This window comes from Ischnura elegans, chromosome 4 (assembly GCF_921293095.1).
Source record: "Ischnura elegans chromosome 4, ioIscEleg1.1, whole genome shotgun sequence".
Lineage (NCBI taxonomy): Eukaryota > Metazoa > Arthropoda > Insecta > Odonata > Coenagrionidae > Ischnura > Ischnura elegans.
In genome coordinates, this window is record NC_060249.1 from 112,553,034 (window position 1) to 113,440,643 (window position 887,610).

General features: G+C 38.2%; 4 protein-coding genes and 1 non-coding gene across 10 annotated transcripts; 3 read left to right on the top strand and 2 right to left on the bottom strand.

The window, feature by feature from the left end:
* The first annotated feature begins 28,991 nt into the window (after window positions 1–28,991).
* On the top strand, window positions 28,992–60,033 carry LOC124157897. The gene is made up of 3 exons (XM_046532963.1): window positions 28,992–29,236; window positions 55,080–55,346; window positions 57,875–60,033. The coding sequence occupies exons 2-3, from the start codon at window positions 55,095–55,097 to the stop codon at window positions 58,820–58,822; spliced, it is 1,200 nt and encodes a 399-aa protein (XP_046388919.1). The 5' UTR covers window positions 28,992–29,236; window positions 55,080–55,094; the 3' UTR covers window positions 58,823–60,033.
* A 1,238-nt stretch (window positions 60,034–61,271) lies between these two features.
* Window positions 61,272–183,210, bottom strand: LOC124157898 (AT-rich interactive domain-containing protein 1A). Of its 2 annotated transcripts, none has more exons than XM_046532964.1 (13): window positions 182,588–183,210; window positions 182,344–182,513; window positions 181,827–181,945; window positions 81,451–81,741; window positions 79,906–79,950; window positions 79,242–79,501; window positions 77,826–78,102; window positions 75,646–75,739; window positions 72,294–72,442; window positions 68,419–68,723; window positions 66,487–66,691; window positions 63,263–63,406; window positions 61,272–62,779 (listed from the first exon to the last, which is right to left on the bottom strand). In XM_046532964.1, exons 1-13 carry the CDS (start codon window positions 182,909–182,911, stop codon window positions 62,643–62,645), a joined length of 2,520 nt encoding a protein of 839 aa, XP_046388920.1. In that variant the 5' UTR covers window positions 182,912–183,210; the 3' UTR covers window positions 61,272–62,642. The 2 variants fall into 2 exon arrangements, with proteins under 2 accessions (XP_046388920.1, XP_046388921.1); XM_046532965.1 differs by having other exon boundaries at window positions 75,682–75,739; window positions 182,588–183,209.
* LOC124157899 (protein phosphatase 1 regulatory subunit 14C) lies at window positions 96,683–456,230 on the top strand. 5 transcript variants are annotated; one of them, XM_046532967.1, is made up of 5 exons: window positions 96,683–97,065; window positions 184,710–184,985; window positions 450,740–450,853; window positions 452,601–452,642; window positions 453,767–456,230. In XM_046532967.1, exons 1-5 carry the CDS (start codon window positions 96,982–96,984, stop codon window positions 453,806–453,808), a joined length of 558 nt encoding a protein of 185 aa, XP_046388923.1. In that variant the 5' UTR covers window positions 96,683–96,981; the 3' UTR covers window positions 453,809–456,230. The 5 variants fall into 5 exon arrangements, with proteins under 5 accessions (XP_046388923.1, XP_046388925.1, XP_046388924.1 ...); XM_046532969.1 differs by lacking the exon at window positions 96,683–97,065 and adding an exon at window positions 184,065–184,282; XM_046532968.1 differs by lacking the exon at window positions 96,683–97,065 and adding an exon at window positions 184,394–184,456.
* Window positions 456,231–468,760: 12,530 nt separating this feature from the next.
* LOC124158220 (anoctamin-7-like) lies at window positions 468,761–852,914 on the bottom strand. The gene is made up of 16 exons (XM_046533409.1): window positions 852,561–852,914; window positions 811,382–811,894; window positions 806,663–806,773; window positions 752,586–752,606; window positions 748,833–748,969; window positions 504,498–504,666; window positions 489,238–489,451; window positions 486,924–487,175; window positions 484,987–485,207; window positions 483,312–483,507; window positions 480,701–480,867; window positions 480,134–480,353; window positions 476,644–476,849; window positions 476,145–476,369; window positions 472,731–472,865; window positions 468,761–470,505 (listed from the first exon to the last, which is right to left on the bottom strand). Exons 1-16 carry the CDS (start codon window positions 852,912–852,914, stop codon window positions 469,549–469,551), a joined length of 4,098 nt encoding a protein of 1,365 aa, XP_046389365.1. The 3' UTR covers window positions 468,761–469,548.
* Window positions 823,623–823,694, top strand: Trnad-guc. The gene has a single exon. It is a non-coding gene; the product is annotated as a tRNA-Asp (tRNA).
* Window positions 852,915–887,610: the final 34,696 nt, after the last annotated feature.

Below are 887,610 nucleotides of genomic sequence, written 5' to 3' on the forward strand. Positions count from 1 at the left end.
AAGTTCCAATTTTCTAACGTCACTCGACAATTAAAATTAGAGGAGTATATTCTGCGAACATAAGCCTCATAAAAAACCTTGAAAAGAAGGTGGAACAACTTTGCATGGAATATCTTAGGGACATGATGGTCAGGTGAACGCAATCGTCGATGGACAAGTAGCTGGCAAGAACGATAAAGGAATAACTCGAATGAAATATATGGAGCAGGTAAACAAGGATGTGAAAGAGAATAAATGCGTAGGTGTGAAAAGATTAGCTGATAGAAGAATTTAGTGGAAGGCTGAGTCCAATTTTATGATTATTGATCAGTGATGATGATGATGATGTAGAAGTTGTCTATAACCATACTTATAGCCCAGTCAAAATAGACATTGACCCTTGCATAAATTCCCAACAAGCTGAAAATGTACAGGAACGTCAGGAATACCAATCTCACGAAAAGTCCCCACCGATATCGAGTGTGAAAAAAATTTTATTCAAGGCCAAAGGACACAAAAATGAGTTTTGTTGCATTTTTTGACCAAACGGTTAGTTTTACGATAAAAATTGCTCAGACTAAAATTGCATATCAGGAAATTATCTAAAGAATTGTCAGCGTACTTTTCTCTCTTACATTTACCATTTCTGAGAGTTAGTTGGAGCTGTCCAATACTGTTCGGAGAGCGCAACAATATAGTCATGCACATTGCGGAGAACACAGCTCCAGCTAATTTCGAATGGCTTTTTCTCGGAAACGGTATATCTTAGAGAGTACCGTGACAATTTTGTAGATAATTTTCTGATCTACAATATTGGTCTGAGCAATTTTTATCGTAAAACTAACCGTTTGGCCAAAAAAGCAACAAAAAAATTTTTTTTGGCCTTTGACCTTGAATAAAATGTTTTGCACACACCGAATCGATGGGGACTTTTAAGGATTTCATAAGAGTGGTACATATTAGTAACGTTCCTTTGAATTTTCAGCTTGTTGGGAATTTACCCCAAATTTTTTGGGCTAATTTGACCGGGCTATTATGATTGTTGACCAGTGATGATGATAATGTAGAAGTTGTCTACAACCATAACGTACCATAAGTGATTCATATTTAAATGAACCCTTAAAATTTAAAAAAAATTAGAAAATGTTAATCAAAATTAATATTTTTCTTTCCCCTCTACAAACCCCAAAAATTCCACTTTAATAAGGTTCTCTGACGATATTCGCATCAATTCCTTCGCTGCGAGAAGTATATATTTTACTGAATTTCAGCGCAGTTCGAAGCTCTACTGAGCCTCTTTTACTTACTATATGATTACAGCAGTAAATTTTATGACTTTACGCCTTGCTTTGCGGAAATGTTCAATATTCATGATGAAATCAAACTTTATATTTCCCACAGGACTTCTCCGTGGGATTATAGCGAGGAATTAACTCTGAGGAAACATTCTAAGTTTGTTCTTTCACTCTGATATCAGTATTATTCTCGGTTCTGACGGGTTGGTCGGAAGGCTGTTTCGCATGCGGAACGCCGCGAGACAGAAAACTACATTCCCCGCCGTGCCCAGCCCACGTGCTCGCGCGCACAATCGCAGAGGGCTCTTAAACGAGCGCCTCGGATGCTCTCGGTCAATAGGTCAAATTGTAAATGCGTACCTTGTCTCTCGTCTCATCTCTCGGCGTGCCCATCATGCCTCTGGGTCACGAAATCACGGGATGCCAAAGCCTTAAGCATTCACGCAGCATCCCCGACCACTACTCCAACCTCGCCTTGGCGAATGCCCAATGTTTGTTTATTACATGCCCCCAGGCCGACACGTAAATTTTATTTTTGAAGGCGTTTCGGGCGAGCGTCTGGAAACGAGGTGGCACGATATATGACGAACTCCAATTCTCTCTCAAATGCAGCGGGAAATTTTCAAGGCCGTTAGAAGCTTCAGATATCTGACATGAGCCACACTATATCGATGGCTAAGTTCTAAAAACAAGTATCTCAAAAATAGCAACTTTTCAGAAGAGCTAAAAAACGATTAATTTCTTTTACTTGTACACTGAAATTAAAAACCAAAAGTTCATAAAACTGAAAAAGAAGCATTAATTTGCAAATTATGCGTGTTCTTTGCTTGCATTTTATTTTTTAATGTTATTACACTTTTTTTAAGATACCTGTCTCAAACCGGCCGAATTCGAGATACGCGTTGTTAGAACTTAGCCATCGATATGTAGAATCACTCACGCAGGCCCATAATGACGCCCACAAGTCACGTGCACGTACGACTCTGTTCAAGAGAGAGGTACACGGTGAATTACCCGAAAGGAAGAGTCGTCACAAATACGTATAATTTAAGGCGCATCACGTTTTCCGGGTTATCCTACACGTCGATTCATCTTCGTGAAGACAGTCACTTCTAACCTAAAGGCACCTGCTGCAACGCCGGCGAAACTGTCGTCACGAACATAAATCGACGCGGAGGACAACCCGGAAACCTTGATGCGCCAACTGCGCCACACCGCGGAAGCCTACATCAACATACGCATTATTGTGAGTAGCAAAAGGGTATTCAGGGAATGGTGGCAGAGGAACCTTATTTGGAGGACATAAATTAGGTTCAGTTCCTACCCTGGTATTAGGAGGAAAAATAATAACAGCAATTACAGGTAAAAAAACACCCATGCAATAATATTTCCTTAATGACGGCCTTACCCAAAGCATGTGACCATGTCTCATCAAAGATTGAGTTGGATTTAGTTTCATACATGTACTTTAATATAAACTAAAAACTTGGCGTTAGATATATTTTCTTTTTTGCTCACATTGGGGAGTGTGGTATTATCGGAGAGAGGGTAGAGCACTTGATTAACAACAGTAGGGTCCAGGGTTGAAATCCCGACGAAGAACACCCCAATCAAAAATATATTCGTTCAGAGGTGGCCCTGGAAAAGGATCTGTCCCTTCCTCCATAACCTGAATGTGTAAAATCCATACGCCTAAAACTTATTCCGAGCTGAGCGCTACCCTCATCTATCCATACTAACTTTCGGGTTACACAACTTAGTGAACTTGGTATTTTTTTATCAAAGCTCTTCAAGTGTGGCTATCGATATGCACTTTCTGGTTTCCATATTACTCCAGTTTGGAGTTTGTAGCTCTCCAAGGACAACTTGAAAAGTTAGAATTTTATACGCGTTCATTTGTTCAGGTTCTGAATGAGACCAAAGAGCACGAAGAAAAGACCAAAAGAAACTAAAATTAACTGTCTTCATTAAGTTATAAGAGCATTGCCATAGAAGGAAAATACCTGTCAACATTATTTTATTTCAATTTCACAATGTAATCTCACAATTCGGCTGGGTCAACCATTATGTTATTGCAGTAGTTAGAAAGTAATCTAAATAAAATATTTATGCATCGATATTCATATAAAATTCTGAAATTAATATTAATAAGGTAAGATTAACCAGAAATACCATTTCTCTCGAAAGAAAAATATATGATGTTTCAAAGTGGCAAGTCAGTCTATTTACTCCCATTCATTCGGGTTTCGAACAGCCAAGATTTTTACCTACCTATTTTTAAATGAAAGAGAAAAATATTTCTGATCTCTCCTGATAATATTTTTAAAATCGGACAAGGTCACTTTGGCGTACCATTCCTAAAATATGTTGGTAGTTTCAAAACTAACGAATTTCACTAGTTTTCTGCGGAGTTAATTTTTTCTCCATTGAAACTTCAAAGGAAAAAAAATGCAAAAACCTCTTATGCAAAAGCCCATTACGAATGCACATGTTTTAATTTTATCCTATAAATTCATTGATCAGATGAAAGACTCATCCAGCATAGGTTCTGTCAAAATTTCATGGGATTTCCCCTTAATTTCTTGATATTATTGCTTCAAACATTACAGTCAGCAACGAAAGGAAAGAGTCCCTGAGATGAAGTCATGTCTAGGGTTTGATCCAAGCCACACTGTCTACCATTTTCGTATACGGAAATTGTTACGATCCACAGAAAAGAGAGGAGATTTCAATACGCGCCAATACACTTCGGAATATGGCATCAGTTTTTTTTAAATAAATAAATGAACGCCATAGAAATCTGCGGCAGCCTACTCGGGATGAAATAACTCGCTAGCACCAAGCAAATTGAGACGCATCGAACTCATCGAAACAACATGGTGATAGCTTCCTATCCGCCATTCGAAGGGATTGGACACGTACAATGAAAATTTAAAACCAGTGCTGTAATTTATCCACCGTTGGGTCGGCTCCGCAAGGTCACAGAAGTCTTAACGTGGAGATTCAACACAGGAGTCAATAAATTTTCCACACCACTCCTGCCTTTACCTCCATTAAATCTGACACCCAACACATTATCATTCGATAATCTCCCAAGACACGAATATTTTATACGCGTTTTATTGCCGCAATTCCTTTTTTCGCTTTTCAATTGGTTACTGGGTTTCCCAATCTCTTTCCTGCTTCCTACTCCACCCAGAAAGAGGCAGAGAGACACGTAGGTATCGCGCTGATTAGTTGTGAGGATTCTATAAAAAAAAATACTTAACAAAACTACCAAAACATGCATCGTATGCATAATCAACGCTTGTTCATCTCATATAAGTGCAAATAGGCACACTATATTATCATTACAAGCAGAAAAATATAAGGGTTAATGAAACATTAAATGGAAGGTAAACGTTTATGAAAATCATTATTTTACACACATGAAATGTCTGTTAAAACTTAGAGTAAGTAAATATTTTTAAATGTGTGCAATATATATTCAACGCAATACATATTCGTAAATAAAAATATAAGAAATATTCGTACTTAAATTTTGCTCTAAGGTAGTCCAAAAGCTTGCTCTTGAAATGAGAGCTACACTATTATTTTTTTAATTTATTAGTTTCCCATAAAATTCTTGGTTTCGAAGTTTTGCATCCTATATAGCTAACAATGCGCTAGACAAACTAGCGTCACTAACGTTGAAAATTGAGGTAAAGCCTTTTTCTCATTTAAAGCCAAGGGAAGCATAGGGATATTTTGCGGCAGCAAGACTTCTTCTTTTGTCAGTAACGACTTGATAATAACGCAAAATTATCAAAATAATTCGCGCACTTATAACACGAAGCGTAGTGCATGAGTTGAATACCTACTGTGGTTACACTAATGGGAATCTAATTTTAAATTCTTCAGCTTACTGCAACCATGAATTTTTAATACAGAAACATTTACACACACTGCCTTCTAGATTTGACACCAGAATAAACGCGTCAAGGTTTACTTTTACTCGCTTACTTAGATGTATAACCGCATCCTCTGAAGCTTACCCCCTAACACCCATGCCTTTATAATTGCCCAAACTGCGGCTATCTAACTTCTCAACTTACTACAACAACAACTAGGCTTAGCGACTCTTAACGAAGTTTTTTGGTTCAGTTCCATCTGATATCAAGGAAGTAAAGATCAGGCGGGAGGCGTCTAGGCGTCCAAGCCCACATACATTTGAGGGTGAGGGAGTTTTAAGTTTAGGCGTTCCTCCCCCAAGTGAATCCCTCAAAACGCATTCCAACCGCCAAGTTAACCCTTCCCCAGAAAACTTCTTCTGGCTACGGTCTCGTCAGAAATATACAACAGGAAATAACAAACTTTAAATCCTAATCTGGTAGACAAGATACGCATTGACAGGTTTTTTTTATCATTCTCCTGGAATTATTGTATTAATTTCTCAAATTTTCTCTCGAATTCATAAATCCATGTCCAACGTAAACTTTGATATTGCATTCTGTTTTTACGGTAGTAACTTCGTGGAATGACTTATCACTTTGAAATAATAAAATTAACTAATTTTTTCCGAATTAATACGGAAACATTAAGTTATTCATATTATTTCAAATTTAATATTGCAGTTTGCAACACGCTCCATTGGATGGAATAAGGTTCCATTTAATCCATAACTATGCGGTTTTACACATTGCTTCGCGAGAAAATTATAATTCAAATAGGATTGCAAAAAAGCGCCTTATATCCGGTTGACTGTTGCTAATTGCGGATTGATCTGATTCCGATCGGATATATCTATCCCAGAGTAGGCCTTCTTTGGTTCGCATAACATTGATTTAGTTCATGTTGGACATGATCTCCTCCTATCAGTCTTCATCAGATTCTGAACAAACGTGATCAAGAAAGACTAGAAATCTGTATAGGATGGCACTGCTTGATTCTTAGTCAATAATATAAACGGACGGTCGCAGATTTGCTCTTGCAATAGCATCTCCCAATGTTAAAAAGAAAACGATTCAACAGATAAAGAGGCATGAATAACTGAAAGTATCTAAGTAATGACATAATCGGGTGATGAAAATATATCATTATTATACAGTAGGAGTTGAAAATGTCAAATGAAGTACGAGGCATTGTCAAGCGACTCAAAAAAAAATCCAAGCAACCGATGGTTCAAAAGGAATTTGAACGGTCTTTCATTATTGATATTCTCGATGAACTAAGCTATCAATATTGGTTCATTAACTAAGGTTAAATTCATTGAGGAAGCTAAAACTTACGACGAAGCATTTGGTGACGCTGGCAGACGTTACTTACACTGAACATACATAAACTAAGTTAAGAGCTTTTCAGATAAACCTATCTCACAAAGCATATTCAGCAAAACATTTCTTTCCAGAATTTCTAGTTGGCAGTTAAATCAATATCGAAAAAATTAATTAAAACACTAAAGTATAGTCAAAATAGACATTACGAAATTAATAAATATCATATTATGTAAATAGTTTTTACGATTTACTTCGGTTTTATGGATGATCTTGATAATTTCAGCTATTAATTAATTATAATAAAGCTGGTCAAGGGATGTAAGGCGACAAGCTGATATAAACTAGAAAAATTTTATGCGCGTCTTAACAATAAACCAGGAAGAAGGAAAAATACTGCATGGTGGAGAAAGTGTATATGAAGGATAAATTCATATTATAAACAAAAATAAGACATGTCGAGAGGGAATTCCAGGCTGAAGGATATGAATGACGTAAAAGACATGCGTATATGGGGCAGATGAGAGGTGCAATAATTCACCAAAGTTGACATTATGAGGAAATACTCTCGAAGCTCCGTGCGCGCTCGCTAAAGGGCTAAGTCCCTTAGCCCCTGAACGGCTGAGCTGTCTTATAATGTGGGGACACGGCTTCGCCGTTTGGAGTCGGAGTTTTAGAGTTTCCAATGCTTTCCTGGGGAAATTGATGGGAACTTCCGGTACTCGAAATTTAAGCGGGTAAGTCTTTAGATGGACTGTACCCCAACCATAATATCGATCTAGCCCGCATAAGTGCGTACTGACCGCCATTTTAGTCTCTATCTGGGGTTTGGAAATAAGAAGTTGGTAGGTATTTGCTTGCATTTCCGAATGTCAGTCATAGTCCCCCACGTGCCTACAAAATTTTAAGGAAATACGTAAAAAATTAGACATACAAATAATAGTTTAACATTAAGGAAATTGGAATATGCAGGCATATTTCAATATTTTTTATGTTCATCATGGTAAACATTGCACTTGGAAGTAAATAACTACGCGTACATTGTACAACTTCCATGTGGCTTTCACATAGCACGTGTAATCGTAAATAAAGCCCTCTAAGGTCATTTATATTAGCCGTAAGAAATCTCAAATATGGTTTTTCTGGTGAATCGTGTATCTTTGATTCAGAGTTTTATAATTTCTACAAATGTGTAAGTAGGCCACCTACGTCTCTGCAAAAAATCCATGACCAATCTTAAAAATTGGCAGTTAAAACATCAGATATATCAAGCGAAATTAGGGATTTTTGGGAAAAATGTAAGTTTATTGATTTTTTTTCACTTTAACCACTGATGACGTACTTGTGGAAAACGTGATATCGGGAATGTAGATCTTGATACTACCTACAAAAATTGGTAGAAATGTTTTGAGAGCAGCTCCACATCTTCATAAGCAAATATTTTAGACTAAATATTGTGAGTTTCCCAATAAAAAATTAAATATGACAGATCTTTTCTGGTACAATATGGGTAAAATGATCAACACCAATACTAAAACACAAGCCCATGTTCAACGCCTATCCATGGAATTAACAACATTTCGAATCGCATGATTAGAATTGGACTATATGGATGTGAGGTGTGAGTTCTTACAGAGAATATGTGAGTATTCGTCATATTTTTTTTTTTTTTTTTTAATTTATTTCGGTGTCACTGATAGGAGTCAGGTAATTGTTAATGTAAAAAAATGTCAGCCATGGCTTGTTTATTTTTTTAAGGTAACCATAGGTGACATATGGAAAATGTGACTCACGGATTGTTTTGTGAGTGAAAAATTAGGTGAGGAAGCAGGAAATTGCCTAAAATATATCGCTTTTGTGGACATAAAAACGCAAAATTAATTTCCTCGTAATCTCGACAATGATAGATGGAATTGTATTGTCATTTCTGCCGTGCCGAGTGGGAGATATCAAGCATCCGTTTCCAGAATAAAAATGAGCATTCCTCTCTACACTTGTATTCCCTAGACAAACAAGAGGATCGCCACATGCGTTCACCTCAATTTATGTCAATGCCTTAAAATGGCATCCATGGAATCAATGTAAGTTTCAGTAAGTGATACCCTACGGAGAGAAATAAGGCAATGTGAAACACAATGCACAGCACAAGACGATCGTCCATTTATGACCGTAACCTCAAAAAGAGCATTTATCATTTGGATCTGACACATAAATTCCCTTCCCAGTAAGGAGATCTAAATCCTCTCAGAAACTGTAGTTGGAAAAAATCAAGGCCGATTTACTCTACCTTTTAGTTGCCAAGACATGGAGAAGAAGGAACTTCATAGATAAAGTAACCTTAGAATAATAAAAAACAAAAAGAAGAACAAAAATATATAGACGACTAGGTACTTTGCATGGTCTATTTTTTATTTATAACTATTCACCAATCTTATGATAAAAGGAAAAGGATACTTGGATAAGAAAATTATTCAAACCAAACCTTAGATTAATTTTGGACCAACTTATCTCAATACCGCTCTTACGTCACACTAAGTTAAAATAATTATCCTATCAAAAAAATTAAATGCGAGTTGGGAAAAACATTTTAAAGTTCCTCTTAAAATTCTTAAATAACAGACTTAGGTAACAAATGTATGGATCGCAAATATGTATTCCTGGCATAAGTATCAAATAAGCGTATTGCACATGTATACCTATGTGTATATCAAGACAATCTCATATAATTATGAATACAACAAGAGGAGACAAATGTAATGCATAAGTGGGGAACCAATAAAAATTAATTTAAAAATGTTTTTCACCTCTTCAAATATCAATGCTTGAGTTCAAAAAATGAAAACTAAATTTCCAAATTACACTGTCGCAATAAGTTATAAAAAATTAAGCATCAAGCAGAAGGAAATTACAACTTATCAATGTGTTCCCTCAAACCCCAAAAGTGTTTTGGCCTTGTCAACAGTTGCTCGCCATTCGTCACGGTCCTGCATTAGCTCCGGTGTTACGTTGAGCATTTGCATATCTTTCTGTACTTGATCTCCTCGACGATATTACGACTAAACGCCTTTCAAACTAAACTCGACAATTTCAGAGGCTGTGACTGTGAGTGATAACGGAGCTTTAACGTTGTCACTAATAGGCCTCCTATCTATCCTGGTGATAAAATAATCTTACTTTCCTGCGACAGTTCAGATCTAGGATAGCTTGACTCCAGCAAGGTTAAATAGGCTCTGCATGTATAGTTATTGCTGTAATTTTCAATACTAGTACTGCGACAATATTCAATACTACTATCTGTGTACATTTCTTGGTATGTTATAACTCAAGCATGAATCAGTTACTATTGTAACTTTTCGTTTTCTATTACTAATTAATAGTTTTACTTACATGGTAGCATGTTCGTGTCCTTAGTACACTCCTAGTTTCTGGTCTGACCGCATCTTTCTGTCCTGTGTGCTTGGCTTGTGTCCGGCAAGGGAGAGCGTGTCTGATCATGGCTAGGATGAGTGCTGTAAGCCTGGTGTAGAATCACCCCGTGGTGGCTTGCACGGCACCTCATAGATTTCTTTTTCACAAATACCCTTTCCCTGATACCCGCAGTTATTTTATAACATTGTTGAGGAGAATTGAAAACCGTCACAAATCGACTGAACTCCCGATCGTAAAAAGTTGACCCTGAAACGGACAGCATCACCACCCCTCGAGAGCATGCAGTTTTTTTCGATTGAGCGACGCAATGTATGTGGCTAGAACACATGAGGGGGTGGGACGGGGAACTCTTCACCCCACCCACCCACACCCCTTCCCAATTGTTCCCGGAATGTGCGTCCACTTCCCCCGACGGCCATCGCGCCTTGATTCCCTTAACTGCGATCTTCAATTTTTTCCCATCGAAACGGACGGAGACAAAACACAGCGGAGCGAGCCCGGGGCATGGCGAATGGAGGAAATAAAAACGAAGCGAGGCGCGGACGTGCAGAAAGTCTCAGTCGACATAGCGCCGGCACCACTCGCGCCTAGAAATAATCTAAATATTTCCGACTCTGATGGCTAGAACTAGCAAATTACGGCGAAATTCGTGAAAAATTGTATGCGTCTTTACAATTTCGCAATAAAATGAAATTAACTATGATGACCAAGAAGAATTAGTACAATAATTTCAATAAAACCTATTTTAAAGTCATTTTTCGGTCCAACTTTTTCCATTCGCCACAAGATTATTGAAGTTGTGGGTGTCAATGCTGGCATCAGCTTTTGATTACTGCGCAGCCACCTTGAGCGTTCTTGTTTATATTCGCTCTAAGCGGATAACATCAATAGGCGTAAAGTGACCGATCATAAAAAATGTTAGGCCTTCGTGACGCGTCGAACTTACTCCACTTCAAAATTATTTCGAGGACTTGCTCACTTAAATGGGTATCCTTTAAACTGAAGCCTGAGTTTATTTAATTGCCGGCTTAAAAGTAGGTTCAATATTTATTCATAATTCTAACTCATCACAATCATAATTGATTCATAGAATAGTGGTCCAGCTACTTAAAGAAATTCATAGAACGACGGGAGATTCTCAAGAATCAACGTCTCGCAATTAATCTGATTCATTATGAATCAACGATTCTTCATGAACCATGATTCTTTTAGAATCATTTAGAACGAGGAGCACGAATCGATTCAGTCTATTCAGTTTATTCTGAACGATTCATTCATGAACGACACAACTCTACTCCAGACTGCGGGTTGTGGCTCATCCCAGCATGACCTTTCGTGGATCGGAGGAAATTCTAGATTCGGCGTATTTTTCACATTCAATTATTGTAACCTTGCATGGACTTATCTCAGGAATTTCTAACCGTTTCCAAGTGATGCCTTGGTATGAACGTATATTTTGCCATTATGCGTGATACTTTTGACCATGTGGTGTGCACGTGAAGATTTTCTTGCATGCTGGTCGCCTTAGAGGTCCATACTGGTCTCTAGCATGCGGCCCGCAAAACAATCCCCACAATAAACACCTTAGAGGTGGTTCGCAGGCCATTATGTAGATGTACATGAACATAAAGGAAGAAGAAGCATTTATATTTCAGCCCTACGTTGAGTGAAAGGGTCATTTACAATTATCCATTGATGAGGCAACGTTTCAGTCGGTTAAATTGGCCAACCAATGGATGAGAGGGCAACCACCGTATTCCGTCCGCAATCGATTAGTGAGCCCTCGAGTTTCAGTCGGTCGGCGCCAGTGGCGTAGCCAGGGGACGCCTCCCCCGAAATACACAAACACAATTATTTCCTACATAAAAGAAAACAAAATATTGAAAAATCATGAATTTACAAAATATTTCTTTAACAAATGAAGTTTTTTCGATTATGAAAAGTGTTGAAATTAGTTAAAAACCCATTACTTAGTATCCTGTTTTTCCTGTTTTTCCTTAGCATCCGCTGTAAGTAGGGATGTGATCGCATTCGATTTTACTTGGATTATAATTAGGACTCGGGAAATAACTGAAAATAAGTACGACCCTCATTTCCCCTCCGAATGCTGCATCCAACAATCATCCAGGGCCAAGAATAAGAATACTTTTGAAGGTAAAGAAGAAGCGGCACTAATGAGTATCATCACCTAGTTAATCTGCCTTACGGCAGGCCTAGTCAAGGGATAAACCACTTTCCGACCCTTCTCCATCAGTTACTATTCTCTTCATGGGAGCATATTTATTTCCTTTAATGTAGTGAATCATTTGGTATCCGTTTTCCCCAACTCCTTTGGCCTTTTACCATTCCTTCAATCCCATTCATCGATAAATGTTCCCCTCTCAAATAGCTCCCGATCCCGATCATTTTTCATCTTCGAATGAGTTGATGATAGATAATAATCTTTTGTTCTGTAACCCTTTCCAAACCCTGCTCATTCCTCATCCTATCCTCTGAATTAATTCTTTCCGTTTTCCTCCATTACAATATCCCCTGGACCTCTAATCTTTTTCTCTGCTCTTTATGCATCGTTCATATCTAAACAGCGTAGAGTGCGACGCTATATACGTAATAACTACGCTAAAAAATATAGCATCAAAAAATAGATACGCTAAAAAAAATACAGCATCCACTACAAAATATTTTATTCCACCATCAAAAAAGCAATTACATTTAAATATTTCTCAGTACTGTCTCTCGCTCAGTGCGGCTTAGTTTGGACATGTGAGGGCAGAGCTCACCCCACGATAAGTCATAGGAATTCCATGCAGGGCGGCAAGTTCCTTTACCAGCGCCACCAAGAACTTCCGGAACATTTGTTTCGGAGAATACCGAAGCTTCACCTACATTCGATACCCTGCGATCAGCACTCTACCTACTACCTACATGAACACGATGCTACAGGCTATGGCGCAGTTTTTTTATACGGGAAATCGAGAACATCCGGGAATCACCACAACGAAAGGAAACTTGGAATTGGCTCACTTATCGAATGGGGCCGTTCGCCACTTTTTTATTATTGTCGATTGCAATTCTTTGATAAATAAAGAGATCCATATTTTTTCGGATTTTCGATCCATCGCCGACTTCTCGAGCTATTCGTGAAGAAATATCTACGGCCTTGTTCCCTTTCGCTAATAAGTTAATAACGTCACTGACTCTTTTCGAGCGACTCACCGCTTCTCCGCTACTTCTCGGCCTCGCGCATCCGTCTCTCAGAGTTCGTAGTCGTTAAAACTTTAATGAGCGATTCTTTCCGTCATGGATCGGGTTCCCCTGAATGACTCAGTGAAGCAGAACTTTAATGACGTCACCAATTTATGAAAAATGGCCGGAATTTTTCCTTTTCATGTAAAGCAGTGAGTAAATGAATGAATGAAGAAGAAGAATTTTTCTTTGTAAGTAACTTATCTTTCCCATCCATTTACCGATTTATTTTATTGAATTGCGGTTTAAGATGTCAGTGAAAGACCGCATTCTAATTTCTGAGTCTGAAGGAGTTTCTCCAATAAAATGACCCGTATTTGTTCACCCAATGCTAGCTTTTTTAGTTATAAGAAATGAAAAATTGAAGTGTTTTACCCTTTCAGAGAAAAGGACGTGAAAAGTTCTCGACGTCACCTACTTCTCCCCTCCAATCGCCATGGACAGTACGCAGCATTTCTCGTTTCCCCTTGTAATAAAACAAATTCGGAAATTTTGTTGTTGCTAATTGCATATATGTTGGAATTACTAACGGTTTGCAATGATAACCATTTTATTTTTAATATCCATAGAATTTTTAACGGTTTTAGTAAGGAATCATAACTCTCCACAGCATACAATTAGGATATTATCGTGTATCTTTGTCACCGTCGACACCTAAAAGACATAATAATAATTTACTATCACGATTTAAGTGTCTCAATCATCGGAGGAATATGTCCTCCATGCATAAAATGAGTAATTTGATTAATGGAGACTCTTATTGCCGAAGTACTTGCAAATTAACACGAGTATTCCATGAAATAAGTCGAATGAGTTAGGTGGTGGTGAACTTGATACGCAATCACACTACAAAGGTCATGGATATAAATCCTGCCCAGGGAATGCACGGGGCATTGTCACAGTGTGTTTTATGTCGCGGGGAGGCCGATGGCGCGATATGACCGCAGGCGGAGAATCACCTACATCAATCGTGCCGTCTTACAATGGCACGCACTACGCGCTGAATGACTAGCTCACGATACGAGAGCAGACCATTGAAGATAAATATTCTCGCACTAAAATGTATCAATAAAAATAAATCGCTCTCCGTAGGGCGATATCGTACGTTTCACCTCGCAGCAAAAGAGGGAGAAATCGCCATTTTTATTGCACCATGGCACCATGTTGGTACATACATAAATACGATACCTTTTTCTGAAGTATAATTTCCAGAGCTATTCCACTCTTTTTATTTCCAGCATTTTTCATCTTGTTTTTAGTCATCCTAGTGAACTAATTGTATCAAAAATCTTTGCAAATAATTCCTTTAGGCCGTGAAGGATGATAAATGCCATTACATGGTATATCACGCATATTGTATACATGATTAATAACCCCTCCCATTGTTTATTTCTTTACCTCAATGAATAAGTAACAATATTGACCGATTAATAAATACATAATTATATATAATTGTACATTCTGCTACCGGATAAAATTAATCCGAGACAACGGTATTCAAATCGAAAACTCAATTTCTGAGGTACTCGAAAACTGAGGTTAGGAAATAATATTTTTAGGAAATAACCGAATCGACGTTAAAAAAAAAGAGTCGCTTAGCAGGCTCGCTTTAAGAATTTTCTAGAAACCACCATAGCCCGATGTTCACGTCCGGCATTACAGCAATGTTTATTCAGCAAATGCAATTTGACACCAATATTTTCGCGGATAACTCCGAAAATTTTCTATTGATGTGCATACCTTTACGATCCATCAAAAGCCTCCTATACTTGATATCAGTATTCATAACAAAAAAAATAATTCCGGGAGATATTAACAATTTTTCTACGCCATTCGAAAAGCATCATCATGAGAGCCCACACAAATTTCCGGACTTAAATTTGCAATGCCCAAGCGAAATAAGCGGGAGGACCTGATTTTTTAACGTCAGACGATGGAATATCATGAAAACTCTATATTATATAAATAATACAATATAATAGAATTTCTTATATTGCGATTTTTTATAAAACGATATTTCTTTCTCTCCTGAAGTGAGGTGCTTCAATAGATGGAAAACTGATTCACTCACAAAAAATATATCATCGTGAATCTGATTCTAACTTACAGCATGAGCCTTGCGAATATACGAAATTTATACTCCACACACTTAGTCTTCAACTTTTTGGAAGAAATTTATTGACCATGAATTAGTATCGGGAGAAATTTACACCAAACTTGAACACTATTTTCCGCTTTTACATTAGCGAGTAAAGAACGCAAGAAATTCTCGTGGACACTATTCACTATAGGTTATTTAAAGAGCTCATTGTGTAAACTTTACAAAGTTGACAGCAACCGAGATTGAATCCGTAACTGTAATTAAATGACATCCCTCTTTAACACCAACCTAGAGCATTTTTTATCTGAGAAAATGGATTATATTAGAAGATATATAGTTCTAAAATAATCGTACGGACATAGAAAATATTTAAAAATGCCGATTTTTTAAATTATAGCTACAACAATGCCTTGACGGTGGGGGTAGGCAAGTTAAGAATATTAATAAAATTAGACATTGCAATATTTCCACTGAGTTTTATTATGACCCTATGCGTTTCGTCGTAACAAACAACATTATCAATTTGGTTTGTTACGACGAAACGCCTAGTGTCATAATAAAACTCAGTGGAAATATTGCAATGTCTAATTTTACTAATATCAAGAACTTCCATCATATCGTGCCCAACATCAAACAAGATAAGTTAAGAATAACTGAACTTGCCAGAGATAAAAAGGATTATTTAAGTAAAGAAACATGTAGATTTACGAAATCGTTCCGAAGACATCTCGTCCGATTATATTAGCATAAGATGGATTAATACGCACAAGCCAAGAGTTGGAAACTCCAGCCACCGAGCGTAGTTTTGTACACGAACACCATATCTCATTCATTCTAGCGCTCATACCTACCATCCATCTTTCTGCATTAAGATTTCAAACTTGTTCACTGTCTTTGGCTCCCAAGGCAAGAGATATAAATCTAAATCACTATGCATGATAAAGTAAAGGCAAATCACTCAGCAACACTGTTTTCTTTTCCACTCTTCATCAATTACCTCAGACGACTTAAAATCAATATGCACATAAAAATATCTCCATCAACACATTTTAAATTCTGCTGGGCAAATAACGGTGGACAGTTGACAATTGTTTCACTAAAAATGCTAAATGAATATGACTAGAGCATCGCGAAGATGAAAACTAAAGCAGTAAGTCTTAGGAAACAGTTTTTGCCAGTCGTTGTCGTGAGCAACAATCGTTGTTGCGCAAATAACAAATAGTAAAAAAGGTATACAAATTCCCTTAACTAATGGAAAGAAAAAAAATCACTTGGAAAATAACCTCCTTTAAAAAAATATTCCCCTGCTATTCCATACGAAAAATCTGAACGAAAATAACTCTTATCAACGATTACTTCTCCTTATAATTTTTGTGGATGGAGTAAGAAGGTCTCTATCGATTTCTAATGAATTACAGCCCTCTAAAAAAATTAGCAACTTCCACAATTGAAGAAAAAACGCCAAAAGTTCCGCATATTTCAGCTTCAGAATATATATGAACAAGAGCGTTAAAAGTGACGCGGAAGGGTAACCAAAATCCGGGGCCAACACTGAACACCCAACTTCGGCATTACCATGGATAAATGCAAAAGATTAAAAAAAAAAAATACACACAAACAGATTTTTTATAAAATCCTACTTCTCTCTCTCGGAGAGCATTAAATGGAATGGAAATAAAATTTCCAATCGAAATGAACAACATGAAAACAAACGCTATCGTCGCAGTCAGCCAATCAGATCAATCAGGCCAATCGCGTGATCCGGATCTTGCTATTTCAATCTTGGCCTCATGCGCAGCGCGCGAAAATCTCTCCTGTATATCTTTACTCCGAGATTACAGCAGCATAACTATCTTTTAAGAGTGTTTCCACGCGTCGTTTTTACACCCACTCACTTGAAATTACATGCTCTAATGATCTGATTTCAATGTCTTTCCGATTCGCAATTATTCTTAAATGAACAAAAGTTTAGTGTTCACAACCGGGCTTTGTACAATGGAAAAATCTTCCGCCGACCCCGGGAAATATATCTACGGCGAGTGATATCATTTTTGGGAAACCTGACGTCACTTTGGTAAGCACTGGAAAATAAAGTAGCAATCGGAGAGGGAGTGATCGAAGTAGTTCGGAATAGGTATGATGCCTCATACAAACACACTGAGCCGTAAGCTTACCCTTTAGAATCATCGCCATCTAAGCAGATAGGTACATTCATTTTACATTAGAGGAAGCTTTACTCCTTCTCGACCGGTCTATTTTAGTTCAGTATCCATTACTATTTTACAGTCAATGCTATCATCTGGACCTTTTTAGGGCACGCGAAACGTATTCTTGAGCTAACTTTTTAGTGTGTCTCGAATACGAAACTTTTACCTCAGTATTTTCCAATGCGCAAAAATTTTGTATTTGAGATACAGGTGAATATTGAAAGGGATCAACTACCCAGAAATTTTTTCGATAATTCCTTAAGTTTTAAACAAGAAATACGTTACGAAAAATGACAAAACGCAACCGGTTGAGCCAGAGCAATTCTTCCTTTTAAGTCTATCTTAAGCCGCAGCACGTTCAAAATGATGACCTATTCAGACCTTAAAGCGCTCGCGGTAAATTATAATCTTCTATTTATAATTCAAAACCTGAAAGGACATGCATAATTCAAGTAATAGATGTGCGGCTTAGACAAAGTGTTGGACAAAGTATTGGACCCAACATATTGTAATTTCAGGAGGAGAAAGACCCGGAACAATTATGTCACACTTTTACGCCAGCTAGCATTGCATCCCAAGAAAATGATGCATATGTAAGTGCTTTAAAGATCTGATTAATAAAAACTTGATGCTATAGAATGACAGTAAAAGAGAGCATATACAGTTTTCAACATATCTTTTTCTGCATAACAAAATAGTCGATAACTAAAATATACATTATGAACCGTGTGACATAACTTTGGGAGCGTGGTTACTCAGTGGGTACAGCGCTGGGCAACTCATTGATGGATCGGGGGTTCAAATACCAAGCGAAGTCTTCGGACTCTTCCAACCAAAACTCCTCGGAGCGCGGGGTGATCACGGGAAAAAAACTGGCCCCTCTATTCTGAATGTATACATCACACGCCTATGGCTTGGTCTCAGGCAAAGTAACCGACACCATTACCCTGAATGTGTGATATAATACGCACATGGCTCAGCCTGGGTTGAGCTCAAACCTCACCATATCAAACCAACCTCCAGCTCCGGGTTGAATCACTGAGTGACAGCAGGTGTGATATCATCGGTACGAATTGATGATGTTATATCCTTTACGTTTAGGTGTGCGTTTATGTAAGTAGTCGAAGAAAAAAAATTATAGAGACAAATGCATAGCAGGAAGCGTGACTGAAAGATTACAGAACCAAGGCACGGAAGGAGGAAGTTGAGTTCACTCGGAGCAGGGCCCCAGAGGGCGTCATGCGTCATTGAACAATTTGATGGTCCGCGCGGAGCGATGGAAACAAAGAGAACTTCGGGGATGAACTCAGTCGACACTTTAGGCTCAGGCAGTCGCCCCACTTTTGTTCTTGAACCATCTTCAACATTCAAGTATTTGCCCCTGCGAATCGGACAGGGGGTAATTTAGAAACAACAGTTTTTCTCAATGAAAAGATGATGTCAGGAGATGAGAGATGAGAGCCGTTTCCCGACGAATCTGAGGCTGAAAACGCTTGCCGTGCATAGAGGCTATCCCCAGGAGCCTTGGTTGTGTCGAAACATCGCGTCGAATGTTTCTTTTGAATGGTCAGTCATGCCGCCTTAGTTCCATCGGTCTCGGCCACTCCAATTGAAGCAGACAGCCCTTGAAAAAGCGGTGAGCAAGTCTCATTAGCGAGACTGCTAGGCGACTCTATAACTGCTAATAGTGACCCAGTACAGCCTACGCTTCCGATGAATGGAAGGAAACTCATTCTACAACTTACAGACGACAGTAGCGAGAATTTGAAAATGAAACGACTACCAATACCCACTGGTGAGACCTTTCGTTTATTTAGTTGAAATTTTATCCCCACAAGGGAAAGATCAGATGCACATATTTCACGATGGCGTTTCGGCAGCTTTAATGGAATCAATTGCGTAAAAATTTAGGGATTGATTAATAATCCCACGAGCAAGATCTATAAATCATTACTAGCGGGAAGTCAAGGAAGATGTGAGGAAAAAGAACAGTAGGAAGTTGAAGGGAAAAGGAGGGCTAAAAGTACACCAGTCCTTAGATTAAAATACTATGGATTTTTATGTACGCATATAATGAAAACCTTTACCTCAGGCATTTATCACTGAATGAACGGATGTTTTTCATCAACAATAGTCGTCAATATTTCGACGAGGTTTGATTCCACGCCATGGCAGGTAAAAGTATTGTTCACTTCGATTTATGGAAATTCCCCGTCCATTTTAAAACAAAAAAAAAATTCAAATAGATCTATGATTCCAAATTAATAACTACCGAGAGAGGCCATCATCACCATCATTAGTTAACAATCCTAAAGCCTGAATCACACGATCATTATATCCATCATTTCCGAGTGATCACTATCGCGATCGCTAGAGTGATCACTCGCAAATGATCGTCGCCGGCAATAGTTTTTCGCGATCACTCTAATGATGAGGATTCCCGTCACTTTTTTCATCACTCGTCCGGTCACTTTTTCCGTCGCTGAAACCGTCACTAAAACCCCATATCAGCCTATCAGAACGCATTCCCGTATGGAGCGATTGCAGCGCAACGTTTGACAATCGTGGGAAAGACATAGATAAACATAAACACGCTATATATTTTCGTGATGCGGGTCCTATGACAACGAGCTGTGATATCAGAACTGATGCGAAAGGCGACGGCGGGAGGGACCGTGTGCTTCAGAAAAATGATCCCTAGAGCGATCACTTTTCCCGTCGCGAAAAGCGATCGCTCTAGTTATCACTTTTCGCGACGAAAGAAAATGATCGAGTGATTCAGGCTTAAGATTGGTTTGACGCAGCTCTCCATTCCTCTCTCCTATTCTCATCCAGAGCGACGTATTTCTTCTTTTTTACATCCTTTATAACCTGTCCTATGTTATCCATTCGGGACCGTCCCTTGCACCTCTTCCCTTCCACCTCCTACGATTGTTTTCAACAGGCCATCATGCCTCGTCATAATGTGGCTAACTAAATATCCCGTCTTCTCCTTGAGGTTTTTGGAAGACATCTCTTTTCACCCACCCTTCTAAGCACTTCCTCATTACTTACACGGTCGATCCATTTTATCTTCACCATTCTTAGGTAGTTTATATCGCAGCTAACCTCCATATCAAGAGGTTGGCCCATTATCCGCAATCCGGTGGACGCACTCGGTGACCTAAATATCAGCCGCGAATAGAAGGACCATACACATCATAAACATAAGCTGTGTCCGAACACATTATAAACATACGCTGAGTCCGCGATTTAAAATGGCTGAACAGCGAAAGCGAAATCTGGACGATGGAAACGATGATTATAATATTTGATATCCCTTTACCACGTATACCGACTGCCACGTGACCGAGTTATGTTTTTTTTCTGTACTCCACTCTCTAAATTAATTTTAAACTAAAATTTATACTGTAGGAACACCCTTTGAGTATTTTCTCGTGAGCAGCCTGAATAACCAGCCAAAGAAAATCTAATAGCAAATCTGGGAAAATTTCAAGAAGACAAACGATTACTTACAACAGATAGCAACCATCCGAGGCACAGATCTCTGCAATAGGATGAGTCTTCCATTTAAAATACACCTCCCAAGGTCTGATTCCTCCTTCCTGGCTTCATCCCAGGTTTTCCTGTGGCTATAATACGCTGTATACCTAATGGAGGATAAGCACGCACAACTATTAACACCTGCAGAAACGGAAGACTTAAGAAAATACGCTGCTTAAGAGGAGCTACGGTATTTGTCAAGAAACCAATTTAAATGCAAGTCGCCATGCGCAGCTGATTGTTCACATAAATGTGCATTACTAAAGAAAGACATCTTGTAACGTAAATTACACGTTGGTGTAACTCACCCAATTCTTCCAACTCATCTAAAAATTTTTGTTGCCTTACCCCTAAGAATACTCACAACAGCCGAACTATTTACAAAAACTCATTTAAAAAGATCGTTCTCGTGATATTTCGTGATAAATATCCATTAAACAGTGGAAATGAAAATCACAATTCACGAAATTTATATTCATGCATATTTACTATCATATTTTGCTTTGAATTAAACAATAATTAGGATTTGAAATGAAAATAAATACCGAAATAAATGAGATTTAAAAAAATTGATAAACGTAAAACACCAGAATCCTGATTAAGAATACGTGAGAGGAAAAGGAAGGAATATTCTGATAGAGTACAAGATAATTCCAATCGTTCCTTCATTTTATACCCCAAAGTTTAAACGCTAGTCCCAGAGGTGACCGTGAGATATGGACAAATTATTACCAAGGGTAGATAACTATTAGGGTCAGCATCATATTTAGCGAGGATTAATTGTTTACTTATAGAAATATTAATTTGGTAAAACTGTTTTTCACTTTAATACGTTGCTTTTTTAGGTGCAGAGCATCCATGTCTCCGACCGGTGAAAAGTAACAGCTTCAATGTCTTCAAGATGGTAACAATCGCCGAGAAGGCTATACCTATCCTCCAGAATATGATTCACCAAAGGTGGGCATATGTATGCGGAAAAAAATGAAATGCAGCATTTGTATCTTCAACTACAACCATTCAACGAAAACGTGCGGGATTAAATGTCAACACAGAAACGTAAACAAATGCATTTGTTGAGTAACCTCATAAAACAAGAATCCGATTTTATTAAAGGAACTATTGAGAGTAGGAAAAGGGACCTATTAATCGGTTGCGGTTTAAAATAAAATAGCTGGAATACGGAATTTTAGCATGACCTATGATATCTAGAGCGTGTAATCATGAGCCTAAGTACCACCTCAGCCTAGGAGTTTAGTATCTCGCAAAAACAAGAGAAGTGGGAAAGAAACGAAAAGAAATCGAGGCCCTTACTGTCTTCGAGAGATTATGGCGACATATTTAATTTAAAGGTCAACTAGGAATACCGGGGAGTTTATAGCGAAATGAGTGTCTCTCATACCCATTGCAACTTCCTTCTAGAGAGGAATATCGTAGTGATTTAGGCTGCAAGCATGATAGTACGATTTTTAAGCACAAATTAAACGCAGTTTTTAACATCAAATTATAGAAACAATGAGTAAAAGGTTTATGTAACAAGTAAACAGTATTATTTTTCAGGAAGTAAAGAGAAGTGTGCATCTAGAATACAAGGCCATCCTGACTTAATCTCTTCAGAAACATCTTTATTAGCTCTGGCAGACGTTAACCTAATGAAGTAAACTGCGCATAGCCGTAGATCGTATAATTCTTTACCAACAAAGTTATGGTGGGCATGAAAAGCGAGACGCAACTTAAGAGATTTAGTTCGTCAAGTTTCATTTGGGCATACGGCCAATGCTCGTATCCGGTATTGAATCTCAATGATACCAAGTCGAGCGCAGTAACGAAGGTTTTTCAAGAAAATCACAGTATTTCAAGTAAGTGGCATCCTTGGTATGTTGGATGAACAAAAGTTCAGAACTATCAGACACGTTTCTGATCTTTCCCAGTTACCTCGTGACTAAACCCGATAAAAATGAAAAATGGAATCAGGATCATCAGCATCACCAAAATAGTCAGCAGTTATTTTTCTTAAGCAAAAGCAAACATTCAGCTCCGATTGCATATAAACGTTCACATTAGATTTTCTGAAACATTCTCCCTATTTTCACCTTGTAACTCGACGACTTCAAAAACGAGAGTGAGTAGAGAATTAATTCTAGCTAAGTGTTCGTCCACCATATTGAATCATTTTTTAGATATGATCATATTTCCCTACTTCTGGTGGCATGGTATTTGGAGGAAACGACCGACAGCTGAAGTCATTTGCAACATGAGGGAAGGGTGGAGAGAAACCCGGCGTCGGCATTGCCTGCTATTAACGAAAGGCGCCAAGACCACGGCTTAACGTCCCATCCGACAGACGGAGTGTTTCGCTTGAAATGTCCTCCACACAAGACTCAAGCATGGATCGGGCTTTCTTTGAAAATTTTCTGCCACTGCTGATATTTGAACCCGAGTCCGCCCGGTGGGAAGCAAACACTATAGCCACCAAACCAACCTGATCCCCATTTCCCTACTGCTATTAAAATTCCTTCCAATCCTATAGAGACCTTAAAGAAATATGACAACATCACTGAACCTTGAGAGAGAAGGAAGGATTATTACTTCGGCCTGAAAAAGGAAACAGGAATTTCTTCGAAGAACGAGGTGATTCATAACAAAATAACGCGGAAGAAAGCCCGAAAGAAAAGATTATACCAAGTCAGTACAAAAAAGTCTACTTTCTAATATTTCGGGTAGCAGTAGAACATTTTAATAACTTCATCAAGCTCCTGGAGGAAATGAGTGAAACGTAAAGAGATTAACGTCAATACTTATAAGAATAGCAAAGACGTATGAACAAAAAACGAAGGGTGGATATCAAAAGGTAATGAAATAGAGAAAGATAGAGGGTGACGTATGTTGAGGGAAAGACGTTCTCAAGAAGCGAGGATGATGTTCTTCATTTTCGGTTACCACCGCGTCGGTTGCTATGGCGAAGACAACAGTCTCGCTGGCACTACTGCCAGCGTCTTCAGGTTGAAGTTAAAACTGCTGTCGCACACGGTGGAAATCTCAGTTCTCACAAGTAAGGATAACAATAGGCTTCAGGATTACGAAATATAATCATGAAGGAGGGTGAAGAAGACGAATATACGAAGAGGTTTTCGACATGATGAGCAAGGGTGGTGTTATACGAGATAATGAGAAGACAGCAGTTTTGGATGTTTAACACGGTGGTGCGTGGGAATGATAATAAGTATGAATTACAGTGTGATGGATGTTAGGTAAGCGTGAAAGGAGGGGGCAGAGAACAAGGAGTAATGCTGGAAGGTAGAGAGATAAGCTGTATGCTGAACGGAAACAAATAGAAATGAAGAGAACCTAGTATGTTAAGTTATTAGCAATAATATTTGCGTATAGGCTTCTATATGATCCGAAATTAAATCATAATGTGTCAAATCAATACCCCAACCAGCTACTTATTCCGTGTTCAGGAGCCACACTCATGTTTCCATACAGGTCGGAAGCCGAAACGTTGGAGGCCATGGAGTAATTGACACGGATGGAAACCCAAGAGCGTTACCTGAACATCAGACGCCGGTAAAACACCAAGCAGCATTTTACTTCTTTCGTCTTTTTTGAATGACTGGGAATGGAATTCAATTTTCGAATTCAAAAAAAGAATAATTTCATGAGAAAACTAGTTTGAGTGATACAATTTATCGAAGCTAGAAGTCTGGGGGGATGAGGGGATAGATCTCCCCCAAAGCCTGAGAGAAATAAAATAGTTACTTGAAACTATTGTCTAGTTTTGAAATTAAATATCTGCATCTGCTAAAAGATAAATTTTTAGAGCCAAAATGATGTAAAATGTATATCCAGGCATGTCATTTTTCAAAAATTTTCCCGGATCCCCCGTTGTTTATGGCGGGGGGGACGCCTACCCAGGCCATCCCATCCCCCCCAAAGCGTATTCCTAATTACGCCTCTGCTTCGAATCACAAAAAAGAGGAAAATTACAAATCATTAAACAAAAGATAATGGAACAGTTCCACCATATCAACTTGAGAAATTTACAGATATTGTTTCCCTCCGTAAAGTCAGTCCCCTATCCTCAATCCCATCCGTCTTCTTAATTAAGAGCCAAACAAAGAATTTATCAGAAAAACCTTATCCCACATGGGACACCGTTGAGCATTACAATATTTTGGCGGATACGACTTGGTGTTAGTATTCATTTTCTCTACCTCTTCAATTAAGCCCAGCTCCCGCAAAATGCTATCTGGTTACGAACAGAGTTCCTCCCACCTTCCATTTACGCCCGTTCGAATGCCAGGTTTTGCCTTCCTGTGCCTCGTGAACTGCATTATCGCTTCCCTGAGGCTACTCTCGAACTCGCAGCCCCAGCGATGATCGTATAACGCATTCTACAAAACTTCCTCTCATTTTTGATCGGATAATTCCTATTTAATATACGCATTGCCTTCCAGCTGTCTGAAAGTTTTCATTCCCACGTCTTCTCATGATAATTTCAACGTTATTTGCGTTAGTTGCGAAGAAATCAATTAAACCAACATTCCATTCATCCATCAATGATCGCGTGTCATCGTTTCCTGATCTAAATTGCGCAACTTCATAGTTTGAAGGGATTTCCTGCGGCGAAGAAAAATATCAAGAAAACTCGTAGTTCTTTTAATGCTCTATTTAGCATGAATGACATTATTACAATAATCATCTAATACAAGGAGTAACTGTAACTAGTAGATTTGTGAATCGCAAACACCCAATATTTGTCGGTGAATTTGAAGACAATTTAGAGGATGAAATGTGCAATTAATTAATAAGGCGGAAAATTAATTGATAATCATTAAATAAATAACTGTGATTACATGAACCGCTACTAATTCGCGCCCTAAGGTCCTCAATATGTTACTGAAGGAACCGAAATATAAATCAGGTAGAATTTATTTTAGGTCTTCACAACTTGGATGTTAACGAAGGAGTATGTTCGTAGAATTTTGTACACATGACCTCACAATTTGAATTCAGCTACGCTAAATCACTTTTTCATGTCAAATTTCACCTTTGGTAAATTTAAATCATATTAGAACAAAATATATTATCAATTTTCTAATGACTACGTTTTTGCCAGCGGTTAGATTCTCAGAAAATAATAGCTTATGAATTTTAATTTGCAAATTTTTCGTATTTTTTAAAGTATTTATTACTATCCATCCTTCCACCCCTTTATTACCACGTGTGGGGAGCAGGTATTCGTGTTTTACGATGCAAGGGGCTCCCTCAAGGTCCGAGTGTATTCGTCAGCTTGCCATTACTTTGGGTGAAGCAGGGGGAAGGGGTGGGCTGGGAGGTGAGGAGATATCGAGGAGGAGAGGATGGAGGCAAGATCAGAATTTTTCCCCTCAAGGTCAAGGGAAGCTGAGAGGGACGGCTGGGAAAAGACGGGGAGCCAGGAAAACGTATAAGTAAAGGTCGGGAATGGGTAGAAAAGAGAAAAAGTGCATGCATTATCCTGAGGCGCCAGGGGTTGTCAAATCTGTCAACTGTCACCACAGGCGGAGGGAGAGTGGGGAAGGTAAGGTGAAGTGTGGCGGAGTGTCCTGCAAGAGAGGGATGGGCCACGGGTTTCTTAACACCTTCCTCAATGTAATCGCATCATGAATGCTGAGAACGATGGATACTGCAACCACTACTGAAATGCATTAACTGCTTTCAAACATTCCAAGATAAAAATAATTCTATACGCAACGCAGTCCCTGGACCACTGAGCGACTTAATGCTCATCCAATCCACACTGGATGAAAAGGCACATTTGACAGCGCAAAAAGAATAAGAAATAAATAATAAGTATTTTGGAGATACAACATATCTCCAAAATGGGGTAGCAATCAATAAGAACGAGAGGATATGGATCAACATTTCAACAATAACAAATAATAGGATGTAGGGACCTCTGTTTTATCTTGGCCAAAGGATAAAATAAATATCCAGGAAGGAGTCGCGGGCCGATTTGTGGGGGAAATTGTAAGAAATAAAGGAAGGCATTTTGTACATCATCGGAAAAAAGATGGAAATTAGAGGAAGAAAGGATCGTGACTCCCGGTACCTACGGTACCTTCAAGCAATCTAATCACTACTGAAAGTTGCTAAAGGGTGCCCGCAAGTCATCCAATTTTTATTATGAACCTGGTATTAGCTTTTCTTACAGAAAACCGTTTAATTTTTCGACCGGGGCGGACGGCATTTGCATGCGCAAGGCTCAACCACAGTCTTATGATAACTCACATTGGCCCAAGCAGACTTGGTAAATAATAATAGGGCCTGCATGTATTATTACCGTTCCTACAAACAAAATATGGACAACTTGGCGCTTTATTTACGTAATACGAAGGCAACTCACAGGTGTTCCTGAGACGACTTTTCAATCGGTTGTACCAAATAATGAGTTTTTGGAAACCAAAATCTCTTTTAATAAAAGGATTGTATTCTGAATAATAAATTGTGAATGAACACACTGAATAAATTCGCTTCCATCATATTTTGACCCAAAAACTGAACTTAATGAAGGAAAGGAATTTTATCTCAGCAGTTAGCAGCCTTTTAACTGTCCCGTTTTTCATAGCTGGTACGGCATGCACTTAATTTATCTTAGTTATAAATTCAAGTTTAAAAGCCCTGGACTGAATATTTATACAACTTTAAACTCTAACATCCATTAATATATTTATGGAGTGATTTTAGAACAAGTAATATCACTTTAATTCGTTGAAAATACAGCAAAAAACTACCTTCGGGAAACATGGCCGCCCTGCAGAAGTTTCATAATTTGAAAGCTAAATTTCGAGTTCAATTCCTGACAGTTTGATATGTTTACAGAACTAATTAATTCCATGCCTAATGATACGATTTCAGTTGATTATTATGCTAGTAATTACTCTGGGATGACAGGAAAAGTGACTAAAAATACGCTAAATGCTTTAAGATAGATCGAGAAAGTTTCTTTGAAATAATGACTAGCGATCTGTGACACCACGACTTTACCAGTCCATTCCGCTAACAATGAAAAAGCGAAGCAAATTTTTCTACAATTGATTCCTGGAAATGTGAGTCCTTAGGCAAAAACTTGAATTATAATGCACGTATTTCTCAGATAGTAATCTTTTAAAAAAGAAACAGTCAGTCAGGAAGCATAAAATGTCGTATACGTTTTAGCTTGGCAAGCTCGTCACGAAATACAATTTTATTAAGGTAGAGAAACACTAGACCTTAGCAAAGCACGTGTGGGGACGACATGCGAAAAAGATAATCGTGACAGTCACTAATGACGCTGTTACGCGGAATCCCGCGCCAAAGTAACGCATTTAGTAGCAGGAGGATAATCCGAATGGGAAATTTCGCGAATTTGCGTCCGTAGACATCCATCCTAGAGACGACATAAACACGACAAGAGACGATCCCCGACGGCAATCGAAGAAAATGACGTCACCTCCTCCTACTCCCACAATGCACCGCGACGAAATTGTCCCCTCCCTCTACAGACAAGAGACTTCAGAGTGCAGTACACCCCTACATACACCACCCCCAAAGCCAGCCCATGCAAGACGGCAGGCAGTCAGCGGGCCGGTCCGTCGCCTTGCCGACCAATTCGCCAGGCGGCAGCGTCGGCGCCTTCGCACAAACGCAACGCGGGAATCGTGTTGTCGCGAGACAATTATTATTGGAGGCATTCGCACTATAAGGCGAAAGAGAGGGAGGGTTGGGAGGGGTAAAAGAAGGCGGCGATGTATACACACACGAACGCCCGACTTCCCCGCTTCCTCCCCCCACTCCTCCAATGAGATCCCCCTCCCTCCGTCATTCTTTCATCCCTTACTACGCCTCCTCTCCCCCCACCTCCCGCCTTACCCCCCCTCCCGAGACGGCTCCTTTCTCCTTTTTCAGTTTCACCGCGGAGTGAGTCTTCCTCGAGTCGTCCAAGACGCAAGAGTCTCTCTGGAGAGGACCCTTGCAGAAGAAGAGAGGAGGGGAGCTTCTCCTTTGTCGGCGGCGGGACTCTTCTTCACCGCGAGCGCAGTGCATGCTGAGGACTCTGGAGGAATAGAGAGATACCGAAGATTGTGCCAGTTATCTTTTTGGAACCTACGTCGGCTATCGTCGGGAACCTCTCCGGGAGAGCACCTCGCCAGTAACTGTAATGCGGTGAGTACACTATCTAAACTTACGTAAAGTAGTTCGCGAGTCAACACAAGGGTGCATGGCAGGGGATATGATTTTTCCATCCAATGAACAATACACAACGAGGAACTGCAATGCTGCAAGGACACTTCCCTGGGTTGTTGAATCGCTTCACCGATGGTGCGATTTCACCCGTACTGAGATCACCACTCATCCCAACCGGTTTGTTTACAGTTTAAATTCATTCACTAGGTCCATTCATTGTTGTAGTCAAATTTGAATTAATAGATGCGCTTAAGCATTCAAGACTTTTTTATCCTCCAATAGATCAAGGCTTCAGAACACAATGTCATCATCAGGGTCTGCTTCTATCAGCCTTAGTCAGAGGAAAAATAAAATTTGAATTCACATGGTGTATACGTTTAATTAAATATAAATACTGAGACCTTCCACGGATTTTACTTCAACCAAACATCATTTGCCTTGGCCATTGGGGCCATTAATAAGAGTGGGCTCTACTAGTTCTGTTCTTTTTACATGGATTATGGTGGTTGAAATACTTCTTCGCGTCCCTGTATCTCTAGAGAGTTTGAGGCAGATTTATATACCAAAGATAAATAATCCTGACCACATCTAGTTAGGCATCCCTTGAAACGATGCATTCATTCTCACGATAGGGTTAAGTCCACCCTTGGCAATCTTTTCACACGGTTTAGTATCAGTTTTTTTATCCTCACATTAAGTCTTCGATGGGAAATAGATTGATCCTCATTCAGTAGGACCCGCTGTAATATTTGCCATCAAAAATCGAAGCGGCAAGTTTTTAAAAGGTCTGAGCAGTTCTCAATGGCGCATGTTCATTCATCTTCGTCCCACCTCTCCTCCATCATCATCCCATTCTACTCTCCTATTCCATAGCATAGGTTAATCGTCGAGGGCTTTGGGGGTTAGAAGCCGTAAAGCACAACGGAGCACTGCTTGTGACTTAAGCCATACCCGACTGTGGTATTTACTTTTCCTTGCACACCTCACCAACTATGGAAAGTCAAATGAATATCCCGCAAGACAAGACAGGGAATCGCTATTTTCAGGAATCGGAACAACTTGAACTATTTCGACTAAAATAATTTTAAATAAAAAAAACTGACACCGTTATCTGCCAGACAGCCAATAACTTACTACTTCGGAGGAAATTGTAGGACTAGATAATGTTTAAACATTTTCATTAATGGACAACAAACTATGCGTTTTAAAAATACGCCAAAGCCATATTATTCATCTATATTGACGTGTACAACTTATATTGGAAGATGAATGCTGTAGACCAAGTAGTTTTTCCTAGGCTGAGTTACAAAGTTGCTGAAGTTGACAAAACGGCAAATTTTAGGGTGCGCGGAGTCATTTATTGCACTCGCGTGTCTACATTTTTGAAATTTCCATTAAACGAAAAATAAATTAAAATAAGGAATAAAATTATCTTTAAAATGACGTATTATTTGTTGCTTTAGAATGCGCACAAGCTCAGATATAAATTCGCAAAGTACAGCGGCACATCATTTTGACTCCGATAGTAGGTTGCAATAATAATGAGGGCATCCGAGCGAGCAGAATAGTAAATATAAATCTATTTTTAAACTGAATCCACCAAAAGCTCCAATTTGTGCGAATACGTGAACATGTGGCCAATTGATCGCCACCGTTCAAACATCGAGCATTCTTTCTATCGTTTCGTTCATGTCCATCTACCCACGCGGTAAATTGCATCGTTGTGCACGGCTTGCAGCATGATTCACTGGCGGTGCGATCGTAGAACAAAAGGCGGAAACGCCATTACCATCAGTTATTTTTTATCGGAATTCCATTGAGAGAATTCGGAATTTTAGAATCACTCGCGTGGTTAAAATATTTTTTCATATAAATGCGGTAGCTATCATTTTCCTACATCAAAAGGGCATTCTTCAGAAAAACCAGGAAAGACTTTTCATTTCCGTCTGTCCCGAAAATTTAATCAACGTCAGAGAAAAGCCTAAAGAGACAGGAGAAATCATTTGCTACAACATTCAAGCGGTGATTTTTCCTCATCTTCTTTTTTATTGGTATTACTCCGATATCAGGTTCCCCACCTTTATCTAAGGTGGGGAACCTTTTCATATATACCTTTACACTCTCTCACATACCTTTTCCCAACATGCATTTCAGGTGGTGCTCAATATCTCTTAAAATTCACTTTTATCCATTGAATTTACTTAAATCATTGCACTACACTTATTACATATTTGCCCCCCCCCCCAATATTCATCAAATACATATAATTAGGTTGTCTGGAAAATATCAAAATAGTTAGAGGATATTGTGGAAAAGTCAAGTCATTTCTGGCATATATTTAAGTGCCTACCTGTAACTTATTCTATTCACTCAATACAGAATAATTATAGCCGGAAATTATTGTGAATTCTCCAATACAGAATACACAATAATTTCCAGCTTCACACTCTCCATTGATCGCGTTAGAAGATGACCCGCACCCACCGATACAAATAGTAAACATACCATCGCAAATAAATTCCGATGTGTTGTGAGAAGACAATTAATTCATGATGTCATAGTTAATTCCACATATAATTAATCCTAATGGTCGTAAAGCCTGAATCACACGATAATTTTTTTTTCGTCGCGAAAGTGATCACTATCGCGATCACTAGAGTGATCACTCGCAAAATGATCGTCGCTGGCAACTGTTTTTTGCGATCGCGATATGGATTCCCATCGCTATTTTTCATCACTCGTCCGGTCGCTTTTTCCGTCGCTAAAACCGTCCCTGAAACCCCATATCAGCCAATCGGAACGCATTCCCCTATGGAGCGATTGCAGCGTAACGTTTGACAATCGTGGGAATGACATAGATAAACATACACGCTATACAAACACGCTATATGCGGTTCCTATGACAACGAGCTGTGATATCGGAAGTGATGCGAAAAGCGACGGCGGGAGTGACCGTGTGATTCAGAAAAATCATCACCAGAGCGATCGCTTTTCGCGACGGGAAAAGTGATCGCGATAGTGATCACTTTCGCGACGAGAAAAAATGATCGTGTGATTCAGGCTTAACTAAGTCACACTTTTCTTCATGCTCTTCATAGAGGTGGGATGGTCTTTGCATAGTCGAGAGAATTTCAAGAATGTCGAACTAGACCCGCGAAAATAGTGCCCATTTTTCATAAAAATATTGCAGATTAGTTTATTATTCATAATTTTTAATGCTTTTCCATACATACGACAAATAACCGTTTGGTAATCATTCTGAGATGGAAAACACGGATATTATCGGGTTGAAATTGACTGGGCTGAAAGTTGATATATTTTCGAAGGCATTTTTTACGAGATAACTAGAAATTTCCATATTTATTATCGCTTTGGATAGTAAAACAGTTTTATCCAATAATAATAATAATAATTACAAACCGAGGCAGCATTTATACCTAACGCTATTTTACTTAGCGACTTCTATATCACTTCAAAAGACACCTAAAACGGCAATGTGACTGTTTACGCTCGCAAGAAGAAGTATACCATAATTCGAAGTCAATGTCCATTAAAACTAAAATTTACACTAAATACGTTCATAGCAAATTTAAATCCCTGGAGGATATTAAAAATCAAATACTACCCAAATTAATGGTATCCAAGAAATATTTTAGCTGTTCTGTTGTCATACTTTTATTAGGTAATTCTGGAAAACGTGCATCGATGCCATGATGAACTTCCATGCGGAACGACACTTTTCGTGGCACACGTGGAACGTGCGAAAAACTCCTAAGGTAAAAATCTATCGAACCTAAGTTCTATTTCATGGAACATTATTTCTGACGACCAAAGGTAGATTTCTGACGACCAAAGGATCTTGCAACTATTAAATGAAAAACTGGTTATAAAATATGGATTTAAAAAGATACGTGAATGGAGGAAATACCCGTACCCAAACCAAGAGATGCTTTAAAGGCAATCAAGAATCGATCATTCCGACTTTCCTCGTGGTACCCAAGATATAGGAATAAAAATTAGAGATTTTTAGTTTAAATAACACGCATATCCACCAGGCCATTTCATTTCAATAGTTCATTAGGCAGCTTTTCAATCTACAGCTGCCGATCACCATTTGATGATAACATAATTCAAGAGAGCACTTCAATTTTTACTGATTTGCAGTATTCTTCAGGCCATATTACACTGTAAATTAGTCTTTATTGTCTATTGAGTGAGCGCTTCCAAGATAGAAACTTTATGTTGTAAAACGGCAGACTGGGTTTCATAGTACAAATGTCTGAATGACTGGCTGGGGAAATTTAATGGGCTGGAATTACATTTAGAATGAGTAACATTTTCTGATTGATCCGTTAGTCATAAATCTTGTATCGTGTAAGATGTTATAAGAAAAACGATAAGGGAGACGAATAATGCAACATATGGCCAGTGATGCAGCAGAGAATCAAATATTAAGTTTTACAGGTTCCTATTTCAAAACGTTAGTAAGTCATTATCAGTATAATAAATACCATACATACCAAGATGACTTCCTAACGATGATTACCGTTACAAAATTCAAAAATTTTAATAAAAGCTAAACGTAGGAATATTAAGGCCGCTTTACACGGTACACGGAATTGCGCAATCTGACGTGCGTGCGAAGGCGCAATCAATATTGCGTCGTGCAAAGCGGTGAATTGCTAGAACACATGCGAGAATGCGTGGATGAGAGACGGCAAAATAGCCCCTTTTCTAATTTCGTTCATGCATTCGCGCAATTTCACGCCATTTTAGAAATTAATGCAGCTCTAACCTGCGCAATAGGGTGGTTTCCTATTATTTTTTTATTGCCTAAATCGAAAGATTATTACTCCTGGAGTACGTATTTCACGCTTTTAGATTTTTAAATGACGATATCTATTTTTCGCGATTAAATGAAAAGTGAAAAATTTCAAGCGCGCGAAAACGCGACGCGTAAGTAGGAATGAAGGGAAAAAGTCCGTACGACGCATTTCTGGTTCCCCCTCCCGCCTGGTAGGTGACCTTGATCGAGGCTCTGAGCGCTGATAGGACGCAGGATGCTAACGGGTAGCTGAGTACCTTCCTGTCTGGTAGCGCATGGCTTAAAAAAGGTTTATTAATACCTTATCAAGCGAAGAAAACTTTCCGACCTTAGCCAGTTTTAATAGGTGATTATTAAGACATGTTTCCCTGAGCTCTGTGACTCATGCATGCATTGGTAGCCTCTGACGATGCATAACTCCTATCCTCTCGTGTAGAAACTAGGTCCCTGTGACGTCAGGTGGAGTGGAATCGTATGGGCGCCAATCTGGCCTTTTTCAAATGAGGATAAAATTTGACCCTTGCCATTCGTCTAAACCGGTATTTCAAAAACCAAATAATTTGTGTATTATGAATACACTAATGGTGGGTAACGAATCGCCATCAATGCCTTTTGTTTTCTTTGATGAAGGAAACTACCCTATTCCGTGCCCCGTGTAAAACGGCCTTTAGATCACATCGTAAGGGTAGTACGTGAAATAAATGAAGAATATTTCTAAGAAGAATGCAATTTTATCGGATCTAGTTCAACCATTCGAATTTCTCTTAGCTTCAAAAAGATCATTTTTCCCCTCCAGCCATAAGCAGTACATTCCAAATTTTCAAATTTGATGCAATCATCAGAACACAATATTGAATATATAATATCATCATTAATTTACTTTCTCCTCGAGTCGCATTCGCAATATCCGATAAAGGTAAAATCGCAAATTGTCTCGACCAGCAAGGTTCACTTTTCCAAGGTTCACTTTTTCTTTTTCATGGAGACTTCAGTAGTCAAAAGAACTGTAACCAACAGAAAAGGGGTGACTGTAGGAAAATGGAGCTGCCACGATCATATTTGAAATTACACTACCGCAACAAACTTTTAAAGCCTCTCCCTCACGTTTATTTCAAAATTTTACTCATAAAGAAAAAAGAGAACCTGAAAAACGATTCGCGAATGCTAAATCTGGCTTTATTTTTCCGAATCCGAATTCCAATTCGAAACATGTCGTCATTCTCTCATCAACGACTTGGCGGCAGGGAGGGAATAGAAGCTATTAAGTAGCTGAAGGCGCCGAACGTACGGCTGTGATTCTAACGTCTCAATGTAAACAGCTTATCTGGTGATCCAGCCTTTCGCAGCCAGCGAGGCGATGTAAATGCTTACTCCGGTCGGCTCCAAGCCAAGAAACGGCGGCGTCTTCACTGACAAAAGCACAACACAATTGAAAAAGTGACGTAGTAAGGATCTTGTAAAAGGAAGAGCGTGAACGTACTAAAAATGAGGAATGTGTCAATAACCGAAGAAATTGAAATTTCATATTAATAATCTGAAAGTCCGAAATAAAATTAAAATATAGCTCTTTAAATTAATCGAACGATAAGACTGATACAGCGAGTACGTCTTAACAAACGATATACTTTCCCAAAATTCATTAATGAAACTAGCATTTATGGAATACCTACTAGTTTACGAATAACTGTAACATAATGAAAAAATATGTAATTAAATACATAGTTAAAAAATTACTGATACGTTTCGGTCACGAAGGGACAAACAAATGAGATTCAATTCTATTTCCATTAGGCTCGGTCATGTTGAGACGTTAAATGAAAATAGATTCCACAAGGGTATATGTCCACAACACAAAGATCGAACCAGGAATTTTTTGCAATACTTTGTTATCAAAATAATGGGTAAAAGCAAGATTAATAGGGATAACGCTAATCACATTTTTTGAACGTAAATGTAACAATCCTTGAGTTTTAACCTTGTCCACTCTCAAGAGTTCACTCACTTGAATATTATCGTTTTTCAAGATAATTTGTTTTCACTATCTCAAATAATTTTGAAGCTTCTAGTCATTTGGAAAAGGTGTACGTGGAAAAAACTCGTAACTTTAGTAATAGATATTTGCGGTGGTAATGTGTCACACATATACCGAAGGAGAGGGAGTCTTGTGTTTATGATGGTTTATCCTATGGATAAACTGGATAAAACTTGGTAAATTTCCATTAAATTTTCAAAGGGATGAAATTAAAAAAAAACTTAGCGGAAATTTCTAACGTGATATATATTTTAATATCTATCACGTTAGAGATCACGTGATATATATTTTAATATCTATCACGTTAGAGATTTGATTCCCTGCGGAAGTGTCACGAAGGGAATGAGTATATCACCCAAGTCACATGATGCGGCAAAATTTACATAAAATACGAATATAATCATGCCATCAAACTCACTACAAAGAATAAATCGCAAGCATCTCTGTGGATGAACCGAAATTCAGCTACTATTTAACTAGAGGCGGATGTGTATGGTGACATTTTAAATTTATTTTTGATTTTATTTTAAATTATTAGCCATTCTTAACACAAAGAAGACATTGCATGAAGTACCTTTGGATGAAAGTGTTGAGCAAAAAATGTATCCAATCTCCGCGTTTTCTCGTGTAAGCGCACGATATGGTTGGCTAAAATGATTATACATGCAACACGGAAGGAAGCAAACACTGATGTATGTTTGACAAGTCAGACTCTGTTGCGAGCTCAAGGGTAGTGAACCGGAAGTATTACCGAAACTCATGGCAGTGAAGATTTCACTGATCTCAAGTCGGGTAAGGTCCTCCATCCTTCCGACTCGCCGATCGTCCTCAGGGATTTATCCTCAGTGACCCGAGAAATATTCATTGCCATTGTTCGCAGGGAAAAAAACAGAAATCACATCAGTACCGAAAGTAATGCTTTTTCTATCCGTCAAAATTCCTAAAAATTTCGTGTACTTTCATATAAAGAAGTATAAAAATAATGCTGATGCCTTAAAATATTATTCAGCGCGCCTGGTACATTTAGTGAGTGAATTCAACGTTTGTCAGAGTAGATACTTCATGAAACAAGTAAATTTGCAAGCAGTCACGCGCGCGGGAGCTAAGTTGAACACACCAAGGGTGAAATTCGCAAAGAAAAACTCCTTTGGCTTGGCCGGGAAGGCGACTCCATGGCGGATAGCAGACTAAGCTTTACGAGCAAGGTGTTAGTGCCTCAAGTCCCAAGGCCCTTGGCGTGCCACAGGAGGCGAGATCGTGTTTACTATACCACTGTCAGAGAGAAAACCCTAATTATGCGTAATTCAGCGACTGAATTTTTTTCCCGGATAAACCAAATGATTTTTTCCACGAGGAATTTAAACCTAAGGGTTGAAATGAACGTTTAGTATCATTTTACACTTGCTTCATGAAGCCTTTTGAAAGGAAAATATCCGCACAATTTGGTTCTGGGAAACTAAAACAGACGGACGGACTCTCGCAGGATGACAAAAGAGCGTTAGGCCCGGCGAAATCCGGACGTCTGGTCACCCTATGGATGTGTTTGCACTCATGGGAGGATCCTGGGCAACGAAGTGTTTCGTGCGACAGCACCCTTGATCTTGAAACCCACATAGGTGGATCTCAAAATCATAGGGAAAAGAGACCAAAATATACCAATGGAAAATAAAAGAAGGAACTTGGCGAAGTTCCCTACCCGGGTGTCATGACATAATATCATAGCATATTCATAACATAGTTACATCTTCAGACCTGTCACAAGGTTTATTCGCTTATTTTCCATAATGGAAAGGTTTCACATAGTTAACCCTGAAGCTATCAGTTAAAAGATACTTAACGGTATGTATGTCGTCATTAGTTTATTTTGTATTCGTACTTCTGAAGAGAGCTACGGGAGATCGTCAAGCAATAGTTAAGAGAAAAGTTTAGTGCAAAGTCTGATCAGGAGTGTAGCACTTTACGGTGAGGAAACATGGACACTTACGGAGGAAGGACGAAAGATGACTGGAGGAGATCGAAATTTGGAAGTGTAGAAGAATGGAGAATGTGAAGAGGAGGGAGGACGATGAAGTGCTGGACAGGTGATGAGAGGTAGCTTCTAGATGAGATACGGAGGAGACAGAAGGTACGGATGGAGCGAATGCTGAGCGGTTAGGGCAAGTTGAAAACAGTGTTAGAGAGCAGAATGTTGGGTAAACGAGGGAGAGGAAGGAAGAGAAAAGGAATTTTAGGTAGAATGAAAGGGAGTAGGCGTTAAAAGCGGAGAGGGAAGCCCATATAGGGAGGGGAGGCTGCCAGAATACTTCATAAATACTCCATAGAAATCTACCTTAATCAGTAGAATACTTTAATAATAAGTTCTGAGGTAGGTGGCGGTTTACTGCTTCCTAAGGTGCCTTGTAAATATGCAACTCCACTCGACGACGCCAAGGTTTGGGAGGATCTCAATCGGTAAGTACACTAGGAACGCTGGCGCAAAGCTTCACGGAATGGAGTCGTTCACTGAGACCTGAAATTGCAATTCTTTGAAAGAATTTGGTGGATGGAAAGTAAAGTCGAAGTACGACGGAAAAAAATCTCCTCAAACCAACCACATTTTCCAAACTTCAAAACAAGAAAACGCGAAAGGTACCGCCCACTTTTCATGAGTTGATGACGTCATTAGAGTTCTAAGTTAGTAAGTGTACTTCTAAGATGATGCTCTTCGTGTCACTCTGAAAGATGCCCGCTCTTAACTTCTCAAGGAATGTAAGCCTGACGCACAGCCTCCGATTATCTAGCGCTTCTCAGCGTAATTCGTGTTAAAGCCATGTTCCACTCGCTGATCGCCCGTAGCAATTTAAAGCGAATCGTTTCCCTTTCCTCGGGATTTAATTTATTCTTGGATTAAATCTTTCAGGGTCGGATCCCATTTGCTTTCCATGTATTCGAGGAGCGGCCAGACGAATGCCAAATAACTCCTCTCCATCCGAGAACCTTCCCGCGACGCGCTCGATTAGGCTTTGCGGAAGAGAGAAACGATTTACCACCAAGAGAGCTTTTAATTCTACGGAACCATGAAACAATATATTAGTTTATCAGGAATCATGAGGGGCGGGGTCGATCCCATCTTCATCCTCCTCTGTTTGCACACATGGACGCATGGTGAGCTTCTAATGCCCGTTGGAGACACGTAAAATACAAGCCGGTGGTGACCTGAGGGGAGGCTACCTTCAGGCGCTACCCCGTCCCCCTGAACGACTCTGTTCACCAGACATTATATGGGCTGCCAAATCTGTCCCGCCACTGCGGCCTTGACTCCGAGGCGCCACGGAGCTTCTGGGGCGCCAACCGCTCAGCAGAGAAAACAGTGAGGGCGCTCGTAAAGAAAACTCATCAGTGAAAGAAGAAAAACTTCTCCGCTAAGGCCTTTCACTGCTTAAGAAAGCAAATCCGGTGAAGAACAGAGTGTCTGCTTCCGAAAAGCATCTCAAAATTCAAATTTTCATCTATGGTGGCGAACGACACCCCCAAAAACTATCCTGACTTTACAAATCAGAACACCAATAAGTGTTTCAATTGGATTTTAATCTTACTTTTTATTGAAATTACGCCGAGCAAAATTTCAATTAGCCTCGTATAAGCGCAGCGGTAACTATGGAGCTTTTAGCTTTTTAATTTAGAAAGGAATATCTTCTGAAACAACTTACGCCATTAGCGGCGGTGCAATAAAAAATAATGGCCACGAATAGTTGATGCCGGGAGCCGATTCATGATCATCAATAATTTATCGTTAATACCTATGTTATGTTTGTTCCTCACAGAACGATTAATTATCATCACTCTTCTGGATACTTCAGCCGCTGATGTAACTGGATAACATCATCCACAACCTCCATTCGCCACGTAGAACTAAGACGAATCCTTTCAGCCCGAATGATGACATACGAGCGCTAATTACCACGAAATGACACATGAGTTATCGAGTAGCTCGAAAATCGTCAGTTAAAAAATATTTTTATAAAGCGATAAAGAAAAATGTCAGCAATTGAAGCAACTTGAAGTGGAGGATAATTTATCACTCCTAAGCTGGCACATTGCACAAAATAAATCGTTTTGAATTTGAATTAACTCAACATAATTGATATCCACATAAAAAAGTGAAAATTAAATAACATTAACTAAGATTAACTGAAATTTCAGCAGGGAAGTAGCCAATGTATTTGCACAAACTATTACTTGTGAAATAATTTGACAACTTTTAAAAAATGAGGAAAATTTTTGGATAAAAAATGATATCATGACAAGAATTTTCACAAATCAAGAAATTCAAGAAAACCTTCGAGTATTTCACAAAACCTTGATAAAGAGCAAATTCAATGTTATGCTTCTGATTCGTGCCTTGGCGGTCGAATAAAATAAACGCAGAAGTATTTATTTATCACTAAACTTTGCATCAGATTTCATATAATTTTAATGGCTTAGTTTCCAACAAAATATCACTTCCACTGAGTCATGAAAGAGGCAAATAAGCCTCCCTACGTTGTAGCCACATTTCCTAGCATTATTCCATCCCTCAGGGGGTCCATCTGGGTCCAAGCTCTAAATCTTAATACTACACCACAAGCGGCCATAATAGGAGAGTGGAGGGCAGTGGGGTAGCCAGGAAAATCGTTCAGGGGCGGGGTTTCCAAAATCAGGGGGAAAATTTTTGAAAAACAGGGTACAAAGTACTATTAAAGTATTATTACGGTTTTAAACTACTATTAACACTTTTCATAATAAAAAAACTTCATTTTCCAAAGAAATCTTTTGTAAATTCATGATTTTTCAATATTTTTTTAATGAAGCAAAGTAATTGTGCTTATATATTTCAGGGGGGGGGGTCCGGACCCCTGGAACCTCCCCCTGGCCATGCCACTGGCAGAGCGGATGTTAGACCATTTAAAAGATAAAGCATTTTCGAACGATTTGACTACTGAGCTCCATCTAACATTAATTTACGTCCTGATTGTTTGAGTAAAAAGATATTCCTATACTCATACTGTCGGCAAAATATCACTCTTACTTTCATTTTGTCTGACGTAGAAATATAGTGAGCTTCAATGATGATGTTCTCTGGTTTGCTTGAAAACATATCCCTTCTTATTTGCTCAAGCAATCTAAGTGTGGCACGTATACTCTTGAGTCTCAATTCGACACCCAGGCTAATTCATGTGTAACCCTCTCTGGTCCCTCATAGCACTTTTTGACGAATTGAGCAGCTTTCCTTTGCACTTTATTTAGCTCCTGTAGTAAATATTTTTGAGCCATATTCAACACGCTAGCTAATACGGGATAGGGAATGAGCTGGGGGAGCCGGCTAAATGGAGTATTTTTTTCCAGCATGTAATGAGCCACCAAAATATCCTGAACATTTTATGCAATGTTATTTGTTTTTTGATACATGTAATGCCCGTCACAAAAATTGAAAATTTTGGAAGATATCTTCTCCTAACTCTTTTCTAATCTTGTAGATCAATTTTCAGCATAATTCAAACCACAATCTCTCTACTATACAGACGTTAAGATCCATTACACTTCAACAGTGAATCTCTAATTTTTTATGCCTTTTTGCAGAATAGAAGAATGTTACATATTATTATTATTATAATCAATTACAAAAAAGCAGTCATGGGTAAAAATCATGGACATTAAAACTTCAAAAATAAGATACAAGGTCAGCAAAACAGTTTGGTTGAATGTCAGACCAAAACCACCAAGTTCAAAATGGAAAGAATGATGGCCTTACCAATTCACACTTTGTTATAACTTTTTCTATTCGACCAATTAGAAATACATAGTCATTTTGAGTCGCTCCTACCCTCTGCTCGAATAGAGGGTTTTTGAATGATGTTTTTTTCTGTAATTAAGTCAAGATTTTGTTCATCAAACCATGCTGCATACATACATTACTAAACGTTCACTAAGTCTTAGGAGATGATGATAATTAAAGGTATAGATATATGAAATACCATGATTACAAAATTATTGGTCCTAATAAAGATTCGCTGGCCTTCCAGCAAATCCCCACAAAGTTTACCTTGGCTTCTGTCTCATCACTCCTCCAGCACCACCATCCAGCGTTCAAGATCTCACATGCTTCAACATTTTTCAATATGTTCACAAAATTGCTAGCACTGAGCTGATACTCTTGCAGAAGAATTTACTGAAGAATACCATGACGATGCAGGATGATAATGTGAAAAATTGGTTCTACAAAGGTGTCTTTGTTCATCTCTAAGAATGCATGAAGGAAAGGATAAAAGAATGCCCTCTCAGAGAGGTTATTAGTGTGCAAATTGATCAAGGCAAGGCAAAACCAGGCAAACAGCGACATCAGAGAAGGCAGATCAGTTTCATGCAGAAGAAGACAATTGATAATTTGGAGATGGAGCCAGGCGAAGACTTCCAAATAACTGTATAAAGGACATGTAAGAGTTATGAACAGCAAGGAAAATCAGCCTCCAGGAACACAAAAGAACAATGAAAAATCGTTTCCATTGCAGAACATGCCTAGGATGGACATGCCAAAATCATGCTATTTGAGGGAGAAACAGCTATTGCTTAAGGAAAAATATACTACGCAAGCCTGATAAAAGGAGTAATCTAAATTACCCAAGAGATTCCAAACAATACAAAAAAACTGTAGGTAGTCCATCCACAGTTAGAGGAGGAAGGATCTTCAAAATAGATGAAAGGCACTACAATACCCTGCATGAAAAATGGCACCAAAAGTGCCTTATATGAGGAGACACCATAACCTAAAATTTACCTTTTGATAATATTGAGAGATGTAGCAAAATTGTCATCACTTCACTAACTACATTGCAGAGAAATCCAGAAGATATGGAAGCATCACCCATTCATATTGAAGTAAAATAATGTACACACTATATATTGAACTGACTGATTTTTGATGGATCCTGGAATTAGTGGTAAAGACAAAAAGGAGCAGTTCAAGTAAAGTCAACTACAAATATCATGGAACTTGGAATATTTGGGACAGAAATCACAAGTAAATTACCTTAAATTACTCCTCTCCTTTCAATAAACCATCACCATATCACAGAGCAGAAACCTAAACAGGCAAATACAACAAACATGAGGTGCGTGAAGAGAAAAATTATAGGAAGTGGGTTTAATATTCTACTCGATGGGTTATCCAGGTTATGCCATCCTTGAAGATATTTGAACCATTGTTACAGGGAGATTATTCTATGCAGTGGCGCAGCAAGGGGGGGGGGTTTGGGGGTTAAAACCCCCCCCCCCCCCCAAAGCTCAGAGAAATTTTTTAATTTAATCCATTTTACTTAATGGATTAGTATTACTTATATAAATGTCTTAGGATTAATCAAATATCCCTCAGAAAGCCATAAACTCGCAATTTGGAACCATTAATCTTAAAAATTTTCTGGAGGAGGGCCCCTGCAACTCCCACTTACCCTGGTGGGTATGCAATACCCCAACACCCCAAAGTATTAGTTGCGCCTAAAACCCCCCCTAGCATTAATTTTTGGCTACGCCCATGATTCTATGATAAAGGTGTTGAAAATCCAGCATACAACTATAAATAGCAGCCAAAAGTGGATAGATATACATAAATTTAAATACACCAAAGGATGAAGTTCGCCATGAAAAAATATTTGACTTAGCCGGGATTCGAACCCGGATCTCCCGATTGCCGGTCAGGCGTGCTACCAGTTACACCACCAAGCCATCTTCTCAGAGCGAACTTCGGGATGGGTTTTACCGAACAGAGAAATTCCATATCTTCTGGATTTCCTTTGGTGTATTTAACTTTGCACCCGTGCGCGTGACTGCGTACAAAGTCACTTGTTCCTTCAGTACTTTGAAAATCGTCGCCGCAGACCAGCGGAAAATAAGGGTTTTTCTCCCCGACAGTGGCTTAGTAAGCACGACCCCCGCCACATGTGCCACAGTGTGGACTTGTGACGTCAACATCTTGTTCGGTAAAACCCATCCCGAAGTTCGCTCTGAGAAGATGGCTTGGTGGTGTAACTGGTAGCACGCCTGACCGGCAATCGGGAGATCCGGGTTCGAATCACGGCTAAGTCAAATATTTTTTCATGGCGAACTTCATCCTTTGGTGTATTTAACTTTGCACCCGTGCGCGTGACTGCGTACAAAGTCACTTGTTCCTTCAGTACTTTATACATAAATTACCAACATATAGAATAACATTTTCACTGCAAATCAAATATTCAATCAGAGTGAAACTAGAGCAAGCACAACCTAGATTATTGCAATCAACCAACTTCAAATGAATGCAGAAATCTTTATGGTATTACATGGTCTCGAAAAAAAAGAAACATGAAGAATTGAAATCTTGCTATCAAAATTAATGGCAGGCAGAACAAGAGATGCAACAAGCAAATCATTTACTCAAACATATGAAGTTGAAGTGGGTCCTCATGACTGCTGGATGTCCTTTTGACAGCTTTCAGCAGGCCTAAGGAGACCATAAAAAGCAGCAGTATTTTAAAAAACAAATGATTTTTTATCTTTCATAACCTGCTCCTTAATCCACTGGAGCCGGAGACTAGCCTATTGTTAACCACATTCAGCAGCCCTGAGTCAGAACTTGAAACGTAGACTAAGGCCCTTATTGGACGAGGTAGCCAGGTGACGTCGCCAGCGGCAGTAGCTGGCAATGCACTGGCTACCAAATCTAGTAGCCAGTTATGTAGCCAGTTCAGTTGCCAGAATTTTTTCCGTATTGATAAAAATATTTGTCGTGCAATCTGACCGAGTGGCGACGTGAGACTGGTGACCTAGTGTAATAAGCTCCATATGCCACAACGCAGCGTCGCCGGTATGGGAAGCCAGTGGCGACCAGAGTGGCGACGGGGCTTGGTAGCCAGTCAGTCGCCAAAGTGTGGCTACATTGTTGGCTACCCTTGCGTAATAACATCCATAAGAATCAATGACCCATTACAAGCTGAGTAGCCAGTTGCATCGCTGGCGACGTCGCCTGGCTACCTTGTCCTAATAATAATAAATGAGGGCCTAAAATGTGGTGTTTAACCCAGTGGGAATCGGGAAAAAATTTTACCACACATTATTCATCAGAAGAACATCAAATCTTACTTCAATTGTTAATGATGCTAAAATTATTATGTGACCTTTTACACCTAACCAGCTTCCTAAACAAACACTTGAGCAGGTGTATCCAACCTGGGAAAATTGATCACATTATGTACAACATTGCACTTTACAAAACATGAGAAAGTCAAAGCATAAGCAATACCACTTTAAACCATGACTGCAACGTACCAAATCAAAGCCCAAGTAACAGTAGTGTTAATGGGGAATTATTCTTTGAAATATTGCTACAGTCAAAAATGTTGTAATAAAAAAATTATTTACATTTGTACATTATTTACATTCGCATGGATGAAACAGGTAGCTGTTTCAGCAGAGGAGGTAACTCAAGTTGATTCTGAATGCATAAAATAGAAAAGAAAATTGATAATGAAAAAGAATAAGTACCATTTTATATAATAGTAAAGCAAATGGCAAGAAATGTGTCTATAAACTAATTTGAAAAATCGAAAAAGAAGTCAGTACCAGCTTAATATGAGCGTAAAGTAATAAATAATCTGTGGTGGTGGCAAAGAGGTGCATGAGAAGAACAAATCTCATTTTTCTATGGGCGTAATCCAGTACACGCTCCCAATGCTCCCGAGTGCTCCCGCTTCAGACGCTACAGATTCGTGGTCCACTTTCGCTCCTATCGCTCCCAGTGCTACCCTACTGGATCACGGCTGGAGCGATTGTAGCATTTGTTAGTCGTTTGTTTTACTAGTATCGTCTGCTCGGATATTAGATCGTCTGAATTAGGGATTGTTATAGCCCCTTGTACTTTACTTAGCGTGTTAGAGAGGTCAGTAATATAAATGACAAAAAGAATATGACCATGGGGTACTCCACAAGAAACCTATTTAATATTAGATCTTCATTGGATACCATGATCGGGCACCACAGCAGACCGATGCTTGTCCTGAAGATTTTACCCACTGGTTTGCAAATCCTCTAACAACAAGGTGATAAACTTAAACTATAAAGAGCAGATCATATGATACATATAAAAGAAGATAAGACCGATTAAATACCTTATTATAGAAATTTCAATGAAACCAAAAATAAGCCTAATTAACTTAACTCACCTAAAAGCCTGCGTTTAAACGATACACGTACAAGTTAATGCCTGTTTGCGTGAATTATTTTTGTGGACCGAAACGGAACATGTACGAATGTTTGAACCTAGCTAAAATAGGTTAAATTTGCCGATCATGCATTTGCACAAGTTGAGTGGTTACACGTGTAACCACTTAACGTGCAACAACGCAACCGTACGGTACATTTCGTGTTCTTTCTCGCGTTCATACATTTAGACTTGTGCGGATTTATGTATGTGTAAAAAGGCCTTAAGTGGAGTGTCCTTTATGCGATTTATCAATTGCACTCATGACATTGTATGACAGTCTCAAAAGCAGTCCTACACTTGAACCAATCTCGTCAACAACGAGCCTTAAGCATAAATGCAATGCGTATCAACCTGACCTTAAGAAAATTACATAAGTAAAATACAACCGAACATCAATAATTGATTAAACTTCAGTTGAAGATTAGAGGAAGATATCATCATTTAACAGAGAATACAATCTTCATGGGGAAAGCTTGAAGAAAACCTAGGTTGGCCGCCAAAAAGCAACAAACGGAATGCTTTAACTAGAAGTTCACGTACCCTAACCTAAGAAGTCATATTCTATCTCAATTTCACGCAATATCAAGTTCAAATAACTAATAATTGATCTAAATAACAAATAAATCAATATAACTTACAAAATTAACATAATTCTTATGTAACGGACGGAATGCTTCGACCGGAAAGTTCACTCACTACATGTCTTATTAATTTCGAATAGCCATTTTCTATCTCCCCTTCTCGCTAGCTCAAGCTTAAACCACTAATAATTAAATAATATTATATATAATTAATTATCACAACAAATTTTATAAGATATCTTGGTCTTGCCGCTCAATTTCTTCCCCGATCTGGCCCGTGGCGACTCTGAATTGTGAAACCATTGAGTTACAGCCATTTGCCTCACCGTAATATCCCCCGAATAGTTCTTTAACCATTTGGTTTTAGCATTTACTATCCAGGCTATCTTAGCGACTTCTTCCATCAACTCCAAATGGTCATATTATTGCCGGCCAGGTCCACAATTGTTATGAACACCATTTTCTTTAGCCTTCCTTCCCGTTCAAATTCGCGCTGAAAACCGGTTCGCTCCAGCCATTTCTTGGGAGCGTTTGTAGCGAGAGAGAAGCGAATATAGTGACGTCATGCGTGACGTACGAGAGCGCCACGGGAGCTTTTGTAGCTTCTACTGGACCACGAAAAGACTCGCTTCCAGTGCTTCGGAGCACTGGGAGCTTGTACTGGACTACGCCCTATGACATGCCATGTCGATCCAATAACAAAACTGGCAAAAACCTATGATATGATCACCCGGAATGAGATTAATATGAAAAATTCTTGAATTAGAGGAAATATAAATGATTTTTTAATACTTTCATTAGCTGTTCCAAAAAACTTTGGAGCCAGAGTGAGAAATAGATTCACAGTTACGGTTTACGAATAAATGAAACTCCATTCGACTTACCTGAGAATGGAAATCAAGCCTTCTTGATAGCAAACCCTACGTCATATGATATTATGGATAATCAAACTTAATAAAGCACAATTAAAAGAAAAGTATCTACGAGAGGATGACAATTTCTATCGCCAAAACAATTTCAAATATGTTGCTGATTTGAATTTGTCGATGCGCCGCTGTTTTTAGCAGTCTTGTATCGCGGTCGTTACAAAGTGAAATAACTGCGGTGCATACATAAATTTATGTTTTACGGACACAAAAGAAGTGTAAGGGAGCATAACTAAATTTTAAAATAAAATGTAGCAGAATATTTGGGTACTCAATTAAATTTATCCCAAAGGATTGATGGAAATTCCTCCGAATTCTTAACTTATCGGCAACTCGAATAACGTAATTGATTCCTATAATATACGTCGAGTGCAGTTATATTTACTTGATAAAGTTCTCTACCACGTGTCCTTAGCTGATTGTTTTGGGATAGTTGTGTCGAAGGAATTTTCTGAATTTGAAAATATCTGTATAATGAAAAACATCGATACCGCGCAGATGAGCGTAGCAGCATTTATTACACGCATAACATAAACAGGAAATCAGACAGGCTTGCCAGACAGTATTTCAATAAACTGGAATTCTTCATGTCGAGCTTCTACCTTCGAAACCAATCGGCTATTCTATTAGATAGTATAATTTTAATTACTCGAGTTCTATAAGTGTGTCTTCGAGTGCTATTTCCAAGTTTGATTAAGTAAACCTGTTGAGGTTCCGTAATAAAAGATCGACTTATCTCAACATGAATTTATTGGTTGCTTCTTCGCAGCGCAGAACAAGACTAGACTCATACAGGGAATAATCACGATAGAAACCCAGTCAGCCAAAAAAACAAAAGAGCAATGAAAAACGTAAAACAAGTCAAATCAGCAATTGAAAACTTTTACATTTTCTACAACACTCCCCCAAAAAGTTTATACATTGCTGTAATAACAAACAAAAGAAATATATCAAATATCAATAACATCTCTTTTGCTCAAAAATGACTCTTACTTCATCAGTAGCAAAATTAAAAGAAAACCCTTTCATTCCAAATAAATAATTCACATTCAACTTCAAATAAAAGTTCACACATGCCCAATAAAGAACGCAAATTTTCAAATGGTACTCTTGGAACAGGCTTAGTAAAAACATCTGCAACTTGATTTTTACTTGGAACATACTCAATTGATAATTGTCCTTTTTGGAGTTGTTCACGAACAAAATGATAACGTACATCAATGTGCTTCGACCTCTTGTGAAATTCAGGGTTTTTAGCAAGCTTAATAGAACTAATGTTATCACAGAACAACACCGGGGGACACTTTAATGGGGAAATTTCGTCAAAGAGTCTCTTCAACCAGACAGCATCTTTTGCGGCTTCACTAGCAGCAATGTACTCAGCCTCTGTGGTTGACAGCGACACACACTGTTGCCGCCTGCTGGCCCAGGTGATGGCACCACCACTATGCATAAACACAATGCCACTGACTGACCGCCGCGTAGTGGGGTCGCTGGCATAATCAGCATCACTGTAACCAACTAGTTCCCCACCATTCTCAGATGAACTGTAGAGAATCCCCTGTGACATTGAACCCTGCAAATACTTCAAAATCCGTTTAACTAAACCCCAATGTCTTACCTCTGGGTTATCAAGGAATTGGGATGCATAGTTCACCGAGAATGCTATATCTGGCCTAGTAGCAACAGCCAGATACAACAGGCAGCCCACAGCCTCTCGATAAGGTGCACTTGTTTTCTCAGCATCCTTCCTTTCCTCTTCTTTCAAATACTGTTCAATTGGTGTAGAAACTGGATTTGCTTCAGCCATATTGAACCGCTGCAGCACCTCTTTCACATAAGAACTTTGGTTTATGAAGATTGAACCATCTGTTTTTTGAGTTATGTGTAAGTTCAAGAAGTATCCCACTGGTTCACTAGTGATTTTAAACTCCATTTCTAAACGTTGCATAAATTCAGTAATTTTATGTTTATTTGATGCTACCACAAGTCCATCATCAACGTAAATGACCACTATCAGTTTGTCATGGCAATTTGTCCCATAAAATAAGCAAGGATCTGCTTCACTCTCACACAGTCCAAAGTCCTTAAGAACTTCCTTAAAGCACTTATTCCAACACCGGTCGCACTACAAGTCGAGCCCTGTATCTATTAATGTGACCATCACCTGCACGTTTTACTTTGTAAACCCATCGATTAGAGATGGATTTGCGATTACCTGGTAGCGTAGTGAGGGTCCAGGTCAAGTTTTCCTTTAAGGCAGCCATCTCTTCCTCCATAGCCTTCTCCCAGAGTAATCGCTGATCAGATTTCATTGCCTCCGAGTAGCTGCTTGGCTCATCAACCTCAGCTAACATTGACTCAATAAGGCGTTCAGGTGGTTTGATTTTCAAACGATCCCGTAGGTTTCTCTCACATTTATCAGTGGGTTCAGTAACGCAGTCCTCTTCAGGATCATTTGAAGGCTCCAGCTCATCATGCACGTCAGTTGGAAATAACGTCAGCAGCCCCCCACAAGTCTCAGGTTCAAATACGACATCACAACTCCGAACTATCTTGTTTCCAGGTTTTATCCACACTCGAAATCCATCTATATTCTGAGAATACCCCACAAAAACCCCACGCTGGCTCTTTGGGTCCCATTTCTTCCGACGGACTGTTGGTATGTGAATGTAACAGTTGATACCAAAAACCCGAAGCTTGTCTAAATGAAACTCTTTCCTTGTAAAGATCTCATACGGTGTTTTTCCATCCACACTGCTTGGGCCTGTTCGGTTGAGAACATAAACAGCCGTATTAACTGCTTCTGCCCACAATGTTTTAGGCAAATTCTTTGCTAATAGCATAGTGCGAGCGAGTTCAACCACAGTCCTGTTACTACGCTCTGCACAACCATTTTGCTCTGGCGTATATGGATTGCAGACACAGAAATCCACACCCATTGACTTTAACAGTTTTTCTACCTCATGATTGACAAACTCTCGACCACCATCGCATTGAAATACACGCACAGGTCGTCTGCATTGATTCCTCACGATCTGCAACACTTCTGTAATCTTCTGTGCAGTTTCTGACTTCTCCTTCAGAAAGTAGACCATGCGAAACCTCGAGTAATCGCATGTAAAGCATAGAAAGTAACGTGCTCCACCCAGAGACTCACACTCCATCGGCCCACAGATGTCAGCGTGTATCAACTCCCCAGGTTCTTTGGCTCGCTGACTTCTTGAATGAAAGCTACTCCTGTGCTGCTTACCTTGAACGCAAGCGGCACAAAAACTTTCACCTTCAGTAGCTTCGATTCCCCGTTGTTTGAGAAACTTCAGGACATGTCTTTTATTTTGATGACCAAGACGCTCATGCCAAATTTGTAGTGTGTCTTTCGATGCTACATTCATCTCTTTGGCACCCGTTACATCTAACTTCAGCACACGGATGTGGAGTCTGAATAATTGTCCATACCGGACGCCACAAGCTTTCACTACACCGTCTTTAAGAAATTCACACTTAGTTTTCGACGACTTAAAAGACAAGCCTTTATCAAGGGCGGAAACAACAGAGAACAAATTTCTCCGGGCAGTGGGTACATATAGTACATTCTCCATGCGACACGGTAGCAATTTACCGTTAACACAGGATTCAAACTTGATTGTCCCTTTACCTAGTGCATCCATTGTGGATTTGTCGCCAATATATATTTTCAATGGCGTTGAAAACTGTTCAAAAGAAGAGAAACATTCTTTCTGGTTAGATATATGATCGGTGGCACCGGTGTCTACAACCCACATATCACCAACAGTCTCTGCATTCAAAAGTTCACTAATGAAAGCCTGATCAGCCTCATCATTACGGTCTGGCGCACTATATTTATTTTGTACCCTCTTCTGTTTCCAACTAGGACAATCCTTTTTCATGTGCCCTTGTCCACCACAACCATAGCACTTGATTTTCCTTTTATCTTTTACTTTCTCTCGTGAAGATTCCCCTTTCTTTCTACTTGAACCTGCGGCATAAGTGGAAAAATTGTTATTTCCCTGAATTTTAGATTTTACAGTCATCAGTGCTACTGCCTCTTCCTTTCTTTCAGCTCGTTTCAAACGACGTATTTCATCAGAAGTCAGCACTGCCACCAAATTTGCGAAGGTCTGATGATCTTCAGGTCTCGCCCACCATGCCTGTTTCAGACTCTCGTACTCGTCGGGCAATGTGTCCAGTAACTTAACCATCAACGATGACTCATCCGGCTTCACGTTTAACTGCTGCATTCGTAAGACTAACCCTTCAAACTTCGCGATATGAGTGACCATATCGTATGCGAGGCTCATATTGAAGCCAAAAAATTCCGCTTGAACAGTGTGAGCAGCTTGTTTAGTCTGTTGTTCGAATACAGCATGCAATTTGCACCACATGTCTCTCGCCGAGTCACACGCGACGAGAAGAGCAGCCACTTTAGATTCAATAGACCTTACCAAGACTTGGCATGCCGCTCGATCCGCCTTGTCCCAAACTCTATACGCTGCATCATAGGAAGTGCGCTCATTAGAGGATGAATTGCTTCCCACAACCTCTGGTTTTGAGACCTCTCCAGTGCAGACCTCGTATGCATTTTCAATACCTCGTAGTACATTTTTCACCGAGAATTTCCAAATTGTCCAGTTCTCACTATCGCGTAACTTCTCGATTCCATGGAGCTCCATGCTTTACACTTAACAGCAAACAGTTCGTTCACAAGTGCAACCAAGCAAATGTCCAAACGAGAACGTGGCGCGAAAACGTTATTTAACTCGCGAAAAAAAAACACGATTGAAAGCAACGAAGACTATTCAAGCAACCAAGGAACGCAAGGAACCACGCTCTGTTGCCATGTTGAGGTTCCGTAATGAAAGATCGACTTATCTCAACATGAATTTATTGGTTGCTTCTTCGCAGCGCAGAACAAGACTAGACTCATACAGGGAATAATCACGATAGAAACCCAGTCAGCCAAAAAAACAAAAGAGCAATGAAAAACGTAAAACAAGTCAAATCAGCAATTGAAAACTTTTACATTTTCTACAACAAAACCCATCAGATCAACCCATTCCCTCTATCTTATCCCACTCCGATTTAGGCGTCACTTTTGACCAAAAGTTAACCTTTTACGAACATATAAAAACCGTTGTTAACAAGGCTATGGCAGTGGTTGGGACCCTATATCGCATGAGCGAGATATCCGAACCGAGTGCCTTAAAATCAGTATTCATTGGATGTGTGTAACCCATCCTCGAATATTGCTCCCCCATTTGGTCAACTGCTTCTCCCACCACACTAAAATTAATCAACCGTCCACTCAATTTCTTCTTAGCAATAGTTCGACACCGCATACCTCACCTCAGATTCTCTTCACGTGCCGAAATACTTCTTTCACTTGGATTATTACACCCCAACCACCGCAGATTGACATTAGACATCAAATTTCTTTACCGCATCTTAAATGGGTCCTTCAGATCCAGTGATCTCCTATCCTTCTTTTCACTACGCATTCCTGCTCGCAAAACCCGCAATACTGAACTTCTACACCAGCCCAACTTCCGTCTGGCAATCTCAACGATCCCTCTTTTCCCGCCTACCTTCTATTTTCAATTCAGTCTCCAATACTTCTTTCTCTCTTGACATCTTCGCCTCCCGCTCTAATTTTAATAACCAAGTGAAAAGTCTATCTTTCTGACACTGACCTTTTGTATCTGTTGTATAAGCTGAAAATGATTGTTACTTATGATATTAATTTTTTACATGTTCATTATTATATTTATATAATTTATTTTGTTTATAAGCCCAATGTAAAGGCCTTAGTGCTGTTTTTGGTGTGACATAAATAAATAAATGTCGGACGTTTGCCGCCCATTATGTTTGAGAGGGCTTTGAGTGGGCGGATTCAGACGTACGGCATTGTTAGGCAGCCATGCATTTTAATGCTAATTCCTCTTCATTAACGAGAACAGTGCATCGAAACCTCTTTGCGGGAGACGTGTTTTGCCATAGAAATCTTTGTAAATTTAGTTTTCTCGAGCATTAAGTTTCAGATACTGCTTCCTGCCCTTGCTTTAAACTCGTATGATTTAATGTCAATCATGCATACCTAATGTATAGAGGATGAAACTCCCACATAACCTGAAACCAACTGCCTATTTTGCCTAGTATTTTGGCTCTTGCAAAGGGATATCTACGAACAGGGGCGCAGCCAGTACGTGTTGGGGAAGTGGGGTACGACCCGGAGGGTCAGAGGGGTGGGACCCTCCTTTGGAAAAAATGAGGGCCTTCTTATTTTTTTATATCAGATTTTATGCCATTTTGGCACTTAAAATTACACATTTAATGGGTCGTCGGGAGGTTGTTTTGCTAGAACATACTAGGTTATAAAATATGTAACATATATTTGCACTCTCACTGTGAACATTTTTACATATTCAGACGCTAGTTTTGCTGTCAGGTCAGGCGCAAAGCCGTGGTTCCCTTCACAAAAATAATATTCAATATTATTTTTGCTTCCTAGTATTGATGGAGTAGAATAAATTGGTTTTTTAGGTTTATATTTTGCAGCTAAAATTAACCCCTTGCGCTGTAATGACGAGTCTAGCACGTCATGAACTTGCGACGCCAAACCGCTCAATGACGAGTGTATCTCGTCATTAGATTTTCATAATTTTAGCACTATTTAGAGGAACAATATAATTAATTTGAAAGCTTAAAAAATGTTAAAACATTCATAGTATACATGAATAATTAATATTTCATGAAACATGATGCATTGGAAGGATTAAAATGATTTTATTCGAGTAGCGGTAGCTGTGTTCTCCATATTTAATAATCACATTTTATTTCAAGGTGCTACATTGATTACGAAGTATCATTTCATTACCTATCATTTAATAGAGAACCAAAAAAATATATGTGGAGAATAGGAGCCCGATATTCAGAAAATTAATCGAAGTGAAAAGGATTAATTGTTGTGGGGGTGGGGGGCACGTTCCCCCTGTGCCCCCACCGGTTACGCTACCGTCTACGAATACTGCCGCGCAGTATGAATGGAGAATAGTGATGTGGTAGCGCTTTTCGTTGCTGTTTTCAACATTATGAAGTGATGGCAAAAAGTGATGATAGAGGACAACACAGCTCAGCATTGTCTCCGCAGTGTAATCTGAACATCCTCTCTCTCTTTCGATCTGTCGACAGGTCCGTCTATTAGAGATGGCGCCCCACCGCCCCTCCGCCGGCGCCTCCTGCCTCGCCTCTGCCCTCGTCCACGGCGGCCCTATCCGCTTCATCGGCCTCGTGGCGCTGCTGTCGGGGATTGCGTCACACGTGACGTCAGGGGCGCTGTCCCAATCGGTGCCCCGCCCCCGCGTCGCCCACCTGTCCCCGCCCCCGACGGCGACGACGCCGCCCCCGACGCTGCCGCCGCCTACCGTCGAGACGGATAAAGTCCAGGAGGGAAACCAGGTACAGTAGCTGAAAGGCTGACGACCATACTATTAACTCCATTGTTTTCTCAAAACCCTGGAAAAGAAATTTGGGAAATTTACTTGAGAAATACTCATTTTTCCTGACATTTATCCTTGTATGTATACAGCGCAATGCAACGTGGCCAAAGTTTTTGGGGGTGCAAGGGGAGCCTGACCTCCACACCCCCAATATAAATGGCGATAAGTATGAAAAAGTAAAAAACCTTGACATTCAATTAAAATTAAAACAAAAACATCCAAATTTGAAAAAGTTTTTGTCTTAGATAGTATTTAACCCTCAGAGTGTGGGAATGTTTGGCATGCTGACTGCGGCATCAACCCAAAATTTTTATTGTTACCTGGATATCATGCACTTAGTTCGACACTTTCCCTCACCATATAAGGATGGCTAAGGGGCTTCACTCTACCAGATCAGCCCTCATGGGAAGGGGTACCTCCTGCACAGGGAGTCTCTTCTGCACTGGCTGGCAGTTACATTCTTGAACTCCTGCAGCCATGGGCACACCCAGCGGGGGAAGCAGGGGACAGCTCCCCCCCCCCCAAGAAGCAAAAGTAAATTTAGTTCAAAACAAAAGTTTTGAACAAAGTATATCCAAGAAAATTGATAATAGCGTAAAACTTGTAATTAAAATGAAAACATTCTTCTTGAGCAAATAATTTTAAAAACTAATAAAGTGCAGTTATGATTGCCTTGAAATTTTGGTTTCCTTTTCCTTTTCTGTGTCACAACTTGAACGACCACGGCTTGCCCCCCTCTAGTTTTGATCCTGGGCACGACCTTTCCTGCAGCCTATGGGTTTAAATATTATTTTCAGAGGTTAATTTAAACAATTTTTCAAGAACACTTAGGAGCCATATGGAACAAGGGCGTACTCAGGATCATAACTAGAGGGGGGGGGGGGGACAAGCCATGGTGTAGGGGGGGCAAACCAAGTTGTGACATTAGTTTATGAGATTATTTCCTTGAAAAAATAGTTTTATTTTAGTTACATATCTTATACTAATACATATCATTTTTCGTGGGTTCAAAGAAAATATTTTGAATACTTTCGTTTCAATTCAGTACTAATTTTGCTTAAACACATATTTGATTTTTGCTTCTAGGGAGGGGGGGCCCTCCCCCTCCAACATAAAACAATAAACTTCACTCATACTAATCACAGCTGTTTTTCTGTGGACTTTTCCCCTGTAGATTGACTACTTCAGTTTCTTTCAATCTTACTGGTCTAATGTAAGTTTTAAGGGAAAATAATGATCAAAAATACAAAACAAAACTGCATGGTGATCTCCAGCCTTCACATGCTTTTGTAAATAAAAACCATATGATGTCCTGCATACTTCATATACAATTTTAAGTCAACGAGAATAAAAACATCACATTTTTTGCTTTTATACCATGTAAAAATCCACAGTCCAAATTTTGAGAGACACATTAGAAGAACAAGAGTAGTAGTAATTTCAAATAAAAATAAAAGTTGAGAAAACTCATCAATACTAATTTAAAACATGAAATTGTAAGTTTATGAAAAAAGACAAAAGGATAGAAATCTACCCTATCGCATTCTATTCTATTTTCAAGATCAGTTTTACTCACCTCCAATTTTTCCCTGAAAATGTGACAATTCTTCCAGTATTTTTTTCTAATTTTCATGATGGGTATTAAATTTCCTGACATTTCCTTGTCTCATTAAATCACTTTCCTATTTGTCCAGGTTCCTGATGGACTTTTGAGTTATTTTCTTCCACTTAAATTTTTTCCCCAATAATATTTTTTACACTCCCCTCCTGTTGTCCTTCCCTGTATTATTTTGCAACTGTATCTGTGAAGCAAACCTATATACATATCTTCATTAAAGTGCTCAATACCTATCGTATTCCTAGAACATACCAATAAATGGCAAATCATGAATGTCAGCATGTAGCATTGTCTGTGATTTTAACCCTTTAATGCCACTGGGACGATATATCGGCCCTCACTGGTTGAGCGAAAACTGCCAAGGGCCGATTTATTTCACTTCTTTTTTCGCGATTGTGGCCTTTTCAACGGCTGTAATTTATGTGACCCCCCATAATCTATTTACGGTTATAAGGTGTAAATATATCTTAAGAATTGGGAAAAAAAATCTAGCCGTATTAAATAAAATTAAGCAGCTGAAAATTTTTAAAATCTGAAATGTTGCTAATTCGGGAAAATAGCCTTGGCAGTCTTCGTACATCCCCCCTGAAATGGGCTGGCAGTAAAAGGGTTAAATTCATGTCCTGATACATATTACACAAGCGAATTTATGTCCCTAAAATTTCCTTATATTCTCTTTATATCATATAAAAAGAGACCTGTGTTGAATAGCTCCTAATTTATTCCCCTGTTCTTTTCTGGAATGTTCAGCATTTATATCTATGATATTTTTAAATTAGTAAATTTAGATTCATATTTGCATGCTTATTTTGTCCTTTTGCAACCCTTTTATCCCTTTATAAAAGCCTGCATCTGTTTACCTTATACAGGAACCTTCTAATGCAAATGCTACAGACGACCTCACAGCGGAAGGCAGGAGGCCTCCCCCAATCCTCTCCGATTCCATCCTCGACATGATAGACACAGAACAGGTGGACAGGGTGCTGGCTAAGAAGAGGAGGGAAGAGGAATTGGCCAGAGGCAGAGCACACGATGTGGACACCAGGCACGAAGGCAGGCAGGCCAGTTCCGGGAGGGATCGAGGCCACAGGAGGGGTTCAAACGGAAGAGAGGAGAGACTGTTAGAAGATGAAGGCTTTGGCCGAGGCCATGAAGGGAGAAGGGACAAGAGCAACCAGAGGAGGATACATCGGGGCAAGAGGCCCGCCAATGAAAAGCGGGCAGGCCACAGGGATGGACCGGAGGGTCGGCACCGGGTTTCCCTCTCCCGCTTGGCCAAGTGGCTCGATATATCCCCTATTTATTCGTACCCGGTTCCAGACTCGCCGATTCCTGCCTCTCCAGAACCAATGCCACCAGCGAGGGATAGCAGCAGGGAAAAGATCCTCAAGTCCAGCAAGGACGCGTTAGTGGTGACAAGGAGGGAATATTTGCGGAAGGACTGGTGCAGGACCGAACCCTTGATCCAGAGGATCAAGATTGATGGTTGTCTCACTCGGTCGATGGTCAATGGGTTCTGCTACGGTCAGTGCAACTCTTTTTACATCCCTAGAAGCCCAAAGGAAATTCCAGCATCAAACACAAGTCTGACGATGTCAGGAGGCCATGACTTCATAAGGAATAAGTTGGGTCCTCTATCTTCCATTCCGATTCTATACACTCAAGCATTCATGTCGTGTTCCTTCTGTAAACCAAAAGAAGTGACTTGGGTGACAATTTCACTGCGGTGCCCGTCTATAAAACCTGCTCAGTTGACTTTAAGGCGAAGGGTGGAACGAATCAAGCAGTGTAAGTGCATTTCCGAGGTGCTCAATTAAGATGGGTGCTGTGTGAATAATTGGTGAATCGTGTACCTATCTTGAAAAAAAAAGGATTGACTCAGGTTCCCATTAATGCCATCAACTAAGGACAATGAGTACAGGAATGAACAAGTAATGCTACTCATTTAATGTCACCAGTGATTCAGTGGTGTCAAGTGACTGAACAATATGTAAGCAATTGAGTGGAAAACATTCCTTCCTTATTTTTGCTTGACCAAGGACTCCATTACCAGTGAATAAAGACTGTGAAAGTAAAAAGGAGCCTCCGTGCTAAAAGAGCGGTTTCGGTACTGAGGCTGATTTCGAATCATGATGCATTCTTAAGTTCTATAAGACAGTTAAACAAAAGGTGATGAAAGATCTGCCTAAGTTCCTCATTAAATTAATTATTTCTATAGTTTTATTGATCATAAAGAGGAATATTCCAAAGACTTCCAAGTTATTGAAATGGTTTTTGGTCTGTACATGGCAATCAAGTCTCTATAGCATTATCAAAAAAGCATTATCTCTGCTCAGAGAAGGTCAGTCTTAATCACCTCAAATTGACATGTATGTATGTAGATAGATTTATACACATTTGATGCATTTCAGCGTTGCAGAAAAAATGGAATAAGATAAACACCAATGATAGGCGTACCATGAAGAAAAATCCATATTTGAATGGGAATTGTTAGGTAAAATAAACAATTAAAAATCCGTCAGCCAAAGAAAAATAAACTCCACGCTATGATTATAATAATTAAAATGACCTGCATAAGCGACTGTCAGAAGACAGGAAAATCTATACGCCAATTTGAGTTTACCACTATACGTGATACTCAATAGCTGCACCATTACTTTTCAAGGGAATAATGGTTCAAATACACCCACTATTTCTTATACTAAATGGAGTGTGAAAAGTTTTTCTTTAAATCCCCTTACAATTAGTTCTCGATCCTAAAAACTTCTTTGGACATTAATTTGTATATACATTTTCCAGTCTTCCAAAATTTTCAACGAGCTTTGAGAAATATATTAAATGTATAAAAAGACTGGAGAAGGTGGTAAAAATTCCTGTAGGCTGAAGAAAGTTTCAGGAAAAAAACTACCACAAATTTGAGAGCCATAAATTTAGCATATACACATATGATAAAAATGCCCTTAATGCTTAAATATTTATGTTTGAATGTGAAAGTAACATTTTCTCAATAAAATAATCTATACATGTATGTATGAATTTTCAATTATAATCATCCACTTTGATGTATATCATATATGATAGAATGATTTTGATGGAATTTTCACCTATAGAAGAAACATAATCCATGAATTTCTGGTGCAACATATGTATGTGATTACAACATCTTGAAGTATAGGAAACAATGAGATTACAGTTACATTAAACAATGGTAGTATTTATTTCATAGAGAAGCATATGTATAGTACATAAAGTTACTTGCAAGGTTAACCAACTATCAAAATGGTCTTTTCTTACAGAAAACTTCATCGTACAAACATGCAATAATTACAACTTAAATATGAGCTTTGCAATCCCAATGATATTATCTATGCTTGCTTTCTTTTAATTTCTAAAGCAAGGAAAGCTATGACATTTCCTAAGAGTGGAATATATTTACACAGTGGCAGGAACAGGGAGTTAGAAGTAGGGAGTAGGAGAAAGAGCAAGAAGATATTTCGAAAGGCTCAAAAGGAAATGATTTAACAAAAGTAAGAGCAAAAGTTAGGCTTGTAAAAGTACCTAAATTTCAAATAATCTTCTTCAATATGTAGGTACTCAAAGGTATATTGTTATTATAATCAATTCAAAGGTGGACTTCCAAAAAATAGGGGGTTTGTGCCATTCCTAACCTCCCTTACAATTGACACCACTCTACCTTTCAGTGGCATAACTATGGGGGGAGGAGGGGGATAGATCCCCTCCCAAAGTCTCAGAGAAAAAGAAATAATATTTAAAACTAATGTCTAGTATTGACTTATAGTAAATTTTAACGTAACCTTTTAATGAAACCCAAATTTTAAGTGCTAAAATGATGTAACATTCATTTGCAGGTATGTCATTTTTCCAAAATTTTCCTAAAAGGGTGGGTGGAAGGTCACCCATCCCCTCTCATCCCCTCCAAAGCATATTCCTAGTTACGCCACTGCCATCCTAAGAAACTCATAATGCATATAATCTTTGGCAAGGAGTATTAGAGTGGGTTTAAATAAAATTCTTAATATTATGATTCGAAGAGACTGAATAGGCAAAATTGTAAATGTTATTGTCAATACTATGCCACTCAGCCAGCACTTGGTTGCTACCTCACCTCATGTTATTTATCCAAAACGATTGTTACAGCTGAGGTTTAAGAAGCTTTCAAAGACAGAAAACAAACTGTGATTATTTTAAAAATCTCCACAAGTATGAAGCTGTAAATAAACATAGAGAAGAGCTAAAACACATAAAACATCTTATAGTCATTTATTTCCATCATAAACAATGTTTGCATACATCTCGATGTAAAATTTTACTTCAATAAACATAAATTTCATGTTGGCTGCAAATAAAGGCATTTTATATTAACAACCATGTATTTAATACACCATAAGCAAACAACATCAATAAAATTAGTTAACTGATAATTTTTTACATTTAATATAAAATGTTTGCACCATTTTATGGACTTGACAAATTAGTTACTAGTATTAACACTAACAAGAGCAGCAGAAAATTTGAACTATATTTTTGGTAGCTTATATTTTTAAAAAAGCAATCGCATATAAAGAACAATGCCACAGAAATAGAACAGCAGATGCAATGTAATTGTCACACCAAGGGAACTTGAATGAAGCAAGAATAAAATGTCACCAATACCATAATCCTTAAAAACAAGACTATTTTCTATAAATGGGTACATGAGCACACTGAAAATTAATCAAAAGTTCATACCCAATGATTTCTCAAGGTTGAGGGGTAAACTCAGAAAAGGATTTCAAACTTTTCAAATGGCCAAATTCAAATACCCAAAAACCACACAATAGCGAACATTAATAGGCATAAAAACAAATATACAGTACATTTTTACCTCCACAGAGGATAAGACATTTCGGTGTTCATTTCTCTTAATGCTTATTTTTACAACCATCGTCGTAACTGATATTTCCTCCTTGGCTTCATGAAGGAGGTGACTTACAGCACGTGATTCACTCACAAACAATGCTTTCGAAACATGCTAGGTTGCTAACTATGTTACATAATTTTCTCTTACCTTTACTTCACTGCTCTATCACTGTCTAATGAATTTCCATTAGATAATTAAGGTGTCATTTGGTGACTCACCTTGCCATATGTTTAATTTCTCCCTATGCAATAACGTCTAAATGAACTCTGAAGATGTTTTCTGGCCCTTAAAAGCAAAAGAATAATAAAAATGCCAGAAAACAATCTCTCATGTGGCCACTCGTACTCTCAAAAGAAATGAACCTATGTATTTTCCTTCAAAATGATTAGCTTTCAGAGCTTAACATTTTGGCAAACTGACAAGGAAGTGCAATCTTAAATACCCACTGCACATCATATATGTATTGCAATTACAGTTCCACAACCTTACTTACAGACTGCATAACACTTTTGTGGCACACAGTGATAACAGACACACAAGAGCAAGTAGTTTGTGTGATTTCTTGCTCCTACAGACAACCTAGCAACAGAAAGTGTTACTTTAACTCAGAAAGCTTGAGATTTGATCTCATCCACTTAATGGTCCATGCAAGGCATGGCTACAAATTACATCTCGGCTGCTCAACAATTCAAAAATAATACTCCCAGGAAAGCTGATCAAAGATACATTCCATTTAAGAGGTAATCCGCATCATGGGCATATGGAGACTTGCCGCCACCTCTACGCCATCTTCTCTTAATTACACGTATCCTCCATGCCATCAGGCCTATCATTATGGCTGTGATAACCATACCTGGAATGAATTAATAAATAATAAAACATATTGAATGCCACCTAAATTCTAAATAATGACAATATTACTTGTAAACATCCACTCATTCAAATTAAACCGACGGCTTAAACTTTATGAGCATGAGAATGAGCTGGTGTACATGTGAGGAAACTAACTACGAGTGGGAAATAGGGCAATCTTAAACGCTAATCGCGTGTATGTGGTACAATAGATTAGCCATTCACATGACATCAATAGACTCATGACCAGTTGAATAATATTAAGACTATTCAAATGATTACAATAATGTCTCCAGAGCTTCATATTGGGAGATACTGCGTAATTACTCCTATATTCAAAGGCTGAGAAATGTTTCATCAAAGTTGGTGCTTTCGTGTAATGGAGAGAGAAAGCATCAATTGGTTTTTTTCCATTCACCCGATTTGAGAATGTAGCTGAGATAGAGAGCAAGCTGTATAGATAAGGAAGAATAAAGATACACACCCAGGGTGAGAGAGAGCACTGCTCCTTTGGGCCGACCCGATTCACCATCTGGCACATTGTCTTCATTGCTCACGTGAGAATGTTCATGCTTGATACTCATATGCACCGGACTCTGGTGCTGCTGAATATTGGATGGCTTGATAACTGAAGAAAGGGACAAACAAGATAACAATAATAATAGATTTATTTGCCCAGCGATTGAGTTACAACGTTTGTACACAATATAAGGCACGTCATGAATAATAATATGTAGTAGAAACTATTTATAAAGAAGACAGCATTCCAACAAAGCAAAAATTAGCATTGATCAAAAATACACATAAAAAAGGATCAGCTAAAACCTCATTGTCATTATAATTCAGCTAATTAAACAAAAGAATCTTTCAACTGTCTTTAAGAGATACAAGATATTTACACAGTATAAAGCATGTCAAGGATAATGATATTAGAAACTATTCACAAAGTGGACAGCATTCCCAACAAAACAATAATTAACATTAATCAAAAGTAAACATTACAAGGGATCAGCTAAAAACTCATTGACATTATAATACAGCTTAATAAGCAGAAGATCTTTCACTTGTCTTTTAAAAGATTTGTCATTCAGCGATTTAAAAGATAATGGTAGATGATTGTGTAGTTGAATTCCCATCCTTCTCAATCCATGTAAACATTTTGTGGTCCTGGCATAATCTGCATGCAAGTCATTATGACTTCTTGTGAAATGATGGTGAAAGTCTCGATTTTTAGAAAAAGATGACAGGTTTCTATGGATGTAGATATAACAGCAGATAGAACATAGATACAGGGAATAGGGAGAATAGGGGAAGAGATTATATCATGCTCGGTAATTTTACATTCTTGAATATATTTTCAACCAAAGTTTTCCAAAGCATTACCAAGGTTGAATCGGTGATAATAACAAATATATACCACAAAGTGAAGCCTAATTAAGTTATGTTTACAGCTGAGCACTCCAAATCCGGAATTCCCTAATCCATGAACACCCATTATCGGGGGCAATATTTCCAAGGTATGCTTTGTGGGAAACATAGCTTTTGCTGAATAATTGCATTCGTCATCACCTGCTGAAACTGTTTCCCACTCTTAACAAAAATACTCCCCGTTGTATCTGGCAAATGTTGGACACACAGTTACTCTTATTGCCAAGTCAGAAACTGCACTGCCGATGCAATAGACAGATGACTCAACACTGTGCCCTTCATGCCCTGGCTGACGTCAAGTTCAGGAAGTGACATCATGGAATGTTCGTCCCAGCATGCATAGGGCATAAGGTTTGAAGGGGTGAGGGGTAAAGGTTTGAAAGGGTTAGAGAAAGCGACCTACTTGCCCTTTGGCAGTCCACATGACAGTTTGCAGAAATGCACTGTTTGCAGAAATGTTCATTCATTCATTCATTCATTCACACACATTAGTTCATGTCCCCTGCCACAAAGGCATTGAGTGACTTCCTGTCATCTGCTTTTAGAAGGGCTCCATTTTGTCATATTAAGAGTCTGGAATGGAACTAGGTATTGGCTCAGCAGTAGGGGCCACTAGTTTGATGTGCCGTGGAGTTGGTAGAAGACTTTTTAAATACCTTCTCTGAATTACTTATAATGAAATGTGATCACAAGATTGTAAGAAAGTACTAACTAGCAGTTTGATCGTTGGGTTATTCTTCCTCATAGGATAATCCTCTAAAATTGCTGCCAAAGTAATGGTTTCGCTAGTGGTAGGACCCACCCGCCTTTGTGACGGTGCGGGATTCCTCTTCCCATCCCTTCCTTCTCTATCCACTCCCAGGAGGTGTCATCGGGCTCCTATCGCGGCGGCGCCTCCTTCCTTTCCTCCCCCTTCTGTGGTGAAGAGGTGAAAAGCTTGCGCTTACAGACCCTGCCCCAAGAGTGTATCCTTGCGAGCCCGCCCTGGAGTCTCATTCTATTTGTAAGTAAGTACTGCACAGCAAAGATCTCTACTAAATAGTCTGCTGTAAAGTCAATACCTATGCAGATGGCTGAAAAGGCATCAACCAAACTTAGTTCTCTTATGGTAGAAGACCTAAGCAGAAAAATAGGTATTTGAAAAGATCTCAGTTTTTGATCCCCAAGAAGTTCCGTCTACAGACATGCACCCTGACTTAAAAACAAAAAATTCATGGCCTGGAATCAATGAAGACAGAGAAGTTGATGTCGGGGTTGGGAGAATTACAGAAATTACTACAAAAGCAAATTTCCCAGGGTTCAGTGGATGTAATTAAAGCAATCCAGGTGCTCAAATGTCTGAAACATCGTTTGCATCTAAGTGCCTTTAAGCAATTTGGATCCCTTCTGCAAACATGGACTGAGAAAGATTTCTTTCCTGCTATAGCACTGTGTTAACAGATAAGAGAACAAATGTAAAAGATGACAACTTGATCACAATAGCAATATTTTATTTGAAATTACAGACATTTAAAAGCAATTTCTCTCTATATAAGCTAGATATATGTATGTACATATACGCGAAGGATAAATATGTTAAATAGGTGAATTCAGTCAATACTCCATGTATATTATTGCTTAAATTATTCCCGGTCAATAATATCCTAAATTTAGGGCAATGGGTGGGCCACTGGAAGGATGGCTCTCAATCAACATAAATTATTTTGCCGTTAAAATAACACAGATTTCAGGGTAAAATAACATCGCTTTTGTAGAAAAATAACACCACTTTTGGCTATAAAATAACCCCACCTTTTGCATGTCCCTAGTCATAACTTATCAAATTCCTTCGTAAAATAAACCATCGCAGATCCCCTAATTTTACAGGTTACTACCACAGCACCCCAAATCCAGCAATATCCCAATTCTGACATCACCCAAGTCCCGAGGGTGCCAGATTCGGAGACCTCATCTGTATTTATCATGAAACTTACCATTGGGAAAATTAACATTCTGACAACAAAAACTGAACAAAATAATTTTATGAAATTTAAAATGGTTTCATTTACGCTTCATCGATGCTCTTCATTAAATAATTGAAAAAAAAACTGAGATGACAATTTTTGTGAGCCAATGAAATCATTTTTTTATTCATATCACATTCCAAGCTCTATTTATTAGCACGTAACATTCTTTATCAATCTATGCCCAGATAAGTAGAACGTATGAAAAAAAAAGATTTAACCAGCAAGTTTTGCAGCAAGGAAGTGTCATTTGACATGAATAAGGCATACCACATACCTTCATGTTTAAATGATGTTTTGGGCTTCTTGGGTGCAGGTTTTTCACTTTGACCAGGCTCTCCTCCTTCCTCTGTGCCAGTTTCTGAAGTTCCTTCCTCCTCATCTCCCCCACTCACTTCCTTTTGAACAGGCTCAATCTTCTGCTTCACATGCTGTGCAGAAGGAGTTTCATGGTGAACATCAAAAGATTTCTGTGGAACCAACTGAAATACAAGCAGGGAATTGATAAAGTGCCTATGTCGGAACATAAGTTCATACATGATTCAATGCTAATTACATAGTATAGCCTGAATCACTATCTCTTGTTCCATACCCACCAAGAGATATATGAGAGAAAAACATTGGCTAAGCATCAATACATATTATGTATGTGCAATACTACAAAATATGTACAGTAGAACCTTGGATAACGACCACAATCCATTCCAGAAAGCTGTCGTTATCTGAAATGTTTGCTATCTGAAACAATTTTCCCCATAAGAAATAAAGGAAATAGGAATAATTGGTTCCTAGCTCCTATTGACACGCTATTATATGAAAGTTACAGGCTACATATGTACGCTTTTTTAAATGAGAATAGTTATAATACAGTACAAGTTGAGTTTAATATAAATAAAAACATTAAAGAAAGCATTTAAACATAAGGAAAAATAGGAAAACTAACTGTTTTTACTGCCATATGATGGCGTGAGTGGATGGAGGTATTACTTTGTACATCCATTTGGGATCGCACAGCACCGAACACAAACATGGCCACTACACATCTGTTCGCTAACCAAAATTTTGTTAGCTATCCGAGGAAAATTTTTGGTCATTATCCGAATTCTTTGTTATCAGAGGCATTCGCTAACAGAGGTGTCACTGTTACCCTTTCGCTGCTGTTTAATCTCCGAAAACCTTCTCCTCACATGCGGCAAAAAGGTTAAAATGCGTTTCGTGGCCCACGGAGTAGGTACTTCAAGGATGGGCGTGGTACACCCTCCAAAGGGTCGCTAATCCGGGACCCTTTCCTCGATGAGCTCACCCTCGCAGGACCGTCTCTTTGACCCTCCAAACGGGGGGCCTCCCTCCCGAAAAGTGACCGCTCTGACTGCAATTTGAAAATCAATCAATCAATCCAATCATCAAAAATGATTGTTTGCATCACACTGCTGCCAATCAAGCACGTCTTTGAACCGTTTTTCTGCGATGAAAAATAACGATTTTGTTAACTTTGCTAAAATGGCCATTTTCCGGTGATCCACAGCCACGCTTTTAGCGAAGTTAACAAAATCGTTATTTTTCAATGCAGAAACTCGGTTCGAAGATGTACTTGATTGCTTGATTGTCAGGAGTGTGATGCAAACAATCATTTTTTGATGATCGGATTGATTGATTGATTTTCAAATTGCAGTCAGAGCGGTCACTTTTCAAGAGGCAGGCTGTCAATGCATGTGCCATTTGGAAAAAAGCATTTAGATGCAAACCATAGTACTTCAACTCATCTCACGCTACATGATGAAAACAATAGGGCAAATTAAATCCTATAGAGTAAGAAGGTAGTTCAGAAAACATTAAAGAACCCAACCCAACAGAAAACAGTAAAGCTCACACACAAGAAATGCCATGAGAAAAAATTTCCCTAGACCGGGAATCGAACCACGGACCTTTGGCTTTCCGGGCCAATGCACGGACCACTACGCTATCCAGGTTCATTAATTCCCAAGGCAATTACACCAAGGTTCATGGTACTAAGTTTTAGGCCCTCGTGGTCCATCAAGGATGGCAATGCGAGGGAGAAAGGACTTCCAAGAAGCCACAACAGGTTGAGAGCCTCTAACCTGCACTAAAGCCGTGTAAAGCTGTATGTGTAATGTTTCTAAACCTACCGCATGAACTATCTGATCTATACTGAGGCTCATGGTACTAGGTGTCTTAGGTCTTAGCTCACCTCTGGAGAGTGGATTGGGACTGGTGGTGGTTCATTTCTCTGGTAATTGCTTCCTCTGTGCGGGGACGACATGGAGGAATGGCGACCCCCAGGGGGTCCATCCTCGTAGAAGTAATCTGGCGGGATGGGGACGCCAGCAGGGTGCTCACCACCCCCCAGCGACTGCATCGATGACGATGGATATTCACTGTGCGCAGAGTTTGGATGAGGCAGGCTTTGCATGGATGACACTGATGCACTGTGCTTCCTAGCTATCTCCTCGCGAGGGTCTTTGACAGGCTCACCCATCTGCCTAGGATCAGATGCTGCGGAAAAATTAGTTATAATTAGCCTTAATGCAAAAAAAGAACTCATACTACACTTATGAACACTAATTAAAAGCTAGCTCACTTTAATTACCACAGTGATAGCTTAATAATCCTAATTTATATTAAGAGCACACGGAATTGTCATTAACTTCACTTTGCCAATTGCCAATCAGTTTAAGTTTTCATACGAACCAGAAATGATAATGTTGATGAAATACACATAACGTAAGAATCTAAAATTATTCCCATTGTGTCTTCCTTACACACAATTCTTTTGGCTACTATAAGAGCAGTAAATTATGAGACACAAATAAAAAAGAACTATGACCAAGAAAAGGAAATGATCACTGATTTACTTTCTATGAATCTACAATGCATATTATCACAATATAAAAGAAAGAAACTTAAATCAGTCAATAGTTAATTAATCAAATGGAAATTTACATGTAGGCATGGATACAATATTATATGATTAGTGCTCCACAGCTTTACATGATATTCACTGCATTTCATAGACTCAATAAAAACAACATTTGTATGTAAGTATGTATTCTCATTATAATATCATTCATCCACACACAAGACAATGGACTCTCTAATCATCCTTCAGCGATGAAATAATTGTGCAAAATTAGTGAAAATAGTGGGAATTACAAGGGGAGGTAAAAGGGAGTGTCATACTCATCTCTTTTTGGGAAATTCTGTATTACCTGATCACCATGTAACAGTCAACCCTTCAAAAATATTTTGCTGTGCCCCCATCCCCTTTATTATCTTATTTTTATTTACTTCCTAATGATTCTACAAAATGCAAAGATTTTCATTTTACTTTCTTTGAACCAAACAGGACTACATAGCTAAAAAAAAGTTTAACATTCACAATAGACCCAAAAACCATGATACCAAATCCGAAAAAGATCAAAAATGACACAAGATAAAGGATTCAGTCAGAATTCCCACAAAACAGTCAAAGAAGACATTGTTTTCTATATCTAAATAGTGAAGAATCCTTTCAACAAGAGTTTTTTTGATAAAAGAAGAGCATACTTGCTTCACAATATACTGAGTGATGTAAAATAAAAGAGACAAACTGACAGAGAATTTAGAACTAAAAGCAAATAAAAATATGCGATAGATAATAACTTCAAATCTATCACTGAGAAAAACTCATTAAAAACTTTTCTAGGGGAAGCCCATTAAAAGGTCTTCAGCCCAAGTAGTTTTTAAGGCAAGACACACACAGGCCATCATTGATGCCTCCCACACCTACATTATCACACAAACCATAAAATAAGTACCATTACCTGCAAGTTCGAATTCAAAACCCTGTCTCTCCCTTATATGTAATACGGAAGATTTAAAAAAGATAATTATTGCAACCTTGAGAATAACAATTAACATAATTTCTCAATGTAATCCCCTCCAGTGTAGATATGGCAAAATTATCAGTGCAGGAACGCACTTCCCTTAACTTTTTTTAGAAGTGAAATATTACAGTTGGTTCTTTCATTACAAGCTATCATTTTCATTTTTTTGCAATATGTTTTATTTTGGTAACAAATGTCTTAGTAATTTTGAGGCAACAAAATTGTTAAAAGTGTTATTTGACTACTATCTCTTTTGTTAACCAGTGCTGGAACAGCGTTCTGGCGCCATGACACCCCTGATCCCCTCCTCATCTTTTAATCTGGGAACCAACTAGGCGAAAATTAGAGAAATTTTCAATAAAATACATGATAATCAAATTTACCTCATCAATGTGGCAATCCAAAAGGTGAATTCACCTATGTAGGTACATTTTTCATTGGAGCAATTTTTCTATGCACTACTTGATGTAATTCAGCAATCCTTTTTGAAAATAAAAAAGTAAATAATAAAAGCATTAAAGTAATAAATACTGATTTGAAAAGCAAATAAAAAATAAAAACAAGGCAATAAAAAAATCAACATGCAAATATAAAAAAATGTAAGTGAAAATATGTAAGAAAAATAAGTATGTTTGGGCCCCTAATTTCTATTTAAATACAGTGGAAGCTTGGTTCAATGAGTGCCTATAATTTCCAGAAAAAAGCTTGATGTGATTCAGCACTAGCAATCCTTATTGAAAATAAAAAAATAAATATTCAAAGCATTTCATATCAAAGCTTTCCATATTGGGCGTTTGTTATATCCGTAAGTGAAGCATGATACCCCTCAATTCTCTAACTCATCCTTTTCTTCAACACTTTTCTTCTTTATTGGTGCTAGTTCAAAGAGGAAGACCTTTCCCTTAACTTACGTATCCGTGAAAAATTTTGCAAATGAAATACTGCAAAATAATTTTTGGTGCTCTTTTCCAAAAACTATGCATCCATGCCTGGCAGTCGCACAATGTGTGATGATGTGATCAGGGATCTAAGATTGTTCGGGATTGGTAAGAAGCATCTAATAGCTCTGTCACAGTTTATACCATTTACCAGACGCCAAACAATCATATCTCACATTGTTGCTCGAGAGAAGGTAGAAGTGTGACGTGTTTCCGTGAGCAAAGTTTTAGATAGGCCTTTCGATGGTACACTCCCAATCACTCGTTATTATGATTCTTGCTTTTTGCTGTACTCATTAAACCAGGCTTCTACTATAACAGAAATAAATTATGACACTAAAGCAGGGATTATTTAGCAGGATTTCACTTATAAAGTGTTTAGACATAACAACACACAACTTATCAAGGCCCCACTTCAATGATGATCTTTGCAACTACAGAAATCCTATGAATATATAACAAAAATAGAATTTAGGGGAAGAAATATATGAAAAATACTCTTTGGTGTGAATTAGGTTTCATTCAATTTTCTTTTTTGGAAGTGGATCAAATGAGAAAAATTGTGCTCCTGAGTGTTGTATGAAATTCAATTATGAGAAATCAGTTCTGAATTTTTGCAACGATAGAATTAAGAACAAACTTAAAAAAGGCCCCTTAATTACACCAACCACCCTAAATCAAAGAGCAATTATGTATACAAAATGGGAAGTGTGCTGTAGGAAAAAAGGCAAAAACAAAAATATTTGGAAGTGAGCTGAGGTGGTGACAAAAGCATTCTCCACCAAAAGGTAATTGATAACAGTCAAGAGATAAAGAAAAGAATGAATTTGAGCTTTTTGCCGAGTGTGACAAGGAATAGTGCAGAAACATTTCCTGGAAGTAAGATGGAAATACAACAAGCTTTGATTGCCAGAGATGATGGTATATGTACAGGAGAGGGTGAGATGGACAGGAAAGACAGAGGAACTCAACAACATAGGTTAAGAGATAAAATGAGTCATAAGAGACCAGAAGATAGAAAAGACATTTGAAGGAGATACTGGAGGGAGCTGAATTCAATGATTTAAGGAAATAATGTAAAGCAAGATATGGGATGAGGAGAAGGAGAAAGCGTTGGAATGCATTTTGAACTGAAGATGATAAAGCGAATGAAGGAATTCCCAAAATTTAAACGACCAAAGGGTATTATTTTATATACAGGCTATAATAAACAGATTATCTCAATAAAATGTAGTGCATGAGATGTAGTATTAATTTCTCACCCATTTTCTGATGCATCAAAGGCCAGTTTGTTTGTACAGGTTGCCTGTAAGGAGTGCTGAAGTAATTTTCACTGCCTCCCACATAGTTCTTGTTTTCCCCATTTGCATATGCATTGTAGTCACCCTGATTACTCTCTCCATAAGGAAAACTTGAATAAATTGTTAGAAAAAGTAAAAATATTAGTAAGTAGAGGATAATATTATATCATTCACATGTGAATACCACTTATACACATCCACATGTTTTTCCCCATAATTTCAGAATTTAAAAAGATAATTACAAGGGCACAGTTACACTAGGAAAGATAAAATGTTTGGTCATTTAAGAAGTTTTAGATTGACAGGCCTAATATCATCCAAAAACAGCAGGTTCAACACATGATATTTCCTGAGTACATATGAGCCCTAAAACTATGTAAACTCATAATCATTAATCAATCCATGGGCGTATCCAGTGAGGGGCAGGAGGGGGCAGCTGCCCCCCCAGAAGAAAAATCGCAAATGTCTTTAAGGAAAATATTTTTTCAAGCAAATAATTTTAAAAATTAATAAAGAGCTGTTACAGTTTCCTTAAAATGTTGATTTCATTCACCTTTTCCATGCTTAAATCTTATTTGCTTGCTACAACTTGAACAACCATGGCTTCCCCCCCCCCCCCAAGTTTTGATCCTGGGTATGCCCTTGGATCAATCCAAATACTAGGAAAATTTTGTAGCCTTTTCATTTGATGTGTTATCCCATATCGTGGAATTCAGCACAAACAAACACATTAATGTCAATCTTCAGATACGAACTTCAGGAATAGAGGTTCCTATCTGACACACAACAGCGTTAAACTTTCACACACATCCATGCTTTGCCATGTGGATTACGTACATGAGTGTGCCCAAAAATCCAGTCACAATGTTAGGTAATTTATAAAATATTGCTACTGCATGGATGCCTATATGTTTCCAATGCTTGATTTAAAATAGAACAGATACATATTAATTAATGAAAATTGGAGTGGATAACTACATTGATTATATAGAAGTTCAACTCGCAGCTGAAATCCTGAAATATCCTAATTCAGTCTGCCAAAGGACAACAGAATTAATGTGTCTTTTGTCAATGCAAGAATTTATATGCATTAGCAGTCTCATAATTCAATGTGTTTTGAAAGGGCTCAACAAAAATATAATTTAATATGAGGTGGGTCCAAACGGAAAATTAAATTAATGACAGATTTTAAAAGTGGCTTTCCCAGCAATTCATTTTTACAGGTTTTTAGGTTCTTCAGCATCTTGATATTAAAAATATATGTACATTACAGTCTAAATATGCAGCAGAATCCAAAAACCTGTAAAGACAGCACAGGTTCATGAAATCACAGAATATTTCCTTTGTCTCATCCATAAAAGCAAATAATGCTAATTATTATGGCCTGATACTACAACCCTGCCTCCAAAAAATCATTATATTTGATAACTTCATTTAATGGCAACTTGTACAACCATCTGATGAATATTGAACACATGAATACAAGTACTTTAACTTTTATAGCATAGAAAATTCTCCGCCAAATTCAAGATGCATTAATAGAAGAGGAAGTCACAGCAAGTTTCTTTAATTTCAAATAACATTACTTCAAAACTAGCAAAGATAGATGCATTAACAAATTAAAATAAACCATACCTAAAATGAGAAGTAAATTACTCAAAATAATATTTACAGAGAAATATAACTTGCATGTAACAGCATAAAAGCAATGCAGGAAGAGTTAAGCTATGAAGCAGTCCAACAACAGAGCCATTTCTTTTCCCTAACATATTTTAAAATGTATGTTAAGGATAGAATAATGCCATAGTTATATGATCAATAAGTATGAGACATAAGGAGTCATGCCACACTGAACAAGTCAAAGCTTTAAAATTTAATTTGTTCTTTATGTAATTTTAAGGGTAGAAAAATAAAATTTTGATTTTTTAAAAAACTTGATTCATCCCACTTAATTAATTACATGCATATTTATAACTCTTTAAAGAAAGACTTCATAGTAAGCAGTAATAAAGCAATTCAAAAAATTGAATGCATATATAGAGACAAAGTGATTTTTCAGGATCCAACAGAATAACTTACGATATATTCCATTAGATTGCACTAATAAGACACATCCAGACACCACATTATTGCAGAAATATTTCTTCTTGAATCTTCAGAAATGGTCATGCAACATGTATTTATGCAACATTGATCATTTTTCTCTGCCCAAGAAATAGCTTATCCAAACAAACTTTCCAAGCAAGTTTGAACAATATGATATTAGAATATACGCTGTCACAGGACACATCTTTAAATGAATTTGATAAATCATGATGCAAAACAGGACCACACATGTACCAATACCGAAAGATGAGGCACAATAATACTCATATAATCAGTCTATTCAGGTGTTTAAAGTGGGAAAACCATGGTGAATAATATGTATCAATAAAAAAAATAATATGATACTTCCATTCAAGCCTCAAAAAAATGGAAAAATCCTTTAAAGATAGTATCTTCTTGATGACGTAATCATTTGGATATTTGAAGAATTATGCAATACATGCAATCACATACTTCTTTAAATGTGATGTTAGATGGGTATCCCAAACTTCTCAATCTCTTCATGAACAAATACAGCATCAGTCAGTCACAGCAATCCATTTTCATAACCAGAAGTTTCTGAAAACTATCTGAAATATGATGCACCACATGGACATCCATGTGAGAAGATTTTCACGATACATATATATATGTATATGAACACATGAGCACATTGAAGATCAATAAGTAGCAGTATAAATGACACCACTGGCCATGACTTAATTTATCTCCGTTGACACTCTCAAAGCAGAAAATTCGTATATTTATTCCAAGAAAATTAGCCATGCATCAAAAAATCCTCTTCTTAGAATATCATTTCCAAATATGCATCTCTTTTCTCGAAAACACCAGTTCATCCTCCCACAACTATTTGGTACTTAGCCACCATTGACTTATTGGAGCAGTTTGGATCTTTTATTATGTAGCTGGTGACTGCATTCGTGAAAAATGCATTCTAGTTTTCATCTCGAGCTTCAGCAGATAGGTCCTCTTCGGTATTAAGTGCAAATGCACTTTCACTATGATAGTGTGAGTTCCTTTTCAACTTTCAAGCTTGAAGCGTCAGAATAGTAAGAATATGCATACCAAACAGAAAGTTGGTGCATTGAATATTTACATAGAAGTAAGTAGAAGATAGCTCTAGAGGCTTGGAAAATGTCTAGAAGATCTTCAAGTAGTCACTGCTCTACTGTTTTCCACATCACCTGAATAACTGATTAATACATACTTGTACTGATTTAGGCGACTCCTCATATGAATGTACCTGTCAGAATCAGCAACCAGCCCACTTCCCTTGTGGTTGAATATGTGCCTGTTTTGGCCTGCAAAAAAAAGCAGCCCATTAGTTCATAAAAGTCAATTGAAGGGAGAGAAAAGTACATTGGTAAATGCATAATCAGTTCTTGTAGCATAGAAATAACCAATATCATACCTATTGAGTTACCCCTCCCACACAACAAAATCTGTGCTGTCACCATGCTGTTACTGCACTAAATCTGCACTGTTACTACACTAAACTCTGTGTTTAGCACAGTCACAGCACAGACTTTTTTGTATGGGCTGTGATAATTTATTTAAGCACAAATGCTAATCATGCCTAAATAGAATGATTTAATCATCCTTCTGCGAGAGAAAATAATAAAAAATAAAGTTATTTGATATGTATTACATATTACACAAAATCCAGTAGAAATCCAATAGAATGTTCACTCCCAAATCAGTCCATAATGAAAATACCAGAACTGGATTCTTTGTACACTATCAAAAGAGAGGTACATTCAATCGCTCATTTTCTTTCTTTAAAAAAAATATTTACTAATACTCCTAAAACTATAATACTATACTAATATTTCAAAAATCTTATAAAATAGTTATCACACTAATACTGCACGAAGAAAATTTCCAGATAGAAGTACTACGTTTACTGAAGCTCATACAAAAATACATGGCAGATGAAGAGTCGGTGGGTCCTATACACCAGCTCCTTTCATCACAGCTTAGATAGGCTTTTGGCATTCATACTTCCACAAAATAAGTTCATCAGCCGTGTACAGGCAAAAGTAACTTAAGGAGAATATGACTTTAACTGATGAAAGTTTCTGAAGTAAAAATTGATTATAATGTTCAGTCATTCATGAATTCAAAAATATTCTAGGATAGTTTATTATTTTATTGTCATCAACAAAATAAACACAATATATGGGGCCTAATTCAGGACTCAAACTGCACCTTTTCACTAGCATGGAATGTGGAATGTGTTAGGTAATACAGAGATTAAAAAAAAATTATACCACCGAAAACTTTCATAGCATCAAAACATAATTCTAACGTCCAAAACCAGGGGGGAAAATATCTGAAAAACAGGGTACTAAGTAGAGGGTTTGAAACTAATTGTACCACTTTTCATTATCGAAAAAACTTTATTATTCAAAGAAATCTTTTGTAAATTCATGATTTTTCAATATTTTGTTTTCTATTATGAAGCAAAGCAAGTGCGCTTCAATATTTCCGGGGGGATTGGGGTGTTTCCGGACCCCCCCCCCCCCCCCCCCCCCGTGCTACGCCATGGAACCAAGTGGTTGAAGACACGACAGTGTTCCCACTATGACTAAATTATAAAATTCACGGTTTTTTTTCAGGTTTTCACGGTTTAAATGTCGTCAAATTCACGGTCTGTTGAAAAGCCATTTTTGATATAAATATTGATCAAGTAACAATCGCAGACCGCATGTTAAATAAAAGCTAAAAAAAAAAAGCGACAGACGTCGTGAATGCAAACGCAGCACTAAAAGTGTAACCTCTAATGACGTCACTTATCGTTGGCAAAATTCAGGGCCGGCTAAAGGTTGTGAATGGGAAAAGTGGAGGGTGGCAGGGAAGTGAAGAAGTGTTCTGATTTTCAATAGGGTTAATGAACACTTTGGTTACCGGTCTTCCAATCACAGGCTTAAGGTCAATGAGTTGCCATAGCATGCGGACCAATAATTGCACTTCGAATACACGTGTGCAGATAAATGGGTGGACAGCGTTCGCACGTGACTCGGCCTTGGATCATGATCAAAATATCGGTTTTTCTTTTGATCTAACAATCGTAGTTCTACAATCAAATTTAAGAGATTTTTAAGGTTCATTGACGAAATTCACGGCTTTTCCCAGGTTTTTTCACGGTAGACGAAATTCACGGCTTATTCACCGTTAAGTGGGAACTCTGCATGAGAAGACTTGCGGGAGAGGTTGACATGGTGGAGGACAGAGGAGTCTGGAGACAACTCGTTGGCGAGGCCAAAAATCAACTGGGATTAGAGTGGCCACATGAGCGAGTGAAAGATTTGTATCCTAAACAAAATATTTTCTTTTCTATATTCTGTAAATTTTGAAGACATAAGCTTTCGCTGGGATGTTACTCACCACCCTCCTCATATCGTGGGCCCATGTTACTGCCATCATTAGGTGGATGGGGGAACCATTCCTGGGCAAGTGGAGATGGGGGCATCTGAGGTTCTGACCGCACTGGAGGCCAAGGGCCACTCCCTTGAGGTGCAGGAGGCCTCTCCCTCAAACCACCATTGGCAGGTAAGGGGAAATTATCACCTGGATATCCCATATGCATTGGCTGCTGAGGCAGGTGCTGCGATGGGTACTGTGGGGGCCTGGCTTCACTGTCTTCAGCACTGTAGCCAGTTCCCTGTGAATTATAAAAAAAAATACACCATACAATTAGTCATTGAATACAAAATTGACAGCAGATCATGGTCTTTACTGATTTTCCACTATTTTCCATAACTATGAACAGCTAACCAATCTTCAATAACCAAGCTTGGATTGTGAAATAAATCAGTGAAACTTAACAATTAGCAGCAAGGGTTGTATTAAGTTCTACATAAGCAGGATTTGATCTTTTGAAGATTTTTTAGTATAATTTTTACTATGCACTTAGCTTTTATTCCTTTGAACATTCTTACAATTGAATTCCATTCCATGAAACTGATTAATACAAATCATAACAGTAAAGTAAAATTTCACTTTAATCATCCTTTTCCAGAATTAACTTTATTCTTTCCCATTCATTGTGGTACATCTCCCTGGGATTCATACGTGCCATATCTCAGTCAAAGTAATAATTCAATCATGATTCCCAACATCATTCAATGAATAATGAAAGGTATGGCTTGGATCAGTCACAAAAAGATCGCATGACATGGAAAATATTAACAAATACATCCACACAAAACTGGGTGGCAAGGTGGACTTAACGTGAGAAGCTGTATGGGCAGGAGACTTAGAGGGGATGCAAAATTTGAGAGGTTTAACTTTAAAAAAAGAGTAGAATAAGGGCTATTATATAACATTATATATGCAATTTATCAGAGATAAGGGTATAGACAAAGAAAGCTGATTATGAGAAAAAAGTGTGAGGATAGGTGGAGGATATATTTACTGTATTTATGTGAATATAGTCCCTCCTTTTTTTCCAAAAATGCCCGTGGTAAAAGTAAAGGGGGGGCTATATTCAAGCATATTTTAAAAAATTTTTCCCAAAACTGAGGCCTCAAAATTAGGGGGGGGACTATATTCAGAGAAATACGGCAATTCAAAATAAAAAAATCAGATAATTAAAGTAAGGAGCAGAATTTGTCCATATTGGAATAATGAGGTGAAATTTTCCACTAGAATAACTTTTTTTTTCAATTGAGCTTTCAACCCTGATTGAAATTAAAAACATGGTCAAATTAAAAGTTATTTTTGCACCTCATTATTCTAGAAATCAAAATACTGGAAAAAGGCATAGTCGATGACAAAGTATCAATTATTGGTATATCGTACCACAGAGTGGTATTGCGAAGGGAGCTGCACTTGTTGCTGTTGTTGTCGTTGCTGCTGTTCCTCCCAGTTTGGTTGAAACTGCGCAGGCTGGGCAGGCATTTGGTGCACTGACAAAGGCACAGACTGTTGAGTGTGAGGACCTCTGACGGGCATATAGCCTTCAATGGCAGGGGGGATGTGGTGTGCCATTGCTTGCGACGACACTTGAAGGGGAGGAGGGGCTGTGATGGGATGAGTGCCAGCGGTTGTCACAGCAGCCGCTGCAAAAATAAAATTAGTGGTATAAGTAGCAGCAGCAGTAACCAACTTACCAATTATTCTTCACCAGTTACATGGAAAGGTGTAGCCATTTCAGTGCACTGAAAGATATACATACAAGAACCTAACCTCTTACAGTTTTAAGGCCGTTTAAGACAGGGCACGTACTTGCACAATCCAGCAGGTGCATGAAGGTGCAGTCAAATTTGAGTTGTGTAAAGCAATAATTGCTAGAAGGCATGAGAGATGCGAAATTAGCCACTGTTCTAATTTTGTTCATGCATTCATGCAATTCCATGCCATTTTCGAAATTAAAGGCCATTTTACACAGGGCACGGAAATGTGCAGGTTAGAACTGCATTAACTTCTGAAAATCAAAACAGTGGTCAATTCTGAAAGAACATACCTTTTTGTTGTTGATGTGGGTGGTTGTGAAGATGTCCAGTTTCCTCTAAAAGAAACAACAAAAATATATTATTAGGAGCTGGATATTTATTTAGAATGGAATAGAATTTACAATTTATGACAGTTTATGGAACAGTATTATCACTACGCTTGCACATGAATGTCCCTTATATTCCCATTTAAAATAAATGAGCCAATTTATCAATGAGGCTGATTTGGCTTCAGCACAGACTGTGCCCTGGATACAGCAATCATCATTCCATTTTATTGAGCTCAGTATAGTCCATCACACGTAATTGCCTTTAGATTTAGGAGGATGACCCCTGATTTGGGGCCATATTCTTACTTTTTGGGGTGCTTAATAGGATGCCACACCTAGCAACAATATTGAGGTACTGGAAGATATCACTCACTTAGTTAATACATATGAAATGCCTGAACATAATGTATTTAACGGCTGTGTTGAGGCGACCTTAAACCATCTTTAATGAGATTACTATGAAGCCCTTCCCAATTTGACCCTATAGCCCAAGATACGATAGCATTCATTACAACAAATTTGCTACTCTATTAAAAGAGTACACACCTCGAGACAAGGAAATAGTGAGTGAAAACATTCGTGCCAGCAGTAGCACGAGCAAAGGTTTCTAGACTAGATGGTGTATGCAGATACTGAAGATGAAGTGGACGTCTAGGGTGAGTAACAAGGAGGTATACTGAAGAATAAAAGAAGATAGGGGACTGTGGAACACCGTCTGCCAGAAAAGGACCCCGTGCATAGGCCACGCTATAAAAGTACTAATACCTACAGGCATTTAAAATGTGTTTATTCGTAGAGAAAAATTAAAACAAAATAAGTAAATCACGACAATAAAATGCATAATTACACTAATGGAACACTCTCTGAATGATATGATGGGAATGGGATGTTCAAATATTGAAATACAGATGTTTCCATTTGTAAACGGACTGTACATTGAATTTTGCAACAAAAACGATTTTTCCACACTTTCTTATCACTTTTCCTGACATTCCAGATACAACGATAAATTCCTTGATTTTAAAGATTATTTAGAAGGTTGGGCATTCAGACAATGCTGCCTTGGCCAACATTTTAACACTTACGGAGCACACTTAGAATTAATTAGTTGTTTCAGGTGTGGCTTAATGGAATCTATTCGACATAATGAAAAATAAAGAAAACTTTGTAATTCCACATGAACACAAATAAATTCCACATAAACACTCTGAATTATATGATGGGAATGTTATGTTCAAATATTGAATATAGATGTCCCCATGTGTAAAAATATTGGGAAAAATTCGTACATTGAAATTTGCGGCAAAAATGATGTTTCCACACTTTCTCGTAATTTTCCCTGACATTCCAGAGGCAATTAAATTCCTTGATATTGTTTTTATAATTTATTGCCACACCACCAAAAACAGCACTACCCGGCCTTTACATCGAGGTTTATAACATTTAACGACTAAACATAGTCAAACATCCACACCCTGGATTGAATTTGCATCTGGGCATGAGTACCTTGTCCTCCGCCGCGGGGTCGGCCGAGCGGGGACGTGGATACGGTGGAGGGGCAGTCCAGCTCGGAGCCCTCGTCGCTGCCGTCGGCGCACTGCGGGATGCCGTCGCACGCGTTGTAGATGGCGATGCACTCGCCAGTGGAGCGGCACTCGAACTGGTAGCGGCTGCACTTCTCCCTGCGGCTGGACGAAGGCGCGGCGGCCGCGTCCGCAGACGCGGCGGAAGAGGACGACTCGACGACGCCCGCGCCGAAAGCCACGCTCTCTCCAGGACCACTCGCCGACACAGGCTCTGAGAAAGAGGAGGAGGAGGAGGCGGCTTTAGTTCAGCAACCCATGTACGCAATGATCTTAAAGGACGAAAATATAATATTTGGAAGTACTTGACTGGCATCACCACAGGAACAACTTTTTATACTCCCACCGTACCTTTACCACACCGATTTTTGGTTTAAGCAACTGAAATCCCTTGCTTAAATAAATAAAAGATTGTAGCACTTTTCCACAATTTTTTTACAGCGCACAACGCGTTTCGGCTCACTGAGCCATCATCTGGTGTACCAATTTTACCAAAAAAATTTTGTGGAAAAGTGCTACGATCTTTTATTTATTTAAATATGTCTAACTGCCACCAATTGAAGCCTGAATCTGTTGAACTTACTCGAAATCCCTTGTACGTGGACAGTGGCGGATCGAGAGTGGGGCTAGGGGAGGCTATAGCCCCTCCCTGGGGTTACAATGGGTGCTTTCCATTCATCGACACATGTCGACACAAGTCGACTTTTGTCGCGGTTTTCGTATTCCATTCTTGTGTGTGTCGCCGACTGTTGTGACACAATTCAACAAACGATTACGTGCAGGAATTTGAGAGTTATAACCAGTTTCCGTGAGTCGCATGAATGGAAAGCACACACTAGGTTACGCTAGAAAATGTTAATTTTGTTCGGACTCTCTCTACTTCTAGAAGGTTAACCCTAGATCCCCCACCTATCCTCTCACTCCCTTCTCCCTATCCTGGATTCGTCAGTGTACCTGGATAATGGCACTCAGTGGCTGAAATATAGGTCGGTACAATGAAATTACAGTTGATATTAGCTAATTTCTTCCATTACACTTTCACGTTTGATATAGGTTCGAGGATGATTTGCAAAAACCTAGTATCCAATGGCCAATGTTGGGTACACCAACGAATATTTCTACAGCTTCCAATACTTTAGTTTCAATAAACGAAAGCTCAGAGAGCTAGTATCCACGCCGTGGTGCCGTAGTGTGCTCACTTCGATCGGCCATTGGAATCACTGATATAAGAGTTGCGTGGTTTCGTTTAGGGTATCACTTAGCTTATTCTTTGCTCAAACAAAGTTAACGGAGGACATCACCGTAACCATGTTTGACGCTATCAGTCGCTTTAATGTTGCATTGCACTAATGCTGCATTGAAAATGCCACTAGAGTACGATGTGAAAAACGGAAACAAAGAAGGCCAAAGCAAAAGAAAAATTGGGTTTATGGGTACGCACGTGGGCGGAGGTTATATAATTAGTCTCAGAAGGCAGTAACCAGAAAATTAGGGAAGCTTGAGATTGCAACTCCAAGAAATTATGCGGAAATTGAACCTTATGAACTCCTTCCGCTCGCCTAGGTGACAAAATAAGGTAGCTGCGCTAAAATGATTTTCTCCCACTTTTTCGTTGCTTTCCCTGACAGTATAGACGCAATTAAATTCTCTGATTTTACAGATTATTCAAAAGTGGCCACCCAGGCAATGCTTTCTATGTGCCTGAAGATTTGCAGACTATGTTCTCATGTGCCTGTTAAGCTCCTGAAGACTCGATTAGAAACGGAGACCAAACGCCGGCTGAGTTACATCCGCAGTTGTCTCAACGATGAAATATAAAAAAATAGTCAATGGATAAGCGAAGAGCACCTGAACCTCGGGGGAAAAACTGTTGAAAAATTCAGTGCCCCTGACCCTGCCGCTACCTTTTACGCTATGTGACTGCAGTGCTGTAGTTGGGCCGATACGGGCCGGTAATAATAATAAGTTCATTGTTATAGGACCTTGTCCTATGGATCCGGTACGGCCTACCCCCTAAAATCCAAACTCGTTGTAAGCGTACCTGTTAAACTACCTTCTTAAATCTGTAAAAAAGAGCCCCACTGTAAATTGTCCAATGGATTTCAGAAAGAAAAATCGGAAATGATTATTTACTTGTTCAGAGTTATCTCGTGGCACAACTTGGAATTAATATAAGGGTTGGAGTTAGACATTTCAATCGCGGCCGGATGTGCATATAATACATGTTAAGCTGTTGGCAATTTTTGGTGAGTACCGCCTATATTTTTTATTCCCAGCTACAGCACTGTGTGAATGCCCTTAGTATGACGCTGGGCGCCTGAAAACAGGCATTGTGAGCGAGGCTTGAAGCCAAGGAGTGTTATAAAATAACTCCTCCTCCATTCTTTCTTCTCGAAGAGAGTGAACACAGAAAGGGTGGATTAAAGGGCGGAAAAAGTGAACTTGGCCGCAAAATCGCCCACGCGCGCGCAGACGCGGCCCGAGAACAATTGCATGCGAGACGCACGAGGGCGGTGCTTTGAGAGGGGAAGTAATAAGAGCATGGGCGTAAAGTAAAAGGCAATTGAGCGCGGGTTAATACCCTCCCCAGATGATACACAACCATTAGATCATGGAATAACCGCTTGTAATGGCCACCAAGTCGGTCGGCCTCGATTCCTGCGGGATAAGTCCTAAACAAGAGGTTTAAGTGCCAAAGAGGAGGTTGTGGGTTCGAGTACCGCCTGGGTAGGTTGCCCAAATCCAGGGCATGGTTGTTTGTACACGTTTAATTGCTATCTTGTTGAAACCCCCAAAGTAAAAGGCCAATATGTGCTGTTTTCGGTAGTATGGGAATAAATAAATAAGTCATTGAGTGCAATGAATGAGATAAAAATTCCTCAAATGAAAAGTAACAAACTTTATCTGACCTCGAACCAGGATACATGGAATTGCGTGCCTATTGCACTTAAAAATTGAAATACAAAGGGGTCTTTTCAGAGCGACAATGCATCTGTTTTTAAGCATACGATGCTAAACTTGGGACTCTGGTTTGGATCCTGGACGAATTGATAATGACGGATTTCGCCAGAGCATTCGTGGATCCTTCCATCTTTCGGGTTTCGGCTTTTGTAAGAGGTTGAAGCCAGTTTTGCCGGGATTCCACCAGGTGTCTTCACGTCGAAGTGCAGAGGCGCAGAGACCTACCTTAAGTCGCGAGTGTATAAGTACCTTAATAGCACATACATCGACTAGAGAAGAACTAGGGTGTCTACATCTACATTGTCACTAACCAAACGTTCCATCCTCTCCCGCCTCTCTTCCCTCATAAATTCCCTTCCAGATCACATTGACCCGTTCTCCTTTCCAAACCACTCCTTTACAAACCGCGCTCTTTCCTACATAGAAACTCTTAAGTTCAATAAGTTTACTTTCAATGTATTGCTATTTATTTAAATTTATTATGTTTGATTGTGTTTGTACTTTTTAAGTTTGTTATACTGTGCCACTATAAAATGGCAAACTATGCTGTATGTGGACAATTTGATAAATAAATAAATAAATAAACAGAGAGTCACCACGGCCCTAAGAGCCTTTTTCACACATCTCGAAGCCTCTTCGACATTTTCGTAGAAAATTGCTGTGATTAAAACAAGTTGACAGAATGGAACTGGTAGCCGTGATTTCTAGATTTATCAGTGGCTATGTATACACATATGGTCACCAGCAAAGCACTGAGTATCTTGAATTTGGAGGGATGGGTCTAAGTTCCGCAGGATTTCCATGACCCAATCACCCACCCCTTGACTGCTCTTCGCCACACATAAGCGAAGGGTATCAAGTTCCGAGGATTCAGGCACGATAATTTAGAAATTACTTGCCGTATTTGCATGGTTCAGAAAAGTATAATTTCCACAGGAGATTTTTACTCATTAATTAAAAGTAAAATATCTTAATAATATCTTAATAATAAAATTTGGGAATTAATGCATGAAATACGCTACGGCAAAGAATGATAGCGTTTTATCTGAATAGAAACTGCTAGCGTAAGACACAGTTACGGATACCAGTGGGATATTAAACGCAATGCCTTATTGACTTGGCGGAATCAAATACAGGTTAGAGAGAAGAATGATCATCTTTCCCCCAAATTCAGGCAATAATGTCGGCACCAATCCACCCACCTTCTCATGTTTACTTCCAAAATCAAACGAGACGATATTTAGACGTCATTTGATCGTAAAAAAGGTCAGTCAGGGCAACTGGTTATCGAACTTTTAATGGCATTGGCCAGAAGGATAATTAAAGACGGACGGTTTCGACCAGGCGGTTTGCATTAAAGGAAAAGCACGGTCGAAACAGTAAGTAAAAATCAATCTGCAAGTCCATTCTCGGTTGAGAGGTAATTATGAATCAGTCGTCACCGAAAACTAGAAAAAAAATTTGATGCCGTAATAAAGTATATATACATTAAATATAATTCGGCAGGGCAACTCATATCTGCCCACACACTGGACCCAGTTTGAGCATCGGCGCCATTTCGGGCGGAGAAATGAAGTTTGGGAGTCGGTGGTTAAAATTTTCAATTACAAGATTAACAAATTTATCATTACGGATCGAACACACGAAATAATCCACATTCGAAGAAAATAGAAGCGTTATAACCTACCTGTTGGAAGTGTAAACAGAAAATTAAATCGATGGAAATTGGAAAGGAGAAGGTCTATGACGAGGGTGGAGAGAAATCAAAATTGAGAAACACTAGGAACAGAAGACCAAGGTGGTGAGGCTCCGCTCCACAGGCATAACAACATTCTGATAAACATAACAGAAGCGAGAATCCTACGATGAATACAATGAGGTATGCATCATAACAACAACAGGAACGAACCAGCAGAGAAGTGGATTGAATGGACGGGTGGAGAAAATCAACCTAACGAAACAAGAAAAAGAAAGCCAAGAGGCATATGCTCCTTCAATTCCTTTAAGACCTTAGATAATATCTCACACGAGTTACGCCTCGCTATACTACGGGATGTCAATATGTTTTTCATCAGAACGGAGACCGTAGGAAAAGAAGAATCAACCATATATCTCCAGTGTTCAGATAAAAATAATCCCCAGGAAACGCTCAAAATTTATCCAGCTCACTTTCTACTCACAATGACAGCTCCTTTCATAAGATAACTCACAAGCCACAAATCCGAACTTAAGGAACCTCCATCTTGCGCAATGGGTAAAAAAAAGTCCAAGAAAAACAACTACTGCGGAATCTACAAGAAAATTGGAGGTCTCTTCATCTTATAAGTACCAAATACCCCAGCCAAACTTCATATAACATTTTAAATACAGAAATTTGAGAAAAGTTTTTCGATCAACAATTCACCATAACCATTAATAGATACCTCGAAAATTTTCAATACAGAGGAAATTCGAGAAAATTTTTTAGATCAACAATTCACCATAGCAATTAATAGTCCAGGAAATGAAGCTCATAAAAGTGAAAAACCCTGCAATTTTTTCAAACTGAATCGATTTGCACAAAAATTTGGGATTAGACTAATTATACCCCCTACTTCAAAATCTATACTATGCCGAAGGGCGCTTTTTATTATTTAGGGGAGAAAACTACCCCTAAAAGCTAAAACTTAAAAAAATATATTTTAAAGCTAAATACGGGTAAAATTTAGTTTAAATTATTCGTATAATTATTTTTTTATATTTGGATTATAATTTTAAGGTATTTTAACCCATAATAATCAACCCTTATTGGGGATTAATGTAAAAAAGAATTTTCAAACTGAATCGATTTGCATAAAAATTTGTGATTATACTAATCATACCTCCTTTAATAATTATTTTCAAACCACATCGATTTGCAAAAATATTTGGGATTAGACTAAACATACCCCCTTCTTCAAAATCTATATTATGCCGAAGGGCGCCTTTTATTTTTTAGGGGTGAAAACTACCCCTAAATGCTAAAACTTAAAAAAAATATATTTTAAAGCTAAATACGGGTAAAATTTAGTTAAAATTATTTGTATAATTATTTTTTTATGTTTGGATAATAATTTTCAGGTGTTTCAACCCATAATAATCAACCCTTATTGGGGATTAATGTAAAAAAGAATTTTCAAACTGAATCGATTTGCATAAAAATTTGTGATTATACTAATCATACCTCCTTTAAAAATTTTTTTCAAACCACATCGATTTGCGAAACTATTTGGGATTAGACTAAACATACCCCCTTCTTCAAAATCTATATTATGTCGAAGGGCGCCTTTTATTTTTTAGGGGTGAAAACTACCCCTAAAAGCTAAAACTTAAAAAATTATATTTTAAAGCTAAATATGGGTAAAATTTAGTTTAAATTATTTGTATAATTTTTTTTGTTTGGAAAATAATTTTAAGGCGTTTCAACCCATAATAATCAACCCTTATTGGGGGTTAATGTAAAAAAAAATATTTACCCTATAAATATAAATTATTTATCACATTGTATCTTCTTATTCACTTTCTTACTCCTTTTTTTATGTATTCACTTTTTTCTCTCATGATTTAAATCACAGTACTGAAAAGATATAACAATAGGATAAACAGAACAAACTTCGTCATGGTAACATAAACAAATAAATGTGCATTTATGTAGACATTACATGAAACACTATCAAACGGAGACTGTATGGCTTCCAGTCTTCCCACCACATGCATGCTCACAGGTCACTGTGAGCGAGAGCACACATACCTACTCACATATGTGTAAGTATATATACATCTTATGGGTATGTGTGTTTATTTTGTAGCAAATTTGAGTGTATCGTTATCTTCGAACGTAAAGTACACAAAGTATATGCTGATTATGAGGAATGTTATGCTCTGTATTGTGGATTTCGAATTTTTCGAAAATAAATTTGATTGGTATTTCAAACATAGCTCCTTTATTTTTGATGATAGAAAGTTCATTTAAATTGTATTTTGTAGGGTTTTTACTGGCTACGAGGTCATGTGAATTAATTTTTTTTCGAGTCATTAATTTTGAAAGGGGAGGGATTTAAGGGTCTAAATAAGATGGAGCTCCCTTGGAAATAGAGACATCAATATGTCACCAAATATTTATTGCATAGAAAATTAAAACACACCAAAATATTTGGAAATAAAGAAGCTACAATTTATTACTCTAGCATGTTTTTCATATCTCCAGTTTTTTTGAGTTATTTTGAAAAAAAGAGCATTTTTAACGAAATTGTAGAAAATGACTTTTCACTTTTTCCTCCAATTTTTTCAAAATTTAGAATTGTAAATTTAAAAAACTTCTAGGATCAATTAACAATAATTAAATAAAGAGAAATTCTGAAGGGCATTCATCAATTTTGACTAGTGTGGTAATAAGGAGTTGTTTTCACTGATTTTTTCGTAGAAAAAAGTAGGGACTGATCTTATTTTTAATCATAACTCACTCAAATTTCATGATAAAATTTTTTTTTCTCATTTTAAGAAAGTTTTTTAAAAACACTTTTAAACAGATTGCATAAGTTTTCCTCGAAAAATATATTTTTCCCGCTATTTGGTATTGAATCTTTCAAATTTAGCGTATGACAAACAATAGATAACCATCATTAAGTTTTAGCTCGGTCCGAATTGGTAATAAAGGAAATAAAAAATAAGATTTTTATTTACTTTTTTACAAGCTACAGTTTTGTAATTAACAATTTCCTAATAAAATTAATACTTTTCAAGTTATTTGCCTATTTTCGATTAAAATCGTTGATTTTTTCGTCAAAAAACTGTTACTTTCAATCGCAAATAACTCGAAAAATATTAATTTTACGTAAAAAAATGGATAGAACATTTTATTCTTAGAATTTATTTTACTATCGATTCCTTTGGTCAAAATATAATTAAAATTTTCCACCCCCGAGATGGGGTGAAAACCACCCCCAGGGTAAAAGCGCCCGTCGCGACGGCATGATATAGATTTTGATTCTTGGTGTATTCCCTACTTATTGTGAAAATTTCAAGAAAATCGATTCAGTTTGAAAAAATTGCAAGCCAAAATGCTTCATTTCCTGGACTATAATAGACTAGCTGACCCGGCGAACTTCGTACCGCCTAACACTCAATGAACTTACAGTTTACTTACACCATTTATAAATCAAGAGCGGATGTATCGTTTTTAATCATGTTTAATTTATTATAATAAAATAAGGATACAAATTCAATAAAACTACGTAAATGAGTACCAAAATTGCTTGTCAGAAAGACATTTTCTTTATTGAATCTACATAGGGTGGATCGGAGCACGTTTACGCGGATTTTTTCAACAAATTTTCTTACGTTTTAGCTTAAGAAATTTTGGGCATTGTGGTTTAATAAAGCAGTTCATGAAACAAAAATTATACGCATTCAGTTGTTAGCTATTTGCGTTATTAGCTATAAAAAAATGTTTTTAGGTCCAAGTCTGTTGCATACACTTGGCCCATTCAGGGGGGAGGTTGACACAACCCCAGACCGACGCTTGACTGATGCTCAAAATCGTGCAAGAAAAGCCCCGTATGAGGCAGCATTCGCATTAAATGACTTAAGGCGCGCCAGTTTTAGTATCTCTGTTTGGAAAAAATGCCCTGCGTAAACGTACTGCATGCGTAAACGCACCACGGTGAGCCCTACACATTCGAATTTAATGTCTTGCGTCAAACACCTTCTGATAAACAACAGTTTTTGTTTTGTTATCAGGCGCAAGAAGAAGCGGATGAAGCTAAATAAATATAGCGAAGCAAAGCAGTGACGCAGCGAGGGGAGGTTTTGGGGGATAACCCCCCCCCCCCCCCCCAAAGAGCTTAGAGAATTTTTTTATGAAAGATTTTGTTATTAATATTATGGGGACGGATGACTAACAAACAAAACATATTTAACTATTCACACAGCCGCAAAACCCACTATTTTGAACCTTTTATCTTAAAAAATGTCTGAGGGAAGTGCCCCCACACTTCCCGCTTACCTTAGCGAGTTTTCTATACCCTACAGACCCGTGGTATTAGCTGCGCCCAAATCCCCCTATCCTAGCTACGCACTTGAAGCGAAGGAAGAAATATAGAGGATGGTTTATCGACCTAACCTTTGAATTTTCCTCTGAGTAAAGTTGCGTGAATCACATTCATCACCAATTTTTTTAATGATCAAAAACGTTCCGTTGGATAGTTATGGTTGGTTTAGGCTTCGAAAGATCATGAGCACAGAAACTACATTTTTCTGTAAATCGTGCCTTGGTAAGCCAGGTACGTCCAAGGACTTAAAATATTCAGATAGATAGTTGGTGATTTCGTCTTCGTTTGTTACACATTTAAAAGATTCGAATCCATGCAGAGTACGAACTATTTGAATTTACCTCGTTTTAGTCATCCACATCTTCGTTCTTGTTCGCTAAATCAACCACCTTTGATTCTTTTGGTGATCAATCATATTCTGGAACTCTTTGTTGATGAGCTCACTGAAAATAATTTGCAATCATTCCAAAGAAATGAGTTAAAACTACTCGATTCCTCGACAGGAACACGGACATTACCGTTTGTCAACAATTGCTTGGAGATTTGTTTACAAACACGGTAGTGAAGTGTCAACTCGAGCTGGGCCACGGCTGGGCTTACAATCAGCTCGAATTTATTTTTTTAATGTAATTTCAATTTAATTAGTAATTAAAATGTTATATTGTTACTAAATTCAGTTATTAAAGTGGTAAAAACAAAACAAATTATTTAATTTGTAGTTTTGACCAACTTATCAATTGTTGTGTTACTATAACTCCTAAAAGCATGTCCATAGGAAAGAGATGAATTTTTTTATTGAAATTATCCTTTTTTTAATGGCCTATATGTTAACCCCGCCTGAGACGAATCCAAAGAACCAAATCTCATTGAAATCGGTACAGCCGTTCTCGAGTTATAAGTGTTCTAACTAACACGATTTTCGACTTTCTTTTATATATATAGATAACATGAAAATAACAATCATTCTCAGCAGTTTGCATTCCAATAATTCTCAAAATGGTGTTTGATGAATGATATAAGTGGTAAATAAGAAAAAAATAAAAAAATAAATTAAAACTAGTTTTACAGACGATACTAAACACGGATAGACTACAGAGGGATATAAAGTATCACATCCAACATCATGGAATACTTGAAAATAAATGGAGGACTTTTCCCAGAGCCTCATTGATGCTTAAAATGTAGTACGTAGAAAGACAATCGCCCGAAGTTCCCTAGTCAAACTTCCCAATTTTTTTAGGCACAACTAGGCGTTTGCAACGCTTACCGTAAATAAAAAGATGGTTGAACGAGGAAGCCAGAGTCGTTACTTCTTTAGGTCATAAATAACCATTAGCTGGTCAACCTAAAAAAAATACCTGAAAATATTCTTGGAATAAAACCTTCGGGTCATTCGATGCTAACTCCAGCAAAACCTAATTCTGAAAAAAGGACATTCAAAAGATACACTTTTCTAGAAAAAAATCAGTTTTGAAAAAGCCAAAATATGTTACAATCATTAGATTCATTATCACGCTTCTTTAGAAAAGGCTGTTTTTATGAAGGAGAGGGAGAAGAGGAAACAGTCCCGGACCAAAATCAAGCAAAAATGTTGAGCAATACTGATAATAATCATTATTTTAGAGTATTCGCGGCTTCATGAAATCCATAATATCAGAGATACAAATAATTTTTACGGGTAGCATAAATATGTTGAACAGATGATGGCTCAGTGAGCCGAAACGCGTGGCACGCATTAAAAATGCTTGTGGAAAAGTGCTACGATCTTTTATTTATTTAAATAAGTTAAATAAGTGTTTCGGTAAATGGGTTAAGTCATAGCAAGTCTAGAGCGGTAGTTTTGCAGTAACAATTGTAAAGATGAAACAAAATAGCATTACACTTCCCCAGCAACAATAATTACAGTATTCGTGATCACCCGACTGACCATTGATGAGACTGAGCCGAGGAAATCCATTTTTACCGGTCACAAAAAATGCATCAATAACACCACCATCGTAAAGATGAAAAGCAGCGCAAGAGTAAGTAAGTTTTTTTAAACATCTTTTTCCGTGAACCATTTTTTTGAACCAATTACACCGTTCAAAAATTTACAATAAAACTTCCATTTACAGATGATTAGCACTTCATTCGCCGGGGCCGTAATAGCCGACCGACGAGTTTCGTGGATCATGATACGTAAAAAAAGGAGAGGGCATCGGATTCGCCAATGCTCATCTCTCTCTTGAGGTCGTAGCCGTTCGCTTCGATGTTCCTCCTCCGTCCCAACTCATCCCCGAAACGGCCTTCGGCCCCACGGCACCGCGCGTCAGAGTCCATGTCCCTCACTTAAGGAACCGTTGCAAGGAAAAATAAGAATAATAAAAAACGACACAATACCAACAGGTAAGGACGAGGGGTAACTTTTTCCTCTTTCCTTCGCGGCAAAGAAGTCGGCTCAGGGAGTCAAACGGAAACAGCGACAACAAAGCCGGACACGAGGGCTTACGAAGCTGCATCACTCCCTCTCGACAGGTCTTCAAATCTCCTATCGTTTTCCTCATCTATCTTCTATATTATTTCTACTGTATAGATACCTTTTTCTCAACTTATACGCAACCGAACTCTAGAAATGAGGTACCAAAATGCATAGAATTTATCAGAGAACATGCGACGGCATTTCTTACTTCCTAAATATTGCTATTGCTTCCTAAAATTTGTTTTTAAATAATTAAAAAAAACAAAAAAAACGGTAAATACTCCTGACGTTAACGGCGCACAAACTGATACACTTGTTTATTTGCAACAATACCTCGCATTCTTTAAATAACTTTTATCAAAATGCGGCTGATTCCACATTCAAGTCTCCTGTTGGTACGTAAGTATGAGTCATCATGTGCGTTTAACAGAGGATAGTGTAATTACTTCCAATGTTGTGTTTAAAGAGGTCCTCTGACCTCAATTTGTACATGAAAATTCCAATTAAATTTGTACATAAGACCCTGCCTTTTTTTCTACATTTTAAAATTAGAAACGCACCTATACCTCTGTGGACCTGCATTGAAAAGAGCGGGGGAAGCCCGCTGGGAGCGGGCGCAGCACGCTCGTATAATATATATTAAACACTTCGAAATGTTCCTCGACGAGGTAAATAACATAAAAAACCCAGGTTGGGCAGAATCACAGTACACAAAAAAAGATAAAAAACACTCACAGTAGGTACTAAATTTTCGGTGGCGCATTACCACCTTCCTCAGAGTTAGGTAGGAGACTCAGGTTTTTTTATGCAATATATATTAAACATATATATTACATCTAGTAACAAACATATATATATATTATATATGTTTACTACTAGCTGACCCGAAAAACGTTGTTTTGCCGTATAAATTATTTATAGTGAATATTTTGGTTTTCGTACAAAAAATAACTGACTTATTGTAAGTGTGTGGGGATGTAGTATATGGCTCAAAAAGAAATGAAGCGCTGTGAACGATGACGACCCGTAAAAATAACAAAACACTAAACATTCATTTTTTGAAACCATTGTGTTTTATTGTCTTAAAAAATAAATTTCAAATTGTATTTCTGTCATATCAATTTTTTCATGCCTAATCGCGTGCTCATGAGATATCAATTAACATAAACAATACTGACGGTCGTCAAGGTGACAGTAAGACAAAAACGCTAAAACTTGAGCACTTTTATGAATGTTTTCTTCAAAATTCACCATAAATCACGTGGAAAACGAAATTCGAATGCAAAAATAAGAATGTGTTTTTATTTTTCTTTCCTATGGTATATGTTTCAACTATATGTGGCCATTATCACTAATTAAAATTGCAAAACAAAAAAGGTCTGCAGGCATTAGTAGCGAACTTTACATGTATTTCTTGTGGAAATTATTCAGGGCCAATTCCAGGGCCTCATGGGCCCTGCGGAAAAATGGAAAATACTTTAAATCCTATTCTCAGACCTACTGAATATACACACACAATTTCATAGGAATCGGTCACGCCGTTTCGGAGGAGTTTGGAAACAAAAACTGTGACCCGATATATTGGAATTAAGTTCGTAGCGTGTCAGTCTGTCTGCATTTAGCGCAATCACAGTTTGTGGTCTACCTCAGTCGTACCAGGAGCTACAGGGATGACGTTTGGAGCGTTTGACGAAGAATCTTTGCACGCACATTCTTGACTTGGTAGACCCAGCGCGGTGGCTCGACATTGCGTGGAGTTGCGGACTAAAAAGTGCAAAGACGAGCCAAAAACAGCCTGCCCGCAAAACGGGAGGCAAGTAGTGGCACGCTACAATTAATTCCTGTCTCCCCACTGCAGCGGTTCTCCTTTGCAAAACTATAGCAACCAGTAACAGTTGACAGGCGACAGCACCACAACTATAGGCGACCGGTAGCGCAGCAGAGTCAACCTGGCAGTGGAAGACAGGTTGGCACTGCTTCTTTAAAACTTAAGCCTTGACCTAACCACAAGGGATCCTAAAGTCGTCCTCAAATGATTTGATCCTCAAGTGTAGCTAACTAACTTATGTATTCCTTAATCCATATTTCTGAATTTTTCTAGTATTTCTAACAGCATGTTTTGCATACTCAAGATTCATAGGCAGATTGCCTTCATAAATAGGATATAGATTAATTCCATAGATGTGCCATAAGTAGCGTACATACTGCGTTACGCATGAACATGAAACACTATGTTGATCCTGTGGTGCATGTTTGGTGATGGTTTTCCTCAGCCAAACACCTGTGCAGGCAGCTTGCAGGGTAATATATGTTTGTTTTATGTAAATGTTGGCGTCCATATGTGTTGTCACCGACCGTACATTTAAATGGGATTACAAAAGTCGCCACTCACGTCGCTGACTAGAAAAGCGATCCAGATTTCACAGAGAAATGTGCTATAATAATCAGGGCTGTAAACCAAAGTTTAGATTCCTGATGATGTAATAAGAATATCAAATAATCAAACAATATTGTAAGCTATAACTTTTCAATGCCATTCCTCACAATTACAAATACTATACCGCAAAATATATGAAAATGTGGATCACTTTGCCACCCCGAGGACATTTTTGAAAAGCGACCGAGGTGGCAACAGAAATCAACCTCCTATGGAAGCGGTTCCCTAACGGTTGTACGCACACTCGTTGGGGGTATGCGACGAACAAGTCGGGGGTACGCCGAAAATAATCGGTAATGGCGGACGCCAAGAACTATGTACCTCTTAACCAGGAAATATGTATAAACACATTTCTTGGGGTGTTTAAAACAAAGTTTTCATTCATATAATTGTTTAAAACTAAAATTGTCACCTACCCGTAGTAAAATTATGTAATAAAATGAGCCCGTAACATTTTTGGGGGTACAATATTACTTATATAGAGTATATAGAGGGGTACGGGAGGAAAAAAGTTGGGGAACGCTGTCCGATGGGATTCAATTACACCTATTTGTAGCGATAACTTTGAATATTCAAATCTCAGAGTATAGAGGGCAGGTATTTTTCATTATTTTCTATCTCAAGTTTTGAAATTCCACCATCGAGAAAATAATGAGGAAAACTTTCACACTTCACGTGCAGGAAAATGATGAATAGGGATTTCTCTGTAAGACCTTAAAATATCAAGATGATAGTTGAAGTTTTAAACGAGTAATATGCCACGAAAAAAGACAAAACACGACCGGTTGAGATGGAGCGATGCGTCTCAGGAGAACGAAATAAATGTACTTCGTCGTTTCGACGATAAGGCTGGTTTACTCAACTAACACGAAACGATCAACACCCTTTTCCCATTATAACCATCCGATGCGAACGCAAATCACTGCAAACGGGAGAAAATGCACAGAATCATGGATATTTCTTGGTGTCTATATCAAATTTTTGTTTCCCCCGAATTTTTTCACGAAAGAGCAATCCAAGATCTTGTCTACCGGGAGGTCCCAAAGCAATGGAGGAGGATGCGATTCGCCGAAGGTGGTAGGGGTGGGGTTTCAGTGAGACGGTGAGGTGGGAGTGGGGAGGGGTGGGTGGGGAAGAGAAAGAGGGGAGGGTGAAAGGGGAGGAGGGGGTGTGGGAAGTCGCCCAGCCACCATCCGGCCCGCAAGCTCCTTCCAGTTCTCCTGCGACTCTCACCGCGAACCAAACACACCTCTCACTCCGGCCCGCGCCGCTGAAAACTATCGCCGAAGCACACGGGAATACGAAAGCCGTGATCAGCTGATAGGAAAGTCGTTGGCAGCAGAAAGCATTATTTTTGCGAGCTCTTGCGATACCTACTCGTCATCCGAGTATTAGTAAGCTCTCCATCACCTTGGAGCCCTTGCATTGCCGCGAAATAACCTCGCGAACCCTTTCAACCATCTTCCGCGAGGTGACCACGAGAAGGATTTCGGCTACAAGGTGTCGGGAAGGAACTCCGGGACACCCACCATGGCTTACAAGCTGAGGAGACCGCCGCTATTCTCCTACGATGGAAACCTCTGCATCGGGGCCTTCTCCCAGCTCACCTGCAAGGTAAGACCGCCACGGATCTCTTCGCTGTGTTGCCATCGACAATGAAACCATGGAGATAACTCCCCATAGTGCTAGGCCGGAATTACAAGGGCAGTTTTAAGAGCTAACTACCCTCTATAAGCCACTTCCGACACAAAATGTGGGCATTTTCACGATTTCTGCAAGATGCAAGCGCCTTCGTTGATGGGCCTTCGCCTTTGATGATTCACAGTGAAACCATGGAGATAACTCCCATTAGCGTTTGGTTGGAATCACAAGGGCAATATTTGAGTGTAAGTTTTACCTTCTACAAGCGAATACCTATACATAATGCGGGCATTTCCATGAGTTCTGTAAGATGCAAGCGGTAGCGTAACGTTACAAGTGAACAGCAATCAGTGTTGGTTCGTAGTGTTCCTAGGCTTTCTGGATTCGTGGATCTCTCAATCTTCCGGGTTTTCGTCGCGTTGGTTGTCAGAATGTTGCTGTAGGTTGCCCCGTGGAATCCCCGCGAAACTTCTGACAACCCACGCGGCAAAAACCTGGAAGATCTCCATCACGAAAATCAACCAATTTGAGGTGAGAATTTCAGAAAATTTTCAGTCAATTAAAGATATTCCGCAAGTTCTAGGGAAGGAACTTGCGAAAAAAAATTTCCATCGTAAATCCACGTTTAAATATTTATACTCCATCTCAGGGGCGTCCCCCTATAATTATAGTGCCCTTTCCAAGTAACAAACCTAACCCTCCTCCATCCTATCGCATCCGACAACATACCCAGGATTATAGGATAATAGCATGTCCAACTGGAGACTTGGTTTACTTACAATCATGCATTTAACTTTTAATATGAATTTTTCGTGACAATCTTCCGATACGAATATAAAGAACTGTAAAAATGCTCAGTCCAAGGAAAATTCTTCGGGAATTTTACAAAGTCCCTACAATTTCTGAAGTCCCTCTTCCAATATTTTTCAATGACGCAATTTTAGCCATATGTTCTCCTTATGGGCGGCCCTGTATTGTCTCACTCTGAGGTTTACCTCGAGAGAGGTGTTCAGCCATTTTTAAATGAAGGAAGAAATAAATATGCTGGAATAAATTTTTTCTCATAGTCAATCAGCTAGAAAGAAGGATATGAGTATAATAATGTGATACCACACTCCACAATTTGCAAACTATGGGATATCCGACGGCAAAAAAGATCGAATAAACTTAAAAGCATTAGAATGGTGACAATAGAAACAACACAATAACAAATGAATGGGAAAGTCTGATTAACGGGAACGGCAATTGTCAGAAATTGTCCATTTTATCAGCATTAGCTCAGTTGATCAACCTCAAAGTATGTGTCGATTTAATTCTTAAGGACATCGATGTTTTATTTGATGAAAACACAAAGCGCGCGACAGTTTTATCACAAAATTGCTTGAGATAAGATATCACACACAAAGAGCTCCCGGTGATGAAAACCAGTCTTAAAAAGGGATTAACAGAGTGTTCGAAAATACCCAAAAAGGAAGTATATCTAACTGGCTAACATTGCGTAATATAATCGTCGTATTGAAAATGATATTTCGAAGTAACCCCACTATCCACCAAAATTCAGATGATTTCATTCATAATCCTCTTTACTTACTATGAAACAGTAATTAAGTGCTGAATACAAACATTATAAATCTCTATAAAATAAAGACACAATAATTCATTTATTCCGAACAATGGCTTCGAGCATACGGACTACTGATGATGCAATGCAGAAGCATTCTGTAGTCTGATAACCGAACGAGTTTGCAGTCGTCGTAGAGGATGATGTTCCTGGATGAGCTAAGCAGAGGGTGGAGCGTGTGGACTGTGCAGTGTGCATGGGTCGAGAGAGGATAGAAAATGTGATTAACGGAAAAATTCCGTGTAAGCGGGTTAAGTGTTGGAAGAGAGCAACTTTAAATTCAGATGAGATTTAAGCAAGTGCTCTATGTACTGAGCTAAAAAAAGGTCGAATTGGAAGCATATCCCAACAGATAAATGTATAAAACAGGCAAAAATAAGAATGAAACTTGGGAGGATGATTCTCTTTTGTCTCAAGATTTCTACTCGCTCCTAAGTCCGTCCCTCGTGAATGCTACTCTTATAATGAATTGGAGAGCATCTAGTGGTTGCTACGGTATTCATGTATCTGCCTTAGAATAATTACCTATTTAATATATATCTTGGTACGTTCCACACTGATACTTGTTTCAAACATGGTTTAGACACTGTTATGTTCACTATCAAGGTACGAATTTATGAAGGACTTCTCACCTCCCGAGACTTTCCCTCCCCCCCCCCCCCTTATCACCCGTACCCTCCGATCATTCTAATTGAAGGATATTTAAACAAATTACTACTATGAATCTGTACCTTAATAATGCCAAAACAGTGTCGATACAATGGCCGGTAAAATAAAACGGCTAGTGTGGAATTTACTGAGTTATTTTTCCATTTCTATATCGTAGTACCACACAGTATAGCCGCGAACGTTATATTTTTTACATAATTAAAAGTAATTAGATACTTGATGTAAGTCGTTATCAATCACGAATAAAAATAACAAGAATTTTTTAACGAAATTAATACCATAAAATCAAATAGATAAAGCCGTTTCGGAAGTAAATAGGGAAAATAAGAGGAAAAATAAAAATACCAATTAGGTCCTTCTAGGTCCAGGTGGCTAGTCAAACAGGTTTCCTCTTTTAATATCATTTTGTTTGGCTCTATTTGGCTTTAGGACTGTATTTTATACGTACAATTACAAAAGACAATTGAACAGTTTTATCAATTACAATTAGCAGCCATTCTTTCACTGATTTTAAAAGATCAGATAGACGCTTTATATCATTATTCGATTCATTTAAAATACTAGGAACCATTCGATTAATTTATAATACTTGTGTTGAATATAGTTATTATTTTGTTTTTTATGCTACTTGAATGGTTGTTTATTTAGTATTCATGTTTTTGGGTAGTATTGTTGTTTTTATAAACAAAATGGTGCGGTAATATAAATGGTGATATAAAAAAAATCGGAAATCGAGTGCAAAAAGGAACATTTCCTGAAAACTTTGGTACCAGAAACCTTTGTATTCGTCACAGTTTCCAGTCAGTATCGAATAAACGTTGTTCAATTATATTATTGACAAAAATTATGTCGCAAAATATCACACAAATATATAATTTTCTTAATGGTAACAATATCAATTTTCACACATTTCTCTTGCATTTTCCTCATCCGTCATCAAATAAACAATCATTATACTTTGTAAAGTGGCTAGGATAGCTGCTATTACATAAACGAGACGCACTCCCAGGGTTGAGGCAAGGGGCCTCCCCGTGAGGATGACCCCGCCCCGCTGCAACCGCCGCATATCGCGGAAAACTCGCACGGAGCTCCCGTTCGTCCGCGACGTAAAAGAGAGAGGGAAACGAAAAAAAGCGTGCGTTTGCGGCGCGACGAACGGGACGTGTTCCCCGACTAAGTCCGTTGGTTATGTCGCATAAGAGCTAACGGGAGCTCTAATACGGCGATGGGGCAAGTGCAGGGACAGTGTCAACGATCCCCCACCGCAGAGACGCGATTAAAAACCATATCACTGCAAAAATGCGGAAATGGAAAGGCGCAACCGACCCAAATCCTACCGATAAAAAAAAAACCTGGGCTCGAGGCCGCAATAATAGTTCACCATTTATTTTAGCATAGCCAATTTTGATAGTTTGAAAATTAAAGAGAATCATATTTTTTCTGTTTTCCGATCCGTCGCTTACTTTCCGAGATATTCGCGGCAAAAATTCGACGAACTAGACCCTTTCGCTAAAAAGTTGATGACGTAACTGACTCTCACCGGGCGGCTCACCGCTTATCCACTACTTCTTTCCGTCTAGGATCGGGTCTCTCTGAAAGAGCCAAATCTCCTGTGGCGTCAGAAACTCGTGAAAAAAATGGCGGCAACTTTCCCAATTTTTTCACTTCAAATTTATGAGAAAATGGGTGAATGAGGATGGATTATTTTTTACACCCATTAACCGAAATATGTTTATATAATGCCATTACGGATCTGAGTGAACGATCCTATTGGCTCGTTCAACAATTTCACGTCGTCATCGATTGTTACGAAGTTTGACTAATAATGAGATATATATTTTTCCGTTTATAGATCCGTCGCCAACTTCTCGAGCAATTTTCGAAGAAATATCGACGTGCCTTGAAAACGAGTCGATGACGTAACACACTAGTGCCGATTGTGCAACTCCCTTCTCAGCAACTCCCCGAACTTGTTCATGGGCATCACAACGTCGGTGTTATTTACACTCTTGGTAGCGATTATTTCCCTCGATGAAAGGGACTCCCTGAACGAGTCAATGGGCCAAAATAAAATAACGTCAACAACTAATGAAAGGAGGGCGATAACTTTCGCATTTTATAATTTTAAAGTGACGAGATAACAGCCAAATGGGAAAGATATTTTGACGTCGTAACTCGTCTTTCCCTTCCATATACTTTGATAGTGGGTCGTTCTGAGTGAACCACCCACTATCAAAACTGATACACGGCGTTAGTTCAATTTTGAACCAATTCTAGCAATTTCAAACATGTCAAGAAAACCCTCCCGCGGAGAATATCTTAATTAACTCTAATACATAATGATGTGTATAGAGCTGAGAATTACATTAAAATCAATTAAAGCAAGTATTGAACACTGAGGAACCTACATAAAAGTCCTTTCTAGGTCGCAGTTAAAAAAAAGGCACACACACATGTTAAAATGTCGGACAATGCAACGAACAGAGAAAATGCCAATAATTATTCAACGATGACTGAAAAAAAGTTTCAATCCACCCACTTTCTTCTCCTCTCCATGCTGCATTGGTGAAATGGAACGCTATTTCTATACCCAGAGAATATTTATGGAGCTGATTAGAGAAAGGCCATTCGGAAAACTGAACTATCTTGTTTGCTGCTTGCGAATTGAAAACGAGATGCGAAAAGCAGTGTAGATTGTAGCAATTGATGCTGTGATTTATAGCAGACATACAAGACAGATGATCCAAAAGGAAATTTCACTTTGATTCAGGGAAAGCTTTCAAAGTAGTTTTTTCCCAAGCATGGGGGTCGCAACGGAGACGAATCAGATCAGCAGCAGCACTACCCTCGGGCAACGACACCCTTTGGATCACCCAAGCCAACTAATGTGAAGATCTGGAGATGGTGAACACACTTTATCTACCCTCTCATCCCGTTCAAAAAAACTGGTTTTGATCTGGAACGATAGTGATAATAGTAGTAGGAATAAAAACACTCTTACTTCCAAGGATTAAAAGTAACATTGACCTTTCCAACTGTAACAAGAGCAGAGAGTAACACTACACACTATATCCATGTAGTAATGTACTAATTATTTATTTCAAGAGGAGCAAGTAGCACTACCCACTATAAATTGCAGTTGCATCGAAGAATCAAGAAATCGACTGCTGAAAGTATTCGATGTTTCTCTAGAGGCTGTTGACTAGTGACTGAAAATAATGGCCTTTGACTTCCCATAGCCATAGAGTTAGGGTGACCGAATAAGTTCAAATAGCAATGAAAATAAAATGAGCATCAATATTCGATTAAAATTTATATTAAGCATTGACGGAGGTAACTTCCATTGACATCATAAGTCAATATCTCCTCTCTATTGTCAAAATTATTCATTTTTTCCTTTGATCGAAACCAACGAAGAAGATAAAGCTGGGTTTTCACGTTCAAGCTTACTTCTATTGCAGTCGAATGTTAACAGAAGTAAAATACCAATGCAGTACAAATCAATGATCATATAACAAGTGGTAATGCAGGCAGGCAGAAAATCGATACTTTCACAGCATAAACTCTCAACAATCGCCTACGGAATCAAATCCGCTCATCTAGATAGCCATTATAGTACTTGTTGAGCGGATTTGATTCGGTGGGCGATTATTGAGCGTTTATGCAGTGGAGGTATCGAAATGTAGATACAGCTAGCTATCTTGAGGGAGCAACCGTAGGCCAAAATTTAATTGCATTTTCTCGAAGAACTGGTTTAAAGGAAAATATTTCTCTACCGCCTAAATGCAGGTATTCTTTTAAATTTTCAATTTCTACCATCGTATTGGCACTCCTGGGAAACTTCGGTGTCGATAAAAAAGCGAGATATCGTTTTGAATCTATAATAACAGCAGCTAACTTGGACGTGTTTAACTATCTTCAAGGAAGCTGCCTCTGTAAACTAAGTACACGTAATGTTAATGAATTGTTGCAAACAAGATATGCTCTTTTAACTGTGCTTCATCAACTAATGACCACAAAAAAGTCGGATAAACTGCATTTAAAAGCCCCCATTTCTACATTTTTAGATACTTTTTATGACGATACTTGTCTAAGTATACGAAGAAAGTTAAACATCGCCGAAATATAGACGTCGTTCTTTCATTTAACTGATGTGCTGCCCTCGATACATTAATAACTGATATTAAATAAAACTTAGGCTTGCTACCGCACTAATTTTTAAGTTAACGGCCATGGAATTCTAAAATTGGAGTCAAGACACATTAGCTACATTACAAACGTGAGGATTAAATTTTACACATCCAAAGCAACCTTACATTGCTTTTTAACACCGAAGGATACGGACTATCACGGCAAAACGCTTTTTTTTGTAAATGACAGTTACTGCGATCGGCTCCGAAAGCTACAAAAGTGTCAATTTAAAAACATGAGGATTAAATCATACACATTCAAAGCAACCTTATTTACTATTTAACATCGAAGGATGTCGCCTAATATGAAAAAACTTCTTTTTAACAATACACAAGAGAAAAGTATTTGTTTTGAAGGGGGCAATCGCGAGCCCATCCTTCTCCTTCAAGGGTGGTCGTAAAAAATCGTGCAACCCCTTCTTCACTCCACCCTCTCCAGAGAAAGATTTTGGAGTGGAGCCTAGGGGCACGGCCGCAGTGACGCAGAGGGAGAAAGAGTAATGAGGGGGAAGCGGCGAGTTGAATGAACGAAGAAATTTCAACCCTGCCTTTAATTAACGGCGGCGACTCCGCGTTTCTTTTTCGGCGCACGGAGAGATTAGCCGTGGACGCGAACTCGCTCGAGGGACCACGGCCATGGCGAAGCAGCGCGCCATTCCACCCGACCCGAGGAAATTGACCCGAAATATAACACCACCAACCGGGTAGATTCCACCCCAAAAGGGTCTACGCGCATACATTCCCAGAACAGCACTTTGAAAATGAATTGTCCGTGGTATAATGGGGATGTAATTACGCACTTTTTACGCCACGCACTTGCGTAAAAATAAAATAAAAGATCTATAATTTAGCCGATTAATAAAGAAAAAAATTGCATTTTTAATATGAATAAAGGATTACAAAAATTACTAAAGGTTCGGTCGTGACACTAACCACGATCGTCCGATACAGCACATAGTGCTTTAATCGATAATACCCTTATGCCTTACTGCATTTGAATACTTACACATATATGCTTGTAGTATAATAGCGCATGAAGAGCGAAGAGTCAGAAAATGTCCAGAGAGAAGATGTCAATTTATAACATTAAGGGACGTAGGACAGAAAAGACAAAACAATCAATTTTTTTTCCTAAAATTCCGAAAGAAAACAATGCATAAAAAGTTTACACGGAGACTTCGATGCCCGCAAGCAGCTGCTACCATAGCAAAAAAAGTCCAAAAAAGAGAACAACCGGCATCACGAAATAAGTTTTATTTTATTTTATCCAACTTCCTAGTAAACAGGACATCACGGCCTTTATAACTCGGGTACCAACATTACAAATGAACAGCACAAACATCGATCCACTAGATAGGGACCACCTCCCCGAGCGGGATTCGAACCCACGACCTTAGATTTGGCATGCAGGGACTTGACCCCACAGCCACCAAGGCCGGTGTTTTCAATACTTATATATCAAACAATTCCCACCCGGCAACGTATAGTATTTCATATGACTTTTGTTCGGATACACGTGCACCTGCCATGCAAATGCAAATTCTTAAGATTTTCCCAAGAAAAAGGGAAAGGTATGACGTGGGATTAAAAATAGTCAGAGCGCACACACGCTAGCCCACTGATCAACGAGCACAATGCTAATTTAACACACTTCCCATTGAATAGCGAAAGCAGACAGCTGAACGTACTCTACTTTTTTTCCCCCAAGCAAAATACCTCCGCATATTTTAGAATCATTAATTCCATCAATCACTCCACCGTTACTCATACATATGCTTCCCAACATTTGATTATCCCCACGTTATTTGAACGGCGAAATTTCTTTGATTGTGCACCGAGCAATACAACCAAATTGTACGGTCATCATTTAGGGAAAAATGCCAGCGAGCGTGCCACGAGACGGATGGGGTGAAAGTGGTTTAACGAAAGAGAATTTCGCGCAGGCTTTCCTCCTCGGCCCATTCCCAGCCGACAACTTCCATTGTCGATGAAAGGGAAGAAGCTCCTCCCACGGCGAACAATGAATCGGGTACCTACTCACTCAACCCAAGCCATCCCAAGAAGGAGACGGGTAAAGCTCGTCCTCATGGAATATGTACCACCTACTTTTTCGAATTATACTGAGGTAACTCTTACTGACAGCCAAGTTTCCAAATTCGATACGTTAGTAAAAATCAGAAAATACGCAAAAATGACGGTTGTGAAATAAAAGTGAAAGAAATAATAAAATGATAATTGAATGCGACATTTGAAAAAAAATAGTTGCTGAAGAAGACGACAAGATGGAGACGGGTATGGCTATCGTCATAGAATCTGTACCTCCTACTTTTTCGGATTACAGCAAAATAACTCCTACTGAGAGACAAGATTCCAAATTTGATACATAACTTAAAAATCCGTAAATATGCTAAAATAACGGTAATGAACTAAAAGTTATCGAATCACTAAAAAGAACAACTGAATGCGACCAATGAAAAAATAGCCGGCCGGCCACGGTGGCGGTGCGTTCAAGTCCTTGCCTCTTAATCCGAATGCCACGGTTATAGTCCTTACCGGGTAAGCTACCTCTATCCAAGCCATGGGTTTTCGCGCTTGTACAGATACCTATTGTTGGTATCCACGATGTATAGGCCTCAGCGAGTTTTTGGGGGTATGTGAAAATAAATAAATAAAATATATAAATAGATTTTTGAAAGAAATATCACAGGCAATCTACTTCTTAATTATTAATAGCAACCACCGCACACAAGGCTACACATAATGAAATTTTTTTGAAGAAGATAGCAATAGATATATTGACTTACTTATCTACTATATCGAGATTCAAAGGGTCCAAGTTGGGTCATTTCAAGTGCATAAGGGTTCCCCTTTTTTAAGCATTTCCACCTTTTCAGGAAGCTTTTTGTAGAATTCTACAAATAATGAACTTTGAAACACATCAAATTTCATTATTTACCTGTTCACTTTTAAAATTTGGCTGCAGCGGGGTTAAAGAAAGAATAAATTAGTATTTTTGAAAAAGAGAAATTAGAAAACTATTCAAACCCAATGATGGAAAATACTAAAGATAAGTTGGACGTGTAAGATAAAGAATGAAAGTCGATGGAAGGATGGATAAAGGGAAAGTAAGTGTTCTCTTAAGAGAAAAACAGACATGCCATATCGAACAGAATAGACAGAAAGGGAAAAGGAATTATCAGACGATAGTTATAGCGAGGAACTACAATCGACCCGTTTGGAGATTGCCCAACTAAAGCATCAATTTCGAAAAATGATCAAATATACAGCTAGCAATGATGCTACGGAATTGTCAGTGAAAAAAAAACCTGGAAAACTTATAAATTCTATATGCGAAAAACCGAAAAAACACAAGCTTCCATTAGAGCAAAACGCATCATCCCAGAGATATATTATTTCGAGGATGAAACAGGCTATTCGCAACGAACACTATGACAATAGACCCACCTTAACTCACTAGCTATTTCATTGAGGCCGGGAAAACATACGAGTGAGTAAAAATTATGCTTAAAAATGGACCTACACCTCATTTATTTTTAATTGCTATTCGGGACTTCCACCAAAATACTTCAACAGGCGAACGCAATTAGCAAGTTGACGAACTGAATAGAAATAGATTACGAAAATTTTCATTCGCTCAATTATGACGGTAAAATTATCTGGATACAAAGTCCAAAATATTTCCATCTAATCTGAAAATCCAATCGCACAAACTAATTAAATTATATTGCAAATCGTAATATTTTATTCGATACTTGAACCACAATTTCTGACAGCGTGAATTCCTTGCCACACAATGGAGTTACCTAAATCTCAAACTCATAATGACAGTACGAAGTAAAAATTTCGGGCGCATACCATCCATAACTACATCTTTTTAAAATTCCGCCTACCCTCACAGGTGAGCGATGATAAAAAAATAACCGCCACCTGGAAGCACAAGAGCCGGTTTCGTTCCCCGTGAGTTGACAGGTCGCAGCTCTCGAGCCAAACCATGCCGGGGCGGAAATCAAGCGTTGATGATCGAGGGGCAAATATTTTTCGTCGCTTTTTTTTTCGCCGAAGACATCCGATTCCTGGAAGAGGCAAACGCCCTTCGCCTCACTGATAACGTCAAGGCAAACCACCCGGAAACGAAATCGAGACATTCCGTTAAAGAGCCGAATGTTTCCTCGGATGAGCGACCAACGATTTTAGCTACAGAGAATTCCTGAAAAAGTAGATGCTCCTTTAATGCGACAGGGAGGGAAAGTTAGCAGAGACGAGAATTCTTCGCCCGGCTCGCAAAGAAGTGCAAGTGATTCCTATGGAACATTCTCACTCATTGGCAGAATTAATTTTCCATGACGACTTCCGACGGTTTAAATAGAAAAGGAAATTACTATTAACGACCGAAATTAAAAACAAGACAAATAGGGATGCACCCTCGAGGGAGAAGCCATTAATGCTAACTAGTACCGTTCATTTATCGTGTAACTAACGAATAATTTTCATTAATTCCTCTATTTCTCCATCCCCACACACTTCGAAATGATTAACGATTTTACGATGATAAAATGATTAACAGGTTTTTCACTGGATTGTCACAAACGCATTAAGAAATTTTCAAGATAGTCAGATCAATCCCATCTTTTTCTTGTCGTAGATAGTTCCGAAAATCTAAAGGCTTCCTCACCTAGTATTCTGCCATCCAACGCATGGAAACATACAAAATATCACAATTTTATGGCGTCGGAAAATGAGTGAAATTGAGAAACATGTATCAATTACGAGTTTTCAAGAGAGCATAGAAATGTTGAATTCGGCGCAAAACTGGTGAAAGAGCTAGCAATTTTTTTTAAAGCAACCGCGATAACAAGCAGTTCAGTTCAATAATTTTTGGAATAAAATAAAATTACTTTGTTTTATTCCACACTTTATTTTAAATAGCACGACCCGGGTTTCAGCATTTAATGCTAGACGTCATCTAATGCATCATCAGGTGATGATAACATTAGATGCTGAAACCCGGATCAGGTGATGATAGAATTAGATGCTGAAACCCGGGTCGTGCTATTTAAAATAAAGAGTGGAATAAAACAAAGTAATTTTATTTTATTCTATGATGAAGAAATTCCACAAAGTAACGCCTGAGACCGTGTCTTATATCAATAATTTTTAATGGGAAAATTTTCATCACTATTAGATACCTACGGCTTTCAGTCTGCATAACAATGCATGGTGGTAATCATCGTTGAACAGGACTGTTCACCTAAGTTCGGGACCTGAGGTGATGGTGAATCGAGAGATGAGAGAAGATTCTCCGAGGGAGGAGCAGGTGGATCCAGCGAGCGTGGGCAAAGCAGCATCAAGAGTTCGTCTCGCAGGGAGAAGCAGCTATGGGACGCTGGGCGCGACAGCCTCGGAGATTGGACGTAGCGGAACCCGTGTCCCACTAAAGGCGCTGCGCAGGGGGCTGGGGGGGATGGGGAGGCGAACGGGGAGAAGATAGTGGAGGGAGTCGATGAACTGTGGATGCCACTATGTGTGTGTACCTACATCTCCGAACCCCTCTCCTCAGCTCACACCCTCCCGCGCCCAACAACATGCAATGGGGATGTGGTTTAGGGAAATCTCGCGTCAAAACATGCGGGTGGCACGTATAAATGCAACAACGCTAACGGTGGTGGCGCATCCATTGCGTGTCAAGTCTAGTGCGCCCGCCAGACAGTTCTCCGACACCATGATCTGGGTCCAGAATCTTCCTGGAAATCATAGATACAGTCTAGAGGATGCGAAATTCTCGCTCGACCGGTTGTGTATTTACTTCTTTACTCATTTAAAAGTAACGCTATCACCTTGATATTTTGAGGAATTATAGAGAAAACCCTTCCCAACATTTTGATGAACGTCAAGAAAGAAAATTTCACCTCCGTTAGGTTAAATTTTCATGTTTAACACATAGGAAAATTTTGACTAGGGTCAACTCAATGCATCCTAAACATTTCAAGATAGTAGCTTTAGCTTTAAACAAATATTACTTCACGAAAAAATAATAGTCGAGCAGAAGTGATACGTCCTCTTAATATTTGTGAGACACACCGACAACTGGCAATTGTTTCGACTCTGACCACGCTTAGGGAATATTATTTAATTGAGTGGAAAGTATTTTACAGGCGGAGATGAATTTCCATGAAACTGAATTCCAGCAAGTGATGTAAGATGATCACCATCACTCACTTCCGTACGGTAGAATTCCGATTCGAGCAAGCTTTCTTATGCAAACATACAATGCCTATATGCATTAGGGTATTCTAAACATCATTTCTATAAGGACACTATCGAATTCCTAAGAGACTTCAACGACTGAATGCTTGCTAAAACTGAACGCCTAAATATTTACCCGGTTTAAGATATCCACCTGCGCACAAGCGACACGAGTCAAGAATATTCTCAGGCAGCATGTAGCTAACAAATGACTAGTATCTTGAAAAGGCAAACCCACGGCATAAAAAATTACTAAAAAAATTAATTTGCTAGCAATGCACCTGTTAAGCATGTATGAAGAAACCCAATCTATGGATAGGCGTGTCCACTAAATTACGAATTTAAATTCTATAAATGATAAAGTTATCTGAATGACAATTGGCAAAACCGAAGATATATAAGCACCACTGTCGATGAGAACATATACTTACCAACTAATGTTAATCTTCTGGAATTAAAACACCCAATGACAAATAATAATGTCAAAAAGGCACTGTTTGGTCACTAAATCACCAAAGAAAATGCGCAAGGATAAGGAATAAAGAACTTTCAATAAGTCAGCGTATGGCAAGTCTGGAGAGAGCTTACAAAATCGCATCCCACACATCACACGAGTTTTTATCAACTTAAAATCGGTCTGATCACTGATTACGCAAAGTTTTGTAGGACTAAATGACCAAGCCACGATTCTGGCTACGGTTACGACAGGAGGTACTTCGACAGGCAGCCTTGAAATACTTCCCGGATTATATGTTCCATATTTCTTGTTTTATGAAATGGGCGCCACGACCGAAATGTCCCCCTCTAGAACCACGCCTAAGGAGCCCATCTCAGGAGAGGGCGGGTGCCAAAACAACGCTTATTCCATTATCCCGCGACCTCCCACTTGTACGAGACTTAACTGCGCAGTTCTACCAGATTGCGCATAGCTAAAACGTTTTTTCATTCAAATGAAAATATATCTAATTCATTATCTTTCGGTCAATATCTAGGAATTTATGACAGAACTAATTAATGAATAACAAGATGGAGATAGGGTTGGCGAGTTTGTATGGAAACTACTTTCTCTAAAGCTGTGATTTGAGTTCTGCAACAGGCTGATTTCTCCGAGAAGTCTGGAGGAAGTGGAGTGAATCCCTATTCGTTTGAAGGGTTACATATTCACTCAATTTTCTGTTTCACAACGGATAATCGAATAAGAAAGCACAAAAAAAGGGTTGTGATAATCAAAGCATGATATTTTATCAATTTTAGCACACTGAATTCACAGTATCATTACGGAATATAGATTAGAAATTCCTTAGAAATATTCCTTAGATTAATTTAGGTATTCCATTAGGGCTCATTTTCCCTTTACTCTTCGATACTATCTACGGACGCAATTTTTAACCGCTTTATGAAAAAGATAAATGAATTAGAATATAATACTACATATTGAGGAAGAGATTTCATTCTTCAGCATGACACTGCAACGTAATCATCAATAGGATCGATATTTTCACCGATAATTATGTTATAGGGATGAACGAGAAGGACTACGTCACTTTTTTATACATATGCTGGTAACAATAAATGGTCGTTTTGACCACAAATTTACTCTCAATAACCCTCAGGGAAAAAACATTCAAATTTGCGCATGCGTGTGCAACACCGCTATATTATATCGATCTCATTGAAGCTATTGCTACATTTCTCACGGTTGGATGATAAAAATTTTATTCTTATCCCTAAATTTCATTTTCGACAGCTCATGGATGAATTTAAATAAAATCGTTTCATACCTAAGAATCACGGTTCGTCCTAATTTCATCTACCAATACCATAATCAGGACCATTTCCTCCCAGAATATCAGCCTTACTCGAGCAATTTATACCTGAGAGGCCGGCACATTTCGAAGTTCACACAATGGGGCCCCCATCCATCCGCAGTGACGTAGCAGCAGCAGCAGGGGCGCTGTCCTTCTCGAGGCGGGCGCGTGAAAGGTCAAAAAAGCGACCCTGGGCCCTCTTCCCCCCCCCCCCCTCATTGATGCAGCACGCGGGATTGTGCTTCACCACGAAAGATCCCGTTCGCTCCTCCTCCCACTCGCCAAAGAGACTCCTCTCTTTTTAGGTCACCATCACCATCATCCTCCGCGCGTTGATATCTCCCTTCTTCCACGTCGGGGCTTGCCTTCGCCGCTGCCGCGAGGAAAGGCAGGGCTTTCGGGGCGGCGGGCAATCGAGGTTCAACCACCATAACAAAAACAAATTGTAAACTTCCACGCAAAGTTTTATTTATTTGACCCAGGGTTCGATAAATTACGGCCACCATCAGGTTGGTTGCCCTTGGATACGGAAATGATATGCAGAAACCAGGGTAGGTGGAATAAAATTGACCGTGTTGTGGAAATTGTAAAATTCCACGCAAATGTTTAGTAATCAGACCCAGGGTTTAAAAAATCACGGCCACTATCACGTAGGTTGATCTTGGAGATGGAAAACATATGCAGAAACCAGGGTAGGTTGAATAAAATTGACCGTGGTGTGGAAATTGTAAAATTCCACGCAAAGTTTTAGTAATCAGACCCAGGGTTCAAAAAATCACGGCCACTATCAGGTAGGTTGATCTTGGCGATGGAAAACATATGAAGAAACCAGGGTAGGTTGAATAAAAATGACCGTGGTGTGGAAATTCATAACTTATTATTATTTTATTCCCAAGTTTTTAGTCTTAAAATTATTTTTGTAATTTTCAATATTTTCCGTGAAACACTAAAATTTCTCCTCGTCAAGTGCCGCCACGTAAAAGTCCTTGCCCAACGGATATCCAAATTGAAGTCAGTTTCATAGAAAGAGTCAAAACGTACATAAATTCTGAATACGGTGAGCTGAAGCTGAAATGGACTATTTCCATAGTTTTTGGACGTAATTCCATAATTTAGAGAGCTCTTAAAATTTCAAATTTGCGAAAAAATTCCCTTAAGTTCCAAAAAGTGCAGTCGCCAATGTAACTTGATAGATGTAGATTTCATGAAAAAAGAATAACATTGATGAGTGTTTGTTTCGATGAAATTTCTCAAGTAGCTTTCGCAAGTATCCTTGACGGACGGACGGACGGACGGAGCCGTGACGAAGATGAGAGGAATGACGTCACGGCAAAGGAAAACGTTTTTAGCTATCAAGTACATTTCTATTTTTAAAAGTTGACCTACGAATTAAATTCGCTCCATTGCAGTATCAACAGTAAATCAACTGTGCTAGACGAGAATTACCATTATATATGAAATGAAATAAGTTATTCTTCCTAAGCTATTAAAATATACTAGATAGAAAGTAAATAAAGTTCTCTCTGTACTGATTTATAAAGTTTTCTGGAATAAGTTTTTACGTCTTACCCCTGCTTGCCTTGCCCACCTCAATCACCTCTTACATATCATGAGTTTCACTCACCAAGAATAACAGTCAACTCGAAAGCATGGTAGTGAGAAGAAGCACCTTATCCTTCTGAACACTTAACAATCAGATAGCAACATGTTCAGTGTATTGAAAACGGGAGTAAAAATCATGTTGGATAGGAAATTAAACTAATGCAGTCCAAAACAAAAAATTGAATTCTCTCGACTTTATATTCTAGGCAACGCATCGCCGTCATTTGTAACCCGAAGGACATTACATATATTTATGGAGGGAAACTGCAGTGACTTTTTATCCGACACGAAGACACTCCACACAGTGAAGACTCTCACCGTCGACATTCAAAACCATACTTTTGGGATGAATTTCATTTCTGGAGAACAAAAACGGAGTAATCATTTATGGAATGTACTATGAGGAGGCAGCATTAAAGTACTCGTTAACACTGTAGCAAAACTACAAAAATGCAAGGGGAAAATCTGACTGACTTCCTTAATGGTGCATTCTAGACCTGGAAATATATCCCCTTTCTCATGGAGTCCACAAAAGGTGATTCCACACAACCATTTACGGTATGAAACCATTATCCATTCGCATTGCCCTTGGGAAATTTCTCACTATTTAATAGGTGAGTTTCGCAAATCTCGAGTTTGTTTACGTCCTGCCGGGCGAGAGTTTCCGTTTAAGGTGAAGGCCTCCTAGGCGCGAAGAGACTCCCGCGAACACGGTAACCCACGCGCATTCCAGAAAGACTACGAGAATCATCGCGTGACACCCCCACTAATCTAGGCGAAAGCCTTTTCTATATCTTCAAGAAGTTTCTCCTGAAAGCTTCGCTATATATCTACACCTTCGCAACACTTTTACAACGAGCGAAGAGAAAGTTTTGTACAGCTTTATAAAGAATAAGACCAGGAGATATAAGAGACACGGAGGTAACGTGCTATGCTTACTTTCCTCGTGCAATTATGGACAGAAGTATAGAAGATATATTTTTCAGAGCGACGACGATATTCATCTTAAGCGAATCAGGCAGGGAGCCGCTGGAGACTCGGGGGCTACGCGCTAGGCTTAGATTGCTTGAACAATTGAGAATGGATATCTTTAAGAGCGACACAGAGAACATAATATTAGAGCCACACAATATTTCCAGGTCCGATAGAAGCGATAAATTAAGAGAGATGTTTTGCCGAACCGACAGATATGGGAATTCGTTTTTCCCCCGAACCATGAAGGACTTTAATAAATGCCAGTCGTAATTTAGTTAAAGCATTTCCATTAATGTGTAAATGGCTGGTGTCCTAACACCCCCTGCCACACGCCTTTTAGGCGGCTTTCAGGGTAGTATGTAGATGTAGATCTTAAAACTTACATATATTTCCAGGTCCGGCAGAAATGATAAAATAAGAGAGATGTTTGGCAGAACGAATACGCACAGGAAGTCGTTTTCCCCAAGCAATGAAGAACTTCAGTAATTACTGCTACGAGGTATTTAATAGTCAAATAATTTCCAAGTACACCATTTTTTGTAAACGGCTAGCGTCCTAAAAACACACGCCAATCAAGGCGACCTGCAAGATCATGTGTGGATGGAATAAGGTTTTCTCGGGTTTTCAGCCGGGTGAGTGCGTCCAGTTTCTCCAACGTTTTGAACTCCGACGCAATCCTCGTCATTTGGGAAATATCATTCCCCGTCATCATTCCCTGATGAAGAGAAGCGTAAAGACATTGAAACGTCGGAGAAAATGGACTCTCTCTCCCGTCTGGAAACCCGAAGATATAGTAATCAGTCTATTCACCGGGAAAGCACCAGATCTTACTCTAGTATTTAGACGTATATACGGGAAGTATCGCGAGACACCCTCGCTAATCTACGCGAGTGCCGTTCCAAAGCCTTAAGGAAGTTTCTCCTCTCGCCAATATTCGTTCCGATTTTCTAAGAGCCTATAAGGAAGGACTCGTCGAGACTTTGGGGCGCTTTCCGCCTCCCTCGCGAATTAAATGGCAACTCGTTTGCATTCGAGGCACGCGGCGACGATTATATCCAAGCCGTTCCCCCCCCCTTCATCTTTTTCGCACGGCCCTCCCCCCTCCAGCTCCGCCCACTCTCCGTTCCGCCGTTTTTCGCAGTTTTTTGCGTGCGAAAGTAATGATCCGACGGGAGATGATTCCCAACTCCTCCTCTTCCTCCTGAAAGTGAAAACAACACGGAGCGTCCCCCACGGAAACTCATCCGTCGAACACGAATTTCCATATCGGTGGGTTTTGACGGGTAGAGGGCATGGCACGCCCCTAAATGTGAAAACGCGACCACGGACACTACATCCCGATTTGAACCATTCTAAAAACTTAAAGAGTATGCGAGGACATTATTAGAGGGCGGGTACGTCACTACTTTGGTCCTCGAGCGTCTCCATGATAAAGTGGTACTGAGTCGCGTGACTTTCATACGATTAGGGAATGGTAAACTATCGCAATGAATTCGGGTACGAAGAACAATTATTCAGGGGAAACCAGTGACTTTTCATTGATGAGTAAAGTTTAAAAAAATTAGAATTCCAGTTCAAAAACAAAACAACTATCGTTACAATCTCAAAATTAACCACAAATTTACAGTAAAATTTATATTAGAGGATTAGCATTGACTAATAATTCATTAACTCAACTTTAAAGATTTCCTTTAGTATTTTTAGGTGAGTATTTTATACTACGGAAGCGAAGCTTGGATGTTGACAGCAGCATAGAAGTCAAAAGTGGATGTATTCGTAATGAGATGTTAACGAAGAATGATGAAGGTAAAACAGATCCACCAAGTAGCTAATGAGGAAGTGCCACGGAGAGTGGGAGAAAATAAAAGTCTTCTTCGTTATACCCCCCGCTCTGTCTTAAAGAGAAGACGGGAAAATTTAGTAGGCCACACCATAAGGTATGATGGCCTTATGAAAACAATCGTAGGAGGACAAAAACAATTATGCAAATATTAATTATACAAACATCTATAGTAATTTTCCAAAACAAGATGGGAAAACCACAACAGCTGTTTGTATTATTACTATCGATGAATTTCCACACAATTTTCGTCGATAATCAATCTCCAACTGGTATTTTGTTTGATTCTTTTCATTTTTCCTTTTTTATTAAGATTAAACGCGCTACTGCGAATTAAGAGATTTTTTCTATTTTTTTATTTGTTTTTCTTTCTATTAATTTGCAATTTGGAGTAAAAAATGTTAATTGGCGACATTTATCCACCTCATACTTTCAATAGGGCCAAAAATTCGAGATTACAAAAAGCTATGACGGCAACTTACACTCATTTTACCGGTTTTGGAAAACAAAAGAGGCATAAATTACGGTGGAGGAGAAGGTGGTTTAAGGTTTCCCAGGAGCAGTTCTCCGCTTTCCTGGGGATTCAATGGCATCGCGGAAGTCTTCTCTCTCCGCTGCGTCAAGGCCGAGCGGGCGGATCCGCTCCAGCGACGAACACGACTCGAAGATGTTCGTTCGGTTTCATCGCCGCCGCGGAGAGAAACGGGAAAAACCAAAGATGAGAACGTGCACCACTCGCGGCGAACGAATATCCTGTAAGAAAGATCTGGTGCTTTCCTTTCGAATAGACTGAACAAGGTTTTCATCATTCCCTGATGACGAGGAACGTGTCGGACCTCGAGACGTTCAGACATAAAGGCGAATCTTGAAAAGGACTTACTAGATACATCCTGAGATTTTCAAGTTGATAGCGTAATTTTTAAACGAATACTACAAAACGAAAATCAACAGACAGATCTAGCGGGTTAGATACGTCCGCTTAAGCGAAATGCGAACGGAGATATTTTGTTTTATCAGCACTCCTACGGCTTTAGGCGTCTAGTGTATTTTATTGTTAAACGATATTTGCATTATAATTATAGCCCATGGTTCTTCTACTAATAGCTATGCATTGCTGTCAGAGCCAATAGAAAAGCATAAACGGATATTTTCACGAAAGATATTCACTCCCTTCATGAGGAAACGTCTATTGGTGTATGAGTAGAAAGAGCCCAGAAAAACAAGAAGAGAATTCCGCGAGAAAGAATCGCACCAAAGCGTGGACACAATTGTATACACTTAGGAGGATGAATTCACTGAGGGTCGCGCGAAAAGCTGAATAGCATTGACCTTTAGCTCAGGAGAAAGGAATTCTGAACACATAAAGGATGTTGAGGAAGAATAGTAATCAGAAGAATTTTTAGCGATAAATTGCGCTCTTAGGGCCGAGTTATATTAGCAATAAAATTACTACGAGTTGATGGCGATAAACGCTGCATGTGTAAAACTTGTATGAAAGCTTTAACACTTAAGCAAGTTAACTAGTAAAATGTGTAGTAATCATTCGAAAATATTATATATTAGCATATTCCGTAGACTCCGGGGGTAGATTTACACATCTGTGAGATAGAGACACCGTTGTTTTATAAGATAATTCGTTTTGAAAACGTATTTGGTAGCGAAAGCATCTGCACAAGTTATACACCATAGGGAAATATTAATCTTAGTTCTGACCTTTCGTCAAGAAACCAATCTACTAATGGTTAAAAATCCAGCATACGAAATGAAACGTTCGCGAAAATAATTAGAAATTGGTTGTATCAAAAAACGCTAATAAATTAGTTCTCACATATTTTAAAATTTCAGAAAATTATAGAATGAGCAGACTCAGGAATGAAAAAGAATTTAATGGTATTCGGGCAAGGCATTGTCTTGAAACTAGCTCACTTAGCTCTATTTTTATCCAGCGAACTATTCCACAACAGTACCGTACTTATATCCAAGTAAGTTACTTTGCACATTCTTTACTTAAATTCTGCGATAGTGATGTCATCATCATGAAAGCTATTCTGCGACTGCTTGCTGACGTAATTTTGCAGCCTGAAACAGTTGGAACTACCTCGAGACAGTTTAGAGTTACTTCATGACTCTCAAAAATTGTTCGGAATCTATGCTAGAAAGGAAATATTTCCCAACGAATGAAAAATGAAAAAAAAAAAAAACTTCATAAAAAATAAATTGTATACAAAACCTGATACGGTAGACAAGTATTTCAGTGAAAATCGTACACATCTTGAATTTTGCTCAGTGAAATTTGCTTGAACTTCCTGGGAGAACATGCTTTACACCTAGCTTCTCTGAACAATATTTCCTTCCTGACCGCATAGATCCCAAAGGAGATTCGAAATTAGAAGTATTGAGATTCATGGAGTAACCCCAAATTGTCTCGCTTGTTTCACGCAGCAAAATTGCCTCCGCAAAAAGAGTCGATGGGGCAAGCATTCCCGAAAGATTCTCTTACAGGAAGTGTAGATAGGGACGCGGTACAGGGCGGTTGGGAGATTCTTCGCGAAGGAGGAGGAGCAGGCGTGTACACCTGTGTATAGGCAGAGGGCATCCCCGAAAAATCTCCCTCGGAAACAAGTATCGCGTGATGCGGGCAGGGGGGAGGGTGGGAACGTGAAGTATGGTGAGGGTAAGCATGGGTTGGGCGCACGGGACGGTTCATTGGCCTCTGGCGGAGGCAGCATCGCTGCAAGCAATCGTTGACCGAGCGAGCGGAGGAATAGCGGTGCGGCGGCGTTTGGTTGATCGAGATCGGGGAAAGGGAATGAGGGGGGATGGGGGGAGGATGGGTGAAGAGGGGGATGCTGCTTCGCTGGATTGGAGAGAGAGAGAGAGAAAGAGAGAGATAGGAAGAGGGAAGGGTTATTAGAATAAGTGGGGAGGGGACGGATGGGCCTAAACAGCAGCACCAAGGACGATCCGGATGAAGCTTTTGTTGCAGTTGCTAAAGACTGAATCAAACGATCATTTTTTCCATCTTTTCCGAGTGACAGCTCCAGCGATCGCTCCAATGATGGCGGAAAAATGACAGTTTCTTCTTCCGCGATAGCTCCAGGGATGGAAATATCCCTTTTCCCATCACTCAATATGTCCCTTTTCCGTCGCTGAAACCATCGCTCGAACCATCCTTTAGTCAATCTGAACGCACGTCCGCTAACACCGATTGTAAATTCACGCCAGGCTATTAATTTTATGGCAGTCGTAAATACGGAAAGCGACTGAATAAGCGATGGGAAAAGGGATGGTGGGAACGACAGCGTGATTCGTAAAATGAAAGGTCCAGCGATCGCTCCTTTTATCCCTGAAAACTTATCGCTATCAACTCTTAGGGACGGAAAAAATGATCGCGTGATACAAGCTTAAAGGAGAAGAATGTGGAGATGCTCTTCGGGAGGATTCAATGCGCAGAGAGCAAGGTTGAACATAGGGAATTTACGTGGGATACGCTAAATCCAAGAAGAAAAATGCCTAAGTTGCTCTACCATTTTATAAAGTAATTCAAACGAATGAGAACTAATGGTTATTCAAGTGTCAATTAATGGTTTTAGACCGCGGGGTGTTGACTGTCACTAAAGGCTGAAGCTAGAAAATGCCTTGGCGACATCTACAGAGGAAACCAAGATAATAACAACAACATTAAAATCGATATCAAATAAATTCAATTTAGTACAAGATTACGGCTCTTCTGGGGATTATATGAGGGCACAACCCCTACATCTCATTGCTTATTTAACATAATCTAAACAATTTTAAGAATTACCTTGGAATTTGTTACACGGACACATTATGGCTTGCTTCATATTTTGACAAATCCTCCAAAACTTATAGTAAGTGGAATAAATATAATAATAATTTTACTTGAAAAAACATTAGCACTATTTATCTGGGAATCACCTAGAGAAAAATCTATGGACAACATATGTAATATGAAAACTATTCTTTCAGTGAAGTCCTGAAGATGGAATACATTTAAGTCCGAAACGTTAGCAAAGAATAATTATTAATCACGCAAACTGACGACATAAACTCGACATTTTTAATTAAATAAAAATATTACGGAAATTTCATCTTTAAAAAAGATTAACATTTCGTCAAACTACGGCAATTCTTGAAAAAATATCAAATGAAAAAATTATTATTGCTTACAGCGCCCAAACAATTAGCAATGGAAAAATGAGAGTTTTATAGGCAATACAAAAATAATTCAAAGACATACTTTTATTAATTTGGTCAATTCTTAAATAAATACAAAAGAAGACACGGGGCATTCATTAATTACGTGAGGCGTTTAGGGGGGGGCGGAGGGGGTCAAGACGATTTTCACCTAATCTCACGTGGGGTAGTCCTGGCAAGTATCACGTAATTTTTTTGTGATGTGTGAACTGTGATTCTAGATTGCGATCTTAGTAATCTTTAATACAAGTCTAAACTAATCTTAAATGAAAGTAACTAAACAAATGTTTTTTTATAAATCCAACACAATGAAAAGTATATTTACGTATTTAAATTGAAAATACACATTTTGAACAGTCTCACGTGAGATTAGAGAGAGGGAGAGGGTGTCGAGCCAAATCACAGTAAGGGGATGGGGGCGGGGGGTAAAAAAATAGCCAAAACACCTCAGGTAATTAATGAACGCACCCAAATCTGGAAGAATTTAAGTATACCGGGACTAGCCACGGTGATAACTTTACGGGAGTCACCCGCAATGCACAATTGTGCGAAAAATCCACAGAGAAAAAATCATTCGCCTTGACCGGGATTCGAACCCGGATCCCTCGATTTCCGGCCGAGCGCACGATTTGGACTGCTCGTCGCATAATATGCTCGGCAGTCCATACCACCATGTCCGGTATAGTCCACAAATTTCCACAGGGAAGAATGACGCCTCGGTAGCTTAACTGGCTAAAGCACTCGGCCGGAAATCGAGGGATCCGGGTTCGAATCCCGGTCAAGGCGAATGATTTTTTCTCCGATGATTTTTTCTCTGTGGATTTTTCGCCAAATCTGGAACTCGATGATTGCTTAGCAGTCCTAAAAAAAAGGCTAGAAAACTCGAACGGTAAGTGTACGAATATATAGGAGAATAATTTGCTGGAGAGAGATGAAGAACAAGGGTACGATTAGAGGAGTTGATTAAGAAATCGGGAAAAGATGCACTAACATGAGCAGCATCCGGAGAAAGCTGTTGTTGCAAGAGTTTAAGTGTAGGAAGCCGGAAAGCGCACAGGGTGAAAGGAGTTCCATGGTGCCAAGAGCGAAGATGCAATTATTGAAGGGGGTAGTGGTTGAGGAAATAATTGTATAAAATTTGAAGAAATTAATAGAAAATTACAGCGTAGTATTGTAGCAAAAAATCTGTATAATCAAGTAACCTATCCCAATAAACCAAAATCTGTATAATCAAATAACCTATCATTCCCAATCCTTTCACAATATGTAACTCATTGACTGATATTGCCCAAGAACACTAGCAAATTTTTTCATAGATTCACAGGGCCTGTTAAATGCAAGGATAGACACATTGGTTATTTTATTTACTTAAGGGTTTCAAATATTTTTATAAAACGATATATAACAGTATGATTGTTCATTAATACCACAAACGCGCTTACAACGAGGAAAGGTGACCTTAATTGCGATATAGTACTAATTCAAAAATTGCAATATCAATTGTTTAATTCAGTAAATACTTAAGTTTCAAAACTCGTTACCATTACTGCTAATTAGTCCAACAAAACTCTCGGCCAAAAAATTATTATCAGTGTAATTAAATGATAATGACACTCAACCATCGAAACTTTGATGGGCGTCTTATTCAGGGCGAATAAGCATTAGGATACACCTCCTTGGGATAAGTAGACACCCGAAAACAAGCGTTCTTTCACAAGAATAAAAGATGCATGATAGAATGCCTTAAATAGCGAATGCAACACATTTTTTTGACCAACCAAAGGTTAAAAAAAATAAAAATCTAAATATAACTCAATGCCTGCTTATTAATTCCTCAAAAGTGTTATAAATGGTGAACCCGAAGTAAACTTAACGGACTCGGGTGGAATTTGGAGGGATGTATTTATTTTACCAAAGAAAACACTTTTTATCGCACTGACCCGCACTTTACTCTGCAAAAACATTGGTAAGGGTTTCGACAGGTGGCCGTCATTGAGAAGGTATCGTAATTACGGTTTTCCAAAGCATGGTAGTGTTTTTAACAGCGTGGAATCGTTAGAGAACTAGGAGCTCGGTTTACAGGAAAATTCGAATGCCTACTAAGATAATTTTAAGCTAAAAAGTCGGAGGACGGTTGCGTCATCAGATTCGGAGAGGAGATTCGCGGACTTAAAACTCGATACTATTAGGGGGTTCCATCATCTAAGAATGAGAAGGCAACCGAAGACAAAAGGACCTTCCTTTAAGAGCACAAAACGCCTCGGCAGAATGGCCTTCCGGGAGAGCGACCACAGGAATTACTGTACACCGCTCATCCCTCTTTAATTTTATGCGCACAATTAGCGTGGACGCACACCCACCATTAAGGCCGCAACAGGGAGCGGGCGATTCACTGCGGGCGACTCGTCCGAATATTAAAGAATGAAGTAACGATACACTTACGTCCTTCATTTTTTTCATGCACAAGTCCAAGGGATTTCCGGGCCGCGGACACAATGCAATAGCCGGCCCGTGGTTTATTACACCTTTGCCCGCCCCGAGCGGACTATGAGCCGAGCACGGAGAAGAGCGCCACTTGCTCGTTTTTCTCCGAACCGACCACTTGGGATGCTGTAAGCAAGGAATCTGCCCCTCGAGGGGGAGGTGGAGTGGGCAACAGCAAAACAGAAGAAAAAAATGGCCTCTCTCTCTCGGTGTTACAGAACGAAAACTACGCCAGAACCCTCCCAAAGGCCCGAGAGCTTTTAATCCTTCAGCCACAACAGCAGCTAGTAGGAGGCCGAGTTCCTCATCCATAAAGAAAGAGATAACTGCGAATTTAAAAATTTTACATGAGGGATACAATGCCTCGGCGGAGAAGAAAAAAAGAAAGGATACTTGCACTCATTACGAGACATTTTATATTGCTGACATTAAGGAAAAGGAAACTTAAAACTTACGTTTAAATTAGATTATCACTACGCTTTCATGCATTTCTTCGCCTCACAAAGTTACAGCTACACACAACAGATACAAATGTTGGCTATTTATTTTCGCGTGAAGGTATTATGCATTACTGCATTGTCATAAATCCAGCGCAACAATATGGAATGTACGATCATATGATTAGATTTTTTCAACTTAAGTTCCCACTGCGTTCGTACAAAAACTCACGACAGGCGTTCGTAACATTTTTTATCCTTTAACGCACATCCATATTTTATACGAAGTACGGCATGATGGTTTCTTACAACATAATAGAACTAATCAATGCTACTTCCGCAGCGAAACGATTACCGCAGTTGCATAGAGCCCCCTAAATCGTTACGGGTTAAGCAATAACAAACGCACCGGCCGCACAGCAGGTGGAGCTCTTGATGCAGAGAGGAACAAAAAAGTTAACTCCCTACCATTAAGTTTCCCTTCAAGCCTGAAGTGTAATTGCACCATTCGAATAGGAAGTAATATGTGGCGGCTTCAAAGAAACATCTATTACACTAATTCTAGCATCAGACTAGACAAAAATATGAATTAAAATCGGGATTGAAAGGTATCCTTTCTTCATTTCCCAGTGAACGCAAAATTCCAAGGGGTGGGACCAGTTCAAGCTAACACTGTTATGAATGCTATTGAATGAATAAAGCAAGGTATTACATCAATGATCTATAGGTATTGTTTAAGTTATTTGCCATGAGATCCATGAAGAATGGAACTAAAGATACTTCGCTTTCGGTCATTCCATAGTTTTCTAGGCATAGGTATTGAAAGGTAGGTATGTTTCAAATTCCAATACTATTTTGAATTAATAATTCATACATTGGCAATAGACACAATGCATAACCAATGTCTACGATGCCAAAAATCAAAAGAGCCTCATCAGCATGCACTAAAGAGTTATTCTTTGCCAATGAGTTCATAAAAATACATTTGCTATATGTTTTCCGGATCTAAATCAGAAAACGCATTCCATTTAAAAAGGCACACTGAGAATAATGTTTTTACCTGAATTTTTACGGTAGAATAACTCTCCCAAAGAAAACCTCTTTGATTGACAGGCACAAAAAGAGAAAAGTAATTGTTAATGGCATACGTATACTTAAAAATGAAGTCAGATAAAAATTACGAACGAAAGCACCTCATATTTCAAATAATACACGAAAGTGACTAAAAGCGTTTTTCAAACGGATTGAATCTAAAAGTGGATGGCATCTCTTTCTCAGTAATTTATAAGAGAGATTGATTTGGTGATGAAGATGCAAAGTAATATTACTCACATCAAAGCTCTAAAAGAACATTCGCATGGAATTTCTACAATGAGGAAGAGGTTCCAGCCTGGATCGCAGTTATTCAACTCCATTTCAAAAATAGAATTCGATACGAATTCAACACCTGCATAAACTAATGCCGATACACAAACAAGGAAGAGGCCATTCCGTGACCTTGAATGACCTCTTATGCCGGAGCGCGGAGGCACGAAAGTGGAACACTAGGCGGAAGATTTTTGTTTGATCATTCTCGATGATAATAAACCGGTGTTTGCCTCCGGTCATTTTCAGTGAAGGAACTCGAAAGCTTACGATGATGTTAGATTCCGCGACTTGCTTAAAGATATCAAAACATCATCACCAGACCATTCCCGACAGAGTGACGAAATGACATTTTTGAGCAAGTGTTACCGATGCTATGGATCATGTACAAGACGACAAAAAAATAAATTTGAACGAAGTTATCTAGTTACTTCCAACATATTTAAGTCATCGCGAAATCCATAATTTACTTTTAAAACCGAAAGATGAGTAAACAATTTAACTATCTCCACGTTAGATAGAAGTATATTGTTTGTCACGTGAATCATCGCATAATGGACAAAACAAAAAGAAGTTTATTATTAATTTTTAACGATATTGCTTTTGAATTCAAGTTTTATATATTAATATTTAACAACCACACACCACCAGAAAATAAGTCGATAAAATTAATAAAAACACCGGATGGTCAACTCCAGAACTGATGCTTCGGTTGCGGTTTATTGAACACAGGGATTTCACAGGGACTCCATATAGGTCGAATTTTACTTCAGGAGGCTGTAATGCGAATAAACCTTCCAAGATACATGTATTCCAGATTGAATCAATTCTCTGATGTGCACGCAAATCTCTGCCGACTAAAACATGGTTTGGCTTTCTCATCTCAGTGTATAATAATTCGTTCAATATTTACGCCAAATTTCACATAGCTCTAACAATAAAATACGATAATGATTAGCGTCCACAATAACCAATGTTTGAATACTTCTGAGTGATTTACCTGATCAGAAAATGTCTCTTGGGGCTATTTCGATCACGCTTATCTGGGTTTTTCTCTAAACTTCACGATACTTTCCACCACATAAAGCCTCTAGACCAGGGGTTCCCAAACTTTTTTGTACCACGCCCCCCCCCCCCTCGCTACACATATCAGCTTTCCATTTTGCAATACCCTATTTCCACGGTGCCGGCCATACCAACTCCTACTTGTAGTTTTGTAGTTTTAAAAACTGTAACCTTCTTTGACAAAGTTTACAACTTTATTGAAACTTTACAAAAACAATTATGAAAACTTAGAAAGACTTTATTTCAAAGATCTGCGGATTTTACTTTTGTAATTTTTTTATTTATTTCATTTGGGTGTCACGCCCCCCCTGGACTTTCTCCACGCCCCCCCAGAGGGACGCGTCCCCCAGTTTGGGAACCCCTGCTCTAGACAGTATATTCTTTTCTGACAAATTTCATTATTTTATGGAACTCACTGCATACGAGCATTATCTGGATGCGAGACAACATAATGCTTCAAACATAACTTTATCAAGATCCTACCATGAAAACGCATCCAAAATCAAGGTTTTTCTTTGTCACTTAAGCTCTACAGTCACCACTTTAAAATAATTTCGGAACATTGTAATTATATTTGATTTTTGATTTGTATGTACTTACCGAACTAATGCCTAACGGATATGAATGGGAATTCGTTTTTCCCCCGAACAACAAAGTACTTCAATAAATGCTAGGCGGAATTTCGTGAGAGCAGTTCCTTTGTATTCATCAACGGCTGGTATCCTGACATTCCCCGCCACACGCCTATTGAGGCGGCTTGCGGGGTAGTACGTACTAGATAGTACTACGGTAGATCAGACCATGTAAATAAAATAAGAGAGATAGACAGTAGAACAGACAGATTCAGAATGTCTTTTTTTTCCACGATCTATAAGAGATTATAAAGGCAGCGTTAGAACTCACAAATAGATTAGATGACTTGTAGTGAAGCCGTGAAGTGAAGTGAAGAAGTAGTAGTAGTGTAGTGTAGTGAACTTATGCATAGTTTAATGCATGTTTCCGAATTGTATTATTATTTCTAACAGAATGTGGTACTATAATTTGTAAGCATGCGTGACGTTTTTTGGACTGTGTGGTGTGCATGTGGGAGTCCAATTGCATGCTGCATACTGGTGATTGATCACCACCTGCCAAACACCCTGGAGGTGGCTCGCAGGGTACTATGCAGATGTAGATTCACTACTTATTATCATTGTACTATTTGTAATGTAAAGTTTACTATCAACTTCATGCTGCACACTCTGTTAGATATCAGATGGCTTTGTCACAGAAAAATACAATCATATAATGTATTCAAAATTTTCCAGCCGCTATTTAAAATAGCATTAATTGTGCATTATAGAATTCAACCATGCCACTGATATATAAAAATAGGAGTTTTAGCAACACATGGGAACAATATGAAGAACAAAAGGGAGACCGGATTCATTGCATCAGAGAGAGAGAACTCTCTTTGCATCGAGTCTCTCACCGTCCTTGAACTTACGGACGACCTCGGCCAGTTCTTTCATTGAGAAACACCCACAGGCACCGGGGAGGCAGCGAACAGGATTCTGAAGATGAGGTCACTCACTCGGAACAACACTCCGCGCGAAACGCGCTTTTTTCGAAGCTGCAAAGCCACTAAAAACATTCGAGGAGGTGACAGACAGAAAATGAAACCTTATTTGGATAAATATCAACCGTTTCGCAATGAGAAAACTTCACAATCGTCACAGTGCGCAATGCAGGCACTCAACTAGAACTAGATCCGACGGAAAATATTGCTGCTAAGCAAGATGACCTTTAAATGAAGAACGTAGGCACATTTCTCCACCCAAAACCGCTCGTGGTTAACTACTAACGTAATCAGGTAGATTACTTTTCATAGCATTAAGATAAATTTCATCTGAATGGAAAACCCACTGTGTAACCACATCTCAGGACCTTGACGAAAAATTCTCAGGAATAAAAATATGTATGCACGTATATAAAACTGAAAATTTGAGCACATTGACAATAAGTGCATGTAAAAGAAGTAAGCATGTCGGTAAGAGAAGAAAAACTACGAAATGTGTCCCTGTGAATCATATTTTCGGCGCATAACCACATAAAATACGATGAATCGTTAAATTTATCGTGAATAATCACTTAATTCTTATTATTTCCAGCAAAAATTGGCAACAGTAAGTGTGACTTTTATGATCTGGAACTTCGCCATCGATATTTTCATTGAGACAAACTGAGAGGGTGACGCTTATTAGAACAATTCTTCTTTTAGCTGGTTACAACAAAGGCGCTGATAACGAAATTCAGTAAATTATTACAAAATACGAATGGAATCACGATCTCAATGCGAAAATATACAATAATATCAATCGTAAAAATCTCTTCAGTCAACGGCAAGTCCGAGCACAGAATGCTAAATGTCACTTCAACGGCTCGCGCGTCTTGAAAAATTGAACTGTCACTTTCGAAGGTGTCATGCTCAGCGCGTTTACATGATAAATACCCGAAGAAAGATTCAACCAGAACGCGCAACCTAAGGTTGTGAAATCCTTGCGTAATGATTCATGAGTAGATTTTACGTAAACTGCGCTAATTTGCGCATTGGCTTGGAACAGAAGTTACCTACTCGTGGAAGATAGTCCTGGATCTCTTGGCAGCTGTAGTTTTTCGAATCGGGCATGGATTATTTTATAACCCTCTAAATGAAATTTCCACTCATATTTACTCACTTTTAAAGTTTCCTCAAATTCATTAGAGAAGATCGTGGTGACTTACTGTGTAGAGCGCTTGGCTTAATGATCAAATGGCCCACAGTTGAAATCCTAGGTGACGTACTAGGGTAAGCAAAATCCTCGCCCTACACGATGGCTGGTGGAAAGGCACGGTTCTTCTACCCCGAATATATGCAACTGATATCGTTCGTGGTTAATTCTGGGGCGAGTCCTACCATCATCACCTATCCAGCCCTTAGCCTAAAAATACCCTATCAAATGATGTAATGCCTGGTTATTTCCCGGAGAACAATAGCAGTGAAGATTTGTCGGGTTCTGCACTGGGTGAAGTCCTCTACATCTCCTTCCAACGTTTTGATAAACAAATCATACATCGTCTCCAGGGATTCAGGAATCCAATGGATTGCCGACGAAATATCCTACCAGAACACGAAACCTAAGGTTGTGAAATGCTAGCGTAATTATTCACCAGTGTATTTTACTTAATCGTATTAATTGACGCACTGACTTGGAACAAAATTTACTAGTGGAAGATTGTCTACGAGTCCAAATCTATTCCAAAATACAATGGATTCCTGAATCCCTGAATACGATGGGCGAGTTGGAAGGAGATATGGACTATGGAGGGCATTACCCGGTGCACAACACGAGAAATCTTCACTGCTGAGTATCGAGTGTATTTCATAAATTGTAACTCAGTCGGCTTTTCTTGTGTAAAGCAAGCTTGCAGCTAGTATCTCATTTATTCATCTTATCTTTCCACAAGGGAATTTTCCGGCGACGGACTTTCTCCGATTAATTAAAGTCTTCCGTGACGACGACCGAGAGAACTCCATTTTTGCACCGGAGGCTTTTTTAGGGCAAGACACTTCCCTTTTCGGAAAATGCTGGGGGAACATCCGCGAATGCTTTTGCACGTCATGGTCGCGAAAGGGCTTTTTTTTGCTACACGAAGGAATGTCCCAGTTGCTAGGTTCAGCTCAAGGGGCGAAGACCCGAAGAGAATGGCGTCTCCCTGTTTTGTCGCCCGGGTGAAAGGGTCATATCCAGAAACCGTTCTCACAGACGAGCGGTTACCTACTTGCCATTTGTATGATAGTTCGTTTACATTTAAGATGCACTATTTTTAGCTTAATGCCTCCTATAAAATAGTAATATCAACAATACGAGTATTACATTCTTATACTTTCAAGATTTCTACGGATAGGTGTAATTCTCAATTTCGCTAAAGTTACCGTGGGTTACGAAAGTCTGCAAGTTTCAGAAGTGGTTACTGCTCCCTAACCAAAACAAATATAAAAATATAATATTAATTGAAAATAAATAAATTAATAAGCATGTAGTCCTTCGTATCGCGTTTAACCTAAGAACAATAATAAAATATAACTAATTCGAACTCAATCCAAACAAGAGAACGCACGGCAATAAGGGAAAATGGAATCACTTAACAACTATCTAATATTACTATCTATTAAATAATATCTATCAAAAGCCTTACAATTAGAAATCATTTGCATCACAAACGAAAATGAGAGATAGTGAGACACACACTGCATTTATAACTACCAACTTTGATAATGAGGCAAAAATAAATATTTTAAATTCGAATCCTGCTCTTACTAGTTATTTACGAAGAAACGAAATTTTACGCGTAATCAAGGCTGGGGCTATTAATTATGGGAATACTAAAAAACTTCCTACCTCACTAACTTGATATTGACACTAACTTATCATCGACCTCTGAAACCCTAATTAATCAAACTCGCACGGTTCGATAGGTCAGGATAAGTATTCACTAGCGGATAAAATAGATTCTCATGAAATGTGATAGATACATATACAAATACTGATATTTTACAGCAATAAATAATTGACATACGAAATTAATCATGCTTCCTAATAAGTTCCAAATCTCAAAACTGATGCTTAGTTATGCGAGGAGAATATCAATTTAATAACAACGAAATAATATTGGATGAAAGTTGGCTCGATAACGGACAAAACTTAGAACAACCAATTTTTCAGGAGGGATTGATATAGTAATTGCAGAACGTCAAAATGATCTCCAGTTGGCATTGAATGACGTACTAAATTCCGTGAGTCGAAATATTTAATACCCCATGCTCCTAACACACAATTGGGCATGTTGCTTAGCACCGAGATCTGATTCCTCAATTTTTATATCTACCTCTACATACTAACCCGCAAGTCGCCTCTATATACGTGTGGCCAGGGGTGTTGGGACACCAGCCCTTAGCAAATAAAATGGAAACACTTCAACGAAGTTCCATCTAGCATTCATCTTAGTACTTTACTCTTCAAGGTAAAAACGGATTCCCATACCGATCCTTTCTCGGCAAAATCTTTCTATTAATTTATGGTTCCTTTCGGACCTAGAATTACAGAGGAGTTCTAATATGATGTTCTCCGTGTCGCTCTGAAAGATATCAATTCTCAATTGATCAAGCAATCTAAGCCTAGCGCGAAGCCTCCGAGTCTCTAGCGCAGGGGTTTTCCACCTTTTTTGATGAAAGGCCCAAAATTGGATTTCACATCGTCCAGAGGGCCGCAATGCTCCTTGTCATTTTAGCACTACATCAGCAAAATAGATTAAAAAATCATATACTTTTAAAGAACAATAATCTTTATTCGCTAAAAAGTTCAATCAATCAATCAATGCAATTTTTACATTGTTTATTTTTCACGAGTGTATCGATATTTGGTTCGTCATACAATATTTTCTTTAGCCTCTTGGGGCCGCAAGTAATTAGCAAGGGGCCGCCGGCGGGCCGCGGGTGAAGATTCTTGCTCTTGCGACTTCCAGCCTAATTTGCTTAACCTGTACGATCCTGACCCGCAGCCATTCCTGAAAATACAATTATTCCGTTTCCTCGTCCCGACACAATGCACTGCCTCACCCCACGACTTACTAGTCTAAAACCCTCGCCCCCGAGTTGCGCTTTCGATTCTGCGCCACAATGGCAAGGAGATGGAAATGGAAGCGATTGTCCACGGGCCAACTGGGAGACACTTCCAACTGGGAACGCGATTTTGGACAAGATTACCAAAAAAAACACAAAAGGTTGAGAGAGGAGGAAAATAAAACCTTTCTTCCGGCAACGACACCGACAGTCTCTTTTTTCCTACAGTGACTTTTTTTTCTTTGCTCACGAGAGAAACAAATGCGTAGATACAAAAATAGGAATGATTTTCCCAAAGCCATTCTTCGACTCCCAGTGGAGCAGTCTCTTTCTCTCTCGCAAGGATGGGAATTGTGTTCTTCCGACTTCCACACTTTCCCTTCCGATAACACGGGCCGCGAGGTTCGCGTGCTCAGCCACGGCTTGCACGGAAACGGCGTTCGTGATGGGAACCCCGCGGTGGAAACGGGAAAGGCATCGGAGCGGGCACATCGGTGAAAATTGAGGGTGCGATTTAAATTTCAAAACTTTCGATGGACGAAATCATCATCATCGACGGCACCCTACCGACGCAGGAGAGGTTCCGCTGGACCAACAACGCTCTTACTTTCCCCTTGAAAATATGTACCAATTTCAACAAACACTTTCGTTCCACGCATCGGCACTCCCTGAAACTCACACACGAATAGCAAATGAGGAGTACCTTTCGATCGAAGGCTTTCGCGGCGACTCCGAGATTCAGAATTTTTATGGCGCCGCAACGGGTAAATATAGTTCGTTGCGTATACCTATATGACGTTTCGATCTACTAGCCGAGATTCGTTCTCAAGGTAGAAGCGAAAACCCGATATTTAGATCGCTTATTTTTAGTGAAAAAATACCAGAATATTCTCATCCCCGAGGACGAAAATCGACTTTCCCGGCGACTCCGAGAATAAGAATTTTTATGGTGCTGCACTGGGTAGAATACCTCAATACGTATATTTGACGTTTCGATCTTCTAGTCGAGTCATCCTAAGAGTAATGGTAAAATCGCAATATTTACATCGTCTATTTAATGAGCACAAATACTAGACTACCCTCATCCCTGAGGATGAAACTTAGAAGATAGAAACGTCGGATATGGAGCTGTTTCACCCGGTGCAGCAAAAAAACTAATGACTCGGGGTGGTTATGTCGGCTACCATTAGCTGTAAAACCCGGTATAACACCCGAAAAACTGCTGTTTCAAACCAGAAGCACTTCCTCCTCTCATCCGCCACTCTAGTTTGTCTAAACGTCGCCCGTCACTCGTCAAAAGCAACACTGAATTCTCATCTCGAGGGCAATGGATTAAGGTACTAGGCCCGTTAAGGCCTGTCACTCTTAAAACCGCAGATTATAGCAGCCACGTTCGGTTCGTCACATTTAGGCCACAAAAGACACGTGTTGTGCCACGAAAGAAACTACGAAAAAGCCCTAACAGGATTTTCCCAGGCTGTGGATGATTCGTAAAAAAAAACATTCAGGATAGGATAAATATTCAGGAAAGGATAGTAAAAATGATCACCGAAAAGACGGTATGAATGTGAAGCACCATGTCAAGTCTTCTTCCAGGCTTTTCAAGATATTTCACTATAAATAAACCACCGAATAATTAATATCCAGTTCCGAGATATTTCTCTATGCATGTCAAAAATTATTCACTCTAGAATATTCAGGAAGCGTTCTCACGTATTTGTGCCTCTCTCTTGGCCTACTCAAATTTAAAATGGGATTATAACCGGATCTCTACGCATGCTTAGGTTTTTCGAAGGACTTAAAAAATTCATTACCGTGAGGCTACGGACGTTGAAAAAGAAACATCTACGACCGATAACGAGACATAGCAAAAATGATAACTACATTCCTATTCCGTCTATTTTTTCATTCGCCAATGTTGGAACAGTTAACGTTTAGCGAGTACCTCAGACATCACTTCTAAGAAATGCAGAAAACGCGAATACTGGTTCGTCCAAACTGGGACCAAACTGGCATCAAGGACCTGTCATTAACTGTAGTGAGTACGAGAAAACGTTTCTCTCAATGGAAATCAGGATTAATTGTATTCTCAACGAATAATTCTGACTTTACAGTATTCAATAAACTCTAGACATTAAAGGTCTATGCTGTGCTACCAGGTGTAAAAAATAGATGGGAAAATTTGCGACTTATTTACGCAACCCGTTATCAAGTTAAATAAAATTGACTTCCGAAACTACCAGACAACAGTTCAAATAATACCGTAGTATCAGATACAGAGGATACAATTTTGGCCAATAGAATTCATGATCAAATTAGGTCGACATCGCTCTAGCCTTTCAATTAAAGCCGAAAACTGAAAGTAGGAAATTCGCTCCCACTCCTCCTCTACATCGTGTATTTCAAGGAAGATGGTGCAATGATGCTCGCCGCCTAATTAGCAATTAGTTCCCCCTGTTTTCTTCTCTTTTACCGCTTGAAAAATCAGCTCCATTGCATTTATCTTTTATGAAACCTTTTCATTTCAGCACATTCGTCATGTGTACATTTTTTCGCTTAGCAAACACATGTTGCATGTGAGAAATTTTATCAAGACTACTTGGAACCACTCAAATTCTAAGTCGAGAAGCTCATGGCTATTAACACATAACCAATGTTGCTTCTTAGTAACATCAAAAATTTATAAATTTTCTGCTCTGCCCTGGAAACTACTTACGTTTTCTTTTGTGTTGTAAAGTTTAATGGCGAAATACGTAGCTGCCACAATAATTATGATTGAGTAGAAAATTTTCACATGTTTATAACGAGAAGTCTTGAAATTTAATTTCTCCCAGAAGCAGCTCAGGGTTAGAAAGGGTTAATTTTTATTAACAGAAAATATGCAAAAAAATTGAACTCCACGACAAAAGTTAAAATGTACCCAAATGGCGAAATCTAGGTTGTTTTAGTCTGAAGAAACATTTTCTTTTTTTTTTTTTTGGAATAAATTTTCATACACCTCATTGCGACTTTAACAGACTATTCCACACCCAAGGGCAAAACAATATCAAAATTGTGTTAATTACTGATTGTGGTATTATTTTTTTATCATTTTTCTAGCTTTTCATCCGTAAAACAAATTGACAAAGAGGTTTTGACAAAATTCGAAAAATATTTTTTACGGATGAAAAGCAAGAAAATTTTTTTTACGGATGTCAAACGGATTTGTCAAACGTCAAATTTGTAAATAAAAAAAATCCTTACATTTGACAAATTGTCAAATTTGTCAAATGCACGGATTTGTGAAATATTTTTACGGTTGAAAAGCAAGAGAAAAAGTAGCACACTACGAGCCACTGGTAACAAGCGCCCAACCATCGGGTTCCCCGAAGAGTGGCTGTGAGAGTTAAATATCGGATTAGGGGTTGAGCCAGAGGGTGGTTCACTTCCGCCGATTCAGCATTCCATCCAAGTTCACGAGACTCGCTCCCAGGCCCGAAGAGGGAGCAAGGGAGGAAGGATATAAGCAGACTCGCACTTAACCTCCCTTTCGAACGGTTTTTTTTTTTAATAGGTGGATGCCTTTATTGGGGCGAGGTTGAGACTTTAAGTCCCCTCTTCCACATGAATCCTCGGTAGCGTCATAGCCAGTGGGGTAGCCAAGCAATTCGTTCGGGGGGGGGGGGGGGGGAGGGGTTGGATGGGGGTCCAAAACCAGGGGGGAAATAAAAACAGGGTACTACTTAAGAGGCTTTTAAAATAATTTTAACACTTTTCACGATCGAAAAACACTTAATTTGTCTTTGTAAAAATTCATGATTTTTAAATACTTTGTTTTCTTTTGTGAAGGAAAGTAATTGTTTTTATATTTCGGGGGGGTTCCAGACCCCCCAGACCTCTCCCCCACTACGCCAACGATCATTGAACACCTATATATAGGTAAATAAACATTTAAAATAGAAAAATATTTATGTATAAGAGGAAATATTGTGAAAAAAGATTTCTACTTGTGGGGAAAACATGAGGATAAGGGGGCATACTTCAGCGAAAAAACCCACAGCAGGAAAACGCCCATACAAGAAGGGGGCGTGAAAAACCTACGACTCATTACACGCATAAAACTTACGCTATCACCATGACATTATTAGAGTATACCATATATACCGATTTCAACGTTTGCCTGTATCTAAAATATTAAAACATGACATACGAAGTGTGTTCATAAAATAACGGGAAGTTTACAATTTAACGGGTTTGGAGAGTACAATTGTCAATTTTTAAAATTATATTGCCTCTGTGTGCCTTTTAAGTACATATGCCTCTGAATTATAATAAAAATTTCAGCTTTATTCATAATTGAGTTTGTCTGTGGCAGCCGCTAGGGGTAGAAGTGTTTTTACGAGCTCGGCAATCTTTTGTTTGCTAAAGAAATGGATCAAAGACTTTGTATAAAATTTTGCGTACAAAATTAAATGAAGTGTAACAAAGTGTGTGAAAAGTTAACAAAGGCCTGAGGTGAGTCTACTACGATAACAAAAATACTACGAGTGGTATAAGTGTCTCCCTCGCCGTGAAGACGTTGAAGATGGCGAACGCCCTAGCACATCAACAAATGATGAAAAAGTGAAAGAAACGGTTATGAACTGGTTATGAAATAGTTTAAAACGGAAACAATTTTGAAGGCGACAACATTAATGTAGAGGAATAAATATTTTTTTTCAAAACACAAAAATCATCGTTATTTTCCGAATACACCTCGTACGAGAAAATAATTAAAAGGATTTAAGGTTTTCCCGTCGAATAGACTGGAGGAGGAGTTCTCGGGTTTCCAGCCGGGTCCAAGTGTTTTTCAGCACCGACGTTTCGAGGGCGAAGTCTGCCATCGTCTTCAGGGTTTCACCCCCCCCCCCCCCCCCCCCTTCAGACGTCGGAGCTGTAAAACCCTTGGACCCGGCTGGAAACCTGAGAACTTTTCCTCCAAATAATTAAAAGGTTAAAATTATACAATTTGAGATGAAGACCTATTTTCAAAAAAATCTACTAAAAAAATACTGCTAATTTTCAGATGATAGCTTTAATTTGGAGCGAAAAATCCTACTCCAAAGAAGACCGGTCCAGAATGAAGCAAGCATACTTCCTCTTAACGGAACCTGCACATACTGCTCCGCCAGTGGCGCCTTAGCACTGTCTCGACACACCCATTAAACACATTCCAGGATACGAACCGAAATAGTTTTCTGGAAAGCGATTCATTCCAGCCGTGGTCAAAATATATGACGGAGAATTTACCACCCCAATCCCCCGACGCGAGGAAACAGCTTTTGTTTCCACTTACATCGTGGAAAAATTCGACACATTTACGAGGTTCCGTTCCACCTTCCGCGAAAATAATCAACGCATTCCGGTTTTAGTAGGTGCAATCGCATTCCGTTAGCGAAAATGAGCCCACGAAAAAGAAACAGAACGTGTAAAATTCACACACCTTCGATTCAGTCCAAGGGGAGCTTGATCCTCACGATCCAAACCAACACTCCAGTTTGAAAACAAAATTCAAGTGAAGCAATAGCAGCGTTAACTAGTATTTTACGATTCAATTTCACAATCATATTGTACACTTGGCCACGACCATAATTTTGGCTGATAGACAGTGACTGAAAGATGGACACACACTGACAGACAGCAGTCATTTTCAAAGTCTTCGCCGGCCTGGTGGCGGCGGGGATAAGTTCTCGCCTGCCAAACTGAAAGTCGCGGGTTCGAGTCCCGCCTGGGTAGGTAGCCCCTACTTAGGGAATGATTGTATGTGGTAGTATTTGTTTCATGTATATCCCCGATGTAAAAGGCCTTAAAATAAGATGTTTTCGTGGCAATGAAAATAAATAAATAAATGAAAACACCTTACCACTTTAAATAGATGTAGAGACATATTAACGAGTTTCCACTTCCATTTCATCGACAGAAGCATAAATGGGACTTTTAAAACTTCAAAATACATCGACGACTTCCAGGAGCCTCTTTCACTTACAAGTAAAAAAGACAAACGGCAGAATTTATTCAACATATTTTTTTAATTTCAATTTTCCCCGTAAAACAACACTTAACGGCCTAAGTACGACGGTTCCAACATTAACACTTCACAACACAAACATCCACGCCCAAGATAAGGAATCGAACCAACCGGTGAGCACTTTTCCACCGATGCCGACTACGGCAAACGGTAGTCGCTGGATGGTGCTCCCACTAAACTTTTTCGGCCGTATTCATAGATTTCCGCTAAAACACGCTAGTAGGGCGACTAACTTAGTCGGCTACTAAGACCTTTTCGTCGCCTACTAAGATATGGTATTCATGGATTGTATTACGTGAGCTACTAAGAGCTACTAACTTAGTATGCTACTAGCCAGCTCGGCAGCCGATACTCGGTAGCGATTTAGGTTCAACCCGCTAGGCTACGCTTGACAACACTGCATCTGACTCTTCCGCGGCGCGGAAAATTCGTAACACTATCAAACAAAAGAAATTGATTCAGCAAAATGCATTGAAATTTTTACTTCACAATGGATAATTCGATGTGATATCGCATCTCAGACATATTTTTTGATTGCTGTACACAAAAATTATGCAATACCTTTGGGAAAGGGTAGATTTATGAGTAATACCGAAGCATTTGTATGTTTGAGATGCAGTTATCGCTTTACAAACGGCCGTATATTTATTGATCATATACATTGCGTATTGTTTGCACTTCAAATATTTGTTTCCATTAGTGTATGCGTGATTAGTATGGAAAGCATAACTAGCAACGTCAGTATTATACATATCTGTATTCGGAAAGCAGAAATACACCTCAATGTCGGAGTAGAAATTTAAACTTTTGCAATGTAGAAATGAAACGTTAAGGAAATAACGTTGAGATAAATGTGTGAATGATGCACATTTATTACGTTACAAACACCTACGTGCGAGCAATTAGTAACATATGTTTGCAACTCCTAAAATGTTAGTCAAGGAAACAACAAATCTGCTTCGCTACATTTAAATATTTCAAATATTGTCAGCGTGCGGAAATATACGGCATATACTTTACTAGAGGTGGTTAATGTAAAAAACAAAGCATAATTAACGTGACTTGTTTTACTTATTTATTGCTTATCATATCACAAATAGCACTACAACGCACACAACATTTCACTTCACATTTCACGAGCTGTCTTAATGACACTTATAATCCGTACATTCTGAATCAACTGGGTTCAATGAAAAGCTTGACTCACACTTAATTTAAAACACTATAACGTAACTCTAGTAAACAATGATAATCAGTTCTAATCAGATCTAATCACTCTGCACACACCAAAAGAATTTGCACTCGTTGACGTTCGAAAGAATTCTTCACATCTCACTTCCCACTCATCACTAATGATTTAGAATCAGTTGGTGTTATTTCACATTACCATTACGTAGACAATGAAATAAATAGGCTGATACAAATTTTTAAACCAGAAATTGTAACATCAACAAACTTCCAATCTCACTCTCCACTATCACTCGTACCGTAACCAAAACAAAAACAACAGCGCAACGAAATACGCGAAATGTAAACACTGCCGAAGGCTCACGATAAAGTGACTAGAATAAGTAATATAATCAAACACAAATTATAACCATACAAACGAATAAAAATTTATAATCGTTTGCTGTATCCCTAAAGACCAACTGCTTCAAATATGAAACATATCCCCTTCGCAACAGCTAGTAGATACCTTTGATCGAAATGGTTAAACCAGTATGAAAGAAATAAATAATTTTGTCGAAGCTCATACACTCACAAATCACTTCACTTGTCGCTTCACTCTTTACTTCATCGTCTATATACAATCAATTCACTTAGGGGCGCACTGAATGTACAAATTGTGTTCACTTACACTAGAGGCACAAGTTCACTGCAAGTCGTAGCTTCCTCGCAGCTACGAAAAACTTTCAATTCCTGTCAACAATTACACTACATACGTTGCCTGCCTTACTTGAAGAATGGATTCTCGTCTTCCATTTTGGCACAAATGCATAAAAACTCTATAACAGTATACAAATAAAACCGGAGTTCGATCATCCACAACGGTCCGCCATATTTAGTAGCTCCCTTAGACAAGGCCGGAGGGCGACTAAGAACCGGCTACTAAGATAGTAGCATACTAAGCTTAGTAGCCCTTACTAACGATCTATGAATACCATTTTGCTAGTATGCTACTACTTAGAACGCTACTTGGGCGTTAGTAGCTTACTAAGGAAACTATGAATACGGCCGTTTGAAACTACTAATAATTGGAATGATTACTAAGACAGACCCGTTAGCAAGAGGTTTCTGATACATTTATCCAAATGACCTCAAATAATAAACTTACCTAAAGTAACATAATAGTCGAAAGCGTTTTATTAGATTTTTAGGCACAAGAAAAATGCTTTTATGACAGTAAAATGTTTAAATTGACTGATCGTGGGTGGTTAAGTTCATTTCTTATCCGTATCGCTCCATGACACCTATTTATCTTGAACTCATAAGTCTGTCATACGTAACCATTTGAAATTCTTATGACACATGTCTCGGTGTCACCAAGAAAGGAAAGTCAACGACGGACGCAGGAAAATGAGGCCAAATGAATTAGAACGCAAAAATTAGTTGACATTTCCAATTAGGAAAACACACCACGGCAAAGATTATGGGGGAATTTAACGCGAGACATCAAAACGATATGGGATTATAAGAAAATAGACGCTTGGATGGATGGAGACCAGATGACGCCACGAACTCTCACTCAAAATTTACCTTCGCAACCCACTTCTTCAAGATTTAAGCTTGCACTAAAAACACACACTCAAACGGAATTATGAAACTCGTCCACCGCTAAAAGAAATGGAACATACTCGCGCCACGGTAATTCTTCTGATAGCATGAAATTTCTCTAGACCCGAGTTCATACGACTTTCCACTCTCATGGAAATACACCGCCCTACTCAGAGAACTAGGATTCGAAGTTAACACAGAATGGAAACCTCAAAAAATAAATAGTGTCAGTAACGCCTCCTATATGGGAACACTCGAGCTTTCGCTATTTTCCCTCCGCCTAGATAAGCGCCCCAGTCACATTAGCCGACTCCCGCCACCTCAGGTTGATAAGTTGCTTGCAACCATACAGCTCCCCACTTTCCTCTCAGGTGCCTAATGGCACACATTCACTCCATTTTATGGTGGGAGAGAGAGAGAACAACGCATGGATGCCATTATTCGCTGTTAAAGGTGTCACCCAGTGGAAGCAAGGCGTACGAGTATGTTTACGTATAACACTTCAGCTCTTTTAAACAAATGGCATACACAAAATAGAAGACTTTTCAATTTCCTTTTACAATTGGCACTTTTTCCTCGACTGAAGCATAGCGTCAGGTCTGTCATTTCACCTTACATCTTACGGATTGCTAAGTAGGATCCATCACAAGTCTTTGAGTCAGAGCATAAGCCACAGTTAATTTCTGTCTCCCCACTGCAGTGGTTCCCCTTAGCAATTCTCTATCAACCAGCAACAGGCGACAGTTGACAGGCAACAGTGCCACAACAATAGGCGACAAGGCAACGACAGGTGGCGCAGCAGAAACAACCTGGCTGTGGAACAGGCAGGTTTACACTGCTAGTCAAATGTATGACTTTTCGATACTACTTCTCGCGATTGTAAATATTGAGAATAAAAGGATCGCTCTCGTCCATTCTCACGCTGCGGACATTTTTGGAAAGCGATTAATATGCCCCCAAAGTGGCGACATAAAAGCTTCAACGGGCCTCCAACATGTATGTCATTGGTATTTACTTTAACAGTCTCCATTTCGATATTTTTGCACTGGTTAAGTTCACGACAAGTAGCTCCGCTGTGAATTTACTAAGCAAATGTTTTTATCACGTATACATATCTGTTTGAAAATCATAGTGATAAACCGCAAGCATACATTAAATAGGTAATCGAGTTCCAAAAAAAATATGGTGTAATTATTTCCTGGCGAATTATTTGCGTGAAGTCCTCGCGGAAATTGCACCGTTGTATTTCACCCAAGTTTCAACGGATATCTCTGTGTCACATTTAAACATTATTTTGCACAGTCAAACTTATTAATTCACCCTGATGACAATGGACGAGTCGTCCAATGAAAAGTTGCTTATATACAACGAATTATACCGGTCTCGAATCTCGAAAAGACCTCACGCAGAAATTTTCCGGGAAAGAATTACATCATATTTTAATATAATTTTATTTACTTTTCCTAACTAAATACAACTGTCATTTTGTACAATTAGTACAAATAACCTTGCACGCTTCTCATGAACCAAAAGAAACTTTAAGGAAAATCAATAACTTTTTAAACCAATTTAATATTGATATACAAGAAACTTAGTACTACCATTGTATGCAGCGTATTCCGGGAATAAAAGCAAATGGATCACAGGTAGTCGCCTCGAGGGTTGAATTTTCCCTTGGGCTGCGCAAAGGGAAAGGTGGCGCGCGAATGGATGAGATGCGCACTGCCGTCTTCCCTCGTGGGGTTTTCAGGGCGCGTCGTCGTCCCCCGGGGCGGTGGGACGGAAGACGAGGTGCCGGGAAAGGGCGAGGAGCAGTTGTGCCGCTCCATCGGCGCGGCAAGAGGATGTGGGGGGCGCGGGTCGCCAACCGCCCGAGTCGGAAGGAGACGGGGTCGCAGCTGAGCGGAGAAAGGGTGGATCTCACCGCTGTGTCTCCAGAATGTGTTTTTTCCCCAGTTATTTTGCGGCTTACGGTCAGCTAAAGCTAACATTAGCCAGGAATATAATTTCAATCGCAGTGACAGTTACTAATTTCTTCGTAATTTCTAGTTGGTGACCGTTATAAAGTACTTAAATTAGCATAAGTACTAGTTCTTATTCCACCTCCATAAAGTTACATAGACTTACAATAAATCAAAAGCGGAATACGGGCACCCTTAAGGAATGGAAAAAATATCCAGAGGTGGTGTTGCCAAGCAACACAATTTAGCTGTTGACAGAAAACAACTACAGCAGCAGTACGTAATTATGAGAGTTATACACATATCAAAATATATAATTTAAATTTCTTTACGACGGGGTACAAAAATAACAGGTGTAACAGAAAAAGTGCGATCAATTAAAAAGATTCGTAAGACAGTAAAATCTATTAACCTCAGTATTGTGGAGCCATAGCAAACAGAAAAATTAACAACAACAGAAATAAGAGTAACAGAAATATTAGTGAGAACAGAAACAGACCACTCAAAATAATCGATATAACACCTAGGTCCGATGAGAAGGACATAACAAGAAAGATATTTAACTGCACGTATTGATACGGGAATTCGTTTTCTCTCGAACATTTAAGTATTATAAAAATAGTTCATAACCACAACACTTGTGACGCACACCATAACACACACCTCTACTCCAGTTTGACAGCTGAGGATTGAGCTTGACTCGTTCGAAATAATTCCCAGCGAGAAAAACACGATCTGAGAGGATTATACTGCGTTGTTAGTTATGTTTACGAGGACGTTACTGCTATTTTTAAAAGGGATTTTGCGGCTATTCTACACAAAGAAAGATAAATTAGAGTACAGAGAAAGTATTGATATGAATATTATTTCAATATTTTATTAAAAAATAATAAGCCAATTATGTTCGACTAAGTGCTCAACAGTACCTACAATATTCAATCACACAGCACAAAGTAATACTACTAGGAGAGTCAAACAGTCCCTCTAGCTTGCAAGTAAAGACAGCAACCGTACAACTTATTCTAACGTGTAGCTCACGGTAAAACATAACCGTCATATTTATAGTTGGTTTGCGATGATCAATCCTTAATTGATGGTAGTCATTCGAGTTTTTACAAACAAGAGTTTACCACTTAATAGGCGATTTCTATTGAAGATTACTGGCCCCCAGGTACTCATTACATTATCCGTCTTACGTAGGCAATCAATTACAACCACCGGGTACGCTTATTCCATTTCCCATCATTCGACGCTACTTTCCCATAACACCTCAATCTGTAGCGGTTTTAGGATTTAGATAAGCGATGGTGAAACTATGATAGGTATCTAGATGCAATTTGAACCTCCCGGGAAAACGCTTTTGGTCTTGTTTATGCATAGATCACTCCCTGCGGGGATTTTTCCTGGATGGTTTCGCAATAATAACGTCACTGGATTCAAAAAGCTAAATGGCACATTATTAATGAGGACGTAAACTTAGGAGGCCTCGACACTCGAATGGAAAAAAACAGAGGAGACTTCAACGGCTGCATGGGAAAGGCGGGCGAGGGAGAGATAAGCATTACAAGACCACTGCCAAACTTTCGTATTTAATGATTTAGACGAGTTTACGACACGATAGGAAAACTAAACGTGTTTCCAACATGCAATATTTCTCCCACGGAGAACGTTCACGTAGTGTCTACACACCTGAGTAGGCGCCACGCCTTGAGCCCTTTCTAGATAAATATTCAAACATGTGGAGGGGTGTGGTAACTGCGGGAGATAAACGACAGAAGGTCGTTTACACCGCTGAAGAAAGGACAGGAGAGAAGACTGAAGAAAAATCCGGGGTCGGTGTTAGAATGCCCCTGACGGAAGACGCCAAGATGACCCAAGCTTAAAGCCCCATCTGATGGGCAGAGAGATATAAAATTGGGAGTTCCCTCCTACTCATGATAAAATACATAAACTACAAATGGTAAATTATTTCCACACTTCAATATATAATTCCACTACGGTTTCGACACAATGCCATTTTCAAGGATGAGAGTGTCGAAAATATGGTCGGTAGAGGAGTTATATATTCAAGGGTGGAATTTATCACCTTCATTTTATATTTAAGCATAGATTTATTCCATTTCCACCACCATGTCAAGCCTGAAACGATTCCATACGCCCACAACTCCACACCGAATTAAGATTATTGGTTTCGTATGGAACGAAAACTTCTAATTCGGTGTCTAAGGTCTGGGACCCTGAATGTTATGCACTTCATTTTGCAAGGGCGTCTTTCAATTTCTTTAATTAAAGGATATTGAATACTTGGCGTGCCACTCCATCTTCAGACATTTGGAGTATAAAAGAGAATAATCCAAGTTGAAAGCAAAGAAAGTCGCGATCCGTCAACATCTGCTATGGGTGTACAGAAAGCGTAACACAGATGTTGAGTCGGCATGCAGGGAAGTATGCAGATGAGAGGGTCGTTATAGATAAGAGATATTTTGATTTGGTCGATTGAAAAAAAAATTCTTTTGTATATCTGTCATTTCCTTCAATTTATTACGGAGGAACAGCCGCTCCATGCCGAATCCTGAATTATTGACTAGTATTCAAAAAAGATAGCATAAAAAAGACTATTATAGTATTCTACCTATTAAGGTAGGTTTCCATGGAGTGCTAAAGAAGTGATCTGGGAGCCTCCCTTACCTTCCAGCGCTGCCTTCTTCAATTCACTGTAAGGCCTACTCTCTTTCAATCTATCTAAAAATCCCATTATTTTCCTTCCCCTCCCTCGCTTCCCTAACATTCCACCCTCTAACACCATTTTGGTAATAACGTAAAATTCTAAACGGCGCCCACTCCTTTCACGATGGTGTATTTAATGCATTCACGAGGAGGCTAAGCAATTAGCCCACATTTCCCCTGAGATCGTTAAGTTAATCAGTCACAGGTATCTCAAGTACCTACCATCAGAAAATTTACCTTCCCTTCAGGGTACGCACAAAACGATGTCGTTATCCATCACATTTTGAAGCACTATAGATAATTCTTCATGAAAAATTCACGTTTTAAACATCGTTTTTCCCCAAATAGAAAACTTATCGGAAGTTCGCCACTTAGAGGGGGTGTACGTAAAAATGGAAAGGTCGACATTTGAAAACTTTCGCATCCGCGGTCACTCTACCATACACCGACCCGTCCAAGGGGCGCAAGGCAGACAGCCAAGAGGCTATTACGACTCCATTTCCTTTGGAGAGCGATTACCTCGGCGAGAAAAGTTGATCATCACGGCCACAACGACTTATCTTTCTCTCCACTTCCCTCACTCCACTACTTCGTCCACTTTCGCCGCAATATCGCCCGAGGGCGTACGAAATGAAGTTTCGCAACCACCCACCGCGGGAGAGGAGATTATGATGAGGTGGAGGCGGCGGGGGAGGCGGTGGCCATTTGGGCGGTCCGGGGGCAAGTGCGCACAGGGAGCAGCGGAGGGCAGTGGTGGGGGGTGCGCCGAGGACCCTGGAGGGCACTTTCCCTTCCGGACAGAGCGCTCGATGAGAGAGCGCGCGGTAAAAAGCAGAGCGCTCAATGAAATCCCTTCCTTTCGCCCAACCCATTGGACACTGGAGCGCGAGGAGGTCCTCGATGGAAGCGTGGGAAAATCTTGGACACCTCTCTCCTCCTGCCTCACAAGAAGAAAAGTTTAATCGCGAAGCACAACATCATTTTTCACCCGGGATCGTTTGAGCAAGGCTACTTAATGATGGGGAAGATTTTATCATGCATAAAACATGAGGGTAATTTGTATCTCACTTAGGTCTATCGTTTCCGGACCTACGATTCAAAAAAGCAAACTACATACTTTATTTACAATAATACAATACATCTTGCGGTTGATTCATCCGAAGTTGTAGGGGTTGACCATAGTTTAACATATAGCTTAGGACAAGAGAATGCAAAGTTTACATGATTTATTTGAGTGCCTACTCTACTGATTAAGGAAGGTTTCCATAGAGTATTTAAGAAGTATTTTGGCAGTCTATCCTCCCTTAGTGGAATTCCCTCTTGCATTCACAATAAGGCCTATTCCCTTTCATTCCATCTAAAAATCCTATTCTCATCCTTCTTCTCCATCGTTTATCAAACATTCTATCCTCCAACACTGTTTTCAACATCCCCTCCCCGCTCAGTACTCGCTCCATCCAAAACTTCTGTCTCCAGCGAATCTCATCAAGAAGGGTCCTTCTCAGGGATAGTGGACAGCCTTGCCTCACTCCTAGGCCGATGCTTACCTACCCTTATTCTACATCCCCTACCTTCATTTGCCTAGTGTGGGCAATATACAGATTGCGAATGAGTATCAACAACAATCCACACCTAATTTCTAAAGAAAGTCTGCTAACTTTTCCAAGCCAACTCTGAAAAGTGGACATTATTATGGATGTATAATAAAAGTTCACGTTTTCAGGATATGCATGTGAAAAGTACTATGAAAAAATTAGGTACTTCATTACCAAAAAACTCATAATACTTACAAGGAAATCAACAACTGAGATATTATTATAGAGGGAAACTCATCCAATATGAGAAACTTTTCAAAATTAAGTCTCATCAGCGCGTTAGAAAGACTTCGGAAAAGTAAATTATAAATTTAATATGGGAAATTATTCTCAAAATGTTTACAAACAAAAATAAGTTGACTTGGTAAAGGAGGCCAAAATAAGCAAACGTCCATTCCCTCAGGATTGGAGCAAAAACAAGTGATTCCGATTCATAAAATTTTTTGCATGAACGATTTGGGCATTTATGCGGGTGTGAACGGTGATCATTCAACCAGGGGTGGGGTTCAGTTACCTGCCCTACGGTTTCACAGACAAAGTCGGGGTTTTGAGAAACCGCAACCTGTAGGTGCAGTCGAGGGTGACCGAAGGACATAGTCGATCAACGACGAACACCAAATCTCTCGTCAAGGCGGCCTGTGGGCAGCCCTTACCCGAGCCCGAGAATAATAAAACGGCGACAGAAAGATAACCGAATAATAAAAAAAACTTTTTCACTTCGTCTGCAAAAAAAATCTCATCCGAATTTACAAAGTAAAATTAACCTGTACTATTCTCTACGATCTAACGATTTGATCGTTGGATCCTTCTTCCTCATAGAATGGTCCTCCAAGATCGTTAGAACATTTAATGGATTTGCCTGGTTTCGCTAGGGTAGGGTAGGACCCGCCCGCCTTTGTGACGGTGCGGGATTCCTCCTCCCTTCCTTCACTATCCACTCCCAGGAGGCGTCGTCGGGCTCATATCGCGGCGGCGCCTCCTTCCTTGTTCCTTCCCGTCCTTCCCCTTCTGGGTGCAGAGGAGAAAAGCTCGCGCTTGCAGTCCCTGCCCCAGGAGTGTAACCTTGCGAGCCCGCCCTGGAGTCTCGTTTCCACTGTACTATTCTCTACGCTCCAGTAAAGATTCCCACTCCAATTAGCCAACACATTGGAAACGCTGCACAAAATTATCGTCTTTTTAGAGGAATGCGAGATATCCTCGTCACGGAAATGACCGCACTCAACTCCATCACTCTCGTTTTCTTGAGCATGATACGGAAAAATAAGTCATGTGAGGGAACATAACACATCGCCGGAAATGTTGCGATCTTCCACCGTTATCGACGCATCCCATCCTGGATTGCAACAGGCAGGAATACATGGTGCAGGTCTTCCGGGAGTGTTCTGAGGTATCCACATGACGATGCGAGAGATTTCTCCTTCCGGAAATCGATGCGCATCGCAATTGATACCCATGATGAAGTAATGGGCAGTAGAGATTACTATTTTATCTTTAGCTACAGTTAACGTCAAATTTTAAATTAATTTCCACTACTAACAGGCTTGAATATACCACAAACATTTAATTTAATTATTTATTACAAAATTTTCAACTGAAATGCGAAATGAATATTAAATAAAGTTTTAGTTTTAGCCTTTGTCGCGCGCAAAAGACAAAAAAGTGATTTCCAAACTTATCAAAAAAATGACAGCAGTAAAAAGAGTGAATGAGTTAACCGTTTAGAGTTGAGAGTTCCGGTCTTATTTTCTGGAATGTATACGATGTGGATATATGAATGAAAGAAGCACATAGGAACACCTGCTCATTAAAATTGCATTAAAATAGGGTTGGGTAGAAATAGAAAAAGCGATTTATGAAAATTAAGGCTGGAATGTTCAACTACCGAAACAGAAAAATTACACTGTGTACCTCTTTTCATTAAGGACTTACAACCTTCTTCCTAACGATGTTTCTTAAGCGGAATAAAAGATAAAAGAGGTTTTATGTGAAGAGAGCTCTTCCAACTCCCTGTAGATCTAACTATATGCGCAGTCCAAAGTGAAAACACATAATTTTCGAATCCGAAAAAAACACACATATTTTCTTAAATGGCCAATGAAATTGTATAGGTACATATCAATATTGGCAGACAAATTAGACGACGAATTAACACACGTGAGAAAATAGGATTATGTTACCGAGAATTCAAAATCAAACGGATCCTCCTTAACTCATCTAAACAAAGGGACACGGGGATTTGGCAATTACGGTCCAGTGGCTGCTCGCCACTCACTCCCACGGCAGAATCAAGGGGGGTTGGGGGAGAAGAGAAGGATGGGGAGCCCATGGGTCACCCGCGGGTGTGACCTTTCGGTTTCCGTTATCACCTCTCCGCAGGGCAATCGCGAGAGGGCCCTCGCCCGAGGCGAAAGAAAGTCCTAAGCGCAGGAAAAGGAAGTTGAAAAGGAGGAGAGGCAATTGGATAGTGGCTACGGAGTTTACATAGCTGTACACAAAGTTGTGTGAATCTTCGCACACGAGCTTATAACGTGATCTCCCCGGATGAAAGCCAAAAAGATATGCTGAAAATATAACAAATATAATATTTATCTCATTATGAAAATTGCATCATCCAGTAAAAATTTCACATATTTTCTAATGTTACTTCATAGCTGCAGATTCAAAGAAATATGCACTAATATCTTACAGTTAAAGGCATATTTCTAGGAGATTGGGTCTTGGATAATTGTTTGACGTATTTATCTCTTTGCTCTCATGACGTGTTTCATATTACGTGTGAATTACATTATTCATTTTCGAATATCGATATAATTGATTAATAATAATAATTTACTTCTTTTTTCAGGTAAATGTAATCCATGAGTCTTCAGAAAAACTTGAGGAATTTCTGCAGGGGATTACCCAGATTTGTGAGTAGAACAAACATATAAGAAGTAAATACCAGTTCAGGAATATAAATTAAAATTTTCATGAATAGTAAACGCAGATATTCACAGCTTACAGTGGCTCAAATAATGTCTTTATTATGCACAAATTCGTGTGAAACTTCGCACACGTGTTTATTTTTTGTGAATAATCATGACAACAGTGAAAAAATACTTAAAGGTATTATTTTCGTGAATATTCAATGCAGTTTTGAATTGAATTCTCATGGAGCATGACGTAAATTGCCCTGGGAATCAACTGTGAACGTACATATCGACTGTTATTGAATATATAGTAATAAAATATCATTACAAGAAATAACAAACAATTGAGGAGCATAACTGCTAATACGAATTGAAAAAAAATGTTTCCCTCGGAAAAACCCAGTCAGAACTTAACCTTCTACAGATCCCCCAAGCTCGCACCAACCAATAACTAAATTCCATCCTAACTACTGCCGCCAATTTTTGGATTTATTACCCCCTTAATAAAATGCTTCACCACCCCTCCATAATGAGGAAATTTTATGAATATTAAAAACAGTCGTTTTGAGTTGTAAGAAACTTTTGAGTTAATTTAATTGATTTTATTTGAATATTTACGTCTAATCACTCTTATTTATGTCATGCCTATTTCATTATTATTCTACTTTTGACCAGAAGGTAAACTGTACTCAGGTATTTCGCTATTAAGGTTTTCCCAGAGCATCAATAATACATCAATTTATTTTTAAAAAATATTGTCACTTTTGCTAACTTCACGAGCCAGTAGTTCGTTAAATAACGCTAGACAAAAATATAAGGTAAAATCTTTTTCGCGGCTCTCCACTGCTACGAGATCGACGATTCCCGAAATCTACTTGGCTGCCCCTCCCCCCAGCACGGACCTATTACTTTGTGAACGTAGGTATCAATATGGGCGCTCAGATACGAGTGATTACCACTTCCACCACCTTAACCGCGGGGCTCGCTCCTAACGGACGCAAGGTGAGAGGCGAACGCTGTCACTCAAGGCGTTACCTCTAAAGAACGTCTTTTCATCGGTCATCACCTACACATCGCCTCGGAGAGAACAGCCCTCGGGCCCCCTCTCGGAAATTGACGGGAAACACGAACACGGCACGTTTCCCGGTTCGCATGCCCATCTTCAAATTTTGATATGACACAAAGCACGGAGTGAGAAAAGGAACATAAACAAAAAAACATCGGCTGATGCAGAGAATTCTGGGTCCTCGGCAAAACATGGGCACAAGACTAAAACACCCATCCACCGAACGAATCAACGTTTTTAACTTGTGGTGATAAAAAAAAACTACGCGTGATATCCCAAAGAATTTTAACTTCTCGAGCTCATTGTGCGTGTACAAAGATTGTGATTGGCAATAATTAACATTTAATACCAAATCTAACGAGAAGACAAATGCATATGTAGGGACTCCGACCTGAACTGAGCTCTAAAAATGGTGCGGACCACAATCCACACGCCGTTTTTTTTCTATCGAGCACATGCTGCAATAAGCAAATTCCCAATAATAAAACCAAAGAGAAGATGCAAAAAACAATTACTCGGCCAGCAGAGCTATACGTAATATGCGTAAGGATGGTCCGCAAGAAGTAAAATATAAAGTAAATAACATCTTTGATAAAAATACTAAGAGCAAGATATGCGTCGGTATTAGGAGAGGTACAACGAACCAAAAAGATGCTCTCTTCTTTACAGAGAAAATTATCGCATCAGAAACGAAACGTAGGGGAATGAACTTTATCCGAAGAATGGATAGCTGAGAATTGTATTGACTGCTATGGGAAAATGGCAGAAGACACCATCCAAAACCGACCGCGAGGCACACTGCTCCATTGCAGAAGTATATTAGAAGCTAGTAGTAGGAGTAGGAGGTGATAAAAACACCGTCCAAGGCAGGCCGACGTAAACACTAGTTTTTTGCCTGTCAAGAGCCTTTCACGGTTTTTCTGGCGACTTAAGGTAAATCTCATAACACGTACGTTCCCAATCCGGCAATGAACGTTCACAAGAGGATATAAGTTGTAAAGCTGATAAGCAACTCATCAAAAAGTTCTTTCACCTCGGAAAGGAAATCGCACTCGTATCCTAAAAGAAACCCAAGAAAACCTTACTCAGTCTATTCAAAGGGAAAGCATCAGATCTTTCTTAACTCGAGAAGTAATTAAAATCCTATGAGACTTAAAAATACCAGTTTCCACGAAAGGCGTAAAAATATAACTAGAAATGTTATTTATAGATAGCATTTTTTCTATAGAGGCATTCACCACAATGTGTGGGAAACAGGTACTTGGAACAAATCCAAATTATCCAGTTATAAATAAGAGTCTGAGCCACAAGTTCCATTCAAGTAAACAAGACTTCTTATACTTACGGTACATTCTTCTCGCTTGTAAATGCACAATCCGAAGATTTCTTGATATTATCTTGAAAATAACGTTCACGCATTTCGTGTTACGGAAAACAGTGGATCTATACGAAATATCTTCTTCCCGAACTACATGGTTCGTCTCCCGTCATGTCACGTCAAATATTCAACCGATTGATTTGCATGATAGTATTTGTTTTACTAATTTATAAACTTTCCCAGCGCAGGGATTCAAAGAACGACACGTAAGAATCGGAGGGCTCGAACACATTGGTCCTACCTCTATAACCAAAGTGCTACCAAATAGCATGAACTGAACAGAGGTCCGGTTAGAATTTATCACAACTTCGGATTGCCAAACACTGGTACACTGCGTCGAGAAAGCAAGGATACTGCTTATAGGAGGCCGAATTCCATCCCACAGAAGACTGATTTCAGTGGCCACTTAGGTCCAATTTTAATCGCTTCTCTAATACGTTCACGGAGCGGTAAATTCTGCAACGTGATCATCTTTTTTCCAATATTTTGCAATACAATGTGTGCAATTTCAAGGAATGGCATTGAATAGTATTATGTATTTGATAGATCACATCATTACGTATATAAATTTCGGTTAACACCCTTATTGCATCTTATTTCCCCGTGAAAACTCGGATCACTTTATCCGTCAGCGACACGAGCGGTGACTTTTGTAAACCCTTTTAAATGAGCGGTGGTTGACAACACATTTACAGGCCGACTTGAGGATCCTCTTTCGAAGTACTCGTGCGAGAAAGGCTGAGGAATATGAAGGGCGAAAGCGATTACCTTGGGTTGAATAACTCGGAGGAAGATCTCCCGTCCTATTGGGTTCCGCCGAGAATCCTTCCATCATTTCTAAATACTGACACTCTCCTCCCGAAGCCTGGAGAGGGAAGCGGGAGATGCCGGATACTCGAGGTGAATGACGCATTGCCACGGAGATGAGGGAGCAGAATACAACCTCGAATAATATCAAGTTTCCTCGCCCAGTTCGCGCTGCGAACCGTGATATGAACAAAATGCGCCTCTCCCAAGTGAATGATGGATTACATTAGCGATTCACTATGAAAATAAAAGGTTTAGGCAACACGCATTCACACAAAATGTTAGGGAGACACCAAGCGAACGATATTTGCACGATCTACAATTGTCAGAGCCACACCTTGACTACCACTACCACGCACAACAAAGCGTAAGCACGAAAGATATCGCTCCAAGACAAATTAATGTTCGCCAGAAGACTTACACAAGGCATCTCTTCAGGAATACTACCTCTCATTAATAAGAATTTCGATCAGCGAAAGAGTGACTGACAAAACTAGAGTAGTTGAAACAATACAGACAGCGTAAAATACAAATCGTCAAACATAATGGACGAAATAAATAGCCTGAGTGTAGGGAGGAGAACGTTTATGCCGAAAGTACCAAGTGTTGGGAGTAACTGAAAATGAAAATATTTAAAGGAAAAATTGATAAGCAAGTACGTCAGATCGGCGTTGGAATGAAAAAAAGACATATATTGAGGATTGAGTGCGATCAAAGCAGCAAGACAGTAGATAATGCAATAATACTTAAGAAAGAAATGTGATAACTATAATTGCCATGAGAAACAGCATAACTTGCAGCGGCTAAGTTCGCACAAACAAAAAATACAATTATAATAAGGCTAGGTCGGTCAAACCACCAGCACGCTCTTTTCAGAGCGCTAGACCGGGAAAGATTACGAACTGATTTTGTTCCATAAAAAAACTGTCCAAGATTGGAGTCGGTTAAATTTCAATTGGTAAATCATGATTTCAGCCACTTACGACATCCGCGATTGTAGTGAATTGTCAAGTCACCTGAAGTGGGGTAGATTCACAGAAAAAGAGTTCCGGACCGATGCGCACGAAAGTACGTTAACCGAGTTGCTCAAAAGCTCATCCGCAACGAGAGAGGGTCGACAGAATTTTCGCTTTCCGAGCCAATGCGCAGACCCATATACATTCATTCTCATTTAAGTATTAGAGGTAGGGATGGTCGGATCGGATGCCTCGGATCCAAATATCCGCGGATATTGGCCTTCATCGGATACATCGGATCCAAAGTCGCGGAAGACATCGGATCTGGAACCGAAATTTTAAATAATAGCTTCAGCGAATGCAACGCCCCCATAAGGGTGGAAAGAGTTCCGATTCTCTCTTCGAATGTGCCGTCACATGCGATTCTTGTCCTTCGCCACTGGTCAGTGGTTTATCCGAAGATTTTCCTATTTTCATTTCCAAATCCAAGCGTAACAGTTTAGGTCCTGAGCATGTTAAAAAAATACAACTTGAAAGCCTATAAAAATGATTTTTAATTTATAAAAATAATAAAATGTGTATGAACATCTAAAAAGCATTCCTTCGATTGTACGTACCCAGAATAAACTCGAATAATTACTTCGTTTTATAGCAGGAGTTGTAGGAAAATGAATTTGGATCCGAAAATATCCGATCCGAAAGATCCGGCTCCGACAATCAAGGATCCGATCTGAATCTGGATCCGAAAAAAATCCTGGATCCGTCCATCCCTAATTAGAGGTATCAAGTTAACCCTAAACTATGCCGTTGCGATCCACCATAAAGTTAAGAAAAGGAATAGGAACTAGAAAACATGTAAAACTTCTAAAATGTAAATCTCATGAGGACGCCCAAGGCCGAAATTGTGATGAGAAACGTATCATACGCAGTACAAAATCCTCAACAAAAGTACCAATTATGGTCAACTATTCAAGAAAAAATGAAGAAGAAAAATAGTAAAAGATTTATATTTTATGATGAAGAAGCACTTTTAATGAAGAAGAAATTGGAAAATAAACTCGAATTTCTGGGATTTTTAAAATCTGCTTCCCATTCAAGCCGCTTACCATTACAACAGACCAAAGTGAAGCGTTTGAGTCAAAACTATAGCTGTGATATGAACATCACGGAAGTAGGATACGACGAAAGGCAGAGAAAATGTACCAAAATATATTAATTGAGTCATCAGTTCGAAAAGAATCCTGATTGAAAATACGATCTTGATTGTCATTCAATCTTTCGTTTGCACAGCTTCGAATGTTCAATACAATGGAGGATTAGGGGTATTATAAAATATGCGCCTGAGTGAGATGATTTTATCTACGGTAAATAAAGGGTGGGGAAAAAAGCTATTAGGAAAAATCAAAGAAAGATTTATTGAAGATCGTAAAGTGGACCAGGTGGAGAGCAGAATTACAAAACAGGCTCATAAATCAGAAGTTTCGGACCACTACGAAATTAACCAACCCATCTCGAGGGCTGTTCCAAACGTTATACGTAGCACAAGCTATTGGTTTAGAAGTATTAAATTAGTATATTACAAAGGGAAAGCATGGGAGATGGTATCATTAGCAATGGGCAAGCACTTGTCTTTTTTTTAAGTAGGAATACGAACCACTCGAGGTTGAATCTGGAAGGTAAGCTAACGTTTCCTATTAATTCCTTTGAACACTAATTGCACGAATACAAGTTGACTGAAGAATTTTTTTACGTGCAGTTTTGTGTCAAAACGCAAAAATTTGCTTTGACTTGTGATATTACAAAAATAAAGTGATGAAATTACAATTCTACAACTAATTTTTCAAATATACGATTCAAAGAACTGCACTGTAAGTCTCACGGGGTTGGTAAAGATTACTTAAAAATTCAATCCAACATGCACACCTTTTCTTCTAAGTAAGATGAAATACTCAAAATACGATTACAAAGGATCCTAAGAAAACCAATGACTTTTTACGATTATGTTGAAATATCGGCCTTGCCGTAGTCAACTATATTTTTGCGTGAAAAACTAGGTATCTGCTGAATAATTGCATCAGTTTTCCTGAAACGGACATGTAATAATAAAAACAAGGTTTCTTAGAAGACAAAACTATAAAAACATCAATTAAACCAATTGTTGTTTGCATGATATAAACATGCAAGAGTGCGCGCGCGCTCCAGCGCAGAGGACCAAGTTTAAAATGGAAAAAACCTATGTCGCATGATGGATTTCTTGAGTCTTGTGATAGGCATACTGCAACGATTGAGTTAGTTTTCCAGTTGTTTATTGCGACTGGAATTTTTATTTCCATTTAATTTAAAAATCTCGATTAAGGAAAACTATCATGAATCTGACAAATTCTATACCTAACTGCATCATAATTTAATTTCTGCTTCAATTTAAAATCGAAACAATTATTGATGGTTTTCAATTTTGGCCTCCACTTTGGGTCACTTCGAAGACAAAGCTTGCGTTCATGTGCATACTTCCTTTATTATGCGTATTAGTCATTTGATCCATCTCCTCCTCAACTGACCCGGGATGTTACCCGATATACCTTCATGATCTCTAATAGCCATAAAAATATGCACGGAAAACTATTCATCCCTGACTATAGCAAAGTGGTCCGAGTCGTTTTGGAACTGAAGGCTCCAATTACCCCTTCAATCACCTCAAAGCGTCCGGATCTACTCAACTAAGTTCCCAAGACTTCATATCAGACAGCTCGAGAGCATTTTACGATTTTTCGTCTTGTGAAAGTGAAAGCTATGCACACTTGCAAGGCGACTGGCTTGGAACCACTTCACTGAAGTCAGATACAACTACTCTTTTATCAAGCAACCGAAAATTCTTTTTGACGGAACGAAATGGGTTATATAATAACAATCGAGAAAGCAATTCCTGAGGCGAAGGCGTTAATTTCCGGCTTGCGAAACCATTGGGCCCACAGGGGAGGAGGAGAGAAAATGCGATAAAAGCTGCCAGAAAACAGGAGCGTGGGAGTTTTTGAAGGGGATGGGAAACCGGAGATAATGACCAGGGAAGATTAGGAAGAAGAAGCCACTCTTCTTCTGGGAGGAAATGGAGGGAGCTCATCACACTCTCTAATTTTGGGCGCCTTTCAAATCTCCCCGCCAGCCACATTATAGCGATCGCGGAGATGTTCGAGACACGCCTGATACACACACAAAATCACGATTTCGTCTTCTGTGGCGCGAGGAATGACTTATCCACCCGGATCCTGGGAAATTCAATTCAGCAGACACCTTCCCCTTTCGCGTTAAAAAAATGAAGAGAGTGAAATCAGGATTAATCCACTGCAAGGAGCCAGATAAAAGATATAGAAGACGATTTCCAAAAAAAAGAAGCAGCAAGGACGATGAGCTCGGGAGATCTTTTCCGGCTTCCTAGTCAAAAGTGAAACCTAAAAAAAAGCTTCAATATACCCCACAAACATTCGAGATATTAAATCGCATCGGGAGTAAATTAGTGGAAGCTGAGATAATCTGTTTAGTCACTTATAAGTCATTTTTCTACAGACATTAAGAAGGTCCCATTTTGGCAACGCGATACATAAGAATTACTTCTCACCAACTTTTCTTGGATATTGTCTCAAAATTCGCTTTCATATCCGAAATTCATCTGTCCTGAAGACCAAAATTAAGCAGAGTGGCGTAACCTTACCAGCAACTCAGAAAGAAAAACAGTGAGATGCAGCTATTTAATTTTCGCCATGATTTGTAGCTTAACTATAGTTCTAAACGACATTAAGGGTGTGATTATTTCCATTAAAAATTGAACAAATAAAGTAAAATAGCGATATAAAATTAAATTAAGCAGTTTTGAGGTACCACGTCGATGGGGTATTCACACATGGGAACTATGCCTAAAAAGTGCGAAAAGTAACTGTTAGATAATTTCTTTGCATTTCATATTATATTTCCAGTTTTTTTTATTTTCACTGGAGTTCCACAATTTTCCAGATATAGTCAAATTCACTTGCTTTTCAAGTTATCTACAAACACCCTCCGCGTATCAAACGATCGATATTAAAATATAAAGATAACATTCCTCGACTTTTTCAGACATTATACACTACTTTCAAATTATCAAATTATCGTGGACTCTTGGGGTTGCGGGGCAAAAAAGACAGGCTAATTTTTTCCAGATGATTGACCACCCTAAAAATCCACATTGAGACAATTAAAAAAAAATATTAATTGTGCGAAAGCTCATGAACGAACTGAGGGGATTGACCTTTGGAACGACAAATACGGTTCTAGCTTAAAAGGTTGAGCTACTCACTAGAGGACAAGATTACCCAAAGTGGCGGCCATAAATGCAACTGGGAAATCCATTAATACACTTACAAAAGACGGCCGCTGACATGACCGCGACCCATTGCGTTTTAAACGTCCAAGCACGAGTGAGCACGTAGTCGAAGGCAGCTGCCGTACTTTTCTACCCACCGTTGCGTAAATAATTGCACTAATAAAAGCAAATGAAACGAGTTTAATGGGCATCATTACATTACGCACCACTCGCGCGAAAGGAGTGGTCGCGTAATACAGGGTTTACAATGCAAATGCAGTCCAAGACCTCACCCAGAAACGAATGAGCAGAAGACACGGATAAAAAAAGAGTAGTGTGGGTACTATGGTAAAGAGAGAGAGCTATACTAGACATTCCATAAAAAGTGGCTCACATTAAATTAAGCTTAGGATGTACCTACGTAGGATTTTGGCCAGAAATGTTAAAAACTAAATATATTTCTAGGGATCAAATAAGGCTCTAGTGGGAACTAAACCTGTAACATTAATATCTGAACCAATCCGAAAAATAGAAAGTCTGAAAAACGTACGCTCACGGTCACTGCTGAAAAACCATTTGGTTAGTTTAACGCCTGAGTAATTGCAGATGATAAAGTGATTGTTAGATTGTAACCAGGGGCAAATCCAGGATTTTTTCCTGGGGGGGCGGGCACAAAGGCCTGACAGGTCTTCTCATATTTGAGATTAAAAACAAAATACAACAATTACTGCAAAAAATATTCTCTTTATTTTCATATCAAATTTCTTAATATTAAATTAAATGATTGAGGCTCCTTAATACACAAAATAAAACGAACGTAATGATAACCGTATTAAAAATCTTGTCTATTTTGTAAACGTCTGGTGGGGGAAGGGGCACGGGCCCCTGTGCCCCCCCCCTAAATACGCCTTTGATTGTAACTATGAGTACACGTTAAGGTCTCACTGGTTTAAAAGAGTTCCTACACTTTGGTACTCAAATCTGATTTCCTATCCTTAAACGGTGTGTTTCTTCTTTCCGCACAGCAAGATGAATAGGTTTTCTGCGGCCTAGAAAGTTCTCTACAATTAATTAGCAATAAGTATCTTTCGGACTAAAGAATTAGTCGATACGATGCTTTCATTAACGACGCAACACCGATGTTAAATATATCAACAGACCATCCCCCCACGATTCAAGACAAAACAAGCTCCAACGGGCCGAAGTAGATATTTGGAAAGCGTGTTAGCATTATTTTTTTCATTCATCAATTAAAATTTCGCACGCACCTTTTCATTCGTCAAAATTTGAAGATTTCGCACGGAATGGGGCCTAGGTCCACTTAATTCATTAACGATGTCGAAAGCCTCGTTTAAAAAAAAAACCCATTTAACAAAAACTAATGGAACCTCCTCCCTCGCTAATCAAATGGTTGATCTCTCCACCGTTCGACTCGGATTCACAAACGCCTTTTACCAATCCCCCTCGCCCAGAAGCCCAGTGACGAAATTGATCCCCGCGAACGAACGTCTCAGCCACTTCGCATCGGCGTCCTCGCGTGTTGTGAAAGAGCTGAAAGAGTCTCGTTTGCGTTCGATGAGCGGCGGAGAGCAGCCCACGAAGCGAAGGTTGCTTGCTCACTCTCACGCCGAGATTATGATCCGTCCTGAAAAAAAACGACATCGCACCCGCGCAAGCCTAGAGGCTAAATAAGCACGACACTGGCGAGGATAGATTAAGCACAGATTTCATTGTTCTGGGGGTCAAAGTCTACTGGAACGCAATTTCTACCGGTGTCCTACCGATTTACTTGTTTCTCGTGTATGTCTATGTGGAGTGATAGATGGAAATTTATGGAGAGTAAGACGAATAAATTCGTTATCCAGCACATGAAAACAAATTGCAAAATTGAAGAGGGAAGTACATGAAAGATGGGGAGGCTACCAGTACGCTTCCTAATTACTTCATGGAAATCTACCTTATTCGTTAGAATACTTAAATATAATAATAATTGTAAAAGGGCAGCAAAACGATCATACGAAAATCAAAACGGCGTACACAAAGTTACCCGAGATCAAATTTATTTTATACTCATCACCTCCAAAACAACAGTAGGTATTAGTCCTTCGCATCAGGGGCTACAACAAATAATAATGGAATATCACAGAAATCCATCCCCTGGATAGGAAATAGGTACACAGGCGAGGCTCAATCTCGCGAACTTCAGTTTGGCAGGAAAGGATTGTACCGCATCGCAACCGAAGCCGGCTATAAATTTTTAACAATTTTATATAGTAATAAATATTTAAAATACTTAACGAAACATTTTGTCAAGGTTTCAAATTTCAAGGTAAAATTACAGCTTAATGCAGTGCCCCCTATCATATCAACAAAAACAATATTGTTTATTTTAATATTTTCAACACATTACTTACAAATATCACTGGTTGTCGCCAACAACTTGACCAGAAGTGAATATCTGTGGCGCGCGAAATGATAACCCTTCTAACAATTTTTTAAACATACTAATTCAATGCAAATGAATATCAAAATCTTCAAAAACAATTATTTTATGAAATCAACATTTATATCATCGAAAGCAAACTCAATCAATGGATATAGGTCCCGATGACACAGTGCGAGGCTTTGATGGGAATACTGGGAGGAACGTATGAGTATAGAGATTGCAATTCCTAGGGGATCACGCATATCCATCCTACGGCACGCGCCGCCAACTCTCTCCGACCTTTCGCAACCCGTTCCATTGTTCCGGCTCCCTCCTTACGAAGTCGTCGTCCTGCCAACAAAGCGGGGGACGGACCCCGTTAAAGGCCCTAAAAAGGCCCCTGAGACAGCGTATGCCCACGATCGTTGGCCGCGCACGCGACTCTTGATCGAGGGAGGGGGGAGGGAAGACCCTGGGGTCAGGGTATGAGAGAGTGCATAGGCGGAAGACTACGAAGAACGCAACATTGTTCGAGGCCGACTTCCACAGAAAAACAATTGAACGTGTCACTTAAAGACGTGTGAAGTCATCCTTTTATAAGCAATCTCCGCGTCTACATCAATTCTTTTTCAGGAGCCATGTGAGGATAATTTATCACGAGTACACATGTTTTGGAGCTAGCTTGCAAAGGCTGGTGATGATGGATCGTTCGGCACTTATGACACAAGTGATTGAGGCAGATAATTGTTGAGAAAATATCTACATTTCACATTATTTCAACGAGGATTTACATATCTCTAGGCATGCTTGATACTGTTTCAATTACAGCATTAAAAATGACTTTAACCATTGAACATACGACGGTGTATCTCGATGGACATTCAACTGCCAGTATTAAATAGATATACCTTAGGATTGTTAGTAACTTAAACTTTGTTTTTACATTAAATGTAGTGGAAAAAAAGTCAGTGGAAAAACAGAGTTATTATTTCCTATTGTAGAGAAAATTCCACAAAATATCGCCGGAAACCACCAACTGGTTTGATAGTAGTTAATGGATTACGATCAATGAGAATTTTTGGGGGTATTGAATTTAATGTCATTTAAAAAGTTGTACCTTTACTGCCATACCACGATATGATAAGACTACAAATGGTAATTTACACACTTTAATATAAAACTGCATTACCTACCACGATTTCGACAATTTATATCATTTTTTCGTTTCCCTTGACAAAGATTGGTTTCGAAATCCTAATGGTCGGTAGAGGAGTTTTATACTTAAGTTTGGAAATTATCATTTGTAGATTATATTTTATCATGGATAAATCGCAATTACACTAACAATAAGTGAAGCCTGAAATTACTTCATACAGCCATACCTTCTTAAGTCCACGATTATCCAAAATCAACAACTAACGAAACCTAGGACTGAAGAGTTCAATTTGTTGTCGACTGTTTCCGACACTGGAATCGCGACGACACTATTTACATATAGTTCCTCGGAAGATAGAATATAAAGTCAGTCAATTCTGAAATTTTGGACGTTGTTTTGGTCACACACCTAGTAGAGAGTGAATAGCAACTTGAGTTGAGATTGGGATCACAGAAGAGACAACATATTGACGGAGCAAACAAGGCCGGATATTTAGAACTCGTATCACATTGTACTCTTGCAATAAAAACTGAAAAATTCACGTAGAGGTGTCAGCATATTTTCTAATTGATTTTTTATTCAATTTTACTCTAAACGCATATAAACAATAAAATAAAATACAATGCGAAAAAGTAACTTAAGCAGAAAAAAACATGCCCGCACTAGAAGCAATAACATGGATACGCTGTCCTTTCTATCACGATTCCAGTCAGTACGTACCTGACATAAGAAACTTCTTACCAGATTAGAAAGCGACCGATTTCCCTGGATTAAATATAGGATTTATTGAACGAAATGACGAAATAGCACTCGATATTATTTTAACGACAGATCTTAAGGTATAAATCTTTATTTATAAAAGAGAAGCTGAATCTACCAAATCCTATGTTCAAATGCCAACAGCAAAAAGACAGGATTACCCTCAGTTTCGTTTGAGCAAAAGTAAGCATTCCCTACTGTATTAGAAGGCTACATAGCTTAAAAAATATACTTCAATCTCACATTTGTATAATATTGCGATGCTGAGACATCGAAGTTCGGCAACAAAGCTTACAGGACATTGAATGAAAGAACTAATCAACTGACACCCTTTCCATGCTTGGGAACGCAATTTGATTCAAGTAACGTACTGATGCTTTATTTATACCATTGATTGGCTTGTAAATTAGAAAGTTGCATGGATAACATATAAATTTTTTATCACTACTCTTCAATAATATGCCTCCACATCAGCTTTTTTTGACAAAGCATCATTGGCATTTAACTTCTAAAATACTACGAATCGACAACCATCTACAAATCAGTCAAGAGAAAATTGTGGACTATCAAATGTCATTTTCAGAAAATATAGCGCGGAAAATCCATTTTTTTAACCAACCGTAACACCTAAAGAATGATATGGACACTTTTGTATGTTATAATAAAACATACCTCCTTCGTTTAGCGAAAAGGAACCTTTTAATGTATCAAAACGATTGCAAAAGCTTCAATATCACTTAACACTATGGTTTTTCTTTATTCTCTACATCTCACTTTGGAATGTGGCCCAACAATAAATTGTTTTTATACGTCTGTCTCCAAGGCGCCATCTCAACCAAAATACTAAAGAACCAAAAAGCAACAAAAAACAAAAGAACTTCAGAAAATGAAACAGAATAATAACGTATATAAAAACATTTATGAGGGGGTTAAAAGCCAAGGGGTACAAGTGATTTTTTTTCTAAACAGAAAAACAGTATCAGAAATTAGAACAACAATACAAACGAGATCAACTAGATGCTCGCTTAGATAAAAGGAACTTCTTAATGTATCAAAGCGATGACGAAAACTCAATATCAATCAACTATTTGACATGTTAAAAGGTACATTCGATTTTCAACTCGATGTTTGCTTAGAACAGAGACTCACTCGCAATCTTTGGCTGCCAAGTTTTAGTATGTTTCTTCGATAAATTTCAATACCCAACTCTGTTTAGAAAAAATCAATTGTACCCATTGGCTTCTCACCCCCTCATATAAAAGTGATGCGAGACATTCAAAGCATCACTCTTCAAATTAAACTTTCAGAAACGGCGAGCACATACAACTTCAAAGCATTGCGCAATAGGATTAGACCTAGATGCGACAAAAAATGTCCGCCAGTGAGATATGGTAAGGGGGGGGAGGATAGTCGTAAAACGAGGGATTCCCGACGGAGATGAAAAATACAAGGGGCACAAGAGGCTCGTGATCTCGCGAGGCGCTGCTACAGTACGGCTGGAATATTTACGGACGATGCGATGGTGTGTCCCCTTTCGCACCCGGCGAGAAATCACAGAGCAAGGAGGCGAATGTCATTACGCCGCACTGCGGTCGCGCGCGTTTAACGAGACCACTGAGTGAGGGCACGGGTGGCTGGTTTCACTCCCACCCACCCACCCCCTTCCCACCCTTTCAACCCCTTAACCTTCAAGATGCAAATGAAATAGGCCGTAGAGCCAGAGATGGCAAGAGAAACTAAACTGAAGTCAAAACCAGTAAAATTTCAATAGTTTCGTTCCCGGGAGCGAAATGCAGAAACGAAACGAAGTGGAGCTAAACTCAGGGTCGAAACGAAATCGGAGACAAAACTACTTCGGGTCGAAACCAAACTAAAACTCTGGGACGAATGGAAACGCAGATAATGTTTCGCACCGGAGGGACCACGTGATTCACCTTCGAACGGTTTTTGTTTCGACCCACGCTCCGAGTACGGTTGAATGAGGTAGAGGTTCGGCCTACCGCCATTAGATGCATGGGGCACTCATATTTTTACCAAAAACAGGAGAACGGTGAACGCAAACTGCACATTCGAGTTTAAAGCTCAATTTTTTAACCTCCCTACTCGCATGTCAAACGTAATGGGTCGAAACTATTCCCTCTTTTACCCCTCCACTCAACTTTTGGGATCGAAACGTAACTATGAGCAGCGGAGTTTCGATTAATTTAGTTTCGTTCCCGGGAGTAAAGTTTCGTCCCGGGTCGAAACTTAACTCCTTAGTGATTCGAATGTCGTGCAAGAACGAAACTAAACGTATGCCTCGTATTTTCGTTTCCCTCAGGGTCGAATCGAAACATTTTCGTTTCGTTTCACTTGCCATCCATGCGTACAGAGCGCACAAATACGACAATGACTGCTGCTTACATAGCCACGCAAATAAAGAACCTATGGTTAGGAAGAGAAAAGCGAGGAAAATAGGACTTCGCAGCGAATGCTCAGCGACTAAGGATTAAGTCGCAACGCATTTGGCAGAGCGTGAAGGGGAATAAGTGACGACCCAATGCTTCGAAAAATATGAGAAAAGGAATTGAAGATCAAGGTAAGCGCGCCTGAGCGTGCTCAATGGATAGATTAATCGGAAATACGGTCGATAGTATTGACCGAGGAGGGTTGCGGCCCACTGTGTAGAATGGCGGATCCAGGGAGGGGGGCACAGGGCCCCCCAAATTTTATCAAACATTTTAAATTTTTATTAATTTAAGAGTATTCATGAACGTCTACAATTTGTACACTTTCACCTGTTCTGCAGTATAAAAACGAAATTTTTGGCTCCAAAATGCGTAAAAAATGGGTATATTAAAAATTTTACGCGGAAGAAGGTCCATCTGTCCAGGCGGGGTGGAGTATTCCATACTCCCCGATCCTAGGCCACTGATCCCCCTCCCATATTTGGTACAAAATTAAGCTACTGATCGTAGAGCCCCCGGTTTCAATTCGTGAAAAACAATCTAATACCCCAAACAAAAACTCTACACGGCAGAAGGTGGCTTGGGGGATTCAAAATTAAATATGAAAAAGAGGGATAATCGGCTACTCCGCGCATGAGTCTAAGATTCAACTGGTGAAATCCTGAATCACGTGATGGATCTGATGGTTTTCATTGGCTGATTCTGACGATTTCGTTTTTCATCGATTTACTGTTCACTTGAAGTGGATATTTCAATTATATTAAATTTAACGCTGAGGGAGAAGGAGAATTACCAAGTGGGAATAAAGAAATAAAACTTTTTAAGGTTCACTATTATTTTAATATGGGCACGCGATCAGTTAGAATTACCAAGATTTGGATTAAATCAGTCTTGACGCACCTATGTTATTTGCTGACGCTATCCACTTTCACATATCAATAACAAGGCCTCTGCTTTTGTTTACTGCTGAGACGCCTCGAACGCTCTTGAATACATATTGGCTGTATTTACTTCAGGGATAGGAATTTCCCTTCAGGATGAATGTTTGCAACTCTCTCGGCTCTGTATGGCACAGTCTCGGGTGATCACAACTCTCACATATCCTTGGTAAGCTACCTTCAGATTCGGACCACTAACGACAATGACCTTAGGGGTCCAAGTCATTCAACTCCACGACAACTTCACAAATAGATTGATGAAAGGCAAAAATAGGAAATATCACCGTCGATCAATGTCGTAGAGAGTGGGGAAAATAGCGGTTTTAAACCTGCCCCGAAATGCTTGAAAATACTTTCTTGTATGCACCTTTAGGAAAATGTCTCTGCCCATGGAATTGCAGTGGATATGGCCACAGTTATTGTCTTTAAATCATTATCTTTGAGCTTAAATGAAGGCGAGCTCGGAGCGAGTATCAACAAAACGATTGCGCAATCTGAAGTATCCATTGTGAGATTATTTGTTTCTGACAATTATGATCGCACATTATTGTCCAACCGTAATTATTAAATGTCCTTAAAACTCAAAGAGTATTAAATAAAATGTCAATGCATAACACAGAAAAACAGTTTTCAGGGTAACTGCGAAGAGATTATTACCCAAGGGATGCAAAGATAATTGGCGTTGCCACAACTCAGAAAAGAAGTAGTTGCGACCTCATGTTTATGGACAAAAAAGGCTTCTCCCCCAACCATCTTCTGAAATAGTACAGATTCCTCCTGAAACGTCCTGAATATGGAAATATTTGCTAAACTAAAAGCCTGCCGATGACACCTTGTGTCGCAACGGGTCGCATCGATAAATAATTGTGGAAACTTCCATTAGTTTACCTTGCTGCACTATTCTGAATAAAGGGTTCGGTGACTGTGCAACAGCCTGAAACTTAGAAACCGTCGTCAATGGCTGCGGCAACCGACGACGCGACCGAGTGACTTTTCAGGTGACCATGCGACGAGTAGATGCATAAAAAAAATCCGAGCGGACAAAAAACTGAGGAAATATAGCTTTATACAAGCCTAAAAAAATTTCAGGAGAAATTTTTTTGACGGCCTCGGTGGCGGCAGGGTTAAGTCCTCGCCTGCTAAACCAAAGGTCGCGGGTTCGAGTCCCGCCTGGGCAAGTTACCCTTATCCAGGGCTTGGATGTTTGTAGACATTTGATTGTTACATTTTATCATTAACCCTGATGTAAAGGCCTAATAGTGCTGTTTTTGTAGGTGTGGAAATAAATATAGGATTCGATTGAGCATGGCTTTTAGCAGTGGAAACCTCAATCTTTTGACGGTCAGATTATTACTCACGAAGACAGAATATAGAACAATCTGAAAATCAATTGATTGTGATCATGAATAATTTGTTCAACGATTTATTAAATGATTTATTTCGATGATTACTTCGAGATAGGCCGATAAAAACCCTCCGTTCAGACAGGATACCAGGTATATCAAACACACACTGGGAAAATTCGACTCTGCGGACAAGTAAAAATAAAATTCAAAAGGAAAAATATTCAAAGTAAAAAATACCACTTTGAGCAATTTTAGTTATTAAAGGCATTAACCCGTCTTGTTTAAATGGATGCTCTAAGAAAATTAATTTATATGATAAAAAATTCACGCTACTATCCATCGAAAAGGAAATTCCTGACCTCCCTTCAGAGATTTCATAACTTGGTCAATAAGAGGGAGCTTCGAAATATTCCACGTAATTTTTGCCATAGAATCTTGAGTCGCACATTAATCATAATAACCATGATGAGATTCAGATTCTATTCGCTCATAAAGAAGCTGACTTTGTAGGTCATTCCTGGAAAGTTACGGATAAATAATTCCAACCTCCTAGAAGGCATTTGAAAGCAATACTACTAAGTTTTACGGCGAAAGTTACCCAAAAAAATCCCAGAACGCAGTGTGAACTTTTTTATCCCAATTCCCAAACGCAATGACTTGAGGTTCCAGACGTGGTTGGCGCCGTCTACGACCTATTAAAGGAGATTCATTTTTTTAAGAGCCAAGATGGGAGGATTTATCAGAGGGGAGCCAAAGAATGAAGGTAGGGCCAACATTTACCGAGTCCCTAAGGAGCGAAAGGGCTTGTCTTTATTGCGTTTATTTATATTTATCTTTCCCATCGTATCATTATTAACAACAGATTTTGATCTGTCTGCTTGATACAAGACGAACAGGGTGAAGGAGGGGTTTTCATATTTATTTATTTTTTAACTGGGGGTCCCCAACTCAAGGCTCGGAGGGTAAAAGTATTTAAAAAAAAAAGCACTTTCAAAGGCGACTCGAGAACTCGTGATTTAGCGTTCCGCCGCTGAGGATAAAACGCGGTGATCCCCGCCCATATCTGTCTTACAAATCCTTAGGTTTATGGCTTCAGCGTCCAGGGCTTAAGCAATTCACAGGAAGCCGAATAGAAAAATCGGATGCGAGAGTAAGGTGAGCGGCAGCTAAGAATATCACACACGCCGCCAAGGATTTTCACAATTCGGTAACGGTGAAGAAACTTAAGAAGACGCATCACTTCAGTGCGACTCTTCTCTTTTGTATTAGAGAAGTAGAACTTGTGCAAAACTTACACTATCACAGAGAAATTCTCAGGGTGTCGTCGCCAGTTAGCATTTACCTGCAATCAAAACATGCAAATTTTATCACAGGATTTTTTCGCACGCGAACTTTTTACGCTTGAGATACGGGTAAATTTGAGCAAGGATCGGCTGTCGCAAAAATCAGTTACCGTTGCCGAATAAAATCATGGAACAACCTTCCTAAACCAATCAAAGACTTTAACTACCAGCATAAATTCAGAGCAATACCATATTTATTCCTAACTAGATGAAACCTAATTAAACACTTCAACGCTGTACATTCATGCACGTATGTTTCTGCATTGCTATTGTATAGTTTCCTTTATAATGGCTATCTATTTATTATTATACTAAGACATAAAACCTTTACGTGAACACTCACAGGCTCCTCAGTGAACTATATAATCCGTAACCCTGTATGATATTGCATAATTTAATCATATATTTGAAACGGGATCATATCTCCCAAACATAGAGATGATCATGACATTAGCATAACACGTGGCATTAAATCCCAACAGTATCAATGAAATGCAAAAGTAAAACGATTTTTTTTGCAGGAGTACCTCGCAATTACGGTTATAGCGGTTCGTTTAAACTAATTTGTACCTTGCATATTTAAGGAAGCAAGACAAAGAATTCCGTTCCATGCAGTACATACCTACAGCGTCGAATTTAGAGTAGAAAAGAAAATAATTTCTAGCACTCATTTCTCAAAATTACTATTTCTCCGTCTAATACTTATAATAAAAAAACGCGAAATTTCCATTTATATTTAACAAACTCCACATCAACCCGATTCCATAACCACAACTTAGTTATACCATTCCGAACTAAATGAAACTATGGATAGGATAATAAATCTCACCAAAAAGATTGAGATAAATATGACATAAGCATAGCCCATGGCATAAACCCCGTGAGCCTATAATTGAAACACACGCAAGAAAAACTGATTTTTCGCATGACTGCCTCGCTATTATGAAGTAAAACCTTATCTCAAGGTGATAGAGGCTCATTTCGCCAAATGACTACCATGCATCACCACTGAAGCGAGACTGATGTGAAAAAACTCATCCCAACATGTATCAAAAGCGTCGAGTTTAAAGTTTGTAATAAAGAACTTGAATAAAAGACAGCAGTGGCTCACTTAAAAAAAATGCTGGCAAGATTATATAAACAATTTCCCATGGAAAGTAACGAGAACATTACTAAAGTTCACAGGGCATTTTTGACATAGAGCACAAGATAATTTTAGTAATCAGCGATTTCTGAAACCTATTTCATCAACTCAACCGTAAGTCAATGAACACACAAAATATCCAGATATGCCCACGGACTTATCCTGGACCGATTCCATGACCACAACTAAGGACTCCTATGATGTTGCAAATTAAATGATACATAAGAAACGGGGATATATCTCACCGAAAAGATTAAGAGATAAATTTGACACAAACCCCTTAGGCCTGTCAATGAAATATGCGAACGCAAGCAAGAATGTTCGCATGATTAACAGCTACCACGGATTATCAATAACAAACACTGTTACTTCCACAAAATATTTATAAAAATTTCTATGACCGGTTTCGGCTATTACACCATTATCAAATACAGAATATTTAAAAAAATATGATGGAGACAGGGTTATACTTACTATGTTTGTGAATGGAGTGGGGTTGGAAAAGGTTATGTCGTTAACAAGGTCTCCGTTTATTACTATCTCCAGATTTTTGTGGAAGTAACAAAGTGTTTCTGTTATTGAAAATACGGAGAGCTTTCACCACGTCCATGCTTGAAGTTTCGATTCAGCTATAAAACCAAAATCCTCAGGGAAATTCTAGGCTGGTATTGACAAATTCCAACCATGTATCACCACTGAAGCGAGGCTGATGCGAAAGAGTTCACCACTAATGCATGGGATCCGTATGAAAAAGGAATGGTTTCGTAGGTAACGACAATACGTAAAATATAGAGGCGAGCAGCAATGTTCGTTAAAATCTGTGACGATAAATGTGGTAGTGTAACTGAATTATTTAGTAATTTTAGAATGGGAAATTATTACCGATCGAAGGGAAATTTTTTTACAAAATCTTTTCTAGAAATTTCAAGTATACCTTTTAAGAATATCTTTCGCCTGATGTTCAAGATATTTTGAGAGAGCCTAATTACTGTGGTAGGAATGATCACATGGATATGATGAGGGAGAGACACAGCAGACCCGATAGATTTAAGATGATGTTAGTTACGCGTACAATAAGGGACCATAAAACTTGCGATAGTTTAGCCTTGGGTTAGCTTGACTCGGGTTAGATAAAATAGGCTCTGATGTCTAGTTCATTAATTTTTACACTGGCACATACTATCTGCATCTGAGACTTTTTTCCATACTATAATTCATGCTAACAGTGTTAGAGGGTAGAATGTTAGGTAAACGAGGGAGAGGAATGAAAAGAAAAGGGTTTTTCGACAGAATGAAAGGGAGTAGGCTATAGTGAATTTAAAAGGGAAGTGCTTGATGGAAAGGGAGGCTCCTAGAATTCTTAAGTACTCCATTGAAACCTACCTTAATCGGTAGAATACTTTAATAATAATAACAATAATAATTATTATTATTCATGCAAGAATCACTACCCTAAATTTTCGTTTTTCTACTACTTACTAGTACTTTATTTGCATGGTAGCATGTTCGTGTCCTTAGTCCTCTCCTAGTTCATGGCTGTCCTGAATGCTTGGCCTGTTTTCGGCGAACAAGCAAGTTTCTGGTTGAGGCTAGCACGAGGGCCGCATGTCTAGAGTGGCATCACCCCCTGCCACACACCCTGGTGGTGGCTTGCACGGTACCTCGCAGATGTAGATGAAAAGAGTTCATCCGAACACGCATCTTAAGCGTCATGTTTAAAGTTGGTATGAATAAGTAAGGGGAAAACGACAGCATCAGATTCCGTAGCGTAATTTTTCACCGAGACGTCGGAGAAAGTATGTTTGCGTTCCACTTTCTTTGCTTCAGGTGGCAATCAATGATGCAAAACTGAAAAGGGGGCGTGGGGAATCGAGGGGAGGGGGAACCGCTGACGCGACCGGCCTCACAATGAGAAGTCATTAAGAGATCATTCGAAGCGTTCACGATTCTAAACGTGCTCCCGCCGTATTATGGATTGATGTCTCCACACAAAAGCTACCCATGGGATAACATCCCAAGACCATTATGAAATCTACATCTATGCACGATTAGAAAAAAGAGAGTGAGCCAAATGTACTAATATAATGAAACTGGCGAAAGTTATATTTATAAACCCACGATCTCCACATCAACGCGATTCCAAGATCACAACGCAGGGTTATAAAAATATTTTTTTTAATGATAAGAGGAAATTTGTCAATATATCACACCAATGAGATTGAAATAAATGGCGTAAATATGACCTGTAGCATAAACCCCAGGAGCTTATAAAGGGAATACGCTAGCAAGAACAAGAAATTTAATTAATACCAAGGCATTTGAGTACACAGTTGGTACTCGCATTAACACGAATTCGTCTGGTTACGCGATCAAAGTAGCAAGGATAAGTGGAGGTGACCCAACAGATAAGCTAATAGAAGTCGTAGAAGTAACGAAGAGCAGAAGCATCGTCGAAGTAATAAAAAGAAGCATCCGCCGGAGGACGGGGGATGATTGGTCGACTTGTCTGTGTATTTATGTATCTGACGGCATACTCGAGGACTTAGACAAATAAAATACTTAACTCAAGAACAGTAAGCGAGCTTCTATGTCCCGTAAGACATCTTTAAGATATTTGGTAACTCTCCACTAAGTTCTCCTATAGGCTAATTTATTCTCACATTACCAATTATTCTTCTTTACACTCTTCATCACCAGCTCTATGTGGCCTTCCCATGTCGTTATCTCCATCCATATGTTCTTTAACGATAATTATCATTATTTAACTGTCTCTCATGATGAGACTGATTAAATTGCCCCGTTCTCTACTCAGGGCATTAAAAAGACTTTTCCTCCACTTACCTTAAAACTTCCGCAATACTCACACGATCTATTGATTTGATATTCATCAGTTTTCCACGATTATGTCGAATGTACACCAAAAGTGTGCTCAACATTTTGCTACAAAATAATTTTCTATCAATCACTTCGACTTCTGTTGATGAGCCACTTGAGCTTGTAAAAAACGGCCCTCGCATAACACCACATCTCACGTTTACTTGCGGAGTTAGTAATTATGTCTTTCCATGATAAAATAACACAAATGGTAACTTCCACGCTATTAATACGGAACTCAACAATCAACCACGGTTTCAATACATTTCGTCATTTTCAAGGTAGGATAAAAGAGTGGAAATTACCAATCGTGTTATTTTATCATGAATATATATCGAACTTCCGCAAAATCGATCCTGAAAAGATTTTTTTTTACATAGTCAGTTTTTTATTATACATATATTCGTTTTCAGTGTTGTTTTTAATTAAAATATTCTCAATATATCACGCTACGTTAAGTATTTATTGTCCTTAGGGGTATGTAGCCAGAACATTGAGTAAATTTCATTTCGTTTTGGACCCAAAGACGGGAGCTGGAATGCGCCCGGAACTGTCGTCTACCAAAAATGAGTCGTCACGGCAGAAACCCGAAAAACAATTGTCCAATTTCATTTCATCTCGAAAGCTTCAAAGTATACGTGAGAACTTATTTTAATGCAGCCCCGAATTCGGAATGAGATTACACAAAGCGCTAAAATCCACTTGAGCAGTGGCGTAACTTCGGGGGGGGGGGGGGGGGGGGGGGGGGGGAATGAGGGAATAGATCCCCCCAAAATCCTCACACAAAATAAAAAATTATTTAAAACTTTCGTCTAGTTTTGATACATAATAACAGCATCTGCTTTAAGTTGAATTTTAAGTTCCAAAATGGTGTAGAAAGTATTTCCAGGCTTGTTTGTTTTTCAAAAATTTTCCCGGAACCCCCGTTGCCTGGGGGGAGGATCCCCTCCCGTGCCCCTCCATCCCCCAAAGCATATTCCTAGTTACGCCACTGCACTTGAGGATAGCGAGAAAGCATCGCCATTCCATTACACAGAGTGCAGCGTTACGTCTCAAGCCTATTCGATACCTCCCACAATCAATTGAATAACAATCGTTGAATATCTTAGGGAGTTCCTTATTCGCGTGGCCTACTTCCTAGAGAGGGGTGCGCCAGGAAGATCAGGCTGCTAAGCGCAGTGTGGTGGGGGGGGGGGGGCGAGGAGAGGAGGCCCACGAAATCTATACTCGCTGCGAACACTGACGGCATTGGGCCAGCCCGAAAGGCCCAAAGCGGACAACTCCCGCAGAGAACGCTGCACCGGTCTGCTCATGGCAGGACGGGTTGAGAAAACAAATCGATGCCACTAAAAACTGAAAACGTTTACCAGGATGGGAGGAGATGGCTCAGTGCCTTATCGCCCGGGGCCATCTACGCGAAGAAATTCGATCGTTAGAACTCACGAAAAACGCTCGGGAGAAGGAAGAGTACCGTAAAAATATCGGGCGCCCGAAAATTTGGAACAGAATCGACGATATACATTATGCAAGCATTTCGGTATTCGAAATAGCAAACACTTTGTAACAATAAAAAGTTATAATTAAAAGTTACGACCGGTTTCGTCGCCGAGGCGATATCATCAGGTACAGAAATCGTTATAATAACAGTTATTTTGTTGTTGTTTATCTGGTTGCTATTACGCGTCGGTAGGGGAGGGTTGCGTTGGGGTTGGAGCGTTACTCAGCTTCAGGTGAATTTCCAAGAGGGGAGAATAGTTGACAAAAATATTTTCATTTGCTAAAATTCCATTCCTGATGTGTTTCCTAATCTCCAATTCCTCCAAGCAGTCCATCCTTCTTCCCTTTTCCTCAAGGTGGAGAATTTCCGGAACAAAATCGCTCCTGTGGTCACTCTCCCATAGATGTTTCGCGAAATGCGATTTGTCTATCTCCCCGTTTCTCAAATGCCTTCCGTGTTCCGTGTGAAAAAGTACCATAACTTTTCATTGTTCAGAATGGATTTTCACAAAGTAAAGCCAGAAACAATCGAGTTTATTGGAAACACTTTGTAGTTCAAGTGGCCCTGAACCAGTGCGACTTTGAATCCTTGCTCACAGTATGGATTAATTATTATTATTACTCTCAAGTTGGTTCTCCGTAAACTTTTGTGGATATTTGAAAAAATAGAGAATTCGTGGTACAAGGAAAGAATGAGGAAAAACAACGGCTCACGAGAAGTCGAAATCAAGAAAAAATTTTAAAGTGAGCACAATCGCTTTTACGAAAGACATGTTTCGTTTGTTGGAATAACAATTTGCAAAAAATGATTTCATCCATTGATGGAACTGACAGCTAAGAAACTTATGGTGAAAATATTTTAGAAATTTTTTAAATTCAATAAATAAAAACAAACAACGACAGGTATTTTCAATAAGAAGGGATAAAATTTCCTCACTCTTTCCGACGAATGATAGACTGTAGCCCACCATTTCCTTCATTCCCAATCGATTCCCTCTAGTTCCACCACGTTTTGTGTCCTCTGCAAGTTCTTAAGTACTTATTCCGTAATTTTACTCAAGTTCTTTCAATAGGGTAGTTTCCTTCATCAAAGAAAACGAAAGGCATCGATTGCGATTCGTTATTCATTATTAGTGTATTGGTGATATACAATTTATTTGGTTTTCGAAATCCCAGTTTAGACGAATGATAATGGTCAATTTTAACCTCATTTAAAAAAGGCCAGATTGGCGCCCATGCGATGCCACTCCACGTGACGTCACAAGGACCTAGATTCTAAACGAGTAGATAGGAGTTTTACATCGTCTGAGATTACCAATGCATGCATGAGGCACAGAGCTCAGGTATCTCTTTATAATCACCTATTAAAATTGTCTATGGCCGGAAAGTTTCCTTCGTTTGATAGGGTATTAATAATCCTTATTCAAGCCTAGCGCTACCTGCTAGCAGGGTACTCTGCTACCTGCTAGCAGCCTGCATCGTACCGTTGCGACCCCCCGGGGCAAATTTCTGAATACGCCGCTCCTGTCCCAAGCAATCACTGCACCTCGTAACACAGGGCTGCCGTTCAGTAAAAATATTCTAGACGGAATACATATGTCTCTTCGCATTAATCGTCGTTAAAACTCGTCGATTAAAATACGCCCATTAAGGCTCATTTACCAGCCATAACAGTTCACGATGCACCTCGCGCCAATAACGGAATGCGTGAGGTAAAAATGAGAAAAAAAAACGCCGACAAAAACGCACGACGATTCGTATTAATTCCTCTTTAAATGGCGGATAATTTGGAGGCCGAGCTCAATGAACGTTTCTTTATTCCCTCCACGATGCCGGATCCTATTGTTGGGAAGCTAAGGGCGAGGGAGGGGTGGATTTCTTTAGGGTGGGGCGTGGTGGCCGATTGTGGATTGTGGTGGGATCTTCCTTTTTTATTCGCCTCTCAAAGGATGGTTTTTAATGGGAAGGGAGGCGAAGGAAAGGCGGGGAAAGATGAAGGCGGGATCGCGGCGAAGATGCTGCGCAGCCTTCCGCCACTGTAACGGTATTTGAACCGAGTGACCTTCTGGGTCCAACGGCGGCCACCCCCACCGGGCGGACCTCATGGCAAGACAGGGGGGAAGGGTTTAAAGCTCTAGGGCTGGGAAGGTCGGAGGAGGGTGGGGAGAGTTTAGAGGGCGCAAGGGGGAAGGGGGCGGAACACAATCGACCATAAAAAACCTCTCTCCCCCCAACCGGCGGGCAGTGAGCACTTCCACACCTCAATCGCTACCAGGAACACCTGCGGGCCGAATCGTGCGATTAATCGATATATCATCGATATTTTAACCATCTAAAAATTTGGTGGTGCCTCTCGGTGGTCAGGCAATATCCGACTTCTTCGTTTCGATTCGCGATAAATACTCATAAATTGATCGATACTCGACCTACGATCGATAATCGATGTGCAATCTATACTCGGTACCCGATACTTGAATCGATGGCAAGGTCATTCGAATAAGATATCGAGTATCGATATAATAGCCAGCTGTGTACCCCTACAGTTACAAGCCCCCACATGTTTTATCATTGAAGTATTCACCTCCTCTTTACATCATTATGAATTTATCTGCTCACTTCTTTCATGAAATGAGTTTTTCTGCATATCTCCCTCTGACATACTCATCAGTGAATTTCTCTATTTTCTGCAAGATTTCTATCCATTTTCTTCATCATTATTCTCTGTTTGCAATTTCATTTTCCTCTCAAACCGTAGTTCTCTTAAGGTTTTTTGATTCAATATTTTTCCCGCCATATTCAATTATATTAAAGAATTATACCCTCTGAAAATGGCCATGTCAGGTGCCACATATATTTAAACACAGCACATTGACGAACATGCACACCAATGAAAAATTTTATTCGTGTAGGCATTTACTTGAACTGAGATATCTAAATGTCAAATAGAGAGAATAAAACTTATTAGATAGAAATAAAGATAAAGTTCCCTTTCAGATACTGGCTTACTTCATAACCACCCTCCTACATGCACTGAAAAAGTATATATTTTGAGTGTAGGAGTGTTCATGCCACTTGATGATGTTTTCTGTTCGGGGTGTGGTAGAAAATGTCACATGGAATATTTATAATATTATTTGGCCAGAAAAGAACTGAAATTCTATTCTTATAAAAAAAAGGTCTTCATAACATATATCATTACAACCTATTCTAATATTTTATTGAGTCTTCTAAGCCTATGTTGTGAGAATTAGTATTAAAATTAGCAAAGCATACAAACTTTCCACTGTGAATTTGTATAGAGCAAAGCCTGATTCAGCTCTTCATCATTGTACACAAAGGCCAATAGCCATCCAGGATGTAAGTAAAAAGAGGTGGATTATTGTATGATTTAGTAATGAGTCAAATGCCTAAGCTTCATTCAACAAGCATTATTAATAACTTATGTCATAAATGATTGACCTCACTTGTTATTTCAGAGCATAAAATAGTGTTAAAGGCAGCCAAATTGAAAATCTAGCACTCAGATGCATATATGGCATATTGAAGCACCAATAAGCTGTAAAATTCAGAAAAATATTTTGACTAAATGAGACCAATCATGAATTTGAATTATTTCACTGCCATGCCGATATGGTATGATCACCAGAATTCACCAAAGGACTGTCACAGTTGAATATGTAGCTTGCTATATAGATAGTGATCACATAATGATCTGTAGTAAACACAACTGACCAAAGGGGTGCAGATAGTTCATGCAAAAAGACTTTAAATACAAGTACGTAATGAGTATACAGAAGCTCTTAACATTTGAGATACTTGATTCCCACTCCAACGCCATAACATTTCCAAGTAAGGAATTGAAAATTCAAAAACAAAAACCGGGAATGACATTCATTGGGTATAGTGAGTACATCGTAAGATGGTCAAGACAAAGACTGAAAAGTCAGCTATTAGGTAATCCACAAGGCAATCAAGTTAATGATTACATGTAAGCAATGAAAATGAATATATAAAATTAAAATTATCACATTTGTTGTAATGATGCCCCTTCCGTATAAGGCTGAGCACACTAACGACACGATTTAACACAAATTAAAATTCCAAGGATGAGTAGGCCCCATGGAATATCATGTGAATGTGTAATATGCTTAATATGAATATGATGACACAAGAAATCAGATTTGCATATCATAATGCCAAAAACGAATGTTTACCTGAAGTATTTATGAGAATGATAGTGCTACCTTGGTACACAGAGCATACGCATTGTGGGTACATATAAAATGGAGTAAGAAGGCAACAAAATGTAAAATCAATATCCTGCAATGTGAAATGAAGGGCAAGGCTGAAGAGATTTAGGGGCAATGAAGGGCAAGGAGAATTAGGCAGGAAAAATATTGAATCAAAGAACATTATGAGAACTAGGTTTTGAGAGGCAACTAAAACTGCAAACAGAGAATAATGAAGAAAAAAGGACAGAAAACTAGCACAAAATAGAGAAAATCACTGATGAGTATGTCACAAGAAGACATGCAGAAAAACTGATTTCATGAAAGGAGTGAGCAGATATATTCATAATGACGTAAAGAGGAGATAAATAATTCAAGGAAAAAAAAACAGAATATAAAAGAAAGACAAAAAGAAAACTGTCCACTTCTTCATTCAATGCCATTATTTACAGCAATTTATAAAGCATTGGTTTTGAATGACATTTTAAGAGGATACCTATTTAAACAAGGATCATTATCCTTACTGAACAGAAAAGCATTTACTAGTGAGTGGCAACTTAATATTAGGACACTGCCAGGGATTAAAAAACCAATGATATCGACAGGGTAAACATAACAAAAAAATAATTTAGCATAACTGTGCCATAATGTAAATAGAAAAAGTTATCAACTGAAATGTGCACCAAATAAGACACAACACAGGTTGTAAGAAATGAAATAATGAAATGTCAAGCCTCATCAGTCAACATAGGAATATAGAACCCTAGTTTCTCCAAGAAAAATATTTCTTAGTTCTTTTAAAAACATACATTTATATAAAACATGCGGGAGATGTTCAAGTTTTACTTTTACACTATCTTAATGGACAAAATATTTTTTCCCTCCGAATAAATCATAAAATAGACATTTCTACACCAAAATTTGCACATATTTGACATTATCGATTCTTTAGGTATTGTTGTGAGAATGAATTCCTTCTGATGGAACAATAACACTTACATAGAGATCAAGTTTCAAAACTTAGGGAATCTATACCAAATTCAGCTTCCAAAAGGCAAATTGTGAAGTGATGTCACACACTGCCAGACATTTTGGGTAATATACGGCTTGCCTATATGTACTCGGAATTTGATGATCATTGTAATGCTTCACTAAGTCATAACGTTCATTAGATAAGCTTGGAACTTAGAAATAAGGCTAAAAATTAAACTCATCATTGGTGATTTTCGAACATTGGTGGTGGTTTAGTTGCTGTGATTTCATCTCCATAGGTATTAACTGGTAAATTCTGCCTGAATTTTTATCAAATTTGTACCTTTCGATCTCAGGTGGCAGTGGTAAGCTAACGTTACCCAGTTTTGAAAGAAATTTTGAATTTGAGACCCTGATATAAGTAGTCAACACTCCTCCTGGGGAAAATTAGATACTTAATAAAGTCATTCTTTTTAGGTAGCAATGGATCCAACCATGGGGTGCATATTCCTCCCTCAATTGCTCATCTTTCCATTCTTCTCTTACCTTTGAATTACCTTAGTCTACCTTGACAACATTTGCCTTTCAAACATCTAGCTAGCTTTCTTCTTCACACAAAATTCTTTATGCATCCCTGTCCCCAGGAAATTGGAATAGTATTGCCACAATTGACTTTCCCTCAAGTTCAAAGGCCGCTATACACAGTGAATGATCATGCACAAGATCATGCTACTGAAATCATTCACCGTATGTAACGGAAAAATTTGCGAATTAACCATCATGCACATGATCATTCAGTGAAAATTAGAACATGTTCTATTTTCCTTGTATGATCCTGTGAACTATCACAAGATCATTCACCATGTATAGTGGTCTTAAGAGATCCAAAAATTCCTGAGCATTTCAATGGTATTTAGCCTGTAGAGTGAATAAGTAACTTTCAGAAAATCGAAGAAGCATGAAGAACACGGTTTTAGAGAACTAGTGACTTATGTACCTATCTTCTAATTTTTATGGAAATGCTCGTATGCCAATCCCAACAACATCAAAATATACATAAAGAACAAGAAGGATGACATCAGTGAAATGTCTTAGTAGGGTGCATTACATAATCAGGTAGGCAAAAAAAAAGAATATTGATTGCCGACATATGCTAGAAATGGGCTAGAGTAGTCCTGCAGAAATGTCTTGAGGTTCCTCATATAAAATTGTGGATGAGCAACTAAATGGAATTGGTGTCGACGGCTATTGGGAGCAACACATATTGCTCTTTATCACGCAAGCTTTCGCAGCCATTGCCTGGTGATGCGACCCTGCTCCTGAAAGCCATCTAAACCAATGAATCTCGCTGCAAAAGCCTACGCTCCAAACTAAATGGAATGTTGACTAATATATAATCACTTGCAATGCTAAAAAATGTATAGCATTGCAATGAGGCAGAATCTCACGATAAAGTGGTCAGTACACTAACATGGCAAATTCATTTCTAGCCCTAAACTGGGAAGACTGAGCAGTAATAGTTTGCAACATAGTAAAGTCGTAAGACAAAAAGATATAAGATCAATCAATGCATAACCAGTTGTCCACCCAATTTTTTTTTAAGTTAGACCCAAATCACTGAAGCTAGATTACTTAATTCTTACACCTGTTTCACTTCACAATGATCTGATCATGTGCCACCCAATTTCTTTGTGTAACAGATAAGAGCTTTTACATATAAAAATCTTTAGTAATTAGGGTATACATACTGAAGTAAAGTGGTTTGGATTATACCATTCATGATCATTTTCTAATCAATTTTCACTACAGTGTTCAGTCTAATCTCTCAGCATTCTTTTGAACCATTACATATAAAAACTAGTTGTCTTGAGGAAAGAAGAACTACAAAAAATAGAATAGATGGGTCGTTCCATGCCAGTTCATCCAGGTACGACACCCACCGACTCAGATTTTGATTAAACTTGGAGAATTTCATCCTTCCATGTTGAATGAAACAGTGTAAAATATTTCTTGGCTATCTCTACTAGTTTTTTTTTTCATGACCATTTAAAGTTTGGGCGAAACTGCAGTTTTTCAATGAATCTGGTCTCTAGAGGCACTTGTACCTCAAGAGGGAAATAATTTGCAAATTCTTATGAAAATGAACAGATTTACTATAGAAGTCATGAGGATTGCAAATACTAATTGAAAAATGTCCTATGGGATATTGAATATTCTCTTAACTCAGATGCTTCATAAGATTTTAGAAAATTTTGTGTCAAAAACATGGTTCTATAAAACATTAAATTTTGACCTGAGGCAATATGTGAACAAAGCTGAATTATTTTTTTTAATATTTCTCAAGGTATGACCCACCACCTGTAAAAATAAAATTCAAGGCTTTTTGCTTGCTTTGTTGTTAAAAAAAATTTTGTGTGGCTTGATCAAGATAAATTTTGATTGTGTAGAGGTAAAAGGAAGGGCTAAAGTTTGAGAAAAAGGGGTGGGGCTCTATGACTCCTCATCTCTGCTTGAGTGAACCACAAGACACAACAACCATCTCACGTTCCTACATGGTTGCTGAACCCCATCGCAATTGTTTATTTAGGTTTGCCTTATTGCGTTCCCCAATCACAAATCCCATACACATCCAACAGATCCTACACCAAAATTTACAGCAACAAGCCTGACGAATTCTTTCGTAGTCCACAAGTCAAGAGATGGCAAGAGAATGAATTTAAAAATATGCAAGTTTATTGAATATAGCTAAAGATGGAATCAAAAATAATCCTATAGATTTTGCAAGAATACTCATGATTCAGGGTAAAGCCAATTGGCCTTTAGCTGCTTGTGTATACAAGACCAATTGGAAACATTGCAATGTGATACTCACTAATGGATGACGAGTTCACTGTCATCACAGGATGGCCAACTTCTTTTGGGGGTGGCGGTTGAGTGGAGACAATAACAGGTGAACCAGGAGTACTAGGTACCATTTCATTGGGCATTGCCCTGGAAGTAGGGGATAAATTACCATTATTAGCTATGTGTGGTTCGTCACTATATGTATTCCATTGTGCAGCAGAGAATAAAACTATGGAAAAATATTTATATATTCTTTCCACTTTAATTGATGCTTCAGTATGAAGACTTAGACATATATTGCATTTGTATTGGTGTATGTACTTGATGCACAAGACATATAATTTACCATGCTATCATTGGGGGATGGACTTCCTTTCACTGGAGAAACAATCAATGTCCTATTACCATAAGAGCTCACAAAATTAAAAGATATATTACTTGATTTGAGCACCATTATAATGGATATCATAGGAATTCCATTCCTGTACAAAGAAATAATTCTAGGAATGATATAACATAAAGAGGTGGAACTAAGGATGATTTACCTTAACCTAGTAAGTTCCTGTTCATGCTTGCTATGCTGTATTTCACTCTCTAACTCAGCAGCATGTCTACTAACAGCTAATATAGCACTAGTGTACTGTGTATGCTGATCAAATTTACATTTAAAGTCATCAGATGGCCCACAGTTGAACAGGTAGCAACTTCCCGGGTTCTGCATGAAAGATCACAGAAAATTAGTCAGAATTATACCTCACCCAACAAAGAACGCATGAAACTTCAACAAACCTTTTCCTCGAAAACGAAAACATCACAAGAGGTTGTTTCACAGCACAGTTTAAGGCATTCATCCCTGGAGCTCAAGTCAGTTTCATTTATGTACTTAGCTCCCATTGCTCTTGAATCCTGAGTTCTGATGATAGTATCCGCTTGTATATCAAAATTTTCTACACAAAATTGCAAATCAACTTCGTTCCTCTTAGAAATTCTTTTACTGCTTTCTCCTGCATTGTCAGCTACTTTGGCGTTCCCATTGTGAATTATCAACAGGCAAAACAAGCACGTTGTGATAACAGAAGTATTGAAAAAAATTCTTTGACTCATTTTTAACATTTATATTACAACAAATATGATAAAATAATCACTCGACCACTCAATGGTAAGTGAACTTAATGTCACAACTCGGTATTCCTAAAATTTCCCACAATGTCGATCGTATTCTCGCATTCTGTAGTTCTGGAACGCTCTATACACTTAATAAGGTGTGCTAATTAATGCAGGTAGTACATGGATAAATATTTAACACAATCTACAAGACTTATTTACAATAACCTACTAAAAGGGGCACACATTAATTACAAGACCAATATGACATGTGGTGATAGTTGAGTTTTTGTCCGCGAGGAGCTGTAGCGGCTGACTCCGTATCCAATAAACGGGTGTTTCTTTCGATCCCCTCGGCTCCTTCTCCGTTGGATGGACACCCTGGCGGAGAAACCGGTAACTTTTAGCATTGATGCGCAAAAATTAATTTAGAGCACAAAAAATTTCATAGACGATGTACTACGAATTAGTTATTTTTTTAAACCTATCTCTTGTATGACTAGCCATTGTTTGAAATAATGATATTAACACATTTTTTATATTCGAGGTCTCCATTCTCAATTTAAAGTCATGGAATTTGTTATTTCGGTCAACGATCCCTGTAATAATCCCAATGGAGTAATATTTTCCGGAATGCTGAAAAAAATCCTCTCATAAATATTGCGAATAATTCATGGAGCTCGCATTTGACAAAAGCTCTTTTATATTTCCAACGAATGACAGAATAATTTTTCTGGAGTAATTTTAATTGATAACAATATCCAATTCGTACACCACTTGGCGTTATATCTCTGATTTTTTTACCAAAAATAATTGAGATTAAGGGTTCTAAATATCTATATGGGATGAAAAGCCTCCAAGGAATGATCAATTAGAATCAATAGGTGCTGCGATCAATTGTTAAAAGTACGTTCTGAATAAGAGCAAAATAATGAATCTTTCCGTATTAAATGGTGTATTTGAATGATGAAAGGAAATAATTTCATATAGATCTTTGAAAAAACATGGATATTTAGGCATATTAATGGTGATTAGTGAATACGGGATCCTGAAGTTCATACAAGAGCAGACAAAATGCCGCTCGTGAAATTTCCCATGGCACCCCGGGAAAAGACAGTCGACAATCAAAAGTCGTCTGCCCCCTCTGCTCGTCTCCTTCAGTACTTCCTCCCACGCCTTTCAAGAAGCAGGTTGTTAGTCTGTGTCTGTTGTCAGTTCGCTTGGGTTGTGCTGTTGTGCTCAGTTGGCTTTGGAATTATTTTCATCGTCTCCCTGTTGCATTTTGTGCGATATTTTGAGTGAGATCTGTGTGAATTCCTGCGTATTACCTGAAAGAGAAGGACCTTGATCCTTTAAGCCGTCAAGATAAATTTCTTTTGGGTAAGTAAACCGGCCTTATCTCTGTTGTTATCATCCTTATCTCACTTGGGGATATATCTAAATATTTTTTAAGCTCTTCGGGCGATAAAAGCAGAGAATTTTCTGTTATTCTCCGAAGAGTGTTGACTGGGCAGTTGCTTCACGATGCCGATAAAGACAGTGATGTTTCTCCAAGTAATGAATTGGTGACTTTATTTTATAATTTTCGGAATTGATATGGTTAATTGAGCGGGAAACCTGTGGTAACGGCTTTTTTTTAATCGTTGTTTTTATTGGTTCGTGAATTCATTATAGATCATATCGCTGAGGTTTTTTTTCGCTAATGAAAGTACTTGGCTGAAATTTTTGTATGCTAGGTTTCTGCTGGAAAAATGTTCCGCTCATCCAGTGCTCATCGGACTTTTTTCTTTTTGTTTCCCCTCCGCAGAAAAAGCAGCCCTTCCCGATGGAGTGTGGAGTGTCTGCACCTTATCCCCCGGCCAACGGAGCGTCTCCCAACGGAATTATGGCTGATATGCGGGCGGAGAGGAGCCCGGCCAAGTCCGGGCTCCACGTGAACTTCACGGACAAGGGCGAGGTGAAGGAGAGACGAGAGAAGTTCCTCACGGCGAAGTACGGATCGCACCAGATGACCCTCATAAGGAAGCGCCTGGCGGTGGAAATGTGGCTCTACGACGAACTCCAGAAGCTGTACGAACCCGCGGTGAGTACCAGCTCGAAATGTGACGGCTCGCATGCTGAGAAAAAAAAATAATAGTTATCATCCCGGCCCAATCCTCTTCCTTATGTCATCACGATATTTTCGTGGATAGCGTGTTGGAAAAAAATTGGGATCACTTCTGCCGCTGCTTATTCCCTTGTGTGTCACCACGATATTTCCGTATCAAATTTAAGGGTTGACTTCATCATGTGTTATAGGTTCTCGTGTAAAGATTCCATTGCAGGGTGAAATGAGCCAATTGCTCAATGATAAAAGGTTTGCAGGGGTGTTTTTTTCACTGTCGTTCTCCCATGGATTTTGTTTTTGGTTGAGCGCGTAGTTTTTTTTCGGGACAATTTTATTCATCGTGGAGCATATTCCATACGAATATTCACCGGGCCAAAAATACGCAACCTCCTCTTGTACTTCAGTGGCGGCGGGGTTCAATTCTCGCCTGTCAAACTGAGGGACGCAGGTTCGAGTCCCGCCTGCGTATGTTTACCCTATTCAGTGCATGGATGTTTGTGATCGTCCATTGTTGTTTCTTGCAGAACCCCCCCCCCCTCCCTGATTTAAAGGCCTAACAGTACTGTCTTAGGGGTATCACCTGGGGTGGAAATATGGTCCTGCGGTGAACTCCAGAAACTGTTCGCACCCGAAGGGAACAGCCCTCAGAAATGTTATGTCATGTAGATAGAAAGTATATCCTCTCAGTCAAAGCCTCTGACTTACGATATTTTCGTATCCAATTATTTGAATACACTTCAGACTTGGCGAGAATATGAGGCCCTGCTTCCCCCTTTCGGTGGAAAATTCTTAGCGTCGAAGTTGTCTACTGCCCGCCGCTTTGAGCTTTCGTAGTACTTCTTTTCCATCTACTATTACTGTTGCGCTTGCCTCTGTTTTTTTTTTAATTTAACATTTATTTTAAATATAACCTATCATGGCCTTATAAAATATTACGTAACTTATTTTTATTTTTGGTGGTTTTTCGCATAATTTCACTCCAAATTTTATTTCTTCGGTAGATCGCTTAGTGAATGAAGATATTCTTATTGGTTGAGTTCTTGTGTTTTTATATCTTATCAATTTCCACTCGCATATCTTTTTGAAGCTAAAATGCCTAATCATGAGGTGTATGCATCCAAGTATCTTAGTTAGTGTCATTTGTTACTATGGTTTCTGCGAAGTTTTTTTTCTTCGAGAGTTGCATAAAAAAAGTTCGAACCTTCACATTAGTCGATCGAGTTTATGTCATCATGTCTCTTCGCCGTCTCTCGTACTCGCGGTGGGGTAGAGCTCTCCCCGTTCTAACCCTTAGGTGCGAATTTGACACTTTTGCCTGTCTGTTTCTCCCACGACTAGGGAGCCTTGCAGTATATCCACGGAAGTTCTATTACTTATTAATGCTTCATCCTCCCCTCATGAATTCATATATTCATGACTTCATGATATCACTCATGATTTGCCCCAACAACTTGTCTCCTCGGGGAAATGTTTCCGCAATTTTCCACTCTGCTGAGCTTAGCAATCAGTGGCTGAAGCCTCATTTTCGGTTCGTCATAATTACGATTTGATTCCCTGGCGTCGACGCGGCATTCTCAGGCTTGGAAGTGTTCCCTACCGATTTTTACACATTCTCAATTTACCTCGGATGGAACCACACAAAAATCATCATCACATTACAAGATGATCCAGGGAAATAAACAGCTCCGACATAGGCATATTTCTCCATAATATGACCCTATTTCCTACGATCAAATTGGCCATTTTAATTCGAAGAAAACTAAGATATGTCGTCGGTCTTTGAGGACTGTTGAAGGTGTAAAATTTAAAAGGAAATCCTCGTTTATTATCCATATAATTATGTTTTGTTATCATTTAATTTATTTGAATGATCTCCCCCAATTGGAATATTTATTCGACTTCTGCGTAACCCTTATAGTGCCGGGAAGCGCTGTCGCGCTCCTCCAATCTCTCGCGAAAAGTCAGAGGATGCTATGTCACTCTTAGATGCTGATAATTAACTAATCATACAATTGTCAATATTCATTTTATTTTAACATCAACTATTTTCTTTAAGTTATAAAAATTAACTCATATTACCAAAAATTCGTCAAATAATATAATAAAAAGGTGAAACCACATATAATAAAGATTTCCTGAAGTTTTTGAACTTATACCTTTACTTGTTTTTGAGACCTAATGTTTTTCCCCCAACCTACTGCAAAACAGCAAAAATGCCTCTCCACTTTTGCCATAGTGCCCAGAAAATCGGTTGACACTCAAAGGGTTAATGTGCGACGAGCTCTACCGTCTCGTGTCCAAATTTTCGGATTGCTGCAGTGAGATATTCTGTTAGTCTGTTAGGCCACCATGCTTCTTCAATACATTGCTTTCTTATTTCCCATCCGAGGTCGCTTCTGGTGAGCTTTAACCATTACGTCCCACGGCCTCCTCAGAGGACCGAAAAAAAAAGATCAGTTGTGGAGTGTCTGTTCGTCCCCTGCAGCGGGCGGGCCGGGGGAGAGACAGACAGCTGGGGAATGCGCCGCTGGTGTGTGGTGGGAGAACTATTTTTTCCCCACTTGTGCTGTGCTCTTGAGAATGAAAATGCGTTCGTTCTCACATCCCCACATGTGTTTTCTGCATTCGTAGGATTAACGATTTAAAAGCTTTTATCGTTTGAACTATTATTCTTTTAAAATGGACCTAGCTACGTAATTAATATCGTTGATTGTTGGAAGGGCGGGGTTGCTGGCCACGGTGCGCCAGTGAAATTTGGGGTTGGAGTTTGCAATGGTAATTGTATTCAATATTTGACGGAAAATATCGTACAGAATTGGATTCCAATCGGAGCCTAGGTAGATGCGAATATTAAGTTATAGGAAGAAAGGGAGCCATGTTTCTTTGGCAAGATTGTTAGTTATTGGGGGGGATGAATAATGAGAGATTCTCAGTGTAAGTTTAAAATCATTCTTTGATTATTCACAGCTAGCCTCAGTTTTATTCATTATTCCAAAAATTGGATGCAAGGTTATGGCAAAATTATGCTCTAGGAATTTGTTGATCGGTTCTTGGCAACTTACCCGACTATGGCTTTCAATCTATCGCCTCCGACCAAGGGTACGGAGCAGTGGCGTAGCCAGGAATTTCGTTCGGAGGGGTCTAAAACCAGGGTGGAAATGTTTTGAAAAACAGGGTAATAAGTAGAGAGTTTTAACTAATTTTAACACTTTTCAGAATCGAAAAAAATCATTTATCGAAGAAGTCTTGTAAATTCATGATTTTTCAATACTTTGTCCTCTTTTATGAAGGAAAGAAATTATGTTTTTATACTTCGGAGGGGGGGGGGGGGTGCGAGCTCCCAGGATCACCCCCCTCGCTACGCCACTGGTACGGAGTGAGATGACAAGTCATCATCATTTTATCTTTTTTATAACTACTTTTTTGATTTTATTAAAATGATACATTGCAATATTTCCACTTATAATTTTATTCTCACACAACGCGTTTCGTCGTTACAAACGACATTATCAAGTGTCGATAATGTCGTTGATAATATCGATTAATAATATCAAACGACGTCATAAAACTATAAGTGGAAATATTGCAATGTATCATTTTAATAATATTACGAACTTCCACCTCATTGTGCCTAACATCATACAAGATACTTTTTTGATTATTTTACATTTTTATGATACCTTAAGAACAATAGTGTATATTATTAATTAATATATATACTCGGCTATTTCTGCGGTGCTCGGATTGGTGTAGAACTTCTAGTTGTTTGACGAAAGACTAAATAAGTGATGAATTATAGTTAATTCACGTGTAATACACCAATGAACGCGTGGCGCCGCGGATTTTATCACGGGCCTCTCCCCTTTGCTCTCATATGATCCGCCGCCCAGCTGATCGCATTGATTTTGCGTGCGCGAGCGCGGCACGACGCCCTCCGAAGCGTGCCTCTTCCCACGGGGTCATGCATAATCCGCCGCCGCGTGTGTGAGAGACCGCTGAATGAAATTGGAGTGGAATAGAGAGAGATGCGGGCTTGTATTTCCCTGCTGGTCCGCGCCTTTGTTTGGCAGCACTGTTGTTTTAGAGCGAGATGTTCACTCACAAGTCAGTACATAGTTACCCACGTAACCCATTATTGGCGACGCCTTCAATTTGCTTTACTCTACGGTTCAGTAAAACATAATTACATTATCGATGCGTTCTACCTCGAGGTGTCTGGGTTTTAGCATTATGTTATTGAAAACCCCCGCCCTATATTCGCGTTAAAAATGATTGGTATGCATATTAAGACTCTTAATTGCATAATATTTTAAATCTATGAATTAAATTTGTTTTCTTGAGTAAATATAGCGCACATTCCGTATTGGTTTTGGGTACCGAATTCGCGACTTCTGCCGTAGTCGTTCATCTCACTGCTGTTGGGTCGTAGCTGTACTTTATTCATTGGGGGGACTTTTTCCATTGTAAATTTAACAATATTGAATGTCAATTATTGCAGGTTCATTGTTGCAGTATTTGGTTACTATGTTCATGCTAGGCAAGCGCAACATTTTGCTGTCGGTTGTCGAGGTTGTTAAATTGGTAAAATTTTAACAGACATAGGCATATTTCTCCACGGTTTAACCCCATTATCTACGTACGTCCAAAGGACCATTTTAATACGAAGAAAATTTAGGTATGTCGTCGGTCTTCGAGAACTGTTTAAGGTGTAAAATTCTAAAGGAAATCGTAATGTATATTATCCATTTACTTGTGCTTGGTTAGCATTTACTTTGTTTGAATAGCCTGGAGTTTAATGAATGCAATTTTATAAGCTCAAGTCGCCAAATCTAGCCTCATCACTGGCATTTAATTAAATTGATGTACTCGAAAAATTCTCTCTATGAACTGGTTGACCTATCTGTTATTTTCATCCATTCTATCTTGGAATATTGTTTTCACGAAGCATTATCTTATCGTTGCTAATCCATCCGTAGGTTCTATTACACGAAATTTTCTTGGCAGATGTTAGTTGGATTTTTTCGTGAGAAAATTCCATTCGTCGAATGATCTCACAAAAAAGCTTTGGGAATGCGCTAATTGTCGTAGATGTATCTAAGATCGATTTTTTTATCGCAGATTGTCACTTTTTTTGCTTTCTTCCGGTTTTTAATTGATTATTATACGTGCGACTCGTCGGCCAAAAGGTTCATTGTGATCCAATCCCTTGGGGGAAACTCATTGGATGGGGAAAGTCCCGACCATTTCCTTTCCCGTGCAATCACGGCAGCGGAACCATTCCAGTGAATAGCATCGAATGCCGAGAATTTTTCTGCTTTTGTGTGCGTGCTGAAAATATTCTCGGAGATTTTCCCATTTAGTTAGGGATCTTTCCAAAGTGTTCTGAGGTTTCCGAGGATGTTTTCCGATTGCGATTATGTTTGTACTTATATTGGCTACCATCTGCTCGTTTCCTATCAAAGAATATTAATTTAGCACTCACTATATTGTTGCATGCTAAAAGAATAACATCTAAAAAATCTAAACCTTAAAAAAAGGCTATTAAAATCTTAAATATTATCAGAAACCTGGAAAAATCGAATTAAAACAAGTATGTAATCATTCCGTTATCATTTAGAGGGTGCTTTTTCACTCATCGTTTCAAAAATTTACTGACATTCATTCACTTTCTTTCGCGACAGATTAAAATCAGGCGCCATTTCAGCATTAACAATTATTTTTTTACTAACGTGACTTTATTCAAAAGGCTAATATGTACAGTCGAAATTCTATTTTTAAGTTTTTGTTTAAACAGAAGTTTTGTTAATTCTAAAAAAAATCTCACAACTCAGTTTTTATTTTTATTTCTCGCTTCAAATATCGACTGCTTTTGATTAATTTACATCAATTTGTCGTGTTAAAGATAATTTTAAGTTTAAGGAAGAACATTTTTGTTGATGAAGCCGGTTTACCATATCTTCCAATTGATTCTCGCATGATATGCTCCTTTCCTCAGTCAGCGGTTACACAATTTTCATGAGTTCTACCATAGAGAAGTATGTTACTCTGTAATTCTGTTGTTTAAAACTTAATGTATTTATTATAATCATTTATGAAGTTTAAGCTCTAAAGAATCAAACTTCCTTGGCAAGTTGCTTTCCGATTCATTAGAAGTTTCCAGTTTTTAGATTTTATTTTTATGATATTTTTTTATTCTGCTTTAATGAAAGCGAAGAATTGACTATTTTTTAAACCATTTGGTATTTTATGATGGGATCATTTAGTTTGGATCAGCTAAAATTAAGTTTTCACAACACTTATTGTTAGTGCTTCAAGCCGAAATTTCATACCTCTACCGGGAACATCATGCAGTTCTCTCCTTTCGAACGAACCTAGTTGATTATCAGTTAGTCTTTCTTACCACCACGGGCTTGACAATTCTATGGCATCCGTCTGGCGGCGGTATTTCGTAAACTAGGAAGGAATGGGCGTTGCGATATTGGTATGGGTTCCAATGAAATTATTTTTACCCCATTTACCTGCCGGTTTTTTTTTAAATAATTGGATTTTATGTCATCGCAAGAATGTTTACCTTGGACTTTCTCCTCTAGCGTAGGAATCGGGTATTTCCAGCGTCTGTCTGTGAGTAATGGAAAGATTGATTTGAAAGAAGAATCTTGATATCTGTGAATCGTTTTTTTTCGATAGCGTGAGATTCTCTAATCCGACGGAATTCCTTTTCACCGTAGAGGTGCTCTGAACTACGAATGCGCTGTTTACGTGCTCACGGGTGCGTTGCCTTGGTTACGCAGTCAGCAGACGGAAGCGCCGCGCTTTGGATATACATAAAGTCAAGTGATCAAGGCATCTTTCGTTGTAAAGATTATTTATAATCAATTGTTGTTTCCAAGCCAGTGACACTGCTTTATTCGATTCTTGGCAGATATTGCTTTTCCCAGAAAGCTATCCTTTTCATCGTTGTTGATATCTTTCTGATTTGGATTAATTGGAGCAGATATCGAGGCACCGTTTTGTTCATATTTTTCCCGAGGGAATGAATCACCTGACGTGAATGATTTCTTATCGAAATATCGGAATATTATCTCAGTTGCTTTTTCTCATGAAATCTAGTCTGGGTAATTAAAATTAGCTCAAAGACCGGTGAAAAGAGAAATTGTTTACTTAGCCGGAAGATTATAGTATCGTCTGGTATTTAGTTGTTGGAAACGATGACTGAATTGCTTGCTCTCTTTGGCAGATTGTTTTTTCTCTTTTCATCTTCTTCTTTTTATTCAATATTTTCATCTTTTCCATCTTTCATGGATTTTATCTTTTTTCTCATTTTAATGAATGCAGGCATTCGAGTGTCATAACCTTAGGTAAGGTTTTCGCATTTCGCTGAAAGTTTTTTTTTCGCATTCCTATGTCGTGAAAATTGAGATACTTGCTTGGAGCCGACGGCTGCTGAATTCATGTGTGTACCTGAATGATTGTGTTTGTATAATCTTATCTAATACGATACGATGTGCGGTGTGACTTGATGAAAGCAAAACCCGTGCCGAGTAAGCATAAGTTGGGTCGCAGTGCGGTCTATATTCCTTTATGCATTTAGATTGTTGGGGTGGCCTTAATTGATTCTTTGAGTACGCTTTAGGTGAATTAATTCAATTATTTGAGCAATATGGATCTCGGTGGCTTGGTAATTGCACTGTAAAATAATTGGGTAGATCTAGATCACCCTGTATGTTGGCTGACGGGTATGAGATTGCCTTTATTGATATTTTGGTCACATTTTCTGTGCTTGAATTCCATAATTTCGGTAACATGAAGCTCAGTAGTAATACGATCGTGCTGTTGACGTCGTATACACGTAATATACGACGTATATACGTAAATTCTAAATGATTTAGAAAACCCTCAATAACTTTGAGTACCAAAGTTGCCATGGAAAAAACAAAAATGAGCTGTATGTAATTCGGAACTGCCTCGGAAGTTCTTGCCTCGACCACTACGTCGGGAAGACGGGTCTCCTGAAGAGGTCCAACAAGCAATACCTGCAGTCACAGAGACTGTCGAACCAAGTTATAACTTGAGACCTAGGGATCGCTGTTAGTTATTGAGGGTTTTTGGGGGGGGGGGGTGTGATTGACGTATGCACGTATGTTCTAAATTATATAGAAAACTCTCAATAACTTTGAGTATCAAAGTTGCCATGGAAAAAACAATAATGAGATGCTGTTGATTTTAACGGAAAAATATACAACACGGAGGTTCATAATTTTTGTACGTAAACAATCAAGAGGAAAAATAAAGGAAGAAACATAATAACTGTATGTAGTGGTCATAAAAATAATGCAATCGCTGCTTTACGATACACGGTAATTGCTGTGCTGAGTCACGGAGCATCATGAAACATAATATCGCATTGTTTGCGCCTCAATTTTGCCCTCCCCTCCTTCCTACTGTTACGCTTTGCCTCCCTGCCTTTCAGTCAACGCATCCTCAACGAGAAATCCCTCTTCCTATCGCCTCTCCGTTCGTGAGTCAGTCGCTCGGATTTTGCGTGCTCGGTCGGGCTTGGGTTCCTCGTCGGAATTCCAAAAGGAAAAGTTATGTTCTCGCCCGAGTTGTCTGTCATCGGAGGGAGAGTTTATGCGGGGAGATTTCGTGTCCGAAAGGGGAAGAGGCAATCCACGTAATGATCTTTTTGTTTGGCTGTGACGTTGAACCCCTCCCGGAGGCACGGTGCATACATCGTGTTTTTGGCTCGAATCAAGAACTGCGAATGAGGGCAGCTTCGGAAGACGTTTGGTTGCTCTTGCTTCTCGTAAGAACGTTCGTGATTGTGTATATCATTTTCGTTAAAAATTTAAAATTTACTCCCTAAACTGTAACTACATCGAATGATGTCTGCAATAAAATAGATTTTCCGTTGTATGATTTGTAGGAATAAGATTCGAAAATCGGTATTTTTGTACGAACTACGTTGATTGCTGCTAGGATATGAATGCAGTTTTGATTTAAAAAACTGATAATTTGTTCGCTATACCAATGAAATCGGTATTAAAATAAAATGTGGGCCCTTCACGGTACATATTTTTGAGCCATAAATAACTAGATGATGCAGAAGTTGTCAAATATGTTAGTTATTTGTTTACAAATGGCGCTAGAGTCGCATCAAGTACTAGTAAAATTATTAATTTAAAGGTATGAGTTATAACCTTATATACCCGCATTTTTCGTACCCTAAATTCATTGCTAACATCAATGGTCTGTAGTAGGAAAAATGTTTTGTCCGTAACGTGCGCAAGTATTTGTTTTGGATCGCGATGTCGCAAACGTACCTAATTTTAAATTCTATCAAAATTGCTTAAAGAACTATAAATAAAAGAACTTGGAAGAAGCGTCTCCAAATTTTAATTTTCAATAGTGATCAGATTTTTTTTTCTCTCTGAGTATACCTTGATGGAGGAACTTTCCGTTTGCGTGTATATCGGCAAGTTTTCACCCCGGAAATCCTTTATTTCTGTTCAAATCCATTGTATGCTCTGGAATACTCTGGATACTGACTAGGAAATTTCGAATTATTATTATTATTTCATTTGGCGCCCCTTTCCGAATAATAGTCCCAAAAATAGGCTTGCGAAGGTTTTTGTTTAACTCTCAAATTATACTCGCTTGTCCCACATTGGCCAATATAGTTTTCACGAACATAATGGCCCACCAGTTATTGCGCACATTCCTACCTTTCTGATACTATTTTTCCTGCTTAAGCGTTTTTCATTTTAGTGATAAAAAAAAGTCTCTTAAGGATCACCGACTTGCATATCTTTAGCTAATATATGGAATTAAAAAGTAGTATATTGGTGGCTGTAGCTATCTAATTGTGTATCATTGCACTCCTCTTACATCCACCGAATGTGCTTGAGTTAAGTGGGGAGCGAAGCAAAGAGACAGGTCTTCCCATCAAGGTATTATTTGAGAAAAAACAGTGTGTCGGGGCGTTCGAATTCTTTTGTGGTCCATTGAACCAGATTCGAGAGACTAGAGAAAAGGCACTCCGTATTTTCCAATATCCACCCGAAGATTGAAACTGAAATATTGCGTGTATCTCCTGAGGGATGTAGTGACTGATACGGAAAGATGAAACATAAAGAGAAAATATTCGGTATCAAATTTAAAACTTCTGTGAATATTCTCTTCTTCCCCCGTACGTTTTCAACAATATTGTTTTAATAGATGTTTTGTAGATTTTCTCAGTTTTTTGTTATTGACTTGAAAACAATTCGGACCTGTGTCGGTTATGAATATTCGTAGTTCGGAATTACGCTTATCCTTATGTTTATCACCCAAATGAGAGATCCTCTTAGGGAGGCCTTGGCATTCTGGTAAATTTGATAGTCTTCCCATATGTTGGTAGGCATGATTACCAATACAAGATGAAATGCCGGCCGCAAAGGACTAACGTAAAGAAATTCTCGTACCTCAATAGGACGATTACGGAATGGAATAGATTCCCTGCAGAAATGTTTAAGCCCTACCCTAACAACGTAAGGATTTTCAAGAAGAGGTGTAGAGGATTAATATTGGAAAACAATATCTCTGAATTTTAAATATTCACTTTCTAGTTTCATTATGGTAATGTATTTCTCATTTGCAATATTTTTGTTTTATTTTTTATTTTGTATAAACTGTTACCACCTGGCAAATAGCCAACTTGTAACTTGTACAATATAATAATAATAATACTAATATGTGTTCTATAGAGTGTATACATTTCTGAAATTTTTGCTTAAAATGGTGCTTTTCTTCGAGATCATTCACCATTGGGCTCTGTCAAATCTGTTATTTCGGTTATATTATTCAGGCTTTTGTTTGCGTTCTATTAACACATCCTAGCGTGCTGGAGTTTCCCGTGAGTAATGCAGTTTTTGCGATGAGGTCTTCATTCAGAGCTGGTAAAAGTAATGCCTTGGAATTGCATTGTAAGGTAGATATAAGAACATTTAGTACATGGACGCTCGCGGAATTATAGTCGATGTTTTGTTGGGAAGTAGTCTCACGTCGACTTTTTCTCACTTTCCTCTCAGGCAAGAAGGGAAAAGTATATATTTTTCGCTTTAATCACCCTTGGGAAAGGGAAAATATACGCCTACCAAATAGTCTTTTGTACTCCCCTTAATTTTCTTTTCCCAAGTGTGCTTCAGTTTACCGTTGCGCGTCGCACTGGAAGAAAGATAAAGTTGGAGGTGTAAAACACACCGTAGACTTCATCATTAATAGTGTTTAATATAACAATTTCACAATTATTTTCTCTGGACCGGTAATCGTACATACGGCATAGGTAACTATTTCTCTCCGCATGGTCATCTATCAACAAGATAGTCTCCCTGGTCGCCGCATTGCGGACAACTCAAGCATTTGTTTACAATTCCGCGTCTCATTCGTTCGTTCTCTGAAGTTAACGGATATAAGTAGTAAGATAGTAAGTATAGCCGAGTACTCCACTCTGGTATAGGTTACTGGGTGTTAGCGTTTGAGTTTATAAAGCAAATAATTATCTTTACTTACTTCTCATGACATTGGGCTGCTCGCGAATGCAAAACAATTAAGTGTTAATTTTTGTTCCTGAGCATTCATTTAGTTGAAGGTGTTTTGCCATACATAGCTGCATTTTTTATGTATTAACGGTAGGTGTAGTATATTTTTCAAATTGCAAAATTTTCAATGTTTCGTTAAAATTTCAGGCGAATGCTGTCATAAAAATAACTCGACAGTATAAAATTATTATTTCCCGTTCTTTGACAATTATTAAAAGATGGAGTAATTCGTGAAGGACAATATTTCTAGTGTTATTATTGCTTAGAAATTTGTAAGAGCAGATAACCCTGTTCCTAGTTTATTCCGCAAAACGTAGGTACTACTTGATGCAGTAAATATGTGTGTAATGTGATGACCGATGTATAATGCTCTTTATGATGACTATTTACAATCGGAAAAAGTTTTTTTCTTATCATCACCGATATTTAGATTCTATATTCAGAATTCTTTTCTCGAGTGAGTTATTATCTCGTTGTTTACTTTGTAGCTTATGTGTTTTCCCTCTCGTTAACGGTTGAGCTGATTTCGTCAACCCATTAGTACCTGTTGTCGCTTGACTGATGGCACTGTACGCCAACCCCCTATCACTTTCCCCTAACTTCCTTAATCCGAGCTTGAGTTCCCCCTCGTGATAAAAATAGGAAACGCCGCGGCCTCTCCGCACTCTTCCAGATAAATTTTTCCTCTATCGCCCTTATCACGATCCCGTCAAAAGTCGAGCGACAAGCGGGCCTTGAGGAATTGGGTCATAATAATGCGGCTGCAGAGGAGTCCGTAGCCAGCTGATGATATTGATCCACTCGGGCCTTCCGGACGGCTGTAATGCGTCTCTTGATACGATAACCTGAGCTAAGATATAAAGACTCAGTCATTTCGAAAATTTTCGGAAGTTCACGCATCCATGACGATGTCGGGGGGGTAAAGCCTGAATCACACGATCATTTTTTTTCGTCGCGAAAGTGATCACTATCGCGATCACTAGAGTGATCACTCGCAAAATGATCGTCGCCGGCAATTGTTTTTCGGGATCGCGATGAGGATTCCCATCGCTATTTTTCATCACTCGTCCGGTCGCTTTTTCCGTCGCTAAAACCGTCCCTAAAACCCCATATCAGCCAATCAGAACGCATGACCGTATGGTGTGATTATAGCGCAGCGTTTGACAATTGTGGGAACGACATAGATAAACATACACGCTTTACAAACACGCTACATGCGGGTCCTATGACAACGAGCTGTGATATCGGAAATGATACGAAAAGCGACGGCGGGAGTGACCGTGTGATTCAGAAAAATGATCACTAGGGCGATCGCTTTTCGCGCCGGGAAAAGTGATCGGGATAGTGATCACTTTCGCGACGAAAAAAAATGAGCTAGTGATTCAGGCTTAAGTTATTCCGCGATGCAACAATTACAACAACAACAGTCCAGCCGACGAGAGTTGTCCGATGACAGTTCAAAAGGCCGTTTTACACGGGGCACGGAATTGCTCAGGTTAGAGCTACATTAATTTAAAAAATGGCGTAGAATTGCGCGAATGCATGAAAGAAATTAGAACAGGGGCTATTTTGCCATCTCACTTCCGCGCATTCTCGAATGTGTTCTTGCAATTCACCGCTTTACACGACGCAATTTTGACTGCGCCTTCGTACACACGTCAGATTGTGCAAGTACGTGCCCCGCGTAAAAGGGGCCTGAAAGGAGAACCCTGCGCCAGCACGGTTTGCAGCCAATCGCTGTCCCCCAAATGCACCTCTCACCCTCGCCTAGTCATACAACGTTGTCACATGTATATGAAGCACTGAAACAAGCGTGAGCTACCAAAACAAACCCTTTCTTCTTATCACCAATACAAGGGATTCTTCCTTAGGGTCCTTGACGCTCGTCTTCCCTTCTGTCTCCTTTCTTCAGGAAAGCCTTTTGTTTACATGTAAGGTGGGCGTATCCCTTTCTTACCTGGCATCTTTGCCCCCCTATCCGAACTTTACACTTCTGCCTGTCATCGGACAACTATGGGCGGCTGGACTGTTTCAAAAAAGCGGTATTCAGGTGATCCGTGCAGAAATTATGGGGTAACTCTTTCAGGTCGCGGAGAAGATATAAACTAAACCGAATTTGGCTGCCAAGTGGGGAGTTTGAAGTCCTCTGGGTGAACATTTTTCTAGTTTTTCATTGATCCTTTCATTATTTTCCTAACAGTGATCCTGTATTCGAGTGAAATCGGTTGCGTCACTTGCAGTTGAAGTTCCTTTTCGAAAATTAAAATTTTTAGTTCCAGCAAAAATCATATCAGTTTTAGGCATTTTCGGTTCATATAAATCCTCCGTAGATTACTTTATTCTTTTTTCTCCTACTTTAAAATATTCTTCCCCGTCGAAACGGATATCGAAAACCAGCTCACCGTGTTGGACGGACGGAGGTAAATGTTCACCATATTAAAAGTCATTGACCACCCCCAGGAGACTGTATTTACGTTTACAAGTATTTAGCGATTCGCATTATCATGTAAGTGAATCAATTGATTGTGTCCCATACTAAGGGCTAGTCCGTCTTTCAAAGTTTTACCATTAAAGTATTATATCAGTTAAAGTAAGTTTGTATGGAACATCATGCGAATTGACGCAGACTCAACCGTTTCGGGGAGTGATGGAGTGGAAGTTCGACCAATCAAAATAAAACGGAATTGCACTTGGTAATTAAACTAAAATAACTGTGGAAAATTGCCTTTGCATTTAATGTTAATTAACCCACCCCCACATTCCCCCACCTTTGACAGGTTTAAGGCCCTTTTCCTTTTCTACTGATAAATCCTATTCTCTACCTTCACCTTATTAATTTAACATTCCTCCCTTCGAAACGGATTTTGGAATCCCCTCCCGGGACAGTGCTCCTCAGCGCCAAATCCTTTTTCTTCCGTATCTAATATGGAAGTATTCTCTCCTTGCCAACATGTTTTGTAGTTCAGAGAATTTTAAATGCTGATGATAAATAACTTCGAAAGCAAGCTCTATTTATTTTATTGATTGTATTGAGCTACGTGCAATTCAGTGAGCCACGATTAATTTTTATTCTGGCCTGAAGTTTGATGAGTTGATAATTTGTCAATTAAACTGCTTTAATGCTTTTGTAAATGGTTTGATTTCATACGGGATTACTATGCTGATAATTGAGACGATAAAGTTGCTGGCGAAACTCAAACTGTTGGAAACATTCACCTGGCTATGTTGGATTCCCGCACTGAATGGTCACAATATCATCTGATAATTTCGGACAGGGATACTTTTTATCACCGGAAATGTCACGGAATCAATTGATCCTTACCTTCTCTCAGAGATTGGGGTAATTTCAGCAGATATAATAACCCATCAAAATTCAATCTCTTCAAAATCTTTAATGAATCGTTCTTTATCAGTGGTTTTGGTTGTGGGTCGTTTGTCTCGGGGAATTTTAGAAATAACCCGCCAGCAACCTCTCTCGGAGTTACAATTCTTTCGGAATGCACATTAACTTTCGGCGTTTCGACGTACTTTTGTAACCTTTATGCTAGTTCATTGATTCGTTTACGAGTTTGACTAAATTCCCTGCAATTTATTCTCTGGACGTATGGCAGAAGATGAATTTTACTCGTATGTAATCCACTCCGCTACTTTTAATTTATTTTTGTTTGATATGTACTCGAATGTATGTGCTCTACATGTAGTATATTTTGCTGCTTTCCAAGCTCTACAGAGCGCGCACAGTTTTGACAAAATGTGTAAAAAGGTTATGTTATGTTAAGAGCGATAAAAACACAGTTACATATACTCGAGAGTCATATATATTTCCTTCTTTCGCTGATTTTTGTGGTTATTGAGAACCCGTAAAGCGAAGAATTTGTGCGTCTATCACAGTTCCCTGTGAATTTTTGAAATATTAAAAAAAATAAATTCTGTGCATATACTCCTTGCCATTACTATGCGTGCACGATCTCTGATAGCGTGATATGTAGTGGTTTGGAGATCACTTAAATAAACCGTTCACCGTCGGATACTTTACGTACGTATATCCTCGGTTAACTTTGGAATTACATCTGTTTTTTTGAGAAGAAATATAAAAAAAGAGATCATTTGTTTTGAAAAGTTTGTGAGCCACTGCACTTTATTCGTCACTTTATCTTCAAGTGACATCGTCGTAGGATCTGACTGATGGCTTCGAACAAAAAATTTTCTCCCGTAAATATAACACTGTCGTCCGTACGTAACCTGGCTTCCGGGATTCAGTGCCTCAAAACGGGGGAATCCCACTGAGATTGCGGACGAAAAAGCCATTTCGTTTCTGAGAGCACGGAAATTCACCCGAAAATCCCCAAAAAAAAGACAGGAATTGATGTCTACGGAGCCGTTATAATCCTGGAGATGTGCTTTTGTTTATCCTGCCCATCCCACTCTTTCGTGCGAGCATCAGCAAAATAAACAAGAGGATTGGACCGCGTGTATTTACACACACACACGTACATGCACTACATTTATGTTATGCTTGAGAGTTTGAAGTCAGACTGGCTTTTCTCTGCTATTCCAACCCGAAAGCAGTTGATGTATTGACACCTCTCTCGGCCGTCTAAAAATGAGACGGAGTAACGCAGGAGGGGGTTGGGGGTGGTGGCTGCGTCATCCATCACTTTTGCTGCCCTCCTGCACGCTTTCGTGTGCACACGCTATTCGGAGGAGGTGTTTTAGGCGCAGTGACGGACTGACAATGAGTGTTCCCCCCCCTTCCCTCCCCAGTATGTCTTTGTTGTGTGTGCTGTTCCCTCCCACCCCCAACCCAATCTGACTCCTCCCCCTCCCTTTCGCGGCCCGAATGAAGAGAGGTATAGCGCTGGTTGGCCCGCGTGTTTTGGTAGCCTCAATTTCCCATCTCATCCACCTTTTCCCCTCGTCACGCACCGCAGTGAACTGCGCTTCCAGCGTGTCTGTCGTCTAAATGTGACTGTAATATTTTTTCTCTAACCCCACCAATGTTTGGAAGGGTAATGCATTGGTAGCCTTTTTGTTTTTGCGTATCGGAAAATTTTTTAGTCACTCGTAAATTGCTATTAGTTATATTTAGGGTGTTAGCTCAGTGGTAGGTAGGTTGTCTAGGTACCCGATTAGGTAACCTAAGGGGTGTTCGCATGCCTTTCGGCCAGTGGATGCTTTTCCGCTTTGCGTAATCGATTTTTCAGCTTTTGATTGTGACTATGTATATTTTGTACCTTATCTGTGCACTATAGTGCGTTGGACGAGTGGAGTTTATATACTTGGAAATAAACACCACTCTATGTATGCTTTCAAGTCTCTGAAAATAGTCACGTGTCCTAACATGCGTGCAACTTGATTGATCAACTGCATTCAGCGAGAGTTGGCAATTCCATTTGCTGTAAGGGTTATGAACAAGTGAAATATGTTGTGGAATTTTAAGAAGCCGTCATGTTAGTGCCTATGCAGAATTTTTGGGATATGGTTATGCATTGGTATTTTTTGACATGTGTTAACCGAATCGTTACAATACCTGGGTCGTTAAATACTTCCTATTTGCATGAATGAGGAATAAATTCGTTTTAATAGCTTATGATCCGGGTTTATTCAAAAAAGAAAAGGCAGGGATTAAAAATTACCATTAGTTGAGAGACACTGACATAAAATAAATAGCATCTGGCCTCTTGCTATTTATTTACGCCTTAAGGCTTCCGGATACTTCGACCAAAAACTACGCTGCAGACGTCTGGGCAGATTCGTCTGACGCCTGTCTTATTCTATGCACATAACATTTGAATGCATATTTACGAAGAAGAAAGATCAATATTTAAAAAGATCATCGTCATTTTTCATTTCTCGTTTTGCACGCTGCAATATTGACCACGGAAAAACACTAAATTTGGAAAAATTGGCTGCCTGCTACGGCGTGTATGATGACGGAACCCAAAATTTTTTACGTTCTTTTTAAACGATAATCCTTTATCTTCATATTAATCCCTACCATTTTAATGTACTCCTCATAGTAGCAAGTCATTAACGGATCCTGCAATTAGTGACAGCTACAGTTTTTCTACCTAACGATGAAGTCGGTCTAAAAATAAGACTCGAGAGTAACATTCCGCCTTTGTTGTCGATGATCGTGTTCACGGCTGCGGCTGGTGGGAGGAGGGTACTTGCTGGAAAAATGAACTCTCTACTCCACCTTCGTAGCTGTTTCCGCTTGAGTGCATATTCCATTCACAGCGCGAACCGTCTCCGTTATCGCCGATCTGCTCCGATCGGCGGAGGTCCATTGCCCGTGATGTTATCATGTACATATTCGCGCCGCGAGCTCGTTCTAACCTGTTCCGGTGAGTTCTTCACTCACTCCTACCAGCGAGTTTGAAAAGTGTCATTTTTACGCGGATTTTTTTACAATTTCAGTGCAGTTTCTTCTTTCAATTTCTGCTTTTCAATTTCATTTTTTTTCTTGAGCAGGAAATTTAAATCTACACATGCCAGCATAAGGTTTTCTCGGGTTTGCCGCAGGGTGAGACTGTCCATTTTCTCCTAAGTTTCGAGGTTCGACACATTCCTCGTCATCAGGGAATGTTGGTGGCGCCATGACCGTGGCCTTTATTTATGAATATGTGGCAGTTGTGCTGTCTTGCCATTAGTTGGCGCCGACTTTCGTCCTCCAATGACTCAGTGGAAGGACTAACTTAAATTGAATCTCAATGTACCCGAAACAATTAAGAAAGAATGGTAGAATTATTCCTTACAGGGGTAATTAAGTTTTAAAATATTTATTCATGAAAATATGTGTGATACATTTTTATGATACAAATATTTTTTATTTGTCTTTATCGTACTTAGGTGCATTTGCGAGAATTCTTGAAGCCGTTTTACACGGGGCACATACTTGCAAAATTTGACGTGTATATGAAGGCGCAGTCAAAATTGCGTCGTGTAAAGCGGTGAATTGCTAGAACACATGCGAGAATGCGTGGACGTAAGGTGGCAAAATAGCCCCTGTTCTAATTTCGTTCATGCATTCGCGCAATTCCACGCCATTTTAGAAATGAATGCAGTTCTAACCTGCGCAATTCCGTGCCCCCTGTAAAACGGCCTTTAAGATTACTAAAACTAGGTTTTACAAGTCTTAGCACAAATAGGAAAGACTCATCGAATAGTAGCTTGTAGAGGCGGTGCCTGTACCAGTGAATTGCACTTAAAATATTTATACTAGGGAGAGGAAGAAGGGTAGGGGATGCGATGGAAGGAAAATAAGCAAAAAGAAGCCGTGGGATTTTATTTCCTCTCACGGGATGGCAATAAATATGGCGAGTCATCTGTCTGTTTTTTTTAAATCCATCTCCGTGTGCGTGACTCAGTTTGTCCCGTTCAGTGCTTCACCGGATTCTGCAAGTCGACACTCCTGACTCCACGCTCACCTGATGATTGCGTGGGTGCATAAAAATGCAGGCGGAACCATTTATTGCCGTAATGTATTTCGATGCGTCACCGTGCAGTTGCATTCAATCTTGCAATCTCCCTCACAGCTTATCGTGCGGATCATGGTGTTGTTTTTTTTTATTGGATCAATTTCTGCGGCGAAGCTTATTACACCTTTTCTTCGTCAATTGTGCGTCATCTTCGTTGGCAGATACAGAACGGAGGATAAAAAACCCTCTTTATTCTTCTCTCGACTTTGAATGGCAGCCAAGCAATTGCCAATGTGCAGTGGGGTATTTCTTTGTTCCTCCAGACAATGCATGCATGTTGCTCTTCTTTATGTTGTTTTGAATTTTTAGATCTTGATAATATTTTACGTCTATGCTCCTATTCTCATAGGAAGCCGTTGCACAAATTATGCAGACGCACTATTTTAAAACGCTGTCTTTTCTAAACCCGTCATGGTACATTCTCTAATAATACCAAAGGGGGGCTGAATAATTTACTTCCCGAACCCCGAGAACAAGAAAAAAAAATACTTTGACGCACCAAAGTTATGCATAAAAATTCATTTATTTTTACGTGTGTGTTTGGCCTCCAGACCTCTAGAACTGTTGGTGTTTGTAGGGAGATGCGCTCTTTTGGTCGATGAGTAATTGTTGGAATTCCATAACGTCAAATAGTACGTAAGAAAGCGTTTATTATTACTTTTTATTTCCCTCTAGAAGTGCACAAGTATAACATTCCTGCATGTTGGTTCTCACTCACTTACACAGTGATTCAACCCGTTGGTTGGTTCGGGTGGCTGAGGGTAGAGATCACCCGGGACTAAACCACAGGACTTTGAACTGCTCACATACAGAGTTTGGGGAACTCCTCGCTCTTCTAGGATTTTCGTGTACGAAGACTTCACACGGTATTGGAACTCGTAACCCATCGATCAGCAGGCAAATGCACTTGGTTACCACGCTATGCCTGCATGCTATTTTAAACTCCAAAAACAGTCCTTGCCGAACACTACTGTGGTTCGTGGGATATTATTTTAGATGTAGGCATAGATTAATTAGATTTTTGGTGCTATTACGCGACTATAATTTTAGTTTTACCAATCCTAAAACTTCAATGCCTTCATCAAGTTAACTCATTGGTGATAGAAATATCGTGTTGTAGGCATTACATTGAAGTCTTGAAATATTATTTTGTATTTAATGCATGTAATTTATTAAATATTAATTAATAATTTATTTTTGTATATTCTAGGGTTTTTAATTTTATTTTTCGAAACTTAACGTGAAGCAACTCCGGGCCCTGCCTCAAAGCGTGGAGAAATAATCACCCTTCAATTTGTTTTATCTACCAGGCGACCACCTCTGCTCCCTTAATTTCGTTAATCAGTCATTCTGAAACACTGCCTTCAAAAGAGCGCCTCGCTGTTTAGATACTTATGGTCACGCACTGGGTTTGACAGTGAGAAGTGACTTCGCAGTCGCAGTAGGAAAATTCTGCAGCGTGTAAACCTCAAACAGGTCCGTCTGAATTTCTTGTTCGAAAAGTGGTAATAAAAAGTGATTCTTTGTATGGTCATCACCTTTTACATGCTCGAAGTATGTTCGTTCTTTCCACCATTGTCACGGAGCCTATCTTCTCGCACTGAAGCGGTTGAGATGTCACTTGGTGATCCATCGTCTCGTGAGGCCTATTATAAGTAAATCCTAGTTTTTGTGCAGTATATTTCCTGCGATGGAACGAGATAAGTCCCAGAATACCGATCCAATTATACTTATTTTCTTTCTTGAACGTAGCATTTTGCGACATGATTTGAGTTCGCTTTTAGATTTTCCCTTCCTGATAAGTTGACGAGGTCTATTTTTATTCAAGCATCTTCCAAACGTGCTTATTTTGGCACCTTTATATAGTGTAATCTTGTATGATATTTTTGGCGTAATTTGTCAATGTAGACAAGTACCTACCTGTGACCTATTTGTTCATTTAACTTGTTCCACGCTGTTTGAAGACTTCGCTGATGTACCCCTACCAGCTTACTCAGGGTGCTATCGGGGTAGCGAGCTCTCATTATCGTGCTCAACGCTGTACATTACTTAAAATACAATAATTTTAAGCCCAGACGTTTTGTTCAGCTCAGTTGTATTAATTGTTCATGGTGAGGTTAGTTTTCATCGAGTATGCGCTATCGCTATTGTCACAAAAATAGTTCCATACACGTTGCGCAGACATAGGCTTGTTGAAATTGGCAACTGCAATGTATGTGAATTTTGAGTTTTTTTTCTAGACGGACGTTTTTTTGTAAAATAAATTGAAAATGGGATCCCGAGCGGCTGGAGGGTTGTAACTGAAAGGCACCATCTGGAGTAATTTTTATGCATCATTATCGGGGCTATTAGACGTAATATGTAGCGTTGGCTTCCAGCAGATGTTTCCCGTCTCATCCTTTCCCTGAATTCCTTAATGGTTCTTCTCCATCCTTGGTCGTTCAACCAAACTATTCCCCAGTTTGGAATAGCGCGTAACATCTCGTTTGTGGCCTGTAATAATTATGCCATAACTTCACTTTCTCTAGGACTTAGGCTCTTAATTCAACCTGAGCTTCGGATCTTCCTGAATTTGGGAAAAAATGGTTTTTTTAAATCATATAAAATACAAAATAAATCCAATATGTCTCACAATTTAGTGTGGTGTCAGTAGAGTAAAAATAATCAATCCTGCAAAATAACCTTAAAATTTGATATTTGTGACATGAAGTTCCAGACTCATTCCAATGAAAGACCGGTTCACAACTTACAATTGTTCAGAAATTCTGTTTAACGTAAAGGCTAAGAATCTGATGAAATTGAACAAGACTAGCCTATCAAATATTTGGAAATAATTACGCGGATACTTGAATACGGAATGTGATTGTTGTCATCGTAACGCACTTTGTTCATAGTTTTTGCTGTAGGTTTGGAGTGGACGTTAATCTTACATTCGCAGGAAAAAATGCATGGTACTCATCCGTCTGTTCATCATTTTTCTCTCGCCCAGTATTTCGTGGTGGAACATTTTACTGTGTATTTCTATTTGAACGTAATAAGAGGTAAAACAATGAATGTTTACGTGCATCGTGTAGTGCTCACTCCCTTTAATTTTATTTATTTATCTCAATTGCCCCCGAAAACAGCACAATGAGGCCTTTACATCGGGTTTTTTTTTAAATCAACCACAGACGATCACACACTCATGCACTGGTAAAGGCAACCTATCCAGACGGGATTCGAACCCGCGACCTTCGGTATGTTAGGCGAGGACTTATACCAGCCACCACTGAGTCCGACCTTTTAATACATTTAAGGCCATACCGATGAATACAGTTTTGCAATCATTTTTACCCTGCGTTTTGCTCACTATAATTTCATTGGTCATCATCTTCGCGAAAAAATCGCTCTTCACAGTACTTATGGCAACTAAGTTTCGCATGAGTTCGATTTGTGTTTTATGAGAACAGTCAATTCGAAAAATTCGAAAGTGTATCGATATGATAATTTTTTTGGCTCTACGGTTTACGCGCTGGTATTTATTCGTTCGGAAATTATCCGGGGAAAGATGGGTTGTTATTATGAAATTTAAGTATTATTCCTCCAACCTTTTCGTAATTTACTTGCCTCTCCTTTCCATATATCCTCACGGGACCGGAAATCGGCACTGGTGCGAGGCATATGGCTTGCGGACCGCCGCCAATTACTCTCCTCCCTTGAGATAAGGGGCGTCGTTGTGATATGATGATGCAGGGGCAGTTTGAAAGGGGAAGGGGGTGGTTTGCTTAAAATTGGATTCTAGAGAGGGTGACGCATGGATGTGTGTGGGAACGGGAGGTGTATTTCCCGTTGAACTTTGCCCGCCGGCCTTTCTCTTCCCATCGTCTCGCGCTGACTCACGACCCTCCGAGAGGAGCACTCATTGCCCGCGGACAACCTTGACTCGTGGTCCCCTCTTCAGAGTGCCCTCGGCCGCTCCTCACCCCCACTTGAATTCCACCCACCCTCAACCATTTCCTGCTTGCCTCCGCTCCCTCTCCATGGTCTTCTCTGCAGTGGATGAGGGGAGGAAGCATTTATAAAAAAGAGCCTTCTCCGTACATTATGTGATCTATTTATGTCCGTTCTTCCTGCAAGACTGTTTCGAAGAATAGGAATTAGGCTGCCATGTTGGGGTAATAATCCATCAGCTCTCCACGAGCCAAGCTGCTACAGTTAAAAATACTTTAAGGATATAAGTCATGAGCTGCCATGAACAGGAGAATTACATTAAGTTTGTTACTATCAACGGCTTTTTTCAAAATAAATTCAAAGGTAGCAATAATTACGATGTGACTAAATCTGTTACTTCCTTGGTGATTGTATTGAAGCTATCCAATGTTTTATTTTGATTCTAAGTATGAAAATAATAAGTAATAATAATAATTATGATAATGCGTGATAATTAAACCAATAAAAAACGTTCACCATCTCTCAAACACTTTGAGCTTGTCTTCATGATATCCGGGTTAGAGGTTGTCCTGATTGTGTCTGTTCATTCTACGAGGCTGCTTCGAAGAATATAATTGAATGTAATTTCTACATACTATCTAATATCTCTGTGTGAACTTTGCTGCTAAAATTTTTATGAATAAAGAAAAATTTGGGCTGAACTGAGTTTAGAAATTACTCAAGGTCTCTATCTTTCTCTGGCAGTCTTCAACATTTACCTACTTCGAAATCCCTCGCTGTATTTGTAATAATAACCTCAGTTACTGCTGGATTATTGTTAGTATAGACTATCGAGTGAGCAATAATGCTTACGCCGTTGTTCATCTTGAAGGCTAGTCACCTCTGAAAACATCCGTTGTAAAAAAATCATCTATCCTGTCTCTCTCAAATGTATTGTATTCTCCCCTTACGATTTCGGAGTCAGAAACTGGACCCGGCGTGTATATTGCTCATTTATGGTGTTTTTACGGCTACCTAACTACTATAGTTAACGGTTGAGGCGCTGTATTTGTAGTAATCTTTTGACAATACTCTAATTTTTTGCGAAGACGTTTTTGTCTTTGATTACGAGTAATATAGTTTATTCGTTCACGGTATAACGATGCACGAATAGTTCCGCAACGCAATGGATTAGAACCCGAATTTAGGGCCCAAAAGATACATTTAGCATATTTTATTCTGAAAGGAGTTGACTTTAAAACCCGTTATTAATTTCGAGTATGCTTAAAATAGTCGCGCTTGACCAAGCGGCTATCGTAAAAGTTATACAGCACCTTTGATAGTTAGCGACGCTTTATGATATCATTAAATGTCTCCCGCTAACCCCCCCCCTGTTAAAGCGTTTGCATTTTCTTTCTGGAGAACGTTTGTCATGATAGCAATTATTACCTCTTTCTCCTATGCTATGCCACGGTATTCCCGTATCATTTTTTTATTTTATAATTTAAATTACCTATAATTGCTATCGGTCCGCTAGCATTCTTATCTCCTCTATTAGGGGCCTTAATTCTCTGCATTAATTCCATGTGAACGTTATGAGGACAGCGCGTGGGAATTGCAATTTGCGATGCTATGATTATAGTGGCCATTTTTTCCTACGAATTAGTGGAGGTCTATGTTGACTGCTAGAATATGAACTTGGCTATTCATTTGGTTGCATCAGCATAGTGTATAGCCGGGGCTCTGAAAGTACAACGTAATAAGGAACTAGTGGAGACTGATTGAGATTTCTAGAAAACACAAAGGAGATATTTAGTTCCTAAAAATTTTCTAATTTATTTTAAATGCCTCAGAATTGTTGCCTATAAATTTGCCTTGTTTGGAAATCTAAGATTGCTATTTCAGGTAGCTGTTTATTAAATTATGCCGTCTGCGTAAGTTCTCTTTGTGCTATCGAAAGAAATTGCAGAAATTTTTACGTGTTAATTTTGCACTTATTAATTACGTTTTTGTTTTATTAGTTTGAACAAATTCAATTTTGAATATTCATTTTTTATGTTTCATTGTTAAACATATAATTTAAATTAACTTTCGTTTTTGAAATAACTCGATTTTTCGCATTAAGTACTATACTTTTCTACGAGTTGACGTGCCTTGTATTAGAAGTTTAACTGTGTAGGACTCCGAATTTTATAAATTTCCTCTATTTTTATTGATTCATGTCGAGGCAATGTGTAGGTACAGTGCCCACTCTTTTTCTAGTTCCGTAGTCGCTACGAGCAGTCGGTTAGTTACGTTACGTTTTTCGTTGTTTTATATATCCCTTACTTCTTTACCATTACGGACCTTGTAGCGCGGAAAACAGCATTTTTTACTCCATACGCTCGGTTATCTCTTTGAGTACGCTTTTGAACTGTTATCTGCTGTTGAGTCGGAGTTGCCGTGGTGCAGAGCGGGAACTTCCTGTTTCCATTAACTCGCGCTCAAACTTAGGAGCTGTGGGATTTCAGTGCATATGGAGGCTTGAATATATACCGTGGCTTGAATGCAAGAAGTTCGTAATTTTTCTTTGAATTAGACCCGAAATATGGATTTTGCGTATATAAGATTTTCCTTATCTAAAAAAAATATTTGCTCGTCGGATGCATATTTTTTGCTCGTTTAACATTGTATTTCTTTTAATGCAGATGCGATTTAAGTACTTACATTTTTCCATATTATTTTTCCCTTTGGCATAATATTTTAAGCGGATTCATCCATTCAATTCATTTTTGAGTTAACATGAATGCCAATAATGATGATTCACATTGTTTTAAGGCTAATTTTACTATCTTTTTTAGAATTTCCTCTAAATTTTGGAATAATCGCATATTTGCCTGTAAAAGTAAAATGATTCATTCCGTGTCTCATAAATCAATAGGTATTACAGCCATGTGAACACTGATATCATAAATAACCTAGAATACAACCCGTACCAAAATGGTAGTCGTAGAAAGCTAATTTTTTACTCTCCTTTCTCGCTGTTCAACGCAATCGATAACTCATCAGATCGTCTTCCGTGTTCCTTTCCATATCCCCTCTCTGCTTATATGTTCAGCATTTGTCGCATGTAGTCGTCACTGATTTTTTGTCACTTTTCATAGCGCCCTTTGCACAAATATTTATGCTGCCGAGAATGCGTTGGGGTGGTAGCCGTAATACGAAGCTAGAGTATACATCCGTGTTGTCACCGCCGTCGCGTGAGCTTGGGAGGCTGAAATCGCGTCCTTTCGAATATGGAGACGTTATCCCCTCGACGCGCCGCCCGCCTCAACTGTCACTTAACTTGTTTACATTCCGTTAGGCGGCGCTGTGGAAAAGGAAAGGGAGCGTATGAGGGGAGGGAGGTTATAATTTTTTTCCTTGTCTTTTTTCTCTCCTTCCACGATCAAAGGCGCCTCTCCGGGACATCATATCCACCTCGCGCATAACGTTCCGGTTTCCTATATCTATATCTCCGAATACTCACATCCTTTATCCACGCCGACTCCAAGGCGACTTCAGGCAGCTTTATAGAGAAAAAGTAACAACAAGTTAAATTATGGCCATTACGAAAATAATTACAGCGGATGGTACATTTCTGTTTATGAGAACGAGGCATGGATGATGACAGCAGTAGAGATCTCAATAGTGGAAGAATTCGAAATGTGGCTCTGTCTAAGTATGACAAAAATATAATGGATCGATCGAGTAAGTGATGAGGAAGTGCTAATAAGATTTGGAGAAAAAAGTAGTCTTCTGAAATCCTTGGAGGAGACGGGACAAGGTAGAAGGGCTCCTAATGAGGCATAATGGCCTGATGAAGACGATTCTTCGGAGAACTGGTGGATGGAAAGAAAGGTAATGGATTCCATAGAGAAGGAATAGTAATATATGATCAGGTTAGCACGAAGGAGAACGTAATGAAGAGCTGAGTCGAACAAGTTTTCGGTTGATAGTTTTTTCTCTGATTTCAAATTTTTATTTATTGGGAAAATATTTTAGGAAATCCTACGTGAAGATCTTAGAAGGTATGTCTTTCGCGATTTCTACATCTCTTTCCGAGATGGTGAAGTGATGGGGAAGAGGAAAAGTTTTGTGCGTGTTAGTTTCTTTAAGTGCACTTTCGTGGGAAATAAACCCAAAAAATGAGAATAATGAATTTCTTCCTCCTGAGAAAGCGAGCGAGGGAAACGAAGATGCTCCCAATCAATTCTCCGACTGTGGAATATAAGTTCTTCCGCGAGAATCCCCTTCCCCGTTTTTCCCAGGGGCTCCCTCAAGGGAAAACGTAAAACGGGAAAACAAAGGATAAAAAAACTTTCTAGCAAGAAGAACAAAAATCTCGCATTACGGATGGCAAGCTTTTTGCGCATGGATTTAAGGGATTTAAAAAAATGAGAAATAAGTAAACGGATGCATGTTTTATGCTTATTTGTTTCCGTGTTTTAACACCAGTGCTCTCTCTCTCTCTCTGTAGTGATATTTACGAGATACTTTTTTCCTCCATTTCTCTCTCTTTCTCTCTCCGCGTGGTGTTTAGGCTCCTGCTCAAGACAATGACTCCTTCTCGTACGTCCCTTCCGACACCTAATCCTTTACCCGTTCCGGTTGGACGGATTGCAAGCTCAGTGCAGTGAAGCACGCGTCGGTAAGAGTGAAACGGTGCGGAGACATCGGAAAAGGAGGCAATTTGCAACAAACTCTCTGTCGTTTTCTCTCACTTCGCATATATTCATGACTCTGGCGAGACAGGAATATTTAGCGTGACGATTTAGGAAAACGCCTACCCAAGCTGTGCGATATTCGTTGAAAACTGCTACGGAATAACAGTGTGTTTCACCCCTTTTGAAGCGATCAAAGCCATTATATATTGTTTGCCGCCCTTTAAGTCTGAGAGTTGTGGTGCACGTCTGTGGTGACTGCATCTCCGCGTAAGACCGAAATGATGAATTTAGGGAGACGTCAAGATCGGTTCAAGAATCTGTCTATCCGTAAAATTGAGCGCATAAAAATCGATCTCTGCTCAAAATGTGCTAAAAATTAAAATTAATTTTCCCTTCTCTTTATTCTTCCTTGATGAATCTGCTGGTGATATTTTTCACTGTTGCTGATATCCTTTTCTCCTTGACTAATCTACTAGTTTTTCAATTTGTGTTGCCGCTAATATGGATAGAGACTTTTGCGGAGTTGTAATGTAAGGGCAGCTCGTGAATTTCGGAGTACTATTGTCGTTTTTCGCCATCTAGATTTGAGGTCAAATATATATTTTCTCAAGTTGATCAGGAAATAATTGATAGTGCATATATTCGAGTACGGTTAAAAAAAAGCTTGAGTATTGTCTTGCGCTCAAAGAAAGCTCTACCATGGAAGTCTTAAGTTAAACTACCTCGATCAAATGGACGGATCATAGATTTTATATCCTGGGTGTTCTCTGGAAAAAGGTCCACATCACTTCTCGGACTTTGTTGGGAGGTCTTGGTTTTGTAAATCTCGGTTATAGTTCCCTCACCAACCCTATATCCTTCCCCGTCGATTTGCTCCTCACCCCAGTCCCACACTGTATCCTAGCAGCCCCCTGGCCTGACAGACGGTTGCCAGACCCGCCGAGATTTTGGGAGCTTTTGGGGGAGTGGCAGGGTCGGAAAGGAAACCCTTGAGCCCTTCCCTTGTCGGCCACCTGCTCGAGCAATAACTTCCCTCCTTCCTCAAATCCTTGCTGCCTTCTGCAGTGGTTCTGGAGATGGTATGGTGCCCGGATTCCCAGGCATTCCAAAACATCTCGCCCCCAGGCCGTCAAAAGCCACGCCCAACGTTTATTGGGTTCCCTAAGTTATTTGGAAGCAAGTGTTTTAGTTATTTTTTTCTACAGTAATCACTAGTGCTCGACTATTATGGCTTGTAATTTGGTGATTGTGAGTTTCAGCCGGTTTTATTGTTTTTCACGAAAATATATCCATTATTACTACATTTATTGGGACAACGTTAAATTCTTAGTTGTATGAGATTAGAAGTAGTGTATTATTTTTACCAGGGATATCTATTATGTTTTAAACTTTGTATTAGATAGATAGAAACTTGGTATGCACACATTTGTTATTCATGTACATCTAATGCTCCCACCAGGCAATAGCCTACTTGCAGCAATATATAATAATAATTATATACGGATGAAATAACTGCACGGTTATGCCAGGTATGAAGAATAAAATTTCCAATAAAATCCAATTCATTAGGAAATATTTATATACCGACATTTCATGACTACAGTTTTTATGCCGCCTATCCCCGAATGGCTTATTGAAATTTTTCGTTGATGCTACCGACAAAAAGTTGTTAAGCGGGCATAGAGAAAACTATTCTTCGATAGTTGTTCCTTTCGATAGGCTATCGACACAAGGATGTCGTTTAGTTCCACTAACAATTTAGAGATATCCCCTACTGGTTGGCTGACTCCACCAATGAAATGTTCCTCCAATATAATAAAAAGCTAAAAAATCTGCTGGGATCGCCTCTGTATTTTTGGGAACTATTTTTAAAGGCTTACGTTTTTTTACAGTAATTCTGGATCATGGAATAAAATTATCGCCTGGGAACCTTCTGGATTTTGAATGCAGCTAACACAAGTTTTTATCACACAATATTTCATGTTATCGCTTCGACGTTTCTGAATGCAGCTCCGGGATCATGTGGAGGAAAATGCGGAATCGGTCGAACTGCATGCCATCTCTTTTTATCTCGCCGGATTTGTCATTCGGGGTGATAAATGTGTCTGAGTAATTTAGTGCACGTATGACTGCCGTTCCATTGCCTTCCGTATCCGCGTCCCTTCCGATCAGCGACTGATTCATTGATGTTGCATGGGAAATTTCGAGTCGACCGCACCTGGGGCTTTCTCGCTCGCTTCTCTGCTGAATCATCGGCTGGAATGTTTCGCTCATTTACGATTGCAAGCGTTGGAATTAGTTCACTCGCACGGCTGAGTCCATGCTTCAGTTATTATACCTGGTACGTTACGAATAAATATTTCGAGGAAGAGATTGTCTGGCAAAATATTGTCTGTATCCGGAGTTTTGACCCACTTCCAGTGTCGGCGTCACTTGGATAAGGCTCAACTGTTAAGTTTCTCCGCTGAATTCATTTTGTATTTTACCTCATGCATTTTATTTTAATTCGCATGCCTTGAATTCCCGTAGTTTGGAGATGGTATCACTCCGGCACCGCCTAGGGTATGTTACTGGTGGTGTACGAAAAAATCAGGAATGCTCCTAAATGTAAACGTTTCCTCTAGCATTTGGAATGGGCCGAGTTAAAGACCAAAGTAAGAGCCTGCAGGTTAATTCCTAGAGAAAATTTGAAGACGTTCATTGGAGTAAGTTCGATGTTTTGACTTCGCACTTCCTCTTACGAATAAGAACAAACGGCTAACCAAACGGAGTCTTTGTGGGTCTCTTTTTTGAAAAACTGTTATTAAGATGGAATCTTTGAAATTTTGTCTAAATCACTAATTTTCTGCTTGTCGTTGCTTTGGGAAAAGATCAACGTATTTAGCTATATTATTATTCATTATGATATTTTTTCATTCAGGTGACTACCATTAAAAATTTTAGGCACTCGTTTTAATTATCAGGCGGAGAGTTAATTTCGTGTAATTTTTTCTGGTGTTAAACACTCCTTGCGGGGAAGGTAAAATTCTGTTGAACTTGGTAGTTATTTTGATGTTCTCGTCCTCGGTGATGTAAGGTGATGGCACTGATTTAAAATTAATGATTTAATGATAATATTTCTCGCGGTATTTTTTTCCTCCATCTAAATGGAGAGTATTTTCTCCTGAAACTGTTATAATCTAATTGCTAAAAACTTAGGCGTAATGTGATCTCTGATGATTTGTGTTGCACTGTCACCGACGTCAGATAGCTGTTTTAAACTGTGTGCTCCATATTTGATCTCCTCCTCTACTCAGGTATGGTTTACTTGAAAAGAGAATTTAAGTTTGATCAAGCTCAAATACTCTATTCCTTGCAGCGGCGGAACCAGGATAGGGACAAGTAGGGCTAAGGAGGGGATTACCTCCCAGCAGCAGTGTGAATCCGAACAAAATTACCATTCTATATAGTGTTAATTGGATATCCTAAGGGGCTATAGCCCCCTTACATCCCTCCCCATAGATCCGCCACTGATTCCTTGCGTTAATCATTTATTAACAGTCTCATTAACTAATTCAAACTCGAATCCTCTATCCCTAGTGCCAATCTTATATTAAAGTTTGTAAGTCGTGTCTCATTCATTAATCCAGACAATACTATCAATATGGCGGTAAGCTACAACTAAATCTATGAGGTACCGTGCAAGCCACCACCAGGATGTGTGGCGCGGGATTATTCCATACCAGACATGCAGCACTCTTGAGCGTAATCAGAAACGCGGTCGTTCGCCGAACACAGGCCAAGCACAAAGAACAACAACACGCGGTCGGATATTGCTAAGGAAACGAGCATGCTACCATGCAAATTAAACTAATAGCTAGTAGTAATAATGTAATTCAGTACGTATCTTCGTGCCACATCTTAAGCTGGCATAGAGAGATTTGAATTTGATAGGAGTACCAAGTGCGCCCTTTTCAGTTCTTTATCGAGCGAGTATCCGAGTTTCTTGCATCCCTGGATGCAGGGATGCCGACTTACAAAAAATACTGGGGGGCCCAAACCGATGGTCTTTCCCCGGGAAACTTTATAAGTAGTGAGTTTTAAGTTTTTTAAGCATTTTAGAAGTGTCATATGATCAACCTTAGAACCCTGATAACTCTAATATCGATATATGGACACTTCGGGGAAAATCTACAATCCTGACACATTTTTTCCTCACAGCCATAAGGAATTTTTGAGGGGCTCGGGCCCCCTCAGGCCCCATGGAGTCGGTGCCACTGCCTGGATGGGCAGTAGTGTTTCCACACCATCTCACACACCTCAACTTCACCTAACGATTGCTCACAGAACCTCGTCTTTTTTTTCTAGTGTACTGGTAAGGTATATGGGGTGCTCCGATTTCGTACGGTTCACGGAGTTCTCTCTCCCTCGAGAGAAAGAGAGAATGAGAGAGAGATATGTGTGGAATTCATAATTCTCCGCCCGGGTGAGCAGGGAAAGAGATCTTTCTCGTAGCTGCAACAGTTCATTCAACAGCGGCCCATTGAAAATGGGTCGAGGAAGTGAAGCCGTATAGAAGTGGAAGTACCTACCTGCCTCGTGGCGTGTGCGTGTTTCAACTGCTGTCGAGTCGCAGCTGAGAGGAAGTGCTCGGATTACCCTTCCTCGACTCTTGAAAGGTTCCGAGGGTAATGAAACGAGAGGAAGGAGAGGGAAATAACAAACGAAAGTGGGCGAAGTTTCTGGTGGCGGAACAGGTGGCGATCCGGTGGCTTTGGTAGCACGCGAGTGGTCGTCCAGGGCAACGGTTCAACGATTTTCTTTCGGATAAAATCGTTTCAGGCTTGATTTGGTGGAAGATCGATAAATCCATGATAAACACTTCAAATGATTGTTCCCACACTATTCCAAACTTGTGGAAATTACCATTTGAAGTTTTTACCATGGATTTTCATTCCATTCGCTTCACGCTATATTTTGAGGATGAAGGTGATGAGAAAGGGTGAGGGCTTTAATACTCTAATATACCACTTCAAGTGCGTTCGGTTGGGGGTGATCAATCACCTGCATGCAGCATGGGTATACACACCGCAAGGTGATTCTAATATTAATGATAATAACAAAATATATGCCACATTCATGCGAATGCAATACTTGCTATCGGATAATAATTCCTTTTGTAAATCCATGCGAGGCTAAAACAATGGAAAAAAACATTATATGAGTTTTCCTAGCGAATGACGCAATTAACCTTATTTATCAATACACCATTGCTAACCCTATGATGGTAAGAGGAGAGAATGGCATTTTAAATCTCTCCACATTGTGGTCTGCTTCCTTTATTTTCTTCTCGTGGTCGCGTCTACCATAGTACCTCGGTAAACGAAGGATACGTTTTACGTCGTCTGAGAAAATAAATGATCATTTACTCTGGCCTTCAGGTTGAATGTGAAAAGGACATTCATGATGTTTGACTAGTATTCAGAATGTGTGGTTTAGGTACATTTACATCTCTGAATTCGCACAAGTTTTTGAAAATGGGAAAATTTTGTATGTTTGATAGCTATTAATGCAGTGGATTGAATTCCTAATACATATCCTGCTTCGTTGGCACAAATAAAAAATGTTAAACGAAATTAAAAATATGGCTCAACCCTGCCGCCGCTTTGGACGTTTCGAGTGTAATAAAAAATAAGGATAAGAAAAAGCCGAAAGAATATCTGGTGATGGAACAGGTGGCGATCCGGTGGGTTTGGTAGCTCGCGAGTAGCCGTCCACTGTTCATCGTTTTTCTTACCGTAAGCTTCACTTTGGATTTGAAACTGAGGGTGAGGAGTTTAATGCTCTAATGGATGTTTATTCTGACTCTCGGAGTAAGTGTTAAAGGAACACTCATGCTGGATGAGCATTAACCAAAAGATTCGGGCGAGATTGAGATAATAAACTTCTTGCAAGAAATTGTTATAGATGGAAAAAGTCATTCATTTGAAATCTCTGTTGCCTCGTCGTGGTAATATGATTGATTTACTACTCTTGAAATAAACTGCTTGAAAAAAATCATGGGCTGCCGTTGGTATTAGCCAATCAGTAACACGGAAAAGTGTTATTTTTTGATGACTTTAGGAAGAAAAAACATACTTTCGTGTATGAAAAGTTCGCTAACTGACAAAAAATAAAAAATAATATTACAATTTTTCAGTTTTTTTGTGATTGTGACGTCTTCCTGGTGTAAAAGAATATTATAGGAGACAGGGAATAAAGATTCATGAGGACAGTGGATTCCTCAGAGACAGTCCAAAATTTTTTCCGCTCAAGCGGTTTAGCCTTTGATGATGGGCATGGGCATTTAATATCCTCTTTTTTCTTCGCCCATTTCATTTGAAGCGTTGTCTGCTTTGTGAGTGTCATCTTATTTTTAAATTTTTTAAATGAAAAATATTAGGAAATTTTCCTTTTTATCTTATGACGTTATTTTTTGCCCGTCCTTAATGCTTGATGTGTTTTATTCTTTCGATAAGGAGTATCGGACATTTCGAGTTTTATAGCGCCTTAATTTCCCCTCTTTTAGCGTTCATGACTCTGGTTAAATGATTCTAAGTCGAGTTTAACGGTTCATATTCCCCATTCTCAGCGGGCTGTACTATTTTAGCCGAAATACTGATAAGGAGGTTGTTTCCCAAATATTCAGTTCTTAGTGACAAACAACCTCTTCGTGAGAGTCGCATTTGGAAGTGCATTCAGTTTAAGGCATGTATAGCGCTGATCAGTCATTTTCCATTTTAGTGGAGTAATCGTAGTCGCCGTAACATCATTGAGAGACCGTAATGGGCTGTGAAGGTTTGCTGCGAGTACGTCGTCATCACCAGGTGGAAGAGAGTTGCGTGTTTTGATTTACCGTTGTGAATTGTGGTGTGGAAATCGGAAGAAAGAAATGATTATAGGAAATGTGCATTATCTTTATGCTTTTTGTAATGTAACTTTACTTGAAGTATTTCGTTTGCCACGTATTTGAAAAATGTACAAAGATTAGGAAACAACTTTAACGTTCTGAAACATTCCGAATTCAGATATGAAATTCTAAACGCGTGCTGTATTTAACATTTTGGTCACAAATGAGAATAATTTAATGTAGCATAAACAGCAACTGAGAAAAAGAAACAAAAGCGGTATTATGAAATACCTCTAATAAATTTATATAAAAGAATTGCAATCTTAAATCGTCGAAATAAACATTTAAAAGCAAAAAAAGAGAGGGTTGAGTAAAATAGAATGCCTTGATTAAGCCAATTTTTTCAAACGAATCTGATCTTTTGTCGTTGACATTCTATGAAAAAAATATTACTGCAAAAAGCTCTTTTTTGATAGTTGGCAGTGATTTGTTAGCTTAATTAATTTTTACCTTCATATATTTTCCCCTATATTCCGTGTATGTCCTATATCCTATATCACGTAGAATTTTATCGACGTAGTTTGTGTCGACCATCTTAATGCAAGAGAATAGTTGTTGTTCATTGTGTTGTGATTGTCCGTCCATGTGGGAGCGTCGTAACCTTAAAAATTAACCTTTGTAACCTTGGTATTTATATCTTAAGCAGCGCCTGGAAGTTGAATGTTTTGTTCCTGTCAAGCGCCTTCCTCCCCATGTGCCATACGGCTGCAATATGAATCAATGTACAGTAAACAGGATTTACCGTCTATTCAATTATTGTGAATCTCATTCATCGAGCTTGACTTGAAAAGGCGCCTTACGTGCCGCTCCAAATTTGAAAGAGAATGTGTATTTATAGAGAAATGGCCTATTGTTATATCTCCACATTGTAATTATCCCGATGAATAACCTTGAGGAGACTTTCCTAATACGATGTGACCCTCCTTTGGAAGAAATATCTTTGTTTGCTCTATGGCAGTGAATTGTTTCTATAAATCGCCTCCTAACAACCATTCTTGAGACGGTTAGAAACCTGCAAATTGTGGGATGACATGTAGATTAGAGACACCTAGAGACTCGCAGACTGCGCTCTAGGCTTAGATTGAAAATAGATATTTTGCACAGCGACACGGAGAACATCATATTAGAGCCCCTATATGTATATTTCCAAGGCCGACGGAGACGATAAATTAAGAGGTATATTTTTCCGAACGGGAATTCGTTTTTCCCCCGAATAATAAATGATAGGCGGAGCTTCGTAAGAGCATTTACTTTTTATTTGTTTACGGCTGGTGTCCTAGCACCCCCCCACCCCCCCGCAGTGTATGCAGATGAGTTTTCACGTCCACAGAATGGCATCTTATTGAGTGAACTTGTTGCCGGGTTTATTTTTGTGCCTAATTTTATTATATCACGTTCACGAAGCTCCTATTGAATGCCTCCCAAGACCTACTGGTTGTTTCGCTGGGTGGTTTCAAGGTATGGCAATGTTTTTTCTTTTTATTGTGTCTCTTTGTATTACTCTTTTTCGTGAAACGCTTACGATGCATTTAAAATGAGTTGTTGAGCAAAATACATGCATTTTGTTCTTATGACTTATTATCCAAATCAGCAATTCCAACCATGCTTCCTTTTCCTGCGAAGAAAATGAACCAGATATGATGGCGTAAGTTTTAAGTTCGGTCTAGTCGAAGAAACATCGCGAGATGAAGGCATTTAGAGAACTGTTTTGATATTCAGACAGTAGCATATCTGTTATTTCCTCTCTTACACATCTGAATTCTATCAAATGAGCTTAGAGTTTGTCCTCCCGTTTTAATTTTTTTCTACACCAGCTGCGAGCTCCATTGTCATTTTTTCGGATCGCAGCAGTACGACGTTTTGGAGATCGTTGCGTGGGTGCGTTGACGTCTTTGTTGATATTCGGGCGTACTATGCGTCGGAGGTCGTCGGGATTGTGGCTGTTTCAGAAAGAGGAGTGGGAGCTGGGTCGTTCGTTTGTTGGGATGAGAGCTTCCCGCGTTGTTCTTTTGTTTCTGCGCGCTTTTGTTACGCCCGCCCGCAACCGGAAACGGAGACGCTCGAGTTGCCGCGGGTCGAACTGGCAAGGCCCGCCGAGACCTCAACCCGCTCTTCCACACTGCATGCCCATCGCCCGCCGTGGTTTTCTGGTGCGTGGCTTTTAGCAGCCAGACTTAGAACTGTCTGGGGCTCGGAGGCACATCCCTGATCTACGCTGCTCAGCTCTCTCAATCCCAATAGGGTGGTTTCCTATTATTTTTTTATTGTCTAAATCGAAAGATTATTACTCCTGGAGTACGCATTTCACGTTTTTATATTTTTAAATGACGATATCTATTTTTCGCGATTAAATGAAAAGTGAAAAATTTCAAGCGCGCGAAAACGCGACGGCTAAGTATGAATGCCGGGAAATGTGACGTCGTTCTGGTTCCCGCTGCCGCAACTGAGGTGACCTTGGGGCGAGGCTCTGAGCGCTGATACGACGCAGGATTCTAGATGTGCCAGAGTATCATGCTGGCTTGTAGCGCTTGCCTTAAATAAGGATTAGTAATACCTTATAAAACGAAGAAAACTTTCCGATCTTAGGCAGTTTTAATAGGTGATTATTAAGACATGTTTGCCTGAGCTCTGTGCCTCATGCATGCATTAGTAACCTCAGACGATGTAAAACTCCTATCTACTCGTATAGAAACTTGGTCCCTGTGACGTCTCGTGTAGTGGCATCGCATGGGCGCCAATCTGGCCTTTTTCAAATGAGGATATAAATGACCCTTAACATTCGTCTAAACCGGTATATCTAAAACAAAAAAAATTGTATATTATGAATACACTAATGGTGGGTAAGGAATCGCAATCAATGCCTTTCGTTTTCTTTGATGAAGGAAACTACTGCCCCGTTTACACCACGATCGTCGCGACGTTGATCCGTACGATCGTAACCTCAAAACGTCGTGTAGACGCGCAGAGTTACCATCGTAGGCCTTAGTACCTAACACTGCCGAACTTACGATGGTTAGCGCTAGTGTGCCAAGAAAAAAAGAGATCGAAATGAAGATCGATGCATGTACGATTCTTTCGCGCCGTTGCAATCTTGATACAGTAATTGATATTTCATAAATAACTCTAATATATCAAAGATATATGGCAACGATTGAAGACATTATTCAGCAGGCAATGGAAGGACGTTAGGGGAAAGTTTTTTTCTGATGTTCTATTTACCAAATGATATCGGATATTCTGTACTATACCAGTTTTATGCATTTCGTTATTTACAGGTTAACCCATAACCATGTATCCTTACATTATAATTCACAGATGATGGAAAATAACAAACATGCACAAAATGTTAACCAATTAAATCATTGTATACAGGATTTCACAATAAAATTCGCCAGAAATAACCATAACATTTAGATGAGGACATGGAGATATCAATACTTGTGCCGAATCAAGCCGAAATCTAAGCCTTTTCTAGTTAAATTATAACAGCAATATGTACTGTCTTTAATGCGTGAATATTCTTGAATGTTTTGACATATTCTCTCGAAGAATCTAGTTTCTTAAAGACTTCACGGACTGTTGTGACTAGTTTTAGTTTTATCTCATCATAGGTGGGAGTTGAAGACATAATTTGCTCTATGGTAATTAAAAACAAGCAGGTGAGGATTTATATAGCTATGACGGGATCCATTAAAAGTTACTAATAAAGGAGATTGGAACAATCTAAATATTAATTGATAATTTTGTAGAGGAATATGCCTTTGTTGGAGGATCCTTGGTCGTGCAAGAGTTTTCAAATTAACTAGGGAAAGAATATATGAAGTGATGTAATCAGACAAAGAGATTAATAAATCGCAATTATTTAATTTGAAAAATTTATTTTGGACACGTTCAATCCGGATGGAGTCGATATTATAATAAAGTGACCAGTTAGCAAAATATTCCAATTTGGAACTTAGCAAGGAGACATATCTACTGTCTTTACCGCACGAATATTGCTAAACTTTGGGCAGATTCCCATAAAGAAACCTATATTCTTTAACGTTTTACCGACAGTTCGGTCTAGCTTCAGTTTTAGCACATGAAAACATTAATATTCTTTTGCTTCTTAATTTCCAGGATTTCAATTTTCTCACGCAGTGTCGTCGTCAGTTGTTATCTGACACAGTTCCACAACGAGGGCAGCACTGAGTTACGATGGTAACTTTTAGACGTGTAGACGTGCAGTAGTCGCGATCAACGTCGCGACGATCGTGGTGTAAACGGGGCATACCCTATTCCATTTTAACCTATTGTACACCAGCTGGACCTTTTATTAATTGACATGAGGTGTATATTTCTGTCCTTATCGTAAGTGTAGAGGATTTGGTGTTGTGCCGTAGCTAGAGTGGGGACAGAGGGGGCACCTGCCCCCCACAAACTAACTAATTGTAGCAGAAAAATATTAACCTATAAAATAGAATAATTCTACGCCAGCAATATGTTTTAGCTACCCGACGAACCATCAATTGTGTCATTTAAAGTGCCAGAATAGCGTAAAATGTGATTTGTGGAGATAAAAAGTTCACATTTTTCCCAGAGAGGGTTCCACCCTACTCATCCCCCGGGTCGTTCCCCCCCCCCCCCCCCAAACACATAGTCCTGGCTTCACCCCTGATTGGTTCGACGTGTTGGCCAGAGAGATGGCCTCCAACCAAGTCGGTCCAGGTTCAAATCCCGGCTGTGGCAAAGATTTTTCAGCGACTCCCCGATCCCTGCTTGAGTGGCTAGTGGAGGGCACTTCAAGTGCAGCATTCTGTCATTAGGATGAGTCTTAAAGCCGTGGTCCGTTTGGTTTCTTACTTTATGAGCAGGTTAACTCCGACAACAGATTTCTCTCCACCCTTCTCTCCATACCCTTTCCTCGTGGCTCAAATGACCTTAGCTGTCGGTCGCCTGCTCCAAATACCACACCATTGTGAATGTGTAAGAGATCTACGTTTATAGAGAAGGTGAGGAGGTGAGAAGCCAAGTGATTTTTTTCTCAACAGAGTTAGGTAAAGTTAATTGTTTGAAGAAATACACAAAACTTGGTTGCCAATGGATACGATTGAGTCGCTGTTCTGTGCTGACATCGAGTGGAAAATCAAATGCACTTTATCAAATATCTAATTCATCTCGTTTGTTTTCTATGCCTAATTTCTGTACCTAACTCTGTATAGATAAAAGAAATCACTTTTACCCCTTGCCTTCTCACCCATTCAATTCCTTAAAATATCAAACAACTGAAGGAGACATTCGACAGGATATTTCCACAGGGGAAAATGAAGCCTCGGTAGATTAACTGGCTCGGAAATCGAGGGATCCAGGTTCGAATACCGGTCAAGGCGAATGATATTTTCTCTGTGGATTCTTTGTACCATTTGTTTTGGTTTTGCATGAATTTGGACCTGTTTTTGGACAACTTTGTTACTAAGCGTAATACTTTTATGTCCGTGTGGCGTGCAAGTGAAACTATTTTTCCATACTCGTGATTGATCACCCCCTGCTAAACACCCAAGAGGGGGCCCGCAAGGTTTTTATACAGATATAGATTTAACCTGTACACGCTAAGAAATTTGCATCTTTAAACTTGTAAGACTTGCGCGAGACCGAGCTATGAAGTTGGTTCCTCAGTGGTCGTGGTCATCTCGCCCCTCACCCCCACTACTCCTCCCTGTTGCCATGTAAACAGGAGCGCGTGGTCGTCATGGAGAAGACTCCCCCCTCCACTCCACTCCCGTTGTTGGCGAGGACGCGTACACGAGGAGCGCGCGCTACGGGAACAATTAGCCACTCTCCCCCGTCAGGTGCTAGGTCGACGAGAGGAGACACGTGAATGGGGAGCCTGCCGTGGAATATAATAATAATAATGGGCGAAGAACGTGCCCTTTCGGATTTTTCAAAAAAGAAAATTAAATAAAAAAATCAAGAAAAAAAATAAAACCGTGGAGTGGAACCACTTTAACATAAAGCCGAGTGTCTGTGTCTTTGTTGGCGTCTGTGTGTGTACGCGTGCTTTTGCGGGCGTTCACGAATATTCTCTCTGCCTCTCTTTTTTCTGTCTTTTTTGAAACTCGGCCATTTGGGTGGTTTTTTTTACTTTAAGAAAGGCTGCGCGAGTGTATTATTTTCATGTCGTCGGGTTGCTATGGAAGAAAAACGTTTCATTTTGTAAATTTTCTGCTGATTGTTCGGAGAGGGCCTTAGAATGCCTTGAAGCAGCCCTAGAAACGTCTCGAAGGAATAACTTATTCTTCTTTACTCGGGGGCGATAATGTGGCTAAAGAAACTATGGAAGATTTTTAGGCTTTGGATAGAATCCAGATTTAGAAAATACATTACAAAAAAAATTTGAAACGAAAATCTTTACGGAAATCGAATAAAAAATTTGAGCTCATGAAAAATTTTTGATGCGTTAAATATGAAATCTTTTCTGTACTTATGTAAATGCTGTGAAACGATTAAATTGAAGCGTTGACATTGGAAAGATCTTAGGAAAAGTCACTAAATATCTTTTCTACAGGAGAAAAAAGAAAGAGGTTTACCAGCATTGTTAAGCTAATATTAGTGCATAAAATTTGTAGATTGTAGTTACTGATATATTGTACCAATTGACTTTCTCCCTCGTTCATGCCATAGGCATGTGCATGCACTACCTTCTCCATGAAAAAACGGAATTTCGATTTTTTCTGACTTTACTACCTTTCTTTTGTCAGCGCTTCAATTATTATTATTACAGAGCATAAATTTTATTCAAGCCATAAACCTTGCGGTAAAATTTACCTGATGAATCTATCAAATGGGACTCAATAATGATTTTTGTTGCTTTTTGTAAAAATCACTTCCGATGATAATTTGTTGCACCTTTTATACTTATTGTGGACGGAGTAGCGGCCAAACGTTTGCAATTGTTTGGCATATGATTGATCGCTGAGCTCTGATTTTCACATATCCTTTAGTTAATACAGTATTTGAGCATTAAAAACTGCTGAAATATAAACAAAGATAAATCCAACCAACCCAGCCCGAACTACATTTTTTTGGATGTTCTTTGTAATCATTATGGCCGAGCTCTTTAATTTTCGGCCTTGTTATTTTAGTATTTACATCATTACGTTTGCAATCGTTTCTATAGATGCTTATTCATGAATGATTTTGTAGTTAATTTAAGTTAAGGTTCCTTAATGCACTGGTGAATTTCCGTGCAATTTAGGTCGTGCTGATTGAGTTGAAACTTGCGTAAGTAGCGGTCTGCTCACCGACTGAGAAAAACATTACACCGCGGCTTTATTTTCCATTTGTCTATTTTTGCTTCTCGTGAAACCATTTCATCGCGCGCGTAATAATAGCATCGGAGGAAGGCTGATGGATTACCTTGAGGAAAGGCATGAAAATGTTTGACGAGGTCGAGGCTACTTCGTTATCCTCGCTGGTGGTTAGCGAATCGTTTACAGTTACCCACGCCTATGTTATAAATATGGCAATTTGATATATTTTACGTAACTTATGTATTCTGCTTCATATGAATACCATTTGCTAAATAATATGACGTGTTATGGCACTTGGTAGGGTGAAAACATTTTTCAGTTTACTAACAGTTTATTCAAATATTAAGTACGAAATAATTTTATTTTATTTTTGATGTTTATAATATTATTATGACGAATTTGAAATGGCATTCTTCCATATATTCATTAATTTAACAATCGTGACCACTTAATGAAATATTTAGTCTAAAAACGTGTGTGATTGTGGTTCTATAGGCTTCTAGTGGGGACTATGTCAGCTATTAACATCTCATTTCCTTCAAAATCCTCTTGTATTCCTGAAAATTTAGAGATGTTCTATTCCATTTTATTACATAAGTGAATTTATTTGACTGATAGGTGGGGTGATGCCTTATTGTAGAATCTTAAAGTTAAATTTAACGAGTTTGCTATTTAGATATGGAGTGAAATTGGACCTATGGATTGAAAAAAGGGGCATATCTGAATCCACCTCAATCTTCTGATTTGGGACCATTTTCTATATTAATTTCCCACCTTCATTTTTCCTTCTCTTGTGAAACAATCGGTGAATTTCATTCCTACACTAGGGTGGAGGGCAGAGCTTCTGTGGAAGAGTCATCGGACAAATGCCTCTCTGAGACCGTATTGTTGAAGTATGATTGTTGATTTGGATGGGAATATCATTTTTAATGAAGCCGATCGAAGTCGCTGCTTTCCTAAAACTATGCACTCACCTAATACTCAACCCTACATTTTTTCCATCGCTTATTCGGTCCCTTTCCGTATTAACAACTGTCAAAGCCCAGTGCTAAAGAAAAGTAGTGAGCCGCAGGTTAACTCTGGGCATGGCTTTGTGGTGCAGTTTAGGACATAGAAATGGAAATTATTCTCTATCGTCATATTTTTAGAGCCATAAGTTACTCTGGGCTAGAATTAGTCCTATAGTCTTTATAAATATCTTTCTAAGTCTATATCGAAGTTACGATCAGTGAATGACGTTGCTTAGCGAAACGGATTATATTCGTTTTCTTCCGCGTTCGATGAATTTCGACAATTGAAACTTTATCTCCTCCATTAACAATCCTTACGTACGCTGAACCTAATTTTCGTTTTGATATTTTTAGCGGCGTTTTAATTACCTGCCTTACACCTTCATTTCTATTTTTGCCTTACGCGACCGGTATTCCAATATCCCCAGCCAAGGATACATGCAGCGGTTCACCTTGTTGCATTTACATGTGGAGTCGTGGTTGAAGCGAATCCTTTCCTTTATTGTGATTCTTTCTATCTCGTAGTTGCGGTGGCGATTTTTTTGCAAGGGAAATCTTTGTTTTTGTTTTAGACGACTCGCGACCTCTTCATAGTGAGACCACGCAGAAATCTCCAGCGGTTCTCTTCCAATGCAACCACTACAGAATCATCGTACCTGTGTGTGTGCCGCAACGTCACGGTTTTCCTATCTTTAAAGAGCGGCCACCCAACGCTACTTAATTTCTCTCTCCCGACTGTGGTCGAGTGCTGAAGTCGAGTCGAGGCTGGCTAAAGTGGGGAGGTGCATGCATATCCATCGGAGGTCATAAACCCCAGGGTTGGTTTGATGATGCTATTCCGCCTGTTTTTCCGTAGGCCTTTCTGAGAACGTCTGCATAATTATTTACTTTAATGTCGTATCGTTTATTATTTTTTACATGCTCATCATTCGCTGTTTTCAGCTCTTGAACCTTTGAAAGACTAATTTTGATGATACTTGTTGTTCTTACATTTTATAATTCATCTTGGTTTATCGTTTTACAGCCGTGATTTCGTCTCTTAACATAAATAGATTTGTTCGAGCACTTCATTATTTTTTCCTTTTTTCAAATTCGGCACCTAAAAATATTTATATCAGTTTATTTGTAGCTGAAAGTCCTCCATAATAGTATAAATTGTAGCTTACCGTCACTTTTAGGTGATCGATTTCGGAATAAATAAATATTACTTAAAATGAGCTCCAAACTAATTGTAGAATAGTAATAGATCATTGTGGAATACTGACTTAGTTTGTGGTATTGGATTTTCATGGGTCAACTTTTTTATTTCATTGTATTTCCCTGTTAATTTTGTTTGTTTACCTTTATTCGATCATTATCTTCATTTTACCATCTCATCTGATTCCCTTTCGTTAAAGAAATGAATTATCTTGTGTCATAAATGTACTGCAGTAGGCCAACTACTTTCGTGTTTATTCGTATTCGTGCGATCGTTTCGGAACCATTCAACCGCCTTTCTTTCATTTTGGCGGATCCAGACGCGAATCCATATCAATTCGGTCACGAGTCGCCTCCTCTCCATGGCGACTGTTTGCTCACGAAAGAGAGGAATTCTCCGCACACAAAAAAAGGTCACCGCGGAACTCGGAAGTACTCGACCTCTCGACCTGCTCTCTTTGTTTGTTCCGCATCGCGTCCGCCTCTTCACGTGCAGTGGTCCCAAATGCACCCTTGCCTCGTGCTTGTCCCTCGTCTCATCCGGGAGCGAGCACGTCAGGATTCAATGGCGAACGGGCACCTTGGTCTCTGGGGAGATGTAGTGTCTAAAGCGAATGAAACTAAAGCGAATTAGGGAATATATGGAGTCGTTTATGCTCACCGGGAGTATTTAGTCTCCCATACACGGCGGTTTTATAATTTTTTTCAAGTTACGTTTTCTAAAACGTCCTAAAACGTGGTAGCTTAGTCGGTAGAGAACTAGACTCCTGAGGGACGCAGGGTTCGAATCCCGGGTGAAACCCTCGGACATCCATAAACAAAATCGACTTTGTAGGACTGCATAGTTGTAAAAATGATGTCAATTCCAAGTCGGTTTAAATTAATATTTTCGTATTTTTCTTCAAACCATGATAAAGACCTACCACTTTGGTTCCAATCACGTAGAAATTGAATTTAAAGTTTAATATTCCGTCTTATTGGAAAATATTCGCCATTATTATCCTTGGGAACCAAAAAAGGATATATTTACATCAAAATACTACCCCACCAGCCGTTTCAATAGGCGTATTGCAGTAGGTGTGAGGACAGCAGCCGTTTACAAAATAAAGGACTGATTAAAGGCCTTTATTGTTGGGGGAAATGTGAGTTCCTATACCTGGCCGTTCGGCAAAATATCTCTGTTGAGTTATCGTTTTTATCGGACCTGAAAATATGGTGAGGTTCTAGTGCGATGTTATCTGCGTCCCTCTGAAAGGAAGCTATACTTAATTTCTCCAGCGATCTGAGCCTAGCGCTTAGCTTACGAGTCTCTGCGGGCCTCATCGCTCAGATTAACGTTTTGTCATAAATACTGAGTGGTATCCTTGCATCTCAATTTGAAATAATTTTTTTCGATTTTTATGTTGTATGCGATCTAATATTCTCGCTTTCGGTTGCTTCGCCTTGGTAAAACTCTGGTGTTGACGTTGTAAGATGGGAATCTATGCTTTTTTCAAGTTATTTTAGCCTACGTTGAGAGTAGAAGTATGTGTATGGTGTAGTTGTGGGCTACGACGCAGCCGCGGCTACGCAGAATCGGTTGCATGGAAACGTGCCTTAATTGAATCTCCAACGAGACGGACTCTACCGGACTGATGGGGAGTGGTCGTAGACCGGGGGGTGGAGAGACTATTTTATGGGGTTTGCCCTTGTGTGACGTGGTTAGCGGTGGGTTCCTCACGGGGAGAGAGGGGCCAGGGACTGGCAGCAGGTCGCCTGTGAAGGCGAGGAACCACGCTTCCGCGAGCACGATATGTTAAACACACCTCCCCTTAACGCCTCTCTCTGTGTTTTTCACCCTTCCTCCTCTCCAATGGAAACAAATGCTTCTTGCCACTCATTTATTCGTTTCTGGAATGAGCATTAGTATTGCTTCGTCTTCTTTAAACCCTTACCTCCCTGACCTCGCAATCAACCTCCCTTGTTTTCTCCTCTCCGCTCACTGTTCTCGAATCGCTCTTGAAACAAATGCGCTGATATCTCCCTTCTAACTAACATCTCTTAATACTGCGTCGACTCATTTTTAGAGGACGACAGTTTCGGGCGCGTTCCAGATCCCGTCTAATCACCGCGGAAGCCTCCGTAATACTCTCTTAACCTTCTTTTCAATTAGTTATTTCCTATCTACATCAATAAGTATTTATAATAACTATAATTAAATAAAATAGCTATATAAATTAGCTGTTTAACGTATTAATTTTGTTAAGTCTTAATATAATATTTGTTTTTTTCCTAACGAACAATTGCAGTAAAGTTTTCTCGGGTTTTAAGTCTTGTTCAGAAATTTAGGAATATTGGAAGGTTTTTCGGGATTTCTACAACGGTCAGGTTCTCCAACGGCTGCCTTGGTGGAGAACCAACATGACCCAGTGGAAATCCCAAATATGCTTTCTCGATACAATACGGTGGAAAGCCTGCGATCGTAATTCAGGAATCTATATGTGTAGCGTAGTGGTGTGCGCAGTGTCATTGTCCATCGAAAGGTCCTTGGTTCCATTCCCGCCCATTTTTTCCGGAAAATTTTTCAATGGTAGCTATGTGAGTTTCATCCCTGTTCTTACTCGATAAGGTTTGAAATCATCCTTGCTTTTCCTATTGGGACAATACGTATTTTTTACGTTTCTCGTCAGTAATTAGCGTAAAAAAATGTAATGGTATCTTCCCTAAAATTTTGTTTTTATTTTGCGATGAAGACGCTCTCGCAGACTTGACGTACGCCTTGATGTTTGAGGCGGTCGTGTATCCGCGGATGACGTCTACTCCTCCCCATCCATCTCCTCGGAGATACGAGTGCTCGATAAAGCCGTCTCCCTTATCTCCCAATTCACCCGCTTTTCAGCCTTCGTTTGTTTCTGCGAAAGAAAACTCCATCCATCCGTGCTCGCAAGGTGGAATAAGCCCCCTTGCGGATTGGCGGAGTGCATTTCTGCGAGTGGAAAAAAGCGGTGAGGTCGGCAGGAGTAAATACGCTATCGGAATCCCGGCGATCAGGAGACAGTACGTACTCCACCAAAAACAAAAAAGAAACGGCGGCGGGGTTTGGATGAAGAGATAAATACATCGAGCGTGTATTCTTCGCGAATGAACTCCCGATGCCTGTATATGCGGAATTTCCGATATTCTTCCTTGCTTTTCTTTTGTTGGCATGTGTTCTTTTTTTTTGTGTTTCTGCTCTCGTTCCAGTTAGGTTGGCTTGGTTTTCCATTTTTTATCGTATTGAATCGTTAATCCTTGAAAAAGTTAGTAACGCCTATCGATAATAAGGATACGAATTTTTCCTCAAATCAGTTTGTATCTTCACCGATAACCTTTACCTGCAAGGCTCTAAATTTCTGCTTAAAACACTAATATTGCAATTGTTTTCAATTTATTATTTTTATCCACCAGATTTTCCATTATTTGGGCGAGTAAAATTAAATCATAGTTTTAAATTTGCATTAAAATTCCATAGAGTGTGGTGGCCTTGTGAATGGAGACTTTTGTTGCTGGCCGAAGGATCTGGGGTTCAAATCCCGTTTGAGGCTTTTGAATATGCTCAACCACAATCCTCGAAATACGAGGTGGCCCAGGGAAATAAAACTGGCCAATTTCCCAGCCGTGAATGTGTGGTATTTTCAAACCCGTAGGTTAGTCTGGGGTGAACTCTACACTCACCAAACAAACTAAACTACGGATTGAATCACTTAGTGAAAGCGGCTAAAATTTCATTATGTCAGCGATTTAGCCATTTTTATTGCCTATGTTGTCACACCTACCACCTAGTTAATATTTTCGCATATGTAGTTGGCTATTCGCTGCACCCTCCCGCCTTTATTTTGTTGTTAGAGCTTTGGAGACATTTTTTCGAGTCGGTGCTTCGGATTTTATGTAAGTTTCTTGAGAATGCCAAAGCTGGAATGCATGCTAATTTCCATTTTTCCACACGTTTCTTTCGTTTGAGTTAGGCTATAACAGGGAAAAGTAATTTCTTAAATAACTCTTTGACTCAACTGACGAAAAATGTATCGCACGATTACCATATAATAGAATTATATGTAAATGGCGATATAAAAAGACATTTTCTCTTTCAATTTTTTGATCATTAATTTTCATCATGTCTAATATATTTCGTCAATAATTATAAGTTATTCTAAACGAAAGAAAAATACTTAACAATTTTAGTGTTTTTAAGTAAAAATTTCAAACTTTGTCGGCTGCAATCGTCGTAGAACATCTGAACCGATTTGGAGGAGAAATTACATCTGTATAGTATGTGTGGATTGGCAACATTTTCTTGATATTAGAACTCGCTGCGTGGAAAAAAGTGGCTGAACGAGGCATCCTGGTGTGCATGGGTGTAGCGTATCCTGGAGCGAGGGTAAATACACCTCCCGAGGGTCGGATTACCTTTGAGTGGTTGTCGTCCTCATTATTCCGCGATGCGCGTCTTCGAATTCTTCGCTCACGGTGGAGGGATGCCTGAGTCATGTCCTTTCACGAGCTGGTGGTTCCCTCCAGGGACGCCGCGAGATAAGGGAGAAATGCAACTCTTGATACTTTCTTTTGTGCGTTTTAGTGGAAATAATACCTAATTTTTTGGTAATATTGCCGATGAAAGAAATTAATTGTATTTGTAATAAAATTGAAAAGAAAGTATCTGGCATATGTTATTTGACCCGCTTATTTATATTTAAAAAATAGATTTCGGGGCTGATCATTTGGTGTTAACCCTGCCAAAGCTTATTTGCGTATTCACCTAATTTATTTGGAGTTAAGGTTGGTGAGACATACAAATTATTATAGTCAGAGGCGCAGACAAGAATTAAGGCTATGAGGAGTTTCAGGCGCAACTAATACTATGGGGCATCAGAGTAAGCGGGAGCTGGGGGGAGGGGGTCATCCCCAGAAATATTTTACGATAAATAGTGAGTTTTACGGCTTTCTGAGGGATATTATATAAATCTTTATACTATTCTAAAATTAAAATTAATGCAATTAAGTAAAATGGATTGAACTTAAAACTTTATCTTAGTTCTGGGGGGTTTTATCCACCGAAATCCCCCTCGCTGCGCCCCTGATTACAAATAAATTAAGTCAAGGAAAATACAAGAAAATTCCACCGTTGAGAAAGCTAGCTGTCAATTAATGCTGCCCTTCATCCATTTCCCTGGCGGTCATGATCAGAAATTATAAAGGATTAGTGAAATAAATACGTGTATATTGTAACTGTTTGACTAGTACTTTTCACATCCGTAGAAACAATTCAAAATTTATATACATTGTAAAGTATTTTAGCTTTCTATTTGACCTTTTTCTATCGAGAAAATTGTTTTCATGCATGAAACGATGCAATTATAGTTCGATTCCAATTATTAAACCGAAACAGTCCAATGCAGAATAACAATGTAGAGGTCCACTTAATAGATTCATGTGGAAAATTATTTTATTCTCTTAACAAGGAACAACTATTTTAAGAATAAATTGTACCTGTTAGTTAATGTGAAAGTGGAAATAAATTCCACTGGGCCGCATTAAATGCACCACAATCCCCAGGGAGTACAGCAGTCCGCGGCTCCAATTGTAACCTGATTGGATTCACGGTGTACACGGTAGAGTATCCTCATGATGCCGCTGCCTAAAATTAATGCATATTTATGTAGTTTATTAGAGCGCCAAAACTTTATGGTAAATCCCCAGGTGACTCGGGGAAAGAAATTAAATCTCCTGCTCTCTTTGCTGCATGGCTTTGTGCGGAGTGAACACGTCTGCCTAATCCATCTAACTGAATTTCGTATCGAGCGAAGCTTTGTGTTATCTTATTTCTTACGATGTCAGCTGTGGTATCGCCCATTCTATCTTTCGCACTTGAGATAGTGAATTTTTTGCCTTATTGTTTTCATCTTCGGTCGGCAAAGTTTAACTGAAAACTTTAACTGTGTCTGTTATTGAAATTAACTGTAAAAGAACTGGCCACCATTATTAATGTAGATTATATTGCAGGCAAATCTTGGATTCTTCTGTTGACGGTGTTGAACAGTCGATGTTTTCATGGTATAGACTGAATGAATCTTGGGCAATTGTTAGCGTTTCCATAGCTTGGTAACTAAAAAGTTTTTTAACCATCGTATTAGTGTTTAAGGTATTCCTCTGGTTATTTTTTACGAATCGTCTTCACGGCCTTAACCCTCTCCCACTTCTGTCTTTAATTCGCTTTATGCTTGGGACAAAAAAAATTATGAATGAATTCCCTTACCCTTTCAAAATATATGCATTCATTTACCAATTTAACACCTTGTGTTTGCGAATTTATTGATTTATTACCTTTTTCCAGTGCTTCTGTTAGTGGGATGATTAAAACATTATGAATATTTTTTTTTCCTTACCCTGTTATCCCAAATGGATTTCTCAGATTTACGCCGAATGCATTCAAATTGGACCATATGACTGCAAAAATTCATAAGCATCAGGCGCGCTGCTAGGAATTAAGGCCAGGGGGTTTTTAGGCGCAACAAATACTGGGGGTACGAAATACGAGAGGTGCGGGTGACTTCCCCATGAAAACTTTTAAGATTAATGGTTCAAAATGGTGAGTTTTAATGCTTTCTTAGGGATATTTTATTAATCCTTACACTATTCTATAAGTAATATTTATCCAATTAAGTATAATGGATTAAATTTTAAAATTTCCCTGACTTCTTGGGGGCCACGTGCCCCCCCAGACCCTTAAAAAATATGCAAGATTTTTAATACGGTCCCATTATCATTGCGTTCGTTTTGTATTACGAGGTATCCTTGTGCCCCCTCCAGAACAAAATCCTGGATACGGCCTTGCTTGTGCCCCTCCTCCAGAAAGAAATACTTGATCCGCCTCTGTCTGTTTCCAAGCATAAGCATCTCCAAGACACTCTTCATGATTACACGTGATAGGTAACACACTTCAGTCTCAAATTTCTCAGGACCGCGAAAAAACTACGAGTCGCGAAACAGAAGCCGATAAGGGTGTTTTTTTCGCCAGTGAAAAAACTGATACGGCAGTTCAAAGGACATTCCATCGTGTGCGATGCGTGAAAAGGTAGCAATTCAATTCAGATTTCTAACACATTGCCCAATGCGTGTTTATCAAGCCCTTGACATTATTCGTGCGAGACAATGGCGTAGTTGAAAGATACGCTTCGTTGAATGTCCTCCATACATTGATAAAAATAAGGAGTATATGGCCTACTACTATTTGATTCGGCGTTAATATTTTATCTTAATGGAAATCTTATGTTGTTGCTTACCAAATAGGAATTTACTATGGTGAGTGTTCATGGTTGGTATTTTTGTCCAATTTTAATTCTTTATCTAGATTTCGCGTGGATTTTGTGTTGAATTCCGATGAAAATGCTGCTTTTTTAAAATCTGAAATGAAAGCCAGAGCGCAAACTGTTTAATTTTAGGGTTTTACGGCAGTATTTTTAGGTGCCGCAGAAAATAAAAAACGTCGTTAATTCGATTAAGTGTTCCTCAATACTGCATTCCTACCCTGCCTCTACTGCTGTATTACTCTGCCTCTACTGCTGTATTATTATATATTACCTTTTGTTATTATTATTATTTAGTGTTCGTATATACTGTTTTATTATCTGGATGCTTCTCATTGTTGTCCCCACCTCCCAGGTGAAATTGTAGTTTGATAAGAAGCAGATTTATATAAGTTTTTTTCAGTTTATTTCAATGAACCTTGTTAACGAAAAATTAAGGGAATACCGAGTAATATAATTAGCACCCAAAGTGAATCGTGAACATCAATGAGGATGGAAACTATAATGTATCCCCAAATTTGTTTGTATCTTGCATCAAACGCGGCTATCACGAATACTTTTAGATTACATTTCTTTGTGTTTACGTGAAGAAGGACGTAGAGAGCTCTCCTTTGTCATTTGTTTTTTTAATACTTTTTGAATCTACGGATACTTCCTAGCTAGTTTATATTGATTTAGCCAGCTTTGTCAGAATCTCTCCATTAAGAGGAAGAAGAAGAAGGAGAGTATGGATGTGTTTCCAAATGCTCGGCTATGTTCCATTCGCTTCCATCTGTTGACCGAATCAGCGCCGGTCGGTCCCCTTAGCCCGAGAGATCTGGTCAATTAAAAAGAGGAAGAAGATCTTTGCTTTCGGGGCGAAGTTTAAGGGAGAGAGTTCGCTCTGAGTCCTGTGAGTGGCTTCAGCAGCAGGGGCGGCGAAGTCGGGCCTTTCCCAATGGTTCAGTGGGTTCTCTGGAAGAAGCCGAGCCTTCGAGACGTGGTTACTTACCTACTCCTCGGGACCGGGGGGAGAAAAGTTTCCGAGAAGAAGACGAAGTCCTCGCTTTTGGGATCTTTGCCAGAACGCCAACCGCCCCTTCACTCGACTCCTCTCTCCCCTTCCTCCGCGATCCAACTTCCTATCCTCCCACTCAGCGTATTCCCAGAATCAAGCCTCAAGTTCGATACGTGATTTTTTCTGTCGCCGAATGGCGATGGCAAAATCTAATCGATCGGCTCCAGTGACAATAGTTGAATTATCGAATAGTTGAATTACGTATGTATGATCTTAGGTTTTCCCGGCGTATCAGCTGCAGAAAAGTTTCTCGGGTTTTCCACCGGTTGATGTCGTCCATGTCTCCCGACGTTTCGACCCGCGACTTGCTGATCATCCTCAGGGGATATTCCGAATTCCGAATCAACCGGTGGAGAACCCGAGAAACTTTTCTGCAGTTGAATTACGTATTTTCATTTTCTATCGATAAGCCGCCGAAGTTGATTTTGAGTCGATATTAATTTTTTACTTTCGTAAAATAAGTGTATATTTATTCTTCCCAATATCCTCCTCGTCAGATACGTGCATAGGCGGATCTGGGGGGTTGGGGCATGGGGGCTCTGCCCGCCCCCCCAGACCCTTAAAAAATATGCAAGATTTTAATACGGTCCCATTACCATTGAGTTCGTGTTGTATTACTAAGTATACTTGTAAACCCCACCGAAATAAATCCTGGATCCGCCCGTTTTTCCACCAAATGGGCTCTATTTTAAAACAGTCAATAGACTCCAAAGAACTAATCCACTCCATCTTCACCGCATTATCGGGTGTTAATTTCCATGGTAGTTGTTTTTGAATCGATGTCAATTGTCGGCTGTTGTAAAGAGGTCATAGTTTGTATTCTTTCCCGATTGTCTAATGTCGTTGATTTGTAAAATCCATTTTGACGATGAATTTTACTTTTTACCTTTCCATTCCTGATTTGTTACCACCTCTACAATTGCTGCCATCAATTACTAAATAATCAACGGAATAATTAGATTTTTTCTGTATTACAAAATGTTTTACTTGATTTGTTGATAGAGTTGACTGGCAACAATTTAACCCTTCACAAATTGATTTCAAACATTCTATTTTGCATAATATCTCTCCGTAAATATCAATTTATTTTTAAAATTATATTTGCACTGTTGACTTTTCATCTCTAGATCTTAATTCCCCGTAGCATGAGTGAGAATTTCATATCGGCCTGTAAACCGCAGCATATCCTGAAATTCTAATACAGACCACAGTCCACTTATGTCTTCAATTTACACATTTATAATATCTTGAATTCGAATTTAGGAATCCATTAAATCCTGGAAATGACGTCGTGTTTCAATTTCTTGTTGTTCACGGCCAAAACTATCGTATTTGCCTGCGATATATCGAAATATATCGAGTAGTTCTACCGAGAAACTCCATGTGAATATATTCTCTTCCTCGTGTTCAACCCTATCCCATTCCATTCTTTTATTCACTTCCTTCGCCTATCACCTTGCTCCAGGGACTTGAATAATTGCCCTACCCTTAATTGAAAGCCGCGTGATGCAACCGAGGTGGAATAAAAAAAGAAACGAAACCTCACGACCTTCCCTTCGGCTTGAGGATATCTCCGTACGTGCGTCTATGGTAATGCACTGCCGTGCGGTGGCGAGGCCAGGAATTAATTTGGAGAGGTGCCGCTCGTGGGAAGAGAAAGGCTTCATTTATATTATAGGTACTTTCTCTCACTCGCTCTGCGTCCATTCGTCTTCCGGTGAGGCACACCCTGATGGTTATTCACAGTTTCAGGCATTGTATGGTCTACGGGGGTATCGAATGCCAAGCCACGCTATAAATTCCGGAGACGGTCTCGCGCTCAGTTACCACCGCCAAGTTTTTTAAATTAAAATCCAGTCCATTGTTGTGGGAATGTGCGACCTTGTCTCCTAGCTACCACCTGCACTTACAATCAGAACTACGTGCAAGGAGTAGAAAGAGAAACATGTAATAGAATGACATAGCTTTTGGAAGATTGCGCTTCGTGCTGCATATAGCAGCATCGTGGCACTTAGTAGGCCAAGAATAGGCTTTTTTTACCCCCACCTTTATTTAATTTACCTCTATTAAATATCATTATCAATAACTTACCTCTTATCATATTATCAATACTTACCATTTATTTACTTACTTATCATTATTTACTTACCAATTACTTACTTATCATATTATCAATAACTTACCTCTATTTTTGGTTCTCGTTAGCTCTATTTTACTGCGTCAACTATGACTGCAGACTCCCATCGTCTTCCTCGTAGAATTTTGCTCTGAAACGCATTTGGAATCGACCGCCGAGGCTATGTGTAATTTCAAGCAGATTTAAATAAAAGGAATATTGATAAATTAAATTATACTTTTGACTGTGGTAAAATTTCGGTTCCTATTTGCTTAAAAAAATGGGAAATGTTGCCATTGTCTACGTAGATATCCCTGTCAACGTCTCAAGTTCTATCGTAAATATTCGTATGCAATTCTCATGTTTAGCGTGTAGATGAATTATGATAGATATGTCTTGACATTATGATAGATGTCCATTATAGACTCTGTCGAAAACATGACTCAGCACGGTTGTCGACCTTTGTTTTTACTCTAAATGGACTGCGAATGCGATATTTTTTTCTTTTGAAGTTCTGCCGCCTTCAATTCTGGACAAGGATGATGCGATAATGCCTGTTGTAAAATATCAAAAGATAAGATATTGGGTGGTCTCCCTTATCCGTATGCGGGATACTTTCGAGATTTTTTTGATGGCTGCTGTTTTCACTCTTAGAAGAAAATTTAGGATGGGTGGGCAGTCGTGGAATTTTTGTCAACAGAAAAGGTCACACTTGGATTTAAATACATAAGTTATTAAAAATATTTAAATATCGTATTTTTTGGAAAGCTCTCTGTTTAGTTGAACAATTACATTTTATTTTTTCCATCATAGTCATTCACATTAAGCATTTCAATTTGAGTCTGCGTGATATATCTATTGAATCCATAGGTTTCCGGTACACACTGGGGGTTTATATCCGTTTTGCCTTTATAAAAAATAATGAAGAATTTCGATTTCACGTTAAATATTGGAAAATATTAATTTGAAAAATTAGATAACAAATGACACTGTGCTGACTTTGGTAGCTTGTATATTGTTTCAATGAGGGAGTGTTTTAGGATGTATGGTATAAAATAGATAATAGAGTGCACCCGTTTTACTTATAAGAGTTGCTTTCAAATGATATTATGTATGCTGATGAAATTGTGATATTTTGAATCAGGAGTAGATACTAAGTATAAACAAATGTAAGCCATGAAAGGCAGCATTCGAAATCAAATATGAACTCTTGGATATAAATATCATTTGCGTGATACGAGCGTAAGAAATGGAAAGGGAGCTGTAGGACTGAGCCAAGACCAGGGTATTTTGGGATGTAGTTGAGCCAAACCCAAAAGAATGATCTTTGAATGGGGACCGCAAAGTGAGCGGAGATTCTTTTCGTATCCTCCTTTATTTTCTCGTTCCAATTGCGCTGGATGAGACTGCTGGTAATGCGTAAGTCTTTCGCACGAAAGTTCACGATGATTTATTTTGGCGAAGACCAGTCGTTTCAGGCCACCACTTCTTAATTTTGAGTCCTCTTTCGTTTTTGGAAAAAGGTATTTTCATAGCTGCGCATTAACGTGGTAACCCTTTGTCGTCGCAATAGGATCGAGTATTTTGTAAGGTCCAATGGAATTATTACGATTAAGTCTATATTTAGTAGGCACAAAAAAATCAGTTGAAAAAAACTGCAAGGTTAGTTGAAACTTAGTTTGAAACTTAGTTGAAACTAAAATTTAGATGAAGAAATTACGAAAATATATTTTTTATGCCTCCATTATATCGCAGGCTTCTTATTTTCAAGGCGTGTTCATCTCATCGCGTCACAGCTCACATTAAATTGAATTGACCGTTGGTCAGGGTCAACAGTTAAGTTTAGGTGTCGTATGATTGGCTAATGTTTGCCATTCGCCTGTGAATTAATTTCTGTTGAGTGCAGATAAACTTACAATAGGTGGCGCTAACAAAGTGATCGCTGAATAAAACCATAGGTACCTACTAAAAGATTCCCAAAAGACCCATTTGAGATTATAATTAGCACAATGCTTGGGTTTTGATTCAGCCACTATTCGATCCAATCAAATCTTTCTCCATTTTAAAATTTGATCGTCCTTAGTCCGCAAATTCAATCACAGAGGATAAAAATTACTACCTTGAATCAAAAAACTAAATTCCACTCGTGGGTCATTCCATTCAGACCGATTTCACCATAAACCTCTTAAAATATTTATGAAAAAAATAAATAAAATGATTTCATCGTAACAAAAGTAACATCAGTGGAAGGGTTTTGGGTGAGTCATATGGAAACAGCTGGATAATGAACAATTTACAATGAATATTTTCACATCAATTAAGTGCCAATCCATTGAATCTGAAGAGTCATAAATTCATAAATGTGGGGCCAATGAAAGAGAAAACTCACAATGTATTGTACTAAACTAAAAAAAACTTGTAAAAATATTCCGTATAAAATTAAAATTGAATTTTTAATCAGAAGAAATAAATTTTGGCAACCGCTCCCAAATATGTACCGATACTGGTTAGAATATGAAAACAATCGTTGAAGGACAAATGGACAGAATGAAAGGCATAGTAATGCCACAAATGAGTCCTATAATATTTGCTATTGAGGTTGTAGAAGAGAAGAAATAAATAAATATGAAAAGATTAGCTGATAAGAGACCGGAATAGAAAGCTGCATCAAACAATTATTCGGATTGTTGACTCATAGTGATGACTGGTTGGAATGCGCAAAAGCAAAAAAAATTCGCATCGCCAATTAAAAACGTAGTCAATTCTGCGAAAAGCGAGCTAGGAGTACCATGATGCAGGCGTAATTACAGAAATGTTTACGCTTCGATGAAAAAACGATTACTCGTCCACATTTCCGAAGAATGAGGGGAAAAATCTGCTGCGGACCCGATGGCTCTAAAATCGAAGCTAAATTGAATTTCGATCCCTTCTGGAATCGGCCACTCCGGAGGCCATCTCTGTCCTGACATTGCCGCTTTGATAGATTCGCGCGCCGGCGACTCAAAACGCGATTATCCGACGGAAATAGCCGCAGCGGCGACATAGCGCACTCAACCGGTGGCGGCGCGAGTACCATTCGGAGAACGAATGACTGGCGTTTTTTCAGTTCCGAATCTCAAATTCCACGGGCCATTCTCCCCAAATGGAAAACCCCGATTCCCACTCCAATCCTCATTCACAATTACGTACACACAGAACGGTCTGCACGCACTACAACTCCTCAGAAGAGTGTGGGAAAGGAGAAGTTTTCTGTAAATCCTTAGAAGAAGATGAGGCAAACTAAATCGGCCGCATGATTGGGCATCATGGCCTGGTGAAGGCAATCTATCACATGTGAGTGTGTTGGACGCCAAAGGGTACAAGTGATTTCTCTCTTCTATACAGAGTTAGGTACATAAGTTAGGTATAGAAAACAGACAAGGTCAATTATATACTTAGTAGTGCATCTGATTTTCCACTCGATGTCAGCAAAGAACAGAGGCTCACTCGTTTCCCTTGGCAATCAAGGTTTTGTTTATTTATTGTAACAATTAACTTTACCTAACTCTGTTGAGAAAAAATCACTTGTACCCCTTGGCTTCTCACCCACTCATATATTATTACAGTGGGATCTTTTTCTGGAATTCCGCATATTCTCCGTTGATACTGCCCCTAAAGAGATGAATGAGGTATCATTTCAAACGTTGATTCACCGGCTTCTTACGAAAAATACAATCTCGATCTCAAATTTCAGTATATACCCATTCATTTGACTTAAAAGATTCGATTTTTCTATGTCGATTACTGGCTGAATGTATATCGACTCCAAACATTTTTTTACTTTAAAATTAAAAAAACGACCATGCCTTTCCAAATGATAAGAAAATGATTCCCAATGAAAGTGGCCTTTGCAATGGCAATTAATAAAGCACAGGATCAGAATCTTCAGAGAGCCGGATTGTGCTTGCCAGAACCAGTGTTTTCGCATGGGCAGTTGTATGTAGCATTTTCAATAGTTCGCACTTTCCGTGATATTTATGTTTGTTTTAAAGAAGGTGGTAATCAAAAAGTTACAGACGATAACAATTGTTACTTTTAATTGTGTCTTTGAAAAGTTTATCATTTTTCAGTAACAGACGTCGTGATTGTTCCTCCTAGTACCTAACTCTCTTGCCTGCATTGTATTCATGTGTTTCGTATATTTTTACAAGAAAACAAGTTCAAAGAAAGTACTTTATGATACGCCTTCTCCTCTGTTTAAAACTCCGTGACACCGTTTCCATAACATGCTTATTACCTGATAGCGTTAAAGTGCAAACATTTCGCTCGGGTTACCTAGATTATATTAAGTTTGTTGCGTGTCATTTTGCCTGCATTTTGTGCTGTCACACTTTAGGGTCTATCTCAGTCGTATCAAGTGCTACAGGGATGGGGTTTGGAGCGTTCGACGCAGAATCTCTGCACGCACGTGCTACACTTGGTCCCAGCGCTGTCGCTCGGAATTACTTAAAGTTGCGGTCAAATTTATCTTGTATTTTATATATTTTTTTAACTTTTGATGTTTTTTAACCAACGATTGCCTTCAAAAGGCTATGTTCCCTAATGATGTGGCCGATTGATTTTGTCCGTCATCCTCTTAGGGTTTTCAGAAAACTTCTGCTTTATCACACTCTTCCGAGCAATACCTTCACCCTTGGTCTCGGCGTAAGCCCGTAAGCTCTCTTTACATTTATACTCCAATTATTTCCTCAGGATACCCTATCCTTTGGATACCCATTATCTTGGTATATCTGTGCTTCTCCTTTCGTTGTTCGATCGATAAACTAGATGTTCAACGTCCTCTCATGTGGTGGCATCACAGTTCAAAAGCATCCAATCTTTCCCTTTCATGCATGGGTTCATCATCCATGTTCTCACGGCTGTTTGAGAAGGACTTCATCAAATGTAGGCCAGCGTTTAAAAAAATTATTAAAACGTGCATGCGCGCTCCAAATTAATAATGAGAGATCCGCAGAGAGATAAAGGGAGAGAGAGAGAGCTAACGAAGGGTAAATGAAGGGTGAAAAGAAGTCTGCAACGAACTCCTTTTTCTTTCTCAAAAGCAAACACATGCATGTGCCGCCGCTGCTGCGGGTACGGCTGCATTTCCATCTGCAAAATGATAGCAGCAAGGAGAGGGAGAGGGAGGGGGAAGGAGAGGACAAGCGAATGTGCTTTGTCCGAGCGATATATATATGAAAAAGGTCGTGACCGAGTAGACGGCATATTTCTCCCGACAGAATCCCTTCAAAGGCTGGACCACACACGTGATCGTGAGTCGACGGCGGGAAAAAATCGACCCAGTAAAAAAAAAGGAGACCCCGCCCTGACTCAAAATGTCCTGCTGCCCCGCGCTGTACCCCTGTAGTTCAGATAATGAAAAAGGCGGTCATATGAATTTCTTTCACTTTCTAAAAAGCCGTGCACACAAAATGTGGATTATCCTGCAATTAGTCTTTTGTACGCCCGTTTCATTTAATACAATCACACTTAATATCCCCATTATTCCAAAGTGACTAACAAAAAAAATAAAATTACCAATTTTCTGTCATCCAATGCTCGCTAACACTATATAACTAAATGATTTTCTTTCGCTATTTTTTAAATCATTGATACACACAATGTTATAAAAAAAATATTCACATCTTGAAGAAATTGGAAGAAATTACTCTTTTAAATTATTTGCGCATACGATTTTGTCATAAAAATACTCACATTTTAAATAAATGGGAAGAAAATTCGGGGCACTTCATGCAATTTTTATTAGTTAAAATGATATTCGAAAGATTTTTTCCTCATAAATTTTTTTCAATAGCTTCCCTAACAACTCTGGCCAAACGGAAAACGTTCGCACAGTTTCACTTTTGGGAAAATACTTTAGGCGATTTCTAAGTGATTTTTTATTTACACATGGCTAAATTACTACAAACTCGCCAGCTACCTTTTTGGGGTATTCCCTGGATGAAGAATAGGGTCACGACCGTATAACCCTGTGAACCAACTCTTAGCACAATACCCTAGTTCCCACATTACGAGAAAGAGAGAGTTTGCATGCGTGGAGAACAAAGGACAGCTTCTACTTTATAAAATCGCACGGCCAATCAACGCTCACGTATTAAGGGCGGCAAAAACCCCGATCAACTCCCGTCCCAACAGCGATCCACACAGCCGCGAAAATAAATAAGCACCAATCCTCACCATCAACAGCCCGGAAACTGTGAAATTGCCATATAATACGCTCGTTGAACGAGGCGATTAAAAATAAAAATGACAAGCCAATTTCACCCAAACGTCCGCGACAACCGCAATGCGGTGTTTTCGGGTCTTCGGAGGAGTGTATGTTTACTTCGTTTTGATAACATCTCTCCGGAGGAAGAAGCTCTGCACTCACTAAGGGTCGGACGATAAATGGAGGCGCGTGAAAGTACTATTTTGCGACATTTTCACTGGATATGTAACAACTGCGAATCCATGGATAAAAAATCCTGGAAATCCAAATCTGCAGGGCTACGAAGACTTTATAATCTGGTTCTATCTCGACTTGACGTAGCCTTAGGCTAAGCTCAGTTTACTTTCCCTTGAATCGATTACCCACCGAGGGTAGCAGTATCAGTGGTCCTCAAAAACAATGGCTACTCAAGAATCTCAGAAGTTATTCAAAATCGATCCGATGACCTAAGTACTCAAAGGCGTATCAAGTAGGGTCTACGTCATCACCGGGGGCGCGGGGGAATCGTGCGGATGATCTACGGATCTTAAATGACGTTTTGAATTTGTTATGAATCTTGAAAATTCCTTAGTTAAAACATATGTTTAAAAAACTTTTTTTTTAATTCTTTAGCTATAAGAGGTTGGTTAAATAAGCGTTAAGTAAACACTTAAAGTTCTTTATGGAAGTCCTAAGAAGAGTAGGAGAGACGAGAAGCAACATGAAAAAAATTGATAAGAGGACGTAACAGCCTTATAGGCCATATTTTGAGACATAATGGCCTGATGAATACAATCGAGGGACAAGTAGATGGTAAAAACGGAAAAGGAAGACTTCGAAAAAATATTTGGAACAAGTAAAAAAACGATGTGAAAGAGGAGAAATACGTTGGTGTGACAAGATTAGCCGACAAGACAATTGAGTGGAGAGCTGCATCAAACCAATCTTAGGATTGTTGACCGGAGATGATGAAGTACTTTATCATTGGGGGAGGGGAATTTACAACATCCCCTGGATGAATATGAGCATCGCACAATGATCGTGAATCAGGCTCGGCTAATGATATCGTCTCGGGCGATTTAGTGTCCTTATGGGCGACCCGGGGCTGAAAGCTAATGGTAAGAACTATTAGCTCCTCCCGTTAGTATCCGAACCCCTATTATTTTTTCCCCTAGACGTCATCTTTAAAATCTTTTCTGACCCACATCCTCCGCAGACCACCCACTCAGCATCACCTTAAATCTCCCACGAGGCGTCTAAATCAAGCCTACGACCTTGGAACTCACTCCGCGCCGCCCATTATGGGAAGGTGCCCTGATCGGCCGTGAAATTACCAAACGCTTAACACTGAACCTAGCGATCAATTTTTTCGCCCGTCGCAAGCGATAGCTCCACTGATGACGGAAAAATTACCGCTTCACAAAACCTCTTCGGACCGAAGGTACACACACGCGTATCTCCAAGTTTTTATTAAAGATAATCCTTCAAGTGAGAATTATTGTCATTTAAACCCGCCGCTGCACTTATTTGTACCTTGTATTACACTATTCTGCCACTACATGGCACATGTGTTTTGTTTTTCATTGGTAAAACCACGAATATTACAAAAGAGGATCCTAAAGTAGGCCTCTTAACGAGTTGTCGCCCACCGGGCATTTAAATTGGGTTTACAAAAGTCGCCGCTCGCGTCGCTGACGGACAAATTGATCCGAGTTTCACGGGGAAATAACGTATAATCGTCGTTTTTAGCCGAAATTTGTGTACATCACGATGTGATTTATCAAATTCATAACCTATCAATGGTATTCCTCTCAATTACAAACATTGTATTGTAAAATATTGGATTAGTGGATCGCATTGCACTCGTCACCGCGTCGCGGGCATTTTTGAAAATTCGATAAAAATGCGACCAGTGAAAATCCCATCCCTTTTTCCATAACTCGGCACGTCCTTTCTACCGTCGCTGAAACCATTTCTGGCACCGTCCTTCAGTCAAATAACAGAGAATGCACGACATAAATAATAGAGAATGCACGGCATAAATAACAGAGAATAATTCTTCAGTATTATTCAATAGGAAAAACTTAGATACTGTATTTTCTGTGTTTTTAGCGTATTCTCCATTGTAAAAGTGAATTTTTGAAGCTTGGAAAAGTTCAGCGAAAGGTAGAGGCAGGTATAGTCTAGGGAAACATAGAAGGGGAAAAATGTAACAGCTATGCTAGGGTGTTTAATATGGAAACCTCTAAAAGTGAAAAGAACCATAAATAGATTATGTGGGGTGTACAAAAGCTTTACAAAAGAGCGGGGTTGGAAGGAAATAGGTCTAAAGCTGGACTCACCCTAGTACATGGGAAGGAAAAATCATAAATTCAAAATTAAGTTAAAAAAAACAGAAGTTTTGAATAAATCCTTCGTACTTAGAGTTATAAAGAAGTGGAACGACCTTCCTGAAATTATTTTTAAGGTCTTCCCCGTAAATGCGAAAATTTTTGGGAATAAGTGCTTATCCTTTGTTGTTCAATTACGTAGTGGTTTGAAATGAAAGTACACAACCCTGGTAACTTTTCACTGGAAAATTATTTATTGGTACGACAAGTACTTTAGAATGGCGCCTCAGCGTCGAAACGCGTTCTTGTCGTACCAATAAATAATTTTCCAGTGAAAAGTTACCAGGGCTGTGTATTTTCATTTCAACATGGATTTTCACAAAGTAAAAGCCGAATCGATTGATTTCACATAGTGGTTTATTAGGAAGTGTTTGAAATTGGGTTATTTGGGTCAATGTTCAATTGTTAGTTGTATGATATTAGAATTGATGAATTATTTTTTACTCTGGGTACCTTTTCTTTTTTTTACTTTGTTATTATAAAGGCAGATTTGTTATTTATGTGTGCAAATCTAATGCTCCCATCAGGAAATAGCCCACTTGCACCAATATGTACTAATAATAATAATACTGAAGCATAAAAGGATGCCTGCGCTCTTCATTGCGGAGCTTGTATCTCATCGGCAGAGAGCATTTTATTTGTGATATTACGACTTAGAGGAATAAGGAGGTGATATTCCCCATCGCCTAATTATTCCTGTAAGAATTACTCTCAAAATGTTTTCCTTTTAACTCGAGGGAAAATATCGGTAGCGTTTGTTACTTTCTCCACCGGTAGGAAAAGTAAACGTTCTCTTTGGAAAACTGGAGTGAAGAGAAACGAATGCGATCGACGTGGCTGCGAATTTCTCGAAGAAAAAGTCAATGCCAACACTGAAACACCAACTCCGGTATCAAACAAGCTATATCGTCACGATCAGCCAATCTGGACCATTGAAATCCATCACGTTTTCTGGAATGCAGATAATTCTGTCGTCAGTCTGATACGCAGAAGCCAATAATCGTTCTTGTTTATACATTTACCCTTAGATAAAAACTAGTTCCATGCTGTGCGAAAAATCTACAGGGAAAATATCGTTCGCCTCGACCGGGATTCGAACCCGGATTTTCCTATTTCCGGTCTAGTGCTTTAGCCAGTTAAGCTGCCGAGGCGTCATTCTCCTTCGGGGAATAAGGGTTCGAATTCCGGTCAAGACGAATGATTTTTTTTCTCATTGGATTTTTTGCACAATTTGTGCATTGCGGGTGACTCCGTATAGTTATAACCGTGGCTAGTCCCGGTATGTTTAAACCAGTTCCATGTTTTTTTTTTGGAAGAATACTCTCTTCGCGGAATGATTTCTTTCCTAGAGGTGCTCAGTGAGTCTCTCCCCATTACGGCGTGTTTGGAGGTGTCTACTTCGGTCATCGCAGAGCGAGAGACGGTTCTAAGCCAAAATCTCTCTCGAGTCAAGCGACGGGCGTTAAAATAAAATACTCCCCCTCACGGCGTATTTCTGTACGGGTGTATTTTCAGTCGCAGAAATCGCGGTCTCTCGATTAATCTTCGTCCGATGTCACAGGAATATCGCTATCAACGCTTTTGGAATTTTATTCGTCCCAGAATTCGTTTCATTCTGTGAACTAATAAATGTCGAAGGCTTCCCAATTTTTTTGACCGGCCGGAATGCTTGTTGATTGTTTAGAGTAATTCGAGGTAGGCAATGAGTGTAATTTTTATGGTAGAAATTAAATTGAGTGTTGATAATTTAGGGGATCAGCGTGTCTAACAGCCTCTTTCAGTCCACAAACACGACATTTGAACGTAAATGGTAAGGTACGTACTCTTTATGTAAACCCGTTTAGTTTCCTAAGTACCTCCGCCATGTTTGTATACCTTAATGAGTAAGCTAGGTATGATATCATCATAGTATCACATTGTTATGGAAAATATCAACAAAATGATTCTATGCTTCATCGAGTGTTGGTCAAAATATTAAAATAAATACATTATCAAAATACTTCATCTTATATATATTTAATTTAATACTTTATGAAAATAAGATATCCACAGCCAGTTCCAGGTAACTTCAGACGATGCGAATTTGGGTTAATGGCTTGCGAAAATAGTGAATCGTTCCGTCCAAGTTTCATTGCCGGAGTTTTGGTGCTGGAGTTTCAGAAGTGTGGTTTTTCGAATATTTTCAGAGGAAAGCGCGCCATCCAGGCAAAGGTTTAGAAATAAATGAATCCCTTCATCCTTCCTTATAGATCGTGGTGACTTTGTCTGCGCATGTGCCGAAGTTTTATCAGTTTACTTAATGGGTTTCCTCAAGGCAAGTACCACCATCCAGTCGCTCTTCAGATTTCGACGTTCAGTAATGGAGGGAAAATGCGAAAGATTTTGATGTATTCTTTCATCGCATCGCATTTCATTATGAATGCAGTTCTTTCTACCTAAGCAGAGGCCAACTTCTCCCGTATAAAAAAACAAGAACACTCTCCAAAGAGCATTGTATTTAAAACTGAATCTCCTATTACTGAAACTTTTTTCTGCTCTTTGGCCCAACAAATGCGACAATGCACCGACGAAAAAAATCCTCGCGATTTTTGTGGGACATTATCCTTTAGCGAGAGAAGAAGAAGTGTGCCGGAAAGTAAAGAAACGGAAAAACAATTACCCGGAGTAAGGGTTAATACTATTTTTTTTTTTAGTTTGTCGATGAAAATCGTATTTTTTTACGAGATCTTCGTCATTGTTCCCCCTAAGTGTATCATGGGCGGGACTCCCATAAAACCCGAGGGTATATTGGTTAAGGACCACCAATCACTTTTCGGCTTTTCCGTTGCGGCCGTCCGAATCCCAATAAAAGTCCAATAAACACTGGATCCCTCACCACGCCCCCTTTTGGAAGGATACACGGGAGAAGGGGGCGGGGCCTCAGGTTTACCCTCGGCCTCCGGCGGCGTGCCGGAAATTTTGCTGGCTTTGAGAAGGGTTTTTTCGAAGAGGGAGGAAATTTAGTGGCAAGTGGATTGGGTAGAGGGGAGGAGACTCATACGTTACAAAGCTATCGGAAGATTGTGGAGCGATTCAGTACTTATGTTTGTTTATTGCTTCGATTGATCGAAGTTCTCATCTTTTCGATCAATCGAGGCTATCGAAATAAGATTTTTTTATCAATGCGATGGTGAAATTGGCTTTCCCGGTAATGTTTGTGGTGTATCGAATTATAATTTTTGTTTTAAAAAACTGAACTGATAACCAACTCATTTTTTTAATGACGCCATTAGCCTTTTTTAATACCTGGCTAAAAAGCATTAAGAAAACCATGTTGAAATAACCTTTTTTAAAAATCTGGATAAAAAATTAAGAAGAACATTTTAAAACACTGCTAATGATGATGATTTCTCATCGTAACCGCTGTCGTGTAATTTAAGGAATGCTTTACGCAAAGTTAATTTTTCTGGTGAAATATACGACAAGAACTTATGGTAATGATGGCAGTACCGACAAATAATGAAAATCAATAGCATCATCATCTAACAATAATGGAAAGGTAATTACAATCAGCGTCCATTAATTCAGCGTTAAATCACTCGGGTCACAATGTCGACTCCCTAATGCATCAATTAATTTTGTACGTCGACAATCGATGATGAGAATCACCCATGTGGCGAACCAACTGTAAAGAATGAAAATAGGGGATTGGATAATTGGAAGGAACATCAGCTGCGGTATCATGAAGATTGAATATTAACAGAGGTCTAGAATCAAATAATAATATGCACAGGGCTTGTGAAAAGAATTCGAGGAAAAGAGTTGTAGAAGGAAAACAAATGTGAAGAAGAAGTGGATTTATACGCAGGAAAAGACGGGTGGAGGATGCGGAAGAGAATAATTTTTGGAAGCTGGGGGTGCGGATGTTGAAAAAGTTAGGCGAGGGCAAGGAAAAATAGAGGGAAATTTTGATGAAGGCTGGGCATGGACTGTAGCACCAAAGATGCTAATGATTACATTGGGGCGCGATAATAATCCGACTGGGGGGATGTGGGCGAGCTGGTGCTTAGGGGGGAAACGAATTCCCCCCACTCCCTACTAATCATGGGAAATAAATGGGAATATTTAAAAAAAAATTTCCTCAACTTTGAATCTCCTGAAAATTTTCCTACGTATTGGACGAGTAGAGGAGTTTCATCTTCTCCACCAAAAAAATTTGCGTTTCGTTCAGAGCGAAATCGCGAGACGTGAATACACAAATAATTTTGAAAATTGGGCAGTGTCCATTAACGCGTGAGCCTGTGATTTCTGGCCCCCCCATAGTCGTGCCCCATTTTTGCGCCCCTGATGATGAGTAAACCGATTTATTTTATGCGTCGACAGTCGGTGACAAAAATCACACACCTTGGTAAAACCGACTGTAAATCGTGCGAAGAGATAAAAGTTTTTTTTTTGTGGGGAACTATTCAATGTAAGTACTGAGGCGGTGGGAGGAGTAGGAGGGGGGAGTGGCGTAACTGGAGCAACCTGGTCGCCCGGGCGACGACCTCAGCCCACCCCATTTGCCTCTCCACCCCCCGCTACTCCCTAAACTTGGTCCTCTCCGTCTGCTCCTTCTTTTTCCCCCATTTCCCGCCTCAGCAATTCTCGCTCATTCCCTCCTTAGCAAAAGAAAAAACCGCCTCCTCTCCCTGAACGTGAAAGGGTGGAAAAAAGCGGTGCTTATTCAGAAGTCAAAAAGAGGAGGTGGTTGTTCGCGCGCGCTTTTTCCGTGGAGGTCCCTGGGAGCGATGTTATCTCCGATTCCAAAAGTGGAATTCTACGTAGCCAGACGAAAATTTTGCTCCCACCGGAGCGTGGCTGCACTCTTGTACGTGGGTCTCCTCTCCCTTTTGTGCGCTTCTGTATCTCTGAAATCTTATTCGGACTCCGATCAAACGGACGGCACGATCGGTGCAGGAGGAATCTTGATGGTCCGTGACTAAAATTTTTATGGTTCTGCGCTCATGTCAATGATTCGACGCACTTGGTGGTGTCGTAAAAGGAAAAAAATATCAAAAATGTTTCATTCTTCCGTTTTTTCGTGTTATCTCCATGACTTGGAAGACAATAATTGACTACGGTTTATTGTTACGTCATCGCCTTCTACCCATGCACAGGAAACCAGATGAGATAGATCAGGAAGTCAATAATTGCATTGCTCTCCATTATGAGTCCCACTGGAAAACAATGATTGACCGTGGCTGATTGTTACGTCGTAGCCTGGAAGGTGGAATGAGAAGGAAAATGAAACGTGAATAGTGACGAACGATTTCTCGGGGATGGTGACACCAGATCGGACGTATTTGAAATTGAAAGATGATGATTTCCTGATGTGGGAATGACTTTACCTATCATTCTCGCCCGCAGACATGCTTTAGTCGCATGTGACCTCCGATCCTTCACCAACCCTGTGGTTTTCTTGATATGACTTTTCTTTTCTTCTTCGATATCTAAGGCTTCTTTCTAGATTTAAGTTTTCTTTTCTATTCTCCTTCAAGATGCTAGCTCCTGTCCCAATCTGTCAACATCATCCTTAGGATATTTTGGAGACACAAAAGTAAAACGGGATTGATTGAAAACTGTAAAATTTGATTTCAGATTTATTTTTAGGATTGAAGGATGCAGAATGACTTATGATCAAGCATTAGACACAGATATGGGTATTAGTACTTAGTGCTTTTAGGGTTTTTTGAGTTCCCCGTAAAGGATTCCGGGATCATGAACTCTCAGCTGACCCCTCTTTGATTGTTTTTGAAAATGGGATTCTACGGAGGCCATGGTATTAAATTTTCGGAAAGGACTCGCCCCCACAAGTGAGCCTCCGGTCAATATTAGCGGTGGTCCATTCTACCGTTGACTCCATGGGAACGTTTCCCTCACCTGTTCACCAAGTCCCTTCCTTTTTCTCATGTTTCTTAACGTTTGCATTCATGATGTCGGTCTATTTGCTCATTTTATCGCTCCTTACTGTGTGTGGTTATTCACATTTCCATCGAAATCTTTCATTATCAAACTTTTTTGTCTTCATTTTTCTCTAAAAAAAAGTCTGAAAGCCGTAAAAAAACGTATTCAATTAGGTCCCATAGTTTACTCCAATTTTATTGCTAAAATTAGTCACAATTTAACGCAATTTTTTCAATCGCCAATCGTCCCCATATCTTTGTGTTGTGTTTTATCATCCGTTGTTTCAAAGTATTTTATCCTAGTTTTGCATGCCCTAAATGTATAATTGTAATTTATAAATGTAATTTTTAAAGGTATAATCTACTGTTCGTAATAAGTCCAATATTACTTTTGTGCCTCCAAAATGTACATGAAGTTTGTCGTCGGAATAAATATGTAATATATATTTCACTGGTATAAGTTTTAATATCGATTTATTGCATAATCAAAAGGTAGCGGTAGTAAAAATGTATGGAGTACGATATCGAAACTTCGATAAGAAGTAAATCATGTCAATTGAATTTTGTAAATTATTCCTAATGTTGGTAACGAAAATCTACCGTATCATATCTGATTCGTTCTTTTTTGGTATTCATTTCTGATGCATTTTGTTCTATTTCTTTGAATCCAGCTTTAAAAAATAATGTGGGCAACCCATGGTTGTGAAAATATGTTCGATATGTCCTATTATATCTATTCTTGGTTGCATTTCATGCGAACGTCATTCTTTTGCTTTGGCATGCTAGCTCGGGTCCCGAAAATATACATTTAACGTGTGGTGTTTGTTATTGATTTAATCTTCAGTGTTTTTCAGTACTTGCAGCTATTTTTTCATCGAATTGACTAAATCTATATAACATGAAGCCCCTTAACGACCACTCATTCATTCATTCATTCATTCATTCATTCACGTATACAAATGTTTGGGGTGAACGAGACGAGATACGGCAAAAAGTCTAATGAAGACCCCCTCTAAAATTGTCTGAAACCCCAGGAAAAATTATGAAAACACTAAATTTACAATTATTTATCCGTCTATTCAATTAAAAGTGAGTATAGGGATTAGTTCAAAAAATGGCCACCAAATTCCAATGGCGGCGCGGCAGTCATACAAACGGACAATCATAGCAACATATTTGTTTATGCAAACAAGAGGAGCTAAATTGGGAAAGAAGGTAAAGGAAATGAAACGAAAAACTGATAAATATAAGGTAGGAAATTAAGAAAGTAATAATTGAAGTGTCTATTTCTTTGCGTCTTCTTTCCGCAAGAACCAACATCTGTTTAAATCAAAGCGCATTCAAATCAAAAGCGGAGAAATGTAAGGTAAGAAATTAGTTGTTGTTTTTGGTATATTACATCGAGAGTGTGGTGGTTATTAATTTCAAAGTTAACAAGTGCTCTAAATGCCATATTAGAAATATGATTCGTGCTGTTGACTATAGTTCGTATCTTGTTGGCGATACACGATTGTAGTAGAAAGACTTTTAAACAAGTCTTACATAATATAGGTTGGTAAAAATGATTTTATTATCGTGTTTTGTGATGGTGATAACTTTTTATTTTTGTTCACGTTCTTTTTTCCGTTAATTTCCTTTTTAATGTACAATGTTATCCGTGAGCTGCAGGAGTGAATAGGCAGTGAATAATACAATATGGAAGATAAGTGCAAATAAAGGTATTTCTTATTCAATTATTTGTCTTGCGAAAATCACGTTTCCTTGAGTGACTAAGTTATTCAACTGTGAAAATTATCGAAATCTTGACATTCACAATGCCTTGTACACCAAAGGCTGTGATCCGTTACTCACCAGATTTATTGCGCATTGCGTTGGATATTAAAGCTGAGATATTTGTGTATCCCGATTCATTAAAACTTTAAATAGAGGTATTTCTGAAGTGAAATCATTCGCGATCAGGATCATTAATATTTCGATAAAATTCGTCATACTAGCCCCAATTCATGCTTAGGCGCATTTGTTTCTAGATATTGATATTCAGTCCCTACGTAATTCGCTTACGAAGCGGGGAACAGCTGTTACATCTTATTCGTATATGTTATAAGAATTTGGTTGAGTTTTGTGGAAAATAATTAATAAACGTGTTTTTCATTGTAATTCGTAAAGTCGTTATGCTATGATATTACGTATGCATTGGGTGTTGCAGTGGAACGTGGTCTCAACGTTTTTTGTATTTGAATTGAATAAGTTAAAGAAACTCGTAGAAATTTATTTTACTTTTTTAGCCCCTCAGAAAAACTTTTCTCTTTATAAATATTTACATTCATGTTGTAGCCTACGTACCATGCGCTCGTTTTACGTGAAAGTGGAAATATCGCTTATACCTAAGCTAGCCAGCTTTAAAGTAAACGATCCTTAAGTAACAAGTAGCAAACAAAAAGTGTAAGACCTCCCACAACGAGCATAACAGGCCGTAGGCCTTTTTCGGGGGGGCCTAGGGGGGGCAGGGCCCCCCAGCGAGCATAGCGAGTAATATACATAAAACCGTAGAATGTTTTCAGATTGTGACGTGGGGGATTACAGATTTTATAGTCCTATTTAAATCCGTGATCGATGTGATCCGTTTAGATAGTTAATTGAAATAAATGTACATAATTTTATTTCAATTTAGCTTATTGTCACTAAAATGTCGCTTATTTTATTCTTGATTACCTCCGAGTTTGTTTCATTTTAGATTGTTTCCTTTTTCTCCGTTTATTCTTATTTTTTATCCCTGTTGTTTTTGTACGCGTCTCCACTCAAATGGGGACTCCTACAAATTTGTCGGGAGAGAGAAATTTTCTACCGTTGACGCGTTGCTAAGGGCCTGTGTTTGTAAATATATATTTTTTCTTTTGCATGTAGCGCTGTAGTGCACCCTTCTCCGTTCCACTTAAAAGAGTGTTGCTGTAAAGTTGAGACTACGTTGCTTCACGACGCGTTCTCGTAATGATGCAAGAAAAGTATCAACATTTCCCTCGGGGGAAACGTTGTTCTCTCTTGCCTTTGTGAATGGACTTCTTTCGGTTGATAACGTCAAGAAAATGCGGCGTTGCACTCACTGGCTTCGAGTTATCTAAGTGTCAACCCATTGTTATTTCACCGTTAGCTCTTTTTCGAGCGTGTGTTTGCACGGTGGCGACGCCCTCTGCGGAGGGCGTCTTCTACGTTCAACTGCAAAAGCGCTTTGAAGTCCCGCAGGAAGTCGGCCAATGTAGCCCGGAGGACCTATTTCAAAGAACCATGACATCGGGGTGAAACCATTGACCTGTTTTTCTTTCCCTCAATGAGTGTACAAGGGCCCTAAAACGATAAAAGTCATCTTGCTATACATTGCTATCTGGAAGTGTAAAATAATGTAAGTTGACCTGGTTCCTTATTTTTTTGGAAGCATTTTAACGCTAAAGCTAACCAAAAAATGGAGCAATAAAATGAATGTGTAAAATTTCAAATTCATGAAAGGAATATTCTCTTCTCGCGAGCTATAAAGTCCTCATAGCCGAATGGCCTGGTGCATTCAATTGCAACAGCCAGTCTATGAACGTGTCGTAAGCACTCGAAAACTCATTACCGCCGCAGCGGAAACTGTTAACTCCATTGACTGTGAGAAATTTCTGAATGTGGGTTGATTAATGGAGTCCGTACTCATTTAGATATTACTGCCGTGTCGATGATTGTGTGTACATGAGGTCTTAACGCCTAATTATTACATGCCTTGGAATATTCACAAGCCCTCTCGAAAATTGAAGTGCCGTAGCAATAAGTTTTAAGAGGACTAATGAAAGAATGAAGAATTGATTGATTGAATGCGTTATAGTAATCTTGTATTCTTAACTCCTTATTCATTTCTATTTATTTACTCCTTATTATTTACATGTAGTTATTTTGACGATGGTACTCCTTGTATATATGATATTGCTCTTTTAATCTTGAAAGCAATGAAGATGGTAGAATTAACGTCTGAGTAGGAAGAATTATTTTTCTTTGCAACAGGCGTATTTTAAATTAAAATTTGACATACTTAATAATTGCGAGTCTTTTATCTTTTTTTGGTTTAACAGCAGGAGTGTGATAAATGAACAATAACTTAAAAAGTGTATTTAGTGACCCATTTAAATTAATCAATGTACTTAAAACAGGTTAGAAGGCACCTTTGATATTACATAATACATCGTTAAGTTTTCTTGGATTTACACTATAATTTATACCACTGATTTTTAGATATCGCGACCCGGGTTTCGATGAGTTATCATCATCTACATGCGTAAATTTTCTTTCTATTTATCTTATTATTGTCACCTAGTTACCTTAAAAGCTAGGTAACAATAATAATAGTAATACAATAAATAAGTACAATAGTAATAGGTTAGGTAACTAGGTGACAATAATAAGATAAATAGATCATAATTTACGCCTGAAGATGGTTATAATTCATCGAAATCCGGGTCACGTTATGTAAAATAGCAGTGGTATAAGAAATAGTGTAATATCCAAGAAAACTCATAAAAGAACTCATTACAAAATTAATAATGAGTTAGTGAATTTTGATAACTAATTTACCGGGACTAGCCTCGGTGAAAACTTTACGGAGTCAACCGCGATGCATCTCTATGTGGAATTTTCGCGCAGGTAATACCTATTTAGGTCGTTAGCAATTTCGATATCTTATATGAATTTTTTTGTCGGAAAAGTATCTTCATGCTTCTTCCTCATCAAATTTATGAAACCCATTGGTTCCGAAAATATATCAATCAGTTCGCGCCAAATCTTCCAGTGAATCTTAATATGGCGATCTCGTTATTTATGCTTGCCGCAGAACGAGAGCGCCTTCTGCAGCTCTTTTTCTGCGGCTGACTTTCATTGTTGGTCGCTCGATTGCTTCCCAGTTTTAACTCTTTTCAGCAGGATCTCCCCAATGGTTTGGGACGCAATTAAGTGAGGCGCTGTTGAGGGTCGAGAAAATGGCCCATTCATTCCTCGGAGGACTTTCGTGGCTACGACTCCGCACATTTTTGGGTGTGCAGAGGGTGTGTGAATTGTAAATGGGGTCTCTATCTCTCTCTCTCTGGGAGAAGGATGGTTTGTTTTTTTTTTCTTTCTTTTTAGTGGGTTGGGAAGAGTGTACATTTTTCCCGCGCGCGGGCAATTCTCGACAGTGTTTTCATTGTTGTCGTCCGGCGGGAAATCTCGGAAACTCGAGCGGGAAGCAGCGCGTTTCAATGGATCGCGTGAGTCTGTCTGTCATGTGGCGCGCGAATCGGAACACGGGATTTGCGAGCCTGTAATCGCGGCTTTATTGAATGTTATCTCCCTTTGCGCGCGACGCGATGGTGTCGCCATCTCGACACGTGAACTTGCGGTTCTTCGAGAACGGAGGTTGCACCCTTGACCCCGATGCATCTCTATTTCTTTCTTTTTTTTCTGTTCGCCTATTCACCCTCGGGCCCCGTGACAATCCAATCCGATTTTTCTCCTAGGTCAGCTGGAAGGCATGGCGTTACACGTTGCTCTCCTGTTTGGATGGCCCTTGGAAAATAACGATCTGAAAAAAACACCTTGCCTTCCATTTTACACGTGGCATATGGGAGCGTTTAAACTTTGAAAAATACGTTGATTAATTTTAAGTCTTTTCTCTATGGTGGTAACCGTCAACGAAGTTAGAGATTATTTCTCATAATTATCTTCCGCAGTAGTATTCAAAAGGCGTGTAGTTCCTTTGTAAATCATATTCTATGAATTCATGTTTACACGCTTGATAAATATTCGTAAGCTGATTCGTGAAATGACCTGAAGTTATGGAATTTATTTCATTAACTATTTACAGTATTTTTAGGTGTTACTGTTATGCGTTACCTCTGTCGAATTCAGTAATTTATATTCTCTTGGATAGTCCTGAATGAAGGTTTAGTTTATCTTTTACAGTTATGTATCTGAATTACAATGCATGAAGTAGTGTTTACACGCTTGATGAATGCTCGTCAGGAAATTAGTGAAATGCTTTGGAGTTTTGTTATTTATTTTCATAGCTTTTAAATTTTTGCTATTACTTGTATGTGTTAACTATGCCGAGTACAGTTATTTATATTCTGTTGATAGAACTGAATGAACATTTAGGACATCTTTTTTGGTTCACTTTCGCTTGAGTTGAGAATTCCGTGTGTTGGTGTGATGACTATAATTACACTTTTATGTTTTCGTCATGGAAACGGTCAATTAATATCGAAGATGGGAGAAAATGGACAAATATTTGGAGTAAATGGTTCCTTTTATGTTGAAGGTACTAAACCGCTTAATTCCCTTTCATCAGAAGACCGTTCCACAGCTATGAAAAATAATGACGTGGGGTAATGTTTTTTCCTGTGCAAGCTCTCTGTATTTACGAGCGTTTTACTTACCCGAAGTATATGGAGTGTAAAAATGAACAAAATTATTCGCTGTGCTTTCCTATATTTAGCTGTGTCTTGACAGCGTGTGTGTTAAATATTTATTTATAAATGTTAAATGTGTTTTAACGCTGCCAGTATCACTTTCAAATCCCATTACTGTTATAAAATAATGGCATATTCCCGACCATTCACATACAGATAGAAATATCCATTTGCTTGGTTGATTCATTCATCCAAGAAATAGAGATATCGCGCGCGATTTCTCGGTAGTAATTTTCAATGGATTGGAGAAAATAATGATATTTTATTTTAAGAAGTGGTTGACTGTGTACCAGCTTATGACTTTCAGCCCTAAAGTTAATTATGTCCTATTTTTATTATTAAAATTGAATCATCATCATGAAGGCGTCATTATAGGTGGAATGGTGAATGAGACTAGTAGTGTTCTGAGAAGGCGATTGTTATAATTTTCTTAGGAATTACGACCAAAAATTGTCCTATTCAATCAAAAGCCGCCATTTCTAAAGAAGATGAAAAATGATCGCGGTTTTTTTTCATATTTTATCGATTCTACTCCCATTCTGATTATTTTTATGACCTTATGGGTGTAATGAGATAGCTTGAACATTCACTGCAAACACTCTAACGGATTGGAATTTTTACTTTAAGAATGCCATTTAGTTCGCTCCGACAGATTAATTCAATTAACTAGATTGACTCGGAGGTGTTTATAATTCAAAATATAGTCGAATTCAATCCTCCGCGTTCCTTCAGATACAAATGATAATGTAGCTTTCATTAGTGAGATTGGTGTCTCTTCCCGTTAAATATTTGGTATTGGCTTTTGACTGAACCCCGGGATTCCAATCCAAAGTTTACCACTAAGCTTGCCGCGTCAATTGCTCACAGGCTTGGATTGTTGCTGAGGCAAGCCATCTTCTATCTAGCTTTGTGATGATTTGGATTGTGACTGATCTTTCTCTTTGCCGTCGAGCCGTCTGTAGTTTTATGAAGGACTGTCTATTAAGGTATATTTGATGGAAATCTCTTTGTCAGACTCGTTGCTGTCAATCCTACGCAGATTTTATGTCAACTGTGAAGGAAATCATCTCGCTTTATAGAAATATTTAATGGCCAATCATTTTGCGGCGCTAGCTTTGGCTCCTTTATTACGTATGTGTAGCGTTACATATCTTTGTCAGATATACTTCGTGAAATTTTACAGTCTCTCGGTTTCCTCTACATATGATTATATGTTTCATAAGATCTTTTATTGTCGTTTCTTTACACCACCTTTTTGTTATGATGCGTCTACAGTCTTGAGTTCTCAATTGTGAAAAAAGCGTTATGTAAGCTAATGTAATGGTTTACAACTACTCCTTGGTATGATGTAAAATTTAGGATATAATATGATTTATTAATTTATACCTCCTTCATCCGTTTGAAGAACATCCAAATTCGGAGTGGATTTAACCCGTTGTTCAATTTCGTTTCTCCGCGCTCAGCCGCACAATTTTCGTCTTCTGGGAATCTTTGTGTATCGAGGAACATGTGGAGAAAATTCGTCAGAATTATCATAAAGAAATTGACGTGACGTAGTCAGTTTTATTAAATGCTAATTAATGGATACGTGTGCCAAGTATAGTTCATGATTTTAGGGTATTGATTTCAAGTGAGCAAGTGAGCATCAACCAACCTTGTCAATTCCCATGGAAAAATTAAATAAATGCATGGTTAACATAAAAGATAAGATTTTGAACAAGGTTTAGATGAAAATAGAATTGCTTACAGCATATATTTTTATTTTTCGAACTTGTCCTCTTCAGAAATTTATTTAAATAATTAATAAATTTCTATAAGTAAATATAAAAAAATGAGTGAGTGAAAACAGAATTAATTGTCAGGTTATCTTTTTTGTTTTTATAATTCGTCGTCTCAAATAGTTTTTATGCATTATTAATAAATTGTGCCCTTAATCGCTCGATAAGAGAGTAATCTGGCGTCGACATTAGCCTACTCCTCACGAAAGGCGCCAAGGAGACCCCGGTTTAACGTCCCTTCCGACGGACGGAATGTTGCACTGAAAGTGTCTTCCCCAATGCATTCAATTAGGAATCGGGCAGCCTCTGAAATATCTCTGCCACCCCATTTCCACTATTTTCCTATTACTATATAAATTACTGAAACCGCACCATTCTTTAACGATAACCCTTTATAACGCTCTAGATTCTCTTGTTAATTCGTCAGCAGTTTCGTAATAGTTTATACGATGTTAAACCCTATGCGCATATATGTGTATTTTGTATAGATTTTGTACGTGACTTACAATTAGTTGAACGAGGTTAGAACAAAAAAACACCGTAATAATCACAATGATATATTATGCAAATAAACATAAAAACACAATGATAATCCTTTATAACGCTCTAGCTTCTCGTGTTATTTCTACAGCAGTTTCGTAATAGTTACTACGATATTAAATCGTATGTATATATGTGATAATGTCTTCTAATGGTCGATAGAGATCGTGCGTTTTAATGAATTAAATATGGAATACAACGAAGTCGATTTTGAAATTAACTGATTTTGGCATTTCTTAGCGGAACGAGGAGATATTAATGGTAGAATAAAAAAAACACAGTACTAGCAACTAGCTGTCGACTATTATAAATTATTCGTGCTACACTATTGCTGTCGACTAGTCTCTACGGCTATAGCGTCATTCTCAAGACAAACAGGGCATTTTGTTCTACCTTATATTGAATTTTTAAACCCCCACGGCTCCTTCCTACTTTTAAACTTGTTGGCCATTGATTGTATTTTGAACGGACCAAAATCCTCTTTGTATTGTTATTGTTTGAAGAGCTGAGTGTGGAGAGAAGAAGAACTAATGCGCTGTTATTTTGGCCAGTAGGTACATTCGCACTCAAATGGGGAAAATCCCGTCCCGGTTGTTAGCAGCGGGGAGCCCGTTGAATGTTTGCCTTGGGACGGGAAACATTTCTCATTTCGGCTGTTTTCATTCCGCCGGGGGCGCACTCTGTTTGCCCGCACTTGTGGCTCTGTCTCCTTTACCACTCTCGCGATGCCTTCGGACGAATTGCGAACAGGGAAGGCTCATGGCTCGCGCCAGGTGTCTATATATCATCATCCATCGATATGTGGACCCTGAAAATGGAGCCTCCTGCGTTTTCCCGCAAGATAAGAGTAAGCGCATGGTCGTGTTTCTCCCGTCTCGCGATGAAAATACTTTTGCGTTCACATTTTTCTCGCGTGACGGCAATAAATATTATCAACTTCACGTTGGCTATGAATAGGGTAGTTTCCATCCTCAAAGAAAAAGGAAAGGCATTGACTGCGATTTGTTACCCACCATTAGTGTATTCACAAAATACAAATTATTTGGTTTTAGAAATCCCAGTTTAGACTAATGGCAATGCTCAATTTTAACCGCATTTTAAAATGGCCAGATTGGCGCCCATGCGATGCCTCTCCACGTGACATCATAGGGACCTAGTTTCTATGCAAGTAGAGAGGAGTTTTACATCGTCTGAGATTACCTAAGCATGCATGAGGCACATAGATCAGGGAATCATCTTTTAATAATCACCCATTAAAATTGCGTATGATCGGAAAGTTTCCTTCGTTTGATAGAGTAGGTATTAATAATCCTTATTTAAGCCAAGCGCTACCTGCTAGCAGGGTACTCTGCTACCTGCTAGCAGCCTGTATCGCAGTGGCGCACATATCCTCGCCCCAAGGTCACCTCACGCGGTGGCAGAGGGAACCAGAATGACGTCACACGGGCTTTTTCCAGGACACATACTTAGCCGTCGCGTTTTCGCGCGCTTGAAAATTATCAATTTTCATTTAACCGCGAAAAATAGATGTGGTCATTTAAAAATCTAAAAAAGCGTGAAATGAAACCACCCTATTGTGGATATGAACGCTAAATACTTGAATAAAATGCTATAGAGTTAGGTGTGCGTTGTTACCACGGATGTGAAAGGGGAGTTATAGTTTTTCGCTGGAGTATTTCTTACGTTTTCGCGAAAAATCTGATTTTTTTACGTTTAGAATGGTTTCATAAAATATATAAGGATCGTATTTTTGGCCGTAATTGCCTACAAATCCATCTTTTCCCCTTTTTCTGCTAAATTCAGGGCTGCAAATGTATATAATATGATTAATGATTATATAAAATCATTCCAGATTTCATCGCTTTATACACTTAATGTTATAGAAAAATTAACTCACTGAAAAATTCTATTCCCCTTTTACAGCGATGTTTTGGACTGCAAATATGTAATATAGCATTATAAATTTATTTCGGATTTCATCTCTTAATACACTTAAGCAGTAGAAGAAATTACTCTCTGAAATTATGTACCACTCCGGAACGAACTCCCGCTATGAGGTCCACCGACTCAAAAATTTATAGTAGAATGCTGGTTGAATAATAAATTAACCCAAAATAAATTCTGCTCTTACGAAACAAAATGAGATTACTGTATGGCCCTATGGTTGAAAAAAGCCTAGGGATTTTCAGGGGAATGGTAGAATACTGAAGATAATTATTCGCGAAGATTGGGAAGTTTCATCTGAGTGTGATATTTGATCTGTGGGTGCATCTTCTACGGTCATCGACCTTCCGCCGTGAACTCCCACGCAGACGTAGCTAAGGAAGTAAATTTCGTTTCCTGGCTTTAACCGACGTCGGAGTAAAGGTGCTGCCACATCTGCCGTGGTTTATACTCTCGACCTGCGGATACCAGAGGCTCCTGGAGGCAAATTCTTTGTTGCATGCGCGCCTTACTTGAACTGACTCATTATCGTGAGAGCGCATGTGGCTCTCAAAGATATCTGAGATTAGACTTGGTACATCAACTCTTGCCTTTAGAGTTTTTAAAGTCACAGTTTCCGTGAAAACTTGTCCTCAATTATAAGGTGTACATTGTGGAGGAAAGGTGCTAATTATATTTGATGTAAATGAGCAATCCTGTTTTTTTTGTAATAAGTCTTTTACATTTTGTTTTGTTTCGATGATTATATGATATGACTCCGGGGAAAAATCAATAGGTAAGGAATATTTGTATTTGAAGACACTTGAGGTAAGAACTGTAACCAATGGATGCCATTCATTCAGTTCTTATTGCAATGTATGGTAGCGTTTAGACCAAAGACCATAGTTCACATGCTGCAAACCACTAGTATGTCTTAATTTACATTGTAACCTCTTTGGTGAATGTTATGAAGATTGTGACTATACTTATGTATTTTTATATTTGGTCTCGTTATAAATAGATTCATAAAAGTAAATGGCCCTGCGAAGGCTCAGAAATTCTGAATACATTATATCCAGAGAAGAGACTGGAAGTTCCCGCTATCGATGGATACCCGATCTATGAAACAATTTTCAGCATGAATACTTACAAATTGCTCAAACAGTGGAAAATTACGGTCATATTTCCTCATTACTCGTTAATATATATTTTCAGTTTTTGCGATATCGCCGCCACATTTCATAGTCCGTGCTCTTTTTCCGTGATGCATACTGCTGTTTCCTGGTTTCCAAATCTATTGAGTGCTCTGTCGAAGTTTGGGAGCCTGAATTGTATGCATGCCGTTTCCGCTTGGCTGAAGTGTTTTGTTCATTGTCATGACAAATTTCTATTTATTTTCGTCCTATTGTACACGCGTCTTTGTTGGTTATAATTCGTGCACGCTGAAATATGAAATTGAAAACGCCAAAATAATTTCATAATTAAGCTTTGGACAATGGCTGATGATTTTGATCTCGTTTTTACCCCTTGGCAGGAATTTTAGTCTTGATATAGTGAGGATGAAGTTTTTCCTCTCTTTGTTTTCAGAGGAAAATGGTTGGTTTGTTGAATTTTTTGAAAGCTAACTTTCCCGCTAACACTCCAATGCGCACTCATTATTCCTTAAAAAAAAACACCCTCCTTGATATTCAGCCATGGGGATTACCCTTATACCCGTTCTCCCCGCTTCTACTAAATGTAGCCAGTTTTTCCTGTTGCTTTGAACGCTGTATGCCATTCCAACTGCCAAATCATTCTGCGTAGTTGTTAGAGGGATAACAATTAATAATCCAATACTCATCATACAATGACCACTATTTCAATAGTTTCTTTCCAATGAATTTACAAAGTATTGAGCCGCTCTGGTTTTAGAGCGGCTCATTCTTTGTGTTTCTGCCAACATTTTAACTTTTTTTTTTAATTTTTCGAAAGGTTTGTGTTTGCAGTTTATTATCGCATGAAATAGTAACCGCAACCTCAATTATAAAATGGAATTTAAAATCTTCTTATCGAATATTGAAGTATTATTTGTCCTTTTAACCTTATTTAGTATAAGCGTCTTATTCGAATCGCCATTTTTCGCATTTTTTTGCTTCGAGTTTAATCCATAATGAAGGATTTTGCTCTATACACCACAGGATTGCCGGCTTATGTTCTATTCGTCTTTATTCAAGCAACAGGTTCGTAACAATTTCCCCAAATGCCAAAGAATTGTTCGTAATAGCAGGGATTCCCTATCATTGGCTAACGTAAGAAAGTCCTAGGGAGCTCACCTCGTTTAATAGGACGGATCTCGTTTCCTGCGTGATCGTTATAAGCGAGTTTTGCTGTATTCTTATTTTAATTATTTTTACCTGAGCACCATTGGGTGACGCGGATGCTTTTGTGTGTCATTCTCCGTGCACCCATCCTTCCCTCGGGGTGTCGTCCTTGGCGGCGGCGCGGCTCTGGGTCGCAGCATACATCCGTGCCGCACCTTTACCGCTCCCTCCTCTCCCCGCACCCCCCGAACTGCCCCTACCACTGCGCTCCCGATCTGCCCCCACCCCACCCCTCGCCCGCCATGACCTCCGCCGCTTCTATCGATTGCATATAGCGGCGCGCACCCTTCTCTCAGCCTCTCTCCCTCCACCCCTGCCGATTCTCCCTCAAAACCCACTTTTCGGGCCGAAACCATCGGCCTCCCTCTCAGCTGACCTCCGATCCCGACAACGCGTGCTCGACGGCCGATCCTTGACTTCGACTCTTCGATATAAGAGACGATGTCGATGATGAGCGTCGAGATAAAGATCCATGGTCCATTATCAAGTATATACATATATAGAATGGTGGGTACCTGAGTACATTTTTCTCGGATACGGCTGAGTCCGGTGAGATTTTTCATTGGATCGGGTGCAGCGTCTTAATTAATCTAAGCATCGCATTAATGACGTTGCCATAACCATTTTCATCCATTTATGCCTACCATTATTTATTACCTACTTACACTATCAGCTGACCTCCGCTCCCGACAATGCGTGCTCGATGGCCCATTCTTGACTTCTACTTTCGATACGATACGATATCGATGATGCGCGTCGAGATGAATGGACCCTTCTCAAGTACATACAGAATGGCGGGTAACTGTATATATTTTTCTCTGGTGCGGCCAAGCCCGTTTACATTGTTTAGTAAATCGGGTAGGGCGCCGAGTAATGACGGCTTCTGTACCATTTCATCCCTTTCCATCTAGCTTTTCCTATTCTAAAACACTCTCACCTGACCTCCTTGACTTATACTTTCGATATGATACGATGTCGATGATGAGCGTTGAGATAAAGATCCAAAGTCCATTCTCAAGCGTACAGAGTGGAGAAATATTATGTCACGAAATTTACCCTGGATAGTTGATGTCAGTAGGAGCCAAAATAACTAAAATGATGTTCCAGTCGAAAACGCACCGTTTTTTAAACTAGAAAAACTTTGGCCCAAGCGCTCTGATGGGCCCTGTTGCCGGGTGCTCTGGACAACTCATGACTTCGAATGCTTTGCCTGCCGGAGATCGCGATGTATCCAAGGGATCCGGCATCACGCCTGGTTTTCAATTGTCAACACTGGTCCATGGTGTCTGTCTACCTATCGTCGATGGGTAACAATTTACTATGAGCGTCCGATATTTAGTATGATTTACTCGTCGAATTGAGTGCTATAGCAATCGATTGTAATGCTCGAATTGTACTTGTGGAAATTGACTGCAAAGTACTGCGTAGAGAATAGTGCATTGATCGTACTTCACAGTCACTTTCCACACGTGCTAGTTGAGCGTAATGGTTCACAGCTATCGCAGTCTAATTCGATATGTAAATCAGGCTATTTAGTTCGCCTAATATCGCAGAATGTACTTGGTTCCATGTCCATGCTCTTGATTGTGCAGGTCGTATATTACTGCATAGTGTAGAAAATTGTACATGAGATGAATCCTTCAAGGGTTTTCAACAGGGTCATGCTTTCTGCTTCCGACGTTTCAGTCGCTAACTCCTCCATCTTACTTAGGGCGTTGATACCGGGTTGGAGTTTTTCGCCTTCGTTCCGAACCGTCAGTTCCGAGCCTGGTGGCTCCCGGCAGTGAAGAGTTTTCGGGTTTCACATTGGCTGATTCCATATCTCCTTCCGACGTTTCTATGTGGAACTAGCCTATCTTCTTCAGGGATTCAGGAATTCAATGCTAATCTGTTCATGCCCCTATATATAATTGCTGCGGTAAAGCGCGGTTCCCCTCTCGGCGTCTCCTGATTCTCCGAATTTTCAGGAGGTGGTCCCGTACTTTGCTGATTTTGTAGCCGCAGTGTCTGTTGATCGTGGTGTCGGATCTTAAGAGATTCTTTCAGAATAGGCTTTCTTACCCGGACAAATCAGCATTTGCAGCAGTGGCGGATCTAGGCTTGGACCATGGAAAGGGAGGAGGGGCAAAACTGGGAGTCTGGGGAATTCCTCCCAGCCGACGGGCGGTTCGGGAAATTTGGGATTTTCTAGGCTCGAAAACAGCTGTTTGGGGCTGATTCTTTGTCAAAAAAAGACACAATATGATCCAAGTGTAAAACTAATTTGCGAATGAATTCGTAACAGTAGGCAAATTTGCCGGAAAAGATAATATAACTAAATATTTTTGTGCGAAGTGGTAGCCTCCAACAATTTCGATTATATCTTGTGTCTTCGGACCCAATGGGGGGCTATAACCCTTTACCCCTCCTCCCCCATAGATCCTTCACAGATCGTTCTGAGCTCAGCATCCATGAAAGCCATACGATTCTCTGGGAAGAAATGAAGATCCTATGCTGATCCCATGGATATACAGGGATCGTTTAGTGAAAGAATTCATTCAGATTCGACAACACGATCATCGCGATGATTAACGAAATTTTGTATTGATTCCACCGGGATTCCTAGAACAAGGAAAATGTTCCCTATATTGAAAACCCTGCTTTTAATCCCCGCCTTGATTCTTCGTCCGCAGTCCTCTCCATCCCCCAATCGCTTTGACGACTTCCCCCTTCCTCCTCCATTGCCTCTCTGAGCGGTTATTCCGGCCGCCGGACGTTAACCCTCCAGGCGCCACGGCAGGGGGCGCCAATAAACCCCGCCCAAACCATCATTCCACCCGCACCTCAATTCCACCCTCCTCGACCACTTTTGCAGCATTCCACCCAATCGTCCACCTGGACCGGTAAAAATAGCACAAAAAAAAACAATCCCTCCACTGACACCACCGGAATTTTGATTTTCCAGCGTAATATTTGTGATGTCGATATTTTCACGCATTCAGCGTTACGTAACGAATATATATAAAGTTTTAAGGCTTCACTATGGTGGAACCACGTATCTAAATTGCGAAATAATTCAATTTCTAATGTTCCACAAGGCTTTTATTATTCCGACCATGTTTCAACTTCTTGATTGTCCTATATAATGGCTATCTAATAGTTGAAATCCAGGGTGGGAAAAATTAATGTTTTGTGGGACATTAGGAAGTGAGTTAATTCACATTACTAAGCGAAGTTTGAAATTTTTCGTTGTCGTTAGAACTCTCACGAAACCGGCCCTTTAGCGCGTACAATTCACACCAATATTGGTAGGGTGGTAATGCGGAAATACGCGGAGTATTAATTAAATCATAATGATAAGTAGACCATCCGTACGCGGATTCCTGAGGTAAAATGTAGCCGTAATTAAGCTAATAAGGGCAAGCCGTTGCAGTCTAATTGGTCACAATCATCCTGTAATAGTTTTGAGAATCCAGATCGTATTCCCGATCGAAATGAATCATTTTATCTCTGTGAAATTTTCGCGTTACCATGCCATTGTGATTGTCTACGTCACAGTACACTTCTGGCCAATCCACTTTTTTTTTTTAAGTACTGGTGTCACCCACGTTCTCAACTTGGCAGTTCTCCGCTTTTTCTTTTCATTTCGCGTTTTTTAAAAGGATTTTGGCTCTTAGTACTGTAGGCTTTGTTTTGGCTACATTCAAAGTTGTGCTTTTCGTCCCAGAATTTCAGCGATGCGAAAGAGTTTGATATAACGTTGCAAGCTAGTCATTCCAAAGGTTACCCTCATTGGTTATTTTATAGTTCGGATGGACCAAGATATTTATTTTGACGTAGAACTAACGCTCTTTGTGATATTCGGAGCTATCATTATGTACTCTACCCTTTTAATGCATATTCATATGCATTTTTTTTAGTTTTATGAAAATTGCCCGTTTTTATCTGCGACACAATGAAGAAGGTAAGCTCCAATACTCATCTAAAATTTACTGTTTAAATATATTTTAAGCTTTTGTACTCCTCTTACAATAGAGAAGTAGTATGGATATTTCTCTTTTATATCCATATTTGACCGATACAGCGGAAATGTTTGAAAATACGAGGCGTTTAATTCAGGAAACGCGCGGTATTTTTATGGGGTCAACCAGCTTACTTACTCTGTATGGAAACATTATTTTTTAAATTTTTAATGCGTCGATATTCTAATCGATATATCGCCTCATCCCGTTAATGCAAGCGTGCTGGAGGGATATATCGAATTTGGTCGGGCGTCATATCGATTTTGCGGATTGCCCATCCTCACTCATGCGTTCTCACCAAAAGGGCCACCCGCTGCTTCTATCTCTTTCTCTCTATTTTTTTCCTTCCCCCTCCCAATAACAGCGCTGTCGAATCCGTCTCCCGTTCTCATTATTTTATTCGGAGCTCGAAAAAAAAATCGTACCGCCTCCGCTTTCAATCTCTGCTCTTCCCATTTCAATATATGAAGTGAATTATCATTCGGAGTCAGAATCGCATTGTAAGCTATATTCCGGAGTAAAAAAAAATCATACATACTACCTACCACTTGAAATTATTCGATAAGCTCGTCTGGTTAAGGTAATTATTTTGCTTTTTTTTGTTGACGAGACGATTTAAGCGCCAAATGTTCTCATTAAATGACATGTTGTGACGGTCATCGTTCGTCACCGTATTATTATTTCACCTGCCCTTGATTTTTATCACTTTATTTCATTTGGTGAAAGTATTCCCGTCGGGTTTATGCAAATGTTCCACCATCAAACCCGTTGCGGGTTGTGCTTTTCGTTTTAAATTCCAACGAAGCGAAAGAGTTTGATAGATAGTAGTGCAAGGAATGTATTCCAATAGTTTCTTTCGATTGCAAAGGAGAAGAGAGGACTACACTTACCAATTTTATATAACCGTGTTTACTCCGTAATTTCATGACAAATTTAAAGCTTTTTAAATTATGATTCATGGAAGATTTTCTACAGTATTTCATTTTTTGTGATGATATCAGCCATTTTTAGTGTTTAGTAAAACATACTTCACTGAAGCATAAAGTGAAACATCCAAGCGCTGAATTGCGAGAAAAAATTAATTAAAGCGAATTTATAAAATAGGGAATCGTCTTGTTCTGTATAATGGAATTTATTTATCAACATTACTTCTCGCCAGATGACATATCTATGCTACAGAGGCCAAATTAGCTATTCATGCCTTGCATATAAATATTTGGATTGAGTTGCAGTTCACTGTTAATCGTTGCTTCACATATTGGTATGAAATCTGTTCTGTTCGAGCGATTTTAATTTTAATAGCTTGGGTGTAGCGTAAAATATTAAAATCAATCAATTTTGAAGCACTTCCATTCCAGCGGGAAGGAGGACGTTCATTCTTGTTTTTTGATCGCTGTGGTGTAGGCTCATGCCGTCAATGAAGCGAGAAGTGATTATTGATTCGGTAATCGTTGGTTGACCCGCGTTATTGGCGCTCTCGCATGCATTGAGGCCAACCCCGATTACATTGACTGGCTAAACGGTGGAAGGGGTGCATTCGACACGGAAGCAAAATTAATTTCCGCATCTGTACAGCTTTGATGTTAAACCTTAGTAGCCTACACATTTTGCAATTCTGCAATGGAAAATCAAACTTTTAGCCTTGCAAATTAACTTCAAATTCTCGTTGAATTTATAATTGTCGAATGGGATTGATTTATGGGAAATTTTCGGCATACCAGTATCTCCACATCACAGGTCTTATACCCGGGAATCCATATTAATTTCAATGGGAAAAAATTACCCTGAACAGGGATTATGCCAAGGGCCTTCCGGACCCCTAAGCTTATCACTTCACTATCCAAGTTCAACTATCTCTTAGCTTTCTTAAAGTGTAACAAAGATACTGCGGTTATCTTTGCAAGGTCCATGATTCCATTCCTGGTCCAGGAATTTATTTCCCGAGGCAATAAATGTCATGTTCATCGCCCTTCTATCGGTAAGTTTGAAACGCGTCACATTAAACTTGAAGTTTAATTTTAACGTACCATTCCAGCTTGAGTTGGCTAATCCTAAGTATTTCATTCTGTGACATCCTGCGTCGTTGTACTACAAGTATTTCAACGAAGAGATTTCGCTTCGTTATGTTCCAAGATTTTTAAGCTATGCGTGACGAGGTTTTCTTCTCTTTCCATTGGGATTGCCAGGAGAATTTCCCCTCAACCCCTCTTCTCATTACCAACTAATTTCTCGTTTCACCAATCCAGCTACTGCTATCATCACCCGTACATAAGTTCATCTAGATTTCGTTAGCAGCTAGGTACGTTAATTTGAATGATTTTAAGAGTTTTTTTTCCCATAATATGGCTCTTATCAGTCTACCACTGCCGTATTTATCAGTGATATATCAAGTGACCCGCTGTAGTCAAAAAACATTTTATTAAACCTATTAACATGTTTGATTGCATAGAAACTATTCCTTCAAACAATTGTATTTCCCTTGGGTAGTATGGCTACGTTTTCTATCGATGCGCCGTTGATTTATTGCGAAAGAATGAGAAAAATCTGTTATTCTCCTACTAAATCCTTCGAGGACATTTGTCATCCGATTAATTATTCAGTGGCCCATGTTTTTTTTAATTCATCGAATCCTGAACGCCTGTTTTTTATGCATTCGCTGCTTAGTCATTCACCTCGTCCAGGCGAAAATATAAATAAGGTGGTTTCTCGTGAAAAAACAAACGAATCTTTCTGGAGAAAAATAAAGAATACGGTGCGGGATGAATAAAAAAAGGACACACGTGATCAATGGTATCCATTCATTCGTGGCTTGGGGCCAGGGGACCACGGTGGCTCGCATTTTTCACTCTGGAGAAAAGGAAAGAAAAATGGATTTACTTGGCAATTCGATGAAGGTGATTTCGGATCGGTATCGGGTTGTTTTGGCCGAGGATGATCGTTTTGAACCTTTCCTTGACCTTTCGCCGTACATCCCCGTATTCCCCGAACATTCCTACTTCCTCCGCAAATATGGTGCAAAAAAATCCGATATGGCCACTGGCTTTGTCTGCAAAACTGGCCAGGGGATGTTTGCTGTGAGAAAATGGGGTTTGCTCGCGGGATGGTGGCGATTCTGGGGAGACGTAAGGCTTTTGTGAATCCAGTTTTCTCGTCCCTGGGGGACTCTCAGGGATCAGATGGTGGATGTGAAAGGGTTTCGGGGTGCGATTGCCGTGGATTTTGCCACAAGATTTTAAAAGGAATTTGCTCTCTCGACGGTAGGCGTCGCTGCATGCCATAATACTGCTTCTTTTTGCATAAATATTTCAGTAAAATCATAGGAATAGATTGCAATGTGAAGTCATTAAAATATATACTTCATTTCATTGCTGACTTTATGAAAATCAACTCTTAAGAACTAGCATATTATTTTTTCCGACCATTTTCTTCTATATTATGTCCCCTTGAAGAAAGTTAACTCGTAGTAACTGCGAATATTGCTTTTGCGTATGAAATAATATGCAGTTAAAGGTACTATATATACCTGTATAAATCTTCAAACTGTAATGAAAAAAGTGAGAGTTCTTTCACTCATGATTCTGTAGAAAGAAACTCAGTACTCACTCGAACACGCTTCGCTGCTGAGGCAGTTTGCACCTAAATCAACCCATTACCAGTAATCTCACGTAGTATATGTTTTCATCTTATCCATGACATGGCTTTCAGTTAGTTATTTGGGGTATTCAGCGTGCTCAACGAGGCGCATGATGTGTGAGAATTTGGAAGTTCTGAGCATACTCCCCACAAAAAAGTTGTTGGGTTCGGACCAATAATTTGGCCTAGCAACGTATCCATTGTTTACCTCTCCAAAGTTATACTCCATACTGCAGCTTAATATTCATGAATATAATACTTCGTACATACTGCTTGTATAGTACGAGTGAAAGCAAATTCCTGTTATCACTTTTGGACATTCACGCTTTTGGCGTAGTGAGTCGCCGTAATGCATATTCGCTCCTCTTTCCATAGATAGGTCCATCGTATTGCTCTAAGGCATGCTTTTTCCCTTTACGATTTCTGTTTGAATGGGTATATGAGTGGCTAGGATGAATAATTTATGGCACCCTTTTCTTTCAAATTTGCTCGCGTTATCGCTAAAATCAGTGTTGCCCGTTTCCAAAATGTAAGTAGAGCTTCACTCTAGCTCTTAGCCATTCTGTGCCCAAATTTTCTCCATCGTCCTCGCTGTTAGTGGTGCAGGAGAAAAGTTTTGACCCCGCAGAAAACAAGAAACATTTTTGTCCATAGTTTAAAGTGAATATCATCTCTTCTCTAGTCTAGTCTAACCTGGCATCCGCTAAAAATGACAATGATATAACGACACCAAAACGCGTCAGGTCGTAAATAATGTTGTGAAGTGGAACTTGCCAGAGATATCTAGCAATCTAACGATTTGATCGTTGGATTATTCTTCCATATAGAATAATCCTCCAAGGTCGTTAGAATATCAATTGCGTATGCATGGTTTCGCTGATAGTAGGACCTGCCCGCCTTGTGACGGTGCAGGATTCCTCGTCCCTTCCTTCCTTCCCCGTCCTTTCCTTGGAGGCGTCGTCGGGCTCCTATCGCGGCGGCGCCTCCTTTCCTTGTTCCTTCCCGTCCTTCCCCTTCTGGGGGCAGAGGAGAAAAGCTAATCGCTTATAGTCCTCGCCCCAGGAGTGTATCCTGCGAACCCGACCCAAGGGTTTCGTTTCCATTGTATATACTAGCACATGATATACAGAGATATACTAGTACATGCTATATAACAATTACTGGCAATTATCATCGAGATATTGAAATGTCAAGTGGCTGAATTTTTATCTCCCTTATTTGTTGTTCATAGCATTTTTAACCAATTTTCAGTCAGTAATTGGTGCCTTTATTTAATGCATAATGATTGATTATAATCTTATATTAAGACGTATTCTTGTTTATTTTTAACACAAAAGCTCCATGAAATTTCGTAATTTTGGTACATAGATTATTACATTTAAATAATACCATACCGAAAGCATTTATGTACCATTTTAATCACCTTTTTGCATAGATTGGATGGATGCATGTAGTTTGTCTCTTGTTACTATGGAAAATAAAAACTTATTTAATGTCTTCTATGTTACAGATATTTTTAAGGGGACAACAAAGTGTGCGTACTTAAGTTTTCATGTAGTTCTGTGTTCAATGGAATGCTGTTTTGAGTAATTGCGTAGCATTTCATCATAATCAGCCGCTACCAACTTTTGACTGTTTTGAATCTTTCCCTTAACTTCCTTCTTCCCCGAATTTTTGTCGCAACGCTTGGTAATTGATAAATAAGTCTCTTCAGCAGGAATCTTGTCCTGAATAAATGGTTAAGTTTCCTATTCTGCACGCCCATCTTTTTCTTGTTTTGCTTGGGTGGTGCTCTATGATTAGGGAGTGATATGTTTGACTCCATGCGACAGAAATTTCGGTCGGAAGTGCGAGGACGACGAACTCTAATCTTACGGCCCCTGTCGTCGCGAGTCCGAGAAGTCCTGCGTGGGAAAAATTTCACAGATTTAGCGGCCTCTTTCTTTGTGTGCCGTTTTTTTTCAAAATTTACCGTTTCTAGGCCGTTTCTCGGCCTGTGTGTGTTTTTTTTAAGGGAAATCTGTCGCGAGCTCTTTCGGAGGGAAATTGAAATTGGGTTTTCACAGTTATAAGCCTTCCTTCTCAGTGCGTTGGGTGGAGTATATTGAATTAATCCTAAGGGATAAATTAGCGCTTTCATTAGGAAAAAGCTTTGGTTTAAAACGTTATTTTTTATTATTTTATTTACGCTAAAGGAATACGAGAGTATTGTGGATTTACAAGGACCTAATTTCATGGCGTATGAACAATGTATTCGCTCATAAAGTGTTGCACTGCCTAATTTAAGTATTCCGGTACTAGCCACGGTGATATCTTTAGGAAGTCACCCCCAATGCACAAATTGTGAGAAAAATCCACAGAGAAAAAATCATTCAAATAATATTGCACTACCGAATAATTAATATGCGAGGCAAGGTTTGGTTTGCATTTGTATGTTAAGTGGTACATAAATATTTCATATCCATGGTGATATCTTGAACAGTAATTAATTCATACGTCCATAGATGTATGCTTAATATATCAAATTATTGTGGAAATTAAAACCTGCCAGAAATGCTGAATTCCACGTACTTTGAATGATTTCTTGATTCTCAATCTACAAACGTTGCTATTGCCTTATGTTTTCCGACTCATGTTACTAATGCTTGGATCTTGTTGTACAGAAACGAAGAAGAGCAGTTAATTATGCATCGCAAATGCATCATTGCGAATGTCTCATGTTCCTCTTTCAACTAGCAGTTACAAGGATGAAGTGGATTTGGTGCCGCAAAATAACACCGCACACCATTAAGTAAAATTATTTTACTTTTATGGATTACTATTTGTAAAAATTTTTGGTCCCCATAGACGAATTCTGCTACCCTTATCTTTATTAATACCCTCAAGTATTTATATTTGTGTCATTACTCGTGTGAAATCAAGTGATACTAATTTTCTTTCTTTTTATTTGCAGGTAAGTCACCTGACATCTTTTGGATCTGTGTAAGAAAATCCCAGCAGCTATTTTCGAAACGATACCGCATACTGTCTTGTAAGTTAAAACTTAATATGTAAGAAAGTTTTATTCGCTTCAGTTTGAATAGTTAGAGCGAATCTGCATTTAAACTGTCGCGGCTCACTTGTTAGTATAGCTTGGTTATCCGGCATCTAGCCTTCGTTCAAATCCATCTATCACATAGTTCATCATAATTTTTAAACTTCTATTTCCATTATTTTAAGATAAAAGTATGCCTTTATATTGAAATAAAAATTCATAAAATATTTACTTTTAATATATTTTTGGATGTATAGTTTTATCCTCCTTGAGTGAGTGGAAGAAGTCCTCCTCCACGTGCCTTTTTCACGGAGCGATAAATCACGCCAGCTTTCGTCGAGAGAAAATTGATTTTTCACCCTTTCGTTTCTTATTTTACCCCTCTCCAACTTGTGGATGCCTTATCGAGTAGCCGGAGAAATTTGGGGAGCATCCAGGTGTAACGCCAAGATACCTTGTTCCGCTTATTCCTCGGCAATCTGAGTGGATCTCTTTCCATGTTAGCTTCCACGAAAAGGGCCATTCTGTCTTTTCTATCGCCCAATGAATGGGATTATTTTATCGATAGAATTTCTTTTCTCAATGCAGGTATTCAAAGCAGTTCATTCGTAAAGGTATTCACTTAGGCGATGTTCCATTTTGAGCATGAGTTTAGTTTTATACTAGCATAACCCATCACTCTGGAACAGATTATCATGCTATATTTTTCCCGAATAATCGAGGGTAAACATTATTTTTGGAACTATACCATCTCGTTTGGGACCATACAGTTAATTATTTGATTTGCAAAAAAATCGGGAGAAGTTGGAGTGTAAATTTTGGTCTTAATTTTTTAAACCTAGAGTGAAACGAATTATATTAATTGAAATCCAGTGATGACCTATGACAACATCCTGCGTCAGTTACCGATCGTCGTGACTTCATTTATTTTGTCGATTTGATTGATTCAGGTAAAGGACAGACCCTATCAAGCCTTACATACTACCCAAAAAATGAGCTATGACGAGCAACATGGACTTTTTCATAAGTTAGTGAATTTATATTTTTGAAAATAAAACTGTTAAATTAATTGACCAGTATAACGTAAAAAAATTTCTAATCTTAGGTGTGTACTCTCATCATATACGAAATGAAAGCTGTTGGATGTAAATTTATGATCCTGATTTCCTTAAATTATCGACTAAATTTGCTGTGTTAAAAAATAATAAATTCCCTGTTATGTATACCTACACTTTATATGCGAAAATGCAAGGTGATTTATGTTCTTCATTGGAAATGTAATTTTTCACTCCGTCATTGGTGGCGCAATTTATCTGCAAGATGCTTATTGCACATTGTCGAGAACAATTTGGGGAAAATTTTTTCGTTCTATTTTCATGTAACATTCGCGTCGTACTCTCCTCGCTAACGATAAGAAAGTACTAGTCATGAGGTCATGATGTTCCCACGTTTCACCTCAGAAGTAGATTTTTCTGCTCTGTAGATTTTTCCCTTGCTGAGATAAGGGAATATAACCGCATTTCTCTGGTTATCTCTGACTTTAAATTGAGTTTCCAATTATTCTTGATTTAATCTTCTTATCTCTTGTTTACTCATTTACCCTTGTTCACTTTGGCTCACCGACATTCTCACGAATGCTTGCATTGTATGGTTAACTATCTCTTCTTTTCATTTTCTTGTGAGAGATAGTGTATTTCCGGTTTTTTTTAGGTCTTCACTATCTTTTTAAAGCAAATTATAATGGCAGGTCGGTATTTTTTAAATTTAATTACATTTTTAAGTTTATTCTGATCACAGAAAGATATGGTTAAATTTCAAGATATGATTTCGCCTCTTCTTTAAATCAATAACAAAAGGATGAATGCTATATGTAGTCTTAACTAAAGTTAATGTACATTTAAACACCGTGTTATCTTAGTTTATCTATATCGTATTTACTATACATCATGGTAAAACTTTAAACCCTTATGTCATCTTTTCCGATAGTGCTATTTACGCTGGCGAGCTTGGCTGAAATTTACTGGTCCCACACCAGGCGAAAAGTCTTGCAGCGTTAATTTCGCACATAAAGCGTTATGAAATGGTTTAACCGTATCGTAATTGGTCGTTGCAATGATGGATCAAAACCCTAGTTACCGATGTTTACTACTCGACAATCTTCCTGTTATAAGATAAAATGGACGGAATCGTAAATAACTACTCGAAGGAGCTGATAATTACGAGGATTCAGTGGCCACCGGTGTCGGATAATCTTTGGTCCATTGTTTTAAATCCCTCCGCCGTGCTTTGTTGGTACATTTGGCTCCAGTTCAACGTTTTAATGAGGATCGAGGCTTACCCCCCGTACCGTTTAGTCAACAGGGAGGAAAAAAAAACACATCGCAAAAGGGAGAAGTGAACCCTTTCCAAGCGTTGCAGTGCTCGAGGGACGAAAGAAAATTAAAGCGATGGAGAGAGTGGATGTGTACTTCCTTTAATGCCGCAAATTTCGACTCTGTAGCCATTACTCCCACTTTTCCCGGGGATGTGCCGGGGGAGTGGAAATTGCCTCAGAGTGAGTGTAAGTAAACGCCACGGCGCTCAACGCTTCTTTGCAGTGGCCATTTTCTGAGGACCAATGGTAACCGTCACTGTATTAGAACGGCTACTTCTACCACGTTAGTTTAAGGAGGTTGCTGTGAATGTATCTCGGGATTTCCAGCGGGTTAGGCACTCCATTTCTGCCGACGTTTCGTTGAAATACTTTTTCATCGTTCTCAGGGTCCAGGGAGCTTTTTCCTGTCCCCAAATATAGGTTTCCCGTTTTATACTTATTTCCTGGAAATTTCTTATGGAGTTACTTCATTTTATTCAGACCTGTATTGCAATACACGTCGAAGCTAACGAATATGTCGGTTAACGTAGAAGCCATGTTGCTTTGAAAGAAAAATGATTTTTGCAACCCCTATACCTTTAAATAAAAATGGCAATCAATAAATAATGATAATAAATAAATAAAACTTAGTAACACCACCGTATTCTCATCAGATCTCTCATCACGTCCAAAATTTATCATAGCTAGGAACCTCTTCCAGGAGGAAATATTGGCTTGGTTCATTTCTTTCCTCTCTCTTTATGACTTCATACCCGGAATTAATTTTTTCCATGTTCAAACCAAAATCAGCCTCTGATTCTACAGCCACCAAAATTGACCCTTCCTACTTGTTCGTCCCGTTCCTTTGATAAGTACGTATATCTTTCCTTGCCTCTGGTTCTAATCTCCGGAATTCCCTGTCATTATCTATAAAATAATTAATCATCTCTGTTTATTTTCTAAGAAAAACTATTTAATTATTACCTAATTGAGCGCTTACATCAATTAATTAAATTCATTTTTATGGCATGTCATTTCAAATAATCTGAGAAATTCTCGTCCGATTTTTTTTCTTCTCCTCCTGATTAGTTCAGTATGTTCTCATTACGTACTTAGTGTAATTTTACTTCGGTCTATTATTTTATGTCTCTTATTGCGAAGAAAATTGTGCCTGGTATGTTTTAATTGTTTGAGCGTAAAATGTGTATTTGAAATTGCTCTTATTGGGAAACCTGAAGCATTAATAAGCTTCATTCATTCATTCATTCACAGCCTGAGGCCAAAACCCACTCTTAACTATCTTTTCCGGGAGGATCTCGCTCTCTTACATAGCTGGCGATGGGTAGTAATGGGAATCGCGGGCATCACTCCTGCCCTCTGTATGCTCGTTTCCCAAACGAGTGAGATGTTGACTCCAGTGCGAGAGTGCTGTGTGGCGTGGTGGGTGAAAAAATATATGCCCTTATACGTGCCCTTGGCGTATCCCATTTCTCGTCGAGATCTCCTGTGTTGGAGAGGGTGGATTTATATATATGTATGTATGCATTCAGTGCCTTTTATGTTCCCTTATCTCTTTCAAATTCCCATCGCCCGTTATCGCGTGCACGAGGAGAGGGGGCGTGCATTACCCTTCCCTCCCTCGCTCCTTCCTAGCGCCCGTGATTCGGCAAACATTGATTGTGTGGCGAGTGAATCAGTGCTCTCAGCTGCCCTGCAGCCCTTATGACAACCGTTCACCCTCCATTCCATTCACTCTTATACATCGCACGCTTCACTCTCTTTCTCCTGCCACTTTGCCCCATCACTTCTTTTTCCTTGCTTTGCTAGTTTTCCTTTCCCGTGCGGCGAGTGTCAAGGAAAGCCTGGAATTTTCAGGTAATTTAAAAATTCTGGAAAAGTCGGGGAATTTTCATTAAGGTCAGGAAAAAAACATTCATAGGGAATTCTCCTTACTTTACTACCTATTTAGTCTATGCCCTCCGGTGTTTTTGGGGCCTTCGCCGTCTTATTGAAGCAAAATATAATGATAGGTCGGGATTTTTTTCTATTTAATTACATTAAGTTCATTCTGATCTCAGTGATGTATGGTTAAATTACAAGTCATGCTTTTGCCATTTATTTAAACCAATATTTATAGGCTCAATTTTATTTGTAGTCTGAACGAAATTTAATTTACAGGTGAATACCATTACTCTATATTATCCTACATGACAGTGTTGTTAATTTGTTTAATTACGTTATGACTTAATTGTTCAAAGAAATATTGGAAATTTCATTCACTTTTTAATGTGCCATAAAGTGCTCTTCTTTTTTTAATGCATCGCTTGGCTATGAAACAATTGTAATTTCTCGGAAATTATGTTATTAATATTCAGCCTCGAGAGATTTACATCAATGCCGGTGTTAGATTTGAAAATATGTATGATTGCAGCTCGAGTATTAATGTTATAGTGAAATAAATGAAACAGATCTAAAAGTGACGATGATTTCAGAGAAATCATTTTTGCCTTTCGACCAGTCCTCTTTTGCCTTATTTTGGCGGCGAATTGCTCGTTTAAAACTGACGTTCTTATCTTGAAATTTTTGGGCGCATAGATTTTACTTCTATCAACTTATGCTATTATTTAAAATGTAAAAATACTACACTCGAGAAAATACTGGGGAAAAATATTAAATTTGAGATGTAGTCTAATATTGACAAGACTCTATCATCTACAGTCTGAAAATTTCAAGGGGTTAGCTTAAGATTTTGAAAAGTAGTTTGTCTCATGAAAAAGTGATTTGAGCGGGGATTAAATTTTAAGCAGATTCAGTTATTATATGTCAAAACTAGACAATAGTTTTAAGTATTTTTTTTTATTTTTCTGAGGCTTTGGGGGGGATCTATCCCTTCATCCCTCCCATAGTTTCGCCACTGTTCCAAAGTATTCTCTTCTGATTTTACTTCATCGATGGGCGATAAAAAAGTGGATTTTCGCGACTGAAAAATTCTTTTAATATCTGCAGTAAATAAACAATTAAATAGATGCCGGTATAGCATTGAATAAATGTTCATTTCAGCTTGAATTTTTTTGTTGCTGTGAAAAGGTATGCATGAAAGTCACTAATGTTGTGATGAAAATTAAATTTAGGGACGCAAACTTGTTTCTAATGGAGTTACCATAAAATTTACTCCGTATATCATATCTGTTCACGCATAGTTTTTAGGAGTATCAATTAAAATGGTTATAATGTTTGTTCTGGCCTTGCTTGGGAAAATTAAGATTTTTATTAATTTATAGATACGCTGAGTCAAATTTAAGCCAATTTATGTCGCTGTGAAGGAGAAGACGCTATTCTTATTGTTAGATTCTGAACTCAAAATTCTCATCAAGTTAAGCCATTCCGAACAAGGCTTAATAGCTTCCCCCAGAGATTCTTAAATATTCACCGTTCAATTCGATCTCTTCTGCATAATTCCATTAGGCATGGTAGCCTACAAGTTAAAATGCTTGGAACTTGAATCAGGGGTCCTGGGTTTAAGTCCCAGGTGAAGCCTCCGAACACCTCTAATCAAAAATCCTCTATGGCAAGGTGGCTCAGGAAAAGGATCCACTGTGAATGTGTGAAGTTCTCACACCTGTGGCTTAGTTAGAGAGGAGCTCTACCCTCGCCTCTCCTAACCGTTTGAATCACCGAGTATCTGAACCAGTTTTTTGGCTGCTCATCCATTTAATTTCTCAAATCCAGCTTAATTCCCAAGTGCATTTCTATAGAATCGCTTTTCCTTTTCACTTCCCATCATCTCCTCATTATCTAATTTTTTTCACATTTACCCATTTTAATTTTCTAATTCATAATTTTTTTCTCACGATCGGCTTCTATTCCGAAAGTACTTATTGCCTAAAAATATATTTTTATGGTATTTTTTTCTTTGCCAAGATTCATAATTATGATTTTATCTTTTTTTTCTCTCCAGATTGTTTTATCATAAGCTGAGTTTTTTTAATGCTATCTAATGTTGTGTGCTTGCTATTGATTTTATTTCAGACCGTATTCTTAATGCTTTTCCTTGGTATCGATTTTTCCTGTGTTCTCCTAGTCAGTAGCTCTCGTTCTTTACTATTTTCCGTGTTTATCTCTTCCAAACTTATTTTGTGTTTTATAACTATAAATCCCTTATTTCAGTCTTACCCTTCCCCTGACCTTAAACCCTTGCTTCTACTCCAGATACTTTTCACATTCCGCACGTTTTTGCGCGACCTACTCTCCTCTTTTCTCATAAATCTTCTTCCAGCTGTGTTTTACTTTTTTCTCTTTCCTTATCTTTCTGCCTATTCCTTCTCCTCCACAAACCAGGGCTTCTTTTTCCCAACCCATTACTTCGACATCGATTTTCCAGTTTCTCTTGTATTTTTTTTCGTTTTACCGTTATCCTATCTTTCAGATCCTCTTCCTCACGCTTTGCTTTTTTCTTCCTTGCTTCTCTTGTTTCTTCCGTTCTCTTTTCCTGCCGCTAAATCTCCTGAGGCCTGGGCGACCCCCCCCCCCTAACAGCAGACCTCTAAGGAGTAACAGCCAACCTTGAAATACTGCTGTTGCTTCCAAACCAGAACATGAATCTCCACTACCTTAGCTAATCTCTCTTAGGGCTTTAGTTCGCTCCTACCATACTTTCCGGGTAAGGTTTATTGACCGTTGTTATAACTTACCATCATGAGTACGACTCCCTGTAGCAATTCGGTTCAGCGGGTTTAACTCTGATCCATTCTAGTTTTCTTTGCCTCTATACTTCTGGGACGGAATTCAAATGGATAAGACTGGATATTATATCTTGTATCCGTTGACTAAGAGCACAAACTCGGCCTCTCTCCGCGAAGTTGAAACTTGAAACAATATTTTTCTAATACGAAAAATCCTCATGCTATCGTGCTTATAAAAATAATTGAGACTCATTGCCAAAATTCATTCGTTTGGCCGAGGGCGGATAATTGAAAAATTCATTTTGTGTCGGAAATATTCGCTGTGGTGCCGTTATTCTAAATTCATTTCACCCTTTATCCCAGTACATATATTCATCTTAGGATCCGTTTCGTTTCACCGTTTCAAATATTCGGGAATAACCACGCTATTGCACAACAAAATTCATTGCTTTTAAGAGTTAAACGCAATTTTGGTATTAGTTCAACACGAGATCAGTTTTCTGTCATACCGTGAAAATATAATGTTGCTAATTTAGCTGGGTAAACATTTTTTGTTTCTGTTATTTATTATTATACATTTTCTCTTTAATATTTCAATATGCGGTTTCAATATGTGATTTAGTGTGGTGCCTTTATGTACCTTTATGTTGAATATGAATCCTATGCAACCAATGTTTAATAATTATTTGACAATTATAATTAGCCTGTCTTCCTTTTTGAACCCCGAGGATATCACTGAAATCTCATGCAAGCCTTTTTTTTATTAATCACTCTCAAAATTTGTTACCCGAAGTGATTAGACTCCCCCGAGGAGCTTATGGTTATTTCAACCTTACTCCATACCCGCCGCTCGAAAGCATGCTCCATTCTCATTTCCTTGCCGCACGCGTGTGTGCGATCCCTGTTCTCCGCGCATGCGCACATCCCTGCTCTCATCAGTCCCTAGTTGTTTCGCGAGTTCTTCCGACTCCTTCCTCCCTTTACAAAGATCCACGCGTCGACGATTTCCACCCCCCATTCCGCCCTAGCGGATTTTCGAAGAATGGCACTGACTGCGACGAGTGAGTGAGTGAGGGTCCTTTCGATATCGCAATCCCCTCCGACTCTGATTGTGAGAGTCGTCGAATTTCAAGGGCGGATCTCATCCTCCCTACTCTCCTCGCAAATCCCTCCAGAATCACGTGCGTGCATGTGTTGTTGCCTGCGGGAATATTTAGGTATTTTTTTAATAATCCCCCTTCTTTTTGAAGCGCCTCTGCCTTTGGTTTGCTGATTCCATATTTTAAGATTAAGAATTGCATAATGCCAGTGGAGTTGCAAAATAGGTAACTACTCTTGCGGATTTGTGAGAGTTGCTCAATCACACCCTCTATACACTAATGGAAAAGAATGTATACGAATACCACATACTAAAAACGACATATTTATCGAAGTGTAACCTTACATTCATATACTTGTAAGGGTTAAAAATGGATAGAAATCTGAGTAGATAACTAAATTTGGTAGCTTTTTTCTAATAATATGTTTCTCTTAGAAAAATTTACATGTTTCGCCTAAGTATAAGGTGCTTATGAGCAATTAAATGCATGCTTACCTAATAAATTTACTGTTGTATTTCTGTGAAGTCAACTCTGGAAATTATAACATTGAGAAAATTTCCCCTACCACTTGGGTTATGTCTGATTATTGTTTTCGTGGTTTTGATACTTTTCTATAACAAAGACTTTAACTTCTATTTCACTAAAAATTTGATGCGTTTTGTACGTATCGATACGAAAATAATTAAGTGATGTGATTAGTTTTTATCGAAAGTCTATCATCCGCTCAGCACTTGGTTGCTGTATACCTCATATAGTGTAGACCTTGAAGACCTTGGTCACCACTCTGTTCTTCCCGATTGGAACGACTATTTCTATAAGTACGCGGGGCAAAAATTCCGTGAAATTCTTGCGAGTAAAGCCAGTATCACGTGGTCATTTTATCCGTCCCTTCCGAGCGATAGCTAAAGCGATAGCTCCAATGATGGCGGAAAAAGTTACCATTACACGCAATCATTTTCCGCGATATCTCAAGGGATGGTAATCCCGTCCATTTTTCCATCGCTCGGCACGTCCCTTTTTGCGTCGCTGAAACCATCGATTTATTTCATTTGATTTTATTTATTTATTTTACCTGGCCCAGATGAGGCCACAATCCGGCCCCCTCTTCCTCTGGACCAGGGCTTTACAAGGTTATAGGTACGGAAATGAAGGAATACAATCATCAGTAAAAAAATTAAATGATGATAGATAATTTATGTTATTATGTAGCTAGGCCACATTGTATGTTTTTGCTAGCTGTCGGATCACCTTCGTCCTTGACCAGTCGCGTCTCTGGTCATCCGACTTAAATGAGGTGGCAAAGGTGCATATGAATGATCCCGCCATACGCGAGGATCTATGGATTGGGACCAGAAATTTGTTTCCTCCATGTCGCGTGTTCCACGTGTGGATATCGCTGAGTAGATCCATGCTGTTGTGGATGAACCGTCGATGGCACCGTCTTTCGGCCAATCAGAACGCGAATCGACCAATCAAACGCTAACAGCGATTGTTTGGCTTTTAATTGAATGACAGTTGTACGTACTAAACATCTACCGAAAATTTCCTTCCTCGTAGGGAATTTTTCCTTTTTGTCGACAAAGTAAGTCATAGCTTCGCTGGTAAGCCCACACGCCTCTGTGACGGTGCGAGACTCCTCATCCCCTCCCTTCCACTCCGTGGAGGCGTCGTCGGGCTCCAATCGCGGCGGCGCCTCCTTCCTTTCTCTTTCTATGTTCTCCCCTTTCCGTGGTGCAGAGGTGAAAAGCGAGAGCTTACAGACCCTGTACAATGTAACTCCGCGAGCCCGCCCTGGTGTATCTTTTCATCTGTACGTACTAAATAGTGACGCAATAAGGGATTGAACAAGGGACGATGGAAACGACCGAGCGATTCAGAAAATGATGGGTCGAGAGATCACTTATCTTGTAGCTTTAGATCTAGAGAGATCATTCTAGCTTTATTGGCAGATAACCTTACTGATTAGTTCGCAAAGTTTTGCCTGTGCACGAATGTGGTGGTATAATTTGCTAGTATGCGTAACGTTTCATTGGACCGTGTGGTGTGCATGTGGGAATCCAATTGCATGGTGGTGATTGATCACCCCCTGCCAAACACCCTGGAGGTTGCTCGCAGGGTATTATGTAGATGCAGATCACTCTCCTGGTCCCTGAAAAGCCATCGCCGGAACTCTCTGAGGGACGGGAGAAATGATAGTGTGATTCTTTCGTAACTTTCTTCAGCCGATTCAGGCGCGCTATAGAGGAAGTTCGACGTAATAAATAGAATGTGATTGCACTGTACCGCAATTATACTTAGTATTAATTAACTTCCTTCGACCGCAGCTCCGCAACCCATCAACAGAGCGTCATCGCGCGTGATTTCCGACCCAACGCGACTTTTTCCCTCATCCGTCCTCGGCCAAAGTTTATTCTCTCCTCCCTGTCCGGTTTATTAAAAGAACTCTGTCGCCTCTTCCTCTCTCTCTCCGGGTGGTATGGGGACTCTCGCCGTATCCTTGGCTACGTGCCTGGGAGGGAGCGGAGTGGGAAAAAGGATAGAGAGAAAGAAAGGGAGAGTAAAGCGCGGGGGCGTGTGATAAAAAAGAGACATGGGGGTTTACAGAAGGGGAGTCCGAAGATGGGGAAAAATTGGGTGAGACGAAAAATCTTTACTCTCTCTCTCGTGCCCCCTGGAACGATGTTCCTCTCCCCCGAGCGAGAGCCATGGGAGATCGGTAAGGCAAACAGTCTGGCCTGCGTGTGTGGTAACACCGGATCACATTACGCAGAGAGCTCAGAACATCATCAGCTGTGCGTGAAGAGTTCTCGGGATCGCCACCGGGTCAGGAACTGCATTACTGCCCGACGATTCGATGTCCGAATCGGCCATCGTCCTCAGGGCCAGTGGCGCAGCGAGGGGGGGTTTCGGGTGTTAACCACCCCCCCCCCCCCCCCCCAGAACTTAGAGAAATTTTTAATTTTAACCCATTTTACTTAATTGGATTGATATCACTAATAAAATAGAGTAAATATTAATAAAATACCCCTCAGAAAGCCGTAAAACTCACCGTTTTGAACCGTTTATCTTAAAATTCCGCAATTTATTAATCTCGCACCTACCGCTTATCCTGGAGGGTATTCCATACCCCCACGCACGCCGGTATTAGTTGCACCTATCCCCCTCTGGGAAACTGACGGAAAGTTGCTAGGGAAAGGGAGAAATGGAAGACAGAAGCCGGATTTATGTTTCCCTAAGAAATTTCGTGGGCGTTTGTTAAGATGTTGAGCCTTTGCGTATCTTCAAAAGTGCTAACTTTGAGAGATAGGGTTTAAAGAACGCTCCAGATATTGCTGGACTTCATAACCGCACCATAGACGTGCTTGCCTCTTTACTCTTGTATTATCGCGGCAGTTAATGGAAAGCAATTGATATTTTTCGCTGCTGGACCCTCGTGAACGGAGATATATAATACCTACTTTCGCACTGTGTTTCTGTGTTAATAAGTGCTAAAAAAACAATAATAATAATGTACGTATGTCTTTATTTAATTCACTTACACAAATCACACACTCTTTACGAGGCAGTGACTTAAAAAAATACATATACCTAATAACGATACAGTACTTCCCTCTGGGAAATCACAGGGGAATACATCCAAGTAATCGATTTGAAAATCATTCTGTTCCACTTTTCAGTTTCTCCTTTGAAATTGAGTACCGTTTGAGATTTATAACAGCGCATTACCAATTCTGTGTGGCGCAGTTTTATAAATGTCACTTTTCTCATATAGAAAAGTCTGTTCAATTCCGAATTGATGCATATTCTGCGGTCATTCTTTACTTTGACTGTGTCTGATTCGTCATTTATTGCTGTTAAACACGTGTAAGAGATACGGAGTCGTCATCCCTGTCGGGGAAACGACAAGCGTAGCTGTCGGAATTCATCCACGAGGGACCGCAGAGGCCGAGAATTTTTAGCCTGCCTAGGTATCTTGAAATCGCACCATTAATATTTGAGTGACTGGCAGGATGAAAAGTCAACGTCGAAGGAAAGGCAGCTCGGGCGATATCCAGCTGAATATTTTACTCGTCAATCCGCATCGCGTGCGTGACGAGCCGATGAAATATTGTGTGGCAGACTCGTCCTCCGGGTGAACCTGGCATGATCGAACCCCTGCAGTAGTTAGTCACGTCACGGGCTCGAAAAAAATATCAATTTTTCATGCTGGAACGTATATTTTTCTCGGCTATGCAACATGAACAAGCTTCTTCTTTTTTCTAGAATTCTACGTCATAGTAATTCACAGATCAGGTGATATTTTGTTTTTAAACTAAATTTTCCATGATTTTTAGAAGATAGGCGATAGGAAAATGTTTCTCTTATAGGCTATGGTGCTGAGGTATCTTCTGATTATTGTATTTTTTTAAACCTAGCCGCCCTTTGTCTGACTTAATAAGTGTGTTCTGCCGGTGCTTTTTATAGGTTTTTTTCGCTTCATGATCAAATTCACTACCTGGTTTATGTCGATGTTTACTTTCCAGGATGCAAAATTAGTTTTTAAAAGTTTTCTATTTTACTCCATGTTTGATCCTGTAACTCGAAAAATGAATCAGTTCGCATGCGTTGAAAGTGCGATAGGATAGAGGAACTATTGAAACGCACTGGTATACATTGTTCTGAGTTTGAAATTTCTCGAAAAAAACAGGATTTTTTTAACGCATTGGAATCCCATTACTTTCAATTTTTCTGTGGCTGATGAAACGAAGCTGGGGTAAAATAATACCCCGGTGGTTTTGATGTCAGTGTTCCCTGGAGATGGTGGTGTGTGAATTCATCTGTGGTATCCTGTTTAGGTCGTGAAAATTCACGCCGAACACGTTTTGAAATTCTCCCATGGCGTTACTCGCTGTAGTTCCGTTCGTTTCCACCGCGTGGAACAGATGTTGCTGCATCCCTCGAGACTTCCAACACGTCCCCAAGTGCTCCGTCGATACTCGAGCGTGTGCGATACTCTAACGTGGGCCGGATGCCAACTCATCCCCCCGTGCATAAATGCGTGCGCGAGAGTAGGTAGTCGTGAGTTGTAAAATGGTTTGGGAAAACTAGGCTTGTTGTGTAATTTGTTTCCTCTCTCTAAATAGGACTTTTTAACTATTAATCGGTAGCCTTTGTCTTTGATGATGAGCATTTGCTATCAATAACTAAACTGTTGTCATATTGGCGATAATTATAAGTTGTTATCGATATTAATTCACAATTTCATGATGACCATCGACTATCGACTTTCATCGAAAGTCTGCTGAAATCAAATATTGGCTATCGAAAATCATTGATTATCGAAGTTAATGATTTCCTTCAACATTGAAAGTCAGCGTCAATTAATGGCAAATTTCGAATTACAAACTACGGCTATGTACATATTGAAACTTCGAATGACAATCTACGGCTATGTACATATTAAAACTTCGATAATCTACGTAGGGATCCGACTTCAAATATTAACTTTGCATCGTTTAAAGGCCAAAACTATCGATGAAGGTCTCGTTTTAGCTTTATGTCTAGATGCCGTAGTAAATGCGAGGGAGTTCAAAAAATTGAAGTGTGGATAATGCTTTAGCAGTGTGTCCCTGTGAAACAGAACCTTACATATGGTCCTCAGCCTGCTGCTCTCTGTCTTACTTACACATCGAGCCCCCCATCGCTCTCTGCACTTTCGTTTGCGCAGGGTATGCGTACAGATGCGCATACGACGTGGAACCCTTTTTTTTTTGTATTCATCCCCTTTTCGGCGAGGCCATTCACCCCCGAGAGGGGTGGATGATGCAGCGGCTGTAACCTCGGCAGTGATGAAGCTTTCTACCCGGCGGAAAACCCGTACGTGTTCGTACTTTAAGCCAGAATCACACTATAATTTTTTTCCTTTCCTTCATAGATGGATCCACCGATCGCTCAAATGATGGCGGAAAAATTACTGTTTCTCGCAATCGTTTCCCGTGATGGCTCGGGGACAGTCGGGCGCGCAGAATCGATAGTCATTGCAATCAAATAAGTAAAAAAAGTCGAGGGTGTTACCGAAATTAAAAATTAGCATTTCATCGTCTTTTACCAAGACTATCCATTTTATTTGTGATAATTCGAAGTATCGATGAAGCTTACGGGCGGGGAATGGTGAAAAATTTAATCTTGTCGAATGTGTGAAAGTCCTCTAGAAATCTAATCCCGTATATTTGCTTATCAACTGTCACTGCATCTCTAGCTCCAAAACGCCTCCTCTTTCGGAGTTGAAAATCAAACTTTCAGAAGCTTTACAAGCCATTTCTTTCTTCGATTTTCAACGAATATTACTCAAGGAGATATGTTTGTGCACTTACGGAAAACTTACGGAGACGCCCAACCCATGCGCTCGGGTGACAGAAAAATGGCGACGGCCACACATCGATGAAAAAAATGTTTAGATGTCTTTATGAGTATCGAAATGAGAGACAATCAAATTTTATCAAAAAGTAAACTCTATATGTCGGATAATTTGTATTGCTTTCTCTTCAAGCGGCTAGTTTTGATGCATTTAAGCAAAACATAAATTTTCACTTGCCGGGAGGTAAAAAGTGTGTTGTGTACTGTGTGAGGGACAATTCTCCCTGAAATGTATTTCTGCATATATGCTTCTCAACCATGTCTCTGTTACTCAAAACTCGAACCCTGCATCGCCCTTAACCCTCACGTTTGCACAAGGTAGGCGTGTGCGTAGGAACAGTTGCACGGACGGGAGTGAACCCTTTTTTTATTCATTCCCTTCTCGACATTCCGTCTCTCGCCGTCGCACGTTGCAGGGGCGGGATTGAGCGCTGCTTGGAGATTGGGGATCTGGTGGGAGGGGCATAGATGATGATGATGATGATCCTGCAAGGGTTTTCATGTTGTTGGGGGGTGATGTAAGAGAGGTTGGGCCTTGAAACACATCTTCCCCCCTTATATTCCTAAAATCTAATCGCCACGAAAGAAGCCGACATAAAATAATGAGCCCCAAGTTTTAATTCTTCTTGTATGATATGGGGCACGATATGGTGGAAGTTCTTAATATTAGTAAATGTTGTTTGCAACGACGAAACGCGTATTGTCATAATGAAACTCGGTGGATATATTGAAAGGTCTAATTTTACTACTTTTCATTCTTCCTTGGTCTTTTTGTCTGCCGTATCACTTATTCCAGATTGGTTAATATTTTCTAAAAAAAAGAATGGCGTTCAACGTCAAGTATACATTACATCATCACTGGTCCAAACGACAAGTATAAAAAATCCCGACAATTCTATTTTTAACGCTTTTTTTTCTGCCTTGCTTCGTCTGTTTCATCGATGGATTCTTGTAATTGATTTTTAACCTACTTCCCATACTTGGATCGGCTTGAATTTGTGTACACTTGATTATATCAGATGACAATATAATATTTCAAGAATACCGGGACTTGCCACGATGATATCTATACGGAGTCACCCGCAATGCACAAATATTGCGAAAAATCCACAGAGAAAATACCATTCGCCTTGACCAGGATTCGAACCCGGATACCCCGATTTTCGGTGGAGTGCTTTAGCCAGTTAAGCTACCGAGGTGTCATTCTTCCATGTGGAAATTTATCCCCTCCCAATTATATTTGACAATATAATATTCAATTATCAAACTTGTGAATTTTTTTCTATTGTCCTCTAATTTATTAACTATAATTCCATTTGGAAAAATAGGCTGTTCTAAACTCATTTCTGATAAACTTAAACAGCGCCCACGCTATCTTTTCTGAATAATGAAAATCTTATCGATGGCTAAGTTTTAACAACACGTATCTCAAAAAATAGCAACTTTTCAGGAGAGCAAAAAAAAAGTATTTATTTTTTTTAATTTTAGGTATATAATTTGAATTGAAATTAAAAACCCAAAATACATAAAACTGAAAAAAGCATACATTTGCTAACAAAAAGTTGTTTTTTTTAAATTTTTTTTATAGACAGTATTAACGCAGACCGGCCAAATTTTGGAAATACGTGTTGTTAGAACTTTGCCTTCGTTGTTTTTTACTTTTGGTGAATTTTAAATTGTTTTTGAAATAGGCGTGCTTTTTAAAAATCTCCTTGATTTGAGTTTTATTGATATTATTCCCTTCCCTAATTCCATCGTCGCGCGTGTTAAGGGTTATGGTGAGAGCGCTTGGATACGCAAGGAGGGGGATGGGTGAGGAGAGGGATGGTGCGAAGGGGTTGTCATCGTCTGGAGAGCGATGTATGGGGGTTGAGGCATCAAACACCCTCTCCCCCCTCCCTCTTGTACACCTTTCCAATCTCTCCACGGAGATATCACCCCTTTCGCATTGCTTTAGTGAGCGCCCCCCAGCGAGAGCGTGGTTGTCGAGAGGGGAGGACGCTGCATGCAGCTACATGGAGATTCCCAGAGAGAACCCTCTTTCCCCCCGTGTGCTTATACGCATGGTCGAGGTTTCACTCGGGGAATATTGAATGTTCGGGGTTCAAGTTGGGCGACGTGGATGAACCCTCAATGGCCTCGGGTGATTTTGATGCGACGGAAGGAAAATGATATTATTAGGCCGGCGGAAAAAGGATAAGCGTAGGTGTTTCTAGTGAGATGCGGTAGAACTTTCGTCACAATTGAAAGATACTTTATTAAAGGCTCTTTAAAAAAGAAAATGTGACACTTGATGATGATGTCACCTAATCGATATCTATAGCTTGTGAATTTGAAGCTTTTTTTTTTGGTAGAATATGTATTGGAATAGTATCTTTCATTAGTGAGGAAAAGGATTGTTATACTTTTGAGGAAAGGACCTTGTGGAAATCAACTTTTAGGAGAAAGGGTAAATTTCAGCTTGCCTATCTTATCTCTAGTAATGAAGGCTACAGGACTTCACTTTTCAGAAATATTACGATAGAGATATGCTACACTCCATGTGGAAAAGTTTTAGGAAGTGCAGCAAATTAGTTAATTGGATTTAATTATTTGATGGAATGTTAAATTAATTCTTAAATGGAATTTAATTATTTGATTTTTATACCGCCAGCATCCTTCAACGAAGCTCTGCTTTCCTATGTATGTAATTATTATCTAGAATTAAAGCATTCCTCTCATTGCCTCCAAGGCTTACAATTTTTACGAGTTTTGGTATGATGAGAGGGAAATTATAATTTACCAATTTTATATGTGAGAGTTTTGCCAATCATATAAATACAAAAAAAATACTATTAATAGAATATGGTGTTTTAGTGACGAAAGATCGGGAGGAAAGCGAGACGAGAATTATGAGATTTAGGAATTGTGCGAGTTTCACGATACTTATTCGTTATTTTTCCACCAAATTTTAATTATTGCAACATATTTCACTGCTAAGTGACATCATTAGGTGCCTACTTTTATTTTACAGAAGTTGACTCTAGTTCTATGTATTTAAAGTAGTTCTGTAAACAATATATTACTGATGATGCCACTCATCGGTGTAACATGTTTTTCTAATAAGAATTTGGTAAAAAAAATACGAATAACTATTATGAATACAATCTACTTCCAAGAAGCGAAGCCTGATGTGATTGAAAATGCTTTGGGAGTTAATAAAGTATATTTATATGTATATGCCGCATGTGAGGTGCCTCGCTAGTATGGACCAACCTCTAAGGAGTATGGCTGTCTAGAAAGGGAACATCTTGGGAGATTCCCAAGAACCGTTTTTTCCGACACGAGGTGAGATTCGAAGGAAGGTGTCGGTTGATATTGGAGGGTCGAGTGAGGGGTAGGTCGTTCACGGGGTTAAGCGTCGCTTTAGTGCGTGCTCACGTGCGCCAAGGCGCGGTCGATGGTACGGACGAGGCACCATCGCATTTCTGCCACGGTGCGTCGCGTCGCCGCTTCGAATCTCTTATGAGGATCGCCCATCGAGTGTCACCCGTCTTGCGGCGTGTTTTTTTTACTTTCTCTCTCTTGCAGTTTCCTACCTCACTCTTATGAATTTGTGCCTCATCTTCTACTAATGGTCTTATGTGATGAGATTGATTCAGCCGTGGACTCAACTTCATGAAATGCGACAGAAATGACTGAAGTATCAACCTCACCATCCATAATTAAAGTATCGCCCGCAGTGTGGTAGAAATTGAAATAAAACATATGCGATATGTTTTTCAAAAGATGAGAGAGAAAATACAAAAATAGGTTTATTTCTGGCTAAATTTGTGGATCTGCTTTTCAACAGCCAAAAGATAAGGAAAAATCCGTCAATATTTTTTTTATTTCATATTATTACTTTTAATATTCTACGTAATAAGGTAGGTTTACATTCAGAATCTTGCAGATAACCCCGACCTCTCTCCTCTCTTTGCATTGGACGTACTCCTTCAATTTACAATTAGATCAATTCGTTATCATTCTATCTGTAATTCATTATCTTCCTCCTCCTCCCCGCCAACATATTTAATGAACAAACAGTTTTTATAGCGTCTCCTCCTCACTTCGAAACGTTCCATGCCAACCCCGTCTCCTCCTTATCCTATCTTGAAGTTTTTTCTCTTCGCCCACCGTGCGTAACACTACCTCGTACCTTTCCTTCTCCCTCCATGTCACCTTCTCCATTCTGCGACACATCCCATACCTTCTTCACCGAGGCTTCATCTACATACTACCCTGAAAGGCGGCTCAAATAAGTGTGGCGGGAGTGTTAGGAGGCACCAGCCGTTAACACATTAAAATGATGCACGAAACAACGCCTTACGTTTTCCATCGATATACTTCCCAATCATTCCACCTTCTTCGTTCCTTTTTCTCTCCGTCCACTTCACCTTCACTATTTTCATCCTTGACCACATCTCGGCTTTCCTCAGTTTTTTCTCATCGCCCTTCCACGCCGTCAAATTTCCGAGTATGTAGTCCCAGATTCTTCTCTGCGCTAGTCACTTGTTTGTTCTTTTACACAACGATTCTTTCGTCTTTTTTTAAAATCATTATCAACATCACCTAATATGATATTGCAATTATATTTTAAAATCCGATCTTCTGTATTGATGGAAAAGATTTTATGACGCTCGTGTTTTTTTTTTGGTCCTCGAAATCCGACGATCCGAGGAGTTATGCACGTGTTACCAAGATCCGCCGTCTGCAGCTTTGGTTTCTCATATCGGAATCACCGTTCCCGCTTAATTGGAACGTCGCCCGCTCTTCTAACCCGGAATGAATTTCCCGAGTGATTTCATTATCTCAACGCGGCACGGGAGGGCGCCAAAAACATTTCGCGTACCTACTTGTTTTTTTATTTTATTTTTTCACCTCTCTCCAGCGCCGGTAATAACTGAAAATAATGGATTCTTCGCTCCCGCCCGTCGTAAAAGCTGTTGGTCTGATTGATCTTGTTTTTGGGTGGATTTCATTTTCGTCTCGGATGGTCCTCGCATTGCGGCCGAGAGTCACTGAGAATCACGGTGCATGCACGGGGAGGCATCACGAAAATCGGCGGAATTGGATTTGGCCATCCGCACCGTCCGCGTCCGTCCGAGCCGTGGCGGTGCGTTAAAATTGGTGCGTGGTGAAATAAGTTTTCCATGGATCCGATTTTGCGTTTCGTCGCGAGTGTTACGCTGCATCCCTTTTCTATCGTTCGCTAGCACCAGAAAGAAGCGAACGCCGACAGCATGCTATGCGTTAGTGTAATAGAGTGCTAGTGTCTTTTTGAGAAATCGGAGGAAACCAAAGTAGAAATGGTCATATGAAAAAAGAGACAAATCCTTAGCTCTTAAACAGGTATGTTTTCTAGTATATACTGTATAACGATAATAATAATTAATAATTAAAAATAAAAATTAATTAATAATCAATATTAATTAAATTGAAAATAAATAAATTCAAAATGAATCAAATAAATAAAGAGGGAATTAAGAGATTATGGAAATCAGAGAAGGTACACTTCACTCCAATTATTATCTCTGCCTGACATGTAGTGCCTAACTCATTGTATCAAATATCGGATTACTGAAAAATTAGTTCCTCAACATAAAAAGCAGCAATTTAAAATACTAGTCGCATTGTCCGAAAATGTTTAAATTCAGAATAATAATAAAAAGACGATAGTGCTTGGTGTAACCCATACCTCGCCTAAAACCAGCAAAAATTGCTGTGAAGTAATAATAATAATTTTATTCCTCAAAATAAAAAGAATGTTTAAATCATGAATTAACAAAAATTAGGAATTAGCCCTTAATATTACTAGAATAATACCCTTCAATACTTTCGCCTCGCTTTTCCTCGCTGGTGGAGTGCAAAAACAAAACATATAAAATAAACACATAAATACATACAGATAATACAGTGTCCAAAAATGGAATTGTATGGATTATACATTTTATTGGATATATTTACAATAGCTTATTTGGGGATCAGGTTGGTGCGGTGGCTAGAGATGTATCTTTTCTCCCCGTGGTGTCAGGGTTCAAATCCCGGCGATGGCGGATATTTTCAGACTGCCTGATCCCTGATCGAGTGCTGTGTGGTGGTCACTTCAAGTACAACACTCCGTCCGTCGGATGCGACGTTAACCCGTGACCTCTTGGCGTCTTTCCGTAACATTAGACTAATTTTGATGCCGCGTTTCTCTCTGCACTAAACTCAATGGCGCCAATGACCTCAACTATTGGTCGCCTCCCACAAATATCATACCATATCATTCACTTAATTAATAAAATATTAACCATTTATTGTGGATTTTAACATCTGTTAGTAAGCAGTGATATACTAAGTATTCCGATTAGTAGTTGATTCCTAGTGTACTGAAGGGAAATAACTAATTACTTAAGTCGCAATCCATGCATCAAACGTGTACTAATATCATTAACTCTCTCTCTGTACTTGCTCAATCTATCTTTATCCCGTGAGCGAGTTTGAAAATAGTTGTTATATTTATTTTTAGTACGTTCTTTTATTTTTTCTGCTCCAGTCTCTGTTCATAAATTGTAGATAGCAGTATACTTTATGAATAGCGATGCAAAGGGCACGTCCTGAAAGCGATGTCGAACGCTTTGAGCTGTGGAAGCTAATACCTCAATATTCGCTGGTACTCCTCCCTTTTTTTTCCGGAAAATGTGAAATTTATGTTAGTCAAGCAGTCGACGTAATTACCGTGCCCTCGTGGTTCTCTCCCGACGTTATTAGCTGCAGAGTCATGGGAAAGTGCTGTTCACTTTGCTCTTATGATGGATGGCTGTCACGAGTTAAATGTTTGCCGTTGTGCGTTTGCTGTGTTTGTGACGGCATTAAAAGATCCTTTTGCTTCCGAGGATAACGGATTTCCTTGCTTTGGCGTGTCCTCGACACATATCATGCCACTTACTTGGTTGAGTATGGATTTTATCTGGTTATTAATCGGTGTTTCATTTCATCCGCACATTAATGCCAAACCACTTGAGGTGTTTTCTGAAGTGATATTCCGTGTTGGCGGTGTGAAGTTTACGTTTTTGGAAATTCCTAGTTAAATTTTCCACTGATCTGAACATATATACACTATATTTTCTAATAGTTTTTTTTTTTGCTTGCTAGCGTAGTTTACTTTTTGCAGGGAACAGCTGTTATAAAAAAAACCTATCCACGGCACGGCGTAGTAGTGAGAAAATGGGTGTTACTTCAGCCGTAGGATAAGTCAAACTTAATAAAGAATAAGGTAGAATAGTTCTTTTATTAATATCGGTAAGATTTCGGGTGTGTATCGTTCATTTGGTGAGAAATCATTTGTATGAAGCTGTTTGTGAGAATGTTTCACTGTTCCTGACTTATTCTTACCGTCTTACCGTAGGTAAGCTTCTTTAGAAATATATTCATTGTAAAGACTTAAACCGTTGGTCATTGAAAGACAGTCGAAGCCTATTTAACCACGTAAACTGCCCCCTTGCTTCTCTATGGAGGGAAATAAAACGGTGAGAATCATCAGTTAACAAATTATCTATCCGTTAATAAGGCTTTTATATAACTTTATAACCTCCACGAATCTACAACGATAGGTACGTAATCATAACATAATTATGTAGAGTAACGTAACACGATCGTCGTGGTACGCTTTATTTAAAGGGTGGGCAAGTATATAAGCAATTTACCTCTGGAGTGGGTTTTAAATGAGGGCTATTTTCGTCAGTTATGATTAACAAAGATGAAATAGGCTTAGTGTCCCATGGCAACGCAATTGCAAAGTAATCCCATTCTTCATTTTCCTCCACCCCCTTATTTTAAGCGCCAGAAATGTGGCCAAAGACAAAGGTTCAATCTTTGTTCTAATTCCTGTTTAAACATCAAATTGAATAGCGCTTCAGCTTAGTAAACTGGTCGTAAATTGATCTTACCCTCATCAATGTGGGAATTAATTAATGGAGGCGCGTGCTCCAATGGGACTTGGAGCCAAGCTTTCTTCTCCCTCTCTCTCTCTCAGTGAATACTTCCCAGAATCGGAAACATGGGGCCGTTGAGTCGGGAGATTCCCGTCTCCGCAGAGAATCGATCGGGGAGCGCCTGAAAGCGGGGATCTCCCGCTGAGCACCTCCTCTCTGAATCCCCTTTCGAGTGAAAGGCCTTCGCCAGTGCGTATCAATGCGATCCGCCGGCCGCCCGCCTCCTCCTCCTCGAGGACAATGCCAGGGGGAGCTCCGTGTTGTGCCGCATAGACTGCGGTGGGTGTTGGTTCATTATGCATGAAATTCAATTTGCACGTTGAGATTTCCCAAGGCAGTGTACCGTAGTGGTGTTAGATTTTTAAGATGTTAGGGCTCCAGGGAGAGAGTTGAGTTAGCGAATGAGGTGTTCATGAACAGGAAGGAGTTTATGAGAGGATCGCTATGTAAGAGTTTAAAGAAAAGGTTAGTGAAGAGTCTGATCTGGACTGTGAGCGCTATACGGTTCGGAAACGTGGACGCTTAGGAAGGAGGACGAGATAAGACTGGGGCCATTCGTGATGAGGGTGTGGAGAAGAATGGAGAAGGTGAAGTTGACGGAAAGGATGAGGAAGGACGAAGTATTGTACATGGTGGGTGAAGAGAGGCAGCTTTGAGATGAGATACGGAGGGGACAGAAAGTGTGAATGGGGGGAGTACTTAGCGGGGATGGAATGTTTAAAACAATGTTAGAGGGTAGAATGTGAAATTAAAAATGGGTGAGGAAGAAATTGAATAGGAGTTTTAGATGGAATAAAAGGGAGTAGGCCTTACAGCGATTTGAAGAGGGAAGTACTTAAGGAAGGTTGATCAATTGAGGCTGCTAGAATGCTTCTTAAATATTCCATGGAAAATGACCTTAATCGGTAGAATACTTAAGAGATAATTCTTATCACCTGTATCAATTTATACTAGTTGTCAGTGATACTCATTTCCTGTTATCTGATCATTTTAGGGACAAGAGACCTTTTAGAATAGAAAGACGTAATGCGATTTAGTTTAGATATTAGTTTTGGTAAAAAATATCTTGTATCAAAAGTTGTTAAGCAAAATTTAAAGGGAAAAGGTTGAACAGTTCATGGGTATAAAAATAAATTGTCCTAAGGCCTGCTTACTTGGTATATTAACCCATACCAGTTTATGTCTGGTTTTATGAATGCGTTCGTGAGTTCGTGAATGAACACTAATGCTCAGTGTAGCATTCAAATAGTGCGAATTCATGTACAGCAATTAGAACCTGTTCTACTTTGGTTCAAACATTCGTACATTTTCCAGTCCACAAAAATATTTCATGCAAACAGACGTTAAATGGTATGTGTCAGTAAACAAGCCTTCACAAAGGGATGATATCAGTGCATGAACTTATTCCCATGTACTTAAAATGATAATTTTATTTGTATTTTCAGTGTACTTTTTTGCATTGGGTATGGTATAGCCCACCCACTCCGCTTAACCTCTACACTCCTTCGAGGGGCAAATAGGGTAATATACTATGATAGGGGTTGCATAGACTGATGGGGGTGGTTTCATTGTAGACGAAGCTCGAATTTTACGTCGATATTTCTCAAAGCGGTACATCATATGGCTATAGGTAACTTGGATTCTTTTCATCTGAATTGACTATTGGCTCTTGCATCTCATCTTTATTGCCATACATCGAACAGTTTAAGCGAGATGGACCCTCTTCCACGAGGCAAAGGGATCGATATACCGACATATATTTGGGAATCATCATAAAAAATTTGGAAATTCATTCAGTTTAAGAAATTAAATTACGATTTTTTTTCTCGAAAACCGCTAGCTTCGAAGCTTCCCCATTAGTGCTATGGAGAAGTATAAACCGTGTTACTATAACCTTTTTAAGAAGAAGGTTTTAAAAATATTTCTTCTCCACTATTATCTCATCGAGAAATACTTCCTTTAGGAAATTGTGTCTATATAATATGTATAGTATTTATTAGAGCTTACTCCCTCTTCATTATAATAAAATTTTAATTATCTAATTTGAAATATGAATTTTCGTGAACATGGACATTTTTTGTTTAAGTGTGATAATAATAGCTCCAATCATTACAATGAAATAAGTTTCGCAGTGTGTAGAGGGAAATTATTTTCTCCCACCAAATCTTGAATGTATGTTTCAATCTGGAATCTTTAAGATGCATCAAAGGCTCGAGAATTCTTATCGTCTAGAAGGTGTTATGGGTACCTATGTGGGAAATGGTTGAGATAGCTTTAGGGTAGTGTTATCAGGGATGAAGAATATACCATCGCAAACGCCGAAGGATATTCTCACAATGAATAGGCTATACAGCCGCAAGGGATTACGGTTGGTGACTCAAATACGTCTGGCATCAAATTTGTCTCTTATGGCGGTCGTTAATTCCTTGAAGGTCGTATTCATGACGGCTGCGGGTTTTGGAAGCCCTTTCCCCCGTCATATCGCTGCCGTAAAATAAGCAGCATTTCGTTCTGTTATTCGCTGTAATATAATACTGATTATATTTTTCTCATCTTCATACTTATAAGAACAGTTGTAGGAATCATAATCACTCTTTATTCAAGTAAAACTTAAATTTTATCAGTTCGAATTATAATAATTTTTGTTAAACTTTATATTGCAGTTTTTCTTTCCGTAGAACTTGTTTTTAATTTGTTTTTCTGATGAAATCTATCGCCTAAATATTAATTATTTCGTTCGCATTTCTTATATCTGTTGTATTTATAGATCTCCGGAACCGCACGCTTAGCTAAATCTCTGAAAGGCTCCAAGGCCCTCCTCCGTGGCAGGGAGGAGGGGGTAAAGTCCTTGCCTGACACACGGAAGAGGTCGCGGGTTCGAGTCCCACCTGGCCCTATCTAGGGCATGGATGTTCGTGTACGCTTGACTGTTGAGTTGAAAACCCCGATGTAAAAGGCCAATGGAGCTGTTTTACGGTGCTACAGGAGTGAATAAAATAAAAATAAACATTACATTTTTCTTCTTGTATGACGATTCCCTAGCATTGATATTTTTGGAATTTTTTTATTAAGCGATACGAATGGGAATAATATTTCCTTGGCTGATTTCTTCAGCTTTGAACATAATTAGAATTACAAATGAGCTTGGAAAACACGGCTAAATATTTTATCACTTTCTCAGCATATTAACGAACACGACAGATGCTACCGATAAAAATTAATTCATCCGAAACTTACTGGGCCATTGTCTGCTAAATTAAATTCCGGGGCTTTCATATTCCAATTCCTTTGCTGTCTCTATTCCAACATCCATGTAATATCTCAAAGTTGTCTCTAAGTTTAGTTTTACATATTCTTATTTTGATGAATCGGTCTAATTTTTTCATGCATGAGATTTTATTCTTTGCTGCTGTTCACGAATTGATGTTGTGTTGTATTGTAGTGAAATCTCTCTCCTGTTGCTTCGTGGCAACCTTTGACTTTTTTCGCGAGAATAATTATGATAAATGCGATTTCAAGCTTAGTGTGAATTCGAGTGTTGAAAAGTTTTTTTTAAGCCACTCGTGCGGGTAAACAACAATCACGGAAAACAAACCACAATTAGACTTGAACATGGCGCTAATTTTCCGTGTATTTGTAATTTCAATTCACGCCATCGCTCGATATGTCGCCCTTTCATTAACTCCCATAACTATTTCCCCTTTATTTTATTGGGGAATAGCTTTTATGCATCGCTCACATACAATTTTGGCTTGATTCATTCATTTCGCAGCGACCCATGTTATGGAAAAAAATCGAAAAAGGCGCAAATGGTATTTAAAAAAATATATTCCTTGCTTATCTGCACCCCCGTACAATAAACGTGTGCATGCGGAGCGCAAACGAAGTACCGTCTAGCCCTGTTGTTTTATTTTTTACTTCGTTCAACGTCGAGTAGTTTACTCCCAAACCCCCCTCCCCCCACTCTTTGCCTTCTTCTTCCCGGAAGTTCATTGGACTCAGCACAGTGCAGTAAACCCCCACTGCCACTGGGACTTGCTACCGCCCTGTTTCTGCGAAACTAGAGCTGCGACCTGGGGATTACCTCGGCTGCGCCCCGCGCGTCGAATATACATACATACATGCATAGTACGCTTCCCTTCCCCGCCCTTGCGCCGCTGGCGGCACGTGCGAAACTTGAGCGCGTGGGCTTAGGGCGGTGCCGGACCAAAATCCCGGATGCAATTCATGCGATATGGGTAGTGCGGGCGAAGTTTTTAATCCTATTTTCAAGGGACGTGGAACGGAAATTGATGCATTTGGTGATTTCAAGCATCATCGTGGGTAGTTAACGCATGGATTTTGAAGTAAAGAGCAGTAACTTGCACATGCTTAGGGCAATATTTAAATAATTAGCCTAGCTTTCCTGCAAAAGCCTTCCTTCGTCACACAGTAAGTATATACATGTATATACTGTCCCGCAAGCCACGTCAATCGACGTGTGGCATGTAATGCCATTTAAAAAATAAAATAACAAACCGGACCACAATCAGGGATGTAATTCTCGCTGTATGGAAGTACAGGCGAAGTTTTTAATCCTCTTTTCGAGGGACGTGGAACGAAAATTGATGAATTTGGTGATTTCAAAGGTCATCGTGGGAGTTAAGGCATGGATTTTGAAGTAAAGAGACCTTGTAAGAGAGTAAGTTGTAAGAGAGTAAACCTTGCACATGCTTAGGGCAATATTTAAATAATTAGCCTAGCTTTCCTGCGATTTTAGCCTAACTTCACTTCACATGCATCTACATACTACACCGCAAGTCATGTCAATTGACGCGTGGCATGTAATCCCGTTTAAGAAATAAACTAACCGAACTACAATCAAGGATCCAGTTCATGTTACGTACATGGAAGTTCAGATGAAGTTTTTAGGCTTTAAATTATTAGACTTCATCTCCATTTTCATATCTTCTTCTTCCATTTGAACTTCCATTCCGGTATATATTCCATTATTTGGTTCCGAATTCACGAAGTGTGACTTCATGTTTGTTTGGTATGATGTGTGCAAAAAAGGAGTTTTCCTCATTCTTTTCATATTTTTACCTCAACTCGGTTTCATCGTAACGTGAATTTAGCGGAATTCCTTTTTAAAAATGATCTTAATTTAGATATCAATATTTGGTTCAGGATTGAATCCAATTGAAATCGTTATTTTCTAACGGCATGAATCATTCTGCAAACATTTGAAACCTTCAGAGTCACCACGTTGTCTTTTCACCATGAACAATTGTGCTACTTCATATTATATCCATTCCTGGAAAAAATGTTAGCATCAGCTCTAATATCCCGGAAATAAATGTTGATACTATGATTTTTTTATTCCTGCCTATTATTACTGTATTAACTCCCTGTAATTTTACGTCATTGTAATATATCTGCTTCTTATTGCCAAGAGAATTTTGCCAGGCATATTTTTTATTGTTTGAGAATATGTGGTATGTATTTTTATTTGCTCTCATTGGGAAACCCGGAGCATTAATTAACTTCATTCATTCATCCAAAAACCCCGCCTAGTGTACTTGTATCGTTTTTGATTTCTTAATTTTTAGGAAATTTGTGGAGTACTTTTAATATATTAATTAAACAGGCGAAATAATTATGGAATTTCCGGATAAGGAGATGCAAACTTGATCGCACTAATTTACATGTAATGCGAGTAGGTCCTATGCGCGTGTGATAGTTTGCATTTCTCCAAACGCGCTCTCCCCTCCTATATAAATTGGAAGGGTAATCATGGCAGTATGTGCAGCCATAAAGTTAATGAGTTTGACTATTACCCGAGGTGTGTTTGCTAGATCCTCTGCGTGATTGAGGGGCGCTAATGCTAGAACTCACCCATCACGAGGCTTGCCGGTAGCCGAAGTTATTTACGGAAAATGATTGATTTCTCGTAGGCTTTGCGAATTGTGTGTTGACGAACTGACGGTAATAATCAGGTCAGCCAGTTAATTTTCTTTGAATGCGTCTCCATCCGAACAGGTCAGTTTCTGATGACTTATCAAAACTGGATGTTTTTCGCGAGATATACCATGTAAAATGAGAATAATTATCGGATCATTTTCTCAACTAGTGGCGTAACTATGGGAGGGATAAGGGGGATAAATCCCCCCCACAAAGCCTCATAGAAGCAAAAAAATATTTAAAGATATTGTCTAGTTTTGACTTATAATAACTGCATCTGCTTTAAGTTAAATTTTAAGTGACAAAATGATGTGAAATGTATTTCGGGCATGTCAATTTTCAAAAATTTTCCCGGTCTCACCGTTGCCTGGGGGGGGGGGGGTTGCCACCTCAGGGCATCTCACCCCCTCCCCCCAAAGCACATTCCTAGTTACGCCACTGTTCTCAACTGCAATACCGATGAGAGAGAATGAAGTGTCTTTGCAAGTTATGGTCATTGAGTTATTTTAACTGTCGGAAAATCGCCCACGAAGAGTTTCTTTAAAAGTTGAGGTGGTTCAGAGAGAGGAAGAGAATCTTAACCTCTTAGAACTCGGTCCGAATTTCAGCGTTATAGCAAAGTTCATGGAAAAATCTTTCCTCTTTTTATTATCGTAATCCTTCCTTTAATCTTGAAGCTGAGATGACTTATTTTATTTAAAAGTTAAAAGATAACCTCTTTTAATTAAAATTTATAATATTTTTTTATCATGACCATAATTTCCATTGCCTCCGAGGAAATCCGCATTGCGAAAATCTTCACATCGAATTAAACTTAGGAGCGGTAATGCCGGAAAAGTGCGGCAATTTTCCCAAAACGCGAAATCCAAAGAAAGAAATCATATCAAATATAATAACCATTTCCTGTGAAAATCGCGGTCCTAATACACATAAGCGTAGCATAGAACCATCAAGCGACCTATTGGCATCAGATGTCCTAAAAAGCAGCGTAATGGGCCCCTTTTTCTTCATTATATGCAAAAATGACCCCTGATCCCGAATAAGCAGTAAAATACTATGTAGAAAAATATAAAAGAAAAGGAGAATAAATGGGCTGTAAAAAAATGAGTGGTAATACCTATATCTAAACCTTTGATCTATTAATAATAATTATTATTGTTCACCCTTTTTAGCCTACCGTAGCCATATGGCAAGAGCCTCTTACGATACCATTCTGAGAATAAGAGGCTCTTAAAGAAAATCCGCACTCCTTTTTACTCTCAATTTGTCAGAAATACGTTTTTGAAGCTTGCAATAACTTAATCCACTTACAGTTTAATTTTGAAACCGGTCAAAATACGCTGATGGAAATTCAATATGAAGGCCAACCGGCTGTAAATTAAATACAAGTAATATAAAAGTAAACAGCGAATGGCATTGTATAGATTATTTTAACTTCCCTTCGTCCAAAAGTGTCCTTGCCCTGGAGTTTCGTCCTTTCTATCAAGGTCACTCGTAGAAATTGAACAGCATTGGATTTTGACCTCGTCAGAACCCAGCACCCTCTTTATTCTGCTTTTATTTTGTAATCTTTCTACGTAGTATTTTACTGCAAATTCGGGAGATGAGGTCATTTATGCGTAAGGAAGTAAAAGGGGCCCATAACGCTTCCTTGTGGGACATCTAATGCCTCTAGGTCGTTATATGGCTACGGGTCATTCTGAAGGAACAATTCAATGTAATTATCACCAAAACCTTTCTCTGGATTACATAAGACGACTATGGAAGCAACTACCTAGATATCTTCACAATTACTTGCGGAAATTGTTATGGGCGGAAATAGGTTAGTTTAGCTTTACCTCAATTCCATTACTTTCGATAATATCATTCTCTCTATTATATTTGGGGTATGGTATCACTTTGAGGTAAAGTGATGAGATCTTTTGCTATAACCAATGATCACTAGTGAAGCCGTATTTTCTCCTTACCCTGTGGTAATCCCCACTTGGCCACAAGCATACTTACTCTAGACCACTGCAATGGACCTAAGGTCGCGCTCTCGGGAAGATTTCAGATCTGTCTTCTCTTCCTGAATGGGAATCCTTGCTTGAACCCATAAAAATCCCCCTTCAAGTCCTTTTCCACACCGCTTAACTTCTCTCTGTAAAGAGACTGAGGAAACCAAGTGATCCCTCCTTTCGCCCATAGGAGAGTGCAATCCGCTTTTTTTTTTCTAAAAAAAATTGAGAGGGAAAAAAATAATATCGCAGAGAACTACGCGACGGCGAGGTCGCCACGGCGACGTTGACTCTCCCTCTCTCGGAGCAGCGAGCGCCGTGGCGTGCCGAGTTGAATCAACAGCGGAAGTGGAAACGATCGAGCAGCAGCAGGTACCTACCTACCCCACGAGGACAGACGGCGAGAAGTGGGCGAGGTGGACCGCGCACACCGAACAAAGACGCGCGGCCATAATCTCGGACGAGCGAAAGAGCGGGGAAGAAAAAAATATAAGAAGTAAAAGAAGTCTGTGAAGGAGGAGGAGGAGGAGGCAATTCCAGACGGCAACGACGACGGTTGAATGCCTTTTACTCTCTCCCTCTTGCCTCTCAGCCCTTTATTTTTATTTTTTTCATTCGGCTCCCCCTTCCTCTCTTGACGTACCTCCCTTTTTCGTTGCCATCCAAACACTCACGTTACAGTTCAGAAGGTAGGTTAGGAGATGATCGTGGAACAAAATTACGAAAATGTTATGTAACCCAGCAACCTTTGTTACGTCATATTTTCGTGAACACTATTTGCATTGTGGAATAGATGAATAATTAAAGGAGAGCTTTGGGTATTTGAATATAATCAATCAGGCTTTAAGGCCGAAAAACTTGTGGTGCCGGTGAGAAGTAACGTACTTGAATATATCCACAAATGCTAGCAGGAAGTATTCTGGACGGAAATGGGTTAATCCAGCTTTATCTCAAATATATGGCAATTCCATTACTCTTGATACTATCATTCTTTATCTATCATACTTTGGCCATGAAATCACTGAATTGACAAACGTTAAGCTGGGATTCTACTTAGAAGTTGACTGCTCTTGCAATGGACTCTTATGTTCAACCTGTACGTGTGGACAATGACTGTGAAGCATTATCCGGGAGCTATTCTATTCGCCAGACTTCGGAGCCACTGCCCACGTGAATAGGACGAAGAAATAGTGGATTGTGGTAGCACTCAATTCGATGAGTTAAACAAGCTTAAGGCTAAGCTTTGTTAACTAAAGCTTTATTGTTGGATTGATCGAAATTATCAATGATATTTTTAATATCGGTAACGTGATCGTGATGTTAAGACTTTCGATTTTCATCGATTTTCGATGCCTACGGCTGTGCGCAAAAAACTTAAGGGACTGCCGAGTCTGGAATAGGAATATTACCGATGTTTCGACGTCCGATTCGGCTATGGTCTTTGGGGCTGATTGTGTTGAGGGAGAATTATAGACCAACTAACGTATGGTAGCACTAGAGGTCAAGTGACTCCTGATTTGTCCTCATTAATTAATCGTCCACTGATTGGCTCACGTGAGAGTGAATATTACGCTTATTTGGTGGATTAATTAGCGGAATAATGCTCGGGCGTCGATTAAAGATGACGTAACGCATTCAGCAATTGATGATTGCTACGTAATCATAAGGCCAATTCTGAATCATAAGATTATCTTATTATTCTTAACCCGGAAAAATGATCAGCGCTCATTAATGAGAATTCATAAATTGATAAAATTGAGAGTGAAAGAATGTGCTGAGTGTAATCAGCGATACTCAGCAATGAACGACCTAACAAAATGGACGGCCGTCAACTGTGGAAAACCATCGAGAATCGGCAATCAGCGATTGTCAATGGTTTCGATAGTTTTATATTAAACTAACCTAACAACAATAGCGTCGATTATTGTTAGTTCGCTGATGGTGGACCATTGCTGACAATTGTTTCAGTTCGATTCGAATATCGTCGTATGCTCATCATCCACATCGATTGATTTCAACTATCGAAAGTCAATGAAGTATCTCTTCCGTCCGTATACACCTCGTCCGTTTGCGTTCAATCCTTTTGAGCCCCGGAGACAGAGGGCGTCTGGACCGTCGTCGGGAGCCCCCGGGTATTCGGCGGTGGCGGCGGCGGCTGCAGCGGGGTCTGGCGATACTTCACCTTCCGACCGCCACCTCCCCTTCCACCCATTTACCTCCCGGGGGGGTCTTTGTTTTTCACGGTCACCGCGTCACGGGAGGAGCAAGTTCTAGAGTCACGGATGGGAGGGGTGAAGAGGGAGTCAAGGGTGGGTGGGGAAGGCAGCGGTTTGGGGAGGGGGTCGCAGAAAGAGAAGTAGAGGTGTAGGGGGGGGAAGAGATCGAGCAGGAATGGTAGGCATACGATGTTGGGATTTTATTTCGGGAGTAGAGTTCTTAGATGAACGTGACAAATATAGGTATTTTTGTGATAATACTGGGTGAAGGTGATTGAAGTTTTGTGCCATTGAAGTTTTACAGCCCTTAATTGATCATCGGCGCTTATGACACATAAAAAAATTGACCCACGGGTCACTGCGATTATCTTCTGTGTGTAAAGAGCAATTCGAATACTCAAGTGAATGAAATTGAACACGATATAGAATTGAAAAAAAAGTAATTTTATTTCTGAAGTCCACTTGAAGTGGCGAGAACACATCCATGATACTATTCGTGGGTAAATAAATCAATCTTGGTAAATTTCCCTCCGGTCAGAAATCAAGTCCATGACTGGCTGCAGATATTTGAATTCTTCTTTCTGAATACGGATTTCGAGGACCAGAAGCCAAATAACCTTTGAAGGAGTGCAGGCTATAAGCGACGATAACATGTCTGACGATCAATCCTTTTCTTAAAGGAATATTGCATATTAGTTTTCTCTTGTAATCTCTCTCAGTTATCACAACCTGATAAGTAGATTATCGCGATGGATATTGATATATCGTTGATAAAGACCGAGTACTTCATGAATGTTATGGTGTCGCATGATGCAGTTGTGGATGAAGATGCTCTGAGTGTATTCACAACTATTCATAGTTCCACAGAGCGATTGTATTCCAATTGATCCATTAGGACTTCATTAATCGATTTTTGGCTTGATGTTTCAATTCTATATCGTGTTCAATTTCATGCACTTGAGTATTCGAATTGCTCTTTACACACAAAAGATAATCGCAGTGACCCGTGGGTCAATTTTTTTTGTGTGTCATAAGCGCCGATCATCAATTAAGGGCTGTAAAACTTCAATGGTAAACGTTAATTTATTTGACGGCTGCGTCGTTACAACAATAAATTTGACGCCTAAGACACTTACGTGATTGACACGGAGATCCCAGACTCGTGTATTCTATGAATTACCCGCTAGTTAAGTTGTGTGGGTATTCATTTCAAGTAATCTATTTCAATGATATTCTCTGAAGTACCAGAGACGTCGGTTGCTGTGGCACTCGCATACATTTCCACTGTAGTCATTCGAATCATCATTTTTAATCACTTGAGGATTATCTCAATAATTTTAATTACCAATTAATTGTTCTTGTACTAGAGTGACAATGAGTGATTGCTTTTAGCACACCCATACGCACTCATAAATTTTTTTCTTAGACTCTGTTTTATTCGTTTCTAACGTAATCAGTATTTTTATTTTCAACATCCTCTGGTTTGATTAATTATAATATTGAAAGAAGAACCATGTCTCCAGTTTCGCGATTTGTATAGTTCTTGACAGTAAATTACATATTTTTAGCTTTACAAGAAAAGGCTCCCGTTGTAAATTCATCACATCACTCACAGACGATTTCGAAACCACGCTTGATGTTTGTATAATATTTGATTGGGACCAAGTTTTATTATTATGATTGACATTGTAGCCTTATTATGTCCACAATTTTATCTACGAGAAAATACATAGGAAGAGTTGTGTGCTGTAGTGGATTGAGCACTTGGACACTAACGGAAGGGTCCTGGGTTCAAATATCGTGTGAATCCTTCTGGCGAATTGGAATCGGTGGTGGAGGGTATAAGTCCTCGCCAACCATACCGAATATCGCGGGTTCGAGTCCCGCCTGGATAGGTTGCCCCTTCCAGGACATGGGTGTGTGTGAATTTCCGTTGTTGATTGTTTAAACACCCGATGTAAAGGCCTCACTGTGCTGTTTTCGGGGGTAATTGAGATAAATAAATAAAAAAATATATAAAAACTCGGCGTCAGCATGGCCTGTTAATTGAAGTTGAAACATTCCTTTATTTATTTCTAGGAGGAAGTTTTTAGACCATACCTACTGCCTTTTTTATGACCGATTATCAGGATCCCCTACTTGTTGTACGTATTTTGAGAATTGGGTTCGGATAGCTTTTGCTTTTTATTAGTACAAATGAACTGACACGTGTGTATTGAGTGACTGATTAAATACATTGTAGTAATCTTATCAACCGACTTTCTCCTTATGGTAATTCCTGCCCATGGCATTCTGTGTTTATCGTGTTCTTTTTGCTGTAATACCTCAATTTATCTCAAGTATGTATTTAAAAACCTGATGCTACTTTAGGCCCGTTTAGACGGTTTGCACAACGCGCGCGCGCACAACACAACAACCGGGTTCCATTGACTCAATGAAAGCTTGGGCGAGGACCGTTCGCGCGCGGAGTTGCCATCCGCGTGTCCCCCGCACGCCCTGAGTCATACGCGCGCTTATGGGCCACAGAGACAGGTTTGAGCTTGCTCATGAACCCGGTAGGCTGATGCGGACAAAGCATACTGGTCATTAGAATCAGAGTGAGCTTTGAGATAACTGTGGGAGTGCATCTTTTCGCCGTGGATAGTGAAATCGTCACTGAGCTGTTGGTACGAAAAGTAGAAAAAAAGACCCAACTTATGAGATATCTCGTTCGATGTCCACAAAGACAGTGACCATCGGGCAAAGATATGGGAAGAGAATACCCTAGTAACCAAGCAACCTCGGACGGTTTTTTTCGGACTGTTTGAGTCCATGTGAAACAGGCCGTAGCGTCCATGATGAAAATATAAACAGAATAAATATTGTGACAATGGTTACTGATTTGCGAGAGAATTTTAAAGGTAATACCAGCAGCTATTTATTATTAATATCATTTTTATTGATTAATAATTAATTAATTTATTGAGTAATATTTCTTTCCCAGTTAAACGAGGTTTTACACTAGGTAAGCGAATGTTGATGAACAACAACGAAAGACTTCATTGAGGATTTCGCGAACTTTATCGGGTCTTACCGCGTGGTTCAGGTTTTATACCACTAAGACCCATCGTAAGCGGGATAGATTCTTCCTCATAGGAGTTGGCTAAGACCAATCACCTATGAAGGATGGACCAGCAGTTATCGCGGATCGTCGGAATAAAACCTGAACCATGTGGTAAGACCCGAAAAAGATTCGTATTTTTATCGAGAATGAAATATTTTGTAACCGGTAAATTATTGCCAATGGGCAGGACGAATTCCTAGTTTTTCTAGTGGCGCAATAGGTCTTCTTACTTTTTAAACTTTCATTTCCACGGTATCTTGCTCAAACAGGACTGAATGCGTGTCCCTTAATTCTGTTCGAGAAGTGAAATGCTTCGTTGAATAACTTATCGCCCCCTCAGCCTCCTCGGTCTCTCTCTTTCCCTTCGGATCTCGTCCGTGGACCAACTGAGGAGATGTGCTGGGAAGAAAGGGAAGGGGTATCTTTCCCCCCCCCCTACCTTATCTTCTCCTCCCCTCCCTCCCCTCTCATCATGTGGCACGTGACGTAAAGAGGGGTCCCCCCACCCCCTGGACGCTGCCGCACCCCCTCGGCACCCGGCATCGATTTTCGCCTCCGCAACACGCCGCGCCGCCGGAGAGAGAGAGAGAGGCAGCGCCCCCACCCTCGGCGTCTGCATTCCCCTCCACCAGATAAGGCCACACACACTCTGCGACGGCGGGGTGGAGGCTGTAAAGAGATACCCACCTGCTTGCCTCAGGCGGACGCCAGGAGTGTTTCAATGATCACAGGCTTCGGATTACGTCCTCGTAGATGAAAGTTTTCTCGGGTAATCTCGCGGGTCATTCGCACCAACGTCTTCCGACGAGACGTTTCGACGACTGATCGTTGTTTCTTCTCTAGAAAAAAAAGTATAACTCTGATCAGATTGCAATTTTAGTTCCTAACCCACTTAAATTATTTTTAAACCTAGAGTTAAGCTGCTTGTAGGTATTATTTTGGTTGACTTTGTCTCCCATTTCGTTTAAAAATTTACAGTTGATTTTATTGAATTTAATTTCAAAATCTACAGAAATTTTTACCTCATATTCCGTTGAGTTATTTTGCCTAAATATGTAAATATGATAAGGTTAGTAAAGTAGATAAGGAGAGCAAAGTTGAGGGCTGTGTCAAACCAATATTCTGAGCATGATGGCGATTATTTTTTGTTTCTAATTATTCAATTACGTTCATGATATGCATGTGTGGATCCTGCAGGAAAATGTCTTTCCTGCTCAAAGTTTGTAAAAATATTATTAGTTTCCGGACAATATTAATGTTGCAACATTTTTATGAGATGGAAATAAGGTCATTGATTCATTATATTGGTTCAATTAAAACCCGCGATAATAAAAAAATTGGCCGTGAAAACTATTTGATTATGCTCGCATTTTATAATTTAACTCGTGTGTACACACTAGCGGAGGTTAAGGATATGATGTCATGATACGTGACGCGTTGTGGCACGCGTTGATCCATGTCGTGCTCTGCATCGTCCTGTCTACCTTGTATCCTCCCCCCCACTCGTTGCCATGGTGGCTCCCCCTGTGTCTGGACCAAGAATCCCCATTCCATCATCTGGCTGATAAGTCATTCGACCGCGAGTTTTCTGCTAATTCCTCCTTCACTCCTGATCCGTCTTAGAGCATAACTAGCGTACTTCTGGCAAGGGTATTTTGGTTGAATTGTCCTTAGGCTCCATACGGGATTTGAACCAGGGACCCTAATGAAGGGAACTCTTGTGTTGTACCCATAGAAAGTCATGCTGCCTAATCAAATGACAACCAGGCGAGAAGGAAGAGGCGTAGGTCTTCCGGTTGACACATATTGTAATTTGTTAATCGTATTTTATTTCTTACCTGTAAGTGGCTCGTACTTGGGAGTGAATTCAGCGCGTCCTTTAAAGATAACGCTCGCTTTTGAAGTCCTAAATTATTTTTCTGTTACTTTTCCTCACCGATTTTTTTAGGGAAGATGGAAAACTATCCCCTACCCTCCTGGATCCGACCTGTGGTCCAGTAGGGGTTTGCGTTCGCATCGTTTGCATCGTTCGCAATCATTCCGATCGGTTTTCATTCCGAACTTAGTATTCTAATTGGTACATTTGTTGTGTTTGAAAATTTTCACTCCGGTGACGGTATGGGCTCTCGTAGTGAGTAGTAAGAATGAGAATTTTCGAAGACAACAAATTCTGATAGCATTGCACTCGATCAGAATCAACCATTCGGAATGAAAACCGATCGGAATAAATCCGAATACAGTTAACCACACCCCCTTCCCCCAGCCAACTGCCCCGCTCAGGCGATCAGATTGTTTGTCCCCGTGACGACGCCGCGGGGCACCCGTATTTTTTTATCGCTTTGTATTTTTATTCATTTTCGGATCCGCCGGCGTCGAAAAATTGTTTCACAAGCGGGCTCAGGTGATTCCATGACCCTCACCGTGACCCAATTGGCCCTTTTTCTCTCCGCTCCGTCGGGCGAAGGAGTGGGCCTGAGGCGGGTAGGGGAAAATTAACGAAATATTTCATGGAACATAGTGTGACAATAGGGTGGTTTCCTTCATCAAAGAAAACGAAAGGCATTGATTGCGACTCGATACCCACCATTAGTGTATTCATAATATACAAATTACTTGGTATTAGAATTCCCAGTTTAGACGAATGACAATGGTCAATTTTAACCGCATTTAAAAAAGGCCAGATTTTGCGCCCATGCGATGCCATTCCACGTGACGTCACAGGGACCTAATTACTATTCGAGTAGATAGGAGTTTTACATCGTCTGAGATTACCAATGCATGCATGGGGTACAGACTTCAGGGAAATATCTCTTAATAATCACCTATTAAAATTGCTTATGATCGGAAAGTTTCCTTCGTTTGATAGAGTAGGTATTAATAATCCTTATTTAAGCCAAGCGCTTCCTGCAAGCAGCCAGCATCGCAGCGGCGCACAATATCATCGCCCCAAGGTCACCTCACACGGCGAATGCGGGATCCAGAATGACGTCACACGGGCTTTTCCCAGCATTCATACTTAGCCGTTGCGTTTTCGCGCGCTTGAAATTTTTCACTTTTCAATTAATCGCGAAAAATAGATATCATCATTTAAAAATCTGAAAGCGTGGAATGCGTACTCCAGGAGTAATAATCTTTCCATTTAGGCAATAAAAAAATAATAGGAAACCACCCTATTCCTGGATATGTATTTTTATGCCTTGTATCCCCAATCCCATTCTGGTTCCTTCACTTCCGTATGGTTTTGCTTCCCCGTATCGTTTTTGACACGTCCTAAGTGGGCACTTTTCTGTAACAAACTTTTCTTTACTTTTCTTGTTAGTCCTCTGGACTCTAGGAAATTTCCCTTCAAGTTTTCCCTCATGAATGATTCCCTGCTATTTCTTGATATGCCTGGCCGACTGTTCTTCTTTGGCGTTTGGTCCCCTAAAGTGTTCTTCTCTGCTTCGATTGTTCCTTGTTCCATTTTTCACATTATTTTCAGTAACTTCCTCCAGTGCCTCGTCTCGAAGGCTTCATCTTTTGTATCCAGTTTTTATCCCCAGTTCGCCTGCTTTGTCTTCACTTCAATCTTTATACCCTGGTATTTTTACTGGCGTGAAAAGATTTCCTTCGTAGCAAATCGTTCGTGTATTTTTCCTTTCAAAGCTGCAGGCGATACCAAAATATTTCAATTGTAGCCCTTTTTTTGGTATCAGTTAACATTGATATTTACGTAGCAATGATTTCTTCGCACATATTGACTGGATTAATCCTGGTAAGATTTTGTCTTCACGGTTATTTAGTCTGTAATTTCGACTGTTTTTTGAGCATGCAGCAGCAAGTGTTATTACTGTTAATACAATATTTATAGTTGGTTCAGTTTTATTTGGGGAGTCTTTCTCTTCCTCTGTACCTCGCTTTTCACTTTATCCATCCATTTAATCTTCAGTACTCGCCTTCATCGAAGACTTCTGTTCTCTACTGGTCGGATTTTCCAGTGGTCCTTCTGATTCGTGGAGCTCCATTGCCCGCACAAAAATGTTTTCACTTGGATACTGTTTCCTCGAGAATTCGTGTCAATGGAGCAGAAATCAGAAGGGAGACTGCAAAGGGAATCGTTTCGTCCGGAGCCCTTGCCCTCCTCGGGCTGTGTCCGGAGTGATGCGCGCATAGACGCCATTTTAATTAAATAAACAAATGGCGGCGTTGCCGGGGAGACGGCACCTCTCGTAAATAATGCGCCTTTCTCGCTGCGCTCACTCTGAGCCGCAGTGAGTAGCACGTGCCACACAGTGGCGGCTCGTGAGTCAAATGCTAGGGGGGGCGCACTCCACCGGGGGGTCATAATTTTTTAATATTTCGTGTATTTTATTAAGTTTTTACGGCAATCTAGGAATTAAATTCTGTGATGCCATACGTTCCGTTTTTTTCAACAAAAATACCTAGTTTTCCTAATAAAGCTTGATTAATAAATACTAAATGCAGTAGACTCTCGGTCATACGGATCGGCTTAGTCCGGACTCTCGATGATACTGATCAATGATCTTGAAGAATAAAAATATATTTGCTGCGATATTTTGCAAATACAAACGAAAATACGTAACTTTAGGTTTTAGCGTCTACATTCTTCGTGCGGATATGCCCGCAATACACTTCTGTTGTTCGTTTTGCAATCATATAATGCGTTATTTGTCAAATCTATACAACATTTGCAATGATTTAGGTAGCAATGACACTTGTAACACCTGAGGAGGGAGGAGAGTGTCACTGACTTCCACTAGGCAACAAACACTACTAGAATGCGCGCGCTTTGCTATTGCAGATGTAAACTTTGATGGCGGTGTTCGCGTTGCTTCTTGAATACAGTATGATTTAAAATCAACAATTAAACATTTCTCACACATTTTTAACAAAATATGAAATACTCACAGGCCTTTAGTTACATTGCAAAAGTCCATCCTTCTTTCATTTTGTCCAGCAAAGTGATAAATTACACGTTCGTTGAAATCAGCGCTGGACAACAATTTCTTTCTGATTGAACACATGGCAAGGGCACTAGTCTATAAATAAACAAGGGACGACACAAAATAGGCCGACGAAAAATACGACCAAAAAGAAAAAGGTGCCTGGACACAGAATTGGGACATTTTTTCCCTATATTTCCCTTAAAAAAAAACGAGCACTGTTGATTAATTCAAAATAGTCTTCTTGAATGTACACACAGCACTAAGAAACTTCTTAATCGGCAATTACGCACAATTAACTCCTCGAAAATGATGTCTGAACTCATTTCACTCCGTTCTTTCCGAGAGTCTTGCCGTTACTATAAGGACGACTCAAGGGAGTTAGAAGTCGTGGTCCACTAATGCTGATTCAGCTGAGGGACGAATTTAAGGTCAGCAAAGGCATTCAAGCAAACAAAGGACGTCACGGACCATCTCCTTGAGTCTAAGATTCATATGTGGTAAACACACGAGACGCCAACGGGTCGCATTTGGAATAACCGTGTCTTCGAAATCATTGCCATGATATAATAGAAAATAAGTTCTATATCGTAAAAGAAGACGACTCGATTGAGCCACAGATGGGAGCTGTAAGGATTTCCGCACTGATATGAACTCTTCGAGGCCACTTAAATCAGACCCAAGTGGGCATTTTCCGTCAGACAGCTACCGCTCTGCCGCTGAGGAATTAGGTGAACATGAACTAGTACAACAAGGACGGCTAGAAAAATGATGAACCTACACACAAAAGGTGCATTGTACGCGGCACTTCATGACATTAATTGAATGACTCTATTTAAAGTCGCGCTTAACGATTTAAATCATATTTAATCCTTCACCCTATCACGCACGCAACTATTTCTTAAATTATAAATCAGTGGGGAATGTTAACTGATTTTTCCTAATACTGCAGGTCTTTCGATAAATTTATCTGAAAAATAGGTACCGCATTTCTAATAATCGGGAAGATATTAATACATTGTTAAGGCCTAAGTATTATAATATTAGTTTCCTCAAGGTTCTTGAAATTCGTAATCATAACAGAACTGTGGCAAATACCTACTCGAGAATAGTTTTCCTTCCTCAATACGGCCTTTAACTGGTTGGATTTTGTGTTCCGGGATTCAAATACCAAAAAACGCTAGCATAATGGGATAATTTATTTACTGTAGCAATACCTACCAGTAATTAAAAATTAAAATCGTATAACTACACCCAGTACAGTGACCATTCTGATTCCGTAGGTCCCTTTTCTGTGGCAGCACCAAGTAGACGCCAGATTATACGCCCGCCGGCCTGCGCAGCGATGTCAACTCACTCGTCGCTCTGCGCATTTTCGGACGACGTCCCAAGACTTCCGTAAGACACAACGTTAGACGCGTCATAGCACCAGCGGCCCCCACCACTACCACTCTCCATATAACTGCATGGGGATGGATTGGGACGTTCTGGCCAGCGCCCCACGGCTACAAATACGAACTTCTCGCGCTATTTCTTTTCGTGTTTTTCCAACACTTTCGATGTATGGGACTGAAAAAACGCTTTGATTAATCAGATGTATAATTATAAATTAATGGATATTTTTTTTTTTACTTTTTCAAATATTTTGGAGGGGCGGCGTCCGAGAGTCCTTATGGGCAAACCGCCACTGGTGCCACATTCATTCGCTCGAGCACTCACTATTATTCGAGGCATAAGTTTCCGCCTCATCTCGAAACGCTAATTAATTAAAAGCTTCAAACGCCGCCATTTCATTATTTTTTCGTCCTATTCACTCTGCAGTTTCAGAAGTACCTATTCAATATCCCCGACCACTTCAATAATCTAAAATAAGCATACGCTTTCAGTCCAGTGTATTAGCTCTATTTAATATCAATATATGCTACGCCAATGTTTTTTACGTTTGAATAGTATTCTTACATTTTCCACACCGGATTCTGTTCCTATTTTTATGACGACGAATGCTTTTTACTGAGCAAATGATGCTGAGCGTTGAGGACGATGTGGTTTAGCGTTTTTCCATACAGTCAATTTTTTTGCTTTTGTTTTTGCAATACATATTTGCTTTACTAGGAGTGCGGTAAAATATTCCCACTCTTGCCATTTACGAGGCTGTAATACGTAATCCAATCGGGGGCATTGGCAAGAAAAAATAATTGCCGGTCTCGATGACGGTGGGGTAAAGTCCTCGCCAGCCAAACAGAAGGTCGCCGGTTCGAGTCCCGCCTGGGTAGGTGGTCACTATCCAGGGCCGTTTGCATAGTCTCTACTTAAACATTTACTTGACGAAGATCGTCTCAAGCGTGAGCTTATTCAATTTTACTCAATTTCCTTTGCGTGGTTTGCATTATTAGTTTTGGAAAGTCCGTTTTTAACCCAATATTTCCCAATGCAAAGCAACATCAAAAATGCATAAATTTTCAGTTTGATTTAGGAGTTATTTAAACTACTTACTTATAATTTTGTGGTGTAAATTTTAATGACGGAATAATAATAATTATGATTGAGTGCAAAATTTTCAAGTTTTCAAAATGAAAAATCACGAAATATTTCTCTCAGAAGCAGCTCTGGGTTAGAATGGAATAAGGCAGTTATGTGCTATTTATTGGAACTAAATAAATAGAATAAAATGGACTACTGGGATTTCAAGCGTACTATAAGGTTTATATTCTGTTCTAAATCTAGTCTTGCTCCTTGGTCAAGTCTGTTTATGATTCATCTAATTCATTCTGTGAGCTGGCCCGGGAAATATTAAGATGGGCTCATCTCAAAGTTTTTTTCTTAATTCCCAGCACGCTCAGATAGCGACCGAGACCTTGGAAGTGGCCCGCATCTCCTTGCTGCGAGGGAAATCTTCTGGCAATCGAGAACGATAGGAAAATCTCGATTCTGAGATGAGTAGTGCGGTTCAAACATGCGGGCTTCAGTTTAATGACTAAGAAATCGATGCTCATCAAGATGTATTGACTCTTCACTCCTTCAAGTCGTCACTAATCGTGGAGACAATCGAAAGAGACGTTGATGCAAATGTATGAATGCGCACGGGATTCATTTGAAATTCAGATTGACATGCTTCATATCAAGTTCGTACCTCGGATGGAAACCTTATTGCCGATGTTATTGAAGCTTATTTTTTCACGGCACTGCCAGACTATCAATGGTAATATTTTTCGATTAAGAAGTATCTTTGATTTCAGCCCATGCTTCGGAATATCGTCTGATCAAATCCCTCTAATAGCTACCATCTTCAGCTTTCTATTCCTCATTTATAATCGGTGGGACACAGCACTCAATAGTCAAGAGTCGAAGATAACAGTACGAATGTATAAATTTATTTCGACAGTAGCATTATACTCATATTTGTTAATCTCCTTGTCTTCTTTTTATTTCCCAGAATACAGCACTACAAAAATCAACTCTGTTTTAAAAAGTACCTTCACAGCTAGAAAGATTACTTAACTTATTTAAAATATTTATTAAAAACACCGAAGATTAAAATAAAAATGAATTTATTCAAGTAATAATGCAGACAGTTATTTTTTTTAATATCAAACGTTGAGTATTCATGGTAGGAAAGAGGTCTTTTTTTCTTCCGCTCATGCATCCAAGATTGTCATGGAAAAATTCCTAATGCTGTGATTCTATCCATAGAATTTTTTTAATGGAAGTGGTGAGATTCTTTACGTGTTGTCTATTTCGAATGAAAATTTAAGTTTCATTAAAGATTACACCGACGAAAAAGATGTATCACAATTAGCGAGTAATTTATTTTGATGGATGTAAGTCAGAATTTTTTTTCCTTTTTCCATAATACTAATAATGTACGCGCTTTAATGAATTTACGTGGTATTAATGTTGATTATGGCTTTAGGCTATTTACTCTGGTCGAACATTATTGGTGAGTAAACCTTTTGGCCAAAAAAACATTACAGTAGTCGAGAAATCGTGAGTACACGCTTGAGAGTTATTCATATGTCTATCAAACACACCATTTGAATGTGTTCTCCGCAGTGTAATTTTTGCTTCGGAACATGAGCTATGTTCACGAGGGAAGGTAAATGTTCACCGAGAATCTGTGTCACATTATCCATCAACATCCAGCTGTAATCACCCTTTTATACCGCGTAACCAAATGCCTATCGGACTATCGTTTATCATGGGCTTGATGTGGTGTAAGCGACACGATAGAATTAGCGGTTCTCGATCAATCTATCCCGTTAAATATTTTTGTTTTTCCTTTTTTCATCGCTGTCAGTCTCTCCCAATTCATCAATGCTCCCTCCATATTTACGAGTTGATTCTGTGGTCATATCTTTTCAACTTGCTTGCTTCATTCAAAATTTATTTATCGTTAAATATTCCCAGGATTTTGAAAAAATGTACTTCGCACCCCATGGTGGATGGATGGATTCTTTACACATAAATTAATGTGATCCACTGATAGAGCAATTAAGCGATGATAATTTTTAGCACTTCGGAAATTTGTTTTCTTTCTTTCCAACTGGATGAATATTTAGGCTTTCTGAATAATTCGCCTCGAAAGAGTCATTAAATAATATTTTCTGACTCTTTTGAGACAAGTATGTAGAAGGCGTGAGTTTCTTTCCTGGGTCACACTATGCTTAAGCCTTTTCATGTAAGATTCACAAATTAATTCGTAAGTTTACAATATTTTTCCTCTTGAGAAACGTTTGCCTACAGTCAAAGAAATATTTTGGGTCCCACTGGAGGAAAAGGTCATGGCTTCATAATTATACTTTATGATAGGTCCGTTTTTTTTTGTTACAGTAATCTTTAAAAAAATTGGATTTGAACGCGATCATTGTATTCAACTTGGAAGGTAAAGAATGTTGCTGCAACGTAGTAGACGCCGATTTTTCAATTGTTGTATTATGTGACTTTATTTCTTTCTTTTGCATAATTCATAGTAGGTATACAGTAAGCATCAGCTATAATACAATGAAATCAGGCAACTGAGAAGAGCACTCTTTTGGTTGGGTTGGCAAAGACGAACAAAAATATCTAAGTATCAAGGCAAGTTGTTACAAAAAGAGGTGTTAATTATTTTAAAAAAATCAAGATCAATACTCAATAACAGCAAAATAGAAACAATTGTAACAAATATATTATGAATGCTTAAATTGCTAATTTTTCTCCCAATTTCTTGCCCACTAAGGAGCAATCTTTAGTGAAAGATGTGTATAGTCAACAAAAAAATTATGGGAAATGTAAATATTACTCTCCAAATCAAACGTGAAAGCATGTCATTTTTACCTATCAGAGAAAACGTCTGGTCTCTATCATTAGTAGTATTCTATAGTTGGGTGCTAAATTAGCACGGACACAGCCGCCTGAGCGCCGACAGCGACACGATAAATCTCAACTATGATAACGCGGATTTAAGACCGTGACAACTTGATTCGGAGGGAATGCTCATTGATTTATTTATTGAATAAAACTCTTATCATCATAGACGACATCTACCGGGGTTAGAAAGCAAAGTGGGGTACACGGAATGAGGAAATTTTCAAGTTAGCACTACATCTACATCTTAATCTAGAGGTCACGCTTTTCTTGTAATGAATTTACATTGACTTTAATTGCAGAAATTATATGGTTATCACTCAAAAATTTATCCGGGAACCGGAACATTTTTCTCTGTTTTGCTATGTAGTGCCCTACCTTACATAAGGTGTTGTTCAAAATGGGGTATTCATTGCATATTCGTTATAATTTTATTATAAATCCCCTTTTTCTGTGATTAGGCATGTATCGTCATAAGATTCTGTATAAAATTGTGGATATTCCGCTCCATTTGTCTGAAGACAAAGCGTGAAAAGTCTATTTTATCGCCTTCTCTCGTTGTAGTATAATCCGATGAGAATATTTTGTAATTTTCATAATTATGTCATGTATTTTTGTTGTCGGATTAATCTTCTTCGGCAATGGTCTTCGCAGTATTAGGCTCCAAACAGCATTGTCGCTAAATTGGCCCATTTAACCCGATCCGTGTATCTCTCTCTGTGTTGGGAAGAGGCATTCAATCGATTCAATGTCATGTGATTCATCCGCTGCTGCTTAAGGAGGAGATTTCCTCCCGATCCGGAGTTCAGCCATGCGCGAGGTCGTAAATCAATCGGCTCCTCTCTTTGAGTCGCTTAATTATACATATCGCTGATCGATCCCTCCCTTGTCTCCCCATCCCACCGCCTCTCTTTCTTTTGTTCGTCTCGGCTTGTGCATGTTTGAAATGTAACGCTCTTCGCTATGGGTCGGAAGGAGTTGAGTTTTTATGCGAGTGTGTGGGTTGGTTTTTTTAAGTTTTTAGTGGGGATAGCAAAGAGCGATCATCGGCTTCTGCGCATGCGTTCAAAATTGAATATCCGAAACCATTTTACCCTCAGTCCACCTTTTTGTGACAGTTCTGGCCACTGGTTGGCTGATTCCATCCGTATCCAGAGAGGCTAGAAAGTTTATATCGAGTGAATATCATAATACCATTACGTATGGAACTGACTTTGGAGATTAATTAACGAAGCTACGGTTTGAAAATATTTTTGTGGCTTCTATTGAAGAGTATTACCATGGTATAAGGATGAAAATCTGCCAATTTTTGTCAAATATTTTTGGGACATCGTGTGGTGAATTTTATATTTTTTAAATTTAAATTTGTATATTTCTTTTGGAATTGCACAAACGTTGGTCGTTTTTATCTAACGATTTTTTCCTGTTGTTCCAAATAGTATTCCAGGCAGAACATAAATTTGAGTATGTCAGCATATTTATGATTTAGACTTTTTGTCTAAATATTAGTGCCAATGGAACTAACTTTTCGATTTTTTGTGTTATATCCCTTTTTTATGTTTTCTTAATATATAAGCACTATATTGTACAATTTTAGATATTTAGCCGTGGTAGTTTAAATGAATTTTCAAAGCTATAACTGTCTACGTACGTGTAGTTTTTTCGGGATTTCCACCGGTTTAATTCGTTCTATATCAAATAAGTTTCAACGGACGACTCTTCCAGTATTCCGCCGTCATCAGGATGAATGAATCATTTAGAGCGATAGGAAAACGTTGAGTTGTGACTATAAACAATTACAACAATCAGTTTACTCCTGATCGGCCGGAAAGATTTAGATAATTCTGATGAAAAGGAGATGTTCAATTATTTTTTATTTTCTTTTAAATGTTATTCCTTGCATTGCTAAGTTGATAAAGATTAATTAAGATTAAAGAACGTGTAATTCTGATTAAAAGGAGATGTTCAATTATTTTATATTTTATTTTATATGTTATTCCTTGCATTACTAAGTTGATACCCTGTGTCTCGATTAAAATTATTTTAACTAAGACTAATCTCAGTGGCCTCATTTTACAGTCTGTCCGAGAGTATTTTTTATTTATAGTCATCTAACCCTTGAATTAAGCAGGAATTTCTTTTATGACTTTTTCGGAATTTCTCTGATGTTGCCAGTATTGAGTAGTCACGTGGTTTCATTGTTGTCCTCGCTCTTCGCTAACTGCGCAGCCGCGTTGATAGCTCTGTTTATACTTACCTACTCTTTGGAGTTTTTAACTACCCACCCACATCATCCTTCGCGCCCGTCTTTGAAAGGTGACGGAGGTAATGAGGTGACCCTCGGCAAGGGACTCGTTATTTCGCACGTTCGTACGAATGGATGTGCGCGCTCGAGTTGCGGTGTTAATGTCGCAGGGTAATGAGATTTCGCGCCGCTCTTCCATAACTCTGCTCGCGCTTAATCCTGCGCGCATTTTTCAAGTAGTATCCTATATTTTTCAAGCATGTACCAGGAAATCGTCCAGATAAAGTGTCGGCACGTGCAGGCATGTCCTATTCTGGCGAATTTTCCCCGAGATTAGCGAATCCATTGCCTCGCTTTGGAGGACCCACTTGTGTGAATAATGCACTTGATAATGTGCAGCTGCCCATGCGCGATCGCCGAGTTCAATTCTCCCAGCATTTGAGGGAATAATTCAATACAGGTTTGTCAAACTAGTGAATTTTTTTCCATCTAATTAGTACGAACTTAAACAATATCATTCGTCGCGATTTTTCGATTCTTCTAATTCTGGCCTAAAATCTGAATCGGAATTGGTTAATTCATTGGTAAAAAAAATCATTTCTGCTGATTCTCAAAGCTCTTAAAGTAATTTTTTTTTCGATACCTACCTAGAGATTTCATTTTCATGTCAGCGTTAATATTTAAGACCGAATGACCAAATTTCTTTTTCATATTTTAAGTGTAAACTTTAATAACGAGTAAATCGTAACCAAATGTTTCAATAATTTAAGGTGCAGTTGTAAATAAATAGTCCATTTTCTTACCGTACCGAACCGAGAATTTTTAATGTAGTGTTAATTGTAATCGGCTAAATAATTATTTACTGTAAAATTTTGTCGTTGTTAAAGTTTTGTGCACTGAGAAAAATTTTTATGGTGTCGATTACATCTGAATCGGAATGAGACAATCGGAATCGCCGAACATTTGGAATCGACCTATCGATGGTATATCCACTGCCTAGGATTTAAGAACTCGCGTGACTAATCCGCTTCATGTTCACGGGGCCACGTGCGGGCACTCAACTCTTTGGTACAAACGAGGGAGAACAATTGAACTTAGGCTAGTCAGGTGAGTAATTTTTCTCATTGAATTAAATGGGTAAAATGAATAGTTGATAGGTCACATATCGGAGGATTGTGAGGGACATTAAAATGGAATAATGAAGGAGTTATCATTGATTGTACTAAAGTCGCCATCGCATCGCATGTAGATGTCCAAAATCATGCATCTCCATCCGAGGTTTCTTATGGATAGATTTGTGTTCTAGTATTCACTAGGGTGGTATTACAGGTATCTCACCTACAGTAGTATGTTTCTCAAGTAGTATGTTAAGCACCCAAATCAAGTTGGAAAAGTAATTGAAATTGTATTAATTAGAGAAAGTCGGTGATCTTTATCATTTCCTGATGGACATACATTGATTTATAAAAATGTTGTTAAGATAAAAGAGGGAAATTAAAACAGAAAATAACAATCGATTAAAGTTTTATTATTCTTCTAACACCTTCAGTACATCTTATTTTTATTAGGCCGCTGCGATCGCCTCAATGTTTTTATTTTTTTTATTTTTATAATTCAATCTAATTAGATGTTTTGTGCGCCTACCCTAGGACAAGAAGAAGTTACTCATGTATATCACTCACTTGGCTAGATGATTCATAATGGTTGCCATCAAACGAAACGCTGCAAACACCTTATTTATTCTATGGAGACGTTAATATCTTTTTTGTCGCAAAAATATTTGAACACGTGTTTTTTTGGCGTTTGGAGGACCGTGGAGAGAAAGCGGGGCAGAGCATAGGACGTATTAAAACGAGCCGTCCGAGCGAGCGTGTAGGGGGAGCGACTTAATTGATGATCGACCAGTCATTAGTTGTAGTGGTCAGGCACAATGTCTGACGTCGCGCGTGGATTACGAGCCCAATACGAGTCATGCACGACAGTGGGCTGGATAAATGATAAAAAGTAGATCTCGCGGCAGAAGTGAAAGATTTCATAATTATGGCAGACATTTTTTCCTTTAGTACAGTGAGCTTTTCATAGTCATAATTAAGAAATTGTGAAAAATGGGAAATTAGTGACTCATTTCTGCAAAAAGATTCCAATTTGTTTTAATATAAAGTGAAGCAAATGAAATATTCGGATTTCAGACCATAATTTTATTTGTAGCCCATGAATAGGATTCTAATGAAAATATCCATGTCTCGTTGTGGACGAGATATCTTTTTGTTTTAAATTAGGAATAAAATTCAGATTTTAAAACTAGGTATTATTTTCAGAATAATAATCGCAAATGCGGATCGAACAATGAATCGATGATGGATCGATCGAAAAATTAATCGATTAATCGAAAGAACATTAGTATGCAAGCATTTACGTTTCTAAAGTAGTAGATATAAATTTTTATCCCGTGATGTGGAACGTTGAACATACAATATTAGTGTATCTGTGATTATGTATCCTAATACACAGCTCCACCAAATATCGCCATCCACACTTAAGTTCATCTTTCTATCACCAGGACTTACGACTGTGCCGCTGATGCAACATTGGCATAGAGGCAGCGTAATGGTTTTTCTAAATATCGCGATACGGCTTTTTTGTGCGTCGCGCTATCGCGCACTCACTTTTCCTATCTCATTCGGAAAAGTACGTACCTATAGAAGTTTTTGCCGCGGAAACAGTCGAGTGTCCGCTAATAGTAGTCCGGCTTTGTTGTGGTCAAAGCGTTCCAAACCCCTTTTTTCTATTCTATCCGCTGCGCGTCGCTTGCCCTGAGTAAATCCTCCCTTCGCGCCATTGAAAAAAAAGAAAAACTTAAAGGGAAGATTTAAAAAAAACATCTAAAAAGCTAAAAAGAAAGAAAACCTACTGCCAACCCTTTTTTTCCTCTCTCCATAAAAACCAACTCATCACTCACACACAAGGTGAAACTGGGTCGCATGTGGGGAAGCTGCTGGTTAATTTTATCCCGTCCCCTTAATTGTTCCCGTACGTAACCATAGGAGCGAGAGAAGGTTTTTTGAAGTCCTATACCCCCCACTCACTCGGATGTGTCGCGGAAAATTGAACGCGGTTGTTAAAACGCTATTCGTGCTCGAATCACGTTTCGTGCAGAGCGTTCGGAATGCGGAAAGTATAAATAGAGAAGAGGATTACTTTTTTTATGGTTATTCCGGTCCGATTCTATCCTTTGGGAACGTTTGTGGACCGTATCAGACGATGAGTGGAAAAAATGATGAACAAAGAGAGTAATATCGCAGTATGTGACAGAAAAAAGGATATTTTTTTCATAATTTATCCTTTAAATTGTAGCTCTAGATGCGGCAATGTATTAATTTCTTTTAAACCTCCTACAATGAAATTTTCAAATCATCAAATCGTTTAGAACATCTTTAAAAATGTTCATTCCCAAAATAACTCTTTTTAATTCCACATATTAGCGAAGATATGAAGCCCTAGTTTTCATAAAAGGGGAATATTGCTCATTTTTTGTTCCCTAGATAAATGGTTGTTTTAGTGTCATATCTCTTATTTCAGGGACTAACGATTTTGATCGTCTGAAGCCATACCAACTATGAGTGATATACCTATTGTCACAAGTAAATTGAACGTTAAGAGCAAGCGTGTGAAATAATGGTTTTTAACCTTAAATTATGAACTAAATTAGTTATCTTGCGGGAAATGTCCACTTTTGTGACCTTAATCTAAGACATTTTTTGATAAATTAATTTAATTAATTTTCTCTTAATAATTCCCTTCGTCAATGGAATATAAAATAAATATTCTAATTAAGGACATCAAGTGCGGAAAGTTGACTTATATGAATTAATCCTGTGCTCCATGTAAAACGCCATATAATAATAATAATCATATTCATATACGTCTTTATTTTATTCATTTACATAATTAATAGCATGTAACACGTAGAAGCTATAGCAGAATGAAATTCGGCACCCCAGAAGAGCTCATCTTTGGTAGGGTTGCTTTCCGACACATATGCCAACGCAGACAAAAATATTTAAACATCAAGGCAAGTCTATGCACATAAAAGTGTTCATTATTATGAAATACCAAAATAGGTGCACAATAACAGCGTAATAGAAATAATTATGACAAAATGTATTGAATATATCCACTACATTTGGTCGCTATATGGTTATCATTTTTAAATCTGCTCTTTCGCTAATATCAGCGCTGACACTACAAACACCATTGCTGTCTGCTGTGGTAGCGAATTCACGCATTTTTATCGTGACGAAGCAACAGATTCCATGAAGCGCAGTCTTGAGGAAATGAGATTTGCTGCGTCAGCAACCTACTTCCTGTTCTAATTTTTAATGCAGTACGAACTGTCTCCTGCATTCAATTTATGGATGATCGCAAAAAAGCATTTAGTTAGCCTAGCTAACGTAGTTACAGTTCAGGTGAAGATGTAACTACAAAGTTTTTTTCTTTCATTTCCAATATGGAGAGGTTTCACATAGTCAAGTCTGAAATTATCAGTTCTATCAAAACACCTAATTAAAGACAAATCAAGAATGCGGCGCTATCACATCATAACTACAGATTTGGCAGAATCTAGCATTATATTTAATTTTTTAAATATAAAGTTATGTTCTATTTTAATTTGATGCTATTGATATTTTCAGAATTCTTCATATTCTGGCTAGTTGTTTGCAATTAGGCGAGAGCATAAAACTGAGGAACGGATCTCTCTTCTTTCTCTGCCTTCTCAGCGACCCTTTTTAGTAGTTAAATCGACCTGATTGTTCCGTCATTCCGGCGCCATGAATATTTCATACCCCGGCAGACTTTTTAAGTTATGCATCAGTATAAAATTGGAGGATTTCTTCCGTCGCGTCTCGGTGGGTGGCGCGATTACTCAACTCTTTCGAAATTCTTGGTAGACGTTTTTGGGGAGGATGTCTGAGCGGGTCGTTGGTGGATCATGCTTCAATTTTTTTCGTTGATTCCAAGGCTTTAGCGGCAATTTGAAGATTTCTTCATCAATTCAGGGTAAAAATTTGTGCCTCAGCCTTGTGCGCTTGGCTTGTAGTTCCCTTTATATTAATGCTTAAGGACAGTGGGGTAGCCAGGAATTTTTTTCGGGGGCGTCCAAGACCACGGTGGAAAATATTTGATAAACAGAGTACTAAGTAGAGGGTTTTAAATTAATTTAAAAACTTTTCATGATCGACAAAACTTCACTTGTCAAGTAAATCTTAATATTAACATAAATTCATGATTTTTCAATATCTTGATTTCCTTTATGAAGGTAAGAAATTGTGTTTTTATATTTCCGGGGGAGGTTCCGTACCCCCTGCGCCTCCCCCCTAGCTACGCCACTGCTTAAGGACGGTAAGAACATCGAGTTGTTAGATTTAAATCGCCCGTTGCATATTATCATCATTATTGGTTAAAAATCCTAAAATTGGTCCACTTTCTTCTTCATCCTATTCTTCTATCAGATGTTCTATAAATTTTTATTTATTTTAAATCCTTAATGACTTTACTTTTGTTTCTTACTTTTTCTTTGCCATTTCTTCCTGGTCGCTTGCCTTTTGAAATTTGTTTCTTTCATCATGTCTATCATGTGGCCGATTAAGTTTTACAGTATTCTTGAGTTTTAAGGAGACCTCATTTTATTCTGATTCTTCTCAGGACTCCTACATCGGTGACTCATTCAATATATTCGTTCTTCATCATCCAGTGCAATACTACTCCAAAATAATATGATATGGCTGGTTTTTGTGATCAACCGCGGATTTCATGTATCGATATTTTAAGCTACGACTTTCTAACGCACAGTAATTAAGTTCTCACAATTTCCGCAGAAGGAATGCGACGTGTGATCGATGACTGGACAGGATCATAGACTGCTGGAGCATGCGATGCGATGCTGGACAATCCCGGGGAATAATTTTGTGTCATTGTCGTGATATTTCTGAACTGGAGTCGGCCATCTATCTCGTCGTGATTTCCTTGAACCTTAGCGTGTTTCCTACTCCGTTCTTTTTTTTGTCGTTCTCCTTTTTACACATTCCCCTCTGAGCGTTCGTATCAATGACCTGCAGCCAGTGCTCATTTTTCTACGTCTCGCTTTTCGCCGTCTCTCATATGCACCGAGTGAGATGTTTCACCGCCGAGCCATGAATCAGTGCGGCAATATGTTAAAAAAACAGTCAATAACGGTTGGATTTTCAAGTATTTGTACTACTACATGTATATTATTTTAAGTTCACACCTCAACCCCTATGTTTAAATTCAAATTAGCCATTTAATTGAATTTTCTGAAGGCTTATTTATTCAGATATTTATTTTCAGTGGTTGCTATTTATTTATAAGTGGTATTGTGTGTGTATTTCATCTAACATTTATGTAATGATTGAAACAGCTGTCGTAATAATCCACACTTTTTTAATCTTACTCGACCGGTTTCAATGCTTACGCATCATTTTCAAGAGGCACATTCGTAGAATGATGCGTAAGCATTGATAACGGTCGAGAAAGATTAGAAAAAAAAGTGTGGAAAATTTCTACAGCTTTTTCAATTATTACAATTCATGGACTTACACAAAGTCATAATCGTCGACAATCAGTCTAACATTTATGTAATTTAATATCCCACTAAACTGAAGAAATAGACAATAATCCCTTGGTGCGTACCAGTGAGTAATGACACCCTCGAATACCGTGAATGATGATTTTTTTGCTGACTGCTATAACTAGTCTGCCGTGCATATGATAATCTTCCTAGAATTGAAGCGTGAAAGCTGTCAATTTTACATTTTGAGTTTTTTTTTATTTTTTTTTGTTTGTTTTTTTTAAGTTTCGGTGTGGCTCCCCACCCGGATATTCTCCCTCCTTTCGCATCCAGAAAGGGAGAGACGTTGCGCCCAAGTATATAACATCGCTCGTAATTAGTGCTCCGTCAAACATGTCTCCTTGTCGACATCTCCTCCTGTCGCCCCCCCTCTCTCTCTCTCCATTACAAAAGCGTGCGCGAGGTAGGGGAGGGGAGGGGGTCGACGGCTCTTGCATTCGTAATGACGCGAAGGGCATTCGGATGTTTGTCAAGGTGATGTTCCGCGCGCAAGAATCCGAACCTCCGCACCCCGGAGGCATCCGCCGCCGCCGTCGTCTTGACTACGGGCGGTGGCGGAGGAGGCGTCTAGCGCCCCACGCATGACTCATTCATTGCCCCTCCGCCCGCCTTGTTATATTATTTTCGTCTGATTCCTCCATCTTTAGCCTGTGGCTCCAAATTTTTTTTATTATAAACAAGGCACTGAAGCGTGAATGTGCAGTAGACGAAAACTGAGTGCAGCATAGAAACCAGGTGACTATTGTAGGTAGTTCTCTGTGACCTGACGGAATTAGATAATCATAGTGAATGAAGATAAACCAAGTAATTCTACGGAGTTTATTTAAGCGGACATGTACAACGCCATGATCAGGTACAAACACTTAGCAACAAACTTACAGGTATGTACCGTATGGTATAGGTAAGGGTTTGTTACCAGGTGACGACGTTTTTTGCTGAAACCAGGACGATTGAATAACTTTTGCAAAAACTTGTGTAATATAGTGTAAGTTGACCGAATATTTTTGGATGCCAACAGTTACTGGTTGATGTTAATTCTTACAATTCGTTCCTGCAAGATCCTTGCGTAACTAATGGAAATTTTCATAATTTACTCGCTTTAGAATCCGCGTGCAGAAGGTGAAAAAGATTGACAGTGTTAAATCCAAATTTCAAGAAGGCTTTTGATGTACAATGTCACACTGTTTGCTGTTCGTGGGGCGTTTGGTAGTCATTCTCAGAAGTATTGTAATGGGTGATTTTTTTAGAAACACTTCCCCTTCGTCATGTACGTCCGCTAGCACTCTTTTGTTTCGCTACGAGTTGATGAGGCATCGGCGCGGCGTCAGCTTTGCAACGCCTGCGTTACCTTCGCAACGCCGAGACGGCTAATAACAATAATCGCGTTCTTTCGCAATGCGGAGCGCGATATTTCTTTTTTTATTAAAATTCCGCTTTCATTCGGTTGTGACGCGCGAATCGTCCCCACACAGGACTCTTTATTCGTCACTCGTCCCTTGAGTGTGTATCGTGGCTGGCGGCGGAGAGGAAAAGAAGAAACGGTGGCTAGAATCAATATAGTAATCCCTGATCCCTCTTCAAACGTTTCGGAACGGATCATCTCTGACGCGCTTTGAAACCGCAACGGATTAAGGACCAGGTTTTGACGATGGCGTTGAGGTTTTTCCGACTGAATTGTAAGCCGATCGCGTCCATATCTCTTTTATTTTGTTCACTCAATGAACTTGTCATTCTCTTCAGATATCTGATTTTAATTTTTGCACTGTTTTAGTGCTTACATCACTAACGAGAAACATTAGTTAGTATTTCATATTTCTCGTCAGTGCTTTAAGCTCTAAAGCAATGTAAAAATACCATCAGATATCCAGAGAGAATGACTAACCGTACGAAGAAAATCCGATAAAGCTTTGGTTTTATTTTTGCATCGAAATCCCTACTAAGGTGTTTCCGATGAGGTTGAGATGCGTTACTGCACATTTGTTATTTTTTTCTGGTAATGTTTCCTGACGCCCTCTCCAAACATTTCTTTAACCTCATTTGCCCTATGCATCTATGTAATGTTAATAGAAAATGAGAATTTGAGAAATTTAAATGATGTAACAATAATATGCACCACCTTAGATGATATGTTTTGGAATAATAGTGAAATTCATACTTTTTCGTTTTTTTTAATTCGCAAGTTAAGAATTTTCTGTGGGACTTGCCCCTTTTTGTACGAAAAAAAAAGAAATTGTATGTCCAAAAAATCTCAACATCAAACTAGCTTTCCTCGCGCGAATGTCATTAGGCATCTGTTGTTTCAGCCAATGAAATACATTTCCTGTTCTTATTTGATACCTTATGAATGCCAATTATACTTCGGCAGGGCGTTAAACTCACTTGCTCGTCACTTTATTTACGGTATAACTGTGGCAGCATCGTCAGTACTGAATTTGGGTATGATGCGCAAGTTGTGGAGTAGAGGTGACAATTTGTTTATTGAATATCCATAGTGGCATCGTCTATGTAAGCATCGATTTTAGAAAATCGAATACAGCATTCATTTAAATTAAATATTGCTAGTTAATTGTTTAACCTTTAAAAAAATCTGAGAGAAATTAGATCAGAATTCCTGAGGCAACTGAGTCACCTCTATATTCTGTCGTGATGAACAAGATATGGCGTAGTAGCGAGCAATTTTTCTATGAAATTATTATTATTATTATTATTATTATTATTATTATGTTTTTTCTTAAATTTTCTTCAGTTTTCACTGAGTAGCTTTAGTGTTAAGAGCACGGGTTTTCACCAAGGTAACTCTTCACTATTGAATTGCGTTGAGAAATTTTCTCGTGATATGACAGGTTGAAATTATTACAGCCTTTTGCAGTTTGATGTAAGTATTTGGATGGAGGTTGAGTATTTTGAAACTATTTTGTATGTGTTTTGGGATGATACCGGTAGCTGAGATGACAATTGGAGCTATATAAACCTGTTCCATATTCCATATTCTTTTTATTTCTATTGCCAGATCTTGGTACTTGTTAATTTTTCCTGTAATTGTCTTTTCGATGTTATGCGACAGTGGCACGGCAATATCAACTATGTAGCAAGTTCTATATTTCTTGTCAATCAACACTATATCTGGTCTATTATTAACTATAGTTTTATCTGTTTGAATAGGCAGATCGTAATAGATTTTAAATTCGCCGTTTTCAAGCACTGTTTCAGGGTGGTACACATAATATGGGGTCTTAGTATCTATTAACTTGTGTTGGTAGGCCAGTTTTTGGTGGATAATTTTTACAACTTGATTATGTCTACTTAAATATTCTGTATTAGCTAGCATCTTACAGCCAGATATAATGTGCTGGATTGTTTCAGGTACTTGAAAACACCTTCTACATTTGTCATCTGTTATGCTTTTATCACCAAGGATGTACTTTGCATAATTTTTAGTGCGGATGACCTGGTCTTGTATTGCAAGCATGAACCCTTCGGTTTCTCCATAAAGTTCACCCAATGACAACCATTTGTTTGATGAGATTTTATCAACATATGGTTGATTGAGGTCATTGATGTGTCGTCCATGTAATTCCTTCTGGGCCCATACTTCTACCTTTCTATTTAATAGAACAGCTCCTGTGTTGGTTGCTTCATCGGTCGTGCCTTTTTTTAGATTTAATGGTGTTAATTTGTTGTCGGCATATACTATTGATTTGTGAAGCTTCGAACTGTTTGATTTATCGTAGAAGAAATGTTTTAGTCCATGAATTTGGTTTTTGAGGAGCTGTTGTAAATCTATTAACCCTCTACCTCCCATATAGCGGGGTAGCGTTAGCCTTTCTATTGCAGCCTTTGGGTGATGTAAATTAAATTTTGTGAATGTTGTACGTATTGATCTTTCTATGCCTGCTATTTCGGTTTTGGTCCAGTCAATCACTCCAAATGTATATGTCAACACAGGTACCGCAAACGTATTGATGGCTTTGATTACATTTCGTGCATTTAATTCTGTTTTAAGGATGGATGTTAGTCTTTTATGGAATTCAGTGGTTAATTCCTTCTTGATCTGTTTATGTTGTATTGATTTTGCTTGCAGGAATCCAAGGTATTTGTAGTTCTCATTTGCTTCCATAGATATTATTGACTCGTCTTCTGTAACATTGAAGTTACCATACTTGATTTTCCCTTTTTCTATGTGAAGCAATCTGCATTTATCCAATCCGAATTGCATTTTTATATCCGCGGAGAACCTACTTGTGACATCCAAAAGGTACTTGAGCTGTATTTCATTTGAGGCATAGATTTTAATATCGTCCATATAGAGAAGGTGAGACAAAGTAAAACTGGTGTTTGTACTATTTTTTATTTTGTATCCATATTTAGTGCTATTGAGGGCATTTGATAATGGGTTCAATGCCAGGCAAAACCAAAGTGGACTCAATGAGTCTCCTTGGAATAAACCCCGTTGTATATCAATTGTTGGTGTTATAAAGCCTTTACCAGATATATTGACCATTAGGGCTGTTTTCCACTTTGCCATAGTTGCTTCTAAAAACTTAATGATGGTGCCGTGGATTTTGTATGTAGTCAGAACTTTTAAGAGCCAATTATGTGGGACACTGTCAAACGCCTTACGGTAGTCAATATAAGCAACATGAAGGTTTCTGTTATTTTTGCGTGATTGTTGTAATACTACAGAATCAATTGTCAATTGCTCCTTGCATCCCATATGGAACTTTCGGCATCCTTTTTGCTCTTCTGCAAGTATATTATTCTGGTCAATATGGCTATATATTTTATTTGTAATACAAGACGTGAGTATTTTGTATATAGTAGGTAGACATGTTATGGGTCGATATTGTGTTGGATCTTCCGTATTCATTGTTTTGGGCTTCATGTATGTTATCCCTGTTGTAAAGAAATCAGGGAGGATTGTTGGGTTATTAATAATATCATTAAAACATTTGGCTATGGCTCCATGTAGAGACGTAAACTGTTTATACCAGAAGTTTTGAATTCCATCAGGACCTGGTGATTTCCAATTATGTGCCTTTCTTAAAACTATTTTGATGTCCTCGGTTGAGATTTTAGTAAACTGCATTTCAACTAAATTGAGGTGTAAGTTTTCTTCGTTTCCAATCCAGCTTGCACTCGAATTGCTTTCTGTTGGGGTCGACCATATTGAGGACCAGAAGTTGTACACTCCATCCTGATCTGGCAATTTACCTTCGATGTCAGTTGTTGCAGATGATCTCAGCTTCTTGTAAAATGATTTTTCGGAAGTTTTAAATTCCCGGTTTTGTTCCTTTCTATTGAAAGACTTATTGTATCTTTTAAGGCGCCCAACTTTAACTGCTAGTTTTTGTTTATTAAGTTCGAGCAACTCTTTGACATACCTGCTGTGGTTTTCATTAGCTACATCTATGTTGAAATTTTTGAAAACACATTTAAGTGATGATACTAACTTTCTTGATCTATTTCCATTTTGATATTGGGTCAATTTACCAATTTGCTGCCTTAGATGTTTTATATCGCTCTCTAAGCGTTTTCTCCATGGTGGAATTGTTTCTTTTCTTACTGGCACTGTTTCAGATCGGGAATTCGGTTTGATTTTGAAGCCTAAGTGTTTACTAATGGTGATAGAAGCAAACAAAATATATTATTATTATTATTATAATTAAAATTGTTACAAGTAGGCATTTAGCCTGGTGGTAACATGTACTTATGATGGAAAAAAAACAATAGAAAACACTGAAAAAACAATAGAAAAATTGAAAAAACAATAGAAAACATAGAAAACAATAGAAAATGATCTCATGGACATGATTCAGTGGAAATGCTGTGGTATTACAAAATGGAATATAACTTTGCTTCCTACTTTATCTCGCTATTCAACAGTTTCGACATTGAAACAGCTGCTACGAGAAGTTTGTTCCCAGGTCTACGAGATAGTTGACGAATGCCTCCGGGCTTCATTCACTTAAGACCGTGGCTGTGCGTAAGCATTCCGGCGGAGAATTTCGGTGTAGACCGCGGCCGCAGGTGGCTGCCGGAGGAGATGAGGAAATACTAACCCCTAACCTCTCTCTCTCTCTCTCTCTCCTTCTCTCTCACTGCTTGAGTTTCACACGCTTTAGGGCTTTGGTTCGCTATGATGTGGTCTCAATCTTCGCCTGTCAAAACCGAGTGTTCTTCTCGTAAATGAAACTTTTTGCAGTTCGCACCTCATTTCTGAGAATTTAAATTTCATTGTTTCCATAGTTTTAGCGATCAACCAGTTACGCCTGGTCGGTTTCTGTCTCATCCAAAAAATCAAATGAGCAGTGCAATAAAGAAACAATTTTTGTCCATAAGTGTAACAGGAAAATAACGTGGCAAAAATGTTGACAAGTGTAAGATTTTTGTGAGTACATGACCGTATTTCATAAAGTTATTTCTCCAGCCGTCACTTTACTTTTAAAAAATGGCAACTTGAATAATGATAATGGAAAGATTTTATATAACTGTTATCGCTTCTTCCACCACTGCAGTAAATCCTTCGATACGGTATTTGCCAATCATTTTTCGTAGAGTTCGTAAAGTTCAGGCAGGAAACGTGAGAGCATTTCAAGTTTATAGTCATCTATAAGGAGGTGAACAATACTTCCTTTCTCTCTGAATCACTAGAGCATCCTTGGGTGACAATTTAAGATCTTACCTAGTGTGCAAGTTGTTTATAAATAGCTGCAGAACAGTTGGAAAAGTATATATTTCACAGCTAATATGTTGTCACAGTAATGCTTAAAGGAGAATTGTTTGACGGATTGGTTACTCTTTTCCCTCATAATATACCTACTGCTGTTTGTGAATAATACCTGTCATTTCCCAGTTTTTAGATGATTGTCTAATTTATGTATTTTCTTTCTGCTTGCAGGTAAGTCTAATCCAAAAGCCGTTACCTGTGCCCGAGAGTTTTCTCTGCTAAAAAGAATAGTATGTGAGTATAAAGAAGTTGTCTTTATTGGAGATACTAGCCAAAACAAATCAGGATTAGATGAAAAATCAATGGTCTTTGTTGAATTTACAATTTCACGGAAAGAATTTATGCAATTTTCAGCGATATTTATGGCATTGTAACTAGGTGCATGGCATTTTCCGTTATTTCCTCCCCCTATGTTGAAAATTCCTCTCATCAACTCTCTTCTGCTGATAAATGCCTCCTCTTTCAAGTTCCTTCTATTTATGAAATCTTTTGGTACTTTTTTGCCTTTTTATTTGCCCAATAGCGTGAAAGAGAGAGAATTTTGCCAGCTGCAGAATTGCGTGGCCCCCTTACTCCTAAATCGATTTTTACTTTCTTTGTTTCTTATTTTTAACTATCGTTACTTGTTTCATGACTTAAATGATTCTCTTTCATCTTTTACGCCAAAGCAGTATATTCTCGACGCAAATGTACTCTTGTAGTTCCCATGTATGAATTTTTATCGATGAATTGATGTCGATATAATTTCAAAGTACTTTCATGCGTTACATTCTTATAAGTCGTGATATTTATTCACGCCTTTCATTTCACTAGACGCGTTGACAAGTCGGCTCGCAGCTCGATATTCTAACCGCTGTATTTCCTGCTTAAGGTCATATCCACTTTCCAAAGTTTCTCCCATCCGTTTCATATCAAAACTCACGTACGGATTCATTTTACGTAAGCGCCTAATATGATTAGATGTTTTATCTTCTTTTAAATGTAGGACTTCCGGCCGGATAGTCGAGTCGAAAGTTGTTACGCGATTCAGATGGTAGAATGACTCGGTAAATAGATTTGAACATGTCTAAACGGACAGTTATGAAAGCGCTATCTATTCCAGTTCCTTTCGTGGAAAAGTACCCAGGGACCCGATTCTCTACTTCATTCCAGTGGGGTGGTTGGTGTAATACGGGCCGGCGGCGTCTTGATATGGTTTCATCGACACGAGAAAAGTTGGCGCGTGGCTCCGGAACCCGTGAATGTCCCTCTGATGATTTGAATCTGGGAAATAAAATGAAAGTGAGAGGAGAAAGAGGATTCGGTGAAAGGAGGATAATTAACACCGTCTTACGCTACGCTAACGTCATTAAGTTCTCATTAGCGAGATTTCCATTTTGTGGAAGAAGTAATTAACGACTTTTCGGGAAACAATCAGTGCCAGCAAATTGCTCTAGTTTTTGGTGGGAGACTAATTCTGACGATTTCGTAGTTGGTTGTGAACTTTTCCCCAAACCCGATTTTTTTCCCCGGAAGAATCCATGTTCTTAGTTTTACCTCCTCCATCGTCGCATCGCTTGCTCCTGGTTGCCAATGGAAATGGTTTTACCGTTTACCAAGACAAGAGACGTCGTTTTCCTGTTTTGAATATCGTGCTTCTTTGAATAAATTATTTTCATGGAACGCAGTTTAAATTAATTGTAGCGATTGAAGGACTTGCGTGCCTTGCGAACGGGAAGTTGGTCCATTTTCATTCTGGACATTGTCGACCAATTCCTATCTCTCGAATATACCTCTGTATAAATTAAATCTGCTGGGTATTGTGAAATTATCTGTATGTTAATTGAGTACTGCACAAATGAATAACATTCTGCATCTGCATAATACCCCGAAAGCCGCCTAAAATGAGTGTGGCAGGGCAGGATGTATTGTATGAGTGCAGTGGCGCAGCGAGGGGAGAGTTTTGGGCGATAACCCCCCCCCCCCCCCCGAGCTCAGAGAATTCTTTAAGATAAATCTATTTTACTTAATTGGATTAACATTACTTATAGAATAGAGTGAGGATTTATAAAAATATAAAGGACATAAAACTCACCATTTTGAACCTTTAATCTTTTTTTTTTCTGACGGAGGGCCCCCGCACCTCCCGCTTACCCTGGCGGGTATGCCGTACCCCCAGATCCCTAGTGTTAGTTGCACCTGAAACCCCCCCCTAGCCTTAATTCCTAGCTGCACCCATTTATGAGTGTATTCTATGTCGACAAAGGCAACATTTTCTAAAACCCATGTCTGGGGATTGAAATATTCGCTTCAACTTTGGTTTCAACAATTCGCTTCAACAATTGTTGGTGGCGTATCTCTCATTTATATCTTATGCAATGGTCTAAAAATTTACAGGGTCGAAAAAATGATGCATTTATTCGTCTTGCTTTGTTCTGCAGAGCGTTTTAGTGTTTCTCCTTTTCGTCTTCGTGTTACGGCATCACCATCGTGCTGAAAAGTATTTTTACGGTGCTCTATATTTCTCCCACTTAAATCAATGACGATAATGAGTGGTGAGTTTCGCCGCTGTATTTATGGTGTTCTTGTTTTTGCTATAAAGTGCTATATTTCACATTTAATTTCAAGTTGCTAATACCTATTAGTGAATCGGTGAGACCAGCAGTTCCTACGAAATGATATTAAAAGGACACTTACCACCTGCTCTTTTGATTATTTATGGTGGCGTATATCTCATTTATAACTTATGCAGTGGTCTAAAAATTTACTGGGCCGAACAAATTATACATTTATTCAGTCCGAAAAAACCTTATACCATGCTTGGAATATCCTGGCCGCGTTGGTACGAATGAGACCTCAGTCGTCAACCTCCCGAGCTTGTAAAAGAAATAACATTTGGGTGGCTCCATCCGTCCTTGATTGTTAGGAAGCCGTGGGATCCGGGATGGTAATACCGGCGACGCGCGACGCGATCCGAGCAGTGCGGATCAGGGCTAAGGTCGAGGTCGCCGGAGGCCGTGTGTCTCGCCCGTGACTCTTTCGTCATCCGGCGCACGTCTACTGTATCCGCCCCGAAATTACGCTCCTTTGATTTTACCTGCACATTATTATCATAATTACTAAAGTATTCTACCGATTAAGGTAGGTTTCCATGGAATGCTTACGATAAATTCTGGCAGCCTTCCCATCTTTCATGTACTTCCCTCTTCAAATCACAATAAAGCCTTTTCCTTTTCATTTTATGAAATAATCCTATTCTATTCCTTCTTCTCCCTCGTATGTACAACATACTACCCTCTAACACTGCTTTCAACATCCCTTTCCGCTAAGTGCTCTCTCCATCGAAACCTTCTGTCTCCTCCGTCTACTCTCCAGATCAGACTCTTCATTGACTTCTTCTTTTAGCTCTTGCATAACAATCATCTCATAAGCTCCTTCCTGTTCATGAACGCTTGCCGGCAAATAGTATCAAATGTGCAAAGTTTGAAATTTCCAACGTAAATCGATGGAAATTTCAAACTTTGCTCGTCCGATATTAGGTATGAGTAGTTACCTCTTCGACTGATGGTAAGATAAGTTAGGAATTCTCATTTTACCTTTACTGGAAGTCGTAATTAAAAATCAGAACCAAATTACGGAGAGGAGTGGCATTTCTTTTATGGGATTACTGAATGACCTAAGTTTCATTATAATAATTAATTTCTTTTAATGGCTCTCTTTTGTGTGAGAAACAACATTTTTTCCCTGAAATCTACGACAAATTATTTTCTTCCAACCTATTATAATTATGACAAATATTGATATTATGATTCAGAAATTTTATTAGTCTGAGAAGCAACATTTTTCTTTTGTTTTTCTCTGAAATCAATTACAAATTATTTTCTGTACAACCTGTGATAACTATGATAAATATTGGTGTTGTTATGATTCAGAAATTTTTGACTGAATTTGAAATGTACGAGATACCATTAGACTTTTTCTGCACTAGAAATAGAACACCAATTTAAGCATACCTATCGTTTTAAAAACTGTTATTAAACTGAGAGACTTATCATATAACTTAGGGAGAATTTTCGTAAAGAATGATAACTTTCTCAGAGATATGATGATGAATTAATATCACTCCAGTGTCAAATGTAAAGCAAATGCGCGACACGTTTTTTGTTTTAAACATAAAGTCTTCCATCTGTAACATTTGAACGTAGGACTTTAGGCCAAGGCAGGATGGTTCATTTTCTTCTTTTCGAGTCGAATAAAAATGAAGTGGATGTTTAAATCATTTATCTATTTATTGCGACATTTTCTTCTTTCTGATTAGGGCTTCATGGTATGCGTTTTAGGATGGCGATGGGCACGTTATATTCAATGAATGGGTAACGAAGTGTTAAACTGTGCATAATTGTTGAGGAAGAGCAAGGATTTCCTGCCACCTAAATTCCCACACTTCCCCTCTACTACTTAACCCCTTCCGCGTCGATTAATTTTCTGAAAACCCTGCTCCTATTCTCTATTTATTTTTTCGTGATTATTTTTCAAATGGTTGGTAATGAAATGATATTTGTAATTTGTAATCGAAGTAGAGCCGTGAAATGAAATGTGATTATTAAACATGGAGGAAACAGCTATCGCTACTCGAATAAAATCATTTTAATCCTCCCAATGCGTCATGTTTAATGAAATATGAATTATATATGTGATTACACTATGTATGTTTTAACATTTTTAAGATTTCAAAGTAATCATATCGTTCCTCTAAATAGTGCAAAAATTATGAAAATCCGATGACGAAATATACTCGTCATTGCGCGGTTTGGCGTCGAAAGTTCATGACGAGGAAGACTCGTCATTACAGCGCAAGGGGTTAATAATCCTCCCGCCCTCCCTCAACACCCCGTCCCTCTCGTGATCGCCCCTCGGCATTGGCGAAATGGAAATGCATGCGCCGGACCGTGTTTCTTTTTTTTTCATCCCTCCGTAAACATTCGAAGATGCAGGTCAGATCTCGTTAGCCTCGTGCCCACCCCAGCTTTCCACGATCGAGAACGGGATTGCAAAAACTATTGCGTCTCTCCTCTGCCTCAGTCCGCGAGCTCATATTTTATTTGCCGAGTCCATTACGGAATTCGAGGAGAAGTCTCGGATGCTTCCGAAAACTTGGAAACTCTGAAATTCGTGATTCGAACTTCTTTTAGCCAAAAGCAATAAGTCTATTTTTTTCTGTGAATTGTGAGTGATTATTATGATATAATAGTTTCTATAGGATAAATGGTCCAAAATAAATTATGTTAAACCCGCAGAATACGGAACAGTGCCTATTTAAATTTTTAAGAAGTCCGCTATATTCGAAGCAGAGGATGCCATGACTTAAAGCTTACGTTTTCTTATTTCCTTAACCATTATTGAATTCTCATTACAAGAAATTGAATCGTGACTTATCGTGGGAGTTATAATTTGTGTGAATTGTTACATATATATATCGAGGGAGTGCTTATTTCTATCTATGGCCTATTGAAATGAGAAACTGAAATGAAATATCGAGGAGATATAAAATGATACTCATTCAAAATGTATAAATGGTCAGCATAAGTTCTCAGAACCATACATATAAGGGGGCAGTTTGAATTCAGGATGTCCAGAAGTGTGTCTAGTAGCCCCTTGGGATATTATTTGTCACTAATTAGGAGGCCACAGTTGTGGAAACCCTTTATTATTTCCATTTCCCTATCCGCAGTCGAGTCGGGTTGCAGAAATTTCCGTGTCCCTCCTCGGCCGCCCTCGTTTTACTATCCATATAATTTTCCATGTTATGAACGTCAAGTAATATTACTTTCACGACTTTTATTTTCCTATTACATTGCTTATATTTCCTGAAATTCGGTAGATTCATTATATTTTGGCTATCAGTATGAATAATATTTTCCGTGAAATTTGGACTAATAACATGATTTACATAATTTCTGTAAGACACTTCGATAAGTTTTGTTACAATAAAGCAGAAATGTAGTAAAAGTATCTGGGAGCCGGCTACATTTTAGACAAAATTCCATGACTTTTTCCAGGTAATCATTAAAGTAAAAAAAACTTCGATTTATTTAAAAATATAAAATAAAATACGGAACAAACGTAGGCATCATAAATTCCTTCATATTGCCCTCATGATCAATTTTAATGGATTAGCTAATTTCAATGTAGTAAAAAAAACTCACTGCAATTATCTCAAAATACAGGGATTCGTGGAATGATTTTTGGGTTTCCTACACTAAGTATATCGTTTATTTACGTAAGCTGTATTATTTAAGAATTGCAGTTCTCTCCAGGGTTTTTTTTGGGTTAGCTGCGTCGAAGTTGTTTTCCAGGATGACACCTGATCTGGGCACATCCTCAGACCTGATCTGAAGATTTGACCAGCATAGGCCAGCGTCCTTAGAAACGTCATCCTGGTAAATGACTTCGACGCAACTAACCCAAAAACCAAGGGGACTGCATAGTGGAGGCCCAATTCCATCCCATAGATGGCTGATTTCTGTTGCCACTTCGGTCGCATTTTAATCAGTTTTCAAAAATGTCCGCGGCGCGGTGATGAGTGCAATGCGATCCACTTTTTAAAAGTATTTTCTAGTTAAACGATTGAAAGTGTAAGGATTAGCTTTGAAAAGTTATGAATTAGATAGATCACACATTTTCATGTGTATAAATTTCGTTTAACACCCCTTATTGTATCTTATTTCTCCGTGAAACTCGGATCAATTTGTCCGTGGGTGACGCGAGTGGCGACTTTTGTAAACCTATTTAAAGGCGCAGGTGTTGGCAAGACATTTATAAGCAGTCTTGAGGACCCTCTTTTGTAATATTCGTACCGAAAACCATGATTTGACTTGACTTTGCTGTTTATTTTACCAGGCCCAGGTGACGCCACAATCCGGCCCCCTCTTCCCCAGAGCCAGGGCTCTTTTACATGGTATTTGTTTTGGTATTGAACTTAAATTCAGGAATTGGTACTAATACATTCTTTCTATTAGTTGTCCATCGAGATTACATCGAGCCGTAGCGCTGAATTGCAGTTTCTTCTTTCTCTCCACGGAGAGAAAGAAGAAACTGCAATCGAGGGCTGCGAAATCCTCAAGCAGAACGTCTTTCAAGCATGTTCAACTGTTCATATTTATAGCAATATTATTATTTCATTACATCCAGCAGTGTGATGAGTAGCATCTCGGGACTTGAATTATTAGATTTGATTAACCTTCTTCCGTTCCTCGCCCGATCCTTTTCGTCTCCTCCGCGATCGAGCTACGATGCCAAAATCCTTGCGTCCCTCTTCGAACTCCGCCCGCGAACCAAGGCGCTCATATTTTATTTGCTGACTCCATTCGAGAATTCGAAGGGAAGTCGCGGAGCGGCGAACGCTTCCGAAAACTTGGTCACTCCGGAATTCGTGATTGGAGAGGAAACGGTTTTTTTTTTTACTTTTATTTTCCATGTCGTGCCCGCAATTCTATATATTTTTTTTACAGACGAACCTCATCCTTGGTGTATATAGCAATTCTGTTACTGTGATGACCTCTCTTTTCCTATTTTGTTACGTCTACTTTCTAAAATTCGGTCACGTCTACTTTGTAAAATTCGGTCAATGTATTATGTTTTAGGCATGGTCTCTGGACTTTATTTTCTGTGAAATTTGAACTAATATCATGTTATGCATAGTTTCCGCTGGATAAGTGGTCCCCAAAAGATAATGTTACGCCTGAAAAAATAAAGAACTGTATTTACTATATTATGAGTCCACTATAAGTTATCTAGGCTTAGAATTCCATTGTTTTTTCAGGTATTCATCAATAGTCATTGAATATTTATCACGGTAATGTTCATTTAACACAAACGTATTCGGTAAATCTGGAGACCATTTATTGCTGCCTTCATTTTTATTATCTATTGAAGTGGATAGGTTTAATAAATTATTAATAAGAAACATGATGCATTCATTTCAATATTTATGAATAATTTCATGAATTCGAGAATAATTTCAGTCTCCCACAACATTTATGACACCGGTATCATTTCAGGATATATCAATGGTTTGCGAGTTTACTTAGTGGGACTTGGAATTCATGGATAAATAATTGTGTATCGAAAACTTTTTCATTTCCACAAACATATATGCGGTATAATCTCGACCGGTCTCAACGTTCCCGCGTCAGAGTATTTCCTCTGGTATTATGCCACGGGAGTGTTTATTTATTTATTTTATTTATTTATTTTTCATTCCACCGAAAACAGCTCGTGTTGGCCTTTACATCGGGGCTTTTCAAAAATGTTTAACAAATACACGTTCATGAGCAACCATGCCCTGGATAGCGGAAAACCTCCCCAGGCAGGACTCGAACCCACGACCTCTTGTTTGGCAGGCGAGGACTTTACCCCGCCAGTGTTGAAATCGGTTGAGGTTATACCCAATAATGCTTATGTTAGTGGAATTGACAATTTTTCGACGTAAGTACATTTATTTAGTCATTTCAGGATGCTCAACTGCTTGTACTGATAATAATATTATTATTCCGAATGTCTAGCAGGGTGAAACTTTGGGCTTGATTTTATTCTAATTAGGAGCCTACTCTTTTGAAAACTCGAACAGTGACCCTTTCTCGTCTGGCTCTTTTTCCCTTCTTCCACTAGCGAAGGTGCTCATATATTATTTGTCGATTCCATTTCAGGATTCGTAGGAAGATCCCTGAGCAGCGAACGCTTCTTTGAAAAATTTCCATTCCAAAATCCATGAGACTCCGCTAGCAATCGGCGTCCTCAGTTCCCCTGTGAATTCTGATGAGATTTTGGGTTTTTTGTTGCTCATACTTTATCAATAGACTCCCCCTACGTGACCTCCACAATTTAAAAATATTGACTGTGGTACCTACAGTCATTGAGAAGGGTTCGACTGAGGAGTTGAAATTTAATAAATGTACAATTTCGATGCGTTATTTTGCGTATTTGTTTTTAATTTTTGCCAAAGGTTGTTTATCATCATCATTATACGTGCACAATGCTAGGATTGGTTTGAACATCCGCACTCCTATCTGTAAACAGCTAACTTTTTTATGTTAACGTACCTCTTTCTTTTAAACCCATTAAATAAATTCTCCGATATAACCAGTTCCCGGTCATTCTCTTTAGGCCCAAACTGTACGCGTTGAAAACACCATTTAAGACAAGTACCTTTAGGTGAAGAATGCAACCACTCGTTGGCTTAAAGCTACCACAAATTAAATAGCGTAACACGCGTATAGACTAGTGAATTATTGTTAATTTTTATTCGCATGTGCACTTTCATTTTCCGTTTTAGGAAGGTGTTAGATATTACATCATGAGGAAATGGGGTAAAATCCCTGGAAATAATTTATATGTGGAGTGAATGCTAATACTGTTTATCGCTATAGGATTTTAGGCAGTTTTAAAAACTTTTTTCCCAAGCATGGATTAATTAAGTTTTCAATTTCTATGCGTGTTTTATCACCACGTTTTTTCCCTCCCTTGTTTAGTCTTAAGCTTCGACCGATATCATTTTTCTTTCAATATTTGTCAATAAGAAGGTAATTGGTATTTTGACATGGAAGGGAGTTCGTACGATATCACATTTCTCTACAGCATGTTGCAAAACTAAGGTATGGAAGCTTTATGGAATAATGGTATCAGAAAAATGATGTTATCGTAGTTATTGAAGGTGTTTGGTGCGAGCTACGTGCAAGTTTTAGTTAGATCGTGTTATCTCACCGATAACAAAATTCCATGGAACTTAGTGACGTGTGTTAATTTTTCCAGCCTTTATATCAACTCACCAACCTGTCTGTTTGTTTGTCTGTTTGTCTGGTACAAATCTTGTAACTCAAATTTGACTCACTTCCTGTGAAGCAAAAACGCTGAAATTTTGCACACTTCTTCATTTCCGATGACAATACATGAAAATATAACTTTTTCTCTCCAACCCCCCTTTAACCACCCCCCAGTCAACCTATAGCCCCCCAAAACATGTTTTTGATCTAAGAAGTTCCAAATGGTCGATTTTCGTATTTTGCGACCACAGTAAAAGTTATCCACTTTAGGCATATCCACATAGTAGGCATTTAAAAGCATAGGGGTGGCATTTTGAAACATAGGGGGCTTACCATTCACTGAAAATTTAATAAATATAGTGACTTTTTTAATACGTCACTTTTGGTTTTTCGGGGTCACTGAGTTTTTTTGCTTTGTGTCATATATAAACGTTGCTCATCCCCTGTAATCTAAATATAAAGGCTGGTTTAAAAAAAAAAAAAAATTTTATAAGAGCTTATTATTTAATTAGATGTGTTGCTCATACTTTCCTTAATTTGAAACATATACTATCGATTTAACTTTCTCTCCTTTTTATATTTTCTCCTATTTCGACACGCCTAACTAACATTAAGATTTGAATGAATAGGCAATTTTTTACGTCTGAGATACGAATTAGAATAAAATAATTGAGCTGGATTTTTTGCACTCATTTAAACAGTACACCGCTTGTAATAATTGTGACCTTGAAAGCGTATTTTAAATACCTATGTATTTTTTCAGTGTAGTTTATCTCAATTTTTTTTAGAAATAGGAGTATTCATAGTGTTTATAATAAAATAATGAAATTTAAAATGGGATTTTCCTAAAAATCGTAGGTATCACAGGATTTTTTGTCAGTGGTATTAACTCATGAGTTGATGACCTAAGCTAAACACACCTGTTCGTAGTGGAAGCATAAATATAGTTTCGTTATTTTCCGCAGTGTAATGGTTCTTTTCAGCCCATTACAAAAATTTCGTGTGGACAAAGTCTAAAATAGTTATTCTTAATATTACAGTTGTATAAGATCTCTTCATCCGTCCCGTCGTCGTCTTTGTGCCTAGTACAAAGTTGACGGTTGACGGCTGTACCAACTGCGGGTGTAACTGAGGCAATTAAGCGGCGACGACGACGGCGCTTGGGTGCACTTGAGCCAGATCATAAACGAAGCGGAGGGTGAAAATGCGGAGGAATTCCTGGGAATCCTTCCAATCCTGCTGTACAGGGGCGAGGAGAAATGCGATGAGCGTTCGTTTGTAATCTCGAGACCGCTATCTTTTGTTATTTTTTTACCACGTCTTATTATTCACGCCGACTTGTTTGTTAGTCCTTCCGGGAAAAATCTTGCAGCTCAAATTTCCTGATTAGCTAGAGCGCTGAAATTTTCAGGACAGTCATTGCTTAATTTCGGCCGGAATGGTGTTCCGGGTCGTCGAATATATTTGGTTATAACATGAGCCCTCATTGAAACTTTTATTACAAGTTTAAAAAATCGGAAGTTTTAGGGGGGGTTATATTTGAAAATTATGTGTGTACTAAATGTGTGGGCATGCGTTCTGGTACCTAATATTTTAGTTGTTAAACAATGAGGATAGTTCAGAACTGGATGACCATGCAATGTTCTCACGCTTTTACCATGATCGGAATAGTGTATCGAGTAATATTCAGAAATAAAATTATTAAAGGAGGTTAGTTCCAAACAAGGAAGCGAGTATAATGTAATGTAGTAAATTGACCATCAAAATGCGATGGAGGCGCTGCAGTCTTTACAGATGTAATGAATTATCTTCATAATCCTAGCACATCAACGCCGCATCAGTCCACTTATTACAGCGGGGGCACTTCTGCGAGGGAGCCAGAATCGAGTCCTTCAGGAAGCCTTTTTTTCTTATGTAGTCGATTTATCCTCTCTAGCTAACCTACAAAGTCCAAAATATCATTAAAATATATTAATATAATTTTTTATCGAAAAAACCAATGTAATTGAGAAGAAGAAAATAACGCCTGCGGCCCCTTCAATTATCGAACATTTCAAGTTGGCTTGATCAGATAGTTACAGTAAGTTTTAGAAGGACATTTCAGATATAAATAATGATAAACGTGGTGCTTATGTAATTTTATAAAATTTATACTTGCTGCTCAATTAATAACACACTTGTCTCTTAGTGAAAGCGAATGTAATCTCACATGCGCGCCATGTTTTTCGTTGTTTGCAATGTATTAAAATCAGTTTTTATTTAGAAAACGTTTTTTGTATAAAAATATATTTTTTATCGTAAAATTATTTTTTCTTTCCCTAGTCCCTAATTTTTGGAAGTTTTTTTTCCTTCGCCCGGTCTTCGACGCCTTTTAGCCCCTTGTTAATTGTAACGCGAGCTTGTGTTTCAACTATGGTGTTTTGAGCGCTGCTTCCTCCATTTAACTGCTCTCGCGAACAGAGGTTCTCGCTGGGAGAGACAGACGTCGGGAGGTATATATGTATCCACATGTTGTGGGAAATGAGCGGGACAAGATGAACGTCACATCAATGCAATACGGCACTATCCAGGTCCCTCAAGAGATTAATCAGTGTCTCAGAACCATGATAACGTAAATATTTTAAGTGCGTTTGACTTTTGCTACTGAAATTTTATCGGACTCAATTCTTTTAATGAAGCTTTGAATTTTTCAAAATGCGTCATTTTTACCAATTTTTTCGTTGTCAATACAACTTTTTTAGGGTTCAAGTATATTATAAGGGTGATTAATTATAAGGCTGGTTTAATACAACATTAAATTTCATCTCTTTACATGTGAATATTTGTATTATTATCTCAGTGTTGATGGAAGCTGATTTATGCTTAATTTGTGATCTATTTTAGCTTGTTATGTTTTTTCTTCGCCATTTGGCTTGGGACATTAAGCTTTAAGGTAGGAGTAATATTAGATCAGTGCAATGAATATTTCAAATTATTTAACTGTTTCGCTCTCAATCAACTTGAACTAATATCGGGCTAATATATCACGAATAGAACTTATTTGAAAGGACACATGTAATTCTAATTGAAAAGGTGAAAGCTCATTGTATTTGTGTGTCAATTCCTAAACCTATGACGAAAGAAAGATTATGAAAAATCATTTTTATATTGAATGAGATGTGACAATTGTTATTACCGAGAAAGCTTTTCAGATATGCATTTTAGGCGTTGTAGTTCAAATTTGTTCATTCACAATTTTGCAATCATGGATTGGAATTTCGCAGCCCTCCATGTCTTCTTTCCAAATCAATTTCATTTAGATTCTTTTGGTGATTCATATGATTCGTTTCCGTATCATTCTCCGAGATACGTTAAGTTCAATAGTTTGGAGCCATTGTGAATTATTTTCCCTAAATTGATTTTAATTTCTTTCGGAACGTGAACATTTACCACGCGTAACGCTATTTGTCTTCCTTAATTATGGAAGAGGAAATGTACACAGGAAAATGTTACGTATTGGAATTTATAATAATATAAGCAGGGGTTGCAAAATAAAGAGAAATACGTTATCTTTTGTGGAACCCTACTTGTCAGGAAGACAGTGATAATAATTAGCGGCGTTGGAAAGCGTCGAAGGAAACGTTAGTCCGTTGTAGCAATTAATTTGCACGCCGCGGAGAAGCGGTGTGTCCGACCAATCCGGCGGCAGAGCGCAAATATTGATACGGCCAGCCGTCGTGGGCGTCAGCCGACCGACCTCCCTTCTTCCGCATGTGCGTCCCGACTGCGAATTAATATCCCAGTTGTCGCTCCCTTTGAAAAAAATTCGCATCGCATTACGAGCTGCCTTCTTTTGTTTTTAATCCACTTTACTTTTTTCCTTTGCCATTGTCTCTCGCCTCTTTCGTTTGAATCCACCCGTCTGTTCAATAATGAGGAAGCCGCGAATCGACGTACCCTGTGTGCGGTCATTCGTTATCCTCCAGAATGACCCTGTATGCCCTGAATTTGCAATCCTCCTAGTTTAGTTGAAATATTTACGAGAATACGTTCATTCCGTGGAAGTTGTGTCTTAACGGCTCAAACCCGAATTAATATATAACTCCTCAATTTGTTGAAAGTGGCCATATTCGGATATGTGAATAAATAAATTCCTTTGACTGTTCGCACGCTTTCTACCAATCAATTAAGTGGCAATATAAGCGCTGTTTTCCAATGATAAAAAATTATGGAAGTAGATTTTTATTGATTAAAAATTGTTGGATCTGCGCTCTCCAAATGCAGCAAATACATGGAAAAACTCCGTCACATATTTTGATAAATATAGTTATCGTGGTATGTACTTCAGTGAAGGCATGCTTGCATTTAGGTCGTTATTTACGTCTGGGACAGTGGCTTTAAGATTTTTAGCAATATTTTTAAGCAGTTTGTTGAACTGCTGATTTAAAAACTTTCATCGGAGAGCAGCCTTAAAGATCGCTACCCTGTTACATTTTTTTCTGAAGGGGAGGGCTGTACCGCCTATGTCATGGAACATTTGCGGAATTCTCTAGGTTTGCCCTACCAACTTTTCTGTATGCACAACAAGATCTATTCTATTTAATTGTATCCTTACTCTATGATATTCTGTTAACCCTTTCCTCACCCACGTAGTATTCTACCCTCTTATACTTTTCAGCATCTCTTTGTCAAATTTGCCCCAAAACCTTATAGAATTGAAAAAAAATCCGCCCGTTTACTTCTTACCTCCTGCTGAATCGGTAATGAAACTTACTCGAAGAGGCAATGGACGTCATATCTTCAGGTTTCCTAATGTCAGGCGTGAAATAACCTTAATCCTTACGGCATCAGCAATTGCTTCCTAAAGATGTGTGCAGTAGGAAAGCCACTCACATATTATATGTTAGATAACCTAAAAAGAAGTGTATTTGTGATCTGTTGAGTTCTATTCCTCCTCCTCTCTCGTGAGAGCAAAAATACTAGTAGGTTTGAGTTCGTCCCGTGTCTAATTACACGATTGGAAAATATATCTAAGATAATTACCTATGAGGAATTTTCACGTAATAATCAATGTACTGAATCTATGTACGTATGTATGTATGCGGAATTTATAGTACATCATGTCAGACAAGGAAAAATCTGTCCACAGCCGTCTTCCATTTATAAATTTTAATGGGGAAAATGCCTATTAGTTCCTCCTGCAGAATTTAAAAATTTATTTTTTAAATAAAAGTATATTTTTCATATAAATTTTATAGTTCGGATTATACAAATTTTCTAATTTTTCTTTTCTCGCCTTTCAAAGCTTCATTTAATATTTTTTATGCCATCAAACGTTTTCCAACAATGATGCAGTTTTTACATTCGTGTTTTGAGCTATGATTGACCGAATGACGTTTCCAATGATCGTGTTATTCAGGCGTAAGGGTCTCTCTGCTTGAAGTCATTAGCAACATAAACTGCTGTAAGAGTTGCGGCGAAGTGTATTTGAACTCAACTGAAGTCTTCTCTTCTCCATTATCGTGAAAGCTCGAACACTTTCTGGCAGAACTTCCTCCCCCCCTTTCTATCGCTGTTTGAACGTGATACCGTAATCTGACTCGTATTCGTCTCTTGGAAATGCATAGATATGAAGGATCGGTAATCTTTTAAGATAATGAAGTAAACATAAGTACAGCTTTTTTTCATTACGAACATCAATAAGCGAAAGGGTAGCGAATTAGTTTCAGTTTATCAAGATACATTGGCATCAATCTAACTAAATTTCCGAAAGTCATTCGCTCTTAATCTGATTAATATTCAAAAATGTTTATCTTGCTGAAGAGGAATTGCGTTGAAAGATAAGATCTGTGTGTCTGTTACACACCCGTTTTTTTGCTCTCTTTTCATTCGGTACGTATCCATACGATCTTCCCTCTGGCAATCTATGGTGGCCTCCTACGACGACTCGTGCTAATTATCACATTTTCACTTTTTGATTGCCTCCCAACGCCATCAGGGTTTAAGGTACTCTGTGATATAGCTCATCTGGAGCGTAGACGTTAGCATTATTCGGCCATCAATGGAGTTTCTTATTTCGAATGCCTATCGAGAAATGATATTGCTTCCCCAGTCTTCCTTTTCCGTTTAGTCTCTTTATAACGTTAATTATGTTATTTGACGATTTTTTCCAACAAAATTTATATTCTGCGTGATTTAAGTATGCCGAGACTAATTACGGTGATAACTTTACGGAGTCACCGGCAAAGCACAAATTGTCCGAAAATTCCATAGAGAAAAAAATCATTAGTCTTGACCGGAATTTGAATTCGGATCCCCGGATTTTATCTCCGGTCCAATGTTTCATCCAGTTAAGCTACCGAGATGTCATTCTCCTCTGTGGAAATTCGTGATCTACACCGTGCAAGATGGTCTGGACTGCTGAGCATATTATGCGACTAGCAGTCTTTTTCATTGCAGCCAATTATCTGAATTTTCGCACAGATTGTGTAATCTTAGTGATTTACCAATTTTCTCCGAGTTGTTCTGCATTGCCATAGAGGCCATTTCACCCGAGGCACGTCTTTACGCAATCTGACATATGTGCGACGGCGAAATTAAAATTGCGTCGCGTAAAGCGGTGAATTGCTGGAACGCATGAGCGCGAGAATGCATGGATGCGAGATGGCAAAAAAGCCCCTGCTCTAATGGAATTCTCGCCATTTCATTAAAAAAATCAGTGATAACCTGGGTAATTAAGTGCCCCGTGTAAAACGGCCTCAACATTGTTCATGGATATTTGAATATTTAAACAGCAAAAATATATTTTACTGTGCTTTTTTCACCTCATCATATTCAAATTGAAGACCGACGCGTGTAAAGTGCATCTTGGTGGAGCATTTCCGTTTAATAGGAGGGATTTAAGCTTTTTCCGGCAAATTGTGGCTGTGACTGTTTCTCGGGTTTCCCACCGGGTAAGGAACTTCGTGCTGTGTTAGTTAGCTTGCTCTGCAAACAGGCAGAAATGCAGTGTTTAACTTAGTGAGCCCACTCTGCATTTAGGCAGAAGTGGAGTGTCTAACCCGGTGGGAAGTCCGAGACACATTCACAGTCATTTCCGTTTGATCTTCGCTTGCTCTCTTAACAGGGCACCGCCTTTTTCAGTCTGTGTGAAGATCGTTAAATCGCCCCCGATCGGAAAATGACAATGCTTCTCCAATCGTCCTTTTGCGACATGCCCTGGTGACGACCCCCCACCCCCTCACTTCCTTCCGTTCTGCTGCACCCGTCCGCGCACCCTTGACGGCGACGCGCTGTGGAAAATATAGAGGGGGCAAAAGAGGGGGGGTCGTCTAGGGTCGTCGACCTATGCACTCCAGTCATCTCGCTCCTGCTCCTCCCTCCCTCCGCCTGTCGTCATAGAGATAAATACAAAACAAAAAGTAGAAAAAAAAGAGTACCCCAGGGTCCAATCCCTGGCCCTTTCCTGTTCTATTCCGCTCCTCCTTCATTTCCTCCCAGACCCATATTGCACTTCTTTTGTGTTTCATCTCTCCTTCCGTTTTCCAATTCCTCGTCTTTGTTTCTTGTCAGTATTTACTTTCTCTCTCTGTCTGTGCTCGGCGTACAGATGCATTCAGCCGAAGGAGATTAAATATATGTAATTAAAGAGCAAGAAACTCGTGAAGAAATTCTTTTAATGATAGGAGGTATAAGTAAATATAATGATGAATACGATACGATGCGTAAAACATACAAACAAATGATTTGATTTTAAAAAATTCTCAGTTTAAAAAGAATAATACAACAGAATGTGCGTAATGCAGGTTAAATTTTTAATCCAGGCTGTATCGGTGCTTTATTATCAAAAGTAATCACTTTAGGGAAACTTTTTACGAAACCGACTATGGTTACGATCGTAGGAGTATCATGAAAAGGGTACCTTGTGTCCTTCCTCCTGTCTCCTACTGTTTCATTATCATATCCTCATACTTTCCGCACCTTATTGGTCCTTTGTCTTCACTATTCCGATGCCTTTTTTTCTCGTTTTTCTTTCATGAATTATACAAACCGCATCTCTCGAGGTTGTGCGACTTAAGGATGCACATGTTGCAAACCATTAAAAGAAACGAAGGGTGCCATATGATTAAAAGTGAAATATTTCCGTAGGAAATACCTGTTATGATGGCATTATATTTTTATGAGCATAATATTGTATTTAATAATATAAATTTGCAAATGAAGCCATTCGTATTTTAAAAACATAATAATTTTCCTCTACTAAACTGAAAGAATACTCCTGCTCATGAGCGCAACATAAGTGAAGGAATTATCACGGTGACGATCATAGAAGCGCATGTTAAAATATTTCCCGTGAAAGGTCCAATCTCCAGCACTTTCAGTTCTTCGCTCTTCTTCCGTCATGGTATCCACTTTCATTTTGCGCCTTGTGTGTTTCATGTTCCCTCTTCTCTTCCTGTTTTTCTCTTTACGCGAGCAATTCGCACCTTCATCTCGGGGTTGTGTGGGGTACGGTTGCGTGGGATATTTTTTCACCGTAGGATACAAAGGGTGCTGTTTAGTAAAAAATTATGTTTGTTCAGGGGAAAATGGGTTCAGTAATATCCTGGGCCAGGAAATATATCTATATAATAATTTTATATGCACATAAAAATTTAGCCTTGCGAACGTATTAAATTAAATTCCAACAGCTTATCATCGTTAGTTACAAATGAAACAAAATAATTAAATAAACATTATGTGTGATTGTATTAGTGAAAATTGTATGTCAGGTTTTTTTTTAATCGCTCGAAAATTATCTTCGTTAGAGATACTGACTGACCAACTAAATGATGAAATCACCCTATGAAATAGTGACGATATAGTAACGCAATTCAAAACAGTTTCCCAGTATGTCTAATGGAGACTTTTTTGGAGGAGACAACATTTACGTAGCCAAATAATTGAGTAATTTTGCAAAAAATACTAAAATTCCCCTTATTTTCTGATCACATTTCACATTTCATCACATATTTATAAGGAGATTTCTTTTCTTTGGTGCAATATAGGAGCAAACTGTCATTCCATTTCATTATACATGTGCAATTTTTAATACTACCGCGCCGCGGGCATTTTTGAAAACATGTTAAAATGCGAACGAAATGGCATCAGAAATCACCCTTCTATGGACTGGAATTAGGCCTCCTCTATGCAGTCTCCCTGGGGTGGTGATTGTGGTCTAGAGGTACGTCTATGTACTCCGCCTCATTTGCGCGCCTTGTGTGACTCTTTTGTCGCCTATTCGACGTACTATGGCAACATTCACGCCTCTTTATTTAATTTCCCCTCCCTCCCTCCCTCGACTCTCTTTCTTTCCCTCTACCCCGTGTGCAACAGTGCTGCTCCCAGTTCCAGTGGCGGCCGCTACGTGCGTTTCCTCGTGAATGAACCGAGAGTAGACTGCGTTCTCCCTACCCCTCCCCTCTTTCCATTCCAACGTTTCTTCGTCACCATAGTAACAGTTAACTATATCAGTCTTGGGTATTATTCTTTCCGAAATAACACAATTATCATAATATTCTGCTTTTATATAATTTTCACATTAATTCGGTCACATTTGGACGAAATGACAAAACGATTAAATCTACTGATCTCGGCGTTAATTGGTGGAATGAAGTAATATTCATGGTCGGACAAAAAAAACAGAGTGCAAATCAAAAAATAATTTAGTTCCGTCTAATAGTTAAAACGCCATAGCGCCATTATCAAGATAAACAGTATTGTCTTAAAAATAACGCTAAGTCGTTGCAACAAGTTCTCCGAATGAAATTATTTTTAGAATGGTACTTATTTCTTTGTTCTAAATGAATGAAACAATTACTATTCTTAAACAGCCGGCTCAACTATGCACATTTTTTAAAGTGAAATTTTTTTCAATCGTTTTTGCAATTACTTAAATATTCAAAATTTATAGAGGCTAATTTTCCATCTTGCGTGCATGAATTATCTGTTGATGTAATTCACAGCTCTACAGGATGTATTTTTAAATACGTTCGTGCATGTATCAGGTTGAGCTAAAACGTATCTCTTGTTGAACGGAATTAATGGAATATGGCTACCTGAACATATTTAATTCATTTAATACATTTTTTTCTGCAAAATTCACTTTTTTATTGCAAATTCAGTCAGCAGCAAAAATTTAGGATTTGGTTAGCATTCCTGTGAGCCGTTATCACGTCTGACTTGAAATTGGCAAGGCCTCCAAGCGAAGGATTCCAATAAAAGTAGATAACTAAAACTTTAATTTTCTTTTCGTGCACATTTAACAGAAGGTATATTTAAAAAGTGCTTTCATTTTATATATCAATTGAGACATGTAATCGGGTCACTTAAACGCATTTTAATTTTTTTCTGCATTAACCTTATTCTACCTGTTCATTATTTGTGCTCGAAATCTGGCAATATGTATGTTACGAGCGAAATTAAATCGTATTTCAAAATATTATAATTTTCTTTGTGAATTATTAACGCGAAAGATCTCTTCTTTTTCCCTGTGTCTTTACTTTATAGTTTTAATCATTTGTTTTTGGTTGGTTAGAATTTTTTTTCTTACAGAGCGAAAGTTTCCCAAATAATTTTAAACGCGCGAACTTCTGAAAAATGCCTGGCAGGCGTGTTTTCCTTATGGCTTTTGTGAACTAGTAGGTGTGGTTGGTAAGGGCTCTGTAGGCTATAGTGAGCCTTGCTTTAATCAGTCGACCTAATTTTGGTGGAGAAAGTTGGAAATTATGCATGGCTGTTCATGGAAATTTTAAGGCGTACGTTTTTTTCGGTATGGGTAGAGTTGAAAGAAAACCGTGAATAATCTCTTCATTAAATATTCATGGCCTTACCTCGGCTTCTTTAGCTCGTTCAAGTATTATGCTCTGATTTTTATTGGATCTTCCAGGGCAACTATCTGATTCAAATCTTTCTCAGATTGGCGAATCACGTCTCCTCAGAAGCGAAGACACTTAAACCATATTATCTCTAAATCCTTTTTTCGGCTAGTTCCAATTGATATTTTTATTTGCCTCTTCAGGCGTACTGTGAGGCAAATTTATTAAAAAGTTTTAAATCGCTGCGGCTGAGTGTTTTACTAGCACGGGGGCTCTATATAAACTTAGCATGCATTCCCTGTAGAAATTCTATATCTTTCACTTCGGTTAATATTCGTTTGGATATCCCAAAACTTGTCTTGCAGAAGATCTGTTTTGTGGTTTTTTCATTGAATAAAATTTTTGCATAAAGTTGAAACCTGACGTATAATTTTGTATAAAGTTTAAACTTGACGTATAGTTTTCACAAATACATATGCACGCATAATTATTTTAATATCTTTTTGTCTATGACAATAAACAATAAAATGTTTTATAAATTGGATTTATTACATTTGAATCTTTAATTTTTTTTCAATCATTGACAGTTTTTCCTGATGTAATCTATCAAATTCATAACTTTCCAATGATATTCCTCGCAATTAAAAACATTATAATGCAAAATATTGAAAAAAAGGTGGATTGAATGGCACTCGTCACCGCTTCGCGGACATTTTTTTTACAACTGATTAAAATGCGAACGAAGAGGCAACAGAAATCAGCCTATTGTGGGATGGAATTTTGACCCCTCAATGCAGTCACCTTGGTAGAAGTACTGGCCTTTGCAAATAATCCAGATCTTCGTTTTTTTTACCCATAGAAAACGACTGTCTTTTTTTCGTGTTCAGCCCTTAACTCTGGCCCACTGTGCGTTGAGTGAGGAATGGGATATCCCGCTTCACCCCCTAATGCTACTGGACGTATTACTCCCGGCAGCCCGCCTGGCGGCCGCCCAGTCCAATTTCCTGATTTTTCGGCGTCTCCGCATCGATTCCTCGTGAATTCGTGAAAACTCGAGTGATTCATTGGCTTCCAGCCGTAGACGGGCATTTCCCGGAAACTCCGAGCGTACGCTCTATCCGATGGTCACTCGCCCGTGATATTCATGCACGCGCTCGCCCCCCCCCCCTGCCTGTCACTGACCACTGACCCATTGCCGTACACTAAGGGGTTAATGCCTGCTGGTTTATTTTTATTCTGCTGAGGTAATTTCGTACAAGTACCTCCTAATTGTCATATGCTACCGCGGTTGTAACTGAACGCGTGACAAAATTATCACTCGCTAGTTAATGCTGCATAAATCAAGTAATCAATAACGCTTACAGTCTTCACCACTAAATATGTATACCTTAGTTACGCGTTTTTTGGAGATTTTTTTCAATTGTTGAATCATTAGTTTAGAGAGTAGCCTACGTTTCGGCAAAATAATTCATTAATATTACCCCCAGGGCTTACCGAATTTTGTGTTCACGTCAAATTGTTCTTCAAGTAAATCTTTTCTCACCATAAATAACTGAATGAATTTGTAATACAATAGTCAAGTTATTAGGAAAAGTCTTAATGAATATGCATGAACTCGTCAGTGGTGAAATTGTAGACGATTGGTTGATTAGGTAAATAATCAAAAGCATGTTTTAATCCCCGCTGGTTATAAATAGCATTAAAAAACTCAAAATTCGGAATAATGGTTTAAGTTTTCACCGAAATGTTACATTTGGCCCTTGAGGATTGAGATAATTGTATCAATTATGATTCAATAATTTTGGCTCATCAACAAAGATCAGAAAAGTCTTTGCGAATAAGCGATTGTGAAACGAATGAGACTATATTTTACGAAACCCATCTCGTCTCTCAAGTCTCTTTTCTTCTTCAAGTTTTTCTCCTGAGTTGCTCTCTCTCTCGAAGTCGGCCAGTTAGTGTCACACAGAAGAAGAAGAAGGCAGTCACAACTGTCACAGCGAGAGGAATGTTGAGGCTAAAGAGAGAGGGAAGGAGAAGGGAAAAATGGGATGAGTTGAGGAAGGAGAGACATGAGACACGAGAAGAGGTCTTTGGCCGTCGAAAAAATATTTAATATATACCTACTCATACTCATGTATTTACGCCCTCAGGGTAAATATAGACATGAGTCCTTAAGGTGGCTACTCGGTAACCAAGTTGAAGTAGGCGGATTTAGAGGGGCGGGCAAGGTGGCACGTCCCCCCCCCCCAGATTCTTAAATAATAGACAAGATTTTTAATGCGGTTATCATTGCGTTCGCTTTGTTTTGTGTATTACGAAGTTTCAACCATTTAATAACTTTGATATTAAAATTAAGAGAATATTTGGCACAATTATTTTTATATCTTGTTTTTAATCTCAATTATGAAAAGATCGCTTGCCTGTCAGGCACTTTACCACCCCCAAACCCCCCGAGAAAAAAATCGTGGATGTGCCCCTCCCCCCAACTTCAGTATTATTGTAAATAATGGAGTTTGCAAATCAAATAAACATCCTAATATATGCCGTACTTGGCGAGTATCAAGTTTAAGAGGATTCAACACATCTACTCAGCCGATCGTATTTTTTTCTTTTTGCGGGACACATTCTTTGTTTCGAAATTAAGCAATCATTTGTACAGTTAGAGACATTCTTCTTAAAATGTCAGATTTTTGACCTCGGTAAATTTGCAAAGATTTGTTTGGGCACCCTCTGTAAACCCTTGTCAATATTTACCTGTATCTCGAGCATGAAAACTTTACCTGTGTGTGTTATGGTAAATTTTTCATGTTTGAAATACGGGAAAATGTTGACTCCATGCATCCTGAAATTTTCTAGAGAATCGCGTAAATTTTTGAACATGTGATGTGATTCAAAAAACGACCGGTAGAGCGGAACTTCTACTTCCAAATTATGAAAATAAACTCTTAAATTAACGACATAAAAACATACTTGACAGTCCTAGCTAGCCAATCAGACCCGTGACGTGGTCTTTTAATTTGCAATTTCAATCTAGGTTGCTTTCCCGGAAATCTCTCGATTTCACATTTATTTATTCTGAGTGTTTATTGACTGTAATAAAAGTCTAGGGGCGTATAGCGGGAAGCCAACTCACACGTAAATAACGCATACCTCGAAACACCCACGAACGCATGCATGTACGCAACCAACGTTCGGCGCGACAACCAGGCGACGCCGCATTCCGCCAACGACGGCTTACTTGCCATAGGACTTCCCGTGAGTCAATCACCAGGAGACAGAGAAAGAGAAAATGGGATTTTATTTTTAATTCCTTTTTTTTCCTTCATTCACGCAGACGCCCCTCGCTAATAACCTCGCAATGGCTTCCGTAAATCGCCGAGCAACCCACGGCTAATTCCAATGATTAAGTCCCGTTTAATAAACCGTCGCGAGAGGTCCTGTTATTCTCTTCCAATTGCTTGGAAAGTGGATGAGTTTACCTTTTCGCCATTCATTCAAAAGTGGGTCATTCATGCGGGAATTGAGGGAAAAAAGTGGCGAGGGAAAAACACAAAAGAAATAACTTCTCTAGCTACTTGGCGCGTAGCTTGTCTACCGCGCGGCGTCAAACAACGGAGAGGGAACCATATTAGACCGTCGCTCATAATTCATTCTCCCACGCGAGTTAAAAAGCATTACGGCGCTAAGTCCCCTGTAAAAGAGACTGACAGGAGAAGCAACCTCTCAAAGAAAGCGTAATTTCCACAAAGACCGGCCACGAGAGCGATTATGGAACGCAAAATTTACATCAGGAAACTTTTTTCTCGCTCATAGCTCCCACGTGCAATTTCTTGTTAGACTGCGACCAAAATACCGTACGAATTATAATTTCATTCGATTGATTCGTTTTTTCTACGGAATTTTCTGAAGCTACAAATCTTCTCATAAATCATAATAATCACATACCAATATTACCAGAGAGGGTGAAAATATTTTTGCCTGAAAATTACAGAAGAGACCGTGAGTACAAATGTGTGATATCGAATTATTTTTTTTAGTCTGAAACAAAGTATATTAACAGAGATATAATTTTAGTTGCTCTTTTTTGCGGTTAAATATGAATTTTAAATAATATAATGCAAGAAAGCGATTGGAGGATCATGAATTGGTTGAAAAGGTGAAGGTTATTGTTATAAATTAGTACCCAGTTGTCACAGTAAGATATAATTTTCAATTGGGTCAAAGGTCGATAATTCTTGTTGTTTTTATGTTAAGTGGTATTCCACATTTTTGTTAAGATTTAGAAAACCCGTTCCTTATTTGTACTAGAGAAAATCAACTGGAAGCTATCTAATGCCTAGTTGCGTACTCGCCGTACAGAGCGTATACTATTATCTTTCAGTATTTTTCATTAATGGAAACAATTAAGAAAAAATCAGTTCACAAACATTCGTACTCTCTGTCCATCCTCTGTTGTTTTCAGCCAATTAAGTTCCAATAAAAAACATAGCCTCAGACAAATCCATTGCCATAGTGGATACGCAAATATTAGAGATGAGCTCATGTTGAGATAACATTTCTGTCAACGCAACCGTAAATGCGAAGAATACAAAAGCACTTGTTAAATCGACTGAGAAGCAATGGTAGTCATACTTACGGGTTCGTACCACCTTGAAACCTGAAAATGAAAAGATAAGAATAATATAAAATAATTTGGATCAAAAATACAATTTTCAATGAACCTAGGAAGATAAGTTTGTGGAGCACCAAGGGATATAAAAGGCCATGCCGTATAATTCAATAAATGAGACAAAAGGTCCAAAATGCGTGAAAAAATTACCATAGTAGGTGTAATGTAGGTTTGCCGCTCTCAAGAGTGCATGACAGAATAATAATAATGCGCTGAACTCATTGAGAATGAGTGCGCGACATGAAGGCTGAATTTGCATGACTGAATTCATCTCCTTGTTTCGTTAAAAAAAATCAGAGCAAATTCACTCAAGAGCTTTTAATTTTTTAGTATATTCCTTATCACAACACCCCAACCATTTTATGTAATACAGCAGTAATTACCAACCTCAGATATTTTAAGATGATGTCTCTATTTTCTGATATATAACCGATATTAAATGCCGATACATTAGAAAGCTTTGTGTGTGAGTTGTACAGCATACTTTATTCTCAGCAAATAAATTATTAGTTTCCTTGAGTAGGTCATTAGCCCTTATGAGGTTTCCAGCATAGGAGAGGAGTTCCGCAATGTTGACGCGGGTTACCCCAACAGCCATTTATATTGATTAGAAAGATAAATTAATTCCTGTTATTCAATTGGAAGCATAAGCATTGGAAATATCTTGCTCATGGGCGTCTCGTACTGTATCAACGGTATTCGCATTCAAATTTTGGTTCTCTAGCCCTTTCTAACTGAGAACTGCTTTAGGGAGAAATTTCATTTCAAGATGTCTCATTTTAAATATGTGAAAATATTTCACTCAGTCGTCATCATTGTGACAGCGGCATTTTTCGCCATTGAACTTTACAGAGCAAAAGAACGTGTAGTTTAAATTTCTCCTGAATAGAGCTGAAAGTGAATACATTTTTTATAAGTTCAACAGATTCAGGCTTCAATTGGTGGAAGTTAGACATATTTAAGTAAATGAAAGGTCGTAGCACTTTTCCACAAGAATTTTTAATTCGTACAACGCGTTTCAGCTCACTGAGCCATCATCTGGTACAAGACAAGACCAAGGTCTTGTACCAGATGATGGCTCAGTGAGCTGAAACGCGTTGTACGAATTAAAAATTCTTGTGGAAAAGTGCTACGACCTTTCATTTACTTAAACATTTTTTATGTTACTTAGAAGCAAAATTGGGTTATAAAGGGTTAACATTTATTGCACAAGATAAGTTATAATATATTTAACTACCTATGTAAAAAATAGTGTGAAAAAACTAGAGTTGCCTAGTGAAAGAACTCGCACACAAATACTCCTGTGGCCATTAATCCTACTAAAGTTCTCTTCTAGGATTCGTTCCTCTACGGCTGTTTGAATGAAGTGCGTGACGCCCAAAGAGTTGGAAAAAAGTAGAACACGCTCCAGTTCAGCTTGAACTGGTTCTTTTCCCAATCCAATAAGAGAAGATTCCGAAATGTGATTTATTGCGTGACTAGTTTCGGCATGTCACTGTGGACGGGGAATTTTGAGGGCATTTAGTCCCTTGCCAAAACTCGGGCAGGATTTTAAAAATAGAGCGTGTTTCCCTAGGGATTGAAACAACAAATAGTTGGTCAAAGTGGGCGTTGGAGAAGGGGAGAGGGCGGGGTGACTTTGTAACGGAAGGGGTATGTGGATACAATGCCAGGGAAGCCGTTTTTAGGTCATTGGCTTTTCCATCGCCGTGATGGTATCTCCATTTGTGCAAAAGAACCCTTTTCACTATTTAATGGTTGAAAGTATTCAATGGAACTCAATATGCCTTCAGGTTCACTTATCGATTATTTATTTATCTATTTATTTAAAAAAAAAGCTCTCTAGAAACTGGCGTAATATTTATTTCCAAAAGAGCTTTGGAAATTGGTCCAAAATTATCTAATTTTTACCTTAATATTAATTTAATTATTTTATTTTTAATATTAAAGAGCTGCAAAATCAGTTTTAAAATTAGCTTGGGAGTGATTGTTTTGGAGAATTGGAATTTAAGGAACGGGGTAACAATCACCAACGAAAGACAATTTAAGTGGAAAGTCTTGGTTAAGTGGAGAGTTTGTTTATTGCAAGTAAATGTTTTGAAGGTTCTCCAAAATTATCTCCATTTTCATTTGATATACATGAAGTCAATATATACTTGTATAAGTACATATTAATTTCATGTTAAACTTCCTGGTCAAAATTGTATTCACGGTATGTCGTGAAGATTTATTGTTAACCATACTTCATTCATTATATTCCTCCTTTTTTAGTCATAAAAAATGTAAAACTGGTAGGTAGCGTTAGGAAATTTTACAAAAAATGTTTTGTGTCATAATAACTTCAATTATCTTTATAAATGCAAAAGTAAGCAATTCCTATAGCGTTAGCAGAACGAGGTATCTTGGTCAGTGGGTGTGTGAAAAGTATCTGTGTCATTTGTTGCCCAGTAATTACCTGTTAATTACCAATTAATGAGTCCCATCGTTGCCCAATTGATCTGATTGCAGGAGAAAAATGCATTTCATAAGAAGCCATTTAAAGAGTCATTTAAATTATGCTTTTGTCGAAATAAGCCGCTCCTAGAGTGTTCATCAAACGATGGAATAAGTTGACTGCATTTCCTTATGTTGAATACTGGGTATATATTTTTAAATAAGGAAACTTTAAGATATTAAATGAATGTCATGATTAGAAGATGGTGAAGTCACTCCGTTATATATATTGAATTTATATAAAAATTCGTAATCTTGCATTATCGGGCACAATTATATTTTATGTGCTCTTAACTTTCTCAATTTCTTTATTCTAAAAAACTGATCTTCATTTTATATTTACACGAAACCAAAGAACTATTACCGACACTTTTTCTTGAGGCCATCGAAAATTTATATTTCCGAATGGTTTTAGGCGATCTTTCTAATTTCGATGCTTACAGGAATCATGACCCACAGGTTGGAGCCGCTGTACTAGGATATCAGATGTGTGATAGATGTTACCTTAGAGTAAATGTAAACAGAGCAATGGAGTTGTATAGCTCAGCAGTAACCTGCTGAGGTCAAAATCCTAACTCTCTACGTCACTGTTCCAATGGAAAATGGAAATGGTTGTAAATTAAACATCTGTGAACGGATTTTATTAAAACATTTAAATATCTCTCTGCTTCTGAGTGTTTAATTTGTTGGAATTAAAAGTTTAATTTGAAATGTACAACATTTGAAGAAACTCACCTCATCACCATCATTACAAGTTAACAATCCTAAGATTGGTTTAACACAGCTCTCCAAACCTCTCTCCTATCCGCTAGCCTTTTCATAGTGACGTATTTATTTTCTTTTATATACTTTATAAGCTATCCGATGTAACTCACTCTGGGCCGTCGCTTACCCTTTTTCCCTACCACCTGTCCTACGATTGTTTTCATCCGGCCATCATGTCTCAAAATGTGACCAGCTAAGTTGTCCCACCTTCTGCTTAAGGTTTTTAGAAGATTTCTCTTTTCTCCCAATCTTCTTAGCACTTCCTCATTATTGACTCGGTCGATCCATAAATCCTTCATCATTCTTCGGCAGCACCACATTTCGAATGCTTCCACTCTTGACCTCTCTGCCGCTGTCAACGTCCAGGCCTCGCTTCCATAGAGAAACATTCTCCATTTATAACATCTGATGAATTGTTTCCTTACTTCTATGCTTGTATTCTCAGCTATAAAGGCCCTTTTTACACGGGGCACGTACTTGCACAATCTGACGTGTGTTCGAAGGCGCAGTCGAAATTGCATCGTGTAAAGCGGTGAATTGCTAGAACACATGCGAGAATGCGTGGACGTGAGATTGCAAAATTGCCCGTTCTAATTTCTTTCATGCATTCGTGCAATTTCACGCCATTTTAGAAATTAATGCAGTTCTAACCTCCGCAATTCCGTGCACCGTGTAAAACGGCCTTAATAAGATTATTCTTTTTGTAGAAATCCCTCTTCGTCTGCGATATTCTACTGGCTATTTCTTTCTTGCTTCGCCCGTCGTTTGTAATTCGGCTTCCTGAGGAACAAAGCCTTTTCACATCTTCAAGCTTTTGTTTTCCTAGCGTATTAGCCTTAGTCTCCTCTCTTTTGTTACTTACTATATCTTAGTCTTCTTTTTGCTGATTTTTGGCTGATATCCTTCATTTTCCATTTTTCTTTCATATTTGTCAAAGTCATCTCCAAATCATTCATCATGTATTTTCAGCTGTAAGGTGGTTGTTCTTTTTGCAGAAAGCCCTCTCCACCTACGCTATTCTTCGGGCTATTTGTAATGAACTAACTAAACTAAGTTATTAACTCTCCGCATCAAAGTCAAATAATTAATTCTTTCATCGGAGTCCACCAATAAGCGATCTTCCCAGAGACTGAGGGGAGTGGTTGGAAAAATCATGTGATTGCGGAATTCGCTCTCGTTTATATGTGCTCTTGAGGTTATAGCCATTTTTCCATCGCATCCTCTTCCTGAAATTGGGAAATAAAGGATTCCGGTGCATGAATGGGGGTGCTTTTCCTAGCTTCCATCGTGCTGAGTGGGCATCTCTTCGCATGACGGAGTCTCTCTCACTCGTGTTAGTCACGCGATTAGGATCCTCTCCCTTCCCCCCGCGCTCGGGTTGAAACTAGATCCGTCCCGCAAGGAATCACTTTCTTCGCTATGGGAGCTTTGCCCCCTGCCGGCACTGCTCGAGGATAAATCGCCACGGGAACTGTGGACACATGAATTGTTTCCTCCTGGGAACTATTTCCCATGATGACACCACTGAATGTACAAGGTCTGTCACTCCGATTCTCCTAAACATAAATGGTTGCCACCGCAGGGTGGAATGTCGTTTTGGTATTTTTTTTCATCCGTTTGCCATTAATCTTATCCACGGCTCACTTTCAATCCATCGTATTTTTATTTATTTTTTCGATACGAATCGTTTGAACTTCACCCAATCATAAAGGATTTTTCAGGAAATATGGTATTGGCCTTTTTTCGGCATTTAACTGGGCTAGCTGGGTAAAGGTTCATGCTTAAAACATATACATCGATGGCTAAGTTCTAACCACACGTATCTCAAAAATAACAATATTTCAGGAGAGCAAAAAAAAACAATTCATTTGCAAACAAAGCGTTGATTTTTGCTTGTATTTTGTTTTTCAAATGTTATTACACTTTTTTTTAGATACCTGTCTCAAACCGGTCGAATTTGAGATGCGTGTTGTTGGAACTTAGCCATCGATATGGTGTTTTATTGGTTGAAATTTTTGCAACAGTTTGAATCAATTCCTTTCTGACCAATCCGAAACGATAGCCGTTCAAAATTTTGACCAATAATACCTATTCGGACAGTTGCACCAAGTCTCCCTGGTCACATATACGACCAGTGAGTATTGTTTTCAACTGCTTCCGCAATGTTGGTTTTTGAATTCCATTGTGGATGAGTTGCCTTTCAAAATATGGGCATGTGCTAATGATCTTTCGTTTTCCTCGTTTCAGGTAAGTGTCTGACTCAACCTTGCATGTTTACGACGCCAGAGTTCAATCACCACTTTACGGTATGTTAATATGTGTTCTTCAACCTTTGCTTGGGTGTCGGGCAAGATGACGCACGCTCCTTCGGATTCTGCAGTCTGCGGCGGCGACGCCGTAAAAGTTGAATGACTAAATAACCCGCGGGAGGTTTTCTGTCTCTTCGAGCCTCGCACGAGACCCAAAGTGGGTCGTTAAGAGTCGTGTGAGTCGGCTATTTCTCTTAAACGACGATTTACGGTTCCGTGAAGCTCGATTATTATCGCTCCTCAGAATTCTCTACTAATCGATTCCTACTTGGTAGTCTGCGTAGGAGTTAAGAGGGTACCCTGCGTTAAGAGGAAAAAAAATCTTCGGTAGGAGAGACTGGGGCTACATGGCTAAAGGGACGTGCTTATAAAAGCCTTCCAATCTACTGCCGAACAATTTACCACATTAGCTTTTTCTGTGTTTCCTAAAGACTTGCAAATCCATCGCATAAGTATATAACAGCTAACATTTTTCAATAAATGGTTAAAATATTCAAAGAGGTATGCATTTAAGGCAATTGCTTTTATGTCTCCTTGTTTCTGTAACAGTCATTATGACGATTTGAAGATCATTGTTCAGTATTCTCTTCTGAATGTTATCAAAGCTCATTAAGCTAATTATCAAATTCATTACGTGATAAATGGGTTCTTAATTCGTTTTCAGAGACGAAATTATAAATACTAATGAGCTCTGGTCTGTGCGCCGTAGGTACACATGAGGTCTGTGAGGAAATTAATATTCGAAAGTTTCTATTTAAACAAGAAAAGAATTAAAAAATTCGATCGTTAAAAGCGCAGCCAATTTGCCCCCGTCCTTGTATATTATTTCTCATTTTTTAAGCACTCTCGATGGTATGAGGGATTCTCTGTGTTGTGCCGTACCTACTCGTATTTTCTCATTTCAATAACCTAGTACATTTTTTGAGAATTCCGCTATCTTTTTTATCATGCGTCCGAATCGATTTGTTTGCTATATGTCAATGCTTGTAAAACTAATATAATACTCTGTAATTTAGCTTTAGCTGATAATTTTTAGTATATACTTCTGTCACAGCATTGCATTGAAAATTAAAATCGTCGCCTGTCGCTTTTTCTGTTCAATTACTGCCTAATTACAGTTGAATATATGTTCTGTAGTATTTTTTCATTTGGACCCGTGTAACACAGTAAAGGGAGTTAAGGTAGGTGCTAAATTGTACTACTCTATGAGATCAATCGTTATTGCTCCTTAGAATTCTGAATTAGCTCCGATTTTATTTACTTTACCACCGAAATTAATTATCAATGAGCGCCCTCGACGGAGTAGTGATGTTTTGCAGAATTTGAACTTAATAAATTACAATATTCTACACAGAAAAAAACAGGGCTTTTCGTGGAAAATCCCGTCAAGCTATAGGTTTTTTTTCTCTCCCATCACCTTTTTGCTGAATTGTATCAAATGTGTCGGTAAGCTGATGGACATAAAAATATATAAATTTTAGTGGACTTATTTTTGCGTAATTTACTATTTTATTGGAGCTATTGGTGAAGAGATATTTTTATCAAGTTTTCGATCACCATATTTTTTTCGAGACGGGAAAGATCGATTTTGTCTCCAGACGCTTTCAACTTGGTTGTTGACTTCTTCCTATTCATGGAAATTCATCCGGAAATGAATAAAAAGAAAAACTCTTGCGTCGTAGGATAGATTTACCTGGAATACAGTCTCTGAGATCTTCTCAAAGTTGGGACGTAAATCGGTTCATTTTTTTCATCATTTTTTCCTATGAATATATCGCTTCACTTCTCCGTTCATTTTTGAGGTTTATGGCTGTTTCAGAGGATACGGTCATATTTACCAGTACCATTTTACGTCGCTTCATGTGGATCGTACCCGCAAGAAGCTCCACGAAGAATCTTTGGAGACATGTACTCGAGTTAATATCACCCTCTGCGGTTCAGTATGGGGTCATAAAAAACTTAATAAGAGCAGACTATTTTCATAACTCTATGCCTAAGTTACCGAAGGGTATTTGCGTATCGAAAATGTATGCGAATCTCGTGTTTTATTTATTTATTTTTTTCAAACTAATATTTTAATGCTATGTTAATATTGCATTATAATGGTATCCAAAATCAAATTGTAGTCTTGATGATGGTGGCTCTTGGAAAAAATGGGATTGTTAAGAAGAAAAACATAAAGTATAGGATGTATTGAGCTTTCAGTATATTGCTGAATTACGTATAGTGAAGTAAACTTAAAGAAATAGACTCACACAATCTTTAATTGTTTCTTTTAATGGGCCTTTTTCATTTCCTATCTCCTGTCGAAAAAGTGCAAAGTTAGCCTTAAGCATCCGTTTATAAAGAATGAATAAAAATGGTGGGTAGTGATCTGTATATTATGGGATTTTTCTGATTAGGTTTTCGGCCCCGTTTGTTCTGTAGTATTTATAGTAGTATTTGATTAATTGGAAATGTTTAGATAAACGAATGGTTAGTAAATCGTTGTTGAGGGAAATTTAGCATTGGAGGAGAGGCATATTCCCTGAGATATGAAGTGAAACACTATGCACTTTACTCATAAAATATATAAAACTACAGTCGACATGTTTCGCTGCACTGCAGCATTATCAAGACTATACCAAGAAATTAACCATACCAATATAAATACAAAATTACACACTCGCAAACATTTGAGGAAGTGGGGGTAGAAGGTGGGGTAGAAGGAGGAAGGGTTGGGAATTTTTAAACTGACCGTTGGTCTGGGGTGAGGTAGGGATGGGGGAATGGTGACAATTATTAGGTGCTCGGAGGGTTTCTTTCCCCATTGGCTGAGGGAGGTCAAGGAGCGGAGAATGGAAGAATGGAAGGGAAAAACATGGTCATTAGTAATAATATCTTTCCTACTAAAGGCCGAAACGATGTGCAATTGTTCCCAAATCAAATGTCCATTTTTTCCCCTTTTTAACACTTTTCAGCATTTCTGGGATGAAATCAGCCCGGTGTCCATCTTCTTGGAGGTGAGCCGCGAACTGGGATTTCCAGTCCTTCTTTTCATAAACCCTGAGTAGAAAACAGAGGAGCTCTGGTATTATTTTACTCTAAAACATCTGTCACTCGTAACGGATATAGAACATTGTGGAATGTTTCTCGGGATCAAGAGGGCAATGTGGGAGTCATTTAACATCCCTCCCAGAAATGAAGAGAGCAATGAAATATATATGAGACTGTGAAAACGATATTTATCGATAATTATCATCCATATCGAACCCCAATTCTGGAATGAACCAAAATGTTAAGTAAAACTTGAATACGCTCACGAGGAAAATTTGGAAACATCATCGTCGGATGACTAAATGCAGGTGTGGGTGGAAGTGGTCTAGATGGGATGTTTCTCTAGAAGTTTCTCGGGATTAAGAGGGCAATGTGGGGTTTTTTAACATCCCTCCCAGAAGTGAAGAGAGCAATGAAATATATATGAGACCGTGAAAACGAGAGTTATCGAAAAAGTTTCGGTCTCGCTCGATGTAGCTTCGGAATTTCTCTCTCCTCTCCTCCTCCTCCCTTTGCGATACATCGAAGTGGAGTGCGGGGGCAGAGAGCGGTAAACAACCCGCAGGGCATCGTCTCGCTCTCGTGGTTCGGCGTCCTTGCGGCGGCCAAGGGAAGCGAGCAATGGAGGGCGGTGTAGGGAGCACACCACAGTCGAATGATGGGCCGAGGTGGTGGAGGAAAAAAGGAAGAGAGGGGGGGGGCTATTTTCTTTGCATGATCGAGAGATTTTGGAGGGAGGAAGCGGTGGGGTGATGTTGGTAAGGGGGGGGGGAGAAGGGGAGTGGGGCGTCGAACTCTGTTGGGGGGTGACTCAACCCCCTTCCCTTTCCTTCATTCTTTCGCATTCCCCCTCCCGACCCCACCCCACCTAGACCACTTCCACCCTCACCTGCATTTAGTCATCCGACGGTGATGTTTCCAAATTTTCCTCGTGAGCGTATTCAAGTTTTACTAAATATTTTGGTTCATTCCAGAATTGGGGTGCGATATGGAAGATAATAATCGAATTCAAACCCTTCGCGTGTACTTTTAATCAAAAATTAACTTTCCAAAATTACTTATTATCTGCCAAATTCCTTTTTTTCATTATTTTGCACAGCCCTCACGAGCTCTCCAACTAGACTTCTACCATCCAAGGCTGCATTTAGTCATTCGACGGTGATGTTTCCAAATTTTCCTCGTGAGCGTATTCAAGTTTTACTTAAGATTTTGGTTCATTCCAGAATGGGGGTGCGATATAGATGATAATTATTGAATTCAAGCTCACCGCGTGTACTTGTAAACAAAAATTAAAAATTTACTTTCCAAAACTAGTTATTATCCGCAAAATTCCTCTCTTTCATTCTTTTGCATAGTCCTCACGAGCTCTTCTCCTAGACTTCTGCCACTCTATGTTGCATTTAGTCATATAACGATGATGTTTCCAAATTTTGCTCATTCCAGAATTTGGGGTCGATATGGATGCTGTATTCACGTGTCTCATTTATATTAAATATCCGTTAGACTATTTTTGCGTAGTTAGTTGTTGGAAAAAAATAAAATATCACCTGTAGATTTCTTTTCCTGTATCTGATTCCCAGAAGAGACACCCTTGAGTATTTCACGGTTGTTGTAATAAACTCATACTCAGTTCCTTCCTTCCCTTTTTTCGGCCTTTGAATTCCCCCACTTTACGCTTCCCGATCTTCCACCTAGACTACTTCCAGCCACACCTGCGTTTAGTCATCCGACGGTGATGTTCTTCTTATAAAGATGTAAATGTTACAATCCTTCGCTGTTTAAGCCCTTAAGTTGGTGCTAATTTAGCTATCCTAGAATTGATAAGCGGATGTTAGTGAGGAAACTAGTTTCTTGAAGATGATGGCCGTTTTGATACCAAAAGTGAATAGTTTTTTCTTGTGGCTTACTGAAGCTCTCGTCTGGCCATTTTTTGTCGTGTTTCACGTTTTCTGTTGTTATGACGCGAAAAACATCACTACAGTGTCATTTCCTCAGAAAGTAGGATTTGGTCGTTCTCACCGAATAGCGATGTGAATTTGTTTCTCTCGGGGCTTTCCTCCTCCTTCCGTCTAATCACGCTAACGAACTGACTAATGAAAGCCGCTCCCTAAGACAAAGAATGAGAAACACTTCGGTAGATAAATATAGGAGTACGCTTCAAGTGCCTATTTTCTTCCTTCCCCTTACCTACATGATACCCTGTTAGTCACTTCCCCAGGATGTTTGGGAGGTGGTGATTATTTTTTCCCAACATGCAGCAAGCTGCTTTTTACATGGTTTTAAGTTCCATTAATGAATGTATGAAATTTATTTACGCTCTCGCTCATGAAGTTTATTCCTTCATAAGAGTAAGCACGAATATACATATAAATTTCTCCTTAAGCAATAAAAATATACTTGGCACAATTCTATTGGCATTAAGAAACATAATTACTACATCGAAGTAAAATTACACCAAATACATAAAAACATAACATTCAGGAGGAAGAGAAATATCAGACGAAATTTCTCAAATAATTCGTATATCATGCCACAGAAATAAATTTAATTTACTGACGTATGTGCTCGTTAAGTGATAATTGAATAGTTTTAGTTTGAAAATAGGCTAATAGGAGAAATTTACATAGATAGCGACGGGAAGTTCCAGAGATTACAACCAAAGATAATAAAATGTTTAAGATAGAGGTGATTCGAGCGCATATGCGACCGAGGTTAGCTCTCATCGAACATAGGAATGGGATTTATCATTCCTAATCATAGCTACGAGCATCCCTAACGAAGGCAATGCTAAGGAAGCAGCTGTTTATCCTTAAACGCAACTAGGCTTAATATTCGCTAATAATATTATGAAGTCAATTAAGTGGCTGCGCTACCTCCCGTATGGTCAGGTTTTAAATTACGTGAATTCTTTCGTGCTCTTCTATTGCTCGAAGTAAAAATGAATTTTTGATCATCTCCTTTCTCCAGTCTTTTATTCATTTTTTTTGTTTTTACTTTGCATATGGTAATTAGTAGGATCTCTAAAAATTTCCTTGTCGTCTTATGAATTATTATAACGATACAACTTCTATAAAATATTAATTCTTAGATTTTAAAGACGCTCAAAGATTGGTACCCATCGTATTTGCTGAGGTGGATTCGTAACAATAGTTAAATAATTCTATCGAGTTTAAGGAGCTTTGTTGATCTTCACTCTTAATGCTCTTAAATCAGTGATGAATAAAAAAAGTGTCTTGATGAAATCAACTTTTATTTGCAGTCATCAAATTTTCTTCAATTTTTTCGCAATTTTTTTTCTTTTAATTCCCTCTCATAGTATTTCCCTGGTTTAGATTTGAAGGCCGAACTCCGTTCTTTTTTGTCTGTACCAAATACTAGTTTTTGGAATGAATAAATCCTTTATAATTTATTCGTCATTTTTCGTTTATGTTTCAAAACATGTCTGAGATTGTCCCCTTATAACCGTGATGAATATTAGTTCGCGTGGATGAAAAATAGGCAATGCCAGCGTACTCCTCTTGACAGTGGCGTAACTAGGCATATGCTTTGGGGGTATGGGATGGCCTGGGGTAGCGACCCCCCTCCAAGGCGATAGGGGTTCTGGGAAATTTTTTGAAAAACCACATGCCTGGAAATACATTTTACATCATTGTGGCTCTAAAAATTATACTTTAAGCAGATGCAGTTATTATGCGTCAAAACTAGGCTGTAGATTTAAATATTTTTTTTTGTCTGAGGCTTAAGGGGGGTTTCTATCCCCTCACCATCCTCCCCTTAGTTACGCCACTGCCTCTAGAGGTCTCTCTAAAAGGGGAAAGTGGCCCTATTCTCTGACGTTGTCATAATAATAATAATACGTCTTTATTGGGCGAGATTGGGACTAGAAAGTCCCATCTTCCATCTAACCCCTATGTCATTGTCATCGCACTTCCTAAAAAGAATCCGCTTCAAAAATCCCGTCATCCACTCCCTTCTTATTTTTTTCCCTCAATATGCCTCTTTATTTCGTAACTCTCTCCATGAGTGTCTTTCAAGTTCCTCGTGTACTCTCCTGCGTGACCGGCACGCTCAGCAAAATCTCGTCAAAAGGGATTTCGCACGCAATCCGAATCGCATGCAAGGGACTCCACGGATTCTCTAAAAGACATAATCCTCGGGCGTTTCGTTCTCCGTTTAATTTTTTTCTCCCCCCACCCCTTCCCCCATACTTGGAGTCGTTGACCCGTCAACTTGCAGTTCACAACCTATGGCACACCTCGCGCTAATACCCCAGTCTTTTCTCAAAATGCAGCTAAGGGTTTATTTCGAGAAGACAGCTGCATAGTCTTATTCGCCGTCTCATTTTCCAGGGTTGCTATAAGCTTCCACAGTATTGGGCATAACTTATTTCACGGTTCTCATCTTGTAGGATAACTAATCTAACTTTTCCAGAAATTCCAGAAAACTTCAAGATTTATTCATTCTATGAGATATCATTTCCATCGTTCACGATACAAAGTTATTTTTTTTATAACCGAATCAACCCCATGAATTTGAAACTTATTTCTACTTAGTTTAATTAATCATACGCGTCATTTTCTATTATAAATCTGGGTTTCAGTGTTTCAGGGTTTGCTAATAGCTTCCACAGTATTGGGCATAACTGATTTCACGGTTCCCATCTTGCAGGATAACTCATATATTTTTCCCAGAAATTTCAGAAAAGTTCAAGATTTCTTCATTCTATGAGGTATCCTTCCCATCGTTCTCGTAACAAAGGTACATTTTTTATAGCGAATCAACCCTGTGAATCTATAACTTATTTCTACTTTGTTTAATTCATCATGCGTGTCATGTACGATTTTAAATCTGTTTTTCCTGATGTAAAAAAACGGCAATTTTTACATCTAGAAATGTGTCGTTCTTTTCAAATGCTGTACTTACCGCGAGTCAAAGGATAATGTAATTAATGAGTTGTGATCGATTCCTTCTTAGCTATTAATGCATAGTTTTGATTCAAAATTATCATTATTGTTCAATGGCCGAATTTACCCAGTCTCCTTTCTGTATTTGGATAATGTTGGCATTGATTTTTCGGGCACGAAAGGTAAAAAGAAATTATTTCGCTGCAAAAATTGCCGTCGGCTATGATGCTGATATAGAAGTATACTTGTCACCATGAGCCATATTTATGAGAGTAATTATTATTTAACATTTCCTTAAGTCACGAAGCTTATTATTCTCTGCCGTGAGTTCTTTCCATATCTCATTACGCCTTAGGGTACCAGAAATACGAGTGTCATTGTTTGTTAGGTCGCTGACTCTCGGTGTATCGATAAGGATCTCTAACTTCCTCGTTGATCTCGGTCGTGAATAATTTAAAAGCTGGTATTAATTAAGGTTTTTGATTCATCGTGTCACTTAGTAGGAAGCATGGTAAGTGATTGAAAAAATTATATTGTTACGCACTTCCAATTTTTCGATCGAGAATATTGGTATTTATATTTTCATGGATCAGAAATCCGTTCGAGTGTCTGATTGAAAATTCAAATGCAAATAATCACTACATTCATTATGGATTGTTGAGAGCTAATTGGTTTCCAATTGCTTCATATTCTCAATCCTCTGGTTTAATTTCTCTTCGGAAGAATTGGCGCATCTAAATTACAGCCTGTATTTTGGCCGTAGTGATTGCATTCTGTAATAAATTGCAGGTATGATGATTTCAATTTATATTCAAAATATGCCAGCAATGTTAATTATTTACCAGGTTTATTTTGTCTAGAATATCTTTATCATAAATACTTGAGACCTAACCGTATAATTCTCCAGCTGTATTTTTCTCGAAATTAATGAAGTTATGTTGTTGTGGTCACTTCAATGCCCTAGCAACGACGTACGAACAGGAAATACTTCATGGGACAAATAAATGCCTAGATTCATTCCGCTGAAGGTTGAAATCTCTGTCATATTCATTTCTTTGTGCTTTATTTTTTTTACCCATCAGCCATTTGTGCAAGTCTTTGTCCGCTGGCGATACGAATGCAGTATTGACATTCTTTTTGCAATAGTTGATTGTTATGGAATGCGCTAACTACTCTTATTTGGTGCCGGAAGCATCTTGCTGAGATGAATATAGAACTAGAAAGAATTTTTCCCATGATTTACCGCCTTCTGAGAACTTAATCGTTTCCCGTAAATTATTCAGCAGAAGCGATACGACAATTAATTATTATCCCTTATTCGTTTAGCGACTCATTTCAGTTGTCGAGTCGAAGGTTAATCAAACTATAACTACCAACTGAGTGATAGCTTCTTCCTCTTCCTCCCCGATGACGTATCATTCACCGTCGTGAAATCCTTTTTTTAATTTGTTTAGTTCATTTACGCATGATAATTCTTTCTATGAGTGGCATCGCAATAAATCTAGAAAAGAAGTGCCTTTCGTCGCATTTCCGAGCGAGAGTAGTTCCTTCTCTTTGGTTTTCCCACATCTTGGCCAATCCATTCCCCTCTTCCAATAATCGAATGCCGAGAATTCTTCCTTCTTTCCGCGCGGAACTCAACTCCCAAGGTTTCCCACGATCCCTGCAGTGTCGCCTCTTTTATTATCTCCTATCTGGGAATCGACTGGCTGGCTGTGACTACTTGCTTCCGTCTGAGCAGCCGCATTTTTGCCTTTTAAAGTGGAACGATCCACGCCCTTGTTGCAGACTGCTTACTTATGGATAGACGGATGCGATTTTCGATGTGTAATTTCAGCCGGCTTCCTATTCCACCGGAAAAGAATTGCATTGTTCATTATGATACTTCAGGATCGAAGTAACCACGGTCATCACCCAGGGAAACTCAACTTCAGTTAATACTTTGTCAAGTTTATTTTTTTTTAATCTCTGAAACCTGGTAGTTTACGTAACGGTGATTCTTTTCTTTCAAGGTCATGTTTTACTTTTCTCCTGCGTATTGTGTGTTTTGCTGCTTCAAAAATTAAATTTCCGATGATGGCATGTGCCAGAAAATACTCGCCGGTAGTTGTTGATCGATTTGGTGAATTATGCCTATCAAAATTTCTCTCGTAAACGTTTTAACATTTGATTCCACGATGTATCCAAAAGAACAGCATGAATTTTTTTACCATTCTAATACTTAATTCATACGAGTATGAGTATATAACGCTATCACTTATTTTGAAGAAATATTTTTATAAAGAGTGATATTTCGTTACATCATTGACCTTACGTACCTTCTTCCATTTTGTTACTGTGTTGGCTCTAAAGTGTACTAAAAACAAAGGCTTCGTTAATAGTTATTATAAAATTATAATTGATCCAAGTAGTTGCGTAAGCGTATTTATAAGCGCAGCCTACACCTAGCCATACTTTACATCCTCCATCGTGGTAATTTTTTTACGTAAATTGTTATTTAAGTCATGAGTTTTATTTTTGGGGTACTATAATCTTCAAGGAGGGCAAACGTGCATATTATCTCATGCTATGATTTATTGACATGCGGGTAAACGCTTTTGTTAATCGCATCTATAAAATCTTATTAAAATGCAATGTAATCTCGGAGTGCAAATTGTGCGAAAAATCCACGGAGAAAAAAATCATTCGCCTTGATAAGGAGGACCACAGGGAGAAATGACGCCTCTGTAGCTTAATTGGCTAAAGCACTCGATCGGAAATCGGGGGATCCGAGTTCGAATCCCGGTCAAGGCGAATGAATTTTTCTCTGCGGATTTTTCGCACAATTTGTGCATCGCGGGTGACTCCCGTGAAAGTTATCACCGTGGATAGTCCCGGCATACTTAAAATTTGGAGTGCAAAATTTTAGTATGCTATTCGGGAAAAAACAGGCATTTTTAGGAATAAGCGAATATAGTAACTTTTTCGTATCTTTCCTAATCCAAGCTGTCGGAAAAATAGAAAAAAAATGAGGAATTAACGATGTTAATTCATGTTAACATCATTTGATTTTTTTTATCACCCTTCCTCTCCATATATGTATAAGTAAGTGCTTGAGGTTTGATTTGTGGAATAGGAGTGATTTCCCGGTGGCTTTAAGGGTCTCTGCAATTGATCGTGCGGTCGCCGATTTCAGTTGGGATCCGACCGTCTAGCCGCTATAGCGTCGACAGGCGACGACCTTGGGAAGAAGGGTGAACGGAGAGGAGCGGTGCGGTGTGTCCCTTCTGCTGGAAGGGAGGGGGTAAGGAGTCACTCTCGCCATCTCGCTTTTCCCTCCTCACCCTCAGCCCCCTTGCCGCAAAGTGGCCGGAGGAGAACCGGGCGCATTTTCTCTGCAAGTGACGACGGGAAATCGAAAAATTGCCAGATTTATTTCAATCGTTTAGGATATCTAAATCACTCTTTTCGTTTCTTCTTGTGATTTTTTTTCAAATAATTCTGGAAAAACATCTGGAAAGTGGTATCTCTCTTCGCAGCTATCGGGGTTCTTTTCCTCTCTTTGAATCTTATTTACGTGATAATTGGTTACGATTATTACTTCGTATTACCTAAAATCTCTTCTCGTAAATTTAATTCATTTCATGCTCGGATGATCTAGTAAAAGGTCTCATTCAATTTTTTTAAATTTATGCTTTTAGTAATTAAGCTCATTTTAAAAACGTGGCAGTGATATTATTTTTACGCAAAATAATTTGGCAAAGTGAACCGTCGAATTTTACGGCAATTTAGATCGACTATCGAAAGGATAATTGCATAAAAAATGCGTGGCGATAATTAGGTTTTTTCGTTCATTCCCATTGGACGGTGGAATATACGCTCACACCCAGTAAGGGTAAATGAACTGTGATCCTGGCGTTTCGGGTAATCTATGCTCCCTCTACCTCCCTATATATACAGGATATTTCATCGAATCCGACCCGAAATTGCAATATAATATGATGATTCGGTAAATGTAAGGTTATGACGAAAAATTCTAAAGTATTCGCCCTCTGTTCATAAGTTATTGAAGTCATAAAAGGCCTGTTTCATTGATTCGTTCAGAGAGACCAGATCCTTGACGGAAAATATCGCTCAATTGACTGTCAATGACAACGAACCATAAAAGAACCATGGGTGAAGCCGAGAAGTGGTGGAGAAGAGGTGAATCGCTCAGCAAGAGCCATTGACGTCAAGAACTTTCAAGCGAAAGAATTAAGCGCGTCGAATTTTCGTCAAGAATAGCTCTAGAAGTAGGCGACGGATAGAATAACGGAAAACAATGGGTCTCTTGACATAATTTTTGTTTTTTTTCCCCGGTGAACAATTGCGGTAAAGTTTTCTCGGGTTTTGCTCCAGGTCAGTCCTCAATATTCCGACGTTTCGTCCTTCCGACGTTTTGATGAACAACTTGCCATCGTCATCAGGGATCCAGGAATGATATCGGAAGGAGATATGGATTGCCTGACCCGGTACGAAACCCGAGAAAACTTTACTACAAGGGATCTCTTAAGTTTTCAATCATATCGCAATGGGCAATAACTAAATAAAGTTGAACGAGCCCATAAATTTTTCATAAATGGCCACTGATCAATGCAAGCGTAGGGAATGGAAATAAGCCGTGTCTGTCGTGATCTCTCCGTGACGCTTTGATTCCTTTCCCCACCTCCACTTGTACTCCCTCCCTCCCCCCCCTCCCTTCCTCAAACCCTATCCTCGTCTCTCAATCGTATCCCCACACGCGAAAGCGAGAGCGCGGCTTCAGCGACTTCTTTTGTTCTGTCCGTCTGCTGCGATATCACGCGACGTGTGACGTATGCGTCTCGACGGCGAGCGACAGCAGCTGCGGTGACTCAATCACGTCCGTTGGGAAGAAGTGCACGTGTTCACTCTCCCGGAATAATACGATTGGTTTTATCGGCCGTGGTCTCTCGATCTTTCTCTCTCTCTCTCTCTCCTCCACTTTCTCCCTTTTACCATTCTCCCAGCCTCCTCTCCTCTTTTCCCCCTTCACCGTTTCGCACTCGTCCGGCCACACCTCGAATATGCAACAGCAAGCACTGGCGCCGACTCCACGGGGCCTGAAAAGGGCCCGAGCCCCCTCAAAAATTCGTTATGGCTGTGAAAAATGTGTCAGGCTTGTCGATTTTCCCCGGAGTGTCCATATATCGAGATTTTAGTTTTCAGGGTTCTAATTATAATCATATGACTCTTCTAAAATACTCAAAAAACTTAAAACTCACCACTTATAAAATTTCCCGGAACAAGATCCACAGTTTGGCCCCCCAGTAGCGGATACAGAAAAAACTCAAGGGGGGCACAAAATATATCTTGAGTTGTCTTTACTTTTATCGTAATAAAAATGATCAAGTATAAGGCAGAGTACAAGAAAATTTTATTTAAAGTGATTATTCACGTGTAAAAGACAATGCCATCTTATTATATAAAAAAGTTACAATTGTAGTTTTGCAATGTTCGGCAATACAGGCGGACCCGCAAGGGGAGGCGCGCGCCCCCCGCACCCCAACCCCCCATCTGCATACGTCACTGCATTACACAGATATCAAACGAATCGGGCTTGAAGCCGCTGGAAATTTGGAGGCTGCTCGCTAGGCTTGGGTTGAGAATAGATGTCAATTGAGAATAGCATTTAGAGCGACGAGGAAAACATCATAATATAACCCTACTATATTCAGTGCTTTAGTTGGGAAAAAATGTAGGCGATATTAACCAGAAATTGCCAACAGCTGAACATGCACGAGTATTATATATCAAGCCGCGAATGAAATGTCAGTATCCAACTCATATTAGTTCCAAGTTGTGCCACGAGATAACTCTGCACAAGTAAATAATCATTTCCGAATTTTCTTTCCGAAATTCATTGGACAATTTACAATAGGGCTATTTTTTTACAGGTTTAAAAAGGTAGTTTAACCGGTACGGTTATAACGAGTTTAGATATTAGGGGGTACGCCCTACCGGCCCGACTACAGCACAGGCACTATTTCCAGGTCAGACAGAAACGATAAATTGAGAGAGATATTTGGCCGAATTGGTATAAAAATTCGTTTTTCTCCCGAACAATAAAGGACTCCAATTAATGTCGGGTGGAACTTAACTAGATCATTTCTTTTTAATTTGTCAATGGCTGGTGCACTAACACCCTCCGCCACACGCCTGTAAATGCGGCTGGCGTAGTATTATGTAGATGTAAATTTCACACTCTTATCTCCATTCTCAATTAGAAGCCCTCGAAACGGTGCGATAAAAACGATATTGCGGCCTCTCTAGATATCCCTCGACCACGCCTGCCGCAATACCCAATCGGAGAAGACTCTTGGTCGGTCGAAGCATTGAAGAACGCTTTCACATGCTACCAGAGATTGCTAGAGTACCAAAAATATGACGTTGGGCTTCGTTTAAAATTTTAAATCAATTTAAATTTTAAATTGTGTTCCCGGGATCCCAAAGTGATGGGGATCAAACAATGTAATGTATTCCCATACCATGTTTAAAAAGTGACGACTTTGGATGCCTTCAAAAGACTATTAGGTAAAGACTTATGTCTCTGTAAAGTTAAGGGTTTATTTATGTGAGTGTTTCTGGGTGAATATGTTTTCCATTTTTCCTAATTATATCTGTTGTAATATGATGTGATCTATACATTCCTTGTAATGTCTCTGGTTCAAACAAATATAAGTACTGGTACCCGTTACAATTTTAAAAAGTAACTAGTTACAGCTAAAAAATAGAGTCAATTATGTAAAAGTCAAAATGTATAGTTGTAACGACGCTACCGTCGAAGAAATTGGCGATTTATTCACCATGGGAACTGTGCGGCCCACGAATGACGATTGACACCAAAGATGGCAATGACATTTACAGAACTGACCCGCAGGATAGCTGGCTGATCAAGTATCTTTTACTTAATTGGCATTTTCCCAATTCATTTATCCCGAATATCTATCTCATCTCTTCACCTCTCTCAAGTATCAAAGTTGAATTGAAATAACTAACAGTCAGTTTAATCATTGCATTGATTAAATACCGATTCGTTTGTAGTCAGTGATACACGGAGCATGCTCATTGGGAAAGAAGCTCTTTTTAAACACTCTTTAGATTCAGCATACTTATTTCCAAGTCTCAAAATTTTAGGATTTACGCACTGAAGCCATATACTATAAGACGTAAAGCATGGTGAGAAGTAACTGTTGTTTATATACCTCAACCAAATTATAGTAGACAATAGTCGTATCACCGCTCAAAATGTAATACTTTTGAATTTTCCGTGAAGTATTGCCTATCTCAACTAGATATCCATTTCAACTATAAAGAGATGGGATATGTCATACTAGATGGGTGTCTCAAAAAACATTCTAAATTGAGGGACGATGCCTCATTTCTAGATGGATGAAGGATTTTGTGCTCTTCAAAATAACCTTCCAACGACTTGTCCCGATTTGAGCCAGGCAATTCTCGTAGAGATAAACATATCGGCATTTATTTAGCTATACTACTACACAATAATATGCTACTACAAATTAATACCAAATTATCTTTATGCAACATTCAAAAAGATTCACCAATATACTTTTAACTTTCACAACATCTAATTTTGGCCCATTGAACTAATATTTTTAATGAGTGATAATTAGAACGAATGAGATAATATTTTATTCACCTTACGCAGTGCAGTTCCACATGAATTTTAAATAAAAGGTAGTTGCGCTTTTCGAAAATTATTTTAGTGAGTACGACGTCTTAAAATAATTTTGGAAAAGTGCATTGATTATTGCAATTGCTCGAACTTCCACTGTATCACGCCGGAATCTGTCGAATTTGTTCCACATAAACATTAATTATACGAGTAATTAAATAGCTCATTTTTCTATCTTATTCTGTTTTACATTAATAAATCCTATAATGAATTACATAACGCTCTGAAATCTGAGAAGATAGCTTAAACGCTTAGAGAAATGTATCGATACATAGAAAAAGATCGAACTATCCCATGTATCGATATAAACATTAGATACATGTATATCCTGTCCTCCTCACTTCTCATGCCAGCTCCTCATTCCTTTCGCTGGATTCTCCGACCACCAGCGTTGGTCCGACTAGACTGATTGGTTCTGGAGATTATCGGCTTCGTTCGGCGCGCCAATTCTGCCCACTTATTATCCCCGATCGCGAGAATACTTAAGCGTTCTCGCGACCGAGATGGGTGAGGGGAAAAAAGGCAAGGCATTTTGGCGGCTTTGCAGTCATTCTTTTTTTTCGAAAGGCACGGCACCCTTAATCCGCCGTAATGGGTGCTGGAATCCCCTTAATACAATTTGCGGCCTCGCCCTAAAATAACGCCGCGGGAGCGAAAATAGCCACGCACCCAGGCAAGGAGTCCTAAAGGGAGTCACTTCAATATGCATACATTTATATGTAGCACCAATACGCAATTTGAAGAACGAGAAACTGTGAAAAAAATTCCACAGGGCCACGAGATCATCTCACGTGACATTTTAATGATAATATTTGAGTGGGTTGGAAGCCAAGGGGTAGAAGTGATTTCTCTTTTCTTACACATGAAAGTGTCTCTGTGGCGGGTTATAAGCATATAATACATATAATTGATGAAATACGTACATTATGAAATAACAATTCATGAGAGCATACTGAAATACTGAAATGCACGCAGTAGGATAAAATTTTGCGGAATGATACTAGTTTATATTTCCAGCATTATGATATATGAGTGGTTTGCAAGCCAAGGGGTACAAGTGATTTCTCTTTTCTATACAGAGTTTGGTACAGAAATTAGGCATAGAAAACAAACGAGATCAATTAGATGTTTAGTAGTGCATTTGAATTTCTACTCGATGTCAGGACAGAACTGAGACTCACTCGTATCCCTTGGCAACCAGGTTTTTGTGTATTTATTCTAACAATTAACCGTATCTAACTCTGTAGAGAAAAAAATCACTTGTACCCCTTGGCTACCAAACCACTCATTTGTCTTTCGGGAACGTTTTTACGTCCCTACTTTTTTCCTCCTCGAAGTATTTTTAGGAGTTGCAGCCTTTGACGTGAGCAGGATAAGGTGGATTCTTGGTAGGGATTAAATTACGAAAATTTGGTCCTCTGCTCTTGAAGGGTTGGGGGGGAGATTTTTTTTCACACTGCTGAAAAATGAAAAATGTGCGCCATTAAACAGGAAAAGGGAGACTTAATACAGTTTTATCCTTTTTAATGTTCCTTCTTTTTGCACCCTTTGGCCGCGAGCAAACATGAAGTTAAATTGCATTTATTATAGTATCACATAAGAGTGGCCAAAGCCAAAAATGCCAGCCGACTTCATTGTTAGGTAAGCATCTCAAATATTAGACTGATATTTTCGGGATTATGCGGACTTGTCACATAATTTTCGCCATTTAATGTACTCTTCTCACTTCGATAAAAAAATTATGAAATAAATTCATGAAATACGTATTTCATCATTTGAAATATGTCATCTACCAGTGATACATAATTAAAGGTGATAAAAATGTGATATGAGTCTGATTTAGGTTTCTTAAAATACCTATTAGGTCAGCTGTGGGTTATAGTTAAAATGCATTATTTTTCGGTAAAAAATAAATAGTTTTAAATTGTGGTTTAAAAAAAACTCAATCGACCGTTGTGTATAGGCCTCAAGTGACATTTAAAGAAATATTCGAAAAGTAGCTGAATAACTTTTTGGACGTAGCTCATCAGTCAATTCTCCTATTTTCTCCTTTTACTTCTTCCCTGTTACTTCCTTCATCACTTGTTCCTTTTATCTCATGAGAGTCGGTGCATCTTAAAAAATAACTCTTCTCCAATCAGATTCAATATGTGGTGTGATGCAGGCCATTGTGTCGGGATCACGCCGATTCTATTTATGGATCGATGTCGGACCGAAACCTCGGGCCGCCCCTTCTGCTCCTCCGGGTCGTTATGGATTCCGACTGGTATCAACAAGTGCCACCGCCCCTCTCGGGGGCAATTTCGCGTTGCCAAACCCCCTACCAACCCCCAACCCCCCCTGCGACCCTTCTTCCCTGGGGCAATGGGTTGCCAGGTCACCTCCTACTAACCCTATATTGACGCTCGTGTCATTCTTAGATTATGTGATACAGGGCGCTGAGAGGTATTCATCTCCATTGTAATATTAAATTTACCTCATAGCTCGGATTAATATATATTTAATAAGAACATTTTGAGACTATATCCTGCTATTGGTTTTGATGCCGTTCATCAGTCATCAATAGCACTGATGGTGTTGAAAAAGAGTTCCAGTGAAACGTCAACTGCCGTGAGGTCATTAACCGAGTGTGAAAAAGTGCCTGCAGAGAATTTTTTTTTTACAAATAAAAGCTGCGTTATTCGTTATGAACTCCTACTGGCGTACAGGAAGTGTTTCACGAATTAGGTTGGGAGCCCCTATAGATTCGTAGGCTGCGGTTTAGACTTTGATTGCGTGAGCAATTGCGGATTATCATCTTTCACAGCAACGTGGAGAATAATAATAGTAGAACCTTACTACATTTCCAGGTCTGATATAAACGATAAATTAAGAATGATATTTTGCCGAACGGATAGATACAGGAATTAATTTTTCCCCCGAGGATTTAAGAACTTTATTAAAATCTCGGCGGAATATTGTTAGAGCATATCCCTTTTGCTTGTTAACGGCTGGCATCCGAATTTCTATCGAAGGACCTTCCAGATCGTATGTAGATGTAGAATACCTCTTTCCCTGTTATCTACGATACCATTTAGAAGCCCTCGAATTGATCGAAGCCCAGGTCCGATATACAAAACTACTTTGAAGGAGATAAAAAGTTTGTGGCTCTAGTTAAACAAATGCACTCGTAATTAACAAAAGTCCGATATTTTTTTTCAGCCCTCGAAAAACGATAAATTAAAAGGGATATTTTGCCGAACGGATAGGAATGGGAATTCGTTTTTTCCCCGGAACGATGAGTCTAGTCCGGAGTGATCTCCACCTTCACATAACCAAACCAACCTTCTGGTTGGATCGCTGAGTGAATCTCTCTCTTTCAGCTGTTCATCTCCTCATATTATCTCTTCCCTTCTTTTAGAGCGTGTGCGGACCTTGCCAATCGTCTTCCTTGAATCTTTCTTCCCAGCGGTATTATCCCCCGACCCACCCTCCGATGAAGTCATCCCTTACCCTGTCTCTTTCCTCATGATACCGCAGTATCCTCATTTCTTCCTCTTCCATTTTCCTCTCGCCTGTCCAAAGACCTCCCTCTCTCTCTGTCTACGTGGAACCGCCTCAATCGGCCGCCTCTTTGAATCTTCTTTTCTCAGGGTCACGCCCTCTACCAATCCCTCTGATGAAGTCATTTATTGCCCTTGTCTTCTCTTAGTGACACCGCATATCCACGGAACTATCCTAAATTTTGTTTCATTCATTTTTCCTTTCCTTTGTCCGTCAATTGTGAAAGCGTAAACAGTCCATACCAGTAGCGTAACTAGGTATATGCTTCGGGGGGGATGGGATGGCCTAGAGTGGCTACCCCCTCCCCCAATGCAACGGTGGGTCCGGGAAAATTTTGAAAAATGACATGCCTGGAATACACTTTACATTATTTTGGCACTCAAAATTTAACTTTAAGCTGATGCAGTTATTATATGTCAAAAAAAGGTTTAAAATATTATTTTTTTTATTTCTCTTGAAGGTATGGGGGGGATCTATCCCCTCATCCTCCCCCCATAGTTACACCACTAGCCCATACGTGGCGTCAGCTCGTGTCGAAAATATTTTATTTATTACCAAAGTACCCGTACACAGCACATAAAGGCCTTTACTACGGGGGTTCCAATATTGAGAATATACAACACCACCCACCCTGGGGAATTCAAACCCACGACCTTCGGTTTGGCAGGCGAGGACTTATCCCCACCGCTACCGAGGTCGGCGCGATTTTTAATAATATCGAATATATGTTTATTTTTTATCGAATATTTGTTTATTGCTATAAGTATATTTTTATTAGCTCGAATCTTGGGTCACGTTTTCCTGTGGCTCTGTGTTACGTCCGTCATCTTCTTGAAAATTTTGCCTTAATGTGGAAAATATTTTGTAATACCATTTATTTTCTAGCATTCTACTTCTGTAGCACTCACTATGTATTTCTTAAATTTGAAAATAACTACATCTGAGCATGCGATGACGTAATTGCGTGACATCTATCATTTAGGCTAAACTGCAAATGGAAAGGCTTTGATATTTGCTGTGATACAGGGACAGATATTTTGCCAATGTGACGATTCTAGCCTAGAGTAATAAAAGGTCTGTACCATACCACGGACTTGACCAAAGACTCGATCTAGTTCCCTATTATATCTCATAGTGGCTGAATGCGATCGGCATGGTGTTCCAAGTATTCTCGCGTTTGATCTACAGCATCGCCTCGACTTGAGTGTATTCCTACCTAATGGGACTTACGTGGGATAGGTATGCTTTCCGTTTTGCCTGCAGAGGGTGCATTAGGCCGGCCTCTAATAGAAGAGAACGTACCTACCCTTCGTACAAAGGATGGATCTCTTCGGGGCGGCTCGTTCGGTGGGCGGCGAACGCTCATCCGGATAGCGATCGCCCTGCAAAGTCAGCGCCGCGTGGATTTCGTCCCAGTAACACATTTCTTCGCCTTATCTCGTCGACCGTCTGCGCGATTATCGTGAAATTTATTCCACGGCCATAGCTATTGCTAGAGGAAAAGTAAGCGGAGCTTGGCGCTTTTTCGGAAGCTTACAGGACTGGTAGGTGCATTAGTAGATGCATAGGCACCGATTCTTCCTGGTTTTCTTCCGCGTTTATCCACTTCTCTGGATAGCGTTTTCCATAAAAATGGACATAAGCAAAAGGATATCTGGAAGAATCACTGCCTACAGTCGAAATCTCCGCGGAAGCCTACATGGAAGCTTACTAGATAACTATTTAGAGTAGTCTCTCTTAGTAGTAGAGTGACCTCTTAATTTCTGTTGCTACTGTTTAGTCGTTTATGAGTTGGATGTTTCTTCTAGGAAAATAATAAAAGTTGTCTCGTGTTTAACGAGAGAAATAATTATGGAATGGAAGCAAAGCTTCACTCATAGTCATTTTCATCGCGGCTGACCGACAGTTTAGGTCATTCGCGCCAAAAGTAAGGGCATGGATAAGAAGGTGGAGGGAAACCCGGTGTCTAAATTAGCCTGATGTAAAATAAAGGGCATTCAGTCGTTAATAATTCCAGTCTTTTCTCGTCCTCCTTCCTAACTGTGCATGTTTCCGCACCGTATAGCTATGATGATATAAACTATCAAACTCATAACTTTTCGATGATATTATACATGAGTGCATATAATCTATTATTGCAAATATTGATAATTATCGCTCTTTGCACACATCGCTGCGAAGCGGATATTTTCGAGAACTGATTAAAAGGAGCCCAAAGTGGCAGCATGAATCAACATTCTGCGGGACGGACTGAGGCCTCCTCTTGTGAATTCCCCTAGAGAAAGGAAACCGAAATCGTTTTCCGGTAAACCTTTGCCGGTATACGGTACTTCTTCCCGAGTATTACGATACCTCCACTGCAAAAACGCTTAACAATCGCCCACCGAATCAAATCCGCTTATCTAGTAGCCCAACACTACGAATCCGCCCAGCTGGCAGTGTCCGGAGCATAAACGCTCATCTCCTGTTCTCCAACGTGGAGGTGAGCGTTTATGCTCCGGACACTGCCAGATGAGCAGATTCGTATTGTTGGGCTACTAGATAGGGCGGATTTGATTCGGTGGGCAATTTAACCGGTATTATTCTTATAGCCTTGGTAAATAATATTAATATTAATGGATTGCAATGAGAAAAAATTCCCCTGGTCCAGGAATCGAACCACGGACCTTTGACCTTTACTAGATTGCTATGGGAACTCAGGAACCTGGATAGCGTCGTGGTCTACGACGATGGTCATCGTGGTCTACCTTGTCGTCGTGGTCTAAGGAAATCAATAGGTCCGTGGTTCGATTTCCGGTCCAGGGGAATTTATGTCATGTAAATGTCACCACCGTTCATACGGCAGGCTTGAAATATACATTACCAAATAGTAATCAGATTGCCCTACGCCAGGGGTGGGCAATTGCTTGGGCTTGAGGGTCACTTTTAATGAGCGGAGGTTATCGGAGGGGCACACCGTTTACAATGATTGTATTCATCAGTGAACATTATATTTAATTTCAGAAAAAGTATAAATTTTATTGTAAAAATTAAACAATAGTGGTAGTTTTATTCAACTTATTTATTTTGTTAATTTTTTATCAGTTAGATTTCTTAGGTCCTACGCCAATCCCCAGTCTTTTTTTATGAGAGGTGGTTTTTGTACGGCATCAATCTCTTCCATAAGCTCATTTCCTTATAGAGAACGGGCTGCTGGATTTTGTAAGCTTATCCCCTTCCGCCGTTCCCTCTTAATCCTGGACAAGGACGCGTGTAATGGTGGGGATGAGCGTTTTCGGGTTTAAGTGTCTCAAGCCCCTCTTAAGACCCCCGCGTTACGCGTGGATAATTTGGATTTCTTGTCTCGGAAGTCGTAAATTCGGGGATTCTATCGTATCCCCCTACTCCCCTCACCAACCGGGCGATACTAAATATTCGTATCTCGAATATCTGGATACTAAATGGCTGAGCCGGCAAACGAATTGATCGCTTAAAAATGGTTGCCGGGGCAATCGTATTCATGCTTAAAATATTGAAGTAATCTACTTAATATTTGATCCTTAAAGTTTGTTTCTGTCATACATGCTGTTTAGTTTATCTAGAAATTGTTTTTTTTCGATGAAAGATTACAAAATGGCTTGCTCGGCCAACGAGTCGATAGCTTAAAAATGTTTTTTTTACGGACAATCGGATTCACGTTTGAATAGTGAAGCAATTCACTTACTTTTTTACGTTCTTAGGTGCGGTTAAATTTTACTTGGAAATTGGCTGTGTTCCTATTGAAAGTTGGAATTCTTTTAAGAAATGTCGAAATAGATCACGTTGATAAGGACAAATATCAAAGTTGATAGTCACCGAGAAATACTTGGAGAGTGCTGTACGTAATGTTCCAATGACAGTTGTTTTCTTATTAATGATGATCGCGCCAATAATGTTTTTAAAACAATAAGGTATAGAATGAAATATTCTCATGAAATTCATCGCTGTAAGGAAATTTCCTGGATAAAAATTTTTCGTGAGAACCAGTTAACTTTCAATTTTTCTATTCTTTCTTGAAACTTCCTAGTCATTAGGATTGGCTATCCGCTTGTCCAACCTCTCCGGTAGTTTTCTGCGAAAGTTGAGCCAATCTTCGTAGATTATCTTTTTCTGATATAACCGATATTTTCCTTCCATAAAACGGGCAGCAAATGCGTATATACTCGCAAAAAATTAAAATTTAGCCCTCCCATTCAGCTACACGAATGCCGAAGCATCGTTTATTAAAATGAAGGATTTATATTTTCCTGGAAAATGCAAATTGGTCTCCTTGGGAACCAGGAAAAATCTGATCCAAGGTAGGGACCCTCGCGATCAAGGAAATTTACCTGTTTTCAATGGCGAGGCATCCTTTTTTAAATTAAAATGATGAATTATAATTTTTCGAGCAAAATTTCCTCATTAATAAGGAAAATTTGTATTTGGTTTAGGTATTTAGATATATTGGAATGAAAGCTTCCAAAACGTAGTGACACTGATGTGTTTCATCCCTTTCTCTTCCTTGGATTGTTATTTTATGCTTTACATACTTGCTCCAGTTTTAGTTGTATATTTTAATCGCTTTGAGTGTTTTGATTGTTTTTTGCTATCCTTATTTTGTTAATTTAGCTACGAAATCGATGAAACTATTTCATAATGGTGTAAATTACCAAGCTATCTGTTTGTTGAATTCATGAATTTTAAGTAATTAGGCCAAAAGATTTTTATTCTATTGTTTCCATAAGATATAACACGAAATTGTGGCTGCTTTCAAGTTTTACGTCGCTCAGTTTCTATGGCTGTAGAAGTAGTCAGTCCTTGCCTTTCTTTATATTTTTTTTATTTGCCACTCCGTGGTTTCATGATTCTAACATATCCTCCCTCTTCCGAATACCAGCTACGATTTACGCGTTGCATAATGAAGCGCAGAAGAGGTTCTGTGTTATGAAATATCTGGTTTTATTTACGTAGTGGTGGGGGTTTGGAGGTGGTGCTAAGCTATGCACCCTCGAGAGATTCCCCCACACGCATTTTCTGGGTTCCCGGCTCAAATCAACGGCGAAGGGGGCTCGCTTGCGTGAGGAAGCCTTATAAACAGATCCCCCTTGTGTAGTCAGTTATACCCTCCGTCCTTCTGGTGCGTTGATAGAGAGGCCATATCGGACCCTTCCTCCCCGCTGTCTCATTCCTTTACGTAATGAGGTAGTTTTGGGCGATATATTATAGCCACGTAATAACCCCAAATTCCTGTATTAGCATTTTTTAGTGGTAAATCAGTTTGATGGTGTTTCCCTTAGATTGCACTAGTCATATCGATGGTTGACGAGTTCACTTATTGGAACTTCATTGCAGTAAGATAGGATTTTCAACACTATTCACTCAATCGGTTTCAACGCTTACATGTCATTATCAAGAGCTGTCTGAAGAAAGAGAAGCTTGGAAAATCTGCCGCAAATTATTAGAAATGCACCATTATGATGAGTGTAAAACAATATTGCTCTATAAGGACCTAAGTATAGCTAGTCTGGTGTATATATTTCTGGGAGGCGTAGATGGGGTAAAATTTAGAATTAGGAATGGATTTTGGAAGTATAAATGGAAAATTTTACTAATATCACAGGCTGCTGTAACATCAATAGTATACCTATCTTTTTGTAGCAAATTCTTTCTATCTGAAGTTAAATTCCACTTTATGATATTCAAAGATAATCTTCAAATTTAAATTTTCAAAGTTAAAATATGAGCAATTGAAGCTACTCCATGTTGAAATTAATTTCCTCATGACGTTATGAATGAGCTAACATGTCGACGTCGGATTGTGTCAATTAAACTAATGAGTTGATTTTCCAAGGTTAGCCCGATTACCTAAGACATTGTATCGTTTATAGCCAAACTCTGAGGCAATTAGACCATATTATTATTGCCGGCCTCGGTGGCGCCGGGGTAAAGTCCCCGACTGCTAACCTAGAGGTCGCGGGTTCGAATCCCGCCTGGGTGGTTTGATCACCATCCAGGGCATGGATGTATGTGATTGTCAGACAAGTTAATTGTAAGAGATGACTATCTAGTCCTAAATTCGCTTGTGAAGTAAAGACAACGACATTATTACATTAGTTTTCCAAAGCGAGTTTAATTTCCCTAAAATTAAGGCAGTGGAAAAGCTTCATCGTTTATCATGGTGTGGGGAAACGGTTGATATATTTGATATTTATGATTAATGTACATCTAACTGCTAAATTCTTCTGTAGAACAAAATATTTTTACTTCAATAAATGTCAGGCTAAGAGAGCGATTTTACATGGCCATGAAGATAGTTTTCATTGGAATCACATTGGAAATTAAATGAGAGAACCAAGATTCCCGCGAACTATTAATAAGATCTGCCTACAAACCGACTGGAGGAAGAAAATTAAATTCAAATTCTTGCGTCTCACTGAGCTGCATGAGATATTCATCGTCTCATGATTGGCCGATTAGGTCTTTATCTCAGTATTTTCGGAAGACTTCTCCCGCTCTTCTTTGCACGTGTGGAGGAGCATGGTAGCCTAGTGGACAGAGAACTTGGCTTCTTACTGGAGGGTCTCTGGTTCAAATCTCGGGTGAAGCCTTACGGGAATTCACAAATAAAATACTAGTAGTGCCGGGTGTCTCAGGTAAAGGACTTGGCTCTTCACATCCTGTATTTATTATATTATCACGCCTTTGGTCTGGGGTGAGCTTTACCCTCACTTATCCAAATTAACCTTCTGGTTGAATCACTGAGGGTAATGAACTTCATTATAGTATTCGATCTAAGACCAAGTTTTTTACTCAATTTCTTTAAAGATTTTCAGTAAATTGGGTTAGTGTGATGCGAGCTTTTCCCTCACCTATCCAAACCAACATTTGGGTTCGATCAACGAACAACGTGATTGGATTCTACTTTATTCAAGTCCTTATTTCAAGTTCTAAAATTTGCCCGTGCTTCATAAAAATCGTGCTGAATGCGGCGTTTCTTACCCCGAGCGACCTCACTTCCCTTTTTCCCACCAGTGGTTCCGTCTCGTATCCATACACAAACTTTCCTTTTTCCTCCGTCGTGAAAATCGTTTTTTCTTTCATCCCTCCCATTCGTTCTTTGGTTCCGATGTCGCTGAACTGTTCCGGACCACCTCTCCCGCGCGCTCCAGACGACTCATCCGTGAGAAGAGGTGTGCTTGCTTGCTTGCCCACTCTTTATGGGATGGACGCCCGAGATTTTAGCCCCGTCTCTTCGCTGTCCATTGATTTATCGATCCGTGTTCCGTTCCTGCATCAACAGCAACCCTCCTTTATCAACAACCCTTCTCTTGCACCGGAGCCCTTTGCGACGGTTTTCGGGGACTACTGCTATAAAGCACCCCTGTTCGTCGCGGTGCCCGGCCCTGACGAGAACACAATGGTCTGCTATGGCACGTCATTTCCTTTGCTCTTTGTGGGCGAGCTCTTTCAATCTGTGCGCCGTGCGAAGGGTCCCGTCCCTGCTCCGATAGCTGTGTGAGAAGTCAACTATGTGTGGTATCAAGCGTAGGTATGTAAATCTAAGAAGTGAATTAATATGTAAATATAAAAATTTTCGAAAGTGAATTGGTGACTGGAGCCGTGATCAAAATCATTACCTAGGATTGTTGGAGTTTCAAACTACACACCCCGTAACAAAGTGAGAAGGATTTAAGACACGATCTCAGGCGTTACTTTGTGGAATTGCTTCATGTTAAATGAAATAAAATAACTATGTTTTATTCCACACTTTATTTTATTTTAAATCGTACGACCGGTTTCAACACTTAGTGTTTAGTGTTACCTGTACCGTGTAGTGTACCTGATGATAACACTAAGTGTTGAAACCGGTCGTACGATTTAAAATAAAGTGTGGAATAAAACATAGTTATTTTATTTCATTTAAAATGAGAAGGATTTGTTTGGATCATGCCGTCTTTTTTTGAAGGAGTCTCAAAAATTTGCTCATCTATAACAAGTCAGCTTTCTTCCAGGAATTGCTGTAGATACTAAATATTAAAAGTAGGAGATCTCACGAAAATGACTTTTGCACTCATACTTTGGCGATGTGTATGACTTTTACATTTTGCTTTAGCCGGGATAAGTTCTCTGAAGCCATAACAAGGATTAATTAAATTATGTCACTGTCTAATAGGACGCCGATTGTAATGAGGTGAATTTCAATTTTTTAAAATTAAATCACGAGTTTTATTGCTATATTGCTGAAACTTTTTCCGTCAAGGGAAGATACCCTAGCACCAGATCGCGTTTAAACTTAGCAGTTTCAGACAAAATGCAATTTTAAGGCATTAGTGCTTTTGGTCAAACTTCCAATGGGCCTTAGTATCCCATATATCATCAATAGAAAGTACTAATAGAATCCTAAAATTACACTACCGATACAATAATACCGCAATATAAGGGCAAAGTAGCCACGGGTAGTGATTCAATGATCTTCTTTAGGTCTAGCAACAGAAATGAGGAGTCTCCGTAAATGCGAATGCAATACCAGTGGGAATACAACGCGTCTCTTAAAAAATAGTGTGCGGGGTAAAAATTATTGGAATAAATAGCGATTCAGATAGAGACCATAATTTCTTCTATTTTAGAGTTTCAGCCCCAAAAGTCCACAAGTATTGAAAAGGCGTTGAAACTGTCATCGTGTAAGTACAAAAGAAAAGGGGAAGAAGAAGCAAATGTAATGCTCATTATCATGCCTGTCATTTAATCCATTTACAACTGTTCAATTAGCGCATTTTTTTCATATTTATTGCGTTGTGCCTTGTAAATAAAAATCACGCGTGTAGTTGCACTTTTCCAAAACTATAATTATATGTTCCACTTTATCAAGCCTGAATCTGTTGAATTTATTCGAATTTATGATATATTTATCACCTTACGTCAGTTGGTACTTCCTCATTTATATTTCACAATCGCGTGTTGGGAGATTTTTTCTCAGCGATCGTTCCGCTATTTCTCCCTCACTTGTTCGTTTGCAAGTGTCTCACTTATTTTTTTCTCCACTGCCTCCCTTTTAGCGCTCACTTCACCAGTCATTTTTGTGGTGATTGCCTTTTCAAGAGGTTTTTGAAGCAGGACTCCGTTCCGATTTGACGTGATTAACTGCATGAAGCCCCGCGCCGGGAACGTAGAATCGATTTTGATTGGGCATAATGACAGATTGTGGTTTTAGCGCCACCTGTGACAGCTCTGCGGTTTGTTGACACCCGCATCGGCTTCGTCACAATCAGCCTCATCTTCCGTGGGAGTAAAACCACCTGGGGTGACGAAGACCTCCTATCGCTCTTCTAAGGAGCGGATTGAACAGCGTTAAAACCTCACGTGCCATCTACAAAAAGTTAATCCCTGGTCTTTCTCTTCGGTTTGTTGATTTTTCAAGTGAGTCTGACAATTAAATGCAGTACACTACTTTATTCACTGGTAGTATCATGCAGTTTCTGTATTTATATTAAGTGTCGTTACTAGAAAACGACTCTTTGGTGGAGATATATCATGAAGAAGCTTCAATAACACGAGAAAAATTAAATTATATATATTTGTTTCGTTTAACATTAAAATGAATTTTTTCCGTGTCATTTGATGAAAATGCTTCACATTTGAAATATTATTGTTATTGTTCTTTCAAAATTTCACTAGTGGCAATTGTCCCGTTGGTAACATAGATATGCATGTTAACAATATAATTGTTTTCCTTCTCTAGCAGTATCCTACTATAAAATGATGACAACATCCTTCTTGCTTTGCTGGTAGATCGTTCCGGTCAGTATTGTTTCATTTTGGAATGAAAACTTCTTTACATTGGTTCCTTGGAATCGGCATTATCTTCAGCTGGTGATAATTTTTTTTCCAACTAATTTTGGCTTTAATGTTCCATTCCATAGGTTTTCCCATACTCATTCCCCGCTAATTATCCCATACATCCCTCATAGTCTGCTCGTTTTCCTCCTTTTTCCCACTCCGGTTATCATTGAATCGAAAAAACGTGGTAATTTTTCATGAATTTGTAATTATTTAAATTAAAATGTGCCATTTTTTTAAATACGTAATTTTTATCATCCAAATATGTTCTGACTATCGTTAGGAACTTCGATTTACTCCCATCGAAACATAATTTTTTAAACCTCGATCGTAAACTATTTTTACCCTGAAGGTGAAATGTTTAACACCAAATCATGACATAAAAATAAGCAGTGAGACTTTTTATATATAACTTCTTGGATTGCGTTTTTGTTCAACGATGGAAAACGACCAGCAGCACCAAGCACTGAAGTCCCTTCCGCCTGTTTTTCTTATGAATCATTGTCATTCGAATAAATCACCCCCGCAATTACCTCACTTGTCAACACACTGCATATCAGCAAGTTTGCTTGTGAGATTGAGTACCCGAGTATGCGATTATCCTCAATCCCTCGGCTGAGATCGCATTATCCCTTCGTTCAAATACGGAGGAACGATGAAGCGGCGTTTATTCAGGACGAGTTTGGATATCTTAATTTGGCCAAGGGACCCGAATCCACCCCCTCCTCTGCGGTTACTTTGCGCCGAGACAAAGTCCCTTGGATCCGATAATGCATCCCGCCCATGAATCTACATTTTGGACTCATGTGGTGAAAGGTGTTCCGTAACACTAAGTGCGTCGCTCAGTCCATGGCTATCAATATACTAGTCGTTCAACATCTTCATTCCGTGTCAAGACGGTGAAGTTCTCGTAATACAGGCAGGAGAAAAATTGTGTCAAGAAATTTTAACCCTGGGTAGCTTACGCCAGTAGTAATCAAAGTTACCGATGATTTTTGTTTTCTGCAAATTGTCAATAATAGATATGGCTTTCTCATCACAAAATTCCAATTTATTGAAACGAAAACTACGGGAATTCCAAGCGCTCAAAGTTGGGCAACTTGATTTTAAGCGCAAAACACGGGTAATTTTTTTAGAAAAAATTAAGTTCAGGAAATACTATGGCGCGGAATTTTTTAAAAAGTAAATCATTCGACGTAAAAATAAATTCTCTGTCGTACGCTTTTTTTTGCATTGATATTGATTGCCTCGTTTAGACGATATAGCGCCTGAAACTCTGGTGTCTTCCTTTTGCTTTATAGACAGTAGTCCTCGCATTTTCGTTTCCCTCCGGGTCGAAACGAAGCATTTTCGTTTCGTTTCATATGCCATCACTGATTTGAAGGTTCCTGAAGGTCCTCCGAACGGTCGGAGCGAACGGTCGTCCGAAGACAATTAAAAACTCTGGAGAAACACGTTCGTTGCTATCCAGTTCGGTCCGTTCCTTCTACATTCCCACTTTTGAGCGTAAAACCACTGCCTGGCCATATCCCACATTATCTCCTCGGAGACACGGAATGCTTTCAAGGCGTTATAACCACTCTCGTTGCGGGCTGAAACCGGCCACGGTGACACCTCTTCCCGAGAAATGGTCGTTGCTACCTCACTATTATATACACACAAACACACAACACCAACACCGACCTCCGCGAGAGAGGCTTATGACCCTTTCGGTGGGTGGGCGTGTGTGTTGTTCAAGGGAAAAAGAAAAGAGTGGTGCAGAGTGTGTGAGGGAGAGATATGAGTGGGAGTATCTTCCACGCCTCTTAACCGGAATATGATGCCACCCACCCCCCTCCAGTTCACCCTGGGCGTTTCGAAGAACTGTATTGCCTTTTTTTATTTTGCTTGGACACGGATGCTTTTCGGCAGCTTCTTTCTCCTCTTCGTTCTTTCCTATTGTTGTATGATTAGGGGTTCTCGGATAAATGCTGGCAGTAGTCGAAGAAATATTTGTATAAAGATCCTTAAAGAGGTGAATATTTTGAAAAATTATAAGTTCAATGCGTTGTGGCAGCTTCGTTGTCCTCTTCGTCCTTATAGGTAAAGTTTTAGTGAGTAAATGTTGGATAATTTTGTAGTAGTCGAGGAAATGTATGCAGAGCGCAGCATAAATGACGAGCACCTCCTATTAAAGTTAAGATTATTTTAGTGATGCATTTAACTCCTAAGAGAGGTGAATATTGTTTTTAACTCGTCATTACGATGCATTTCCAGTGATTTTTCGATAGCAGATTTTGACTCTTCGTCCTCGTAGTTAAAGATGTAATAAGGAAATCTCGGATTAATCTAGGTAGTTGTGGAAGAGATACGTGTGGATCCTCAATCGAAAGAAGTATCTCCTCTTATTGCCTCTTCCGCGTATTACTTGACTGGAAGCCTTTGTCCCTATTGATGGTCTTGTCTTCTTGGTTAATTAGAGTCGCTTTTATGATCTTCATTGCTTCTTTACGACATTTTAGCACCATATATCCAAATCAACTTCCGGACGGAAACCCGGGAAGTATTCCTGCATTGTAATTATTTTCCTAACACACGCACAGAGTTTGAATGCAAGAAAGATATGAGTTGCAAACGTGTGATATCCACGAAAACTGGTTTTCACCCTCCAGAGCTCGAACTCGGTACCTCCAGGCGATGATCCAAGGCCGAAAAAGCCACCACTGCTTCCCGGCCCACCTCTGATGATTCGATGGCGTGCCGGGAGAGAGAAAAGCTTTTTTTACTTCTTTTTGTTTTTTTTTTAAAGATAGGTGAAGAGACAGTGGTGGGAGGTTGAGTGGAGATGGGGTTGACGTTGAGGTAGGTTGGGGGCGTGGGATGGGGCGCGTGAGGGGCGGCGCCAGGTGCAAAAGGGGAGGGGAAGACACCATCTTCCGCTCCAGCGGTGTTTTTTTTATCGCGAGCGAGGCGTGACGACCGGAGGGGAGGGAGTTTAGAGGGTGAGGTGGGGGTAGGAGTTCGAGGTGGAATCAGCTGGGTCACGCAGATAGAAAGAGAGCTGAAGAATTAAGACTCCGCCACCTTGAAATAAGGGCTATATTTCACTTTTCATACGCGGTGAGCTCAGAAAATAACTGCAAATAAACTAAGCTTGGCAAGAATTTGGGAAAAAAGTTAACCTTCGGGAATACTATAGCTGCCATAGTAACGCATCTAAAAATGATAAAAAAATGGAGTTGATGTCGTCCTTAGATTTGAAAATGTAAAGAAAAAGCGGCTTGTGTGAAAAAATAATCTAAATGAATCCAGTTTCGGGAATCTTGGCTTCAAATATTAGTAATTGAAGTCACAGCATTTGGTACTTGGAAATGGCACTGACTGTCGGCTCATTAAACTAGAATAAAGCTTTATTTAAAAATACAACCATTGAATTTTACTCTTTAGGAGTACCATTATTTTCATTTTACCTCAGCAATGGATGTCATCTAATGGAAAAATATTTTGTAGCATATTAAGTAAAATTTTTTGCTTTGAAATGTTCTGCCACGATTGAGTCTCTTTAAGGCACAGCTCCTAGTCCCTTAGGTATTGTTTAAAATATTACGTTCGATTTTGACACATTTCGATTGACAAAATTTTGATTCATAGTTAGCAAATCATTCTGCTGATACATTTGTAAATTGCCAGTGTTACCAATGCCTGAGCTGGCTAAAGCCCCCCCGAGTCGTCAATGTAAACTGTATTAACTGCAGTTGTCAATGTGCAACATTGTCTTATTTCCTATTTTCACATTCTAGCTAACTAAATTTCATATCATTTTCTGCATGGGTAGTAGAAAATATAGCGTGGAAGCGTATGATTATAATTCTCATATGAAAGGAAGGCTTGAATTTTGATGAATACCCTCTCAAAAAGGATATTGCAATTTATTGAGTTCGAAAAATACACAGAGAAAAAATCATTCGCCTTGACCAAGATTCGAACCCGGATCCCCCGATTTCCTTTCGAGTGCTTTGCCAGTTCTCGCCCGGGTTTGAATCCTGGTCAAGGCGAATGATTTTTTTCCCAATGGATTTTTCGCACAATTCTTACATTGTAGGTGGCTCCGTAAAGATATCACCGTGGCTAGTCCCAGTATTATCAAATTAATTTATCGAGTGTTTTGATTTTAGGAAGTTCTGAATTTCCGTTAGTATTTATGCTGATAATTAATGCCGCCTTCCTTTTCAAATCATATTGTTGAACATCTCTTGGTTTCTGTAAATTAAACCTATCCATTTCAGTCAAATGCGATGAGTTATAGGTCGTTTGAATTTGGCATTTGCGTAGTAAACCATTGTATCTTTAACCATCAGTGAATAACAAGAAAGGTTATCACGATACGGGTACAGAAAGGAAATAGCGGAAGTATGGCATCACATAGATAAGTGATTATGACATCATTTGCGCGCTGCATCTCTTACCTATCCAGTAAATGAAATGACATTAATGATGTGTTATTCGTAAACATTTATTTGTCCATGTCATTCAATACAATGAGGAAACACCGCCAAGAATCGTTTAACCGTCACCACGGCCTTCTTACAAGTGAAAATGATTGACGATACCGTCATGATGTTTTAACTTCACAAACACTAGCTGTGATGATTTGTTGGTCTTCAGTGAGCTTCGTCTTTGGGAAGTGCTTCTTCACTGAACGCATTGGCAGTCGGAAGTTATTCCTACGATCTGAGGTGATCTTCGATGTTTCTCGACGTGCAATCATAATGGATGGTAAACAATGTCAATTTCTCTAAGTAATTCATCTAGAATGTAACATGCTCAATGCTTATCTTTCTTAAGACTCTTTAGTCAGTGTGGAATCTGTGAGTGTGAAAAGTTTGAACATACTTTATTTATTAAAGTAAAAATTGCTTATGCTTTGATTAACGCAGTATAGACATACTTCACTTTGTTTTTCCATCCACGCAGAGAATAGAGATCCCATTGACTCAAATATAATCTCTCTCTTCTTTATTGTGATGTCATAGTTTCTCCTCCAAAATATTCAAACATCTATTTTATATTTCTTCGGAGTCCTTGATTATCAAAATTTATTGTCCCATGTCAAATGCTCGCTGTCGAAAAATGGGATTAATTTGTCCAACCAGGGACAATCCTAAGGCAATTTGAAATCAAACTATTTTTCTGGGAAATCTTCGCGTTACGGTATCCTTTGAAGAGACTCCTTGAGTAAGTTGTTCCCAAATGGTTTGCGTAGCAAGTTATTGGCCTGATTATTTCGTACAATGGAAGAAGGTTTAGAAATTTCAATTCCTTTTTAAGAGGAAGATGTTCAATTTTGTTTTTTTTTAACGGTGTGAAATTTCTTTTGTACTACTTTACTTCGGAGTCCTTGTTATTATTAAAAATTTTGTAGGCTCATGTAAATTGTTCGCTGCTGTAAATAGGGGCTAAGATTTTCGACCAGCGGCAATACGAAAGCTGGATGAACCGGATCTCAATGAAATGTATTTGGGGAAATTCCCTAGAGGTTAAACATTGGCTATTTCTTAGATTTTAAAGAATAAGTCTGCGTTCAAATATTTACTTATGCATTTACATCGTCGGATCCAGGATAAGGACAAGGGGGGAGGGCTTGGTTGAAGAGCTGGGGAGTAATCTCCAAGCAGTGGTGGAGGTCTGAGCAAAATTACCATTCTATCTAGAGTAAATTGGACACCTAAGGGGGGACTCTATCCCCACTCTGGATGTGCCACTGCGCATTTATACATACGGCTTATGATCTTTAATGGATTTTATTAAGCCATTTCCCCAATTTTTAATTGCTAGCTAGTCCTTTGTTTTTTTTAATTGATCTACTTTCAAATTATAAACGTTATAAATTAGCGGAGAACGTTCATAGGGCTGATCACCCTGCATTTCTTTCCTTCGGTCAGTTAAAGAGCGATCCTTATTTCCGCAGCGGTCATCTGCCGTCGGACAAAAAATTGCTTTCAACGGACGTGAGTGGAGTGTCCAGGGGAGCTGTGAGGGGTCCAGCGAGGAGGTGTGAATAAAGGAGAGATTGTTGAGATGAGTATTTAGGCGTGGCAGGTGGCGCTGTTGTTGTTGTTCTCCTCCTCGGCGGCGGGCGGCGCGCGTGTCGCCTCGTCCGCTCCGCGACGCCGCCGCCGACCGGTTCTTCTTTGTTTTTTTATTTATTTTTTTTCATATATTTTTTCCGTCGAGATGGGAAGGCGTGTGTGGGAGGAGTAGGAGGTTGTGTACTAGGGGGAGGGGGTTTATAGTTTGCTCGTGCTGGAAGAAGGGTAAGGGTAAACCGCGGAATCTTCCCTTCTTTGTGCCGCTGTGTGGGTAAAGAGAGGGAAAAGAAGACATCAAAACAGACGCACGATGCATTTGTTTTGTGTATGTTTCTTTTTTTCTCCTTATTCACTCGCCCGCCATGGATGAAATGGAAATTGCACTCTCTGAAGAGGATCCACTCCTTTTGCGTTGTGTGTACTTGTGTGTGTGAGTTTATATGCATCTTCTTTCTTTTCCTTGTAAAGCTCTTCCTATTTTTTCTTCATTTTTCATCTCTTTCCTCGCCTCAGCCACGGGAACAGAGAAAAAGAGAAACATACGACTTGAAAGAGGGCGGAACGTTCGCTATTTTATGCATTGCCAGATACGCCTTTTGTTTTCTCAATGAACGAGTGTTTCATTTTTTTTCTCTAAATGCTCCTTTCTTGAAAATGAATATATATACACATAGAGTAGGTAGAGACTTGTGAATATTTCTTCCATTTCTATTTCCACGCGAGTCGTTTCTGAATGCACGGATAGTTGTGGCGTTTATCCGACGAGTTGCCCTTTTTTCCACGCTTAGCTGGAAAGAATATCGTGAGAACTTACAAATGAAAAGTTAGAATGGCCTCTTCTCCTTTTAGCACCGTAGAAAATTTTAACGTTCATTTAAAAAAGTAATGGTAAAAAATCCCCGAAAATGATATTTTTACAATCTAAAGGACATTCATGTATGACTTTTATATGCTTTTTATTTGCCCGTTTTTAATTCGCTACAAAGGAAAATACTGACTCTGAAGTATCCAGGTTGGTCTCTCGCTAGCATAGCTACCCATTGTTAAGATGCACGTGGGTGTACGGTTCATAAAGATTCAGTTGTGCTTTGAAGAAAATAGAGGATTCAGTGCTGAAACATTTCCAAGCTAAACTTCTGTTCCTTTAGTTTTGCATTTTTTGAGATTTTTGTCTTATTTTCTCATCAAAGAAAGATACTGTCGTGGTCATTGGCGTAACTAGGTATATGCTTTGGGGGGGATGGGATGGCCTGGGTTGGCGACCCCCCTCCCAGGTAACGGGGGATCGGGGAAAACTTTTGAAAAACGACATGCCTGAAAATACGTTTTACCCTAAAAATTATTTATTATATATTAAAAGTTTCATTTTGACCCTAAAAATTTAACTTTAAGCAGATACAGTTATTAAATGTGAAAAATAGACATTAGCTTTAAATATTTTTTTTAAATTTCTCCGAGGCTTTGGGGGGGGGATCTATCCTCTCATCCCCCCATTGTTACGCCACTGGTCATTGTACTGTATCCAGGTTGCTCACTCGTCACCCTAGCAACCCATTTTATCGCTTCGCACGCGGGCAGGGTACATTCAAAGTTTTTCTTTTTCTTTCCCCCTTCTCTCTCGTATTTGAACCTTTTGCATTCGTTGCTCTTTTATCGTCTAACATTTGCACTTTAAAAATCCCCGTTTGCTCTCCTAAAAAAATAATAATGAAGAATAGAGTCGGGCAACTCAGCGAAAAAAAGATAGCCCTCACGCGGTGCATCGCTCGTCACATGATTAAGACGTTCATTTCCGCATCGTTGCTGAAAAAAGCGTCATTAAAAACCGCGAATTCCACCGCAGAGAGTCTGCGGCGTTCTCGGCTTTTTAATGGATTCGTTAAACTCGTCGAGCAATGCGAGGGAACGGCAGAAGGAAATGGAGGGGAGTATGGACATACGTAGAGGGAGAGAGAGGAAAGAAAAAAAAACAGAGTAAGGTAAGTTTTTGAGAGCGGAGCGTTTTTCATTGAGTTTTGCCGATTCGCGTATAGAGGGAGGCGGGGATGTTGGTTTGTGCGAAATTCCTCGCATTCTTCGCGGTGCGTTGGTCGATTTCCATCCCTTCCATCTCTCCTTCTGTGTGTTCCCGTCTACCTGCAGACGATCTGCTCACGTGCAGAAGTGATATGCCCACTCCCCCTTTTAAGAGTTTGTGGGGAAGTATGCTAAGGTTGCTTCTTGCATCCATGCAATAGTGACATTAAATTAAAAAAAAAAATTTGATAGTCTTCAGTGAACTTAAGTGTTGCCTATCAACCAAAAATTATTTATGTAGTTATGTTGAGAGTTTTATAAATGAAAGAAAACATTCATTTTAAGTCCTCATAAATACAGTTCCATTTGTGGCTACGGATATTCAATTATTTGGTATATCGTTCAGAAAACAGTCGAGTATAATGTGGTCACTGCTATTATTTAAGAAAGATAAATAAGAAGACCAGAACAAAGTAAGGGGTTATCATCATCATTAGTCAACAATCCAAAGATTGGTTTGACGCAGCTCTCCATTTCTCTCTCCTATCCGCTAATCTCTTCTGGAGAAAACCAGAGAGAAGCACCCAGTCAGACAGCCAATCACAGTGCAGCTCCCATCCAGCCTACAGTATATAAGCGAGGCAGAAACCAACAGCCGACACCTTCGACCTGAAGACGCTGGCAGGATAGCCAGCGAAACTGTTGTCAACCAACAATCTGACGCGGAAGAAAACCCTGGAGAAATGCAGAGATCAAACCATCGCCGCGGAAACCTACGCTCTAACAATCTCTTCATAGCTACATATTTATTCTCTTTTACATCCTTTATAACCTGTCCTATACAACTCATTCGGGGCCGTCCCTTGCCCTTTTTCCCTTCCACTTGTCCTTCAACGATTGTCCTCATCAGACCATCGTGCCTGCATGTGGCCAACTAAGTTGTCCCTTCTTCTGCTTAATGTTTTTAGGAGGCTTCTCTTTTCTCCTACTCTCCTTAGCACTTCCTGGTTACTCACGCGGTCAATCCATTTTATCTTCATCATTCTTCGGTAGCACCACATTTCGAATGCTTCCACTCTTGACTTCTCTGCTGCTGTCAACGTCCAAGCCTCGCTTCCATAGAGAAACATACTCCATATGTAGCATCTGATGAATTGTTTCCTTACTTCTATGCTGGCATTTTCAGCTGTAAGAAGATTCTTCTTTTTGTAGAAAGCCCTCTTCGCCTGCGCTATTCTACTGTTTATTTCTTTCTTGCTCCGATGTGGAAAAATTACACCTGCATGATCTGAAATCCTTCTTTAAGCTATTACCTGTGCGTCCTGTCGGAAAATTTTAAAACTATGTACGGTACTTAAACTATCGTTCTGTAGTTTTAACGTTTTAACGACATTATGATATCAATTCAGGAGAATATTTTTTTCCTCAATGGATTCACCATGAACATGAACTTGAGGGGGCGTTAGAGGTTTGACGGATGAATTTCCTAGGCGGCTTAGGGATAAAATGACTAGTCGTCTGTTACTCTCCGCGTATCTAATATGGGCATGATGGCTTTTAAAGTTTTGGTCTAAAGCCTAAATCACTAGATAATTTTTTCCGTCCTTCAGGGTCAAAGCTCCTGCGATATGTTTTCAGAGACTAAAATAAATACTGACTCATGTAATATTTGTGACAGTGGAAAGAATATTGTGCCATGGAAAGGCTCCTGTGCTTGAATGAAGCCTTTAGGTCTAAAATGAAAGCTTTATGGCCTCCGCATGACAATGGTTGCCATAGGCATTGTTTCTGCGCCTACCGTTGTTGTAGTTTGGAGAAAGCATCATGTTATGGATGATGCTATAGGTCTCTGCACGGGATATTCAGTTGATGGCGGAAAGGTTCATTAGTAAAGGCAGTAAATTTTTGTTTCTCGAACAATATCCTGTCCGAATCCTTCCTTAAATGAGGTCTTATAGGTCTATCTATGTAGGTCTACGAATGCCCACGAGACGTTGGGCCGTTCCTTAAAATACTCAGCTTCGACCTCTTTGAGCGAGTGATCTCTCTTTTTCACCCTAATGAGTTTTCCTGTGCCCTAATGGGACTGTCTACTTGGAGGTCAATTACTACTGATAAATAGGCAGCGGTTATTTGGCTCTTCACTCCTCAAGGTTGGTCGGTTTTACGCCGTGGTTATTCGTTACTCTGATCAAGTACGTACGGAAAGCGCCACTTCTCCATCTTTATTTTTCGCTATGCTGGCTTTTCGTCCCAAAATCAACACCAAACACGACATTATTCTGCTTCTATTCGTACACGAGTAATTTTATGTACATTTTTTGCATAATTGTAGCCATATGGTGGAATAACTAATTGTTTTAATGCGTATGTTTTTTTTAAATTCCATTGGTATCTTTCAATTCTAATCCCATTATGTTAAAATTTTATAAATATTTATACTATATATCAAAAAAAATATTATATGATGTATTTGTACGATTTAAGAAAAACTAAACTCAACTGCTTGATCAGCTCAAGTAAACTTTCAATGCTAGCGGTCTGGGACAAAATTATAATCATTAGAAGCTTCTCGTGACCTAACACTGGGACCAATATTTTGTCTTTGCAACGCAAGTATAGCTTACATGATCGAATGTCAGCCATTAGCGTCGAAACATATTCGGACAAAATGTTCTCACCAACAAACTGCAAATTGGTTTAATTGTTGTTCACCTGTCGACTATGGTATTAATAGTGATGCAAGAAGCTAGGCAGCTCCTCTCTTAGAATCTCCGCCATTCGGCGCGAGGGCAGAGAATTTCACGGTTTTTGCAGTAGGATACTAAGGAGCCTGAAGTATAACAGATAATGTGTAAATAATTGTTAATATATCCATAGTCCCAAATTTTTTTAAGTGTTCAACAAGTTTTTCAAACTAATATTCTACCGCATATGTTACATATCAAATGCACTCTAGTTATTTCAAAACGATTCATTTATATTATAACAGAAGAATGACTGTTTTCGTGATCAGATGGCGAAAAATTATTACTCACGATTCTCGGGGGAATAATGTAGCTTCGAGTCATTTCCGTTATTTTTACTTTAGCGAAACCAGTCATTTAAGCGCGTTCACGTTTTTCTTTTGTTTTAATGCGCACGCATTTGCGTTCCTCAGTGTGTTTTTCCATTGTTGCATCCATTCGGCGACACTCTTCGTCACACTCTGATTAATCTTTTCAATGGCGTCGCTTCCCGTAATTACTCTCCCATCTCTTCCCTGTGACACACTTACGAAGTTTCTCGCTCTGTTTTAGTGGTCTTCATTTTGCTTCATGGCATTCAAATAAAGTAGACTGGAGAAAAGAGGATTGATCAAACATCAATATTGGTATTTCAACCGTTAATTTTGTGCCTAAGTTTATCGTCAAGTCTTGCGCTACTGATTTTAATTAAAATACCCATCCAACCATTTCTAAATGTAAGTATATTATTCATTATGCCGCTCAGGATACTTTGGTTACGCTTGTGACGAAAAACGGATCTGACTCATCGGCCAAAAGCGTTGGAAAAAATCTTAAGTGACAAAGAGCCAATCCAAGAAGGCAGTTGATCTCCGTTGTTGGGTAAGATTTTATTAAACGTTCTAAATATCATCATATTTAATTAAAAAATCTTACTCATTATAACAGTGTTTTAAAAAAATTATTTGAAAAAAATATCCCACTCCCGTAAAATCTATTCACAAAACGTTCTATGAGATATGTCGCTTACAACGTTAATCTTAGCGGAGATTCTCTCGTATCAAAGGAAACCAAGTATCGAAATGTAAGTAAACAGATGAATTAACGCTGTGGTAGAAGTCTAACGTCTAGGTCTAGAATTTTTCTTCTTTATTTTGACAGTTTAATTAAGTAAATGAACTTTAAGTCTTTTTTTGGAAGTTTTATTAATTTTATTAGTGTTTTTGTGATGTTTGGTGTTCGCAGAATTCAAAGACCCAGATTCACAGCAATTCAAGTTATATGGGCAGTTTTACTATAAGCAAGCAAACGATTTTAATGTGCCGATAACAATACGGCTCATAATATTTTTTATGTTTCTTTGACCGAAACTGTTTAAACAAGAGCACAAAATGCCATGTAATAATACACATTCTATTGATAAATGTAACAGTCCCTTGTTGAAAACTTATTATTACATAATATGTTTGGTAAAATTTTGCTATAGTATGTTGTATTTTATACCTTTATGTATGCATGCCAAAGGCTGTGTAATCTAGAATCCTTGCCCGAAATTACAAGATAAGCGAAGCAATGGTTAATTATCGAAACTGTGCTTTAAATAAACTGGCTTATGTATAAGTGATGTAAGATTCTCCTATTTTGGTTTCATAGTTCCTTAAAATTTTCAGTGTCATGTTGAATTTGTTTATTAAGTTCAAATTTTAAATGTAATGCAAATGTTAAGCTTGCAATATATCATTGTGTAGTATAGGAGGAACCTTGTGACGAGCCTTATGGCGTAGAAGTACCAAGTTGTTTATGCAAATAATGGCGATTATTATTATTTAATAAAAAAGTACCGTGAGTAAGAGGCTAAAGAAAAGAAGTTTGACGTTGAGAAGGTGTGGGGAGGAAGACGTGGAAGAAGATGAAGCGATCTCATTCGTCGCGCCTAACCCAACTATGTGGCACATAACGACAAACGAACTCGCATCAGAGCTCTTCGTCACCGCCGAGCCGGAGCTATTTTCGGCTCCCTCATCTGTCTGTTTATCCCTTCCCCAAACTCCCCTACGAGGAAGTCGCGATAATGTATATATATCGGATGTATAGGGGTCATTGGATGACCCCTATGAGTGTCTAGGGTGTGGGGGCGCCGGAAGTGGACTTCGCGCCCCCGACTTTTACTAAAGCAAGGGATGAGGGAGGGGACGGTACCCTGACGTACCCCTACCCTCCCTCATTGTTGGAGCAGCTTATAGGCGGAAAAGACCTTCGTTGCTTCTAGTCGTAGAGGCGAGTGGAAAATTGCCCTGCCGTGACGCTGATAAAATGGGACGTAAGTAACTAGTGGTCGCTCTCCGTCGCGGCAAAGATGGGGACGCAGGCTGCGGGAATTATCTAGAGCCGAGGTCCGAATCGAAGGCAGGTTTTATAAGGAGGGATGGGTGGGGGTGATGGCAGGGGGAGAGGGGGTTGTTTAAATGTCGCCCCGGGTGGTTGGAGAGGTTGTGAGGGATGGGTTAAGGAGACGGGGTTGGGGAAGGGACATGTCGGGGACTGATGGATCCCCTAATTGCCGTGGGAGATTTTCAATAAATACCCCCTCGACGACGTAGCATTTTGCCAGTGGAGCCAACCTTTGGGATTTCTCCTTTCCTGCAGATTGAGGACGAAATTAAGGGCGCCTATAATGCCGTCGCGTTTCAGTCTTTCGTGAGAATATACATTTAACATCAAGCCTGTCTTTGATGGAAAGAACTCTGGAGGGTTTAAATAAGGACTTAAGGATATCAAGAATCACCTAAGTACTGTGACGTTCTCTACGCTTGTGTGGTACTTAGTCAAGCGAGACTATTTGGTTAGAGTTGAAAGGAGACGTGATAGCAAAAGGCTGGCTTTGCCGTTCGATTCACTTTGGAAAACAGTGATTGGCTGTTCGCTTTTTGATGCTGCCCGCGGACGTCACCAATAGAGAGGATGGCAGTGAATGGAACTTGGAGGCAGTGAATTATAGTGAGGGTGGACAACTGGCTTTCCTTTGTCTAACAATTTTCTTTTGCATTCAAGGCCTCAGCCATGTACCTGTGTATTCGAGTTAAAATTATCAAGTTTATTTGAGATTACTGGGAAAATTTGAAATGCTGAACTGGAATTGGAGGTGAAGCCAGGGACATGTTGCTATAGTCTGGAACCTTACGTCTATCTTTTGTCTCTAAAATATAGCTTTGATGGTTATGATCTGTCGCTACATTTGGAGGTTTTCTCGACGAAATTAGTTTAATAATTGAATGGAAGCTATCTTCTGGGAATATACTCTCAAAGGATTTCATCAATTTTGCTACATTAGGCTACACGGAGAGGAGTGCATTTATTTACTTGTGGGGTAGTTGCGAATCAGAAATGGAAAACACGCATTCAAGGCGATTATGGTGACATTTTCTCTTTTTTATCCCTAATTATATTCCCATGACATTTGAGGTATCGTCTTTGTTTATCCATTCCTTGGATCACCAAATACTGCCTCAAGTCTCGTATTTGCAATGTTTAGGTAGACAGGTGAATTTGAGGAAACTGAGATAATTAAACATTTTGAGAGACAGCGAGAAGAGCATCATGATATTTAATGTAGCATTCATGGAATGCCTTTTGATCTCAGTCAACGAGGAAAAGGATCCTTTTTATTTTTAATACGTTCATTTAGTGTGCGTTTTAAGTACCTGGTTAAATTGTCTCCGCTTTTGCTAATTTAACTGGATCCAATCGGATAAAATGTAAGGATTTAAAAACTCAAAATTTTAGCACTATTATTGTAAGGAGTCGTGAAAATTTGTCGAAAAATCGGGTATATTTACTGCGTAATTTATTTTTATGAATCCGGTAAATGCATTGTTTATAGGTTTTCATTTTTTTCTATGTATTTGTAGTCACGCGAGTGCTGTCCGACGTTTCATTATGAATAGTGTACATTACTGGTAAACTCCTTTGCCTATTTTTTTAACTCTTCTTTTTGTTGTTCTTGCTATAGAGGAGAGACTCAGTCATTTTTATTCCCATTGAAATACCACAAAGTGGACATTTAAGAAGATAACGTCCCAGTAAGTTTTATAATAGAAATTTTGTTATGTTTTTAATGTAAGTACTTCCCGTGGAAGTTGTAAATGAGGGAGAGGGGTCCAGCCGATTTCGTTTGCATTCAAATGACTCAAAGAGTATGTTTCGTAGTCAAAATGCAAGCGCTTAGTATTAGATGAAATTTTGATGTTACATTTAACGAGGACTAATTTCGCTAATTAGCTTGTAGTATTTGTGACCGAGGAAGTGAGGTCTAAACCGGTACGATGCCGTTGAATTGGAGGCAAAAGCATTAGCCTCCCGTAGTAGCCCCAAAAAAACTGAAAGAAAAACAAGTAATCACCTCAGATTTCTTGCGATTCGCTCTTTTTTTCGCGTTGAGTGCCCTGAATCCGTCTTTGCTTAGGTCCAGGATCCGCGTTTGTTCTCATGACGGCGCCACTCCCGAATTGAATGTCTTTTTATTTCCCTATCCTTTTGCTTGCTCGACGAACGCGACGAAACTGTGGAAGACTTTGATGTCGCACGGCAACTCTGTCGCGGGGACCTTCGGGCAGGTCCACTTCAAAGTGGTCATTAACCTTCGGCGAGCTTGATTCAGACCACTTCATTCTATCCTATTGAATCCCAGGCGGCGTGTGTGCATAGTAGAGCCGAATAGATCCCTCTGCAGTTGGTTTTAAGTCGTAATATTTCCCATTCAACGCTAAAATATGAATTTTAAATGTAAAAAATGTTATCCGAGATATGTTTGCAACATTATTATTGTTTTTCTTAGCCATAAATTGTAATATAGTATTAATATTTCCGTTTATGCATTGGAATGATGGCGTTGTAGGCGAATGAATTGATTTTTCCACAAAACGGCAATTTCCTGCATAATTTTTAACTGTAGTAGCTATTACCTTTTGTCATTCCTTTATAAACTCTAGTTCATAACTCACTATAAATGCTATAAAATTCATTATCAGTTTACGTTTCCGTCTATTTATGTCCCTAAAGTTCTAATTTAAATATTTCCGTAGAGGAAATAAGTTCATTTTCAGTCAATTTAATTCATTGCCACGCCCATCCGTATAACAATAAATCTATTTTCAAAACTGTAACCAATTAATGTTTATTTATTCGATTCCATAACGATTTTTAACGTCTAAATTGACTTTTCCTGTTGGCATGCTACAATAGTGAAAGAATAACTGTCCAAATTAGTCCAACGTCTACGTTTGTGCTCCGGTATTACATTATTTCGTCACTTTGTTCATACGTAGCGATGCACACTTAGTAACCGGAGCGATAAAACATTAACTGACTCGAATATGAGACTGTTAAATCAAAGATTTTGATAACCTCGATTCAAACCTTCATTTTTGGACGTGGTCCTCCGAAAGTGCGATTCAGCCCCTTTGTACCCTGACGTGCTAGTATGGGCGATCTTTGTGACGAGCAAAATCCTTAACTTAATTGAAGTTGCAAATTTGTTGGCCTCAGTGGTGGCAGGGTATAGTACCCGATGCTAATCCGAAGGTCGCCGGTTCAAGTCACACCAGGGTAAGTTACCTCAATCCAGGGCATTGTTGGTCGTAATTATATAGGTTTTAAGTGTCGGAATCCTCAGCGTAAAGGCGATTGAGAGCTGTTTTCGGGGTATGTGGAAAGTAATTAAATTTTTTTCCCTCTATTTTTGGTTCCATATTCCCTTATCGTCTATAGTTTCAAAAGGAGCTAAACGGAAAAGATTTTTTAAAAAGTGTAAAACACGTCGATTGCGGAAATTATTTGGTGACTCTAATTTTCCGCCCGGTAAATTTTATTTGGTTGCCCTGATTACTGCGCTTTCAGATTCCTCCGTAATGATTAGAAAGCGGCAAGATCAGCCGAGCGCATTAAAATCGCAGAGTGGAAAATTACCTGGTCGAAGTCATTATGCAACATACTAAGTGCAAGGGATATTTTGCCCCTAAAGGGCCGCTAGTTAATTTATCTGGTGCAAGAAAACTTTTGCATTTTCAAGTGTTTAAATTGGCTCTAAATTTTTTAAATATATTGAGGAAAAACTTTCTCTAAATAGTAAATTTCATTTCGCTCATTGATTCTGCCCGAGGATGGGTTTGGATAGGTGAGGGTAGAGATCACCTCTAACTAAGCCATAAGCGGATGAATTTCACCCATTCAATGTAGAGGGGTCAGTTCCTTTCCGTGGGCCACCTCGCGCTTCAAAGATTTTTGAATGGGAAGTCCGAATGCTTCAGCCGGGAGTATAACCCGGAACCCTCAGTCTACATCCAAGCGATCAATCCACTAAGCTTTCACGATCCCCCATAGTTTTTGGAGGTGAACTTTTGGGCCGAGCTTCCGCTATGTGATTAAACAGGCCGTCTTTAACGCTGCAGTATTTTTTATTCTAAAATCCTCTTCAGGAATGACTTCATTTGCAAGGATGAAAAACGGATCTGAATTTCGCACAAAATATAGAATTTCTGCTGTTTTCATCAACAATTTAACTCGTAGTTAATCATTTTCTGGGAGTGACAGTATTGTTTAAAGATATGCATGAGGTGCTATCTTCTTTACGTAATAACTTATCTCTTTTTTGAAAAAATTACCCTTACGGCCAAAATTACAAAATTTTGTTTTTTCTTTATCTTTGCTGCAGTAGGTACTTATGCTAAGTAGATAGAACTAGCAATAGTTATATACCATTGCTACAGCTATTGTTAATTATTAATACTCCTTTTTTGAATGTCGGGTATTATGCCTATAAAAGAAAGAGTTAAATTTCTGTGTGTAATTACATACTTCTTCTCAGATATAAATTGTGTATCATGAGGATTCCAATTTTTTTCTCTAAGTAGACTATTAAAATTATTTTAATGCTTAATTTTATTAACAAGGAGAGTCCACATACATTGCTCCGCCTTTTTCAATGCCGTATTTTTATGGAATACGGAATGGCGAACACATCTCTGAACTGGTAGTGGTTCCTTTGAATGGGTTTGGCCTGAATTAATTAATTTTCATGCGGTACTTATAACAAGCCTTATATAATTCCTCTATACATATGGGTCAGTTGGTGTAGTGGTTAGAATCGCAAGCGTAGCGTTGTAAGTAAATAATTTTAAATAAAGTGAAAGAAATATGATTGTCTCATTTATTTCTCTCTACTTATGTACTTTATGTCTACCTTTGATGCATAATGGCTTGTGTTGCGTCCTTTAAAGTTGCGCATTAGTCCAGAAAACCTGGACTACATCTTTGAATCATGCGACATAAATGTAACGCAAACACCCCGTAATTAATCGGGTGGCATGGCGCCTGCAGCGTCCTTAAATGCATGATGAGTCTGGCGAATTCCCTTGCTCTGTGGTATTTCGAAGGGATGCCTCTTGTCCACCCCACATGGCATCCTTTGTCATATGTCACCCTCCACGTCAGTCTCCTTATTTGAGGCCATTTCGCATTCTGCTCACCCCGCGTCAAACTGTCCATCTTCTGGCATTTCAGAATAGAGCCAGCCATCTAGGAAATTCTGGGTCTCATCGTAACTACTTTCCTGATATAATAAGGTTTAAATATCGCTTATTGTGTCAAAATGTAGGGATAATGAATCGTAATCGGCCCCAACGTTTAAAAATGTTGAATAACTCCATCTCGTGGTCTGGAATAGAGCTATTTTATGCTTAGGAATTGATGAGGTCTCTGTCTTCCAAACAAAATGAGTGTAGGTAATCACGATTGTTTGATCATTTAAAAAACTTTTCGTTAAGACGGAAGGAATGTTTAGAGATATGGGTTATACTTGAAAATTTGAATGGCATTTGTGTATTATGCTTTACATTACCATGTCTGCATTAAAACTATACGAAATAATTCTGGTTTTTTTTCAGTCTATGAGTCAAGATTTTGGCTGCTTTGTTTCATAGCTATGTGCAAAAATAAAAAATAAATATTTCTAAAGTAAAAAATATTCTAAGTTTTCTCGTGGGGAAGAGCTAATTTCTTATTAAGTTGATTCACTAAATCAAAATAAAAAACTTTTTAGACAGTTGAAAGAGCTGTTATACCGAGCTATATGCTAATGTGAGGAGGTAATACCACCTTGTATCGTACCTTTATCAACTGAATATCACCTTGTGGAGTCACATCGGTCTGTCTCCTAATTGATATCAAGAGTTAAAGACGCGCTGCCAATGCCTTAAAGGCTTTTTCGCAATTCTCATTTTTCATGATAGGGTTAACGAGGTGAAGATACAATGCGATACTTGTTAATGCATTAATTAACTCAATGGCTGCGGTCTAAAATTTCTGAAAAAACACGTATTTTAATGTTGTAGTATCCCAGTGGCGCCGACTCCATGGGGCCTGAGGGGGCCCGAGCCCCCCCAAAAATTCGTTACAGATGTGAGGAAAAAATGTGTCAGGCTCGTCGATTTTCCCCGGAGTGTCCAGATATCGAGATTTGAGTGATCAGGGTTCTAATGTTGATCATATGACCCTTCTAAAATGCTTAAAAAACTTGAAATTCACTACTTATAAAATTTACCGGGGTAAGGTCCCCGGTTTGGGCCCCCCAATATTTTTTTTCAGTCGGCACTCCTGTAGTATCCTCGAATTTTTAATATAAAGAAGGAAAAATTACATTCTGTGAAAATTTCACGTTTTAGTGATATGCATGTTAAAAGTTGACTAGTCATCTGTTTTTACTTTTTCTATTTCACAAGGCGTCAGTTCGTCGCATCTGCGGCTAGCGTTCGAAAAAAATGAAATTCTTAGATGTCAACTGGTGCACGGAGCTCCTCGGGAAACGGGTGTAATGTTGGAACCGAGAATTTCTCGAGATTTCTCCTCTCCTCTTACTTCTTAAATACCCACTCGGAGAGCCGTCCACACGCCGAAGGAAACAAAAAAACAGAACACCCGCGCTGTTGCGTCCGTGGGCCAAATTAGTTCTTTCTCGGGCGACAATGTGGAGACGTTTCCCTTGACGTCCTTTCTTTGTGTACCCATTCCGTGCGTGTTGGAATGCTCCGTGTTTTTTTTTCTTCGACTTCTTACGCACCTGTTTTTTTCCTGTTCGCCGAAAGGTTCATCTTTGTCTTCATCCTCTCTGTCCGTTCCGTTGTCTCCCTGTGGCTGGCCGCGTCCTTCGCCATTATTCTCCGATGACATTTCCTGTGAGTGACCAGACGTGAGTTGTCTTTTCATCCTCCTCGCCAGTAATTGGTGATTAGAATCATTCGCTAAGTGGCGGGCTGAGCTCGAGCAATTCTTCGTCTCTCCCGGGATATTGTTTCTCTCTCTCTCTCTGTCGGAGACACAACTGTCTCTCTCTCCTTATCCTTGTCTCTCCTTCTCCCGGAGGAGAGCCCCAAGCTAACGAGGACTCGCGCACCTGCTCTCCGTATGCAGGTGGTGGGGATCCCAGAGGGAGCCCATGCTCGCTGATGGCGAGAGGGAAATAATTAAGGGGACGCCGCAGCGCCGCGCAGCCGTCTTTTGTCGGATATTACGATAGCGACAGCCGTGCTCTGTGGTGCCTTTTATGTCGCATTACGTCGGCCGGGGATGTTTCGGCCTGGGATTTCAAGGTTTCTCTGGGGCAATCGATATCTGTGAAGAAATTCTTCGCTAACTCTCCCTTCTTTTGACAATGATCGTGGTATAGCAATGGCAGCGGATTTAGTTTTAAGCGAAATAAATTCTGGTGTGACCTGGTGTTATTTTCTGCATAGAACTAGGATTAAATTGATTTTGTGTTTAAAATAGGGACCTGGAGCGCTCCTCCGCTCCGCTATGCTCCGGCTCCAATGTCGGAGCGGAGCAGTTCAATTCCTGCTGCTCCGCTCCGGAGCGGAGCGACGACAATGGGACCTAGGTGCTCCACTCCGCAGCGGAGCATTTCTTGCGAGAACTCCACTCCAGCAGGAATGGAAATGCTCCGCTCCGACAATGGAGCCGGAGTATAGCGGAGCAGAACACAAACGTCAATGCTTCGCTTCTTGGCGGGAAATCGACGTATGCACGCTTCTGCAGCCGTGGAACGCATCGGATATTCCCTGCAGCTATTTTTATGTTGAGTTATTAATCCACATTCTACGTGATTTACGGTATTATTTAATACCAATACATTTCAATTTACAAATAGTATTATGTAAAAAAAGTATTTGTTTCAGGCGTGACTTAATGGAACCTTCTTGACACGATGAAAAGTAAAGATTAAAAAAAAATAATTTTGTGTGCGGCTGTTTATTCTCTGTCTTCTGTGCATTTGTACCAGACGATGACGTGCCACGTCGAAACCTAGGTCGTAAATTAAATATTTATGCGGAATTACAAAGTTTTCTTTACTTTTCATTATGTAAAAAATACTTTTCAAATTGAGCATTCCAATATGTGTTCTATTTAAATACCTTGCGTGAGATACTTTTGAATAATAAATAATGATAGTGATAATCTTAAGGATTAATACAATTCGATAGTCGATAATCGCTATCTATGTTGCTTTATAATTTGACAGGCTTTGTGTTGCCATTTTAATAATTTATTAATTTTATTATCGCATTATAAAATTCATTGTCGGGCGATATTAAAAAATAAAAATGCTGTAGGATAATATTTTCAAAATTCTGGGATATCGTTTTTTTTTTCGATGCCATAACGTAGTACGTTTAAAATATTAAGGATGTGGCCCTTCGTTGGGTGGAAAGATCATTTCTAATGAAAGTTTACAATACATATGTACTTGGATTTAAAAGTAATATATATTTTAACCAAAGCCCATAATTTTTTTCCGAATAACATGCTTTGTAATTAGAGGTTCTTCTAAGCAATGCCTGCCAGTTAAACTAAATTCCGCGATAACACCTATTTTGAAATGTAGTCTTTCTTTCCTAAACAATGCAAGCATTTATTTACAAATGGTATATCTTTTGTACATTTACAAATTTTACCGATTTTTGTGATACAATTGCATAACAGTTGTATTTAAATTTCATGTGCAGAGATGATTCTTAATTCAGTTGTAATAAAAAGGCAAAATACAAGGGAAACACAAATTTTCAATACCTTTGTAATAAATCTTTAATTAATTTTAATTATAATCTTTAGATTGTAAAATGATGGAAAATTGATATTTATAACTATAGAAAAATAATAGCATAATTTCATAATTGCAGACGACTTTTATTCATGAAAGTATCGTAAAAATTATGGCATGAAACGGCCTTGGTAACCATCAGTTGTTGATTTTTTACTCAACAGAGAGGATCACAATAAAATAAAGTTTGGATTCACGAGCGCATAACTTCGGAATACGCTCTTTTTCTTGCTCATAAGTGTGAAAAACATCAACAAAGAACAAGATAAAATATCTATATATACCCCACAAGGCCAGTTAGTTAAGGCCAGGTATATGGCAGTATTGTCAAATATTCCATCTATCATCTCTGAATTTTATTGATAGCTAAGAATAGTTTGTAAAACATGTGATAATCAACTATAAAAATCATGTTCACAAAATTAAATTAGTTTATTATGTTTCTCCAATGTCATTAAAACCCGCATAAATAGTAATCATTGTGAATTATTGTTGCGGCCAGGAAAAAATCTACATTATACACGTGAAAGATAAAAATCGCAGTTGGCGTAATTGCTGTGAAGACATTATATAACATGTTGAAAGGTTTTACCTACGTATTCTTAAACGTATGCTTAAAATTTGAAACATAGCTGAAAGTAGTGCATCACTTAATTTTGATTTCCAATTAAATTTTCGTTATAATGGTTGATTTGGCTATGGACATATTGATGAATATTAGTCAACTTTTACAAGGGTATCATTATGCTAAGAATCCGATATTTCTTTATAAAATGATGTATTTTAATAAAAATGTCACGAAGGGAATAGCTATTAAATATCGCTGTGCCATCACGTGCGGGTAACCCTTCATTATATTTAAATTAATTAAGTTTTATTGTGGGTATTTCTTTAATAATTAATTACGGTTAATTCCATTTGGAAAATACGCACTTCCAGGTGGCAATAGAATTTATGGAACAAAGTTAACACAAAATTAATACCGGAGCGGAGCAGCATCATAGCAATTCGCTCCGCTCCGAGGAGCTCCGACATGCCCTCCACCCGAGTGCTCCGCTCCGACATTGCTCCGACCTACTCCGCTCCGCTCCGGCCGGAGCGGAGTGGAGCACACCGGAGCAACAATGAAAATTCGCTCCGCTCCACTGCTGCTCCAGGTCCCTGGTTTAAAACTATGATTAAATTGACACAATAATTGGTATGATAAACAAAGATACCGCACTGCACACTAATTTTATTTTGACAGCTCACAACACTTACAACGTGTTTAAAGCTGTCGAAATAAGATTAATGGGGAGTACGATATCTTTGCTTATAATGCGGCATGTTTTTCCACGATATTTCTCCGCAAAAAGTTGACTTCATAAGAATAAGTGCTCCCAAGAAATTTTGTTGATGGCATTAATACCTTTTGTTTGCTAATCGGAGAGGTCTTAATCACTATTTTCAAATTATTTATGGGAATATATTTTGTGATTTATGAGATTTTTAAGGTAAATTTTGTCGCACCGGTCATAATGTGGAAGAAAGAAGAATAACCTTGGAAGAGGGGACTTTTAAGTCTCAACCTCGCCCGAATAAAGGCATTTTATTCTTATTATTATTACTATTATTATTATTAGTATAATTAGGAATTCAAGAATAAGCCGAAGCGATAAATTTGTTGCGATGATTGTCAAACTAAACTCTTTCGCACATGACATTTAACCGCATAAATTTATTTACCTCACGTTTAAACTCTTTCATCCATCATCATATACCAGACTCCCTGGAAGAGTGATTACATATCATCGTTATAAAACATTGATAATTATTGTTTTTCTCGTATTTACAGTATATAAGTATTATTAAAATGATACATTGCAATATTTCCACTTATAGTTTTATTCTTTCACAACGCGTTTCGTCGTTACAAACGACATTATCAAGTGTTTGTATTATCGTTTGTAATCATCGTTAAGTATTTGTATCGTCATTATCAAGTGTTTGTATTATCGTTTTTAATCATCGTTAAGTATTTGTATCGTCATTATCAAGTGTTTGTATCATCGTTTTTAATCATCGTTAAGTATTTGTATCGTCATTATCAAGTGTTTGTATCATCGTTTTTAATCATCGTTAAGTATTTGTATCGTCATTATCAAGTGTTTGTATCATCGTTTGTAACGACGAAACACGTTGTGTAAGAATAAAACTATAAGTGGAAATATTGCAATGTATCATTTTAATAATACTACGAACTTCCACCACATCGTGCCTAACATCATACAAGATAATAGTATATATGTAGTTAACGATTTTATCACTAAGGTGATAAGTAATTAATGCTACAACTTTGTTAAAAAATAAATCCAACATGAAATTTTAGATTTAATTTAAGTCTAGTCGTCTCATATTTTCAAACTATTTCGTTGCACTGATTTTCTATGCCATCATTGAGGGTAAATTTGGTGAGGAAATAGTTGAGTAGACCTGAGATGAAGGGGATGTTATTTTCTCTCCTTGCTGCCGCAGCTTCAAAAATATCACATCTTCTTCCTCTCAACGCACACTCGTGACGCATGCATAAGTCGCAGTTCGTGCGGTAGCGCGTTAATTTGCGTGAAAGCTCGACCATCGATTGTTGGAAAAGTTTGGACATTAATCAAATATCTCTCAAAGTTGTGCAATTCATCAGTTAAGTTGATCCCGTGGCTTGACAGTTTCAGTTCTTACAAAATCTCTGAACGAAAATAGATGAGTTAGATGAAACTTTTATGCTTCTAAGCCAAGGTCCTAAGACCGTCATTTATTATCGATGGTCGTCGATCGTAGAGAATCTTCAATTATCTTTGCAAACCGTATATTTCCAGTGTTTTATATCTTAGAGTTTTTTTCACTAAAAATCGGTGATCCCAAAAAAAAAAACAATAAGCGCTTCCTGCATTCCAGAGAGAACAAGTTTCTTCCGTTTTTAAGATTTCTAATCGACTATTTCTACACCGTCATTCTATGTCGTTGCATTTTCTTCTTTGAAATTAATTTCCTTTGAACGCCATTGTCGATTGTCCCGAAAGAACCCTGAAGAAAAAATAACCTTGGGTAACCGATCTCACTCATCTCCCTACGTTCTTTTCCTTTTAAGTTCAAGTTCCTGTCTCAATGAAACTCTCCTTTTATTTTGGTGTCCCTCCGACCGGATTCGTCTCCCTTCCCAGCATTCGGAACCAATCATTCCATTTTAATTCATGCTCGCGATCCTGCGACTTCTGCCCTCGCCGATATTTCCTTCCCTTATCGAATTATACGGTTTTGGAAATGGCAGCCACAAACTCTCCCGCGGTTCGGCGGTGGAAAATTATTTGACGGCGCGGTGTGGAAATGTGAGAACGATTGCGGGGAAGTCGGCCAAAAGTTTTCCTTACCCCGAGAAGAGATTGTCCCTCTTTGATATTCGAGCCCGGCATTTCTTCCGCTCCTTTCCGAGAAAGAGAAAGTTTTTGGCTGGGGAGCGTCCCGTGTAATAAAGGGGGTACACTGCGTATAAGATGCGGTTCAGGAAGTAGCCGCAGGCAAGTTCGGGTGATTTGATATGCGGGTTGAAGTGGTGGTTTTTGTAAACCATCTGGATAATTGAGGAGTTTTAGGCTGTTACCTTCGATAAGCGGTGTTTTCTGTTGACTTTTGATGGCTTAAATTATTAGATGAACTCCATTAGAAGGATAGGAATTGAATATATTTTATATCTCAAACGATTTTAGTGGCTTAGCCATTACCGTATTGGTGCGGTGGTTTTTGTAAACCATCTGGATGATTGAGGAGTTTTAGGCTGTTACCTCCGATAATAGATGTTTTCTGTTGACTTTTGATGGCAAAAATTAATAGCTGAATTTTATTAGATGGATGGGCATTGAGTATGATTGATGTCTCAAACGATTTTAGTGGCTTTGCCATTGCGGTGGTTTTTTAGTTTTAAGCTGTTACCTTCGATAAGAGATGCTTTCTGTCGACTTTTGATGGCTGAAATCAATAAATGAACTGCAATGTAAGGATGGGTATCGAATGTGATTAAAAGCTCAAACAATTTTATTGGCATACCCATGACAATCATTTGTTATCGATGGTTGTCGATCGTAAAGAATTGAAATTACCGTTTGTAAACCGTGTATATCCAGTATTTGTTACCTTGTCGATTTTTCACTAAAAATCGGTCATCGTAAAAATACAATAAGTGAATCCTACCATCCATGCATAAAGCAACCAATTCATCCTCAGGTAGACTGGAATAACCGATAGTTATTTAAATCCATAAAAGCGTTTTAATTGTGGAAGAGAGAATGTAGATTGCCGATTAGTTAAAATAATTTTTCCAGTCATTACATCCATTCTTTTTAGTTGATTATTCAGGTTTTGGGTTCGCTCAGTGCTTATTATTGATGATTTTTTAATTTTTAGAATTCGAGTTTTTCTCCCGGCGTATGCTCTGCAGGAAGGGTTCTCGGGTTTCCCACCGTGTGTAGATTTGGGTCACAGGTTCCTATGACTCAAATCTACACTCGGTGGGAAACCCGAGAACTATTCCTGCAAGATTTTAATTGATTTGCCAACATAAATCACGAGGAATTTATCCCTATTTTTAAGGATATTCAGTACAACTTTGGTCACATTTAACGATATCTATGCATTATTACTGTTTCATCTCAGTAATTCCTCATAACATTGCGACGACTCAACGTCAAACAATTTATCCTAAATGATAAGGTAAGTACTGAAAAGAACCTTGCTGTGTTCCGACGTTTACTTTTAATGATAAAAAATCCTTTAACACAATTTGAACTACGGAGTTACAACTGTAAATTCCACATTTTTTTATTTTGTTAAGTCCTGTAGTCAGATTGTCACAGTGAATATCTTTAGGTTCAAGTAAAGCTACGCATAGAAATTTGTTTTTCATCCTCTGGTATCACAGTATATCTAATACTGTCAAAATTCTGTGGATCTACAATATTCTTCAGTATCAATGTCCTTGTCTTCCTAGAATGCGTTTGCTATGCTTTCCGTTCTGAGGTAAAAATATATTTTAGTCGCATATATTGCTCTTAGGTAGCCTTCTCCCTCATACTATCCTTGGGACATAGTTTTCTCAAGGCTACAAAGATCTTTTATTGGTTCAATTATTTTCCCACTAATGATACCTTCCGGCCTTACACATACCTCCGCAGGCGGCTAAGAAGTTCCATTCCTTTTTAGATTCCTAATCTACTATTTCAATACCGTCATTACTGTATGGCGGTGCATTTTCTTCATTGCTATTAATTTCTGACACAATCTTACAGAACGCTCTCAGAAACGAATGAGGAGCTGAGTCACAGTAATGTCGTGAAGCCATTGTTTCGAAATAATTTTTAAATTTTTCTCGCCATTGTATGTACCTATATTTTTTGTTTTTGTGTTGAAGTTTCAACGAAAATTTCTTATTGGTTACATGTGTCTTTTTGCATGCGTTTTTACAGCGTGTATTCAATTCATTTTTCTTTCAATGTTCCTCAACCAAGTCGTAAACTTTACTTGCCTTGCAATTGTTTCGTCTTTTGGTTGCTTAATGCCGAAACTTCTTGAACTGGGTCACTATAATGGGTTTTGTGCTTGGAATCACATTGGGTTTTATGCTTTCCCCTTGAAATCACCCATAAATATCGCTTTTTACTGTCAAGAGCGATAAACGCTAGGCATTATTATCCTGAATGATAAAAAAATTATGTTCAAGCAAAGGCTAAAACGTTGTATTTACTCGGGATATTTACAAATTTGCAGTCAATATTACGCGGACCATTTATTCGTCCAGGTACAAAAATTGTTTATAAGATCTGCTTAACAGCATGTGTGTATTTATGAGTAGAGGAAGGTACGATTGGATTTATTTTCAAAGGAATAGGAAGATAATGTGATTAAAGGCCATCAGTTATATCAGTCTTCATGAAACTTCATAACACAAGAAAGAATATGAACATTTTTAATATTTTTCACTTTTGAAGGCATGGCTATCCTTTTATAAATTCTCTGATTGAATTTTCGTCGGTTGTGATTGAATTGTTTGCGTTGAAGAACTTTCCAAATGGAATTTTATTCCGTGATTTAAGCGGGGCTACCTGGTTTAAAGTATCGATTTTATAATTAAAATATAAATTGAATGTCATTTTATTTTCTCCTCCTTCGTATTATTTCTCTCGATTTCCACTTCATCACTAGTATTCTATACACGTAGTTCTCAGTTACCTTCCGGGACTATGATTTTTAGCGTGAACTCGCCACATCGCATTAACCTGGCGTATATAGGTTGGTAGTTCAAGCGAATCAGGTTACCTTTGACGTGTTTTTTGCCCCATTTTTCATGTATTCCGTTCGCCCTGGCGTTGCATGTATTCCATCCTTTTGTGGATAATTCTTTTCAGGGCGAAGCACCCCTCTCTACTCTATGAAACCCCTTTGAAATCGTCCCGCATTGTAGGTCACTCGATAGACGACGGCTAGGGCTGCGCATAAGCTACCTGCTCCAAGAGAGATCGTCGCTATAGGGCGGACGCTTGCAGGATGCTGCGCGCTGAGATGCGAATTGAAGAAAATCCTCCAATCCTTATCTAGGATTGCTGCTGTATATCTTCTATCGGTGGATTTCAATTCTTCCCAGGTTATTCCGGGCCACGAATAGACACAGTCACGAATAGGCGAAGGCCACGAACGAGGCACCTGTTCTCCGAGGAGTTGACCTTGCTTTATCGAACGAAAATTTAGTGCGTGGCTAGATTTCTTCCGTTTTATTCTTAAAATAGATAACCGCTTGCTATTATTGACTGTTTTGATAACACAGTTTAAATATTGCCTCCAATTGATTGTGAGACATATTTGTAAACACCGAACCGTAAAATCTACTAATGAATGTTGAGAACTTGATTGATGGAAAATTATTTCCAAGGATCTTCGTTGAATAATTATGGGAAATGTGCTGTACTATATTTAAATAGTTCTTGAATTAATTACACATTGATACATAGATTTTTTCACGTTCACAGTCCTCTATCAGCTGTTTATTATTAGCCATAGAAACAATGAACAGAGGGCTCCTACTGGCAAACCCATCAATTATTCTTATATTATTTGGTCCCTTATCAAATTAGCTTACATGTAACATGTGATTCGAATTTAAAACGCCCTCCGAAAATTCTGAACTGAAATACTGAATCGGTTTTTATGGATATTTACTCTAATATTGCAAACGAAAACCACCAATCTCTATTGTTTATAATAATTATGTATCTATCTTCAGAGCCTCGGGTGAATTGGTTCCAAGATGAACAAATGTATTATAATATGATCGCATTAATTTGTTGATGTTAAAAATTTAAAGTATCTGATCCTGTAATCAAAATAATGCAGAGGGACTTTTGGACATCAGCATCGTTTGTGCTGGTCGCAATCTCTTCACGAAAACTTATTAATTGTTGGAAATGAGTAAATAAATATCAGTAACGATATCTGTCAGAAATTAATTCATTTAGCATTTCATGTATCACAGTGTAGTTTTCTATGTAAAATTTTCATCCACCTTCCTTAGTGGAATTGCGTTTTATAGTTCAGGCGCCAATCCATTATGAATTGTCGATAGGGAATGACGTGTCATGCGAAGAGCTTTGTACCCTGAAACTGTGCCAAGTATTTTCGTTTACGGGCTGGTAAATAACTGTTGCCTTGGAGATGACGTTGCGCTAAAAATTCTCTCCTCGCTGCCGTTGCCTTTTTATTATGAACGCGTAAAGCAGTGAACGGTATTCCGTAAATTTACGAATTATGTGGCATTCCTTCGTACCCAAAGTTTTTACGGGACCTGGGCAATTTAGGATGGCTAGAGCACCACAATCCTCGGAAAAAAATGTTCTCCGTATCGCGTCGTCACGTACGGAACGAATCGAGAGAATGCGACAAAATATGAACCCAGACTTTTTTCCTTTTTTGCGCCCAATTCCATTTCGAGCTTTGAATTACGGCCCACGTATTTAACACAAGCTTCAAGCCTCTTTTAGCTGTTAAAAAGAGTTCAAAGACAAAAATAATTTCAAAAATCACTATGAAACGTTTTATTGCCAATTTAACGATTAAAAAATCGTTATATTTTGCATTTTTATACTTATCTAATACATTTTGTCCAAGCATATTTACTTTCGAGTTTATTTGCTACAGATTATTTTTTATAATATCCCAAATACATGGAAAACATGAAAGGGATCCATAATATATCCTTTGAAATGCCTTAGATTTGTATTAATGCAGTTCATTTAAGGGTCCACAATTAGATCATATTGTAACTGATGGTAAAAAAATTACCTACTCTCGGTAATTATAAGAATACCATATGAGATATCTTAGGAGCAATATGACTTGCCCAATCTTGGTTTGACATTATTCCAGAGATTATTCATCAACATAGGGAAAAATTACTTTTACCATTGCTGGATAGTATAATATACACAATAAGTTCACGATAATTTATTTACGTTATGATGACATAGATACTCGATACAGAATATCCTGCTATGTTTTTCGTCAACTTAAAATTTCTACGCTTATCCCCGAATGACCTCTGCAACCTCTGATCCCTTTGTCCCATTTACAGGATCCTGTTCCCTGGAACACCCCCCTCCCCTACTCGTCCTATTTCCGTATATGCGTATATGTTCTCCGCATATCGATCCTTAAAACGCCTCCCCCTCGAACCCTCTAAGCATCATGGTCCCTCCCGGTGTGACCCAATTCACGAAACTGGGGCCATTCGGGGACGTCTCTCTTTCCTGCCATGCCAACCAACCCTCTTTACCCCTACTCCGTTTGTCACCCCCACTCTCGGGAGGTGCTGGAATTTCGGCTCATTCTTACGACTCGCTCCATGTGATTCGGTTTATTTATGAAGTCTTCGCTCATGGTCGCTCTTGATGGCCGCTGGGACGTTTTCTTGTTAACTTACCGACGTGCGTGAAACCTCACGCTATTCCTCTCACTATTTTGTCAAATCCCATGATAGAAATAAGGAAAAGCTGTGATAATGAATAATATTAAGTTCATTTATGTTTAATAATAATTGATAAATGAAGTATAATGATAATAAGTTTTGCCCTGTAGATAAACTGTATTATACAAATACAGCTATACGACTTTTGAAAGGATATATTATGGATCCCTTTTATGTTTTCCCTGTGTTTGGAATACCTGGAAGAAGAATTATTACGCTGGAATTTCGGTTCATTCTCATGATTCGCTCCATATGATTCGGTTTATTCATGAAGCCTTACGGTCGCCGGAACGTTTTCCTGTAAACTTAACTACTTTGCAGATTTGCGTGAAACCTCACGCTCTTATTTTGCGATATCCCATGATAAGAAAAGAGAAAATTTTTAATAAAGAATAATAAGAAATTGAAAGTTAATCAAATGAAAAACCGCCGTTTTATTCCTCCATTTTAGTGTAAGGTATGACCATTTTCGACGCAGCGGCGTCATCATCAGATGCCGAGGACTGAACGGACAGAAAGTATCTGATAAAGACACCGCTGCGTCACAAGTAGTCATGCCTTAAATAAATTGGTGCAATATAGTTTTTCCATTTCATTAACGTTTAAAGGAACTCCCACAAAGTTAAGCCTGAGACGATAGAGATTATAAAAATATTTTTTTTAATATCTCCATTAAAAGTATGTATTTTAAATTGCGAGTTTGGGTGATTTAAAAAATTCAATATTTGCCAAACTTTCGGAATATAATAAATTCCACCTTCATGGATGCATAGAAAGAATTGCATGAGAGAAAAATTAAGGAACTTTACCGATTAAACGTGTCGAAGAGCACTTGTATATTTTTTGGTTGCATTCTTTGGCCAGTAGTTTAGTCAAATTCTGTTTTAAAGAAGACCAAATACCGTACAAAATAATTCTTTCTCAGATGCGATATCACCGCGTCCAAAATTTTAATTATCTGACTTTACCTGTAACTTGGGCCTAGTTTTTAAGGGAATAGTTATTAATATGGGCTCCCGGAGCCCACAGATTACCGCATCAACCACATGTAGAGTAAACATCCCTCACATGCAAGCGATCAAATATTATTTAAAACTTGCGCCATCATGTTGAAATTTTCAGGGTGTAATAATATTCAGAAATATATATATATATATATATATATATATTATTTCAGCAAATACTTGTCAGCAAATACCTGTCTCTCAAACATGAAAAAATTTACCGCTGAGGAAATACGTGGATATTTTTTACAAATGATAGTTTCAGATAAATATTCAAAAGGTTATTAGGGTAAATTTGTTGCAATTTTAAACTAATCAATTGTCATATAGAAATTACACTCGGCTGGACATACTATCAATCCTCGATTTCCTTGTGTAGAAACGCACTGTGGCACTGAAATATTCACAGCAATTTAAGTTCACTCTTACCAATAATCAATAATACCTCAATTAAGTCATTTACCTATATAGTTACATGAGCTTCTTCTAAATCAAATTGCTCCGCAAGGCGGGAAATATTAGTGTACTTGATATGTATTTAATCCAAGTGCGACCGAACTAACCATATAGCTGAAACCAAGCTGAAATACTACCGAACGAGTGGGAATGATGCGTCTTCTTAATATCACGGTCAAATTTCACGGATGAGTTCATATTAGTATCCATTGATGCAGATCACTGTTCTTTTGTTCTTCATTTAAATCACAATTAGGACCGTCGCTTCTTTCGTACTTGAGAACGCGCGTCCTATCTCTGTTGTATATCCCTTCAGAGGTGAAAATATTTATTGTGTTGCCACCTATTCATGAATATAATGAACGCTTTAAGTAGCAGTCCTGGAAATAATTTAACCAATTGCTTTAATAATGATCGAATTATATGGTTAATTACACCTTTGACTATAATTCACCATATATTTAATAATCGTACTTCAATTTTTTCCGGAAGTGAGTAAAAATAATGGAAATCTTGCCTTAATAAGGCCTTGACTCCGTTAGATTAAGGTCTAAATCATTTATTTTGGGAAGTTAAAGTCTCTTTTACAGAACCAAATACTTATTTTGTGGTACATGACTTTAGTTTATCCATCAATAACTGTAAATTCAAATCCATATCATTTGTGTGGTAATTAATTTAAAAATTTGGAGTGATAAGTACGTATAATTGTTCCTTTTTATCGGTATTTATTTTCCTCCAATCGCTGCAAATATATCTCGTGCTTGCGACTTGGAATTCCACATTCATTCAACACGTAGCGATGGCTTGTTGTTCTTTTCAATTATAAACCGTTGTTTCCCACAACCAAACCTCCGACTTTAGGCGCTCCATGCACTATCTCAGCCTAGAATTTAACAGTTCGTGATTCTCTTGAAGTCCCCAAATCACCGTTCGTGTATTTCAATTGAGTACAAGTATCTAAGCAAAGACCGTTCATTCTGAAAAATTATAATATGTTTGAATATAATGTCATTCGATTCCGTGCAGATATTTCGAAGAGATGCGGAACTATTCCTGTTTAACGATGTTTTATCGCTAGAGTGGACAAAAACTAAGAAATAATAAACTTCAAAGAAAATAAGTCGTAAATTCTATTTAAATGCACAAGTTGACTCGACAAAGTCTGTAACAATCTGCACTCACTTGTCACCACCAACTATAGAAAAACAAAACACAAAAGAAAAGAACGCTCCATCCAATGAAAGGGAAAGGAGCGCAATACCAAAAGCTCGGCACCAACAAACGAATTGGAATTACATTGAAATAAAGAAATTAGTAAATGGATGCATATTACAATCGATATTTGGATTATAAATAAGTTTATCTATGGATGCTTGGATCGAATAGTCATTCGGTTTTGGACGCAAATCATTTCAGTCTGAACGATTCTTATTTCGAATCATGATTTTACCTCGCGGTCCATGCCCGTGGCGTGAGCCGTTCATTTGCGAACCAGTCATTCATGAACTACGTCTCCAATACTCATCCCTCCCCTGACCTCTCAACACGTGGCCCGTACCGCTTTCCCACCCCTTCTCGTACACTCCCCGACGTTACTCTCCTTGCACAACCCCCACCCCCACTGCCCGCGTCCTACATTCCTGCTGAACTCCCGAAAAATGGAAGAAAATAATTTAAATCAAACCTCTTTTCTCCCCCTCCCCCCATTCCTGCTTTTTGGAGTTCCCCGTGCCCTAATTTTTTTCGCCACAACCGACGTGTGCGCGGCGGGATGCAGGCATCCGTCTCCTTTTTCTTTTACCCCCCCCTACACCCCCCCCGAAATCCGGGATCTCTCCGCTCGTCTGGATCTCGCGATGCTAGCGAGCGTGAAATTGGGACGCGGCCTAAATGCAACTAAAACTCCTTTTTTTGTTGTTTTTTTTTTAATTTTACTTGGGTCGACTGGAATAATTTTCGTACGTGCGGGGAACACGTCATAAATATGTTCACGTACGAAGAGCGGGGTTAAAATAAATTTAACGCCTTTCTGACTTTCTTAAGTAATTATGCTCGCAAAAGAAGACGAGATGTAAAATTTATTTATTTTTTTCCACTAGGAATAATTAGGACTAGCTTGAGTCTCCGTGGTAAAATAATTGCTCCAAAAAATTCCGACTTTTCTCTACTAGGGAGTTGCTGTAAGTGAAGTGTATAAGAAAACTTCTTGGATAAATAAGTAAATATCAATTGATTACGGCAGTTAAGAAAACGATAAAAAAGCTAACATTGATTTAGTAATAAAATCGTGTTTATGCTCACCGGAAAAAAATGTTTCCAGATAATTTAAGTATTCTCTGTGCTTAATTTAATTGCGAGAAAACATGATTATCAATATTTGCGGAGCGTATATTCACTCTTAAGGGTATAATAAAAATACTCTGTTATATTCCACAATTTATTTTAATGGTACGACCCGGGTTTCTGCATATCATGCTACCATCAGGATACCCACTATACCTTGGATAAATAAGTAAATAACAATTGATTACGGCAGTATGCTCAACAAAGCTAACAAAGCCTTAGAACCCTATCAAAAATTTGAATTTGAAATGATATTTGAAAGCCGTGCGAACGGTGATATGCTATGCCTGATGATAGCGTGATATGCAGAAACCCGGGTCGTACCATTTAAATAAAGTGTGGAATATAACTAAGTATTTTTATTTTTAACAAGAAACAGTTCCACAAAGTAACGCCGAAGACCGTGTCTTAAGGCCTGGTTACACGGTACATTAACACGTACAAGTTAATGTACGTTTGCGTGAATGATTTTGGTGGACCGGAACGGAGCATGTACGAATGCATGAACTAAATTAAAATAGGTTCTATTTTCTGTGTATGCATTCGCACAAGTTGGGTGGTTACACGGAGCATTTCGGCAGTTATTCTCGCGTTCATACATTTAGACATTAACCCATACGTGTTAATGTACCGTGTGAACAGGCCTTTACATTAGTAAATATGTCTTCATTGTTGACCATTATTTATCCAAGTGCTTTAATCGGTGACCGTTTAACATAGTGATGCGGTATTCAGGCACTTATATTATTGAAGGGTTCAGTATTTCGTCCGTATTAGTAAGTAATATTTGCGGGTATGACTTGGTGGAAATCCTTAATCGTAGGAGTTGAAGGAATAATTAAAACTTTGCTGTGTATCCACGTGGTGATTTATTCTTTCCGATCATGGTTTCGTAAAATAGTAACATTATCAAGGTGATAAAACCTTCTCAAAGGAAAACTTTTGACGCACACTGTAATTTGCTGATGTTAAATGTTGGTTAGGTACAGTTCGGTGGTAATCATCTTTTCAGTAACCCAGTCAAGGGTATTTTGTTCTAAGTGGACTCTTGATAGTCGCCCCCGAAGTAATATTCTCGAAAGAGGGAAGGCAAGTGGATGTCATGCGTACTTCGTGCATGACTTCTCGTGATCCCCTCCCCCCCCCCCCCCTTGGAAATAACCCACCACGCCAAATTGATAGAGGTACGAGTGGGAAAGAGAAAAAAGGAGGGTGTGAAGTGAGAGAATTCGCATGCATCGTCCATCACGATGAGATAATTGACTTTCGGAAATTCATACGCGAGCGGATCATGTTACGTTATCGCACATTTGGAGCACGCGCCGTAAATCAATCGTGAAATGAACTCTGGGAAATTTACTACCTTAATTTTATTTTAACCCGTGCGCCCTCTTATCTGCCGACATTCGTTTCAATTTTTATTCGTATTTTGGTTCAAGTTTATGCGATGCACGTGAGTTTCTCGTCGCCAATTCGTATAAATTGTCGGTTGTGACAGAGATGTAAAAATAGAGACCTGCATTAGTCCGTTTTTAGATCCTTTGCCTGCTTATCGAGATATTTATTGAAAATCGGCGATCTTAGCCCTTTCCCTAGGATAAGTTGATGACGTCACGCGCTCCTGTCGATAGGGTCATCTACTCTTTGCTGCTTTTACCTTCCCCGTATCAGCCTCGCGTGGCTCGTTGCTGTTTACACTTTTGTGTGAGATTCCTCTCCTTAATGAGCTATTATCTAAGAACTCGCTTCCAGCTACCAAGGCTTATGACTTTATAGTTTACACGTGTACCCTCTGTCGTATTTTACGAAATGCCGATTCATTCTCTTCTGAATATCTGTATTTTGTGATGTGGTCAACATCGCAGTGTTGCCATTTTTCCCTCTCCTCCGCCTGTGTTTTTTTACCCTCTTCATCCAAAGTATCGGATTTGTGTAGTCTCTCCATTCTATCCCTGGAACCACCCTTTCATTCTCCTACGCAAGATTGATTTTTTTCTCTCTTGTGCACTACATATGTCCGGATGAGTCCCTAAACCCGATGTTCTGTTAAGAGGTAGCTTTTTTTCTCTATCCATGCCCTGTTTCCTAACTTATGTATTGACCATTAGACTTCTCTCATATCGCTTGTTTTTTTCCATTTAGATGAACTTTATTACATTTTGCTTGTTATTTTCTATCCCGATCTCTCAGGGTCTTTGATCTTCGGTGCGGGCGGTAGACTTTCGGATACCTCATGGCCCTTGAGTACTTAAGTTGCCGATAGTATTTTCGCTCCGTTGGGTGCTGACTTTGGTGGATGTTTTTGATGCATTGTAGAGCAATCCTTCTTCAAAGTATCTCTAGTCCTTTGAAGCATCTCGCCATTTCCTCCCCTAAAGTCTAGCCTCTTTTCAAATTCCAGTCTCGTCCTCTCACGAAAAATACCCTTTTTTATCATCTGTGACGGAGAATGTTCTTTTTTATCGTGTCGATTCCCTCTTTCACAGAATAACCTTAAATAAAGCTTTTTGTGCTCAATTCAAGCAGATGTCTTTTAAATAATTTCGTGAAGGGTGCTGTTTGAAATGTATATTCTAAAATTTTATGATGTCACATTTTACTCTGACGTTTGTGTCATTCAATATTTTAACATGCGGGCTAAAATATTAATTTGGCTACATCTACCCACTGGTATTTTTTCCTTGATTGACTTCTCTTTGAGTATAAATTTTAAAAAAATTGACATTTATTCATTAACCACTTAGTGAAAAAGAATATTTCCTCTATTTCCCTTGAAATTAATCATATAGATTATCCACGCCAATCTGTCATTCTTTGTTCTTTCTATTCGAATCGCTGGCGTGTTTCTCTTCATAATCTCTAACATATAAAATTCTCGTGTCACAGTTTTTGTTTCCAAACTCCTCCGAAACGGCTTGACCGAATCCAGTGAAATTTTGTGTGTGTACTCAGTAGGTCTGAGAATAGGATGGAAACTATTTTTCTTTATGCCACAGGGCCCATGAGGTCCTGGAATGGGCCCTGAACCATTTCCATAAGAAATCCAGGTGAAGTTCGTTGTTAATGCCTGCTGACCTTTTTACTTTTGCATATTTAAATTATTGATAATGGTCGCATAAAGTTGAAGCATATATCATTGGAAAGAAAAATAAATACATATTCTTACTCTTGCTTTTGAATTTCATTTTTCAGTCTTTGTTGCCGCTATTCGAATTGCTGGGGTATCTCTCTTTATAATTCTTTTATATAGCCACATTTCGAACGCTTCCGAACCTCTCTACCGTTTTCGATGTTCATTATTTGTCATCAGTACTATAATAAGGTGTTCTCCGAATTAAAGTCTTTATGAATTGCTCCCTTATTCCAACGCTTATAATCCCAGCTGTGATTACTCTTTTTCTTGAGGAATCCCATCTCAGGCTATTCTGTGACTGTTTTATTTTTTCTAAGCTCATCCTTTGTTGCTTAGCTACCCAGGCAGCGCAACTCCTACACCTCATCAAGTTTATGGCTTTGCTAGTCTTACTTTGGTCTTAGCCTCTTTTCGTCTGAAGCAGGGTAATATTTTAGTTTTCTCCCCATTAATTTTCATCCTTTTTTTATCACCTGTGTAATTAAACGTGTTTTCTTGTAGCCGTAATCCTTTCAATAATGAAGGGCAGCGATGAGTCGCGATAGCCTTTTACTATGTTGTGCGCCGCAGCATATAAAGTTCTGTGTGGCATAATCCGCTCCACATTATTCGCTAATGGACGATATAACTCTGCTGCTCTCGGGATAAGACTTGATTCTCTGGGACTTGATCATTGGTGTCGTTGTAGCGTGTATTCCTCGCCTTACCTCGGTTCCCAGAGAGCTCCCAGAGCTGGCGGCGGTTATTACCTGGGGGATTATTATTCCTGAGTTTAGTGCGCCGGTGGGCGTGCAGGAAATTTATGATTCCAGCCGTGCACTCTGGAAGGTGAGCATGGTGCTATCTTGTCGCAATCTCATTTTATTCACGAGTACCAGGGGTATCATCGTCGGAACAAGAGCGCCACAGGCGGTGTCTTCTTGAAGCAGTGAGTTAGGGAAATTGCACGCTTATTACCCGCAACTGGGTCCATCAACATGTCGTGGTTTCTCTCCCATGACACACGTTTATTTTTTCCGTACCATTGGGCGCAGTGATTGCTTTTTTTCATGATTTCAGGCCATATGAATTAATAATACCGTATTTTTCGCTAGATCACTAGGGGTACTGAAGGGTGGGATAAGAGAGGAAATTGTGGAGCATCGTATGCCACGGAAGGACCCGGTGGATGTGCCTCGTCACAAGATATAGAGATTACGTGAAAAATATGATGGAGGGAAAAAGTCCCCCGAGGAAGACCTATATATACACACAAATAAATTCATAGGGGAGGAAAGAAAGGGATAGAAACACTATGTTTAAAAAAGGGCGTGGACAACTGTGCTGCGGTTGATAGAAAAAGCCAGAAATCAGAGCGTAAAATGCTGTCTGACTGGGACTCAAAACCAGAATCCCCCGGTTGCCGGCCGGGTGCTCTACGAATTGCCCCATCAGGACGCTTAGATTCTTAGATATTTCGGCGGAGGTTATACACAGAATACTGCCTTTGCCTTGGCCCACAAGAGTAACAAATAGATGGCACTAGGGCAGCTCACCACTCACCAACAGAAGAAATGGACAAGGACACAAGAATGAAAGGAAAGATACACACTCACACGATAGCTGAAAGATATATGAGGGGTTGAGAAGCCAAGGGGTACAAGTGATTTTTTTAAAACAGAGTTAAGCACAGTTGATTGTTAGAAGAAATACACTAAAACTTGGTCGCCCAGGGATATGAGTGAGTTTCTGTTTTATGTTGACTTCTAGTGGGAAATCAAATACACAACTGAATATCTAATTGAACTCGTTTGTTTTTTCAAACTAATTTATCTACCAAATTCTGTTAGAAAAAATAAATCACTTGTACCCCGTGGCTTCTCACCCACTCATATGTATGCTTAGGAGAGACACAAGGAAGGAGATCATCAGGAAACTGAAGGAACTAAATTTGGGAGAGGGACGTACGGATTGTCCGCCGTTTATCGGGTACACAGGGAAACAATATACATTTTGCCAACGTTTCAACAATCTAGTTGAGTTTCTTCATGAGAGTGGAGGGGCGACACTACATTGAATGAAAGAATGAATTAATTATTTTCTCTTGTGAAGAGTAATGAGATTATGCTGAAGAACCTCCTCACTCCATACTCCTTTCCTCGGACAGTCCCGAGTTGGGTGTGGCCCTCCCTCTGAAGGATAGCTAATCCGCAACCCTTCCCTCGAGTCGCTTATCCTCGCTGGCCTCTCTCTTTGCGCCTCAGAGTGAGAAAATTAACCGCTCTGACTCTAATTTTAACTTCATTATGAAAGAAAGGAAGAACAAACCTATGTATGGCGACGAAATAAAACATATTCATCCGGTACTCCTGCCATTACCCACACAATAACCACTTTTCTTTTCATGAAACTGCGTCATCTGCGAAAATTCCATTCTTACTGGAACCAAAACGCTATCGGTCGTTCTGCGCTTCATTAATGCGATTACCTCGTACATTTTGGCTGAATCTCGTTGCAAATTGTCTTTGTGATCATTTTATCTAGTCATTAAAATTTGAGTAAAAGTTGTTATGAGCTTTTAACTAATCTATCGCCCTCATCAGACCATCGTTTGTCATTGTGTAGCTGATTTAAGTAGTACCTTCTTCTCATTGTTTTCAAAAGGCTTATCTACTTCTCCCATAAATAATTCTTTCTTGTTGGTGATGACAATTAATAGCTATTTCACAGGGCGTCCTAGTGAGTCCGGCACCCCCCAACCCGAAATAATAAAAAAGTTTTAGCGGTTAGACTTCCTCTTGCCGTTTAGAGCTACCGTAGAACATCTAAGAATAGTATCTTACTTGAATTTTTCAAAGTCATATTTATTTTTAAAATAAAACATCATGGGCAGTGCTTATTTCAAATCTCTTTTAATCTATATTTACGTTCATCTTTCCCCTCCCCAAAAGATCGTATATTCGCCTCTAGCATTTGTGGTCATTGTGTGGGATTACATCTCTAGGAAGTATGTGCAGAACGTCTGAAAAGGAAGTTTTTTTTTTTGAAAGAATGGACGAGGTCTCCCTTTTTGTCGAGATCCCGCCTTATCTTTGCCAAGTGCATATTTTCCGAAACGTAAACACTGGCTGCGCGGGAATCTTTGAGCATTTCTTTGGAGCGTTGTAATCTGGTTGAGCTTCGCGCCAACTTGCCCCGTGCCAAGCGCCGGGAGAAATTTCGTCAGTGGGATTTGGGGGCACACCAATCTGCTCTCCGCAGTGCTGGCGGAGAGGCACTTTGTGATTTTTGATGCATAAAAAAAAAGACTCAACACACTCATACAAAATCGTCATGGTTGGATTCGTGTCCTTTTTTCCTCAGCAAAAAGATCATTTCTGGTGATTTCATACGGTAAAATTGCATGTGAGCTGCATTTTTAATCGTGGTTGACCTTTTTTTTAAAATGTGGAAGGAAATTTTTTGACCGAAAATTCGGAAAAATGTGAGTGAAAGTGTCCTCGATGTTTATTTTCATTTTTTTTTTGTTCCGATGGCCATTTATCTCGGTATTGCCGTTAAATATGAAACCGTTAAAAAGATAGCACACGCTCCGAATGTGACATGACCGCATAATGCCGAGTTGGGTGCCGGCCAAGGGATACAATCGATTCTCCGACTTTTATTTTAAAAACTGTCAACCATGAGTGGTCCAGTAAATGTCCGCATATGGATTTTATGATACTATTTTTATTTAAGCATGTGCGATTGAAAATCCAATGGCATCGTTACTGTCGTATCTTACAAAAACTGTCCGCCCAAATTCGCCACACCTACACTACGTCTACAAAATAAATACCCCGTTTCCATTTTAATATCTCCGAAATATTGCCAACGTTCGATTGAAAATGAAAATTTGTTGAACATTACTAAGTATTTTATCATTTGACGTCATCAAATTCCTCCGAGTATCCACCCAAATTTTTGTATAGCCATCGACACAAATATCGATGGTAGATACGATTTTAACGTTGAATTTTGTTCTCGTTTATTGATTTAGATCCTGAGAATAACTCTCAATGAAAACATTTTAATAAAAGCAAAAATGCCTTCCTTGACTGTCGGCAACGAAGTACAAAAATGTGCGTTAAATATTTTTCATGATGCTGTGGGTGGATATTAAGCGTTTGCTATCTAAAGTAATAAAATTATTTTTACAAACCAAAACTGTTACGCAGAAAAAACTAGGAGAAGAAGTCCACAAACAATAAGACATTTCTGCGAAGATGTATTCCTGCCCGGAAATCGTCAGGCATCCAGATGTTCAATTTCTCAATGCCAGTTGGACCTATTTTGGCCTCTTTGGTGCTTAAGTCTTGGCGGAGATGCAATTCTGCTTATTTTATTTTCATGGCTGCATTACATGGCTATAGCTGGAAAGCAATTCATTCCCACCTCAAAATGGTGTGGATTTTATTATAGCTAAAACATTATCGCGCCGAGAAATGTTAATGTGTCTCTGATGTCATTCATTTAATGCCCTTCCCAAAATGTGATCCTTATTTATTATCCTTATCTTACCCATTCCTAAAGCTTTATGGTCCACTCGATAACACCAGATTTTGTTTCTAACAGTCCCCTTCACCGAATTCGCAAACATGTATTTCTGAATCGGATGAGGTCATACAATTAATAATGCATGTATACGTATTTTTATTTTAAAACCTACGCTTGCGCAACGCAATGTTTCGAGTTTTTTCACCAACTTGTCCGTCTGCGAGTTTGTGAAAAAAGTCAAAGCAAGCTTCCCTTTACACCATATGGCAGCTTTTTATTAATAAAAACTCAGCATCAAATACTATTTTAATAAAATACATTTAATATTGGACGAATATCTATGCTATTACTTTCCGATCTTGGCGCTTTCCTTCCAAGTAGCCCAATAACGCAATATAATAAAATTCTATAGAGCAACCCTCTGCGAAAATTATCCGCGGAAATTGGTGTGGTCCATCGCCAAGCATCCCAGTCCCTCTTCCTTCCTCGATCGCTCCCCTCTCCGTGCACCAGGAGGCGCGGTATTCGGGGAATCCCTGCTGCTCATCCATGAGGAAAATTCTCCCTCACCACACCTCTGACATTTCCCCTCACTATCACGTCAATTCTCGTTTCGTACGATCAGCGTCTTTTCCGTCGTCTGCTTTACTCCGCTTTTACTTAGTAACTTCTCCGATCCCTGAGGCCTTTCAAATTTTATCTTATCCTGACGGTTTGTCCATCGGGAAAATCTCCTTAGTTTCTTTGATGACAAAGATCAATTACAATTTACATTTTCAAACTCTTTCAAAAATTATCGCGAAGCTGGTTATTTTTCTTTCAAATCACTTTAATCTGCATCTTGTCAATCCGCGTTTGAATTAAGAATCAATTGCCACGAAAAAGATCATTTTTATCCGTGTCATATTATCTCGGATAACTAGTTGACAGTATTCGTTATGGATTTCAATAGGTTGCTATTGTTAATTATTGTTGATGTTGATAGTTACATTTGTTTGTGCTATGCTTGGATGCAATGAAAATAAATTATGAAGCTGTCATGAAACAATACTCTAAATAAGTTATCTGTTAATTTATTGTTTACTCTGATGGAAAAACTGATAATATATCCAATTTAATAGTACCTTTTTGCGAGATTTCGGCTGTGTATCAATCTTGCATAAATTTTCCTGTTCCATAATGTGCTATTTACTCTTTCAGCGATGTTCCACTTTGAGTGGGTTAAGATGATAGTAAACTTACCATCACAGGAAGATCGAGTTCACAATTGCAAACTTTTTCTCAGTGTTCTTCCTTCCTCTCCTAATCCCACCCATCAAACCAAGTTTCTACCTTCCCCAACCCCCGTGCTCATCCTGCCTTCTTCTTTTCTCCATTACGAACTTCAGCAGCCTCTCTCTCTCTATAGCTTTCCAACCACTTACTCGTTCTTATCTCTTCGAAAAGTTTATTTTCCTCTCTCCCACCTCGCTCAGTTTCCCCTATAACCATTTCCTCTCCATCTTTTCTTTCTCTTCTGCACCTGCATTACGAACGCCCGAAGCCTACTCTTACTTCAGGCTTTCCGATCCATGCGTCGTGGTACTCAATGCTAAGCTATTTGCGAATCTATTCTTTTTACCTCTCACGAGAAAGCAACTCGTAGTCAACTCTCTCCAATTGTGGAAGTATCTCTCTCTGTGAAGGAAATTGTCTCGCAAATATCTTTACTATTCCCATTCTTAATCGCCGTTTTGTTGAGGTAATTACACCGTTTACAATCCATCTGCTTCAATGTATACCCGTGGCGTGATTAGGTATATGCTTTGGAGGGGGATGAAGGGGCCTGAGCCCCCCCCCCCCCCCCCAAAGCTCTGAAAATTTTTTAAATACGACATGCCTGGAAATGAAAGTATTACATCATTTTGGCACTAAAAATTTAAATTTAAGCCGACGCAGTTATTATAAGTCAAAACTAGATATTAGTTTTAAATATTCTTTATTTCTCTGAGGCTTTGGGGGGTCCCAAATCCTCCGATTTTTGGTATGGTACCAGTTATACCACCAAATCATTATCTTCCAAGGCGATGTTCAGATTGGGCTAACTGAACAACCTTGTTCGGAGATTTGACTTAGAAGAAGATGGATTGGTGATATACATGGTGGCTTACCTGATATTTTGCGCCACTGCTTCTGCGGAAATTTTAATAAATAAAGGTAAGCAACTTTGCAAAGTCCACAGAGTTTTTATTTCATTTCTCGTATTTCAAAAATTTAATGGCATGCCAATAATTCAGATATTAACTGTTGAAATATGGATCGTGGGACGTGAGAATTAAATTGGTGAACGTTGCGAATCTTGATGTAAACCCTTTTTCCGCCTTGGAGAAATTTTGCTAGGCCGGTAGCCATTGTTCGCAGTCAATTACCTAAATTTGAGGGATCGACGCATTTTCTGAATTTCTCTTTTTTCAGACTTACGACTTTAAATTCTTCTGTCATTAACTTTTCATTCACTCATAGTGCTCCTTGATAGTTATGCGAGCCAAAGTGCGTTACGCTATTCGATAAATAAGATGTTGTAGGCATTTAGTGTTAAAGAATAATCACTCTCAAAAAGTAGTCCTTATCATAGCGTTGCACAAGCTGCAATAAGCTCTCTTATTTACGGTATGAGATCCAAGATATGAGAGATGGGCACCCAATAAAACCCATGGATCGACAATTTTGTTGGTATGCTATTCTTTTTACCGCCCTTATGACCTTGACGGTGACCTTACTGGGTCAACGGTTGAATTTTCGTAAATAAAAGTGTTATTTTCGGGTTTCTCGTGTCCGAAAACCTAAAAATTGACAATTTTGTCAATGAAACTCAGACTTTTTTCTATCTCGATTTTTTTAACATTGTAACCCCATAAGGCAAATTCAAGTTTTCGGTTTGGACCCACATTTTGAGGTAAAAAGGTCAAAATTGTACAATTTTGCTTACACTCAACAAAACTTAGCACCATTCCCCATAAGTGTTCCAATTTTCAGGAATATTGCTCGATACAAAGTTAGTAAAATTTAAGGTCAAAAATGACACACGACCCTTGGGACAGTCTGTACATTATATTTATTTATATTCGACGCTTGAAGTTATTCGATTCGTGGACAGGGGATAATCCGAGACCACGGACGCACGTGAGAGGTTTGGACGTTTTGTTCCTCACTATCGATCATTGGCCTCGAATTGGGGCCGTAAATACAAGGGCCGGCCCGAAGTTGGGGGGGCAGGGGCGGTGGCTAAAAACATGCGACCCCCACATGCTGCTGCTCCTTCATACCACGCACCCCGCGCCACGGGAGCCTTTGGGGGGGGAGGGGGAGGTTGTGACCTCATATAGGAACGCCACTCTGACGCAAGGGAATCTCCTCAAACGCATTCCTCGCCGTAAGGACATCTTGCTGTACTTGACAGTGGTGTAAACTGGTGGCCCGCACATTGAATTGGCATTTATTTATATTTCTCGCTTGTGGTATCCTTCCAAAAAGTTTAGGTCACACACAACGTTCCGTGTTGTAGTTATTTTGCGTATAAAAGTGTCGAAATAATTTGTGTACACCTGAGGTGAAACTTGCCGTGAAAAATAAATTGACATTGCCGAGATTAGAACCCAAATCTTCCGATTGTTGGTATGGTACCAGTTATACCACCAAATCATTATCTTCCAAGGCGATGCTCAGATTGGGCTAACTGAACAACCTTGTTCGGAGATTTGCCTTAGAAGAAAATGGATTGGTGATATAAATGGTGGCTTAAATGAACGACAACCGAGAGTTCCGGGTTCGAATCCCGGCTGAGCCAAATGTTTTTTTTTTCATTACTGCGTGCAAAGGGACTTGTTTCATTCAGTGCTTATTGATCTTGGTGATCGACTCTCTATCAAATGCAGGTTTCAGAAGCGTAGAGCATTGCGTCGAAAACTCAACCCAACCAGCCAGTTCACAAAAGCATATCAAATTAGCTCATAAGTTTGCGTGGTCAGTGTAATGTGATGTTTGTGCGAGAAGAAACTTAAAAATAACACGTTTTTGGCACATTTTAGTGAAAAATTGAACAACTTGTTCATTAATTCATTGATATTTATTTTTATAAAGTTTAAATAACTTTTTCCTGTTAAATATGTTTTATGAACCAATATGGTTACTTTCTTTTTATTTTATAAATGCAATTGAATCCGTTACTGCGAATTCGTCTTATCTTTGGTAGGTTATCTCCTTTTTGAATTTTCGTTACACATTCTTAAAAGGTAAAAAGGAATACTAATTTATAACCAATGATATATACAGGGTGTCCCATTTATCTTGACCACCCGAAATGACTTTTTGTCCAGATGCAAATTCAAAAATGTGTCAAGCAAATGTTCATTAGCCGTCAGAAGGACATTGTTATTTGCAAAGATATGATCAGCGGTTTGTCTTTTTTAAATGGCACCCTATATTTTTTTATTTGGCAATTCAACGGACGATGGTTGACTGAATGACGGGTGTGCATTTTACTATGTTTTCATTTGTTCACTGTCAACTAAGCAAGTGGAGTAGTTCCAATACCCGCGTACCTTCACTAAGCGCTAGTGAGTCAGTCATTTTTCATAACACTGTGTTTATGTTAATGGTCCACAGTGCATTGCATTTTTGAATAAGTCTTTAAGAGAGGAAATGAATTGCCGGATAAAAAATATAGGGTGCCATTTAAAAAAGACATACCGCTGTTCATATCTTTGTGAATAAGAAAGCTACAAGGAAGGCAATCATGCTGATTAATGTCCCCCTGACGGCTAATGAACATTTGCTTGACACATTTTTAAATTTACATCTGGACAAAAAGTTGTTTCGGATGGTCAAGATAAAAGGGACACTCTGTATAACCTTTATATATTTCAACGGATATAAGTGTTTCTTTCTAAGCCATGCATACATAATCCCTCCTCTTGGCAATCCCCTTTCCTCGCAGTCGGCGTGGCGTCCGGTCAAAGGAATATTTGGCGGAATGGGAACCGGGCGACATCGCCATCGAGGGAGTTGGCAGTGCGCTGAAAGGGTTGTTGCTTGCCCGCGGGACTCTTGTCGTTGACCCCGTGCGTACCCCTTCCCCCTTCCAGCCCCCACCCTCTTGTGTTGGGGGAATAGGGAAATCAGCTGCACTCTCCCGCTGCGTGCCATCCCACAAACCTCCAACTCTTCCGCCATGCTTGTTATTGCTGCGACATCGGCGTCTTCGTTCCCTGGGCAACTCTATGCTGCATTGGGAAACTATAGATTGAAAATTGGTAAAACATTTCTATTCCTTTCGAACTATTTTGATGAAGTAAGTTTCACGTAGATAAACAGTGGCGCCGACTCCATGGGGCCTGAGAGGGCCCGAGTCCCCTCAAAAATTCGTTATGGGTGTGAGGAAAAAATGTTTCACGCTTGTCGATTTTCCCCGGATTGTCCAGATATCGAGATTCGAGTTAACAGGGTTCTAATGTTGATCGTATGACTCTTCTAAAATGCTTCAAAATCTAAAAAACTCACTACTTATAAAATTTCCCGGGGCAAGATCCCCGATTTGGGAACCCCAATATTTTTTGTAAGTCGGCATGTAAAGTGTAGGTAAAGTAATGCTTCCCCAGCAAACAATATTCGTGAAGAAAGATCTTCTTAGTCGGCGAATACACTGATGGCGAGTGATTTTGGTGAGGCCGAATCCTAGAGGAGTGGGTTAAACCATTATAACCCAGGGCTGCTTTTGCAATAAATTAAATTTTAAGACTTCTCATTGTAAAAATGTGTACATTTTCCACTCAATCATTATTATTGTGGCAGCTACATATTTCGCCATTAAAATTCAGAACCAAAAAGAACGCGTAATTTAAATCTTTCCTGAATAGACTTGAAAATGTATACATTTTTGATGTTACTTAGAAGCAAAATTGGGTTATAATGGGAAGGGGCGTAGGCGAGGGTCTTCCTGTTGAATAAAGTTTTCTCGGGTTACCAGCCGGGTGAGAGTGACCATTTTCTCCAACGTTTCAGTCCGTCACGTTCTTCGTCATTGGGGAATGATCGTGCGCGGGGCGCAGTTGATCCCTGGTGCAAAGAACGCACGAAAAGTGCAAATGTACGCCTGCTCCAGGTCCTCAAGCTCTAGGGGGTGGTAGACGGGAGGGAGGGAGGCCAATTCAATAACACTCGTCAAATAGAGAGTTGTGAGAGGAGGAATATATGGCGACTGGAAGAGAGGCAGAAAGAGAGGAAACACTGTTTGCATGAAAAGCGATGCCCATTCATTCGGATGCACAGGGGGTGGTAAATAGGCCGATATAAAAAGTGCGGCATTATCTGGCAAAGCAGTATAGGCAACGCCCACCTTTTTTCTTATCGGCAAATCAATTAAATGACCGCCACTACTACATGTTTTTATGAGAAAATTTAGGTAAAAAGTGCCAGGTTTAACCGACCATGCGGACGTTTTTTTTCTGCTTCGTAGGGTCCGCTAATAAGTTTCATGGAAGTTAAGTGTCACGGCGGGAGAGAGTATCGGGGCTGGGGTGATGGAACTTTTTGGCCCGAGGCCCCGCAATGGTGTCCGGCGGTGATGCGGGAAATGTGTTATTGAGCCGCATCCCGCCGCCAGTGGTCTGCTCCGCGCGACATTTCCGCGAAGAGAGAGAGAGAGAGGGGTGCGGGAGGCGTCCAAAGATCCGTGACTTTTTTAGTGTCGACTTGAAATTTTAAAATATTTATATTTTATTAGTCTAGCGATTAGCTGAAGCGAATATAGGACACTTCAAAATGATTGGTGCTATGCAGTGGTGTTATGGTGACGGTCGAATAGCACTTTTATCAATTTTGTTGCCTCAAAATTTCTAATGCATACATTCTTTACCAAAATAAATTTAATAAAATGTAAATGATAGCTTGTAATAACAAAAAACACACAGAGCAATATTTTACTTCTAAAAAAAGTTAAGGAAAGTGCGTTCCGGCACCGCTGATTTTGCCATGGCGTCACTGGTATTATGTAGTCATAAAAGTACAATAGATACAAAAAAATATAATACTATAATAAAAATGGATATGTACGCAAAGATAAACAGCTGAGAGACACAGGAATGGGTGACTATTTCCATTCTTTTATGAATTCACCCACGCTATAGAATTTATTTAATGACGAATATACCTTGAGATAACTTTTAATTATAAGTATTTGTTATCACTATAAGGTGGAGTTGCGGATGAATGCAGAATTTTCTAACTGTGCCAAATAGAGTTGTATTCTGTACCACCGGCGAGGTAATTTGTTTGAGGATCGGGGAAGATCTCAGTTATAAATCATGTAATTCAATGAATTTATTAGATTAAAATTTGTATTCCTACGTTTTGGGTAGATGCTCGTATAAATTATTTTCACTGTTTTTATATGTTCGGAAACATTTTTACTCCGTACCCTTTCGACACCAGAAAACTGTCTTCATCGCTTCCTCTCACTTGGCCGCGTGAATATTTGCAGATAACACGGTGTTTTTGGGTTTCTAAAGTGAGCATACCGAGGAAAAGACCGCGCAAGCTTAATCCTTTCCTTCCAATTCATTTCCAAGGGGCTATTTCCTCCGAAACAATGCATCTGACAGTCTGTAGACAAATGGTCATGCGCGCAGTCTCGCCGGTCGTAATGCCTTCTTCTCCAGTTCCTCAATCAGCTACCAATTCAGTCCTCAAAATTCAGGCAATCATTCTATTGACAGTCTATTCCAGGGCTTGAGGCTGAATTGAATCCCGATTCCCCCGAATGAGAGTGACCATTGGAGGTCAATGAAGCGAAGGTTAAATTGCGCATTGCTTCATTTCAAATCGATTTTTTCCGCGAGTGCAAGTGCTTTTTATTTCACACATCCTTGGTGGTTTTTATAGTTGAAAATTATGCGTTAGAACTGCTGCCCATTTGGAGGAACGCTGGGGCCCAGGAACCCCCTTCCTCAAAAGGAGAAAAATTAATTGCATTTTAGTTAATTCCCCTCCCCACCACTTAGAACTATCATAGTACTTCCTATACATCTATCAGTACTGTCATATTTTGTTTCATATTTCACATCCATTTTAAATATAAAATATCATGTGGGTATTTATTTTAAATCACTTAAGTGGAACTTATTCAACAGTGATCTCCGCTCCAACTATATATAGTACAATACATATATAGTATACACACAATCGGTATCACAGCATAAAATATATATATTCTATACTGTGATAGGGATTGTGTGAAGAATCATTGTTTGACCATATCAATTATCATTCTTATCATGCCGTATCTTCACTTGATAGTTCAGGATCAATCCAATCCCTATTTGTATAAAACCCCCTTTCAAATCTTTGCAGTACAAATAACGGTATCTTGTATCAATTATATCCTGAATCTATTGTCATGTGTATCTCCATTGGATATAAGCACATTGCTCCTCCCTGAAATAAAAGATGCTCACCACTTCAGTTATTTTTCTAATGGGTTTCTTTTCTGTGTGCCGTCAGGTTGTTGCATATTTTTTGTTTCAGCGGAGTAGTCGTCTACTTTTCAACTGTCACTACCTTTTTTATGTATTTACATTTTTCACTTGGGTATTTAGAGTATAAAAATTTTTATGAAAATGTATTACATAAAAGATGCTCAAATTAGAGGGGAAATGTCTCATTGCTCTTAACTATTTTTATTAAATTCTGAAATCTTTCCAGTTTGATTTATTCATTATTGATGACTGAATTGGGAAGCATTGATGGAGAGTTAATGTTTGAATTCTATTTTCTTATTTTCAGGATTCATCATGTGGGTCGGGAGTGGGCAACTCAGAGCATCGTAGCGAAGTGGAGGTTGATCTTGACCACTTGCTGGACATGGATGACGACGAACAGCGGAGGCGGCACCTACAGGCTAGTATCCAATGATTGTCTCTCCCAAAAATATATTTGGAACTTTAAATGTATATAGGTATATGCTTTGAAAGAAGTATCACTGAGAGACCCAGTTAATAAACTTTTTTTGTTGAGAAAACTCAAAATATCATTTTTTATTTTACCAAAATTACAGTTGTTATAAAAATATTAGACTTGCCTTGCAATAGTTTGAAAAATGCTTGTTTAAGTCCTAATTTATGCCATTTATGCATTATTTTAATTTACATATTAATTGAATGGAGGTTGGCTATAATTAGTGTGTGACTGTTGTTCAAGAACAGGGCTTGTTAAGGCGGTAACCAAAAGGGGGCACCCAAGCACTGTGTCCAATGTTTAGTATTAACCAAACAAGGAGATTAAAAGTTGAGGGTTTGATTTGAGTGGGGATGGTATGTTGTTTCCTTACTCTAAGAAAAATGTCTAGAACCAGCCATGGTTAAGAATGAGGAGTATATACCATTTGCATCAATTTAGGTGTAAAAGGAATAATAAAAATATTTTATGCTGAATTTTCACTTTATAAAATACATCACATCATTTAAATGTCAATAAATTATATTATAAAATCAAAATACAGCTAGCACTGATTGCTGGAGAAGTGTTTAATCGATATTTAGATATAAGGTGTGGTGCTTAGCCAGTGTATAAACTGGATGTATTTCCCATGATTTCAACTCTGCAAGCACATGATTTTCACTATTTCAAGGAATGATGCAGGTTTCAAAATTCTGGTTATAAATGAACACCTCACCTGGTTGTAATTCTGAGAAAATACATCTTAGGGATAACTACATTGGCTTTGATAAATTCATGCTTTTTTTGGAAGCATAGGCTGTATAGGACACACAAATACCTAAAATTAAATACTAAATTAATTTTATTTGTCCTCCTGGAGGTAAATTGTGTATTTTAGGATTAATTTTGTATTTTTCCTGAGGAAGGGTGTCTAGTGTCTACCTGGGCATAAATTGTGCATATTATCTATGGATTATGCATGATTATAAGTTTTACATTGTACTTTGCCCACTGCAAACGACTCACTCTCTTGAATTTTTGCGAAAATTTACCTTTCCCTATTCCTCTGGAATAGCTAATGTTTAAAGCTGATGCCTTTTACACTCAGTCAACCTTGCCAGTTACAGCATTGAATAAATACAATGTGTCTGGGTGTGCCACATGCATTTGATTCATGAATATAATTGGAGAAAATTATTTGTCTCACCTGTCCCTTTTTATTTCCTGCACTTAAAATTCATTTGATCCAATGATGTTTGGTCCATTAAATAAAAATAATTGTCAAAAATAGATTCTTTATTGTATTTGCACCATTCCTAGTTCAAGAGATAACTGAAAAAATATGTATTTCATTAGTATTAGTTTGTTTGATATTTTTGTTTGAAATCATATGCTTCAGGCACAGTGAAGAGAACCAGTTTCTCAAATTTTGCTTCATTCACCTTTTGTATATCATGAAAATATCACAGAAATTACTTTCAATGTAAAGGTATTCAATATTAGGTATCTGCATGTACCTTATAGGGTGTTAGCACCCATACAGAGGATTTTAAGTTAGGTTAAATGGTAGAATTGGATGAGCTGAGTCAAATTCATGATTTCTCTTGGTGAGTCACCATATTTCTATATTAAGTATGTGTCCTGTTAATTCATGACGATTTCTCTTAGGTGATATGAGAAAATAACGTATATTCCCTTTTCATTGCAGGAAGTGCTGGTTGATGCTAAGAAATCACCCCGTGATGTGAAGGTAAATAATTTCTCCAACCTTTATTTTATATTTATAATATTTTTGACAGCCATTTTTCATGCTGCCTAGAAGTTATGATTATTGGAAAAATGTTTGCAAGAAATATATCAGCTGTTTTTCTTCAAGTACAGCTTATTTTTCATTACTTTCATTCGCATACATTAATTTCCTTTGTTTGAAAACTTTCTATATGCTATCCAAGTATATACATATTTAGTTTGGTGCACTCATTGATTTCCTATCCAAATGATGAAATTGTTCAACCTTCTCAAATTTCTGACCATTGTACTCCTATTTTAAGCCTCTCTTTCTTTGCTCCTGAATTTTAAAAATCGTATCCCTTTTTTTCTTTTGTAAATTAAATCCTTCCTTACAATGTGCTTTGTGTCTAAGGTATGCCTGTGCCTCCGATTCTTTTGCTGTTTAATTCAATGTCTGACCATCCCTCAGCTCACTGCCTTAAACATTAGTCTACCCGCTTCTTCATTTAACTCCAACTATGTCTCACAATTAGACTTTTGCTTTCCCTCACTTTTATTAAATGGTGCAAATCTGGCACTTTCAACTTTTTAGTAATGGCTGGACCATTATTTAGTTTGTGTCCTTGTTCTGAACCCATTGCAATCCATAAGAAATGTTATGCAAGCAAGATGGGTAACCTTCTCCATTCACTGAGCTAATTCATCAGCTTTTGGACCTTATTGAGCTCAGATTGCACCAAGCCAATGTATTGGCTGACTTATAAGTTTTCTGTTAACTGTATCACATTGCAGTGGTTACAATCATTTGTGTATTAATTATTTTGATGCATTGTCAATCTGTAACTAGTTAAATCTAATTTCAATTTTTAAAGGCTTAAGCAGATACACAAAACAACAATTCTAACATCCTATACATAGTCTGATTTACCCATGGTACTTATCATGCTTCAGGAAAGGAATGAGGACTAGTTGAAAGTTGGTTTAAATCTATTGTCAATATGTTTAGACTTGAGATTGAATTAATGTGTCCCAATGACCTCAGCCCAGAGGCTCCCCAAAACAATTAGTTCTACCGCTTGGATAAATTTCTTTTCATTTGGTATGAACCATAGTGCTAATGCGCGTGTTCTTTTCCAATTTTAGAAATTTGTGGAGGATCTACTGCAGAGAGCCAAGACACTCTGAATGACCATTGCAGGCGTGTCATCACATGAGGGGAATCTGTACCAGGTGAACAGCCGTCATCTCCAGTTCTCACCTGGCAATGCCATCAAGTGGAAACAAGTGGAACTGAAGAGTTTTAGCCAAGAAATGCTTCTGATATGTTCCAAGCAGTTTGCGCCTGATGGCAGATATGTGCCATCGATATGTCGATGAGTTTGCATATATTTGTAATTCAGTTAATGAAAAACTTTCCTCTGGAATGAATGCAAAACACCAACCCATCAGTGCGGATGTTAATATTACCGTTATGAGTGGTATAGGTAGAAAAATGAAACAGATACGTAGGCTAGTCTATGAAGTAGGAAATTTTGTATGTAAAACTTAATTAAGTATATTTTGCAGTGGATTTTTCTTCTGTTACGTGTGGTGATGTTTCATAAGGGTTTTGCTAGGTTGACTAAGACCTTAAATAAGAACTTGATTTTACTGTGGAACATATGTTGTGGAGTCTGTTAATGTCATCTCCCTGTTTTATTTAACCATTACATAGTCCTATTTAATGCTACTCAAAGTAATTTTCAGTATTCATTAAGTAAGTGTTTAAAATAGGGCATTAGGTATCATAATTCCCAACTGATATATTTTGTTTGACTCTTTATTTGAACATAATATATCCCGCTTTGTGATGTATTCAACCCATTGTTCAAGTTCCACATTAATATATTGTTAGATGATAGCTAACTTGCACAAAAATAACATTATTCTATTGTAATCACATTTATGTTCATAGTTTTCTTTTTTACTTTTCATTATCCTCATGGTATAATGGAAATGGTCTGACATTGCTAGTATGTTTTTGAAGTGCATGAACTTCATATCACCTCAGGTATACATAATCGATTCCTTCCATCCAACCTGATTTTTGTCCTCGTCGATAGAAATTAATTTTTATTTCTGGAAATTCCCATTGAGAGATACTTCGATGACATGATTGCCATATGACTGTTTGCATAGCACTTATCAAGGTTTTACGAAGGAATTTTATACCCAATATAAATTTTATAAATTGGTATTTGCTAATTTGCTATAAAAGGAATCTTCTACTAGTGTAATAAGATGAAAAAACACCCTGTGGCTGTTTGTTATCTCTAACAATGGGTTTTGTTTTTAAATCCTATGTTTTTATGTATTTCACACACACATTCATGACGAAATGAATCAGTTTCATTTTACCTTATTCTCTCTACTAATGTAACATGCTTACTTATGTGAAAATTTGTTTATCAGAGGTGTTTAGAGTAAAGACAATTTTATAAAATGTATCTTGATTGTTAGTCATACGTACCTGCAATCTAAATCTATTCCAACTTTTTTTTTATTTTTCATTGTCTGTCAGTGTCACTGGTATTGTGTTATCAACTGGAGCAATAGCATAGTCCATCGGACATAGTCATATTTAGATATTGGCATTCTAATTGTCTCATTAAGTTATTTCACCTGGGCACTAGCCTAATTTATTATTTACTTTTTCTAATTTTTGGATGCACACAATCAATTTCGTAAATGGCTTCTTTCTGTTAGAAGTCTCTCACAAAATTGAAGTTGAAATTCTGCTGGCAATGGCATCAACTTATTTTATTCGCCAAGAGCGCCTTGGAGCTGATTTTGTCACCCGACATGCAATGCCTTGCATGTTAAAGGCTGCAGAAAATATTAAGGTTGTAATTTAATTTGGTATTAAAGCACTTAATAAATAATCGTAGTCTTCAAATGACCAAAACCTGGTCCAAAGGGATGTTGCTGTGATGGGCTGTGTGTTAATTAAAATAAGTTTTTAGAGGACACTAATCTGAAAGTGGCGATAACTTATGATAGTGGCCACCATTTTTTTCCAAACGAGCTGTGAATTTTTCCAGATTTGTGTCTCAAATGGTCCATGCAAGGTTTCTTGTCCAAGTGGATGTATAAACAGTTGTGATCTCATACACTCAAACACCCACCACTCATTATTTCAACCCATTTTAACAATTTTCATATAAAGTTCATTTGTGGCAGTAGCCCATTATGCCATTGTTTGTCATGTTTGTAAAGTGCATTGGTAGGTGACATTTTTAGATTTTAGCCTGTCATTTCACTTCTCATTTATGGACTTAATGGTCTAACTATTGGCCTATGGACAGACTTTATCCATTAAAGGATAAGCATTGTGGAACGTTATAGACCTTAGTAGGTCAATGCTTCAACCAATAAAATGTGAGCTTAAGTATGATTTTCAAAAATCTTAACAAAAAAGTGTGATGTGTTGCTATGATGCAATGCACTGCCAGCTTTTTTTTAATACCAGTGCTTCGTACTTTTGGAAAAATGGTCCTGCCTCTCTGAAGAGACTAGGAAAAATTTGCTCTTTGTAATGTATAATGTGAAATAAAATGTGAATGGCAAATGAGTTGTTTTCTTTTTCATGCAGTCCCAAGTATGATTCGTGTCCCCAATAAGATTTAAACTCAAACTTGAAGCTACAGTTGGATTGTCTACAAAATGATTATGAAGAAATCTTTGTGACCACTAATTACTTAAGCTTTTAATTTTTCTAGTTTTTACCTGTACAAGAGTCAATCTTTAGATTTATGCTCCGATCATTGGTCCACTAAATCTGAAAGAGGAGTAAATATGTGCAATGATTGCAGCCCACCCTTCAATGTGTTGTCATCATTTCTCATCTTCCTGTTGTTCCTTTCTCCTCTATGTCCTTTCCTTGTAAACTTCAAAAAGCTTGAGATGAGAGGACATTATTGGGGCTAGGGCATCAAACCCCTTTCCCCAATGTGTTTGGAGTGTATGTTCTGAAGTTCACCGTCTGCAAATGAACCCCCCACCAAACATATTTTCTGGCTGCATCCATGACTTCTCTCTCCACAGCTATTGTACTAGTCCTATTTGTTCGCGAGAGTTTCAGTAGGAACTAGGGGCAGATTCAGGATACGGATTGGGGGGCCTCAGTGGCGCAGCGAGGGGGGGATTTGGGGGATAAAACCCACCCCCAGAGCTCAGAGAAATTTTTAAGCCTAATCCATTTTACTTAATTGGATAAATATTGCTTATAGAATATTTTAAGGATTAATGAAGTGGTAAAACTCACCATTTTGAGCCATTCATCTTAAAATTCTGCAATTTATTAATCTCGCACCTCCCACTTACCCTGGTGGATATTTCATGCCCCCAGACTCCCAATATTAGTTGCACCAAAACCCCCCAGCCTAAATTCCTAGCTGCACCCCTGAAAGGGGGGGGGCTAGATATAGGGTACAGGGGTCCAGTAGCATTAGTTGTGGGTGTCCGGGAGGTTATGATAATTTGAGACTCATAACTTCACTTAAAGGTTGTCTTGGGGCTCTCCTCTACTGTATATATTCGAAAACTGAGCAAAATTACTGTTCAATTTAGCGCAAATTGGCTACCCAAAGAGGGGTCTATAGCCCTCCTCCCTCCTCTCTGGACCAACTACTGGTTGGTACAATTGAGTTTCAATTGGCAAGCCACCATGAGGGGACAAAATCTTGAAGAAAATCAATTTTTATGCTGGCTGTTTCAGGAGGAAATGGTCATATTTTGGGAGCAGGTGGAGCAAATGATTTTTGGTGTATTTTTCAGATGAATATAAGCAGTAATGAGAAATGTATCAAAAAATGTATTCAGACTCAATTACAATCACATTGTCAAATTTGCAATCAATGACAATCAAAAATTACTCTTTGAAAAAGTTCAGAAGGATTACGATCACAATTACTTTTAATTTTGCTCCAGTACATATCATAGTTAAATGATTTATCTTGGGAATTTTAATACTCATGTATGTATGTAATTGCTTGTAAATTTTATACTTGACTTTAGCCTTGCAGATGTTTGTATTCAATCACTGTTAATATTTTCTCAAACAGAGTGTGCTAATGTGCAAACCAACATTTTAATTTTCCTTTGATGCCATTGCATAAAATAATAATTATAATGTTTGATTTAGACATTTAAGGCATAAATAACATACCATAAATATGTTCTACCAAAAATTTACACCTGTGAGTGAGGTCATTGTATCAGGAACTGTCTTCGTAGTAGTATGTGTGGGATTCAAATTTTCACCTTTTGATTACAAAAATTTACTCAATGATTACTTATATTTAACAATAATTCCCATAAGCTTTGCAGTAGATTATAAGTAAAAATTACTTTTTAAAAATATATCGATCAAAAGTATGCTCCCCTTGTCAAATAAGATAATGACCTGCCTATTCTCAAGCCCACTTCTGAAATTAAAATTTGAATCATAACCAGTATGAAGCAAATAACTTGGCAGATGAATCAAAATTGGTTTCTAATAAAAGTTATACCACAAGCATGGGCGGAGTGTTGGGGTACCAGGGGGAGCCCGGCCTCCCAAGCTTAAATGGTAATTTGTCAGAAAATAGTACAAAATCTGTAAATCCAAGTACAATTAAAATAAAAACATCAAAAGTTGGATTAAATTTTAGCCTTAGATATCACTTAAACTGCTGTTTTCACATACAAAATTAAACAAATTTTCCAAGTGAGGGCCCCGGGACCCCTTTTGCACTGGAGAGTATTCCATAGCCCCTAAACCCTCGGCAGAACTGCTGGCCCCCTAAAATAAAAGTCCCTCATGACTACAAGTGAAAATTCTCCTAAAGATTTTCTATTAACCTTCTCTAAGCATCTTAATTTTCCCAGAAGCAGTTCCTTGAAGGAATGGCAATAGAAAAATCTCTTTGTTTTTTTCTTATTTTAGAGAAAATAATTTATCCACTTGAAGCAGATAGCTCGCTCACTCTGTGACTGGCTGGTTTGGATTTTTGAGGGAAGAATTCCACCCAGACTACGGTACAGGGGTATGAGTATCAAAAAACTAGTGCTGGGGGACCAGTTCCTTACCCTAGGCCAACTGTCACTTTGAGGATGTTTGTTTGTGGTACCTGAAGTCTTCACATCGGATTTGAACCCAGGATCCTACTATCAGTGACCTAATGCTCTACTAACTGGATCATACTGCTCCCCTCATCAAATAAGATGATGACCTACCTATTTTCAAGCCTACTCATGAGTGAATTTTGGAAATTATTTTCTCTGAAGCTGCATACACTCCTTTGTTATGGAAAAGGTATTGCACTGGGTATAACGAAGACAGCTCTTTGGATAAAGATACAGCTTCTGGAATAATTAGGTGAAAATCTTTGGTATTTAACATAATGAAAGCTTTTGCATATTTCCACACCTCTTTGTTCATACCAACCCAGGTTTTGGCACATAATGCCATTTTCAATGCCTTGAAAATGGCATTAATTGCCGAAACCTGGGTTGGTAAAATTATAGAAGTGTGGAGATAGACAAGTGTTTTCATTATATTAAAGACAGCTCTTATTTATCAGAGCTCAGAGAAATTTTAAAGTTTAATCCATTTCACTTAATTGGATTAATATTACTTATAGAATAGTGTAAATATTAATAAAATATCCCTTAGAAGGCCGTAAAACTCACCATTTTGAACCATTTATTTGAAAAATTTTCTAGGGGAGGGCCCCCGCTTACCCTGGCGGGTATTCCACACCCTCAGACACCCCAGTATTAGTTGTGCCTAAACCCCCCCCCCCCCAGCCTTAATTCCTAGCTGTGCCCCTGGCTGGACATGCATGAAAAATATTGTTTAGTGGTTCTGGGATGGGGGCCCAAGGTTAGTGGAGAGTGAAGCCCTTTGTCATAAGAGGGGCTGGAGTCAGATGGTGCTGGTGGAACAATTTTGAATGGATCAACACCCATGACTTCGGTAGAGCACTCAATTGAAAACTGTAATAACACGTCTGTGCAGTGTAAAGGTAACTTTTATTCTCTCACTAAACATTCTGGGGACAGCACTGATGTATCTGTACCATAAAGTGCTACACTCCAGATCAGAATCCTCACTGCCCTCTTTTTTTACTCTCTTAACCCTTTCGCGCCGGGCGTCGGGTGGAGCCGATGGGCATTTTCATATGCAGAACACCTGACGTCAGGTTTATCTGTCGCAGATTTTTCAACGCGGACAACCGGACGTCGGCTCTGGCCGACGCGAGTGAAGGGAAGTGACCACTGAGGTAGCAATTGTCTGATGCATTAAGGCCCGGCCTGAGACCCAGCTTAGCGAGTCCTTAGGGCCACTCCTAGGCAATAAAGCCCGACCCTCCCACTCATCTATGGCCATCCTCACCGCAGGAATCCGTTGCATAGTAGTTACGTTTTCAATGGGTTTTTCAGTGATATGTTTTATTGCATACTACTATGTTTTTATACTTTGAAATGAATTCTTTGTTTTGTTCTGTGCCCAAGCAATTTTTAAACAGAATTTTAGCATTAAAAATAAAGGACTTCTGGACTTATAGTCTTATTACCTTATACTTACTAACTTTGTTGTTATTAATGCTAGAAACCCATTTAAAATTCCACAATGCCTAAAAACGTTTGTAATTCTTTTAGAAGAGTAAATCATTTAAAATAAACTACAATGTTTGGTTGAAAAAAACTCTGGTAAGGCAATAATTTAACGGTGGATTCATGCTATGATAGGGTTAGAGGGTGAAGTCCAGTGGCTGGGGTAAGGGACGGGCCCTCAGATTTGGGCCCTATTGAGCTGGGCCCCAAATCTGAGGGACGAAAATATCCAGGCAACTCACCCCCAAAAAAGAGCTCTATACAGAGAGGTTTAAAATATTCTTATACTACTCGTAGCATGAAAACGTTTTTCTATTGTAGGCACCGGCAGGAAAGGGTTAAGACCATTTTAGACTGGGCACATCATTGCGCAATCAGATGTGTGTACAAATGCACGAAGGCGCAGTAAAATTGCATTGTGTAAAGCAGTAAACTGTGAGAATGCATGGATGTAAGATGGCAAAATAGCCCCAACTATAATTCTGAGCTCGCATTCTTGCAATTTCAACAATTATTTCAGTGTTAACATGTGCAATGATCAGCCCCATGTAAAACGGCCTTTATACAATGATCAGCTCATCAGCTCTGTTCTATTCATATAAACTTCCTTTGCCAATGTAGCATCTTCCTGAACTCCTCATTATGCCCATTTCCTTTTCTGTACTATCCAAATAGATAAACTGATCCTAAAATTTGTGTCCATCTACTTCAATATTCAGCCATTCCTTGCTGGAAAATGCATTAGGAAACTGTATTACTTTGTTCTTCCTGTGATTATTCTTCATTACAAATTTTTCACAATGTTTGCCTAATGCATCAACCCTTTTGCCAATTATTAATCATTGCCTGATCATCCTCAAGCCTCACTGATAAGAGCATGAGTCTCCCAACTAGAAGAGGTGAAAGAGTTTTGATTTCTAGGACGTGGATTGATCACCAATGGGCAAAGCAGAAATGAAATTGAAGTAGAATAGCACAAGCGAAAGGGCATTCTACAAAAAAGATGAGTTTCCAAACAGCAGAGAATGCAAGCTGAGAAGTAAGGAAAATATTCATCAGATGCTACAACAAGGGCGTACCCAGGATCAAAACTAGGGTGTGGAGGGGGGGGGGGGGCAAGCCGTGGTTGTTCAATTTATAGGTAAGATTTCAAGCATGGAATAGGTGAATGTAATCAACATTTTAAGGAAACCGTAACAGCTCTCAATGGAAGTGAGGCTTGGATATTGACTGCAGCAGATAAGTCAACAGTGGGAGCATTCAAAATGTGCTGTCACTGAAGAATGAAGAAGATAAAATGGACTGACCAAGTGAGATAAGAGGAAGTGCGAAGAAGAGTGGATTAAAAGAGAAGTATTCTAAAAACCCCCAAAGTGATGAGAGGACTTCTTAGTTGACCACATAATGAGACATGATGGCCTTACGAAGACAATTGTTAAGAGATGGGTGGATGGGGGATATCCCCAAATCAGGTAAATGGGACAGATTAAGTAAGGATGTAAAAGAGAAGAAATACGTTGACACGAAAATACTAGCAGTTAGGAGAGTGGAACGGAGAGCTGAGTCAAACCAGTATTAGGATTGTTGACCTGAGATGATGATGATAACGTAAAAATATGAGTGATACCCCATTTTGAAGCTATTTGTTGCTTCTTATTCTCTGGCACACCATTATTGTATGTTTTAGCTCTTAATTACGGCATTTGAGACAAGTTATGCCCAATGGCTGAGCGTGACATTCAAGCTTATTTATCATATGTGTCGGTGGCCCACTTCCAGAGTCCCTTTTTTCATGAAATTCAATCTGGTTGTGTAAAACTACTCTTAAAAAAAAGGTCACTCTTGGGGGTCCTTAATTTATGCTATGTATTACAATGGAGACAATATCCACAAAGCTTATAACTTTCTTAATATTCATCGCAGGATTTCGATTCAAAGATGGATGTAATCTTTACAAGGAGTGTGATTGAGATGTTTCATCAGGAAAGTAAGGTCTCAGAATTTTGCGTCTTGTCAGCACATGGGGACCAGTCATTGAGGCAAGTCCTAGCAGGGTTTCAGGTTTGCGACCTCGGCATGCCTCCACCAACAGAATACCTTGAGATATTTCTCTAGGGTGTTCAGCAGGGGATGAATGTTTTCCAACATGCAATGCGCTACATGTAATCATATGCTTTTGAATTCAAGGAACTACATCTGGGAAATGAAGATGCTTAAAAAAAATAATGGAAATAAATCTTCAGAAAGAACACCTTCACTTGTCGTATACCTTTAATAAGAGACCAATTCCACAATCATAGGTGATACACCTCAGAAGTAAACGAGATTTTCAAAGATTTTTAAATATAGTTCTGTTCAGTGGCGTAGCCAGGGGGGGGTCCGGACCCCCCCCCCCCCCAAAATATGAAAGCACAGTCATTTTCCTTCATTAAAAAAAAAAACAAAATTTTGAAAAATCATGAATTTACAAAATAATTTTTTAACAAATGAAGTTTTTTTTATTATGAAAAGTGTTAAAATTAGTTGAAAATCCATTACTTAGTACCCTGTTCTTCAAAAAATTTTCCCCCTGCTTTTGGACCCCCCCCCCCAAACGAAATTCCTGGCTATGCCACTGGTCCTGTTATCATTACTTTTGTTTTTTTGTGTTACAGAGTATGAACATGAAGAGTATATTTTGTACAGTAATTGTTGTATGTTGTTCTTAATCCCATGCATGAGAAGACTGCTTGCCTTTCAGACCCCTCCAGAAAAAAAAATCCTGCCCAAAATTGTCATCTCTCTTCCAAGAACTAATCTTTCTATGTATTTCCCTCACCTCCATGGCTAACAATCGCCTTCCTCAATGATTCCCTCATTTCACTTGCAGCCTGTTGAGCAGGCCCAGTGAGAAATGGGTGGTGGAATCCACGTGGAACCCACGTGGAGAATTAACGTGGATACCACGTGTTTTTGGTCGTGGAATCAACGTGGAACCCACGGGGAAATTTGGTGGAAAAATTAAAACAGCAGTTGGTGCTGTCCTAAAACCATTAAAACCTCAACCACTCTATATCTAAACCTTCTATATACGTGTCTACGATTTTTCATGTGCTCTCATGGCTGCCTTTCCACGAATTATATAAAAATAGAATGTGCGATACATTTTCACATAACTAGCGTGGTTTCAGGATGATTAATGATGCAATGGCACCAGAGAGTTAAGTTCCACAAATTAGAAATTCTGTTTAACATTTTATGATAATCACCACAAATCCACTTGAAATCAACGTGGATTCCACGTGGGTCCAACCACTCAATATCCACCACCACCAAATATCCACCACTCAACGTGGATTCCACGTGGGTTCCACGTGGATTCCACCACCCATTTCTCACTGGGGGGGATGTATGAAGGGGAGAGAATCAAGGAAGCAGCAGATCAGAAAAAACTTGAGGGTAAAAGATATCTTGAGCTACCTTTAATTTTGTCGTAATGACAAATAATTAACCCTTTTAGTGCGTGCGCCGATATAAACGGCTTTTACCGCTCGGCTGAAAAGTGTGGCGCACCAATATATCGGCTTTTACGTTATTGTTGTTAAATTTGAGGACATTGAAATAAAAAACTTCTATACCAGTAAACGTATAAAAATGCTGTGATTATTGTCCAATTTAATCTCATTAATTTAAAAAAACCACTTAAAGATATCTAAAAAATTACCTAACTTTATAATGTTTATTTTTCCTAGTTGCTCCATTTTATTAAAATACCCTCCGCATTTTTTGACGGTACCCCGGGAAGAAGGATTGCACTAAAAGGGTCAAGTCACATGCAAAGTTTTAGAAAGTTTCATTTAAACTGATAATAATATGCATATGAAAGACAGTGCCATCTGATGATATAAATAAGTTACAATTGTGGTTCTGCAATGCTAGGTAATGCAGGTGGACTCGCAAGGGAGGGGTGCACACCCCCTGCACTCCTCACATGTATCCGCCACTGAATCAAGGAGCTATTTCCCTTCTGTATTTCCTCCCCTCCATGTCCGTGTATTATCCATTTTTCTTGGATATTCAATACACTCGGACCATGGGCAGAGTTTGGAGGGGGAGTCTGGCCCCTCAACTTAAATGGTAATTTATCCCAAAGAAGTACAAAACCTACAGGTATGCCAAAACATTTTATTCATAGGTAGTGCTTAAAATACTGTTTTCAGAGGCTAATGTAAACAAATTTACCATGGGAGGTCCCCCATGGCCTAAACTCCAGCAGCATTGCTACCCCCTCCCCTCCAACATGAAAATCTAAACTTTCAAGCTTCGCTTTTAATGTTTATATTGTTTTCTGTATCTAGAAGTATTTGAAACCATGTGATTTCTTACATTTTTAAGTAAGAAATGTTGAGAAATATTTCCGAGCATTTCTTGCACAAGTGAAACTGTTGAAGGGGTTTAATCTCATTTGGTCTATCGTGGGCACAAATTCACGACACGGAGAACTTCAGCAGTAAGGCTTAGTGTGAATAAAATGGAATGATAATAATATATTATAATAAAACAACTTTATTTAAGGAGGAATCAGGTCATCTGATAATGAGATTAGGTGGCTTCAAATAAAACATTTACCTGAATAATCATTATCCAAACAGAATGGTTCCAATGACAATACCAAGGCAGTATAGGTAAGTTATTTTTAATTCATCGCATGACATCAATCTATTTATAGTACTATTATACATATTTTGTATCATTTTATGTTGGCAAAGTATGTATATTAAAAATATACGGCCTGTATGTTGTTTATATTCTCATGAATTGATATTAGATTGTTCAAAACGAGGATCTTTTCTCTTATTCTCATATTTACTCTCATTTTGGAACAACCAATGGCTTAACTATGGGAAGGGAGATGAGGGAGTTAGATACCCCCCCCCCAAACTCTCAGAGAAATAAAAAACTATTTAAAACTATTGTCTAGTTTTGACTTATAATAACTGCATCTGCTTAAAGTAAAAAATCATTCATTATTACGATTTACGAGTGGAATTACGAGTGAAACCTAAATTTTAAGTGCGAAAAAGATGTAAAATGTATTTCCAGGCACATAATATAATAAGGTTTTTCAAAATTTCACCCCCCTCACCCCACCGATGGAACAGAGGCGGATACAGATGGGGGGCGCAGGGGGCGCGCGCCCCCCCTTTGCGGGTTCGGTCACATTGCCGAACATTGTAGAATCACAGTTGTAACTTTTTTGTATCGTAAGATATTGACTTATATACGTGTAAAATGAGTTTAAATAAAACTTTATTCAACTTCGCACGTGGATTAATTAATTTTTTATTACTATAAAAGTAAAGGTAGCTCGAGATATCTTTTGCGCCCCCCCCTTGAATTTTTTCTGTATCCGCCACTGCGATGGAAGAGTCTGGGAGATCACCCCTCAGGTTATGGTGTAGCCAGGGGGGAGGTCCCGGGGGTATGGACCCCCCGCCCAAATATAAAAACTTTACTAAAATTACTTTCCTTCATAAAAGAAAAAATATGTATTTAAAAATCATGAATTTACAAAAGTTTTCTTTGACAAATGAAGCTTTTTCGATTATGGAAAGTTAAAATTAGTTTAATACGCCCTACTTAGAACCCTGCTTTGGACCCCCTCCCCCCAAACAAAATTACTGGCTACCCCACTGCCCTCAAGCCCTTTGGTCCCCTTGAATACCTCGAAGCCTTTGAACTCACTCTGCCATCAACAGCTTTGGGTGCTTGGTATCTGTGTTGGGAAATTCTTTGCATGCTAAATAGCATAAATATCTAGACTTGTTTAAAGGCCATTTTACACGGGGTATGTAAGTTCTTACATAATCTGACAAGTGTACGAAGGCGCAGTCAAAATTGCATCATGTAAAGCGGTGAATTGCAAGAACACGTACGAAAACGCGAGGAGGTGAGATGGCAACATAGCCCCTGTTCTAATTTTGTTCATGCATTCGCGCAACCCCGCGCCATTTTAGAAATTAATGCAGTTCTAACCTGCACAATTCCGTGCCCCGTGTAAAACGACCTTAAGAGTACCTTCATTCTGGAATCTAGGTTAGAACTTAACTCTAGGACTAACCATCCAATAGGTCCTCCAATTACTGGTCCTGCAAGGTGGCTACAATTTACTGCTATATTCTCGAAGCAAACTTTAGTACCCTGAGGGAGTTGCCAAACTTTATTGATAAAAGTTCTTTTTACAAATGTATCTTATCTTCTCCAAACATTGTTACCTGCATTTTAACATTTCATTGAAAATAAAACAAGTAAAAAATTATATTTTTGGCTACACCAGGCACATTTCTAGGTGAATAAATATCATAATAAATGGTGATAATAAAATCACTATTTGCAAGTTTGAGCCCATTTTATGATTTTTTCATGTGTACCTCGACCAGTGGCAGACAGGGGTGCAGCTAAGAATTAAGGCTAGGGGGGTTTTAGGCGCAAGTCATACTTAGGGTGTGTGGGTATTGCATACCCACCAGGGTAAGCAGGAGTTGCGGATATTTGATTAATCCTAACACTATGCTATAAGTAATACTGATCCAATTATGTAAAATGGATTAAACTTAAAAATTTCTCTGAGCTCTGGGGGGGGGGAAGGGGTTATCCCCCAAACCCCCCCTCGCTGCGCCACTGGTGGTGGATACATATGGGGTTGCACAGTGCACAAACCCCCCCCCATGCAGCACCACCCGCACTGCTGAACATTGCAGAACCACAATTGTAACTTTTTATACATCATATGATGACATTGTCTTCTATGCGTGTATAATCAGTTTGCATAAAATTTTCTTAAACTTTTTAACTCTGAGACTTAATAATTTTTTTATTTTCGATAAAAGTAAAGGTAGCTCAAGATATCTTTAGCGCCCCTCGCCCCCTTAAGATTTTTATGTATCCACTACTGCCCTCGAGTATGTCTTTGTCGTAAGTAGTCAACATGCGAAGCCCACATTTGCCTCCTCTTCTCATTTTATCAGTGAATATCATGATGAATACTTTTTTCCAGTGAATGCCATGAAGTAATGGAAAAAATTGTCAAGATAAGGCTAAGATCTGGGAAAGTTGGTGGGTATAAATTGGCTGACTTGTCAATTTTCATACATTTTGTTAGATTTCAGGACCAGCGATGGCAGGTATAAGTGAAGAGAGAGGCAGGGACAGAAGGCGGCTGGACAAAAAATGAGGAAAAAAAGGGGAATGAAAAAAAAATTCAAATATTGTCTTCAAATGGTCTGAATTAGTTCATTGAATCATACCAAAGGACATGGCTACAGTATACAGAGGCAGAGATCGCATCGAATTTGTAATGGTGGGTGGTAATGACCTCGGTCCATGGATTATGGAATATGTGAGAGATGCATGTTATCCCTTGTAAAAAGTTTTATATGTAATACCCATTTTTTCACACATTTTGGAGACTAAAATTTCACTTTCATTCTAAATAACAGATGAAATGGAAAAATTTTACACACTTACCGATACAAAAACTATAAAAATAATAAAAATTAAAAATTTTTGATCAAATTTGGGGGCTCATGAATGCTGAGACCCCTCCCCATGGAATCTGCCCCTGACAGTATTCAGTGATACTTTTTAATATACATAGTAGCTCATTTTCATCGGCAGATTTATGCGAGGGGCATGCGTGCCCCCCAGAAAAGACAAGATTTTTAATACCGTTATCATTAAATTCATTTTTTTGTGTACTACGAAGCCTCAATCATTTAATTTCATATTAAATATTAGCTTTCATATTAAAATAAAGAGAACAGTTTATACAGCAAATGTCGTATGTTGTTTTAAATATCAATATGATATGACCATTTGCCTGTCATACCCTTGTGTCCCACCCCCCAGGAAAAAATCCTCAATCCACCCTTGCTCGTTTTATAATATAATGTAAAATATCAAAGGCAGTAGTTCTTTAAGTCAGCCTAACCTTACATTGGTCTTGGCCCTCCTGCTATAATTATTTCATCATCTTAAGTTATCACGGAGCAGGGGAACATGTAAGAGATGGTAAGAGACAAAAGTGAACGGCCAAAATCGACTACATAATTGAATTTGACGAATACTCCTGCAGTATCCTGACAAATTTGGATGGCTTGTTGTCACTGAGATGGCTTATTGTTGCCAAAAATATATTTCTAATGGAGGCATGAAATATGGAACAGGGGCAGATTAAGACGAAGGTAAAGTGGAGGCTATCCCCTATTATTCCTGGAATATCTGCCTCTGTACAGGGAGTTACAGCTCTTGGGGACAAAAATGCAGATAGAAGACAACAATTAATTTGTAAACAAATCGCATCTTTGAAATACTAAAATATTTTTCAAGAGGGTTGGGAACTTTTTCAAATATTATAAGCTGCTCCAATCAGAAGCTGTATCAGAAGAATGCACATTAAGGCCCAACAAAAAAATCTACATTGGTTATATTACTTCCCTCAACATTAAATTCAACTCGTGGTAAATGGAAGAGACACAGTTTATTTTTTTAATTTGTCCAGAGTGGCAGATGGGATAGGCATGATCAAAATTCTCTAAAAATAGATGCATGTCCAAGGTATTTCCTTAGCAGCAGATATGATTCATGCTGAATTTGCATTAATTTCAAATGCATATTTCACTGACATAAAACATTACAATGAACAATGTAAATCTATGAGAACTAATAATTTTTTGACAGTTTTTTTTAATGAAAATAGAAAAAATAATATGCTTAAAATTAATTATACATTTCCAAAGCTATATCGCACAATGAATAGTAAGAGGAAAATAAGTAGTATAATAAGTTTCATATGACAAGGAACTGAAGTTTAGGACAGAATATATAGATGTTTCCCAAAGGTAATGCAACAGTTGAGACAAGAGTCAAGTTAATGAAATGCTTTATTATTAAGGAAAACAGTATTGTTCAATTTTTATATATATAAAATATATTCAACTATATATTGAAAAGGAGTTCAATAGCTTAACGACAATTGTGTCTATGAACATTGTGAAGACATCATGAAGAAAGAACTGTGTAATACAAGGAAAACCTTAGTTAAACATTTAAGTTATTCCTAAGATTCATATCATCGAGTAATTATACTCAGCCATAGAATTTCTCTCACTTGTTTTGTACAAATAAGAATCACTTTGAATGAAGAAGTAGAAGATAAATCCACAGCTATTTTTGCTGGAGTATTGATGCACACCCCAGGAACAAATATAACGACACCACTGAAAAGTTAAACAACGATGACAATCCTCTCAGCTAGGGCTCATTTTCTTGTGACGTGGCGGCGGTTGAGGCTTTGTTCGGACGGTACTTGGCACAGCATCAAAGGAAGACATAACAACCCTCGTATCACCAATGACCCCACTCGAAGTCCCATCTTCGGGTTTGGTCGTCATCATTTCACTACTCGGACTCTCCTTCCTCCACCTGACGGATATCGATGGAACCCTCATTTTCCTCTGCCGAGCCTTACCCTTGGAACTCCCTTGCGAGGACCTCATGAACGGTCGCCTCCTCTCACCCGTCCAGTCCCGGCTAACCCTCTCACGAATCAGGGAATTCTCGCTGCCCCGGTCAAAGCTCTCGTCCCCACTTGTCGAGGCACTGCTAACACTCTCCTGTCCCCTCATGACCCTTATCATCCTTGGGCTCCCGAGTTCGCCCAGATCACGAGACATCCTCAGCAAAGAGGGGTCGTTCATGAGGATTCTCTCAATGCCCCAGTATTGCTTATCCCTCTCACTCACTCCCTCCGTCGTCAAAGACCTCTCCTCGTGATTGTTCGCCTCTTTATCATCATTCCTCTGTTCTGCTCCAGTCATGGAGCCACTGGACCCTGCCACTGCTGCCTGGCCACTGTTGTCCTCGACAGCTTCCCCTCCGACCCCATTCACGATGGCTTCCCCGCCTTCCCCTCCGCCCTCGTCATCTTTGTTGCCCTGCACGGGTGACTCTCCCTTCAAGTTTGCAGTCACCTCATCCCTATTTGACGACGAGGGCGATGTTGAATTTTTGGTCGGGCCGGAGGAAGCATCGTTGTTCTGCTTATCTCTTGGGTTGGCAGCACTGGGTGAAGTAAGATTGCCCAGCTCTGACGTGAGATCAAGGACCATTCCTCCCAGGTGCTGGTGACTGAGACTCTGACCCATCCTGGCGGAATTGTTCCGAATGAGCAGGCTCTCCTCTTCATCACCTTTGCCAGCTGCAACCTTGAATAAGACGACATTAAATTTTGAATCAAAGAGAAAAACACCAGATGAGAGATTTTATTCAGGTTCAGTGAGACTGACTTCAGTCATTCTTGGATAAATCTATAAGACATTTCAGTGCTGTGATCTATCGTGACAAAAAACCGACTCATTCGAAAGTTACCGTGAGGTTGCCTAATAGCGGTGACACCACGTTTTTATTCAGCAAACAATTGCCTGCCGTGAAGCAGCAGACGACAAATGACATACAATAATATTTAATACACTACATTCCTCCCTTCTCAAAAGAGAGAGGGAATAGGAAAACAAACAGAGGAAAAAAATAAGTACAAGAAGATACAGGTACAAGAGCAGCAAAAAAAGAGGAGCAAAAGAGACAAAAAGAAACTGCTGTCGACACCAATACATAAAAATCATCATTGAAAACTTTACACATTCCACTTTTCTTTAGGTTTCCTCACCCTTTGAGGGTACCATCTCTGAGTCTCATGGGCATTTACTTCACTTTCTCCAACCATTTCCCACATTATAATAAAGGGGAAGTGGCTCTAATTCTAAAATCCAATGCAAAACCAGTGTATTGCCCTCTCAGAGCATCAGCATTTGCCCTCCAAAATAAGGTGGATGGAGAGTTAGACAGGCTCTTAAAGGTGGGAATTCTGCACCCTGTAGACTTCAGTGCATGGGCCACAATAATTGTACTGGTGGCTAAAAATGATGGCAGTGTTAGGATTTGTGGGGATTTTAAAATTTCTCTCGATCCTAATTTAGAAAGCAAGAGACTGCCTAATTGCGGCAAGACCACATTTTTAATTCAGCAAATAATTGCCTGCCATGAAGCGACAGACGACAAATGACATACAATGATATTTTATGCACTACAAGTGCATCATTTATTTCTGTGCCTTTTTTCATGCTTTGCCACCAATTATTGAAGGTTAAATATTTATTTGAGAATTTTGCTCTTCAAGGATGAAGAAATTTAGGTTATTTCTACTGCAAGTGAGGGAATGGCATTGTATTAATCCTCCATATTAGATAGAAATGAGGAGAGCAAACACTTTCAATGTGAAAGAAGGGTTGCGGTATGTTCAGGGTAAAATTTACCAGAAATCTGCTGTACTCATCTCAATAGGTGGGAATGCGAGAATATGTCAATTATAAGTTCCAAAATTTATTTTTCACTGAAAGAAAGTGAGGATAAAAAAGTTTTTTATGAGAGGCAATAAGGTGCAAGGAACTTAATGAATGAGAAATTTCATTGATTGGAGCCAGGGTAGTAAACGAAGATGCATGAGAAGAATGCTGTGGAAACATCTAACAAAATTCATAAGCAACAAATTACAACTTAACAAAGCAAATTATGGTACCCAGAACAAAAGATATCTCAAGTATGTACTGGCAACAGCATAAGAGCTTTAAACTGGCTAAATTTGAAGCTCTAGAATAGTGTTAAACAACCTTTATTGCAGCACTTCATGGTTAAAACAGTTCATCTGTTGGTACTGCTCCAGAAAAACTAGCAGCTTGCATATTAAGGGTATGAGCATTCCCCCAGAGAAAACCAATGGGAGTCAGGTAAATTTAGCTCATAGTCATAAAGAGTCTGTCTAAGACTGCAGCTGGCACCAATTTAAGTCAGTAGTGGCATATTGAGAAATTACCTTACCAGTATCATTATATACTTAGAAAAGCTGATCTCTGCATTTCTTCAGTGTTTTCTTCCACATCAGCTTGTTTATAGACAACAGTTTTGCTGGCTATCCTACCAGCGTCTTCAGGTCAAAAGTGTCGGCTGTTGGTTTCTGCCTTGCTTATACACCGTAGGCTGGATGGGAGCTGCTCTGTGATTGGCTGTCTGACTGGGAGCTTCTCTCTGATTGGCTCTCTCTTTGATTACAATTTTCCAGGTGCTGTGAGTGTGAAAAGAGTCATCAAAGAGAGAGCCAATCAGAGAGAAGCTCCCAGTCAGACAGCCAATCACAGAGCAGCTCCCATCCAGCCTACGGTGTATAAGCAAGGCAGAAACCAACGGCCGACACTTTCGACCTGAAGACGCTGGCAGGATAGCCAGCGAAACTGTTGTCTATAAACAAGCTGATGCGGAAGAAAACCCTGAAGAAATGCAGAAATCAGACCATCGCCACTGAAACCTATGTTCTAACATTGATTAGAAAAGCTATTACATATTTAGCAATTTGACCACCCAGGCCAAATCAACTTACCACTCTCAGTATAGTGTCTGAGTCTTGAAGAGCCTGCTTAGCCAAATACCTCTCCCGTTTTATCTTCAGTTCTAAACTCTCCGGAATGTCTGGTACCAGCACATCTATTAGGTGACACACTCCAAATACGACATGCTGAAAAATGAAGGAAAAATATTTGTTATAAAGCATTTACCAGTTTGGTAACATGTACTCATGTACAACATTAAAAATATGCAAAGAAAATGTTAAAATGAAAGTTAAGAGGTAATAAGGATATAAATGCCACAATTATTTAGATGTCGTAACAACTCTCAGAACCCCTCAACATTCACCCAAAATCGTAATTCATAAAAGGAATTCAATAGAAAGACAAGGGAAAAATAATTTTCTACAAAAAATAATCTACTACATTCACACATTATCTCATGTTTTTGAGTTTAAGATGCCATTAGAGCACTTTTGGTTCATTATCTTGATAAAAATGAACCTTTCACTGAGGCAAAGAGTTGCTAGCAAGAGGGTAAGCAACAATGAACCATACATGACCCATGCACAAGACTGAGGAGAAGTGGGGAAACAGCTACAGTTGCCATCCACTTATCTGCGGAAGAGTTAAGGCTGTGGATCTTTCAGTGAAAATGGCCCCAGAAGTAGACATTGGATAAAAAAATGGGAAATCACAGGCCTCTTTACTTAGTAGAGATCATAAGAATTTCACAAATATTGTATATTGTATAAATTTTGTATTGTAAATGTTTATCTACCATTTTTAAATATGTTTGCATTGATGCTATGGAGGGGTTAGGTGGAAGAGGGTACTCCTTCGTCTCAACCTTGCCCAAATAAAGATATCTTATTATTATTAAGAACGGGAGTTTTGCGTTCACCATGCAGGGCAAATGTGAAGGTCTGGCAGGGCATTGGAAGGGATGGTAGGAGGCCATTGCTCTGAACTCTTATTCTAAGAATACAGGAAAGGTAATTTTTGAGAATAAACATGTTATTGTGGAAACTAGTGAAATCTTACTCTCGATACCGAACTTTCCATTTCTATTTTTTAGCTCTAGAGCTGAGAGTCTGTTGGCTAATCTCCATCAGATGATCAGATCTCCTCAAATGCTCTCTGGCACCATTCCGTGCTGGCTTATTCGCAACATGGAAAAATCCCTCAAGTTTTTTAATGCACAAAATCTAGTCAAATATATGGGAGAGGTAACTGGTGTCTTCTACTCATCCACCCAACATCCACGTCCACCAGCCAGCACCGAAGCACTACCACTTTCGCTACTCCCATCCCACCAAAAGATAGGAGTGCCTTTTCCCTTTGAAAATGCGGCTTGTATTGTTTGGTCGTTAATCCTTGACACCCAGGGCAAAATCCCATTAAAATAAGTTTGGGTTTGAGCTCTGGCTTGCAATGGGGGTTTTGGACCACAACAACTTTTCAAACTCTATAATAATCAAATAAAAGAAAAATTTCTTGCAACAAAATTTGAATCTTTTAAGGAGGCATTGGGCAGTTGGTGATATCTGCAGAAAAAGCCTATTGATTATTATCGAAAAATTTATATAATCCTACAATGGACGGAAGATGATCCATGCATGAACTGAGTGAAGCCCCCTCCAGAAATACACATACATATACCCTCCCCAAATGAACCCCTATCAAAAAATGCTTTCTGGCCATGGCAATGAACTCCAACTGTGAATCGAAGATCAGAGTTTGTGGCTTAAGATTACACAATATAAATCAATGGTAAACAACCTGCCCTGTGACTATTGTTACCCTGAAGATGAACACTATTATATAGCATGTTATGCTGATGACAATTGAATACAGTTAAGGACCTTAAATCCGGAAAGCCTGGGACCAAAGGGTTTCTGAATTTCCGGTTTTTCTGGATTTCTGGTCTTCAGGGCCTTCCCAAAGGTATTTCCCATTTTTATCAACTCCTCTATGATTTAAAGTAGGACAGGTGAATTCTCCATTTCTCTAAGTCATATAGTCAAGGAGAGTGAAGCTGATGACTTGTTTCATCACTCGTATTTTTACATAGCGATGGGTGTGCATGCAGTCACTCATCATGACACATATATGTAGATAATTCTTCGTTAAAACTTTCGCGGGCACTCGTCATTACGATTAAAAACTTTTGGGCTATGTCGCTGCATCAATTCTTGGGTGGTCCCTTTTTTTACATTTCCCGGCCGATGCTGGTCGCTTTTTCAAGGGATTATGAAGAGATGGGAATTAAAGATCTTTTATGTAGGTATCTGCGTCAGGTGGTGGGGGGAGGGGAGCCGGAGGTTGGGGGAGTGGGTTGCTGCTTGTTTTTTCTTATTACGGGTTGCCAAGTACGGCTAATTTTAATGCCGGTGTCTCCGTTGAAATTATTCTTATCTTCTTTGGATATTTCAATGGCTTCTCTGATGAGTCTCTGTTTAAAACCTTTAACTTTGGCGAGGATTTTGACTTCCTTGAGGTCGATGATGTGGCCAGGCGCTGCGTGTTCGGCTACTGCGGACTTTGTTGATTACCCCAGTCGAATCGCTCTCGCGAGCTCTTCTAGGCGTGTTTTGACCGACCTGCCTGTTTTGCCGATGTAGTTCTTCCCATAGGTCTGGCAAGGAATTTCGTAAACCCCCTCCACTTGTAGTGGAGTTCTATCCTTGACGGTGTTTAGGAGATGTTTTACCTGTATGTGAGGCGAGAAGATTGTCCTTATCTGGAATTTTCGAAGGATATTTCCTATTACGTCTGTCGTCCCCTTAATGTATGGCAGGAAGGCTTTCTTCTGGTCGCTGAGGTCGTTTATGGATGAGTTCGCGGCTTCTGCGGCGTTATTTTTCATTTCGTTCTTTTTGATGACTTTATTAAAAGTACGAGACTCTGTCGTCGAATCAATTTCCCCGTAGAATGGCCTCCAGCTTCCGTCTCTCTTCGGCAAAGTTATCCTGGTCGCTTATAGTGTAGGAGCGGTGAATCAAGGTGTTTACCACTCCATTTATTTGGGCTGGGTGATGATGAGATAGAGCATGCAGGTACCGATTTGTTGCTGTTGGTTGCTTCAACCTGCCTGTTTCACCGATGTAGTTCTTCCCACAGTTCTGGCAAGGAATTTGGTAAACCCCTTCCACTTGTAGTGGAGTTCTATCCCTGCCGGTGTTTAGGAGATGCTTTATGCGTCAATGCTTGGGGGCCACCCAAGAATTGACATGGCGACATAGCCCAAAAGTTTTTAATCATAATGACATATGTACATGTAGATGCTTATGTAGCAAAGTAAGCTGTGAGCAGTTCCGAATTTCTGGTTTTCCGGGTTTCTGGATTCCGGATTTGAGGTCCTCAACTGTACTAAGCAATGTGAGCAACAGGTTGAAAACCTAACATCACTACATTACCGCAATAATCTATAGTTAATGTAAACTTACCTCAAAAACTATAACAAATGCAAATCGCACGGCAAGTAATCTCCAATAAAAAGGTGTGTGGTTTCCCTCTTTATCTCTCAGCCCTCTGTAACGGCAATCTTCGGAAAGAGTTCCATTTGGAGCATGGGCAAGGGAGAAGTTGATGTATCCCTTCAGATTCCAATCATATTCATATGCATAAAGCAACTTTGGAAGAAACTCTGACGTGAACGCTATTAAAAATCCCTGGAAAATTTGAAACATTGCAAATTAATATTGCCTAGAAAAATTCCATCTTTTCATTATTTTCCAACATTTTACTTGATGATATACTTGTCTGGTGAAGGCTTTTCACCATGACTCCATAAAGAAAATTTGAGTTCTGGTAAATCATAATTTTTCAGCTGAGACTAATGCTTAAATATGTTAGAGAAATATTCTTGATCAAAATAATATTTCTGAAAACTTTTCACCTAAGATATTGCACACAAATACTTAGAAACAATATATTCTTACTTACATTACTAATTACAGCAAGATGAGCTAACATATGTAGAATTTTGAACCAAATTCCAATATTTTCAGCACGTTCTGCTACAGAGCGCCGTGTTTCACATACAAATTTGTGCGCATCAAGACGAATCTCTACCCAGTTGTTGAGCAGAGCAAAGAGGGGTGCCAATGGAAAAGCTGCCACAAAGATGGTGATGAAACCGAATTGAAGCACTGTAAAGAAAAGAAGAAATTGCTAAAGCAAGCTGTTGGTATGAATACCCCAGAGGAAAGGCTCCACATGAGCAAAAAAATAAATAGTAAGGCACAAACTTATGCCATCCCAATTTTATTACAGCACTTATAGTAAAACTTGAAGTAAAGCATACTAAAAATTTTTACTGCGAGACACACACACCAGGGGCAACGGCTAGGAAGTAAGACTGGGGTTTAGGTGCAACTAATACTGGGGTATGTGGGGGTATGGAATACCCACCAGGATGAGCGGTAGGTGGGAGATTAATAAATTGCGGAATATTAATATCCATTAAGGATGGACGGATCCAGGATTTTTTTTTGATCCGGATTCGGATCGGATCCTTGATTTTTGGAGCCGGATCGGATATTTTCGGATCCAAATGCATTTTCAAATTCCTGACGCTGAGATACCCTGATGATTGTTCAATCTCTTGGGAAGAGTCACACGATGTGCCAGTCGTATTTTGCCTTTTTTATTTTTCACGGCTGAAATTCTCCTACGTAACCTCTGCGATAGCTTTCAAACAAAACGGTTCATGAGTAGAACAATAATCGCATGCGACAGCACATTCGAAGATAGAATCGGAACTCTTTCCAACCTTATGGGGCATTCACTGAAGCTATTATTTAAAATTTCGGACCCAGATCCGATGTCTTGTGCGACTTTGGATCTGATGTATCCGATCCAGCCATCCCTAATATAAATGGTTCAAAATGGTGAGTTTTACGGCTTTCTGAGGGATATTTTGTTAATATCCTTACACTATTCTATTAGTAATATCAATCCAATTAAGTAAAATGGATTAAACTTAAAAATTTTCTCTGAGCTCTGGGGGGGGGTTATCCCCCAAAAACCTCCTCCTCGTTACGCCACTGACACATACATATTGCAGATTGTAATTAAGTAATCTTTAATATATATGAAAACACTGTGCGTGGCTTCTTTGGGAATGTGCACTTTTTTCATGTGCCACCATGCCTTCATCTTAGGAACAAGGATTTCTGGTGCATTGTTTATCATTTGCTTTCCTATCATAATAATTTAAAGATTGATTAAATATAAAGATTAATCTCAATGGTCAATTGTAAGAAAGCAGATGAAACAAAGTCATTTCCAGAAGGATTCAAACTTTTAAAAATCTTCAGATGCATAGAGAAAATGAGGAGCACTCCGAATCACAATGTCTCTGTCAGTAGCAGGCTCAATCAATTTGCAGCAAACTTTTTTTTACCAGAAGTTACAACAGCATTAAAGAAAAAAGGGTGGAGATTGCTAAGCAAGAAGATATGTAATGATGTGTAAGTTCACAGATTGCCTTTCACTTTTCTTTTTTGTAGTTAGGTTTCAATTGAGCTCTCATAGTAAGCAGTTAACATTACATTTCTGGGCTAGCAGGTTGTGGCCCTGGCTGGTAATTACTAACTGTGCATATGGTGCAAGTGCCAATAAATCCCATTTCATCTGGGTCTTAATGACAAAAAGTATTAACACTTTGCGTGCCATGGACGTAATATTACGTCTTTCCATTTAATTGGCTTTGTATGCGTGAAGCCGTAATATTCCCCTGTGGTACTTTTCTAGTTTACTGATTAGTGGTTCTGTTTTTTCAAAAATCAACTGCTCGATGGAAAAAGAGTTCACTTTATGTCTTGAGGACGAAAAGTCCTCCGTAGCTACCGGCATCCTCATCTTAGGCCACTTGGTGTGAAAATTCTTTGGGTTCGTTGTGGGTGCATTGACACTTTTTGTCATCCAGGATTTGTAATGCTTTGCTTGGAACAATGCTTTCTTATGATTTCCATGCTTTAAATAGTTCAAATTGAGCGTATAAAAAAAATTATTATGCATGTTATGGTGGTACATCATATGTTGCAACTTTTTTATTTTTCAAAAACAGTAAGTTTTCATTGTTAAATTATATATTTAAAAATTAGCAATAAATGTTATTCAACTCATTCACAAAGAAGAGCAAAGTCCATTTTTATTGAAATGTACATCGATATAAATATATTTTTGATGCTAATGTTTTAAAAAACGAATATAGTAAAAATGGCTGGATTTTTCAGTAGGGCTTTAAATATAGCAGCCGGCACTCAAAGTGTTAAAAAAAAAACAGAACTTGACGAGGAATTAACCTCATGAAGGATCCAAGGTTTTCCCGGCGAATAGACTGGAGGAAGAGTTCTCGGGTTTCCAGACTTCAGGGTGAATGACATTTACCATGAAGACGATGGCAGACTTAGCCTTTGAAACGTCGGTGCAGAAAAATCCTTGGACCCGGCTGGAAACCCGAGAACTCTTCCTCCAATTAACGTCATATTCAACAGCTACGCACTGTTGGAGCAGCAAGAAAATTGAAGTTAGGATGGCAGAATGCCTTAAGCCCACTTGTATTCATGTAGCGTATGATCTCCGTTGAAGGGGTTGGTTGAACCAGAACCAAAACACACAGGGAGGGAAGGGGGTGATATCTTAGATTGTATACAAGCTGGGGATTAAAGTACATTGGGATTCCCCTCCAATTGGATACACATTCCATTTTATTTTTCATGTGGGAGTTTTGATTAGCCCCTACCAATATCCACCCAAAATTACCATATTGGGTTAATGCATAATGGACAACATTGAGGAGGGGAATATGTACATACAAATAATATGGGGGACAACATTGAGGAGGGGAATAAGAAGTGTTTCAAGAATTTGGGATATGTCTGAATACAGCAGACTCCCGATTATCCGTGTTGTGCATTATCCGTGCAAGATTTTCACTCTTGGGCGAGATGGGACTACGTGATGTGGTGCCTGAAAGTTTAGTTTCCAACATCCCGCAGTGGTTTTGAAGCATTCGTGCAAACCACTTTTCTTTATATGTGATCACACAGCCAAGGATGCGTGGTTTTCCAAACCAGGTCTTATATAGAGTGGTAGGAATACTAGTGCAATCACATAATCGCCGCTAAAAAGATCACTGTAAGGCAAAGAAAGCTCTCAATGAATCCAGGCCATCTTAAAATATTAGAGTAAGTGGATAAATATAATAATGATACATTGTTTCAATTGTGTAAATTATGAACATGACAAGAAATTAATGAGGGTGTTTGGATTATCCGTGTTTTCTGATTATTCGTTCTGCCTCTCCCCATCATTAGCCTGGATAATCGGGATTGTGCTGTATCTTGAAATAGCTTAATTAGGACATTATGGGTGGTTAAATACTGGGTGGATTTAGATGAAGAAAAAAGTATTTTTCAAAGCTCACCCATTTCCAAATATTCCTGGAATAATCCTTCATTGCCAATAAGTTGGTAATCTTGTTCCCAACGAGTTTTGGCCTCCTTGGGAAGGTGCACTTTTTTCTTGTGCCACCATGCCTTCATCTTAGGAACAAGGATTTCTTGTGCATTGTTTATCATTTGTTTTCCTACCATAATAACAGCCAATTGCTGAGCCAATTCAATTAGGCAGCCACCAGCACTGCACTGCAATGAAAAAAATTAATGTCATCCAAACCTTCCTCTGGTACTTAATTAAAATGATAAAGAGTGTCCTAATAATCTCTTAAGCCAAAAGCATTGTAAAAATTAGGTTTTGTTACCTTAACATCTGATTTTTAAATCTCATTCTTTGTGCTAAGTTCCCCCAGATTATTAACTTGAAGCAAAAAAGTAAAATGTTGAATGATCAATGGGGAAAACAGAACTTTTTGGGCAAAATATCAATATCTACAAACCTAAATAAAAATATGCCATTTTCTTATTCCCTATCATTCTTAACTGTCTCAATTTTTTATTCTAATAATAATCTTTAAAAATATTCAAATACTTACATCTTCATTACGCAGACTTAAGATATGAGTATAATGTCCTGGATATCCAACAAAACGCCCTTTGAAAAATGCAATATAAAATATTGAGGAATAGAAATTGACAAACTGGAAAATGAATACTTTAAATGTAAGGTTGTCATCAAATTCTGTCTGCGTTCGATGCATCTCTGTAAAAAGAAAAATCCATATCAGACTCAATCCAAATGTACATATTTACATACATGAATTTAAGTTTCTCTAAAATTACCCTCACATCAATTTAAACACAGTGAAACCCATTTTAAGTCACCATTTACAGGTTCCCTTTTCCTTTTCATGCAACTACTGTGAGGTGTAATGCACATGGGCAGGAGATCATAATTGGAACAAAACTGAAAAGAAGGAGGATTGATTTCTACATATCGATGACTAAGTTCTAACAACACGTGACTCAAAAAGAGCAACTTTTCAGGAAAGTAACAAAATATTAATTTTTTTCTAATTGTACGATAAAATTAAGTACCAAAAAGTCATACAACTGAAAAAGGAGCATGCATTTGCCAACAAAAAGTTGTTTTTTGCTTGAATTTTATTTTTTAATGTCATTACACTTTGTTTAAGATACATATGTCAAACCAGCCAAATTTTGAGATACGTGTTGTTAGAACTTAGCCATCGATATTTTGATTGTGAAAAGGGGGGAATTGAGCTCTATGGCCTCTAGATTACAATATGGTATGCAATAACTCAAATGGCCAAATAGTTGTATCATGCAATGCTCATCCACCTTGCATAAATGAATAACTGTGAAGGTATGCGATAAGATGATAGTTTCACAGCAGGGGCCAAACCATTAGTCTCTCAACTGGAATCAGGCGTGCAGCTACCAATAAATGCTAGGGGGGTTTTAGGTTCAAATAATACTGGGAGTATGTATTATAATTAAAATAAATAGGTGGTACCAGCCAGGGTAAGTGGGAGATGCAGGTGCCCTCCCCCAGATAATTTTTAAGGAAAGGAATAACAGGAACTAGTGGAGAATAGTGTCCAGAAGATGGGTGACTTATATACTCTAGAGCAGCGGTTCCCAAACTGGGGGTCGCGACCCCCAGGGGGGTTGCGGGCCGTTCGGAAAGGGGTCGCGAGATGTGCGAATAATAAAGTGAACTATGTACTTAAACTTAGACAACCATTTTTAGGGGGTCGCGGCTAAAACGTATGGGCTAAAATGGGTCGCAGAAAGAAAAAGTTTGGGAACCGCTGCTCTAGAGTAAGGGTGGGGTAAGATAAAAATGGAATAGTGAACGTAGCAGAGATTTACATTGGATAATTAGATTAAGGAGTAGAGAAACCGTGAATCAGAGAGGAAATGGTAAAGAAAATATTGGAGAGTAAGAAATGAAAGAACATGGTCACTGAGCAAGACCAAAGTGTGTATAAGGGTTAAAAAATAATAGATTATGACAAGAAATCAAGAAGGCAACAGAGGTTTGGTGGCAAAGACAGGTTGAAGAAATGGAAAAGTTTCACAAGGTAGGAAAGTGAAGGAGAGTGATTCTCAAATGATCCATGTAAACCAGTACCTCAACCAGTAGAACACTTGAATCAAACAAGGAAAAACCTGCATCAGTGATGTCATGGCAAATTTAACAGTGCTGGAATGCACTTACATCAACTTTTTTTAGAAAAGAAATATTACTCTGTCTGTTTTTTTACTATAAGTTATAATATACATTTTTTACAAAAATTTTTATTTTGATTACAAATGTATGTACTAGAAGCTTTGAGGCAACAAAACTGATAAAAGTGTTATTTGACTATTATGTATTTTGTTAACCAGGGCTGGAAAGACATTCCAGCACCATGACACCACTGGCCTGCATGGTCGTTGCTTCTGATAACACAGGAAATGATGTGAGATAAGTTTTGATAAGGAGATAAGTGTTTTAGGAGTATCCTTTCACGGCACTTCCAAGATATGCAACACCAAAAATGATACATCGGTTAAGGAAGACCTCACACTGCAGATTAAATATGTGAAATTCATACACATTGCAATCACATTTGTATTTTATCCATATAATGAGAAGTTTAGGGATAAGAAGCTGGAAAGAGGGATACATTATGGTTCATTGAGGGGTTCATTCATTCATCCAGGATTTTTTCGGGGGAGAGGAGAGGGGACCCAAGGGTCTGAGAGGCAAACAATCGATCTTCCCATATTTGAGATTAAAAATATGAGAAAACAATTTCTGTACAAAATATTCTCCTGAATTTGATGTGTAAGTTATTGATATGAAAGTAAATGATTGAGGCTCCATAATACACTAAACAAAACAAATGTAATGATAACCGTATAAAAAATTTTGTCAATTTTTTTAAGCATCTGGGGCACATGCCCCCGTGCCCCTTCCTAAATCCATCTATGGATATATGTATCCTCTGAAAACCTGTAAGCCACACAATAGTTATGGTTCATAAAGGTTTTCATGATTGATATAAGTATTAGCTATCCCATAAGGTGCACACCGTTGGACGAACATCCATCATCCACGCCATATTTATGCTTTAACATCTGCATCAATCCTTCACCACACCAAAATATTTTCCAGGCAAGTGATTCATGACTTACCCCAAGTGGTGAGCCTGAGAGCTAAGTTCTCATAAACACGACTCATAGCCATAATGAGACATAAGTTGACACATGCTCCAGTGATATTGGCTATTGATTGAGCCTGAGAACGGAATGTTGCATTCTGGAAGAGGGGAATGGAGACCAATACTCGATAGATGATAACTGCCACAATAAATATCATCACGAGGCTCATCTAGAAAGAAATGTAACAACAAAGAAAAATACCTATATATAAATATTGGTGGAGAAATTATCAAAAATTTGTTATGAAAAATCAAATGAAAGATATTGTTTTATATTGAAAGACATCATAATTGCTAAATTTGCTGCAATAATTTAACACATTTTTATAAATACCACAATAAAATGCAGGAATATTTCTCGGGTTTCCCACCGGGTGTCGTATCGGGTTGTAGTTCCCAACGTTTCCATGACTAAGTCCGTCATCGTCATCAGGGGTTAATGTTGAGCCAAGTTTTTTCTCCGGTATTTATACACATGAGGGCCGTTCAAGTGGGCCCTGATTGGTCCTTTCTGAATTGGGGTGATTTATAGTGATTGATCACTGACTTCCACGTATTACTTAACTGGAAGCCTTTGTTTCTGTTTAGGTTCTTTTGGTGTATGTTGATTTGTATGGCTTCTTTGACAATTCGATCCCAGTAGTTGTCTGTGCGGCATAGCACTTTGGTACTTTTAAAATCCACTCGGTGACCGAGGTCCAGGCAATGCTCTGCCACCGCTGATTTCAGTGGGTGGAACAAGCGTATGCATCGTTCGTGTTCCGTCAGCCTTTTTTCTATGGTGTGGCCTGTTTCCCCAATGTAAACGTGGCCACATTCACATGGGATGCTGTATACTCCCGACGTCTTGAGGCCCAGGTCATCTTTCGGTGTTCCGATGCAGGTCTTTATCTTGCTGGACGGTTTGTGTATCGCTTCTATGTTATGTCTCTTGAGTATTCGGGATATTTTGTTGCTGACACTGGAGATGTAGGGGAGACAGGCTCTGGCTACCGGTTTCTCCTTTTCTTCTCTGTTGTTCCTTTCTAGAGAGGTCCTTTTTAGGGCCGCCTGGATTTCACGATGGTTGTAGCCATTCTTTCTGAAGGTGGACTTAAGATGTGAAATTTCCTGGATTAGGTGGGCGTCATCCGATATGGCTTTGGCTCGATGGAAGAGGGTGGTCAGGACGCCTTTCTTCTGTGCCGGATGATGATGGCTGGAGGCATTTAGGTACAGCTCTGTGTGTGTTGGCTTCCTTTATACGCTGTGTCCAATATTAACCCCTGATGACGATGACGGACTTAGTCATGGAAACGTTGGGAACTACAACCCGATACGACACCTGGTGGGAAACCCGAGAAATATTCCTGCAGAGCATATGCCGGGAAAAACTCAGATTCTACACCACAATAAAATGATAATTATAAAAAAATTTGCTCCATTGGCTTCAGGAAATCCAGGAGCTCAAACATAAAAAAAACTACGAAATTTTTCATTTCACCAGTGATATTATGCTAGCAACTATGCTCTTTGAAAATGTACTGATGGGCATTCATTGAAATGGAAAAAAATATTGCAAAAATTTCAAATTTTTTAAATACATTTACTTTACTGGTTCTTAGAAACAGCCAATATGTATATGTGACCATACAACCTTGATGACTTACCATGAGGAAGATGATTCCAATTCCAGCTGCTATTCTCTTGTGCCTCAACCGAGATGGGAATGATGGTTCGCGAACTCCTGTGATTGGATTTCTCTCCAAAAAAGGTGCCCTGGCAGCAAATTCAGGCCTTGGCCTCTGCTCTTCCTCTTGGAAACCTGTGCAATCCCAATGGTGGGCTAAACTGGCTGACTTCCTTTTCCAGTACTCCAGAAATGTCACCGCTATGAAAATAAAAAAATAGAAAACTTTAAATATGTAAAAGGAAGTCTCACACAGTGCAATGTGAAATACATATTTTAAATTCATATGCTAAGAATCAAATATGCAAAGAAGAAAATTGTTGCCAGTGGAGTAGCCAGGAATTTTGTGTCAAAAATCAGGGGGGAAATATTTTGAAAAACAGGGTACTAAGTAGAGGGTTTTAAACTAATTTTAACACTTTTCATAATAAAAAAAACGTCAATAGTTAAAGAAATATTTTCTAAATTCATGATCTTTCAATATTTTGTTTTCTTTTATGAAGGAAATTTATTTTGTTTTTATATTTTGGGGGGAGTGAGGGGTGGGGGGCGGGGGGGAAGACCCCCCTGCCTACGCCACTGATTGCTGCCCACATTGGTAGAGCATTGGGTTGTAAGTTGAAAGCAAAATAAGTTGTTAGTCAGAATGGGGAAAGGAAAAGAATAATGATTTGCAGAAAATGTTGATCTGGAATTAGTCATCCATATAAATATGAGATTTAAGATTTCTTTTACCAATTGTAGGGAATGAAATAAAGTCGAAATTGCGATTCAAAGGGATAATGATCAAATATGATCTACATAAGTTAGCGCAATTATACCATATTAAGATATTTAAAAGAGGCATTTACACTTATGCTTAATGAATTTACTAACCCTCACATTTGGTGAAAAGGCAATACATATTAATATGCATATGAAGGAATGAAATAATAGTTTTTGTTGCTACACTAGTATTTTTTGTAGAAAAAAGTCATAGAATAGGAATGAACTACAAATATGACTTTCACAAGCTTCTAAGTTCTGGGCTGATGGATTGCCAGCACTGAAAGTGGAAAAATTTCAAGGAGGAAGATTGATTTACCAGAATTTGAAATTTTTTTTGTAAGACAATACTTGGAATGTATTTGTAAAACACAAAAATGAGATCCACCTTCATGTTTATGCAAGGACTAAATGGGAGAGGAAATATTATGGAAAGTAAGCAAATGACATCCCAATTATAATCATTAGTATGGTTTAGGGAGGGATTAATATTTCCTCCTAAGGGTGTGGGTATGGTAGGGACTATATAATAAATGATGAATTGGAAAAAAAGAACTTTTTCCCTTAACATGTGCATATTAACAAAATTATATGCCAACTTCAAATAATCCTTTCTACGGCATGTATTGGCTTCAGACCCCTGCTCTCCCTTTAAAGGATAAATGAACCAAAATTAGAAGTAGGCAGCTGATATTTCCTTGCATCAGGACAGGCAAGTTAAGGCCCGGGGCAGAATTAATTTGAATGTATCTACTATACGAGGTTGTTCTCAAGTACCATGATTCAACAATTAATTATCATATAATCAAAAAACTCACAATACAATGCAAATGTTTTACTTATATGCCCCAGAATACTTGTCAAGAATAGGTAGATATTAAAAACTGTTCTGGACCTTTGAAACTTTATACTGGACACTGGACAGGTTCTGAAGAAACTTAATTGAATGGTTCATAAAAATTCTCAGTTAAACTCGTGTGTCAATAATTGTTGCATAAAGTGAGTAGAGAGTCCTAATAAGATTTCTCACGGCTTCTAAAGAAAAGAAAGGGTACAGGGATGAAGAACATTGTATACGGCCCCAAAAACTTTCTATGCTGCCCTTGGCATCATGGAATGTAAAAAGACCCACTAAACTGGAGAAGTGCTCACCCCAAAAAGAGACAAACACGGCGTAGAAGACGGTGCCGGGATGGTCAAACAAGTATGCCACCTGAGCGTAGCCACAGACATCGGAGAGATCCCAAGTGCGGCAACCAATTTCCTCATCACAGAGAGGGCACATACGATAGTTGCCGGAGCACACTTCTTGGGCAGGCCGATTCCAACCCATTGTGGCCACACCATACAGGAACACCAGAAGTCCAACAACTGCAGCGGGGAGCAGCCATCCAGTGTAGAAGCCTGAAAGACCACATCAAGATCAATTACATTCTTTCCTACAAGCCACTTCAACAGATGCTAGTATAGATGGCAAGTATAGATGCGAGTATGCCAGTAATTTTCAGTTAGATGATGATAAATTGTTTAGGTTCCATCAGAAAAGTTTTATAACTGCCCTAAACAGGAAGAATTGAATCCCATACGTATATGCGTATACATGGTGAGTTAATGCTACAAATGGGATTGAATGCATGGAGCAGATGCTGTTGTGTTCTCTTACATTCCAAGCAGCATACAAAGTTGCAAAGAATGCTTGGTGGTCACCTTAGGCGCTCAATTTAAAGAGTAATAAATTCCAGCGTTTGTAACAGATATTCCTCTTTGAAAACATTTGGTATGGATCTCAAACAGGTCAAAATATGTCATTAAAAATTATATAATGTATTTCTCTGAATATAGTCCCCCTCTGAATATACATAGTCCCCCCCCTAATTTTAAAGCTTCAGTTTCGGGAAAATTATGAAAATGCGTCTGAATATAGTCCCCTCTTCACTTTTACCATTGGAATTTGTGGAAAAAAAGGGGACTATATTCAGACAAATATGGTATATATTAACATGAAAAGCTGTCTCTAGGGAGGCCAATTCAGATAAATAGACCAACAAAGGAGGAGCAAGGCATGCCGCTAGAGAAAAACAAGCCAGCAAAAGGGATAACTATGGATATGGAGACTAATAATGAAGAGAAGGGGGAGTTGGAGACTATCCGTGGGAGGAAACATACCTATATATCATGCGATTGCAGGGACTGTAATAGTTTGTGTACATTAGGCCGGCCCTTATTTTTCAGAATTGCGAAAAGTTATGTTTTCCTGGTCTCAAAATGATCCAAATGGTGTTCATATTCACGTGTTAAAATTTGGTTACTTTAAAATAACGGCAACCCGTGCCCCAAGGGCCCGAGGGAGGGGAGGGGGTTGAGGGGAAGTCTCTAGTAAGTGGTGCGGGACATACCTCAGCGGTGCCGCGGTGCGGGGTGGCGCCCCAGGGGGGGATTGCATTACGACGGACGATATCTCCTAAACGCTTAGAGATAGGTTAAAACAAACAGAAAATCGGCCCTAATGGGCTTTACTATTACGTTTTACATATAAATAGCCCTTTTTGAGCCCCAAAAAACTCAATTGAGGGTCCTTAGTACTTAGGGCCCTTGGGGCACGGGTTGCCGTTATTTTAAAGTAACCAAATTTTAACACGTGAATATGAACACCATTTGGATCATTTTGAGACCAGGAAAACATAACTTTTCGCAATTCTGAAAAATAAGGGCCGGCCTAGTGTACATTGTACATGAATATAGACCTGCCGTTAGAAAACAAGGCAAGGAAATCTCTAGAAAATGACTGTTACCAAGAAAAGAAATTGTGAGCATGAGAAAAAAGTGAACGAAAAGAGTGAGAGGAGAAAATGAGTGTTGATGGACGTTGAGAGCTACAAGAAGGGGAAGAGTGACATGAGAAGAAGGGTGCTGCAAACTTGGAGAGGAGCAGGGTGACCCCGGCAGAGAATTGGAACTAAGACCAGGGAGATAAGTGAACATGGGAGTTTTTTGCCAGTGTGTAAAGATTAGGAAATTAAAAATATATAATGTCAAAGTTGACCTTGAGTCATGAGATATCCATACATCTTTGTGAATTGCAACTATTAACCTCTTTGGAGTTAAATACGAGACACTTGTAATGTTAAGACTGATGTAGTGCATACATTTATTTGTATGTTTTGGCATGAAATTTATATCTCACCTTCACAAAGATAAGACAAAGGTAACAGGGAACAAGACGCATTAAAACAAATTGAGTGAAAGTAATATCATCAAAAAGTATCAGGAAATCTCAGAAAGATCATTGCCATGGCCAGGAATGGAAGCACCCAGCCCCATGGGGTGGGAGCCCAACACTCTTGCCATCACACCAACCCGAAACCCCCCAATTCAATTGTTTCTTATGAAAAACTTATGTTTTGGCTCCCATCAGCCAAAAATAAACATAAGGTTGTCATTAACAGGTAGGTAGACGTTTACTTACCCAACCAGGCGAAGTATATAGCAGTCTTCTCTCCAAAATAAGCCCGAATGTGATCCAGTGGCTGGTACTTGTACCACATTCCCCATCTAGCCCAATACTGGTACAGCACTTGTCTTGGGTTGAGGTTTTCTTCATGATGATCCTCACCTCTAATTGTCTTTTTTCCTTTGCGTTTATTTTTATCCTTGAAGTGTTTTGGAATCTCGTAAGGCCCCTAAGAAAAAACAACCAGTTGAGTGTCGATAGATATGCAAGAATTTTACATTACATCAAAAGAAATTTTTGAAATGGCATATCAAAGATCAATAAAATATTTGGGTAAATGGTGATTTTTCCCTTTCTATTACATGTAAAGCAAACGTTAGAAAAATGGCACTCATGATTTGGGTGCAGAATTAATTGTCAAAACCAGATACAAAGTAACAAAGTGAAAGGAAAATTTTCCATTCATTCATGTAATATGAGGTCTCAATGAAATAAATACAGGGATTATACACTCAGATAACACCATTGAATAAATAAAATATAATAGTGATAATTTATTTACTCCAAAATTTTGATGGTATGAACTGGAAGCAACGAAGGAGAAGGAGCTTTAGGTGGTCTCCAAGGTCATGAGACCAGAATTGAAATATATATCAGAGTTATTAAGAAGTCACCCTAAGAAAATTTTTAATAATTAGAGTAAGCACCTATTTTATTACAGTATTTTTCAACTGCTAGAATTTGCTTAGGTATTAATGGTGGTACAGTGCCCTTCCCAAAGTATTGCTTCTACCGCTCTTAAAAGCTTGTATCATAAGAGTAAAAATTAACTAAGGCCACTCCTCCTTCTGCTTGACACCTAGAGGGAATAAGCAAAATATTACACACTAAACATAGAAGTTGCTAACGAACAATAGTGCGGCAAAAAGAAGCCATTAGGTAAGGAGTCAAGAAATAAAGGACAGCAGTACACAAAAATTATAGAATAAGGATTTCTACCTTACCTTTCACAGAATAATTAGTTGTCCAATTGACATCAAATCTCTGACCAACAGGTGTTAAAATAGAATCGGTTATGTCGCGAGTCACTTGAAAATCAGGTGATTGGGAACTTTTATATAAACTAAATTTCTGGACACTACAAATTCTGTGCTTGCAAATGTCTTCAAAACAAATTTTGCATTCGATTTTAAACTAACCTAATATCGTCGAATACAGATTAAATTCGGTAAATATACTAAAATTTAGTTACAATACATGAATCAGAAATTAAATGTAAAATGAGGTGGTTGATTTTTAAGAATTATATAATTAACTGACGATCAACTTTCTAATAAAGTGGATGGATCCTTGATGCTATGCAACACACAATGCGACAGCGTGTATCGCGGCGCAGATAGTTGGGGCGTTTTCATCCAGCCAAGCAAACGGTTATAAAACAATATGGATTTCTAGATTAGACTAATATCAACAATTGTGATAGCTAGTGGTAATAACATATTGAAATCTTAATAAATGCGAAATCTGCATTTTCTTTGCTTTATTTTCTTTTTGGGTGTTGTACTTTTTTATAATAAAAAAATTGTCCTCGATCCGCTGTCCAAAATTCCAAATATTATTTTTATATTTCTATTTCACTATTTTATACTATAATTTTATAAACATCTGTAAGGTTTTTTGATCCTTTAGGCTACTGTTGAAATAGACTACAAATGCATCAATTTTGAGTCGACGATTAAGGGCGATAGACGAAATTACCACGTTTTACCGGCGGTGCTAAAGGTTTGAGCATTTAGTGGCTGTGTCAGTCCCTACCAAATTAAAATAATTAAATTTAAAGTAAATGGGTATATGCTGGAAATTTCTTTGTTTCACCTTCAGTTGATCAAAATGAGCAGAATTTTGATAACATATTGGAAAAATATTTTGAGGTGCTGAAAGGAGATTGAGATGCTAGCAGCGTTTTTATATCATGAAATTTTGTAAGACCTCTTTTTTATTTGATCGCTATTAAATTTTGCATTTCAACATTTCATAAAAAGTGCCAAAAACTACAATAAAGGAATCTGAGAAAGCGAAATATAAAATGAAATTCTAAAATGCGATACACAAATACTATAACTAATGATTAGGAAGTCAAGGTTCATTTTAAAATGATATTTCAATTTTTTCCATTACTTAATGTATATTCTATTTTTTCCCTATTTCCTTGATTATCCACCATACCCTGTACTGTCTTTCCTCCACCATGCCCTGTACTCGAGCTAAAATACAACTCAGCGCGTGACGACAGCGAAAGACGCAGTTACCATGGAAGCGCGATTTCTGTTTACACACAACAAGGAGAAGTCTTCGTTTGGTAGAAATATCGGATTGCTCACATTCTCAACCAACTGCTGAAAGGCAATGAGTTTGAAAGGGAAGAATAGTTTGCTTAACCTCAGTCGAAGGAGAATTTTCACTAAGAGCCCTTCACAGGAATTTTTCAAAGGAGGAAGACGAGTTGAACTCTCCTGAGACTGCAAGAGCTCTCGAAAACTTAAGTGACGTGAACGAAGACAGAGACGGCCCCGGATATCTATTGGCAAACTGCGCGATTGAGAATGAGACCATACGGATTAAAATTGAAATTCATACGGCCTTTTAATAGATTATCCCGATTCTACCGGCCACTTTACGTTAAAAGTTAACATAATCGACCCATTTCGCCATAGTTTTCCCAAGATGCCAAAATGGAAATACAGGTCATCTGCAATTTCACGGAAAAGAGTTGAAAAAGTGCAATGTGGGAAGGACTCCGATAGTATCAATTCCTATCATATAAAATACAATTTAGACTTTATCACTGGCAGAGGAGTCCGTTGACAATAATAGGGATGATAAAAATAGGTTGCTGCGACCTCATATAAAAGGAATAGAAATTCACAATTGAAATTGCGATAAATTACGCAGAAAAAAGAAGCCCTTTATCGTTTTGAAGTTTTTTAATTGCCATTATTCAGAAATCCGATTAATGAAAAAGCTATGCTCCAATCTTTATTATTGAAGAATAACTTGGAATAAATATATCCTTTCATTTACCTCAAAAACCGGGACCGGGACCAAAGTAAAAAATGCTCAATTCATTTCCCGTACGTTTAACAATTGTCTCTTAGTTGATTACACTTCTTATGCCATGCTAATTGAAAGTAACGTGGCGACTCTTTTAATTACTCACAGTGGCCAAACATTCTACTCGGAAATCATGAGCGTGAAGAACACATAGACGACTGACCAATAGGGCGGATCGCAAAAATCGATTTTTTTCAAATCCATCTGGCCCAATGAAAAAAAGTTGTGGGACCGATCAAAAATAAGGCCTGAAAAATTTGAGACCTCTACGTGAACCCCTGACCCTCGCTCAAATGCAATTTAGGGGGGGAAGGTCAAAATTCGAAAAATATAAAATTTTATGGTCATTCCCTATAGATTTTGCCGAGTTACTGCCCTTCTAGGGCAAAAATTTCGTGCATTTTGACGTATCTGCCACCGTTTAGCCACAAAATGCCTAATTTGAGTCCGCGCCCGCGAAGAAAATATTACAACGCCCGCGCAGCGTCGCGGATACAAGAGCTGCTAGCCGATCCCGTCCCCTCCCCGCTCGGTTCTCCCCCTCCCATGCCTCGAATGCAGCAAAATTCATCCCGCGTGTGCTGCTAGGAGGGCGTTTATCTTTGATAATATAAATCGGAAGATGGTAGAAGGTAAAAAACGGTGCGTAGTGAGACGATTTGCCCCTTATTTGGCGCCTCGTCGGCGTTAATCAAATCGATGTTACCAACTTTTAGAGAAGTGATGAAATATTTTTAGATCTGCGAACGCAGGAAAGGAGCCTGCAGTCTACGAAGAGGCCTCTCGAGTGGCTATATAGGTCTGCGAACTATGGTGAAGCGCTTCTCTTCCATTATGAATGTGACTAAATGGATTTAGCGGTACCACAGGAAGTACTATAACTTACGGAAAATTAGAATAGGCCAAAAGTAGGGTTTTATTGAAGTATAGACCTCAAACAATTTTTAAGGAACATTTTTAATTTTACGATATTTTTGCGTGTAAGTGCAAGGAGGAGCATAAGTTTCCCCCAATGAAGAAGTACTTTGAAAGACAAGCTGACGAAAAGAAAGATGATGGCTGCTGGATTGAATCCTAAAGAAACTCGACAACTGAGGAAAAAATCGGAATAATCGGAGATCGATGAGTGAACATCGTCAATTCTTGTACGGGAAAATAGTATCAAAACTTTTCTTCATCAAGTCATTCGAAGAAAATGAAATTAGCCGATTTGTATCTCTACTTTCCTCATAAAATAAACATTAAGGACTATAAACTCAAATTGGAACTTCTTCGGGGAAAATGCGTCTGCCAACTGTGATAGAGGTATATGCAAGAACCAAGCAACAGCAATGATCGTTCCCGCAACTTTAGCCGACGCAAAAGTCATAACTTCGTAAGATAAATCAAAGCTAGTGTACCAGAATCACTAACGTACCCAGAAAAAGATGCTACCTACTGACAAATCGCTGTCGAGTTTACAAAATTATCCGAATATTAAGAAAATGTTCATCAGATTCAATACAAGCCTATGCTCATCTTCACCAGTGGAAAGACTATTTTCACTTGCTGGGTTTCTCCATTCCCCTGTGAGGGGATCTCTGTCAGACCAACTTTTTGAAAGACTTGTATTCCTCAAGGGGAATAATTCATTCACAGAGAGCCAAATTTGATAATTTTTATATTGAAAATTTTCAAATGTATATGTGTATGTTAGAATTTTTATGTTTATTTATGTGTTAGAACTTTTTAAAAGATGTCTTAGTTTCCTTACAAGTGTATTTTGTATTTTAAAAAGTATTTAAAATACTATTTTGTATTTTGTATTTCGAATACCGAAGTCCAAGGTATTTGGTATTTTGCATTTCAAATACATTTTGTGTAGTATTATGTATGTCAAATACTCCTCGGCCTGTATTTTGCCCAGCCCTGCCTACTGTGGATAAGAAAAGAGAGGTTTCATCAAAGGGCTCCATTTTATTGAAACGAAAGACTATACTCTTGTTTGATGAAAAAAGGCAAGAGGACTTATCAATACAAGTTTAGAGGGGAATGTGTGGTGTTAATTGAAGAAACAGGGTCCCACTTTTGGAGGTTTGCCTCCCCCGTCGGAGGATTAGCAAAAGTTATAAAATCTGCGATTATCGATTCCTCTCGGAGTGAAAAGTAGATACAAAAAATTAAAAAAGGAGGCATCATCCCTTTGCTATAAGCATAATTCCAACATCCCTTGCAGTGTGGGTAAACTCATCTCGGGATTCCCACCGGGTTAATTTTTCCATAACGGCCAACATTTCAATCTCCGACTCCGGGCTCATCCTAAGGGATAAATTTTGTTGAATCCCGAAAAGAGTTTACCCATATCATTCGTCGGAAAAGCATTAAATCCGTATTTCATCCCTTACAGTGGTCTATTTGCTAATTGCACTATGCTGACTTGGATTTGCGACATAAACGTTGGGAGGGTAATCTAAGGATCCAATTTGCGTTGCTGCAAGGATGCGTTTTGCGACAAATACGAGATTTTTTTAATTGCTGGATTTTAATATCGACGTAAAGGACTACACGCTGATGATATATTGCAGAGAGACTCCGGTTCCTTCGGCTATATCTGAGATTAGCGCTGTGGAAAGTAAAAATCTATTAGTGAACGTTCAAATTTGAAGTTAAATATTCTTTTTACTATACATGTGGATGAGATATTCGTGAAATAATTCACCAAAACTTTGTTGACAGCAGCGAAAGACTAGGAATGACACTGATATAAGAAATACAGAATGGAAAGCAGATAATTGACTAATTCTTTCGTGATTGTTCCTCACCGGACGATGCTGAAACATCAAATATTAGTAAGACTAACAAAGAAAGGCGCACTTGGTGTGCATTTTGGTGCATTTGGGGCGTGTAAGAGGCGAGCGGGGAGGGGACGCGAGCGGCCTTCACCCAAAATCCATTTAGACACAGCTGTCGGACAATACCGGAATAGAAGTGTATATCCTAAGTTCCCACACCTTCATAGCCACTCGAGAGGCGTCTTCATACACCGGAGGCTCCTTTCCTACGTTCGCAGATCTAAAAATATTTCATCACTTCTCTAAAAGTTGGTAACATCGATTTGATTAACGCCGACGAGGCGCCAAATAAGGGGCAAATCGTCTCACTACGCACCGTTTTTTACCTTCTACCATCTTCCGATTTATATTATCAAAGATAAACGCCCTCCTAGCAGCACACGCGGGATGAATTTTGCTGCATTCGAGGCATGGGAGGGGGAGAACCGAGCGGGGAGGGGACGGGATCGGCTAGCAGCTCTTGTATCCGCGACGCTGCGCGGGCGTTGTAATATTTTCTTCGCGGGCGCGGACTCAAATTAGGCATTTTGTGGCTAAACGGTGGCAGATACGTCAAAATGCACGAAATTTTTGCCCTAGAAGGGCAGTAACTCGGCAAAATCTATAGGGAATGACCATAAAATTTTATATTTTTCGAATTTTGACCTTCCCCCCCTAAATTGCATTTGAGCGAGGGTCAGGGGTTCACGTAGAGGTCTCAAATTTTTCAGGCCTTATTTTTGATCGGTCCCACAACTTTTTTTCATTGGGCCAGATGGATTTGAAAAAAATCGATTTTTGCGATCCGCCCTACTGACCAATGCCTGTGATTGGTTCACAGAATGGTGACTCTCTTAAGAGAAACAAATTTGTTATTTGAATATTTAAAATAAATTTAGACTATGACAGGATTTCATTTGCAAATTTTGCTTAAAATATTGGACTCTACAGTGTATGACGATTTGGTAAGAAAATGAATATCCATTCGGATTTCCCAGTTCAATTTCATGACTATGCCAGTTTTACTGATTCAAAATATTCGCTATTGCTGGGGCCATTTCGCAGAGACAACCGAGCGAAAGCGGGAAAAATTACGCACAGTTTTAAGGAGAAATCAAGAATTCTAATATTAATTGGTGTCACTTATTTTATTCACGTATTTTTTTATGTTATGATTATTAACGGAATAATTAATTTCCACAACTAGGTGAAAATATCAATCTTCATGTGAAAGTGTGTAACGTTCACCCTGAAAACTCCACTGGGCTTGCCTTAACCGGCCGGTTCGGCGGTGACTCACTCCCCCATTTCCCCGTCTTCCCTTCGCTGGGCGTGCGGAGTCATGGTTCAGGCAACCACCCCTCCCCTTCCCAAATAATCCTTCCCCTACCCACACACCCACCTCCCACCAAAATCCCCTCCCCTCCTGGATAGGTCGGTGGGCTGGACGGGAGAGCCCAGGTAACGTTGCGTCAGCCAGGAGGCGAGTCTGGGGAGAGAGGCGAGCGAATATGCGTATGTGAGGACGGGGAGACGGAGGACAGAGAGAGAGAGAGTAGACAGGAGTCCGGTCGACAGTGGTCGACTCAGAGAGTGTCCAGCCTATGCATAGAGAAAGCGCCCGAAGGATATTAAGCCGTATCTCCCGACGCTCTTCGGTAAGTGGATCAGCCTCATTTCTGCATGTGCACAGCATTGGGTGCAATTAACTGGTTCTGGCCGGTTGCTAAGACATGGGTCGATCCTATCTCTTGTTCTCTCCAGGGCAAGTACGCTGGGGCTGTGGACACCACTCAGGTGATTTCCTGGATATACGCAGCTGAGATTCGGCTGCCTTTTGGCAGATATGAGCCGAGATCCAGCATTCTCCTGTCTCAGAGATCCGGCTGCCTTTTGGCAGATATGAGCCGAGATCCAGCATTCTCCTGTCTCGAATCTTCAAATTTGGTACCAGAAGAAAAGACAATATTCTCATGGTATCTTGTATGTATGTCGCACTGTAATTTATTGGTATTTGTTTAAAAGGAAATCTTTATGTTTGTTAAATTCTGCAATAAATTAATTGCCATGTTAAGTGTGACAATTGTGTGAAGCCTCCCTTCAGTGCTGTCCATAGGAAGGCAACTCTGGTTGCCTGGCGCCCATAAAATTGAAATTCCTATGAGGTCAGCCCACGACTCAAGAGATCGGAGCCTGCCGGGAGCTGCCGGGTATTAGCTATGGTAGGCGGTCCCATCGGATCATAGGCCGAGGGAAGGCGTGACAAAATGGCGCCCAACGTGGGGCGTGGCAACGGCAACGGCAACTGCAACGGCGACTTGCTTGACGGCAGTTTGAACTTTGATTCATTTTACTGGAGAGGCAAACTTAGTTTAAAGCATTTATTAGTCCCTTACAAGATCAAGGATTGTTTAATTGACTCATTACTACGTGTTTTATAATTTGTGTTGAACTGTTTAAGTGAAAATTGTGAAGTGCCTGCTCTTGAATTGTGCTTAGAGGCTTGAATAATGTTGTGATTTCAAGTTGTAGACACTTAAGATTTAATTTCAAATTTTTCTGAGTTGATACAATCATTTATTGATTATTATGTAGTGTATGTCAATGTATAGGTTAAGAAATATCTTGTGGAATTGATTCTAAAATTTGTTTAAATTTTCTTTCAAGTAACAGGGTATAAAATTAAGCCAGAAAGGCAGAGGTATTCTGTGGATGGACCAGACTGGAGAGTGCTCGATCTTCGCCTTGAACGATTTGGACTTCCGGGGAAAGAAAGGAAATTTTTCCAGCCGGAGGAGAGCACTCGAGATTGGTGAGACCCTATGTTTTCTGTGATTGGCCAGAATGGAGGTTAACCGTTTAACTAAGGATGAGCTGATCTACGAAGTCGGAGTGCGCGGGGGCTCAGCTGGTACAGATGAAGGAATAGATGTTTTAAGAGGGGCTCTCAGAGAATTATTGCGTAGTGACCAACCAATGGGTGGCTTTAAGGAGGAAGAAAGCGTTGAAATAGAGTCAGAACTTTTAGTAATTGAATCGAAACTCACTTTAGTACAATTGGCCATCCAGGATATTAAGAAGGGTGGGAAGGAAACCTCGCCCAGGAGAATTAAAACTCTGTTGTATCACTTAAATAACAGGATTAGTTATATCTTTCCCAGGTGTCAAGGGGGAGACAGAAAAAAGGGTAAAGAGATTTATCGCAGTTTAAAACAATTGAGTACATTGTTTAGTAACTTAGGAGAAGGAGTAGAGTACCAAAGTCCAGATATATGTTCCATGTCCTCTTCTTCAGGACCAGAAGTTGAAAGACAAAGCTTACAGGGTCATAGGAGACCTGAAGTTAATGTTGCAACAGATCAGTATGAAAATTGTCAGGATGTTAATACATTTCATAGAGAGACTCGTGGGAATATGAGAACAGACCGGAATTATGAGGGTAGACCACAATTACATAAGTGGAACATTACATTTAGTGGTAGTCCCTCAGAAAGTGTAAATGCATTTATTGTCAGGATTGAGGAACTTGCAATAGCCCGTGGAGTGTCAGAAGCTGGATTGCTTCTTGGGGCAGTGGAATTATTTGAGGGGCAAGCTCTACTTTGGTTTCGGTCGGTGAGGAATGATATCTCTAGTTGGGAGGAACTCAAGGTTATGCTTCGCTCAGAGTTTCTTCCTTTGGACTTTGAGGAGAATTTACTCCAAGAAATTAGAAACAGGAAGCAAGGGATGACTGAGTCAGTGGGGACATTCATAGCCTGTATGTTAGGACTATATGATAGACTAAGTAAAGAAGTCGGAGAGGAAGAAAAGTTAAGTCAGATTAAAAGAAATTTAGCTCCCTATTATCTGGAAAAGTTAGCTTTGCAACCAGTGTTGTCAATTAAGCAATTGAAATCGATTGGCAAGGAACTAGATTTGAATAAATTCCGTATTGAACAATATGAGGCATCAAAAATGAACAAGGTTAGATCTTTAGAACCCGACTTGGCCTTTAATAAAACTTTCCAATTTAGAGCATCTCAAAAACCATTGGTGCAGTCTATAGGGATAAAAAGAGAGGGTATTAAATGTTGGAATTGTGACCAAAATGGGCATAGATTCTCAGAATGCAAATTATCCTCTAAAATATTTTGTCATCGCTGTGGGTACAAAAATGAAATAACCAGAAATTGTCCAAATTGTAGAAGGGGTAATAGAACTGATAGAACTTATAAGCCACAGAGACAGGAAAACTAAGGAGAGAGTCCGACAAGGGGCACTCGTACTCTCTAAATTATTTAGTTCCCCCCTATGTGAATCTAGACTTGGTGAAGTTGGAAATGGAAAGAGATAGTAGGATTTATCTGCCAATTTCAGTTTATGGTCTGAAATTTTATGGATTGTTAGACTCAGGAGCCACTCATTCAGTTATTGGTAAATCAGGTTGGAAATCTTTGTCCAAACTTAAGCTGTCTCTTGAAAAACCCACATACTCTAGTATTCAAGTTGCAAATGGGAATAAATGTCAGGTAAAAGGAATAGTGAGCTTACCTGTGGAAGTAGAGGATATCACCAGAATATGCGAGTTTTTAGTGGTACCAGATATCACTTATGATTTCATTCTTGGTGTTGATTTTTGGTGGATTATGGGCTTACAACCAAATTTATTAAAGGGTACTTGTAAACTGGAAACACCAATCAGTGTTAATTCTGTGGAGTCAGTAATCTCTAAGCGCAAGCTAAATGAAAATCAAAAGAGTCAATTAGAGAAATTGATGAGAGATTATCGAGAAACTATAGGTAGAAGGGGGATAGGTTGTACCAATTTAGTGGAACATGTAATTGATACAGGTGATTCGCCTCCAATTAAACGGCGTTATTACTCATATTCTCCCAAATTATTGGAAATATTGCATAAGGGCATAGAAGAACTATTAGACCAAGACATAGTAGAAGTTTCAAATAGTGCATGGGCATCTCCTGTGCTACTGATTAAGAAACCAGATGACTCCTATAGATGGGTTGTAGACCTAAGAGAGGTGAACAAAGTATCTAAACCAGATGCTTACCCTCTGCCAAAGGTAGAGGATATTCTTGTTCAGTTGCGAAACACTAGGTACTTGAGTTCATTGGATATAAAGTCCGCATTTTTTCAAATTCCCTTAGAAAAGAAAAGTCGAGAAAAGACTGCATTTGTAATTCCAGGGAAAGGCCTGTTTCAATTTAAAAGAATGCCTCAAGGTTTGAATACAAGTCCTGCTACTTGGCAGCGTCTCATAGACAAGGTGATAGGGGAAGATTTAAAACCCTTTGTGTTTTGTTACTTAGATGATATAATAGTAGTGTCCAATTCATTTGAACACCATTTAGAACTTCTCTATAAGATACTCGATCGTTTAGATAAAGCTAACTTGACACTGAATTTAAATAAGTGTTGTTTTTGTAGAAATGAGTTAAAATATTTAGGTTACTTGGTAAACGAAAAGGGACTTCAAGTAGATCCAGATAAAGTTAAGGCAATAGCTGGATTTCTTCGTCCAACCAATGTCACTGAGCTTAAGAGGTTTATAGGGCTCGCTTCTTGGTATCGAAAATTTATTCAGAATTTCTCTAGCATCATGCAGCCTTTGAATGCTTTAACTTCCAAAAAGAATAAGTATGATTGGACAGAGGAATGTGAGCATTCTTTTAAAGTTATTAAGGAGAAATTAATATCTGCTCCTATTTTAACATGTCCTGATTTTTCAAAAGAATTTGAATTACACTGTGATGCTAGCAATCAAGGTCTAGGGGCAGTCTTGTACCAAGAAGATAAGGTGATAACTTTTATTAGTAGGGGCACCTCTAAGGCAGAAAAGAAATATTGCACTACTGAACTTGAATGCTTAGCTGTATTGTGGGCTATTGAAAAGCTGAGAGGATATCTTGAGGGCTATGAGTTCACAGTGGTAACAGACCATGCTAGTTTAGTTTGGTTAAATAATTTAAAAGACCCCAGAGGGAGATTGGGTCGTTGGGCTGTCAGAATGCAGCAATACAGATTTAAGATTGTGCATAGAAAAGGGAAGGAACATACTGTTCCAGACGCTTTATCTAGAAACCCATTACCGAATGATGGGATAAGTTTAAACTTAATTACAGTCATGGGAGAGAGCCAAGATATTTGGTATGAGAGTCTGAGAAAAGGAATAATAGATAAACCTGAGTCATATCCAAAATTTAAGGTCCAAGATTATCAGATCTATAAATATATTGATCCAGGTTGGAACCAATCTCATCAGTGGGTTAGAATCATCCCTAAGGATATGCGGAAAGATGTAATGATAGAATGCCATGATGATCCGGCAGCAGGACATTATGGGTGTCTGAAAACAGTTAGTAGACTAAGAAAATTATATTATTGGCCTAAGATGAAGGCAGATGTTGTCAAATATATTAAAAGTTGTGATATTTGTAATCAATACAAGGCTACTCAGAATGCACCATTGGGATTCATGGGAGATCAAAGACTTGTTACAAAACCTTTTCAGATAGTATCATCTGACATTATCGGGCCTTTGCCTAAGTCAATTAATGGATTCATGTATTTAGTAGTGACCTGCTGTATCTTTTCAAAATATGTAATAATGAAACCGATGAGAAAGGCAACCGCCGACAATGTTAGAAACCATTTAGAGGATGATGTGTTCTTGAAATTTGGGGCTCCCCATACTTTACTTTGTGACAATGGTGTGCAATATAAGAGTAATAAGGTTAAAGATTTATGTGAGAAGTATGGTGTAAAAATTATGTATAATTTTTATTACCATCCCCAGAGCAATCCCACAGAACGAGTTAATAGGGTAATAAAAACCATGATAGCTGCATATGTTGGCAACAATCATCGCCATTGGGATAAAAATTTATCTAAAATTAATTATGCCATAAATTCCGCCGATCATGAGGTGACAGGATGTAGTCCTCATAAACTAGTATTTGGGGAAGAGATTTTCTTAAATGGGACATTAAGGAAAATACAAATTAATGGAAGAGAGATTCCAGATTTTCAAAATCGTAGAAAACATTTAGAACACCTAGAGAAGGTCAAGGAAATAAGGAAGGAAGTTGTTGAGCGATTACAGCAAGCTTATAAAAAGAATTCCCATTACTATAACCTGCGGAGGAGAGATGTGAATATAGAGCCCGGACAGAAAGTTTTAAGGAGAAACTTTGTACAATCCAATGCTGCTAATTACTTTTCTTCCAAATTAGCACCAAAATATTTAGGTCCTTATCTAGTCCACTCAAAAGTAGGAAATAAGGCTTACCTTCTCCAGGATGAACAGGGACTAACAGATGGTCCCTGGCATATAAAAGACTTAAAGCTGGTGTAATACAAAAATTTTTCCAGGGAAAAATTTTTTATTTAGGAAGGGGGGGAATGTAACGTTCACCCTGAAAACTCCACTGGGCTTGCCTTAACCGGCCGGTTCGGCGGTGACTCACTCCCCCATTTCCCCGTCTTCCCTTCGCTGGGCGTGCGGAGTCATGGTTCAGGCAACCACCCCTCCCCTTCCCAAATAATCCTTCCCCTACCCACACACCCACCTCCCACCAAAATCCCCTCCCCTCCTGGATAGGTCGGTGGGCTGGACGGGAGAGCCCAGGTAACGTTGCGTCAGCCAGGAGGCGAGTCTGGGGAGAGAGGCGAGCGAATATGCGTATGTGAGGACGGGGAGACGGAGGACAGAGAGAGAGAGAGTAGACAGGAGTCCGGTCGACAGTGGTCGACTCAGAGAGTGTCCAGCCTATGCATAGAGAAAGCGCCCGAAGGATATTAAGCCGTATCTCCCGACGCTCTTCGGTAAGTGGATCAGCCTCATTTCTGCATGTGCACAGCATTGGGTGCAATTAACTGGTTCTGGCCGGTTGCTAAGACATGGGTCGATCCTATCTCTTGTTCTCTCCAGGGCAAGTACGCTGGGGCTGTGGACACCACTCAGGTGATTTCCTGGATATACGCAGCTGAGATTCGGCTGCCTTTTGGCAGATATGAGCCGAGATCCAGCATTCTCCTGTCTCAGAGATCCGGCTGCCTTTTGGCAGATATGAGCCGAGATCCAGCATTCTCCTGTCTCGAATCTTCAAATTTGGTACCAGAAGAAAAGACAATATTCTCATGGTATCTTGTATGTATGTCGCACTGTAATTTATTGGTATTTGTTTAAAAGGAAATCTTTATGTTTGTTAAATTCTGCAATAAATTAATTGCCATGTTAAGTGTGACAATTGTGTGAAGCCTCCCTTCAGTGCTGTCCATAGGAAGGCAACTCTGGTTGCCTGGCGCCCATAAAATTGAAATTCCTATGAGGTCAGCCCACGACTCAAGAGATCGGAGCCTGCCGGGAGCTGCCGGGTATTAGCTATGGTAGGCGGTCCCATCGGATCATAGGCCGAGGGAAGGCGTGACAAGTGATTCAAGAATGTAAAATTATAAACCATCGAAAGTATTCTATGCTCTTTTCATAAGAAAATATGCTGTAATTTATGTTTTAAGTTGAATAAATAATACGAAATAAAAATAATTTTTTATGAAAAACAACGTTTTTATTGCAAACCAAAAAGGATGCTGCAAATTTTCTAAGAGCTTGAAGGAGTCTCTAAATAAATTAATTCATATACAGCGAGAAGCGTTGGGCGCATATTCCCTTATAACACCCAATTTATATTTTACATCAATTAAAATATAATTAACTGTAGTTCACTGTACTTCGTAATTTCAGGATGCTATGATGTAAAAAAATTGTCGTTATGACTCTCTATCATTCTCATTCCTTTAAATGATCGCAGAGCTGCCATCGGATTTTGTCGGCCATTTTTTTGAGCAACTATTTAATTTTAAGTTCCGAATAAAAATGGAGATATTAAAATCATAACATGAGTGTTAGAAAATTTCATTGTCGTCTGGTTCTGAGTTATACTGAAAATTTCAGCTTTTTAGGTAATCGGAAAGTGGGTTAAAATTAAGTTGCAATATTTGACCCGGACAAGATGACAAACAAAGAAGCGATATCATAAAAATATTATGATAAAATGAATGTTATTCGAAGATTAAACGAATCTTTAAACCTTCCCCTGCATACCAATAACCTGGGGAAACAATTTGGTAGCGATTATAGTCTCAGAATTTTGTTAATATGCAGTGCGCAGTCAAATTGTGCGCTATTTTATATATTTACTTTGTATTTTTTTAAGTTGTGGACTGAAAAATACCAAGAAGTTGAACGTCATGTTTAATACCCTGCTCCACCAAATATGCTCGCCGGACACCGCTGGATTTGGCCAAAAAGTAAGAGAAGCAGTAGTTTTATGATAGTAGAGATTTATACTCACGTCGTGGAGCGGGAAGGCAGAAGAGAACGTTCCCTCGTCCACCAGCCTCTGGATGCCCACCTCGCCTTTGCTCCGTCGGCCAAACGTGCACGTGGACAGGATCTCGTGCAGAATGCGACTCCGCTGCACGTTCGTGAAGTAGCCGTCACGGTCCTCGCTCCCCAGAAACCTTTGCAAGATCAAAAATAAAAGAAAATCAGTCAATTCCTTTTTTTCCTTGGACACCATGCATAACGAGGATTTTTTTTGCTTGGGGGTATCCAACAATTTTATCCTGATTTACCCCCAGGACCATTCGGTCAAAAGTCCAAAGCTCTACCCAATGGGCCACTATGCATATCTTTCGATGTTGGCACAGGGAACTTCACTAAATTGTGGATATAGGAGTAGTTTACGCGGACAGGACTTCGTATTGAATAACCGTACTCGACATAAAAAGGCGCAAACAGTTTAGAAAATGCAAAACTTCAGCTGTCGTAATGAGCCAATATGCGTTGAACCAGCCAAACTATCATAAAAATTTCCACAACATCCAATCGCATAGAGTGATTCACGACCTAAAACTAAAGATTAAAAAAAACCGGTGAAGTTGAAATGGTTGGCGAAAGCTCTTTTAATGGGGCACTTTCATATAGTTTCCTCTTCCATGGAAATGAAAACCAATGTTGTCTGTGGGAATCAGGTTGGTGTGGTGGCTAGAGTGTTGGCTTCCCACCCGGCGGGCTCGGGTTCAAATCCCGGCAGTGTCAGAGAATTTGCTTGAATATTATGTGGAAGACATTTCAAGTACAATATTCCGCCCGTCGGATGGGACGTTAAATCGTGGCCCCGTTGGCGTCTTTCGTTAAGAGCCGGCTAGTGCCGACGCCGGGTTTCTCTCCACCCTTCCCTCCATACCCTTCCCTCATGACGCCAATGTCCTCGGCTGTCGGACGTCTCCTCCAAATACCATACCATACCAATGCAGTCTGATAACGTCATCCAACCTCATGGACTTGACATGCAAGTAGTATGATTAGATGTTATATTATACCGCTAGAAAGAAATATAAGCCTGCTTTAAGCTATCTCATGAGTTTCAAATTAATATGCTAATAAATTAAGAATAATCATTAAAAATCGGAAAAAATAACAACATAACAGTGCACGATTTTTCCAATAATATGAAAAATGATTTCATTTGTCAAAAAAACGAAAACAGAATCAAATGGTGACATAAGAACGGATACCTTGATGTTAGATGGCGTTGAGGCTACATTTAGCGTCTCCTCTGACGATCGAAGGTATATTTTTGTCATGCGATGACAAAGTGGATAACATGGAGAAAACAGATTGGAGACCAGAGTCCCAAGAGCGTGCGGTAAATAACACGCCAGCCATTCCATTTCATTTTCTATGCCACGAAAATCATCCCGAACAAACAAAATGGAGGCGGGTGGGCAGGAATGTCTCGTTAACCGCCAACTGTTGTCTCTTTCGGAACACATTTGGAGGTTCATGAGAGCATAATAACATCGTCGACGACCTTCGAAATGACCACTTCACGAGGTTGTGGACTTCATGGCCGCGTTCGCTTATCGCCGATCGGGCATTTATTCCGTAAATACAGCCGCCCACGTTAGATGGCGGGATAATCGGCAGTCACGCACCGAGCCAAGCGAAGAAAATGTCGCGGGAAACGAGGACGCTGTGACAGTCTTGCTCACAGAGATAAGTCACACGCATCCACGCATGAAAATGCGCATTAAGCACGAGTATGGGCCCTGCATACCACTGATGATCCCTAGAGGAGCAGTTAATGTGGATAGGCGGTAGATATGCGAGTTTATACAGCCGACTTTCACCGTATACACGTGCGCAATTGACATGCAATATTGCACCATGCTGGACTCTCACTTCTTCATTTACTTCAAGGTATGGGGTCCTGTATCGGAAGGGGCGGAAAGAATTATTCGCTTGAAGATTAGCAGTGGGAGTAAAGAGAGAGCTCAGTGCGGCAGCGCAGCAAGCTAAATCTGAGTCCAAGATTGAAAATAATTAACTTCAATGATATTTTAAAAAATGGAAAAAGTTAGCACATGAAACGCTGACAAATAGATTTCATGGAAACCCTGATACTTTTTCGTAAGCATTAAATTAAAACAACATAATATTTCCGGTCGAAATAAACAAAATTTAAGCATAAACCTACTTCGAAATCGGCTGATTGGACCCATCACGAATCGCGTCTTATGGAATATCGGCATTTCACTCTTGGTAGTAAGCACAGAAGGCGTAAATCGATCTAAATTAACTTAATAAAACGGGTTTCAGAAGGAAAATATTCTTGCTTAAAGAGAAACAGGGAGTTTTATTTAAAAAATAACTAACTCTCTCGTATTCATTGCTTCAACCCTATGGTTGAAATTGTTAATCGAGGTTATGCTAAACCCCAGGCCAAGCCACAGATGGGTGAATTACATTCACTAAGGGTAGGTGGGCTAAATTCTTTTCTCGGAGCGCCTTGTTTCCCGATGATTTTTGTTGGGGCTTATTAACCCTTCAACCGAATTTGAACCCATTATCTGTCGCCATTCTGGGAAATCATTATACGGCAAGCGTAATTTTTTTTAGATAAGTCAAAATACGCAATGTATACGATAAGTGCGTTTTAGTCGATCATAATTGAAATAATACTTAAAACTGCATTTTCAATTATGAAAGTTAAAAATTATAATTTTCAAAATTATGATAATTAAGTGAACATACAGTATTATTTTTCATTTTCCCTGAATACCAATGCTTTTGGCGAACAAAGAACTCAGTGCTGTGTCTATGAGAAAAACGAGTAAGCTTTGAAGGCGGTTCGTAATATTGGTAATACATACAAGTAACACAGATCTGCAAAAAATATCCAATGATAGTTCAAAGAGAAGAATGAAAAATGGCACAGAAAAATCCTTCAGGAAGAAACGACATGGGAAATGAAAGCGTACACTAGTAAACGGCAAATAATATCGGAATTCAACCCTCAGAGACGCTATCCTTTATTTGGATTTTTGCCCGACTGCTCCCATAGATTGACTTCCGTTCGAGATTTCTTATCGAAGATGCCCTATTTGTTCTGTATAACGGCTTATGCCCATTTTAATAGTAGTATTCTTAATGAAAAATAGCTTACAAATAAGTCGAGAGAATGGAACAGCTGATTTTCCTTCGCTGAAAAAAATAAAAAGAGCCAGACGAAAGGAAAGGAAGGCTCTCAATGAAGTATGAGTTCCCTTTGAGACTTCTTGTGGTGGATGACTGAAGCCGCAAGTCTTAAGCCGCAACACTGAAAACGCTAGACTTTCTTCACTGGACGTAACTTTATTATTATTGACCACATCCATTTAAAATATTAGTAGTTAGCACAAATTCTGCATCCGTCAAGAAATCGATTTTAGATGAGTAAAGATAGTTTTTTATGTCCATCTATAGACAAAAATATCTTAATTGTTTTCCTTCAATAGCAAGAGAAATTTTAAGCTTTTCTTTGCTAATGCAATGTTCAATTGGAGCCAACCCATTTAAAGAAATAGGCTCTCTTTTGAAGTTGTACCGCAGTGCAAGTCCAGCAAATTTGTCGCAAACAGGGTTTATTGTGTTCAGCGATGCGGCTATCGCTCAGCGTAGATTGAAAATCAATTTGAGAAAACAACTAAGTGACGGAGAGAGTTGATTTCTTCGTGGAAATAAATAAGAGGATCAAAACGAAAGGAAGTGAGCGGGAATATTGAATGGCTGGTGGTCATTTGAAGGACATAGAGGAAAACAAAAGAGCCACGGTATTGAAAAGCGCCCCTTAAGGGCCTTTTAATCTTCGCCCATCGTCGGCGCCTCCTGGAAACAGCTTTCCCCCCTCCCCTCCGCCGCTCACGTCACAGCCCTTTCTCTTCCTTTCCACTTGGAAAGCCCTTTCGGCCGACAGATGCATGCCAGGCACTGACCTTGACAAGGGAAAGGGTGCTCGCGCTACCCGATTTGTTTTTTTTTCGCGAAAGCGTGTCTGGATCGGGAATGAATCAGACTGGGCCGATATGTGGGTCAGTGGAGACGAGGGACAAATTCCAGATATAAAAAATAACCCTATATAAATTATTGCGCCCTCCCTCACTGTTTTTTATTTGGTTTTAAAGCAAAATCTTAATTGAGTGACACAAGAGCAGCCCTTAGTCAGAGTTTCGAGAAAAATAGCTTAATATTGAAAAGGAAATAGAGTTTACCAGAATTAAGACAGTTGCAGACGATGGTAAGCAAATTGCACTGCACATCTAAATAGGTTTGCATAAATTCAAAGAGGCTGATATACTTAGCAGATAGATTTCGAGGAAGAAGTACAGTTATGTTTTTGTCACAGTATTTAGCCAATTTTTACATGGCGACCTTAAGGAAATTCCATTTCATAAGAGCACAAAAGCTAATAGCCTCTGTAAATGGCTAGAGATAACGTCTTGCCATCAGAGTAATCGGTATGAGGGAAAATAATGAACACAGTAAGTAAGAGCAAAACAATCTCTTGGATTGAAAGTTTCAGAATAATTAGGTTGATGCAACAGTAAGTTATAAGAAGGAGAAATAAGGGATAAAGAATTTGAGGTAAGTATAAAACTTAAGGAGATAGAAAGGCATCATTACCGAGTCAAGGAGGAAATGGAGATACTGGGGAGAAATAATGAGAGGTAAGGTAAGAATGTGAATTCAGCAGTCAAGTGCAAATTAGAAGATCCAATAACAAGTGGAATTGAGATTCATCAACGGAAATAATATTTGAAGATCAATTGAACTATAATCACGTGATTAACAAAATTTATAGCCAAGGAATGCAGGATGAAAAATGAAAATGGTGTAAAAATTAGCCCAAAATTTGATCACCGCTCAATATAATATGTTCAGTGTGACGTGCTGAAAAAGTACCTATTAATACTGTGTGCTATAAAATTTAAAGTGGATTGGTTATCTGCAGCCCTCTTTTCTCTCTCTGATCATTCTAACAAATCTTTTGAGCTACATCGTTTCATATCCCTATTTAACTAATGTGGCAATGTTTCTTGTTTGTTGCAGAGAGCTTTACGCACTACTGTTTACAAGAAACATATTCAACGGAGCAGGTAGAATAAATTCCATGCATAGCCTCGCGATTTCCTCCATTAAAAATTTTATTCTTTAGAGAGCATATCATTCCTGTTCGAATGGTCTTTTTTTCAGGGACAAATTGCCAGCTTAAAGCTTACGCAATTACCTTGAAATTGTCAGTGCATACAAAATTTCACCTCCCCGAAACTAATGAGAAAAATGTATCGCATTTAAGATAGACTCAATTGTTGACAGAAGACTACCATACTCACTCCGAAATTTTTAAGGTGGCAACTTAAATTATGAACAAATAATACGAACAGAAAAAACGTTCAAGAGGGAATTTTGCGCCATAAAGAGTAGGGAACACGTAAGCAGAAGAGAAAATAGTTTACATAGTTGAAAAAGGTAACTGTTGACAGCAAATTTTACAGCATAGAAACCTTGAAAATTTTAAGAAGATAAGAAAATAGCGCCAGTTTTAAGAAGCTATTGGTGCGTCACGAAAAAAACACGAGAAGCGGAAGTTTTCCATATTCTCATGATGTACAGAGGAGAAGGTGTGTGCATAAGTAGGTGCGCTGTCATGAAACCGTTACTTGAGAGTTACTTCCCGTGCATTTACATCGACGTGCAAGTGTGCAGATCTGAAAAGTCCTGCTTAAAACATATTTCCAAAGAAGTCACTGAGCTGCTGACGAACATTTCAACCAGTAAGTTGAATTTTAATTATCGTGTCGCAAAGTGGGCTGAGTTTGCCGATAAGTTTAGCTTTTGTGATCCGTTCGTGGTAGAGCATAAAAATATTTATAAATGTTTGCAAAGTTACCACACGGAATATAGGAACAGACTTGGAAATCCTTTGGAATACCGAAGGTTCATGCCGCTGGCATGAAACATTTCGGCGAAAAATCTTTCTCGCGGATCCCAAAACAGCGGCACGATTCTCTTTATATCAGCGACTGACCCAAAACCTTTTCTTTCCCCTCATCGAGACAATTGGACAATCTTCGTTCACTCGACCGAGGAGAGGAAACCTCTCCGTCTTCATTCTCTTTCTCTAAAGATCCATCCGAACCCTTAAAGTTCTCTCTCATCTACTCGTTTCCCTCACCATCCGGAGAGAGAAAAAAATAATCCCTCACTCCACAGTGCGCAGTGTCTCCTATACACGACGCAGCGATAAATCCCGGGAAAGCGGTCAGGGGTCTCTCCGCAAATGCTTTTCCCTTTTACTCTCCAGCGAGAAGAGAGAAATAAAAAAAGAAGAGAAGAGGATAAACCCGTTCTCTCTCTCTCGCCCTCCTCTTTCGCTTTCATTCCTTTCCACCCGACACACGCATACAAGGCTAAACACGGCCCGCAATAAATTTCAGGAAAGCCAGTCACACATTTCCACACGCACACAGTGTCGACTCTCTCACGAAGGGATAGAGACGAACAAAGCACGCACGCACACTCGCGAACGAACCCACTGACGAGTCAACTCAGCCAATGACTCAGAAAAGGGTTGTCTCAATTCCTCTTCATCCAGCGGTCCCGTTCATTCCGCGATCCTGAGTTGGAAACGGGGTCGCTCAAAACGGAAGTAATGTCTGAATCGCACGGTCCTTGACCTTGCACATGTCCAAGGGTCTAGCAAGCGGGGTTTATAAGATCAGGGTTTCCAGTATTGCATGATTCAGATCTAGCACCCTGAAAATCTTGCATCGTTGCTTGCATCTTAGCTAGATTTCTTGTTTCCGTCATTGGTACCATTGTAGATTTCATTCTTGCCTCCAACAGGACCTACTGTCCGGACCAAAAGTAGATATAGAGACTTTTCTTGTAATATTTGTACAAAGATACGGATGACTAGTCAATGACAACAGAGTCAAAATTCACCTCGTACGAGCAACCGTTACTTAGAAAACATTGTTTCATTAAAAATACGATAAAAATTGTTATAATGGCGGAAAACGTAAGGGACTTAAAATTAATAATAAAAAAGATTAACTCCATAACATTTATAAATTTGGTAAAGTTAGTAATTCTTGTTTAACTTTAGCCAATGTTTAAAGTTGAGGTTTACTTAGAAAGACTTAAAAAACCGGTATCTTTTTAGTTTATGCACCAATATCTATATTTCACCATAAAAGTAAAAAAAGTTCAACCATATGAGTCAAAGCGTAATGCAACAAGAAAATAAATAGTACTAATACCACAAAAATTGCTTAAAGGGTATGCTTTTAAGAAGCTTTCAAACTCGAGTCTCGATACTTTTGGTATGGACAGTGGTAGCTTTCAATCGATCAAGTTTGTTAGTTGTAATGATTGTATTTATATCGTCAATTTTTATGTATCGAAGTATAATAATTGAAAGATATTTTTAACTAGCCGCATGTTTTATTTTTCCTTCTGGGTTACTTTTATTATATCAACTTTCCATCCTGTTCTATTTACGCAAGAGCGATTATGAGCACCCTAGTTTTCGTCCTGGATATGTTGTAAACGCCAAGGCAATTAATAATATGATTCAGACTTAGAAGATCCGTGAAACCTGACGCAAAAACATAAGAAAGTATTTATGGCGAAAACATAGCTCTTGTAACGTTATGAAAAAAAAACTAATGGCACGAAAGAATATATAAAAAATTTAATAAGGTAGTTTTCACTCGAAGGCTCGGGTAACAGTAAATTCATAAATTTTGATCAAACGAGAAATAAAACACCTACAACTTGGTCCAGAAGACGTTAGTATAACATTCAAAGTGCATTAAGTGGGACAATCATGGAAGATGCATGTCGGTCCAACAGGTAACAAATGACAACGGGCTCTATAATTCTATCAGTAGAAAATACCCATCCACATACGTCACATCACATATGTCAAAGCCGCCCATTTTTAAAAGATTCTTTGGCAAATATAGCAGAAAAGGAAGATTAAATTTAAGGCCACAAGGCATATGTACAAATATTTACCTAGATTAGATAAAAAAATCTAACAATAGATAACCGCGCGTGGTCACAGGGGAAATCCAGATAGATAGATCGGATAAAATGAATTAAAGATAGAGAATGAGGTGGATAGCTACAATCAAAAATTACCTGGATTGAACGGCGTTATGAACTATGACTAACTTCATGTAAAAATATTATTATTACTGTAGTTATTACATAGGAGAAGTATTTCCACGAAATCAAACGTTTTTTATGAGATTTACTTCAACCTGGGCACTATCTCCACTTATGCTACTTTAACTACTCTAAAAGGAGAGGACAAGGGGACTGCATAGAGGAGGCACAATTCCATCGCATAGAAGTATGATTTCTGTTACCACTTCGGTCGCATTTTAATCGGCTTTCATAAACGTCCGCGGTGCGGTGATGAGTGGAATGCGATCCTTTTTTTCCCCAATATTTTGCATTACAATGTTTGTAATTGCGAGGAATAGCCTTGAAGAGTCAATAATTTGATAAATCACATCATCATGTTTATAAACTTTGGGTAATACCCCTAGTTATACCTTTTATACCCGTGTTACTCGGATTACTTTGTTCGTCAGCGACGCGAGTGGCGACTTCTGTAAACCCATTTAAATGCGCGGTCGTTGGCAACACATTTGGAGGCCAACTCGAGGATCCTCTTTTATAATATTCGTGGTAGTGGACATCGAATTTGTGGGTACTCACACGAACAAGCAGTAAGTACCGGCCATAAAACTTGTGTAACCTTCCGTAGCCCACTTTCTAGTCGCGGTAGCGTGGCCGAGTGGTCTAAGGCGCTCGTTGAAGGCACCAGACTCTTCGGAGGCTGGGATTTGAATCCCACTACTGCCATGTTTTTTGCTGACCTCAATGGCGGTGGGGTGAAGTCCCAGGATGAAGAAGAAGCTAATTCAGGGGTCGCGGGTTCGATTCCCACCTGGGTGGACTTCCTTCCAGCCAGGGCATGGATGGATTTGCGAGACCATCAACTTAACCCATCATAACCCTATGTTACTTTTAAGTAACATACAAAATATACACAATTCCAGTTCTCTTAAGGAAAAATTTAAACTCCGTGTTCTTTTGTGCGGTCAAGTTTAATGGCGGAATATGTATCTGCCACAATAATTATGATTGAGTAGAAAGTTTTCACATTTTTCAAATGAGAAGTCATGAAATTTAATTTCTTCCAGAAGCAACTCTGGCTAAGAAAGGGTCGATCGTAAAAAAAGGACTTCATACTCCTTAATTCGTTTGATAAATAAAGACCAAACTGTTATTATTATTATTATTACTAAACTTGATCAGGCCTGATTAGAAATTATCCATAATTCTCCGGAAGACGCGCATTTCACGAGATTATGCCCGCGATAAATTCGTGTGAAAATTGCAGCAGTTGCATGTTGCGTCGTCATAATTTTTTCTTACGCGAGTAGATCTATTCTGTATGAGATGTCACAGAAGCGAACGGAAAAATAATTAAATTGTTAAGTTTAACCAATCATACCAATATTAAACAAATTGAACATTTAGACGATAAAATCATGAGGAAACAAAAACTCAATGCAGAATAAGAATCAAAAAGCATATATTCCAATTGAACTTATTTTCCTGTCCATTGAGTATTCACAAAGCTAAGCAAATATTTATACAGAAGCACGGGGAGAGTTTCGGGATATATTTTTATAAAACAATGGAGATAAATATGGAGCATCTATACTTCTATCCAATATGTTATGTCTCCATGAAAATATAATATCTAAAAAAATAAAATAATAAAAATTACAAAACTAGGAGCAAACTGATGTCCAAACAAACTCTTAAATATTGAAAAAAACAGAGATTTCCACAAATGAGAAGACGACTTCGCTGACTCCCACTGATTTATTTTCTTGGTACGACAAGTTTCGATCCATAGAGGTCATTTTCAAGAACTTGAAAATGTACTTGAAAGGGTACTTGAAAATGACCTCTTTGGATCGAAACATGTCAATGTTGATTGAAATATATTGTCTGATTTATTTTCTTTGTACGAAATGTTTCGATACGCAGAGGTTATTTTCAAGTACTTGAAAATATACTTGAAAGGGTACTTGAAAGTGACCTCTATGGATCGAAACATGTCGTAACAAAGACATGTATCAGTGGAAGACAACGAAGTCGTCTTTTCATTTGTGAATATCAACTTCCCCATAGTTGAGCCTGATATCATTTAACGTAAAAATAGATGCTTTTAAGGTTATATTTTATCATCATTATCAAGCATGCGAACAACAATAGCGTGATTGCAAGAAGTGACAGGGTTATTATATCCACTACTTATGACATACTATTCCATCCTTTCGACTTGGTTCTGTCATTTAAAAAAACATCGAAACCCATGCAAACTCACTGGGGTACATATTTGTTTGTGTGCCGGGAACAAACTTGAATGAGAAGTGCGGCACTTTTATGGCGACGCAAAATTTCCCTGGAACAAAGGACTCTCTCTTTCTCTTTTCCTGAAACCCATTCCATTAGCCCCGAGTGAATGGCGTTTGACGAGAGCTCATTTCAACCCCAAACTCATCGTCTTCGTTCCCAAGAATATCAATGACCCTGAGGAAGGGAACTTTCTCCACATTCAACAAACAGCGAACGGGATTGCTTATTTTCAGGAAATATCATTAATATTTTAAATAATTGAACGTAAATACTCTAAGTGGCAATTGATATTTTTTTAAACTTCGGCATAATAAACCTTTAAGGACATATTAAAATTATGGTGGACTCAGAAAAAAACAACAGAATTTAAAACGCAAAATAAGTTCGAACATACTAGAAACAAAGCAATAAAGATTTCTTGATTGACATCTATATTAACATTATGGTAGACTCAGAAAAAACAACAGAATTTAAAACGCAAAATAAGTTCGAACATACTAGAAACAAAGCAATAAAGATTTCTTGATTGGAGCCATTGAAAATTTCGCGGCTCCTGCTGATAAATAAGATATCTGTTGGAATTCAACGCGCTGAACCAGGTATTTTAGTTTATACAAAAGTAGTTTTGACTCATCATCATCAACAGTCGTCAACCCCAAGTTGGTTTCCTTATCGGCTAATCTTTCAACACATATATAATTCTTCGACAATATGCTTCATCACCTCCTCCATACGTATACATCTCAACCGTAACCTACATCTGCCGTGCACCTGTCCTCCAACGACAATTTTCATTAGACCCGGGTGTCTCAAGATGTTGCCGATAAAATGCAATGGGAATTAAAAGGTAACTTCAATTTCATGCTAACCTAGGAGATAATTATGGCCTAATCATTTTATACAGGCGTAAAAAATTCTTCCGGTGTTTAAAAATTACGATAATACCAATCAAAGAGTAATACAACAGAGAAATGGGTGAATTAAAGGAAATTCAATCAATTCCATTTTTCACGTACCTACTACTTCTGATAATGTCTCCAACTTTAAATTCTATTGAGTTCATCAAAACAGACCCTCGCTTGGATTCTAGAGTAACGTTGAAAGCCTAAAGAAAGCACTAGGCCTTTTAACGACGAAGTAGCAAGAACTGCGACGCCGATCATTTCATTGATTTCGGGAGCTGAAAGACCATCAATAGCGGAGAGGAAAAGCGGCCGGAACTTTGACAGCCGAGAGAAAAAAAATCACCTCTCCGTAATTTCTTTTAACTCCCAGAGATTTGACTTCGATGGGGTGTTCCGTTCATTTTTTAAGGTTTTTTTTTTTGAAGTGGGAATGCTTAGTTGCGTTTGCGTTGGCACGTCATTCTCAGCAAAAAATTCAAAGCATACAACAACCTTCATGTATTGATTTTATAGTTATGTAAAATGTAATTACCACTCTACTGGGAGGAACTATTATTTATTTATTTAACTGCAGTATGAAATGACGGTAATTACATTAAGTATTACAGCGTTTATGGTTATATGTGGAATAAATCTTTGCAAAAATTGGAAGCCATTGATTAATTTGTTCCTGCAAAGATTAAGAGTAGAAATAAAAATACATTAATGAAAAAATATAAGTAGTGTAATAATCGGAATATTCGAATGAAACAAAATGATATTGTTTACAATCATCCGAACCTTCATGATAATTCGAGAAGTCCAGAATGGAGAAACACGGCGAGGAGTTTGTGATGGGAGATGCATTATGATGAGTTACTTCGAAGAACTTCCATGCGCACTCGCAGGAAAAGAGTCTTCGCTGAGAGATATCTCCCGACGAACACGGAGCAGGCATTGCTTTCTCCGGAAGTATGTTGAAGGGCTCTTATGAGGGACTTAAAACAAATAAACTAAATAATTTGGAAAATTGAGCAATTGGAAGGAAAACAGTTTATTACCTATTAAACGAGCCACTTCGCACAAATCAGTTACGATGAGAAAATATTGACACAGAAAATGAACTGCTTTTGGAAAAACGAAGAATATAGACATTCAGCGTCACGGAAAGTGCTCAATAAGCCGCCGTTCTAGCAAACGTTAACTTTTTAACGACAAAGTGATGACCAATGCTAAATCGCTATATACGAATAATATTAATACACATAAAAGAACTATAAAACACAAGGATGCATTTCAAGGCCCGACAGAAACAATAAAATAAGAGAGATTAAGCTTTACCTAACTGCACGGTATAGGAATTCGTTTTCTCCCTGGTAAAATAAAGAACTTTCACAAATGCTAGGCCGTTCTCAAATCTCCATTCCCTTAATTTTTTAAATAGTCATAAAACATAATGATGTAAATTAAGGAGCGACAGAAACGATACAATAAGAGAGGAGATGCTTTACCTAACTGAGAGGTGTAGGAATGCATATTTTCCTTCGCGAAATAAGGGACTTCAAAAAATGCCAGCACGTACTCAAATCATTAAATCCTTAACTTTTTTAGAATATGTATATGCAAACTCATTTTCCTGCCACGCGGCTATCGACGCAGCTCGTGGGTTATAGTGTAAACTCAAATACGAAAAACACATTTCCGCTGTAGTCCGACACGTCAGAAGCCATTTGACCACGAGAGCCGGCCGTAACTCGTTCTCCGTCGATATTTCCTCTTCCCACAAGTCCGCTGGAGCGAGGCATCTGCTAGACCCATTTTAAGTATCAATCATCCAGTTCCGACTTGACGTTCACCGATACGTTCGATACCGCAATCGACAGCTCGGGAGACCGCGCAGAGTTTTCGTTCCGTCACCCCGGGTTTTCACTCAAGCCCGGGTTTAGAAAGGCGAAAATCCCACTCGTTGCTCCCGTCTCGCTAGATTCATCCAGCGCCCCCTTATTCGTGTGTGTCGCTATCGGGGAGTTATCGCGCAGAGCGCTTGTTAAGCGGCTCGAACGTAGCAATCCATGGCGGCGATATGCCGCTCCGTTGAATTCCACGCCCGCCTGATTTTCGACCGATGTAGGCATTTTAAACGCGGGACAGAAGGAGCGTGTAATCTTTCCACCGCAAAGAAACTGAGGGAATGAATTAAAGGAGCATCAAAGGAATGAGAGAGGAGGGAAAAAATGTTTTTATTAAATGTTTAAAAAATTTAGAGTCGTTTTGTTGGATCAGTAGGTACACATTCTGAATAAAAAGCATCCAGCTAGTGTTTGACTCACAAAAAAGTATCGCGTACTTGCGTATTGCGTACCGATGATTCGATAACTTTTTTCAAGCCAACGTTTTGAAACTCTTGATACCAAGGTAAAAAATATTAATTTTTATGCACTTGAAATTATTTTACCTTCATATTCACAACTTTCATATTCTACGCCGGCCAAATTTTTGATCGAAGTAGACACTGTAGGCGCAAGACGAAAAGCTTCATATTCGCACTGTATAATGAAGGATAAAAAAATACCAAAGTATTGTTGGTAGTTCTAATTTTAAATGTTTATCAGTGATTCCATAAATGTTTCTTAAACCTAAGTTTAGAGACTCTTGGTTTTCATCCAGAAGCAACAAATATACAATTGTAAAGACTTTAAATCCTTAAAAATTTGTATGTAGTCTATGTATCGCTATCGGCGATTCCTAATGCTGAGAGCGGTCATCAAGATCCACTCCGCCGCTATGCCGCTCCGTTGAATTCAACACTTGCTTTGAATGAACGTGACAGTTAAGCACAGAAATTAACGAAACATCAGGGAAGCATGCTTCAGGACAAAAGAGGTAGAAATAAACTGGAAGATTCAAAAAAGGCCTTTCTTGGGAGTTCAAAAGACCAACGTCATTTCTCGACAAATATTTTCCTAGTAGGTTCCACACGCATTTACTACCGAATCCGATTACCTTTGCACTGTCAAGATTATTTTTGGGACATGAATTTAAAATAGGTGATGATATTATTTTAGTGCCTGAATTTACTTATTAACGGCTTGAATGGATTATATATGACGCAGTCCCATTGAATGTCAAAGTGAACATTAAGAAAGTGAGTAACGTTTCACACTAAGTAAGCGTGACATGAACCGTGCCATACAGCCCTATCCTTGCTGGTTCACTAACCGCACAGCCTGAATGTAAAATTACCTATCGTAGTTAGACTCAGGAATGTACTAGGAAGACTCATGTACAAAATTATGCGCCGACAGAATAAATATATAACCAATATTAATTATCCGAGGCTAAGAAAACAATATGTAGCACCACTTCGATTTTAGACCCGCGAAATAAAAGGAATTTAAAAACAAAATTGGAACTCACACAGTTTGTCATCGATCAATGATACGTTCAGCCGAAACCGACTGCTCAATAGCCCAACGGAGACCGCGGAGCATTTTCGCTCCATCACTCTGGGTTTTCAATCAAGCGTGGATATCAATAGTAAAAATCAATTATTTCTTAGCGCCAGCCAATTAAAGATATAAAATTTCAGAAATTTACCTCACTACAGTCTTGAGAACATACACAAAATACTAACATTCGTGCCACAATGCTTATTCACGTTTTCTTTTTAACGGTAATAACCTTTAACAGAATCATTAAAAAAACTATATATTTCGTACATAAATTACTTTTATTAGCCATTGTGGTAGCAGAAGGATATTTAATATCGAGCAATCACTCACATTAGAAGCTAATGCAAGCTTCACAGAAAATAGGGTGCAACTTAAAGAGTAGCCTTCAATTTTCTTTACTATAAAACTTCCCTACCATCGCAATGTGAGCCAAATGGGACCCGAATAATATTTTTTTCAGTTAATCGTTTATACAGAAGATTTTAGCCTATTCTACCAGGCAATTTTCTTTAAAAGTCGATTACCTGAGTAAACGGACAATCGCCGTTGGTTACTCTCTATGAAAAAGTATTTTATTCTGTATTGCCGCCGAATGACCCAAAATTGGCTTTTTTAATTTCCTGCGCGGTCAATGGCTTTATTTTTTCTCGTAATCTTCATTCCCAATCTCCTGTTCTTCAAACGCTTCACCTCTGACCTTTCACTCAAGTAACGACCTTTGACCCAAAAGTATGTAATTTCCTCCCAAATACAGCGAGAAATCGATTAAAATACTATTCTTCTTTCCATAAATAGGTACAAGATGGACTGTTATTGGTTACCAGGTTGAGTTAAAAAAGCTATAAGGACAATTGCTCCCGATAGAGACCACAAAGTTCGGAGTATATGCACGGTTCAGTTATCATATGGTTCGGTACACTTAATAGAAGCTATATTTTTCAAGTTCTTGTTCAAATCCAGGAAAAAATGATAGACAATTCGAAAAAACATAAAAACTTCACATTATGAGCATATTGTGAGTGTAAATTCTTTTCTATCGTTGATTCCCGACTCGGAATAACGCTTATGGATTTAAAGTCCAAATTGGGACCACACTAAACAGTTTAAAATAAAGTACCATTCATGAAAAATTTGACAATGAACAAACCTAGACATTCGAAGTAATATTCAACTTATAACAGATACAAAGAGGTAGAATTAAATCCATTACCATTTCTTAGATATTTCTGAGCACAAGCTTCAATATTTTTCCATTTCTAAGCGGAGATAAAATTAGATAAACGCATGAACCTGTCATGCCAAAATACTACTACAGTACCTTCTATATTTTAGCAACCAAAAACTCATTAACCCCTGATAATTGGAATCGATGTTAACCACAATCAAATTTCCTATCTGCAAATGAAAAATTTTGTCTTTTATTTCTCATTTTCCTACACCATAATCAATGACACTTGATCAGTAGAAAAAAACACTTTTTTCCCACATTTGACGTCAATATAGTTCACTTTGAACGTTAACCCATCCGAGGGATTTTCTATTTTTGAGAGGAAAATACTTTAAAAGCTATAGGCATGTGAGTTAAATTGAAATGAAGTTTAAAAATTTATGCCACATTTCAGCTCAACGAATTCTGTTTTTAATTTAAAATTAACGCTGGGATAATGAATGTATTATCATCAATTATTGATAAGGAGTTTTATTTTTTATTTGCACTCCGTCACACATGACAGTGGTAGGGTTGACAGTGCTGGTGAAAATATTATCCTTAAAAGAGGAACTGGTAACTTAAAATTTGCATTCATTCTAACGAACTATGTTCTGTCATTTTAATGACATTCTGTGATTAAATTACAAATAGAAAATCCCTATTGTTATATTATAAAATATTAAAGCCAATAAAAGAGAAAATATTATAAATAGATATATTCTTATATATCTTTTCTAAGCTCAGCACTCAATAATTCACTATTCATAACACAAAGGCCAGTAACAAGGCCAATTGAATATTATTCATGGAATTCGATTCCGCAAATCCATATTATGACTAACTACTTTGACGGCAGACACTGATTATTTATTCCCAAATTATCAGAAAAATTCTAAACGGTCACAAATATAAAACTTGGAGGAATTTTTTAATAATTTACCGAGAAACGCCCAACATGATATCTCTTTCGAAAGTCCCTCACGAATTTTTCGGCGAATCACCCATTCAAAGGCTTACCGCAGATATAATCAGTTTCAGGTTTAAATAACAGCGGTAGGATATTATACTGATCTTTAAATTGTAAACTAAAATTAAAGTTTTCCAAAGATGACGCAGGCACCCCTGGGCTCTGAAGCCGTTCACATAATTTCTCAATCACATTCTGGCAGCATAAATGTTGAATAATCGACTTCGTTTCGTAATATGTTTCAATAATTTCAAAATTACGATTGATTCCGCCGCAATAAGCCTGCACCCGTCACGAAGGCCCTCTGAGATATATTACATTTTAAACAGCATAAAAGCACATTATCTATTCCTTCTATGCAAAAATTTGGAGCAAAGTTCATCTTATACCTCCATACTCTCACCTCCTAAGAACACTTTTCGCAATTTCTAAATTGAACCGTGCCCTTTCTGTTTTAGTTTCAGGGTGTGTTTCTCCAAGAGAAAGCCACGCGATGCACACGGTTTTAATTTAAAAAAGTAGGAAAGGCAAAGATTTCCAAACTTTAGGGGGGGGGGGGGGTGCCAAAGTGTAACTTTAAGTTACACTTTGGCACCCCCCCCCCCCCTAAGTGTAACTTTAAGTTACACTTTGAGAGAGGTCCCCAATAAGGGTTTAGTGTGCACCGGGACGTGGGGAAAAAGTCAATAAATCGACGGCAGAAATTGCGCTCACGGCTCTTCTTTTTCTTCAGATTCTCCGAACATCCCAGTTCAACTGTCAGGTGTGGGAGAGGCCCACCCACCCACACACCCCACACGACTGACTCTCCAACCCCGACTGCTCGCTGCCACACTCGCCCCCCCTACGTCGACACTCCATTAAGTTTCCCGCTTTTTATCGATACTCACATCAACCTCTCAAACGCCTCACCCCTCTCTCTCTCTCCGGCCTCTCCTCTCCCCGTCGACTGCTACAGATTCTTATAGTGATTCTTCTCAAATACGTCTTAGAAACACCCTTTCCTTCGAACAAAATTCGCAAACTCATTTTTTAACTGTGTGGTATACCATTTGAAGGTTTCTTGGACGATTAGCTATTAGTTATACCAATTCTTATTCTGAATTAAAATTAAAAAGGAGAACTTTGTGCTTTCACATGTGTATTTATTCACACATTCACACGACCATGGTTTCAACGTTAGACGTCATCATCAGGTGGCCTGGGGAAGAAAGATGGAAATACACTATCGGTGTATCAAGAGAATATCCTCCACTGCTTCTTCCTTAAAAAGTATCAAATCTAGGTTTCTCATATAACTACAAAGTATATAAAAAAAGATAGTCACAATCTGCTTATGAAATAACTATCTTTAGCAGACCGTGAATAAGGTGACCTGATGATGACGTCTAAAGTTGAAACCATGGTCGTGTAAATGTGTGAATAAATATTAATGTGAAAGCACAAAGTTCTTCTTTTTAATTTTAATAATGAATCGCTTTCACAAAGTTACGCCTCAAACAGTCAATCTTATTCTTAAATAAAACGACCCGGGTTTCGATGAATAATCATCATTGTAAGGCGCCAATTTATCTAGATTATTCACCGGTTAATAAAAAAAATATATTTATAAAAACATTGAAAATTTTCTGCAACAAATAAGAGAAAATTATAGAAAAATAAGGAGGAAAGAAATATGATCGAACAGCTTAAAAAAAAAACTTAAAAATCATTAGAACACATTATAAATCGCTATAACAATGCAGAGTGACGTAAAACTTTTGATTCGATATTCTGAGGAAAGTTATTTCGTTAGTAGACTGTGAATATATTTTTTATATACTTTATATGTAGTTATATGAGAAACCTAGATTTGATCCCTTTTGAGGTACAAGCAGTTCAGGAAATTCTCTTGATACACCGATAGTGTCTTTCCATCTTTCTTCCCCAGACGGTCGCTGGAAACGTGATGATTCTTCGGAACAAGTCGTCGAAGCACCTTTCACCTCGATCACTACCGATTTATTCCGGGCCATTTCGAACTTTGAGAGCCGAGGGGATATCCATACAACTCTTTCTCGATCCATCCTTCTTCCCGTTAACCCTTGAAAATCGTGGGGTTGAAAGGTAAAGCTCAGGATCTTATCACCCACCAAAAATGCAAGATCTCATCATATACCGATAGGGATGGTAAACCATCTAAGTTTAACTTGCATAAAATAAAAAAATCTATGTGTACCAATATGCATACCTTGCTAGCCAGCATTAGTATTTCAAATACCAGGTTGTTTTATGTTTAAAATATTTCATAGTCTACTACTATAACAATCAGACATGAAAATAATATTGCTAACCATAAAAGGGCAAAACAAAATCAAATCAACAGATAGCAAAATAAGTTAAATAATAAGTCTCTCATCTCAAATTTAAGATAAATTTCGAACGAATAAAAGAGTTACCATAATGAGATTAGCCAGAATTATGGAATTCCGTCAGTCGAACATGATTGCCTCATTTGAAAAGAGTAGTATTTGTAGGTTGATGAATAGCAATAACTAGAGTTGATTCCTTTAAAGGAAGTGTAATCGATGGAAAATCTCTCGATAAACTGATAATGTCTGCCCGCGTTCCTTCCTAAATGGTTGCTGGAAACGTAGACAGTGGCGATACTTCGGAAGAAGTCTTCGAAACACTTTTCACCTAGATCAATAGAACTTTAAGAGCAGAGCGGAAATGCAAACACCTCCCTTCATCCATCCTTCACTTAATTTTTAAGAGAGCGAAGTCACTTCCGTTAGAATGGTCGTATTTTGTCTTTTTTCGTCGCAATTTCCTCGTTTAAAAATGAAGCTGCCATTTTGGAATTTTCAATTGATGTAGAGTAAGGCCTTATAAAAATTTTCCCGTGTCTAAAAGTTAAAAATCGCACCTTCGAAAGAATACTGTGGTAATTTTTTTATCCTCTATAAGAATATAGGAAAATATTATCAATAACTCCCACAATATATTTTTAAAATTTCTATTTTTTGACCGGTTTCGGCTGTTGCACCATTATCAAGTACAGAAAATATTGATGGTTGATAATGGTGTAACAGCCGAAACCGGTCAAAAAAAAAGAATTTTTAAAATTATATTGTGGAGATAAGTGTGTGTTATTGATAATATGGGGTCCTTCCACCACGTAAAAGCTTTGAGTTTAGATTTAAAGGAAAATATTACTTAGGGCATACTGTAATCAACCTGAAAATTTCATGATGAAAGACTAAGTTTTACCTACAATTAATACATTCTTTTTTTACCTGACCTATTGATCACAAGTGATTTAAATAAGAACTCTGGAGGTTTACTAATTTATAAAAAATATATTTCCCGAAGTTTCAGCTTTTTTCTATTTTCAAGGATTATAATATGAAATGTTGAGAGATACCTGAGAAAAAGCGGTCAACTATTAAAAATTAGCTTTACAGATTAAACAATAACCAATAAAAATTCTGACAAATAGATTTAAAATTTAAGACAAATTATGAAAATTGATACGGAATAACTTTTGCGTAGTTATTTATTTTCTTAGTTGTGATGTTACAGCATTATATTTTTTTTTTTATTTACATCAATTTTGATAAAATTTAAATTTCAAAGATACGCATGACCTAAATCTCAAGAGTTCATATTTAAATAAAATTGATGCGTCACGAAAGAAGATTGAGCAAGCGGGAGTAACGCAGTGACGAATACTCGTGAGACATCGCGAACTTAAAGCGAAGTCCATGAGAACCTAAAAGCTCGCACATTTATCATCTCATTCCCTAAAGACATTCAGAAAATTTTTAAGTCATAAAAATTTAACAGGATAAAATACAAGATAAAGCTTAAAAAATTAAATTAGATAGCAATAGAAGTTAAATTAAAGTTTAAAGAAAAGTTTAGCGCTTAAGTTAGGGAGGAACGTAAAACCTTACTGGTACTCTATATTTCCCTTCATTGGAGACAATAAGACGCAAAAGTTCTGAATCAAAGATCCTTTTAACCGATGTTAAATCAGTATAATGTGGTTTTAACAGTCCAGAGCTCTCTCTAATAACTCACTACTTTGAATTAAGGAGAAAAAACGCAGCTACATATATTTAAAGGTTTAAACAGCGCAAAGGTTTACTATAGTTCCTAGATCACTGCATTTATTTTTTAGGGCATAAAACAAAAAATTCTGTTCTGAACAAGAGAAAGACAACATACCGAAAGACAGCAGCAATCGCAAATAGAATCTCATCTCACTGATATGGACAGCGTTACAACAAAAATTTCTTGTTCTTTTTGGCTTCTATGGGAATTGAAAACATCTGAAAAGTAAAGAACCGAAACCCATTCGATTTTTCGGGGACAATATTTCAATTTCATTCCTCGGAGTTGTCGCCCACGGTAGTATGCATTGCTTGTTGACCACTAAGTGAAGCCCGTATTCGAATTGAGAACAGGATTCTATCGGCTGAAAAAGGAAAAATCTCGCAAACAGTAAATTAAGGCGAAAGAATACCTAGCGTTATTTATTTTTTTCGCTGGGTCTTTTCACATCTTTCATCCGCCCCCGTTATTTCAGGAATTTGGCAAACTGCCCAATTTTTCTGCCCTAATCCTCTGGAGTCCTCACAGTGAGTTACCTCGATTTCCCCAGAAGTTTGGTTCGTATTTATTTCGAAGAGGTTATAGGGCCACTTTTCAATTCTTTTCTGTAGACGTTAAATCTTCTTCTATATGCATTTTCTTCAATATTGGATTCACGCAATACTGGCAACCATAACATTAAATAAATGTGAGTAAGTTTATTTCACGTGTAAAAAAATTCCGTTTGCTTTAAAAATCACCACTACTAGTGTGATAAAAAAACGATTAAAATGGAATTGCATTTGTTTCACAATTCGTGTCTAATATGATACTTCTGGGAAAAGAGAAGCTTAAAAACTATTTGGCTTAACATTGAATATTGCCAACAAATCCTACAAAAGAAAATTAACATGAAATAACGATATAAGGCTTTTTCTTTTGTCTGCAATTGCAGCCCGTTGTTTATTTTTTGTTTAGGGTCCTATTCTTTAAATATTTTTTCAATTTTTTGGCAGAATTTTCAGATTTTTTGTCGTTTTTCTTTTCTGTTGAACTTATATTTTCGTTTTTTTTTGTGCTGGTGCTATGACAGTGAACTGCATCTGCACTTTTATCGTAGTTGTGGTCTTTTTCCATCGGTTGGTGCCGATTTTCGTCTTCCAACGACTTAATAGTTTTCAAAACTGGCCGCAAAAGTGTTACTCAGCGCGTTCCCGATGTCTCTATTGAAATGCCGGTTTTTCAATTGTCCATTTAAATATTCTGTCCCAATAATTGGAGGTTCGGCAGATTAAATCTGTTTTCTCTCAGTCTCTTCGCCGGGAAAGCATCTGATTCTTCTCCAAGTTAATGTAGGTTTTTAAGGAGTCCCTTTCTTCGGGAAAAGTTTCCAGTGACAATATTTACATGCTTTTAGAGGAACTTATGTAAATCGACCTAAATGATTGATAGTGCGATGCAAGTTTTAACGAAGGCTATTCAAAAATGATATCTTAATTTAAAACAATTGAAACCAATATCATAAGATACTCCCTATTTATTTTCACCTTCTTTACTTCACTAACTCAGATGGTAATAAACTTCAAAGTTTAGTTTACGTCATGGATGGTATATTTGAATAAATATTTCTAGACAATATGCATGATCAGTAATAATGGTAATTTTCTGTAATCTGCTCTATTTCTTCCCATATGTATAGGTTACGAGCACCCTTTAAAGGTGTCTAGGGCGAAAATGATTGCAGTGTCGATTGTCTGATCGGTAAAACATTGAACGTAGTAAAATTCCTCCTTTGCTTCGTTTAGAGAAAATTTCCATAAATTTACGCCCGAGAAACTCAAATTAAGATAATTTTTTGACTGCAATGATTATCAATTTTAGAAGACATTATTAGGAGATTTAAAAAGTCTGGAAATTACCATAAGTATTTTTCTCTTAAATTACCAAGGGAGGATAACCGTTTTCCTCTCTAACGCCGGAAGTATTATTACATTATATAAATAAATCATGTAAATCAAACACTTGCAATTTATGAAAGGATGAATGAAAATCAGAACAAATTAATTACAATAAAATTTCAATGCTTTCGTTAAAGTTTTATTATTAATTTAAAACTATTCCCAAATGGATAATATAAAGGAATATTTTAAGTGAGTTTTAAAGGCGATATGTCATACCATTAGCTCTATGGCATTTGTGAGTTTCCGGAATGATTACTACACCGTTTCATTCAAAATCACCCCTGTGAGAAATCAATGGCTAAAGCTAACGGACAACTGGAAAATGCACGCGGTCCAAGGTAAACACACCTACAGCCCTTTTCGTCTCATATTCATTTCCTCCGAGATTACCACCACATCCTCGACCGTCCGATTGGATTTGCAGAATGTAAAGGCATTAGCCCTAAGGCATTAATTAGGCTTAATTAACCAACCTGATTGCTCCCAATGATCCTCTTTACCGTCATAACTGGCAATCAATACTTGGCCGATTAAGGCCACTTTTTTTGGGCTTATTTTTAATATCGGCATATTATTTCCTCAAGCTATTCGTTACATTCAAGGTAAACCAACTAAACTTCATTCATTCCCTAATATATAAACTGTAGGATTTCTGTACCATTTTCTGTTTAAAAACTTTTATTCCGGTTTCCGTCGAGATTACAATATTTTGTTATCTCACGCAACTGAGATTTGATAGATGTTTTTTTATCGATTCTAAATTTCTCTCGTGATAATGAATACAAAAAATAAGTTTTCTTACGTACCCAAATGCCATATTGCCGTAGAAGAGAATAATCAACGAACATAGGCTCCTTATTATAGGCTACTTCCTTTCCATGACCAAACAGCAGTGAAAACTCAATCAAATGATTATAGTCATAAATTTTGGTTTGAAGCAGAAAATAAACGTGGATTCTTTGAGCCACAGCTAAGATACATTAACCTAAAATATTCATTCAAGAAACCCTCCAACTTCGGATTTGTAACTGTGAAGAAACTTTTATCGATAATAAATTAGCGGAGAGCTAGTTTTACTAGTCTAAGGGGTCAACGCTAATTTCGGGCAAATTTGACCAATAGTAATGATTTGGCAAGTGCTTAAGTTTTCCAATAAAAATAAAGACGCCATTAAATAGTTTTCTGACATAAGAGGTGACAATAGGATGAGAAAGAATTAATTTGCACTTAGTCCTGACTTTTTCACAAATCTCACAAAAACTGAACAAAAAAACTGAATCCTAAAAACTTAACTGAACTCTACTGAAGACTAAGCTTTTGCGAATGCGTATGGGAGCTGGAGTATACTTCATCAGGTTCCCCTAATCATACCCAACATTCTGCTGCAGAAAAACTTCAGTTGTACCAACCTCTTTCGCCAATTCAACATTTACTCCATCATAAAGGCAAAAAAGCTATAGATAAAAGGGTGTCTTATCACGCTCGATGAATGCATGAAATAAATTATCAAATGTTACTCCCGGGAGGAAGCTACATTTTTTGGAAGTCGTTTTTATTTTTCAGGAAGTCGTGATTTTACGAGAGGTTGAACAGCTTTTGAAGGCAATTAAAACGGAAATTTCATCCTACTGTTTGGATTCCATTTATATTTTGATTAACGTACCACTCTCTATCTCTCAGGGAAAAAATCAATTTTTGTCCAATTAGTCACTCAAAGTTATTAGCTTAAAAAGAATTTGGCCGTTCCAAAACTTACAGCCTTCACGCATATTTTCAATATCAACGGACAGGCATAGCGTTACGTCCGACGTGCATCTTTTCAGAAGAAGTCAAAGGGCTCCAGCAAACTTTGATGACACCTGAATGGGACCTGCCTACAGAGAGCGAAACGGGAATGGAAATACGATGCCGAGATGGTGAATTGAAAAAGAAAAACAGGAATGGTTATCCCATCTAGAAACGTCACTTCGCCGGAGTTGAATAATCCATCGCGAGAAGGTGGCAGGGATGGCAAGTGAATCGAAGCGAAAATGTTTTATTTCGACCCGAAGGGGAACTGAAATACGAGGCCTAGGTTTAGTTTCGTTCCTGCACGAAATCAAAATCACTAACGAGTTTAGTTTCCACCCAAGACGAAACTTTACTCTCGGGAATGAAATAAATTAATCGAAAAATCCGTTTCTCATACTTATTTTCCGTTCCCAGAAGTTTAGTGTAGGGTGATAAGAGGGAAGAGTTTCGACCCATTAAGTTTGACATACGTGTACAGAGCTTAAAAATCGAATGGCCAGTTTGCGTTCACCGTTCTCCTGTTGGTGGGAAAAATATGAGTGCTCCAAGCATCTAATCACGGAAGGCGGAACCTCTACTTTATTCAACCATACTTCATACTCGGTGTTTGGGTCGCAACTAAACCGTTCTAAGGTGAAGCTCCGCTTCGTTTCTACATTTCGCTCCCGGGAACGAAACTATTGAAATTTTGCTGGTTTTGACTTTCGTTCAGTTTCTAATGCCATCCCTGCTTTTAGGCAAGTTGAACTAGTGAAATATATTCTACTACGAGCTTATATTTAAGTGATGAAAATCAGCATATGATACATGAAAAACTTTATTGTAGTTATTATTATTCATATATTTTATCTCTGGGAATTTTCTACAATGAGGGAATGAATCACTCATATGGTTCATTGAAATTAAATTTTCAACACTGCGGTTAGTGAATAAATTTACCGCAAAGATAAAAATATCCCATAAAATTTTTACACATTAATTTTTGTACACATTAATTTTGGTAGGATTACTCTGGTGTATATCAGGTCAAAAATCTGTTACCAGCGCAACTAAGACCTCCAATATTGTCCTCTTGTTGGTAAATAATGATGCGGTTTTCCGTCCGTAAATATTCCGGGGAGACTTTCGAAGCAAATTTTACTGGTTTTGAATTTCGTTTAGTTTCTACTGCTATCCCTGGAAGGTGGAGAAAGAGACCGGTGGGACACCGGAGTAGTGTGGGTGGCATAAAATCAAGGGCGAGGACAGGTATTGGATCCGTCGCCTTTTGGACCCACTCTACCCTTCTTTCCACTTCCCTCCTGTCGGTCGCTATATTCCTCGCCGCCAGCGAGCGTTGTTTCAGCTGCAGCTCAGGAGGAGCTCTTTATGCATGGACGATGTCCTTTGCGGGAAAATCAAAGCGAGGTCACGTAGCCCCTCATAACTTATGCAGCTTCGCTTTTCTCCGTGAAAGAGAGGTGAGAAGAGCAGTTCATTCCATAGCAGCTAGATTACCTAGAGCAACTGGGCTGCCCTCAGAGCAGCGACAGTTCCATGCAAGCATTGAATCAAGTGATTTATACCGCCACTTGAAAATATCGATGAAAAAGTTACCAGCAATGCGCATAGTAATTTATTTATCAATAAAATTTTGAGCAGTAGTCAAAGAATCTTGAAGAAATTAAAAAATATTACTAAGTACCATGCCAACCCGTAAAAATAAAATAATATTTAACCGATAAAAGGGCATCATCGTTCAGAATATTGAGAATAAAAACGCAAGGCCTGCACTTAAATGTTTTGATGATACAATATTTAAATCATTTCTTTATCATGCTTTTTCCCACAAACAGAAATATTTTTTACACAAAATTTTCACATATAGTTGTTTATATTTTTGACATTTCACAAACAGTGTATATTGTATATTATTTGTATTTCAAACGTTTGTCTACCACTTTTTAATATCTTTGCATTGAGTTATCGAGGGGTTAGGTGGAAGAGGGGACTTTTTAGTCTCAACCTCGCCCGAATAAAGGCATTTTATTATTATTATTACTATTAAATCGCTCCAGTTGAGAATCAAGGGGGCCCGTCAGCCAGTAATTTAATAAAACTACTTGTTTAAAACATCTTTGTAATAACAATATTATGAATTAAAGACGTTCACCTTCATTATACCTAAATTTCTAAATGACCATTCTGACCGGTTTTTTATCCGTACCCTTGAGTCACCAGAGAGAGGTTTTGCTCTTAAGTTTTTTTTCAATGGTGGTCTAGATGACGTAACTTCGCCGCGAAATTAACGCACGGTTGGGCTGCTTTTTGCCACCCATCCCCAGAGGAGAAAAGCAAAGCTGTGGAGGTGTCTGAATGAGAGGACTCGTGACTTGACTTTGATTTTTCAGCGAAGGACACCGCCGATGCATAAACAGTTACCCGAGGCAGCTGAGACAACGCTCGCTGGCTGGGAGGAATGGCGTCCGGTAAGGGGTTTGGCGGGAAAGAGTGCAGAGGGCAGGGTTGAAAAGGCACACACATATAGCCACAGACCTTATTCCTCCCCAACCATCCCCCCTCTTTCGTCTCCATGGCTGCCAATATGTCACATTTCTCATTCAGAATGTCGAAATCACAAGGAGCAAAATTATTTCTAGAGTCTCTGACCTCGAGTTAAGCTTTCGCTCTCTTTATAATTGTTTTGTGCTTCGCCTTTTTTTCACTTCCGCAAAAATAATAACTTTATAATTGTGCTAGCAATTTAGAACATGTTGGCAACAGCTGAGGTGCTCAGTTAAATACCGGAAATATGCTGAAAATTCCTTAATTTGTTTACTTAATGAACATCTTTTATACCAAAAATTATTTTGAATACAACTCAATATCTCCGACGAGCCTAACACAACAAACTGGAAACATTGTCAAACGAAAATTTGAGCACCACTATTCCTTGTGAATTCAGTCACTGTTCAAATAAAATACTGAAGTTTCACGGAAAACAAGCACTACCTACAGAAATAGCTAATACAGTAATACCATTTTTATATGAACAACTATGTAACTAGAACAGAGTGTATTTTTATCAATATGCTACCGTTAATATGCATGAATAAATTGTTCACAACTGAACCTTTCTTAGAATTCTTCCGTACTTTCCCGGTGATTTAGGCGAGTTTAGCTGGAGAATCCGAATGGTTGGTTTGCTTGAATCCGCCATTTTTTATGATTCACTATTTAAATGACTGAATTTTAGCTGAACCTCGAATTTAAGCCTTGCCCCGATTTGAAAGCCCAACATCGAGAAGAAGACCGTGGCTTATATAGGTTAAAATAAGGTTCAAACAAGGTTCAAGGTTTTGTTACAGAATTTTTATCGTCAGTATGGCATTAAAAATTACCATTCCAATAGCAAAACCAAATATGTGGTTTAATACGCAACATGGTCTTCCAAAACAGTGATCTTATGAACTCAATTTTACCCGTGTGTTGACGTTGTGTCTGCATTTTTTTGGCTATGATCTTCACACGTGAATACCTACTTTCGAAAACTTGAGCTCGTTCCTAATCATGACGCGAATCACATACCTCGGGTCTGGCCCCTGTTCCGTACATGTGTTAACTCCAATCATACTAGAAGCCGTACATCACCACTTCACCACCAGCAACTGCAGCGAAGTTACTGGGTCGTTCAAAGTTTGCTTATCCAACCATTCATGCCTACTAGCGAACACGGGTACTCCACGTCCAACTCCACACGTGAAATACTTCCAAAGTTAAAATTCAAATATTGGATACGCGATACATCTCGTGACAAAGACCATGTTTTCTTTAGTATGGAGCGGAAGTAAAAACTAACCTTCACTCCAAATTGAATAGATGCCCTAAATTGGGAGTTGGATGAACAATAGGTTCATAAAAATATCTTCTCCAGAGGTATGCTTCAATAAATGTGTTCTTCGCCCATTCTGAACATTTCGACTGTTGGGACTGAGGGTACGAGGCATTATACTCTTTTCACCTTTGTGATAACACTGCTCTTAGCCAGGGCTGATATACAATAACCTGAATGTTGGCCATTATCACATTTCTCCCGTTCTTTGTTCTATTGTCTAAAATTTCTATCAAAGCGGCTGATGAAAAAACATAGGATACGAGAATCTCATTCATTCATGGATTTCAACCCCCCTTTTTTCTCAGGTTGATCCTTGAATAATATTGAGAGAATAAATGAATTCGTTAGCATCTCATCTTATAATATTTTCTAGGGTTCATCGAAACTTTATTTGATAACTTGAGATTACGATCATGTGCACCATATTTACCAAAAAGTTTTCGTTTTGAATTTTCTTGTGAAAAAAAATGTATCATCCATATTATTTATGGAGAAATAATTATTAACAGACATGGATTTCTGACATTCTTTGGAAAAATAGTGGGTACATAATTTTTATAATATCCTGGTAACCTTAATAACAGATACGGTGATATGAAAATATTATTTAATGCGTACCGGATGGCCTTATCGTTTCCTTGAAGGGCAAAAGAAAAAAAGGAAATGAAGAATTCCTTCCTATTATAATCGCAAGTTTGGTAAAGTTTTGGCATATAGTCATTTTTGAGTTTCAGCGATAGTAAACTTGACAGCAAAATGAAAATTTTGGAACCCGGAAGAAGAATTAGTATTGTGAAGCTACGGATTACAGAAGTTTATTTTCCCAATAAAATTAAAATTTTACAATTTTTACATCAAATAATATTCTAATATTCGAATGGCCACTGCTAAAAGAAAGTTGAAATGAAAAATATAAATTGCGTCGCCCTGGATCTTAAAGTTAGATATTATACAATAATGGCACAATAAAAAGGTAAAAACAGTGTCTGGGACTCAATAAGGATTTTATATTTCGCATTTCTTCCCTCACGTAAAACAGTTAACGGAAAGGGCCCAAGTCAGCGTCAAATATGATTTGAAAGAAACACAAAGAAAGGAAAAAAAAGATATATAACGTGAAGCAAAATCGTTCCCGACAGAGGCACATGAAGAAAACAAGGCGGCGTCGTGCTCCAGAAAACTCAAGAAAGGTAAATTAATCACGAAGCGTCGGAGACCCAGAATAATTTTTTTTCTCCAGAAGAGACAAAACAGGCAAGAATGGAGGAGGGAGAATGTTTACCGCATCGCGTTGGTGTCGGGCGTTGGGAAATCTTGAAGATCGCATAAAGGATTTACGAGAGAAAAGGGGAGGGGGAGAGGGATGAAGGGAGGGGAGGGAAAATTCTCCGTGCAGAGGGAAGTCTGCGCGCAGGGGCAACATTTTTTTCCTCCTCTTTCCATCTCAAGCAAATGTTTCCATGATTACGCTCTGAGCGAGAGTAGGTACTATTTTCGTAACGCCATTTTTTCCACCCCCACTTCGCCCCGAAGGAGAGGGCACGTTATGACTCTCAGCGAAAGCTCTCGTTGAGGGAGGGACGCGAGATGCATTTTAAAGGCTTGCAGCGCGAAGGAAGGTCGACACTCTCAGATAGAGCGGGCATGTTTGATGGGACGGCCTCTTTCCTCTCCACCCACACAACTACTCACACATCTCCCATCAATCTTGCCATCTTCAGTTATGAAGACGCTGTTTCTTTAAGGTTGGTCGGAGCGATTTCATTTCCACGCACAGCTGTGCGTGAAAACGTATTCCTTTTAAAAAAGAATGCAGAAAAAAAGAAAATGAACAACCAATTCTTTCTAACTCAGCACAACTTTGCATCGCATCCACAGTTATAAGAATAAAAATATTTTAAACAGGTATGATCACAAGTAAGATTCCCGGTCTCTATAGTTTCTTGGTTTAAAAAAATATAAATACAGTTTATTTAAGACTGAAATACTTTGTATTCCATCCCTTTTAAAAAACTGCACAATCAAAATGCCTTGAGTACAAATATTTCGTATGTATCGTACGTCTTTGCATGGCTTAATTTCCGATTAATCCTGTCGCGTAACGGATTCAAAAACATATTTCTCCAAAATTCAAGACACTTAATTTTTTTCTTATTCATCATTATAAAAATAGCATGTCTCACGTTGCATAGCTGCTAAATCCAAACATTTTGTCTCCATTAAATTGTAAAAAATATTCGCATTTTATAAAAAAAGTCTTATAATATAAGTGAGTTGCCTTTTTCCTAATATTCATTGCTATACGTCACAGCATATGTTCAAATTCTGTGTTTTTATAGCAATAGTAATAAAACATCACATCCTCAAGAATGCGAGTCCTACCATTATATAGAAGCATTTTTATAAAACATTTTCCCATTATTTAAATTAATGGGAAATTTTCATGAAAAAATTGCTTCGTTTTCGAAACCTGTACTTACTGCAGTTAGATTCGTCGCATTTTTTTGAGTCATTTGGGAGGAAAAATTTCCGGCTTTAACCCTGTTGCAAATTGATGACGTAATTAATTCATACCAAGAAAATGGCCGCTTCTGGGCCATTCCTTGGCCTTGTGAGTAGAAATGTCGTGATTTGCATGGGTTTGTACTCTCTTGAGCGAGTTCTTCCTTCAATGCGTGATTCTTTCTGAGTAATTCAATGATTCGAAACACTTATGACGTTACCGACTTACGCTGTGCGGGCGTCACCTTTTGCGAATTTTATTCCGAAATTTAGAGAGAATGACTGAATAGCGAAGGATTTTTTCACCGTAAAATATCTTTACCTTTCATGTAAAAAATTCTTTTACTGATCTGAGTAAATAAGCGAACTCACCAGCGGGTTAAAAAAAACGTCCATTTTTCCCTTCTCGTCGAGACTTTCATCGTCAGGAAAGCACAAAAAATGTTTTAAATCATTGGCGAGCGACAGGTAATAAGAAGGAATATTGAAGACTACAGCATATTATACCAAATATACATTGTATCTTCGTTAGTTAACAAACCATGCCAATAACGCAATGCCTTAGCCAACCCACACCACTGTGCCTATTTTTATACGTGCGCCACGAGAAATTTTCCCTGACGCCAGGGACGAATTTCCCTGGTTCTTCTGCCCTGTTAACAGTTGAATTCCCCTGAACATTATCATTCACCCATACACCACTCTGTAGCTGAAAATAAGTCCAATTCAGTAAAAAGTTAGAGAGAAACGATATCATTTCGGGTCATAAGAAAGCGACGAGAGTAATAAATGAACCCTCTTTTCCCAAATTTCTATATCTTCGGGTCACTTTGGAATTTCAACGAGTTATTTTGGCTATAAGTACTTTTAAGGGACTTTATGATGGAATAATTAAAAAAAATAACATTAACCCTCCTTCTTCTGCCAATTCACGAGTGATTCCTTCTTAAAAAATTGCTAAAATATTCACTCAATGACCAACGATCACCATTTGGCTTAGCTGTATTAGGGGAGTTCGACACTTTTATCTGGCAATAAAAATGGCTTCCTCCGTTCAGACACTTCTCATACATCCCCTGTCAATCGGTCGCCCTGTCGTCGGTCATAAACCTGCCTTTTCTTTAAGAGGGCTCAGTTTCTTAAAGCAAGATGTGCCCTCCGGAAAAAATAAAACTGACCTATCTTCATCCCCAATAAGCGTGTGTTCTTTTCCTTCTTGCACCCCATAATTGCAAACTTCATTATTGTTTACCTATTCTACAGTCCAAATAAATGATAAATGCAACAAGAAAGCTTGATAACAAAGAAGGAAAAAGTCTTCAGCATAAGATGAAAAAATACGAGCATCATAAAAATCAACGATTCGTATAAACAGAATTTTTTTAAAGGAGCCTCGGTTTTTAAGAATTGAATGTGGCTGAGTCACCGTGTCCCTATATAAATTTCAAATTCACGTTGTGTAAGTGTATAGACCTTAAAATTACGGATTTTTAGGCACCAACATATGCTTTATTTGACTATAAAGGTACATTCATTATAAAGGTAGAATGACAGGATGGTGAAACAGTAATGTTCAGTAAGTAAACAGTAAACTTGTCTATTGGTAGAAGGACATGATATATAAACATGAAAATGCGCATATACATGCAACCTTAAAAATCAAGTGGTATAAGTCGGTTAATACAATTTCAGTTTTAGGCAAAGCTGAAATGACGCCCATCACGTGGATTCGAGGAAGCTTTCACAAATACAAAACATGAGGCCTCCAGGAGGAGAATTGTGGCTATTTAAATCGTTAATAAGGCATTAAATATTGAAGGTATACGTTCAATTGACCATGTAGCCAATCACTTAAGTTCCTGATCATTACTCGCATAGCCATGTGAAAACTACAAATTGAAATACAGAAGTGTACACAATAGATCATTAAAACTTTAACAAGTTATTTAATCACGACTGCTACAAGATTTACGAATTCAAATTCAGTGTAATTTCCCTGACAAAATATTAAATTTCTTTGATTTTTCCAAAATATCCTGACGCGTGGAACATAGTTCTTACAAAATTAATGATTAAAAACATTAATCTTAGCACACATTTTAATTCTTTCTAGGGCGTATTAATTAATAATGATCGTACGGAAAAGCAGAAACTTGAAAATTTAATTTCAATCAAATAAATGTCAAAATGTAAAGTCAAATAAAAACTGGCACGAACAAACAAAAATTCGCACAAAATATTTTTACGATGAATGTATAAAAAAGTTAAGTAATTATTTTACTATCTCAATTACAATAAAAAAGAGGCTCCAAATATCTAAAGGCAATTAAATCGCAACTTTCCACGTCAAAGACGCAATGCCTTAGCCAACCCACACCACTGTGCCTATTTTCATACGTGCGTCTCGAGAAATTTTCCCTGACGCCAGGGACGAATGCTTTTACCTGGTTTGCCTGATTCATTTCGGATAGCCCTATTTTTTTCCAAGATTGTCCTGATTTCCAAGACCTGAGAGCCGCTATGTTCATGAACTGATGGTGAAGATGCGACCCCGAAAAATACATGGACTACGTTTCCATTTCGAGAATGAGTGCTTTTTTTATCCTTCCTCCCCTTACACGTGGGCCCATCACTCAAGCAGCCGGAAAGACCCTTCTTAACGAGTTGTCCTCGGGTGAGGTTCAGGCGGGGAAGCCACCTTGTTAGCACGCGGACCTTGGGATATGCCAACGGCATGGACACAATTAACGAGAGAGCTCTCCGACAGAGGGACCCTTTTACTCTATGATTAGGAAACTCACCTTTGCGCAACGTAATCTTTTCCATTATAGGTCCTTTGTAAGGACATGCTGAACGTTTCTGCTGTTTTATTTCATCATAAAAATTAAAAGAATAGACTTAGAGATTCAGATAAAAATTCATCATTATATTAATCACTATCATATATTTACACCATCTCGTTTTCAGAGAGAATTTTCAGCTTTTTTCTATCGTTCTTGATCAATAATATTTATATTATCATCTAACGCGCAAAACTTCATTTTCAAGAGAGTTATTAATTGTTTTCGTCAGTTATTAGTTTCAATAAAAAGGCCAAAAAGTATTCTCCGTGATATCTGTATGCATGATCATAGAAAAGGTATACTGCAGGTACGGAATGAAGTCCACCTAGAATTACTTCCGCGTTAGTTATATGTAGTGGTGCCACGCCGTTCCGGCACTGGTTAGAAAATACATAATAGTCATATAAATTTTTTTAAATTTTGTTGCCTCAAAATTTCTAGTAGGTACCTATATACATTCGTACCCAGAAAAAAATTGTAATAAAATGTTAATAATAACTTGTAATTAACAAAACACACGGAGTGATGTATCATTTGTAAAATAGAGTTAAGGAAAAGTGTTCCGGCACTGCTTATTTTGCCATGACGTCACTGGTTATATGCAGTATTAAAAAAAAACTTTGTGAAGATAGCTGAGTTACGTACCGTCACTTTAATCATTTGACGGTAGATTTCATCGTATTAACCATAAAATATTTAAATAAAAAGTAATGCATAGATGCCGTAAATATTAAAAATTAAAATTTAACACCTTGAGCATTTTCTAAACCACTTGGTGCCACTCCGGTTACCATTCACGACCTGAATATTGCAACATCTTCTATCTCCGCACACGGAAATGTTGAAGGTATTATTTAATCTCCAGTAAGTCCAACTTCCATTCTCAGTACTTTTTTTGGGTCACATTGCAGTAAATATATCTTTGGAAAAAAGAAGTTTCTTTCATTTATGAGTTAAGCTAAGTTAATGAAGTCACTTTTAAAGTATTTATCCTAAGGTCCTTTTGTTTGACATTTCAATTAGAATTTGACACCATATTTATACTTAAAATACTGCCATAATTTGGGCACATTCGTAAACCATTGATTTTCGCAAAAGCCGAGGTAATGAATAGACCGTATTATTCAATGCTTAAATCATGAGAGGTAATGACGAATGATCGCCGAAATGAAAAAGTAAAACTGGATCATTTAAAAGGATAACACGTTGACAGTTACGTTTAAGACTTTAAAAAATCATGAAATCATACGCTCATAATTAGTTTGCTAGCCTCAGTGGAATGGCCAATTAATCCGGACTAGAGTAGGAGTCTCCAATGTAAGGGCAACATTATATATTTCCGAAATTTATGAGGGCCAAAGGAATAAAAAATAAATATGAAAACAATCAATCGTAGTAATAAAATTTCATCAAAAGTTAAATTATAAACATGTAAAAATAAAAAAATATCTTGTTGTAAAATAATCAGAGTAAATTAAATAGATTACAGCCTTTATTTTCATGCATCCGAGTTAGTGTGATGAATGATACCGTCGTCTAGACTTCAAAATTTCATTGAAACCAGGTTGAAGATTAATTGAGCCAATTGCAAGAATCGTAAGTAAATAAAAAAATATCTGTATCGCGGGCGCATTAGATTATGTGACGGGCAGGTTGTGGCCCGCGAGCCATAGTTTAGGGACCCCTGGATCAGAGCAAATACTTTCAAGGAACTGCGCCGCATAGAGCTCAACCTAATGTATTCACTAACCGCTTTATTACAAGCTTGTCCGTCGAGAGGGCAAGACATTTTGATGAAGAATTCCACATACATATAACCAGATGCACAATTTGAGTTTTGGGCGGCTAGGGAAGCTGAGATGAAATTAGAGAGAGTTTTGCTAGCATGTAATTACGACAAAATTCCATGAAGGAGTCGTACCGCGGTCGAGTTACAACCAATTCCCTCACAGACACTCCTTGTCTCCAAGTTATCACTTCCCTCGAGAAGATAGGTTGCTTCAAAGCCACTGGAACAACTTCACGCCGAAACGCTCGAGAACAGATGGGTCTAACTTAGCAGGAATAGATCAAAGACTTATCGCCACCATGAACTTAAGTGCAATTGAGAGTTTTTACAATTGCAGTACTGCGATACCACGGTGATTTTATTTGCCGTGACAACCCTAAGGAATTTAAGAGGCTCAAAGTAAATCACAGTGGAAAATTAAGGGTTCAAATGACACCCTAAAGAAAAAAAAAGCTTCAAAATATACATTTTGTTAATGAATTTCAACTATTGGCACAAAAATTCAGAAATAAATAGTCAGCACAAAAAAGAAAGAATTTAAAAATCAAACATGTTTAAAAATATGTTTTCCTGTATGTAGAAAGACCCACTGTTTTTATAATTTACTCTTTTAATATCATATATATGCCCCAAAAAGGAATAGAACAGAACGCTGTACAGTGGTCCGAAATCGGAAAAAGCAGGACAAAAGTCCAGAATGGCTCTTTTAGGGATGGTGCCTTGAAAAATTGCCTAAATACTCACAAATGAGTACCAACTAAGGATTTATACACCATTTACATGAAAGCTAGATAGCGCAAACATGACCACTTTTTTTAAAAAACACGCACGGTCTCGTTTTGCGGTCGGTTTATTTTTTTTTTATTAATTCTTGAAAATCGTACTTTAAAACACTCTTCAGGCAGTATGGACACAAAACATATACGGAGGATATTACCATCGTTATACTTCGATTCAATTGACTTTTTAAGAAATTACCTTTGTGAAGATTCTAGGCAATGGATATTTGCCAGAATCATCCCACGCATGAGAAATATGCAACGTGTCTTGCAGTAGAATTAGAGATTAAGTCGGCAACCGAGAGAGAGAAAAATAAAACAATTCCGCGTAAGGCAACAACTGACACTCTTATTCCCTACCCTTCCCTATCCACCCTCGCCGAGGTGGATTGCAAGGAAAGGGCGCTTTATAACGACGCATAGCATTTGACGGTATTTAACGAGTTCTTCCACAAGGGTTTTTCATTTTAGATTTGATCAAGATTCAAAAAATGAGAGATTTTATGAAAAAGAAAAGAAATCATTGTATCGTTGAATTCATAATTTATATACTATTATGAAATGGAAAAGTAAGAGTTGATTAGAACATAAATTGACTGGAGGAAAATTCACTTTCGGTCATCCTAGGAAAACAAAATTATATTGGGAAACATGCCTGATAAATGAATATTTAAAATCAAATCGTTCAAATGAGTCGACAAAAAGTTTGTAAATTTCATCTATAAAGGAATAATTAAATATAAAAACAAAATAGGACCAATGGAATACCAAGCATCAGCCTGAACATAAATAAATGAATATGGAAGCATAAATTAGAATATTACACGAATACATAATTTGGAAGTCAACTATAATCATTGAGCTTTGATAATGATTCATGCATTGATCCACGGATGCATGTGTGTGTCTGAAATTTGCGATGAAATTTGGAAGCAAATTTTCGAGTCTGAGAAATCCCAAATCCCCAACTTATACACAGAAAAGATTGTCATATTATTTTGATTAAGGCTGTCAGCTTGCGCTTTGAAAGTCTTACCAGAATATCTACGGTCGAAAAATCATTATTTACCAGCAGGAGGACAATATTGGAGGTCTTAGTTGCGCTGATGACAGATTTTTGACCTAATATACTCCAGAGAAATCTAGCCAAAATTAATGTGAACAACAATTTTATGGGATATCTTTATCTTCAGAATGGGTTTGCAGTCAATTTATTCACTAAGAGCAGTGTTGAAAATTTAATTTCATTGAACAATATGAGTGATTCATTCCCTCGTTGTTAAAATTCCCAAAGAATGAATAACAATAACTACAATAAAGTTTATCATGTATCATATACTAATTTTCATCCCTGAAATATAAGCCATCTCGAAGTAGAATATATTTCACCAGTTCAACTTCATGAAAGGGAATTAAAAAAGTCCTACGAGATAAACAACCCTTCATACACTCGAGCAATGAAACGTACAGATGATGCATATCTTACAGGGGCTGTGATACAGCTACGCCTCAAAGGATTTGTCGTTGAGTTTTTGAGAATGATCACGCAAGGTGAAGAAGGGCACCTTTTTTCCACGATTGATGAATATCCTTGAAAATAATTGTGCACTCTTACAGCACTCATTTCTAAATAAAAAGGTAAAATCTGCAAATTTATAGTATTTTACCTATATTTTCGCTCCACGAAAACATAAGAATAGGATAAAAAAGCAAATAAATGCATTCAATTCTGATACAATTATATAATGGAGATCTTTCAAGCAATGCTTCGAAGCTAAATTTTGCAACGAATGGTGAAGGAAGAGCAGACGCGCGTGCCAACATTACAGATTATGGGGTCCAGTTCATTTCTATGGGCCACCTCGATTTCCATGATTCTTAAGTGTCCAAAGAATCCTTCGGTTATAGACTCTGGGCTGTACCGTAGCCACCTAGAGAGTCTCTCAAGGTGGCTGTGGTTGTACCCTCCACAACATCACGGTTAGAAGCTAAATTCAATAAAACTTTGAAATGAGACACCAGAACTTTCATGCAAAACTTATATAACCGCGTGAGAATAACTTTTTGATTCATTTAGCATGCGCTTCGCATCAATATCAGAACATAAAAAAATTCCACTATGTCATGATGAAGAATGATAAATATCGACAAATAAATAATGAAGCCTAATTTACGCTCCTGGGGTTCATGATAATTTGCGCTAAAAGATGTACTAATATTCATTTATTTATTTAATCCAGTCCAAAAACAGCACGAGGCCAATTACAGAGGGCTCACAATAACAGGAGAAATAATTAATAATATTAAGCAACGTAACCAATAATGAACAAAAAATATTCAGCAGTATTTACAAATATATAGCAGAATAGTAAATTTCATCGGGTGGTGTGAGGAAAAGGGGAAAATTACGATAGTGATGGTGCAAGATGGATGAGGGATGAAAAAAAGGATCAAAATTTGGAACACATTTGGCGTAGGAGTTAAGGGAAGAAGGAAGTCGGAATAGAAAAGAACGTTTAGAGACAAAAAGGCGGGGAGTGAAACAATGAAATAGCTCACTCGACTTCGTTGTGCGCGAAGGAACGCGAATTGTTCAACATTATGTCTTTCATTGATTTCTCGAGGGATGATTAACATTATGTTAATGATTTATTCTTTCTATGCAACGTTTCACATATTTTGTCAGACATGATCAAGGCTACAAAAATGTGCAATCTGAAATTGTGTAAAATTGTTGATGTTGCACCAGCACCACCAAAATAGCCATTATTGCCTAAAAAATGAAATTATTCCCCGAAAAAACAATCCATGATATTAAGATAGCAAATAAATTACACAAGGGACCACGCCAAACCCATTCTTATCTCATTTTACGATGTATGAAACGCAAGATAACTTTACGCATTATTCATAAAAGAGGGAAAGTAAGTGGCTTAGATACATGGGAAATGGAAGTTCGATTTTATTCGTTCATCATGGTTCTTCGGTATCATTACTACGGCCATACTAAAAGTTTTATTCTAAGAGTTTAATTCTTTCTTAACGCAAATTAGATACATCTTTTTTCCATCCAAGAGATTCCATACGCAGTGGTTTTAACTTAAATTTGTTGCCATGAAACGAGTTCGTTTCCCGACCCACTTCTCTTTCCGACGAAGCAGATGTGAAATCCGACGCAATTCTCGAGAATTTGAATCAACGAAGAAACGCCTTGAAAGGCTAACGAATGATTGATTGACGCGAATAAAATTCCAAAGTTTGAATATACCGGCTGCTAAATACGTGAATAACTGCTGGTGGAAAAGTTATGGTTTTGAATGACGAATTTATTCGTAGACAATCATTGACAGCAGTCTTTTTTTATATTTTGCGTTGCACAGAGCTTTTGATTGTAACTACGAATAAAAATGTAAGCGATTTATTGAAGAGGAAAGATTCAGGTATGAAAAAGGACTTAGCGAAATAGGGGAACAGATATTTTGGGGAGGAAAGCGCAATAACTAGGGCATATACACATTAACAGCGTGCTTCTTTACGGTCATAAACTATGGACAATGACAGTGGCAGAGAAGTCCAAGAATCAGACATCTTTCTAATTGTGGTATGGATTAAGAATGATGGAGTACAAATTGACAGATCACGTTAGCTACATGGAAATTTGAAGAAAAATAGGTGAGAGACGCCTGCCTTTTGAATACTTTGAGGGGAATACTTATCGGCCACAGCATAAGACGAGATGGTGTGATGAAAAAAATCGTTGAATGACAGGTGAAAGGAAGAGTAGAAAACGGAGGCCTGGGACAAGATACACTTAAAAGGTGATGCATTATGTATAGCAGAAGAATTATGTACATTATTGGTATTTAAACACTCGCCCATATGAGGATGAACAGCGCCACACTAATCTTAGGATTGTTGACATCTAATGATTACGGCTCATGCTAAAAAGGAATTCTTCGAAGCAAGACTCATATAAGGAAAAGTAAATGGAAAGAGAGGGCTAGATAGAAAGAAAAACGGAATGGAATGATATCGGAAGTGAAAGGAGGAAGACGATAATAGCACATGAAAATGCATGAATTGAGGTTGGAGAAGCTTTGAGAGAAGGTTGAAACCTATCTTAGTACAGTTCTATCAAGAAAAAGTCGACGTTAAATTTGGGGATATTAATTATACTGAGTACGAGTTGAAGATCATATATTTTGAAATTGAGGCGCAAAACGGTATGATTTCTACGAATTTACAACCATACAAGGCATATGAACAGAGGAAAAAGTGTTGACAGCTGCTTTCAATGTCAGCCGAACTCCATCTAAAAGATCCCTTGAGCCCTAAAAGAACATCAAGCGGTTATACTATGTGATATACATCTATTTTTCAAAATCAAAGCAAAAGCATTATTAGCTCGAGAAAAAAAAACAAATTGTTAAACTGAAATATCTGCAAGTGTACTTCAGCTTATTTGGAAACCATAACCTAAATATTTTATACAGCGCTTATGAGTAATTTTACTCCTAAATGCCATAGCAACCTCTCTACATTCTGTCGGTAAATTAAGTTGGGTTCGCAACTCTTCCTTAATGTTTTTACCTGGAACACCTACAAACGAACGAATTCTTACATTGCATCCCAGTAAAAGGTCACGGCCGAATTCGATCACATCCCATTGAGCGCATTATCTTTCCAACGAGACACACCGGAGTGGTCCATCATGATCGCCATTAAAATCCCCAGCCATCCTCCATCAAGCGATAAAGAATTTACGTACACCCTTGTCAGCTAATGGGACACCCTTTAAATCCTAATGCATCGGAGGTCTCTAAGAGGAGGCTTTAATTCCCGAGGCGAGGTGAAATGGAAGGAACTTCCTGGTCCATTCGATCGGAAAATCCCCTCAGTAGATAACAGAGAAAGCGAGGAAGCGAGTGAATCAGAACGAATATGAAAGGACCGAGGAAGGATTCGCTCAGTCGAAACTAGCATGAATGAACTCATAAACCCAAGCAGATCTGATTATTTGGTGTGTTGCCAGGTAAAGTGACGGTAGCAAAAATACGGAGTGGGAGAGAAAAAAGACTTTTGCGATCCTTTATAAGGAAAGGGGAAGGAAACTATCCGAAAATTTACCTCATTTTGAAGTTTAAAAGACTACCAAAACTATGGGTTTTTTTGGGGATCTGTCTTCAACATATATTCAACAAAAATATTACAGAAGTTTGAAACCTATACGAGATCTGTAAGTCTATATCTTCCTGAGGAATAGTTCTGTCAAAAATTGGCATTTGTTTTAACAGTCAAAATTTTATCGCTTTCATCATGTTTGAAACTAAGTATTGTGAAAGTGACTGGTGCTAGGGCGAAATTTATGCAAAAAAAAATGTGAAACAAATTTTATCAACCTTAATTTGAAAATAAAATAATGCTCGTTGTACTAACAGTTTACCTAATAGTCATTAAAAAGAAACTGAAGTCCTTCATAGAAAATTGAAGTTAATTATGCATGCGACCTAGATCCAGGTGCGAGACAAAATGAAAGCAAAATAGTCGGAAAAGTGCTCGGATTAGTGCGCTCGTATCGCCGACCACCATGTATCCGGAACAGAGGCATCCCATAGAATCAGGCTGATTTCGAGAGGCGCACCAGGGTGACTAGTATCTTCCATTCCTCGGAGCAAACTGGAATGCCGGAGGAAAGTTTCCGACTCGTATCGATATCAAAAATATGACTTTTTTTCAAATTGCTTTCACAGCACTTCGTAATGCGTAATGCAATAAAATTCTCATCCATTTTTTTCCGTGAAATTAAGTGATATATTTACGTAGAACTGCAACAGTATGATGAATATCTCCATTAAAATCTCAATATACCACTAGGTGAACCCTGCTTTCCATCGATTAGACTGCTTGATAAGTACGATTTTACACTTTACCGGCGAACAAAATATTTAAACTTTTCTCGGATTTCCGCGCGGGTAAGATTTGCTAAGAGTATCGACGTTTCAGGTTTCTACTCGTCACCCATTCTCAAGGCTACTGAATTAATATTGGAAGTGAGCGTTGAAGCTCAGTATTAGGAGGGGCCGGAAATGGTCGAGTCCAGATTGTTGTTGCGGAGGACCGTGGACCAGCATAAACTTAGCTATGGCAACCTTAGTTCTTATAAAAAGATTTTTCTATTCCAAGAGCTGGTCATCGAATACCCGGTGTCTCTATTGACGTATTTTTTTTAAATAAAGAGAATACACCTGACGGCCCAACAATTGTGTACTTTTATGTGTCAAAATACCATAAAATGTGATTTCCAGAGATAAAAATTTTCCTCAAAGAGACCCCCCCCCACAGCACATCGTCCTGGCTACGCCCCTTGACTCAATATTCAAACAACCCTTCCGCTCTAAGATTTTCGATTAGTTTCACTGTCAAAATTACGTATTTATCTGTTTGTGGATTAATTGATTCTAAGCGTTTTCCTAAACCTAAATTCGAACAGATATCCTCCGCATTCATGGTTAGGTTTTGAAACCAATTTAGGAGTTAAACTTCATCCCTGGCGATTTAGGGTGATTCAGCGTGACATGCCAACAGCATCAACCACAAAGAATCATCGCTCGCTCCAAAGGTTACTGGTAGCGCTTCGCCGAGGCAGCCATCGAAATTCCACTGGAAGGCAATATTATCCAACGTGACGTGGGATATGGACAACACAACATGGTCTATGGACGCTAGTTATTAGGGTGATCTAGCTGAAACGTTACCAAGTTAGCCTCAGAGACTGCTGTTTCGCCGACCGGTAATTGCATCAACAGCGGCACTAGACGGAGATTGATAGTACAAGTACCCAATAGCCTTACGACGACATTCTTCAATATTGAAGTTGATACACGAGGAGTGTGCCGAAACGTTGGTGAAAATGTAGAATTGAATCCGTTTTTATTGAAGTTTTTAGGTTTAAATATTTTATTAACATTGTGCGTCTCGTCGAGAGAGCATAGAATTTTATAAAGCACTCTGTAGGGTGCAATATTCGGAGAAGAACTTGTGTTTTCAACAAAGGAAGAAGAAAAAAGACGCTGGTACACGTAGGAACCTAAACTGCACGAGTATAAGAAGAAAAATAAAAGCAACGTAACCTTCGAAAACACATGAAGCTGACAAAGGTATTAAACTTGCAACAACTACACACTGAAAAGAGTGGAAGACAATAAAATAAAATTGTCATTAAAGACCGAGCCGAGAATATATGATCAAACGAAAAAAATCGAGCCCTGAATAGGAATGATAGGGGTATGCTTCAGGAGATCGATTTAAGTATAGGGATGATGGAATAATCATATTCGTTTAAATATTCAGGGGAATTCAAGAAAAAAGCAAATAAATAAAGATAATTGGTGCAAAACGCCAGCATTTTAAAACTTATTTCAAGACTAATATTCGCCACCCCGATTCTTAGCACTTCCCTGCATACGTTCCCTGCTGTCATAACGACAAGGCACAACGATTCTAGTCACTATGTGCGGCAACAATAGCCTCCGAGGTACTCACCACGATAATGGCTACGGCAAACAATGCTCCTGCTACCTTGGTTATGAAAACGCAGTCGTGATTCAGTACCAGTGAAGCGGACCACAGAGGCACACGCGAATTCCATCCTTCCACGCAAAACGGCCATAGGCGTGATCATGTGAGTGAAATCCCGAAGAAATGGACGAAGAAGGATGACACCGGAAGACATCTCAATGGACGCAAACTCATCCAACTACTTTCACGCACAGCGGTCAAGGGGGCCCGTTTCACTCACGTCTCAAGGGAATGCCAGACCACGGAGCCATCCCGGAGGAAAAGAGTTCCAGCACAAAAAGTTTCTCATAGTTCACACGGCGGCCTACGTGGGGTTTTACCGGTTTCCCTCGCGTCTCGGGCGAATGCCAGGCCACGAAGCCATTCCGGAGGAAAAGAGTTCCAGGATGATTAATTTCTCCCTATTGCTGCTACAAGCTCGCAAACAACTTAATCTCAAACATTTTGGCCAGCTCATGAAACATATTAATTATTGTACCAGAGAAATTGCTGTGAATTTTGTTAAATTGCGCTAGCCTTAATGTGTTAATATCCATGTAAACTGGCAGCATGGGAAATAAATTTTTTTACGTAAAATCAAATCAAATTTTCATTACAACGAATGCATTTTGTGCGAATTGAGATAAGCTTATCATTATCCTGAAAATAATCTTGCTTACCTATAATTCCAAATAGCAGTATTTAGTGACCCGAACGATGATTACCTTTGTGTTTACCTTTTACAGGTTTTTCCTTGAACTCATTATGATTACCAAGGTAAATAAAGTTTTCCAGAGCTACTACATTAAAATTAAATGTATGAAAATTTGGAAATTTGCAAGCATGGAAATATGCAAAAATCAAACAAATATATGTTTAAATAAATGCTTCATCACCATAGGGTGATAAGAGTTAACAATTTTGCTATGCTACCCCCTGAACTAACATTAACACAACTTATATTTCCAAATTTCATCCGAAAACGCACTCACACTATTTATTGTAAAGAGACAATATAAAAAATAGTTAATACTTGATAACGTGATAGTTCATGATAGAAACTGTGCATCGAATTGAAATAGTTTCGAATAATGAGTGAATTCATAGGCTTTGCAGAAATCTTGCGCTATTGAGAAGATACTATGTCAGCATGATAAAACAGGTTTTTCACATGGTAGGCCCAATACCAGAACACCTCTAAGGTGACTTAGACTGTGTTGGAGAGACCGAATACTGAAGAATGCATGATGACTTGGAGCAGAAATATAAATTACGGAAAACAGAGAAGAGCAGAGTCGGGTTGGCGAGACCAAAACCATCTTGCGTTTACATGGCCACAGGAGTAAGTATAGTAGAAATTTAACTTGCAGTCAATAGTACTTAAAATCCTGCTGTTTCCGCGAATTTTTAACGATTTGAAAAGCAAATAAATAATGAGCCAACTTAAACTCGGCGAAAAACAGGGGATGTGCAATCCCTGCTACCTTTAAAATCACAAATTTAACTCTATTTTCACGGAGTTGAACTCATACGAAGAATTTAAAATAGAAGCACACTTTCTAATAGTCTGAAACCAGCATTTATTGTGAGATAAGATTAATTTGCTAGAAAGACCCTTAACGAGATGAATGATGAGGTGAAAGTGCTTTCCCGGAATCGTTACGACTGCGATCCTACGCTAAAATATAACGCTAGAGAGTTAAAAAACGCGAAACGCGGTTTATTGATACATTTTGCTTCCCTTTCTATCGGCGAAAGGACTATTAATAATAACGAGAGAAATTTCTGAATGTTCATTATTTTGATGTGTTTTATCTCCAATACAGGGCTAAAATTCGTTTTAATTATTTCACGCAAAATTCTCCGACAGTTGTCCTTTTGTTTCCAAGTAAGGGTAAAAATTTGAAGTGAAATGCCTCATTGGATTCCCAAAAATCTCTCTTATTCCTTATGAATAGGTACCTTCAATTATTAACAAGAGACTAGTGTCCACTCTTGCCTGTCTTCCATCATTTCTATTTCTGCTCCAAGTCTTTTGACATCCCTCATTGTCAGTACATATTTGGTCTCTCAACACAGTGTTAGTCTCCATAGAGGTCTTCTGTCAGAGGGTCTACCATAAAAATTATCAATTTGGTGTTTTCCTTTCTCAATATCAGGCCCAGCTACCTTAAAAGTTTACTTTTTTGTGGCAATTTTATCCGGTTCACAATAAATTTCAGTTATATATTTTTTCTGTTTCTCCAAACTCCTTATTCATAAATAGGTCCAAATATTATTTTCCTTCGTAGTTTGTTTTCAAAGATGATGAGCTTTTTTTCTTGAGACCTTGAGCGTGAACAAACTTAGCAGCCGTGGAGTATCATCGGATGAAGTATGGTCTTATAGATCCTGATTTTATTTTCCCTATTAAGACCCTTCATGGTAGGCTATGGACGGTTTTAAATTCACAAAAAACGTAAGAACAACTTCATTAGTGAGAGATGCGATTTGTGGGTTCCCCACCGTAACTGCCATTTAAACTAGGCAGAGATAGAACGATATTAAAACTCTTGCGTACTTTGGGCTGTTTTAGATTTAACTCCCTTAAATACCAACTGCTTGAACGGCCTTTTTTGGTTTATGGATTACTCGGTTAAAACTCTATCGCAAAAAACGTTTTCTGTTCGCTCTTGGCTTTTTTTTAAGGAGTCGCGCTGGTTTTCTTTTATCTGTTTTTTTACTTCATGGAATAAACCTTACAGCAGCCGTATCTCTAATGCTTGCAGATTATTCAAGGTGCGGGCTCAGCATGACTGAAGCCTAAAAGTTACAGGATGGGAATTATAAAGTATAGGATACGAATGCACATACATTAAAGCATCTTAACTAAACAATACATAACGAATAAAATCGACTACATTCCATCTCCCAGCGGGTTAAGGATTACGATGATGTCAGAACTAAAGGTCAAAAGCCTAATATGGAACCTTTAGGCACGAAGTGCTCAAACTCCTAATCTTATATCGCTAGCATGAAATTCCTCTTATCTTGTTAGCAACTTTGAAAGCTTTTAAATTATTGCCTCCTCCTCCTCACCTTTCACTCCGTATAACGAAGCAAAAACGTGCCTCTTCACGTGGTTCAAAGTCTCATCGACGCATGAATAAATATACCTATACTCCTTTAAACCCCTTCCCCAATCAACAGGGCTTCGTTTCCAAACAGATTTCAACAAAAGTTAAACACAAAGTGGATGGAAGACCGTGTGGAGTGCTTCGCGGCACTTCCTCTGTTTAGCGATTCGCAGATAATGATCTGGGGTGCCCTCCCCGTGCAACAGACTTGCCGAGGTGACAGCCTTTGTGTGCAGTCCCTACTTCGTTTGACGCTTTGTAGAGACCGCCAGTGGGGGCGAGCGCATCATAGCACCGGACGGCCTATATCATCAACATTACTCCGTCCCTCAACATTCCTCTACCATGGGACGAAGTAGGTTAAGGGTTCAAATGCCAATAAAGCGCATTTTAAAATATCATCGACACTCTTTTTGTCCATGAATTACTTGTACATACATTAAAATTGCTTTTCAAGCGCTCTGAAAATGCAAATACACAGAAAGAAGTACTTAAATACAGAGTAAAGTGCATATTTACTGCGAAATACCTATTTAGAAAAATTAATCCAACATAATTCCGTGTATCCCTCATTCCTTTGCTTTAACATCGAAAAAGGCCAAACTGCATGTTGTTTATCATAGAATAAATTATCATCGATAGATATTTTGTTCCCGAAACAAGTGATTATATGTTCGAATAATTTTAAAATGACTTTGAGAGAAAAAATACGAGCACGAACACGTACTTCAGCAGACATGATGGACTAAAATATATAATATAAAAATGCTTCAAAACAATATTCTTCTGTTGGCTCTATGGTCAATTTTTTTATCATACCATTATTTCCTCCAGGTTTTTTTGACTATTGCCGAATTTGCGATACTTGATATCTGGCCAACTTTGACACTGTCTGAATAGACCAAACCAAAGTAATTGAGTTTAGATATATTTTGGAGATAGATTGAACTTTTGGCATCAGCAAGAAACTATCAAACCAGATAAAACCGATAACTAATCAAATAATCATTTTTTAGATTCTTCAATGCATAAAAATAAAAATAGCCGCGTTATTATATGAGTTAAAGAGATAAATTATTAGTTCGATAGACTAGGATGAGCATACATTCTCAAAAACTCACTGTAAACCAGTCGTCGTTCTTCACAAATATTATGTTATATACACATTATGCCAATCCCAATAGAAAGTGTACAGAATGTTAATTTGTACAAATATTACGATAGATTAGGCTCAGAAAATCGATTTGTATTTTTAAGGAAAAAGAATTTTAAACAACCGAGGAGAATCCGAAAATTAGAGTCGACTGATACAATTTTGTTGTTTAGGGGCTTCAAAATTACTAAAGAATCGGTCAGCTGCATACGCACCGAAAATACGATTTATCATCCCTGGATGCCGAGAGCTGAAGTCCAAAAATGCATACTATGAATAAGGTCATCATCCCAGAGTAAACATAAGTGTATAAATAAGTAATAATAAAAGCACTCAATTAGGCTGCAGAAGAATAAAAACCGGTGGCCAACCCTGAAACTTCAGCAAGGGAATCATTACGGAAAATTGAATAAGTTAGGAATGATTATAAATCAAATTAATGGAATGATTAATCATAGATTTCATTAATATTCGTCCACTTCTTCCTTTTCTTCGTGAGTGTTAAATCAAATGGAATCAAAACTACAGATATAAATAAAAAAATTAAAATGAACGCTATCTTTCAAGTCAGCCAATCAGAGACCCGTCACGTGACCTCTAATTTTGCATTTTCCATCGTGATATCATTCACAAAAGCCGAAATCACTCTTGTCCATAACGACTCACTCTGCATTTTTTAATCATTTCCAGAATTTTGAACCGCCACTCAAAGCCGTGCGGACGATCAAGAATCCTCTTGTCGCAAGTGGGTTAAGAGAATGCTATACCGAATATAATTAACCTAGGTTTGCTTTAGCATTACTTAAACTATATAAAAGTTTGTATTTCTCGAGTGAGCATCTGCTGCAATTACAATAACGGAGTATTTCCATTTTGAGCGCGAGTAATTATTGAAAATGTCAAAGGCTTACACGACGGTCGAGTCTGTCCCCCAAATTTCACAAAATAACATTAAACAAATTCAAAGTAATGTCGATGCTAAATGCGAATATTAAATAATTGTATTAAACATTGCATTTTCTTCAAGGGTTAGCAGACGCTAGGAGTAGCTTACGATACAAAATGCTGTGTCTGAACCAAAGCTCGTAGGGAGATAAGCGTTAAGGCCAGCACCCACCCGGGGAGAAAAGTTGGCAAATTTCCATGAACAGCATGGTGTGATAAGTGAGAAATATCGACCAAAAATTATCGCTCCCAACTAGACACTTGTAAATTCGCCCGATAGGCGAGTCGAGATAAACCGGTCTCCTCGGGAACTTTAACACCAACGCCGCCGCGCGGCTTTCCGTTGCCGCCAAGGGTGGGATTAGACCAGGCGGGGGAGGAATTGATGGGGATGTAACATTTTTTGAATGCTGGAGGAGGATGAAATGGACGGATAGGGTGAGAAACGAGGGAATATACAGACGAATACGAGAAGAAAGGGCACCATGAATCACTGAACGCCAAAGAGGGGGATTGAACGTCTCGTGGGAGACAGCCAATGAAAGGAAAAATTGTTGTCAAGTCCCCGAGACAAGTGCCGAAAACAGTTAGGATAAGGGGAAGAAGGGCCTCGCGGTGGTCAAGGAAATAACGTGAAAAAGGGGAAAATGGAATAATGCAGTATAACAATCCTAAGATTGCTATGCAATAAAAATTATTGCTGAGGAAATCATCGCTGTAGGATATTAGCATTGCCCTTCGCGCAGCTTAGCATTGACGGGGGCAGCGTATTCAAAGTTAACATCACGTTCTCAAGAAAGTGTATACGTAAGCTCGCTCTAAGCAAATAAAACACGAACAATGGACCTTAGCCATAGGAGACAAGGATAGGACTAACGATTTTGAGATGAGCGCGTGGAGGAGGCAAGAGAGAGTGAGATAGGATATTGACAGAGTGAGGAAAAATATTATAGAATACCATACAAAGGAGAAACAAGAATTTGACACTAAATACATAGTATTTCATGAGAGGAGGGTATTGTAAGTACAGCAGCCGAGGGAACAGTGGAAGACGAAAAGAGAAGAGGAAGAAGAAGGCCGAAAATGACAGACGAAGTGGAGAGACACAGAGGTTGCGCGGCAACCAATGAGGCCTTAGAAAGGAGGAGTAGAAGACAGCTTTGGTGTTCGGGAACAGTGGCGCCGACTCCATGGGGCCTGAGGAGGCCCGAGCCCCCTCAAAACTTAGTTATGGGTGTGAGGAAAAAAAGTGTCAGGATTGTCAAATTTCCCCAGTGTCCAGATATCGAGATTCGATTTATCAGGGTTCTAATGTTGATCATATGACTCTTCTAAAATGCTTAAAAAGCTTAGAACTCACTAATTATAAAATTTCCCGGGGCAAGATCCCCCCAATATTTTTTGTAAGTCGGCGTCCCTGTTCGGGAATTGCTGTTAGGTAGACAACCAATTCATGATGAATACTTATGAACTGATAAGAGCCTCGGATATAATGACCCCTGGGTTCACAGTTCCAAAACAAAAAACAATAATTAGCCTAGCTGATTACGTTTCACATACGGTAATTTTGGGGTCTCATTTTATTGTAAAAATGTAATTAATATCCGAAAATAATACGTTCTTTAAAATTAAAATAATACTTGATACTCCTGCTTCCAGTCAACGGAACTCAAATAGAAGTAACAGCCTTCTGAAGTGCAGAGGTATTTAGCTGGGCACTATAAATAGCAGTCTTGCAGTCACTAGAGCGATCACTTTCAGATTGCGTATCCACGCAGTAATTATTATTACCAATAGTCGGAAGTAGGGATTTTTCTAATAACCCTTACTTATTAAATAGCTCTGTAAGGTAGCTCATTCTTGGGTTTATGCCTTATTTTAGGGATATTCGGACCACTGCGAGAGATTGAGAAAGAAACACGAATTTAGTTTTAATTGTACTCACTAATATTAAATTTATATTAACAATGTTGTTTTGAAGTGTCCTTAGAAATTGAAGAGTATCAAAGGTAGATCTTAGTTTTATAACGAGAGGCTTTTTACAGAGATTGTTTTCCCATTGGGCGAAGTGTGAAGAGGAGAAATCCAATGTCGAGAGATAAATGCTTCCATCCGGAGAGTAAAAAATACAATCAAAATAAAGAACTATCTACGCCAAAAATTTGCAAGCACGAAATTTCCGCGAACAAGGTATTCCATTCCCTCAATCGCTCTTAGCTGGTAGTTCGGTTGACTTAAAAAATTCTCACTAACACTTTTTCAGTACAAAGGTAGGACGTGCATGCATGTAAAGGTAGGAGAAAGAATTTGAGTTTAGCCTAGAATTAGAATGAAGCAAACTTTGGACTGCAAAGCGCCTACAGCTTTAAGGCCATGCTTTATCGTGCATCAGCTGAATGCAACATATGAATATCTTACCGTGAACAGTAAATGTGAACGGCAATGCATACTAAGTACAGTCCCGCACTCGAAAGATTCAAAAAAGCTATAAATCTGCCAAGTATATAGAAAATTTATGGAATTACGTAGGGAAAATTTACAAAGGAAAGAAATTTATCTTATTTCCTTAGAAAAACTTAAAGGCACACACAGTGAAATTATTCTTGCAGGTCATGCAATTTGTGAATACGTAATTTCAATTCAATTTGCCGGGTCGCAGGTGCTACAAACCATTTTCTAACTCGGCAAAAATTAAAAGCACTCAAATTTCTCATAAGCCCACTGAAACCGAACAAAACATATGATCAAGATTCTAAGGATATTCTATCCACCAAATGAGAAATCGGATGCAGCGTTGACTTGAGGGCAAGTGTGAGGCAATTTGATAAGCAAAGGATTTGCCTCCGTTAAGATAACTTAAGTTTTTCCCATATTCACAGGAATTAGATGCATTCAAATACCACGAATCAATCCCATACTCTCACGAAAAGATATCAAAACAATTTAAGTATGCAGTAAGTCACTGAAAAACTCATTATTTTCCCACAAAAGATCCATAATTTTTTAAGCAAATAGGCTTTTAAAGCAAAAGAGCGGCAAGTTGAGAAACACAATCAACCTGGCTTTATTTCGAGCACGCCATCATAAAAGGCAGATTTTAGAAAAAAAATAACTAAAATATCAGGTTGCAAATTGCAAAGCTTTTTTTTTGAAGGAAAAGAACGAAAACATCTTTTACATTACGGAAAAAAACTAAATACAAATGGAAAAATACACGAATAACTGTTTTCTCGCACGACTCAAATAAATTTGGGTGAGTAACATAAACATCCCAAAATTGAAGATGATTATTCTTCCGTTCGAATAGAGATGAAGTGCTAAATGTGTCTAGACTATGAAAACGCTACTCATCGTCGGCAGAGTAGAAAGAATTTGTGTCCACCATACTTTGGCCGGCCACAGTGGAGAGAAAAATTTTCGAGAGAAAATTCTCAGGAATAATCACGTGATTTCCAACAAACATGGAGGTATAGGTAAGTAATAACTTCCCTTTTTGAGAGAAAACTGACAATCATGCCCTAGATGTAGCATGTTCTGGTAAACAGGCCATTATATGAAGCTATATTCAAGGTTGCCTACAACATTTAATTTACTTCAATGCACAACTTTCACATATAGCGATGCTGAACACTGAATTTCGAGTCCTTAGTACACTGAAGTATGCTATAAAAATAAAATGAAAGAAGTTTTAACTGCAGGAATTATAGAATAAGTTTCTAAATTGTGTATTTCTAAGTTTTATCCAGACAGAATTATAGGCACAGTTCTCAATTTTACGGGGGCTAATTCCAAACTCGCTCTCCCTAGTTCTTTTAGGGAGACACTTAGTCCGGTTTCATCAGGGTAGCTTCCCAGGTTCCTGAATATTTAATATCAGCCTGAAGCTTCGTTCATAACGAAAATGTAGCCTATAGCTTGACTATTCTCAAGGACATGAAATGCCTTATAAAAGGTAACTATGGAAATAATTTTTTTGTATATAATCCGTGATTTAATACAAAAATACCCATAATGACGCCCTAAATTAACTTGACAAGAAGTTGAAATGAAAAGTTTTTGCGTCTATGTTTGAGGACACAAGAGATTTTTTCGATTTTTTTTCTAAAGATGGATATAAAATGCAGTAGCATACCCATTTATCGGCAAAAGTCTATTTGATGGTTTTGGTAGCTTTGCATATATACAGAAAAACATGACTGTCTTGAAAGTTAGCTGATTGGAATCGTGCTGTTTTTGAATTCACCGTTTAAATTTGCTTTCATACAGCGGTAAAAAAGCTAATAAAGAGATCGATTCTTCATAAGATCACCATATTAACTTAAGCGAACTATAACATATTCTTTGACATATCATAAACGGATTTCTCGAAAAAAATGCATCTTAAGAAATCATCTACAGGTATGCTTATTTACTATATGTACATCGATAGCGTTCCTCTTATTCATAACATCGTCAACCTTTCGACTCTGGAGCTATAAGGGCACAAGGCGTGACCGTTTACATGAGATTTCTGCGATTTCACTTACTCATTTTACCAGATTTCTTTATTATTTTTGTGGCTAGGAAATGAGGGGGGGTATTTCTAGTTTACGACCCAACGGGATCCGTCAGATTGGCCCTGCGTCCCCAAAGGAAACTAACTACAATAAAATCTCATTTTCACGGCTTTGCTGAACTGAACGTCGTAAAAAATACTCCGCCGCCATGGGATTTGTAACTGTGACAGAAAGATTGAAAGAGAGAAAGAGTGGTGTCTTTAATAACCTATGGCCCTCAGGTCAGGAAAGACCTTTCAAACACTTTGTGTGATAATACATGATTTTAAAAAATATCGTTTTTGGTACATATCCTCTCGGAGAACCGCGTTCGACAAATCTTACCCAGGAAAATATATAAGTATCCGGCACCAAAGTATTACGATATATTACGCTGTATTTTGAAAAAACACGCCATTACAAGAATTACGATATATGAAGCTGTATTTTCGAAAAAAAATAGCCAAAATAATGAATAATGATACTCCGATGTAATTGAAACTATGCAGCTATGCATCTGAATTGTGGATGAATATTTATTCAATCGTTTAGAGCATTTCTATATTTTTTGAGCAAATAAATATAAATGATAACAATAATTCAAATTCATCACAGAGGGAGAGCCATAATTCAGTTGCCGCATGGGAGAGTAATGGAGACTAGTCAAACGATAGAAGGGGACATAGGTAAATAAATTAACAGCGAGTTTTGGCGTTTTTTATTTTATAAATATTCAATAAATACACCAACTGCGCCTCAAATACTGCGTGCGTCAGCAGCAAAATAATATGTATATCAAAAATTAAATATACCTGATAAAATGCTACTTAATGCTATGCACATAATACTGGCTCATATGGCATCGAAAATGAAGAATACATCTAGCGTAGCATATTTTTCCGAATCAGAGGTAAATTTATTTTAAATCCCTGTAAACAGCTACCTTATAAATTCAGGAACCTTGGTAGGGTGTTGGTCTACGCCGCATCCAGGAAAACCAAAGATCCGAGGTTCGATTCCCCACCCAGAGAATTTTTTTATAATGGAAATTCATCTAAATTACACCGCCGTTCACGAATATCCATGCTCTGGATGGGAGAAAAATTAAATTCCTAGTGTGAGTTGGTTTGAAGGCATATCAGCCTCATTGCTGGATTTCAGCAGCTTCGTAATAGAAGAAAGCGATAGGTGGACGAGGGAAAGAAGAGGAGAAGGGTTAGTGAAGAGGGTAAAGAGAAAGGCCTTACTTGCTGGAGGGTATGGAAAGGAAAGGTGTCTGGGCTTGCGGAGGCGTGCGGTGTGAAGTTTCAAGATGGATAAACCTTGTGGTTTCCTCAACATGACTTCGGAGGGATTTGCGGAGTCTACGAAGACGGATGTTGAAAGAGAAGTGAAGGCAAGTCGGGAAAGGTCGCGAGGCATCGGAGAAGAGCTTTGTGTAGCGAAGGAGCAGAATACACGACGAAAGGCGAGCCAACATGGTGAAATAATCGGATGGAGTGAAAGTGATCGGACACATTCTCGGGCTGGATCTTCGGGAATGATTCAGAAAGAAAATGGAAGAATATAGGGCTACTTTGGAGGCATGGTAGGTTAAGATGAGAGCGAATACTTCAGTTATAGTGGATTCAAAATAATTGTTTAACCAAGGACTTGTAAAATAGGTATTTAATATAATAATAATAACAACGATGTTTACTGCTCGTGCAATATAAATGATTAAAAATAAAAAGAACACAAAATAAGGATGTTTGGGCAGCCTTGGGTAACCATTGTTCGCGTTAATGTCAATATCAAATTTAATTAATGACTTTGTATTTTAAAATAAAAAATGTAATGGAAATATATACCAGTATTTCCAAATAATTCCTCTTGACAAAATAGACAGAGATATATAGTCTCAAGCTTACTGCATAGCAAATGGAAAATTAAGGAACTCTTCATCAATTTTTTAACAGAAGAACTACCTACTTGTCTAGACAAAGATAAATTTGAAACGCCAGATGAGAAAGAAAATGAAAGAAGAGTCAATGAGCAAACCCTGAAACAAAAATAGGCGATTGATTTATACTGTACACACCCTTGAAATCTATTTCTAGCATATAATTAGTTGTCTCAGGCGTGATTTTATGGAATCTACCTAAAATAAGGGAAAGTAAAGGAAAATTTGTGATTCCACATAAATATTATATATACGACCTAGCTTTCGACGTGCCAGGAATGACAGAGTTTTCTGTACTTTTCACAACGAACAGCACACTAATTCGTATTCACTTTCCTCCTACGCCTTTACCAGCCGTGTTTTTTTTCGTGTCCCTCCGGAAATTTTCTTTGTTCCTCATTGCCGATCATTTTTAACTATCTGATTCTTAGAATGCATTAGCCTACCCTTTTTGATGTTGCTGAATTATACCAATGTAAATTGGTAAATGCAGCGTGTAAAATTTTATAACAACATTAATATGTTAAAAAAAACCTGCACGATTTAATTTTCACTACATTTTACACCTTTTCACTTTCAGTCCAGGCGGAATTCGACAGACTTTTTTTTATAAACCCGGCCAATATAAAAAACATGTATTTTTAAGCGTCATCGTTTTATCACAGCTCCATTTTTTCAAGACTTAAATATATCGTGTCAACGAGGTGGCAAAGCAAACTCTCATCCGGTCATTCGCAACGCGTCCCTTCAATACATATGCTCGGCTGGCTGCTCGAGGCGATATCATCAGTTGGCGATGGGTCTCATAGACCCCATGGTTTGCCAGATCGATCGGAAATAGCTTTTTTTTTGTTGCCACAGGATCAAGGCGAGGATGTTCCCGGCAGAAATCGCTTGCGCTGGGAATAGCGAGAACGCAGATCAGCGATTTGTTCGCCAAGTAGTCCTCCCGACATGTATAAAAGCTCGTGTAACCAGGATGGAAGCAAAGCAGTCACTTCACCCTCTCCTAGTGTGAAATATCACGTCCTAGCAGATTCACAAGTGTTACAAATGTCATAAACTCAAATTTTCATTTCCACGAAGCTCGTGCTGCGTTGCAGCAGGGAATTGGCGAAGGTATCTGTACCATAAAAACGTATTGACACGCGCAAACATTTGGGATAGAATTAATTACCGCCTTTAATTTCAATTTGGACCATAATTTTCTAGTTTTATTTCTAAAGGAGTCATCACCAGTTTCGGGGAGGTTTTGCATCAACAACATTAATGAATATTCCAAACGTTAAAATTCCAATAAAAAACCTAGGGACATTTATTTTCCTCTTAGTCTCATATAAAACTACGTTTATTGGAAAAAGGCTCGGATTTTTCGAACTTTACTTCACAATTTTGGGATGAAATAGAGGAAGAGAATGCACCAAATTTCCCAAACAACTAAAACAATTGATTTCAGGGAGTTGACGAGTACTATACCTTCCTTACTTCCTTCCTAAATAACGCACGTTGAATATAGGGAGAACCAATAAAATATAACAGTTATTTTCTTCAAATATTTGCGTCCATTTTAACTATAAATAATTGGATTGCTTTAATAGGTGCGATTTATTTCCAATAAACTCAATGAATTACTTTGACAAAATTAATCCAAATCCAGTCCCAATCTCGCCCTATAAAGACGAACAATTATTATTATTAATCGATACGTAAATAGGAAATTTTGTGAGCTTAAATCCAATTATTATTGATAAAAATTCTTATTTTAGGCACGACAAAGTAAAAGCTAACTGGATATGTGCTATTAACGAACGCTATTCATTCAGGGTGTGATCATATATATTTCAATGCGTCAGATTCCACGCAAATAGAGAGGTTTTGTTCTCATTCTAGAATATCACGCGCTCGCGTTGCTTGGATACGGTGGAATTCCATTTGTAATAGCTTTAACATAAATCCAAATAAAAACAAGCGAGGCTCACAAATCTAATATCCAGATTCGAAAAGACCATGTGTAATGCTTTGGTTGTTTTATAATGGCATTGCAAGCCATAAAACCAAATAATTCACGAATGGAATTTATTATTAAAAGCATTTTACCATGTCAGGCACATAGTGAATGTATTCCCCACGTTTTGAATGAATCAATACCACTTGAATTCAAATTCATCGATATATTTACCAACCGATGATATAAATGAAAATAATACAAGACAATAAATACATCACGATAAAGACGGAGACTAAGATATTTAAATCTCTGGTTAAATACTTTGAGCTAATTTTGAAAAGTAATCATCTAAGCATTCGTAAGTTATATTGAGGGGAAAACCTTTTTTTGATAATATAACATCGATAATCTATGGCAATCATAAATTATGCAACGTGGTAAAGGTTAAAGTAACTCAGGGTCCAAAGGAAAATATCCTTATAAAATTAGATAGCCGAAAAACTTGATGAAAAGACTAAATGGTTCAATCCGTTGCAAGAGGATGTTAAAAATGATGTAGGGTTTTCAATCGTTTTTTGAAATTATGGATTTATACAATAAAAAATAACAAAGTCTCTACCTACGCCAAAGACATGCTTAGCTGAAAAATAAATAAATGAGCATAGATGAATCGATTTATTGAATATGGCGTGGCGGAGAGTTGGAAGCGAAATCATACAGAATGTTTCATAGGGAGCCAAAAGAGCAGGGCCCATCTATCACCATCCACGGAGCAGAAGGGCAGCTGTCACTCCCACATTCCTTTGCTGTGTTTCCTATTTTTTTTAAAGCGCCATTGGTTCCCAGAATGGCGAGACGTGAAATGGACTGGATCGAGTGTTTTTTTTTTAATCCTCCCGTGATATTTTTTGCTCTCCCATTTCCCCAGTTCTTATACTCGGCCGGCCAATCGCGTAATTTGTTCCGGCACTCCAACACTTTCACTCCTGCGCGCAGACGAAGGGAAAAACGCCGTTACTCATGAACAAGCGAATCAAGTACCAGCGAAACAATTTTTCCATCTCCCAAACGGTTCGTGCAAACGATACGTCACTTTTTGAATTTAATGGTAATCCAAAAACGAGCCATCAATTCTCCTCAATTTTCGTTCCTTTGAATTTTGGGGTTTTTCGTAAAACTATGTTGCATACTTATACATACATGACTGTCTGTATAAGCTGTCAAAGTAAAAAAAAGCAAGTTTCATCGCAAGTATGTATCTAATGTAAAGATTCCAATGCTTTCCAAAGTTAAATCGAAATTTCATAGGGCAAAATCTAAGCAATAGGAGATTTAGGTAGAGGAAAGAGTGAAATCATTAAAAATATTACCTACAGTACATAATTTTATCTGGGTGAACGGATAGTGTATCATAACGGCATATGATTTCATCGGTTCCATCGTCATCCACTGATCGTATAAAGGAAGGAAGCTGGTACCAAGAATTGCACATCTGGCCGTCATGAGAAGATCTTCTACAATTACGCTTTACAAGGAAAATCGCGCAATGTTGAACTTTTTTCCTCAGAATTATGTAATTTGGATGTCACAGAAACTTGAAAGATAAATTACTTGAATCGTACATGACTGTTTCTGAATTTCTAAATGCACAATACTTTCATCTGGTTTCGCTCGTTTTTCCATTTCAAAATACAGGGGAGCCTATTTTGAATATTATACTATACCATGTATTTTGAATTGCATACTAACATAAGTAAGGATCTGGAACTTGCCAAAAATTACCAATAGCAGTTAACGCCAAAGTAGTTTCTTTTCCAGTCCACTTAACTAAGCTTAGCCTTGTAAATTATAATGAATTGTTCCTCTCTTCATTATCACTGGTTAACAATCCTAAGATTGGTTGGATGCCCATTCAGTTCTCTAAGTCGTTAAATATGCAGGTATTACAGTAATTAATAAGGCATAATACCTACTAATGAAGGTTTAAATTAATTTTAAAATTATAAAAACCATTACGTCGCTTATGCATTTGAGGAACCAGAAGAAATTCCTCGAAGATTACAATTAAAAATTCAATAATAATTTTGGACAAAGAGTAAAATTATTATTTGGATTATGGAGTAAAATTCCAGCACCGGTAACATAATTCTGCGACCAATGCCACATTGAAATGATTTGGAATATTACAAAAATGTAACATTTGGAATAGTAAATTTATGCAATATTCCAAATAGTTTCAATTCCAAATCGTAAAAAAATCGATAATAATTATTGAACAAAGCGGGAAATAATTATTATAATTATGGAGTAAAATGGAGCAATGGCAATTCAATACTACTACCGAAGCCACATTGAAGCGAAATGGATAATTATATTCGTGACATTTCATTAGAAACCCAAGCTCGTTAAGTACATGCAAAAAACGGACGCATAATCAGGGTCTGCAGTGAACGGAGGGAAATTTTGCTGATGAAATCTAGTTCAAAGTTACTTTGCAAACATTTTATCCGAAATCCCGGGACGTGATGCACCACCGTAGCAATTAACCATCTGACAACCTCGTCTGCCCTGGGAAAATCCATCTAATTCCAGGCCGTGTGCAACACGCATGATAAAATTTTACTTTAATCACACAAGAGAGAGAAAGAGATTCAGTTAAAAATTGAAACTGATTTTGAGTTTAAATCAGTTGGGAATGAAATTATTTTTTCCGCCAATCCCCGAAAATATGTTTTTTTTAAATTTTATTTGATTTCGTAGGATATCAATTCAATTTAACGGAAATATATGAGTCACTGCAGTCAAGTTATAATAAAGACTCTTCCGACATGCATCAAGGATGAAAAATGTAGCCTGCCGATCAAACAACGCATGTGACATTAAAATTTGGCTCTTGCAATGGATTATAAAAGCTACCACCAACATACGTCATCCAATGCCATTTGCACTATGGGATTATTTAAATTTTACCCAGTATCATTAATTAGTGCAGAGAATTGCGCATTCACGAATAATGGGGAATCTGCAGCTATTGCTGGCCCTTGGTAAATCGAAGATCTGGTAATAAACTGAGCTACTCTTATTTCACCTCCATATTACTATGGCCGCAAAAAATAAAAATCGTCGTCGCATTGCCGCGGAGCGTTTATCGTTTTTTCGGTTTATTTTAAGTAAGAGGAATAATTCAAACATTTCCTTTCATGAAAAGTTATTAATATTTTTTACATATAGCATACGTAATTTCAATATTCACGTACTCTTATAAACCTCGGAAATTGAAATCTACCTTTCCGCTATTTTAAAAATGAAAATATGGGTGAATTTTCATTTTTAAAGGTCTTTGTAATGCAAATATGTCGTTCTCTTCATAAAAAATACAATGAAATGTACCAATCTAATATTTTGCCCGTGACGAGATGAAGAGTTCGACCATTTCGCCATTCTCATAGTTTTTCGCGTGTTCTTCTTCACTCTTTCGACCGTAGAAGCTACAAAACGGTTACCTATAAACAATTTTTCATGAATCATTGTTGTAGCTAAATAAGCAATGAGTAAAACGATGTATGATACGACCCTATGGAGCTACGGCAGATTTTCGTACAAATGCGTAAAGTTCAGCGTTCTACCTTTTTTTAAGGCGATAGTAGTCTATTATTTTTCCGGCTCAAAATTAAATGGTTATCTTTTATTTATAAATTAGAAATCACAAGTATTAAAAGAATTTCGTTGATATAGTGGAAAAAATGCAATACTATTTATTATGAGTTATAGAGTGATAGAACACGCTATTCTGACAGCAAAGACTAAAAGAACGCTTCAAAATACCCTGAATGATGGGAAAATTCATACATCATGGACATTTTTGGGGACTTTCAAACTATCATTTGCATTTAAAATGTGGAGTACCATTCAGACGCGAGGAAAATACGGAAATATTTATGTGCTTATAAGTCCAGGGGATTCCGAAAGATTGGAAGAGTTCTAGGAGAAATATATGATATAAAATATAAAACAATGGAGAATGAAGGAATGTCATACTGAAATTGACACAGGGAAATGTAAATGTAGCAAATACCCGGAACGCTACTTCTAACACCCACTCTTCAGATAAAGTTTCCACAATTCAGGAAGTTGATGCAATGTACTGTTTTTCCAAGAGTTCCATTAAATTAGTTCTATGAGTCAGTAACCAGTCAGTTGAGATAAATTTGCAATATATAAATTTATGAAATAGTTCATGAGGAAGTACCCTTTCCTATAGATTATATCTTTATACAAGCATTTAGTATTTTCTATTGAGTTCATAGAGCTTGAATATGTGATATGCTTGTATTATTAACTTCCAGTCTTATTTTACGTATTTGCACGCGAATTTATTTATTATATCTGATATTTATCATCATTATTACAATATTATTGAGTCCGTAACAAAGTTCATTTGGACCGAAATCCTTCTTCCGGACACATCGCTCGCAGTTCGAGTAAAAAGGATGGCTCGAGATAAAGGAAATTCATTATACCATACTCTATCATAATATTAATGTGTAAACAAAACCCTCACTACCTTATCGAAGTGCAAAAATGGCTATTATTCTAACCCGCAGAATAACACGGAAATAATAGTTAAAATTATATTTCCCAAAACTATATAGGTACAGGATTTTCAGGTATTTTGCGTGAATTAAATCGATTGGCTTAGGCTTCTAGCATCTCATACATTATTTTTAATCTTATTTAACGACATACTATAAGTAATACGGACATTTTATGAAAACAATAATAGAAATATTATTTATATGTAGGGAAATGATGCTTTTAAAACTGGCACTGAGGAACTAGATCGACCTTTTCGTCCATTCCAACTACCGCTAACGTATAAAAATCGCTCCTCACTTAATGGCGCCAGTCCTATTCTCCAACTCTGAGCCGTGGATATACTCGGAAATTCACCCACCTAATCCTGACCATTGGCTTCCGTCCACACGAGCAGGGTTGGGTGATGGCGGCTGGGGCGATCTTCTCTGGGACATGCAAAGCCCGGGGGTAGGCATACAGGGGGTCATAAACGGGTTTTATGGGGCCTCCTCCAGCCGCTGATGCGCTCCTGGGACTTACTAGCCCGCGGGCCACTTTCGGACAGGCCATCTCGAGCAGGAATATCCGATCAGAGATATCGTCAACATGGAGGCAAGGCCGCAAGGGATATTTCCCTTCAGGAACATAGCGGTTGGTTGGTTGACCGAAGTCCTCCCGATTTCCTGGTCTCTTCTGCATTTCATCGAAATTCATCCGCATAAGCGCAAGATATCAACCTTAAAAGGCTAAATCTAATTAGCGAATGGCAATATAGCATTCATCACAATATTCCCAGCTAAGATGAATCCATTAATTCCGGTCAATGGGCAAAGAAATTCTTGGAATTATCAAAGCGTTGAAAAAATCAAATTAACCGTAATATAAAAGTCTTTAGTATTAAAATTATGTTTCGAAATATACGATTTAAAAGTACACAAATAAGCATGGATTAAAATTAAAATTTTCAAATAATACATGAGTGCAATATTTAAAATAAAAAAGTCATTCTCAATTAAGACTTGAAACATGTGCTTTAACTGGAATAGCAAAACATTTATTCACAGAATTTTAAGAATAAAAATTTACAATTTCATCAACTATTTAAATTGCAAAAATTTTATAATAACTTACAAGAACGGTAATGTTGAGGAGTTGGGAAGGGCGGCAAGCGTAAAATTGGCTGAAAATTATCTACGTATATTGTTATAAAATTAAAAAGCTGAGTAAATATTCAGATCCCTCGATAACCCCTGAAATGATAAGCACGAAGAGAGCTGGATATATCGCCTCGTCAAACGAGAAAGAAACCCTATCCGAAGTGTTTGATCTAGGCACCGGAACATCTGGACGATCTTCCCGCATTCTCTTGTTCTTTTTCCATTTTCGCAGGGATTCCACCATCCACGCTTCTTTCGCTTGTCCCACTGTCCACAAAACCGCCCTCTTCGCGGTGACCGATGCTCGTTTTTTTTTTCCTGTGTAAAGGGCGAGCTCACAATAGCGCAACCGTTTAAGCGATAAAAATATCGAGGACGTGTCGCCGCAGGGAGCAATGCCTCATCTTATTATGGCCGAATCAGTGGAACTGCCCGAGAGCATGGTCGCGTAATGATGTTACGCCCGTCCCTTCGATCCATATGAATTATTCATGAAGCCGGTGAGCAAGGGGGTAAGGAAAAAAATACATCGAGAGGCCACGGAGAGAGAGAGAGATAGATAGATAGAGTGGGCATGAGAGGAACACCTATCCACACATAAGCTTCGTTCGAGGGGGATGTTTTTTTCAGGATGGGAAATTTTGAGTCAACTTAGGACGTTTCGGTTTCGGTCTGAAGAAACCATACGGACGGCGAAAGTGAACGGTCTATTTACCCAACTTACTCATGCGCTTAACTTCGACCTTACGGCTGCAAAAGCACTTTCTTCTTATAAGAGTTCAAGTATTGCATAATTACACAGGATGAAAATATATTATTTGAGTGTGCGGATTTCGATTTTTTTCTGCTCGCTCCGAAAAAAAGCGAAGGGCAGAAAATTCATAGCCATTCTTGTACACAATGAATTATTTAAAAAACATTAAAAAATAAAGTTCAAGTTCATTGAATTTAAACCTAATTAAGTTCATTGAATTTAAATTCTAAGTGATGTAGATGATAATGTTTTAACTTTTCTAAGTGGTGGAGCAAATATAAATGATATTCATGTAATCTGTCCAAGAAATATAAATATAATACTTGGGGTTTTAAGCAAGCACTTTACATATTAAAATGAAATGTGGAAATATTATCATTTTTTACTTGTAAAAAATTACTCAGCCAAAAGAATAACGAGCAGAGGTGTTGGTACACATAAACCAATGGATGAGTGTTGCATAAAATTTGCGTTACAGTGATGGTAACCTATCTCCTGCAGCTAAAAATATCGTTATGTCATGAGTGACTGAATGTCCTTAAACTTAAAAGTAAGCACTCGCAATTCCGTTTCCATTAACTTCTCAACGTGTAATTTACTCTGAAATTTGCGTTAAGCTTTAAAGTTTTTTTAGCACTCCGACTGTAATAATTTCAATTTTTAAATCATATCGGTGCTTAGTTATAGCAAATGGAACTACTTCATTTCCATGAACGCGCATTATTTAAGGAGAGCCAAGCGGTAGTTATGACTACACTGACCTAACTCTTGCAGCAATATATAAACCTCAGTCATACATTTATTTTCCAGGAGATTGGCATGCAAACCCATATATGGAGCCAAGATCTGAGTCAACTAGGTTAATGATTAAGAGCACAATGTAGGCTAACTTAATCCCTGAATTGATTCATGTAATGAGCTTTTCCACTTGGTAAAGAATAAGTTAGATGTCAATGTTTATTTTTGGAGCACGTTTTCCGTTTGAGTAACAGTAACTAAAAGTTACTACTAGGGCCTTTAAAAAAATACCTCCAAACCTTTTCCAAGTGCAATTAATTTCGAACCAGACCAAGGAATAGCGTCTCCATCTGCATGGCGCGAACACAATGCAGAAGAGCAGTCGCCTTAAGAGTTGAGGGGGGTCACGACCAGATAAAGGATGGGTGGCCCATGGTGGGGGATGATTAATGAATGGACCCACGAGGAAAATATTAGCTTTTATTCTGGATGGCTTCCAAAGCATTCACTTTTTGCAGGCAAGATTGGATGAGCTTAAAGAATTGGGTTGCTGCAATGTCTGGGTATATCCGAAAATGATGACCCACGTCAGGGTATTGATGGAATCTGATATTTATTTAAGCGTACTCAACTGGCACCCTTGCAAAGATTGGAGAAAATTCATCGCCCTGAGCGCAGGATTATAGAATTCTAATCTAGTCGGGGCCTTTTTTTAAAAAAAGGCTGATTACGATGCAATGTGCTACCCTAACCTTGTTCGATGAACAATTTTCGTCATTGATCTGAGACGATCGCGTGAATTGACGGATGAAAATCTACAAAATATATTTAGATGCGATTTGATAGCTTTCCATTTTTAGCACTATAGTTGATAATCGAGGAACAATTCTTGTAGCTCTTTCTAATGTTAGAGTTAGAGTTATTACTTCTCGAGATCTTAAAAATAGTTTTCTGTCTCACTGACTAGACTATAGTATTGACTACGCCTTCAGCTAGTGGTTGAACATAGAAAACCGATAAACAATTAACAATCAAATGAATAGTAATATAAGATCATTTAACATATTATTCCCGAAATGTGATCACTTCATCCAGTCGCGTAAACAGCAAAGAGGTATGCATGATTTACGGTTATAAATTCTATATGTTGCGGCTATGCAGATCAGCAACCTAAGCTGTCTTGAACAAACATTTAACCATGATAATTCTTATTGATTTAATAATAATGTGGCCCTCATAAAGCTAGGTCAAGCAATCGTAAATGAAGTTATTTGAGCTGTAGCAAATGTAATACGTTGAACTGATCAATTTCATTCATGATAAAAGTCGTAGAGTTACCGTAAGGAGACATGCAATCTCAACCTTTTATTCTCTTTCTTTCCGGTTGGCCATTCTGGAAGCCAGATTGGCTGCGGCCACGGATTCCTCGATCCCAAAGGGGCAATCGACGCTGGCAATCAAGGCACCGGGAATACCCGCAACCGCTGCCGGTCGAACCAAGTATATACGCTCTCTCCCACCCGCCACACTGCACTATCAGGCGTACCTCATATGCCGCCCTCAATTCCTTCCTCCTACCATCCTACCCGAAATTGCCCTTGGTCATCCGTACTCTCCAGAGAGTGTAAAAAGTTAAGCGGATGAGCGTCTATAGGAAGAAGTCACAGGGTTCCAAGACTGTGAAACGACCTGGACAGCGAAATGATGACGATTTACACTAAATTTACAGCGATAACAATAAACGAATGGCAGACAATATGATGTGATTCTATGAACTTAATTGCACTGAATTGTTGAGGCCGTTGCTTTCCACAACTTAAACTTTAATCGTCGACTACTATCAATGTGCTGTATAATTTTCGAAATTAGTGGAACAAAACGTACTGGATCAAGGTGATGTACCAAGTCGGGTGGCGGTTACGGTCGGGTGGGAGGTGGATGGATTGGAATTGAGGAAAAGGAATGCAAGAGGAGGTGGGGAAAGAAGAGTCGGAATGGGGCGAGGGATGACGTCATAGGGATTTTTCGGGATATAATAGTAAATCTTATGAATTTAGCGGTTATGTTGATAATTTGTTAGTGGTATCATTATTTGCTGGTTATGTTGAAGAAACACGGACATAAAATGCCTTTAATAACCAGATTATTCATTCACAACAGATAGAGGAGTTACCGAATGGTGATGGAAAAGTGTCGGTCGAAATCGATTCTTTCGATCAATCGAATTTTGATGGAAACGAAGAGCTAGATTTTTCAACAAAAAAAACGGTTTGTCCAAAAAATGACTATTATTCAGTCGGAAAACACTCAAAATATACATTCAAGCAGTATAAGAACACTACTTACAATAAATGTTCAAATTATCAGTGGTAAAACTTTACAAATGCACGCACATGAAAGTTTTTGGACTATATTAAATGTCAATCGAAATCGATTTTTCCATCACTGTTACCGAGGCACAACACTTAAAACCCGACTTTTTTTTGCAAAGACGGGCAGATTTGTACAGTAATCTCTAAGTCATTTGAATTCATCTGTGCCCCATAGTGGGCAGGACATGGAAATATATAGAGAGTGATTAAAGACTTGATGATGAAAAGGTAATGCTGATCATAAAGTAAATGCTACCCCGCAGGTCACTTCATTACGCTTGGTTTAGCAAGAAAGCCGTTTGCAAAAAAAAAAAGGAAAAGAAGATGAGAATTCAATATGGCTGACTACTCTCATTACTTACTCGGTCGATCTATTTGATCCTCATCATTCTTCTGTAGTGACACATTACGAAGATAGCCCTTCCACTACTGTTTTCATGAGGTCATTATGTCTCATTAAGTGACCAACTAAGTTGTCCCGTCTTCTCCTTCTCTTTTCTCCCAATCTTATCAGCATTTCTTCATTACGTACTCGGTCGATCCAGTTCATCTTCATCATTCTCGGGAGCAACATATTTCGACATCTTCCACTCCTGACTACTTCTGTGCTGCTGTCAACGGCCAAGCCTCGCTTACGTAGAGAAACATGGCCCGTAATTAAGTATACGGATCATTGATGTCTCCATGCTTCTGGGTTTCACCGCGTGGATTTTCTTTGCGACGACACTTTCTTTCACATTCACATCTTGACATTTTCTTTGCGACATAAGTCACCAAAAATTGAATCCCGACATCGACCTGAAGACGCCGCACAGTGGGCTGAAATCGAAAAAAGCTGGCCAAAAATCGCTGTATAGTCTAAAGTATTGCTAAATTAATGAAACTTTTTGCGAATTGGGTATTTTATGGACACAATGAAACTTGATTAGGATGATTTAGTCCAGAACATTGTTTAGGAGGGCAAGAAAATTTAAAAATAGGGAAAAGTTATGCGGGAACCATAGTTACCAGGGACAAGTCGATATTTTTATATGGGAATATCAAAGGAAAATCAGAATTTCTTCCATTTTTAAGTATGTTTAAGCTATCTCGTAGCTTCTCATAAGGTATGTGATGATTGAAAATTGATATTGAGCCTTTTAAACCTGAAATTTCGGTCATTGAAGCGTAATAATAAAAATTAATACCATTGACAAATACTTTTATCGCAAAGTTCTCAAAACAAAGGTGTTCCACATTTAATTATATTCTGAATCAGAGGATGAAGACTCCTAATATTCTAAAATATTTTCGAAATTCACCAGAAGATATTTCTCCTCCTCTGGTATTTTTTTTTTACTTTACGGGGAACCCCCGCAGAGCAAGAAATGAAAGGATCTAACGTAAGCAGAAGCCTGTGTTAAAGGTCATAGTTTGTGTCAATTCTAGAAACTTTCCTGGTGTGTTTTTCGCGATATTCTCTTATATTCTTGTGTCGGGCTTCCAACGCCTCTTCGGAAAGCTGTCCAATGGGATGTATGGCATTTTTCACAATTTCCGCTCCATGCAGTAAAACTTTGTGAAGATTTGGCGGCATATGAAAGCATGGATAGAGTTTTACATAGATTTTAGCTGTTATAAGGCAATAAGCTGAGAAAATTTTATCATTTACTCGAATTCCAGTCGAAACAGCTCACAGTGGGCGGAAATCGGAAAAAGCCGGACAAAATTACTAAATGGCTTTTTTTGAGTTATAAACTTGAAACTTCGCAGGTATACTCAAAAATGATTGAAATTTATTGATATGTTCTTCATTTGACATTGATCTTACCCGTTTCTGAGATACAGAGGCTCAAACGTGAGCAAATTTCCCTAAAAACGCCCGTCTTCAATTTTCTCTGAAAATCTTCCAAAGTAAGTGGATGGTGAAGTTATGGGTGGATTCTAGCGAAATAAAAAACCACGTAATCTGTTGGCATGGTGTTTTTTCTTAATTTTTCCGTAATCTTAAAGGATACAGCCCATAAATTCTTACCGTGCAGTAACAAAATGGCGGATACTGTTTTTCGACGAAGTTTTACATTTAGGTAGAGTTTCAAATAGGTTTTCGGCAAGGTCGCGCAGAGTAACTTATATGAGAGCATTGTTTGAAGATTTCTTGAGGTCTTTATGCAGTTTTCTTTGAAATAAGTTTGCGTCGCCGGAAATTACATTGATTTTTCGATCGCGCGGCAGGGTTCTTCTCCGCGCGTCGGGAGTTGGATTAGCCGCGCCGCGGTAAGGTTATTGAAGCTGTATGGGTTTTAACGCTCAACATTCACCGTTTTTATGTTTTGCTTCATGACACCGATTCTCGAATGGTCTATGGTGAAGACAGTGGAGGTTTTTCATGCGATGTACTTGCACGTTTCATCAAAGTTCATTTCGTTATCTTTGGATACGATCGAAGACCATGCTCCTATTAAAAGCGTTCAAACCTCGACAAAGTGAGTTGTTTTCATTAGTCGTACCAAAACCTGCCTTTGGTGGATCAACAATAAGACCTATTCTGGACAGGAATGCGTTTTGAACATTTTTTTCATTCATTGTTTCATTCACCAATATGATTCACCTTCAGAAATCTACTATTCACTCTGGTGCAATCAAACCACTTTCGTATGTATTAATGAAAAACACTTTTTGAAGAAGGCCGCAAGCAAAATTTTTATTTTCTCATATCCTCCCAAAAAAAGGTTTATGTGTAAAAACTTCAATGCTAACGATTTCTTCTGCTTGATCGTGCCCCTTCTATTTGCCAAGATCACACTATATAAATTTTGGCGAGTCTCTTATGTTGTATCCATAACTGGGCAACTAAACTGTGAACGGCTTTCGGCACACACTTCAACAAGGAATACTGAAGGGAGACTGATGCTGAGCACTCGGCTAGAAAGCGTGCCAATCGCATAGACGGCATATTTTGGGAAAAACCAATTTGTAGAATGTTAACACTTGCATGTGTTCATAGCAAAAGAACAAATCTGGGTGCATAAAGGGATAGCCGCCGAGGACAAAGGGCTTAGAGAGCGCGCGAACCGTTAGGTTAATTGCCGTCCGCACGTGGCTCCCGCGGAAAGACCCTGGGGTATAATCGTCAGAAGAGGGTACAAACCATAAATACAACGCAAATAACAAGTAGCTGAGTACGATGTACTCACAATTAAGGGAAAATACAGTCTCTCAAACGGACTACGACGCATGTCATCCAAAGTTTCCGAGTGTCTACGCCGTATATTGCGGGTCATGGAGCGCGACAACCGTCCGACATTATTTTACTTTACCACGAAAAAATCGGAGGGGAGCAAGTTGGAGCAAGATTTTTCTTTTCCTTCTAATAATATAGACTCCAGTCTAACTGCTGGTGTAAATATTCTAGGAGCGGCAAGCGGCGGTAACTACTTTTATCCTAGCATTAGGTAAAAAATTAACGAAAAGCAGTGATATTTTTAACAATTCATTAAGTTAATAAAATACAATTGACTAAAACAAAAATCCGCTCTTAATTAACTAAAAGAATGGTACTATCAATAAATATCCTCAAAACGTATGAATTATTAACTGTATTCCATTTCATGGGAAACAAACGTTAAACTTTTTCGTATAAATCGTGCACTCACGATTTCATAGATTTTTGTTGATATACTATTCCCGGTTCGAAATGAAGAAGTCGATGTTTTGATTTTTGGCCAGTTTTTTTCGATTTCAGTCCACTGTGCGCCGGTTGGAATACCGGAGAAACTGTCGTCGCAAAGAAAATCCACGCGGTGAAACCCAGAAGCATAGAGACATCATCTAGACAACGCCGCGTAAAACTACGCATCAACTTCACGCGCCTCTATTGGGAGGAAGTCAACCACAAGACAAGAAGGTTGGAAAAGCTGAGAAAGAAAAAAGAGAGACTCTTGTGCTCCTTAGGCCCGTATCCAGAAACCTCACTACTGCTAGATACGTCATCAGATGATGACGTAGCCGCTGTAGCGGCCGAGCACCGCTACGGGCACCGCTGCAAAAGTCTAGTGAGGTCCATGGTACACTACTCGCTACAAGTAATATGGCCGCCGGGTTTCGTCTGCTTATCGTCTCGCATTTATTATTAATAATTATTGATGTTTAAAGGGCTATAAGTTCATGATAATTATTTATTATTACTTAAAAAGATAGTAAGAATGCTTCAATAACCATATTTTATCCTAATGAGTAAATATTTTACCTAATTTAACTACCAATAAATACTGTCAACAATACCGTGATGAAACCTCTTAGGATTCACCGTTTTATTTGCAATTAACTTCTAAACGGGCCCTGTCATGCCTTGAAAACCATTTATAATTAAATACAAATAAATTAGGGACACAAGAATGTCTCGCCTTGATGCTTTTGAAATACTTTTTTACGAAAAATAACCATTGTCAACGCAACTATGCTGAAACCTCGTCGACTTTGCCATTCTAATAGCTATTAACTTTGGTATAGACCGTGGCTTTCCTTGAAAACCATTAATATTATATATATATAAGTGCCCAAATAAAGTTGCAATCACCAGCTTTGTGTCTCTGATAACCAAAATTTGCGTAAAATACTCAAAGCGACAAAGTCGTCTTCCAGTCAGCTACGTCCATTCTCAGTTACTGCTAGTTTGAATAATTTCAGTTCCGAGCCATTGAAAACCATGTTCAATTACGTGAAAACTTACCTATAATGATTTATGCCGTCACAAAAATGATGAGTTAAAGTTTAAGGGAAGGGTCGATGGAAATGGCATATTGCTTCTCAGTCCGTTTAAAATAGCACATGATATTCATCTCATAATGAATGTCACGTAAATCTTTGGACGTTGCAATACAATACATGTATCTATTATATTACCTCAAAGTCTAAAATATCCAACTATACCAATGCAATCGACAGTTGTACGAGTATATTTGTCAACCACAATGACGAATTGCGCAAGTGACACCAAGGATTATTCAGCAATAAATACCACCACAAGAATTACTGAGTTCACAAACTTGTATTTATTAACGTCGTAAAACTCACTTTCAATTCAACAAATAAAATGATCACACTTTACAAGAACACTTGTCCAAAAAAAAGTACTCTCGAAGAAAATCAACATCAACACGACACGTACTGTTACTTCACAAATCTAATTAACACAAATTGCAAATAAAATTGTCCAGGAAATGTTCACACGAAGAAAATCGGGAGCGAATACACTAACTGTAACTTCACAAATCAAATTACACATACATTGCGGACACAAGAAGTCGGTAATTAGAGCGAAACATCGGCAGCGACGACCCGTACAACTTAATAACGGCACTATTTTTAAAAAATGCTCACTTTCCTTTCATTTCGCATTGTCAACAATAATTGTAACAGATGAAACATTTTATTAAAAAAATCATCAATAAAGTCAGCACCGAAACTAGGGTGTCCTGAACAAAACTTGATGAGGTTACTCTTTTCCGCCCAGATTGGTGCATTTTCGGGGTGCGGGGTCTGGGGCATCGGCCGGCTTTCCCCGGCGGCAGAGCCGCCGAGGCCAGCCGGCAATCACCGGCGATCGACACTAGTCGAGACACTTGGTACACGTCGCGAGATTTCTGAACACGAAGATTTATCAGCATGTACCAGCTGGTTCTCAATGATAACTTTGCCGATTTAAAGGGACACTTTTCACATAATGAACGGAACCAGATTCACAGAAGAAACTTGAAGAACCAAGAAAATCCCATGGAACCGAGAATTCCGTGTGAGATACCGCATCTCCTAAGACATCTTATTTCCACGAACACCACTAAAAAAGAGAAATTATATCAATAATTTCCATTCAGATTTTAAGAACAAGACAAAAGATTCTCCGCTGAAATTTCACAAATCACGGCCTAATAATGTGCTTACCTTCGTTACGCCATCGTGCCGATTAAAATTCAACCTCCACCTTCTTCCATGCCATAGCCTTTAAAGAAAGACTCACAGCATTGGTTTTCTTGCACTCCAATACAACTTTCCTATCAATAATTAGTTTTAAAATCAAACTCTTCTTCTACGCCGAGATTCTTCTTCCAACCCGTTTCCATTTTGCTTACAAACAAAGTCGCGTTGCGATATTCGTTATTCAATTGTCGCCCTTAGTTCCTCTCAAAGCCCGCATAGTAGGGACTCAAAATGTCGCTAAATTCGTCTACGTCATCAATCCAGCCCAAAATAAATGTGGCAACACTGCCCCCACCCATTTGGAGCGTTTTGGAGTAGTGAGGTTTCTGGATACAGCATTCAGCGGTGCGCGCCGCTACAAGCTGAAGCATGGTTTCTGGATACGGCCCTTAGCCTTCCTTCAACGTTGCCGGGATATGGACACATTGCTAACATGTGTCCAAATCAAGCATCACCTCGACACTAGACAAGCCAAGAGGCCAGCATGAAAAATTGGCGCCAAGAATGCATTATATAAGTCACCAAAAATTGAATCCCGACATCGACCTGAAGACGCCAGTTGGAATACCGGAGAAACTGTCGTCGCAAAGAAAATCCACGCGGTGAAACTCAGAAGCATGGAGACATCATCTAGACAACGCCGCGGAAAGCTACGCATCAACTATACGGATCATTTTTAATTAACCGATGGTCTATCGTACCCACTAATATTCCTTTACCTTCGCCTTTGCAATCTGGATTCCCCACGACAGCTGGGAAGAGTGCGGGCGATGGGAACTCTTGGGGGATAAGGCGAGAGGCGTTTTAAGATTTAAAGGGAGGAAGAGCGCTTTTATGCAGCCTCCACTGTCACTGGGTCATCGATTCCCTCCAGCCTCGTTTCCTTGGGCCAATTCGTCGCCTTCTTCCCCGCCGCTTCACAGTCTCCTTAAATGGCTCCATCTAGCGCCCCCGTGAAGATTAAGGGGCCCATGTCCAACCCCTTCGTCGTAAAGTTCGAGCGAGGGGGATGGTTCATAATGGTGACACTTCGATGCCATCGATAGGCGCATGAGCCGCCACCGCGAAATTTCCTTCCTCCATCCGACAACTTCCATGACACTTACTGCCACGATATTTCATCACCGAAAAAAGCAATTCCACCGCGGGCTTTAAATCGGGAGGAGATGTAGGAAGGACTATGAAGGATGCCGAAAAATTTACTGCCTTTGAAAAGTTGGCGAACATCCTAGCCTCCTTCCCGACTGACCATTTGGGCGGATGCAACGCGTAGAATATAGACGTCAAGAATTAGGGTCATGATGATATGTCGGCAACTTAGTCATTAAACGAATAGCTAACAATCTCTACCAGAATAAGAGTTAACGGAGCATTTCGTAAAGTAGTTAAGCATTAGGTATGTTTGAAAAGGGTAGCGAAACAAAAAGGATGAAAGACTCAATGACAAAAAAATGTAAAGACAGAACTATATGGACGTGTGAAAATCAATGTGGTCCAAATAATTCTTTTCGAAATTAGACTAATTCAATTGATGGATTCCTTATTGAAAGACTCACCTTGTGTTAGAGAGAGCTCCGGTCATGGTTCAAATGTAGCTCCACAGGATATCATATCGCAGCATTTTACTTCGCCTGACTACAATCAGTTGGTTATACTACAAGGCACACTGGGCTAACAGTAAGTCAGACTTGGACCAGTGTGTTTGAAACTCTTATGTCTAATGGTTATAGAAATGGTACAAATGTTCAGGTCTAATAAACCAGAAACTGTTTTTTTATTAGCGTGCTCTGTTTATGTGACTTATTTTTATTTTATTTGAAGTGATTCAAATAATTTTGCTGTTAATCCAAAGTAACGAAAAGTTGCCTAATGCAAATTATATTTTAAAAGTGAAATTTACCAAATATCAAATATTTGAGAAATATTGTTCGCTTTTTTGAATTTTAGGCCACTTTTCTTTTCTGCCGTCCATGTTAATAGCAAAATTAAATTCTTTATTTATTTAAAAATATTGCGTAGCAACATAATCAAAAAATGGCATGAAGGGTTGAAAGTAAATGCTTGCCACAAAATAAATCACGATTGATGAAGGTACTACTTAATTAAAGTGGAATCACGAGGCAGGTATGATAACAGTTGACAATATTCTAATGTAACTGAATCAATATATTAATTGCATAGTTTTAAGAAACATGCGTTCTAAAAAGGACAACGATAATCACCTATGAAGTTGCATGATCAAGCCATAGTACGTCACTGAAATAAAATTTTCAGGTTTCCTCAAGTTACATGAGTCAGAAAAAAGAAGCTGGATGGCTGTAATCTACGTCAACATGCTATCCCGCAAGCCGCCTAAAAGGCGTGTGGCAGGGGGTATTAGGACACCAGCCATTTGCATATAAAAGGAAATGCTCTAACGAAATTACGACAGGCATTTATTAAAGTCCTGTATGGTTCGGGGGAAAAAGAACTTCGCATATCTATTTGTTCAGCAAAATATCTCTTAATTTATCGCTTCTATCGGACCTGGAAATATAGTGGGGCTCTAATACTATGTTATCCGTGTCGCTCTTAAAGATATCCATTCTCAATTTTTCCAACAATCTAAACCTATCGTGCAGCCTCCGAGTCTCCAGCGGCTCCCATCCTAATTCGATTAGCATCTGATTAACGCTGTCTGTACGCCCGTAGCAGTTTTTAACGAACCGCGATGCCTTCCTTTGTATTTTATTCATTTCACGGATTAAGTCTTTCTGCACCGGATCCCATACGCTCGCTGCATATAAGGTGCGGCCGGACGAGTGCGAAATAGCACCTTTATTTTACTTTTTCATCCGAAAATCTTCCCACAATACGCTTGACAAATCCTAATTTCTTCAGGGCTATGCCGCAAATATTCCTTATATGTGTTCCCCACGAGAGGTTAGAGGTTATCGTAACTCCCAGGTACTTCACTAAGTCTGTTGCATTTATGTTAATAACATCCACAGCATAAACATTGTTTAAGTTGGACAACCTCTGCAAAAAATGCACCGACATGAATTTGCTCAGATTAAGTACGAATCTCCACTCTTGACTCCACAAATAAGCGTTGATTAAATCCGATGATACAATTTCATAGTCATAGTGATCACTAATTTCGCGATAGATGACAGCGTCGTCAGCAAATAAACGTATTTTACTACTAATGCGGGAGCAGAGATCATTAATGTATATAATGAACAACAGGGGGCCGATTACGCTTCCTTTTGGAACACATGATGTCACTTTAACTACATCAGAGCAGATTCCGTCAAGAACTACTTTTTGTTTACGATCTCTGAGAAAGTCGCGTATCCATTTTACAACTGTTTCGTTTAATACGCGTAGCTGTGATTTGTATAAAAGTTTATTGTGAGGTACCGCGTCGGAAGCTTTCTTAAAATCTAGAAATAATGCGTCAACTTGTCTTTTCGATTCCCCAGATTTGAGAACGTCATGAAGAAAGAGCGCGAGATGTGTTTCGCATGACCTATCGGAATCCGTGCTGACAGCCATGGAACAAGTTACGACTGTCCAAGAAAGTCATGATATTGCTAACGACGATATGCTCAAGTATATTGCTTATAATCAATGTTAATGAAATTGGACGATAGTTGCCTGAGTCATGTCTGTTTCCTTTTTGAATATCGGTGTAGCGCTTGCAATTTTCCAGTCCAGGGGTACAAGTAAGTCAAATCATGAAAGAATAGCTTCTACTATGCCTTAAAACCGTAAAAACACTAAAATTACTTCTGCAACCGCTTTGCGGGACAGCAGTTCATTGATGCGCACGAAAAATGTGGAAGTAGTCCAGAAGGAGAGAATCGCAATTTCAATCTCTCCACCCTGGAATAAATTTCTTTTTATCTACTTTCGTAGTACTCTTCTTTGTAGTACGGAGAAGCAAGTAAAAAGAGATGTTAAATAATTCTGTCCTTCAAAAACCTTCTTTAGGATTGACACTTGTTGGAGTAGAGCGATAAAATACCCACATTCAATATAAGTTCACTTTTAGGACATCAAGGGAAATAAGAAATCATTTCTTGTGACGTAGTACCGCAGAAGATTACACTTCCAAGCTCGTAAGGAAAGAAATTCTCCCTCTCCAAGCGTCATGCTTGACTTGGCATTTTTCCAAGACTGGGAAATCGACTCTGCCCCTGGCTATCCCGACAAAGAACCCCCCTCACGAACCGCAACATCCCCACAATCTGTGACATGACGAAGACGGCCCCCTTTTTTGATTCTGTAATGGGGCGCATTACAGAGCAAAGATGCATATACTACAAATAACACGCTTCATAAAGAGAGACGACCAAAAACACGAATGCATGCTCAAACCTCAGCCATAAAAACATTTTACGGTAATGACAATAAAATATAATTGAAAGATCTCCTCTAATGTTGTGGTGAAGCCACTAGTAATAGCCAAGCGAGTATAAAACTGTAAAGATACTCGTAAATAATTCATTGATTCCGTTTTACGACTTATTTTAACAATAGCTGCCATCAGAATGTGATAAAACCGGCAGATATTTAGGTTCTGTGCTTCATGCCTGCATTCAATTACTAATTTGCGTGACGAATTTCAAAGTATAAGGGAATATTAATTACTACGGCATAATCTGGTGAGAAGTGACGCTTTTATTTATTTAAGTAACTATTATAATTATGCTTAATGTGCAGTTGAAAAATCAGCAAATTATTAAAAATATTTATTAATTCGGATCGAAATTTTAAAATAAACATGTACTCAAAATTATTGTGCTGTTTAAATGCAACAGATTAAAAAAATAACGCAATGATTTTTTTTCACTAAACGTTCATTTTATTCAGAAACCCCACATTTTGTTTTTTTGTGTTTGTTTTCTCGTGCACTCGCATTTGCTAAGTAAATAACAGACCTCAACCGTAAAACCGCTGAATATTCGCCTTGGAAGGAATCAATTTACAATACCAAACTCTCCAGGGGGGTGAGTCCATCGTACCGGCAGTTTGGATAGACATTAAGGAATTCCATGCTAATGGAAAAACTTCGAGAGAAAACCACGATGGAATCTGAAGTACTTGAGAATTTTCATTGGAGTTGGAAGCTGTTTGTAATCCAAGGGAACACGGAATTACATGACCACTCTCTCAAGGAAGCAGGAAAATTTTCTTCGCGGAAAGAAAATAACCAATTTCAATATATAATAGGGCGATATACCACAAATTATAAAACCCTACACCAGTGTGGCTATTTCAAAACAGCCGCATGAACGACACGTCGCCATGACATTTGATTTCACGATCTCACAAATAATAATTATAGCGAGTCACGCATTGGCTTCAAGAAAATGTCAGATATGAGATGTACCGAATGGCAATCAAACCAAGAAATGAAACCTCCGAATCAATCTATCAATAATTCACTGAAATATTATAATGAGGGTATTATATTTTGAACAGCTTTTTGGCTAAGCGCAACCCAAAATGAAATGCTTAGAGATAGCCTACTTTCTGACGTAGTCTGATTTTAACACGTAGAGTTTTGGCATCATATCTACGAATTCTGGGAGCTAGTAGAATGTGCAGTACCTCTTCAAAACGCTGGTCGCGGCCAAAAATCTAACCAGCAGAGAAACACGGGAATTTTCAATAAAACTTAAATCAATAAAAATGATATAATTTTTATACCTTTTTATAAATAATAATAATAATAATAATAATAATTTTAAACAGGTCAAAGAGGGACCTTTTATAGCTTAAGCAGGACAATAATAAAAATCTCAGTGACTGCTGAATTTCTGACGTCACCTGATTTTAGCACGTGAAGCTTAGGAATCATCCCCATGAATACTCGGACCATGTAGAATTTGTTATTCCTACAAAAAGCTAGTAGCGGCCAAAATATTTACCAGATGAGATTTAAAATAAAATAAATGAATAAAAATAATAAAAAATTTTATACAATTTTATAACTAATAACTACATTTTTTACGGATCATTACAGTGACACCTTTTGTTGCCTGAGCAGGAAAATAATCCAAATATTTGCGATTGCCGGCTTTCTGACTTAACCCGATTTTAAAACGAGAAGCTCTGGTGTCATTACGACGTGGTAAGCTGGGAAAATGTCTTTAGGAGGGCGCAACCTTCGGATAGTATTGGAAATGAGATGAAATTTCCAGAGTAAGTGACCGAGGGATGACTGAGGTTGCAGCATTGGGATATGGGAGAAAGGGAGTGAATGCTGGTCCAAGAGATCATTACGGAGCATAAAGAAGGAATGTGTGGCATCGAGCGGTCCCACGCACAATGAACACACAAACCGACGATCTGCCTTCCCTCCTTCCTTCCTTCCTTCCCCAACGGCTCACATTTCCACGGATTCTCACCATGGCAACGTTCCACCCTCCACCCCCCTTCCTCCACTTAACCCTCCGACACATCCCCGGCCCTTATTAAAGAGAACAGAGGGACCACATGGTGCGGGACCACAAAGATCGCCAGCGGTATCCGTGGAGAATGGAAAACCACGTCACTCAGTCGGCTCTAAACACGTCTCCTTTAAGCCAGATCAAATATTATTCATACATACAAACCAGACACCCGGTAGCGGAGAAGCTTGATAGAGATCCGCGTAATTGAAGGTCGAAGGATTAGGTGTACAGCTTTGTTTCCTCTTGTATGAAGAGTAAGGACGTAGCACGTCACGCAGGAGATTTTTACCCGTTTATAATTCAGCTCCAACATAGAAATTCAGGATATATCCTTCGTAACGACGTATAAAAAGATATTTTGACGAAGCTGTTTAAGTATCAACTATGAGATAAGTTCAACTATTTTCAAGAGAATACCAAACGAATTAGTAAAAAAAAGATCTAATGCTCTCCCGGCGATTAGAATAATTGTTAGATCAAGTGCTGCTCAGAGAGTTGGGCAACACTCAGGGGGCAAGTGCCGAAAAATATCAAGTCATTGGAGGGCGAAAATCGGCGCCAACCATCGGGAAAAGACCACAACTGCGATAAAAGTATGAATACTGGCCACGGTTTTGATAGCAGTATCATTCCATTATAACGAGAGGCGTGTTGGAGCTCCAATCGTTAGAGAAAATGTACACTCTCACTCGGCTGTAGACCGGAGCAAGCCTAAAGTAGCAAATGAATTAGTTCCTATGACATGGTGGACAGAAATGGCATAATATGGGAAAAATTCAAAATTTTATGAAGTACCCCGGCGAAATTGTTCCCATGTATGGGCAAAGAAAAACAACAAAATGATTAGGAGTGCTTAAAGAACAGCACTTATCAAACGGGACTTATCACCGCGATTACCTAATTTTAAATTGCCGCTCTCACTCAGTAGCTTTACCCTACGGTTGGCTTAGATAATTGAGGGTAGAGCTCACTCCGGACTAAGTCACAGGCGTATGGAGAAAGAACATTAACGTGTGAAATATACGAATGCAGATTTCCCTATTTCACCTCGCACTCCGTGGAGATTTATATGAGTGTGTCTAGGCTTGCGAAAGCATCATCCGGGGTCCTTAGATCAGTAATCAGATGCTCTTCCATAAATACCACGACCAATAATGTATTCTCAAGCGTGCGCCAAATGAGTTGGGGTCTCCGATGGGAACATATGTCACTGGGGACCATAATATGGAATGCATTAAAATTTATTACCGGTGTTGATCGGCTTAATGACCAAATCAGCATGATTTTCATGAATGCTGGTGATATGGTACTTATCACAGCGATATCCGTAACTTCAATTCTACCCAGTACGAGTGTGTGCCTACCATTTTACCGACTGCCTGAAAATAAAAACACTAATGTAATCCGCATTCAGGAGCATCAAAAATATTAAGCAGGTTCACGCATCACATCCAGCATTATATTTTGTGAAAATGAGCGAAATGAATAACACTGGGAATACCGATGCAATTACAGCGTAATATCACGCGTCTTTTTTTATTTTTTGAATTGGCACCTTTGATCGTGCAAACCTAGGGAAATGGAAAGCTCTCAAGATAAAAACTTTCTAATGTTTAGAGTGGAAGTGCCTCTGACGATTATAAAATTACAACCCATCTACAAAGGGAGAACACCAGTTATAATATTTAGCAATTTAGATATTTGTTATGAGGGCAAAGAGGAAGAATTCCTTCAAAAAGCCAACTCCTTAGCATAGACCAAAATTCTTACCACATGAGAAATACGGACATTATCCCTTAAACTTAAATGAATAAAAATAATAAAATTTGAATTATTTTTTATATGCAAGCGCTCGAGATTAAAGGCGCATAAATCATCGTTCCGCTTCAATTAAGGGAGTCAGGATAATTATTTTCGGATACTGTTGCCTTTATTGATGAAACAGGCACTGCTTTCGCTGTTCCTCATCACTTGAGATTTACGCCTACGTCTTAATTAATGTCTTATTACAGTCTTAATGAATGCGAATATAGTGTACTTCACAAAATTATAGTATCCCAGTTTGAGTCCACGATACGGAAAATAATTTATATGCTTATCAAAATTTCGTTTTTGGGTGCGGCTGAGCCTTAACCATTTTAACTCTGACCACTAATATCACACGCCTCTTTAGTTTCTCTGCGCATACTCAAACAGAAACTATAAGCCTGAAGCCATCACATGGATAAGTTCCTCAAATGAAAATTAAAACAGTGAAACGTACCCTTGCGTAGCGTTCCACCATAATTCAGGGACCAACTGCCTCAAAGGTATAAAAGTGTATATAGGAGCGTGCCTATGATTAATGATGCATGTGATCGCCAATAAGTACTCAAAGAGATACCAAATATGGGAAAAATACAGTCACAATGGAGCGTGTCATATTCAGGTACGACTCAACAGAGAGGAGCAATTTTCTTCTTTAATAAAATTCGCTCGAATATCTAAAAAAGACTGGAGCGACCACCACCGCTGTCACCCGCGGCAGAAAAAAAAGATGCCAGAAATATCGACTGTCTTCGAAGGCAGCGTGAGGAGCATAAAATAAGACAGGCGATCATGGTCCCTCAAGAATATTCTCTTGACGTGAATGCGAAATTCTGACTGTGGGTTCGAATCGAATATATTTGATACCTCCAACCGTCAACCGTCCGTGGAGCGCCATCACATATCCACAGAGAGAATTTTGGTAGTATTTTATCGCGCCTCACGGAGACGCCGAAGGAAGAAGAAGAGAAACGCTCCCGGGAGAAAAACTCAAGCTGACAAGCCATGCCATATAAAATGGTCCCCTGAAGGCTTATGCTCCAAAGGGAGACTTTTGAATCGAAAAACTCGCAAATTATTATATTCTTGTCCAAACAACAATTTATCTCCGGCTAAAATACATCTATACCAGATATTAAATCACTTGATTTGCCATAAATTTTGATTAAAGGTAATATTTCTATTAGTACTACGAGTGAAATTCTAATCGAGCTAAACAGCGAAGAGTTACGAAAATTTTGGGGACAAAAAAATGTTAGCATTGTTGATATACCTCGAGAATTATAATTAATGTTTTATTTAATGTCTTATTAGAGTCTTAATGAATGCGAAATATTAGAGTACTTTAAAAAATTATTGTATCCCAGTTTGAGTCCATGATAAGGAAAATAATTTCTGCCCTGAGGACTTTCCTTCATTTAATTTCAGTCTCGGAGTAATTATAAGAATTTACCGCCATTCCATATTCTATAGTCTATTCCATGGTTGTTTATAAAATTAGTGAAAACCTCTCTTAGTATAAAGCAGATTACAATTGGCACATGGACGCAGACAGCAATATTTAAAAGATTATGTTTTTTAAAAACTTTTACTTGATAGCACTTTCAGCAAAATGATTCTTATTGTAATTTGGGTGTTCACAAAATTTGGGCTTCTGGTAAATTTTGGTAAATAGATCTTCGGCATGAATTTATCAGCTTACAGGGACAACCTTTTGCGATATGATCAGGTTCTTGAAAGCAATTATCGAAGGAAAATTAACGGAATGGGTAACCGAGGAATGATATCAACGGGGGAATTAATTACGATTATTTGATTGGAGAGTGAAGTGGGCGGCCTCAGCCAAACTCTCTCCACATTTGCTACTTAGTCTCGCTCTTTCCGTAGTCACTGAGAGCATATGAAAGCAAATTGAATCAGAGACCATCGTCGTAGTTTTCACCGTCTGATACAAGGTCAAATATAGATTAATACACCCAAAGTGATCTCTTTGGGTCCAAAATGCTATTTTTTGAAAGCCGGGAACATATTTGTCCCTCTACTCTAGCACAATAGAAAACTTATTAATATAATTGCAGCCACACGGTGACATAGATTGGTAATAGTAAACATAACATTAAGAGCATTTACTCATCAGGCCTCAATTATAGCTGTTATTGTTCTTACGCAATAGCCACCCTGGAGATAGTTATCTCAAACCTTAGTGGCTAAATTTGACAAAAAAAGGCGCATAACGTTAGGGCCATAGTAGAACGAATTCATTCGTTTTAAAATATTTTATTTATACATACGATGAAAATAGTTATTCTACAACGGACGTTTTTCAAAGTACTACATATCAAAACAGCTTTACACACAGTCGAGCGTTCCGGTGCAAAATAATTTACACCACCGATGAAATCACCATGATAAAATTGGCACAGTTGGTAATGGATACCCTATCTCCCAATCGCCGGTCAGGTACGCTAAAAATGCTTGTCTTCACGACAGTGGCTTAAAAAGCACTATTAATGTCTCCTGTTCCATAACATGGACTTGAAACACAAATATCTAGCTCGAGCAATCCAGTCTATAATTCGCCTTAGTGACGTAAATAGTAACGGATCGGTAATTAGAAGATCCGAGTTCAAGCTATGGCTAAACTAAATGACTTTGCAAAGGTGAAATTCACTCTTGGTATCTATAACTATGAACTGTTGCATGTGACCTCGGGCAAAGATACATTCAAAATGAAGTGCTTCAAAAAACTAGTTTAATCCTGCGCAACGACAAGTTTTGACATAATGCATTTAAATTATATAACTACATGCATTCAAGATAAGCATGGAGAAACTGGTTTTCATGCCCTCATGCAACAAAAATGAGAATTATATAATGGTAAGTGGAAACTAGACTACGCAACGCTCTAAAAAATTTTAACAAGCTACAATTATTATAAATTTGCAAAATCGCATGGCCTTTGATCAAATGCCCAAATTTAAGTTGATATACAGATAAAAATGAAGCAAAAAGTACATAAAGACGCGTTGACTAGATTGCGATAATTTGAAATCCAATTAAAGCTTATCTTTGGCCATACGAGACCTACCATTTTAGAGCGACACGATTAGGCCACTGTAACGTGAATAGCGCTAACCCCGAGCTGGACGCAACTTTGGCGTCAAATGACAAACACAAACAAAATGATGAACCCTTAATTGGAAAGCTTATCTGCTCAACGGCAATTAAAATTTTTCGTTACTTAAAAGCTCACCGGCTCCATTGGTTTTAAAAGTGACTTTTGGGTTCATCCCCTTGATGGATGATGGTTTATTTTCAATGATTCCCTAGACCCTCGAAATGTATCGCGTTAACATAAAAATGATTGGGAATTAATAAGTGACGCCACTTATGCAAAATCAACGCGACTCATTATTCAATCTTCCTTCGGTCAGGGACAGAATTCTGTAACTGCAACGAGTGTCCGTCATCCTATCCTGGCGCATCCAAATGGCTGCAAAATTGAATCGTGACTTTCCCATCCTTTTTCAGACATCTCCGTACGCGATTATGGGTGAATAAATTAACGTTTCAGTTCAAGTGAGGAAAAATTATTTTCGGATAAGGGTTCGCTTAGTGATTATTAACTTTCACTTATTCTCATCCCTAATTACTTTTAAAACTTTCGTTTTCCGGCTGCTGACCCTTATGGCTGAGCCTTAATTATTGGGCCTTGGACTCAAAATTTTCAATATCCATTTTTAAATGGCAAGCTTTAGAAAAAAATTACTTCGGCTTGACATCGAGATAAATATTTATGCTCATAAGTAGTGTTAAGAATTTCATTTATTACGAAATATAATGGCATTCTTCATGGAACACTATCGCTAAATTCTTTATCTCAAACATTGAATATGCGTACTCAAGACTGTATTCGGACGCAGTTTGCTTAAGTTGTTGAAGAAATCAAGTTGATATTTTCTGTCCCGTGTAAGACGATGCATGGCATGGCATGATGCCACGGAAGTTGTACACCAACACAAAATTTACATGAGAATCCCCCTACTCCAAATTTGAGTCTTCACTACCTTCGAAATCTCGGAATGAATTCTTACGCCATTTACCCTTACAGGCTTTTGATGCACTGATACGCCTTAGGTCTCCATAGGCGTGGGTGGTGGAAGGAGTAATGGCACACGGCGTTAACCAGTGCGAGAATACTAAATAAATCAGAGATGTGTTACACAGGATTTTTGAGCTTAATCAAAAGAAAACATCAAGTAATTTTCAACAATACGATTACGCAATCTCACCCATTTTGAGATTAATTGTTTGAAGCAATTATAATCTTCCATTTTCGTCCAACCTGAATTACTGAATGTCCTTAAAAATCAGATTTCATGGTAAGTGCATCCAAAAATATGTTTTAGTTGCCATAGCTCAGTAACTAAAGAGTTGCGACCCCATATTTATGGACTAACAATCCTTAAAATTTTCTCCTCGACCACCTTCGTAAGTATTGTTGATTCCTCCTGACACAAAATATCAAAATTGCAAAAAATCAAAATAAATAGAACACTCTGCACTCATCGAAATCGATGGATTGGTTTTTGAAAACCGAATAATTTGCTCTCTAAGTGGTAACATGAATGAAACTTCTACGTGATATACCGGGCAAAGATGCATTCAACATGCAGTGCTCAAAAAAATTGTTTAACCCTGCGCAACGAGAAGTCTAGATATCACGCATTTAACTGATTTAACTAAATGTTTTCGACATAAACCTGGTAAAACTGATTTTTTATGCAGAAAAAAATGAGAATTATGTAATGATAAGTAGAAACAACACTACTTAACGCTCCAAACAAAATATAATAAGCTAAATTAAATTTGCAAAATTAGATGGCCTTTGATCAAATGCCACATTGAAGTAGATATAAAGATAATAAAGGAGAAAAATAGAACATAAAGACGTGAGGACTAGATTGCAATAGATTATAAAACCCAATAAGCCCTTTCTTTCGCAATGCGCGGCATACCATTTTTGAGCGACGCGATTTGGACACCGAAACGTGAACACTGTGAAAACCAAGCGTCCCTCTTGGTATTCCCCTTGGTTTTTATAGACTGGCATGCTCTTATTTTCCTCGTGGTATGCAATGTCTCGCCGAGGAAGGTCTGCACGCCCTAGCGAGAACATGGAGGGTCAATAAAAATAGAAGGAAGAGCGTTAATGTAGTGAGAGCGGAATCGCCTGAAGTCAAGTGATATACTCAGACCACCTATTATTTACGCAAAAGAGTCGCCAAAAAAAATTAAACGAAAGAAAACATTAGGAATTAAAATTGAGCGCAACCCACCTCAGCACAATGCAAACGTCTAAAATTTTTTTGTAAGTTATTTACAGTAGTCAACTTGACTAGTTTCAACACTTCTTCCAACCCACAAATATATACTTCTAGATTGGCAGTCCCTATGTTTTCCTCACGGTGGCGCTGAAGCCGGCCGGCAGAACAATTTTGCGCAACTAGCCATCTTGCTTTCACCGACCGCTACTCGTGTGCCATTAACACCCGTGTATTAGAGAGGCTACTTTTACTGCTTTTGGTGCTTTTTAGAAGAAGAATGGTGACCCACTGCGTTGTATGGGGGTGCAATTTTAAGTACTCTTCGAGGAAAAAAGTTCCTAGGGGTGAAAATGTGTATATATCTGTGTTCCAACCTGTGCAGTGTGCACACTTAACAGTTGACGACAAACCTTGACTAAATATTCACAATATAAGAGATAAATTCAAAATAAAATTATTCATTTAATAACAAAATATATGTAAGACGCATGTAACAGCCGGGAAACTAAATATGTTTGCGAAATTTAGGCGAAATCGGTGTAGTGGTTTTTCGTTTTGCGATGTTGGTACCATGCGATCTTGCCAGTTTCAGGCAGTTTTTCGCAAATAGCTTTCGTATTTAATCATGAACTTATACTTTTCCGTAAATGTCTAGATTTATCACAAATACAACTTATAATATCTGCCGCCTCAACAACTTCTTGTTACAAACAGCTTCGCTAACTCGAAAAAAAACTTATCTCTCCATAAGGGCATGTGTTAATTTATCCTAATTTTACCGTCAAATATCTCAAAACGGAACATGGGAATCCATTTTTCTTTGGATCATTGGAAGTGCGTCTTTCAAAGAACATTTGACCAATTTTCATCAAATGTTTGTTACTTTTACCGAGGCGCTCTAATTAGGTACCTTAATATCAGCACATTTGACGTTCTTGACAGCGTGACAATATTGAAATTGGGATCGCCCCGGAGATTACGTCAAAATCCCGAGCTATTGGCTGCGGTGGCAATCTCTACGACTAAACCCTCCCTCCTCGCACCAACAATGGACCTTCCTCTCCTCTTCCTCAGAAGCCGATAGGTAGCGCGGCAACCAGCCTTTGTCTAGTCGTTTCCGAAATCGCTACTTGTGGGCCGTCGTCGAAAACCTCGTTAACGTCCATTCTCGCCAGGTACAAGGGAGATAAAAGCATCGACAAGTGAAGGGATCCATGGGACATTAGAGAAAATGCGGGACTGTGATAGTGCGCGACAAGTCTTTGGAGGACCCGATTTTTCGCTATGCAAGTGGCTATTAACAACCTCACCGAACTGAAACCCTGAAAAGAGATTGACTCTACGGCGGAAATTAAGCAGTCGAAAGGTTATCAGATTTAAGAAATTGAATTTTCAGTTGACTAGAGCGTCACAGCGAGGAACTTCTCAGCTGGGAAGAATCAGATAATAAGATATTCCAAAAAACTGAAGGAGCTTTTGCCTAACTTTTTTCGAAAATATTTTGCCTCGGGGTCAAAGACAACACAGCAGCTCTTCATGTCAAAATAGATAAAAAAATGTATTACCTACAAATGCTCCCCTCTCTACTCTCCTGCAAATTGCTGAAGCATACAAGTCTAACTTGGATTCCTAAATCAATAGGAGACTGCTATATAAAACCTAACACTACAGTGCTGACAAAGGCGATACATTCTTCCTACTTTCCTTGTTCATATGGCAATTATACTTCCATTCTTCATAACTCGATTCAAAAAATTCAAGATATCCTAAAAGTTTCAACTCCCTCCACATTTCATATTAGGCTCTAATGAGTTATATCGCCAGCATAAAGTGTATTTACTAATTTTGAAGGCAAGGGACATAGTTGTGAGATATGTTATACAAGTTTTAAAACACACATTATTGTACCACAAGAGAGAATATTGGTATAACCTAATATAAACAACGCATTAACGACGCTTCCATAACTTATAGAAACCATAATTTCTTTTAATTTTTAATATCACATACACCGGAAAAAGCTCGCAATTTCCTTTGCATCGAAGACCGAAACAATAAACAACTCAGATATATTAAAATTTGTGTCTCCCTCCACACTTTATATTAATCTCTAACGAGTCATATCATTCACAAAAAGTGTATTTACTAATTTTGAAGGCAAGGGATATATTTGTGAGGTATCCTATACAAGTTAAAAAAACACATATGATTGTACCAAAGAAGAGATAATTGGTTTAACTAACTATAAATAACGTGATAAATCTCATTTAATTACTTATATGCAGTCCAGTAGTTCTCTCTATTTATTTTCACATGCTCCGAAAATAGCTCGCAAGGGCTTGTACAACAAGGATTCAAACAATAAACAACTGAAAAAGCACGAGAACCTATACCCTGGACAGTGTGACATACCTAGACGAGACTCGAGCCCGCAACCTTCAGATCAGCGGAACAGACGACGCCTACGATGAGAAAGGATCTACATAAAAAACACTTTCAATCATTATTTTGCAAAAAGTTAAAGCTCAAAGAGCTCTATAGCAGAGCATAGGGGAAGGCAGAAATCTGGCTATATTATAAACGACAGAGTAACGAACAAAAGCTAAGTAAAACGATAGAGGAACTGGAGCAAAAAATAAAACCGTGAAAAACGACTCACTCCAGGCATTCCGGCTTTCTCCTCACAAGTTTTCGAAGCGGGGTATCGCATGACAACGATGACGGCAATGCTTCCTCCACGAAAACGCAATCTGGACCGTTCCCCCAGCTTCCCTTCTTCACTCGCTGTAGCCGTCGCTTGTTACTTTTCTATCTCTCACCCTTCCAATTTCGCGGCAGTAATCTTTCCAGACCGGACACCCGTCCGACTCGTTTCCACGGTCAAGGGAGTTCGAAAGAGATCGGAGCCGTAGCGTTAACAAAGGTTCTCTCTGGAGGGTAGAAATTTTGGAGAGAGAGTGTCCCAAGACGATGACTTTCCTCATATTTCACAGAAAAAGCCTAAAATATTTTAGATAATAAAGATATCCTAATATTTTTAAATTCAATACGGATCAACCGTTATATTATTCAAACTCTAAGAAAAAAGTGAAAAAAACTAGTTACAAATAATAATAAAATTTCAGACATCATAGCTACCAGAAAAAGCTTTCCACAACCTACATGTCTGCTTCACGAGTAAGGTTTCTTCATTTTAAAGAAGAATAATTTCTTTCACTGTACATTTCAGCTGGGACGTACGATTTTAAATGCATATACCCGCTGACTGGTGAAAAAATAACAGAGATTAAACTGTTGTTCAAACTGTAGTTTTTTTAAAATAATAAAACGTTATTGTACTTTTCCACATGATTTAATTAATACGACCGGTTTCGTCGCAGAGGCGACATCATCAGGTACAGAAACCGTTATAATAACAATTATTTGGTTCTTGCTTATCTGGTTGTTATAAAAAATACCCAAAGCAATAAAAATAACGTTTTATTATTAAGAATGGATTTTCACAAAGTAAAGCCAGAAACAATCAAGTTTATATAGTTTTTTTTTCATATTTGGCCGATCTGCTCAAAAAACCTTCTAATTATAGGTAAAAATCCGTTCAAGGAGAAGCTAACTGGTCACCAAATGTGATAAAAAAACTGCAAAGTAATAGCTTGAAACACCGAAATTGCTTTTATAACCACTAAAAGGTATACAGATCATTTTAATACGGCACTATTGAGGATGGACCACACTTTCTCACAAGTTCTCTTCATTTGCAAGAAAAATGTTTCTAGAAATTCTATCAAATCGCATTTATATTATTTTTCTGCGACAGTTTAAGCTATGGATATTTAAATCTACACTTCCGTCTTTGCATGCTTGATTCTGCATTATTGCATCTTCCATCCCAGAATAATTTGAATTAATGCATTATTTGATTGCTAATGATTTGATGCCACGTCTCACAACCCAAAGCAATAAAAATAACCTCAAGCAAAAATGCTGGATTATTTTCCGATCAAAACGGAGGAGGCCTAAAGTACAACAATAGGGTAGTTTCCGCCCGCAGTGACCCAGAAGGGGTTATCAAATACTTAAACTGAATGCAAAATTAGTCCATTTGGTGTTTTACTCCAACAATTGTTCCAGTTGATGGCAAATGATAAAACGGGCGGGCAACTTGAATTATCGCATCCTTAAATTACACTCAGGTCATTCCATATTATAGCCAATTCCGATGATAAGGGTATTCCTTGATTCCCATACGAATATTACGGAAGAGAAAATACATTCATAACAAATGGGCACGCATCAAAATGTGAAACAAGCTCCGTCCAATACCCAAAAACCGGAATATATTCCGATGGCAGTATATACCCTAATAGAAACAATGACGTGGAAAAAAATACATTTTAAGGATGTGTTAGGTGAGCTAAAGCAAATCATTTTAAAATTGGACAACCAGTAAAATTTACACAGAGTATCATATACACATACATCACCATTAAGGCTGGACCATGTTCAGTTCTATAATAATCAAACTTAATTTGGTGTAGTTAAATAGAAGTTCAATCACTTCCGTCAGGTTAGAGTAGTGTTATTCTATTCTTAGAAAATTAAAAAGGAAAAAAATACACTTTTCATCACACTCGTCTCCAGTTTCCATGTTGGTTCACATTATCATCACGCTATAATTTAGAAATGATTTGAACTCACATCGGAACTTGGGGCGTGTATGATGGATATCGGGTTTCTTCTTAATCATTATAGAGTTTAATTTGTAATACATATTGTGCATTGAATGCAAAATAAAAATCACATTTTAAAATAACATAAAATTAATAGTTTTCCACACGCATTGTTTGAAAAAAATATGTTTCAATTAGATTCATGTATGCGATCCAACAATTTTGAAATAAAAATTAATATGTGTATCACGCGCCAGAAGATACATCTCGCACCATATATTTTCCTGGATAAACCGACGTCCGCTGTCCGAACGAGATCTGGAACTCGCATTCTTCTCAATACCGTGCATTTCGTTCTCACGGCCTTTGCCCCTCCCTTTTGAGATCCGACTCATTTATTCCTTCAAGAGCCGAGCTAAAAAAATACTGGAATAGGTAAGAGCTAATTTGGCGAGCTTAAGTGAAGGATATAATCCTCCGGAGAAGAAGGGTCTTCCTCCTCCGCACGGTTATCCTTAAGATGAAAGGAATGGAGACACTCACAGATGAGATGGACTAAGTCGAGCGTTATTTTTTTCCATACCTTCTCTCTCCATCGGTAACTAATAGAAGACCTAGCGTTAAGCGCTTTCTCTAACTTAGTACTATTCTCGTCCTGCTGAAGAGAGAATGAGCAATGACTCTGGACAACATGGAGTTGAACTCAATGATGTAAAGCTTTTATATATTTGGTTTAGGAAGTCTTCGTGCAACTGATAATAATCAGTTGAATATTTCAATGCTACAACCCAACTCTAACCTCATTTACCACCCGTTTTAAAAGAATATTATACTCACGTCTTTGCCCATACAACCAGGTAATGTTTAAACGAAATTCAACACGACGAGACACTCACGACAAAGGATGCATATATTTTCCTAAATTGTGGGTAGACGCACTTGTTCGAATGAGATATCTACGCATTTCATGCCATAAGCTATCTCGTTCCCTCAGTCGTCTGGCTAATTAATCCTTCCTTGAATCGAGCAAAAAAAATAGGAGTAGGTATGAGCTAATTTGTGGAGCTTAAATGAAGGAAATAATCCACGGATTCCGAATAAGATGGGTTCCTCCGGCGTTCCAGCCGAGTCCATAAGTCTCTCGTCAAGATGAAGGGAATAGAGAGAGAGAGTCGCGCATGAGGAGGGAGATCACGGCAGACGTTTTATTCTTTTGTCTGTGCTGCTTCGCCTCGGCGACTGCTTCTTACGGAGTAAGAATTCACCACTCTCCCTTTGTGCCTTCCTAGCCCTCTCCTGCACCAATACTAAGGACAGGGAGCAACCGACTTCCTATCCCCCACACACTAACCAGGAGCCTCATTTATTCCGCAAAACGGGAGCCCAGGAAATCCTCAGGGCCTTTTGAAAGTTCCGGCCACCGCGCCAAGAGGGAGCTTGCGTTGGAGCGAATGTGTTCGTTGTACGTGGGTGGGATGAGATGGGATAAACACACATTCTCGCGGGGAGCTTAGCAAGGAAGAAGAGACTCATAGGGGAAAGGTATTGGTGTATATATATGTATATTTATTCCAAGTAATAGGCATGTATATATATATACACACATATGTGCCTCTTAATTAAGCTCAGGAAGGCGGGCGCGAAAAACGCCGGGAGAAAATTATTTGTTTTTTTTTCCACGCCATCTGTTGAGTGGTAAGAGGAAGGAAAGGAGGCGAATAGGAGAAAAAAAAGGTACACACAGCACAGCGAAACAAAAGAGGCCATTGGATGGGGGCGCAAGTGTTTTTGCGAAAAAAAGACTAAGGAATAAACCCACCTCCTGAAGGTTGTGGCGCAGACAAAAGGAAGGAGCCCGAGTGTGAATCGTCTTTGAATACACCCGTCTTAAATCACTTTCTCACAACCAGATTTTCTCTTTCTCACTGGGGATAATTGGAGAAGCCAAGACATAAAACCCTCCATTCAAGGGTTTCTCTTTTTTATCCATGAGGGAGCAACAACGGCTCTTTACCCATAACTCCGCAACTGCCATTCCGGCAGATTATCTTAAATCTACTTGGCTTCGGCTTATTCCCAGAAAGTAACTTTTTTCCAAAAGGAATGAATATTCTGATTAAGAAAAATTACTATTGCTTACATTGATGTTTCGAGCTAACCGTTTGGCATTTAAAATATTAACCGTTTATATCATTTATAAATGTATCTTATACAATTTCATCACGATAAAATAATTAAGTTATTCTTTTAATGCCATTCCCAATTAATTCCTGAGATGATTGAGCGTTTGTGGAGATGTTTACATATTTTTTCTATATTTGTAAGAAGAAAAACTGGCTCCTCCAATAGATGAGCAAATATATGAAAATTATTAAAGGCATGGATGAATTAAACGATGCTTGAATTTTTCTCTGTCGCTTAATAATCCATCTCCGGTAGCATTTCATTCTTTTTTAATTGGAGCAGCTTATTTAGGGATCGTTCTCAAAGATGAAAGAGCGAACTCATTTCAGAGGAGTCCCTTTAAGCATCGAGTTGCGTTCTAAAATGATACTTTGAAACAACCTCTAAGTAAGCGTAATTTACAGAATTTCATGAGAATACTTTAATAGTTTGCTCTTTTTTGATTGTTTAGGAACTTTCAATCGCAGTTTACAATTTCTTTCAACAATTCCTGCAAAATATAAAAAATCTCGCTCAGGATTGATATAGTGTATACCAAATTCGTTTTCTCCAACAGTGAGTGACGAAAGGCATAGTCCAGAGAGTGGTGCATCCCATACTCGGCTGCATACTGCGATATCCTTTGCCCTTCTGCGGCTAAATACGAAGTACACCAACATGCCATAAAGAAAAATAACATCCCTTTCCATCTCCTCAACCACCACCCTTAAAAATCGCTGAAATCAAACCAACACAGCCAATACTATGCTATAACCAATATAAACATATAACTGCGTGCATGTAATCAATCACGTATATTCCGTGCTATATCGTCAATGAGATTTATTTTCCCACTATTCTTTGGTAGCAGAAGATTTAAGTACATGAAATGCTCCAGTCCATTCTGCCGTTATAAATGATCCTACATGAATTAAAGTTATTTCTATATATATGTCAAAGATTATAGGTCTGGTTTGCTATTTAAAATAATTCTGGAACAAAGGCAAGAGTGGAATTAGACACGTCCAATTTTTATTACATCCAGACACATTGAAAGAATAGGTACCTATTCCTTCATTTCTCTAGAGTTTCCGAACGGAGAAAATCATTCGAAATTCATGATGTTTCTAATCCATTTTCTATTTTTATCTTCATTGGTCACTCATTGACTACCAATGGATTAGGCAGCTCTAAAATGAATTGACAAAGTTAGGACCTAAAAAAGTGTTTCTCGTCATTATAAATCGGGCTCGACAAAAATATTTCGTTTATATAGTACCAAGCCTCAGTCCTTTTCACACAATATCCAATTTCTATGAAAATGTCTATACCACTACAATCACCACTTTTTAAATAGAGGAAACATTATAAATTTAAGGGTACTGCATGAACTGAAGCAACGAAAAAGAACTTCACCTACTCAGTATTCAAACACGGTAAATATTCAATAAAAAAAATCTCACCAAATAGATTATTGCCGTCCAGTAATCCATTTTGATTGCATAAATATACCTAATTAATAGCTTCACCACATTTTTGTGTTAAGAGCTGAAATAAGGAAAAATTCATCATTAGGAGTCGATACGATATTTCAAAGTTCCCTATGATGTTATTCCTCCCCACGCACTTCCACCAGAAAGGCAATGGCTGCTTCTGAGCTGAATTTTAAGCCACCTCCCCCGAAGAGTTCGAAATTTCCCGAGGCAAAAATAACAAAAGACTTAAGTGTGAAGTTGAGAATGAGGTGAGTGCCAGTCTTCTGGATGGGATCAGTCCATACCTTCCTCTCACTGAGCCGAGGGAGCTCTTACGCCGGCAAGACATCCACCGCGTCCCAAACTCAAAACTTCATCGCAGACGAGAGAGAAATAGAGACAGGTGCAATGGCGTACCCCTTTATCACATCACTCAAAGCGGGAACCCATCTCCAGAACGGTTAAAAAATCAAGCTACATTCTGAGACCATCCTATTATTTTGTAAGATATATGGCACGTGGTGCCATGGTGGGGTTATTGATATTAGTAAAGTAAGACACCGCATTATTTTAACTATATTTATTTCGCACCACACGCTTCGTTGTTACAACAAAATTTTCAAGTGCAAATGTTGTTGTAATGACAAAATTCGTCGTGCAAAAAAACATTCAGAGGAAATATTGCTATTTAATATTTATCCAACAGCCTATTATAGTTACACCGCGCCAGAAACCACTATAATAATTGATAAAAATAGATATATAGTACTGACTTTAGGCCTCTCAATGTGAGGACGCTAAAAATCATTCACCGTAATAGTAAGCCAAATTGGGATATTGCTTACAACCTTCACATGGCTAAATATTCAGGCGAATGTGCGAATGTAATCATTATACAGCGATACAAAAGCGGAGGGAATATCATCGGGTTTTTCGTTCACATATTGACGCTGAATGAGCATTTTCAGCAAGCGATTCCACAACGCGTTAAAACTGGGTCGTAGCGTATGAGTAATTTTGGTGGACTATTACGAAATGTAATGTATTTCACAACGAATATTAAAAATTTGGAAATAGTCTATCAAATCCCATCCCACCCATAATCCACGAGATGAACAAATATTTGATCAAGGTATGAGTCAAAAACTCAAAGCGTAGGTTGCGGCATCCAGGAACAATGTGGAGCTGTTATTTGGCAAATGTATTAGCAATGAATAAAAAAGTAAACAAATAAATAACTATAGCCATTTCATGTTCGGTTTTGATTCGGTCTTCAAATATTTATTTTTCTATCAGGAAAGAGAAAAAAATACTTAAATATTCATTTCATGGAAGGCATTCAATTGAATGACAATCTGAATGAGGAAAATTTTAACCAAAAGGCTTTGCCAAGCATGCGTACGTCGAAACGTGGCTCTGGTAACATTTAAAAAATTTTCAATCGTATGTCTTGGTAGAGTTGTTTCTGTAGAGTTGCTCGCTTTCGGTATACAAGTGCATGTTAAACACACCTCACACAATTCCTTAGGTAACATTCCTCGTTATTCGCTGGACACACCTTTTCACTGTCCAGGGAAACATTTCCTGGAGGGGAAACAAGTACTTAAACGGGAATTTTGTAACAAAGAGGCTCTATGATTGTGCAACAGTATGTTGGTATTCCTGCTAATGCTAGTATTTTAGTGGTGTTTTGTACTGCTTAACAATCTATAATTAGAGCTACTTGTAAGATATCTTCTACAGAATGGTCACTATTTTATGAGAATAAATCGTAATCACGGAATTCAATCCATCTATGCCCTTTTTAATAAAGAAGACTTGCTTTACATATGCTCCAAGAAAGGGACGACAGAAAAGCATAGCTAATTATACATATTTTTCAAAATCCTCCGTTAAGCTTTTCAATAGTTTACAACGTCCGGAGCAAATACTGAAATTCCTGTAATCAATTCAGAAAACCGTAATATGATACTACTTCGGAAACTTCATTAAAACAGTAAACTATTAACAGTAAATATTAGCTCGATGAAACTTTGGTAAAATGGGTGTCATTCGATTTAAAATAACACATTTATTCGTCAACTTACCGTTCCTACTCTTTTATCAGAGAAATGAAGCAGAAGAATTTACTTACCTGAAAGGAGAAGAAATAGAGCATTAGAGATAGAAAATTAACGAACTAATTATTTTAATCAGATTACAAATAATCACTTCTATTTTATGACTTAAATATATGCAGCCAAAAATTGAACGGAGTTTACTTTTGGCCTCATTTCATTAATATAATTGTATTATTCTTCCATTTTTGTAGTATGGTAAAACCATAATATATTCTAAATGGACAATGTCCAAGAACAATAAATATTATTATTGTTATTATTTTTAGATGAAATGGTTAACAGAGATTAAAACCCTTACATCAAAGTAAATGCCATTAAATAAATAAGAGTAGTCTGCTGAAGAGGGAATTTATTTCCACCTCAAGCATGCAGAGAAAAATATTCACTAGATAGTCAAGGCGATAAAGAATCATTACTGTCATCTTCACCAAGGAAAAAACATCAAAGGTTGAATAAAAATGTCCTACTAATTTTGGAATGAATAACAGAAAGCCAAAAACCGGCGCAGTAAAATAAGGCTGTATGAATAAACACTGGAAAAAATTGCACCGACCAATCGTAGCTGAAAATAACTGCCAACACAGAAGATGATGGAAACTTGCTTCGAACCAATTACACGACTGCGAACATCAAATGGAAATATATAAATGTATGACAAAAAAAAGGAATCGGTCCACGCCCAGGAAATAATCAAATGGTTACTTCTTGATGACAGAAACAACGAGATTTTTCGACTGATTTTCCCTCCGAAACGGAATATTCGCAGAAAATCTTTCACGAGTCAAAGTCGCAAACGAGAATAAGTGGTCGCATTCACTTCAAAGAGTTAAAAGAGTTGATCCTTCAAAGACAAAATTTCGTGTAGTTACCATGGTGAAAAAAACAAATACGGAACATAATCACAGCGTCCAAGCTGAGACTGAAATATAGGCTTTTTCTCGAATACCTGGACGTTTAGCACGGGGCATGAAGAGGATCCAATTACGTCCTCCATCCGTCCTGAATAAATACAGACACGCTTTCCGTTTTCCGTGTAACCATAAAGGCAGCTGAAAAAAAACCTTCGATACTCGGAAAAATTTTCCCGTGGATGATATGATAAACGAAAGGACATCGCAAAGGCAACGAAGGATTAACGCCATAAATGGCAGGGTCATGGATATTCCTTTGATATGCTACTTCGTGAACGCTAGAAAAAGATTCTAGCCCGTTTTCATGCTATCATCAATCGCAGTTTTTCTCAATATACAGAAATGGTATCTGCATACAAAGTTAAGTATCGCAACCAACTACCATTCGGACCAAAATTGGAAATATAGATGGCAATCCCATAGGAATATAATGGAGACAAAGTTCTCGAGAAATACCCCTCTATAATAGAAGATTTATTCCATAAAATAGAAACACCAAAGGCTACTGAAGAAGTCTATACACCTATATATGAGAGAAAAAGTCTCCATTCTCATTTTGGAGTGACGGTACAATGAGCAATATTTAATTAAAAACAATTTGATATGATGAGAGGCATGGATAAAATTGATGCTAGCGAAAACACAAGCACAAGATGATTGCGATGGTTTATCGAGCTCCTAATTCGATATTGAATCGCGTATCCCACACATAAACTCCGGCATTTTCGCCTCAACAATAAAAAAGATATTGCATTCCATCCGTAAAATACGACTCGAAAAGCGTACTCAAAAGGAAAACAACTTCCGTTTCACGCAAATATCCTGCATCAATTAAGTCTGATAACCCGACAACTTCATCTTACCTTATCACCGACAACTCATAAGGCCTCTAATCAGCCTAATGGTGAAAAATTAAACAATGCATAAAAATAATACCAGAAAACTTCGATAAAATAAGCAACCTCTGCAATATTTTCTGGGAAGATACACGCATATGTTCTAGATTATACGATTGAGTTCCGCGTACAGGGCAATTGAAATTTTGATCGACTGAGGCACAATATATGCGGTTTGGAATTAAATAAATGAATATCCGACAACGATTTTTCTAGCTCTCTGTTCCGAATTGAACCACGATCCCTGAGCATAACTCAGCAGACGATCAGAAAGGATGGGCGCTGTTATAGGTCTCGGTATTTCTTCCTCAGAATACAAAAAAAAAAAATTGGTGCCAAGAGCACCACGGCTCAACGTTTTACTAAACGGAACGGTTGTCTTACTTAAAGAATAAAATGCTCTACTTGAAGTGCTTTCCACGAGGCACTCAACCACTCAACAGGAAATTAGTAGCAAATGTCTGCGCCTGGAGTTGAATCCCGGGTCCACAGGTAGCATGGCCAATCACCTAACCATTACATCAACACAAAGCCTCTGGCTTCATCAGCCTAGATGCATATTTGGAAAAAAGACATATGTCTTGTCTATGTTATTGGATGATAATAGGGGAATTCAAAATTTGATGGGCTGTTTTACGTTACAGGAGGCATTTATAATACAGATGCAAAGAAAAAAAACAATTAAAGAATCAAACTATGATGACGATTTTTCTATCTCTCTGTTCAAAATTGAACCAGGCACTTCACACATGATTATCATATACATTTGACTATCACAGGCTATCGGATAAGATGAGAATATTCGCAAGTTTCGGTATTTTCTCCTTAGAATAAAAAAAAGAAGAATTGGCGTGTCATCCCCAAAAAGGAGTCCCGTACGCGAAACTCAATTGAAAAACAACCTCACGCCCGATCCACTCCAGCCAGACGTAAGAGTTTTGCAAATGTGCGGAGTTAAAAATAGAACCTAGACGTTGTCGGAGAAAAAAAAATCATTTCCAGCGGTGAAGGCTCGTGCACAACAAAGGACATAAATCTCACAGCCGATGTGTGCGCAAGGCACTCCACCCCGTCTCCCTCTATAAAAGGCCTTCGAACGCAATACGAGTGATCGAGAAATCTATTTCCGTATTCAATATTCGCCTTGCACCCTCATAGATAAGGAGGAAGCACAATGGAAATGACATTTCTCCCGAAAAAAAATGCAACGGAAAATTTTACAGGACATTCTTAACTTCTTTCCGGAGTGCAAAACTATTCGAAAAGTCTTTTAAAAATTCCAGTCCATAAATTTATTCGAAAGAGCTCTATTTTTATTGTTTAATTCACGCATTTCGTGATTTAAAGCTTTAGTATAAATATTAAGCATTTCGAATCGAACGTGAATAAAGCATAGCAAGCTTATTATAATGATAAACTGTAAAGTTGAGCTGATTTTAAAGCTATTTCATTGAGCGTTACCTACCACTTCGCGCTCAGTAAATACATTTAAGTCATCCAATTTACCTTCCAATAATTATATTTCACAAAGTTTTTGCAAGGCTGAAAAACGCGGTAAACTGAAGACGGAAAGCCGGACCCCTTAGTTCATTGGACAATCAATAAATTAACCGGTAGCAAATAAATATTCGCAAATTATAGGTGACCCCCAAATGTATTTAAAAATTAAAAACTATCCAGATTTTGCTGCCTCATCCAATGTTCCAAATTTAAATATTTTTCACCCTATTGAGAAGAAATTAAGAGCTAAAATATGCAGTATCTTCGGTATATCCGTAAGCATTTGAGTAGGAGGGCCTATAATTGATTTTGCGAAAATTCATAGCCCGCTGTCAACACTGAAAATGAAATTAACGATATTCTCTCCACACTCTCGGGTGATATGGTTTTCTTCATCGCCTATATAATACTTTTGCTGTGTTTCTTTCTCATCAGTCACTGAAAGTTGACGAATACATGAGTGAATGGGTGACAACTGATAACAAACCAGCCAGAGGTCTGAATCCTTGAACTATGTCGTAACAATCCAGATCACATGGGCGTCGGCTCGTTATGGGACTTAATTGACTTTGATTCCTCTAAACGACAGGTAATCTTCCCCTCTTAGGGTCTTCCAGGAGCTCAGGAACACATAAATCAACAACGCAGCTCTTGAGTGAGACTGAATCAGTGCTTGACAATGCCAACAGATCTCCCTAATGTTCTCTCTCTAACGTAGTACCTCTCTCGATTAAATTTTAGGCCTCTCCATTTTTTGCAAATAAACGAATGCTTACAGTCATCCAATTTACTAGGCCCATCAGTATAATTATCACGGCCGTCATGATGGGAATAATATACTTCAATGGATCTATAATCAGAGAGTTAACGAAACTTGAAATATTAAATTCAGATATACCTCCAGATTGTCAAGGCTACAGTTTTTTTTCATTTCCATGTAATAGTTTCATGACTTTCACCAATGCAAATTTGAAGTCATTCAATTTTAAGCATCCGTTTAAGTTACTTAAAACATTTCCAATTCCAAGTGAACTCCATAAAATTAGATAAATAATGCTGCCAAACACTAATAAATAACTAGAAAAGCGTAGTACTAAATAATACCGTAAATAATTTGACATACGGTAAAAACCATTAAGGCTTCTTAGCCTTAAAAGATAGCGACGATAATTCCATACCATTAGCAAAGAAGTTAGTAATATCGAATAATTCACGGGTCATTACAGATTCTGAAAATTCAAGCATTATTCCCGGATTTCAAGAGGCGTTGGTAACCCTAATCATATCCATCGAAACAAATTGATTTCATTAACATATTAACTATGAATTTGTCTTTATCAGCCTTTAAGATATAAATAAATAAATAAAAATAAATTAATGAAAAATGATTTTTCGGGGCAAAGGATGAATATATCGCAACGCTAGACAAACATAATACTTAAATAAACACACAAATCAGAGATAAAAATCACGCGGTCCTGCAATTTAGATAAACGTTGCGTAAAAATGAAAAATAAGAAAAACTCACGTTCTGTCGCTCGTTGTCTTCCATTGAACGCAATCCTCTTCTACATACGGTCACGTAAATGAAATTGATTGACTAAGTGTCATCATCCCGGCATTTAGAGAACTATCTCGGAAAAGGAATCTTGCCCCATGCGGACTCTTGCCCTTCACTACCCTACCTACCTATGTCAACTCTAGTCACCTATTACATTTTAGTATATTAATATTCCAACAAAAACACCAACAAAATAACTCTACGTACGTTACGTTAAGCATAGGAGAGGATTTGATTTAAAACAGAAATGGTATATCTTCCTTGGTATGATAGTAAATTTCAACAATAAGTAACTTGATGTGGGTCCTCTTCAGCGTGAAAACACTCGTAAGCACTTCCTCTGGGAAATGATAGTCAAACATGGGAACTACGAAGACAAACTCAGCTACTACGAATTTGACTAATGGCAAAAACGCAAGGCACATTGGAAATATGAAATAAGAAAAGCAAATTTCTTACATTTCAGCGATTCCGCGACACTTGGATATCCAATAATGCCGAATTTGTTTTCTTTCTCGAATTTTGAATGCTATTTTCTTACAAAATAAAAGCGTCGACCTACTTGTACCTAAGATCACGCAATAATACGATATTCCATTTCTTTATATTCGTATTAAAAACTCTTTTTAAAATTTTAATCCAGTGATTTACCTTCTTCGGAAACGTGTTCCAATTTGGTTTCGATAAAATCAAGAAGGCATTGAAAAGTAAAAAGTGTACCAAGTTACATGAAACAATATTCCTGCTTCAGGTTCCTTAATTTCGAACCGGGTTGTGGGAAAATAAGCATTGAACACCGGAAAAGGGAATAAAATGAGTTAATTTAGCTGGGTATTGATCTGAGGCGGCCTTGCGTTGTGCCTCACGCAACGGACACGAAATGGGCCGTGAAGAGGAAAGAGGTACGCTTACAGCCCAACATTAATCGAACGATTCAAGAAGAGAGTTTTTCCTGTGATCATGGGATGGAGTTAAAAGACCGCCACAATCCTCGCGAAATTCATGGATGCGCTGAATAGGGGAGGAAAAATTTATGGAAGGTAAAACACAATAAAACAGAGGGATAAATGAGCAAATAGAAAGCAGAATGATCCTCAAGGCACCTCAGGAGAATTTCAAGCCATTATGGAAAATTTTAATGATGGAAAAATGTCGATCAAAATCGATGTTTCATTTAAAAAATCTCCAATTTTCAATGAAAATCGAAATTTGAACCGAATGATGAATCAATCTAAAATTTGACGGTTCTTTAAAAAATACAGTTTGTGCAACAAAAGTTTCTTAAAAATTCGGAAAGCACTCAAAATACACGTAAAAAAATTAGACTTCGGCCTAGTGTTTATTATATACTTTTATAGTAAGAGGAAAAAAACTCATAACCCTATCCGGTTGCAAAGGCATCTTGCATATTTCACCGTGTCAATCGGACTAAAACGGTTCAAAGACGATGTCATCTGTGCCCGTCTGAATAAAATCTATTCCAAATTGCTCAAGCAATCTAAGCTAAGTAGGAAGCTTCATTTTCCCTACCGCCTCACAGCGCATTTCATTTTTAAAAAACTTTTAAACGGACTCTGATGCGTTCCGCGCCCTTCGCATGTACTTGGAAAAGATTTTAATGCTCCAATTCTAGAGGATTTCCAAACTCACTCAAGTATCAAGTCAACTCTCCCTGAATGCTTATAGCATTTTGGAATCGCTCCGCGATTCTTTGCATTTTTTCAGTGTATAAATAAAAACAAGAGAAACTGAACATTCTTTTGGTACTGTAGGCATTAGGTAACGTATATATTCGCACATATGTACTCGAGTAAAATGGGAACATATGTAAAATTATTGTATCAAAATCTTTCTATGGATATACGACTAGCGCGGAACGCATAAGAGTCCGTTGTAACCGCAGAATATAGGATTAGGCTAGCGGAAACAGTTTTTCCTCGGATTCAAAGTGGTTTCTAGCTTTTTTCCCATGGGAGGCAAATAAAGGATGGACGCATCCGAGCTAAAATGTATTCCAGCTCCATATTTCTCCGAACGGAAACTTACTATTCTGCCTGGCGGTGAAATATCATTGAGCGGGTGATTTATTTCCGCAAGCAAACAGATGGTGCATAAAATGCCGTCAGTCTACAGATTAGGGCGTTATTTTACCATTTCAATGTTGGCTCAAGAAGCAGAAAAACACTTCATCACGCTCCGAAATGCGTTTCAGCAATCCGTCTCCCTCATAGTAGGAAAGCCAATATTTCATTTTACTAGATACGGATTACGTACCAGCAGCATTGGGCAACTATGTTGAGATGGGTATAGAGGATATTTATGGAGTAAAAGAAGGTGTAATTACATTTTTTCCAACGCATGTCAAAGCAAAATACTATACTATAAGAAATATTACAAATACTTGACTATAAGAAATATTACTTCCACCTAGGTGAATCACATCGACGAAGAAATAAATATTCGAATTTGATCACACCATAACATTCCAACTCAGTTTCCGCATGTATATCAGGACCATTGAAAATTGTATCCGAAGAGCTAACCTTGCAAAATCCAAAACTTTTGGCTATTTCTCTGATGAAAAATTATTTTTTTTTAATTTCGGATGCAAGCGAAAAAATCGAAGTAGAGCCGACATATTTGGAAATAATCAAACAACATTTCAGGCATGGGAGATAACTTTTTCGGAACATGTTCCATAGAGAAGTTGACACTCGACACTATTTCTAAAAACCGATTGTTTCTGGGCGTCTTCCGCCAATATCAATAATCCGATATTCAAATAATAAAATGTTAAATGAGCCAAAAATAAAGTGCCAGGCCACTTCCGTTGGCATGCGAGTTCACTTCTACTGGGCAGGTATAAATTTATTTTCGAAGATTCAAATATAAAATAGATTCAAATATAAACAGATAATATGTATACCGTTTCTCTACATTCATTCATTAAAATTTAAAAAAACATCATATCATTGATATACACTATTGTTTGATAACCTTAATTTACTTACCTTACTTAAATTTACTTCGGCATTTTTTCCTTTCAGCCGCATTCTACTGCTCAATAATACATAGCTTTTTATCCATTTTTGGCACGGCGAACTTTGTAGAAATAATAATGGTAGCCTCCAAGAATGACTAAGACATGAACATACCCATACTTTTTTAATGTGGTAAACTATACATTTAATTTTCTAATTAAAAGGCGATAAATTCAAGCCATATTGACTTCAGCAAAAATTTGGTGGCGTTGAGAAATTATAAAATTAATAAATATAACCATGTATTGATTTTAACCCCAGGAAATTGCCCAATTGTATTTCCCTAAGGTACAGCATCCAAAAGAGGATAATAAACCCTAATAAATTCGATGAAAGCAGGGAAATTCAACACATAGAAAATGCAAGATCTCATCTTATCACCATTTAGCACATGGTACAGTGATTTATTTCCAATCCTTACGAAGAAATAGTAATCGGTAGAGGAGAGAAAAGTACACTCGGGTGATCCCAATTTCAACATAATCCCACAAATGCCCACGACTGAATTGCACTCTCCCCACCAGTTACCTTAAATTTTTCATGATAACTATGAGAGACATAGTAAAGGTAGGATTAACTTCGTCCGTGGAGACCAAGTAATGATACTCTTAGAACCCTTGTATAGGTTATTCATTCTAGTGAAAGTAAATACCTATATTTATATTTTATACCACTATATTTGTATTCTATTTCAATCCAATGCTAGTGCCTAAAAGATGATGTTTTCTAGGCATAGCCCAAAACATAAAAGTGTTAATTTCACAAGTCCACAGAATGAACATGGATGTTCCAGTCGTCAGAATGAGTATAGATAGCGTATTCAATTATCAATGATTCACCTCCATTATCGACGGTGATTCCATCAGCGGTGTTTACGACTGGTATCGTACTCAATGAAATATCCAGGTACTGAATTCTACGTTGATAATGACACCTTCACGCAAAACAGATATAAGGAAAAATTGGTTATACGCATTGCTACTAAAATCATCTCGAAGATAAATAAGCTTTACCAACGATAGTTGAGGAAGTATTACTTATTTTATGTGTAACATAATATAATAATGATCGTTGATTAATGTGATAGCGAGAACATGGTGGCTGTAACCGGTTATATTGGCTTAAAGATGACCACAGTGCCGGGTGAAACTTGGGTTAGAAAAACCTTTACGGGTAACTATATAGCATTTGTTTACCGCAAGCCACCTTAAACGCAATTTCTCTTCTCATTTCTCCAAACCCTAACAACAGACAAAAGTATCCCGTAATAGCAGAGTCCGCTTAGGCACCCGTAAAATTGTCCTCAAATTTTATCCTCATCCAGTAATGACTCATGAGTGGTAGGGCCTTAAAAATATAACCTTTGATTAATTTACTTAGTTATTTCACTTAATTACACAATGTACTCGAATCGTAAGAACCATTTTCCTTCACGAGAGAAAGGCGACGAAATTAACAGAAGAGGAGGAAATGAGTTTAATTAATTCGGGGAGGAGGAGCCGGTAGGAATGGCAAAAAAATAAAGAAAAACCATTGAATAGAGTGGGGAGGGGAGGGAGCGAGCGGTGAAATAGATGGTGGGGGAGAGGGGTTCGACAAGGGAGCCACTTGGGTCCCAGATGCTTGAGGGGGATAGGAGGATCATTGGGATAAAGGAGATGCTGCAACCCATACATACACATTCCGAAGGGTCATCTTCGCTCCCCTGGGGACTACCCTGGGCGCAAAAGGAAAGGGCCTTCTTTGGAACGTAAATTTAGTTCGGCCTTAAATTCAAAACTTCACCCGAGCATTGAGATCCATAATTTAACTAAATTTGAAAAATTGAGAGCTACCAATTATGCAGTAGTGCAAAAAGTTGATAGCTTCAGGCTTCTAAGTCTCTTAAAAAGTGCAAAGCATCGCTTAGATTAGCTCCTGATAATTTAAGAAAAAAGTTCGATGGAAGTATAACACCAGTCTCTTTATAACATTTGATTCAAAATAATTAATGCTGTATTAGGTACAATAATGTATTTTTTAAATTCAGTCATTCCAAACCTTTATTTTCAGAAAACGACTGTCTTAAAAATTGTTTTTTGCGCAGTTAATTTGTATACCAATACTTTTATACTTTAGTCCGTTCCTGGCTCTTAGCTCACAAACAGGTGCAACGGATAATCGAAAAGTGAAACCGGTCTATTCGTACGAATGAGTCCAAGTAGGAAAAATTAACGTAATTATTCCGCGGTTAAATTGGTTGATATACCGCTGGGTGCGCTCTTCTTAAGTGGTGCGTATTTATACTAGCGTTGGTGGGAATGATGGGTTAAGGGTAATCGAGGCATTAGATGTGACCGATAAGAAACACCGGCACAACCTCGACGTGCAGTTTAAATTTTACTCGTGGTATTGCGAGAGTAGAGGTTAGGATGATTAACTGTTTTGGGCGCCGGAACGATTAAGGAAAAAGAGAGGAGGGTGAGGATGGGGTGGAGGATGAGAGGGGGGGAGAGGAACAATTTCCCCAACCGGAAAGGAATCAGGGGAAGGGGTGTCGCAAGCAATCAGGGTTCCTCCCATCCATTTCCCACCGTCAACACTTCCCCCTAACACTCAGGGAAAAAACGAACCAAAATCCTCCCCTCTGTTCGAACCGCTCGCGCTCCGGACAATCAAGAGAACTCGATAATTCTCACGCTCCTAAGCTTTGAAAAAAATAACACCAGCCCACAAGACCGCAGAGGTAAAATGGTGGTGGTCGTTCAATTATTCATTATAATTTAAACGGAGCAATTTCGATGCTTGAAATTTACATCTTAGCCATTTATTTCCCTTAAGGTTGGTTTGGACGCCGAAGTTGACTGCTATTGTAGAAGCTCAAAAATAATGCCTCGCAGCTATCATCAGCACAGATGTGTCCCAAAGTTGTCAATGTGGTCCGAGATTAAAGACGTGAAAACAGCAAAATAAAATACGCTGGCGAAATAAGAATATTTTCATCTTCCCTTTTTCGTGAGAAAATTAAATAAAATTTTTGCATACGATAAGTGATAAGGTGAGCAAGCTGTAACTATATTTTTCCTGTGCCCGTGTTGTTCAGTCAACATAGCCGCAAGAGATATAATCGTTATTATCGATTCTGATTCGAGTGTTCCAAGTTGGAACTGACAATAGACTGAATCAAGATCGATGACGTTTTCAATCGATTCGTGTTCTCTTCGCAGTACTTTGCAGTTACTGCTCACATGCATTAGTATAGGATAACAGTCGACCGTTAAAGCCGTCACTTCAGTCGCATCAACAAGATTAGAAAATCTTTATGATTCGAGATTTCAGCCATATAATGATTTTTTTTTAATATTATGATTTCCACTAAATGTAATGGAGAAGTCCCAGAAATTTCAGAATATCCTGTGCATCACAGTTCTTTATAAAAAATCAATAACAAAGAGGGCGGTAATTATCGCGGGATATCTGTGATGAGTCAAATTAGCAGACTATGCGGAAAAATCATTATATACTAGAACTGATAGAAATTATAAAGAAAGGGAATCTTAAGAATGTATGTGGTTTAAATACAGGAAATCTGCGACCATTTGTATTGTTTAACTCAACCGATAGAGAAAACCTCGCAGGACAATGAATAACGTCACCTCTTCTATGAAGATCTAAAGAAAGCATTCGATACTGTGCCCGTAAATTAAACTGTGGAATATGAAAATGGAAAACGACTTAGCTTAACTTCTCAGGGAGTTATAATTAATGAAGGGATAAGATAAGACTGCTCTACATCCGCAATACGTTTTAAAATACACTTGGATCAAGTGCTTAAGCAGTGGAAGAGGAAATAAAACTTTACCTGTAGGGAGTACCTTGAAATGAAAGTACCATATATACCCTGAGCCTCTGAGCTGCGGTGACGACCAAGTTGTTGATTATGAAGATATGGTACATATGACTGTAAACATTATAGATTATTACCAAAATAGGGATATTATTATCATAAATTGGATATTTGTATTGATTTAAAAAAATGTGACACAACCGTCATTAACCGCAGCGACAAGTGCTTATTAACGTCCCTATAATAGCTGCAAACTAATTCACTGATTGGGTGATTGATACAAATTAGTAGCCCAAACTGTGATAGGTGTGGGTATATGGAATATTGGACGTAAAAGTAAAAAAAAATTCATCGTGAGGAAAAATCTGAAATCTTAAAAAAGTCGATAACTTTTCGAGATATATCGACTTGAATTAACATGGGAGCCTTATGGGACTAAAACTTTTTCACTTTTTTTATGTATTTATAAATATGTGAGGAATATGACATTCCCTTGACATAAACTAGATTTTTAGGTTGCTTTTTTGGTGTGGTTGTCATTGCGATAAATTGATATTTAGTATTTTTTATGATTTTTTGAAAGTGCCCCATGCTTTTCTTATGGCACTACGTTAGGATTTTTTTTGACCAACTTGCAATCATCACAGGACAAATTCCTTGAAACGCAAGATACTAAATTTTTTGGTTGATTTTTTGGCTATCTCGGAATTTTCATATGTCGAAACAATTCCGAGGAATAAACGATTTCGACTTTCCATTGTAGAGGTGGTCGAATTTTCAATCTTGGATTTCGGCGTTGAGACATGTGCCATATGAAAATTTGGAATCTTTAAGAAAAACCGTTAGAGGGTTCTCCGAACCCTCACGTTTGAGCTTACTTTCGCCGTAACCCTCTTGGGTTATTCATAATTAAATTCCGAAAAATGTCCTGCAAGCGAAAAATCATTGTCGCCACTTTTTTGTGGAGCATGCAATCTTGAATATCTTAGCAACCGTTTAAGCTAGAGGAATGAAATTTTCAGAGTAATAATATTATTAAAATGGTCAACTTTTGCAATGATGACCATTCCGCTCGATCGATTCATGTGCGAGTTATATCGATACGAATCTCCTTGGATACGCTTTAATCGCTAATAACTTTTTTATTAATCAAGTTTTGAACATGAATGTCATACAAAATACGACTGAAAATGTCATTCATCCGACAAAAGTTAAATCAGGCGAATCGATTGAATAGACTCGAAGTTATGATCGATACAAGGTTGTATTCGATTGAGCCATTTTTTGGGCTTATTTACATAGTTACGGAAATAAAAATTTTAACAATATGTAAGGAAAAAAATGAATTATGCGCACACATAAATAATTTAGATGAATTATGTTTCCTACTGAAGATACATCGATTGGAATTTATATCTTTTTGTATTAGGCCCCCGTAAGAAATACACGCATCCCGTCCAATTACGTCACCAATATAAGAACATAGGCTAAATTTTGAAAGCGGGGATATTAGAGAAGGCAGGGATAAGGGAGTGACCATAGAAGGGATATCAATAGGATTGCGGATTTTACAGTATAGCTGTCAGCAGTGTCTAAAGTACGATTCGATTAGTATAGCAAATACGCAAATTGGCATAACTTGATAAGTGTGTACGTTGGACCAATGAAACTTGGTAAACAGGTACATCTTGGTATTCCTCACGATACTCTATGGTAGTATGTTTTGTATTCAGTCTCACGTTCGATATATATCGAATCTAATTTTTCTTAAAATATATCGAATTGCTATAACATGTAGGATTTAACATTCAAGGACATAGTTTACTAGGGATTAAATAGTAGATACCCATAGACTGGATTTAAAACCAATAGCATTGCAGATTTTACAGTACAGATGTCAGTATGATCGAAAAATCGATTCGATTATTATAGCAAATACGTAAATGGGCATAACTTCCATAGATTTACCGTTGGATCAATGAAAATTGGTGATTGGGTACATATTGGTATTCCTCACGATGCCCAATGAAAATTTGTTTTGTACGTAGTCTCACATTCGATATATATCGAATCTACTTTTTCTTAAAATGTATCGAATTGCTATAACATGTAGGATTTTACATCCAAGGACATAGTTTACTAGGGATTAAATAGTAGATACCCATTGACTGGATTTTAAACCAATAGCCTTGCGGATTTTACAGTACAGATGTCAGTATGATCGAAAAATCGATTCGATTATTATAGCAAATACGTAAATGGGCATAACTTCCATAGATTTACCGTTGGATCAATAAAATTTGGTGATTGGGTACATATTGGTATTCCTCACGATGCCCAATGAAAATTTGTTTTGTACGTAGTCTCACATTCGATATATATCGAATCTACTTTTTCTTAAAATGTATCGAATTGCTATAACATGTAGGATTTTACATCCAAGGACATAGTTTACTAGGGATTAAATAGTAGATACCCATTGACTGGATTTTAAACCAATAGCCTTGCGGATTTTACAGTACAGATGTCAGTATGATCGAAAAATCGATTCGATTATTATAGCAAATACGTAAATGGGCATAACTTCCATAGATTTACCGTTGGATCAATAAAATTTGGTGATTGGGTACATATTGGTATTCCTCACGATGCCCAATGAAAATTTGTTTTGTACGTAGTCTCACATTCGATATATATCGAATCTACTTTTTCTTAAAATGTATCGAATTACTATAACATGTAGGATTTTACATCCAAGGACATAGTTTACTAGGGATTAAATAGTAGATACCCATTGACTGGATTTTAAACCAATAGCCTTCCGGATTTTACAGTACAGATGTCAGTATGATCGAAAAATCGATTCGATTATTATAGCAAATACGTAAATGGGCATAACTTCAATAGATTTACCGTTGGATCAATGAAATTTGGTGATTGGGTACATATTGGTATTCCTCACGATGCCCAATTAAATTTTGTTTTTTACGTAGTCTCACATTCGATATATATCGAATCTACTTTTTCTTAAAGTATATCGAATTGCTAATACATGTAGGATTTTACATCCACAGGCATAGTTGACCAGTTATTAAATAGTAGATACCCATAGACTGAAAATTAAACCAATGGGATTGCGGACTTTACTGTACAGATGTCAGTATGATCGAAAAATCGATTCGATTATTATAGCATATACACAAATTGGTATAACTTGAAAAGTATACCCGTTGGACCAATGAAATTTGGCGAATGTGCACATCTTGGTAATCCTCACACTGCCCAACAGAAATATGCTTTGTATGTTGTCTAACGTGCGATATATATCGAATATGCTTTTTCTTCAAATATATCGAACCGCTATAACATATAGGATTTTACATCCAAGGGCATAGTTGGCCAGGTATTGTATAGTAGATACACAGACTGAAAATTAAACCAATAGCATTGCGGATTTTACAGTACAGATGGCAGTGTAATCGCAAGATCGATTCGATTATTCTATCAAATACGCAAATTTGCAAAACTTGATTAGTTTATACGTTGGACCAATGAAATTTGGCAAATGGGTACATCTTGGTATTCCTCACAATGCCCAAATTAAACATATTTTGTGTATAGTCTCACGTTCGGTATTAATCGAATCTACTTTTTCTTAAAATATATCGTATTGCTATAACATATAGGATTTTACATCCAAGGACATAGTTGACCAATATAATTATGTGGAAGATAGCCATAGACTGTAAGTTAAATCAATAGCATTGCGGATTCAACAATACAAATGCCAGTATAATCGAAGAATGGATTCGATTATTTTAACAAATACATAACATTGGCACAAGTTGAATAGTGTATCCGTTGGACCAATGAAATTTGGTGCTTGGTACATCTTGGTATTCCTCACAATTCCCAAAGGTAATATGTTTTGCATGTAGTCTCACGATTGATGCATATCGAATATGCTTTTTCTTAAAATATATCGAATCGTTATAACATAGGATTTTGCATGCACGCACATAGTCGACCAGGAATTTTAGTGTTGATGATCAAAGATTGGAATGTAAATCAATCGGATTGCGTATTTTCAATGCACGTGTCAGTATACTTGATAATTCGATACGATTATGATATCAAATATGCCAAATCTTTTTTGCAAAATGGAATATCTTGAGAATAACTATTTTTTAAGACCAAAGAAATTAGAGGAATCGTTACAATTCAGTATTTTACAAACTGCATTATGGACATTCGTTTTGCAAGTGGAATATCTTTATATATTTATCTAAAGAATCTGCGTTGTACTTTCAAGAGTGGCTTATCACAATGCTTATAAACTTTTACAGTTGAAAAATAACCACATAATCAAAACTCTCTCGAAATTTTTAAAACCTTATTCCGATTATGTGTCAATGGTTAACTTAATGGATCAAAGAATCAATTATCCGTCAAATAAAATCACATTGAAAATAACAAATATTTCTAACAGTGAAAAATTTAGTTCCTTACCCTTTCAAAAAACGGCGGGGAAATTTTTGAATATTAAACCACTTATGGGCACATGACTCGAAAATATGTGACACAACTATGTTTCCACCCCCCCTGATTACCCGCTTGATGAATTCAAGCGCCCAATCGACTCGTTAACGTCCCTATAATAGCTGCAATTTGATTCACTGATTGGGTGATTGATACAAATTAGTAGCCTAAACTGTGATATGTGTGGCTACATGGAATATTGGACGTAAAAGTAAAAAAATATTCATCGGGAGGAAAAATCTGAAATCTTTAAAAAGTCGATAACTTTTCGAGATATATCGACTTGAATTAACATGGGAGCCTTATGGGACTAAAATCTTTTAGGTTTTTTTTCGGTATTTATAAATGCGTCAGGAACATGAGATTCCCTTAACGAAAACTAGATTTTTTGGTTGATTTTTCAGTGTGGTTGTCATTTCGATAAAATGATATTTAGTATTTTTTATGATTTTTTGAAAGTGCCCCATGCTTTTCTTATGGCACTACGTTAGGATTTTTTTTGACCAACTTGCAATCATCACAGGACAAATTCCTTGAAACGCAAGATACTAGATTTTTTGGTTGATTTTTTGGCTATCTCGAAATTTTCATATGTCGAAACAATTCCGAGGGATAAACGATTTCGATTTTCCATTGTAGAGGTGGTCGAATTTTCAATCTTGGATTTCGGCGTTGAGACATGTGCCATATGAAAATTTGGAATCTCCAAGAAAAACCGTTAGAGGGTTCTCCGAACCCTCACGTTTGAGCTTACTTTCGCCGTATCCCTCTTGGTTAATTAATAATTAAATTCCGAAAAATGTCCTGCAAGCGAAAAATCATTGTCGCCATTTTTTTGTGGAGCATGCAATCTTGAATATCTTAGCAACCGTTTAAGCTAGAGGAATGAAATTTTCAGAGTAATAATATTATTAAAATGGTCAACTTTTGCAATGATGACCATTTCGCTCGATCGATTCATGTGCGAGTTATATCGATACGAATCTCCTTGGATACGCTTTAATCGCTAATAACTTTTTTATTAATCAAGTTTTGAACATGAATGTCATACAAAATACGACTGAAAATGTCATTCATCCGACAAAAGTTAAATCAGGCGAATCGATTGAATAGACTCGAAGTTATGATCGATACAAGGTTGTATTCGATTGAGTCATTTTTTGGGCTTATTTACATAGTTACGGAAATAAAAATTTTAACAATATGTAAGGAAAAAAATTAATTATGCGCACACATAAATTATTTAGATGAATTATGTTTCCTAATGAAGATACATCGATTTGAATTTATATCTTTTTGTATTAGGCCCCCGTAAGAAATACACGCATCCCGTCTATCTACGTCACCAATATAAGAACATAGGCTAAACTTTGAAAGCGGGGATATTAGAGAAGGCAGGGATAAGGGATTGACCATAGAAGGGATATCAATAGGATTGCGAATTTTACAGTACAGATGTCAGCAGTGTCTAAAGTACGATTCGATTAGTATAGCAAATACGCAAATTGGCATAACTTGATAAGTGTGTACGTTGGACCAATGAAACTTGGTAAACAGGTACATCTTGGTATTCCTCACGATACTCTATGGTAGTATGTTTTGTATTCAGTCTCACGTTAAATATATATCGAATCTACTTTTTCTTAAAATATATCGAATTGCTATAATGTGTAGGATTTAACATTCAAGGACATAGTTTACTAGGGATTAAATAGTAGATACCCATTGACTGGATTTAAAACCAATAGCATTGCGGATTTTACAGTACAGATGTCAGTATGATCGAAAAATCGATTCGATTATTATAGCAAATACGTAGATGGGCATAACTTCCATAGATTTACCGTTGGATCAATGAAATTTGGTGATTGGGTACATATTGGTATTCCTCACGATGCCCAATGAAAATTTGTTTTGTTCGTAGTCTCACATTCGATATATATCGAATCTACATTTTCTTCAAATGTATCGAATTGCTATAACATGTAGGATTTTACATCCAAGGACATAGTTTACTAGGGATTAAATAGTAGATACCCATTGACTGGATTTTAAACCAATAGCCTTGCGGATTTTACAGTACAGATGTCAGTATGATCGAAAAATCGATTCGATTATTAAAGCAAATACGTTAATGGGCATAACTTCAATAGATTTACCGTTGGATCAATGAAATTTGGTGATTGGGTACATATTGATATTCCTCACGATGCCCAATGAAAATTTATTTTGTAAGTAGTCTCACATTCGATATATATCGAATCTACTTTTTCGTAAAATATATCGAAATGCTATAACATGTAGGATTTTACATCCAAGGACATAATTAACTAAGGATTAAATAGTAGATACCCATAGACTGGATTTTAAACCTATAGGATTGCGGACTTTACCGTACAGATGTAAGAATGATCGAAAAATCGATTCGATTATGATAGCAAATACGTAAATGAGCATAACTTCAATAGATTTACCGTTGGATCAATGAAATTTGGTGATTTGGTACATATTGATATTCCTCACGATGACCAATGAAAATTTATTTTGTAAGTAGTCTCACATTCGATATATATCGAATCTACTTTTTCTTAAAATATATCGAATTGCTATAACATGTTGGATTTTACATCCAAGGACATAATTAACTAAGGATTAAATAGTAGATACCCATAGACTGGATTTTAAACCTATAGGATTGCGGACTTTACCGTACAGATGTAAGTATGATCGAAAAATCGATTCGATTATTATAGCAAATACGTAAATGGGCATAACTTCAATAGATTTACCGTTGGATCAATGAAATTTGGTGAATGGGTACATATTGGTATTCCTCACAATGCCCAATGAAAATTTGTTCTGTACGTAGTCTCACATTCGATATATATCGAATCTACTTTTTCTTAAAGTATATCGAATTGCTATAACATGTAGGATTTTATATCCACAGGCAGGGTTAACCAGTTATTAAATAGTAGATACCCATAGACTGAAAATTAAACCAATGGGATTGCGGACTTTACCGTACAGATATCAGTATGATCGAATAATCGATTCGATTATTATAGCATATACACAAATTGGTATAACTTGAAAAGTATACCCGTTGGACCAATGCAATTTGGCGAATTTTCACATCTTGGTATTCTTCACACTGCCCAACAGAAATATGCTTTGTATGTTGTCTAACGTGCGATATATATCGAATATGCTTTTTCTTCAAATATATCGAACCGCTATAACATATAGGATCTTACATCCAAGGGCATAGTTGGCCAGGTATTGTATAGTAGATACACAGACTGAAAATTAAACCAATAGCATTGCGGATTTTACAGTACAGATGGCAGTGTAATCGCAAGATCGATTCGATTATTCTATCAAATACGCAAATTTGCAAAACTTGATTAGTTTATACGTTGGACCAATGAAATTTGGCAAATGGGTACATCTTGGTATTCCTCACAATGCCCAAATGAAACATATTTTGTGTATAGTCTCACGTTCGGTATTAATCGAATCTACTTTTTCTTAAAATATATCGTATTGCTATAACATATAGGATTTTACATCCAAGGACATAGTTGACCAATATAATTATGTGGAAGATAGCCATAGACTGTAAGTTAAATCAATAGCATTGCGGATTCAACAATACAAATGCCAGTATAATCGAAGAATGGATTCGATTATTATAACAAATACATAACATTGGCACAAGTTGAATAGTGTATCCGTTGGACCAATTAAATTTGGTGCTTGGTACATCTTGGTATTCCTCACATTTCCCAAAGGTAATATGTTTTGCATGTAGTCTCACGATTGATGCATATCGAATATGCTTTTTCTTAAAATATATCGAATCGTTATAACATAGGATTTTGCATGCACGTACATAGTCGACCAGGAATTTTAGTGTTGATGATCAAAGATTGGAAGGTAAATCAATCGGATTGCGTATTTTCAATGCACGTGTCAGTATACTTGATAATTCGATACGATTATGATAGCAAATATGCCAAATCTTTTTTGCAAATTGGAATATCTTGAGAATAACTATTATTTAAGACCAAAGAAATTAGAGGAATCGTTACAATTCAGTATTTTACAAACTGCATTATGGACATTCGTTTTGCAAGTGGAATATCTTTATATATTTATCTAAAGAATCTGCGTTGTATTTTCAAGAGTGGCTTATCACAATGCTTATGGACTTTAACAGTTGAAAAATAACCACATAATCAACACTCTCTTGAATTTTTTAAAACCTTATTCCGATTATGTGTCAATGGTTAACTTAATGGATCAAAGAATCAATTATCCGTCAAATAAAATCATATTGAAAATAACAAATATTTGTAACAGTGAACAATTTAGTTCCTTACCCTTTCAAAAAACGGCGGGGAAATTTTTTAATATTAAACCACTTATGGGCACATGACTCGAAAATATGTGACACAACTATGTTTCCTACCCCCCTATTTACCCGCTTGATGAATTCAAGCGCCCAATCGACTCGTTAACGTCCCTATAATAGCTGCAATTTGATTCACTGATTGGGTGATTGATACAAATTAGTAGCCCAAACTGTGATAGGTGTGGGTATATGGAATATTGGACGTAAAAATAAAAAAAAATTCATCGGGAGGAAAAATCTGAAAAGTTGAAAAAGTCGATTAGTTTTCGAGATATATCGACTTGAATTAACATGGGAGCCTTATGGGACTAAAGCTTTTTCACTTTTATTATGTATTTTTAAATATGTGAGGAACATAATATTCCCTTGACATAAACTAGATTTTTTGGTTGATTTTTTGGTGTGGTTGTCATTGCGATGAATTGATATTTAGTATTTTTTATGATTTTTTGAAAGTGCCCCATGCTTTTCTTATGGCACTACGTTAGGATTTTTTTTGACCAACTTGCAATCATCACAGGACAAATTCCTTGAAACGCAAGATACTAGATTTTTTGGTTGATTTTTTGGCTATCTCGAAATTTTCATATGTCGAAACAATTCCGAGGAATAAACGATTTCGATTTTCCATTGTAGAGGTGGTCGAATTTTCAATCTTGGATTTCGGCGTTGAGACATGTGCCATATGAAAATTTGGAATCTCCAAGAAAAACCGTTAGAGGGTTCTCCGAACCCTCACGTTTGAGCTTACTTTCGCCGTAACCCTCTTGGGTTATTCATAATTAAATTCCGAAAAATGTCCTGCAAGCGAAAAATCATTGTCGCCATTTTTTTGTGGAGCATGCAATCTTGAATATCTTGCAACCGTTTAAGCTAGAGGAATGAAATTTTCAGATAAATAATGTTATTAAAATGGTCAACTTTTGCAATGATGACCATTCCGCTCGATCGATTCATGTGCGAGTTATATCGATACGAATCTCCTTGGATACGCTTTAATCGCTAATAACTTTTTTATTAATCAAGTTTTGAACATGAATGTCATACAAAATACGACTGAAAATGTCATTCATCCGACAAAAGTTAAATCAGGCGAATCGATTGATTAGACTCGAAGTTATGATTGATACAAGGTTGTATTCGATTGAGCCATTTTTTGGGCTTATTTACATAGTTACGGAAATAAAAATTTTAATAAAATGTAGGGAAAAAAATGAATTATGCGCACACATAAATTATTTAGATGAATTATGTTTCCTAATGAAGATACATCGATTTGAATTTATATCTTTTTGTATTAGGCCCCCGTAAGAAATACACGCATCCCGTCTGTCTACGTCACCAATATAAGAACATAGGCTAAATTTTGAAAGCGGGGATATTAGAGAAGGCAGGGATAAGGGAGTGACCATAGAAGGGATATCAATAGGATTGCGGATTTTACAGTACAGATGTCAGCAGTGTCTAAAGTACGATTCGATTAGTATAGCAAATACGCAAATTGGCATAACTTGATAAGTGTGTACGTTGGACCAATGAAACTTGGTAAACAGGTACATCTTGGTATTCCTCACGATACTCTATGGTAGTATGTTTTGTATTCAGTCTCACGTTCGATATATATCGAATCTACTTTTTCTTAAAATTTATCGAATTGCTATAACATGTAGGATTTAACATTCAAGGACATCGTTTACTAGGGATTAAATAGTAGATACCCATTGACTGGATTTTAAACCAATAGCCTTGCGGATTTTACAGTACAGATGTCAGTATGATCGAAAAATCGATTCGATTATTATAGCAAATACGTAAATGGGCATAACTTCAATAGATTTACCGTTGGATCAATGAAATTTGGTGATTGGATACATATTGGTATTCCTCACGATGCCCAATGAAAATTTGTTTTGTGTGTAGTCTCACATTCGATAAATATCGAATCTACTTTTTCTTAAAATATATCGAATTGCTATAACATGTAGGATTTAACATTCAAGGACATAGTTTACTAGGGATTAAATAGTAGATACCCATTGACTGGATTTTAAACCAATAGCCTTGCGGATTTTACAGTACAGATGTCAGTATGATCGAAAAATCGATTCGATTATTATAGCAAATACGTAAATGGGCATAACTCCAATAGATTTACGGTTGGATCAATGAAATTTGGTGATTGGATACATATTGGTATTCCTCACGATGCCCAATGAAAATTTGTTTTGTGTGTAGTCTCACATTCGATATATATCGAATCTACTTTTTCTTAAAATGTATCGAATTGCTATAACATGTAGGATTTATCATCCAAGGACATAGTTTACTAGGGATTAAATAGTAGATACCCATTGACTGGATTTTAAACCAATAGCCTTGCGGATTTTACAGTACAGATGTCAGTATGATCGAAAAATCGATTCGACTATTATAGCAAATACGTAAATGGGCATTACTTCCATAGATTTACCGTTGGATCAATGAAATTTGGTGATTGGATACATATTGGTATTCCTCACGATGCCCAATGAAAATTTGTTTTGTGTGTAGTCTCACATTCGATATATATCGAATCTACTTTTTCTTAAAATGTATCGAATTGCTATAACATGTAGGATTTATCATCCAAGGACATAGTTTACTAGGGATTAAATAGTAGATACCCATTGACTGGATTTTAAACCAATAGCCTTGCGGATTTTACAGTACAGATGTCAGTATGATCGAAAAATCGATTCGACTATTATAGCAAATACGTAAATGGGCATTACTTCCATAGATTTACCGTTGGATCAATGAAATTTGGTGATTGGATACATATTGGTATTCCTCACGATGCCCAATGAAAATTTGTTTTGTGTGTAGTCTCACATTCGATATATATCGAATCTACTTTTTCTTAAAATGTATCGAATTGCTATAACATGTAGGATTTTACATCCAAGGACATAGTTTACTAGGGATTAAATAGTAGATACCCATTGACTGGATTTTAAACCAATAGCTTTGCGGATTTTACTGTACAGATGTCAGTATGATCGAAAAATCGATTCGATTATTATAGCAAATACGTAAATGGGCATAACTTCAATAGATTTACCGTTGGATCAATGAAATTTGGTGATTGGGTACATATTGGTATTCCTCACGATGCCCAATGGTAATTTAATTTTGTAAGTAGTCTCACATTCGATATATATCGAATCTACTTTTTCTTAAAATATATCGAATTGCTATAACATGTAGGATTTTACATCCAAGGACATAGTTAACTAAGGATTAAATAGTAGATACCCATAGACTGGAATTTAAACCTATAGGATTGCGGACTTTACCGTACAGATGTAAGTATGATCGAAAAATCGATTCGATTATTATAGCAAATACGTAAATGGGCATAACTTGATTGCTTTATAAGTTGGACCAAAGAAATTTTGGGAATGGGTATATCATGATATTTCTCACAATGCCCAATAGAAATATGTTTTGTATATGGTCTCACATGCGATATATATCGAATCTTCATTATCCAAATTATATCGATTTGCGTTAAAATTTAGGAATTTACATCCACAGGCATTGTTGACGAGGAATTATAGAGTAGATGACTATTAACTGGAATTATAATATACAGCGTTGCGGATTTTACAGTGCAGATGGCATTTTAATCGAAAGATCGAATCGATTATTGTAGCAAATATGCAAATTGGCATAATTTAAATAGTATATTCGTTGGACCAATGAAATTTGGTGAATGGGTACACATTGGTATTCCTCACAATGCCCAATGGGAAGATTTTTTGTATGAAGTATCTCATTCGATATATATCGAATATACTTTTTCTTAAAATATATGGAATTGTTATAACACATCGGAATTTACATCAATGGGCAAAGTTTACCAGGAATAATATGGTGAATGGCCATTGACCGGAATTAAAATCAAACGCATTGCGAATTTTACATTACAGATGCAGTATAATCGAATGATCGAATCGATTATTATAGAAAATACGCAAAATGGCATAACTTGATTCGTATATTCTTTGGACCAATGAAATTTGGTGAATGTGTACATCCTGATATTCTTCACAAAGCCCAATCGAATATGTTTTCCATTTACTGTCTCATTAGATGTATATCGATTCAGCGTTTTCTTAAAATATATATTGAATTGCTATAACATGCAGGATTTTACATCCGCGGGCGTATTTGACCATGAAATATAGGGTAGATGACCTAATGGGAAGATAAATCAATAGGAATGCGAATTTATATTTTCACATGTGAGTAAACTTGACAATTCGTTATGATTATGGTAGCAAATATGCTAATTTGCGTATCTTTTTTACTACTGATGTTAGACAAAAGAAATTTTATGAATATGTTTATTAAAGCATTGTTCATGCTGCACCAATGAAATATATTCGTTTGTTATGCTCCCATTCGACACCTATCGAATATACCTTTTTTAAAATATATCGAACTGCTATTACTTACCAAATATAACATCAACGGAGACAGTTGAACATTCTTCGGTTCTTTCTCCAATTTAAGTTTCATAACCGTATTTATATATTTATTGTAATCAATGCGTTTTGTTGTTATAAACCTTCCTTAGATCTAGAAAAATGACAGCATTGAGAGACATACATCGTCAGAGAAATCCGAACATTACTTCATTATTCGAGACATATTTATTCGAATAATCATTTCATAAGTCACTGTTCATTTATTTTCTAATAATGATGTATTTAATTTCATTAAGTCTGCTGTATTCAAACGCCAAAAATCAAAAATAAAGGTGATATAATCCTAGGTTAAGGGCTAAAATAAGAAAAATCGGCTACATTTCATAAGTTCATCTATCGTACACTATATATTTTTCTACATTGCGCAATTCATTCATATCAAAATGGTTTCCCGAAGCATTGATCACCGTGGTTACTAAGAAGGTCTTAAGTATTGTTGACAGTGAATGAGCGTATTGTCCGCATATTTCACTCATTCAAACGATATTTGGGGTGTTTCTTTCGCTTTTTGAACCACTTATGGGCATATGACTCGGAAACATGTAACACAACTATGTTCCCACCCCCCTAATTACCCGCTTGATGAATTCAAGCGCCCAATCGACTCGTTACATATTTAAAGTGGGAAAGTAATTGATTGATTGGGTGATTGACACAAATTAGTAGCCCAAACTGTGATATTTGTGGGTATATGGAATATTGGACGTGAAAGTAAAAAAAAATTCATCGGGAGGAAAAATCTGAAAAGTTGAAAAAGTCGATTAGTTTTCGAGATATATCGACTTGAAATTACATGGGAGCCTTATGGGACTACGACTTTATCGCTTTTATTTAGTACTTTTAAACTTCCGAGGAACATGATATTCAATGGACATGGACTAGATTTTTTGGTCGATTTTTTAGTGTGGTTGCCATAGCGACGAATTGATATTTAGTATTTTTTATTACTGTTTGAATGCTCTCAATGCTTTTCTTATGGGAAAACTTTGGGAATTTTTTTGACCAACTTGCAATAATCGTAGGAAAATTTCCTTTGCCAAAAAGTTAGATAATTTTTTGGTTAATTTTTTGGCTATCTTGGAATTTTCGTACGTCGAAACAATTCCGAGGAATAAACGATTTCGATTTAACATTGTCGTGATGGGCGAATTTTCAAACTCGGATTTCAGCCTTGAGACATGTGCCATATGAAAATTTGGACTCTTTAGGAAAAACCGTTAGAGGGTTCTCCGAACCCTCACGTTTGAGCTTACTTTCGCCGTAACCCTCTTGGTTAATTCATAATTAAATTCCGAAAAATGTCCTGCACGCGAAAAATCATTGTCGCCATTTTTTTGTGGAGCATGCAATCTTGAATATCTTAGCAACCGTTTAAGCTGGAGAAATGAAATTTTCAGAGTAATACTTTTATCACAATGGTCAACTTTTGCAATGATGACCATTTCGCTCGATCGATTCATGTGCGAGTTATATCGATACCAATCTCCTTGGTTACGCTTTAAACGCTAATAACTTTTTTCTAAATCCAGGCATGAATGTGAAATTCATATATAATACTACTATTAATGTCTTTTCTTCGACAAAAGTTAAATCAAGCGAATCGAGGGATTACAGTCGAAGTTATGATCGATAAAAGGTTGCATTCGATTGAGCCAATTTTCAGACCTATTTACATAGTTACGGGGATAAAAATTATTAAAATATGTAAGGGAAGAAATGAAGTATCGTACACATAAATTATTTACATGAGTATTGTATCCTAACGAAGATATATCAAAATGAATTTATATCTTTTTGTATAAGGTCCCCGTAAGAAATAAACGCACGCCCTATATACGTCACTAATATAAGAACATAGGCGAAATTTTGAAAGCGGGGATAGTAGAGAAGAGAGGGTTAAGGTATGGCCATCGAATGGAGGGGTTATCAATAGGATGCGAATTTTTCAATACAGGTGGCAGTATAGTCGAATGTACGACTCGATTTTTATAGCAAACACGCAAATTGGCATAAAATGATAAGTGTATACGTTGGACCAATGAAATTTAGTGAATTGGTACATCATGGTATTCCTCACAATGCGCAATGGAAACAGGTTTTGTATATAGTCTCACGCTCGATACAAATCGAATTTACTTTTTCTTAAAATATATCGAATTGCTATAGCATATAGGATTTTACATCTAAGGACATAGTAGACCAGGAAATATATAGCAGATACCAATAGACCAGAAATTAAACCAAAAACATTGCGACTTTCAAAGTACAGATGTCAGTATGATCGAAAAATCGATTCGATTATTATAGCAAATACGTTGATTGGCATAACTTCAATTGTGTTTCCGTTGGACCAATGAAATTTGGTGAATGGGTACATCTTTGTATTCCTCACAATGCCCAATGGAAATTTGTTTATTATGTAGTCTCACGCTCGATATATATCGAATATAATTTTTATTAAAATATATCGAATTGCTATAACACATAGGATTTTACATCCAAGGACATAGGTGACCAGGAATTATATAGAAGATACCCATAGACTGTAAGTTAAACCAAAAGCAATGCGGATTTTAAAGTACAGATGTCAGTATGATCGAAGAATCGATTCGATTATTCTAGCAAATACGTTAAATGGCATAACTTCAATAGTGTTTCCGTTTGACCAATGAAATTTGGTGAATAGGTACATCTTTTTATTCCTCACAATGTCCAATGAAAATATTTTTTGCATGTAGTCTCACATTCGATATATATCGAATCTGCTTTTTCACAATTTATATCGAATAGCTATAACATATAGGATTTTACACCCACGGACATTGTTGACCAGGAATTATATAGTAGATGACCATAGCTTGGAAATAAAAAAAATGTCATTGCGGATTTTACATTACAGATGTCAGTATAATCGAAAGATCGAATCGATTATTGTAGCAAATACGCAAATTGGCATAACTGGATTAGTATATACGTTGGACCAATGAAAATTGGTGAATGGGTACATCTTGGTATTCCTCAAATTGCCCAATGGAAATATGTTTTGCATGTAGTCTCACATTCGATACATATCGAATCTGCTTTTTCACAAATTATATCGAATAGCTATAACATTTAGGATTTTACACCCACGGGCATTGTTGACCAGCAATTATATAGAAGATGACCATGGCGTGAAAATAAAATCAATATCGTTGCGGATTTTACAGTGCAGATGTCAGTATAATCGAAAGATCGATTCGATAGTTATAGCAAATGCTGAAATTAGCATATTTTGATTAGTATATACGTTGCACCAATGAAATTTTGTGAATGGGTACATCTTAGGATTCCTCACAATGCCCAATTGAAATATTGTTTGTGTTTAGTCTCACGTTCGATATATATCGAATCTACTTTTTCTTAAAATATGTCGAATTGCTATAACATATAGGATTTTACTTCCCAGGACATAGTTGACCAGGAAATATAGAGATGATTTCTATTAACTGGAATTAAAATCTACGGCATTGCGGATATTACAGTGCAGATAGCAGTTTTATCGAAAGATCGATTCGATTATTTTAGCAAATACGCAAATTGGCATAACTAGATAAGTATATACGTTGGACCAAAGAAAATTGGTGAATGGGTACATCTTGGTATTCCTCACATTGCCCAATGGAAATATGTTTTGCATGTAGTCTCACATTCGATACATATCGAATCTGCTTTTTCACAAATTATATCGAATATCTATAACATTTAGGATTTTACATCCACGGGCATTGTTGACCAGCAATTATATAGAAGATGACCATATCGTGGAAATAAAATCAATATCGTTGCGGATTTTACAGTACAGATGTCAGTATAATCGAAAGATCGATTCGAGAGTTATAGCAAATGCTGAAATTAGCATATTTTGATTAGTATATACGTTGCACCAATGAAATTTTGTGAATGGGTACATCTTGGGATTCCTCACAATGCCCAATTGAAATATTGTTTGCGTTTAGTCTCACGTTCGATATATATCGAATCTACTATTTCTTAAAATATATCGAATTGCTATAACATATAGGATATTACATCCAAGGACATAGTTGATCAGGAAATATAGAGGAGATTTCTATTAACTGGAATTAAAATCTACGGCATTGCGGATATTACAGTGCAGATAGCAGTTTTATCGAAAGATCGATTCGATAGTTGTAGCAAATACGCGAATTGGCATAACATGATTAGTATTTACGTTGGACCAATGAAATTTGGTGAATGGGTACATCTTGGTCTTCCTCACAATGCCCAATGGAAATATGCTTTGCGTGTAGTCTCACGATCTATATATATTGAATATGCTTTTTCTTAAAATATATCGAATCGTTATTACATACAGGATTTTCTATCCACGTACATAGTTGACCAGGAATTTTAGGGTTGATGATCGAAGACTGGAACAGGATTGCGAATTTTCAATACACGTGTCAGTATACTTGATAATTCGATACGATAATGATAGCAAATAAGCCAAAGCTATTTTTTTCAAATTGGAATATCTTGAGAATAACTATTTTTTAGTACCAAAGAAATTTGGGGAATCGTTACAATTTAGTATTTTACACACTGCATTATGGACATATGTTTTGCGAGTGGTATGTATATCTTTATATATTTATCTAAGGAATCTGCGTTTCATTTTCAAGTTTCACTTATCACAACGCTTTTGGACTTTAAGAGTTGAAAAATAACCACAAAATCATCACTGTCTTGAAATTTTAAAAACCTTATTCCAATTATGTCTCAGTGCTTAACTCAGCCTATTCAAATAATGAACTATCCGTCAAATGAAATCATATTGAAAATAACAAATAATTTTAAAAGTAAACAATTAAGTTCCTTACCCTTTCAAAAACCGGCAGGGAAAGTTTTGAATATTTTAAACACTTATGGACACAATACTCGAACACACGTGACACAACAATGTTCCCACCCTCCTAATTACCCGCTTGAAGAATTCAAGCACCCAATCGACTCGTTACGCTATTTAAAGCTGGAAAGTAATTGATTGATTGGGTGATTGACACAAATTAGTAGCCAAAACTGTGATAGGTGTGGGTATATGGAATATTGGACGTAAAAGTAAAAAAAAATTCATCGGGAGGAAAAATCTGAAAAGTTGAAAAAGTCGATTAGTTTTCGAGATATATCGATTTAGAGGTGGTCGAATTTTCAATCTTGGATTTCGGCGTTGAGACATGTGCCATGTGAAAATTTGGAATCTCCCAGAAAAACCGTAAAGGGTTCTCCGAACCCTTACGTTTGAGCTCACTTCCTCCGTATCCCTCTTGGGTTATTCATAATTAAATTCCGAAAAATGTCCTGCACGCGAAAAATCATTGTCGCCATTTTTTTGTGGAGCATACAATCTTGAATATCTTAGCAACCATTTCAGCTAGATGAATGAAATTTTCAGGGTAATAGCATCATTAAAATAGTCAACTTTTGCAATGGTGATGATTCCGCTCGATCGATTCACGTGCGAGTTATATCGATACCAATCTCCTTGGATACGCTTTAATCGGTAATAACTTTTTTGTTAATCAAGTTTTGAACATGAAAGTCATACACAATACAACTGATAATGTCATTCATCCACCAAAAGTTAAATCAAACGGATCGAATGATTAGAGTCGAAGTTATGATCGATACAAGCTTGCATTCGATGGAGCCTTTTTTTGGGCTTATTTACATAGTTACGGGGATAAAAATTTTAACAATATTTAAGGAAAAGAATGAATTATGCGCACACATAAATTATTTAGATGAATTATGTTTCCTAATGAAGATACATCGATATGAATTTATACCTTTTTGTATTAGGCCCCCGTAAGAAATACACGCATCCCGTCTATCTACGTCACCAATATAAGAACGGGTGCTTTCCATTCATGCGACTCATGAGTCGACTTGTGTCGGCTCGCGGCATTTGTTTATAACTCTCCTATTCCTGTGCGTTACCGTTTGTTGACTTGTGTCACAACAGTCGGCGACACACACCGAATGGAACACGAAAACCGCGACGCAAGTCGACTTGTGTCGACGTGTGTCAATGAATGGAAAGCACCCAACATAGGCTAAATTTTGAAAGCGGGGATAGTAGAGAAGGAAGGGATAACACAGTTACCATAGAATGGAAGGGATATCAATAGGATTGCGGATTTTATAGTACAGATGTCACTATTGTCTAAAGTACGATTCGATTAGTATAGCAAATACGCAAATTGGCATAACTTGATTAGTGTATACATTAGACCAATGAAACTTGGTGAACGGGTACATCTTGGTATTCGTCACAATGCTCAATGGTAATATGTTTTGTATGTAGTCTCACGTTCGATATATATCGAATCTACTTTTTCTTAAAATATATCGTATTGCTATAACAAATAGGATTTTACATCTAAGGGCATAGTTGACCAGGTATTATATAGTAGATACCCATAGACTTTAGGTTAAACCAATAGCATTTCGGAATTTACAGTACAGATGTCAGTATGATCGAAAAATCGATTCGATTATTATAGTGAATATACAAATTGGTATAACTTGAAAAGTATACCCGTTGGACCAATGAAATTTGGCGAAGGTGCATATCTTGGTATCCTCACAATGTCCAAATATGTTTTGTATGTAGTCTAACGTGCGATATATATCGAATATGCTTTTTCATCAAATATATCGAACTGCTATAACAAATAGGATTTCACATCCAAGGGCATAGTTGACCAGGTATTATATAGTAGATACCCATTGACATTATGTTAAACCAATAGCATTTCGGATTTTACAGTACAGATGTCAGTATGATCGAATAATCGATTCGATTATTATAGCAAATACGTAAATTGGCATAACTTCAATACTATATCCGCTGGACCAATGAAATTTCGTGAATGGGTAAATCCTGGTATTCCTCACAATGCCCAATGGAAATATGTTTTATATGTAGTCTCACGTTCGATATATATCGAATCTACTTTTTCTTAAAAGATATCGAATTGCTATAACATATAGGATTATGCATCCAAGGACATAGTTGACCAGGATTCATATAGAAAATACCCGCAGACTGGAAGTAAAACCAATAGTATTGCGGATTTTAAAGTACATATGTCAGTATAATCGAAAAATCGATACGATAATTATAGCAAATACGCAAATTGGCATAACTTGATTGCTATATAAGTTGGTCCAAAGAAATTTTGGGAATGGGTATATCATGATATTTCTCACAATGCCAAATAGAAATATGTTTTGTATATGGTCTCACATGCGATATATATCGAATCTTCATTTTCCATATTTTATCGATTTGCCTTAACATTTAGGATTTTACATCCACAGGCATTGTTGACCACGAATTATAGAGTAGATGACTATTAACTGGAATTATAATATACAGCATTGCGGATTTTACAGTGCAGATGGCAGATTAATCGAAAGATTATTGTAGCAAATACGCAAATTGGCATAACTTGAATTATGTATGCGTTGGACCAATGAAATTTGGTGAATGGGTACACATTGGTATTCCTCACAATGCCCAATGGGAACATTTTTTGTATGTAGTCTCTCGTTCGATATATATTGAATCTGCTTTTTCTTAAAATATATGGATTTGTTATAACACATCGGAATTTACATCAATGGGCAAAGTTGACAAGGAATTATATGGTAAATGGCCATGGACCGGAATTAAAATCAAAAGCATTGCGAATTTTACATTACAGATGCAGTATAATCGAATGATCTAATCGATTATTATAGAAAATACGCAAATTGGCATAACTTGATTCGTATATCCTTTGGACCAATGAAATTTGGTGAATGTGTACATCCTGGTATTTTTCACAAAGCCCAACGGAAATATGTTTTGCATGTAGTGTCTCATTAGATATACTTATATCGATTTAGCGTTTTCTTAAAAGATATCGAATTGCTATAACATGCAGGATTTTACATCCGCGGGTGTATTTGACCATGAAATATAGGGTAGATGACCTAACGGGAAGATAAATCAATAGGATTGCGAATTTATATTTTCACATGTGAGTATACTTGACAAATCGTTATGATTATGGTAGCAAATATGCTAATTTGCGTATCTTTATTACTATTGATGTTAGACCGAAGAAATTTTATGAATATGTTTATTAAAGCATTGTTCATGCTGCACCAATGAAATATATTCGCTTTCTATGCTCCCATTCGACACATATCGAATCTACGTTATTGTAAAATATATCGAACTGCTATTACTTACCGAATATAACATCAACGGGGACAGTTGAACATTCTTCGGTTATTTCTCCAATTCAAGTTTCATAACCGTATTAATATATTTATTGTAATCAATGCGTTTTGTTGTAATAAACCTTCCTTAGATATAAAAAAATTACAGCATTGAGAGACATACATCGTCAGAGAAATCCGAACATTACTTTATTATTCGAGACATATTTATTCGGATAATCATTTCATTAGTCTCTGTTCGTTTATTTTCTAATAATGATGTATTTAATTTCATTAAGTCTGCTGTATTCAAACGTTAAAAATCAAAAATGGAGGTGATACAATCCTAGGTTAAGGGCTAAAATAAGAAAAATCGGCTACATTTCATAAGTTCATCTATCGTACACTATATATTTTTCTACATTGCGTAAATCATTCATATCAAAACGGTTTCCTGAAGCATTGATCACCGTGGTTACTAAGAAGGTCTTAAGTATTGTTGACAGTGAATGAGCGTATTGCCCGCATATTTCAATCATTCAAAACGATATTTTGAGTGTTTCTTTCGCTTTTTGAACCACTTATGGGCACATGACTCGGAAACATGTGACACAACTATGTTCCCACCACTAATTACCCGCTTGATGAATTCAAGCGCCCAATCGACTCGTTTTTTATTATAAAACGAGCGTGCTGCGCCCGCTCCCAGCTTGCTTCCCCCGCTCTTTTCAATGCAGGCCCACAGAGGGATAGGCGCGTTTCTAATTTTAAAATGTAGATAAAAAGACAGGATGTACAAATTTAATTGGAATGTTCATGTACAAATTGAGGTCAGAGGACCTCTTTAAACACAACATTGGAAGTAATTACACAAACCTCTGTTAAACGCACATGATGACTCATACTTTCGTATCAACAGGTGACTTGAATGTGGAATCAGCCGCATTTTGATAAAAGTTATTTAAAGAATGCGAGATATTGTTGCAAATGAATAAATGTATCAGTTTGTGCGCCGTTAACGACAGGAATATTTACCGGTTTTTGTTTTTTTTTTAATTATATAAAAACCAATTTTAGGAAAAAATAGCAATATTTAGGAAGTAAGATATGCCGCCGCATGTTCCCTGATAAATTCTGTGCATTTTGGAACCTCATTTGTAGAGTTTGGTTGCGTATAAGTTGAGAAAAAGGTATCTATACAGTAGAAATAATATAGAAGATTATGCGTCAACCCCTTATGAGCCAGAGCTGCTTTTTGGATAAACTAAGTTTCGAGATATCTCATTTTAAAAAATTTAAAATATTCCACTCAATCATAATTACTGTGGAAACTACATTTTTCAACATTAAGCTACACGGAAAAAATAACATGTAGTTTAAATCTTTCCTGAATGGACCTGAAAATGTACACATTTTTATGTTACTTAGAAGCAAAATTGTGTTATAACGGGTTAATAAGAAGGCTATATTTTTAGTTCTGACTATAGGAAGCAATATATTCAAGACTAATGCTTCAAAACGCTTGTTTATTACCTACTACTAGTATCTACCTATTTCGCTGCACTGTAGCGTTTTCAGAACGAAATACAGGTTACCCAATTTGTACAAACGAGTCCATTACGCAATGAAATTTTTAAGAGTTTTCATTGGAAAGCAAAGTCTTTAATTTATTTCTTCCCGACAAACCACTTGGTGATTTCGCAATTCCGTTAATGAAAGAACTTCAAAAATAGGAAAAAAAAACAACAGTAAACCTGTTGATATGCCACATTAGCGAAAATTAAAATTCAAAACAGTCATTCAGCGAGAAAAATTCTTTAATACAACTCTATTAGCCAGCAAATTGATTTGAGTGATCTATGATACTCAAACGATTGATTACTAAAAATTTATCATTCCCTACTGAATTTTATGAACTTACATCATTCAACTAGCACTAATACATCAAACCCCATGGAATTCGTTAAGGGCGCCGCTTCATTATTCCCAACCCGAAGGCGCTGCACGTTTGCCGAACCACAACATGATTGGGGTTGGAACGCACTAAATAACCGCAGATGGAGCGAACTGCAATTTCCGAAACCCGGGCGGGCTGAAAATTACACATAATCTCCTCCAGGCATAATAACTCTCCGAACATCTTGCCATGACCTTTCATTTTCCCTCGCCAGATGGCGAACATCGCTTTGAGGCCATCCGGTTTCAGTGCTTCGGCTCTCCGACCAAATAAACGACACACTTTACGAATTATTAGACTTCAGTAGCACTGTGGTAACGTTCCCGTCTGCATATTTAAAGGTTATCGGTAATGCATCAGCCTAAGTAGTTCAAGAGTCTAGGCTACCGCAAAAAGGGTGACGACCGTTCGCGTACATTACTCCTATCCTACACAGTATTCCTTTAACCGTAAGTGTGCCGGGGAGCGCTATCTCGCTCCTATCTCTAGCGAAAAGTTCCAGGAGCAGGATAGCGCTCCTCCTGCAACGTCACTCTTGGATGCTGATAGTTCACTAATCATTCAATAGTCATTTTATTTTAACATTAACTATTTTCTTTAAATTAAAAAAAATTATTTCTTATCACCAAAAATTCGTCAAATAATACGTTAAAAAGGTGAAACGATATATAGTAAAGATTCCCCAAAGTTTTTTGATACATACTTTTAGTTGTTTTTGAGGCCTAATTTTTTTCCTAACTTACGGCAAAATAAGCAAAAATTCCTTCTTCTAACTCTGTTGGTACTCAAAAATCTGTTGGTACTCAAAAGGTTAATAATACTGATGATAGTGTTTTCCTGTTTCTCAAGTGATCAGAGTGGCTTAATCATACAAGGAAATTTGGCATTCGAGGTGCAGTTTTTCTTCACCTGATCTCAATATTAACTCTCAAGCGCCAGGTCCTGCCTCACATAAAAGATTTAATTTTCGGGTCTCCTTTCCATACCAATAGATTCTTTACGCATAATGGTTTCAATTAGGTATTTTTAGCCCGAAATGATGGCAGTAAAAATCAAAGTACTTGCATATCAAATTGGAATTTCTCGGTAAAAAAATTAGAAATAACTTTGTATCCAAACCACAAATTTCTAAAATATAAACTAAACATAAAATAAGGGTTGGCTAAACGATCGATTATCTGTTGGCATGTAAATAACTTGTGGTCAGGCCGGAGTTCTGTTGTTACTGCAGGTGTAAGTTGGATTGAAAGACATCAGTCTATGATAATGACGGTTTTTAGAAGTCACGAAAGAGTCAACCGTTGAATGCACAATTGCTCCACACCACTGGAAAAAGTAATGAAATACCTACGAAACCAAGCTGATGACGAGACATTTCAGACTACTAGTCCGGCGTAAAACTACCCTTCGGTTCTGCGTAAGTTCTGGTATCCCTAGCGATCTGCAGAGTCTTAAAATACCCTTTTACAACGTTTTAGCTGACCTTCATACGCACAGCGGATGCTCATGCCTCAAGGCATGTTCACGTTACTAATGGAGCAATATTTCCGCGTAATCCTCGGGCGGTGTCTGGGATTTGGTGTAAATTTAAAGCCTCAATGAAATTTTCAGCCAATATCTTTCATTTTTTCATAGTAATAGCACGGAACGGTAGACCTCAATTTCGAAGAACATATAGAAATACTTTGAGAAAAATTCTCCCAAAAATTCTACCTACTTTCGCAAATATTCTGAAAATTGTATTGTAAAAATAAGAGTTTTCACCTTTTTGAGTTGAAATATTGACTTTTAGAAGGATGAGCTCGGTAATAATAGAAATATTTGTTGAAACAATTTCTACAATACTCCATCTGATGACAGATATGTTTTATTAGAATTTATGTTTATTTAGAAAGTAAATTTTTATAATTATTTTTTTTTATTTTTTTTATTTAAAACGAATTTTTATTATTCTGACACCGGACGTGGAGCCTATTAATTTTTAAGACCGAAAAAGTAATACTAAAAATGTATGTAGAATGGAAGAGTTGAAAAATTATAGTTAGCGATTGTGCATCAGTTATCATTTAACGAGAAAAACTTGCGTAGCTTAAGTCTTAAAAATGTTATAAGTGTAAGAAGACCTCGTTCAAGTTTTTACCGTACGATTTCTAATTTATGAAACATCATATAGAGCAGACGTCTCCAAACGGCCTGAGGGCAAGATGCAGCCCGTAAGGCTATCTGGCCCTTGGAGACCCGGATTCCTACGGAAAATATATGGTAATGTAAGTGTACCCCACCAAGACCGGCCACTGCCTACTTTTATTTTACGATTTCATCTATTTAAAATAAAGTAATGCAGTACCTAGTTCGAACTGCTTTCCAATCAATCGCGTTAAAAGCGATACCTTTGCTTTCATTTGGACCTCGAGTTTTGTATTATTATTTTTTTTTTCTTTAAAATTTCTTAGGTTTTCACTGAGTTGTTTTACTGTAAAAAGCACCGATTCTCACCAAGGTAACTCTTTTAATGCTGAATTGCGTTAAGAAATTTTCTCGTGATATGACAGGTTGAAATTATTACAGCCTTTTGCAATCGATGTATGTATTTGGATGACGGTTGAGTATTCTGAGACTGTTTTGTATATGTTTTGGGATGATACCGGTAGCTGAGATGACAATGGGAGCTACATGAGCCTGTTCCATATTCCATATTCTTATTATTTTTATTGCCAATTCTCGGTACTTATTTATTTTTCCGGCTATTGTCTTTTCGATGTTTCGCGACAGTGGCAAAGCAATATCAACTATGTGACAAGTTCTACAGTTCTAAATTTATTATTATTATTTATATAGACCGCATAACGTTTATTTAAAAATGCTCAATTACAGCGCACCCGTAAAAATGTCAGCAAACAGAACCCCGCAGTAGGGTTATACGTAGCCAACAATAGGACACAAGACAAAGAATCTACGCGTTTTCTGTAGACCTAGCAATCCATATTGCTGTTTGATAGTTAAACCGGCCCTCGGACTGAAAAGTTTAGAGACTTCTGATAAAGAGGAACAGAAAATAAGAATATGATCCATTAAAAGACAAGAAAATCTTTTGGGGAAGCGAATAAATTTCAACGGCTTAAGCCATCAAGGTGTCCCTATGTGCGTGTCTGTATATATTTGCATTCCAAGCCCTCGCTTCGGGGGCCCAACCGGTGGCCTGGGTCCGCTTGGATAATTGCGACCGGAGGAGGGCGGATCGATGGACGATGACCTTCGACGACGACTACGGGGGAGCTTGAGTCCCGAAGAAGGCGTGATTGGGGCGTTTCGTGACCGAAAGCAATGGTTATCGAATGCCGAATGAGTAAAAGCTATTCATTCCGCAGGGCTAATACATCGCATTGGGAGAGGAGGAAAGGAAAAAAAGCATTTTTGACACCGGCGCATCGTCGACTAACGGTAGTAACAATAAAAACTTATTTTTAATTTTTTATTGTTACCACCGTTACTACTACGCTACTTATTTTTAAGTTTTGATTGTTACCATGGTTACTATATCGCGTCTTATCTTCATTTAAAATATTTTCGAAAAATTAATTAATTTTACATAAGAAGTGATGAATTTTTATTCCATTCGAGGCAATATCTTCAACAGAAATATTCTAGCTATACTTTTGATATTAATTGTCCTTCGAAATTAGCCGATTCATGCCAAGTTTTGCTATTTCAAGGAAAGTCTTGAGTTTTCACTCGGTGAACAACCAATCATTTAATTGGCGTTTCACATAATCACGGCAGCCAGGAAAAAAGAAATTTCTATTGTTCCCGATTCTTGAGGCATAATGTTCTATTGTTCCCAATTCAAAGATGTAAAATTGATTTTTGTATTCGGGCACAATGAACCAATTTTCAATTATATTCCGAGAAAATATAGGCTGTTTCCTCAGTGCCTGTTTCCGGACGAAGCATATGAAAAAAAGTATTTGCCATATTCCCTTACTTCTTATATTGTCATATTCTCTTATTCCAAGACGTGGGCTTCGTTTAAATATTTTCAAAAAATTAATTAATTTTATATTAGAAGTGATGAATTTTTATTACATTTGAGGTATTATTGAAATACTCTAGCCAACTGAAATATTCTAGCCATACTTTCGATATGTATTGTCCTGCGAAATTAACCTATTCATGCAGAGTTTTGGGGGCCATATTCAATATGTAAAAACTAATTCATCATATCTATACAGACCATGTAACTTTCGCTCATAGAAAATACAATTACATCCCAAAGGTATAAAAATCAGCAAACAACACTTCGCAACAGGGTTTCCTGTTGTTAGCAAAGGATGGAAGACAACGAATTTCTCCGTATCCTGTGGACCATGCAACCCAAGTTACACGTATCAATACACTCCACACAACATTCTACACATGCAATATTTACCAAAGATAAAAGAAAGAACTTAATTCATCCCCAATAATAAACAGAGTAAATGCATAATTTCGACAAAAATAAGAGTGCCTATTACGTCCATCACCAAGTACAACAACATGATTTATTTTGTAAAATTTTAGGTTTTACCCGGCGTATAGATTGATGAAAAATTTCTCGAGATTCCCAGAATACCAATCTTCTTTTTCTTGCAATACCACACCCGATGGGAAGTCCGAGAAAGAAAATTTTCATCAATGATTTATTTTATTTGCAGGACTATCGCCGACGGCATTTTTGAAGAAACGAATTTCACGGAGTCATTTCAGAAAATAACAGAAACATTAATAATTCACAGAAGTAGCATTAATAAAAATTCTTGGTATCGAAAATTCCAGAAATGCTGGGATTGATCATTCATTTATTCCTAAAAATATGCAACTATTAAATACTATGAAACAAGGCACAAAGATGAAAACTGACAGCAAAAGGTAAACGACCGAAGATCCCCTCACCACATTCACAAGTTTAAACGCGCATTTGCAGGGCGTGTAATTGCCCCTGAATCAGCCACCCAACACGCACAACCTTTGAAAAATGTATCGATTTAAACGGATTCCGGATCTTCGGATCAAATCTCTTTTTTTATGATATACATAGCTTATTATTACAAGAATAACTGTTCAAAAATAATAATACATTTGTGTAGATACCTTTTTCACGATTATAATAATAATAACAATAATAATTATGTACAAGCAAGCTCGCACCTCAGGTCCTCCTGAGCCAAAATCGGCTCTTCAGGAAGTACCAGCAATAGGCAAGAAGCATTAACAATTCGGTCCCACCAAACCTCCCTGGTTTGTCGGCAGGTTCCGTATTACTACCTCCAAAGTATAAAGTGACTCCAAACAGTAAACAGAAAATTATCCAAAAGAAAACACATTGAGTGCGTCCACAGATATATGCAAGAAAACACAACCATTCATTCAACACTCAATTGCTATACAACATTATATTTTCCTTTACAACAAACGAAATGTTTCTCATGTAAGAAATACCATTCCCATTACAAAAATAACATGCCTTCCCCCACAAAAAAATAACATCCATTGCACAAAAAAAACTGTCTCCAGCAAGATTAATGTTTACCTTGTCTATCTAGAACGAAAATAATAATTCTTCGATCACGCCAAAGCTTTTCTAGCTATCGACTTTTCTGTCCTTTTTGAACTTGGTTTTATGTGCCCAGAACGGATACTCATGACTGTGAAAAGGTTTTTGAAGAAGTAATCCAATCCTGCTGCAACTCTAAAATGAGACTGATGCTGTAAGCAATGACATTTTCTAATGTCTTCCAAGCTATATAATCCACAATGATGATCAATTTGAAGAGGAGACTGCGATCGAAAATAGAGTGAATAAATAATAATAATGAGGGAAAGGAGAGAGAAAAATTATTATGAGAATGTTGCATGCGTAGGGGTTCTCTATCGCGAGAGGAGCCTTGGGCGTGGCCTATTAGCATTTCAATTCCTCCTAGCACATCTGACCACGAAATTTATCAAGTGAGCGTTCTATTACACTGTTTGCATGGTAGATATCCGGTAAATATCGAGTTACATCACAGTAGGACTTTGAAAATAAAATGAAGAAATTCCGAGATTCATCAACTTCGGAAAAAAGCCAATAGGCTTCATATTTTTTTAAAGTTATCACTAATGAAATTATATGTACAGCAAATGATTATTTTACATGAGAATTGCAACGAAAAAATGTTGAAAGGATAGAAAAGGATCTGTAAAATATTAGCATAAAATCGGAAAATAGTTAGAGCATTTTAGCAATCGGATAAAAAATATTTGATATATTATTATAATGATATTTTATATATGATTATTAGATATAACATGTGTAATAATTTTCATTTAAGCAACCACGGTTGCGTAGATACTCAACGCTCGTATTACGATATTCATTTTTAATTTATATCTTTTTATAGGTATAAATACATATTCAAAACAGAAAACAATATAGTATGAATCGATATTTCATTCCAAACAATATTATTGCTACGACAATGAAACGGGATCGTTAATCGATTTATTATTGTCGACAATGTTAAAGCAGGTATTTTATTAAGAATAAAGAGATCCGTATTTTGCGTGTATCAATCCGTCGCGTACTACTCTACTCTATCATAAAGTCCTCCTGAATCGATTTATTGACTGATGCTTGATCAGAGTTTTAATTGGAGGAATATTTCACAATTTATCGGGAGCGACGCCGAGATTATCATATTAGAACCCCTCAGTGTTTCAGGTATAACAGAAACGATAAATTAAGAGAGATTTTTTTCCGATTGGATAAGTATGGGAATTAATTTTCCCTTGTACAATAAAGGAATTAAATAAATGCTAGGCGGAAATTCGTGAAAGCAATTCCTTTTTTATTTGTTAACAGTTTATGTCCTAAAACACTCCGCCAAACGCCTATTGAGACAGCTTGCAGCGCAGTACGTTGATGTACATCTAGACACCGCTATTATATATGGTCTGTTGGCTACGTCGAGCTTCGACGAAAATATATAATGAGATTAAATGTGCGCAGACACATTGAAGTCCGTGACAAATGCCTCTCCTTTACATAGGTTCCCCTCAGCCTTTCAACTACTCTCTCTCTCTCTCCTTGGAAGGGGCCGCCTGCTCTTTCCTCATAAAGTTCGTTCATCCCCGTGACCCTCAACTCCAACCCAAGCGAGATCCCCCATGGCTATTTCACCCTTTCTCCCGACATGACCAATCCTTCCACAATCTCCGCCCTCAACTCACCCCCTTATCACTGGGCACCAATCTCACGAAATCACTTTCACCCTCCGAACCCACGACACGGGAGAATGGAAAGGCTTCCCTGTTCCACGGCACCGTTCATATCATTCAGAGTCCTACTTTAGCCTTTCTAAAGTCAACAACTTCAATTGGCGTGACTAAGTAGTTGAGACTTTGAGAAGTGCGCCGGGTAATTTACAAAAATTAAAGCGTCGTCCTCTACTTCAATTTACTTTTTTCAATGTTATTGTTATTTTTATTGGTCAATAAAATGAAACTCTCTCTTTATACTAACCAAAAGCAAGGCATGCCTATCAAAATCATTGGAAAACTATAGAAAGTCCTCTAAAATAAATTCTATGACTGATTCTTGTTCAGTACTGCAATATTCGAGGAATTTTTCATCGATTATTCCGGCACATACCAGGTCATTTTACATCAATGTAAGTTACCACTGAGGGTTACCGCTCGATTCTATCCATAACAGTAATCTCATTCGATACCTTCAATGCAAAACCGTTCAACAATCGCCCACTGAATCAAATCCGCTCACCTAGGAGCCCGACAATACGAATGTGATCAGCTGGCAATAGCCAGAGCATAAACGCTCACCTCCGAAGATGGAGAATTGGAGGTGAGCGTTTATGCTCCGGCTATTGTCAGCTGAGCGCATTCGTATTGTTGGGCTACTAGATGAGCGGATTTGATTCGGTGGGCGACTTTTGAGCCGTTTTGCAGTGGAAGTATCGCATTATAAATGCACACGAAATTATTTTTTGTCTGTACTTTCAAAGCACTTTCACGCGAGAATTCGGTTTTAACTTACCGAGATAAAAAAAATGGAGAGACTCATTCTACCATTCAATATTTTTCTCTACGATGCTGAGTTCCTCGTTAATTTAGTTTTTTAACGACAATGTTACACATCTTTCTCTTTATTCAAAAAATATTTGTTTCTTTGGTAATTACATTTTAGATTTTTAGATACGGACTTTTGCCATTGACAAGCCCACAGATGATATTATGGGCATCATAGTCAACTAACAGTAGTTTTTTAAGCCTTAAAAAAACTTATGGAATGCTATTTTGTCTTTCTCACACTAAGAGCTATTGTCAGGTACTATTTTTTCTTTCTCACAAGGCCTTGGTCCTAATGCCACCTGGATACTGAGCAGTCACACAGCTCCTTTTGCCTTGAGTCTCGCTGACCAGATCAGTAGCTCAGAAATCGTAAGCGATTTAATAAAAGCAATTGTCAATTAAAATATTTAAGCTATGTAAACAAAGTAAATAATTAAAGTTTTAGCTAGTGTCACTATAGAAAAACCTCATTAAAAAGATATATAATATCTTAAAAAATGCATGCAATCGGTCATTTGTTCTTGTCAAAAGAAGAAGTAATTGATACTTCTAGAAAATGCATACTCAGATATGTCAGCTACCATCAAAATCATATATGTATTGCATAACCATGGTTAGCATTGCCTTAAGATAAAAAAAATTGTTATACCTTAAGCAGAAGGCGCAAAAAGTGTACACAAAGTGCATGTAAAAAAATTTCACGCACGCCGAACAAACTAATTTACTTAATAATCTCAATAAGAAACCAAGAAAAAAAACAATGGAGTTTTGGGGATGGAATTGGTCTCACAGAATCAGAGAATACAAATGAAAATATGAGAAACATATAATTCTCCTCTCACATTACTGAGAATAACAAGAAATAACAGAGGATCAGGTAGGATAAAGGAACAGTGATGAATGAAAGCGATGAGAAGTGGCGTAAAAATGCCAAGGAATGGAAATAAAAAGGAAATACGCCACGCCCAGGTTTCGACCTTCAGAAAGAAAAAATGGGACAAAGGATAAGGGAAACTACTTGAGCATAACGAATGCGGAATAGAAGATATGGTGACAGCAACATGAGCTTCGCCAAGAAATTGACGTGAAGCATCTGGTGAAAACAAATTCATGCGAAAACAAATTCATGCGTCTACAGAGAATTCAGATAGACTCATTGAATCGTGCGAAAAATCCACAGTGGGAAAATCATTCGCCTTGACTGGGATTCGAACCCGGACCCCGCGATTTCCGGCAAAGTGCTTTAACCAGTTAAGCTAACGAGGAATCATTCTCCTCTCGGGACATTTGTGGGCTTTAGCGGACAAAGTGGAATGGACTGCTGAGCATATTATGCGAATAGCAGTCCAAGTCGAGCGCACGGCGCCACAGCCGGAGAGCAACATTGTCAGCGGAGAGAAGTCATTGAATCATACTCACTTTCCATTTGTACATACAATGAAACACGTCATGGCTCCTATCTTAAAACAAACACATTAAAAATTTCCTTAGTTCTATCGTATCTCATTGAATTATTTTCAAACCACACTCCTTTTTTATTTTTTCTAATTTAATTTGAATTCTCTTGTTCTTATTTATAGCATCGTTACAGTATATTACTCATTATCAAAATTTCATCTAGCAGACATTTTTGTAATTCAGTAATAGACATAGAATTACGATTGTTTCTGACGGTACACCAAGCAAAAGCTACCTAGGCTTCCTACCTAAAGCGGTTACCTAAGGCTCCAATCTGGAATGTTTTTATCAATGTTATTTTAAAAATTTCAAGGATCAATACATATAATTATAGCAAAAACTCGTGAATGTGAAGAATAAAATTAAGTTTGGCAACCAAATAAAAGAGAAGCATTGTGGCCCAAAGGATACTGTTGAATGGATGATCGAAAAGTGCCGGGTTCAAGTCTCGCGAGGAAAAGCTTCGCACTATCCCAAAGCATATTGCTTCACAAGTATCGGCGGAGTGAATGATGATTTCCATTCAATGTGACGTGGGATATGGAAAATCATCCCAAAATATTATCCTCAAAGTGCACGGAGGGCCAAATGAAAACAACTTCTAGCTTAATCAGAGGGGATATCTTCTCAATCCAATTAAAACCATACTTCGGGTTGAGTTATTGAGTGATAAATATAGGTAGTACCATTCTAACGGGTCTAAGGTTCCGAGGCGCTAATCATAATCGCGCGCGTACCAATCATGCAAATGAATATGATTGCCTCCGAGCAATTTTCAATGAATACGCATTTATTGAGCGTACGTAAGCGAGTCAGTAAAAATAAATAAATTATTGCTCCTAAATGGATGCATAATTGAATACACATTTACTACTACAGGACGAAGACTCCTCCATTTCCGGCAAAATTCGCGCAGCAAAAGACATTGACCGTGCCCATGTCCTTAAGTTTTAAGTTAACTTGGTAACCCTACAAAACCGCAAGAGGATTAGAAAATAAGTGTGCGACAAATTTGACTTCCTTTGGAGACATTTTTAGAGAACATTATACGACGTATGAATGATTGCCTATTGCCCCAAATATCCCGCACACATACGAAAATAAAAACCTACTTGGAATATTTGAAAATACGAGTGCGTAAGCCTTCGCTAAAAAAAAAGAAGTAGCGCGACGTGAGGGGAAACATTTTTCAGAGCAGGAAGTAATGTAAGAAGCAGCAAGGCGCCCACATGATTGCGATATCATCTATAGTCATGGCCGTGGGATACAGTCGGCGAGAACGTGGAGAGCATGCAAAGATGAAGAAATCGATGGGAGAAACGGAAAAAGCGGATGAGGGAGTTTCTTGGAACGGGATACACGTGCTCTCATTTTCCCTTTTTAACAATTCACGAAGCTACAATGAGGATTATAAATTTTAATGCTACACGCACAATCATTGCAATACATTTTCTCATCTACTTTCGAGGTTATAAATTATTATCCCTGAGTCGCAAGTATTTATGACATTAGATATGCGATAAGCTGAAAGGAGCTGGAGGAGACGTCATTTTCTTACACCTAACATGATGCACTGTCACGAAAAAAATGAGCTCTCTCAAATGGCCCTCCCTTCGGTTAAAAGAGCTAAAATTGCATTCCTTTCGAAAAAAAATTAAATCATAGGAAAAAATATTAAACAATATGAAATACGATAAAATACCACTTTTCTAGAATTTCGAGCATCAATCAGCACATGAAATGCCTCGATTTCAAGGAGATATTTGCCGGTAAAACCATTTTATGGCTTAATTATGTCTCTAGCTGCTTTATAGAATTCAAAGGATTTAAATTAGGTTATTTTGGTCTTTTTGGATGGTCTACAACCCTATCTTTTCACCATGTTCTGCACGGATTTTCATTTCAATAGCACACTTTAAAGGGATTCGTGGTAAACGCTCGAATTTGCCCAAAAAGATCGAAAATGCCAGAAACCCGATACGATTTATTCGATATACAGTACTTGCCGTTACTAGTGTTTCGGGAAAGGTTCAGTGGATAACCCACATTTTTTTTAAACAGATCACGTAATAGTATTTAGTCTAACTTTTGCCATCCATGGGATAAAAAGTGATGTATACCAGGAATATTATACTCACGTAGCATCTCAGAGTGCCCGATGAAGAGACCTATGAAACTAGTTATCCCATTACCACAGAAAAGATTCTGAAATCGTTGAAAGTGGAAGAAGCTAGTGGAGATCGGAGTGATGGAAGGAAGGCGTATCCATAAAATAAGGAAGAATTGCAAACTCGCCGCAGGCGGAAACGGATGAAAAAGAGAGAAAGGTGGAGAGAGACAGGAAAGAAGAATGGAAACGGGAGAAGAAAGACGATGGATAAGGGGTTTAAGGGTGAGGAAGAGAAATGGCCGCCAGCGAAGGGAATATGAGGAGATATTCTTGAAAGAGGTCCAGAGGAAAGGTCCCGCGTCAGAAGGGGAAAAGAGGGTAATTGGGAGAGAGAAGGGTAAACGGTGAGAATTCTCCGGACAGAGGAGTAACACTATGATTGAGAACAGGTAAAGATGCTGAAGAAATCGCGAGTGAAATATACGTAATGGGATCTCGAAGAAAAAATTGCGGGTACGCTGGGCTGCGTAAAATATTATTTTTTGCCTAGAGATTTTCTTCCTAGGCCCTGAGTGCAATGAGTTTTGCAGTGTGCATACTAATACTGATAAAAATTATTGTAAATTTTATCGATTACTTAAAAAACGAACCGCTTTTTTTTCATCATTCACGGAGAAAAAACCGTGCATCAGCCATCGCTCAATCTTGATAAAGACGCCGGTATGGGTACGTTAGGCGGGTAAAATTTTTAAAATGTCAACAACATTTAAGTTCTGATTCAATCAATCTATGAATCATTGAGGTCATTAGTATGAATAATTGAGGCACATAGTACTCATAGTGTATATAATCATTGTTTCCAACAAGTATGCAGGATTTCTGGAGGATTGTTATGCCTCGTTAGGTGATGGATATACAGTGTGCAGTATTTTTACACGTCGTATGTTTGGCCGTGAAATATTTACAACCTCTAATTACAGTATCCAATCTATCAATCTATACAATCAATGAATCAATCTAATTTGGATATTTTCAGATATCCTTCTCACCTATTTCCAAGATAATATAAATAAGGGATTCTTAATTATCGTAATTAGTGAAAAATCCTAAGATTGGTTTGACGCAGCTCTTCATTTCTTTCTTCTATCCGCAAGCCTTATCGTTTATTTCGTCTCTTCTACGTCCTGTATAGCCTGTTTAAGATAGGCCATCTAAATAATAGATCAAGTTTGTGAAGATGCCGTGACTTGGCGACGGGAATCCGCCAAAAATTATGCCCTGCTTCATAGGAGAGAAAGTGGAGACATCAGTGGTGAGAACAGCGATACTCATTTCAATGTAAGCGTGGTAACATTTATTTCAACGGCTTAAGTGCTAGAAGGCAAAGGGAAACCACCATATTATCATCCTGAGGAGTCGCTGCCACTCCAACCTTAAATAATCAAAGGAAAGGTAAGGAGGCGCAGTCCCGGAAAAAAGACCAGAGGACAGATCTCAAGTCAGGATGGAAAAAATAGGCAGGCATAAAGAAAAGGGAGAGAGGGGTAAACGATGAGTGGGTGGAAAGTGAGACAGTGAATGGGAATAGAAAAAGATGCTGAAGAAATCGCAGGTGAAATATACGTGATGGGATCTTAGGGAAAGTACTGATGGAGGACTGAGAAAGAAGGAAATGTCTACAAATAAAGAGGTCTCATTTATCTCAACCATCCATTACGTTCATCCGCTTATTTCTCAAATCATACATTATGCGAGGTAGAGAGGCAACCATGAAGGCCATGTGTAAGCACAATGCCATAAATATGAAAGCAAAACCACTCCTATTCAGGTAGAAAATTCTCTTTTACTCGTAGAGGCTAGGTAGAATATCTTTCCAACTGACGTCAGCGTGGGTTCCACAAAAGTGTTGCTAATTGCTCTAATAGCATCATCAAGTTAAAGAGGAAAAACTGCCATGCATAGAACGCCTATGAAATTGCAGGGATCTGTTTGGGTTACAAATATTACGAGGACGCAACCTCGATTAAAGCTTTCTTTCACAACCCAAAAGGCTAAGATCATTCAATTTGCGTAATTAATGGAATTTTTAGTTAATTGTGATGTTATAATATATATTTTACTGAAATGCCATTGGGATTAGATTTAAAAAAATAATTTCTAAGACAAAAGTATCACTTATTTGGTATCTTGGTATCCAGGTAATATGAACAAAATAATAGTGTCCTTCGAAATATGTAAAGAGATACCATTTTCAAAATAGGCTCTGTTTCATGATTTCCGATAGGAAATAGCTCCTTGGAGAAAAAAGAAACAATGTTAGAAATTTTAATCAAATAGTTTTACTTACGACTTGGTTCTGAATATGCCATTTTCGAATGTATAAATTTTTTACATGCAGTTACAATTTGGCCAAGGCTTTGAAGCTACAGAAGAGCTTAAAAAGTAAGAGGAATAAAAGGGAGAAATGTATACAATGATATTCGTGTGACTGATAAGAATACAAGCCTAAACAAAGTTTAAAAGGCGGTGAGAGAAAAAATTGTGTTCATTTTTCGCTTTGGAGAGAAAATACGGAGTAGAAGACTTAAAGAAACTTAACAAACCCAGGGATACAGTAGAAATGGAGAGAGAGAAAAGACAGCTGGGAATGAGGGAAGTAGCTGGCGATAGCGAAAGATTTATGGCCAGGGGGAGAAGGAGAGTGAGAGAGAGAAAGCGCGTGATAAATAGGATATAAATGATGGATCGATTCTTTCGAAGGAGTGAGTATATGCGCGCGGGAACGAAATGAATCCACGGGGTGGGAGACGAGCGGAGGCCACCAACTCGAAAGGGAGACTTTCTTCGAAGACGTTTTTTCTTTCCTCCAGCGCCAAAAAAGATGGGTTGGAGAAATTTTTCGGAAAAAAAACGTACTGCGAACCACGGAGAAACTTGAGGGAATGCCTCCGGCGAAGGATGAGGCATTCAGTACAGGCATTTCGAAGTCTGCGTTGATGACGGAAATCGGAATGAGATCCTTAACGGAAAATAAAGTAACTGAAATTTTCTCCAATAAATAGAGAGAGAGAGAGGGAGTTAATTCATTCCACTTCATTCTGTCCTCTAATATATACGTCACCAACGAGGCAACCAAGGCTCAATTATGAGAAAGAGTATTGCCTTCTTCTTCACAAGAGAATATTTTCGAAACACCTCTAGTTTAAACAGATAAAATTGGAGAATTTTTCATAATGTTAAGTGTGTTATGCTTCAAGTGAAGTACTGACATGCTGAAAATTTAATTTGCCTTTATTCTATTTAAAAATTTTAAAACAAAACCTTAATCCCTTCTATGCCTAGGGCTTCAATAATCACGTTCTCAAATTTATTTTTACTTTCAATTGATTTGCTAGGGTGAAACCAATGGGTAATTAATAGCCAGGATAAAACGAAGACAAATTATTCCAGCGACTGAAATATTTTCATGTCAAAAATAATGATTTGTGATCAGGAATGAGTCTGAAATTCTTGTTTTTTCCGATTGGCCTATTACACTCCAGCTATCGCTTTTCACAGATCCCTCAGAAGAGTATCTTCACCTTTACGTTTCACATAAACAGCATTCAAGAACACGGATATTGTATAAAAAGGGATTCATGCTTTAGTTGCTAGCACATTGAAGCTGCCCTTGAATTAAATCAAAGCGATGCCACGCTTCCACTTAGATGCGCCATGGAATGGTAGTTGGAGGAGGCGACCGAGAGCTGAGGTCATTTGCGCCACGAGGGAAGGGTATGGAAGGAATGTTGGAGAGAAACCCAGCGTCGGCATTAGACTGCTCTTAACGAAAGGCGCCAAGGGGACCACGGCTTAACGTCCCTTCTGACGGACGGATTGGCTTACTTTAATTGCCCTCCACAAAGCATTCAAGCAAAGATCGAGCAGTGTCTGAAAAATATCCACCACCGCCCGGATTCAAACCCAGACCCATTGGATAGGAAGCCAACATTTTAGCCACCACACCAATTCGATCCCCGATTCGACTCTACATCAAAAACCGAATTATGAAAGCTATTCTTTCGCAAGTAGACATGCTGTGTGTGTGTATCAACATAGTGGCGACCAAACTAGACAGCAGAAAAAGGTGAAATGAATATTAAACGATTAAAACAGTTTTAGCAATAGCATATTACGAGCCCGTTTGCAAATAATTTTGCGCTCCCATAAAGCAGCGCGAATTGCGATCACGATGATCGATATCGATTTCGCCCGAGAGGTTTATCATAATCGACGACCAGTAACGTTAACGACGGTGTTAGGGCAATAATCCCCCATCGCAATATTTACGCTCGCGTAATAGTCATTATTGGAGAAACGGTCGGCACCAGACGAATATGTGCGCTCAGAATGGTTCCCGAGGACGCTTAATCATTATTTGGAGCTTAAACTGAGAGAAATAAAGTTCGGTTTAAAAGTCCAAACTTTATCCCCAGCAGGGTCTTTTAGTGGATTTTTATTTCCAGCGTCCAGTCAAAAAATAGGTCCCCATGAATCCGAATGAGAAAGGGATTTCGCTTTTTCGGCCGCGTTTTAAGGATATATATTGGAGAAAAACCGGCTCTTCAAATGGAGAAAAATACAACGATAAATGGAGTATTAAATGCAAAATTACGAGATTTTTTTAACAGTTTTTTATATTTGAGTCGAAGTCTGGGAAATTTTTGAATATAATAAAGGAATTGGTCTCCAGAAGTCAGAGGTCATAATCCGGTAAAATTAGGTAATAAGGAATTGTGCCCAGTTTAGTATCTAATCCAACGGTTATGTTTACCCTCAGCTGGATCCATGCGAGACGCAATACGACGGAATGCTTAGACAAAATTAGTATAGTGTTACACATTCCGTATGTGATGATTCCATCTGCCTTGGGAAAAGGAAATCGATAAAGATATATTTTAATGAGTATTGGCATCATTTTGGTGAAAATATAAAATAAAATACCATTCTCATGGTAATGCTATTTAAAATCTTGCTATATTTGCTATAACTGTTACAATAACTTCTCCTTTATAAATTGAATATCATTACGGGAGATGACAGCCATCAAAATGAAAATAATTGGTTTGTTTCTTTCGACAAACATTACAGAAACCTCACAGTAGTTATGGAAATTTGACGTGGGAGTGTCATTGATCGTTTCCCGGATAGGGGGAGAGAGAGAATAAACAAAGAGATATTTGGAAATGTGTGTGACAGGAGAGTCAGGTCAATTGCTAGCTCCGCCTAGGCCAAATAGAACCCCGTGATGCAACACAAAACATCACTAGGGAGCATTATCCACGGCCACGTTAGAGCTCCGAATAATCACTAGACCTTTGAGTCCACACGCGAACATGCGCCCATGGGAAGCCTCTAATGTCACTCCCAAACGTCAAGGTGATGTCGAGTATAAGCCTCGAGGGCTTATCCGTTACAAAGCAGTAGTGCTAAATGGATGCGGTCGGAAGAGCACGAGAAAAAATATTAATTGACAAAAACACATAGCAAAACCCAAATGCATCCAATCGTAGGGAAGAAACGGCTTTTATAGCTATTTCATACTAGAATTAATGGCAAATAAAAATGACGATCAGGTTTAAAGGCGAATATATATGCAGGTGGACTGGTTTTAATGATTTCATATTTCATGTAAAATTATTTTCGCGATTACGATCTATTCAAAAATTAAAGTATCGATCTGAATTATATAATTGATTAGTTTCCTGATAAAAATCATGGTCTATGTACGACGGCTATTTCAATCCGTTACATCACGGAACTACTTGTACTCAAAATTGGGAATTACATACACTAAAATTCATTTCGCTTACCATTCACATAATTCTTTGGGGACTGTAGTAATTATGAGCCACAAAATAAAGAAACAATAAGCTAAAAATACAACTACCCACTCCAAACACATGCATCTTAATGATTTTCTCGTAAAATGTGCTTTTCCCGGAAAAGTATTAATTCATTTTAGCATGAAAAATCCATTTCAAAATTTTTACTCGGAAAAAATTTTATACCACTCCAGTTCCCGCAAAATTTTCGATGAGAATGCCCCCCCCTAGTCATGAACTGTTCGAAGGAGATAATGTCATCCCTTATTATAAGATTCATACATCCCTAATTGCCTACGAGGGCCAGAAAAATATTATAAAGATACCACAGAAATTGTAAGAACGGTAATTTCATCGAGGTCCGTTGGACAAATAAACAGTGGATATACACTCTGTGACAGAGGTTCTCTGCGTTCATTGGGCGCTTAGGTAGTTTGAAGAAAAATGGGGCAAATCCACGCAATCCAGTTTCTGTCAGCAAACTCGCACAGATTGCTTCCCACAGCTTACTCGTTGTACGTAATGAAACTTGTTTTTTTTCGCGTTTATTCCCATGTTCAAAGTCCGACCACACACTGTCCTCACGATTTAATCCAAGGACTTAGTTCCACACGGTAGTCTTGCATTGCGTCCCAAATGAAATGACAACAAAGTTCCTAAGAGGAAATTTAGTCCTACGAACTAATTTTTGTGGTGATTCACTCCTCTAATCTTTTCAAATGTCACAGAAAAAATATGTAGCAGCCCCGAGGCTGGCCAAAGGAGTTAGAACATTTATTTTCAATGCCAGGTAATTGTTAGTAACGGCAGAATAGTTTTTCGGTGCTAGTTAAGAACTGCTATAAAAAACATGAAAAAATCTTTCAGATACACACAAAATTATTAAATTAATTAAAATATTAAAAGTTAAGATATTACTTATATTTTGGATGATATTATAACTTTCAAACCCATTAAATCATATTTTCAATGTCCCGTTGCTCATTACATATCAAGAAAGAAATAAGAGTATTTGGATTGGAGCTTTCACGCAATTTTCGCGTTAAAACACATTAAAAATTGAAATCTAGTGAATGAGAAATGTACTACAAATTTGAAGTTACCAAATACGTAAGGTTCGATTAAATATTACAAGTGGTGAGCATTTAAAAAAGCAATTAAGAAACATCTCCATCGGGGTCAATGCTTTAGTCATGAGAGTGAAACTTAATATTGATAAGGTAAAAATTAAACCTAGCCTACATACAGCTGAAATCCGAATCACTTTAAAACTTTGTCTGCACTTAAGTTTTCCTATATCATAAATATTTCATATTTTCATTCAAATTTCATGGTCACCACGGTGTCTAATATCGCATTACTTAATTATTCATCTTCACTACCCCGAAAACATCGCGCATGAGGCCTTTTAAACGGGGGAATATAAAGTTGGACGTTCACAAACACCACAACAAAAACCCATCGGTTTGGCAAGCGAGGACAATACCCCCCGCCGCCGACAACATATGCTCAGTAATTTTTTATATGCTATCATCATGTATAAATGCTCAGTATAACTTAAGGAGAGTCACGTGAAGTGACAAGCAGACAAGGTGAACATTATATAAACGTTGTTTTATTTAATCGGGGCCAGTTATTTCATTTACTGCCCGCTAATATTTAAAAAATTAAATCGCAAATTAAATGTCATGACTTACCAAAGACTGGCTTTTCTCACAAGAAATAATTGAACATTTACTTGGATGTTGTATCTTTAAAACACAAATGAATTATTTACTTCATTGTTATTTTCCTTTATTGGCATACATTTTTTAAATTTGATAGTGGCTCAATTCTGGTCCTATGACCATGGAAACCAACTAAAGCTTCTCTTCGTTATCTTGTATTCAGCTGTAAAACCAAAATGTAGGAGAAAATAAATTATTATTTTTATTAGTAAGGTCAGAGCTGAGCCCAAATGAGTCACATATACAACAGCAACTTTTTTTACCTCGCAATAAAAAAATTGCTCGGCTCGCCTAAAGAAGTTATCACTCCAAAAAAAAACAAGCTTCCATACATGCGCAATGAATAGATATTTTGGGAATTCATTAAAGCCGAGCGCTGATTTATCTCCCCGGGAAACGGCCGATATTTTATTTTGTTCACGAGGAAAGTAACGCGACGCTACCGAGCTGTTTCGAAAATATAGGTGGGTTGAAGAGGAGGGGGGGGGGGCGAGGAAGACATATAGGGAGTGGGAAGCGGTGGTCGTCACGACAACCGCTTTAATGAGTCCGCTGCCGCTCCGACATAAAACCGAGAGAAAAGCAGGGATAATAAAAAAGGAACGAATTCATAATCTCCGGAAATGTTCTGGTCATCTCCGAAAATTCACTCGCCCTAAAGGACAAAGTGCTGACGTGGGGGTGGGGGATGGGATAAAGCATCAGCACTAGTGGAGAGCGGATGGTAAAATACGAAAAACCGCAAAGTGACATTCATTTTGTTTCAATAAACCCCGGATGACAAGGAGCTGTTAATACATGTTCACCAAGGGATGTCAAAGTCCACCGATAATCCGTCAACATCGCTGAGAGTAAGTACAGATGCATGGCGAGAATGAAAGTCATTTCCACAGCATTGAAAATAGATTCATCATAAATTATTGCTCCAGATTTTCACAAGAACGATCGGCTACAAGCGGAAATAAAGCTAACTTCCCTTCGGTATTTTTATCTCGGTAATTCATGCACGAATATTACACAAGAGGGTCCTGAAGTCGACCTCAAAATGTGTTGTCATTCACAGCACAGAGAATTTCAATTGGTTTACGAAATTCGCCACATGCGTCGCTGACGAACAAATTGATCCGAGTTTTACGGGAAAATATGGCATAATTTGGGGTGTAAAACGAAATATGTATAATTATGATGCGATCTCTCAATTTAATAACTTTTCAATGCTATTTCTCACAATAACGAACATTATACGGCAAAATATTGGAAAAAAGAGGATCGTATTGCACTCATCACCTCGCCGCGGATATAAAAAAAACGATTAAAAAGCGACCGAACCGGCAACAGATATTAACCTATGCAGTCCACTTGAATTAACGACTCGGTTGATGTAAATGAGCCCTTCCATACAAACAGGGCTAGTCTTTTCCTGCGAATGAATGTAAGAGAAATCTTTTTTCACGATTCACGGAATTTCCATAATTTATCCAAACATTACTGATGAATTAACTCAATCAAGCTTCCCTGTACCCTATGGATTGGAAAAAAATATGTATCGCTATGATTTTTAATTTTAGGCTGTTTGGAGTATATTCAAAAAACTAACAGACTTTTAATGACTTTTCTAGAACTACACAAATAATTTATTAGACATCAATTAGCTACTTAATTAACCTGCTCTTCATTACTGAGGCTTGTATATTTAGGCGGTAAAATACTGGCATAGTGACCGCTAACCATCGATGCTAATTAAGTTTTCATGAGCGAGGGAAAATGTATGAAACATGGTTGGAATATAATAAAATATACTCGTATTTACCGCAATAAAGGCATTCCTTTTTCAACTTCGAAATATTGACAATGACAGCACTGCAAGATAATAACACGAAGGGCGAAATTCATAATGAAAAGAAAATTGGGATTCACTAAAACCGGATGTTTCGATTTATATAAAAAATTATAAAAATTCTTTGTTAAAGATTCCTTGACTCCTTGATGAAAAACCTTAATAACAAGGAGAAATACTGTCGGTTACACCACCAAATATCAGGGATTGAATCTCGAAATTAACAAATTATTTTCAACGTTAAGTATCACCCTTGGTGTAAAAAACTTTACACCCACATGCGTGACTGCGCACAAAGTTACTTATTAAATACAGCACATTTAAACTAGACAATCATTTGCTTATCGTACTAAATTCCCTAGCAACCGGCTCAATATAATCTTTTAGCACCTCAGCAGATAATAATTGGAGCGAAATTATTCCTCTACTATCCTGTTACCTTCTCACTCGTTCCGGTGGATACGTGGCTCTGGGTGTACGCTTATCTTCTGAGCAGTGGCGTAATGAGAACATAGGATTGTACCACGAGAGATGAGAGAAAGGCTCGCAGCCACCGAGGAGATGTGAAGGGCAAATGAAGAGGCCGTAAAATTGGCAAGAGAAGCTCCAAGTGGAGGGACCGCACGGAAATTGGATGGGAAGTTGACACTGGACGAATGACGCCGGGAGCGGCGTAAAGAAAATGAGGAGCAGTAACATCGATTTACCGGAGCCCCCTTAACATTTCGTAAATATCATCATCATTCGTCAACAATCCTAGGATTGGTTTGACGCAGCTCTCCACTCAGTTCTCCTATCAGCTAATCTTTTCACACCTCCGTATTTCTTCTCTTTCACATCTCTCTTTACTTGTTCTATATATTTTATTCGGGGTCTTCCTTTTCCATTCTTGCCTTCTACTTGCCCTTCGACGACTGTCTTCATCAGGCCATCATGTCTCAAGATGTGGCCTATAAGGTTGTTCCATCTTCTTATTAAGGTTTTCATGAGGCTTCTCTTCTCTCCTACCCTTCTTAGGACTTCCTCGTTACTAACTCGGTCGATCCATTTGATTTTCATCATTCTTCTGTAGCACCACATTTCAAAGGCCTCTATCCTTGCTTTCTCCGCTGCGGTCATTGTCCATGCCTCACTTCCGTATAAGAGCATACTCCAGATGTAGGTTCTTATAAATTGTTTCTTTACTTCCATATTTAAGTTTCCCGCTGTAAGCAGGTCTCTCTATTGGTGGAATACATCGATCATTTTCGGAATATTTATTCAATATAAATTAAATTCCTCCTTTGTCATGTGAATTTTCAAATCATCGCCTCAAGTTAATTTTTTGACAATGAAAACATGTGTGCTAGAAAATTCATGGTTTTAAAGAGAATTAATTTGAAATCTTGCGTCTGAACGAGCAATGGGAAATTTCCCTGTATTCTAAACTTCCTCTATTCAAAACTGAATTAAATAAGATGAGCAGCATCTACCTTGGCTCTTTGTTACTGTAATGGAAAGCGGTTTATACTAAACCAAACTTTCTGGGACAATTTACAGATTAATAGGTATGGATCAATAAATTGGCCAATGAAAATACATTTTGAAGATCTTTGAAATTCGTGCAAATTAAAAAAAATGAAATTTAGAAAATCATTCGTAATAGACCTAAGATGTAAGATAAAATTCCTTTATATAAGATATTTAGGAGTGTACACACTTAAAATTTCAATAATAAAACAAATACTTTCAATTGTTTAAACTTTCAAAACTGTTTAAATATTATAAGTACAGCAACTAATGAATATGAATGAATATCGAAATTCGTTTTTCTGAATTCTTGATACATTAAAGAATACGGCGATTTCATGAATTGTTAGCCCAAAAAAATGTGACTGGTTGTTGCAATTGAAAATTACAAGCATCATAGTTTAATGCGGATTGAAAGTTAATTTGGCATGAATTTTCATAATTTCCTTATGAGTCGGTTCCGCTCTGATGATGAATTGACATTGACATGCTCTTTGAGTTCAAATTGTATCCCATTTGTTTCATATTTTAACGATGGAATGACACTAAGAAGAAATTAAGCCCGAAAAAATTTAGGTACTCACCAAATTTTAATTTGCTTTCTCTCAAATGACAGAAAAAATTGAAAGTGATGAGAAAATACAAGCCGTTATAATAGCTCAAAAAAGTAATAGACAGAAAAATATAGGACAAAGATCTAAAACATTGCCAATCGAATAATCGGTACCTACACTTAAAAAATTGTGACCAGATGTATCGGTATGCTTTCAAACGTAGCAGCATCACCAAGAACAGGAAAACTATTGATGAAATAAGATGGACGGGACTAGGAGAGAGAATGGGCAAATGAATTGAGTGGATAAGAGGAATCGAAGAAAGGGTTGATTCCCAATTACAGCACATCCCTCGAAGGAAAAGAGAGGGTTGGAAGAGGAAATACTCCCAGCGATGAGAAAGCGAAGGAAGGAAATAAGAGTAAAGGGGAAGGAATGGCACAGGGAAGAGAATTAAATCAATTACCCGAGGCCGCATTCAAGCACGCTAAAAAGGGAAGGCGTTGGAGTGTAGGCGGAAGAAATTGAGGACCCCGGAAATGAATGAGATCTTGCTTCCTGTAAAACTGTGTAAAACTGAATAACGCTTTCAGGAAAATGTGTAAATAATGTCCAAAATGTTTACTCGTTTATTTAATCCTCGATAGATTCACACTCTGCTTAAAAGCCAGAAAAAATAATAAATCATTGACTGATGATGATAAGAGTGGGCTCAGATGAGCACGAAGGTTCATTCAATTGTATCACGGAAAATAATCTGATTTTATTTTTTATTTCTTAAATAATTTTTTATTCTAGTATTACGAATTGTATCAGGTATATTATATCGATTATATTACATTATACATCGATTACGAGTGAAGTATTTGCGTCAAGAGTGTAGCGAGGAGATACATCATTTGTGAATAATAATTTGTCCCTAAAAAATTCTTGGACAAACAGAAATGCACTGAATACTGAGTGCTTGATAAAATGTGCAACACAATTACAAAAGCCACACGTGTGCATGTTGACCGCGAGTACTTTCCATAGGCTTCACACTAAGTGAGGACATAGGTATCCCCATCATCGATTTGACGCAAAATGCTGAACAATTCCTCGTGGATCGCTAGACCTAACTAATGGCCCTCCCGTTACCCCTATTAATATTGTCTCCTTACTAAAACAGCTACGTGAATTTAAAAAAAATCAACGAAAATTCATTGAAGGAACCGAAAACGATAACAGTTTGCGCGGTTGCTTAAAAACATTTAAAAATGTGAACTTCTTGCACTAAATACCCTAATACTGTATTTAAGTGCCCAGCCATTAACTAAATAATTAATTCAGACTATTCAATGTAAAACACACCCAAACCTTGATAATAGGGTTTAATATTGAAGTAAAGGAATTGTTTAACGCGGTCATATTTTCAGAGGGCTTCCTCATCTCAACTTAAAACAGGCAAGACTTTCAATGTGGAGTTAAGTGCCATATTGTAACTCGTAAACAATCAATTGATGAAGTTAATTTATGCTCTGGGTTTCCCCATTAAAGAAAATACAAATACATAAAACAATTTCTGCTCAAAAGATATAATTAAAATGTACCTGGCAAAATTGTCATAGCAATAAGAGACAAACATATCACACCCAGTGGCGTAGCCAGGAATTTCGTTCGGGAGGGGGGTCCAAAACAAGGGGGGAAAATAAAATAACATAATATGGATTGGAGGGTTTTAAACTAATTTTTATACTTTCCGTAATTGAAAAAACTTCATTTTTTAAAGAAATATTTTGAAATTCATGATTTTTCAATATTTTGTTTTCTTTTATAAAGGGAAACAATTGCGGACCACCCCTCTGGCTACGCCACTGATCACACCGAAGTAACATCACATAAAGTGCAAATTGAGATCATTTAATAATAAACAGGAGGAAAAGAAAATTCATAAAAAAACCCATATAATTTGCAATAACATACTGTAAAAATTAATTTAATTTAATCACGCATGTGGTCACAGAGATGATAATTAAATAGTATTCTATGAAAATAGTCAGTTAAATGGAATTTTTTTATAACGACTGGGAATTCAATTCAGAAAGAAATTACAATCAGAGATGAGAAAATATTAAAAGAAGTATTTACTCGAGGAATAGAAGGATGAGTCAGTTCTACTGGGTCTAGAAAGAGAAACTGATCAAAACATTAAACAATGGCCACATTTATAGGTTTCACGAGAATTTTCGGAAAAATAGCTAAAAATAAGCCTCAAGAAAGAGAATGGTAAGCTTAAGCCACTACCATCGAATTATTCCTTCAAATAATTAACTCGTATGTATTAACTTGTAATTTCAGATAGTAACCGGATTTACTAGGCGGCCGATTCAATTGCATCAAATTCATTGCTTCCGCTAAAAATATCATCGGAAATGGTATCGGAATAACGCCATTTGAATTTCTATAGCCTCATAAATTTTACAAATAAGTTTTTATTAAACTGATGGTATTCCAAAGCGTAGTCATTAATTTGCGCCAAGGGTCACACTTCAGCCCAGTTGACATCCACTTGAAGAGATCTTGTTTGCAATCCCATTCCGAAATTTGCAAGTCAATCATCGTTGAGAGGATTTGGTTTGTTCTACCCCACCAACAGGGAGAGAGAGTGGGAAATTTTTGCGGCTATTGTTTAGCCGAGGACGCCAAGTCAATTGATATACCGAAGAAAAAACATTCCCATAAACCCACCACTACACAGTTGGAATAAATTGAAACGAATATTCAAATTGCTATTCGATGGTCTTGCTAGGGAACGGACTTATTGCCAACATTAAATCAGGTATGATTACTCCTTTTTTCCAATATAAACATTGCTTTCGGGGGATAGATATAAAACGCATCCAAACCAATCCACACCCACGACGATTATAAACTTTTTTATTCTCCGGTTTGGACTCCAGGCATGAGAGTTCAATGATTCAAATTCTGGCTATCAGCGGTTGATTAGCAGACCAATGCTATTTGACGCTGCGGAAGGATTTCACGAGCATGCGCTGTAAAGAGGATCTCAGTACCTGTCCAGAGGATACATGTAACTATGTGAGCGCGGAAGTTATGGTTCTTTGCTGTATTCGACCCCGAATAAAATGCACATACTTGAGGCGAAATTTTCACTTCAGCTGAGCATTTCATTGGGTTCTTATCTCGCCCAGCCAATTAAAATTCCATCATGACTAAACACTAACATTTTCAACAATGGTGCAATTCATACACAATGGTCACATTTAGGTAGGTATCTCCAGCAGTTTTGGGTAGACCAAAGAGGAAACAAATGCCTCAAGAATGAGAAGAACTATCTAAAGCCACTATCATGGAATTATTCCTCCAAAAAATAAGCTTTTATACTGGGACTATAGCTTCATATAGTGGCCGGATATACCTGTCCGCCGATGAAACTTATTGCTAAAAAAAAACAAAGTGATAACATATTAATAGAAAAGACTGGCAACGGTCGTCAAAAGAGATTTAATTACTACCAGTTCTGATTCAGTTCGTATCATCGTCAACCTGACAAACCTGTGGAGGAAACAGAGTGTATCAAAACCGAAGGTTATCAAACTGCTTTTCTGGAGAATGCCAGTCTGTTGTAGTTACTGAGATTTTTTATTTCTGAGTAGGAAACAAAATTAAATTTTTAGCGGAAAAAACTTTATGCAAGTTTTTTCGATAGAGCATTTTCAAATGGTGTGTTCTCGCAATGCAAAATAATTTTAATATATGAGTGGTGTGGAAGCCAAGAGGTACAAGTGATTTCTTTTTTCTATACACAGTTAGGTACAGAAATTAGGCATAGAAAACAAACGAGATGAATTTGATATTTGATATAGTGCATTTGGTTTTCCACTCGATGTCAGCACAGAACTGAGACTCACTCGTATCCTTGGCAACCAATTTTGTGTATTTCTTTTAACAGTTAACTTTATATAACTCTATCGAGAAAAAAATCACTACTCCTTGACTTCTCACCCCCTCATATAAAAGTATATCACTATCATTCCAAAAATTGAAAAATATAAAGGTAGGACTTAAATGTAAATCCTTCCATTGTTTATGTTGATAAATGGAATCGTACTCTTATTTTTAGTAACTCAAATGAGCGAAGGGGAAACAACGATAATTAAGATAAGCTTTTACGGTGTAATTCATTAGGCTTGACTCATAAACTTTTCCTGCCATTCACTTGGAGAAAGGAAGTGAATAAGTGACTGCGTCAGACAGAACGTGAGTCAAGGACAAGAGCCAGGGAAATAATTAATGAATCGTCGCCAGAGATGGCGCAACAGTGATTAACCTGGCTGGAACGTTTTCCGTCTTCCTGCAGATTTACGTGTAAAATTCCGCTTCCGATTTTTACCACACCAAAGATTGAAAATGAATAAATTACTTCGATCCAATATTAGATGAGGTATTGGCATTCATAATTAACATATTACTATCTATAAATAAAATTTTTATTGCTGTCAAATGAATCACTTAAAAAAGTATCTTATTTTAACTGGTTATAAAGTAAATTAAAAAAAAATGTGTAGTAACAATTACTCACGCAAAGTTAAAAAACCAATGTACCACAAAAAACGACATTTGAATATCAAATTCGCTAACTTGCACCATCATTACCGCATACAAAACACAACAAAAATAAAGCATAATTTCATCATCATATTCACATGGACCGATGTATTGAACGTCCTTAAGAACAATTCAAGTAGCCTATCACTGGTGTATGAAGCATTTAAATTTCCTCAGCAGACATGGCGAGTAATCAATTATCCGTTTCAAGCAAGCATTTACCTCTGAGGAATGCCTTTTGCATAAAATTTGCTGAGTCACTCATTGAAGTTTTTAACATCACTTTAAATCATATTTGAAATATGTCATATAACTGTCATTATTTTAGGCTAGATTGTATGGTGCTTAAATTTGAAAAAATCGCGGTGTAATTATTTGAACATAAATAAAAAATTTAGTGATTGACGAACTTGATTCCGAAAACTTCTGGAGATAGTGAAATATCGCGGATGGTGGCGGCAGGCGAAAGAATATGGCGAGTGCTCATAGGCGATAGCTTAGACGTCATTAATCTGGTCACTCTAATCGGAGACAGATTACGTGGAGCAATGTTAATGACGAATGAAAAGGCGCAACGCGTAAAGACAAAGTTTTTATTTTTAGATAAATTCCTTTTTTAACAAGTTACATTATACACTAAATAGGCTCCTTAATGAACTGAAAATTTCTTATTTAATTCCAATTTTCGATACCTGTTATCCTTGTAGCATAATAAATTAAACTATAATCAAAAATAGTATTTCCATTCAAAATGCGTTGCACTTCCTTCCCATGTTTTCAGGCATTTACATAGTTACGACACAAAACTCGAAAACTTGCTAAAAAAAACGTAAAAATGGCAAATTTAAGCCAATCATATCCATGTAAATCTTAGCTATAGTCACATACGCCACGAGTAAAGAATAATGGTGAAAAAGGAGAAATTGGAGCAAAATCTATTCTTATGAAAAACGATGCTATAGGTACTATTGTATCCCAGTTACAAAGTTTACGCAAAAAAGTACAAGTTTTAAATTCTAGCATGCAGGTATCACTTGTTTACACTACAATTTAAGAATCCGACAATTAGAAACATGGAGTGAAAACAATCAATTTCCGCAAGCATTTCAGCAGGACTAGAGGTGGCCACTTATTAGGGGTGGCAGCCCGCTGATGTCAAAGCTCCCACATATGATCTTTTTTCTGCTTTCTACACTCTGATTATTACTTAAGTATTCCACCGATTAAGGTAGGTTTTCATGGGGTATTTAAGGAGTATTATGATAGTCTCCCCTCCCTTTATGGACCTTCCTCTTTAATTTACAAAGAGGCCTACTCTCTTTTATTGTGTAAATATCCTATTATCTTCCTTCCTCTACCTCGTTTACCCAAAATTCTACCCTATATCACTGTTTTTAACATCCTCTCCCCGCTCAGCACTTGCTCCATCCATTCCTTCTATCTCTTATATCCCTCATCTAGAAGCTGCTTATCTTCACCCACCATATCCAGCACTTCATTATCCCTCCTCCTCTCCGCCCACTTCCATTATCTCCTTCACACCCACATCTCCAACGCCTCTATTCTTCTCTCGTCCTCCTTCCTGTCCATGTTCCCGCGTCATAAAGCGGGAGACCAGAATTTACACTGGCCTTTTCTTTAAACTCTTACAGTTCGATCTTCTCATAAGTTCATTCCTGTTGAGTAAAAACGAACAAAACTTTGTTTTAATCCACCAATTTATTTAAGCGGTACTACTAGTTTCGACGCAGCGGCGTCATCCTCAGGTACAAAGGTTACAAGCAATCAAACGTCTTTATATATCCTGTGGTACCTGTGGGGGAGGAAAAGGGTAGGTGGAAGGGGTGGCTGGAAAATCTGAAGTAGGTGATTGGGCGGGTGGTGAGAGTTGGAGAGGGGCGGGATTAATACCTACACCACCTCACCTATCTTCCCAGCCACCCCTTCCACCTACCTTCTTCCTCCCCCATAGATACCACATGATATATATGGATGTTTGATTGCTTGTAACTTTTGTACCTGAGGATGACGCCGCTGCGTCGAAACTACTCGTACCGCGTAAATAAATTGGTGGATTAAAACAAAGTTTTTTTTTTTTACTCTTTGAAATGAACTTCCACAAAGTTGAGCCTGTAACTACAGAGATTTCATTCCTGTTCATGTACGCCTCCTTTACTAACGCAATTTTCTTCCTTATGTCCTTACTGCTGTATACGTTTACTTGCACGATTCAGTATTTTCATTATTTGAGACCTCAAAAACCGGGGTGCGTCATAAATTCGGAGAAATAATTGTAGCGTCTTCATTTTAACCGTAAGATCGGGGCTATACAGCCCCCTCTCGCAATTATCACGTTGGAAAATGACACACATCAATCTCTTGGGTAGTGTGAATTCATACAGGCACGATCCTAAGTCTCAAATGCGGTGCGTAGCTGAAATTAGATGGAAATATGATCGAAGAATTTTTTTCTGACGCACTAGAAAGCCATTAATTTAGATCTAATTGATCCACAATCACTAATCTCCCCACCTGAAGAAGAGTTGCTATAATCAGGCCAGGGGTCAACTCTACGAACTTGAGAAGTGCGTGCTAAAGAGGTGTAAAGAGTTCTATCCTTAATTTTCCTCGTTTGATTTCCGAAGTGATGAATATGGAAGAGCCAACACGGAATTTTGGGAAAACCTAATTTTCGGAAAAGCATTTCCCCGACCCCGACTCGCCCTCAAAGTCATTATTTACCCCGTGGCCATAAGCCGTCATCCAAAGCCCGCGGAGAAAGATTGGCATTCTCTTCAGTCACATCTCCGGCATCGGAGAATATTTTCTCATCACATCAATTCGCTAAATTAGGGAGGGAGTTCAGAGAACGGTTTGGTATTCTTTAAAAGCAACGCTGTGTTGTAGGCAGATGGCAGAAGGGTATTGGGAAAGCGATGTAGGACATAACGACCCCGATTCAGGTCATGTCCGTCAAAAAAATCAAAGCAGCAAAGAGAGGAAATAACATGAAGCCTTCCATTTTGGGGCTATATGATGCTTCCCCGAGGCCTTTGTTCCCCGTGTTCAAAGCATAGATTTTTAGGCCATCCGTAAACATTTTCCATTACCACAGTTTCTCACCGCGCATCCTGTGTAAATCCAATAAGACAGAAAGTTCGGGTCCAGAACTCAAAACAGACCATCTATGCAAGAATTTTTCCGCACAATCGTAAATTAAGGATTTGTTAGCTATGAATTAGGACATAACAACTATGCACTGACTACAAAAAATTATTTTTAACTTTTAGATATATATATATATGCACAGATTTAAAAGACAACTTTTCTTCCTTAAATTATTTTGGAACTGGATAAAAATACTGAGAAAGGCGTATTCCTAAATTAAATTGAATGTTAACAGCCATGTGGTCAACTTAAATTTGACACCCACACTTTTTAAACTGAATTTTTTGGATATGTGTACACAAGTAAAGGAAATAAATTTGAAATTTGTCATAATGACTATTCATGGTCTATTCTGACACAGGCTGGTCGAATAAGATAGAAGCTTATTTCCAGTCACCATAAAGCTACACTCAAAACTCTCCTAAAATATATGCCTCCTTCTTCCTAGAACAAACAGCCCCATGTGTTCCAGCCTGACGCTTCTATGTATTCCATCTCCCGTGAACCAGCTAGCAGCGGTCCCGCCATCCACTCCTGGCTCACAGCTCGAGGAGTTTCCCCTTCGTGTTCGTCCGACGGCAGATTCTATGGAGTGCACCCAGAGTACGGCAGTTGAACGAGCGAGGACCTCTCCAACCCACCCGCCGTCGTTTCGCTCCGGCAGACAGGGAGCGATAGAAGGAGATGTAGAGACCGAAAGAGCGCTTGCAGATCCCTCCTACAATTCAAATCACCTCGTATGGCAGAATGATGTCCCAGGAAGCAGGCCTGGTTCGTGAAACCGGGTCAAAATGGATGCATTTTACGTATTTTGAGCTAAAAGTCTGCGGTAACTGAACCATCTCAAATTTTACGAAAAAAAGATATTTAATAACTGCATTGAGTACATTTAATACGGTAGGGCTTATGTTTCTCAAGGCATGTGATGGTAAAATTAATGCAACTTGGTTAAATCTCAAAAACTTTCATTTCTTTCGGATGTCCTTCAGCGATTTGCAACGTGCAACAGTCTATTTATTGATCGCAACCATATCAATTTATTTGGAATTTCCCTTAGATTATTTAATTCCTTAACAAGCATGACGAAAAAACAGTTAAAGAATTAAAATTCTAGCCTAATGTACTGATATTGGATGTAAATCCACTAGTTTCTATCAATCATTCGATTGCCACGACTCACAACTTCATTTTTAGTGCAAATTGAAATAGAAGCTCAATTGACTGTTTCTATTATTACCGGGTTTAGTGACAAGGATCAAAGTCCGGTTAATACACAAGTATGGAATTTCATAAAATTTCATTTATCCATCAGGCATAAGCAAAATAACTAATTGAAATAATAATGAAAACGCCGGGCCAAGAAAAATGCACTAGATGTAAACTTCAGTGGAAAATCATGCTTTTGAAATTTCTCTGAGCGATGTATTGACGCGTGTGAAACTGGATAAAATTTTATCAGCCGCACTTGATTTAAACGAAATAAAACTGTGCCATACTAAACGCAGAAACTCCCCACCTTACTATTTAAATCCTGCCTTAGGCTTTTAAATGATCTGAAGAGGCTGAAAATTCATATGGAGTGAGCCGGAATTGTTTTCTAGGGTACGGGGACTCTATTTATCGAAAACGTGGTCCTGAGCGGGGAAAAATACCAAGAGAAAAGGCATGAAGTTAGCATAAGAAATTTTACAATTACTTATAAATAACATCGTAACGTTCTAAAAAATGAGATAAATTGCTGGGATACGAAAGTCTTCAATCAGCATGACTTCTAAACAATCATGAAGAACTCTCATGATCCTACACAATTATGCTAGGAATAATGAGGTTGCATGCGCGTTCAGGTTCAGTAACTGTTTCATCGATTATTGTGAGTGATAGACCTAAATGCTGGCAATCAACTAGTCATACAGTTTGGAACAGCTCCGATACGCGAGCAAAATCTTTTTAAATGCAGGAAGCTTCGGCCTAATGTGAACTGGAGTAATGTTGGTTGCGGCATGCTAAGGATATAATGAACTTGACTGCCTCGCAATTGATTTCGTAGATTTCGCAATAGATTTTATAGATAGAGTTCGGATGTTTCTATTGCGAAAAGTAACGGATATCCTAATAAAAATAAAACGTGCAGAAATGATTAGTCTTATAGGGAAGGGAAGCAGTTAACCTTAACTTCAACAGTAATAAAATGGTAAGTGTCTATAGAGCAATTTAATTAGAAATCGCTTAATCATTTCCCTTGGCTATATCATGAGGAATTTTGGTACAAAAAATCCATTGCAAAAGGTCCTGTATTAATCACGTTTTGTAATATACAATCAACGACAACTAATAAATGTGGGTCTTATCTTTAGCGGCTAGAGAATAAAAAAAATTTCCAGCTAGCGCATTATGCCAAATAGTTTTTAAAAATGTTTTGACAAACGAAAACAGAGATCTGAGGATAATTTGACGCTGGTTTTTAGAACAATTAAATGTAATACTAAATGAAAGTACAAAACCAAATGAAATATTCCTTCCAATAAGCCAGTAATATTCATAAATTTACGAGTAATCATATTAGTGTTCATTAAAAATAATCTCTTAGCTGAGGTATTTTAGGTCCGAAGCTCGTCTTTCAGGCACTCAATGAGATATCAGGGAGATTTTGAGAAAAATGATATTCTTACAAATATTGTGTCAATGTTCTTCAAAATAAGTTGGGCTCTCAACGTAAAATAAATAAATTCAGGGAGAAGCAAGACGTCAGGGGGTACCAGATAAGATAGGACGCGGAAAGCTCGAATCAGGTCCTCCCAAGATGTACAGCCTCATTAAGAAGCGTGGTCCACGACAGCCTCGGTCGGAACACCACAGCTTATTAGCGGGAAGTAGGTCAAGCCTCCCCAATGGCCACACGCCGAATTAATATTCCTCACACGTCGGTCTCAAACATGTGAATGGAGCGAGAATGCGTCAACCCCATCCCGTGTTCACAAAAAAATGGACGCATTAGGATAAACAGGAAAATTAAAAGCAGATGGAGGTGCAAATGTTTCTCCACCAAGAGGAAAACTCGGATACCGCCACGGATTCTGCTTCATTGAAAAGGCACCATTGTACATTAAAATATCGAACTACGGCAAAAACATTTATTGCTATGAAAATTAACTATAGGTTTGATCAAGCAAACTTCAATGAAAATTAAACTTGTACCAATTTGAGATACATTCTGTTGGGTCGACAGGGAAAAGGGGTATTGAATTTATAAAGAATAGATAAAAATTGGAAACAACTATGCTAAACATTTCGTAATTCAGAGAGGCAAAAGAAAATTTGTTAAAAAAATTATGTAAACATAAAAGTGAAAAATAAAAGGAATATTAAGCCGTGACTGATCATAACGTTATAATTCTGAAGCCAAAATTGGCTGTTGACCCATTATAATCCAATGTGGCTTCTAAGTAACATTAAAAATGTATACATTATCACCTCTATTCAGGAAAGATTAGAACTACGAAATCTTTTGTGCTGTAAATTTTAATGGTGGAATATGTAACTACAATAATAATTATGATTGAGTAAAAACTTTTCAGATTTTTAAGTTGTTGTTTCAAGTTGAAGTCTTGAAATTTAACATTTAATTTCTCCCAGAAGGAGCTCTCGGCAAGGAAGGAAAACTCACTAATACTTCATAACCAACCGTGAATATGCTGGAAACTGTGTAAAATTTAAAATTCATTTTTTCTAATCTTAACCAGATTAAACCATTATACACCGAAAACACTATTTTCATAAATTGTGACGAATTTTTAACGCTTACATTTAAAAACTGATTCTCCATTTTTTGGATTTTGCTATCCTAGGTAATACCTTGGGTTTCCACAGCTAGAAACTCGCTGACACTATAAAAATATTCTTAATGTTAGATAAAATTTTAACTAATAAATGTGAATACATAAAATTAATATTCATACAGGTCACAATCGGCGAAGATACAATCATAACCATAAACAGAAGATGAAACAAATAAATAGGATCACAAACAAATGACGCTGACATGTCGGTAGCGTCGAAATGAATAACGAACGAAAACACATAGAAAAAATTTCACCTCGACCGGGAACCGAACCACTGACCTTCTGCTTTCCAAGTAGAACCCGAGAAATGCATTTCAAAACATTTGCACTAAAAGCCACTGAAACTTAAATGGATTTACATTACTAATGCACACTACCAGGGTAGCTGACTTCACGAAGGTTATTTAGGCAAGTCAAGCCCTGAGAGATAAAAATTAGTTCCAGCCGCAATAAGTTGTAGAAACTACTCTCAACTGTTACTCTCATGGGTCGAAAACTGAATTCCACTCAGGTGCCCAAAAACTTCAACCGTGCTCTATATGGAGCCGCTCCATGGACAGAGGCAATATCGTCCGAATTCGAACGCTCTTTCCCTCAACAATGCAACCGCAAACTTCTATGTTCCCATGGCAACTCAGTCCGCTTACTATTTCTCGCCACGCTTGCTTGATCAGGTTCTATTCTTCTCGCACTACTGTCTGAGGCGAAGGTTTTTGCGGTATTCATTTACTATATTTCTTCTTTTCATGGCGGGGGACAAGGCTGAGTACGCCAGATTCCTATCCGACTGCAATGCACCGCTTAAGTTTCTCTGACCTCTCTTTCTCTCTCTCCCGTGTAAACGAATAGGGCTTTCGGAGCTTGTGCTCGCGTCCGCAAACAAACTCGCGCCACCCTCCGTCAACTTCTAGGTCAACAGCCGAATAAGTGAATTACGCCCCAAAACTCTGTCTTCACGGAACTTTTCGAACTCTACTCCCGTTCTCTTCGGAATGTTGTTGAACCCATACATGCTTCGATAGAGGTCTTCTTGGATACATTTCATCCACAGGCCTATATTTTTTCCTCTTTCGTTATTCTACGTAGATTTGAACATTTCAAATTTAAATGTGAATTTAATTGCTATATCTTCTTCGTCATTAAACGAAGATTTTTAATCAATCATGAGGACTTAGCGTAGGTACTACTATTCGTTGCACTAACTGGCCTACGAGGGGTCTTTAATTTCATTCGTTTAAAATTTGGTCCTTACAAAATAAAACTAGTCTAAAATTCTCAAAATTATGATGGGTAAAACTCCACCTAAAACATAGACTGTTTGCCACATTATGTATCCACCAGATCATCGCAGATAGTTGCAGATCGACCAGAATATAGCCAATTTCACACTACAATCGCTTAGTTCGGATTGAGTCATTCTCTAAACCATTAACCGTAAGGTTGTATTATTGCACAAGTAAAATTTTGAGAAAGCAATCACCTCATAATCCCTATGTCCTTCCACAGAAATTTACTACGAAGTATTTTTAAATTGATACCTTGGACACAGTAAAGGTGAAAAATATAGGTGTTGTAAGCACGTACCAAGATAACCTGTCCCAAACTTATGAAGAGTACTATTAGGACGATATGAATGAATTTATAATAAAATTTATGAAATGAAGTGTTTCTGGAGTCCCTTGATGTGCATGCTTCATTTTTAAACTCAATGAATCTACGCACTAGGGATGGGTGAGTAGTACTTTTCGATCTTGATTCGAGAATCGAATCGAGTTGAAAACTATTACAAGTATCGAGTCAAGTCGAGTCGAGTTTGGCAATTCCTGAGCGGGCCAATACAGCAAAGCATTCTCCAACGTTCTTCTTATCTTGATCTAAAAAGAAAAAAATTACGAGAAACATGGACGGTAATTGTGTCACAATTACGATATGAATGCAAATTAATGTGTCTGAAACAGCTCCATAAGCATAATTGAAACTAATTTACCCCTAGTAATAAGTCGCCAATTTAATTTGTGTATGTATCCAGAAGAGCCCTGAAAAAAGGCATTTGTACAATTATAACAAAGATTATGTATGTAAATGAATCGTGTAATATTTGATCCTTTAAAATTCTCATGCAGAAAAACTAATTGTTCTATATGCTCAGGCAGAAGGTTTTGAAGTCTCCATGTTACAATATTACTGCCGGTAGAAAATTGTCTTTCGCAACACACTTGTGTGGCTGGACAAGTACTTTCTCGCTAAAGTAGCAAGATTTGGGAACCTTAGTAATTTTTATTAAAATTTTTCATCAACGATTTTCATGGATCTTAAACTCCTATGGAATTTGAGTGAACAAAGCTAACGAACTATACTTAGCTTTGGCTATATTGACCAAAAATACGTTTTCTTTATTTTTTACTTCGTTTAATCAATCATGAAAACTCTTTCTTTTTGTTAGTTCAAGATGGAAACTAAAGCAAAAAAAAATAAACAAAAATTAACGTCGGACGTGCATAGCACCTACTCAAAAAGGCTAAAGGATGGCACCACTTGTGACGTCAAATACTGGGATAAACTGGCACTTTCCACTAAAACCTAACAATTTTTACCTATTCTCTCGGCGTTTCATAAAGAAAGTATGGTAGTGTATAACAGTATCGCATAAGGAAGTATGCGCGATGCAGCGGTCCTCTCCGATTACGCCGCCAGGCCGTAAGACGGTCGGCCGCCACGGCCGACAAAAATGCATTCGGGGCCCACATCGACTACTATAGTCGTTAACTGCTACGCATACAATAGCTGAAACTCCTTGGCCAAGGCATTAGAAAAACTTTCGACTTCAAATCGGTAGTAACACATGAGTTCCATGATAGCGCCTCCAGTCGGCAGATTTCTGAACTTACTGGTCTCGACAGCTCTGTTACTGAAACTACTCGACTCGATATTAACTACCCGACTAGACTCGAATTTTTAAGTACTCGCACATCCCTAATACACACATATATTTACGACAATCAATTTCGCCGCAAGCGTCATATTGAAGTGTAAGTAGGGAAGCCCTTAAACCTGTATGACACTTTCCAATTCATTGGCCCATAAATCGGCGCGCAATATTGCTTAAAATATTGGTCGTAACGTACCGTATGACACGTATCACTATTCACACCAATATTGGCAATATGCAGTCGTGTTATTTTTTACGATTCAATCAATAGTGAAATAATTTCTTTCGTCCACATTTTAGTTATTTCAAGCGAATTCTCGAAACGAAACTAGCCAAACCGGATTTTTTTTGCAAAGAGTTTCTTGTTTTGGCCACTGGGAGTCAACCAAACTGACTTCTGATTGCAGATTGGCCTCGATAAAATAGAACCTGTTCTAAATTCTAAGCTGGGCGAGAAATTGTGTCCAATATTGTGAAAAGGATATTGGACTAGAAATTGGTGTGCGTCCGTTGGACCACAATCCAATATCCAATGTATTGGCCAATAAATTGGGAAGTGTCATACGGGCTTTATCGTGAGGTTATTCACGTGAGATATGCAAAACATTTCATTCCAAAATTAAATTGATGGTAAATGCTGCAATAACGGATTAATTTTCTAAAATATTAAATTGACGAAGCATTTTATGAAAGAGTCAGCAGACAAGAACAAATAAAAAGACTAAGTCCCCACCAACCTAGAGAAATCGTAAGTACAAAGGAAGTGTGATATTCATTGTCAGCGCACAAGCAATGTTAGCTCACCTGCCGTCAACTATCAGCGAACATTTCAATAATTTTGGAGCCATAATAATAATATTCATCATACAGACTTATTTCTTTTTACAAATCGTAACAATACATTTGGAATATGAAAAATGCAGAGATATCTGGAGGGAACTGATGAAACCGTAGATTAGTTAAAGACAATTGAAAAGAACACTTAATGTGATTATTTATCAATGAGTGTAGTAATAATATTCCAATATGTTTCCTTGTTTCACAAGATATCCTTTGGCTTCCCCTCAAATCTCTTTCGCGCAAGACAAGTAGAAATTGGCCATCGGAATTCAATATTCATGGTCCACCCTTATACGAGTAGAAGTCCTAGTTTAAAGTCCGATAGGGGACCCATTATCCAATTCTTACCATCTATTCCCTTTGACTTTTGTATCTGAGAGGAAGACGTTGGCTTAAATTTCCGAGACATTCCTTTGACCCATCAACGGCCGAGACAATGGCATTAGGTACCTCATTTTGCCCTTCCCATCCCCAATCACGCTCTGCGCGACGGCTCTTTAACTCAACCACTAATGGCACGCCTTCAGAGGGAAAGGGGCCAAGCCAAAGGACTCCAAGAAGTTCCCGAGCAGTAGTCATCATCTAAGCCATACACGGACGATATGCGCTTGGAATACGAAATTCCTGTCTCAGACAAAAATCAACGACTAGAAACCACAGAAGTAGGAATATGGTGCCGTTGGTAGATCTAATAGCGCGTATAATTTCTTATCACCTATGATTTTGACAAAAGCAATTGAAAATCTCTGTTTTACCAAACATATAACTGTTTAATCCCCAAAATAAATCAGGAAGCAAGTGCATGAAATTCGCTAGATGCGTCTTTTTCATGAAAACAGAGTTCCGAGAAAACCTTTGGTTCATTCAAGGAGAGCAAAATTTAATGGCCAAAAGTGAAATTTTTATCAGGAAATAAACATCTCACAACGCAATAACCATGTTATTTGGATATTGAACTTAGATAACCAATATTTTGATCGAAAATGTAATCAATGCCTTCTTATAAATTGCAAGAGGAGAATTCAGCAAGAAAAAATATTCAGGAATGTAAAATTCGGATGGATTTCGGCGCCAGGTAACAGACGCCCGTGGGCTACACAGAGTAAGATAAAAAACGTGACGGGAAAAAATGAAGAAACATATCCCATGGTGAATATAAATAGACCTCTGCGCAGGGAAAGTAATACGAAATGAATAACCTAGAAAAATGAGAACTATCCGCGCCTGGGTACACATGAATGACTCATATCAATCTTTTGATAACTTAACTTAATGGCGAATAAAATGGAGAATTATAGCACCGTAATAAGTTTTCATATTTCCCTATACGACAAAAAGGATACATTATTCTCGCCATTGGAATAGTATTTTTTAATTATACATAAGGATACATAGTCTTACACATTTATATATAATGTAATATAAGTAATTAATTTAAAAATAATACTTCATGTTTTCCAAAAATATTCCCAGAGCCAAATATTGAGGCACAATCTTGATAAGAGCAAACTTTAATGCACATCTCACCTCTTCAACTTCCACAGCGCCATTCCCTCGTTTGAAATGTCTACCGTTAAATAGTCCTTTTTCCTTTAACCACCATGCCGCCGTCTCGAGCGGACGCAACTCATCTTGCAAAAGCCCCCATTTCCTTTACTACGCTAAATTTTCTCTCTCGTTTCTCTCGCTTACTTCGCTTTCCCTCCTTAGAAATGAAGCCATAAATAACACAGTATGTGCAGCAGCCATGGATTTGGACCTGAAAATTGAATACTCGATGGATTTCAGGGCGTGTGCACACACAAAGCTGAGCTGATAAAAATTGAGTTCAAGTGAAATATTCCGAGATGGTCCGAAAATTATACCCTTCTCTTCAAAATTATTCAAGCGCAGTATTTAAATACGAACCTGCCTATAATAAAAATTCCTATTTCCATAGGAAAATGAATCACTAATTTGTTTGTGCATAAAACAAGTTGAAAACACTAAAGGCACAGGAAAGAGAAAAAAAACACCTATTCAAGGGTGACCGATGAAAACTAAAACGAGTTACCCGATCCGGAATTCCAAACAAATACCAATTACCGTAAAATTAACTTGCAGAATTCCATATGATACAAGGAAAGTGTGTAAAATTAATATAATAACAAAATTAAATCAGGGCATTGAAATGTTTTGGCATTATAATTAAGGTAAATGATTAAATTAAAGAGCAAAAAGATGTTTTGGCATTCTAATTAGGGTAAATGATAAAAGTAAAGAGTGAAAAGAGGAAAAAGCCTGAAAAAATAGTCATCCCTTAAGTTTATGGAAATCAAGGGACCAAATTTCCAAAAATTGAAGGGAAAGTTTTTTATCCATTTCTTATCAAATTTAACCTTTACTTACTTTAAAAAAATCAAAATCTGCTCGAATCTGCTCCAATTTGTGAAGCATGACATAGCTTAATTTTCAGGATTTTATAGTATTTCTCTTCTCATCCTTGTCTTACTCCTCTCTCTTCCTTCTCATCCCAATTTCAGCGAGAACAGATTAAAAGATAAATGAAACTTTAAAGCTCTTCCCTTCTCGTCCCCATAGAATCTACCCACGCTTGTTCCTAACGTGTGGGCGTCGTCGAGAAAATAGTCGCGGAAATACATTTACTCGTCCGCATAACTCGAAATCTATCACTCTGCCATGACGATAATGATCGCTGTCTTCGTAGGAAAACATAAGAGCAATAAAAAATCTTGGAATTAGCGAGAAAAGTTAAAAAAATATAGAGTTATAATTATTCCCATCAATTTTATCCCCTGAACATCTTGAGTTATAGCCGATATGCGATGATCATCTCATTTTTCTTTCATTAGCAGTTACTATCCGCTTTTGCAGTAACAGATTTACGCTAAGGAGCAAAAGCCTGCGTAACGCACGTAAAAAAAAAGGTTGCGCAACAGCCAATACGGTTACATGAAGTAATTCTTTCCCGGTTAATTATTTTATTTCCTGCAAATATGGCCAAATCTCCGTAATGGAGGCTGGTAGAATGATAGCCACAAGGATTAAGGAGCATCGAACGCATTTTACACTTAGACAGCCCGATAAGTATGCTGTGGCTTAAGGTGGTCACAAGATAAAATGAAAATGCGCCAAATTGATCTGCCATTCCAACAAATTAACGGATAGGCTTGCTAAGGTGGATATTAGGCAATCATGCTTAGCAAATATACTTGCAATAGAGACACGGTGAATTTAAACTTTTAGATATTGACCTGCGAAAATTGACGTTAAAAGGCTTTCGGCATTGTTTGACTAGCTCTAGAAAAAAAGGAGTGCATTCTCAGTGCTACAACTTAAACTGCAACTAGTTTTTTAAGTATTCAACTCAGAAATAACATTTTATTAGTGAGTCTCGTTTCCATAATAAAAATTTAAGGCGTTAAAAAGTTAGTATTGACAAATTTTTTCCGAGTTTTTACGTAGAGATTTTGACTGACTGTATTCTGTGATAAATAAATTTCAAAAATGGTTAAAACGTTATTTTCATGATGAACACACTGGTTTTTTAAATTATTCTAATATCATTTCAAATAGCTTCGAAATTAAACTTTATGCAAACCACATTTTTCATCAAAATTTGCCCAGCCGACCTTTACTGCCAAATTACTGCCAAAAAAAAGTATGGCTCGTAGTTTTATTTCAAATGGTGTTTTGTGAGTGTCTACTTGTAGAGAACCGATGATTAATAAAATCAGGAAAATTAAAAATTTTGAGCAACAAATTTTATTCATATTAAGTCGTATGAAATGGAATGACCCCATACCAATCCTCCTTTGTACCTACATAGCCTAGATCTTTCCGGCCGATCAGGATATAGGAATAAGTTTACTCATCTCGTTTTAGGCACTCGTAGATACCATCGCTCTAGCTCGAATATTTTCTCCTGGAGTTGAAAACAAGGAGTTTGTGATGAGTGAGAGTTAGAATGAGTGTTATGACTTGAACTGAGTAGATTTGGTAAAAAATGACGAACATAGTCGCCTCTGTGCAGAAGAGGTACCGTGCAGCATTTACTACATGTACGTCAATTCGGGCGTTTTTTTCATTAGCGGGGCTCGCGAAAGGACACAAGAGACTTCGGACACCCTCCATGCTACGTTTATCCATGTGATACATACACCTCAACTTTGCCCGTTTAAAGTGCACGCGAGTAGTATCATGAGAAAAATCGTTTTTGGGAAGGTTATCATATTGTATTGAAAACAAATAACCCCAGATATTTGTATTTAAGTTTACCTGAAAACAGTCACTCAAAATCGCGAACTTTTCGAAGGGCTATTTTACACGGGGTTCACTTGCTCAATCTTGCGTAAGTACGAAGGCGCAGTCAAAATTGCGTCGTGGAAAGCAAAGAATTGCTGGAACGCATGCGAGAATGCATGGGCGTGAGATGGCAACATAGACTCTGTTCGTGCATTCCAAGTCCTAATGAGTAATTAATCCAGTTTTTACCTTCGCAATTCCGTTCCCAGTGTACAACGGCCTTATTAGATAAAATTTTAGAAATATCACAAATCATAGTCAGCATTGTTGGCTGGAGATGGAAGACTGAAAATTAATTCGATATATTCACTACAGTCAGGATGGAAGGGTGGCCAATTAAATATACTTTTTTTAGGATCATAGGAGGCATTTTAGAAATGGACAGACCGATAAGTCTGGTCTGGCTGAACGAAGTATCAATAAGGACCACAAGATAAAATGGAATAGCGCCAAATTTTCCTGCCGTTCCAACAAATTCTGGGATAGGTTTGATAAGGAGGTCATTGAGATCAGGCTTTATAAAAATACTCTCAATCGAGAAACGGGGTATAAACTATGCATTGCGTGTAATTCCATTTTAAAGAAAAGGAAAAATGAGAGCACTCTTCCATTTTATCCGGATTACCTAAATCTTTCCGGCCCATCAGGCGTAGCCTTATTGTTGTGATAATAATAATCATTTAGTAATAATTTATATATTGCTTACAGGTGTTCCAAATTACAAGGAATTCAATAAAAGCAGTTCCTCTACAGATAAGTAAACTAAATACATTTTACACCACCTGGGCCCAGTATATCAAGGCGGGACTCGAACCCGCGACCTTCGCTATGTTAGGCGGAGACTTATCCCCGCTGCCACCAAGGTAAGGAGGCCAAATAAGTCTAAGTTAGTCATAGTTACATCCCAACATTTTTTGTTTGGACAACATTATTCTTTCACCCTCATGACGATTACGAGTCTTCCGTTTAAACGTTGGCGATATGCAACGAATTAAAGCGGTGGAAAACCCGAGAAGACTTCGCGCAAATAAGCATGGTAGTTACGTACGTAGCCGCCGTGGTCGTCTGAACGCTGTCTGACCGCATTCGCAGACATAAACAAAGCGCTGAACGCCCACCTCTGGTCCTTCCTCCCTACGTTCCTCTTCTTTTTCCGCCCTGCTAGCGCGCCCTCTCTTCCGTCCGCAATGCAGAGTCCTTTCGCACGGGGGAGGGGGTTTGGTTGGCTGCCTTGGTTACGAGAGGTGTGCGGAAAGTGAGGGAAGGGGGAGGCGGGGGGTAAAGGGGAGAACCGCGCGGTGAGTTTCAATGAAGGTTTATTTATTTTTTTTTTTTTGAGAGAGCGAAAGGATAATGTGTGTGATATGGCCAAGGTACACGTTTCCCCCATCCATCCTGCCTTTAAGTTTCCTCTATTTCACGGCTCGATGACTATTTTTGCTTTCTCGCATGTATTTTGTTTTCCTATCGGTGTTGTCACGGGGAATGCGAATGAACGGCGAGGTTCAAAGCAGGAAAGAAATAGTAGAAGATGCCATGCGAGAAGGGAAGGCTACTGAAGAGCAAGAGAGTCACAAATTTTACCATAGATGGAAAATTTTCATCAAAGCCAAAGATTTCGTTCGCTATCTTTTTCGCAGTCTACGGTATTCAGGGATGACGATAAGATCTTTCAGAGAATTCTGCATCAGCAAATGCCTAAATCGCGCGCTGAAAATGTTGTGTCTAAACATTTTTCTACGAAAGGTAAAAGAAAACATAATAAGCATTTATGATAAATCAATATACTATTACGCTCCAGCTCAATTCAATTAATCACTAAGGAGATCATTGAGGACATAAAATCATCTCGTCATCCATCAGCTATAATTAAAAAAAAACTTGGCATGTTTTCACCCTATTCAATGCAAAAACATAAGCATTATGGGATAAAGTTTACTTCCGCCCACATACACGTAAGTAATAATAAGAATTGAATCAGAAGAATCTCTTGTTTGTGACTTAAAGAAAGACTAGCAGGTATCCTGGAAGCCACATAGCACGTTGAAAATTATTAGTTTAAATGTTTCCTTTGGCCAAAATGTTAATTCTCGATAAAACTTAGCCAAATAATTAACGATAACTTGGAAGAATAAGTGGCCCCTTCCCATCATTTAGGGTAGAAGGCTTTCTTTCCCTTTGAACGGAAGCATCCCCCCACCCCGCAAGTGGTACGTCCCCTAAAAGGGAAAGGTCGAGACGCAAGGGTCAAGAGAAAGAGACGACCTGGCGACGGGGTCATCGTCTAGCAACCCACCTACTACATTATTACCCCGTCTCTCGACGTAAACTCCCCTCCTATTCACACATTCAATTGCACTCCTTCAACTCCATTTCAATCCACATTCAATAAGACAATTTGAACCCAATGATCCCATGATTCATCGAGCCTGAAAATAACGAATCACTTCTAATACACCACAAGATAAACTTGTGCTCGCTCTGGTAATCAATACGGCTCATTTTTCTTTTGCTCCACGCTTTCTGTCGTCAAATAGGGTGGTTTCCTATTACTTTTTTATTGCCTAAATCGAAAGATTATTACTCCCTGAGTACGTATTTTACGCTTTTAGATTTTTAAATGACGATATCTATTTTTCGCGATTAAATGAAAAGTGAAAATTTTCAAGCGCGCGAAAACGCGACGCGTAAGTATGAATGCCGGGAAATCTCTCCAAGTGACGTATTTCTGGTTCCCGCGGCCGCCCTGTGAGGTGACCTTGAGGCGAGTTGAGCGCTGATATGACGCAAGCTGCTAGCGGGTAGCTGAGTACCCTGCTGGCTGGTAGCGCTTGGCTTAAATAAGGATTATTAATATCTTATCAATTGAAGAAAACTTTCCGACCTTAGCCAGTTTTAATAAGTGATTATTAAGACATGTTTCCCTGAGCTCTGCGCCTCATGCATGCATTGGTAACCTCAGACGATGTATAACTCCTATCTTCTCGTATAGAAACTAGGTCCCTGTGACGTCACGTGGAGTGGAATCGCATGGGCGCCAATCTGGCCCTTTTCAAATGGACCATTGCCATTCGTCTAAACCGGTATTTCTAACACGAAATAATTTGTATATTATGAATACAGTAATGGTGGGTAACGAATCGCAATCAATGCCTTTCGTTTTCTTTGATGAGGGAAACTGCCCTATTCTCCGGCGCGGTGAACAAGAGCGGTGAACAAACGGACGACCTTAATTTTAATTCATAATTAATTGATAGTTATCGAGTTCTTAAGTAATAAGCTTTCTAGATTTTGAGCCAACCATTGTGTCACTTTTATGTAGATAACTTTATTTAATTATAAATTACAGCATTCACTTGCCAACTCAATTGATTAAGATAGCGCAACAAGAAGCTCGTCGGCGTGACTACAGTTCACTATTATTATTATGAAAAAGGAGCATCATATAATTTTTTGTGAATGAATTCGAATGGAAAGCTGGCATTTCAATAGAGACACAAGGTAAGCACTAGGGCCAGTTCTAAAAAAATTTAAGTAATTGTAAGACGAAAATAGGCGCCGAGGAATGGGAACAGACCACAACTGCGATAGAAGCATAAGTACATGCAACATTATTAGCACCAGCATCATTCCCCGATGACGAGGAACACAGTAGCGTAGCCAAGGGGGAGGTCCGGGGGGTCCGCCCCCCCTCATGGAAATATAAATACACAATTATTTTCCTTCATAAAAGAAAACAAAATGCTGAAAAATCATGAATATACAGAATATTTCTTTAAAACATGAAGTTTTTTTTCGATTAATCAAAGTGCTGAAATTAGTTTAAACCCTCTACTTAGAACCCTGTTTTTCGAAAATTCCCCCCCTCCCCCCCAGTTTTGGGTCCCCTGAACGAAATTTCTGGCTACGCCACTGGTGGAACGCGTCGGACCTTGAAACGTGGGAGAGAATTGACACCCGGATGGAAACCGGAGAAAACCCAATTAAGTTTAGGAAAACTCTTCTTGCTCTGTTCCTTCTATGCTTCGTTCTACTTCTCCACGTTTCCTCCCGTGGAACTCTCCCGCAGGAAAGCTGAAATGCCGCGGAGGGAGAGAGAGAGAGCGGTGCCGCGAATTAAGAAGATGCCGCTAACGACCGAACGAAAGAGCTGCCCGTCGCTGCAGATGTCCTGCGGCCGGATTTCCTCCTCAGTCGGACGTGCGCTGAAATGGCAAACGGGGAAGCACAGGAGGGAGCCACGAAGAGAGAGAGAGAGAAAGAAACGGACAGAGAGACGAAGACATGGAAACTGGAAAAGTCGAATTTCTCGGTCGAATCTCTAGTGGGTCATTGTAGCTGTTGGTGATGTTTTTATCCGGGTGTGCTCCGCGTGTTGCCCGACATTTCGTGGCCTTTGCAAGTCACTTTAACTCAATAAATGAAGATAGTTTTTCCGTGGGGGGCATTTACAAAGATTTATAGAGGGAAGGAGGCTGAAAGGGTAGGGTGCGAAGGAGTTAAATTCATTTGAGTGGGTGAGAAGCCAAGGGGTACAAGTGATTTCTTTTTTCTACACAGTGTTAGGTAGTGAAATTAGGTATAGAAAAGGAAAAAGATCAATTAGATATTTAGTAGAGCATTAGATTTTCTACTCGACGTCAGCACAGAACAGAGACTCACTCGTATCCCTTGGCAACTAATTTTTTGCGTATTTCTTCTAACAATTAACTTCACCTAACTCTGTTGAGAAAAAATCACACGTACCCTTTAGCTTCTCAACCCCTCATTCCATATTTGGTATGATTTTCTCATCTCGGCAAGTTAGAATGAAGGCCAAGTGGCAGAGAAGGGATGATTTTTGATTTATGATGAGGTCGAATTTCTTCTTTCCTCGACGATGTTTCTCCCCGTAGAGGATTAGTATTTCCTTGGTTGAAGCTCTCGCAGATCGTTGTAGCTGTGGGTGATGTTTTTTCTGTTGTGCCCCGGGTGTACCCTTTCAACCTCCTACCTTCCATGAATCCTTATGCTCATCGAGTAGATGCGAGCGGGGATAAATTACTAAATGTTACCATGTGCTCACTAAATAATAAAGCAGTAAGGGCGAAGGGTAATTCAGTATCTGAATCAACATTAAACAATTCAACCACACTCCCGGGATACCTCGCATCGTGAGAATTTTGGGGTGCTCAAATGCTTCACACAGATTCATACCATAAGGTTAGGAGCCAAATTATCTACTTAAATGAACAAGGGGTTTACAACCCGCGGCCTAAAAAACCGCGGTCTCCAAAGCAAATTCATGCGGCCGGCAAAAGCAATATATCTCCATAATTTTAAACTTTTCATGGTGGGATCGCCCAATAAAAATTTTTATCATTGAGTTTTAGTCAGCATGTCCGTAAAACACTATTATTTTCGTCTCATGCGGTACACGAACTTTAATATGCGGTCTTACAGGATTGAATTTCTGCATAACGCCGCATCTCATACAAAATAACATCCTGCGTGTCATTTTCAGGGCCATGCGTGAAATATTCTCATGGAGATACAAAACTTGGGAAAAAAATCCGTTGAAACAGAGGAAAGAAACGCTCGCGCGCATTTAAACCGCTTCCTTCTCCATATGAGGTATGGATATGAAAGATATAGCCGGTAAAAAACATATCTTGACCGAGATCAGATACTAATAGATTTCATTTTAGGATAATCACGGTACGTATTTTTCCATGAATGGTGACCAGGAAGTAATTACGCTTCCCCTGTTAAACTAGTGCATCAAAATCCTATTAAACTAGATTAACTCTACTTGTTTCTACATGGATGGGAAAATTGGGGCTGTCCGCAGTCCTCGCGAGGGTTTACGTTCTGTGGAAGCGCAGAATGGGTACATGAAATTTATGGGAGAGTTAGGGGGAAAATGCGACGAGTAACCATCATAGCCACAGCATGACAATGCTCTCGAACTGCATAGAACAGTTCTATTGTTAGCGGAAAATTAATGTAAGAAGCAAGAATGCTAGAATAGACGATTTTCCAGGCTTAACACCGACTATTATTCATTCCATCCACGAATCCTATTCTCATCCTTCCCGCTAGCACAGTTTAAATCATCCCATGGCCCATGGGGTAGTTTCCTTCATCAAAGAAAACGAAAGGCATTGATTGCGATTCGTTACCCACCAGTGGTGTATTCATAATATACAAATTATTTGGTTTTATAATTCCCAGTTAAGACGAATGGCAATGGTCAATTTTAACTGCATTTGAAAAAGGCCAGATTGGCGCCCATGCGATGCCACTCCACGTGACGTCACAGGGACCTAGTTTCGAGTACGAGTAGATTTCTATAGAGTAGATACGAGGAGTTTTACATCGTCTGAGATTACCAATCCATGCACGAGGCACAGAGCTCAGGGAAAAGATCTCTTAATAATCACCTATTAAAGCTACCTATGGTCGGAAAGTTTCCTTCGTTTGATAAGGTATTAATAATCCTTATTTAAGCCAAGCGCTACGTGCTAGCACGGTACTCTGCTACCTGCTAGCAGCCTGTATCGCAGCGGCCCACATATCCTCGCCCCAAGGTCTCCTCACACGGTGACAGCGGGAACCATAATGACGTCACACGGGCTTTTCCCAGTATTCATACTTAGCCGTCGCGTTTTCGCGCGCTTGATATTTTTCACTTTTCATTTAATCGCGCAAAATAGATATGGTTATTTGAAAATCTAAAAACGTGAAATACGTATTCCTGGAGTGTGGTTTCCTATTTTTTTAAATTTCCTAAATCGAAAGAAACCACCCTATTACACGCTCCATACACACCCTCTGCCTCCTTCTTCTAGAAGTAAACTTTCCTTCCCCATTATGCCAATATTTTACTCGCTTTGTCCTTCTCTCTGTGCATTCTCTCCTCCACATTCCACGAATTCCACTGCCGGCCACGAATAAATCGCTCGCTATGCACTCACAATCAGCGACTCGCTGTGGGTATTTTTGAAAACAAATTATGCGCCCAAGCCATGAAGCCATTAACCAAATATGAATGCGCCCGAGGAAGCTTAAAAAAATATGCTTCAACGTGATGGACTGGTGCCTCCTCTACGAAGACCCCTTGGTAAGGACACGGATGCAAGAGTACCGAGCGCCAGTTCCGTTATGGAAGAAACACCCCATTGCCACGCCTGTGTGCCCGGCAGTATTCGGATTCATTGGAGATATAAAACAAATTTCAAAGACGCAAATGGGAATCGTATACGAGAGCCATCCTTCCGCAAGCAAGTGCCGCCCTTCCACTAGCAACAGCAGGTGTTTAAACAATGAACTGATTTCGTCCCAAAAAAGTCAGCTGCTTAGTGGCGCAAAACTTTAGCGTGGACTGTATAAGTATATGCATCACAATGATGGAGGACAGCATGCGACTGACTCCTCAATAGATAAGCGTCAGTGAAAATTGGGGGAGCAATTTACAAACGCTACTTTTCAAATTACGATTCGATCCACAACTCTTATTCATTGGGCGAGATGTATTTGAAAAAAAATCGATTTTTCCGATCCGCCCTAGTGCACACGTGAAATATCCTCCCAGTAGACATAGAGCTTGGAATAGAGAAAGGAAAAGCTAGCGCGTATTTAAACCGCTTCCTTCCCAATATGAGGTTTGGATATGAAGGATTTAGCCATGAAAAAAAAATTCTTGACAGGGGTTGGAAAATAATAGATTTCATTTGTGGCAAATCATGGAACGTATATCAGAGGATTTTTTTTCAATGGATGGCGAGCAGGAAGTCATTACGCGATGACAACTTTCCCGGCGAACCTCAAATCCCCGCTTGATCCAAACCGCGACAAGGCATAATTCAAAGGATTATATAGACTGTTCCTGTTATCTCTTGAACTCATACCCAATGAGTTACAATTTTATCTGGTTCTTGAGTAAATATTGCTTTTTTCCACCAGTTTTCAAATCCACCCCGCTTTTTTATTTCGCCATCGGGGTTTTAGATATTTTTACTACCATGGTATCTTTATTTGTCCTAAAATATTTTTAAATACCAAAAATTTTGCTTCGCACACGAATTATAATTCCTAAAGCATCTCTTAATCGCCGTTTCATCGCACTGAAATCAACGCATTTGAAATCCTTACGAAATTGAGAGGATTTCAGCAGAGGTGGTATCAAAATAATTTCACAATAACATGTCGTAGAGCAAGACACTTAAGCTATGATTTGCTTATACACCTGTAATTACAGCTCAAGTTTTGGGGAAGAGTGAAGACAGTAGCTGAAATTCGTTTAATCCCGAAGCACTTTCACCCTTGAACCATTTCCATTAATCAGCAATGCGCTACTTACATTATTACTAGCGAAAGTAAACCATTGATTTTTAACGAATGATGAAAACTAAAGTAAGGCTTAACAAATATGGTTTAATATATACAGTAGGTTTCGGAGAAAGAATTTTGCGCAGTTGTATATGTTTCAATGCAAGTATATTTTACCTAAAATTTTCAAGAAAGAAATTTTACACTTACGGACAGTTTTCCATTATGCAATCCTAATTTTGTCTACCCATTTTGCGAGATGCGTTCAGATAATAAAGGAAATGTATTACATTTGGCAGGTTCGGAGTTTGGAGAGTCCGATAGTCAGAATTATTATTATGTTGGTTTACATTTCCCTGAAGTATGATAAAATTTTCAGCAGCATTCATTGTATACTTTGTCTGTGGCAGCCAATTAGGTTAGACGTGTTTTTATGAGCTCGGCGATTTCGGCTCTCACCGCATTCCTTGCTCGTGAATTTCTGGCAAAAAAAATGCTGAAACGATGCCACAGCCTCCATATTCGCCCTCCATATTCTCCATGTGATTTGTGACTGTTTCCTATTTCCACAAATAAAGAGAACCTAAAAGGCCCGTCTTTTTACAAACATAAGTGACCATTAAATTAATGCTGACAGAGCTAAAGACTATGCCAAGATTTGATTTTGATAAGTGTTTCGTGGATTAAAAGATGAGTAGGCACAAATGCATAATATACAATTGTTACTATTTTGAAGGTGACAACGTTAACGTAGATGAATAAATATTTTTTAAACTAAAGTTCCCGTTATTTTCCAAACAGACATTGGATTGTAATTATTATATTAAATCTCTCAGAGATCACTTTTTTACAGACTCCCTACCTCTTTCAATACCATTTCGACTACTCACCCTTCCCTGGATCTTTCAATGCCCATAAGATTATTCAAGAGGCAGCTTCGAAAAGCCATCTTCTGAATATTTTTTTCTTTAATATCCTTTTTATAGTTTTTTTACAGTTTATATTTGTTAAAGCTGCAGATTATAAGTTGTCTATTCAATTTAAAGGCCGTTTTGGCGGTTTTTGAACGATTCAATAAATAAATAAAATAAATAAACATGAAAGCAAAATCTATAAGCACTAACCAGTGCGTTCGGATAAGGGTAGGTAAAGAACTAAACGTCAGTTAAAAGCATGCCTATATTTAATTATTTTGCATTAAGCCCCTTCAGGTCCAGATGTTGCACTAACGGTCTGCAGTAGCACGTTGAAAGTTCCATCACGCCCTCTCGTCCCAGAGCACGATCACGAAAGTAGTACCACCGCAAGAACTTTGAAATTACTTCTTTCCGTGCCGCCACTCGGCTTTCTATAGGACATCCCACGGGTGAATATGTTCTCTCACGATACATATCTCCGTCTCTTCACGAAAGAGATATGAATCACGAACGATAAAGTTTTCCCAGAACGGAGCACGCAACTTGACACCGGGAGATTTCTATTATCCATTCCCTCAATATTTAACTTCAGCCAAGTCCGCAGTAGATAGGTTTTTCCTATTACGACTAGTACCGCGAGCATGATTGTATACCCTCATGGCCTAGAAATATTAACCTATATAAAAGTTTCCATGTCATAAAAAAGAGGCGAACTCAATGAATCAGGCTTGGCAGGAAAAATTGCCGACATTTATTTTAAATAAAGGAAAAATGGAGTAAATTCCAAGAGAATCAAAAGAACCTAATAAAACTGAAAACACTCAAAACACGGATATTTTATCTTCTGCATTCCTCCACAGAGAGAAGATAGCATATATATTTCACCAACCAGAAATATTTTACTCCCTGCTCCCTACCCTCATTAAACTATTTACTGACGATTAGCTAATTATTTTATATTTGTCTAAATTGTTTATTCCCCTCTATTTGGACTAGTATCCGTTACGTTTCTTTTAGGCCGAAAGAAGGAAATTAATACGAAACCAACGCAGAAAGATCCATCGTCTAAATACCGACGGTGATAGAGATGTTTCGGAGGTTACCCGATTCCTCCAAGAGTGTCTTGCGGTGGGCACTTTAAGTGAAGAACTCCGTCCGTCGAATGGAACATTAATCCGTGGCCCCTTCGGCGCCTTTCGTTAAGAGCAGGCTAATGCCGACGCTGGGTTTCTCTCCAATCTTTGCTCCCTACCCTTCGCTCACGGTGCAAATGATCTTAGACATCGCTTACCTCTTCCAATTACCACAACATTTTTGATGATATTTACAATGAATTAAGCGTAAGTTCATTCAATCAATGATCCAACACAATGGCTGCTTCGCATAGGTGAGGGCAGAGGGCATCAAGCCACAAGCGACTGAAAGTCACATAAGAACACAATTACAGGAGCTTCCTTTCCCTTAGCCTCCCCGCACCACTTACGTTTCATGTTTGAGTGTCCTCAGCCAACACCACCTACCCCAGCCATAGCAGTCATCGATTATCATTTATTATGGGACGGGGACATGCGCCTGAGGACCTGCTTTTTAAACATTCTTCTTAATACACTGCATTTGCGCATTTAAGAGGTGAAATTAGGTCTAAATAGATTATAATATTTTTAAAGACACAGTAATACGGAGACTTACACGCATTTAAATTTTCGGTGGGGTTACCCCACTCTGAGGAAGGTGATAACGCCAACGAAAATTTAAATTCTTATGAGTCTCTGTTTAGTTGTGTACCTTATGGTGATCCTTACCCAACCTGGGTTACATTTGTAGAAAGCACCTCATCGAGGAATATGAAGAGGTGATAACATTTTAAAATTAATTTTTATTGTAGTGAATCAATGTGCCGCTTGGGTGGGGAGGGGACCACAAATATTCATCTTGTTGAAGCTCCTTTCGGGAAATGCTGCCTTGAAAACTATATTAGATCGGGACGATAAACGTTCCTCTCGTTCTCCAGAAAACGCCGCCAGCAGGAGAAATGAAACGTTGAGCGAAAAATGTTTTCAACGCAGTATTTCCCGAAAGGAACTTACAAGATGGACTGAAAGAAGCCGCGAAAATCTTAAAACAAAATAAAATTCATATATTGTTTGTGACGTGTCTCTCTTCTTTTCCCGGCGATGACACCCGTGTCCTAAGCAGTGTGTTAGGCTGGAACCATTCCATCACACGTCACAACCTCTACCACGAATTTTTCATGAGAGAATCCTCAAGTCGGCCTCATAATGTGCTATCAACCACCGCGCAATTTTATTGGGTTTCAAAAGTCACCACTCGCGTCGCTGACGGACAAATTGATCCGAGTTTCGCGCGGAAATAATGTATAATTAGGGGTGTCAACCGAATTTTACATTGATGATGATTTCATTTATAAAATTCATAACTCTTAAATGCTGCTCCTCGCAATTACAAACATTATACTGAAAAATATTTCATAAAAGTAGATCACATTGCACTCAACACCCTGCTGCGGACATTTTTGAAAGCCGATTAAAATGCGACCGATGTGGCAACATAATTCAACCATCAATGGGATGGAATTGGGCCTCCTCCATACAGTCCCCATGAATTCCACCTACGCCTATTAGGCCACCAGGACACTCTCCGCATTACAAGTGGTGGAGGCTACAAGGTTAATTTAAGTCAGTCTTGACCTTCATTTTGCCTTGCAGCGTGAAGACGGTCTCGAATTCGGCCGGGTATGCATTGTAGTCACGACACTCCAAAGGTTGAAACAGAAGATTCAAAGGTGGGTTGAGCGAACAAGGGGAAGAAAGGGGTGATGGAGGTTTAATGTATTCTGTGGGTCGGCCGGAAGGAAGACGAAGGCCCTGCCGTTGAAGGCGCGAATGGGGAAGAGGGCAAGGATATTAAGCGCATCCCCTCGCATTAATATCCGCTTAAAGTCTTCTAAACGTCCCCCTTGAGCCCTGAGCCTCGTTCTCCTGTGCCCTGCACGGAATGCCTGCAGTGATAACACGCGACAGATTGCTTTCTTCCTCGCTTCCTACTCCTCCAGTGACGATTTCCGCTCCGAATGAAATCTCGCTAAATCCTCCTATCTCCTCCGCAGTCCGAAACGGCATTCATGACAGCACCACACGGCCCAAATCAACAGCATTTTGCCTAAACTGTTTATCTTAGCGTATTGAGCCAGAATATAATTTTTTGTATCCAAGATTATCCTAAATATTAAAATATCCGATCTTGATTCTTCAACACTTTGAACTACATCAACCTGTTACTCATCTATGAGTCTTTTTTTACGTCAAAACCCCATTCTAATAACAGGTTATTATTTAGCATATTTGTTGTTTCAATTTTAATACCTTCAAATTTCATCAATTTTTCGTTCAAGTTGGTATGGAAAATCAAAATAGAGAAAAAAAGCAAAATGTATGTACTAACTGTACGAACATACGTATTCGCAACAGCGAATCCAATTGAAAATGTTTTGAAAAAATATTTACTATCTCCTAATTGATTTTTTATATGAAAATCAAATAGCAGCAATTATTTATCACTTTAATGTTCAAAAATTCAATAAATCTTTTCAAGTCAGTAGTTTTAAGCTACCTTCTTCACACAAACAATATTCTTGACTCCCACCGATACTTAAGCGCCACTTTTTTTAATTCCCTTTTGTAAACTGGTTGGGATGACTTTGTCTCACCGGTGCGGCTAAAGCTACGTGCCTAGGGCGCGACCATATCCAGTGAGATTCATTCCCGTTTGTTAGCTGAAGAACTGTTTAGAGGAGAATAATAAGTCAACAATTGGTTCCGGATTTCATTTACAACATTTAACGTATCGTAACGTAAGTCTTACAAGCGTATGGTCACTATTTCCTCGAAAATAAATGGTATCAAAGTCTGGCAGGTTTATTTACAGAGGCCATCTTGGTGTGGCTGGGAAATATAAACAAACTGATCATCTTGATTTAAGTCCGCGAAATTAAATGGAAGTGGAATTTAAAATCACTCGATTTATATCACTATAAAATGAGATGAATTTGTACTTTGCCACAGTTAGTTATTGATACTGTGGAGGGTAAATCATTTCCCTTGACGTGAACTCGCAAACTATGATTCAAGCAATTGAAAGCCGAAACGTGATCAACTTAGGAGGATTTTTAGAGCACATAAATGTTTTTTAAATTAATTCCTGCAGCTTTTTCAACCTACGATCATTTAAACCCTTTACATAGGAAAAATGATAAAAATTTATGGAACTTTAGATCTCTATATATACCAAAATATTTTGTCAATTTGATATGAGTTTTATTTACCTATGCCCTCTATGCCCTCAGTGAAATAGAATTTAAACTTCTTATATACATCTGAACAAAGCTTACAAAGATGATACTTACACTTTTTTCGCTTTCCATCACTAACGCCAAATTAAACTTTTTATGAGAGGTATTACGTGCATAATTTACGGAAAAAACTCTGAATTACGTCACAAATTGAAGGAAAAACATTCTCTTTCCTATAATTAAGGAGTACCAATAGATTTTTTTTAAATCAACTGGAGGGTAATTTGCCTTACAGATGGGGTTGTGCAAAGGTCAAATATCATTGTTTTTATTTTCTCCTACGTCGATATTCCTACTTGTCCGCATGCATTCCAATTAATGAAACGGATAATAATCAACCTAAAATTAATTCATTTTTAAAGTTTTCACACCGAAAAAACGAATTCAGGTGATAAAATTTCAATAAAAACAGGTAATACAATACGATATAGAATTACCTGTTATTCTATCCTGCTGACTAATTACAGTATAAGGAAATAATTTTGCGCACACAAGCAATTCGTTCCACATAAAAAAATAATAAAAAATTCATTCGGCCATTGATAGTCATAGTAGCTGATTCCAATAAATTCTCCGTGATTTCGTTCATTTGATTTTGAGTTGATTTGATGAATGATGCGTTCAATAGGAAAAAGAAAAAAATAATCGCCTCCCATTCCAATTAATTTTGATTTTCAAGGCTAGGAGAAAATAGCCTTGAACGTCCCATGGGAAGTTTAATTTCTTAAAGAGGATTCAAGAAAAAAAATCCTCTCAAAATTATGGACCGTGACATTTTTCTTTTTTTTTTTGCAGGACGTGATGAGTTTTTTTAGTTAGAGATGCATACTTGGTAGCAATAATTTCAGATGGAATTGTAGCACTCAATTAAATTAGTACGATTTCGTTGATTTGTGCAAAAAAAAAGAAATTGGATGAAGTTGTTCGAGTGTTATTGTTCGCCCCAAAGTACGGAAGCAATTGATGATAAATCAATAAAAATACAAATATTCATTAGTTAGAGGGGATTTTCTAGCCACGGGATATAAATTAGTTTCGGGTTAATTACGAGATAAATGCAGGAATGCAGTTACTGAATTGTGCCGAAATAAACAGCTTATTCGGCTTGAATAAATATTGCACGGAGTGTCAGGAATAAATTTGCTCTTTTTCTATTATTCTGAGTTTGTTTAATGCAAATTTAATCGAAGAATATGTGCATATGACCACTTAAACATGGTAATTGTGCATCCTTGGTGAAATTGCGTTATTACTAGTTCAGCATGCTCAAAAAAAATATGTACTGAATACCCTTCGCGAATACAGTCAACATTTAAAAATTGATGAGGTCCGAATTTACATGATTGGCTACGTTTCTTAAATACATAAATCTTCATTAGGGCCCATAAATGGTAAAACTGCCAAAAACAACAAGGAAATCAAATCATAGCTTTCATTCCGTACTTACCACTTGAAATACATTTTAATGTCCTAATTAGCATCACATCCACTGAAATAAACAATGAGGGAAAAACTCGTTAAAGCAAAAGAAAATACAGACGAGAAAATTACAATTCGAACGGAGAGGATTTGAGAGGACTCGGATATTTTTATAAGAAAGCGGAAACTGAAATACGTTGATTATAATGAGCAATTCTCATGAAATTCATAATTAGTATTTCAGCCGAAGTTCGTAAAAGACCTTGTAATTAAAGTTTACTGTTAATTATTTATTACTATTTTAGTTATTTATTAAGATTAAACTCAAAGGAGGTACGGAATATTCTATGGAATTTATGTTGAAAAAATAGCCAGTGTGACTCCACACTCAATAATCCAGTACTTTAAATACACGAGGTGCATTTAGAAAATTACTGGAGGTAAATTTTTTAGTTTTTTCTGGCGAGTTTGGAAAGTCCGATTGCTAAGTCTTATTTTATGTTTACTAAGTATTTTGGTATGCATACCCCAAAATTATTATAAAATCTTCACCAGTAATCATTGCTTGGTTTGTCTGTGGCAGCCGCTAAGGTTTTACACGTTTTTATGAGCTGGGCGATTTTCGGCTCGCATCTCATTGCTCGTTCGTGAATTTTTGGCAAAAAACTGCAAGTGCTCCCCAGCCTCTATATTCGCCAGACAAGGCTTCGTGTGTTTTTTTCCAAAAATTAAGAGAACCTTAGAGAGCCGTCGCACAGTGGGAAAGAAACGAAAAAAGCTGGCCAAAGCCTCGAAACGATTTTTTTTAGCTAAGAAGTTGAAACTTCGTATGCATATTTCCAAATTAATTTTGCATAACCTGACAGATTATTTCTTCCCTATACTTTCACGTTAAAAATATATTTGAGGTCAAATTTGAACAAATTTAGTGAAAAATTATTAGCGATTATGTTTCATCATTAACCATAGATATATAAATAAATAGCGGAGTCTCTTTTAAAATATATTTTTACATAAACGAACGTAAATTTTTTTCAAAAATTTCTGACAGACCTAAAAGCTATCCCTAAGATAGAGTTTCAGAAATTTTCCGAGGATTGGAAGAAGACTATTTTTTCAGGCGATAAAATTAATGAAGAGGAATAAATAAATATTTTTTCAAGGAAACAAAAATTCTCTTTATTTTCCTTTCGTATTATATTCTAGCCTTATTAGTGATTGTTACAACATGTACTCATATCATCGATGTCTTATTTTTATTAGGAGGGATAAAATATACCAAATATCTTTCATGTCTTCACAAACTCAAAATGTCTGTGAAGGACAATAGTTCGTACAGCTTTTATTTATGTCAAAAGTAATCTCTCTTACCTTACTCATACTGACGCAACCCAAACAGCCCTCGATTTTTAGTTGTCAAGCCATTTTCTTTTCTTAACCCACATCGTGTTTTCAAAGTTAGGAAACTTTCCTTCCTTGTATCTCATTATTTTATGCTCATGAATTAGTCACTAATATGATTTTATATTTCGTCGCATTTTTGGAATTGATACGAATATTTTGTTGCTCTTGGCGTCTGGTAGACGCCACTCGACAACTTACGGTACAATGCATTGCATAATAATTCCTTCGCGATATTCATTGCAAACTTTTTTAAGCGTTTAATAATTTAAACAAACATTTTTAACAACTATTTAAAGCATTGAATTTGTGGTGCGCTACTTTTTGCTACACATTTATAATTTTTAACATGTTAACATTATATATATGCAATAAAACTGTAAAAAAAACGTGTATTAAGTATTTTATTAACATGAACATCTCCATCATTATTATGCATATATTTGATGCCCATGCATGAAATTAAAAATTATACGAATAATTTTTGTAGTTATTTCTACTGGCATTTATTTTCTTTAACCATTACTAAATGGTGTCTGTAAGACGATGTGTAGCAAATTGCGTTCCAAAATGTGACGCGACTGACGGAGGGTTAAAAATAATTGATTATCGGGAGAAATAATATGCGTGGTTTTCGTTCCAGCAATCTTCTACAACCCGAGTAATTAAAATGATGAGCATTATTGCAACTCAATACCATTACAAAAGTGTAGGCAACGACATTTTGGGTGAAGAGTGTTTTGTAGGATGCTTGAGATAAAATATCGCCAAAATCACTTTAAAAGGAGCGATACTAAGCCTCACTGAGGTCATAAAATGTTTCCTGCGAGTAAGAAGGTTGTGACTTAAATCCCAGAAGGGCGCCGAATCCAATTTACAGTGTGGACATGAGGCGTTTAAGTTGGTCTTTAGTTTCCCTTAGAAATTTACATACAGAGCTTAATTAACATATTCTTGCTAGAACTTTGCTCAACGCTCTGTCTCATGGAAATGATTTCCAAGTACGGGTAAACTTAATTGTTAGGAGGAAAGGTCACGAGGTATAAGATGCTATGAGGTTTTATCGATAAATACAAGAGACTCTCTGAATTTTGAAAGGAAAAATATAGCATCGTTCAAGGATACTTATGATATCCACGTGCTCTAGTCCACTGCACCAAATCTGCTTCCAGTTCTAAAAGCACTTTAGAAAATCATTTACAAGCATGACGTTAATCGCCTTCGGCAATTCATTCTACATCCCTTCAATCTCGTTAAAACGCCCTCTTTCGTAAAACTGAAAGTCCTGTTAAGTACTTGTATTAAAACATTGGTGGACTATTTTCCCTGTTATTTAAATAATATTTTTTAATCAAATGAAAGCGTCTACGTACATTTCTGGCAATTAAAGTATTAACACTGCCCATAGATGAATCCGATCCCGTGTGTGCTGAACACAAGACGGGTCCCACCAGTTGACGTGGGGAACGATTAAGTCGCATGTAATGCTATGAGCTTTACTTCCATTACAATCTATCTACGAACCTGAGCCCTTGGGTGATCTTTTAGCACAGAAAATTGACATCCCATTACTTCACACGAATGAAACTAATATTTCTATGGATACCGTACTCATGATTACCGTTCCATAATAATTTTCACAGTAACAAAAAAAGTCAGCATTCTATTTCCACGATTTGAATAAATCAGAGAACGGATTTGCAGCCAAACATACTTAGATTTATTTCATTCGTACTTTAAAAAAATCCAACTGTTAATAGTCAGGTCGAATTATAAGCATTAATTAAGCAATTTAAAACTCTGCTTTGGCTAGCATTTACGATTAGCCTATGAGTCGTTTCATTGGATTGACAATGTTTTAATACTTAGGTCGATTATAACGTCGACAATGGAAAGAAACGTCATTAAATTAATGCTGCGTTTGACTTACATACAATGTGAAAACAACGTATGGGTGCATTGGTCTAGTAACACCGGTAAAGTAATTCTGATACCTATTTGAGGTATCTTTTACGTGAAAAAATGGCTAAACCTACATTTTGGAGGTAAATATAGGACTTAGCATTCTAATAATACCCACTTTGCCCTAACAGCTGCTTGAACAATACAACATCAAAAGATTAAAATCATGTTTTCACGAAAATAAGTTAGAGCAGTTGGATCAATGCCATAGCAGAGAAGTATAGGCATCTCATTAAAACGTAGATATTAAAATCCAACATATTAATCAAAATAAAGTATTGATAAAACTAAGAGAAATAAAACATTCCTACTAAATGACGTAATACCTACACGACTATTATTTTCATCCTATGGCGGCTACAGTTCGATTTTTTGCAAAAATCAGTATTTTTTCCAATTTTTACTCCCACTGAGGCACTGAGTTAAAATTTTGTCAACATCATTTTTAGATCATTCAGCAGCTTTTAGGAGAGATCCTCACGAAAATTGGAACATTCAATTTTTTTATCACCTCAGAGGACACTGACAGTCGTTGTTTAAGATCACATTTTATAGGTATTGCACGAATGTAACTATAAAGAAAAAATACCTCTCCAATATGTTCCATGAAGGATATTTTCTTCCTATATATATTTGAGCATGATATAGCTGCCATAAAAGCAATTGACGATGAACGGTGAGCCGAAGGCGAACGCACTTCATGAGATTGGAGCAGAGCGTTTTACGGGCAGTTACGGGACTATTTCACAGCCGTCTAGGAGGTGAAGTTTTTATATTCTGGTACAAAAATATGACGACGACAAGGTGAATCATGTTTCTAAGGACAGCCACTTTCTAACTGGTGCAAGGCAAATACCTACCCAAGCATTTCCTACCTATGTGATTAAGCATACCTCAGAATAAAAATTGACCAACAGGTCATTAAATCAAAGCAACTTTTGATTCACATTAGATATAAAAACAAGGTGTACTACGGCTAGTAGCACAGGTAAAGAATTTTTGATCCGCAAACTTTTGTCAGACCAAAAATATTAAGCACATGTACGTAATACAATACAGCAATTTCTAAGTTAAGTAAAAATCGACTCATAGGTAAATTAATTAAAAAGAACATAATAAATTTATTTTAAACAAACGATGTTCAAAATTTCAACCTCTTTCTTTCCATACACTCTTATGTTAGCAAAAAAAAATTATTATTAGCACCATTTTTGTACCTTCTCTGGATTAAATTATTTAAGTACTGAAAGTTAAATATCTTGGTTAGCTAAGTACCTCGATTGTAAATACATGGAATCTTCACGTTTCGTTAGAAATCAGTAAGTATTACCTTCCTACAGTAAATTACTACATACCATTCAGTAAGACTTAACTATTCAGAATAAATTCTTGTTGCTATATCAAAAAACATTCATTCTCATAATTCGAAAATTCCAAATAATTAACTGAATGCCTTTAAGAACACCCAGTAAGATGATGGCAATGCTATTTTTAGTTTTTCATGTTTTATCACATTCAATGCATTATTAAATTTAAAACTTTTATGCATAATTAGTGAAAAATATTTTTGAATTCATAATATGGATATATATAGTATACACCTACGGTCATTCGACCGCTTATTCTTATTTCTAAAAGTTGATGCAAACTCAACTATGTTCTGGATTTTAAGGACACTAAATAATCAAGGACAAGCGAAAATGTGCGAATATAATTGTCTGGAACAATAAAATTCAAAATTTATGTCAAAAAATGACACCATACTATTTTACTCACATTTTTACATTTATTGTTTTCCGTTTGACGCCAAAATGACCCGTTTATATTTCATGGAGACTGAAGTGCCTCTCCTAAGTCGATTGCATACGGAATGATTACGACCGCAAGAGATTCTAGAATCCCAGGTAATAACCACATGCCATGTTTCCACACCAGCGCGTCTACTCACGATCTAGAGTCATGGTGGGAACTTGCGGGTCGTGAATCAATGAAACTTCGGGATATACAACAGGAGGAGGAGAGGAGGCCAGGGTGTGCTGGAGGCGAAATATGTGCCCGCAACCGCATTGCCCGTAATGCACGGTCGTTCACTAATTTATGCCCACGCTCTTAGATGCGCATTTATTATAACTTGCTCCATTAAAACTCGTTTATCAACGAAAGCGATAAAGAAAGAGCGCTCCGGAATATTTACTAGAGACGTAATTTTTCGAATACCATCCAAAACTACCACCACTTGAATGCGCTTGCGATAAAGTAGAAAAACGTCTACAATTTTTTTAAATCTGGATATATCTCCGATTCGTTATCATCAATACTTAAGTTACAGTCATTCTTTCCAATTTATATGTCACTGCTTGTTATATGCGTCGTAGCAATAAGTGCCAAGCGGTGTCTTTCATATGGGATACATTAATAATGTATTCCTTAGATATATATTCATTCATTGGATTCATTTCTTAGATATAAATATTTGACTTTTTCATATACTCGAGATATATTTTATCCTTTACAAAAGTATTTATAGTTGGATAACTAAAACATTTACGCAGCTTGCATACTAAAATATAGTTAACAAACGAGGAAAGCGAACACCAAGAATTTCATTTTTTCCGAGTGTCATTTAGTTTTGAAATCGTTGGTAAAAAAAATACCATTATAACCAAAACATACTTTTCTTTGAAATAATTAACTAACAAAATTGAGAGAAGAAAGAATGGAGATCAAATTTAGTGACAAAGTAGTATAAATATCATATTCATATCCAATTTCTGTATATCAATTGCCAATTTTGGTTTGAAAAAATCATTTCTAAGAGATGAGTCGGTGTTCTTCCTTATACCATCAATGCTCAGTCCAAGCATTAAACACTTACAGAATGCTATTGTTACCAACGGTGAATACACAAACCTCATAGGAATATTCCGCTTTGTTGGGTTGATTACTCCAAACTAAATCTATCGATTGTCTCTCACAATTATCTTCCAAAGCTATAGCGAATTAAAACTTCAGCCAATAAACCTTCAGACAAAAAAATTACAATGCCGCCTATATCAAGTGTGTAAGGTTCACTTGATGAAACCATACATCTACAGCGCGAAATAAATCACGTGGTATTGTTCCACAAAACTTTATTGTTTCGACTACTATATAGTCATAATCAAGGTACCTAATAATATCTTGATAATGACTATAAATTAGTTGGAACCCAGGGTCGGAAATATAAAGTTTTGTGGAACAATATTAGCGATTTATTTCGCAATATATAGTGTCTTTTATTTAGAAAATTTAAAACTGTGTTTCCATGAAGAAATTATGTTAATTAATTAGAGTAAAATGAAATAAATTTTCAAAATTCTGATCATTGAATATTCCATTTTCATAAGAAGCAAGAAACTGTTAATAATTTAAAACAGATCCAACAATGGGAGGTGGGTTAAAAATCAATTACAAGGTTCCGCTCATCAAACAGACGAAGCAAATTAAGAAAAAATTAGAAAATCTACACATCAACCGATCGAAAATGGCGTTCACTCTGGTGTTTATAAGCGGCAGCAAACTTGAATTAGCGAATTAACTAGCGACTATCCCTAGGAATGCTGAATTGTTGGATAGTCGTTATAATTAGCCAGTGTTAACTACAGCCTATCCTTGAAGACGAGAAAATGACGTTCATTCTGTTCATTATATTTAGTCGGTAACTCTAGTTAGCAAAGAAATTTGTGATCTTAGCAACGATTTTTGAATTTCTGGTTAGTTGTTACGGTTAGAGCTAGTGTTAGCCATAGAAAATCCTGGTGTCAGCCAGCGAGTGTTGATTTTAAACGCTCGTAAACGGCAGAATTCGGTTTTGGGTATTGACGCGACCCTTCCACCAACTTCTCCACGTCTCCTACTGAGCCGATATACTCGACGGAACTGAGGCGCGACACTTACGCGCAGACGTGAGAACAAGACCTGTAGGATCACACAGACGTAGAGGCCCAAGTCGCGGGGCGTCATTACTCGAAACTGCGCAGGGCAGATCGACACCTGTGCCGCCGTGAGTAAACAGAAACGTTGTTTGCTTGGATTACCGTATGGCCCGACGACGTCGTCCCAGCTGCATTGGACGATAGACATTTCGAGTCATCTAAAATACAGCGTAGGAGCAGTTTTCGACCGAATTTTCCCCTTTCTGCTCTGAAAACAGCCATATTCAATTTTTCAAATACGTTTTCACAAGAAAATAAAGCGTCCCCAATACGCAAGAATTAAATGACGAAATAATGTCACAAACCTCCACACAGTGAAATTTGTCAATACGCAATCAAAGTAACAGCCTTTTTTAGTGTTTATATCTGAATGTGGTGATATATACTCAATCATAACTCAGGCCAAAATATGAAAACAAAGTCGGTGAAAGTTCATATCCGTCCATAAAAAAGAAAACGAGAAACTATTTCACAATCTAATCGTTCATTTTCCATGCTTGTTTTTCATTTCGCCCCATTCAAGGAAAAAGTTTAATTAGGTACACTATTCACAGTACAAAATCCTAATCTGATAATTGAAGCAGTCATTAGACAGTTTTAAATTGCTTTCAAATCTTAACGCAGAAACGTGATACTAAAATGTGCAAAGATTCTTCCAAAATGTATAAAAAATAAAGATATTGTGGATTTAAGTAAGCAACAAAAAAATCCATCTTTTTTATCTAAAATTTCAGTCATTTAATGAGCAAAGAGTTTATATTTCTCTATATAGTTACAGAACATCAGGAAAAATAAGCGTTTAAGGCGAATTTCACTGCGGATTTCAGAAGACAAATCTTATTTGTAAATGTAATTCACACGATACCCTATCTTCCACGCTCCCGGGGGTAATGTATAAATTCACAGTGAAGGGAGGTAGGTGATCAAATCCGAATGGTTCACTAATCGACAAGGAAAATGTGTAAAATCGAAACGATGCATGACTGATGTTAAGCTCCTAGGTAAAAGGGAATCACTACAGGCGAATGATAAGCACGCCGCACTATGATCATGTCCAACAATTCCATTAAGCAGATCAAGGGTCAAATTAGTTTCACTCAGTTAATTTGGCGCATATGAATCGACGAAAGAAAACTTTTACTTGGTTTTTCTTTAGTCGAAAGCGGAAAATAACACACTATTTTATTTTTTTTTTTTTATTCTCAAACCACCGGATACAGCTCTTATTGGCCATTTTACACCGGGGTGTTCAACAAATGTAACTAGTAAACGTACACAAACGACCATGCCCTGGACCGGGGAAACCTACCCAGGCGGGATTCGAACCCGCGACCTCTTGTTTGGCAGGCGAGAACGTTACCCCGCCGCCACCGAGGCCGGCCAGCACTAGCGAAAGGTTCGCGTGGATCCCATAATTCTTTTTTTTATTCGCACAGATAATTGCGAAAATTGAAAAACTCACCAATCAACGTTAGTGGAGCTAAATATGTGGTTTGTATACTCTGCTATATTTTTAAAGAGATTTATTTATTCCTTGGCGAGCAACATCTCACCATTTTTCCGCCTTTCAATCGAGGCACTCTTTTTTCATGCTAATCCAAGAGAGTTCACAACTCCACCGAAGCCCATTTTCTTTCCTCTCTCAAAAATTTATATAAAAAAAACTTCCCGAGGATCGACCATGACCCGACCCAACTGGCCATATATCTCGTTATTACGTGAGGCGACCTTTAATCCCAGTCATAATTCCACTGGCTCCGTACCAAAGAGAGAGATGAAGAAAAAGTTAATTTAACGAAACGAGTCGGATGCGCACGGATGCGGATAAATATACACACAAAAGCGAGCGATCCCCCAACCCTCCCCCGTTTCCCACGGTTGACCCGGGGAAAAGTCGCCAACTCCGATGCCCTGATTGCGCCAAGGATATGAAGGCCAATCTTTTAGAGAGAGAGGGGAGGGAGATGCGAAAAAATTGAAATGCCTCCTTCATTAATATAAACGCAAGGACGGGCGAGGGAACCGATGCGGATGTTTATTGATTTGGTGCTCTAAATTACTGGTAGTTGAGAATTTTGCTAAAACTTTTCACCATTACATGGATGAAAGAATAAAGGTTATTTCCCTATCATAGAATTTTCATCTACATTTTTTAACTCTTGATTATTGCATTTTCAACACTACATTAACACATTTTTTAAAAACTAAATACAACGCATTTCCTTGGTAACCGCGGAAACGGATTTACTTATTTATTTGAAACGTCCCAAAAACGCCTCTAAGGCTTTCCAAGTCAATAAAAATATAAATTATTTGAAATTGGCAAAATAAACGTTTAAACACATGATCTAGCAAATAAATTCGGAATAAACTGAATGTCGACAAGAAGAGGGGACATGACTGAGGGATTTAAAAACAGAAGGTGCGGAGACAGGTCATCCGAGGGCGGTTGGGAAGTGAGGGAGTCGAAGGCATAAGAGGCGCGGTGGAATAGGGACACCTAAGGCATTGACAGTCGGATTCTAGGAAAATTCAGAAGTAAAATATTTCGTGCTGTGCGAAAAGTATGCGCCGGAAACGGGGGAAGAAGAACATTGGGTTGGAGAGCGTCACTAATCTCCTTCATATTATAAAACATACGAGAAATGTGGGGTAATTGTAAGGGAAAAAGAATGCTTTCTCTAATGAAATTTCGGAGGGATGGCATTCATTATGAAATGGGGCTTGAGTAATAAGCTGCAGTTCATCAGACTTCGGAGATGCTCATGTTAAGTTTTTGTCTCTCACTCTGCTGATTGAAAAGCTAGGTTGCTGTGACCGGAGCGGAGAGTCTGTTCTGACTACCACATACAGGAGGCCTGGAAAAGCTTGATATTTGCTGCCACGCTAGACGCATTTTTGTCGGTTCCCAAACATGTCCACACCGCGCCGATATGTGCAGCGCAATCCATTTATTCCCCATACTAGCCAACCATTTTTTTCCACCGCAAGGAATAACATAAAAAGTTACGAACTTGGTATATCTTATCATCACGCATACCTTAACGTCAGACGTTTGTTCTGCTCCAAATCCACTTTATTTCCTCTTCATTTGAAGAAAAAAATGTCTTCGTTTCTTTCTGCCTCACTTCTTCGAGCAACTTTCCCTCTTTTTCTCTTCCCCCACTCCTTCCATCAATAACTCCCTAAAAGTATCAATTAATCAAAATTATCAAACGTTACAATGTAAATTTTGGGCAACAGATTTAATTATAGCTTCTTTCTCCATGAAATCCTTCAGAAATCACCGTAAACGGAGCGAGTGGCGACTTTCGTAAACCCATTTCAATACGCGGAGAGTGGAAAAAATGTAGAAGCCGACTGACGAATTCCCTATTGTAATACTCGTGCTTTTGATAATCCGCCATATTTTACTGCTCCGTAGGCACTGAGCGAGGACTTCTCCCGCTCCGAAAAATGGCCGACCGTTCTCATCGTCAGTGAGCGTCCACTGAGTAGAAATTTCGCCGGATCGCTCCTGAGCTACTCCGTCCGTTGAACCCCCCAATGCTATAATGCCTCTTTTTTAAATAAAAGAAAGCTAGCTTCATATTAACTGATAAACTACTTGCATACGTTGCTGAATAATTAAAAACAAACTCAAGAATCCTGAGCCGGAGCTAAAAAGAAAACAGAATTTTCATACAGGATATCATCCTCACTCACTCACTCAGAGTTTCAACTCGAACGATGGTTTAGTTTAGTGAGTTCAAAAGCTCACGCCATACTAGGCCACAGCATAGGTATTTCAAAAACTCTATAAAGGAGGGGGCAATTCAATTACCTGGGGTACTTCGCACTACGAGAATTTTTGATAAAAAAGTGTCGGGAAGTTTCACCCGGGATAAAGAACCCAGGACCTCCCGATCTAAAGCTGAGCACTCTACGCATTACGTTACCACGCTCCCGATTAAAACCTATACATGTGCATCAAGGACTTAATTTTTTACCGGCGAACTAGTGAGATGAATTCTTCTCGGGTTTTCAACCGAGTCCGGTCTTCTGCTACGGACGCTTACAATAAATAATTTAAAACAATAGCGCATGTGTATCGTTGTTGACGTAAAGTGTAGTCTGTGTAAAATAGAAACTTAAAACTAGATTTTTTTACACATTACGATGGAAATTCAAAACTGTAGGCAATTAAATTATGCATAATTTTTTTTTTCTATTGATGGGATAATTTTTAATTTTTTGAAAATTATCATTCTGTTAATACGTATTTTATTTTTTATTTTTATAAATATTTTTTTAATTCAAAGAATTATCAATAGGTAGAATATTCCCCTTTATTCTTTTTACATATATTTCATTTTTTCGTTTTATGTATATTTTTTATGTATAATGTATTTAACCATAATTAGATAATAAAAAACTTTGATAAGAAGGAGGTAAAGATATAGAAAAGACTCATAGAAGAGTAACTTGAAGAGGCAGTGTATATGCAGTTGGGATACATGGAGTGTATTCCCTGATGTCTGTAATTAGAGTATTACTTGTGCCCTTCAGCCTGGACTTGAAGTTATGAACAAGGTTGGAAATGAAGTTATTCATGGTAGGGAGTTTGTCTTTTCTCTCCTTTATGTACGATTCCGAACCGTAAGTCCCAAGTCAGGTGCCTCCTGATTGGCTGTTGTCCCTCTCCCTCCCTCATTCCCTAAATTTCCGAAGGATGCATATCCAGCATCTCTATTGAATTTCTCCTCCTTCATTTGGGTCTCTTTGCCTTTTTTCTCGATCCGTCCCAATATTCGTCTGCTCTACAGATCATTTCCGTCTTTTTAAAACACATATGATGGTATTTGCTGAGCTGTGCTTGGCGATGTTTATTATAATGGCCGTTAATTCGAGTTAGCAAAGAAACTAACGATCCCATTTAACGTGAATATTTTTTAAAGAGTAGCAACCATTGTTAAATTTCTGGATAGTTGTTATGGTTAGAGCTAGTGCTAGCTACAGAATGGCTGATTTAGCAGGACAGCACAGCCTAATACACCGCTTATATTGTTTGAGTCCAGTTTCGATAGTTCGGCCAGTCAATTGACGGATCGGATTCCTGTTTTGGGCAAAACTGCTTGCTGCAAAAAATGTAGACCTAGGTAAAAAAAGCTATCTATAAAAAGTATTCTGATAAATTGTTTAAAAAAAGGTAATAAAACATCATCCAACCAGCCTCATTTCCAGCATCAACCCCATGAAGGCGATGAAGGAGTACGACATTTAAATGTCGCCAGCAGAATATCAGACCCGGTAGGGAAACTCGAGAAGACTTCATCTCATATGAATTTAGTCTGCACAGAAAATAACGACCGGTGCATTCCTACTATTTTCCAAAGACTCTAAAATCAAAGGTCGTACCAGCTAAGGTGGATATAAAAATAGACGGGTCGAGATCCCGGGAAGAATAATCGCACAAATCGTCATCAAACCGAGTCGCATCACGCGAAGCAGCGGATGTGCCCGGAATGGATGATGCGGCGCGCAATCCGGAAGTAAAGAGAAGGGGTGGAGGGAGGGAATGCTAAGAGGCGTGAATTTTCTTTTAGAGGAATGAGGGAGTGGCCCATTACGGGTATACGACAATCCAGAATCCAAAGATGGGATCTTTGCCCAAATCGATCCCATGGCAAAATAAATGCGACTACGTGCAACACTTGCGAAAGGAATTCAAATTTCTGGGTTGAAAAAAAAATCGTGACGAAGGTATTACTCCAGAAAGAAATCAGACTGCGGGAAAATTCTGACTACCGAGAATATCGTCGTAAAATGGAAGAACGAGGGCCTTTAAAAAAAAAGCAGCCATGAATAATTCGTTTGGATATGGGTACAGGGATACGCATATAAAGGGCTTACACACCCACCCGCTAGGTGTCCTTTTTATCCCTAAGCCCTCTTTAATACTATAAAAAATCGGACTCCTCTACGGCGAATTTTCTTGCTGGAAAAAAATGTATACTAAGAGGAAAAATCTATGCATCAACAGTTTTCTGATATATTGTTTAATGAAGGTGGTCATGAAATAATCCAATCAGCTAGAACCACATATTCTCCGATATATATATTCTATATTCCCCAGAAAAATGTGGTTTCTTTCAAGCCTGCCGAGTGAGCAGCAGTAAAATCACATTAATTATCAAAAGAAAAAATCCACTTAGTCCGGGAATCGAACCACGAACCTAAAAAAACAAGCAAAATAAAAATCACCCCACCGGCCAAAACCCCATTTTCTCCAAGAAATATGCCATAGCTCCCCAGAAAAATGAGTCTTATTTCAAGTTTTCCGTGTGAAGAACAGTGAAAATACATTCATTAAAATGAGGAAAAATACCCAGGACCGGGAATCGAACCACGGACCACGGACAATGATGGCATAATCAAGTAATAACGCAAAATAAAAATAAATTTTTACAGAAAGCAACTTTTTTATCGCGAACTAAAAGGAATACCATTATCTATGAGCCTGACGTGGTATATAAATGCTTCACGTAAAACGAAAAACTTTGGGCGCATATTTTATTATAACTTTCAATTTATACTTAACATCATAGCATGATCAAACTACGAAATACAATGAACTACAGTTAATTACATTTTAATTGACGCTAATTTCCTTATTCTTCTTTTGCTAGAAAATTTGTAGCCAATTTATTTTTTAATACACTTTGATGCAAACAAATTCGTTGCTATGACTCTCAACCATTCTCGTTCCTTTAAGTGATCGTATCGCTGCCAATGGATCTGTCGGCCATTTTTTGGAATAATCTCCATATTTAATTTTATACTCTGAATAACAATCGAGATGCATTTAAAATCATAATGTAAGTGTTCGAATTCTTGAAACGTTGACATCTGGTTCTGAGTTATCCAGAAATTTTCAGCTTGATAGCTAATCGGAGAGTGGGTAAAAAATTGAGTTACAAGATTTGATCCGGACAAGATGACAAACAATCAGGCGAATTTACAAAAACGTCATAAAATTCCAATCCTCGGCGTAGCATCTCGCGAAAATAAAGGCATTTTTCTTTATATCTGCTGACAAAAATGAAACAGAAAGATGGAATATCAGGAAGCATTAATTTCTAGCTTGATCATTGAGCGAGAATATCAAGAGACAGACACGGGTGATTGAAAAACGAAGCATAGACAACCTAAGATGTAGCAAGGAATCTCCCGGGCAAATTTACGTGAACTGCATCAGTATTAACCTCGTAAGCACGATGTGATCCCAGATTACATTCAACCAAGCGTTGTATTTGAACTGACAGGAGTTTCCAGAATTATTGCTTTCAAGAAAGCCCATTTGCTTCCCAATCGCGAGGATACAGCTTAATGGGTGCAATATATCTCAATAGAATTACCACGAAAATCAAATTTTTCCGATTGATATGGCAATCATACCAGAGGACCATAATTCTGTGGATTCTTTTCCGGTCTTAATTAGTTTTATATTAAGGCAACGTGTTAAAACGAAAAATTCTCCATATTTATGGAGTAGGGTCGAAAAAGATAGGAATTTTACAAAGATAAGGCGTGGGATGTGGATTTACAATGAGCAGAGAATGATATATAGTATTTATACATATATAATATATATATTGAGCAATATATATATATAACAGACTTGAGTCTCCTATCTAACTCTGAGGAAGGTGGATAAGCATTTTTTCAATAACCATTTTTGCTTGAGATAAATGAGAGATTTAGCGACGATAATTATAAACCTAAAATCGTAGCGAGAGCGTGGTGGCCTGGTGGGTAGAGAGCATGGAGGTCCTAGAGGTCCCAGATTCGTATCCTGGATGAACCTCACAGACACCCAAATTAAAATCCTGGAAGTGGGAGGTAGCCCAGTGAAAGTAACTGGCCTCGCCTCCCTGAATGTATAATATTCACACGCCTCTGACTTAGTGGGGGGTGAGCTTCACCCTCAACTATGGTAACCAGCTTTCCGGTTGAGTCATTAAGAGACTGAGATTCAAAATAAGTTAATTTAAAAAAGCTACAGAGTACCACTTCAATGTAAGGCTGAGAATGAAGCTCTCATATAACGAAGATAGGTACCACCAGTGCCACTTGACTTATGCAGCAAAAAAGGTGATATTTAATTTCATGCGTGTGGAAGTCCATCATACTGAGAAAAAGCATGCTTGGTATCTTTCCAAAATAACTTTTATTCTTAAGGAAAGTCCCAAAAATAAAATGTATTGCGTAAAAGTATCAACTGTTTCTCAGTAGCGAATTATGTTTTTTCTAGTTTTTGCCATTTACATCGTTCATCCATGACTTTCCGAAATAAAGCAAATTTCCCTTTGGTACTTAGGAGGCTTTCCAGTAGAGTGGCCGCCTAATAAAATGCATGAGTGGTTCATGAATGTAATGCATGGAGATTGGGCGTATGCCGAGACCAAGAAAGAATTATTAACGGAGGCTTGCGAGTATGAATACTAAAATCAGTGCACCAGCATCAATGCGGGCCACATTATCAGCAGTATTACCCACCTCTACAAAAAGACGGCTCCGTGAATGAATTTGCATCTCACAGTTTTGAATTCGCACGTCTCATACGGCAGTAGCAAATGAGGAACATACATGGAAATTTTGCCTTCGGTTCCCGCTATTAATCCGCTTAGTCACCAGGGGAACCCGTATTATCCCGGTAAAGGCCAGGTAATTTGTCTCCCTAGCTTTCCACACAGGGCAGGAGGGAAGCGGGGTTAGTAATTTAATCACAGCTTTTATCACTTCCGTAGCCTCTCGAGAGCCATAAAGAGGAGCGCTTCAACTAGGAGGAAAATATGCAAAGCTTAGCACCTTACGCACAAGCCAGAGTGTGACAGTAACGGTGATAAAATCAACATTATTCTGTATAACCGCATTTGCCTTATGTGCAGCCCCTCACACACCTATTTTAACTTATCACATCAGATAAATTAAGTTTTAGTAAGGGTGTACATACAAGTGCATTCATTCAATCAATTGAAGCGTTGACATGGAAAAGGCACTGAATTTGAATTTTACAGGAGACGAAAGGAGGAGGTTTTCCTATATTTTGAAGCTTATATTTGTGTACAAACTTCGTCAATCATAGCAACTGATAAATTGTACCAATTGACTTTCTATCTTGTCCATGAAATTGACATGTACATGTACTACTTCCTCCATGAATAAAATAATTCGATTTTTTCTGACTTATTACTTATTACCTTTCCCATTTCAACTCTTCAATTATTGACCTTAAGAGCAAAAGTTACCTCACCTTCCTAACAACGTGGGAGTTGTAAATGTACCACTCTGTATGTATAGGTCATTTAAAGAAATTAATATTCTGAGCCAAAGTTCTGGACTTAAAAGTTCCATCCTCAGGGGTATATACGGAATATTTAAGGGTACAACAAAACCTTCATAAAATATTCAGAAGCAACACAAATAAGCATTTATACCCCGTGCAGATAGCTTAAATCTCCTTAGAATTATTAAAAAGGTACAAATTATTAAATTGAATGCAATTTGTTCCCTGGTGACAAGTTTTTATAGCCATAATTACATTAAAAATTTAAAGTACTAAAATATTTGCGATTCATAAAAAGGTATCTTTTGAAGGTCCATTAAACGAGATAAGACTTATCCGGGTGTGGATACCTACACTAGATATCCAGATTAGTCTATCAAATAATAGATCAAAAATAAGAAGACTATTATATAAATGTTTGCCCACGCCGATAGGTTAATTCTCATGCAGTTAAATATCCCTCTATCGAACTCAATCGAATAAAATTGACCTCATTAGTAAAGGAAGGTTCATCTTCATCGCACATTATGAAATTCATTTTTATGACGAGTAGTTACTGACATATAATCTTATCACATAAACTTAGGGCCGAAACCATGACAGCTTAAACTTGAGATCATTTTATTTTCAACACTAAAAACGGGAATTATGATGATGAATGAATTATCATAGAAACTGGCAGGCTGTAAATCAGTAAATACATTGGAGCGTTAAAAATTGCTTAATTTATCTCAGAAGACCTCAATATTCTTCTGGATGCTAAATTTATGCGGCATCGTCATCTCACCGCGGCGTTGCGGGAAACTGATACATTTAAATAATACTACAAATAATAATACAAAAAATAATACATTTTCAATGTAATAAATGCATAATATTAATAAAATAGAATCAATTCTCAAGTAATTCGATATAATTACCAAATACAAAGACAGTAAATGTGGTCTTCACCCGTCGGCATCATCACGATGGTCTTATTTTACTAAATGAATCGAATTTTTCGGAAAGCCATTTAGAAATGAAGAGTAATTTAAATAGCAGTTTCTCTCCAAAACGCTTCATCTAAAATTTGCAGGATTTAAACGATGAATCCAACGTCAGATCTGTTCGTCAAACACAAAAAAAAGACTAGATACCACTGCGGCCAAGTCATTCCAGTTAATATGGATATCAAATAAAATGTTATTACCGTGCGTATCGTTACGTACACAGATGCTGCATGGCAGTAAATATTAATTATCTTTCAGGAATGTATGATATATTTTGCACCCCGGGGTTAAATGTATAAAAAGCTTTATGAAAAAAGTATCTTAATCTCAACTTAAATACCCACGAATTTCCTCCATTTTTCGGTGCAATATCGGAGAAATCTCACCGTGGGAAACCGTTAGTGAAATGACATCCCCGCGTGAAGAATTATTTTTACGAACTATTCAACGCCATCCTTATGATTTCTTTCATTTTGCGCGACGCTTGATAATACCGAAGCGGTTCTTGTATTAAACTGAGAGATAAAAAGGATCCACATAAACAGGCAATGGACATTGAATTCAACATTTATTTCACATAAAAATATGATATGTTTTTCCTAAATATCCTCGGAAAAAAACCAAGCTGAAAGAAGTAATAGTTTTGAGAAGTATGCAGAGAATTTCTCGACTCTTTCAAATACGATATAAAATGTATTCGTCTACTAAGCAGGGTACAATTGCAGCTAAAACAGTAAAAATAATAGCCAGCAGAAAGAGATTTTACTGTGAACTGGAGTGCATACATATTAATACAAATAATAATATTATACTGTATTTTTTAAACTCTGGATAATATATAGCTCATTTAGGTAATAATACGTTAGAGCTGGTTTGTTTGGTTAATAATAACCAGAGTTTAAATTACAAAATTAGAACAAAAATAATAATTTAAAACCAAAAACAGTAGGAACGATGAGGTCGGTAATATTTAATATTAGACATCATCTTTACTGCCCAAAAATAAATATACCTGTCCCATTAGGTATGCCCTAAGCTAACTTGGAACTTAACAAGGTAGCCGGTCGACTAGAAATGGCAAACATGAAAATAGCTTTGAAAATGCATTCCATTAACTTAGAACTATTTTTCCCCAAGTTTTTAAATAATGTTGTTCATTCCGCAAACTCTGGTATATTTCGAGACGAATAATGATTGATAACCATTCAATGAGAAGATTTGCCTCAGGTGTGAATGAGTAAATTTGTGTAGAGATGTACAAGGAATTTTAAGTGACAGCATTTTAAACAACTTTTGGAGAGTACAATCAAGGTCAAATCGAACAACGGATTAATTATTTCTGTTATAAACGTTAGAGTACTTGTGCAGGAAATAAAGATCTTCCTAAACGGAAATTTCTTTCGTATTACTATGGCAACTACCACTAACTCAAGAGCAGTCATAGTTCATTAGTGCGCTGCTAATACTGCTGAGAGACTGGAGATGAGGTTGAGAGCTTAGTCGACTGCCCGGTAATATTTTTGCCCTCCACTCAGTGAACATGATTGATAAAGGAGCTCAAGGAAAAGTTAAGTTTACCACAGCTGCTGTCGGAGGAGAAAGTGCTAGCACGCCATGATTCACTTTTTGCGACGGAAAAAGAATGAAAGGAGCTCCTCAGAGGGTGGCCACCGCATTTTGCACGACCACGTAAAGAGTCTCCGCGAAAGCTTACGGCTCTACGCAGTTGACAATTCTGCGATCGTAAGAGAAAAAATCAGCTAACTCTCCCATTTTCAATAAATCTAAGAAGGGTAACAACAAAGCGGCAGAAATAAGAACCGAAAGAAATCATGTGGAGCTAAATTTATCCTTCGACAATTCTAGCTCTTTTGCATTACAAATAACTTTTAATTATGAATAAATACATTAAATAGAATGAATAGAATATATATCCCTATAATGAGCTCATCAGTAAATAAATGAGCCGAGCTTCATAAAAAACTGATGCCGACTACCTCTGTAGCACTGTTACTAAAACCAATAAGGGATTTAATCTCGAGAACTGAAAAACGATTTTCTCATGGGCATATAAATACTGAATAACTACGGAATCGATTCGATTACCGATGTCCCTAGCCAGAAAAATTTCGGATAGTATATCAGTATATTCAATGACCAAACCAATGGCTTCTTTACCTAATGGTATACAATACAAAATAACCTGAATGAAACCATTTCATGTCTGCATTTATGAAGTTTATTTTAGCTGTCTAGGTTCTCCAAACTCTGTCCTCTAACTTAATTTTCTCTTAGCGAAAAGTGATGGTGGTCATACATCCACCTAAACTTTCAAAAACGAATTGGTATCATCAAACAATAATGGTCCATTGATTATCATTTATAAATCACTCATTAGGCTCATAGTAAAAGCAATATGAAAATTATTTTCTGAAAAAAAAATACTCAACCTATGGGTAAAATGTAAAATTTTGAGACCTATTAGAAGAAATTAGCTTCATTTTAGTGTCCAGATAACACATTATCAGAGAAAAATTATTTTAGCGTTAAATGGAAAGTTTATGATAGCACCTGTGAGCTTCGTAGTGACGGAGACACTAGCTTTTTCCACTGCTTCTTCAGTATATCTATTTTATCGAAAAATATTCATAAGTGTCTTGGTTTGTGTAAATTATTTTTTCATAAAAATTAATGGTTACTGGATGCAGAGCCCTTGAACGATTTCAAAATGTATAATAATGGACCACTAAGCACCAAAACACATCACGTCCTTCTTAAGATACGAAGCAATTTCTAAAAACTTAAAATTGCATATGTTACTATTCCTTTTTGTAATTATATTCTGATTCTAAAATTTCTAAACGGTGATCTAATGCAGAAAAAAGAGTGCATTACTCAAGGGAGGGAATTATTTTACATCAGAAACATTCAAAATAATTAACTTCATTTCATTTCGGAGGTGAAAGGAAAAAGTATAAGCTTGTCACCGTGTTGCTGAAATAAATAAAATGTTCACAATATTTCCAAGATAAACCGATTAAATACACAAAACCTTTTCCTTTGGAGGTTGTGGAATTCTCTTCTTTAAAACTCAAAAACTGAATGGTATGTCGAATAAAATGAAAATTCCAAATTGAATTCAGAGTTCTGTACAGTTGCGTTTCAACATTCCACATTTTCATAGGCTTGCTGTTAATATCCAGTGCCCATTTAATGTGTGTGAAATAAAAAGGGAGAGGAAAATGAATGTTTGTATTTTGGGCGAAAATCATTGTTTTTAACATTTAGCCATTTAGGGCTGAATGATCGTTTTGGCAAATCAATTCAAAGTATTTCCAAACTTGGATTGGTTTGGAAAATTGGATAAGTTAATTACCTCGTGATTTCCTCATCATACGCTTGTTGAGTTTTTAACGCTATTTTTTGCATCAGCTATATTCTTTAAAAGAGAAATAAGCACATTATTAGCCTAGAATTTTCATAAGTTTAAATATATATCGATCATTCAAAGCTCAGTGGAAATAAAATAGCATAAAATGAATCTATGCATCAACTTCAAAGAATGTAGGGTCTAAAGCGTTGTATGACCCACCCCCCCCCCCCCCCCCCTAAGGTTAATGTTGTTCAGAGCAAATGCTTGACGAAGAAATATAAACAGGACAAAACACTATTTAATCGTTTACTTAGAGGTAAGGTAAGGTATCACAGGTAAGTGGACAATAATTTAAAAGAGTATGAATTTGAGTATATCACATTCTTAAATGTTTAAAGCAATAGAATGTCCAAGTGAATATGAAGAGTATTCATTAAATAGTTACATATCTCTTGGCCTTAGGTCAGAGTGACATTTTCCAATATGCTTGGGAGAATTAATTTCGCAATCTGGGATTATTGCTAATGGATTTCTTTAAAAAAGCAAGCGATAGCGCTCGAGTCAAAGATACCGGAATATGGGAGTAAATATTGTTTCACCGCAGTCGACTGAGAAACCAGGAAGTCTTATCTTGGGCGCTGGGACGCGCAAGGGAGGGAGAAGTGCAGCAGTTTATCGGGAGAAGAAAAAATAAAACAAGAGACAGGTGCTTCTCCGAATTTATCGGCTTCCCTTCGTGCAGATTAACGGGTCCTCCCGATTTGCCGACAAAAGTGTACATACGGTCCACATGACGTTAAGAAAACCGGATCCCACGTTCATTTGGCTATTGTAGGCGATGACGAAGGATGCAGCGAGCGGAAAAGAGGAAAAAGGTACCACGGACATACGTAATGGAGTGAAAAAGGATTTTAGCCACGTTAATAGCGCACTGCAGAGGATCGAAAACCACCAAGGTGATAGGGAGACAGTGTCATAGACACTTCAACAATGCCTAAAATAGAATTTAGCATTATTTGTTGAAACATTTTAATCCCCACTGTGTAAGCGATGAATAATATTAATTCTTAAGTGCATATTATCGAACTGAATTTGCAGCCTTACATATATCCTCCTTTAGTCTACCTCTTGAGTTATCAATGCTCTATGATTACTACCAATAATTTCCGGACGCAGGATATATATTTAATACAGTTAATAGGTCCATACTTTCATTCGATACACAGTTATTTTGTTTTTGGAACTAATAGCACTTTTTCGTAACGAACAATCGGTGCAAAAATGATAGGCAATGTGATTAAGGACACAGGCATGAAAAAAATTATCCCATCCTGGTACCAGCTTGATATAACGGAGGAAACGATTCCATATTAGGACATGGACTCCGTCGCGAAACATACGGTTAAATGAATAAGTTGCAATTTCCAAGCAAGAATCAAAAACATTTAAAATATATTTTTTGAATTTCGGTGAAACAAGTTTTTACCTCTCACTTTTAAAGAGAAAGGCGGTACGTTAAAAATTCCACGTATGAGATACATTGCTTATGTTCTATTTTTTTATCAGGATATTATTTTTGAAAATTTTACGATTAGATATGGAAATCTAAGAGCAATTCAAAATTTCCGTTTACAATTTAAGTTTTTCAAATCATTTTGTGTTTGAATTTCTGAAGATTTCCATCTTCTGGAATGCATTCCAGATACTTAATCATTACTATTATTAGATACGCAACTATCAATATTTTGAATTAATTAATGCCGACCTCGGTGGCGGCGGGGTAACGTCCTCGGCTGCCAAATAAGAGGTCGCGGGTTCGAGTCCCGCCTGGGTAGATTTCCCCTGTCCAGGGCATGGTTGTTTGTGTACGTTTAGTTGTTAAACTTATTGAATACCCCGATATAAAATGGCCGATATGAGCTGTATTCGGTGGTTTGGGAATAAAATAAAATAAATAAAAATAAAAATAAATAATGAACAAGTTCGAAATGCCCACAAAACGTACTTAAGTCTTACTTTACCTTCGACTGAAGTTAACTTTAGTAATCTCACCGGCCACAATGAGATGATTGACATAATGAATGCAAAAAACATTATAATTCCATATAAATTTAATGCTGGACGACCTAGACTTGTTATGTGCCACATTTAATTATTTGTTTTTTTGCATTTCATGATGTCAAGTCGATTCCATCAAGACACGCCCAGAACAACGAATTATATAGAGATGTTTGACATCGTGAATATAAAACGTTAAACATTCCGATACGCACATAAAATGAAAATAGATAATATTATCTGGCATTTACAAAGAGGCTATAAAACCTAGATAAAAATTTTGATACGAGCTTTAATATCGCAGTGACACTAATGAAGAATCCAATTCGGCATTATTTATTCTAATCGATAAAATAGACAAACTAGCTAGAAAACTACGACTGTTTGTCTCTTTTCTATAATTCTCACCGAGAAATTTCTCAAAATAGACCCCGTAATTGAATTTTGCATACAATAAAATTTAAATGTAATAACTTTAAGGAACCCATTCATTAAATATTGAAAAAAATTACAAAAAGACGGAAAATGCTTTTAATTCCTATGGGAAGAATATTTTAAATGAAGCAGTACACAATGGAAGGATGCGATTAATGGCCTTTGCTAATAACATTAGCATAGAACGCTGGAGCGTAATAATTAAACTGATTTTCAGCTGCTTAATAGATTTCGCTAGCCAAAATTCCAGGTTCGTTAACTTGAAAAAAAATCTTGTTAGTTTAATTAACTAATTATGCACGGGTTTTACAGGCAGATTACGACAGAAGTGATCACAAGCATCGCATCACAACAGCAATTTTCTGAGAGAGAATACATAAAATGGGCCCTTGAATCCAGTACTAACCACCCAGAAACTCGATGCCCAATTAATGCACGGAAACTAGGGCGCTAAAGCCCACTATATCCTAAAATAATCATCGCCTAGATAAAATCGTCTATGAACAAATATTTAGGCCGCACGTGCCCATTGATTAATAGGCGAAATGATAATGATTTCCCACGAGGTAATGGAAAAACAGCACATCTCCGTCCCCCACTTATGAATTCTCCTATTTTTTTCACGGATATTTTTCTATTTTTTCGTAAGGTAAATCTAAAGTTCTCTCCTAATCTTACGCCAACGCTTTTTCAATGTTGCCTCAAGTCCGTTCAATTTATCATCACCTTAGCTGTCCGATTTGAACGAAAATACCAAGGGAAATACGGTAGTTTCCTTACTAAAAGAAAACGAAAGGCATTGGTTGCGATTCGTTACCCACCATTAAAATATTCATAACATACAAATTATTTGGTTTTATAATTCCCAGTTTAGACGAATGGCAATGGTCAATTTTAATTAACCGCATTTGAGAAAGGCCAGATTGGCGCCCATGCGATGCCACTCCACGTGACGTCATAGGGACCTAGTTTCTATACGAGTAGATAGGAGTTTTACATCGTCTGAGATTACCAATGCATACATGAGGCACAGACCTCAGGGAAACATGTCTTAATAATCAAAACTGCCTATGGTCGGAAAGTTTCCTTCGTTTGATAAGGTATTAATAATCCTCATTTAAGCCAAGCGCTACCTGCTATCAGGGTACTCTGATACCTGCTAACAGCCTGCATCGCAGCGAAGCACATACCCTCGCCCCGAGGTCACCTCACACGGCGACAGCGGGAACCAGAATGACGTCACACGGGGTTTTCCCAGCATTCATACTTAGCCGTCGTGTTTTCGCGCGCTTGAAAATTTTCAATTTTCATTTAATCGCGAAAAATAGATATCGTCATTAAAAAGTCTAAAAGCGTGAAATGTGTACTCCAGTAGTAATAATCTTTAAATTTAGGCAATAAAAAAATAATAGGAAACCACCCTTTCAGGAGGCACTTTTTAAAACAGCCATGCTCACTCGAGTTTATTTCTTCCGACTTAAAAATATGGAAACTGCACAGAGAAGAGTGACTCGCCGCTGACTGGACTCGACGTAGGTCTTCTCACTTTTTTTACATGAGTTTTCACGTCATCCTTACCCGCAGACGCTCCGTCGCTTTAGATGGTGCTGTATTCGCGGCCAGACATTAAAGGCTGAAAACAGGTTGGTTGTACGTCCGATATCACATTCCACGAGGCATAAGCCGTAAACTGAAGGCATTTGTTCTTGGGCTGATTTTAGAACCTGGACGGCTACGGGACAGGACATAAGCAAACGGACTGGCCGGCGAGGAAACTTGACGGAATCACCCCAACTTATAAATTTTAAATTCGAATGATTTTTCTTCTTTATAGCCTGTATACCCTGTATACCGCAGGGAGTCGCCCGGACCCGCCAGTTGCCTGAGTCGGTCCTTTCCTCCCCCCGGCGCTCGCGGTTTACACCCTACGGTACACAAACTATAGTGGATTTTTCGTACCCCGCACACTTACTATTCAGCTCACACATAAAAATTTGTTTCGCAGCCAGGAAAAGGTCCAAAGATTCTCTCAATACGTTTTGTCTCTCATGATACATTTACATACTAGCCCCCAAGCCACCTCAAGAGGTGCGTGGCGGGGTGTGTCACGACATCAGCCGCTAGAAAATAAAAAGGAAATACCTACTCTAACGAAGTTCCGCCAAACATTTATATTTCTTTTTCGGGGAAAATATGAATCCCCATTATCGGTTCCGAAAAATAGCCCTCTTAATTTATTGTTTCCATCGGACCTGGAAATATAAAGCGGTTCTAATATGATATTCTTCGTGTCGCTTTACAAGATACCCATTCTCAATGGCTCAAGCAATCTTAGCTTCGCGTCCACTCCACGAGTCTTTGGCGGCTCCGAGCCGAATGTGTTCAATACCTGATAAATGCAATGCAATCGAAAATTCTTCATAAGAATGCAATGCAGAAAAAAGAGTGCGTGACACAAGGGAGGAAATTATTTTATAAAAATATATAATACTCGATACATAAATTTAATTTCTCATGATTTTCAAAAAAACTTTCAATGATTATCCTGGATCAACCCACGGTTAAATGAGAGATAGAATTACCGCCTACTCTGACACTGGAGAAATAGAGGATAAAGCAAGGCAGCGGTACCCCCTTTCACAAGCGACAGATGGTAATGAACTGTCTGACAGGGGAAGTAAACCCTGTTGGCGAGTGATACCAAGTGCGCGAATGATGATACCAACTCTAACGGTGACATATCAATTATTGCGTAGGTTTCCACGACGATACTCATGTTCACTGCCGAACTTCGCCTTCTCAAACTGCGTTTATCGTTTGCGATTGACTTTATTCATTGGTGCATTCCTCAACGGTAGGAAATTATCAGTAAGTCTAAGAGATTTGAGAATTTGAGGAAGAAGAAGGGGTAGTTGCTATCCTCCCTTGCCATCCTCACAACTCTGCCGTGAGACCAAAATATTACCATTGTGAGAGGAAGTGAAGCACCATTTAAACAAGACTTCTAACCTTGCTTGAACGAGAAAGCAGGATGCCTTTTTGAAAATGTTGTCAATCGCAAACGACAAACGCAGCGGGAGAACCCGGAATTTGGCACTGATCACGACAACGTAACAATGCTAGCGCTCTCAATTTTGCACGATATTAAATTCCGATCATGATACAGTCCTTCATCCTGAGATACATAAAAATAAGTAGCTAAGATTGAAGTTTTCCAGCAAACGACTTTCGCTCAAATTTCAAGTTTAAACTTTCATGAGAGCTAGAGTCCATTCCGAGGAAAAGCAGCTTGTTTCATCATCCTCGAATTTTGATTGGCTAAGCAGCCCGCGGCAACACAAAAGCGGATTCATTAAAAGGGAGTTTGATACGCTGCTATGCTAGATACGGTGTGGGTGAGATTCCTCATTAAGATTCTATTCCATTTTCTGGTGCTTCTACGGAGCCTCCTACGCTGTGACCCCGACGTCATCATTCCAGCCTAAGCCGAAAGCAAGCAGGGCGGGGGTAGTCAAGTGTAAAGAGGCGTACAACGACAAGCGATACTGTTTCACCCACATGGGATGAGTATCGGGAAGCTTATCACGACGACGATGGTGAATGGACAGGCGAATCGGTTGTTGTCGCATGATTATGGAAAAACCTCAACTTCCTAAAATTTCCTTAAGAAATTATTTCATTTATTACAATAGTAGGACGTCCAGATAGCAGACAATAGAGGCTATTATTTCGAAAACGGCACAAGTCAACTGGACAGGAATTTGGGACGATCTATCTTTTTTACAACATTGGAGCCGCTGCTTCATTTCCGATTAATTAAAAATAAATACCGTCACAGCCGTTCTGGGGTCAAATTCCAAGGGATGTAGCTTTGAAGATGTTCACAAAATGTATATTAGATAATTAGTATATTACTACTTTTCCTCTTCTATTCTTGACCTTGTTCAATTAACTTTTTATGATGTTTCATGGAGTTTAGGTTTTTGATCTAAACTCCATGAAACATCATAAAAAGTTAAAATGTAGATTATCTCAAAAATTTACTGAAGGAACTTATTTTGTTTCGGAACAGACAGATTAATCTTAAGAGCAGTTGAAAGTTTAGGGAACGCACTTCATTAAGATTTTAGAAGTGATACGAAATATTTGACTGGGTATTATGCAAAATATAAGTTCCATGAAAATAATTACCATTGCTACCTTTTTATCCTTTCCGAAAGACATTTCATAAAGTCATTTTACTCAGCCTAAAAATACTTAGTTGACCTCAAGCTAAGCAATCGTAGAGCAGATCTACGTTTACATACCAGTCATATCTGAAATAGAATATCAGATTGGAATGACGGCCATACTAAGGTAAATGACGGCAGAAAAGACGATCTATGGAAATGGAGATTAGATAAAATTATTATCCAGTCTCAGGGAGAAATCCGCAAACTTTTATTTTTAATTGCACATGTGTCGAGGTAGAGGAGGAAAATATTCCCAATGCATGCTCCACATAATCAGCTTTTGACGACCCGACAAGCCTGAGAACACGATAAGGGCATTGTTTAACTGCGTTCTGCTCATGAATGTTTGCCCCACGTAAGTGGCTATCATAAATATCTCTTTCTGTTTCTAAGTTGGTATGATTACCGGAGTCGACTGAATTCTTTTTCCACTTTTCACAGTAAATAAAAGAATATGCATCTTAAGGATAATATCATTCAATATTTAAAGAAATGCAAATAAGGTAATTCAAATGTGGATAATATTTAATCTAATGACTATGAATCCAAACCGTAGCGGCCTTTTGAATAAACTAATCTATTTTGACTTTGAGGGTAGCATTTGTTTGCTAATACCTTACAAAAAATTAAGGATGCGATCCTAAATGTTATTGTTACCGCGGCAATTATATTATTGCACACTTACGTTAAATTATTTAAATATGAATTTATGATACTACCTTAATATCACACACAGGGACCAAGACATTACGATATATATCGTAGATAAGTTTAAATTTCTTCTTATATCACTGTCGCTAAACGGGTAAGCGAAAAAAATGTCTTTAAAGAATAATACGATGTAGCAAACATTATTAAATACTATCCCACCACGGTAAAAACCCTTAGTCTCTACTTCGTGGAAGTAAAAGGGAATCATGTTACATTATTCTATCATCAGCACTTCTATTTTATTGAAGCAAATGAGTAAACATAATTAAGTCATAATCCATATCCTTTCTACGTATTGTGTAAGCCTCGCTATCGCCAAAGGCTTTTTAGATTCATATAGTAGAAAAAAATAGCATAGGAATTTAAATATATATTTTTAATATTTGGCAGATTAAAATAGATTATATAATAATAGTAGGGATATAGGTGAAGATTGCAGAGGTGTGAAGATGGTATGGGGGTAAGTTTTTATAACCTCCTCGCTAGGTGTGGAAATGAAATTTGGCAGCTGTTTCAACCCGCATGAAATGCACCAGAGAGAATTGATCCGGTGAATTCCGAATAAGGTTACATCCATTCTACCAAACACACGCAGTGATATACGTAAAATGTGAGAAGAAGGACAGAGACGAATCAACGAGCGATAAAAATATGGAAAGAAAATAAAAGCACGTCAGAATAAAAACGAGAAAAGCATGCTATTTCCATTTTCGCTAATCAAAAGGTATATAATAGCATAACTGTCGGTATATCTGTCTTTGCCTGCCTCGGTGGCGGTGGAGTTAAGTCCTCGACTGCGAAAACGTAGGTCGCTGGTTCGAATCTCGCCTGGGTAGGTGGTCCCTATCCTGGGCATTAGGCCGGCCCTATTTTTCAAAATTGCGAAAAGTTATGTATAAACTGAAGGGTTAAAATTGACATTGTAGGCTTAAAAAACAATAATCAGGACACAAGAGGAACAACCTGTTCAATTCTGTACCACTAGCATGTAAATGTTGTCATCAGGAGGAAAGTCTTTGTCGAGGGAGGAGAGGAGGTGGAGGGGAAGTGTTTAGTAAGTGGTGCGGGCCGTACCTCAGCGGCGCCGCGGTGCGGGGTGGGGCCCTGGGGGTGGATTGCATTACGACGGACGATATCTCGTAAACGCTTAGAGATAGGTTAAAACAAACAGAAAATCGATCCTTAAGAGCTTTAATTTTACGTTTTACATAAGGATAGCACTTTTTCTGCTCCAAAAAAACTCAATTGAGGGTCCTCAGTACTTAGGGCCCTTGGGGCACGGGTTGCCGTTATTTTAAAGTAACCAAATTTTAACATGTGAATGTAAACTTCATTTGGATCATTTTGAGACTAGGAAAACATAACTTTTCGCAATTCTGAAAAATAAGAGCCGGCCTACTGGGCATGCATGTTTATGTCGTACTTTGTTAATCCTCCGTTGAAAAGGCCTCTAAGTGCTGTTTACGGGGAAGTTAGAAATAAATTAATTAATAATAACTCAACTAGTACGTAATTAGCTGCAAAAATGGCGTTTGATAGTTAACAGATGGGACATGGGACAAAAAAACAGGCAACGAATTTCTGCGGATAGCAATTAAAAGTGCAGTTTATTCCAACGTTGTCAGTACCCATGGCTGTAATAAAACGTAGAAAATGTGCCTTTAAAGTATGGATAAAATTTCATAGTACGTCTATCTCACACTTTTGCAAGCACAAATTATTAAACAACTCTGAGAATTCGATATCTGCGAAAATACGGTGCCTGAACTTATTGGCCTACCCCGCCTAGCAATAAGAGGATAGTGAAGCAATGATTTTCAAGATACGATTTTTAGCGACGGTATATTTCATAATGATGAACACCAATGTTTAAATATTTTTAACCCCCCTTCTAATTTATTGAAATACATATTTTATGAGGATAATTAATAGGTCATTCTCTACCCATAAAGGTAAATGACCTTCCTGCACCTCATGATTTTTGACAGTTATTATCACAGGAAGAGCTACTGGTTAGTTATGAAATATTAGCTGTTACCTATTTTTTATGATGGGATTAGATTTGCAAAACGTTGGAAAGATGTCGATCCTTATTATTGATCTAATACGTATAAACGAAATGTGTCCATAGGTCGTTTTTCATTTTTTTAATCGTTCATTCCAAAACTAAATGAGTTAGTATATCTGATTCAGGAATATCAGCTCTCCCATAATTTAGATTTCATCGCATGATTTTCCTCCATTGCATATTCTTACCCTCATAAATTACATATTCAAAATGCATATGGGTGTTTCAGCGATTAAAGCTTCCAAAAAGTAAAAAAGCAATCCGTTGCTTCAATGCCAAATTCACTCCAGGTCACTCCCATCATCATTAACTCCCAGCCTCCTGGGGGTGTAATAAAGTGCTTCATTACCTTCCATCGTCGGATCATTAAAATTTACACCACTGTTCATACACTCCAATGCGACGCCCACAGGGCCAGTCTGCTCAATCGACCGATGTCATCTGATACAATGGAAACTCACATCCACCGAAACATTGCTATTGCGACACATAAAGGCGAATAAACTGCAGGTGATACAGTGATGGTGGTTACAATACTGTGTTACTTATTGTTAGCGGAAAATGATATTTCCACCGATTATTTTAGGATTTTAAGAAAGAATTCTAAAAAAAAGCCTTCTTGGAAATTTGCAGTAAAAAATCTTCCATTTATCCAATGACGCAAATTCTTAAAAATTACCTGTTTCCGCATCGACTTGGACATGCATCGAGAAAATGAGCTGATAAAACACTGCTAATCAGCGAACATAATTTTTTAAGTATTTCCTGCCATCAATTTTAGAATCAGAAATATTGCCGCGGTAATTTTAGTGTGTGATGTAATTCCAAATTATGTCATGCACCAGTAACTTTTAAAGCAAGGCTAGTGAAAAGTCTAACTCAAAAAATGCTCTTTTTGTGGTCCTTGGTATTACGATAAGGCGCACTGGACTTAATGCGCTGACAAACCAAATAAATGGCAATGAGCCCGGAAATTTCTACAATGCAAGCGGATCACCATTTGAATTAGAGTTGCTGGACCAAATGGCTACCTCGCTTTCCACCCACAAAAACCAGACGAAAACTTCATTCATGGACCAGATTAAAATTTTATTCATTGGCGTTAGAAATTCGGGCGGTGATTATGCAAAATGCATTCTTTCCTCCCTTGCTCAGGTGGTTAATATTTTGATTTTCAACAATTTCAATAAATATACCCATTATTGCGAAATTAATATACCTATATCGATGAGTCTACAATTATAGGAACAGAAATATTAATGATTTTTAGAAAACTTTTAAATGGCGATTACATACGTACATGATGAGGAAAATTGTTTCAACACACAGTTAACGGACAGGAACATGGTAACTAATGCATTTGATTTGGATTTAGTTACCTTTTTTCAATTGCCTTGAAAATTTTCTTTTGAATAATTTTTGAGTTTATAGAAGATTTACAACATTTCATCATTGCGATAAGGATGTTAATAGCAAGGTTTGTTATTCAGTGGTAACTAACAATAGCTTGGAAACTATCTTAAAATATTTTTTAATTTCATCTATATATTTTCAAAGTTTTTTAAAAAATATTAAAACTTCAAAAAAGAGAAATTGTAAAAATGTATGTGTTCAAACTACAGTCGCACGGATAGTATTCGTATGAATATTTGAATATTCTAAAGAACAACCTGAGCGGCAAAACTTTTATGGGAAATATATTTCCTTTAAATTATGTCTCACTACGTTCATGAACTAATATTAAAAACTAATTTTTTCCTTAACATTCAGGATCTCGACATCCACATGCATACCGTTTAATTGAAAGGCCTAACGATAAATGTGGATTACTTGCGACGAGTAAACACTGCGGATGTTTCCATAACTCCATAAATTCTTCCATTTATAAATCCTTTGTAGATTTAAAACACTTACACACTCATGCTTATAATGAAGTGCATTAATTATCTCTTTTAGGCGAATTATAAAAATACTTTGGCCTATTCTAAATTTGAACAATTCTGAGATGTGTGTTTTATTACCCAGCCAAAATATGCCATGGGGAAATTTTTCATTTCATTTACAAGGAATTCGAAACTCCCACTCAATGATTGTGCAAGTTTTTTTTTGTTTAATTTCCAGCTGTTAAAAAATGAAAATGAAATATTAGGGAAATAAAATCATGGGCAATAAAGGAACCAGGAAGAAAGAGAATAGCTGAACAGTACTGGATGTATAACATCATAAACGCTTCTAATTGGAATGTTTTGATAAAAATAAACTTATTCGGGTCTTACAACGTAGTTCAGGTTATATCCTTACGATTTGCGACCACTGGTGGTCGCTTCTTCAGGGGTGGTGAAACGTCGGGATATAATCTGAATTGTTACGGAAGACCCGAAAAAGTTTATTTTTATCGACCATTAACCGCGAAATTCTCGAAGTGGAATATTTTGATTTTAATTCAGTTTACATCGTTTTATCCCTAAAAAATATGGAATGATTGATTATGTTTATTTTGGGATGACAAGTAGATCAAAATTCAGTAGTAAAATAATTGTTTCATATAAAAGCGGCAACAACTAGGATATTTGCCGGAGTATTATCATGACTTTAAGCATTGCAGAATCAATTCATCCAAATGTAAATGCAGTGGAAAATTAGGAAAGGAATGGTTATTGAAATAAATGATCAGATAAATCAACTGTATATAGCATATTGAACCATAAAGTAAAAAATTATATTATAACAAATGTAATCAATTTGATTAAGGACATTAGAATGATAATTCAACACAGCAGATGAACTTTGTACAAACTAACACCCGCTGACATATCCTAACGGTCTTAGCAGGACGAAAATTGTAACGATTATTTATAGTTGATACATAATTAATGAATATAATAAATTCTTTTGCTTTTAAATTAACTTTGTGATACATTACACTGCATTGATCATGTATTATTTGATGTTAAATGTCAATTGCCAATAAATGCCTTTTCATTTTAATTTCTTGCGCGAGCAACTTCCGAGTGGGTCGGTACCTGTGGATGACGCATATTGCGCATTCCGTGGGCGGGATGATATTGAAGCCCTCCTTCAGATCCGCCGCGCCGCTCCGATCGCCAAAGTTCATGGTTCACGAAACGCTGCGACCTTTAACCTTCCCCAAGCAGCAACACTAGGGCGGTATTCCGTGTGTACCTTCAACTGCACTCACTCCGGCAAACCTGTGCTCGTAACCATAAAAGCGAGAGGTCTGCGGAATTTCAAACGGCTACTACCACTACAGGACGGGGGAGCGCCTGCGTTCGCCGTTGGACGTGACGCGATTGATTCCGCGAGTGGCTGGACGTTCGTGCACCAGGTCGTATGTCAGCGCCAGAAAGGGCCATCGCCGCCGGACGACGCGTCGTTCGCGTGGGAAGCCTTTGAAATTAACTCCAAACCGTCGCATAGTATATATCATCCGTGTCTTGAGGTGACCTCCATCCAGTGCAGGCTGGAGATGGAGACCGGTCAGGCGTTCGTGTATTCTAAATTAGTGGCTCGAGTCCAAAGTAAGATTGGTGTCTTAACAGTAGGGATGTGCAAGTAGACGAAAATTCGAGTCGAGTCGAGTAGTTGGTAATCGAGTCGAGTGCTTCGAGTAGTATTACGAATGTCGAGTCGAGTAATTTCGGTCACAGAGCTGTCGAGGCCAGTAAGTTCAGAAATCTGCCGACATGAGGCGCTATCAGAAAACTCATGTCAGAGTCCTCTATATTGCCATAAAATAAGAGAGTAGTGTTGAGGGAGCAATCTAGAGGACTCTGACTCATGTATTAATACCGTTTTTAAGGTCGATAAGTCGTTATAAACTCATAGCATATGAGATTCAGCTAGTTGAATACGTAGCAATCATATTCGACGTGGGCGCCGACTATTTTTTTGTCAGACGCGGTGGCCGACCGTCTTACGTCCCGGCGGCGTAATCGGAGTGGACCGCTGTACCGCTCATATTTTCTCATGCGATACTTTTGTATCCTATCACAATCTCTTTACTTTCCTAATTCTGCCACGATTTACGTCAACGTTCCTCGTTATCTTTTCCTTTTTACATCAAGCTAAGCATTCAGAATATAAAATTGGGGATAGGAAAAATGAGAATATGTGGGAGCATACATTGCTGTATTGCCTCGTTCTCAACTGCCAAACTCAACTCGATACTCACGAGTAGTTTTTACCTCACCTCGAGATCAAAAAGTACTACTCGTATATCCCTACCTAACACCAAAGGAAATTGGTTCCCGTATGCCATCACGTCGAATGTTTAGTTTTCGAAGCATTATATTTGATAAGTGTTTCATTAATACTTCATTAATACCCAGTTAGTCATTAATCCTGACATTATAACCTGAAATCAACTCAAAACCGCCGTACATACCCATCCGCGTCTTGAAGTGATCTCCAATCAGTCCAGGCTGAAGACCGGTCAGGCGTTCGCGTATTCTAAATTGGTATCTCCAGTCGAAATTAAGATTGATCTCTTAACAGCAAAGGGGTACTGCTTGCCCTTATGCCATCCCGTTTATTTTATAGTTCTCAAAACATTGTACTTGATAAGTGTTTCATTTATACCACGCCCTACATCATGATTGTCATAAAACCTGGCATAAAAATACTGCCGATATAGATATCAGGCAATACGTATGAAGTCCTTTTAAAATATGCTTTGAATAAGATTTTACACATTTTTGAAAAGGCTATTTTTCTTTCGCTGGAATGGAAGAAACACGCTTTAAATACGATCTAAAATAAACGTATAGAAAATTAAAAAAAAAACTTTTTCCCGCGTAATATTATACCCCACCGCCCAATATCTTGAAGAAAAATGCTTAAATTAGGATCTAAAATAAACGCATAGAAAAATTTAAGAAAAAACTATTTACCGCACAATAATACATACAACCATCCAATATCTCGAGTGGAATAAATTTAAACGAGTAAAATAAATAAAAGTTGGAACCGAATTAAATAGATTTCTTGTGGAAGTAAAACTTTGAGATAAATAGGGTGATAACTAGTCCAAAAACTGCCTATCATAAAAAACAAGTATTCTTAGTGGGCCTAAAAAACAGATATCGGATTTGTTGTACAGACTAAGCTAATATATCAAGGAACTTTACTTTATATTAGAGAAAACAATTATGCTTATTATGTCGATTGCGTAAAATTTTACTTTGTAAAGCGCAGTACTTAAACAAATGCATAAGGTACTACATTAATGCCATACCCAGAGACAGCCTAACAGATCCGTGAAATGTTCTCTATGTATTCTATGTCTGTTGTTTAGGCTGTCTGACAACATATACAAGTACAACAATACCTGTATCGTTGTACTTTTCACCAAGAACTGAAAAAATACTGATGAGATTCTAGCGAGTCAAGTTTGAAGTTCTCATCACGCGTACACGTGCGGTTAAAGCACGTATCACTGTCGATAAATGGGTCAGAGGGTAAAATTTCTTTCAAGAATAATGCGACATAGCAAACTTTAAAATTTTACCCCATCACGGTAAAAACCCTTAATCTGTACTTGGAGGATGTGCGCGGGAATCGTGTTCCTTTCCACTATCACGCCTGCGATCCTCATCCCCGGCCATGTTTCTCGGCCCATCCTCCCCGCTTGCTTATCAGCGCGTGTAAACCTCAAGGAGTCCGTGTAGCAGCGGTGGCGCGGCGTCTCGATCCCTGGAGACCTCGATCCATCATCACGGAAGTGAAAAGCAGCTACTACCTTGTACCACAACGCAACGATGCACGTACTAACAACAGCTCCAATTAACGACCACGATCATGACGGAGACATTTTTCACTACACCACGCTAATATAAGGATTAGTATACAACATCCCTTCAACCTATTTAGCGCACCACGTTAATTTCCTTGCACCTGCAAAGCTTTCGATTAAGTTGCACCACAATGAAATTTCTGCTAACGTCGCAATATCTAAAGATGTTTCGACATTTTACAGATATCGAATGATTGAAATGGAATTAAATAAATAGAAAAGGGGAGAGGAAGCATATAAAAAATGGAATTTTAGCAAATGAAAATATTTTTGTAAACTATTCCCCGCTCTTGGAGATTCCCCTGAAGCTGAGTGACGCTCCAACCCCAACGCAACCCTCCCCTACCAACGTAATAGCAACCAGATAAACAAGAACAAAATAACTGTTATTATAACGGATTCTGTACCTGATGATGTCGCCTCTGCGACGAAACCGGTCGTATTAATTAAATCGTGTGGAAAAGTACAATAACGTTTTATTATTAAGAATGGATTTTCACAAAGTAAAGCCAGAAACAATCAAGTTTATAGAAAAGGGGAGAGTTAGAAAGTGTAATTTTTACCACGAAAAATAACTTAAACACATATACGCTTAAATAGCGACAAAATCAAAATATTAACTTCACAGTAGCTTCCCCATAATCATGTGTAATCAACCTCTCTTATTTCATCAAAGATTCCAAACCCTCTGAAGCCATTGTAGAATGCATTTCCAAAACATATTCCGATCAGATCAAAGAAACACAGTTTTTCCCTCTTACCCATTTATCCACAGTGATGCGTGCTTTAACCGCACGCGTACGCGTGATGAGAACTTCAGAAGTACTGTAATGCAATCCTGCATATAACAAGAGCGGCTCTAATTAACGAGCATTGACATGGTTAAGAAAAGTATGACAATGTCATGCAATCCTAGATTGTTCTAGGAGTGCATGACGTTTTCATACATATCTTACGTCCCGTAAAGAATTAAATATCCCTGTATCGTACAGTCTCCCAAACTAATTCTTTTATGCAAAACTCTAATAACCTACTCGATGTTTGCTTTTAATCAACCATACGTTAAGCCTCGAATGAAAACAAGTGTCTTTTGCGGTAATGAATATCCAACAGACCAATCATAAAACATTTTTTTGTGATTCATAAACTGATTGGATACATGTAGCAATTATAAATGACAGGTGAAATAATAAAGTTGTATCTAAGGAATTTATCTTGTATATGCCACAATATTACATTAAAAATTTGAAAAATTAGACTCAAACACTCGTGCAAGACTTTTCTTGGCATTACTAATATTATCGCTAAAGACATTTTCCAATATCATATTAATTTAGCTGGAAATACACGACGACGTTTCTCCTTGCTTATAATGTTAACAGGGCAACAATTTTTTCAGGCAACCTCGTCGAATAACATAATTAGGGTATAAAGCAACATTCATTAGCGGCAATTCTTACCGCCGCTTAGCTAAAGGTGGGATGCCTTAATTGCAAGTGAGTCGTTATTAAATTGCAACGCGGTATTTCAGATGGGAGCTTCGGTGACACCATCCATTACGGTAATTGGATTTTTCTAATTTCCACCGTTCTCTAGCCCTTAGTATCTCGTTCACTGCCACACTAACTAACGTCTTTAAGGAACGCCCACACTAGCAATTATTTTTTTTCTTCGACATACATTGCCGGACATTTTCACGTAAACTCAACCTCCAGCAAACCAAGGATTGTAAAAAAAACAACATTCAATACCGTCAATTTTGAAAGAAAAGTAATGGAACTGAAATTTTCCAAAGGCGAGAAAAATATACCTCCATTCAATTCATCATGAATCATCTTACACTGAAGACAAGGCCCCAACCATAACTGACAACCACGAAGAAAGTACAACCTTAATTTAGTCTACGATCTGTTTATGGCTCCAAACCATATTACTTCAAGAAAAATTGTTTTATTCTGGTTTATTGTACTTAAATTTACCTTACCAAGGCGTATATAATTCAATTTTTCTATCTTAACTGCTATTTTTATCCTAGGCAATATTTCAAACAATTTCTTCTTCAATCTACCTCACAATTAGTGCCTATCCCCAAAAGTAAATATTTTTCCAAAGAATTTCACAAACCGCTCTCTTATATTTCTCTATCATGCATCAAAAATCTATATTTTCTGTCAAATGTACATTTTAGAGTTATTTCTAAGACAGAGTTGCATAAATACACAAAAACAACATCCGTTCATAGGTGCGAGCTTGACTCATCCCTCTACAAACGTGGACTTGCTGACATTATCATATCCGCTTTAAAGGTATTATTATTATTTTACATCTAGAAAAACTCCGTCAAATACTTGAACAACTGTGGCTATTTTGATGCTATGATAACGGCACTTTATGGCATGAAAATCCTTAAAGCCTACTTCCTCATCCGAAACCTGATTCTTCTTCTTGAATGTAGTCGAAAATAGGTACAATAAACGTATAGAAGGTTACGAAATTAAATAAATAAATTTTTAAATACCTTAATACATATTTCGGTCTAAAACGGGTTCCTATTACACAAGCTCCAACCTTTCCACTGATATCTATTGCTGTGGGTAATACGCTAATTATATCCTTACGATGCCGCAACCACCATTACTTGGAATTCCGCACAAGCATTTCTGCAGAAATAAGTTTCATAGAAGAAGAATTTTTATGTTGATTAAAATCCCCTCCAAACTTTTCATGTACCTATAAGCTCAAAATAATGAAAAAATTATTTTATAATTAAAAATAATAGCAATTAACTATTATAATGATTAATTGAAATTATTATGAAAAATAGTTACCATCCTTCTTAATTTAATAAAATTTCGGCTTTCAGTCGATGATGAAAGAGTATACATTGTAAAGGATTTCTACTGAACAAAATTAGGAATGATTAAAAATCCGAAAAATCTTTAAAAATTCACCCCTCTCGGACATCAACCCAGCAAATAACTTCTGCCTGACAGAGTTTCATGTTTTAAACGTATCACTTACATTTTACAAGAATGTTATACTTTTTCCCATTAGCATAAAACCACATCTATTTGGACCAGGTAAACACACTTAATTATTACAAATACGGATAGCTGCATTAAGTTTTAATGACCAGAAAATTTTAATAACAGATGCATAAAAATCTGATTTTTTTATTTATACTTAACGAACAAGAAAGCCACAACCCACAGGAAGTCTGGCATCAACATTTATGTGGACCTAGTTCCCAGACCAAAGAAAACCAACGACATTTTCTCACACTGCATTTACCGGTAAAACATAAAATTTTGCTATATAAGCAGTCTTACGATCTGTTTGGGATATTAATCACCATACCCTATGTTGTCTTAATTTCAACTCAATTCCTCGTCCTCAGGTAAGGTAAAGCAATTATTAAGTCATCCTTTTTGCATCCCAGTTGGAAGCCCTTGACGTGTATGCAAAGCTCATGTACCGCGAAGCACCATATCTCACCGAACTTGCAATTATACCTACATTCGATCTGGCCCAACGCAAAATTTAGAAGATATTTTTAAGGCCTTCCCCGAAAATATTATAAATTTTAAGTGTTCTTCAATTTTTGGTTGATGTCATTGTAGTTCATTACGGAGTATAGGAAATTGGGTCATTTCTTCAAATTTCAGCTTTCAACAGTGTTGTATAAGTGCATATCTTGTACCGTATAGCTGTATTTTCTGTTCCTTTACTTTGTTTTTAGATAGGTAGGCTTTTCATTTAATTATTTTAATTCTTATGTTAACACTGGGTGATAGTCAACTAGTAGAGCGTGATACGTGATCATTGAGTAAATAACGCTAAAATACTCCCAAATCAAATTTTTAATTTTGTGTACATACCTACTGCAACCACCCTGAAGAAAGATGATGAAATAAGTCCTTATAAATTGCGGGATTTTCAAAAATTTGCAATGGACGAACGCAAACTGTACTAGAGCGCAGCACTTTACCTAAGCGGAAAGTGAAGTGAGGACTTTTTCCAGCCACTGCGGAGGTCACCAATTTCATTATCATCATCATTATCATCACTGGTCAACAATCCTAGGATTGGTTTGACGCAGCTCTCCACTCAGTTCTCCTATCAGCTAATCTTTTCACACCTACGTATTTCTTCTCTTTCACATCTCTCTTTACTTGTTCCATATATTTTGTCCGAGGTCTTCCTTTTCCATTCTTGCCTTCCACTTGTCCTTCGACGATTGTCTTCATCAGGCCATCATGTCTCAAGATGTGGCCTATAAGGTTGTTCCGTCTTCTTTTTAAGGTTTTCATGAGGCTTCTCTTCTCGCCTACCCTTCTTAGCACTTCCTCGTTACTAACTCGGTCGATCCATTTGATTTTCATCATTCTTCTGTAGCACCACATTTCAAAGGCCTCTATCCTTGCTTTCTCCGCTGCGGTCATTGTCCATGCCTCACTTCCGTATAGGAGCTTACTCCAGATGTAGGTTCAGGCGTGGCAATTGGGGTGACTGAGCATGCAAATTTCATAGGAGAAAAACCATTTGATAAGACCGGAATTACGTACATGCAGGTCCTTAGCTAGTCCGCGGTTATTTCCTCGAATATTCTTTTCCAATTCATATCGGCTGCACTTCCCTTTCTATCCAGATTTCCTAAGCTCACCACCTTAGCCACCTAAAGTATACATACCATAAACCTAAAGACACATTTCTACAGCACGGAGCATTTACAGTGATTTTTCAGCTCACACCGTGGCGTCCAGCCGCACTTTGCCTTTGTCACTTTGCCGAGGGAGGGGAGGAAGTGGAGGGGGAGTCTCTAGTAAGTGGTGCGGCCCGTACCTCAGCGGCGCCGCGGTGCGGGGTAGCGCTCTGGGGGTGGATTGCATTACGACGGACGATATCTCTTAAACGCTTATAGATAGGTCAAAACAAACAGAAAATCGTTCCAAAAGGCCGTTACTTTTACATTTTACTTAGGGATAGCACTTTTTCGGCCCCAAAAAGCTCAATTGAAGGTCCTCAGTACTTAGGGCCCTTCGGGCACGGGTTGCCATTATTTTAAAGTAACCAAATTTTAGCACGTGAATATATACCTTATTTGGATCTTTTTGAGACCAGGAAAACATAGCTTTTCTCAATTCTTGAAAATAATGGCCTAAGCCGCAGTGAGTTGGAAAAAATAGTTTCGATTGGGTGTTGAATAAAGATATTAGCAAGTCGTCATTCCCTAAAGAAAGAAAAAAATTACAGAAGCCATTTAATTTTAAATTTAATTTTCATTATTTATTTTTTTCCTCTTTTTTGCAAGTTAAAGTTAAAAAACGACACTGCACACTTCCCTGAACTTATGACGGATGAACTTCTCTTTCCAGCCATGCTATCTCAGCAGACATTTTTTCGCGTTCAAGGCACTAACGTATTCTAGTCGCATACTGTTGCTCACATAGTCTTTACCTCATGGCGCTTGTCGACCGCAGAGTTTTTCACGGGGTTTTGTCAACTTTTCCCGGAAAACGCAGCACAATTTAGCGTGACGCCGTCCACGTTTCAGATGTTACACGCGCTGCGGATGAAACACGCCCAAAAAAGGCGAGGCGAGCAACGAAGAGGTGAGCATAAACCAAGCGATTCTATTGCCAACCGAAATCAGCGACTTTCTCTCACCTCATCTCAAGTCCCTCCCTTTTTTGCCACAGTGAATTTTATCCCCCTCCACTTTTCCTTCGTTATTTCCACGGCCTTCGCTGATGTAGATGGACGCAGACACGCACTTCCTCGGAGTGGGCGCGGCAGGCCTTAAATGTCACGGCATGCAAACCTCGCACTCCCCTACGTCACAAAACACGGGGTCACGGCTGGCCTACTTGACGACGAAAAATCATTAAAAAGGGATCAAGGGTCATGCCTCGAAATTTTCTCAATAAGATACATTCACCCTCACTTCAAAATACATTGTACAAAAAAACTGAACAGCCTTTTCATGATGACCGGTCTTCCTCTAATGCAAGAATATTTTTAGACCTTAGAGTGATCAGTATTGTATGCGGGTGGCGTCACTATATTGTCACCAACATACCTCGAGAGTCTCATGGTAACGTGAGAAATGTGTAACGTGACTTTCAAACAACTAGCGAATGGTGAACTCTTGCAATGAATGTGGTTACAAAGAAGAATCAATCACTATCCGACCTCAACCAATCATTACTCTAAGGTCTGGAAATAAAGCCATCATCTTCAAATTCCAAGCAACAATCGCTTGAATTTCTGAGATGAATATTGTGACTCATTAGTTTCTCGCGTAAAATTTTCAAATTTTAGGTACAATCAAATGTTGACAGGTTCTTCTCTGGATAGATTGGCGATTTCAAGATGATAACCTGAGTTTTAATCGAAGAGCGGAGGCCTAGAAATGGTACGTAAAAACATTCTTGTGGGTAGTGGCACTCTACTGATTAGAGATTTGGAATATTGGAAAATTCACCAGAAAATAATTGAAACCTTCGAGACCAAGTTGCTGGCTGCAAATGCTGAAGATCAAATGGGTGAGAAAAGAGGTGGTAAGGAGGATCAAACAATTGAGGAGCACCATACGCTAGAGGCAATGGATACGTAATGTCGCAATTACGAGAGGAATACAATGGAAGGAAAAGTCCCACGTGGCACGAGAAATAAGTCCCAGGGATAAGTACTTGAGACACATAAATAAGGACTCAAGGAAAAAGAACAAAATGGGAATCCAGGAACTGGCTTGTGATAGGGAAAAAGAAGGACTTTAGAATGCCAATTGTGAATTTCCATCAACTTGTAATCCCAAAATAAACATAATCAATCATTCCATATTTTTAAGGTATAAAAAGAGGTAAACTGAATTAAAAACAAAATATTCCATATTGAGACTTTCGAGGCTCACGGTTGATAAAAGTAACAATAAATTTTTTCGGGTCTTGACGCGTAATTAAGGTTAGGTATATCCCGACGTTTCACCAGCCCTGAAGAAGCTAGCAGCAGGGGTCGCGAAACGTCAGGATATAACCTGAACTACGCGGAAAAACTTGAGGTGGATATTACGATCATAGTACAAGGTATTTATTTGTGTAGCCATGTTTTAAGCATGTAGAACTTGACGAGAAAAAACAAAAGACATCAGATCAAGCGGGAGTGATGCGTCGTCTTAAGAAGATGGCGTATTGGTTTCCTCAGCTCCATTGGAAATTCCAATCTAACGAGGGCGGGGACTATAAAAATCGCTGTAAAATATGATATCGACCTCTTTCAAACCCTTACGATGTTTTTCGCGAAGAAATTCAATGAAACAGGAGCATTTGGCCCTCGAAAGTAACCAGAGGCTTGCAAGAATCAATTAAATCTCTCGTATAAACAACAGTGTCAAATTATTACAGCTTATTTTTTTAGGGTTGATATGGAATCCATTTTAAAACATAAGATTAGCAGTTTCTGTTAATTTAATCAAAAATTCTCGTTTTGCTGAAATTTGTTGAGAAAGTTTATGCTTATTTTTTCATTCATATAATGCAGTCTTTTCCCTAGGGAAATGCCCCTAGCAAGAGACACAGGACGATTAAATATGAAACTCTATAATCTACACAGGTCCGGCAGAAAGTTTTAAGGAGTTCAAGGCTAGAGACACAGGACGATTAAATATGAAACTCTATAATCTACACAGGTCCGGCAGAAAGTTTTAAGGAGTTCAAGGCTGATTTTTTTTAGAGGGGCGAGATGAATATACTCTTAAGGAGAGAAAATTAAACTCTAGGCTTGCTTAGATGACTGATGTAATTCACAACAATTTAACTTTCCTCGCTGTGATAAGGAAAACAAAATTTGAACTCCCTACCACACCCCTAAGTCCGAAGACTGTTTTGGACATACAAGTCACATTAATAAACTTAATTATTTGACCGATAAAATGTCATTGAGAGTCTGTAAAGCCTGAATCACACGATCATTTTTTTTCGCCACTGTCGCGATCACTGCGCAAAATGATCGTCGGCGGCAATTGTTTTTCGCGATCGCGATGAGGATTCCCATCGCTATTTTTCATCACTCGTCTGGTCGCTTTTTCCATCGCTAAAACCGTCAAAAAAAAACATATCAGCCAATCAGAACGCATTCCTCTATGGAGCGATTGCAGCGCAACGTTTGACAATTGTGGGAACGACATAAATAAACAAACACGCTATTTAATTTCGTGATGTGGGTCCTATGGCAACGAGCTGTGATATTGGAAATGATGCGAAAAGCGACGGCGGGAGTGACCGTGTGATTCAGAAAAATGATCACTAGAGCGATTACTTTTCGCGACGGGAAATGTGATCTCGATAGTGATCACTTTCGTGACGAAAAAAAATGATCGTGTGATTCAGGCTTAAGCAAAATTAGCATGAAACTCTTGAGGCATATGCAAGCCATTCATAGCTGGTCTTCCCAGCAGTTTGGCCATGTTTCATGGGTCGAATCTGCACATTAATTTCGTAGTAAGTTTCCAATTACTTCTGTCGTGGTTTAATGCAAACGGGAATATAAAAAATTTAATAAGGTACTAGTACGAGAGAGCTGAAAGAAAGTGGGGCACATTCTCAGCGAGAGAAAGAAGAAGAGGAAAGACTCAATTTGAAAGGGTTCGACGAGGAGAAATCACTTTGCCCATATCATAACGTCAGCCTTAATCAGTACTTATTTCGTGCGTCAATTCAAGATGGAAAAAAGAACGCTTTCAGCACCGCTGCGATTCCAAGAAAACACCCTACTTCACCCATACCAGCAGGTAAAATCCGCAGGGGGGGAAGAAGTTGGAAGTACTTTGGGGGACGGGGCAGTTTTTTCGCAAGTAGCGCCATGCCCTGAGGGAATCCTTTGTGCCACGAAACACGAAAAACAACTCCCATCCTCTCTCACTCTTCCCTCCACCCCGGACAATTTCCTCGCTCTGCGCAAAAAAAAAACAGAAAACAAAAGACGGGCGAAGAGCGCCTGTACATGGCCCCACGAATGGATGCGGTCGGGACACCGCTTGGAAAAGAGAGGACGAACCACGGAAGGAAGGCAAGTTAATTGGATCCGTTTACGTGACTCTGTGAAGAGTGCACAAGGATGAGTATTCCGTTTCGAGCATTTACGGATCTAGTGAGGAACGGGGCCACTAGAGGCGCTGGCGAGACAACGTGCGTCACACGGTGACGAAACTGAGATCCCCACCACATTCTACCTTCGCAAAGTTTAAATAACACACTCTCATTGTCAACAGAAAGGAGATATCTACTCCCAAAGCTTTGCTAAATGATTAGCGTAGCCACATTCCTTCTGCAATCCTAATCCTTCCCCGCAGTTTTTCATGAAATCAAACACCGCATTTAAATTTATTCTTTCTTCCCATCAGAAGAACGAAAGTAGGATCACTCACATTTCTAAAGTTTAAATAACTCTCTCATCGCCTCAATAAGGGAGATATCTGCTATCGCAGAGCTTTGATAAATTATTTGCGTAGCCACATTCCTTCTGCGTTCCCAATTCTTTCCCTCATTTTTCTACAAAGTCATACACTTCCTTTAAATTTTCTCTTCCTTGCCCACAGAATTTAAAGACAACATTTCCTTACCACGGAAAACAAAATTCATTTAAAAAATGAACGGAAAATTTTCTGAGTTTAAAAATAGCGTCATCTAGATATTGCCTACGAAATCAGAATAGTACATTTTGGATCATACGAGGGAAATTCTATTATCTTTTCCCATCTAAACTGACGGGGCAGGCTAAGAATGCTGACCGGACTACGCCTGGTCCACCTATTTGTGACGAATAAATTGGATAAACTGAATTATATTTTGGCATGAGAAAACTTACACAAAAAATTACCATTTTTAAAATGAAAAATGAAACGCTCTTATTTATACCTAGTGTTGTTCAGTTTTGCTTTAAAGATAAAATTTTGGCACGTAAACAGAATTGGGGACATTGGATACTACCTTGAACTCATTAGTATATGATTTTCGGCAACGTTAGAGCATTTACATGACATGAGAACGGGTTTTATTAAAGGCCCTCGGTAATCTATAGATAATCTATCTATAAAAGAAGACTAACCGCTACGAACGGTTCAGTTCCAAAGAATATGATTACAAAGTAGTTATTTTTTTCAAAAAAGAGAAAAATTGACGATACTATAATAAATTTTCAATTATTTGCGTCTTACAACATAAACATCAGATATATACAATTACGACTTTAATCCTGACAAATGTGCTTCCAGAAGCGTTTTGCATCAATACATTTGGTTCCTATTGAAAGTAAAAAATGTCAATTTCGTGTATGAAGGTAGCGTTATCGTAGATCCTACTTCAATTATACAGTAACTCTACGTAACCCGCATTACTCTTTAAACCAGTGTTTATTTACATATATTTTAATCTCAGCCTTAAATTTGAGCATATGAGTGCCATTTTTTCAACCTCCGATGGGTCACGATCAGAAGACGAAGCGATCGATTAAAAATTATTTCACTGATAAATATTGAGCGCACTTGTGGTGTCCTTTGGACATAATCGCATCGGCGATTGAGGAATTGGTCGCGCCTGTGGACAAGCTTTACCATCCTCATGGAATGTTGCCGCCATTGATTTCCAATTAATTATGTCTTTGTCCTGAAACTCATCGCCCGTTCAAAACGCTTACCATCTAGCCACACCTTCATTTCAGCGTGAAGATGGAAGTTCCCGGCATTAGATTTATATTGCACGGCGGGTGATCGAAAATGCCCCATTGAAATTGCTCAAGGAGCAGTTGGGCGGTATCAGCGCTGGGATGACGGGCGTTGTCATGAATCAGTACACTTCCAGAGGTCAGCGTGTCTCTTCTTCCGCTTTGAATGGGGATGGACGTAAAGTTTCACACTGCTTCACTCTCTAGCCGCATTGCATTGAAGAAAAATTCTCTTTTATCGGCATAAAGGTCAAGAAATGTCAATGCTGAAGCCATTCGGCGAGTTTTCTGGCTCCCTCTCCGCAGCGCACAATTTGGCGGGAAAATCAATTGAGGCAGTATAGTTAATGAGATTGCTGCTAACCTTAAACTGACAACTTGCAGTCAGAAATGACTTGAGCGTGTGGTGCGGAGGACGCGCAGTTGCCCTACCTGCGCAGTACCCGCCTGTCGCTTGTATTGTGTTTTCCCTGAGCTGTCGGAGGTTTAAAAAAGAAAACCTCCCTCGTAATATCATGCTTGAAGTTCAAAGAAAATTCCATAGCTCACCCCATTGGAAACTCCCAAAACAGTACCTCTATATTGAAGCAGAAAATATTCCGGGATCACATGATAGGAAGCGGAAATGTCAATGGCCTACGAGTATCCGCAGCAAGGATAGGAATGCTTCGAGGGTAAGGGAGGAAGAGACAGGGGAGTGGGAGGGGTAGGTAAACAAAAGAATTCGAAGTGGCGCGGTTAATGATGCGCCGAAAGATGTCAGATCGAAGCGAAGGAGCGATGGTCTTTAAGGCAGACTAGAGTTAGAAAGGTGCCCAGAGGTCGATTGAAAGGAAAGGCTTTTCGAGTGTATCCGGGGGAGGAGTTGAAAGAATCGCTTCGACAACGAGAGAAAGGGAGGCCCAGACAAAAGAACAACTAAAGCCCTTGGCAAACATCCTGAGTCAGCGCAAAAGAAAATAAAAAAAAGAAATTATGCACGCGAATCACCATATTCAGGAAGAGAACCAAGACGGTTTTCCGTAATATTCCTTGTACACATTTTTTTCCTAAATTACCATTATGTATTCAAAAACACGTTAATGACCCTATTTCTCACACATATTTATCCTTATTATTTTAACAGTCACTACTATCTGGAGGAGGCAACTGACAGCTAAGGTTATTTGCGCCATGAGGGAAGGGCATGGACGGAAGGGTGGAGAGAAACCCGGTGTCGGCATTAGCCTGCTCTTAGTGAAAGGCGCCAAGGGACCCCAGCTTAAAGTCCCTTACGACGGACGGTGTGCTGTGCTTCGAATGTCCTTCACACAACATCCAAGCAGTGATCGTGCAGTCCCTGCAAATTCTCTGCCACAGCCGAGATTGCAATCCGAGCCCACGGGGTGGGAAGCCAACTCCCTCGCCGCCACACCAACACGATGAGATTCCCTGTTGCCCCCCATATATATTTATTAGAGTGCCAGATTCAATCTTAACAACATAATCCATTTGCACATTCTCTCATCAGTAACCGTATTATCTTATTGGTACATTTATATCTTATGTTTTAATTCTCTGGCTTTAGCCATTTTGGCTGTCACTGAAATTCAACTTCTTTCTTCATGGAATAGAATCCTACGATGCTTTTACGGGGTTTTCCACTTATGGTGGTTATCAAGGATTTTTCCTTCAGAGATTTGTATGTGATCATTCACAAATAAATATTCAAATTATTTTTCCAAAACTTTCTGGTGCATTTCGCAGGATATAATCAATGCAAAAGCAAAGAGGAGACATAAATTAAAAATTAAGACTAGATCAAGCACACAAAAATTATAACGCGAATAAGTAACCACGAGAGAGGCTATAACAGAGAGCTATTTATTTAGACCAATGCTACAAATTCATTGTGTTAGCTAAATTCTGAGGCATGAGAGCTGATATGAAATAAAATAACACGAAAAAGTTATTAAAATAGGTTAATAAATTAATATTAACAGGCAAGTTTCGACAAATACTCTAATTTCAATTAATCACCAATTTCAATACATTTTATAATATCTTCAGGTCGAAAAATATAGACGGAAAGTTAAAGCAACTGTGAAAAATTGCCAATAACTATTAATTTCTTGCTGCGCGAGACTTCCCGTATACTAAGTCTGATAAATTTTCACTTGATAAAACAAGAAACAACATTAGAAAGAGGATTTAATTGACGGAAAATCGTTGAGCAAGGGATGCTACAGAGTTGTAATAAGTATTAACCTATCATGAGAAGATAGATGAAGAAAACCGTTCCCAGCTTGGAAATAAATATGATAACATTGTTGGTATCATTGGTTGTGATCTTTTTGGCACACACAAGCGCTTGCGAAACAGCTGTAGTTCGTTGAGTCAAAAATAAGGTAGTACCTTCGGCGTACCATGAGCGACCACTGCAGGCATTCCTTCTGCACCGTTTTCTGATCAATATTGCGTGCTCTGTCACTCTTAACGTCACGACCGACGTATGGATTATAATAGCTAATGATATCACGAGCCCCTGTTACCCCTGTTCGCTTAGAAGTTATCCAACCTGAGCGACACGAACGAAACTTAACAAAAAGCACACGTGTACCTATAAGAGAAACCTTTTTAATTTTTCTCCGAGCACAGTTTTCCAATGACGCAGCCCTAGTTACAGTTGATCATAAGATAATAATAGATAATTAAATAATTATAATAGATCTTTACAAAAATAGATCTTGGAAAAAAATTAGAGAAAAAAGAGTGTGTTCATGTTTTCTCGCATATTGAAGAGTGAAAACACGTCAGATGTAGGTAAACTCTTCTCGGCATTTCCACCAGGTTAATTTATTCATAACGGTCAACGTTTCTAGCTCCGACTCGTGGCTCACTCTCAGGGCTGAATTAGTTTTGTTTAAATAAAACAACATTCATCCTAGTGGATGAGCCCAAAGTCGGAGCTTGAAACGTTAGCCGTTATGGGTAAATTAACCCGGTGGGAATCCCGAGAAGAGTTTACCCACATTATTCGCCGGGAAAGCATCAAATTACATTTCACGTAAATTGTACTTTCATAAGGTTTTATAAAAAATTATTAATTGAACAAAGAATACTATTGATGCTATACTAAAAACCTCGCGTTGATTCAACACTGTCTTCCACAAATTCATTTGTGCCTACTTTCAAATTTGTTTCATTTCTAATTCTGTAATTTTTGGAAATTATTTAATTTTACACCAAAGTATGAGTATTCGGACCACGCTATCTTCCATCCGGCAGACTTCACTGGACCTTCATTGCTTTTTTGAGACATTTTTTTAAGATACATCTCTAAGATATTGGTTAATGATATAAGCGTAATACCCAAACTAACCGAGACTTACAACTAAAAAACCGATTCCAAGATGTTATTATCAAATGAGGATTATTCAAAAACAAAAAAATTCCAAATATTCTTCTAATTCATATGATTGAGAGAAAATTTTCCTTTCACTATTTGAGGAACTAGCATTAGGATACTGGATATTCAAGATGGATTCGTAAATTATCATATATTTCTATAGTTTCTCTATAAACGAGGGCCATGTTGATTTAAATTATAAACTGAATCAAAATAGGAAATCTTGTAAGTTTGTGCCAAAATCTTGTAAATCTCCTGTAAAAAAATCTCCAAATGTTGGACTTTAATATTTTCCAAATCTTACCCACAAACTTAGGTCATTGAATTAAATAAATTACTGAAAAGGGAAATATTTTGTAGCATTTTTCACAGTTTCGAAAACCAGTAAAAACTTACTAAAAGTAACTTCCCTCTTTCACATCTCAGTAGAGATCGTTTATAAAATATTTTGGGAGGACGCTTCCATATATTTCCATATTCCCGGAACGAAAGAATGGGGAACTTAGGAACTTCATTATTACGCTCAGTTGCTTCCATGAACGAATTCCTAGCCGTTTTATTTTTGGCGTATTTTTCAGCGAATTGAACAAGGTTAATTAATTCCTATTGACTAAAGAGATACTTTCTCAACTAATATCCGAAGAAGAGACGCTACTCTTTTACTCTTACTACTAATGCTTACAAATACAACTCAGGCAGGTGCGTAAATAAATTGGAGAGCATTGCTTCGCTATTAGATAATACATGGCGGGTTTGAAGGAAAAACAAAAGAAACCCACCTAAACGAATTTTCGGCTAGTGGTTACATTTTTTGATACATTTCCAATCTCTGCAACCCAAGATCAAATTCCATCCATTCAATATACTTTTTAAGAGATCATGGAGAAACTGGCTTTAGGCGTCTATCCTACTTTCCACCCTTCCTCTTACTCTTCTCCCCATGCCTGGCCAATCAACTCGAGACATTCAGATGTGAAATATGTTAGTGATAACGGCGACGAAGGTAAAGGTATGTACATAAACGAGACTATTCTTGAATCGAAATATTTATGTTCGGTAAAATATTACACAATAGCATTAAAAATTGTATTAGTTTGCCTACGATAGACACGGCAACGATTTTTTAAATTATAATTCGTCATTGAATTTTAATTTGTGATTGAAATAATCCGAGACCTCATGGTATCGACTCCGGAGAAAATAAATCAAACTCATATGTTGGAAAATAATACCACCACATTATAATGAGGCAAGGAACACGCTATTTCTTGAGGAATTTTTCAAAAGTGAGGTCGGTTGAAATCAACCATTCAATAGAAATGAAAGATACACTGCTTCGGATGTCTCATTTTTGGCAATCTGTTTGACCCTAAATTACGTTTTTTTCGTTTTTAGATGCTTCGCAAGGGAGACAATACCATCAAATTTAGAAATTGAAAAAGTACCGACTCTCAGCAGCGTCCAGCGCTGATCGCTTCATTCCCCAAGGTCATTGAAATAGGTTTTCGAAAGGTTGAGTCACCTTGAAAGCGGTGTCTGCTAATTTTCGACACCTTATCCATCTCAGAAGATGATGAGAAAATATATTCGGAAGTGCAAAAGCGTAGAATAAAATGGAAGTTCGTCAGTTGGTTTTTGCGGTCCATAGATGTACAGTAATGTTCCTTCTGGATTTTTTTCCATGTGAAGTACACTCGGAAAATCTCTGCCACCCTATTCCTACTATTTTCTTATGAAATACTGAAACCGCAAAATTCTTTCACGATAACTCTGTATTTAAATTCCAACTTTTGGCAACCATAGCCTCCACATAAGGTAAAACTTCCAGGAAGTCCTTACCCTCAAACCCTCCCACCCCCATGATGATATATATATATATACAACTCAATAAGGCATTAAAGGCGGATCATTAGCCCTGAGGTAGTCTTCGGCATCGGGGACGAAACGTTGGCATTTAAATACTTGGTGTGGGAACTAACCCAAAAGGAACATCGTTGAATATGCAAGTAGTCAAACGGTGTGAGCCCGGAGAAAAATACTTATCAATCGATTGCCGAGAATGCGAAGACTCCTTGTTTCATTTACCATGCTCATAGAGGAATTCCAGCAATAAACCGTGACTTACGAGATAGATACACTGAAGACATTGAGATAATACCGGAGAGCTTAATCAACCTCTTCCGATGCAGTAAGGCATTGGCTAATCTTGAAGAATCAGATTTAATCTAAGAACACTGAGAAAGGAAATTTAAAGCTAAAATATCATTCGAAATGCCCGGGATTAGAAGGTGGATATCCCAGCATCCATTTCCATACATCTCAGAATTTCCATGGATATTTTACTATTGAACTCAAATCAATAGAATGCGACACTATTCCCCGCGAGTGGGATTAGTTTAATCCTTTTTAAGCCATCCGGGACCTACAAAAACGGCGGAACCTCATTAATTTTAAAAGGGAAAAGGCTCAAAATTCAATTTGCAAGGATAGTTCAGGCGCATTTACGACAGCATGCAATCCAAGAAATTTAATTCCACATCGACATCCGAGTAATACCTATATGCTAAGAAAAAAAATTTCAAAGTTGCGCGATTACCCACGAATTCAAATGTCAAATGCATTTTTAAAGGTCTTCCTTATGCGCTATTTCCTGGCTTCCTTCTCGGAGGAGAATCAGCACTCAATTGCGTGGAGTATAACTGCGACCATGCGTAGACAATGTTACTCAGTACGTGTTCAGTAGATTTCACCAGACGAGGTGCTTGCGTCACAAGCTCACATTGTAAACCCTTCGGATGGTGCCATCGCAACCAGTGGCGCAGCGAGGGGGGGTTTGGGGGATAACCCCCCCCCCCCAGAGCTCAGAGACATTTTTAAGTTTAATTCATTTTACTTCATTGGATTGATATACTAATATATACTATAATAGTGTAAGGATGAATAAAATATCCCTCAGAAAGCCGTAAAACTCACCATTTTGAACCATTTATCTTTAAAATTCCGCAATTTATTAATCTCGTACCTACCGCTTATCCTGGTGCGTATACTATACCCCATACAGCCCGGTATAAGTTGCACCTAAACCCCCCGCAGCCTTAATTCCTAGCCGCGCCCCTGATCGCAACCGCACACTTACATTCTCACATAGTATTCATTTTACGAAATCATATTGTAACTCAGTGATGATGTCTCACTCACCGGTCTATCTTGGACTTCCGGAACGGGCAGGTGTAATAGTCGAGAGGCCTGTTGGGCACGTCCTGGATCATTGGGTTGGGCAGCCTCAACGCGTGCAGAAGCCACTCGCTCCAGTTGACCGTGGGGTTGGGGTGAGCCTGGAACCATGGGAGGCCGGGTAATGCTCCGGGGATGGCCAGTCAAGGGCCAATGATGACCCCCCCCCCCGACACCAAAACCCCCTCTCGCGCTAAATAAGCACACTATCCCCATTTCAGCATCCATTCCGCTCCCCCCGAAGAGGACGTATCACTCCCGCTCGACTCATACCTAATTCTCTAACGCCTTACTTGCTTAGATCTCACCATAAAATATTGAAATTTCCAGAGAATTTGAATGGATCCATCGACCCTGAAAATTGCATCGTGATAGCCAAAAGCAATAGCCAATCAGTTAGCTGGAATTCTTTTCTTATCCACTTTTAACATACAGTACGATATAGAATTCCAAAATTGGCCGTTAGGTTAAAACAATATACGGCACCTTCGATTGTTTTTAGCAGGAAAGTAAGAAGATGATAGCGTTAGTTTCAATCATGAGCTACCTGAGGAATAAAGGCAAAAATACGACCGATCAAGCGGGAATGATGCGTTTTCATAAGCACATTCCCATCATCATGAAAGGTCGATATTTCAGCTTAAAGTTAGACTTTATTCCTGGAATAGCACATGTTTATAAACTATTCTCTCACCTTAAAATTTTCCAGGAATAGTAGGCCCTTGCTAATATCCACTTGGATTCCAACCGTGAAATATTTATCCCAGTCTCTCTCTCCGACGAAAAAGTGAGAAAAGTTTTTTTTTTTATTGATAAGAACCCATTTGGTAAACGCTGAACATTTCCTAAGTTTTTTTTCCCGAAGATAGCCTAACTAAGTTTTAATCTAGAAAATGCAATGAATCAACATCAATTGAGCAGTAGTGATGCGTCCTCATAGGTTTTTATGATGCTGTAGATTTTTCCGGCCGTTTTCGGAGGCTACTGGGGCCCTGTATACGTCTCTTTAACATTCGACAACGGGAATACCCCTGAAGATAGTCTTGTGGTTTACGTCATTTCATAAAAAATGATATGGTTTTATAAGGTGGTTGAGAAAAAATATTCTTTCCTCTGATTAGTGAGAAAATATAGATACTTGAAATTTGACCCAAAAATAGTTCCATAAGAAAAGAGACGTCAAAAAATCGGCGTCTAGAGAGTTGTGGCATTATTTTCTCTTACTCATTAGACTGTCAAAAGAATCGACCCAAAAATTCATTATTTACTTGGTGCTATAGCTATAAAATATTTGCACTTCACGTGTCAGGCAAAAAATGGAAGCAACAGCTTAACAGTGGCATTTTTTTTCTAATTCATTAAGTAACTACATTTTTATAACAAGCCATATTTTTAAGCATGTTTTCACACAAATCCGAGAACGTTTAAGTATTTCTCCTCAGTATACTCATAGACTCATATCATATTCATGAATTTAAAAAATAATGATCGTTATTTCTAGTAGTATTCCCGTAGTTGAGGTTTAAACGAGCAAGGGAATAGCCGCCGAGCACCCGAAACAGCACTAAAATTCTACAGAACCATACCTACCCTGGGCCAAGATCATCACGAAATAGGAATTTTTTTGGACTCAAATATTAAAGGGGAGCGTCTACGGCTTATAAGCTGCTAAATGAGCAGATAAATTGGAAAATAAAAATTAATTAAAACGAAGCACCAGGGCTATTCATAATCTGGCTTAGTATTCTAAAAGATGCATTAGTTGTTAAACTAGAATATCACAGCCTATAATCTAGGTAAGTTCCAATTCTTAAATAAAATAATGAATCAAAAATTATTTGGTGACTTTTTTTTACTTTGTCATACTAAATTGCCAATCAATCATCCGCATTCATGGTATTGAGGATATATTTAATCCCTTTTTTGGAGAAAGGGTCTTACGCATAAATCCCACTTCTGTAGAAATAAAGAATCAAGGATAATAAAGGATAAATTTTACCCAAAACATCAGAGCTGACACAAGTAACTGCAGTGTCTACCAAAGGTCTATATTGCTCGATATCATAATTTTAGAAAATCGTTCTATTCACTTCAACATCTGCAAGAGCCACGGGAACGATCAAGATGCATACTTTTTGGCGAGAAATCTCATCAAGTGCTACAGACGTTCAAGTTAGCACACCCAAGATTAAATTTTCTCCAAGGATATTTTACATTTTATCTCCACAAAACTTTCATAATGAAGACAGCATACCACTCCCACTACGTATTAAAAATTAATGAATTACACTACACTTTTGGCGTGCCCCATATCCGAGTTTTGAGCCAAAATTTTAAAATATGTAATTATAACATTGTTAGAAGTTTCTCTTTGAGAAAATACTTCAAAATTGATTGTAAATGTATTCCTGATTTCATTCCAAGAAAATTAAGAATATCTATCGCAATGTTCAAAGGTTGTAGTAGCGGTAATATTCTTAATTTAAAAATTTTATTCTTTCAGCAAAAAGATTCCTAAAGTTTCCCATCCTTCCATTTTTCATCGTTCACCCAAGTTTGTCAAACGAATGCATTAATAATTAATCCATTTTTAGAGAAAAAAATATTGCAATCACAAACATTTCAAAAAATGTTTCTTTCAGCGGTTAGCTAAACAAAGTCATTACCTGGTGACTGCATTTATTATCATTTGAAAGTTTTAAAAGCTGATTTAATATCATTTTTATGAAAATATAATTTATGAACAATACACGATTGAAATATTAAGAGGCATAATTACGATTCAATATATTTTTATTATATGCATCTCTTTGCTAGTGAAAATAATCCCCATTTCTGACATCATGCGGCTCTAGAAATACAAGTCAGGATTCTCCCTTTGATTCTGTCGACGCGATCGAATGCACAGAGAAGTATTACGCTATTTTGGATCTCATGAGGCAATATTGCTGAGAAGGTTTCCATCCGATGAAAAGACTACATATAATATCTTTTTAATTTTTTCTTTGAAGGAGTAACAAAGAGAAACTTCACAGAGCAGGCCTTTGAAGGACTGCAATGAGAAAAGAAATGGACACTTGAAAACAGTCGTGCAGAAACTGGAGCTCGTCAATTATGCGCGGAAGGCAAAAAAAAACTGGACGCTGCATTTTTCCATAAAAGAGATGAAAGAGTGGTAAAAGGGAAAAAAAAGAAAGAGAGATAGATGAAAAGTTACAAATACACACATTCAAAACGTAGATGGTAGTTTTCGAGAGTATCCTTAAAAAATCATTCCCATGCCTCGGATATGATGTAAATGCATGCATGGTTTGAAAAGCTGGCGTGAGACAAACTTCAATCCAAAAAAAATACTAAAAACAAAATGCACTCCACTACAAACTATGGTAATTTAAATTCACTACATCATATCATCACCAGAAAGCATTCAAAAGGGTTTTTAAATTCCAGAGAAATTCGCATTCCATATCCTAGTAGTAAGAAAACGAATATATAATGAATATTGGCACTTATCCTTTCTAAAATGATTAAATTTTAACAATAGGCGATCTATGGCCATCACTTTCAACTAATCAGCCAAAGTATGAAATAAATTAAGACATTCAAACAACGTAAATAGTTATTAAAAAAATAATACAAATCTGGTTGAACAATAAATAGTAGGTATAAAAAGATAAGACGTTATTAAGTAAATAATTCTTTCTTTCCTTCACTCACCTCTGAAAAATTTCGCCTCTGCTATCAGGTTTTAGGGATCCAGTGTATTATTTGGAGGGATTTTCGTTACGTTATCGTATTTTTTAAACACGTTTTCATCACCAACAACACCACAACAATTGTTCGTAGATGCAATGTCGGTGATTGTTTTTTTTTTTTTTAATGCGGACGTAGGAGAGTGCATTGCAGTCACGGGAGGAGGTGCGAGACATAGAAAGAGAGAGAGAGAAAAGAGAGAGAGAAAAAAAGAGGGAAAAAGAGATGGAGAGAGACACACGCACACAAACGGGAGGGGAGGGGGCAATAGGCGTCGGAAACATGGCAACACTGTAATCACAAAAGGCCACGTTCATTGTCGTCGTCAACGTTGCCTAATCAGATATTTCGCACAAATATGAATTTTAGAATCGCTTTCAAGCCGCATCCACCATCCCCTAAAGTTGTCAAGAGATCCCATTCTCATTGATATATCGCAACTGTAACCAAAATTAATTCTTACAATGATGTCCAGAAAAATAAAAACAACTTGTAAATATTCATTTCGTACGTGTTGCAGCTTATTGCATTAAATTTTGAGAGAACACTTCACTTAGAGTCAATATATATTCCAAGGTAACTTTCCGCACAAAATTCAAATACTTGACAACTTAAAACTGGTTCCAGCACATATTATCATCATGAAGTTGAAAGAGTTACAAACTTATCCATCAGATGTACAAATGATTTTAGAAAAGGGGCATACAATCAGAGAAAGGGACATGAGTTTATTGTTTTGTTGACAATGATTTTAAACAAAAATACCACATGCGGTGAAAGCATGAGGACTGGATTGTAAGACGGAAGAAAGGAGAGGTGTGAACAGAGAAGATATTGCAGTAAAAATAACGCGATTGCATAGCATTACCGGGCTTTTTAGTACACCTAATTATTTCAAATGAATCCAACTCAGCCCCTTAGTCAAACGGTAAGAAATAATGAAGATAATCCACGAAACACTTTTGCTTATGACATTTATTAGTGGAATTCATCAATTATACTTTTAAGACACATCTCTTTCGACAGTTGAATTCATGAATACTCATGAATAAAAAAGTGTGCGCTTCATTCTAAGACAGCTTTCTTTCTTGTTATGCGTTATTCGAAACAAATGCATCTCCCTCTAGAGGATGAAGACAAACGATGTACACATGGCGACTGAAATGCGATTTTAAAATTCATTTTCAAAGAAATGGGTCTATAAGAAGCTCGATAATCCCTTAGAAAACAACCATGAACGTGGCCCATAATTTTTACAGCGAGCGGTTTAATAAATTTCATCACTACAAGATAGATATTTTATTGTGCAACTGGGGAAAAAGGGGGAGGCTCACTAAAACTACTCGACACAAAAGTACAAGTTTACAGAACATTTTTCTTAGCATAATTATATAACAAACTTTATTCAATACAGACTTTAGCGATTTTAGACTATGGGTGACTGATTCAGGTTATGTAAATGGTTTGTAAACATAAATTTTATGCTATGTGTCGAATGATAATTGTATTTTTCCATATGAAGACATTTATAGGTAATTACATGATATAATAGTAAATCAAGAAGAAACAAATAGGAAGTTGATAAGGTTGATAAATCAAGTAAAACAAGGTAAAAAAAATTACTCCCAACGTCAGTATTCTTCGGCAGTATTATGTGAGAGTCGACATTAGATTATTGCTTTGAATGTTTCTACAATCACATTTCACTACCTTAATGCTTATTTCTTCGCAAATATGGATTGTCAATTTAGAAGCAGATAGCAATTTACGCAATTTATTATACGCAATTTACAATTCCAGTATCTAGAAATAAATAGAAATCATAGTTACTCTCTTCGTGTGTTTAATTGAAAGAAAGGTATAACTTTTCCCTTACTGGGTATCTTTATGCTTCATTGCACTTAAAGGCTATTTATATTACAGGATAATGTAACGCTGGCAAAAGATAACAGTGGAATTATACTAGTAAAAAATTCGTAAGAAAATCAAAACTTAGCAGATATTTTAAATCTTAATAACATAGCAGAATACCCCTACAAACAAGTGCTGTTTTTATTAAGAATTGCCAGTAAATCCTCTCTTCCGAAGAAAAAAGACAACAGCACCTAACCGCTCCACCTCAAAAAAGGCATAGAAATTTAACGGAGGGCATAAAAAATGAGTTCTGTGTCGAAAAGATAAAATATCATTGTCACGAGAAGAGAAGCAAACCATTGGATAAATAAAACCTTTCCATTGTATATTGCAAAACGAAATATCTCCAATAGTTTCTAGCTGACATCCAAGATCCCATATAACATTGGGAAGAAAATCAGTCACTACGGTTCAAGCTATATAGCTAGCTATTATTAATCACTGTCTATGAGTGAGAAAAAGGTAAAACACGAACTTCATAATGCATCGAGAAATTTCACAGAAAACGTAGCGACGACTCAAGAGAAGAATTAGATTGACAAAATCAACTTCAATAGCTCCCAATAACCTTAAAATAAAAAGAGGAACGGAAAAATCTTTGAGCCATTATAATCAACAAAATATCATGTCTTACCATCAGGATATCCAAAGAAAAAGAATTGCTGTAATTTTATCAGTTATAGGGCCGAAGATGCGATGATCTTCACAACATAGCACTATGTCATTAGAGCGATTAGTGTCCTGTGAAAACTCGTTGGAAAATATCGGTACCATCCCCAATGCTCCATCGGAAATCTACATGACTCCATGCTGTAACGGACACTTAAAATCGTATATTTATAAACTAATTTCAACGATGAATTAATTTCTCGTGGGTTTGCGCGAGGGTCAGAAAAATTAAGACAGCCTCAATTACATTAAAGCAGACGTGGTCTCAACTACTAACAAACTAGTATTTGCAATTCAAGATTTGAATTACTTTTAGCCCGCAAAATTATTAATAATAATAACATTTGGAAAAAAAAACTTTTATGAAACAACGTTTTTCTCACGAACTAAATAAGAAGAAAATAATTTTACTGTGACCCTGACAAGAGCCCTGAATAAATTGCATCAATGCATGACGAAAACCTTTAACTAAATGTAGTTTAATTATGCTTTATACGTAATTATAAGTGAACAGAGAGTTGCTCAAGCGGCGTAGGACGGGCAATCAGAGCGACGAAGTAGTGTACAAAGGGGAGTGAACGAAGTGTCCACGTGGAACGTAGAAGGGGTGGAATTAATGTGGGAAGACTAAAAATTCCACGAAGCACAATGCAATTTTCAGGGCAAATCATATAGGGAATGGTGAATCTCAGGCTACTGTCCAAGCAACAAAGATACTATGGAGAAAACTAATATACAAGAGACTTGCTACTCCACTCAAGAATCGCACACCGTAACATCTGGACTGCAGGAAACAGTACTATGTAAGTATTTGGAAGATAATTGAACTAATTACACTTGTGATGATAGCATTGCCTCCATTAGGTTTCGGTGGCTATTTATGGAACTAATTTCCGCACTGAATTTCATTTCTGAATATTTGTCGAGATTCAATTCCGATCATGTTAAAATTGTAAGAGCATTCGACTGTTATCTAGTTCTGAGATATCCTAAAAATTTTAGCGCTCTAGCTAATAGTAGCGCTCTTGCAAAGTGGTCGAAAAATCGATTGCAAAATTTTGACCGAGCACACAATAAAAAAACCAATAGACGTTGTAAAATATCGACCCGAGTTATAATAATTTTTTAGGATTATAACATAGTAATTTATAACCACGAGGAATCAGAATTTATATCAAGTCAAGTTGATGATGATGACTTATGGAATTTTAAACGTGAATCTCCCATCTTTAGACTTAAAGGAATGTACAATAAAAATTAAAAAATTGGAATACGGTAAAAGGTACATCCTTCCTCAAGCAATAAAAAAATTCTCGGCTACAGACGGTGAAAACAAAGAGTAGGAACAACTATCCGATGGCGCGAAAGCATACAATTCTTTTAAAGAGGATTCGAGTCGAGGCGGAAATAACCAAAATGGCGATAAAAAGTACCCTTGGGAATATCTGCCCTCAATTGTTCAGAGCAAGAGCACACGTGCTGAACTTCAGATAAAAAAAGGTAGTACGCGCGACAAACTGAAAATGCACCAAGGCGGCTTCATTTGTCCGATTTTTTTTATTCCTTTTCCAATTAGTGAAAAAGCAGACCTTCCATCCTCATAAAAAATAATATCATGCAAAATTACTGAGATTCTCAAAGCGAAAATTCTCGTGGGATGCGGACGAAATTATGTTGCACGGATGCCCGGACCAGTTCTGCTGTGGGATCCTCCTTACGCATCTGGAATTCATTTCCTAGCGTGTTCTCATTCTTACAGTACTGTTACATCAAATACTTTTGAGAAGGACTGATTAAAAACTAACTCATCGCAAAGGAATGGCGAATGAGGCTTGCTACTCCGCGTTACGTTGTCAATAGGTGACGACAGTTTCTCCAGCCAACCTACTGGGGTCTTCAGGTCAGAAGTAGCGATGCATAAATTTGGCCGACTTGTATAGGCACTTCAGGGATTAGAGGTCAAAAGAAATCGATTGATAAAAAATGATTGTAATTAAATATTAAAATATTCATTCGGGCTGAAATGCTCTCATAGCACACTCTTCCTGAAAACTCTTAATTCTCACCCTCAAAAACAAGAAATATGTCTTTCCCATTAAATAATCCCCTTCCGATCCCTAATACGGTATATGCTTAGTTAGCTCTATAGCTCTAATCCGAGAGGCGAATTTAAGAATGATATGCAAAAGTTTTGGCCAGCGTTTCGATATATTTTTTTTATATCTTCTGCATGGCTATGAATGAATATGATTACATTAAATTGATACGTAAAGGTATGAATGATCGTCTCAATATTTTTTACAGTAACAAAATAAAAAATAAAAGAATTCAATTGGGCATAAATTTAAAAATGAGACAAGAACTTTGACATACCTTTTTGGCAATGATTTTTTTTACTGTTTGTAACTGAGATAGCACATATCATAGTTCCCGTAAATTTGGATTTGTTATTGATAATATTTTATAAACAAATTGGATCTATGATAATTTTCAATAACCGTGGGCGCTTCAAAGCAAGTCCACGATTGAATCTGGAGCGCTACGTGTAATTTGGAAGAAGTAATTTGGCGGAAGTATCTGTAATAAGAAAATAATTTGCATAGGAATTTTCCTGCCCTCCTAAGGTTTCATTGTGTTGAAAATAACACATTGATCTGGAGTTACAATCCTCGGGGGATCATAGTGGGCCAGTAGGTAAAGCGCTGGACTACTGATGTAAGGTTTGGAATCCTCGACGAAGCTAAAGGACATCCCCAACCTTGATGAAACAATTCGGACGCCCCCTAACAAACATCCTCTCTGTGCGAGTTTGCCCAGGGAAAGGATCTGACGCTCAACTCTAAATGTTTAAATCTCAGTTTGGGGTGAACTCTTTGTATTTAAATTAGGTTGTAAAACTTAGAAGTGAACTTAAAAAAATCAATGCTAACGAATAAATTTAGGTTGAAAGTTCCATTTTATGGTTACGCACCCACACAAGTTTAAATACTGCATGGGCAAATTAAATAAAAATGGCATGGGTAAATCAACCATCACGGTTTCATGCCCCAAGAAACCAGATCTTAGGGAACTCTCCATGCGCATTCATCAAGCCATTAGGGCGTTTAACGATTTCTAGCAGCGGTAAAAGGGACGTGTTAATTAATGCTGCGAAGCGAGTAAAATTTCCATGGTAAAGCGCCATATGACCTGAACGGAGCTGAACTGCGGATATCACAATTGCTTCTCGGGTGTGTTAAGCCAATTACACTATTCATTCATCATGTAATAGGTTCAAGGCCGTATCCTTTCTCAGGAAGTATATTCCCCCCTCCCGATGGATAATTAAAGAATTGTTGCTTTCAAAAATGCTGTACTGCGGTAGATATATGTAAATATCCCGGAATATTACATTAAATAAATTCTAAGCAATTTTGGGATTATCGTACGATGGATATTGTTTAAAAAAGTCTACTTTTTTTTATTTCAATACCGAAGCATACAAATAGACAAGAAAAAGATTTTAATCTTGAAAAAAATTACCATTACATTTTGATAAATTATATCCTAAATCATTTTCTACCAATGTTCATTGTATCATACATGTAGTAACGTGTGCGTTATGAGGAGAAGAATTCAGCCTCGCCAGGATAAGCCCTAATTAAAGTAATCACTATGTAGCCAGTAATATTAATTAGGAACTAAAATGAATATGCAAATTTATTTTATCTCTAATTTACATAGAAAAATTAAGAAAAACATGGGTCCATAAAGAAACCCCACGTACGGCACTTCATCTAATAGGAACTTCTCATTCGATTCCTGGTTTTGAAAACGAATTTCGTTCATTACGTAACGTGGGATTCTCATAACTGTGTAATGCGTAGCACGTGGCTACGTTGCTTAAATAAAATAATGCTGGCACAATTTTTTATCTAAATAACTCAACTCATTAACGATAGGAATATGTTCCATTAAAAAATTATTAGAATAAAATGCATATTTTTTCGATGGGCTGTAAAAATAAAGTTACTAACAGTAAAACAGTCGCGTAGAAATATAACCTTGATGTCTCTGGGAAATCGATTCACTGTTCAATAAACGGTTGCATCTAAAATTAAATTGAATGGCTTCAATTTAACTGGAGCATTCATTCGTTCATGTTGTACGGATGCTAAGTCGTAGATGTATCCTTTGACCCAAATTTGCGCGTCGGAACGGAGCTCGTGCACCACAAAAACGATGCCATTTGGATCCTTCTCCCTTCCCTGAAACACGGTTACACTCAGAGGGTCGCATATTTTATCGCTTGGAGCATTCCTGACCCGCCCATTAAAATCTCTTTTTACTATAAAACTCTTCGAATCCTTAAAACTGGAAGCGCGTCTAAGTTAATTTTCAATGGTGCGGCATTTGAACAAGCAAACCATCAACGGTACAATTTTTCACACGACCATATTCAGATTTTTTTCTGATCCGTACTTGCACTCATCGACACTTTGATGAATGGGATCACAAATATTACAAAAGAGGATCCTCAATTCGGCCTCTAAATGTGCTGTCAACCGCCGCCGAGCGAACATCGTGAATCTGCTCGTGGAGCATTGTTGCCAAACCTCACGTGTTCTCCTTGTATGTGACTAACAAGTTTGCCTTCCACATACGGTGCCTCTTTCATCGCGGTAGCTGACAATGTCATGGGCCTCTGTGAAAGGATTATCCCCAATGCCTTCCAAATGAGTAGGTATATTGTCTCGGCGCCGAGGCGAAATAACTGGGACCCCCTATGACTCACACGTTTTCAGTGACAAAGTGGGACGGCTATGTACATTAGGCAACGTTATGTTCGCTCCTCCTCTCTCTCTCGGTACTACTCCTCCCTTATCAGCGAAGCCATCCGAGAGAGTCCGGACTCTCACGAAAGCTCACCCGCAGACATAAAGTGAATAGACTATAGGTGGTATAGACCCTTGGCGCTTACAGTAGCTTTTTGTTTTGACACGCTCTAAGTAGCCTTTCACTTTTCGCATTTATTCCGACAGATCAGTGGCGGATTATTCAGCGTAATTGAGCAAAATAATGGCGCAAAGTATCAAAATAAAAGCATTATTAGATAAATAAGACAGCAAAATGAAGAACACTGATCTTATAGTATTCACGTACTAAAATACATTACATGTAATAATACTTAATGGCCTAAAGAGCATGTTTAATCGCATCTTCTTGGATCGGCATGGGGCCAAATGACGGCATGTGAAAGAGTCTATGCATAGCACGAAATACATCATGTAAGTGTTATACTACACTAATAACGGTGATTTAAACTTTCGAGGTGAATCACTGAGCCATGCTAAGGGTTAATCATGTTTTTTCACATCTGTGCCTGTGCCTGTACTCATCAATTCCAATATTGCGCCTGACGAAAGGTGTGTTTACGAAAGTCGCCACTCGTGTCGCTGACGGACAAATTGATCCTAGTTTCACGGGTAAATACGGGATAATAAGGGGTGTCAACCGAAATTTACATTCATGATAATGTGATTTAGCAAATGTATTACTCTTCAATGCTATTCCTCGCAATTACAAACATTTTACTGCAAAATATTGGAAAAAATGGATCGCATTACACTCACCGCCGCGCTGCGGACATTTTTGAAAGCCGATTAAAATGCGACCAAAGTGGCAACAGAAATCAGCTTTGTATGGGATGGAATTGGGCCTCCTCTATGCAGACCCCTTGAATGGGAGTATGAAAGCAAGTAGGAATGGCATAAAACATTGCCCCGAGATTTATATTCCAAACTCAAAGATTTCATGAGCGAGTTTCAAAGTTTGATACTCATTGCAAGAGGGCGAGAGGGATTCAACAAAACGTAATCGCAAAAATTACGAATCGTAAAACTTAATGAATGAAACTTATGTTTTAATCCATTATATTGAAAAACTTTACTACTATAATGGCAACGCAAGCACTAGTACCAATACAAAATTCAATAAATTTTACTAGCATAGATTTTCTCCAATTCATTTTTAACTTCCATTCTGTAGCGCCAGAAATTATTGAAAGGAATAACTATTTACTATCGCGCGATACTAATAAGTTTCTCTCGGGTTTTCCACCGAGTTGCTATTGCAAATCAATTTTTCGTCGACAAAGGAAAATGACAATCCTGAGAAACATTAATTAACTATGTGGGCTACGCCGCGCCGGCAACGTCAATCAAAACCAAAGATTCGTGAATAATATTATTATTATTATTATTATTATTATTAAATTACTCGAACCAAATTGACTGTGATACCATCTCGACTTAATTTCTTAATGTAAAATCCAATGGCGAAAAATAACGATCACTTCGTTGAAAAACATTTCTGCCAAAATGAAAAGAGTTTTTTTATTCTGAAAGAGCACAGACGGAAAAAAGGATAGTTATAAATATACTTTCAAATAACTTAAAAGAATTATTTCACAAATATCAGAAAGAATTCGTAGTATAAAATATTCGGGAATAATTTTCGCCTAACCATAGCATTCCTCCATGCATACGATAAAATCAGATACTAGTGTATTCGTCAAAACAACGAACTTAACTCGCTAGGAAATACGATAAATTACAATTATGTTCTTATTCTTAAAATTACTTTCTTCTGAGCAAAATGGTAATAGTTCCATTAAAATTAAATGAATTTACACAAATTAAAAAAATGACATATTATCAATGCACGTTATATAGTATATAAAAGCCATGAAGTTGAAAAAGTACAACTTTTTGCTGTTTCAGGGTATTTAACGACCCAGTCACGTTAAGCACCAATTCTGCCACAGCCTTCCGCTAATGTGGAGAGAGAGTCTTCACATCCATGTCCCAAATTCCCATTTCCATTACGCCTGATGACCGCTTCAATTCCTCCCGCTCATTATCCTTGACCTCCAACCTCGTGCAACAAGTCCCGGACTTCCTTGAGCCGTCTCCGCCTCCAACTGACGTTCCCCGCAACATGTAAAGTTAACACTAATCGTGATGCACATCAGTTTGTAACTAGGATGGAGGCTTCAGGGGCTTTATCCATGTTTTCCGCTCCATTCAAGCGCTGGATAAACGGATCAAATCCGGTGTTGGCCGTTCGATTTCTTTTTCCGAACACCACCCGCAAATTTCCGAAGCTTTAATCGGAGCACGCCCATTTCAAATTGGTTAACAAGTGTGGAAAAAAAACATTATCTGCTTTGTTATCATTGTTGCTCTACACCTAGGTTTCTCAACCCGCGGCCCGCCCGTTAATTTCTTGCGGCCCCCAGAGAATAAAGAAAATATTGACATTATATCGACACACTGGTCAAAAATAAAAATGCTAAAAATCGAATTTATTTATTGAACTTTTTAACCAATAATGATTATTACACTTTGAAATTACATGTTTTTTTATTTGATTGATGTGGTGGTAAAATGACGTGGAGCATTGCGGCCCTTTTCGACTTTTGGCAATTGCATTAAAAAGGTTGGAAACCCCTGCTCTACACTTAATTGGCACAAGCAAATAATTTGTTATAAATGTGTAAACAGGCATCTCACATTCAAGCTTAACAGCAAGAAGAGAAAATTATTTTTGCTTTTTTTCTGAATACCTGTGGTTCAGTAATCGCATTTATGGATAAAAATACGTGATGGCTGAGAGCGGGTTTCCTGATCCGAGAAACTTTTTACTAATTTTACGATCATATTTCACGGGTACTTGTACATTTTATCGGATTATGTGCATCAGATGATGACGTGTTACGTTGAAACTGGGGTCCGTGAAATTACTTCAAATGGAATTGCAAAATTATTGTCTTTTGCAATAGGCCAGCCATTTAATAAAGAAAATCATACACCGAGGATAAAAATAAAATACCTATAGGTTGAATTAACACGGAAAACCTTCCAAACATAATCGTGAACTCGTGAAAAATTCTGTCGATCCGCTAGCTTTTCATCCTCAAAAAATACATTAATTTGATGGCTTTTCATGTAAATTAAAAACCACAATTGCTTTGTTACAAAGAGAAAAATGCGTTAGATTTAGCCAAAACTGGCTTGACATAATTTATTTTTCGTAATTAAACGTGATTTACTTAAAAATTCATCTTCAACCTTCATCGTATTCGTTTCAATGCCGTTATTACATACCTTTGATTTCAGTTGTAAAATTATGCTACCAAGAAATTAAAAATTTTAAAAATTCCTACTCCGGCTAGAAGTTCACTATAATCTCACAAAAAAACTTCCGAGTTCTGCATAGTGCAGGCCGCGGTGGCGGCGGGGTAAAGTCCTCGTCTACCAAAGAGGAAGTCGCGGGTTCGAGTCCCACCTGCGTAAGTTATCCTTATCGAGGGAATGGTTGTTTGTGTAAGTAAAATTGTTAACATGTTAATAACCCCGAGGTAAAAGGCCAATGGAGCTGTTTTCGGTGGTATGGAAATAAATAAATAATAGAAATTAATTACAATAGTCTAAGTTTTTAAAGTGTGCAGGGGAAGCTGGCAACACAATATAGACAAATCTCCCATTTATGCTATAAAAATTTGATTCAGAGAGGCCTGTTTGCAATTTGCATTGCTTAAATTGGTGAACTTAGAAATTTTGTGAGGAATGCCATGAGGATGTCGTATCCATAAATCGCTTTTTAAATTTGTATAGTGAAATTTTATATCATCGGGGAGATTGAAAAGAATGAGTCCATAAATCAAATTAGCTCCGCTTTAAATAAAAAGTTTACTTACAATTATTGCGTTAACACGCATTAAGGTTAGCTGTACTCAGTTCTTGCATACCCGGGTGAAGTCTTTGAACACTCCAGACAAAATTCTTGGAGTGCGAGGAGGTTAAGGGAAAGGAACTGTCCCCCCACCCTGAATAAGTGATACGCCTGTGGCTAATGCCGGGGTGAGCTCTGCCCTCTACACGAACCAACCTACGGGCTGAATCACTGAGAAAGTGTACTCAGTTACTGTGGAAACCTGATAAATAATCCAAAGAATATCACGAGATAAAATGCCAGGTCAAACGATACCAGATGAAATAGGGGGAAAAAACAAAAACTTTCTGTAAAAATAATTATAAACGAACATGACCATTTTTCCCCATTCGGAATCCAATTCGTGCGATCGTTTGTTTGATGGATTTCAGTATAGAAACTTTAAAGAAAAACCTGAAATATAGGTGAAATAGGGCAAAAAAATAAAAATGTCAAGTGACATTTGGAATCAGCCAAAACTGGAAATCAGCCCAATTATTCGAAGTCCAATTCTTTAATAATAATTACAAATGAACATAACTACGTTTTTCCCGTTGAAAACCAATACGAACGATCATTCGTTTCAACGGATCTCAGTTTGGAAACTTTAAAGATAAAACATTATGAAAGCGGAAGATTCTACCGCCGGGTATGACGCGACAATGCGGTGGTGATAAAAAAAACAGCACATTTCATGGCTCCTTGCCCCCAGTGTGGCTACCGAAACGAAAGGCTGCATCCGTCCGTAATGCAAAATTTTAAATGGGAACGCGTCCGTTACATGCCAGGGCCTTGACCAGCAATTGGCCCACATACGCGACACACGCCCACATTGTTCGCCGGATTCGAATCACCCACACTTCCCAGAGACCCCGACAAGGAATGAGACGTGCATTCAACGCCTCCGCTCACATTGGCTAATATTCAAATAATTAAACATCCGCGAACGCAACGCTACAAAATTTGCTAGCATAGAATTTTACGGCGTTAAATTCATCAATTTTTTAAATCATCATTGGTAAACAATCCTAAGATTAAAATTTTTCCCGAATATCACACAATTACTTATATACTATTTCTGTTTTACAGAGCGCGACCCGGGTATCAATGAATTATCATCATCTTCGCCCGATGATAATTCATTGAAACCGGGTCGCGCTCTTTAAAAAAGAAGTTGTATAAGTAATTGTGTGTGATATCCAGGAAAATTTATAATGGAATACCATAAAAAGTTTATCAAGATTTAGTGAATCCTAAGATTGGTTTGACGAAACTCTCCATTCCCCTCTCCTATCCGCTAGCCTATTCATAGCGACGTATTTTTTCTCCTTTAAATCCTTAATTATCCGCGCTACGTAACTCAAAAGGCCATCCCATGTCCTTCATTTCCGGCTCTCCCGAGTGACGTAAATATGTTGGAGAAGACATATTTTAGCGTTGGCTACAAGGCTTTAGAGACGTTTATTATCAGTTCTAGTGAGAATTTTAGGGTTTTCATCACGTTCGTTTCGTTCTCTGAAAACGGTTTCGCAGGAGTTCCTCACTTTTTCCTTCAGGTTGAAATCGCTGGTGGAAACCACAGAAAAAATATCCTTACCAAGAGAGCAGGTAGTGTGGTTGAAACCCAAAAATAATGGAGAGAAATGCAAATTTAAATTTAAAAAATTCTCGTAGTAAGAATTCCAGTAAATTTTAAAATTAATTTTATTCTTCAATTCCCTTTTCCTTCGATTTTCCCAGGGCTTTCATCGGATTTCACCTATCCCGTGTTCATTTCTTATTAAGTTTTCCTTGATACGCCAAGACGCAGTTAAAGCCACATGATGAAAATATGGTGGATTATTGTAACTAAGCCACCAGGGTAGTGGCTTTTCACATTCTACCTCTATGCACATAAATTGAGGGGGTGAGAAGCCAAGGTGTATAAATTATTTTTTCTCTAAACAGAGTTAGTACAGAAATCAGGTAAATAAAACGAGCGAGATCAACAACTACGTAGATATTTAGCAGTGCATCTGATTTTTCACTAGATGTCAACACAGAACAGAGACTCACTCGTAACCCTTGGCAACCAAGTTTTTTTATATATTTCTTCTATCAAATTCTGTTCTGTAAAAAAATCACTCGTACCTCTTGGCTTCTCAACCCCCTCTTATAATTTTTCCCTGGACGAAACAACAATGGGTGCATCAGGGGCGGATCCAAGATTTCTTTTTGGGGAGGGAGCACAAGCAAGCCCTATCCAGGATTTTGTTCTGGGTGGGGCACAAGGAAACCTCCTAATACAAAACGAACGCAATGATAATGGGACCATATTAAAAACTTGCATATTTTTTAAGGGTCCGGGGGGGGGGGGGCACGTGCCCCCTTGCCCCCCCTAGATCCGCCTATGGGGTGCATCCAAGCACTGGCAAACCATTCGGTAGTTAAATTTCCATGGAGCGCAGTCAATGTGATTTTACACGACCCTTAAATTGCTGGTTAAAAGCATCCGGCGAAAGAAAAACAGGCTGAACGCGAGCCGGATGAGGACACTCGCTGAAAACGACCCGTCGCCTGGCGCGAGAGCTCACGTTAGAGCCTCGAGCACGTGCTCAGGGATCGTGCCGGCAGCGGCGGCGCGCCGGTGAAAGAGTTCGGTAGCGGATGAGTGGCTCTCCAGAAAAATGGGCTAAAGGTCAGGGTTCATCTCGCGGGCGAGGGGGTCCGAGGAGGTGCAGCGGGAGGAGTCGCCAAATGGACACCTCCCTACAATGGTGGCCATCACTCCCCAGTTCCGCATGAAAAAAAACTCATTCTTGTAATGCTTGACCAAGGTCCCGGACGTTGTTCTCAGGCCCAAATGGAACGGGGACAACACACGGAGCCACCAGTCCTTCCCGTTGAAGCTTGATGTATGTTGCCACCATGAGGATTGCATAGAGGAGGGCCAATTCCATCCCACAGAACGTTGATTTCTGTTGCCACTTCGGTCTCATTTCAATTGGTTTTCAAAAATATCCGCGGCGATGTGATGAGTACAATGCGATCCACTTTTTCCATTATTTTGCAGTATAAATTTTATCATTGCAAGAAATAGCATTAAAAAGTTATAAATTTGATAAATCACTTCATTATGTTTTGTTTTCAAGGTTTTCGCAGCGATTAGATGCACTATAACGTTCAATTTACGGGAGCACTGCTGCGTGCTTAATATTGAACTCGACGTTTCGTTTCTCCTGCTGGGAAAGTCGTCAAAACTGTCGTCGTCGTCGTTTTAGTTTTAGTCTTTTAGAGAAAAAACGACGACGACAGTTTTGACGACTTTCCCAGCAGGAGAAACGAAACGTCAAGTTCAATATTGAGCACGCAGCAGTACTCCCGAGAATGGAATGTAATAGTGCACATCATTATGTTTATAAATTTTGGTTTAAACCCCTAATTATTCCTTATTTCTCCGTGAAACTCGGATCAACTTTTCCGTCAGCGACGCGAGTGGCGACTTTTGTAAACCCATTTTAATGCGCGGAGGGTGACAACACATTTAGAGGTGGACTTGAGAATCCTCTTTTGTAATATTCGTGGTTGCCTGCACTTACGGTGGATTATAATCGATTTTCCAAAATGTCCAAAGCGCGGCGATGAGTACAGTACGATCCATTTACACTGTACATTTACACATTCGTTCACATAAAATATTTACAAGAGCGGAAAATATAGCTTAAAAGTTTTAAATTAGATAGGTCGTATCAACACCAATATAAATTTCGGCTTGAATCCCTAATCTAAGCACATTTCTTAGCGATATTCGGATCACTCTAGCCGTCAGCGATGCGAGTGGCGACTAGAGAAAACCAATCAAAATGTGCGGTGGTTGACGTCACAGCTAGAGACCGAATGATGAACCCACCAATGTAATATTCGTGCCCAAAATTGATTGCGATTTTCATTTATTTCCATCGACGTCAGCAAGACGGGGGCGAAGAAACTTGAAGCCAGGGGTTCGAGCCCCATCCGAAATTTTTGGGCGTTCCAGTTTTCAGCGAATATTCCTTCCATTTCCACGAAATGTAACTTCCCTCAAATTTAACCCCCTACGTCACATCTTTCCTTTCGACAGTCTTGGAGGAAATAAATACGTAGAAATTGACGAGGAAAATCTTCAGCGGAATGTTTTCCTATCATCAATTACCGAGTACCTTCGCCTTCTGCTTGACCATTCATTCTTTTTTTAAATAGTTATGCTATGATCGCAATGTCCATGAAGATTGAAAATAAAATGCAACTTTCGAATTTTGGCTGTTTAATTTCTTCGAAAACGATTGGTGATTTGTATTATACCTTAATTCAACAGGGTAAATACAATGGTAACTAGGGTATTCGCAATTAATGATAGAGTTTTTAACATCACCTGTCATATAGATTACCTTATTTATGGCAAATATATCATGATAATGCATATTTCAATATTGACTCGCTTAGCAGATCTATATCATATGTTAAGCTCACTAGTTCCCAAATAGTTGACATAAGATGTAAAAAAAGTAATACAAAAATATTTACTTAAAATATTTGCAAGTAAATCCGAAATATCGTCACACTTTCCTGATGAGAAGTAAGCCTTAAATCACACGAAAACGCTCGGTGTACACTATCAGATATCCAAGCACTAGTACAGGTTGAAGCAGGGTGAAAACAAAATACGTCAATCAAGAAATGGTTTAATCCCTCAAATAGGCAAGACTAAATAAAATAATTTCAAATGCCATTCCATGCATCTTATCTTCCAGAACTGTTTATATTCGTCGTTAAAGTGAATCTCTTTTGGTCTTTCAGTGGTTTTTCTCAACTATCTCCAATCGTATTTATTTTCTATCCGCAGTTTTAAAATCCTCATTATTATGAATTTTTTACACGCTCTTTTCTTCCTCATTACTAAGTCGGTCGATCTATTTGATCCTTTTCTACCTTCTCCGATCATGGCAAAAATAAAGAAAAAATGAAATTAAGAATGTGCAAAGTGACGTTAACATTAGCTTACATCATTTTATTCTAGGAACAGTGCCTGATACTCAGCACCTTTTTTACAATATTCCTTACACAGGGGCCACTGCAGTGCTTGGGACTTAGGACGCAGATGCTAGGCGCGAAAAAATTCATGTACTCTGGGTTGCAAGGATAGAACTCTTCTTCTATGAGATAATTTAGGGTATATGTACTTTAAAAAGGTATGTCCTCCCCCCCCCTCCCCCCCCCGCCCCCTCCCCCCCCCCCATCACGTCAAAACTATTAACTTGAGCTTTTCTATTTTTCAGAATGGGCCTAATATAACTTCAATATCCTTTTGTGCTAACGAATAAATTTTCCACAGCAATTAGAGCCAGCATTAGAGGGTAATTCATTCGATTCCGAGGACGAAGAAATGTGGTCTAATCGTTTTGTAATTGAGCTTCGAGGAGGAGTACGACTGCACAGAGCCTCCTGCGCTCTGAGAAACCTTGAGCATGACCGCTATGACCCGGAGAGCGTGTAATCACCCGGCTTAAGTTCATTCCTCCGTCACTTCCCTCCGCAACTTCCCACTCTAAGGAACCCCTTATCTTCTCATCGCGACATTCCTTTGACGACACGCTCGAAAAGGGGTCGCATTACGGAAACGGAGGGAAATTTATCTCTCTCAGCCCATACGAGGGTGGTTACCATGGAGCGGGAGTCTAGAAATAATATTTTTCCTGGATTTGACACCACTTGACGCTAAATTCTAAATTCCTTCTTACATTTACGTCCTAAATTCCTTCTCACGACATAGAAGTAACAGCTATTTACCTCCCAAAGAGTAAATGTCACAAGGGTCGATATTGTACTGTCGATTCAGAGTATTTCCAGTATTTTTTACACAAAATTCAAGAAATGAAACGCCACTTCGCCTTATGGGTACGACGGGCGGAAACGCTACTATTATGAGCATATGAGGTTCTTGAAGAAAACCCGCACTCCTTTTCGCTGCCGAATTATTTCAAATATATTGTTCAAAATTGCAATAAGTTAATTGACGTATTAGTTTATTTATAGAGTAGTTAGGACATCAAGAAGCGAATTGCATTAGCAAAGGAGGCGTTCATGAACAGGAAGGAGCTTCTGAGAGGATCGTTATGTAAGAGTTTAAAGAAAAGGTTAGTGATGAGTTTGTTCTGGAGTGTAGCTCTCTACGGTGCGGAAGCGTAGACACTTAGGAAGGAGGACGAGAGAAGATTGGGGGCATTCGAGACGTAGGAGTGGAGAAGAATGGAGAAGGTGAAATGGACGGAGAGGAGGAGAAACGATGAAACGGGTGCTGGACATGGTGGGTGAGGAGAGGCAGCTTGTAGGTGAGATACGGGGGAGACAGAAGGTTTTTATGGAGCGAGTACTTAGTGGGGAGGGGATTTTGAAAACGGTGTTGGAGGGTGGAATGTTAGGTAAACGTGGGAGGGGAAGGAAGAGAATAGGATTTTTAGATGGATTGAAAACGAGTAGGCCTTACAGTGAACTGAAGAGGGAAAGCTGGAAGGAAAAGGAGTCCCCCAGATTACTTCCGTAGTACTTCATGGAAACCTACCTTAATCAGTAGAATACTATAATAATAATTATTAGTTTATTTTATAGCATCTATAGATCGAAGTAATCTCTCTGACGGAAAGAGACGGGTGAAAAACGGAAATTCAAAATGAACGCCTACGATCTCTAAATTACATGCAATTATCGTAAAAGTAAGCAGGAAATGTGTCATGCAATATGTAAATTACTTTAACTTTCGTTCACCCAAAAACATACCTTCCCTGAAGATTAATTCACTTCTATCAACTTCACTCCTAGAAATTGAAAACATTAGATTATGACCTCGTTACCACCCAATGAAGCCATATGTCAAGGGGTAATTTTGAATGAACAAGTTGATTTACCACCAAAATATTTCACTGATTTAATAAGGTGACCACAGCAGCAATACACCATTGCAATCTTCACAATCGGAAGCAGGACATTTTCTGGTGGAAAATGCGTTCATCATCATCACTGGTCAACAATCCTATGATTGATTTCACGCAGCTCTCCATTCAATTCTCTTATAGGCTTATCTTTTCGCACCGACATATTTCTTCTCTTTCACATCCTTCTTTACCTGCTATATGTATTTTGTCGAGGTCTCCCTTTTCCGTTCTTGCCATCCACTTGTCCCTCAACGATTATCTTCATCAGAGCATCATGTTTCAACATACATGAGACCTATAAGGTTTTTCCGTCTTCTTATCAAGGGTTTCATGAGGCTTCTCTTCTCTCCTACTCTCCTTAGGATTTCCTCATCACTATGTTGGTCGACCTGTTTGATCCTTATTCGGGTTAGGTGAGTAAATACCTATATTCTACTCTTACCCATCTTAGTAGCTATGACGAAAAAATTAGTTTCAGTCACTCATCGCCATATCCAAGAGGTTGAAATAAACATCGGACAACGCAAGTTTTTTATTTTATACATTTCGCCATGAGAGAGAGAGTGGGGTTGATGGTAGACTCTAGCTCTAGAAAGGACATGCAGTTTCAATTAACGAATCTCTGCACTTCATTCAGCGGAAAAAGAGAGAGATGAATAAAAGAACCCCATCTCGTAACTGTAAATGCTTAGGACGTGTGCGTTACCCGAGCCATTAAATATTGATGAATTATTCTTTTTGGATGGCTTAAAAGCATCCGCTTGAGACCACTGAGTGAGATACGGAAGCATACGCTAAAAGTTGCTCTTTTACTATTTTCCATTTTAAATATTCATTTCGACATGGTTCTTCATAATTGAAAGAGCCTTTACGATCCATTTCTCTCTTAAACTCGCATTCATTCAAGCAGAAAGTTGGTACGATATCTGCATACTAGTCCGTTGGAAATATCGCTGTTTCGGGGTGCACTCATAAAATTTAAATGGTAATTTGTTTACAAGTATAGATCAGAAAGTTAAAGTTATTAACGTATGCAAAATACGAGTTCATAATTTTCGATATTCTTGTTGCTACAGAGCTTCTAAGTTCGTGAAAATTGCTAAATTCTTTCGCGCTACAAGAACGCCCTATGACGTCAGAATGCGAGTAAGCAGATTCGCTCCATGGCAATAATAAACAGTAACGACGATAAAAAACAGCTACGGCGATACACAACTTGATGGTTGGGTCAAAAACAGTTGTGAATAGTTTTATAGATTTTACGTGCACGTATAGCGCAATGGCTGACTCCGACTTCGCAAAGACGCATAATGGGAACATTCTGAAGTTAGATTAATTCATGGTTGCTTATTTCTTCTCCGGCAATAAAGATTTCTCGGCGCGGAGTTGAGAAACCGCAAAATTGAAATGTAACATAAATTAAATCAACCATCTCGTTCGCTAGACATCTAGAGCTTGTTTTTCATCTAATTTAGCTACTGACTTTTACTCATTGCTTTTGAAATGTATTGGGTGCAATATTGGAATATGTGAAGTAAACGTTTTGGAGAAATACAACGAAATATATTTGACGCAGATTTATTTAGAATTTCTAAGGTCTGGAAGAGAGACATACGGTGATTCAGCAATTTGATAGGTTCAACTGAAATTAAATTATTGCGTTTGCACGGTTGTGAATAATGTTACACCAGAACATAAAGTGAGAACAATAATCTTATACTGTGGAAATCGCCGCAGATAAGGAGTATGAAAAATATTAAGCGCTATTTGTCAAGACTGTGCTGCATCTTCCAGTATGAATACATTCTTTAATCCTGCCAATTATTCAGCATAAATCTTTCATGACTGATGATGAAATTAGCATGTATTCCTATTTTTTTTAATTTACTGAGGAAAAAGTATTGAGGCGTACATAGATTTTTATAAAATTGGAACAAATAGTCTGCTGGTACCACGTAAACGCGTTTTTCGCTGGACTCTGACGTCAAGCTCAGCAAACTCAGCTATTGGTCGTTTGGAGCGCAAGATTAAAGAACCATTTTCAGAGAAGAATTTTACGAATAATACGCAAGTTAGAGATGAAATGTTTTCACTGTAATTTTCAGCGCTGAGGATACATTTATGTAGCATAATCATCCATTTTCGGTGGGATTCCCAATTTAACTTTTTTATGTACGCATTACATGAACTATGCGAAATATTGTCGTCACATTTAATAAAATCATATCACAGTGGACCGCCGATAATCCGCATTTCGTTTCCCTCGCAGCGAATGACTTTGATATAAGCGGCTGTTTATGTTATCAGAGGACTGCGCAATTCCATTATCAGTGGCATTACACAGCAATACATTTTATGGTTACACTCTACATGAATTCATTGAAAGAGAATACATATAAGTATTTGTCACTTGACTATTTAAATGAGTTTTCATTACTCTAACATTAGGCACAACTGGACTAATTATTCAGCGACATTTAGCATTCACGAAGTGCTTTACGACCGAAAGGTTATCTATCTGAAGGAATGTTTCTATTGACAATAAAATTGAAATGTAACCAGATTCATGCCTATCATATAGCAAATCGTGCGTATTAAACACGCACATTCCATAAATGATGGCGATAAATTAGGGCGAGGGATACTCAACTTAGGTGACCTCTCAAATACCAAGCATATATCCCCGGACTTCCTAACCATTTTCACAATTTTGCAGGTTGTGTAATAAAAAGAATTTGGTGAAGCTCTAAGGATTACAAACACGTGATTACATACAGATACTTTGTAATCTTAAAATAAAGTAGGTGAGATCAAAATAAGAACAAACATTTTACTGATATGGAGACCATGTAAATGACATTTTGGTAATGCGATGTTCGAATTTTGAAAAATAAACACTTATGCGTAGGATGATAAAGAATAATCAGCATTCGTTTTTTACTTACTATATGATGCTTTAAAACAATTAATGCAAGTTCCCCTAATATTCCACTACTTTCCTGGTAGTATATTTAATTTTCTTCACTATGCAGAATTTTGAATTTCCTTCACTATTTGGGAGAGTGGCCAAGTTAAATACAGATTTTCTCGCGCATTGCATTATTGATAACGGTGAATAAGGGGGGAAGTTGACTTAATTGGAGATTCCATTCCGCATCATTAAAAGATGCACGGGCAGTGGATTGCTTGGTCAAAACGCTCAGCCTCATGAGGATTTTGCGACCGAACAGAGCGGAGAGTCCACCTAGCAAAGGACGAAAATTTCACCGAGGACCATCATCCCGCGGCAGCACGTATCGCATTTGATGGCTAGAGACCACATTACCTTTTCTACCACTGACTTCTTTCAGAGGGCATGCATGGAAACTTTCACAATTTCCACTGCCCTAATAACCGTTGAAAAGCTCAATTAGTTCGCTCGGTAGCCGCGAGCGGCTGTACATGCGTCACGGCGCAGCAAATGGGGCAATGCAAAGAAAAACGACTGCCGAAGCAACCCTCGCGATTACGCGGAATTTCTCGAAACATACGAAATGGGATACCATTTTGACACACGAACCCTTTGAGGTTGAAAATTCCTCTTTACTTTATACATTTCCATCCAGAGATTTGGCGCCGGGAGCTATCTTTCACATTGACGGTATTGCGAATCGTTCCATTTAGTCGTGAACTTGAACCCATCAGTCATGGGATGCAGTGGCGCAGCGAAGGGGGGGTTTTGAGGGATACACCCCCCCTCAGAGCTTAGAAATTTTTTTAAATTTAATCCATTCCACTTAATTTGATTAATATTACTTACAGAATAGAGCAAAGATCAATAAAATATCCCTCAGAAAGCCGTAAACCTCACCATTTTGTGCCATTTATCTGAAAATTTTTCTAGGGGAGGGCCCTTGCATCTCCCGCTTACCCTGGTGGGTATTCCACACCCTCAGACCCCCCAGTGTTAGTTGCGCCTAAATTCCCCCTAGCCTTGATTCCTGGCTGCGCCCTTGATGGGATTCACTATTTGGTAAACTCAGACTATGCTCGTGAGGTCATTCAAGGCTTGCAAACGTGATCTCATCAAGTGGTCATCTTGAACATGGGAAAATTTAGGATGGAAAAAGCGATTGAGCAGAATTTTCCAATAGCAATGGAAACCTGTTCATACCGATTCTACAGAACTTCAACCAAATCATGAGCTTCTAAGCCTAACCATGATCGCGCTAAATTAATTCATTGACCAGAGAGTACAAAACAGGATTTTTCACAGTAAAATTATCGCAATGATTTCCTTTTCCTGAGAATAAATAGCCACATATACTGAACCTAATCTGAGCCGGGCATCGTGCCAAATTGAGTTCCAAGGTTCACTAATCACCGCGTCGCACGCAGCCGACTATAAGACCGCGGTCCAATAATGGGTTCGTAAGAATGTTACTCATAACAATTTGTGCCCATTCAATCTTCGTCTATACAGGAAACGACAAAAAGAACCGACTACGAAAATGTTAATGACACGATTATCACACGAGATATTCATAACGGTGCCAACTGCGTCGGAATTTAGCCCTATGATGAACGCTAAATGCGATTCAAGGTAGAAGTTTGATCCCATGCAGCGCCAGGGTCAAAATTAAAAGCTGCTTTGATTCCATATAAACATTCGAAGAATCGCGGAACTGGCGGTGAACTAGCTCTCCGATTCTGCTCGTTGATTCTCGCATCAAAGTATACATTGTCACACTAGACGCCAACAACCAGGGTTTGGTTCAAATTCTAGTCACTATTATAATTTAAATATTCTACAGATTGAGGTAAGTTTCCATGGAGTAGATGAGAAGTATTCTGGACCTCTCCCTTCATGTACTCCCCTCTTCAACTCATAATGAGGCCTACTCCCCTCATTATATCGTAAAATATACTATTTTCTTCCTTATAATAACCCAATATTCTACCCTCTAAAATTGTTTTCAACATTCCCTCCCCGTACAGTACTCCCTCATCCATACCGTCCGTACATAATCTATCTCTCCGTACCTAATGAGAATGTTCCAAGAAATTTTAGAGTAAAAATTAATAAACCAATCTATGCTAAACAAACGTGTGCATCAAAGGAAGCCAACAAATCAAGGAAAAACGCCGAATTTGAAAAACCATATTCATACATAATAAAGGGTTTTCATGACAATCCTAAGCTTATCTTTCGAAACAATATAGTCTTCATAGGCATATATCGCCATGGTCCAATGAAGCTTCATCGCGGGAATGAGAAAATGCGACGTATGGTGTAGGGAATTTTTTCCTGCATCCATTACCGCGACGGCCAAGCATCTGGACAAAAAGGATTTCTGGCTTTAAGGAATGCATGCGCTCAGGGGAAATTAATTCAGCAAAATAGTCGCTCATGGAGGCTCAAATTGTCGACGCATGCCGACAATCCCTGGCATATTCGCGACGTTGCCTAATCGTCCTGAAGAACGAATGAGACTGCCGAGAAATAAAAATGGAATGGAAATTTCCCTCGAAGTTCACCGAAGGCAATACGAAAGAGTTCTAACAAACAGCTCGTTTATACTTTGGCGTGATGGTCGTAATTTGCTATTCTTGCCACCCATAAAATAAAAACAACAACAACAAGATTTTTTAGTTGCTTAAGTTTTCAGCACCTCAGCTTAGTGCCACTTTCGCCTCATTTTATATAGTTATGCATAAAAGTAACAGAAGCAGGTGAAATGTAGTGGAATGACATCCTGTAAGTATTAAAAGAACAGAGAGATGGCACTTTTCAAGAGGTCTATTGAGAGTACGACGCGTTTAGACCTTTAGGTCATTATCACGTACAATAGGGTGGTTTCCTATTATTTTTTTATTGCCGAAATCGAAAGATTATTACTCCTGGAGTAAGTATTTCACGCTTTTAGATTTTTAAATGACCCTATTCATTGTACTACCTAACGGTTGAAACGCGTGGTACTCTCAATAAACCTGCGGAAAAGTGCCATCTCTCTGTTCTTTTTATACTTTTAGCTATGCATTTTTGTTGCTGCCAATATAATCATAGACAAACTTTGAGTGACAAGCAATTGGCAAGAACGGAAAAGGAGGACATCGAATAAAATATTTGGAACAGGTAAAGAATGATGAGAAAGAGAATAAATGCATAGGTTTGAAAAGATTGGTTTATAGGAGAATTGAGTGGAGAGCTGAGTCAAACTAATCTTCGGGTTGTTGACCGAAAATGTAGAATGTAATCGTATTCAGTTAATCAGTATAGAGCACTAATTTATTCAGTTACATTTTACTTCACGTACATTTGTGATTCGTTTATCTATGAGTCGTTCTGTTGGCGCAGAAAACCAGTCAGAGGGTAGGCATTTTTATCCTGATAAGTTTTTGATCCGCATACTAACTGGTAAAAATCAAACTTTTACACACAATACTTTTTTCAGTGATTCATAATATGGGACTACTAAAGGAAAATAAAATAGAACACCAGCATTTACTGCATGCCAAACGAAATAGACCATACAGCACTGTGTAAATAAGTGCCCGGCGTTCCTATAAAACGAAAGAACTATTTATATAAATTTCATATCACCATAAATTTATGTTTTTAGTTATTTTAGAAAATGATTGCACTCATTCCGTTCTTTCTGTTTCATTTCAAAACTCCTATAAATTAAAAACGATGACAAATGCAGCAAATAACAAACACTCGTAAATATTTTTAATTCAATCATTTCGTAGTACTGTACATCTGTATTCCTGGTTTATTATTGAGCACCGGTCTTTACCTTGAGTAGATTCACAAAAAACATAATGAATGTTTGATAATCATTGACCGAAATCCGGTGTAATATATATGGGTAAGTAATGAGAATACTTTTCCCCATTTTTATCCACGACTTTGAGGAACGTTCAGTTGGTACGTTATCGGGATAATTATTTACGTGCTTAAAAATAAAATATTAATTCAATCAAATGCTTTCGGCCGCAACTGTGTAATTGGATGTTTTTTGGCAAATTCACAGCACGGCTGATTTGAAGCAGGGTCGTCAAACTCATGAAAATAGTCACATACGAATAGGTTAAAATTATACCAAAACATTACCGTGTCCAACTGACAACTTTTCTGCCGCAGGAAAATTTTATGCGGGAGAAATGTCTTTTCGAGCTCACCTAAGTGTGTAACCCTAATGAATGCACCGGGTAAATGTTCATTGTACACTTAAATTCGGGTCAAATATTTAAACCAGTACATGCATGGATCTTAATAGTCAATTCAATTTTACTGCAATCGACCCACACGATTTTCCTGGCTTTCGAAGGACGATAGAAGCTCTTCATGGATAGAAGGAACTTAAAAGGCTTTATCCTTCGAAACGAGGACAGAATGCCGAGTATTTAGCCATTGCGCGTCTGACTTCAAATGATTTAACTCCTAAAATGGATCCATGGAGGCAACAATTACATTTCGTAGAGCAACCTAAATCAGGAATGCACTTCCGTTCTTATAAGGTTATTCAACCTTTTCCTCCCTTTGATGTCATGGAATATTGTTCCGTGGGATTTAATTGGCTCCCCTCCTTAAGATATCATACTACTTTTTCCTTCCATCCCAGCCTTACTTCGTCGTTTCTTTGGAAGCAATTGCTTCCATTTCTTCTGGTACAGCTTAATTGTGTTCCACCCGGTCGAAATTACCGAACCGTCTCAATTTATTTTCAATGGTCGCGGTGATTCTCAATTTAACAATTAGATACTTTTCACTTCCAAAAACAGTGTTAAGATACGAAAGAGCGTTTTGAATAAAGCCAGCGAAACTTTAAAAAATATAAAGACATATATATTATTGCGTTCAAAAATAATATGCCCAATAAAATGTTCTCATTTAACATTGACGTGCGATTCTCGATTGGGGCAATCTCATGAGACCGTTGAATTGTATTTTTCTCTGACGGTGAAGGACCACAAGAGCAATATCGCGACGATACCAGAACGTTACCATCAAAAATTTGGGGCCGGAAGAAATGCTAATTACGCGTCGCAAATTAAGGAACGCGGCCCGCTTGCTCCCGACATCAGCCTCTTTTTATCTGTTCCCGTGTCCAGTTCACTTGAGTCCAGACAGTACGTATCTGCGTGGGAAAGGAAGTGGAGTGGTGCAAAAAATGAGACTGCGTTTGATAAATGACTCCCCCTGCGACCCATACGGTACGACAGTAAGTAAGTGACCAGCAGCTGTATTCGATGGCAGTCCCGACCGTACTCACTCGCTAAATCCTCGACTAATGCGCACTGAACGTTTCTCGGGCTTCCATTGGGGTGACGAACTTCATCGTCGCCAACGTTTCGAATAGCACGTTTGCTAATCGTTTGTGTGGTAAGGCATGATATTTAGAGTACGCGACAGACAGCTGAGGTAATTTGCAAATTTTCAGCTCTATTTAGGAAACATCTAAACGACGTATTATTTTGTGGTGTAAATTTTGATGACGAAATATTTATCTGCCTCTATAATTATGATTGAGTTCAACATTTTCATCTTTTCAGAATGATAAACCTTGAAATTTGATTTCCCCCTTAAGCAGCTCTGGGTTATAAAGGGTTAAGAAAGCCAAGGGGTGCAAGTGATTTTTTTCTCAACGGAGTAAGGTAAAGTTAATTGTTAGAATAAATACACAAAAACTTGGTTGTCAAGGGAAACGAGTGAGGCTCTGTTCTGTGCTGACATCGGGTGGAAAATCAAATGCACCACCAATTTTCTAATTGATCTCGTTTGTTTTCTATACTTAATTTCTGTACCTAACTCAGTGTAGAAAAAAGAAATCACTTGTACCCCTTGGCTTCCAACCCGCTCATTTGGAGTACGCGACCGACAGCTGAGGTCATTTGCGCCATGAGGGAAGGCTAGGTAAGGAAGGGTTATCTTTAAAAGCGACAAGGAGAACATAATATTAGAACCCCACTATATTTCCAGGTCCGACAGAAGAGATAAATTAAGAGAGATAATTTGCCGAACGATATGGGAATTCGTTATCCCCCGAACCATAAAGCACTTTAATAAATGCTATTAGTTATTTCCCTAGAGAACTTCCTTTTTAATGTAAACGGCTGGTGTCTTAACACCCCCTGCCTAACGCCTCTTACGCGACTAGCGGGTCTGTTATGTAGATGTAGATTAAGCCCGTCGTCGTCATCAGCCTGCTCTATACGAAAGGCGCTAACGGCTTAACGGAGTACGGACGTGCGGAGTGTTGCCTCTGAAATATCCTCCATACAGCATTCAAGCAGGAATAGGGTCATTGAATTCTCTGCCGCCGCCGCCGGGATTTGAACTCGAGCACGCGGGGTGGGAAGCCAACACACTAGCCACCAAACCAACCCAATCCCTTGTTCATCGTCTTCAGGGTAGTCTGCTGTAGGTATCGAGCAACCGGACTTATATACGTTTGCCCAGGGGTTAAGCCGGGTGTGATTTAGTGGATAATGATTGGTTTCCATGATTGGCTGAGATGGAACCCTTGGTATTGGTTGAAACTTTTTCTATATTTCAGCAGGATTGCTTCTCTAAGAGACACAGAAAAACTGCATAAGGAAGTAGATTCTACTAAGAGCCATAAAATTCAACAAGTATACTTTGAGAATAAATATAAACTATAGCACACATGTAAAAAATGTGTAAATGTACATGATTATTGACTTCAGGCTAAGTTTATGGTAGTAATAAACAACAAAACGATAACTTTGAAATAAAAATATAATAAAAAGAATTCAAAAGAAATTTATTTTCGAAGAGAGAAAGTAAAATAAAATGAATTTTTCGACGACGCGGAAAGGATAATGCAAGCATTAGGGATACAGATGAAAATATTTTCACAGATAAACTCTTTTCAGACATATGTTTTTGTAATAGGAAGAAAAACCACATTTTGTAATTTCACAAGAAACTACTTAAGGCAAATAATGGGATTTAGCCGATAGATTGGAAACGAGGGAATCCGAATAACTTTCAAGGGTACGACCATCCTTGAAAATATCGGTTCGAGGAGAAAAAAGTATTGGAATAGCCACCAATGAAGGTAAGGGATTGAGAGTTATCAAACTTTAAATTTAAGAATGTGACCATCACGTTAGACGTGAAATGTAAGCTGAAAGTGAAAGAAAAGCGGTTGAAAAAATTCTCAACCACTCTCCCACGATCACAACTTTCTAAACTTGAATTACGAAGGAAGTGGCACACTTAGAAGTACAGAGAGACTTAAATTGCCTTTATCATACACCAGCCTTTGTTGCTGTACTGATTATTTAAATGGAAGTTAATACAGACTTTTTAATCAGTTAATACAGTCTACTTGTTCGAGAATAATCCATTAGATTCGGATTCCACTGAAGACAATATAGCAACAGGAATGAACTATAACAGTAGCACACGTAGCCTGGGCAGAAGAATCAAATTACGAACCCCAACTGGGTCAGGTTATTAAGGCCAACCAGCTTTTGCTTCCCCCAAATGCTTCTCCGGTCCAATTCCACACTCCTTCGCAATTTTTCTCAATTAGGGTCGCCATGTGAGGAAATTTACTAGGGTCACTAATTCTATATAAGCCAGAAATTGAGGAAATATATTTCATTAGAAATAAAATGCTCTTAAACCTTGCACCCTATTTTCTAGCGGATAACTACTCCCATAAGAGGAGTCTGTGGTTTCAACTGCCATTCTAAAGCGCGCAACACAAAGTATTTGTACTGCGCGGCAATACAAATACTTGTGAAACTGACTTTGCAAGTACAATTATCTTTTTATTTGTATGCTTATGTTAATAATAACAAAATTAGAGGCAACAGTAGAATATTATTACAACGGGATTATTCATTTTGACAAATTCACAAGCCAATGGTGATCAACCTTTAGAGCTTCATAAAAACCGTTTTAAGAGGAAGCATAATTCTCAGTATCTCAAACGGTAGTATTGTCTTTTTTCGCAACAAAGAACTTACGTAAAAATTAGTACGTAGCCATCGTGAAATTTTCGGGTTACATTGATTAGACCTTTCCCACACTTGCTGGTATCTCAAGTACACAAATTCTACACCTGAGATAATTTTTCAATTTTGAGCTACAGGAAAATATGGCTCTACACAAGATAACGTCTATTTTCAAGATAAAGGCTTTATTTTTAAACTAGTAAATTGTCGCGCGAGAAAAAAACGTCAAGCGCTAATGAAGGGTGCTTATTCAAAACAATATTTCCCGTGCCAACGTGTTATAGCGCTTCCATGCCTTTCGCAAATGAGACCACAAAAAATTCGTTGAAACCTAATAAAGTTCGTCAAAATAAATATTCCCTCTGACAATGAGACTTCCTGCAACGACGGCAAACTCCATACTATCACAGAAAATGACCGCTATCATGTGGACAATATCTTTTACGAACAGAGATTTTGAGCATTGCTCATCGGCAAATACCTTTTAAAGCTACGCACGTGATGCAACCGTCCACTAGTGCATGTAAAATTGGGATAAATGGATCAATATCAACTCTCCCACGCTTCGCAAAAGAACAAATGATAATACTAGTTCAAAATGGGACACTGAACATACTTGCTGCTTCAATGAACTCATTATTCAACCAATTAACTATTTAATCGAAAAAATAAATTAGCGATACATATAAAATTTAAGCCGGGCTTATTAGTTAATTCATGATGAAAAATGTTCTCGAACGTATAATAAGCATTAATTAACGGAACGAAAAGCAATCGTTGTGGCTCAATTTTCATTTAAAATGCTCTACCGCTACATAAATGAAAAAAATATTTGATTTTACATACTATCACAAAAATTATGAGGACCCTTTCAGACGCTTAAGGATCCAACTGGTCGACCGAATATTTAATATTCTTTATTTTAACCCAGCAATAAAACAGATTTATGAGCAGCAAATTTATCAAATAAAACGAATAACTTCCTGAATTTTGGATAAATGTTCCGTGTACTACAAACGATGAAAAGACATCAGAATGAATCTATCCCTTTAAGCCATTTGACTGCAAAATAATTGTTAATTTATGTTTTATAACCATGCGAAATAATTATATCACGATCTATATTAACAAAAGGGTAAGATTAATTGATGGAACAGTATACTATTATTCATTTTTCCCTCTTCATCTTTCATTTATGTGTACCCAATCGTTTTTGGCTCACAGTATGGCATGATCGTAAGAAACTACTGAAAAAAGTTCCGTTCGTTAAAAAAATAAATATTTCTCTCACTTTTAAGGCAATAGCGTTCTCTTGAAGATTTCATAGTTATCTCTAGGTTGTAAAAATCGAACATTACAATCCGTAGTTTAACGTAACGTTTTCCAGGATAATGCTCTTCATTATAATTCAAGTGGTTACTTGAGAAGAACCTGGGTACATCATCGCAGTTTGGCCGTGAGACCTAGATAAAGTTGAGTGGAAGCTTAAAGTGAGAATAATTAATTAAAGGAGCATGGTGGACAAGTAGGTAGAGTGTCTGACTTCTGATCTAGGGGTCCATAGTTCAAATCTCGGGCGTAGCCATTGGAGATTCCAACGAAATATCGTCGCCGTGCCAGGTGACTTGGGTAAAGGTAATGGTCTCGTAATAAACGTGTGAAGTTAACTCGCCAGTGACTTCGTCTTTGCTTAACTCTAGCCTGATTATTCCAAACCAACCTTTGAAGCGCTGAAAAGATGGAATTGCAGAATATAACGTACATCATATACAACCGAGTTCTATGGCATACGCTACAGTAACCATACCCCATTTGAGGGGGTGAGAAGCCAAGGGGTACAAGTGATTTTGTTCTCAACAGAGTAAGGTGAAGTTAATTGTTAGAATAAATACACAAAATTGGTTTCCAAGGGACACGAGTTTGTCTCAGTTCTGTGATGACATCGAGTGGAAAATCAAATGCTTCACTAAATATGTAAATGATCTCATTTTTTTCTATAGCTAGTTTCTGTAGTTCACTCTGCTTAGAAGAAAAAAAAATCACTTGTACCCATTTTCCTTTGGAAACTCAGATTACATTTTGCTCAGCTAAGGGCGATGGCACCAAGGTAATAGAAATTTTCCACATTTCCGTCCATGTTCATTAATTTATGCAAATGAATATTTCACCCAACTAAAGCCACAGTACAAGTTATTCCGTTCATTCTTCCTTAAATGCAGATGACTTAACAAATGTCGGAACCAATATTTATAACCAGGATATACGAATTATAAATTTCATTTCTATTATTGCAAAGGGGAATGGAGAAGCAAAGGGCATAGATAACTATGATTTGCTCTAAATACTAAGATAGGGTACCAGTTGGAAATTTTTAAATAAACATAATTTTTTTAATAAGAAACATGAAAATCGTTTAAAAGATATATCACTTTGATATACATATTTTCGGGAGAAATGATTGCATCCACAGTAAATAATAAAATATTTCATATGAACGATTATTTCGTTCGAGTTTCATTTTAGGGACTTCATTTCAGATTCTAATATAATCAAGCCGATATTCGCTGAAATATCGGCTGCTATTAAGATCCAACCGCTACTCGTGAGGATTAAGGAACGTAATGCAGATTTAAAAGTAAATTATATCAATTAATAAAATTACACAGGTTTTCTAAAACAATCATTTGAGTCATACTCGGTTATGTACATTCCTTTTAAGTAATGAAGAACTAGGCAACGATACTTTAAGCTACGGATAGTAATTTTGATTATTCCAACCGTAGAGATCAGAATGAAACATTCAAGATAATCATCACTCAAGAGAATGCTAATAAATAAAAGTAATTGAAATAATAATTTTTCAACGAAAGGCTATTTTTTTAATAATTTATTACACTTACGCCACACTGTGAGCCAAAAAAAGTTTGGGTACACCTGAATGTAGGCTGAAGAGGGAAAAATAAATAGTAGCATCCATGAACTATTCTTACAATGTCGTTCATCTCAAAAACACCTGGGCGGCTTTTCTTGTCCCAATTGAAATAATCCTGGGAAGAAAATTACACTGTGCGACGTCTTAAGTTGAGCCAAGAGAAAATTTGCAAACAAAGAATATTCCTCTCGATGAGAATGGGAACAGACTAATTCTGTAACCCTGCCAAGTCCAGAACTCTAGAGCACTAGAAACTGGTCGAACAAAGGAAAGTAGCAGCGAGCGACATGCATGACCATCATTCTGATTGCAAGGTTCCGTATGTGACAATTATCCTCTCGTCCCACGGCGCGCCATTACCTCAGCTCTCTCCAGACTAAGATACACTTTTGGCTGGACACCTACCACAGTCAAAATTGGATTCGTGCCTAACGACTTGGGGCAGCCACAAAAGGCACACTTAACCGCAATATCTCCGCTGAGTTAAGAGGGACGAATAATAATCGGCCGTCTGGTTTCAGTCTGCATTCAGACCCAGCGTTTTCTCGAGGACCCTGTCAACTTTCCCTCCCACTCGCTGGTGCATACTTAGTTCCCACAAATGCATTCGAGTCATGCAGGCAAAGTTTACGCTCAAGTTTAATGAAATACAGAAAATGGTACGGCGACAGGGAGATTCCTATTAAACATCTCGTACTAATTTCGGCAATTTAATATATTTGACTTATTAATTATTTAAAGGCTTAGTACTAAGTATGATCACGTCTTCATCCCTGGTCAATAATCGTAAGATTGGATTGACGCAGCTCTCCACTCAATTCTCCTATTAGCTAATCTTTTAACACCTATATAAATCTTCTAATTTTCAACCTTCTTTACCTGCTCCATATATTTTGTTCCAGGACTTATCCATTATTGCCATCTACATGTCCCTCGACGATTATTTCCATATGGCTATCATGTCTCAAGGTAAGACCTATTAAGTTGTTCCGTCTTCTCATAAATGTTTTCATGAGACTTATCTCCTACTTTTCTTAGGACTTCCTCATTATTTACTCAGTCGATCCATTCGACCATCATCATTCTTCTGTAGTTCTGCATTTCGACGGTCTCCAATCTTGATTTCTCCGCGGCTGTCATTGTCCATGCCTCACTTCTCTAGATAAGCATACTCCAAGTGTATTTTCTGATGAACTCTTTCCTTACTTCTATGTTTAAATTCCCCGCTGTAAGTAAATATTTCTTTTGGTCGAATTAAATATGACCTATCCATCATAATATCGTCTTAAGTGATGATGATGCTACTCACTCAGGAGGTGATTGGCTTGTATCTATGTACACTGTACACCGCGGTGAATACATTGAGCAAGCAACATAACGATACCTCCACTCCACAAACGCTCATCAATCGCCGTCGAATCAAATCCGCTCTTCTAGTACTACTAGGGCTACTAGATGAGCGGATTTGATTTGGTGTGCGATTTTTGAGCGTTTATAGAGTGGCAGTAACCATAAGAAACTTAAAGTAAGAGTTAAAACAAAAGATAACGCAGTCGTAATATTTTCCAGAACTTTCAGAGCAAACAGCATTTGATGTGAAAACCTAAAACCTGGATCTGAAAGATAACCATGGAAAGTAGATTGGAGGCAAAGGTGGGAAAAATTATGTACGGTTGCCACAATAAATGATCATCAAATGGATAACAGTTGACAATTTAAAGCACGTGGAAGCATTTTGAAATGACTGGCTAAGACTGTCTTAATTATTGATATGAACTTAGTCCGGAATAGTGTGGGGAATAGAACTAGGATTCGTCCCACTATCCCCAAGTATATGCTAACGATGGCATCAACTAAACTCCATTAAATATTATAATATGTATCAACATGAAGGTGGCATTGTCTCAAGATAGAAGTGAAGTATCTGAGAGTTTCGAAACCTTCGAACCTATCGCGGGGATCGAATACCTATAAGAAATATTCGTGGCAGAGCCCTGTAGAATCTACAATTCGTCAAGCGTGCCGTGGAAATATTTTCCAATGAAAAAGTAAAACAGAGATCCTATTTCGCACTCGTCATGCCACAGCTTCGATATCCAGCGAGCATATGGGTTCCGACGTGGGAAGACTTAAACCGTGACCTAAATTAAATTAAAAGTAAAAGCCTTTATTCGTCTAAAAATGCAACGGGCATATAGAAAGCGTTGCAAGGATTTTAAAAGAATTAGGATGGTAGCCGCCTGAGTCTCCTAGAAGGCTGCGCGCTGGACTTAGATTGTTGGAGCAATTGAGAATGGCTATCTATCATAGCGACACGGAGAACATCGTAACAGATCCCCACTATATATCCATATCCGGCAGGAACGATAAATTAAGAGAGATGTTTTGCCGAACGGATAAGTATGGGAATTCGTTTTTATCCCAAACAATAAAGGACTTTAATAAATGCTAGGAGGATCTTTGTTAGAGCATTTCCTTTATATTTGTAAACGGAAAGTGTGCAAACACTACTGACACACGCGAATTGCGGCGGCTAGTGGGGTGACATGTGGATCAAATAACTTAGTTACCTTCCAATTTCGTGCGCGATGACGGAAGAGATCATAAAATAACGGTCATTGCAGATTGCGGAAAACTTAAGTATTTTAAGTATCTGATCCAAAAGAAACGATAATTTATGAGGTATATTTTGCCGCACGCAAATTTATGGGAATTTGTTTTCCCCCTGAACAATGATGAACTTAAATAAATACTAGTCTAAACTTCATTAAAGCAATTCATTTTTATTTCTTAAAAGCTGGTGTCCTGACACTACCCGCAACGCGCCTAATGAGACGGCTCGCGGGGTAGTACGTGGATGTATGTTCGATCAACTTAATTATTTATCTTGAATTTTCGTGCGCAATGACAGAAGATAACAGAAGATAACGGTCAGTGCAGAGTGTGGAAAACTTTCTCCTCCTCCCTCCCCACCTCCCCCAACCTCTTGATTCCCCCCCCCCCCACTTCTTCTGGTTTATATGGTCAGGTATTTAGACGATCTTTCATTGTACTCATCGCCTGAGGATGACGCAGTGCGTCGAAACCGCGGTAGTGATTAAATAAAGTTCAATTTTCATTCATCATGAGTAAATTCCACAAAGTGACGCCTCAAACCACCAACTTCTATTGACGCGATAATCTTCCTGTGGCAAGCAGCGTAATGTGAAAATGTAAGATAGCATCAAATAATTGCCCTCAAACTGTGATTACGACTAAATTATACGGAATGACACGTCAAAGGCTCTGGATGCGCCGTTTTTCTGCCACTGTCACACGTGTTCCCGCACTTATTAGCGTCCGTTACAGCTGTTTCTCATGTCCCAGGTTTCATTTTTATGAGTCTGTGCACGTTTGCAATTCTTCGAAAGTAGCTATCCCCATTGACGCTTAGGCCATTTTATAAGCAAGCATTACGACGCCCCTCGCACGTATGTGGCAAAAATCTAGATGTCATATACGAAATAAATATTATTCTAAATTAATTAAATTAATTAATTAAAAGTCTAAATATCAAATACGAAAAATATTATTCTAATTCTATTCATGTCGAGAAAGAAGACATTTTTTAATTTCCAAAATCTCATTACTGCACTACGCCATAATAGCAACTTCAAATGCTGTTCCGTGGTAAACTTAGATTCTGAAACGATTTCCAGAATTGAATAGTCTAGTGCGGAGTATTTGTGACCAAATTTAGGATGAATTTCCTATCATTTTTTAACTAAATTAAAAGTTACGAACCAAAACTGTCATAAATCTTTAATTTAGAGTACAATATATGATTCATTGCAACTTTAGCTGTGGAATTTCTAGCTGGCGTCCTATTACACACCCAGTGACGTGGCAAGAGGGGGTCTGGACCCCCTACTCCCCCCCCCGAAATATAAAGTACAATAATTTTTCTTCATAAAAGAAAACAAAATATTGAAAAATCATGAATTTACAAAATATTTCTTTAACAAATGAAGTTTTTTCGATTAAGAAAAGTGTTAAAATTAGTTTAATTCACTCTACTTACAAATATTACCGGGTTTTTCAAAAATTTCCCCCCATGGTTTTGGATCCCCCCCCCCCCCCGAATGTAATTCATGGGTGCACCACTGCACACACTGCCACACGCCTATTGAGGTGGCTTGCGTGGTAGCATGTAGACGTAGAATCCTCATCGTCCGAAACAAAAGACTCGTTGTCATGGCATATTTTAAACATTTGCGATAGCTACGCAACAAATTTGATACCAAAAATTTTACGCATATGCTAGGTAGACATTTTAAACTTTCCTAGAAATCGATAATGAAGTTGAGAAGAACCCACGTTATATCTCCTTCCCACTGATGAGTTCATTTTCATTCGCTGCCAGCTGAATAAACCTGTTTGCATTTCCACAGATTTTGTATCATCGGGAGTCAAGGGCGTACCCAGGGTCATAACGAGGGGGGGGGGGGGGGGCAAACCATGCTCTTGTGGGGTGGGGGGGGGGCAACCCATGGTCTAGGGGGTGGGGGGGGGCAAACCAAGTTTTGACATTATTTTTTGAGATTATTTCCTTGAAAAAAGTTTTATTTTAGTTACATACCTTATACTAATACATATCATTTTTAGTGGGTTTAAACAAAATTCGTTGAATGCTTTCGTTTAAATTCAGTGCTAATTTTACTTAAAGACTTTTGCGATTTTTGCTTCTAGGGGGGGAGGGATAGCTGCCTTCCACCGCTACCCCTCGCTGGGTACGCCCATGTCGGGAGTATACGGGGAAATCTTGAAGCACCTAAAAAAAGGAAAAAGTGGGAAATCAGCCCCGCACACGCAACGGACTCTCCCGACGAGCGTCGAGTACTCGCCTCCGATTGAATAGAAAACAACAGCGCTCATGCTGACAGCGCAGTCACAAAAGATGAGGACATAATTTGAAACTCTGTTACTTCGGAATAACCATGAGAGAGCGTTCAAGTGTTACGTAATAGGAATAATTGTTAAATTAATGAATTTACCAATTTCTCATCTACTATATGACGAGCTTCAGTCGCAATATTTATCCATTGCAGTCAACTTTAGGTTTCACTTCCTTTTCTATTTCCTAGGAATTAATATTTTATGGGTTGATTCATGCAGAAATCCCTGATGAAATTCGCGGTAGAATTGTAGAAAAATTGATGAAAGAATCTTTTTGAAAACGAGAGTGGTTCCAGCATTTTATTTATTTCTTACAAAAGTAAAACTTCCTTTTTTCTATGAATCAAATTAGATACAAATAGCATTTTAGGGCGATTTCCATATTTTGTTTTATGTTTCTGATACATTTGATGGAAAACATGGAGACAAACTCGTTCTGGGTAGGGTGTACATATTATGAGATTTTGTTCACGACGCGGTGATTATCGCTTCAAATGCTTTCCTATAATCTTTTTTTTTGCCTCAACTCTCGTCTCCGAAATACTAAAAAATATTTTCTGGAAATTTCGCTTTCTCGGTAAGCGCTATTATACTCTATGGCACTATGGCATTATTCATTCCAACACGGCATTAGTAGGATTGCAGCTGCTGGAAATAATCCCTTATTTCTCCCCGTACACTGTTCTTGCTAGATTGTTACATTCTAGGAGACGAGAAATATAATAAGCCAGCATGCAACTGCCATTAGATTTTTCCTTTGGGCCGGAATTTTACGCAAGAATAATGACGGTTATTCAGACTGCAAGCACATTTTGGCCATTTATGACCCCCCCCCCCCCTTTCGCCTTCCACTAAAGCATAAATGGGCATTTTACGAACACCAAAAGTAAGAAAACTCGTTACCCCATCCCTAAGGTACGCTTATGAGATACTTGAACGTCCCATGAGAAACGGAAAAAGTTAGCAAATGAAGTAAATACTCTTCGTGTTCTTTGCAAGAGGGCGCTCCATGTGAACGACTGATTTTCTCCAACTTCCACATCTTATAGACGACTGAACGTTTCTCCTGGATCTACCGCGATCTTAGCGCACTTCTACACAGTTATTTAAAACAATGTTTGTTTAGTTAGTGAAGTGGAGTAAAGGAAAGAAAGGACAGTGAAAAGAATTGGGTGCTATTTCATTACTCTTATCTGACGTAGTTTAAGAATCACGTATTTTCACTGTATTTTCCCATTCACTAAGGGCCACATGACCGGATGCCGAAAGTCGCGGGTGTTTCCTTTGACACTGACGTATTTTCGTGCGTAAAAAGAATCTATTTTCGAAGTAAAACGGCTCAGCTATTCTATCTCGGCGAAGAGAAAAATAAAATTGCAATTCAACATGAATTCTCAATCAAACGACCATATTTTCACTGCCGCGCAATATCTTCAGGAAAAAAAAACATGGATTTTTCATTGATGTTCCAATTCTGAAGGTAAAAGTTAGCGCGGACTACATTCAAAATTAGATATCCTCTCAAAAATAATAAAGGGATTTTTTTCTTGGTCTTCCTTTGACGGATTCCTAGCTTTCAGCGACCCATCCTTCTAAAATTCCGTTCCACTTCTCCCAACGTGAATCCGAGAAGATGTTCTCTGACGACGGGGTCCCTTGAGACGAAGACATTTAAGTCGCCCCTCGTGTGCCGCCCGCTTGCATGCGCCCGCCTTCACGGTCCCTCACTGTGCACAAGTGTTGGGCACGATCGCCCCTAAGCAACGGAGACGCCGGGCGCCAAGGATGGCTGTTTCATCCCCGGGGGGGAACCCCCGGAAGGATCACAAAGGGGGAGCGTGGAAGGGGATAAGGGTTAGTAGGGTACACGGGTGTGTAATGGGGGGAGGAATGGTTCCGTATCGATCCCCCCACGCGCCTGTGGAATGCGGTGAGAATCCCCCTTGTGTGTCCTCCTACACTCTCGGGGATGGCTAAAATCACTCGCGTCCCTTTTGCTCCGTCCGTCCCTCCCTTTGACTCCTTTCAACGGTTTCCTCTTGCTATGTTTCCCCCTTCTCTCTCTTATTTTCCGCTCTGATTATTATTTCGCTTGAGACAGGAGCGAACGTGATGCAATTCGCCTGAGAAGTGACAACAAAGAAAAGTTCTCCAAACACTGAAATAAATACATAAAAACTTCGCTTGAAAAAACTGCAAAGATAATGGAATGAGATGGTATAAATATCCCAGCATGAGGAACTTCCCCATATAAAAAAATGAATACGCACTTCATACAGCTGAAAATATTATGGAATAAGAATGATAAATCGAAAGACTGCAATTCGTCTTTCGATTGCTGTGATGTAATTCTGAAAATCACAACAAATGAAACTTCTCCAAACACTGACATAAATAAATGAAAACTTTGCTTGAAAAATCTGCAAATATGTTTTAATATGACGAAATAAAATCCCTCCATGAGAAAATTCTCCATGAAATAAAAAAATTAAGTTCTTCATGCTGATACAACTCAAAATATTATGATGTAATAATGGTAAGTCGCAATATATAAATTTCTGTAAGCAATGAAAGCATCAGCCTGAAACAATGCCAATATGATGGAATGAGACTAAATACAAGTTAAGAGAGGTCTCAATGTTATACCTCGTCTACGACATCGATTCAAAGAGTAAATTTAATTGTTTCTTGCCAGCATATAATGGGAAAGATCAAGGAAGAAATCATTTCCTCCCAATTTATATCATTATTCGACATGCTATAATAACAGAGATAAAACATTTAGAAATCTTTGAAACATTCTTCACAGGGTCGGAATCGTTATTTCAATATTAAGTTAATGTAAATTAAATGCCATTATTACGTAAATAAGCTCGACACAATTTTATTATTACGTCCATCACTCAGAAATGGGCTTAGTCGAAACTTTCGGAAAATAAATGCTTAATTAATATTCCCCATAAGCTAAATATTTTTTTTTACTTTTTCCATTGACCTAGGCCATTTCCTCTTACATTATATAGCGCCCGAAATTCAAAATATAACTTCAAAATATTTAAAAATGCCATTTTTTACTACTTTGGAAGGGAGAATTACCGATTCCGGAATGTGCGATCACTCTTCAAACTCGTTAGTTTAAACGTCAATAAATTCTTTTGAGAATTGATTACGTGTGGAATTATTGTGCAATGTGATTATGTGTTACGTATTATAACATCCAACAGCCTGCACAACAGTCATTATTCTTCTGTAAAATTCCTGCATTCCACAGTAATATTTCTCCTCTCCAAGATTGTAAAACAAATAAAACAAAGAAGATAAGTTAATGAGGAAAAAAGGGATGATTTTCAGCATCCCGCTACTAATCACGGGCTCAAATGAATAATTTTGGCATGAAGAAAACGATTTTCGAGAGATGCGCTAGATAATATTATTTTAGTATTTCGGAGACGAGAGTTGAGTGAGGGAGCAAAATAAAACAAATTATAGAAAACGTTTGAAGCTATAATCTCCGCTTTGTGAACAACATCTCTTAATTGGTACTCTACTCAGAACGAGTTTATTCCATCAACTATACAAGAAAAATAGCCCTCATGAAAACCGTCCTAAAATGGTATATGCATCTTATTTTATTGAACAAGTAAGGATGTTTTCCAATTTTAAGATATGATTTATGATATGCTCGAAACATTCAAATTTCTACAACGACGTTTCCTCGGGGATTACTGCAGGAATCAACCTTTAAAATATTAATACAAATAATTAAATATGATGTTGATTCTTATGGATGAATATTGCGATACAACTGAAGAGATCTTTCATTGGCCTAGAATTTTCTCATGGGCAGGAATTGCGGCGGATGAGAATATTGCAGCCTCGACGATCCCATCGAGCGAAATCCTTGGACTTTAAGATAGCCATCAGATAGTTTTGTATCTATTTTCAAGTTTATTGGCGAACCAAGTAAGGAATTATTGATTAATTAATTACTTTAAATAATTGTTCCCAAGATAACTTTACTTTATCTACAACTAGGGATTTCAGGATGAAATATTCTCATTTTTTGCCCGGTATACAGACTTTTAATTATTCCCTGTTGTCTAAGACCTAGATATCGCATCAAAAACTTAGGCTTTACTGAATAATTTTGAATGAAAACATATTTTTGCGTAATTGCAGACTTTGGGGCATAGTTACGATAAGAATCTTTTGAAATCATCAGTATTTTGAGGTCATCAATCAGGCTTTGGGGGCACCCATTTTTATCTAAATTTGCAAAACTGTAATCCAATTTTATGCAAATACTCCTCAGCCCCAATAGCAGGCCATACCTTAATAAAAGATTAAACGTTAACGACAGAAAATAAAATATTTGGGAAAGTTAATATAACTTCTAAAAACTTTCCCAAGAAAATATCAAACTTAAGGCTATGTAGCCAAATTTCTATGTTTATGAGAAAACGATTAGATTTTACCTGGTAACTGTAACGATAGTATTCACGCTGCTTAGGAACACCTAAGATACTCCTGCTTAGGTAAAAAAATTAAGTGGATTTACCCTTAGCCTCGAGGTAGGTCATTGAAAAATTAAGGTAGAAAAGAACACTGGCCATAAATTAGCAACTCAATTTCCTTCAGTTTCACGCGACTAGTACGAATACTTGGTTTAAATCAAATTAACTAGTGCCGAAAATTTACAATGTAATGGCAAAAAAGTTATGAAGGGGTTCAAACCGCAGTAACTTGTGTTATCCGAAAATTAGTGCTACCCTTATTTAAGACCGACAAGATAAACACCCTCATAGCTTTTAGTCTCAGGTAAAGCAAATAAAAATCGCTTAAATTAAAATAATTCACTCAGTACCAATAAAAAAACTTAAAATTAAATTTTTAAATATCTACCTAATATTCCTTTCGCATTTTTCTTGTACTTGAAGGATGGATAAATCAAAATAGATTAAGTCCAAAATATTATGAACAGCTGGCATTAATACAAGGCAGTAAAAAATATTTTTTGTTAATGATACATTTACTTCAGTATAAAATGATTGAAATTTGAAAATCCGTCAAAAACCGGAAATATCGAATAATATGGACACTATTCCTGAGCAAAAAACGCATAAGTAGAAAGAGAAATATTTAACGAAATATAATAAACAGTCATATATCCAGTAAAGAAGTCAGCAGATCCCGGATCACAGCTGGAAGGCGCAATGGATAAAGGTTCATTCACTGCAATGCCGAGCATAATTTACGCTAAATCTTGCGGCAGCAAATTTTCGAGCGGCGTTTTATCCCTCGGAATCCCTCGCCATTATTCAGGTCTCATCCATTCACCCCATACACCGCACTGGTATTCCCTCGACCTCCGAAATTTGTTCCGCAAAATCTATTGAATGTATTCCTCGAATCCGCAAGTGAATAGTCCCTTTCCCTCGCAACTTCTCTATTTTTCCACCCCTTCTCCTCACCCCAAACTCACACCCCCCTCCAACATGCTCCTCTTTGGGTCGTGATCGCGGAAAAGCCTTTGCGGGAACGGAAATTATTTCAGGCAATCCACCAATCAATCCATTTTGAGGGGCCCCAACGCTTAGCCGTGCATCATTATGGCATCGCGCTTTCACTCTTGATTTCAATCCATGCATTGAGAGGAGATGTTTTAAGTGATATAAAAATATTCAAGAACAATATTTTAAAGAAAAGGAACCAAAATATCATTTTTTTGCTCGGCGTTTTTGAAACGATCCAGCTTTAATGAAATAAAATGCTACGCAAGCTGATGAGCATAGAAGTATGCATTAATGACGTATGCGAGTCATCAGAATCATCTATCTACATAAAACAAAAAGTGGTGACAAACACATCACTACCTAATCTTGTGATTAAAATGGTATTGAGTGGCCCTGGTGGGTAGGGCGCTTGGCCACCTACCGAAAGGGTCCCGGGTTCAAATACCGTTGGAAGCCTCTGGACACCCCTAGCATAAAAATCCTCTAAGTGCGTCGAGCTGGCCCAGGGAAAGACACTGGCTGACTACCATAAATTTGAGATAGCCACTCACCTGCGGCTCTGCTCATGGTGAGCTCCAATGGATTCAACTCTAATAAATCGAACATGGATCCAAAAATGGAATGCATGCAATACCCCTTCACAAGGTCCTCTTATTTCCTATATGCACACGATTTATAAAACGCAATCATCAGAAAATAGGCGAGTTTGATATCATTTCTTATACCATAGTCATGCTATTGAAAAAGCAGAAAATATTCGAGAGCTTGAAGTAGATTCAGGTGATTATGATGTTGCCAGCATTCTAGAGAACATTTACTCGCGCAATTTGCCAAGAAAGAATCACTTGTCTCTCTCGGTATTAGAACCCAAATCTCTGGATTGCCAGTCCAGTATACCAAAAGAAGGGGAGCGTGGTAGTATAGTGAATAGGGCTTGGATACAGAACATAAGTTTCTTGGTTCAAATCTCTGGGTGCGTTGATGAAGCCTTGGGACCCCCGCAAAATAAAGCCTCCGACTGCGAAGTAGCCCAGAGAAAGGAACTGGTCCCCTACCTAGGGTGTGAAATTGAAACGCCTGCAGGGGCAGCTGCTATCACATATACTAATTAGTAGGAATGGACGGATCCTGGATTATTTTCGGATCCGGATTCGGATTGGATCCTTGATTTTCGGAGCCGGATCTTTAGGATCGGATATTTTCGGATCCAAATGGATTTTCAAATTCTTGACGCTGAGATTCCCCGATGATTGTTCAATCTCTTGGGAAGAGTCACACTATGTGCCAGTCGTATTTTGCCTTTTTTTATTTTCCACGGCTGAAATTCTCCTACGTAACCTCTGCGAGAGCTTTTAAACAAAACGGTTCATGAGTAGGACAAGAATCGTATGCGACGGCTATTATTTAAAATCGGATCCAGATCCGATGTCTTCCGCGACTTTGGATCAGATGTATCCGATGAAGGGCAATATCCGCGGATATTTGGATCCGAGGTATCCGATCCGACCATCCCTACTAATAAGTAATGACAGAAAAGCACTGCATGAAACAAGTAACTTAGCACATAACTTAGTCCATTATTTTCGAGACCATTCACCGAATTTACGGGGTGACGTTTGAACAAAACCAAATAAAAATGACCCCATTTCCACCATGCATCGAACGCAGCCAGGTCGGAAATTAACATCTTAAACGAATAGATCGAGCAAGTTTTCAAAATGATTCAAGGATACCTAAGTTTCCTCTTACGCGCAGCGACACGAAGCGCTTGTCGAAGGTCGAAAAAGGGGTCATCATTCCACGCATCTGTCGCCAAGCAAACAAAAAAGTCACCACGAATCGATTGAATCCATGGTCGTACGCAAAGGAGGACACCATGTATCTACCGTAGAGAGATAGATGAAAGACAAACAGTCATCTGTCGGTGTGGAGTATTAGAAATTTATAGATGGAATGCGACCCGGTAAAATTGGTCTCAGGCTTCAACGCTTGCTGAGGTCGCAACGCACAGCGGCAGTGAGCGAATGAATGGTGTGCCGCAATTCATCGAAATAATTCGGAATTTTGAAGGGAAATATTAGACAAAACGAAAAAGAACGTACAACCATTCTCACGAGCGTTCAAAATAAGGAAACGCTAAATTTTCCGTTCACTTTCCAGTAGTTAGCGGCGTCAATTAAGTTCTCATCCTTATTATTATTATAAATCTAAATTCTAATATTTATTCGACGCAGCTTAGCACTGAAATTATTTTTACCCAATCACTTAGTCATCAACTCATGACCACGGAGGTGTAAAAAACAGCCCGCGCGTATCCCTAGAGATGCGGTCCAACGGCCCTTTCGGCTCAAAAATATTGATAACTTGAGTTTGAGCCTTGATTGAGTCAAAACCATGCAATTTCCAGGTCATTCCCGTCATGTATCAGATAATTTTCTTTTTAGTTAATCTCATTTCATGAATATTAATTATTAAATTAAAATTTTGACTAGTTTTTTGGCGTGAAAAAAGTACGGAAGCAAAGCGTTCATATTTTATAAATGTTGATTTAATATGAATTATTGATTTTTCATAACCTTAGTCTACTTACATTCATGTTTTTAACGGAAGTACATTCTCCTTGGTATTACACCACCCTATTATTTCTTTGGACTCAAAAAGTCTTAATTTTTTTCACGCTACATTACCGTTCCGTCGGATCTGCGAGGCGAAACTCCTAGAAACCGACCAAGTGGAGGACTCGTGCTCACTGAAGGGTTCTCAGAGCCACTAGAGCGGAGATGGAGGATACTTGTGGATCCTCGTCTAAAGGGGATTGATTGCCCGTATCCTTGGCAACATGAATTGAATACGGGAAGACAACGACGAGAGAACGACCAAGTCCTGCAGAGCTTCGTTTATGCCACTCAAAGATAAATTCCCAACACGGGTACAAAAGTGGAGAGACACGGAGGTGAAATTCTGAGCCATGGTTCAATGCCATTGACGTCAAGAGAGAATAAAGGGTTGCCTAAAAATAAAGGATAAGCAGTATAAAAGGCTTAAAGAAGCATTGTCATAAATGCGCGTTTGAAGATAATTACCACAAGGAAAACTTTCATAAGCGTTGTTCAAAATATTTAAATTTCATTTTTTGGGAAATATTGAAATATATTGGATACTTGAGAAGATTGCTTGCCATATACTATAATTATTCAATGCTAATTGCAATTTCAGAGTGCAAACGATGTCAATAATTGAGTAAATAAAACTCAATATTATAATTCTTAAATTTTTTGGCCTAATGAGGCAATATTTTTTATTTATTTTGACTAATTCCTAATGAAATTTTATCAATAAATAGGAAAAAAAATTACATTAAATCCTAAATAAAATTCCAAAATTTATAACGGAATTTCTGTTTGCATAGGTTGTAAAGACTAATATTTTAATTAATAATCGGCAGGTAAAACGCAAGTTCAATCAAGAAATTATTTCGAAAAAAAAGTTTCTCAAAAACGATGTTTACTTCGTTTCCCGACAGAATGTCTTTGAGATTAATCCAACATCCTGAATCTCATTATTTCCGCTGGATCATGAGCGAAAGAGCAATGAAGCATTAAATAAAGAACGGAGGTGTGATACCTCCTCCGTAACAGGACACGGAAGATAAATAGTAAAGAGAGAAAATTAGATAAAGTTTTGGAATAAAATGCTAAATATAATGGTGAAGCTAATGAGTAAAAATAAAATTACCCAGATTTTCATTCCATAAGTAAAAATAACGATATTTTTTCTTTCATTTTATGAAATATTAGCGATCGGCAATACCGAGTTCACGCTGTCACGGTTGTGTAAGTCAGGGGAGATTATTTCAGTCAACCTTCTGTAATGGCGGGAAGACAGCCGCTAAAAATTTTAACTCTGAGTATATAAGGTGACGATATCGTTAACCTGGCACGAGCAACGCAATACCGCATTTACTAGTATCAACGTCCACAGTAGGAGGTTAAATGCACTTTTTACTTGTTTCCGGTCGAATTAAGCCACTACAAATTGCTGTTTCCTCGTCAATTGAATAATATAAGAATAGCGGACAAAAAGAGAGGTCGGTAGTAACTTTTAAAAGGGATAAGAAGTTGAAATAGGGGGAAAAAGACAGAAAAAAAGTTAAAATTCACATTTCTGGATGATTCTGGGCTACTTATAAAATCGGGTTGCTTAAGGGTTGATGACACGGCGTAATGAGCCTCAACAGAAAGGAATCCCCTATACTGACTGAGTTAATGAGTTGCTAAAGTCAGCAGTTAATTAGGATTTTCTTTCAATGATGCAATTTAGATCAATCATTCCTACTGTCGTAAAATGGTTGCAAAAATTCTATGCCATTCGTGACAACTTTACAATACAAAAAGTCAATGCGGTTCATCGTCGAGGCTTGATCGACAGACCTAGAGGTCGGGCCCAACGTCGGGTTAAGCTCGACCGAACAGTATTTCGAATGCACTTCTCGACGAAACAGTAAACGGTGGCGCTGCGATTATACGAGGACAACGTTCAAGATATATGACGCATTGAAAATTTTCAAAGAATACACTCTTTAATTGAGCGCGCATAATAAGTATACAACAAATAGATTTTTACTTAAAACAATACAATAATAACTTTTATAAGGGCAACATTCAATCCCGTCGATTACCAGGTTACTTGAATTTTACTAAACTTCTACCGCAAATGGTTACTAATGAGATTGAGGGGTAAAAGCTTATTAATGAAATTAAGAAAACACCCACTATATTTTACTATTGTGAATTATTTCGATGAATAAACATCATTGCAGTTGGTTTTATTAGCATTTTTTTCGTAAATGATATTGGATAAATGTTCAATTGGTATTCATATACCTAACAGAATAACTGACCGGATACCTAACCGCATATATGAGCAGGAAGTGGGACGGGTCGTGGAGATGGTCAGGAGACGGAGGTCGTGCTTACTAAGTCACTGAGAACAATTCACATGAAGTTCAAACGAAGTGCATCAAAATAATGTTCATACTCTTTCTTTCTTTTATTGACTCAGCAGTTCCATTGCAGGAAATAAATACAGCACAGCATCACTTCACAAGTTCTTCAACTTTCAAATAACGAGTTTTGAAATGCAATTTAGACTACTTATGTTTCTAGTGGATCAATTTGTACTGGATTACTGATATCACATTGTTATCAACACAGCGATCCTATACAATTCCAAAGCATACAAATCCCTGAGAAATTTAGTAAACCTGTAGGAAACTGGCAATTGAAACGCTAATATCCGAATAAATAATCTCGGGGCTATGACTTTTTTTTGCCGGTAAGTACGTTGTCTCTTTTCTGCTCTTCACAATTTCACGAAATGGCTTTCATTCCAGGAAAACTATATTTCTTCAATTTCCTTCCATCTTTATAAAAATTGTGAAAAGATATGGGCGCCACTAACGAAGTCGTACGTTCGATCTCACGCTTTGGCCAAGAGAGCGTAATTTTCGCTTCGGTATTTTTTTTCCTCGAAGAGCATTCATTTTCTGGGACAGCTGCGTTTTCGAGAGCCAACAACATTAAGATCGTCGGCTATGCACACTCCGTATGCAGATAATTACGCTCAATGATGAATTATCTTTTTCGTCGCGCCCGCATTGCGCATTTTGCGTTGTTGATGCCTCTGGTGGTTTCCACGCGACCGACGAGATGCGGTCGAACGAGGGAGGGGGAGAGTTGGTTTCAAGGGGACGAATTGGAGGCACGATTGTGACAAAGGGACCAGCACACTGTGTGGTATTTAAAGAAAACAAAAAAGGAGAACATTATTTTTTTTCTTCCTAAGAGGACAGCACGATACTTCCCTAGGAACTTAAAAATAGGGTCAAACTAGCTTGAAGTTCCGGCCTTGAAGCAAAAATCGAGGCGAATTATCGCAAAAGCGTGCCATCACACGCTTTGCTACCTCAGATCCCTTTGCTATCGAGTTAAGCAAACCTAACGGAAAAAAATACGTTTATCAAAGCACTAACGCTCAACTTCACTTAATAAAAATTGCAAATGTGCAATTGCTATTCTGACGGATCACATACAATATTGTTTGAACCACATTTGAAAACATCTATACTGCTTAAGATGAGACTTATTTGCGTTATTTTAACCTGAAAATACATAATAACAATCAGAAAAACGCGCCCTTAGATACGTCTTCGCTGAGGAAGTCCCTCAAGCTTACGAATCATATGCATTCTTCACCGCTGCAGGGACAATTATTTACAAATTCGGAATTTTCAATCAAAGCTAATTTGTTCAGACTTTTCATATACTTTGAATATGATTTCTTTAAAAAAAACTTCAAAACTCTTAATTTAAACAATCAATAGTAACAATATGCCTATTCAGGAAAACACGTAAAATGCTTCATCATCACCTTAGATAGCATAGGAATTTCTACCATTTTTTGTTGTCGCTTTGTTATGCAATATACAGTTAACGAAAACGAATACGTCACAATAAATAAGTGTCAAAGTACTTGAACTAGGGCCAATGCATGTAACATACACGAGTCACCTACCTATCTATAAAAGTGGCCTTAGCGGGTAAAATCAGACTCTGATCACAATAGCTGAAATTATTGGCCACAATTCTCGAACAAAGTCGGGGAAAATTTTCAAAAAGGGAAGGAGAAATTAATTTTAGTTAATGAGGCCAAATTACAGATAAATTATACTGATATTATGCGGATACTAATTATACGGATATTATGTACTCCGCATTTCAGTGCAGCTATTTTTAAAGATGATGTATTACCAGCTCAAGAAGCCGAAATGGCGACATAAGAAAATTAATTAATCTCGCATCTATTACTAGCCTAAATACACCATTTTTCCGTCAGGCCTTTCAACTGAATGTATTAAATGCTATCAAATGCGTTTGGCTGGGTTTCCATGCCTCGTAAAAATAATGCTTACATTTCTCTGTTTCCTACATCTCTCTGCTGAATTAATGACCTTCTTGTTCCTTGGTTTGTTAGGTCAAGAGTATTTCTCTGCCTCAATATCGGTTTTTCAATATTTTTCTAGAAATGATAACGTCGATAGAATTTCCCGTTCATCCATTTTAATGCGATTTAGAAGTAAATTCATGTAAAGCTTAATAATCCAATTGATTAAATCAAAGAGAATATGTATTTATTTACCGAAAATTACCTCTTTATTTTCAACGAAAAAGAGCATTTCTATTGGTCAATGGCAGGATTTTCCACGCTCCTCACCACAAATAAAAAATCTCCTGATCGTACCGCAACCACCATTACTTGCGTGAACTACAGCTGTTTATACTGCGTAATACGGAATTTTTTCGCTTGAAAAACCTTTTAATTCCCACAATGTAACAAAAACTCATTCCGAGGAAGATTCGGTAATACCAGATACCCTTTAAAAACACTTTTCCACAATATGAAAACTACACTGATTGTTTCCTAAAATCGGAAACTCTTTCACTCCTAGAATTGAGTACACTTGATTTCAAGTTTATCATAAACAAATAATAATTGCAAATGTACCTTAATTCCCAAAAAATAAATCAATATTAAAGTTTAATTATTGTTTTTAATTGAGAACTAAATTTTCGCGCATGAAATCTCATAAATGAAGTATGAACTAAACGGTATATATTAAAGTTTGGGCCAATATAAATTTTAAAATTTGTATTCATATAGAAGATTGAAACCTTATCTTGTCAACTTCATTACAAACAGACAATATTTTCGGTAACACTACTTCACTTCTAAGCCATATAATTGGTCTCGGGCTTTTAACTAGAACCGTCACATTATGAGTTTCTAATTATAGAAAAGCAAATTAGACCATTTAAAAAACTTCTTCAAGGTATTCTAAGATAAGAGAGGAAAAAACCTCGTATTTGAAAAAAATTATACAGACTTCTTTATCTCTTAAGTAGTTATAATTTTTCCCAAATTAGTAATCTAACTTTATTCCAATGAATGATTCACTTGAAATAAAAAATAGGATTTTCAATAGGATACGTTCATTGCGACCAAAATTTTGAAAAACAACTCATCCATCGCGTTCAAAGCTTTGAACATTATAGGCTTTGAACAGAAAACCTTAATCCAACATTGTTAAAGATTTAAATACGTTCAACTATTTATTCTTACTCTTCAAGTCTATAGCGCACTCAAATAAAATTCTTGAGTTTTTTTATGCAATAATATGTCAGACGAGAAAAAGTTTTGGGGTCAAATTAATTGCATTACGTAATTGCAATTGACATTGGAGCAAAACGATACATCTATTCATTAGTAGTGTAGAGCAAAATCCTATAAAAAATTGTTGGATGATATTTTTCCGTAAATGTAGAATGGGCAAAAATGAAGAAATGCGTCAATGTCATGAGGAAAATTTTTAAAATTGTGTAACATAAGATATCGATAACTTTCTTCAATTTACCAAGACACGCATATAAGAAATATTTCATGGTACGAGGATACCATGCTGTGATTATTTTTAAAAAAATGTTCATTCAAATCACACGTAGGAAGCACCTCCAAAGAAAATGATTATTTAACTGTAAAATATAATCAAATGATGCTAAATCGAGGTTTGGCGGAGGGAAAACTAAAAATAATCGGCTGTTGAAGAAAATTGGGAAATAGGATGTGGGTTCAAATGCTTTCAGCAAACATCAAAAACGACTAGAGAAATTATCTACTTATCCATTTCACTGTGGTTTTTTTACTTGAATAGGGATTCATCTCAATATTCATCTACACACATTCCGTATAAGAATTCACTCACAATAAAAAATAGGGACTGGGGCGTCGTTCACAAAGGAGAGAGTTTGTCAAGCAAGTGTGGTAGAGAGTGAACAGGAAAGTGTGAAGTGTCCCTTCGTACTTTGAAGGTAGAGCTGGATGGTAAAAGGTGATAAAAAGACGGTTTATAAATGGTGTAATGGTGAAACACGTGAGAGAAAGTCATCAAATTGCAATGTCAGTCATACACATCAGTGTAATTCAGTGAAATCACAATTTCCGCAATTATTGCGAAAAATATGGAATAAAATATTTAATAATAACTAATACTAGCAACAGACCTGTCTCTCTACATCTGTCACTACTCGCACTGTTGTCACTATTCAGGATATAAACTGAGTCAATGAAATTATCCAAACCCCTCGTATTACACCACGTTACCCCAAATACAATAAATACATCTTTGATAAGAAGTTAAAATTTTCCTTATTTTAAGAATTTTATACAAGGGACCTTTAATTACCATAGTAATGTGAACATAAAAAAAAGTTATCCATTTAAAGACAAAAATAAAACTGAGTGAATGACCTGGTTAAAAATATCATCTATTTAACCACAAAAAGCACCCACCAGGCTACAGTAATGATTTTGCACTGGAATTTTACGGTGCACCAGGCCTCGTCGATAGAGATTTTCCGTTATTCCCACATAATCCAAAACGGCAACGTTTTTAAAAAGCATTAAATTGTAATTTTAGTGACCAAATCGCACGAGAGATTCTTCGAAAATTTCGATGTCATACTGAGATTTGGATTTTTTTTCAAATTTACTTACGAGAGAGGGGCGACCATTGACGCATGACAAAGAACACAGTGACAGATTGACAAAAGACAGGCGGGTCATCAGGATACCGGTGAGAGCAATGGCAGGCATATTTTGACACTCAACGTTTCAACGGACTTCAACTTCCAAATTGACTAACAAATGATGGACATAAGCGGGAGCAAAAGGGATTTTGTGTCCACCATTTGTCTTCGATAATGGATCCGATAAGAATGAAAAATTGAGAAGGCAGAACAGAATATGCCGAACATTCCCGAGCGTTAAAATTCGTGTTCAACTCGCAATCTTTCCCAGACATTAAAAATAAACTACAAGCAAAAAAAAAGCGTAGCTAATCGTTCGGTAATAATTTTTGCGACATCGGTGTGGAGATTTGGAGGGTTGGCCTAACTTTTAGCGACGCTAATCAGATCGATCCCGGATGGAATTTTTCTATTACGCCATTTGCTTGGTTAATTAATCCCAAGATAGAGCGGGGAAATAAGCTTATTTGCCAAACCATAAGAATTCACATGCCATTAAGTGATTGATACATTGATGAAAATAACGCTTAAATAAAACATTGATGCGACTCGATCGCTCCTTTTACAATGAGGATCAAATTCAGGCTTATATAGGTAACTAAGATGTGAGAATTAAATCGGAATTTCATTACTGCTTTTCCAATTATTTATTTCCAAAATGAAAGCAAAAAGTTTTTTTTTCCACAGTAACGAAGTCACGCACATTACATAGCACGATGAAAGACTCATTAGGAAGAAGAAAAAAACATAAGCACAATGCCATTCAGAGTGATAATAATTTTTTGACCTTACTGCGCATTTTATGATATATAAATGATATATAAATGCCCCTTCTTATTTATATAAATGATATATAAATAAGAAGGGGCAGTAATGCAACCCGCAACATTGTCCAACTTTGATCGCAAAGGATATATCAGGCTATGGTGATAACTAAAACATATACATCAATTAAATCAACGTTGCGATTTACAATCACTTTTTTCCTCAAACATGCATCTGTGTTGGACATGATAAATCATTAAAGACCTTTATGTCACCAACTACTCGAATTATTACATTCTCCAAATTTCGTCACAACAAAAGCTGCAACGAAGGTACGCGTATAATAGACAGATGTCACCGTGCATTTTCACTGGCAAAAATTAAAGTTCGCATGACGTGGCAAGCATTCTGGCGCCGGATATTAATTTCAGGAGGATAAATTTGTATCTCCGCGACATACGAATACTGTCTCTCGCAGGAGTTACACCATCAAATCATCAATCATGACTGCTAACAATACTTTCGCCACAACACGACTGAGACCGTAAACGAGATAACAAAAGCATCGCGCCGCGCAAGGCTGGAGACTACGGCCGTGAATAATAACCGCAAGTAAAAATGAGCTTGATACATTTCCGAGACCTCACATTTCTGTAGCACTAAACATGGCTATGCAACCATTAAACCGCCATTTTTACGAGTTCACGCGAAACAGGAATACGTAGGATGATAACAAAGAATAACGCGAAAGCCATATATGTATATCAATAGTGTAGGGAGATAAAATTTTAGATTGAAGAACGAATACAAGGTGCATTGATGATGAAGGATAAGAGCGCAGTTAACCGAGAAAAAAATTGAATGAGGAAGATTGCTTAGATGACCACGAATAAACGCTAGAGTATCGCTCTCATTCAGTGATCAATGTGTATTGGGGACAGTGAAATCGTGACTTTACGAGGCAAGTGATAGAAAATACGAGGAACACGACTCTTACCTGCAGAGGTGCTCTCATGCTTAATTCCTCGGCGTAGTGACAGAGCACGGGCCACGGCGCATGCAGTTTGATGAAGTGGAGAACCTTGGACCGGCCACTTTCCACCACTTCCTGAGAAAAGAGATGGTCCAATTACATAACACAATAACCGAAGCAAACTTAAAATAGGAAATAAGAACTAGAGATATGTGTCGGTTGTGACGATTGGAAAGTACTATGCTATGGAAATGTAATAGAAGACAATCACACGCCGACACAAATTTAACATTAACAATGATTCCCTCGAAACGTAATTTTTACCCGGGTGAAGGCATTTTAATAGGTACGGAAGGCACGGAGGATATCGTTACTCTGTGATTACGACGGCAAAGGACTTAGGACCATCCAGGTGCAGTTAAATACAGAGGGCTAATGCAGCGTTCCAACTATGGGATACGATAAGAAAGCTATTTCGAGCCTTGTTGGCTAGATTAGAGCCTTGTTGGTTAGGTTGGTTGGTTAGACACTGCGCAAAGCGCAGCAATGCATAGTTGCAGTGTTACGAAAGCCAAATTTGTTATTTTCCGCAGCGTGTAAGCACGAATATTCACCCTGAGAAAGATAACACACTGCACCTTAGAAACTTCGGTTCTCATCGACGCCTGAACCCGTCTAAAAACCCGAGAGGATTTCATAATCATCACTCAATCATGAAATATACGACCCTAATTGACTTGATAATTATTAGGGAAGCATATGGGATAACATATAATGGGAATATTTTCAGGTTACCGCTAAGTTAATATTTTTACCAGTTTCCAACTCAACATTTCATATTTCATAATGAATCTCGCACCATCATTGAAGAAAATGAGTTTATATCATAAATGTCGATAATTACGAAGCATTCTTACTTAACTCTTAGAAAAATTATTAAGTATAAACCTTAAGCTTCACGCTATGATTAAACTCTAATTGAATTTCAATTAGTTATCTCAAGAGAAAGAAATAATGTGCCAATGTTTACGCAAATTGGCGAACTAAGTTAATAATACTTCAATAGGCAATCTCTTAAAACCATTCTCCCACTAAGCTCAAGTTGTTGAGCGGACGTGTCAAGTACATCACAATTATTTTTACGGCTGTGCAGTCTATGAAACCAAAGAAAACCTTGTACAGGCAAAGGATATTGTACCCTCGGAAACAAGATGCGGTAGCATTTCTCGCGAATACGCGAGGCTAAATTTCTCCGTCAGAAGCGCCGGCCAAGTTTCACCTTCAAAACTTAGCTCATGAGGACTTCCACGAATTCGACTTTCGAAACCTTTGAATCTCAAAGGTTTCGACAGTTTTAGCCCACATCTTAGGGTCCTTTCACCCAAGAACTGGTTGAAGAGATTTGTACGAGCAAGTTATGATGCCCACTCGTGCGACTTTGTTCGAGGTTTGTCCAAAATCGTGCAACAGATATTCTTGCCACACATTTTTCATAAAAACATTAGCCCGCACACGCGATATTCCTTGATGATTAAAAAATTCTTAAATAGGGCACAAAAAAGATGGAAATCTAGCTACTGAGTCGGTACCTTGCGGGTCCGTGCGCCAACCTACGGTATACAGACTATACTTTGTTTCTAGGTTTTATGTATATACTTGACTAAAGCCAAGTGGCAACAAGAAGCCAAAACATAAATACCTTATAGAAGAAATGTAGCGACGACGAATATGACCTGCCTTGCACTTAAAGACGTTTCTGAGATTTAAACGCCCAGAATCTTCAATAAAATTGTACAAAGTGCTTCATATTCTTTTAATTATGGATTTCTTTCATTACATCATGCTTAACTCGACTGATACAACAGGGGTAACTCCTTCAAATTCAGAAACATAAGAATAAGTAATATTTTTCACTCAGCGGCAAAAAATCCATCTTAGCACCGTATTTATATAAATTCACTATATTTCGAGCGTTGTTGGTAAGATTTGAATCCACGTCGCAAAGCGCAGAAATGCATAGTTGTAAGCACCGTTTAGATAATTTTAATATTGATATTTTATATAGAGTGGTTGACAATGGCGGCAAGATGGACTTAATTAAAATTTACGGAAATATTGCATTTCATAAAACATAAGGCGAATTAAGAATGAAGTTGTGGCGATAAAGAACTCATCTTCTCTAAGCGTGTTTGCCCATGCCCTTTCAATAACCTTTTTTTACAGAAAACCTTGATCCTTCCTCCTAGAATAGTCCAAAATCTCTCCCTCACTTATTTTTCCTTCTTATCACCCCACCTACCCAGTTCAGCCATACATAATTGAAGTCAAATGCATGCTATCCAGGCATGCTATTGAAAATAATAGACGCATGTCAAAAATTAGTTGAGCGAAGGAAATAGGATGGAAAATTGTTAAATAGTCTTTCATGAAAATGAATTTTTACTGTGTGAATTCATCACCAAGTATTAGTATTCAACTGATTCAAGAGGAATAAGGCGACCTAGAATTCAAAAGGGAACTAATGAGCAATTATAGAATAATTCTCAGGGTTGAGATATAGAACTTGGTGTCATTCTCAAATCTGTGTCACTTACAATGTTGATGTAAAAAGTTGCAGAATTACGTGAGGTAATAAAGAGAAATGGAAGAGTTATACATGGTTTAATTAAGAAATTTTCTCCGTATTTTCTCTTCAATTTCGTCAAAAATCCCATTTTTCCTTCCAAAAATCTTTTGCTTCGTTAATCTGAGCATCTTTTGCCAAGCAAATGGGATTATTTATCTTTATGATGACTACATTTTTCAAAAATCAGATATAACCTTTAATATTTACGCTTAAAATATCAAGCAACAAACTATAGGAAGGTATTGCAATTTAATTTTACTTCATTTCCCATGAATTATAACGAAAGTTTCCCTGAATTTAAGAACATCAATGAGGCCTTAGTGATTTCGTCTTTACTTGGGATATGAACATCGACATATAATCGAGCGGGGAATATTGGTACCTCTTAAATTTCCCAACCGCCAACAACTACCAACTGTCTCACCGGTATTAAGGATTATTCTCAAAACGTAATAAAGCCCATTTAAAGCTGCAAAAACGATCAATTATTCATGAAACCCTGCAATAAAGCTTCTAAGTCACGCAAGCTGCCGTAACAGGTGTGAATAGTACCCCAATGGAGAGACACATGACGCACATATTTCCAGAAGCAAGAAAAAGTAAATAACTGAAAACGACCTTGGCGCGTACAGAACCGTAAGATAAGCTAATGAGGTTCTGGGTTGGCAGGTAATCGATAAACTTTCCGGGGGCAAGGGTTAAATATTTTCAAAAATTAGACCAACCGAGAAGGCATACTACGTGCTATGTCCTTTTTCACTATTTCCATAGTCCATTTCGGTACCGTGACGTTCTCAAATGAAATGATATACCCGGTGAGAAACCAATGTCACTATTGATGGCCATAAACAGCCCACATGGCAAGCATAATGATAGGCAGTTCACCATCTAGTGGCCACGATGGAGTCTGAAGGTCATTTTCCGAAAGGGAATCCCTGAGATCTTTGCAATCTTTGCAATTAATTATATTATATTAATTAATCTAATAAATGACCTTATTTCAAGCGGACGTTTAGCTACCGATCCGGCCATATACTTTTCTCATTTGAAACTAACGTCATCTTCTCGAAATTTTCAGGTTACTTAGTGGGGGAACTTGCCAACATTTGCTTGTGTCTAAAATATGAAAATTTTACCTCAACATTTTCTCAATCGTAAAATTATCTTCACTTCGATAGATTGAGAATATGAGACATAGGATACTGTTGACTGAGGTTTGAATACCCTGATTTTTTTAATATGTTAGAGCAAGTTAAAAAAAATAATAAATAAAGGCTAGCCTATTCATTGTGACTATTATTTTCATGAATCCATCATGTTTCATAAGGTGGCAAACTAAGTCTTCTCGCAAGGGTTTTTAGAAGACCTCTCTTTTCTTCCACAATTCTTAGCACTTCCTCAACATTTATGTACGGAGGATACACCCTTTAACTGAACACCTACGAAAGTTGACTCCTCTCCCAGAATTATTTTTTCTGGCTGCGCCCTAATCAGAATGGGGTGGATTTTGAATAGGATATATACGGGAATGGGGTGTTTCCCGTGATACGCGAGACGGACCGCTCGATTAGTATAGGTTAGGAGGACTTGGAGGGAGGAACTTCGCGCGGTGCGAGCTTCCAAAACCTGCAAGTTAACTATTCGAGAGAAATTACCCATTGTCAGTCTCGGTGATAGCGGAGTAGAGTTCATTCCCGGGAACGGGGGTTCGAGTCCTGCCTGGATAACTTAACCGTATCCAAGATATAAGGGTTTTTAGTTGTGCATTTTTAATTAATGTATATTCCCCGCCGGAAAAGGTCATATGGATGCTGTTTTCGGGGCAAATGGATTATGAAAAAAGGTATCAATTTCCTAAAAAGCTGAAGTGCATAGATTTTTCTGCAGATATATTTCCCAATGCTAAGAGGTCCCGCTGAATCTTTCCTCACACATTTCCTCTAACACATTCAGTCTGAGTTTAAAATATAAATGTGCAGAAACGATCACTTCTTCGTCCCCACTACCACATAGCTTAGTGTGGAAATGGCGCAGCTTAGAGTTTAGTAATTGTTCTGTTCTAAGCAACAACAATGCCAAATCCACACGCGATTCGCCCGCCATCTAGTGCAACTCACCTCCTCCATGTCGATGCCCGCCCTGACGAGGTGCGTGAGGAACCTCTGCCTCCAAACCACCTGCTTCTCCGACCGCCTGACCTTCTCGCCAGATGGCAGGCTGGACTCGGCCGAGTTCCCGTGGATCCACGAGCCCCAAACGCCCCCTCCCTCGCCTCCAGTGTACAAATATGAGAAGGCCCCACCGCCCTCACTGATGGGGGGCCCTCCCAAGGCGTTGATGCTGTTCGTGCTGTTGGCCGTCATCCCACCCCCAGAGTTCCTCAGCGACTCCTCGTACACGAGCACAAAGTCCACCTTCCGACGACCGTCCCGAAAGTAGGTGGTGTCCTCCACGCCCCCGTCCCTCTTCGGAGCGGACGTCGACGGTGCGGCGGCGGCGGCGTTGCCTCCGGGGGCGGAGGACGACGAGGGGCCTGCCCCCGGTAACCCCAGGTCGCCCACCTCCTCCTCTTCCGTTTCGGGGGAAGGCCGGTAGGCGGCACCCGCGTCGGAGGAGTCGCAGTTTTCCTGCTGCGAAATACAGATAGGAGCAGGGTTAGTTTTAGAGTGATCTAACACAAATACAACACACAATTATGTAGGAACCAAAAGAGAATATTGAAATAAATAAATACGGATGGTTTCAACTATTGTGGTGATAATGACTTAAAATCACTGAATACTAAATATAATGAATTGAATGAGGATAAAATGCTTAAATGGCTCACTATTATAGGGAGATATTTCAAAAAAGAGAAAAAAATACCATTTAATAATACACATTGCATGGATTATTGCAACAGTTCTCTGTAGGAAACGTATAATTACAATGATATAGATGGTAAAAGGTTGCTAAAGTATGTTGTACCTCGTACCTTTAATTATATGCCAAAGACTATTCTTAGGCCGAAATTAAAAGAAAAGAGAAAAAATGGCAAATTAGCGATACCGTGACCTAGTAACACCTTTAAATAACTTGACGTTTTTAAGTAATAATATTAAATTCTCTTATTTTGGTTTCAAATTTCCTTAAAAATTTTAGCGCCATGTTATTTTTGTTGAATTTGTTTATGAAATTGAAATTTTAAATTAAATAAAAATGTTATGCTGGCAATATGCCACTGTGTAGTACAAATGGAACCTTACGACAAGCTTTATTGCTTAGGAGGACCAAGTTGTACATGCAAATAAAGATAATTATTACTATTATTTGAGGAGTCAGTGTCGTGAATTAACGTATCTTTAAGGGAGCTCAAACATCGGGGGAAAAGCGAAGAGCTCGAAATTAACAAGCGGCTATGCATGAATTGTAAAGATAAAATGTCATTTTTTCAGTAATTTTCATCCATGCTTAATTACGACAACCCATGAAATAAAAAATCCACACTAATTAAAATAAAACGGGAATCAGGGCAAATACACTATTCCAGCGATTTCGGGTACATGATTTTATGTTACTTGAAAACAGATATAATGCAATACTTCTCCATAACTTTTGAGCCATTTGAGAAGGAATACGTACTTTAATGATAGATAATTCAGAATTATTTATACGTTTAAAACCGAAATCTTCTCCCACAATGTCATCTTTCTGTTTCGATCAAATAGTCATTTAAGTTCAAGACGACATATTTCACTCCTTGAATCACTACAACTATCTAATAATAGATTTGGAACTATTTATTACCTTTTTTCCTGCCAAATCCTCCTCCTTTCACCCTTATCAAGACTCAAGTATCATTGTTACACAATGCAATATGGATAATTGAAAACTTATTTTTTAGTTTTAGAAACAAAGTTTTTTGAATTTTTACAGAAAAAACACAACTGCCGCCATCAGCCCTGAAGGAAACTGCAAAAACAATCAAACTCGCTATGAGCTACTGAATCTAAAGTAATTTTTTCATGTGATCCATGTGTCACATCAGAGATCAATTATCTTCTACACAGTCTCAATATATATAGGCACATTCATGTATTTTTTGGGGGAGAATTTACATAATTCTCAGGAATTATCCCTCAGAGAATCCGTAGCGGCGGTGTATAAGCTAAGTATTTGATTCAATGCAACGGTTCTTTTTTTCAATAAAACTTGTCATTTCTTAGTGGAAATCAGGTATTTTTTCAAGGACGACTGAAAATTTGATGCTTCAAATTCTTCCAATGTTTTTTTTTCACCATGGTTTTATCATTATGCTCTCACATTTTTCTCTCGCACCAATTATGGCTTTATTCTTAAATACCCAGGTGTGATATAATAGTAATCGCAATAATAAAATATTGTTAGTTTCATCAACTTTGACGATTGAATACCATTTCCGTACGCATTGTTTTTAGCGCTAGAAGTTCAGAACAGCAACCTGCCCTCCAATGTCACTTCTTGGTTTTAAATTTACTCTCAGGTAAAGAAAAATTCTTATGCTGGACGTCTGTTGAGTATTGCTTAAGATTTACAAGAGTGGAGGTGAAAGCCTCCTTCAGCTAGAGTTATTTGCCCCATTCGAAGCTCCAAAAGAGAGGCAGCCTCGTCCAACAAATCTGCGGGTAAAGTTGTTTTCAGGATCATCAACACTACTCTGCATTCCACAAGAGGTCGCACAAGTATGTCGCACGCTGCTCCTCCTGTTTACATCTCAGATAGGCGAGAAAAGCCGGTGCTAGAGTTAGATAAGAGAAAACCTTTTAGGAGAGAAGCCGCTCATGAACTTGTACTTAATAGGTGAGAAGCCTAAATAGAGGAGAAAAATACCGCTTCTTCAGACTCTCGCCTACCCAAGGGTCGCATATTGATTGCGTGATTGGTTATCAATCGTTAAAAACATTGAAAAAGGCAAAAGAGGTAAATATTGTTATCGTCTTTCATTTAGCAGTTGGTGTTATAAGTAAGAGTGAAATTAATATCTAGCGAATCATGTTACGTTATTTGAATTAAATATATTTCATTCAAAGTATCCTCTGAATTTTTCTCCGCGTAGAGGGTCTTGGAAGACTACTCGGGTTTTTCACCGGGTTATGGTTGACATTTCTGCCGACGTTTCGGGAATCTAGTCGGTTGCCTATTTCATGGCCGTTGACGCGTTTTAGGGCTCGAGCTTACTTCCAATATTTCATCCGGTTAATTGCATCAAGGTTTGTTTTATACTTAACAACGGCACCGTAACAACATAGGAACCAACGCATAAAGTAATAAAACTCTCGCAATTCAAAACATCACCATTGTGAAAATATGATCTTTTCAAATGCCACTTACATGAGTCATGATGCAAGATACAGGTCAGTAAGGCTATATGATCGCTGATGCAAGTATCCAAACTTCCTCAACCTCCACTAGGTATAAACAATGGTAACAATCACTGGTAATAATCACTTTCCACCAATCACAAAACTAAACGCAGGCCGATATATCTACAAGAGGATAGGTAGCCGAAGAGGAGAAAAAAGCCGATAACACGTCGCAATACCTTATATTTATAGCACTACGGGTCTTCCTAACAGTAAACACGAGCTAAGAGTCATTTCCGCATTAGTTCTATTTTGCTTTCTTTCGGCATTTAGGTACTTAGAATTCCAGTGCTTCCACGTTCGTGCTCAAAATACCAACACTTAATTCCTGCTTGCTTGCTGAAGCAGGAGTTTAAACAATAACAAATCTCAACCAACTAGACGATGAAACATCCAGGGTATGAAGCAGTTAATTCCATTAAGTGTAGTCCTGAGAAAAGCATCCATGCCAAAAATAAAGATCTGTAGAAAACACATCTGATGTGATCGATGAGGCAAATCACGCCGCTCCAGAGAACTAGTCAAGACCTTAAACTCACCAAACTACATATTTTTCGGTATTTGATATCGAACATGATCTCCTATCCGAGAGTACCTAAGTGGGTTACGAATTCATAAAGCACAAATGGGAAGAAAGAAAGAGTTGCTTAATAAGTCAAGCGTTTAGCGTCAACTGCCGTTACAATCCAAAAAGCAAGAGAGCAAATCTCTGTTAGATACGTACGCAGCCGCCCCGTCATTTTTTTCCCATCGCGTCCTTCGCGCCAACTCGTTATCAATATCCACGAAATAAATGAGGAATTTTTTAAAGAGACGGCAACGCTTCGGAACGTTGATTCCATGAATAACCGGATATCCTGTTATGTTCCTCTCACTACATTAATCTCTGACGCCCCCGACCACCTTATTCCAAAAAATTGCGTAGAGCGCGGTTAGAATGCATGGCGAGAGTCTGAATTAAGTAAACAAGAGGTAGATATCAAGGAGGTTATAAATATCTGGGGAGGCGCTGTTTCCAAGTTTTTAGCATGGTCAAAGTTCCGCCATTTTGGTTTGACAATTTTTGGAATTAGTCTCCCACTGATATTTAAGTCTAAGTTTTGTTCTGAAAATGAACTACATTCAGTGAAAATCACAAGTATGTAGCCAGTGATTGTCATCGCATTTTCCCCATCATTCTCGATGGTTCTATAAATGTATAAACTCTGTGTCTGTTAGCCATATTACTGGTGGGGATATCCTTGAAAATTTACTTTATTACTGTAATTGTCAGTTTTCCGTTGGTTAATAATCAAATTAAATACCAGTATGGGCCCCCGCGCACTGGTAACCTTATCAAAGCAACTATTTAGTGGCTAAAAACTCAAGTGGTCTATTCCTGCCGGCAACAGTTTACTCAACCTCGGAATAGGTCCGGACGCAATTATTTAACAGCGGCAACTAAAAATCCGCCCGTGCGCGAGGCCGGAGTCAATGCCGTGTGTTTCATTGGAACTTCCTCAAAGCAAATGAATAGTTGCTTTGAGGAAGTTCCAATGAAAGTGCGCGGGGGCCCTATAAGGGCAGGTAAATGACTATTTTACTCCCGCAAAATTTTATTTTCATCTGAGCTGGTTGTAGAACGTAACCATGGTGATTGATAATAATTTTTCCCTGGGAAAAGATGTTTGAGTCATACCTTCGCGAAGCCTGCCGATGAAGTAAGAAAAAAAGGTTCACATTTTGCCTTCTATAGGTTATTTTAATGTATTAACGAGTTCTCACCAAAAATTCACCAAATAGTATAAGCATTGACCCTTATGGGATTGTCAATGTTTTGGTAAAAGTGGGCGTGGCTTGTCCTACCCAAGCACCCTCATTCCGGCCGCACTTCGCTCCACGCTCGAAACCAGTGGTGCAGCCCTCCAGATATTTACAACCTCCTTGGAAGGTGTGAATGAAATCAGAGGAAAATATCTCAAGTCTCACATTGGGGTCAAAATCCGAAAAGAAGAGCGTGAAGAGACAGTTGGGAGCGTGTTTGATATTTTGCGACCGACGCCACAGAGGATTGGAGTCAATAATTGAACCTGAGACAATATTTTATCGCTTTGAACTTAAACAACATCCAAGAAGATGGCTCTGAATTCAGAAATAACGATTACGTGAGTGTTGGGTACTTCTCGACAGACTAGTTATGAGTATGAGTTACCGTCAATATGAAAGCAGGAGATACTGAATAAGGGTAATCATATCCCTGATGTATACATATAGTAAGATCGCTCGACTTATCCCTATCTAACTATTGCAAATAGACTGTATGGAACCGTATTGAAAGCTTTTCAGAGCAGCTGTTCAATGCACCTTGATAAAACTCCAGCTCTCGATCTTGTACCTACAATAAGCTCCCAGAGCATCCCATGGTCGTCAAAATTGGGGTTGCCCTTATTAATAATATCTCACGAACCGTTTTTGATTCCGATTAGTTTAAATTTCGGTCGAAAGCTATACATTCATAGACATTTTTGATTGATTGAAATTTTTTTCCTTAGAATTTTCAAGAACTCTAGCTAGAAACGCCCTTGATAGTTCCAGTAAATTATCTTTATCTTGATCCGCGCGGAACGGTTTACTTCAACAAACTAACACAAACCAACTACTGCGTATTGCTCAACTAAACAATGCATTGCAGTTTGAAAACATAAGCTGGTACCTATCCAAACTCCTTCAAAACATTGCTAACATATGTATCCGAAGAAATAAATACAGTATTCAAAAAACTAAAATTCCCGTTATTTTCTGATCCCCCCCGCATTTGTAATTAGATTTTAAATTTTGGGTAATGGAATGCAGAAAAAGTGTAAACTATGTTTTTTATAATGGAGATATTCTATCGGAATCCCTTCTCGCTTATTTTTACCCATGAAACGATATGAAGGTATGGGGGAGTTATTATGTGATTGTTTTCACTGAAAAGGAATAAATTTTTCTAAAACTAAATTCAGTGTGACGACAAAAAATTGCTAGCAGCGATAAATATCATACAATGGTTCGAGCAAAAAAACGTTTAATTTTCTCTGAACTCGTCACAAATAGTGTTGTCTAGTAGTCATTAGCAAGATTCAAATAAATCCTAATCACAGCGCTGATGTTCTTAGAGTCAATCGAAAACTGAAATAATGTGCTCAATACACGATAAGCTTGATAATAAACAATCAGCTGATACGCGAAGCAAGCTATTTATGGACTTCAGAGGAATAGTACTGCCGCATTAGACAATTTATGGCAATACCGACGCGAACTTACATGAAGTGTTCCTTCAAGTCGATGAAGAGATTGCGAGGATTGGATCATCATTTAGGATCAATAGTGACTTGATTATTTATATCACTAACACTTCTTCTCCTTCGCTGAAAATCTCATCAACGCTCTTCAATAGCCCCAATTTGCCCACCCAAATGTATACTTCCAAGAGCTGAAGCAGGAGCAGAACTTTCAGGGTAGCTATCTCATTTTTTCGAGAAATTCCAGGAAACCATGAGTTCCAGAAAATGAAACGTCGGCCGACGATTCAACGATGAAGACCACATTAACACCATGAGAAAGAACTTCCTCTAAAAAAAATACGTAACAAGGAAATTAAATAGCACGAGGATTTAATTTCAAGTTTCAAAGTAAATACCATCCATTTCAGTTTATTTCTGGGCTTGATCTGTGTCTTCGCTTGCCTTGTAAGAAGAATCATCGAAGTACTAACGTTGAAGTATCCTAGTGATTCTTCATAAGATGAGTTTGAAGGCACATTGTCCGTGGGCGGATTTGCGCGAGGTATGCAGCGGAGAAATACCTTCATCACCGCGCATCACTCACTCGGTGATTAAAACTGAAGGTTGGTTTGTATAGGTGAGGGTTGAGCTCACCCCAGACAAAATAAAAGACATGTGAAAATCACAGATTCAGGGTAGGGGGCCAGTTTATTTCCCTGGACCACCTCGTACTTCGAGGATGACATAAAATTATTAAATGGGCCTTTTTTAGAAAACGTATAGGAAAGCTCAAATTTCACCATTTCCACTCAAATTGAGAGGCATTATTTCTACATCGGTTGTCACAATGTGTGCTTTGGTCAATATACAAATATTAAGCACTGACAAATAGTAGAAGAAAGATTGAGAAGCCGCGGGAAATTATTTGAGCAAGGAAATTTAAAGCATCCAGTGCACAACACCATACTTTAATAGCCTTTATATTTTTGGAAAACCACGTTCATTACCAACTACTGTATGAAATGTGCAGAGAGGTTTTTCGTGTTTTCCACCGGCTGATGTTTTCCATGTCTCCCGAAGTTTCGAGTAGCGACTTGCTTTTAATCCTCATAGGATCATTCAGAAGATCCTCTGAGGATTAACAGCAAGTCGCTGCTCGAAACGTCGGGAGACATGGAAAACCTCAACCGGTGGAAAACCCGAGAAACGTTTCTGCACCTGATACGCCGGGAAAACCTAAGATCATACATTAGTGAATGAAATGTTCGCTCAAATGAAGCTTAAAATGTTGAAGATCTTTATTAATTACATTTAATATAATTTATGCTAAATACTGCGCCTATTTGAATTCCATTTTGTAACATATATTGTATACCTATGTAATTACTTTAGCAAATGTGTATTTGGATGTATATAAAATGTTATAAGTATATATACAAAAAGTTATCACGTTTCTCAGACTTTTACGAATCCTATTTGAAGCTCACTCTGGGTGTACGTAACACGGATAGTGTTACAACGATAAATTTCTGTTTTGTAACCTGATTAGTAATTTACAGCTGCTCTTATAAAACATGTTCTCTGAGCAATAAGCTCAATTCCAAACTATCTTCAAATGGAATCTCGTCAAGGCAAATTAATGCATGACGTATACTTAATGTATGATGAGAAGGATGAGTTTCAGCAGAAATTTTCGTGAACATCATTTTTCGAAGAGCTACTGGTCTCAAATGAACTATATTCCAAAGTTAAGTATTTCATATCCTTCAATCTTCCCCAGTTGCTCCCAAACCCAATTTTTTTAGTAATAGCCTCTGAATTCGACAAAGCTCTTAACACAGCTGATTTACAAAGCAAATGAGGCAAAGAGTTGAAAAAATCAAACTGTTCGCACGACGCTGCATGCACTTCTGGTGGGATTAAAATCCGTTTACATTGCCAGGAATCGATTACGCGATGGCCTTGGAGTCGACCGTTGCGTGATTTCAGGGCAGAATAGTCCTTCGCGACCGCAAGAGAGTGAAAACTTGACTTGAAGAGAGGGCAACGCAAAATTCATACTACAATGACACAAATACAGCGCACAGGGCACTAAGCACATTAGAACTAAGAGGCTAATTTGAAAAAAATTATTGCTATTTTATTGTTTCCAAGCTGTTTCAGTGGCCTCCATGAAGATCGATATGGATCGATTAAAATCCTAACCCAATTGAGAGGAAAAATCTAGGTTGGATTTACAAAGCAAATTAGATAATTTTTTTCAGGAGAAGTTCTGTGTATTTTACGATCCGCGCCGTACTACATCTGATAGGAGCACGAGGACAAGAGATAAGACACAGATAGCAGAGTGGTAAGAGGGTGGGGAGAATAAATAACTTTGCTATTCCGTATAGAGCTCTGGAAGATGCTGCTACATGGAGGAACCGGGCATGACAGTAAATATAAAGAAGTTATGAGATATTGCAGAGTCATTTATTCTCCCTTCTCTGACATCAAGTTATTATCCAACAAGTGAAAGCTGTAATCATCGCATCATCAATTAGAGAAAAAATAATTTTTCAGCCAAATAATTAAAAATAACAAAGTTGAAGACTGATATTGAAATATTTCGACCCTTGAAAGACTTTAGGGTATATGTTTCCCTGTTTTAGCGGAAATAAATATTCCATACATGGTTATTGTATGTATCTTAAGTATCTCGTTCAGTTATTTACCAAGCTACTCAGCTGCTCATGTTTTCCTTTAGATGGTGTCGGACAAATAGCATCACTTGTGGGCTAGTGACATTCACATCTCGACATTATAGTACACATTTAGTTTTGTTTCCAAAAATTACTTATGCAATAGTACCATACTCGTAAAAACTACATGAATAATTACTACAGCTTTGAGGAGGTTGATAAATGTAGCTAAAACGAATTTTTAAGATCGCCTTCGAACCCACATAAAAGAACCTGCGCAGTTTTCATCGCGAACAGATTTTGAAATAAAATGTTTTCAATGTCTCGAGTTTTATTTTCAAGTTTATGAGCTAACAATTCTATTTGTAGGAAGATTTTAATTTCTGCCTGTCATAAGGTAAGAAAATTGATTATCTAATACAAAATTGGTGGGAAAAAAGCTTGTACATTTTTCATGTAAAGCAATATTAAAATGTACCAGTTATCTGAAAATGTGCGGGATATCCGTAATAAATCGCTGATAATCAACGCCCTGCGTATTTGAAAAGGAGCATTTAGTATAAAAAGGAGGGAAATGCATTAAAATTAGCCATCATCGACGTTTAAAGGGTCATTATCCGATCGATTTTAGAATACGCGTCACTAGTGTGGGTCTCGTATGAAAAGGGAGAAACAGAACTCATCGGGAAGGTGCAAAGAAAGGCAGCAAGATATGTAATTGGGAAAAATAAAAAGACCGAAAGTGTTCCTAAAATGCTGAAAGTACTGGGATGGGACTAGGACGGAGGAGAAAAATTATTCTTTCGCACACTTACGGGGGAAAAGGCATGGGGTAACTACGAAATTAATCTGAAAAACCCAGCTATAGAGGTAGGAAAGATCACCAATTCAAGATGAAATGCCGGCCTCAAAGGAGTAACGAAAATAGTTCTCATACCTTAACAGGACGATTAATGAATGGAATAGACTCCCTGCAGAACTTTTTCAGCCCTATCCTAGAAACATAAAGATTTTCAAGAAGAGGTGTAAAAATCTATCTTAGAAAATTAGTTTCATTGCAATATTAAATTTTCACTGACCTAGTTTCATTTTGGTGATGTATTTTCATCTAATAAATTTTAATAAAATATAAACTGTTACCATCTGGCAAATAGCCAACTTGTAAGCTGTATAATAATATAGTTATAAACCCTCTACCTTGTAAGAGGTTAGCTTTAAATAAAAGCCTTAAGGTATTCACAGACAGCCTTATTCAAGTGAAATAAGAAGAAACAAAAAAGAAATTTTTCGGCAGCATAAATATTTCTTGCGGGAATATTTCGCCGATTCGCGGGTTGATACTCTAAACAATCGGCGCATGGGAATCAATAGTTATATGACAGAACATCATACGTGAAGAATAACGCGAATATTTCAAATGTATGTACCAATATAGATTTTTAAGTACTCGAGTATTGTTTTACCTAATTTATTATAGGAAAATTGTTTTTTTTTTTACTTTCAATGAAGAGGGATTTGGAAAGTAGTTATTATTGATAATGGAAGAGGCTTAAGAAAATATTTGCATCATAAACAAAGCGCTTTTGAACGACCAAACTTGACACCTATGCCAGATTTTCACTCCAAAACAAAACGGTTCTCCAGCGGTAATTTCTACCAGCTGTTACTCCCTTTTTTATTATTATTAATAGCTACTCCCGTTCACACTTCCATAGCCTGTACCTTACGTTTGTTTAATCCAGCACCCACATCCAATCTACCAAAATTTGGAGCAAAAGTCCCCATGACTTCTAATTCCACGAATTACGTTTTAATGGTCACCGTTTACGGTCAGTAAACGACGGTTGCCCTTGGAAACCTCAAAAGAAAGGTCGATACTTCCAAGGTTGCTCGGCCAGTTCAGTTCAAGAATCTTGAACTTCCACCGCCGCGAACTTTGCTCGAAATCAATTTCGCCACACCCCAAATTCTGCAAAGATGCAAACAATCACTCAACACTAGAACTTCCTTCGAAGGCGATTCATTTCGATCTTCTCCGACACTAACAATTGGATAATCAAATAGGAAAACGCCTAAATTTATCGCGGTTTCGATCACATCTAAGAGCATCACATTCATATCGCCTGAATAATATACGAGGTCGTTTTTTTAATAAAGCACCTAATTGTTTCATTTCCTATTCCACCGTCACTAATTTAAGATACTTTTTACCGTGATGAATGAATACCACTGGGCAAATAACAACTGGTTACAAAACCAGCTCTTTCGTCCGCTCCAAATCAACAAAAAAAATCATCCTTTGACGAAAGATCAATCTATCTTGTGTAACATAAAGTCAAATGGTTTCCGGCACTTCCACGAACATGAATACTAAAGGACAGTAACTTTATGTTTTATCACTAAACATTTTGTCTTTCTCGTTCATTAAAGAAAGACATATTTTGATTGTAACTGTATTTCCAGCTCTTGAGCGACTTTGAAATGCTAAAAAATCGATCGGATTTATTAGAATATTGATTCTAATATCCATAGCCTATCTAAAGATGCTGAAAAATTGAATACGAGAAAATAATATAAATAAGGAACACTATACCTACCCACTGTTGTAAAGTTCTCTGGGAAAGTATTTAGCACTGAAAATACGATAAGCTTTCATCGTGTAGAAAGAGTCATTTCAGGATTAATCTGGTGGAATTCCAACACATTAGTAAATTAAAACTTACTGGCAATTTTCCACAAATACCAAAGTATGCGTGGAAAATTGCCAGTAAATATTAAGTTACTTTCATCGTTCCGCTTTCTTTCATGAATTTTCTCACTCACGATGACAACTCATAAAATAACATACTCAATAATCTGAGGAAGCCGGCATTCTGGTCAAAGCTAAACTTGTTTTTTGAAGTGGAAACTTCTTTAGCGGCGTTAAGCACTTTTGCGAGATGGGGAAAAAGCATAGAATTTGCGTGAGCGTCACCGACCCGACACGCCGACACCGCGATCGCTACAGCGAGGTATACATTAGCCTCTTAAAATTCGTCTCTTAGTATCACATCCTCGGTAGTATAGTGGTCAGTATCCCCGCCTGTCACGCGGGAGACCGGGGTTCGATTCCCCGCCGGGGAGGATTTTTTTCTCAATCTCATACCATTTAAAAAATTTTACAATAGATATTTCAACTACAAAGGCTGACTAGGTATAGTAAATAAACTTTGTTAATATATTGTTAGTATATAGACTGTTATAGTCTTTTTGTTTTAAAAATATTAAAATTGAAAATAAAAATCTAGAGTGCATGTTGTATAAGTTCATTAAATATAAAGAGCTCGTGCATGAACGTGCAGAAGTACGTAGAATGTATGTACGTATATATATAAGATTGATCTTTTTCGTGAATCACGCGCGTATTCATTCTGCTTTCAAATTTGAAATGTAATTATAACTTTGTTTAAAATATTGCAATATGAACTTTTTGAAGTGAAAACTTCTTTAGCGGCGTTAAGCAATTTTGCGGGATGGGGAAAAAGCATAGAATTCGCGTGAGCGTCACCGACCCGACACCGCGATCGCTACAGCGTGATATACATATGTATAGTGTGTGCAGTGTATACAATGGTATAGGTTGCGTCACCGCTATATTTTTACATACTGAATACTGGCATCTGTCTGCTTCTAGTTCTATACTGTACATATGTACTTTTTCTATATGGTGCGTATTATTTTGTAGACTGTTAATAGAGATTAATATATAAACTTTGTTAATATGTTGTTAATATATAGACTGTTAAAGACTATTTGTTTTAAAAATATTAAAATTGAAAATAAAAATCTAAAGTGTATATTGTATAAGTTCATTAAATATAAAGAGCTCGAACATGAACGTGCAGAAGAGTGTACACGCTATAAAAATACAGGTCAGTACAATTTAAGGCAGTTTCTTATATGTGCATAGTGAACAATTATAGGTTTAAAGAATATTAAATAAAATAAATAAAAGCATATTATATTTTAATATATAAATGATGTCACTTTCTATTCATACACATCTTATTTTTAATATATATTTAATAATAAACAGTTTGCTGAAAAAAATAATTTCAATATTTGTTAAAAAATGAGTATTACTGGAAAAATTAGTTCTTTGATAATATTAAATCTATATAAAAAATAAATGGATAATAATTATTTCAGTTTTCACTTCTGTCGGCCAGTCCCACGACTGCCCCGTTTTTTTTTAAATTTACTACTTAATGGTTCTATATCCCGTAGACCTCCACTTCCAGCTTCAAATTTCTTCCTCAAATAAATCAATTACCTATATTTGACAACAACCTCTGATTGCATACATACTATCTATAATTCAAGATAGAAAATATTAATCCAAAATCAAAACATCGGTTTGGTGCATATTATGTCATCATGAATTCTCAGAGTAAGGATGGGGGAGAGTGCGCTTTGGCTACTGCGCATGTAGTCAAGATCCCGCATATACAGCATATACATCCCACACTTCCCACAATTCTTCCCACAAGGGATTCCCGCACTACTTCCCACGATCACGTGGTAACCATGTTGACTACAAGAATCTGCTACTGCGCAGCCTGAAAGCGCCCTCTACCCCAATCCTTACTCTGAGCATGAATTCCTGCATAAACCATAACTACAATATTGCCTAGCAACCTGTAAATAAATTATTCATTTTTTCCTCCCAATTATCTCCTACCATAATCTACTTAGCAGTCAACGGAAATTTTTTTTAGGCGACCTGCCCGTCTTTTCGCCCTAATAACTTTTTGAATTTATTATCATGAACATGAAAAATCCATTTAAGATTCCTCCTTTGATAGACAAACAAATCAATTTCTTAGACAATCACTGATGCAAATCAAGCAATCCATGATTCCAAGCAAGCAATGATTATTTTCCGACCATGGAAAATACCATAATAGCCTTCAGGAATGAACTTTGATACTTTATACTTGACTAAAAGTTATCAAAGCCTCCCAAAATTTTTCATTCATGTTTTTGCAAGATGCATTTTTTCACGTTGATTCACCAAACATATGATTTTAGATATCTAGGAAACATTACATATAGTAAAAGATACTGGCATTAAATTCAAGAAAATGATTTTTCCATCCCTGATATACCACGGTCAGCGTTTCTAAAGCAGCAAACTGGATCATAAAGGATAATTTGATTATATGGATATTTTTCCAAGAGGGAGAGAGCGCGAGAATAAACTCGGCAGCGTTAAAATCGTTATCCTCGCATGTGCTCGGTCGGTAAGGAGCGAATAAGGAGCAACATTATCAATCACGCGATGCAGAAAAGAGCGTGTCCCGACTTCAAAGATATGATGTATACGTTTTCTCCGGTGGAGGCAAAAATATAAAAAATATAGCCAATATATATCACTGAATCCAGTAGCGACAAAAGCAATAGCAACCTTCTAACTTAGAAGTCGGATTTTGAATTGCATAAAAGAATTTTGAAAAACGGGTTCACGGTAAAATGTGAAAGATATTTGCGGCAAACTGCCTGAACCTGGCTAGATGGCCGCCAGTATCTCTGGTACCAATATCGCAGAACGAAAACCACTACACCGACTTCGCCTAAATTAGGATGATGTATTTAGTTAACCGGCTTATTAGAATATAATAGTATTTTTCCACTTAGATTGTGCATATTTAGTCGAGGTATGTCGCCAAAAGTTCAGTGTGTATAGGTTCTAAGCAGTGTTGAAACTAGTCAAGTTGACTACTGTAAATACCTTTTTAAAAATCATTTTTGACGCTTCATTTTGTACTGAGGTGCAAAACTGCGCTCACATTTCATTCCTTATTGCGTTTTCTTTCGTTTAAAATTTTTGGCGACACTTTTACAGCCCGAGTACATCGCTTGACTTCAGCCGATGTCTCTCTGACTACCTTAAGTTTACAATTTATCAAACATTTACTTCAAATTTTGCTGTGTCAACAAAACACGTCGCGCGAAAAAGAGTTCCGCGGATACATTGCAATAAATTAGCTTTTGCCTTCTTGATAGTTTACTTAATTGTGTATTGTGACAACAAAACGCGTCGTGAGAAAATAAATTCCTCGGACTTATTACAATTTCTTATTTTTAAAAATTAATAACTTCTACCTAATTGTGCCACATATCATACAAGATATCAAGAATGCAGTTCATCTTTGAAAGTTGATAAGCTTTGGAAACGTGGAGATAGCTAAGCATACTGACTATGGTACGGATGATTCATAGAACCAAGGAAGAGTCTTTTAGGTCGGTAGAATGATTCATAAATTTAAAAGAATCCCCAGAAAAATGAAAAAACCACTAAGGTAATCAACGCAGGTAGCTCCATCTTCATGAATTTTTACAAAAAAAGATTGTATCGTATAAGGATAGTAGCAGGCTGCCCAAAAAGTTCAAACATGTGCTGTAATGGAAGATTCTGACTAGGAAGGAAGGGAATTACTTTATTGCCATCGATTTGAGAATAGATTCAAAATGATTACTTGTGCAGCTACTAAGCAAAGTATCTTTAAAGTGGCTATTTTTACGCCATATCCTCCAAAAATTGGCGTTTCAGTAGATAATTTCGTTATAAGCCACAACAAATCTGCAAAGCGTTTTCATAAATAGGTAACTACGATCTCGGAATGTTGGGGCCCTATTCCTCGGTGAACATATGATGGGATGTACGACAAAAATCAATCCATGTATTGGAACACGTCAAAAAAAACTTAGGTTCTGACCTCTGGTACCGCGTTTCCACATAGGGCTGCTACGTTTTCAAAATCATCTGCCCTTCCTGACTTTTTCTTAACCGACACAGATTTTAAGTTTCGCTGACTTTATAAAACTCGAGTATGAGCCGAAATCCACAATTCTTTCGAAGGTGAAAAAATATGGTAAATAAATGCAAGACTCTTGACGATGCATGCATAGGATAGAATTTATTGTAATATTATAAACAAATATTCACTCAAAAAATCTCCACAATTAAGGACTTCAATCGATATATGTTATTAGCACAAAAATTAAATGCCGTAAATATGACTTTTTATCTCCTATGAGGACAGTAGTATGTTGCCCAAACGGCTAAAAATACAACCTTCAGATGGAAGAATCTAACAAGTGAGGGAGGGAGGCTTCTGACCACTCGTTATTAAACAGAAACCGAAGGTGTATGGAATAGGCTCAAGACTGTGATGAAGTCGTGAAAATGTATTTCGATGAACTAGGGACTGTTGAAACAATGGCGGAAATGAGAAAATCAGTATGAAAGGTAGTGATAGGGACTGTTTACGTCTGTGCTGAGGGAAAATAATGCAGGACGATTAGCGACGTATTAGACATCTAGGTTCTAGGCGAATGATTTGGTGCCACCTAACAAGGTTTTAACAATCGTATCCAGAAAACATTCTAATTTTTCATAATAATTTAAGCATGCACCACTAACACTTTAGCCCTATCAGGATGTTAATGCTACGAAATATTCTGGTTCTACGGTATTTTCCTGGAGTTCTCCGTCTAGCAATTATTATTTACAGCAATCACTCATATGACCACTATTTTTGTCGCCGATGTGAATTCACACAGAACGTCGAATGAGAGAGGAATTATTAAGATACTCTTTTTTCGCACCAGCCACGACTTCGATTACAGCAAAGCAAATGGAATTTTTACAAACTCGAGCCAACGGGTTGCTTTTAAGGAATTAAACACGTAAACAAAGTGCTTAACCTCACACGTTAAGCACTTTGACTACGTGATATTGATATATGATTAAATTAATTTCGACATGCTATATGTTGCTCCCACTCATTCAGCAAGGTGGCTAGATTTACACGAATCAGTTTTTAATACAACCTTTATGACATGCAGCGTTGCGACCTCAGTATTCCCTGTCTCTTCCATGTATACGAGTGCAAATTTGTATCAGGGCAACTACCTAAACTCTCTATCCAACTATCTAAACTTTTGGACGAATCTGATGAAAAGATTGTCATCGAGTCTATTTTAATATGAAGTAATAATTTGATACCCCGTGACGAAAATTGTTCTAAAAATATTTAAATTAAATGGTATACATAACATAAGAGTGAAGGCGAGTATTATAATGAAAGTAAAGATCCCGGTGCGAAGGGCAAAATAGAATTCGCCGTCCGGAGATAATTTCTAACTTTCACCATAGCTCCTTTAGAAAGTCTTGATGCGTATTTCTTTAGGTGACATCAAATATGTTAAGAGCCGGTACCATATTAGATAATCATCAAATTAGCAAAATATATTCAATAACCGAGAGATTTAACATTGTATTTTCACGCTACCAAATTTAAAGGTCGCAATATTGGTAGCCGTGATTTTTAACCTGGTCTCCCGTAGGGAAATTAAGGATTTTAGCTCATCCTTCGTCTTTAACGCTCTCTATTACATTGCCAGGTTTAATGAGGTACGAAAGAATTTCAGGACAGTCATTGCGACGTTTACAGCTTCCATAGTTCGACTACTTGGGTGAAAAACATAATACTGCTCGCTTTACTCACAAATCCACTTCGACGGAAAATATCCGACAGTACGAAAGATCACAAAATATAGAAAGGTAAGGGTAAGACTGAATAATAGAAAATAAGATCGTTTAAGGATTTTCGAGGATCCCGCGGAGCTCACTCGGAAAACTACTTAGGTTTATGGAAGATTTGTGACCCATGGGGACTCATGGGAAATACAGGGGATACTAAGCCTCTTCCATTCTAGAAGAAACGCGGCTGTGAAAAGCAGTAATGCCCACAATAATTCAGAAGGAATGACCACCATAAAAAAGTGAACGGACAAAAAAAGGCCATGAGAGGCGAAACCGAAAGATTATGTACAGAGAAGGATATAGCCGCGAAAGTTTGCCATTGATTCAAGGTTGCTCTTACTCTTTCGGCAATTGTCCTATCACCATTCATTTTCCTCACCCATAACCCTAAAGTTCTTTATCGTTCACACCCATTAATTTATCTTCCTACCTGATCTGCGCATGGAACAAGTAACTTTGTTTACAGTCAACATGCGAAGTTATACACACCAATGATGAAATTCGCCATGAAAAATCACTTGACTGGATAAGCCAAATGATTATTCTATGGCGAATTAGCATTTCTACCTGATGTTCACTTGTGTTCACCACTCAGGACATTAACGACGATTTCTTCAAGCTTCAAGCAATTTAAGTTGCTCTTCTTCAAACTTATTCACGACGATATATAAAAAAGAAGATATTTTTTAATTTTTTAATAGAACACAAAAACACGTTAAAAGGAGTATGAATGAAATAGTTAAAATATGGAAATTAAATGGCCCTCCATAAAATGGGTCTACACGGATTTATGTTCCAGAAAATATCGTTCCATCGAGGAAATTCGAAGAAAACTTGCCCAGAAATATTTTCATGAAAACAGTTCGTTTCCTACGGTGACTACAAGTGACGGGATAGCACTGATAACAAACGGCATATAGTACAATTAACTCGCACTAAACTGGTGGACTTAATTACTTTGAAAGAACAATTTTGAATCTTTAAAACCTTGAAGAAACGTTTAAATTAAAAGGATACCATTCAATTACAAGTTGTGTGAGCGATTAAATTGCCAATACAACCTTATTTTCATTAATCAAAATCTTTAACTGAGGAATAAACGGGACTCTTTCATATGACTAGCAAGTTTAAGTGGTCACATTCGTAGTATATTTTTCTTTCGAAACATAATTCGATTTAGACATTCGATCATATACATTCAATACCTATAAGGTAATGTCAGCGAGCACCAAGATGAAAGTATCATTCATACGTAAAAGCCTCTTACGTCAATCAAAACATATTGTTTTTTAGATCTTCATTGAAAGAATTGTAATAGCTATTAGGTAATAAAAGTAAACTCGGAAAAATTTGTATACAACATATTAGTACAATAATTGATTCCCAAAATATCTCATGCCACCGATTTTACTTCCTTTTAAAAAAAATTTTTAAGATTATATTTATTCTATCGTTACATCATGCTTAAATGACAAATGACAATTTTACATATCATTGAAAATTTGGATATTTGATTTAGAGCAATGAACATCAACAACTCTAATTGTAAAGTACAGCCAGCGCCATATCAAATAATTTGAATAAAAAATTCCGTTTCCCGGTAAAAAGAACGTAGAGACGAAGTTATAATTCTACCGTATGACCCATGACTTCTCGTACAAAATCTCTCACAGATGAAGCGCCGTATTCTTTATACCCAAAAACATGCGAGATGGTTTCCTCCGCATTGACCTAAAACTGTAATCAGTTTGTGAAAATAATTTAAACTTCCGTTAAGTCCGAGCAACTCAAATTCTGGGCCAGATTTGTTCCAACAGAGTGCCAGGGCGTGAATGCATGCTATGGATAAAAGGTGGCAGCTAAGAGGCCGTCGATAGCCTAAATGCACCGACAGAAAAGCAGTGGGAATAGTCCTTTCTCCGGGGAGGCATTGCTCAGATATTCCATATGTGGTGCATATAAAAAGCATGAACAATGGAGCAACAAAATAAGTGGCAGGTATATTGCTATGGATTAAGGAAATAGAGGAATCTAATGAAAAAAAGGTTAAAGAAGAATTCGAAGCAATCAGACTGAGCTGAGTTGCTCAAAAAAAACTTCAATGACGTTGAAGCAATGTCTCATTCCACACCAAGAAGTTAAATTTCATAGATTATAACCTTTGTTAGACACAAAAGAAAAACTGAACCGAGTAATTTCATTTGTTCTTCCCAATAACAAGAGGTTATTAGGTTCAACCGAGTGCTGTCATTTGTCCTTCTCCAAAAGCGGAGATGACATTACAACTCCTTGGAACCTCACTCGAAAAAAAAATCTTAGGGCACTGATTCAAACAAGTAGTATCCAAATGTATTCATTCCCTTTAGCCTCATGGGTGGATTGAATTAATAAGATTTGTGTACAATAAATCGTGAAAAGTTGTCTTACCAAGGGGGTAGGGGCTGCATTCCGCATTTTTTCTGGATGCTATGAGCGATGAGACTTTTGGTGTTGGGCCTTAACGACAATAGAGAGGGCAACATTTACATTCAAAATTGTGAAATAGCAAGGTTTTTCACTAAATCAAGCACCATTAAGAGTAAAATCGGATTACTAAGCTCAGTGATTCTTCTCACGATCATGCATAATAAGATATACAAACAATCTTGCGACATTACTACGAACTACAGCATCATACGAAGCTCACTGTATAAATATTTGCGTCTAACAATCAATAGTACTTTTAATACACGATCTCCTTGTCATTTTTGATTCATGGATAGAATTAGCTTTCCACATCATTCACAAAAAAAATTCATTTCGCGGTAGTGAAATTGCTATCTGCGATGACGAATAGAAAATTTCCATTCGCCCTGGGAACACAAGGCTCACCCAAGCTATTTTATTGCATGATAACTAAGCCGGTAACACCGGTAACGAATTATCCTTTCATTGGCCTATTATTTCATGCTCCAATAAAATGCTTCAGCATCAATTTAACGGTGTTTTATATAGAGCAATGGAAATATGGACTTTTCCGAGCGTCACAGGCTATAGTAATTTACATAGCATTTATTGGATGTGATGGAATTTTTTGCTGGAATATAATTTTCACTCCGATCACGCAGTCATCGGTAAAAGTAAAATATTTTCTGATTATGTGTTATGAATAGTAAATAGCGGCTCGAGGGCATCGTTTCAATTTTTGTGCAACGAAAGATATATATCTCACGCTCGAATTGACAACCGATAATTAAAACACCGTTCGATTCCGTGTCTATTCCGAAATATCTTTTGTTTCAGGTTTCCATCGCTCCGATAAGCAAAGGAATTATTTCTGCTAATATATATATTTTTATAACTTACGCCCAAATAAAGCAAAGATAAGTATGCTTATCGATTGTATTGATTGATCGGGATTCCAAATATACATTAAAAAAACGCGGCCTCTCGCAAAAAAACTAGAATCTCGTTTCTAGATATTTTCACTGAACGACTTTTGAGAACTAATTTCGGCCGGCGCAATCTGGCTTGCCTTTGCAAACACAGAGAAAAGCTTCCAATAGCAATAATTACCTACTTCAAAAGGCTCGATGCCCTTTCAAATAAGGCTCTATTTTTATCATGCTACGCTTGATTTTTATTTAAAACTTTTAGCCCTTTAAAGGAATGGAAATTGTAATTCCACAGCGTAATGCGTAGAATGGAATGCTTGCATTGGTTTATATTATTTATAGACGCATTTTTAGGATTGAGAGGGTCCTCTCAGAGTTGTAAGTCCTTCAGTATAATGATTAATGCTCACATTGAAAGAGATAGTATACTTAATCATCAACCCAACGTAAAAGTACAATAACGGGATTATGAGTGGTCACTTTTTATGCATCATTGTACCGAAACTCTGACGCCAAAATTTCTCAAAATCCATAAAATCTTAGGTTTAAGTTAGACCGTAGAAGATACTTACTCCATGGTTAGACTTAGGTTCAACGAAAAAATATACACCAATACCACCTTTTCTGCGAGTTTTTTGTGTTTCACACGGAGAAACAATTTTTTGAAATTCAGTCCTTTTTGAGGGATTAAGGAGGCCGTTAAATTACCAGCTACGGCCTTCCATGTCATCTCTGTTACAAAATACATGCATTTATTTTCCGTTCATTGCTTACTATTCCTTTATAATCAATTATGCTGCTCGGGTTACTTCATTCAATTTTTTTAAGGATATTAATGAATGATTATATTATTGTTAATTAAGCTTATCTACTATGAAAAGTAAAAATAACAAATTTGTTGTTCCACATACGTTTAGCGCACAACTATTCTGCTCTATCGAAGAAGATCTATACCAGTGTTTCCCAAACTTTATCGAGCCACCGCCCCCTTGGATCCATAAACCTTTACTCAACGCCCCCCTAATCGGTATCTTTCAAATAATAATCAGAATCATATACTATTTAACCAAATGAGGAACATTGTAATAATTTAATTAAAAACAATTACTAATTAAATGACTAATAAATAATTAAGTTCTCTGCGTCGTGAAGTTGTGCCAACGATAGACCAAATGAAACTAAACCCCTTCAAACGTTTCCCTTGTGCAAGAAAGGCTTGGAAATATTTTTCAACAGTTCTTACTTTAAAAAGTAAGAAAACGCATGGTTTAAATTACTTCCATATGCGGGAAACAAAGTAAACTTTAGGAGCGAAGCTTGAAAACGAAGACGAAAGGAAGGTTACGGAACCTTCGCATTTGTCACATTGTCAGGACCCTCCGGCGCCCCCCTGCCGCCCCCATAGACACTACCCCTACACTACAGCAACGCCCTCCAGGGGGCGGTAGCGCCCACTTTGGGAACCACTGATCTACATCGTCAGGCACAATGCACATAATCCAATACTCCTGCTGCTGAAGATCTTTTTCCAAGATTCTCATAGTATAGCCGATGGATTATTTGAACTACGCTTGCTTCCGTCATATTTTAAGTATATATATCGATTTCTTTTCCCTCCTCTACTTCAGGCATAAGTTATAGATAAACTTCTTTTTTCTACTCTATTTTTCTGAAGACTTTCCTCATGTCTTCGAATGCCCATTAAATTGGTTGTATGAATCGATTTCTTTTTTCTTGATCTCAATTGTTAGTGATTTCTGAGATGATACGAAACATTGTCTGCCAACGTTTCGATATATTTCTTATATCTTCTTCAGGGCTGCTAATCACAATGGTTACAAAAAAATAATATATATATAAAGGCATGAAAGACTGTTACAAAGTTTTTTTACAAAAGTAAAATGTAAAAAGAATCCAATTAAACATAAATGAAAAAGAAGAGCCAAGAATTATGACATACCTTATTTGCACAAATTCGTTTACCGATTATTGTAACTAATTGTAAGCTACTACAATATCATAGTTACCATGAATATGGATTTATTAAATGAAACATTCATTGCTTCAATGGATACGTGACGTCTGTAGTGAACTGTCGAATTTATTGAATATAAAATTCATTGCTTTTATGGCTACGTGATGCATCGCTTAATATCGGAGGGCTCTTCTAATATCCTCATTTTTCCTTGATCAAGTCCAAAACATACATTAATTTTCCGCGTTTTTTTGTCGGTAAAAATTTCTTGTAAATCAATTTTAATGTTAGTACATCACTAATATTAATATTGATGAGATTATCTATTCCAACTTAGACAGAAGCCCCCCGGCTAACTAATTTGTGGTCGCAGTGCTTCCTTTAATTCCATCAGCTAGCTACAAACACGTCAACTTAGTTCCCACACCCTCAATCTTCTTCTTTGGGATAAGTATCAAAAACATTTTGCGCCTCACCCACTCTCCTAAGAAACGCCCCTCTTGTCTCGTGGCCAGACAAATGACTGGCGAGAAGAAACAGAAGACATCCACGGGAGCCCTTCATTGTCCGGGAACGGTCCACCGTTAAGGATAACTCGGAGAGGAGAATGCTTTTTTACAGGGGAGATTCCGAACAAAAGAGTCCCTAGGTACGCTTTCAAGCCGAGTAACAATCTGCAATCAGGACTCCCTTTAAGAAAAAAATTTGCGCAAACACAAAAGAGCAATTTACGATAAGCTAGGCTCAGAGCCGCCGCGCCGTGCACCTCATTAGGTTTGCACAAAAAGTCAAATTGAATTTAGAAAAATAAATCTTCTCCAGAATATTGGAGGTATTACAGTCTTACTTTAGTTTTAATTACACCTATTACAGAAAAATGTAATTTTGACAGACACTTTTAATATCCTCGAAGATCGTTAAATTTATTATAGACACGAAATCAATGGCTTGCGGGTTCACTTTGCGGAATCGTGACATGATAGATTAAAAAGTAATTTTTGGTGTTTTGTACATGGTATTTGTGTTGGAAGAAACCAGTTGAGTTTTTTTTTATATATACTGTGTGTAATACAATAAATAATACTTTTAAATCTATTATCGTATATATTACGATTTAAAATACTAATTACCAAAATTTCTTAAAGAGTAAAAGCTCATTAACACTTTTTCTTTCGTTATCTTGTCTCTTTTCAATTTTCTTAGAATTTACGCATTAAACTATCAAATACCCATTTCAAATGATGAATTTTCCTTCACAGTGGCATCACTTACTTTCTATTCCGTCCAATTTTCTATTATAATTAATCAAATGTCGGTTCGCAATAATCGTATTCTAGATATTACCGCCAATTGTAATTCCGTTATCCCTAAATCTCAAACTTGGCAAATATAAAAATTGCTTTTTTTACAATTTTAGATTCCCCAGGTACTGATCTGCTATAATGCTTGATTAATAAATTCTCGTAAATCAATTCACCTGGTGAAAAATCTAAGCTATATGTTCAAGAATTCAAGATGAAATAGTAAATGTTTGGTTTTAAAAGTTCAGAGAAGATAAGTAAATCCGGAGACTAGCATGCTTCATTACACACCAATTCCTAATAATGTATTCAATTAGAATCGGATTTCTCCAAAGTTTATATTGGATTTGTCAATGCATGGGACTTCGCATATGAGTAATAGTAAAAATGAATATTTGATAATTGATCTTACGTCACGTTATTTATACACAAACGGTAACAAAGAACATTGAGAAAGTAACCAATTTTAATCAGTTTTATAGAAAGGCAAGTTATCAGGTACCCATTTACACAATCAAAATGACAGCTGAGATAAATGAAAGCTCATTCAATGTTGATGACGGCAATAAATATGTAATTTTTTTCACCATTAATTACCCGCAGCCCGAAATCCTTCAAGACTCCGATAAGTATACCTTATGTGAAGTTCCTTTAGAAATTAAGTCACACCAGACATTTCCTGATTTAAGCTGACGGTATAGGAGCGCTACTTTACTACCAACTATGTGAGCATGATAAATTGTGCAGCTACAAAGCAAAATACCGTCAATGCGGGTCATTTTACGCCACTGCTCTAAAAATTGGTGTTTTTGTACATAGCCTCTCCATAAAGCCTGCAACGCATTTTCACCGAGAACAGTTAACTATGATCTCGGAATGTTGGAGCCCATTTCCTCGGTGAACTTACGATGAAATGTTCGACAAACGTCGCTCCTACTATTGGATGACGTATATGAAACTCACGTTCTAACATCTCGTATTTGCGATTTTACATGGGACTGCTACATTTTTTTAAATTATCTGTCTCTCCTGAATTTTTCCTGGCCAACATTCATTTTACTGACTTGAGTAAACTCAAGAATGGGCCGAAGTCCACAATTTTGAATGAAATGGGAAGAGAAATATTGAAAAAAATAACAAGTCTTGACTAGAATAGATTATAATAGAATTTATCGTAATATTATCCACAAATATTCACTTATAATATCTAAAAAAATAAAGGAATTTAATTTATAAATGAAATTAGCACTCAATTGAAATGCTGTAGATAGCACACTGCAATTCTGTAGTAAAATGCAACACTCGCTATGAGAAGACAGGACACCCGTCAGCTTATTGCATTCCGCCTACGTCTTGCTCGTAGTTAAATTTGTAGCCAGAGCGAACGAGAATAGATAAGCGTCGATATGAATGAAGTACGAATGCCAAGATTATTTCTCCCGACACCAAGGATTTTAATAAACTACGATAGTGATAACACGCTGATAAGTCCGGGAACACGTGTAACATTGGCAGTCAAACGGCGTAAACAGAGACACTGAAGTGCTATTCCATTGAATTTAGGCGTCATCACAGTTTATGGTCAATTGATCGAATGTAGCTCATAGCTCTCATTTCCACTTCACGCAGCTCGCAGCAGGCAGATCATTGCGTCATTAGTCTGAAATGACCGATATTTTATGTTTGGTTCTCTCGTTGCGCATGAAAATGAAATATAACTAGGTAAGCTAGGGGATGGTTACTTTGGAGTGATTGTAAGCGGGTATAGGTACAGAATAATGCACTGTAGAATCCGTAGGAGACACATAAGTGTCGTTCGCGAGCAATAAAAAGAATGTTTATTGCTAATGCGGCATTCCTTCGGCGGCTAATTCAGGCAACATTCAGCTAACATTTTGCCGCAATGTTTGAATATAAAATGAGCATTTGCCGCCAGCGTTTTAAAATTTACTCAGTTTTCATCAAACATACTCGATTTCCTGACTTTTCCCTAATTTTCAATAGCAGTTTTAAAATTTCGTTACACTTCCCTGACTTTATTCACCTTTATTACCGGTAGCAACCATGCTGAAAAACGATTTTCGTTATTGTTGGGTTCATAGTGTCTGGTGCGCAAAATACCCTCAAAAATGAATTAATTGTGCCTTCTTTACAATCCTCAAAATAGCTATCTATAAGTTGATAGATATAGATAATACTCTTAACTGGGATATAAACTCCTTTAGCCTTATTCCGGCAAAACGAGGTGATTTGCCAAAATATACTCCACTGATGCTGGATTTTTCAAAATCCCTTTAATAGGCGTGATATATTCCTGAAGAGAAATTTTAATCAGTTATGTCCCATGGATATACATTTGCATTTTCATTTTTACAAAATGTAAAACTCTGTCCTTTAAAGGCATGCATAGTATCTAAAACTTTCCATAATCACAAATGTTGCCTTCACAGTCAAACGGTAGCTAAAATCTGAAGATTCCTAGCAATATATTGATGGATTATCGTATAAAATACCAGTAAATCCATTATAATAGCTAATAAGAGAGTAGGCGATGAGAATCGCTGAGAAATGCATTCTCTACCACAAATTCATAAATTTTAAAAAATAATCCAAAGCCACTGTCATTAAGTACTTCCAAATTAGCAGCCTATATTCTAGCATTATCCCATGATTATACTTATGAAAAATAATTGGGAAATTTGATTGAATTTAAAAATGATTTACTTAATCAAAGACTTCCAATTTACTTCTAAACAAGGTTACTCAAATAAACATCTCTGATGATCCACCATAACTGTTTAGCCCCTGATCCTTCACTTGTTTTCATTGAGAATAATTCACAAACTGTCAAATATTCCAGCAGTAAGCAAAGCAGAATGTAAACAAAAAATCAACTAAGATTTATCAATTTACACGCTTTATAAATATGAGCGTGAGCCAAGGAGTAACTACGCTCCCTTCTCGAGGGGCCTTATACATTTTCGATTTTATCCTGCAACGCCGAAACCCACTTTGCACAACACGAAGCGTGGCCTATATAATACACATTTAATGCTAGTGACAACATTCAGAGCAAATGCTTGAACGCATCCACAATAAAATGGCGAAGTATTCCAACCTTTAATCTAGATGAAATTTTGGAAATTACAAATATCTGCTTTCTGCACTGGAATAGAATGGGACCTTATTTTCATATAGTGATAGACATTTTATTTTTGCCACTTGAGCGCGAGGGGCGTCGTAATGCTCACTTATAAAATGGCCTAAGCGTCAACAGAGATAGTTACTTTCGAAGGATTGAAAACGTGCTTAGTCTCATAACAATGAATCCTGGTATATGAGAAACAGCTGTAACGGACGCTGATAAGTGCGGGAAAACGTGTGACAGAGGAAGTATTACAGGACATTCAGAGGATTTGACGTGTCATTCCATTTAATTTAGTCGTCTTCACAGTTTGAGGGTAATTTATTGAAGCTAGCTCTCATTTTCACATTAAGCACCTCTCCGCAAGAAGATTATCGCGTCAATAGAAAGTTTTCCACAGTCTGCAATAACCGTTATTTTCTGTTATCTTCTGTCACTGCGCACGAAAATGCGAGATAACTAGATTGAATAAAAATCCACACAATACCCAGCGAGCTGCCTTAATAGGCGTGTGACGAGGGAAGTTAGGACACGAGCTGTTAAAAAATAAAAAGAAAATGCTCTAACGAAGGTCCACCTAGCATTTATTTATTAAAGCCTTTATTGTTGGGGGGAAAATCGAATTCCCATACCAATCCTTTGGGCAAAACATCTCCCTTAATTTATCATCAGCGAGTAGTCCTTAAAGTTGATATTAAAATCCAGCACTTTAAAAAATCTCGGATCGGCCGCCAAACGCATACTTGCAAAAACGCAAATTCGGTCCTTAGATTGCCCTCCCAATGTTTATGTCGCAAATCTAAGTCAACTTAGTGCAATTAGCAAATAGACCTCTGTAAGGGATGAAATATGATTTGATGCTTTCTCGGCGAATGGTGTGGGTAAACTCTTCTCGGGATTGAACGAAATTTATCCCTGATGATGAGCCCCGAGTCGGAGCTTGAAACGTTTGCCATTATGGAAAAATTAACCCGGTGGGAATCCCGAGAAGAGTTTACTCTCATAGCAAGGGATGTTGGAATTATGCTTGTAGCATAGGGATGATGCCTCCTTTTTGGGCGGTATTCACCATCGCATTCAAATCCTTTTTATTTTTGTGTACCTAATTTTCACTCGAAAAGGAATCGAGAATCGCAGATTTTATAACTTTTGCTAATCCTCCGACCGGGGAGGCAAACCCAAAAGTGGGACCCTGTTCCTTCAACTAACATCACACATTCCCCTCTAAACTTGGATTAATAAGTGCTCTTGCCTTTTTTCATCAGACAAAAGTATAGTCTTTCACTCCATCAAAATGTAGCCCTTTGATGACACCCTTTGATACCTCTCTTTTCGTATTCACAATAATTAGCATCTCTTTCTGTCTACGTAAGTAATTCTTGCACACTACCTTGGATGTTTCTTACGAAGTTATGATTTTTGCGTCAACTTAAGTTGCGGGGACGATCATTGCTGTTTCTTGGTTCTTGGATATACCTCTATCACATTTGGCAAACGCATTTTCCACGCAGAAGTTCCAGTTTGAGTTTTGTCCTGAAGTTTTATTTGATGAGGAACCTAGAGATAAAAATCGGATGATTTCTCTTCAGTTTAATTTTCTTCGGATGAATTGATGAAGAAAATTTTTGATACTATTTTCCCACACAAGAATTGACGATGTTGACTCAACGCCCTCCGACGATTCCCTTTTTTTCCTCAGTTGTCGAGTTTCTTTAGGGCTCAATCCAGCAGCCATCATCTTTAGTTTCGTCCGCTGGTCTCTCAACATACTTCTTCATTAGGGGGAACCTTATACTCTTTCTTACACTTACATGCAAAAATATCGCATAATTTCAAATGTTCTTTCAAAAGTGCTTGAGTTTTGTACTTCAGCAAAAACCCTACTTTTGGCCTATTCGCATTTTCCGTAAGTTTTAGTACTTCCTGTTGTACCGCTAAATCCATTAAGTCACACATTAATGGAAGGGGAGCGTCACCATAGATCGCACACCTTTATAGCCACTCGAGAGGCCTTTTCATGGACCGTAGACTCCTTTCCTGCGTTCTCGGATCAAAAACTATTTCAATACTTCTCTAAAAGTTGGTAACATCGATTTGTTTAACCCCGACGAGGCGCCAAATAAGGGACAAGTCGTCTCACTAAGCTTCCTTTATTACCTTCTACCATCTTCCGATTTATATCATCAAAGATAAACGACCTCCTAGCAGCATACGCGGGATGAATTTTGCTGTATTGGAGGCGTGGGAGGGGTAAATGCGAGCGGGGAGGGGAGGGGATCGGCCTGCGGCTCTTGTATCCGCGACGCTGAGTGGGCGTTGGAATATTTTCTTCGCGGACGCGGACTCAAATTAGGCATTTTGTGGCTTAACGGTGGCAGATACGTCAAAATGCACGAAATGTTTGTCCTAAAGGGCAGTAACTCGGCAAAATCTATAGGAGATAACCATAAAATACTATATTTTTCGAATGTCGACCTTCCCCCCTTAAATTGCATTTGAGCGAGAGTCAGGACTTCACCTAGAGGTCTCAAATTTTTCAGGCCTTATTTTTGATCGGTCCCACAGCTTTTTTTCATTGGGCCAGATGGATTTGAAAAAAATCGTTTTTTCCGATCCACCCTAATGTGCAGCTTTGAGGAAAGGCATTAGGATATTTAGCACTGCATAATTTGCCGCCAAATGTCATTTTCCGGTAAAGCTCTGACTCCATAGTTATGAGCGTATTAATACCGTGCCATTGACGTTACAGAAGTCATAATCTCCTTTCATCGTATTTCCATGAATTTTGTATTCCAGATATACAATTTGCGTCTATAAATGGGATAGCAGTCTCAAGTGACGCTATCCGTAACACAATCGTCGTCATCTGAAATGGAGAAAAAACTCAAATTCTTTAATATTCATGTAATTTCTTCAACTGCTAAATGCCTAACCAAAAACATACCTGAGGACATTTTTGAGCCAACAAAGAGGAATATTAGAAAATTTATTGACGGGTAGCGATTTCGTTACTAAGTTGGAAAGAAATATATTAATTTGAGTTTTGTAATGAGTCTAGCACTCAATATTCACTTGAAAGTCTGCCATATAGAATTTTATTGCTTTATCATTCGTCCCCTTATTATGAGGAATCAACTCAACCTCTCCCAATTTAATTTAAAAAGGGCTAAAAATGCATGAAGCTATGACGTCCACAGTATCCCTCAGTGTAATAACGGATGCTCCCTTGAGACGTTCAAGGTTTTGCGCGTAATTTAAAATGCCAGCTGTTACTCCGCAGGACTGACTGTGAGTAAGGAAAAGGGTAAGAGAAATGCTGTTAAGGGTGAGGCTTCCCGAGGTTAAAGAAGAATGCCACCAAGTCTCCCCTGCGATGCTAAGTAAACGAATCGCAATATATTTCCTGATCGAAAGCTCTCAAGGCCGCTATACACGGTGAATGGTAATACGAGCAAAAATAGAACGTGTTCCAATTTTCACTGAATGGTCATGCGCATGACGGTTCATCCGCGAATTTTCCCGTTACTCACGGTCAATGATTTCATTCGCATGATCATTCACCGCTTAGGTGTAGCGGCCTTTAGGTTAGCTAATTAGCTACCTTACCACTGTTGCCAATCGCGGAAAATAAATACTAAGGAGAACGAAGTGAAAATTTACTTTGTACATTTCACCTTAATATTACATTCCGAACCGTGATTTTGACAATAATATGCCATTTTCGATGTGAAAAATACTATTTTTTACCTTAATATTAACATAGTTTGATAAATAATCTATTCGTGTGGAATGAAAATGAAGAGGTTTCATCTTCTATTCCATGTTCCGCGAAGTAAAATAAAAAAGAACTATTCAGAGTATTTATGTTTCTTTGTACTTTTAAGGGACGGTGTTTCACCAAAGAGTATTTTTAGAGCCAAGAGTCCGACTGTATTTGAGAGCCCAAACCTTTCATCACCCCTTTCCTCGGACAAACATGTACGCTGATAAGTTTGACAGTTGCTTACTTAAGTTTTTCCCTTGATTGTAGCTCCTTTTGACTTTTATTTTGCTTTCAACATTGATTTGGTGTCTTTTTTATATACGTTCAATGGTTATTTGCTTTTTTGGGCTAATTCCCGGGAGATTGTTAGTAAACGATGGAGGAGAACTTCCACTGAGCTACAGTAAGGTTCGCAAGCACGCAGAAAGGTTGAGAAAAAATTAAAATAGTAAAGAATTGATTACCAAATCACAAGCCGCCTATCCTAATCCTAATTAGCTGTAGCTATCTTTCCTCACGTAACCTTTCATGATCTTTCCACGTGCTTGCGACCTGACTTTTAAATCAAGAAAATTCTATTTTATTTTAGGAAAATCATCCCAGAAAAATTAATAAGGTAGGAATTAAAACAGCAAGGTAAACAAATGGTTATGCAAACAAGTTATTAGAAGTGTAGATAATGAGCAGCTTATCAAAATATAGAAAACGAAGTAAAACCCTGTAATCCTTTGTGGAAAAAAGTAATATGGCCAATATTAACAAATTCATTACAAAAAAATTCACTAACACGTATAGCTAAGATATAAAAAAGATAATAAATAGGTGGTGTCATGTAGGGCGAGAGTATCCATTGTTCTCGATCTGAAGGCGAACAATGCGATAAGTAGCAATCGCTTCGCCCTCTATACTTCCAAACATATTTATAATGATATTGAAATATAAAATCCAACCAAATTCTGTGAGCAACATTAAGCACACAATTCTATATAATATAGGACAATAAAATAGATTTAAAAAATACCACTGTACAAAAATATATATTTTCCAGGAAAATGTTATGTAACTCGAGTAGAAAGTATACGATACAGCTTACGATTTCCAAGAATGACCTCTTCCTTTTTCGGGCTTCTTCTGTCCTTCCTATTTCGGAGTCTTCGCTCAAAACGCCTATCCATGGTTTCCTCTCTCTCTCTCTCCCTCTCTCTCTCTCCACCGGCCTCGTACACTACTACCCCGAGTTCTCATTTTTTTCGCTCGACCCCTATCCATTCTCCCCGCAACGTCAACAAACGAAGCACGCTCATTTCCGAAGTGTCCATTCCCACATCGTCCACCTCACATTCTTACACGAACAGACTCAATCTTTCGCATTAATGCCCACAAACATTTCTCAGATTACCCTTGCACGCTTCATTTCACCTACACTCATGCCATTTCGAGGGACTCGATTTTTCCCAGACGAATAAAAATAGATATTATAGTATAAGAATAAATATAGCTCATTTATAAAAAATATAAGTATACGCATGTATGTAGACGTGCAAGCATATATGTAATTACAAAAATATGGAACCTAAGATAAAACAATTTTTACACCAAAAGGAATACTTTGATTTAACCCCTGCATAGATAATGGACTAATTGTGTGTCCGTTGTGGTTTTCGTATCCAATATCAACGAGTCAAGGCTTCCCATTACAAAAAATCGTTAATTTCGCTTTTGACACAATTTATTTCTTGGTAACATTCAACCATAACCAATTATCACACTTACTTGAGCTTCCCCAGAGCCAAAATACCATTATATGACGGCATTAATACTGTGGCAGCTGCCGAAAATTTGGGACAGAATCGCATCTAATAAATTCAAATACAGCGATTTCTGACGAAATATTTCAGTGAAAAAGTTTATCCATTCTAGGATATCCAAAAACTAATAAAAGAAAATAAAAAAACTTCACATTACTCTCAAAGAGATGGAACTGTTCCATCAGGATATGCATAAAAAATAATTATTTTCCAATTTCATAGCAATACAAACCTGTCTAGTTTCAATAGCTATGCTATTTCCCAGTATATCCGATCAGGACTAGAAAGTGGCATAGTCAGTGTGGGTTGACGTCATCTTACCACCATCGATGATGATAATTACTTTTGTATTCGCCAATCCCAAAGACAAAACAGCTGGATAAAGAAATAAATATTCTTTCGTAAAAAACTACTTTTGAAAAATGAAGTATGTAATAATATACTCTCCATAGTCTCTTCTAGAGAGTATATATATTTTGTAAATAACACTAGACAGGAATTGCGGACCACACGATAATAGAGATTCAGAAATTCTTCATTTCCGTTTACCACGGCGCGCCGTGGTAAACGGAAATGAAGAATTAAACGCGGCGTCGGTTGCTATGGCGTTGAGTGTGACGATCTCATCGCCTCAGCAACCGATGCGGTAATAACCGGAAATGAAGAGCTTCATCACACACCGCAGAAATCTCCCTTCTCGTCGAAATTCAGATTTAAATAGCAATGAAATAATTAACAAGAATGACATTAAACATTGAGAAAATAACATTCCAATGCTAGTCACAATAGTCACAATATATCTATATATATAAAAGAAAGTCGAAAATCGTGTTAGTTAGAACACTTATAACTCGAGAACGGCTGCACCGATTTCAATGAGATTTGGCTCTTTGGATTCGTCTTAGGCGGGGTTAACATATAGGCCATTGAAAAAAGGATAATTTCACACAAAAAATTCATCTCTTTCCTATGGACATGCTTTTAGGAGTTATAGTAACACAACAATTGATAAGTCGGTCAAAACTACAAATTAAATAATTTGTTTTGTTTTTACCACTTTAATAACTGAATTTGGTAACAATATAACATTTTAATTACTAAATATATTCAAAATATTAATTAAAATTTTTTAAATTTAATTCGAGCTGATTGTAAGCCCAGCCGTGGCCCAGCTCGAGTTGACACTTCACTACCGTGTTTGTAAACAAATCTCCAAGCAATTGTTGACAAACGGTAATGTCCGTGTTCCTGTCAAGGAATCGAGTAGTTTTAACTCATTTCCTTGAAAATTTCGATTGCAAATTAGTTACAGCGAAAGGTGAGCTCATCAACAAAGAGTTTCAGAATATGATTGATCGCCAAAAGAATCAAAGATGGTTGATTTAGCGAGCAAGAACGAAGATGTGGATGACTAAAACGAGGTAAATTCAAATAGTTCGTACTCTGCGTGAATTCGAATCTTTTAAATGTGTAACAAACGAAGACGAAATCTCCAACTATCTATCTGAATATTTTAAGTCCTTGGACGTACCTGGCTTACCAAGGCACGATTTACAGAAAAATGTAGTTTCTGTGTTCATGATCTTTCGAAGCCTAAACCAACCATAACTATCCAACGGAACGTGTTTGGCGATTAAAATAATTGGTAATGAATGTGATTCACGCAACTTTACTCAAAGGAAAATTCAAAGGTGAGGAAGTCCTTATTCCGTAGATTCCATGATCTCAACTCATATGCCCTTTTGAGCTTAAAAGTATTCAATTTCCAATTCGTGTTGCATTCGTGATAACGATTAACAAATCGCATGGTCAGTGTTTCAGTTTTTGTGTTGTTTGTGCTCATGTACTAATGAAAACCCTTGATTTTCTCATGGTCAATTTAACGTGCTATGTTTACGAGTCGATAAACCATCCTCTGTATTTCTTCCTTCGCTTCAAGTGCGTAGCTAGGATAGGGGGTTTTGGGCGCAGCTAATACCACGGGTCTGTAGGGTATAGAAAACTCGCTAAGGTAAGCGGGAAGTGTGGGGGCACTTCCCTCAGACATTTTTTAAGATAAATGGTTCAAAATAGTGGGTTTTGCGGCTGTGTGAATAGTTAAATATGTTTTGTTTGTTTGTCATCCGTCCCCCTAATATTAATAACAAAATCTTTCATAAAAAAATTCTCTAAGCTCTTGGGGGGGGGGGGGGAGTTTATCTCCCAAAACCTCCCCTCGCTGCGTCACTGCTTTGCTTCACTATATTTATTTAGCTTCATCCGCTTCATCTTGCGCCTGATAACAAAACAAAAACTGTTGTTTATCAGAAGGTGCTTGACGCAAGACATTAAACCCGAGTGTGTAGGGCTCACCGTGGTGCGTTTACGCATGCAGTACGTTTACGCAGTGCATTTTTTCCAAACAGAGATACTAAAACTGGCGCGCCTTAAGTCATTTAATGCGAATGCAGCCTCATAGGGGCTTTTCTTGCACGATTTTGAGCATCAGTCAAGCGTGGGTCTGGGGTTGTGTCAACCTCCCCCCTGAATGGGCCAAGTGTATGCAACAGACTTGGACCTAAAAACATTTTTTTTACAGCAAATAACGCAAATAGCCAACGACTGAATGCGTATAATTTTTATTTCATGAACTGCTTTATTAAACCACAATGCCCAAAATATCTTAAGCTAAAACGTAAGAAAATTTGTTGAAAAAAATCCGCGTAAACGTGCTCCGATCCACCCTATGTAGATTCAATAAAGAAAATGTCTTTCTGACAAGCAATTTTGGTACTCATTTGCGTAGTTTTATTGAATTTGTATCCTTATTTTATTATAATAAATTAAACATGATTAAAAACGATGCAACCGCTCTTGATTTATAAATGGTGTAAGTAAACTGTAAGTTCATTGATTGTTAGGCGGTACGAAGTTCACCGGGTCAGCTAGTTCTATAATAAAATTGAGAGAGGAGAAATGGGTAACCTAACTTGTATTACTATGTGTAATTGGTCGAGTGGCCATAGCTGGAAGAAGTGAATGTCGCAGAATAAACATGAAGCCTTTAACATCAACATGTGATGGATGACACGTTATGTGATGACGAGACAGAAAGGGGCTGTCTAGCCAGGTCGGCGTGTCGGCGATCGCCGAGGGCCCCGAGCCCCCGCAACGCTCGAGTCTATCGAGAAACATATATGAATGGTGTAGTAAAAAAAGGCTAAGACTACTTGAAACTATAAAACCCTACGTTTTAATTAACTTTTTTTATGTACAACATACTAGGTGAAAAAGGATCATATAAAAAATAAATAAACGTGTAAGAAGAATAAAGAGAAGCTGATGCTTTTTCGAAAGGGTTATTCGAAAAGGTTATTTTTGAGGGTTTTTTTAAATTTCAGTGCAGTTTCGAGGAACAAATTCACAAAATATATGACACAATCATAATACTGAATTAATTTATTAAGCTGTGAAATGCTCACTTTTCACGGCATTATTTGCGGCAAAATCGCTAGTTTTATTTACTTCAATATCTGTAAAGAATGAAAAAGAAGAATCATTTTGCTTTCACATGAAATATTATTCACACATTTACACGACCATGGTTTCACGTAAGTTCACATGTAAGACGTCGTCATCATCATCATCACCTGATGATGACGTCTTACATGTGAACGTTACATACACGACGTCTTACATACACGCATTTACACTACCACGGTTGAAACCGTGGTCGTGTAAATGCGTGAATGATATTTCATGTGAAAGCACAAAGTTTCTTTTTTCATTCTTTACAGATATTGAAGTAAATAAAACTAGCGATTTCGCCGCAAATAATGCCGTGAAAAGTGAGAATTTCACAGCTAAATAAATTTAATTCCGTTACACACGGTGAATGACTTCATTCGCATGATCATTCACCGCTTAGGTATAGCGGCCTTTGGGTTAGCTAATTAGCTACCTTACCACTGTTGCCAATCGCGGAAAATGAATACTAAGGAGAACGAAATGAAAATTTACTTTGTACATTTCACCTTAATATTACATTCCGAACCATGATTTTGACAATAATATGCCATTATCGATGTGAAAAATACTATTTTTTTACCTTAATATTAACATAGTTTGATAAACAAATAATGCATTCGAGTGGACTGAAAATGAAGAGGTTTCATCTTCTATTCCATGTTCCGCGAAGTAAAATAAAAAAGAGCTATTCAAAGTATTTATGTTTCTCTGTACTTTTAAGAGACGGTGTTTCACCAAAGAGTATTTTTGGAGCCAAGAGTCCGACGGTATTTGAGAGCTCAAACCTCTCATCGCCAGCCATCTAGCCAGGTCGAATGAATAATGAATCGCTTTCACAGAGTTACGCCTCAAACCATCAATTTTACTTAAATCTGGTTTCTAAGAGCCAGAATAGCGAAAAAAAATGCATTTCCAGGCATTAAATTTCCTTAACTTTTTCGGGTGACGACCCCCCCGGGGTAAGGGACCCCAGCCGAGGGCCCCCAATCACCCCCAGACCGCCCCTGAAGACGGCCAACGAAACATGACGTCAAATCAGTTAAGACAACCCAAAACACCTGGTGCGACGCGACGTCACCATCAGGGTGCAGCGCTGGTTCGAAATCAATTCGAGCAACTTCAAGTCACTTCAATGTGAACTCCAATAATACAATCAGTGCAGACAATTATGTGTAGATCCGTAGCGCGCTCCTATGCACGCCCACGATATCCGAAATGAAATCCTCTCTGGTTTAAACCGACTAACGCAATCCGAGTGTCGCTTTGCAGCCGCGGAATCCATCTCCCGTTTCTGCACCGCCGAGAAGTCCCTTTCTCCTTGTGAAGGGCCCTGATGGAGAAGGGAATCCTTAGTAATCGTCTCGCGCCTTCGCTCTTTCAGAGGTCGCGAACTAATCCCGCTAGTAGAGGGAGCTCCGTCGCCCGTCTCGCCTTCGCTCGGCAGCACGGGAAACGCTGATAAAGGGATTATCGAAACGACTGAGGAGGCCACATAATAATTAATTAATTAATCCTCGTACGACAGAATTTCAACGAGGAGATAAGGGAAACTATGGTGAGAATGAAAGCGACGACAAAATGGAAGGGAACATTCATCTATTTCCTCACTCACTTAATTACATAATTAATGATTGAATTTTAAAAAATCCACGCAGACACAAGTTTGTCGTTTTATTTAGATTTTTTCCTCAGGCAAGTTATTCAATTCATTTTGCGATCATTATACCGCCAGTAGAATGCGAGATATCCTCTGAACCAATCCAATTACTAGGCAGCCCCCCTGAATATATGAAGTTTAGACGCGAGTGGCCTGTTCCGGGGTGAGCTCTACCTTCACCTAATCAAACTAACCTTCAGGTTGAATGGCTGAGTGAATAAGCATGCCAGATTAGCGGCTACAAATTTAGTGGTTGGTATCACAGTTTCAAATGCTAACGTTTCCCGCGGCAGATTATTCAATGTAAACATCTAGTACGTTCTTTCCTCTTCATTTTGTGCAGCGCACTCGTAAGTAAAAATATGGGCTCATTGACTCTCAATGGGACATTTTCACTGCAATTCCCATTTTTTATTGCTTTAGCTTTTGAACTATTTTCCTTAGTTATTCGTATTCATCACCACACGTCAACAATCCTAAGATTGATTTGACGCAGCTCTCCACTCAATTCTCCTATCAGCTGATCTTTTCACACCTACGTATTTCTTCTCTTTCACATCCTTCTTTACTTGCTCCATTCCACCGAGGTCTTCCTTTTCCGTTCTTGCCTTCCACTTGTCCCACGACGATTGTCTTCATCAGGCCATCATGTCTCAAGATATGGCTTATGAGGTTGTTCCGTCTTCATATGTATTAAGGTTTTCACAAGGAATCTCTTCTCTCCAACTCTTCTTAGGACTTCCTCGTTACTAATTCGGTCGATCCATCTGATCTTCATCATTCTTCTGTATTACCACATTTCCCTGCTTTCTCCGATGCTATTATTGTCCATGCCTCACTTCTGCATAGGAGCATTCTCCAAATGTAGGTTCTTATACATTCTTTCTTTCTTCTATATTTAAGTTTCCCGCTGTAAGCAGATCTCTATTTGGTAGAATGCTCTCTTCACCTGCGCTATTCCGCTGATAATTTCTTTCCTGCTTCTCCCGTCGCTAGCAATCCTGCTTTGCAAATAACAGAATTCATCCACCACTATCAGTTTTTGCTTCCCTATTTTAATGTTAGTCTTAACTTCTCTTCTGCAGCATCTTGGTTTACTATATTGCTTTGAATAAGCATATATTACTTCATATATGTACATGCTTTCAGCGAAATTTAGCACCGTTATTTCGAGTCGATACTGGCTGACGTAAAGGTGTGATGCTACTGGTCCGGGAAAAAAACTCATGATTTGGTGCTTTTCAGGCAACAATTTTTTAGATCAATATTTTGTCCCAGCAGCGCATTGAAGTTGAACACATATATAGCAGAGTTTTGACTGACTGACTCATTGTCATAAATTCACATCCCAAACCATTAAAGTTGAGGCTTTTCGAAGGTGAAAGTTAAAAATAACAATTCGATAGGAAAAATCTCCAAACTCGAAAAAGTCAATTCGTTTTCGAGATACAGTAAAACTCGCTCATAACGATCGCGCATGGAACTAAATCCCGCCTATATTGAATTGAGTTCCCAGTCCCTTGAGCTCTCCTATGATTTCCAATGCTGATTTCCCGCATGTAAGGAGTTCGGATGAATACCCGCTATTACGAACTATTCTTCGGTCTCTTGGGGAATTATTTCCTCTTTTATAAAGAATTTAAGGCCATCTCCGCTACTAATCGTTCCTTACCTTTTATCAGTTGTTCTCACTTGTAGCCATCACCGTTGATCTGATATTTATACCGTTGTTCGTATAATTCTTCCCTTTATAACCGTTTCATGGTAAGGTTGGTTCATTGTTACGGAGCTGTTGCTTAAATATATGTCGGCAATCCTCTCATCTATATGGAGAAATCCATTATTACGGATATAACGAAATCCCGTTTATAGCAACAATGGTTTCCGTCAAATTCGTTATAAGCGAGTTTTACTGCACATCGACTTGAAACGAGGGGATAGAAGCGAAGGGGCACCAGTAGTATTTTTTTCTGACCAGAGTTAGGTATAGAAATTGATAGAAGAAATAAACAAATACTAGGTGGCCAAGGGATACGAGTGAGTCTCTGTTATCCACTGGCATCGAGAGGAAAATCAAATGCACTACTCAATATGTAGTTGATCTCGTTTGTTCTCTATAGGTGGCGCCGACTTGATATCGAGATTCGAGTTATCAATTTTCTAATGTTGATCATATGGCTCTCCTAAAATGCTTAAAAAACTTAAAACTCACTACTTATAAAATTTCCCGGGGCAATATCCCCGGTTTGAGCCCCCCACCCCCAATATTTTTTGTAAGTCGTCTGTTCCTGTTCTCTATGCATAATTTTACTAGATAACTCTATTTAGAAAAAAATCACTTGTGCCCCTTGGCTTCTCACCCCCTCAATAGGGTGGCTTGGGGCGAGGATGTGTGCGCCGCTGCGATGGAGGCTGCTAGCAGCTAGCAGGTAGCGCTCGGCTTAAATAAGGATTATTGATAGCTTATCAAATGAAGGAAACATTCCGACCATAGGTTTTTTAATAGTTTATTATTAAGACATGTTTCCCTGAGCTCTGTGCCTCATGCATGCATTGGTAATCTCAGACGATGTAAAACTCCTATCTAATCGAAACTAGGTCCCTGTGGCGTCACGTGGAGTGGCATCCTATGGGCGCCAATCTGGCCTTTATTCAAATGCGGTTAAAATTGACCAATGCCATTCGTCTAAACTGGGATTCTAAAACCAAATAATTTGCATATTATGTATACACTAATTGTGGGTAACGAATCGCGATCAATGCCTTTCCTTTCCATTGACGAAGGAAACTACCCTATTAACATGGGAGCCCAGTGGGGCTAATTTTATAAATTCGAGCGAATGCAAACAAATGAGTCTCGCTCTCTCACCTTCAGTCCGGGGAGCACCACCCTCCTCTTGCGCTGCTCATGTTGGTGGGACCTCTTGATGGAGCCGATCGTCCTGAATCTCTCGGAAGAGGGGGGCGAGGTGGCGCTCGGCCCCCCCTCCCCGCTGGCCCCCTCTCCCCCCTCCGAACCCCGCCTCTTTCCCTCCCCCACTTCCCCACCCCCTCCGCCCCCACCCACCGTCCTCCTCATGCTGCCGTAACCGCCGCCCTCGGAGGCCTTGCGACCACCCTCCACCCCACCGCCGCCCCCACCGCCTCCTCCGCCTCCTGCCGACACGCCACCCCCGACAACCCCCAGGCCCCCGCCCTTTAGCTCGAGTCTCTCCTCGAGCATCTCTCCTCCTAGCCCCCTCCTTCCCAGAATGCACTTCACCTGCAAAGAGAGGGAGAGAGAAGTAACGAATTACGAGAGGTAAACAAATGAAGGAGGCGCCCGCGAGTGGGAGGAAAAAAAAATTTTCAAGGCCAGCGTTCGCAAATATGCTCACCGAAATACGATGTAACGCGAAGAATGTAATGCTCGATGTTTATATTCGGTCAAATATTTCAGGCATAAAAAATTCGCGTCGAAGTATTTTCTCCGAATCTCGTTTCTTTCAGGGAGTCATTCCACAAAATATTTTCACGCATCATGAGGCGAAGAAAACTTTTTCTAGAGAATATGGAATATAGAATTTTAGCCAGAATTATGGGGTTGCGGTCCAGAAGATGGGGTTGCGGTCAAAAATCCAGAAAAAGGTAACTAGCAACGTGGGACCTGCGTAGAGTGAGTTATTATTAATGGTATTTAACCAGAAGTCTTCTACGAAGAATCCAAAATATTAAAATTTGAGACTCTGCCCCGTAAGACATTGCCCGTTTTTCTGACTCATTTCCTATATCCCTATTTATTTCCTTAAGCATTGCATTCCTTGGTTAGCAAAACGTGCAGCGAACTTTCTATAACGAGCATAGGGAGATTCGACCCGCCCAAAGGATATTCTTTGGGGACTTGGAAGAGTATTCACAACTAAAAAAATCACGTAGCAGCGTTTTTTTAAACCATGTCATTTTATGCGTAATTAGCTCCACAAATATATCTGCATATCGCAGGCATAACACTATTTCCACATCCAAAAAGCTGAGATCAAAGCAGGTAGAATTCAAACAAGGACAAGATTCTTAAGGAGGGCACTTTCCAATCGATATGTAATCACGTGAGTAAGTGTGCAAAGGGAAGGGAATACGTGAGTAGTAAAAGAGTAATCGACATGCTATCTGAGCGCTGAGAGCTGCGTTAGAAATCTAAGGATGGTCGACCGATAATGATGATGATGATGATGATGATGATGATAATGACGAACAATCCCTAATGCAAATTTGTTTTTAAATAAGTGCCCACAACATGAGTTGAAAATTTCAGTTCATATTTTATGGTTATCCCACATTTCGAAGGATTGTGATGGCAATCACGTTTTTATCCCAGATTTGTAATTGAAGTACCTGTGGATAAATATGCTTCAAAACGTTAATAAGGATTTATCAGAGTGCTTCCGACCTGACCTCTATCAAAAATGAAGTGATTAGTAAAATAATAAATTTATAATTTTTTAACGTGCGAACCGTTCCCATCATTTTAACGGATAGTTTAGCTTTGTACTTCAATCGCGTTTTGCTAATCCTTCTATGGTAATCTCGCAGACCACGGCGTGATATCGTAAGTCACGAATCATTGGTACCGCAACCGAAATAGGATTCGAGGATGGTCATCTCTCATAATAGAACGGACTCCTTATGCGTTGCGGCTTCGGAATATCAGTTCGACCTAAGAACTTCCCTTTCTACACCAGAGTGCTCTTGACTCTTTAACCATGACGTCAAAAAGAAAACGAACTTGACCCTGATTAATAGACAAATGCCAGATACTCATTTGAAATTATGCTCAGCCAACCCACTACTCAAAAACATTCCAAAACTACATTGACTCCAGAAAAACATGTTTCGATAATTTTCAAACAAAAAACAATAAAAATGATGCGTAAATCAAGGATATTGTGCAGTTGCAAATTGACGAACTCACAAAACATTATTCATTCATACGAAAATATTTCCGATCCTCTGAGTTTGAATTTCTGCGACATTACGACGTCATTTCTTGGTTAAAACTATATTTCGACATTTATAAAAATTACCGGATTCAACCCGAGTAATTTCTGCGGCTGCTGATTTAATGGATCACCCTTCCACCGCCCCGGGAGGAATAACAAAACTTTTCCAAATACAATCCTAGAGTTATCTTACAATCTCCGAGATTTTACATTCTGAGAATCTATCAGGGAGGATAGTCGCCACACATTAATAAAGTATGGGAGTATATACTCTCCTCGAATACGCAAAGGAGAAAATTTGTGCCTTATTAGAACGAATATATATGTGCCTCGTAAACTTGAATTACTATCAAATCCTTGAAATACAAATCAATTTAAAGGATAAGAAAAATATTAGGTTACCACAGGAAATTTTTCATTATGATTGCATTAATTCTCATTCAAGAAATCAACCTTAACAACAGAGTTTGTAGAGCGATAAAGCGTTGAATTCCCTTTAAAATAAATCTCTTTCAGAGTATTATTTTTATCATACAATTGCGACAAAATACGATTAAAAATACATTAGCGCAAATCGATGCTTTCTTCTATACGCAATTCATAAAATACGATACGACTGTTTAATAAGAACAGTAATTAAAGCTCAATTTTATAAAATCAATTCACAAGGATGTTCGGTCACAAAATTACGGATGGGAAATATAGTATGAGTCCTTATGATAAACAATTAAATGGGGGTGGAAAATCTGCAAACTAACATCGATTTCAGCGTATTACATTCGTAACCTCAAATGCTAAAGGCGAAGGATCGCACCTGAGGCCAGATACATGCATGGATAAAAAAGCCTCTCACCGCTAGCTCTGGATGAAAATAAATCAACTCTTAGATCGACAGCCGTACAAACGTAGTTAAGAACGTACGTAGTACCACGCAATGCATACCTCAACAGAAATTTATCAATTTTATTCACCTCATCACACATACATAAGGTTGTTTCCATGACGATATTTTCTCTATCGCCCCATTCATACACAAATATATACCCAAATGTAAAACTTAAATTTCCAACTTCAGGAAAATTTGCCATAGATTATTGATAATAATACCGAAAAAGAGAACAGAATATATTTAAGTGGCCCAGCATTATACTTTGAATTAACTTCACGATGTGGCGTCCTCGTAAATGAAAAAATTAATGATAAGGATAAATCAATGAACAATAGTCTAACTTAGAGACACTATCAACGACGTAACGCCTAATACCCCGAAATGAATTAGCTCATTCGAGCATGTCATTTCTTTCGGTAAATTTCCCTGAGAAAACGGACTTCAAATGAAAAATATCCATTCCCAATAAACCAATTCCTATACCAATAATTACCATCCATGTAAATCCCATCGAAAGCTTTAATCACAGAATCCTTTTTCGTTTAGAATGATTTTTATTTCCAAGCAGGTATGACATTTTTCGCATGCTACCTATGAATTGAAGTGCCCCATCCTCAGCGCTGAGCTATGTAGGTGGCACTTACCCTTCCTCGACGGAGCTGGAAAAGGGTAAGCGGTGCTAGGTCGATTATATGCTCCAACTGGAGGTAAATAGTGCAATTTGGGTCAGAATTCAATTTCTTCGCAAATACGCGATGCCGAGCATTCACCTTACATGCTTCCCATCTCTTCCTTTAGTACAGCCCCCTCCTCCCCCCCCCACATTTTTATTTCACTTTCCCAATTGTGCGCATCTAGAAGACGTAAGATTTCGCTAAGACTGTAAAGAACGATTAGAGCCCCACGCTATTTTTAATAAAATAACAGCTGAACGTTCACTCCAAAAATAGATCAACGGATGTAATTCAGAAACTAACGGCGAAAATGAATTTGATATCTAAAAAATGATAGCTGGAACTAAAATGAGTAAACGAAAAGGGGAAGACATTTTTCCACAAATTTATTGCTTACCGTACGATGAGTATCAACCGTGAAGTCATTCTCAAGTAAAAAGCGGTTAGATAGATATTGAGAATGATTTAACGGTCGAAATGCGTAGACGATACGCAATAAACTTGAGGAAGAGTGCCATCTCTTTTTCGTTAACTCAAGATGTCCTTCCACCTATCTCAGTATTTTTATTTCACCACCAAAAACGGCACAGAGGCTTTCACATGGGTTGTTCTGAACTGATAAATACCAACTCAAAGATAACGCTATGAATAAAAAAAACAGAAAACAAAATGCTTGGACATACTTAAGAAGGGGCATTGTGGGTTAGACAGTGCCTTCCATTGTTCAGGTGGCATTTTAGGGAGGATTAGAAATTGGTGTAAGAGGAAAATAGGTCCAGGGGAAGGAATGTTTGAAGCCAGGGAGTTAAACAAAGAGGGTATTCGGTAGAAAAGGGAGCGTTGAGGTATGGAAAGACGGAATGGCGGAATGTGAAGCGGAGAGTTATTACGTAAGGGGTGAGGAGGAGGAACATGAAAACGGAAAAGAAGGAGAAATTCGTCGGTTCGGAGAGAACCGCTGAAGATTCTTTGCAGAAACATCAGATCAGATAAGACACGGCGGTTATTTATGCTATAAATGTTAAAAAGGGAGGAAAGGATAGAGTCACGGGAATAACATCAGATTATTTTTATTTGAGACAGAAATGGTTACGGTGCTGCAAATGTCAGAGCTATTCCTCACAAGGTAGCGAAAAATCTGATCGCGTAATTCATGTTTAAGGAACTCGATATCACAACATATGTATAACATATTTCATAATAAAATCGATATCAAAATATATAATATATGCATCACAAGCACTCTTCCTCATCCTGGGAATGATATTTCATTTTTTTTCCGTCTGCAGGCGACTTTTCCCCACTTTCTTATCTGTTTTCCACAAAATCTCTTCAATTATGACTCCATATCGTATAATGCCATCCTTTCTGCCGCATACTCTCCTTTCATGCAATATATTATTGGCTATTCTTATTTCATAAGCATTTCCGTATCACATTCACTCGAAGATAATCGCCACTTAACTGATGCCATCCATTCTAAATGCTGCTCCAAAAAAATTCAACCATTTTTTTAAATCAATTCCGTTATTCTTCTTATATTTAGATACATTCATTCATTACTCCGTATTTTCAATGTTTTGTGGCATTTTATGGAGGACACAATATTTTCCCAACTAACCATCTTTCCATTATTTCAATCTTTCCTAAATTCTTAGCGATCTGCCCGCTACGACGTGCCGGGAATGTGTGAAGAGTTGGTTAAATGCTTCACTCCTGATTCCACAACTTCTAAATCACTGCGTTGGGATTTATAACACTGGAGTTCGCATCCACGAGAATTTATAAAGTGCGCGCACGCCAGCAGAAAGAATGAGCCTGTTACCAGTACTCTTTCGCGGTGATAGGCGATGTTTCTTCGCGACCGCACCGCGATCCCTTTGACGTGTATTGGGGGTCACTTCCTTCACGCTCCGGCGGACGACCTAATCGAATCGGTGAGATATGGGTCCCGCGGACGTCGAATGAGGGTTTGTCCTCTCCCTATCCATCACGCTGACACGCCGCACGGAAGGGCAGGTCCTTTCAGCAGGGAAGGTTCATTTTCTTTCAGCCACAGATAGGGAAAAATGAGCATTTCATTCTAATTATTGATTTTCACAGACATTTAAACATGAACAAATTCCCGAAAAAGGGTCGTAAATTGTAGAGGTACAAGTAAGACGATAGGCGAATAAGGCTTTGCTCGTTTTAGAGAGTTTAAAGTAGTCAACATACTGGCAAGAAGCCGTTACAGTAACGCTTATTTTGTTCCGTTCTTCAATTTATAGGGAGCAGAAGTTTGTTTCCTCAAATTTTTCATTTTACTACCTGTCTGATAAATAAGCTCAAAGTTTCTCAGAATGCCTATCTTCAAACGCTTTTATAACTACTATATTGAGGAAAATAACTGCCTTTCGTTGAATTTCTTTTTCATGATTAAAGTTATATGAGATACAGAGTTTGCATATGAGGTAACTTTCATATTAAATAACAGCGTAAGTTTTCCTTTGTTAGTTTAAAAATACTACTTTGGCTAACGAACGTGGTAGCTAGATTAATTAAGAAGATTATATAATGGCGGATAAGTTGATAATTTCAATATTCCAAGTTTTTTTTTCATTTGGCGTGTGTTGGAACATTTACTGTTTCCGTTAATTGTTATTGCTTTATTTCAGCTCAGAGTGAAATTTAATGATCATAAGTAATTCAATATGGGCTGATAGATATACAGGTACATGTAACAATTTGCAGATATTAATAGATACTTATACGAACAATGGGGTAGTTTGGTATGCGCGCAATAAATGGCCTTTAAGTTTCAGAGAAATTTCATTACGGGAAAGGTAGGATAAAAGGTTGGAATTAAAGTAATTATGCCTTAAATATTTTACGTGCCTTCTTTGGGAAATATACACGCGTTGCCTTCCTCGTACGAAATTCTTAATCTTACTAGGTATTATTCTCTTTTATTCTTAAGGGATACATTCAGTTTAACAAAACCTGAGTTAACGACGGATTTAATTCAAAGTAATATTCTAAGACCTGGTCGGCCGATATACTATATAATGAGTCCAGTGCCTTAGAAAAAACACCCTAGCAATGACGGCGTGTGTATTCTATCCCGTAACTCCCCTCTCTAAAGATGAGGCAGGGTAGTTAGTGATTTAAAGACATCAGCCGACAACCTGCACTTGCGTATTATAAAGAGATTACGTAGGGTGTGCGTTGAGAGAGTTTTGAACCTGGTTTACCATTTATATTTTTATATACATGCATATAAAATGAGAATATATTCTATATTTGAAGTCCTACATTGTCCGCGGGAGAAACGAATAAGCATACCAATCCGATTGGTAAAATATCCCTTTATTTGATCATATCCATGGGATATGAAAATATATTGCGATTCTAACGCGATGCCATTCATGCAACTCCTAAAGATTCCTATTCTGAAATGTTAATAAATTCTTGCAGCCAGTTGTATTACTGTACAAAAAGTTAATAAGAATTGTTACCAAGCAGGGAAATTTACGAACATACATATCCCATATCTGTAGAGTTGCAGATTCTGCTCATCAAACACTTTTACTTTTTTAAGGTACTAAAATTATTTTATTTAAAGAGCGGCAATATTCCCGCTGGAGTCGGTAGTGATGAATACCATTTATGAAGGATGCGATGTACAATGACTCCAAAAACTAACCTACCAATATTTAAGAAGAGGTTAGTTTACTTAGGACCTTAACTATTGAATGATATACCATTCAAAATTTTAAGAAAACAAAATAAAAATTCAGAAGCAACAAAAGTAATGGATATTATCCATAAATAAAATCGATTTTTTTTTTGTATTAGCTTTGTAACTCATGTTATATTTCATATTGTAAGTAACCATGCTAAAAGTTTATATAATATAGCTTCGTATGTAAAAAAAACATGTATTCTATCTTTTTTCACAAACTGGCATAAATGAAATGGTCCTTATTTGTGTACATATATATGTTTGGAAAATTTCTGTTTTCGTATACCAACACCTGCAATGGCATGCATTTACTTACGGAAGGCATTCTCGTTTCAGATGCTTGTGCCTTTGAGGCTACATAAATCTCCGAATTATTTGTACTTAAATAATGTAAACAGCTATGGAGTAAAATACACATTATACATTAAGGCAATCTAGGCCTCGCACGTGACCTATACCACGGCACCTTGTGCCTTAGTTAGGTTAATTTTTTTATTGAGGTTCATGTGTTTTTTTTGTATTTTAAGCTGTTAGTTGAGGTTAAGATGCGAATCTTCAAAACACGACAAGACACCACACACAGCATTCTGCTAACAAAGTATTAACTCTAGGAGGAAAAAAGTATTTTTAGCCAAAGGAAATCAGCAGTCGATAACTTAAGTCTCGGGGAAGATGAACCAAGGGCACCATTACTGCGTGAGACGTATACACATAAATAATAACGGCTATTCCAAGAACTTTCAGGAAGTTTCCACTAGGGTGCGGAAATTTTTTCCCCCCTCCAACTTGAAAAGAACTTTGGATGACATAAACAGGCCAAGATTCATTTTTGGGGGATCCGAAGGGAGATAAGAGCCATTGGGTCTTCATCGTAAAATTGCACACGTTTTCAGAAAATTCTACCCCATACACCAAAAACTCACAAACTTTATACGATTTGGCAAGGGTAAAAACTGCAAAAAAGAATAAAATCAAAAATTTTAAGCTATTTTTGCTCAATTTAAGGCAAGTCAGCTCGGTAACTTTGTCTTGTGGACATTATTTTGGGGCTTAAACGCGAAGGTAACTGAAAAGGCGTCCTGTAATTGACTTCCCCCCCTCAAAAAAACATGGATACAGTAAAAAAGTCTCTTCCTTCCGCTCATTAATACAGCGCTCAATATTACGTAAATTTGGACATAAAATCCTAAAAAACTTAATAACCGAGCTTTCATTAACAAAAACCAAATAAAATAGATTAGTTATTTCCGTGACAAACCAAAACAATACATAAGTATGCATTACGTATTATCTATTATACCAAGAAGAGATATTGCAATTGTATTGATGCAAATTAGTCACCGTATGTTAACACTTGTGAAATTAATGCTGACTATTTTTTTCTCCCCAGGTCTAAACTTCTTCAACAACTTTTATGATCATCATTTTCCACCATTATAAATGGGTTCACTGAGCTATTAATTTCATAGAATGATGTTGTAACATGGGGGAAATTCGGTATCACTCCAGATAGCACTTTCGGGTTACTAATCCTTGTCATATTGATTTATGACTGAATTATATCAAGCTATAGCGCAAAAGGAAATGATGTGTTATTATTCCTAACCATAACTGATGAATAAGCAAATTATGTAATCATAATTTACTAATGAATACGACTTATTTCAAAGAAGGATGGACCAACAGCTCGATACAGTTATGAAGCCATGAATACATTTTTTAACCCATAATCATATGCTTTTCACATGGCAAAAATTAGTTTTATTTTCGTTTTATAAAACGAGGATTATTTCTCCGCAGGGCTATTAAAAACCGAGTTTTAAAAATTAATAAAAGCTAATATCACTCAAATTATTATCGTAACAGCGAGGGATTGATTATGGATAGCAATTCGACAAATTTTAGGCTCTCTGGTGTGCATACCTTAATAGTAATCCTTTATCAGTTAAATAGTAAAAATATTTCACCATGGCACCTCTGATATTTGATTCGTTTTTGTAAATTTCGCCCCAAGTCTTAAGATGCCACTCTTGAGACGGTGCCGGTAGATTTTTCGTTAATCATAACTGAAATTAGAAAAATAGACTATTTTGCGTTTTAACAATAGGACCTCAAATTACATCTAATACGTATCACGCTTGAATAATTACTAAATTAATTAAACCGACTTAAATCAAAAAATATTAACTTGCTAATATTTTTACACTTTAACAATATTATTTACGGTCGACTAATCTCTATAAGTAGAGCATTACACATTAGCTTAGCACATTTTCTCCTGATATTGATCAAATGTACCATATTTTTATGTATTATAGTATGCTTTACAGGAAAATAGTTACTATTGGTACTTATTTACATAGAATTTCAAAATTTTGATTAGTCTTTCAATCAATAAGTCCGCTTCGCAAGGTGGGGAAAGCGACTGAGAATATTCCCGCGAATTAGGTTAATTACGTGCCAAAGCATTCGCCATCCCCGTCGTAAAGTGGGAATTTCAATCACTTGCCGGCTGCGTCGCGACACTGTGCATTCACGCAAGACGCCGTTCACTTGGCATGGCTTCTGCCACGTATGGTTTCCCCTTTAATAGAACGCCGGATCTTCACACGCAGCCGTCAACGAAAGTAAACCGACAATCAGCGCTCCACCACATTCGCGACAGCTCGTAATCCTCTCCTTCGCTAACCCACCATGAATGGATTTATAGAGTATTTGGCAATGTTATGGCAATTAATTTGACTGTACCCTAGTGTAGGGGAGTGGAACTGCAACCAACTCACTACATTTTAGATAATATTGTAGGATAAACAAAAAAAGAAGCATTAAAAATAAGACTTACACGTTTACGAAAAGAATACCAAACATATGACAAGATCCAATCGTGAGGTTAGAAGAGAAGCTAAGGATGTGACAGTAGGGGGCAGTGGCTTAGCGAGGGGGGATCCGTTGGTTCCGGACCCCCCCACCCCCGAAATATAAAAGCACACTTCCTTTGCGTCACAAAATAAAACCAAATAATTGAGATTTCTTGGAAAATGAAGTTTTTTCGATTATGAAAAGTGTTAAAATTAGTTGAAACCCCTCAACTTAGTACCCTGTTCTTCAAATATTACCCCCTCCCCCAGCTTTTGACCCCTCTCCTCCCGAACAAAATTTCTGGCTACACCACAGATAGGGGGAAATTTGGGGGAACAGATTGGGAATTTTAAGATTAATAATTTTAGCGACAACGGTATAGTATAATGATAGCAAGTCATCAGAGAATCGAAGGATAAGACAAAATCAGGGAATCGCTGAAAATTTGCACAAAAAAAACCAGTAGACGTGGGACCAAAATAGTACATGACGTACAACATTTAAAAATACATAAGACAGGTCTGATCAGCGTTCACCTATGGTTCTGAGACTTGGATCATAAAGAGGTCAGATGAAAGTGCCAACCAAGAATTCGAGCAGTAAATACTAAGAGAATATACGGAACTGTGAAGGGAAAGAATGAATGGAGAATAATACATTATGCAGAGTTTCATCAATCAATTGAGGGCCACAGGGAAGACACAGTCAGAGGAGTAAATGCACTGGTTATGGGATTTCTTCGGCCACGGACGGTATTGACGACAATCAGATTCTTAAGATTAGGACTACAGCCGCTTGAATAGCAGCGTCACGCATCCTTCCTGTATTCTCTGAAAGATGATAGCATGTGTTTTAAACAGGCATTGCGTCAAGAAAAAATACCGGTCAAGCGGGCCTAATGTGTTCCTTTACGGCGTGAAACTACCAAAAAATATATGATCCCGGCATCTGGCGCTACGCCTTCGAACAAGTCCAGCATCTTCCCAATGCCGCACGAATCAGTGGCACAATCACCTCTTTCTCTCCCTCTCTGAGAATTTTCTCTTATAATGACAAGTTACCTTAACACGATTTGAGCGTGGAATTCATTTTGAAAAAGTAAAAATCATGTCATTTTTAATTCATAATAGATAAAGCATGCGCTCAAAAATATTTTAAGTAAGTAACCTTTAAGGTAAAGTGAACACGACCCACTGATATATTTCATACAATAGCAAATTCTCTGATTTAGGTATCTGATTGCGTTTCATTTGTAAGACATTCCATCGAAGTTAAAACGGTGGAAAAAAACAATTTTAATGCAGAGATGTACTGAAGTAGTGATTAAAAGTACTCATTTAGCCGCTTCGTATGATCACTTGTGAAATTCACGAGATAAAAAACAAACCACTCAACAAATTCGCGAGGGAAAAATTCCTAGACACCAAGATTCGGATATAAAAGTTTCCGTTTCCACGGTTTCATATAGTTACCTCGGCTTCCTCTTCTCCTGAGAAACCGCCTGGGCTCTAAAAGAGCAGCATTTTCATGGCCAAGAGGAAAAGCTTCAAGGGAATATGACGCTCGACGCAAGGAAAAAGTTTCCCAGTAAGATGATGCTCTCGAGCTTCGACAAGATGAAACTTGCTCGGTTAGGTGAACGCAAATCTGAATGCAATGCATCTCAAAGGAGATAGGTAGGTAGGTACACAAACATTCCACAAGTGATTCCACAAAGTGTTATTTTCTAAGTGCAATTCTAAACACAAAATTCTTTCAATTCTCGAGAGATGATCGATTATGAAAAGTGTTAAAATTAGTTAAAAACCCTCAACTTAGTACCCTGTTTTTCAAATATTTTCCCCGAATAATAACAAGATTCTCACATGAAATTAATTATGCCTTTGGTAATGCAACTTAAGATTAGCGGGATTTATATAATTGATTCCTAACACATAAATAAGTTTCTAACACTCTAGAAGTTTCTAAAAGTATAAAGAGATTAGAAGAGGGAGAGGTTGTTGAAAGTTACTTGACGACTTAAAATTTCTCCTTTTCAAATTGTAATATATATTTATTTACTTTAACAACACATCCAGAGACTACAACTACCACCGCGCATCACAACCCTCAGCTTTTTTCCATAAATTAATGTAGGGGTAGGTAAGCAGAAGTGGATGCTGCATACCGGAAGTAGATCGCTTTGGAACTAATGTAATGAGCAAGAGAAGTTCCAACAAATTTTCTTGTAGAATCGGTAGATTTAAAAATAATAATTTATTGCATAATGAACGGCAATTAATCCATTAAAATCCATTTTCTGGCATTTGTGGGGTCATCAATAATGTTCTTCGAGTTCGTCTCCTTTGCATTAGCGCCTCAAGTCGAAACGATAACCTGGTTCGGAGAAGATTGGTTTATGGAAGGATATTAGCCAACCACCAGCCACGATGACTGACTAATGATTCATGCGGAAACCAATGTGATGCTCAAATTCAGCTTCCTCCAAAAGAATTATAGTAGAGCACGGGCGACCTCTATTCTCCTACCGTGATTTCAATCTGGGATCCACTATAACTATTTATACTACAGGGATAATAGCTATTGCTTTAGAAACGCCATTAATTCGATTACTACTGCATTCGTGTTTTTAAAATATCCACATTTTCATCGAAAAAAAATTTTAAAAGCATAGAGATCTTATTGGGCATTATCAGACTCGATGTGCGGGTCACAAAGCAAAATAATCCGGCAATCTCATTATTCTTTGAACCATGATAGAGGTAAAATTGGACTTTATCGCTCTTGGAAGAGACTAATGGTAATTACAATCGCCATACGGATGAAAATACAGAGACAGAGAAGTTATGTCTACGAAATCAGAAATGATTCAGAGTAGGGAGGTGGAGTCAAGCAATTCCAGAAATGAATTCGAATTAAAATGAAGAGTATTAGCCAGAAGAGCTTGGGAAATTATTGCTCAAGCGCATTATACGATCAACTCCAAGACGGTGAAGCGTTTATTAGGACAAGGAAAGGCTGAGACCAATTAGAGAGATGGCGAATCAGAACACCTTTGAATTAATACTCGACTTGGCAGCGACGTTTGACAGAAATGAGGAAACGGCTCGGTGACATAAAGATAACCAGGTTGAGAAAATAGGGAGTCAAAATAACGGAAGCGGAGGCGCGCACCAAATTAGTTCTCAAAAAATTATATTCATTCTTTAGAGTTAATATTTCGCATTTTCTCTAATTTTAAGATTACAACATTATGACAGAGATAAATTTATATGTGCCTATCAGTGGCGGATCCAGGATAGGGACAAAGGGGGGTGAGGGTGGGGGGGTAAGTGGGGTTAAAAATTCTATCAGTAGTGGGGGTAGGAAAAAAATTACCATTCTATCTAGCGTAAATTCTCAAGGGGGGGGCCTTCTATAGCCCCCTTAGTCCCCCCCATAGATCCGCCACTGGTGCCTATGACCAAAGGGTGGGGGATGACAAGGAGTAGCAGTTTTTGCCCCGAATTGTTTGCTCCCTAATTTTATGATTGGTAAGCATAGAATATTTTATGTCAGAGAGGGAATGCTATACATCATTTTGCAGTGGAAAAAATGTGCGAAAAAGTATTTTAAAGCAAGACTTTTAACCCTATTCGTTAAACATTTTCGGGGAAGGTCACGCTGATACAGATCCTTGCAACCCCAAGTTTAGAACTGAAATTACGCAAATTCTGATGCGGAAAATCGTATAAATAATATATCTCCTTCCACCACACTATTTCTTACCTTATTTATCCGGCTGGCTTTATCATGTCTCGTTATTTTTTATTGGAGCACGTAAATCAGAGTTAACGATGTCATCCACTTAATTTCATGAGTTTATCTAAACGTTATTCTGAACTGCTCTTCTGAATTTCAACTCTCAAATTACTCCTTACTTAACTTTATGATTGAATCATGTTCCGGTAAACGCTAACAAGAGAAAAATCGGCCCTATAAGTAGAGACGGCACCGTAGTCTCGCTAATTGGCCTGCGGTAGGTGGTCTATAGATTGCAGTTACTCAACGAATAGGGATCCGGTCGCGTCGACTGAGATGGAACATAAAGTAGCGGCCTACAGTCGAAAATGAAGGCCAAAGACAGGAAAAAAAACAACATGCTTTTCCCCATATTCAACCAATAGACCTATGATTTGGCGGCGGAGACTTATGCCGTCAATCCGCGGAGAGGGCTATAAGAGAAACTGATACGTAGGGATGATTCTGTAGAGGCTGCGGTGGAGAGATAGAGCTGAAATGGACGCCTTAACGAGCTCCATTCATGGAGTAGAAGCGCACCAAATGCACGCAAACCACGCCACAGGAACACACGCAAACACTTGCCCTGGTTACTGCGTTCACGGCCACTTTTAATACTAAAGTAATTTACTAGTAAACATTTGCATTAAACACGATGCACCAATTTAACTAAACACTTCCTCCTTCCTATCTCTATGGGGACATCCATTAATTAGGTGAGGCATTTAGGGGGGGGGAGAGCCGATTCTCACCCAATCTCACGGGTGGAAGAGAGGGAGGGAGTCCTGGCAAGAATAACGTAACTTTTTTTCCGCAAGTAACAGTGTAGGTAAAATGTGATTCTATAGAATAGACTACGATATTAGTAATCTTAAATACTAGTATTAATTAATCTTAAATAAAAGTATCTAAACAAATTGTTTTTTTTTATAAATCCAACGCAATGAAGCATAAACGCCGGCCTCGGTGGCGGCGGGGTAACGTTCTCGCCTGCCAGGCAAGAGGTCGCGGGTTAGAGTCCCACCTGGGTAGATTTCCCCGATCCAGGGCATGGTCGTTTGTGTACGTTTAATTATTACATTTGTTGAACACCCCGGTGTAAAATGGCCAATACGAGCTGTATCCGGTGGTTTGAGAATAAAATAAAAATAAATAAAAATAAATATTTACGTATTTACACTTGAAATACGCATTTTGAGCAATCCCACGTTAGATAAGAGAGAGGGGGGAGTGGTTCGCGCCAAATCTCACGATATCTCACTAAAGGGGCAGAGAGGGGTCCAGAAATCGCCAAAATCACCTCTCGTAGTTAATGAACGTCCTCTACCTCTATTTGCACATTTTATTTCCCAATACACTTCGGCTCAAGACCTGTAACTCTCCATTCCTCCCACCAACTCTGTTTTCATCCTCCCGCTATGACGGGTGAGAGCGGTGCACCAGAAAAACGCTAATTAAACTATTTATTTAGTAATACATTGGAAAAACAAAAGCAATTAATAAATAACTTCCTTTTCCAGAGGTAATTTATCCTCTTATCCCTGCCTACCCACAACACCCAATATCTAATTAGCTGGAAGCCATTGTAGTAACTTCAATTTTGTTTATTGAAAAAAATGCAGTATTACTTGAAATAGTTGAAATACTTGAAATGATATTCTTATATGACTGCTTCACGTTAGGAATATATTTTCAGCAAATCCAATATTGAATTACCAGCAGTTTAAGGTGCATTCCCGCTTAATTCAACGGATATCATTGACATATCGATGGCTAAGTTCTAACAATACGTATCTCAAAAATAGCAACTTTTCAGGGGAGCAAAAAACGATTAATATTTGTTACTTGCAAACTGAAATTAAAAACCAAAAGTTCATAAAATTGAAAAGGAAGCATTCATTTGCAAACAAAGAGTTGTTTTTCGCTTGTAGTTTATTTTTTTAAATGTTATTACTCTTTGTTTAAGATACCTGTCTCAAACCGGCCGAATTTGAGATACGTTTTGTTAGACCTTAGCCATCAATATACACTTTTAAATAGAATTTTCAACAAGTTTGATAATGGAAGTAAGGAAATAAAACTTTGTAAGGTTTATTTCCTTACTTCCAATATGGAGAGGTTTCACACAGTAAAGCCTGAAGTTATTAGTTATATTAAAGTTTGATAATAATTATAAAAAGTAAACTAGATGACCAACATTCTTTTCCTTGTATTCAACGGTGCTCGGCGAGATGTTTTGGAACATAATGATACAATGATAAATGAGGAGCAAACTTAGTGCATGTCCACAGTAATTTTATTTGGTACGACGCGTTTCAGCGACCAACGACCCAGCGAGATTTTTTTTTTGTACCTAATGATAGCGAAGTAAGGTCGCTGAAACGCGTCGTACCAAATAAAATTACTGTGGACATGCACTAAGTTTGTTCTTCATTTATCATTCTTTTCCTTAATTTCTGATTGACCATAACCATATGATTGGCCCACCTATGGCCGTTGAGTAGATTGCAACCAGTTCCTTGCACGCGTTTCGACATAGACCCATCACTGCGCCATAATAATCCTGTCACGACCCATTTGAAATAGTAACTGCATAGCCGAAGGATTTGATGAGGTCGATAGCGCATTGCAACGGCTTCACTTCGAAGAATATTGCGCCTATCACTCAGAGCTGCCGTGGGTCATAACTTCTCTAATGTTCTGCTATACTCGTTGGGTAAATGGATGCTCACGGTTCTCGTCGTTGGCTACAAAATTCGATGGAAATATGAAAGATACAGTGAGAAAATTTTTGTTTCCGATTTTCTAATATCTAACCTCGAATCAAGTTTTAATAAGTGAAAATAATAATTTCTCAAATCACTTTAGGCACTGACAAATAGTAAATGAAATAAAGACAATCGCAGGTATTTATATGATATTTCCTACATAATTATATAAACAAGTGTAAAACAGAGTGAGAAGAAGGCCCCCTAGAGCAGTTGCCGGCTGTCCGTGCCATAATGCCTTTGGCCACGGCATAATGCCTTTTATTTCTGAGGGATAAAAATGGTGCAAGGTTTTAAGTATGTCGTGCATAAGCATCCGAAGACCGTAAGATCCTCTCTTAAAGAGAAAGAACCAGCTCTATGATAAAAAGATGCGGAAAACTGCAGGAGTAAGAGTGGAAATTGTAGCTGCCCTATTTCAAAAGATACTAAAAGGCAGGAATGTAAAAAATGACGGTGTGTGATGAAAATGAGGTCACTTCACGATGCATTTCCCTCCCTCTTCCTTTTTCCGCTGGCTTTCGACGCTAAAGGAAAAAACAATGGAACAAACGCGTGGAAAAAAATCGAAGAACGCCTTCCGTGACCAACAGGCGCGCGAGCGAGAGAGTTCCCCGCCCACTGAGTAGAATTTTATATTTCATGTCTTCACGCTGACGATTAAGCTGCTCCCGAGCTGATATCCCACGGCTGTGAATGCCTAGACTTCATCAGGAAGATCGAAAATTGCATAGTCATTAATATAAGCATAGATTTTTCTTCCGGAGTGCGATACGTTTGTGTTACATATGCATGCCTTTTCTTTTAATGTAGTTTAATTTACATATTTCTAGCGAGTCTCGATTTGATCTACTCCTTCACTATAAACAAATTTTACCAAACGCTTTCCCCGACTGTAGATTGGATTCTGGAAGTAAAAGAAAAGAACACGATATTTCTGCACTACGAGATTTACGAAGGGTGTTCACTATCGCAGAGCATTTGATTCAATTACAGCTTTATCAAATGTTGTCTCCTCTCCAGTTTTACGTTCTGACACAGCCATTAATTATTAATTATAAATATTATAGTAGTCACGTAGCATGGCTTAGGGACATTTAATGAGGTTAAATTTTGGTAAAGGATATATCTATCAAAAATATGACACCGTATATTAATTTTTATTTAGTTGCTAATTGACCGTTAATGCATGCTACATCATGAAAACGCAACTTTGAAGACTGTATGATTTCTCCATAACAAAAAATGCTTTATTTTATGTGATTTTACTTTTGGTAATCTATAAGTTAATTTTTATAATTTTTTCAATTGTGAAATTTTGATGTAATGACAGACCTACTAGTTTTAATTTATTATATTATGCTTATACCATGTTTTAATGATTGACAATAAAAATAAAAATATAATGATTTGTGTATCATGCTATGTATATTAAGACTTGTTTAGTGTATATTTTAATTGATAAAATGAGAAAAGCAAAAGGCAGAGAACCTCCAAATGACACATGACACAGAAGGACTAAAAATGTGAAGGAAATGATGACCTACTTCCATAAATTATCTGTTTCTTCGAGTAAATAATCTAACTAAATAAGTAAATAAAATCGTTTATTGTCGATTAAACTAAAGGTTCTCTTGAGAGACTAAAATACTGTAATATTTGGATTTCAAGAACTTAACTACTGCTACCCGAGTAAAAACCTAACCCTTCATTGCATTTTTTATCATATATGATACACTACACTCAGTGACGGTTATTTCTGAAGGCAATTCTTCCTCTCTCACGCATGGTGCATCAGATATGATACACCCCGCCGCTGAACTTTGTGGTTCTCGAAGCAATCACTAGGTTTTAAAAGACGATCATCTTCTCGTTATGCACAAGGAAGTCCGCCGTCCGCATGACAATCTTGAGATTTTTCCAAGCCATCTCTAGAGCAATCAGTATAATTATGTTATCATTATACGAAAGTAATTAGTGAAGCCACGTATATATTTAATTTATAAGTTGATTAAACCATTATTTATAATGTGTGATAGTTATTCAAATTTTCCTTAGAAATTAAAAAAATAGTTGAAAAAGTTTATAAAATGTATTAATTGAAGCGTTTCTGGATATATTTCAGGAAACTTTTTTGACACGTTTGGAAATTCATGCAGCTAAGGGTTAAAGTTTAGTACAAAAGGGTGTCTAATCCTTGTTTATAATCTAACTTTCACAGCATTAAAATAACTGTATTAAGAAATGTATAAATTCAAACCAATATTATATTTTTTGCACAACAAATGCTTTGTTTGTTTCAAAAATTGCCCGCAGCGCGGCAATGGGTGCAAAGCGACTCACTTATTCTCAGCATTTACTATTTAATATTTATAATTTTAAGTAGCAGTCAGATCATTAGTAATATAAATTTCGGTTAACAGGCCTAATTGTAGGTTATTTATCCCGTCAGCGACTTCAGTGTCGACTCATGTAAACTCATCTAAATGCTCAGCGGGAGACAGCACACCTACAGGCAGGCAGGAGAATCTTCTAATGTAATACTCGTGAACGTGAAGTTCACCAGGGCCGCGGCAACAAGGAAATAAATTACAAGTAACCCTCGGTTTAAAGTAGGGCTCAAGAAGGCAAGGGAATTGGGATTAACATGCAGTCAGGTGGATTAATTCCCTGGAGAAAAAAATGGTCGATTTCACCGCAGGTATGCGACATTGCGACACCGCAGTCAAGAAGGGACCCACGAATAAGAAACCACCTGGTACCTCAGGGAAACTGTCATCGGAGAAAGAATGTCTTTCTCAAATAATGTATACTCCGGAAACGGTGGGCATATTTTACAAGCTGACAGAAAAGCATTCGCCATTCCACCCCAAGAACTCAGCAAGGTCATCACTAAAGAATATTCCGAGGTTAAAGGGATAATACGGTGAAACCTGCCACCTTATGTTTGGAAACTTAGCTTGTTTTCTTCCAACTCACCATGAAATAGCTGAAAGTTTCACGATAGTGTTTCCTTCATATTTTCCGTTTAGTGACTTTTGAAAGGAAGCCTTGTGCATAACATTTTCTGAGTGAAATATTTTAATGTAATAAAGATATTTGTTTCCGACATCTGGACATCAGCGGAGAAAAAATAATAAAAAGGACATTAGGAGAGAAAACGTTGAAACTTCTATCTATGAAATGGATCCCGAAAATTTTCAATGTAAGGACCACATCATATATTTCCCACATTTATGCGAGCCAAAGGAGTATAAAATTTTAAAAAACTAATCAATCCCGGAAATTCAATCTCCTCAAAAATTAGACTTTAAATATGGAAAAATTTATAAATACATTGCTTTTTTAACACCGTGTGCTCTTGCTAGCCACAGCATAAGCAATGGCCATGTTTTTGATTTTGACAACGCCGAAATTTTAGATAATGAGATTATATTGAAAAAAAGACTTTTCAAAGAAGGGGTAACATATCAAAAACAAAAAACAGTTGTAATAAAAAAACAGACATTGATAACCTCAGTAAAATTTATTTTTATTTAATCAATCAAAATTAATGGTAACTAGGTGTGGCAATACCTTAGTAACACAACATCAATGAATATGTAAGTACAAAGTTAAGAGGTATGTCAAACATTTTGTGTATTCTATTCTGTTCTTATATACATATGTGTTATACTTTAAATTATATTACTGTATAAAAAACGCGATCGCAACATTTTTATGTAAAAATATTGTATATCGTTGTCATATTTGTATTTTATATTGTTCATGTTTTCTCTTTCAAAGCCCTAAGGATGATTTTAAATAAATCGAAACGTTGGCTATAACTTGGTTTCAATTGACCTAAACTCCAAGAAATATCATAAAAAGTTATTAAACAAGGTCAAGAATAGAAGAGGAAAAGTAATAATAATACTAAATAAATTGCGGGAAGCAATCAGGGTAAATTCCTGCCTTTAGTTTAATGCAACCAAATCAGTTTGACGAATGACACTATGGTTTTTGCTTCAAAATTTCATTAAAATCAGGATCCGTATTAGATGAGCCAATTGTAGCCAACACACGGGGTTAGTTTGGCCGGCCGGATGAAATTATATGTCGGGTAGAATATAGCCCGTGGGCCATGGTTTGAAGACCCCCTGATCTATGACACAATGGAAAGAAAAATACCACCTACCAGAGCTTTCATCGAATTAAAACATGATTTCAAAACTAAGTAACCGGATAAGCACATACAGCGGTAAAGATATAATTAGGAGAAAAAGATACTTTTATGACGAGAGAAGAATACACGACAAAATAAAATCATAAATGTTGCAAAAATATAGAAAAATTGAGATTTTTCCAGAATAATTATTAATTAGAACACTAATTTTATTTCCACTACGTTAAAATATTTAATACAGCGATTCAGAGTCCTCGGTTACAAAACTTTATCCATTTATATCACGTAATTGCGTTCTTTTTTCCCGTTAATTTAATACAATCAAATTTAATTTAATCAAATACTGAGAGTCGTACTTCCCTGATTTGGCTTGAACACTACTGTGAAACCATTTCCCACGTATCCCGCGATTGGTGAGCGCATTGAGAAGAGGAGAGACTAGTGAAAGCTCAGCGAGCGCATTGTGTCCTCATTCGCGTAAAAAATAATGGCTATGTGTCAACGAATAGCGTGAAAATATTAAGCCTGGGCGGTAATTAATGCATTCTGATCGAGCAAAGGAGAGTAAATAGCACAATGGAATTCCATTAGGATGCAATTTTGGATAAAACAGAATAGCTAAAAATGTTGGATAGAACGCTTGAAAACAGTACAATTCTTTGAAATGAAACCTTGGTAATCATTCCAATTCCAAAACCAAGCGATTGTCAAGAACCATCATTACCTCCACTCACCATTGAGAAGCTTCATTCATTTGTTTGCAGGGAAATATGAAAGGAGACTAAACAAAAGTAGACGACTAATCTTTAAAAGACGGGCCATTTTAATTACTTGGTTAGTACATAGAATTAGAACCATGGGAATTGCGACCGGATTAGCATTTTCAATCGAGGCGTGTAGCACAAAAAATACATAACCATGGGCAATTAAGATAAAAGACGCATAAAATTCGCGAGAAGTTTCAAAAGTAGAATTCGTCCAAAGTTGCACTCATTTCTTTTTCAAATCTAGGAACAGGAACGTGGAATTTTTATCAAGACCTAAGGAAAAACTGTTTTTCAGAATTTGATATAAATTTCATTCTACGAGATTTCAATGGCGCAAAAAAAAACAAAAAGGTTATTGCGGTTAGATTTTAAGATGATTTTCAAATGCACTTCAATTAAACTACAGTTAATGTTAGCAGATGTACCACAGGGAAAAAAATATTCGAAAACGGCTGTTTTCAGAACAAAGCTATCACAATCAGAAGAAAGAGGATGGTGGACCCTTTCATACAATTAAGACAGTTTTGGAAAAAAAATTAAAGTAACGGAGGAAAAGGTAAAAGAAAATGGAGATAAAAAATGACCATTTTACCAGAAAATAATTCCAATTTGCCACATTTTTTCCAGCATCCCTGTAAAAGGGATTGCGACTGCTCATGACGGATCGCAAATTTGTACATCGTATCATGGGATAAATTTACCTTCTCATTACTCCTCAGTTGTGGATAGAAGAAAGGGTAGTTTAAAATATTGGGGGGAAAGGACGGCAAGAAAAACGTCAGCACGTACGCGAACAGAACTTGAAGATGGTCTGGGAAGAGCGGCCACTTGTGGCTCTCCTTCGTACGCCACTCAACTGTCCCTCCTCCACTTCACTCACCCTCCCAGCACGTCCACGGACAACACCCATTTTATCCAACTATTCCAAGCCCCTCACATCACATCTCAACTTTCGTTTTTCCTTCGACAGCATTACTCATCTACATTCTGTACTTTTGGAATCGTTTGAATTCATTGATCACCAACCCTAAAAAAATACACGTCTGAATACATTGTAAATTCATCGCTGAAACTTCAAAACGCTTCATAATTCAATCGCATTCAATACAATTCATCTTACTTCATTTAATTTATCAATGATACTGATAAAAATAACCTCAATTTTATTGACCAAGCGAATTTTGGAGTCTATACATCCTTCAATTACAGTAATAACACCTTGATGGATGTATATCTACACATATAACCAAGCCCTCGATGGGGTAAAACCCACCCAGGCGGGGTTCGATCCCGCAACCACTGGATTCACAGGCTAGGACTTCACCTCGCCGCAACAGTGGCCGGCGTGTCATCAATTATTATTAATGGAATGGATCACCAAATATTCCCTCTTTTAAATTTCACAACTTGGAACCTGTGTATTTAAATTAATATGTTAAATAGCATTAGGGTTGAGAGACGGCAAAACATACACCTCAGATCAGTACAATGGCACCAGTAAATTTACAGACGGTTTTCCCGGGGATAGGTACGGCTTCACACCGGAATCGAAACATCGGATTCTCCACCATGCCACTGAACAGACTCTTAAGCTGTCCAGTTCTTTCATTATTGGGACAATTTATTTTCATGTAATATTTCAAGCATTTCTTTCGAGGTAATTAATTTGAATTATAAAGCCGTTCTCGCAGCATGATTGAAATGTATAATGTATATACCACAACTACCACTATGGTCTTTTCACCACTTTGCCTCGACCGCGGTTTCACGCACAAAACTTATTGTGAGCAACTAAAGATGCATTGGCGATCATATATCTATGTCTTAAGATAGGTCGTTCTAAAGGGCAAGGTGTAATCACTACCCCAAATAGCCATGGAGAAAGCGCAGATGAAGTGAGCTTTACATTTTCGAAAGCTCCATTGAGTATTTACTTAAAGTAAACCGAGTTTCAAAGCACTGCAGAAACAGTGGCTTCTAATAAATTTCACACCGACAGTGGCTTAGTAAACACGACCCTCGCCACATGTGCCACAGTGTGGACTTGTGACGTCAACATCTTGTTTTGTAAAACCCATGCCGAAGTTCGCTCTGAGAACCGGACAAATCTGCAGTGGCCGAACACGGCATCAACCAAAACCACGCCATTCATTGGGAAGATGTGAAGATCATCTCTCGAGAAAATAATTATTGGGAAAGGGTTACGAAGGAGGCCATAGAGATCCGACTAACGGGCAAGAACTTCAATAGAGATGGCGGTTACTCCCTCAGTAACGTATGGAAACCCGTATTGAATAAAATCCGATTGGCTAATACCAAGGACCAATCAGAGGGAACCTGACATCCCGGCACGCTATATAAGGCGAACACCTTCAGAGAAATGACACTCAGCCCTGAAGATGGAGTAGGTACGACTCTTACCCCGAAACGTCGGCAGCCATGGAGGAGAGTACCCGGTGGAGAACTCGAATAGCCTTCACTACGATCACTGCGAGTCTTGCTATTCACTAGGTATCACACCGTTTGCATTGCAGCAGAGAGATTGGATGATGAAATTATTCAAATGCGATCTACGTTTCAACTCAATTTTCTCTACACAATGACAACGTAAGAAATGGGGCAATGCAATAAAAACTAGCTATAAAGTACATGCATCTTACATAAGCACAATGTTTCCGATAGTAATGATTTCACACCTTACAGATTTAACGAACCGGCTTGATACAATTATAGATCATAAAAATAGCAGATAAATGAATGACTGCGGCAATTGCCAGCCCCTTTAAATAACGTAGCATCTAAAATCGACCTGGAATTAAAAATACAGCGATTACTAAGATCCAGTGTGTTTTTCACACCTAAGAGAGAATCAAAAAGCAACAGCAAAGCAGTTCACTTCTATGTTCATTTCAATCAATATAGGATGATATCTTATACGTGCAAGATGTCTCCGCTCTTAAATGAATTGGCGACTCCTAGATTTTACGATCGCGATTGATACTAATATCACACAACTCTTGTTCCATACTTCCTCCTGAGAAAAAGATAATCTTTCCAGAAGGAGTTCACGATTACGTCTACACATTCATAAAATGACAAGATAAAATGATACCAGCGGCTAATGCAAGATAATTACGAAGAGTAAACAGTAGTGAGCCAATTTAGTGTGATAAGTTCCATATTACACATTGTATTGAATTAGATCTTCATGTTGAGTACGCTATTCCCGAGAAAAGCAGCGCGATGGTCCTTTGGGCCCAGTCTGATTCTCCAATTCTTCTACTAACGATACAGTTGCACACCTCCCAACAATACTTATTCTATAATACTCTCTGAGTGTTCGGCGATATCAAAATAAAGGGCTTGAACGTGAAAAATGCTCATTACAATTAATCACTCAAATAGGTACCCGCTGTGGATATTTATCAGTTCAATTTGAAAATTTAAGAGCATTATAACTTTTCAACGAGGAGGCAGGTAAGAATGATGGATGGATAGATCATGTAAGTAACGTGGAAGTTCTAAGAAAAGTGGGAGAGAAGTCTTTTGGAAACCTTGCGTAGGAGACGGGACAATTTATATGGCCGTATAATGAGACGCGTTGGTCTGACGAAATTTAGCGCTGAAGCGCTCGTGGAAGAGAAGAACGGCAGAGAAAGGCCACGGATGGAATACATAGAGCAGGCGAAGAATGATTTTAGGAATAAGAATTATTCAGGAGTTAAAATATTAGGTAGTAAGAGAATTGAGAAGAGAACTGCGTCAAACCAATCTTCGGACTGATGACCATTGATGATGAATTCATTTTCCAAGGCGGTAGACAACCCGCAACAAACACTTTTTATATCTACTTTGCTGCAAAAAAAATGGTCCGAATAAGTTTTCCTGGATATCACACGCGCGATCATTAAAGAGCACGACAAAAAAAGTAAAAATAAGTGGTATAAGTAATTGTGTGATATCCAGGAAAATTTGTAATGGAATACCATAAAAAGTTAATCAAGATTTATTGAATCCTAAGATTGGTTTGACGAAACTCTCCTTTCCCCTCTCCTATCCGCTAGCCTATTCATAGCAACGTATTTCTTCTCTTTCAAATCCTTAATTATCCGCCCTACGTAACTCAAAAGGCCATCCCATGCCCTTCATTTCCGGCTCTCCCGAGTGACGAAAATATGTTGGAGAAGACATATGTTAACGTTGGCTACAAGGCTTTAGCGACGTTTATTATCAGTTCTAGTGAGAATTTTAGGGTTTTAATCACGTTCGTTTCGTTCTCTGAAATCGGTTTCGCAGGAGTTCCTCACTTTTCCCTTCAGATTGAAATCGCTGGTGGAAACCGCAGAAAAGATGTCCTTACCAAGAGAGCAAGATAGTGTTGTTGAAACCCGAAAAATTGGAAAGAAATGAACATTTAATTTTAAAAATATCTCAAAGTAAGAGTTCTAGTAAATTTTAAAATTAAGTTTATTCATCAACTCCCCGTTTTCTTCGATTTTTCCAGGGCTTTCATCGCATTTCACCTATCCCATGTTCATTTCTTATTTAGTTTTCGTTGATACGCCAAGACGCAGTTAAAGTCACATGATGAAAATATGGTGGTTTATTGCAACTAAGCCACCATAGCACGACAAAAAAAGTCAAAATAAGTGGTATGAGTAATTGTGTGATATCCAGGAAAACTTATAATGGAATACCACAGTGTTAATCAAGAGTTAGTGAATTTTGGTCCGAATAAGACCTTTTTCCAGTCAGTACCGAAGGTGCGATAAATCGTAAATTGAAATATAGGGAATGGTTCTTGATCATGAAATGGCTCGCATGCCAATTTTCAATTTGTCTACCAACCATTGTATAGTTACGTAACGGTCCCACCTCTTTGATTCATTCCGACAGCCTTTTGCTCTGAATACTACTGCATCGAATGAGAAATAAAACCTCATTGGATCAATAATTCCGAAATAGAGAAAAAAGGGAAAATGTGATGTAGATTGGTTACTGCGTAGAAAGATGGCCAGAGGACGAACCGGAATACCTAACTAAGCCTTCTAATTACACAAAAAATGCACGAATTTCAAGCACGTTGAGATATGAATGCCAATATCCATCATAGCTGATGCCAATAGTCATAACAACATGCCCAAATTTAAACGAATAAATAATATAATCATTTATCTTCGTGCTAAAATTGATCACTTTTTGACACAGAAGGGATAAAGGGAATTTGTGGTAACATTTAACAGAGTTACAAAAGGATAAAGAAAAAGTATATCCGCTCCATCAACATGGATTGGCATTTTTTCATTTTAACAGAGTTTACTAGATAAAAAAAGGTGAAAAAACGAGACACCCACGAAACCAGCATAAAAAGCACCACCGACGAATTGATGGAAATGCTTCACCAATAATTTACCCAACTTCACTGTCTAATTTTAGCATTGTAGCAGACACATTTGAATGTAGAGTGATAAGATTGAATAGCTCATTAAGCTTCCTGAGCGGTTGAGCGAAACACGTATTTCGTCTGGCCAAGAAAAGGTATTCGGTAAGGAGGCCAGGCGTTCCCAATCACAATAAGTGCCCGTGGGTGCTGTTACGTGTACCTCTTTCCGTCCAAGAGGGGAGGACTAGAGGTAAGTAAGTATTGGGACGTCGTTTGATACAAGTACGAGTGGGATATCGGGAGGGAAGGAAGACCTATAGGATACATCACAATGCACGTCCCCGGCAATCCAATATCTCGTTAAGGAGCGGACGAGGGCCTGTTCCCAAGGGGGCCATTTCCCTCGGCTATTTCCTCCGTCGCTCCAGCCAGATCGATTCCCTGGGATTAATCTTCGGTTGCAATGGAGTGTGATAATCTTAGGGACGGCGCTAGGCAGCCACAAATATTTAGGCATACGAGATGCGTTCAGAAAGTGACGGGAATAAGAGTTTCTTGAAAAAAACATTTATTTATTCGTCTTCATTAATGTTGTCGCCTTCAATAATGAAATATAACGTAGTTTATTTATTTATTTACCACATCCCCCGTAAACAGCACATAACGGCCTTTTACAACGAAGGTTTCCAATATGAACAAAGCACAACACAAACATCCATGCTCTGGATAGGGATCACCTACCCTGGCGGGATTCGAACCCACGACCTACGGTTTGGCAGGCGAGGACTTTACCCCACCGCCACCGAGGCCGGCGATAAACGGCGATTGTTCAAAAGTACAACATATTCCAGTAGAAGTACAAAAACAACACCAAATTTAAAATCTAAAAAGCTTAAGCTTTAAAATATAATATTTTGAAAAATCACACCAGTCATCAAAACATGAAACTTATCCTAAGATTGCCATAATTGCAGCAATCTGATCTTTAAAGGAAGTATATCCTCAGCCTTCTCAGCTGCAAACTTAGCCTGCATAGACTTCAGGTCAGCTAAATTTTGCACCTATGACCTCGTCTTCGCCTTCTCTCTCTGAACGAAAACAAAAGCAACGCGCATCTCGCCGCTCGCACTCACCCAAGAATGTGATCCCTACAAAATGGGATCCCCAATTCAGCCTCTAGACGTTTTGTCATCCACCCGCATTGTAATGGTTTTTCAAAAGTCACCACTACCGTCGTTGACGAGAAAAGCTATCCGAGTTTCACGGAGAAATAAGCAATAATCAGTGTTGTGAACAAAACTTTATACCCCTGATGATATGATGCATCGAAGTCATAACTTTTTAAGGCTATTCCCCACAATTACATACCCTTTGCAGCAAAATATTGAAAAAATTCATTGATAAGCACTCACAGCCGCGGTTTTTTTTAAATCGATCAAAAAGCGACCTTAGAGGCAACAGTATCAACCTTATATGGAATAGAATGGGGCCTCCTCCATCCAGTCACCTTGAAATCAGTAATGCACGGCGCATTTAACCACTATCTTCACCTTCATGCTGTACCTCGGTAGTTTTTCTCTGACCAGAATCTAATTAATCTGATTTCCAGTCCCAATTTTTATTTTCTTGATGTTTCTCTGACTTCCCTGACAAGTATGAACAAAATGAGTATGCCTCGAAACAATGATATCAACTTGTAGGTGCGCCCTTCTTTCGCTGCTTAAAAATTTGCATATTGCTTACTGAGCCAACATGGAAACCAAAGCAAAGAAAACTTCCCTTTTATCAAAAGAGACACGAAAAGATAAGTGCTTCACAGTTTTATTTCCAACTTAATGGAGAATGACACAAGCAAATATCACAGGATATGTTATACAGAGCTAAAGGCTATCCCAAAGATCGAGTTTGAGCAGTTTTTCGAGGAATGGAGGAAGCGCTGGCACATATGCGAAATATCTAATGGGGACTACTTGAAAGGTGAAAAGATGAGACATTAATGAAAATGAATTTAAAAAATTTACGAAAAAATGAAATTCCCGTTATTTGTTGATAACACCTCATATATTCGCTTTCTCTACTCCTGCACAGCGACGGCGTTTTGAAGCAATGAATGTGACACTGACAGCAGGGTACTGAGCTTCGCCCAGTGTCAGAATCACGATAGGCCAGGCGTGGACGTACGGGACGCTTTGTTCGGCCACCATCAATTCCCTCAGAGGCTTGCAACTGCTGATAGCACCACCCGAACGCCCCGCGAGGATTGTGAATTGCGCTCCGGTGGAGTCACGGGAGGTGCAGGAAGGTTTGTCGTACGACACGTGCCACATCCGATAAACGCTACCAATCAGCCCCCAGCCCCCCCACCTTTTCCCCAGGTGAATCAGGGTCTCGGCCACCGTGATCACGAGTCTTGACTCTAGACACATTAAAGCCGCCCACCACACAGCCACGAGGTCGTCAGCGCAAAAACTTGGCCCAGTTCCACCCAATTTTTGAACGACCACACGGCTGAACCGACCATACACCGCTAAATTCTCTCAAAAATATTGAGATAGGTCTCTAGCTAAGCTTTTCCTCTTTTGACCGAAACGGCTCATATCGCATAAAATATATTTGAACCATGAAGCAAAAATATAAATAAAGCTCACAAATATTGACAGGCTACGAGATACGAGTGAAAACTCTAGCCACAGAGCGCTTCACGCCGCAAAATAAACAAACGGAAAAAGATACAGAAACGTCCTGAACAAAACTACAGCCAATAAAAAAAACTTGTGGTTTGAGGTAAAAACCAATCCGCATACCATATTTGTACCTGGTCGCACAAGTACATTATTTCCTGTACCCTTTTTTATTCCTGCACTGGAGAAAAATAAATTCTAGCCAACGGATTTTTACTACATGTCACGGATTTAACATATTCTAGACCGCAGAGCCACCTGTCCTTACAAAAATACCTGGCCATATTTTCCCGAGACAAAAACAGAGAAGGAAATAATTCTGTCATTTATAAAAATGAGCGAACGATAATGATTGAATAAAATATCAAAGTTTCCCGCAGAAATATTTTTAGGTTATATCGCCTGTAATCGAAAAATTAACATTTGGCTTCACATGCTTCTCAGAGGACCAATCAAAACAAGTTATTTAAAAACGCAAACAATACGCGCACAGACAAATTTAAAACCACAACACTGAACGGAAGTTACAGTACCATAAAAAATCCAAGCGAACAATGTATGAAAGCAACGTCCCTTTTTATGTACTGGAAATTGTAAGAGTAGAAAGGTCGGATTCTGGCGAAAAGCCATACATGATTTTATATATAGGTACAAATTAGTTTTGCTCAAAGAGCGTTGCTACCTTGGATTGTTAAAGAGGGTGTTCAAGAGCTTTCTCTGGTTAATCCATTTTCCTTCTCTCTCCCACACGCTCTACCATTTACCACCTACCAGCTCCGTTTTTATTATCAACCGTACATTCCATAAGATCGGCTTCAATCTAGGTCACATCGTATAAATTATTTATATATCATGAAGCGCTAATACATTAAAGCTCACAAATATTGACAGACAGTGATATATGAGTAAAAACTCGGTCCGCAGTAAAATGATTTATACAACAAAAAATAAGAAAAACGGAAAAGTAAAAAAGGAACATCCGAGCTTTTTCTCCAAGCTAGGTCACCTCGTATAAAGTAATTTCACCAATTACATTTATCGCATGTTCCGGCTTACAAGACTACTTTTAAAAACCCAGGAAGATCTTCTCCAAATTCGGGAGTGGTCTTGAGCGCCTATATAGTATGGTCTCCTAGCGCGGCTGTAGCGGTTTCCAAACTTATGCGCCGGACAACAGAATCTACGTTCCGCATAGTAATATTCCCGCGAAGTGAAGTTTCACTCCCTTGCGCATCGTAAGAGTTCGAATTTAACTTGACGCATTAAAATCAAATCTGATATTTTTAATTTTCATTCGGTGTGAGTTGGAAGTGGGTTAGTCCTACACGGTAAATGTAGCTCAAAATCTATATTTTAACTGGAAAACTTTGGGGTCGTATCAAACTTATATGCTATTATCTCTGCCAAGAAACCGATCCGGAAATCTTTTTGGCTAAAACATATTCATTTTAATGATCGATGACTGGCTGCCCCGAAAAAAAATATTCAGATACCCAATAGCCCAGTTTCTCTTTCAAATTCTTCCGAGTACATAGAGCAGACTCGTGTAAACAATTACCTGTATTTCAATAATTAAAATTTAACCCCAGAAAAACTAACGGAGTAAAATTGTAATATTTGAAAATCTGGAAAATGTTGAAGAAGTTGTACTCCAAACACCCTGCAATGCTCTAGATGTCTCGACAGAAATATAATGCCATGCTACTCCATTTTCCGTGGTGAGGAGTAAGCAATAACAACTTTTGAATCATTTTTCAATATTTTTATAATATTTTTAGTCTTCTGATACCGTATGTTCCTGCGTAGAAGGCGACTAGTTATATGAGACGACCCCCGAGTTTTCCAGTTAAATATTTACGAGTAATGTGCTAAAAATTTGGCCATTCGAGCAGGAGTGCGTCCACTTATGAACAGTCGGCGAATGCCTTTCGAATATCTTTTTGTTCGCCAAAAGTCGGGGCCAATGTGTTCCATCGGACCTATGAGCATATCCGCAATGCTCCGGCAGTTATCGATTCCATTTCGTTGGCATTTGGCGGAGGCGGGCCCCCCGTCTCCCGTTTCCTTTTCTTTTCCTTCGCGTTCTCGCCTTTCTTTTGTCACCTTGCCAATAAACCTTTCGCTCCCCCCTCGATTGTGTTGGAAATGCCACTTCAACTAACATGCTCCTTTCCCCCCAGGGCTGCGAAAAGAAAATGTTGTTCGTTCCCTTTCCTTGGGCATTTAAAGTGATCTCACTCTAATTCCTCACCTTTCCAGACGAAATTAAAGCTCTTAAACGTTATAAAGGATGTTTTTCTTACTATATCTCATTTCATAGATCTCATTAATGCACTCAGTCGCGCACGAAGAGATTTACGTCTTTTGTTAGGTCGTCTTTAGCCACGGAAATTCGAGTTAATTCCGTACGCGTGCTTGCTTACTATTTTTTGAGACTGGATGGAAGTGCATGCTGTCAATATCCAAATTTCGCACACCAAGGGATAGTTCTCATTTCTATTTCCCTTTTTGAGTCCATCCATCCATAATTGAGTTGAGTTGCAATATGGAATGACAAAACTTAATCGGACGTATAATATCTGCCAATGCTCCTCCACCTTGCAAAAATTAAACAATGCTTTGGTATGCAGGAAAAGAGAGAGTTTCACCGCAGGGACAAAACCCCAGCCAAAGTTTGGCTCTCGTTACATCATCATCATCAGTCAGAAATCCTTAAATTGGTTTGACGCAGCTCTCAAATCCTCTCTCCTATCCGCTAACCTTTTTATAGCGACGTATTTCTTCCCTTTTAAATCCTTTATAGCCTGTCCTATGCAACTCATTCGGGGCCACCCCTTGCCCTTCTTCCCTTCCACTCGTCCTTCAACTATTGTCTTCATCAGGCCTCAAAAATGTGGCAAACTAAATCATTCCGTCTTCTGCTTAAGTTTTTTAGGAGGCTTATCTTTTCTCCCACTCTTCTTAGCACTTCGTCGTTACTGACACGGTCAATACATTTTATCTTCATCATTCTTCGGTATCACCACATTTCGAAAGCCTCCACTCTTGACTTCTCTGCTGCTGTCAACGTCCAAGCCTCGCTTCCATAGAGAAACATACTCCATATGAAGCATTTGATGAATTGTTTCCTTAATTCTCGTCACATATCATAATAAAATCATACGCAACAGCAGGATTTTACGACTCCATTCGTTTTCCTGCGATCAGCTTCCATTTCTCTCTGTCATGACACTCCTCTTCTCCCATTCCTCTTGTTTCCATTTCTTTCTGCATTCCCTGTCTCCAATTCATTATTGGTCTCCATATTTATAGCTTTTCCGGAGGTGTCCAATCCAATATTTGCTTGGACGAAATACAAACAAACGAATAAAATTTAAACGTGATATTTACATTTTCTCCGGTTATCGAAAGTGTGTCTCGCGAGAGGAATAAAATTACATTACGACGTCATCGCTCGGGATGCCATATTATTTTAGCAGAGCCAACCGGTTCGACAGAACGTATAGGCTCCACCTATAATAAGGCGAACGACCGAGGACAATAAAATTTTGGACCAGTTATAACTTTTTAGTTGATATTTCCATTGACGTTAGCTTTCTTCCACAACTAAAAGAAGCTGTTTTGTTCACGCAGGGTAAAAAAGAGGTTGTACAGCAAAAATAATATTATCAGCGCTATAATTAATGGAGTGAAGATTTCAAAATCGGAGGCAAATGGTTGGAATGAGGTTTTCCACAGTATAAGAATCCCAAGATTCGTTTGAAGAATTTTTTATCCCCACAGCCTCAAAGTTATATCATTCATTCGTCACTAGACGGAAAAAATGTATTATGCTTCAAGACATCACATAAATTCTTCTGTGAAAGGAAGATTGAAGCTTAAATAAATGAAACTCAAGACAAAATAAAACAAAAATGTCGCTTCATTCACGTTTCTTCTTCCATCTCTTGAGGGAGAGTCAAGTTTTCTCTCAGCTAACACAGAATTCATTATGGTCGAGAAAAAACCCTCATCCAAGAAAAAATATATTTACCCAAGTGATAAATTAAAGAAAAATAAATTTAAAAAATTTGGCGGAAACGAAAGGTGAAATTTAGGCAAGTAAATAAATGGTTCTCGTGATTTATGGGGGGAAACGAGGGTAAGAAAAGAGATTTAATAAATTGCCGAGCGTTTCCCCAGACTGAGAATTACAATTAATTATTTATAAGGTAAATTGTATTTGTTTTCAGGCCTTAAGCCGGATTGAGGGATTTCTGATTACACAGTTTACGTCGAAGACATGATTATTTAAGGATTCGACTTAGTATGGCAATGTATAAGTTAGAGAAATATATTCTAGTGCGGAAACGCTAAAAATTACGGTAGGTATTTCCACGAGGAAGATAAAAGATAGCAGAAGCTACACAGTTAAATGTACTGCTATCTCTGATGCTAATTGTAAGTAATGAAAACTTGACAAAAGAAAAGGGAATGATTGCAAATTAAAAGCTAGAAATTCAATTAAAAATTGATATTTCACCTGACACTATAGATACTTAGTTGACTGCTGGTCAGTAAATTCCACTAATATTTCACCATTAATCAATTGAAAGGATGCTGACAAGGTGAATCAAACGAAATTCATGTTTTATCAATCCTGATTGATAATCAAATTTTAAATGTAGAAATGGTAATTTTACATTCAATTGGCACATATATTCACGTAAAGTATCTATGATAGTACACATAAATATTATGGCAAAGTGAGCTAACCCATATACCGAGAGTTCTATATTTGTGCTAAACAGCCAAGGTGTATTAAATAACTCCTTGATTTAGGACGCTTATACCATTCGTATAACTTCTTGTTTTACTCATATTAGACTCACCATGAGTCTTTGTTAACATTTTTCACACTTGGTTAGACTTGATTTCATTCTTTACGCAAACTTTGATCCAAATCGCCTCATAAATGTTTGTAGCAAACTATAATCGCCGAGCTCATAAAAAGACGTCAAACCTAAGTGGCTGCCATATACAAAGTAAACAATGAATTCATCTGAAAATTTTACCATACATCAGGGGTATGAATACCAGCATTATTTAAATAAATAAAAGATCTCAGCACTTTTCCACAAGATTTTTTCGGCTCACGACGGCTCACTAAGCCATCATCTGGTACACACACCACTAATATCACGCTGATTTCACTCACAATATATCACTCACAATAATATAACTAGGTTTTTTACCACACACTTTAACACATAT

Excerpts from the sequence above, each read along its gene's own strand:
- LOC124157897 (XM_046532963.1), top strand. The coding sequence starts at position 55,095 with ATGGCGCCCCACCGCCCCTCCGCCGGCGCCTCCTGCCTCGCCTCTGCC. Across the intron at positions 55,347-57,874 it reads AAGTCCAGGAGGGAAACCAG|GAACCTTCTAATGCAAATGC; the intron begins GTACAGTAGCTG and ends TACCTTATACAG.
- LOC124157899 (XM_046532967.1), top strand. The coding sequence starts at position 96,982 with ATGGCTTACAAGCTGAGGAGACCGCCGCTATTCTCCTACGATGGAAAC. Across the intron at positions 450,854-452,600 it reads AGCGGAGGCGGCACCTACAG|GAAGTGCTGGTTGATGCTAA; the intron begins GCTAGTATCCAA and ends TTTTCATTGCAG. Across the intron at positions 452,643-453,766 it reads AATCACCCCGTGATGTGAAG|AAATTTGTGGAGGATCTACT; the intron begins GTAAATAATTTC and ends TTCCAATTTTAG.
- LOC124157898 (XM_046532964.1), bottom strand. The coding sequence starts at position 182,911 with ATGTTAAAAATGAGTCAAAGAATTTTTTTCAATACTTCTGTTATCACA. Across the intron at positions 181,946-182,343 it reads CAGGAACTTACTAGGTTAAG|GGCAATGCCCAATGAAATGG; the intron begins GTAAATCATCCT and ends CCCTACTTCCAG. Across the intron at positions 68,724-72,293 it reads TTTGATGCATCAGAAAATGG|CATCTGATCCTAGGCAGATG; the intron begins GTGAGAAATTAA and ends ATTTTTCCGCAG.
- LOC124158220 (XM_046533409.1), bottom strand. The coding sequence starts at position 852,914 with ATGCTCGAGGAGAGACTCGAGCTAAAGGGCGGGGGCCTGGGGGTTGTC. Across the intron at positions 806,774-811,381 it reads CGGGCATCGACATGGAGGAG|GAAGTGGTGGAAAGTGGCCG; the intron begins GTGAGTTGCACT and ends CTCTTTTCTCAG. Across the intron at positions 489,452-504,497 it reads CTGCCTTCCCGCTCCACGAC|GGGCCTTACGAGATTCCAAA; the intron begins GTGAGTATAAAT and ends GTTTTTTCTTAG.